The sequence below is a fragment of the Opisthocomus hoazin genome, chromosome 1, assembly GCF_030867145.1.
Source record: "Opisthocomus hoazin isolate bOpiHoa1 chromosome 1, bOpiHoa1.hap1, whole genome shotgun sequence".
Lineage (NCBI taxonomy): Eukaryota > Metazoa > Chordata > Aves > Opisthocomiformes > Opisthocomidae > Opisthocomus > Opisthocomus hoazin.
Genome location: NC_134414.1, coordinates 45,057,921 through 46,211,353, shown reverse-complemented (window position 1 = coordinate 46,211,353; position 1,153,433 = coordinate 45,057,921). Strand labels below are relative to the sequence as shown.

Here is a 1,153,433-nt window from a genome sequence, read left to right as displayed (position 1 = left end):
AGGAATCCCAGGCCCCGGAGGTAAGAGAAGAAGCCTACAAACAGGACGACTTTCCCTTGGTCGAGGAGGACTGTGTGAGGGATCGCTTAAGCGATCTGGATGTCCACAAATCCATGGGCCCCGATGGAATGCACCCACGAGTGCTGAGGGAGCTGGCGGATGTCATTGCTGAGCCACTCTCCATCATCTTTCAAAGGTCTTGGAGGACAGGAGAGGTGCCCGAGGACTGGAGAAAGGCCAATGTCACTCCAATCTTCAAAAAGGGCAAGAAGGAGGACCCAGGGAACTACAGGCCGGTCAGCCTCACCTCCATCCCGGGAAAGGTGATGGAGCAGCTTATCCTGGAGGCCATCATCAAGCAAGTGGAGGAAAAGAAGGTTATCAGGAGTAGTCAGCATGGATTCACCAAGGGGAAATCATGCCTGACCAATCTGATAGCTTTCTACGATGACATGACTGGCTGGGTAGAAGAAGGGAGAGCCGTGGATGTTGTCTACCTCTACTTCAGCAAGGCTTTCGACACAGTCTCCCATGATATCCTCCTAGGGAAGCTGAGGAAGTGTGGGCTGGATGAGTGGTCAGTGAGGTGGATAGAGAACTGGCTGAATGGCAGAACTCAGAGGGTTGTCATCAGCGGCGCTGAGTCTAGTTGGAGGGCGGTATCTAGTGGTGTCCCCCAGGGGTCAGTACTGGGCCCAGTCTTGTTTAACTTCTTCATCAATGACCTGGATGAAGAGTTAGAATGCACCCTCAGCAAGTTTGCAGACGACACCAAACTGGGAGGTGTGGTAGATACACCAGAAGGCTGTGCTGCCATTCAGCGTGACCTGGACAGGCTGGAAAGCTGGGCAGAGAGGAACCTGATGAAGTTCAACAAGGGCAAGTGCAGGGTCCTGCACCTGGGGGGGAACAAGCCCATGCATCAGTACAGGCTTGGGGTGGACCTGCTGGAGAGCAGCTCTGTGGAGAGGGACCTGGGCGTCCTGGTGGACGACAGGTTAACCATGAGCCAGCAGTGTGCCCTGGCTGCCAAGAAAGCCAGTGGGATCCTGGGGTGCATCAAGAAGAGTGTGGCCAGCAGGACGAGGGAGGTTCTCCTTCCCCTCTACACTGCCCTGGTGAGGCCTCATCTGGAGTACTGTGTCCAGTTCTGGGCTCCCCAGTTCAAGAAAGATGAAGAGCTACTGGAGAGAGTCCAGCAGAGGGCCACAAGGATGGTGAGGGGACTGGAACATCTCCCCTATGAGGAGAGGCTGAGGGAGCTGGGCTTGTTCAGCCTGAAGAAGAGAAGGCTGCGAGGGGACCTTATAAATGCCTACAAATATCTGAAGGGTGGGTGTCAGGAGGATGGGGCCAAGCTCTTTTCAGTGGTGCCCAGTGACAGGACAAGGGGCAATGGGCACAAACTGAGGCACAGGAAGTTCTGTCTGAACATGAGGAAGAACTTCTTCCCTCTGAGGGTGACAGAGCACTGGAACAGGCTGCCCAGGGAGGTTGTGGATTCTCCTTCTCTGGAGATATTCAAGACCCGCCTGGACAAGGTCCTGTGCAGCCTGCTGTAGGTGACCCTGCTTCAGCAGGGGGGTTGGACTAGATGACCCACAGAGGTCCCTTCCAACCCCTACTATTCTGTGATATTCTGAGATATTTCCATACCTTGGATCCTATGTCTTAGAATTTGTGGTGAAAACCCGAGGGGATTCCTTCCCCCACTCTTTCGCCCCACCCTCTCGCCTTCAGGCTGGTCCTAATGGCTTTTGAGAATTTCTAGTACCCCTGGGATGCTCAGGCCAGCACTCTCCTTTTGTTCTGCCTCCTGAATGTGTTTTGGGTCTTGTTTAGGCTTAAACAAGTCGTTAAGAACATCGTGCAGAGACCTGCCCCGGGGCTGGATAGCTGTGAGTGGCTGGGGGTGTGGGACAGCACGGGCAGGTGTCTAGAGCAGTGGGCATCCCCGGTGTGTTTTAAACTCACACCTGAACAAATACAGAATCCGGACAAACTAGTAAAATATCTGCCAAAAGTGTGCTGCAACCCTGGGAACTCGAGAGAGACACAAATCACCACAATGCACAATGTGCTGGGGTCTGGCCCACGCCTACCGAGCCTTGTTCAACTTGATTCAGTGCCCTAAAGGGGAAAGAGGGGGAAACGAAGTGGCAGGCACTGTGACTGGCGCTGCCCCCCCAGCCGGCCCTGCAGCCCCTCCAGCCCAACAGGCAGTCACAGCCCCCCCGACCGGCACCACGGCTGCTGCAGCCACTAGTGTGGTCCCGGCTCCCCCGGCAGGCATGGCAGCTGCTCCAGCCCCAGCTCCAGCTACAGGCACAGTGACTGAGCCCAATGACCAACCTGTGCCGGTAGCAGTTGCCCCCATAAAACTAAAGAAAGACGTAAAGAGAGCAGATCGCTCCAGGAGGGATGACGACGAGCCAGGGTCATCGTGGGAGATAGAGACAGAGATCATCACCCGGTCCCTGTCCCTGGGCGAGCTGCGAGACATGCGCAAAGATTTCAGCCGCCACCCAGGCGAGTACATTATCACCTGGCTGCTGCGGTGCTGGGATAACGGGGCCAGCAACTTGGAATTAGAGGGCAAGGAAGCCAAGCAGCTGGGATCCCTGGCCAGGGACGGGGGCATTGACAAGGCCATTGGGAAAAAGGAACAAGTCCTCAGCCTCTGGAGGAGACTTCTGTCAGGCGTGAGGGAGAGGTACCTCTTCAGTGATGATTTTGTATGCTATCCTGGCAAGTGGACCAATATGGAAAGGGGTATTCAGTACTTGAGGGAATTAGCTGTGCGGGAGCTGGTTTACTGTGACACAGACGATGACCAGTTACCCACAGACCCAGATGAAGTCCAATGCACAGCATCTATGTGAGGAAGTTTGTGCGGAGCGCACCCTCCTCATATGCCAACTCACTGGCAGTAGCAAACTGGAAAAGTAAAGAGGCACCAACAGTGAATGAGGTGGCTGTCTGACTCTGGCACTACGAAAAAAGCCTCTCTTCCTCCCTCGTTTCAGCCATGGAGAAATTGTCCCAGAGGTCCAGCGACTCGAACAGAGTATTTCCTACTCCCCACCTGTACGGGCCAGAATCTCAGCTATTAGGGGCAAGCGTTTCTTTGCTCAGCAGAGAGAATACAGAGGCTACACACCACCGGGCACCCGCTGGTTTTACCTGCATAACCACAGAGAGGACATGAGGAAGTGGGATGGAAAACCCACCTCAAGTCTAGAGGCACGAGTGCGTGAGTTGCGAGGTAAAACAGTCACCAAAGGAGACACTGTTAGGAAAATTGCCGCTCCAGTTTCCAGCAGCCAGCTCTCCAGGCCAGGTAGGCAGTTTGATCTTGATTCCAATCCTCTGGAGGGGACCTCCAAGTCATTTTTACAGCAGGTGAGCAGTAAATTCTCTGACCAGGATTAGAGGGGCCCTGCCTCCAGCCAGGTGGAGGAAAGGGACAACCGCGTTTATTGGACGGTGTGGATTCGGTGGCCTGGCACGTCAGACCCACAAGAGTATAAAGCTCTAGTGGACACTGGTGCACAGTGTACCTTAATGCCATCAGATTTCCAAGGGTCAGAGTCCATTTGTATTTCTGGAGTGACAGGGGGGTCCCAAGAGCTGAGTGTATTGGAGGCTGAAGTGAGCCTCACTGGGCAGGACTGGCAGAAGCACCCCATTGTAACTGGCCCCGAGGCTCCGTGCATCCTTGGGATAGACTATCTTAGGAGAGGCTATTTCAAGGACCCAAAGGGGTATCGGTGGGCTTTTGGCATAGCTGCTGTGGAGACGGAAGAAATTAAACAGCTGTCCATTTTGCCTGGTGTCTCGGAGGATCCTTCCATTGTGGGGTTGCTGAGGGTTGAAGAACAACAGGTGCCAATCGCATCCACAACGGTGCACCGGCGACAGTATCGTACCAACCGAGACTCCCTTCTCCCCATTCATCAGCTGATCCGCCAGCTGGAGAGTCAAGGAGTGATCAACAAAACTTGCTCACCCTTTAATAGTCCCATATGGCCAGTGAGAAAATCTACTGGAGAGTGGAGACTGACAATAGACTACCGTGGCCTGAATGAAGTCACACCATTGCTAAGTGCTGTCGTGCCAGACATGCTAGAACTTCAATATCAGCTGGAGTCAAAGGCAGCCAAGTGGTACGCTACAATTGACATTGCTAATGCATTCTTCTCCATCCCTTTGGCAGCAGCGTGCAGGCCACAGTTTGCTTTCACCTGGAGTGGCATCCAGTGTACCTGGAATTGACTGCCCCAGGGGTGGAAACACAGTCCCACCATTTGCCATGGACTAATCCAGACTGCACTGGAAAAGGGTGAAGCTCCAGAACATCTGCAGTACATCGATGACATCATTGTATGGGGTGACACAGCGAAAGAAGTTTTTGAGAAAGGGGAGAAAATAGTTCAGATACTTTTGAAAGCCGGTTTCGCCATTAAGCGAAGTAAAGTCAAGGGTCCTGCGCAAGACATCCAGTTTTGGGGAATAAAATGGCAGGATGGGCGCCATCAAATCCCAATGGATGTCATCAACAAAATAGCAGCTATGTCTCCACCAACCAGCAAAAAGGAAGCACAGGCCTTCTTAGGTGTTGTGAGTTTTTGGAGGATGGACATCCCAAATTACAGCCAGATTGTAAGTCCTCTGTACTACATGACCCGGAAGAAGAATGATTTTGAATGGGGCCCTGAGCAACGACAAGCATTTGAACAAATTAAATGGGAGATAGTTCATGCCGTAGCCCTTGGTCCAGTCCGGTCAGGGCAAGATGTTAAAAACGTGCTCTACACCGCAGCCTGGGAGAATGGCCCAACCTGGAGTCTGTGGCAGAAAGCACCAGCGGAGACTCGAGGTCGACCCCTGGGGTTTTGGAGCCGGGGATACAAAGGATCCGAGGCCCACTATACTCCCACTGAAAAGAAGATTCTGGCAGCATATGAAGGCGTTCGAGCTGCCTCAGAAGTGGTCGGCACTGAAGCACAGCTCCTCCTAGCACCACGATTGCTGGTCCTGGGCTGGATGTTCAAAGAGAGGGTCCCCTCTACGCGTCATGCCACCGATGCTACGTGGAGTAAGTGGGTCCCTCTGATCACCCAGGGCACCCGAATGGGAAACCCCAGTCGCCCAGGGATTCTGGAGGTCATCATGGACTGGCCAGAAGGCAAAGATTTTGGAGCATCGCCAGAGGAGGAGGTGACATGTGCTGAAGAGGCCCCACTGTATAACCAGCTGCCAGAAGATAAGAAACAGTATGCCCTGTTCACGGATGGGTCCTGTCGCATTGTGGGGAAGCAGCGGAGGTGGAAGGCTGCTGTATGGAGCCCTACACGACAAGTCGCGGAAACTGCCGAGGGAGAAGTTGAGTCCAGCCAGTTTGCAGAGGTGAAAGCCATCCAGCTGGCTTTGGACATTGACAGTCGAGAGAAGTGGCCAGTGCTCTATCTTTACACCGACTCCTGGATGGTGGCAAATGCCTTGTGGGGATGGCTGCAGCAATGGAAGAACTGGCAGCGCAGAAGCAAACCTATCTGGGCTGCCCCACTGTGGCATGATATTGCTGCCCGCCTGGAGCACTTGGCTGTAAAAGTCCATCATGTGGACGCCCACGTCGCTAGGAGTCGGGCCACTGAAGAACATCAAAACAACCACCAGGTAGATCAGGCTGCTAAGATTGAAGTGGCTCAGGTGGATCTGGACTGGCAAGATAAGGGTGAACTGTTTATAGCTCGGTGGGCCCATGACACCTCAGGCCACCAAGGAAGAGACGCGACACACAGATGGGCTCGTGACCGAGGGGTGGACTTGGCCATGGACACCATCGCACGAGTTATCCATGAAAGTGAAACATGCACTGCAATCAAACAAGCCAAGCGGGTAAAGCCTCAGTGGTATGGAGGACGATGGCTAAAATACAAATATGGGGAGGCTTGGCAGATTGACTACATCACACTGCCACAAACCCGCCAAGGCAAGTGCTATGTGCTCACAATGGTGGAGGCCACCACCGGATGGCTGGAAACCTACCCTGTGCCCCATGCCACTGCCCGGAATACCATCCTGGGCCTGGAAAAACAAGTCCTGTGGCGACATGGCACTCCCAAAAGAATTGAGTCGGACAACGGGACTCACTTTCATAACAGCCTCATAGACACCTGGGCCAAAGAACACAGTATTGAGTGGGTGTATCACATCCCCTACCATGCACCAGCCTCTGGAAAGATCGAGCGGTACAATGGGCTGCCAAAAACCACTTTGAGGGCAATGGGGTGTTGGACTTTCAAAAACTGGGATACTCATTTAGCAAAGGCCACCTGGTTGGTTAACACCAGAGGCTCCACCAACCGGGCTGGTCCTGCCCAGTCAAAACCTCAGCGCCCCGTAGAAGGAGATAAAGTCCCTGTAGTGCACATGCAGAACATGTTAGTGAAGACGGTTTGGGTTAGTCCTGCCTCGGGAAAGGCAAGCCCATCTGCGGGATTGCTTTTGCTCGAGGACCTGGGTGTACCTGGTGGGTAATGCAGAAGGATGGGGAAGTCCGATGTGTACCTCACGGGGATTTGATTTTGGGTGAGAATAGTCCATAAATAAATAAATTTTATAAAGTTAATTGTTAAATAACCCTGTCACTGTCTGTTATCACTGTTATAATTGTTATATGTTATACCAGTAGTAGCATAGTAAGAATCGTCCAGATTAAAGAAGGATGGACTTTTTTGATGAACCCTAGCAGAGTACAGTGGTGATGGAACTGGACCTGGTTTTCAACAACTGGCAGCCAGCAACTTCATCGAGATCGATGTCTCCAACCTGCAGACTGTGGGCACGGGCCGCACCAGATACATCAGCCGTGAGCTCCGGATGCAGCAAGTGACCGCCCATCACCACGCATCACCTCTCCTGCCACAGAAGATCATTACGACAGATGGAGCCCGAAGTCATGGATTAAATGAACTCAACGGACACTTTAGAGTGATGATCCTTAGACTAAGGGAATGATATCTGGAGACAGGAGAAGTGGTGGTGATCAACTGGACAATGGGGGACCTGGGCACGACGTCGATGGTATGGAATAAGGGGTGGATAATGTCCTGGGTTTGGCCAGGACAGGGTTAATTTTCACCAGAATCCAGGAAGGGGCACAGCCGGGTAGGCTGACCCAACCTCAACCTGGCCAAACAGAGCCGGATATTCCATACCATGTGCTGTCATGCTGGGTTCCGGTGGGGGGGGGGGGGGGGGGGGGGGGCGGGGGGAACTCACTCGCGGCTCGGGAGGGTGCGGCACCAGTCCTGTGCGGGAGAGAGGGTCTGTGGGGTCGTGTGGTTCGTTGTTGTGTTTTCTTCTTATCTTATGGGCACAAACCGAGGCACAGGAAGTTCCGTCTGAACATGAGGAGGAACTTCTTCCCTCTAAGGGTGACGGAGCCCTGGAACAGGCTGCCCAGGGAGGTTGTGGAGTCTCCTTCTCTGGAGATATTCAAGACCCGCCTGGACAAGATCCTGTGCAGCCTACTGTAGGTGACCCTGCTTCGGCAGGGGGGTTGGACTAGATGACCCACAGAGGTCCCTTCCAACCCCTACTATTCTGTGATTCTGTGATTCTGTATCATTGTTGTTACTGTTTCCCTTTGTTTGCTGTTTTGTTAAACTGCCCTTATCCCGACCCACCAGTTTCTGCCTCTTTCTTTTCATTCTCCTCCGCACCGCGGTGGGGGGAAGGGTGGCGACGTGGCACTTTTGTTGCCAGCGGCAGCTGAAACCAAAACACACACAGCCTGAGCTAGGGCCCTATGAGTCCTGGGAGCAGTGTCATTATTGATTCGGAGTAGTCAGCGTGGATTCACAAAGTCAAAATCTTGTCTGACCATCCTGATTGATAGCATTCTACTGATCAGATGGCTGGTCTGATGGATGAGGGGAGAGCACTGGATACTGTTTATCTTGAGTTTAGTTGGGCTCTTGACTGTCTCCCATAAAGTCTTCATAGGCAAGTTGATGAAGTATAGACTAGATGCAAGGAAAGTGAGGTGGATTGAAAACTGTCAGAACTGTTGGGCTCAAAGGGTCATGATCAGACTTATGAAGCCCATCTGGAAGCCAGTTACTAGTTGTGTATCCTAGGGGTCAATATTGGGGCCACACCTTTTAACATCTTCAATAATGATCTGTATGATAAGACAGAGTGCACATTTGGCAAGTCTGCAGACAACACAAAACTGTGAGGAATGGCTGAAATACCAGATGGTTTTGCTGCCATTCAAATGGACCTAGACCATCTGTAGAACTGAGTTGAGAGGAATATCATGAAGTTCAGCAAAGAGAAACAGATCCTTCCTCTGGGGAGGAATAACCCTTTCCACTAGTACATGCTGGGGGATAAAATGTTGAAAAGCTTCTTTGCAGAAAAGGACCTGGGCATCCTGAAGGACACTAAGTTGGCCATGGCCAAGCCATGTGCCCTTGCAGCAAAGAAGGGCAACAGCATTCTGAGCAGCATTAGGAAAAGCATCATCAGCAGACTGATGGAGATGCTCCTTCCTATCTGCTCTACCCTAGTGAGACACATGTAGAGTACTGTGTCCAGTTCTAGGCTCCCTAGTACAAGAGAGATATGCACATGCTGTCAGACGTTGAGCAAAGGGCCACAAAGAATAATAAGGGACTGGAACATAGGACATATGACCAGCATCAGAGAGAGTTGGGATTGTTCAGCCTGGAGAAGAGAAGACTCAGCGGGGATCTCATCAACGTCTACAAACAACTGATAGCAGGGAATAAACAAGACAAGTCCAGTCCAGACTCTTCACAGTAACGTCCAGTGACAGGAAAAGAGGCAATGTGCACATACTGAAATACAGAAAATTCTTCTTAAACATAAGAAAAAAACCCTTTTACTGCAGGATTGATAATATATATAGCAGAATGCCCAGAAAGCCTACAGAGGCTATCTCCATCCCTGGAGATATTCAGAACCCAATTGGACATGGCCCTGAGCAACCTGCTCTGGCTGACCCTGCTCTGACTATATGATCTCTAGAGATGCCCTCCTACCTCGGCCATTCTGTGTTTCAATGGCTAGTCCAGGCTCTGACACCTAAAAAATACAGTATCATAGGCACAAAGCATCACCTCAGAATATGATCTCTGAGTGGATATCAGATCCAAGACTAGTATGTCATTGCTCAAATCTGTAAGAGGCAATTCTATACAACTTCAACCCTGGAAACCCTCCAAGTTTAATTGCTATTGCAGCTGGAACACCATCCATAGAGTGACTTTTGAGAAAATGCTTAGAGAATAGAAACTGATGTCAAAAAATTTTGGGTTAGCAAAACAACAGGCTAGAGAAGATATCTATTGTCCTGAGAAGCACTATTGGACCACTGTTTAGGACCAAGTTAAGAATAACTGTAATTTACTTTGGGATATAACTAACAACATTAGGTGCTTCCATTCCTTCTGTTTTCTAACAGCTAGCAGATATTTCCTATGTGGCAGGATGCATAATATTGCTGAGAGCTTCTAGAAAGTATGGAATGTGAAGTACCTTCAGAATTTGTCTTCAAATCATTCTGCGCCTGGCACTTCATTAAACACAATGAGCATTTCAGCACACCAAGTCCCTAACAAGTACTAATATTTTCAGAATATGTCTCTCAAAACATGGAGGAACTGAATGAACCATAGAATTTCTTAGTAATTGTTAAACTGATGGCCATGCAAAGTGAATATCTCCTCAGAGGCCTTGTATCTGCCATCAGGTACAGGTTAAACCTCCGCTGGGTCTGTATCTGCACTGGATCCCAAAGACAAAACAGTAGCAACAGCATTGCCATTACCACATTGATCATATGTCTCATCACTGCCTAAAGGAAATACATTTACAGAAGAGAGAATCGTGCTTAATGAATCTTTGCCTCCTCTGAGAGCACTGCCAAAACCAAGTGTGTGAGTTCTTTGTGATGTGAACATCTGTAACGAAGAATATGTCGTTGAAACAGTGCCGTCACTTCGTTTCACATAAAGGAAGGAAATAGACATCTAACGACAGACTTGCAGTCAACAGCAACTTCCTTAAACAGGTATCAGAAAGCTGGAATGTCCTACATCTCACTTTCCAATATCTCAAGTCATTACGTCTCCAGGTCTCTCTCTACACATGGTCAGGTCAGAACCTTGTTTTCCAGATAGAAAGCAAATATTGAGCCAGCGTAAAAACAGGAATTTGTACCCTTTGAAAATGTAGCATTGAAAAATGTAAGCCCAAGTGTTAAAAGAATTCTGTTCATCAGAGAAGAAAAGTTAGCTGAAACAAACATTCCTATTGTAAGTTTCATAACCCAGATTCTGCTACTTTTATTCCCCTTCCACTACCATTTTATTGGTCTTTGCTTTCCACAACGTCTATGATTTTTAATTGTTTCATATTTCAGTCTTTTAAGATGACTTCAGAATTCTGAGAGTTTTTTCCTTCTTCAACAAACAGTGAGATGCTTATATCCCTATTGTCACTTTTTTGGCATGTATGCATTAAAAATTAGTTTCTCTTGATGTCGCTGATCAAAGTGTTTGAAAAAGTAGTTTAAGGACTAATATTATGTTGTGCCTTGTCAACAGTCAATGAGGTGTTAGCTCCTGAAGGACCCCCGGAGTTACATCCTTTTTAAAGAAGGAATGCCGAAAAGCTGTTTTCGCTGTGGTCACTCTCTTGAATCCCTCTCTCTTTTTAATAATGATTTACATTACTGCACAAAGCAGTGGTTACAGATAAACCAACAATATTTGTGACTCATGCTGGAGGACAATAAGGCATTGGTTTCAAACTCCAAAAGTCACTGTCTTGATGTATGAAGTTCATAATATTCCAGTTCTCATTTTATTTTGTGATACAGTCTTTAAAGACAGACTTTAGGTATTCGATCTCCTGGGCTCAGGAGGATTTTTTTTCTTTGTCTTTGTAATACTGTGAAGCTCCATTTATGCTTGCACGAACCAAAACAACTAGGAACCAGGGAACTACAGGCCAGTCAGCCTCACCTCCATCCCGGGAAAGGTGATGGACCAGCTCATACAGGAGGTCATCATCAAGCAAGTGGAAGAAAAGAAGGTTATCAGGAGTAGTCAGCATGGATTCACCAAGGGGAAATCATGCCTGACCAATCTGATAGCTTTCTACGATGGCATGACTGGCTGGGTAGAAGAAGGGAGAACCGTGGATGTTGTCTACCTCGACTTCAGCAAGGTTTTCGACACGGTCTCCCATAACATCCTCCTAGGGAAACTCAGGAAGTGTGGGCTGGATGAGTGGTCAGTGAGGTGGATTGAGAACTGGCTGAATGGCAGAACTCAGAGGGTTGTCATCAGCGGCGCTGAGTCTAGTTGGAGGGCGGTAACTAGTGGTGTCCCCCAGGGGTCAGTATTCGGCCCAGTCTTGTTCAACTTCTTCATCAATGACCTGGATGAAGAGTTAGAATGTACCCTCAGCAAGTTTGCTGACGACACCAAACTGGGAGGAGTGGTAGATACACCATAAGGCTGTACTGTCATTGAGCGTGACCTGGACAGGCTGGAGAGTTGGGCAGAGAGGAACCTGATGAGGTTCAACAAGGGCAAGTGCAGGGTTCTGCACTTGGGGAGGAACAACCCCATGCACCAATACAGGCTAGGGGCTGACCTGCTGGAGAGCAGCTCTGTGGAGATGGACCTGGGTGTCCTGGTGGACGACAGGTTAACCATGAGCCAGCAGTGTGCCCTGGTTGCCAAAAAAGCTAACTGGATCCTAGCATGCATTAGGAGGAGTGTGGCCAGCAGGTCCAGGGAGGTTCTTCTCCCCCTCTACACTGCCCTGGTGAGGCCCCATCTGGAGTACTGTGTCCAGTTCTGGGCTCCCCACTTCAAGAAAGATGAGGAGCTACTGGAGAGAGTCCAGCGGAGGGCTACGAGGATGATGAGGGGACTGGAACATCTCCCCTACTAGGAGAGGCTGTGGGAGCTGGGCTTGTTCAACCTGAAGAAGAGAAGGCTGCGAGGGGATCTAATAAATGCTTACAAATGTCTCAAGGGTGGGTGTAAGGAGGATGGAGCAAAACTCTTTTCAGTGGTGCCCAGAGACAGGACAAGGGGCAATGGGCACAGCCTGAAGCATACGAAGTTCCATCTGAATATGAGAAAGAACTTGTTCCCTCTGAGGATGACGGGGCACTGGAACAGGCTGCCTAGGGAGGTTGTGGATTCTCCTTCTCTGGAGATATTCAAGACCCACCTTGACAAGGTCTTGTGCAGCCTGCTTCAGGTGACCCTGCTTTGTCAGGGGGGTTGAACTAGATGACCCACAGAGGTCCTTTCCAACCCCTAACATGCTGTGATTCTGTGATTCTGTGAACTGATATGACATTATCCTTCAAACTCTGTTTAATTTATTCACATTGTAACCTTGTTATCAGGCAAGGGTTGGCTGAGCTTCTGTCAAATGGAAGTAGTCACACAGAATATATCATTCATTTTTTCTTCATCTTGTGGTATATTTGAGTCCCAAGAAAGTACAACACTTCTGGACTATTAACAGATCTGCAAGTCTTCTACAGGTATTTGTTTGTCATTGCTGAGGTGGGGCTTACATCTGAAAATAAAACCAGGAGCACAGCAGAACAACACAGCAGAAGATTTAAATTTCCACTTGTTCAGCATCTCTTCTAGAGATCTCCAGTGCCTCTTACTTACACAAATGCTTGAGCAATGAAGTGGATATTTCTTCTTTGTTCCAAGCAGTATCTGTTCTTAACTGTCTTACAAGACACCTGAGCCATACAAGTTTGCATTCTGTTTAAATAACTGGTTTTTATATTTAATCATATAGATGTTCGCCTGTAGATGATTCTATGATTCATATCAGTGACAAATTATTTCCTGAATCTTGCCAAACTCTTGATCTTGGTGATATAATAATCCTCATTACAAAACATTCCTTTTCTGTCTAGTCAGCTACAGTTCAATTTGAGGAGATATTACACTCTGTACAATGACATAACATGTATTTGCATACTTTATTATTAATAATAATAATAATAATATGGAATATTGTTGCAAACAGAACAGAACCTTTTGCTTTACCCTTTCAACAGAGTGAACTATTGCAGTGTCTTGCTGTCCTGCATTCGGCCAGGACAATGCTAATTTTCACCAGGAGCCAGGAGGGGACACAGTCGGGTGAGCTGACCCAAACTGGCCAAACAGAACAGGGTATTCGGTACCGTGTGCCGTCATGCTGGGTTCCAGGGAGAGGAAGCTGGGCAGGGGGGGAGGGGGAAAGCAGTTGCGGCTCGGGAGCATGTGGGGCATCGGGTGGTGAGAGTTGCTCTCTGCATTTCGCTATTTGTTTTATATATTCTTCTTATCAGTATTGTTGTTGTTACTGTTTGTTTCCTTTACTGTTTTGTTAAACTGCCCTTATTTTGACCCACGAGTTTTTGCTTTTTTCTTCCCATTTTCCTCTCCACTCCTGCAGGGGGTGAGGGGCGACAGAGTGGCTGTATGGCCCTTTGGTGCCGGCCACAGCCTAAATGGAACACTTGACAATGGTACTTCAAAGAAAAACAACCTTCCTGCATTCCTAAAAGAAAGGCTTGCTTTTACACTGTCTGAACATACCTGGGGAAAGATCAGTATAAATAGTCATGCAGATCCTGTTCAAGAAGTTCAAGATGAAAGCAAAAAACCTGAAACGCTGAAATCTACTGTTCTTCATCACACACTTTTGAACATGTTGTCAATGAGTACTACAGGACAAACATTCATTTTTCAACAATATTTTTTCATTTTCAATTTTAAATTTTCTACTTCTCAGTTAAGTAACCATACCCTTGGAAGCCCAAAACCATTTCGGTTCATACAAACCTTTCCACACTATTCATTTATTATCATCTACTAATTTGTCTTACCTGAATAATCCCTAAACTAAAGACAAATTATAAAAAAAAGTTTGATCTGTTCATGAGCTGCAATGTCTCATGGCAATCTCATTACAAGAAGTACCTCATTTCTCCTCTGAGTCCAGAGAAATCAAGTGAAATTTATTTGAAATAGATTACTATTTGTGATAAACCATAAAGACATAATATATGAAAAAAATATGTGAAAATGATTGATCTCTCTGACTTTTTAAGATTGAAGTGCTGAGTGTTTTGTATATCACACTTAATTTTGTTGATCTGTTATGAAATAGTCTACAAATTAATTAACTGTCTGTGAAAATGATTCTCAAAACCTAGAAGCTTCAGTTAACGGTAAGCATTCTCACTCTTAAATGTGAATGGACAAGTGTCACTGAGTATTTCATATAGTCTAAATAAGTTATAAAACAAAACATACATGGAAATCAGAAAGTTGTAATATGTGATATAACTATGATGACAGTGTTTAAAAGTATGCTTTGGAAGAACAGAATTCCCTCAAAAGCCCTATTAAAAAATATTTCTGACTGGAAGTACTTCTGTGAAAACTGAAGAGTATTCAATATTAGTACTGAGAAATTTTACATTAGCAGGCGCAAACTTCTGCCACTTCAAAAGTTTCCTAGTAGGAAAGGTCATATGCCCAGAGATGTCTACATACACCTATCCTTGAACACTTGAACAACTCTTGATGTGAAAAGCTGGGCCTGAATATCTGGTCCAATAGTATCAAAGAAACTTGCATATTCCTTTCTAGTGCTAGGCAACGACTGTTGTCTGTCTACTGACCTTTATACTCTCATTAAACCCTTTCATATCTGTTTCTGTTCTGGTTCTTCCTAAATTGCATCTTTTGACTCACATACCCTTATGACTACTGAACTCTCTTAACGTGTTCTCCAAATACTTCGTCAACATGGGGTCACCTTGCTGCTGCGTTACTCAGAAAAAATTCAAAATCTATGCAGCAAATTAATCTAACTACAGGTGATACTGGTATTCTTTTCCTCTTGAACTTTGCTTTTGGATTGAGTTACCGAAGTTCTCCTTTTCACAATGTGCTGACTGCATGCAGCCTTAATGGGATCCAGGATCTCAAAAGTAAAGAATCAGCAATTCTAGACCAGGGTAACCTTCCACAGTCTTCTCTGCTGTTGGAAAAAAAGGATTCTTCTTCTACCAACTTCTAACTGCATGGTAACTGTCACTTCAGATCTATTAAATGTAATTACCTGTAATACATGTAACAGCTTTTGCCATGGCAATAGCACTTTCGTCCATCTCTAGTATTCCCACTACATGTGTTTACATAAGTGCATTGTGGGCAGCTACCCCACAGTGCCGTAGTAGGAAGTCTTCGGTTGGAGTGAAATCTGCCTAATTTAGGCACCCAACTTTCGCATACATTTTTTCCTGTAGAAGATACCTGATACTTTTCCACATAGACAGAAGAAAGAAGCAGCTGCTTCTGAGTACCACAGTATAGCTATATTCATATGCCAAAATTTAGGAATTTGGGTGGGTTTTAATTAATAAAGACTAGAAAACTTGAGATGAACAAAAATAGCTTTTTTCCAGTGAATTGAATTGCACTCTGAACTGCCTTCACTAGTTATTGCTAGATCTTTGTTAACTGTAATAGTAACATAGATAGCTAGATAGACATAGAATTGTGCACCAAGACAACTAAATTTAATTATCTGCAATCAATATCTACAGTCTACAGTGTGGGAGCTGAATCCAGTCCCCAAGTACAAGGAAAAGCTGCTTTAGAATAGGATTCAAACCTTGCAATATTTAGGTGTGTAGAAAGAAGACAGCAACTCAAAATCTTGTCAATAACCCACAGCAAAGTTTAGATTCTAGATGGATCTGAAGAGCAAACCACGATTTAAAGCTGCCTCCACAGTTAGTGCAGAAGGTTTTTGCTGGTGGTGTTCATAGTGATGGATAAGGAACAGGGAAGTGGAAGAAGTAGGAAGGCTACAAAAGTTGATGTATTACTGTTAGAGAAAATCATACAAAGCACAATGTAAAACTGCTCTAAATTAGTGTAGTTCACCACTTAAAATCATCTTGTACTCCACAAAGTTTATAATATCCTATTTTGATCACAGTTTAATTCTTTATCCTGGATGTTTTATGCCTAGCACATCTTACACAGGCTTTGCCCTAATTACCTAAAATAGTTCTCTCATAGTAATTCAAGGATTTCAATTTTACACCTACTGGATTAAAAAGCCACAGCACCAGGCTGTGTATGTGTGATTATTTCCTCAAACTGGATTTTAAATCTTTTTAAAACAGGCTTAGTCAGTTATTGAACTGAGGCTTTTTTCATTTTTATTATTACTTGTTAGTCCCCTTAGCAATCCAAATATTCATTTTCTGTAATTTTATATGTCTGTTCAGACTGGCCTCTTCCAGAATTTAGCTGACAAATATGCAACAAAAAGCTGTCTGTAGAGTTAGAAGATTTTCTGTAATATTTCACATGAATATGTTGTAAAATTAATTAAAGCATTATAATTTCTTGCTCTGATCTGAGGAAATTGAGGCATCAATACTTAAAGCAGACATTACCAACTACTAAACTGGTGTCAGAGACAGGATAAGAACTCTTAAGTTCTCAGTCCAAGAATAAAGTTTTCTTTATGAGTGACAAAAGTTCTTAATTCATGGGCTTGAGATACCTGTCTCTGGTTTCCTTATCAACATTCTCTTATTCAGTGCCTCCTCTAAACCTATCCTTCTCAGGTCTGCTGCTAAAATTAATTCATCATATCAGTCACCAATCTTTAGACCCTTAAACTGATATGCCAATACCCTCATCACAGTCCTAGCAATGCCTGACACTCCATCCTGAACCTGATGCTTCAGAAGTATCTTGACTTCTTAAGTGTAGCTGCCTACCACCCAGCCTGTGCTTGTTTTAGAGACAATGGAGGGAAACAATCACATACAAGACTGATTCATCTGACCTCTTTCAGAGCTCCGTTAGTGGAAAAGATTCTTCACATTTAGAAATGCTTTCTATCTCCACCAATTATAGAGTATTTAAAGTAGCTAGCACAGATGTAGATGTCTAGATATTTTCACGTATTTTAAAAAATGACACCATGTCTTTTATCTCTGTTGAAGTTGCCTAAGCACAGTAACTGACCATCATTTGAGACACACCTCACAGTTTTGTGTCATCTGCAAACTTGCTGAGGGTACACTGTCTCTTCATCCAGGTCATTGATGAAAAAGTTGAGCGAGACTGGGCCTGGTACTGATCATTGGGGAACACCACTAGATACAGACCTCCAAGTAAAATCTGTGCCGCTGATGACAACCCTCTGAGATCTGCCATTCAGCCAGTTCTAAATCCACCTCACTAGTTTCCAGCTAGCCCAGCTCTAGTTTTCCTGTTCAGCCCCAAATGAAAACTTGCTCTTCTGCTTCCAATCTCGGCTGAGAACTGACTTTTTGTTTAGCTGCTCCTCCTTCAAAACTCATTCTAGAAAAAATCTATGCAGACACTAAACAAACATAAAGCTAGATGCAAAAGAAGGTAGAAAAAGTATGTACATACTTATAACATAAATCATGTTTATCGTACATCATTCATTATAAAAAATTCAATGGTCCCATATGCCCCATTTTGTCCCTTCTTTCACCCTTAATCTTGCATCAGATTATGCTGAAATAAGAACATAAAATCTCTGGGGATTTTGAGAGTAAAAGTCTCTATCCTTGAAACACTGAATCATAGAATAACAAAATCACAGAATGTTCGGGGTTGGAAAGGACCTCTGTGGGTCATCTAGTCCAACCCTCCTGCTGAAGCAGGGACATCTGCAGCAGGCTGCACAGGACTGCGTCCAGGTGGGTCTTGAATATCTCCAGAGAAGGAGACTCCACAATCTCCCTGGGCAGCCTGTCCCAGTGCTCCGTCATCCTCAGAGGGAACAAGTTCTTCCTCATGTTCGGATGGAACTTTATATCCTTCTGTTTGTGCCCACTGCCCCTTGTCCTGTCTCCGGGCACCAACGAAAAGAGTTTCGCTCCATCCTCCTGACACCCACCCTTGAGATATCTGTAAGCATTTATTAGATCCCCTCACAGCCTTCTCTTCTTCAGGCTGAACAAGCCCAGCTCCCACAGCCTCTCCTCGTAGGAGAGATGCTCCTGTCCCCTCCTCATCCTTGTAGCCCTCCACTGGACTCTCTCCAGCAGCTCCTCATTTTTCTTGAAGTAGGGAGTCCAGAACTGGACACAGTACTCCAGATGGGGCCTCACCAGGGCAGTGTAGAGGGGGAGGAGAACCTCCCTCGACCTGCTGGCCACACTCCTCCTAATGCATCCTAGGATCCCGTTAGCTTTTTTGGCAACCAGGGCACACTGCTGGCTCATGGTTAACCTGTCGTCCACCAGGACACACAGGTCCCTCTCCACAGAGCTGCTCTCCAGCAGGTCCACCCCAAGCCTGTACTGATGCACGGGGTTGTTCCTCCCCACGTGCAGAACCCTGCACTTGCCCTTGTTGAACCTCATCAGGTTCCTCTCCGCCCAACTCTCCAGCCTGTCCAGGTCATGCTGAATGGCAGCACAGCCTTCTGGTGTATCTACCACAGCTCCCAGTTTGGTGTCGTCAGCAAACAGTCAGTACTGGGCCCAGTCTTGTTCAACTTCTTCATCAACGACCTGGATGAAGAGTTAGAATGTACCCTCAGCAAGTTTGCTGACGACACCAAACTGGGAGCTGTGGTAGATACACCAGAAGGCTGTGCTGCCATTCAGCGTGACCTGGATACGCTGGAAAGCTGGGCGGAGAGCAACCTGATGAGGTTCAACAAGGGCAAGTGCAGGGTCCTGCACCTGGGGAGGAACAACCCCATGCACCAGTACAGGCTTGGGGTGGACCTGCTGGAGAGCAGCTCTGCGGAGAGGGACCTGGGTGTCCTGGTGGACGACAGGTTAACCATGAGCCAGCAGTGTGCCCTGGCTGCCAAGAAAGCCAATGGGATCCTGGGGTGCATCAAGACGAGTGTGGCCAGCAGGACGAGGGAGGTTCTCCTTCCCCTCTACACTGCCCTGGTGAGGCCTCATCTGGAGTACTGTGTCCAGTTCTGGGCTCCCCAGTTCAAGAAAGATGAAGAGCTACTGGAGAGAGTCCAGCGGAGGGCTATGAGGATGGTGAGGGGACTGGAGCATCTCTCCTACGAGGAGAGGCTGAGGGAACTGGGCTCGTTCAGCCTGAAGAAGAGAAGGCTGCGAGGGGACCTTATAAATGCCTACAAATATCTGAAGGGTGGGTGTCAGGAGGATGGGGCCAAGCTCTTTTCAGTAGTGCCCAGTGACAGGACAAGGGGCAATGGGCACAAACCGAGGCACAGGAAGTTCCATCTGAACATGAGGAAGAACTTCTTCCCTCTGAGGGTGACGGAGCCCTGGAACAGGCTGCCCAGGGAGGTTGTGGAGTCTCCTTCTCTGGAGATATTCAAGACCCGCCTGGACAAGATCCTGTGCAGCCTACTGTAGGTGACCCTGCTTCGGCAGGGGGTTTGGACTAGATGACCCACAGAGGTCCCTTCCAACCCCTACCATTCTGTGATTCTGTGATTCTGACCACTCCTCCCAGTTTGGTGTCGTCAGCAAACTTGCTGAGGGTGCATTCTAACTCTTCATCCAGGTCATTGATGAAGAAGTTAAACAAGACTGGGCTGAGTACTGACCCCTGGGGGGCACCACTATTTACCGCCCTCCAACCAGACTCAGCGCCGCTGATGACAACCCTCTGAGTTCTGCCATTCAGCCAGTTCTCAATCCACCTCACTGACCACTCATCCAGCCCACACTTCCTGAATTTCCCTAGGAGGATATTATGGGAGACCGTGTCAAAAGCCTTGCTGACGTTGAGGTAGACAACATCCACGGTTCTCCCTTCATCTACCCAGCTCGTCATGCCATCGTAGAAAGCTGTCAGATTGGTCAGGCATGATTTCCCCTTGGTGAATCCATGCTGACTACTCCTGATAACCTTCTTTTCCTCCTCTTGCTTGATGATGACCTCCTGTATGAGCTGCTCCATCACCTTTCCCAGGATGGAGGTGAGGCTGACCGGCCTTCAGTTTCCTGGATCCTCCTTCTTGTCCTTTTTGATGACTGAAGTGACATTGGATATTCTTGAGTCCTCAGGCACCTTTCCTGTCCTCCAGGACCTCTTAAAGATGTTGGAGAGTGGCTCAGCAATGATATCTGCCACCTCCCTCATCACTCGTGGGTGCATTCCATCGGGGCCCATGGATTTGTGGGCATCCAAATTGCTTAAGCGATCCTTCGTGCAGTCCTCCTCAATCAAGGGAAAGTCATCCTCTCTGTGGGTTTCTTCTCTTACCTCCGGGGCCTGGGATTACTGAGGGCCTGCCTTGGAACTGAAGACAGAAGCAAAGAAGGCATTCAGTAGCTCTGCCATCTCTGCATTCTCCACCACCAGGACACCGACCTCATTCAGCAGCGGCCCCATATTGTCCCTAGCCTTCCTTTTGCTGCTGATGTAGTTGAAGAAGCCCTTCTTGTTGTTTTTGACATCCCTTGCCACCTTCAATTCCAGGTGGGCCTTGGCCTTCCTCGTTGCATCCCTGCACGCTCTGACCACATTCCTGTACTTTTCCCAAGTGGCCTGCCCCACCTTCCACATTCCATGGACCTTTCTCTTCCACCTGAGCTCTGCTGGAAGCTCTTTGTTCAACCATGCAAGTCTCCTGTCTCCTTTGCTCGATTTCTTTCTCAGGGGGATGCATTGCTCCTGTGCATGGAGGAAGTGACGTTTAAACAGCGACCAACACTCTTGGACGCCCCTGCCTTCGAGAGACCTGGCCCACAGGATTCCTCAAAGTAGCTCCTTGAAGAGGCCAAAGTTAGCCCTCCTGAGGTCCAGGGTTTTGATCCTGCTTATCGCCCTGCTTCCTTCACGCAGGATCCTGAACTCCACCATTTCATGGTCACTGCAGCCGAGTCTACCTCCAACCTTCACATCCTCCACCAGTCCCTCCTTGTTTGTTAACACAAGGTCCAGCAGCGCGCCTTTCCTTGTTGGTTCCTCCACCACTTGCATCAGAAAGTTATCATCGATGCTCTGTAGGAACCTCCTGGTTTGCGCCTGCCTAGCTGTATGGTCTTCCCAGCTGATGTTAGGGTGGTTGAAGTCCCCCATGAGAATCAGGGCCTGTGACTGTGAGACTGCTTGCAGCTGCCTGTAGAAGGCCTCATCAACCTCCTCCTCCTGGTCAGGTGGCCTGTAGTATACACCCACCATAATGTCACCCGTGTGAGCCTGTCCCTTAATTCTAACCCATAAGCTCTCAACTCCTTCCTCATCTGCCCCCAGGCCAAGCTCAACGCATTCCAGTTTTTCCCTCATATAGAGCAACTCCCCCACCTCTCCTTGTTGGCCTGTCTTTCCTAAAGAGTCTGTAGCCATCCATAACAGCATGCCAGTCATGCAAGTTGTCCCACCAGATTTCTGTGATGGTGACCAAGTCGTAGCCGTCCTGCTGTATAATGGCTTCCAGCTCCTCCTGTTTATTGCCCATGCTACGTGCATTCGTATAGACACACTTGAGCTGGGCTGTCAATCTGTACGCCTGACCCTGGTACACCAAGCCAGGTCAATGCCAAACAGGTCAACTATATATGGCACTAAAATAAAAACATATCCAAAACAAAATGTTGATGATTTTTTGCTTTGTAAAAGCTGTGCAAGGTCTTGAAAAAAGAGACCTCACGAGTCATGCACTAGCTTAAAGATAGCCTTTCAGGCCGAGGTAATAAGAACATTTTCTCCCTACTTTTTCTATTATGTGTGCCTATTCATTCCAAAGAAATACTCGTATTCATGCACAAGCCCATGAGTCTCAGCATTAGGAGTAGTGCAGAAGATCACTATAGTGACACTTAATATTAGCCATTTATTTAGTATTCAGAATTATTTGTCTCTTGGGAATTGTCTTGACAGACGCTAAAAAGAGAGATTACAGCAACACATTTTACAAAAGGCCTTTTATTGAGGTATTTCTATTTCATTGTTAATTCAGTTCATTTCAATGATACAGCTAAAAACTTAAAAGCATTGTTTCATAGAAAAACCGGATTTTGACCTCGAAACACTGAAGCACCACCACTAGCTATTCTTAATTTTCTTCTTTTTCTTCTTTTTTTTTTGTTTAGAAAATCATTAGATTTTATGATTCTAAATAGATTTAAATTCTAAATTTCATTTAGAAAGAAGTGGTATTTCAACAAAAGAAAAGGAAAATATATATCATTATTTTAAATTCCCTGGGCTAGTTCCTGGCCCTTCTGAAGTCAATGGCAAAAACCTAGATGTCTTCTATGAAATTAAGATCTGACCATATTTTATTTTGCTTTAAGGAAATGTGTCCATGTTAGGCATATGGTGTGTTTTATGAGACATCCATTTACAGAAGTGATCTGAAGGGAGCTGCCACTGTCTTCCTCCCACTCCAAATGCAATAGATCTTTTCATTACTGTCTGTACTCAGCAACATTTTGCTTTACAATTCTTTTTAGGTACTTTAGCAGCATGATACTAGAAATCAAAGAGTGGCAGAAGCATTGAAAAGAAGACACATAGTAGAGCTCTTAGACTGAATGTGGTTGCTTACACAGAGCAATTATTTTCGTTTGAGATTTCCTTGGAAATCCTGCCCAGATTCTGGCTGCCATTCCAATAGGTAATGAATGCCTCGTAAGTACTCTGCTGCATCTGTTAGCTCCATACAGATGTCTCATGCATTTGGGGTCCTCTCAGGTACTACTAGATGCCTATGTCTGGACAGGTAAGTCACAGTACTCAGGCAGGATTCTGTGTCAGGTAACAGACACCTCTAACTGGGAATCCAAGCTTTGCTTATTATTAATCCAGCTCCTTAGATCTTGATTCTGTTGCTCACATTCAGCTGCTCTGGGTACTAACTCTGAGCACTTTAGTCATCCTCAGGGCATCCATGGCAGTCCCAAAAGTTTCTGGTAGATATGAGATACAGCTTGCAAAAGACCAGTACCCTTCTAGTATGGTAGATGACAGAGGCAAGGCAGGATCCCCAAGGATAAGTCCATTTGCCCTAGAAAACTATGTATGGACTAATCACACATTCATAAAATCGCAGAAAGATTTGGGTTGGAAGGGACCTCTGAGGTCATCTAGCCTAAGCCCCATGCAGTAAGCAAGGACATCTTTAGCTAGATCAGGTTACTCAGAGGCCCATCCAACTTGACCTTGAATGTTTCTAGCGATGGGGCCTCCACTGCCTCTCTGGGCAACCCATTCCAGTGTTTCACTGCCCTCACTGTAAAAAATTTCTTCCTATATCCAACCTAAATCTACCCTCCATTAGTTTAAAACCATGAATCCTTGTCCTGTCACAATAGACATTGCCAAAAAAGATTGTCCCCATCTTTCCTATAGGCCCCCTTTAAGTAAGGGGGCCTATAAAAGACTGTAATAAGGTGTCCTCCCAGCCTTCTCTTCTGCAGGCTGAACAGCCCTAATTCTCTCAGCCTGTCCTCACAGGAGAGGTATTCCAGCCCTTGGATCATTTTTGTGGCCCTCCTCTGGACCGGCTCCAACAGGTCCGTATCTTTCCTGTGCTGAGAAGTCCAGAGCTTGATGTATTACTTGAGACGAGCAGAGCAGAGTGGCAGAATCACCTCCCTCGACCTGCTGGCCATGCTTCTTTTGAATGAGTTGACTGCTACATTTACAGTCCTGCCTATGAGAATTTAAACATTTACAGTGGGATTCAGCTGACAAACATGGGCATCATATCAAACAGGGTTTCATGTCATGCAACACATTTATCTGGTGCTGGTAGATATCATAAGGAACCTACAGAAAACCTTCATTCATTCATATCAGCATATATAACCTAAATAGGATGCTTAGCAGTGATACAATGACACTAGGTGCCTATAGCAGACAACTAAAACTTTCAGTTTTGTTACCCAGACAGACTCACTCATGCAGAGAGTAAAACTGCCCAGATAAAGATATCTAGTAGTGTTTTAGATTAACTGTGTTATACCTACTGGCAACTGCTGCAGTTGAAGCTACAGCAGGGCATCTCCTTTCAGTTCCATGTCAATTTGGATTCTCTTAGTTGTGAGTAATTTTTTTTTGTGGAACTGAACCCTGCCACTATACATACAAACCTGTTTCTAACTGAAAAGGTATCACGTATTCCTACCATGACCTTTCTGAAAATTAACTTGCTTTGTTTAGTACCAGACTTCAAAATAAGGCTATGCAAAGCTGATCTCAGGTTACACAGGTACTTGTCACTTCATTTTGGCTCCCTGCTCTATCAGTCGAGATAGCTGGATGCCTTGTTTAAGCAGACTGAATCTTCTTTCATGTGGATATATATTTTAAGCATTTCCAACTGGTTTTCTACACAGTGAACAGAGCAAGATAGTTGCCTTACTTGAGTGAATTAGATCATTTGTTCCTGGAGATAGCTAGCCAACTTCAGTGACTGTATCGGTAAACAGGTGTGTTGGGCTGAGATTAATAGCACCCTGGAATACCTATCTTTTTCTGTTGTCTGTAAGAAGGGACAAGATGAGTAATACAAATGCAGATATTACAACACAAATGTCTAAAGTTAGCTGATGTACATTTCACTTCGGGTTCCTATTTTTTCACTTCTCCTCTTCAGACTGAATTGTATTACGTGTTCACTAGCTTCTGACTTTGTTCCTGCTTATATTCTCTGGTAAATCCCAAAAGCTAATACTTTTCTTTCACGTTATTTTCATGGATTTTTTACAATATTTTGCTTTTTAATCACACTCCTAATTTGTTTTGTACATTTTCAAGTTATGCAGTGATATTTTACAAAGCAAACCCAGAAACTTTCTAATCAAAATATCTTTGCACAGAAGAGTTTAATCTTGTATAGGGTGCATATTATACTTGCTGTTGTCCCTTTGATCAGTCTTACAATATATGATGCTCCTTCGAAGATGATGAGTAATTTTTGTCTCTTGTAAAGAAATATTTTATTCGTTTGAAAAGCTTTGGGATCTGTATTACGCTGAACTATTTATTAGCGATGTACAAGCTCTATGGAAATTGTTTAACTCACACAACTTATATAGACTCAACTGCCCTATTAATATTCAACACACATGTGGATTATGGGAAAGAGAAATGACTGTTTCAGATAATCCATTTCCACAGGAGAATGATATTTCATGAGTTAGGGGGCAGGAAAGAAGGTAAATTTTGGCTTTATGGGAGGACTGACTCTGGATCTCATCCTGAAAGACTACATACCTCCTATTTACATACTCAGCTGTTCATATAACCTCTCTATATGAGCTCCTATGTACTGTACTCTCCACTGAGAGGGTGTCAACCTGTAATCATACTCTTTCAGGAGAGTTCTTGCAGTGTAGAAGGTCTGGGGCCAGAAGAAAACACTTTGCAATAAACTGTAGCTGAAGGCTCTGAAGTTGTTATCATATGATCCTGCCTGTCTTTTTGACAACACTTCTGTTAGTTCTGCCATGGGTCTACATGAATTTACATAAATCTATTGAGTTGTCATCGAAAAGAATAGACATAAACTGGCCTAAATCTGGAATGATACAGACAGAGATTATGACTCTTGCATGCCAGATAGTTGTTCTGGCAGCAGTATGCAACAGAAGCTGTTAAAATTGTTCCTGGGACTAAATGATACATGTGAACATTTTTCATAAGAAAACCAGATTCTTCAGGTTTTTTTTCATATTTGTAAATCGAAATTGGAGAATAATGAGAGTGCTTCTATTTAGGAAATAAAGGCAAGTCATAAATTATAGTTCCTTTCATAGAAAAGTGGTTAACCAAAGACAGTATGGTTCATATACATTAAGCAAATAAGTATATTTGAATAATCTTAGATTACTGCTGATATTAGCAACTGTCGCTATTACTATACTTATTTATATTCCATTGAGCTTTTAGAACCTCAGCCCTCTTATACACTAAAACTCTATTAATAGTGTGTCTGATCAGAGTGCCTGTCTGGGGCTATAGGATGATCATCAATAAAAAATTATTTGAAAAGGATGTACCATTGTAATATATTCCCCTGCTTTCCCAAAAAAGCTGGAGAGGGGCTTTTTACAAGGGCATGCAGAGATAGGACAAGGGATAATGGCTTTAAACTAAAACAGGGTAGATTTAGATTCGATATAAGAAAGGAATTGTTTGGAGTGAGGGTTGTGAGTCACTGGAACAGGTTGCCCAGAGGAGTTGTGCATGCACCCCTCCCTAGAAGTGTTCAAGGCCAGGCTGGATGGGAACCTGGTGTAGTAGAAGGTGTTGCTGCCCATGGCAAGGGGTTTGGAACTAGGTGATCTATCAGGTCCCTCCCAACCCAAACCATTCTATGAATCTGTGATACTATGTCAAAAGTATTTGTGATCTATTTTAAAGATTGTGAAAATTAATGGAACTGCTGCATAACAGATCTAGATATTTAAAAACAAGAAATCAAACACCTTTGATTCATTTAGGAAAAATCTTTTCACTGTGCTCCAAATTTAACATCTGTCATCCAGGTCATCCATATGCACCCAACACATTTTTATTTTTTCGCTGCAGTAACAATAACATGGAGCTGTCCACACACATTCAGTAGATGGAAGATTACTAAGCCAGCGTTAATCCTCAGTGAGTGCAGTTTTCAGTTATCAATCTACATGTAGCTGTACATAACTTTCAGCTAAAAAAAAAAACAACCAAAATGCTAAGTAAAATCTCTGACTGCCTTTTCTATGATTTATGATGCCGTTTCGTTAGTTGAAGAAAGAACACACCAATTATTTGTATTTGTGACTGATTGCCAAAATAAGCCACATTATAAAAGAGAAAATGCTTTTTCATTTCTAAAGATGAAGAAGGTAAACACTGGCCAAAATATTCAAGAGCAGAAGTGTAAGAAGTAGGTATACTATGCATACTCTATGTATGGCTTTACTGAAATATGGCATTAAGCCATATCAAATTACACTGAATTGCAGCCTACTTGAGGTAAGGTGTAGGGACTTTCACAGTGTACAGTGTCACCATAAGTAAGGCAATAGACACCAGATTCTTCTCAGACAAATCTAGGCAACTTATTTTGGGTCCTAATTAAGTTGGTATCTTAGTTCCTTCAGAACATAACTGTGTCTGTAATAAAATCATAGGGACTTTAATGTAGACTGAGCAAAGTAGGAGTTAGAGGAAAGCAATACTGTGTGTAATTTACCCTCACTTATTCAGTATTTAAAGGATAGTCCTCTGAAACATCTCACGCATAATTATCATTGAGCCCTTAATTCATTCTTCTTTATGCATTTAGGACATTATCAATGATTACAGTCTTGTTTCATTGTAACAAAGGGCAGAAATTCCCAATGAAATGTCGTATTATGTGAGAGTTCATTTCAAAAACCTGATCTCTGAGTCAGCGTTCACCTAGAGATGCGAGTGACACTTACTGAGTCAACAGCACCATTTCCTGTCAACCTGTCACATTTTTTTTCTCTCTGAGTTTTCCAAGAACATTCTAGTAGTGTGCAATTTTAATGTTAGCTAACCTGCATAACTGACTGGAATGAAACAAGTCAGGAGAAATGTTAAAGCTGCGAGTCTTGAGAGCCAATCATTACTTCTCTGAAACCCTAAATCGAGCTTGAACTCTTATTTAGAAGTTCCATTATACAAATACTTCCTGAACCAAACAGGACACTGAATTAAAATCCGTACTTTGAAAGAGTCTAATGTTAATCAAGCAAAATAAAGGAAAAAAGTACTATTCATTTCAAGACCATTTTTGGACCAGATCCAAGAGGCATAATTTTTCCCCTCTTGCTAACAAGAAGTGGTTCTTCACATAGCATTTAGCTCCTGAGCTTCAGGGAAAGCTCTGAACAAGTAAAATGTTATCCTATATACATTGCTGTATCATGGTCAATTTGTTGTCCACTAGGACCTCCAGGTCCAGATATTAGATATCTGACCATATTTCAAATTACAATAAATGTCTTATTTCACATTTCTGGCAGGTACCGATTTTTCAGAAAAATCTTATCTGCATGAAGTATTTGAAAAGTTCTTCATTTTCTTTTCAGCTGAAAATTAATAAATTTGACCAAGGGATAGATTCCTTGTCTTTCACCCTGTGAGCATTTTCAATTCTAGAAAGGTCAGCGATTTCATATATTTAAATGAGCAATGATATCACCAAGGGTGTCACTGGTTTTACTGGGTTTATGTAGAAAGGTTTTGGTAACCGGTGAGAATACAGAGGTGGCTTCTGTGAGAAGCTGCTAGAAGATTCCCCTGTGTCTGATAGAGCCAGTGCCAGCTGGCTCCAAGATGGACCCGTCGCTGGCCAAAGCCAAGCCAATAGACAACAGTGGTAGTGCCTCTGTGATGGCATGTTTAAGAAGAGGGAGAAAACCTGCATAACAGCAATTTGCAGCAGGGTAGACGAGTGAGAACACGTGAGAGAAACAACTCTACAGACACCAAGGTCTGTGAAGAAGGAGGGGCAGGAGGTGCTCCAGGTGCTGGAGCAGAGATATTTCCCCCGCAGCTCGTGGTGAAGACCAAGGTGGCTGATGCAGGTTGTCCCTCTGCAGACCATGGATGTTCACGATGGAGCAGATATGCACCTGCAGCCTGTGGAGGACCCCATGCTGGAGCAGGTGGATGTGCCCAAAGGAGGCTGTGATCCCATGCGAAGCCTGTGCTGGAGCACGCTCCTGGCAGGACCTGTGGACTCATGGAGAGAGGAGCCCATGCTGGAGCAGGTTTCCTGGCAGGACTTCTGACTCCATGGGGGATCCACGCTGGAGCAGCCTGTTCCTGAAGGACTGCACCCTGTGGACGGGACCCATGCTGGAGCAGTTCATGAAGAACTGCAGCCCGTGGCAGGACTCATATTGGAGCAGTTCATGGAGGACCGTCTCCTGTGGGTGAGACCCCACACTGGAGCAGGGCAAGAGAGTGAGGAGGAAGGAGCATCAGAGACAATGTGTGATGAACTGACTACAACCCCCATTCCCTGTTCCCCTGTGCCATGCAGGGGGAGGAGGTAGAGATAATTGGGAGTGAAGTTAAGCCCAGGAAGAAGGGAGAGGTGGAGAAAAGGTGTTTTGAAGATTTGATTTAATTTCTCAATATCCTACTCTGATTTGTTTGATGATAAATTAAAATAATTTCCCTGAGCTGAGTCTTTTTTGCCCATGACAGTAACTGCTGAGTGATCTTTCTTTGTCATTATCTCAACCCACGAGCTTTTCGTCATACTTTTGCTCCCTTGTCCAGTTGAGGGGGGGGAGTGATAGAGTGGCTTTGATGGGTACCTGGCATCCAGCCAGGCTAAACCACAACACTGTTCTGTCTTCTGTGAGACATATCTGAATCTCTTGTTTTGAATCATCAATGGGGAAAAACTGGGATATTTGGGAATAGGAACCTCACCTACTAAAAATAACTGAGGTAGATGTTTAGTTAGGTAAGATGAACTACACTCTAAGGACCTGTTATGAGTGAGGACAGAGTAAGTGGCAGCCCACAGTGGATATAGATCCTGAGGTTTATTTAAGAACCAAGCAGGTTAGAGCTTTTACTCCATTTTTACTCACTCGTACACTCACTCACTCCCTCCCCTCCAATGTTATGTTTAGTAGGTCTGGATATTCTTTCTCTGCAGAGAGCTTGCAGCTAGTCCAGGAAGGCTGGGCAGAAAGTCATGCTGGGTCTTGCCATGCTGCTGCTCACAGTCACTAGCCTTGTGTATTACTGCCCAAAGTCCTTGGCCATCCCCCCAGCATTTTTCTCCACACAGCTCTCTGATCTCTGGCATTTTCCCCTACTTCCCATATCTTTCCTTCAGCCAGGATCTTCACATTCTTTTTCCAGAGACTGCATCCTCCTAATTCTAAATAGTCAGCAAGCAGAAACACAATACTTGATCAGCCTCCTGACTGGTAGTTCTGTCTTATGTCGTTGTCAACTGGAAGATTCAGGACATTCTACCTTTGTTCAGGCCTAGTTTTATGAGAATTTTCAGACACACGTACACCAAGTTATCTTCCATGTTAGCATTCACATTTTAAGCCTCTTTATTTTTCACCTGTGACAGGACCTTGTGAGAAATATTAGGGTATTCAGTTTCAGATCATAATACAGTATGAATAATTGTGAAAGAAATTATTTCAGAGGTGATTCCTCCACATTCAGAATAAGTCTCTTTTTCTATATTTTTTCTCTGTCTCTGCAATGTTGTCTTTGGCAGAACAGATATTTTCTAAAAACTGGATTTCAATACACAAGTACTTTTTGACTATTTGTATTGTTGACCGTCACCTTCTGCCTATACCAGATGATGCAGCTATATACTCATAATGAGATAATTTATCAAAGTGAAAGCCATTAACTCATTTCAATATTTAATCACCAAATAAAAAAAGACTAAACAAAGCAGCAGTTAAAAAAAAATAAAAAGTAAGTTACTTAGTTCCAATAAAATGGTTATGTCTGGAAGTCAAAATTGAGGTTATAACATATTGGAATGCATAACTTTTTCATCAGAGCCCAGCAGCCTACTCTTCTAACAATAATCATGGAGGATTCCAGATACTAAGAGCTATAACTAAACCTGTGTGTTCAAGTTTGGGGGTTATATAGGAATGGTTTGCAATAAAGCAAATATCAGATTAATACCTACTTACAAATTCAAATGCTAACATGACAAGTTTACAAGATATTACAAAATATTCCATAACAGAATAATTTCATTTTTCAAGATTCTTTGTTAGTAACTCTGGACAGTTCCATATTTTGAACAAAAAGTAGTATCGGTTTGTCTCTTAAGAAATTCCTAGTATTTTTATTTTGTCACATTCTTACATGCCAAATGTCCTGGATGCCAAGACCTCTAAAAATGTAGGTCGTTATCTGGCTGTTTTTTCTGAGGGCGAAAAATTTTGCAGGCAGAAAACACAAGTATTTCATGAAAGCAATACTGAAAACAAGGGTCAGAGAAGGCTGACAGATGGATGGTTAATTTGTTTGATGAGGCTCATTGCAGGTCATATAGATTTGTGTGCATTCGAAGATCATAATTTCTCTGAAGCAGACAGACATCTCTGCTTATTTTTTATCTTCTTAAGGAAAGCTGATGGAGAATTTGTACTGTCCAGCTTACAAAAAAAAGTGCTTTCTATATCTCATGATCATAAAACACTGGAAATGAGTAGGGCGATTTTAGTTTCAAGGACACTCAAAACATCCAGCCAACAATAGGAAAGTTGCTTCTAAGTTCTCTACCTTGCACCTCTACAGATTTCAGTATTCTTGCTTCATTAGCCACATTTATAGACAAGTACACAATAAATATTTCTTCTTAAATCTGTCATATCCTTTCACTTTGCAGAAGAAACAAAAATGAATGCTTGGCTTAACTGCTATGTACATTAGTAGCTGTGTCTGAATCCTTCCTCCCTTCTTCTAAAGTTTTTAAAAACTTCCAGACTGGGCCTTCAAAAATGACAGATATGTTTTGGCACAGCTATATCATTTATTCCTTTTACTTATTTATATGCTTAGTGTTGACTGTACAGAGATCTGGTAATCTTCAATGGGTGAAGGAAAGCACATACTGGGTACCAGCAATGTCTCTTCTTAGAGAAAACTATTTATAAAACATGTGCTGTGGCAGCAGTTGCTTGCAACTCAAATTGCACTCTTCAACAGACAGTTTACCTGGCATAAAATTCAGCTAAAGTGAATTAACACTGTAAAACAATTTTTTATTGACTTTGTAAACATACGTCACAAATATTTCACACTTTCAAGTGATGGCATTTTTAGTGGATTACGATTGCAATGAATATTGATTATACCTATGTAAACCAGATAAAATCAGTTTAGAAATGTTTAATGCATGGCAGTCAAAATTCTTAGTTTCTTCTGGTGTTATATTTTTATCTAGAAGTGTATGTCTTACATTAGCTATGAAATATATATGCTGGTGGCATGAATGTGTACACCTCCTTTGCAAAATCTTCTTTTCTCCACAAAGGACTTTATTACCCTACTGTGAAATTAAAGTCTACACTGAGACCTGATAATGAGACAGAAATACTTAGAAACAGATCTTTGTACTGCAGTGTTCGTTTACGTTATTACATATCTGTCTCATGTCTCATTCTTACTATCGAGAGGTACATTTTACATTTCAATTTTCAAGATCTATTTGTTGACAAAATATTTGAAAATCAATATTTTCCTGAGTGTTCCTGCCTCTCTTTAATTGTTGATGTCTTTGCTGTTGGATTTTAAAAAAATAGAAGGTGAAATATATTCAATGACACAATCAGTCTTGTCAAATACCTTCAGCTTTGAAGGGCAGATATTAATAGCTTTCAAGTCAACTAATATTTTTGTAGGCAAGTAGATGGATCCAATCAAAGAAAATAAGAGGCTCACATGTGAGACAAATCAAATTAATAAAAGGATTTAATTCAATTGGGTCATAATTTCAAACAATTTATTTTTTAATGCTTCCTTGTATTCAGAATATGTTTGGCCTTTGTGGAGAGGCATTTGTTTTTATGCTTCTGTTCACTTTTTGATGAATGAATATTGCACGGAGAACAAAAACACCAGAAGAAAAATCACAAACTAGTGCTTTATTAACTTAATATCTGTGCAATAACATATACATTATAAAGAATAGCAGTAGCAAAAAAAACATTACACAGAGCTATACTGACAACAGTGGTCAAAAAGCGGAATCACAAACTTAATATCACATACAAAAGCTGTGACAAGTTTAAAATTATATTCCCATAGAAAAAAAAAAAAGAGAGAGAAAGCTTTCAGAGCTCTGTCCAGCAAAATGATGAGCAGTGATTATTCATGTTTAAATGAAATACTTACTTGAATTGTTTAGTTAGATATGATCTTGAAAGCTTAGCTTCTTGTAAGTTCAAGTTCTTAAATGGAACAAATTGGGAATTCTGAGAAAAGAACTGTACCTTAAGAGTGGACCTGATCACATGTAAATAAGTTTTAACCTCCAAAAGGGAGCTAGAATAGTAAATCACAGATTGCTCACTTTCTGTATAAAATCAGTTCCACACTAGACCTTCATACAATACATGATGTGAACTCACAGTTTTGCGATTTTTCTTAGTGTTGCCAAAGCCAGTGCTCGAAGAGCGCTGAGTCAGAACAGCTATATATGAAAGAAACAATTTTTTTTGCAAAAAAGCTCCTTAAAACTTATAAGTCATCCAGGAAAAAATAACCCAATTTTCCCACTGATTACTAACAGATTTTTCATTATTTAGATTTCTCTAAATTTGCTAATTTTAATTTCAATGGACCGTAAATGTGAACAATTGCAGCCTGCATATTGTTTCCCATAGTTACTCAATATTTGCTGTACATGATTAGTCATCACGGTCACATGGTATTGTTTCTGCTCTTGGTATAGCTGACTGTAAAGAGAACAGTAGAGAACAGGAAACAGCAAATAACAAATACGTATATCCATATGTGAATGTCTTTCTTCCCATATGAGTAAGTATCTTCAGAAAAAATTATATTCCCCCAAGCCTCCTTACAAGCAAATACTTGTTCCTGTAAATATTTACAGTTTGCAAATAAAAGCAGTGTGAAAACAGTTAAAGTAAACACCCATCTGGAATTTAAACAAATATTTGTAAACATTGTTATAATGCATTTCTCCATATCTGTTTGCATGCATATTTTACCCTCACAGTTTTTAAAATGCAGATAATCATGGAGCTTTTAAAATAAATTTTATATTATATTTTTTGTATTTGCCTTATTCAGCATTCAAAATAGAGTTAATATTTACTAGATGGTAGTCTTGGTTGGCTTTTTCTCATTTGTTAATCTTATTTTTTTAAAATCCATAGCAAGTACATCATCTTTCTCTGTGAATGTTATCATTATATTCCCTGATTGTTGTCTTATGTAATACGGAAAGTAATCAACTATCCAATTTTTGTTGAAAATCGCAAAAAGACTGTCATATAAGCTATAGGAAAGTAATTTCCTGAATTCATTGACCTTTCAATTGATATTATAACACAGCATAATCACTAGACATTCAAATTAGCAATGTAACTCAACATAGAAGGGTAACAGTGAAATCTCAAGGGTTTGTTGCCTGAACAAGATCACAGCACTGTAGCTAAAAGGGTAAATGTGCTTCATGTTTAGGGATGACCTTTAAGTCCCACAGCTGCCTGTCATATGTCTTGTTAATCAGCCCTGTTGTTGGGTTCACCTGCTTATTTTGTGCTTCTTTTTTGTGGAAGAAGTTTAGTTTTCAGTCAGGTCCAACACTTCTGCCGTAGGTGCAGCACAGGTCTGTGTGCTTTACCTTAATCTAGGCTCACAGTGATCTGACTGAGGAGAAGATTCTTGCACTGAAAAATAAAAAAAATACACTCTTGAATTAAATGTAAAATTCATCTTTTAAATTAAATGTAAAATACAAGTAAAGTTTCACATTGCTTATTCTTTGACACATGCATTTGATTAATACGAAGATTCATTGAACATAATTTTAACTTCTTTAAGATTAAACATCTAATCTAATTGTTTATAGTCTGAATAGCCAACAGAGAAGAACTGGCACTCCCAACTTATTCCAGACATTTTAGTACCTAGCCAAAGGTGAGGCAAAAGAAAGTGTACATAGATGTGTCTCTCCCTTTTTGTACCAAGGATAGAGAGCAGCAGTCTCTCTCTTTGATGGCAAGGAGAAGAACTCCAGGATAATCAGGGAGAAGAAGTCCAGGACAAGCTTTTAGAAGAGGTCACTTCTGAGTGAAGAATTCAAGGTTTACAAGAATTTGTTTCGGACAATGCCTCTTCTATTTGCATTTACATGGTGTCTGTGGAGATGAAAGTGCAGCTGCATAATTTCCTTTGTCTGGACCTAAAAAATCACAGGTTTTGAGTTTGTACACCTTGGAAATTATATATACGTATGTATAGAGGCTGGATACATATGGTAGGATCATGGTTCAGCATTAATCACGTCCCACGAAAACAGAGGAGATTATTTAATGAAAAACAAGATTAAAGCAAAACAAAACAAAACAACTGATTGACTTAACAAGTGCTTAAGTCTATGAGGTCAAATTCCATAGTCATTGACTGAAAAAACTTTGGAAGAAGCCTAAAAAGGTTTGTTTGATGGACTGGAAAATTTGATTCATTGGTGTCTGACATTGGTGTTTGAAATGGATTTGGAATTGCTTTCCAATCCTTAGCAGACAAGTGCCAACATCACTGAAAACCCTTGGCACTGACAACAAAGATGCTGAGGACTGAATGCAAACGGCATTTGGACAAACATCCTCCAAGCATTCTGCGCATTAACAGTTACATTTTTGCTCCAGCTGAATTTCTACTGTTATTCCTGCTTTTTACAGAATGCTGATAATCTAAATAAAACTTATTTACTTAGTATTACCTGCTGATTAGCTGATGATCCCTACAAATCTGCAATATACCAAAGTAACATCCCACGTGGGCTGGAAATACATGACACTTGGTAGCCTGAACTGCAATACCAGATTGTTCCTCTTTGTAAGGACAACAAGTGATAAAATTTGAGTTAGTCTTCCTTTTAACTGGGGGAAGAACTACAGATTTGTGTACACAAATTACTCTGTTCTTTTAATCTACTTTTTTTCTTCTCTGACATATAAACTTTTCTAAAATTAGCAGTAATTTTCAGGGTTTATAACACTCATTATCCCCTCTGCTTATCTTGTGTAGCAGGCTTGTGCTTTTTAAATGGACATTTTTCTTCTTGTATTGCTGTTTACTTCTCACACAGTAGTTTTACAGAGAAAATGTAACATTGTGAAGTCTCCAGGTAACCTCCACGCAACATTTTTTTTGCCACAACTTTATTTTACAAAAGGGCTTTTTTAACAGCAAATCCAGTTCAAAGCGTTGCAGAGTTTGGAAACTAAACAGAAGTTCCACAGTAGAGAAAAATCAATGATCTTTCAAACAAATCAAGATTAAATCAAATCAAGCCAGCTTTAACAGAGGATTTTAATGCCAAACAGTGACTTGGCTTACCTGAGAGCCAACCACAGCTACAGCAGATCAGATGCATATAAAGCCAGCAGTAAATGGCTGTACCCTCTCCAAACAGATGTTACAAACAAGTAAAATGACATCGAGTTAGATCCTGCCACCTTTGTTCTTTACTGGCTGCCGCTTGTCCCACAGGATGTCTTTCTGATTTCAACGGGACTAGACTTCAAATAAGGTGCTATTTTATATAAGATGGCAGAAGTTGGCTTTTATCATCAATCAGGTATATCACTTTGAGTAACTGTGAAGTATTGAAAGTCAATAAACATATTCAACAACCCAATTATATATTAGAATGGCTAAACGGACATTCAGTGAGCTGTCTCCAAATATGCAAGCCTTAGCTACTTTCTTCTGCACAAAACACACGCCAAATAATTCTTTAGAATAGTATGTGTCATTAAACACCATATTTATTTATCAGTCCTAGTGGGGGCAAAGGTTTACAGCACACAGTCAGCAGTAGGAGGAAAAATATTTGACTTGAACTTGTACATTTATTCTTACACTATAAGTGATTTTGGCATTTAAAAACTGATTCTTGTTCTGGGCTCTCTAAATCTCAGCTAAAATGCCAAGCTAGTCATTAGCCATCCATTTCCCCTTCACCCAAGTGCTCTGCCCAGTGTAGAACCTGACACATTAGACAGTGTGGTGACATTCTGTATACATGCACAGTCTCAGTTTATTATTTTAGTTGTCAGAGAAGCATGGCTGGTTTTGCACAAAGTAGCACATCTGTTTTATCATTTCAGCCACAAAAAGTAAAGTGATCATCATAGCTGAAACACATGAAGTTTCTTTTTAATCTACCTCCAAAGTTGTTAGCAGACAGCTAGCTCATAGCAACAAAATACTAAGTTCCAACTCTCCGATGACAGTTCTTAGTTTACAGTCTGTCTTGATTAGTCCAATATTTTAAATCATCATGATCAGGGTTCACCTCACAGGGGAGAATAGAAGAGATAAGACCACATTTCACTAATAAAATACTACTCAAATGTTCCAAATGAATTCAACAGCCTCCCTAAAAGCTGTCAAACAATGAAAAGTGTCTGTGCGTCTTTAGCCATACAAAAATTTAAAACAGAATGTGAGATTCATCTCACTTGGCTTTATTAACATATAAGTTAGGCATCTAACTTTGAGCTAGACATCCACTACATACTCTTCCATGGCAAGGAAGAAAGAGGCTTGGATTTAGATACCTGATTTTTGCATATCAGAATGCAGGTAAGAGGAGTCCTGTTCCTCATTATGAAATATGTTCATTTCCAATGTTTAAAGGATAAATATTTTCATCTGGTACTGATATCAACAGATTTAGGAGGCATTTACCTCCATCTCACTGGAAGATCACATATCCAGACATATCTCAAAGTGTTGCTTTAGATTCTCCTCTCAGAGTCTTCTGTGTCTAGAACATACACAGATACTTTCTGGCATGGACCTTTTTTTTTCTCCAACTAGCCACTGATTTCTATAAAATAAATGATAAAGTTAATATTCAACTCATCCATATTGATTCATCTAAATGATTACTCCTTTTCAATAATTTAATCTAGTTAGTGCCTTAAAACAACGGGAGAACATAGATGTCTTCCCTGAGTATTAGGCTGGATAGGTCTTACCTTCTTGATTTTGCTGTTTGTTTAGTAGTTTGAATCCCCACAAATCACTGTACGTTCTTATTGACTCTTGTAGTACTTTTATGATAATTTGCTATGTCAATAGTTGTAACTTCAGGAGAACAAAAATCCTAAACTTCTTGCACAAAATACTGCTAAATGCCAGTATTTTTCCCAAAGCTTCTGCTCACTGGTGGCTTTTTTCAGTTCAATTTTCCAATGCAGATCATCTTCACAACAGCTGCACTAATAGCCAATACTCCATGCCAGGTCTTATTTTCTGATCCATAGAACACATTAAATCACTTTTACTCACTAGTTTGCCAATTAGGTTTTTCCACTGGATGGGTTTTCTTCATCAATTAAAATTATTGGTGATCATCTAAAGTCATTTCCCTAGTTCATTGCCACTATTTCTGTGCCACTATTAAAGCTGGCACATTATGCCTTTGCCAGCTGCCTTTAATCTATCTGTTGGTCTAAACAGACCAATGCTGATATTTAAGTTACAATGTCAGATCTCAGTCATACGATCAGTAACTATTTGGGATCCACTCAAAATTTACTTTTTTGTTCCTTTTATTTCTTCTGCTTGCTAGTTTCTTGTTTTTCCCACACCTTAGATCCTGTCTAGCTTCGGTCACATTACCTAGATTGATCTCTTATCCCTTCTTGATTTTCTCTTACATGTTTAATGTGTAATAAAGAGATAAATCTAAAATTTCTTTCATATAAATCCTATCTAGCAATTTCATGACATGCAGACCAGCATTACAAGCAAATATAAACAACTCAAAATCATTATTTCCCCTCATTTTTCTTTTTAATGAAGCTAGTCATCAAAAAAAAATTGAGGCATAATCATAATGTTAGTTGGGTACAACTGAAATATATATGACCAACCATAGAGTAGTCTCCAATAACGAATCACAGAATATGAATACATGAAAAGTGTCACTCCAGCCCCATTCTCATGCATAATAAGCATGATGTGATGGGGCTTTTTTGGTTTTGTTTTATTTTCTGAGACACTTTCAATGTTCTTCCTATTTTAGCTTCCTTTATTTTCTTAGGTTTTTTCAGAGATTTCTCTGCTTTCCTGGTGCTTCAGAAATTTGCAGAACGTTGTTCAGTGCCTGAACTGAGAAGAAAGAACAGGGAAGGAACGTATGATTAAGCTATTTAGCCCTGAAAAAGGAACTATGCAATGTTTTTCATTATCTACTGCTTCTGAAATTGACAATAAAACTATTCAAGAGTAAAAATGAAATGAGAGTTAAAAATTAACCTGATCAAAACTGCTTTAAATGAATAAATAGTGACCACATCAACACCACAGGGCAGGTGTGCTCTACAGTCTTGAATCTGTAAGTGATGATGTGGAATCATCCAAGATGCGTGTCAGAAAGACACTTAGGTATGAATTGTGTCTCTGTACACTAAGGTTTCCTTTGGAAGGAAATTTGGGCACTCGGAGAAAGAACTACAATGTGTTCCAGTCTGGATGATTGAAAAAGCAAGTGCACAGCAGAGCACATTTGCTCAGCAATGCAGACAGCAATTCTGACTCAAAAACAAACTTTATCCAAACTCTCTACAAAAGTTGCAGGCATCTTTCTCTTACCTTATCTGGGCTTCTAATCTTCTTTCCAAAAGAAAAGATAGTTGGCTCTGTCGTTGAACAAGACATCTCTTTCTAATAGGTTTCTAGTTTCTAGTAACAAAAATATTGTGGGCTGGGGATGGAGGTGGTGGTCTTTGGCTTCAATCCAATTTATAGCTTTTTATTCCAGAGTTTAAAATACAAATATTGCTTGCAAGTGTGTAAGACTTGAAACTGCTAATATTGCTTGCAAAGTGTATATGAGTGAGCTGAAAGTAATTTTGAAATTAACCCACAAATATTGCTGGTGTCAACGTTTATTTTCTTTAGGAAAGCATTACATTTAATGTAGACTAGAAGTTGCTAATATTAGCAATGACGAACAATCTGATTCAATTTAAAATGTATATAAAACCAATCATTTATGAAAAACTTTATAATAAAAATCTTTAATGAAGTTGAGTTTCTCATTAAAATGCTAAAGTTTTTCTTTCCTCCTTTCTCTCTTTTTCTACATTTTATGCCATTCAATGGCATAGGAAAAATACAAAGCATTTCCCCCCTTTTCCAATGACTGCTACTACTTTTTGCTTTTTCTTCTCCACTGTTCCAAGTTTTGGAAAGATGCAACAGCAAAAGGAAAAAATACAAAACAAAGCCAACAGTCACAGAATCACAGAATGGTAGGGGTTGGAAGGGACCTCTGTGGGTCGTCTAGTCCAACACTCCTGCTGAAGCAGGGTCACCTACAGCAGGCTGCACAGGACGGCATCCAGACGGATCTTGAATATGTCCAGAGAAGGAGACTCCACAACCTCCCTGGGCAGCCTGTTCCAGTGCTCCATCACCCTCAAAGTGAAGAAGTTCTTCCTCATGTTCAGACGGAACTTCCTATGCTTCACTTCTCTACTATACATATCGTTAAAGGTAGAACCAAATATTTGGAATGTTAAAAAAATTCAATGTACTTTAACCCTTTAACTAGAATACCAATTTTTAATTATTAGACTAAAAATATAATTAATTTTTAAAGCACTGTAGTCCCTGCTGTTACAGTAAAGAAATGGAGATGCTAAACTTGCTTCATGTTTATAAGTCTAATTATAGTGGTTCACTGTCACATCCTCAGATTTGGAAATTGATTTAGGTAGCAGTTTCAATGAACGTTCCTCTAACACGATGACAAAGATCTTCTCCAGTAAAGCCATTTTCTTCATCAGTGTCAAAGCAGGTTCACTTCCTACAGTCATACTTTTTTCTGATATTTTAGTCAGAATTCTATCAATTTCTGGTTCAGCAAGACCGAGTCCATTCTGAATCATATTTTATTTAATAATAAGGTATAGAACAGTACATCTACTAAAGTAATGTCATTATCTAGGGCAGTTGAAACATTTTGAAAGAAACCATGTAGTCTGTTTTTATGAATCCAATCATAAATTTAATGTTAGACTGTAGTGACTAAGCCACATGTGGTGGGTTGTCCTTGGCTGGATACCAGGTGCCCAACAAGCCGCTCTGTCACTACCCTCCTCAGCTGGAGAGGGGAGAAAAATACGACAAAAGACTCATGGGTCTAGATAAGGACAAAGAAAGATCAATCAGCAGTTATTGTCATGGGCAAAAAAGAACCAACTCAGGGAAATTATTTTAATTTATCATCAATCATATTTGATTAGGATAATAGGAAATAAAGACAAATCTTGAAAAACCTTCCCCGCACTCCGCCCTTCTTCCCGGCTCAATTTTGTTCCCAATTTCTCTACCTTCTCCCCACCAGCAGCACAGGGGGACAGGGAATAGGGGTTGTAGTCAGTTCGTCATACATTGTCTCTGATGCTCCTTCCTCCTCACTCTCTTGCCCTGCTCCCATGGGGGACATTCTTCCACAAACTGCTCCAATATGAGTCCTGCCACGGGCTGCAGTTCTTCATGAACTGCTCCAGCATGGGTCCCGTCCACAGGGTGCAGTCCTTCAGGAACAGGCTGCTCCAGCGTGGGTCCCCCATGGAGTCAGAAGTCCTGCCAGGAAACCTGCTCCAGCATGGGCTCCTCTCTCCATGAGTCCACAGGTCCTGCCAGGAGCGTGCTCCAGCACAGGCTTCGCATGGGATCACAGCCTCCTTTGGGCACATCCACCTGCTCCAGCATGGGGTCCTCCACAGGCTGCAGGTGCATATCTGCTCCATCGTGAACATCCATGGTCTGCAGAGGGACAACCTGCATCAGCCACCTTGGTCTTCACCACGAGCTGCGGGGGAAATATCTCTGCTCCAGCACCTGAAGCACCTCCTCCCCCTCCTTCTTCACAGACGTTGGTGTCTGTAGAGTTGTTTCTCTCATGTGTTCTCACTCGTCTCTTCAAGTGCAGTTGCACAACAGTTTTTCCCCCTTCTTAAATATGTTATCATAGAGGCATTGCCTCTGTTGCTGATTGGCTTAGTTTTGTCTAGTCTGTTGGACATAGTGGCAGTGTCTGTCATCTTCTAAAAGAAACCACCCCTGTAGTCACTCCTGCTACAAAAACCTTGTGATGGAATCCCAATAAACCACATTACTTCAGAGCAGAATAATTTTCTTCCATGTTTCTAAACAGTGAAATATATGCCCTTATTTTTCACTGCAGGTGAACACCAATAATGTAACATGATGTCCCTGGAAGCCTTGAGTTCTCAGACTGTTGCATAGGCATTGGACCTTCATTTAAAAAACTATAGAAACACTAAGCCACTCAAGAATCTAAGGCCTAAAAAATTACATTCCTGATAGGTAATGAAATATCCATCATTGAATTATGTGCTTCCCTTCCATTTACATTGAATGAGATCTGGAGTTTGCAGCAGCCACACTGGTGATATCTGATAGATCTCTAGCAAACAATGGTAAGTGCCCAAGAAGGGATTTGTGAGATCCCACTCACATCAACCTTCACAGCTTACCAAAAGATGCATTTTTTATTCCCCTCAGACATAGATTTAAAATTTAAAATTCCTTCAGGAGCTTGGGCTTTTAGGTGACGCTTTTAGACATGGGCAAATGGATCACTGTTTCTCTTAAATACAGCTCAGGATACACTCTTACACTGTATTTTTATGTCATACTCTTTGTCGTATCTGTAAACATATTCTTAGCATTAATTCAGTAAACTGTTTTGTGACCTTATATTCTTTTTGTGCTGCATTATTGTTGGCTTTTCACAGAATTGTAGAGCGGTTTGTGTTGGAAGGGGCCTTTGAAGGTCAGCTAGCCCAACCCCCCTGCAACGAGCAGGGACATGTTCAACTAGATCAGGTTGCTCAAAGCTCCGTCCAGCCTGACCTTGAATGCTTCCATGTTTTTAATATCTTAGATCCTATTTCTCTCTTCATTTCCCTCATCGTAAAGGTTAAATGTAGTACAAACAATGTGAAAGAAAGGAATAAGTTCTCCATTATTGCTCACTTCAATTTTTCAACGCATAAATAGGATTAATCTTTCCCAGGAAGATAAAAAATCACCCAAGAGTTTCAATAATTTTAAAGAAGTAGGAATGAGAACTGGAACATTTTCACATCATGACAAAGGTATTGCATGCATGTATCTGAGGTATTCTAAGAGCAATGAGCATTTATTAGGTCGTTTTGTCATGTTGCACATTTCCAAAATGTAAACATCAGCAACTGTCTGCTTCACTTTCACTTTCCTGTTTCACTTTCCTGTAAAAACACTAAATCTGACTGGTTCAGATTAGACCCTTCAGTTTCCAAACATTTTTAAAATGGAAACTGGCTTAGAGATGATGTCTTAGAAGGTATTGTGAAGCTACTCTGGGAATAAAGAGTCTGGTCCTAATATTACAGATCAATTCAAAACCTGCGTATACTTTTTGGTGGCTCCCAAATGAAGACAAACTTTGACCCTTATCAATTGACAAGCTTTATAAACTCAAAAATTCTGCTGTAATAGTAAGTTGTTCAATAGGGGTGTGGTAATTTCTTTCAGCAATCTCATATTAGAGTACTTAATGATCATAGGCACAAATAGTATCTGTTGTTACAATTTAGGGTGCTCAGTTATCTTCTTTCTTATAGTACATACACATTGATGAAGTGGACTGCTGGTCTGGGTGCCAATAGCTTCAGTGCGAGAAAGGAACTGATTGTATTCATAAATCCATCTGTTCTTTTAGTAGCAGAGAGAGCAAGAAACAAAGATAATAAGATAGGGTGCTTAGATCAGTGTGAAATATTAAAGGATATGTTTTGATAGTAGTCAATTAACACAAATAGACATAAATATCCTATTTGTAGTGTGTGATTGACCAAGCAGATGATCTGCTATCTAAAATGCAAGCTCTGGACCCTGTTCTGGGAAAGAAGGAAAACAAACAAAAAAAACCCTTCATGTTTTATATTCTCTCTCTTGACAATGTATTCTGATTTGTAATTAGTTTTCAATCTGATTAGATAATTTCTTGACTGTAAGAATATCTATGGCTCCATTTCATCCCAGGCATTCTTGAGCTAGCTACTTCTGACAGCTGTATTTCCAAAAGAAGTGAGTGATTCTCCTGTTTTGATTAAAGTTTGCTGTTGTAGTGGATTGGCTACAGATAGCAGTCAAGCACCCACACAGACACTCACTTTCTTTATCTCTGGCCCCCACTCTGTCCAGCAGGGCAGGGGAGAAAATACGAAGAGCAAGAGCAAGAAAATTCAAGGGTTGTGGTGGTACAGCTCCTCCCTCCTCCTGAACTGCTTTACGATCTCAGGAATTTCCATCAAGTCTTAGCCTTTGTGCAATGAGTTTGGCAGTTAAGCATCCCTTGATCGTACCAGGAACTCTTGCATGGCTAAGGTGGGGAATAGCACTGACCATACCAGGAACTCTGGTTTCGTAGCCATGCTGGGAAACTAGAGTGGAAATAATTAATCATCCCCTCACAGCCTTGGAACATGTCCTACCGGAATTGTGACTAGGGTGTATGGGTCCCAGTGTTACTGGATTATTGAGAATTCCAGTAATTACCAACCCTAATTGTGGCCAGGACGGAAATTTACTGACCAAAGTCAATCATCATGAGGCGCTATAAGAAGTGGTACCAAGAAAGGCCCTTTGAGCTCTTCTGGACCACAGAGGGCTACACTTAGTATCTCCCTCTGAGAGAGAGGCCTCTCAGAGCACTTCAAACTCTGAAGTTACCATCGCTGACGGAACCTGGGCTGAACTGCAGGGATCCCTTACTCCTTGTGGCTTGACCTTCACCTGTGGAGGAAAATCATTTGAAGTGAGTATTTCACTGAACTTGAGGGGAATTTTACCTTTATCTATACATATTGTCTGTGTGCATGTGTGTGTGAATTGATTCAAATCATAATATCCTATTATTGTCATTGCAGTGAATTCTTGTTAATCATACTGTAAATGCTAAGTTAACCAATGATTAACTACTGCTGAATTTCTGTGATTTTTTCTCTCTCTAACTGTGAACTAACCTTAAATTGCTCCTAGACATAAACTTTTGTAGTGTAAGGTGAAGTCTGGATCCAGCTGCACCTAGGCTTCTCTCCGAGAAGGAGTTTAGAAAGCAAGGGAGTCTACTCCAAACATTGCAACTCAGTGGAGGGGTCTCCCTTACCCCTTATATCTTTTATTTCAATCACTGTATAAATCATTTTATCTTAATTCTACCTCGATTTTGTATTCCATTCAATTGATAAGTAATACAATGAACCTTGCCAATGAACTTTATTAAATCACATTTTATAAATTCTTATTAATTTTGTGCAAATACCTTTGATGCTGATTCTTTAAGTGACCTAACCACTCATTCTCAACATGGGTCAAAATAAAGACAAGGAATCCATTCTCCAGTTACTTTTGTGGGCAAAAATGGATTTGACTTGGGGACTATAACTACCTTTAAAACATGTAATGACTAAATCAGATATCAGGAAACAAAGGCAAACATTTAAACACTTAGGGAAAACATCTTTCCTCCCTTTCCTAGACTCGCCTTCACTCCAAACACCCTCATCTCCCCTTCCCAGCCTCTACTCTCCCTGTTATCATGCCAGATTACACTCTGTCCCTTAGGTGAGGTGACCCGCAGTGCAGCAAGTCGTGGTCAGGGCACAGCGGTTTCCTTCTGCTGCTACTTGTTCCTTACTCTTTTCTTCCCTTGCTCCTTCCTTCTTACTCCTTTTCTCTGCTCCAGTATGAATTACCCAAGTACTGCAGCTGCTTTGAGGGTGAACCTGCTCTGCCATGGAGCACCCCTTACTGATCTGGGCTCTTGTTTTTCTCTCTTGGCATTTTCTACTCTTTCCTGAATATGTTTTCACAGAAGCACCATAAACTCCTCTGATTGGTTCAGAGATGCCACCAGCTTGGCTGATGGGCTCTGCTATGTCCTGCAGCAGGCTTGTTGTGAAGTCAGCTGGAACTAGCTGTGTCCAACACGGGGTAGAACATCATAGTCTCTTCTTTCAGAAGCCACTCTGCAGCCACCCTGGCTACCAAAACCTTGCCACAGACATCAAGTACCACTTTATAGTGATCTTGTGTTAACTCATATTCTTCACAATGAGATAAAATTGCTTTCACTTGAACCTTTAAATCTTTATGTTTTGAAGAGAGCATGATTTATAGAGATGCAGACAGAGAGGATGAAAAATGGTAGGAGGGGAGTAAATATCAGCTTTTGAGGAGGAAAATAAAGAGCTGAAATTAACATTTCCATTTCTTCTATAAGGGAAAATAAGTCTATTGATTACTTCAGTTTTCTGTAATCTTCTAATATTAAAATCTTACAATCTTAGATCTAATGTTTTCTTTTAAAACCAAATGCAACTTTCATCAGTAAAAAGTTAAAAATCCATGGAATAACTCTTTTATAGCACTTTGCATCCATCTGTCCTAAAGAGTTTCATAAATGTCAATATGAGAAATACTTTTTCACAAATAAGAACAGAGAGACACAAAAAAGGAAACAAGCAATACTAATTGCTGGGATAAACCCAAATGTCCAAGTCCCATCCTAGAAAACAAATTTTATAGATGTCACCAAACCAGCTTAGTTACACAATGTCTTTTAACAGTGAATAAAAAGAAAGGAACACTTTTTATGAAGCAGCTATTTTAAACCAATTTTAATGCCTGCTTACAATGAGGTGAATCATGCCCTAGGCTCCACAGACTGTATCAACCAGGTTTTATTGACTATGAAGACCTGCATTAAAAGCTTGGATAGACACATCTAAACTCCATAGTTAGTGAAACAAAACCCACCTTAAGACTTTAAAATCATTATGCAACGCATTAAACACTTCTTAGCTTCATTCCTCTTCACTAAAAAATAAATGAAAGTCATTGTAAGAACTATCTTGTTTTCTTGAAAGTTTATATTGCTGTATCTCCAGGGTTGTTTTTTTTGTTGGATTTTTGGTTGGGTGGGATTTCTTTCATTTTTGTCAGGAAATTAGTAGCCCAAGAAAACCTAGAGCAAGGGAGAGAGGATAGTATAGCAAGGCAATTTTTGATCTGTCAGTAATGATGATATATTTTTCACCGGAATCACTTGTAAAAATTGTTTTAGCTTGCCTTATATTTGCCAAATAGTTATAACAACAAATTAATTTTATTATTACTGCTGCTTACTCCTATTTCTATAAGCTTTGTTCCCCTTGTGGATTTCAATATGTGCAAATATCAGTCTATAATTTCTCAATGCACCATGAAACTAATATCCTGTGATGGAATGTTAATTTAATTGAACTTACTTCGAAGTGGATGTTGAGCTGTCATTCCAACCAAAGATTCAATAAATCTTGTCTAAATCCTGTGTAGTTCCTTAAAGAATAGTCTTTGCAAGCTCAGAAACCTCTTCATTAATTTATTTTGAGAGGTTTAGACATCACAAGAGAATGTATCAAATACTGGTTCAAACATAAGTTGTCCTGCTAGGGGAAAAAAAAATACACTCCACTATTACATTTTTAGTTCAGCATTTCCAAGAATAGAAGTGTCATAAAGAGTCAATGTGCAGCTGGTACTAAAGTAGGTGGCCTCTACAAACCACTTATTAAACAAAAAAAACACAAAGTGGACTCTCATTTGTTGACAGAAGCCCAACTTCTTTACTGAAATTCCTATTTCTAAGTGAGACACAAAAACTTTTTAGCAAGATCTTGCATGACCCTGCCCCATAATGGCTGAAATCCACTGTTCTGGTATTGTTTTCTAGGACTGATTGGCTGTCTTTAACATCAAAGTATAATTGACTGACAGCACCAACTATTCATGAGTCTTGGAAAGGTCAACAAGATGCATCTGGAATATATATCTGCAATTGAACTTCTGCTTGAAAGGTGAATTTAAATGATGGAACTGTAAATAAGTGGGTGCAGCAGAATATAAATGAGAAAGAAATTCTGAAAGACTTCTGAGAAGTTTCTTTCGTAGGACAGGAAAATTACTTCTATCTAAGGCATCTATACATTTCAAGCTATTCGTTTCCAAATTTTTCAGACTAAATCAAGGCTCTGAAATATGGTGTTTAGTTTTCCAACTTTTCTGCCATAGCAGCCATGAAAAGTCTCTCCTATACCACAGCTATAATTACCAGATTTCTCATGTTCGATGTTATTGCTTAAAATATAGAAAACTGTAAGAATGAGAGATTCAATCCCAAACAAGAAGAAAAAGATTTTCAGAATATGTAGACTTCATAACTGAAAGGCTACCTTGCTGAAGTTGGATGTTTCCACCTTAAAGAGCAGTACTTTTCACAGCATCCAGAGGAGAGGATGATCTGGGAGAGATACAGTTAATTTGCAAACAATTCCATGATAAATAGCCATCTCAGTACTCACAGTGCAACTAGATCAGCACAAAATGAAATGGGGTTGTTTGGGTTTGTCCCCCCAAAAATACAGTAGAGATGAGTTGCATGCAGACTCCTGAGAAAGACTGAGCTATAGAAAGGTGGAAATAAATAAAAAGCCAGAAAAGTGGATTAGTATCACTATCACATAAAGTCAAGTCTATCATTTTCTAGGCTTCAGAACTACACTTATGCAAAAGTGCAACTTCCACACCAACTGGCACAGAATCATGAGTGTCAAGGCAAGGTGAACAGGACTTCCAATACTTCCTACAAAAAACGAATAGCAAGCTGTTTATCCTCAGTTCATCTGCAGTATGAGTCAGCCCTGACAGGACTTGAATCTGTGATCAAAGGAGGCACCTAAACCAGAGTTATTAACAGTATAACTGAAGCAAATACAAACAAATTTAAATATTTCCTCAAGGAGTGTACTAAAAAAAATACAGAATGTACAGTAATGCTTTCCATTTCCAATTCCAATTTCCTATATTCTGAAAACCCAGAAAGATTTTATTACAAGTGTAAAAGATTTATTCTGTGAACACTAGAATGTTGATGATTTGACTGGTCATATTTTGATTGATTATTATTATTTCTTTCCACAAATGTTTGAGGGTGATTGAAAAACAAACACATATTTGAGTTCTACATATAAGTCATATGATATGATACTATATGATATAATTATATTTGTTTTCGTTATTATATTATTTGACACCATATGTGTTTGACTGTGTGGATCTCTTACATTATATATGGACTAACAGATACAAAAGATTTTGCTTCTGCCTTTTACAAAGTATTCTTGAAATCCCAAATATTTATATTCTTTCAAGGCTTGAACTACCAAAGACTAACAAAGCTACATCTAATTTTTGCTAAATTAAACACCTATAATTAAATGCAACTCTGGTCAAGTCAAAAATGTTTCAGATATGCATGACTTCAGTAGAATCTGGATTTCGTATATCGATATATTTCTCATCAGCACACTAAATATTGACACTGCCTTAAACAGACATAAAGAGCTAAACTTTTCTTGGATACATATACAGCTGACAGTTACATGTGATTTCAGTGCAGAAGTTTTCATCTGTGTCTAAACTGCAGTGAAAATACATGATCTATCCCACAGACGCGGTGCCTTCCCTTCTCAGATGTCCACTTTCTTCTTGACCGACTTTTTGTCCTTCTTTCCAGAGATTCCAGCTCATTGTTAATGTTTTTTGTGTATTTATATAAGTAAAATCAAAAACTATCATGAGTGAGAGACGATGTCTTACTATCCAATATCATGCAACAGAATTTTTTGCCATGGATTCTTCTTTCACTTTACGAATCTGCATTACAAACACAGACCTCTTAGTAATTTCCTGGATTTTGACATTGAGTCATTACAATTTATTAAAGTAATTATTTACAAATTTTACTTCAAGTAAAATTACTGAGAGTGCTGCAGTATACCACTGTCTCATTATACAATACAAGTAATTTTTGTTTTAATCAAAACATTTCTGAAACTTCTCGTTTTGTATTCTTGAACATTTTTAGCAAGTCTACAAGCACTTTTCTGCTGACGTTTATTAAGCTTACTGAATTGTTATGTATTTTTCATGACTTCTACTCTTTTCTAGATTATCTCCCACTGGTGCATAACTTTCTAGATATATGGTAACTAAAATGAGACAAAATATCAGGTTGAAAACTTGCCAGTCCTGGGCATGTCATCAGCAGCATGGAGTCTAGTTGGAGGCCTGTAACTCGTGATGTTCTCCAGCAGTCTGTACTGGGCTAAGTCTTGTTCAGCTTCTTCATCAATGACCTGGATGAAGGGACAGAGGGTACCCTCATCAAGTTTGCTGATGACACCAAACTGGGAGCAGAAGGCTGTGCTGCCATTCAGCGCGACCTGGATAGGCTGGAGAGTTGGGCAGAGAGGAACCTGATGAGGTACAACAAGGGCAAATGCAGGGTCCTGCACCTGGGGAGGAACAACCCCATGCACCAGTACAGGCTTGGGGCGGACCTGCTGGAGAGTAGCTCTGTGGAGAGAGACCTGGGTGTCCTGGTGGACGACAGGTTAACCATGAGCCAGCAGTGTGCCCTTGTTGCCAAGAAGACCAATGGGATCCTGCGTTGTGTTAAGAAGAACGTGGCCAGAAGGTCGAGGGAGGTTCTCTTGCCCCTCTACTCTGCCCTAGTGAGGCCCCATCTGGAGTACTCTGTCCAGTTCTGGGCTCCCCACTTCAAGAAAGATGAAGAGCTACTGGAGAGAGTCCAGCGGAGGGCTACAAGGATGATGAGGGGACTGGAGCATCTCCCCTACGAGGAGAGGCTGAGGGAACTGGGCTTGTTTAGCCTGAAGAAGAGAAGGCTGAGAGGGGACCTTATAAATGCTTACAAATATCTGAAGGGTGGGTGTCAGGAGGATGGAGTGAAACTCTTTTCAGTGATGCCCAGTGACAGGACAAGGGGCAATGGGCACAAACTGAGGCACAGGAAGTTCCGTCTGAACATGAGGAAGAACTTATTTGCTCTGAGGGTGACGGAGCCCTGGAACAGGCTGCCCAGGGAGGCTGTGGAGTCTCCTTCTCTGGAGATATTCAAAACCCACCTGTATGTGGTCCTGTGCAGTCTGCTGCAGATGACCCTGCTTTGGCAGGGGTGCTGGACTAGATGATTCACAGAGGTCCCTTCCAACCCCTAACATTCTGTGATCTATTAAGGGTTCTGGGTTTCCTACCCACAGGGAATATCAACCTCATCTTCAAGAAAACAAGACCAAGTCCACATAGTTTATTTGCACTATGTCCATTATTATTCACCTGCTTTTTCTTCTAAATGATTACCAGTAATTACTGATCATAATCTTTGTAAAGGTTTTCAAGATCCATTAGTAAAGGAGGGCTATACAGGAGCATGGCATCAAAAACTATTTTTGATTACCTTTCAGATTTTCCCCTGTATCCTGACTGATCTCTAGGTAAATGCAGGGTGACATTAATACTGGAAAATTAAGGTTTCTATCAGTATTTTTAAAGAGCATGGATGCATTAATTCCAATATTTCTATCATATCCTTGATTTTTAAAATGTTAAAAACCAGTTAGAGCAACTATTAATCCTCACACGCTTGAACATAGCTGTTCAGGCCCCAGCTATTCCCTTGTGTATCTTTCACATGCATGTAATTCTGTAAAGAAGAAAAGACATGAATGTAACAATAAGGCTGTAATTTTAATACAAGAATAGAACTGAATACAGAACAGAGAGGCAAAGATAAGAAACCTGGAGAGAAATTATTTCTACTGGGACTCAGAAAAATTTTTAAAGCCCCAACGAATCCAAAACTCTTACCTTCCTGGGCTTCATTCATCACATATTTCTAAATATCTGATGAATAAGTTTATTTAATAGCTCATTCCAATATACAAAAATTTTTAGAGGGAGAGGAGGAAGTAAAAAAAAAAGTAATTTTCCTGCATTTGAAACTAACTTACTACTTGTGGCATAGACACATTACATTCTGCTGAATTCAGAAGTAAACTTTGAATTTTATCTGATAACCCGCGTAACTGTCGGTCTTTAAAGCCACTGGTATGTGTAGAGTGTTTCTGGGTTTGTAAACAGTTGTAGTAGCAAAATTAAACAATTTCTGAACACGTTGCTGAATTAACAAAATTAACAGAGAAATATAAACTCAGACTGAGTTTAAATGGTAAGCTGGCCATGAAGTTTACTCTATAAAATTAAACAAAAATAAGTACAGACTGTGATGGATTTGACCCTAAAAGCAATAAAAACATTGCACAGCAGGAAAGCAATAGTAATAGTGATCAATTATGTCAGACAGCAACAGTTTTGCATGGCTTGTAAAGTATATATATGGTTGATCAACTAGGAAACAGCATTTGGACAATGTATGCTTTTGTAGGGAAACTGAGCTGCAGCAAATACAACTGTAGTTCATTTACCAAAGGATTTCTGAATAACCTTGCAAATGACAACACACAGTCCACTGAAAAATTATAGTAGCTTTCCAGCTGTTTAATTTAGGATATGATAAATGGCATGCTGTTTGGATTTCTTTACAACTAGAAAGGATGAGTTTCAAAATCAAGCTGAATATCTGCCTGCTATTTCTGTAATTTCACAGTAGGGTTATGAGAGACTATTCAATCTGGACTAATGGAAGAAAAGTTCAGTGCTGTTGGAAATAGCTATCTGTAAGGCAATGTTTCATTTCAACCAGGAAGACAAATTGTTCTTTGTCTTATACTCGAAATAATCACAGTAACACCTCTATAGAAAGGAGGTAATATGTTACAATACTCAGTCAAGTGTGATATGTAGACAAGTTATCCCTGTGAAGCTTAATGCACTCTTACAACAGGAACTACATGAAAGACGTTTGAGAACTGTGATGTCATTCCTTAGCAACTGTTGTGCAATAGCAGGACTGATAAACAAATGGAGGACATAGCAAAACACAACCATGGCTCACAGTAAAAAAAACCAACATCTTTACATTCTTGGGAATGGCAAACAGTTCTACAGATGTTTTGTTTCATAGTTTCATATTAATATACAGTAATTATGATGACATTTTACAAAAGCCTAGAATATACAGTCTACCCATATCTCTAATCAGTTAAGGCCAGGAAGGGCATAGACAATATGAAAGCAGGATATCTTTGAAGAAATTCTGTATGGAAGAGAAGCTTGGATTCACCATCTATTTGAATAAAGGGAGACTGCACACCCTTTCTATCTATTTATAAACTGGAATGATATGAGGCTTTTCACACTTAGAAGTAAAACCTTTTTGAAGGGTTTGAAGAATTGTCTTTCCACCTTCATCAAAAACTTTGTTTAGAAGTGTCAACACCGATTTTCACATAATGATTGGACTTTAACCTATCAAGAGCCAGCAGTTTGAATAATATTTGTAATCGCCGTCTAAAACAGAGTTTATATTTTATATCATTTCATTATCAGCTGATAGCTTCCAGATACTTTCACTCTCCGTAGAGTTACATGAGGCTATTTATGGGTATTCAAATGGATAATTGGGTGATATTTTATGCTATTTTCCGTTCTATTTCAAAACTTCTGAAATTCTTACCAAACTAATAGAAATGCATTTTCACAGGAATACATCTCTGCTTGAAATAGCTGGTTCCCAGCACTAAACAAATACACAGAGTAGCACAAAATAATAGTGATCTATTACTTGTCTCCATTCTTCATATTTCTGTGATCTTTGTATAAGGGAGTACATAATAATTGTACTCTAACTCCTTGATCCTTGATCTTGACTGTAACAGAGCCCAAGAACTGAAGAGTTTCTTCCAGAGCTAACAATTATGACATAAAGAAAGACCAAGATTTCAGGAAAATTCTTACCTGCTCAGTTAGGGCAGTTCCTACTGTATTGCTGTAGCTGCTGGAAGAAGTATTAACACAAAAGATCTGTTTCACACTCTGAAAAATCAGATGGCTTTGTTGCTTTAACTTGGCCAAGAAATAATAAAAACTGACTGCCAAGTGCAGCAGCAATCATGGGTGCACATCTGGATCTTACTCAAATCTCAATTATACCTGTGTTAATTAAAAATAACCCAACTGAGGTCATTACTTTTGAGTATATCTTGCATAGATTCTTATCGACTCTTCTTGACTTGTTTCCTAAGTCTGAAAGTTGTATTTGTGTAACATTTATTAAATGATAAACCATGGTATAGATGAAACTCTTTCATCTGAATCTTTTCAGTTCTTAATCAGGTAGATGACAACATATGCTTAACTGCTCCTTTAAAATAGATTTTGGTATTCCACAGCTTAAAATTATAAAAGTGGTTATTTCAACTCTAGATGAGACCTGCAGTGAAAAGACATGTTAGAGGTCAGATATAGACAAATACCTGAGCCAGCAATAAAAAAAAAATATTTCATTTCACCTGAAAAGTATTTTTATATTACACCTATCCTTTGACCCCTCACTTGAGTACTATTCATTCTGCCTTTAATGAGGAGCATGTGTTGGCAAGTCTGCACCGCTTTCCATATAAATATAGCCCTTGTAGTCATACCAGTTTCTAAAATGTGGAAGAAATAATGCAGTGGTCTATATTTCAACATACCCTTGCTCTTTGGTAGTAGTTATTTTGTATAATTATGACTACTTATATAGACTGAAATTTCTGGTAATTGAAGACTCTTCACTCCTAATAAAAACTCTCTGCACAGCTTCAGAGACAGCATCAACCGTCCTTGTAGCCGTTATCCCCAAATTGTTTTGGGTCCTTTTGTTTTCCCAAAAGTGGGATCATTTACCCGTTGTGTGGTACACCAATACACACACAGAGTAGAGGTATTGTCTTTATTGCAGATTTGCACAGGTACGGGTGCTAGATGATAATTCCACAAAGCTAGGACACTGCTTATCAGCGTCACAAGGACTATATACTCTTACAAAAACAAAGAAATTACTCATTACATTCTGATTGGTTCGTCGTGTTATACTCTCATCTCAAAGGTATACTCCTTCCTTATTTAACTACACATGATCACACGCTGTGGGGGGTGCAGTCTTTCTGGTTCTGAATTCAGCCAGTGGTTGCAATCTCCCGCTACTGCCTTTAACTTTTTCCTAGTTACCCTAGATTTTTGTTAACTTCATGCTTCTTCAGCAATCATCCACCTTTCGGCACCTTCTGGGCAGGATGTTCCCCTTCTATGAGTCTGTTAGCTCCTTTTCAAGGGCATAGTTGTTAGTAAGGCATGCATTGTCTGTGCAAAGTAGTAAGGCCTAAATTAAACAGCGTCACCATGACCTAAGTCTTTGTGCCCAAAACCACTTTCAAGTGATGTGTCCTGCCTCAGTCTTTCAACATGTGCACACAGACAATATTCAAATGCAAAACAACTCATCTCATCTCTTAATCTTCCACTCCTTTTCTTACCCTAAATCAGTCAAACAATTGATTAGTGCATTACTGAAGTATAACTACAATAACAGTTGCAGTGCTGTTGAATCTGAAATGTAGTTAGATACCTTACAAAAGCTGTATATCATCCTGGGGCTGGGGATAACAAAGGTAGAGATTCTTGCTATGCATAACACTTCATAAATGATTCAAGACATTGTTTACTATTTTAGAAATAGGGAAAGATTCACATTTTTTAAAAGCATACTGTTAATAGCCAGTTCCAGGAATCAAATTCTGTTTTTTGATGATTTGAAGAGCAGTTTTGTGGCTTTGATTCAAACTTCATCAATTGATGGTTATCTTTTCTGGTTTTAAACTTCTTGCTGTAATTAATGCTGCCCCCAGGTAGTGGTAAGTTTTACAAATAGCATTTACTCAGCATGTCATCATAGGTCTCACTGGTCATGATAGCAGCGTGAGGTCACATTAATATAGATTAAATGGTCTTGAAGAAATTCTTAACTATTAAATTTATCTATCCAGCTATTTTCTCTTCCAGATAAGTCTGTTGTAGAACTAGGAAAAAAGAAAAACCCCACCAAATGCAAATAATGTTTGACATCTTCCAACTCTTTTGAATAGCCATAGTATTATTCTTACCTATTCTTCTCTTTTTTTATATAGCTCAAGCTTCATCTTTCCAGTTCTGTAAATCCACAATAAGATTTTTCAGTGCAGTATTTTAAGTGCCTGCTAGAGTACACCATATTTAAATGTCTGCTCACATAACCAAAACCTGTGTTCAACTGTCTTTTTGGTTTCAACAGTATGAACTTCACTATTTGTTCCAGTCCATCACATCTCACGTCAGCCACAGCAATATAAAATCAATAATACTAACATTTAATTGCTCTTTTTACTGTACCCAAAAGCACAAAGATGGACTAAGGTATCTTGTTTTCATCGCAGTTACCAGATGAAAACTGAAGAGCTAGTGCATATGTCTACAGAGTGTTTTGCGACCTCCTGGAATAGTTGTAGAGGTTTGCCTAGGCCGAAAAGAAGAACACAGTACATACCCAGTATATCTGATATCTATCTATACACCCCTGATGTCTATGAGGAGCTGTCACTATTAAAAGCTATATTTTAGACCATGCCCAAATTTTACTCCAGAGACAGCGAATTGACTCTCTCAGAACAGAGAAAGTCCAGGAGTAAACCAGCATGCAGTCAATGCCCTAGAGCTAAACTGAGAAAGAAGCTAACCGTATGGACACACTCATTTCTTAATCCTTTGTCTTTGTGTCATATGCATTACCCTGGAATTTAAGACAACATTCAAGATACCTACTAAAAATTACGAGGTAACTGATACACAAAGTCAGTGACTGAGTAAGAGTGAGAAATCTGGTGGGTCTTCAGGAGCTTCAGTTACTTTGGCTAATTGGTGAGAAAATTAGTAAGCCTTCTGAAGGCTAAAAGACTGAAGAACCAGCTCTCCCATGAACTGATGGAGACATCTCTTGCTTTCTCTAACAGAAATGTACAGAACTGTGAACATTTTTCTAGATATAAGTGTGTATATAACATAACATAAGTGTGTATATAACATAACATAGATTATAGAACAAATTACCACTGCATATCTCATTTCCAGTCCCCAGTACATAACCTCATTTCCCACCCCTACAGTTTTACCTCTGTTGCGTGCTGAAGTGTGTTGCAGGAACATCCTCGTAATCTAACTTACTACTGCTAAACATCACTTTAAAAATTTGTTGCTGCACTATTATTAAATAGTTATTTTTTATGTAAGTGGGATTTCACACTGTTGATAATCGCGGTACACCAGCAAAAATGGGACATTAAAATCACAGTAGTCATGTAGGCATAATTTCAGTAATGACTCATGCCATTGCTCTGGTATTCTGACCTCTCCATGCCTCCCGAGATCAAGTCTGGCATTATGACACTGGTATCTTTAACACTAACAGCCCTCTTGAGACCAATTGAAGTAGATTGAGATGATCTCAGAATATTCAACATCCAGGTCTTGAATAGCTTCTGATTCATGAGGAGGATACTTCCGACAGTCAAGCACTTTACTCCAAATGGAACTCTAAGTCTCAGAGGTGGTTAAAGAGTGAAAAAGGCAGGTAGAAGTCAGAAGAGCTTGAGCTTTCTTTGTATGACACTTGGCCTGGTTAATGTTAGTGAATATGTTATGGGCTGATAGAGCAGTCAACTCACAAATTCACAATGCTCTGATTTGGTATTCTTCCCATGAGGCTGGGATAGCTTTTGCAACTATGTTAGTTGAACTTTATAACAACAACATAAAAAAAGACAGGTGCAATTTAGGACACACATAGATTATTCATTGCATTGCTGGAGAGAGAGAAAACAGGAGGTTTTCAGCCTTGTTTTTTATGTAGCTTAAGGCCTTGACCGAAATAAAAGCAGCAATGTACTTGTCCTTGTACTAATAATGAAGACATTACAATTGAAATGGAGAACTTAAAGTGGGAAAAAATCAAGAGTGTATTTTTTTTGCACACAGATAAAAAGGTACAAAGTAAATAGCAGAAAGTTGAAAAATATTTTGTCTTCGGGCCAGATATTCAACAGTTTTACAAATTCTATGCTAGATGAAACAAAAATGGGGCATAGGGGAGAATTCATCATTACTCTGCTGTAGAATATTCTTGGCTCATGGTCTTTAAAAGTGCCAGGAGGTTACTACAGGCCTTTCCACTGGTTAGCTCTCTAGAACTTTTAATTATCACAATAACAAACTAAAGCTCAGTTTTAAGTGCTCCTGTGGGAATGGATGCCTGAAAAGATTATTATGTGTTTTGAAGACAGTGACCTCTTGGCCATCCATTTGAATATAATTTGACTAAGTAATAGCAATAAACTGTTACAATCCAATGAATGTTTAATGGCATAAATAAAATTACATGTGTATTGTTATTTCTGATTAATTATCTAAATCTGATTCTACTTGATTCTTGAAAAAAAAAGTTATATATCCATATTACCATTTATAAGCAAACACATATTAAAAGATAGGTCTATTACATTCTAAATTAGACATAATAAAGGACTGCTTTAGAAGACATATGAAGGCAAAGAGAGGGTGATACATGAAAGAGAAGTGTGTGCCTTGTTTCCTCTATACACCTATACAGAAGACTGTTTGTTGTAAATGTCATAATTACATTTATTTAGCCTTGAAACTAGTGAATTATGTTGTTCAAAAATGACTAAAATCTAAGCCTGTCAGCAGACTGCTTCACTTAGTATATGAGCTTTGATCGTCAGTACTCAACATGAGCCTCTTGAGAACAGAAAATATGGTCTAGCTGATATTAGATTAGCTGTGTTCTCTCACAACACCCCTTTGAGGCATACAATATTAACTAGTAATTCACAACACTAAAATTTAAAATAATATTTTCTTTTACAAAACGTATGCTTCATCTGTAACCTCAAATTAGCTAGGAAAGTGAAAGCAATTTCTCAAGTGCCTGACAGTGTCACACATGTTTGAGGATCTTCCTTTAAAAAAAAAAGAACCACAAAAAAAACCTAAGTGATGTTACATAGTAGCTCCTTTGGTTCGGATCTTGACTGGGATTTTATTGTTAAAAAGGACAAATGTTTGAAAGATTTCCAGATCTCATTTCCTACTGGATGATGTTTTCTAGAGCTGGGATCATTGTCGTCTAGATTGTCTCCAGTTAAGCCCTAACTTTCTTGAAAAACTCTTCTCTACTGAGACTTTGCTTAGTCCAGACATTGTAGAATATTTACGTCATTTGTTGAAGTCAGAAAACATTTGGGTTTTTTACTACCTTTTTCTTTTCTGCAAATTGAAGAGAAACAGGTATTCAGAGTGAACTTCATCTGACCATTTTAGATTTCATACCTTTGGATGAAATGAAATTTACTTTTAAAAATAGTTTTTACACTGTTCATATCAGATGTTGATGGTACTTTGAAGCTATGTAAAATTAGGTGAGATAAATTCCACCTGATGTTCCATCTGATGACCTACTAGCGTTCTACAGAACTAACGGATTACACTGCAAGCCACACATAGGACTGCAAGCCACACGTAGGAGTCTTGTGCATAGGACTGCAAGCCACACGTAGGAGTCTTGTGTTTACTTAGCTCCCTACAAGGTCTTGAGTAGCAGGACATTACTGACTTCAGTGCAATATGAGATACTTAAGAAAAACTTACATTTTTCTGAAACGTCAATATTTTATTCTGGCTTTTTTTATATAGGTGATGATTTCTGCCTAATACCTTGGCTTGCACCTAATGAATGTGTTCTATTTTTGCAGGTAATAAGACATACAAAGGTGATCTGATAAACAATGAATAATATGCAACCATTTACCTGAGAACGGAGTTAAAAGAAAGATTGAAAATTAATATTGAAATGGAACCTAAGTGGATTTTTATGTGGCTGTGACCAAAAATCATGAAAAATAATGAAAGCACTGTACGAGGTGTTTTCTAGAAGTTTCGTAAAGCTGAGGTGATCACTCTGTTCTCAATAACAGTTAAATACTGCTCTAGAAAATGGATACCAGTCTAGAACCTATCCGATCTGTACATTTAGGGTGGAAATCTATACATTTATAGTGAAAGATGTTTGCCAACACAATTTGAAATTCAAGAATAAATCCTAGAAACTGTCAGTAAGCAGCTTATGGTCGGTTTAGCTACCAATTTCCCTCTAGAATTAAAGTGAAGATTTTCATACCTAACACTAAGAACAAATTTATCTTTGAACAAATTTATCTGAACACAATAGAACATAATTGTTTAAATAATCCATGCTATTTAGGACCAGCTATGAAGAAACATTATTCTTTAGCATTCCTGTATTGCTGTAAGTTAAGGTGTGACTGCAATGCAGTCAAAGTAGAAAGTCAGGTGTATTGTAAAGAATTCCCAGGCAGCTAACCTACCACCACGGAGCCTGCAAAGACACATTTTCCATATTACAGCAGACACATATCCCTAGTTTTCTGTTTATCACAACAGCTATAAAGGGCTAAAGTTCACTAAGCTTTTTCAAACAATTATGTAATGATAAGAAATACTATAACATATTAAAAAGAAATAAATAAAAATCATATCAGTTTTTCACATTCTTAGTTAGAATTGGTTTCTCTGGCTTTATTGGACAATTTTTCACAGTAGCACTCTGGGGTTACTGATACAGCTGTAGAATTCCAACATTTCTTTTTACCATGAAGTATCCTTTCTTCCCTGCTATGGCAGGCACGCTGAGGATCAAAACAGTTTTACTGTCACCTTCTCTTACACCTTCATTTCTTCCCAGGTATATTTTCAATAACAAAATCTTACTTTTTTTTTTTTGCTTAGCTTTAGCCCAAAAGCTATGTCTTTCTCCAGGACTGCCTGGAGTCTCTGGCCACACTCTTTTACTGTCTGTTCTCAGACTACAACTTCATCTATGCAGAAATTACCTGTCTCTATGCAATAAAATAAATCTGTTGCATTTCCCAACGATATGCGGCAAGTGCTGAACATCATATAGCATTGAGAGGAAGTGGTACTTTCCAAGATACTGTACAGTGTGCATAAACATGAGCTCTAATTTTCTACGGTCATATGCTAGGACCTGGATGCTGAATCAAATTAGAAAATACTTGGCATCAGCCATCTCTCAAAAATGGTTGTTTTTTTAGCTAAATGAAAAAGTTAATTTTCTAGGTATTTGCTTGTTTGAGCCTATATATAAGCATAAGAACTTTGTTTTCTTATTCATTTCTCCATGATTTTGCATTTTTCCTATGGTTCAATAAGAAAATGTGTAAAGTAATTATACTCTATAAAATAATATATAATATATGTAAAATATATAAATATTATATATAATATATATAAAGCAATTATACATTTTCTCTTCAATCTGTGATACCAAGATTAAAACAAAATGTCCTCTTTAAACTCTACTTCAGTGTATGGTACCCTTTCCCAGAATCTTCATCTGTGCTGTTTGCAGACTCAGTGGTGGACTTTTTTTCATTTATATTGAAGTCAAGTGAGTGACGATGTATTATCTAATTATTTGTGGCAGAGTTGCTGGTAGAAATTAAAAATTGTGACTTCTTCTATATGTTTGAACATATATTTATCTGACATATTTCTGTCTGTGGACAAAATAGTCAGGTTAAGACCGAAATAATTGCCCTGCTTCATTTTTGTTACCTATGGATCTCTTTAACAGTACTAATGTCATTATTTCTGCCACCGCAGTACTTTTCGTATCAATTTAAATTAGTACAGTTCCTATGTACTTTTCAGCCATTCCTTCATGTTCTTATGAACAATGCTTCTGAACCAATGGTACTTTATGCACTTTGTCGATATGCACATTCTGTTCTGATACTTGCAATCTCTTATTGTCATGATAATTTATTCTGGCTTTTCCCAAATGTTGTGTTGTCTTGGTCCTCTACTGTGCAGAGTTTTGGATGGACTCTAGCTTTGAATTTCCATATCTGTCTATTTCAATATCATTCTTTCAACAGTTCAAGAATCCTATCCATTCTCCATCTCATTAAGTCTTGTTTGGGTAATTTCCTTTGCTTAGCAAATTCTGCTTATTTTATTATCTCCAATTTGTTCTCATTCAGGATTTTTTAATGTTTGCTTGTCTTGGGATTTTTTTTAATATTTTTCATTTTATTTCTGTTTCATAATAGGAGATTCCAATTACTCCCCCAAATTGCAAGATGGGATCTCATCCATAGATGCGTTACAAATTTCACTTTGCTTTTATTTTAATAAACTCTGTTAAAAGCATCTTCCCATTTATTTTACGTGAAGTGCAGCAATGCTTCTCATTTCTGTAATAGTTATACAGTTAGCCTCCTCTGCTTGAATTAACTCAGCAGTACTAAAATCAGATAATGTTTCAGAAATAGCTGCTTTAGAAATAAGACTGCCTTTAAATGTCTTCTTTTCTGCTGTCACCCATTTATTACACATTTCAAGTGAAGTTTAAATCTTTCACATTTCCAAATACTTTCAATTCTAGTGAAATTTTTCATTACTCCAGTCTTCTTTTGCAGTTCTCGTTTCATTTTTTTTTTTTTTTTTTTTTTTTTGTGCTGTGTATTGCTCAATAATCACTGAAAAGTGAAGTGTCTAAGAATGGTGGGCTACTTTGAGTCACAGCTGATTTCTAACTGTGAAGCATGGGCCGTTTCTTCTTGTAACATTCAGTGACAATTAATTCCAGATAGAATATCCTTCCATGGCATCCTAGTTTAGGCACATAGTTTAACAATTGCCTCAACAAAATATTAGGCATTTGGCCCCATGTAGGCAATTCAGACTATCTAACACAAAGATAGTCTGAAGTTCTCTGTTGAGTCAAAGGAGGGACTCCTTTAAAGACAAGCAAAAATACATAGCAGAAAGTCCATCCACGTAAGGTGCCTGCCTTTTTTCACTGAATGTATAAGGAACCTTCAAAGGAGTTCTTTCAAAAGAAACTCAGTTAATTAGGTCAAGTATTTAGTTCTTTCTTCTAGAGGGAAATCATAGGAAATTATTATCTCAAGTTCTTGTAACTCTGTTCATCTAACCCTCTTCACTCAAAAAGATGAGAAAAGCACTTTTTGCCTGATAATCCACTAGTCTCAGCATCCACTCAAAGAGGTTGCTGTGAGAGGACCTAGTCATTTCCATAAAGTCAAAGGTGGGTTACAACCACAACTACATGGAGTATTGCTCTCTAGTTAACTTCAGGCCACTGTCAAGCCCGGCATGCAAGCACCATAAGACCAATCAGAGGAGAGAGCCTGATTAATAGTACATACGGCTGAGTGCAAAATAGACTGGTGGTTTCAAATTTGCTCTCAGAACCCCCTACTTTTTTTAAGGGCTTTCTAACTGTAGTTAGAAATTAAATTTTAAAATTGGACAAAAATTGCCCATCTCAGCAGAAAACACATCTCAAGCATGTGTTGGCAAACAGAATTAAATACATAAGGTTTCTTCAGATTAATGAAAAATAGATACTTTAGTAGATGTCTAATGAATTAAAGTATTTTACGGTGTTAAGCAGTCCACTAAGCTAGGTGGACTACATTTCTCCTTGTATTTGAAGTGGCTTTTAGGGGGACCAGATTCTATGTTTACCACTATCTGCCAGTAAATACTCAATTTTAATTTCTTTTCTTGGCTTTGCAAATTTCCTATAGCAATCAGTTCCATACAGGTTATGACAAACTATTTACTTTCATCATTTTCGAACACGTTACCTTTATTTTCATTAAATGTCTTCACCGTTCTTGTGTTCTGAGATAGATATACTTTTATAAATTTGCCATTCAATAGTTTAACCTCACTTTAAATAAGAAATTTCCATGATTGTGATCATTCTTATCATGCAGCAATACATTTAATGCATATTGCACTGTCCGATCTTCACTAATGCAACATTGTAGAAGACCGCTACTAACTGGTTTTGTCTCAACATTGCCATTGTCATCTCTTGCTGGCCTCTGGAAAGCGTTTGTGCACAGAGTAGCACATGGACGGGCAAGAACGGACTTGTCTAAGCCGGGCAGCACGCATGGCAGGAACTGCACGCATGCGGACATGCTCTGCACATGCGCAAATGCCCCTATAAAAGGGCAGCACATGCTCCTCGCCGCTCTCTTGCTCTCCTCCTCCCCGCCTAGCTGCTGGGCTCCGCCCTTGCTGGGGCCTCCATGCCTGCACAGAGACTGAGTCGACCGGATATTGCTGGACATTGTCGAATCCGTGGTGGTGGTAACTGATCCCCTCTCCCTGCAGTTCTTTTCCTTGCCCGCTGGGGTTTTTCCGACTTCACTCCTTTTTTTTTTCTGTCTCGTTTTCTGCTCCCCCCCCCCCGCTGCTGTCCCCGCCAGACCTCCAATTCCTGGTTCACCGAAAATAAAGTTTACAAGGTTGCATGGCATATGACTGCGTTTGCGCCTTAATCTCGTCTCCTGGGATCGCATCGAAACCTCCCCGATATCGGATCGGGACATACGTAAGTGCACAGTTCTAAACCGCTGAAAAAAAGAGAACCAGAGATCAAAAAACTTGATCCTCATGCCAAGTGTCACATACAAATTTGTGTCCACAGTCCCTAAGAATGATGCCCTTCAGAGAAGATTTGTCTTTGAGTAAACTAGTCAAAAAGGCTGAAAGTAAAAATCAAAGATGCAGTTAACTACTAAGCAGCATGGGCGATCAGGGTACAGTGATTTCCTTGATGGTCTCTTGTTTGCGATGCAATTATACCCAGATGAGTCAAAATTAATGTCTAAATAGCGCCATCCATTTCTGAGTAATCTGAACTCAGCTGGAGTGAGTCTCGCTTAGAGTGAATCAAACACAGTATGTGATAATGTCATAAAAATATCTATCCAGGACAGTGGACTCTGACATTATTTAAAAACTAGGAGGAGAGTCAAAAGTCTCCCTTGTTGTTCTGATCTGTCTTGTTCTTATTTTCTCAAAGCTGCTGGAAGTAGGTTTACAGTGAGCAATTTCAGCTGGCCACCAGTTAGCTTGAAAATACATTTAAGACTAGTAGGAACATTGCCTTCTAAAACTTGTCCTTTGCTCCAGAGACCTGTTTACTAAGTGTCAATAAATGTACATAGAAAACATCTAGTTAATATAAGATCACACAGTTCCTCACTCAAATATTAATTTAGAAATTGGCAAGAATTAACAAAAAATGTCCTTTCTGCCAACCAACCAACCAAACTGAATTCTCTTCACTTTGGAAGCAGCAAACTGCAGGGTCTAACAGTGTTGTCTCTCTCATTTTTGTTCAATAGAGTGACATCTGCCACATTTGACTATCTGCAAGTCATAACAGTTTTTACCACTTCTGCATAATGTTTTTGGAACAATATGAAGCATCATTAGTGTATTTCAGTTCCCAACATTATTGTCTCATGTTGCTTTATTACCATAATAAACTTGTGAATCATAGTAACTAACACAGTAGGGCTCCCGTAGTGAATTCATTTTCATAACCTCTTTTGTTATCATAAATGCAATCCAGAAAATTGTAAAGTCAGCAGTTCTATGCAGCTTATTAATAAAGCACATTACAGAGATGCATTAAAGCCTCAACAGCTGTATTATAATGAAACACTCTACTTATAATTACAATTATGCTAACACTTAATAATAATTGGGCCTCTGTGTCTGTAACTCATTTGCTCAATAGGAGATTGGGTCTTGTCAGAAGTAGCCATTCCCTCAGCGGGTGACCTGGTTGCAAACCTAACAGAGTTTAAACAGGGCACGAAGTTAGTAATGGCATGAAAAGGGCATATCTGCAGGTGGGTTTACCATCTGTGAGGAGGAAAATGTGAAATAATGAGATATATGGGCTTCTTTCTTCGTGGAGATCAGCTATCCAAGGGTGAAAAGAGGAGAAACAAAGATAATGAATGAGAGAGGGAACAAGACAGGCAGGTGAAGAAATAGCCTGACATACAATGCACAGCTTGCTGCCATTAACAGTATGTAGGACTACAACGTCAAGAGTAAGCAACTAGTTACTTATGTCCCAGTAATTTACCAGCATTCTTCTGCAGTAGAAAATTAGTTTGAGAAGACTGGGAGTTTATTTCTGAATCCAAACTTCCTCTCCAAGGGTTACAGTAGGGATCTTGGAGATAGATAGGCTGTTGTCCATTACAGTTTCTTGGTCTCCAACAGAAAGATGCTGATACACTCTCAATCAAGAAAGAGCAGCAGGAGTCAAGCTGCAAAACTATTCTCAACACTCTAGAGACATAGCTGTCTAGTCTGGAAACACTTATGTTCCTATGGTGGTACCAGGTTCTTCACAAGAAGCCAGCATTTTTCCAGTATGAAAAGGTGTGCTTTGCATCCAAGAATTTAAGGAAACAGAGACAACTCAAGTTTGCACGCCTCATCATTACCACCCCTACCAAATTGCTAGAAGCAGAGGTGGTTCACAGTTTTGTATCACGAGATGAAGTTGCAGTTCCTATTGCAGTACCAGCCCTTGTTTAAATCAAGGCTGCATCTGCTTTTGGAGTTCTAGTAGAAAGATGAAGACCCCTACTTCCAGTAGGAGATTCTGTACATGGGATTATCCTTTCCCCAGTATTACAAATAGGCTTATTTTGTTCGTATTGAGTAGAAATAGACACAGTGTGAACTCTTTCAATGGGTGGAAATAGTGACTTCACAAGCATATCCTCTTGTGCTGTATTCTAAAATGACTGACCTGTTCAAGGAAGTTCTTTCATATCTTGTGGAAGAGTGACCAAGAGTTACTGGAGCACTATCAACTAGTGTTCTACTGCTAATGGGAAAAAAAAAAAAAGATGTTACTTCCAAAGTTGTTCTCCAAGTAAGCGTGGTCTAGTGAATTCATACCTTCTCAGTGTGAGTACACAGCATGGGAAGTGAAGCCTATCTCAAAGCAGAACATATCCTTTGCAGAATCTAACATTATAGTTAAGGTCTTGTTGGCAAGAGGGAGAAGGAAGAGTTGAGTTCAGACTGAAATACCGGTGAATCTCTGATTCATGAAAGGAGGGGAAGCTGACAGCTTGGATGTGATTCTCAGTTGCTTTAATAAAAAGCAAAAATTTTTCTTAAAAAAAGCAAAAATTCTTCTTAAAATTAAGAAGGTATTTTCTGCTCCTAACTTTATGTTTCTGCCTGTGAAGTTTTCTTGGAGAAATGTAAGAGGATATAAACAGAGTGTCTATGGGTTGGGAAAGATCAGAAAGAGCGTGAGAAAATAATGAGGGAGCTTAGGAGGTTTGAAGCACTTAATTTGAAGTATACAGAGGCTCGATCACTGAAATAGCATCAGGCTTATAACTTGAGGCCAGGACTATGCACCAGAGATGCAGAAACAAGAATAGTCATCTGCTTTGGCTTATTCATCTGTCTTCAGTTAGGGTGAATGCTCCTTTGGAGGTATTTATAACTTTTCTTGGTGAGGTTTATACAACTAGCTTAAACAAATGTTTACTTGTCTAGGAGTATGTGAAATGAATCTCACTCCAGGCAAATTGTTGAAAGATGATATAATCATTAATCTCTAAGAGAAGAAAAATGAATGAAAAGTGGCCTTCAGATACTGAAAGGACAGAAATGGGATGATGCAGACCCAATATGGATTCTCATCTCAACCTTTCAATGAGAACTAAATGATTTGAATGTCCTAATACCAGTCCATGTTTGCCTACAATAAGTGCCATAACGCCCCAGGTGTATCCATTTCCAGTGGAATATACAGAACTAGAGAGATCTAGGGTCTTTACTCAGTGAACCAACTTAGGCACCTTGAAAAGATTATTCTGCACTCCTACATGCTGTTCCCAACTAGAATTAGAGTTGTGAAGATACAGTTGGTGATCCCTCAGAATTACTCTTAGATGCTGTTCAATTAAGCCCACAGCATGCCTTTCTTAGGATATATGAATATCACGATTCAGAAAAGCATGCTGGTGATATGTGTCTTCGATGGAACTTTTGAGTCCATCAAAAATTACTGTCAAGTATTTTAATTTTTGTAAGGGGTGGGTATAGCATAACTGTCACACCCCCATTTTGCTTTCAGTAGAAAATATTTCTAAAGACAGATTCTATGTGACAATCAGTACAAAGTTAAAGAGTTGAGTAAATCAGCATGCTTCTGATGGAATGAGTGTTCACTGTACTCTTTTTTGGTTATAGGAGAATAACCTAGAAAAAATCTTTTTCAGCTTTTCTCTGGAAAGAGATATCCGGACTTACTTAATAAAAATGGAATGAGAGAATAAGACATCTCCTTTTGACAAGTGAATAATGGGGTTTGTTCATAGAGGAAGGTTTTGAAAAATCATCTCTAAAAAGATAAATATAATTGCATTTGTATTTCTCACAGATTTGATCTTTGTTTTATTATTTAAGTATTCTTATCCCATCAGAGACATTTGTATAAAAAAGTGAACTAGTCGACTGATTACAGATATTGCTTTACCATGAATAGAACACTTCTTCTATGAGGACTGGCTGAGAGAGTTGTCGTTGTTCAGCCTGGAGAAGAGCAGGCTCTGGGGAGACTATATTATGGTCTTGAAGTACTTAAAGGGGGCTTATGAGGAAGATGGGGCAGGCTTTTTAGAAGGGCCTGTTGCGATGGTACAAGGGGTAATGGTTTTAAGCTAAAAGAGGGTAGATTTAGACTGGTTAGAAGGAAGAAATTTTTTACAAAGAGGATGGTGAAACACTGGAACAGGTTTCCCGGAGAAGCGGTGGATGTCGCATCCCTGGAAGCATGCAAGGCCAGGTTGGAGGGGGCTCTGAGCAACCTGATCTAGTTGAAGATGTCTCTACTCATTGCAGGAGGAGTTGGACTAGATGGCCTTTAAAGGTCCCTTCAAACCCAAACTGTTCGATGATTCTATGATCTACCTTTACAAAATGTCCCACCTACTTCTGTGAAGCTTGTCATACAGTAGTTTGCTATTTAATCTGACTTAGGAAACAATTATAAAAAAAACCCAAAACCAAAACAAAAAACCATACTATACTAAAACCAATTATTCTTTTCAAAAGATATCTGAAAGCACAATTACAAATGCACATTAATAGAGCATACAAAAGAATGTATTTTTAGTTAATTTATTTTTAATTTTGTCAGTCAAATAATTTTTGTAACCAGTAGGATACGGCACATATGACATTATCGAATCATAGAATATGGACAGTTGGAAGGGACCTATAAGGATCATCATGTCCAGCTCGCAGGATTACCCAAAACTAAACCATATGACTAAGAGCATTGCCCAGCTACTCCTTGAACTCTGACAGGCTTGGTGCCACGACCACTTCCCTGGGGAGCCTGTTCCAGTGACAGACCACCACTTTAGTGAAGAACTGCAGGGAGACCTGATAGCAGCCTTTCAGTACTTAAAGGGAGCCTATAGGAAAGATGGGGACAATCTTTTTAGTAGAGACAACAGTGACAGGATGAGGGGTAATGGTTTTAAACTAAAACAGGGTAGGTTTAGGCTGGATATAAGGAAGAAATTCTTTACAATGAGGATGGTGAAACACTGGAACGGGTTTCCCAGAGAGGTAGTGGAGGCCCCATCCCTGGAAACATTCAAGACCAGGTTGGACAGAGCTCTGAGCAACCTGATCTAGTTAGCGGTGTTGGTGTCCCTGCTCGCTGCGGGGGGCTTGAACTAGATGACCTCTAGGGGTCCCTTCCAACCCAAAACTTTCTATGATTTCTATGATTTCTAAACTTTTCCTAATGTCCAATCTGAACTTCCCCAACATCCCCTGATGCATTTCATTCCATCTCCTTATGTACCTTCGCTTGTCACCAGAGTGGGGAGATCAGGACCTCCCCCTCTGCTGCCCCCCTTCAGGAAGTGTTAGACTGCAAAGAGGTCACCCCTCAGCCTTCTCTTCTCCAAGCTGAACAGGCCAAGCGACCTCAGCTGTTCCTCTGAAGTCTTGCCCTTGAGACCTTTCATCATCTTACTCACCCTCCTCTAGACAGGCTCTAATAGTTTGATGTCCTTATGTTGGGGCAGCCAGAACTGCACACGGTACTCGATGTGAGGCCACATCAGTGCAGCACAGAGTGGGACAATCACGTCCCTCAAACGGCTAGCAATGCTGTGCTTGATGCACTCCAGGACACATCTGGCCCTTTCAGCTGCCAGGGCCTACAGTTGGCTCCTGTTCAACTTGCCATCAACCCAGACCCCCAGATCTCTTTTCATGGGACTGCTTTCCAGCCTCTCATTTCCCACTTCATACATATAATGAGGATTACCCTGCCCCAGTTGGAGAATCTGGCATTTCCTCTGGTTAACTTTCATATGGTAGGTGATTGCCCAGCTCTATCGTCTATCCAGATCTCTCTGTAAGGTCTCTGTATCACAGAATCACAGAATAGTAGGGGTTGGAAGGGACCTCTGTGGGTCATCTAGTCCAAACCCCCTGCCGAAGCAGGGTCACCTACAGTAGGCTGCACAGGATCTTGTCCAGGCGGGTCTTGAATATCTCCAGAGAAGGAGACTCCACAACCTCCCTGGGCAGCCTGTTCCAGTGCTCCGTCACCCTCAGAGGGAAGAAGTTCTTCCTCATGTTCAGACGGAACTTCCTGTGCCTCAGTTTGTGCCCATTGCCCCTTGTCCTGTCACTGGGCACCATTGAAAAGAGCTTGGCCCCATCCTCCTGACACCCACCCTTCAGATATTTGTAGGCATTTATAAGGTCCCCTCTCAGCCTTCTCTTCTTCAGGCTGAACAAGCCCAGTTCCCTCAACCTCTCCTCGTAGGGGAGATGCTCCAGTCCCCTCACCATCCTTGTAGCCCTCCGCTGGACTCTCTCCAGTAGCTCTTCATCTTTCTTGAACTGGGGAGCCCAGAACTGGACACAGTACTCCAGATGAGGCCTCACCAGGGCAGTGTAGAGGGGAAGGAGAACCTCCCTCGTCCTGCTGGCCACACTCGTCTTGATGCACCCCAGGATCCCATTGGCTTTCTTGGCAGCCAGGGCACACTGCTGGCTCATGGTTAACCTGTCATCCACCAGGACACCCAGGTCCCTCTCCGCAGAGCTGCTCTCCAGCAGGTCCACCCCAAGCCTGTACTGGTGCATGGGGTTGTTCCTCCCCAGGTGCAGGACCCTGCACTTGCCCTTGTTGTACCTCATCAGGTTCCTCTCTGCCCAGCTTTCCAGCCTATCCAGGTCACGCTGAATGGCAGCACAGCCTTCTGGTGTATCTACCACACCTCCCAGTTTGGTGTCATCAGCAAACTTGCTGAGGGTACATTCTAACTCTTCATCCAGGTTGTTGATGAAGAAGTTAAACAAGACTGGGCCCAGTACTGACCCCTGAGGGACACCACTTGTCACCAGCCTCCAAGTAGACTCAGCGCCGCTGATGACAACCCTCTGAGTTCTGCCATTCAGCCAGTTCTCTATCCACCTCACTGACCACTCATCCAGCCCACACTTCCTCAGCTTCCCTAGGAGGATATCATGGGAGACTGTGTCGAAAGCCTTGCTGAAGTCAAGGTAGATAACATCCACGGCTCTCCATTCGTCTACCCAGCCAGTCATGTCATCGTAGAAAGCTATCAGATTGGTCAGGCATGATTTCCCCTTGGTGAATCCATGCTGACTACTCCTGATAACCTTCTTTTCCTCCACTTGCTTCATGATGGCCTCCAGGATAAGATGCTCCATCACCTTTCCCGGGATGGAGGTGAGGCTGACCGGCCTGTAGTTCCCTGGGTCCTCCTTCTTGCCCTTTTTGAAGATTGGAGTGACATTGGCCTTTCTCCAGTCCTCGGGCACCTCTCCTGTCCTCCAGGACCTCTCAAAGATGATGGAGAGTGGCTCAGCAATGACATCCGCCAGCTCCCTCAGCACTCGTGGGTGCATTCCATGAGGGCCCATGGATTTGTGGACATCCAGATCACTTAAGCGATCCCTCACACAGTCCTCCTCGACCAAGGGAAAGTCGTCCTCTTTGTAGGCTTCTTCTCTTACCTCCGGGGCCTGGGATTCCTGAGGGCCAGTCTTAGCACTGAAGACTGAAGCAAAGAAGGCATTCAGTAGCTCTGCCTTCTCCGCATCCTCCGTCACCAGGACACCCGCCTCATTCAGCAGCGGCCCCACATTGTCCCTAGCCTTCCTTTTGCTGCTGATGTAGTTGAAGAAGCCCTTCTTGTTGTTTCTGACATCCCTTGCCAGCTTCAATTCCAGGTGAGCCTTGGCCTTCCTCGTCGCATCCCTGCATGCTCTCACCACGTTTCTGTACTCTTCCCAAGTGACCTGTCCCTCTTTCCACATTCCATGGACCTTTCTCTTCTGCCTGATCTCCACTAGAAGCTCCTTGTTTAACCATGCAGGTGTCCTGCCTCCTTTGCTCGACTTCTTTCTCAGGGGGATGCATTGCTCCTGTGCATGGAAGAAGTGTTGTTTAAAGAGCGACCAGCACTCATGGACCCCCCTGCCTTTGAGAGCCCTGGCCCACGGGATTCCTCCCAGTAGCCCCTTGAAGAGGGAAAAGTCAGCCCTCCTGAGGTCCAGGGTTTTGATCCTGCTTATCGCCCTGCTTCCTCCACGCAGGATCCTGAACTCGACCATTTCATGGTCACTGCAGCCGAGTCTACCTCCAACCTTCACATCCTCCACCAGTCCCTCCTTGTTTGTTAACACGAGGTCCAGCAGCGCGCCTTTCCTTGTTGGTTCCTCCACCACTTGCATCAGAAAGTTATCATCGATGCTCTGTAGGAACCTCCTGGATTGCGCCTGCCTAGCTGTATGGTCTTCCCAGCTGACGTCAGGGTGAAGTCCCCCATGAGAACCAGAGCCTGTGACTGTGAGGCTGCTTGCAGCTGCCTGTAGAAGGCCTCATCAACCTCCTCCTCCTGGTCAGGTGGCCTGTAGTATACACCCACCGTAATGTCACCTGTGTGAGCCTGTCCCTTAATTCTAACCCACAAGCTTTCAACTCCTTCTTCACCCTCCCCCAGGCCAAGCTCAATGCATTCCAGTTGCTCCCTCACATATAGAGCAACTCCCCCACCTCTCCTTGTTGGTCTGTCTCTGTACCCTTGAGAGAGTCCACAGCTCTCTTGTCTTGCTTAACATCAGCAAACTTCCTCAATATACTTTCAATTCCTGCATCCAGATAATTTAGAAAAATATTAAAGAGCCCTAAAATTGAGCCCTGGGGAACACCATTGGTGACTGGCCACCAGCCTGGTGTAACCTCATTTACTGTAACTCTTTGAGCCCAACCTGTCAGCCAATTACTCACCTAATGTATCAAGGACATGCCTAGCTGTATGCTGGATATTTTGTCTAGGATACTGTGAAAGAAATTATATCTGAGATACATTGACATATATAACATTGAAATATACTAATGGAATATATGATCTAAATTTTCTTTATCTTGAGAATTTTCACCAATGAATTAGTGAATGATGGGAATAGATTTGAGCAGGATTACATGAAATCTTACTTTCTGTCTTTAAATTTAGTCTAGACAGGAAACAACCCTTTCATACAAATGTCTCCCATCTGATTGTAATCTGTTATCTTTGGGTTCAAATGATTAAGCCTGATTTACCAAAGCTGTAAGCGAATCATCTGCTTTTGATTTTCAAGGAAATACAGAAATGTACTTACAGATTTCTACAACACTATATGGGTTTACTTATGGATTTGTGGATATTACAATATTTAAATACATCCTCAAGCTTTTTATATTTAGACTGGTTTGTTTCATATAAAGCCCTTCTCTGAAATATGACAATGTTCAGTTGTGATTGTTCACTTAGTAGATTTAGCATTCAAGAGAATATTTTCTTATTAGCTAGACTGTTTCACTTAGGGTATTGCAACTCTGTAGTGGAACTCTTAATACTATCACATCATTGTTCATATATTATTATTGATTATACAATTTAGGGTCACTATATGGCCTTTATGTTTTAAATCTTCAAACTACATTTCCAAGTATTTCACTGTTACTATTCACACTTCTACAATATGGTCAGCTGCTCTCTATTACCTGAGTCAGTAAAAACTCAATTTATTTTTATCCAGAATTGGTAATGGGCTCTTCTTCTGTTGCTTGAAGAAATGGAAAATTGTTAACCCAATAAATAGATTTTACAGTATTTTATTGCTAAAAACATGTTACTATATTCTAAAAGGATTCCTTTAATATTTAATCATCTCTTCATGACAGTTAAATATATTGTAAAAAAAAAGTAATATGAGGAAAACTGTTCATGCATTTCACTGCTCTGTTTTAATATTGAAAATTAAAACAGATTCTAGGGAAATTATCTGCCAAATTCTACTGAAATTCAGGTTAAATCATCCCATTACTTAAAACTTGTTGCAAGAAATGATGTGTCCTCAGTATCCTCACATTGCATAGAAACTTCATCCAGAGTCATCCAAACATCTGTTTAATTTTTGGAATAATATATTACTCAGTACACGTAAAGACATGAATGTAAAAATTTAGTATTTTAAATGTCCAAGTCGCTAAATAATTTATAAAAGCATTTTCTGACTTGTGATTATTTTTTCCTTTTTTTAGTAATGCATCTGAAAGAAAATCTATGTTCTTTCAATGTCACTAAAGACACCATTGTATTTTCTTCTTAACAACTGTTGTAGAGATGGCTGTCATTTGTTTCCTCCTCCCTCGGTTTAGAAGTTAAGTTGAGTAATTAACACCATCTAATTTTGTAAATTAATATACATATTTTAAATTCAAATAGCATATTACAGCTACTTTTCTGGAATACGTACTATTAATAGAAACTTTAAAATTACTTTCTTCTACAGCAACTGTCACCATTCAAAAGAAAGGAATTGGGAAAAACTGTAAAGTACATAAAGCGATATTTCCCTCCATATATTTTATAAATGCAAACAAGCTATACCTCATAGAACTGAATTTTGGTGACAAGGAGACCACAAATGGTGGTATGGCTCAGATGAAAGATGAACTAAAAGTAATCAACATTCTTTGTGAAATAGTTTCTAGTCAGCAATATTTTATTACAATTTGAAGGAATTATAATACTTATGACCTAAGGGCTTTCAACAATAAAATCTTTCCAACAGGAATTTTTATCATAATTTTAATCAATTTAATTTGGAGGTTCATTTGCAATATGAGAGAGGAAAGCCACATTTTACAATGTAGTTTATCATTGCAGTATTTCCTAACTTTCTCATAATTCTTGAAGAGTAAATTACATTAAGATTATTATTAGTAATAGCATATGACTATATTAGTATTATTTTAAAAATATAAATATCATGTAAGGTTCACTTTCATTAAAGTTTTTTTTAAATTGTATATTAAAATATACAGAGAACATGGCTCTATAAAAGAACTATGATTTGATTAGTCAAGAGTTCTTGATAATGTATTTTTAAGTTTCCTATATATAATATAGGAATATATTATATGCATTCCTATGTATAATCTGTAACTTATTCAACAGGGTTCAGCTAAATATATTTAACCATGAAACATTCCAATGACATCACTTGTATACATTTTGCGAAGCATTCTGAACAATATTATAAAAAGTTAAATATAGAGAAACATATTAAGAACATCCCAGAATGTATATAAAAACTATTGAGATTTCACAATTACAAGTGTTATCTCTTTAGATAGTCAAGACTTTATGCACAGTGACTGAAACAGAAACACCAAAATTTGATAGCTCTGTTGATTATATAACAAAAAATATGCTTATGTTTCAAGCATCACAGCTTTCTCTTAAAATTCAGTAAAAGTATAGGTAAACTTATAATCACATTACATGATATGAATATATTACAATTATTATATTAACAGCCACTCTTTATTCAAAATTGAGATTTTCCACTTCAGTGAGAATATGAATCCTAATAAAATATGCATACTTAAGTATGTGAGACTTAAAGAGCAATTTAACACTACAACACAGTTACTTCATCTCTTGTTTTTCCATGTTATGTAGATGTTCCAGAGACAATTTCAGAAATCTATCTTTTAAGTAGATTTACTGTCGTAATAAATTATCAGGTTAATAGCATTCTGTTTGGAATATGCTTTTTAAAGTTGCTTGTCTGACTCATGGCACACTGTTCTCACAGCTTCTGAATTTTAGCATTTTATATTAAAAAAGAAACTTGTATCAAAAAGTAAAAACACGTATCTTGTTATTTATAGCAGTTTCAATAATTCTTCAACTTAGTCAATGAATATTAAAACTGGAAGCAGCAAAACAAGTTTGCAATTTTTTCTCCTAAAACACAAATAGTAAATCATAATCACGCATAATTTCTGCTGTTATATATTGTAAAGGTTATGTTTATACTATAAGCTGTGAATTAGATTAATGAGTTTTCTCAACACCATAAACCTCCTCCACCAAAACAGGAGCTAAATTGCAATAAATCACTGTTTATGTTCACATATTTATGGGACAGTAAAGATTTAGAGTTCCTCTATAGGGAAAACTACCGCAACACAAGAAGAAAAAATTACAGCTTCTGTATTGTAAGGTGGATGAACAGGGGCAAAAGCATGAGCATTGTTTTCACTTCACTATAATAATGCCAGTAATTTATTATAAGAAATTGCTAGAGAACAGCTTTTTGCCAATGCTTCAGCCAAAGTGACAAAACAGCAAACCAATATGTGTTCTCCTTTCGTGCCACTGAAGATCAAAACTATCAAATTATACATCTTTTTACATTATTCCTCAGACAAGTATTTATTTTTTGTCAAAAAATTATTAGTAATGGAATGTGAGCTGTGATCTTTATATACTGCATACATTAAAAAACCCTTACATGAGCTTGAACAGTATTATTTAATTCTACACGTTTACATAGGTGATTTCAGATTACTGTGGCCATGATTTCTAAATGTGTTCCTCATGAAAAAGTAACGTACTTTCTACATTTTCTGCATTTTCTTTCATCAGTTTTCTTTCTACATTTCCTTTCATCAACCACCCATAAAATTTTCTATTATCTGTCCAAAAGAACTATTTTATTAAGTCCTTTTTAATATTTAAAGAAGGTTTTTTCCTAGGTTTTTTTTATATATATTTTCATGGGAATCTTCTGTAAATAAGCCTACTTTCTGATGTCTATAGTAACATTTTCTGTTTATGGAGAAACACCTGAAATTACAACAGGAAAGTTTTGTGAAACTACTACTTTTTATTTCTTCCAACAGCTTCAGAGTAGCAGTGTGGTGTTCACTGCCCAACAATAAATGCTAGGGCCAGCAATAGTGACAGCTAACAGCCACCCCTTTAACATAAACACTTGCGGACAAGTTTTCAAAACAACATAGAAGGGGGACATTCTTATCACACTGTGCATTGTTAAACTGATTTTTACAGAATGTAGCAGATGGCAAAAACTTACATGAAATACAAAGGTCATCAGATAAGTTCAAAAAAGAAAAACACGCATGAATAGGTAGCTTTGTTAATGGAGGCAGTATTTTGTGCGTCCCACACTGCAGCTTTGTGTTCCAGCACTCCTCTAGTGGATGAACTACTTGCTATCAACAGACACAAACTATGAAACTGTATGGTCCTTAATTTATGTCATAGGATTCTTAACTATGCAATGGTTCTGAAGGTTCTTACTTTATGTTCTTATGCAATTGCAGTGTCTTCTTTGCCCGCTAACTTAAGGAACCTGTCTGCTGTCACCTCAGCTGAAAAATGGTAAAATGGTGGTAGTTACTGAGTGTTTGATATAAGCAGGAAAGTACATGCAAGATCTATCCTAGAAATAAAATTACTTATTTTAAATTGAAGTGATTGGTTAATAAAAAGTAGGATTTTGAAGGAAACACTGTTTAGTTTGGGTTTATATACAGAAGGTGGCGTGCAAAGACACATGAACCGTCAAAGGTGGATTTCATTTTCAAAACTTTGAGAATCACTGTCTTCATTAAAACATATTTCTATGTTCTAGGTATTATTTCAGGTTTGTAGCTTCTTAGGGACCAGCTATGTCTTTCAAAGAAAATAAATCCCAAATCCTTAGAATGTATACTTTTTAAGACGAAAATCATTCTGTTGCCTGGTGCAATACATTTCTGCTGCTCTTACTTCTCGCTTGAACTTCCTCAGCAAGTTTACACATCATGCTTTAGTTATGGAGAAAGACTAGAAAATGTCATTTATTTATAGTCAATGAAGAGAGATAAGATCTAGCAAACAGTCAATCTGGTCTCTGATGGTGATATACCTCAGCATGCAATACCCATGTCCTACAAATATTTATGCCTCTTCACTGACTGTAAAAGGAACATACAATCACTATCTCAGACATAGTTGTCTTCACTGTGGCAGTCTACATGTAGTCAGGTGATGACTCCCCTCCGAGGAATAGTAACCCTTTAATACAACATGAAGAAGCACAAATCTTTCTTTTGACACGTAGAGGGCTGAAATTAATACTACTCTAGAAGCAGAACGGTATGCTATGTAGTCTCACTCAGCCCAAAATTAACAAAACAAACAAACAAACAAATTTCCACACTTGATTATCAACCCTAAATGTTTTTCCATAGACTCAGGTCAATAACTCACAGTAGTGTCTACCACAGGTCAGTTTGTGGCTACAGAAAAAGTCAGCTAAAACATACCAGTAAGAACAAATTCCTCAGACACGCTACAATGACTACAGTCATCTAATTACAAAATTCAGATACTCAGTTCATCAGTCTGCCTGGAAAAAGAAAATGTTACTGTTAAGACCCTGCACATAAGAAGACACAGAATGATCAGCAGAACATTTTCAATTCAAAAATTAATGACCCAGTTGATCTGATACAACAGGATCATTCTGAAGGACTGATAACTTACTAGTTTTTAAATGAATTATCCCCTTGGAGGTAGTATCTGCCATGCTAACAAACCATGTACAAAACTTGAAGTGAGGGACAGATTTACGGATCTTCACTTATATTGGGTAAATAACACTTCTAGAGCAGACACCATCCTTACATTTTTAATCTATATGATATTGTCAGCATTGTGCCATAGATGTCATAATTTCTATTCTACAGCTAGTGTTCCCATGCACAACAATACATGTTTCAAATTCAATATTCATCAATGTAGCTGACAAATTCTGGAAATATCCAGCTTCTTATGACTTACTCAAGATACTTCTTAGTCATCTGGATATGCAGTTAGTTATCTCTGCAGTTTTTCTGTAAGAGTTAACGACCTAGAATCTTTGAGGTTTTAGCATATAAAGGCTTGCAAATGTATCCATCTCATTAACAGCAAAATTTCAGGAACATTTATAGACTTATCAAATCCCCAAGCTGTGCTTTTCCCCTGGGCTGAGTAATTGGTTACTGCATTCTCTGTCCCCAGTAAAGTCCTGAGTAACCTAGGCTTTTCCAAATTTAAGCAGGTTGTGCATGAATGCTGACCTGATTCCTAATAGTTTGGTTAAATAAAGAAGAAACCTAAAATCCAGGAGCATTGTAACTATACTGGCTGGTTTTACAAAAATTTTTGTCTTTCTCCAAATAAAATACAAGTTTCTTTTTTGTTATAATATATAAGAAAGAAGGAGTATTCCTCTATTAAAAAAAAAAAAAAAATCAAAGATAAATATACTAATGTCAGGGAAGAAAAAACGTAAATTTCTATTTGTTGACTAAAATTCCATTAAGTTCCATAACATCTATTGGTGGTTCGCTTCACTTTGTTTGCTAATCCTGCTACTAAAGCTGCTATATTAAGTACATCAAATAAAATCATGTTAGCCTTGCTCCAGCATAACAAGCCCTCATTTTACAGAGTTAAGGTCACAGGCAGAAGTGTTAAAAGAAAGAGTTCTTTAATTTCCATAGCAACAAGAATAACGTTTTTGGAAACTGAGATATATAGATACCTATAGTTGATAAAACTTCTGTCATTTCAACATAACTTCAGATCATTACACTATTTTTCCTACTCTTCTGCCCTTTGGAAAGCATTATGCTCAGAAAATACTCTATTTCCATTTGCATGAGGAAATAAAGAATTTTAAAAGATGAAAATTTCTTCCCTAATGCTTTTTGTGTTTGCATGTGTATCCCAGATGCTATCCTGACAACTAGGTTGTTTCTTAGATAATGGAAAACCACATATAATTTAAATGTCCGAGTTGTCTCACCAGATAATTCAGGTATTACGCTAAAACCTAGATATTATGTGACATGTTTTGTTATTATTTAGGGACAATCACTTGTGATTTGCTGTAGTCTGACTTGTAATGTACTTATGTACTGACGGGTAAATAGGACAAAGGACAAACAGTCACAGTGTGGTATTACATATACAGAATAAAAATTTCCGTCTAAATGACAGTGACCATTTTCTACTTATAATTTTTTAGGGAAAAAAAAGGTAAGGGAACTGTGTAAGGTGCTCTCCAGAGAAACAATTCATTATGAAATCATTGATTATTGATGTTGGATTTCCAAAAAGGAAAGTTTCTCTTTTTTTCGCAATTGTATTTAAAGTTATTTACTATTTGATGAATTAGTGCTGTCAAGTCATGCATTAGCTTAAACTGATTGTAATATGTCTTCCTGAAGTAAAATCTGTAAAAATATAAATAAATACATAAGAACAGTGGAACAATTTGAAGCAGAGTCTGCCAAAATCATATTCAGATCATGCACTGGAGGTTTTAATTATATTGTGTAACCTCAGAAGAACCAGAATGTAGCGTTTACATCACAACCCTGTTTGTGAGTCCTAGAAGATGAAAGCAATTCACAGTGTGCGTTACAGAAAAAGGTGATCCCAGCTGCCACAGTGGTGCAGTCATCTTTGACCAAGCAAGAAACTTTGTGACATAGATTGTTCCCAACAATGGCTTTTGACTGGAATAAATTCCCATAACTTTTCATTTTTCTCTATTAAAACTTTTGGAAACAGCAACATTTAGGACCTATGTAAAATGTACTATGAGGATATTAGATCATCTTTTGGCTGGTATTTTTACTTTCAAGGCAGATATAATCACTAGATGATCACTATTTTGCTATTTTGAATTAACTGAGTCATCTAACTACTTGACAGAAGGATTTTTGACATATTTATGAGTTCTGGAAGCTAGAAGATTTTTTCTCTCTTTCAGAATTTCTTCCTACAACTAAGACACTTCCTAGCAAGTCTTTCTGCATTGCCTGTTTTCCCATGGAGCACTCTCTTCAGTGGTTATTTAGGGCTTCTGTTGCGTTACTCATTTTATTTGTCACAGATTTCTTCTGGATAAGGAATTATTAGACAATCTCACCTATGTTCAGACTGTAATAAGCATGATTAATTTACAATAACGATTAACTTATTACAGCCCTCTTAACTTACTGTAACTATCTGAAAGATTAGACTTCTCAGCTAAGTTATTTTAGGTCTCTTAGGAAGTGGAGATAGATAAACATGCAAAGAAAGTGACTTATCCTCTCTTAAAATACGTGCCTAAGTTGGACAGCACATCATGTAGGTGGCCTGTCTTCTGCTATTAATCAATTACAGTGGAAACCAAGACATACAGCTTATAGTAAAAATTTTGGAGCTTTCTACACAGTGCTATGTATACACCTCAGCATTCTGTTCCAGCAAGCTTCTTGTGAGTATAAACCTAAAACAAAAGATGAATTCGGTTTTGCTTTGAAACTCTTTATGCTTGGATAGAGATATTGCTTTAATTTAATTATGAAATAACTTGCTATCTCTTTTCTACAGTACAGACACTGGTCTCTTAACAAGACGATTCTTCAGTGCAACAAACCTAACCCAGTAACGCAAGTGTAATCAGCACTTCCTAACCTGATAGATGACACATTCTTGAAGCTCAACCCATGTAAAATGGTAACCTTTTGGGTTTCTTGAAAGCTGCAGTGACAATGCAGTGGGGGTCCATAAGACTCTTCTCATTCTTTAGCACAAATTTTGTTCTCCTTTGCACGTTCACAGAGCCCACAAATGACACTAATAATACAGATGCCAGACTTGGCATTTCAAGTAGTTTGTCCCTGGCTTTTGTTAGCTGCAGGACTCATGTTGTTTTAAATAAGCAGATCAGGTAACACAGAGAGTAAAATGCAAAGAGCATGAAATAACTGTACTAGCCCTGCATACTTAAATTACAGATGTCACTAAAGAGATGGAAAACACCTATGCAAAAGGAGAATCTTATTGTGACCCACTTGGTTTTATTAGAGTTAATTAGGTCAGTGGAGCTGACCTAATTTTTTAATTAATAAATTGATTCCAAAAGAACACATGAAAATATTGTCAGACTTTCATAAACCAAGCATGATAATTACATTGTAGAGATTACAAAACCAGTTTGTAAAAACTGATTTTTCATTTGAATAACTGGGTTCTTGCACAACAGTTTTAAACTATGCTGTAGTTTAGCTACAGTGTAGGTGGTACTTCTTGTGGAGATTATATAAATATAAAACATCAAGAATGCTTTTTTTTCTCTCTCAAATTCTCTAGTCTGTACTACTTGGCAAGTTTATAAACATATACTTTCTGTATGCCTTTCTTATATATTTTCAAATAGAAAATACAGAAAATTTTAATAACCAGAGGATATTATTAAAACTGTGGGTAAATTTCTCAGAAGTTTTTTTCTAATAATGCCTTACAATTAGTATAGTTATTCTTTGTACTCAGTTTCACCACTGTTATTATTTTCACTTTTACATTGCCTTAGAGAATATTAAGTATTCCTAATAATTAGAGGATATTTTAATTGGTTTTGAATATTATAAATAAATCAGCAAGGTTCTTCCTTAGGAAAAAAAAAAAAAAAACACAAAGGGTAGACCTGATGAACTATTTTGTATTCCTGAAAGAATTCTGAACTCATTTAGGTTAAGCTGTCACTAAGATTAAACACAACTTTTTAATACGACTTACAATTTGAAAATTAGTTGTAAAAAAACTAACACAGAGGAAAAAATCTTTGATGACATGACTAAGAATGTTAATATTATACTCCAATATCAGCTCAATTTCCTTAGCGGAAATTTTAAAAAATGAGAATGACGAGTAATGGGAAATGACCTTTTATTGGCACTAGACCTGAAACCAGTTCATTCCTAATTTTACATGGTCCATTTCTGCTTAGTCTAGTAAGGTTCATTGCAAGTTCTTGCACAGCATGTAAAAGATGACACTTTATTGGGTGGTCTCTCGCATGAGAGAAGATATACAATTCTGCATGTATATATGATTCTGCAATGCCTTATACAGGCTTATCATCTGGGAACTCCAAGTTTACAATTTTTTGAGCCTGGTCTTTCAAATGCCATCACATAAAACTTCTGCTGAAGTCCAGGAATTTTAAGTAGTACAGAATCCAATACTTAGGCATGTATAAACTATTGTATTCAACAGAATATTATTTAGAAATAGATAATTTCTCTAACTCATAAGATTTGTCCTGCAAATTTACCTCTGAAGAGGTAAATGTCTTCAGAAGGCTAAAAGATGTTGTCTGCAATATTTCTGTAAGACAAAGCTAGAGTTCGGAAACCAAGAACTCTAAATTCACAGGTAATAACTTTACATACACTTATCATCATATTTTCGTACACTAATTCTCTTAATAAATGAGATATGTAATAAGGTAGGTATTTGTTTGGTTAAATAATTCTTTTTAATGGTAAAGAACAATGAATTCTGAGCTATCATGGAGCCTGATACAGTGCATGAAGCACTGGGTTCTAAGTCAAGAGAGAAATACTGTGTTATCAGCTGGCTGTTATACACAACACGTTGAAGTCACTTCACTGCTTTGTGCTTTTGTTTCCTCGATTGTAAACTGGAACTTGTCTGTATAAACCAGATTTAACATTTGTGTATTAAGTTACTGCAGTACTTCTAAAACCACTACTACTATTATTATTATTATTATTATTATTATTGGTATAAATTGCAGGATATAGGCTCACTAAATATTAAAACTACAGATGAAACTGCAGACTGTACACATTATATCTGACTGGTTGCTTCAGTGGTTATTTCTGGCTATAGAAAATCTATGAATCTATGATTATCAAAAAACAATAAGTGAAGCAAATTAAGATTAATCGATTTCCTTTATGAAAATAGGAAATACCAGAGGAAGGCCACAAAGATGATCCAAGGGCTGGAGCACCTCTCCTGTCAGGAAAGGCTGAGAGAGTTGGGGCTGTTTAGCCTGGAGAAGAGCAGGCTGCAGGGAGACCTGACTGCCACCTTTCAGTACCTGAAGGGGGCCTATAGCAAAGATGGGGAAAATATTTTCAGCAGGGCTTGTTGCGATGGGACACGGAGCAATGGCTTTAAACTAAGAGAGGGTAGATTTAGACTGGAACAAGGAAGAAATTTTTTAAGACAAGGGTGGTGAAACACTGGAACAAACTGCCCAGAGAAGTAGTGGAGGCCCCATCCCTGGAAACATTCAAGGTCAGGTTGGACGGGTCTCTGAGCAACCTGATCTAGTTGAAGATATCCCTGCTCACTGTAAGAGGGTTGGGCTAGATGACCTGTAAAGGTCCCTTCCAACCCTAAACATTCTATGATTCTATGATTCTATAAATTATAGTATCAGTTTAATGATATCCATGTTGATCTACAATCTTTTAGTATCTTGATCATTAAAAATCTCCATTAACACTTCCTGAGTTAGGGAAAGAGATGTATATTAAGAGGGAACCAAAGTCAAGAACTAACAAAAATTTCCAGAATCAGGTCATGCTCTGGGCTATGCCCATCAGTGCCTTTTCAGTTCTTCAGATTATCCTCCTGACACTCAGAAAGCTCTCTGGTACGCTTAAAAGTGATACAGCATAGTAACCTGGCAACACTAATATGTTGTCTTAGATATATGCTACAAGTCAAACCTCCCAAAAAGAACTACTAAGACAAAATAAATGCACCCATGAGTGCTGAGGGAGCTGGTGGATGTCATTGCTGAGCCACTCTCCATCATCTTTGAGAGGTCCTGGAGGACAGGAGAGGTGCCCAAGGACTGGAGAAAGGCCATTTGTCACTCCAATCTTCAAAAAGGGCAAGAAGGAGGACCCAGGGAACTACAGGCCAGTCAGCCTCACCTCCATCCCGGGAAAGGTGATGGAGCAGCTTATCCTGAGGTCATCAACAAGCAAGTGGAGGGAAAGAAGGTTATCAGGAGTAGTCAGCATGGATTCAACAAGGGGAAATCATGCCTGACCAATCTAATAGCTTTCTACGATGACATGACTAGCTGGGTAGATGAGGGGAGAGGCATGGATGTTGTCTACCTCGACGTCAGCAAGGCTTTTGACACAGTCTCCCATGATATCCTCCTAGGGAAGTTCAGGAAGTGTGGGCTGGATAAGTGGTCAGTGAAGTGGATTGAGAACTGGCTGAATGGCAGAACTCAGAGGGTTGTCATCAGTGGCGCTGAGTCTAGTTGGAGGCCGGTAACTAGTGGTGTCCCCCAGGGGTCAGTACTGGGCCCAGTCTTGTTCAACTTCTTCATCAAAGACCTGGATGAAGAGTTAGAATGTACCCTCAGCAAGTTTGCTGATGACACCAAACTGGGAGGTGTGGTCAATACACCAGAAGGCTGTGCTGCCATTCACCGTGACCTGGATAGGCTGCAAAGCTGGGCAGAGAGGAACCTGATGAGGTACAACAAGGGCAAATGCAGGGTCCTGCACCTGGGGAGGAACAACCCCGTGCATCAGTACAGGCTTGGGGTGGACCTGCTGGAGAGCAGCTCTGTGGAGAAGGACCTGTGTGTCCTGGTGGACAACAGGTTGACCATGAGCCAGCAGTGTGCCCTGGCTGCCAAGAAAGCTAAAGAAATCCTGGGATGCATTAGGAAGAGTGTGGCCAGCACGTCAAGGCAGGTTCTCCTTCCCCTCTACACTGCCCTAGTGAGGCCCCATCTGGAGTACTGTGTCCAGTCCTGGGCTCCCCAATTCAAGAAAGATGAGGAGCTGCTGGAGACAGTCCAGCAGAGAGCTACAAGGATGGTGAGGGGACTGGAACGTCTCCTCTATGAGGAGAGGCTGAGGGAACTGGGCTTGTTCAGCCTGAAGAAGAGAAGGCTGCGAGGGGCCTAACATATATTTACAAATATCTTCAGGGTGGGTGTCAGGAGGATGGGGCCAGACTTTTCAGTGGTGCCCAGTGACAGGACACGGGGCAATGGGCACAAACTGAAGCATAGGAAGTTCCGGCTGAACATGAGGAAGAACTTCTTCCCTCTGAGGGTGACAGGGCACTGGAACAGGCTTCCCAGAGAGGTTGTGGAGTCTCCTTCTCTGGAGATATTCAAGACCCACCTGGACGTGGTCCTGTGCAGCCTACTGTATGTGACCCTGCTTCGTCAGGGGGGTTGGACTAGATGACCCACGGAGGTCCTTTCCAACCCCGAACATTCTGTGATTCTGTGATTCTGTGAAAATGAATCTTCAATTGTATCTGCCTGGTTCCAGCTCTTGAGATTGCTCCAGCACCCACTGGGGAAAAGCAAGAAGCAGTGATCTTTGTCATGGGCAGGCCTAGCTGAAAGCATTGACCTGGACTGTGTTGGCCCTGCTTTAATGGTTTAGGACTGCACAGGAAAAACACACAGAAGCACAGAAGAATGGTTAACAATATTATTTCCTTGTAACACACTTGGGGAGAGATCAGTGACAGTCACCCATGCAGCAATTGCTTTATTGGCTTAAGATACCGGGAAAGTCAAGAAGACTGGTCTGGGGCTATGTGAGAGGCCATTGATGGCTTATCCAAAATCAATAAATAGTTATATCATTAGCTTCTCGGAAGGGAAATTATCCATGGATGTCCAACACCATGCAGGAGTTTAAACTGAAGACTGCGAACAGCTGCATGTAGGGGCCAGGCTGAAAGCCAGCCCTCAGCTCCACTGAAAGGTCAGAGTGAGTGTCCTGTTCCCCCAGTCTTATGGTGCCATCTGGCATTCACTATACCTAATCTGCTTAGCAAGTAGATTTTAGACTTTTTGTTACTGGATAGTGTGGTTTGTTCATGTAGCCACTCAACTCTATGTTCCCCTGCAATGGCATGCTATTATTATATGTTGGTATGTAGCTTAAGAAATACTCCTGTACAGAAAGAGGCAATATGGAATTAAGTCAATAAAACTAATCAAAACTCCAACTGCATGGACACTCTCTGTAGAGATAGCCAAACACAACTTAGAGGCAGAGCAGTGTTCCCAGTTCCCAAAAAAAAGGTATTTATCATTATTGTAGCTGAGTCCTGGTGTTACTACCAGGAAGCTTGTCAGCACTTATGACTTCAAAGCAAGTCCCTGGTATAACTCCATTGTTGACAATAAGACCAGGACTGGATGATTACCACAGGTTTTTCTTCTTACCAATGAAACAAAGGTGAACAAGCATGATACAGGCTTTTCTTTAGAATCCTATGAATTTCTTTTAATCAGGTTTCTTCAAGAGAAGTTTGTCCCTGGGGGAAGCCAAACTATGTGGCAGGTGCTTTAATTCATAAATCTCACCATGCTTACTAGTACAATTTTTCACTATTCTCACCCTGACTTCTGACTACATTACTCCCTAGTTGCCCTTATCATGAACTCTAAATTTTGTTCATAACTCCTTAGTAACAAAAAACATCCCTAATCAACAACTAAATATGAAGTGGAGAGAGAATGAAATGTGAAAGGATAAAAAGTAGAAGCAACGCTTCAAAAATCTAGCTGAAGTTTGAAGCTGAGGGTTGACAGGCAGGTATAATTCAGAGTTCTGGTACTTACTTCATCAACTCGTAATAGCTGTAATTTCCTAATTATCTGCTCCAGTGCAATAATGAAACCTTTCAGTCTTTCACTTTTTCCTGCAAGAAAATAATTTCAGTATCTTCTATGCTACTGTTTTGCTTTACCTCAAGATTTGGAAGCGAAAGAACCTAGCAATATGTTATCCCTCACTAGGTAGCCATCCTGTGCGGTAATGTTCTTAAGTTTAGCATTTAACAACTTTTTTCCTTCTTTCTCTTCCCTTGTTTGGCAACTATCACAGCTTCTCCTGCAAATTTTCATTTAAAAGTTATTTTTACACCATGTGTTGTCTTACACTTTGGAGCCAATAAAGTTCCAAGTTTCTTTCTGCATGGTATATCAGCTTACAGTAAATGAAAACTCAGAAAGTTGTTTGCATCAATCTTGATAAAAAAAAGAAATTCGTCTTATCTGCCTGCATATACTGAATTAATCAGATTTGACTATTGAAAAGAAACTAAACAGAATGTAAGTAGAACGTGATAAGGTGAATCATAATAAGAAAAGGGAGAGAGGATTATTATGGGGGTAATAATGGGTGATATTTGATGGGGAGAAGTCTCTGAAAGTAGCTGAAGTTGTTCTTCCTGACCATAAACAAAGTCTCTAGATGCTTGTCCTGGGTTTCTCTGAGATGGGGTTAATTTTTACAAGTAGCTGGGAGGGTACACAGCCTGGACCGCTGACCCAAACTGGCCAAACAAACGGGACATTTGATACCATGCGACATCATGCTCAGGACTTGGAGGGGGGTGCTGGCTGGGGGAGGGTAATTGCTGCTCGGGAGCGTACTGGGCATTAGGCAGTGAGAAAATTGCACTCTATTTTCTTGCTTTTTATCTTCTTTTTATCAGTATTATTGTTGTTACTGCTCACTTCCTTTGCCCTCCTGTTAAACTGTCTTTATCCCTACCCATGAGTTTTGCCTCTTTATTCTGGTTCTCCTCCCCAGCCCAGCGGTGGGAGGAGCGAGAGAGAGACCATGTGGTTCGTTGTTGCTGGCCGGGGCTAAACCACAACAAGGCTGGAAGCAGATGACCCGGTAAGAAGGTCAGTAAGTCATAGCACATGTTGGGAAAGGGAGTTACAGAGCACAGACAAAGCAATCCACTTTCTAGATAACTGTGGGTTTAATTGCTATTGAGAAAATTTACAAATAATGGGAAAAGTACGTAAATTGTAGCTAGTATTCATACATATTAAGCTTTCTTCTTCTTCTTCTTCTTCTTCTTCTTCTTCTTCTTCTTCTTCTTCTTCTTCTTCTTCTTCTTCTTCTTCTTCTTTTTATTTTCTTTTATATTCCATGAACCTTGGGTGGACCACTAAAATAGATTTTGTTTGCAGGAGAGAGGGTTTTTTGCCATTCACAATCAACTACTAACATCAGTGTGAAAGAGTTCACAGATGCCAAGCTCTGCTATGCCTGTCATGTTAGTATCATCACGAAATACAGTGATCAGTGCAGAGACCCGGCCTACCAGTTCTGGAATGTCAGAGTGCTATCCAAAATAGGAATGAAAGGACGTAATACCTTTCCCAAAGGATTGTACTTTAAAGAAACTGAATGACTCTAAAGTTGTATCTGTACAGGAACTGGGATATGCTAATGGTAATTTCCTTGCTAGTACCACCTCAAATAGTACACTTGTCCCTGCCGTGATGAATAGTGACTGCCAAAATCAATACCCCTTTTCAGTCACTGACAAAAAGCTCTGCCTTGAGCCAGTTTGCAGAACAACGGACCAAGGAGGTCAGCAGCAATAAGCAGCTTAAAAACAACAGTGAGGAACTGAGTTTCTCCTCATGCTGTTCTGTAACTCTTTTCATGTCTATCTGACGTGATGGGTACATTTTAAAAATGCATAGGTAATTTAGAAACCACACAAAGGCTCCAGCTGACTTGGGTACCCAAGTATTCTCTCCCACTAGTAAGAACATGAGCCTCCTCATCACAGAACAATATGTTATTATTCCCTAACCAAAATTTTTACTATCCACAGTGACAAGAAAATTTAAAACACATGCAAGTCTACATAAGAGTTCTAATTGCTGTATTCATCAACAGATTAAAAAAAGAAATCTTTACCTCAAATATACAGGACCAAACAAACAAATAAAAAAGCCCAACACAACAAAACCACAACTGTTTTTAAAGAGAAATTGCAGTTTTTTATGTTATGCTTTACTCTGGCATTCTTTTTGTATTTTGCAGAGTAAAAATTATGAAGGATTACTTTATTCATGGAACAATATATGTTGCAAATGAAACATAAAAAGAATACCACTCTGTGGCAGATGAAGTTATAATGCTTGCAAATGCATTGCTACAGCCTAAGATTTTTGTTCCTATATCTTCATTTTACAGGCAAGGTTGATAATGACTGTGCATGTAATATATTTTATTTGGATTTGCAGCAAGCCTTTGATCAAGTTTTACATGACAGGCCATAGCTTAAAACTAGAAGCTTCAGAGATGCAGATTAAGACACAGAAAGGATAAAGAACTAGTTAAAAAATAGACTAGTGATTATGTGGTGGAAAAAAATAACTTACTATGGTTTTATCTGGATCAATGTTCAAGTCTGAAATTGTTAATGTCTGCGGAATATGTTAGATAAGTGATAACACCTAACTAACTGCCCATAAATGCAAGGATGACACAGAGTAAATTGAGAGGCAGATGGCAGATTTCCATGTGGGTGGTAGTGTGAGGAGAGCCTGGGGTACATCCCCCTCAAGAAGCATAGCCGTCTTTTCTCAAGGGTAATTTGGGTGGCACAGGCCCACTGCTGCACTCAGGGGTGCTAGCAAGTACATTGGGCATCCTCAGTTTATGGCTGAACAATGGATCATCGCTATGAAAAGCTGTTACCTCCATATGTGCTTAAACCATTCACTTTTCTGCTCACTTTTCTGTTTCATGACCTGTATCATTGACATGGCCACTAGTGCTGTCCCATATGCTCTGCCATGGAGCAAGGAATGAGATATGGGTATGTTATGTCACATCACTGAATTACCTCTCCTCGGTGAACATCCTTCAGTGAGCTGGATAAAGTCTGTTAGTTTACGTCACAGAAAAAAAATCAATAAAATTTTATCAAATTCTACAAGCCTTTAAAAATGCTTGTATTTGTTCTACACAAGTAAAACAGTTCTGAGTTTTTCACATTCATTTATGTGCATTGTTTCAATGCAAATTGAGTTCACAAATCCAAATGTAGAAATGTATATAAAAGTAGACCAATTTTACAGAGGTTTAGCTCTTTCAACTTTCATTGATTTCATCTGTAGGTACTTAGTTCTTGGGAAAAAAAAATAATTCTAGTGTAATATTTAGGTACTTAAGCACTATTCAAAAGAGCTTAACATAGCAACTCCAGCTTAAAAATCTGCACTACATCTCACAGGTATACTGTAGTTCAACACGACACATGTTTCAATTTTTCAGACATTAAATACTTTTAGGTCATATTCTGAGGGAAAAAATTACAACTTAAAGATGTTTGGGTTTACAACAGGACCTCAAGGCCTTACAGGAAAATATGTGCAAAGCTTAGGCAAAAGCTATTTCCTACCTGGAAAATGGAATAAAAATTAGCTAATGTGGTAGCACTGCAGTACTGATTAGACAGAGCAGTTGGGAAGGTGACTTGCATTTTTTGCTGGTTTTGGCTGGGATAGATGTTTATCTACCTTTCTATCTTTACAACTTCTTTAGGACTACACAATGTACTGACCTTACCATGCTGCCCTTTGAATTTTATACAGATGAAAGATGGGGAGAGATGAATGAGAAGGGAGAATGAAAGTTTTGATGTTCCTGATTTTGGGTAGAAAGACATTTTTAAAGTATCTGAATTTTTCTAATTTTTGTTGTCCCGCATCACTTCTGAAAACTTTTTCCTCACCATAGCAGGACTTTCCTCCATTGCTCTCCTGGAATTAACTAAATCACATTTGGTTTAGCACCTTCAGAGAGTTTTTATTTGTTGGTTTTCTTTTTAAGAAAGCATGTTAACTTAAAATTTTCTAGCCCAGCTAAATAATAAACTCAGGAATAAAGATTGACTACAAATCTTTGTAGGTGTCTGTCAATTTGTCAGACAAAAATATGTCCATGCATGCTATGTAGCTCATGCACAATGTCTCTCACCCAGCCAGGACGGTGTGCAGTCTGCTGCCTACAGAGAGCCTGTTCATTCACAGCAAAACTTATGTGCCCTGAAAATCTTACACATGTTGTCATGGGTAGACCTTGGCTGGCTGCCAGATGGCCACTCAGCTGCTCTCTCACTTCCACCTCCTTAACAGAACACAGGAAGTAAGTAAGATGAGGGAACTTGGGGGTCAAATTAAAGACAGGGAGATCACTTACCAATTACCATCATTGGCAAAATAGACATGACTTGAGGAAGATTAATGTATTGCCAACTAAAATACAGTCAGGTGGTGAGAAACAAAGACAAAAAAAAAAAAAAAGAGAACATCTAGTCCTCAGTCCCCTTTCTTCCCAGGCTCAACTTCACTCCTTCCTTCCCAAATCTTCTACTACCACCTGGAAGCATGCTGGGGGATAGGAAATGGGAGTGGTGGCTAGTTCATGGTCAGTTTTGTTTCTGCCACTCCTTCCTCTTCATGTTGTTCCCCTACTCCAGTGTGGGGTCTCTCCCGCAGGATACAGTCCTTCACAAACTTCTCCACTGTTGGTCCTTTCCATGGGCTGCAGTTCTTCAAGAACTGCTCCAGCACGGGTCCTTTTCATGGGATGTACTCCTTCAGGAGCTACTGCTCCAGCACAGGTACCCCAATGGTCAAGGTTCCTGCTAGAAAACTTGCTCCTACAGGGGCTCCTCACCATGGGGTGCAGCTCCTGCCAGGATCCTGCTCCTGTGTGGGCTCTCCATGGGCTGCAACTTCCTTCACGGGCACATCCACCTGCTCCGGCGTGGGGTCCTCCACAGGCTGCAGTGTAGCTATCTGTTCCAGTGTGGTCTTCCAGAGATTGCAAAGGGACAACCTGCATCGCCATGGTCTTCATGATGTGCTGCAGTGGAATCTCTGCTCCAGCATGTGGACCACCTCCTCCCCCTCCTTTTTCACTGACCTTGGTGTCTGCAGGGCTGCTTCTCACGCTTTTTTTGCTTCTCACTACCTGTGAGGCATTTTACTCTTTCTTAAGTACATTTTCCCTAAGACAACCCATCTTTGCTGAGGGGCTCAGCCGTGCCCTGTGGTCGGGTTGGTTGGAGCCGGCTGGAACCGGCTGTGTTCGGCATGGGGCAGCCCCGACCTCTCCTCACAGAGGCCACCCTGCAGCCCCTCACTGTCAGTGCCTGGGCACCTGCATACAGTGCACATGTTCATTACTCTTGCAGAATATCTTTACTGTATAGGCATAGTAACCCAACATATTTGTGGAGTTTTACCTTTGTTGTGTGCACAGACCATTTGTGTAATGATCACGTGTGAAGTAAAACTGAGCTGTACACATGTGATAGCTGACATTGCTGAACGCTTAAAATTCTCAGATGCTTCATGGGCCAGAACTTGGAGTGAGAAAGAGAGACCAAATTGTGAAACAATCAGTCTTCCTGTTCAAAGATCTGAACAGCAGAGTTCTTATTTCTGTATGAATAGTCCAACTTTGGCACACTTAAGTATTCCCTTTCTCTTCTGAGTTTTTCTTGTCAGGGCATATTCAGTTCCTCTTCTTGAACACCATAAAGTGTTGTCCTTATCTCCATATGCTTACTATTTTGTTAATTCACTAATGTGTGAATATTTACACATTTTGATATTTAATCCTACCTATTATGCATGATTGTTCATATAGACCTTGACTTAATCCAAATTACATCATCTCATAGTGAGTTTTATTCACTAACTAATATTTCCTCTGTACACGGTGAAATTTCTTCTTCATTGCTTTTTAGCCTATTGATTTTCAGTATTGCTGGTTGCTCATCAGTCCTTGCCTGTGAAAACAAATCATACTTAAGAAATTAGTTTACTTTTTCTTTTTTGTTATTGACTGTGTTCTTTTTAATTATCAGCCAAAACTGCGCTGTCTCACCATGTTTCTCAAATGCTTCTAGGTAAATTTCTTTCTGTCTTACAATACCTGCACTTCATGCAAGGGATAAGTTATGAATTCTCTTAGAGAAATATCCCCAATTCTACTGAAGTTAATTACTTTAGATAGGTTTTCTTAGAAATTGTTTTAGAGATTTCTTTTAATCACAGAGCAGATGTTTTCACCTCAGAGTTTTCACATGATCAATGACCTCAATGCTTTTAAAGCTAAAGGAACAGCAATATACAGAAAATTAACATTAGCTCACTTAGGCCCAGAGCCTACACTTACTTTATCGCAGAGAAGCCTGAGGTATTTTAATCATTCACATCATGGCTGACATTGCCCATTTTGCTTTTAAAAAAAAAAGATGAAACTGCAGAATGCATAATAGCACAGGCTACAGAATAGTGTTGTACTTTTCTACATACAGTAATTGGAACAGGATCTTCTTCAGAAAAGATATTGGGAGAACATTGTTAGAGATTTGATTAAAACTCTCCAACTCGATAGGATAAATTGCATCTTTTATCAAAACCAACAGAAATTATTAAACTTATTAGTGAAACCTCCCAATTGGAACAAAACACTTGTAGTCACTTAGCCACTTGAGCTTTCTGGATGGAAGTCCTCTGGGATATAATGTCAAAATTGCAGAGGTCAGAAAGAACTGAGAAGGGTAAAAACCAGAAAACAGACAAAAATGGAGGGAGGAGAAGGAAAGAAGCTCTCTAACTACCAGATTAAATGTAATTCTGAGAAAGGTCTACAAAGATTTTGGGGCATAGTGAGTGAAGGAAACATGCTTCAATAAGTTAGGAAATTGTCTCTTGTAATTTCATTTCTCTTGCTGTTCAGCGAGTCAACACTTTGCATGGGTCTTTGGAAATACAGACATTACTTGAAGAAAGCATTGGATCTACTCAACATGTTCTCCTCCTAACCATAATAACCTACAACCTCTCAAACCTTTAGGAGCCTCAAGTAAAAAGGGATAATATTACAATCAAAAAATTTTAATTATCAGGTGATATATTATGATTTGTTTTTGATTCTGCACAGCATTTATACGAGAAAACTGTCTTGCAGCCTTCATTTGGATTTTCGTTGGATTCCTTCCCCCGCCATATTTACAAAAGTTAATCCAATTAACACTAACAAGTTAAGATTAACATTTATTCAGGGACAACAAAAAAGAGTTCTGAAGTATAGACACATAAAGAGCAGAATGCATTTTTATCTCATCAGAATCAGTAATGGGTGAAGGACAACTAGAACTTCAAACCAAAGCACAAGAATTTTTCAGAAATTTGTCCAGCAAACTAAGCCCTTGTACTATGCCACCTGTCCCTCAGTCTTGCTCTCAGTCTAGAAGCCACTCAGGGGCTCCCTGAGTTACAGTAAGCTCTGTATCATCTCCTCTGAATCCCTACGAAAAGTCTTTCTTTCCTTCCTGTTGAGGAGCAGTCAGGCAACCATCCCATGCTTTTCTGATGTATCCATTATCTAGGAGAACTGCAGACTCTTACCTCAGGAACCATCACTTAGCCTCCTTTATGTCCTCTGTCACCCTGTCCTGAGCTGCAGACACCTCACCCTGGTGGGTGAATGCTTGGGCAGAGAGGGAGCAGGCAGAAAGCAGCACGCTCTCCAGATGTCTCCATCTGTCCCCAGAGTGCAGGTCTGTTACTTTCTGTGAGCTTGCCCCACACTTTATGAAGCAGTACCTGAACAAATCAGATATGCCCTTTCAAAACCACATACTTCTATAGTTTCATTAATATATTCCTAGAACTCTTGCTTGGAAATGAAGATACTTTGAAAGCTTGAAATAAACAGTTTTGTCTCTTGACTTCAGGAAATGCAGTTATACTACTGTAATCATGATATAAGAAAGCTCTTTTGTGTTGACAACCTATTGGCCAGATAGTTAATTAACAGTACATTACACCGAATCTTCCTTTTTTATGCTTTTGGAGTTTCACTTCACTGAAATTATAGGGTCTTGAGCCTAAGGATGGATAGTACAGGACAATCAGTACTCAGTGAAGTCTGTTTCAGCAAAGGTCTCCTACACGCTAACCCACAGAGAGCCATGGATAGTGAGGGAAAGTGTACAGGCAACGTTATTTTGTTTCTCATACTCAGCCTAATTACAGATATATAATGGGGTAGCAGACTCACTGGGTGCCAAGTGCACCTGCAGAGAACAGAGTCCATTACCAAAATTTGTCTCAGTTTAGTGAAATTTATGAAGTTGAGAGCAAAATGACAGAAGTCATAGCTTTGAGAAGAGATGCACAAGACTGGAATGCATTTCCCGATAATAAATAATTATGTTAATAAATATTTAAAAAATGAAATATCAAAGCCTGAATATTTTAAAGTAGCATTTGATAAGTATAAAAAAGAACAAAAGACTTAATCCTGGTTAGATGCATCTCTTACTGAGTTATTGCATTCAGGTTACAGAATGCTTGAATTCCCACCAGTTACACACAAAATCTTGTTATGGGCAAGAGGAACGTACCATATATGCAAACCTGAGAATTTACTGTGAGTCTCATTAAAGCCTTAACGGTGTCATCGTGTCATCAAAGAACTATTACTCCAGTTACATTGATTTTAACAGTTCTAGGCCAAATCATATGCAGGTAGAATGATGTATACACAAACTCTGTAGTATCTACCCCTTTCTCTGGCATTATGCTCAGCTGTCTATTGCTCCTCTGCATCCTATGGTCAATGGCTCCAGGTCTCGGGTGTTTGAGGTGGCAAGTCATCAGTATACCAAGTCCTTTGATGGAAGAAGTATGATGCTAACGTTAATAGTTTCTTCCTCCTCACTCTAGGTGATTTTTATACATATATTGTCACATTTTACATCTCTCTTTCACCTGCAAGTCCACTATACATCTGAATTTACTGTAAATGATGTGATTTACATATAATGGATATTTGCTCACTCTTTTTTTTGTCACCTGTATAACTGTTTTTTCCCAGCTCCCGAGGTTGCATTCCTTTGAAAACCAGTAGCTGAACACTGATGAGCTGTTTAAAGACTCTGGAGTCTGCTTTCACCTTGTGCCTGAATTTTCCAGGCCTTTGTGATCACCCTATGTCTCTATTCCCCCTTGTATTCTAGGTCTGTAGCCTGTCAAAGACAATTGCAATAATGCATTTACTGGGTTACAATGATATAGATTTGCAATACAGGAATTTCTGATCCAATTTCACATTGCATAAGAATCTATTAGTCCACAAAAATAGTACAGTACTTTGTCTAAAAGACAAATATTGAATTGTTTTGGCAGTGATTAAATAACATATTGACACTTCCAATTTCAGCATTTTTTTTCGCGTAGCTGACTCTGATAGCTAAATATTTTTTAGCTGGAAATTTTAACCTGTTAATAGAGAATTAAAAGGACTTATGTCAATGATATTCCATATAGCTGTCAAATAAACATCTCAACACTGAATGCTATTTTCTATTTCCTGATAACCATCATATTTTTAGTGATTTTATTTAGTTCCTCGCAAGTGTAGATATCCTATGATAAATTAATTTACTTAAAATTTCTAAGATCTATTACCCTTGTTATGTTTGCTCTTTCTTAGTTAGCTTTCATGCCACTTTAATTGCCAATATTTAAATACATATAAATTTTAAAATAAATATTTTATTCATAAAATCTCAAATTCAGTAGGTGAACAACAAATACAGTGTGTTTTATTCAATACTCTTATTTTGTACCATCTTTATGCTAACGTCCTTTTATCAATCACAACTACTTTTCAAGAGACAAAATTAGTTATTGGCTAAATATGATCTTTCACACTGAATTAATGAAGATGGTCGCTCTATCTGCTGTGGTTAGACAATGACATTGAGCACCAGAGTGGCACTGTAAAGTGGTAATTGTTGTGTAACCAGAAGTTAATTAATGAAGTCTCAAGATAAAACAAAAGAATCCTTATTTTGCAAATCACCGTCAATACTACTTCAACAGCTCTACATTAGGCTTTCAAAAATGGATGCACTTTCAGAAATTATTTTTTTTTAATCACTTTGCCATGGTGATAAAGAAAATCTTCAAGATTACAGTCGTTGGTTCAGAATATAATGGAGCCTCTGAAATAAGAAAGTCAATACTTATTAGATAAAGAGATGACAGAAAGGAGAGGAAAAGCAAGAAGCTAAAGATAAAGGAAAAAAGAGGAGGTTGCTTGTTGAGCCTCATGACCTTATTTGCTACTCTTAATATGCTACAAATTGTGCCAATCACAGAAAAAAACAGGGGGAAAAGTCCTTTTAAATTCCATTCTTCAGCACAGCGATTGGATATTGTTGGGTTTTTGTTTCCTGCACCTGTTTTCAGCACTTATATTTTTCCCCTCAGGGTAATACTTAAAAATGCAACTCGGTGTAACTAAACTGGGAAAAAAAAACCCTGATTATACATCTGTAAGTTATTATTTCTGACATGTATGCAAACAGCTAACTAGTGCTGTGTGCCCTTCATTCAGCTTGTATTATTTCCTTGACAAGCAGCACCAAAATTACTTGGGAAGAGTGAAATGCAGCCTTGAACTAGTCTCAGAGCCTATTAAATATTTAATAAGTAATAAAAATCCATCAAAGGATGGACTTTACCTTACCTGTGACAGCTGGAGGCAAGAATTGTTTTACAACTTGGGCTGAAAAGTGATTCGCTATGAAAATGACATGAGCATAAGAGGCAGGAAAGAGGTAAAACTATCTTATTACTAGCATTTAAATGTAGAGTAATCAACAAATAGCTTACCTCTTGGCTTTCACATTTATTATTATGGGGCCCCAGGAGCTAACAGCTATGACTGCAGACATAGTTATCTGCACTTATCTGTGTGTATGAGTATGAGTTGAGTAACATGGAAGGCTTTGATCCAGTTTCAGCTGCAATTTCATCTTTCCTGCTCATGCTACCAACTATTTAGACATCATAACATCTGAAAAGTTTTAGTGCTGTTACCTTGCACATAATTAAGAAGGAATATGTAGTTCAGTGCTACTTCTGGTCAAATATACATACATTCAGCATTGTATATAACTACCCTTATCCTAAATAAGAAGCTTGTCTTTCAGTGAATGTGATGAACTTGGAGGTTCTTTCCCATACTTCCCTAACTTGTATAAATCTAGTTCAATTCTAAGAGCTACCTATTGCTTTTGTATCATTGGAAACTGTTCCTTCAAATATTTTGTCTGGAGGGGGTAAAAACTGGAGAAGAGATGAAAGTTCCAAATAAATTATCAACTTCAAAGTAGCCTGAAGTAGGGGAACGAGTGGCTAAAACCTGCATCTGTGCTGAAAAAGCCCTGAAAATGCATAAGATACCCAGGTGAAACAGTGCTTCGCCCAAGGTCTCTGAACATCAAGCACCAGTGCAGAACAACACCTTATGTCATATGATCACAGATCCCATTGCAGTTGTTGCCTCTTTTTTTCCCATTAATCAGACAAAGGATAATTTCATAAGCAAGAAAATTTAGAACTCTGACATTCTGTATATAATTAAGTGTGTGGGAGACAGGGTTTCAAACAGTGAAATAAAAAAAAAAGGTGTAACAAGATTTTTGAATGTCATAACTCTTCAGAGATGGTAGAAGTCGTTTATCTCTGATAAGTGACAAGAATTGACCAAGTACTAGAAAAGGATCTGAGAGTTTCTTGAGTTAAAATTAACTTTTAACTAAGTAGCTAGAAATTCATCAAGCAAATTAAATTATAATCAATAATTAAATATATAGAGAGTACAGGAATATTCTGACAAGACTGAAAATTCTACTTTAATCCAATAAAAGGCACTTAATATTAACTAAATGCACAGTTCAGAGCTCAGGAGCATCAGCAGTAGACCAATTTTATAAAAATGAGTACAGGTTAAGACAATATGTGTCAAAAAAAATGAAAAAAAAACCTGTCAATTGGATCCATTTGTAAACAGCTAAAGTGAGCACTATGGAGAAAAAAGGACAACAGCAGCACCTCTAGCACAGATGAATTGTTTTATGAAGCAGTGGACAATTAAATGCAGGTGAACTATCACACTAAAGCAACCAAAATATTTACTTATTTAAAATGAGATAAAGGTGCACAGACTACTGTTATAGGAGAAGCAGAATTAACACTAAAGTACAAGTAATGAAAGGTGAAATGTAAAATTCCAAACTTCCAGTTGTGTGCTTATTACCATTAAATATACATATGAGAAAGATGTATGAAGAAAAAACTAGGAAAAAAAGGATGTTGTTGGGCTAAAACTGCATCCAGCCAGATCAAACAAATGATTGATTTTCATATTTGGTTCTGTAAAGTTCGTATTTTAAACACATATTCGAGAATCATGTTCCTTGCAGAAGCGACATGTCTCCAAGGAAGTATTAGAGCTATAAAGGCAATCCAAAATATCTTTTCCATGAGTCTGTTGGAGCCTGAGAATAAGAAAAACAAAATATCAGAGTGTATATCTGATCATGCAAACGTCTCCAGTTGTTAGGCGCCCCACTTCAGTATGAAAATAGAAATTCCAGCCTGCTTCTGATTTGAATCCAGAACCTGGGATAGATCACTGTTCAGAACTAACACATAATTCAGAAGACAAAATGTAGAAAAAAATCATAGCCACCAACAGGAGCATTCAGGCAAGAGGAGTTTGGTCTCTGTGCCTACTAACTTTTATTAATTTTCTTAGTCGGTCAGCAAATGAAATAGGTTCTGACGTTTTAGGTTGCCTAGACTAATCTCTTTTTTTGGTTGAAATGTATTAGAGAGACAAAAAAAGTAGTTAACTGGAAGATCTGGGAAGGTGACAGTGATGCCAAACATGGGGTAAAGAGTGGCCTTTTTTTGCCATCACAGTTAGAGCTAGAAAAAGTTGTAAACCTCTGGCTTGGGGAAGGACTGAGTACAGCCTAGCCAGGTATACATGCAGCAAAATCTTTGTTAAGAACCCTGAGAGTTCAGTAAATGTCACAGAATCACAGAAACAAAGAATAGTAGGGGTTGGAAGGGACCTCTGTGAGTCATCTAGTCCAACCCTCCTGCTGAAGCAGGGTCACCTACAGCAGGCTGCACAGGACCTTGTCCATACTGGTCTTGAATATCTCCAGAGAAGGAGACTCCACAACCTCCCTGGGCAGCCTGTTCCAGTGCTCCGTCACCCTCAGAGGGAAGAAGTTCTTCCTCATGTTCAGACGGAATTTCCTGTGCCTCAGTTTGTGCCCATTGCCCCTTGTCCTGTCACTGGGCACCAACGAAAAGAGCTTGGTCCCATCGTCCTGACATCCACCATTCAGATATTTATAAGCATTTATTAGGTCCCCTCTCAGCCTTCTCTTCTTCAGGCTGAACAAGCCCAGCTCCCTCAGCCTCTCCTCGTAGGGGAGATGTTCCAGTCCCCTCATCATCCTTGTAGCCCTCCGCTGGATTCTCTCCAGTAGCTCCTCATCTTTCTTGAACTGGGGAGCCCAGAACTGGACACAGTACTCCAGATGGGGCCTCACCAGGGCAGTGTAGAGGGGAAGGAGAACCTCCCTCGTCCTGCTGGCCACACTCTTCTTGATGCACCCCAGGATTCCATTGGCTTCCTTGGCAGCCAGGGCACACTGCTGGCTCATGGTTAACCTGTCGTCCACCAGGAAACCCAGGTCCCTCTCCGCAGGACCCTGCATTTGCCTTTGTTGAAGCTCATCAGGTTCCTCTCTGCCCAACTTTCCAGCCTATCCAGGTCACGCTGAATGGCAGCACAGCCTTTCGGTATGTCTACCACACCTCCCAGTTTGGTGTCATCAGCAAACTTGCTGAGGGTACATTCTAACTCTCCATCCAGGTCGTTGATGAAGAAGTTAAACAAGGCTGGGCCCAGTACTGAGCCCTGGGGGACACCACTTGTCACCAGCCTCCAAGTAGACTCAGCGCCGCTGATGACAACCCTCTGAGTTCTGCCATTCAGCCAGTTCTCTATCCACTTCACTGACCACTCATCCAGCCCACACTTCCTCAGCTTCCCTAGGAGGATATCATGGGAGACTGTGTCGAAAGCCTTGCTGAAGTCAAGGCAGACAACATCCACCGCTCTCCATTCGTCTACCCAGCCAGTCATGTCATCGTAGAAAGCTATCAGATTGGTCAGGCATGATTTCCCCTTGGTGAATCCATGCTGACTACTCCTGATAACCTTCTTTTCTTCCACTTGCTTCATGATGGCCTCCAGGATAAGCTGCTCCATCACCTTTCCCGGGATGGAGGTGAGGCTGACCGGCCTGTGGTTTCCTGGGTCCTCCTTCTTGCCCTTTTTGAAGATTGGAGTGACATTGGCCTTTCTCCAGTCCTCGGGCACCTCTCCTGTCCTCCAGGACCTCTCAAAGATGATGGAGAGTGGCTCAGCAATGACATCCGCCAGCTCCCTCAGCACTCGTGGGTGCATTCCATCGGGGCCCATGGATTTGTGGACATCCAGATCGCTTAAGCGATCCCTCACACAGTCCTCCTTGACCAAGGGAAAGTCGTCCTCTTTGTAGGCTTCTTCTCTTACCTCCGGGGCCTGGGATTCCTGAGGGCCAGTCTTAGCACTGAAGACTGAAGCAAAGAAGGCATTCAGTAGCTCTGCCTTCTCCGCATCCTCCGTCACCAGGACACCCGCCTCATTCAGCACCGGCCCCACATTGTCCCTAGCCTTCCTTTTGCTGCTGAGGTAGCTGAAGAAGCCCTTCTTGTTGTTTTTGACATCCCTTGCCAGCTTCAATTCCAGGTGGGCCTTGGCCTTCCTCGTCACATCCCTGCATGCTCTTACCACGTTTCTGTACTCTTCCCAAGTGGCCTGCCCCTCTTTCCACATTCCATGGACCTTTCTCTTCTGCCTGATCTCCACTAGAAGCTCCTTGTTTAACCATGCAGGTCTCCTGCCTCCTTTGCTCGATTTCTTTCTCAGGGGGATGCATTGCTCCTGTGCATGGAAGAAGTGTTGTTTAAAGAGCGACCAGCACTCATGGACCCCCCTGCCTTTGAGAGCCCTGGCCCACGGGATTCCTCCCAGTAGCTCCTTGAAGAGGGAAAAGTCAGCCCTCCTGAGGTCCAGGGTTTTGATCCTGCTTATCGCCCTGCTTCCTTCACGCAGGATCCTGAACTCCACCATTTCATGGTCACTGCAGCCGAGTCTACCTCCAACCTTCACATCCTCCACCAGTCCCTCCTTGTTTGTTAACACAAGGTCCAGCAGCGCGCCTTTCCTTGTTGGTTCCTCCACCACTTGCATCAGAAAGTTATCATCGATGCTCTGTAGGAACCTTCTGGATTGCGCCTGCCTAGCTGTATGGTCTTCCCAGCTGACGTCAGGGTGAAGTCCCCCATGAGAACCAGGGCCTGTGACTGTGAGGCTGCTTGCAGCTGCCTGTAGAAGGCCTCATCAACTTCCTCCTCCTGGTCAGGTGGCCTGTAGTACACACCCACAGTAATGTCACCCTTATGAGCCTGTCCCTTAATTCTAACCCACAAGCTTTCAACTTGTTCCTCATTTGCCCCCAGGCCAAGCTCAATGCATTCTACTTGCTCCCTCACATATAGAGCAACTCCCCCACCTCTCCTTGTTGGTCTGTCTTTCCTAAAGAGTCTGTAGCCATCTATGACAGCATGCCAGTCATGCGAGTTGTCCCACCACGTTTCTGTGATGGCGACCAAGTCGTAGCTGTCCTGCTGTATAATGGCTTCCAGCTCCTCCTGTTTATTGCCCATGCTACGTGCATTGGTGTAAACACACTTGAGCTGGGCTGTCAATCTCACCCCTGGCCTTGGCACGCCAAGCCTAGGCTCATCCCTAGTGAGCTGGGCAATATCCCCTTCCCCCTTCGAACCTAGTTTAAAGCCCTCTCAATGAGCCCCGCCAGCTCGTGGCCAAGAATTCTTTTTCCCCTTTGAGATAGCTGAGTTCCACCTGTCGCCAGCAGGTCCGGTGCTGTGTACACCTCCCCATGATCAAAGAAGCCAAAATTTGACTGATGGCACCAGTCCCTGAGCCACCTGTTAACCAGGTGAGTTTTCCTGCCCCTTTCAGTGCTGTTCCCTGCCACTGACGGGATGGAGGAAAACACCACCTGCGCCCCTGATCCCTCAACCAGTCGCCCCAGTGCCCTGAAGTCCCTTTTGATGGCCTTGGGACTTCTTTCTGCTACCTCGTCCCCGCCAACCTGCATTACCAAGAGGGGGTAATAATCAGAAGGCCGCACCAGACCAGGGAGTTCCTTAGCAATATCCCTAACCCGGGCCCCAGGGAAGCAGCAGACTTCCCTGTGGGATGGGTCCGGTCAGCAGATCGGGCCCTCTGTTCCCCTCAGAAGGGAATCACCTGTGACAATGACCCTCCTTTTTTTCTTAGCTGAGGCAGTTGTAATACGTGGGGCTGTCTGACTCATTCTAGGCAACCCCCTGGATGGAGCCTCACCTTCACCCACTTCCTCTGTGGCCGGTCCCTCACATTCCAGAGCCCCATATCTGTTGCTTAAGGGCAACTGGGCAGGTGAGGGAGGCCGGGGGGAGATTCGCTTGCCCCCCCGAGCAGGGACCCATTTCCTTTCCCCCCCATCTCTTAGGTCCCCTCTTTCTGCTCGGTGGCAAGAGGGTAGGGGGTTCTCTGCTTTCTGTGGAGCCGCCTGCTGCTGCCTCGGCCTCAGGGAGGGCAGTGTGCTGCCCCGCCAGTCGATCTCCCTCTCACACTCCCGGATGCTCCTCAGCCTCTCCACTTCCTCCTTCAGCTCTGCCACCAGGCTGAGCAGGTCATTCACCTGCTCGCACCGAACACAGCCGTTGTCTCTGCTGTCCTCCGGTACGAGCGCCAGGCTCAGGCACTCCCTGCAGCCAGAGACCTGGATACCCGCGTTCTTGCGTGGGGCCTCCGTCTGGGTCCCCACACTCCTTCGAGCAACAGCTTTACCACGGGTGGTAACCATGGCTAGAATATCTCCTGGAAGAGCGATGCCCACTACTTGAGTTGCCAGAAGCGGCGGCTGTACCCTGCCAGTCGCCTTCCCCGCTCGCCCTGCCTGCGCGAACTGCCGCGCGAACTGCCGCGTCGCTCCCGGGCTGCTGCGCAGCCGCTGTTTGCCGGCTCTGGTCGCCCGTGCTCCCTGGGGGCTGCTCTTATCCGTGAGGGGGTTTGGCCGCTGTCACACTCGACTCCGCCCCCGCTGAGTCAGAGCTGCCGCTCGTTGGCACCTCCCGCTTTCCCGCTCGAGGGGTGGGGGGCGGCTGGGCTCTCCTCTCTCTCTCTCGGCGCTTTTTGCCGCCTCGCCGCTGCGGTTTTGCCACTGGAGAAAGGGTCTCTCGGCGCGAGCCTCTGCTCCAGAAGTCACGACAAATGGCTCCCACTGGACTTGAATGCACTTTGAGGCTTTCACAATGTGTGATGTCCATTGCATTGACTACCCACAAAAAAAAAGCATATGGACAGTATGTCGTAGTTCTAATGTCTAGGAGCATAGATAACTTTCTAATGAAGTAAGGAATACTTCACGCCTTTGGCAGAGGTTTACAGAAGTCTCTCTGATATTTATAATAAAGGCAGAAAGATCCATTGTTCCCATGAATTCTTGCACCTTTTGAGTTGGAAAAGTGAATTTAGGCATCTCCAAGGGTAAAAAGGCTTAAGCAGCTCCAGGTAATAAAGAAAGTGCATACCAGGTATAAGTTCAACTTGTCTTACAAGACCTAGATTGTTCTCAGACAGACATTGTTCATAATTGACACCATTCTGATTGATAACTTGTTTAACAGGGTCCTAAGAGGCCCAAAGAAATAAGGAATTCCTCAACAATGTTTAGGCTTCTTTCTTAAAAATTTTAACTGTCAGTCTTGACAAGATTATGAAAAACAAATTTCTTACGCTTCATCAGATCATGCCTCGTACTGTTTTTTCTTCTGCTAAAACTGTGTAATTGTTAGTGCTGTGTTAAAAAGCATTGTACATTTTCTGTCAAGTGTCTTAATTTTTTAATATATTTCTTCTGTCAAGTATCTTAATTATTTAATATATTTCTTGGTAAAGGAGGTAATTTAGTATGGTGACTGTTGTTTACCTACACAACAGCGAAGAGTAAGTTAAACAGAAACTATTAATGAGTGACTAACTGAGCCTAAGTAGTATCTAAGCTACAGAGACTGAGACCTAGATCACTGCTAGCATCTAGGCACATGATTTCTACTGATTTTAATGGGAGTTAAATACCCGAGTATTTCGGGGGTTTTGGCCTGCTCGGCATACTCATAATTACATAAAAAAAACACAGTTGTATATAGATGTTTCACATCCAAAACTTGTGTCCTAATAACTGAGCCTGACCTCAAAATTAATTTTATATCCTTGAAAACTAAATTAACCATTTATATTGACACCAGTTTCTGCTGGGGAATGAATATGTCAGACAGATTGCATCAGAACTATCCTTCACAGCCTTCATTTCATCATGAGATAATTACATACAGGTGACTATCTCACTGCAATAAGAGAGAAGAGACCATGATGAATGTTGAATAGGAACTGTTTTAATTGGTTTCTTCACTATATTCCCCTGCTGAAGGTGTTAGCAAAGACATCTGATAACATAAAGCTATATCCACCAATTCTGGCAATAAGATTTAAGGGGAGGAAAAAAAATAATCAATGTTTAGTTACTGTTCTCTATACCAAATTTGGCAACGATATGTCTGAATAAATACTACATTTCATATAAAATGTGGATTACATTGCATTAAAAAAAGATTCCAGTAAACTGAACTTTCTATTTATGTATTTCTGAAAACATCAATGTAAGCAGTAAGAAAGGCCTCTTCTGTACTTTTTTTACCTTTTCAAAATAGCATCTTTCAATGCCAAGAATGAAGATGTTTGTTTGTTGTTTTCTGTTTGTTTTAACCATGTACCAAGGACAATCTTTGTTGGAGAAGCAGGTGCAGTGTAAAGAGTAACTAATGAATTCAGGAGGAAGGACTCATTGTGCAATTTCAGTAAAAGGAACTTTCTTGTTCAGTCTTTCAGGACCTGATCCAAATCTCATTTAACTCAGTTTGATTCTTTACTCTGATTATTCAATACAGAATCAGCAGAGACAAAGTAAACAAGACACATCCTAATAAGTTCCATAGAAGCTATGATCTTGCCTAAGGAAATCAATATAACTTCCGTATCTTGTTGTGTCTCATTGTAGCCGTGGTGCAACAAGTACCTTGTACCCTCTGGATTTAGACACTGAGAGCACTGATCTCATCTAGTCATCACTGCACCAGTTGTCAAAATGCCTATCAGCTGAGAAATCCCAAACATGGCTGAACTTCACAACCTGCAGCTTTCAAGCAGCTTCTTTTTCTATCTGAGTTTCTTAGCTCACAGAAAATGCAAAACTTCAACTAATTCAGAAACATAAGGCTTACAGTATCCAGTACCTGGGGATATGGCCTACGAAGGCTTCTCACCTTTCATTCCCCGTTTCTGTCGTGCTTAGCAACATAATTTAAACCAGTGGGTAAATGTGGTGGGTTGACCCTGGACAGCAATGAAGCCCCCATCACTCAGTCCCTTCTCAGTAGGATAAGGGAGACAACCAGCACGACAAAAGTGAGAAAAACTCATGGGTCCAGAATAAAACCATTTTAGTAAGGGATGGAGGGGGGTAGAAGAAGGGAAGGGAAGGGAAGGGAAGGGAAGGGAAGGGAAGGGAAGGGAAGGGAAGGGAAGGGAAGGGAAGGGAAGGGAAGGGAAGGGAAGGGAAGGGAAGGGAAGGGAAGGGAAGGGAAGGGAAGGGAAGGGAAGGGAAGGGAAGGGAAGGGAAGGGAAGGGAAGGGAAGGGAAGGGAAGGGAAGGGAAGGGAAGGGAAGGGAAGGGAAGACCAATGCCCACACAGTCTCTAATTAATGGCTACTTTGCAAAGACTATGCCCTGGTTTTATTGATGAGCACCTCATATAGTATGGAATATCCTTTTGGTCAGTTCAGGTCAGATGTCCCAGCTGTGTCTCCTCTCAGTCTCTTGCCCACATCTATTTTATGTGCTATGGGGACAGAGTGAGAAACAGAGAAGGCTTTGATGCTGTGCAAGTACTGCTCAGCAATAGCTGAAAATTGATGTGTTACCAACCACATGTTGCCAACATAATGGTGTTTTATGTTTGAGAAAACGTAAAACATGTATTTAAGAAAACTGTGTAGTCTGGTACTTAGGGATTCACCTGGGACAGAAGAGTCATATTTCCCATTCAGAGGGCCGTTTCTGTATTTTAACACACATAACAGACTGAAACAATCTTAAACACGAATTCTATGTGCAAAATAGCACGGCTTTAGGCACTGCTTCTACCTGCAGGACTCTAATATCTGTTGTTTTAAGAACATGGTCATGGAAGATGCATGTTGATATTCAGGTTGCACATTGTCTGTGGAAGAAATGTTTGATTTTAACAGAAGAATCAAGCGAAGTTGCCTTTAAAGAAGCAAATTGCTGGAAGTTTATCTGCACAAACTACAGTTGGAACAGATATATCAGTTTTATTTTATTGCTCTATTTCAAGGTAAATCAAGAGCAGGCAACCATCTTTTTTGGTAATAACATAATCTGATAAAACATTTTGCTCATAAAGTCATAAGGGTCTTATCCTGAACTGAACTATTGCTCAGAAGCAACAGAATTACAGTGGCTGTTCATTTTTTTTTTCCCTATGAGCATATGTGAAAGATCCAGGGACAGTCTAACTCTTAATTCTTGCCTAGGTAATTACCTCCTAAATAAGTTAATCAGCTTTCTTACCTACTAAAAGGATGCATGAGTAAAAGGAAATTTTTGACACTAACAACTTGACATGAGGAATAATGTAAAGCGACTGATGGAACAACATATATAGCAAAGTAATAAGCCAATAAGAAGATTCACTTTCCAGTTCTTGCAAATGTGATTTTAGATCATCTGCAGTTTCATTCCTAAAGCTACACTTTTTTGGCACTACAAAAACTTCTGAAGTACAATTTCTACATCTTTTACAGCTAGTGATGCTATATGCTGTCTATTGCTGCTAATTATCCAGCATAATTTTCCTGGTATTTTAAGACTATTTACAACTTCCTATTGAATCCCTGTTTCCAGCTACTTTTTTGGGGTTTTTTGGGTGCTGCATATCAGTGAAAACATTCAAAATGTTTACATACAGTCAACTTTATGGATGGTTATCTGTAAGACTGTGTTCCTGTCACAAAAGAGCTGATTGCTGCTGTGCTGCACCTTGACTATACCTTGGCTTGACTCTGAGGGACACCACTAAGCTGCAGCTGGCACAGCTGGCAGCAGAGCACCCGCTAAGCAGAGCAGGCTAATGAGAATATCTCTCACAGCACGCTTCTCTTTATGGTGGATAATATTGCTCTTCAGCAGAGGAAAAGTCCTTGTCCCTACCTGCAATGTTCAAACTCTGTGTGGGTCTGCCACAAGCCTGTTCACTGCTTGCCCAGAATTGACAGCTGCAGTTAGCATGCAGCATTATGTAGTGAAACGCTATATTTATTTATTCGCCTTCCAAACACTCCTTTTCAATCCTTTGTGTTTGTTTGTATAGAATTTTAAGATATAGGCGAACAAACCAAAGCTAAAACTATACTTCTCTCACTACTTTACCTTCATACGTGCAAACTGTTATGAATATTCCCCTCAGGTAGCAAGTATACAGCTGGTCACCGTGGATTATGAAAATGGTCAGTCAATATTTACTCACTTTCATGTGAGGAACAGTAGAATGGTTAAAAATTAGATGACTCCAAGAGACTTTTCCATGTCAGTTATTGGTCAGCTCTAAAGTGCCATACGTTGGAAAAAGTCATACCGTGTAAGTGTCACAGTCTTTGGAGAAAGTGTATTTTTACAAAGAGCCTGTATGTTGTGCAGGGGCGTATTTTACAAAGTAAACACTTTATTAAATATAGATTGAATATAATGTGTACAATTTTTTCATTTTCTAAGAAAAGACTGCTAATAGCATTTTATTCTCATAATGAAATACACTATGAATCTCTAAGATTTTTGTTAACAAATCCTTGGGGTGTGGTTATGTGATAAAAATAATTTTCCAGTTTTTTTTTACATTAGGAAAGCCTAGGTATTCTCTAATTACAAAAGTTTGGTGTATGTTCCTTATTGTATATAATGATTTTTTACCATTAGTCCTGCATCTTGACTGTTATTAACTAACAAACCCTAATTCACTGAGAATTAACTAGCAGAACAGTTTATAATCTTTATGGAAAATGAGATAACATTAGTACTTCTGTGTAGAAATTTTGAATTATAGCTCTAGCAAAATGGTAAATATAATGATTGTGTAAATAGAACTATCCTACATTTCTTTTTACACGATTCACCCCAGTTAAACAGGCTTTCAATGTTAATTGCCTGATACTTCACTTGCAGATTGATTAGGACATTGTTTTGGTGAACACTCTGGAATTTTGCCTGTATCAGCTTCAAATTTTTTCTTTCTTTTAATTTTTCAGCATTACAAAGCTCCGAAGAGACAAAAATGGCCACCTAATTGACAGAATTCAATGTTTCATAACCTCTAGACTGCATCTTTTTTCAGATACTCTGTAAAGAGGTAGGGGAAAAGTACAGATTTTAAAAGTTCTTACTAACATACATTAGCTGGCAACTACTGAGTTCAGAATGTCATTCTCTAAAGTGATATTCTGAAATAACTTTGATGCCCTTCAACTTCTTAAATTGTTCAAAATCTGTACAAGTGCTATAAAGCTGATTATTAGTTATTCAATAAATTAGATATTTATTTTCAGATAATACTTATCTTTCCACAAATCTTTGAACTCTAACAGAACTTATTTTAAATTAAAAAATATATATTTGTAAGGCCTTTACTCTACAAAATTATTTCAGTTATAATATTCAAGCAGCAGCTAGCAAATGGATGACTTGTAAATAGTTATTCCAAGCCTCTATGAAAAGAGAAGAAAAAAAGAATCTCATGTACATCGGAGTTCATGGAGCTCTCTGTTGCCTTAGATGTTCTTCTCCCTAACCTTTAAAAATATTTAAATACTAATAGTTTTGTACCATGTTTCAGGGTATTTCTTGTAAAGTTAAGAACCTGGACTGAAGAAAACATAGTTATTGTATGTTTAGTGTTCCTAAAGTTGTTTTGAATCATTGGGAAATCGTCACTGAGGCTGGAATGCAACCGTTACTACACTTGGTTGTACTTAGCAAATTTTAGGACCTGCTGTCACCAGTATGCAGATTGTGTGTCACTGCGTTTGACTAAACAGCAAAACTGTCATAGCATTTTTTAAGTGTCTCCTTGAAAAACCAAGGAGCAAAACAGCAATGCAGCAATGACGGTGTAATTTGATAACCAGACAATGCTTACATCCAAGATCCAGGCTGGATGCAGATTTCTGAAGTTGTTGAATTAGATCAGTTATTTCAGTTACTTGACCATTTCAGTTCAACTACTTGAGTAGCTAGTTAGAAAAACAATGAGTGATGCTTCAACCAAAGATTTAACTAATTTTTTAATATACGGAACAGAACTGTCACTCTCTGCCAAAGCTGTCAACCACCATATCAAGTTTTTTTATTGAAACAGCGTTAATGGCTGTCCTCAGTGAGGGACTTGGGAGAACCCCACTGAACCAATGCCTCCTCGGATACACCCAGAGGCAGTCAAGATTTTACGAATTCCTCTGTTCTTCATTCTCCTCTTTCTGTAGGTTACATCAGAGGAGGCTCCGGCACACAGAGGGAACAAAGTAGCCTTGATATGGTCCAGCTAGACAGTCAGGGAAGAATTTCAGGGCATGCCTCACATTGCAGCAGTACCTCCACATGAATTCAGTCAGCATAAGCTAGTCAAAAAAAAAAGTAGAGAAAAAGCGTCGTAACACAGTGATTCCTATATCATCAAAAACATAAAATTAGGAACAGAAACCTGCCAGCACTTTGAGAATACAGAAAAAATTACACCAAAGTTAAATATTTGTAGACACTCTTTCCAAGCTCGAAACAAACTTTGATCCTGAAGGCTTTGGTAAAATACATGAAGTTTTATTTGTAACTCTAGTTTCCCACCTCTCTCTAAGACAGTCCAAAAGCTTTGTTCGTACCTGAAATGGGACTTTTAAAAGGTGCGTATGCTATGGTTAATTGAAGCTAAAAATAAGTATCTATTTCTTTTGTAAACAAGAGTTGGCCTTTCCCTGGGTGAACTAAAGTATATTGAAAATGAAAATGAGTAATTAACAATGTCTTCTCCCTTATCCCATCATAGAAAACCTTTTATTTCCCAAAGAGGAGAACATAAGCTGCTTTAAACAAAACACAGCGTAGCTGCAGTAATTTGCATTGTAGGCTATGCACTATTGAGTCTGGAGCTAGTTTCAGTCTCTAAGCGTGTGATGCAAGCCAAGAAAGAAAGGGATTTTGAAGTGCTCCGCCCAGGGTTGCAAGGGAATAATAACAAAGACACAAGTAAGGCTGTTCAAGATACTGCTTTATACTACACAATACAAAAGCCGTATGTGAACAGAGCAGCTCAGTGTTTCAAATGCGGAGGCTGGTAGAAGGCGTGCAGCCTTCAGCAGAGGTTCCAGAGAGGCTAAGCTTCACTGGAAGCAAGCCTGTCACAGTGCTCCTGCTTGCCAGTTTGAAAGCACACGGAAAGCATTGTCGGATAGTGACTGTCAGTGGGAGACAGTTAACATCGAAGCATTACTTTGGTCTGTCTCAGCGCATTCAGCAGGTGCACATGGAGCGTCTGCGTCTGGGCCTTGTGCTGCTTTAACTGTACTTCAGGCCACTTCCCACTCACCTGTGCTCTCCTCGGTGACAGGAGTGAAGCTGCTCTTACTTTCTTGGTGACAGTACACATCCCCCCAGCTATGTGAGAGCCTGTTAGCTCAGGTACTTATCAAATGGTGACAGGGAAAATCTGGGCTGTATGGAAATCAATAACAAAGCTTTCCATTGATTATAATGAAGCCGCATTTCACCTTGCAAACCGGAATTCTTGTACTTTAGCTTGTTGCATTTCTTCTCATCGGCATTCAGGAGCTGAAAGGATTGATCTCTTGACACCCTTTATTTTTAATTTACTTATGATGGAAAATTCTTTAATTAAAACCCCTTGTTTGGCAAAGAAAGAATAGTGGGAACTTATTTATGAAAGAAATCTCAGTGTTTACTATTCATATACATCCTGGCTTACTGGAAAAGCAGTTAGGACTTTTCTGAATATATTAATATATGTGTAATAAATTTCAAATTAGGCTGAGGACGTGTGGCTACAAATACTCACTTGGTCTTGCTTGCTGTGAACACTTGGTAGGGATATATGACAAACGCACAAAATTACAACCACCACTAAAATATGTATCTACCTTTTATTTAGTGTCCTAAATAATGTTTAATGCTTAGTGTCGCAAACACTGCTTCATTCTTGGCAATAGAAGTCACAAATTTTCACATTTATTATTTAATTGAAGGTGTTAATTTCAACTGAAAAAGACTAAATACATTTTAAATAAGTAATCTGAACTGTTTGATCAAGAAACAGTAGAATATCACTGGAAAACTAGTATTTAGAACTGTTTAGAACTCAATTTGTTTGTTTAATTCTTTGTTAAGGTATTCTAATATTTCACGGAAGATAAAAGAGGTAATTCTGGATTTCTATATAAATATAAACTTTTTAAATTAACAGTCAAGATTCCAAATACTACAGATCATCAAAATAGTGTGCTTCAAGTAATTTATTTTTTACTTTGATGTTATTATTTTATGCATTTATTAATGTACATACCAATAAATACTCTTAATTAAAGTATAATAATTTACATTAACATACAATCTACTCTGAAATCATTATTTTTACTCCTTTACTGCTAGTGATAAGCCATTATGAAAAATTTATATTCATAAATGCATTTAAACTTAACTCTGTTCAATTTAGAACATTTGAGCCAGATATTTTTGAAGATTATTAGACAGCATGATGAAAGGAGTCAGTCTTGATTGTGGGCCCAATCCAAGACCACTATATTTTCACTGATTTGGTGGCGGGTGCCATCAGACACTGGGATGTCTTCTCAACTAATTCTGTCACCTACAGCTTTGATACCTGGTTTGAGTTGGCTGCTCCCACACTCCCTTCATAGTCAAAGAAAAACAAAAATTTTAGGGTATGATTCATAGAATGGTTTGGGTTGGAAGGGACCTTACAGATCATGTGGTTCCAACCCCCCTGCCATGGGCAGGGACACCTTCAGCTAGACCAGGTTGCTCAAAGCTCCATCCAACCTGGCCTTCAATGCTTCCAGGGAGGGGGCATCCACAGCTTCTCTAGGCAACTTGCTCCAGTGCCTCACCACCTTCAGAGGAAAGAATTTCTTCTTTGTATCCTATCTAAATCTACCCTCTTTCAGTTTAAAGCCATTACCCCTTGTCCTATCACTACATGCCCTTGTAAAACGTCCCTCTCCAGCTTGCTTGTAGGCCCCTTTGAGTACTGGAAGGCTACAATTTGTATGACCGCAGGTGATGCCATTAGTGCCTAAGGACTCAAACTGCAAATTTCTTTGCCTAGAGTCCATTGGTATTTCAGATGTAGATGAGCATATTTTAAAGATGAATTCTATTGGGTCAGAGGAATCCTAGCCTCAGTACACCTTCCTTTATTCAAGCTATCAAAATGAATAATGTTGTATAAATGCCATAGGCCTCACTGCCTCATTAGAAAGGGCAATAGCCTTCACACCAATGACCCACATGTGAAGGCACGGAAGGATGCAACATGGCATCGAATACCTTGCAGTGAACACAGGGAAGCTCTGAAGACAGACAGATTTCTGCTTTCTAAAACACACAAGTGAAAATAGACTTCCAGGTTCTTACAGCATTGGCTACAGACACGTCATGCACTGAAGTGCAGAGCTGTATAACTGTTGCATAAAGTACATCTTTTATACTGTGTTTCCTTCCGCTTCATCGTGCAGCAGGACAGAAAGGTCTATCTCTCAGACCGTCATGGAATGAATACAGATTCTCAAAGGAGGAGACCGTCATTTGTCAACATCTTAGCTCGTGTTTAAGGTAGTCTTTATCTCACTGTTAGGAAGTCACTGAACGGCTGCAGAAGATTTATTTAGATTTTCCTCATACTTTTTTTTTCCTTTTTGGAAGGGTGGAGGTGGGGCATAGTACTTAGACATCGTTGAAAATGAGATTGCTTTCAATGCACAAATAATACACTAGAAAATCTGGGGGGACAGTAAAATTTCAGACTGACACACGTTTCCAGCCAAATAGGTGCAAAGATATTAAATACATCTTCTAATCTAACCGAAGATTTTATTTTAGCTTTCCACATTTACAGAAACAGGCACCTCTCACTCAAAGCCTAAGTAATCTTAGCCTTTAATAGCTTTTCACTGCAACATGAATCATACTTTCCTTTACTCATCCCTAGCAATGGAAATTTCAATTTGAATTATTGGAATAAGAAAATTATAGGTAATTTATGTTTGTTGTAGTCTTATTTCTATGATTTTGAGAGAAGATGGCCATAATTTGTAGCCCTGGTAACAGGGACTGCACATCCATTTGTTACAGCTGACCCAACAAACCACTTGTTCCTCTGGATTTTAGTTAGAGGGAAAAAAATAAAGAAAGAAAGAAAGTGAGATTAACTCATCATTTGGGAATTTTCTTCTTGCTGTCATTGTTTAATTATTCAAGTAGCTTTAGAGAATGAAATATTATAAAATGATTTCATTAGTAACTGTTTCTAATTGAGCTATTTTTGTCTAAATCTTAAAGAAAAAAAAATCCTTTAAAAACTATTTCTGGAACAGTCAGATGATAACCCTGAAAATCATCATCCATTTAAGAACACACCTGATTTCATCATATGCCTAATATCACCCATTCAGACTGTTATCCAAGAGCTGGTTAAACATTTACTTATAGTTGTGGCAAATTCAGACCCAAGAGTGAGAGTAACTAATATGATGTGAAAAAAAATCCTAAAACGACCCCAAATTTTTGTGACAGATTTAGATCATGACTCCCTGTTCCCGCTGTAGCAAACAGAAACCAAGGTTCTTTAAAGCTTACAAGAGGTGCTTAGTAATTTCTGGCATATTGTCCTTGATTAGCATCAGTTTACAGCTGAAACATTGGTCTGTTAATTTAAATTGATTTGATGTGATGGAGCAGACTGTGTTCTAAATGCTTTTTCCTAAATCACACTCAATTAAATAAAAAGCTTGTGATGTTTGGATGTGCTATCAGTGCCCACAAGATGTAGGGTTTTTCTGTCTTATATAAATGCTTCTTTTTATAAACAAAATGTCAGTCTCTCTACTTCTTTATGATATATCCTCTGAATACCACTGTTGAAAACATATCTATCCCCTGAAATGTTCCCATTCTAATGACCACATTCCATTATCCATTTTTTTCTCAAGCATGTTGTTCTGTCTGGGAATCTAGTGTACCTTTTACCCATTACCGCCCTGCATACATCCAATTTCTCAGTCATTTTGCACAAAGTAGTGAATTTCATCCTCAATGTCCATTTACCACATATTTCTTCAGCTTTTCAATAAAACATTCAGTTACCTAAGCAACTGTCACATCACTGAATTTTGCTAGCCAGAAGAAAATGCATGCACCTACATGCAACCCCCTATATGTTTTTTTCTTTTTTTTTCAGGTGAACAAACAAAACCAACCCCCCTCTAATGATACACAGGTCTGTTGAGGCTATTTACTTACACTGTATATCAGGTCTGGATTGAATCAGCGGATCCCAGACTTTTCTACTTGTCCTAATCCTAGTTAATGGCTGATCATAAATACTAAAAAAAACTTTTGGACAAACTTCCTGAAGTTAGAGCCTCTTTCTGTAATGGGACACCATATGGTGCTGCTGCTGACACTGTAAAACCTGTGTCTCAGTCTCCCTGAGACACAGCTGTCCACAAAAATTTGACTCGGAAATTTTTGACAAAAACGTCTGTGCTGCGGTGTAGTCTGGTTTCACGACCACAACACTCAGGAACAACGCACAGCAAAAAGAAGAACCACTGGCTCAGCTAAGCAATTTCTCAAACATGCACACACACACTTTCATATTCAAAAAATAAAGTACAAATTTGTCTAAACATCCCAGGCAGCATTTACCATTCCTGTTCCTTCAACAACAGAGTCGATTCAGGATTTAGGCGATATCTTAAGAGCCAGGCAGCCCTCTGGCCTTGCCGAACTGCTCACCTGACTACTGAAGAAGAAACCTCCTTGTTCGCACAGAGATCTCCCCCCTTTTCAAACAGCCTGTGACTCCTTTCAACTCGCTGCCCTTATGCTGCAAATTTTCCAGCTCTGAGACGAGCAGGCACCCTTTCAGCTTCTAGGCAGAGAGTCGTTCAAAGTCAATGGCCCTGCTGCCAGCAAGCCCATTGATCCACTGGTGTAGAGCCATTAAGTGTTGATGGCCCTTGATTGCTCTATCAAAGCTTCCCAGCTATAGTCTCTTCGCTGTGTGTCAACCTCCTGCTTTAAAATGGATGCTCTAAGCTGCACTTAATGTTACCTTCAAAATGAAGTGTAAAACGCAACAGGATATTCGCAAAACACAGATGGGAATTATACATTGACAGCGACGTAACCCCAGACCCTCGCCACTTTTCTTGCGAATTAAAAGAATTCCAATGACTGTTTTCGTCAATTAAAAGACTTTAAAATCTGACAAAGGGAAAGAGCAGAGTTTGAAAGACTACCGCAAGTGTGAGAATGGGACAGAGAAGTGCATCTCTGAGCAAATGGACAGATAACCGTGCCCTGGCTTCTTAGCAAAAAGAACAATCTGTTACTAAGGCTGAGCTAAACGAAGGGCTGTAAGAATCTTAAGTATTGTCAATCACGTGACCGAACTGTCCTAAGAAGGCGAGTTTCGTAGAAGACTTTTTAATGAGCTCAGCTCCACTCACGCTTTGGCACAGTGCATACGATTACTGATGATTTGCATGCTAAATCAATGAGTAAATTCTCATAATAAATTATTGATTTATTTCATCCCATTTCACCCAGTCAGGCATATAATTACTCACAGTTCTGCAAAAACACGGACTTGTTAAAATCCAAATATGTGTGTAATCACCAACGCTCCTCAGATTACTTTTAATCTGTTAACTAATAACATGCAGACTGATACTCCAACTCAAACAACCCTCTCTTCACTGAAAGTACAGATGTATATCGAAACAGCAAATGGATTTTGTATTTTATCCTCTAAACAGATGCCAGATGCTCAGCTGGTGTCACCTGGTATAGCTCTATTACAGGCAATGTCAATTTATACCAGCTGGTCCATGTGACTACATGTCTAGGTGAAAGTGAAATTTTGTTATTCGTATACAGAGTTCTTTGTTCCACTTACTTGATTCTTCTTTAATGATAGAAAATTAGAGTCAGCTGCATATGTTGTTTTGGTTTAAAAATAAAATGTACAGCCTAATGTTCCCTTTGTATTTGCCAAAAGAGCTACATTTCCAAGCAACACCCAGAAAGGGACAGTTATCCCCCCATGAGAAGAAGGAGCAGTTTTCAATTGAGTTAAAAAGGCAAGTGAGAATAAAAAAAATTAAAAAATGGGTTGCAGGGGAGAGCACAGGAAACTCTAGAACGGCTAAAACACAAGAGGGGAAAAATTCATGCTAAAAGAATTTCAGTAACGAGCAATTGCAGTTACAATGAGCTGCAATCTCAGATGTTTCCATACACTACTTTCTTTTTTCTCTGTGCTTTCAAGAATACTGTGAATATATACAATAGACCAGTCAATCCCAGTCCTATATATGAGTTTTGGTAGGTAGCTTCTTGTTACTGCTTTGCAGTTGTTGTTTTCAAGCTGCTTTTATGTCTCATTTTGATATGCAAATAACAGAGGCTCAAATGTTCAGTCACCTACCAAATAACATGACAATCTTATTTCATTCTACCTTTCAAAACATTATTTTCTGGTTTTGCTTTTTTAAAGGGAAAAAAGCTCTTCTATTCAGATGCGAAACAGGGCTCTAAACTAGGCTATGTAAACTAATGGGATGATTATGAGATTAAATCAAGCGAAGAATTTAAACTTTTTTTTTATTTTACAGTATTTCAATAAACAGCTAGGTTTTGCACAAAGGCATAATTATAAATAGAAAAAATGTATATACACAACCAAGTGATCTAAACAGTGTGAATGCACTGAGACCAATTCTTCCTCAGAGTCTAAAGAGCTAAGTCTCCTCAGCAGAATTATTCTTCCTCTTGCTTTTGAGATATTATTTACATATACATGCAAAGATTTATGATAATGCATTTGCAAGTGTTGTGGCCAGCCAGGAAGAGTAAAGCGAATGCATCTGTTACCTACTCATATGAAGAAATGCCATAGGAGTGAATGCTTGACAAGTAGAGAATGCCTATACCACAATGTTGGAAACTACCCCTGAAATCAGGACTAAGTGCAAGCAAAAAGCTTTCGTAGCACAGTGTCAGCTGAAGTCATGTTGCTGGGAAAGCCTCTTTAAAAACGCTCTCAATATCAGTCTCAGTGAATGGTTCCACCAATGGAGGTAACAAAAGTCACCAAGAACTGGTGGTACAGTCACAGGCCAGCATGCCTGTTGTCACCGAAAATCCAGGAATAAAACTTCGTAACACCAATGTAGTGTTAAAAGGCAGGCATTCTTTATTGCAGCACTGGATGCACGGGGGATAATTCCACCGAACATGCATACCTCATACCTTTTCCATGCAGTTTACATAGATCAAAAATATACATATTTATTTTATTCATGCATATTCAATATTATTCTCTTTGGCGATTAGTGTAAACTTTTCTCACTTCTTACGTAAATTGTTGCGCAGACTCAGTTACCCTCTTCCATAGTTCCTTTTTGAGTAGGTGGTATTACTTGAGTAGGGGGTCAGTAAGTCAGTGGTCGCGATCTCACCCTGCCGGAATTACCTTTTGCCCACTAGGCTCGCAATCTTGGCAAACCTGGTCAGTTTCTTCAGTCTGTTTCACAGAACCGCACTCCATCATTTCTCCTGACAAAAACATAATTACCTACTATGGTTAGCGTTAATGGTTACATAGAGAATAGACCCTCCGTTCCAAGACCTAATGTCCAGGTGGGTCGGGCTGTACCAGGAACATAGCAGCATTGTTCGTGTTTATGGTCAACTGATTCCATCACCTTGGTTACACTGTGACTGTGTGTATTCCATATATATATCTCTCTCTCTATACTTCTGTGACTGTATATATTCCACCCAGGAAACTCCACAACAGTATATGCTGAAAAATTGTGTTCTCACGACCGTTTTGTATTGCTGTTTCTTTTTAAATGAGCACTGGACAACACATTCTGCCCATAAGAACTTGTATTTGAAGTTAGGCAGACCAGTTATCAATTACGTCACAATTTGCCAACAATCAGTGCCAACGACATCAAAGTTTGTTTCTTGTCCTGGAGTAGTTTAAATACCACAGCATGCTAATAACTGGCATATAGTAAGTGTTTTCCTTTATAAATAGGTGAATAACTGCAGTGGATCAAACAAAATCAGAAGCAATATTAAATAGGAAATAATTAGCCACAGTAGAACAATATTTACATAAATGAATCAAAATAAGCAAGGTCCAGCCAACTCTGAAAAGAATCCTGGCACATACTTGAAAGCACTCAGCAAACCAGCTGTCGGGACAAAAAAGGAAGACCAATACTTCATTCAGTTAAAATTAGCTGATGAACTTGAGGGAGCAGAAAGTAATTACTTGATTTGGAATTTGGCTCAACCACGCCCCAGTTATGTGACAGTAGTGTAGATCTTCTGTAGCCACAAACGGGCAAACTTACTTTTACAATTCACGGAGCTGTACTAGGATTACAGTATCTCCTTGCAATTTTTGTAGGTACTTTATAGACTATTCCAATGCTGAAGTCGCAAAGCAACTTGCACATCAGTACATTAAAATATTATGAAAGTGGATCAAAAGGATTATTTTAAAAGTTCTTCTGGAAAATGTTTATTTGAACATTGAACATTATAATATAAATTACTATCAGTTGAAGTTTCTAAACAAAGAGCATACAAACTGCTCAAAAAGAAATCATTTTCTTATATCATCATCTGTTCAAGAGGCATCTGTCCCATGAGTTTTCTAAGTGTAGTTGACCACTAGTGACATATTGCATAACACAGGCCCGCTTGTGCTCTTATGCCAAAAATAAACGCGGACTTCAACTAAGCTTGCCAATTTTAGATCAATAGCATCCAGAGTAGAAACTAGACCTCAGATACCATAAAAATCATTAGAATTACTTAAAAAAATAGTATTTTTTGGCAATCATAACTCAGAAGATTTGCAAACTTCCCAGTGGAGGAACTAAAAATGAAAAATCTTCTGCTGGACCACAAATTTGACGAGTGTAAAGAAGATGTTTTTCTGTTACTCTGCTATTATGTCTACCATGCATTGAACAAGATAATGTAGTCCATCGTGCCTGTAGCTTTCTTCAGCTTGCTGTTTATAATGTTCTCTGTGGCGCTCATGATAAAGCCTGCAGCCACTAACTACTGCTGAACATGTTTCTGGAGTTCAGTATTCGAGCCTTTCTTCGTCTCTGACAGACATTGAAAATGCTGTCTGTGGAGTCAGATCATCTAGTCAGAATAAGATGTAGATGCACCTAGTGGTACATATGTAGGTTTTCTTGAGATTTTCTTAGAAATAGCATATCTCAGTCTCAGAAGAAACTATATGCACTCCTCAGCTGGAGGGACAGTGTGGATAAAGGCTGGGGGATAATGAAACGTTGGCAGAGGAGACAGAGAGATATGTTTTACAGAGAGTTTGTTTTACACAGTTTAACTGTGTGAAGTACCTAAGCTGACATTGTAAAATTTTGAAATGGGAGCATGTCATTAGGAAAATGATTCTATGATTCTATTATATTCTGATTCTATGAAATGTAATTAAATCTGTCTGATGTAAAAAGTGAATGAGTCATCATATTCTGTAAGCAAATAATTAGTGCATGAATATTTCAAATACAGAGTCTAAGGAGTGCATACACTGTCTGAAATATACATTAATGACTATAATCTTCTAAATGGGTGTCCAGATACTTCTGGGGGAGTAAATAAAACTGTAACAGGGAGTTGTCATTTTTCATAGCATTCTACTTAGGGAGCACAAATGTGACATGATGACTGAGGAGCTGTCACTCATGGGAATGTTTTTTAAATGTTATACTGTACTAGGATGCTTTTATTTTCTAGTGCTTCACTGGAGTAAAGTGAAAAATGATATATAGCTTTAAGGAATGGAGGCTATTTAAAACTGAGTGCACAACGTTAAGGAAATCAGAATAAAAATAAAACACTTAATGATGTATTTGTATGAGAGCAGTTAGGCCTGCACAGCAATATTTTTGCTAGCATTAATAGGTCAACATTAATGATATGCTGTGGGAATATATGCTCCTCCCTGATAATGTTTTTTTCTTCCTTGAGTATAGATTGTGTTCTTTGTTCTGTGCACAGTAAATGGCTTTTGCCACCACAAATATTATATGTCTGCTTTAAGACATACATAATAATGAGTTTTATAACTGTATATATATTTTAAAGAGGTGTATAATAGAAAGAATGATCACTGATCATGTCTTCAGGTGCAGAAATCAAGATAAGGGTAATTAATTTTTCAGGTTCCACTTCTTTGTAAAATATTGAGTCTCTTTCTTAAGCTCTTTGATACATTTCAGGAAACTTAGAGTAGGTTTGTTGGTAGAATTGTGGCTTTTAAGTTATGAATGGCAACATTTATTCTGAAGATTCCAGATTTGTATGAACTATTCCACATGCATCCTTTTGATGTAACTGCATGGGATTGTTTTCAGCTACGCATTCTATTCATATAGAAACATATGTAAATATATTGAGAGAGGAATTCTGAATCTTTAAAAGTAAATATATGAGAAAATAAATGACCTACAAGTACCAGCCACTGAGTTGGTAATCAAATCTATAGCATCATGTCTTGAAAGAGAACCACAGGATTGCATATTAAATACTTGACGTTATTTTCTTTGCTCCCAGAGAGAATATGACTTTCCTGTGCAAAACATTCAGACTGTAGCTTGTGTCCTGTGCTCTCAGCCCTTCAAATTGTTTAAGAGTTTAAAATTTAATCAAGGGATTTCTTAATGGAGGCAAAGGAAGACAAACATCAGAAATACATTTGACAAAAGGGTAACAAATTTCTACTTAATTATTTACAATGGCCCTATACTGCTACTTAGAGACACAAAGTAGTCAGACTCCTGAGCATCAGATCCAACAGTCTGGAAGGACAAGGGCATCAATTCGTCCTCACATCATGCAAACAGTTTTCAAGATTTTATCTTGTTGATCTTGATGAAATTACAAGTCTAGGATCTGATGCAGCATGCCAGTAATTTATGATCACAGGTCACTCCAAGCTGAATGTTTTCAGGGCACATCAAGCCTACTTGTCATTTGCATGCAACTCATTTTATCACCGCAGAGATGTTTTTCAGCAGGCCACTGGGCAGACATTTGCATTTCTGGAAGGCCTGTATTTTTTTTAAAAAATGACCTCTTTTCATCCATCACAACATTAAAACAAACATCAATGCAAAATGTAATATTAAAGCAATTAACCTATTATCTACAGGTCAGGTGTTTGTTATTTTGCCATTTACAGAATGACAAACTTTCCCACTTGGCTGCTGATGTTTGGACTGGGCCAGCTGTCTGTTCTTTCTAACTGCTGTTGCAGTTGATTACGTGACTACGAAGTGCCCTTCTTCCTGTCATTTGGGATTGCTCCTAGTTAACTCCATAGCTGAGCAATTTTCCCTATATTGCCTATGTAAGGTGGGGGGAGGGGGAAGAAAAGCAGATTGTGCAGCTATTGTGTTATATTGTTCTCACCCTGCAACCTTTCGGGCAGGTTTTCTTTTCCAGAGGAATTTGTCTCACTCCCAATAACTAGGTGGAAAAAAAGTAAAGTTTTTTTTAATATCGTTATTTCTAACGTCATATTACTTACAGGGATCACAAAGTTCCAATAAGAATAACAACAACTGAGAAAAGGAAGGCAATATTTCTCAAGACATTTCAAAGTTAAAGGCTAATGATAGAAGTATGTCAAGCTCCATATAGACTTCACTGAGGAAGTTTAAATATTTGAATAATTCTGATTATGGGGGGGGGGGGGAGGAGTATGCAACAGGAATAGATTTTTTTGCACTGTCTGAAGCATCTTCAGTCTATGTCAGTGCTAGTCATCCTAGGTTCCTTTGCAAACAGGTCGAAAAAGGAATTAGTCCAACCCAATGATAGGCATCTAAGATAAATCAGAAAAACGGCTCCTGGGGGTTCCCATTTCAGTCTAATGACTATGGGGGGAGCTGAGATGATTCATTCGGATTTAGATATAGATTTGATGGTTCTCTGACGTTATGTGGGATTAATCCTGCATCAGGCACATTTCTACTCTAGGTACAAACAGCCAAGTGGGTCAAATCTTTACTGTAGCATACTTAGTGCACAGGTTCTGTATTGTGAATCACAATGTGCTCTGGCTAGTTACTGTACTGCAGATGTCTTGCTTCTATTCTAGAGAGTAGCAATGGAAATGTTTACACGGTCATATAAAAGAATTCTAACACAAGGGAAAAAGGATCATGCCTTCACTGCCTTCACAGCAGCTTAAACAGACTAGATTCAAAGTATCTAACTTGAAACTATCTCTACTAATGATACCCACAACAGGCTAGCTGTTGTAGACTATCCTGCTTCCTTAATCCATTTAAAAACTATATGATACCAGCCCAGTATGATTTTGATCTTAGTAGTCAATACGGAGATCAAACCTAAGTCAGGTACATCAACAGCAAACTGATTTGAATTGCTATTGTGACTGCTGGATGCATATTTAGAGTCTCTGACCCCGCTCTCCCCCAGACCCTGAAACAGAATAGGCAAAAATGCACATGAAAATATGTTAACAGTCTGAGTAAAATTGCAACCTGACCATGTTCTGACCCATATATGTACACTTTCATGCAGTTTTTTGGGTAACTGGATGTGGTGCATAGCTTGGACTGTAAAGTGATATGCATGTAGCATTTTAAAATCAGGTCTCTATTTCCTTCTTTGCTGGTATAACATGTTCTACTTTGCTCAGCCTGTTGCCCTTATGCCTTGTCTGTTTCACCTCATCAGCTTTCAAGTTTCAGCTGCTATAATTAAACAAATATCTTTCTTTCTCCATTTTTTGAACTTTTTACTACTCCATGTAATAAGGCAAACAGTTCAACCAAACTTTCTGTCGTGTCATCCTGCTGTCATTTCAAACATGAGAGGAAAAAAAATCACCTCTCCTTCTACTGAAACTATCATACAGACTTCTAACCTGGGTCATATAATTTGCTCCAGAACATTTTCTGCAACGTTCATGGGAGATGAAGGTGCAAAGAGTATCCAAGGGTGTATTGTCACCTGCAGGAGGAATCCGAATTAGTCTTTCAGAAGTGTAAGGTTTGTTCCTAGTTCACACATTTTCTGAGTGAAAGATCAAGTATGCATGGACAAAGAAGTTACTTCTAAGCTCCAGCAAATGCAAATAGATATTACAAGAAAAACAAAATCTTTTCTCTGTGTTCTGTTTTTCTAAAATACATACCTATCAAGCTCTAAGCAACGGTACCAATTAACCATAAAAGCTTGACATTTAATGTTGAAACAGGTCATAAAGGAACATAAGTGAAAACTTTCAGGGGAGTGAGGAAGCTGAAGGTGAGTCATAGCACCTGGAAACATTCATAGATTCTGTGTGGGACTTAAAGGACAAATTACATACAGATTATAAAAATATAATTTTATAATGGATACAGCAACTTGGGTGCTGCAGTGTCATACATCTGTTTTATAGACTGCTGAATAATTTAGTAATGAATTTTAAAATTAGAATACGTTACGAAGAGCCATTAATATTGCAAGAAGCATTGTTGAATTACATGGTATCAAAATTACATCTGTTATAGGGTGTTTCTTCCAGTAATGGTCAACTATGTTTGTACATAGTCACTGCTTTTCTTAATTGCGAGTATTTTAGTGATGTTCTGGAGAGCAAAATCAACAGATGTTAAATAGTATATAGCTCTTCCAGATGGTGAACACTCCTGCTTTAATAGCTTAAATCAGCTTTTTTTTTCATCAATACCTAAACCATCATTACAAAACTCTTGCTTTTTTCTCGCAACTATTAAGTTGGAAAAAATCCTGTCATAAATTTTTCAGTGTGTCCTCTGAAAGATGACAAACACTGAAGCCTTAATCCTGTAAATTTCTACTTGATTATGGTACACATCTGATTTCTCTGAAGTTCCCCAGGGAAAGGTTTGGAAAATGTGAACCCTATTGCTGTTTAAAGAGAAATAGGCCCTATTTCCTTCTGTATCTCACCAAGTGTCACCATTTCACCTTTGAAACTGCCAAACTTCTATGTTTTCATCACACAAAAACACAAGGCTTTCTGAAACAGTGAGTGGAGAATAAAACGTCCTCTTTGTTGTCAGAAAACAGAAGAAGGATGTCTTATATAGTAAATTATTTTCTACTAATATGATGTACAGTATTATCTTATAAGGATTATATTGGGCAATCTTTATTTCTACCACTTACATTGATTAAAAAATATTTTCTCATATTCTTTTAATGAATGCTGTCTTCATAATATGACATAATTACTGAAACAGTATTTCAAGATGTTGATAGACTCTTTAATTAGCATTTCAAAAGTAATAAAAGTGATTGCATCTGACCCTTTTGGTTCAGAAAGGCACAGCCCTTGGCACAGCACTGTTGCAAACAGCTACCCCTAACTACTTTCCTTATTGAAGCCTAATTACAGAGATTTAAGTAACTGCCTTCCCAAATACAAGCCTATATTCATTTTGCTGCAATATTACTGCCTATCTCAGCATAGCTGTGAAATATAACAACCCATCCTGGTGTACTAATGAAGCAAAGAGATTTATGTTTTTAAAAATGGTAAAAATTATACCCAAGTCCAGATATTTTTTTGTTGCTATTCAGGTAACTTCTGTGTTTAGGCACCAGTTAACTACGTGAACCACCTCCTGCATCTCCAAAGCTCACTGAATCAAGTTGACTTTGCAGGCTTTCAGTGCGGTATTTAGCATGGATGCACACTGCTTTTTTCTCCCACTCCTGCCTCAAAACACAAGGTCATTTTTCCACTCTTCCGTCCCTTGATGGGTACTCTCCAGCTGAAATCTGTTATTTAACCATCTGTTTATTAACTACTACCATTCCGCAAAATGCATCTGTAAAAGAATTTAGATTTTTAGAGACACCAACTAGCACTTCAGAAAAATAATTTCCGTTTTCTGCACTCCAGTCCTGACAGCGAATTCTCTCTACCTTTTGCCTATTTTGACCTTCCTTACCAAACATTGATCTTTTACTTTGCACTTCTCGAGTGAATAGTGCATGTTCCTCTGTTTCATGTATTTTTGTCTGTGCTCCAAAGTCCTTGCTGATGCAATTATTGTGGTAATGTATCCAAGACTGTCTAAAAGCTGCTTTCTTTCTCCTGTCTGTGACTGAATGCACTCTGAGTATAAATCACTAAAGATTGCAGTTCTAACATAGGCGCAAATTTTGGAAACTGAACTGTCATCTTTAGGATATTGCAAAGATTCTTCGCTGATATAAGAGGGGTAGAAGTCAGAAAACAGAACCACTTGTCTTGCTTTGTGATACTAAAATTTCTAAGATTGTATTTGTCCATATTATTAAAAACACAAGAACCCCTTACTCCATTTGTTCTTGGTCTGATATATATTTGTGTACATAAATATACACTCACACAGAGAACAGGTGATTGCAGGTAACAAACACCGAGTTTGTGTTCAGAGTTCAAATTCCTGGACAGGTTCCTTCAGGAGTTATTGCCTGTCATTCTGCGGTTCACAGTATGTTGGTTCACAGGTGCCTCCCAGTTACGATCTTCGTCTGCAAGTAGGTACACACTATACATTTTCAGCAGTGGCAAAAGTTGGAGGAAGATGGTGGTCTTTTAAAGGGCAGGAGTAGAAATTTCCAGGCATGATTCTGGTGTAGATAGGAGTTTTAGCAGTAACTTACAAGATTGACTATAAAAAACAGATGAAGAACAGAAAAGAATTATCACAGCTCATTTGCTATTGAGTATATGGTATCTTTTTATTTATTTATTTTTAAACACATCACTAAGAATCACTACATCCTACAACAACTTGAAAGTCTCAAATTTTAAACCAGTGACAGTGGGACTAGCTTAAAAAATATATTATTAATATAACCATGCGTCTTGTTGACAGAAATAGGCATCTGTTATAAGACAGGTGTTTAAGATCAGCAATATTGCTAACTTTCAGGGTCAGACCATAAAAATATATGACTGTGGAAGAGTTAAACAGACAATGAGCTACAGGGAATACACTATTAGCCATATTTATAGCTAATACAGCAAATTAATTACTATGGCAGGTAAATTACTGACAATCCCATGTCTTACATAAGTGTGTCACGGTGTAGGTAAATTATCTAAACAATAGGCTATTGCGCTATTCTGTGAGTCATTCTAGTTAAGCCTTGCTGAAGGAGAGAGAAGGTGGATGGTGCATGCTACAGATACTGACAAATCTGTTCTTACATCCTTTGTTATTCAGGTCACTTGTAGCTAATCCACAGTTCAGCGACATCTTGAGTGTGAATACTTCCCATACAGCAGCTTAAGTTATCATGTAGTCATGTAAACATATCATATAGCTATGTATCATACAGATTATGCAATAATTATTATACTGCCTTAAAAGCACCACAATCATGATACAAATGATCAAGGATTTGACATTTCTGCATGTCAAAATATCCACCACAAAAACATCCAGTGGTTTTAAATTGTAAACCTCAGCAACAAAATATGATTTTCACACAGATTATCCACATAGCCAAGGCCTGACATTCTCAGTGGCACCACTTGCGAACAGGGGTCTATGTAGTATAGAACATAGCTGAAAAGGAGAAATAAAGATGTCTTAAAACATCTCTAGGCACAGATATTTTTTATATGCAAAAAATATGGTAAAGCTCTGTTGAACTCTGCATAGAATGGCCTTAATTTTAACTCTCATATATTAAATTCTAAATGGAAAAAACATTAGTAATGTGTGTACTGTTGTTATTTAGTACAGGCCCATAGCCTTCATGGCATTTCAAATCTTTATTTGCTGCTTTCTAGATTCGAATTAGTCTCTCAGTCTTCCTCCAACAGAAATCTGCCAGCTTTGACCATCAGTAATTCTTCTTTTTTTGTCATAGCAAAATATGTAGTGCCATATCCAGAGATAAATTTTTCTGGTGGGTTCAGAGATGGGAGTTGGCAAAATTAAAGAAGGGATGAACTCCCTAAGAGCAGAACAAGGCTGAGAACAGACATTGAGAATGCTGCGGCATGGATAGACGTACAATGTAACCAGCATAACAAAAATAAATGCTGTACTTCCAGCTGAAGAGACTCCAAAATTTCCGTCCAAACAATACACATGAAAACCATTTCTTAAAATTTCTGGACTTTTTCCATTTCCTCACAAGCTGAGTACTAGTTACTATTAAAATCTCCTCAAATTGTAGTAGGCAGTTCTTTTTGCTTCCATTAACCACAATTGATATGTGCTTTGTATCCCTACAAGAAGAGATAACTGGTTATAAAAAATAAATACACTATAATTGAGAGAAAACATATTTTACATATCTGTCTGTCACCACCTCAGAGTCAATGCAGCTTCAAAGATGATGTCTTTACAGACAGAACTTACCTCAAAAACTATTTCCCTGACAAAAAGATCTATGCTGATTTACACTAAGTGTGAATCTACGGTATTTTTTAATGGAAGGATCCCATTTGGCATTGAAGAGAACAGAAGGATCTGCCATCTTGTAGACAGAAAGTTGATGCATTGATGTCAGTGAGGGGGAGAAAATAAGATGTAAAACCTCATGAGTCGAGATAAAGACAGGGAGATCCCTTATGAATTACCACCACAGGCAAAACAGACTTGACTTGGGGAAAATGAACTCGATTCATTGCCAACTAAAATAGAGCTGGGTGGTGAGAGAAAAAGACAAAAAAATTTCAGAGCAACACCTTCCACTCACTCCACCCTTTTTTCCAGGCTCAGCTTCACCCCTGCAGAGCCTCCTCCTCCTCCTTCTTCTCTCACCTTGGTGTCTGCAGGGTTATTTCTCTCACATTTTTTTCCTCAATTTTTACAGACAGGCAACATTTTTTACCCTTTCCTAAGTACACTTTCTTTGAGGAGCTGCCATCTTGGCTGCTGGGCTCAGCCGTGCCCTGCGGTGGGGTCGGTGGGAGCCAGCTGGAAATGCCATGTCCATCAAGGGGCATCCCCAGCCTCTGCTCACAGAGGCCACCCTGCATTCACCCACTGCCAGCACCTGGGCACCCACACCCCATACACAGGTATAGGCTGCAAACAGGAAAGAAGGATCATCACCCCCTGAACTCTACCAGATGTGTATCACTGACATTTTGTCTGTCATTGTACACACACACACACACAAAAATGTCCTGCGAAAGGAGACAAAGTAATCGGTTTAGTTCATAACCTGGAGTCAGCCAACTAGCACTTGGTACGTCAGCGCAGTTAGGGCCTCATGGGAAAAACCAGCTTTTCAGAATGGTGCTTGCCTGAACTTGTGTTAAAAGTTGCATTCAGCCTCTGTCTGCCGTTGATTCTGCAGTGCAGCTCCGGCATCTCACCTGCATGGAAACAGGGGGGAGAGCAGAACGTCTCATGGGACTTCTGAACCACAAGTTGTTTCTCAGTAAGCATGTGATCCCACCTCAACCAGTTTTATAGCTCTACCGTATAGATATCTACTCCTTAGCCGAACACATTCATCACCCTTTACAGTCAGTGAGAGAAATGGGCATGCTTCGAGGCACAATTTGTCTTACTGCTGAATAGACCTGTTGGTTGGTATTACCGTGAAAAATATACTGTTTACATATAGGTGATTTAGATTTAGCCTAAAAAAACAATAAAGTACCAAAACATATACCAGAAAATTAATGAAGTCCAAGAAGAACAAAATCTTTGTACTACTCTGTCGTAGGAACAGTGTAGTGCCTCAATAAAACTGAGTAACTTGCTAACTGAAAGTCTCATTTTGTTCAGTTGTTCATAAGCTACAAGCAATACACAGAAGCCACTAGAAATGTTCAGCTATGACAGAGAGACCATCACAGTCACCACTGGGTAGATATTTAGACAGCAAAACACATGGCCTCCTTCATATGCACCCAGAAATTCGTAAACTTCCATGGGCTGCATCTTTCCTCAGTTCCATTTGTCTTCCAAATACAGAAGAGAAAACAAAACAAAACAAAATCAGAAAATTGCACTACAAACATAATAAAGTTTCAGTTTAGAATGGAGAATGGAGCAGTGTGTCCATCAGTCAGTAACTCTGAAATACACTGTGAGAAAGAGGTGCTTTGAGAGATGTACCCATGCTCCACAGATCGTTCAACAGGGTAGTAAATTTCTGTTGATCTAACCCAGCAGCAAATAGCAATTCCCTTTACAAGCCAGAGCTGTCTTGGACACTGCATTGAGGAGCGGAGTCACCACTCTTCTTTCTTCCTATTCATACCACATCTGACTTGGCAGGACTAGGCACACTGAATAACATTTATCCCAGCTAGTTTTTGGGACCTAACCAAGCACTGTTCCCATTAGCTACTCACACAATCTGGAGATCTGAATCACCTATGGCAGCTCCGGTCATAATTTAGCTGCTTAGGTTAGGTGTCTGAAGTGAAATTAACACAGGCCTGATTACCTGCATAAGAATGGTTGCCAAGGTCAAACTTCAAGCATAAAGGTGTAGGAGAGAAGCTATTTACTCCCCTGGGCAAGGTTTTTGTCCAAGGCATTCAGATAGGTTACAAAACAAATGTGTGTGCGTGTGCATAAATACGGAGCTGGCGCAGCTAAGAAAATTGGTGGTGTCTTACCCAAAAGCTGAAAAATAACTGTTTTAATAGATGAATTAGAGATAGATTCTTATCATATTTTGTCAGATGGCTTTAGTAAACACAGTCACCAAAGTACTAGGCTTTCATATATTTTCAACACAAATGTGGGCAATGTTTATTTAGTCCACATAATAGTGGGTTTTTTCTTGATATACAGTAAGTGGCCATACCAGCATAGTGATAAATATAGACCTGTCTTGGCTAGTATTTTCGTCCCCCGTTTCTGAATACCCTGTCAGGATGTCTGTATAAAGCTTTCTGATTTTCTGAAATAGAGACTATTATGGAGCTGTGGTAGTCATTCCATAACTAAGGTTGTAAGTACCTTCCATTACAAGCTCAATTAGGTCCTTCCATCTAATTTTAACATCAGACTGTTCTATCAGAAATTTCTCTTGTGTGGTGTTCTAAAATAAGATGATTTTTTTTCCCCTAGAAAGTTTGAGGGTAATTGGACAAGGCATTTGTGAGATTTGAGAGGCTGTAAAATCAGTGGTAATTTGCATTTGTTACATTATCCTAATGTATTTCAGAACAGCATATCCCCAAAACAGCATGTTGTAGAAATGGCAAATGTGGTTTATTCTCCAATCTTCACTGAGGAGTGAGGAGTTTATGAGCTTTACAGGACTAGACAGAACTACCAGGCCTAGAGAAGAAGCAGAGCTTAGAAGGTTTTTAGGAGCTGGGCTGCTGTTAGAGTTTTTTTTCAGCAGGTAATCAGCAAAAGCAGGGCTTTGGAACATCTTCCTGCCTGAGAATACTTTAAAAAACAGATTTAGGAATGAATAGAAATATTAGATTAAGTTTTCTTTTACTAAAAATAACCAAATTCCCTTTAAAAATCATTGATACTAATTTTCATATATGTCTCTCCACTAGTTTAGAAAAAAACTTTATGAGAACATTTTGCAAGAAATAAGAAATTTGAAATCCAGGAAACCGTAATATTCTTAAGAAAGATTAATAAAACCTAAAAATCAGAAACTTTAACATTCTTATGTAAAGTACCAATACCTCATTTCTTTCTCCTACTCTTAATCACTACCATGTATCTTCAAGGTATAGTTCAAATACCATATATTGACCTAGACATTTAGGTCATGATAATCTAGTAAATCATAAAACACAACTGCAAAAACATAATGTTAAAATACAGGTACCATAAAGTACTGGAAAAATGTTACAAATCTAAGCAAAAAAAAATCATACTTTTGTGCTGTTCTATCCCCCTTTCCCTAGCTCATGATGTATTGTCTGTAAGGTTCTTAGAACACATATACATATAGATTACATAAGCTTATCTTTATTATCATAGGTAATTGATACACTTTCTAATGTAAATCTCGTGCTTTAAATTTTCACACTTCACTTTGAGGAAGCTAAGAAACATAGATTTATAAAAAATGCCATTTTATAATCCTGTAAACTGGGCAACAAAACATAGCCATTACAAGTTGAAGACCAAAATTGCCCTCCAACTTGCATACAGGTCAAAGGTTATAATATTATACACACTATTCTTAATATTAGTATTTTATCTACCTTACTGTAGGTTTTAATGTACAGTATTTCATATACTTTTCAGTATTATTCACAGCATTTGTAATTATGTCACAGAGCAGAGACTGATTATTAATCCATCTGGTATGGATGTCATGGAAAAGAAATTATTTCACCTGACTTCAGCCACCTTAAATTTAGTCACTGTGTTCAAAGTAGTTGTCCCAGACTCTATTCATCCCATGAAAAAAGAGAACACCTCCAGAAGGTAATTCATCCCTATTGAAGAGTCAAAGATCAGTTCAGTGGCCTCAAAACAGGAATTCTGCTCTGTTTCAAGTATTCTAGGAGACCTGAGACATCAAGATGGGGTTGGCAAACATGACAAAAAAGGACTCCATTGGAGACCCCTTTGGAGCTGCTGTTTAAAGTAAGACAATCATACCAAGATATTTAAAAAGTCACTAGATTAGAGGTTTTGGGAACTGAATTCCACCCAGCTGTCAAGCTTGAACTAAATACATAACTTTCTTGGTGTCTTAAATTAGGTAAGAGTATTGACACCCACACTCACAGACATAAACATCCTCCTAATGGGTGGGTTTGCTAGTCATATGACTTTTATTTTTTTTAAATTGGGTTACCTAGAGAACAGTTAGTACAGGTCTGCCAGTCTATGTTGCATTTCCACTACAGTTATACTGTCACGAAGAAATAATAAAGGTATAATAAGTGGTTTTTACACCAAGGAGAGAGAGCATACAGTTCTCTGAATCCTGAACTTGTGCAAATATCACTATTTAGCAAAATAATTAACCATGTTCTAAACCCATCTTCTCATCAACTTTAAGTGTATGCTTAAACTTAGCAATTGCCAAGCTTTTTCTGAATGAGAGCTTAAAAGATGAAGGATAAACACAAGAGAGATAAGAACAGATCACTGGAAAAAAAACTGAAGATAAGAAAGCTAAAAATTTCTTCTCTCTAGGGCAATATATTTTCTTGGAAATACATAATGATCTCACTACAGTGATACTCCTCTTACAATGAAAATTTATTCTTAAATGATTTAGCAATGGCAGTGTATGGTGAATAAATTATACATGAAGATTAAGTAAGGCAGCATTAGAGTGTCAATTGCAACCTTCTTTTTTTTAAACAGAATTAAGTCAAGGATACTTTAATGAGGGTTCTAATGTTTGAAAAAGCTGTGAACACTAATAGCTCTAATGCATGAATCCAAGTTTACACAGACAATTTTTCAGTTCTCCCCTGTATTTATAGTTGTGTTCTAACCAGAACTGAGATTATTTTATGAATCACGTGGAATGGGTCTTTAAAAGAATTTAACATGTTGTTTTTCTTGTGAAGATAGGAATCTTGAGGTTTTTTGGAAAGTCTGATGTGCTTTGGGCAATTTTACCAATCTACTCTTCCTCTTCTTGTGCAAATGATGCCATATCAATATTTGTATATAGTTATAGATGTCTACACTTAATGAACTACTGGAGCAACCACTACTAACTAGCTGATTTAGTCTGCAAGTTCCTTGTACCATGAAAGAACTTTCTGCAGAGACTTGAAGTCCTGTTTACAATTACCCTTCTGATTCAATAAACCATTTGACTCTTGTGGCTTAGTCATTTAAACACCAAGTGATATGTAAGCTTCCTCAGTAATCAGGTGATGGCAATCATATCTTCACTTAAGGGGATGCCCTGCATGCACGTGTGAAAAATAGGGGGAAAATTTGCTTCTGTGTTCTTTAATGGTTTCTTAAAACAATATGGCATATTTTGTTCCATAGTATCACTCATCTTTCTTCAAACAATTCTAATTACTATCTCCTATCAAATAACTAACAAAGAGAACCCATGCCAGATCAATTTTTAATGACAGACCCTTTTAATAATTGCTATCCACAGCACACAGATTTTATTCGTTAACCTTACACAGAAAATTAGCTCTACTTTTCCTTTAAAATCCTCTTCTGCAAACAAATCGAATCGCACTGAATATCAGATAGGAGAATAATAAACGCAGCCTGAGAAACTAGGATTCTCTAAAACAACATATATTTGATAGACATTAAAAATATTATTAAATATCTCTCCTTCTGCTATTTGTCATGAGCAGCCTAATACATTTAATTTTAGTCTACAGGTATTTTTGTCTGTACGTTAAATGAAACTGAAGAAATGCAGGGCAGACAACTATTCATTCAGAGAACTAATAATCTCGCTAAGCCATAAACCCTGCCTCAAATGAGCTATTGTTTTTCACTTTTCTTGTGCATCCAGGAGGCATTAAGCAATTTTTCTTATGAAGGGGACTTCTTTCCCTATCCAGACAAAGTACTTTCCTTATGTAGTGTCTAAATAACAAGACACTTTAAGAAAAGTATAAACTGAGCAACTTGTGTAATGGAGTGCTACATGTGGGTTATATGTGGGTAAAAGCCCATGGTGAAAATTCTGCCTCTCAAATTTCTTCTGACTACAGGAATCCTGGACACAGACAGAGATTCTGCTTTCTCACTGAAGTACTGTATGGTTGAGAGTTTTGATCTTTTACCATAAATCTTCACTTTGTAACAGAATACTAAAGCGAGCTATGTGGTCTGTGATATACAAGGTTGTATAAAGTAGATTTTCTGTAGATCCTGTACAGGACACTTACTTACTATTAATAAGGTTTGAACTGGATTATTTCCAGGTCTTTTTCCATCCTATGACCCTTCTACTTGACCTCCAGATGATAGCATGTAAGATCAGTTCTAAAGGTTATACATTTCACCTCTAACACCAAGAAAATAGCTTTGTCCATGTTTTCAGTCCTGTCATTGCACCTGCACCATGTTTCTGAAGAAAACTCTAAATTCAAAGGGTTGAAGCTTTGATGAAGTGCTTGAGCTAGAGCTGAATCTGAGGAGAGAATCTGGCACTGATACTGAGGAATGTGAAATTCCAGGTCTGAAGGAGGACTAGGAAATAGCTGACTATCTGTGCTGATTAAAAAGCTTTTTTACAATCAGACACAGAACCGTGCTGCTCCACATTTCATTGTTAAAGTCTGGACATACACTTGGTAAAATAAAAAATAACATTTGCATTGATTCCAGTGATTGTCGCACTAAGCTCCTGAGTGGACACTTCTCATACTTATTAAATACAGGACAAACCTTCTTAGCAGCACACACTTCCACTTACAGTTTTCAGAAGACATTATCTCTTACATAAATTATAAATGAAAGTTGTTTCTAGTTTGTCATCTCCTGATACAGTTTAGTTTCATAAATAATAATTGAGCCACGTATAGCAAAGAGTGGGTGAAAAGGAAGTGCCACAGCAAGAATACAAAGGCTACCTGGTACATGATACCTTCCTCTCTGTCGAGGCACTTCTCATGAAATACTGACTGGTACCTTAAGGAAATTTACATGAATTATAGTCACAGGGAGCAAATGGAAAGAAAGAAGTTAAACTTGTCTTTCTTTCTTTACAGGTCATTTCTCATTTTTTGTTTAATCTGCTTAATGAGATACCTGTTCTTACCCTAGACATATTTGCCTACTTCAACAGGTGACAGACTGAACCCACAAACTGAAGCACAGGAAGTTCCGTCTGAATATGAGGAAGAATTTCTTCCCTCTGAGAGTGACGGAGCAGTGGAACAGGCTGCCCAGAGATGTTGTGGAGTCTCCTTCTCTGGAGATATTCAAGACCCGCCTGGACGAGGTCCTCTACAACCTACTGTAGGTGACCCTGCTTCGGCAGGAGGGTTGGACTAGATGACCCACAGAGGTCCCTTCCAACCCCTACCATTCTGTGATTCTGTGATTCTGTGAAAATTCAAATATTAGAACATAATAGCCAGTTACAGTCTTTTATAAGAATCATAAAGAAAAAAAGCATCTACAAGTGTTCAGAGAATTCAGCATGTTCAGAAGTGTGACCCATTCCTGAGTTTTAAATGTTAATTTTATACAGCTGATTTCCAAAATAAAAGCATATTTGTCCCACAATACAGTATCACATGCATATTAAATAGCTTTACCAGTGAATATATGAGGATGTTAAGAAGTCAGTCTATTTACAGTTTATGGGCTATGTTTCATATTCAGTGCTAGTAGATAGTGCTAGTACTAAGTGTCAGGTAGCAAACATCACTTTGAACCTGGGCCTTGCATGTCTTTTCTGCCGACTTTCAGCTCAGCATTGAGCTAAATCCCACAGGTGGTGTTATGAGAAATTCTTGCTTTTATCACAGAGAAAACAAGAGTCATTAAACTTTGATGACTTAAGTGGGATAATGTTCAACAAAGAGATGCATGCAACCCAGAATATTTTTCTTTTAAGTTTGAGTGTGAAAGACAACATTAGTTGGTAGCATATAGCCCTGTAAAGGCTTTGGTAACTTGTCTGACAATTATCTGAAGAAGTCGGTTGACAGTTATAAGAGAAAGCTTTACTGATACTCTTATCTCCAGGATGGGTGCACTCCATAATAAACCTCATAGTCCTTGTCCACCAGTTATCCATAGCAGGGGACCTGATGAAGAGCAGAGGAGATTTCTCTAGCCATCAACTTAGTTTTCATCCACAACAACCGATACTTCAGTGATACATGGGCATGCAGGTCTCTTTCCATTATGTACATGAGAATCTTTCCTGGGTTCGGCAGCTACATAGTCAGACATAGTCTAGTATGACTGGAGCAAGAGAGACTGAAAGGAGAAAGTCAGCTGCAGAAATGCAAGGACATTTCATGGCCCAGAGGAAATACTGTCTGCCAGAAGAAATGCGAAGAAGGGTCTTGGGCCCTTTTGCAAGCTTCTTCCCAAAACCTAAGGATGCTCACCAGTTATGATAAAACTGAGACAGAGAAGCACATGCAGGTATTTGTTGTTTTACGTGATTTGGTCTTCCATTAACAGAGCATGACATCTTCATATGTGTCTCTGAAGTTTGACTGTAAACTCAGAATGTACTGTTACGTTTTTGTGGGAAAAGGTGTTTAAATGACAGCAGAGGCTGAGCAGGAGCAACGACACCAAACAATGTTGCATCCTGCTTCTGAGAAGCAGTAACAGAGAGAGACCCGTGCCCTCAGAGGATGCCAGAGGTTATATCTACACTGCTAAATGCACCCACCCCAGGGAGTGGTCCTTGCCTACAGACCAAAAGGTAGAGAATAGTGCTCCACACTGCTGAGCACTAGCTCAGTAAAGCAGACTGGCTATATCCATGTCACATAGAAATCAGTGCTGGATCTTTTCTGAGACTCATGTAAGCACGGTGCAATGATTTTATTTTTTTTTCTTTCTCCCAAGACAAACTGAATAATGTGAGGGCTCTGCTGCAGCTCGCTGAAGTGATCTTCTTTACAGCATGAAAGTGAGGCCATGTGTTGCGTGCCCAGGGGTGTGCAGTTACGGCATGTATGAGGTTGGGATAATAATGCAGGGAGGAAAGAAACCTGCTTCCCTTTCGTCTGCCACACCTTTAAAAAAAAACATTTGTGGATATGTTTGGAGGTTAGCTGCTCCACGCATTGTGACCTTCAGCATGAGTTACCATTCATGCAATCTGGAGCGGCAGGGGACCTGCACACCGGAGGGAACTTGGAACTGGAACTGATTAACACCAGAGATGTACTCACAGCGGGCAGTGAGGAAACATATTCAAGCTAAGAGAAGTTTAGGAGTACATATTCCTCTGTGTGTCTGGGGAAAATGTACCTGGGATAGGTAAAAGCTAATTATCCTTTCAACATGTATCCTGTTCTTTTGAATTCAGTCTTACTTAGTATTAAGTGATTTCTTTTCCAGGATGATATGAGGCAAAGTTTAATCCCACCAGAGCAGGTATCAAGCTTTAGAGGGGAACAGGAATGCAAGGAAACAGTGATTAGTATCACTTCTACTGTTTTATACTAACGTACAAGAGCTTTCTGGATTTTTTTCTTTTTATTTTTAACCTTATGAAGTGTCATGACATAGAACTATATTTTCTCTCCCTGCCTTGCTGCCATATATTCGAACCTTCTCTCTCCATCCATCCATTAAACATTTAGGTAGAAGATGATCTTCACAATTAAAAAATCTTTTGCTCTTTTTTGTATGAAGTTCAGTCTCTACATACTAGTGGTAAATAGAGATAGCCTCTTCTTACTGACTGTGCCCCAAGCAATGCAAAATCCCTGCTACTTCAGTGCTTATCAATAAAAGGAGATAATGATAATAATAATAATAGTAATAATAACAAAACCCTTTCTTTTAAGGATGACACGCTCCTCTGGCACTGTACCCTCTGTTGGCACCACATTATCAGATCAAAAGAAGAGTGACTTGAGGGAGTGTGCAAGAGCAAATGATTCACAGTGGATAATATAATAACATTTAGCCTCTTTTCCGTGTGTCAAGTGCCCACAAACAGCTTAATATTTTTTCAACTATATTCATTACCTGTGACTATGCACCACATATTTTCTCTCAATAACAGGGATTTTAAATTGTTCATTTGAACTGTTTATTCAAATGCAGTATTATTTTTCTTGACATACAGATTTTGTTCAATGAATGAATAAATGCAAATTAAGTCAGGTATCTGGTAGGAAATAGATTAAAATTCATAATTTAATCTCTCAAATATTTGCTCTGTGAGCAGTAAACATATTTTTAGTAACAAGTTTTCACTAGAATTCTACAAAAATTATGAGTACAACTAGAAGACATTTAACAGCTATATTCTGTCTATATTAAGGTAGTCTCCCAAAACAGAAAACCAAACAATGAAAAAGACTAATCCAATTCTCCACCCACCCCCCAAAAAACACCCCAAAGCAAAATCATGCCAACATTAAAATAAACAGGTCTGATATTAATTTCTCTCATAAAACAGTTTCTTCTGGGTTGACTTTAAGGTTTGGGGATAAGTTCTGATGTCTCTCTATTTTCCCTCTCTTTCTCTAAAGCACTCATATAGACACTGAGCAACCTTATCTGTGAAAAGCTATCTACGGCAGCATAGAGGTCATCCTCACCCCTTGGCCAGGAGTCCTTGGAACAGTAGTTTTAGAGTGTAATCTGACCTTTTTTTCTCTAGCAAATGTGACAGCCCTTTAGCAGAGCTCTCATAAGCTCTTCCTCTTCTTATTTCAAAGTGCTTTACTACATGTTGCATATTCTTTCTCTAAAAGCTAGTTCAGCAGGAATGATCAAAAGAAATATTAGAGCCTTTTACCTGTTCTGTGCTTCTTGCAATATTTCATGATGGTAATGAGGCTTTCCATAGAAGACTACTGAGATGTTATGGTGTTTACTAGTACCTACTGCTTTTCAATCCTGTTACTCTTTTGCAGAACAATGAACTCATTGATCACTCATTTGTATTGCACATGGACTCATTCAAGCATGTACAAGGTTAAATTCCTCCAGCTGTTGCTACTGTGCCTGACCATAAAGGAGAAACAGCTCATGCATGACCCCCCTTTTTGTAACTCTGATGCCTGGCATTATTTTTCTTTAATATCATCTGTAAAGAGGACCCAAAGTTTATTCTACTCAAAATGCCAAATTCACTATAGCTAGATATGGATTTCAGCAGCTGATGGACACAAGGTTAGTAAAAGTGTGAGGGATTGAGACAGCACATTCATTGAAAGCTATTGTACAAGCAGAAGGCAGCTACTGCTGCCGCCACCTGGTATGCTGACAAAGGCTCTAACTGTTGCTCAGTTTCCTTTCTGTAGCTATGTTCACAGCTTTTAACTTGCTGAGACTTGGTTCCCCTTTCCTTTCATACCTTTTATTTTATCCTTACCACTTCAATATCTTTTCTTGAGAGATTTGCAGGCAGGTTATCCAGGTTATCACTTCAGCGGAATTCTCAACGTCGTTTCGTGTTTAGTATTCCTATACTCTCTAAAATTGGAAATACCTAGTTTTAGACCAGCAAAACAGATCTGGTTGTGATAACCAGGTTCAGCCAAGAGTCCAGATTCCCAGATAAGTCTGTAGGGATAGGTAACATCCAAGGTCAAGCTGGGAAGTCATCAGCAAGTCGGCGTCAGGATAAGGTCTTGAGACAGTAAGTAGGGTCAGATATAGCCCAGCAATTTTTGGGCAGCTCTATAGTGATGAGGCAGGTCTGACATCAAGCCAGGATGTCAAGTCTGCAGTATGCTTTTTTTACCTTTGTTTCACTAAACCTTTTGTTCATTTGAGATTTACTCAAATTACAGTCATCAGCACCTATATTAATTAAGTAGGAAATCCAAGTAAATAATTTGACTCAGTAGACAATCTCTTTTTTTCTGATTATATATCTAGCCATACCTTGTGGTAGCTACAATGGGCAAGAAATTTTGAACTTTCTCAAGAACACATGTTTTTCGTAACATATTCTTATTCACAAGGCAAACACTGCAGCTCTGTTTCCTTGCCAGCAGCATGGTATTGCATTTGTTTTGGGTCTGTGTTTTGCCTGATTCATAGCCATATTCTGTACTCTTTTCCCTAAGTATCTTCTGTGTTATCCTGCTGAATACCTAGTCTGAAGCAAGGTCCCATCTTCCACTATCTCTGTAGTAAGCGGATATTTCTCTGTTTCTCATGGTGTCCCCAAAGTCATTCTCTATTGCAATTACTGTGTTTTATAAACAACAGATGCTCCATGCCCTTTGTCTATCTTAAACAATTGCTGTCAAGATGCAGCATCAGAATAGACCACCTTGGCAACAAACATACATAAAATCCCACATTCCAAAGTCTGGACTATAGGTCATGCTTTTCAGTGCTAACTGCTCTGGCTGGAGATATGAATACGATTCTAGTACTTCTGCCTTATCTCTGGGTTTAAAGAAAGAGAGTTCCCAGAACACTCGTAATTCTGGCAAAAGAATTCATTTAGTGAATCACGCTGCAGCCAAACATAATCATACACGTAGTCAGTGCATAAGATTCATAGCCATGCCAATGCAAATGAACAGTAGAAAGCAAAATATACCTTTTGACTATTGATCTGACTTTCCTGTTTTTGTTCATCCCAGAATTGTTTTGGCCATGAACCGAAAAAAAGAAAAAATCATCTAGCGTAAGAGTAGACGTTTTCCATCTTTCATGAGAGAAATTCAAGAGGTTGTATTTGGTAATTATAAGTCAAGCTTTAAAAAGGCATGTGAAGATACATCAAATTCTTTTACATCTAGTCTTACTGACTTGTCCTTATGTTCTGCTGGTATTGTGGAAATCAGTACTGGTTTAGTTATTAATTTTTCCTAGGCTTCATGTTTGATGCTTTTGTTTCTCAGTGGAAATTGTAAAATATAATCGTACTTTTATCTTAAAAACTATGTCCGAGTTACGTACTTTTCTGCACGTAGTTTACAGACACTTGCAAATTCAGCAAAGCTAGCTAAGGGAAGAAAGCTGTATCGTCAGAGAGTTTAATTCTGGACATTGCATTTTCATTGTGAAAGTGTACAAGGGGCTGAAAATCATAAAAAATGACTGTCGCTTTATTCCTTCAGCTACATCTACTACAGCTGAATCAAAAATTAGTTCAGAGCCCCATGGCCTATGTTAAGTCTGGCAAGATGATTAAGATTATATTTTCTGGCCTTAAAAGGTATGAGCCTATGAACTGACTTATATGTGATATGTTGGAAAGTTATGCTGGTTTATTCCTTGTGCCCACAAACAGAGTTTATTTTGCATATAAGCATTTTTTTATGGACACACAGTTGTGAATTTCCTTTAAAGTGGACAGGAGAAAGTTGACTTGCATGAGTTTTCACCCCAAGGACTCTGAAGACAATACAGGTCAAATAAGCTCACAAGTTACTTTAACTTACACCTACTTCTTGCTTCCTGGCATAATGATTGCACCACTGCTTTATACATCAGCAGAATGAAAGCAAGTAAAAAGGATTCCAAGTAAGTTTAATGGGAAGGGCTTTAATTTAGACAACCTTATGAATAATTTTTTTACTTTCCTCATGGAAATTAATAGTGTGGAATGTCTATTAATTCACCTGTTCCATCCATTATAGTACAATAAATCTACCCTGGCCTTACGCGGGCCTTTCTTAGACAAGAAAGTAATGAGAAGCTGTCTTAGAAGGCACTTGCTTGGCCAATGATTTGGGAAAAATTTCTGCCCACGTAGGAGGGGAAATAAAACACAGATTAATTTAGATACATAACTCAGAAGTAATTTGCCATTCAGGAATAAAATATACATAGCAACAGAAACCCTTCTAATGTGTCTAATTTTGCTATACCATTTGTAACAGAGATTGCACACAGAATTCATTCCTTTCCACCCATTTCTAATTTCCTAACAACCAGGTGCCACAGTGATTTCACTTACAGAATATTACTAAGATCTTTTTACTTTTACAAGTAAGTATTTTAGAACATGTTATTTTATAAAGCAAAAAGTGGCCACTGTGACCATCTATCCTCTGAAATGTGGACACTAGCAAGAGACTGCACTGTACTAGCTGCTTCACCATTGTTGAATGTAGAGTGTGGTCTCAACAGCAAGTCAGTAATGTCCTGCTTGTATGTGCAATATTCACATTAGTTCTTTTAGTTCAGGTGTCTTAATGGAAGTTTACATACAGCTGATGAACCCTCTCATAACTGAATTTATTTTTCCCCAGTCACATAGCCCTGGAATACAATTTCTTGTCTTCCAATTTATGCAGTGTGTCACCACACATTTCAACATATTAAAACACAAGTTTGTTTGTTTGTTTCTAGTTTAGAAGCTTCCATATAACTTTCTAGCAACACATCATTCTTTCCATTATTTAATATTTTTCAGTCTTTGTCAGTCATGTTTTATTCCATATTGTAACAGTAATGTGGAATAGATGGGTGCAAAAATCCAAGACCAGTCCAAATGCAAGGGCAGATCTCTGTTCCCCAAGCCAAGTTTTATGGACTGACTAATGCCAAAAATGTTTAAATCTAGCCCCTGGTAGAGCAGACTGACCACATACACAGCCTGCAGTATTCTTCTAACCCAAGGCATAACCACCATTATTATTTAGAGAAAAAAAAATCAATTTAAGTATCTTAAGTAATGTGAGGACTGTTTTGCAGCCTATGAGCATGGTGATTTTATACCATGAAGAATTTTTTAGTATGTGCTGCATGCCCTGAGTGTAACCTGAGGACAAATGCAAGTATTTGAGAGTGCAAATCCAGCTGATGCTCTTCGAGTAATGAGGACAGCACCAGGACCAGGTTCAGTCCCATTCACGTATTCTTTTTTATAATGGACCCTCGAAGAGAGCCATTTCTCTCACCATCCCCAGACATTGTCTTAGGGAAAACTATTTCAAGTGGTCTAAAACAGAATCAGTGGCTGGTAAGTACTAGTAACACATTGTCTTGATGACGGTGATTCATTGTTTAATCACGACTTAAAATCACTTTCTAAGTCGCAACAAATTTTTGCTACATTTAGTGTGTATCATGTTGTATGTTGTGGTTTAACTCCTGGTAAGCCCCACACAGCCACTTGTTCACTCTCCCTCCATGGGATGGGGAAGAGAATTGGAAGGGCAAAAGCAAGAAAACTCATGGGTCAAGGTAAAAGTGGTTTAATAAACCAAGAAAAGGTGCATGTGCAAGAAAAGGAAAATAAGGAATTTGTTCACTGCTTCCTATCAGCAGGCAGGTGTTCAGCCATTTCCAGGAAAGCAGGGCTCCATCACGCATAACGATCACTTGGGAAGACAAATACTGTAACTCCACATGTGTAACTTCAAACCCCCTTCCTTCTTCCCCCAGCTTTTATTGCTGAGCATGGTGTCATATGCTATGGGTTATCCCTTTGGTCAGCTGGGGTCAGCTGTCCCAGCTGTATTCCCTCCCAGCTACTTGTGCACCCCCAGCCTGCTCGCTGGTGCGGTGGTGTAGAAACAGAAAAGGCCTTGACTCTATGTAAGCACTGCTCAGCAGTGACTAAAACATCCCTGTGTTACCAACACTGTTTTGGTCACAAATCCAAAACACAGCACCATACAGGCTGCTATGAAGAAAATTAGCTCCATCGCAGCCAAAACCAGTACAATTACTCCTTGTAATATGTTAGCTAAAAGACCCCATATGCTAACAGGACAAATACTTCACAAAAAAAACCCTAAAAAAATTATGTAATGCTCTTACCTGTATGAACAAAACATCCAGAATCATCAAATGCAGGTAATAGGCTAGCTTGGCAGACTGTATTAACTCTAAACCTATGTTGATTGATGTGAATGATATCACTTTATTTAAGTTAGGTCATGATTTTGTTTCATTTCGTTGTTTGTTTTCTTTAATATTTGCATTCGATATTAGCAGTTCAGCAATTATGTTTCTCAGGATAAATGTCAGGCCAGAAGACCTATAGCTTTGTAGGCCATTATGTTTTTTAAACTTGGCACTGTGTCTGCTAGTGCTTTTTGAAGTATTACCATAAATAATTAACACTAAGCTACAACTGTCAAATACAAAATCACAGTTTATTTATGATGTCTTATTTTTGCCAAAAATTTATTTTGTGTCTCTGTTTACTTCAGGCCAAATTCCACCTTATTTATTCATTTATCACTTCACAGAATTATTGTTTACTTGTGTGTCTGTGTGTAAAGAAAAATTATAAATAATGTGCTGATGATGCTCCTGTTCATAATTCCATTGGTGTCTTTGCCATATGCTGAGGTTAAACCACTCACCAGATTTTGCGTGCAAATTTCCATTACTTTGGGCTGTCAGTGACAACAAATGATTTCTCTGCCTTCCCCTGAAAAAAGAGGTGTGGTTCAATTCACAAAACAAGCTAGGCATTTACTTAAGAAGTTCCTGAAACTTGCAGAGACTCAAGACACAGATGTTTTTGATCTTTTTTTTCTTTTCTTTAATTGCACATAGCAGCTTTTGTTTTTACGTACTCAAGATCTTAAACCAGCTCAGAAGTTTTCTTGTGCATTCTTATGTCTCATCGTGCGTAGAGCAGATTGTCAGTGTACCCTTCTGGACTAAAGAAACCTTACACGGTTGCTTGGGAAGGGCAGTGACCTACTCAACAGCCACACTCAGCTTGGTAGTCTCCTCTGTCTTTCTAAAGGTACTAGTAATTATTGGGCACTGTACTTCACCGATATATTGTGAAAAAGAAGCAAAATCTACATTTGTTATTGTACATCATCCAAAAAAAATGCTTCTATTTGCTATGTAAGTAGCCTGGCACCTTCTTTTCAAAGCATGTCTATTAAGATCAGATTATCATTACATATATTTTTAATTGTAGTGAAATCAGCAACTGCATCCATATGTTACTACTAATTCCAGTCTACAGCTACTGCTTATTAGCAAGGAGATTTAAAAAATGTTGACAATGTCTTTCAATGCTAAAAAATTACTGGAAGCTTTTAAAACTGCCAGGTTCTTTGCAGAAAATGAAGTGTACTGCTTAGCGAAAAGCACACAAAGCTAAACATGTACTTGATACTGGTTCAGTCTACACAACAGATGGTAACATGGATGCAAATAAAGTGCTTGTCCTTTTATTATTATTAGTTAATATTTACATCACTGGAATGCCCAGAGGCTTCAGTCAGGAGCAGAGGCCCATTATGCTAGACACTACACAAGTATGCACCGGAACATTTTGTTCCAGTATCATCTTTCTCCTGCTGCACACTAAACACATTGATGACTCATTTGTATTGCCCAGAGAGTCATTCAAGCATACAGAGGGTTGATTTCCTCCAGCTGCTCTGAAAAGTTTATAACCTAAGCAGCAAAAGAAGGAAGGAAGGAAAGGTAGAAAGCAAGCTTCTGAAATGTAAAATTTCCCTTTGAAGGTTTTACCTTGCATTTCTTGTAGCACAGATGTGTTCGAATACCCCTTCACTTTCTTGTTTCTCAGGTTCCATTCCTAGTTTCACACTGCTCCACAGTTCCACTCGTTTTCTTAATCCTGTCTCCTTCCCTTTGCTCCATTCCCCTTGCTTTTTGTCCACTACTTTCATGGCCCTTGCTTTCACCAGAACATCAATCCAAATCCTCTAAGCCTGGTTAGACAGTAGGAGCTATACAGGAGTTACAAAGCATACAGTATTCATTGGTCAACAAAGACATCTATAATAATTAATTAAACTAGTGCATTCAATTTTTAAATTCAAGATGTTCCACTATTTTCATCCAGAGTGTGAAGTATTTTAATTATGACAATTAATATGTTGCTGTATTGTATTTAATCAATTCTACAATACAACTGATTTTTGTATATAATCATTTCTCCACAGAAAAGCCTCTTTGGCATTAAGTTTTTGTCTGAGGACCATTTCTACCAGGTAACAGGAGCAAGCCCCCCAAAATTCATCCTTGCCTCAGCAGGTGCATCATTCTGTTTCTCACAGTTAAGCCCTAGTGGAGTTTGAAACGAGATTTCAATCAGCTGCTCTCTGATCCTGTGAATGGGTCTCAACTACATTGATATACAAAGTTTTTTCTCTCATCTTCCTGCTTTCTCACCTCTTAGAAGGAAAAATTGAAAGACTTTTTTTTAGAAGTCCACTGTGTTTTGATATTTAGGATTGAAACAGGAACCCACTATTCATCTCATTTCAAATATGGTAGAAAATCAACTACCTAAAAAGCAGAATAGTTTGTATGATTTTAAAATTCAAGAGACGGAAAAATCCAGCTTTGTATGGAAATTTTGTAGCAGGATAAACTACAAAGTACTGTAGTATTAGACTTAGCAAAAAAAAAAAATCTTACATGCAAAAGAAAGAAATTCTTTGCAAAATAAAAGCATTTGAACATTCAGTTAGTTTTAAAGAAATATTATCAATATCATTGTGATGTCTTATAAGAAAATTATGTAAATACAGAAAAAGCTTACGAGAAGTATTGCTTAGACATAGTTCTAAGAATCTGTATTTCCTAAACTAACAAAGTGTTCCTGATAAAATGTAAAGGAAGAAAATCCATTATATTCGCAACAAGTCATCATTAGAGTTCAGAGTTAATACCCATACTGCTACCTTGTGCCTCTTCAGAAATGTCACAGATAGTGATTTGTGCATACAGTATCACACAGCATTTATTTGATGAAATGTTAAATAGTTTCATTGCTAGTAGTACCTTCAGTAACTCTTGGGACTAAAAGAAATAAAACTGCACAGATTGCTGATCGGTATAGCTTACTCTAAACTTACACTCCAAGATTCACTAAAACCAGTTAATAAGTATATTCACACTATGTTTCTTTGGGAACTATTGGCTAACATCAGGGAGCACTGAGGTCCACTAACAGTCATTACTGAGGTGTTCCTTTGACTCATATTTCTGTAGAGAAGAAAAAAAATGTTAGTAATATCAAAAACAAGGATAATTGATTATGTACAATCTTCATGCAGCTACTCCTATGCAAGGGTGTTAATAGGGTCCCAGTTACATTACTGTGCTGCACTATTACAGGAAATGAGAAGCACTGCAATATTCCCCCACAGGAAACAAGAATATGCTGTTCCATATAAATACTTCCCCTTCCCTGATACTACCTTTTGTCAGGGTCTGTTGCTTGTAAAATAGTTCTGGAAGGAATATATAGTTAGCTGTATTTACTGGAAATCAAATAGAAACACTGGGTCAAGCTCTCATCTGGAAAACTGGGGAAAAATTATATTAACTGCCTATGTTTGATAAATAATAATTCCTTATTCTTTAGTAATAATTCTGGCTTTAAAAGAACAGGTAATAGTGAATGCAAAAATTAACCTACAAGTTAAGATGATGGGAGGGGAAGGTTGATGCATAATGGACTTGCAAATAATAGAACAAAGTTATTTGTGAAAGTTCCCACTACAGGATGTTTAGACAGTAGGTACTGTCTCATGATTGTGAAAAGCTGTTACTATTCAACTATTATCCATAAATTATCCTTCCTTGTATCTCCCACAGCTTATTGTCCAGTATTGATAATATGCATTTAGAACAAGATCACCTCTTGTACCTCTTGTCCTTCTGACACATGCAGTTCCAGAGGATCAAACAAAATGATTGTTTGTCTGTATTTGGCAAGGTTGCCTATACACAGTTCTCTGGCTTCAAATTAAGCTTTCCCAACTTATCTGAATATTGGCTTATAATACTGCCATCTTACTCAGGTCTAAAGCCATTACTATAATATAAAGTGGGAGACTGTAAATAGACACGCGAGCCATACATGCTACTATATAATAAGATTAGTATTTCTCATTCCTTCTGGAATAAAGCTTTGGATCAAATCCCATCAAGTAGCTCTAGTAGTATGAGTTACATGACTAGATTCTATCGCCCAGCTCCCTGATTTATCTTCAAGTTTGATGCAAACAACAATTCTGGAACTAATTTCCAAGCCTTGTTTCTTGTAATTAAATGTGAATGTAGTGGCCTGACTCTGCACCAAGAATGCCTTAGAACATCTGCTATGAACCGCACATGTTCTCCATAAGTCCCTAACAATAAAGCATTTTGGTAGCACAATATAAGTGTTACAGTAATCACAAGTCTACAGTCAGGAGACTATTACCTGTTTCAGAGTGGTAGCCTGATCTCTGTTCAGATGGCTTTTTTGGCAGTGGAACACATCTAATCAGAAGTACTTGCTCCCCAGCCCATGCCAACTATGGTAATGTCATAACCCCTCACTGACAGCCTTGATGACCTTCCTTTATTGGCAGTCCAATTGCACAAGCTAAAATACACGAATGACAAGAACATTGTGTAAGGTCACAAATTCAGATACTAGCAGTAAATCACAGGCTTAAAGTGCCAATAAAGCTAGAAATAATGAATGCCACTGATAGCAGCGCTCAATATGAAAAAGTAATTTTTAATATTCTTTAAAACAATGTAAGTATGGCTTTAGAAAGTCACACAAGATTATTCTGGTGATGCAGATAGTAGCAGCCTCTGCAGCAAGGAGGTCAGGTTCTATACTGGTTTATGTCAAGGACTCAAAACAGTATTCCAGGTTGACATCGGGGACAAGGAAGGAAGAATCTGACCCTTAAAACCTCATATTAAAAAGAGGAGAATGAGTTTATTATTGTTGTCAAAGACAGCTGGTTTACTATGTGTGTAGTTTAGCCTATATTCTTATGATGCTAAACATAAAAATATCACTCTTCTGAATTCCACGATGACTTAATTTAGCTTTATTACAAACCATGTGTAATTAAAGTGTTTTTTTCAGTATGGAGAAAGAGGCCCAGACAGATTTTTGATGTATCTGTTCTGTATTGGGCTTGATCTCTATCACTGCTCTGTGTTTTTATTGACAGAATTCAGCTGTATACTGAGGAGTCACTCTTACTTTAGCCAAGCATATATGAAAGAAGAAAGGTTCAAACAGTATGAAAAAGTAAATGTAAGTCAGACTTATGTTGCTAGTACTGGTTACAGGAATTTTCTTAACTATTTTTGCTCTTATTTTGCCAACATTTTAATAAGCTTTGCTGCTGAAAAGAGGAAGACAGGCTATAGATTGTTTTCTGTTACAGTATTTTATGAACCATATAATTTGCCATGTGTCATATTTGTCAAATAATGCTTATTAATAAAGTTAATCTTGAGCTATTGGCTAATTAATCTGAAAATTCCTTAGCACCCACACATGCTATAACATTTTCGTAAACCTGAGTCATTCACTTAAACTAAGGAAATGTTTATGGCAGTGTAAAACATTAATTAGCCATCAGTCTAAGAAGATTTCAGGAACAAATGTTCAGACTCCTTGTATTTTAACAGATGACAAAGAGATTAAATCAAACAATTAACCTTCATATGACAAAAAATGTCATAGAGGAGAACAAGTCTCTAGTGCATCTGAGTGTATCGCAAAGAGAGAGCATGCAAAAGCAAGCAAAAATCCAATCAATAAGAAGAGACACACTTATTTCAATACAGAAATATATTTTACATTGGATGTCATTCAGGGTACTTGTAGCCTTCAGTCTATGATTCACTTTGCTTGGGCAGCATGTGTCAGTGTCACAGCAAGTCCATTCTTTAGATTATAGTCTGAAATACAATAAATTTTAAATTATAGTTATAGTTTACTAACCCATATTAAATAATATGATGTAGTGACTCTGCATTGCCTTCCATTTTGGGAACTGCGCTTGTCCTTGGTTAAATAATGACCTTGTAAAATTGCAAGGCAAAAATAAACTGTTTCCTCTTAACTAAACAGAGATAGCCCTGTGATGTGAAATTACTGAAAAGATGTGATTTGGGGAAATTACAGTTCTTTGCTTAGTATGTATTGTGCATGCCCTACAGCCTTCCCTAACCAGTAGCTCCCAATTTCATTTAAATTGTAATGATTTCCTTTAAGGACAATTACGTTGCCTAAGAGCAATGCATGCATAATAATGCTGCTTTGGCATGGCTCAGTATAGAACGAGAGTAATAACTGTTTATTAATATGATAATTAACTGTTAATGCTTAGCAACCTAATTATATCTGTTAAATAACTTACATTTTTGAGCCAAATTCTAGCAAAAAGAATTCTATTAAAAATAATAAAAAGCTATGAATATCATAGTAAAGGCAGTTACAGTTTAAAGTGCTGGATTTTGACTTCACTTACATGCAACAGATTCTGCATTTCTGCATGCTGTGAACAAAAGTGGCTGTAAGGCCTTCTTGTTCTAACAGGAAACAGCTTGATGTTAGAATTTAGGGCTTATTTCAGGGAATACATGAATGAACTACGAATACCATAAAGAAATTGATAAAACTATGTGTACTCTGTAAGGTTATTAGAAAGTTTAGAAAGAGAAAAATTCTTTTAGTGAGAGTTGAACAAGTTTCACTAATGGTGATCTTAGCAAATTGCATTATTAATTTTCCTTCCTTTGGTCTAGCGACAAAAACTGCCTTGATAGTGAACAAACACATGGACAAATACAGTGCTGCCAAGGTCTTGGCTACAAGAAATCAAATTTCAATGCCATGCCTCAAAAAGTTGTACAAATTGGTGATAGTCTGAAAGAGAAAGAGAAGAATGATAAAATGCCTAAATGTTATAACCTATGACAGAAATGTATTTGTTTAGCCTAAAGAAGTAAAAAAACATGAAGGGGAACATGACAGTGTTCAAGTCAGAAGTTAAGTAGAACTGAGCAAGAACTGGACAGAGTAGAGTTAGTAAATTGAGCAGGAAGAATCACCTTTAACTGAAGAACGAAATGTTGAGGCGAGGCATTAGAATGCATTTCTAATGATAAACATAGCAAGCCCATGCAGTAGTTTTTCTGGGAAGACTGTAAAGTCTCCATTATTGGAGGCCTTGAAGCTAGTTAAGCAGCTGTCAGGAATTACACAGGCTGAGCTGACTTTGAAACAACAGGGTGGCTCAGTCAACTCCTGGAGGCTCTCCCAGACCTGGGACACTTCGGTAGTCTTTTCTCCAGAGCAGCATAATAGGACTGACTATTATTTCAAATATTCAAAATTTTAGGTAGTGGCCTATGAACAGATTGTTTGAATTAATTCTACCAATTGTTCTCTGAAGTACTATCACTGCATTTAAGGTATCTGTGCCATTTGACTCTGTCTCTTACTATTCACTGGTCCTGCAACCTGTGCAGCAAAAGTCGCATTTTCACCTGTGTGGCTGCTAACTTTTTGTGGCGTTATTTCTTGACCATACAATGCTTAAAAACATTGTGATTGCAATTTCCATTATCCCTGTTCTATAGACCTTGGAACAAAAGCTCAGGAAAGAACTGACCTCAGAATATCTAGAAGCACAGATAAGAATGAATCTAGGTATGTCGAACACAATGCTGTATCACGGGATTCTGTTCTTTAGATAACTCTGAAATACTTGTTTAAGATGGAAGCAGAAATTTTCCACCTTTTTTTTTCCAATTTGTTTCCTAAAGCATCTTCTTTTTTTCCCATAGGGGACTATTATTTTTCATGTTTGGTTTCACACTAAGCCTCAGTCCAGAATTTTCTACTAGAATGAACAACCTGTTTGAAACCCTGACAACCCCTAATAAAGAATCTTCTGGGTTTTCCTTCCCCTGGCACTTTCCTCTGCTCATCACTATTAAGCTAAATAAGAATATAATGTAGAATAATTTTACGTGATCCTTTTGATCGCCTTTGGATAAGTTATCTGTAACTCCATTCTTGAGGATAAAGAATACAACGGGATTCAGTATTCCAAACAAGTTCTCCCTGTCATCCAAACATAAGTCAATGAAGGTTTTAATGATCAACAACAAGCACTTGAATTTAATTTTGTTCCAGAATTAAGACCAACTGTCATTTGCAGAATACAGTGTCATATTAACCAATGTCACTTATTTGGCAGACAGACACTTACTAAACTAGTACACTTTTTACCTTGAAATTCATTGGCATGCCAAGGTCAATGTACAAGGGTTATATCGAAGAAGATTAGGGATGATAGGTAACACAAGGATTGATTCAGAATCCACTGTAGTTATCCAGAAGTTCTATATTAGCTCACTAGACACTATATCAGACTATACAATATAGATATTACAAGTGCCAAAAATTAAAATATATCTTAATATTGGTCATTTGAATCACAAAGATTATAGCAGGAGAACTGACACAAAGTGTACTCTCAGATGTCTTCTTAGCTCTACTCTAAAGAGTTTCATTTAATAAGAATTGAAGGAAGCAAAAAAGAAACACTGAAATTTGTGACCTTTCATCACAACCGGAATAAATCAACTCTAAAATAAGAGGGCATAACACTAGCACTCTGCATTCTCCACATGGAGGAACCTCATCTATCTCTTAGAAGAAAAATGGATTCTTGGCAAACTGAGCTGGCTGACAGTGTTCTGACTTGTTTGAGCCAGCTATTTCAGGGTGATTCATTACAATCTATTAACACAAAATTTAAGATCCCTGACTTTTCACTTTTTATTTCAGAATTAGAAAATCTGATGCAGAGAGGTCAATTAAACCCTATATTATTACCAAGCCGCTAAAGTAAAAAAGACTTTTATTTTCCTGTAACTCATTTATGGATGGTGCAGGCATACTACACAGAGCACTAGAACTATCCTGCAATCACAATGGGGAGATTCAGGAATCACTGGACTTCTGTTCATAGCTCTACAAAACCTACATATACACAAAAATATATATACATGAAATAATTATGACTAGCATGAGTCATGGTATGGTTTGAGTGTTTACTCCCTTCAGGGGAATTGTACTTGTATCCCTTCATTTCTCTGTGAGGCGAAGAAAGAAAGAAGATCATAGTCACTTAAAGGAATCTAAAGCACTTGCCAATGCAGTGCTGGTTAGTGCCTCTAAAACATGATGACCTGACCCTGCTGGTCTCACCTCATCCCAGATGCAGTCACCTGGCACTAACAGTGGCTCGCAGATCCCAACTTAAGCATCCTCACAGACTGTTTTGCAATGACTAGAGACAGCCTGAGAAAGATGATCTACGAAACCACTTTGCATTTGTTAAGGAGCTTCATAAAGCTAATCAAAAGAGAACACTCCATAGATATTTCCGGATGCAGACTGCCCTTCTCAGAGACAAGAAGTCTTTGCCAACCTAGGATCAGAGGCTAGGCCCATTCCAGAACGTCTGGAGACTTAACTGAGTAGGCTTATATTCATTAAAGTTAGATGTTGGTGGTGCTCTCTGACTGTATACACTACCCTAGTGGCTAAGTGCGCTTGCCCAAACAGTGAGGGACTGCGTTGAGTTCGCAACTCACCCTGAAGAAATTCACATCCTCATTTTAGTCTGTGTGGGTGCAACATTTGGCTTTCATGTGTAGCCAGATGACTATATGAAAAGGAATGCAAGATTTGTGCTGACAGGTGGAGAATGGGAGAGCAGGATAACTCGACAGTCTGGTTTTGAGAGTGCACTTCTTGGATGTGGAGGAAATTGGGTTTTGCTTGTTGTCAGTCTGCTTCTGATTTTCTAATCCAGTTACCATGCAGTGTAAAAATACATAAAGAGTTCAGGACACAAGGATTACAGTGTACGTCTCTTTTTATCAGCAACATGTCCCATCCACTTATCTGCAATAAATTCTCTCCATCTGGTCCCAGGAATCTCACATGTCTTTTTCCTCATTAGTGCAGGCGCAGCACTGGGAAACACATCATGGCTGCAATGACTTTTCCCTCACTTGAAAATTGGAGAAGTGTCTCAGGAGGAAGGTGTGGGTTTAAATACTAACCTGAGAAAAAAAAAAAATAGCATTAGGTTTCTGATTTCCTTCCTAACCTGCAAGTTGTTTGAACTGGGAGCTACCTGGCTGAGTACTGCCAAAGGGACATCTTTCTTCTGGCCCTGCATTTCTGTGGAAGTGTCTACAGATGCTGCTCTCCAGAGAAGCCCCACACTCTGCATGTGCTTCAGGAATGCTGTGAGTATGGCTGCGGGGAGGGGCTCACCCAAGGTGCCCATCTGCCACCAGGCCAAGTCACGATGGAACACAGGTGGGTGCTGGTCACCTCACTCCCCAGGAGCCACATCTCCTGTGCATATGTGGGCATCTATGAAACTTTACAACTCAAAATTAAGGCATCAAACTGGAGTAAACAAGTGATTAATTTTGTGCATTGGGGGTACTTTTCCACATATGCTGGGCTTTCTTCCATGCTTACTCTTCCTGGTGTGCACCACATCAGTAGTTTCTTAATGTCCAGACTTTAAAAAAAAAAAAAAAAATGCATATGGATAAAAAATGGCCCTCCCATCCTTCAGTTTCATTCTACCCAGTAGCCTAATGCTTTTGCTAGCAAAAATAAGAAAAAATTTGGTTGTATTATCCACAGATCACTGGTCATGTAATTTTTTGTAACTCATCTGTAAAGCACCAGTGGAGCGATATAAATAACAAGAAGAAAGTAAAAATGAAAATCACTCAGTGGTTAATATAATCCCCTCCACTTTGTTTTGTATCATTGAAAATCTTTTATTGTCTCTTGGCATTTTTTTTCCCTAAAAATTAGTAAAGTGGAGAAAGGTTGGGCGGTCTTATGTCAGACTCTCTAACAGAGTCTTGCTCACTTCCATTTAGTGAATGACGTTGGACCTCACAAGCGATCCCAGACCACATGCTCTCTTAGTGTCACTTTATTGTTATTTATTGTGTCGCTAGAGCCTGTACGAAGCAATTTGTAGAGTACAAAAGCTAAGGCTGCTTGGCACTCCTCAGCTTAGTGAAACAAAAATAATATCATATGCACAAATTAATACTCAAACACAAAAAAGATATATGTCCCAGTGTAAAAAGGAGAAACAAAATCACTGCTTAATTTTTTTTTTTTTCTCATACTGTTTTTTTGTCCTGGCAGAGTTTTCTTAGCACACATATAAATATAGACATGATTATAATCATTGATGACTAAAAAAGTGTAGGAATAATTGCATTGTAAAGGAGAAGACTATAAGGTGACCTGAGGAGACTGGACAATTGGTTGTGGGAAAGGTATATAGAAGTAAAAGGAAAGATATCTGGAAACGGAAGGTAAAACTACTTAAGAGCTTACAAAGCAATATCATTGTGAGAGATAAAGAAAGAATACATTTTTTCATAAATACATTTACATAACTACATGAGCTCCATGTAAACAACAAAAATTAATACTGTGCCAATGTTTTCATTGAATTCATGCTGAGGAAGGATTTTAGAACAGTAAAAGCAATATGTTCCACAAATTTAGGAAGAAGAAATATAACAACCCAGACACAATAAGAAGCATATAGCAGCGAAAAAAAAAAAGCTTTCATAGATGAAGTATTTCCAGTCTGCAAAATGGCAGAGCAGGCTGTAAAAAAATGTAAAAATCAGTTTATAAATAAAAGTATTCATGATGATGTGTGGCTATTTTAAGAATCTTCACATGTTAACAAAATGTTCTCAGCATCTCGTTATTAATTTTCTACCATCATTGTAAATTAGTTCTAAGCTCTTTTTAAAAAAAATGGTATCGTAGGTAACAGTGTGGAGTAATTGTTTCTACACAGCTGAAATTGACTTTATCATCAATCAATGTCACATTGAGCCATAAATATTTGTACGATGTCACAACTGCTAAATGATGTCACAACAACACACTATCATTATGCAACATTAAAGAGCTGAGGGTCAGCAAACACTTTTGAGACTTTACATTTGTAGCACAAATTTTTGGCCACTTGGAGCCCTTTGATACTATTTTCTCCTTCTGATCCATCCATGAATAAAAGAGAAATACATTTGGTATCTGCACGTGAGTTAATCATGCTCGCTAGTCTTGCTTTAAAATCAGTGGAGAAAACCAGAAACTTTTTCATCTCATTTTAAAGTTGGTGTCTAAAATAGATCAGAAGTATTACACCTTGAAAGGTCTTTCTGTCCCTTGATTAGAAAAGGAGCCTACAAAGGCTACACTGCATGTAGATGTCTCCACTGAAGATTTCTGAAGTTAAGTGAGATTAATTCCACTAATACATTTTAAATCTTTATTTTTCTGTACAAAATCCTAGTTACATGGGCCCATAATTACAGGTAATGTTCCTGTGAGCACCACTGCGCTCTCTGCTTGCTTCAGCAAATCTCCCAAGATTCTGCCTGAGCAGCACATGATATTCCAAATATATGTACACCGAATTGTCTTTAAGATTTTGAGTCTCAGTCACAACACTATTGTCTTCAAGGCAATTTTTTCTGAACGGAATTAATTAATCGTATCCTCAGAAAATGTTGTGATAAGGAAGAACAGCTTATGTCATTTAACTTCAGACATCTGAAAGTTACAGCTATAAGACTGAGTCAGTCACTCTAAGTTCCCTTGATAGTCACTGGAAACAAATTGTCACCTCCAAAGGGCAATCTATCTGACCTATCCTACATACCGATCTTAGGATGAGATGAATCATTCCCTTGAGGTGTCCATTTCTCTTTGTTGACTATAAAGAAAGAAAAGGGTGAGTTAGAGAGATTCAGGTTTTTTTAATGCCTAAACTAGGACAAATTCATCTTATCCTAGGAGGAGACACATTAGGCTACTTTGTATGGAAAGCTCATAAGAATATAACAGGGACCAAATTGTACTCTGTTCAGAACAGGGCACCAGCACAGAATCTGGTGAATTACTTAACACGTACTAGGCTGAACATATATTCCGTAGAATTGGCCACTCGAGTAAACTCAGGAAAACTGTAAACAAAAAGCAGTTTCTGATCAAACACAGAAAGTATCTGTTCCAAAGCAGCCACATATTTCACCTTTAATGCCAAGAATATTTTTAGGAGTCCAGACTTAAAAAAAAAAAATTGATATATTAAATTTACCTGTACTTTTACAGTAGTAAATTAACCCTTCTGATACCAGTGTCATACCCATAGAAAAGATTAAAGTCAACACCCTCCCTATATGTAGAAGACATTCAATAAAGAGGCACAGGCTTAAAGCCAAATGCAGAACCTGACTTACAGCGTATTCATATTTGGAAGGTAGTCAGAGTTGGGTGGAGAAAAATGGTAGATTTGGAAGAAACTGACTGGAATATAAGAGAAATAACAATTTCTTGCTCAATTAATTTACAAGAAATATCCTATATCAAATAATGTATATTTTAAACTTGAAATTGTTCATAAAATATGGAAATTGCTTGTGAAGTAGGGAAATTTATTTTGTCCTGTCTTGAATTTCCATTGTTCTTACATGCCAAATTGGGCATGAAATGATTTAAAGCTTATTTGCCATGGTTTTATGGTTGGTTTTTTTTTTTATAATACTAGCTTAAAATATAAACAGAATCACAGAATAACAGAATCAGAGAATCACAGAATCACAGAATCACAGAATCACAGAATGTTCGGGGTTGGAAGGGACCTCTGTGAGTCATCTAGTCCAACCCTCCTGCCGAAGCAGGGTCACCTACAGCAGGCTGCACAGGACCTTGTCCAGGCGGGTCTTGAATATCTCCAGAGAAGGAGACTCCACAACCTCCCTGGGCAGCCTGTTCCAGGGCTCCGTCACCCTCAGAGGGAAGAAGTTCTTCCTCATGTTCAGACGGAACTTCCTGTGCTTCAGTTTGTGCCCATTGCCCCTTGTCCTGTCGCTGGGCACCACTGAAAAGAGCTTGGCCCCATCCTCCTGACACCCACCCTTCAGACATTTGTAAGCATTTATTAGGTCACCTCGCAGCCTTCTCTTCTTCAGGCTGAACAAGCCCAGCTCCCTCAGCCTCTCCTCGTAGGAGAGATGTTCCAGTCCCCTCACCATCCTTGTAGCCCTCTGCTGGACTGTCTCCAGTAGCTCTTCATCTTTCTTGAAGTGGGGAGTCCAGAACTGGACAGAGGACTCCAGATGAGGCCTCACCAGGGCAGTGTAGAGGGGAAGGAGAACCTCCCTCGTCCTCCTGGCCACACTCTTCTTGATCCACCCCAGGATCCCATTGGCCTTCTTGGCAGCCAGGGCACACTACTGGCTCATGGTTAACCTGTCGTCCACCAGGACACCCAGGTCCCTCTCCACAGAGCTGCTCTCCAGCAGGTCCACCCCAAGCCTGTACTGGTGCATGAGGTTGTTCCTCCCCAGATGCAGGACCCTGCATTTGCCTTTGTTGAACCTCATCAGGTTCCTCTCTGCCCAACTCTCCAGCCTGTCCAGGTCACGCTGAATGGCAGCACAGCCTTCCGGTGTGTCTACCACACCTCCCAGTTTGGTGTCATCAGCAAACTTGCTGAGGGTACATTCTAACTCTTCATCCAGGTTGTTGATGAAGAAGTTAAACAAGACTGGGCCGAATACTGACCCCTGGGGGACACCACTTGTTACCGGCCTCCAACTAGACTCAGCGCCGCTGATGACAACCCTCTGAGTTCTGCCATTCAGCCAGTTCTCTATCCACTTCACCGACCACTCATCCAGCCCACACTTCCTCAGCTTCCCTAGGAGGATATCATGGGAGACTGTGTCGAAAGCCTTGCTGAAGTCGAGGTAGACAACATCCATGGCTCTCCCTTCGTCTACCCAGCCAGTCATGTCATTGTAGAAAGCTATTAGATTGGTCAGGCATGATTTCCCCTTGGTGAATCCATGCTGACTACTCCTGATAACCTTCTTTTCCTCCACTTGCTTGATGATGACCTCCAGGATGAGCTGCTCCATCGCCTTTCCTGGAATGGAGGTGAGGCTGACTGGCCTGTAGTTCCCTGGGTCCTCCTTCTTGCTCTTTTTGAAGACTGGAGTGACAATTGCCTTTCTCCAGTCCTCGGGCACCTCTCCTGTCCTCCAGGACCTCTCAGAGATGATGGAGAGTGGCTCAGCAATGACATCCGCCAGCTCCCTCAGCACTCGTGGGTGCATTCCATCGGGGCCCATGGATTTGTGGACGTCCAGATCGCTTAAGCGATCCCTCACACAGTCCTCCTCGACCAAGGGAAAGTCATCCTGTCTGTAAACTTCTTCCCTTACCTCCGGGGCCTGGGATTCCTGAGGGCCAGTCTTATCATTGAAGACTGAAGCAAAGAAGGCATTCAGTAGCTCTGCCTTCTCCGCATCCTCCGTCACCAGGACACCGACCTCATTCAGCAGCAGCCCCACATTGTCCCTAGCCTTCCTTTTGCTGCTGATGTAGTTGAAGAAGCCCTTCTTCTTGTTTTTGACATCCCTTGCCACCTTCAATTCCAGGTGGGCCTTGGCCTTCCTCGTTGCATCCCTGCATGCTCTGACCACATTCCTGTATTTTTCCGAAGTGGCCTGCCCCTCTTTCCACATTCCATGGACCTTTCTCTTCTGCCTGATCTCCACTAGAAGCTCCTTGTTTAACCATGCAGGTCTCCTGCCTCCTTTGCTCGATTTCTTTCTCAGGGGGATGCATTGCTCCTGAGCATGGAGGAAGTGTTGTTTAAAGAGCGATCAGCACTCATGGACCCCCCTGCCTTCGAGAGCCCTGGCCCATGGGATTCCTCCCAGTAGCTCTTTGAAGAGGGCAAAGTCAGCCCTCCTGAGGTCCAAGGTTTTTATCCTGCTTATCGCCCTGCTTCCTTCACGCAGGATCCTGAACTCAACCATTTCATGGTCACTGCAGCCGAGTCTACCTCTGACCTTCACATCCTCCACCAGTCCCTCCTTGTTTGTTAATACAAGGTCCAGCAGAGCGCCTTTCCTTGTTGGTTCCTCCACCACTTGCATCAGAAAGTTATCATCGATGCTCTGTAGGAATCTCCTGGATGGCGCCTGCCTAGCTGTACGGTCTATCACACCTTCACACAAAATGCAAATGAAACAAAAGCATTCTAAAACTTTTTTTTAACCATGAAAATAAACAAAAATAATATTTTAATATCTATAATAAAGGACAATGTGTGGAGGAAAAGGAAAGAAGATTCCTTACATTCTTCAGCTAGATATTGCATAAGATCTGGTTGGGCAGAGGGCTGAGCAACCTGACCTGGTTAAAGATGTCCTTGCCCATTGCAGGGGGGTTGGACTAGATGACCTTTAAAGGTCCCTTCCAACCCAGACTATTTTGTGATTCTATGAATCTATAAGTATTTTCATAAGCATGCATGGCTTTCTGTAGAGCAAATAAATAAATAGCTGTCCTGAAGTTAGTAAAACATTTCCAAAAAATTGGATAAGGTCAGGCTTTCAAATGGTTCTGGGTGTACTGAGACTGTGTTTTCCACCCAGGCTATTGCACTACAGGTGCTCTCTTCCCTCACTCATTCTGTTCATTTTACTGACTCTTCTTTGCACAACGCAAGTAACGTATCGGATATTTTACTGAAAGGTGACAGGACTTGCATCAGTCAGTCATGGGGTATGGGGCAGGAAAGAAGGGACACATGACACATGCATGAGCACAAGGGACTGGGAGAGCATCAGGGTAAAGACAAAGACAGACCAGACTGTGCAAAATAACACCAACTGAAGAACAAGACTAGTATCACGAATACCTCAACATCTCAAAAACTTCAGTATCATTTGGTTTTAAAGTAAATTTGGCTACATCTAGAATCATGATATAAATGCAGTATTAACAACCAACATCATTGAAAAAAAGATTTTTTAGTCTTTTTGATTTTACAAACATATTTCCCTGGTGGAAAGTTAACACTCTTAGAAGTTCTTGGAAATCTCACTAAAACATCTTTTTAAAACTGTATTATATAGGAACAAGAACTACATATTTTTTCCCCCAGCAAAGTTGAGTTATCTAAGAATTTGTTTTTAAATCCTGGTGAACATAACTATGCTTGCAAAAAAGTTACCCAAGGTATATGGCCTGATGCATTGACAAAGGACAGAAGGAAAAGACTTTATCAAAACCTTGACTATATAGACTGAAGGAAAGACAGCATTATACTGTGTTTGGGAGCAACACAGGGACACTATAACTACGTACAACATGAAAGAGTTGATGCAAGATTCTTTTTTTTTTTTTTTTTTACTCTGGAATTTATCAAAAGTTATATCAATGCTTACTAAATGAGACTAGAAGTAAACATTTCTGTAGTGATAATCTTGTCTTGCGATGGTTCTTTTAAAGTGTCCACAGGGGACACTAGAAGAAGAACGCCAGGTCCGATAAGCCACAAGTCGGATACAGTGCAGTTAATTTAATGGTGGAATAAGGAAGACAGGGATATGACCCAAAAGGTAGCAAATGAGCATAGAAATCCCCCAGTCCAGACTAGTGGAGGCACTGAACAGAATAAGATGGAGAAACCTGAATGGAAAGAAGGATAAAGGACATATTTGGAAAGTGTATCAATATTAGGTAGCTTAGCATTTAACTTTCAACAGAGCACAGGTAGAGGCAAGTCCAGTCAGGAATATTTATCTAGCTGAAAACGTCCGCTTTTATGTAAAATATGCTTTTTTCTTACACCAGACTTAATAAAATAATTGAACAACGACACAACATTTCAGTTTTACAGATATCATGGCTCTTGTGAATCTTTCTTTTACTTTTTACCTGCACATTGTACTGAACAGAATGATCCATGATTTTTCACAGTGGATAAGCACACAAAGGTCATAGACTCAGGCTCCACACCTGGCTGAACCACTCAGCAGAAATGCAGCTGGACTGTGGAAACCAATTCTGTTAAATTCAGCAGGTGTCCCCCAAAGTAAGTAGCTAGGAACTACTTCTTTCACTCAGACCAGTTTCTTTAATTTCATCTTTCCTGTGCACCATTGATTCCAACAGGCCTCACAAACAACCTCCTATAATGGAGAATGCTTAATGAGAAAATGAAGCCAGTGTTCTGGATTAATGCCTTGCAAAGTCACAGACTGTTAAGTAGGTGCCCAGAACAATTTTCAGACATGTTCTCTACTCATCAAAAGGTCCTTAGTATCTAAGAAATGACCTCAAGCACTATTTTATGAATGCTTAGCATTAACTTATTGCTACTGCATTCAAATTTTGAACAGAAAGTTGCTGCCAATCAGCCTTAAAATAAGCTTAAAAAATCTTACTACTTGTATGAATGTCAGTTAAACTTCTTATAATATTAGATGGCAGGTTTTGACTATGAAATTAGAAAAACATTGGATGATGATGTACTAGTAAGCACAGGACACAATTATAATGACAGTATTTGTTACCATAAATGCCAGGGTATACTATCAAACAAAAATTCAGAGTGAGAGTTTAAGAAGAAAAGATTTAAAGTATATTATTTTCTTAAATAATGTACTTTCTTCAATGTAATACAGGTTTCTTATGATCACTGTAGAGGAAGTTATTCTCTAAAGGAATTTGAATACGTAAGAGCTGGTGGTTAAAGACTTGCTGACACTGGAGAAAATCTGAACATGAGGATCAGGTGGAAAAAGAGTAAGAACAGTGCAAAAAGGGAATGAATTGGGTATGAAGATTAGAGCAAAAAATTGGGGGCAATTAGTCTGGAACACTGCAGAGAGGCCATTGTTCCTGGCTAGGATGTTTGCTGAGACTGCAAATCATATATTTATTTATTTCTGCTGAACTAGCCTTCTAAGTAATAAAGTGCTGCAAAGGCACAGACCAAGAACAGTAACATAATTCTTTTGAAATTAAGTCACAGCAACCAGCTTATAGATAAATGGATAAAGAGCTACACATTTTCCTGGCCTAAACTGGGTGTAACGTCATTGGAGTCAATGGAATTGTGTCATTTTACATCAGGGGAAAATTTGTTCTACAACACAAGCAATAGTTTTGGCAGCTGTGTCCCATTTTCAATAACAACGAAGCTACAGAAAAATCCCATTTACGGCTTCTTGTTGATCTGTCGAGTAGTTCCAACAGCTGGAAGGGTCCCTCAAGAATTAAAAAAAAAAATAAAATAATCAATTTCCCTGCTGATAACATCCAAAGACAAAGGTATGGAATAGAATTCTGACACTATTTACGTCTAACATTTTCTCTGAGCTCAACTGCACCATTTTATGACACACAAATTTGGTACATTGCTTCCTATAGTTCTTTGCCATTTAAATGTCTGAATATTTGTGTAGTAATAAATACAAAAAATGTATAAGTGTAGATTCTTACACACCTTCAGCACCGACATTTCCTCCATACAGAGCTTGATCAATAAAGGTATGAGCTGGGACAACATGCCTGGATTGAACATTTAAAGAGTTTTATTCCGTAATGAAATTTCCATATTATTTTCTCTTTAGACATTTGGAAATGATGTTGCAACTTACAGCAATGATGATTCTTTATTTCACAAAACGCAGAAATCTACAGGGATCCCAAAACACTTCAAAAATTAATCGAAAGACTTGTCTCTGCAGAGGTATTGCAATTCTTTCTTGCTCATATTTTCTTATGGATTTGTTTCTTTCTTGTTATCATTTTTTGTTGCTCATTCTGATATTTTTTCCGGTGAAGAAAGAAACTAAATCTCTTTGAGAAGACAGCTGAATCTAAGAGCAGCATAATTCTTACCAAGAATATACCTTTTATTTTAAAATATTTCTATATTATTAATTCATGTTTCTGACAACTCATGGAATCCAACAGGAAAATAAAAATGGCTTTTACCATAAGGGAAAGCTTTGTTCCAGAAGGCATTAGTCATTTTCTGAATATTGCTATGTAGTTTTTCATGGTCTTTCTACAAGCTACATGGACTTCTGAGAGTCTCATACACTCTCTCTTTAAATTTCTTCTTCAGCCTGCTTAAATACAGATAAAATACAAAGAAAAATTGCTGTTGTCAATGCTGCTTGGATCACAGTCAGCTACTTACAGCTATGACAAGAACCTTTTCATCTTTTCAGTAAACAAGAAGTCTTAAACTGAGGCTGTCCATACCCCGATGTGTAACATTAATGACAGGACAACAGCTGACACTGGAGGCTTGTGGAATCTGGAAACTTTAAGAAAAATACAGCCTGCAGTGCCAAAGATGTCACAAAAAATTTAGACTGTGTGCTAGTGATCTGCCGTAAACACATTTTGGTGCTGGAAGTACTGTGAGTGTGTTACTGTCACACTTCCAGCTACATTCTGTCCAATGATCTCCATAATAGAGGTCCTGATGCTACCAAGCTGCTTTGTGCCTATGCCCTGGTAAGGCTGTTAAAATGGCTGGTCTCACCAGGGACTTCCAGTATGGTCAGCTCTCTTATATGTTTGAACAGCATCACACAAAATGCTGTTATCCAGTATCTCAGTAGTCTCCCAGGACAGAGACCCTGGGAACTGAATCCTCACCTTTAACCTCAGCCTCCTTTGAGATGAGTACTCTACCACTATATTGAGAGTGGCTGGGACTTTTCTGTAGGCTTTCTTGTTGTTCGGTTTTTATTTGTCAGGTTTTGGGTAGCAGTGTGTAAAAGAGGTGTCTCAGGTTTTTGTACAAGAGAATTCTTGTAGAAGAGGAAGAATTACATCTTCCTGAGGAAGGGGTTGAGGTCCTACCCTTCTCTATCTTCAGTATTTTCAAAGAGCGTGACTATTTCATGTGAATCCCTGTTCAAATTGCAAGTTCCTGTGACACCTCAATTTCCCCGTGCATTGAAAAGGGAGAAGATATGGCTGCTCTGCAGAGCTCTCACAAGTTAGGTATTGCAGTACTTAAATGCTTCTCTGGATCCTTATCAATCTCCCTTACAACCTGGGAAAGAAGGAAATCATGCTGCACTTATATCCAGCACAGCATCTGAATTTCAACACATTACTATAATTACAGTTAGGTACATCGCTATGCAGATTCAGGGTATCCATTTCTGATGGCCTCACATCCACATGGAGAGGTAAGTGAAACGTCATAGCTGTGCAGAATATGTTTCCTCTTTATCAGTGTCCAATACACGGTGTTTGTATAGATTAAAATATTTTATTTCCAGTCCTTCTCTAGGTAATAATGGTTTTCAAAGTATTAGATTAAATGCTCCCTGTTGAAATGTGATAAACCCAGAGGAGTTTCACCAGGAATATATTTGATCTGGTAACAACAACAACAGCAACTTTTATCTGTGTTTCATTCATATCAAAGCATCCACAACCCTTTATAAACAAAGGAATGAGTTCAGATACTAATGAAATGCAATCACCCATAGGTGAAATGCAGCATATTTCCTATCTTTTTAAAGAATCCGTGTAGCTGTGCAGCACTGGTAAGGGATAAGAATCTCTAAGATGAGAGAGATTGTCTGCAACTGATTTTTTTTGTTTTTCACTCCCTTAAACACAGCAAAACACGTTGTGAAGTTTCAGGGTGAACTATAGCCACAGTTTTATAAAAGAGCAAGGCTAAATTTGGCCCTTAGCACATAAACACATGTAAAAAGCAGCTCTGTGGAGAGGGACCTGCGTGTCCTGGTGGATGACAGGTTGACTATGAGTCAGCAGTGTGCCCTGGCTGCCAAGAAAGCTAATGGGATCCTGGGATGCATCAAGAAGAGTGTGGCCAGCAGGTCCAGGGAGGTTCTCCTTCCCCTCTACACTGCCGTAGTGAGGGCCGATCTGGAGTACTGTGTCCAGTTCTGGGCTCCCCACTTCAAGAAAGATGAGGAGCTGCTGGAGAGTGTCTAGCAGAGGGCTACAAGGATGGTGAGGGGACTGGAGCATCTCAGGTACGAGGAGAGGCTGAGGGAGCTGGGCTTGTTCAGCCTGAAGAAGAGAAGGCTGAGAGGGGACTTAATATATACTTACAAATATCTCAAGGGTGTGTCAGGAGGATGGGGACAAACTCTTTTCAGTGGTGCCCGGTGACAGGACAAGGGGCAATGGGCACAAACTGAAGCACAGGAAGTTCTGTCTGAACATGAGGAAGAACTTCTTCCCTCTGAGGGTGACGGAGCCCTGGAACAGGCTGCCCAGGGAGGTTGTGGATTCTCCTTCTCTGGAGATATTCCAGACCCGCGTGGACAAGGTCCTGTGCAGCCTGCTGTAGGTGACCCTGCTTCGGCAGGAGGGTTGGACTAGATGACTCACAGAGGTCCCTTCCAACCCCAAACATTCTGTGATTCTGTGATTCTGTGATTCTATGAGAAAAAGTGCCTTACAAAACCACTTATCATTAACTGTCTCAGCTACATTGAGAGCTGCTTGATGAGCCACTTATTCAGGTAGGGACACGGGATTGTTGTTAGCAGAGGTACAGGCAAGGTAAGAAGTCGTCTCACAATGAGAGCTTTTAAGATGTCAATAAAGCACATGTTTACGGCAGTAACATTAAGCAGTTAACTGTGATTCACGGTTTGAGAAGCAGAAGTCATTTAGCTTGCTAATTACAATAACAGCTGCAAAATTGAAGAATTCTTCAACTATTTATGAGGTATGAGCGAAAGTGTGGAGAAAAAGCATTAGAACATTTGAGATCTGACCGTTAAGGGTTTCCTATTAAATCAGTCTCATCTGAGTTCAGCAGAGGCGCACCAAAGGGATGTTAGAAGCATCCTCAATCTTTCCCACTCAGTCATGGCTTTGCATTATAGTTTCAGATGCTCCTGGTCCTTCAGATGACTATTTTAGCACATTGGCTGGCAGTTCAGTGTGTGAGAGGCCTAAACTGGATATAGTGAATTGAATTCTTATATGCCTGCAGAAAGTTTGATTGAATGAAATAGCAAGTCCTTTCACAGGGTGACCAGGCCACAAACCACAGATGTCTAAAACAACTCATCTGAGTTGTGGCTTCTGACTCCTTTTCCGCAGGTACCACAATGAGAAGAACGTGGGCTGTGACTTATGCGACAATTCCTAGTTGTCCATACCCAGGTCTATTTCCTCCTACTTTCTTCTCTTAAATTCACTGTTTGTCTTCCATTTCCTCTACAGCTGTGAATCTGTCTTCAATCAGAATATATTATACTATATAACCTAGTAGATAAACAGCCAGTTCTGCAGTGGGATATATACATCTGGTCACTCTCCTACAAAGATGCCAGGGATGATCTGCACACAGTTTATGCTTAAGGACTTTGAAAAGTTCCTTGTATCTTTTTGGCAGCAAGTGGGTTAGATGTCTTTCTGATGAAATGATAAAAGAGTCATTACTCTGTTTTTTGAGGCACATCCAGACAGAAAAATCTAGGAAAGTTACTCCCTGCTTAAGGAAGGAACAGTTAAATACACAGTGAAGGAACTTCAAAATGCTTTTACATAAAGGTGGTCTGAGTTGATATCCCAGGATTACAAGTTATATTAAAAAGCAGTGCAGGGAAATGAAAGCCAAGTCGCAATATCCATCAAAGTAGTGTAGCAAAGTATATAAACGGCTCTTTGATAGCTATCAAGTATTGGATGCCACTGCAACGGCACTGGCACAAAACACACTAAAATTCTGTAGTCATCCACCATCCTACATGTCATATCTTGGGCAGTGTCATACTAAGTGGCACTGTGTGTGCTGTGCTATCCTTAGGAGAATGCAGTTAACCCTCTGGAGCCCTGTTCTTCTTATTTCACCTATGAAAAACATTTCCAGGATGAGCACAGGATAGAAGCCGCTCCTACAACTGTCTGGACAATACCTGGGAGTTGCTTTTCTGTGGAATAAGCAATGGAAAGGAAATAGGTAGCTGGCAGAATCTCCCTCCAAGAGCACCTGGAAATCAGGTTTCACTCACTACACCACCAGTTGCCTATCTGCCATATTAGCATGCTTTTCTCAACAGTAATTAAGTCTTGTTCCTCAAGAATGAAGACTATAATTTACTGTACCATAGAAAACAGCCCTTGTCCTTTCATTTTGCATCCTCATTGGTTAAATATTTCGAGTAGGAAGGGCACCTCTGTTGGACTTCTTTTTCTGTCCTCTGTCCATCTCCTTTTTGCCCACCTGCCAGCCTATCTACATGAATAAAATTCACATTAAATATGCAATGGTTAGTGGAGAAGTACTGGAGAACTTGTCACTAAATAATGTCATTTAGCTAATTAAGTTAGACTGCTAATAAAGCTAATGATAGAAACAATAATTTTGGCAACAAAAGCCGAGAACTGTGGAGGAGAATGTGATTGCTGCTTGGATCATATTCACCTTCTAAAGTGCCATTTTGACGTTCATATAGCAAGCACTGCTTGGTGGAAAAAGAAAGTGCTTTCAGAGCTGCATACATCAGTAATAACTACAGAATCTGGTGATAAAAAAGGCTGTTTAAGATTCTGGGTGTCTCTCATGCCAAACTCTGCGTTCTCCAGAGAGTTCAGAAGCTCACAGCCAGCGTCTTCTGGAAACGTGTCACCTTTGGATGCTATTGATCAGTAGCTACCTACTGTTGTGCTGCGGATTCAGCTCACCAGCAACAAAGCATTGTCGGCACCGAGGGTGTTGCACAACAGTGCACAGAACTTTTTGATGACTAAAGTAAAGAAAGAGACATCTTTGAATAAGGTCAGAAATTACTCAGTGATAACATGTTTTCATGTTATCTGTGAAAGCATCACCATGGCTCAGTTGGCAGAGGTGACAGACTTCTCCAAAACACAGAGAAACAATCACATAGGCTATCTTGTTTTTAATGCTGAAGAGCTTCTTTCTCTTGTTTTTATCTTCATTTTTATCAAACTGAATAGGCACTATTTTACTTAAGTTTAATGTAATAATACTTTGTGAAAAGTGATTTATTTTTAATGTACCAGCAAAATACTTCCAAAAGGTGTCTTATTAAAGTACAAAAATTGGAAGTGTGTAATTATTTCTATAAAAAAAATGAAAGTCATCTGATATAACTATACATTTGAAAAGTTAAACCTGTGCAAAAAAGAACTGAAGTTACGACAAATGGGATTCACACAAGTCACCAAAGTACATACACGCACATCAATTCAGTTTACAGTCTAGTCAATCTATGGACTTACTGCCTGACTCCTTTCCTGGCAACCTGTGGGCTGTAAGACTTTGCAGTCTGTTCCCTCTTGAATTCAAGGTGCAAATCTTGGCTACAAGAAACTGTTACACTCCATGAAGGGAAAAATCTGTGCAGGTTGCAGTATGGAAGCTGATTTAAGATAGCTGAGTAGTGCTAGCTGAAGCTGGTTCACAATGCCTTGCTTACCATTTCAGAAGCTGTGCCTGGCACCTACCTGTTCTTCTCTGCAGCCCCTAGGATCATGGCAAGGGTCTATTCAGTCCTCTGCTAGGCAGTAGAAAAGTCCTTTTGAGACCATCGCCTATCATACTCAACCAGAAAAAGTCCCTCATGCTTTGAGTAATCATCTGAATTGTTTCCTTGAGGAATCCCTTACAAACCCACACATAACCACAAAAAGCGTGGTAAAGAGAGGGCTGTAGACAAAACACAATGAAGTAGGGAGACAAGACACCATTACTAGATATACATGGTAAGATGGTGCATAGCTACTTTATCTCAGGCCAGAACTGCAATGGAATACATTATCTTATCCATCTACTGTGGACTTTTCAGCAGGCTGTATCACCATGGACCTGATTCTCTTTTGTCTAAGTTTCTGCAGTTATTTCCCATGTGGTTTCCCCCAATATTTACAAAAATCACATTCAAATTAGAAAAATGTTAGCATAGTTATCACCTGACTGGTTATACTAAACTTTGGGAGGGGCAAAGTTACTGAAAGGCAGTATTTTTCTTTCCTATCAGCCTCATTTTTGTGACCAGCAACTGACTGACTTCCTTTTGCTTCTACAAGGGTATTTGCACTTTTATTCACTTTCCTAACTTTCCAACAGCAATTAGGAACAGTTGAATAAAATTTACGTCAATTTCAGGCTATTAGTATATAATTAGCAGAGGTGTTCATGCTTGCGAGCAAGTATCTGTGGGAAACCAGGGAATGAGGGGTAAGGTTCTTCAAGTGTAAGGCCCAGTCTTAATCATATGCTGTATACTTACTGCAATAGGGAAACACTGAGTTATTTACAGAACCTGACAAGTTCTGCAGCCTGCTATTAAAAAGGCAGTGTTCGGCAGGCTTAATAAAAAGATGTGCCCTTCAGACTGCTCTCAGTTTGCCCTGTCATGTCTTTTTCCATCTTCTGCCTTATAATGTTTTCTATGCCTTGTAAACTGATAGGAATTCATTCCTCAATGGTCATACACAGAGGTTAATAAGCTCGCAGCAGCAGCAGCTGACTTGGCACTAGAGAAGAAATACTCCCCACTACATCCAGTTCAGAAATGTTACCTTGATATCCCCTTCCCTGTTTCAGGAAACCGTACTGACACTAAGTCTTTTTCCACCTCAGTTCTTCTGGATGCAGACTGGCAATGCAGTAAGTTTTTCCTCTTGTCCTGTAGCTGAGAGGCTGTTTGTTGTGCAAATTGCTGGTCAGCATGATGTGACATTGAGTCAGCCAGAGCCATGAGGTAGGTGTGCTGACACTATTCCTTTACGTCAAACCACAAAATAGGGCTTTGAGCGTTAAAAATAACTGTTCATTAGGTCGCAGGGTAGGACAAGGTAACTATCACAATAGAGAAAAACAAGATTTTGTGGGGGAAGCATCTTAAACCATTTGAAAACACATCTCTCCCCTATCCTCCGTGTCCGTCCTTCCTTCTGACCTTGCTCTCCACCCAGCATTTTTCACCGTGGGTTGCAGCCGACTCCCCCCGACCATCTCGGGAAGTTTCCTCGCCATCACCTCTGTGCCTGCGCTCTCTGCCTGCTCAAACGCCGGCTGCAGGCTCCCTGCCTGCTCAAAAGGTTTTCCAGCAAAACCTCTAAGCTCGCTCTCGGAGAAAACACCATCTCCCTCCCTCCCTTCAGAGGCTGCAAAACCCAGCACAAAACGAAGCAGCGGCTTCTGACCTTGCTGTCCGGCACAGCCTTTCAGCAAAACACACCGCGCACGGAAACTGTGAACAAACAAATAACTCAGGCTGTTCAACATGTCACAGTGACAGGGTGCTGAATGGTAGGAAAAGCTAAAGGAATTTAACAGATTATTGGAGGACAAGCAACTAATCCTATGTGTATTTCTTCTACATTTCTTACATCGTGAAATGTCATTCAGTTGTGTAGCCAGGAAGCAGAGAACTTGCTTGTTAAGAAGAACGGATCAGGAAGGTACTGAGGATTTTTATTCCTCAGAAGGATTCCTTCTAAGGTGATAAAAGAACATAGTTATCTGTACTGGCACAAACAGCAAGGTGTCTCTGCCTTGTAATATTAGAGCCAAAATATGACACTTTCTGTGCCTTAAATTCAATTTTTTTTCGTCCTTGGAAAACGTGTACAAATTCCACTATAAAATAAATGGAGTTTTGCACTGAGTGTTGAGAATGTTAGAGGTTAAAACTATTCTCTAACTCCTGTCTTGTCCATGCCCTGCCATCTCTATATATTTTCATACATATGCAAGTTTATGCTGTAAAATATTCTTAGCAAGAGTTTGCTGTTAAAAATGCTATGCATCATACCTGATAAAATGCTGAGATAAAATGGAATTACGAAAAGCTGTGAAATATGCCTTGGACAGCATACGATGCTGCGCTAGGAAATGTACCTCACAGGAAACTACGAAACCTGTAACCTAAAGCATGGCACCAATCAATCTTTGAGGAAAACTATTATATATGATGCCCGGGTTTTGTGTACTCAGTGAGCATATTCACATGATAAAGGTTTTTATCACTTCAATGTGGTGCACCAGAAACGAAATGATAAAAAGTATGCTGTCACCGATTTGCAATGAGGTCTGTAGCATTCTGCTGGAAAGGAAGAGGACCATAGATGGGAGAAAGGGAGATGTCTAAATAGGCATGGCTATCTATAAAAAAGTACCTGGAAGAATAAAGTCAATTGCTATAGATTTTTTTTTCTTTTGCTACAGATTTTTTCAATCATTATTATTATTTCAATTATATTCCTCAAAAGATCTGGGGACATTATTGACAAATTAATGTAAATGCTGAAATCTCCTCATTTTACCTTTCTTATATTTTCTTGTTACTTGCAATTTAATACAACAATGTAAGAGATGTTGAAGGATTTTCCGCACCTTTTCCAGACCCTCAGTTCCTTAAACAGTCATGAGAGTACCAAAAGAAATATTAAGCCCTGTTAATTTTTCTAGTCTGCCGCTCTTCCAACATTCAATTTTTTAAAGTTACAGGACTTCTTCTTTCATCGTTCTGAAGCTTTCATAGGTGCAAAGTTACAAATGTAAAAACAAACTGTAAGAGAACTATCACTCACTGCATTGAACCAAATGGAAAAAATAGGATAGGAAGAGAAAGGACAAATAAGGGAAATTAAAAAAAAAATAAAATAAAATACTTTTTCCAGATTAGCTGCTTTTAAACATACTTTTACACATGTATTTTTAGCTTGAGTCTTTTCTTCTGGTTTGATCTTTGCAGCACTGAAAAAAAACACAATATACCATTTATTTATGTTTTTGGCTTTGCGCAAATGTTTCTCTGCTTTTCAATAAACTCCACTCATAACATGTAAATATCTGTGGCAAAGACCATCCCCCTGGAGTGATACAGGATGCATTGCTAAGCAACATTTTTTGAGTTTGCTCTGATTTTGTCCTTTTGTTCTCTCTTGGAGTTCTTTTTGTTGCTTGCTTTCTTACTGTATGAACACAGAGGGAAGTTCCAGGAGCGCCTGTTTCTGCAAATAATATGCACGCAGCTATGTAAAGACTTCAGATTGCAGACAGACCATGCAGAAGATCATGACATTTATTAAATAACTTTGAATCTGACGTTCAGAAGCAGAATCCCACCGGAATGTGGGAATACAAATTCAGAGTATTTCCACTCTAGATTACCATTACTCTCTGGATGCATGGGGTCTCCTACAGGCTTGACTCCACACCAGAAAATGATGAATTTTTCTGCTTTTTTTTCTTCCTCTGTGCTTTGGGTTTAAACTAGGTGAGAGCCACAGAGCACTCCAGCAAGGTGCTTTAACTAGGTGATCAGCGGTGAGGACTTGAAGACATGCTGTAGTGTACAGTCTTTTACCAACTGTTGACACAGCCTCAGCTTGTCTAAATCTTACCTAACTAAAGATAGAACACACATACAACAGAGCTCCTCATGTCACTGAAAAGCAAGCGTAAGCCTGAAGGATTGAATGTGCATTTCCATACCTAACATGGTTGAAAGTTATTAAAGGATGTATATGCTCTAAACTTGCCCACCCAAACAGCAGAAATGCAAGCACTCGTATGTTTATAGATTTGTCATTGTGCAAAGTGTTCCCAATACAGAATACTCTGTCAAAAGCTAAAAACACAAAGGCAAACTTTTTGGCTTTTTCCTTAGAAAAAAAAAAAAAGGGGGTACAAGCTGTTTCTGAAGCTGCCATTTGAGAATATGAAGCTTTTCAGCTCCTCAGATCATGTCTTCCTGCCTTGCTCTTCTATCTGCATTTTTGATGCCAGTGTTAGGTATGACACAGCAGCAGTTTCAAACAGGTTTACAACTGACCAGTATCAGTCAAAAATAGTAAGTTTCCAGATGTTTATGACAAAATGCATCTCCACAGACAAGGAAATCATGTATTGGTATGATACCAGCAGCTCCAAGGCAACCTTGACATAAATTTTGAGCAAACATATTCCTGCCATTGCTAGCTGTGCTATCCTATCAATTCAGTGTGATTATCTAGCCCAATACCAGGAATCCACATTTAATAGATGGTTCCAGCAGCAATCCTCTGACACCATCAGCTAAAGCTTGTTCTCACTATTTTCTTTACCCTCATCTTTATTGCTGTCTGCAAGAGAGTTTCCCAGTTCCATAAACTAGTATGTAAGGGCAGGTATTTGCTTCATAAACTCCTGCTGTTTCTCAACTCTTTGTCTGTGCAATGGAGGATTTCCAATACGGCATGTAATTAACTATTACTGAGCAAGTAAAAACAGGAGCAAGAAGTGTTTGTTGTTGAAGTATAGCAGAGACAAATGTGATTTGTCAGGGTTGTTCCTTCCTATAGTTTTGAAATTGCACCATGTCTTTCCCAAAAATGAATTCATGAAACACTATGGTATTTTTACCAGCGATCTCTACTTGTAGAAATTGAAATGCCTGGCTGTGTTCCAGAAAAATAAATCCTTTATGAACAGAAACAACCCCCCAGCATTGCATATAACAGGGCAGAACTGCAGATGATTATAGGACACTTGGGCATGGCGATGCACGGGTAATTCATGGACATCCCTACCCATTTTGATACAAATATTCATATGTAATGAGCTAACAAAACAAATTTTGGGCAAAGGTTACATTTTGAGAAGTAGTTATATCAAGAATTTTACTTGGAGGTTTCACACTTGGGGCAATTGTATTTGTGTGATCTTTTCCACTGAGCACAGAAACCATTTTTGCAAGCACTGAAACTATTTGGTGGGGACAGTCTGAGACAGTCTGGCAGTGCCTTTAACACTGAAATATATCATCCTCTAAGGACACCAGATGTCAAGCCACTAGACCACTGACAACTTGACAACTGTACAACTTCACTGTGATATTACCAAATATCAGCACATGTTAAATGTAAATATTCATATAGAACTAGCAATTAAGCTTGAAAGAATGGTTGTATAACCAGCAGTCAAAAATCTTGTTTTAATTATACCATACTAACATAGATGTTGCTCTCTTTCTCTTTTTGTTTCCTAATTTATATCCTCTCTCTCACTAGTGCCTTTTTTTCTCCTTCCTTTCTGTCCTTCCTGATTACAGCCCTTTCTTGTCAGAATACTCCCACATCTTTTTGCTACCTAGTGCTTCCTAAACGTCTACTATGTCAACAGCTAAATTGCATTAAATATTACTTTTCCATCCCAAGAAAAAAAAAGTCTACTGTGAGGGATCGCATTTTCCTATTTGACGCTTATATGGACCTTTTCCATTTCCCCAGCTATCTTGAGATAGGAAGCCCAGCTGCTTGCTTTTTTCACTTCTTTCATGACAGTTCACACTTTACCTCCAGATACCCTGCTAGAGCAACTGTCTTCCCACACCAAAACCCTCTGGAGATGTAGAAACATTAGTGATTATGTAGAAGCACTGATGTGTAGAAACTTACCCTGTGTTGCATACGCTGCCTCTCGAGTTCTGCACAGGGAGCAGTCAGCCTCACAGTGCTCCGCCATCTGACAATATAAAAGAGAGTGGATGAAAGAAGAAAGGTTCTGTGCAACTGTGGGAACACACTTGTTTTCTCCTTATAAACCCATTTGCCAGGCAAACATCCAAATCCAGTGGAGTTCTGTCTGACGGAAGCTCCTGTCCCTGCAGGGCCATGGTTCAGGAAGACAATCTGGATGCTGTGCCCTTCCATCATCCTCTGCTTCTTTGTCCCTCATAACTGAGCGTGTTATCAGCTCTGTGGTCTCTTCCTTACTTAAGAAAACACAGTCTTTTGGTTACGCATGGGGTAATGGGTTTGAAATAGCATTTCAAATAGCATTTTTTATTATTTTAATTACTGCTACTACTGTTACTTGATTATGGTCCTATCATCCTTGTCACCAAACTTTATGAGAGAGTCACCAGAATATGAAAAAAAATCATCTGACAGGAATCTTATTTCCTTTACCTTCATTCCTGCGAGCGTGTGCAACTTCTCTTGTCAGACAATAATGTGCTGGACGCAGTAGTGTTTTTAATTACCTTTGTCACCACTCTAATACTATCATTACTCCCATAATATGTGCCCATATAAATGCAAGCTTATTGTTGAATGCAAGTAATGTCAGCCTTCAAAATGGATGGTCACTTTAATTATAAAAGAATTAGAAAAGGAAAGTGGCTTTTTAGCCAGTATTATCCTGTCGAAGATTTTATCTGCAACTACTTAACTTGACAGCTTTACTGAAACTTTGTTATAATTAAATTCCTGTATCATGTAACTGTCTTGTTTGATTTTATTTCATATTACAGTTTTAAATTCATTTAATTAACATTATAGCCTCATTAAGCAATGGTATGTTTTTAATGCAGCTCATTTGTAAAACAGATCTTAAGTTACACCCTAATGGACCCATTGCACTCAAGTTCTGTACAGATTGCACTCTTGCCTGACCCATGACTGAAATTAGACACAGCCTTAGATACTTAAATTCTTGCAAAATAACATGAAACTGTGACAAGCAGGAGTGGGATAACACATGAAATTTGTAAGTCTTCCTTTGGCAAAGCAGAGAGAGCAGAAAGTTGCAGGATGTGAAGATAGATGTTTGTGGTCTAGGCAGAAGAAAACACAGCTTCAGTTAAGGCAAATAATAACAATTTTCCTAGCAATGTGTTACTTACATACACGATTTTTGTTTGTTTGGGGTTGTTTGTTTGTTTGTTTGTTTGATTTTTACTAAAAAAGGTCTGAAAAAGATTTTAGCCCAAAAAAATGGCAGAACTTAATTACAAACAAAAAAGGGGGAAGAGGACATGTATAAGTCGTCACCTGTTGATGGAATGAGGCTTTGTTAGTTGTGGTCACCGGCTGCATCTAAGTTTGGAAACAGAAATCTCTTAGTGATGTCAAGTTGTCGATGTAAGGTGACAGTCAAAACGTAAGGTGACATTCAAAACGCGCCTCTCTTTTAAGTCCTTTCAAAGAGATTATTTCCTACCATAGGTCCCATACCATTGTTTGATCAGTTAATAACTATTATTTTCTGGTTTTAGTTAGGTTTTAAAAATATTTTTTATAAATTTCTTACTGCAATTTGAATTAATTCTATTATGCACAAATAACTAAAAGCAATTATTTAAATATGCACTGGTCAAAACTACATGATATTACGGATTATTCCCTTATTTTCTATTATGGAAATTTTACATAATATTTTTTCACCCTAATTGAACTAAACCAAGGATTCACAGTAATAGTGGATGTTAGCTTAATTTCTTTAAATGCCTGCGGTTAAATAAACAGTTTTAAAGCAGCCACGTATTTTGTTGTTACAGTGTATTAGGCTTTCCGGTGTCCTGAGAGCAGAGTGTATTCAATAATACGTTTTTAGAAAAAAGGGGTAATTACTATGAGAACTGTCTAGCCTCACGCTTTCCATTTGCTTGTCAAGATCTTTGTAGAAGAGATGTCGGTTTAGATGACGTGCAGTACTTCAAAACAACCTCTAGATGGCACTGTTTACTGCATTTAGAAGATGTGCAGGCGTTTATAAGAAATCGCTGTACATGGAACGAACTGCATTTGACAAGTATTGTTTGAGCCTAAGCATGGTCTCTTGACGTCAGTGGCCAAGATTTCAGCAGTTTCAGTGAAAACAAGAAAAGCTGCTATATTTATCTATAAAACTAAACAAAAATCTTGTACTTTTCTTTCAACAGAAAGAACTGCTCTTTAAAATAGAATTAAAAGAGTATTCTTTGCATCCTAAGCTATAAAACGTACAACAGGAATGCTTCCTAATTACTGAAACTCCTTCTTACATATACACACATACTTAATAATTCTGGAAGGCTTTGTTTAAAAATGACACTGTATAAATATTAATCTTTTTTTCCCAATTATTCTTTGTTCCACCATCTACATTCATTGTAGCACAGTAAATTTGAGTTCATTAGATCAGTTACTGCTATTTAGATGTAAATGTCTTCAAGGAGGATTAATTACTCTCTAATTCCAATTTTTTTTTAAGTTGGGATAATGAAGACATTTTCTGACATTTCTCTAATAAAAAAAAAAAATAAAACAGAAACTCCCCTTGTGCTTCTGTATAACGCAGTCCTCAGTCGACAAAATTTTGTAAAGTGTCTGGGTAATTTTAATGGGACTTGAGCTAGTAAATTAGGTTAGGCTGAGGTCCAGTAAGCCATTCAGTGGTTGAAATGTCCATGCTTAAGTTGTCTGCTCCCTACAAGGGGCAGTTCGGTTGCCTCTAGAACATATGGGAAGAGTGAAAAATTCCAGAGTACCCTCCTTCAAAAGTGAATGAGAGGCCATTCTTTGCTCTAAACCAGTCAAAGAAGAAGGTACTGCAACTACTATAGTGATTTATCCACACGCACGTGTAGAGCACGTAGCTGTACATGTCACAGCAATATTTTGAACAACTTTTCAGTTTCTACAGATTCTCCTGAAGAACGAGAGCCCTATTCAGGAAAGTGAAAGTAACTGTTAGCAGGAATGCTTTTGAATTACCTGTTGTAGACCTCTTAGAAGTGGTGAATGAACCACCAAGAGCACTTGAATCACAGGCTGGAAATTCCTGACGGTGCTCCAAGGAAGCAGGAGAGCAGAAAGGTTTTTTCCCTCCGTCCTGTGTGATTCGAGCCTGCACCACCCTCCCATTAGCAGAGTATCTTAACCCGCAACTCGTTGGTTATTTATGGAGGGTCAGGCTTACTGACACTATGCATGATTTTCGTCAATGACTGTTCCATGCAAGGGACATACACAGTTCATGAAGTAGGGAATGTAAGCGAAGACTCTCCCTCATCTTATCCACTGTGCTTGGGAGTCAGCACACACGCGACCTGTCCCAGTAGGTCTCTAACTGTATTATCAAAGTGAACAGCATCATCAGGAGACACAGTTAAGATGTTCTTCCCGAAATCAGGAGTTGCAATTTTGAGTTTGTAAAGTCAAAAACCGAGTAAGTGCCTTCTGGGCTAAAGGAATATTAAAACCATTTAAACACAAATTTTATGTTTGGGCTTAAAAACAAGGTAAAACAAAATGCACTATGTTTTACACAAAGCTTGATTTTGTAAGCATGCACTGTTTTATCCAGTGAGAAGAGGAAAAGCATCTTATTTGTAGATCCTGACAGGGCTTGAGATACGCGTTGTTGAGACAGGCCCAGACTAAAAGGCTTTTGAACAGCCACAAAAATACAAGTTCAGCTTCTCAGAAATTTTAACTATGTAAATAGAAGCAAGTTGTGGACAAACTTCCTCAAGTATGACACCATTTAAGTTCAAGCTTTCAGGCCTGCATTACATGGCACATGTCTATATTATGTTCCTATCTTACTTTAGACAACTAAGATCCTCTTAGATCTGTGTTTTGAAGCTTTGGTTTTTTTAGCCACGTATCTTCTCACTGGTCTTACAATATTATGTAAGATCTAATTCACATCAGAACGAGCAGTATCATTGTTAATGAGAACAGAGTTTGTGACAGTATACTTTAAATCAGAGCTCACTTAGGCTATGTGGGAACACTGACATAATAATTTGTAATCCTAACTTCATAGAATTAAGGAAAGAATGATGAAAATAAGCATCATGTTTGTATTTTGTGAGGACAATCTGAGTTTTCAACATTACTTCCTTTTAACAGTACTAAGACATGCAGCTCCTGATCTTGAAATGAGTTCCAAGTGTCTTAAAGTTCACATTCGGGCAGAGCATATTTCAGACTCCGATCAGTTCCCCCCCCCTCCCATTTTTAGGAAAACTGAAACATATGAGCTTCTGAAAGAGAACCAATTATGTTCAACTTCTGTATCCTGATTGGAAGCTTACATCCATTTAATTAAAAAAAAAAAAAAAAGATTACTCTTCAGCCATAGATGTGTCGCTGCCAAAGAATGCCAAACTGGCAAAAGTTTTGCCTTTTACATTATGACATTTACAAATTAAATGCTTCCAAGTGACGGATGGAGCTGACGAATACCTGGGTAGTTGTTCCATAGAGAAAGTATAGGGCACTGACCAATCGCAGACCAAAGTGGGATAACAAACACTTCTATCAACGGAATGGAGATTTACACTCCTGTTCAAAGACTTAAATTCAAGGCCAAATACTTAAAGGGGAAATAAACTAAAGGCTCACAACTCCACTGGTTCTCTCTTAGTAGCATAGGTATGTGTACAGAGAAAGACTCCTGCTATACCATCCGTAAAAAATACGTATCTCTAGGGCTAGCGGAGTCAGTCTCTTCATTCACTTAAATGTAATCATGTTAATAAGAATTTCATAGTTTCTGGATTAAAAAAAAATCTTATTTCTGTCAGTAATGAACAGCATATTATTGTGCTGAATACAACTGGCTATTCTCATCACATATTCTGAAGTCCTCTGGCACTTATGCTGTAAGAAAAAAATCCTCTTCAATAAGATTCCCTGCATTTCTCAGTCCAGAATCAGCTGAACAGTAATGTAAGCCAAGCAATATCTGAGGTTCACTTTTGAAATGACTCGTTTTTAGAATACAAAATTTACTAAATTGCGCAGGTGTTTTGAGGAATTGACAGCAGTGCAGCAGTGGGAAAAAAAAGGCTTTGCAATCACTAGTTCTCACTGGTGCGATACTAGCATAGGCAGGGTGGATCTGGTTTTACAGTGACTAATACACTTCGTAATGCCTGAAAGTAAAAGACTTCCCAGTTACTGAAATGGGATAAACTTCTCATTTTTGTATGATGCCTTCATGTGTCTTCTCCTAGCATCACATGCATTTCATCTAAGCTTTCACTCCAAGAAAATCTGTAGGTTTCTTTTTTTTTGTTGCACAAATTTCCTGTCTTCAGTGACAAACACTTACATAGGTGTATATACCACACAAAAAAATGAATGCCTAAATAGGACTCTGAATAAACTCGAGTTACTGTTTTCCAAAATGTCCTATCTTGGAAACAAATATCCTCTTCTCTTTGTAGGACTAAGCTTTGCAAGCACGGATATACACTAATCAGCTAGAAGGCCTTCAGTCTACCCAAGCTTTAGAAAGATAAAGGGGAAAGACAGAGATATGAAAGGGAATCTAAGCACTGATCCCTGTAAATACATCTGAAAATAACATCTTTCTGGCATATATCAGCACAAAGTTTGCCAGGAAAAAGACTATGATGCTTCCAAGTGATTCCTAATATTGCTTTTTTTTCTGATTTGAAGGTGTTCTCCCTGGGAGGGAGGATTTTCCTTCCTCATGCAACCTGAGTCTGCCCAAGCCCATTTGCTGGACAGAAGGAGATGGGTGCCCTGTTAGGCTTTGCTGTGGACCACTACAGCACCCTCCTGCCTCTATTAGGACTAAAAGCAATCTACCTGTCTAGACAAGGCTTTGCTCTGGTCTGATCCCTCTCTTTGGTGTTGCTTGTGACATCCAGAAATTTGACAAGGAAAGCAATTATTGATCAGTCTGAGGTGTGTTTTGCTGTGATAATTGTCTAAGCATGACTGAGTGATGCCCCTATAGATAGGTGCTTACTTATTTCCTGAGGCATGTCGTCCTCAGAGCGACAGAAACATTGATAAGGAAGAGGACAAAATGACTAACTTTGATGGAGTTTGTGTTGAAACACCTGCTGCTTGTCAACATGGGAGGCAGAAGCAGTGATTTATTAGTAGTAAAAAAGGCAAACCAATTAAACTCTTCGTATTATTCTGCCCCTAAACTATTTTCTGACTACGTAAGTTCCCATGAAGAGAAAGTACTGCCCCATTATCTGTATATTTTTACTTTGCTTACATTATAACTTACCATATACATGATGGCACATTATTTAACTTAAGACTTTGAGTAACTTCTGCCTGTTAAGGAATTTGGCCAATAAGCCACTGAATGGAACAGTGAAAATCTATGGAAAAGTTAAATTGTAGATATAAGGTCTTTTAGATTTTTTTTCTCTTGCCCAGAATCTAAATATTGTTACCATACCGAACAGAATGTAAATGAATATGCAGGTATTTGGTGACATTTCCTATTCCCTGAAGGTGTACCAAACACAGACCTATAATTTTCCCCCATTGTTGTAATATGAATGATTTAATTTGGAATAATCCTTCATTTCTGGCTCAGCTCTGCATGGGCACACTGCAGAATTCTGGCTTCCACATCAAGAGAAGCTCGAGACGAATTAGCCTCCAGAAAGCCAAAATTACATCAAAGTACTTCCCCAGAACATGGTGGCATCTACAAAGTCAGGGTACTGTCGCCCATAGGAGGAAGACACATACCTTCTCTTTTTTCGGCTCTGGAACCCTGAAGAACAAAGATTCTTTGAGAGTCACAGCCATGCCACCCAGGCACGGAACAGGGACGCTGTGTTCTTCCCTTCAGTGTATAAGCACAGTAAATAGATGGGCATAATCCGCTCAATGAAAGGGTGCAGCTGTTGTAATATTTCTACCATCGTATTGCAACGCATACCACCCCCAAAAGATAAAACCTTGAAACCTTAGATCCCTTGGTTTAACTGGATTGTTAAAGCAGAAGTGTTAGAGATAAGAAGCGATCATAACAGCACAATGCTTTTAAACAGAAATTAGTCATCTGTCTGCCTGCCTATCTGTAATTTAAAGAATGAAGCTATGTCTATGTCAAATGGGTATTTTTTTCTCCCAGAGGACACAGAGTTTAATCAAGCTTCACTACCTTAGTAACCTATTGTAAATTGTGAGGCATGACTGACATCAGGGTAGGACTGAAAAACAAAAGATATTTAGGTTCAAATCTGTATGTAATGATGTCAATCTATCTCACTAATGCAAGTTAGGGTGAGTATACATAGTGATTTAAAGTGAGCATTTTCTATTTTCTGTGCAAGCAAGGAGCAGGTCAGATGCTGAAAGCAGAACAATAAAGTAAATGCCTGAAGGAGGTCTCATTCCACGCTTTGGGTCTCATTCTGATCCTGTCAACATTGCATCACCATAACTCCCATCAATCAGATTTACATTACCGTCTTGATGGAAATGAAAATGCTTTAGTAAAGCTTTCTTCAGATACTTTTTTGTCTGAAAACCTTTAAACGCCCTTTCTTTTCCTTTTTCCTTCTCCGATTTTTAAACAATAAAGTATCAGTAAGACATCAGGTTATTTTCAGGTCTTGGAATATTTTCACCTTACACAAAAGCACGCTGGTTGGAATCTGCTTCCGCATTCTGATTCATCAGCTACTTCCATCGTAATAAATAACACGAGGGTAGCAAAGAAAAAAAACATTTTTTTCTTTTTGTGCCACATGCAATTACATCTCTTTTAAGTGGCCCAATAATTGGATTTTAAATGGCACTTGTTTATTATTCTCTTTCTGCCATATCCAAATTGATTCTTATTGTTTTCCTAAATAGTTACTAAAGCCCTGTGAGGGAGAAAAAAACCCCAACGCTTTCAAGCAAACAATTCTAGTCTGTGCGTTAATCTGTACCTTTAAATAAACAGGAATAATTAATGGGAGTTCGGCACCTTGCTGTACTGTACAGTGACAGGGATTAAACACTGGCACTGCAAAATGCCAGTTTTCAGCTTGTGCATTTGTAGACCCTTCAGAGCCACGAACTGACATTTGCAATCCTTGTCAGTCACAAAAAAAATGGCATATTCAGTTAAATTTAGTTCTGCCATTCAAATGGAATAAAGGTCGTCACCTGCCCATTTTGTGATCTGATTATCCATCGACTGAGTTTATTTTCCTGAAGAAAGACACATTAAAAGGTCCCGATTCTGCAACTATTGCCGCATCTCAGCAGCTCGATTGGCTTAAATTATTCATCGTTGATTTAGATATTTCTGTTTATTTAAGAGTACAGACTAATATATAGTCCTGAATTGTTTGCTTAAGTGTTTTTCCTTTCCTAGAGGTCTCACAACCAGTCTGAAAAACAATTAAAAACATTTTGAAGTTATGAAAATTAGTATATTAAATAAATATAATTTATAATTCAATTACCTGGCTTTTTGAAATGCTGTAGTTATGTGTGCTTTACATTACACAAAATATTTTTATTGACTTCATTTGAACTGCTCATGTAAATAAAGAATGCAGGTTCAATCCCTACACCCAAGAACAGAAGGAAACTCTGAAGCAAGCTCCTGAAATCCAAGCCATCAGGTGTACAAAGTCTGGACAAAAGCAGCACGCTTGTGAGGAGAAACATGCTTGTAAGGACATGCAGAAAACATGGGCTCCACAATCCTCTCCGTACGCTGCTCCCACCTTCGTGGCATTCTCCTCTCTTGTCTTCACAGATTCCCTGAAGTTTTGGGGGGTTAGGGAGATCAGCATCACTTTTTAGCACTGGTATATCTTCTAATAACTGGATTTTCTGAGGTTACTCTGAGAATTGTGGCAGAAGCCTGAGTCAAGGACAGAGCAAGGCCAGTGTTAGTTCGAGCAGAGCAAATGTCTCGGAAAGATCTCAGCAGAATTGGCAACTTGGCCTTGAATAATTCCTACTGGAGATGGGACCGAGGCTGTATTTGCTAACAATTTAGGCAAAATCCAAGAAACAAGGCCTCCGGGGATAATATTAAGGATTGCTAAAGAGCTAGCACGCAAGCTGCTGTTTGAACACACGAACTAATGTTTATAACGCGTTTTTTCACTATGCTGGACTGAAGGGGACTTGCTATAGGTGCACCATAGGTCACGTACCAGTGTTGCAGTGCGATGGCATGAAGTAAAAGAGCTCGTTCATTAGCATATGAATCAGCTCTCCGCAGAAAGTGGCAGAACTGCAGGAGAGGAAAAGCCATTTTGCTTTAATAATAACAGCCTGTAAGAAGCAATCCCAGGTACAAAATGATCAAGTGACCAGAGCCAGTTCAGTGAAGAATGATAGCATTTTATGCTCAACACTTCAAGATTAAAGTCTTTAGTTAGCTAAGCATAATGTGAATCAGTTTCATGTATAATGTATTGTGTGAGCCTGTAACCAGTATGATACAATGTAAGCAATTCCATTTAGTGCAATTTGACTACAGCTAGTACAGAATAATTGGAGTCAGTTTCTAGCATGCTAGAATTTGAGTCAAATATGATATGGAAAAGAATTTGATACATAATAATATGGAGGCGAAGATAACAAGCAATGATGTGGATGAATAGTTAATACGCTACAATACAGAAGTCATTTTAATAGGTTATGATATGATTAGGAGTCCGGCGTTCTTATATGCAGACAAAAGCCTAATACATCACGTTAAAGAAAGACTATTAAGGAACAGTCTGAATAATAGTACATAGCTGCATTTGAGGAGAGCATAACATCAAATACTGTCGTTTTCTCAAATAGAAGAGCGAGTGAATAAACATTTACTGGAGGATAAAACATGGCTACTGAAGTGAACATGGGAAATGTTTCAGAGCAGTTCCTCACATTTCAGAGGCGGCGTAATGCTGCACTGGGCAATTCCAACTCCTGCTCAGGGGCTCACCACTTTCCATTCATTTTCTCCCATTATTAGAAGCAGTTGAAACAGTTCTAGATCCTTTGGTACTCGGGGCCTCAATTTTACAATCTGTTGTGCAAACACCGTGGTCTGACGACCTGCCTCTTCCATGAGGTTAATAATGTATGATTGGTTAAAGTACTGCAGCATTTTAAAGCAAGCACATAACCATTAACATGACAAAACCTCACACAAACATATTTGGCTTTCTAGAATAACTTCAGAAGACAGCAACAATATTCTACTACCGTGACTTGTGACCACGTTGTGTTTAATCCCAACAGCCACTAGTTCATCGAAATTTGACTTTTTTTTTCTCGTCCTAAGTTTTCATGAGGCTAACGCTGTGTACATGAGAGGAGCTCATTTATGAGCATGTGCTAATCAGTGCTGACTACAAGTTAAAGTCATCCCTGAGCAAACAGAAAACTATTCAGCTTAGCAATAAAGTTAAATAATTATTACCAGGCTATGTGATGTGACTACAATGTGACATTGAAACAACTATGGTGTGATTAGAATAAGAATGTTATATGTCTGTGGTGTTACTAGAATGAGGCTATAAAACGTCTGTGATACCATACTGCTGTGATATGACTAGTGTCAGGAAAAATGTAGGCATTATTAACGCATACATAAACACGCCGTATTTCAGAAGCAGACTGCATTACACAGAAAGCTAGTAGCTCTAATTATCTTCTTTATTAATAGCTGTTCTGCTTTGTATTTTAAAAGATGAAAGAACTGCACATTGAATTCATTCACAGAATTCTTTTTCAAAGTGGTTTGGCAGTGAGGTTGCTCCTTCACGTTGCTCGCTTGACTTTCCATGCTGGGGCTCTAGCCATCCTTCCTGTGTTACATAATGAACATTTTTCTTAAACTGTTATTAGACTCAGTTCCGTTTGCTACCATTACTCGATGTCATCAAAACCGGGATCAATTTTTTTCAGCTGTAACAAGAGTCTTTTGGACACAAATACAAAGCAGAGCAAAACTCTAAGAGCGTTTAATCTTTGCACGCCATGGGATTACAGGATGTGCAATGTTCGCATATGCACTGTCTGCATCGCTATGACTAGCAAGGAGATGTACACTTATCAGTATGTACCACACAAAACCAAGCCATGCAAATTGCTGACCTCTGACAGACACAAGCAGCTTCCACCATTAGTTAACAGGCCGTCGTACCTGCACACGCATATGGGAGTGCGGAGGTAGGAGCCTTCATCTGAGGATGTAAAATCCTCAAGGTGGGAACTCGGACCTTCAGCTGGCCAGTGCTAGCAGCTGAAAACATGTAAATTGTCTACACGTAGTACTGCGTACAGAAAAAGTCAAATGCTGAGGTTATCTTTGTTTTTTGTATGTGTATGTATCTGAAAGGCTTAACCAGAAACAGCAGCCAGGGGGGCCACGTACCCGGGTGTACTAAATTGGACAGGTACCGTGTCGTAACGGCGTGCGACTTCAGGCTCAGAAAAGCTAGCAATAAAAGCACAAACGAAGGCTCATTCATGCTTCAGAAAACGCTGAAGAAAGCACCACATATAACGTGCTATATATAACGCACTACGCTCATCTTCTTGTCGCACCTTTGAGGTCACTCGTATCGTAACACATTGGCATTTTATCACACCGTCTTCCAGGCACGCGACGCTTCTTTGCGGCCAGCTGGACAATTTACTCATGTCATTCACGGGGAAGGCGAGATGATCACTTTTCATTATTTATCGGACCACAGAGGGGAATGCTTCCCGGTTGGACGTTTAAGCGTACACAACCCAAAGCCAGCGGAGCAGCCCCCTTGGGCGAGCCGGCCCTCCGCGGAGGGCAACAGAGGAGTGCGCGGCGCCGGCGGGGGGCCGAGGCAGGGCTGGAGCTCGAGCCGCGTCAATTATAGATGAAAAGCCATGTATTGAACATAAAGCCGAGGGGGGCCGCGGCGGGGTGCCGTCCCCGGCCAGGGCGGAGGGTCCACGACGGACCCGCAACCCCACCGCGGCCGCCGGTGCTCCTCGCGGGGAGCACCCCCCCGCCGCCCCCCCAGCCCACCGGGACTACTCCCGCGCCCGTCTGTCCCCTCCGCCCTCCCCCGCGCCCGCCGGGGCGGCCCCGACCCCCGGCTGCGCCCCCGCCTCCGCGCAGCCCGCCGAACCCCTCCGCCCCCCGCCTCCCGGTCGGCCGGCGGAGCGACGTGCCCGGCGGCCAATGCCAGGGCCGCGCTCCGCCATCCACCGCCCCCGCCGGCGCGGGCCAATGCGGTGCGGCGGGGGGGGGGGGGCTTAACGGCGCTCCCACCCTCCCCCTGGGCTTATTGAGAGTTATATCAAGAATTTCAGTTCAGAGGGAAAAGGAGGGAGCGTGTGTGAGGGAGAGAGCCTGGGAGGGAGGGAGGAGGAGGAGGGGGGAAAGCGCCGTCGCTTCCTCTCGTCACTAAAGCAATAACCTATTAGGATTTTTTTTTATTTTTTATTTTTTTTATTATTATTTTTTTTATTTTTTGGTGGCCAGCTGTCACCCCCGAGGTAAAAAGAGAGAGAGAAGCACCGCCAGGCCAACTCCTGTCATTTCCAGTAAGAAGTTGCGGACTTCGTGTAGCCGTCTCTGCCCTGCCGAGAGAGGGATGGAAATGATGTGCAGTGCAGAGTGGAAAATACCCCCGGTCTGAAGAAGTACGCCGGATTTTGCGCTCGCTGTTTGTTTGGGTCGTTGCGTGAACGTTGAACACCCGAAGGATCGCCGCTTAATAGAAATGAGACGTGGGAGAGGATGACTAACGGCAGAACTGTGAATTTCTTCCCCGGAGTTGCTAATTTGCCACCCCGAAGCAACACATATCTCGAGGAGGAAGCATTTGGCTGCTGCTGATTTCTCCAAAACTGGTGGTTTACCAGATGCATTGTGCTGGGTCTGCTGGAACAGATCATTGCTTAGCTGCAGCAGATCGTCAAAGGTAGACGACCAACGTAAGTGCAAAGTTACCCATACACCGTGATGCATTTCATCTAAAGGGAAGGGGGAAAAAAAAAAAAAAAAGCCAGCACGCAGCGTATTTATTTAGGGAAAGAATCAGTGTTTCAGATTCAGCCGGTGCTGGTGGCAAAGGCTCACCTACTTGCTGTCTCTGCATCCCTACCTGCATCACTCTGCTGAAAGTAATCACGGGCATCAGCGACCGTGCAGCTTAATGCAGATGAGATGACTGCTTGGGGGGGGGGGGGGGGGGGGGGGGGGGTTGCTGCCCGGTGCCGCCAAACTGTAGGTGCTGGCAGCCTGGCACCCGGGTAATTCGCGGTGAGCAGAGCATGCGGACAGAAGTCTGTCGCTTTCTTTTTTTTTTTTTTTTTTTTTTTATTTTTCACCTGCATTATTAGTCTGCAGTATTTATGTGTGGCAGCTGCTAATAGCATCCTGAAGGGAGATCAGTGTCAGTGGGGAAAGGCTGCACCTTTTTTCCCTCCTCTCGTCATCAGAAAATATATTCCTCCCCCCCCCCCCCCCCAATCTGTAAACATGCTGGCTGCTCCTAAGTTGCATTTAGAATTTCCAGCTTCCTGATTTATATTGTGTTTAAAACCAGACAAATAAAGTTTAAGGTTATTAAACAGAAGAAGTATCCAACATCTGGAGAGGAAACATTGAGCTGAGAGTGTAAGAAACTGTGAGTCCTGTTATTGTCTCGTCAGTTAATAGGGATGTGAAGTAGCCGGTGACGACTGCTGCAGCAGCAGCATGTCCGGGTGGTGATTTCCCAGTATGATAGCTATAGAGGGGGATGCAAGGCACCTGGAGCAGAGAAAAATTTGGTTTGCAAGAGCTAAAAAATATGTTTGGAAGCAAACAACAAATTACATTTGGCAGCTGACATAGCAGTTAGGATCCAGAAGTAGTGCGGGAAGATTCTTTTGCTTGCACCAAATGACTGGGTGGAGGAGGGTAGAGGAGGAGTGCGTGTTACGGATTACACGGTGTACCAAGAAATTATTCAGAAAGTATGTGTCGAAACTGTAGCTGCCCTTAATCCTGCAAGTAGTTATTTCCATTCTTGCTCTGTGCAAATGCAGCCAATGGGATATTGGTGCATTTGTCCAGAAGGATTGCTTGTAAAAGGGAGCAGTGGAGAAGGGTACTGCTGCAAGTATGCAATGCAAAAACAAGTAGTAGTTGGAGATTATGGATTTGTCATGCCTAAAAAAAACCCAAACAAAACAATAATGCCATTCTGTGTGGTTGTGTTGACAGTGCTGTCTCCAAATAAGAAATGAGATGTAATGCATCCTGCAGTCAATGCATGCCTCCTCTTGCAAATCGCGCATCAGTCCTCTCTGGAAACCTTTAAATCCTAAGAGCTGGGAAAAGAGAATAAAAACATTATCATGGACCTGAGGGATTTTTACCTGTTGGCCGCTTTGATTGCCTGTTTAAGGCTGGATTCTGCTGTAGCTCAAGAACTTATTTACACTATTAGAGAGGAGCTGCCTGAAAACGTACCCATAGGGAACATACCAAAGGACCTGAACATTTCTCACATCAATGCTGCCACGGGGACCAGCGCCAGCCTTGTCTACAGACTGGTTTCTAAAGCAGGGGATGCCCCTCTGGTCAAAGTGTCCAGTACCACCGGGGAAATCTTTACGACGTCTAACAGAATAGACAGAGAAAAACTCTGTGCTGGAGCTTCCTATGCAGAAGAAAACGAGTGTTTCTTTGAACTTGAAGTGGTGATTCTCCCCAATGACTTTTTTAGACTGATCAAAATAAAAATCATTGTAAAGGATACTAATGACAATGCACCTATGTTTCCATCCCCTGTCATCAATATCTCCATCCCAGAAAACACTCTGATCAACAGTCGCTTTCCAATCCCATCAGCAACAGATCCTGACACAGGTTTCAACGGTGTGCAGCACTACGAGTTGTTAAACGGGCAGAGTGTCTTTGGACTGGATATTGTAGAAACTCCAGAAGGAGAGAAATGGCCTCAGCTGATTGTGCAGCAGAACTTGGACCGAGAGCAAAAGGACACCTACGTGATGAAAATCAAAGTGGAGGATGGAGGTACCCCCCAGAAATCCAGCACAGCCATCCTGCAGGTCACAGTAAGTGATGTCAATGATAATAGGCCGGTGTTTAAAGAGAGTCAAGTAGAGGTTCATATACCAGAGAATGCCCCTGTAGGCACTTCTGTAATTCAGCTTCATGCTACAGATGCAGATATAGGAAGCAATGCAGAAATCAAATATATTTTTGGTGCACAAGTCGCCCCTGCAACCAAAAGATTTTTTGCTTTAAACAACACCACAGGGCTGATTACAGTTCAGAGGTCCTTAGATCGAGAAGAGACTGCTATTCACAAAGTGACAGTGCTGGCGAGCGATGGTAGCTCTACACCGGCTCGGGCAACTGTTACCATCAATGTCACCGATGTAAACGATAACCCTCCTAACATAGACCTCAGGTACATAATAAGTCCCATCAATGGCACGGTGTACTTATCTGAGAAAGACCCCATCAATACAAAGATTGCCCTGATTACAGTTTCAGATAAGGATACGGATGTGAACGGCAAAGTGATCTGTTTCATTGAGAGAGAGGTCCCCTTCCACTTGAAGGCGGTTTACGACAACCAGTACTTGTTAGAGACCTCCTCCTTGTTAGACTATGAGGGCACCAAAGAATTCAGCTTTAAAATTGTTGCTTCTGATTCTGGCAAGCCCAGTTTGAACCAGACTGCCCTGGTAAGAGTTAAACTGGAGGATGAAAATGACAACCCTCCGATTTTCAGCCAGCCTGTAATTGAGCTGTCAGTTTCTGAAAACAACCGGCGTGGTCTATACTTAACAACTATTAGTGCCACAGATGAAGACAGTGGGAAAAATGCAGACATTGTTTATCAACTTGGCCCTAATGCCTCCTTTTTCGATCTGGATCGAAAGACAGGAGTTCTGACAGCCTCCAGAGTTTTTGACAGAGAAGAGCAGGAACGTTTCATTTTCACTGTTACGGCCCGAGACAATGGCACCCCTCCTTTGCAGAGTCAGGCGGCTGTAATTGTTACCGTGCTGGACGAAAATGACAACAGTCCCAAATTTACTCATAATCACTTCCAGTTTTTTGTGTCGGAGAACTTACCAAAATATAGCACGGTGGGGGTGATCACGGTGACCGACGCGGATGCTGGGGAGAATAAAGCAGTGACCCTGTCCATCCTGAACGACAATGAGAACTTTGTGCTGGATCCGTACTCTGGAGTTATCAAGTCCAACGTTTCTTTCGACCGAGAACAGCAGAGCTCCTACACCTTTGATGTTAAGGCAGTCGACGGAGGGCAGCCTCCACGCTCTTCTACAGCGAAAGTAACCATAAACGTCATGGATGTTAATGACAACAGCCCCGTTGTCATCTACCCACCTTCTAATACTTCGTTTAAGCTAGTGCCACTCTCGGCAATTCCAGGATCGGTGGTAGCCGAAGTGTTTGCTGTGGATATAGACACCGGAATGAATGCCGAGCTGAAGTACACAATTGTAAGCGGAAATAACAAGGGGTTGTTTCGGATTGATCCAGTGACAGGTAATATCACCCTGGAAGAAAAACCAACTCCAAATGATGTGGGGCTGCATCGCTTAGTTGTCAACATCAGTGATTTGGGTTATCCCAAATCCCTGCATACTCTTGTGCTTGTGTTTTTGTATGTGAATGATACTGCTGGAAATGCCTCTTATATTTATGACTTGATACGCAGGACTATGGAAACGCCTCTGGACCGGAACATAGGGGACAGTAGCCAGCCCTACCAAAACGAGGACTATCTCACGATCATGATCGCCATTGTGGCAGGTGCCATGGTTGTCATAGTGGTGATATTTGTCACAGTTCTCGTTCGCTGTCGACATGCGTCCAGATTCAAAGCCGCCCAGAGGAGCAAGCAAGGTGCTGAGTGGATGTCTCCGAATCAGGAGAACAAGCAAAACAAGAAAAAGAAAAGGAAGAAAAGAAAATCTCCGAAGAGCTCTCTTTTGAACTTTGTGACCATTGAGGAGTCCAAACCTGATGATGCAGTTCACGAACCTATCAACGGGACAATAAGCCTTCCAGCGGAGCTGGAGGAGCAAAGTATAGGAAGATTTGACTGGGGCACAGCACCACCAACAACCTTTAAGCCTAACAGTCCTGATCTTGCCAAGCATTACAAATCTGCCTCTCCACAGTCTGCTTTTCATCTCAAACCTGACACTCCAGTTTCAGTGAAAAAGCACCACGTGATTCAGGAACTCCCGTTGGACAACACCTTTGTTGGTGGTTGTGACACCCTTTCCAAACGCTCTTCCACTAGTTCAGATCACTTCAGTGCCTCAGAGTGCAGTTCCCAAGGAGGCTTCAAGACAAAGGGCCCCTTACACACCAGACAGGTAAACGAGCACTTTTACTGGTCTATAAGTACTGCATACAAGTGCCCGATCAACCAGTATTAAAAGTGCCACTATGTTGTGGGGTTTTTTTGTTTCAATCTAATTTAATTCAGTTACATTATGGGGGGAACAAAAAAAAAAACCAACAACCCACAAAACCAAAAACAAACAAGAAAAACTCGACCCCTTTATCATTTACAGGGGCTTAACCATGCATTTGCAAAATGCCTCTGATACTTCGGGTTTTGAAGAATGCTGATTGTTAAAGGACTGTTATGCATCCGTGCATGTGGACATACACGTGCATTAAAAAAAAAAAAAAAAAAGGATTTTTTTTTTTCTCCCCAGTATTTGACTGTCCTAATGTAAAAGTTGTTGAAGAAGGAAAACTGTTTCTTTACGTGCCAAATTTCAGTCAGAGAATTTGACTGTTTCAAGATTGAAGGGGTATGTACGTTCAGTTTCAAATTTCAAAGCGAGTTGACTCGAGTTTCTTTTATAGTTGAAGCTGATTTGGAACCTTGCTACTAAGTGTTACTAAAGGGGTTAATTTTTTTTTCCCCTAACAAAGACGGCCGAATTTCCAAGCTACTTCATCTGTGAAGCACGTGGTTTGTTGGTAGGGTATAACTAAGCCATACAGAAGTCTTCCTCTGTTTTGAGTTCAGAATGATTTTGTTGTAATAGGTTAAAGTTGGCATCGCATAGACAGTTTGTTGCATATTTTAAAAAGTGGCCAAAGCGTACTTTTGAAAGGAACGCCGTTCTCTGAATACATCTGAATTATGCAGGGAAGAAAAAGAAGTCAGCTCATTGTAAATATTTTCTCATCTCAGTAACGCGTAAAGTGATCTGTCATAACTCATTTTAAACTGTGAACTGCGCCACGCAAAGAGGGATTAGGAGGCTGAGGAACTCATATTTCAACCAAATCCAGCGTTAGTTTTTCTTAGGTCTAATAATTCCCTGCTAATAAAGATTTAAATGCGGCGCTGCCGGCTCATTTGCCCTGGCGGCGCGCCGCCGCGGCCCCTAGGTGGCGCTGCGGCACTGCGCGCCTCGCGCTGGCCCGGCGCCAGCCCTGCGGTAGCCGCGAGGAGCGGGGGGACCGGGGCGGGGGGGGGGAGATAAGGATCGGTCCGGTGTCACGGCCGAAGAGCCGTTCCGTTTAACGGTAGCTCGGTTGTTAAGCGTCTGCAAGGCAGCTTGCTGCGCGCCTCGGTCTCTGTCGGCGGCGCGGGAGGTGTCGGGAGTCGCGTTCTGCCCCCCCCCCCCCCCTCCGCCGAGCGGCGGTGGCCTGTCCCGGCTCGGTGGGCGCGCGAAGCTCGGAGGGACCGGGCGGGGCACGGCGGGGGCTTGTCTTCGCGAAAAGGCTTCGGCGGGGAGGCGAGCTGAGGACTGAGTCGTCCCCTTGCTGTGGCATTCGCCTTCGCCTCGGCGAGCGCGGGGTTCCCGGGAGGGCGCCTGGGCTCGGGGCGCCCGGCGGTGTCCCGCCGGCGAGGCGCTGAGGAGGACACCGGCGCTCTGGAGGCAGTTCTGCTGAAGCCGCTGCCCTCAAACTGCTGGTGCTGGCAGCGAGAGGCTCAAAGCAGTGCGGGAGGAGCTGGCAAAACCTTAACCTCCCTCGGGACTTTACAGGCGGGTGCGCTCCCCGAGCCGTCTCCAGGCTGTGACACAGCGCCGTGTACGTGCTGTCAGCATAAGTTAAAAAAAGAACCAATTTAAAAAAGAACAAAGCAACCCCCAACAAATTAATAGAAGAGCTCTGAATAATCTGTGGTTACTCGGCTGAAGTTTTCTCCCCGGTTTTAGTTACAGGATGTACCACCCCCAACCCACGCGTTCCTTTTCTGCACTGAGATGTTGTTAATTCAGATTAAATTCGCTTTCCAATGTTAGGAAACTCAGACCTAACCCCCCACAGCATCTAGAGGCAGTTAAGACCCCAAAAATTATTTACCTGGCAGAATGTATAAGCTCTGCACAGTGAAATTGAATATGAGGGGGAAAAAAAAAAAAAAAGGCAAACAGAAACCACTGGCGGTAATTAATGAAGTTACCCGTGTTCATTACATTAAATATACCGTTTTCGGTTTAATAATAATCAATCATTGTAACTGTATATGGACCTGATTCAAGTTTCGCTGAAGTCTGATTGAATCCTTTTCGGAGTCAGCAGATACTCACATCATATGATATGGATCACTCCCTGCAAAAGCTGTAGTGTTATATATAACTGAAAAAATAACTCTTTCTTAGGTAGACAGTTACGTAAACTGAGCTTGTGCATTTTTATTCTATGGGGAAGGAGATAGTGTCTTTTTTTTTTTTTTTCCTCTGCTCACAGTGTGTTACAGGACGTAACCTTTTTATGCCCCCTTGTCACTTTTGTCTGGAGGAGTATAGCCAGCGATGGTAGCAATCATTAGCAGCCTTCCTATTATTTGGTCTGTAATTGATGAAACTAGGATGCATTTTAGCTAATATGCATGGGCACAAGAGTTAAATACACTTTCACAGGTCTTTTTTTTTAGATTGGTGATGAAGTATGGCCTTTAAGCAAAGTGTTCAGACTGAAATATCTCACTGACGAGTAGTGCGTGCTGATGCCACAGTATCTGAAAAACATTTTTTCAGATTCCTTTAGGAAGAGATACTTAGTTCTGTGCCAGTACTCTGTTTTCTTGATGTTGAACAGAATTAATTTCTCTGTATCTAATGTCAGAATTTGTATTAAATAACCTATATATATGGCAAGTTTTCTTTATGTGGTTTGGAAAGGGTGCAGGAATTGTTGTTGTGGAGGATGTTAAGATTGGGAAAGAAGAAATATAAGATTAATATGTACCTAAGAAATACTAGCATCCTCCATTTTTACTTAGAGTTTCAGTCCAAGGTAAATACACATGCAAGGTATCTTGCAGATGCATCAATATGAATAGAGAGCTGAGACTGAAGTCCACACTTGGACTTCATTCAAGCAAAATCCCATTACTTTTAGTGGGAGCTTGTCCCTAGAAATCTGTTAGAACTGGGTCCTAAGACAGAAAGCTTTTAGAATTCAAAATTAGATTGTTCAATACAAATTTCTTAGGTTTTGTTTTTGGGTTTTTTTTTCTTTTTTTTTTCTTTTTTTTTTTTTTTTTTCTGGGCAATTTTTGTGCAGTTGTCAATAACTTTAGTGGAAATTCTGTGGTTAAGTCTTCACATGTCACTTTGAATGGCACGAGCTGATGTTTCAGAAGTACCCAGTATAAAAACCAAAGCCTTCTTCAAGTGCCTATCTTGCAGTAAACCTGGTGGATGCTCTGAAAAGAGCATTTTTGAATACTTGAACTTGGGATTGTTCTAAATGCTAATTCACATAATTAGGAGTATGGAAAGGATGTTGCACACCACCAGCTTATATAGCTAAGCTTCCAAAATCAGTGTTATGACTCATAAAGAATACTGAAATCTATGCAGGCTTCTCAATCAGTGTTCTTTTCAGTATTTGATTGAACTTCAAAATGCACTTCAAATTAGTAAGTCACTACACCAAACAGCTACATAGAAATACAGTAGAAGACGGCATGTTGTATTCTTCTGTGTGAAAGACCTCTTATCAAAAGCAAATAAACAGACAAAAAACTCCTACTCGGTGTCATTAGATTAACAATGGACTAAATAATAAAAGAAATTAGGGCCAATTTACCATGGTTATCCAGTTTTAAATTATAACAGCTTCATTTAATCAGGTTTGAAGTACAGCAGTGACAAATAACACAGGTTTAAAAATATGTATCAGTACTGCTTAGGAGCAAAACCTTCAGTCTTCATTCCTAATCAAATAGCATTTAGGCATGTGCTTAACTTTCATTTAAAGTAGTGGGACTGAAGCAGATCCTTGAAGTCCAAACGACTTCAGGTGTTGTCTTCAAGAAAGACAGCCGTAAGCACACTCTAAGCACTTTTCTGAATCGAGATGCTATTTTATGCATTTTGGGAATGTGCACAGTTCTAGTAGATTCAGGAAAGCTACATATATGTTAACACTGTCCTTTTATTTCTGTGCTCTGATGGCAGAAATGAAAGATCTGGGGCTTGACTGACACGTTAAATGCATTCCATACTAAGGTATATTTTTAATCATATAGTCAATAAGATAAGCTCTGCAGAGCTTGCTTTACTCCTTTGTCAGTCAATGGACTTCTTGCCTGATCAAGGAACGCGTAGCCAGGCTCCTGCTGATCCATGCACATCACTTGAGCTCTCTGTGGCAAATGTAACTGATGTTATCTTACTCTGGAATATTTAAACTTCTAACTTTAGGGTTTATGTAAGAGAAAGGAAAAGCTGAAAACATTAATGACTCTTAATTTGATATGCTGAGAGTGGCAATTTCAAGGTGCGTAAATTGATGGAAATCTGCATTGGAGCAGCAGTGCAGAGTCTACGTCACCTGCAAAAAACATAATTCTGTAACCATAGCATTCCATAATTCCGTGAGCGGTATTATTTTTAGTGGTTTTGTTTTAGCGCTTAGTATTTAAAAAAGTACAATTCCATTGTTTCTTTTTTATGCTTAATTTGTTATATGTGTTAGCATGGGTATTAGTCTTGTATAAGGACTAGTAACCTGGAAAAACATCTGCATGTAAAATTCAATTGTTTTTTAGTTCTATATATTTATATATCTATGCTAAGTATTAAAAATGGTGGAAATGTACAGTGTATTTTTTCTATGTTTGCATAACTGAAAAATAGGTTAACAGATTTTGCTCAACTGTCTAAAGAAATTCGTCTTTGAGCTGAGACCAAGCATGGAAAATTTCAGCTGAAAAGAAGAATTTTTCAGAAAGTTAAAAGCATGTGAAAATTGGGGGTTATAATAGAAATCTGAACATAACCCTAAGCTATAATACCATTTTCAATAGCGACAGTAGAAATTCTAAACTAGAGTAGGTAACATTTTGTGTATACAGATACAGACAGGAAAAGCTCAGCAAGCTGCATTTCTCGTTAAACATCTCCCATGCAAAAAGATTTTTATAGGAATCACTGAGGTCTCATCTGTCCTGAAAGTGCAAAGCCAAAGTTCCACAAATGCTAAAAATTGTGTGTCACACATGGGAGTGAGAATCAGATCCAGAGAGTTCAATGCTATCGGAATTTTGTGGTAATGTTCTTTTGTATATAGGAACAATGAGGGATCTTTTTAGTTTCCATTTCAGATTTTCACTTCCAAAGAGTCTGTTCTTCTAGCACAGCAAAACCCTATCAGCTACACTTTATTGACAGCAATTTTATTGTAGCTAGAGGCTTACAGTAAGCTGTTTATTGCTGTTCCCTAACTCAGTTGACAGCGATTGGAGAATTAATTTCCTTGCCCCTGATGTGCTTTCTTGGGTTAAAACAACAGATGTTAAAGATATGAAAACTGTGACCCATTTACATTCAGCATCTCTTTACAGGTACAGTCTACCTGTCTGAAGTGCAGGTTTCAAATCCCAAGTTATATTACTTCATCAGTGGTAGGATTCTCATTTTTGCAATGGAACTGCTCATTTATACATATTCTGTACAAGGGCAGATACATAATACCTAATGGACCAATCCTCATCTAGGTAAATTGAGTTCAAGAATAGCTGAGTTCAGGTTTCATTTATTTCATGAGAAGCCATATCTTCTTACTCTAGAATTTAATTACACTGAATTTACAGAATGTAAGTGACAAAATGGACGTACCATGTTCTGAAAGATCTAACAGGAACTGCACATGCTATCTGAATTTTTGACATCACTTCTCCCACAAAATGCCGTGGGTTCTGTAAAATCTATACTCAGAAGCTTCCTCAGTTGCTCCTCAAGTACAGCTATCTCAGATCCATTCGGTAATGTCCATGTCTTGGCTGAAGGCAAAATAAACATGCACAAAATCATATATTACTTTCTTCTTGTATTACTGCTTTGACTTTCCAGCCTGTGGTGGAATGTATGTAAAATGATTTACCCTCATTACACAACAGACTGATGTGGGCATTTAATCAGTTCCTTTCTGGTTTACATGAGATAACATTCCATTCCCTGGAAAAAAGATTTCCTAGGCTGTAGGTAAGAAATGAATGGATGCTATCATATTTTACTGAAGTGTGGGGAGGGGAGGACATCTTTTCTTCATTTCCATTGGCATCTTTTAGCAAGACATTTGCAACATAAGGGGCTTTAATGCCTTGCCTAACTGAGATTATAAGTGCTTGTCTAGACACAAAATGCATATTATCTTAACTGATCCTTTATAATTAAAATATCATCTCAAAGAGTTCCTTCTAATATAGTTGCAATAATTTTGTTGTAATGGATTGTGTTCTAGTGAGCTATAAACTCTCTCTGGAAACAGAAATAGCCATTGCTGATAGAAGACACCTTAAAGTGGCGTCACTGCACTATTGTATTGCTTGTATGATTATGAAAACTTCAAAGAAATAAATAAAGTTGTTTTGTATAGCAACGTTGTTGTAGTGATACTAAACCATGTACAGATTATTCCTAGGACCTAAGGATTCAGGAAAGCATTTGTCCCACCATGATTTTGATATTAATTTCATGTTGATCTTACTAAAAAGCCTAGAATTTCAAACTTTAGAAACTTGGCCAGCATTCTCAGTTAAGTTTTCAGTTTTTGTGAGTACCATGAATTATGTGTGATAATACAGAGAAAGGTGGTTAAAAATCTGATTTATAGCCGTATGGAGGTGCCTAAATTGTACCAGTCTCAAAAGTTACCCATTCTTTGTTTCTTCTTCTTGCTTTTTGTTGCAGTTAGTGAGTTGTGGGGGAGATTTGTGTTAAAGACTTGGCATGGGTTGTCCTGAATCTTCTGTTGCACAGAGGGAAAACTGAGTAATTCAGCATTTGTCAGGATTTGTTGGTGTGTGGTTTCTGTAGTTTTCTATGAGCTCATGTTGTAGTTTTGCCATTTCTTTTTCGAAATGACACATTGATTTTTGTTTTGTGCACAAATATTAATTTTTACTTGAAAGTTGTTCTGGACTATGCATGCTTCTTGCTACAAGAGGAATATAAGGACCTCTTTCTTAGAGTAACAGTTCAACATTTGAACCTAAATCCAAACTGGGGTAAATCTGCTGATTTACGCCATCTGCAGCTCTTCCTGATGTTAACTTCTTTATAAAAGCAATAGGATGATGTTGAGATAATATTTCCAAAATCTAAAAAATATGTAAAATTAATCGGGAGTCAAGTGAATTAAAAATAATTTTATTTTGAGCTGAATTTGATAAAAATGTGGAGGATCGGCTGTCAGATTTTTCTTCCTTCCTTTGTTTCCTCCTCCAAGTTCACAGAAACAAGATCTAGGTAGCATTTTAAAATAGCAACCTTTCCCAATTCCAAAAAATTAAATTGGATCTTCTCACTGGCTGATAGTTGAAAGAGAATAGCTATTGATATTGATCTCTAAAACACTTAGTAGCCTCAAACTGATATTTGTCCATTCTCTTTCATTCCTTTTAGCTAAATCAAGTGTTAGATACAGCTACTTTTGTTTGTAATTTTGCAGGATATTCTTAGTACCTCCTAGGCTGTGATGTGTTACTAGTGAAAAAATGCTATGGTTTATTGATAGGACCGAATATCAGACGACTGGAAAACCTCTCCTGTGAGGAAAGACTGAGAGAGTTGGGGTTGTTCAGTCTGGAGAAGAGAAGGCTCTGGGGGAGACCTGATTGTGGCCTTTCGGTACTTAAAGGGAGCCGATAAGAAAGATGGGGACAAACTTTTTAGCAGGGCCTGTTGCATAGGACAAGGGATAATGATTTTAATCTAAAAGATAGTAGATTTAGACTGGATATAACTAAGAAATTTTTTACCATGAGGGTGGTGAAACACTGGACCTTGTTGCTGGATGCCCCATCCCTGGAAGCATTCGAGGTCAGGGTGGGCGCGGTTCTGAGCATCCTGCTCTAGTTGAAGGTGTCCCTGCTCACTGCAGGAGGGTTGGACTCGGTGACCTTTAAAGGTCCCTTTCAATCCGAACTATTTTATGATTCTGTGATTTTCTTAGTTGTTAAAAATTGTTAAAAATTTGCCTGAATAGTGCTTTTGATCAAATGAGCTAATTTAGCCTATGCCTTATATGGTCATATAGCCTTTAAAACACCAAAAAAAGTAAGGCAATGTCCATGTTTCAGTTGTGAATGGTATTTGCCGTTCCTATAACTTCTTGTTGGTTGGTAGCTAGCAGTAGTGTCTTTTAAACGGCTAAACCTGATGGATGAAATTTCTGTCTCATAATCTGTGCTCCTTCAAAACACATGAGGTTGTGGAGGCAGCTGTGTTTCCGATGTAAAGACATCTGTACGATACATATGTTTCCATATATGACCTATATATCAGGTTATTATAGGGACTGTTCACTCAGATTACTTAAGAGAAATAAAGGATTTGCTACTGAACTTCATGGTGGAATACTTTCACCACTGAAGTTTATGTGACTCTCTATCTTCTCCTACCAGTACTTTTTGGAAGCCAGTTTCAATAAAGGTTTAATGTTACAGGAAGGGGTCCAGGAGATCCAGAAAATGGTGCAGACCTATTAATTTTGATTTAAGAGAACACCTCCTTCCTGTGTAGAAGAATTTGCAGAGCCTGAAGGGGAGTGATGTTTAACCCCTGTTTTTAGTAGCTTTCCATTCAGTGGGGCAGGTTTTCAGATTACTGTTGTTATGCCAGTCCCTCTCCCTGCAGCGTGTAATAAATACATCTGAACATTATGGTTGCTTCAGATGCCCAACTTCTGATTGTGGATCTAGCCTAACTGCTGTAAATGGTGTTCACAAAGAGTATAATTTGTATAATTTTCAACAATATACTTAGCTGGTAGCGCCTGTGCACACAGTACCTGATTTTTCTTCTCTTGGCATTATGATGGGATTGATCTTGTCTAACTTCCAATTCTACGTCAAATCTGATCTGCTTCGCTGGGTTCAAGATTTACTCTACCCCGAAGAAAATATGCTGGTTTAAACTATTTGGCAAAGTTGGTGGCTGCAGCTAAGTGAGATGCATCCCACACCAGTGAAGAGTGTGATCCCAGATGATCCATACTCTTCACAGTGAAGAACATGATCCAGTACAGTTTTCTTACTGAAGTCAAGAGAGGGGTTTTAAGGGTATGTATTTCTTTAAGTAAAGGTATTATTTGAATAGTGTATGTGTGCACAGAAATGTATAATGTGCACAGTTACCTTTTCTTTAGATTATGGCTCAAATTCAGAGACTCATGAATCAACAGGAAAACTCTTCCTGACTTCTTATGAAATTGTTTTCTGCCCATTCATGCAGCTGTCTATTTTAGGAAGACAGAATGTTTGGGGTTGGAAGTGACCTCTGTGGGTCATCTAGTCCAACCCTCCTGCCAAAGCAGGGTCACCTACAGCAGCCTGCACAGAACCTTGTCCAGGCGGGTCTTGAATATCTCCAGAGAAGGAGACTCCAGCACCTCCCTGGGCAGCCTGTTCCAGTGCTCCGTCACCCTCAGAGGGAAGAAGTTCTTCCTCATGTTCAGATGGAACTTCCTGTGCTTCAGTTTGTGCCCATTGCCCTTTGTCCTGTCGCTGGGCACCACTGAAAAGAGCTTGACCCCATCCTCCTGACACCCACCCTTCAGATATTTGTAAGTATATATTAGGTCCCCTCGCAGCCTTCTCTTCAGGCTGAACAAGCCCAGCTCCCTCAGCCTCTCCTCGTACCAGAGATGTTCCAGTCCCCTCACCATCCTTGTAGCCCTCCGCTGGACTCTCTCCAGTCAGACGGTGCAATGAAAAAAACAGTTATTTTATTTTGGTGCAGTGCAGTGTTTCTGTTTTTCCTCAGTGCTGCACGTTCCTTGATGCCTCATTCTGTGAACGTGAGCAGAGAAAAGGAAGTTGTAAACATTTGATCTCTACTCTTGGTTATATCTGGCCATTCGCATTACAGTGTAAAAATGCTTCTTCTACCTCTCAGGTTTAGGTATGTGTCTGTAGCGATATGAGTTTTCAGTCACTTGTCAGATTGTTTCACTTTTGCCATTTCAAAAGTACAGGTCAAAGTATCAGTGAAGTGCTAGTGTTACCAGTAAGAGAATTCAAAATTGCCTTCAGTTTGTGACAACAGTACCCTGAAACATGGATCACACTGAAGTCTGTGGCATCCAGAGCAGCAGGAGGTAGACTGTGCACCAATAGCAAAGCCCTAGTCAGCTCCCACATTTTTAACAGCTGCCAGATAAATAATAAAATAAATGAAATCTGCATCTGTCTAAGGACAGTAAACCTTGCCTGCTGAAATTTAATGTCTCCCCTGTATAGGAGATGGACTTTCCTATTTGAGATTTCATCAGTTTCATTTCAGAGAGCTGTTATATCTGTCAAACATTTCAGTTTGAAATGAACACCTGGGTTTTTTTGCTTTTGTGTGCTATAAGAGCACCAGGTTGTCAATCAGCAAAAATACAAAATGAGACAAGATAGGTGATCCACTACGATTGGCATTTGATTTTTATTTTACAACCTCTTTTTTCTTCCTCAGACTGCAATGACTTAAAAATGGCAATGCTTGTCTATACTGTGGAAATAGATGAGAAACATGGATATAGTGAAGGGAAGCCACCCTTGCTTGGTTCACCCCAATCCTGTTTGTCTTGACTTCTGATGGCCATCCTTTTGAGAACAGTAATAGAGTCCAGGTGGACAGTGAAACTGTAGGTGACTATTGCGATGAGTTGTGTGAATGCCAGTCTCATAAGAATGAGATTAAAATACATCGTGTGAATGAGACTTAAATACTTACTTAATTTCCTTTTGTTTTTCTTCATTTTTGCTATAGAATTAATGCATTGCAACAAACCTCATACAGTCGATAATATTTAACTGGTAGCACAGGACCACTTCTGGGTGGGCTACGCAGGCTTTCAAAGTGCCTCCAGGCGGAGGGGTGTTACAGAACCTTTCACAAGTAATTTGAATCTCATAACAGTTTTGATTTTTTTAATCTGCTTCCCTGATTACAAATCAGAACTTTTGTTTCTTAATGCGATTTTTCAAATGCTAGACTAAGAAATTGCCAAAATGGCAGGTGCTTTTCAAGAGTGTTTAAGAAAATGATGCACTTCCGTGGTTCTGTGATGTATCTATTGATAGCATTCCTGCTGAACATCCCTGGATTTCACTGTTACTCAGCTTTGTTCAAATCTAGGCTTTGGCCTTCTTCTGTGCTTTAGCAGTTGATTAAGAAATATTCTAATCTGTCACAGAGTACCAAGAAACTAATGGTTTGTGGAGTATTTTAGTCTTCAAGCTTCCACTATAAATGACATGAAAAATCGTGTCATTTGGCTGATGCTTAAATACATCTCTTTATTTTATGAGATATTGTTGCTGTCATTTCTTGTTTCTCTTTTAATTCTCTTCTTCCATTCTCTGAGTACACTTATTTTGGTAAAACATATGTATGCACATACTAGAAATCTGGGATTTCCCCTCAAATAAATACTTTTACAGTAGAGAAGTGGCACAGTTTGTGTACGATCTGTTGTAGCACATCCAACTCATAACCACACGTTGCCGTAGGTAAGGACTTTTAATGAACCAACTGGCTTCATTAAGATTCAAAGATTTGAAGCATTTGGGTAGAAGCATAATACGGAAGATAAAACACTTTCTCAAAGAGATAGGTATTTACTTTGACTTGTTCCAGTATATTTAAAAGAAACAAATTGGAATGAATTATAGTTATTAATACAAATCTGAGAAGAAAATCCATTCCTGCGGTATGTAACACACATTTCCCTCTAGTAGCTCAGTGGCATACTAAGTATGGATTGCAAAAATGAGCTGAAGGTTTGGCAGAGGAGAAACTAGGGCCTAACTTCATAACCACGGATTTGCAGAGATGCTGCTGGGGAAGCTTCTTCTGTTTGCAGCTGGGACTGAAGGAGTAAATGTGTCTGGCCCTAAGCTGCACGTCAAAATCTGAAGTATGTTTAATTTAGCGGACTTGTAAGTACTAAAAGCAGGTATAGGATGAACAGATGGCTGTTTTTGTAGTGGTATGCACCTGCTTTTTAATACTGACCAAATCTGATTCATTTGTGATTGAAACTATATAGGCATACTAGATGTGCATCATGGAGGAGTGAAATTAGTTTCATATGGTATAATGACTTGTATGAATCATTTTCCATCAGAATAATTAACATCTGTATTACAGACATACACAACCAAAATCCTCTGTATCTATCTATTTAGAACTGCTGGAGTACTGTGCAATACCGTAGTACCAGCTAGCATGCTGCATTTCACCAGTTATTTTTGTAGCCATCCAGTATCTGTTAGTTAAAACAAGAAGACATAAGAATTCTTTAATATATGTTTTGCTTGCTTGCCTTTTTTTTATGAGATTGTTCATACTTTTCTCACAGATGGCGTAATGCAGTCGCAATTTGTAATAGGTGTGGTATCTCACTGAGACTTATGATAGAAAATTGATTCTGAAAACAACACTGAAAAATGTAAATCACAAAACAGAAAGATCGCAACTCAGTAACTGGATAGCGCTTCTTGAAATCAGCAATTTGAAAAGGAGATTGGGATGAGAGATGAAAACGTTGATGTACCTTTACATTTCAGAATGGTTAAAAGCTCAGTATGGATGTCTGGACTTGTAGGAAAACATAGTCTTTTAATAAGAAAGCTGACAGTGCTGCTGTGAGATACAGAATGTCAGTGATCCTTGAGTCTGTTTATTTAAAGCAGCATGCTGAGCACTTTTCAGCAGAGCGGTTTCATGCAATGCCTGCTAAGACGCTCTATAGATGGTGCAGATCAGCTCCAGACAAAGTGCTTCTTGTTGCCATTTATGATTTTTATCTGTCATAAATATGTCACAGTAGTAATTCCTGATTTCAGAACTTTCATTCTTTGGATCAGTGGTGACCACATTGAAAAACATTGTGCATTCGTCTCACACTTGCTGTTTTTTAACGTTTTCATGTCCTAGTGCTAAATACAAGCCTAGCTTGTATTCAGTATTGTTGAAGTTCATTTCAGGAAGCCTCTAGCTACTGAAGAGTGTTATATCTTACTTCCCACTGTTCTCAGTAAAGATAGTTGGGGGTCAGGAGAGCCCTCTGCACTGTGTGCTGCTGGTTGCTGCTACTTATGACGTCTGGAGTCTGATTGGGATGCTGTGATAGCACCTTCAATTAAAAGCCATAGGCAAACAAGCATAACAAAGAGAAGCCTTAAGACTGCTTAACATTATGCCATTGCTTCGACTAGAATAAAAACAGCATGAGAATAAATTGGCTATGTTAACTTAGTTGTCATCTTCACCTAAGTGCTGCCCGTGAGACCTTAGACTTAGAAGAAAACCCTAGTTGAAATATTGAGGGGCTGTTTCTGAGATTGCTTGAATTTATCATATTTCTGTTAGAAAATACTGACACAATTCTATTCCAGTTTTAAAGCCTTAAGCTTTTGCTGCCTGTTTTGGGCTTTCATTACTTTCACATGTATACAGTTACACGGATAATGAGAAACCCGCAAAACCTGCATATCGCTGCATGTAACATTGTTCTGCAACTATTTACCACCTCATTAGTTTTTTCAATAGCAAAGATAAGTTAGCATCCTGTCATGAAATTTGAACTGCCACCACATCCAGCTGAAGCTTATAAGCCACGGCATAATAACTTTCACAAAGTGCATTAACTTTTGCACCAGAAGGTGCAATCTTGTAAATACAAAAAATTCATATGAGTTTTTATATCCGTGAAGCCAATTTGTTTCACATTTTCTCCTGTAAATTTTGCTGCTCGCAGAAATCTTTTAAAATACAAAGAGAGGAGTTTAGTTTTTGTGTTATTCTGCACAACTCAATTGACTGAGATAGAATTGATCTCATTTACATTTGGACTGTGCTGTACACTCATTACTGTTTAAACATGGTGTGCCTTTTTCTCATTTTTGTTAAGACTCTATCTTCATTGGAAAAAAGGTGTGTTTTACATCAAAATTGCTATTGTGATGTATCTGTCTAAATGTAAAATCCTTGTGGAGACAAGAAGCGGGTGTTTCGTACCTTGATGTAGCTGGTTGAGGTCAGCCCCGAACAACACACCTGGGGTTGATCTCTACTGGCTAGGTACAGGTGAAACTACAATACCTTATCTTTAGCAGGATTTTATACCACATTACCTACTTCAGTGTAAAATCATATTACACTATCTTGCAATGTAAAGGTGCCTTTGAGGATATGAAGTACATGTGTACTTATTCTAGGTTCTTTTACACTTCTAAAGCGATGCAAAATGAATCTTTGCCTTACTGTCTGGCAAAACTATACAATTTGGTCCTGTGGCTGAAGTAGAGTCCTTGTTGGACTTCCACATTTATCCCTGGTCATATTACCTAGAAGTTCCTGCCAGGCTTGCATTGCTATCTGGTATAATTCCGATGCATTTCCACGCCTTCTTCAATGTTGATGCTACCATTATGCAAACTATGCACGATTGCATCAATGATTGCAGCTGCATACGATGGTTATAGCTTGGTCAAAGCCCAAAGTGGAGTAATGTGAAGCATCAAAATCAAACATGAATTTAACACAGGTCATTAAGTCGTGATGCTGATGTTACAGATGTGCCTGTGTTCAATTTTTACTTCAGTAAAACACAGTATTTTATAGCAAGCATGATCAGAATAAAACATTCATCCACAGTCTACTCCATCTTGACAATAAATGAATAGAATGGGAACAAATGCCTGTCCTTTGCAAGCAAGGTAAGCAGTCCTGAGCATGAGTTGCCTTCTCCAATTTTTTTGAGCTGTAGTTTGAGTCTGCCTGCTCCTGAGACTGCACTTCTTAGTGTATGTCTCCCACCTTTCTCAAAGTGTCTCCTGAAATAGTCCATAGGTTTGAAGTGCTGTCAGCTGAAGGGTTATCGTTCCTTTAAAAACGACTTTAAGATTTGCTTTTTATTTTAGGTAAACAACCTGGATAAACAGTTGTTTTGTACCTTTTAAAATGTTCCTTTACTGTTGTCTCATCTCTTTATTTTTGATCTAAACTCAATGACTTTCTTTTGCACTTTCTGCTTCTAAACTTTCCAGGTAATTTACTTGCCTCATATGCTGCACAGATGCTCCACCCATCTAAGAATCCTCTCCTTTTCAATATATTTTTTTTTTCCTTCCTTTTTTCTCCCCCACAAACCTGCCTACAAGACCATGTATTTGGTTTGTAGTCAGTAGTTACTCAGCGGGAGACATTTCCCATTCACATGTGATACCTGCTGGCTGCTGCTTCCAATTACGCCATATGCTGGAAAGCTGAGCTGTTGAAGTATTGGAGTCAACGTTATAATCAAACTAGTTAAGAAGGTAGCAATGTGTCTCATAAAGGGTTCTGGACATTGTCTGATTTCTGCCATAAGCAAAATACTGACAAGTGCTGCTTTGTTTTGCTGCTTTTTCAGGTGGCAAAAAACTAGGCATACATTCATTATATTGTAAAATCACAACCTTCGAGATCTTGCTGAATCTGCCCTACAGCTATTTATCATATGATTGCAGGGAATGAAAATAACATTTTTCCTTCTACTAGGAATATGTTGCTAACCTTGAGGCGAGATAGTGCATAATTTTATGTGTGCCTAGTCTTGCTGTTATATATAGACTGTTCTGAGATGAATCAGTATTATCATTTCCCAGAATGTAGCACTAGTGTTTTAGCAGAGCCAAGGAGATTTCATATACTTAGGCTCTTGGCTGCAACAGTGACCAGGGATCCCAAGTCTGAGTCACATTTACACTAATGCCATTTTATAGTCATGGAAAAAGGCCAAGAAGATGCTAGTATCATTTACTCCCCAGTTAAATTTTTTTTTGTTGAGGTTAGAGCTGAATGTGGTAATCTCTGTGTAAAGGCTATCTGAGCCCAACTTTGATTTCACATCCATTAATTTTATATTTGTTAATTTACAGCTATTTCACTGATGTTTTTGCTTGTAACCAAGAGTTCAATCTGTCTCCTCATGTCTGTGTGATAATCCCTCTTTCTTCCTCCCACAACCAACGGTCTGCAGGAGACTCAGAGATCTCTAAGGCTCATTTTTTCTTTCCTGCATCCATCCTTTTCTTGTGGCTTCTTGAGTAATCTCTGGTTTTTAATACAAAACATGAATTCACTTTAAATAGCAAGAATTAGAGAAACTGGGGCTCAGTGCCTCTGCACAATTAGGAGTTTAACTATCAAGTTGCCTATCTGATGCTTTTGTAAGCATAGCTCTGCTATAGCTGTGTACCTAATATGTAGCTCTGACTTCTTGATTTATTTTTTTTGCAGAGTGACCTGCAGTGACTGGTTTTAAGCACATTGAAATAATTTCTGATACTACATGGACACTTTCTGTCATGGCCCACTTTTGAGCTACTTATGCGTATAGACAAAATATTTTAGGCATAGTTTAAAGATAAACATTTCCAGAATGCATTTTCCAAGCTATGTAAATTGTGTTTCAGGTTTTAAAATTTGTGATACTTTAACAACTTCAGCAAGACAGTATGAAAGTTACAGAAAAAAAAAGTTGAGGAGCATACTGATGAAAACATTTGAGTATGCAAGTCAGGCTATATCCACTGTTTTAAGGAATAAAGTACTTCGGAGTGTAGAGTTGTTAGGATTGTCTGTGCCCTTAACAGGAGCTTGTACAGTTATAAAACAGATGTCATTATTTTCTAAGCACAGGGCACCAAATAATCACATTTCTAGTCCGTGGATCTGTGATATTTTGAGATAGTTTAACATGATGGTGAGATGCATTATACTAAATCCAAACCCACTGGAGCTTCAGATTACCCTGTTCCAACTTGCTGTATGACTTTTCTTGAGGGGATTCCTAGTTGATTAAAGCTTGATAAAAACAAACGTCAGAAAGGGAGGAGTTTGGTGTTATTCTGTTTTGGATTGGGGTAGCTGTCCCAAAATACGGGTATGAAAACAGCAGTCTGCTTTTGTGGACTTAGCTGAGGCAAAAATATTGTAATAAATTTTGCAGAACATACTTGGGCAAAATGCCCGTTTGTTTTATTGAGAATTTGGCCTGATGTAAGACCTGTTTACCCCTTATCTCTGAGTTTCTCGGACAAACTGTGTTGACTCTGATCCAGTAAAGTAGAGAAAGCTTCTTAATCTGGCACATTAAATAAAAGCTCAGCTGGGAAAGGGATGCAGTATTTTGTCTTTGCATTTCAATTGACTTGAAACTTCTTATTTTAAGCTTAGGCTGTGAGAATCATCTCCAAGCAGTGTAACAGCATTTACAAAGTCAAGTGATAGATGCTTGGAGTGAGTACAAGTGTATGATGGGACACATCTTTTCTGTTAATTAAAAAAAAAAAAAAAGCAACATTCAGACTTCCTTTTTCAGTTCTTTTGAGCAACTCCGTTCTGACTTGCAGCACTCCTGCTGTTTCGAGTTGTGGACTTTTCTTTTAACGCAGTGTATTTTGTTAGTCTGCATGCTGGCCAAAAGCCCAGTTGAGAGTAGCTGAAAGTCTAAAAGAAGTTTCACTTTTGACCACATCCCTGTTTTGAACCAAGATGGCTAATGTAGAAAGGCTTGCTACCTCTTGAGGTGTGAAGAAGGTCTTGCACCTCTTCCTTAAAACTCTGGCATCCTTTTTTCCTCTCCGTTTTGCTTCATTTTCTCCAGGGAAATTAGTCATATTCTTACCAGCGTAACAACAAAAAGAGTTGCACTTTTTATTTCTAAAACAAACGAGCATTTTTTTCCCACTTGTACTGAGACTTCAATCTCTGCCAAAAATCTGAAAAGAAACCACCAACTGTTTTGTAACTCTTTAAGCAATTACCATTGAATACACACATTATGGTTCAAAATGCAATAAATACATAAAACTTCAGCAAGGAAATTCTATCACAAATCATAAACAAGTAAATGATGCGAGTACTAACATACGTATTTTTTTGTTAACACATATAAATTATGAAATATAAGTACATTGTCAATAATCCCATGATTGATTTAGTGTATCGTCTTACCACATGGTGAATGAGGTGAGGCTGCATGTACACTGAATGCTGGTAGCCTAATTTATCTCCCAGCAGTACTGAAAATACTCAGTTTAATATACACAAGTATTTGTTAAGAAGCTTACCAGAACAACATGGCGGGCTTACACTAAGATCAGACCAGAAAGTCCATTCTTCAGTTCTCTGAATCATAAGAAGAAACAGATTGTGTCAAATGCAAAGTGAGAAATAACGTAATCTAACCAATCTGCACTTTGGCAGAGTTGTTGTAGGCTGGGCAGAAGTTTCTTGCCTGTTCTCAGTTAACGTAGGTGTTTGATACAATATTGAAGAGCTGACCATTTTAACTGCGAGTATGTTTTCCTGGAAAGTGAAAGTCTTTGTGGTCTCATTGCCGGTGGGCTAGTCACAGAGTGCTGCTCAGGGTCAGCCAGCAGAGTGAACCAGTTGGTTGATTCAGTCCTCGCACTAACCCTCATTTGGGAACTGCACTTTGTAAGAGAGCCCAGGAAAAAAGTAGATACTTGCTTCCTTCGCGGTTTTTATTGCTTCCCCTGAAGCCTTCTGTCCGTGATTCCTGTTGGTCTTTGAGCTCCATGCTGTTTTTTTCTAGGATTTAGGAACTGTCACTTTTTGGATATCTACTCATGAAAGTTTTGTGGCTCCTGCTCTTTTTGCTGAGGCTGCAGGCTTCGTTTTTCTGTCTCTCTAAGGTGCTTTGGCTTCTCTTCCTATTGTCTAACCAAAGGTAACGAGTATTCTTACCTTTTCCTCTCTCTTGCCCTGACTGTAGACTTACTGTTTTTCACCTTTGCTTTATTTCACGGGAGAGTGAGCAAATAGTCCCACAGAGTAACCATTATTTGTTATGAAGTGAATCATAGGTCTGTTGCATGTTACTATCTTGTGCTGTTTTGGCAGCAGTTAGTATTAACAATCTAGGCTTCATTAGCGTATTTGGTTTTGGAATCTTAAACTATAATGCTTTCCTATTTCCTAAAACAATCCATTTAATTCTGTATAAATGAAAGCTATTTCAAACAGAACAGGCAAAAATACTTATATGGGATATAATGTTGCGTAGCTCCTGAAAATTAAAAAAAAATAGTTTGTTTATATAATTTATATAAATTTTAAAGTGTTTTACAATAGAAAAATATCATCACTGCTATTTCAGTAAAGGGTAGACTGAGGTATGGAGAAACAACCTCTAAAAGGTGACACTTATTTTCAAAGCCAAGAATAGAACATGGATTAAAGACTGCGTACATTACATGCAGTGGCTCTTATGTAGAATAGCTATTGAACTAGATATAAAATTTTCATGTTTTCATGGAGGAAAACATAACAGTTTTAGAAAGCTGAGGATGCCAGCACAACATCAGCAATTATTTGCATAGTATTGTCAGGGACAAATATTCTGGAGACAATTCAGTGAATCAGAGCTGTTTGATTAATCAAATCAAGTCTCTGTTGTAGCAATGCAAAGAGGTTATGTCTGCTGGCAATCTGATTTGAAATCAAATGTTTATGGATTAATGAACACAAGACAATTGCTTCTAAACCTCTTTTCAAGCAAAATCTTAGGTCTTTAGAAATGTGGTTAAGTAGGGAATGATTAGCTATGTCTGATAGCACAAGTGGGAATTTATCCCCTCAAACATACACTCTTTACAATTAAAGAAAATCCAAGCAATTAAAAGCAGCCAAAAGAAAGCAAAGAACAAAATTTACGTGTTGTGTTTGTTGTTTTATTAACATATGGTAACGTAAGCAAATTGTAATTGTGGTTACATTACATTCTAACTGAACAATAAACTTAGAGCTATGTCATTTCGTATCATCTGAGGCTCTGTCTCACAATCTGCTTTTTTAAAAAACAGTCCAGGCCTCATCTTCAAATGACCCTTGTACTTTAATGTATTGAAAAAAAAATAATTCTTTCTTTCTTAGCAGTTGTTGTTCATGACATTATCTTTAAAATCTGTGAACAATGTGCATATTATAGAGGGAAATGTGTAATCCATTTGAGCATAAAAGAAAGTTCTTCTGCTTTTATAGGAATTGACTCAAATAATTCAGGTACAATTTTGTGTTCCCTTTGGTCTCTTATGAGAAGGCTCTCTGCTTTGGTTTGATACTAAATTAGTTATATCTAAATGCCACCTTCATTTCTGCCCCCACTGAGCTTAACAGTTAATTTTCCAGGCTAGAATAAAGAAATCCTTGCTTTTATTTTTTTTCCGATCCCCATGGTGCAGTAGACCAATAAGAAGCATATATTTCTTACCGAGTTAAGAGAATAGGAGCACTTCTCTGAAGAAAATTGGCTGGCTTTCACTCACTTCATAAAAAATCATCAATTAAAAATGGAAACAGCTGGAAATGAACATCTTCCTCTTGTCAAAAGTCAATATTAAACTGCTTCCTGATTTGACTTTATTTGTTTTAAGATGATCATCATTATTTTGCAATGACTCTCTTATTTGCAGGTAACAGCGATAGCATTACCTCCTTGTGCTTGTTTTTGGAAAACTGACTATGCGTAGCATTTGATCTACGAGTAGCTACACTGGCTTCTATGCGCAAAGTGTCTGAATCCTAAGTTAATAGGCGGATGAAATTTTTATCAGAACAGTTTAGTGTTAGCAAAAGACTTCCATTAAAATCTGCAGGAATTTTACAGTTGATATTAAAGACCCTTTTGCCTCATGTTAGTCTCCTGAGGATCACACAACTAAATCCTAAGGGTGTTGTCTGCTTCCTCACCTGAAGGGTGATCTGATTTGAAGGTTAGAACATTTTAAATAGAAACATGAGTGATGACAGTAGTTAATGTGAAAAAAAAAATAGCAAGACATCAGCCACACTGTCTTAAAACTATAACAGGTAGGTGCTGTTTTGTGCAAGCGGAAACCCTCCATGAACTGGCTACTTTGATCAAGTTTCATACTGCATCGTCATTTCAAAGTTGTGATTCTTTTAGTGTGTAATAGTGACTGTGCCTCACATCTTTTAGCTCCTTAATTTAGTTCTTTTTGTTTTTTTAGTTTTAGTTGTTTTAGCTATATTAGTTTAATTAGGCATAAAAATAGATCAAGCAAGGAGAATGTGGTATCACTCATCATGTTGCCTTGTCACTATACATGTGTATGTGTACATATGTGTAAAGATATATACGTGTGCATGTATGTGCAGGATTATATATATTTTTTGAAGACCAACATTACTTCTCTAATAACTGACCCAAAACTACTTTACATTTTCAAGATGAGAAGTGAACCAGATCCTCAGGTAGTGCTGGACAATCTCTTTGTTTATGAAAACAGCTGAGGATCTAATTTAGTGACATTTGAAGATTTATTTTACAGGGTAAAATCAGATGCCAGACACTCCAGTGAAGCATCTGAAAATCTAGTGCAGTTGTAGTGCTAATCAATGTGAAGCTTATTCCACAAAGACCTATGGAATATATACATCAGAGGTGAATGTATGTAGGAATGCCTTTAGACAAAAGCAGTGACAGAAGGCAGAAGGGATGAACAGCTTGTAACTGCCAGGCTCCTTAGCAGGCAGTTCTCTGACAGTATCTCTGCTGCCTAGAGTCCAAATGATAATTAAAATAGCTAGGGATGTCACCAAGGCATCGACTAGCATGTGAGGGGAGACAGTTTCAAACTGGAAGAGATCACAGGGTACATGCAGATGAGTATTTCTTCTAACATTTGGGTTTACTTGCATTTTAGTATTTGTTTCTTGATGTGAAAGTCTTCTGGATTGGAACCACATGAATCTTTGCTCCTGTAGGAGCTGGGCAGATACTTTCTTCAAACTTTCAGTCAGGGAAACACCATGCTGGTGCCGAATGTGAGCTGCCAAGTACCATGATTTCTGTGTAGGGATGTAGCACTATTGCATTGTGCTAGAAGATGAACTCTTGTCAGGAGCATGGCTTGTCCGGTTGGTTGAGGCATGGCTGGGCCATGCCTGTGCTGGTAAGAAGGCCTGTCCTGAGGATCCCCTTAGGCAAATCCATGTGTAAATGTAGTTTGAACTAATGTGAGCAGCAGTGCAGACTGGTGTGAGTAGTTTTGAAGTACATGGTATACACTACTACTAATATGCCTTTTTGAGAGCTGCTAGGGTCAGAACTGGACACCCAAACCTTCTTTTCCAGTCAAATTTCTCTATCAGATATTGAATGTGTATTGTTTCTCAGCATGCATTAAGATCTCTTAAACTAGTTTCATTTGAGCGTTTTATTTTCATCGAAGAAATTGCATTTTGCTAAGTGTTTCACTGTAAGAGTATCCTGCTGTTTTAAACAGTGTTTCAAGGACATGTGGCTGCTATTACTGGTAGATCATTTCTGATTAATATTTGGTATTATAAATGTTGAAATTTGACAGTGAAATCTCAACTATTTTTTTGAGCTAGTCATAGAAAATAGTTCCACTTTGCCTTTCAGTAAAGAATGTGTTAAGTTTGAGTTAGGCTTCAGTAGTCCCATCAAACTTAAATATGGTTCTTCGGCATGGTTTTCTTTTCCAGATGTTGTGCTCTGTGTACATCAAAAGAAACAAAACTAGCTCAGTGATCTGTAGGTAGTATACACTACACCCACGGGTGAGTAAGATTGATGCATGCAACAGTATGCTAAGAAACGTGAGTGGTGTGTGGTGAGCATGTAGATCATGTAGTCACACTCATGACTGCTATTCTAGCAGAAAGGATAAGGTCTTGCTGGACTTCTGAAGGATGAGATAGTAGTGAAAGTACAATACTTCAAAAAGACAAGTCAGCTCCTAGAAATGAAATGTTACAACTTTAAATATCTAAGATAACTAAGAAGAGGTTTATTTTAAGATTTCCTCTATTTTGTTGTTGATTGTGAAGCTTTGGCTGTTTGATTTTTTTTCTTTGGGGGAGGGGGGTGGTATGTGATTTATTTGCTTGTTTATTTCCCTGTTTATTGTACTTCAGAATTAAAATCTCTAAATATATAGTCAGTTTTTTCTTAATTGAAGATTGTAGTTGGACATGTCACTGAATACAGACCTTAGTACAAGTAATAAGCAAACAAGCTTTTCTGTAAAGGCTTCACTAGATAATCAATCACAAATCCTGGCTAGGAGTTTATAGCTGTTACTTTTTCATGTCAGCAGTATTAAAATCCAAGGTTTACAGGTTTCAATTAATGAAGCTGATGAAAGGCTGTTCTTTTGTTTGTTTTCCTAAAAAATAGATGAATTTGACTTCTCTGTATATGGGAAAAAAATATAGGGATACACATACTTGATTTGGGATAGAAACCCTATGACTTTGTGCATGTGTGTGCATGTGCCTACTAGGGAGAGAGAAGATCCAGACAGATTACTTTGTGGTGTAAAAATGTTGAATTAAAAAGAGAAATGCTGGTGTTTATAGAGAATCTCGTATTTAACGAGAGCGGCCCTGGAAAGGAATGCTCCCAGTAATCTCTCTTTAACAGACTCAAGTGGAAGAAAGCCAAGTTGTTCAGTTGCACAATAGGTTGCACTCATGTGGGAGAGTTCCCAGTTGGGAGTTGAAAACTGAAAACCTGACATGCATAAGTGAATGGAGCTACTCTACGTGATGTGTTGATTTAAGATTTTTTTTTTGCCCTCCTTAAAAATCCAGCTGGGCTTCTGCCTTTGTGTGGGTATGAAGAAGCGATATTTTATGAGACACAAAATTAGTTTAAAATTGACATTTTGGATGCCGGTGATAATTTGTCCAATTTTGTTATGGCTATTGGTTGTGATTGCGACAAGTGGGCTTGATCCAAGCGGGCACTGTAAGAGCCAAATTTAATAGACAACCATTGTAATTTTCTGCCTTGCGGACAGCAGAGACTTTCCAATGTTCCTTCAGCACAACAATCAGGGATTACTAAATAACAAGTCCTCAGGACTGGGAGAGGATTGAAAGGATTAATGGAGTATGACAAAATTGCACCTGAGGGGGAAAATCTGTAGCAGTTTTTTGTATGGTGATGTGGTAGATCAGGCAAATTGGCGATTGCTACTGATCTTTACACATGCATGTCTTCAAATAAAGCGTGTGAAAGTCAAGCAGATGCAACTATGTGGCTAAGGCTGTCATAAACATTTATGTCATCAACTGCATAAATCACTTAATATTATCATTTTAAGTATTTCGATGATCGACTATATTAAGCATTGGTGGATTGTAGGCACTGTACTAAATAATTTTTTTTACTCTACTATAACCTCTTATCCTGCTAAACTAAATCCTAACAAAGATTAAAAATCTAGGGTCAGTCCAACCCTTCTCTTCAAAGATAATTAAGGAATACAGTTCCTGCTTAGGAAGAGTGTTTCCAGCTTTAGAACTTAAAATATATATATAAATAAAAATTGGTTTGCAGTCTGCATTCATGGGCTGACCTGATGTTAAATAAACGTTCTTTATCCCTTTGATAAATACCCATTTCAAGCCCACATTAACAATCTTAGCCCCAAGTTCTTATGGGATATTAATGTATTTTTAATAACTGTTTCTCACTATGAAACATCAGAAGTTTATTAACAGATATTTAGTTTCTTTTCACACTGGTTTAAACCAAGAATCCCACCACTGATGGCAGTGGAATTACATGAAACAGAAACAAGCAGCAAGAAGAGAGCTATTCAGCTTTGTTTTTAAAACCCTAACTTTTCTTTGGAAGGGAACTTATTTATTGAACATTGTTTATTACCTCTCCAAGAAAAATCTGAATTTGGGAGTATATTTTTGACTGAAGTGGAAGCTTTAGATTTATGTTGTGTCCATGATGGCTGAACTTAGCCTTTAGAGAAAGACAGGTTTTCATTCTCTCCAGTTTGGTATAAACATTTAGTCATTAGGGAAAATAGCAACGAGTACAAACAGTAAAACTTTTGTCTACAGTAGACCTACACGAGAGAGAAAATTAAAGAAGAAAAATCACAAACACATTTGTAAGTTGCTGTCTTAGGTCTTTGCTCATGTATTGCGAATTGTGCAAGGCAACGCTTCTTCAGCAGCGTTGAGTGAAGGTCATGTTGTTATTTAGACTTTTTACTAGTGGAGCAGCAAACGATTCATTAATTCCATTAGCCATCCTTTCTGCACACTGGGAAAAGCAAATGTAGTTGTCAACTGTTCCTTCTGTATACTTAAGCTGTCAAGGAACCTGGAAGGCTTCAGTTATCCTCTTTGAAGATATCAAAGGAAGGGGTGGGCTATTTTCTGTCCTTCAAACAGAAATAGGGAAAAAATGTGCCACATAATGTAAGCTAAAAGATTTGTTTTTAACCTGAAGTGACACTCTAATACAGAAACACTGGGCCAGTTTCTGACTGGTAAAGCTTCTGGTTATTATTATTCTTATTTTTTTAAAAAAGAAGTCTTAAAGTACAGCCTGTCAGCAAGCCATTGGTGTTGTCTCTAAACCTGTCTTGTCTCTAGAAGCCATGCTGGGAACTTCTCATTTCCCTTCCCTTTGGGTTCCCGAGGCAATCCATAGGTCTCACCCTGCATGCTGCTGCGTGTGGTGGACAGGCGAGTGTGACATCACTGAGGTTGGTGGGCATGCTGCACTCTTCTTGCATGGCTATTAGGCAAAATCGAGAGACGTATTTTTATAGGTTTTCACCATGAAGTTTCTGGTGGGATAGTCAACAGCAAAAGTGGAAAACGTCAGAATTATTAGCGTTACTTCCTGCTGTTAATGGGGATGACAGCTGGCAGCCTAGTCTACTACAGTTAGCATGAAATAGCATAGAGATGTTCCAGGATTAGCAGCCCGGCCAAAGGTGGATTACACCTAATTTGGAGTGTCTGTCCTCTAAGTGATCACTGCTTTTAGGTGATGTTTTGCAGAGAGAGAGTAAAGTTTTTCTCCACAGAAGAGACCATTATATTGAAAAGACAGTGAGGCTCTTTGGTGCCAGAGGCTTCATTTTAACTATGGTGAAGAAGTCCAGGAAAAGTAGGTAAGCAAATCCACGTAGAGTGGATTTTTTGTCTACCGTACCCATGAGCTTAAAAGAAATAGCATGCTGTCTTCTGCAGATCTTAATGTCCCAGACAACCTTGGTGGTGGTTAAAAATCCACTGTTGATTATTATGCATTTTATCTTATTCCTTTTATTTTGGTCATAATGAATGCAAAGCTGTCTTGTCCTTTGCAATGCTTTGATGTGTTTGGATAACATATTACAGAGTGGTTGGACACAAATCACGTAACCCTAGTGTGCTCTGTTTGAAAGGAAAGTAAAACCTTTAATTCATTACTGGCTAACTAATTTTCTGGTATGCTTTTCCCACAGTTTTGAGTGGCAGTCCCACACTCCCAATAAATGGTTTGTTTAATTGTGGTGCTGAAAACTTGACTTTTTCTTTAAAGATGTAATTTGACATCCTGATTGTAAAATAATTAATAGTTTGCTGCTCACTCTTCGATCCTGAAAAAGGAAACACATTTTGCATACTTCTCGAGACATAACTTTGTCACTGTGTGATGATTTTTCTCTGAAATGTGAAAAACTGTGGAAAAGGAGGTCCATCTGTTGGGAAAAGTTTCGCTCTGTGTGTGATATAATGTAATGAGTAATCATAAATGTAAAACACTTGATGTGACAATTACCTATATAATGATTATGAAGTAGTTAGTAGCCACAGTATGCTATATTACTCCTGTTATGTATTTTGGAGGTGGACGCTATGGATTCATAATATGGTTTAACTTGTATAAGTAGTATCAGTCTATCTGAGGGATACTTTTCCCCCAGGTTGAGAATTATGAATTTACAGTGTTGATTTTTTGAATCTTATGAGCCACTACAGAGTGGAAAATATTTAAGGATAGCAGTGTATGTACTTCTATATGTTACTGAGTGTTAAAATAAGCAATCAATTGATTGTTAAATAAACTAATATATATATATATATAGCATTATATTTATGCAAAGAATAGCTGAAAAAATCAGGTGAAGTGTTTCACTTTTACTGTAGTAATAGGCACCATTGCTATGTATTTATCTATGCATAGTTTAGGAGAGAAGAAGATGCTGCCAATGATTCTGTAATATTTTCTTCATTGTAGTGGCCATTGAGTTGAATAAGAATTCACTGATATGTATAGTAAATGAATCTTTAAAACTATCATTTCTAATCAGTGTTGCACAGTGCAAACAAACAGGTGTCCTTTAAAAAATGGACCTTTGTACACTTTGAGTAAAGAACTACCTAAAAAGGATATAAAGTAGTTGTATATTCAAAATGTATTAAATTCCATTTTTCCTTTGCTATATTTTGTAAAACATTTTCGTTGTAAACAGTATGCCTCTCACACATGTCAAATCAAAACTGCTTATTTCAAAAATATATACCTAATGTAATTGGAAGCTTATTGCACTCTCATGCAATGTATATACTGTGACTTCAAAAAGTCTGTACTGAACTTTGCTTAAACTACTAGTATGTGGATTTCTTTCAAAATTATTTTTAATTAATGATATTAAGGATAAGATCCTTTCTAAATGTACTTTAAAATTCACAATAAAGTTTCAGAAGTTGTTTTGTACAATGTTGAGGCTTTGTCTTGAATTTTCTTGTTGAAATATTTTTAAACAGGTGCCTTGACTAAGTTCTACATTCCTATGTGTAAATTCATATGTGTAAATCTATGTTTAATATCATCATGATTTAAATCAGATGTGCCATATCACAAAATACAGTATCTCCATTAATTTAGGACCTATCTTCATTAAATTAGGGATTGCTGCTCCTATGAACACACCATCTTCTGGCACTTCTGTAATTTTTGCTGGAGATTCTGTCCGAGTTCAAGAAACTCTCTGTATTGGACTTGAAGGGTGAGATAAAAAGTATACTGCATTTTGTATATCAGCTCAATCCAGGAGACAATCCAGAATGAGCTGGATGAAATAGTGGGGTAAACATAGAGAAAAAAAGTGTTTATTTTAGAATATCTAAAAATCTGGTTTATAGCTCCCAATGGAAACAAAAGAATAAGTATGACAATGTTGGAGAAAGATGCAGTGTTACAGTATACAGTCAAAGCTATTACAAGCTTTCATTTTTATTTTCTCTGTCTTTTGGTTTTGATGCTATTTTATTATATGGTTTAGTAGTTATTAAGGTAAAGATGCTGGTGGCCTCAATGGGGAATTTGCCTGAGTAAAGAGGTAATTGAGCTCTGTAGAGCCTGGGATAATGATTGTTTTTCATTTCCATCCTTCCCCAACTGGAAAAAAAGTGGCCATTGTTTTGGTCAGAAATAGAAATTTCCATTTAACTATATGTTTAGCAGTGACTGAAAAGGGTAAGCAAGAGGATGGTATAATTTTTCTTTTGAGGATAAAATAGTCTATTCCCTTTGAAATTTACTACTATTTAGCTGTTTATTTAACCAAGAGAGGATTAGGCTTTTAATTTTATGGATGAAATTTTGAAAAACATTTAGCATTGTCCCATTGATGTCACTATGAAAATTGCTAGTGGCAGTTATAGGTCATTGGTGTACATGTTTGACAACCCTGTATGGCATAACTGTATTATCATGAGATTGTAATGTTTCAAGATGCTTTCACTGGCACTGTAGATCTGCATATCTGAAAACATATATAGCTTGATGGTTCCCATTCAGAAATCCCAGTATAGCTCCTTAACTATGGTTAGCTAGATTGTTGCACATTAAAAATGTAACTCTGATGTCAAGTAAATCTGATTTGAGAGTGAGGTAGAAATCTATATGTCTTTCAAAATCCCCTATTTAACTTGTCTGTTTAAATAGGTAAAACTCTTCCAGTAATTATTTCCCACTGCAAAGCTTCAACTAAGGTCGAAGACCAAATTAGACCTAATTATCTTAATGGCAGATAATACTCAGCTGAATACTGTACTTAAGAAATGCCTGCAATTTAATGGTGCTATTGCTACAGAAAATCAGATCTTTCTTTTTGAGTAACTCTTTTGTAAAAGACTGAAGAACAGTTTTGAATTGTCTCTGAAAAAGAATCGCAAATTCAGCCTCTAAAGAGAGCCCTCAGATCTCTAAAGAAAAAGATAGTTTCACCATACTTGTCTATTTTTTTCAGTCTTTAATAACATTTATCTCATTAAAGATCTGCTATAGGGCTAACTCAACACTCAATTACGGTGAAGCACTGGTACTCCAAATGAGAGAACCATTTTCACTTTTAATTCTGGAAATGGGAATGGACGTTCAAGTACTCTCATGTGAGGAAACACTGATGACCAAAAGGAGGTAGGATCATATACGTTTCTTGCAAATATAGCCAGAGACTAGAAATAGTATTATTGCACAGCAAAATAAACAAAACACTCACTGTCATCAGGAATGAATGGCGGTGCATTTTCTGTTGCCTGGTTTGACGCTAGTCATCACCTGCTTGGCTTGCTGGTTATCTGAGACCCATAATTGTCTCTTGACTTGGTGTCTTTTTGCTAAGGTTCACATCTTTGCCTTCTGTATTATGAATTATGAATCTTTTTATTGCAATACTACTGCCAAAGTGAAGTGATTAGCCTAATTTAGAACCTGATTGCGTAACCCAGGCTCACATTAGCTGGCAGCTAAATCTGCGAGGGGCCCCGTTACTTTCAATGTCGCACAGCGTGCTTGTAAGAGCTCACTGGCCTGGTGGGGGTTGTGTCATCCAGTCCTCTGCAGGTGGATTCCCCTGCGCAGAATCTGGCTTTAGCCAAGGTTGAGGGCTCCTGCGTTCATTTTTAAAGGATTTGATCTCAGTGAGAGAAAAATGATTCCTGGTGTCCATAAGCAGAAGTCCCACCCTGAGTTTCATTTTATAAAGTTTATTAATACTGCAATATCTTGGTAAAATGGTGGTAAAAACAAAGGTGTATTCAAATTAGGGTATGGTAACTTTCCTCAAGTAGGACAGACTTCTTGGGATTTTTTTTAAGATCTACACGTGAGACTGATGATCACCAGTTTCTACGCCATTTGTTCATACTGGATACCATACACCAGCATAAACCTGTCTAGCTTAATAAGAGCCAGATTCTGGCCATATGAAAAAAAAGAGGTAGATGGGAGCCAGCTGTAGCTGAAGGTGGGGTGGGGTGAACTAAAATCTCTTCACTGATAGCCATCATCAAAGGAAGAAAGAAAAATACAGTGTATTATGAACCCAGGGGAAGAGTTTAATTTAGTTTTTGAACATAGATGAACTCAAAAACAATACCCTACAGAAAGAGCTCTAAATTAAATCTTATTTTGGTCTTATGAATGTTACATTTTTTTAGTTGTTGCAGCTTTTTGTATATCAAGTGATACAATCAGTCCAAGAAGTTAGATGTTAAAAGGCTTTTAACAATCAGACTCAGACAGTTATTTCTATATGAATATATTTATTTCAATTTTAATTTCTTAATAGAAGTAATTATTTTGCTGATGAAGTTTCAGGAAGTGCTCCAGCATCTTTACTTTAAAGCTTTCTTGAAGAAACAGAGAATTTTCCAACACCCCTGTCTAAATATCTGATAAGAGCCTGCTTTATAAGAAATGGAGTGGTTTAGTCTTTGAAAAAGGCTTCCCCTAGATTTTTGATGGGGAGCAGATTTGCTGGAGGAACTTGTTCAATTTCATTCTTGCATATTCACTTTGCATTTAATACAAAATGTTTTCTTGCTTGCAACATGAAGCAGGATCTTGTCACAGCACTGCAAAGGGAAGATGCATAGTGGGCTTGGCATTCCCTGACAATATGCTTTCATTAAAACTTTAAAATGTAAATGTATGGAGAAATGCATGTCATATCCCATCACAGAGCTTCACAGCTATTGCAATCATTGCCACTAGTATGTGGCAGAGTTTTTCTTTCTTCTTTTTATAGCTTGTTTACCTTGTAAATGTGACTATATACAGCAAGTTATATTTGGGATTGAATGTTTTGCCAAAATTAGCTAATCAATGGGAGTCTTAGCTCCAGCTCTATTAGATCATTAGCAGTTTAAATTAGTAACCAATGGTTAACAGATTTTTAACACTGCAATTTTTCTTCCCCAAAGTTCTTTCTCAAATTTCTTTGCAGTACTATTTTTAGGTTACTACTCAATGTCTTATCAAAAGGAATGGTTGGATTAGAAGTCATGTACATGAGAAATGTTAAATGGAAATTGTGCAGTACTGCTTAGACTATGGCCAGAAATACGTTAATTAAAAGCAGTGGAAAACATAATCCTTTTCTGAATCCAAATGGCTATGACGGTTCCTACAGTTGGGAGGCATGGGGCATACTTCTACCAGTTACAAAGCTATTTAGATGGATCAGAAAATACAGTGTAGAACGATTATACCAGCGAATCCAATTCCAGAAGTGTCACATCATCCCTCCTTTTGCTTTTAGTTTCTTATTTTAATGTTAAATACTTGAAACACAATCTATCATTTGGAACATATGTTAATTACAAAATAACGTAAGAGCTCATTTTGTTGTCAGAAGCATTACTTTTTCTGCCTGATAGTACACATCGATATGCCTGACAATAGCATTATCAGTGGTTTGGAAAGCTCTTTTTGCTGCAGCTTCTTCAAGCTAGCCTTTCCAAAGGCGTGTTCAGAGATCACTGAGACAAGACTTGTTTCATGCGAGAAAATCCTACGTTCCTTAGTAAGAGAGGGTGACTGCAGAGGCCAGTCATGGAACCTATCCTAGGATATTTTTTCTTTGCAAACAGGAATGTCACTGCTCTGTCCTTCATGGGAGATAGTGGTGGAAGGAACTGGAATTGTGCGTGCTTCAATGACAGGATTAGAGACATCATTTTATAACCAGTACGCTTGGTATTTATCTCCATGTGTGCTGTTAAACCATGGTTGTAAAACAATGATTTTTTTGCAATTGATATGCTTCTTTTTATAGAAGTCCCTGATAGGAGACTTACAGCTCTGTGGTGACAAACCTGCACACCACAGGGGTACAGTAAGAAAGCTTCAACAGTATTAACTCTCTGTGCTTATTTGTGTTTTTATGCTTTATTTTAAAAAGTATTTCGACATGGCTTTTTTGTGGGCTTATTTTGTTGTGGGTTTTTTCTTTTCTTCTTCGCTTATGCTGGCCCAGTCTTTCCATGCTTGCAAAATTATTGATTTTTTTTCTTTCAAATTAATATTCTTTCTTAGATAGTCTCTTTTGCTGATACAGCTCTTTTTCAGGATGGCACAGTATTGTCTTCTCGGCGACAAAAGTTGACATCACCTAGAGTTATACCTTTAAAAATGGAAAGAGTATATTACTGTTCTCCTCCAAATCACTGTACAAATACCATGGTAAACATCTTTGCTATAGACCATGGCAAGAAATTAGGTAGTCTGTCTTTGTAACTATGACAAGAATGTCAAGCTACAGTAGAAATAAATGGGAAATCAGCATTATTTAAGATGAAAAAATAATTCACTCTCATATCCAAAAATAGCTGGTTGCCAAAAGCAAATATTTCACTGAAGTAAAGGCTCTGAGCCTTCTTTAAACAGACCTATGTTAAGGACTTTAAGAAAAAAATTAAACTAAAATAATAACCATTAAAAAAGTTTAGAATTATGAATAAAAAGACAAATTTCACTAAGAAAACTCGTTTTAGGAACCCTCTTGAATATTTTCTCTAAAGAACTGGTGACACAAAATGCTATGTAAGAGGAACAGTTTCTGAGAAATAAATGCTGTCCTGTAGTATTATCAGCTGCCGCCTTCTGCAATTATCTTGGATTAAATTCATCTGACTGAATGATCTAATCAGCTAGAACACCATTTATAGTTAGTGAAGAGAAACAAACAATTTGGGGGTTTGATTGATCTCAATTTGTCCTGAACTAGGTGCCCAAAATCACTCCTGTGAATTTAACCCTAAATGTTAATTAATTCATGTAGACATGAACCCTGTAGAGATTTAAAGCTAGATGACGTCATTTTTTTCAGACCTCCTGTTTCTTTGAGTGTTCTAAGTATTTCCAGCCCCAACAGTTCTCTGTCCAAGGCTGCGAGTTCAATATATAGAATAAAAGTCATTACTTGCAATGCACTTCGTTTAGAAATGTGTAAGGAATAGAATTAAATGGAGCTGAATGTTTTCAGTGATGGCAGGCTGAAGCCTTGATAGTCGTGATTGCAGTACCTTAACAAAAAGCTGTGTATTTCAGTTATTCTTTAACAGTAATGTAAAGTGTTGTATGTGTTTTTATACCAGTTGACCACTTCATGACAAATGATTTATTTGTTGGTCATTATCTGCTTTGAAGCAGGTGAAGGAGTTAATTCTTAGGACATCTCTAAGAGCAAGCTCTCTAACCACCAACTACTTTGACCTAATGCTTTTTAGTTAGAAAAAAAGCATTAAAATTAATTTTATGCTGAAAAGTGGCTCTTTTACCTTTGTCGTCTGTAATCATTTTCTTGCAGCCACCTGTGTCTGACTCGCGTCTAACTTAGTCTACAAATTGGTATTTTTCTACCGACTAGCCCAGAAAACTCAAATCTGAATGACAGCCTAGAATTCTTTCTTTCTTAGGCATCATCACGAATTATGTATGAGTCAGACTAAATTGCTCAATCAGGTTTATGTGTTTTTCTCATTCTCTGAGGAATTTGCGCCTCTGTAAGGGTTTTCTCACAGACTTCTTTTGTTTACTTTTTCTGAATGGGTGGGATTTGCTTCATTATTAAACCCTCGATATTGTGACTGGGATGGAGGAAGCTTTATTGAAGTATTTCTGGATTTTTTTTCCAAATTTCACCTTACTGAAACATCACTCTGAGGAGTATGGATTTTTATCTGTGAACCTCAGTGGCAGCGCAGTCCTCTCCAGGCCCCATCTCCATAACACCTTAAGGCACTTAACACCTTAGGTCTAGCTGTGTTTCTTTAGGTGTCAAGGATGCTGGGGACAGGGCTACCTTGGTTGCTCTGTTGCTCTCTGTATTACAGCTTTGAATCAACTGCTTCCATTCTTTTTGTCTCCAGGGTGAAGAAGATAATTTTAGCTTTTGATGACAGCAACAATAACCGTAACGATAAAAAAATGGAAAAGGGAACAGAAAAACAATTTCAAGCATAAATTCTGAGAGATCAACAAGCCTGTGGATATATAATTTCAAAGACCTATAGATTTTCAATAAATGCACTACCAAAGTATTTATTTCAGAGCGGGATATGATCAACAGCCTAGAATTTATAAAAGACTCTTGAGCTCTCAATCCATTCTTTTTTTTTCCAGTTATTCTGCCCTTGGGAGCAGTGGAGCAGTCTGGAAAAGACTGCAGCAGATGAAGCCAGAGATTCCTTTAGGAACATAGCAATGAGCAAAATATATCAGCATTTCTCTACTGACAATATGCAGTAGGTGATCTTTTTCAAAACTCTGTTACTCACACAGTATTAAAAAGACATACAAAAGTTTAGCGTGCCCATGGGTCTTGGGAGTCAAATTATTTCTCTCAGTGAGTTTGCATGCATAAGTTAAGGACTGTATTCTGGATGTTAGCTTTGTTGGTATGATAAAGTCTCTTAAAAGAGAAATATAGAAAACTAGATCCATTACCATGGAAATAGTGAAAGGTCATTTCCATGGAAACCATGGGAAGCTCTCATGCTATAATTTTGAAGAAGCCTGTTTTTGAAGCTACAATGCATTTATACAATGAGCCTTGTTTTAAATCAAATTAGATCTATATATGTAAAGTGATAGACATTTTGGAAATTCGAACTTAGTACAGCCCTTTGCTGGAAGGGGAAAGGATATCAAATGTGTTTGATGTGTTACTCATTTTGGCTATGTAGAAGCTGTTCAGTGTCTTTTTGTGCCTTGTATTGTGAATAGCTGAGTTTTTTTACTAAGAACAGTAGCCGTTTAGGCTTTGGGACTAAGGTTTCTGTTTTCCATGACTTCCTTTCCTGTCCAAGCCTGATGCCAGAACTTCAGCCTCAGGAGAATGCTTTCTAGTATATAATATATATGAATATATATAATATATTCATAATATATATGAATATGTATATTCATAATTCGAGAGCTCATTCAGGCACAGTGATATTTGCAAGGATCTACCTTTATGAAGAAATTCTATAAAATTAGTACAAAGAGCAAGGTTCTGTAGAAATGTCTGTGAAATCCTGTGCAAGCGAATTTACCCTAATTTTTTGTTCCTTTTTGTCCATCACCACAATCTTTTTAGATTTTTCTTTAGACAGTCCTGTAGGTAGTCCTTTTCGGAGACTTTTGAATAACATTTCATAACAACTAAATAGACAATCAGCCTATATATGTTGTAAAAAAATCTTTATCTGAATAAATAATTCTCCAGTGTGATTTTTTCATAAGGAGAGAGAATTTACTGTTCCTATTACACAAGTATGGAGAGGTAGATGGAAAAAGAAGAACACTAAGGATTTAAAGGTGTTTTTTGTAATACTGGAACACACACAGGCCTTCAGTGTGGATTTCCAAGCAAATATGAAGTTTGCTTGCGAAATCTTTGAATTAGCTTTAAAAAGTAATTCAACTTCAGGATCCTCGAGCACTGGAGGGTAAGAATCCTTACTTAAGATAATTTACATAAAATCATAATGAAGGCTGGAGCCAGACTACTTTCTTTTTCTCTTATCTCATCAGAATCACTGAAGCAAAAGTCAGGGCATCTACTTTTACATACCTGCTTCAGATTCGCAACAGCAGTAAGCTTTCAGACATCCTGCTCCCCAGGGCTGCCTGTGAAGTCAATGGGAAGAGTTAGCGATATCTAAGGTTAGGCAGACTTTGCACTCCAGGTCCTGCCCACAGAAGTATTTAGGAGTCTGTGCCCCATTTAAATCGTTGGAGTGCAGTCACTTAAATGTCTTCTCCAGTTTGACAATGCCATTACTTGATTACTGAGGAAGCCCACTGTTGCAGCCTGGGAGGGCCATCTGAACCACGCTTTATCTTAGAAATAATGGTAGTTATAGGGCTGTAGCTGCACTTCTCTAGAAGAGTCTCTGGATACCGTCCATACTTTCTTTCCTATCAGGACTTCAAAATGCTTGCCATACGTTAAATCTTTTATCTTTCTATGTTTGAGGGAGTTTAGGATCAAAAGTGTTAAGGCCAGTATTTCTATGTTTCCACTAATTGGATGAAGGTTTATTAGTACTCATTTTAAAAAAGCTTGGGCCTGACTCCAGTTTTGGAGTCTAGGAGTCTAGGACAGGGAGTTCTTGCTGAAAATAGTATCCACTAGCATCTGAATTAACTGAAATTCAATTTAAGTTGTTTATCAGAAGTTTTTTACAATTTACAAATGGGAAGGAAGAAGTGATGTACTGATCTGATGCATGGGTCACTACAAATAAGGTTTACCTGACTTGACATCCTCACTTTCAAGGTGCAGTCAAACCAGAAGAGATAAACGAAAACATTGTGAGTTTTCTGCATTATTTGTCATGTCAAGGGGACAGCCTTGGTTGGAGTCATCATACAGTTTATCACAAACTATAGTGCAGCCATGCATTTCAGACTTTGAAACTTGAGATTTTTCGATCAAAACATCTGCATTTTTCTTAAAGTAATATTCAGCGAGTCAATTGCAATTCAAGGTCTTGCCAATAACCAGCTGGTGTCATTAAATACTCTAAATGCATAGAACACTGAATTTTTTTTTGTCATTATATGCACATATGTTATTCCATCTGGGAAAGCAAATACTTGAACTCACTCAGAGTATATATTTAATTTATATTAATTTAGTTCAGTGATACTCTCCAGGATATCTCATTTTATCGGCTAGTCCCAGATAGGCCAGATGAAAGGATGTGGATGCAGTTATGTAGAAAGTCCACTTTGCTCCTTGATTGACTGAAGGAGGTTGCTAAACATTGGAACAGTGGAGTTTTTTTATTCTTCCTCACTGCTACTGATCTCCTCCACTGAGCAAAGATACAGATCTTGATAGCAGAAGGTTTTTTTAACATGAGACCACCACAATCTCTCTGCTGAGTGACATTTAGGTTGGGATCTTTCAGTAAGTTCTACTCCCATCCCATCTTTCATCACTTGTCTTAGTTTCATGTGTGATACAGAAGTTTCCTTTCATTTTTTAATTATTTGACGTATCACCATGATCATATAGCAGTTATCAGAAAGTGTGAGGCTCTGCAGATTGTCTGGAAATCAAACCAAAATATTTTAGAAATTAAGACAACAGCAAGTAAAATTCAGTCTGTCTTTTCTATCCCATCCATATCTTTTGTCTTAAGTCTCGCTTCTCCAGTCTTCCCAACAGGGAAGGTTATGTTCAAAGTTATGATTTTTTTTTGGCAGGGAAGTTCTGAACTAAGTTCAACAGAAAGTACTTCTGTATTTTTTAATTTATTTATTTTATTTAACCATCTACTGTTGCCAAGGAACTCTAGTTATCTAGTATGTTTTCTTCACATTTGGCCAGGTCCAGAGCAAAGTCAAGACTCAGATAAGTTTCAATGGGCTTTTGAAGAAACTCGTTTAATTTGTATGTAGCTAGAAATGTCAAGGAGTAGTATTTGTGAGGGTTTCCACTGACATGAATCAATCCTAAGGCAAATTTCAGTTCATAGATGTTGCATATGAAAAAAAATAGCATTGAAGTCAATTGGGATGGAGGAGATGGGAAGAGACACACCAATGAGCGTTCGTATAGAATTCCCTTTGTGTCCTCCCGTGAGCCAGGTTTTAAATATATGGATGACTTTCTTACTTTGTGTAAATTATGACTATTTCTAAATCACAATTTGGCTACTTTCAACCTCTACCCCCTTTTTTTTGTTCCAAATAGGTTTTTAGAAGACTAAATTTGGTGCAGTGAGTCACCAGCTAGCAATGGTAAATTGGCCCAAGGCTCCCCTGACTTTTACCATTTTCACTGTTGTAAAGGTAGTGCTTGAAGTAGCATTCCTCCATGTTTTCCAGCAAAAAGAAGGAGTGAAGCAGGACCAGACGCATTTGGTCTAACCTTATGGGCCCAATCCAAATCTTTTACAGGTTTTCTCAGTGACAATACTGATACCGTGATGTACTTTTCACCTTTGGTATTTGGAACTACTAGATCCATTCCTCTTTATACGTTTTTTAAAGGATGTGATTAATAAATGCATAAAAATATGTCTGCATTTCTGAACTAGTAATTTTCAGCAAAGGAAGTAGGATATATCATTTGATACCATTATAACTGACAGTGTTTAATTGACATTTTTGAGATTAAAAGAAAAGAAAAAAGTTTTAAATTATTAAAATAGGTCAAATGGTAATTTGGTGTTTTGAGCTCAAGAACAAGAAACAGAACAGTATTTCTTTGTCTGTTTCCTTCTCTTGATGATTTGAAAGTGGGAAATTGGAAAATATAAGTTTGATTTCTTTAGAGGATATTTATCTGCTGAAAGGTCAAACAAAAGGTTATCTTCAGATGACATTTTTGAGTATTATATGAAAAGAGGGATGATAAAGATTGTAGAAAGAGATACAAGGAGTGAAGGAGCTTTATAAAAAGCATCAAAAGTGAAATTATCCATCATTTCAAATTTTCAGGAGAATATATGCGAAAATGTCAGAAGAAGAATATTCATTTTAATTATCATGTTATCAGTCAAAGAGATGAAATACACAATCAGCCATTATTGTTATTGTCCAATTTAGTATTTTGATTACAGACACTGTTTATATAGACAGTAACTTCAAGAGCGAACTGTCACAGCCAGATCCCATGTGCCTTGCTCTCTGCATTTGCAGAACATCTTACAGCACTGGCACCATTTCTACAGATAATCACTTTTAGCAAATTAAACAAAGTTGTGTGTAAATGTGTTTCAAGATCAAGTCCCCAGTTGAGAAGTAACTCAGGAAACCAGATACAGAATTTTGAGTATGTCAGGTGGTAGAAAAAAACTGTAGAAAGATGCAGCTGGCAGAGAATTTTGAACTAAAAGCTTTCCTCAGTCTGTATTGTATCATATGAATGTCGAAAGTGCTATAATTGAAGTGGACATCAGAGAATATTTGGCTTGAAACACAGACGTTTATTGATATTTTTGAGTGGAATTCATAATGAAAACAAATAAAAATGTGATGATCATGCCAACAGAAATAAAATCTAGCCTCACCCACTCTCATTTAATGTAATTTATCAGTGGTTCATAATGTTTTTTTCTGATAGTGATAATAACTATACATAGGGTGCACCTAAAGATTAACAAGTGTGTTATATGATATTCATGAAGAGCCAAAGGATCTCAAGCAATTCCCTCCAACTCAAAATGTGACACTGGTCTCCTTAGGGGCATGCTGGGTGCAGGAGACAGGCAGAACCAGGGGCAACCAACAGTAGAGGCATCCATTTGTCCTGGGCTCACGAAAAGCCCTCTGTCAGTGATATAAATCTGAGCTGCCTGGTAAGCACTGGGTAGGGGGCTGAAGTCGAGAAAGGACCAGGAGCTTGTTACCTCCTGTGTCCTCCCAGGGCACAGGGAAGGATCAAAGCCAAAGTGACTGCTTTTTAATGCATGCAGTTACTGACACTAGACAGACCAAAATTTATCTTTACCCAATTCTCCTCTGACATATTCTACTGCCCAAAGGTCTGACTCAAGTACAGACATGTAGGCAAACTAAAAACCTACCAGCATTTCAAAGTTACCCGTTAGTGGACAGTCATAGCATTGCCTGTGAAGATACAGTTCTTGTTTGCCTAGAACATTTACCACACTGCCAGTGCTGAAGAAAGTAATATTAAGTATAAGATGATAATATAATCAATAATAATGCAAGGTATAAGGCCCACTTCTTCCATCACTGAAAAATCTGCTGGAGTTAGTACAACTGTACCAAGGTAAATTTGGGTTTTCTTGTCCTTTCACAGTCTGTAAACATAGGATACACAATGAGTTGTTACAGGACACTGAGGATAATATTCTATCAAAGATACTTTCAGGTCTTTTATAAGTCACTAGCATTGCTGTGCATGAACTATATAGCACAGGATTTCTTTTATTTAATATATGGTATAGTTTGATTCTTCCTTTAATATTTAATAAGCAGACTAAGAATCATTCAAAGGTTTGTTTTGTGGGGTATCCTCTAATCTTTATATCCATTTCCACTTTGAGAGATTTTTGGAAAGACTTTTTATCCTTTATATTCTTGCAATATTCCATTTATTTACCAGGTTTTAGTTATGGCATCACTGGCAAAGTGGCTAAATATGTAGGAAATTAGTAATCCCTCTTATTTTTATATTATATATCCTTCTGTATAATAACCTTGTATAGCACACGCTCTTAAAATCTGTGTGGGTGTGTGCACACATATCTTATAATTTAAGTAAGGTGTTATATTTGGAGTGGCTTACATTTTCCCTGTTCAGGTAAGTAATTTACCTATCCCTTTTTTGTTTCAGAAAATTGTTGCATAGTTTGGTGTGACTGCCTCCCATAAGCTTCCATCTCATCTCAATGACGTTGCAGTTTTTGTTGTGCAGGCATTATCTCTGTTGTATAAATACTGAAAATGTTGAAAACACTTTGTTGTTGTTGTTGTTTTTATTTTCAAAATGAAGCAACAACTATTGTGTTCCCATTGATAATAACAGAGATTTTTGTGAATGATTGCTGTGGGAGCTGGCATACTGGTGTAACACATCTATCTGGTTCATCCAAATGGCATTCAGAATCCTCCTAGAGTTTGTTGGATCCATGTCCAACCCAAATTACACAGTGCAATCAGATATGACTAACTACACTGGAATGACTAACTTTGTGGAGCATTGAGCTGATAAGTGTACAAAGAGCTAATATATCTTTGTACATCAGCACTAGAATTACTGTGTTGGGGATATTTTACATCCTTCTTCATACTGGTTTTCATTTCCATCACTCCAAGTTGCACGCAAATATTTTAGAGAGATAAGATTGCTGGAAATACGATCAGAAAAATTACTCTGAAAAGCCTGTGAAGTTCTGTACTTGGTATCAATGACTTTCCTGTCAGTGGAGGTAGGAGGTCAAAGATGGCTTTTCTAATTGCCAGCTCTGTGAATACAATATCTGAAAATCCATCTTTCCAACTCTCACATTCAGCTTACTAATAAAAATTCTGCAGGTCAGATTTAGATAAATCATTTTGCGGATGATGCATAAGATAGAACAGAAGTTCATCTCACTTTTAAATGATGTGTAATTCTAACAGTAGTAAAAACTTGGTATTTGTTGCTAAAGGCGAATTGCATGACTTTTAGAATGGCTGGGCAGATAGATCCTTATGAGAAGGAAGGGCAAGAACTGGTCAAACAGTGACTTTCCTGAGTTTACTTTCAAATGCCGAATGTAAAAGACCTGACCTTAAGCTTACTGAAAAGACAATCCCTTCTAATTTCACCAGGATTTGAATGTTGGGCTGATTACAGATAACAAAGCATGCATTTCTTGGTTCTTGTAAGTACATTTATGAGAGTTTGTAAGGTTCTGCATGTACAATACGAATCATGATAATACCTTTCTGGGACCAGACACTTTGAACCTGTCCTCCATCATACTTACTCTGACTGTGCAGATGTGAGGTCCAGTTACTACCTTGTCTTGCCTTTTTCAATGTTAGAAACATCATCATATTTTCAACTTATATATTCCAATTTCATTATTCTGTGAGACAATACTGTTTGAAATCTAAACTTGCTAATTAACGCCCAAGTTTTTTCATGCCCTTAAGGAGAGGAACTTTGAATTGAGTGTACAAGGGAGGTATGAAAGGCAAAAAGTCCTTATAAATAAACCTTTATGCTTCAAAAATAGTTTGATGGAATCAAACAATTCTTTGAAATAAAGCTCAAATATGCACTTGATACAATGATTTTTAATGGCTAGAGTCCATGGATGTCATGAGACATCCCACGTCCCATTTCTTGGCAGTTTGTAACAACTGATGCCGTGTAAGTCAAATCCATCAGAGGACACCTTTCTGCAAATTTCTACGCTCTGCCGTTGCAGAGCTCCCAGAGGGCTCTGGGGAGACATGAGGAGAGATGTTTATTATGGGCTTCATTTATCGAAGAAAACAGCTCTCACATTTAGTGGGAGGATCACAGGGGCGCAGTGAAACTCAAGAGAAGTCCCTCAGCTCTAGATTTTAAATCTCCCAAGCTTGTTTGTTCTTTTATTTGTCTGTCATTGTGCACAGAACAGCATGACCACTGTTTGCCTCCCGAGCCACAGCTGCCGGCTGGGGATAAGCAAGAGGCCCAGCACAGCAGAGGGGAGGGAAGGATGTTCACACAGACCCAGCCTGCTCGAAGTTTATGCAGGAGGAACTGCTATTAGAGACGTATAAAAATGTTAAAAGGGAGGATTGCTTGTCATCTAATGGGGAGCTTCCCTAACCTCCGTCTCGCTGTCTTTCTGCCTCGCAGAGCGAGGGATTCTTCACCTCCCTCCAGCTCCGCCGAATTTTCGTTAGCTGAAGCTGAGCTGATCAGGCAGATGGCCCCAGGGAATCTGGTTAAGTGTTAAACCAGGCCAGGTCTGTGGGCCAGTGGGCAGCTGATGAGCTTTCTGCTCAGCGCAGGCCATGGGGGCTCGTTGATGCTCGGTTGCGGTCACTCCCCCACTCAGTAGTGCTGCCTCAGAGTTGTTTCTCCATCGGTATTCAGGCTTCTCTGAAAATGCAAAAAAAAAGTCCCTGAGCCCTTCTGGAGCTTTGTAGCTGATGGTTGCTACTGATTTTTGCAGTGATGGCTAGCATGCAGCCTTCGGACAGCACACTTGGGTTTCTTGAGAGTGGCACACCTCTGAATACACATTCTGGGAGGCTAGGTGGCACATGCTGTGCCGCTCTTTGGAAAGGTGTAATTGACTTCTCCTTAGTCACTCAGCAACATCAGTGGGCTCTCATCATCCCTCCTGGACACCTGGCAGCGTAAATAAACAGCAGTCTCTTTGCTCCCCTGATTACTGCTGTGGGTCTGCAAGGAAGAGGGAAAACTCTGCGTGTGATCTCATGGATGCTTCATCTGTAGCTTGGCCTTTTGCTTCTTTGGCTTTAAACATTATGTTCAAAATATACTTGAAATTTTTTTTTCCAATGTGCTAATTTATATGAGCATGTGTGCTTCTACTCAGAGATTGTATCACCTGAAAGACAAGAAACATGTTCAGGGTAGGGTTCATCTCATCTAACCCTAATTGTCTATAATTTAGATATTGCATCTGAGCTCCGTATATAGTTGTGAAGAAACAGGGAGCAGTGTGTCACAAGCCATTTGACGTTTTTAACAGCAATTCCTTATTTTGCTCCACTGACTAAGCATACTGATGCTGTAGCATCCTAGCATTTCTAGCAGGATCAGATTATTTGAATTTGGTGGGTTTGATCAGAGAAGGAGCTGGTTCAGTATAAGACATGTATGTCATAAAACATTCCCCCAGGGAATATTAATTGCTTTTATAAAAAAAAAAGTTTAAAGCTTTTAAAAGATGGTGTATATAATCTAGAGCAGCTATGTTATAGGGATACTTTTTCCTTTATAGCATGCGTGATATTTAAAACTATGCTACTACAAACAGTGTGTTTATAAAGAAGCACAAGCTTTTGCTCAAATTCAATCACTTTTTTTGCCTCTGTATTTATTTCTTTTCAAGTGTATTTGTCTCTTTTCATACCTGACTGTGTATTTTATTTGCCTGTGGTTTCTTTTTCTCTGTTTTATCTGCCAGTCTAATCCGTCTAACTTATTTTCGGCTTTTATAGCGGGCTTATCACTACAGTATCTAGGCATTAAATGCTTCAGTGCATTTCTGAAGGCTTTCATTTTACTTAAATGCCTTTGAACACACTTAGGAAGTGTTATTAATTAGAATCAGCAGCCCAGTACAACTTCAGGTACTAATTAGACATTGCCCTTCCATAAATTCTTTACAACTTTCCCACACACAGAACATTTTAGCTAACTGAATAATTTGGAGATGGAGAAAACCATTGTGTATACTTTTGTCAGTCTTTACTATGTACACATTAGAGATGACATGGTTAGATTATGCGTTTTTGTAGAAAGCTAACATAAATCTTAAAAGTAAGGTTCTGTGTTGGCAATTATGTATGCTTAGGTAAGTTCTGCCTTCAGACCCCTTCATGGGGAATTTAACGTAGACAGTGAACTTTAAAAGCAGTCATCTGACGACAGTTTAATTCTCACGTTTTTTTTCTGTTCATGTTTGGTGTGGTTTAAAGGGTTTGTTAGCTTGTTTGTTTGTTTTATCTCTTTTACCTCATAGAAATAACTTGCCTAGAATATTTTAAACAACATTCCCTTCTTCAAAACAGTATGACTGTACTTGTACAAGTCCTGTAATTTTCAAGCTGAAAACTCAATAATGGATTGATAAATACAATGTCCAGCCTTTTATGTGAGTATGACAAATTGTTTCATACGTCTGCTATTGTATCAGTGTTCCTAGCACAAAGCCTGGTGAGCAAGAATTCAAATACTTTAAACATCTCAGAAAATATCTTACTGTTTATTGAAAGCTAGGCTGTCACTGGGAACTAACAGAAGCTGTCTTTACTTCACTGGAAAGCAAAACTTCCTTTGCCCTGCTACGGCAGCTGGAGCTACAGAGCTTGGATGCACTTTTTGCCACCCAGGGGCTGTATGAGTTATGGGCAGGATAATACTGTTGGGCGAGGCTGCCTTACCCTTGATCTCACCACTTGAGTTACAGCTGCATGCACATCCTTCCCCTGGAGGTTCGGTGTCAGGGTTGTTACTAGTGATCCACCAGCTGTAATCGCACTTTGCTGGCCTTCTCGCAAGATAAGGAATGGATAATGCTGTCTCCTGGTAATTATTTGGATACAAAAAGGAAGTCAAATTTGAGAGACTTCAGTTACATACATAAATGCTTTCCTTTGCATTTTTTTAATGTGGTGGAAGTACTTGCAGGACACTTCAACAGATCATGTGCACTTAAGAAAATAAATTGACCTAATGTTCTAAACTCAGCGGGGAAAAGTACAATACGTGCTAAATGGTGAGCTGCTTTAACTCTGATTCCACGTTAATGGGTTTGAAGAATAACTCCTCTGTCTTTTGCGCTGTAAGTTTTGAACTGCATTTTTTAACTTTGGAATTGTTATTATGGGAATGAGAACTGGATGTTAGAGTAAATGTGAGGCTATTTATGAGATGAGGCTAAAATAGATTTGCTTAACTTCAACAATAATCTTTTATTTGCACCGCATTAATCTTTACACCATAACTCTATTTCTGCCTCTTGTATTTCTTTTCTAGTATGAGTGCTTAGTTTTGTTTCCTCCAATTAATTCTGTGAAAACCTGAGCCAGCTTGCTACATTTGGACAACATTCAGTTTCTTATGACCCATTTTTATGACCTTTTTCTTTCAAATAGGCTCCATACTTCATGTACCTCATAAAGTCAGACAAATGTGAGTATATTCTGTGATTAAAATTGCAGCTAGTATAGTTTAGCCTCTTGACACAAGTTTAAAATGAACAAGTTTTTGAAATTATTTTACTTTCCATTACTCAAGGTGCTGAAAAAAGAACACGTGAATGTGCTCAGTTTATTCTTTTGCGTGAATCAACATTACAGTGAGGGATATCTCCAGTGTTTAAACTGAAGAAGAAAAATCCTTCCTAACAGTAGCACTTACTGGTCTTGAAAAACGTAGGACATTCTTCCCATTGTGCTTATTGTGAAGAGCTCAAGGAAGGAACTTGCAAGACATTTATACCTTGCTTAGATATTGGCTAGAAATTCGGCACCAGCGTTTGTCCAGAATTGACCCGCAGTGTTTGCAGAGGACAAATCAAAGGACAGTCAACTGCATCTGTATGATACCTGAAATTAATTTATGAATCTCTGAGGAAAGTGATGGTGCACTTGATGAACACAACTCCAGAGCAACATGCCAGTTCTAAAGACTGTCTCCAGATAGATTTATCTCAGCAGGCTGAATTTTCTACCTGAAAATGGAAAGGTAGTGCAGTGATTTATGAAACATAACAGGAACTGAATCTCAGATTTCAGAAATCTCCACATAACCTCTGCATGTCTACAGCTATCCCTGAAGTCATGATGCTGAATCCTAAAGAGCTAGTAAAGAAAGCAAGCTTTTGTCAGAAGTAGAGCCTTTGCAGTTCTTCAGGAAGGAAGCTTTTGTTCAGCTCAGTGCAGTGAGTTGCAGCTCAGCAGAACTTTTTGTACTTTTTTTTTGGCTGACATTGGACTGCAGCTGTGATACAGATACCTTTTCAATGGATCTTTGCTGAACAAAATGAAAGGTTGAGACAGGGCAAATATTTTTATGAGGTCCTTGGGGGAAGTAGGATCGCTGGAGCAAAAGGACTGATGATCATAAATTCACATAGTAATCTGACATTCACAGTTCACCTGAAATCTGAACCTTAAACTAAAGGATGTATAGGTCACATTTAGTACGTGGAGTGTCACAACCACGGCATCTCTTTTCTTTCCTTATTACTTCCAGTATAGTGTACCATGTACATAGCAATCTAAGTGAATCGTAGCTCCTTAGAGAATGAGATTCCTATGAAATAGCTGCGCTTCTCTTAAATCATATTGGAATGAGTTCTTCTGCCAGCAGACCACCAGCTCTATACTGTCATTCATACACAGAGACTCACATGAAGGCGTGATCTGGAAGTCTGAAATGGGTATCTATCAGCCACGGTACAATGCACTGTGTGTGCTTCCCGTTGTGTCATTTGACACTGGAGCATCTGTTACTTCTTCTGATGCTCAGAATAAACATTAATGCACAAAGAAATCTTGTTTGTGTGAATGTGTATATTTTATGTGTATTCGTGTGTATACATACATTTCTGATAAAATTCAACATTGTAGCTATGCTTTAAGAATGAATGGTAATTATCTACGTGAAATGAAAAAATCATCATGTTATATAAACTGTAAGCATAGAAATACCCGGAACATTTTCAGAAGAATACACTTGTATGTGTATTTTAAACATGTGGAAACTTCTCTCACTTTACTGAAAAGTGGTGTTGGCTGACAACAGGCATGCTATACAGTTTTGGACAAATTAATTATCTGGGGTGAAAATTATCTCTCTAATTGGTAAGAAAGTTTTGTTTCTTAAAACTGATTATTTATTCAGTTTAGTAGAGCAGGTCTGTATTGTGCAAATTGCATACAAGTTATTTGTTCTGCCCTTTTTTATTCCACAAAGATTTCTCTTGGTTTTTTTTTTTTTTAACAGAAAAGACTTTTTCTAAAGAAAAAAAAAAAAAAGAAAAATAATCCTCCGTTTAATCTGTTCCACCATAGTAGAGTAGTTTCTCTTGAGTTGCACTTTTAGTTCAGGTTGAAAGAGTAAACCTTCCTGCATTTAAAAAAGCCATTTCAATTTAAAAAAGTATAATAGTTTTACACATCAGTCCACATCCATCTGAGCATTGCAGGGTTTCTTTTCTTAAAGTGTGGATGAAATTCCTTATATTTTAATGGCAAATATGTTACAAGTATACAGGTTCAATGCCCTGTGCTTTGTCCGGGGCAAGTGACTTACACAAATCTTTCTTCCAGACCTCTCCAGGGATCGCTCAGTGAGAAGGATGACAGGGGGAAGCATACTATCCAAAAAGCAAGTTGTTAGCCTTTCCATCCTGACTGCTTTGCTCCTGGGCATTGTAGTCCTTGTAAGCAGATGTTTGCAAACTTAGAGATGAACATGGCTGAAAAAGATTCCCTTTCTTCTCTATGTAATAAATACCAGAAATTCCTAGTGACGTAATCTTTTCTTTCTCTGTAGGCCTAGCTGAGCACTGGTGTAGTAGATTCTTGATTACTTTTGAAAAAGGGTTCATCCTTTTTTTTTCTTTCTTTAAAAAATTTTTAAAAGACAGATTTTTGTTTTTTGATGACAGGAAGAATATAAAATATTTTTCAAAGGAGTCTCACCGGAACTGTAAAACTTTCTGATGTCAATCGATTTAAAAAATTCCAGCCAGTTCTTTGTTTATCTTGTATAACATTTAGAAGAAACAGCTTATAGCATCATTCCTACTGTCATACCTGCATCCAACCCACCATCCACGTAACTCTTTAGCATCAGAATTTAATGGTCAGAACTACTGGATGAAAAGCAGCAGCTATTCGATTCCCACTGTTTCTTTTAGTCATTCTCCGGATAATGTAATATCTCTCAGTTGATGTAATTCTAAAAATGTGCCTTGGATGGATTTTTTCTTTTTTTAAAGTGATAGTTTCCTCTACTGTCTGCTCCATCCTGGATCCAGTTCAGTACGGAGGAAGGTAATTTATCATTCTGTAGACTGATTTCAGAAGATGGCATGTGTTAGCTCCTGCAAAGTCAAAATTACTGCAGTGTCTGCAAAAACTAGCACCTGGGAGCGATGGCCTTGCAGTGATCTCATGCTTAGTGAATCAGGATTTTTCCCATTCTAGAAGTCTCCAAAGCACACTTGTTTTCCAGTCCTCTCCCTAAAAACCTAAGCTTCCAAAGACAACACCCTGCTGCTGAGACAATAGCTGTGTTTCCAAAGCAGACCCAGTGGCATCATGCCATTGCATCTCGATGGACAAGAGCTCAGATCTACTGCTCTGGACCATCACTGTGAGGTCTCCACTTCTGAAGAGGGAAATAATGTCCTACAAAATTCCCAGGTTCTCTCTGTCCCCTGTTCAGCCTAGAAAGAAGGTAGTGTGATGAAGACAAAGCTGACTTTCTTGAAGTCTGACAAGATCTGTCATCCCCAATGTCTGGTAAAGGGAAGTGAATACACACTATTATGTGACTAATGGTGGTTATGAAAGATCTAGAAGATCCTTCTCTGCAGATTTTCCTGCTGTCCGGTGTGAATGAGAAGTGGTTGCTTACAGTGCTTTTCCTTATGTGGCAGTAAAGCCATCAAACATTTTGTTTCCCAACAATTTTGGCTTGTATCAAACGTGAAGCTGGCTCAGAAACAGCTTGTAAAAGAGAGAAAAGTAAGACTCTCAGTGGCAGTAAGTGCCTGAACATTCTTTCTCATTAACTTGGCATGAGTATGATGGTATTTCAACTTGACATTGACATGAACATTTCAATGGCTGGACAGTAAGCTCTCTGATAAAGCCATTGTCTGACTAGGAAACAAGGCTCTTTTACAGGGCAGTCTCTTTACAGCAATTACAGTAAAAATTAACCTTTCAGAAGTTAAGTTTGTGTTTGAGGGGCCAAAACAAGGAGTGAAAGCAAGGATTAATTTCCCAGCAACAATCTAAGCTCTTTCCTATTCAAATGAAAATAAAATCCAGGCAGGATTTTATGAGAGGTATTTAGATGCACATGAAAATATCAGTCTTCTAATATTCCTAATTAGGCTCTGCTTCCAGATATGGTCACGAACAAGGAGTCTTACAAACAACCCTTTCCCAAACATCAGAAATTTGAAGGAAAATAGAGAAGAAGCCCACACAGAAAATAATATTTTTTAGAATATGACAAGCTTGTATTTTCAAGAATAGACTTTGACAGAGTTGCCTCGTTATGCTTGGTATTTTTTGGCTTGCAGTTTGAATATAGTACTCTTTCTGACTACACTGCATAAAAACATAGCTTTGATACAGCTTAGGATGCCTGTTCGGTGGTTCTTTGTATATTTCTTAGTTTTGCATTAGTTGCCATTGTGTGTTTCTCCAAAATGTACATGCAACTCTTTTCATCTGTCTCTGCTTCTTCCTGTACTTTGTTTCCTTCCTTTCGGTTATAAGCATTTTATATCAGCCTTCTGAATCTATGTTACTATACTAGAGCAGTGCCATAAAGTGATACCATCTGGAAGTTAAGTAGAAGCATTATGTATTGAAATTATTCCTAAATCATGTATTCCACATCAAGAAAAATCTGGGGGAATAAAATTTCTGTCATGGCTTGTAACTAATGTTTGAAAGATTTGCCCAATACTGTCAGAGAGTAAGTGATATCCACAGTGAGAGTCCATCCTATTTACTTGATTGGTTTGCAGTCCTTTCAGTTATATTTCTTTCATTTTAAGGTTTATTATCACTGTACATTTATCCACTTATTTAGGTTTCACTCATCTTCTTTCTGAATGTATGGTCTTAAACCATTTATTAATCTGAAGATTAATCTGCTTTTAAAGAGTACTTTTCCCCCTGATTAGCATCAAGAAAGCCTTATTCCTTGCTGCTTTAGATGAATGCAAGTTGTTTTGGTTTGGACGTGATGGCAGCCTAGGACTTCTGCCAGTTTTCTTGATTGTTTTAGAGACGTTCCAGACAGCTAGAAAGTAGTAGCTCCTTAATGCATGTTTAGTATTGTAAGTCTCCTATTGATGGTGCATTAATAGCTGTCATCAGAAGTATCATTTGAAAATGTTGGTGTCAGCAGTGCTATTCCTAATGCCAGTCTCCTTGTGAACAGGCTGCAGAGAGAGCTGAAAAAGGATAGATGATTGTTTTAGACCCTTGTCCTTTATTTAGAGGAAAAGAGAGGTGAGACTGTCACTTCAAATAATAGTTTTCTACTTCAGGAGATAGTTTGTTGGTTATTCTGTCTTCATGTTATGCCAAAGTTGATTTTTGTGTACTGGAGACAATAAATGTAATGCGGGAGCCTGATACATATTCATAATTTTACTCTAAGGCTAAAGTGCTTTCCTTGTAAATTCATCTAGCTACAGATATTGTGAGAACCGAAAGCAATTACTTCAACCCATCAGTTTGGTCTAAAAAAGAATACCATTAAACTCCTTGTTCTATATTTATTGTTCTAACAGGGAACAAGAAGAACATTCTGCTGAGACACCAATGCAAGAACCAAAATTAGGATGCTTTTATTCAATTATATTTGACAAAGCTGGACACCTTTTCTTCAATCCGTAATGTAGTAAATTTATGTACCTATCAAAAACAATTCATAGAGCTCTCCAGCATTAAATTGTGGTAAAATGGGAAGGCTAGGCAAATTTAGGAAAAGAACAGTGTGCTTTCTATTTGCAAAGACAGACATGAGACTCAGGAAAGAACGTTAATTTTTCAAGTTGGTGTTTCTATTGCCTGTTTTTTCAATATGTAACACCTAGAAACAAGAATCCATTGACTGGATTCTGTACAGAGATCAAAAAGATGTGTCCTGCCCTCAACACTTACATATAACACAGAATTAAAATCCGTATAATATCAAAGGGACAGTGGAAAACTGGAAAATGAGGAGCTATTTTATAGTAAAGGACAATTAGAAGTGAAAATTTGAAAAAGAAGAATGGACTAGCCTTCTAAGTGGGTAGCTAGGGCGCATTTCACCAAGCTTGATAGACATACAGAGAGGTATTTGTTTAAAAGTGAATAGAACAGAGAAGCTGGGCTCACAGGCTCAACAGAGACAGAAGTCAAACTCTCAGTGTGGGAGAAGAATTGACGGAAAGGTGGAAGGTCAGCTGTGAAAGTACTCGAACATTAAAAAAAATTTCTGTCGCAAAGTAAGTAATACATGTGAGACAACCTTTGAAAGGAGCATAAAGCCAGTTATATGATGAAAGTGTTAGACTGAGTCAATTATCTTTTGCATAAGTATTTTGTATGACTGCTAGTGTATCAAGATAGCAGTTGTTGAGGTGGGGGTTGGGGGACAATATGACAATGTGAGGTGGGGAGAAGCTGCATGATAATTTTTCCTGTGTGCTTTGGGTGATACGATGTACAGATGCTGGCCTGCAACTGTCCTAATTCATGGAGCTGCCTATGTTAATAACATAGTGGTCACTGGTTCACTGTGCAGTCAATGGACAGAGGCACCTCCAAAGTATCATGTGTCCTAAACCAGTCAGGCAAAGTAAATGAGATGAATCATTTTTCAGGGATTCCTGGGCTTTTTGCTGTACATGGAAATTTAGTGACTTCCCCAACTTACAGCATAAACGTCATAACATTATGCAAGATGAATCTTACCACTAGCTGGATGGTGAATGTAGATTTTCACTGCAGAATTGCCAAAAGGTTCCACACTATGTTAAAATCTTGTTGTCCAGGCACTGTAAAATACAGCCGTTTATACAAAAAGTCATGTATCCTTCTGTGCGTGCATCATGCATCCTACTTGGAGACTTCTGAAGCAAGAGTCTTATGGACCAGAGGCAGAAGCTTTATGAGTTGAACCACAAAGAGCTTTTGAAATGTTTGTAAGTGGGCTGAATTGTGTCCAAATATGTTCACAGACCTTGTTTATTCTCCATTTAATGGTAAATTTCAGGAACTGTTTTTCTGTTTGGGAATGTAGGTAATGTGATCTGCTGCAAAACAAATTGCATTAAATATATTTGTATACCATATCAGATAAAATATGCAATTAAAATTGCATATTTACCATGAAAAAATAATAGTGAAAAAGAAAATTATTTTAAAAACTAATTTAACTGGTTGTTTTTTGTAAGGAGTCCTGACAGTTTAGAACTGGTGTATACAGGCTTAATTTCTACAGTTGTATTTTTTTTTAAATGTGCTCTAATCAATGTGGGAGTGTCTGTAAGTACTTGTAGCTAAAGAAGAATTTAATGCATGTAGAAAGAACATATTTCAAAGTATATACAAGGACAAACCCCTATTTTTACACATATTTTCAGATTTTATTCTGTTCTGCCTCAGGACAAAGACTTGCTCAGGGAAAATAGAATTTTTATATTTAATAGTTTTATTGTTTTTAAAGTTAACCTCAGAACAAAGTAGTTTCCTATGCAGTACTGGACTTCTACGTTCACTTACTCCTGTGTAAAAAAGAAACTGTATCACCTAGATCTGTATCTCAAGAAATGACTCTCCACAGCCTGAGCTATTACGTGATAGTGAGGAATGGATGTGCCATCTTGGTGGCATCAGAAATGTGGTTAGAATCTGTTGTTGCCCTTATCACTGTACTATCTCAGCATAACACTTTGAATTTAGCTATTGTCACTATCATCTGTGAAATAGTAAGTTGTTGTCCTTTTGTCTGAGCTGGCAAACATGCTGGATTAAGTGATTTGGCCAAGAAGACATAAGGCATTCATAACTGTAGTAGAAAATGAACACATGCCTCCTTAAGCCTCTTCAGTTTTTGTTTAGTAGCAGTACAGGTCAGTTACAGTTACAAGTCAGTAACACGATAATTCAAAAAAATCCAGCACCCCTAACACCCCCACCCCACGATCTCCCGCGCGATTTTTTTTTTTTTTTTTTGTATTAGGACAGGTATCTCAGTAGCATGCATAGAGAAGCGCTTTGAACTTTGCTGAAGTTGAGGTTATATGCCACATAATTCCTAGAACCCAGTAGCAAAGATAATTTTATGAGACTGGCTAATTTAGGAGGAATGTTTCTACTTGGTGTGATATCTGTGAAAAGAAGTCTTGCCTAACTGCCAAGGAACTAGAAAGAAGAGAATGAAGTACAGGGCCTCCATGCTGGAAACTCTTGCGGTTAATCTAGGAGGGAGCAGACATCTTCGTCTTTCTGTCTTTTTTTTTGCTATTTAAAGGTCTTAGCTTGTTTTGTATGTCAGTTTTAAAAACACAATTACAAATCTTGGCTGGTTTCTCTGTTCCTAAGCTTCCCACCCAACACATTACCATCTGAACATGCTCTCTGACTGGACACCCATTACAAGGTCTGCTTCGTGTGGTAGGTTGCATTGCAAATGATCTGTTCCCTCATCTGTCCATGTACCCAAGGGCTTTTTTTTCTGCAAATGCTTTTTGGTTTTTGAGCAAATTCTTGTCAGTGTGAACAGGATCTGCCTGTGTCAAGGTGGGAATGAGAACTAGATTTGGCTCTGGATGTCCATCTGAAGTAGGTATTCGAAATTTGGCCTCTATTCATCAGAAGTGCTGGCCATCCATTAGTATTCAGGAAATATTTTGGACATTAACCTCTGTTGCTTCAGTTATAACTGTACTAATGAAAATTCTTGTAAAACTTTTACAGGAAAAACTATTACTGGTAAATTTGAGACAGGGATGCTTTCAACTCAGTGCTTCTAGTAAATTAAATAATATAAGAAATTAAAAGAAACTAAGCCTCTTCTGTGAAGATGCTGTAGTGCAAACAGGATAGTTACAATGAGCTATTGCAGCTATTGTCAAAAGCCCTTTAAAATAAGATTAGATCATTTTATTGTGGCACCATTTTCAGCTGGCGAATTGTAACTTTGTTTTATGAGGCCTATTTAATATACAAATTTCACTGGTAGTTGTGATGATTTAAGATTAGAAGTGTTTGGATAAACACAGATGATAGTTGTAATAGATCTGAATTGTCACCTGAGATTATGTAACCTGATTTATCATTTCACTGAAGAATTGCAGATAACAGTTTACAATATATTTTCATACGTGGTCTTGTCATTGTTTCCCTTAGTAAATTATGCTCCTCTACATAACAGAAACAAGAGTTTTATTTTGTCCTGAGGATGTGTAAGATTTATGGAAAATAGGTAGAAGAACTGATATTATTTGCCCATTCACTTTGATACAGGGTGGGACAGTTATGATCTTCATATGCTTATTTATATTTAATGCATTTTGTTTCTTCTTCATGTTCTGGAGTTGCTAGAGTAACTGCATTTGTGAAAATCTGCAGTTAATTCGATATCCATTTGCCAAAGTTAATAAAACCACTCAAAAAAATTTGCTTCTTTATCAACCTCTTCTAATGGTTACAGTGACTAGACAGGTTATGTCTCTTAGCTTCTGTTCTCAGAGGGAGACAAGAAAGGATTCTGGTAGGAAAGTATAGTTTGTGCATAAGTGTCTTTGCGTAGTATTTTTGCATAGATTTCCCAGCCAACTTATACAAATTTTACTATGAAAATTTAATAGCTTGTTTAGCAAAGATTTTCTGTTTCGGTGGTCATGAGTCAGATGATAGCTATTTTCTCTGCTCCAAGCAGGAGTTTGTTTGACACAGAAGACTGTTTTTCTGAGCACTTTATCACAGAGAGCGCTGCAGGCGAACGAGCGCGTGGTCAGCTTCCATCCTCCCGCCACACCCAGATCTGCACAAGGGCAAGACTGCACCTCATCTTCCTCATTCACTCAGGCCTGTAGCCTTTTCTTCCAGGGCACTGAAGTACATCCAGTTTTTACTTTCTGATGCAGTTTCCTGCTGACTGAAATCTAGGTCGACGCCTGGTGACCTTGTTCCACATGCATCCTTTCTGCTCCTTGACAGCAGCGCTGTTCGATGGCTGCACCGCGAACTCGTGGCAACCAACGGTTTTGGCTGCGCGTGGAACTGTTGTTACAAACCTTTCTTCTGCAAGAGCTTGAGAGTTAATGTGCTGCCTGTTTAAAAACATCCCATTCCTCCACGAGTGCTGAGGTATTTAGGTAGCGATCCAGCAGTGTCTCCTAGTAGAGGAAAATAGCTTTCTGGGGTCACAGCAAAGGTCCTGCTTCTGGCAATGGACAGCAGTGAGAGTCAAAGGAATGACATGGTGACAGAGGGATCCCAGAGGTGACCTTCTGAGGTGGGAGGTTATTTATTTCTTGCTGCTCTATTCAGTGCAGTTATTACTTAGTACAGGTGGGAATCAGACCTCCTTCATTTGATAGCAGAGCAGAAGGATTTAACGCAAAGTAATGGGAAGTACAACATGAATCAAGCAGGAGAAATATAGCTTGAGAATCAGAGAAGCTACTTAGTGGTAAGCTACATTACAGAATCAGGCAGCTTCCCAAGGAGAGATGACGGATTTGTATTGTTAGTGGCATTTAAAAGTGAGCTGCACACAGCACATGAAATACGTTAAGAGATATCTCACCATCTTTAGCAGAATGACAGATAAATGTGCCGCTACACAGGAAAAGATTTAAATAATTTCCAGAACAGCTTAAATAAACACAACAGAAACAAAATTCATTAACTCTTCTTTGAGAACTTAAAAATGTTTCAACTTTTGTTTCCTGTTCATCTTGCAGAAATGACCTTCCTTCTGTGAACCACAGCTTTGCGTGTATAGCTTAGCTATTGTAACACTTGTTCAGTACATGAAGATCATACAATAATCTGTATTCAATTACATGCTGCAAGACATATACTTAAAACATATATGCATTTTTAGAGCACCAGGTGACTGAAAATATCTCGCATCATTTTATTGTACAAAACCAAATTAGCATGTACTGTATTCTAGCTAATGCCAAACAGTGTCTTACACCAACTCTAGCTCCACAGGAGCAGCATACCATTCAATATAAATATGCATTTCACAACCTGGGCTTTCATTTTAACCAGTTCAATGCATCTGCCTTGTGTCTTTTAATGAATACTTTGTCCAGAATGTCATACACCCTCTAGTGAATTAAATTCTCCATAGTCTGAAGCATTTGCTTTTAAAAATACTTAATATGCAGCTGCCTGCTAACGTATATAGCAAATCTCCATGTGAAGCTATCAGGTAGAAGTAAGGCACTTAAAAACTTCAAGACATCACACAATTTTGCTATTGAAGACTGTTTAAAGCTTTAGGCACTTAGGTAACTTAATTTTTATGTGAGGGAAGAAAGACATTTAAGTATTCAGAAGAAGATGAAGTCAGAGAGTGCTGTGCCAGGTGTTTCAGCTGTAGGAAAGCTTAAAGCATGGAAAGAGCAATGTAGCAGCAAAGCAGACCTGCTGAATAATTCATCACTGTCTTACACACTTCTGCTGCTGTACCATTATTTAGGAAAGAATATTATATTGTTATTGATTATGGCACTTGCTGACACGTTTCATTTGCTGGGAGGTGTGTGTTGCATGCTTTGTATTTCCGACACTTACATCATCAGCAGAGAAACCTATGTATGAGCTCGATTAAAATTTAAGAGGCCGGATGTTATATACACACACACATGCACACACACGCACACTCACTCAGCATTTACCCCTAACACTCCCAGTTTAGGGAGGGAGAGCTCGCTTCGTGTGTCAGAGGAACAAGCTTCCCACAGATAGTGTTTCTGAAGCGATGAAAAACATTTTGTGAGGGAGTACAAGCGGCTTTGCGTTTGTCATAACACCGCTGGGAAAGGGACTCCTTCCGTCTGCCACCCTGCCACCCCGCAGTGCCGCGGGAGCGTGCGGGAAAGGACCCAGGAGCATCCTCTTCTGCGAGAGCTGACTCCGCTGTGCCGCGATCGCAGGCGGCCCCACTTACACAAGCCAAACCCCAAGGGTGCCCTTTACTTAGGCTGCTGCAGTTGCTGATACAAATACCTGTAGTTGGCTAAAGGCCAGAGGAACTTGATGGCTTTTGCAGCTAGTACATGTTATTTGAACAATGAAATGAAATCCTGTTCCTTACACGCTTGAAAACTATCCTAGTTTTGACTGGCATAGAGTTAATTTTCTTCTCAGTAGTTGCTTTATTTTGGATTTAGTATGAGAATAATGTTGATAATACACTGACGTTTTTAGTTGTTGCTAAGAAATCAAGGACTTTTTTCAGTTTCCCATGTATGGCTGATGAGCAGGAGCTGGGGGGGAGTACAGCCAGGCAGAGAACACATTGCCCAGAGAGGCAGTGGAGGTCCCATCCCTGAAAGCATTCAAGGCCAGCTTGGATGGTGCTCTGAGCAACCTGGTCTAGTGGAAGATAACCCTGCTCACTGCAGGAGGGTTGGACTAGATGACCTCTAAAGGTCCCTTCCAACCCAAAGCATTCTATGATTCTATGATAACCCAAGCAGGCCAATAGAAATATTCCGTCCCATAGAGGTCATACTCAGTTTATAAACAGGGTTGGCGGGGGCGGCAGGGACCCCTTTTTTAATGAGTTCACTCTTTTCCGTGAGTTCAAACTTTTTCTCTAGTTCGATGAAATCTGTGAGCTCTGTGAAATCTGCAATTTCCATGAAATCCACAAGTGCTTCTCGGGACTGGCTGTGCAATCAGTTGTTGGGCAGTGAGAAAACCTGTATTGAGTATATCTTATTTTATGTTATATTATGTTGTCTACCTAGACTTCAGCAAGGCTTTCCACACAGTCTCCCATAATATCCTCCTAGGGAAGATGAGGAAGTGTGGGCTGGATGAGTGGTCAGTGAAGTGGATTGAGAACTGGCTGAATGGCAGAACTCAGAGGGTTGTCATCAGCGGCGCTGAGTCTAGTTGGAGGCTGGTAACTAGTGGTGTCCCTCAGGGGTCAGTACTGGGCCCAGCCTTGTTTAACTTCTTCATCAATGACCTGGATGAAGAGTTAGAGTGTAACCTCAGCAAGTTTGCTGATGACACCAAACTGGGAGGAGTGCTAGATACACCAGAAGGCTGTGCTGCCATTCAGCGTGACCTGGACAGGCTGGAAATTTGGGCAGAGAGGAACCTGATGAGGTTCAACAAAGGCAAATTCAGGGTCCTGCACGTGGGGAGGAACAACCCCGTGCATCAGTACAGGCTTGGGGTGGACCTGCTGGAGAGCAGCTCTGCGGAGAGGCACCTGGGAGTGCTGGTGGATGACAGGTTGACCATGAGCCAGCAGTGTGCCCTGGCTGCCTAGAAAGCCAATGGAATCCTAGGGTGCATCAAGAAGAGTGTGGCCAGGAGGACGAGGGAGATTCTCCTTCCCCTCTACACTGCCCTAGTGAGGCCCCATCTGGAGTACTCTGTCCAGTTCTGGGCTCCCCACTTCAAGAAAGATGAGGAGCTACTGGAGAGAGTCCAGCGGAGGGCTACAAGGATGGTGAGGGGACTGGAACATCTCTCCTACGAGGAGAGGCTGTGGGAGCTGGGCTTGTTCAGCCTGAAGCTTCAGAAGGCTGAGAGGGGACCTAATATATACTTACAAATATCTGAAGGGTGGGTGTCAGGAGGATGGGGCCAAGCTCTTTTCAGTAGTGCCCAGCGACAGGACAAGGGGCAACGGGCACAAACTGAAGCATAGGAAGGTCCAGCTGAACATGAGGAAGAATTTCTTCCCTCTGAGGGTGACGGAGCACTGGAACAGGCTGCCCAGGGAGGTTGTGGAGTCTCCTTCTCTGGAGATATTCAAGACCCACCTGGACAAGGTCCTGTGCAGCCTGCTGTAGGTGACCCTGCTTTGACAGGAGGGTTGGACTAGATGACCCACAGAGGTCCCTTCCAACCCCTACCATTCTGTCATTCTGTGATTCTGTATTCAGTATTATTATTATTTTTATTTTTATTGTTATTGATGTTGTTGTTATTATTATTTATTGTTGTTGCAGTTATTATTCCTTCCTTTGTGGTCTGATAAAACTGTCTTTTTCTCAAACTGCTAGATTTTCTTTTTGTTCGTTCTTCTCCCCACCCCACTATGGGGAGGAGGAGCGAGTGAGCGACCACATGGTCTTGGCTGCCAGCTGCCGGGTTAAACCATGACAAAAACAAATATAGAGATATGTGCATACATATCCATATAGAGAGAATTGATAATCTGTATAGAATATAGACAGAAATGTATAAAAATATAGATGTATGCCATTATTTACGCTTTCAGATTTGTACTGGAGCGTTGCGAGGTGTTTCAGACTTCTGAAACAGTGAAGGATATTTTCATCAGTTAAGGAGAGGGGAAGGGAAGAAACAAACCAGAAATATTTTTCTAAATTTTGTTGTTGTTGTTGTTTCAGGGAAATCTGATATAGATCAAAAAGGCATCACGACAAAATCTAGATTGTCTACAACAGTATTGAAAAGATCCCAAGTGGCTGTGACGAGCTTTCTCTCAAATGTTGAGGTTATAGAGGATCCTGTGCCAAATTCTGAACAGCACTGGAGGCTAACAGAGAATAAACTGCTTGTATCCTGGAGGAAACCCTTTCCTTACCTCTCTTTGCATGTCCAAATCCATAAATAGCAAAAAAAATACTATAAACAGAACACAAGAAGACTGAAGGCTTTATTAAAATAATAAAATAATAAAAAATGCTTTATTAAAATAATATATTAAAATAATAATCAGGTTTCTTTCCTCATTTTGAAAATCAACTTGCTGGAAATAAAATTCATTTTATACCAGGATTTATCCACAGTAAGATACTGATCTGTTGAAGCAAATGGCTGCCCCCTCAATGATTTCAAAAGAGTCATGGCTCACTCCTAATGGCCAGTTTTCTCAGGTGGCAAACACTAGTTAGATTCATAAATATTTGTTTCATAAATATTTGCTTCTGCTCAGATTTTGGAAGAGCCAGTTCACATTTAGCAGGTTGAGAAGCATAACAGATTACCCAGTCCCCCAACCCATCACTCATACGTACACAGCATATCCCTGTTTGATGTGTGCAAACTGATTTTGAATATCTTGGACGTTTTTAACTCTCTAAATACTAAATGAGGACTGCTCAGTAGAATATTCAGTGTTACCTGCAGGTTTGTTGTTGTTGTTTTTTTTTTTCTCTCTCTCTTTCCTTCTTTGCCAGGAAGGGAATTAAATGGACAGTTAATATTTGGTTTTATAGATTTTTTTATTTTACTCCTTAAAACTGAGATGGCGAGACTGAAGGAAAGTGATGTGCTTGGATGAGAAAGTTTTAAATAGATTTCTTGTGGTTTGTGTTTGCAGTGACTCTGTGTGGATACTGGATCAATATCTGAACAGAAATTTGTGAATATAATTTTACAAAACCATTCTTCAAAATGCCTGGCCTTTACTGTGGCAAAAATGGATGAATGCTGCAAATCTAGAAATAGGCACTTCAAGGCTTTGATGCTTTTGCATCAAAGACACTTCTTAATTCCACTATTTACTTATTGTGATTTACCAAGAATAAATCCATACATAGATTTAGTCAGTGTTTTGATTCCTGGTGGATTTAGTCAGTGTTTTGATTCTTGGTAACTAGTTAAAATGAAAAGCAATAAATCTCTGAAATTTATCAAGAATATTAAAAGGTACAACTTAATCATTATGCATTGTCTAGAGCTTTTGGTATGTCTGATTCATTTTCAAGATAAGTGCCGAAAAAAAGGAAGGCAATGTATTTTTTACAAAATGCTCAGCAAAATTCACAATAATATGGTGGTGATTAGTGGAGAGCAATGCTTACAGCAATTGTATAGTGCCAGTGATTATACTTTGGATCCACTATAAAAACAAGCTGTTCCTGATGTGCTCCTCAGAAGTAGGACAAAATGTTCTCCATTAGTCTGTTGCTACTTAACATCTTTCTCTACGTCACGTCTTAATTTTTCTCTCATGCCATCTGCAGAAAAACATGTCTCTCAACCTTCTAGATCCTGAGATGACAATATTCAGAGCTCTAAGAGGAATTAGGCCATGTGAGAAGAGAATCTTGTCATGGTGGTATTGTAGAGGCTTTTAAAAATATATAGATAAAGAGCAAAGTTGCCAGCACAGATTTTTATCTTCAGTAAAATTAATTATATCATTATTCACATATAAAGTCAAATGTAAATTCACATATAAAATTAAAATATAAACCATATTCTGTGATTTTAATCTATTTTTGCTGCCAAACTATACAAATATTTACACCTTTAATCTTGGCCTTGGTCATAAAGTTTTAGACGAATGTGAGAACAGAATGCATTTTGGGGCCAGCTGAATGTTTCTTTTCATTCTCTAGAAATGAAAATGTTTCATAAATAATTACATGTAAAAACTTACTCATTGTGAAATGCATTCTTGTATGTGTATATATATCTTGTGTTCCACAAAGAGGGCTCCTGCTAGGTAGGGAGCATCACAGACCAGTCTGACAATCTGGTGAATGCTCCCTTGCCAGCACGTTCTCTGCAGCAGAATGCTGATGAGATGAGCCTGGACCCAGGTGTCCTGCTGGACTGACACAGCGGCGCTGAGCGTCCCACCAGCCCAGGCTATCTCCAGGGGCTGCCTTGTACATTTTCAGCTGCTTTCATAGAAGGTGAACAAAGAGCAGGAGTGGATTTCTGCTGTGGGGCAGCACTGGGACCTCTCATTACTGGTTGGTGATGAACGCGGAGTGGGAGTGGTGTGGCAAGAACTTGGGTAATGCACCTAAATGCATTGGACTCTTCAGAAAGAGGAGTGTTTGTGACCTAGTGACACAGTGAATGGTGGCATTTTTCTATAACATACGTTGCTTCCTGACATGATAATGCCGTCTGTGCCCTAAGAACTAATGCTGCTCAGCTACACTGAACAACTTGGCTTGAGAAGCTCAAGGTGTTATTGTACCTATGAGAAACAGGGCTGGTTTGGAAAAGATTAGAGGCTTTAGTGGGGCTCAAAACTATGCTCTGTAATACAGAAAAACTTCAAGCTTCTCAGTGAATTATAACTGTCATGACTGTAAGGAAGCACCTATGGACAAAGAGGAAAGGCAGCTAGAAAACTTCGCACGTCTTTGCTGAGCTAAGAGAGGGCAAAAACTAATGGGAGACATGACTAAGGATCTTATGACAAGCTGAGACATGGTATGATGAAGTTTTGTTGAAGTCAGGGAAAACTGGTGGAGCTGAGCATTAAAGGAACATCTCACTCAGCACGCATCCATGCGTTGTGTCAAATCCCTGAGACTTTTAGCATGTACAGTGTTCTCCTCCTTTGGCCCTTTTTCCTATTTCAAACATGCTTCCTTTCTCCCATGTGCACTCTGTTTTCTTTATACAGTGGGTTTCTTCTTTTACTTAACAGTGAATATTTGATTAGCAGCTACTCAAGTACTATCCAACTTCCACTCCAGGTAGCAACAGTCTTTTTCCCTTTTCTTTCTCAGTTTTCACACTGGCTTTTTATCCCGGGAGTTTTTATCAATGCTGCATTTTTGCAACTCTCACAGGCATCACCATTTTCTTTTTTCCTATTCCGTTTTACTTTGCATTCTATGTTTCATTGAGTACTGAGAAGGGAGATTGGCAGGTATTTTATGCCCAAAATTAAAGGGTTGGAAACAAAGGGTTTTACAGAAGCGGATAGAATTATTTATTATTGAAAAAATCTCAGTGATCTTTTAAAATTTATTGAAATACCTTCAGTACTGGAAGCCCAAATATCACAAGGTTGTGAAAGAGCTTAGCCTAAAGCAGACTGATGCCAATAGAGGGATCACAAGTGACTTATAGTCAATTGGTATGAGAGCTGATTGGAATCTGTGACACTTCTGCGAAAAATATGTCCCTCTCTCTGGGATTAACTAGCCTTAATTTATATTTACAGTGTGCATATAGCTGCTATTGCCATAGGATATGATTGCCTTTTGTATGCTGCAATGTACTGTGTCATGTACTATACTATATTATGTAGCACAGTTTTAAAGATTTTTCTTTTTCCATTTTGCAGTTAAGAACGAAGGCATGCACTACATCTATGGCTTACTCAGGGTAACATGTGGAAGTCTGTTTCAGAGCAAGGACTTGAATTTCAATCTTGTGAGTCAGTGCTTTGGCACTCAAACAATTGCTACTCTCTGACACCTCTCCAGTAATCAAAGACCAAAAAGTGAAGAAGGGTAAAATGTCTATGGTAGATCAATCTTTATGTTGAAGAAGAACAGAGGGAAAGAATTAACCTGAAAAAAAAACAACCCAACCTTCTGAAGTGTTCTTATTCTATTGAAACTGGGCCATTTGTGCACCCAGGGATTCAAGATTCATGGATTTAGGACAGCAAACACGAAGGTGGTTGATTGTATATCCTAGTGGCTGAACAACTCCTCGGGGATACAGGAGTCTTAGAGATCTGCTCATTGCACTGTTCAGGCATTGTATATTAGAAAGTTGTTAAGTAAAGAAAAAGAAAGGGAGAATTAATTCCCTCTCCCCACCCTGAAATATGCTCGAGTTAAATTTTAAGGATAAATGTAAGATTTATTCTGCATTATTCCTGCAGAAAGTAGATATCTAAGACTGCTTAAATGAGAGGTTGTAGGCATGCTCAGAAAAAGTACCTAGAACATGGTTTGGTATGCAGTCACAGTACAGATAAGCCTGATCAATTTAGGCATTTTTCATCCTTTATGCAAATATTTTATTTTACATATGTCTTAAAGAATGTTATTTGTGTTTGCTGTGCATAGAGGAGGCGCAATTATGTGTATCTGAGTGACAGCTCTCCACAGTTTGCCATGTTGCTGTGCCTCTGAACATGGTGGATAATGGGTGCAGAGAGAAAATATAGTCATCAATAATATTGTCTCTTTAATTAATTTTACATCAATATAAGTAGACATGGAAATGTGTCTTTATGGACGTGATTCCCACTTAAGAACTGTAGAGCTACAGAGGAAAAACATTACAGCTTTAAATTCCACTGAGTTATAATAAAGTAGACATGAAAATGGGGAGCCCTAACAAATATGTACAGGAGCTTTATTTAAGGACTTAGTGGTGTTACAGAAAACAGAGTTTCAAGCTATGAGATGGTATCTTTAGGAAAGCTTTTTGTGTGACACTGGTCTTTTGAGGGCAACAGTCTGGAAAGGTATGTGCCGGGAAGCTGAGACACCATCATATTATGAACTTTACTGGCAAGACAGTCTTTTGTTGATTTTCTGATTAAAATATGTGCAAATGGTTTTGGGGCTTTTTTTTTTTTTCTCCATTCCCCTAGGAATTGTGGCAAGTTTGAAATATTTCTGGAACAAAATTAAATTAGTTGATTGCCCTTTCCCTTCCCTTCCCTTCGCTTCCACCACTGTGTTCTATGTCCATGTATATCTACAAGGTGCCTTTTTTCTATTTTATTGTGGCTACTCCTTTAGCAAATTTCAGCATATATTCCTTTGACAGTATTCTTGACAAGTTTTATTGCTACACTTCAACCTCTTCCTCCACTTAGGGGTAGAATAATGTCAGTCACCTTGCTCTCAAAAATAAATAAGGTAAATGCCATTTCTTTCCTTATTCTTCCTTTGGCAACATGCAGTTCTCTGTTTTGACTGGGAAAAAAAAAGTTACTTTTTGGAGAATGGCCCTGTTTTGGAAGTTTTCATAAAGACTATAGTATCTGGATCTTACAGATTTGAACAAGGGACAGCATCAGCTTAACTGGTACAGTGATGATTTAAACAATGACTGGAGTAGATGTGACTACATTTGCATGGATGTGTAATTTTAAAGAACCACAAAGGATGCAAAAAATTCCTCAATGTCTGTTTCGAGACTAATAAACAGAATCAAAGAATCATAGAATCACTTAGGTTGGAAAAGACCTTTAAGGTCATCAAGTCCAACCACAAACCTAACACTGCCAAGTCCACCACTAAGCCATGTCCCTAACTGCCACATCTAACACATCTTTTAAATACCTCCGGGGATGGTGACTCCACCACTTCCCTGGGCAGCCTGTTCCAATGTTTAATAACCCTTTTGGTGAAAAAAATTTTCCTAATATCCAACCTAAACCTCCCCAGTGCAACTTGAGGACATTTCCTCTCATCCTATTGCCTCTTGCTTGGGAAAAGAGACTGACGCCCACCTTGGTGCCACCTCCTTTCAGGTAGCTGTACAGAGGAATAAAATGTAAATAAATGAGCTAAAGCCTGTTCTTTAGCTCTGAGCAGAAGCAGTGTGTCACAGCTCACATCCATGCAGCTCGACTGTCTTTCCCAAAATCGAGGTGACCACTGTCCTAAAGCTTGGGAACTGTCCCCATTCCAAAGTAACCCCTGAACCGTGTCACGGTGTTGTCTATGACAGTAAATAGCTGCCTCAAAACTGACAAGGACTGTGCTGCTAAACATACTGAATGTGCCTTACTGCTGTTTAGTTTTTGAAGCTGGATGACCCTTTTATTTTGTACGGTTCAACAACAGTGTGAGAAGGCACACTGAATGCTGAGAAATGAGCTACGTATATTATTACGGTTTTCTGCTCACTGCACTGATTCTCAGCAGGATTCTAATTCCATAGTGGTGGATACTTTTGGATTATAAACCCAGAGGATGATAAACACCAAGGATTATAAATCCAAAGGGATGATGAATCCCTGGGATTAATCATGGGTGTTCAGAACTCAAAGTCTGTGGATACGAACTCGACTGGGAACCAGGCCCAAAAAGGACACTTGGTTACAGGGTAAAACAAACATGACTGACTCTAGGACATCAAGTATGTTTGAAACGTTGCTATAAGAAAAAGTGGTCATACCTGAAGAATTAAAGCTGATATGCTCATTTTGCATGTATTGACAGGTCTAATTACAATAGTTGCTGTTAAAAAACAGAGCTTTTTTTCCTTTAGCCACGTATGTGCATGCAACCTGGGTGCATTAACTTGGCAGGAGGCTTCAATGAGTGAAAATAGTGAAAAACAATCAGATAGCTATCTGTCTTCTGTATATGTTTTTTTAGTTTTGAAAGGAGAAAGTATTATTCAGTTTCAGACATTGAGACGTTTTCTCTAATCCAATTGTATTCTTTTGGAGAGTGCTGGTTTTCTTTCAGAGGTATCTCCTATTTCTCAGTTTTAATATCTTATGTTATAAAAAACATCAGTATTAGCAACATGTATTCCTGAATATTCCTATGTACTCATGTCTGCCTCTAAAATATTAATGTCTATTAAAATCCATATTGAAAAAGCTTTTTTTTTGTGTGTAAGCACACATGCATATTGATATAGAAACACACCATATATCTTCCTCCTTCCTACTCTCCTTCCTTCCTTCCTTTCTTTCTTCCTTCAGACATAACTGCTTGCAGATTGCACTCCTGTCTTGCCATTCAGCAGGGACATCAATCATTTTGAAGCAGAAGATATTTTCAGGAAAATGCTCAGGTCTTTTCATATTGAAAGAAGCTTGATTTAATCAGAGATTTTAAAACTTCTTTTACCTGTCCATGGAGTCTATGAATTTGACTGCCCTTATGTTGTCACTGTAAAATAAAAGCAAAAATACATATGTCTGTGAAAAAGACATTCCTTCAGTTTTGCTTTTTTATCAATAAAGCAGCTTGAATGGCACAGCATAGCTTCAGATACTGAATATACATAGCTGTGAGAAGTGTATTGTGAATTTTATCATCTCAGAGAGAACCAGGCCTGGAATTCATTATTCCATTTTGGCACTGGAGAGGAGAATTCGGCTGGGGCTGGTGTCTGCGTCTGCTTGGAGTCCCCCCGAAAACACCCAGGACTTCATCTCTGAAGTTAGCTGAGCCATGATACTCTCAGCCCAAGGGAAGCAAAGTGTGTTTATTCCTTTTGTGTATTTGGTGTGATCCCTTTTCTTCTGAATGTGATAGAGTCGAATGAGGCAGGCTCAGGATCCTTATAAGCGCTGTGACGTGATGTGGCTCTCAAGTTTATCTAATATCATGTTTATAAGCGTGCTTGATTTCATCCAGCAAGCATTTTACATTCATATACTGGTTGAAAAAACAGAGGGTCTAACTGCTTCTACAGAGGTGACGTGATTCTCCTCCATTACATATGACCTCTCCATGCCTTTCTTCTTTTCTAACTGAACTCTTCCTGAAGTGAGATACTTTTCTGAACTAGTGTGAAAACGCTCAGAAAAATATTTATGGGACCTTTAAAATTAAGTCAAAACAGGAACCTGGGCAGCTAAGTAGTGTTTTCCCCACTGCTATTGTACATTATTGCGTTCTTGTTCTGTCCCTGTTGTGTTTCCAGACTAGAAAAAGCTGGTTTTGTTGTTGCTGTTGCTGTCTGTTCAAAAAAAAACAAAAAAGTAGCTTATGGTGAGAAATGATAACTAATAATATCCACTGATTTGGAAAAAAAACCTACAGTGATTCCAGAATTGGGAAAACTGGTATTACACTAGATTGAAATCCTTCCAATCATCTAATTTGTGGGATAACACAAGATTTAATAAAGTCTTATCTTTATTGCATTGAAGCCAGTTCACACTTTCAGTGACTGCTCTGTGAACAGGATCAGCTTTTACGCATACAGTAAGGTACAACTCCTACAATGATTTTTGAAAAACAATGTTTACCTCTCTGATAAAAACCAAAATCAAATTAATTCTCCTGGTTCTTTTCTGAGACAGTAGTGGCAATAAGTCATGCCTGCTACTGAAAGTCTGTCTAAAAACCAATGACTACCAGCGTTTAAATATCTCTGTTATCATAGAATTTCTAGGTTCATAAAGAAGCAAAACCTACATGATGCTTTCCTTGAGTCAAGGAGAACTTTACATTGATTTTGAGGGAAGCATGATGAAGGCCCAAGTGCAATATCTTGTATTATACATTCTGGGTATCAGTGATACATATTGACTTCTTTCGTGGCAGGTACTAAAAATTATTTTGCCCATTTTACAAGTGACAAAAATCAAAGCTGAGATGTTAAATGCCTCATGTTCAGCCACATGTAAAGAACATGGAGGAACTGAGAGGCTCAGGGAGCTCTTGATGGTCAGCTCGGAACTGAATCTTCCAGAAGTTTGGCAGATACAGCAGGCAACAGATTAGAAAGGAGGCATATACTGACTGAAGGACCAGGGAAGTCCACATAGATTCTTAGTGGATGAAATGAAGCGTAGGCTAAAAAAAAAAGCCAAGAAAATTTTCCACATGTTGAAACTGCAGTATGTGCTGTTCCTAATGGAGGTGTGGAGGAGACTTTTCAGAGCCAGGACTTCAAGGCTGTGGTACCCCTGGATGTGGATCCTGATCATCACGTTCATTACCTGAGGTTTGACAAGGTCACGCATTGCTTCACTGGCACAGTGGGAAGTACAATTCCAATGTGCAGATACAGAAGCACCAGGAGAGCCTGCCTTTCTGGTATACTGTGTTTAGGAGGCCGAGATTGATTTAGCCAGGTTTGTCTAGATGACAAAGTAAGAGAAGGAGCTGAATGAGCAGGCCAGTGGTCCTTTTAACCCTAGAACATGAAACCTTTTGCACTGATCAGCTTTTCCAGAAGGTCTCCCAACCAAAAAGAAAATTTCTTTAGTATTAAATGGTGTAACCAGCAGGAGGCACAGCACAATGAAGAGGATTTTGTTAGCCTTTTGCCTAGAAGAGTTTTGCTGTCTGGGGTTTCTGCAGAAGGGAAAAGAGGAGGAAAATCACGACTATACGAGATACAAGTTGCACAAGCTAAGTCGATACAGTATGTTTCAGGTTTTTGCTTTTCTTTCATGATGGTTCTATTTTACTTTACAGTAAAAAATATCTGTTACAGTAAAATAGGTGGCAGGGTTTACTTATACAGAGATAGAAAGAGCATAGTGTGTTTGCCCTGTATTCCCCATGACACATGTAGCATCCCTGTTACCTAGGAGAGGACGGCACATATGTTAGGTATAGAAATTAGGAGGAGATGGGAAAAGTCTATAATCGGTCCCTAACTGTCTGCAGAAAGAGGTATTTCAAACAAGAAAAATGACCTTGTTAGGCAGTGGTTTTGCATATTTATTAATAGATAAAAGGAAAAAAAGCCAACAAAAATTATAATTCTTTTGCAAAAAATTAGTCTGGATGTACAGTCATCAGCCATAAAGAAGTGTGATATGCATTTCATATATATGTGTGTCTGTATCATGCATAACTATTTATAAATTCTCAGTATCACTGAGAGATACTGGGCTGCTGAGGACCTACGTTAAAAAGCTAGACTTGCATTTAAATGCTGATCTCAACTTACCACTAGGGACCACTAAAAAGTCTTTCAGTAGAAAAGGCTGGGATCAGCAAAACATGAAATCATTATAGCTGCAGACTTTCTAGACCTGCTTTGTATTAAGCTTTTGAAAGGGACATTTGTTTAAGGATAAGATAGTTTTATCCTGCCTTCAATGCTTAATCTTCTGTTATGGCAGAACCCACATGTTCTCACAGCAAGGTCACTGAACAAGGACTGAGGCATATACCTGTCCACCCCCTCCAAACTGACACCCGAGACATCCTGCTGCAATCTAACTCCTAAAGGATGCCTACACTAGGAAACCTTGGAGTCTTAGTCTTTATTCCATCATTGTTTACATCATCATTTATCAAAACAGACTTCTCTTAAGATGTAACATGGATTTAACACAGCTGAGAGGGCAGCCACGTGAGAATTCACCATGGTGAGTGCCTTAGGGGATATGCCAGCTTTTTCCTTCTTCACTGGCTTTACTGCAAGCAAAGTGAAGGTAATACTTCCACTGTCATGGATTGAGTAGGACTTTTTCAGCTTGTTAGGGTCTTTTTGAATTCCATCATAAATTTGGTCATACCACGATGTTGTCATTTGCCTACGGCAGCTGAGTGAGGGGCTAGCATGAAGTGAACTGCAGCACCAGAATGACCTGCTATTAAATATCTGAGTATGTATCTCCAGAGAGGAAGGAACACTGCCTACACCAGATTCAGTTATAGGAAAAAATAAAGTACCCATTTTTATGGTAGATATTTTTTTATTTGCACAACCTTAAGCACCACTGAGGAATTACCCAGGAGCAGAAAAGGGATCCCATACCAATATAATCCTGTGCAAATTTGGAAGAAGAATTGCAGATCATCTAGGCTTTACCTGTGAGTTGATTTATCCTTCAGCTGCACTCAGGTCTTTGGGATGATTTGCAGACCTGGGTGGTACCTATAGCCTGCAACCTACAGAAGACAGAGACAACACTATGAAGAGATGGTGAGGTGATTTGCACTAGGATTTGCAGAGATAAAATAATTCAGAAAAGCTATACTATGAAAATGAACACTGTTTAGATTAACTTCCCGCCCAGCCCCACACCCCAACTCGCATGTATTTTTGGAGTTAAACAAACCCTCTGTCCTGAGTTCTTGCTGCACATCCCTTTCACCTGGCAAGAGATACCTCCTCATTCTTTCCTCCCTTCTTCATGATTCTTGAAGAAGTAGCACATTCGCAGGCACTTTTTTATAAATCCCTTCTGCATCTTTTTGTGCTACTATTTGCCTTAGGTACTAAGTTCTTTGAAACAGGGATTTTCTCTTCGTAGCTTACTAAATTCACCCATCCAATACTCAAAAAAATATGAGTGAAAACCATAGCAATCATCATGACTTCATTAGCAAGCTGATTCTTGCTCCCTTCTTCTGAACAGTGGATGGACTTCTTCTAAAGTAAAAACTGTGAATAAGAATGACAGATATACTGAAAGGGGCACTAGAAAAAACAGTTGCATGTATGTGGCAAGCACAGATCTCAAAGAAAGAGTCAGTTATCTCCTAATAGCCATACACAATGTCTTTGATTTGTTCATATACAAAACAACACTGGGAATTCAATATGTTGAGAGGGTCAGAGCTGAACTTAAGTTTCATATCTGCATGTATTAAAAATAGCAGCATAGAAGTTGATCGTTGAAGTTACTCATTGATGCACGCCATGTATCTGAGTCTATAATTTGGCATCTGGGATACAGAAACTGTTTTTACTAGATGATGTGCTTATATTCCAATGATAAATGGCATAAGAAGTGGCTTTTCCTAGAAATGAAGGGTGGTCACGGAAACCTGCTCTGAAATACTTATTCTCTTTTCCTTTTTTACAATAAGTCCACTGAAGTATTCATATATGTGATGAATGCTGAACAGGAGCATTGTAACAGAAAGTGCACTGCTTGGTGATCCAAATGCACAGAGGTAGATCACATGTCCCGAGCTGTAGAATTTTAGCTATGTGTAGGTGGAATGTAACAAAACAATGTCCGCATAGTTTGTGCACTAGTGTATAATTAGCCAAATACTTGAGCTTTCCTTTTTATGTTTCATCTTTTACATGTGATAGGTAATGTTCTGTACATAAAAATGAGACAAAGTGCTCTTTACAATTCTTTCAGAGTATTTCCATTTATAGAGATGTCAGAGATTTTTTGTTATAATTCTGAGGAACATGAATATCTGAGCCTCTGAACTGATTAACATCTTGTGCCTGCAGATCTAACACAAAAGAATCTATTTACAGCTTGACTTCACAGCAGATTGCTACCATATTAGCAAACACCTTTAAGTTTGAAAAAGTGATGATTTGCTATTTCCTTTGGGCTGTTGTATCTCTCGCTTGTATGTGGTTGCATTTTTGTCTCTCTTTTAATGGTCTCCCCGTCACCACCATCACCAAAAAAAAAAAAAAAGAAAAGCCTTTAATAATTGCTCCCTGTGCCCCCCAAGCTGATGGATAATATACACAAAAATCATTTAATGTGTGGCGTGGAAACCAACTGCTTCAGTCTATCTGTGGTTGTCTAAGTTTTTACAGATGGCTGGAAGACAACCCATAGAATCTTAATTCAAATTAGAATTTCAATGTGAATATGACTGAGTATGAATACAGTGTGTAACCAAATGCATCAGAATAAATTAGGAAAGAGAACTGTTTCAAAAAGATTTTTAAAACAAAATTCTGTTTAGCTGTCTCTGCTATACAGATATTATTAACTTAATATTGGATCAATTTGATTTCTACAGTATAGGTAAAAATTTATGTGCATTAATTACCTTACAGACAACAATAAAAGGAAAGCTGAATGAGCACTGAGACTGTTTTACAATCTCATGCCTAGGAGTGTTATTTTGGGTCAAGGATATTGTGAAGGAGAGAGCAAGCAAGGACAAACAAGAAAGCTTGCTCATTGCTCCTATGTTGTGCCTGTTCTAAATTTGGCTGTTTTCAGGGAATTCAATCCTAGCACATTTGAAAACAGTGCTGAATGAACAAATGCGTGTCTGGGAAAAGGGGACCATATTCTTAGTTGATGTGAGTTATCATGGCTGCATTGACATAAATTAAACTGCTGGTTGCAATGTACAATGTTGTAGCAAACACACACACACACATGTCTATTACATATATACCTTTATGGTAAGACATTTATATTAACGGAGGGGAAAAGGAAGAGAGAATCAGATAAACGTTTCTATTAATAATGGGTAACCTACTAAAAAATAACGCAAAAATATTTATATAGTTAAATATAGCCTTAGAAATGGGAAAATGAAGACTGCTGAATATTTCATAATAAATTTGTAACTTAGTAGAAATTTCACAGTGAAATAGAAGGAAGATTATCTTTAGGACTACGCTTGTGTGAGCTGCTTCCAAGATGTCCAAAACAATATGTTGTGATGAATTCTTTGGTGCAAGTGTACCTGAGCTAAAACCAACGCCTCTCATTGAAGAGTTTGCTTACTCTTACTCATATAAAAATGACACCACAAAGTGCAAAAATACAAGAAAAATGTGTATCATCAAATAAATGTCAAATACATATCATCATCATCCTTCAGATGATCGGATGATGATGATGTGTATTTCCTTGTGTACCACCATTATGGCACTGACACAGTTGTGGTTTGATGGTTGATATTGAGAATGCCCAAATGACAAAATAACGTGGTTGGAGTAGTGTAGTGTTATGGTGCTGCAAGTACAACATGATGCATGACTGAAATAAATTAAGTGCTGTAAATTTGAAGTTCTAGGACTGGTTCCTAGCCTAATAGGGAATACATTGACATTGCAGTTGTTGGATACTTAACTTATTAGTTTGTTGGTCTGCCATACCATGTCGGAGCCTTAGTCTTGGGGATGGATTCTGTTGCATTAGACGTTATCCAAGCACTGTTAAGGCCACACTTGAAGTACTGTATCCAGTTCTGGGCTCCCCAGTACAAGAGAGGCATGCACACAGAATCCAGTGAAGGGCCACCAAGATGCTGAGGGAGCTGGGCTTGTTCAGCCTGAAGAAGAGAAGGCTGCGAGGGGACCTAATATATACTTACAAATATCTGAAGGGTGGGTGTCAGGAGGATGGGGCCAAACTCTTTTCAGTGGTGCCCAGCGACAGGACAAAGGGCAATGGGCACAAACTGAAGCATAGGAAGTTCCGTCTGAACATGAGGAAGAACTTCTTCTCTCTGAGGGTGACGGAGCACTGGAACAGGCTGCCCAGGGAGGTTGTGGAGTCTCCTTCTCTGGAGATATTCAAGACCCGCCTGGACAAGGTTCTGTGCAGGCTGCTGTAGGTGACCCTGCTTTGGCAGGAGGGTTGGACTAGATGACCCACAGAGGTGCCTTCCAACGCCTACCATTCTGTGATTCTGTGATTCTGTGATTCTGTGATTCTGTGATTCTATGATGAAGGGACTTGAGCATTTCTCCTATGAGCAAAGGCTGAGAGAGTTGGAACTGTTCATCCTGAAGAAAAGGCTCAGGGGGGATCATACTAATGTGTATAAATAGCTGAAGAAAGGGTGCAAAGAAGAGGAAGCCAAGCTCTTTTCAGGGGTGCCAAGTGACAGGATAAGCGGCACAAACTGAAACACAAGAGGTTCCACCTGTACATGGACAAACACTTTTTCATTGTGAGGGTGACCAAGCACTGGCACAGTTTGCCCAGGGAGGGTGGGAGTCTCGAGCCTTGGAGATACTCAAAAGCGGTCTGGACATGGTGCTGGGCAACTGGCTCTAGGTGGCTCTGCTTCAGGAAGGGAATTAGACCTGATAACCTCCACAGGTCCCTTCCTACCTCAAACATTCTATGATTCTGTGAAACAGGGCTGCTAGCTGGTGAATTTTTGAAGGTTTGGAGCTTGCTTTATGGTGATGGACTCTTACAACAGTATGAACTGTGAGGGCTATGTTAGGTATCCATCTGAATTTATCTACTAGAAGACTTTTTCAAACTCGGGAAAATAAATGATTGTCTGATGCTAATGTGAGAATTAGTCTTATAACACTTTGTGTGGTGGAAATAATAATTGTGCAAATAGAAGTATAAAAGATATAGCTGTGCTAACTAACATGCTAATTCTTCATATGGTAGAAGAAACAAACTGGGTGAAAATGAAAGCTAAAATTAGAGACTTCACATGAATGAAAAACACCGCAAGACTGGGGAGAGCCAGTGTTTCTAAGAAGGATGTGAAATAGAACTGAAACTGAAGCTAGATCATGCTTGAATTTGAACCTCATCATTACTCTTTAATTAAGAGGTCTGTTTTTGGTAGATCGATGCCATTGAGACCGTTCTGTGGCAATAAGAAGATATACGATGGTTGTGTCCTGGGAAATATTCATCATATGTGTGAGACTTTATTTTTTTTCCCCCAATACTTCTACCCATGAAGTACCTTATAGTACAAAGTATTAAGAGTAGGATAGAAAGAGCAATCAGAAAGGGAAAAGCTTGTATGAGAGGCTGACATCACAGCTTTTTCAGGTATCTCTTGAAGAGACTGAATATGGAAGCGAAGAGCAGGTGTTCATATGAAATAAGGTCACCAACGAATAGAATACCAGACACAGTTTTACTAAAATTGGGTCTGACTCATTTTGGAACGATATGAAACATTTTTTTCTCAAAAGGACTGGTCCTCAAAAGGATTTTTCTCCGAAGAGCTGTTTGGTCAGTCTGCTTTTAGAACATCATATGAAGGGATGAGGAGTTGAGAAGTGCTGTCATTAAGCCATTCAAGTTTTCATTATAAAACCTTCGCTCTTCCTGTCTTCATGAGAGTAGTGAAGATTTGCTAGCATGATAAAATGGTGCTCCAGCCAGTCTTCAATCTGTTGTATGCCTACAGAGCACTATAAATGTATCAGAATATATTTTGCAGTTTATCATTGTCAAAATATAATGCAGCTGTGATTAGTACAATAAATGTTGAAAGCACTGAATCACAGTAAATAATACTAGATCTTTAACAAAATTACAAATGAAGAATTTCTAGTTGTTTACAAAATAACCCTGTGTTTATTGTCATACACAGCACAATGCTAAACAATATTTAACATGAACAGACCTTAATGATCAGAGATTTAACAAAGAAGGATATATTAGTCTGCCTTTTAAAAGATTGTTTCTTCTTTGTGCTTGTCTGAAAAGTGTGGCTATCGAACAGTCAGGCGTCGTGAGTATCCTAAACATTAAGTCAAGGAACAGAGAAAATACACTAGAGTATGGGAGGTAAAAGACTTTGGACACCTTGTGGTACAGAAAAAATTGGTTAGGATGGTTTGGGGGTTCCAACTAAGCAAACAAGTTTCCTGTGTTGTCCTCTTTCTCAATTCCTGTCACTCATATCTGCTGACTTCCTTTGACAGCCTCTCATTCTTAAACCTTGTTCTTAGTGAAGTCGTTCAAGATGCTGTCCTGGTTTCGGCTGGGACAGAGTTAATTTTCTTCCCAGTAGCTGCTGTGTTTTGGATTTAGTACTAGAAGAATGTGGATAACACTGATGTTTTCAGTTGCTGCTGTGAAATCAACGACCTTTTTCCAGTTTCTTATGTTCTGCTAAAGAACAGGTGTGCAGGAGCTGGGAGGGAGCATAGCCAGGCAGAGAGCCCAAGCTGGCCAATGGAAATATTCCATACCATGGACATCATGCTCAGTTGATGAATGGGGGTTGGCTCAGGAGCAGGAATCTTTCTCTCTCTTTTTTTTCTCATTTCCATCAGTTCAAATCCTCTCTTGGCCGGGAGTTCGAACTTTTCTGGGAGTTTGGTCTTTTTCGGGAGTTTTGCAAAATTCACAAAACTCTGTGAGTTTGGGGTTCCACAGTCACCACGTGGGGACAGACTGCAAATCAGTCATCTGGTTGTGAGGAAATTGTATTATATATAGTTTGTTTTGCGTATTCATTATTATTATTAGTGTCAGTATTAGTATTAATACTAGTATTTCCTTTGTTGTCTTAGTAAACTGTCTATCTCAATCCATGAGTTTTACCTTTTGTCCATTTTTACTCCCCAGCCTGCTACGAGGGGGTGGGGAGGGGTGAGCGAGAGGCTGTCTAGTGCTTAGCTGCTGGCTGTCGGGTTAAACAACAACAGATGCTTAGATTAATTTTCTTGGTTTATATGAGCCTGATTAAGCTAAAATAGTGGTTTCTCATGTGGACCTGGCTCATTATTTAGCTCTTGTGCTCACAGTTTTGATTTTTAGATTTCTCTTTCAGAAGAATTGACTAACACTTTTTTAGCAGAGCAAAAGCTAATGGAGCATCTCAGAGCAAAGCAGATAGTCTTTTTTGGCTCCATTTTGGCAATATCAGATGATGTTTTAAACAGTCCTAAAAATCTTGGCGATATGGCTGATATCACCTTTGCTGATATTGCTGCTAGCTACTCTTGTTCTATTACTTGTTTCAAAATGGAAGAAGATTTCCTATGAAGAACTTCAAAGCGAGAACAGTAAAGATGGAAGGGGACACGTCTGCATTATTCTGCAAATCCTAATAAAAGCAAAATACTAAGTCCTTTGAAATTTTGAAGAATTTTACATTGATACCATTTTTACATTTCAACTTTACATTGATTTACATTTCACCCTCAATTTTGATGTTTTAAAAAGCATGTAAATTAGCTACTCATACAGTTATGCTATATCCATGCATACTGCTTCTGCATGATCAGTTACTGATAAATTACAGAGAAGATCATCCAAAGTATGATGTTATTTGCTTCTGATTAGGAAATTCAACTGTATAGTTCACACTTAGATAAGATTAATATCTGTATATTGTGCTAGGGAATTTTCTTGCTAGTATGTTGAAGAAATCTGTTTGTTTTCTGTTAAAATCAGAGATTTCTGATGCTACCCATATGCAAGATTAATTTACATTACAAAATACTAGGGACTGTTCTTATTAAGGATGACAGTCCTTTTCTAGCTATTAAAATACCGAAGATGTTCTGTCTTAATTAAAATTCTTTAATTATTAGTACCTTAACTGATAATTAGTAAAATCCTTTATCAACTCCATTATCTGCGTGAACCAACAAATGACAAACCAACAAATAATGACTTCCCTTTTAAAATACAAAAATGGGAAAAGTGGGATGATATAACATTTGACTCTATTTGCATTTGTCTTTGAGAGGGTTGACTCAGAAGATGAAACTGGATTTGTCAAAAATCTTTTGTCTCTCATGGAATTCACTTAGAGCACAAAAATAATTTCATTTGAACCAAGGGTAAAATCCTAATCCATTGCAATGAATTATAATGCTGCCTTGGCTTTAGAGGTGAACACTAATTTATCCTGGTTGCCTACAGAAAGAATTTCTGAGTACTGTGAGTGTAAATACTCCTATTTCATTTACAGTGTGATGACAATCTAATCTGAAGTAATATTGTAGCCCGTATTATTTTCTTCACATACATATTTTGTGCTTTGACATTTCCCTTATATCTCTCTTGTTTTAGGAGTGGATCTTTGTGGCCTGAGATATTTTCCTAACAATCTCAAGGAGTTTTATTATGAACCTGCTGTAAAATTTCAAGCATGATTTAGCTTTTTTAATTCCTCTGTTTATCTTTGCCTGCATGTTTCAGTCAGTCATGTCCTCAGCCTGAATTGTCTGTCAAGTCTATGGACTCTGGTTTCTCTGTTGGAGCTGTGAACAGGAGACATGGTCTGTTCAGTTAGAAAAAAAAACACTCAGCTGTATGCCAAAAGCTGCAGTTATTATTTAGAATTTACAACGTTGGAAATGCAGTGCTTGTTTTTTTCAGTACTTATTTTGGTTCTGTTTGAAGGCACCGGGCCAAAATCAGGAACAATATGAAAAACTATAATTCTATTGATGTTGGTATATGCAGTCCTCTAACTCTGAGGCTAAATTGGCCCATTGCCTATGCATTTTAACTTTCAGAGGATCTGATCCCAGAGCAATGGACATAGAAAGCATTTGTCTGTCAGTCTTTTTCAATTACTTGAGTGTCAGTGTGGTATATTCCTCTATAGCTGTAATTATAGTTCTCGAGGGATAGTCGAGACACAGAGCTTTCCTTTCAGAAAATGCTTGTTGCCTCAGGGGAGAACAATAAACATGCAGATATTGTTAGACAGCCACTGCCACTCACAATAGCTGTTCCTAGATGTATAGGATCATAATGCTGAGGAACTGTATGGTTTGTTGTAAGGGATTTTTTTATATAGTTGCCAGCAGCCTCAAACTGCAGACTAGTCCAAAGACTGTATTCATTTATTAATTTTCATCTAAGCTAGTATCAATAGCCCACTGAAAAGGTAAAGAGACTTGCATAATAAGTTCACATATATGCATACATTGCACAATTAATTTCGAAGTTATCCTTATCTGCCTGGCATTTCTTTTTAAATAATCACTTTTAGATTGGTAGGTCTAGAGTGAAGGTGAGAGATGGAGTCTGCTGAGAGTTCCCTTTGCCTGGGTCAGAACTTGCCCACACACTGGGAAGAGCACAGGCAAAGCCACTCAAATGCTGATGGTCCTCTGGTGCCTTCCTGCATTCTCCCTGAGGATCAGCCAAATTTGCTCATAATTAATGAGGAGCAAATGCTGGCACATCTTAGCACAAAGAATCATGGGCTCCCTCCTCTTCAAATACAGCTGAGTGCAGAAACAAAAGACTATTAGTGGAATCACTGTTCTATAGGATGCTTGCATGCAGACAAGGTGGGCCTGGATGCTCGGTCTCGGGTGCCAGTACATCAGCTTACTGGCTACTTCAGATTAGACCTTGGTGCCAGAACGAGCTGCCCTCTCCCTCTCCCTCAGCATGTGACAGCATGACCTGGCTACAGAATCAGAGATAGAAATGGAAATAGTCTGTCATTCCTTGTCATAGGCAACTGCTGTTCAGAAAGAAGAAAAAAAAGGGTTCTAAAGTGGAAGCAAAAATGCATTCCTATTATAAATGTCATTTATTTAAATACCAGGATCACTGAAAGGGTATTTTATTCATTTTCTGGCTTTTGAAAAATTAAAGGGATGTGTCTGAGAGTTTCACCTCAATGATCTCAGTACAGAAAGAGAGGAAACAGGTCAGATGTTAGTTGTTGGTTTTCACATTACAGTATAGATCAGAAAATGGAGCCTTCTGTGATTTACCACTTGTGTTGTTTATTGTTTTAATTCAGTTTTGGAAAATCTACTTTTTTAAAAATTAGTGTTTGTCCTGGTTTCAACTGGGATAGAGTTAATTTTCTTCCCAGTAGGTGCTGTATTTTGGATTTACCATAAGAAGAATGTTGATAACACTGATGTTTTTAGTTGTTAATAAGAAATCAAGGACTTTTTTCCAGTCCCCCGTGTTCAGCCAGTGGTGTGCAGGAGCTAGGCATGAGCCTAGCCAGGCGGATAGCCCAAGCTGGCCAATGGAAATATTCCATACCATAAACGTCATGCTCAATTTATGAGTGGGGGGTTGGCTGAGGGGCAGGAATGCTCTTTTATCCTCTTTCTTCCTGAAGTTTGAACTTTTCTGGGAGTTTGATCTTTTTTCCATGAGTTTGGCGAGTTCTGCAAAATTAGCAAATTTGGGAAAACCCACAAAATTTGTGAACTCCGGGAAACCCACAGGTTCTGCAGTCACTGCTCAGGGACTGGCTACACAATTAGTCATCAGGCAGTGAGAAAAAATTCTAATGTGTATAGCTTATTTTGCATAGTCTTCATTGTTATAATTATTATTGTTGTTGTTGTTGCTGTTAGTGTTTCCTTTGTTGTCTTATTAAACTGTCTTCATCTCAACCCAAGAGTTTTACCTTTTGTCCATTTCTCCTCCTCATCCTGCTGTGGGGATGGGCGAATGAGTGGCTGTCTAGAGCTTAGTTACCGGCTGCCAAGTTAAACCACTAGTGTTAAAACCCCAGAATCCTTGATTCTGTCAGAAAGTAAGTAAATTAGCAGAATTCATAATGAAATTATTCTGTCTCCTGGTTCTGAATATACCTTCAGTACCGTTGCTAAGCCATTCTTTCAGGCAGTGTGATGGTTACGGGTGCACTAGATTCTTTGTGAAGTATGTTTTGTTTAAGGTCTTTGTTCTTTTAATAAAGACAAGAATCTTGAGGGGTTGATTTACTTGCACTGTCTTAGGTGGAAATTACTGAATGGATGACAACATTTTTCAGAGTTGTGCTTGAATATGTCTGGACTCCTTTCACAGCAGTCTACATGTTTTCCATTCACTGAATTCCCACAAAAGCGGTGATGCTACTAACTTTAACTCCTTACAGATACTTGAATGACTCTGTTTTCAGGTGTGTCCTATGATTTTACTGCGATCAGCTAAGCCTCTGTGTGACTAGAGTGAAGGAAGAGTAAAAGGTCTCCTGCATCTTTTCTTCGAAGCAGTACATCTTCATCTTCATGTGATTTTACATGCATGTCTTTGTGTTTGGGGCAGAAATGGTTTGAGGATGAATGCATGCTGGTAAAGGAAAGAGACATTGTCTGGAGGCCCCGTGTGGCCTACATTTATAAAAATGATGACAAAAATGAGGACAGACCTGAAAAAAAGGTTCAGGTATTTTTAGGGACATATAATTGCTCCACTCACTCCTTCTGTAGCTATCTGTGAATGAAAAGGTGGAGGATTAGGTTTTAAATATTCAGTATTGCAACTCTTCCACTGTTCTTCTACTGAGGAAAAAAGGAAAGGGAAGGAGAATGTGTTAGAAGTCTGCTTTGAAAAAATAATCAGCGTAATATAATTCTTCTACAAATCTAGATATGTAGTGCTCTATTAAACATCCTTGTTTGAAAGATGAGCTTTGGAACAGGTGAGGTTATTGTGGTCCACAGCTCAAAGGCAAGGGAGATCAAATTAGGGGGTCCTAAAAGAAATATCAGTATCTGTCATTAAAATTCATCTGCATTGCCTGAACACAGAAGATAAAATTAACTCAGTCCTGCCCATCGGAATCATAGCGGATGGATTTAAGGCAAATTATTCTTGATTTGTGACATATTTTTAACCACTGAGGACAGGGTTTTTAGTTATAACGGCATAATAACTTTGCTTCCCAAGATCTCATCTCCACATCAGGTAAGTCACTAGAGGATAGATGTATGTGCTGTGAGAAAGAAGCTAGGCTTATTACACTCATTGTTTATGGATTGGTCAGAGTAACCAGATGAACATCTTATACTCTTTAAATGGAGGAGACTGACAGTTGCTTTTTTTAATATTTAACTGTATGTGCCTGCAAGGTTCGGGAGCCTTAGTGATCGTACATGGCTTAAGTCCGATTTCAGAAGTTAAATCCTTAAAATCATTTCACTTCTTTTTTATTGGGGACAGATGAGTGCTGGCTAATGGTGAAACTGAGAAACAAAGACAGAAGTTTCTCAGAGTTACTTTAAGTATTTATACACTCCCATAGAACTAAAATACATAGAACTTGCACTAAATGCATCCTTTAATTTTGAATACCAATTTTAAATATGTGGTAAGAAAAATTTTAAAAAGATCCTTTAAGATCAACAGAATTTTTAAATTTTGGTAAATGTTAGTTTTGATTATGAGTTTCTTCAAATGTTTTTAATAATTTTGAATATTAAAATTAATTCTTGAAATGATATTGTGAATGCAGACCATTAAGGTAACACCAGAACTAAAAGCAGTTGGCCAGTCCCTTGGCTTTGTAGGGAAGTTTGGTTTTGCTGCATTCATTTGCACCTCTTCTTCATGGATTACTGAATGTTTCAGTGCTGTAAAGCTGCATTTTTCCTCACCTCTCTTCCCTCTAAACTGTGCTCTTGGGCCAGTATTAGTGAGTGTGCATAACTAACTTCCTCCACTTTGGTGCAAATAAAAATGAACTGCTCGAGCGTTTCTTCCCCTGAGTCGATAGCTGGGTAAGTGCATACCTTCTCCTCATATTTATGTGATCGTACATACTGCTTTACTCAGCAAATACCTGCTTTATATGTTTATCTTCTCAAATATATTTGTATTTTGTCTTCCTGAGTCTTAAGCTATCTATATTTTTTCTTTCTCGGAAACCATCTCCCAGAGGGAACTAGTTTCTTTAAAGAATCTATTGCCCCTTTCAAGGTGACCCACTGCAGACAGACTCAGCAACTTTAATTTGTCTTTAGCTTCCTTGGGCAAGGCAGACATCACAATTCAGTAGGCTGCTGGCAAGAAAAACAAACAGTGACAACCTCAAGCGCTCCAGACTTCTCAGAGAGCATTCAGTGTATAAAAATAACCAAGTTCATATTTATTTTGTTTGCCTTTTGGTTTTCGAACATTTTGAGTCTACCTGGGTGATATTTTCAAACTCTTGCCTGCCAACAGAGAGCTGCATGTGTATTTTATTTACAAGCCACATGGCTTTCTTCCCTCAGAATACTCATGCATTCTTATGACTAAGAGCCAAAAAAACCCACAGAAGAGACTACAAAATGTATGATCAATCCTGAAAGCTGATCCAAAGAAAAGCTGAAACGTGCAACTTCATTTGGCTTGACTATCACTTCCCTTTATTGAGGAAGGAGAAAAAAAGAGGGGGGCATATTGGCAGTCCTTCACTCAGTCATCTGCTCCAGCAAAGGTGAGGCAAAGGACAGTTGATCACAGCAAATAATCTGTTGCTACAACAGGAATCTTCAATTAGTTCAATCAGTCTCAGGCACAAAACAGAAACTGAAGTTGCCATCTGCAGGTATTGTTTCTCCTCATCGTACAAGGCTTTTTTTCACTGGCGAGTTATGTGAATTTAGCCTGAACTACATAAAGTCAGTGTGAGTGACGAAAGTGTTATAGATGACCACAATATACTTATTTTAAGTGGAAGAAATGTCTGGAAATAAGGCTGTTTACTGTCCCGTTGCAGGTACAGCTGAAGCTGAGAGAGTTGCAGTAATGCTACCTCTGCCGTTGCAGAATGGGGGCGGCGGGGCTACACTACAGAAAAGCAAAATTTGAAATCTTTGTAGCCAGCAGAGACTATGAAAGCCAGCTTGCGTAACAGGATGGAAATGTGCAGACATTTCAAGGTGGGCAGCCCTCTAGTGTTTTAAGATCAAATACTGTGAATAGTGGGACCCAACAGCTTTGCTCCAGCTAAGGGAGCATTCTGCTGTGCCAAACAACTTTTGCATTTTCATTATTAGCTGAAGTGTAGCAATGAAGAGGCCTGACTCAAGTAAATGAGTCACGCATCAGCTGATTGCAAGTGTGTTACTTATGTGGAACGAGTTAGAAGTTCCAGCAGCTTTTATAATCAATGCAGCAGCTCACTGAAGAAGACATACTTTGTGGAGACAGATTTCATCATTTATTCTGTCAGTTCCATAGTTGCCAGCTATGGTATATCACATCAGGTCGCTTTATGTTGTGATGCTTTGCTATAATCCTGAATTTCATTGAATTTCATTGGAAACAATAGAATTGTGTGCTTTTACTTTCAATATGAATTTGACCCATTGATCTAATTTGGTCCGTTCTATTCCATCAACAACTTCATGTACCAACTTTCTGAGGCATGATACTTTTCTTTTTTGCCTCAGAGTGGAAAGGACTTATTCTCAGGGTGGCCTGTGGCTCTGAAAGCAGTGTTTAAAGTATTGTATACAGTTAAGGTACTATGTGCTTTAAATAAGCCCAAACTGAAGAATAAACAAAAGGATATTCATAGGTAACAAATTAGAGAATTATAAAGTAAATTTACAAGTAATGAAAAATAAGTGTAATTATCTAAATACACACACAGAAATAAGCACCTCATGTTTAAAAAAATTCTTTGGAAGCTGGAAGCTTTGGCTTTGTAGAACATCTCCGAGTTCCTAATTTTGAATGTTTTTTTACTTATAGTAGCAAAATGGTGCATCCATAGCCACTGTGTTAGTTGCATATGGCACGGTATCTGAGGATATATAGGAAGTTATGTATGAAAAAGATTTGATAAACTAATACACTAAGACTGCTTTGTTTCCAACATTTATATGTATATCTGTGACTGAAAGACATTTTATATATCATATTACTGTGAGTGAAAAAGAGATGCTAAAGATGCCAGGAAGAGAAAAATAAAGCAGCTTTGATTTTTCTTTAAGTTGAGGGAAGAAACCAGACCTGTCTCAAATTCCCCAGTGTGTCTCTGTGTGTTGGCTCTGTGTGCGGGGTGTTTTATCTGTGATGTTGGAAACCTAATGGCAAACATCATAAAAGCTGTACCAAAAAAAAAAAAAAAAAAAAAAAATTTGTTGACAGAGCATATGCAGTCACCCAGAGCAACAGAGGGGATTGTTCTAGGAGAAGTGACAAAGTTTCTCCTGGTATATACTGATTTGTCACTTCCCTTGGGAAATAAATACGTCAATGCATTTGTCGCCTTATGTGTAATAAAATACCCTTCCAGCCAAAGAAACAAATAAATGCTCCCCAGCTCATTCCCTCTCCAGATAATAAGCAGAACTGAAGCCAAACTCACTTTTCATCTCCCAGCAATCCTTCAAACAAGAAGCAGTGTCCTGTAATTTGATTCTGTTAAAAACTACCCTCCATTCCTTTATTCAGGTATGTCATATCTCAGTTTATGGGAGAAGGAATTTGAGCGAGGGTGTTTTTTACGTGGGTATGGTTAATTTTGGTTTTACATGCAAAGTAATGAAAAATCAAGCACAGCAGATCTGGAGTCAGTGCGTGACACGTGTATGTGGGTTTGCACCTCGGCACGGTGTGCACGGTGTGCACAGTCCATACAACAGGGTGCAGCCACACACTAGCAAATGGCGTGTTCATTGAGTACTCAGAGCAGAGAGCCCTCCTCGGGTGTCCAGCAAAGCTAGAAATTCAGCTTTATATTCCAACATGATCCTCTGTAGTGGAGACTACTGTAGAGCTGGGTGCTCTGACAGCGCCCTTCGCTTGGTCTAGGCCATCTGTCTCTTGGACTTTATTACTCCTGGCATGGAGGAATTCAAGCAAAGATGGTTTGTGATTTTCTCAGTGTTGCCACATTGAGTTTCCATCTGTTTTATTCCTGTACAAGAACACATATTAGTGCTACCCCAATGAATATAAGTAACTGTAAGTTCAGCCTGGTTCTTCAGGTGTGCTGTATGGGAAGTGTCCAGCTATGCCAGAGTGCTTTAGGCTGCCTCAGATCATTTCCATATTGCTCTGGATAAGGAAACTTTTGGTGGAATTTGGTGCATGCAAGTTGAGTAAAACACAGTATTTTTTTTTTTGTTTTTAATTTCTGGAGTTTTTATGCAGTCATTGGCAGTGCTAAAAAAAGAATGAAATAAAAATTGGTCTCAAAAATAGTGTTCTCCATAAAACGTTTGTTATGGATGATCAACCTGATCTTCAAAGGCTTCAAAACCTTTTTTTAAGACAATCCTGTACTCTCTTGATCAGAAAAGTGTGACTAGCAGCCATTTTGTTGTATGCTTAGGTTATTAAAAAAAAAAAGCTGGAAGGGGAGAGAACTGTTCCGTTTAGTGCCAATCATTTATTGTTATGTTTCCTTCTGGTTATTCTTTTTTTGTCAGCTGCTTCTGTTCCTTTTTGTAAATTTAGTTCAGTTAATTTGTGGAAGTAAAGATGGAGAAAAAATAAATATCTGTTGTATTCAGGAGATAAATTTTGCCTTTCCAGTTATGACTTGTTATTTGACAGTGTCTTAGTTCAGAATGTCGCATCTTGAAAGCTCTACAGTCATTTTAGACCTTTGAAATCTCTTCATGAATACTTAATTCTGCATTTGTAGAAGAGTGTGCTGGAGAGATCTGTAGTGCCGTTCAATCTGTTGCAACCAGCTCTCAATGCAGATTGTGCAGGGCTGCAGAATAAATTAGTATTATTTTGAAACCCTGTTTGTCCACTGGAATGTCACCCCTTCAGATCCTCACACGCAGCATATGAAATAGCACCAGATGCAGACAGTGATGTATGTTCCAGTGTGGTTCTCCCAATTATCATCATGAAGCTCGCTTGCCTGTATTGATGTTTTGTGAGAAGAACAGAGGACAGTGCTGGTTCTTGAATGTATGTGTGTGATGGATGGCATTTATTTTCATTTCTTTGTTCCTCTAAAAGTGGAGTGACTGGGTAGGAGGGAGGTCGCTTTGTTTCTTGTGTAGGGGAGAGCCCAGAGCAGAAGGTAGAAAGCACGTGGCAGCTCAGCAGGAGCCTGTAGCACAGCCGGAGGGCAGGGAACTGATGAAAAGTGCAGGGAGTGGAAGTGCTGCAGAAGCGTGGAGGTGACGAAAGGAAAACTTTTGGGGAACCTAGAGGGTACCGCACAGAGCATGCTGCAACCCAGATCGAGTCATTTGGTCTGAAACCAAGCCTAGAGAGGAGGAACTGCTTTCAAATATATCATTTCAGATGCATTGAAGGGAACATTATTTATAATCCTGTTTTGTTTGTGTTTTTTTACTTAGCTGATTCTGAGTTTTCTCCAGTAAAAAATATTTGGTGTAGTGTTAATTCAAATACAAACTTTCTTTAATTGTTAAGAACCTGTTGGAGTTTGTCGGGTACTCCTTATACTGAAAGGGCGTACCATTTCAATAAGTAAAAGGAGAACTTTAAAGGTCTGGCTGCCTTTGGCTCTTGTCACAACAGATTGAATTTTTCAGATCAGAAATGCATATTTATGTTTTTAAACAACCTCCCTGAATTACTTGCTCAAAAAATGGATTCTGTAATCACTGAGCTATCAGGGTTGGGCAGATGTAAATCAAGAATGGCACAGCCTCTGCCCTGGATACCCCCCCCCCCCCCCTTTCTTTATTTTTCCAAAATAAAAGAACAAAACCAAAACCTAGTTGGCATGCAAAGTGTTGCTCTTCATGCCTGTTAGAAATAGTGTCTTGAAGACCCTAATCTGTTTCTGAAAACTGCAGAAATAAGCAGTAAGAAGAAAAAAAAGGTATTAAATTATTTCCTCTTTTTCATAACTTCCAACAGAATTGACTTGTTTGAGCTACCTGTGTATGGCATCCATAACGTACCGAATGCTATGCTGTTTAGACAAACCAGAACCATGAATGAAAACAACTCAATTAGACAAGACACTTAACCATTTTACCCTTAAGTGTAAATTGATATGTGAACTGAACTCACTGGAATTTTCCCACTGAGCTCAGTTGTGCTGGAATAGGTAAAAAGTTACTCGTTTGTGTACACGTCTTAAAAGCGAGGGAGTTTGACACATGCGGCAGCAATCCTGGCAAATGTTCCCTCTCACCCTCTTTTTCACTTTTGAATTTCCTGAGGGTCCTAATTAATAAAGTTAGTAGGAAAAGAAGCCACAGTCTGTCGGTGTCCCTAATGGACTTTCATTAGAAGGGAGGCCAACTTCTTGCCTGTTTCTGATGCTCAGTTTATTGGCCGCGATATCTGGTTTGGATCTGAAACCTTTATTTTCTTTCAAGATTTCTGTAATAATAAATTCCTTGCCAGACAGCTCCATTTTCTAAATTTCATACTGACTTAGCCTTTCTACAATGATGTCCTCTTTTTGGGGAAAAGTTAGGGGCCTTTGTGGTCACAAATCTTGTCCTGGGTCACAACCAAGCATCTAGCTTCTTAGCCATAACACCTAAGAGACACAGAAACCAGTGTGTTTACACAAAATAGTGGCTACAGATACCTATAAAATAGCAGTTAATCAGCAGAGGTCAAGTGTCACCTTGGGACTGGCTCTGTGAGCATGGCCTGTTTGAAACCTCTTAGTGATCAAAAAATAATAAATAAATAGTTCTTACTTTGGCATTTGTTTGAGCAGATTTAGAAGCTTTTTAGAGAAGGTAACCTTGACTAACCATGTTTTACAGATGGGAAAAGCAGGACACAGCTCCCCTAATTTCACTGAACAAACCAATAGCAAAGTTATAATTAGAAATTCAGGCTTCCCAGCTGCCTGTCAGGGCCGTCTATGCTAGGTTCCATGTACAGGCAATAATACAAAACAAAAGTTGTCTCAGTGCCTATTCTGGATCGAATATTGTTAGTGTCATGCATTTACAGAGGTTTGTGTCCTTTGACATTTACACAGAAGCGTCACAGTTCACAATAGGTGCATCATGTAGCACCAACAGCACCAATCCAAATGCAACGTGGCTAGAAGTTAATGGAGTTTATGGCAAAGACACTTGGGTAGCAGACTTTCGTTCTTGTTCTTGCTTCGTTTACCTTTTGAAGAGGGGAAAAAACCCAGCATGGAAGAAGGCAGAAAATTGGCAACAGTAGATAAGGATAAAGAGCAATTGCCAGAAATTCTGGAGGAGTGTGCATAGACCTCTGGGAGTGTGTGGGCAGAAGAAGTCCAAAGTTTAAGTGATTGCAGGGAGAGGGGAAATACATCAACACTGGAGCATTGTTTGGGTAACGAGAGGGAAGAGGTCAGAATGGAACAGTGACACTCTGGTTTAAATCAAACTGAGAAATGAAAAGTGAAGAGTAGCAACTAATGTTTTCCTAATAAGGCTATGTGACATTCCTGACTAATTTTAATATGAAACAGAGTAAATCCCATAGTCAGGGATTTCCATGCAAATTTTAACTAAATCAATGTTTAATTTAAGCTCAGTTATGATAATTTTTCTGTACAGAGCAAGAAGAGTGCACATCAGGACATTCCTGCCCAAAAAACAGGCGATGAAGGAGTGACTGCTAGCAGATGGGACAACACAGTGTATTTTAATCTTGTAGTCAGACTGGGGTCTGAATGTGAATTGGACAAGACAGATTCAGAGTATTGGGTGCAACACAGTGCACAGCCAATTGCTGGCAGCCGCTGGGCTGCATCTCTGGAGAGGAAGACCAAGCACTCAGCAGTGGAAGGGAGAGATGATTTACTATAGGAGGCTTAAAACTGTATTCAATCTGGGCTCTGTTTAACCTCCAGGACCTTTATAAAGACAAGAGACACAGAAAGCAAGAAAGGAGTGAACAAAGAGAGGTGGGAAAGGAAGGATAGCTGAGTCAAATGCGGATATAGGGCAAAATGACTAGGACTTGAGAGAGGATGAAGTGGAGGAAGCATGTGGCTATGTGGCTCAAGGGAGAGAGAGGGCCGCCTTGTGCTAGGGAAGAAATATGGAAGAATTTTCCTTTTAGTTTCCTACCCAGCAATATCAAAGGCCCAGAATAAAGGTTTCATTATTTGTACTACATTTAGTAGCACTTACTAAACCATACGTACTTTCAGCATCTGGGCTTGAGCCTGCACTGGTGCACAGTGTCCATGGGGTGAGTAGGGGGGTGAAGGCAGATGCCCCCCAGCACCTCATCTTTTCCCAGTGCAGGGAAGTTTGCCCCAGGCTGCAGGCACAGCGTGGGGGGATGCAGCCGCAGGTGGCACAGAGCTGTGAACCGTGTGGGGACTGGGGCTCAGGTGGGCTCTGTGCTGGAGAGGCAGTGGGTCAGAGCTCTGGCGGCGGCAGGATGCGAGGGCGCATCTCAGAGGTACCATCCAGAAGTGGAAAGGAAGCAGAAATGGCTGCTAGGTGAGTGACTCAGACAGGCTGTTCATAACTGCTCTGTCCTTTCTCCCAGCTCAGGAGCTGTCGTATTTTTACCCATCTTCATTATTCTGCTGCTTTCCTCTGGATGGACCTTTTTTAAAAAAAAAAAATTAAAAATCAGCTTTTTGAGACAAGGCAAGAAGATAGACTATTTAAGGTCACTGTATTTAAAGGCTTTATTTTCATTATTGTTCTCTCTTTTAGTATTCTGAATTCTTCAGGTCTTAATAATAATGTTGGCTTTTTGACTACTGTTGTACATGGAACAAATGGTTTTATTGAACTGTCCAAAACACTTTCCACATCTTTTCTCTGAATAGGTGCACTTAATTTAGAACCCATTTGTACCTTGGGGCAATTCACATTATTTCATCCAATGTGTATTGCCTCTTTTCCACAGTGAATTTTATCTGTTGAGTTTCTTAAATGCATGACTTTGTTCAGCTTTTCTGAAGTTCTCCCTGGCCTTCTCTAATCTTGAGTAACCTGTGTCATTTTGAATGTGAGTTTTAAAGGTTCCATTAATACTTAAATGGTTTTTAAGTTTTTGTTTTGTTTTGGGATTGGCAAGGCAGTATCAGAGGTACACTCAGAACACCTTTGTTCAGCAGAGCTGCAGTAATTGCTTCTGTCTCTTGCAGTTTGAAGAAAGTGAAATAAAGTGAAAATATCCATTCATAACAGGAAAATGTAAAGTCAAATAGGCACAAAGTTTTTAATATTTAATTTTCCACATTATAAAGCAGACTCTTCTCCGCTTTCCCATAAATGCAGAAATGGATAGGATTAATTAAACATTAAACCATTACTCTTCCTAAAAGAGAAGTTCTTGCTGGTCATGTTTGATGTAATATATTCCCAAGGTGATCCTTCCCCCATCTGGTTTCCCCATCATTGTTTTAAAAAATAATTAATAATAAAAAAATAAATATTTTTTTATCATATTGCTCCTGTCGTCTTACTGGATGTGGAGGGGGTATTATATGGTAAGTCTTCCTTTAATAAAATGATTGACTGGAGGACTGATTTGATAATGGAAATGTGTGACATTCAGTGCAGGCAGTGGTTGTGAAATGAGACAATGAGTCTGTGGAATGAAAAAGGTTTCTAGGACCTTAGGCTCTAGGGAAGAAGCATATTTACTTTCTAGACTGTTTGCCTTCTAGAAAAGGAGGAGGAGCAGGGAACAAAACCAACAGAATAGTGCCACTAGCATTTTTAGCTGATGATATGCAGTGTCAAGGAGGTGCTATTTGTATCTGTGAGATATTGCTATGGGCTGACAGAAGAAGAAAACAAGAAACATATGAAGTAAACTCAAGAAAGAGAAAATATGCCATCCAGGAAGAAAATAACCCAGAGAAGTCTCTCTTTTTTTTTTTTTTTTTTTTTTATAGAAGTAAGTCATGCTTGCTTAAATTACTTAAGGATTGGATTTTGTAACGATGAGCCTATGAACATAACTATTTCATTGGCTGGATTCTGTATTCTTTAATTTATCTCTATTACTAGCTTTGTTACTTTGCAGAGTGTGCTTAGGCTAAATAGATAGTTCTGGTCTACATTTTAATCATGATAGCACTGAATAAAAATGATAGCTACTGACATATTTTCACAAATTAAAGGGAAAAAAATTTATGTACACTTACAAAATCATGGGGTGGTTGGGGTGGTGACAGAGGGAGATATGTCCATGTAATACATTTCCTGATCTGATACTGGTAAATAATGAATTGTCAGGAGCTCTTCAGACTTAGGGAGGTAGGAAGCTTTAAGCAGCAGTCTGAGCATTTACCTACTCCTTTTACTGCTTCATGAAAGCTCAGAGGACTTCTGCTGATGCTCTAACTCAGACTTTACCTACTCTCTTTTGAGCAATAACTCTACAATTTGTAGCACTTTCTTTTAATCTCCCAATGGTGTATTTACTATCTCAGATCATATGTTAACAGCACACTGAGTCCCAGAGGAGGAAAAGGGAGACCTGTCGTTACTCAGATGTATAAAACCTTCTCTCAGGTGACATCCACGAGTACATTTCTAAAATGAAACCAAAAGAACAGTGGACAAGTGATACAAACTTGGGGTGCAAATGTCAGTGGGAGAGGAAGTAAGAAGGAGATAGTGGCCCAATCACTGCTGTGACTACAAGAATTCAATCTAAGGTAGGGTCTTTGTAGCTCCCGACTGCCATAACTTTTATTAACCTTGCAGTGTTTCAGCACAGGGTCATGCTATCCCGTTGACACTTTTCCTTTGAGATGTCAGTCACATTTCAATAACTTTCCAGTGTGGGCTTGTAAGTCCTGTCTCTTCATTGACTCTGAATGAGGCAGGTTGCTTATGAATGCAGCTTGAAGTGTCACTCAGATATTCTTGAATTGTGTTATCTTTGACTGACGTGTCTGGAGTGGTGAAAAATTCTGGGTATCTGACTGCCCCTGTTTTGGCAGTGAGGACCTTCCATTTTTTTATTTTTATTTTTAATTCCTGAGACTCTCTCATCCTTCTGATGATAATGAGATTTGGGACGGCTTTTTTCTTTACACTATTAACAAGCACAGGAGAGTCCTGTCCTGCAGATGTATCATCTTAGCGTTTCTGTCTGGAGTTTAGGTTCTCACAGCATGAAAAGCATAAGCTCCGCTAATGGAAGATAATACATTAATGATAGCAGAGAAAGCACTGGTTCAGTAAAGGGCATAAAAGAAATTCCTATTGGTTTAGTCTTCAAGATAGCTTTTAGTTTATGTCTGGCTTGTGTAATTCCTAAGGGTTAGGCCCAAAGCCTTTTAAAAAAGACCAGCAAGAAGGAAGGAAAAGCATTTCTAGTTTTTCAAGGTTTATTATTAGCAACATAGACCGTAGGTGTTTTTGTGGAATTTTCACTATGTATTAGAAGGCTGTGTCCCAGAACAGTGATTGTTCCAAGGCTGTGTTATTCAATAAGCTGATTTATAACACATGACTCCAGTTACAATCCAAGAGTTGCTCCATTTATTTTAAACAAAATAAATATTTCTCTGCTGTAGCCATTTGAGGTTTATAATCTTGTTTTCAGGAGTGCCCTGGCTCACATTAACAGACTTATCCCCCTTCCAGTGCTAACACAAAATGCAGGGTCCTTGGTGGAGGAAGGAAAAAATCTGTAATATAAAATAGTTCATATCTGCTTCATAGTGTTTCATAAATCTGGTCCCAGTCAGTGGAGGAAAATGAATAAAATGCGTTTTTGTTTTTTTTTCATGCTACTACTATAGCTTTTTTGCTCGGGTGAATGGAAAGAAGTGTAGAAAAACAGCTAGTCCTGGAAACTAGATGTAAAACAATAGCAACCAAAAAACTCTTTAACAAGCATAATCTGTTGTCAGTGAAAGACAAAGACATCATTAAATTCACAACAGTGCTTATTTTTCCAATGTAAGTCATGGAGGAAGCAGTCATGCTGAGATGTGAAAAAGGAAGCAAGGGCTGTATCCTGACTATTGCCATGCCAAACTCCTGCATGCATGTCCGTCTTCAAGGCTGAACCCTGGCTTGATCTGTAGCCACCCATGTAGTGCACAGTGAGTGTGCCCTGTCTGGGGTGGAATCCACAAAATTTACTGTGATGAGGAGAGTCCTGTTTAATCAAGCTAATAGCAGGGAGAAGGGGGTGTCTCAGGGATCATCATGTACAGTTTCAGCAGCAGGAATGAAAAATACCCCATCATAGCTGATAGTCTGATGGCTATGGCACTTTCCTTGGCTATAGGAGTTGGAATACTCTTGAAAGACGATTGAACTGTATCCTCTCACATGTTACATCAGTGCTTGAACTGCTGGATGACTGGGATCAATGGTTCTTCCTTCAGCCAGATTTTATCTTTTAAGTGGTATTTACAGTGGCACTCTGTATAGTTCTTGATCTGCTACAGATGCCAAATGGACCTGGCTGTATCCAGTACAGGGCAGTCCTAGCCTCTCCTGGCAGAGGCCACTCCTGCAGCCTTCCAGTATCAAAGCCTTGCCACGTACATCCAATACACCAAGATATGGCACCTGAGAAAGGTAGATGCGTTCATGGATGATGCAGAAACTGGTTTTCAGGATTGTTATTTTGTTGTAACTACCTATGAAATATTGTCCAAGTTCTGTCTTGGGATCAGGAGAATCTCAGCCTGAGTTTGTAAGAAACAAGGGGACATTATTTTAATTTATTTGCCTTTAATTTACTATAAGATGTTCGACTAATAGTATAATAATTGTACTCCAAAGTTTCTCTTCCCTTTCTCTCTATATTTTCTCTGGTACTTATCAGCAAAAGTTTATGATTCTTAATTAATATTTGCAGGAGCTTTAAGAACTTTGGCAGAACCAGTAATTTGTAATTTGTTAAAAAAATTAGTACTTTGATTGGAAATTCCACGTTCTTCTTCTAATAGACATTGCAAGCAGATGTTATATTTTATTATGTAACACTTAATGGTACCAAGATTAACCTTAGCATGCTTTCCTTATGGGTTACAGACACAGAAGAGGAAAACTGATCTACAAAAGTATGACAGGTACATATAGACATTAGTCCATCATGGAATCGTGATTTTTAAATGAAAAGCAGATAGATGCATTCACAAATACCTAGATGCCCTTACTAGTAATTATTTTTCATGATGATTTCATTTCCATGAGTAGTAACACGTGTTGCTTAATACTCTGATACCTCTTCAAACGTTTTGGGAAATAATGTTAGCATGTTTTCCTTGCAAGTAGTTCCTTTTGATTTTTATTCGTTTATTTTTATATGACATACTGCATGTAATATTAGTGCAAAAAATGTGTACGTATGCATATATGTATATGTGATGTGTGTAATATAATGTGCAAAATATAATGAAAGCATTCTTCCACCAGCAACATTACAGCCACCCCAGTGATAGGAGTTAATATGCTCAAGAAGAGATATTTCTGAAATTTATTGAACCTCCATGTGATACTGACTTCATTCTTCATTCACCTGTCTTGAAATGTAGCAGAGCAATAAGAAAAAAAAGAAAAAAAAAGAAAAAAAGTATTTCCCAGTGGACAGCCATGAGCAAAAAGACAGAAAGCTGTGACATGACTTGAGATACCACACTGGGGGCCTTTGTCTAACTGCTGAGGTCGGTGTATTATCGAAATCAATGGCTGTGGAAAGTCTTTTAGTTATCTGTCTGAAAGAGGTGTTCAAGACCTATTTTCTAATGACGTCATCTAATTTGTGCTTTAATATCTCATGCCTACTGAACTATTTCTCCTGACCTAAGTTCCTGTATTTTTACGCAGTTACTGAAGAGATTTAAGATGTGTAAGCAGGTGGGATCTCTCTGTAAGCCTGTGAAAGTGCATAATTTCTCTTCATTGCAAAGTTCAGTTGCTCATAAAAGCAACTTAACACACTTTAGGAAGCTGGATTTGTCAGATACTCATGAAGTAGGTGTAAATAAGTTGTTAGGCTGAGTGTTATGGGTCACATTAACTAGTGTAGTCAAATATGTAGTGAATACTGAACAGAGAAAAAATGAAGGGAGGGGCTAGATTTTTATAACAAACTTTGAGTGGGAACATAAATTTGCATTTTTATTAGTTAGAATTTTCCAGGACTCCAGCTTTTTAGCATTGTACAATTTCACTGGGAGTTTTAGCTTATTTCAGGATGAATAGAAGAAAGATGTTCAAAGGCATCTGTGTCTGTATCCAGTCCTTTTTGCACTTTGCAGCTCTCTTACTTTCTAGTAGTCGGACTGAGTCTATCTCATATGTGCTAAGTGTTTGTGTTTATGCCATTCTTGCTGGGAGATCATCTTCAAGTCTGGCAGACTTGGTATTGTTAGGCAGTCTACCTGATATTTTGCCAGCAGGGTGCTTACTGTGGCTTGCAGGATAGTGCTGTAGCTACCGGACTGTACCACACACAAGCAGTGGCAAGGTGACATGCATTTCTAGGATAATGACAACAGATACTTCCTAATCACTTTGGAAATGAGTGAATAAAATCATTATATAAAAAAAAAAATATTGATATGGTGTTTTTACCTGACTGTATGCGAGTGCTTTTTGACCTCTGGCTGTCATCTCTGAGTTGATGACTCCGGAGCATTAGCCTACTTTTCCGACTACCTCTCATTTATCTCTTCTTCCGAATGCAGCAGTGATGTAGTAGCGAAATGCTACTATTAGGTCAAGCTTTTCTTAGTTTAATTCCACTTTACTTCTCTGTATATGTCATATAACTTGTTCATGAATATCTCCCTGGGAGAGTGGGAAACACTCATCTTTTTGATGCCCATCAAGAAAAGTGGCTTCAGCCCAGTTCAGAATATATGCCCTAAACCGTTAGATGAAACAGCAACTGTGCATTGTGTTGGATTTGTTAGGTGTGATCCAGGAGTGCTTACTACGGAAACTGATCTAGCGAGCCTCCTGCATGGATTTGGGTGGACTAGAGAAGGAGACACTCAGTCCTGAGAAGGCAAGGGAGTGGATTTCATGCCCAAAGCAGACATATAACTCAGTTGCAGAAGTTTCATCATCATTGCATATCCTCTGAGCTTCAATTAGCAGAATATGTGACTACTATTAACCAATGTCAATTGAAGTGTAATTAGACACAATCTGTGTATGTAGCTCAGCTCATGTGTGGTATGTTTCTATACTAACATCACTTGAGAGTGTGAGTAAGCCAACTTAGATAAGCAAAAAATCTGATTTGAAATAGAAGGAAGGGACTTTTAGGTTAGATGTTTAGAAAAGCTTTTCAGTTGCAAAGATGGTTAAGCAGCAGAACTATTTTGTGATATTGCTGTCACTGCAGATCTGGAAGTCATGAACTTGTTAAACATAGTAAGAATGATTTTCTTATGGGTAGAGGTGACTTCCAGCTCTAGGACTGAAAGGCCCACAGAAGAATTTGCTTGTTCTAGGCCATTTATCAGAAGTTATACAGGAAGCTTGTGGTGGAAGAGGAAACCTAATTGTGGTTTCCCAAACCCTGCCCTTCATTTGAACAGAATCTTTGGTCCACAGCTTTTGTTCACACTTTTTTAGATATTTTTTCTCTCTGTGTGACAGTATTTATGTTTCTATCCCATATACACATACTTATTTTTGACTTCTATTTGTTACTTAGATGTTTTATATCCAAATTCTGAGCTAGGATGGTTTTGCTAAAATTGTAGTTACCAGAAGAACTGCAAGGACAAGATATGCATTTTCCTTGAGCTCCTTCATTTAAACTTGAGGGGAAATGAAATTATTTGCCTTTGATGTTTAAAAAATGTTCAATATTTTAAGCAGCAGCTATCGTTCCTGCCTCTGTATGCATATGTGCCTCTGGAGAAACAGGTGTGAGGACTACCCTTTCTGGAAGTCCCAGGGATGATTCTGGCTGGAGTTTCAATGCCATAGTCACTCCTAGCTTGATTCTCACTATTCATTTACCCTGGGGCAAATGCAGTTTTAATTTCAATAGCATTTCTTTTATTATTTTTACTTCATCGTATATTTTCACTTTAATTTAATTTGGTCTTTCTTTTCCTACAGAAAAGTTGTGTAGAAACTAGAAAAGAAATTAAAAAGAATCACTGACACACTAGGAGACACACAGCTCAATAACTCATTAAGGTTTAGAGATGCTTATTACATATATTCTCAATTTTCATTCACAACATGCAAAGTGCAAACTCCATCTCTCTTTTGACTGTGCACTGTCAGTAAAATGCATTACATTTTTTCCTTGTGCAGGATATATTGTCTATTGAGATCCATGAAAATAAGCACAATAAAAATTCCAATGAAATGTTATTGTATAGAATAAGTGGTTGCTTTTAAAGTCTCACTATTTCAACTGCATTAATTGTACAAGCTATAGAGTTTAATATTTTTTGAGGAAAAAAATTAGGAACTTGTTTGAATTATTCATGCTTTGAAAATGGCCTGTATGACAGCTATTTTCATAACTCATTTTTACTGCAAGTTTAGCACATACCAAAACTCCCACTGAATTGAGACATTAGGATACTTATGATTTTACCTGAAGTATTTTCATGCTTTCTTTTAAAGAAATAGCTTCCTTACTGTTAATATGTGTATTAATATATGAATTAATATATGAATGGGGAACTACAGACCTATGAAATAATATAATGCTTTTCCTGAATTCATCAGACTATCAGATTGACCTTCTTAACATTAACAGGATAGCTTTCTAATTAAAAGATTTTTAATCTCCCATTCTCTCCAGCACAGGCAAAACCTCGCCCCCCACGTAAATGATAGTTTCGTAATACACGATGAGGGTACTAGTAGCAAAAAGAATAATAATAAGCCTGAGATTCTTTTTCTGGTTTTGGTCTGTAGAAGGGGACATTTAGAAACTGAAAGCTGTCTCACTCTCCTGTCTTTGTTCTCCCTCCCTGGACCACATGGAAATAATTTGATAAAGGGTCTCGAGCGCCTTGGGTGCAAAGGGGGAGTAAGAACTCAAGGGCAGGATTTTTCTCTTCGGAGATGAAAGTTCCCTGGTGCATGCAGATTAGCCTGGATCTTGGTTCATGCTTCTCATAGTCTGAATCCAAACACTTAAGGTTAGCAGCTGGAACCCTAATATCCTCCTTGGAAAAACGATACTAGATCCATATTTATTCAGCACCTTTTTAAGAATCTCATTTATGCAATCAAAAGGGATACTTTACTTCCAGCTTGCCACTTCTCTATTGCAGCAGCAATGTTTTTGTCCCTGAGTACAGCCAATTTAATAATTTCTTGATATATGCCAAGTTATATTGCTCTTTCCTGACCAGATAAACTAATTTAAATATGTTGCTTGTACTACACTTGGATGCTGACCCTAGTAAATAGTGGTGACATCCAGAAAATTACTCATTAGGGAGAGGTATTTAGAATAAATGAGCTGTAGACTGAAGGAGCAAATGTGCTATAAATCTCACTTTTTTATGTATTTGACTTAATTTATGGTCCTGGTTCTGGTCCATCTTTATCTGGATATTGCTTTATTCTTAAAAGGATATTAAATAAAATATACATTCACCTAGCAGGATATTGTGAGTATGTGCTTACCTTTGACAGACCCTTGGACTTTAAAGGAAAGCAAGGAAATCATGTTTGCCCTAATAAAAGGATTTTTTAAAACAAAAGAAAAGCACTAATTTCTAATGAAAAACTGCTAAACATGAAAAAAAAAAATCATGTGCCATATGGCAATTATGCCAAAAGATTGAATTTATTACCAAATAAAACTGTTGGCTTGTGCGTTTCACAGTTTCCTCCATTCACAACCAGTGTGTTTTTAGAGGCTTTCTGTAGGGTTAGTTGCCCAGACTTCTGCAAAAACAACAGTTTGTCCTTATTGCAGGAGGTGTTAGGAAATCACATCCAACTGGAGCACCGAATTAAATTACAGACTGGTTTTGTCCCAGCTGCATGACACATGCCAAGAGCTGAATTTTCAGTGCAGATATTTAAAGAAATGAATACAGAATTCTATTTGTTCTCCTACTGAATGAATTACCCTTATTGTGTTTTTCATACTTCAATGTGCTATTTAATATTTCAGCAAAGTCACTGTTCGCTTTCACCTCAGTGAAAATGTTTTTACATGTCACTTTTTCTTTTAAAAAGTAATGTTTGAAGGAAAAAAATAAGTAACAACCTATGTAAAACTTGAGTTTGATTACTAAATGCTACTATTTGTGTGTGACTTCTTGTGTAAGTGATAGCCAGATGATAGCCATTATCACTTGTAACAACTTCAGATGTGACATGTTTCATTGTTGCGGTTGTGTTATTGAATGACATTTTTTCTAAAAAAAACTTACGGGATTTTGGAGTGGTTCAGTCACTGGCATTACAGAAAATTCCTGTGAAATTTCTTCTATTTTTCTCTGGTCTCACAGAGCCTGCTAATGAATACTCACATCCAACATGATTCTGAATCTTTAAAAATATGTGTTTAATATCTGAACTTCTGTGCCATCAATTTCCTTTATAATCTACAGTTTTAATTAGGTCACATTATGGAAAGTATTTCCCTTCTTCCTCCCCTCTCCCATTAACTGCAGCCATTCATCTGTGGAAGTGGACGTTTGCATTATCACCTCAGATCGCGTCTGTACTCTGAAGTTGTGAGGCTGAGGTGCAGTGAGCATGCAGTTAGCATGCATATTTAGATTACATCCATACAAAGCTTTCAGTGTAGCTTGCATCCAAATTGTAAAACTATTTTTATGCAGGCACCTACTGAATGAACTTTCTTGGTGTGTTCAGCAGTGCTTACTGCATTCAAATTCTATTGCCAAAAAGCGGGTGAAGGGATAAATTTGAAGATGTGAGATCCCCTCGCTTAGACTTGGACACGCAGTGTGACTCTCACAACTAAGTTGGCAGAGATCCTTGAGACATGAAAGGGAATTCTTCAGCAAGGACAATGGTGTTTTTATTTGGGAATAGGAAAAGATGCAAGGGAACACAATTAAGCTCCGTACTCTTGTGCTGAATGGCTTAATTCAGCTATGTTTGTTCACCGATATTTCACTCCTGTTGCTGTGATTAGCATGGGGAGGAATACAGGAAAATGAGTCCGCAGAAGCTCTCTTTGCAAAGACAACTTATGTATCTATAACCTGTCAAATTCACAAACAGCTAATGTCAGTGTATTAAACCGTTGCTGAACGTGCTCGCAGTTTGTTCATCAGATCGGTTTTGTGAACACAACTCATCCTTAAGTCTCTCTCTCAGGCCTCTCCTAATGTGCCGTCTTTGGCATTTAATGTCAAGGAAATAGTATAATGTGAATTCGTGAAAAATATTTTCAGCAAGTTCATGCTGATATAGAATTTCCCTGAGAGGCAACATTAATAATGGGTTGGCACAACACGTTTGCTGGAGTGGGTTTGATGCCTTGATTGAGTTTCTGTGGTGCATTTGTTGTTGCTTTGGGGAAAGTGCAGATATTGGGTTCAACAGACCATAGAATTTTGTATTAACCTCTCTTTTTCTCTTCATGAATACAATGGCTTCACAATCTGTTCTTGCTTTGGTCTTTTATTTAAGGCAAGAAGAGAAGCTTTGATTTTAAAAAAGAATCTGCCATTTTTGAGAGCGTTGTGAGAAAAAATAAATATACATAAGGAAACATTGATTCATAAGAATCTTTTAGGCTACTTTCCCTCAAGAGTTTCCTACACCGATTCTCTATAAAATGCTCTGTTTAGCCCTAAAGTTCAAAAGATGGAAGCCGTTAGCACTAAGTTCAGCTATGGCAGCTCCAGTTGCACCCTTTGTTTAGGAGAAGCCTGTGATGATTTTCAAGACTCCTGTTAAACCCTGTCAGGGGTCTTGTTTTAGGTGAACTACTCTTTTCCTGGGAGCTGTAATTGAATAATGTAATTTTACAAGATGAAGACTGAAAAAAAATAGAGGAAAAAAAAAGTTTTTTATTTGCTGTTGCTATGCTTCAGAGTATGTTCTGGTTGCCTTTTCAGTCAAGCAATTTGCTTTGGGGGTCTCAGACCGGCAGAGTAAGAGTCTGATCTTTGCATTATTTCCAAAGCCTAAGAAGTTTCTTTTGTGTATGTAGGTTTGCCTGGGACAGCTACACACTTCGATGGGGGAGACAATAGCTGTGAACAGAAAACAGTAGTTAGAGGCTATATCTGTATTGCAAGATGAAAAATGCACTCAAGGTTAACTCAAGGGAAAGTTGATATAATACCTACTGATATGATGATTTGTAAACTGAGGCACAGGGTGAGTATGAAATTTGTGTTACTTAAAATTGACAGAACTGCCAAATTGCATAACCTTCTTTGCACACAATTTTAATGCCTTAGATTGTGATATTACAAACAAGGTAAACATTAAATGTACTCTTTATCTTCAGTATTTCACCATGTTTACTTTTTAAGCCCTGTTTGCTTATCAAGACACATGTTGAAGTTATTTTAATTTACTAGCTGACTACTTTGGCTCGATCTCACAGTATTTTGATTGTTCATCTCGCAGACAAACGTTTATATGTAAGCTAGCCTGGGAATAATATTATTATTTAAGTTTTTGTGGTTTATTTTTAAAGAAAACCTGATATGACCAATTATTCATGTCTACTAGTTTAACTCTACCTTAACAGCAAGCCATTGACATGTTCCTGAATGTTCTTGCTACCTAAGCACTGGCCATGATTACAAAGAATTAATAAAGCTGATTCATATGTTAGTGGTGTGTTTCCTAAAATCCTCATTCAAAGTTGCGTGGGTTTTAGAGAGAGAGTTAAATTGGGGAAAATTAAATTAACCTTTGCTACAGCCTGTCTGTATTCCAGACTTGTAGTAAATAATTTGGGTGACATTTATTTGCTCTAGGAATTAGCTGAAATGATGCATAAGAAAGGGGTGTTTAAGACTTTTAACATATATTTTTGTTGGTGGGCTGTTTCTTTTTTTTTATAGAAAGGACCAAAAGTGGCTGTTTCCTCCCTTTGTTTATACAGCAAGAATAAAAAGGCTTTTTACTGATTATTGTATGCACCAGGATTTTTTCCAAATGTTCTTGTTCCCACTATTTTAGCTCCATTTTTGGTAACAGCGAGGAAAGCAAGAAACAGATAAGTAGGTCTTTGCAGCAAGACAAGCTTAAAGTAACGTAGGCATAGGGTGAAGCTGGAGGAGCAGGGGGCACTGTTGTTTTATTATCAACTGGCTTAACATTCCTTCTCTTTTTGCTCTTGCCTTGCCCCTGTCATATCCACAGGCAAGAGTCAGGATTGAATGGTTGAATGGACCTGATTTTCCGAATGGTCAGCACCTGTTACTCTAAGAAGGGTACAGAGAGCTGAGAATCTCAGCAATCCTCTAAAAAGACAAGAAACATTTCTTTAATACTGTCTTTCCCACTATATTTATCTCTACTGGGCTCAACAGTGACAAAGGAAAATTTTAGCAAAAGTTGTCGTGATCTTGCCAAGCCCACACAACTGCACTTGATTTGGTAATCCAGCTTCTTGCATGACACAAAATATGGGCAGTTTTGGTATCAGATGATCATGCTGCTTTTTTACACACAAATTGAAGGCACTTAGCTTGTCACCATATGGAACAAAAGTAATTACTGAGGATGAAAGGCAAAGCAAGACAATTAGCATGCTTGTTGTTTGTCAGGAAGCAACCTTCTAAATCTGAGACTGCTGTAATACAGGTTTCTTGATGAGGGTTTTTGGGAATGCACCAGAAGTAGTGATTTGAAAGATTTATTGATTTATTGCAGTAGCAAAGGGAATGGAAACTTGTTCAGAGTCTTGCTTTATACTCAATTGCTTCTAGTAACTGATTCATTTATAAGGTATTTGACTAGGAGGAACTCAATATAATATTATATTGATGTAGATCAGTGCAGAACAAAATATGCTGCATTTCATAGGCTTGCCTGTACAACAGAGCTGGTTATCACTGTATCTTCACAGATCACAGAATCACAGAATGTTAGGGGTTGGAAGGGACTTCTGTGGGTCATCTAGTCCAACCCTCCTGCCGAAGCAGGGTCACATACAGTAGGCTGTAGAGGACCTTGTCCAGGCGGGTCTTGAATATCTCCAGAGAAGGAGACTCCACAACCTCCCTGGGCAGCCTGTTCCAGTGCTCCATCACCCTCAGAGGGAAGAAGTTCTTCCTCATGTTCAGACGGAACTTCCTGTGCCTCAGTTTGTGCCCATTGCCCCTTGTCCTGTCGCTGGGCACCACTGAAAAGAGCTTGGCCCCATCCTCCTGACACCCACCCTTCAGATATTTGTAAGTATATATTAGGTCCCCTCACAGCCTTCTCTTCTTCAGGCTGAAAATCATCATCATCTGGACATCCAGAGTATGTTCTTACCTATTTCAGAAGTCTCCATGTCACATTCATAGGATTTATAGTTATTTTTTTCTGAATAATCCTTTCCAGTTTGACGGTAATGAATACTCAAGCCATATGTTTAGACATGACTATGCTATTTTACTCTGTTTCCCTTTCTTTGCCACAAAATTTTTCTTAAATGTAAGGTTTGCATGATACTCCCCTGTGAATGTTTCATATATATAAAAATAAGAAGATGGAAAATTACAAGATAGAAATTGACTTTTTTGAGCCTTTCTTATACAGCAGAAGATTTTAAAAAATTTTATGTACCATATTCATGAGATATTATCTGCTAATTTTGAAATTATTGAAATATTCTGAAAATACATGCTATGCATTTAAGTTAAAAATTAAGAATGTGTTGATAATCTTTAATAAAAAATACCAAACTTGGAAAAGAAAATTAGAAGTTTTGTTGTATATAATGCGTGTTCTGAAATGGTATGCTGTACCATCATATATCAGTCTGCTTCAACCCATTAGTATGCCTGCGTATGTGTATATCTATTACTTACGCAGTTACTGTAATACTGGAGTTATGATGAAAAATTTAAGCCAGAGAGCATAGGTTACACATGCAAAAAAGGCTTATTTTGTAGCTGACCCGTGTGATGCAACTGTTGACTTACTAGTTGCCTACAGAGCTACAGTACATTTTTTGATTGACTTGCATAATAGAAGCAACTTGTCCAAGGGTTGTGTTTTTGTTTTCCTTTTGTATATTAAAGACAGCAGACTTAATTAAGATTTGTGTAATGACTTTAACTGAATTTTTCTTCATTTAGTCAAAGCCTTTAAATTTCTTAATAGTGCTGTTTATAGTATGCTAATTTGAGTTAATTTTACTGCACTAGATGATACACTGATTTAGAATGCATGTAATAGTCCACTTTTGAGTGGAAGGAGAGTCTTGGCTTATTCTTGTAGGCACGTATTGTCTGCTCTGACCTGCAATTCATGTAATAAATCATTTTTAATGCTGGCACAGGTGTCCTTTTGAGTTTAAGTATGCTTTTGGCTCATATTGTCTGCTATAATTTTTTTCTGATGTATGGCTCATTATCACATCATTCTGTGTGTGCAAGTATTTTTATAGCATCAGCTTTTGTAGCTGTTTCTAGTTTCATAGCTGAATTTCCTATACTCATTTTTGAGTTTCTTATTCAAAATGTATGCTTGAGCTTTAAAATAGCATATTCGAATCACTCTTGCAATTTTTCAGTGAAATTTGAATCTGTCTGAACCTGATTTATTCTCCACTCTGAAAATAAATGGTCCGATCAAGTAATGGTTGAGAAAGTAGCAAAGAATTCCAGATTTCTCTATAATTTCAGATATAGATAGCTACCTATGGCATTACAGTGGTGAGGGCCTGACTCTGCAGAAATCATTTATAGCAGTAGGACAGTAGTCGTATAGGACTTTCTCTGAAAAAAAAGTAGTTTTTTTCTTCAATTTGAAGTGAAAAAAAAAAATTGGGAAAAATAATATGGTTGATGATCCAGTCCTTTCCAAAGAAAGATCAACTATACCTAGGCCATTCCTGACAGATGTTTGTTTCTTTAAGACACCCAACTGTGGGAACTCCAAAGCTCACTGAGCAATATGTTTTCGTGTTTCAGTAACTTACTGTTACCTTCCTTACTGTTAGAAAGGTTTTCAGCATCTTACTACAGTTTAATTTTACTAATCCTTTATCATGGACAAGACATTCCTCTTTAGAACTACCTCATATACATTAAAAGACTGCTGTCATCTTCATTTTCAGCCTCCACTTCTTTAGCTTTAACAATCTCAGATTGTTAAATCTCAGATCTTTTCCTGTTGTTCAGACTCATGATAGTTCTCCTTTGGACTTTTTCCTGTTGGTTCATATCTCTTTGAGCTACCCAAAACAGACAGGACAGAAAAAATCCATCTCAGGTTTTCCTCAAACTGGAGCAAAGCAGGTTTATCTTTTGTGTCCTGCAGGTAGTTTTCAGTTTTACCTGTCCTAGGATGTGTTTCTTGCAGCAGAAAAACACCTTTGATTTATTTCCAGATTGGATCTCCAGATCCTTCCCTGAAAATCCTCCACCCACCCAATTGTTATATATCTTGCATTTGTACAGATTTGTTCCTGCAATTTAGAATTTTGCATTCTAACTGACCTTCCAACACACTGGCAGAACCAGTTACATATCTTCTTTAAATGCGGTAAGCAGTCTCTCCATCTTTTACATTATTATTAAAACTTTAAACAGGACTGCTAGAGCAAAAAAAAAAAATAAACAAACAAGAAAAAAATAATTTTTTTTAGCAATAGCTTAGTCATGATTACACTATACATACAGTTACCTAATCAGTTTTGCACCCACACTATATTAGTACCACTACCACTTAGACAAGCTTTCCTTTTTTTTTTTTTTTTGTATGTTTGAGAATTTTCTATGAGGCAAGAGCTACATAAATGACCTTGCTTGCAACTCACCTCTCCACAAGGTCTATTATCATTTTGCAGAGATTTAATTCTGTTGACATGACTTGTTCTTAAAGGACTGACTAATTCTTAACTAATTGATCTTGCCTGTTCCTTACCTCCTTTTTATATTTCCAGTTACTTACAAATCACATTCATTTGTTCCAGAACTTTCCTAACAGCTGACAGAGTTGTTATTCCTAAGCTCCAGCTTCCTTACTTTTTAAAGATGAGTATTACATTTTCACTTTTTCCCATGTTATTGATACCTCATGTGTCCTTCACAGACTGCTCTTCTGGTGGCAACGTGGTTCTAAGATGGCTTTACCAGTTCTCTAAATACCCTAGGAGGAAGTTCATCAGGCACATCTGTTCTGAAAACTAATTTACTTAAGTACTTTCTAACCTTTTCTGTCTGTATTTTTAATTGAAATAATTCGTTTTTTATTTGTATTAATTATGCTAGTCACCTCCTCGTTGTTGACCTTTTTAATTAAAGCTAATGCAAAAAAGACATTAAATGCTTTGGCCTTCACAGTGTCATCTGTCAGTAACTTTTTTTCGCTATTGAATAGCAGAACAACACTTTTCCTTTGTCGTCCTCTTAGTCAGTTTGAGTAGATTCAGTTTGATTAGTGCAGAATGCAGATATTTTAATTATATTTTATGCTCCCAGTAGGTCATTTTAAATTTCTGCAGAAGGGACTTTTTTTTCATGGACCTTCCTTTGTTCATGTTCATGCCAAAAGTCAAATTACAATTAAATACACGTTATTAAAAAAAAAAAAAAGGCCTTCAAGCCAAATTCAGGAAAAGTCGAACTCCAGAGACTTGACAGTTTTGTTTGCTGAGTGACGCATTCAGCCCCTCATTATTTACACACAATGGAAGTGAACACTCCTGTGATCGGAAATCACTTTGACATGATCAGACAGTCAGAGGATTTGATGGATTCCTGACTCTCTAGTCTACTACAGAAGACCTTTTATATGCTAGAATGGTTTTTAGCACATCTTGCAATTTTCAGTCATAGTTGTTCTACCATGAGAGACAAAATACCGTGAAACATGATATTAACACAAAAGTGTTGAAAAGAAACAAACAAGAATAAAAATAACAACATAATCTTATGTCTTTGAGAATTAACTTGCACTGATTCTCTTCACTTTTTAAAATTTCATAATTTATTAATATAATCCCTTTAGATTTACTCCTGATATTGTTTTAAAAAATTAAATATTTAACAGATACTCTCCCTGGTATCCAGTGACAGGACATGTGGGTATGTTTCAAAGCTGCATAGGGGAAGCTTTAGACTTGACATTAGGAAGCATTTCTTTACTGAGAGGGTGGTCAAACACTGGAACCGGCTTCCTAGAGATCTGGTCGATGCCCCAAGCCTGTCAGTGCTTAAAAGGCATTTGGACAATGCCCTTAACAACGTGCTTTAGCTTTTGGTTAACCCTGAAGTGATCAGGCAGTTTGACTAGATGATTGTTGAGGTCCCTTCCAGCTGAACTATTCTATTCTATTCTATTCTATTCTATTCTATTCTATTCTATTCTATTCTATTCTATTCTATTCTATTCTATATTGGCCACGATGAAGGCCTACAATTGAATTAATACAGGTCTTACTAATCTGTACATCACTGAAAATACATTTCTCCTTCTCACATTGTCACTCAAGCAGCAGGATCTCAGAATTACTTTGTCAACATTTAGAGCAGGGCAGCAATAAACAGAGCAGCAGACGCTCTCTGTTAACCCCTGCCCTCCCACCAGGGAAAGGGAAAAGGAGGAAAAGGGAGAGAGACTTAAAAATTGATTATAAGAAGGTTTACTAATAACACTAATAATGTTGATAATAAGAGAAATAAGGCAAAATATACAAAACCAACACAGAGTTTCCCAGAGTTGGGTGTCGGGCACTGGCGTCCTGCCAGCAGCTGCCGGGCGGCACCAGGAAGTCCCGGACTGGACTCCGCAGTGGGCAGGATCTGGACTCAGGAATGCACGGATCAGAATCTGGATCAGGGTGGCAAGCAGCAGAAAGATCAGGGTCCTCTTCAGAAGCCAGACATGGGTGAAGAGAGTGAGACCATCATGATCCCCCAGCTTTAAACTGAGCATGGCATGCATGGCATGGAACACCTCATTGGTCTTTATCAGGTCACCTGTCCTGTCCACCCTCCCTGCAAGTATGACCCTGTCCGACTCCTCACTTGTGGGACCTAAGAGGTCTATCAATGACCTTGGCTGCTGTAGTGATAATTATAAACAGGTGCCTTTTTCTGCATGCCGTTTCTACCCTTAGATCAGTGTAACTATAAACATTAGGTGCTATCAGCTTTGGAGCGGACATTGTCTGAAAAATATGCAGCCAGCTTCAGAAAAATGCAGTTACTTAGAAGAACTTAGCTGTAAGGAAGATTCACTAAAAAAGAATCTGTTCTGTTTTAACCAAAATCAGGCCAGATTTTTACATTAAAATCTCACTAGTAGAATTAAAAATCAATAAAAAAATTAAAATTTGATTTGGTACAGTTGTTTCTTACGGGACAGTAACATCACTGCAAGATGGCTGAATACAATTTAAAACAGTTATGTGGGGACACGTAGGGAATTTTCATGAAGCGAGTCCTTCAAAAATTTCTCTACCACCTGAAGCAGAATGAGATTTTACCATTGTATGTGCAATTTTCAGGCTGCCTATGAGCTGAAGAATGGGAAAGTTGACAGCCAAGAGAATATACTCCTGAATCCTTTTGTCTTCAGATGGGACAAGGGTGTTGAACATGATGATATGGACTCTGTAACTATTCATATTTGCTATTCATATTTACTATTAGTCACTGAAAGAGGAGCTTCCTGGCTAGAGGAGACTGAGATTTACAGTGCTAAAAATGTATTAAATCTGCCCTAGGGAACTTAAAGGAAGACTCCACAGCTAGAAGAGAGATTTTTCTTTTGGTGTGCGTATAGGAGGGAAACTGTGGAAGAATGTACGTAAGAGTTAAACTGAATCTTTCAACATACAGTATATGTTTTTCAGGATGAATATATCAGGAGGCTTTTGTCGGATATATAAGTAAAAGAACACAGAGCATCAGATATCCATGTGAAATACTCTGCTCTCAGGTCACAGGAGATCTCAGGATGTTTTGTTATGACTAGACAATTTGGAAGAAAAACTTGTCCTTTGTTATAATACGGGTTGTCAATGGTGCCAGGGCTGCTAATGTACCATAAGCACTTTCAGGCAATTTACTAAAGCTGTATAACTAAATTTCATGCCAAAGATATCTAAATTATTTGTGAGTTTTTAACAGCCTAAAATGTAGCTACAATATTTTCTAAGAAATAGAAAACACAAGATTGTATTTTACAGCGACAATAAATTTAGTCTAAGAGGAGAAAAAAAATTTGATTCGTCAATATCTAAATAGCATAATGTTATTGCCACCACAGTGGGGCTTTTTTTTATATATTTATATTATTTTGTTGGTTGGATCCCATTAACTGCTTGCTGTTATTTGGTTAGTTATGTCAGATGTTAACTTGCTGTAGGCAGCACAGCGAGTGAAACGAGTGAAATGCTGTAACAGCCTTGGGCAAGTAACATCCATGCTGTTTGTTAGCATCATCAGACAGGTAATTCCGAGTGCAGATGACACTAACATCACAGCCCCATATATTACAAGAATGAGATCAGTCTCCCTATGCTAATCCTGAAAGAGTTGACAACGTATGATAGGGTATATATGTTGCAGCTTTCGTCATTCTGTTCATCAAATACTATTATGAATAGTTTACAATTACAGCGAAACAAAGAAAACAAAAATCAACCAACTAATTAAAAAATAAATGGCAATTTATTTCACTTTATGGCTTTGTATTTCAGAAAACATATTGTGTTATTCCCTCCATTGTTGTCATATTTACAACATTCTTTTGCTACCTTCCAGAAAATTTATAACCTTTCCACTAAACCTAAGAACTGAGTGGCGGCAGCAGTCCCATCAGCCTTGTGGTAACTGAAAACAATCTACCCTACCTAAACAAGGTCTCAGATTTCATTTTCTACCTGGGGGCAGTGTAACGAGAAGACTTTTCACAAATCTTCCATTCTTCTTAAACCTCACTTGTGTCTTTATTAGGCTGAGTTTCATTACCAGTAAAATTCTTTTGCATTTATCTGTTGATTAAGTTCCAGGTTTGTGCAAATGCTAAGTAGAGTTTAGCTAGTGCTGAAACCTGCTGCAGGTAGTGTGCATTGGGGTCAGTTCACCTGCAACAGAACTTTATGCTGAAATTACTTGGCAATCAAAATAAAACCTAAGGTTTTCAAGGGGTAAGTAACTATCCCATACGTACCACAGTACACGTGTAAACATTGTTCTCTGACTCAGAAACACATTAATTTTAACAACCGATTTCCCTCTATAATAATATTATCTTTTCCTGTTTTGTTCCATCTATTAAACCTTAAGTTCTAGGTATTATTACTACTACTAATAATAATAATTTTGTATGCACAAATGTATTGAATGACCTCAAAATGAGATAAAATTTTGACTTTTTCAGTTTTAAAAAGGGAATGGTTGAAGATAATTTTAAAACAAACAAACAAACAAACAAACAAACAAAAACCCCACACAGAACTCCTGTTTGGTTTTACACAGTAATTTGTTCTTGATAATGCAGTGTCAAGGACAGTTGTTATGGCCAGATTATCACAAAGAAGATGAAATAAACCCCACCAGTTCTTTGGTCCTTTTTGGTCGGTTAAGAGAGAGGTAGTTTACTGGTTTAGCAGGATTCTGGAAATTAGGAGGAATCTATCTAGGCCATAGCATCAGGTAAACAACACTTGTTCGATATTGAAAAGGATTGAAATGATTGCATCCTTCTCCACCTACACTCCCAGATTCTGTTCACTTAACACCCATCCCCACAGCAGTTATGTTACAACGGAGTTTTTAAAAATTAACACAGTTTGTTCCTTTTGCTTCTGGAGGCTTTTGCATTTCTTTAGTCTCTGTTCAATATTGTAACTTTCCAAGGTAATTCTGAGTAAGAAATAAAATAAACTAAACTGTATATAAAATTGCAGTAGATATTGATCATACTTGTATGGAATTAACGGTGCGTAGGTCATCATCTTAAGAAGATTTTATTGTCGTGGGCTAGAATTTAGTGAAGAAAACTTCAACACTTTGAATGATGAAGAATTAAGAGCTACTACTCTTATTGAGAAATCCTTCCTCTTATCGATTTTATTTTTCTTGGAGAAAAACAGTGGCAAAAATGGATTTTAGAATGAATGCAGGTTTTTTCTCTACTGCATAAAAGCATACATTTTTAACTGTTAGAAAACTGGTCTTCTGATCTGTATTACTGAAACGGAACACTGTGCTGTTAAATTGCAGTTAAATCTCTGATATAACTGTATTTTTGTGGAGGTAAAAATACAACTAGCTGAATTGGAAATGAGAGAACATTTCTTTCTGTGTTGATACAGAGGACTCATTAAATCTCATATCAGGCTTGCAGGTACTGCAGAAGGACAGACATTTCAGAGATCTTCAACCTCTTAGGAACTTTGGAATTTAATGAGCCATCCCATAGTTATTATTTTATTTTTTATCAGGGGTTTGCTCTGGGCTTTTATTTGATTTTCAGACTGTAGTGTGATCTTCTATGTGTGAGCGCTGGATGACATCAGCTCCAGAAATGCTGTGTTTTCCAGTAATGATGGGCTATACCAAATCTTTTAATGCTATTTGAGTCTTTTATGATCCTCCAAGTATCCCCACACCATTAAACATTTCAGACAAGAATCAACAGGGCTTCATGGAGTTCTTCGCAGACCCCGGGACACTTTGGCCATGATGAAATCTAGCACTAGGATCTGCCAGAGGTACTGGGACCTCCAAATATTCTGTTATTTAGCCATAGCATAAATAATGGTTCATCTCCTTCAGAGCCCCCACGCTACCTTTGGTCTCATGCTTGTCTCAGAAGTGCCCTGCTGAGACATTTTGATGTTAGGATGAAGGGCAATCAATTAGTATAGGGACGAGGGCATAGCTTTCTCCATTTCCTCATGCTTGTCCCTGAAGCCTGGAGAAGCCAGTGGAGAGCACTGCCTCAAATCTAGAGAAGAAAATGAAGAACAGGAAGACAGGGAAGAAAAGGGCACCAAAAAAATGTGTTATGATATTACTGAATGATCAAAACTGAATAATTTTGCTGTCACTTGTGGTCATTCACTGATGCTGCTTTCCTGTTTGTTTCTGCCTCTGAGACCATAAGAAACGCTTAAAAAAAAAATAAAAAGAGGCTGCTTTTTGACCAAATGTTATAAGACTATGGTAGTGTTCTAACAAAACCTTAGACTGACAGCCCAGCTCAAGTGTGTTTACACCAATGCATGTAGCATGGGCAATAAACAGGAGGAGCTGGAAGCCATTATGCAGCAGGACGGCTACGACTTGGTCGCCATCACAGAAACGTGGTGGGACAACTCGCATGACTGGCATGCTGTCATAGATGGCTACAGACTCTTTAGGAAAGACAGACCAACAAGGAGAGGTGGGGGAGTTGCTCTATATGTGAGGGAGCAAGTAGAATGCATTGAGCTTGGCCCGGGGGCAAATGAGGAACGAGTTGAAAGCTTGTGGGTTAGAATTAAGGGACAGGCTCATAAGGGTGACATTACGGTGGGTGTATACTACAGGCCACCTGACCAGGAGGAGGAGGTTGATGAGGCCTTCTATAGGCAGCTGCAAGCAGCCTCACAGTCACAGGCCCTGGTTCTCATGGGGGACCTCAACCACCCTGACATCAGCTGGAAAGACCATACAGCTAGGCAGGCGCAATACAGGAGGTTCCTACAGAGCATCGATGATAACTTTCTGATGCAAGTGGTGGAGGAACCAACAAGGAAAGGCGCGCTGCTGGACCTCGTGTTAACAAACAAGGAGGGACTGGTGGAGGATGTGAAGGTTGGAGGTAGACTCGGCTGCAGTGACCATGAAATGGTTGAGTTCAGAATCCTGCGTGGAGGAAGCAGGGCGATAAGCAGGATCAAAACCCTGGACCTCAGGAGGGCTGACTTTTCCCTCTTCAAGGAGCTCCTTGGAGGAATCCTGTGGGCAAGGGCTCTTGAAGGCAGGGGGGTCCATGAGTGCTGGTCGCTCTTTAAACAACACTTCTTCCATGCACAGGAGCAATGCATCCCCCTGAGAAAGAAATCGAGCAAAGGAGGCAGGAGACCTGCATGGTTAAACAAGGAGCTTCTAGCAGAGATCAGGCAGAAGAGAAAGGTCCATGGAATGTGGAAAGAGGGACAGGCCACTTGGGAAGAGTACAGAAACGTGGTGAGAGCATGCAGGGATGCGATGAGGAAGGCCAAGGCCCACCTGGAATTGAAGGTGGCAAGGGATGTCAAAAACAACAAGAAGGGCTTGTTCAACTACATCAGCAGCAAAAGGAAGGCTAGGGACAATGTGGGGCCGCTGCTGAATGAGGTCGGTGTCCTGGTGACGGAGGATGCGGAGAAGGCAGAGCTACTGAATGCCTTCTTTGCTTCAGTCTTCAGTGCTAAGACTGGCCCTCAGGAATCCCAGGCCCCGGAGGTAAGAGAAGAAGCCTACAAAGAGGACGACTTTCCCTTGGTCGAGGAGGACTGTGTGAGGGATCGCTTAAGTGATCTGGATGTCCACAAATCCATGGGCCCCTATGGAATGCACCCACGAGTGCTGAGGGAGCTGGCGGATGTCATTGCTGAGCCACTCTCCATCATCTTTGAGAGGTCCTGGAGGACAGGAGAGGTGCCCGAGGACTGGAGAAAGGCCATTGTCACTCCAATCTTCAAAAAGGGCAAGAAGGAGGACCCAGGGAACTACAGGCCGGTCAGCCTCAACTCCATTCCGGGAAAGGCGATGGAGCAGCTTATCCTGGAGGCCATCATGAAGCAAGTGGAAGAAAAGAAGGTTATCAGGAGTAGTCAGCATGGATTCACCAAGGGGAAATCATGCCTGACCAATCTGATAACTTTCTACGATGACATGACTGGCGGGGTAGATGAAGGGAGAGCCATGGATGTTGTCTACCTTGACTTCAGCAAGGCTTTCGACACAGTCTCCCATGCTATCCTCCTGGGGAAGCTGAGGAAGTGTGGGCTGGATGAGTGGTCGGTGAAGTGGATAGAGAACTGGCTGAATGGCAGAACTCAGAGGGTTGTCATCAGCGGCGCTGAGTCTAGTTGGAGGCTGGTAACAAGTGGTGTCCCCCAGGGGTCAGTACTGGGCCCAGTCTTGTTCAACATCTTCATCAATGACCTCGATGAAGAGTTAGAATGTACCCTCAGCAAGTTTGCTGACGACACCAAACTGGGAGGTGTGGTAGATACACCAGAAGGCTGTGCTGCCATTCAGCGTGACCTGGATAGGCTGGAAAGCTGGGCAGAGACGAACCTGATGAGGTTCAACAAAGGCAAATGCAGGGTCCTGCACCTGGGGAGGAACAACCCCATGCACCAGTACAGGCTTGGGGTGGACCTGCTGGAGAACAGCTCTGCGGAGAGGGACCTGGGCGTCCTGGTGGACGACAGGTTAACCATGAGCCAGCAGTGTGCCCTGGCTGCCAAGAAAGCCAATGGGATCCTGGGGTGCATCAAGAAGAGTGTGGCCAGCAGGACGAGGGAGGTTCTCCTTCCCCTCTACACTGCCCTAGTGAGGCCTCATCTGGAGTACTGTGTCCAGTTCTGGGCTCCCCAGTTCAAGAAAGATGAAGAGCTGCTGGAGAGAGTCCAGCGGAGGGCTACGAGGATGGTGAGGGGACTGGAGCATCTGCCCTACGAGGAGAGGTTGAGGGAACTGGGCTTGTTCAGCCTGAAGAAAAGAAGGCTGCGAGGGGACCTAATAAATGCCTAGAAATATCTGAAGGGTGGGTGTCAGGAGGATGGGGCCAAGCTCTTTTCAGTGGTGCTCAGTGACAGGACAAGGGGCAATGGGCACAAACTGAAGCACAGGAAGTTCCGTGTGAACATGAGGAAGAACTTCTTCCCTCTGAGGGTGACGGAGCACTGCAACAGGCTGCCCAGGGAGGTGCTGGAGTCTCCTTCTCTGGAGATATTCAAGACCCGCCTGGACAAGTTCCTGTGCAGCCTGCTGTAGGTGACCCTGCTTCAGCAGGGGGCTTGGACTAGATGACCCACAGAGGTCCCTTCCAACCCCTACTATTCTGTGATTCTGTGATTCTGTGATTCTGTGATTCTACTAAAAAAGTATGACAAATATGTTTAAACATCTGGCAAAGGTGAACCCACCCCCCTAAGTGTAAGACTACCACTGCTGTCACTGGTGTGACTGTAGCTACACTGATGTAAAATGACTTATCCAACCTGTTCATGTAGATCCATACAGCACAGCAGTAGCATCTCCATTAGAAATGACGATTTGCCTTGCCTGTGTGTACTGGGGCTGCGTAGCAAGGTTTTAGCAGTGGGGGGGCTACAGGGGTGCCTTCTGTCAGAAGCTGCGAGAAGCTTCCCACATGTCCGATGGAGCCTGTGCTACCCAGCTCCAAGATGGACCTGCCACTGGCCAAGGCCAAGCCAGTCAGCGATGGTGGTAGCGCCTCTGTGATAACATATTTAAAAAGGGCAAAAATCTGCTGTGCAGCTGCACCTGAGGAGAAAAGTGAGAGTATGTGAGAGAAACAACTCTGCAGACACCAATGTCAATGAGGAAGAAGGGGGAGGAGGTGCTCCAGGAGATTCCCCTGCGGAGATTCCCCTGTAGAGATTCCCCTGCAGCCCGTGGAGAAGACCATGGTGAGGCAGGCTGTTGCCCAGCAGCCCATGGAGGTCCACGGTGGAGCAGATATCCACGTGGAAGGAACCTCACACCAGAGCAGGTGGATGCCTGAAGGATGCTGTGACCCTGTGGGAAGCCCATGCTGGAGCAGGCTCCTGGGAGGACCTGTGGACCTGTGGAGAGAGGAGCCCACACTGCAGAAGTTTTGCTGGCAGGGCTTTTAACCCCATGGGGGACCCACGCTGGAGCAGCTTGTTCCTGAAAGACTGAACTCCATGGAAAGAATCCATGCTGGAGCTGTTTGTGAAGAGCTGCAGCCCGTGGGAAGGACTCACGTTGCAGAAGTTCGTGGAGAACTGTCTCACGTGAGAGGGACCTCACGCTGGAACAGGGGAAGAGTATGAAGAGTCCTCCCCCTGAGGAGGAAGGAGCGGCAGAGACAACGTGTGATGAACTGACCGTAACCCCCATTCCCCATCCCCCTGCACCTCTTAGGGGGAGGAGGGAGAGAAAATGGGAGTAGAGTTAAGCCTTGGAAGTAGGGAGGGGTGAGGGGAAGGTGTTTTTAAGATTTGGTTTTATTTCTCATTACCCTTCCCTGATTTGATTGCTGATGAATTAAACTAATTTCCCCAAGTCGAGTCAGTTTTGCCGATGACAGTAGTTGGTGGATGATCTCTCGCTGGCCTTGCCTCAACCCATGAGCCTTTTGTTACATTTCTCTCCTCTGTCCAGCTGAGGAGAGGAATGATAGAGTGGCTTGGTGGGTACCTGGCGTGCAGCCAGGGTCAACCCACCACACCATGTTATGTGTTTGAACTAGCAGGTTTATATCAGAGGAAACAGAAGTTGATTCCTGGATTAAACCAGGTCCTTTAGACATAAGACTTAGAAGTCTGTAGCAATCTTTCCATCTCCTGCTTTGAGCTTTTGATCAGAAGCTCAGGGTCGATTTTCTTCACCTAGAAGCATCCTTTTGGAGAATTTCAAACAAAACTCAAAACTGTTCCTCTTCACACATTCTCTCTTCTACCCTGCAAAAGTCTGTCATTTATTCAGAGACTTGTATTCAGTTTTCTTGTTTTACTGGTTTTGATTACTTAAATAGAACCAGAAAAACAAAACAACCATGCTTTTTCTGAAAATATATTTGTCTTTTGAGGTAAAATGAGTACTGGAGTTCATTATCTTTTGAACCTAAGTAAGAAGTTCAAGAATGGCAGCAGTGGGGTGAACATTTTCTTTGTATGGGGGAGGTGGTTAAGGAGGTGAGGAGTTAAAAAGACATTTGTTGTATAGCAATCATGCCTTCTCATGCTGACATGCAGTGTTTTTCCACTCCTGTTGACATGGTTAGACATCCTCTGACACCCTGGGGGATGTAAATCAGAGGCCGAGAATTTGAGACTTTTTACTCTCTGGAGAAATGTATCCAGTATTTTAATTATTATTTGTCTTTCCCAACTGTACATTTGCTTAGACGCATGCAGGTTTAAATACATATAGATACATATCCCCTCTCAAATCTCAAGAAGACAAAAATCTTTAATCTGTATGGCTTGTTATCATTTTCCTATACATTTTCCAAAGGTGTACATGGAACAGCCTGCTGTACAGCTGTTCTGCTCCAGCTGAACAGGTTCATAGGGAATGAAGAGCTTAGAGCAATTTGTAGGCAACGAAGCAAAAAGAAAAATCCACAAAGAAACAGCTGATGTTAGCAGCTTTTAAAGAGACTGAAAGAAAAGCGAAAGAACAGGGAGTCAAATGTAGAACAGAGAGAGAGAACATGATTATGGAAGAAATCTGAATTACTATTTTTCAAAACCAAGGAGAAGCTACAGTGCTTACCTTATAAGCCATACTTTGTCCTTTCATGCCTTTTACTGCTTGCTGAACAATATCTAGGCTTAGAATATGCAGACGTTAAGCCAACTCTTCACCTTCATTGCACAAATGGCTAGGAGCTGGAGGCTGGCAGCCAAAGTTTTGTGTTACAGCTTTGTCACTGACACACACCTGGGCCTTAGTCAGGAAAGTGTTTAGGATGTGTTAAATTTTAAGCACGTGTTTAAATCCCACAATTTGCAGTAATACCTTTCTGGAATGAAACCTGCATGTTAAACTGTGCAAACCAATCTTGCAGTGTTTGTCTTCCCATTTGTAAGCCAGGAATAATAATGCCTATTTCCTATGTGTGTTTTGAGGCTTAATTCAGGGCATTTAGACACCACTCTAAGCAAAACTCTGAACATGACAATTGTGGTCTATTACTATATTTCGTTAGCATTAATTGGACTTTTTATGTGTGTGTAGTTCAAAGAAATAAACATCTGAATTTTCATGGCATTGCCCAGTATTGAGAATGTTTGGAGAGAAGACTGTCAGTATCAGTTGTCATTAAATCAGTATCTCAGAGTCAAGTTCAGGTCCTTAGCTCACATCAAATCACATGGCAATTACGTCAAGAAATCCTTTAGTGGGTTTTTTTGTTGTTTTTCTTTTATTTTCTTTAGTTATTTACTCTCATACAGAGTGAGTGTGAGATATTAATAATCAAAACTATATATCCATATACAGTTTATTTTCCAGTGGGGCCTATGAACTAAGGAAAGCAGGGATGAGGTGAGAAAACCTATGAACAAGGTGTAAGAGCAGCTGTGAGAATACTAGATATTTTTATTTAGATATTTTCACACGGATATTGTTCAGAAAGAAAATGAATACTTCATGATGTACAGATAATCTGATAAATCATTAAAGAACTCTGTGAGAGAAAGTATGAAGAAAAACTGCTTAAAAGTGTTGTGGCTGCTGCATTTTTCAAAACACACGCTAGTGATTTTGAATTCCCAGCAGGAGTATGTTTGATATTCCTGAGGTCTGTAATGGATGTGATGCAGTGTCATGACGCAGAGGGACCCATTATTATATTTCATTGGTTCTTTTATTACCTAACGGTGAGCATTGGCAATAGAACAACATGTCAAACTTACTTTTAACCTTTGGTCTTAGAAGAAGCTAAACGAAGGGTTGAAGTGTATTTTAAGTTATTATCCTTTGAATTGTCTCTCTCCGTCTCTGTTTGCAACTGGTGAACATAAATGTTATCCAGTTTGCAGTGTCAGCCTCTTATATTGCATTCCACTTAGACCTGTTGTTTTCACCACAGGTCCCTTCATGCTTTTTCCTCTGCTTTGTGTGACAAGCTATAGGCTGTGTCAGATAATTTCAACATGATTCCTGCTTAGGGGGAAAAATGTAAAAAAACAAGAGAGAAATATTTCACTTCTGAGTGGCAGTAAAAAAGCACAAGACTGGCATATTTTTTTGAAACATACACAGGTCATAGATCAGACAGAGGAGTGTGGCACCCATGCTTGGAAAGATGAATAGACTGTTCTTAAATACTAGAGAATAAAAAACTAGAGAAAATGGCAGAATATTCTCCTAATGCAGAAATATTATGGGTGTACATCAGTACTTGCAAAGCTGCTAAAGCTTGTTCCTAACTGAGCTTCAGATACAAACTGTGGAGGTCAGACAGAGGGTAAACCAGGCTAAATGGTGCTTCTGCTTTAGAGAAGACATGTGGATTGTGGTCCAGGAGAGCAGGAAAATTAATTTTACTATACATTTGGAACAGAATCAGAACTATGTATTTTCTCCCACTTCCCTGCCTGCATCCCCTGCCACTCACAGTCTCCAGTCATCAAATAATGTGAAAAGTGATGATGGAGGTTGGTGGAGCAGGGACCACAGTGCTGTTAGCCTTCCCTCTTTTCCCTGAGAAATTTGTGTTTCAGAGAAATACATTAATGTGAGGAAGTTAAAAAAAAGGTAGAATTAAGAGAGAATAGTGTGGAGAAAAAGAATGTGGAAAACACTTTTTTAGCAGCTTTAAAGAAGTAGCTCCAAAAGTCCATTATTACAAGCCAAGGAAACCTATTTTGTGTTGGCTAAAAGACTATATAAGATCCTCCTATGCCTTTGACATTAGAAAGCACTGAAGGTTCTCATAGCACTAAGCGAAGTGATAATAAATGTTTTAGTATTGCTAACTGTGTAATTCAAATTCATATTCTAGTGTTCAGAGTTATTTTATTTTCTTTGTCTGACAGTTGTTTTGGGGTGGTGAAGGATGGAAATTGCTGAACTTTCTCCTCACTGAAGCTGATGTCATAAAGTGTCTTAGCCTTTACCCCATACACGTAATTCTGCCTGTAGTTTTGTTTGAGTAAAGCCAGCTCAGCAACAAAGACAATTATTCTGAGAGAACTTTTATGTTACAGCTCTTTATTTTACTACTGAGGGTTCTCTGTGTTTAGTGACTCCATCCTGGGAATCCACCTCATTTCTTGGCTGCAATGACCTTTGTGTTTATTATGTTTCATCAGTTTCCAAACAGTCGGTTGGAGGTGAATGCTGTAGTATTAATATATTTATCATCAATTAATGTGACCTGAACATAATTCCTTACACCCCTGGCCCCTTTCGCTTTTAAGCTCAGTTGTAATCCATTTTGTTGAAATCCAGGGGAAGTACTAGGTCCATTGCTTTTCAGACAGATATTAGGTTTTGTGATTTTAGGCTTCTATAGTAAATATATCCGTTTGCACTTTCTATCATTGTACACTATTTTTTTTCTGTGCTAGTAGTTTGAATACATCTAATATCTGTAATATAATTAATATAATTGTGTCAGTCTTTCATCATTAAAACTGAACTGGTAATACAGTATTCTGCTTTTCTTAATATTTTTCAACCGTAAACTGAGAGTACTTTATGAAGGAATTCAATTTTGTCAGCCACAGTTTACATATTAGGAAAGTGAGGTACAGGATGGGAGATTAGTTGCCCCAAACTAAACTAAGAAAGCTAAGAGAGAACTGGGGACAGAGGCTACATATGCTAACACTCGTGACCCTCTTCTGCTTCAAAAATGCAGAATTTATTATGTTTCCATGCAGATAAAGAAAGAAGAAACACTCCTTAACTGTATGAGGAACAATTTAAACCACATCTGATTCCTTACTTTTGTCCCTCAGTAGGATACAGTATCCTTGCTTATTTCAAAGGAAATAACTGCATATTATTAAAAAAAAAAGGATGATATTTGTATGGATTTGTCCAAATATTAACACACTCATTTTAAATTAAATTAATTCCAATTAAATCTTTATGTTAAAAATACCCCTACTGGAGAATACCAGTATTTTAACTTTGTTTTTCATTTGTGTCTGGCTTTTTTGCTAGTTTGACTGGGTGAAGATAAAGTGGAATAAGGCCTTTGCTATGCAGGATTACCTGAGAATGTTCCTTGTTTATTGTCTAAATAGAATTTTGCAGCACAAAAATAAAAAAAGAGGACATTTTAAAAACAGCTGCAACAACATACACACCTCTTTTTGATGTGTCAGTGCCTATGAAATATTATTTTCAATAACTAATACTTTTAACCAAGACCATTTCATTAAAAAAAAAAGCCAGTCAGTTTACTAGTGACATTTAAATGGATTAGTGCCATGTTGTCTCTGTGATATATTCTGGTAGTCAAATTTTAACAAGAAAATACATACCAAAACACAATCCATGTTTGAAACAGAATGAGTTTTTGGTAATTCACTGAAATGACATTTAGTTCACTAAAAGCTTATTTATATGGAGACTTTCAGGAGAATTAATCTGTAAAAACGAATTTTAAGTGGATTAGTTAAACCTAATTAAGTCCCTGTATAGATGCTCATTCAGAATAAAAATTGTCTTGATTTGGTTTAACTTAACTCCCTTCCAAATGAATTACGACTACCAGAGATTTAATGTAGTTTAAATAATCTACTTTAAAAATTAAATGCGGAATAATTTTGCTGCATGTCTCTGTGTAGACAAGGTCTCTGGGAGAAATCTGTCTGTCTGTTCCTTTCCCAGATGTTAACATAGGTGTAGTCATTAACGGAGTTTCAAAGGTAATCCGAAGTCTTGCAAAAGACATTAAATCACTCCGAATTCAGAAATGATCTTTTAGGAAAGGACAGGATACAGACAAATAAGCTGTTGAACAGGTATGAACTTATGACAGGAGGGAAAGAATACCTTCTGATGGTAGCTGCTTCCAGCAACTGTGGGGAAAGTCTAGACTTCAGCGTTAGGCTAACTTATGGTGACTTGAAAATGACCCCCTCCCCTGAGAAGGTATAAATTGGATAGGGCCATCCTCTATAGGGTGATAGGAAGTTGGAGCTTGGCTGGTAATTATCATAATTATCTATCATCTCTTTCGAACATGATAGCTTCTTTATTCTGAGATTCCTGTTTGGATACATCCTGGTAATAATCCTGAATTACCAAAAAAAGTATTTGTATGGTTCTTTGACTGTGTGTTTTTTAAAAGGCTGGCATTTCTTTCAAAATTTTAGAGTATCAGCACATGCCACAGTATCTGAGTGATAAATGACTTAAGCAGACATAAGACCAGACAGATTCCTGAAGAAAAATAACACTGATTCCTGCCATAGCTGTGCTGTGCTGTTCTTGAATGAATATGGAAGCTTGGAGGAGCATAGAGGCATGGTAAAAATGAATCTTGAAAAGACATTTCCCATGAATGAGCTTCTTAGTATTTAAAAATGAAGTCTCTTATGGATAGGAGACAATCACATTGCAAATGATGACGGTAGCTTTTGTGCAAATGATTTCAGTGACTCTTTTGGAGCATTGTAGGCAGCTTCTCCCTGTCTTAATTTTTCTCTGCCAATTGAGCAGCAGATTGCATGATTCCCATACTTTCCCTTCAGTTGTAGTGGGCTGTATTTTTTCACAAGGGACTTAGGAATCAGCATTATTTGAGGCTAAAATATTTTGATCAGTGGTAGATTATCTCCCCTTACTTAAAGCAACATAAAGAATGATGCTTCTGCAAGACCTCGACTTGATAAATTTCCCAGTACATTGAGGATGTCATCGGAACCACTCTGAGTTAAAAATACTGGGGGAGCGCGTGGAAAAGCTATTGAAACTTAAGAGAAAGACTGATAGTCCTGCGTATACAGTAAGTACATGATGATTCCAGATGTAGGTGATTTCATTTTCAAGACATCAGCAGTATTATTGTTCTCTTCAATTGATTTTTACATGGCACAGTTTCAAAGCTGGGTTTGTTTCTCTTCACTTGTTTAGTAACATCAGTGGAGAGTAAGCTTCCAATCACTGTAATGAGAAGTGTCACAGAAATGCTCGTTTCAACACTACTAACTCTACACACTGATTGTACTATTGGCTTTTGAAAGAAGAGGAAGGAAAACCAAACTATGGAATGGTAATAGAAGGAAACAACAGAACAATTTTGAGAACTGAGAACTACCTGGTAATATCCTTCACATTTCACCTTTATGTGAAATAAACCACAGAACTGTAATGAAAGCCATTACTGGTGCATAAATGTACTTCTCCGCACATATGGATCAACTCTGGAGTAACTGAAAAAAGTTGTAATGGACAAAAAAAAAGTCAAACTGTACAACTGCAGAACTGCAAACATACACTTGACCCTTTCAGGAAAGGATCCCCTCAGCTGAGGGTCCCTGGCAGTATGAACCAGCAAAATCTGCCCTGCCGAGGTACCTCCTCCCTCGCCCCCAGGTGCAAGTCCCCATCCTCTGCTCTGTCTGGCCTCTGGAAGCTGTTGCTGCTTGCCATGTCCACAGAAAACAAAACACACAGAAACAAAGCAAGTAATTTTCTTCTGGCTGAGCAGGCTAAATATGCTTCCTAGGGGCTCAGGTGAACACTAGTACCTGCAGGCAAGGAGGAGAGGGAGAGTGTGCTCTGAGGGGAGGGGGAAAGGGCAAAGGGCAGTTTAAACTTCTTTCGAGTACGCCTGAACATTGAGTTCAGGTACAAATATGAAACTGTTTGTTGTGTGTACAGGTACATATTTTTACTGGTCTTACACAATCATGCAACACATCTCAAGTAATATATCTGCTTACCTCACGTTCATAGCTGAGCAGCTGAAAATGCTTCTTCCCTTGTTTTTTGTGGTGTGGATGTTTGCTTTTTTTAGTTCAGCATCTATGGTAAATATTGCTTTGTTAGGTATTTTCTGAAACCTCTGAATTATTAAGGCATAAATTAGATGATTTAAGAGCAGAACTTTGTTTATAAAAGTGCACTTGTCAGTGTTGGAGAGGTAAAAAGAAATAATCCTACCATGACAGTAGTCTCTTGGGAAGACCTTACCTTCCTGATACCATCCATGTTTCTTGTGGCTCAGAACACTTGTTAAGCTGAAAGGGGGGGGAAGAGAAGTGCATGACATTTAGACTTGTTGTAACATAAACCATTTCTTATCTCTCCCCTCAGTCCCTCTCCTCTGCCTCCCTTCTGTCTCCATTTACAACTTCACTATCCCTCCTGCCTCCTGGGACCATAACCTTAGTGTAATCTTTGTTCTTTTTGCTTCCCTCTGCATATCTAAGACAAACTGTTTCTTTTCTTTTTTTTTTTAAAGCCTTAAGAAAAAATCCACATTTCTCTCAATGTTTGTGCTGCCAGAAGCCCTGTTCCTTCTTTTTTTTCAGACTAAATCTTCTTCTATCTCACGTCTCTGCCTCACAATTCCCATATCAGCCAGCCCACGGGGCTAAAATCCCAGGTGACGCTACCAATTCTACCTGCCAGTTCTAGAGATTTTCTTTGTCATCAGGTGGGCATTATCCCATTGGGTTGTACAACTGAAGTACTTTATTTCTTTTCTTTTTCCAAGAAGAAAACCTGAGAGATATTTAATTATGCTACAATGCATTGTTCTTCCAACCTGGACTGATTTTCAGTAAGCCTGGAAAGCGTCTCTATGCCATTATCAACTGCTCAAATATTCACCAGCCATTTTACTCACATTTGTTAGAATACTTCATGATTTTCATGTTAATTAGACATTTGGTGGTGTAGGTTTTCCATTTTGAAATTCCCATGGGAGCCGGAAGTTCTTCGTCAGGATTTTCCCAGAAGGATTGCTAGCTTGGAAGAGCAGTCCAGCTTGCACTTTACCTTATTTGGATTTACAAAGTAAGCATCCTTGTGCCTAAATCCCACAGAAATCTGGTCTGGATAGGTGCTCTGCAAGGGAGCTTAACACACGCAGACAGCAGTGAGTGTAGCTGCAAGTAGTCATGACCCAAGCCACTTTCGTTCAAAACGCGTTTAGAATATAAAGTGGTGCTGTCTTTCTTTTGGAGCATTTACCCAGGAAGTGACAGACTTGGGAGGACCTGAATGGTGACAAGTTCCTTTATGGGTTTCACCCTAAACTCTGTTTCCTCGCTTCTTCAGAAGAATAGGAACAACGATATTTGCATATTTTGCAGAGTGTTTTGAGATATCCTGTTGAACAGAAGTGTTTAAAAAGATGTATGGATTTTTAAAGAAGCTTTGAAGTGTCCATAGTTTTGCATTAATGGTTCTGTATTAATAGTTTTAGGTTCAAATTAATGCTGTTATAAATGGCATCACTTATATATGCCTTGTGTGTTCCCAACTGTGCAATCGCCAAGCAAATGCAGTAGTTAGATATCTTATGGCAATTCTATGTGGGAGAACAACTAAAAGTATAAAGTTAATGCAGCTAAATTAAGGACCATTAAGCTCCTATATGGAAACTCTTATTGAGAAGTAGAGTGCTTAAGGGAGGATTAAACTACAAAAAATAAAGTCATTTTAATTCCGAATGAAAGCATCTACATATAGTTTAATGTGTTTTAATTGCTCTGCGTTAACTTCATACTTTTAGTTGATTCATTTTAACCTTCCCAACTGCAGGCAGTCCCAAGTGATACTACTTTCTCTTTAAAATTTTATATCCTTCTATCTCACTCCTTGCAAATAACCCAAGAAAGTTCTTGATTAAAAAATAAATAAAAAGAATAGTGATATTCATTCTGTCATCAAGTGATTATGGCAGCAGACATGACCATCAGAGTGAGAAACTACTTTACCGTATTAAATGAAATATACAAGCTAAAAGTAGATCATATTTTACAAGTAGAGGTTAAAAGCTTAAGGGAAATTCAAAAGTTCATGAATGACAGACACAATAGAAAATCACAGAGAACAGCAAAGGAAAGACCAAGACAGTAAAAGACATCACATACCTGCCCACTGAAACTGAATGGCTGAGTTCAAACCTGATGATTATGGCTGAAGTGAAAAATACAGATGTTTATGTGTTCGGCACAGCCCATAGTAAAGAAGTACATGAAGCTGTGCTATGCCAAAGCTGGGATTCATCCTGTTACTCCACACAATTTGTTCCCAAAAGGATATTTCCCTTCTTTATTTCTATGATGTCTCTTCAAGCTTTGCTAACTTGGGAGGGGTTTAGCTTGGCTGCTTGATTGTCATTTTTTTGTCCCTTAGCTGGAAATATCAATAACAAGTAATATATAAAACTGCCAGATAAACCATCCCACATCTTATACTCTATAGTCAATTGAAATTTCTTCTCAGTCACTAACACAGGAATTCTGCAGCCTTTTCAGCACTGACAAGGCTGCATCATGGACATACATATTAATACTTCTGTCCACTGGACAGGTTAAAATTTGTTTGGGTTAGAATTTAAATAATTAGATCTTGGTCCTATTTTTGGCACTTGTAACAGACTGACTTAAGTGGCTTCCAAATATTAGATTTTCAATTGTTTTTCCCTGGCATTATTTACATAAGTTTATGGAAAGTTCATGTTTATATAAGTTTATATAAGTTCATGGAAATTAACAGAACTGTGGCCATGTCCACTGGCAGAGTAGTTGGTTCCAGTTACATTCCTCACTGATGTTCATGTTATGCTGATTATAACACTTAAGTAAACAGAAAAACAGCCGTCATGAAGACAGAATACAGTAAGAAACAGAAGCATCAATATGTCACGTAGAAAGCAAGGATATTATTTCCTAACTCTAAGACTTACCACATCTCTGAAGGACAAAAGTCCTGCTGGTTGTTATTGCTGATTTTAGATTTTAAAGGACCATGCTAACATCACTTCAATGCATTAGAATGCTGTAGATTTTTTAAAATAATAGCCTACACAATTAAGAAGATTAGAAAATTCAAATCTATTGCAGTTACTAGAGAGGTTTCTTATCACGGAGTATTGATACCGTTGATGCTAAGTGGATTTATTTATGTAACTTGGTCATTATTTTTTTTTAATATTTAATTACCTGTTAACAGTAGACAATAGGGAGTAATATTTGAAAGCAGTGCAGCATTTCAGTTTAGCGTGACATAACCAAACTTCAGTGCAGATCTTTATGAAGGTGTCCTGCTGCAAGGGGAGAAGCACAACAGTCTTCATAAATAGATGTCAAATCCTGTGCATTTACTTTATCACGAGTTACAGTGGACTGCCAGTCCTGGGGCTAGTGCTTTTTCTTTTTCACCCATGCATTTGTTGTTAGAGTGTGTAGACTTGCATTCTCCATTTAGAGAAATCAATGCTTCCTTCCATCCCTTTCTTTTTCCCACCGCCAACCATTTTTCTTGTCAGTTTGCTTTCCCCGTTGCTGGGTGAGCAGATTATGAGAAATAAACCACTGAGGCACATCAAACCTTGTAAGAAGGCCAGGGCGGTAATTCAGTGGCTGAGTTTTTCCAATCCATTCTGTTTCAAGTGGCTTGTTTAAAAACAAACAACAGGATGAAACCTTACAGTGTCTCTTGTTGATATTTAACAAAACTATAGAAAGACCTTTTGCCTTAATAATGTCAGCAACATGCATTTTGTTTATCTTTCTAATTATTTATTTATAGTTGACATGAAAATGCTTCCCACTAGACATCGCTGACTGCACGAAACCCAGTTGTGTATTGCTTTTGTGAGACTTTCGTTATTATAGCATGATTAAAATAGTACATTAATTATGCATCCTGCTATAAAACTGGATACAGCAGAGGAAATAAATACATATTAATAATACATTAGTTATTAATCTGTATACTTGTCATTTGAATAAGAGGCAAACGACTACATCTTCAGTTCATGAAGACCACACTCATCTGCTTTTTAAGCCCACTTACATCTGACTACCATGGAAGGACAATCTTTTGTTAAAGGTCACCTTGCGCTACAGATGAGTAGCCCCAAGATTAAGTAACCAAAACGTCTAAATTACAAAGCTGAAATTTTACCTGACTGCGAGATATGGTGATCCTTTGATGGTTGGACTTGATGATCTTGGAGTTGTTTTCCAACCTATGATTCTATGATTCTGTGATATGCTGGTAGAATAATAAAGCAGATTTTCCACTAGGCTGGGCCATGTGCAGTCAACTTTTAATCATTAAAAGTGATAGAGTTTATGATCCTTAAAAGGGATACACCTTCCTGAAGAAACAAGAGTGATTCTGACTTTTTTTTGTGAGTTTCCTTCTAGCACTGGAAAGGAAACTTCCGTACTAAAGGTAAGCCAGCTACAGTTTTCTGAATTGATGAAATTTGCTGTAAACATAGGTATTTAAAAACCAGTAGGTCTTGTAAAATAGATCACGTGATTGGAATGCCTTAACAAAGATTGTAAGGTTGTGTGTGTATAGCTCAAATAGGAGGAAGTTATACATATTTAGTAGTAAGATGAGGGGTTCCTAAATCTTTGCACATCAAGCTGTCATTTAGTTAAAGGACACAACCAATAGATTTAAGATGTAAAATTGCAGCCAATTAGCTGCAGTAAACTTTTATTAAAAGAAACCATTCACTTTGTTTTTGGCTCAAGCTAGAATAAAAATTAGTTTATTTAGCGTAAGAGCTGCTTGGCAAGATTTGAGCTGGGAAATTAAATGTGCCTGAGACTGTTGATGCTAATGGGGTCAACTGTCATGGGGTCACCCATGTCCATATTATTAGAATTTGCTAGTCTACAAAGGAAGGTGAGTGCAGGCAAATTGCCTGTGGAGAATACTGATAACTCCTAAATCTTGTCTGAAATATAGTTTGGGAGAGGCCTAGCGGGCCAGGAATAAATGTATGCCAGGGAGTATTTGTGTAATTTAACAGGTGATTGAGTTTTAGTCCCTTGGTGTATTTGCTAGCACTGATTATTTTCCTGGTAGTGGAAGTGTTGTTGAGTGAATGCCCAGAAGATGGAGTTGTTCAAAGATATATGTTCATTCAAGAGTTCCATCATTAAATGACATGTGTATGACTTCTGTATTGCTTTGAGTTTTTAGACATATTTTAATTATTGGGCCAATGCATGTGTAGGGGAAGTTAGGTATTTCTGCTGAGGCTAAGTTAAAAACAGAGATAAAATCCTTAAACTGTCAGCTGCATTATGGTTATGTTTTCACATTGTCTTAATATCAGACAATGACAAATAGAAACCTTCATCACGGGTGTGCAGTTTTAAAAGTTATTTGATTAGCTGGATTTAAAAGTTGTGTCAGACAAGACAGGTTATAACAAATAATATGAATGTTCGTAATAGCAATACACCAATAATAATAGCAATATGTAGCTCTGACTAGAGATTTGTACCAATAGATCTAGAAGCACTTGAACAAGAAAGTAAATATTATTTTATGGACTCTGAAAGTGAGACAGGGTCAAGTGGAGTGTCATGACCAGAATCACCTTTTGGGTCATGGACAGCATTCAGGAATAGGATGTTGATCTCTTGAATCGCACATGAAAGCTTTTTTTCGCTGTTACAGCACCCGTGATTCAGCACATCGGTTTAAATTTTACCCAGAGAAATTCTGAAGAAGATTCTGAGTCATGTGATATGGACAAGACATCTTTAAGGGCAGTGATTCAGAACAATATATGAATGTTTATTAAGCTAAAATGGCTTTCTCTCTGCCTGTCTCTCTTTTCTTGTATTTTCGTATCTTCTTAGTTTTCTCTGACAGAAGACAGAGAAGATTACCCAATCAAGAAAGCTGTCTGCCAAAAGACAGATTCACCTGTCTATAAACCCTTCCTGATAAATATTTTATACACATTTTTTTAAAAACTTCCAGTGGTGGAAAATAACAGTCTTTTTTAATGTAATCTTTTCAGTCCATCATTATCCTTACTCTTGGAAAATTGTTTTTTTTTTCTTAGTGTCTAAGCTACATGTCCTTTGCTTTCAGTCCATAGTGTCCTCTTCACAGCTGCCCGTCTTCTTTCCAAATCCATTGCCTTCCCTTTTATAGCACAGGTGATATATTGAAAAATTGTTAATGATCTTAAATATGGAAAAACTTAATATCAATTACACCAAAGAGTGGATTTATTCCTTCTTTCACCCCTATTTGCAAACCTTTCCATTGCTTTTATTAGAACACTCAGGAAATGTTTTCCTTGAAAATGTGGTTATCTTCTTCCTTTCTGAAAACACTCTGTTCATTAGAGTGTAGACCCCTATAGTAAGAGAGAGGAAAATATTTGAATACTGGATACCAGCTTGCAAACAAAAAAAAAGCAAGCTGAAAAACCCACACATTAATGTTGTAGCCATTCATCTGTTGTACTGTTGAATTTCCTTAATTTTAAAACAATGTTGCACAATTATATATTCACTGTTTGCATTGTTTTGTAAAAACCCTGGAGTGATTTCTGTAAGAGGAAATGAAATGATCTGGCTGGCTGCTGAATGCTTTGGCTGCTTTAGGGCACTTCAGTAGAAGTGGTTTTGCATTAGCTGTTTGGATTTTTTTCTCTCTTCTTTATTGTCTTGCTTTCCTTTTTTTCGGAAGGGCAAGTGATAAATAATTATACTCCAGAAACATGATACCATAGCATTTCTATAAGAATCAGGTCCTACTGTTTGCTATTCCCATACAGCAACAGTGCATTCATTCAATTAGTTTACAGGAATGCTTTGGCAGTGCTGCATTTTCATAAGTGCATGCAAATCTTTCTGTTTAAAGCACTAGGTTTTCTTTACTTCTCCAAATACGCTAATAGTGTTGTAGCTGACAGAGCACAAAAAATAAAACAGTATCAGAAGGGTTATCCCTTAATTCCCACACTGCTACATAGATGCTTTCCTTATTTAAACTAACTCTTGTGCTTACTTTGGTAATTTTTATATTTATAATGAAAGCCCCTCCCAGTTTTTCTGTAACTTGTTGATTATGCTGCACTCATCCATCAAGGTAGGTGAGCCATTGAGAAAAAAACTCTAACACCCCTAGGGGATTTTTTGGTGGGGGAGAGGAAGTTGGAGCCATTTCCCTGGGGCTTTATAACACTCCTTTAGTTCCAGAAATCCATAAATTTCCTCCAATTAGACCATTTCTCTGAAGCTATCACCAAGAATTGGTCTTTATATGTACAGGCATTTTAAGCTGTGAGGAAATGAGGAATGGAAAACAATATGTGTCTCAAGGAAACTTGAAACATCTCTCCAATCCCAAATAGAAAATACTCCAGTTGTATCTCAAGACAGTGCAACTTTGATAAATCTTTTCAAAATGCACCTCAAGGGGAATTTCTGTGGCATGTCTTTAAAATTTGCTCAGACGACTATGCTGAAAGGAACAGTCTGCAAAGTAATCTGTAGGGTCTGGATAGACTAAGTAAAAATTCATTGTGAAGCTTGAGAAAGGTGAACCAGAGTTTGACAGGCTTCCTACTTCATGCACTGGTCTGCATTATATGACAGATGCATTATATTATTGTTTTATATGAATATATGAATTATATTATTGTTTTATGTGCATTATATTATTGTTTTATAATACAGAGCAGCAACATAAGCTTCAGGAGTGAAAGGTTAGGTGGTGGTCATATATGGGATATGAACTTAAGCAATATGATTTCCTGAGGTTTTGTGGTGGTTCTCGCCCTGCCTTTGCAGCCATTTAGCTTTCTTAACAATATCTGTGGCTTCTAGGTTTATGTGGCTCGTAAGGTCACAGACTTTTTTGGCTGGCATCATCATTACATGTACACACATACATGCAGACAGACACGCACACATTCTCTCTCTCTGCCTAGCAACCGTAGAAGAGATGTCCAGTCGGTCTAAGTGAAGCTACTGCTTTGTGGTTTCTTTATCCTAATGTTTTGACAGAATGCCAAAGCGTTGCAACTCAGGCCCAAGATACAACCTAAGTCTGAAGTGAAAAAGGGAAGGGAAAAAAAATGATGATATAAAACTGAAGTGAGCTGAATGTTATTCTGAGAGGTGGTGGCAGCTGAGAAAGAAAACAATGGTGTTATATTCCTCATTCATTTTCATTCTTGCTTGTTATCTTTCATGTTTGCTTGGAACTCCTTTCTGTGAGTGAGATATGCTCTGATAAAGGAAGCAATGATACATGAAGTTGCACAGTGACAAAGCACAAAATAATCATTGCCCTCACTTACCCTCACTGCACTTTCACACCATTAACAGTGTAACTAATAAGATTTACACTTAGGATCTCACCTTTGTGCTTTCTGCGGTAATGCCATACATGAAGAGTGACAGCCTCTGCTGAAGTGATGCAAAATATTGGGTGATTCTCATAACATCACTCTAAACAGACCCATCGTATTATTTTGTATTGTGTAGGAAGGTGAAGTGATTAGTTTCAGCTCAAACAAGAAATCAGGGATTACGACTGGGAATTCATATACTTTTTTTTTTTTTTGGTACTTAGTTTACTTGAGATAACATTATAGCATTAACGAACATGAAAAATAACTGTGCATACCTGGCAGTTGAGGCAAATTACCAGACTGTGAAAACTAATTTTAAAATTATTTACATAAACAATTCACTTATCTTTATAAAAGTTTTAATTCTTTTCCCGCTAATATTGAGATTTATTTTTCTGGTTCATTCTCTTCCTTCCCTTTGGTCTGTTGTTTGTTTTTTTTTTTTCCCTCAAAGTACTTTCATCACTTTAGCCAGGATCTTCTCCTAAGTACTTTGCTTTCAACACGAGATTGTCTTTTTGTAGCAGACACCAGTTCCAGTCGGTGGGATTGTAAACAGAAGGTACCTGTGACAACTGATTCGTCCCCCACAGAGACCACACATAGTACCCAGGAAATGTCTGCACTTATAAAGAGTGAATCCTGTCCCCAGCTCAGGTTTGCAACAAAAAGTGCCAGAACAGGTGCCAGGAGAATTTGTTTTGACTTGAACTTTATGAATAAACTAATGTATGATGAGGAATGCAGTTCCCATTGACATTGCTGACTGTGCTCTCGCTGCTTAAAGAACAGAGGAGCAAGCTTCAGTCCACAATGTGTGATCATTTCCCCCAATACCTGATTTAACAGGAGCAATTTCTACTTACGCTGTGTCTTCCTTTTGAGAAGCTCACACTCTACAAACATAAATTAATTAAGCTTTATACTCCCTCTGTGCAGCATAGGTAGACTGAGGAATAGAGTGGTTTAACATTATAGAAGCGTGCCAGTAGGGAAATACCATAAATCTAGTTTTCTGATTTTCCATGTGCCCTGGGGCAGATTCAGTGCGTGCCTCAAATGCAAGGACTGAAAAAGATCGTGAGAAATGTGGTATCGACAGTGCCACTATGCTTACAGTTTGAGAAAGAGCTCTGCTTGGGAGAGCTGGAGTGTGTGTGGCAGTGAAGCGAAGGCTGATTCCTCGTGAAAAGGTGTGTGCTAGAGCCTGCTGAGGCACACAGCCTTGACAGTGGTCCGTGAAGAGGCTGTCTGTCGCAATGGCCTGTACAGTTCTGCCTTCTTGCCTTCTTTCAGCTCAAACCAAGTAAATTAGAGATCCTTGAATCACAGAATCATTAAGGTTGGAAAAGATCTCTGAGATGATCAAGTCCAACCTTATAATGATTTCCCTAAGATCAAAGTGGTGGCTGCATGCAGCTATGGATTTCCTGGTGGGGCTGAAAGGGTAAGAGCATTTCTATTTGGCATCACCTCCTACGGCGAATACTCCTGAGGTATGTGACAGCCATCAAAGCTCTCGCCAGTCAGACTAGTGCTGCATATACCCACTGGTATGGGACACAGAACAGCCAGCTGAGCTTACGAATCCTGTCTCCCAGTTTCGTTACTATTAAAAGTTGTCTAATAAATAGGGTTTTTTTTCCTTTGAAGCCCTATTTTTTTTATGTGCAGTAACTTTTGGTTTTGTTTTCCAGAGTAGCAGCTCTGCACTGTACAAATTATGACCTCAGGCACTAGGACACTGTTGCTAAGAAAGCAAAAAGAGAGAGTGTAAATGGGTGTAAGAAAGAAAGGGTTTCTGCATTTTAAGAGTAATGGCTAGAAGACAATTAAGGCCTAGCTCTTAAATCATAGGGCTAGGTCAATGTACATTGGGATTGCAAATTGCAAACATTGCGCAGTTTTTAAATGGCTGGATACCTGACGCGGCATCCATAACAATTGTTACTTCTCTAAAGCTGCATAACTTACTGCAGTGAAAAAAACGAATGAAATTTAATCTACCTAAAGCGAATATATCTTGACATTTACCCACCATTAAGTACACATCCTAATCCCATGCTATCCATACACTTTAGTTTACAAACAAATGACTCAATTAATATCTCTTAAAGCCTTCTGGGAGGGAGAGTGGAGGACATGCACTGCTTGAGCAATGGCTGCTGAAGGCATTTTGATTACTTAAGCCTGGAATAGGCATAATATCCCAGCATGGGGGGTCCTTATGCTCTGGCAGCGCTTTCTCTTCTCCTTCTGGAAAGTGTTTGCCTGCTCCTTGCAGTAACTCAGACTGTTTACTAATCCCCAGAGGGGGGCTGTGGCGATGTTGCCACCCAAGGAGATACAAGCTCTCAGGTCACTCGATACCAAGGGAAAAATGAGGTGCTCTCCTTCTTCCTTTTGTGCTTAACCAGTAACCTTGTCCAACTATGTCTTTCCCCTAGAGTGTAGGGGGGCAGTGGAAGACTTCTTTTTTAAATAAAAACTGGATAAAATCAAGTTATTTGATGTTTTTAGCCATTAAAAGTCATCAGGGATTTAATTCCTGAGACTAGCATTGATCCACAGCTAGGGTTTCAGAGGCCTGGAAGGCACTGATTTCTGACCCATAGAAACGACTTCCAATCCTGCCTTCATTTGCTTCTCCCAGCTGAAGGTGATCCTCTGCTTTCATGAGGCTTTTTTTTTATTTTTCTAAGCCTGACAAGCCACAGAAAGCTGTTTATTATTGTTTTCAGAAGTGTTTCCTCTACTGGTGGCCTGTTTGATGTTCTGGTTGCCCAGTTATATGTTGTTAGGCTGTGTATGTCCTCTTACTACCTCCAGCTAGCCAAAGCAACATCCAAAGATGTGAAACCTCTCTTGAAAGCTCTGTAATGAATCTAGGCCAGAGTTATCCAGCATTAGCGGATCCCCATTACTCGGTATGGGTTAGGTTATGTCTAAATTCTGTTTGCAATTCAGGGTCTAGCCAGAACTTCGTGACAGACTCAGAGAGGGAAAAAACTGAGTCATCCTACCATCAGAGTCAATTTGCCCATCCAACATTACCATAGTGACTGGACTTTTCAGTTTGCTTTGTAGGTGTTCTGGCATGTACCAGCTTGTCCTAAATGGAGACCACTGATATAAATCAGGTTATGTCAGGTTTTAATATTGACTACTACTTCTATCACAGAATCACAGAATGGTAGGGGTTGGAAGGGACTTCTGTGGGTCATCTAGTGCAACCACCCTGACGAAGCAGGGTCACCTACAGCAGGCTGCACAGGACCTTGTCCAGGCGGGTCTTGAATATCTCCAGAGAAGGAGACTTCACAACCTCCCTGGGCAGCCTGTTCCAGTGCTCCGTCACCCTCAGAGGGAAAAAGTTCTTCCTCATGTTCACACGGAACTTCCTGTGCTTCAGTTTGTGCCCATTGCCCCTTGTCCTGTCACTGAGCACCACTGAAAAGAGCTTGGCCCCATCCTCCTGACACCCACCCTTCAGATATTTATAAGCATTTATTAGGTCCCCTCTCAGCCTTCTCTTCTTCAGGCTAAACAAGCCCAGCTCCCTCAGCCTCTCCTCGTACCAGAGATGTTCCAGTCCCCTCATCATCCTCGTAGCCCTCTGCTGGACACTCTCCAGTAGCTCCTCATCTTTCTTGAACTGGGGAGCCCAGAACTGGACAGAGTACTCCAGATGGGGCCTCACTAGGGCAGTGTAGAGGGGAAGGAGAACCTCCCTCATCCTGCTGGCCACACTCCTGCTAATGCATCCCAGGATCCCATTAGCTTTCTTGGCAGCCAGGGCACACTGCTGGCTCATGGTCAACCTGTCATCCATCAGCACTCCCAGGTCCCTCTCCACAGAGCTGCTCTCCAGCAGGTCCACCCCAAGCCTGTACTGATGCATGGGGTTGTTCCTCCCCAGGTGCAGGACCCTGCACTTGCCCTTGTTGAACCTCATCAGGTTCCTCTCTGCCCAGCTTCCCAGCCTGTCCAGGTCACGCTGAATGGCAGCACAGCCTTCTGGTGTATCGACCACTCCTCCCAGTTTGGTGTCATCAGCAAACTTGCTGAGGGTACATTCTAACTCTTCATCCAGGTCATTGATGAAGAAGTTAAACAAGACTGGGCTGAGTACTGACCCCTGGGGGACACCACTAGTTACCGGCCTCCAACTAGACTCAGCGCCACTGATGACAACCCTCTGAGTTCTGCCATTCAGCCAGTTCTCTATCCACCTCACTGACCACTCATCCAGCCCACACTTCCCGAGCTTCCCTAGGAGGATATTATGGGAGACCGTGTCAAAAGCCTTGCTGAAGTCTAGGTAGACAACATCCACGGCTCTCCCCTCATCTACCCAGTCAGTCATGTCATCATAGAAAGCTATTAGATTGGTCAGGCATGATTTCCCCTTGGTGAATCCATGCTGACTACTCCTGATAACCTTCTTTTCCTCCACTTTCTTGTTGATGACCTCCAGGATGAGCTGCTCCATCACCTTTCCCGGAATGGAGTTGAGGCTGACCGGCCTGTAGTTCCCTGGGTCCTCCTTCTTGCCCTTTTTGAAGATTGGAGTGACAATGGCCTTTCTCCAGTCCTTGGACACCTCTCCTGTCCTCCAGGACCTCTCAGAGATGATGGAGAGTGGCTCAGCAATTACATCCGCCAGCTCCCTCAGCACTCGTGGGTGCATTCCATAGGGGCCCATGGATTTGTGGACGTCCAGATCGCTTAAGCTATCCCTCACCAGTCCTCCTTGACCAAGGGAAAGTCATCCTTTCTGTGGGCTTCTTCTCTTACCTCTTACCTTGAATCCTCCAAGGGAAGTAGAACTCTGAGGGAAGGAAGTACCTTTGAAGACCTCTGTCTGTACATGTGATCACTGGTGAACTCTTTGAACAACGTAACAGGAATCTTTCCAGAACCTTTTGGAAACTGTAGTTGTGGTTTTACTAAAACTATTTCTTCACACTTCCAGAGCTTCTTGAGCAAGAGATTCCTTCTAATACCCACCAGATTTTGCCTTTAGTTTTATGAAAATTCACTGACATAGATTGTTGGTAGCTAAAAAAGAAAAAAAAGGAATGTCTTTGAGTTTGATTTTCTCAAGTTACTTCTGAGTTAAAGGTGTTACAGTCTGGGCATCTCTGCTCAGTTTAGTTTCCTGTTTTGGTAGGAAATAGTGTTAGAAGGAGATGCTTGCATTTGTCAGGAAATAAATTTAGGGTTGTGACTGTGCCATGCTGAGATGGACCAGGGAGAAACCCAAAAAACAAGAGGTTATGATGTCAAATTCCCCAACTGATTTTGAATTATAAGTAGAAACATGCTTTGCTTTGTAGTCATGATTCAGTTCAACCACCCCAGTCACCTGCCACCCCAAAGCAGATCATATTCATTGTGTGGAAATAAGGAAAACTGAAAATTCATTTTGATATTGTAAGATAAAATAAAAAGGGCTGAAAGATTAATAACAGAATGTCAATGTATACATATAATCCAGGCTTGAACCTGAGGGCAGTCCTTTCAAGGACCTGAATGACATCTGCGTGCAATTTAATAAATGACTGTTGTAACACAAGTGGAGAAGCTCTCAAACACATTGTTTTTGTGTTGAATGCTCAGTTCAATTACTGTAAACAAATAATGTAATGTTATAATAGTCACTGAAATAAATCTAGCCTAAAAGGGTTGGAAGAAGGCTGAAAATATCAAAGCCACGTTTATCCATAATTCAGTGATTTGATGCCAGACTCACCTAAAGATAAAAGGCCATCCTTCTATGAGTATATCAGTATCAAGGTTACCAGTTTCAAGAGCTTAATGATAACTTTTAGCTGATGGTTAAAATAGATTTTTTTTCCCAGCATAAATGTTCACAAGTTACTGTACACACAGAAACACTTAGCACCAGGTAGAGGTTAAACGTATTAATTGGTAGGCTTTTATTTCCATTTACAGGGACTCCTATAAAGAGCTGGATTTACAAAGAAAAGGCAGATGAACTAAACTGTAACCTAAAATGAAGCTTTTTTCTTTTTTTTCAGTTTTAAATAATCAGGTGGTTCATTAGATAATAAGCCAAGTTCCTATGGAAAGTCACATTTTGACACTTAAATTTTTCCCATTCTGCTTTTCCCACAGACTACAGCAGCTTTCTTGTGTCAAAAATGTTTTGTTTGCTCAGTAGATCTCCATGTGCCTGAATTTTCATGCCCTTTCACCCAAGATTTATCCCAAACCTCCTTCATAGTTTGGTTACTTCATATCCCCAGCTTTTTCAGCAGCAGCAGCCTTCCCTCCTTCCCACAAGCTAGCCCTGCCCAGAGCTATGTGTTAAGGCTGAGAGGACAGGATGCAGCTGCCTCTAAAAGCCTGTCAATGATGCTTCTTTTTAAGCCACTGAGAACTGCTAGTGCAGCTGCACAGTGAGGTGGATTTACACTTTATACTTTTTTTTTCCTATATGAGGAATTTCTCAAAAGCTGTATAGAATAATGAGTTAATTGCTGATGCATGAAGGCTAATGAAGACGCTGCCTTATACTTAAAGGTATGCTTAATGGACAGCCCTGCATTTTAGAGCCAGTTTTTCTGGGGAGACATTGTCTGTCTCAGATGCTGGGGTTATTCTTTACAGGGGATTTGAGGAGATTCTTAACTTCAAATGTGACAGTCCTAGAGTAGGAACAAATTTGACTTAGCATTAAATCTACAGCTTGTATCTTACTTCATTTCAGCATGCAATTACTTCTGTCTTGGTGGCTCACACAGTACCAGTAGACTGCAGCAAAGTAGTTAGTTTGGGGCTCTAATTTATGACTTATGATGCCAGTACAGAATTTTTTTATACAGAGCTGTAGCTGGTGGCCTTAGTGACCAGTGTGCCCCCCTTTCCCAGCACTCCTCTTTTCCCTGCAGGCTCCATTAGTTACTAGCTTCACCCAGTCTGAGAAAAGCAAAAGGCAAGGGAGCAAGCCTGGCAAGGCTGCAAGCTGATGTTTCTTTCCCTGCTTGCTTCCACTTTCCCTTTTTCTGATTATGAAAGTTGTAGCTGTCATCCACATGGCAGCTGTGCCTGGCTGGAGGAGGGCAGCGAGGGCAGAAGATGACCCAGGCAGTAACAGCAACGAGAGTGGATGCCACTGGATGTTTGTTGCTGTGGTTGAAAATGCCAAGTTAAAAACATATCTTAACATTGCAAATGAAAACATGTTGTTACGGTCTTTCTGTAATTTCCAGCTAGGCTGGTTACAAAAGAATCAAACATATATTTGATGCGATAAAGAACCTCTGTCCAAATGACAGTCAGGAAGAGTGGGTGTATAGTTCGGTAATGACTGACCTAATGACTCGGACATTACCCAAAGCAGATGTGTGGGAAGAGGGTTGAGTTGCCCCTGCCCACATTCTTTCAAAACTCAAGCCATATCTTCAAAATCGAGCTCTCATCTTGAAAAAATAAAAAATCATGGGCATGTAAGTGAGTTTTGCAAGGAATTGCAAGCAAAGAATTGTATTAAATTATCTTAATTCCACAATATTATTACTGTAAGAGAATCTATTTGTATTTCTGTTTAAAAATTTATGTTTAATACATTTATGTTTTTCCATATACATCAAGTGTAAATTTTTCATGATTCGTGTTCTTGTGCTACTGCTTCTGACAGAGGAAATCACCACCTTTAAATGGGGCAACGATTGCATTAAAAAATCTCCTGCTGCAGAGATCAAAACCTTTGCCTTGTTGAACAGACTGGAGAAAACATTCTCAAAATGATTTAAGTCTTTGAAAATGTAATTCTAACAATCAAAACCAAATTAACTACCAGTTAACACGATTATGTGCACTAAAAAGTAAGTATAAAGTGTGAAACCAGCAGCTTCATATGATGCAAGTTCATAAAAAGGAGACATCAAAGAAACCCACAACTATAAAATGTTAACAAAATATTTGGAAAATTAACTTAAGGCTGCACTGTAGGTGATTAGAATTTATTTGAAAATTCCTTAAAAGAGATGTTCTGACTCGGTTTTAATGAAAACACTTACTTTGTTGATTTTAATAAATTGGGATTAGTCGGTAAGAAAACATGAAATGTCATATGATCTGACATGATAGAAAATATCACCTTTCAAACACCCAGCGGAATTTCAGAGTAGCTGCTAATCTGTTACTTTGCCAGTGCTGGGAAGTGATTGCTGTATTTCCAAATGTCATCAGAGTAGTTTGAGTCATGCCATACCCAAGTGAATTTCTGAACATTCTTATGAGCTTTTCCAAACAACAGAGTTCCTCTGGCTTTGGCAGTTGTCTAAGCCATAGGTTAAATACCCCATAAACACATTGAGTGTTTTGGGCTAAAGGACTTCGATCACCTAAATCACAGATTATGTGGGTATGTTCAGCACTTAAATGAGAATGAAACTCTGAAAGCTCTTGAGAGCTACCATTGTGTTGAAGTCCTCATGTGCCAAAATATCTGCTGATAAAACCTCCAACACTGCTGCATCAATATATGCATACAGCTATTGATGCACTGAAGCTTCTGTTTTGCCAAAAGCCCTGCCTTTTGCATGTGGTTATTTTCAAAGCAGGTATTGTTCCTCCTGGGCCCCCTTCCTGTCAGCTTTCTCAAGAGAAGAAGACAGACTAAGCCTCTACTCACCTGTCCAGAGAGCCTGTCACTAGAGCCCCTGCCCAGGACACAGTATGCATGCTTGCCTGGAGAGTGAGAAGTAGCAAGAAAAGATGGCATTCCCCATTCTTTAATTTTGCTTAAGAATTAAAGACATGAACGTGACTCCTTCTCCTTTTGGAGCCCTTGACTCCAGAAGGGGGAAGGAGTGTGCTAGGAGGCACTACAACCTGAAGTTAGGTGACATACTACCTGAGAGGTGGGAATTATGCATCCCCTTCTCTTCTTCCTTCTGATTGCTTTCTGCATCTCCTTGTTCAGGCTGCTGGCTTTTGCAGAGTTATTCTCAAGCACTTAAAGTGCAAGGAGAACCTGACAACATAACACAAACCTACCCAATCCTGCAACAGAGTGCCAGACAGATATGTCACCACTGAGTGTTGCAAAGGCTTAGTCCTTCTTTCTTTTATCCTGAGCTAATTAGCACAGTGATTAGAAGAGTGGCTGCAGGCCATGACTCATTCTGCTGTTACCAGTGGTGGAGTTAGACCAATATAACAAGAGAAAGTGTATCCTTCACCATGAAGCCTCCTGTGAAAAAGGCAGGTTTTACTGGCATGTGATAAAAAAAAGCAGTGTCCCTTTTCAAGGAACAGCATTGTGTGTTGTTCTGGCAATGTTGGATCAGATAGTGAACCTGCTGAGAAAGCACTGAGTGGTATTTGTTGAGGCAGCTGCCTTATACAACTACCCAGGTATAAGCGAAATGGTTAAACCTTTCATGTTTGGTACACAGGATTCCCAGAAGGAGACAGCACTAGGAAAAATGCTCAAGCTTCATATACATCAATTGTGGATTACTTTTTATTAATAAATTAGGTGCTCAATAGGTTGAAGTTTTTTCTTCTTTCAAGTAGCTGGCGTGTACTTTTGTTTGGAACAGATTAGAAATGTGATTTCACAGAGAAGATGTAATCTCATCTTAAATATTTACAGAATGCTAATTTTATGCTTATATGTTGGCAGAAAAACAGAACAGCATTAATTAGTGTGAATTATTTTCTAACAGAAACATGTTCTCTCCCTTTGGCTAGCAATATATTAATAAAAAACCCCAAACATTCAGGCCCATTCTTTGGCCCTCAGATAGTACAACACAGTTTGAATCTGTATGAATAATTTCTCCCCTGTTCTTTAACCCTCCTCCAAAAGAGGATGGCCTGCTTTGTACTGCCGGGTGGAAATTGCTCCTGATTCCTCCAGTTTCATATGCAATACTGAGGCATTACCTGGGAGATGCCATCTGGCATGACTAAAGAAGTGAGGATTGACAATTGTGCTCCAGTGCTTGATCCCATGTTTTTTTATATTCTAACTTTCGAGAGAGCCTGTGGAAGATGCCATACAACCAGCACACAGGACTAATACCGAAGGAATAGTTAAGTACTTCTGCTGAATACAGAACTTAATTCAATTCGCTGGTTGCCTACATAGATATTCGATATAGCATTATACCATACTTTTAACTGAAAAGACTCTCTGAGCACTGAGATGTGTTACGCAGGAGGCTGTGAAATGCATATTTCTGCAAGTTTTTAAGTGTAGGTTAGGCAGATATCTACTAGATAGGCTTAATCCTGCCTCACATTAGGGAGATGGACAAGCTGATGTCCTGAGGTTCTGTCAGCGGTAGCTTTCTGTAATGCTGTGATGTTAGGATGTGTCTTTGCTGGCAGTTATGGCATGTGTGGAAAAAAATTTGTAAGTGTCTCTTGTACTGAGTAAACAGTTCCTCGATTTTTGTGCTGACTGGCATGGACTTCCAAAATAGTGATGATTTTTTTTTTTTTTTTTTCCATCTCAGAAATACTGATGTTGCAAGAGATTCCTTTGGGTATTTTGGTACTGAGACTTGCTCTATATCTAGAAACTGATCTATAGCCGTGGATGCAGATTAATTTTTAAACATCCAAAAAGAAATTTAGAAATACACGTACACACTTTTCTTTGATGGCTTCAGACTGCCCAAAGGAGTATTTCCTATTCACATAAAAACCTTAAAAAGATAAAATGGTCGACGAAGCCTTTACCAGAAAAAGCTGTATAAACATTTGAGTTCACTCATATTCAATATAACTGTTTCTGATCCATAAATTGAAATCCCTTAATGTTAATCTCTTATCTCCTCTTCCTGCTTCCCGCCCTCCACAGACACATGGGCTTTCACATAGTATTGTCTCAGGATACACAATTCTAGGAATTTAAACAATGTTGCTGTCCCCTCTAAAATTATCGGTGTTTTGGGATACGAATAATATGAAATCAGTTAAATTTTTTGGTTAATCATCATGATTTATGTTTTTCCCTTTTACAGAAAGATTGCTTGAAAACTCAGTTGTAGACTTGATGAAAAAAAATGGGTCCCTCAACTCCTAAGCACCAAAATCTTATCCAAAATCAGCGTTAAAAATGAACTTTCATTTTTGTGTAAGTTAAACATCTGACCCATTCTCTTGCAGTTTTCATTTTGCAAGCATGAAAAGTTAGAAGCTTTTCAGATGCTGTTTAATGTTTATAATGCATTTGTCTGGGCAGATGTACTTGTAAAATTACCAAACCATTCAAAGTTATAACTGTAGTTCAAATAAAGCTTGTTTTATCTGTGTGAAGGAAACTGATTCCTTCCTCTCCAGACTTCCTAGAACACAAACATTATTACTGCAGTTTAATGGATGCCACTGTCGTATGTGGATTGTCACTGCTGGTTCTCTCTGCTTTTTTTGTTCCTTCGTATGTTTATTTATAGGGGAGTTATGAGACTGTGATTGAAGTTGGAAAAGACGGTCCCCTTGGGCTTGAAAAGTGACTGACCCCAATCAGCAGGGCTTGTTGTCAGTGATGCTGGAATCATTTCATGAGTGAGTGGAAAGTAGTTTCCTGTCAAGTTTAGTTAGGATTGGGTTTTTTTCTTTTCATTTTTTTTTTTTCTCCAGCATAGACAATCTTTGTTTTTATGTACAGTGTGATTCCCGTGCTGCCTTAAAGATACAAGGAAGAAAGTCTGTGTCTGAAATAGGGAGACTATTACGGCTAAATTTTGGTTCAATGAAGTTGTCACGTAGGAGCTTTCTATGCATTGAGATAGGTTATTCCAACCGCGAGTCCTGTCAGGGACCCTTAACAAGCACAGACTTATGATTGAGTTTCCCATCACTGTCCGATCTCCTTTATCTTCTGCCTCTGCAGTTTGGAACTAATGTTGATTGTGTGTTTGCACAGTATGTTGTAGAGGCAATATGTGAGGCGACACAGGTAGAGAGTAGAGATGTGTCTGATGATGCGATGGTTGGATGAAGGAGTAAAGAACATGCCTTTGAAGAAGGACATTTTCTTCGGTCTTCAGTGAAGGAGCTGAAGGGAAAAAAAAAAAAAACAAAAAAACAAAAAACACCCAAAATAACCCTTCAGTTTTCCACACTGGTCAATTAATAAATGTGAGTTCAGACTTGTGGTTTGCTTTTTTTTTATTTGTTAAATAAGCTTACCAAAAAATGTACTTTAGTTGAGGGGATTGGATCCATGTTTGACAAGACATTATTACCCATTTCTGAGAGTGACTTCTAATTTCCTTTAGACGTTCCTTCTGTTAAAAATCCATTCTTCTTTGCAATATTTTTCTCAGTATAATGGTCTCGCATTGACCCTTTATATTTGGCCAAACCAAGCAGATACATTTCTTAAGTAGCCATTTTATTTCTGGATGTTGCTGGCTATTGTTCCTTTTAGTGTTCCAGTGGTGAATGACTTTAACTCCTGTCATTTTCCCCTCTAACTTCTGCTTTAGAGAAAAAAAAAAAAAAAAGAAAAGAGAGAAGGAAATTACTGAAGAAGAATGACATTTTTCACACTTACTTTTGATGGTCAGAGAATTTACTAAAGTGCTGTTCTTGCCAGGATGGTTTCAATTTCGATTCAAGCCTGGCCTCAGATCTGAATCAGAGCCTGGATCTGAGTAGGACAGAGGGGCTTTTGCCTAAAACCTTCTCGCAGTTCCAACTACGTCAGCTACAATCGCATTTCCTGGTTCTGAAGATTGTTGTCAGGCTTGGTTATTAGATTAAAGTGCTCCGAGACAAATGGTGACCTGTCGTAAAAGTGCCAAGTGTTATTGTTATTAGTAAAAGTAATTATTGTTAGTAGTAAAAGTATTTAATTAGATACCACCCTGCTGGTAGTGATCATGTGCAAATCTAAGGGGCAAGCTCTGAGATGGTTGGTATAAAACTGATTTGAAGCTTTTTTTCCAGGATTTTGGCCTCTTGTCACCAGGAATTGTGCTGCCTTATGAAAAAGCCAAAATGCTACAGTATGTCAGAGGATTGCTTTTGTTTTCTACACATCTCAAAGCAACTGCTTCCCTCTCCCTTTGTGTGCTACCTTTTGACATGCTTACAGTGAGGAATGATTGAATATCTGATTAACATCACGTAAGAAGGGTTTTTGCCTAGTTTTCTGACGATATGCCAAACCAGTCCAAATCCCTTGAGTCTTATGCGGGAGGTAATCCCACGATCCAATGTCAGCATAATCCCCCCAAGACAGCTTAAATATTTGTAGTTCTTTCTTAAATCAAGAAATCCCTTGAGGTTTATACAAATCCCAATTTGAAAAAAGGCTTGACCTGAAAACCCTAGAGGAATATTTGAATGAGGTTGTCTTGCCCCTGGCTTCTTGACCAACTTACTCTAATATGATATAAATAAGATATACAAGGTCATAATTTATAATATGATATGAAAATTATGCATCCAGTGAAAGGCTAGGGGGAAAAATAAGGGATGGCAATGGTGGTGCAGACAGCATTTATTGTGATTACTAGAAGGGGGCCTCAGTGGGCTGGGATTATTGTACTTTAAGTGAAATTGATTTTGTTCATGATTTGATTTTAATCTAGTTTAGATGAATCAAATTCTACAAGGAACAGATATTTAATTTAGTACATTAGGATGAAAAGGACATCAGTTCAGAGAAGTTTAATGCATATGATGTGATAAAAGCAGTATCTGATTATGAGAGGGTTTTTTATAGTAATTCCTTGTTATTTCATTACTTCTTGGATATATTTTTTTCTCCACATAGTATTTTTATTAAATCCAGCCAAGATTCTAGTCTCCTTAATGATATTTAGGCTGATTGCCTGAGTAAAAATAATAATAATACTGAAAATTAGAGGACGAAAGGGAGGAAGACAGAATTCCAAATTTAGCACACTGATTTTTGCTAGAGATCTACTATTGGAACAAACAGAAGATCCTCTCTCACCTCTGGGGCACTTGCTGCAGGCGAGCTCCTTTGCAGAACCAGTTATAGTTGTCTTGTTACAGAGTGCAGCTGTAAACAGAGAGTCTGTAGAAACCAATCTCGTGCAATTTTCCAGTCTACTGTTTTCTAATCTAGGGGAGCTGGAATGCTTTGCAATTTGGAAGAAGGTTGTTGCTGTTGAAGAGAGGTCTCCTACACGTTAGCAGTCGGGACCAGATGGATCTGTTTTTTGAGGTTAACACCAGGGCTGGGAAAGCCATCCATGCTAAGAATGTAAAGTTCAGCTGAGATATATATATATATATGGGTTTCTTTTTCTTATGGAATAATTTAAGTGAAACTATTCCTATTTCTTTCTCTCTTCCCTGACATCCGATCACTAGTGGCCTCGTGTTGGAAGAAGGACATACTGTTGATGCACTGGCTTCCTTGCTCCTTTTTAGCACTGTTCTTTGTGTTGTTATAGATAAATCAGAGAACTAGTTTCCTCACTGAGAAATGTTTTCTGTTTGGATGTTTAATGAACTAACCTTTTATATGCTCAAGGAAAAGATTTGCTGTGATGGAAGGGACTTTCTGTTACCACCTACATTCACGGTGATCTGCATGGGAAAATAATAAAAAGGAATAACGAAGGAGAATTCTTACATCATAGATGCAGGGCAGGAGTTGGCAGAAAAGCATTTTAATACATCAGGCTGGGAATGCTTGATTAGATGTCACCTTACTGCGCTTGCTTGTGTTGAAACAAATTACAAGTGCTTTTGCCCTCTTTATAAAAAAATATAATTAAAATTTTTCATTTGCTGAAATGCTTTTCAGCAAAAGGCAAAAAAGGGGGGGGGGGAGGGAGGAAAGCCTCTGTATGGGTCTGACAGCCTGTGTCCAGAGAACGGGACCTTCTCTTTCAATGCTTAAATCTAATCATGTGTCTCGGGCAAAACTACATCCCCCTTCAACTCCCCCTTCTGTATAACAAGTTGTTCCAATTTAAAACCAATTTAGTTAAACTGGGACACTGGTGGATAATTGTCAGATGCCTCCTATTTGGATGCAGAATTCACTCTAGAGGAATCTCTGGAGACGGGTTTACACTGACATAAATGAAGTTAAGATTTTATAAGAGTGCACACTATCTGTAGAGAATGCATTGGTCTTCCCCCTTATTACACTATTTTAAAGATAGTCCCTATCACCTATTGCCCTGATCCAAGAGCTGTGGCCATTGTGGTTCACCATCAGAGGCTGAAGGCCATCGTAGGAGCCATTTGTAGGACACACTGAGAATGTGGTCTGGCATGACAAAGAGACATCGTTTCTTTTTCTGGTTTGGAGGCTTGGCTCCTTTTTGGACTACCCAGTAAATAACACTCCCTGAGAGCCTGATGAATCAGCAAAAACAAATGTTTTATATTTTAGTATCCTATATAGACACTGTGCCAACAAATAGATTTATTGTTTCTTTCTATCTTTAAATACTTGTGTGTTGTAGACACGACTGCAATTTTAGCTTGTTGGTTTAAAGTAGAATGCCTTTATCCATCTACATTGTTTTCTTTTCTGTCGTTGACTAATTGGCATTGGCAAATAAGGCTGTATTGTTTCGGATCAAGTTCACATGAGGTCTGAATGAAGCAGTGTTAGACATGGTAAGGGATAGAGCATGGAGTTTGGTCCGTGCCTTATCAATAATCTTGGATTTTTACCACCTGCAACAACTATAGTTTCACTCCATCTCTTGCTTTTTCCTTGAGATGCTGGGAGTAATGAGAATTTTGTGATCATTGCTGACTATAAGTCCTGTACTGAGATTGCATCAGTTCATTTAGCAAGAGTTTTTCAGGGACCCACTGGCAGGAATTGATTTCTTTGTTTTGGTCCTTCCATTTTGTAGATTCAACCCAAAAAGCAGTCTTCAGTGAAAGAGATTCTACTCCTATATCAGTTTTAAAAATTAGCAGAATATGTTATGCTAGGGATTTTTTTTTTATATAAGTGTTTTTTAAATTTGCTGAATGCTTTAAGACATTTTATGTCATGTTGCAATGCAAACTAGTATGTCTTTAGGAAGAGAAGGGTAGGAGGAAGCAAAGTATACATTCAAATCTGGAGATTTTGTTGATGAGATAAACTAATTTGGTGCAATTAAAAGCTGGAGTATATTCTTATTTTTATAATAGTGTATTTCCTAGCTCTTACTAGGCTTCAAACTGCCTGAAACCATGAAAGGCTGTATTCAGTGTCACAGATGTGTGCGGGAGAATGCAAACGGGTTGACATGTACTTGTCAGTGTCAGCTGAGAAAAGAGCTGGCATGGATTGTTCAGTTGAACAATGAAGGAGGTGGTGTCTCCGGGACAATAGCATTAGCTAGTGGAGCAGATGGACTGCTAGCTTGGGAGGTCTAACTAATTCTCTATTAGAACAATGAACAAGAGTTTATGCTTTACTTGGCTAAACTCCACTAAAGTGAAAAAGAAATGTGCATGTATCAGGAATCCTGAGTTAGGGCCATAAAGTGCAATAATTTTGCCTGTAAAGGCTGTTTGAAATGTTCCAGAACAAGTGAGTGTATCAGCAAAGGGATTTATTACTGTTAAGCAAATCCAGAAAATTTACCCATATGAGCAAACTCTCGTAGGTGAAGTGGTAACATAATTTCTTGAATAAAGAACCTTTCACTCAGAGACTGTCTTTAGTTCCTTTTAACTTTGCCAAAATTAAGTTATCTGACATTTTCCTTTGCCAAGATCTGCCTAGGCTCAGATTTTTGAAAATGTGTAGAGAGCTATGAGATAAAGGCAAAATATATTATTAGAATAAGTTTTTTAAAAATCCCAAACAACTCTCCTGTAACTGTTTACTAGAGGAAATTTAGTCCCTTTGTGCTGTGGAAGATGAACTGGAGTTGGTAAGAATGTATTTTTCGCTCTTTCTTTGGAAAAACCACTTACATTTAGTCCATTCGTAAGCACTGAATAATACCTCAGTTTGCCCTGGCTCAGTAGCAACATTAGCATTTGGCAGCTAAAGTCTGCGATTTGTGACAGAATTTAGCTTGTTTTATCGCTGAGAAATCAGTGGTGTGACCTGACTGCACATGAACCATCCCTAAACAGCTATATCTGTGTATATCAGAGTGAGCAGCTCTTTTCTTCCGATCTGGTCCTCACAGAGGGCTCTTGGTCTCCACAGGGAGATTCGCTTCCATTTTTTCAGTATATGTCCACCTGATGTCGAAACAGAACTGAGAATTGCAGTCTGGCTTGCTTGCAGTAGGTGAGGAGCAGGCATGGAGTAGGAAGCGGGGGAGTTGGAGGGAAGAGATACCTTGGTCAGGAGGAGGAAGAGATGGCAGGAGCCACCCAAGGGGCACAGAGTGGCTGGTGGGTGGTGCTGACTGCAGCTGCAGCTAGGCAGGAATGTGAGAACTGGAGATAAAAGCAAAGGTGATGAATGATACTGGCAAGGTCAATGGGGCTTATGAATCTGGGAGAGCAGTAGTGGAGACTGGACAGGAATGGTCACTGAGGAAAACATAGGTAGGTGGGTTGATGAGAAACGCAGAGTTGGAAAAGAACTATAACCTAGAAACTCAGAGTTAGGAAATATTCATGAGGGCTAATTGGAAGGCTAGAAGCTTGCTTCTGTAGGATCACTGTGATATCGATGGTGAGAAAGCCAGATTAGCTGCTGTGCCAGATATGCTAGGTCACCCTGTTCATTGGCTGGAAAGGAAATTTAGGAAAGAGAACTTTTTTATGCCTGAAGTTAGCCTGGCGACACGTGACTTAAATGAAGTTTTCATTTCAGTGAAGGCTCGCTCGCTGTGTGTTTGTTATTATCTGTGTGACAGCCTGTGATACACTGACTCTGATGCGCAGAATGCCTTGTGCTTTCCCCAGCATCCGAGGCCGGTGGGGTATCTGTTCAGAGCCCCGTGGGAGGCTGTGCAGTGCCAACCGCTGGAAAAAGCAAGACCCTGGAGCTCTGAAATTTATTTCACACCTCTTGAATTTTGGTTTCAGAAGATGCACATGAGCTTTCCTTTGTGAAATATGCCCAGCAATGCTACTGCAGACTGCACTGTGATGATGTGTGGATAAATCTGTTAATATTTAGAAAGAACTAAAAAGCTACAGTGGGAGAATCAAGAACCCATGAGGAAGTTAGTATTTTGATATCAAGTCATGATTTGAACACATGCTGGAAAGGGTGTATGATGTATACACTGAATAGTGAGGATAAAGTAAGCACGGAATACTTGCTATTTAACAAGCAGTGCCTGATCTGTGCACTCAGTGAGAAGAAATAGCAGATGTCATTTACAATGTTTATGTACAGAGAGGGAAAAGGAGAACAGAGCAATTGTTATTCTGGCATTTCCTAATTTCTGGTTACCTGATTTTGTGGGTTTAACAGTCTGCTGTATGATCTCAGCAGTCCAGCTTTCACTAGTGTTCAAGCTGGGCCTACCTACTCATCTTCCTTACTTCAGAATGCTTTCTTAAAAAAATGAACAAGCAAACAAAAAACCTACTACAAAAATCCATCCTTGCTGGGAAGGGGTTAAACAACACAAGGCTTTTTTCTGTCTACTTTTCTAATCTGGACACCGTGTTAGATTCGCAGTTGCCTATGAGGTTATCTACCCTGTTAAAGCTCAGAAGAATTTTCAATGATGCTCATTTGTAGCAATACCTGTTAAGGAAAAGAAAGAGCTTGTGCAATTACAACTTCTCTTATAGCCATTGCTTATCTGAGTCTGCCTCCAAGTCAGGAAGCCTTTTCTGGCTTGAGCAGTGCAGTGAAGAATGACTCTGCTGCCAGCAGAATGGAAACTCAAAACGAGATTGAGTTTAAATCCACAGCTGGGACTTGAACACTTGGCACCAGGGATCATAAGGTCATTGCAGTAAGACAGTGAACATCCATGCATAGTATGTAAGAAATACATCAGCTTGCCAGTCATCACTGCAGATTTTCACTATCTGGTATATGTGCGCTGAACAATAGATGCCCATCTTTTCAACTTGCAAAAAACCAAACAAGCCTGTATGATTTTTTTGCTTTTTTATGGTCAGACAAAAATATTTACCTGCAGTAAATATTTATTTATTAGTGTTGTCACTTCCAACACAGTGGAAAATGGATTTTCGTATTCTTTTTGACAAATAAAAGATACAAAATGTCCTATGCTCAGGATATCAAAACTCCCATAACTGAAGGCAATTGTTCTTTCTTTTTTTTTTTTTTTTTGAAAACATTGTTTGTGATTTGGGTATGTCTTTTAATGCCTTGCACGTTCACAATTACATGGCCACTAAGGTTATTAACAATAATAAACTCAGAAAAAAAATCCAACAAGGTTTGTTTGCAAAGGTAAAGCTATAGTAATAGATAACTACAGTTTTACAGATTTTCTTTTCACTGTTTATTCCAGGTTAGGTGTATTACCTTGCATAATTCTTGATAAATTCAAATTACCAAAAGAGAAAGTGCTTCTTTTTAAAGAGCCAGTATGACTGAAACTAGAGGTGCATATTAATCTTACAGTCAATAATCCTGCCTGAAAAGTACATAAAATTCATTCTAATAGAATTAGAGGTAATAATTTTTTGATGTGAAGGAAAGGTGAAAGCTTCAGAGAGACAGAAAGCAGAAACCAGTCCGGCTTCAAGGACGTAGGGTAAAACTTGGTACTGTACAGGGAAACAGGCATGGGAGCAGATTTGGGAATCTGCAGAGCACAGAGTTTGCAGGAATAGAGTTGTCTGGTAAGAATTTACTATTATGCATGAGAGAAAACATTTAGTTGACATTATTTATAGTAATTACTGATGAACTAATGTCTTAGATATTTAACATGTTTTGTCTGTCTTCTGATAAACATGACAAATTTATCAGAGATTAGATGTATGTACTTTATACAGTGTATAAACTGTACTTTGAGACATCCAAGTCCTCACAAGAGAGAGCTGTTGAACCCCCTAAGCTTTGAAAGACAGAGCTCGCATGGGAGAATTGAAATGCCAGACATAAAGCCATATTAAACCGGGCTTCAGCCGTTAAGCCTCTCACAGAGCCGCATGTGCTGTGTAAAAACTAGCAAACCAACCAAATGGTATTTTACCTTTCGCTTTCAAATGACATGATTGGTTTTTTTATAGTAAATGTGTAATAACTAGGAGCTAATAATACAAACAGCGCACACCGTAGAGGGACTAATTATATGAAGAAAAGCATAAGAACTACAGAATGTAGAGCTGAAACCTCTATTGTTTCATTTAAACAGCCTGTAACACTGGAGACTATTAAAGAAAGGAATCCACATTTAGGAATCTTGTGGTTTATGAAAAGTTCAGTCTAAACTGGATGAAAAACAAACCCTTTTGCAATTTGCTGATTTGATAATTAAAAAAAAGTTTCAAGAGTGCTGGCACATAGGGTCTTGGATTTAAGTAGGGTCCCTACAGTTGCTCAGTGAAGCTGGCATTCTTGACAAACCAGCAACTTTAGTTTAGTGATCAGATACTCTGGGTTTTAGGATCTGTGGCTCTGACAGGAACTGGGATACATGAGGCTGTCCCCATTGCAAAATGGGGGATAAATACAATGAGAATTGGACCTCTCAGCACTTTCAGTCTCTGTGCTCCTTCACAGAGCACCCCTGGCATGACTAACTGGCCTGACGGGAGCCTTAAAGCTCTTGTTCGGATTCATCAGCAGTTCATCTACTGCAGCAAGCATGTACCCCAAATGTTTTTGGGGGTCGATGAATACACAGTCAGAGGAACTCCTCAGGGAAACTGAATAGAACTAGCAGTAATAAGGAAAATTTCACTTTTCAGTGACTTCCCTGTCATTTTTTTCTGTTTTACAGTACGGTCTTCTAAATTTCCCTCAACAAAGCCTCCCATCTAGTCCAAGACTATTCAAACTTTAATTTACACTCGAACTTTTTTGACTACCAAATCCAGAGTTTATTCTGTAAAACAAAATTTTTCTGGCAATGATACGTTGTCGCTTCTTCCTTTTTGGTTTTTTTTTTTCAATTGGTAGGGCAGCCAATTATCTGGCTGCAAATTTTCATGCTTCTCAAAATGGTTATCAAAGACTCACAACTCGGATACTGATTTACTACTGAAAGGTCACACTCCCCCCTTCAGTTAAGTGGTTTATCCGTTCCTTATCACAAGACATGATCATGTCTATGTAACAGTTTCCCACCCTGCTTCAACTTACGTCTGTGTTGCATCATTCATTGACAACTGAGAACCCTGTAAATAAATAAGCAACTTGGTTTAACCTTCACTTTACACAATGCTGTTACAAAACATGTTTTGTTATTTTAAGGATTGCTCTGCCAAGTGAATAACACCCAACATCTCCATAAGTAAGTATTAAGGCTAGAAATATGGACCTGCTTTTACTTGGCACTACATTTACCTTGGCAAAATGAAGATCAGGTTCTTAAAATATGATAGGACAATAACCATTAAGATCCCACCTCTTAACCTTTCATTCTGGCTTTCCATCTTTATATATTAACCACAGTGCTTTCTTTCATTCTGATTTATTTTTATTGTACTTTCCCAGCAGGCTTGCAGTAATGCTGCTTTCTGTGGCTTCTGTGTGCAAAACACACACTCTTGCAGTAATCCAAATTTTGTTTATTCCATTTCAAGGGCAAGTGGATTTGAAGAGAAGTACTGTGATGGCTAATTCTCATTGTAGCTTCTCTTAACAGCTGATTACAAATTATCTTTGACAGCTACTGTAGGCAGAAGTATACTATAATGACAAAAGAGTATTGATATATAAAGGAATATATTTCTATGATGACATGGCTGGCTGGGTAGATGAGGGGAGAGCCGTGGATATTGTCTACCTCGACTTCAGCAAGGCTTTTGACACTGTTTCCCATAACACCCTCCTAGGGAAGCTCAGGAAGTGTGGGCTGGATGAGTGGTCTGTGAAGTGGATTGAGAACTGGCTGAATGGCAGAACTCAGAGGGTTGTCATCAGCGGCGCTGAGTCTAGTTGGAGGCCGGTAACTAGTGGTGTCCCCCAGGGGTCAGTACTCAGCCCAGCCTTGTTTAACTTCTTCATCAATGACCTGGATGAAGAGTTAGAATGTACCCTCAGCAAGTTTGCTGATGACACCAACATGGGGGGTGTGCTGGATACACCAGAAGGCTGTGCTGCCATTCAGCGTGACCTGGACAGGCTGGAGAGCTGGGCAGAGAGGAACCTGATGAGGTTCAACAAGGGCAAGTGCAGGGTCCTGCACCTGGGGAGGAACAACCCCATGCATCAGTACAGGCTTGGGGTGGACCTGCTGGAGAGCAGCTCAGTGGAGAGGGACCTGGGAGTGCTGGTGGATGACAGGTTGACCATGAGCCAGCAGTGTGCCCTGGCTGCCAAGAAAGCTAATGGGATCCTGGGATGCATTAGGAGGAGTGTGGCCAGCAGGACGAGGGAGGTTCTCCTTCCCCTCTACACTGCCCTAGTGAGGCCCCATCTGGAGTACTCTGTCCAGTTCTGGGCTCTCCAGTTCAAGAAAGATGAGGAGCTACTGGAGAGTGTCCAGCGGAGGGCTACGAGGATGATGAGGGGACTGGAACATCTCTGCTACGAGGAGAGGCTGAGGGAGCTGGGCTTGTTCAGCCTGAAGAAGAGAAGGCTGCGAGGGGACCTAATAACTGTTTATAAATGTGTCAGGAGGATGGGGCCAGACTCTTCAGTGGTGCCCAGCGACAGGAGAAGGGGCAATGGGACAAACTGAAGCACAGGAAGTTCCGTCTGAACATGAGGAAGAACTTCTTCCCTCTGAGGGTGACGGAGCACTGGAACAGGCTGCCCAGGGAGGTTGTGGAGTCTCCTTCTCTGGAGATATTCAAGGCCCGCCTGGAGAAGGTCCTGTGCAGCCTGCTGTAGGTGACCCTTCTTCGGTGGGGGGGCTGGACTAGATGACCCACAGAGGTCCCTTCCAACCTCTAACATTTTGTGATTCTGTGATTCAGTGAATCCATTAATTGTTTGTAGTTGTGATTTTTCTGAGCTATGGTGTGCACATTTCAATACATATTCTGCTGAACAAACCCATACTACAAAATAGTTTCAGATGGTTTCACTTATACAGAATACTTTTGTCTGCTGAAACTATTGTGAAATTCTGCTGCTGACATTTCAGCCATTGAAAGTGGCCTTTCTTTCCTCTAATTAGGCAGCTGAGACTGTCAGCTTTTTCTATGGAGAGAAATTTTTATGAGATTTATTGTGGCTCCTTCTTCAAGAAGTATTAGCTGTGAAAGACGCATCTGAGTAGAAAAACTTGCTGCTACGCAAACTGTTCAGGTTGTGTTTGAGAGTGTGAGGACTGCTGTTAAAGACACACTGGTGCAGAATGGATGGTCAGTGTAGCTCTGCCTAGCCAGTAAAGGCAGTGTAGTTTCGCCGTATCCTTCAAAAATTGATTGTACACATCTCAGGCTTCTCCAGTGAGTAGAACAGTCAGGGCTACCTTAGGTGGTGCTGTAGAGACTTTCATGACCATTGGCAAGATACATTTTGTAGACTGTATTTAGTCATTGTATTGAACAGGCTTCTTTTTGGTGCTTTTCTGAGGTCTGAGGGAACAGGCTTTTCACAGCCCCTTGCTTCTCTGAAGCAGTGCATCTGTACACCACATGGCGGGATTTGCTAGTTCTCAGGCTCCAGGGTACTGTGAAGATTCTGAACTGCATAAAGATGGAAAGAAAGTGTTTCACTGCCGATTTCCCCCAAATACCTCATCTACTATTTGCTTCAATGTAAGTTTTTATAACTCTTCAAAGAATAAAGCCTGGTAAAGTTTTCAATTAAAATAGACAGCAGGGTGGTATACTAGCAGGAGTTGTTATTTTGTTACTAAGGAAAACGTGGAAGTTATGTATATGAAAATCATAGCTCAGAGTGTATAGTGTATGTAGTGCTGCAAGACCTACCATACAAGACACATCTCTGCTTGTCAGTGAGCCTGGATTTTTAGGAGCATATGATATGCTATTTAAAACAAGACAACTTGTCAAAGTCGTTACTTTAGTATCTTCCAGTAGATACACTCCCTGTTCAGATCAATAAGCTTTCATTAAGCATGATCCAAATGTCACCATATCCTAGAAGTGTGCTGTAAGATTACAATATGTAACTGCCTTCTGCCTATACACGAGTAAGTTTGTGATAAGTTCACTTTAAACCGGATTTTATTCCTCTTCCTTGCTTCCTCGCCCTCCTTTCTTTTTTCCCCTTGCTCATAAGGGTTTAATTTCCACTAGCTTGCCAAAAGCATAATTATACTTGCTGCATATAAATACCCAGTGGTATTTAAATACCCAGAAGAGAAGACAGAAAAAGTAATTTTTAGAATTCTAAAAAAAATTGCAAATGTAAACTGAAAACGCCGACAGGATTGAAAGTGTGTGGGCTGGATCACTAATTTCTACTAGGGCAGGTTTCATTCAAGGGGAAAATATGGTTAAGTTTGACATACTTAGGTAATGAATTACTTGCATATCTTTAATGCACACTTCAGATTACCTTCTATTACAATTCTAGTACACCCAACCTAAATTTGGACGGGATACTGCCTACACAACTCTCAATTTCAGGAAAAATAATTACATTTACTTTTTAGTATATGGGAATTTCATTTGACTGTAAGTTTTTGTGCATCTTGATCTAAAATGCTGTGAGTTTATGTAGCATTTAACTACACTTATACACAGAAAATACAGGCTGGATTATGTGGAGAGTCCTTCCTCTTTGTGTTAAATGGTGATTCACTGGATTCCAGGGAGGCAACTTTAGCAGACTGAAATAGCAACATCCCTAGTAGCTTTTAGCAAGCTCTGCTTGCTGATCTGTTTTTGGAAAAGGACTTTTGTACTTTAATATATACTAATTTTGAAGTTGTCAGGATATTCATTCATCACTGTGTAACCTTTGATGGAAGGCATGGACTGTAGGTAGGACAACGAAGTCACAGATACACAGTTTACATTGTTTAGACTTATGATGATGTTTTGACAAAGGCTGTATTCCTGTTAGCATGGCTTGAAGAAAAAGAAAAAGCCTTCACATCATCAAGGTGAACTTCATATGGTCTGATCAGAAATCCACTGTAGTCAAAGAAAAAACTCCTGTTTATGCAAACGGACTCTATATTAGACTGAAAACCTTCTCCTTCAAAGCTCTTTGCAGCTCTGCAGCTGCTTAATTTTATAGATTACTTTTTCTCTAATTCTTTTTACTAAGGAGTGTCTCTTCCTGATCTCTTGTTCTCTGTTTTGTCAGAATACCTTTCTCCTTCTGGGCTTTTATTCTGGATCTCACGATTAACTTTTGTAGACTTATATTCACAAGTTAAATCACTGTCTTTTGTCTTCATTCAAATAACTCTTCAAAACTCAACCCTTTTATGAAGCCTTTAGGGAGAACCCATTGACTTAAAGAAATCTGAAATGCAAATAATATATTTGGCAAATATACAATGTAGTTAATTACTTTCACTGGAGAACTATGGTTTTCCAGCATACTCAGGAATATTCTTATTTCCCTTGTGTTTTTTCCATATGCTACTTTTTTTTTGCATTCTCCACTAGGTCTTGATTTATTGACATTAAAGGACTTCTGCATTTGGTTTATTATCAATAACATTTTAAATTTCCTGCACAAGGTTCCTGACCTTATTACCCTATAATATGTGTGATTCACACATGGGGTTAATATATCTATGTCTATAGGAACCCATTAGATCTTATGCTTAAAAATACTCTTCTGCTGATGTGCTATCATACTTCACTTTTATCAAGCAATCATGTTTTAAAAACATGTATATAAATTTACCTGAATGTCTGGCCAAGGTCAGAAGTAAAATACATGTTAACATTGCAAACACTAATAAATTGTCCTGTAATCTTTTCTGATTTTTGAACATTTGTTTTATGTTGCTCCATGCAAGTATAATGAATCTTTTCCATTACTTTCTGTGGATATTACCGAAGGGTTTATTAGAAGAAAACTGACAGGTGGATAGGAATGCATTTTAAACTTCTCTGAATATACAAAAGATGAGTAAACTAGCTGAAGGTAAAATATTTCTCTAGCTTTTCTGTAGGCTTTGAGATGTCTGTCAACCTTTCCCTGTCTGTGTCATGTCATGAATGACATTTGAACACCAATTTTTTTCACATGTGGCATATCTAGGCTGTCTCTAAATTTCTCTTTAAAAATAAGAACAAGCTCTTCCTCTCCCCAAACCTACAAACCTAAAACAATTCCATAATGACGCCATTTCCAAAGCCCTTTATGTTGCACTAGAAGCAAATATACAAGTCATTCTTTTGTTGTATAAAATCAATACTGTATCTTATTTACAAGACTTTTGCATACATATAAAGATTACTTTGTTAGAATCAAAGACTACCAGCATCCCTTTAAATGGTAAAATGTTTCAAATACCATTTGTCTATTATCACCAGAATAATACCATCAAACAAAGTTATTCAGTTTTTAACAAATCCACTTAGATGTTAGATGTTGGTTTATGCCTTGTGATACCATCACAAGAAGGGAAAAACTACTAATTTGCACTAAGATTCTTTTGTACGTATAATGCTTAAATGTTGAAAAACTTTCTACAGGTGTTTTGCAACCAAAGTTAAAAGTAATAAATACAGAAAACAAATAAACTTTAGAAATATTTGAAATGGCAGGCTCAGATTTTCCTCAGCTGATCTAGAGCTCAGAGTTAAATACAAAGGGTTTATTATCGATCTGCTTACTAATAATTGTGATTATCACAAATGAAAAGAATAATTGTTATATTTACTTTGCACATGAGTCCTCACAAAACAGCATGTTATCTCAGGACCTATGTGCAAAGCAAATATAACAGGGTAGTTGTTCTAATAAGGCTTACTGAACATCTACTGCAGCAATTTTCTTTTTTATCAAATGTGTGAAATCAAACAGCTATCTATGAAGAAAATATAATGAGAAGAAAAAGTAGGGCTGCTTGGCATAAGATAATATTAAATGCAAGACACTCGCATGATGTTCTGTTCAAGATCAGAAACTTGTTGGTTATCATTGGGTATGCTTCAACAGGAGGTCTGTTTTTTATTTTTGTCTTGAGAGATGTTTCTCTTTACAGTCAACATCAAGATTTCACATCAAACCTTCACATGTATAAACAAGATCAAAAGTTTTGAAAAACTTTAAATTCCTCAGTCAGCATCTCTTTTTATGAGCTCAGTCATAATGTTACTTTACACAGTGTGGTAGGGCTGTTTTCCTTGATTTCTTTTAGTTATTTTTCATAACCACGTGAAAAAATTATTGGTGTTACACCCTAAGAAATGGAACAGCATCAGAAAATGGGTTATAAGAATGGTTTGGATCAAAAGGTCTGTATGTAAAGGTCTAGCTTTTATGAATTGAAATGGAATAGACAAAGTGATTGGGACTGTCATACTCTGTTGCTTTTCAGTTCTCAAACTGCTGTGTTTTTTAAGTTAAAGGACATTGGATATTCATGCGTAAACCTGCATCTTGGATAATCTGTGCAAAATCAGAGCTAAAGGCAGGGATGCTCCTGGGAGGAAGTGGGCTGTAAGGGACTGACAGGAGAGAGACTAAGGAAGGGGAGTCTTTGTGTTAAATTGTCCTTGCATGATCATACATAGGTACTTTGTAGAAACCATTCTTTCATTTTACTTTTTTTTATGGATAAACACAAGATCAGAAAATGAAAAAGCAGTAAACGCTTACCAATTATATGATGTTTTCTAGATACCATATAGTCTCTTCTGTCACTGAAGGGCCAGATTTTTTTGCTGATGTGAGCCAGTATGGTTCCATCACCCTTATGGAGTAACCTAGCATTGGCAACAGCGGGATTCCAGGGATTTATCTCAGTTAAAACTTGATTTCAGACTAAATTCCCTTGTTTCATTTTATTTTATTGTGACTTAATCTGTACGGAGACTAAGTACCATCGCATATCTCTTCCACATGACTGTCACATTTGTCTGACCTTAAAAAAGTTGAAGTTCGTGCCCAAATAGGATTTGCTTAGTTCACAAGGCATCGTAATATGCATTTCAGTGTTTTCTGTTTCTCTTTGACTGGCTTGCTGTATAGTTCATCTAACTTCTTTGAGTTGAGCTGAAAGCCTTGTACCAGGAGCTGTAGCTATCAGTGGAAGTAAATGAGTTGCCACTAGTTACAACACTTTTTTTTTGCCCCTTAAGCAGCAGTAGTCAGGAAGCCTGGGACAGGATAAAAAAATCAAAATAATTGGATGTAAGAAATCTGAAGGTACAGCAGAGACGTCAGTTTTTTTACAGGTAACAGTAGAATTTGAATAATTTAACCTTTAAAATGTTGTTTATTCTGTTGTGATCAAGAGGAAAAAATGTCACTCCTTTCTTTTGCTGATGCCATTTACAGGGTATGATTACAGATGCATGGTGTAGGTGCTTGTGTACAAGGAACCTTCATTTCAGTGAGGAACCTTGCTGTGAGAAACAAATCAACCAGAACAATTAAAAAAGAAAAACAAAAAAATAACACTCAGATTTACTGAGCATCACTCTGGGCATTTACAAGGTGAAGAGTTTGGCTTGTGAAACTAGACAGGGAAAAGCTGACGTAAACTAAGAGCTTTTGGATTTATCACAAAAATCATAAACGCTTCTTTGCTTTGTTTAATATATATTTGTGGTCAACCCACCTCTTGTACTCTGATTGCTGCCCGGGCACTAGGCATGACAGTGGCTCCGTACGGGCTGGGACTGGCAGCTGGGGGTGTCCCCATGGGGGTGGCAGGGCAGGGCCCCCCACCTCAGCCAGGAACAGGGCAGCCGGGAGGCAGTGGTGCCAGCCTCAGCCTTGGGCATCAGGCACCTCCTTAGGGACTAGCTGCAGCTTGGTTGGGAGTCAGGCCAAGGGCTGGACCAGCGGGAGGAGAGCCATTGATGCAAGTGGTGATGAGGAGTGGTAGCACCCGCTCTTCACAACATGTTGTGCTCTGCTTGTGCACCCTTTCATAGAACCACAGAAATCACAGAATCATTAAGGTTGTAAAAGATCTCTAAGATCATCAAATCCAACCATCAACCCAACACCACTATGCTTGCTAAATCATGTCCTGAAGCGCCATACTTGCATGTTTTTTGAACACGTCCAGGGATGGTGACTCCACCACTTCCCTGGGCAGTTTGTTCCAATGCCTGACAACTCTTACAGTAAAGAAATTTTTCCCAATGTCCAATCTAAACCTCGCCTGATGCAACTTGAGGCCATGGCACTTGAGGCAGAGGTGCATGCCATTGAAATTGCAGGTGTAAGTGGTTAAATCAAAAGACATATTGGGATGAGTAGTTCCAGGTGCTGTAAAATGGCCTGTTTTATATTTTCCAACCTCTTGAAGTTGAGAAGTCTCTATTCTCTTGCCTTTGCTTGAGGAGATGCTGTTCAAACTATTATTGTCACACTGCGTACTAGCAGTGCTATGTGCTGCCTGGTACTAGTCATTGTGGAGCTGGGAAGATCGTTACAACAAAGAACATCATTCATAGAGTCATACGCATATGTGCTTTGCCAGCTCTACTTCATCACTGATGGGAAGATGGTGGTGTGATGGCTGTCTTTAATATTGCTATTATAGGAAAGCAAACAGAAATGTGTTCATGCAAAAGCGAGAATAAATCAAGGAACAGATCTCTTACCCAGAACTTTGTAATAGACCTTAGTGTCCTTTAAAATGTGACTGATATGCTCCAAAAAATGGCCTCACAATGTGTTCTCCTCGTGCCTTCCAGAAAAAAAATTGTATTTTCTGGAACATATTGCTTCACCATGTCTAGAATATATTCTGCTATATACTATGCCACTTCAGGTAGTCCACTGAAAATACTTTGCTTGCATCATGAAGCATGGCCTGTAGCATGCCTTAGGGCATGGCACTTGTGGGGCTATAATAATAGCTGAGTGACTGTATACGCACTGTATAGTTGCTTATACTTGCTTCAACATAAAACAGCACATTTACACATTAGAGAAGCGCAAAATGGTCCATGTGGAGCTGCTTTCACTTGAGGCAAAGTGTCCTTGTAGAGGTCTGAAGTGTGAAGTGAATTTTATCATTTTAAATTGTACAAATAAGCAGAATAAAAGTTAAGTTGTATTCTTCTTCTTGTTTCAGGGCAGTTGAGGGCAAAGTTTTCCCTTTTTCTCTGCTTTTTTTTTTTTTTTTCAATTCGTTGGGAAAGATAGAAGGGCTAAGACAAATTATCTTTTTCTTAAGGGTGTAAGCCAATTTCCAAAGGAATATAAAATATAAGAAAGAATGTGGGCGGGAGTCTCTCAAAGCTGGGTGGACATGTGTGATAAGTAAATTTATTTTGTGTTTTATTATGTGGAGCTTTTTCTTTAGATGGGTGCAAAGTGAGAGGGAAATATTTGTGTTGGGTTCATGGTCTATTGAAAAAAGTGTTATGCTTTTCTCTTTCCCTGATAAAGCCCTAGCTATTGGACACACCAGTTGAGTATTTGAATATACTCAATCTTACAGGATGTATCACTTGCATCCTACTTGAAACTTGGGCATATGCAGAGGGGTAATGCAGTGTAGAATTTATCCCCTTTTCTTACAGGTTTTTGAGGAGGCTTGCTGTTCCTGAGAGTTTTAAAAAAACTTTTTCACGTCTTATGACTTAGTTATTTTCATTCAAAATTTTTTTTTTCCCCAAGGAGCATTCTGAACGATGCTCACCAAAAAATAGTAAACAATTTGAAAAACTTGGATTTAGTGATTCAGGTGGAAGTATCACCAGCGTGCAGTGGCAGATCTAGGAAGACTGTGAATCATGAACAGCAGCAGTAATTCACAGACCAAAATCTGGTCCTTTGAGCTTGCAACGCACTGTGACTTGCAGAGGAGTAAAACTGAAGTGCGTCCATGGAAGGCATTGGAACTACATCTGAGAATGAAGCCACTACGTCCCAGTCACCGTGCTATAATAGTATGCTGCAAGAAAATGCCTGCTGAAACAGCTGAGGATTCCTTTTTTTGCTGTGACTATGAAAGCTTTGGCAGTTGCCTTTTCATATCTACAGTGTCTGAGTTTCGTGGAGAGCTCAGGACCACATAATGAGGGGTGGTCTCTACAGCTACCTGGGCCTGAATAGACAGGGTAATCTGGAAATCAGCCTCTCTAGCATGTAGTTCACTATGTGTTAAGTCCCTATTTTAATTTACAGTCCAAAATATAGTTTCTTTGGCAGGGATTTATAAATCTGCATTTCACCCGTACGACCACTGCATGATAATGGAGCTTTCCCTGTTGCTGCCTCTATCTCCATGAAGCCTGCCTCTTAGGACACACAGAATTCAGCAGTAGGAATATCACCCAGTGCCAGTCCTCGCAAATGCCTAGCATTATTGAAAATGTGCTGGTACCTCACATTGCTATGCAGGTCCATGGTCATTAAAATTTTATCGTATAAACCCTGCCGTCTGCATAGAAGAGGATTTGAGAGCCTTGGCAGAGAATGATCACATATTTTATCAGAATCTTCTGAAAGGGAAAAAACAGCAGGTTCAGAGCAGGAAGGAACCAGAATAACATTCCCTTTAATTTAAATATAATATAATGTCAAACCCCTTGAAACTGACATTTATCTACTGTAGTTCATTTTAACTTTTTCCCCAGAGTGGCTTAATGTCCCATGGTTGCACAACACTTCAGACCAGTTGCACATGATGTAGTTTTCATATGTTTCTTCTGCAAGGCAGATATTCATCAAGCATGCCACAGACAGCTAAAGCAATAGTCATCAAGCTATAGATTATAACATTGATTTATCAGGGGTCAGAATGTCAGGTTAGTGGGTTTAGAGGCTAAGCCATTTGTGCTTCCTAGGACCAGTGCAGACAGAAACTGGTAAGCAGATAATTAAGCAGAGTATTCTGTGGGTAAAAAAATTAAGAAGTTTCAATTAAAAAAAAAATAGCTAAGCCATATATCAGACAAACTTTTTTGATTTGTTGTTAACAAAGGATCAAATAATATGAATTTGGACTGCTTGTGGTTTTACCAGGAATTTTTTTTAATTTTATTCTTAATATTTTGCTTGTGTATGTATGGTTTCCTTTCCAGTTACAATTAAAAAGAAATTAGAGAAAGAATATTATAAAATTAATTACTTTTTAAATATATATAAAATGTTAAAGAAATGCTTATTAAGGATTAATGAGAAAATACATGGAATTGGTGAATTTGAACCAACTCTTCCATAGTGGTAACTCCTTCCTTTATTCTCAACTATCTGAATACATATCTTGAGATAACTGGTATACAGAAATTACACCTGGCTCCCACTGAAGACAGAGAGAGTCTTTTTGAGTTTCTCAGCACCTCCTGTATTAGGATCTAGTTCCCACAGAAGGAGTACTCAAAATGTAATGCTTTGAATCCACAGCCTGTTGGCAATCTTCAGATTCGCAGGTTTGCCCCTAAAGAGAGGTAAAGTCCATAAGCAAAAGTTTCTGGCCCATAACCTGTATTTAGATAAATAAAACATACTTGTTCCTTAAATAAATAAAAGATAAAGATAAAAACCGATCCACTGCAGGTAAGAAGTATTTCCATTCTCGTACTTTGTGCATAGACAAAGTATTTCAGTGTTAGGTGGACTTCAGTGATTAATGAATTCAGGAAAGGCAAACACCAATGTCCCTAGAAGATGACTGGCATCTAACTGTTTGTGCTTTAAAAGTTAAAAGGGAACTTTTTTTCTGAAAAGCATTAGGACTAGTGCCAAAGACTTCAAAGGTACTTAAAAGAAGCACAAGTGTTTTCATTATTTAATGAAATTAAAGAGCAAAACCAAATGTATTTTCTTATTGAAAAGTAATGCTTATCCATAGAATTAACAACAGTGAGTATTGCATGAATGTTTCTTCTGGATTTCTTCTCAGTCTTTAATGTAACATTGGCTTTAGATCAGATGGCTAACTAGCAAATTCCCACCTTACCTTTGTACATGTACATATTATCACAGTGGTTTTATTTCGCTTGTGAGCTAAATGTGTTTGTTTTTTTCAGCTCTTGGCTTGCCTTCTCTTTTTTTAATAGATGAGTGCACCACCTTTGTTAATTTCTGTGTCAGTCTAGCTTTGTCTAAATAGAAGTATTTTGTTATGTTGGCTAGCCCCAAGTTTTTTAATAACTTAAGCAATGATTTACGTCAGGGAAGGCCTAGCACTACAGTGAGAAAATGTTGTGAAACTACAAACAACCAAAAATACATTGATGTTCAAAAAACTACCTGTCCTCTCAAAACAACTGTATATTCTGAGCTATGGGGTATTTTTCCTTTTCTAATTTTTTATAAGTGGCCAATTCTGCATGTGTGAGAGTTACTCACACTTTCATAGTTCTATTGAAGCTGTCTTAAAGAGGATGTGAATGGCAAAAGAACTGTGTAGCCACCATCTGCAAAAGAAGGAACAGCTTCTTCCAGTGTGAAAATCTCCATAGCTTCATCTTTGTCCACCCTTTCTTTCTACAGTACAGTCCCTCAGAGAAAGGAGGGTGGCAGGTAGACCACAGAATTTGAAAAGCTTTGGAGGAACAGTTAGGCTTCTATGAGATCCTGCTTCTGGTATCATTCTTGTAGACCACTGAGCTTATTCCTATGGGTTCAAATGCATTAGAAATAAATTAACGAGGCAATTTGTGTGAGAGATTTCTTTTTACTTTTTGTCTTTTACTATACTTTGGATGATCTAGCTTTTTATAGGAATAGTAATCATCTAGGTGACTATTATGAGTCACCTACTGAAAAATAACAGGGTGCTCTTATATGTTTAAAAAAATCTGCTATCCTTTTTGAGTATGAAGAAACTACAAGAAATTCTAACATATGCTTACTTTCTATAAAATATCAGCTAGATAACGATACTTCTGATCTCTGATTAGTATTTGTTGACAGGATTGCTATCAAGTGTTTTAAATTTAAAATTTGAAAATATTTTGGCACTGTCAAGGTTACAGAACATTATTTTTCTTTCCGGTGCTTGTAGGAATATTTCATATACTCGTAGCTGAAGTCTGCTTCCTTACCAAAAAAGATATGCCCTATTTTTAGAATGCAAATAACCTTTTGAATCTTGTAACTTGATTAAATCAATTTGGACTTGCTTTCATGGATCTAGCAAAAGAGAGCTCTGTGATCTTGGTATTCTTTCTTTGCTTAGTATCCGGCTGTAGCTCAAAGCATTCATAAATCTCTTCAAAGAAAGTACTAGAAGAATTCTCATTATAAGTATTAGCTAAATGATTTGGTTCTAATTTGTTTCATTTTCAAAACCAATTCTAAACTATTTCACAGAAGTATTTGGTAAAATCAAGTCAACACAAAACATCAATTAATAAAAACCCTAAGCCAGTCTGATTCAGATGGCTGGCATAATTTTGATTTCATACAGTAAATGTTGCACTAAAGTGTAAGTAAATGAGAACACAGCTTTCCCTATGTTCTAGAAAACTTGGCAGCTTTTACTAGGGGCGTATCTACCAACTATAATCATCATATTTTTATTATTTTTTGCATTACCTTAGCTGTGGGAAACATGATGAGTAAGAGCAGTCTCATAATGTATATTGATCACCCAGGTATTAATCTACTCAAACAATATTTACCACTCGCTTAGCACTTTTCATTGCTTTAAACATGAAAGCATTTTCAAAAGGCTGAGTGGGTCTGTGTTTTTCCATTTTACTTATGAAGAAAACAAAGCAGAGCACACCTAAGTGACTCTCCTGAGTCACAGCCTCAGAAAGGTGAGTGAAGTGACTTGGATCCTCATGCTCCCAGGGCTGGAAGGGGAGACAAACTTGGACAATTTCTCCAACTGTGTTTGTGCCTGCTTTTTCTGTAAAAGCACTTTTTTGTGTAAATGCCTCTCTAGATAGTTGTTCTCTGAAAGTAACAGCTTCTTCCATGCTTGTTCTGTCTCACAGCTTTTTTTTCTCTCTACCCATCTTTATTCCATTTCTAGGCTTGAAAAATGAGTGCACACAAATCAGCCATTGAAGATTTCTAGGGCTGAATACGAGGTTTTCTTGTTCATCCTCTTGATCATGGCATACAGTCAATCTTAGGAAAAGGTGCTTGTAGGGAAGTCTGGTTCAGCGCTTCAACTTTACCAGACGTAGTACTTCATTTTTATCTCTTTCTGCCAGTACTCCAGCAGGAGTTTTCCAGGGGGCTGGGACGATGTTTTGCAAGAGATAAGATAATATAGTGCACACACACTGATTCCTAAAAAGTGTACTTTCTAGCATACCGCATTGGTAGCACAGCAAGTAAACAACAATAACTACCTCTTCGGCATACACATCCACAGCTATCACTAAGAGACACTGCCATCCAAAACCTTTTCTTCCATACAGTACTGCACAGCTGGGCATGGGCACTGTGATTTATGATCCACTGACTGCAGTTCCAGCTAGCTTCCCCTGAACCAAATTTTTCTTTTAAAACAACCGGTCTCTGCTTTGTTCTTTGTTTGAAAAAAAAAAAAAAAATCAACCGAGTTTTCCACCAGATTTGTAAAGTTCCAAATCGTTTTTTTTTCAGTGACAAACACTTCTTCCATTGAGCCCTTTTACATGTCAGGGTGGAACCATCCCCAGGCTGATTTAAAGGAGAAAGGCAGAAATGGGCCACTCCAGGCTTCCTGTAAACAGTTTAGATGAGAACAATGTGCTAACAGTTCCAAGCAGTTTTCAGAGGCGGCTGAATTTGCTGGATTGCTGAGTCACTGACAAGCTGTTGGGTGAATGAGACAATAATTCCTTTCAATTAGAAACTCATAGAGGCAAGAATATCCTTCAAATATCATGGAGGTAAAATGGAAATTCGGCTCCATTTCAGTGATGGATTCCTCCGCTGCCATAGAGCAAGCGGCAGACAATGGAAATGTGCATCTACTTAGAGACATCAAACTTCTTTCCTTCTTTTTATTTCTTCCTTTCGGTATTTCCTAACTATCTTTTCTACATTCATTTTACTGTTGGCTGGCTGTCACTGGTTACCATAGCAACAACCTCTGGTAGCAGTAAGTCTGGGATGCCCGATGTGAGCATCTTCACATTTGAGCCTTGCCAAGGCTAGCTATTAATCCAGGGTTATATATTGGCTCAACACTGTAAGATTGCTCTATTTTTCCCCCCTTTAGCTGGCTGGCAGTCTGCTTTTCCTGGGCTGGTTACTTCTCTTTCCTCCCATATCTACTGGGCAATCTGGTGTTAGTTTTCATTCTTTGATCTTTTTCTGTTGGCTATTTTGGAGGACTAGTTAGCTTAAAGATGTTTTAAAAAAATAACACACAACATGATTGCATTAAAGAACCTCTTTTTCAGTATGTTATTTAATGAAAAAGAAGGATTTGAGGTCATCTTGTTCTTTGGACAAATATTCACAGTTTATTAGAAAAATTTCACTTGCAATCTGTTTATATCTTTTGCATGGTGTAACAATGGTTCATTTTTTACTAGGGTAAGGGGGAGAGAAATATGTTTAGTGGTAGTATGTTTGGAGACAGGCAACTAGTATGGAAGAGATGTGAATGATGCAGCACTTAATGGCAGCAGTGGAAGGATATAGCAGTCTTTAGAATTTTTTAAACCCACATACCCTCACCATAAAACAACCCCTAATAGCAGTTGAAACCTTGCTGTAAAGCAGAAGTAGCAAAGTGGTTAAGAGTAGTTGGTTGGGAAATGAGAGCTGAAAGAGAAAACTGCAGTGCAGTGATTGGTTTGATTTGCTGAATAAATTGCTATGCTCAGATTCAATTTGTATCAATAGGCAAAGCACTGTACACCTGCAGAGCCTGTCACACTGGATATACAAAACTCTGACATAGCTAGTCTTAAACAATCTTTTTACTGATGTCAATAATTAAAGCCAAAAAAACTCAAACCACCCCACCAAAAAAACAACCACTAGACTTATAGCATTTGCGTTTTTATTCCATATACGTGAAAAAAGCGAGTAATGTTTCTTTGGGGTATTTCCTTAAAGAAAGACAATACTTCTTATAAATATATGGAATATTGTAGTATTCTCAATGGATTATTTTAAAAGTAGCCAAGGGGTACTGTTCATTCAGTAGAAGGATTTCGCTTTATTAAACGTGACTGAAAGCTAGAAGCATAATATGCTGTCTCCTTAATACAGTGGAAATTGTACTTTAATAATTTGCAGCTATGATGTAAAATGGGTAAATCTGAAGGCTTTTACAGTTACACCCAGGCAATTGATGTTTATCCCTGTCTGCAATCTCTGTAATTGTTCAGGATTTAGAATAGCTGGTTCCTAGGGAGTGCTTTTCTTGGTTTTTGGTTTTTTTTTGTTTTTTTTAGTTGTGGGGTTTTTTTGTGGTTTTTTTTTTTTTTTTGAATTTTGAAAAATCCCTGCAGGTTTGTTTGGAAGTTTGAGTTCAAACTGCTGTGATGGGAGTTTTCAGGAGAAACAGGACTGAACTCTTATAAATGATTGATGTAGAGTAATATTTCTGGAGAAAGGGGAAGGATGAATCTTGAGAGCAGGTATAATGGTTCCAAGGTGTAGAAGCTTATTTGGACCAACCCTAGCAGATTTTAGGGGTATTCCTCAGGTATTTAGAAAGTTTTAAATCTGATTGAGAGGCCTATCAGCTTAATATTTTCTATTAGGGAATTCCATTTATTTCTAGGAGAGTAGAAGAAGTGTAAATTAATTATTTGTTTGAGAGCGTAAGTAGGTTGAGTTGATGCTGAGTACTTTTTGTTCCGAATCATTGAGCTGCTACACTCATACCTGATTTTAGTCAGAATCCTTCAAATTCTGTTTCTTATGGTAAACATGCATCTTTTTGCACAGACCAACACTAAGTACAAACTTTGAAGTGTTGCTTTTTAATTACAGTTGACATTTATGAGCTTGGGATCAGGCTTTTTTTTTTTAAAAAAAATGCCTACATGGCAAATTTCAAAAAGCATTTTTAGCAGTTGCAACCCAAAAGACCTATGGACAGTTCTGTAAACTCGTTTTCAGCCTTCTTTAATATTAGCTTAACATTCGGATGTTTAATCAAATTGCTTGGGTTTTAAATATTAAACATTGCTATATTCCTCTGGACACGTAAACCAATATTAAAACAGAGTGAACATGAGCATCTTGTTTAATTATTGTTAATGATCTAGGCAAATTCCAAGACTGAAATATCAGCAGTTATTACATATCTAAAGGAAATGCGATTCTGATTATTATTGGTGACAGGTATTTTCACCATATGAACTGCAAACATTTTGAGCTGCTGTAGCCTTCTTCACTAGATAATACCTTTACACTGGAGGGAAGTTTGCTGTCAGGATGAAAATGATGGTCAGTTCTTGATAAGTGACAGAAAGAAGGTCTCCTTCCTAACACAGGTAGGAGTGAGAATCTGTGGTAAGAAGTATATTACCACTTTGGAATATTTATCACTGAGTATTCTGGGCTATATTTTTAAAAACATGTAGTTTTGCCCTGCTTCTAGTGTGAGACCTTCACATTGTAGGTTAATATTCTCAAAAATAACCAAAATATTACGGAAAATTAGTGTTAGAAATTTGTACTTCTATGCAAAACAATGTATTTTAAAAGCCATATGTAATTACTTGGTTTTACTGGAACTTCTGCATTTGTGGAGGAAAAAAATACCACCAAACAAAAAAAGCAAACAAACAAAAAAAAAAGCAGGAAACTAAAGCAAGCTTGGTTTTCAGTGGTTTTCCAAAAGGCAATCCAAAAAAAAAAAGGCGGGGGCGGTTGTTGAGGAAAGACTATGGCTTCCAGTCTGTTAAACTGAGTTAAATTAAGTTCTTTAACCTCGATCTCTAACTTTGTTCGCAGACCTAGTTAAATTGGTGCGTAGGCTGGCTCACCATACTTCCTTCAGGCTACACAGAAGGAACAATTAAACACTCTTTTACGTAGTCACTTCTGGAAAGAGTAGAAGCTGTGCCACAAAGTGTTTGGCTGCATGGCAGAACTTGAACGTACCCACCTGAAGAAATAAAAGGTATATCTGAAACAGAAGTTCAGAGGCCAGTGGATTTATTGGCTGCAGGTGTGAAGGTGAGTGGCTAAAAGCAAGAGCAGTTGTCATGGCCATTTGGCTGTGAAGATGACAAAAAAACACAACCAACCAACTTTCTTTCTGTGTTCTAGGGATTTTTTCATGCTGATAGTGTTTATTTCTGAGCATGAAAGCTGTATTTTGTTTCCAGTTTTCAGACAAAGTCAGGAGGCCTGACACTTACTGTAAGTAAGCAGGATTGTGTGAAGGAAATTTTTGATGACTCCTTTGTTTCTCCTGATAGAAACAGCAAGAAAGTTCTCCAGTAATGGCAAAACATTAAAGATAAAATATGCATGACAGCATTAATTGTTGCAGTGTATTAAAAGCTAGATGGATTGTTGTACTTGTGTCATGCTTCAAAAGCATGATCTTTTCTTACATGGTTTTTAATACATCATTTTGTTAGAAAATGGTGTGTTCAGCACTTGCTGTACACAGAGAGGTTTGCCTGAGTTCCTGTCAAATCTCTGTTCATTTATAGAAATATTTCAGGCACTTTAGCCAAAAGGGATTTGATCTTGTGGTGCCCGTGTGCATTGCCGGCTTTTATCGGTTTACTATGCCTATGTTCTTGGTGGACAGGCTGTTCCCTTTCTTCCTCTGCTTTTCAGGAGCTTTGCTCCTTTCAACCGTGTTGTTAATGAAGGTGAGGAATCTCTTCGTACACATCTTTATTGACTCTGAAGCTTTTGAGTGGATGAATAGTGTCCTGAGTTTTCATTTCTTGTTGTTTTTAGAACAAGCAGACAAGAAGCATTGACTTATTGAACAAAAGAGATCAGACTTAGATGATGATGAAAATGATGATTCAGAAGAGGTTTTAAATGAAATGCCAATAAATATGATCACAGGTCAGACCTATTCAGTATCTCTTGATCGGCTGGCACAGCTCTGTATGTGTTTGCTACCCAAAGCCATTCAGCAATTTGTCTGCGATGGAGACGGTTAAACTGTAAAAACAAAATGCGTGAAACTGAATTACTATGCTAGTCATGCAAATATTCCTTGGTATACACGACAGACAGCTTCCTGAGGCTGTGGCCTCTTCATAGATAGGTAAAGATCTACAAGTCAAGAAGAAATTGAGTGGATATTCAAGGACCTTTCTGTTTTTCTCGATTGTGAGGAAAAGAATAAATAATGAATAACTGCAAAACAAGTCGAGCAGTAAGAGGTGAGTGGCTTTTTCTGCCATGTAATGAACACTTGCTTCACTTCTGCACCAAAAGTCTGCATCTTGTTGTCAGTGTTTTCCTCAGTCTTCCAGTTCAGAGCCCGGGAGCATGCCCACAAAACTTGTTCTTGGAAGTATATTGAAATAATGACTGTGATTCAGGCTGAGGTGAATGGAAAGGGAAGGGACTTCTAATTTGTAGTAACCAGATAAGTACTGTTCATGAGCTTGCACTTACTTGCTCTTTGTAAATATGCTTTCTTTCCCCAAGGTGTTACCCTGCGTGTACTGCTTTTTACATTAAACCGGGTAGAGCCATTTACATCACAGGGAGTTTATGAGGAACAACTCCTGAGGCCTGATTTGCTAATGGCTGTCTTTAACACAGAGTAATACCAAAACACGAACATATCAAAATGGTAGGATTTACATGGCCAAAGCATAAAAACAAAGATACAAAACAGTAATTTACTAAGAGTTTGACCATTAACCCTCCTGAACAGTAAGAGACGCATCAGTTCTTGCAAAGATTGGGACATGTGGTGCTGGAAGGAGTTTACCTAAGGAATAACGTTTCAACATGCCTGGCGGGTGAATCAGTGAGATTTCTGGGTGGATGGCTTACACCTATGAGAGGGATATGTTTTCTTTCTTCCATTTTTCAGATGTGGGAATGGTTGCAGCTTTTAGCCTTCCTTCAGATTTTGCCCCCTTAGACAGCTAGTGTTACTGCTGTGCAAAACTCCAATTGCGCTTTCTTTGTCACAGGCATTTTGGGGTGGAGTCACCTGATGATAGTTCTCATTGACTTCCCCAAGAACTCATTTACAACACACAGTCATTTTAGGTACTTGACAATGATTTGATTCACTATTATTTTGTTTCAGTCAGATCACATATTGCATGTTGCAGCAAATTGAAAAGATTTCATAAACACCTGTTCCAAATTGTGGTTTTATGATTTAAATTTAGATCTAAAATATTTTTAACCACGATTTTTTGTTATCTGTGGTTGTTTTTCTTCTTGTTTTTTTCTTAATGGCACTCTTTTTTTTTTTAATTTGCTTTGATGGGATCTTTCTCAATTCTACTTAAATACATAGTGTTTAAATGTAAATTGAGAAATGGAGATAAGGTACTTGTTTATGAATGTTAGGGATCTTAGCTGATGACTACTTGGTTTTTTATGTTACATTGGTTTTAGTTTTTATTTAATTTTATTCTATAATTTTAATTGTCAGATAACATTATTTGCAAGGGTGAGTGATGAAGGCAGTGGGTCCCACTAGTGGCAGTTACCTGCAATTTGTCCCCAGTTTGCATTCTAATCTGTTTCTAGCAAGTCATGTTTTAGGTTTATTTATATGAAAATGTCATCGTATTTCAAAATTTGTTGTCCAGTAAGATATGCTGCTTTAGATAACATAGGGATTTACAGAATCTTATGCTTTAAAAATAAAGGGAGAATCTTTCCAAGTTTCTTTTCAAGAAACTCTTTGCAGAGTGAAAGCAAACTATATACACATCAAGAAAGTGCCATATGATGGACATCAAGAAAAACCTGGAACATTTATCTTTTTTTCCTCAGATAGTTTGAAAATGTCAAATAAAGGCTATGTTGTTCTTTTCATTTTAACTAGAAAATTCTCAGCAATACCTAGGCAGCGGGAAGAAAATATTCATGGATTGTCACATTATAGTTGCAGTTTCTCTCATTTCCCAAAATGCATAGCTTCTGTGTCATTTTAAGATTTAGAAGTCACTGCATTTATGTTTTAATGATCAATGGCAGCTGTTGATCTGGGTCATTAATGAGATTTTGACTGCATCTGCATTTAAACCTTATATATTCCGCAAGAGACACAGTATGCTTGGAAAATGAGATTTCTGTCATGGTAATAATAAAGAGTTTTACATGCTCAAGCTGACAGGATTCACTCTCATGAATCTTCTGCTCTACATTTTGGAAGGTTGCATAGTACAAAATTTCTGTTAAATGAGAAGGGGCAGAGGGAGAACTCTTGCTGCGATTTCAAATAGAGCCCTTTGGTCCACAAGCACATGGAAAATGGCCCCTAGGTGAAGGTATCTGCCACTTCTATGTTGAGAGAAAAGTAGTAGTAAAGTCTGCTCAAAGCAAAAAGTGATTTTGTAGCTCACTCATTTATTAAAATGCTATCTGTTACTTCCTTTGAGGGCAGCAGAGTACCTTGAGAATGACAGACTGAGCACAGACAGTGTCACTTAGGGAACACTTAATATCATGCCGTAGATATCTGGGTATAGTTAAACTGCTCTTAGAAATGGCAAATAATGACCTTCCCAAACAATGTCCAAATTGTAATTCTGTTCCATAAAACCCCTCCTTATTATTAAGTGTTCTTGTATTATTATTTTTTTAAGGTTGTAAGTATCAGTGGGTTTCCATATCAGTAACAGCTTGCTTACAGGTTAGTAGAGAAAAATATAAATCTTTTTCAAGTTGCAGAGTGAATTTCTAACAGGGTTTGCCTTCTTGAACACTGCCTTCTCTGATGTAAGTATTTCATTAGCCTTTCTATCCTTTCACTCAGAGACTTGTTCTATCTACTTCAGATCCTTGGGAAATTACTCTAGTTAATTTCTCCTTGCCAATAGGCTAAATTAAATTCCCAATGCAACAAAAAGAATTTTCCAAATTAGAAGTTGGTGAATATGTGTAAAAAACCAAGTGAACCGTGACAAAATATTCTTGTAGAAGTGCTACAATGGTGTATTTACTCCTGTTGGACAAGGAGTAGTTGTAGGCACATCACTGGGTCCTGATTAAAGATGAATCTTTTTCAGGCAGTTGCTGATTTTAGTCTAAACAGGCCAATTGCAGTTGCAAGGCCCAAAGTACTGTCCATTATTACATGTGAGAAGTAATTTGGAAGAGCTATAGGAGGATGCTGACAGGTAGTAGTTTGCAAAATTTTGAGACCAAGATACTGTTCAAATATCTGACTTTGGTGAAGATATTGTAAACTGTAAATTGCCCAAGACATTAGGTACAGAAGTAGCACACAGTGAACTAACAAATCAACTGAATATTAGCTTTCTTTCAGATAATATACAACTACTACTGATTTTTGGTAGGGCCAAAGAGTCAGGATCATAACCATTGCTTTAGAAAAAAGTTGCTAAAACATCCTATGTCATGAATAATGGTTGCTTTATAGATTATTTGTTATCTGGAGTTAACTGTTGGAGTTTGGCTGGCATGGACAGTTTAGGAACAGATACTACTTTGGCTAGAAAAATTAAGGACGAGAGATAATGTTAAGATTGACAAAAACAATAACATCTTTTTGTTATCTCTTTCAAAAATTATCCACTGATGACTAAGATTATTACTTCATCCCATTTGTCCTATACAAATCTTCGATTTGGCCAAATGCCAGCTCTCAGTTCTTCAGCATCATCATCTCGTTCACAGTGGAGATCTTATCCTTTGGCTTTTGACATACTACGTTGTAGCTGCAGCCTCTGTTAGCACTAAATCTTGTCACTTGGGCATTGCAGAACTTAATAACTAGTGTGAATTAAATAATTTCATACAAATAACTACAACTGTAGCAGACGTCTTCCTTTGGATAATTTTTGACTATGTGAATGTGAGTCTCAATTCTTTATGAGCTTGGGTAGAGGACAGAATATCCATAGCCCATATGTACCTTACCTCTTCATCCAGATGTCAAAAAACTCAGACTGTAACATGTTTAGGACTTTCCCTATCTCTACTCCTTCATCCCATCTCAGGAGTTCATAGAGTCATAGAATTATACAATCATTTAAGTTGGAAAGGACCTTTAAGATCAAGTCCAACCATTAGCCTAACACTGCCAAGTCCATCACTAAACAATGTCCCTAAGCACCATGTCTACACATCTTTTAAATACCTCCACGGATGGTGACTCCACCACTTCTCTGGGCAGCCTGTTCCAGCATGTGATAACACTTTCGGTGAAGAAATTTTTCCTAATATCCAATTTAAACAAGCCCCTCACCGTTTCCTCTTGTCCTGTCACTTGTTATCTGGGAAAAGAGACCAACACCCACCTCGCTACAACCTCCTTTCACATAGTTGTAGAGAGCAATAAGGTCTCCCCTCAGCCTTCTTTTCTGCAGACTAAACAACCATAGTTCCCTCAGCCACTCCTTGTAATTCTTGTGCTCTAGACCCTTCAGCAGCTTTGTTGCCCTTCTTTGGAAACACTCAAGAACCTCAAAGTCTTTGTTGTAGTGAGTCTTAAAACAAAACACAGTATTCAAGGTGTGGCCTCACCAGTGCCAAGTATACGGGGACAATCACCTCCCTAGTCCTGCTGGCCACAATATTTCTGATATAAACCAGGATGCTGTTGGCCTTCTTGGCCATCCGGGCACACTGCTGGCTCTCGTTCAGCTGGTTGTCAACCAATACTCCAAGGTCCCTTTCTGCCGGGCAGCTTTCCAGCCACTCTTCCACAAGCCTGTAGCGTTGCATGGGGTTGTTGTGACCCAAGTGCAGGACCCAGCACTCAGCATTGTTGAATCTCACACAAATGGCCTTGGCCCATCAATCCAGTCTGTCCAGATCCCTCTGTAGAGCCTTTCTACCCTCGAGTACATCAACACTTCTGCCCAGTATTTTATCCAACAAAGATTGCACCAGTGCAAGCCCTGAGCAGCTGGTTTCTTCAGGAGAATGCTGTGGGAAACGGTGTCAAAGGCTTTACTAAAGCCTAGGTAGACAATACCCACAGTTTTGCCCTCATTCACTAAGCAAGTCACCTTGTCACAGAGGAGATCAGCTTAGTCAAGCAGGCCCTGCCTTGCATAAACCCACACTGACTGGATCTGATCACCTGGTTGTCCTGTACGTGCTTTGTGATGGTGCTCGAGACGATTTGCTCCACAACCTTCTCCAGCATTGAGATCAGCCTGACAGGCCTGTAGTTCCCCAGTTCCTCCTTAGAATCATAGAATCATTAGGGTTGGAAAAGACCTCTAAGATCATCAAGTCCAACCATCACCCCAACACCACCATGCCTGCTGAACCATGTCCCAGAATGCCACATCTACCTGTTTTTTAACACTTTCAGGGATGGTGACTCCACCACTTCCCTGGGTCCCACTACACCGAGACTGGTTCTCCAGTTGCTCGCCCCTGCCCATGCAGCAGCCAGCTGTGGCACCTTAAGGTGACGCAGGCAAACCCGCTGACCCGGTGAGGAAGCTCGTGGGACACCCCGGCAGCAGGAGCTGGCCCTGAAGGGCAGCAGGGGCAGCAGCGGCGTGGCCACATGCACCCGTCCCGCCACTTCTGGCCCTTCTTGTAGATGGGCATCACATTTCCTAACCTCCAGTCAAATGGGACCTCCACAGTTAGCCAGGACTGCTGGTGACCACTTCCATCAGCTCCCTCAGTACCTTGGGTGGATCTTGCCCAGCCCCATAGACTCGAGTGTGTCTAAGTGATGTAGCAGGTTGCTAACCATTTCCCCTTGGATTATGGGGGCTTCGTTCTGCTCCCCCTCCCTGTCTTCCAGCTCAGCGGGCTGGGTAGCAGGAGAACAACTGGTCTTACTATTAAAGACTGAGGCAAAGGAGGCGTTAAGTACCTCAGGAGTTATGCTGGGAAGTCACAGAAGCGTCTTGTGATAATGGTGTCCACTTGCATCCTCTTCTGGTGAGATAACTGTCTGCTTTCTATGTTGAAATCTTTTGGAAGAAATGAGTGAGCTAAAAAACCTGTTCTTGTGTCTGAACCCTGACGTTTTGAAGATTAGTAGAAGGGAAATGAAGAAGGAACAGTTTAAGAGATAACTCTGATTACTATGAACTGAAAATCCAATGAATTTCATAAAACAAGTAAATGATCCAGCATGTCTGTCTCAGCAGTGGTTCAACAAAGTCTTATCACCCCGGAGACTGCTTTGCTTTTTCATAATTCCTCTTACCAGCAAGCATAATATCAGGGACAACCAACAAACCGACAAATATCCTAAGTAGTAACTGTCAACTGCATAGCATAAAATGACCACTCTGTAATGCCCCTTATAAACTTAGAACTTAGAAAACTGACCTTGCTGGTTAAATAATTACTGGCTAAGAGCAAAATCATTATTTCAGTCCTCATACTACAAACACATTACACAAGTAAGTAGTGAATCTCATGGGATTAATTAAATGGATAAGGGTTGCACATCTGGGCTCTTGGACACTTTGAAGTCCTGAGTACAGGCTGATTTTGAGACATAAGTAGTTTTGTGGAAGCCATTACAAAACTGATATTACTTACATTTTAACACTGGAAAATTTTAATGTTCATTCCATATCAGACAATAAAGGTGTACAAAGGAAAGAGTAACAGATCATATCCTATGCAGTAATACTCAATTATGTTTATGCTGTTTATAAATCATGTATTTATCTCTACGTATAAGTTACATTTATAAGTATAGTCAAGTGTTATTGATGTTTAGACTTATGTTAAGTATGGTTAAGCTTTTCCAATTGCTTAACCATTTTCATGGAGAAGTAGCTTACATTCTGATACAAACTGCAAAATAAAAAAGCTGTTCTTTACCATTGGTATCTTCCAATCACACCATTCCTGATTGAAATGTCTTAGGAAAAGGAGCTTTTCAGCCTTAGAAAAAACAGTTCAGAACTATTAAGCATAGCTCAATCTCCTATACTGAGAGGAAAAAAAAAATCACTTTTGGATTGAGAATAAAGCATAGTGTATGCCAAATCCAAAACAATGTCTAGAGAAAGCTACAAGCAAATGAAGAGTTCTGCATAGACTTGAACATGATTGTGCATATTATATCAATAAAGTTGGAATAGACTGGAGAGCATAAAAGTCACTAGGCCTTTGTTTCAATATGCTCAAGAGCATCCCGAAGTTTCACCTTTGGTGCTGAAACCTAATTTGTAACTGCGTAAGTGACATTTCCAGGTTTGGAAGGTTCACTTTTTAGAAGTGCTGAGTAAGGTCTTGTAAAATTCTGTACATTCAATTTTTGTCATGTAAAATAGGCATGAATTCTCTTTTCTGTTTTGAAAAGACATTAGCCATAATGGAAGCAGATGCGGTACACTACTCACTGGTACTTCTTTCAAAACTCATTTTCAAGTATATGGTGACACCATACAAAACAGTGTGTGCTTTCTTCAGCTGAGATGCTAAAATCTATCCCATCTGTATTTCATTCCATGTACATTTCTGCCTAATCTAATTGGAACTGAACTTCTAGCATGCGAAGATTCTTTTATTGGTATTTATTTATCCATACCAGTCACAATGTATAAAAAAATAACACATACCTGATATGAGGTATAGGAATAAAAGCACAATATTTTGTTTAGGTTTAATGTGCAAAACAAGAAGGTAACGTACATTTGTGTAACATGAATTAGGTAATGTTATTGTGGGAAACCTAATTTTGCATCACCCTAATGAAATATTTTATCTTTTATTATAATAGTTGGCTGACATTTATGCTTCTTTGCTAAGAAAGGAAAAGTAAATTACTGGGAATAGTTTTCAATAATTGTGTAGATTTTTCATATGAAAATAATATTTGACTTCAGGCCATTCTTTTTAACTGATGACAAAATTTATAACAGAAGATTTGACTTGAAAAGGTAGGCTAGCAGACTTGAAAAGGTAGCATGGGCATCTAGGTGAAAAATTTTGTTGCAAAATAGTGATCATTTAGCTAAATCTGCACTTCCTGATAAGGTGTTCTGCTACTTCTTTCACAATACGAAATATCAAGAAAGAAGCTAACTTAAAACTAAGTAGATTGAAAGCAGCCTTAAGGAGAAGGACTTGACAGTGTTGGTTGATGAGAAGGTCCACATGACCCGGCAATGTACTCTTGCAGCTCAGAAGGCCAACCATATCCTGGGGTAACTCAAAAGAAGCCTGGCCAGCAGGTCAAGGGAGGGGATTCTGCCCCTCTACTCTGCTCTGGGGAGACCCCACCTGGAGTACTGCATCCAGCTCTGGAGCCTTCAGCACAGGAAAGACATGGACCTCTTGGAGCAGGTCCAGAGGAGGGCCACAGAAATGATCAGGGGGCTGGAACACCTCTCCCATGAGGTAAGGCTGAGAGAATTGGGGATGTTCAGCCTGAAGGAGAGAAGGCTCTGGGGACACCTTATGGCAGCCGTCCAGTACCTGAAGTGATCCTGTAAGAAAGCTGGAGAGGGACTCTTTACAAGGGCGTGTAGTGATAGGACAAGGGGTAATGGCTTTAAACTGAGAGAGGGTAGATTTAGAAGTGATAAAAGGAAGAAATTCTTTACTGTGAGGGTCGTGAGGCACTGAAACAGGTTGCCCAGAGCAGTTGTGGATGTCCCCTCCCTGGAAGTGTTCAAGACCAGGTTAGATGGGGCTTTGAGGAATCTAGTCTAGTGGCAGGTGTCCCTGCCCATGGCAGGGGAGGTAGGAAATAGCTGATCTGTAAGGTCCCTTCCAACCCAAACCATTATATGATTCTATGATTCCTGTGAGACCAGCAGTATTCATACTTTCCATTATCCCATGTAATACAGGATCCATTTGTTCTAGGTTTTTAAAATGAAATTCCTTGTTGTTTCTTACCAGCTCTTCCTCTTTTGCTGTTGAATGTTGTACTACAATATCATAATTATGCCAAAGTGTGTTCAGTGCATGTCCTGTGGACTGGATTCAGCCTAAAACCAGTCTTGCAGACTAACTGTAAACCCTCAGACATATCTAAACCTTATGGTGAATGCAAAGTGGATCTCTCAAAAGAGAGCACTGACACAAAAATATGTAAAACACCACAGGGTGCTTTGTAGCATTGGGTGGGATATACCAGCTCAAGATGGGAAATGGAGATCATAAACTTTTTATGCCACTTTAATATTCTTTCCTGTAAAAAAAGGGAATTTAATTGTAGGACCATGTCCATTTAGTGAGACAACTGGAAGTTGAGAAAAGTAAATAATACCAAAGGAGAGGCAATTCATAAAATCATAGAACAGCCCAGGTTGGAAGGGACCTTGAAAGATCATATGGTCCAACCTTTTGTGGGATAAGGAGCCTCAATGAGATTATCTAGCACCCTGTCCAATTGCATCTTGAAAACTTCCAGTGGTGGAAGTTGTTGGGGAAGGAGGGGGGACAAGGCACACCACATCTTTCTTTATAACATACATCTTAGCTCAATTGGGGCTGCCCATGTTCTCTCAAGTATTATCCCTGGGTCAGGTATCTTCACCGGCTCTCTGCAGTGTCCATTTTGTGAGCACTGTCTGAATTCAGCTTCTCTTCAAGGCAGTTACAGTCCTCCAGCGTTTTGTTCACCCAGCTAGCCCTGCAAACGCAGCTGCTGTGTGTGCCCCCACCCCGAACTGATTCACTTATTTTCTAGCTACCCTCAAACCCCCACAGAACTTACCAGGTTTTGTAGTGGGTAGGTGTCAGATGAAAGCAATAGTAGCAGTTAATGGAACCCTTGTAATGGTATCAGTATGGTTTATCTCCCTGCTGTCTAGTTTAATAGCTTCTGTTGAATGAGGCCTCTGACAAGTTGGTTGAATCTGAATCTTTGAAAATTGTAGGTGGTTGTAATACTATATAATTAAATTGGCTTTTAGTATAATACCAACAATAATAAACAGACTACTACCATTTTCCTCCAAAACCTCTAATAGATACTTAGAACACTTAAAGGTTTTCTCCCCCCCATTCTCCCACCCCCACCCGCAGCTTGGAGAATGTAATGAAATTAATAACAGTGGAAGGAAGAATAATTTGAGAATACTGTTAAAAGTCAACAATCCTGCTACTACCAAGTATCTTTTACATCCTCTTTTTGATACAGTTTTCAGTTAACAGATCTGATTTGAGGAAAGCTCTTTTTATGCTTGTGCCTATTATTATTTGCTTACACTGAGAGTCTTCATATAGGAAAGAACTAGGGAAAGAAAAGCTAATGAATTAGAAAAGAAATAGTTTAAGAACAAAAGGAGGAAGAAGAATACCTTATCTCTCTGAGCAGCAAGACAGGCAGAAAGGAGAAAAATATGTGGTAAGGAAACTGTGGAGAATAGGAAACGTAAGAAGCAAAGAGTCTTGTTTGGAGACATTGCATATGTCTTCCAGCTGCAGGATGTGAAGCAAGATGTCAATAGCGTAGCTGGAGGTTAAGGTAGGGCTTGGAGACAGTTGGGACACATGGAATCAATTGTATAGCTGCCACAGCAAAAATGTATTTGGTTCTGCATCCAGAAATGTGACTGTTGCTCCAAACACATGCAGAGAGCTATATAGTTTACAGCAATGGTTATACTAATTGACAATGGATGATGAATCCAGTCAGCTAACTGGAGTGGAGTGGAATACAACAAAGCATAGGACAATTATTCTGCAAAAGGGAAGACCAAAATCCTGATACTAGGGTTTCATAGGAGGTACTAAAATACTAGGTTAGTACCAGGGTAGCAGTCAATGGATCAGAATAATGACTCCTTCTTACACAATCTGCCTCCAAGACTGTCCAGATGTCTCAAGAGAAAATGCAAACAAAACAAGCAAAGCAAAGAACAAAATAATCAAAAGCCAGAGATGGGAAAATCCAAGTCCGTGGAAATTTTCTCCAAATTCTTTTGAAAAGTATTGTCTTTTAAATCATGAAACATAACACATAACCTCTCTTTCAAAACATCTTAATGGTTTGTCTGCATAAGATTCCCAAGAATATCAGAGTTGGAAGTGCCAAGTCCTTCTTTGAATTTTGGTGAAGTCTTGACATTAGTGACATCCTGTGGCATTGAGTTCTATAATCTAATTATGTGCTGCATTAAAAAGTATGTCCTTTTATCAGATTTGGAGCTGCTGCTTTTCACTTTCACTTAGTGTCCTTTTGTTCTTGAGTTATGAGATGCAGGACTACAGAAGCTCCTGATCTATTTTCTCTTTGCCATTTACCATTTTTACACTTTCATCATATCCCTTCTTATTCATCTTTTTTTTCGAAGGTTAACAATTCCAATTTTTTTCAGTCTTTTCATAAGGAGTCTTCTCTATATGCCTAATTATCTCAATCACTCTTCTCTGAATACCTTCTAATTCAGTAATATGTTTTTTTTGTGATGGGGTGACCACTACTTCACACTGTTCCAGAGGTGGGAAAATTACTGATTCATACAATGACATTATGTTTTCTTTCTTATTCTCCAACTCATCTCTTATGCATCTTAACATTTTACTTGCTTTTCTGACTGCAGCTGCACATTGAGCATGGCTCTTCAATGAGATGTCTGCAGTGAGGCCCAGGTGTTTTTCTTAAGTTGGCACTCTTAATTGAGACCTCTGGTAAAGTGAATGACTTGTTACAGTTTTTTTTTCACCAATACGTATTTCCTTGCATCTAAATAAATGATTTTCACCTCTTTTAAGATGGCCCATCCATCTCGCTTGGTCAGTTACCTCTGAAGTTTCCAGTCTTCTTCAGACTTGGTTAACAGAATTTTTTTGTGTTCTCTGCAAATTTTGCCATATTGCTGTTCACTCATTTTTTTCATAGTAATTAATATCTTTTGAACACCTGGCCCTTGTACGGTGCCTTGAAGCACCCTGCTGTTAACTTTTTGCCGTAAGGAAAATTGACAATATATATATTTTTTTGTCTTTGAGAAAAGTTTTACTTCCTTTTGCATCCTATACCAAAATGACTTACTGACTGAGATGGAGACTGAGGTAGTCTCTTGAGAGGAACAATGTTCCTGCCACATCTATTCAGTTACGCTAACAAGGTTAAGGGCTGGATACCTTCATGATTAAAGCTAAAACTCTGAGAGACAACTATGCTCTTTGTGACCACAAGTATGGAAATTAAGGAAAAAGGATGGAAAAGTAGTTAATTCATTCCATATGTTTGGCAGATACATTCAAAATTAAGATGGGAGCAAGGTTTTAACATAGCAGTTCTTAACGCTGTCTTGGTGATAATCCTAAAAAGACATTAATATAATCAGCCTAAATAGGCAGGAGTGCAAGAGTCTACTTCTGACACTTTGTGAAAATAAGAGAAAAATGGAAACTAGTGGTAACGTCTGGGTAGCTGTTTATTTTCCAGACTTTTTTTCAAAATCTGATACTAACCAAGACATTTTAAGATTTTGTATCCCCAGAGTTCTTGTGGAAAAGGGGAAAGGCAAATTTATTTTGAGGCTTTATATGTCCTGACGTCCCCTAGGCCTGCTTATTTCCTGGTATCTCTCTCTCTTTCTCTCAAGTGTTCCCCATCCTCTCCCTGAGAGAGTCTATGTCTGCTTCATCAACCCTGACTGCCTACAGTATGCAACAGACTCCACCACCTTTCTTCACAAAGAAGATTGCTTACACAGAGGAAGGCTCCTCAGACTGCTCGGGACACCTTGCACAGATGCATGCCACTGCCTTGAATTCAGAACGGACACTAAGAGAGATCCTGAACATATTGGTGGAAATATGATCAGTCACCTGCAACTCAAACCCTACCTGATTGGTAAAGGAACTGTAAGGACAACCAGAACTTCTCGCGATACTGCCAAAGTTTTTTCTGAAGGAAAACCAGTATTTTGCATACCATAGTCCACTCAACCCTAAACCAAACTATTTCAGGTGGAAAGGAGGTTGTCAACAGGTATCAAGTCTTTCTTTTCTGAATGAGCCTATTAAAATGCTAGTAACCTCTCTACAACTAGTACTGGAGCCTAATAGGATTTGAGGGCAGAACATGGAATATATTCTGTGGACCAATTATACATACATATGTATATGCACAAGTATATATCTGTGTATATGAGTATATATACTCTATATATTCTTTTTCCTGGAGCAAGTTATTTTGATACAGTCAAATATAGGATGCTGAATTATAAGAGAATAACAGTAAAACTTGCCACTGTGACCTTTTTTTCATGCATAGCAACACAAAAATTATCAGTATAATACAGCACAATCAAAAATATAAATAAAGTTTCTTATTTGAAGGAAGAATAGGAAGAAAACTTGATGCTTGTCACTTAATTTTGAAAGGTTCTAAAATACCACAGTGCTTGTGCAGCATATGAACGTGACAGGGATAGAATATAAATTGTACAGTCGCACCTATTAATGAAGATAATGTTATATTATTGACACTTGTGCATCAAATATAGGAACAGAAACTGTACTGTGTGCCATTTAGTTAATTTAGAGGAAAAAAAATGTATACCAAAAATATGAGCTCACTGCAGTGAACAATTGAAAGCTGAATGTTTTTCACAATATATTTGCAAAATAAGCAGCAATGTAATAAAAAGTTATGTCTTTAGTTTCCCAGCCAAACCTAAGAAAATGACTTAATGTTAAGTGATTGAAGGCAGAGTTTTGCAGAAACAATGTGTATGGAAAACAATGAGAATACTGTGCCTGCTGCTGGCTTCACACCGAAGATATTCATGCTTTGCATTTGCTATAGGTTAATATACCTCCTGAAATGTGTGTGTATTCAGATAGCATTAAGAGATAAATATATGCCTTTTTAATGGTGCATTGCCGTTTAGGAGGCTATCACAGAATACTTTTCAACACCTCTGGGAGATCATCACATTAAATTAAGCCTGTAGCCCAATGTTTTTCATTTAAACCCACCATGATAAAATGTATCGGTAAATAAGCATTAAACTGTTGTCTGAAATAAATCTGTATCCTGATAATATTCCAGTGCAGAATCGGAAAATTTTTTGGTAGGATTTTTTTTTTCTTTTCTTTTTCTCTAGAACCTATATCAAAATTCATGTGAACATAGCAAAGATTTGTCAGTGCTTTTCAGGCAGGCTTCTTGGTTCTCTCCTTTTCTTAAAAGGCTGTGCATGCACCTGTGTTCCCCAGACTTTTGGAGGATATCAAGACCCATGAGAGTTGCTGCATTTTTCAAATGATAAGTTTTAATACCTTTCCTCCCTCCACCCTGTTAGTCCCTGGTAATGAATTCTTCTTGGGGAGTGGTATCAATGGTTAAAATTTTAATGTACAAGGTAATAAGTGAAGAAACACAGTGGGAATAAGCTGTGAAGGATTATATTGGCTTACATATGAGTTTGTTTGGAAGGTCCTGTTTCATATCCTTCAATCTGTGAAAAAAAAAACATCAGCTGTAGTTCATGGGAGTTTCTGCAGCTATTGGGAGCAGGCTTGGGTGGGGTTTTTAGTACCTCTGCATTTCAACATCATATAAACTGTAGAATCATTATGATTTTTTTTCTTTAGGCTAAGTAAACTAAGAAAATGATGAGGCACAAAAGGTAGCATTTCCTAAATTAGCTGGGCTTTTTTTTTGCTTTTTTTCCCTTAGATTCATAGTTATGAAAAAGTTTCTGTGTAAGAGCCTTACTCAGCTATCTTACACTTAATCAAGAACTGGGACAATGTATTGTTGGGGATTTTTCACATATGTACAATCACACTGACATAAACATATTCAATTATTCTACTCAGTTCTTAAAAATTAATTTAAAGGTAAGATCTGTATCAGTAAAAATCAAAAGGAATTTTGTTTTTTATTTCAGTGAAACTCAGATTTCATCCAAATATGACAGAGATGTAGTTGAAAAGCTTGTTTTTTATGAACACTCTCAAATCACTTGTGATTTCACTTTTTTTTTTTTTTTGTGATGGCACTCTGTTTTTCAAAGATATTGATTTTTTCCTGACACTTTTAATTATACTTGTCTATGTAAGACAAACTCTGATCCTCAAACCATCCAGTCAAAACTCTCAGAGCAGAGTTATATATGGTTCCCAGAAGGAAACAGCTGAAAATGCTAAAGGTAGATGGACAGATACATTAATTATTACATTAGCTTCAAATATTTTTTCCCATACCTATTCCACTTTGACAAATACAGAATCTATCAAATCAAGTATTTGACAGGTAGTGTTCAAAAAATCATGCCTTTTATCTGTTAGAGAAGAAAATACTCTCCTAGCTGAATCTTAGTAAAAGAAACTTCTATGTCTTCATACTAACAAATACAGATTTCACAAGATACTTAGGTCTTGCCTATGCACAAGATGTGTATACCCTGTTCATCCATATTAAGTACTATTTTAAGTATATTAGTGTATCATTAGCAACATGTAACATCAGCAGGTGTGAATGTTTTCCATCCCTAGAGTGGATTGCCTTTTGAAAACATAACTATCAGAGTGCTTCCTTTGAATTTTCCTAATTGATATGGAACCCAGGGCTGAATTTGTGGAAATAAAAATAAGAAACATAAATATAGTATTGCAAATTCTTGTGATATATTCAAAAGCTCTTACTGCCCATTCATTTTTAAAGTATATCAGACAAGAGTGTCATTAAAATTCAAGATGTTCTATTCTGAATATTTAAACTTTGTATTTATCTTTGTAGTTTTGTGAAAAGGATGGTGCCTATGACTACTATTTTTATCTAAAGGCGAGTCTTTAATGTGTAACTTAATAGAACTGCTTTGTCATCTAATAGCAATAGTAACTGTCATAGCTTCACTCTCTAATTCGTTTTTTATTGTTCATCTGGTTTTTGTTTAATTTCAGATGTCAGTGATTTTGAACAGTGAAATCAGATTGGCCTTTAACTTTTAGGTTCCATTTCATATTCCACTGAGCAGGTACAACACAGTGCCACTCATGCAGTAGCAAGTTAGGGCTACAGGAGTGGGAAAACCAAAGAACAACTCAAAATATCAAAGTAATAAAGTTACACTGTCTTTTTCCTTAAAATATAAAAATAAATCAATTTAATCCACTTCTTTCTATAACTTCAAAAGTACATGTATATTCAAGGTACTGGAGTTTTTTGTCCCAGACTTATTTTAGGAAAGCAATTTAAAGATTTAGAGTACAGCCAGAAGTGTTGATAATAGTGTCAATGTTACATCGTGGCTTGCTATTGTACAACATATTTTTTCTCACCAAAAGAAAAAAAAAAGCCATACTACTTAATTTAAGAAGCAGATGACTGGTAAAGAAGCATTTTAATCCTGTGCCTAACTGTAAAAGAAGAATTTTAATGAGCGGTAGTTAGTTTGCATGCAAACATCTCTGAAGTGGCTGGTGAATTTTAGCCAAATGTTTAAAGTTTGTCCATAACATTAACTGAGAAATGTGAGATTTAAAATAGTGGATGTTATATAAGTTCTTCCCACCTCCCAGGAACTGGTAAACCCAAGTAAGCAGCCCTATCACGACTTGCAGTCTTTATGCCTTTATACAGATTAAATCCAAAATATTTCTTATACTTAAAGCCTGCTTGGACAGATCTTTCCATGTTGTTATGGTTCTCCCTAAATGGTCAATTCCTATTAATTACTGTGGTGGAAAGCAGATCTGATTAGGAAGGAAAAACAATGCTGTGTTGAGTAAAACTAATTCCACTCATTCTAATTAAACTTTTGATAAATAGGGATTGCTAGATGTACATTTTTTATAAATTTAAAGAACCATGATAGAAATGTCTTACTTCTTTCAAAATAATTCTTTGTATGCCTATGTCAGATAAACATTTTCCTGTACACTTAAAATAGATTGTGGTCTTTCTATTATATTGTCTATGAGATGACCAACATGTCTCCTATTAATGGAAGTCCAAGATAAAGCTTAAAGTTGTAGTATAATCCCATAGTCTTTTCCCTTCCATTAGTACTCAGCACACTGCTTTTTTATGCTGTAGACAGTCTGTATTCAACTGTACATTGTTTTCATCTTGCTTCTGTAAGTTTTGTCTAAATTGCATGCATTCATTTTGCAAATGAGACAGAAAAAAAATATTTTCTTCTTTTTCTGTCTCTCGTCATCACATCACATTTAACATTCTTTAACTGAATAAACTGATAGTTGAGACATATGTTGATCAAGCCTTTTCTTGTGGCTAGGTTGAAGGGGAGGTTTTCAGAAGCTTATCTTGAATACCTGGCTTGCAGGTCTCAATATGCTGAATTAGGATGCATAATTTATGCTGACATAATTAGTTGTGATATGTCGAAACAAAAAGTTTTAACATTAAATCCTGATATTAAAGGAACTTAGTAAATCCTTAGATCACCTAATTTGTGTGAGAGAGATGATAAATAAAGCAAAACCAACAATGTTCCAGGAAATCATTCGAATATTTACAGTACAAGCTTCTCTGTGTCCCAAGAGATCAAAAGAAAAGTATGCGAGTGGTGCACTTACCTGCTTCTCCACTTGAGACTTACCAAAGTAGTAGTCAGTGGAAGATCTGTGTTGAGCCAACCAGGAATCCAGTGTTAAGCAAAATGTATGATCTTTGTCCCCTTGGTAACAGTTGTGTTTAGCACAACACAAAATGTGTTGCTCTAATCATTACTCTAATTGGCACCTTTGTTGACAGTCTCAGAAGAAAGGTCAAGACGTGGTTAGGCACGGGACTGATGCACTGTCATACTCACAGCTGCGGCCTCCTTGGCTGAATGCTGGAATTTATTGAGAGCCATGTGCTTTTTAAATTCCACTAAATTTTTAGCAAGTTCCGTAGGTAAATACCATATGCATTTAATCTTTTGATTTTCTATTTTTTATTTTATGCTTTCCTACAGATAATGTGCTTACTGTGTTAAATCTAGGTGAGAGAAAATGAAAGTGAGGTGCTAAGCTAGTGAAAAAATATCTGCAACCCGAACACTTCCTAAATTCACTTACTGTTGACAGGCAGCATTTCATGCGGTGGGATAATAACACCACCTAGGCCAAGCTACTTTGGGCATTTGAAGAAAATACATATTAGAACACCTATGTTTAAAAATGTCTATTATTCCATATATAGTCATATTCTATGAGGTAGGCACTCCTAGAGGGTGATTCAGAGCCCTAAATTAGTTGACTAAAGTTAGACAGTGTGAATACCTCCCACAGTAGCAATATGTTGCATAGGGACATAAAGGAGACAAGTGAAGGGAGAAAGGGAGGAAGGGAGTGACAAGGACTATAAATGAAGTTAGTCTACAGTGAACTTCAGAAACTGTTAGAAATAGGTAGAAGTTTTTTTGACAAAAGTGAGATCAATTTGCTTGGTATAGCACACACTGCAAACCAAGTAGCATCTTCATAGGTAGCTGTAGCAATACTGTAGGTATGACACCTTCAGCTGTGAATATCCATACATATGTTTATTATGTCTGTATTACAATTGTTCCTGGAGTCCCTAGTCAATACTGGAAAACTAAAGTACATATATAAATAACTCCTGCTTCAAAGAGCTTACAAAAAAAATAGGATTCATAAGAGAAGAATGGGAAGGCAAAGGTGAGAAAGAAGAGTGGAATTACCAGCCCGAAGTCACCAAGAATAATAATTCTTTCTTACTATAACATAAACTATGATCTATAATCCTCACAATTTCCATGTGTGAAAGCATTTATAATACACATAACTTTTGGAAATTCATTTGTTTAAAAAGCATTTACCTTTAGTAAAAGAGCAAGTATTTATACTCACAAGTAATGGTACCACAGTAAAGTTTCATTTATGTCCATAAGGTTTGGATAGAGCTCTTGAAAACGTAGCCCTTTCACAGTATTTATGGCTCTTCTGTTTTGTGTTAAAATAATTCGTTTGGGTTGTAGGTACCTTTTTAAAGAGAAATCAAGAATTCTGCATTCATCTGTCTGTAAATTTATTAGCTCATTAGTCACTGTACAGGTGGATGGCAGATCTCAATTTTTCATCCCCAAAACCAAAGGTTACTAAAGGACAGACATCCTACATGTCACAGACATTCGATTTTTTTAATTTGTATTTAACATCCATTTAGAAGTCTTTTTAGCATTTAATGGGATTGCCAAGGATCTTTCTAGTCATGCATGGACATGTATGCATACACATACTAATGCTTTGTGTCTATCCATTTACCTATCCAGCTATCCATCTGTTATGTTGTGTAGAACAAAAACATTTGACATGTAGTCATCTATTGAGATCCATACATCTCTGAGACATTTTCCGTTAGAAACTGTCATTACTGTGCACCTTATGAAAAAAGTATTGTGGTTTGGGGAGAAATGGAAAGTAAATTCTTCTGTTAAAATTAGTAAAGCCATTATTTCACTTGATCTTCTCTTTGATGTGCTTTCACTTTGTTGATGCACTATAAATTGGATCACTTGATAAAGTTTTGAAAGCTCATATCCTTGGTTTTGGTAAAGCTAATATGCGAGTTATAGGTTGTAGATTCAGGGTTTCCCATTTGTAAGTACTGATAGTGCAGATAGTCTGTTATCAATCTGTATCTAGTGGCTATTTTTAGAGAAGAACATTATTTTGGAGTAGAGAAATACTTTCTTGACAGCACCTGAATGTCCTAAATTGCATCGTATTTTAGATTCAGGTTTAGATTTGGCCTGGACCAGCTGTTGTAGATGTAATGGTACTGTGTATATTATATTGTGGATGAAGTCGAGCATCCTATGCCAGTTATTATAAGTCTGTTTGATCTTACTGGACAGAAGGCTTCAGCTGGATACCTGTTTACTTGCAGTGAAGTACAAGTTTCAGCTTGCATTCTTTTATTTGGTAGCAGGTAAGAAAAAGATTTAGGCAAGTTATCTTCTGCCCAAAAATACTGAAATAATTTTATATGGATATTTATCCTATTTGACAAGAATATGTAATCTTTTTGTTGGCTACAGAAAAAGCACAGGCTGTAATTGGTATCTGATGGCTATAGCTTTCTTTAGACAGGCTCATGAATTTTGCCTCTCATTAGAGAGAAAGTGAACTAACATGATGCAGTGTCATATTTAGCAATGTGAGATTTATAACTACGGAACATTGAGATTTTTACAGTTCTAGAAAAAGTGATAAATGTTAAAGCACTAGAAAAAGATTAGGATTTACTTATTATTGTAACTATCGCTTTATAGTCCTTCCCCTGCCTAACTTCCCACACTTTTTTGTCATTTTAATAGAGAGAGTATTCAGATACTGTGGATTGAGAGTGTATCCTCAGGTAGCAACTCCTGCAATCAGTCACTATTTTCTTAAGGAGTACAGAGATAAGCCCCTTCATGCCACCACTATCAAATTTCCTTTCACTCTGGAACAGGAGCTAGACACTATGAATATACCCATAGCACTGGACGTATCAGCCCTGCAGCTGTCCAAGTCAGGGAGCAGGTTCCCAACAGGATGCAAATTTTGTGTTTTGGTAACAGAAGGACATCTGCCATATTCCTCTTCTCAGTGTCTTGATAATCCTGGAAAGGAAATCAGGGCATATGGACTGGGCAGAAGATGTAATCATGTTCCATGCGGGTAAGTTTAGATGCAGCTGGAACATTTTGAGCTACTTATACTGTGCTTGATTTATTACTCTCTTATAACATATGTACTAAACATAGTTATTTACTTGTTTATGTATACACTTACTCTTGCTTAAAAGTGTTAACATTTTTATGTGCCTGAGTTACAAAGCAGTGTACCTCAAACATGCAGTAAAATGCAGTAGTTTCTTAGAAAGCACTAAAGCAACTGGTTTGTCTTAGTAGCTGAAACTGTGTCTAAAAGAATTTCTGTTGAAAGAACTTCCTTTAAAACTGAATCTATCTTCTTTCCCACCATGAAAGAAAGGTGATTTGGTCATAAAGAAGAAAACCACCTGTGAAATGACAGTGGCCATTAAAAAAAAAAAAAAAAAAAAAGAAGGGTTTTACTTGTTATGAGAATAATTACAAACCGGTTGTGGTTTAACCCTGTCAAGCAGCTCAGCCCCACGTAGCTGCTTGCTCACTCCCCCACAATGGGAAGGATTAAAGTGCAAAAACTCACAGGTTGAGATAAAGACAGTTTAGTAGGTAAAGCAAAAGCCACGCACACAAGCGAAGCAAAAGAAGGAATTAATTCGCTGCTTCCCTTTAGCAAGAAGGTGTTCAGCCATTTCCAGGAAAGCAAGGTTCCATCACATGTAACGGTTACTCGGGAAGACAAGCGCCATCACTCCAAATGTCCCTCCCTTCCTTCTTCTTCTCCCAGCTTACACTGCTGACCATGATGTCATACGCTGTGGGATATCCCCTTGGTCAGTTGCTGTCAGCTGTCCCAGCTGTGTCCCCTCCCAACTTCTTATGCCCCCCCAGCCTACTTGCTGGCCGGGCAGTGTGAGAAACAAAGGAAGCTTTGAGGCTGTGCAAGCACTGCTCAGAAATAGTTAAAACATCTGGGTGTCATCTACACTGTTTTGGACACAAATCCAAAACATAGCCCCATACAGGCTATTATGAAGAAAATTAACTCTATCCCAGCCAAAACCAGTACAAAACTAAACTTCAAGACACTATTAATCTCATTTATTTGTTGAACCCTTTGTATTCTTCATATATATATGTACTGCATAATAGTTTCAAAACCAGCTTCTGTGTTTGGATCCAGTGCTGCACACTTCAGGAGAGTCCACTAATGTCTAAGTTATTATCCTAAGATAATAAAGACAAAAAAGGGCATTTTTGTTTCATAACTTTTCCTTCACATTTGGAATACATAAATAAAATTTATGTATAAATATGCTGTTTCTGGTATAAACTGTCACTGCTCATCTGAGGTTATGAAGTATAACCTTGGGTCAGCTAAAGACAGATAGGATTAAATACAGTGTAACTCAGCTTTTTGTCATTTTTACTGGTAGCAAGTCATTTTTACTGGTAGCTTTTTGTCATTTTTACTGGTAGCAAGTTCATCTTACTGCTTATGTTTCCGTGTGACTCCATGTCTATATGAAGTCACATTACTTCTTTTATGAATATTCTAATTTTAAGTGGAGTGGCAAGTGTCATGTAGTTAGATCAAAAATATCGTGTATTTAGAACTTCTGAGCAGAATCATGCACTTCGCTTTGTTATTCACTTTACATTCTTTATGTGCTGGGAATTTGCTTCCTGGATTTCTGCAAAAATGCAGGGCTCAAAGGAAGTTTCACGGTCCTCTTCCCTTTTACCTTCTTGTTCAAATGCTCTCGTGCATTCAGCAGGAGGAAGCCAGCTGCATGAATTCAAGAAGCGCAGACTGCAGGAGAAGACGTTTTTAGCATAACTCACCGCTCTCTGTGGTTTTGCATGTTGCTTGTTGGAACCTGTTGTTTTTCTGCTGGCTAACAACGTACCATGTGTGGCAATGTGAGACGAATAGCTATTGAACACCAACATTTTAGAGTTCTGGGAAAAAAAGCATGCAGAGTATTTTTTATTACTCGACAGTGGGAGGAAGGGAACTTTTCTGGCAGTTTTAACAGTCGTTTACAACCATTTAGTTTAGTGTCTGTGGAAATATATAGTACAGCTCGATTATGCTGTGAAAGCCTTTCATTACTTGAGTGGTAAGTGTTGAGCTGTCCTGCCTTATGCAAGCCAAATGTTTTTGATATGGAGCCGCCTGCAGAAATCTTAGGATGTCTCTGGAGGGATGTGCCAGGGTAGGGGCATATTGGTTTTGACTGAGGAACTTGTAACCATTTTTCCTAGCCAAATTATATATTACTAATGACAGCTGTTCTACAGGGAAATGCAAGTGAAGGTGCTGTAGATAACTGCAGAGGAGGGAGAGAATATATCATCTCCCTGCCTTTTGTTTTCAAAGTCTAGCCTTAGAAAATTAAAGGACAGGAGAAATGTAAATTATTAATACCACTCATGAAATTTTAAACGTGCAAACATATCCTGAAATGTAGTAGCAGAAGGGTGATAAACCCACATCCTTTCCACTTTTTTCCAGTAGTGGACACACACGTTCATGCAACAGCACTCAAGCACAGCTTCTTACTGCAGGTGCTTTTCCCATGTTGGGACTTCACTGCCCTTGTTTTGTTAGCCTCAGCATTTTAAAAGTGAGGGCTCACCCGCAGTGCTTGCAAATATATCACTGTCCATGCTGCCTTTGCTCTTTGTATTTACTGGTGTCTTATGCTTCAGGGTTTCTGATGTCCTTGAGAAGCTGTGACCATTTTTTACATCTGAAAGAGAGCCAATTCATTTATTAAGATAGAGTCTGTGAAGCCTGGATAAATTTATTCAATCTAACATTTAATAAAAGATTAAATTAAAAATGTGACTTATGCTGTGACATACTCAGCGTTACCCTTTCAAGGTTTATATTTGAGTGTTGCAGGGCCCCAGTCTCCAGCAGGTAAGATTCTATCAATCTAGCTCTGAGGTGACAAGGCCACTGATGTTTTCCTGTGGTGGTTGTTTAATAATTAATTTTTCATTGCTGGTGTATTCAATAAATAGGTTGCAACATTTAAGACTAGTTTAATAGGTTTATAGGTTCCTGATAAAGTCCAATAATGATAATAGTTAATAAGAGAATAATGAATTTGCACTCAAAGATCTCGAGATCAATCAAGTAAATTAAATCTGGCCTACGCATAAGCTGTGGCTGCTGGGGTAGGTTTTTTTTTGTTTGTTTTGGATTTTTTTTACTATAAAATGTACCCTGTGTGGATAAGCCTATCTGGTGATTTGTTGAATTTCTTAGTGTTTCACTTGTCATATTAATTTGAATCTTTAATCTGAGGACGTGGCAGGCATATGAAGTGGCGCATTAAATCAATATTATGTTGCAGACGATGTCTCTGAAGAGGTTGCCATTGTGTAGGGGAATGCAATAATAGGAATAATAAAAAGAAATTGCATTTTGATCTTTCCACATATGTTATTACAATGCTGTTCACCCGTTTTGAAAAACATACAGCTCTGCTTGTAAAGGCAATCCCTTGCACAGTGCTTTGTCACATACTCAAAATGCAAAGTAAAAAAAAAAAAAAAAAAAGAGTCCAGATGGGGAAGTCTTGTCAGTTACTATTAGAATTCGAGAGCATCAGCCCCACGAAGAGGGAGTCTGTTGCTTAACAGGCGTTTGCTTGGCATTTAAAATAGATGGTTGTTGGTCTCGTTAGAGTTCCTGACAGTCAGAGATAACCTCATTAAGAAAGTTAATAAAGGAGGAAGGTACATTTAGTTTATCTACTTGCTTTATGTCTCATCCAAAGACTGATTTTCCACTTCTTTTCAAACTTTTCTATATAATCACTTGAACTGGGGTGATTCTATCGTTTCACAGCCGTCTCCACAGCTCTTTATTATTGCACACACAGTACACTGGAAAGGGATTCAAAGCACTGTTATTCATTCCTGGCTCTGAAACGATCTTACTGAGCATCCATTCACTTCATTATCCATTTTCTACATCTGTGAAATACGAATCAAGCTGATGACCTCTTTAAGATGTTTGGATTAAAAATGCTGGATACGAGCTTATTATGTGAAATGCAAAACAGTGAAAAATTGGGGCATTCATTTTTCCAGAACTTTAAGATCTGACTTAAGATCTTTTTTTACCAGTTCTTGTTTAGAGTAAGTCTGCTTAGAAAAGACCTTGCCAAAAACATGGGATACAACCTGAAAAGCAAGGGGAGGAAAAACCCCCACAACAACCACATCTATTATCGACTCTGAAGAAATCAGCCTTAGGAAAGACTACATATCTAAACTAACCCCTGGCAACCACTGCTTCATGTCACACGTCGAGGCACTTCTTTAGTCTTCCTCATTCTTGCTGTAAACCAAGGCTGCCACGTCTCTGGCTTGCAGGCAAGGAAAAGACAGCAAGGTAGCAAGTAATCATTGCCTGGGCAGCAGTTAGCTATGGCTGCAACTCCAGTTTATCTGCTGAACAACTTTTAGAGAGATCATAGGCTGGGTACCCATATGTAGATGGAGAAAAGCAGAGAAGGGCTTGGGAAATGCAGCAGTTGTGGTTATTGCAGCTAGAAAGACATGCGGCTGGAAAATTATGTTGTGCCACTGAAGAGTAGGTATAGAGTGGGAGGATATCGTAGTGAAACGTAAGAGAAAAACTTGGGCATGGGGGTAATGTAAGATGATAAAAAGAGATGAAGGGCTGATACTTGCTACAAACGAGTTGATTATTTAGCCTTGATTAGTGGGGACTCCACCTATCTAGAAGTACTACTTATCATTGACTGGTACTAGCCCTGTTCTGGTTTTGGGTGTAGCTGATTAACACTATCGATGGTGATGTCTATCCTGACAAAAGTAGATATTTCACTACTGTAAGCTGATCAGGTACTGCAAACTGGGTTTGCCACGCTGCAACCCATCAGTGCCACCTGCCATTACTGCAGTATTTGGCAATTTCAGTTTTGGGGACACACTGACTGCTTATCCTGTGGTAAGAGATCATTGCTGACCCATTTCTTCACACAGCAGTTGCCAGTTGGTGGCTGACAGTGACCTTTTTCTCCCAGTGATGAATGGTCATCACTGAGAAGTAATGGGCACTGACCAGTGAATGCAAATTGCACTTACTGTGTAGCAGCTAACTAGCAGGGTATAGTCTGTGTAGGCTTTTATTTTGGGGCAAGGAGCTGCAGAAAGCAGTTACTGCATCCTGCCAGCCATGGGTCCCTAATTAGTTTCTGCAGTGACTTTGTGATTCACAGCAGGTGATGAGCAGTGATAGTTTACTAGTGCAGTATGTAGTGACTTCAGATAAGAAGCCTGGGGTTGAGGAGATAGGAAATGCAGCAGGAAAACAGGATTATTGTAGCTAGAAGAAAATCAGGTAGCAATATGTCTATTTATTTTGATAAGACTGAAGATGTAACAAACAAGCTAGTCCAGATTTTGAAATATGGGAGAGGAAGGTAGGTAGGAAGAGGGATTACAGCATGGAAATCTTAGGTTGAAATTTTAAGTGCCTCACCCATTCATTTGTCTCGTGCACTCTCAATTAGTCTAATAAATGTCTTGATAATTCTGTGACTGAAATTCACTTAATATTTATTCTCTGAAGACCCATGCAATTTCAGTGAAGTCGTTCCTGAAACACAGTGGGAGATTCAAACTCAGTGCATGTGCATGTGCAGAACAGTCACTAAATCCCAAGAAATACTGTTTTCTAAAGAATGGAAGGAGCAGTGGTGAGTGGCTTAACTGAAGATAAGCATTCAGAATAGACATGATGATGAGATTTCTCCTTGATGCACAGTAAGTGCATAGAAAGAACAGCAACAGCAAAACTATCAAGTTGGAAATATTTAGGGGGAAAATCAGAATATTCAGCAACTATTCTCTGTCCCAGAAACTGTAGGAAGAATTATTAAAAGTGGTATCTTACTGATAGGTCTATATAGGCAAATGAGAGAACACAGTAATTTGTTTCATATTACTTCTTTGACTTCAGTTTCTGAGGTTAGCAATAACATTTCAGTGACACAGAATGATTTATGCAAATTTTTGCTTGAATTAGTGGCCCTTTAAAATTTATCCTGATCGTACAGAAGACAGGCAGGAATTTATTACAGTATTCCTTATTATTGAAGAAAATTTTACTTGATGAGTAACATACCCTTTTGAAGCCCAAAATAACTTTTGAAGAGGGAATGACTAAGAATTTGTATTTCCTCACCTGTTAGAACTGCAATGAAGTAACTAAAGAAACCAGAAAGGCGTGAGTTTTAGTTAAATTGTACACTCAGTTGGTTCTCATTCCCTAGATATGTAACTCAAATGTACAATTAGTGTTAGCTCAGTTGCAGTATGATCACTTCTAACTCTCATTCTCTTGCAGGTAGTTATTTCAGTGAATGTGGGAGTGACAAATCCCATTCCTTGCACTCTGCTCAACACTTAGATCTGTACAGGGAACCTTTGCTGCTACTGACTGAGAGTCCTTCTTTAGCCTATCCAATGTACATTTTTTCTTTGTCTTAGGGCTCTCAGTCTGATATAATCATAACCTTCTCCAGGTTGATGTTAATATTCATTCATTTAAGGTATGGAATCTTACATCCCTCCTTAAATACCTCCTGTGGTTGGACATGCTATTTATGAGCCTGGGCTTGTTAATAAAGTATGCTATGTGAGGTCTCAGTTCATTCTATTTTAAGTTTATGAAAAATATCATTTCAGATCAACTGTATTGTAACATTTGAAAAATGTTGACTTGTTAAAGATAACCATTGCGTATTTCTGCTTAGAAAACTTTGAGGACATTTGCTTTTAGAAGAACATCAGGTTTTAGGCAGAAGAAATAGTTCTTCTGACTCCATCTAAATTATTTCTTCCATGTTAGGACTTCTTTCAGAGGACTCTGGAGGTGTTTAAACGCCCACATAATAACCTTGATGTGGGTTATTGGTGCCTCACTTTAAACTTGGAATCAACACAACACATTATTTTTCAAAAATAAATTTGCAAAAAAAAATGTAGCAGTTAGTTAGGTTTTCGTTCACTGCCTGGGTTCCTTGATTTTTCAAGCCATGCCATGGAGGATCAGTGTGGTATTCCATCAGGGTCTTTTTTTAACAGTAGACAGCCTCAGAGAGAAATTAAGGGAATTACCGAAAGCTGTAGCAACATTTCCACTGAGCCTGTTTCTATCCCGCATTTCTAGTAGCAGTGTTATGCACTGAAATATGAGAGTTTATTTTCTTACAAAAAAGAATATATACTGTCCAGTGTAGCAGCTGATGGTCTTGTTATCAATATAAATATCTAAACCTCCTTTCAATCCTGCTGGGCTCTTAGCTTCAGTGATGTCTAAAGGGAATATGATAAAACTTGCTTGCGGACACCAACTTTCACTTCTTTTGGGAATGAGCTACTCATTATTATGAGAAAGTATTCACCATGGTCTTCTGGCTCTGACAAACCTGATCAAATGCCTTCCTACCAGAAGTGGCCAGCCTCTTATTCCCCGGGACAGAAAAAATGTGCTTCTCCCTCTCCACTCTATTAATAGTGTTTATATACTAATGGATTGGTCTTGCGAAATTGAATTCACACCTGCTGACAGCTACCAGCCCAGGCTTGATTCAGTCAGCCATATAGAACATTTATGGACCATGGACAGATTCAGGGTAATGCTTCTTCAAAAATAAGTAAGGAAGTATGGTATGAATTCTGTATAAATTCGCATCAGACTTCTATCAGGTGGGTTGGAGTAAAAGTAATTTAGAAAAAAGATTGGTGTACATTGCAGGAGTATGCAGATTAATGAAGTAATAAGGACAGAGGGCCAGATCCTCAGGGTGTTGTAAATCATCATCACTTAGCTGAAGTTACTGAAGCTATGCTGATTTACAACACCTACAGAATTGATCCAGTAACAAATCTTTAGTTATGATGGTGGTGTTTTCTCCTGGTAATGGAGCTGCAGACATCAGGGATGACAGTTGGTTTCTGGGGCAACTTTAGAACAGAATATAGAGAAAAGACAATATGCGTATTTACAGCATGTGGGGAACTTAAGGCTGAAGAAGGCGTTCTGGAGTTTCTGTGTTCAGTTCCTTTTTACTGTTGTAAGAAATGACATCTTATGATCTCATTCATTTTTTTTTCTTAGAAAGAAAGTGGTTAGTTGAGGCAAAATGTTATTTTAAGCACAGCTTTACTTTGAAAAACAGACTGAATGGAACTTTTATCACATGCTGGCCTCTGGTTTCTTTTATGATCAATTTTTGTGTTTCTTTGAAGAAGTAACAGTATATATGTAAAGTCGTTTTTTTGCTTGTGGTTTTTTTTCCCTTTGCTGTTGTGATTTGGGGGGGGTGTGTGTTTCTTGGTTGATGTTGTTGGTGGTGGTTTTTCTTTTTCTTTTTTTCCTTAATGCTATTTTTAACCCTGTAAAGCTGGTGGAGTAGTGGAAGAATAAAGTGGATGGTCTTCTAGTTCATTCATCTTTCAGAATGTTAATAATGTTCCCTTTTCAGAGCATATTTTTGTAAAGGCTACGGGACCTATATACATTGCCTACGTAGCTAGGACTGGTAGCATTGAGGAACATGATGTGAATGTACTACGGCTACTAAATTGACTTGATGCTGCTTTGTACTGCAGCATGGAGCTGCAGTTCACTTACCATCTGAAGTATCTGTTACTCTGGGAACATACAGCACACCCCAGTCGGCTGTGCTGTGTCTACTGAGCGAGGAATTTTGCCTGCCAAATCTTTCGTGCTGGCAGCAATATACGAAGCCAGAAGGACAACAGCTTGGCTTACAAGTAGCATGCTGAGTCTGCAAGGACTACGTAGATTGAAAGACTGTCTATTGACTTGTAAATTCAGAAAATTTGATAGCTGATCCTGTGGCATTCTGAAAATGCAAAGTCTTCTATGCTGTTTATGAAAGTAATTTACACAATAAGATTACGCTTTAGGTGAACATCAACTTTTGATGCAGAAGTTCTGAATAAACTCTGAAAATTTTTGATTGGTAATGAGGTGTAACTTCAGCTCCAAAAGCATTTGAAATTGTGTGTTGCTGGTTTCAGCTAGAGATCTTTACTTGCTTCAGACAGTTGCTTGAGGAGTGCATATGTGACAATGTCATGCAGGATGGGGGGAGATGTGAGAGAAGGGGAAAAAGAAGGGCTTTTTTAGTCTTCCAAAACACAGTTTCTGATAACTTATAAAGAAGATAGCATGGATAAGCATTTGATGTTCATTCCCTAAACTCAATCTGTTTTATTTGAATTTATCAAAGTTTCCCTATCTCCAGAGAAGAATGAAAATGAACATTTTGCTGAGAAATGTTTTATGATGTTTCTAGATGTTTGTTTTTTTTTTTTTTTTTTTCCTGGCTAGCTTTGACCGCCTCTGGGGTCTCTTTTTCTGATGTCTATCAAATTCAGTTAAGGTACATCAAATCTTTGCAAGGCAATGTATACAGAAATTGACTGTTATGAGAGACTAATAGAAGTTATCAAGTTCTTTGTCTTTCCAAAATCTTGTGTTCTTTTTTTCCTGATGAAATACAGCATATTGTGAATGAGAGCTGCTTTATTTATTCAACTAAATTGTTTTGAAATAACAGCAATAGGAAAAGATTCCTGTGAGCTATTTTCCTGAAAACTATGTTTACTCTGTCTAGGAAAACACTGGGTCTCATGCAGAGGAATAGTTATCAGCTGTTTGAAGTTTGGAGTTAAAGTGTACTGACGTGAAAGACAGCACATGCAGGAATAACATAAATTGAGATGATATTTTAAGAATCTGTAGTAGTGCACATGTTCACTGGCTCAGTATTCCTGAGGAGGGTGCACCAGAGCAGATAAACTCACGTAAGTATTCAGGAAAGTGTGAAGGAGCTTCAGAGGGATATGGGCTAATTTTATAAAGTGCTACTTCCATTATCAGACACTTGCATTCATTACTAGAAAAAATTACTTGGGGAGTGAATTGCATAGTTTTTTAAAGAGCTCACATGTATGAAAACACAATTTGGATAATGAAATCTAAATTTTGGAATCTGCTTGTTAGCTATAGTATTTAACTAATGGAAAATGGTATATGTTAAGTCAGCAGCAACAGCAACACCCAACAGTTATTTTAGGATATTGTCTAATAAAGGGCACTGTTTAGACTGATACTGTGCAATTCAGGTGGCTGGTTGAACCAAATTGAGTACACCAAGAAAAATGAGACTAAATTGGTAAACTTGACTATTACAAAGATATGTGAACGTACTCATACGTATGAGTATATATGTGAATAATACATTACAGACTGAAACTACCTTTTCATAGTACGTTGCACTAATATGAATCCATCCTGGTCTGCAGGGTGGTGTACAAACTGTCTTCCATTCCCCTGGCTAGTAGCCAGCAGTAAGAGTTTGTCTGTGGATGTACTGCTGTCTGTGGTTTATACTGTGCAAGGCAACAGCTGAAACGGGTCTGCTGTACTTTGTGTATGGTACAGAGTTTTTGGTGCTGTAGATACTGAAAATTTACCTGGAATAGCATAATTCACATATGTGCGGAAAATCTTAGAAGCTTGGCCCAGTTGCTTTGTGATTATCTTGATTAAAAAATATTTGCTTAACCAATCCAAAACTGGTGCTTACAAATGTGCTTAATGACCTCTAAGAAAAACAGACAAACAAGTCAAAACCCTCAAAGAATTAAATTAGGTTAACAAGAAAAAAAAAATAAAGAAAAAGAAGAAATTCATTGACTCCACAACTTAATAGACTGTAATCTTGTAGATCTATGAATTTAATACCATGTTTAGTAGGAGGTTTAGAATAAGTTGTATGATGGAATCACTATAGTAAACAGTGATGTAAAAAACACGAAAGAAAAGTAAAAATGTGGAAGAGTCCATAGACAGACTAAATTTCCATGACAAAGTCCTTATACCAACACATTTCTGTTTTATTATTTGTTGCAATTCACCATAGTATGTTTCTTAAAAAAGATAGCAACTGGGCATTTCAGAAAAAGATTTGCTTTGCTTTGATCTGGCCTCTGCAATTTGACTCAGGAGAGTATCTGCAAAGAGGGTGTTCACCCGTTTTCTGGGAGCAGCTGGACGTTGAGTGGGAGGAGAGAGGGAAGAGGAAAGTGAAAACGAAGGATAAGAAATGACAGCTACAGGTGAGTTACCGGTTCCAAAAGTGCTTCTGACAAAACCTTAACATACTGCAGTGTATGGGTAGATGAATATTCTAAGAATAGGGCTGTAGAGTCAGCATGCACATGGAAGTCTGTCTTTTTCTCTTTCCATAAATGCTGGATTTAGGGAAATTTTCTCAGAGTTATTCTGTCACTGGTACTGACCTTTTTAAGGGTGAAACAGAACAGAACATACCAAACTCTTTCTACCTCCCTATGCACTCCAGTCAGTTCATAAGGGCAGGCTATGCTTCTAGAGGTATTTGAAGTAACAGAGTTATTTATCTTAGGTACTTACATGATTTCTAAAGCACTAAGTTATGTATTTTATTAATTTAGATATAGACTGGCAATTAATGGGAATGAAAATGCAGGATGATTTGACATAACTTGCAGCCAGACAATTCAGGGATTTGGGTAGGGGATAATAATATGTTCTCCAGTTTTTGTGTGTAGTAACTTAAGTCCAGAATGGGTTTGTGGCTTAAAGCCTTTTCCAGTCATCTAGGAAGAGTGTTTTCATTCGCTATGGATTAGGACTGAATTTGATACGAGGTCAGCAGCTGATTCACTGAGTCGACCTCCTTTCAGTGTCTTATATCAATACTGAATCCTGTGCTTTTTTTCTTTTGTACCATCAGCTGAGTTCACATCTCTGTTATGCTTAGGCATATGTTAGGCTTTTCTACTACTTTGTGTTTTTGTTTAGTCAACAGTACTCCTTTTTATAAGTGTATGCCTATATATACATGTGTCTATTTACAAACATCAAATTACTTCTCTTGTGACATAATATTTGTATATTAACTGACATTTTGTCTCTAGAAGGTAAAGATAGTACTTCCCATAGAAGAGCCAAGCTCAGGTCCCACAGATATCTCTTTTGTTGTGTGTATATCTGTGTTAAATTACTTGATACTTACAAGGCATCTAGAACCTTTCTTGCAATCTCTGTGCAGTCTCAAATCTATAAAAGAATAGTGAAAAACTTGAAATTTATATTTTGCAAAGAATTTGTCAAACTGACTTTTTATTTGAATTCCAAACTGGATAGGTAAGACAGAACTTTTTTTTTTCCTTTTCTCTGCAGTTCATATTTTCAAAATGTTTTGGGAAGATTTGAATGGAAGTTTTGAAAGGTTGACAGCATCAGGGCAATCTGGCATGACATTATTTTATGATACTTTACCAGTCAGCCTAGATTTCATACTTTTTTTTTTTTCTGAATATTATAACATTTTTGACCATAGCTACATGTGAAGAAGAATTACAGTCTTGTTCTTCCAGTTTACTTTTATTGTAGTTTGTGATGCTCAGAAGTCTGATATTGTGGGTAGACGGGTTTTACTTTGGATATTCAAAGTCATGACTGTCTGGGCAGTTTTTTGCTCTGTAAAATCAGTCTTACTGAAGTCAATAGGACTACTTGTGTGAAGGTAATAGTTGTGTTCTTTTTCTTTTTTATTACATATATCTATTCTAGTATTGATGAATATAATTTAGCTTATTGAACCTGGTAATTCTTTGGGTGGTGAGTTCACAACAAGGGCATATTGGACTGAATGAAAAGTTGTAAAACTTCGAAGTAGTCGATAAACCAATTAATGTATTAACAGTATATACTATTAGACAGCAGTGCAGTAATACTGATCATACAGCAGTCTAAGGTTTATTCTGGAAGAGGAATAAGATATTACTGTTCTTTTTTATTTGTGCTGCTAATTTTTAAAGAAATTAATTGATGTGAGAGTAGTGAAAAGTAAAAACGAGTTTCTTCAAATTATTCTTTTTCAAATAAATTGCTTTTGAATAGGTCCTGACTTAAAAAAACAACAACAAACATAAACAATGAAAATAATGTAATTTAAGAGATTGCTTCGGCTTCTCAAAACGCAATTTGTTTAGGAAATTAAATGCCTCTTATAATATTCTGAGTGCTATCAATGGAATTAAGTGAGGTTCTTATTTTCAGTAAAAGACAAGCTGTGTAGCAGACTATGCCACACCCTACAGTTTCTCTCCCCCTCCGTTTTAAGATTAAGAGCCTCAAGTATCATTAACAATCAAGGCAGGCTTTCCTACAGGAACAGTACCATTACAAATAAGTAGCTTAACACTCTGTGCACGTTAATGCACAGAACAAATCCTAGCACCAATTTGCTAGTACTAAGAGCCATTAAAACACCGGCCCCAAAAGGGGCAAATCACTGAAAATGTACTAATTACAAGTCAGGCTCTTTGGAAAGATTTTGGGTCATTATGAAGATTTTCAGTAAGTTTAGATGGAGTTTTCTGCTTGATTCTCTCAAAGAAATTTGTAGGTAGAGAATTTGTTTTATGCATGCGGAAATTGAAACCTGATGGATTTATGGAAGTTTTTGTGTTGAAAGAAAATCCATATTTAGTGTGTTCCAGTTTACTGCTGGGATAGGAAGTGCTAGCACACTGTGCCATCTCTGAAACCTGTATTCATAGAATCATAGAAAGTTTTGGGTCGAAAGGGACCCCTAGAGGTCATCTAGTCCACCCCCCCCGCAGCGAGCAGGGTATTAAGCCTGCGCTTGTGTCTTAAACCTAGCCTATGTTATATAGCCATTGTTACTTGCCTGCCCCTTGTCAGGAAGCTGAAAAGCAGTCAGCATAAAATGATAAATGAGTAAATGTTTACTCTGATGTCACGGCTGCTGCACTGCAGACTGTTGGGGGGGGAGCTTATCTGTGAAAAATGGACAATGTGTGAATTTATGGCTCTGTCAGGTCATTTTCATGGCTAAGGGAATGGGTATAGTGGTTATCGACCAGCGGAGAATTTATATCTAGGATTGACTATCGTTGTTCAGTACAATGGATTGTTTCTCACACGTCTCATAAATAATGTGCAGCTTTTCATTCAAACTGATGAGTATACCAAAAAAGTTGTGTTTTCTACTTTCCCTCTGTGTGGTGTTGAAACAGTGGTGACATCTTGCCACTTTCTTCTGCTGCTTTTACATGTATGAGGCCTGAGAGAGAAAGGAAGATAAACAGCTATAGAAGTGCCTACTTGCTTATTTTTTTTAAGCAGTCAGAAGCCATCTGTTACAGGATGTGTACTGACACTATCTCTCGTCCTTGGCTGAGTCAGTGACGGGACTGGGTTCTCCACACTTTGGCATCTCAAGATAAAACTGTTGCTGGAAGGTGGTAGAAACTGAAGTTTCTACTAAGTAAATGGGATGTTCACTGACTTCAATGAAGCTGGATTCATTTTTACAGTGCTGGATAGCCCAACAGGGTCTTTAAAGCACATATTCCTTCAAATAAGCAGAGAAAAACTGTCCTATAGTTGTGTAGTCATGTATGAACTGATAAAAGAAGCCACTCATGGTCAAGTAAGCCTATTCAACCTAACTTCAGTAATCCACCATTTACCCTTTCGGTGAGAATACTGTAGCCCTCCACTACTGTTCCTTCCAGCTGTGTTCATGAGAGCAGGTGAGAGTGTGAGGAGGCAGGGGACGTTTCAAATAGTCATGGAAATTCAGTGCAGGCTTTTCCAGATGATGTTCTTTATTTGTGAGCAGCTTCCACATAGGTAGTGGTGGAAAATACTGACCACAAAACTTGTGGCTTTCAGGGATTAGCGGGGAAACCAGACGTCAGTGTTCTGTATCTGGAGCTTCTTCTGGTATGACTGTCCCTCTGCCCTCTTCAGAGACAAGGTAGTATTCACTCCTTTTCTCTGCTAACTGGGTCGGATCGCAGATCTGCCTGTCCACTCTGTGCTTGTGCAGCATACTGTGGTGGGCCACCTCTGTGGTGATACTGCATCTTAAGTAGGTTTCCCAATTAGCTCGAAGTGAGCTGGCTTTGCTTTTGCTATCAATGAAGCCACGGGCAGCACGGTGGGAGCTATCTGCTGAAGTGCTTACTCAGCATCTGCTAGATGGGGCAGTCCTTAATGGACTGATATAATGGATACAGTATTATGTAAAAATGTGATGGGTAGCAACTGTGATATAGATTACACCACAGTGGTAATGTGTCTTCTGGGAATGTGCACCTCAGAATGCACTGAGAAGTATGCAGGGCTTTGGGGGAGTTTGTTTTGGGGTTGCGGGGGGGGAGGTTGGCCTTGGTGTTTTTTTTTTTTTTTAATTTTTCCCTTCATCTTCATTCTCCCTCAGAACAAAGATGTACCCATTCTTAAGATGTAAAGCTGTATCCTGTTTTGTTCCTCTCAGGAAGAAAATTCCTTTCTACTAATTTCTAATGCTTTACCTGTACTATTGTACCAATGAAAGTACTGCACGTGTTTATGGTAGAAGGCATTCCTCTTTATAATAAGAACAAGTTTAATTCTAAAAAGGCCTGAAGTGGATAAACAAATAGGTTTTGTCTTAGTGCTTTAATTTAATTTAGTTGAGTGTTCTTCAGGTGTGTTTTAACTTTTGTATATTCATTTGGATGTTTTTTTTTTTTTTTACCTATGTTTTTGTGCAGGCAGTTTGTGGTTGCAGTTGCAGTAGATCACCAATCAACACTAAAATGTTTTGCCTGGATTTTGAATTCTTAATTTTGGGGTTAAAGGGTATTTGGTTTTGCTTTAGGTTGAATTATTTCTTCCTGCTATTTGAAGAAAATACAATTAAGTCTGAAGCAAGATCTTTTTTTTCTTAATGAAGGGAGAACAGTGCATTCAATATGTATACCTTCATTCTCAGAGTCTCAGAAATTAATTCATTAAAGGGGAAATTTAACTAGTGATTCAGTGGTAAAGCAGCATGCTTTCATGTAGAAGATTTGAGTTCAAATTTACAGTTTTTTCTTCACATTTCGGGGTAGCTGTTATTGAGCAGGTATAATATAGTTTCTTAAGCATTTTCCCCTTGTCATACGCTGATTTCTTGTAATTGAGAATGGGTGCAGAACCTCTACTCAAAGGATGAAACCCAGGAGTTCCTGCACCAAGCATCTGCTGTCCCACGGCAAGGGATCATGCTAATCGAAACACTGCAGAAGTGCAGGGTGAAACTATTTCTGAATGCAGGTCCAATGGTAGCTGGGTGACACATTTTGATGCTTGGGTATGGGGTTTGTTTTTATTGCATTTTTACTTCAAAAGAGAACTTAACTATAGCTGAACTATCATACTTCACCAGGCCTTACTTGCTATAGCCTGCTATACATAGTTCCCACAGGAACTGCAGCCTCACCTCAGATGCCTCTGAACAACCAAGATTTCTTCTCCTTGATCTATGGATTTGATCCCAATTGGCAGGGATCCTGAAGCGCAACTTATACTCTCACCCTTGATCCATCTGGAAGCAAATCTTGCCACTATAGATCTGGTGGGCTTAGGCAATGTATACAGATAGAAAGGCTCAAATGAAGGTAATCACTGGCCTTGTTTGCTTATTTTAAAATGATCTTTTGTTATGCATTATGAAACTGAGATCAAATGCACAGTAGTGATGAAAGCAAAAGGCCTGTAATGGACAGCCAAGGGGACGTGCATCCAGTGATGAGTATCAGTAAAAGAGCAGCATCTTGCTAATGTGACATGGAGTTAAATATGCCTCAAGTTCCCCTGTTTTTTGAGTGACAAAGAGACCTTGCCATCCTTTATGAGCCTCATCCTTTATGAATTGGTATGCTTTTGCCCAGTATAGTGCTTCATTGCTCTATCACCAAGGCCTGTGTCAGTTTTGTGTTTAATCCCCTGGATTCTATCTGTGTGTCTATAATGCATCCCATAAGCTCTGTGAGAGCTTACATCCAGCACTTTGAATAAGCAAGTAGGATTTCTTGAATAATACTTAATTTGTAAGAATGTCCGTGTATGGTTCTTTGGTCAAAATTGTGTTGATAGCATACAAATTTCCGAAGAGAAGAAAGGTTACGTGTTCATGATTTATAAAGAGAAATGATTCTTCTTTCTCATGATATTTACTTGTGGGTTGTTTGTTTATTTGTTTGTTTCCCAGCAGGACAGGTTGTGTATTTAGAGGAGGCTGTAAATATGTGTATTTTTAATAGTGTAATAGATCTGGCATTGTGCAACTCATAAAAATGATATGCTGATAAAGCACTGGGCTGAGATATGGTGTTCCATCTCTAACTTCTTCAGAGATTTTGAATAACCCTTGGTTACTCACTTATCTCTGTAATTAATTTCACATCTGCAAAGAAAAGGAGAGTCTTACTTTTTCTCTTCCTTATATATTTCACTATTAAGATTATGAAGGAAAGATTTTTTTTATGCATGTTTCTACTGAACAAATTGAACAAGCTGTATCTTATCTGGGTTTTTCAGATAATCCTCTAATTTAGTCAAATGGGAATATAAAAAATATGAATTAGTCCTTTTTTACTGTTGTGAAACAGAAACGAGAAATATAGTCTTTTTAAGTATAATACAAATAAAAAAGTCAAAAATACTTTTCCATTTTTGTCTCATTGATCAGTTTAGTTTTTAAACATAAAAGGATAGTGCTCGCTAAGATTAATGTGCATTTGCATTATACAGAACAACGTATACATTTTTAACACCTTGCGTTCAAATTTGAGCTCTGCTTATTATGGAACTCATGTGCTGTTTCACCCAGTGAGTGATTCAATCTCTAAAGTCTGGTGAAGAAAATAAACATCTAACAGCACAATCAGCAATGGTGTTGTACCTTTCAGAACAGCAGTATTATCCTTAAATCTCAGGTTTGTCTTCACAAGACTTGATACGAAATAGTGCATTGTGTTTCAGTCTCAGTGCATGTTGTCACTAAAATGAGTATTCAGGCAGCTTAGAAAAAAGTAAGAGAAAAACAAAAATCTAGTATATTGTCCCAAAACCTAGCGAGTAAATCCTTGAATAACCAAATATTGGAGTAAGATCTGGGAATAACTAATGATCTCTAAAATGAAGGTTCTGCCACAGCTACGTAACGTGGACATTTCCAGGGTTTGGCAGCATCCGGGAAGATATTTTTAAAATTACAGTTTTATACCAGGACACCTAACTGTTACCATAAAATGTATTTTCTTTACTTATTAAGGTATAAAAAACATTTCAGCTTCCATCATAGCCTGCAAATAAACATTTTATTTTCAACATACATTTTCTTTTGCATTTAAATATGCAGTGTGTCTGAACATAACTGCTTTCAGTGATTTTAACTATTGGAAGTACCCAAAAGTAGGTTGTAGATTATTATATAATTTCTGGATATTAGTCTGAGAGGCAAATAAAAGTGCCAGAGCTAAACTTTCTAAGATCTTTCATTCTATTTGGCAATAGCCTATGTATATGTTTCAATTTCTAAATCTTGGTACATGCATAATTGCAATTTGATAATCTTGTATTACAAGCAACTATTCTGTATGCTCAGTGATCAACATTATTACTGGTTTGTCTGTAATAATGATTATTAATGCTACTAATATTTTAAAAGAAATATTATAGAATAGAATAGTTCAGCTGGAAGTGACCCACAATGTTCGTCTAATCCTATTGCCTGTTGGGCTTAGCTCCCTGAAATAACTCAGGCTGATGCTGAGAGAACTGGATAAATATTTAAAATAGGCAAATTCTTTATTTAAAAGGTAAATGTTCATAAAATGATAGAGAACATATATATATATGGGTAGTATTTGCAAGTGATGAATTTCATACTAACTCAAAATTCAAGGCAACTCCAGTAGATATCTGTTGGTAAAGCCAAATTACAAAAACAATTTCAAGGTAATTGGAGAAGGGGAGGAAATCCAACAGCAAACTCTTTACCTTGCACAGATCACTTAGTTACTCCGCTAAAGGCAGTGAAATACTTTTTGGTGCATGTTGATGTAAAGATTCCCTACAGTTAGACAAGGGTTTGAAAATCAGAGCTAGATTTGTCATTTTGAATTTTTGGTGAGTTTTAATTGCGTAAATACCAGCTTCTCAAAATTGCTGTTATTATAGATCAATCTTTGACTTCCATTAGAGCAACTATTTCAATTTCCATGCGCATTGCAGCCTTTCAAACCATTGCTGGACTACAAACAACCTTACTCTTCTCTCTTCTCCCTCTCTCTCTCTCTTTTTTTATTATTTTATTTTTTGGTCTTTGTTGCCACGCACATGTTGAGAGTTGCTCCTTTCACCTACAGGAATTTCTGTGATTCTTAGTCCTACAGTACACAGTCGGCCAGCTTAATTTATAAGACCAGTGAAGCTGTTATGGAAGGTTTTCTGCTTAAAATGGCTAAGCAGTATTCAGACAATTCCTTCTGCTAGCACTTCTGTGGGATGCTGACATCTTAAACCACTGAAGCTGTTGCTAAAGTGGTTGTGACTATACCTTAGCAATGCAAAAAGCTTAAAATATAAGAAAACAAATAATCACACAAGTGTTTTTTAAGGTATGGTTTCTATTTATAAATATGATTTTACTATCTTTTGTACCAATGTTATATTACTTTTATGGATTTTTGCTGGTAGCTGATTTTAGGTTCTGCTTCAGTGGTATACATTTTTAACGTAAGTAAAAGAATCACTAAATTTCAAACTTGGAAAATCTACATTTCCTATGGTGATATTTGAATAGTTGTTACTAAATTATGGGTTGGGTTTTTTTTTTTTCTTTTTTGTTTGGAACAAGACAAAAATGAAAGGCTAGCTTTGGAATCAGCTAAGTCTTAGTACGATCTTACTGTTTATGTCAGGTAAAAACAGAAGGGCTGTCTTAGTAATTTATGTTGTTTTCTTTGGGAAAACATTTTGGAGTGGAATAAGGGATTTAAGGAGATGCTTAGAAGATAAGCATCAACGTGGTCAACAGATTTTATAGCAAACTGTTTGCTTGTAGAGTCTTTCACAACCATATGCCGAGACAGTATGGATAGTCATTGTCTAGCCTGACTAGCATCTTGCTGGGGTAAATCATCTGACACTTTTTTAAACCATTTTTCTTAGTCACGTTTATGGAAATTTTGTTGTGCACGTAGAGAAATAACATGTCTTTGTTGCTTTAAGGGAAGCTGAAGGCAATTATGTTGACTCAGATTTGGGAAAGACGATTGTATGTGAGTCCAGCATCACCTACAGCCAAAGTCAGAGTCCTTTTAACTTTAAAGCTGTGTTTCCTATAGTAACTTCTATGTATTTGAGTACTGAGTCTTTTATCTCTGGCAATGTTTGAGATAGCATAACATTGTGTCAAAAGTAAGAGGGAAATTTCAGAATATGCCTCCATGTCCTGTTCCACCAAGTGCAGAAGTTAGTATATGTCCACAGTATGGACAACTGGAGAAAGGAGTTGTGGTCATGAAGGAGAGATGTGTTGGTGCACAATGAGAAGCTATACAAGCATAGATGTTACAGTCCCTGGTCCCTAGCCAAGAGGAGAAATGACATTGCTTTGTAACCATACAATTGCACTTTTTGTTTTGTGTTATGTTTCAATCTGTTTTGAGAATTAGACAAATATTCCAGCAATGTGATTTTTTTTTTCAGCATCAGTGATCTCCCACACATGGCCAATCTTAAAATAGCTATTATGCCATTTTGATGGACAGGAAGATGATAGGATATCTTAGGTTAGCTTGGAGTTTGTAATTAAATAGTATGACAGCTAAATTTAAGGCCAGTGACATTAACCCAATGCTGTATTAGGAGGAGTGACTTCAAAGAATATGTGACTTTTATTTCAAATAATTTCCTCAGTGTCCAAGGAGATCATCTTCTCCATGTTTGCATACGTTATGAAAAATTTAAGTCCCCAGATAGTTTATCATTATTCATTCGCATGGAAACTATTGAAACTGCTATTTCTCTTCAAAGTTGGCACAATCTCTTGCAGTTTAGCAGTGCTCTGTTTCCATCACAGTTTTTTTCTTTACTGATATACTTTATTCATGTCCTTCAGTTACTCTATAAATGATGGGTTTCAGAAAGTCTTTGAAAAATGAAAACTTAAAATTGTTCTTTGCAGGGTTAATTAATGCTTCTGTCCCTGTGTCGCCTCTACCATGCATAGTGTGAGAGTTATTTTTGAAAGGCAGCACTTGAAAGCATTGCTGTGGGGCTCATACCATGCTGCCTGTTCCTTCTCTCTCCATGGGAAGTCCTGGTTAGGCCTCAGGCTTGCCTCACACATGCACCAAATTATCATACAGAAAAAGAACACAATGAGTTGCTATTGCTCAGTGTTAACTTACATTTTAACATCCTTCAGTGGGAGGTGCTTTAATTCCCACCTAAATTAGTGGAAATGTTTGGTAGAATCCTAGAAATTAGGATTTGCAAAAGCCTATTGGAATGTGTAGCATCAGTGTCTGCTATAACAGGATTTTTCTAGACTGATTTGAAATAGTGAGAACTCAAATTCATGTGGCTTTTGCCTTTCGTCTTACTAGACCATGTTTTTTTTGTGGGGGGAATCTGGTTGGGTTTTTTTTTAACCTTAGTTTCTTTGCTTTTGTTGATTGTTATGTTTGGTCTTCAAACAGCTTTTGTTAGATATCTTAACTTTTTCTTGGATTTTTAGGCCCTCACCTTAGAGGCTGATTTTGCAAAGCAACATATTAACGAGAGCTGAACAAATTATTAGGTATTGGAACCCTTAAAACAGGGGAGTGATATAATTGTCCTAACTTCAGGACATTTTACAGTTATTATTACCCACTAAAATAGTATGCATGTGTATGTTAATACATAAAAAACTTTTATTTAAAAAAATATTTGTGCTTTCACAGTATATTAGGTAGTATGTAAAGCTATCAGCTGTTAGATATTTTAAAGTTGCCATATATTTTGAATTTTCTAGTGCTGATGAAATGAGATAATTGATGAGGCAATTTGTGGTACAGCATGAATATATAACATTCATAAGATAAAAATGGTTGCTGAGGAATTATAGCGTATTTAGTAGCATTAACTTTTTTGCCCTTTGTATAATGGCATAAAAATGCTTCTGGAATGAAAATGGGTCTTTCCTTGAAATATATCCTCCATTAATATTGCTTATAATTTCTGTTATGTATCACCAATTATATCTTGGCACTTTGCCTATTGTAGTGGATATGCTGTTACAGTTGCACCATTTCATCTAGAAGACCTGTTGGCCTGGAACAGTACATTACGTTTACAGCAGAGAGAGAGAATTTAGGGAGAAATGAAATTTTCCAGAAACTCTTGCAAATGGAGGTTGGATGCCTACCAGAAATGATGCTAAGGAGATCTGAGGTATGAAAGAGACAGAGAGAGAGACCTTCTGCTCAGTTGCCATTTAAGCTGTAACCTGCTCTGACAGTTGTCAACATTGCCCTTTCTGATTTCTCCCAGTTGTATTCCATTTATTATAAGCACTTCAAAGAGGAGCCTGCTGGGGAATCCAGAGGAGAGTCACTGCAGGAGTCTGGCTAACAGATTTAGTCAAAAGTATTCTTGCCCCCTGCTATGAGCAATAATTTAATGAGCACTTCACAACAACAATATCAAAATAGGCATGTCCCTTGCTTTCAGTAAAGGGAACGAGTGACAAGAACAGGCTTCCAAAACGCATCCTGTGTTTTTCCAGCTGGGGTGTGGGCCCCTATCTTTTGCCTTGTTACAGCGAGCAGAGAGCAGAAGTTAAAAGCTTGACCTGTTACACAGGATTCTTAATGTTTGAAAGCAGACAAGCGCTGCAAGGTTTTCTTACTGGCTCCCCAAAGATCTTTTTTTTTTTTTTCCCCCTCTTTCAAAATGAAAGAGATGTGAGTATCTGTATCTAAGCAGTTTTGTGTAATTTTGAAGGGAAGATGGGTAATGTACAAATCTCAAAACTGTTTTGTGGAATGTCAGATAAAAGTAAGTGGAATAAACCAATATGAGGCCGTCACAGTGTGGTAGAGATCTTTAAATGAAGTTAGTAATTCTTCTTACAGGATATCTGAGTGGCTTACTCTGACTGGTTGAGAGAGAGGATTCTTGTGCTGTCTGCCAGTACAACCTCTTGCAACTCCATTTTGCTGCAGTGGAAAAAAATATACAGCCAAAGAATTACAAAACATTCTATAGAAAGAAACAATTTTCTGCCTGAGAGCAGCTGAGCATGACGGTTTACGGTACTTCTTTGGGGGAGCAACGTTGACCCTCCATTTAAAAAGACACTTACGAAAAGTACATTTTAACCTCAGTTGAAGCACTAGGGCTTTATGATGCAGTAATTTTCCAAATATTGTGCAATAGTTGTTCAATGGTATTTCCTGCAAAGTCAGGTGAAACAACTAAATGACTACTAAAAGAAATGCATACAATGCACATATGCACAGAAGAATCCAGTGGAGTACCGAAAAAATAGCATTACCTGGTGAAGGAGTACGGAGTTTTGCAGAGAGGTGTTTGCACGCAGAAATGGTTGTTTAATTATGCATCTAGTTAACTGTCTAAAATATAGACACACGATAATACCTGGCACACATTTCACAGGCACGGGCTTGTTTGTTTTGCTTTTGAGGCACACAAAATTATCCTCATATTAATGTCCTACATACTCGTTACAGATCAGTGCTTGTATGTTAGATTATTCACTAGAGTTTACAAAACCTGTTGTTCTGTAATCCTAATTCAGTTTCTTTGCAAAGAGAAACTGTAGGAGGCCATCACTAGTACGCTAATATGGGGCAAGCTGTTACTAATATCAAATCAGAACTCATTAAACCACAATGTTGGAGATACCAGCCTGTTATTAAAGTCAGGTTATGTAAGTGCATTTCTGCCAGTGAAAAAGGTGAATAGTTCACTCAGGATTACTAGTGCAGTTGCTCATAATTAGCCTACAGGATGTTGGATGTCAGTTTGTTACATCTTCAGACTATTTATGCCCTGGGGGCCTGAAAATTCATTTTAACATATCATATAATGGACCTTCCTATTATATCCTGCCTTGTTTTTTCTTTTTCTTCCAGTGAAGAAGGAAATCACTTCTTTAGTTACTTACCAAAAAGCCTCTTTTGATGCAAAACTGTATTATTGAAATGAACTTGATCAATTTAATTTTCTCACTTTTTCTGGGTCCTACTATGACTTTTTAGCTTCACAGAGAACAGACAGCTGGCTTTGCAGCTTGTAGGAGTGTGGATATCACTGAGGTCTAGATAACATTAATGTGACTGGGAGTTAATTTGCTTGTCTACGTGCTCTGCATTGTGGGGTGCATCTTTAGGTTTAACAGTTGTGCTGGAAAAGCTGTCTGCCTTCAGAGCTGGGTAGTATGAATAAGAGGAGATAAGAGGATTCACAGCCAGTGTAATTTCTAACTGATGCTGTTAAACCTTGATTTAGGATATTTCTGCACAGCGTGGCCCGTGCTCACAAAATGAAACTGGTGGACTGTGCTGAGATCATAGGCAGTGATTAAACATTTATAGTTAACCGTAGTATACTATGGTATTGCTGCTGCCCAGAGGCAAAGCATTGTAATGCAGATTCAGTATAGCTGCTGCAGGAACTCTGAAGCAAAAGGGAGCGCAGAGTCTCTTCTGCGGTACTGACTCCTGGCTCTTTTCAAAACTAAGTGCATTTCTCTTCTATTCTTCTTTATTTTAGCAAGGGGGCAGGGGGAAAAGTAAGTGCTGCAAAGAATGCTTAAAAAACTGCAGCTTCCTTTCTTTGTTCTTTACGTCTATCCTCTGCCTAAAGTTTATTCTCGTGTGTGTTAGGTTACTCTGCTTTTGTAAACTGGTTTATACAATTAAATTCTGCAACCCTAGGGCAAGTATGTAGCTGTGCTGCTGGTGATAACTCAGTTGCAAGATAGATTAAATAGAATGTCTGCTTGTAGAGGGCCACCATTTATTAAAGAAATGGGTGTAGACATTTCGATTTTAAATGCATTCCTGTCATATCTGTGATCCCTTCAGGTGCATATATCACAATCATGTTTAAAACAGGGGGGTTCTTGTTTGATTTTAGGTGGTTATAAGAAATAATTTCTTGACTGCCAGCAGCAGCTGATAATGTTCGCGTTCTGTGTTTTGTTTGTTTGTATTTATTTGCATACCAGAGACTACTGTTTGCATAATAAGACCACTTTTAGTTGAAGTCCCTCTATGGCTGATTGCACATGCATCACAACGTGGTAGTTTTTTTATGCTGTGCTGAGATCCAGTTCAGCTTTCTGTCCTGCAAAGTGTTGACTTGTAAAGATTCGCTGTATCTGAAGAAAATAGTAGGGTCATAGCAACATGCTTTTGATGCTAAGTGTCATAATTGTTATGCTGAGAATTTCCTGCTGCTGGCAGGTTGGTGGAAGAGGGAGAGAGAAAGGGACTTAAAGGACACAGATAATCACGTCTTCATTATGCACATGTAGCAGTTCAGACAGATAAACAAGTAATAGTTTACTGCAACAAATGGCATTGAGGGCAGAAAAATGGTTTTCTGCTAAAGAGTCTTAGAGGAGGAAGTTCTAAGATGAGTCCTGTGGGATGTACAGAAAATACTTAAACCTGTTTTAGTCTGGATTTACTGCTACAACATTGGAATTACACTTTTAAAATCGCTTGTAAGCATGGATACAATGTTCTTAGAGAGGACTTTTATGATGGAATTACATAACCTGTGATATGATTAGCTAGTGCCACACTTGGCCCTAATAATTAATGTGATTTAAAAAGAAATACCTGCTGGTAAGGCACCTACTGGAGGGGTAATTATGCATTGGTAGTTCTTAATTCGCCTGCAGCTGAATATAAGCATGTCTGAAAGCTAAGCCTGACCTTTTCTCTGAAAAAGATTGGGAATTTCAGCAGGTTTCTTAGAGGAAAACATGGTACAATTGGCCCCATGTCAGATAAATGGCACCATCTCATAAATAAAGCGCTGCTTCTATCCTTACTGGTATTTGTATTTTCTATGAAATTTCGCTGTCCTGAGAATTCTGTGAGTGGCAACCGTGTTTCACAAGTGCTTGACTCGTGTCAGCATTTGAAAAAGAGAAGAAGTACATAGCTGTTGGCCAAAAAAAGTAATTAAAGGCAACATCTTGTTTCAATGCAGCGTTTTGAAAACAGGGATGACCTTTGAAAGTTGTATTGTCTTTTTGTTAGCTTATGACAGAATCTATACAAGCCTGATTTGTCACAGCGCAGTGTCATCTGTTGAGGAGAACTGTGGAACCGCTTGCTGTTGCTTATCTTGCTCTTTTTCATCTTTCTCATTTCTTTCTGCATTTGTGTTTACCCTTTCGTTAGACATAAACACACCTTAGGTTTACCCCCTGGGAGGAAAAGGGAAGAAGAGATGCAAACCCAAGTCTGTACGAACATCAGCATGTTACAGAAACAGACATTTGTATCAGAGGAGTATTAATGTCTTTTTTCTAGGGCCTGGGGAAAAGGAAAGATGGAGCCACTGCGATACACAGAAAATGAAATGAGGACCTTTACTGATAATGCTACTACAAAGCATAGGTGTGGCTTAAGGGTTAGGGCAGAGGACTGGGAAGTAGGTCTTCTGGACACATAAGAGCTTCTTCAATTGACTTATTCTTGACCTTAGGTAACTTAATTGTAGCTTGATTTGCTGGCTTATGTAATAGTATAGGGTGTCTTTTTGTTTTGTGTGGATCTGGAGGGAATCGGTTGTTTGCAAAATGCTTTGAAATTCTCAGATGGAGCCAAGTAACTCATACTGGAGGCAGTTGGCAAAATTTTTATACTTCTGTTCTGCTGAGACACGGCAAAGGACAGGTAAAAAGTAACGCCTTTCAAACCTGACTTTCACTGCCTTGCAATGTGTCTAATTGTTTACCATGGTGTAAAGTCAGTGTAAAAATGCTACTGAACTAGAAGAAAACAGCATTTTATGCTCATTTTATCCAGGTACAGATCACTACGCAATGATCAAGACAGCAGCAAATCAGGTTTTCAAGGTAGATATAGGATACCCATGCTGGACAGAGTATGCTGCTATGCCCGCAAATACCCCTGAGAAACCCTCTTTCTCCTCAAAGAAGACATTTCTAGTAGGACATTTCAAAGCAATCAGACAACAATTTTCCTCTTTCTGTGCAGTCTGCCTCAGTGATGGCTTGCGACCTCATCCCAGAGGTGGAGCAGGAGAATATGGCATAACTTCTGAGCTAATGCTGCCTGAATTAGCACTGGTTGTGAATCTAATCTGTTGCCTCCTCCTAGCTGTGTGCTGTACCTGGTGGACGTAAGGGCTAGATTAGGGTCTATGCGTTGTCTTGCATTGAACAGTAAACCTGTGCTTTCTGTTGATGGAGAGCTTAAGATCCTCTCTTCTAGGTGAAATGACTCTGAAAGTGTGGCTTGATAGAAGAGACAATACTTTCATGCATCCGCTTCATTGCATATCACATTGCATAATGATGTAGGATTAAACTAATTGCATTCTCTTATCAGCTAGAATCCTTAAATCAGCTTGGACTCCATGTAGCATGGCTGGAAACGGCCTACAGAAAACTACAGAGTTAGCAGAGTCTAGAAAATAAACCAGTTTTCCCAGGTATTTGCCCCACATGAGGTTTTTTTTGTTGTTGTTCTGCTTTTCTTTTTTTTTTATGGGTTGGTTGGGTTTTGAGATTTGCTGGGTTGTTTTGGGTTTTGTTTTGTTAGGGGTTTTTTTCCTGTTTATAACATATAGTCTATATGTAGTGTTCTTTTTCTATAAACTGTGAAGATGTGGCTTCGAATATGCGGAAAATAGCTCTGGTATTAAGTTTTAACTCTTCAGTACCATTATCAATAGCATCTGTGATTTAAAAAATTAAAATGGGCTAATTCCTATGAAGCTCCTTCAGTCTAAGAGGTTGTTAAAGACAAACTGTGTCTAAACCGAAAGTCTTAGTGCATTCTTTAGGGAATTAAAATTTCAAAAGCTTGCCAGATATGTTTCAACTCAATAGTCAACAGCAGATGCCTATTCTATAATTGATTGTGGGGGTTTTTTTTAATGACAAATAGTAGAACTATGTTGAGAGACAGACAAGAGATGGACACTGTTGATCAAAGCACTGATACTAACATATGTCTTCTCTGTAAAGACCCTTTGAAATTAGTCTCCTTGCTAATTCATTCACTCTTTTCCTTAGAAGGCACCTTTGAGAGTGGCATTGTTTAATTTGTGAGTGAACTATATTTTGTTTGGTTATGACTGTATCTCAAACATGATGAGACTCTGGCCCTGGAGGTCAGATTTCTTCGGCCAATAGCTGACGCTGGTTGACTGCTTTCTGCTGTGATTCTGTGAACCATATCAGTATCGATCAGAATAAAACTGCTTTCATGTCTGTGATCTCTGATAGTGCTGTAGAATAACTTTTATTTTGGCCAAATTATACTTGGGTGGTTTGCCAAAAATTTTTTTTTTTTTTTCTGAAATCTAACTTTTATACGATATCTGGCAATATAGCCTGTCAGTTATTTGCATAAAGGGGCAGGCTTGGTTTTATCAAGCCCTCTTATGTAGCATAGTGAGAAATTCACCTTTTCCTCAAGAGTCTTCAGTGCCCAGTTGTCTGCGTTCTGTAAGGATGTTTTGGAAAATTCTGTTGAAAGAAAAAGGTTGCACTTGCACGCATGTTCTTCAGTATCTTTGGAAAGCTGCATGTGCCAAACTGACCTATTGTGAATGCTGGCATGGAGAGAAAGGAAAACAGATTTGTTACTGTGTGCAAATTCTCACAGTGCAGTGCTTAGAGGGGTACAATGCAATGTTTAAGGAGATGTTTCATGGATCACCTCACTCTCCGGGACAGCAGCTTAACCGGTAAAAGTCAGAGTCAGATTTTGAGGTGATCAGTGAAGTTTTCTGCCTGTGGATGAGAGGAGAGTGTGGCTTCAGATTTTCAGGTACCTGTGCCCCAGTATTACTGCCTGGGTTGGAACTGCACAGGTTTTTAGTGGCAGAGAGTAAGATGGGAAGTTTAAATAGGGATCTGAGGGTTGATTATTAAAATGTACTCCTGAGAAAATTGAAAATTTGGATAGTGAGAAGTCCTCAGATGGAAAATGGTTGTCAGTAGCTACAGGGATGTTTCAGAAATCATCTGTGCCATGTTTAATGAATCTCTCTGAGCTCTACAGCTGGGAAGATCAGACTTAAAAAAAGAGAATGGTTCAAAATAAGAAGCAGAAGAGACAGAGAGAACCTACTCTAGTTGTTCAGATAAATCTTTGTGATTAATTTATTTTATTTCTTCGGGAGCTCTAAAGCAACAGGTTGGGAATCTGCTAGACTAATTAAGATGCATGTGTGCACACTTCAGTCTGTATTCTAATGATGTATGGTTAGCTGTATTATACTGACATATGAGCAAATTCTTTTTCTTTGATTTCTTTTTCTTTTTAAGACAGTCTAACAGATGAATGTACTTGTTTATTAAAAACAAAGTGAAAATACACCTATTTAAAACAAGCAGCGTATCTACTTAAAAAATATCCAGCTTAAGAAATGAGGTCACTTATTTAAAGCTGAGATAATCTATAAATAGATACAGGACTTGCAGTTAAAATAGCAAAGCTAAACAAACACTGTCCTTACTCAAGCATTGGAAATCTCTGAAAAAAATGTAATTTTCTCTTCGTTTTCCATCAAAATATGTAGTTCTTTTCTAAGCAGTGTGCTACATGGTTTACAGCTCACAGGTAATAGCAGCATCCTTCATTCTGTAGAGCAGAAATCTGCTTTTTTCCTGCCCAAAGTAAGGCAAATGGCAACTACAGACGGCAGTAAAACAGGCAAGGATGCTATTTTTTTTGCAACAATAATGACTTTTTAAATTTATACTGATAAAAAATATACTTTCGTATAATACTAATGCTGGAAGATTTTTGGCCAATAGATGGAAGTGGATTACAAATGAATGTCAATGAAACTGTTACAGGTGATGATTAATAACTCCGTGACAAAGTACGTATTAGTGTAACTGTTCTGTATATACACTGGATTTTTTTCAAAAGCTTCTTTGGCTTTGTAGAGGTGTAATGGTCTGTGCATGTTGCTAGTGGAGAATGTTAGCCTTAGGTATGCAGTTCATTTAACAAGAAGTGAAGCAGCCAATTATGTATGTGGAAGTGACATAAGCACACATCTTTTTCATATATGGAGTTCTCTAATGAGACATAAAAAAATTTACCATTTGTTCTGCTTTAAAAATGACTGTGAGGGGATCTTACCTCCCCGTGTTTCTTCACTCTATTTATTTGTTTTCTTCTAAGGGTAGTAAGCTGGGAGATGCATGCTGTGTATCGTGCTGTGTTTTCAGTTGTCATTTTGAGGTGATATCCAGACAGTAAGGTCAGACAAAAAGTGTATGCAAAATGGGCCAGACAGAAAGAAGCTTGTCAAATGAATTAAAAATGTAATATATAGATACATATTCCACACTTGTGAAGTAGTTGGCTTTAATCTCTCAACTTTCTTTATTGCTTACATACATACATATGTATGTTTTGAGTATGTTTTGAACTAACAGGTATAAGTAGTATAAGTACATGCACAGTATAAGAAATTTTCATTAAGGCATCAATTAAGACTTATTCCTAAATCTCAAAAAAATGTCCGTATATTCATAAATTTATCATTCTACAAATTAAAGATGATTTTTCAACAGATCTTGATTCTCAAATATGTCTACATTGTTTTGTATTTAATGAACAGAACATCTCAAATGCTTTTTGAATTTTAGCAAAAAACAGTATTTCACTTATGCTTTGCATCTCGAGTAAAAGATGTACTGAAACGTTTCTTAATTAATTAATCTGAAATTCTCACACTTTTTAAGTGAGGACTAACTGTTCCAATCTAAACGTTTCAACCACCTAATATTAGGATAAATGTGTTCTACAAAACCAAAAAAAAAAATTGTTTTTTCTCTGACTCTTCGTATCTAGGTAGCATGCATAGCAAAGAGTGCTTAGATGAAAAATAAATTTGAAATATAGCCTATTTCTCTTCTCCTGTATTATTTTTTTTTCTCTGTGGCTGTGGTACCAAAGCAGCTTCAGCTGTTACTGAATTTGCAAAATTACAGAAGCTGATATCTGTCACCGAAGCCTCACTCTGAGCCACCTTATACGGTAGTGTGAGAGTTTTACTGCACAAAGCTCATCACTGGTCATTCTCTCATATCACAAAGAATCACAGAATCACAGAATCACAGAATGGTAGGGGTTGGAAGGGACCTCTGTGGGTCATCTAGTCCAACCCCCCCCGCCGAAGCAGGGTCACCTACAGCAGGCTGCAGAGGACCTTGTCCAGGCGGGTCTTGAATATCTCCAGAGAAGGAGAATCCACAACCTCCCCGGGCAGCCTCTTCCAGTGCTCCGTCACCCTCAGAGGGAAGAAGTTCTTCCTCATGTTCAGGTGGAACTTCCTATGGTTCAGTTTGTGCCCATTGCCCCTTGTCCTGTCGCTGGGCCCCACTGAAAATAGTCTGGCCCCCTCCTACTGACACCCACCCTTGAGATACTTAAAAGCATTTATTAGGTCCCCTCTCAGCCTTCTCTTCTTCAGGCTAAGCAAGCCCAACTCCCTCAGCCTTTCCTTGTAGGAGAGATGTTCCACTCCCCTCATCACCCTCGTAGCCCTCCGCTGGACTCTCTCCAGAAGCTCCTCATCTTCCTTGAAGTGGGGAGACCAGAACTGGACACAGTACTCCAGATGGGGCCTCACTAGGGCAGAGTAGAGGAGAAGGAGAACCTCCCTCGTCCTGCTGGCCACACTCTTCTTGATGCACCCCAGGATTCCATTGGCTTTCTTGGCAGCCAGGGCACACTGCTGGCTCATGGTCAACCTGTCATCCACCAGCACTCCCAGGTCCCTCTCCACTGAGCTGCTCTCCAGCAGGTCCGCCGCAAGCCTGTACTGGTGCGTGGGATTGTTCCTCCCCAGGTGAAGGACCCTGCATTTGCCCTTGTTGAACCTTATCAGGTTCCTCTCTGCCCAACTCTCCAGCCTGTCCAGGTCACGCTGAATGGCAGCACAGCCTTCTGGTGTATCCACCGCTCCTCTCAGTTTTGTGTCATCATCAGCAAACTTGCTGAGGGTACACTTTAACTCTTCATCTACGTCATTGATGAAGATGTTGAATAAGACTATGCCAAGTACTGACCCCTGGGGGACACCACTTGTTACCAGCCTCCAACCAGACTCAGCGCCGTAGATGACAGCCGTCTGAGTTCTACCATTCAGCCAGTTCCCAATCCACCTCACTGACCACTCATCCAGCCCACACTTCCTGAGCTTCGCTGTGAGGCTCTTATGGGAGACAGTGTCAAAAGCCTTGCTGAAGTCGAGGTAGACAATATCCACGGCTCTCCCCTCATCTACCCAGCCAGTCATGCCATCATAGAAGTCTCTCAGTTTGGTCAAGAACGGTTTGCCTTTGTGAATCCATTCTGACTACTCCTGATAAACTTCTTTTCCTCCACTTGCTTGATGATCTCTGGAATGAGCTGCTCCATCACCTTTCCCGGGATGGAGTTGAGGCTGACCGGCCTGAAGTTCCATGGGTCCTCCTCTTGCCCTTTTTGAAGATTGGAGTGACACTGGCTATTCTCCATTCCTCAGGCACTTCTCCTGTCCTCCAGGCATGTATCATGTATCTGAACATATTGACAAAATTTCTGCCCAAGTAGTTAGATTAAGTATCTGGATTCTGAAAGTATACAGTGATCAGCATCCCATCAGAGAAAATAGCCTAATGATGATATTTACACATAGTCTGCATAAATGAAACATCTGCAGCAGTATAAACTCACAATCTGCAGTAGCTAAGGGTTAAACATACTTCCAGATGACAAGAAAGTTATCCTGGGATGCTCTTTTTTGGAAGTAGTTTCCTGCTTCTGATCATCCATAGCCTGTTCCCTCTACTGCAATGACCCTTTTTGCTATGCTTGATTTTTTTTTAATAAGTAGGTTGTCTGAAGTGCTGGTTTTAAGGAAAAATGTATATTTTTAAGATAAGGGGTTCATAAATTGCAAAATGCTGCATAGTTCAAGCAGGTTTTTTTTCTTTAAATATGCATGAACTTATTTCTCAGAGGATAAATTAAATTGTCTACTGTGGAAGTACAGAAGAAAACATATAAGTTGTTTACAACCCTTACAGGTGTGGTGCCTCCAAGTTGACAAAGAGAAACTTTCTTTAAAAAACAAGGCACTGTTCCTATTCCTTTTCCTACTGAATTCTGTTTTGACATGTTTATTCTCCCTTCTGGATTAGAGTTAGATTTTACATAAAATGAAACGTATTTATAGGTTAATTGAAGACACGTCTACTTGGAGTTTGAACTTTTAAGACTAGTCAGGATGAATATCCAGTAGAACCTGCTTCTCTTTTATTGTAGCCGTGCTACAAAAGAGAGCAACAATTCATTTTGAAACTGGAGCACTGAAGTATCTTTAAAGATTCATATTTTGTTTGATTTGACAAAGGTAGAAGACTGCTTTGCTTGCAAGCTCACATTAGCTTCTGTTTTCTGTTATAAAGTGGAAATCTAAGTGGTTAAAAACCACCAGTTGCTACAGTTTATTGTTTTTTATGACCAGTGAGTTCTATAGCACTGAACAGTGGAATGAAACTCTCTCTCCTGCCTTAAATGTAGGACACTAAGACTCTATGCTGTAAATCTTAGACCAACAGCATTCAAACATACTTTTATAAACTGACTCATATTGTTATTAGAAGATGAGTCTAGCAGATGATTTGTGAAGACACAGGAGTGTGGCAGAAGTCCTAAACTGCTCCATTTCCTTAGGTGAAAGGAGGATGCATTGCAAGCAGGCTCTCATGTCCCCAACAAATAATCTAAATGGCATTTATTTTAGATTCCACTGATACAATAATTCATTCCTTTGTCATTATAATGTAGTCACTTTTAAAGATAATAATTTTATCTGAAGAGGTTAGCATTCAGGAAACTTTCCTGATTTCTTGAGTTTTTAGAGACAGATGTTCCAATATGGAAGAGAATTGAGAAGTGTGTGCATGTTTACTTGTTTTAACGGAATCCACCATTTCATACAAAATCCACCCATCACACTATTCCACAGTTGCGTAAGCATGAGTGTCCATTATGTGGTCTGGGGACTTCCCAGAGTGTTGTAAGACTTATTCTCTCTCCGATCATGCTTGCATCAGTTTGACCCTTGATGTTTCAGCAAGTTTTTAAAATCTGAGAAACCTAGTCTGAGGAAGAAGGAGAAGGTAGAAGAGTAAAAATTTGAGTAAGACAGGAGATAGAGAAGCCACAAGAAATAGAACTCATATAACTTATTAAATATTTTAAAAGGAATGTTTTACTCATTATACAGTCATTCTTTTACATGCTTTCCTGTAGGCAGGTCTTAATGCATAAAATCTTGGGAGTGTTGATTAACTTGCTTGTGCTCCTAATGGGACACAGATGCAGTTTCTCAAAGACAAGTCAAGAAGGTCTGAGTACTCTTCTGCTGTGTCTGGTAACAGAAACTCCAGTGAGGTAGAAAATAGGAGTTATGACTGTTGCTATCTAACTACCACAAATGCACCAGTATGATAAGGTGCTTCCACTTGAAACGTATACTTGTATGTCTTCTTGACCAGTTTATCACTTCTGTAGAGCACAATCACTTTTTAAACTTATTTTCTCCTTTACTGAATTGATTAATTAACTACTTTAAGTACATTTCAAAACACAGCTTTAAAGATAGAGATGTTTTAGGTGTCTGAGGAAGTGATGAATATGAAGTATTAAATGTTGTGTTGTTCTGGCATACTAGAGCTAGAAGTCTTACTCTTGTCTTCCTCATGAAATGTTAGTAATCTACAATTAGTATTTTAGTAATCTACCGGATTTTTGTCAACTTGTACCTTTTAAGTAAGATCAGAACTGGTCTGTGTGAGGATGCAATTTGTTCAGTGGAAGGTTAGTGTAGGAGTAATGTGAACCTTAAGAAGTGAAGTTTAACCAGGGAAGTTTAAAAACAGAAATATGCATTTAGCTAATAGCCCAGTCTGGCGAACAGAGTTTTTTTGTAAATCAGGCCTGGTGCTTTCAGATAGATCGGTAATTCATTTTTAGCAGGTAACTGGCCATTCAGTATTGCAGGTAAAATTCCCAAAATGTGTTTTTCACTACCCAAGTTGCTTTTAAAGTGGCAGTTGTTATTTCACTTACAGAGATTTAAAAACAAACAAAGAAAAATAAAAAAAAAAAATTCCCAAATTTTTTCCTTGTCTGGAATCCTGTTTCTGACATAAGAATTCAGTGACAATAAAAGATGATAGTCAATACTCATGTAAACGGCTTCACAGGGGACAGACTGGTATGAACACATGGGGGAAAAGAGGAGAAGTCCAAGCAATAGTGGGTAGAAAAGCCTTAAGTTCAATGAAGGAAAAGTAAGGAAAGTTTATATTGCTGTGCTACCTCATCTATTACTTTCCACCCTTCTTAGGGCAGGATGTCAGAACAATTTGTTTCTAGAAATTTATGGTTAGTAGATTGAGATGTTTCAAGATAAAGATTGATTCCTTTTCAAATAGATATACTTAAATCTTAAACCATAGTCTTGTAATAAAATTCACATAGGTGGGAGCTGGAGGAAATATCTTTTGAAGAGTTTCTTTCAGATAGTGGAATGGGGTCACTGTTTACCAACAACAACAACAAAAAAAAAGCAGCAGGATTGTTAACCTGTTCCTTAATAAAACTGCATGCTTTGGTTTAGGAGCTGCAGTCGCCTCGACTCCTTGCAAAGCACAAAGTATGTGACTGAGCTGTTGCTGTGGTAGTCTTAGCTCCAGCTGCTTCTGGAGACGAACTGTATGTTCTCATGAATTTTTATCTAAAATATCTTTTTCCCTCTTTAGCTGTTAGCTGCTTTCCAAGAAATTCATCTGCTTTTTTTATCAGACTGAAAGCTTGCGAGGACTCATTTGATGTTAACCAGCAAGATCTCTTACACAAATAAACAATCTTTTTTTGCAGTAAATTTTATGAAAATAATTAATTTCTTTCTGGAAGGGGAAACAGTATCTTTTGTATCATCTCTGTGTGTCAGTTGCAAAGAAGAAACTGTTATGTATTAGAAATTCATGACTCCAAAAATTTTCCACTTTTTTCTGCTGAAGATAATTAGAATTCATGTAACCAGACCTACTGTGAAAACAACGTAAAGTCTGAATAACACAATATTGCTTTTACAATATCAACAACATTGTTGCATGTATAAAAACAGAGGTATTCATTTTAGTATTAAAAAGCAGAAAACAACCAACAGGTATTAATGCTCCCAAAGGGCTGTCAGTAATGATTTCTAATAAAGCAAATGACTGTGTCTATAAACCCATACCTTCCCTTTGCGCGTTAGGGAGTGAATGGGAAGTGTTAGCTCAGAAGGATTTATTGCTCAGCAATTCACATGGTAAATACGGGTAAGGATTTGATTAAACATCTTAAGACAATGTTTCCTAAAGCCAGTAACTTCCTTAGCTCTTCTGCATGGTTTTCTGAAAGGCTATGCATTATAGTTGCAGAAAGATTGCTTCTGACAGGACTGTTCTTCATATTAGAGCATTGTCAAAACAGGTATACGCATAAGGACAAGAAACAGCTGAAATACATCGCTTGCTGAACATATTGCTGGGCATGCTCAATCTGGCTATGCAACTGCATAGCAAAGCTCAAGGCAGTCACACAACAGATGTAGTGACTTTGGGCAGTGAATCTATACTGTTGGAATTTGGTTTTTTTAAATAACTTTTATTGAGGCTTGAAATATGTTGTTCATATTTTGTCTAAGAAGGAGGAATCCATATTCTTCTTCACATGAATTCACATGGAACTTTTGTATTCTGACCAACATCATTGCTCCATGCATACTAAATAATGGTGGAAGGTATAAAAAAGAAGAAAAAGTAACCGGTCTTACCTTCAGTTTCTGATTTTATTTCATAACTTGCCTGTGTAGTCATGGAGTCACATATTCACAGCATGGCTGCTTGAGGAGTTGCATACGTTATCATGTTGATTAGACAAGACACAGGATTGAGTTAGCATAATTGTCATATACCATCTAGACATTTGTTCTTCTTTACTGAAGTGAAGATGGAAATCTGTTTTTCATCAATAATAGACGAGGGGCTTGCTTCAGATCTCTCCCTGAACCATTTCTGACTGTTCACACTCAACTGGGAATCTGAGCCTTGTATACCTTCATTCTCTTCATCTCACCAAACTTGCCTTTGTTATTTGAGTGCGTTGTCTTTAACTTCTGCTCCAGGAAAAACATCTTAACTTTTTTATAGTCAGGTTTAATAGCCAGCAGAGAGATAAAATTCTAAGACTAACTCATCTTGAAAGAAACTTTTGACTATTTGCTAGACATGTTTGGATCAGGAGGCCAGTTCTTTTCTCTCTAGGAGGGTAATAATAACAACTTATGTAGAGAAGAAATGAACTTTGGCACTGTAGGCTTTTGCAGTGCCTCCTATCCCAATTTAAAAGATGTCTAGTTTGAAAATACTTTGTTTTGCACCTGAGAAAGCCAAAGAATTGCGGGTACTTATCTGAGGCCTGTAGAGTCACATGTGTGAACATTGTGTTTGGATTTCTGAATGCCCAAAACACTCTTCACATCTGTCTTTTTGTGACTCGGTTTACGGGTCTGCATTATCACAGCAGTAACATCTCTGTGTTGTTCTGTAGCATAGTTAAGGCATAAATTCTCTGAGGGAGGCACAGAAAGTATAGATTACTCACTACCAGACAGGATCTGTGTGCCCTGCTTAATAAGTAAAGAAAAAAACTGTGTTCCTCCTTGGATCTGATTGACTTGGGAACTGCAACAGCAAAAATAGACACCCTGCCTTAAGTGATGCTGTTCCTACCTCTCCAGTGTAGACCCTTTTCTACTGCAGATCCCCATTCCCATTTCCCTTCCCACCTCTGTCATACCCAGGTGAAAATAGCTGAGCCACCTGGCACAGCGTATCTGCAGGAATTACAATTTTCATTTCCCGCCGGCATGTGAGCATCCTCTTGCAAGGTGAGTCAGTGGAAGCCGGCTGCTACTCTGTTGGAAGCAGTGGACGAATTACAAAGCATTACTGCTGTGTTGTGGAACGGGGGAAGGAGGGTCATGTAAGTGTAAAAATGTCTGGTTTGCAAGCAGTGTTACTGTAGTTAGCAAAAAGTCACACCAGAGTGCAAAAGAGGGATTTGTATCACTGACTTTCCCACCTGTGAAGTGCATTGTGCTTCGCTCTGTAGGAATGGAGAATACGGTAAAGCCACCTGTCAGCAGCTTGCTGCTCCAAGCAAGAGTAGCTGGTAAAGTCGGTATTCATCTGTGAAAACATCTGTGTAATTAAGCTCAATGCCAAAGAACATGAGAGTTCAGATGATAGTAGAAAGCTTCTAATACACCCTTAGACAGAGAGATTTGATTATCACAGGGTTTTCCCAGACTCGGTTGTGTAACTCAATAGGCATTGATCAATTGATAGGTGTGCATGCCAAATGCGTGAAGAAGTGTGCTGAAGTTAGGATAAAAAGAGAAAGAAGCAATCTCTTTAACAGAGACTTTCTTGTAAATACACGTCATCCGCACCTTCTGTTCAAATGGGAGTTACGTGGCTTTCTACTTTCTGTTCCCGGTTGCAATTATAAAAAAAAAAAAGTATATGATTTGTGGTGTAAAATAAGGATTTAGTTAAAACAATCCTATTTTTTCTTACAAATAAAAGTGCTGTCAAGTTAAAAATGTATTCCAATTGCATTAATAACTTGTAGGTGGTGCAAACTCTCATAATATCATATTAGATGAAGTATTGGTATGGTGTGCGTAAGATGAGAATACCAATGTGTGTGAAGTGTGATTGCAATACGCTGGTTTTTGCAGAATGTAATTTTCTATAAAATGCCCACAGATGTTTTAAAAACAAACATGATTCTCAGAACACATGCTTTCCTGAAGATTAAAAGTGCATACAGCTGTTGGGGATTTTTTTTTCTTTTGAATCACATTTTTATTTTTAAAGGATTATGAAATTCTTACATTAAGGATTACATTGAGCTTAATGTTAATTGAGCTGTTGTTTTCTTTAAAAAAAACAAAACTAGATTTTGTCTAAAAATCTTGAATTCTAACTTTCTTTTATAATGTATCGGATTCAGCTGGAAGCTAGTGAATATGAACAGATGTGAGAGAAGTTTTATGCTACTCTGAAGTTTTGTTGGGAATTTTCAATAGGAGCCCATTTAGGAGAAAGGCTACATGATTATTCATTTATTGCCTTTTTTCTATCATATTGCAATGATACTATTCGTGTCACAAAATTCGATTTCTACTATTTACGTTTTAACCTCTGAATATAATCAATTTTGCTATCGAAAAAAGAACTACGTAGTGTTCCAGTAACTCATCTGCTAACATAGTCACTTGGTTTTGGTGAATGGGCTTGGTCTAAAGGATTTTCTACTATGATGTGTGATACTTCAAACAAATAGAAATATGCTTTTTGTCAACACATTGGAAGGAATCATTTATATTGTCACATATGAATGACTTATTCTGAATCTTGTGTTTCCTCTGCCATATGGAGCTGCTCATTTAAGGTGTGCAAGGAGAACTTACGAGATAAAAACTGTTGTTCAGCTAAATAATGGTATCCCCAAATATTTAAAATAAATTAATCCAGTGTGACTTTGTGGTTTGGTTTTTTTATATAGAAACAGCAGTTCTGTTTTTACTAGCATTCTGAGTAGTGTTGAAAACTAAGAGTTGTGGCCAGTCTTTTAGCATTAAATGTTACATCATATTAGAACTTAGATATTTTGACATGCACAACAGACAGAAGCTGTGGTTTCTAGCTTAAATATCTGAACATCACTCAGAAATGTTTATTAATTAGCAATGCTGAGGATCAATTTTTTATGAAGAAAGACTTAATTTGACTTAGGAAGTACATTTGCAATGTAAAAATGTTTGTGTCTGCATTTCTTTTGTCAGTGGAAGAAAAGCATAGTATATGCACACAGTATTTACTGTGCAATTAATTAATTTCCTATTCTTTGTGTGGGGTAGAATTCCTTAAAAACACACACACACACTCATCTGATTTGCCTCTCATTTTAATACTTGCATAAAGATTCTCTAGGCTTTCTGATCTTCTCTTTTACATATTTCATTTTCCTCAGATTCTGAGAAGGCATTGTATTGAGGGAGTCAACTGGCACAATGCCAGCAATTAATGATAAGCCCTTCCTTGTCATTCTTGCTCTGCATCATTGTAGGCATTTTTGAATAAAGTAAAAGAACATAGTGTATCTGTGTTTCAGAATGCAAAATCCATCACATAACCATTTCTTCCAGGGAGAAGACATGTGTAGTAGAGGGGACAGACCAGGACAACTGATGTCACTAAGAAACGCATAGAAAGCCTACTTCTTTCTTTTTCTCTCTCATAGTTAGGGTTTCTTTTTGGAACAATAGTATTTGGTCATGATTAGAAAAAGCATTTTTAATATTGCAGTTTTAGTCCACTTACCGATTTTTTTTGTATGGGACTGTGTGAATGAGCCTTCACAGGCATTTAGATACTACAAAATGATGTCAACAGGGTATCACAGTAGATTTGGCTTAATAGCATTAAGTGCAGGATAATAATGTTTGGGGAGGTTGTTAAATGTTTGCTTGAAGATCCTGTAGAGCAAGGCAGTGTATTTCCTCAACTTCTCCTCTTGTAAACGTGAAGAAAAATTTTGAGGATTGCTCTGATTGATCTTAATGTGGTATGTACCTGTTCTGTGCTTCACAGAAAAGCTATGAATTACCTCTGTGCAGAGAAAGGTTTTGACTAATAAAATGTTTAGAGCTTTATGTAAAGCCGCTTCCATTGGTCATGTTGTCTTGAACCAGTCTTCAATTTCCAGATCGAAATCCAGTGGAGTCAGTAAAATACTTTCTTCTTGGTTCAGGAGGTTTTTTTAATTGGTATACTCTGATTTTAATGCTGCTTCTAGGGTTAAAATTTAAGCCTCTACACCCAGACTTCAAAAATATCTAGAGAGCTTTTAAGGTGACAAGAGATTTCTTGCATTCCAGCAGCTATCATAGCTTACAGTTAATTAGCACCAGCTCTCAGATTTTCAGAGAAGAGAAAAAATTAAAGTGAATCTTCTGATTCAGGGTAAAGAAAAGAGTACATGGACACAGTATATGCTAACTCTGATTCTCTGCTGTAAATTATAGCAATGGCCAGTAGCAGGACCTTTCCCAACTGCAGAATGTGAGTTTGGTACAACATGATTTTATTTAGAATTCAGTCAATAGCATATAGTCCTCTACTAGGGAAGTTTGTCTCTGACTTTTCTTACCCTTTAAAGAAGAGGGACTATGTCTTAATCATTTTGCAGTTGTGTAATGGTGCTAAAAGAAACCTATTGTGACAAAAGAATAGAACTGTTATTAAGAGTACAGCATGACTTGTCAAAAGATTCATTTTCGGTAGATTTAATATATTTCTTGACTGAAATCTTGGAGGATGTTGGGTCTATCAACTTCCTAATGTAACCTAGTTGGTACCTGGGTATGTTATACAGGCTGTGAGGAAAAAAGAATATGACAAAAGGATGATACTATATCCTCTCTGGAAAAAATGGTGTTTTGCAAAATATATATGGCAACATACACAGTGAGTAGTTTTCACAGATAACCTTAGCATGTTCAATATAAACCAAAGACAAGGCGGTGTTTGTTGATGGTTCAGTCTTCTCCACATTTTGATAGTTTGGGATGGCATTCCAAAATAAAACTGCGTGCAGTTACTGGGATGTATCATTTGTAAACAATTTGTTTCCAAACATTTTACAAAATCTAGAACATTATGAGCCACGTTCAGATTGCCTGCTATACATGTCTAAATTTTGTATTTGTGGAATACATATGTAGGTACAGTCATGGATAACAATTTCAGTGACTTGCTCTGTTAAACTGAAAATCTGCTGGTGGAAATGGTATCTGAGTACCATACCTAGCACTGTCAGTGTATTGTCTTGCCATATAATCCTGTTAGAAAATTAAGTAGGTAGATTTAAAAGCTGCCCATACACCACAGTTTAGTGCATTTTTGGAAAAACTTCTGTAGAACTCTGGTTTTGTCTGTATTAAATTCTGCTGTATTTTTACGCTGCAGCATCGTTTGCCAGTTGGCTACTACCACAGATTTGATAGAACTATCAATCAGAAATATTGTAAAAAGGGAAAATAAAAAGCAAACAAAACAACATAGCAGAACTGGCTGCGAACAAAACCTATGGCCTTTTTTAGTGCTGTGGAAAGGACACCTATCACAATGCCCTCATTTGTTTGGATGCAACTGAGCTTCAAAAGGGCAAGAGAGGTGTGCTGTTTTCATGAATGTTAATTTATTATGTGACACAGTTCATAAACTAGCAGCTAAACATGAGAACAGAATCCATTTTGGGGCCAGTTCAATGTGTCTTTGCTTTCTCTAGAAATGAAAATACTTCATAATTTTTTCATGCTATTAACCTTCCGTACTTGAGATGCTGTGGCATCACAGCCGAGTGGAGAGCCTTCTCTGAGAGATGTGCCAGGATGCTGTCTGCTTGGCTGGAATTGCTCAGCACTTCAAAAACCTGGACAGATGGGGTGCCATCTCGTGAGAGGCAGCATTCTGCTGAGCTTCAAAGGAGTGAAGAGTTGAAGGTGGGCACTGTGTCCAGTTGATGTACCAGTTCTGCTGCTAGCTTGTGTTACAGCAAACGAGACGATGATGGCACACACAGAAAAAAAAAAAAAAAAAAAAAGGCTAGGGAGTGATGTTGTACCCATCAGAGAGCCTGGTAAAAACAAATATAAGTATGCTTGTTGTGTTCTGCCTCTCCAATCTTTATACTGACAGTTTTTAGAGGTAGGAAAAGTCTTTGAATAGACCTTTACTTCCTCCATATTCCTACTCTCTCTGTCTGGTCCTACACTTTCTGCGTGTAAATGTCCAAACCAGTACAGAAAGGACTTTCTCAATCCTTTGAATATCTGAGAATCTCTTCCATTTTTGAGGGTTTTTTTGTTACGTTTCTTATAAAAATCCCAGTGTACTTTCCTATTTTGGTGGCCTTTCTTGAAACATGAGCTGTGCTTCCTACACTTAGTTCTTTCTTTCTGTACTATTCACCAGCACAACTCATTCTCCTCTTTCTAAAGCATTTGTACAGAAACTGATCAGCTGCATACCAATGGCTCTGCAGTGACGTATATTTTGCTTGCAAACAGCAGAAGGCAGACGAATTTCTACAGGAGATCAAAGAGTTAGTTTACGTGGGTAAAGGTGTGCATTGAAGACGGAGCAGCTGCTCCAGAGTCTTTTGAACCTTGATTTGCCACCTCCCCCTTCACAAGCACGGTATCATGGCAGCAGTTTTTCACAGCCATCAGAGACTGCATTCTTTCCCAAACTGTTGCCAGAGCTCTGCTGTAAGACCTCTGGCATATGCTTGTGCTGTATAATTGCAATCGAGCATGGTTAGGGCTTACACAGGTTTAACTACTGCGTGTTGAGGACTGAGTTTAGCACTTACCAAGGGAGGTCACTGAAAGTGGGTAGTGTTCCCGTTACGTGGGAAGGGCTCGCTATCCATTTGCTTAGCTAAAAAGCAATCATTTCTTCTATTCGTACCCTGGTATAAGAGTTCTGAGTTGTCTGAAGAAAGTGAGATTAAAAAGTACCATTTTGTATCTTAAAAAGTTATCTAATTTTCTTGCCATATTTGCAATTTGGAAAAGAAATGGAAGGCTGTTTGCTCTTTCCTGAGCGACTTGTGCCTACAGCACAGTCCAGTGACCCTGTGCTGACGTGGGGCTGTGCGCACAGCTGATGGTGACTGGAAAGGAAGATGACTCTTTGTCTCTTCTGTCATGCTGAATTCTAGGACTGGCATTTAAGAAGCCCTTTTGAATGAGTAGCTTCAAATTGATCCAGTTTGTTGAAAAGCTTGAGGCCCACTGAATTGAAAAACAGCATTTGGTTTTGAAAAAAATGATAGATTTCAAGTCACTACGCAAGCTTTGTGAGACTGGATCTTGCATTGCAGCAGTCATTTAGAGTGTGCAACTGCTTGTTTCAGCATTCTTTTTATTTAGTGACTTTTCCCTCACTAAACTTAGAACGGAAAAGTATTTCTGTGTGTATGTACCTGTCTGTGTGTACATGTACATATTAGTAACAGCTATATAGAAGAAATAATTATTTTAAATACCTCCTAATGTTTAAAAAGGGTTAGAAGCTATTTCAGTGTATTTTCTGAGCATTTTGCAGTTGTGAATACCATTTGTTATGTATGGGTTTATACAGATCTGTGAAGGTTTCAATATGTAGTTTAAAACCGTGGTTATAAACCTAAATGCTGAAATATAAGATTTTTGGATAATTAATTACTGTAGATTACAAATTTATTAAGACCTTCTTAATTTATCAGCTATTAATAATATATGACTTGTTAATGGTGTCATGTGAACACACAATATGATAATTTGATTTCAAATCTTTACTATTTTTCCTTTCAGGAGATCTTATGACCAGAATCTTGTAGATTTTTTTCTAATAGTAACATCATGAATCAGCAATTAGCCTTCTGTTTGCAGAAAAACTTCAAGCTGTGCACTTCAAAATTAGATGCAGAAGTTTTTTAGTAAGGTTGCATTTATTCTCCTTTTGGAAAACAATCTAGGTAAGACAAGGACAGTTGAGGCTTACTGCTTAAACATTGATTTAAAATGCCTACCTCCATGTGTTGTCCATTTCTCTAGAATTTGTTGGGTTTGATTAGAGGTTTACAAAAGGATTTGGAATATTCCATGCTTCAAATGTCACCGCACCGATCACAGCCGCGCATCTAAACATTTATTGTCCACCTTCCCTGTCTATCTGTTCTCCCTCCCCAAAAAAGGTTGCCTGCTGGGAGAGCAGTCTCAGACCATACTGGCAGCTTGATACCATGTTAAGGGATTGTGAGAAGTTTTCACAGTCCAACCAGTGGACAGTTTACAGGCTAGTGAACATTTGGACAATACGGATACATATGTGCTGGAGTTCAAGACTGTGACCTGCTGCTGTTCATATTAGTAGGACAAATGTAGCCATTGGGACCAGGATTAGCAATTTAATTAGAACACGATGTAAAATTCATATACTATGTAATTTGTTGAACAGGACCTCTATCATTTTACATCTTTTATATCACAGCTAAAGGAAAAAGAAAGTCAAGTAGCATTTTTAGAAACAATATAATTAGAAATCTGTAGTTTTTGGAGTGTCACATCATAATCTTCATTTTTTTAATTTGCATGAGTTACCTATGTTTAAGCACAGTAACACGCTCCAAGATGAAATGCTCTCATGGAAAACAGTAACAATTTGGCACTGTCATGTATTACAGTTTGACATAGTAAAAAAAGATATAAACTCTTAGAAAGTTTGTAGACATTTAAGTGAAGAGCAAGGATAGCAATCATTACAATAAGTAATGCTAGCAAGAATAATAGTGGGGATAAAATTCCCCATTTCAAGCTTTAAACTAATTCCTCATTATTAAATATTAGGATGAAAATATAATAGGGATGAGATGGCCTCAAAGGTACATAATTGGTACAGTGCATTTATTCTCCATGATAGTGGTAACAGCTGGAAACAAAATGCTGGATTTAAATGAAACATTTATTTGCCTGAAACTTTCTTGTCAGTTGCTGAATTTCAGAATGGATCTGTATTCTGTTTTCCAAGGTGGGCTGGTAAGTTTTATAGCCTACAGACTGGTGTCCTAGGTAACTCTGTTAAATATCAAAGCAGTTCAGACTTCCAGCTGCTAATAGCTGGTGAAGCTTTTGTCTTTCCTCAAGCAGTACAGTGACACTTGGTCCAGAGTGATGCTTGTACAGAAGGGAGACACACAGTAGGAACACAGGGAAGAAAACAGAATCATTTCATCAAAGTGGTAGTTTACTATGGCTCTAGAAGGCATAGTCGTACAAAGACTGCAACTGTGGTTGCTTACACTTTTTGCATTTATAGATGTGTTTCGGTTTCGGCTGCCGCCGGCAACAAAAGCGCCACGCGGCTGCCCCTCCCCCCGCCGGCGTGCGGAGGAGAATGGAAAGAAAAAGGCAGAAACTGGTGGGTCGTGATAAGGGCAGTTTAACAGAACAGCAAACAGAGGGAAACAGGAACAACAACGATACAAATAAGGAGAAAACACAACAATGAACCGTAACGACCCAGACAGCCGCTCTCCCGAAACAGGACCGGCGCCGCGCCCCCCCAAGCCGCGAGTGCCTTCCCGCCGCGCCGCCCCCCCCACCGGAACCCAGCGTGACGTCACATGGTATGGCATACCGGGCTCTGTTTGGCCAGGTGGGGTCAGCCCCCACCCCCCGGCTGTGCCCCTTCCTGGATTCCGGTGAAAATTAACCCTGTTCTGGCCAAACCCAGGACAAGATGCAATATGCCTGCGAAGCTGATCATGGCGGTGAGTTGCAATCTGGTGCTTAGTTTATGGGAAAATTCAGAAATGACATTTGGTGGCTACAGGTAAATAGAATAATTTGCTCCGAAGAAAAAGTGTCATACTTAAAATTTTGTATTTTTCTTTTCAAAATGAAAGAAGCCTTTGGCATGAAATATATGCAGAGTCACATTTCACCCATAACCTGTTTTTTTTTCTTTTTCAAACTTGTACCTAGCTACACTTTAATATTTGCAGTCTCTCTAGATTGTCAACATCATTGTATAATAACCAACTTATTATAGAAAGCAGCAAATGCCATGCTGCCAATCACTTGTCCATCACACTAACAGGTGCACTGCCATTGTCAGTGTCAGGATGAATACTGGGGATCACTTAGACAGGTGAAGTAATTTACTCATCTTGTAGTGGCAGAAGGGGACACTTTATCAAGGAAAAAAGAGAAGTGACTTCCCTTGGTACATTTGGTATGTGGCTATATAACTTGAATTTATAGTCTCTATGTAGAAACTGATGCACAGACTAAGTTCTGCTCTAAAGAGGGTGGGAGGAAGAGTGTTTTTAGGTATTGTGCAAGAATATTTAGTTTTGGTTTCTTTTTGCCTTATCCAGTGTCATTCTCAACCTCTCCCCCCGTGTTCTGTCCTGAACTTTTTACTGTTGTCAGCTTAACAGACTGCTAGATGCTAAATCTTTAAAAGATCTGTCAGTCTATTGGAGTAAAAAAAAAAAAAAAGGACACAGAAAAGACAAACTTCAATGAAAACTAAAAATTCTATGCATTAAAATATCTCCCACTGCCATTTTTTTAACAGTGTTTAGAAAAGAGGTGGCCAGAGCATGCTTTACCATTTCATCTGAAGGGGAATAAAGGAAGGAAGGAGTTATTACAGCAGTACTGATGCCAGCCTTCACCTGTCCTAATCTCTGTAGCCGTGACAGCAGCTGGTTAATATCCAGAAATTTTCTGGGGCAACAGAGAAAGAAGTTGCTTTATTTCTTGTCGTTCTCTGTTACTATCAGTGTACTAGACAAATTTTCTGATATCATCTGTGACCTCCCAACTGGAGCTTTAAACAGGAGAGCTAAGCCTGGTGTATTTGTACTTGCAGCTTTTGACTAAAACCATCTGTGGTCAGGTACAACCAGTAATTGCCTGGGCCAGTAAATAGAGCTATTACTTATAACAGGGATCTATGAGTCTTTGAGTTAGGATGGTAGAGGCAGCCTCAGACTAAACTGTGGGAAGGAAGAATTCATGGTAATTGTTTGGAAACATCACTTTTATTGCAGCACAGAGAGCAGTGTCTTGTTGTAGATGGAATACATTGGAGGTTAATTCTAATTTATTCACAGAAACATTGCTATGAGTATATGAACCTTCACTTTAGAAAATTTGGGTTTTAAACAAACTGTAGCTTGCTAAAGTGTCAATTTTCTTTAGGTTACTGCTAATAATAGGCTTGACCTGTGAGTTGATGAGGGGATTTGTGGGGCATTGACTATATTGTTTAGTAAATGGCTCCCATAATCCTCAATTCCATCATCCAGATGTGTAGTTCAGCAATTCTTGTAGACAGCAGAGCTTTCTCTTTTCTTCTCTGTCTACCAAAATGTAATGGGCAGTGCTAAAACTCCAGACAGCCTTGGGCATGCTATAACATTATACCTAATCTGATGTAATTACAGGCTGCTGCCAACAAGGATGCTCCCAGCCCTTATACCCTTGTGCTTCCTGTTCCTTATCTTGTATCCCTTAAAAGTAAAAAAAAATGTTCTTTTCCACTAATCAGTAAGAACCAACTATCTCCTGGCTGCAGGAGTGCTGGGAGACGAAGAGGACTAGGATTATCTTTTTCAGTGGCAGGCAGCAATTAGGTGGAGGGTAAAACTGCACCTGTGCAATCCTTTCCAGTTCTACATATGACCCTTGTGGATAGGCACCTAAACCTTCCCTCTGTTCAATTTGCTGTTATTCCCCATAAAGTGACATAAGCCTATTGCGATCATGTGCTGACTTCTGTGCTGAGATTTTTTGACAGCACTGTAATGTTATCCCTGTTTGACTACTATGATATTTACTGGCATTAAAAAGCATTTTCTCACCTGAACATTCTGTTTACCAGAACAGTATGCAACCCCAAAGCCTGCGATTGTGAAAGGGATTTTTTTTTCATTTTTCTTTTTGATGTCATTTATAAAGTTCAGAGCCATTGACAAGTATGAAGGATTTGATCCAGAGCATTTTATTTCAGGTTATTATTTTGAAATTCAAGTTGCAGAACAGGAAAAACAAGAAGAGTATTTTGCATAGATGAAAAAATGAAATAAAAACTAAACAATGCTGAAAATAGCTCTTTATACTGGACTCTTAAAGAAAACATTTTGTTTTCTCTTAAATCTATTTTGTATTATTAGTTGGCATGCTGGCACTGTATTAGAAAAATGGGCTCAGAAACCACAGATCAAGGTCAGGTCCTGCCAATGAGCCTGAGGCTTTAGCTACAGAAAGCCCCAGGGCTGGATGCACATATCAACTGGTCACATTCTGACTCTGCAAATGAAGCAAGACCTTCATATTCCAGGCTTTCCCCCTTTCTAACCCCTTTCTTCCTAGACAAAGAAGGTGTGGTTGCACACCATGATTGGATGCTAATCTGTGCAATAATTTGGTAAATGAGGCCCCTAAGGCATGCTTAAATGCAGGCAACCACAAAATCTCCATCAGCACTGGGATTTTTATCTCTGCATCAAGAACATCAGAAGCCAGGTGATTCTCAGCCCCAGGTGGTTTGCACAACAGGGCTGCCAATATGGAACTGATGTTCAGTAGAACACAAGGCAAAATAGGAGAAACTTGATTTTGGTTAAATGCTAATTTGGCAAAATACGTGTTTTAGCAAATCGCACTGCCACTTCTCATTGAGAAAGTATTTGACATCTGAGAACTGAAACACTGAGAACACCCTCTAAAAGTATAAATCAGGAAATATGCTTACTGTTGTTTATTCATAATAACATATTCAACAACAAAATGACTACAAATATTTAAATTAGATAAGAAACCTCTGCACTGACATAGAATGGAGATTTAAATTTGGAGTCCCCTACACATATTTTTCTCTCATTTGAATGGAGATTGTGAAGATTAGTTCAGTTATCACAGCTATATTGATTTTCTTTTCATTTTCAGAGGTACTTTTAAAGGTAAATTATGATATTCACTGACAATAAGCATGCTACTCTTTGCTTCTTGCAGTTCTCTCTATAAATGAAAACTGTCTCTGACGCTTGCAGTCCAGCTCTTTGCATGACAGCTAAATTCCCCTTTTTCTCTCTCACAGTTCAGCTTCTCAAAAAAACCCACACCATACCACCTCTCTTTCAATGCCTTTTAAATGTTTCTTCTATTTCTGCTATGTAGTACAATCTGAAAGGAATGTGGTCTTTCAGCAGTTCGGATATTATGGTTTCCCACCCAGTGATACAATTTTGTCTGAACTATAACCAATGCTTTCAGATCTGATGTGTAAAGCTAAGTGTCTGCACCCATAGTGAATTGAATAAAAATTGCAGTTAAATATACCCCATACAGCTTCAGGAGCTGAGCCGTTAAGTGTCAGGTCTGAAAATGTTGGTCTGTGTGTTCTGTAGCAATGAAGGGGAAAAGGAAACGATAGCATTAAGGAATAATAGCGAGGATTTTTTTTTTTTTTTTTTTTTTTTTTTTTTTATCAGAATACATTTATGGTGCTGTCATCAAAGTGTGCCTGTTGAAGCATCTCTTTAGAAAAACTGAATTCTTTAACTACATGCTGCTGCTTCAGTAGCAAAGCTGCACAGTAAAATGCTGGGAAGTTCTTCATCACTGGATTGCTTTTATGTGTTCATAAAAGCTCTAAGAATAACTTCATTTTTTGAGCTCTGTACACATTGTGGGATTCAGGTAGTGCTTACCACAGTTCAGAGGAGCTGTATACCATGTGAAGTGTTCAGGCACTGTTTTGTGTGTGTTTTTTTGTCTTCTTTCTTTGATAGAGCAGTGAATAGAGGCACCGAATTTGAAAGGGTTTCCGGTTTAAAGAGTGGATAACTTTTTCTGCCTGGAAATTTTTATTTGTGAATCTTCTTGGCATGATAGGGAAAGTAAAACACTTAGGATATGTGACTGTCCTGATGAAGATATACAGACATCCTGAAGACTTAATCTGGTGCTTAGAGTACAGAAGGCTGAAATTTTGCATATATAGCTAGAATTATTGTATGATTGAAACCCCAGAGGCCAACTCCAGAGAGGAACTGTGTGCTCAGCTCATGTATATGTGGTGGTTCATTTTTCAATAACTTGCCATTTAAATGTTATCACATAAAGACACAGGGGATTTCTCATCTTCTGTTGCTAACTTGAGGTGCCATACTGGCAAATGCTTGTAGAAGATGACTTTTTTCTTTAAAAAAAAAGAGCTCAGCTCCCTGTTCTTAGAGCATTTTTTAAAACACTTGTCTCAGTTGCAGTTTTTTGGGGGAATGCTTGTATTGCTGCCAGCTTACATCTCCCACTGGGAGCTACTGTGGAACAGGGATTACCTTGAATAGGTTTTAGCAGATTAAACAAGCCACCAAAAAAAGCTTGTCTTTATTTTTTTTCCCTCTCTCTACAAATAACAAGGTAGACAGAAGGGGATGTATTAGAATTTAGTAAGTCAACCATAACTAGCCTGTATCTCAGGAGAGTTTTTTCCAACTTTACTACCATATGAGCGAGGTATCATGTGAAAACTCCTAAAGATAATAGCAAATACGTATATGATAGTAAACCTGTAGGAACATGTAGCTTTTGCTAAGTTTCTGCACTGTTGTTACATTGTAATTTCACATTTCTTTTCTCAGTCAAACATTCTGTTCCATTTTGCCTCTGCTTTCTGGGACTGAACAGCATTTAACTTTTGAAGCAGTGTATACTGACACAAAACAGTTACACTGAACAAGATTTTTGCTAAACAAAACATTTCACTTGCTTTTACAGTGAAGAACAGGTCTTTTCATTTCATTGGGAAGAAAGAGCCAAGCCGATGCCTGCACACATGGGCTGCAGTTCTGTAGGTGCAGTTGCAATTCTTGTTTGTTTGTCTCCAAGGGCTGTTGAAGTCCGTTGACATTTTTGTGTTGAAGTTGATTGTTGACTTTCAAGACTGAGAAAATGTTGTGCATATGTACTCGGAGCACACATGTTACCTATTACAGAGAAAGGAAATTCATATAGTCTGTCATGGTGTACCTCCACAGATCACCGCTAAGTTTCCATCTGTAAGCGTTGCTCTCTGTGAATACAGTAGAAGTGGCAGAGCATCTTTGAAATTCTACTTGGAGAGTAAAACTCTCTTTGAAAGATAGGCCACATACAAAAGATTTTATCTTGTTAAATTGTTGCCTTGTGTCCTGCCTGTATGTAATTGCAGGCATTATTCCACATAATACTCCCTGCACTGTTCTAGCTGGTTCCCTGTTAGAATCTGTAAGCAGTGTTTCACATTTGTCTCCAACCGAAATCTCTTCTTCAGCAACTCCAGCCATTAAAGGTGAGGTGATGCAGCTTGCTTCACTGAGGTGTTATTATATATTAATTATACAGTACAAATTCATGTTGAAGACACTTCAAAGGATTGCCTGCATTTTTCCCCTAACTTGATCAAGGATGGGTATATCTTTTGTTTTGTCTAAAGTTCTATGAACAAATTATTAAAAAAAGTTATTCCTATGCCTTTCAGAAAACAAATGCATGTAATTTAACTAATAAAAATGTTTCCTTTTTCTAAAGAGGTAAAAAGTTTAAAGTATATGCGTAAGGTCTAGTTATAGATTCTCACAAAATTTTTGCAAGGTTAAAGCAATCACTTAGTTCTTTCCAATCCTGAATTACTACAAGTGCCCACCAAACAACATCAGTTCCTCTCAACCTTTATATTTGTGCACTCCACATATTTTATAACTACATTCTTTATGCTGCTGTTTGTGATATATTATACTGTAAGTAAGAACAAGTGTAAAGCATGATTGGTAGTTATGACTGAATTGGAATAAAGGAGAAAACCAGTTAATTTTCCCCAAAACTGGGCCTAAGCTTCTGAAAAGTTTCTTTTTAAAAAAGGTCCTTCATATCATTTGGAAACTAAATTAATTTCTACAGCATTGTAATTTATTGCAGATGAATGATAATGGGATTAATGCTCATACACTGAAAGCATGACACTGTAAATCATGTCATTCTTGAAATGCAGTTACCGTCAAACAGGTAACTATGTGAAAATGACAGCGTAGAGTTGCATATTTATTCTTTCTCAATGATTTCCCTATTAAATGTGTTTAGCTTGCAAGTAAAAAAAATCCTTTTTTTAGCTGTCAGCAGTTCAAGCTGAACTTGAGATCTCAAATCTGTCTCTCATCTTTTACCCACAGAATAGAGTTTACTTACTGAACTTAGGTGCCTATCCTTTTTGATGACGGATGAAGCAGAATAGGACCCAGGTCATTCTTCCACGTGGTAGCTGGAGTAACATTACAACTGCATTGCAACTGATTATGAAAACTTTGCTAGATGAGGAAATAGATGCAATTCTGTAGATGGATGCTGTTCTGTGGACTGGAAATGCGTCATTTTTACATCTTAATGTTTTGTCTGTGCATACCAAAGCAGGTTAGAATAAGTGCAGATGTCTGTATCTTTCCTTTATAAGGAGATAAAATACAGCTGAGAGGTTGGAAGCTAGGTTATCTATCCAAAGCCACAAAGTCTTTTCATAGCCTAATGTGCATCACTTGAAGACTGATTTTCTTATCTCTATGGGTGGTAATAATCAAATATTTTAACTTCCTGCCTTACAAGATAGCGCACCTGTAAATTGAAGGGTTGTCAAATGGTACTTGTTTGTCTGAGAAGCATATCTTTAAACTTATTTTTATGTACACAAGGGTCTTTTCTATCACTTTGCCTTTCCATTCCATATTAGTTTTCCCCCAAAACAGAAACCATGGACTGTCTTCCCTAGAGAAGCCAAAACCTCCACGTCGGAGTATGACCAGAATTGTGGAACTGTGTAATCTTTACCAGCTGGTACAGTGTCCATCATATTTGTAGCCTGCTTCTCTGCCTGTCACCTACCTTCTTCCCTTATAGCACAATGGGGCCAGTATTTGATTCAGTGAAACATAAAGATTTAAACCAAAACTTTCAGTCCATACTTTTGCTAAATATTTTGCTTGGCAGAAGCTTCATTACACAATAAATGAGTCTTTTGGAAACAGCCAACTGCTTCATATAAAACAAGCTCCTGTTCCTTTATTGCTTTTGGGGGAAAACAATGAAAATTCACTGTTACTGGCCACATCAACCTGAATGAAAGCCAAATAGGAAAATTGAAAATGATTGTCAAGTTCATCATATCTAATACAATAGAAGCAAATTAGAGTTATCTGAGGCAGCAGAAGTAGCAGCAGATTGCATTATAAATCATCATATCATTGACAGTCAATTACATTCAAAACTTTTCAAGCATGAGGCAGCAGCAGTGTTTATCTACTAACAAACTTATTCAAGCCAGAAAACACAGTGTGGATGCATGAGGAGAATTTCTTGGGGTCTGAAGGGTTTGCATTAAAGAACAGAATTTCAGCAAAAAAAAATTCCATGAAGGGTGGAAAGGATGAAGCCTGGTTAGTTGTGAAACCACTGCAATAAACCCACATCTGCCTGTTGTCTGGGAGAGCCCTCCAGTCATGTCAACTTCTCTCCAGTCTTCTCTGCTTCATTACCACTTCTGCTTTCACAATACTTCTAGCTCCCTTCTGAGTTCCAAGCATTTGCCCCCTTCCCTTGTTCTTTTGTTTGCTTTTCAGTTGCTTTGTTTGTTTTCAATCTGAAGTACATTTTTAGTTTATCTCCTTCAGGAATAAAGAGCTTTCTCTAAGTTACTCAAAACCAGTAACCTTGTGTTTTGGGGAATCAGTGACTCACCTAATAGCTAATGTGATTTTAATTAAAGAAACTCTAATCAAATAGATAGTATAAAAATCAATAGAAGTTGAGAGAAAAGTCTCAACAATATTTAACCAGTCAGTTTATTGCATGAGCTCTGAGAATTGGACTGAACCCCCAGAATTAAATGCCATTTTTTCTCTTCTGGAAGTTACAATGATTGCTCTTTCTGGCTGTTCCCATGAGCACCAGGAAGAGCACAGAACACGAACAGAAACTTCAGGCCCTGAGAGAAGCATTTGTGATTTTGTTGTAGTGCAAAAGGGGAGAGTGCTCCATACGATGGTCCATCTACTTTTCTGATAAGCGTAGAAAGCCCTGAAGCGGTAGCAGAGTGTGATGTAGGGTTAGTATTGATCTGATATCCACATGCCTGTGTGGAGTGGGAGGGGCTATTGAGTGTTGGGAAGAAGGTCTTAACTTTATGTTTATTTTTTTGTAACTGAATCTTGGTAAATCTCAAGAGGCTTTCTTTTAGGATTCGAGTCTCTTCATATTTTTGGAATGACTTGCAAAAACTAACATGCAATAGAGCAATGAATTGTTCTAACATTAAACTTGGTAAAGAGTTAAGGTGGAGGCCTGTGCTGCTTTATTTTAAATATGAAATAAGAGACTTCAGGTCTGACGTCTTCCTCCTGCAAGAGCTCTTCTTTGTGCACGGAGTGCCACTGTCTCCATTGCTTCCCAGTCAGATGACTCCAATTATACTGCATGGAGACATGCCTGTGATTCATTCTCAATCCCAGTCCTAAACTGCCAAGTAATTTTTGTCATTAGCTACCTACCCCTCTGTGTATCTGGGATGAGAGGAGCATGAAGGTGAAGAGCCAGCCTGAATTTTAGTTTTGCCACATCTGAGGCCTGATCCGTGGGTCCCTCTAAAATGAAGTAGCCAGCTGAAGTGCTAAACCTAACACTTCTTGGATAGTTAAAAGGAAAATACAGGTAACTGCAGAGGGTGGTTCAGATATTAGATGGGTTAAATCATGCCGAGAATCTAGAACAAAAACTGAGTTAATGTTAGTTGTCTGGAGATAGGTAGGACAAACCTACTAAGGCTAAGATGAGAATGAATACAAACAGAAATTGTTACACCAGCATTATTTTAAGGAGATAATAAAGTAGCTGAACAGGTAGAAAAGAAAGACTTGTGCATAATGGTGAAATAAAAACTGTGTGTACAATTTTACCTGTCTGGAAAAACTAAAAAAGTCTCTTACCTAAAGTCTGTGCCAGGGAAGTAAGGAATAAAATTTCATATACTGTGGGTGGAATTCAGGTGCCTGAACATAGCTGTCCCATGCAGTTGGGGATGCTCTGGCATATCGCAAGTATGCTGCTCTTCTAGAAGTTGTTTGCCTTTGTTTTAGTAGATGTTTAACTGAGCCTGGGCTCAAACCTATATTTCTGAGGTTAGCCAAATTGTAGCATATTTTCAAAGATTTTCAGTTTTACTAAGTCTTTCATATAATTCTGATTGTAAAACTTGTCTTTATTTATGCATATCCTCTGCCTCTTTTAGCTTTTTATGAAACACTCTTGCACACACTGTTGAAACAGTTAATACTAAATTTAGTATGTAAGTAGTTTTGTAGAGGATTATGTTCCATATCCTTACCATATTAAGAAACCATTGTGTTTGGCTTGCTTTTTTGCTTTTAATGCTTCTTGACAGCTGGATTATGATGAAAAAGCTTTTCTGTATGCTTGTTCTGAAATTTTTTGAACTTACATTATCCAGTAGCCATAAATAAGCCCTATTCACTAAGGCTATTTTACATTTGCTTCCACATATTCCACATACTGAGTTCTGTTGTGTGCTTTATTCCAAAGGAATAGGTCAGCATTAGTCACTCTGTGGGTGATATTCTGAGAATGAGTTAAGCAAGAAGAACTTGATTATGCTTACAAACATATATTTCAGTAACTACCATGAATAAAATACTAGATTTCAATTTATGTTTTTGATTACTTGAAATTGAAAGTTATTACCATTGTATTATCAAGAATACAAAAACAAGCTTGTGATAGGAACATTAGTTAAGATCAAGAGTAGTGATTTGATCTCAATGGCATAAAAGGCTATTCAAATCACAGTTGGGCTTTTTTTTTCCTTTTAAATCTGTTATTCAACTTCATTAATCTTTTCGGACAGTTTTTCAGTAGTTTTCTTTTTAGCTATGCTTATAAAAAGTAAATAATGTCTTCATTTTTTCACCTGTACTGAGCTACATGATCCTGCTAGTGTTGACAGAAATTAGTAGGACACCTATCATGCTTAGTGCTGTGTAGGATCTTTTATTTTAAATACTGGAATATGTTTTGAAAACCCAATTTTTTGCTTACTAGCTTTAAATGTTTCGTTTGATTTAATGTTCTGAGCAGACATCGACAGAACTTTTACGAAGCAGTTCTGACGTATTGTTAAGTAGTATTCAAGTTGTAGGAACTCATTGAATACTTTGTTCTTGCTCTCTTATTGGAGTGTATATATCTGGGATTATGTCCAAACTCTTGAACATATCAAATCCTCAAAACCATCCCATTTCATGTTGATGTATCCTGAATTTCAGTGTTATCATAAGACTTTGTATTATAACAGTATCTTTCCTGCTGTTGCAGTGACGCCATAGTATGTGTTGACCCTCCTCTTGTTTGCAAGGGAGTAAGAACAGGCTTGCACATAGTTATTAAGCAGCTAACAAGATGTAAATTGTGGCAAAGTGAAATTGCACCTTATCAGACAAATTATATACCCTCTAATAATGCAAGATTTCTTTTATAATTATGCTATTTTGTTGTTTTCTCTTTAATAAATTTGCCTTTCATGTTGTGGTTGCATTTTAAAACACTTCATAGTTTGTCTGGCACCCAAATCAGTCTTCTGGAGTCCCATTTTATTAGTATTAATCTTGTTTTGTCTGTAGTTTTAAGGAATACAGTGCTGATACTTTCTCCAGTTACTAGCCAGTAATAAAAACTTCCCAAAGACTCCTGAATTCAAGTTGCAAGTGAAGCTTCTTCAAGACAGTGATCACAGAACAGAACGCTAACTGTGCCTGGCTATCAAATGTTTTTCCCTCTAGGTAGCACAGTACCAGTATGTATACTAGTCATGTTTTTGAACTGTCAACAATTTGTGCTTAAAGGGGAAAAGGTTATTTTGAGATACATGGGATTTCCTGAAAAAGTGCAGAAGTTTTTGCAAAGAAAAAGAGAGGTGTGGGCTAGGGTGTAGGGTATCATTCTGACATTCTGCAGACCTCAGTTTATTACTCTGAGCATGACAATTATTTGTGACCCTTTCCAGCTGTCTAAGAGTGTTTCTGAGTTTTCAATATTTTGAAAGTTTGAATAAACAGATTTTTTTTTCAGCTGTGAGAAGTAGTTTTTGAGAGTAATTTTGAGAGTCTGACTTAAAACCTACATTTCAATCTTCCTCATGGAGAGGAAGATGCAGGAACAGTAGAATGAGGACAATAGACTTTGACAAATTTGGGTAACAGGTAAGTAGGCTCCTTGAGGAAGATCATCCGAGGTATACTGAGAACTGGAGACAAAGACTCTGGTGGAAGAACAGCTGAAAACACTTTTGAGAGGTACAAAAATGGCAGGCATACATAACTAGGTATAAGAATATAGAAATAACCTAGAAATAAAGGTAAAATAAAGTAATGCAAACTGAAAATGGTGTTAGTTAGGAAGTAGTAGAAAAAAATGTCATGAAAAGGCTAGATTGATCTCATAAGAAAATAGTATATTTCCATTATCAAATACAAAGAAGAGAGCAACTACAGGAAGATGTAGAGAAAGCTGAAGAATTCAGTGTGTCTTTGCTTCAGTCTTCATGCACGATCATATAGAATTATTTCAGCAAATACCCGATGGAAGTATTTTGACAAGGACATAGGGTGCACGAGGAACATCGGGACATGGGGTAAATGCGGAATTACATGCTGAAGTTTGCCTAACAGAAAGATGTTAAAAAACAAAATTTGTGAATAAAAGAAAAAAATCATTAACGAGAGCTTTCTCAGAATCTTATGTATTTTGAGAACTCATGGAGGTTGAGGGAGTCCTTGGTGGTTAAAGGAATGTAAATATTTTACTGTGCTTCAAATTAAGAAAAAAAATGACAACTAGGGTGTCGTAGCCAGTCTGGCCTGAATCCTTGGAAATAGTCTAGAGCCAGCTGTTAATATCTACAAGAAGTGAATTTAACTCTACAATGCTTTTGATGGGGTAACAGATCTGTAGAAATCTGCATATGTAACACACCTTGAGTTTAGTTTGCTCTTTCATGCTGTCCCACATGACATTCCTGTAGGCAAACTTGGACTCCATTTAAACAGTATCATGTGATGCATAAGAATTAATCAGTTACTGTGAGTCTCGCTTTGAATTATGAAAACGTGTCAGCAAAGTCTTGCATTCATCTGTTCTGGACAGAGTATTCTTTTCAGTGTTTTCATGAATAATTTTGATGATAGACTAATGTATCCTTGTAAAACTTACAGACAAAATCAAGGTTTTAACAAAATTCATGTGTGGAGGGCTTGCTGGGGATCAGCGTTCAAAATTTTGGACAGCAGCTTTAAAGTGATAAGTTGATATTTGCTGAAGTTTTGTGGGAAATGTTACACTCAGAAAGGAGAAATTAAATGCATGAAGAAGGAAATATCTTGCTAATCAGGTGATAGTAGGTCAGAAATGAAGAATGAATTAACAGTGTGATCCTGTGAAATATGGAAAGAGTAGTACTGTATGCATGATCTGGAAAACAGCTATTGAAGTCAGTGGTTCTGAGGCCATATCTACTAGGTTGTTTAGTTTTGGTAATCATGGTTTAAGGCAAGGTTGAGCAGGCTAGAGAAAATACAAGAGAAAAATAAGAATGATGAGGGGTTTTGAAGACATGACCTATAACAAAATGTTGATAGAATTTGTTTTATTTAATCTAGACAAAAGAAGATTCAGAGAAAAGATGAGGTCTCTGTTACGTAAAACACAGGAAAATGATCGATTGCTTTTCTTGGCCCCTGAACGAAAGAGAAGAATAAATTGGGTTAATCTACAGATTAAGGTTAGGGGAAAAGACCTAAAAGCTTATCAGACAGTAAATCACTGGAATAAATTACCCACATATATTTTCTTTCTTGGAGTTTTGATCAAGTTTGCCAAATGTCTGACAAATGAGTGAAGTTTTATTTAGTTGAAGTAGATGTTCTCTGACATCTCATTTTCCATTCCTTAAGATGAATCCATAAAATTTATGTTTACTGTATCAGGTTTATTTTGCATTTTTGTGCCTCAGTTTCTTGGTCTTAAAATACAATAATAATTTTTATACTTTTGGTAGTCATGGTGGGAGTATATGTACGTGGGAGAAATTGGGATTGCTTGGAAACTATGACAATGGAAGCCATATACACTTACACTGTAGAGTGATAGACAGCTAATCTATGAAGTCATTGTGAAAATGACATCTCTTTGTCTTGAATTTTTGCTGTCTACGTCTGGGAGATTGGAAGATACAGTGGCTTCACAGAGTTGTGAAGGAAGTATCTAACCTCAGTTGTGCCTCTTGGGAACCTTTGGACAATTTTTGGAGAATCGTATTTGCATATCTCAAATCAACTCTTTGGCAAGTATGGGAAAAGTTCCTAGCTGCCAGTTTTGACAGCCACAATTCTGGCAGCTGTTAGTCTTGAAGGGGAAAGAGGGGAAAAAAAGAAAAAGTGATAGCATTGGTATTTTTGTAGAGCTTGGGTGACATTTAATATTACCTGCAGAAAATAATAAAAATAAAAAGAAAAGAATGAGAAGGACGGAAAAGGGTTCCAACTCATGGAGCAGATAATAGTAATTTAGTATTTTAAAGCAACTCCATGACTATTTCATCTCTGAACAGTTCCACTTTCAGCTTGTTAAACTGAAAGTGGAAAGAAGAAATTACAGGCTGAAGGAATGGGGTTAAAAATAAATCCTCGAGTGGGCTGGCAAACTGCAACTTCTTGGGGAAAAGTAGTTTAGATAATGTCAGTTTTCTGTTGTAATTTTCTTAGGGAACAGGCTGGTACTGCTAAGTATTTCACAAAGGTGAGGTTAGTTTTATATAAAGGTAAAAATATATAATATTATTTATAGAAAATAAATAATTTTTTAGGTGTTTGAAGGATTTAAAGGCAAAACTTTATGAAGGGAGAGATGCTGTTTCATGTATTTTATTTATACCCACAATATTTTGATTCTAATTCTACATAATAAAACAGACTTTCTGTAACTTTTCAATTAACTGTTTGGCAATTTTAAGGAGAGATCATGATGTGTTTTGGCACTGGTTTCTGGTCATTCTAGTGAGATCTGTATTTTCATTTCCTATGTGATTACAGTCTTCTGAATGCAAAATTGAAGTTATAAGAAATTTTGCTTGAGTGGTAGCCACATAATTTGACCTGGAGGTCACGTTAGATTTTCTCTTGTATTGAAGTATCATGGGTAGTGTTAATCTGTATTTGTCTTTTGTTTTCTGCTATATATGATCATGATGCATTGCCGTTATAACAAATAGCCTGTCAACACATTTACTGGACCGCAACCCTCTTGGGATAATCACTGAATTTTCATCAAGACTGCAATGATTAGTGTTTCTGATTATGATAATCGAATAACTAATTAGCTATCATGTTTCAGAAAAGACATAAAATTAAAAATGTTTTCAGAACACATTGGCTGAAGTTTTTAGCTACTTCCACGTTTGTTTTCAGAAAGCTTAGAGCATGTAGGAAGAAATGGAAGTTGCTAGTTCTTAACGAAAACGGGCTGAGTTGTTTCTCACTGTCCTGCTACGTAAACACCTGTACATGTGTTCCTTCCTTGTATTTTTGAGCAAAGCAGATTAAAGAATATGAGATTACTACTGGATTGTGTACCACAAGATAACACATTTGGTTTTGGGGTTTTGTATGTTTATTTTTCCTTTTCTTTATATTTTTTACCTTTTTTGTGAATTTTCAGAGGCATTAAAGTCTGATTAGATGTCACTGTAAAGGCAGACAGAGATCTCATCTTCACAGACTGCCTCACAGCAGTGCTGCATTGTGGTGCTGAGATGGTGTTCTCACCTTTACATGTATTTTCTCTTTTTGTATTTGTACTTGATGAAAGCTTGTGATGTTGTTTTGTTCATGTTTGCTGCCTTCAGAAGTGAGTGTCTGACTGGAATTTGGGGGATTTGGATTTTGTTGTTGTTTTGCTTTGTTTAATAGTAATGACAGAGAAAGAAGGCAACACAAGAAACATTGGAGTTTGTTACAGGATTCATTACATGCAGTAGCAGTTCCTTGCTTGCTCCCGGAACTATTGTTGGATCCAGATACTTGTAATTGCATTGTTTTCCACACTGTCCTTCATCTGTGCTCATTTTAAATGTCACAGAGAGAGGTGGTGACATTATGCTAATTTGTAATGGATTCCAGTGTTACATTGCCCCATTTCTTTGACCTCAGCAAAGAGCACTTGCTGAGAAGAACAGAGGATGATTACCTCCCCTCTGAGCGTGAACTAGCTGCTATGGCTGCATGACCTTGGATTTAAAGAACAAACTCTAAAATTGCTGTGCAGAGGTTGTACAGGTTTTGTGCCTAAAACAAAGAAAGGATTTCAAAGAGAATTTTTTTCCCCTCTGTGGCTGAGTTTATAGATACTTCTTCATACAGAATATCTCTCATTCAGAAATTCCTCTATCTAAGCTTGTGAGTTCAGTTTTCAGTGAATGTGAAAAGAAATGTGGCTCACATATATTTAGGACATACTCTTTAAGAGATATCGAGCTTTAATAGGAGAATTAGATGAAAGACTAAGTATGGCAGTTTATTATGAGTTCGTGGCTGGAGTTCGACTGTACCTATATCACGATAAGGATCTTGCCTGAAAGATTGCTTCGTTTTGATCCTCCTGCAGCCTATATGCAGGAATTATTGAGCTCCTGACTACAAAAAGACTCTCCAAGCAGCCCCTGAAACTATATCAATTCTATACTGCTAGAATATAAAAAAAATGGTGGCAGGATCAAAGGCATAGTTCAGCCATTACTGCTCCTTTTAAAAGAGAACTGAAGAGGGTCATGTGGGAGGACCCTATGAATGGTGGAATTGAAGGAAGATTTCAATCTCCCTTTGAAAATGCACTGGCATTAATATGATTTTGAAGAGCATGAATAAGAAGCTCTACACTCAAAGCACTGCTGCAGGAGCAGGTTTTTGCCCTTTTTTATGTCGGTTACAATTACACTGGAGCTCCAAATAAGAGGTGAGTAAAGCCTGAGGACATGATTCTGCATTCATTCCTCACCCAAAACTCCCCCTCATGCTTGGTGGGAGCACAAGGAGTTTTGTGTTATGCAACACTGCTTCAGTTCTTGATTCTGGTTCACAGTAAGAGATAAAACCATTGTGAAACTTCCTTATTTCTCCTGAATCAAACAAATCAAAATCAAAGAGAAAAACACAAGAAGCAGATTATAGTCCCTTTTAGGAAAAATAATCTCATTTTCTCCAGATGTGCTCCAATACTTCGATTTTATAAAATTAGGTGCTTCAGACTTGGTGAAAGTCAGAGGCTATTAAAATCTGTCCAAGGAATAACTGTTATTTTCATGTAAAACCTTTGATTTTGGGTCTTGTCACTAATTATTTTAATTTCTGTTGATGGTTCTCAGACTGTTAACGGTACTGAACTGAAATCACTAGGACTCTCAGCAGCTTGATGGATTTGATTTTTTTCTTTCAGCAGAACACAAACAATAAAATTGTGTCATGAACAGATGCAGAATGAATGTCAGTTGTAGGTTACTGTAGCATTTTTCCCTCCATCTTAAAGACAGATTTTAATTTTTCTTGAGGGAATAGACCTTAGCTTTGGTACCCCTTTGGGCTTCAAAGATTTTACAACTTTGGAGCAGGCTAGACTGTTTTTTTGGATTTAAAATGAGGAAAAATACCAGTGATCTTACTAAAAATTCCCAACTTTTCATTCATACTCAACATCTTCCTGTCTTCACGTTTAGTATCTTTTCCCTCACCTTGAAGCTTACTTGTAACTGTTTGTCCTGCTGGAGTAGATTGACCTGGGCTGGATGCCAGGTGCCCAACAAGCCACTCTGTTACTCTTCTCCTCGGCTGGACAGGGGAAAGACAATATAACAAAAGGCTTATGAGTTGAGATAAGGACAGGGAAATCACTCAGCAGTTGCTGTCACAGGCAAAACAGATTCAGCTCGGGGAAATCAGTTGAATTTATAACCAATCAAATCAGGGAATGGTAATGAGAAATCAAACCAAATCTAAAAAAGCCTTCCCCCACCCCTTGCTTCTTCCCAGGCTTAACTTCACTCTTGACTTCTCTACTTTCTCTCCCTCAGTGGCATAGAGGGACAGGGAATGGGGGTTACGGTCAGTTCATCACACGTTGTTTCTGCCGCTCCTTCCTCCTCAGGGGGAGGACTCCTCACACTCTTCTGCTCCAGTGTGGAGTCCCTCCCATGGGAAACAGTTCCCCACAAACTTCTCCAATGTGAGTCCTTCCCACAGGCTGCAGTTCTCCACTAACTGGTCCAGCATGAGTCCTTGCCACAGGGTGCAGTCCTTCAAGAACAGGCTGCTCCAATGTTGACGTGCAGAATCAAACTTCACAACTCAGAGAGTTATAAAGCAGGTATGTTTATTGCGGTGCCGAGTGCAAGGGGGATCGCTCCTCCTAACTTGCACACCGAGTCACGAAGCATGCACCTATTTATTACAAAGCTTATCTAAGTAGGCTGAACTATTGTAATTATTTCTAGGAATTCATTATCATACTCCACTCCCCTTTAGCACTTGCGCAGTGTCATCTGGTGGTCGTCTGTGGGGGTCTTCTGGATGAAGACTCATAGCCTTCCTCGCTGTGTGCTTTCACCTTTGGCTCAAAAATTCCTGAGTTGTCTGTGTTGGCTGAGTCCCAAACCATAGAAACAGTTTCAGCTAGAGAGTTGCTTTTTACAGACAACGAAGTTCTGGTTATCAGTCCTTGTTTCTCTTCGTCTGTCTTACAAGCAGTCCTTGTTAGCTACATTTGAGCCACAACAGTCCTTGTTAGCAAGATTACAAAGAACAGAACTAAACTGAATAACAGTGTTTAACTCTTACTTTAACATAGATGCAAAATTACATAACAAAATTAAACTAAAGCTATAGCAAAATCGAACTAATTTTCCATTCCCCACATCAAGTCCCCCCTTTTCTTTCTTCTTTTGCTATAAAGTTACCCTCCTCAAGGGTTTTGGCAAAATATTTGGCACTGTCACTGTCAGATATCTTGGGCCTGTAATGAATTTCCTTCACAAATGTAGCCTTGGTGTTCTCTCGTAATGCATGTTTCTACATTAACTGTTAGCCATCTATTCCTACTTTGTCTCGCGCATTTTTCATGTTCCAAAGGGTGAACCAAAGTCCCATTAAGGAATATCCTTAATGTAACAATAGGATAAATGCCATATACAGTGGCCTCAGATACTGTTAACACAAATGCTGTGGCTATGTTGTTAAAGGGATTATACGTAAATTTAAGTAATTTCCACCAAGACTGAGAGTTCTTCTCGAATTCTATTGCATTTTCCCAAATTACCTTTCGAATTTCCAGAGGTAATATACCTTGTTCTCCCTCCCTGTCAATAGCTGCTGTCATAGATTGTGTTTATAACTGAGCTTGAACGCAGCTAAAGGCCAAGGAGGTACTATTCTAAGTGGCTTCTACAGCTTTAACTATGGATCTCAGGCTTTTCTCATTTAGCCCTTCCCATTGGAGTAGTACATCTGACACTAGATATTGTTTATTACCTACGGCTAAGAGTAACAATCGTAACGGGTGTTGTATTTTACTTAAATCTTGCATAATGGTGGACAACTTATTCACCAGCACCTCGGAATTTATACTGTTCAAAATTCCTAAACCCGTTCCCACAAAGCCTGTTGTATCCCTTTTTCTCCTTTGAGATGTGAGAATCATTATTAGCTCCACTTCTTTAATGAACTATCATTTTCTGTTTGCCCATACGCTTAACTATATAGGGGCCCACTTCATATACATAAGGTGCTGTCATTTTCTGGGCTGTAGGAGAAGTTGACACCGTGATGGGCACAGGTATAGCCGTAGTCGAAATCTTTTCCTGTGATATGTTCAACCCAAATTTAAATGATAATGCTTTGTCTCCTCTGCCAGTGCTTTTTAAACAGACAACAGATACTGACTGAATTATAGTAAAATTGAACTAACAAACATCAGATGTACAATGTTCCCCACCTATTGTGGGTTCTGTTCTTTGTTCAGAAAATCTTCTCTACTTTTCGAAGCTGCTTCTGCAAACTTATTATATAGCTAGTTAATACTTCATCCCCAACTTGAGCTGATGTTCCTGCCTGTACAATGTAGGGCCTCCCGTATATTATTTCAAAAGCATTTAGTCCTTTTTTTGGTTCTGGGTTTGGTTCTAATTCTTAGGAGTGCTAATGGCAAAGACTGGGGCCAAGACAGGTTAGCCTCCTGACCCAATTTTACAACTTGCAGTTTAATTAGGTGGTTCATCTTTTCTACTTGACTGCTTGATTTTGGATTATATGGGGTATGTAATTGCCGATCTATTCCCAAAAGTTTACTAACTTGTTGAATGATCTTGGCAAAAAAAAGTCAACCTCTGTCTGATGAGATTACTTCAGGAACCCCAAATCTTGGTATTAGTTCTTGCAATAGTACCTTGGTTACTTCCCTAGCTTTATTAGTTCGATAAGGGAATGCTTCTGGCCATCCTGAAAAGGTATCCGTCAAGACTAGCAGCTATCAAAACCCCCCTTTTCTTGGCAGTTCTGAGAAATCAATTTGCCACTGCTGCCCTGGGTAATTACCTTTTCCGATTTGTCCTAGTTGGGCTTTATGTCTTGTCTTAGGGTTACTTTGTAAACAAACCCCGCATTGTTTTGTTATCTGCTTGATAGTAGTGTATAGATTTCGGGCGACTATCAGCCGGTTCAAATATTTATATAGGGCCTCTGTTCCCTAATGAGATTTTCTATGTTCCGCCATAACTATGGCCCGTGACAATGTAAATGGTATTATTATTTTACCTTGTGGTATCTTTGCCCACTTACCTTTCTCTATTTTTCCCCCTAGGTCTTCAATTAATTTTTGATCTTCTTTAGAATACTTGGGTTCACAATCAATTTGTACTTTACCGTCTGGGACTAAAGACTGCACCCCCCAATTCAATCTTCTCAGCTACTCTTCTAGCCTCGCAGTCCACCGTGGCGTTGCCCAGTTCTTGAGCGGTGTCTCCTTTCTGATGAACTTTACAATGCAAAATAGCCACTTTCTCGGGTAGCTGCACTGCTTCCAGGAGCTTAAGAATTTCTTCAGCATGTTTTATATGTTTTCCTTGGGTAGACAGGAGTCTTCTTTCCTTCCACACAGCTCCATGAGCATGGAGTACCCCAAAGGCGTATTTAGAGTCCGTCCAGATATTAATTTTCTTGCCTTTAGCTAGTTCTAATGCTTGAGTTAAGGCTCTTATTTCTGCCTTTTGAGCTGAGGTGTTTGGGGCAAGGGTTTTGGACTTGATTACCTGATCTGTAGTGGTTACCGCATACCCTGTCTTGCGAACTCCTTGTCGAAAGAAGCTGCTTCTGTCAGTGTACCAGCAATCTTCAGTGTCCTCCAGTGGCTCCTCTTTTAGGTCAGGTTGGCTGGAATAGACTGCTTCAATCGTTTCCAAGCAGTCATGCGATACTTGTTCCCCTGTGGTCCTGCTGAGGAAAGATGCTGGACTGACAATGTTAGTAACCACTATTTCCACACCATCCTGCTCTACCAGGATAGCTTGACATTTAAGAAACTTTTGTGGTGAGAGCTAGTGTCTTTTCTTTACCTGCAATACTGCTGATACAGTATGAGATACTAGTACTGTAATCTTTTAGCCTTATGTAAATTTATGTGTTTCTTGAATGTTCAGCACTACTGCTGCTACTGCACTCAGGCAGCTAAGCCAACCCTTGCTCACTTCATCAAGTTGTTTAGAGAAGTATGCCACCGCCCTCCGATATGGTCCCAGATTTTGGGTTAGGATTCCTAGGGCTATTCCCTGCTTTTCATGAGAGAACAGCCAGAAGGGCTTAGTAGTGTCTGGTAATCCCAAAGCAGGGGCGTCCATCAGCTTTTTCTTTAGCTGTTGGAATGCTCTTTTCGCTTCCTGATTCCAGATGAGGATTTTTTAATCAGATTTTAATAGTTCATAGAGCGGTATTACCAAGAGTCTGTAATTATATATCCATAGGCGACACCATCCTGTCATTCTCAGGAACGTGCAGAGCTCTTTAGGTGTCTGTGGTCAAGGGATCTGACAGACGGCCTCCTTCCTCGTTGTCCCCAGTGTTCATTGGCCTGCAACTATCTCATACTCGAGGTAGGTTACTTGCTGTCGAACTGTTTAGTCTTTCTGTGGAGAAACTCGATAGCTGTTAAGTCCAAGGAAATTTAGCAGACTGATTGTCCGTATTATACAAAGTTCTTTCATTTCAGTGGCTATTAATAGATCATGTACATATTGTAATATTGTTCCTGCTCCATGGGGTCGCTCCCATTGTTCCAAGTCTTTAGCTAATTGATTTCCAAAAAGAGTGGGGCTATTTTTAAATCCCTGGGGTAACACAGTCCGTGTCAGCTGTGTCCTCCTTCCGGAGCCTGGGTTTTCCCATTCAAATGCAAACAACAACTGGCTTTCTAAACTTAATGGGATGCAAAAGAAGGCATCTTTTAAGTCCAGGACGGTAAACTAGGCCAATTCAGGTATCAATTTAGTTAATAATGTGTATGGGTTTGCCATGACAGGGTACAGATCCTCAACAATTCTATTGATAGCCCTGAGATCCTGTACTATTGGCTAACTACCATCCGGTTTTCTAATAGGTAAAATGGGAGTGTTATATTCTGATTCACACTTTATTAATAACCCATCTTTGATGAACCGGTCGATCACTGGTCAGTTTCCTTCTCTGTCTTTCATTCTAAGAGGATATCGTCTAATCCTTACAGGCTGTGTTCCTTGCTTAAGTTTGACTATTATTGGAAATGCAATTTTTGCTTTTCCTGGTGTCTCTGTGGCCCATACTACTGGGTATACCTAGTTCTGGACTTCCTTAGGTACTTCTGAGCCAACGGGGGTATTTATAAGGGTCAAACTCAAAACTTCAATTAGCTGGTCACTTCCCACCCAGAGTTCTACTCTCCCTTTGTCAAATCTTATTTCTGCCTTTAATTGTTCCAATAAATCTCATCCTAATAGAGGTCTTGGCAAAATAGGTGTATATAAAAATTTGTGTACCCCCAATTGTTTCCCTAATTTGAATTCAAGAGGTTTTAGAAAGTACGCCTTTTCACTTTGGCCAGTAACTCCCCTTACCGTTACAAAGTCATCATCTACAGGTGTCAAAGCCTGATTTAAAACTGACAATGTTGCTCCAGTATCAACTAAAAGTTCCACGCTCTGTTGCCGTTTCCTTAGCTTTAATACAACCAGTGGATCCGCTAGGGTAGATTCCCCAGGTCCCCGTCAATCCTCCTTGACGTGGGCCTGTATTCTTTTCCTGCTGCTCTGCCTTTCTGGACACTCATTTCTCTAATGTCCCCTCTGCCTACAACACGCACGTTGGTTTCTTTCCAAGGGCCTCTCAGGTCCTTCACTTCTGAATCTTTCACTGTCTTCTAACACCACTACTAACATCTGCTTCTTTTACTTTCTCGTAACGCTGCTAACAACATCTGCTTATCTTTCTTTGGATCCTCCTCCTCCCTGTTACTAAACACTCTCCATGTCTCGTCTAGTAGATTTTCCAAATTCCTGCTGTCTGCCGCTCTCAGTTTCTGCATCTCTTGCTGACTGCCCAATGAGTAATGTTCTGGCAGGTCAGATACATGATCCCTCCAGGATCTTTCATTGTATACAACTTAGTACATCTCTGCCCTATACTACACGCTGAGCAACATCCTTTCAACTTCCTTGTTCTTCTTTCTTATTTTATACAAAATACAGCCCAAAGGCCTTTTCTTCCGTATCTCTCTGCTCTGTGAAATCTCCATTATTTACCACGTCTACCTCTCTGTCCCTTAATCAACGTACGACAAACCAACTTTGCACTTAAACAAATCCTTTTAACACTGACAGCTCCAACTCTTAACCAAACTTCTATACTTTAGCCACCGAGAAATAGTAACCGGCTGCATACGAAACCTTATCCCACTTCTTTTTTCTTCTCTAAAATAACATCAATTGCAACAAAGTATTACAATTCAGGGTTCCATTAGAGGGCTATTTTCCTCATCATCTAATTTATACCAAAGCCATCACTGATTACAATACTTTATTAAGGTCCTTTTGTTCACACTCCTGCCTCCTATATCCTTCCAGTGAGCCAAAATACAGCCTAAAAGGCTCTTTTTCACTGTCTCTCCACTTTGTTTACCTCTCATTATTCAGTTAATGTTTTGCTCTCCTAGTGTATCTGGCAGGAACTTTCCCTGTCTTCCTCCCTTGCTAGTTAAGGAATACGATCTGATTAAACCGACAGCATTAATATCTTATCCAAGGCAGAAGGTGCAGAGGTGTACTCACCCCACAGCAAATACACCTAAATTCAAGAAAATTATTAACATAAAACTCCTGTCTTCCATTTGACAAAATAATGTACTTCTAACACTTTGAACACTGAGTGTGAACAAATAGGCAACAGCAGTGAAAAAGTGGACAGGAGCTAGTACGAGCTCCACATTGAGGGACCACAGTGCTACTCTGTCCTATGTCCCTTCCCATGTAATAACAAGGATTCTGTAGCTGTACTTTATTGCCTTAATTTCACCGATTTTTAATATTTCCTAAATTTCCTCAAATCGCTTGCTTAAGTCTGCCTCAGCGACCAATCCTGTCCCAGTCAGACCAATTTCCACATTATGTACACTGACAATCATCTCTAAATCATACCCAAATGTTTTTCTCACAAACAAAACGCTTAAAAATTGAGTTACATGAAAAATCTCCATGTACAGAACACCAAGGGTTAATACTTAATTCAAATAACACTGTTTCACAGTCTGCCACATGCTTCCTTAGTCTCCGGCTTGCTCTCCTTGCAGAGAACACGAAACTGTGGATCAGAACTCCACACTCACTTTGCAGCCAGGGTGCATCTCACTCGCCCAATCACTCACCCAGCTCTTTTAACACACAATAACAGCACAATAATACACGTACATTCTGGGGCTAGCCCGGCACTTCATACAAACATCAAGGCCTTATTGTTAGGTGTTATAATAGTGTTAGATGGTATGATCCTTCACACAACACACGGTACCGAATTTTTACAGCATATAACAATAACCATGGCAATACCAAATATAACTCCTGCTACTGCAGTCAGGAGAACCCAAGTTACCATTAGTCGGGGTACAAGACTTACAAGTCTTACCCCACCACCTTACGGGGACCTCAAAACCCCACCACCAAATTATGGGGACCTCAAACCCCCAACCCAGGGGCAAGCACCAATGCTCTTTACCTCTCGTGGGACATCTCCTCACACTTACAGGTATCCCCTTACAGTATAAACATACCTGGTCCGCTGGTGATGGTCCTTGTCTGTCCCCGCGGTGACCTGGGTGAATAGAGGAGTCCTCCCGAGAAATCTCGGGGGCGCCCGGAGGAGTCCTGTTCTCAGCAGATCCCACAGCCGGACGGAGAGGGTCCCATCTGGGGTGCCAAATTGACGATCGGAATGAAACTTCACAACTCAGAGAGTTATAAAGCAGGTATGTTTATTGCGGTGCCGGGTGCAAGGGGGATCGCTCCTCCTAACTTGCACACCGAGTCACGAAGCATGCACCTATTTATTACAAAGCTTATCTAAGTAGGCTGAACTATTGTAATTATTTCTAGGAATTCATTATCATACTTCACTCCCCTTTAGCACTTGCGCAGTGTCATCTGGTGGTCGTCTGTGGGGGTCTTCTGGATGAAGGCTCATAGCTTTCCTCGCTGTGTGCTTTCACCTTTGGCTCAAAAATTCCTGAGTTGTCTGTGTTGGCTGAGTCCCAAACCATAGAAACAGTTTCAGCTAGAGAGTTGCTTTTTACAGACAACGAAGTTCTGGTTATCAGTCCTTGTTTCTCTTCGTCTGTCTTACAAGCAGTCCTTGTTAGCTACATTTGAGCCACAACAGTCCTTGTTAGCAAGATTACAAAAGAACAGAACTAAACTGAATAACAGTGTTTAACTCTTACTTTAACATAGATGCAAAATTACATAACAAAATTAAACTAAAGCTATAGCAAAATCAAACTAATTTTCAATTCCCCACATCAACGTGGGTCCCCGACGGGGTCACAAGCCCTACCAGCAAACCTGCTCCAGCATGGGCTCCTCTCTCCACGGCTCCGCAGGTCCTGGCGGGAGCTTGCTCCAGTGCGGACTCTCCACAGGTTCACAACTTCCTTCGGGTGCATCCACGTGCTCCAGTATGGGGTCCTCCATGGACTGCAGGTGGATATCTCCTCCACTGTTCATCTCCACTGGCTGCAGGGCCACAGCCTGCCTCACCATGGTCTTTATTAGGGGCTGCAGGCGAATCTCTGCTCCAGTGCCGGGACCACCTCCTCCCCCTTCGTCTTCACCTGCTGACCTTGGTGTCTGCAGAGTTGTTTCTCTCCCATATTCTCACTCCGCTCTCCACAAACAGTTGCACGGGGGTTTTTTTAACCTTCTTAAACATATTGTCACAGAGACACTGCCACCATCGCTGATGGTCTAGGCCTTGGTCAGCGGTGGGTCAAGCTTGGAGCTGGCTGGCATTGGCTTTATCAGACATAGGGGAAGCTTCTAGCAACTTCTCAGACAAGCCACCCCCATAGGCCCCCCACTACCAAAACCTTGCCACGCAAACCCAATACACCTTCAAAGTTGGCAGAGAAGAAAGCTTAAGATGGTACAGAAAGATTATTTTAATGTTCATTGTATTGCTATGTTATATTATAGCCCAGGTTCATGAATCGACTGATTTCAAAATGTTATCTTTATCCTAATCTTATCACGTTCACTGTGCTATGGTCCAAGTAAAGAATATGTTCTCTGTCTAAAATCTGAACTTGTAGGGGTGTGCACACATGTTTGTGTGGGTAATGAACAGGGTGTTTTTTGTGTACTCAGAACGTCCCAAATTCTAAGACCTCAACACGTTATTAAAATTTACTAATAAAAATATTATTTCTGTTAGCTTTCTAGTCCCATAAATTTCTAAGCATATTTGAAGAAAAATTGTAGCTTGAACTGTTTTCTTACATGTCCAATCACATCTGTAACAGCTGCTGAAATTCATCTGCTTTTGGGTGGATTGTGACAGGTGGTTAGAAAGGTATCTTCCATTTAAATTGTGTTACATTTTTTATAATGAGAGGTAAATTTGAACTCTGAGCTAAAATACAGCTAGTTTCCATATTTAGACAGGCAATCACTTATTTTAATCAGATATCAGTGTTACAGTGTTGTATTTCACCTGTTTCAGAAATAAATTTCTGTTGAAATATACTGCACAGGAGATTGGGTTTTTTTAGCACTGTGGTAAGGTCATATTCCGTATTAAATATGCAAAAGGAGTTAATTCAGCAGTGTAAAAATAAGTTCATAAAATTGTAAAATACGAGTACTACGTTCACTATACTTACAATGTTTCAGTTCTTTAGTAGAGTCATTCTACTTAGCGGCAAATGGAATTAATTCCTTCAGCTATTAATGAAAATATCTGATGTATTCTTCCTAAGGCAGACTTTGGACCAAAATGGCATTTGTATTCAGCTGGCTGTAAAGTTACATATGCTTGCATTTCTTGTCTCAACTTATTTAAAGCATAATGTTGAGGAAATCACAGTGGCCTGTAATGCAGAGTAGAGCCAGTCCAGCATGTTATCCGATTGTAATTCGAAACCTTTCATTGCATTTTCCTTCTATGAAATAAATTTTTAGCAAGACAATAACTGTAAGTGGGGAAGTGGCAAGGCAGATCTCATTATTGTTCAAAGTATATTTTAATGAGAATTTTGTTTAAATGTATATCCATGGCAACAAGGTCAGCATAGAGGTACACAATTCAAACATAAAGGTCGTGAACCATTTAGACCTGAGAACAGTGACAGGCACAGGACATCTAAAAAGTGTGATCCATACAGAAATGCCTCTGCACTCCTTCTGCTTTCTGAGCAATGACTTGAAATTGCATCCTGTTTGGCTATAGTAAGAAGGAGAGATGGACAGTAAGTGAATGTGAATGATCTTTGCAGTTGGACTTTGAAATGCAGGACTGGCTGTCCTAAGTGCAAGATTTTGCTTACTCTTCTCTAATCACTTGTTTCTCTGCATTTTTTTCCTTGGCACACTTAATGCTTTGTGGATTTTAGCTGAACTAGTCTGGCTTGTATATTACAGATCATTTACTAGAAACCTGCTGGGTTACTTTCAAAAAGGGCGCTGTTCTTCAGTTCTTAATTAAATCACCAACAATTTCATTGTAATGGTACATTTAATATATTATTTGCAAACCTTTTCTGGATTATTTTCAATGGGTAACTGAAACAGTGGTTTGTTTTATATTTCTTCAGTATGATGGCTGTTACATGTGCAACAAATCCACTGTTAAACTTGAGTCAGTTCTACTTTAATGATTATCAAGTAATACTCATTTATTTTTCTCTCTTTTTTCTTATTCACTTTAAAACAAGATGTTTAAAAATAGGTCTGGTTTAAGAGTAATTTTCTTATACTTTCAAGTATGCTTAGTTATGAACAAATGCTATAGAGATGAGTGTTCTAGTGTATTCTAATTGGAATACAAAATGCCGTGGAAAAAACATTATCAATATTTGATATCTTTATGTCTCAATTCAGTTTTACTATCACAGTTTCAGAGTTAAAGGAGCGGTATTATTCTTATCATGACAGAACACTGAGATGATCTTCATCCACTGCTGGTTGTTGCTTTCCACTGTGAACACTGTCTTGTCTTCCCAGAGGCCTGGGAGGCCTTGTTGGTGAAGACTCGGGAAAAGAAAGCATCAAGTACCTCAGCCTTGCTTGCGCTTGCTGTCACTAAAATATCCGCACCATTCAGCAACAGTTCCTTATTTTCCTTGTTCATCCTTTTGCTGTCAGCACTGTAGTAGGAATTCTTCTTGTTGCCCCTGATGTCCATCACAAGTGTTGGCTTTAGGCGGGTTTTGGTCTCCTAACACCAGCTTTTCATCCCTAGAAGCATTTCTAAATTACTCCTTCTGTAACCTGCCTCTGATTCCACCTCTTACAAGTTGCCTTTTTTACTTTGATGCAACACAGTATTGTACAACTATATAAAATTGTGCATTATTTAATTCTACAAGTTTATGATAATAAATGTGTTTATTTGGGATGGAATTCTGCTAGGAAAATTGCTTTGTGCCTAAAGGAGAAAACAAACTTCGATTGACATTTGGTTGTTTGACTTCACTTCACTTTGGTACTAAATTCTTTCAAATCCTTTTTCCAAACAGATATACTACTTATTTTTAAATGTCCTTTAGTGATACATCATTTTAAAAACACCAGTCATTTTGCATAATGGAATAAAGAAGTTTTAATGGCAACAGGCGCAGTTGCAAGTTTGACAGGTTTAATTGTAAGGAAAATATATGGTATTCTGTGATTCATCCCATTTCTGTCAGCATATCTTCTTTCTGAGACTGTCTTTCCAGCTTTAAGAAAAGCTTGAACAGTGGTTTTAAAACAGGGTTAAGCATCTTTCTAGAGTTCGACATAACAAACTTCTGCTACAAAAAAAAAAAAACTCACTGCCAACAAGCACTGTGAATTTGTTTCTGTAGACATAGCAATTCTTGAAATTGCAATTTCAGTTGGTCTTGAATAGAAATGTAGATGAATGTTCAGCAGAAGACCTTCTGATGACTTCCGTAAATCATTATTGTGAGGTGCATAGTTGCAAGAATTTTTTTCTTTTTTTTTTCCTTCCACTCAATAATACTCCTTAGCCATAAGGATTTATAGATATGTTTGTGGACACCTAATGCTTCTTTGGCATACAAGTCATTGATACCAATTCTAAATATGACAATATTCTACAGACCATGGTGTGAATACTGAACACTACTAGTATATGATACTGAAAAGAAATTACAGCTTTGTAAATATTCTGCTTCTTGGGTATTACTATGCTGTCATATTTACAATGACATAAGACAATATATGTTTACTTGTATTTATTGATTTGCTGTTATGGTCCAACAGCCTTTTGTGGTATATTTCAGTCTTAGTCTGAGTAATCGTGTGCTTAATCAGATTGGTTGGGATGCATTCCAAGAGTATTTAACATGAACCAGACTTGACTGAGTGTGCATCAGGCACAGTAGATAAGAGTCTGCATCCTTTTCCAGATAAACACGTAATTTGAGAACTTTGTAAGAGTTGGTACTGACAAAAGTTGTTGAATAAGCAAAATGGAAATCACAGTCTTCCATCTTATGTTTCAGCTCTAAAGAAAAGTGAAAGTCACTTATGTGCTTTGCAGGAATAAAGTGGCTATTAATGGTAGTAAGATACTTTTCAGGTGTAAAACTGCATAAACATATGCATATGGGATGTGTGTGTGTTTATGTCTACATTTATATATGAACATACATAACTGGTTGTTTGATTCCCTGAAAAAAAAGAGCCTTACTTTTATCTCTGTTTCATTTTGAAGAAATTTCCCACTTTGTTTTGTAAGGAACTTGGAATATTGTCCTTACATATTCTCTCCACTCCATGTTCTTTAAGCTTTGTTTCCTTACCAAAGGGTGTGAAGAAAAACATTCCTTGAAGGGCTTTTAAATTTAGAGCATGAGGTGAGCGAGTAAAAACTGGTGGTACTTGAAGCAAATAAATAATTAAACCACGGTTTAGTGAGGAATAACTGGTGTAGCTGGGAGAGTGCTAAATCAGTCCAGATGTCTGTTGGTATTTTAATGCATCCTGCAGCATAAATATAAGACTCCTGCCTCCTTAATTATAGCAAACACATTTTATAATGGTTCTATTGATCTTTTGTGAACAATGTTGATCTTGCAGGAAGGATAGGTGCAGCAACTAAATAAGAGTATACACTGCTATTGCTTTCCAGCAGGGTAGTGGCACTGAAGTGCTTCTTAAACAAAAATATTCAATTATTTGTGTAATTGATGTAGCATATATGTTCAATATTCTAAAAAGTAAGTGAATATCGTTCTCAATTTCATGACTTGGACTGTTATCAGCTTCTGTCATTCACAGGAAATTACATCCTAAAATCTCAATAGATAACATGTAGCTGCTGTAAAAGCTAGTGAAATGAGGTAATGCTATGTAGGCAGTACAGATTGTCCCTGATTGAATACAGATTGAATATAGCATTTGGAAGAACTTTTGCCAATCGCTGAAAAGTCATTACATAATTAAAACGAAAGAAATGCCTTCTTGGATTGAACGACTTTTTTATAAAGAAACTAATTAGTGATCTTAAAATAACAATGATATTTCAAAGTTGGATAAACGCTTGCAGAAAGATGGTAACAAGGATCATAAAGTACAAGCAAATTCAAGCTATTCTACTTTCTTTCAATGGCTATCAGCACCTATTTTTCCCCGCAAGTGCTCTGCTCCAGTACTGATGAGGAAATCTCTAAACCTGGTTAGAGAAACTGTTCTTTGTATTAAGCTATTTTTAATTACTGATTAGATATAATAGCTAATCCCAAGATACAAAATACAGAGCTGTGTAATTTTTTCCTGGTTTTGCAATGGTTTTGGATCTAATAGCTTCTTATTTAAGTAGAGTTTGGAAACACAAGCGGACTGCATAAACTGTGTCAAATATCTCATTCCAAGAGACAGACAAAATCCTTATGATATTACTGACAAGGGGTAGTTTTGCATAATTCAATGAAATTGGAAAGAGTATTTTATAAGAAGAATAAAGGTCAGAAGCATGGGAGGAAAAAATGTCTTCCTTTTGCAAACAAAAATCGCCAAATATCATGCGTCATTGGATGGGGGAATGAATTGTGTGGGCTCTGATATGTTCCCAGCACTATCTAATGGTATTTAAAAAAAAACCATGTTTTATTGTGACTTTTTAGAAATGCTGTTTGTTACAATTTAGTGGATCCTTCAGAGAAATTACATGCTCGTCAGGAAAAAGAGCAGTTATAACAGGCGAGCATACTTGCTTGTACTATTGAGGCCTCTGAATTCATTTTGTCTCTCTCACAAGATAGAAAAGCAGCAGCATTTCAAAAGAAAACATTTAGAATTTTACAATACTGCTGTAAAAATGTGATGTTTGCTGGCAAGGAAGTAGAACCTAAAGGTCCTATTCAGTGACATTTAATGCAAAGCAGTACCCTACTGAAGTTGGTACATCATTTTCGAGCTTATTTATCATTGTGGAGTATTCTTAGCTTATGTATCCATTGTTAAATATCCCCTATCACAAGAAAAAGTGCTGTAAAACCCATAAAGGCTTACAATAAGTAGGTAGACTGGGGATCAAGGTACCATTTTAGGAGAAGTTCGATCTGGGTCTGTCAAGGACTCATTCATTCTGAATGCGCAAGGATTTTTATGGTGTCCTTTCTTTCAGACTCCAAAGTCCTTGTTGCAGTTTTTAGCCGAGAAGAGGAATTGCTTATAAATTTGCGACAAAATGGTAGGGAGGTTATCAGTCCTAACTCTGTTCTCTTCAGTGCTGAGTGACACTTCTTCTGTTGATGTATGGTGAGTTCTGGTCTGCCAATAATCTGGACCACTGTAGGGTCAAAACCACAGCTGTCATCTTGGCCTTGTGTCCTGCCTGTTGTGACAGCCCATGACCCAGCTACATATTATCTCTCATCTTTTTGAGATTCGTATTATTTGTGGCTTTAAAAACTGCTGCCATCTGAAAACGAGTCAGTAACTGATGTAAGTGGGTCATGATATGTTGATAGCCTTTGGATGGGGATCATGACCTTGACTTTCCAGCAGTATAGAAATAGGAAGGAACAGAATATGTGAGATGCTTGGGTTTATGTATTTACTTATTGTCTTGGTAATTAGGCAATCACATTTTGTATTGGTTTAAGAATTGTGATGTATAGCAGTATATATAGTAAATGGCAGTAATCTAGTTGGAGTGTTTTAAAGGCACGTAGTTACCTAGATAGGTGCCACTGAAGATTTTGTCTATAGTCAGTGTATAGTAATTTAGGACTAGGCAGAACTCTAACAGACATCCATAATCTGGAGCTGACTTTTTATGAACAATTCATCTTTCCCGTGCAAAATTATAGGACTTTCTAACTTACAGGTATTTTCAGTGATTTCTGTGGCTTGGTTGTCAGGAGCACTTGATGTTATTTTTTCTGCAGTGAAGCTCATTATTGGTAGTCACCTTGAGCTGTGAGTAGCTGACTAGTTTTTCATGATCATTTGGCAGTCAAATTCAGCACAACTCAGCCTAGCAAAGTTGACAGTATTCTTCTCACAACTGTGCCTGAAATCCCTATGTGATAATTTCTCATTTGCAGAAGACTGGAAAAAGACATTATGAGGTATGTTTCTAGGGAGTCTTCATGTTTGTGTCACTGACTTTCTCCTTGATCATTCGGAGGGTTCTCTTTTATGTTACTGTTTCCTCATTAAGTTTGTTGCCATTTTCAACCATTTGGTTTTTTGTGGGTTTTTTTTATGATGTTTTCTATACACCATTAATTTATTAATACTGGTTATATAAAACTAAACAAGGAAAAAATATTTTACATTAGAGTCATGAGGTAAAATGGTCCTAAAAATATGCTGCAGAAATACTGCTTTTCAGTCAAGCAGTTCAAAGTACTGATTAAACTTGGCAACTCTTATTAGATTACATAGTTGGAAATTTCTTGCAGAGGTAGCTTACTGCTTTATTTAATTTCTATTTTATTTCTATTTTATTCAGGTTTTGGGTTTTGTTTTTTGTTTTTCTGTTTAGCTCAGTAATCTGACTTCCAGAATTCTCCAGCAAATGAGTGCTTAGCATGCCCAAGTCAACCCTACATAACCTTATCAACAACGCATTGCAGGCACATTGGCCTCACAGTACATGTCATCAGAGGAATAGGATAATCTTAATTTACACAATAGTTTGAAATGTTTACTTAGGGTATACAGTTTACTGGCACTTGCAACACAGGTCTTTTGTAAGGCCTGCCAACATTAGCAGCTTTTCTAGTAGTATCAAACTCAGTCATCATTTCACAAGATATTGTGATTACCTTTTTTTCGTGATCTCATCTCATTTTATTAAAGACTTTTCCTTGAATTCTAAGGCCTTCCCAACTCTCAGTCAGAGCTTCCTTATTTAACACAAGATGGAGGTATCTCCACTCAGCTTTTTTTCTTATGAGAGAAACTGCTACTACTAATGCACTACTTAATCTACAAAGGTGGCAAAGACAGGCCATTTTTATCTATGATTTTCTCAGCTTTAATATTGTTGTGATAAACCTGTACATTTCAAATTTAGTGTGGCAATAGTGTCAGTGTAAAACACCATTGTCCAACAGTGAAGAGAATCAGTTTCACCAGGTATGGAATTTCAGAAGATACCTAGAGTTGGATGAATTTAACTTCTCTTTTCTCACTTTTTTTTTAATTTAGTTGAATAATTTAGCCTTAGTTTATCATTTGGCATTTTCGTGTTTTGGTGCTTACAGCCAAGTCTTGCCACAAAAGGTTTTTTGTTTGCTTCTTTTATGCAGCTCTTTTAGTCCACTAAAGACATTCGAACATGAGAGGCTCGAAACACAGAGATATAAAATTCCAGCACAAACCTGAAAGTTAGAATATGTCTTCTGACTCCCATGAACTAACTTGAGTTGCTAGAATTCATCTACCCATACATGTCCAAAAATAGTTTATATCTGGGACTAAGATTCAGTAGGAATGCTTAACTGGGCACTATACCGACTACACAGATCTTCACAGTAATCTCGGAAATAGCAGCAAAGCGATGGGATGAAGTGGAGAAGCTCCGAGAGTATAGGTTAAATCGGGAGTTGGGCTTGTCAGTTAGCTTTACAGTTATAGTAGTATGAGGGACACAAAACTGAGATAGACTAGCCTTTTTTCTTCTCCCCTCCATGTTGGAGGAAGAGTAAAGAAACAGCCCAAACACCCCTAATGATATCTCAGGTTGATTTTATGCTGCAGCCTAATACTATGGTTGCAGCATATACATGTACATTCCTGATCAATTAAACACCACAATAGCCATTGCTGAATGGGCTGAAAATTGCAAGTAGACACCACGTTAGCCATAGCAGTATTGCAATATGGGCTGAAATATTCTCACCCCTCATCCTTTGGGAGCTTGGGAAGACTGCTCTAGCAGCTGGAGTGTCCTCAGCTCATTCCACTGCTGTCATTCTCCAAGCTGCTTAGGTTATATTTGGGGTCCAACTGCAGTCACACTTGGGACTGTAGTATAGGCATACACTCAGAAACAGTGGGAATATGAATTGTTAAATTTGGAAGAGAAATGTGTTTTAAACTTCTGGTAAGGAAAGTACAGATTTCTGTTTCAGCGTCGGGTTCAATTTTAGGGTTCTGGAGCCTTTAGTTTTCTTCCTCGGAGAAGAAACAGGAAGCATGTAGCTGAATGTTTTTTTGGCTCATACAGTTGTGTTTATAAGAATATGATCTATATTTCTCTGGATTCCTTTATCCCTTCAGACCCCTTTGTGTAGCTGAAGGTCCATTTGTCTAGGACAGGAAAGAAGAAATTTAGAAAGTTAAAATAAAATATCAATAATTGATAAGAAACACAAAAAGATTTCTTTGTATGTTTTGTGTTTGATTAGTAGAAGTGACTGTGTTAAATGCTCAATGGTTTACAATTTCAAGAAAAATTAAAATCTCTGTTTCTGTGTAGTCACAAACCTGAAGTGATTTCTATGAAATATAGATTATGAGACATACATATCCATGTACTCACTTTCTCTGAAAATTTGACAAAATTCCTCTGGCCCTCAAAAGTTAGTCTTTTCTTGCATTTTCTCACCTTTGTTCAGCATGATATTAGTGCAGTTCTCTTATCCCTCTTTTTTGTTATGTTATTAAATGTTCTTCTTGGTAAACTTTGGCAACAGCTTTTACTGCATGCTCAAATAAAAAACAGTATGGAACAGCATACGAACACAGTATAATATCTTGAAGTGTGAATTAAGAACCTTCAGAATGAGTTTGCTGCGTGGCCATTCATAGAAGTACACACAGAGATCCTATTTTAATTGGTTACAGTGTTTGCTTCTCTTACATACCTGTTTGTACAGTGAATAAAGCATAAAAAATGGATTTCTAAAGGGATCTGTCCTACCTGTAATAGAAAGTAAGGTTTTGTAATAATGAGCAATAAAAACACGTATTGCCTTTTTCATTTTCTCTCCAACTCAAAGTTATACAGCTCTTCTGTTTAATATACTTTTTGATCTTTTCTTGAGAAATGAAACTGTTACAGGCTATTGGCCTTTTGCCGGTATGGTATCTAGGCAATAACAGCTACAGATTAAACATTTCACTTTTTTAAATACTGAGTTTCTCATTACTTTGCAGCCAGGTATGTATCATTAAACACCATGGCTCAGAATAAAGGGTGAATGGTTAGGATTGTTGTTTTATTTTAAAATAATCACTTCCATGAAGGGTTTTATTTTTCATTTTTAAAGAAAGCATTGCATTGATCTTCTGTTTTGTAAAAATTTTTAACAAAAGGAATTTTGTAATAAAAGCAAACTTTAGTTGTTATTTATCTCAACCAAATAAACAGGGAGTCTGCTGACCATGATTAATTATCACCGGTCTGAGTTAAGAATTCGGTATGAATTCCGTCTCCTTCAATTGCTCTTCAGAAACATAACTTATAGATTTTCTCTGGAAAAAAAAATCATCCTGTTGATATTGTCGGTGAAGTAAATGACTGCGTTTAAATCAGTATACATGGGATACTTCTAGTTTGGGGTGAAAAGTATGGAGATAATAAAATTAAATATCCAACATCAAAAGGGTTCAGAATTCATCCTACAGAGTGCTCCAGGAGTGCTTTAAATAATTTTCTAATGTCAGGTGGTCTGCTCTGTATCTAAGAATGTACTTTTAATTAGGGGTCACATCACTGTAGTATCTGGGTGAATCATGAGTATTCAAAAATAGAAATCCTTTCAGATTTACAGATTAATGCTTATTTTCAGGAAGCTTAATGGTGTGTGAAAGCAGGTAGAAAATTAATGTAGTTCACTTTACATCTGAGAAGCAATGGAATTTGAGTGCAGTGTAGAACTGGCTGGAAAATGGGGAAAAAATACTATTGTAATCCCATCACACCCTTCAAATGGGATTTTTTTTTCTTTAACGTCTCTAAATGTTTGTTTCTTCCCCTGTTCCCTCACAGAGGACGTTATGCATTTATTCTTCCTCACTCCTCTTCTCTTTTTGTCAAAACAATTGCATTTTTGGTTTTCCAATAATTGTCTTTTGGCTCAGCCTGTCTCCTGTGGCAGTTGCCACTATAATCTGTATATTTTCAGATGTTTCAAGTACGCCGTTATGGTGCTTCTTCCATAGCTGCTACCTCATTCTGCTGGATTTAAAAAGGGAACTTTAGAAATACAATCAGTAAATAATTTGCTTCTTCCTATCACAACAAATTTTTTTTGCTGAAGGTATGAAGGAATGAGTGAAAAATTATGTTAGCTAAAAGAGTTTAACTAATCTCAGTGTCCACCTCTTTTGATTAATCATTTAAGCGTAGATAAGAATGGTCATACTGCACTGTAGCCAGGAGCTAACCTAGCCTGTTACATGGCCTTCAATAATAAGAAACACTCTCCTAGAAGATCAGGACAAACATACTGTGTATGTATCACCTACTTTTGTTTGTGTGAGTGTTTTTGTTTCTCTGCTTTTAACCTCTGTAATCTGTGGTTTAAACGCCTGCTAGATCAGTGGCTGTATTTTATCTTTGTATTCTGTGGATCTTGATGGACTTCCACTCTGCAGTTATACGTGGAAAAGGACTTCTTTTATTTTTTTTCCTGCTCATTTAGACATACCAAATCTTATTTTACATTTCACTGAGTTCAGCTGACAGCTGAAGTAAAGTAGCTGGTTTTTCTTTGCTATTTCTGTAGTTCTGATTTGTTAATTTTCATCTGGGAGGTGAAATGCATGCACTTCATTTGTTTTCTGAGATACTCTTATGAAGTAACGACTGAGCAGTGTATATAACTTATCATACCGCAAAGTTTTGGACAAAGCTTTTAAATTAGGCTGCTTGATAACTGTTTTGACATAGAAGACAAAATACAGAATAGTTTTATATTGTCCATTTTAGGCAAACCTTTTGAACTCAAAGTGTGAAAAATAAAATTTGGTAAAATACTCCATTTTAGCCAAATGCTGTGGTCTTAATTAAAATCCCACTGGAAGTCACATTCAGCTCTGCTTCAATGCAGGTAGCTGTTCCCTGTCACTGTCTTTGATGCTTCAGCTGAAGTAGTTTTACTAACTCCTCTGGTGTGCAGTGTATGAGTGTCTCTGATAAGACTTCTTCCTTGTAGGGATGAAATCCAAAAATCAATGTCAGATGGAAATCAAAGTTCTCAAAGTTTGAAGTACTGATGGAAAGAGATTTTGATGAGTGTGAATTTCAAGCTTTACCTTTGTAAATTTGGCAGAAAGGACAAGCATGAAATTCCTAGTTGCAGATGTCTGGGACAGATGTTTGAAAATAAGGTTGTTAAAAAAAGTTGAAATGAAGATCGGGAGTAACATTTTGATGGAAAGAAATAAATATTTTTCCGTATTTTACCTGGAAATGTAACTCAAATTTTGAGGAAATTAAGTATGTGCTTGTTCCTTTGTGAAACTGGGTGATAACCACATTCCAATTACCTCTCAGTAATAAGAAGCATAAAACTTAATTGCTTCTATTCAAGTGACTATTTCTTCTAATTTAAAATAAATAAAAAAATCAAACAACACAGAAACAGGGTTACCAAAGACACCACCAAGTTGCCTGATTAAGGTACAAGACCCAAATAGGGAAGAATATTTCTGGGAGATGAACGAATTTAGCCTATTTCTTTTCTTTTATTTTGTTTTGTTTTGCATGGCATCACACATAATATTCTGTAAGCTAAGGTTGATTTTGTCAGTGATCAATTATAGCCATATAGAAATATAACTATTTTGATTGGTAGTACTACTGCATCCATATTTTTTAATATAAATGCCATTTTTTCTAGCAGTTCTATTCCTATTTTTTCCTGTTCAACTCAGTCCCATTTTTCTTTGCTAAAAATGGTGTGCTTGTGCCATACATTGGTTATTGGCACTTAAAGAGCCAATTTTAAACTATGATGGGCAAATCATTCAAGTGAAATTAAAGGCAGTTGCTCTTTCTTCATGTAACAGTATCAAATGAAAAGTGAGTAATAAAAACAAAGGAGAGAAATAAATTGGAAGCTTATTCATCACAACAGTTGGGTTCCATAGCTACTAATCCTAAAGTTGAGATATGCCTCTTTGAAGTATTTACTATGAAATAAAAGTGCAATTAAGAAACAAATCAGGAAAAAAGAGTTTAGAAAAATGACTGCAATGAGAAAACCTTTTTGGAGTAGGTCATATGCTCTACTGAGACTGGAGCTTGGTCTTTTTGATAATCTGGATTTTTTGATATTGGATATTGCATTGAAAACACATAGCCTTATGATGTTTTTTTTTTAAGACTGATAAAGACATCACTTTCTTACATCAACTTGTCCAACAGCCATGGATGTGTTTCATGAAGCAGAGAGTTCACAGGTAGTGAGAGTTTGAAAGAACTTTGCATGCCACAGGCATAGTCTTTTCATAGGTGTAATATGAGAGAAGAACCATGTTCTACTCTGCTGCATGAAGCTAAAACCAGCAAAGGAGAATCTTCATCCTTGGAGATTCCCAAAACTTCACTAGACAAAGCCCTGAGAAACCTGGTCTTGCTCTGAATTTCACCTCTGTTTTGAGCAGTTAGACTAGATGATTTCCCAGTTCCCTTCCAACTTAAATTATTTTGCAGTTTTAAAATGCACTATTTTTTTAAATTTGTCATAATGGCTGTGCTCAGATTGCATCTTCCTGATGTGACGGCACCATGCCCACATTAATGACCATAGCTAGATATTGTGCTTTAGCTCTGACAGCTCAGATGTCTAAAAACCATTGGAACTAAATATGTCATCTCCTCACAAGGCATCCCAGAACCTTTTGCTCTATAGTGACCTAATCAGAGATTTACTTTCCTTTCTTGTTCCCTTCTACAATTTAATCTTCTTGAAAAAATGCTCTTGCAGTCCAAAGGTTGTAATTTTGACTGGAGTTTGGCTTCAGCTAATTATGATTCTTGTAGTGCTCAGTGTATATGTAGTAAGCTTTGCTGTGGAAGAAAAAAGAAAAAACACCTCAAGAAATTGTAATCCATTGGTTGTTATTTATTAGAAATAAGATTTTTGGGGAGAGATTAATACTTTTAGAGAATAGTTTCCAAAAACTGCAGTCACAAATACAGTGCCAGTTACAGGCGTATTAGCCTTTGTTTCTATAATAAAGTTAGTCTATCCTGCCTTTGCATTTTGTGTCTTGTTTTGCTGTCATGGATGTGAGTTGTTAGCGAAGGAGCTAACTGGAAGAGACAAAACATATGCATAGAAAGGGCTTTAGTATGTATGAAACACTTCTTCCTGAACATTGACAGAGCCTGACCCTCTGCTTCCCCTCTACTACCCATACTCCACCTTCTTTCCTTAGCCATAAAAAGATCCGTTGCCAGTCGCCCTAAATGAGGAACCAAACGTGACAACTCATCTGATGGTGATGACATTGGCAGCAGACTTGACAGACGGCACCAAACCTTGCCGTGGCCTATCTCCTGCTAATTAGCTGTGCGAAGGAACTCTGTGTGCCACAGGCACAGTCTTATCGGAAAAGGACATCTTTGCCGTTCACCCTGACAGCTGTGATGCAGCTGTTCACGGAGTGAACTGAGCACGGAGGGGGAGGGTGGGAGGCGGAGGAGGAGGATTTAGAACAAGTGACAGTTCCGGCATCTTGTGTCGAAGCCTTCCTGAGCTATAATAAACAACTGGAATGGAAAAGGGAGAAGATGGGAATCAAAAATTATAAAATGGGAACACAGGTTAGGCATGAAACAAGAGGAGAATTGATAGGAAGGGAACAAGAGTGTCCCAGGAGGGCTCTGTAAGGAAACAGGAGCTGTATGCTCTTGTGATTAATGCAGGCTGAGGGTTTTAACATAAAAGTGTTTGTGATTTTCTATAGGTCGTGTGCGTGTCCACGGGTATTAATGGGGATATGTGCCATGAAGTCCCACAACTGAGCAAGAGAGGGAGCAGCAGGGGCCTGAATAATTTATTGTGGTGCCATAGATCTGATGACTTTGGAGATAGGCTAAGGGAAGGAGATTAAAAAAAAAAGAAAAAACGTGCTCACTGCTTGCTCAGAGTGGTTGTGGGTGGGGAACGAGAGAGTTTGAGAAAGTACTCCTGCTGTTTTTCAAAGCAAATGCCCTTGCTGAGGCAGAATATCTAAGTGCTAAAATATATTGTTGTTATAACTTACTTATATGAGCTTGTAACATGTACTTTGTTGACACTTTTGACCAGAGATGTCTGACTTATTTGAATGTTAACTAGACAGTACAGAAGTAAGGGTGTGGAGTTGAGGATGTAGAAAGGTCATATGAAACAGTGACATTGTCACTGGTGTATTTTTGTTAGTTGCCACTAATTTTTATTTTGTAGTAGTTCGGGTTTTAAAGGACAGAGTGAGACTTGACTTTGGACCTTTTGTGATTATAAACTATATCAGTTTTAAACTTACCAATTATTTTATAATATAACTTGATAGGGGTAATGCAATGCAAATTATTTTTTACAAGTAATTTTTTAAATTAAAGTCAGTTTGCAATTTTTCAAAAAGTTGATCTCATTTCAAAAGTTAAAAAAATAGTTTAGATTAAATAAGTGAAATAAGGATGAAGGCAACATTCTCTTCCCCAGAAGAGTTCCTCAGACTAAACACTTTTTAAAGCTGAGCTTAAAAAAAAAAAAAAAAAAAGGTTATTACAACATTAATTGATTTTCCTCTGTGTTTCCTAGAAGCGGAAAGGTTAAGACAAATATTTTGCTTGCTATATATCTGTCCTAGGCAAAGGTAAGGAGTGTTAGATTGCCTGGGAAAGCTTGCTTGTAAAAAGCTTCCGGTATAATTTTACAACTGAGTGGGTTAGTCTGTGATAGCATTGAGATTTGAGGTGTTGCTGCATACTAATGCGTCTTAAGGTTTTCTCTTTTTATTGCTGATTACCTACAGGTTTTACTACAAGCAACTTCTCTTTTCTCTACTGACATACAGACAAAATAGCTAGCCATATGCTGCAGTCAGTAGCCAAAAATGTCCCACAGCAGATGTTTCTATTGTTGTAGCAAAGAAACCACACATACGCTTAGACACATCACCAAAGCTTTGGTTATACATTTACTACCGTATTTGCTATTAACTCTTAGCCTGCAATGAAGAAATCATCTTGAGTTTCCACCCCCAAATTACATATAGACTTAGAATACATATCAAAGATGATTTTACTTATTTATACATGTATAAAAAAACCCAAAACAAAGCACTCAGAAAAGATTAAATTATACTTCAGGGAAAACCGGTATTTTCATACAAGGTGTTTCTCTGTAACTTTATATTACTAGTCTAGTTCACTGAGTGAATGATTTTGCTTCTAATTATTTTTGCTGCGGCTATACTTTTGTCAGTGGGAAAAATATTCTATATTAATCTATTTTTCAGTGTTTTTCACTTGTCACTTTTAATATTTTTTCATCTATTATATCAGGTGATACAATGCAATTTTGTGTGGCTTGTGCGTGGATAGCCACAGCACACTAAGTTGTATTAACAACATAAGATTACACTTACTGTTCTTAGTGGGTAATTCTTATACAGAAGATAATGGTATCTTTCACTTTTATTTGCGTTATGCAGAAACCAAGACAATATTCATAAGTTCTTAAGAGATGTACCTTCACCTGCCTTGTGAACTGCCAGTGTTATCGATACTGAACAAACTTAGAAGCTGGGAATGTTAACTAACTTAAAAAAAACAAAAAACCAAACAAAATCAACAAAACCAAACAACCTAGTTTTAAGGTTTAGGCAGATTTGTGCCTGTAAGTTGGAAACAACATTCCAGTCATGGAGAGGTGACTTAGGAAGGCCTTTAAGGGTTAATGTGTGTAATAGTCCTGCTGAATGAGAGCATGAGCTGGGTGACAAAAAGAGGAGGGTGGGAATTTTTAATCTTGTTATACTGCATAAGTGACAAATCTGTGAGGTGAAAGGAGAATGACAGTTTCTTTAATTCTGTTTTCCCCACTGATATCTGTTGTTTCTTTACTGCTGATGTGACTGAAGGGCAACAGAAGAACATCCCTCTAGGTACCGGCTACTAGACACATTTATGAAGAACAAATACCTCAGTAAGAAATCTGATTTTTTTATTTAGCATTTTTATGGTAGTGAGTTTTGTTTTGATCTGGGATCTTTTTACTGGAGATATTATGATAATTCACAAGCCACTGATGCCTACTGCAGTCACAATATTTCAAATTTCTTCTCTCTCTGAAATTAAAATGGTGCCTCTGGATGCTGCAGATACAATCTTTTTGATGGCATGTCTATGTGTTTATGAGTTTCTAAGAGATGAACAGGAAGGTCTTGTTCAGAGAAGCACAGCTTTTCATCTAAAATATCAGATATAGTCAGTGTCCATTCCAAAATCATAAGTGTATGTGTTTTCAATGTCTTTAATAGACATATGTTAGGAATGCAGTTACCAGAAGCATTAAAATGCCTTTTTTTTTTTTTGTCTAAATAATATTGTTCATAGTAGTAAGCCATAGAGGGAAGTTTCTGCATCCTTTTTTTCAGGAAGGGAGTTCACATGTTTGGTTTCTCCTTTTTTATTTTCCTTTGTCTTTATTGCACTCCTCCTTGCTCTCAGTCTTGCTTTCTTTCACATGTTCCTCTGCATTATTCCTGTGAGGCCTGTTGCGTGCAATGTCGCACTCTCACACGTGCATGCTAGCTGACTCTCACCCTCTGTCTCTTTCATGTGCTCCCTTGCACGTGCTCTCAGTGCCTTGCTTGCTCGTTCTTCCACACTCGCTTTCTCGCTCACTTGCTTTCTCTTTCTATCACTCGCTCACATGTGCTCTCTCTCTCTCTCGTGCTCTCTTGTTCTCATTTTCTCTTGTATGCACTCATTCTCTTTACGCTCACTCCCTTTCTCGCTCATGCTGTTGCACTCTCATTCTTCTTGCTCCTTTGTGCTCTGTCTTTCTGTCTCTCTCTCTGACTCTTCTGACTCCTCTCAAACTTACTCTGTCTTATTGTTTCTGGGGAAAATATGTCCTTTTTGTTACTCAACAAGTGGTCAGGGATTAGTGATACAAGATAGTTTGATCACCGAGGATAATTTGGCTTTATGAACCTTCTTAACTGGATTCGCAGGTGAGATTTTTTTTCCTTTAAGGTGTCCTCTGTCCCCCTCTGCAATCATATCATTGCTTGGAGGCAAGAGAGTATGGGGAGAGGGGAGAGAAGCTCGTTTGGCAGCCCTGGTAGACATAGGCGTCACAGTACCAATCAATCAACGCACATGCTTTCTCACTGAGACTCCCCTGTGACCTTGAGGAGTTTGACAAATGACTTAGAGGACAGAACAGACAGAAAGTTTGTGATAAACCAAAAAATTATGTTCTTCTTGGTGATGAAGAAAAATAAAAATGAAGAGTGAGTGTAGATATATATTTGATTTGAACAAGACTAGATAAATTCTGTAACTACCTTTCGCTGTACTGGCTGTGGTTAGAGCAGTTTACTGTCATAGTAATCAAGACTTCTTCAATAAACCTCACTGCAGTTTTTACAGTACTTTTCTGTACAGTGCTGCGGTACTTTATGGCTCTGAGCCCTCAACTGTGGCTGGAGGTTGTCGCAGTTATTGATAACAGATTCCAGAGGCAATGTGTCTCGTCAAATTCATGTTGAGGGAAAATAATCAGCAGAGTGAATCACTTAACCTGGTTTGACTTGACTCATTCTTAAATCTGCAACACATTAACTCAGTCATGAGAAGGTTATTATTAATCATAAATGTCTGATACATTACTAAGTGGAGCAACTTACTGTCCAGTTGTAGATACACTTTCAGCAGATTTTTAAATTTTCATTTTTACATAGATTATTTTTATATTTTTCTTTTAATAGAGCAGTTGAAATCAGTAATCTTTATTTCTCTGTTACGTATCTATGTGTCTAGTGCACTATGGGAGATAGGGTGCATTTTCTTGCACCCACCAATGTGTGTCTAGTCTCAGCAGAAAACAATGTCTGTTAGAAGAAAGATATCTTTTGCCATGTTATTAATTTTTTGTGTCTCCTTCAGAATACAGATTGGCATTTTCATTACTGATTCCTACCCATTCCATTTTTTCTCTAGTTTCTTTGACCCTTATCAACATGATTATCTGTATTCTTCCCATATGAAGTCCCTAGTAACAGCTGTCGCTATTACATATTTCAGCTAGCCAAACCACCGATACTCCTGGATCTATACTTAGATTCCTCTTCTTTGCAGCTCAGTAAAAAAAAGCAGTGATCTTATTGTTGACATATGGACAAGCAAATACTCATCAGAAGTCAGCAATCCTTGTTCTCCATAGTTGTCATTGCATGCAAATCCATACAAGGCCATAAAACAGAATTTCGAATTTTATTGCCAGAGATTAAAAAACTATTTCCACTCCAACTTTCTTTCTTGTTCTAGGCAAAAGAGGTCTACTCTAAACAAATTTGGAGACTACATTTTTTCTAATGACAGACTACGTTTTTCAATGCAGGAAAAAGTATTTTGGTTCATTAAGCTCAGCAGTAGTGCTAGTAAATCAAAGGCTAAATGAAAGAAGGTGGCATTAGTTTGGGGAAGCAGGCAGTAAAGTGTCATCATCCTTCTAATTATATTGAAGCTGGTCAGATTTACTGGTAAAATGCCCAGATCTTCCTTGTAACAGCCATAATCTGGTATATGTCTGATGTTTTAGAGTGCCAAGATGGCAAATCGGAAAAAAGTCAGTCAAACGATTTAGAGAAATATAATCCAGTTGAGGGAGGAGTGAATGACAATTACTATAAGGTCCTAGAAAATGGCAGAGGAAAGCGTTCTCTTACCATTCCAGAAGGTCTGTGTTAAATTTACCAACAAGGGATGTGCTATCAGAGTGCAGCAGATATATATCAGGAAAAAAATCAGAAAGTTGATTGTTCCTGGGGCTTTTAATGAGGTCAGTAACCCAGTCCTGTAGAGCAATTAATTTCTGCACCACCGCACCACCTTGCTAAATGCAGCTCTGTTTTGAAAGTGTTAGGCTCTTCTCCCTCAACAGATTTAGCTGCACTTTTCATTCAGGTAAAGCCAAATTGGCACCGCAAAACTTTGCTGCCCACTCATCCCTTCATTTGCTCTAATGAAGCCCTTCAGAGTGGGTCTGACAATGGAAAATGACAGACAAGTGGGATTATAGATTAGTCTGAGGTAAAAAAAAAAAAAAAAGTAGAAATTTAAGCCATAGGCCATGAAGTATGACTTGTATTTACCAGGTGGTATGCTCTATTAATATGAGTAACTATTCAGTAGTGTAGAAAGCAAGACTTTGTATCCAGTAGATGTTTCAAATTCAAGACAGTTTACCTCCTAATAGCAGAAAGCCATTAAATGGTTTTCAATAGCTTCTACTTTTCTAAGGAAGCTGGGTTTTTTGCACTGGATGTCCTGCTGAAATGTTGTCCACTTGGAATTCATTTATTTTACTTAGACCAAGTCTGTGTCTACCAAAAGTAGTTAATGTAAAAAACTTTTGAAAGTATCTTCAAGGACAGGCAAACATGAGCATCTGGGGTATTTTTATTAGTTTGGGACCACAAGTCATGTAGCTTTGTGTCTCAAAGAGATAAGGAAAATAGAACAGAGACTTGAACCCAGGTCATTAAAGCCCTAAGATAACACTTTAATCACTGTACCTATCCATCCTTAGGAAGAACATTATTAATGCAAGTATTTTCATCTTCTGCTTTTAAAAGTCATTTTTCTCATAAAATAGCAATACAAATCAATGAAAAGTTTCTGCAGCTCTTTCTTGGATTTAATACAAATTAAATAATAGTTTCTTTGTGGTATCAATGCCAAAAACTTTCAGGCTGACTTCTGTTTTCAGTTCATCCTGAAAAAGAAAGGTTAGCACATCTGAGAACAGAATACATATCTCTTTATAAAATTTGTCCTTATGTGGCAGAAATATGGATCCATTTGTCTCATTCAATTTCTTTTTGAAGGCGTGAAATACTAGAGGCCAAATTCTGAGACACCTATATAGTCTATTTAATGGAAACACTGTTTTGTAGGGTGAATGCAAAGTCTGAATTTGGCTTTAAAACTAACAGTAACTCTGGGAAGTGTTAAATATGCTTCCAATGCAAAAAATAAACACAATATTATTTGAGGGAGGGAATAAAATAAGTTTTAAGGGAAGAGCACAGTAAAACCAGAGCTTAACCAAGCTTTGCTGTAGTAAACTTTAGTTCATAGGAACATTATGAATCCTAGTGACGTAATGTTTGTTAAAATGTGGTATTTCAGGTATAGTCAAATTTTGTGCATCAGTTATGCTACTCTGTAAATTTATAACTGTGGAAAACCAGCTATATGTGGAAACACAAAACCAAAGCACACAAAAACATTCTTATCTTGTGGTATCAAAAATCAGATTTTGCTGTTTTCTTTTTTTCCCCCAGTGAACAGGTCTAGTGATAATGGAACCTGGTTGGTGTTTTGTAACCTTTAAAGTGTTATTAAGCTAGAATCACCATGGCTGTATAAGGGTAAATGAGTAAATAAGGAGAAACCGAGGAAGAAGAAGCCAGTATATTACCCAATCAATGGTGACATTGATTCTGAATAGAATTTCTTAAAATAGGTACTCAGAAGTCATGAGACTATAGCTGAGGTTAAGGGAAGGATGTACTGGAATCACTGCCAGTAAATTTAAATTTAAGATATTGGTTATCCTTTTAGTAACAGATAAAAAACATAGATTGTTTTTTTAAAAAAGAAAAAAAAATACAAGAATCCCATAAAGGTTTGTGATCTGTGTGTTCCTGAGTCAAGCCTTTAAGAAAGAGAAGAAAAAGAAAGCCTCTCAAACTATAATGAAATGAATTTTATTTTGCAGGCACCGGGCCCATGCCATTTCATTTCATTACCAGGATACGCTGAGCGGGCTGGAATCAGCAAGAACTACGGGCAATGCAAGCTGATGATAAGCATTTCATCATGGCCCTAAACTTATTAAATTTTTAGCTATAAATTTTATCAACAGCATCTACATGGCCGAATAGCAATCCTCCCCCTTCTTTCTTCACCGCTCCTCCACCCTGTTCTCTTTTGCTCTGCAAATACAACTTGTACTTGACTGTTCTGAAAACAAATTTTGAAAAATCAATAGGTAAAAATACATCTACAGTTTACCTAGTCCAGTAATTATCATTCAGACTATCTTCTGTGCTTACTGAAAATGAGAAAACAAAGTTACCTCAGGAGCAAGCGTAACAATAGACAAACCTCATTAGATTTTGTGACAGTCTCCAGATTTCCTCCTAAAACTAATAGCACATCCCAGGGGAGCAGTGTTCAGATGAAGACCTTATTTCTGGATATTTGTTCTTTATAGAATACTGATAAAGAAATAAAAGCTGTAAATCTAAAAAAAGAAGAAAGTGCTAGATTTGATATGTCTAAATATAATCAGTTTCAGATGGCTGTAATGGTTAAATGGCCCAAACCAGAAGTATACTGGAGTCTACAAAAACATTTTTAATTAAATGTTCCTGAGCATCAGGACCAGGAGAATACTTAATCCTCTGCATTACCAGGTGATATCCCAGTAATCAGACAAAAAGGTAACATAGAACTGTGAAGCACAGGGAGCAGGTGATCGTTTTGGTTTAGTCTGGAAAAGGACTTGTCTTTCTGAGCAGTACTCTGTGACACTGTAGTAGCGTCTTTAGTGATAAAAGAAAGAAAGGTGCATATTTGAGAGCTCTCCAGAAATAACAACCCTGGGGCTGGTTAGAGGCTAATTAGTTTTAGAAGTGAAGACTCTAGAGTAGCTGAGGGAAATCCTAATTGCATTAATAATGAATTCTGTTCTTACGTAGTGCTCTAGTATGGTTCTTCATTGGAAATGTGGTTCTAAACAAATACGTTCTTCAAGTTTTGCCTGATAGATAATACTGACTGAGTGGTCTGCTGGGGAAGAAGACCACACTCACAAATATGTTGACTGCTAAAGCCAGCATGTCCAATACCCTGATGTGACTTGGGAAAATCTGAAAACTTAATACATTGCTCCTCCAATAAGCTGCATATGCTTGTTTTGAAGCTTGCAGTGCAAGAATCTAGGGGGCAAGAAAAAGGTAGTGGTGATAATTATAGAAACAACACTTCGGTCAGGTAGCCATGCAGGGAGAAAGTAGGTAGAACGCTTCAAGATCCTGAGGAAGCTTGTAACAAGTACATACAGCTTCTCCTTTTTCTCCTTCTCATCCGTTATAAGGAAATTAATCCCGTTTCTTTATCTGGTATTTCCGATTCTTATTCTTACTGTTAAAAATAAAGCGTGTTTGCCTGTGAGGGAGTAAAAACTGGTAAGCAGTGACAAATAGAAAATTAGTAGAAATACCTGGATTTTGTTTAAAAAAACACCTCTTAGTTCTAGAAAAACTAATTGTTACATTAGACCTGGAAATATGGCTAGGAAATGCTTTTCTGATGGTATCTCCACTGTATTAATGTCATTGTTGCTTACACTCAAAAGTGAAAAACATGGATTGTTAAAGGCAAAATAACCAGAAAGCATTTCTGTGTCAATAGTTACGTAGAATATTCATCTTTTTTTTCCAAACAAAATTGTTCTTATCAATTTTGCTTTGTTTTTTGTTATATACTATAGATTTTTTGACTATATTTTATTGGTATAGCTCATCCTGTGCATATCACAAAGCCTGATGTAGATGACATTTCTACAGGTTGATTTGGGAAGACTTCAAGAAGTAGCAGCTGCCATTGCAATTCTTCGAAGTGGGCAAAATATTCTTGATAGAAAGTAGAGAATGTATCTAACTTCTGATATGGTTTTCATCACTGCGGTATCTGAGTGTTTCATACAAGTATAGACAACAATAAAGGCTTTTCTCCTTCCTTTCCTGCTGGGAAAATTACAGCAATGGCTCTATGGGACATCTGCTGCAATGTATAATAAATGATTAGAGCAGTGTCTATGCATTGAGTTTATCAGACATTGGATTGGGCCCTATGTGGCTGCATCAGGTTTGTCTCTATGCAGGAGGTTTAGCATGTAAAAGGCTACTGTAAATAGGGAAGGAATAATCTGTTCTTTGCGTTATGTCCCTGGAGGACACAAAAAGAAGTAATTAGCTTAAACTGCAGCATTGAAAATGCAAGTTAAAAATTTCTTCCTATAACAGTACTAAAACATCATCATTGGAAAAATAGATTACCTGGAGAGATGGAAGACTTGTCATCACTGGATGTTTATTAAGAGCAGAACCGATAAATATCAGTTAAGAAAACCACTGACAGAGCTCATTGTGTCCTGGAGCAGGAAAAAAGGAGGTGATGTCCTGCAATTCATTCTATCCTTTTAAATTCAGGACTCAAAACAAACACTAACAGTGTTTCTTTCTTTAGATATGCAGTTATAATTTCAGTTGTAGGCGTTTGCATACTTCTGCAAATGGCAATCTCACTGACTTCTAACTCCCTTGCAGCCGTATCACAAGTTTGTAGAATCATAGAATCACAGAATCATAGAATCATAGAATGGTTTGGGTTGGAAGCAACCTTAAATATAACCTAGTTCAAACCCCTCTTGCCATGGGCAGGGACACGTTCCACTACACCATGTTGCTCAGAGCCTCATCCAGCCTGGCCTTGAACGCTTCCAGGGAGGGGGCATCCACAACTTCTCTTGGCAACATGATCCAGGGTCTCACCACCCTCATAGTAAAGAATTTCTTTCTTATTTCTGATCTAATTCAACCTTCTTGCAGTCTAAAGCCATTACTCCTTGTCCTGTCACTGTAAGCCCTTGTAAAGAGTCTGTCTCCAGCTTTCTTGTAGGTCCCCTTCAGGTACTGGAAGCCTGCTATAAGGTCTTCCTGAAACCTTCTCTTCTTCAAGCTGATCAGCTCCAACTCTTTCAGCCTTTCCTCATAGAGAGGTGTTCCAGGCTTCTGGTCATTTTTGTGGCTCTCCCCTGGGCCTGCTCCAACTGATCCATGTTTTTCCTGCGAAGAGGGCTGCAGAGCTGGATTAAGTACTCCAGGTGGGGTCTCACCAGAGTGGAGTAGAGGGGCAGAATCACCTCCCTTGACCTTCTGGCCATGCTTCTCTTGATGCAGCCCAGGATATAGTTGTCCTTCTGGGCTGCGAGTTCACACTACTGGGTCATGTCAACCTGCTTGTCATCCAACACACCAAAGTCCTTATTCTTGGGACTGCTCTCAATCCATCCTCCGCCCAGCCTGTATTTGTGCTTGGGATTGTCCTGAACCATGTGCAGGACCTTGCACTTCGCCTTGTTGAACCTCATGATGTTTGCATGCACTCACCTCTCAAGCCTGTTAAGATCCTTCTGGATGGCATCCCTTCCCTCCAGCATGTCAACTGCACTACACAGCTTGGTGTCATCGGCAAACTTGTTGAGGGTGCACTCAATCCCACTGTCCATGTCACTGACAAAGATGTTAAACAGTGCCAGCCCTAATACTGACCCCTGAGGAATGTCACGTATCACTGATCTCCACTTGGACATTGAGCCATTGACCACAACTCTTAGAGTGCAACCATTCAGCCAATTTCTTATCCACCCAGTGGTCCATCCATCAAATCCATGTCTGTCCAATTTAGAGACAAAGATGTTGTGTAGGACAGTGTCAAATGCTTGGCAGAAGTCTGGCTAGATGACATATATGTCTCTTCCCTTATTCACCAATGCTGTAACCCCATTGTAGAAGGCCACCAGATTTGTCAGGCACCATTTTTTCTTACTGAAGCTGTGTTGGCTGTCACCAATCACCTCCTTAATTTCCATGTTCCTTAGCACTGTTTCCAGGAGGATCTGCGCTATGATGAAGACTGACTGACCTGTAAATTCAAAGTTTTGTTTGTTTGTTTGTTTTTTTCTTCCTGCTAGCTATTCAATGAATAAATTCAAGAGCAGTAGCCATCAAGTTTCTCAGAAATACTACCCCTCATTGTCCTATCTCACTAGCAGATTTTAACTTCATGGCCAAACCACCTCAAAAGTAGGGGCAGCAAAATTTAAAAAAATGGTTCTTTCATAAAAATGTTTTGTTTTTTCCTTTCGCCTATGCCATATTAATAAATACTTGAGCTGAGTCTTTTTCCCAGTCTTTCAAGCATTAGGAAGGAAAAATTAATTCCAGTAGAACCCAGGACAAGGAAACTATGAAAAACAGGTGAAAATTTCATGCAAATAGAAGGTGAGTAAATTTAGAGAGTGGCAAGGGCAAAATAAAATGTTGTGTAACCCTATCTAAGAATTTATTTATTAGTCTTGTTTCAGAGCCAGATGAGATCTTTATTCCATATGTCCTTTGATTTTACTGGAATTCTTTTCAATTAAGATACAGATGAAGGCTTGTGTGTTCACCATCTTGTGTTGAATTGTTGACACATAAAAAGCTACTTTTAGAAATATAAAACCCAACAAATTAAAAAAGAAGTACTATTTTTTTAAATGAGAAAATTCTCAAGAAATTGAAAACAATTATTTGTTTGAGGAATATTTAAGAAAATAATCTACATGAGAAAATAGTTTCACATTCTAATATGTGAAAACCCTAAGTTTGCCCTAGACTAGCATGATCTTTATTATTTATTGAACCTCTTCCTAAACTCTCTTGTCCACATTTCTTTCTTTTTGTTTTATTAATGTACTGGCCTAGCACTCATTTCTCCTTTCTGTTATTTCTGTAATTTTCACAAAGGCAAATTAAATCTACTGCATGACAGCAAGATGTGACAGTTCAGTAGTTTCACAATTCCTACTAATATTCCAAGTGTATTGATGTCATAAGTGACGGTCTTCTGTGTGACTTTCAGAGAGAAAAATCTTTTTATAGGCAGCTGTGCTAGTTGTCCCATTCTCAGTTCTTCAACTGAGCACAATAGAAGAGTTCTGTTCTGGTATGCCAAAACTCCCCGAGAAATCATCTCATGCACACCATGGGTTGTACACCTCCTGATATTGTGCAATCCAAAGCATCTTTTCAATTTTGACGTGTCTCTGCTGTGCTTTTTGTCTCAGAACTTGTTTGGTTGTATTTGCATTGAGTGGTTTTCAAACCAAGGCGTGTAAATGTATCGGCAATTGCATGAATTCCTCATTATTATCTTCCATTTCCTTTTGTTTTCTTAGCAACATCTTTTGTTCTGTGTTACTGACATCACCATTCTAGTAAGCATACGTTTTTAAATAAACAACTAGAATTAGATTTTTGAGGGCAATTGGAGTTTCCTCTGTTTGTATTACTTTGTAGTGATATAATTTTCCATATGCCTTTTTAAAATATTTAAATCTACCTGGCAAATTTCAGTGCTAATTTGTCATTCTGCTCATTGCTACTCTTGTCAATGTAATTTGATGAGTTATAAAGAAGTATTATTTACAAATCTACTTTTCACAACGGTGTGTAGTGATAGGACAAGGGGGAATGGCTCTAAACTAAAAGAGGACAGATTTAGATTAGATATTAGGAAGAAATTCTTCACCGTGAGGGTGGTGAAACACTGGAACAGGTTGCCCAGAGAAGCTGTGCCTGCCCCTCCCTGGAAGTGTTCAAGGCCAGGCTGGATGGAGCTCTGAGCAACCTGGTCTAGTGGAAGATGTCCCTGCCCATGGCAGGGGGATTGGAACTAGATGATCTTTAAGGTCCCTTCCAACCCTTACCATTCTGTGATTCTATGGTTCTATGATTCTATGATTCTATGATTCTATGATTATTTCATGGATTGATACATAATTAGACAAATGGAGCTTTTTTGCCACTCTTCAAATGCTGTTCTTGTTCACTTCCAATGGAAGTGCTTTGAGTGGTGGAAAAGAAATATGAGGTTATGGAAACAAAGTGCAAAGGGTAATGGCAAACCAAATTATCACCTTGTAGGCTGTCAAGCATCCACTTTTTATCTGAAGATGTGGAAAATGTTGGCCTCTCTCCCTATTTATGCAAAACTCATTTCTAAATTAAAATAACTATTTTTAGGTCTTAAGTCCTAAAAATGTTATTGTCAGCCTTCATTGATTTATTGATAGTTCTGCTTCCCTTCTGCACCCCCTTGCCTTCAATCTCGTTGCCCAAAATCCCCTTGCACAAAAAAATCTCATGGAGATGTAAATTATGGCATGTGAGCTACAAGCCTCTTGTCAGTATGGTTATGCGGTATTTTCAGTTACCATCTATCTATCCTTATGCTTCCATGTCCTGGAGGTTCTGAAATAGTAGTGCAAAGTACTAATAGTGTTGTTGGATGTTGAGAGGCGCCATATAGACACGACAAACATTTTCCTTGGCTCTGGAACATGAATTAAAATATGGTTACCATCTATCTGTCAGACAGCAGTGGCTGAAGATCAGTTACCTACTTTTACCCTTTCTGAATAATCACCTTTTTAAAAAGTGTAGTGATTTCAATAATATATAAATGTAATAATAATAGTAGTAATATGGTAATAATAACACACAAGTCTTGGCATTTCCTGCTGCAGTCTCCTGAGTTTTTCAACATCCTTCCTGATGCAATGTCAACAATATTGAGTAAAGAAAGATAGTAACTTGTAGCTACAGTGCTCCTAATCTGTGCAGCTTGCCTTCTTTGCCATGAGATGCACACTCCACCTGACATCAGCCATAAACTTCCGACCCCTTCTAGCAGGGCTGTTATTCAGCCAATGGCTTTTCAGTCTGCATGGGGTTATTTCTTAGAACTATGCATTTTTCTTTATGGAGTCTCATGAGTTTTCTGCTGGTCCAGTCCTCAAGTTTATCCAGGTTCTTCTGGATCGAGTCTCTTCCACTTATTGTGTCAAACACTTGCCCAACATTACTGCCGTATCCAAACTTGTTGAGGGCGTGGTCTCTATCATAGTCTAGTCTGTAAATTAAGTTATTGAACAATGTGTGACCACGTGTCAACCACTGGGATAGTCTGCTTCTTACCAGCTGTTAGCCTGATGCACAGCCGTCATGGCAATACAACAAACTTTCATCCCACATTACAAATCTTTTTTCTAGCCCATGCCTCTTCAGCTTTCGTATGAGGAAAGTGTGGGACAGAATATCTGCCAGCTTACTAAAGTCACCATAGGTTACATCCAGTGCTTTTTGCAGCCAGGCATTTCATCATGGGTATCAGGTTGGTCAAGCCTGACTTACTATTGGTAAAGACATGTTGCACATGCCTGGGTACTTTCTTGTTCTCGTGTGCTTGAGAAAGGATTCCAGGGAGACATATCTCATGATATTTCTATAGTCAGGGACCTAGCTGAGAGTCGTATCATTAATCTCTGGGTCATTTTTCTTGCCTTTTTAAGGATTAATGAAAAGATAGCACTTTTGCAGCCATCGGGGACCTCATCTAATTGCCATGCAAATTATAGACAGTGGACGATGGTCACGTCAGCCAGACCTTACAACACTCTCAGGAGAATCCTATCAGGTCTTATGGATTTGGATACATCCAACTTGTCGATATTGTCTATAAGCTTTTGTAAGTTTTTCTTCTGGTGTGAATAATACATAATTTTTTGCCTGTTAATTATGTCATAACCTTCCCTTCATTTGAATTTCATATAATTAATTTTTTTCTTGTATTTAGACAAATTGCTCTTAGCAATTCATTTTCACAATAAAACTGCTGTCTGCAATGATATTGTGGCAAATGTTCTGGATTCAAGAAACTGGCTCTACAACACAGTTTTGCATGTAAACCTAATGTAATTCATGTTATTTATTCATGTGTAGGTTCTCCTTCTGTTATACTACTTTTGTTTTGCCTTTCTTTCTTTCTGCGTCTGCCACCAAAACTATTTGTTGTCACCCTGCTTGTAACACTGGAACTTCAGCCTAGGCTGAGAACTCAAGGTTCTGCAGTAAACCAAACACTGTTAATAGATCAAATGGCTTGGACTATTAGGTCATCATTCTCAAATCATATATATTTCCTGAAAACTCAATTTTTATACTCTCCTTTTTAATTATTATTTTCTGAGTCAGTCAAATCACAAGCAGAATTGGACGGTCTGAAGTAGTCTGCAGTGCACTCTTTTCTCCACCCTGTTACAATTAATAATTTGCTAGGACACATATGCTACAAATTACATCTTTTGCCCCACTGATACGCAGACATATGGCAGTACATTTAAAAAAAGAGCACTTCTAATTCTGAACATTTCTCAGAAAAATCTGATTTAAGACACTTTCACATCTGAGCTTTGAACCCTTCCAGTGATGTTGCCCAAAGTGAAGACTACCAAGCATTACATTATCTTATGTAAAATTTGATTAACGCAGTTGATTGATAGTTTCTGGTATGTTGTCTCTTTTTAATGGCTTTGCAAAGTTTGTTATGGTTTGCCATGAGGAATGTTATAAACACTCTCAAACGTGGGGTTTTTTGCCTCTCACATTTCTGTTGAAGTACAGACTTCTGCATTCATAGTTAGAGGGAAAAAAAAAGGACTTTTACGGTCAGGACTTTTACCATCTTGTCTATGGCTTGCTTCTCTTTAACTGGCAATATAGACAGACTACAGGACTCCTCCAGTTGCAAATGGCCCATAACACAGGTATGGCCAGAAACCAGATAAATGCCATGCATACAAGTTTAATTAAATGGTCACAGCTGTTAATATCTTCTTAAATTCTCCTAGTCAGTTGTTATAGCTCAATAATACAGAGTGCACAGATCAAACTCAGAGTTCTGATTTTGGATTAGATGTTGTTCACTCTAGGATGCTGTTCTCGCTGCTAGCAAAATGTAATTGATTTGCAAGGCAAGGCAGTAAGATTGCTTGTGTCTGGCATAGGTGCCATACACATATCTCAAAGATGTCTGAAGAGACAAAACATAACATGAAAAGAAACTGAAAGCTGGAAACTAGGTTAATTTCACTGGGACAAGAAAGGAGTTGAAATACTGGGGGTAAGGGAAAGGTTAGAACCCAAAACAGTTAGAAGAAATTTAGTGCATAATACTATTAATAAAAAATCACCCTGAAAATCCCATAGTTTCATCCTTTCTTCACCCCCCCCTCCCCCAAATATCCTTTACAAGAACCCTTGCAGGAACCCTTGCCAGTCATGGCAAAACTTTTGTTCTGGCCAACATTTGGACATTTGCAGTGTATTTCAGCATTGCTGGCATCTTTCCTAAAAGTGAAAACTGTGACATTTCTATAACAAGACAAAAATAAAAGAGGAAAAAAGTGTCCTGTTCACCCATTTCTCTGTATGGATGTTTCACATTTGTGGTTTTAATGCAATTAATCAAAGACCAAACGCATTTGTATTCTCTGAATGGTTCAGGAATACTTTGATATTTTCTCAGTGTAGCAGTGTGAAATGGTGCAGGATGCCAATGGATAATAGTTCTGGGAAAGATCTCTTTCATGCTAGGACAGTTCTTATGGGTTTTGTTTTAGATGATGGATTGCAAATTCTCAGTCATTTGCAAGCCACGGGCTTTACATGTGCTGTCTAGATTATAAAATTTCTCACTCAGTTTGAAAACCCTGGCATTTTAATTGAAAGGAATGCTAGACCTTCCTGCCGTATCAATGTGGGAAGGTTGTTAGACTCTGAGAAATAACTTTCCTATTTCAGAAAAACGAGCAAATACCATACAAATGTTTTTACCTTAGTAACCAATGGGGCTGAAAGGTGAGCTGGCACACATTCAAGTGCAAAATATCAAACAGTGAAACCTGTGCTGCAAGGAACTCTTTTTAAATTCACTGACTTGGAAGAGATTGAATATCTGAAGGCTTAGTAATGTCTAACAATGGTGTCAGTCTCCCTAGAACTGCCATAGAAATGCTTTCTCCTTTGAGGCTAGTTTCAGCATACGACAGAGATTACTGGATCTGTTTCTGTAAAAGAGGGATCAGAGCAAGGGAGTTGGGCATTTGTACATCAGAAGCTCTAAGATCAGATTGGTGCAGCTCATCAAATGATAAAGTATCGGATCTCACACAGTAAAACAAACCTCAGTAAGAAGCAAATGCTTTAAGGCCTTGCCACTGAAATGCCTCAAGATAAGCAGTGTGTTGGGTTTAAAAATAAAATGAGGACTCTCTTTACATCCATACTGCCTTTTTCGGTGGTTGGAAAGTTACTTTCAGAATGGTAACATGCACATAGTGTACACAGTGTTCAGGCGTAACTGCTGATGTATGGGTTTTGTAGGTAATGAATTTAACTTCACAGGCTGCTGCTGGTGTTCTGTCTCCTCTCTTCTAATCTCTGTTCTGAGGACCTACCTTCAACAAGATATTTACACAGCAGCTTTTGGAAAAGCCAAAAGCTTACTTGAGTTGAGAAGTAAGATATGTGCAGAATACTAGAAATGTGAAAACACTCTTTAAATGGTTTATTTTTCAGATACATTTAGTATTTGAGTACACATTAAACATTTCTAGGGTATATTCAATGTTTGTTGTTATGGCATGTATGAAGACAACAGTTTAATAACTATATGCAAATAATAAGGCTGACAGTGAGTTAGGGAGAATGACTAACAGAGAGATTGAAATACGTCTGGAAAAGTATCAGTGTTTGGATCTTCACCTAAACAATACCTAGCATTGTACAATCTGAGTTTTTCATTTTAAAAAAATGCTTAGAAGAAAGGTCTAAATCAGAAGGTTTCACTGGTGTTTTCAGGTGCAATCTGAAGTTTTATAAGACTTACAGAAATGCACTTACCCTGAAAGTTCAGTTGTAAGATTGCTTAGTTGCAAATTGCTCTTTCTGGAAAGACCACAGTATGTCTCCAAGTCCAGGCACTTCTTTGAAGTAGTGGTTACTGATACTGTTCAGTAAATATTCAAGGCAAATAGTTTAAATCTGCAGTGTTTTGGGTAAGTAAATTTTCTAGAAGTAAATTGTCAGGAGTGAACCACTGATAGGGAAAATCATTACCTTTCATTCCTGAAGGCTCTTTGCCGTGTTTTGTTTCAATCAGGATTAGTACTAAATGGTTTATCCATTTTCTTCATAGAGACATATTTTCTTTTTTTTTTGTGTGTGTGATTTCTCTCCCATTAATGTGAAATTAGAAGTCATTTGGTAGACCCAAAGAGCAAGAAGTTATAGCTTACTGTGAGCACTTTGTTTTGTCTCTCTTTCCTTCTTTAAACATAATATAGGTACCTTTTATGGACTTCATTATGGTAGATCTCCGATGAACCTTGTCTCTAATAGCTCCCGAGGGAACAGCAAAGTGACTACTTTGGCAGGTGCTTCTGACCAAATCCTCTGGTTCTGTGGCTACTTGTTCTTTTAAAGAACTAGTTTTCCTAAGTTTTAAAAAGTCAAGATCCTGCTCACTGTGCCCTTGTGGAATGACAGTCTAGCTTCCAATACTATCAATCATCAGATCATTGTTCCAGATAGTGAAAAAGTACTGGTGTTAGCTGGCTGTATAATAAAGCTAGCTCTAATGGGAATTCATGTTCATCTCACGCTCTTCCAGTTCAGGAGAAGAATATGGAATGAGAAACAGCTCCTGTCATATAATATTCTAGCTTTGTCTTTGATCTCTCAGCATCAGTTTTGACCACACTACTGCCAAAAAGGCAAGTTGTACTCTTTTCCCTGCCTCCAGCTGTCTGTTCCTGCCACCTCTCTTGTGTCAGCACTAGTAATTGTTCAGCTGTTTTAGGAAAAATAATAATTTGGGAAGGCAGGTCTAGTTTTTAGTCAGTTCAAGGAACTGACATAACTGGTGAGCTACGTGATTTAAGTACTGACATAGCAAAGGATGTGCCCAGCAAAAGAGAAGAAAGTGAGGGCTGTCTTTCTGGTGGCAGTGCAGTCTGAGATCACATAAACCTCGATGAAAGTTTGCAGAATGAAAAAATTCCCTTAAAAAAGCTTTGGCTGATATTTGTGAATGCTTGCTAAATGCTGGAGTTTAGCAAATGGCAACTGCTTAATTCTGTTGGCATCTGCCCTTGTACCCTGCTCTGTTACTTGTGTTGTCAATTTTAGTGATATATGAAGATTTCTATTAGAAAAAGTGAATTAGGTAGTCAAGTTTGGGGTTTTTTATATTTAACAAAGTATGCTGATGCAATTCTTGATTCATTTGTTTGTGGGAATTTGCAAGAGAAAAACAATATTTTGATTTTAGTTCTGAAAGTGCTGAAGCTCATTTTTTTCTGGTGAAGTCAGCAGAAGAAAGAACGAAAATTCTTTCTACTACTTTTGACACCTTCTGGTGGTAGAGTCTGTTTTCAGAGGAGCCTGGTTGTCATGGGAGACACAGTGGGAAATTAGTGTTTTGAGCTGAAGACATTCTGTAGCATCTTTCTGTTGAACTCTGTAATAGTGAGAACATCACTATCTGTATGGACAGAATACATAACTAATATATTGCTACTGTTTGTATCAACTGGACTTCTTAAAATTGTGGTTTATTTGGGTTTTTTCTGTTACTAGGCTCTTAATGAGAAATGCTGAAGAGCTCAAAATACATGCAGTTTGAATCACTGAGTAATGGCCATTATTAAAGACAGAATTAGAAACAGACAAATAAAAACCACACCCTAAAGCCTCACAGTTGCCTGTATAGGACAATTCAGTTTAGCTAATTTCTTTCTACTCATGTGGTCAACTTTATCACTTGTTGAAGAAATAATCCTGAATAAGTATGAAATATTGAGAAAAGTTGTGGGTTTCTAAATAGCTACACATAGATTTTCAAATAATCAGAAGCTGGGACAAAGCTTGAGGGAAGCTTGTTTATTTCTTGCTTTTCCTTGGGCCAGCATGAATTGTTTCTTGTAAATTTTGGGTTGGGGTCTGTTTTCTGAAATAATGAACCTCCTGTTTTTTTTGGTTTTTTTTATCTAGCGGAATGACCAATCCTGCATAATGTATGTGCACACATTTATTTTAGACCTATGAAGGAATAAATTCACTGTAGATCCAGATCACTGAGTGTTCTTGAGTTTGTACTGGAGTCGTTTCACAAAAGTTGTCAAGATGGTTGGAGACAGGGCACTGAGCCAGGCAGGTCCTTGACCTGACCCTGTATGGCTGTACTTCTGCAGGTTATCTGATCCAACAACCCACTATCTATCACATGGCACATTCAAATATTTATGACTGTTTGGGTTTGTGGGTTTGCTTTTTTTTTTTCCCCTGCTAGTTGGGTTTACTGTCTGTGGGGCAGGAACCTGATGAGATAGGGTTGTCTGAGTCATGGCACCCAGTTACATCATACATGCCTGTACCTGGAAGCTAGGCAGTTCTCCTAATTTCTGCAATTCTGAAAGAGTCTGACTGACTCTGTCATAATTAGGATCATAGTACTTACTATAGATTATGTAATTTAATGCTGAAGTAGTAAATAAGTGATGTTGGTTTGAAAACCACACAAGAAAATTTTAAAGGTGAGAGGGTGTTCCTTATTAGTACCTAATCTTCGTAGAGGATTTTAAAGTCTCAGGCAGCTTAATGTACATCTTTAGCTCAAATTTTTAAGTCTTTTGCTTTCAACTACTGAAGTTTTCCTCCAGTCCCCAATAAAACGGAGTCCATGTATTTTATTTCTTCCTCCTGCTTATACAAATCCAAGGAGATAAGTAATATATGGATATAAAAGAGAGATAACATAGCGTGACCTGCTTTATATAACACTTCAAATAAAAGCTATGTGGGGAAAAAAGATTTGTGATACACTTGGTGATTAGAACTTGTTTGGGGAGTAAAACAATTAGTTGAATGATCCTTATAATTAATTTGAAGAACTTTGTGGAATACTACCACAGCAAATGCTTTTTTTGGTAAAACATACTAGGCAAAATTTATGCGATTAAAAAGATTAATCTATGCATCAAAAAGATTAATCTATGCATTTCCTTCCCTGTCTTTAACTTCTAACATGGTTTTTACAGATTCTTTCAGACTTTGTAAAATTATTTTCTTTTGGCACTAAACTGATCGTTTGTATATTAAGTTGAGGATTTAAAAAATTATTTTATTTTCCTAAATTCAGAATTTAGGACATTCTGTGGAATTTAATGTGGGAGCTGTATCATAGAATCACAGAATCACAGAATGTTTAGGGTTGGTGGGTCATCTAGTCCAACTCCCCTGCCAAAGCGGGGTCGCCTACAGCAGGCTGCAAAGGACCTTGTCCAGGCGGGTCTTGAATATCTCCAGAGAATGAGAATCCACAACCTCCCTGGGCAGCCTGTTCATAGCACTAACATGCAATCTACCTTTGCAAAACCTCACATACGTAATTATCATGGTAGAATGGATTCTAAATTCATTGGTGTGCTAATATTTTCTTAAGATAATATTGAATTTTATGAAAATAATGAAAAAGTTATGTTGGATTTCAGAGTTAATAAAAGCTTCAAATATGTTGCTGTGTTATCAGCAGCTATATTGCATCAGAAGATTCTGTATCACATCAGCGAATATTGGATTTGCAATATGACACTAAATGTCAATGTAATATAAAACTTGCAAAACTGATATTTTTTGAAGTTGTTAATATAATAGACTAATCGAGTGAATGATTTTTATATTTTGTCAGTAGCTTAAGAGTAATGAAGAGGGTCATCCTGGCTGCTTAAACTGAAACGGAATCACAGAATAGTATGATCCTGGTCGGTCCTAGTTCTGTATGATTGTCTTAGGCAAAGGGAGGGAAAGGAAGAGTCATATATTGTTTCTCTGCATTTTTATGCCAGCTGCCATAAAAATGAACGATGTACTAGATCTCAAATTTTCACAGACTAAGCAATACTTAAATGGTGAGGATCTTGAAGGATTTTTTCCTCTTCTCTAAGTGGAATACCTCACTACAGGAAGGATGACTTCATGATGACCCTGAATTCAAGAATTAAAATTTTTGGTTATTTTAGCATAGTATTACTAATTGTTAAACATCAGCCATTTCAAATGTAAAAATGTTAAATGAAATTCAAACACAAGCAGCAGTAAAATTTTAACTCAGCTCCAGAAGTGGAAGCAGGTGACTGAGCCACCTATATAAGGGCAAGAGAGCTTTATTTGAGGGTCAAGGAAAGAATTCTGTTTAGGGTAGCTCACCCGTCTTTTCCATTTTCTTGTTTTCCCAAGCAAGAGGTAAAATTTAGAAGTCAGAATTGGTGTCTTTCGTTACTGAAGATTATGGTTTCAGTAAAATGATTGTGAAGGCATGGATAAGTAGAAACACAGAAAAAAATTAATATAGTCACATAACATGAAATTTCCTTTACAGAAACTGTGTGAGTATACCTGCAAATGTGAATTTCCATCAATAACAGCCACACACACAAATTATGTTGGTTGGATTGGCAAGAAGGCCTTTAGTGTTTACAGTACCATGCCTGGGACACCACTTCTAAATTACTGCTTATTATCTAAATTACTACTTATTATCTAAATAAGTATTTCAAGTGGTCCCCAGAACTTCCCTGAAAGGTGGTTGTAGTGAAGTGGGTGTTGGTCTCTTCTCCCAAGTAACTAGCTATAGGACAAGAGAAAATGGCTTCAAATTGCATCACGGGAGGTTTAGATTGGATATTAGGAAAAAATTCTTCACTGAAAGAGTTGTAAAGCTTTGGAACAGGCTGCCCAGGGAAAGTGGTGGAGCCACCATCCCTGGAGGTGTTCAAAAACTGTGTAGATGTGGCTCTTCAGGACATGGTTTAGTAGGCATGGTGGTGATGGGTTGACATTTGGACTTGATGATCTTAGAGGTCTTTTCCAAACCTGAATGATTCTATGATTCTATGATTCTATGCATGTGCTTTCAAAGAAACACTCAGAAATCACCACCACAACAACTCATTATGTCTTTGCTTGTGGTAACCAAACTCTAAAAATTTGGACTGAAATATTTGATGAAAGATATTGATTATAGACATAAAAAAAATTGGAAGAATGCTGAGTTAAAATGGTTCCACTGTCTCTAAAAGAATGAGATTAGAGAAAAATCTATTCTGTCTCTGTATAATTTAATCGGACAAAACAGACTTTTCTTTAACCTTGTATGCTTCATATCATTTTTCTCTAACCTTGTATGCTTCATATCGTAGTGTTAAGGATACTTATTGGCATTCTGAATATCTACTAAGCTAAAAGTTCTGTACATAATGGAGAGTGAATCAAATCAACCACCTGTCTGATGGTATGGAAAATATCTTTGAACAGTGATGATAAGATTCCTTTTGCTGAACTTTTTGACAGCAAAATAATAGACATTGATGTTTAAACACCTGTGCTGGACTCCATCTATAGTAAAAGGAGTGGCACTTCCAGAGGGCAGAGCAGCATAATACAAATTGGAAAACTGAGTTACAGACTGTGTTTCTACCTTTGCCAGTAGTGTAGCATTTGACTGCAGGGATTTGGGCACCCTCAAATTATGGTAAGATAAGCAGCAAAAATACATGAATTTCATTTTGGGTTTAGTTTTGGTGGGTTTTGGGGATGTGTGTGTTCTTTTTTAATGGTTTCAGGAAGGTGACTAGTTTAGGACACCATCCAAGTTCTGGTGGACTTCAGAGACTTTGGATCAGACGTAAGACATCTGCCCTACATATCTGTTAATCCACTCTGTTTTCATTCCAACAGCCCCTGTTGAAATACTGTCAAAAAGTAAGGGTTTTGTGCTGTTCAAAGACTTCCCCCTTTGAAAATGAAAAGCGTTCCCTGCACTGCTAGACATCTTTTAAAGCAGAAATTCATTTGTTACTGTGCTGCCTACAACCCTATTCCAGCCAGTACTAAATACAGACTATTGAACATACGCTTTCCTGGCTACCAGTCAGACTTCTTTAGCAGAGATTCTTTCGTGCATACGCTCCCTTTTGAGCTAATGGAATAGTGACAACATGTTTTCTAAAGAAAACCTGTGTATGAGAAAATTGCTTAGACACGCATAATCTTTTCAAGAAGCTGTCAAGGATTTGTATTGACGCTTGATGGTATGTTATTAACATGCTTACAAAACTAATTTAAAGTCAGTAGAGCAGGGCTGTTTACACTATTTGTGGTAATATTACCACTACTAATTACATTATATTGTAATACTCACTGATACAAATCAACTGCTGGCAACGTCAGGATTAGTGTGGGATGGTATAACAAGCCAAGATTTTAGACCTTTGAGTTCAGTTTGGTGTTGTCTTGTTGAAAAGTATTTTTTATCTTATTCTTTAACGTGAGTGGAACATGCTTGCTATCCAAGTTGTTGCAAAGACAGCATTTATTTATTGACTTCTGCTTTCACTTTAAGCTTGACTTTTGCACAATTAGAAAAATTTTAAACGGCTTGAAGACTATATTGTGTGTTTAAAAAGGTAATCATATTTATGAAGAAGCACAGTGGGGAACGTGTAATTTATTTTTTCTTAATATGGTTATAATGGACGACAATGGGATCAATACAGGTCAGTTAAGATATCTTAGGGTATGAATCAGCCTTTGACTGATTAAGCAGGCAACTGTGTTAACTGTATTACTAAGTATGTAATGAGGTAAAACTCAGCACAACCCCTTCCCCTTCAAATATTATCATCTGTGTAAGAACTGGGATAAAATTTGTGACATTCAGACAGAAGAGAAAATAAGATTAGACTTACTAGAAACAAGGTATATGAATAATTGAATAGGAATGTCTGTAACAATGTAGGTTCTTTATGTAAATCTTGACAAAATATTTTTTCCAGTTTGTGAAAGGGAAAAGTTACTAACAGTGGGCTCAGTCAATCATATCCTAGGCACTGTAATCAGGGTAACTTCTAAAGTTTGTCTCAAGCATTGCTTTGTTCCTTTGATGTCCTGATGGTCTTCATTAGGATTACTTTATCACTATGCTTTATAGTGAGAAAAAAACCTGAGCAAAATAAAATCCTTATGATTTTCTTCTGACTATTGTCAGAAGTTTACACTTATTTTCTCTGAATGGCAACAATAATTAAGTGTACTTCTCAGCCAGAAATCTGCTGCTCCCGTTATAATTTGTTCACTTTGTAATAGAGAATTGCAGTGCTATCTGTGCTAATCATTACCAGAAAGTCTCAGTGTATAGGTTTATTCCCAGTATGGATTTGAGCTTATAGAATTCACAGGATCTGAGTCAAAGCATTAAATTGGGAAAAAAATTAGTACAATGAATTACAGTGCCAATTTCAAAGCTGAATCATATCCACTTTTGGGATTTCAGTAAAAGGTAGCTTTGCATGAGTGAGAGTCTTCCCACAAGACTAGAGTCCTCTTCTGAGGTGTAAAGGATTGTCCTTTGCAACATAATATGCTGCGTCTGAGAGAAAGAGAAAATGAGAGAGAGATTTTATTACTTTCAGAGAGAAATTCTATTTCAATTCTTTTCTTCCTTGTTTTTTTTTCTTTATCGTACTTTCACTTAGCATTTAGAAATATCTGGAAATTACAGAAGTGTGTTATTTGTTCTTTTTCCCATTGCATATAGTTTGCTAACTTAATGCTGCAGCTACAGAAACAATGCGTCCCCTGGATGTTTCTGTGCTTTCATATAACTGACCCTTCTGTAGTTTCACCTGAAGAGAGTTTCAAAGTCATGAAAGAGTGTGTGTAGACATTTATCATGCACTTTTGTCACAGTGTATCCTCAGAATAGGAGTACTGCAATGAACAGCAGTGCAAAGAGCTGGTCGCTGTTGGTCAGATAGCGGTTTGAATCTTTGCCCTTTTTGACCTTAGAGTTACCAATAAGTAGTCTACTTGTGGTTTTTCATAGATAAATCACATCTACTTTGAGCTAAATTGAAACCACCAATTAATTTCATGTAGGAGCAATCCACACAAACCTAAATAGTGATCGTCTCTTTCTCAAGAACCACACATTATTCTTTGTCTTATATGACCATTTATTTCCTTTGCCCTTGGGGTGAGGATGGAAGACTTCACAGATCGTAATTCTAGGCAACACTAAAGAAGCATAAAACCACAATAATTTGATATTTGCAGGATCATAATATAGTCTTTTGTGGCTGAAACCAGTTATAAACTGTCATCATTAACAGTCAGTCCAGATCCATTTCAGCAACAAAGAATTGCACTGCACATTGCAGGTTTTTACATAACAATTTGATTATGTTGTCCTTATGTGTGGATTTCATCTAGATTTCTGTGTTTAAAATAAGCAAAATCTTCTGTTAAAATTATATATTCAGTACCTTACATGTGGTGAAGTTATATGCTGGTCAAATGGTCTCACACCAGAAGATCAATGTTAATTAGACATCACATAAACAAGAAATAGATGGAAGCAATGAATAGACTGTAGAATATAAAAAGTGAACTTACTGTTGTGCTTGGTCTGTCTTTTCTCTGTTAGTTCTTCTTTACATCTCATTTTAACAGTTGATAGACAAGTACCAGAGATTTATTTAACAAAGGAGTCTGGGTCAAAGGCAGGGAATGTAAGTCCATGAGGCAATGGTGACTAAAAGACATGACTTTAACAGCATGATTTTGATAGTGTATTATGTTGCAATAACAGGGAATGCATGGGGAATGCATATGCTTTGAGAGTCAAAATTAAATTATGAAGTCTTTTTGCTTTCTTTTGGTGGGATAGAATTTCTCTGTGATCTCCGAGACATCTCTTACTAGATTTTCTGTGTTCCGTATTCACTGCTGACACCAGTACAGGTAGATCCTAGAGCAGGTTTAAACAACAACAAAAAAAAGAAAGCAGTGAAAAACGTACTTGTTTCCTTTATCTAACAAAGCGTACATTTGTCTTTCGAAAAACATACTTAATTGCTCACACAGGAAAATAATGGCATGTCTTGTGAGCCTTTTATTTCTAACACTGACAATATATTCCTAGTTTCATTCTTTTTAATAAATTACAATTTTCCTTTTAAGATTTTACTTCATCCTTTAGAAAGTGACTGTGCCTATGTGGAGTTTTTTTTGTTGGTTTTGTTTTTGAAAGCAAGTAAAACTGCTTATCTCTGTAACTGATGTGCTTTTACTTTTTGATGTTTTTTTCTGCTTCCATGATGAGCAACCATCATCAGCTGGTATTATTTATTTAATATTTTTCTGTTATTTAAATTATAATGTTATAACATTTACAAATAAAGTCAAGCGGTAGGCAAATGAATGCCGAAGTCAATTTAAACCATGCCAGTTGGCAAAGAAGGGAACTCAGTGAGTTGGTAAGGACTTCTCTGGTGCTGCTTCTTCAGCTGAATGTTTATTGTTGAGGTATTTTTTATGTATGTATTAATGTGTCAAAGTGCAAATCAGCCCATCATCTTTATTTCTACTTCTTTGTTTTTGCACTGTAATTAAAAGGTCAGTAGCTCATCATGCTTGATTTTTTTGTAAATAAAGACAATGTTACAGAATCTTCACAGATATTACAACATCTTCACAGGAAGGTATAGTCCTGTGTAAGAATCTGTGCAGAAATGTATCATTTCTAGACTGTATGCTGGTGCAATACAGCCTCTCACAGGCTTTCCAAATGAGCAATTAAACGCTGTGCTTTCCTGTCAGTTCTCTCTGGTATATATACACTACAGTGGTGTTGAAGTGTAAAAATGAACAAAGGAAATTATCCTTGCTAAGGCCTATTAATGATCAGCCGTAAACAAGTCTCATAGTTTTTTTTCGAACAGTGTTGTTAGTACTACCTGATTTGACAGGTTACGATGTATTTTATTTTTATTTCTGTGCAAGGGTCTCCTATATTATTTCAGTGGGAGAAAACTGAGAATTATGGTGGGGTAAGGATGCTACTGTATTGCATCCAAAAAGACAGTAAATTCTTTTGGACACAGAAATTTCTTGCTAGGTTTTGGTGTGGGTTTTTTTTTCTTTAAACTGTGTAAGGGTTTTTTTCTGGAAATGAGTGACCAACAGTATGAAAATCAAAGTGATTTATTGATGCATACAAATAAGCATTCAATTTTTTTCCTTTTAGGCACTGAATTGTCAGACATACGTTTAAGTTTGTGTGAGACTAGATGGGAGAAAAGGTGACTGAACATCAGTCCCTTAACTCCTTACTTGCTGGGAGTGAGAGACGAGGCTGTTCAGAGGCCCTTATGTTTTGGTCCATTTGTTTCAGAGAAGTTTGCCTGATGAGAAAATTTATGCACACAAATTTCAGTTGTGTAATTCAGACAGCTTAACTTCTACAGGCACTGTGCAAAAATGTCTGTACAACTGTTTGAAGAGGCCAAAATTAAGTATTCAGTGTCCAAATAACCAAGGTTCATCACAATCAAGGTTTAACTTGTGGAGCTAAACTTTTGAGGATAACAAAGTACAGCAGGTTTCTTCCTCAGACAAGGTTATGATTTTTGGTGTCCGTATTTTTTAATATATGATCCTTGCGGAAAAGGAGAAGAAAAAACTAAGAAGTCTGATTAATGGAAGAAGCTTAGAAAGAGCTAAGTTTGAAGACTGATCTCAGAGCTTTTAGGCTGCAAAAAAAGTCCCATTAATTTTAGTGGGAGTTTTGACTGCACAAGGACTTTCAAGATCAAGTACTTTCTTGTTCATTAAAGGATAGACGGTAATTAGAAATAAAGCACAGGAAAGATTTTATATAGTATTGCTTTTGTCAGCTGAAAAAAATCCATATTATTGTAGAAGTTTTAGGCTAATCTTCTTTCTCCCTTTCTTGCATAAAATGATGACACAGTAGGTTGTTTTCATTACTCTTAGAGGTCTGTGGTTCTATGTTGGTTTTTATTGGGAAAAAGCAATTGGCAAGTTTTTTCTGTGTTATCTTCCTTGCTGTTGGAATCTCATCTATGATGCTGACTTTGTCATTTCCCTCCTCCATCCAAACTGTTTAGCTCAAGATATTCCCACAACATTTTTGTTTGTAAATGTTGGATGATAAAAGAAATAAAAAGCCAGTGTGAATTTTGGATTAAGTATTTTGCTGATGTCAGCTCATGAAATAGAGGAAAGATTGGAAAGAAAAAGAGAAAACTCTACTAAGTTTTACAGAAACAAAACTTGCACATTTTATGATACCTTATATTATGATGACTTTTGAACACCTTTTAGGGAAGAAGCTATATATACTTAACACCACTTGAATCCAGCCCTGAATTTGAAGTGTATGGCAGTCATGAGCCATTTCAAGAATCACAAATTTAGGTCATCAACTGATGGGAGTACTTTCTATACTGACCTCAGGGACAAGGGACTCATCTCCTGTTAGAACTTCAAGCCATTCTTTGTAATAGTTAAAAATACGTTTCATGTTACTGTTTCCATACAGCTACTTTTTTTTTTCCCCACCCCAATCAAAATCTCCTTTCCCTCAGTTTATACCTGTAATTTATTTGAGTGAAGAATGTGGTCCAATTTTAATTCTAATTTGAATTGCCACTGGTTGTAAGATTGAGAGCAGGAGCCACTTTCTTTACAGCTTTCTACCACGTGGGCACAGAGAAGCTGTAGAAGGATGTGGAGCCAGAGAAGCTGTTGCGAAGCTGTGGCTTCCCTGGTTCTCTTTGCTGACCCTGCAATACATAATGGTCTTAACCATTCCCAAAAACAATGGAAAGTGAGGAAGATGTATTTCACTTCGGATGTAGCAGTAGTGTACTTTTTGAGAAAGTAGCTATGTAGAAAAAAGGCATCCTCTTTAATGATGCCATGCATTTGTCTCTTCAATCTACAACTGTTCTATGAATGAGATTTTATTCCTGCTCATTCCTTTTTTATTTTGATGGTCTTCCTAAGCTTTCAACTAGCAAAGAGGATAGGGGAAGCGTTCGTTATTTGTTGTTATGAAAATTACTCTTGTGTTTCCTTTCCAATTATTTTCAGGAAACAATACATATTATTTCTGCAAAGGTGACTTATTTCTCTAAAGGTGACTTTCTAACAAGCAAGAAGGTGTCTGCTAATATGGCACACAATCTGCCTTCAGAAACTCATCACTTTATCAAAGTGGATAAATCTGTGCAATATGCATTCTAAAAAGAGAGCTTGATCCACAGAGACTCCCTCTCTACTTTTTTACAAATTTAATTCTGTTGCCTTTGGGTGAATTGCACTTCATTTGTACTCATGTAAATGCGGAAAACAATCATATGTAAAATATCAGAGGAGGTACATACAGATTTTAAAATGAGGCATTCTCAGTGGCTTTTACCTTTCTGTTAAGCTATGCTTATTAATCTCCATGGATTTTGTAAGTGCCTTTTGAATCAGAGTGTAAGACCAAATAGCATTTCTGCCTGTGTAAAGCATTTTGGGTTTGGTTTTCTTTCAAATGAAATTTTAGGTGACAAAGAAGGGACTTCCTGAAGCTAGTTGGAAATGTGACTTGAGATATCAGAGGAGAATATTTTTGGTAGATAAAAATACTCATGATGACTTTCTGCTTTCAAGGGGATTTCTTCAAAAAGCTTTCAGAACTGTGATACAATTCTCCAAGAACACAGAACTTGTGTGAGATATCTGAGGTACCTGTTGGGAGTACTTTGGAAGACACGTATTTTCCATTGCAAGTAAAAGTACTATTTGATGTGAAGTTTTCTGAGGATTTTTCTCACTATGCAATGATAAAGGAACAGATACACCATTCTGTACAGAATACTAATGTCCTTTCTGAATATGGTGTACAGAATGTTTGTTTGTAATTTGGGCATATTACTCTACAGAAAATGGATGTGAAATTATCTGACTTTCCAGAAACATTACTCTTAACGTTATGTTCTGTCTCTGGGTAGCTTTCTTTTCTCAAATAAAATATAGCAGTACAAAGGCCTGGAGCTGGGTTGATACCTGGGTTTCTGACTGTCTTTCCAAATGCGTTTGCTGTGCTGGCTTAGACTGTTCAGAATTACTGTGGTACTGTTTTGCTGTCGGGTTGGATAACCAGTTCAGTCCCTGTAGGAATACGCGGTTTTGAGGGTTCTGCAAACTTGGTAACCTACTGAACTTTCCCTCCACAGTTGTCTTACAGTCATATACACACAGAGTCCTTATGACTCGAGTCCTCAGAGACATGATATTTTGGGGTGTCTGAATATTATACTCAGGAGGGAACCTGAAGTACATAGTGCTATTTATATTCAGCAGTTAGTAACAGAGCATGAACATCCATTACTGCTCCTACATTAAACACAGCCTTAATTGCAGTTTTAAAGATCTGCTGGTTTTGCTTTTTAGAGTCTCAGGGTTGATTAATAATATCTTAATAAAAAGCTTAATAGTGCATTAAATTAAAAAAAAAAAAGTTTCTTCTTATTATGAGACAGCGATTTCAGTTGGTAGTTCACTAAACAGAACAATAAAAACCCATGTGAAATCTGTTGCCTGGCTGCAGCAAAATGTTATACAGTGAGTCTCCAGAAACCAAAATCATGTTTGATATAGCATTATAAATGTTACCACATGTATGTTTGATAAAATCAGGCTATGGCCTCTGATGTTTGTGAACCTTCATAAAAAAAAGTTATTTATCTATCATCAGGAGAAGTTTTCTCACATTTTGCTTTTTATATTACCAATATTGGGCCATTGGGGAGGTGGGTTATCTGAAGATCTGTAGTAAGAATGACACATCTTTTTTATTTAAATATTATTGCTTTTTAGGCACTGAATTTTGGAGATATGCCGAAGTACTTGTGGGAGATTTGGGTACCTGACAAACCATGGGTGGTAAGATATCAGATCCACTGAAATAAATAAAATAAACATTTACTTTTATGATAGGTATTTTGGACACTTTGGTCACTGAATTCAATAGGCAAAACTCCCGCAGGGCTCATAAGAAGTGCATTACTCCAAATTTATGCAAGTGTGTTGCAATTCTTTTCAATATTGTCACACTGGTGTGAAGCTGAAGTAATGCCTGCAGTGAACTAGAACTGTGCGGTAGCATCTGACAGGGGGAAGGGAGTACTGCTCAACTGAAGATTGTAAGACCTTTTCACTTAGCTTTACTCAGACAAGCAAGCAGCTAGGTATTGCCCATCAGACCTGTTTATGGTTTACATCTGGGCCTGCTGAATAGTACCTTTCTCTAGCCATGCTCTTTTTAGTCATGTTTAGTACTTGCTCTGTACTCCAACCCAATAAGCCAAGGAAAATAACAATCTCCTTTTGAGCACCATGTGGACTGCTCAGAGAATGAGTCAGGCAAATGCTGTCTGTCTTCCACTTTCAGAGGCAGTAATCAGAGAATTAGAGTTCAATGCTTTGATTTCTAAAGCTCTGCAGTAGGACCATGGCTTATTTAGATGCACAGTTTCTTCTCTGTGCAGAACTCCAGTCTAGCCCATCGGTTTCCGTGATGGTTTTTTTTTGTGTGAAATAAGGGACTGCAATAGCTGTCCATTATGTGTGCATTAAAAAAAAAAAAAATCATAGCAGAAAACTCAATGTGGAAGTTCAGAACTTCCAGTTGTTTTAAAGTTTAAAAGTCATTAATGCAATTTAGATTTACTTGCCTCTTAGAATACATTTAATTATATTTGTTCAACTATTCAAGCTGCCAGATTACAGTAAAAAGTTGTTTCCTTTATTATATAGGCCTCTTTCCCCAAAACTAAGCACTCTCTAGAACTTTCCTTAAGCTACATCAGAAAAAGAAAATTTCCTGGAAACTGGAGTTTCCAGTATCAGACATTAAATTTAAAACTACATTTTCTACCTACCTACTGGGTATTTGACTTTTTAGCCTTAATCGTAGGCTATTTTAGCCTCAGTATAGACATTTCAGAGATAAGGGAATTACTTTCATTTTCTAGTGTAAGATATTCTGAACAAACTGTTGAATCTCTATTAGGGTACTATAAAACTGATATAGATACAGAAATCTAGATATCTATCTTATCTATCGCCTCTGCAATGACAGAGAATGCTGTGTTTATATATTAATCCAGTAACAAGTGAATTTTGAAGTAACTTTTGAATGAAAAAAGCCATCATAAACAGTTAGGACAAAGTAATTTAAAGCGAACTCAATAATAAGTGAGATTTAGCTGCCTATAGCTATATATAAATTCCTATTAAGGCAACAGAGAATGGATAGACCACACTAAGGTGGATTCAGGCAGTGGAGTACCATATGAGATGAAACATGCACTTAAGCTCCTAGCTCAGTTTTGGGGTGTCCTTTTTGCTTGAGTACTATAGTGTAATGTTTTAGCAGAAGCTGTCACCTCTGATATTAGATTTTATTGGATAAGAACTGCAAAATAAAGAGTCCTGAAGTACTCTTTTATTTAAAGTTCTAAGAATAATATATATGTAACGCCTCATGGTGGAGTCCACTTTTTTGAGGTAAAGTACATTGTTCTGTACATTACATTGTAAAAGCTGGTCTTTCAGGAGTTATATGTGTTAGCGAAATAATTTTCATGGAACTTGGATGTTAATTACTAGAAAGTAAGTTCTAAAGTCACCGAACAGGAAGAATGTTCTAAGCTTTTAAGCTAATTTCTGGAAGATTTTATGGAACTGTCACAGCCTTTCCCTAAGAATTGTTGCTCTTTGTCAGACAAATATTTTCACTTGGATTCAATACTTCCAGAAAGTTAAAGAAATGGGTAATCGAATTCCCACGCCTATTCTAAGTTTTAAAAAATACGAACATTTATTCTCTTTACTCTCCCAGCTGATATTGGGAATGGAGAACTTTGGGCTTTTTTTTTTTCTAGTTGACAACAAAAACGTGGTTAATCAGTTTAATTAAAGCTTCATTTCCATCCATGTGAATCCTAGGCTTTGAAAAAAATCCTCCAAACCTTTACTTCTGGATTGCATTGTAAGTATTTAAATTTATTTTTATCATTTTAGTGTTAGATCTTCACAGTCTGGGCAATAACTATATAATGTTCATGGTCTGTAAAGTAAATGACGTCTGCTCATTTTGCAATGTATTATTGAGCATGAATAAAGACGTACTGTATTCTTGCTTTTTTAAAAAAGTTGAATTACCTGTGAGTACACAATGTGAACAGCAATTACACAGTCTTTTTATAAAGGATGCTTGGCAGAGCAAATCTCCATTAACATTGTATGTAATAGAATCTAAAAAAACCTCTTAATACAAATTTCAGACCTAATGGATTTTCTACTTGTTGAAGTTAAATTTTAGTCATTCCCTTTAATGTTGATGGTATTGGGAACTGAAGATTAGATGCAGAAGTTCTCAGGTAAATATCTGGTGTACCTGATTAAGCAGCAGTTCAGACAGCACGATTTTGTGGGGGAACTGGGCTGGGGCAGATTGGATGCAGGAATAGAAAGAGAACCCTCACTGATGAATAATCTAAAACGGTTTAGTATGTGGGAGGGCTGGTAGCACATGGACAGCAATTTGTCTTGTAAGAAATCTGTTCTACAACACTCACACATGCACACACACACACCCAGACACCAATCAAACCCTCCAGCCCCATTCAGACCAGCATGCAGGGGTACAGGACACTCACTGCAGCTGTGCAATGCGTCTGGGTCTTGGTTGGCAGCTGGACTCCCATGTACGTGCTTCACGGTCACCCTTCTGTGTGGTGCTGGATGCCTATGAATGTGTTCACTCATGAGGAGTTATTGTCTTAACTGTTTATTGCTTTATCAATCATGTTTTGGTGTAAGCCACTGTAAGGCAAGCTAGTGAGCGATGTGGCCTCACTAGTCACATAGCCTCAGGCCAATCTCCTTGGTATCATCCACATGCAAGGCCAACTAGTAGTTGTCACTGAGGTTTCCATCACTCTTTTGTCTCCCAAAGCGAGTGTGTTACAGGAGTGTAACATCAGCAACAATTATATGATGAAGTTCAGCTAGAGCAGCTTTATTTTCAGTCTCATACCAGGTTAATTTTGTTATTTGCAGATGGGTAGATGCAGTCATGGTCCCATTTATCTGAGGAAAGCTTTTGGGTAGACTCCATCTTGTGATACGTGATGAAAATGAGCCCTTCTAGGAGTATGACGGTACTTTGGCACTGATAACATTAACATCTGTTCCTCTAGGACTAAAACACCCCCTCCCACCCCAATACACAAAACCACAAATCTGGGCGCCTATATGTGTAAGAGGGAGAAAACCTGCATGGAATAATCAAAATCAGGAGGAAGGGACAAATTTGTGAAGGATGTTTTACAAGCGTGAATCTTATGACTGAGCTTATCCTAAAGTAACAGAATCTTTCTTCAAGAGAGAAAAGAGATACAGAGCTGTAGGAAATGGGCCAAGGTTAAAGGGAAGGATTTGAGACTATTCAAATATCTCATTTGAGTATGTTCCATATAAATTACTTTGTTTCCAAGTAGATCATGCAGGAATTTTTTTCTCGTGGTGAGAAAAAAAAGACATAGCTTTTTCTTTGCCGTTCAAGCTACATAACAATAATTGCTTGGGTCAGGATTCTGAGAAGAAGGATGCTCTGTACATTTTATTTTTTCGAGTCTTCATGTACGGATGTTGTTATTAACCCTGGCAAAGTTTTCACAATTTGTATTATTTTGCTCTGATCTTAACTCTTAGTGCCTATAAGCTGGTAAAACAAGTCTCATAACTTGGATGTAATTCAGAGATGTTGGATAAACACCAATCTTCTTTATAATTACATTTCATTTCAACTTTTTTTTTAAAAAGTAAGTTGCTTTTTAGAACTGTCATTAAAATTACTTGTGAATCATCTCTTTCAAATGAATCAAAATAGATGCTGATCAATGAGGTACTGCTGTCTCAAATGTGCTTGCAGTGAAACTGAGTAACTTCAGATTTATATAAAACTAAACATTTACATGTATATCTTGACTTCATTTCTCCCTAATTAGCAGCATGCAATGTACCATTCTGATTTTTGATTCAACCTTTTGGTGCCTGCACCTACCCTTAGGGATCCCAGCTGTTTTCCTCCCCTGCTGTAATTGAAATCAAACTTGTTCCAGCCTGTAATTGATAGAGAATCTAGCCATCTAATGTCTTCTATGAGATAGATGCACAGCAGAAGCGCATAAAGTGGCATCTGGAAACCGAGTGCCCGAATGGAGTGAAGATAGGTTTGTTCTTGTTTTGTTATACAATATTCCAATTCTTTCATCAACTAGTTCACCTACATTTTAGTAAGTTAAGAGTGTGACACGTGTAGAAATTTGGAGGTGTATGTGACGTGAATTGAAATGGTTAGGTCAAATCTCTCTGTCCTCATGAAGAACTGTGCCTCCAGACTGCTCTTACATCTTAGCGTCTTTGCCTGCTCTTTTCTCTGGTGTTGTAAAGAAGTATTCTAGTGTATATCTGGCTGTTGTTATGACAGATCTAATGGCTCATATGGGAATGTAAATCTAGATGTTCTCTCTCACTCCTGTTTTGGCATCTAGTGCAAATCATAATCATGTGTAAAGAGTGCATCTTTTTGTCTCCGGGTGAAGACATTTGCTAGGAATCTGCCACTGGAAGCAGGATGCTGCTGTCTGTCAGTACTTCAATATATTCCTGTTTTTTTTTTTTCTCTCTTAAACCATATAATGCTTTCATTCTTAGTGAATAAAACAATAAGAAGTTCCTTTATCCTACATCTGGCTGCCTCTCTCTCTGCATATAGTATAGAAGAGAAAAGAACGTCAGTCAAGAATTTTTATATTTAAGTAATATTTGAATATTTTAAAAAGTGGGGTTAAGGTTATTTTTTTTTTCCCTCTCTACTGGGGATCTACTCTAGTTCCTACAATAGAAGGTTTATATATATTTTTGATAGCATTCTTCTATCTCTAGCTTCTCTTCATGGCACAATATACAGTAATTAAATAAAGAGTTAAAGAGAAGTTGCAGGTTAATAATAACTTTGTTGGCTGCTGGATTTCTTGAGATATTTTTGAGACATATTTTCTAAGCAGAAATAATGTAATAGTCCCCTGTTGATTTCCTCATATCTGATTTTGAAAGGAGCCTCACATGTTCCTTCCAGTGCTACTGATAACGAGGTGTTATCAGTACATCTAAGTCAGGCAAACTAAGGCTTTGAGCTATTGCATCTGTAATTAAGACTGAAGACCTAGTTTAAGTCAAAATCGCACTTATTCTGTACTGTTCCTGACTCTAAGCATGGTTGCCCTGTGTAAAGTTCAGCAGGATTCCTCCTGGGGTAGCAAAGTTCCTGTAGGGATATCTGAATAAATATTAGCTTTCTGGTGAATACTTATAAAGAGATTTGGAGGACAGCTAGTTATTCTGTAACTCCACAGATTATACCTGGTTTCTCAAGGACCTGAGAAAAAAAGATCAGAAATTATCTTCTTTACACAGTTCACAATCACAGTGGAGATTATTCTCATTAAATATTTATCCATCGTCGAGGAGGAAAAGAGTTGAGTAATCAAACAGTCGGTGTTAATTTAAATGTCATAACCACAATTAGAAAAAACATCCTCGCAATGAAAGTTTATTGTGGTTTCCCAACCTGTGTTCTGTAAATATCCTTCACTGAAGGATTTCCACTCTGCAGGGAGAGGGGAGAGTAAAATATGGGTTTGACTCAAGTTTCATGACCTTTTTCCTCTTTCTCAAGATTCCATAAACTTTCTGTGACTCACTGATCCCTTTACAAGACATATTAGGTTAATTTGGAGTTGTCAGTTGTTTCCTGCAAATAGATTTGCCTGCAACTTGCTCACTCTCTACCCTGAAACAATGATCTGAAACAATTAACTGTACTTTCTGTGTGACTTTAATGAAATCAATATAAGTAATAAAAGGAGAAGTTGGTGTGAGTTTTTTTGGTTGGTTGTGGTTGCTGTTTCTTTTTAACATCTATTATTTGTTTCTTGATTTGGTTTTGTGGTGATGAAGCTCATATGCAAAGCAGTACAGGTTTTTTGATGTTATTATGATATCAACTCATTTCATACTGTCTCTGTCAGATTCTTTATATGATACTATTTCTAAGCATCATCAGAACATTGTAAGTACTTAAAGATAGTTCTAATAATAAAAAGTGCAATGTTTAAACAGTGGCTTTGATGTATGATTAGCTTTTCTGTGTTTTGTACAGAAAAATATTCATTTAAATATTCTATAAGAATGAAAAAATATTAAATATATTAAGGCTAGGAATGTAATTATTCTTAGTAGTCTTGCTACATGCATGGAGTACTGTTCTATTATCTTGTAGTAAACTATGTTGGAAGGGACCTTCAGAGATCAGCTGATACAGCGTCCTACCCAGTGGGCTATTTTAGATCAGATTGTTTGAGGCCTTGCCCAATCAAGTTTTGAATATCTCCAAGGCTGTCTCCAAGGCTTGCCACAGCCTCACTGGGCAATCTGTTCCAGTGTTTGATTGCTCTTGTGCAGGTTTTTTCCTTCATATCAAATTTGAATTTCCTTTATTGCAACTTGTCCCTGTTTCTTCTCGTCCTATCACTGGCTCCAGATTCTCCAGGCCCTCCTATTAAGTGCCTAAAACTGCAACAAGGTCTCCCCTTAACTTTTGCATCTTGACGGTGAGCACATGCAGCTCTAAGAGGCCCTCTTTATATTATCCAGCCCCCTTATCAAATTGGTGACCCCTTTCTGGGTTTATTCCAGTGTTTGTCCTGTACTGGTGAGCTCAAAACCGGACATGTTCCACATGCAGTTTCATATATACTGAATAGAAAGGAAGAATCGCCTCCCTGAGCCTTTATGCTACATTTTGACTGATGCAGTTTAGTACACACTTGGTCCTCTTTGTTCAAGGACACACTGGTGACTCGTGCTCAACTAGTTCTCCACCAGTACCAACAAGTCTTTTGCTGCAAAACTGGTTTTTGTCTAGTTGGTCCCCAGCCTGCTTTGTTGCCTGGAGTTACTCCTTCCTGGGGCAGGACTCTGTGTTTGCCATTGCTGAACTTCTTGAAGTGCATAGGAAGTTCCATCTGAACATGTGGAAGAACTTCTTCCCTCTGAGGGTGACGGAGCCCTGGAACAGGCTGCCCAGGGAGGTTGTGGAGTCTCCTTCTCTGGAGATATTCAAGATGCGCCTGGACGCGGTCCTGTGCAGTCTGCTGTAGGTGACCCTGCTTTGGCAGGGGAGTTGGACTAGATGACCCACAGAGGTCCCTTCCAACCCCTACCATTCTGTGATTCTGTGATTCTGTGATTCTGTGATTCTGTGAGGTACCGGTTGCCGATTTATCCAGCCTGTCAAGCTCTCTCTAAAAAGGAGCCTTGTCTTCCAGCATGCAGAGCACTTACCCTCAGCATGGTGTCATCTGCACGCTTGCAGAGAATGCAGTCTGCCTTATGATCCAGCTTATTAGTAAAGACATCAGATGCAAAGGCCCCATTTTCCACCCCTGTTAACCAGCTGCCCATTGAACTGTGCACTTCTGATCACAGCCCTTTGAACCTGGCAGTCCAAGCAATTTTCCAGCCACCTGGTGGACCACCCATCTAAATCATATTTCGTCAAGTTGTTGGTAAGGACAAAAAAATCCTTACTAATATCAAGGCAACCATCTCAGAAGCGATCAGGCTGGTCAAGCACACTTTGCCTTTGGTAAATCCGTGTAGGCTGTTTCCAGTCTCCTTCTCCTTCTTTCTGTGCCTGAATGTGGCTTCCAGGAGGATTTGTTGAGTAATGAGTGGTTTGGCATATTGGCCTGCAGTTCTCCTGCTGATCCCTCCTAGTCCTTCTCTTTGAAAATGGGCAGTTTTTCCAGTCATCAGGAACCTATTCCAGTCTCCAAGACCTTTGTAAGACTACAGACAGTGGCCTTGCAATGAAGTTGTCTTTCTTTCTCAGCATTGCTGGAGACACCCCATCTTGTCCTATGTCCAGTTTACTTAATTGGCTTCTACTTGGGTTTTCTGCTGTGGGTAATTCTTCAGTCTCCCAGATCCTGACACAGGCTCAGAGGACCTGGGAGGCTTGAGGCAGTCCTTACCAATAGAAACTGCAGCAAAGAAGGCATCTAGTACCTCAGCTTTCTCCATGTCCTTTGCTGCTAGATTCCCCGCTACTTTGAGTGGCAGTACCATATTTTCCTTTGTCCTCCTTTTGGTGATACTGTAACTTTCAGTTTATGCTTCAATATCCTCACTAGTATCAACTCCAAGAGAGTGTTGTCTTTTGTAGTTCAGATTAACTCAGGAGTTTCCCATTATCCATGCTGACCTTATGCTGTGCTTTCTGAACTTCCTGGGCATCACGCTGGACTTTTCCTGTGTTTAGAGGTAGTTGTCATTGATGATCAATCAGCTCTCCTGAGCTCATTTGTCCTTCAAGGCAGTCTTCCATTAGCCCCAACCAAAAAAATCCCTGAACAAGTTTAAATCTGCTTCTCTAAGGTCTAGGTTTGTAATATTGTCCTTTTTTTTTTTTTTTTTTTTTAGTGATAGACCAACTGACTGTCTCCTCTGGGCAATTTGGTAGCCAAGTGTATCAAAATAAAAGTTCTTGATGCTTTCCAGATATCTCTGGAATTTTCTGTGCTCCACCACTTCTCCCTTTCAGAATATATTGGAGTGGTTCGTATGCCCCCTGAGAAACATCCCTGTGAGGCTTCCCCCAGTTTTCTGAAGGAGGCTTCCTTTCCTCCACTTGATCAATCAGTGTGTATCACACAGTCATCACTGCACCACGCTGACCTTGATCCATCATTTCTCGACTGGTTTGTCACCTGCTACAGTGCAAAACTCCATGAATTCAAACTGCCCTTTTCCACTGAATGAAATGTCTTCTCCTCCCTTGTCCTGAGGAGCCTGTATGGGTTCTCTGTGATTTGTTTTCCACTCTGTATGTGTTTGTGTACAGGTACTTGAGGTGAGCTTCTCCAGCTGTGTTCTCAGCAGATGTTTCTTCTGTGTCATGCTTGCTCCAGAGCACTTCCTCACTTTCTCCTATACCTCTCAGATATTTTGTCCATCATACACAGATATTTAAAGCCCCTTTCACTAGATCAGCAAGCCTCTCTGCAAGGCTGCATCTTTCCCCACTTTATTAAATATACCATGGCATAGAAATATTTTGGTATATACATTTAATGTGCATATACAAAATATCTAGGCATATATTTAGTGTCTGCCCATGCATAAGTACAGTATGCAAGTTAATGAAGAGAACAGACACTTTGTATATATTGTTATATATTTGTGTACAGCAAGAGAAAGAGGAAAATGTAAAAACTTCTTAAAGTACTGAATAATGATCTTTTTGTTTGGGAGTATTGTCTTCAGCCCTTTATCTCCTACATGCTTTACTAGCACTCTTATCTTTCAGTCTGGTTTTTCAAATGGTGCAATGTGGTTTTGTTTTTGTTTTTTGAACATCATTGAAGTATGGAACTGAAAGTTGTCGTACGTATGCCTGGCGAATTTGACAGTGATGGTTTATTCTTCTTTGTAAAGAAGGTGTTGAAATGTTTTGGAAAGGCTGATCCTATATAGGGATTCAAAACACACGAGTTAAAGAGCTACAATAACGTTCATGTTCTTTTCTTCCAGAGCTATAATCATCCATAAAATAATTTTTTTAAAATCATCACAATATAGTATTATAAACACATTTGAACTGTAGTACTGAATTGTATTATCAAAAAAGACATTTTAAAATAGTCCCACAGATTTATTTTGTTTAAAAACTTGTTTTTCTTTAGGGAAAATAATTTTTATGTATTTGAATATTTTAAGGAAGATTTACATATTATTTAATGTCACTAAATGGCAGTCTTTTTTGGGAAGGAGGATGCCACAGAGGTTACCCAAGTGTTTTTGTTTGATAGTATATTCATATGAGAAGTCTCTTGGACATTATTGTTTGTATACCATTTTTTGTGCTATTTTGTTTGTCATTGCAATAAATGTCATTGCAGGTTGGAGAGGTGAGGAAGTATGAGTGAGAATGGTTCTTCACAAGTTTCCTTCATCTGTCGTATCCCTATTAAAATAAATTTACTTTCCATGCTAGAAGGAAAGGTTTTCAGTTGTATTTTCCCTTGGAGGAGGAGAGAATTAAAAAGAAGATTATGTTCCATAATTCAAAAGTTTTATGATCTAGTGTTAAATGCAAAGGTGGAGTCAGATTAAAAAAACGGTACAAGTGTGATTCACAATAAAATACATTTTACTCTATTTTGGAGGGAATGCATTTCATTTGATTGAAGATTATAGCCTCATAAAAAGAAGATCGTATTTTTTTCTGTAGGTGTTTACCTGAGATGTTTTTTCTTAGGTATCCTGTTTTATATGCTTCTAAATGGGTAATGACTGTATTAGAGAGCATGCAGCATATGTTATACTATCTTAAATGTTAGCAGACCCCAAGTTTAGACAACTGAATTAAATCTTAGTACTTCACTGCCTGTAACTGGAGCCTAAACAGCTATATTGTGGATGCCTTTTAGTTTGGTTTGCATGTTTTGTTTGTTTGGGAGGGCTTTTTTTGTTGTTGTTTTCTAAGTCATATTTAGTGAATATACTAAAGGAACTTGGGAAAAATCTGCTCACAGAGACTGCAGTGGTGTATGGGTGCCTAACATTTTTGTCCACCTTTTTTGTGCCATGTAACATCAGATTATGTCTTTAGCAAGACCTGTAAAAAAACAACTCACAAGGTTGTCATTGAGGGCAGAATCTGATAAGCTTTCAAATGCAGAAACTGAATAAGAACATGAAATGTCAGTGGGATAAACAGATGTGATACATAAAATGTAATTCAGCACCATCTTTGTCAATGGCTGAAGAAGCATGGATAAGCGTACCTTTATCCTGATTAAAGTCAGCAGAACTTGCTGGTGAACTTCATAATGCTTCTGGATTTCATCCACCCTATTTGACTGAAATGGAAGTGGCCAAGTATGTGCTGGTGATTCCTCTCTTCTGTAGAAATTTAGTGTGTTCTGGGTAAAAGCTTTGTTACCATTCACTCCTCCAGGGTTAGGTATGCAGACATTACTTAATAGCTTTTTAAAGCTTTCCTCATTTGTGATGATTCACCTGATTCGAGCAGAGTAGGATCAAACACTTATAGTGAATTTAGTAGCCTCTGAGGATCCAAAATATTAGTAAGCAAAAGATTTCTAATTTTTGCATGCGTGATGTATCAGATTAATTGTTTCTGGTTTAGGTTTAATGGGGCTTCATGGGTAGAGATAGAGTGGGTAAGCAGTCAGTGATCTTTGCAAGGAAGGAATGGAAAGTATTTTGTTCTGAAATGTTTCCACAGTGTTGATTCTTTTCAATCAATTTTCTAGGTTTAATACAGCACTGTTTTGAGCTGTCATATTTATTACATATTGCAGCACTGTAAACCCTCACAGCTTGGACCTTCCTTTAGCACCCACAGAAGATTGGGTATATACACTTTGGTACATGAACGTAGCAATCAGGAAGTAGTGCAAAGTGAAATGGCTGTTACTGCATGTTCTTCAGCACGACAATGTACTGCAGATCACAAGGATTTATTGCAAGGGGTGGCTTTCTTTTTCCTTTTCTTTTTCTTTTTTCTCCTTCAGGTGATCTCCACTGTGTTTTTTTCTTTTACCATTCGTTGTCATAAAGAGTTAATCAATTAATACCTACCCTTCTGTCACCAAATACTTCCTTAACACAGAGTAAAATAAATAATTTCATTTTGCTTCGTATTCTTTCTGTTTCCCCTCTTCCCAAAAAACAAATTGACCTCTACCAACTTTTGTTAGGTTCAGAATCAGAGGCTTTACAAAGATGAAAGCTGCCAAGTATATTTGCTAGCAATTCATTTGTACCCTTTTCAATTTAGAGAACTGGCCCTCAGATTTTAATTTGGTGCTTTAGATGAAATTCTATTTGGGGAAATCAATGAGAGGTTAACCAAAGCCTAGGCAGCTGCAGTGGTTAGAAGTCAACATCTTTGATTGCATGCCAGACTGACATCTAGGTTCAGTTTCTCTATGTTACTTATTCCTCATTCTCCAGCCTTATGCCATATCACATGACATTATTCTACTAAGCTTTGATAGTGAGAGGGAAGAATTAGTAAGCTTAACAGACCGTGGCTTGTTATCTTACACTATAATTTTAGAAAGTTGGATAGATCAAATGAAAAAAAATATATACAGCAAGAATAGATATTTAACACAGAATTTCTGACAAGATTCCAGCTGCTATGCCTGTTGCTCGGACACCCTTCACTGCAGCTGATTTAAATCAGGCTGGTGATTAAATCACATAATTGGTGGAAGGTAAAAGGCCAATGATGAGTTTATACAACACAAAAAGATACGTGCAAAATAATACATTATTCATACTCACTGCGTACAAAATTAATGTGGGCCAGTTCATGTTTTCCACTACATTTTTTTACCTTTTTGTGTTTTAAAAAAATGTTTTTGATGAATTAATATGGCAGTTAAATAGAATGCTAGCAATGAAACTGAGACAGTTAATGTAACATGATGTAAATGTCCCTCTCCCATTTTGCTAATGGATTGAAGTGGGGAAAAAGAAACACAAAACAAATAAAGACAGTTCTCAGCTGTAATGTTATCTACATATAGCCCACATGTATAGGTTATTATTATATATATTATTACTTATGTAAAAGTTGGTGTGCAGAGGTCAGTTAAAAAAGTGAGCAAAATGTCACAGGACGTCACCAACAGGCATGATAACAGAACCCAGATTTTCTGCGAGCCTTGCAATTTCCATATCCATTTTACCATGGACACCCAGCCTCTGGATGCCGATGGTACAGATAACCAGGCACTGTAAACAATTTATAACAAAACAATTTTTGACGGTAGTACAGTGAAGAAGGCAAAGGCTAGAGGGACAAAAAGTAGAGACCATGATGCTGCGAGAAGGTGAGAACAATTGGTGCCTGCGTGTAGCAATGATTCTTCACTACTTGTACGAAGGCTCCTGACAGATGTACTGCACTCATTGCAGCCACGGGTTATGAAATGTAGCTTAGTGTTGAAGGCAAACACCTTTCTATAATGGTGTTCCATTACAAATATGAGTAACATTGAAGACTCTTTTGGGGAACCTCTTATGTCATGCTTTTATTTTTTTCCAGTTGGCTGAATCTTTCCTGCTGGAAGTAAGTCTGAAAGAAGAGTAGATGTTTGATCTTGCCCTGATTAAAGTCGATGCAAAATTAGTTTTGAATTTAATGGCATGAGTTCAGTCTACAGAGAGAAACCATTTAAGTCCTTCCAGCACATTTAGAATATTTCCAATGTGAATTGGAACTCAGAAAGTGAAAGCTTACAGTTTTTTACCTCACCTTCCTTTTTGCTAGGCATTCGTTAAACAACCGGAGATTGCTTTGACATGCTATTATTCACTGTAAGTTTGGAGTTTAATGGAATGAAAAGCCAGGAGCAGTAAATTAGATCATCTTCTGTATTTCTTACTGTACTTTAAATACTACCTCAGTATTAATCCCAGAACATAAAGTGATTCTGAGGTTTTTAAATGGTGGCTTATAAACTGCTAGTGACTCACTGTTTCAAAAAAAGTATGCAAAGGATAGCTAAGAAAATCATGAGGTTATGTTAATTATATTAATATTGAAATTACTCATCATAGTCTGTGATTACAGCTGACTATGTCTTTTCCATATTGTTGTCAAAGGAGGTAACAACTGGAATTAACAACAGTATCAGCAAGCAGTATTTCTTTGGTTTTTGGAGTTTGAGTTTGGGTTTTTGTTCATGGAAGTAACTAATCTCCAATAGGTGTATGGTATTTCTTCCCTAAATTTCCTTTGGAGTGTCTTGTTCAGCCAGCTGGATGTCTGACACTGGGGTTATTTCTTTTTTAAAAATCACTTAGTAATTTTAGGTTATCTTCCACCATCTTTTATTCTTTTATGAAAACAGAATGCACATTCAGGTGAGCAGAGAAAGGTTTATATTTATCAAAGTAGTAAGTGCTTGGCATGAGAATTTGGGTTTTATCTAAGGTTGGAAGTAGAGCTAAAAATTAGAAAGACTATAGAAGCTGTGAGAGAGCAAATTCCCAAATGTAGAATGGTGTTTAAAGAGGTTAACATCTATAGTGTAAAAGGCAATTCAAAGGAAAACCAAAACAAATCACTTTATAGCTTCGATGCTGGAGGGTCTGTAAGTACCTGAGGTTTTTTAGGTAAAGATTATATATCTAAAAAGTCTGCCAATGTGGATGCACAGAGGCAATACCCAGACTAGCTGAACTGAATATTTTGTTGTCAGACCTGTGAATTCCAAATATGTTTAGGCACAATGTGCTCGCCCTTGTGTACGATCCTTGTGAGAGAAGATATCACGCAGCAAGTGAAATTTGGGAATGCATAGCATGTACTGACTGTGCTGAGTACAGCACGAAGCACCAGCCATCACCATTTGGACATGGACCTGTTGGAGTGGCTCCAGAGGAGAGCCACAAAGATGATCTGAGGGCTGGAACACCTCTGCTGGGACAAAAGGCTGGGACACTTGGGGTTGTTCAGCCTGTAGAAGAGAAGCTTCAGGGAGACCTTATTGCAGCCTTCCAGTACCTGAAGGGAGCCTATGAGAAAGCTGGAGAGGGACATTTTACAAGGGGTAATGGCTTAAAGCTGAAAGATGGTAGCTTTAGATTAGATATAAGGAATAAATTCTTTACTGTGAGGGTGGTGAGGCTCTGGACCAGGTTGCATAGAAAAGTTGTGGATTCCCCCTCCCTCAAAGTGTTCAAGGCCAGGTTGAGCAACCTGTTGTAGCGGAAGTTGTCCCTGACCATGGCAGGGTGTTGGAATTAGATGATTTATAAGGTCCCTTCCAATTCAAAATCTTCTCTAATTCTATGATTCTGTGATTTTTGCTTGGAGATGGATGAAGGCAGAGCCAACCTGCAGTACAGGAGTCTAGCACAGTGGTGTGCAGCATTCTGTTGGGACAGAGCAGAGCTGTGTCCAGGGAGGAGCATATGTCGTGACCCATCACACAGTGATCCTTGTGCACATCCTTTTACTTCGCATGTGCAGAATTAAAGTTTTGAACCTATTATTTTTACTCAGTGAAATCATATCGGGCAATGAGTCTGGCATCACAGACACTTAGTGTATTTCCTTGAAGTCAGTGTGGTTTCTATATGGCAGGGAACCCCCAAGATCTGCGGTGTAGCAGAGAGAGCTCAAACAAAAGGATCCATGGCTTAGTAGCATATTTTCAGTCATTCTGGCATGTGTATGCTCTTCATTTTCTGGGTTCAGTAGAGAAAAGGTATAGAATCCAGGGCAAAAATTCAGATTGTTTCAAAATGTAGTCTCACAGAGATGTTTAGTTCAAGATTGCAGGTATGATCAAGTCCATGAGAGAAAGATGCATCTATTGGGTGTTTCCTATTGATCATCATGGCTCTTTTCCTCCATGACTAGCACTACCTGCGTATCCCAGCACACAGTTGCAAATTCCATTTCAAGAAGTTCAAAATATTATAGAATTCAGGTGTGCAGCTTCTTCATGAAGTACACCTTGAGAGAAAGTACCTAGATACCTAATGTCCTTTATGTGTCTTTACAGAGGTCTACGGCATATTTAGAAAAAAATTTCTCATTTGTCAGGGTACAAATTTATTTTGTAATGCTACTTAAAGATATGGAAACATGGCATTAGGAAACTTTTGAACAAAGCAAAACAAAAAGATGGGAGAGGAACTCATCTACTGTTTTTGTATTATTAAAGAGCCTAAGATCTCTGCAACGCACATACCCCCTCCAAGCATTTAATTCTTATGTAGGAAGTAGTATTCATTTTGAAATAAGTTTGACAAGTTGAAATAAAGAAATAATCATTCTGAAGATCATTTTACAGTTCTACTGCAGTGACTAGATTGAGACTTAGAACTGCTTGAAAACTACAAAGTATGTGGTCCTGCCCCAAATAATTTTCCTAATACTGCAGCATTCAGAGGGCCTGAAATCACTGTCTGCAGATTATGTGCAACTTCCATCAGGTCAATGGCAACTTTTCACAGCTTGTGTAAAGAGACTTAGAGTGCACAGCTTCTATTCTGCATATGTTTTGTTATGTTGTGTTATCATGTGATGCATCATGATTCACTCCTTGGAACCAGCTGCTTCCTTATTCTATTTGTACAGGTCATGCTGTGTAATCCGCAAAGATACTGTTGTCTTTGCTTCTGTGAGGAAGATATAAATTAGTTTATTGTGAAACCAAAATACAGCTCAGCACCCCCCATAAGATGCATTCTGAATTGCAAGCGTTAATGATGTTAGGTTTACAAACCCTGGCAGGATGTGTCGAAAGAGGAACTGCTGCTTGGACCCTCTGAAATGAGTTATTGAACCCAGAATACTAGCAGGAAATCCATGGAAGTTTTACCATGGTTTTTGTAAAATGTCAGATTATGCCTGAAGAAAGATGGACAGCTGTAACACATAAGCACAGTAGGAACAGATGAATTGCAAGGTCAAATTTCGTTCTGGAGTACAGAACTAAGATTGATTTTTATTTCATTTTTAATTTTACCTTAAGATTAAAAAATAATGAAATTAGGTTTTCAAGTTTATGCGTGGATGTACATAGAGTGGAAGGGCCTTCTCAGAAGTCTCTCTTTTTTCCTCATGAGTTATAAGTATAGATTTATTGTGGCTATATCAATGAAGATGACTTAGGAAAGTAAAACTTCTTGGAACAATCAACATCTGTAATTTTGAAGGGAAGGGATTCATGTCCAATTTTCATGCAAGTTTTCATGTGCAAAGTTTAAACTCATACATCAGTTGTACAGAATAAATTCACAACAGGTCTATCAACCTGGTCTTTCTTGAAAAACAAAATCTTTAAAAAATGTATGAGCTGCATAGGGGGTGTCACAGCAAAAAAATACATTATATTTAACCCCTTAATATAAGGGTAGATGGTGAATTGAGCAATCACCATCTAATACTTCTGGAAGCTTAGATTAAATGAGCTGACCTCCGTTTAAGTCCCAGAAAATAAGATATTCTTACTGCCTTCTTGTTTGTTTTTGGCAACGTATGCCAGGCCATGTGAATATATTCAGGGATTCAAATATTCATTCGTCCTTCAGATACCACTTCAGGAATGATGAATCTGATGCTTGATCCATCTGTTGAGGGCTTGGAACAGGATCTGGATAAGGAGTAAGATTCAAGGACAGCTTTTCAATTCACTTGATCTATCAGCTGATCTTGAACCAAAAGCAATCAAAGGAATTGCTTTGCAATTGGGGGATGTGTGAGCATGGAAGGAGATTGCTTGTCATTTAAGGTGTTCTATTGTTCTGTGGGTCTAATTTCTCATCTGCTACATTTTGGAAACAAAGGATGGGCTTCCTCTTTCCTACCTTTGTCTACATAAAACGTATTTGTATATTCTAAGATAGTTATTGCAGGCATTCTCTATAGTAGGTGTAAATTGTCAGAGAATATTTTTTTCTTCTTCAGGAAGTTCTCGAAGATAATTGAAGTGAGGTGCTCCAAGAGAGTACTCATTTCCAACACAAAGTCCAGCTTTTGCAAGTCTAAGGTGGGCTGAATGTCAGCCTGAAAAATGAATCTAAAACTATAAACAGTAAGTACAGTGTAGCTGATTTTAATCCAGAGTTGCTGTCTTTATCACTAATAAGAGAGCTAGATATAGAAGTTGCAGAAAAACTGAACCAAGTAAAATACTAGTCTCTAAGCCTATTTTAAAAAATAGTAAACATGTAGCTTGGCAAGATTTAATCCTAGAGATTACAAGACAGAATTTCTGGTGTCATAGATGTTATTTATTGAGGTTTCTAATTTGTCAGTTGTAGAACAGTGCAACGGTTTGCATTGGAAGGGACAGTTAAAGGTCCTCCAAACCTCCCTGCATTGAGCAGGGACATCTTTAACTAGACCAGGTTGCTCAGAGCCCTGTCCAACTTGACCTTGAAGATATCCAGGAATGGGGCGTCTACCACCTCTCTGGGCAAGCTGTTCCAATGTTTCAGTACCCTCAATGTAAAAAATGGCTTCCATTAATTTCATCTGAATTTACCCTCTGCTATTTTAAAATGATTATACCTTGATCTGTCGCAACAGATCCTGCTAAAAATTTGTCCCCATCTTTCTTATAAGCTCCCTTTAAGTACTGAAAGATTGCAATAAGCTCTCTCCAGATCCTTCTCTTCTGCAGGCTGAACAACCCCAACTCTCCCAGCCTTTCCTCATAGGAGAGGTGTTCCATCCCTCGAATCATTTTTGTGGCCTCCTCTGGACCCGCTCCAACAGGTCCATGTCCTTCTCGTGCTGGGGGCTCCAGAGCTGGACGCAGAACTCCAGGTGGGTTCTCACAAGAGCAGAGTGGAAGGCAGAATCACCTCCCTCAACCTACTGGCCATGCTTCTCTTGATGCAGCCCAGGAGCTGGTTGGCTTTCTGGGCTGCAAGCATACATTGTGGGCTTATGTCCAGCTTTTCATCTGGTAGTACCTCCAAGTCCTTCTCCCGAGGGCTACTCTCAATCCCTTCATCTCCCAGCCTGTATTGATAGCGGGAGTTGCCCTGACCCAAGTGCAGGACCTTGTACTTGGCCTTGTTGAACCTCATGAGATTCCTCATGAGTTTCCCACATGCCCACTTCTCAAGCTTGTCCGAGTCCCTCTGGATGGCATCCTGTCCCTCAGGTGTGCCAGTTGCACCACTCAGCTTGTAGTCAACTGCAAACTTGCTCAGGGTGGACTTCTCCCATTGTCTATGTCGTTGATGAAGATATTAAACAGCAGCAGTCCCAGTATGGACCCCAGAGGGACACCACTTGTCACTTATCTCTATGTGGACATTGAGCCTTTGACTACTACTCTCTGGATGTGACCATCCCAGCAATTCCTTATCCACCAAACAGTCCACCCATCAAATCTGTATCTCTCCAGTTGAGAAAGAAGGATGTTGTGGGGAACCAGAACCAAGCTGGCTGTCTCAAATCACCTCCCTGCTCTCAATCCCTTCACGTGCCTTAACATTGCTTTTAGGAGGATCTGCTTCATGAGCATCCCCGGCACAGAGGGGAGACTGACAGGTTGGTAGTTCCCAGGGTCCTTCTTTCTACCTTTTTGACAAATGAGTGTAATGTTTTCCTTTTTCCAGTCACCAGGAACTTCACCTGATGGCCATGACTTTTCAAATACGATGGAGGGTGGCTTGGCAACTCCATCAGCCAATTCCCTCAGAGCTCTGGGATGCATCTCATCAGGTCCCATAGACTTATGAATGTTCAGGTTCCTCAGGCAGTCACAAACCCGATCTTCTCTTACAGTGGGACGGACTTGAATCCCCCAGTCCTTATCTTGTGGTCCATGCACTAGAGAGGTGTGGGGAGAGAGGTTGCCAATGAAGACTGAGGCAAAATAGTTGTGGAGTACCTCAGCCTGCTCCTCTTCCTTTGTTATCAGTTTGTCAGTCTTACTCATCAGGAGGGTACACTTTCTTTGACCTTCCTTTTCTGGCTGACATACCTGTAGAAGCTGTTTTTATTATGCTTCATGTCCCTTGCCAAGTTCAGCTCCATCTGTGCCTTGGCCTTCCTGACCCCATCTTTACACAACCGGGCAGCATCCCTATACTTTTCCCAGGATACCTATCCCTGCTTCCACTGCCTGTGCATTTACTTCTTGCCCTTTGGTTTGACCAGCAGGTCTTGACTCAGCCATACCAGTCTCTTGCCTTCCTTTCCTGATATTTTACACCAGAGGATTGAGAGTTCTTGCACTCATGACTTAATGATTCTCAAATGTATTCATCCACAGGATCTGTCAAGTCTGCTCCCAGTCTAGATTCTTCAATATTAGGAAGATATTGGTATATTGAATGTGTTGAGTAAAGTTAAAAAAGGGGCTTGGTATTAAAGGGAAGTTCAATATAAAAAAGGATACATAGCTTGCGCTAGATAGATATGCAAAATATAGCCCCTAAAAAGGCTTTTTGGGACATTTTTGGAAGGCAGAATTATTTAACTTTTTTACAGAGTCATTCACTGGGTAATTTATACGTAGAAGGGTTTTTAACTTAATTTCACTGAAAATATCAGTACAATGAGTGTTGCTGGTTTTAATTTGGATTGAATATTTTTTTTTCCAGAAATGTCTGCACAGAAAAAAACCAGAATTTCTGTAATTTATTGAATGGTAATTTGTTGAATGTCTCTTGTTCTTTCAGTTTGGTAAATGTCATCATGTATGGCCTTTTCTTTCAGGTCTGTTAGGCTAAATGTAGCATACATACACGTCTGTAAGGCAAATCCATGTCTTACACTGTGTCTAAATATTTTTCTCACTGACTGTGATTTTTGTAGTAATGTTTGGACTAAGATTCAGAGAAGTAGTAGCTATACTTTTGAAACTGTTGTCATGGAGTCACGCTTTATATGAGAAAAAAAACTTTCTGAAGTTCCAAATAGTATATTTATATATTTTGGCTTTTCCACCTGTGAATCAAGACTACATTAGCAAGACTTCTTACGATCTGTATTACTACATCTGGCACAGTTAAAGAGGTACTTCTAAGGAAGAGAAGACCTAAGCTATATGGTTCCTCAAAGATTAAAATCAACGATTTAAATCAATCAATTACTCTTCAAGCTGGTCCAGAGTTAAGTGTAGTTTAATCCTTGTAACTACCTCCTCTTAACTGGTGAGTCACATATTTTGTACCACATGAAAGCTACGAGTATTCTGAAGTGTAGCCTGAGACCGAAGCAATCATATAAATCTAGTCCAACTGGACAACAGTATGACTAATTTTTTCCTAGTTGTACTTAGTGTACAACATTTTTGCATGATTTCAGGGAAAAAAAGAAGTTGTAAAATAAAAATTAAAATCACTTTTTCTTTTTTTCAGTTTAGAATTATTTTTTAAACATACTGACCCAGTCTGTAGTGTTTTTTGAAAGACTATACCATGGTCAGCTATCCAGCTTTGACACTGAGTTCTTCATGTCAACAGCACTTATGCCTAAAGCCTTCTGTGGCAGATTTTCTTGTAGAGAGATTATTGAAACAGCCTAGAACAGACTGAAAAGGCAATATAGCAAGGTGAGTGATCAGGGGTGTAGTATGGAGGTTGCTTTTATTTAGCAAAATAATTACCTAGTGATATAAAAATATATGTACAACTACATGTACAACTACCTGAAAGGGGGTTGTAGTGAGGTGTGTGTCGGTCTCTTCTCCCAAGTGACAGGCAATAGAACAAGGGGAAATGGCCTCGGGTTGGACCAGGGGATGTTTGGATTAGATATTAGGAAAAATTTCTTCACTGAAAGAGTTGTAAAGCATTGGAACAGGCTGCCCAGGGAAGTGGTTGAGGCACTATCCCTGGAGGTATTTAAAAGATGTGTAGATGCAGAGCTTAGGGACACAGTTTAGTGGTGGAATTGACAGTGTTAGGTTAATAGTTGGAATCGATGTTCTTGACAGTCTCCTCCAACCTAAATGATTCTATGATTCTGTATTTTTATCCAACATGATAAATAGTTATAAATTTTTGAGTAACAACTATGTTGAACTACAGTTCAATAATTAATATATAAATGCAAAATTAAACATAGATTAAGCCTTTGATAATTTGCATTTGGCAGGGGTTTTTCTGTCTTTCCTTGTTGTCTCAGGTATGAATATAGTACTCATCCCATGTACGTTTAATTTCCACTACAATTTCAGCCTGCCAGAGGTACTTATGCCTGGCCATTGCCTGAAGAGGACATTTAGACAACTAGTCTTACACCTTGAGTAAGAAAGGCTGAATACAGAAGCTAATATTTTTGCTTTATTCCCTTACAGAGTGTTCTCTCATAATCCAGACCTTTCTGTTATACAGGGAACTGTAACCAATTTCCTTGACAATACAAAGAAAATAATTTTTGCAGAAGCTAGAAATAGGATAACTCCCATGCAGTAATGTGTTCAGCACCTTATAAAAAACCCTCATTCCAAGCGCACTAATTACCAACCAGACCATGTGAATATATTTGTCTGATTCCCTCACTATACCTGCAAACTGTAGTCCCCTATCTAAGCAGTTAGTACTGGCCTAATGTGCTGGCAAATGGCATGATGGTCCTTTTCCAGTAGAGATTTCCAGCTCATGTGGCTACAACCCACTCCCTTCCTTTTTCCCCCACCTTGCACCTCCTGTATCTTTTTAGTACCCTTGCATCTCCCCAGAGCTCTTGGAAGGTGGTATATTTAGAGAAAGGACAATTTCATGCTCCAGGAGATTTTAAAACTGTAGCTAACTATGGCTTAGATGGCATGCTGAAGTTTGCAAGAGCATCTGTCTATAAGATATTCTAACTCTACTTTTTACTGATCTCTGTTGGAGGTTTTGAGGGGAAGCTTGAAGTTCTTGTTCTACAAACTAAAAAAAAAAAAGAAAACCACCCGTAAAAAAAATCCTTAAACTATTTGAAACTCAACAGAAAATATATTTTGCTGGCACTAAAAAAGACAGCTGCAAGGCTACTACTCCATTTTCTCACTCCTGCTGACCATGATTTATCCTAAGAACTTATACCCTCAACAGAAAATTTGGAATAGACTCTTTTAAGGATGAAGGCTCTGGAAATAAAGACTGTTTGATAACTGAAATAAGAGTAACACTTTTAGTGTCTAAAAGTGAATTATAAAATCTGAAACTTACTTAAAGTCATGAGCATCACAAAAAAAAAAAAAATTGTCTGTGTGGACATTACAGAGATTTTCTTATTAAATAATACTTTTATGTAACATTATAGAAAAGCCTAAAATTCTAAGCAAGATCAGATTCCCAACAGCAAATGGTTGTCTATGCCTCAAAGGCTATACCATTCACAAAGAAAATATGGGCAAATAATGGGTGTCAGAAAGTGTTGTTATTCTCAGTTTAAAACCATAAAATAATTTTAAATTTAGCCTTTATTTTTAAGAGCATTTACCAGCTATTAAAAAACATTTTGGGCATCTCTATCAAATGTAATGACACAATTTTTATAGGCAGAACAGGTTTGGTGCTTTTATGTTTTAGCTTATGGTGCATCTAAACTTCATCCACTATTTGCATGAAAAATGTATCATTAGATGAGGGTAATTAACTGTCTGTCATCTCCAGATGCTGTTCCCTTTTAAAGATGGTGACATTTCAGCATTACATTATGACTGGATTTGAATAAGGAGTTACAACAGACCTGCTCTACACTATTGCCTTATCGTGAACCACACTGTACCTAAGTAGTTGTAGTTTTCTTCGTGGCGTTTGCAAGGAGTGTTGTTTAGGGTGGAAAACAGGACTAAGAATTTGTGAGGAAAACCGATACATTAAAGCTGGCACAAATTAAAACTGCAGTAAGGGCTGAAAGTTGGCAGAGGTAGACTACAGGGTAGTTTGCTGCAACATGTCTATCCCTGCACAACTGGCTGCATTATCAACCAGAAAAGAAAGGAATGAAAGCAAGGAACTAGTAATCAGAACAATAATTTCATCTTTCTTTACTAAGAAGTTTTCAGTGAATAAAATCAAGAAATTGTATGAAAATTGTGATGACCACTGCTTTGGTGAATTCCTGTGTTCGAATGCAGGTTGCCAGACCAGGTGGGGTTTTTCACAGGGAAGAGCTTCTGACTTACTCTTTTGCACTTAAATGAAACCCAAGATCTTGTAAGCTTGTTATTTTTTTTATGTCTATGGAAACAGAGATCAAAGAAATATTCGTCATCGCCTCTATGCTCCATTTGAAAAGTTGATGAGCTATAAAATGTCCTTTTGCTTTGGTTGGTCTCCACAGCACTTCCTTAGCTGGGTATTTGCTTCATGTGGCATTAACAATTCCTGTAGGCAATGTTTTAAATCCCAGAGACTTTCTTCGAAATAAGATACTCAAAATGCAGGGATCCTTTTTTTTTCCTGATGTAGGGGGTGGTTTTGTTGCAGTTTTTTTTACCACACGTAACTGACGGACTGAAGACTGGAATGAGTCAGAAATAGATTTATTGACGTAGTATTTCCAGTGTTTGTATATCGAATCCAAAAGAGACTTGCTTGGCTCTGCTTATGTTATGTCAAACTATTATGATATGTCTCTCAGTCATTTTCTAACGATTTCCACTGTTGTCGTAAAATTGCTAGCAACGTGTAGGGTTGCTAGAGTAACATTAAAAAAAAATAATGGCTTTGATTAAAGTTGTTGATTTTTGTTTTGTAAGCCTGTTTCTTTTATTAAGTGACTGTGGTGTAGTACCCTGTATTTTCACAGGTGCATAGATATAACTGGTCTTTTTAGATCTCAAAAGCATCAGGACAAGTATATTCTATCTAGTTTTGTGTAACTCTTCTCACAGTCTGTACGAGAGAGAATTGCTATACTAGACAGAAATTGCAATTTACATAAGTGACAGTGATTAAAAACTAAGTTACTTTGGGCTCAAAATATTTAAATATTGCTTTTATAGCGCAACAAATAAATCACCAGTCAGTAAAACAGTGGAGGTAATACCTAAAGGGAAAAGTCCTATAAACTGTAAGCGGTTGCTTGCTCACTTCACACTGTTATCTTGTGGTCAGTGCTAGGACTTTGGGTTTCTGACCACTTTCTAATTCACGCAGAATCACAGAGAATCACACAGAATGGTAGGGGTTGGAAGGGACCTCTGTGGGTCATCTAGTCCAACCCTCCCGCTGAAGCAGGGTCACCTACCGTAGGCCACAGAGGAACTTGTCCAGGCGGGTCTTGAATATCTTCGGAGTAGGAGACTCCACAACCTCCCTGGGCAGCCTGTTCCAGTGCTCCATCACCCTCAGAGGGAAGAAGTTCTTCCTCATGTTCAGACGGAACTTCCTGTGCTTCAGTTTGTGCCCCTTGTCCCTTGTCCTGTCGCTGGGCACTACTGAAAAGAGTCTGGCCCTATCCTCCTGACACCTGCCCTTGAGATGTTTGTAAGCATATATTAGGTCCCCTCGCAGCCTTCTCTTCTTCAAGGCTGAACAAGCCCAGCTCCCTCAACCTCTCCTCGTAGGAGAGATGCTCCAGTCCCCTCACCATCCTTGTAGCCCTCCGCTGGACGCTCTCCAGCAGCTCCTCATCTTTCTTGAAGTGGGGAGCCCAGAACTGGACAGAGTACTACAGATGGGGCCTCACTAGGGCAGTGTAGAGTGGAAGGAGAACCTCCCTTGGCCTGCTGGACACACTCTTTCGAATGCATCCCAGGATCCTGTTAGCTTTCTTGGCAGCCAGGGCACACTGCTGGCTCGTGGTCAACCTCTCGTCCACTCAGACAGCCAGGTCCCTCTCCGCAGAGCTGCTCTGCAGCAGGTCCGCCCCAAGCCTGTACTGATGCATGGGGTTGTTCCTCCCCACGTGCAAGACCCTGCATTTGCCTTTGTTGAACCTCATCAGGTTCCTCTCTGCCCAACTCTCCAGCCTGTCCAGGTCTCGCTGAATGGCAGCACAGCCTTCTGGTGTATCCACCACACCTCCCAGTTTGGTGTCATCAGCAAACTTGCTGGGGGTACACTTTAACTCTTCATCCAGGTCTTTGATGAAGAAGTTAAACAAGGCTAGGTCAAGTACTGACCCCTGGGGGACACCACTAGTTACCAGCTTCCAACCAGACTCAGCGCCGCTGATGACCACCCTCTGCGTTCTGCCATTCAGCCAGTTCTCAATCCACCTCACTGACCACTCATCCAGCCTACACTTCCTGGTCTTCCCTAGGAGGATGTTATGGGAGACAGTGTCGAAAGCCTTGCTGAAGTCAAGGTAGACAACACCCACGGCTCTCCCCTCATCTGCCCAGCCGGTCATGCCATTGTAGAAAGCTATTAGATTGGTCAGGCATGATTTCCCCTTGGTGAATCCATGCTGACTACTCCTGAAAACCTTCTTTTCCTCCACTTGCTTGTTAATAATTGCAGCTGCCTTCATGAACAGCTTTGTTTGTTCATGACACAGGTGAAGTTCAGGGCTTCGTCCTGACTCCAAACTGTGTCTTTCTTAGGCTAGATGTTGAATTTGGGAGAGATTTCCTTCATCACTGCAGTTCTAACTGAATTATAGTACCCCAGTAACAGACTTTCAGATATTGCTGAATAAGAAGTTAATGCCTGAGTTTGTTTTTAGCTCTGTCTCTCTTAAAACAACAACCACAGAAAAGTGTAGTGAGTGCAGTAATACACACAACACATAGTTTCACCAGATCCGTCACAGGATGTTAAGCAAGTTTATAGTTTGATGTATCTTTATTAAAATGCAAATCCTGGCATTTTCCCAAGCTGGCAAATCCTTTCCACTCAGCAGTGCGAAGCAATAAAACCCACACAACTGTATTCAGAGAGAATGTAATATTGCCAGGGCAATTTGCTGAAAACAGTAAAAATTTCAAACTTGAATAAATAAAACTTATCAGAAGATTCTAAAAGGAAAGAAATACAATCATAATCTGGCTTGCAATGCTGTCATTCTTTGTTACATATCAGCCAGTATTTTCTCAATATTTTTACTGTTCAATACTGATCTGCATGTTTTGCAATCATACTTTAGAACACAATGACTCAGCGTCGTAAACATTTTTGACAACAGCTTATCAGTATAAGCATTTTAGCTCATATATATTTGAATATGATTTACAAGAACTGAAAAATTGTACAGTTACATTGTGAACTAAATGGAGGAGAAAAGGGAAACATTTCAGTAGACAGGAACTATGTTTGACTAATGGGGTGGACACAGGTATTCAGCATGCTATATGGGAGTAAAGTATAGCGTATTGAATTATATTCCATTTGATCAATTAATATCTCTGTTAACAAAACCTTTTTTTTTTTTTTAATCCAACTGACAGAAATGGCTTAATGGCATCTAACAAGCAGTTTAATATTTGAAGAAATTTGCTATCACGAAATAACTATACAAGTCAGACTGTGACACCAGTGTGAAAAATTATACAAGTTACAGAATATCTAGCAAGTCTCAAAGAAATGAGATTGTATTTGGTATAACTAGAGACAGAGGAATAGTTACTGATCAGAAGGTCTCTATTTCATAAAAGGAGTGAAAAAGATCTAGAGGGAAGTACTTAATGCTTTTTAAGCTGTGTGTGTGTGGGGTACAGTACTGCAAACGAAGAGGAAATTATTCCTCGGTCCTTGGATTATGTGTTATGATAAGATACAATTAATTATAGGTAAGACTGGGATAAATTGGTTGGTATGCACTGCTGCAATTTATACAGAGAAGTCAAAATATTAGTGTAATGCTAAAATCAACCAAAGCTGTTAAAATCTTGTTTAACAACAGAACAGACACATTAGAGCTGTTTTGTAGCATACATTCGTTACAAGGCATGCTGGATTGTTTAAAAAGGATTATAGACCCACTCTGGCTTTGTTTCTGATTTATTTTAGAACCAGATAGTTGTGGGGTTTACAGTTGCTATCATGGGAACTGTTGAAATCTCTGCAAACTGTTCCAAAAATGGAGGCTGTATGGAAGGACTGCTTTTTCTCATTAAGTTCGTAAGGGTGAAATGAGCAGAGTCTTGGCTGTGTCTCGGTTGACAAAGAGCCAGTCAAGATTCTGAAAGAGTTTGGATGACGCATGATAAAAAAGAAGTAATGTTTTAGATAAATATGTAATACATGAAAGGGATACCCGATACCTCCAGTGACTGATTTTACATTTCCACAGCTAGAGAAGACAGAAGGAGGAAGAGGCTGATTTAAGGATTTAGATCTTTATTTCATCCAGAACAAATACCACTTTCACTTTAGTGGAAGTGCTAAACTTTTGTAAGCAACAGTTTAATATTGAGGGTGGAATAAATCTCTTCAATTTTAAGAACTGGAAACTGACAGATGAAAAGAACTGTTGCAGGCTTCACCTAATGAAGAAAAGAACTCCCTAATTATATTCCCATAGAGTCCAAAATATTTAACAGACATTAAAATTCTCAACTCATTAGATTCTTTTAAATTGGGTGGAGACTATATTTCATGTTCATTCCCACCTTCAGGAAAACATAACAGATACCCTTGAATAGATGTGCTGGTACCATCTTAGAAAAGGGACTAATTCAGCATTAAACTGATTTGATAAAGCAGCCTGATGGCTTGATAATAGAATTTCATTTCCATTTTCAGGACCGTGGTCCTCAATATATTCTACAAATATATATATTTAAAGTAATCTTTAATGAGGTAGGTTCAATGTTTGGAGATCTTTCAAATACAAATGATATACAGAAATCTAAGACATTCATATTGTGAGACAAAGCCCAGGGGTATTAGTGGCAGGTTAATCTTCCTTGCCATGGAAGACTATGTTTGGCATACGTAATGACTGGATTTCTATAACCAGGACAAAAAAATATCTGAAAACCCACCTGTGTAAAATGTAAAGTCTAATCATCACATGACAACACAAAAACACAGTGATTAATCAGTTATACAAAGTTACTTTGTTAGGAAAAGAAATAAGCTATTGCCTGGAGAATGGATGAGAGTACTGAAGGAAAACAAAGCCAAGACGTTCAATCTCTAATTGGCATTAATGGCTTCAGATTCTAAGAAATTTTTAAGATTTTTACAGCAGAAACATAAACCCACTAATTGTAATTTCAAGTCTATCTCTACTGGAAGATAAAACTGAGCATTCATCCTTTCTCACTTTTATCAAGACTCCAGACTTCGCATTCGAAGCTGCATGTCTAAAATGCACGCATCTTTGAAAATTTGACAGAACAGAAATAATCAAGACCTATATGCCCTCTTTTCTGCTCCTTCCTTGTAATCCATCAGAAATATTTCTGTAAAGATTGAATTAGCCTAGAGAGCTTTCTATATAGTTGCAACTGAATTGGTAATGACCACGTGCTTGAACTCCCAAAGTTTAGATAATTATGCATATATATATGCCCAAGCACATACACACTTTTTTTTTCCCCCTCAAAATTCCACTTTTTGGAGACATTGTGATACTTTTGGTAATTTTTATTAAATCTGTTCTGATTTTAATAATCTGTTATAGTTCTTTAAAGGTATTACAAAGTAGTGGTCCTTTGTATTTATTGTTTTATGACAAGAACAAAATAAAATTCCCTTTTGAGTGTTACAGTTCTTTCTTTAAGTCCATGCTCATGTTCGTTATTTGGTCCCTTACTGGTTCCAGTTTGCTCTTTGTCACCAACTTAGATTTCAACACAAGAAAAGAAGTTGCTCCCTAATATTACAGTTTTAGGGACATAAAAAAATAAGATGGATGTTCCTGAAGAACCTTCTCTTTTTTCTAGAAAGTGACTGTTAGTTTGTGCACAAGTACTAATCATTCTTCTTCCTAAGAGCCGTATATGCAGTAATTTTATTTTATTTATGTCTTTTTTCAAGTATACCGTACAGAATCATTGCAGTAGGATATTCCACTGTCAGTTTCTGTCATCATTCGCATTTGGAAATCAGTTTGTTAGTTTCTTTCCTTCTTCCTCCTCTGTAGTCACCCACATCACTACTGCCTATTGCTATGAATCCTCCTTTTTTTTTTGCTTTGATTTTTTCTTTCTTAGTTACATTTTTATTCTATTTTGCTTTATTTTTATTATTCCTTCATTCCTATTTCCTTTTTCTTTTTTTGTTTGTTCACCCCAGAGATATTAGGACTTTTATCATGAATATGTCTTCCACAAGAACAGAAGAAATTTACTATTTTCCATTTGATTTATTGCTTTGCATTTATAAGGATATTTGCAGATTTTTTTAATGCCTCCTTTTCGATAACCAAACAGAAGGTTTGTGCATTGTTATCATAAAGTATGTATTAGTGTCAAGAAACAGAGAAAAGTGAGTAGGAAGTATGAAGCATTTTAGTGTTTTACTTTGGAACATTTTAGCTGCACAGGAAGGCAATGAGCATTGTTATGAAGGTTAAACAAGAAAAAAGTCTTAAAAATAAACTGTCTCTTAATCAGTATTTTTTTCCAAATGATAAAAAGAAAGCCAAAGAGATGAAATTGACAAATGTAGCATATAATGGTCCTTCTTGGGGCAGTACTACAGGGGCCTCATTAGTAGACATTTTAGTACAATCATTTTTACCCCTGTGGCTGTCACTTCAGACTACTCAGAAAAGGTGGCTGTAGGAGCTAATCACAGCGATGCCTTTCTCAATTTTATTTTCCTTGTAAAAATGAGGCACAAGAGAGCTAGTAAGTTCTAATTGAAATCAGAATTATCATTGCCATGGATGCATGCTGTTTCTGTAGGGTATAGTTATGCCAATGGAAAACTTCCTTTTTCTCCATAATAACTTTGGGGGCTTCACACTTAAATGTAAAGTTGTGTTGAAGTCAGTATTAGCACACTTTTCATTCTGCTATTTTGAACAGCATTTCCATCTTGCTGAACAGAACTACAGTTGTCCACTTATGTCTAACATTACTAACTGTACTTGATAAGTGGAAGGACAGACTTCAAGGAGATGTGACATTTACGTGCCACTTTAGAGTTGTTTAAACTTTAAGGTTCTCTCTTGCATGTAATTCCTTTTGCTTCAAAATTCCTCTGTTTCTTTTATAAAAATAATTATAAGTACCTTGCAGTTTAATTGCTATCTTGAGACACACTGCAAGATTTCCATTGCTCAAAAAGTTGTGGAAGACAAAAGTAAAGCGTTGTAAGAGTATTTGAAAGTGGGGGGAAATCTCCATTTTATTTAGCTTTAGCAAAGTATCTGCCTGTAATAATTAATCATGCAGATACCACAATAAAAAAAAAAAAAGTTTCCAGAAATTCCATTCCTCCCACCACTGAGTTTATAAGATAGTGATAGAGTAATAATCACTAGCTGTAGCAAGTATTCAAAAATATCTTACCCTTTTTTCTCTTGGAAGGTAGGAATTTGTTAGAAAGCAAAACAGGGAAAGAAAAAAGTATCCAGAAAGTTTTGAGGTCCTTTGAAGATCTATTTTAATCTCTATTAGTTTCTTAGAATTTTCTAGTTTTAGAGGACTTTCTAGTTTGAAAGACTGGTACATCTACACCCTAAATGGTAAAAGGGAGAATCCCATAATACTCACGAGTAACTGGTAAAATCTGAAAAAAACCCTTAAATTTCTCTCTGAAAGGGGATGATACCACAGAGAAAAAGAGCTGAATCTCTTTGAAAACTTAGGTTAGATAAACTGAACCTTGTTTTGATTTTAGTAACGCCTTTTGATAATTGAGAAAATGGAGGCTGTATGCCAAATATCTCTCCACTCAACATTTGTGTGTGTGTGTTTAACCCAGTTTTACCTGTCTCCTAATGTCTAAAATTGCTGTTTAGAAGTTACAAAGCTTTTATACTACATTTTTATTCCTTCTGGAATGAATTGTTAAATGTTGCCATAACTAAACATCTGAAAGTAAACAGAAAGCACATGGTTGTTCTTTAAGACCTAGAAACCAGAAAACCTTTCAGTAAGTTAATGAGCTGTGATTTTCAGATATAAGGGTAAATAACCCACTATGGCACAGCAGTTACCAAGCTATTTGCTATCAAGCAAAGACATGCTTAAAAAATGCAAAAACTTAAAACCAGAAATTCTGACAGTATACCATCAGCAAAAAGGATATTCACTGAATGTGGTTCTTGCTAAGGCTGACAGAGAAAAGATGAAGCTGTTCATTGATAAAAATTGCTATCAGAATTATAAATGAATGTAGACTTTTTAGACACCACCTACAGTGTGGCTACTTGGCCAGGGAAACAAAACTGTGTTATGGAGTAATAGCTGGGATAGAGCAGAGGGGTTTTTTTGAATGCTTCTAGTTATCCAGAGTGCTATTGAGGCAAAAATAACCAGGGAGTGTGAAAACAGGTAGCTGTAATAGGAACTATTTTTTCAGCTTTAACTGTAGCTGGTGCTTTCACATACTTTTTGTGATACTGACCTGTGTGGAGGTGAGCATCGGGAGTTATTAACCCAAGAGATTATGCTGACTGAGGTGAAATTAAGGTCAACAGAAGTACAATAAATCTTTGTTTCATGAATGTCCAAGACCAAGAGCAGACTTTCCGAATGGTTTTATTTGTCATCACTAGAACTACCTTTTTTGGGGAAACAATATTGTGGTAATGACTTCCTAACGTTTTACAGGTTTTGGGGAGCTGAGAGAAGCAATTCTAAAGCTGATGTCTGTAGGAACAAACACAGCTTCCAGAACAACTATTGTAATTTAGACTTAATTTTTTGTGTGTCTAATTTAACTGGATGAAACATCTTAGCTAAATGATGTGAAATCCCATGAGTTAAATATATTTATGAATGGTGGACTTCACCAATCTGCTGCATACCTCCATAACTGCTATATATTTCTAAATGGAAACATTCTGTCATAAAAGAACTTGTATAAGTGTCTAACTACTTCATTATGATGGAAGATTTCTCAAAAATTATAAAGGCAGAACTGATTTCTTAAAAAAAATTACGTAAACACCTATGCACAGTGTCAACCGTATAGCAACTGTATTTTGTTAACCAGGCATTAAGAAAATTTTAAGACGTGGGAGAAACAAGATGAAGTGCTCCTGTTACTATTAAACTTCTACAGTTTTAATTGTTTTAAGCAAGATTTAAGTCTGAGATAGAAATAGGAAAGGATACTGTAAACAATAGATAATTTAGTACTTCAGGAGTTAGAAATGGGAGGCAGAAAGAATTCTTGATCTATTTTCACATCATTATGAGACAAGTATTAGAAAATGATCCAAAAGATGTGGGAATAGTCTATGGGTTGAGGAAGCTTTGGGAGTCATAGAAGGGCCTGGAGTGAAGAAATCAACACAGAAATCTGCTAATACTGTTTCACTTTTATTGATAGTATGGATGATAAAGTCAGTGCTGAACTGACTTTCTAATGAGTTGTCCGGATTTTGTGTCTGAAAAACTATATAGCCTTCAGACTAATTTGGTTCATTTATCTGGCTAATCAATTGTCTGGTTCCTTCACTCAGTGCAAGAAAAGTAGCGTTCATAATTTTTTCCATTCGAGAACTAAGCCTTGTGTCAAGGAACACACCTACCATCCCTTCATCCTCAGTTCTTTTGCGAAGATGGACATAATGAGAGAGGTATTTGAAGCAGTTCTGTTACGGATAATAAATTATCTTTCCCTTTGCCTCCTTACCCCAAATCCTGTTGTCCATGGGCTATCCTGAAAGCATCAATAATTAAGAAGGCAAGTGCTAAAGTATTAGTAAGCATAGATTACAAAACTATTTTAGAGGAAGAAACTAATCATTTACAGATGTAAATCTTCAAAACCAGAATGTCTTTCTTTTGACTTTCCTTTTAGCTTTTGTATTAAATTAATCTTCTTTACAGAATAACAGGAAATCAGCATTATATTTCTGTATTGTCATAGGAAGTTATATTCACATATAGCAGTGTCATGTTAAAGACGTGCAGCACAGATACCATGAACATTGCATTGGAGGAGCCATGCATTCTTGCCACATTCTTGTTTCTAGTTTGCATTCAGTGTCTATTTGTGTGCTTGATTTTTTGCATGCTTAAACACTTCTGTAAGTAGGACAGACCTCAATGTGGGCTTACATACAAGATTTTAATGATTCTTTTTTTTCCCTCTCAGAGTAACTTCTCACTATAAGAATGTTCACCAAGCAATTTGGGAATATGCTGTATCTAAAAGAGTAAATATTTCCTTCCTTTCTCTTTTTTGAGTTTTAAGGCAAATAATGTTAATAAATTATGTTTGTATCACATACCCATGAATATCATGAAGGGCTCTCTAGTTCATAGCAATTCCAATCTGTTTCAGAGGCTAAGTAAGTTTCAAGAGTTACTCTCTAACCTTTGGATAAACAGCCTTCTATTATAAACCATACTGTGTAATATGTGTTATTAATGATGCTCTCTTAGGGCTATCTCTCTCTCAAAAACCCCCAAAATTCTCGATTGTCAGAATCACATTCAGATTGAAGGAAGGGAGGGCAGTAAAGGACAAAAAGCCAGACTCCACACTACAACTCCATATTCTATTAATGCAGATGAAGTAAATCATCTTTCAAGTCAATTACCCTGCTGGTGGCTTATGGGGAGAGCACAGACAGTAATACTTCCAATAAACCTGATTGTAGTCAGATGAAATTTCAAACAGTTTTCAAGTAGGAAATGAAATTAGGTCAGGAGAAATAGCCACTACAAATTAACGAGCCCACTGATAGCCTCACCATTAGCATCACTATTTCCTCCACAAACTGTTCTCATGTTGTAGAATTAAATATCAGACTCTATTTCACTGAATAAGGAAAAAGTATAGTCATTATCTCTGTGGGTTTTTTTTGTTCTTCAATACACTGAAAAGTTTGCTGCTGGAGCAAGTGGAGTATAGATTTTAAAAATCATGAAGGATGGGAATTTTAATTTCTTTTTTCTTCTTCTATGCCTTTTTATGTGCTAAAATATTTATTCTGTAGAGAAATGATTCCAGATCTGTCTCGTAGCAGTGCTACTGTGTTATGTCAGAGATATCCAGAAAGAAGGGACAACATGGTGGGGAGAGGAGCTTTAACTACATATATAAAAATGAATCTATTGTGTAAAACAATCACCTAATAATGATTTTATTTTAAGATGTGAAGGAGATGTGTGAACCATATTCTCTTTCTCCTTCTCGTGCTCCATTATTGAAATGCATCTATGTATCTACAAACTATATAATAGTCTGTGTGTTTGTGTGTGTATACATACATGCAGTAACTTCAAGATGCTGCAAATAATTGTTTATACACTGAGAAATCATCTCAGGCCTGGACACAGAATTGAATCCTAATATTCCCTGTATCTGATGTATATATTTACACATGTGAACACATATGTAGTAGACTTATATAGGCCAGAATTATAGGCAGTATTATATTTGTTTTTCATGTCTTTCCAAGCTGAGTACCTTAGAATAATTTCATACGGAAAGGAGAAGAAAAACACTATGAAACCTTGGAACGTCCTGAAGACTACATTGCCCTGTAAGAAAATAACAGTCAGGTGGAAAAGCTCTGTATGTTTCATGTTTCTCCTTGCTTTACTGTGACCAATCTGTAAGTATTTAGAAAACTTTGTAAAAGTCATGTGAAAATTTAGAATGTAAACATAACACTGCAACTGAATATAAATAGATCTCTATATACTAGGAATTTAAGAAAACAGTGTGATGGAATGTGATGGGAGAAGACTCCAAAACTAGCCAGCTTCAAGCTTCAAAATGACTCTTGACAAGGTTGACTGGATTCGTTAACAATGTGCATTGCCAGTGGTTAGTAGTTAATCACTATCAGTCATCCATAAAAAGCTTATCCTAAATTAGTTGTAAGTGTACAGTGCCACTGAACTGATGCCATTGTAGTTTGTACAGATATCTATAACCCATCAGTCCACAGAACAGTTTGAGACAGAAAGCCAGAACAGAGTCTGCCACCTTCTTCCCCATAAAACACCATTTATGTTCTGTGCTCCTCTGCCTCCTCCCTAAAAGAAAATTGGGTGATATCAGCTTCTCTTGATATTTATTTTTGGGATGAGGGCTTGTTTAAATTTAGTATATTCTGCAGGATTATTCTGGTTCCATCAGACACCCTGCCTGCCTGCTCTGCAGGATTATTTTGGTTTTACCAGACATCATTCTTGCCTACTCTGCATCCTTATCTTGCAAAGTTTAATACTTGCGCATTTTTTATATACCCTGTTTGTGCCACTGCGTGACACCTCCATCTGCTCCTTTGCAGTTAAGGCTATTATTTTTATATTAAAGCTGAGCTGCATTGAAAAATGTTATTAATGTTTTTACAGTGTTAAAATATGCTTATATACTGTATCCGGTTATGATATTTTCATGTGCTTATGTCTGTGTTCCAGGTAAGTAAATACTAATTGTGTTCTTAGTAGGCATCGAATTAATGCAGGCAACAGGCCTCTTTTTTGGCCATGGTAAAACCAAATCATGGTTTGAAGACAAAATATTTAACATAGGTTGAAACTCTGTCCTATACATGCATCAAATAATGGTTTATCTGTAGTGAAGTTCTAATTAAACTCAGTTTATATTAAAAAAGAGTGTCTCATAACTTGCTTAATTTCGTATAGCACCTAGATGGTGTATTTAGGAGGCACAGACTGAACTGCTTCTGCAGAAGAATACACAGATATTAATGTTCTGAAAACTCAGGCAGGTATCAACTTTCTTCACCATGTTAGAGCATCAAGTCTAGATGGCAGTCACTGAGTTTAAAAAAGGACCCTCTTTCTCTGAGCAACAATTCAAAATCATGAGAGTCTGCCATAATCACAAATACAAAGTAGTAGGAATTTTGACAATCACAAAGGTATTCTGAACATGTCTATGAAGACTGTGTTAACACATATTTTTCTGTACTTTTTTCTAAAAGTCTATTTATCTAAAGGAGCAAGTTTTAATTTTCCACAGATAACTTACTCAAAAAATAGAGGGAGAGACTGGAAAAATGTTGTCATTGGAAGAAATGGGGAAGCTGTTGCTAACAGGAAGCACCTTGTGGTATTGAACATGCTGAATCTCCTGTAGCATTTTGGAAAACCTTACAGAAATTGTATGCATAAGTTAACTGTGTTTGCTTAGGAGACACCTTTACTTAAAATCACTTGAGGCAGCTAAGCAGCAGGTCCCCTTTGGCTGTTACGGTGTTTGGCTATATTAGCATATCATATCTAGACACAGATATTCAAGATGATTTTTTTTTAACAGTTTATCACTGGGCACATGCAGGCTTTCTTTCTCATTTCCTTACCCTTCCCTCCTTTCTCTCCTTCCTTTCTTTCTTTCTTCTAATATAGTATATAAATAGATTTTCATCTTTTCACTTTTTTGTTAGGATGGATTGGATAACTTGTAAGGGCTCTCACAGGAACTCAGGTCACAGTGAGCAGCTAACAGTGCTGTAAATCCTGATTCAGAACAGAAAATTAAATTATTGGTTTCAAATTATGCAAATTGAAATTTGAAAGTCTGCTGCAAAACAGGTTAGAAAAGCTAGAGTCATTTTAGAAAAGTGTTCAAGGATTCTCTGAGTGTTTTGTGTCCAAAGTGGAGCCTGTTCAATATACAAAGAATCCTTGAATTTCCGGCCACATCTTGGTTTATGATATTCTGATACCCATTGTAAGGAAACATCCTTTACTTACAGAATTAGTTATCGGGGGAGCTCAATTTAAGACACATTCTCAGACGTGGTTTTTACACTTAACTAAGTGAGAGAAACCTTTAGAGGATTTTCCTGCTGTTCTTTTTCACTGTTTCAGGCTGCCAATAATTTAACATATTTGATCTTCAACTTTCAGAGATATAAAATAAAAGCTTCGAATCATAATTAATTTTGTTGTAACACTGAGATGCCCGTAATAAGTGTGTCAATCAGGGCTTGGAATCATATATGTTTTTCCGTAATATTCCCAAGGCTAATTAGGAAGAACAGGGATATTGGCCTTCCCAATATACCAAGCGGTATGGGGAACGTGTAAGAACTATCTGCTTCACCAGCAAACTACATGAGACTTACGGCTTCATAGCTGAGTAAACTCAAAAATATTTGTAGTTGTTAGTCTTATAGCACATCTATACCATAGGGAAATATAAATATCCATCTCTTATTGAGGTCTGTCACATACTGGAGAACTGTCTTCATTGGAGTAAAGGTCAAAATTCTATCATCAGCTTCAGTGGAACCAAGAATTCGTGAAAGATTACCAGCCCCATAATGTATGTGAAATTTCAAGGAAAAAAAATTCTTGCTATCACCAGGTGCTTTGTCTTTTTCTTGAACCAACTTGTTGGGATCATACAAGTTTTGGGCAAATCTCCATGCTTTGCAAGGTATAAAGTGAAAAATGGAAAGACATAAGAAATAATGATAACAGAATAAGAAACATTTAACTTGTGGCATTTTTCTAGCCTTAGTGGCATAGAACTAGAGCAAAGACATATTATATTTTCTCCAGAAGTAATTCCAATTTTGGGGGGAAGAAATGATTTTTCTTACTGTGCCATGAGTCTAACATAAAACATATTTTGTCTTGTTACCTAAAAAATGTCTTAATGAGTAAAAAGTACGGAGAAGGTGAGGATAATAACATTTTGAATATTGATGATAGGAGATGTTTTCCAGCTTGCTTTCACTAGCAAGAAATTCTTTCTACTAAGTTCAAGAATGTGCATAATTACTTCTGTGAAATGTGGCATTTTGCATTAGGTTGTCCTAGGAAAATAGTGTCGGGTAGGAAAGCTAGCTGAAATTACTAGAAAATCTTTCCAGTTCAGATTTAAGAGCTCACATTTGAGGAATCACGCTCCATGTACTCTGTTTTAGGAAAACAATTTGATATCTGCATTGAAATGCATTTTCAGTTAATCTTTGTCTGGAGGCCAGTGGAGTGCTGTGAGTGTTGAACGTTCTTTGGCTAAAACACTGAGCACACACCACAGCCATCCCTGCTGTGTGGAAGACCAGCTGGGAAAAAGATATGTACTCTGAAGTTAAAATAGTCAGAACAGGTCCCCTACTTGATAACAGCTGAGTGCTGTAGTCAAATACAGCTATTGCAGCAGGATTCTATTGATTTATACTGGACAAAACTGGTGCTTTTATCAAACAGTTTTGTGGCTACTCAGCAGTCTGTGTCAAGCCATAGGCAAAGGTTTTCAGGAAGTTCCTGGCATCCAGTGAGACAGAGAAAACTGGTTATTATACCAGGCAAATCACTCAAATCACTTAACAGCATGCCTGCCTCAGTCAGATGGAAAGCACATTCACATTATTCGGATTATACTGCGAGCCAGCACAGCAGAAAGATTAGGCCTCACAATTTTCCAGGTAGCATTTAGAATCTTTTCCCCAGCTAAAGGATATAGCTGACAGTTCACACTCCAGAGTCAAGTTAATCTGTAACATTATCCACCCATTTTGCACTGAGCAGTCCCCAAAGCAGTTTGTAATATGCATATGAACTGAACCATTGTTGTGATCAAATTTTAAATACCCTTGTGAAATGGGAAAAAAGGAAAGATAAAATAAAACCCTGCTGCTCTGGTACTGAAGATTGACAGCAAAAAGAGAAGTATTGCTTCATTGAGTGCATGGCTCTGGCTACAGTGGCTGCATTAAGTTGCTGGTGGGACTTGCAGTCCCTCCTCTAATGTATGGCTAATAGCTCAGCATTGACTCTGCAGTTGGGAGATGAAGCTTTCCTATTTCAGAATGTTATGAAATTGTGGTGGTGTGAAATTAGAGCGATAGTTATTGTAAATTTGTTTCAGACAAGGATACTTGGTTAATATAGCTCATGAATGTAGTTTTTTGTGGTGTTTCACAGCAGCTCACCACTGCAGCAGCAACAGTGCAAAGCAATAGCAATATGTATTACATTTTTTGAATTTAATGGCTTTTAAAATTATTTCTTGTGCTGGGGATCACACATCTGTTTGAAAGTGAGAGGAGAAATGGAACACAAGGAAACAATTGCCATTATGTCAAAAAGGTAGAAAACAGAACATCCTTTTTCGGACTTCTGCTGGTGTAATGCCCTCTCCTAGAGTGGCTGACACCATAATTAATTATATCCATTTGTTTCATAGTAGTGAAATTCACTCCTGACTTAACTGTGTACTCAGAATTGATCCCATTTGTAAAACTATGTAATTCAGTTTAATAACCTCAACACCGTCAGTATGACATAAGGTTAGTAAAAGCTTCTTCCATCTGAACATGAGGAAGAACTTCTTCCCTCTGAGGGTGACGGAGCACTGGAACAGGCTGCCCAGGGAGGTTGTGGAGTCTCCTTCTCTGGAGATATTCAAGACCCGCCTGGACAAGGTCCTGTGCAGCCTACTGTAGGTGACCCTGCTTCGGCAGGGGGGTTGGACTAGATGACCCACAGAGGTCCCTTCCAACCCCTACTATTCTGTGATTCTGTGATTCTGTGAGTCTATAGTTTATGACTATCTTATTAAATTAAAAAGCTCTCTGTTAGTGTAGTCTCTACAACACAGTGTGATTTAAAAAAAAATAATCATCTATGTAATTTATATTATTGCTGTTAATATTTTAGTTCCTTCTCTGACTTCTTAGCTATTTACTTTTTCTTATCATCGCCTCTAGTATGGCTTATTCTTGCAAAAAGGAAGTTAGAAAAAAATTATTTTTCTTTCTTTACCTCATGTGGGCTTGGCAAAACACAAGTATTTTATCCAAACTTTCTCACAGAGAAACAGAGAAACCTGAGACATATTTCCCCTCACCTTTTATAAACTACATTTAAAGTATTATTATGAAAGATTATGTCTCTGTTATTTGACAGACTGTGTTTTAGGAACATGTTGAAACAATCTTGCAATTCAAGCAAATAGAACAGATATGACTTTTGTAGAAGCAATACTGGTTATTCAGTACTGAGATCATTTTATGGCAGTTTCTTTTCTCCCAAGGCTGCATTAGAAGGACAAAGACATTCAGGGTTTGGTCCTGCAAGCTACTTCTGTAAACATCACACAAACAATTGAAAAAGCTCATCATTGTGGGAAAAAGGATGCAAGCAATGATTGTAGCTTCCACCTACTGTTAGACAGTCTTAGGCTTGGGGATATAAAATATATGATGAAGTCAACAAAAAATTTCAGTATCAGTTTCCTTTTAACTGATAAATTATAATGGTGTATGAAGCAGCTAATATGAATTGTATTTGATTCCAAACCAAATCCAAATGCAGTTTATGAAGATAAAATTCTAGGATACTACTGAGTTTTCATAATGAGTAGAAAATAGTATGAAAAAAGAGTGTTACCTTGTTGTGCAAAATCAGCAACAAAACTGTTAGTTTAGTAATACTGTGGCATGTGTCTTAATTGATTTACTCACTTTATTGTGGAAGGGGTTTTTTATGTTAATAGTCATGTATTTTATCTCAAAATAAATGTAATTATAAATTCTGACACAAGTATTATTTGCATAGCAATTGGTCACAAAGACTAATTCATTAATATTCAATGAAGTGTTAATTTGTACAGAGCCTAGAGTGAGTGTAAACTTCATTTTGTCTTTAGATGGAAATTTCTTGCAGTGCAAATATAACTGTGTATAATTGTATTAATCAGACCAGAAGAGTATTTGAGGTTGAAACATATAGTGTTCTTTATTTCTGAGCTACAGTGTTGCAAGATGAAATAGTTATCATGACAGAGAAGGAGTTTTCTTATATTCTTAACATCCTGCTCTACAAATACGGTTAGAAGGAACTGGGTTATTATATGAAGACTTTGCTATCTTTGTTATTTGTTACCTCAGTTATGAATTCAGAAGGAATTTCACTTCTACTTTCTGTTAGAAATTTGGGAAAAAGGAGAGGGAGAAGGGCATAAAGAAGTTACATCTGAGAGACATTTTTGGAGCAACATTTGCTCACTCTTATTTTTTGGGGGATCTTTATTTAACTGTGAATATAAAACCTACTTATTTTGGATTTAAACAGATGAGATAAATATTTTGTATGCACCTATACAGCTGAAAATGAATGGAGTTACATGTCAGCAGCTACTTACATTAGGCTTAAATTAACACACTTTGTAAGTAGAAGTAGGCAAGTGAATCCCTGAGCTTTGTGTTAATATGGATTTCTTGACTTTTCATAGGTGGGAGTTCAGTGGGGAATATACAATGTGAAGGAACAGTAAGCTAACATAAATCAAATATGATACCCAAAAGGTTTCTTCTTCTAACAAGCTACTAGTGACCTGTATTATATGATTATGAAATGTGCAAAAATAATGCTGAACATGCTGCCTATTGAAGGTGCATAGAACTTTGCCACTGCAGCTAGTATTGACCTTTGTCTCAGAGCTTATAATCTTCTTGTGCTATATTGTTTCTGGATTGTCAGGAGAAAATGGAAAATTAAGAGAATACAAAAGTTACATACACTGCAGAAATGCCCGTATCACCAAAAACAATTTGGGAGATCAGCAAGCAGGGATACCTGCAGTTCTCAGCAGTTCTTCCTAGAAGATTACTACCTGCTGAGAAGAAAAAAAGCTTGTATCACTGTAGGAGGACATCATGGAAGTAGGTCAAATGCCCACAGGTGACTGACCAATATGGATATGTTAATACATGGATCTTGCTCATACATTTTCTTTCTGTTTGTTAGGGGTTTGGGTTTTTTTCCTTGTTTTTTTTCTTTCTTTTTTTTTTTAAGTGTCTTAAGAGTGGACTCCTTACAGTTTGCCAGCCATCTGTCATTTAGCAGAAGGCTTTTGATAGCAGACTACTTGCAGTATGTTGATCCCTGCTTGTTATTCAATCCAAGTGCTCCGTCACCTGACCTTTAGCAGTAAAAACTGCATACAGTATTTTCACATGAAAGGATAATCTAAAGAAGGCTTCTTTGAAAATGATATTTCATGTTAGAGCACTTAACTAGATTGCCAGACTTGGAAAACTAGGATTATTGTTTTTGAAGCCGTAAAGAAATGTAATGGTAGATTCAAAGTTTATTTTTATTATGTTAAGATATCTTGCAAAGGTAATTTTATTCATTGAACTGTTACAAAATGTATTTCCTTAATAGCTTGTATAAATTTCAACCCCCTAGTTATGATTAGCATGAGTAGCTCATTTAGAGAGAACTGATCAAAAGAATGTAGGATTTTTTGATAGAATGAATGATGGAAGCAGTGATTGAGTTTATGTATACTCGGATTTTTAACAGCCGTGAGCTTTGATTTCATGTGGTAAAACAAAACAGCAAAATATTTACAGCACAAATACGGATAAAAATCATGGTTTCAGAGCTGAAGCATATAGGCTACAATAAGCTTTCACTGTTATTTGGCTTCAAGCTTTTTTGGTTCTGTATTCACGATGGTACAAACACAGTTCTGAGCCATTATTTTGAACACTCTAAAGTTTGGTGTTCTTTAAATCTAAAATCTCATGTTGCTATAACACATAAGAAAACTTTCATCTTGTCTGATCATATCTCAGCATCAGATTTTTAAGAGTTATCTTGTACAGATATAACACCCAAATCTCTTTTTCTATCACTAAATGAAATTCCATGTAACATCAGGTAAGCTATGCCCATTTATTTTGGTAGATTATTTGCCCCATAGGATCTATCAGAGGAACTTCGGTTTTGCGTTTCCTGTATCTCTCAAGCTAGAGAATTCTCTTTTCTGCTGGTTTGAATTGGATTTCACCTGCGGAAGACAGACCAGTTTTTTACAGCTGACCTTTCAAATCTGTTCTGAAATGTTCAGTTGATAAAAGTCACTCTCATAACAATTCAAACCCGTCCCTTTGTACATAACTCCTCCCACAACCCTGAAAACAAATCAATGAAGCAAAAAAACGAATAAGACTGAACAAGAGGAACTCTGTGAAGTAGCTCTCCAGAAGGTGTATCATATTAACACTGTGTCATCTGTGTCATGAAGATCTCCTTAATCTTTTCCAGTGCCATTTACTTACCTGTAAAGTAATTGCATAATATTATCAAACAAGTCTATGTCCTTGTCCTCTTTTGCTTTTCTAGCCAAAAAGTGTGGCTGGTGAACAGTAGGTTTCCCCAGTTTACTTTCCAAATGGGAGACAAGTATGACTTAGCAGCGCTGCCAACAGCTAAAGTAGGCTGGGGGCACAGCCTAACTGACTGTCACTAATTGAAGGGAGAAGACTAATGGCTACATGTAAAATTTCCACAGTAATGAGAGCACTGCGCTGACACTGCTGTGTTGCTCTGTGAGAGACTAAAATGTTTTACAGGAATGGCAAGGCAGTACCGCTCTCAACCCCCTCCACCCACACAGCCTAAATGTCATAATGTAGTGAACAAGCTGACTTGGCTGAGGAGTTTCAGGCTGCTTCTTTTCCAATTTGAAATGGAAAGAAAATTGGGCCTAGAAAAATGTTGGCCAGCTACAGCTCAATGCCAGGAGCACTGCTTAACTGACTTCTAATGACAACCAAAAATATGTCCCCATGCAGACGACAGTAATTACAGAGTCCTACTGATGCCACGTTAACACAGTTGCTTAAATTACTTTTGAAGGTATGCAACACTGATGACAGGGACGTGATTTCACCAATAAATAACTAATGCAGCAAATTTAGTGTGAAGAGGAAGAGAGGAAGAAGCCGTCCCAATGGGTTCAGTGTACAAGAGAAAGGCTGAACAGCATCCACTGCCTCCCACCAGAGAAATGAACAAGTTTCATTCAGGAAGCTGAAACAAATCACTGCAATGTAGCAGGGGGAGAGAGCAGAATTATCTCTAGATTCTCTGAAAGGTACTGTTTAATAGATTTAGTCTACACTCAGATTTAGTATAAATTTTCTTTTTCTCAATTATACAGTATATTCTGGCTTAGAAATTCATTTTGTCAACATGAACATGTTTACTGTTGCTTTCGAACTCTCTAACTGTCTTGGCAGACAGGCAGCTCAGCTATGGACAAATGTGGGACAGCAGCTGCATCTGTCTGCCTACTTTATGAATGGAAAGGAGGAATCTTCATGTGAAACTTTAGAGCTGCTCTGGGCAGTCTCACTCATCATTGTCCACCCTTACACATGTCCTGTTCTAAGGAAAGTAATGAAGAGGATAAGAAGGTGTGAATGGTGTATTGTAATACACGAGACCGAAAGAAAGAGGAGGTTGTGTTATTCCAGGTAACTTGGACAGGGTTATACATTTATTTATCTACCTATCTATCAGGAAGATATTCAGTTAGAAGAACATTTACCTTTGTAATCTGTTCTCATTGTGTTCCTTTGGACCTGAGGACATAATCTTTTAACAACCAAAACATTACCATTAGAAAGACCTTGCTGGGATTTTGCATAGAAATGTATTAATGTTCATTTGGCCCTCTCTGGTTATAGAGCTGATAAAGCATTACTTCCAGGCCAAGGACAAGTCATAGGTGACATAAATGCTTCTAATTAATACCTTAACATCAGAGAAACTATAAAACAATGTTTATGTGCCAAAGAATTGTTAAAGTCATACTGTTTCTTGAAGGGTATAGATAACAGATCACACAAGGGTACTTGCTTGATATTAGCTTTTACATTTGGTCCTACTCCAAGACTTGAACCTGTCTCATGTTGTAGGATTATATAGGTCTCTAAATGAGACAAAGATCCGAGTGTGCTTTAAATACTATCCTGAAGGAAAACCTTCTCCCTACTGCTACAACTTAAAGGCTACAAGCTTATATATTTTGTCACAGCAGTATTGAGATGTCACCCCTGCATCAAAATCTGTATCTCCTCTGACTTTTGTCCTGTATGTGTGTAAAAAATTCTTAGCTGTACTGATACCTAAAAGGCATGTAATGTGGTCTGTGGCACTAATTATTTATATGTTTGTTTATTTTAATAAGAAGTAAGGATTAATAAATTGTACTTCCTGGGGAAAAAAACCACAACTCTTTAAAGTAATCTCCTTTTCATTCACTAATAGATAAATTAAGCCTGAATTTTCATACTATACGTATTTGTTATTAATCCATCTGCCAAATTATCTGATTAAAATGTTATCAATGAAATGTAATTTAGTATTAGTGATGACGTTGCTCCTATCTCTTGAGATTAGAAGTAAGCTGCCTGTAGGTTTGGACATGGTGCGAGGGCTGGTATTTATATGCATGCAGTTTTGTCTCAGTGTGCAACATGGAGACATTTGTTTGACAGTTATTTGCTGTAAGACTTTAAAGAAAAGGTAGGATGCTACTGATAAAATATTTTGCATGCGGGTTAGTTATTGAATTCATGTAGGACCAGGTATTCACAGAGTTAAGGTTAAAGGACACATAGAATGAGCTGGAAGTCATGGGATACCCCTAGCTCTTCTTCAGTGTAGATCTAAACCTTAATCCATAAAGATTGCTACAGCCTCTGGAGGGGCTGGGTGATGATGGTGACTGTTATCCAAAAAACAGATGGTAAAGTGAGTGACACCTATAAATGTGCAGGCTGTGTTACTTCACTGACAAGATGCTAAGCCCTTCTGGCACTTAAGTAAAAAGACAGGTGTTTTTGACACAAAAAAGTAGTATTGAAACTATGCCTCAAGCCATGTGCAGAGTCAGAGCCAATTTTTCAAGTAAAAGTAACTAAAAATCTAAATTGGGGTATACATATAAAAGCACGACAGCTTCAGACCTTTCCCATCGATAAATTTTTGACGAGTTCTAGTGCCTGTCTCATGCCTGTAGAATTAGCTGATCGCCTTTCAAATAAAACTTTAATTTTCAAGGCTTGAATAGATGGTAGCTTTGCTCTGGAAATCTTGTGCAGCTCATTTCCAAGTGAATGAAATGGCAAGCAGTATTTTTGGGCTTTTGTGATAACACCCTTTTAGTTTGGTGGTAGAATTCTTCAATTACCTTTATGTCTGCCTTAAATATAGTATGAAGTTAATCAAGTGTTCACATACCACATATTATAATTGTAATTAACAATGTCAGGTTTAGAGATTTATGTGGCCAACAGGGAAACCACAATGGTGTAAAAAACGATGTAATGAGTATACTTATTTTAAAATCCATTATCACTTCAACAGATTACTTTGTTTAAAAAGGTATTAAAGCTAATAGCATTTAATCTACTTGCTTGAATGCAGTAGTATTTTTCAAAAACCAATGAAAATAAAGCTTCAATAATCGAGCACTACCAAATGGTAAAATCTCCAGTGCAGTTCTTTCTCAGAGAAATTAGGTTTCTATCTTTTTTTTCTGCTTTCAAATTTAAAACATCTATTTATGTTTATGGATGAAAGGAAGCTGTTAAGCAATAAAAACTGCCTCAGGTATTCACCAAAATATAATCTACTGGAAACCACTTGAAAAAGAAGGAGAAAAAAAATATGTAAAAGAAAGGGAAATGTACCTTCTGTTTTTATGTCATGAAGCTAAATGAACTACCTCCCTCCACTAGTTAAAAACTTTCTTTGCATTTGTATGACAAGGCTTTTATGTATCTAATATCTGCTGCTCGTTTTCAACAAGTATGATGTCCATTAGAAAAAGTAGTCAGTGCCAGAATACCCTATTCTACTTCCTTCTTGTCTGTTTCCTGCATGTAGTCAGCGTAGTTGTCTTCTTAGCAAATAGTCTCCTTGCACCTTTAGATTTTTTTAGCTGGATAATTTATTATCACAGTTCTGGTGAAAACTGTGTGTCCAGCCACTATGTGTTACTGATAGCTGGGACACTTTAGGAATGCATTGTATTGTGCTAAGAGAATTAAACAAAATTGTGATTAGAGCGTATAGATATTTCAACGGCAGATGTGCTGGTGACCATTCATACATTAAAATAAATCGGAAGACAATTGTTTTTCATTGTTTCGCATGTGCTCATCCAATGTCAACGTGATAGAAAGGTGCCATTTACTACAAAAGACATCTATGGGGCCAAAAGAAGACAGCATAAGAGAAAGCATGGCTCCGTTGTCTTCTGTTGGGATTACTAACCTAGTTGGGGGAAATCCATTCAAGATTTTTGTTTTTTTCTCTTTTTCCATTTGAGCAGCGTTGGATAAAATCCTTGGGAGTAGGGACTGGAGCCAAGGAATTCCTTCTCCTCGGTCTGTGCTTGTACTGTTAGGTTGCCTCATTTACTTTACTTTCATGACGAAAAATTCTTCATTCTTGATGTTAAAAGAGATATTTAGAGGAAGAGTAGAGAATAGTTATATTCTAGCTGGGTGATCAGGACATCCTCCAGGGCTTCAGCATAGATGGGGAGGACCAGGCTTCCTGTTTCTTGAGTTACCGTCATACTCACATAATTACTGTGCTAAAGCTAGCCATTGTAACTCCCTCAATTTTCCGATAGCTATATTTAAAAAAAAAACCAAAAACAACAACAAAAACACAAGTTAAATTTTGCTAGGGATGACCATAATTTACTGCATCTTGTCTACCAAAATTCAAGTGAATGCATATTCCAAGAAACAATTTTATTTTCACATCCAGAAGTTTAGATGTGGTGAGAATGATCAGCTTTTACTGCCATTACTAATACCAATAAATCTCTTTCCTGACTGTTCTTTACATCTTTTCTGTACTATTTATGCATTTCTGTTACCTACAATAATGTTTCTGTTGTGCATTTGAACCACCATATATTACCCAAGTTCGTCACAGATCATATCTTTTAGTTTGGATTTGGTTTTCTTTGCTTCTTCAAAGAGTGCATAATATATTGATATATTTGATAGATCACTATCATTCTTCTAACCCTCAATTTATTTATTTCCTAATAGCTCTCCAGCCAATAAGTGTCAAAAATATAGTATTGCTCATGAAAAAGTATTTTCCATTTCATGTCTTATAATTTTTGCTGACAACAACGTGGAATGAGAGCTGTTTCTCAGTCATCATCTCTTGTAAGACTGAGATGTGCATATGGATATCTTTTGGATTAATGTAAAATTTGAAGTATTCTGTGATCCTAGTTCTTTTTCAGTAGATGCAGACTTTTATCATTCATGTTATTCCAAGACTAACTAGAGGGAAACCAGGCTTTTCAGAACGTGAGTTTTTACTTTCACTTGAAAGAAGACTGGAATGATGCTTTATCTGTCTTCTGTACCTCACCTAGTTTGGCTTGGTAGACCCAGCTCGTAGTGAATGTACTTGTTACCTGTATGTCAAGACTTCGGACGTAATCAAGTCCTTCACTATGTGAAAAGTCGTGTTGTCTATAGGACTACAAATTTCTAAGACTTCAACCAAGTGTATAAGCTTTGAAGCATAAAATTCTCTGTGTCTTGTGTCCTTAATGTATCTGGCAGAGATATGCATAAATAGAAGTCGTAAAATCATAAAATATTTTAGGTCGGAAGGATCTCTGGTGTTCCTAAGCCCAGCTCAAAACAGAGAGCCCAAAACTGGACACATTATCCCATACACAGCCTTACAGGTGCTGAGGAGGGGAAAAGAATCTCCACCCTCTTCAAGCTGATTACATTTTTTGCTAATATAGCCCAGTATACACTTGGCCTTCCATATTTCAAGGCCACATTGCCGAGCTATATTCAAGATGTTTTCCATGAACTCCCCTAAGTACTGTTTTGACAAGCCGCTTTTCATCCAGTTGGCCTTCAGCCTGCATTGCTGCACGGTCTTATTCCCTCCTGGGGCAGGACTCCATGTTTGCCATTTCTGCACTTCTTGAGGTATCTGTCGCCCATCTAACCTGTCAAGCTCCCTCTGACTAGGAGTCCAGCTGTCCAGATGCAGGGCTTTTGCTCCCGGCTTGGTCTTACTAGTGCTCTTGCAGAGGATGCACTCTGTCTCATGATCCAGCTTATCAGTCAAGACATCCAATGCAAAGGCAGCATTGGCCCCATTATGCACCTCTATTAACCAGCTGCCCGTTGAACTGTACACCTGTGATCACAACCATTTGAACCTGGCAGTCTAAGCAATTTTTCCAGGCATTTGATAGTCCACCAATCCAAACTATATCTCACCAATTTATCTGTAAGGATACTGTGGGTGACAATGTCAAAAGCCTTGCTAGCATAATTGTACACCTTTTTCACCAAGTTAGCCATCTCATCACAGAAGATAGTCAGGTTTGTCAAGCACATTTTGGCACTGGTAAATGCTGGTAGGCTGTTTCCAGTCTCCTCCTCCTAGTTGCATGAATGTGGCGTCCAGGAGGATATGCCAAGTAGTGAGGCTGGGTTGACTGGCCTGCACTTCCACTGATAATCTTCCTTCTTCTCCTTAAAAGTGGGCAGGAGGTATGCCTTATTTTAGTCATCAAGAGCTGCATCATGAATGGACTGCTTAAATTTGCAGAGGATTCTTGTTTCCTGGAAAGGCCTTTGTGTTAAACATGAAACCACAGTTTACGCCTATGCTCTGAAGTGTATATGGAATTTTTTTAGTTGACTAGTATTAAAAACAAAAAAAAAGAAAGAAAGTAATTAATATGTAATTATCTTTGTCAAGAAAAGAAGGGCATGCACTTTAGGTCTAAAGTTCAGGCTTGAAGTATCTTTTTGTGAAATTGGAGAACAGAAGCTTGGATTCATCTCACATAGTCATTTAAGCTTCCTCTGTGGTTACGGTAGCGATGCAAGTGGATCTGAGGATAAATTCTAACAGATTAGGTGATGATCTGCTTCTGGAACTGTGTGTTTTTTCTCCAAAGTCTAGCTAAGGAGATTATCTAAGTAGTTTACACTAAGTGACTTAAGTTGTGACATCTAAAATTAAATGAAATAATTACTGTGTTTGAAGTGTATTTCATTTCACTGACTTCTATACTTCTATATTCTAAAAACATTAAACTCATTTTCTAATGTTTTTGTAGGAAGCAGCAATGCTTCGTTAAGTGTGGGATGTTTATAGAAATGATTATTAATATTATTATTTTTCACAATTCATTCCCAGCTGCTATGGCAATGGACAGTCTATAGAGTAATTGACCGTGCTGTCAGATAAATGTAAGTTTGGGGATGTCTGAGTTGAGCAAAATTTAATTACTCAAAATCAAGTTTGCAAAGGTCATGAAGTCTAACACTGATGGCATTTTTTATATGGGGAAATATTTCATGAGATTATAAGCAATCCCCCATGATCTGGATATTGATTTTGTTTCTTATTTGAGAGACGGCACATTAGCATGACATTCCACTGTCTATCACCATTCCTTACCAAGAACATTATCGCCTTTCAATTTTCTTTTAAACAAAGAGGTAGATACTGATGAAATATAACATACCCTTCTGGACTGCTTATATCTCCATTGACAGTCTTCCATCCTAGTACTTACTGATCTGTATGGTGTATAACTCAACATCTGGTTACCTGTGCAGATAAATTATATTCATTTTAAATGCTGTATTTTGAATCTGTTGTGATAAGTTTATTAAACTACCATATGTACTCTTTAATGAGAAAATAATGTATTCTTATAAATTTAATAATTTCATAATCTTTACACACTATAAATCATTTACAAATATGTTTATGCTGAAATAACCCTCTGAAACTAAAATATCTAATTGCATTTCATTAGATTCCTCTGTAGTCTATTATGAAGCCATTACATATGTTGACTAAAAGTTAACATTAATTTCTTTAAGCAATGGAATTATACCCATGTGTCAGTATTACCTCTTAAGGAATGTAGATCCTACCATGTGCATAGACATTATATATGATTTATTTAGTCCAATACTTCACCAAAAAAATTTATAGAATCATAGAATCATAAAAAAATAGAACTATAGAATTGTCGAACAGTTTGCGTTGGAAATGATCTTTGAAGGTCATCTAGTCCAGCCTGCCTGCAATGAACACATATATGTTCGACTAGACCAGGTTGCTCAGAGCCCCGTCCAACCTGACCTTGAGTGCTTCCAGAGATGGGGCATCTACCACCTCTCTGGGCAATCTGTTTGTGTTTAGCTGCCCTCAAAGTAAAAAATGTCTTCCTTATATCTAGTCTAAATCTAGCCTCTTTTAGTTGAAAGTGATTAGCCCTTGTCCTATTGCAACAGATCCTGTTAAAAAATCTGCCCCCATCTTTCTGAAAAGCCACTTTTAGGTACTGAAATGCCGCAATAAGGTCTCCCCGCAGCCTCCTCTTCTCCAGGCTGAACAACCTCCACAATCCCAGCCTTTTCTTGTAGGAGAGGTGTTCCATCCCTTGGATCATTTTTGTCACCCTGCTCTGGACCTGCTCCAACAGGTCCATGTCCTTCTTGTGCTGGGCGCTCCAGAGATGGATGCAGGACTCCAGGTGGGGTCTGATGACAGCAGAGTAGAGGGGCAGAATGACCTCCCTTGACCTGCTGGCCATGGTTCTTTTTATGCAACCCAGGATGTGGTGGACACATTGTCGTCTCATGTCCAGGTTATCTTCCACCAGTACCTGCATCTCCTTCTTGTCAGGGCTGCTCTCAATCCCTACATTCCACAGTCTGTGTTGATAGCTGGGGTTGCCTCGACCCAAGTGCAGGACCTTGCACTTGGCCTTATTGAACCTCATGAGGTTTATGCAGGCCCACTTCTGAAGCTTGTCCAGGTCTCTCTGGATGGCATCCCATCCTCCTAGTGTGTCAACCACACCACTCGGTGTCATCTGCAAACTTTCTGAGGGTGCACTCGTCCTTGCTATGTCATTGATGAAGATATTAAACAGCAGCGGTCCCAGTACGGACCCCTGAGGGACACCAGTTGTCACAGGTGTCCATCTGGACACCGAGTTGTTGTCTACTATGCCTTGGATGGGACCATCCAACCAATTCCTCATCCACCAAACAGTCCACCCATCAAATCCGTAACTCTCCAATTTGGAGAGAAAAATGTTGCAGGGGACCGTGTCAAAGGCCTTACAGATAAAAAGTCCAGATAGACGACATCTGTAGCTCTTCTCTTGTCCACTCCATCATAGAAAGCTACTAGGCTGGTCAGGCAGGACTTGTCCTTGGTGAAGCCATGCTGGCTGTCTCTAACCTCCTCCCTGTCCTCCATGTGCCTTAGAATGGCTTCTAGGAGGATCTGTTCCATGATCTTGTCAGGCACAGAGGTGAGCCTGGCAGGTCGGCAGTTCCCAGGGTCCTCCTTTCAACTCATTTTAAAAATGGACACAATGTTTCCCTTCTTCCAGTCACCAGGGACTTTGCATGACTGCCATGACCTTTCAAATATTATGGAGAGTGGCTTGGCAATGACATCAGCCAATTCCCTCAGGACTCTGGATTCATCTCACATTACTAACATGTAAATTTTTTACTAATCAAAAAATATATATACATACACCCTTTAATTAAAATATATGTCATAAATATGTATAATAAAAAGAAATAGTAATAAAATTATCTATTTATCTAAATTTACTAACACATTGGTGATTTCATTTAATATTGTTTCTTCTTTATAAAGATGGGAAGGGCCATGTGATGCTCTAACATGCATTTCTCCATTAGAAAGGCTACAGGGTTTCCTGTTATTGATTATTCCTTTAATTTGAATCTGCCTTTTAGAAGAAAATAGTTTTGATTTTAAAATATTCAATGACAGTGATTTTCCCAGAACTTTTGATATTTTAAATAATTAAAATTATTGTCAAATTAATGTAAATTACTGTCATTCTGAGTATGCTGAAATTTAATATTTAGTTATTTAATCTTGCTGTCCTTGTATCTCCCAGAATAAAGCATCTCTTATCAAAAAGTTCTTAATACATTTAAAGGTTATTATTCGGTTTGTTGAGATCCTCACAGGAGGCTTGAAACTGTCTTGTGTAGTTCTCTGAACTCCCTCAATTTGTTAGTTTTATTCCTGATGTAAAGATGAACACCATATTCCAGTAATGGTCACCCCTGCATGAAATAAAAAAAAAAAAACTAATGTATTGGTCATATTTTAATATGAAAATCTGCTATAAATGTGTGAGTCTTTTGAATATAATATATGTAAGAACCATGTTAGTCTTCTTGTTTGCTGTCTTGTGTTTGGAGCTCATGTTCAGCTGATTGCCCATAACAGCCCACAAATCTTCTTGGATGTAATTACTTCCCCAGCTGTGTAAACATGGTCTGCAAGATTTTCTGTTTGTTCACTGCCCATGACTACTCCCATCCCACATTTATTTTTTTTACATCTGGTCATGTTAAAATACCTAGTTTGCTTGGGTCCAGGTTCCAGTGTGATTCAAAATTCCCCCTAATCAGTCACTTGTTTTATTTATTCACTTTCCCCTAATCCTTCTGTCATCTGCAAATTTCTTTGTTTCATCCATTCATGAAAGTTTTAAGCCACAGTGCCAAGATTTGGCACCTGGAGGGTACCAGTAGAAATAAACCTGCTTGATAATAATTCTATGTTTACATTCACATTTTGACACTTAATAGCCATTTTTTGTTTAGTTATTTAATGTGTAAAGACACTTGATTTAGTGTCTAGTTTCACTAGGAAAATATTGTGGAGAGTCAGGTGTTTTGTGGTTTTGTTTTTTTTTAGTAGAAACTAATGTCAGTAATTACTCATATTTTTGTCATACAGAAATTAATCTTGTCAAAAAGAATTATACTAGTTTGACTGAGTTAGTTTTTCATGAACCTATGTTAATTCCCACTTACGTCTGCCTTATGTTTTGTATCTAAATCCCCACAGATATGTATTAATTTACTTAGAATCAGAATGAAGTTGACTTCTACAACCTTTTATTTCTTGCTTTTTTTCTATAAAAAACTCCAAAACTATTTGTGGAATATTTGTGCCTTTGGGTCATCTTTGACTATTCCACCATGCCAGTCACACCATGATTCTTTTTATGTTAATGTTCACTTCTTAAAGATCTTTCCTCTTCTGTTCTAAGCTACATTTTAAAATGAGTACTACTGTCTTTCTTGATCACTGTAACTTTTAGGATCTAGTAAAACATTTTTTCCTCAATCCAAACCTGATCCATTTAAAGGTGCCTACTGTCTATACGCTGTCACATATGCACGTTTGTGTACTATACTTGTTGCAGAACTGAGTCTTTAGCATGTAAGACAAACTAGAGCTTTAGACGATAAACCTCTTATTCATAGTACTGAAAGATCGGAGATCTTCACAAGAGCATATTATGAATAAAATATTCAGCACAAAGCTCTGCATAAAATTATGGTGCAGCTTCCAACACCTTGGGAGAGTTTGTTCCTGATTCACTCATGTACAACTGTGCCCAACTCGCTATATATGACAAGATTGCAAGGACACTTTTAATACCTTATTTCTTCTCTACATGACCCAAAACTTATTACATTAAAGATGGAGAAAAGGTTAGTGCTCTTAGCATAAAGATAGCATTGTCTCTGCAGCCCTCCACTCTTGCAAACAAGAGCACAGGAATCTGTAATGATCACAGTTATTCATGACCTCTTATATTACCGTGCTATTTCCAAAACACGGTTTAGAACATTTGGCATCATGATAGTAAATTGGCATAGTATTCCATGAGGTGATGAATGCTGTAACCTGTTCAGTGAAGTATAATAATTCAGTTAACTTTTTTAGGCATAAAACCTATGAGTTCGTAATAAAACTGCTCAAAAACATAATACCATTAAGGGTGTATAAAGCTATTTTTCTCCATTGGTATCTGCAGGATTTTTTTTTAACTGCTGCTCAGTATGTCACTGAGCAGTAACTACTGCTCTGTTTATTCTGCCTTCGGATGGTCAAAAATATTATGTCATGCTTTTGGCTGGTTTCAGTGGGTATTGTATCAGGTATAACAGTTGAGTTAGCTACTTGTAAGATTGTGTATATTCTTAAGGGATAGAAAACAGTTATCATAGCTAATCTGACATGTGTTTACCTTTTTCCCCTCTGCAAACCATTTTCCACACACCAAGGACAAAATTTAAGTTTTAAACTAATAAGCCCTTAAGAGATAGAGTCCCTACTAATTATAATTTCCTGTGCTGTGTTTTTTTTTATTCCTTTGTAATCTCAGTAACCATTTTAACACCTTGTCAGACATTCAGGAACTTCCATCTGTGCAGCCTAGTGCATTTGTGAAATAAACCCATCTGTACAGCTGATTAAAAGTTGGATGTAGTCCATGTTTTGTCTTTATCCTGAAAGAAACAGTATTGCTGCAGCAGTTGTTGATGTAGGGCCTGAATACAGAGTGGAATGCACAAGGCTAATGGAGCAAAATAACTTTTAGTGTTTTCATTTGTATTTAATAATTGTTTAAAATAAAATCAGAACAAATTAAGCGTGACAAGCAAGACCAATTAGAAAGGCTGCACAGTTCAAGTCTGCAGTTAGATGCAAGAAGCAACTCTAGAATTACTGTCATTTCAAGTATGCGTTAAACAGCAAGGTGAATCCAAGTAGACAGCAACTGCACGTACTCTTCCTACTCCTCTACAAACATACCTAAATTTATTCTGAGAGTGCATTTGTTTCATGTGTGTTTTTCATTGGTGTGGTAGGCAGTTTCCAGTGGCATGTTTTTAGAAAGGCAGAGGAACAATTCCTTACCTACAAACTAGGTCAGTAGAATAACTGCATCTGACTACTTGATTTGCATCCGTATTTGGTAGCCAAAGATACCATCTCTTATATTTCCCTTAGTAATCTCACTGCCACTGCTAAAAGCTTTATGGATGCAAAGCTGTACCTTCAAAAGTTTGTAAGCAAGATCACATCTTTAGGAAAACACAAAGAAACAACAAAAGCCCACCCAGAAAAGTAGGTTACTAAAAATTTCAGATAAGAAGACATGGCTAGGGTGTGAATTATCCTCTCACAATTCATATGGGCATATGGAAAAGAAAAAAGAAGAGGAAGAGAAGGAGGTGGGACGGGAGTTTAAGAGACAAAAGGAAAATCTTGTGGGTTTTTTAGTATCCTCAGGACAATCATTATCATACATCTTTCTCCTCTACAGTAGCAATGCACACTTTGGACATCGGAAGAGATATAAGAAAAAGAATTCATACCACACTGAACTAGGGTGAAAGTAACATAGTGACATATATTCTGATATATGGATCTGCGAGCTCATGTTAATGCAAGCAAATAAATCTGCATCAGATGGTACATCACCAAGTAAATGTACTGGGTCAAATTTTACTGGTGCAATGCCAAGGACCTATTTTCTCAGCATTGCATAAATGTGACTATATTGCAGATTATTCCAAAGGTATTTCAGACAATGCATGCTCAAGGATATATGTCATGCATTCACTTTTTTTGTATGGGCATGCTCATGAATGCTCTTTAAATGACAGGAAGTATAATACAGTGATAAAATATTATTTATCACTGGATGCTCAGTCAAATGCAAGACCCTTTAATCCTATTACACCAATAAAGAATATCATGTGGTCTCATATATGAAACCACATGTGTAACTTCCTGAGCTATGAGTTAGGTATATTGCCCTTTATTCCGACACGAGTATAGGACTCATATCCATTCTAACTATCTGCAAGGGCTTCCAAAGTCTGCAGACTGAGAGAATTTTTCTGAAGTTGCACAACTGAAAATGGAACATGACCTTAGGATTTTAGGTAAGAAATATGGAAGATTTAGCTAGCTAAAGATGTCAACAGTATTCCATAAAATGCCATAACTCATAAAACAGAGCAACACAGTCTTTTATACTGCTAATAAAAGAGATAAATATGTTTTTTTTTTCTTTTACAGAAGAAGGCTTTTACAGTAATCAATAGAGAAATAAGACCTTAATTACAGAATAGAATCATAAAATCATACAATCATAGAATGTTTTGGGTTGGAAGGGACATTTATAGGTCATCTAGCCCAACCGCCTCTGCAATGAGCAGGGATATCTCCAACTAGACCAGGTTGCTCAGAGTCCCATCCAGCCTGGCCTTGAGTATTTCTAGGGATGAGGCCTCCACTGCCTCTGTAGGCAACCTGTTCCAGTGTTTCACCACCCTTATGGTAGAAAGTTCCTTCCTTATATCCAGCCTAAATCTACCCTCTCTTAATTTAAAGCCATTGCTTCTTGTCCTCTCACATCATGCCTTGCTAAAAAGATTTTCTCCATCTTTCCCATAGTCCCCCCTTTAAGTACTGAGAGGCTGTAATAAGATCTCCCTGCAGCCTCCTCTTCTCCAGGCTGAACAACCCCAACAATCTCAGCCTTTCCTTGTAGGAGAAGTGTTCCATCCCTTGGATCATTTTTGTCACCCTGCTCTGGACCTGCTCCAACAAGTCCATGTCCTTCTTGTGCTGGGGGCTCCAGAGCTGGATGCGAGACTCCAGGTGAGGTCTCACGAGAACAGAATCACAGAATCACAGAATCACAGAATCACAGAATCACAGAATCACAGAATCACAGAATGTTACGGGTGAGAAGGGACCTCTTGGGTCATCTCGTCCAACCTCCCTGCCGAAGGAGGGTCATCTAGAGCAGGCTGCACAGGACCTTTTCCAGGCAGGTCTTGAATATCTCCAGAGAAGGAGAATGGCAGAGTAGAACGGCAGAATCACCTCCATTGACCTGCTGGCCACGTTTCTCTTGATGCAGCCCAGGAGATGGTTGGGCTTCTGGGCTGCGAGTACACATTGCTGGTCATGTCAAGATTTTCATCCACCAGTACCCCCAAGTCCTGCTCGGCAGGACTGTTCTCAATCCCTTCATCCCCCAGCCTGTATTGATATCAAGGATTGCCCTGACCCAGGTGCAGGGCCTTGTGCTTGGCCTTGTTGAACCTCATGAGGTTCACACAGGTCCATCTCTGGAGCTTGTACAGGTCTCTTTGGATGACATCCCATCCCTCAGGTGTGTCAACCACACCACTCAGCTTGATGTCATCTGCAAACTTGCTGACGGTGCACTTTATCTTGCTGTCATTGATGAAAATATTAAATAGCACTGGTCCTGGAACAGACTCCTAAGGGACACCACTTGTCACAGGTGTCCATCTGGACACCGAGCTGTTGACTACTACTCTGTAGATGTGACCTTCCAACCAGTTCCTTATCCAGTGAACAGTCCACCCATCAAATCCATATCTTTCCAATTTAGAGAGAAGGATATTGCAGAGGACCACGTCAAAGGCTTTACAGAAGTCCAGATAGATGACATCCATTGCTTTTCTCTTGTCCACTGATGCAGTCACTGCATCACAGAAAGCAACTTGGCTGGTCAGGCAGGACTTGCCCTTGGTGAAGCCATGCTGGTTGTCTCTAACCTCCACCCTGTCCTCCGTGTTCCTTAGCGTATCTTCTAGGAAGATCTGTTCCATGATCTTGTCAGGCACAGAGGTGAGCCTGGCAGGTCGGCAGTTCCCAGGGTCCTCCTTTCAACTCATTTTAAAAATGGACACAATGTTTCCCTTCTTCCAGTCACCAGGGACTTTGCGTGACTGCCATGACCTTTCAAATATTATGGAGAGTGGCTTGGCAATGACATCAGCCAATTCCCTCAGGACTCTGGGATGCATTTCATCAGGTCCCATAGACTTATGTACATTCAGGTTCCTCAGGTGGTCATGAACGTGATCTTCCCTTACAGTGGGAGGGACTTTAGCCTTCTAGTCCCCATCTTGTGGTCCATGAACTCTGGATATATAATGTGCATGCAGCTGAATATTATATATATTAAAGTATATTTTACATGTTATAATGGGGATGCCGCTGGTAATTATATTTGGTAGCAATGTGATATATTCAAACACCAAAACAAATGAAACCTCAAACCTCAGAACCCAGAGTAACGCTAGAAAGGAAGGAAAATCCAGATGTTCCAATGAAAGAATAGTATAGGTGAGATTTATTGAAAGAATCAAGACAAAGAATTGTTTAAACATTAAAACTAATCTCCTTAGGTGTTTTGAGGGGTGGAGAAAGGTGGGTTTGTTTTTTTTTGTTGTTGTTGTTGACGCTGAAATGTGAAAACACGTTTAATCCAGGGATGGGAAACAGCAGCTATAATTATACACTGCAGAATTGCTGCCCACTGAGTACTGTTTTGTTGAATATGGTTCACTTTTGGTGGTAATAATAACACGTCATTTGGTGAATTGTGAATTCCCTCAAGGAACTTATGATACAGCCCTGGAGCTGAACAAATCCCAAGTGCTGCTGTCTGACTTAAACTAGGTAAATGCACCTGCTTCCTATATAGGACAAGCATCACTTAAAATTTTTAAAATCCTGTGTTTAGAATTTCAGTTCCAGATTGTCCAGTTAAATTGACTTGAATGCACTTTACATTTTGTTTACTTTTCTTCTTTTCTCCCAAGGGCACAGTTTAATAATGTGTATGTGAAAATATGATAGACATGACTTTCACCTCACTTTTCAAGCACATTGTTTAGTGTACACAACGCTGAGCCATCAGCTTCAGGTGTCTCATCTTTACCTTTTCACAGATACAGATGGCGATTCATTCAGGTATAATCTAATAATTACAATTATTTGAGGAGATTTTCCTTAAAGTCAGCGTACGTGACTACTGACTCATATTCTGGTTCCTTTAATAGCCTAATATACAGAAAGCTTTTTCCTTCCATGTGGATTGAATGACTAAAGGTGCTCCAGGGAAGTACTGTACTGAAGACAACAGAAAGAATTAATTTAAGCAATGTCATGTGTAAATCCCTGTTGCCTTTTCACACCAGAATGTTAATTCTAGGGATTTGTGACCCCACTGGAGCTGGTGTCAGTCTCAGACGGGATAATATAGAGGTATAGCACAACTGGGGGAATAACTTTAGGTTTGAATAATTCTGACTTCAATATGATAGTGACAAATTCACCAGTGGTTTACACTGGTGTAACACAGGATGTCATGTGGGTTATGAATTTTATAACAAATAGAAGAACTCATCCCAGCATTTTTGCATGAAAGATAAACAAGGCAGTTTTATACACAGCCTAATTTATTCAGTGCAGTGTCAAATCAGGTGGAATATAAAAAAAGGTTACAGGCATCATGTTTGCAATCAACTAAATTTAAGGGGCTAAAAGCTAACATTTATGTTTGCCTCCCCCGGTATATTTTCTGAGCAGACATCTTTTTCAGCCAAAATGTTTGAGCACCTGATCCACTCATTAATGTAACAGTATTTCAGCAAAAGTCATGCTGATAGCTATTGGTTCATTAGTGCATGAATCCAGAAGGCATATAGAAACAGAATTAACTGACAATCTTGGCTTCAAATGCAATGCACTTATAAATAGTTTAACAATATTTTTTGAGATTTTTGTCTGTGTTTTGAGAGATCAAGATTATATGGTTTTTGATAAAAACGCTAATAGATCTACCTTATTATTGTATGTTTATTTTTCACACCAAGTTACAAATTAGATGCTACTTATTAATGATGTGTTTATTGTTATCTTACTAAGTCATGGTGTTACACTGAATTTATCACACAATTTCATTGACTAAAACTGACATCTGTAGTTACGTCAATTAATGTATCACTCCATAGTATAGTTCTAATAAAATGAAGCTAGAGACTTTTTTGAAGCTAGAAAAACTAAGGAACCAGGAAAAGTTCCAAAGTTCCAAAGTGTACCAATCCAAAGAGCAAAGAGTGAACATGGTCAGAGGCCAGAAGAATCATCAGAGAAATCAGCCAGTCTGTAGAACAGGATGATGGTATGCCATCGGTCTAAACAGTTTCTTCCACCCCTGCTTTATCTTCATCCTAGATTCATGTTACTAGATCAAGTTTAAAATGTGGAAAAGGGAAGATCCTGAGCTGTAGAAGCAGGAGAGAGGAGGAAGGGTAAAACAGACAGGAACCAAGGCATATCCAAGCAGCATCTCAAAGAGCAGTGGGTGAAATTCCCTAAGATACCTGTTCCCTGAAGTAACCACATCAGGCTTGTAGGGTAATTCTTAGACTTCAAGAAACTCATCATGCCTAAATGGCTAACTACAGGTTAATTATGCAGGTAGAGTTTGACAGCTGGAGCTTGACAGCTTGATAGAGACTGGGATAAGATGAAGTGAATGCGAGGCAACGACAAGAAAAGAACCTTAGACATTTCTTTTTTCCCTATTTAAATCCAAGAATGGCTTGAGACCTCCTGAAAATATTTCAGTAAATTGAACAAATAGCCATGGGCCATACTGTTCCGAGAAGCACCTTGTAACATGTTAACAACCTGCTGAAATACACCTCACAAACATTCTTCAAATTTATCTAGATTAGATTTTTAAAGGTGATTAATTACACTTGTAACCCAAGTAACTCTGGATTCCTGTGGACCACATAACTTTTTTTACACTAAAATGATACCGCAGGAAATCCAATCCCATATATACTCCATGGTATTTTAGAACATTTACAGAACTCAGCCTTCTCATCAGTTGTATACAAACTCAAAACTAAAGATGGTAAGTTAGTATTGAAATAGATCATTTTGCACGCAAATAAAATTTGAACTTTTCTGTATCTTGAATGTTATTATTTAAGAAAGAACCTATGGTGCTCTTAGAAAGTACTAATTTGTTTCTTCTACAAGTGTTTTCCTACCACTGAAGGGGATTAAGGCAGGAACTCTGTCCACCTTTTGTGTTGTATTTGTAAAGATTTCTTACTGTGCTTTCAAAGTTGTCTAATGGACACACAATTCATCAGCTGGATTCCAAAGTTTCCATGACACTTGTATTATGGTATTAAATTGTTTCTGTTTCAAATGGTTTAAATAAAGTCAGTCCTTGGAGCAATTCTGAGAAGCGGTTATTCTTTGCACTGGTTTACCAGGTCTTTAGATTCTTCTTTCTTTCTTTCTTTATTTATTTATTTATTTATTTTTTTTAAATTCAATGTAGTGTTCTCAGGGTAGATATCTCTTAAAAGACATGGTTTGACTGCAGAAACTATCATGGTGTATGTATGTGTTAAAATAGCAGCCAATTTAAACTGTAATCACAGAGGGTGAAACTGTATTTGAACTTCTAATGTACAGAGTAGCTACCTGTGGTTTATAGGTCAAAGCATAATAGTGTGAGCATTTTTTGATTGGTACAAATTGTAACCATGCTTGTCAACTTGGCTCCAAGAATCCCACGCACTTGGGGAAAAATAATAATGTGGTTTTTAACGATGCCAAAGTACTTCAGGATATTGCTTCACCAAATATTAATTCTTCTGTGCAAGTTCTACTCTCCTCTTAGTGCTGCCCCCAATTAAAGCTTTAAGCACTTAACCTGTAGTTGTGAAAAAAGCAGTTTATGATGGGTGTAATCTTACTCCCAGAGGTCTAATTATCTCAGTTGGTTCCCAATTAATCCATGAAGTTGTTAGGTCTTCCTTTTAATTAGATCTGTTCTTCTTGAAGAACAGTTTTATTTTTCATATTTCACTTTATTATTTCCTTCACAGGAACCCTGCAGGGTGGGAATTCTTCTTTGAAATGTTCTTATTTGTTTGATTGCTAGTTGATGCTTAATGAAGATGATGTTCTTTACCCACAGCCTGCATTAAAGTTTGGTTTAGAGACTGGAATGCAAGTCCTTCAAGCATGAAAATTAAATGTAAATATCTACCAAGTGAGAGAATGAACACTTCCTTTGTTCTAAAGCCATTTTTTAAAGTATTTTTTTCATTTTAAGGCACAATTATCATTGGTCCAGTCTCACAAAATTGTAATTGAGGTAATTCTAAACACATTCTGAATTAGCATTTTACTAGGTTTTTGTGGTTTTGTTTTTAGTTTTGGGTTTGTTTTTGTGTTTCATTAATGCATATATTTAAGAGGATGCATATATGAGGAAGTTGGATATAAAATCATGCTTTCCTTTGCAGTTTTATCTGTGAAAAAATCTTTTTATATAACAGGGATCCACAGGCAGGAATAGGAGCTTAATTAAGTACTCACAAAAACATCCAATAAGTGGAATATTATCTGAAGACTGTTGGGAATTTCACTTACCCCTCCACCCCTGTGTCAGCTCTGCATGACAGAAGGTGGCATTGGTTTATCTGACAGTGTCCTTTCTTCTGTTTTGTCTCAGTGATATTCTCTTGCTGTATTCCGTCAAAAAATCAGTTTACCCAATGGAACTGTGACTCACTTCTAGGAAAAAAGTGATCATTCATGGTCTTCTTAACTGTGGAATTTAGCCATCCAATGAAGCTCTATTTGATGTATGTATTGTACAATTTCGCTGACCAAAATATTTTTTTCTCTGATGCACAAATTGTTTTCAAAATCTGCATCACTTTGGTAACTGGTTATTTTTGTATTAGTTTTAGAGATAGTGAAATAACTGTCAATTCAGAATTCACTATACCATTGAAGGATTACTTAATAATCAATTAGTATTCTTTATGCATAAATAGTAAATTTCGTGGATGAAAGCAATATTCAGGAAGAGAGGAATGAAAATAATAACCAAAACAGAATCATAATTGTTCATAAATATACTCTTCTCCACAAACATGTATTTTAACAAAATTCCATAGGCTACATAAATAGGAAATAATTGTTATAAAGAGAAGGGGCTTTGATATATTTTCTATGGTAATTTGTACTGGTGTAGTGTAATAATGAAGTGATCATCATTTTGTGTTTTAGGAGGAAAATTATATAAAAATACTGGATTATCTTGTGCCTCACATCTTTTCCTTCTATCAGAAATTAAGAACTATGAAAATCATTTAGAACTCCCTAAAACTTCATTGTATCCCTTTACACCTCAAACTTTGCAGAGACCTATTCTTAGACAGTGTCCATATAGAGAAGGTGATGGTATTTAAGTGACTAAAGAGAACAGCAGGGAAGAGACAAGACATGCACATTGTCCTCTTCCTGACCTCTGATATTACTTAAAGAGTGGAAGTCTGAAAGGTCTTTTCTGCCCTTTAGGTTTTGGGTAGGGCTATGACCAAGGTTTTCTGTACTGCTCCCTTCGACTCTTTTGCTAGAGCAGAACATGGGTAGAAAAACTTGGAATTCAGTCTGAGAACTTATGTCACTGATGTTTGTTTCTTTCTTTTGCAAGGATCAGTGCGGTGAGAAGACAAGAGACACATGTGGTTAGTCTTCTTAAGGGGCAAAGTAGATAAATGTTATAAGAGATTTTCTGTGAATATTCTTCCCCTAAGATGAAATAATTGGAAATGTGTGTGTGGGTATGCTGTATCTTTGAAGAAACTGGCTAACTTAAATTAATCATATGGATTTTGTTTTGAAATTCTTCAAATTTCAGTTCAGGAGTTTCTTCTCTGTTCTTTTACCTTCATGTTCTTGTAACAGCTTGTAATTCTGTGACTTCCATAGAGATGGCAGTCATTCCAGCAACATCTAGCTAAGTCTGTAAAGGAGAAATTGACTTCAATACTGATTTGAACAATAACCTTAAAATACTATTTAAAAATATTTAAGTCCAGTGGCTAGACTTAGCATAAGTAATTGTATGCTGATGTGATACGCCTTTCTGCTCTGTGTAAAAATTGTTTTATTCTTACAAACAAAGCAAACAAACAAACAAAAAAGAAAGAGCCAACAAAACTTTCTAAGCCTTATTCACTTTCCTCATTTTTTTTTCCTAGAAGCAAGGCGTTCAAGTTTGCTATTTTACTCTTTTCCCAAGTAATGTAGGCCAATATTATCAAGTAGGGTGACACAATAGACCACCTTAGAGTAAAGCAACTGAAGCTGAGATCTGGACATCTATACACTATGAACTTTTAGAATTTTGCTAGGTCTGGGTCTTGTTTGGTGCTGTGCTAGATGCCCTGGAATACAGGATCTTGTCTTATTGTTCAGCTGAATTTACGAGAAAGCCAGTTTATACAATTCCAAACCTCTCCACATACTAAACCAAGACTCAGTCAGTGAAGTTAAGCTGTGTGTTTATTTCCGAAACTCACTCCTGATTCAAACCAAAATGCTCAAATAGGTGAAGCCCTAGATACACACAGGTTTTAACTGGTCTGAATATAAGATGGATTTCTGGCAATCCAAAAACACTTAGTGTGGTTGAACTACTGGTACCACATTGTTAATTTATCTGAAAGCTGTATGTTACCTAATTTTCCTGCTAATGAGTAGTTTCGCACTGTGCAGCTAGAGTAACATTTTAGTATAAAATAAACATTATTATTATTTTAAAAAATAAACATTAAAAACCCCTAAAAACCAAAAATAAAAAAGTTTTGTGGCCAGGTGGAACTGTGGCAGGAAATTGAGTGATTTTGTAGCTACATTTTTGGGAATAAAAGTGTGACATCACGCTACATTGCTGTGAAATTGTATCTAAATATTTAGGTGGAAATGGTAGTGAAATGCTCCAACATTTTTTCTTGTTGAACTTCACATATGCTGGTGGATGAATGTTTAAATATGCAACCATACCAACTATCCTAACATCAGGTGTTGTTTTAATTATAGCTAATATGTGTAACATAGGTGTATGAATGTTCTGCTAAACTACCCAACTGTCAAACCAAATGTAACATGGGGAGAACAAAGGGAACAGAAAGCTGGTGTTATAATGGAGTTGCTGGACCTTGCTCATGCCTAATCCACAATCTTTTGAAATCATGGGGAGGCCTTCCATCCTTTTCATCTACCCTAATCTTAAACTTTCACTATGTTATGATGTTCTCAGGTCTTCAGGTTACCAGTGAAGCAAATGTGTTTTAGCTAGTGCCATTGGTGTGCAAAGCAGGTGGCACAGAGGATGAAATAAGACCAGCTGCTACACTTTCTGTCACCATTAGAAAGAATATCTTTACTGATACCTATGCAATTGGAAATATTGGAAAAAAAATATAATTTACTTTGAAAAAGCATTGGAGTTCTCTAAGACAAATCCTTCAATCCTGCTCCATACAAGCCTGGATGTAAATCTTGCCAGTAGATGGCATGACCCTGCCCCTCAGTTATCAGAGCTCCCTCAAGTAAATGAAAAGAGAAATCAAGTTCAATCCCAGGGTGGTGATCCATGACAGTTAAGTACACTTCAGGGACAATGTAATAAAGCTGAGGTTGTTGCTGTTGGCAGGTAGATGAAAAGAGAAAGAAGAAAAAAGTAAGAAGAATTTATACAAATATTTTTAAAAAGCCAGAAATTTGTAAAATGTAGTTTTGTGGTGTGGATAATATCTATTGAGTGTGTGAAATTTTTGTGTTGATTTTTATTAAAATTGGTTTCCTAATTGTGAAGTCTAACCTCTGAAATTGCTCTGACAGACCTTTGTTCATTATGCAGTAATTAGAAAGGCACCATTAGCATCTATGCTGTGAACTTTTCAGTGTAGTTCAGGACACATGGTAGTATAGCCAATTAAAACAAAAACAGTTAAGTGGGTAAGAAAACTATTAAAGCCAATTCATTAGACCTGCATATTTTGGGGTCAGTGGTACAGAACATGCACATCAAAGCAGAAAAAGCTGGAGTTGCTAATACGCCCCAAAGCACTGAAGTGAGCAGCACTGCAGATTGTGAATTTGAGAGGTAGGGCAGCCTTAGGGTACTGATTACATTGATGAGGATATGGTAATGACTTAAGCAGCTGTCAAGAGTTATAGAGACCAAAATCCACAAGGATGTGTGGCTGAGTAACAGATGCCTTTAAAACTGTCTGTTTTGCTTCTCTTCAGTAATTTACAGCAAAACTTTAATGAGGTGACCTCCACGGCTTTTTGTACATAGATCAGGTTTTTTCAGTTTTCAGAGGCCAGGGTTCTTACAGCAGTGGATGAGCTCAGACAGATCTGATTTTAAGAGCTACCAATACTTGTGTCAGATCAGAGAGCAGAAACAGGGGAAGAAGATGATTTGGAAGAATGCTGAATACTAAATTAATTTGATCAATACAGAGCCTTTTCATTGCCTTGTACAAATCCAGCTATGAGCAGACACAATGATGCTAGAAGGCTGCTTTAAGGACAGCATTATGCTGGACAAATGTGGTGAGGTTGGTCTAATGTCCAGTCATATTGCAAATACTTCTGACAATATCTGACCAAAGCCTGCAGAATCAGCAATAGAAATAGATTGGTCAACAACTTGAAAGAATCTAGTGACTGAAATCATAATTTATTTTCAGAGAAATTTGTTTTCTCTCACAAAAGTTAGCCATCTAAAAGTTTGGTGCTAGGTCAAAACTAGTCATCCCAGGTCTATCTATGGTCAATGTACAAAAAAAAGCATCTCAAGCAGTGGATTGTGCTGCCCAGGACATCTAATTTCTGCTGTTTGAATCATTATCTGGAATAATTATTCTCCTTTGTCTATAGAGGTAGACTGGATGGGTAATTTATATTAGATGCCTAACTTGTGGAAGGCTAAAATAACAGACAGTGGAAGAGGGGTTAAATAATAACATGCCTGTGACAAATTATCCATTTAGTATGACTGCGTACCTGTCTGCCCATATCCTATCCATTTTTCTATATTCACGTATTCCAGTACTTGCAGACTACTTATTCAGTATATAGAGTCAACTGTCTTTTTTCCCCATGCTGTAGTTCCTACAAATGTTCCACCAATAAAACTAAATTGTGCTACTTGCACAGTATTATCAGTAGCGGGGTGCAAAGTGGTATTGGCCTCAGGAGACGTGTGGGGAATCACTGACACCTGACCTCAGTTAAGCTTATATAAAGTGCTGAAAAGGCCTCATACTTATTACAATAATTCTTTAGGGATCACCATCCTTCCCTCCTGCAGCTCATGTGCAGCTCTTTTAATGAGCAGCTCAGTGATCTTATCTATAGCAACGGTAGAAGGGAAGATAGCTGAGAACCAATCAGCAATGTGATTAATCACTGTTAACATAAGAGCAGGGTACTGCCGACTGTTGGTATGCACTGTTTGATTTGAATGCATTTATCTGGGGAGGTGGAAGTCTTTCTTTATTCTGACTGAAACAACCCTGCTGCTTCCAACAGCTGCTGAAATCAGGCATGTTTCACAGCTATTAATTCAACATGAGAAATCATTATCATTGTGCTGAGATGGTGGACACCTGTCATTCTTTCTTCTCTGAATTCTAAAGTCAAATTAAGACAACTCATATGTCTTCAGTCAACTAAACTTTTACTAGGTAAATGGTTTTGTCCTAATCAGAGTTCAGTGCTGTCATTTTACCTTGCAAACTGAGGTGGGAGGTACTCAAACTAGTTAAACTCAAGAGTAAATTAAAAAGTGCGTAGTTCTCCTTTATACCAGATGTGAATAGCTCTCTATGGTGATACTTTGTGTGATAAAAATCAAGGATTTGCATATCATTCTTGCATCTCAAAATTACACTGCATTTTCCCTGCTGTTTTTGCCAGAACATTATTAAGATTTTTTTCTTGCTTTGGCTCCCCATTGAAGATGATGGATGGTTACTTCCTTTTGCTGTCAGCTAGCCAGTGAGTAACCAATTGAGAGTATGAGAATATAGGACCAAGCCCCTTTCCATTTCACAAAGTCTTAGACTGGAAAGGCAAGCATTAAATCTACCTTAAACTATTTACTGTAGGCTGCTGTCCATCACCCTGGTGTAGGAGTGCCTTCTAAATGAAATAGATGCTAATAAAGGGACTGTAGCTGAACAACAGCACTCTCCTTGTTTGAGATAATTAAAAACCCCACCATGCCCACAAAAGGTTTTTATTGTTTGTGGAATGATTTTCTTTCCTCTTCACCCCCCACCTGATTATAAAGATAATAGGTTTTCAATACTAAGTTCCATTTGTAAAGTAAAAGGCTTTCCTCGGACAATAATTTTGTAGAAATTTATTTTGTACAGTTTGTAGAAGTTTATGAAATAAAGATCCTCAAGCTTTATACTTCTGAGTTCTTCTGATGAGCTCTTTCATAGCCACCCAGTTTCCAGGTAGTACTTTGGACTCATACCCATCATTCTAATCTGAGTGTACCTATCACAAGGAACGAATTATGACATTAAGTGAAGTTTTTTTAAATTCTTTTTTTGTTTCTGTTTAAAAGCATCGTTGAATTAAAGTAAAATAATAGCATTTTTATGATAATTTATGAAGTTTTACTTTAGACCAAAAAGATTTTCTAAGTTCTCTAATTCGCTGACTTTTATTGCTATTTTCACATGATTTTTTATAGCTTGGAAGCTTATACTTTGATTCCTGAATAATTAGAAGCTATAAGGTGGTTATTACAATTATTATTGTTGTTTTTATTTTTAAATTGTTGTTATTGTTATTGTTTTTCTTCTTTAAAATATAAGCTGTTACTTTTCATTATTATATAGGCGGCATCTGTACTTTCAACTGACTAAAAAATATTGCTGAAGTGAGAGCTTTGTTCACATTTTCAGGGGTATATTGTCAGGTTACATGCAAAAAAATTGTTCTACCTTCTGCTTTTGATAGTATGTAGCTGATGGGAATATTTGATTTATGCAGATATTTATGGTTTTTATTTATTATTACAATTAATGAATTCTTGAATTCTTGTCTTTAAACTGTCTGTTCATGTGGTATTAGTGATCCAATCAGTACAGAATCTGCAAATTTTTGACTGTTTCAGGGGGACGGTGTCTGTTTAGCCAGTCATCTGTAGGCTGATTGAAAGGAGGATTTTTATTACTTTATTTTTTTTCCCTCTTCATTAAAGAGTGGCAGTGAGTAATCTTTGCGGAAGAGTAGGATATAGAAAACATAATAGAAATTTCAAGATAGTTTTTTATGCTCTTAAAAGAGAAAGTTAAGAGACCCAACTATCCTGAATACCCTAAACAGAAAAGTGAATCTAAGCATTTATCAATGTGTATCTGAAGTTTTATATATATGTTTTCTCTCTAATATTTACATACCTGTAACACTAATTCATTACTAGTATTTCTCAGATATCCCAAGTCCATATTCTACCGTGTCTGTAGCCATGTAAGGTGTCTTGTTTGCTGCTTTGGTAGTTTAAGAATAGTAAGTAATATGTAATGTAAGTGAAGTACTTAGTAACCATAATAGAATACCTGCTTGTACTTTGATTGACAGATCATTGTATGAATTTAAAAAGTCTCAATCAATAAATTCTCATCCTTTTATATGGCATAAGTGAAGACAGACTATTAATACTTCCAATATTTCTTAGAATACCAGCCAGATGGAGACTAGTAAGTACCTTGTAAATAAAAATATGACATATGATGGAAAGCTGGCCTGTTGGCATGAAAACTTGAGCATGCTCCACTTATACACTGCTTAAATAAACTGGTTCAGAAAATGAAGATCAGAAATAGTGATTATTTTTGAGTTACTGGTATTATCCAGAGCATCAGCAACAGATACCAAGAGCAGACCATTACAAGAAAGTTTTTGATATTATAAGGGCAAATAATCTGTGTCACATGAGGTAACCAACCTGTTTTCGTGAAACCGATGCTCTAACTTGTATATTGTACCTCTGCTTAGAAGAGGCACTTAATTCATTTGGCTAAGTCAAAATTAGATGTGCAGGATAACATTTGCATGATTAAGAGGTTATATTTCATTTCTAGAAGTAAGCTTGGAACCTTGGTCTCCTTTTTAATTCTGTCAGTGTGTGTGATTGAGTTCAGAGTCCCATAAATTTCCCTGTTCCTGATTTTCCTTTAAGACTCCTCTGACTTGATCATAATCAAGCCACATTCCACAACAGGATGTGACACTTTGAACAGCTGATGAGCTTTGGCTGAACTATGAATTAAGTCCTCATCTCAGATTACATTACAAGAATAACATTTAACATATGGTAAAAATTAGATTCCCAAATCAAGTGTGGTTTTCAACTCATTTAATTTAACCAGATTCTGAAAATATGTTTCCTGTGGCGTAATTTTCAGAATTATGCTCAAATAGGAGCTATTTAGTATCTTTTAAACCAGGTGTTTTATGTAATCATCTAAATCTGAATTTTAGAGAAAATTGAAAATACTTGCTATCTGATCTTGAAAATCTTGTCCTAACTTTTAATTTCATTTGGCAAATTACAAACGATAATAAGAACAACCTGCTTTTACTTGAGTATATACATTCTGAAATAATCTTATTAGAGAAGGATTAGTGGTGGTGTTTTGTTTTGGTTTCTTTTTTGCTTGTTTGTTATCAAGGAAGTCTTTTGAATGCAATAACCTTAATGTATTTGTGCGAGTTTTCCTAATCTGGGTTGAGGGGGGGGAGCATTCCTGAAAATTTGTGATAGCTATAAGGTGACTTCCAAATTACTTGCGTGCTTGAAGTTAACCCAACCATTTCTCATTCTCTGTATTTAGTTTTGATTTGACAGATATTACCTCTTGACACCTTGAAGTTTGTCAAGAACTCTTTGCATGCTGGAATGTACAACGTACTAATAACTGCAACTATTTAATGACGCTTCATTAATTTCAGTGGAATGCTAGGAGGCATATTTTCAAAATGACATACTGATATCACTGTTCTGGGAATACATCATGTTTTGCAACAATTACAACATCCATAGGGCAATAAATCAGTTAGCTATATCCCTCTAGGCCCAGAAAATGAGCTAAATCACTGTTTCAGAAACAACTTTTCCCAAGCTCATTTAAAATGAGAAGGGTTGGAAAGGAAACATTAATACAGGATTAAATTGAAAGGCCAAGTGAGGTATATACAGGTACAATAGAAGGGCATCATGGGAACTGTGGACAGGATTCTTACTGTCACATTATGCAGCTAGAGATAATGAGAATGACAAAAATGTATGGTAAATAATCTATAGGTATGGAGAAAACTGAAATAAGAAAAGAAAACAGGTATTTATATTCTCTGCATTTTAAACAAGATGATGTCTCTGCAGTTTTCTTTCAGCTGTGGGAGTAGGGGAAAAAAAAAGAACAAAAGTCTCTGGCCAATAATTCTTTCAACTCCTGATGTACCTCTGTCCATAATGATGTTCTATGTTTGTATCCATGTAAAGGTTTTGATCTCTGTGAAACATTGTAATGTTCTAAAAAAAAAATTGTGGAGTACCGAGAAATATCTCATTCAGGAATATTCCTTGATTATTCATACAAACACACAAACACATACACACATATATTTATTATACATATGTATGTTTGTGTATATATGATTCTATAGGTTTTTTGTGATTTTCCCTCAACTTTCACTTAACTGCGCTTAATGTAAAATAACACAGCAGAATTATCAGGTAGTCAAAAAAAGAAAAAGGAGTCATGTAAATAGGAAACATTATAACTTTATAACAACAAACTTTAGTGTGGAATATGCTATAAAGTATCATAACAATGTGCTACTTGTGAATTGTTTGGCTTTTATTCATTGTGAGGTGTGTGTGTGTATGCATATGTATAGCTATATGTGTATATACATGTCTATAGACATAGACACACACACATATATAGCTATCTGTATACGTATCTTGCTTAAATTCATTAAGGCTGTCATCTTCTTCAGAAAGTTCATACATTAAAAACGTTTGTGCAACCACACAAAAATACAGAAAAATTCTAACTTTTTATTAAACCAATGATAGGGACACTTGTTAAGTAATTTAGTATTTTGTGGAAAAGAGAATTATATTATGCAGGAAATACATCAGGGCCCTTCTTCACCTTTTATTGCTATGTAAACAAAGAGCTTTGAAATTAAAGAAATTTCATAAGTGTAAAACTGAAATATATGTAGAATTGTCCACTGTATTTAAAATACAGGAAAATACAGGAGCATAAACAATTGCAAATCGTATAAATAAAGTGCGTATTTCCAGTCCAGTGGGCTGATAGTGGATTTTTGGAAATGTGTCCGCAAAAATATTGACAATTTGTTGCAGTTCAGGAGACTAGGTAAACTGCAAATATTTCTTCTAAAATAAGACACACAACAGATCTGGGATGAACAACAATGTGAGCATTTCATTGTTTAGCTGGACTGAAGGAAACTGTGAACATGACAGTATCTACGAAGTACCTGTGCTTCTGAATTTACTGTATTTGCTGATGCAATGAGAAATCCATTTTATCTGTATTTAGCTAATCTAACTCTTGGGGAGGGCTGATTAATGTATTTCAATGAGTCCTTTTCATACATGAAGATCCACCTCCCAGAGCTGATAACTAGTCCCCACAGATTTATCCATCCCTTCATGGGTGTGTCAGAACGGCTGTCAAAGGGATGACACCTGTTGACATACTGAACACAATTTTCAATTTGTTCACTCAGTACCGGGTATGATAAGACCTACAGAATCTTGCAAAATACTTGTTTGTGCTAGATTCGCTGTTATGGCAGTATGTGAGTCTGCTAGGTATAATTAGCAAAGTACAAGTGTGTGAGCTGCAGAGCATATGCAATCCCATGCATATAGCACATGCAAACTGCAATAACACTTCTGGTTGAAGAATACACATCTCCCCAAAATTGCATGTGTGCAATACATGTGTATATATTAAAATGATGGCATAAAGCATTACAATTCTTTTCTCTTTTCCTGCATATTCTGCCCTTTTCTTTATGTGAAATTGATGCATAATCTGAAATTAGCCCTGGAAAATATTATTAAAATTAAATATATATATATATAAATGTACCTGTGTTCCAGGATTCTCTTTCAGTTAATTTCAAAAAATGTAAAATATTTTCTTGTTTGTGAAAAAGTGCATCTCTTGGAGCCTCTTACTGGTTGGTAAACTTCAGTAATTAAAAATGTTGCTGCTATACCACACTTAATATGATCAAGACCTCAGTCCTTCTTGGCTGACCTTTGTGTCAATCTGCAATAATAATCCAGATTGTGGTACATGTAGAAGTGCATTTTCTTTTTCTAATCTAACCTTTCGGGGAAATGCTGGCCATTATAGATTTTCTGTACAAAGATTGGGTTGACAGAGCACACATTTCACTTCTGATGTTAGAAAATTGAAAGGATGAGGCTCAATTGGTGACAATCCAGAGTAGAAAGCTATGGACCAGCTGAAAAGGGTTCACTACAGGTAAGCTATCGAGCTATGACAATGATCAGATGTCTAAAGGAAATACAGTCCATGAGGAAATTTGTAAAGAACAGCAGTTGTTCAACTTAGATGATGCCAAACTTGTGTGTGCATAACAAATAAAGACTAAAATCAGCAAGGGAGGTTTAGATTAGACATTAGGAAATATCTGTTAAGAATCAGGATGCCTAAGCACTGGGTTAGATGTTTGAGGAAGGTTTGAAAACTTCACTGATGGGAGTTTTTGAAATTAGACTGACACCAACTAGGATAGAAACAAGTGTGGTTGTTTCTATAGAGGTGAAAAGGGATGAAAAATGTGATCTTTTGAACTTTGTAACAGACTTTTTTCCCTGTGGTTATATATTCTGCATCTCCTTAGGATTGCTTTTAGTCCCCTGAATCAAGTAAAATATGTAGGGATTTCTTTGTTAGAGGGAGAGAAATGTTTTCTTTGGTGTTTTTAGAAGGAAATAAGCTTTCTATATGTATGTGCCTATTGTCACCTCTGGTCATTTGCAATTACTCTTAGAAATGATTTTGGGGAAGTGTATAAACTAAGTTGTTGTTTTCTGTCCTAATGAAATTTTCGTCTTTAAAAATTTTTCATAAGCAGGTAGATGTATTCTGCCTTCTCTTATCCTTTCCTTGCTGCTTTTTCGTATAGTTATGGGACACGTCTAGATCTGGTTTCTTGTATTTTTAGTTTTTCATCTGGGTACATGATAATGAAGAGAACATGAAAATAAATGTTTGGGCATTTGAAGTGATTAGCTGTGAAAACAATTTGAAGACGTGACCGAATTTTGATTGGTACTTTGAAAAATAAAACATGAAAATAATGATGTTTTGCAGCAGAATTCTCTTGAAATTCCTCATAGACAGAGCTGACTTAACAGTGTGGACAGTTCAGTTGGATCTGAACCGTTCAATGATATGGTACATCTAGGGGAAACATGAACCAGCAGCAGGATAGCTGCTTTTCTCTTTTCTGTCCTTAGAATGATTCCTAGCCAAAATGCCGCAGGAAGAAATATTTATATGTAGTGGGTATTAGAACCAGCCTACAGCTGAATCAGAAAGAATTAATTTAAACAGGGAGGCTAGAAGGAGGTTCTTAGGACCCGAGTTGGATATTGGGAGGTTAAAGGGCTAGAAATGGAAGGAAAGACTGTAAATATTGGTTTGACAATGGATTGACAGTGGTCTGCAGGTTACAAATTTTGGAACTAATAACTTACTGATTTTTTAATGGAATTTTATGTTATGCAGACATCCTTTTACTGATGTCTGCATTTTTCCTAGTCAAATAATATTCTGCATTAATGTGGCATGTCTGTTTTGATTTGGTTTTAAGGGAGCTATTCTAAGGATTTGAATCAAGCAGTGAGATTGTTCCTGCACTGTATGCAAGTTTGTATGTGATTAGTAAATAATATAAATACCTATTTCATGCAGTTAATTGACACAGTTATAAAGATGTACAATTGCAGAGACAGAAAAAAACCTCAAACAATCCAAATGTAGCAGGTAGTTATTTTTCCAGAGAGGTAGATTATATCTGAACAGCAGGAAAGTAGACAGAAGAGACTTGTTGAGGCACAGAGGGAAAATGGTCCCAAGTCACTGAGTGATCACAGAATACAAACTCTCTACAAAAATAATGAGACTGCATGACAGGATGCAGATGCATCTCAGTTTATGGAAAGATAATAGTCAGAAAATATAATTAGGACCAAGTCATGGAGTTTTTATTTGTTGATTGGTTTTAAGGAATTGTGTTTTAACTTAAGCCTTTCTTCTTGCAAATAATTGAGACCGATTCCCCTAATGCTTTTATAGTGTGTGAAGTTTTAACCTCTGAATCTAATAATCTTGCAGCTCATGCAAGTTAAACTGTGTTTCTCCATCTCCCAGAAAAGACTGGCCTATTAATAGTGTCCTTTTCAACATACGGTATTCTGCTCTGTTAGTACTTAAACAGGACATGGTTCTTTTTTTATCCTGAATCCCACTTGTACTTCTAACTGATGATGCACAGTTATCAGCATTAATTTTGTTACAGAAATCTTGCCAGATCTTTCTCATTGCCTAATGATTGTCTGTGCTGTAGTTTGTATTCTATCAGTTTCCCAGAATTCAGTGGTCTTTTAACCTTATTGAGTGATTTATTTTTGCACTCAGCAGGCTCTGAATATTCATGTTTTACATCACAGAATTGGATTTTTACATGCATCCGTTTGTGGCATTTTTAAACGAACAGAAAGATGTGCAGCCCCTTTTAGACTGTTTGTGGTCTTTTTGCAGAAATCCTCCACATCCTCTCTGATTCTACCATAGGAAGGATGGCTAGTGTCTCTAAAGAACCTGCAATCCATGATTTTTACATTTATCTGGCTTCTTTTAAATAAATATTAAAATATAAAAATAAGAATTTACAAAATAAAAATAAATCTTCCTTCTCTCTTGAGCTAATAGTATCTTTACAACATTAAGGAAATTATGCTTCCTCAGAAACGTTCATCCTATTTCTGCACCACCTCTAACTTGCTAGTATTGACAGTCAAGCCAATAAACCATTAAGTTAAAGGCCTATGGCTAATTCTTGTATAACTCTGTTGAAGGTTTATATAAAATGCATAAGCATGCTAATGGAAAAAAATCATATAGCCTACACAAGCAAATGCTGATAAATTAATATTCAGGTAATTAAGGCATATATTGTAGTGTCTGTCCAATATTTGATGGGATAAAGACTGAATACAAATTAATTCCTTTGTTAGTAAATGGGGAAACAGAAGAGCCTAGATATGATTTTTTTTTTTCTCTAAAAGAGATCCAAAAACTTTCCTGTGGATGATCAGAAACTCAGGCAGAGGACTTTTTAAAATATCTGAGATAACAGGAGAAAGGAACCTTAGGATCTTCCAATATTTTTAAAGAAAACTGTTCATGAGCCCCAAAAAAGTTCAGCCTTGGAAGAATTTGAGTATGGGTAGTAGAACATTAAGAGCTTTGCTGGGAAAAGAAAACCTATATAAGAAGCCTGAAATTGTAATGGATGATAAGACAATACCATTTCTTATGAATCAATTTGCCAGATATAAATTTCTTCATGTTTTTCTATCAAGGGAGGTGCTGTCCAGAGCAGGAAGAGTAAGTGAAGTAAACTTTTAACATTCTTATTCTGCTATAGAAATTTAATGGAGTTTAATGGAAGTTATGAATAGCTAAAATTAATCAACCTAGCGTGCCTAGTAAAAGCTGAGGGACTCAAAAGTCATGCCTTTGATACAGTATTGTTATGACAAGTTCCCTAATACTAGGTTAGAAGTAGCTTTACCGCGCTGCAGTGTTCACCTTTCTACTGACTAATCTTTCTGCAAGATTGTAAGTATTGTGGGTCCTGATATGTATGAGACTCAGAAGTGTAAATAGTGTAGGTTTTTTGGAGATGAGTAAGACAGTCTTGACCTATGCTTTTGGAAAGTAAAAAATATAGAAAAACTCAAAGGTGCGATTTATGCAATTTATACAGATACTGTCCCTGTGATTAAAATCTCTGTGGAACATGCTCTAGTTACTTCCTGAAGATGAGAAGTAATTTTACTCCATCAAAATACTTTACCACATTATTCACAAAGGAAGTAGCATATTAATTCATGGTTACAGGAATCAACAGTCATTTATAATAAAAGTATCATTAGTGTTTGGCACTTCCAGATATTAAAAAATCCTCCAAAACTCTTATTCCCAAATCAGCTGAAGGAAAAGGAAGAACTACAGTGATTTTAGTGAGCTTCTCTTGCACCCCCAATACACCACATTACAAATTGATGGTGTTGCATTTTAAAGCAGTGAAGTATCTTTGCCACATCATGCTGGAACACGTTTTTGTTCTTTAGAAGCTAAAGATATTTACTAAGCCGTTTTTGTCCTTTACGGCAGTGCACTCAAAAATTGTAAGTGTGATTCCTTGTTGTGTAAAAAATTTTAGAGATTTTTTCTTACATGCCTGCTGGTCTCGGACTCAAACTATGAGGATTGCAAGAGTCTACTAAAGAACACAGACAAGCACAAAAAAAAAAGGAAAGATAGTAATATATATGGACATCAAAATCTGGTGATTCAGGCTGCAAAGACTTCTTGCAATAAAATCAACTTTTACTTCTTTAAGACTCCAATGCATCTAATGTGATTACAGTATCTTACTCTTTTCAGTGGTTGAGATGAGCAAGTTATAATTTTGGTGATGTGAGTGAGGAATTGATTGGTATTAATCAACAAAGTACTTTCATCAAGGGTGCTCTGTTGGTAGGGATTATGTGTTTTTGTACAGCAAAAAAGCAGTTTATTTAACTTCTGCATAGCAGCCATTTTCTTTAACTTTACCTTTGCTCTGCTTTCGCAATTTCTTTTATTTTACACCTTTACAAACGTTCAAGATAAATTTAATGTAACTCTGGAAGCATGAGAAAAAACATAGTAACAGTGATGTTTTCTTGGTTTTCTAACTCAAGACTTTGAATTTTAATCTCCCTTTTTTTTTTAGAATGAACCCACATACAGGCTTTGTCCTTCTCAGCCTCCAGCTGTCGGTACAACTGAGATTCGAGACCTTTTCATCCTAAAATATACCTTGAAATAGCTTGACTGTTTGATATAGATCATGGTAAAATAAACAAAATTGACTCCTGGAAATGCATGGAAGTTGGCATGAATCTATCAGCTGTTGACAGATCAGGATTAGGTGGCTGACTTTTAAAAGGGATTTGTTCTTCTCATCACACCTATTTCCAAGGTTGTATTCCTGGTAAATTACGTTTCAGAGTTGTTCCGATGTTTCAAAAGCATGGAAAATAAAATCTCTGCTACATATTTCATATGCTTTATTGTTGTCTTTTGCCAGCTTGTAATTCAGAAAACTTTCTGTTTATGAAAAAGAGCTATCTACCTCTATTTCATTTTATTTTATTGTCTGGTTCCTTTTTTGGTTTGCTTGACTATTTAGCTGAATGTTGTCTGTGGACTTTGGGTCCTCTGTGGAATCTAAAAAGCTCAAAATTATGTTTAGAACTTTTACTTGTGCAAAGCAATTGTAGAATTACAAATAGACACATTAAATTATCCTAAGCCTGGGGGATAGTAGAAAGTTTTCATCTCTTGTATTTCATATAGGTGAACTGTGTAAGCCCCTTATATACAATTTAAACTGATACTCAGTTTTAAATGCTGATTTCCTCTGGTGGAGTAGTGAGCTTCCACATCCTTTTAGGATCAAAGATGTATGGAAAAGAGAAACACATAATTTTAAAAGCTGAGAGGAAATACATTATTGAGGACATAGAAAGAGATAGAAACTAACTTACTCCAGAGATAAAGACAAAATAACTGGATAATATGGAAGCCTCTGTTTCTAGATATTGGAGAAATTAAATAATTATTAAAATTTCTTGATTAACAAGTGCATAAAAACCTTCTCTTCTATTGTATTTCCACGCTTGCATCTTCATCATAATGACATTTAAAGCCTCATTATGTTTTTAAAGTGAAAAACTTTGTCTTAAGATGCATGAGCATGACAGAACGATGATGTATGATTTTGCTTTGAAGTTCTGAATAAAATCTTCTCATCACATTGTGTGACAATTTCTTAATGAGAAGATGGTGGAGTGGAAGCTCAATGATTTTCTTTGTGAGTGGCAAGGGTTTCCTTTGTGTTAAAAACACTACGAAAGCAAACTGTAATGTTTGTATTGATCTAGAGACTATCTATAGCTGTCTTTATTATGTTTGCTTACTTTGCCATAATTTATTTATGACTAAATGACTTGGTGGAGTTTCAAGAAGACCAAAAAGGGATTTTGTGGTTATTAAAAAAAAAAAAAAAAACAAACAAGAAAAATACCCACAAACACAACACAACCCAAAATCTTATTTTAATTGTTAAAAGCTTTAATAGTGTAAGAGGAAACTCAAAGGGGTAAAAAGAGTGTATATGACAAATATAATATGTAAAAGACCTGTCTTAGCATAATACACAGTTAACTATCAGTTTACTTAGGAGCCGATTATAGAATTGCATGTTGTTCAAATGAAGTCTTATCACCAGTAAATTATTTGTACTTCAGTGTGAAAAGTAAATAAATGCTAAGGGCCTCATACATTTTTCTTTCTTCTGAAAAGACAAATATAAACTCTTGCTATCAAAAGCTCTGTATTATTTATGAACTAGATTTCAGTCTGTTTTGTTTTAGATTAAAATGCTTAATATATTTTTTACACAATCTGGAGACCCATGAAAGAAAATAAGTAATCAGTTATTCATTGTTTCATTGGAAAAATATAGTTTCATATTAAAAAAAAAATCATTCAAGACTAAAGTCTTCCTGTTGACCTTTGTGGTAACTCTCTTGAAGGTAGCGTAAAGCTGTAGATCCTGGAGATACACAATATCATGATGGGCAGATACTGATACTAGCACTTAACACAGTATTGGACTCTTCACGAAAAATTATCAGTTCCCTCTTCTGCAAAACCACCCTATAGTCAAACCTGTTGAAGTGCTCTGTTTGAGCAGCCTTTCCATCAGGTTCTGGCACTTGCCAGTCTCTGTTTGATTATCATCGGACTCTTCTTTGCTCTGCAAAGCTAGACACACCTGCGCAAAGTGGCCGAAGTAGTCTCAGGAGTAGATCTGCTCATACAAATTGTCGCAGTGCTATTGACTTCACAGGAGCTATGATAACAGTCGCTGCCTTATTTGACTGCTGTCTTGTTTGAGTGGATAATCTGATTTAGCAGTGATTTACATTGTCTTTGCAGGAGTCTAAATGATTACTCAAGGTAAAACACTACAGAGGATCAAGTCCCACTTCTTGAAAAGGTTACATCAAAGAGATAGATTTTTATGATACACATGGCAGAATTTAATACATAATCAAATGTTCTTTTAGTGTACGTGCTTTATAACTAGGGTTTTTCAGAGCTACTGTTTTATAAACAACTTTTTTCACGGTCACACATGATAAAAATCTGTAGCAAACAGGAGGAAAAATTTCTTAGTGCAGTGTGTTTTCTGAAATATATACTTTTTCCCTCATTACATAGGGCTTCAATTTGTATTAATTAAAGCTACTTCCTGGGTGGTCAAAGATACAAGGTGAAAATTTTGTCAGGATATTTTACACTACAGTTAAACACCCTGGTGTTTTATTGCTAATTTTCACATTTTCGCTGCAGTTCCTCATTGCTTTGGTGGACTGTGAAATTATTATTTATTCCTATGAAATGAGGTAATATACTGCAGTCCGTTAAATGGGAGATCTTTTTTCTGAGTTCCGATTTCAAAGTTCATTGTTTATGCTGATTAAATGTAAAAATAGTCTTATTTCTACTCTGCAACAAAATAGATTAATAGATGTCATCCTTTCACCACTACGCCACTCTGGTCGAAGTGCATTCCCTCTAGAGTTAACCTGGTTGAAGTAATGAACGAGCCTAACCGTTGGTCTCAGAATGTACCCATTAACCAGAAGATTCCCTCTGAAGATGGAAATCAAACAAAAAAAAAGTAGAAGTCCAGTAAGGTAAACTACAAAGTAGCCTGTTTTCGATTTTGCACCATTGCCTGCAGGCTAACAATTTTCTACAAAGACTGGCTTTTAAAATCCTAGTAAACCTTCCAAACTCTGTGCTGGTTCTTAGTCTGTGTTTTTTAGCTTTGCAGGGCTGTGGAACTAGTCTTGTGATGTGATTTAAATCAAAAGTTATAAAAGATAAAGGAGATTTGTGAAAGCTAAGCAAAGAAAACAAATAAAAAAGAAATCAAACTAACTGTCGCAGTTTAACCCAGCAGCTGGCAACTGGGACCACGCAGCCACTCACTTGCTCCTCCTCCCCCTCAGTGGGATGGAGAGGAGAATGGACAAAAAGTAAAACTCATGGGTTGAGAGAAAGATAGTTTAATAAGACAGAAAAGAAAATAATAACTGTAGAAACAACAATAATAAGAAGAACATCAACAATGATAATAATCAAAAATACTCAAAACAAGCTATACACACTACATTTTTTCTCATCGCCCAATGACCCATTGTGCAGCCAGTCCCGAGCACTGACCGCAGGACCTGTGGATTTCCCAGTGCTCACAGGTTTCGCCAAACGCACGACAAAGTTCAAACTCATGGAAAAAGTTTGAACTCGCAGAAAAGGGCCAAACTCACAGAAAAGGGATTCCTGCCCCCCCCCCCCCCCCCGACCAACCTCCATTTATAAACTGAACATCACATCTGTGGTGTGGAATATTACCATTGGTCAGCTTGGGCTCACTGCCTGGCTATGCTCCCTCCCAGCTCTTGCACACCTGCTCATGAGCTGAATATGGGAGACTAAAAAAGTCCTTGGTTTTTTAGCAACAACTAAAAACATCAGTGTTATCAACATTATTCTCTTACTAAATCCAAAACACAGCAGCTACTGGGAGGAAAACCAACCCTATCCCAGCCAAAATCAGGACACCAATCCTATACATTACAAAGTAGACCTTACATTAGCTTCCCTCTGACAAAGAGGAGAGATGATTTCCCTAGAAATCGGTTGCCTCTGATTAGCCTAAGTAGGAATTATCCCACTCAACTCAATTATCTAAGAAATTGATACCAAGTGATTAATGCCCTTCAAAAACAGGTGTCTGAGAGTGGTGGCAGTTGTCTGGAAGACATCTTTGGACTAGGTAAAAGGGGAGCCTGTATACACAGATGACTCTTACAGGACTGATTTTAGATGGCTAAGGCTGAAATGCTTGAATAGCAATTAGCCTTAATATGTGTCTTGCAGCATATACAGTACCTTGTACTTAAGATATTTATCAAGTACTTGGTATTAAAACAGAGTATCATTTTGCAGGTGGGTTACAGGAGTAATTCATAAAATTATATAAGAATACGTCATGGAGGGGATACCAGGTATTTTTCCTTTCTTTTCTGAAGTATCTCTAGGAAGTTCGCTACCTCCTATTGTGTTCAGAATTTCAAAGGAAATTTGGCTTTCTCCTTCCTTATCAATGTATGTGGGGGGATTGTATTTTGGAGGTTTTTGGGGTTGTTGTGTGTTTGGGGAGTTTTTTTGTTGTTTTTCTGCTTTGTTTTGTTTTATCTGTACCTAATATTCTTGGAAATCATAGGCTTACATTGGGAAAGTCTGTTTGCTGGTTAATTTGGGCACAGAATTGTTCAGACCTTTCGTATCAGTTATCCCTATTAGAAAGTGTAAGTAATGGATTCGAGTGCCTTTACCACATCGGTCTCTGAATACTACCATGACAAAAAGATTTACCACTGTGGAAGGTATTCATAGTTTTTGCTAAGGAAAACTTAAAAAAAGCACAGATTTGATGGTGAAGGAAAGCTTGACACAAACTTCATAGAGGTAATATGCTGTTACATACTAATCATTAATTAAGAGCAATACAATGTTATGCTGCATTTTGTTTGTGATACTAGGCTACCTGTTACAGTTGGTACAAAGAAACAGATTTTGGATACACAGGCCTCTTCTTGATCCTATTATGTACAGTACTGATGAAGCTATTTGTGAAAACAACTAGCTCAAAGTACAATACTTACAACTTCTGGAATTAATTCTGTGTTCAGTTACCTGCGCTCATATGGCTTTAGGCGTGTATTATTATTAAAAATAAAACAAACAAACAAGTTTTACAGACTTGATTCTTTCTGTGAAAAAGGGGCTTACAACAATATTAAAGACATTGCCAAGAGCATAAGCCATGTCTTGTTTTAGAAGAATTGCTATAGTGTCTTATGAGTGACACACTTATGTTTAATTTCACTGCTGTGGTAGCAGAGCATTGGCTAGGGAGCAAACTCCCACCCAGCTGCTCGTTCACTATTCCTCTGTGCAACTGGGGGAGAAAATAATGAGAAAACATGTACGTTGAGATAAAGACAGGGAGGTTGCTTGCCAGTTCCTGACTTGGAGAAGATTTAATTTCTTGCCAATTAAAGTAGATTTGGGTAGTGAGAAACAAAACCAAATATTAAACCAACACCTTTCCTCCCTCTTTACCCATGCCCAATTTTCTTCTTGGCTCCTCTAACTTTCCTCACCACCCCCATCCCAAGCAGCATAGGAGAATGAGGAATGGGAGGTTGTGGTCAGTCCCTAACAGCTCCTCTCTGCCATTCCTTCCTCCTCACACTTTTCCTCTCCTTCAGCGTGGGTCCTTCTCATGGACTGCAGTTCCTTTAGGATAAACCTGCTCCAGCACTGGCTTTTCAACTGGCCACAGGGGAATCTCTGCTCCAGTGCCTGAAGCATCTCCTCCCTCTCCTTCTTCTCTCACCTTGGTGTTCATAGGTCTGTTTTTCACACTTACTCCCTCTCCGCCCCGTGTTTTGCACTTTCTTAAATATACTTTCCCCAAGCACCACCAGCTTGGCCCATGGGCTCAGTTGTGTCCTGCATTGGGTCTATTTGGAGGCAGCTGGAACTTGCCGTGTCCGGCATGAGGCAGCCCCCTGCTACCAAAACCTTGTCATTTATACCCATTATAACTATACATAGAAAAAATAATGCCATGCATAGCTACTTTAAGTATTGAGAATGTTCTGAGTGTACATTTACATGAGATTTCCTTGGAGTAGCAAGTGGACCCTTCCTGGTATGAACAGAGATTTGAGCATGAGGTTGAAACCAAGGCAATATACACTTCCTAGTACATTTACAGTATGAATTTAGAATTTAATCCTGTTGATTTCTCAGGCTAACAAATTACAGTTTCATCAAAAATGTGTGATTTTAGGAGAAAGAGAAGGCTGTAAAGTATTCTCCGGTTTTGCAATCGTATGTGGGGTTTTTTCTGGTTTAGTTAGTTATCTCTCTGTATGCAAAGAATTAAAGTCTCTGATCTCTGTAAGTAATTTTTCACTCCATTGCTAGAAAAAATGTTGAAGTAATTGCAGTTTCAGTAACTGTCAATGAGTATTTGTAATTGCAAGTTCTGTGACTACTACATAGAACCAGATATTAACCAATATACAGAACAACATCCATATTTGCCTGATCATATTTTTGAGAAATCAGAGTCCCTCGGTCTCATTTAAAGACTCTGTAAAAATAGCTGCAATGAACATATTCCACTCTCCCCCCCCCAAAAAAAAAAACGAAACAAAAGAACAATAGTACTATGACTGTATAAATGGGGGAAATGATGTAATTTACATTCATTAACCTGACTGGGGTTTGACAATTAATTGTAGCTTTCTTAACTGTTTTCTTTTATAGAAAGAAATTTTGAATTTGTACAGTTCAAGAGATTGTGTTACTGTATTGCAGGATAATTTTTTTCTTTTTTTTACACTTCATGTTATAAAAAGGGTTGTTTGTGAATCTAATAGTCAAAGAAGAAGCCACTCTGTTATTCATTTTAAAGACAAAATAAAAGAAATCTTCTTGCCCTTGCTTGTCCCTCTAAAAGTAAGGCTAGCCTAGTCATGTATTTTTATGGTGCGCAACTTGTGTGCAGTTGACATTTATAATGTACATGTTAAAAGCGCATGTCTTTTCCAAACTGACCTGGTCCAGATTATGATGAAGATAATAAAGTGATTACACCTGGTATTATCATCATTAGTGATAACATCTTAGAAAGGGTTTAATTGTTGATGGTATAGGAAATCTGTGTCTGAATCTTAAAATATTTCCATGTTGCAACACTATGTAATTAAGGCAGTAACCAAACATAGTCCTTATAAGGTATGTTGTATTTAAATGCAGATTATTCTCCAAGTTTTGTGGAGTGTTTTTTCTTCATCATTTGTGAAAGTTATTTCAGATGGACAGCCAGATGAATTGAAAAAACAATAGAGTGAGACATGGAAAACAATCAAGATATTTTCCTTTTCCTAGTAACCTTTCTAATATCATGCTTGATCTTTAGAAGCAAAATGAAAAGTGTTCTCTTCCATTAATATTGAGAAAATATTTCCCTTGGTATACAAGAGGTAGAGATAGATTTAAATAACATTGTGCGTAGAAGAATTCTCCCCGGGAAGCTTTTATTTCTTCTTGCGGGTAGCTAGTATATTATCTCCTGAATAAGTATAATGACTAAGTAAGTAATCCGTACACATGCACAGCATTTTAAGAAGGTCTGAGCTAGCCCACTCACAGAACAGAAAGAAGACACTTGGGGCCGAGATTCACATCACTGAATATAAGACACTTAACTGAGACAGCTGAAACAGGAGCTCAGGTGCTCAAAGTTTCAGGGTCAGAGTGTGACTGAGATCTGAATTGTCTTATCGAGATACCTACCTGTCATTGCTGCCTATCCAGGAAGCCTAGGAGGACAAACCTGGGTATTGCTAAAGGCTCAGCTTGGATGTTTTCTATTCCAGTGGTTTTTGCCTTCTGCTAACAACGACAGGAACAGAATGAACTACGATTTTTCCTTTCCTCTAACCATCTGATATTGTCGACATAACAACAGAAGTAACAATAACCGCGATTGAGTTATCTGAAGGAAGGGAGCCCGAGACCTGTGTCTCTAAAACCGCTTTAGTCGATGGTTAATGTTCATTAGTGTGGAGTCAACAGCACTCTGATAAACCTCTTGCTTTAAACTAAATGACAGAATAAGAGCTAGTAGTACACTAGTGAGAATTACAATAAAACATGATGCATTGCATTTATAAAAATAAAAACAACAGACTCTGGAAAACTGGAGAACGCTTGCATTTGATGTATTGCAAGTGGAGTTTTCTTCTCATTTCTGCTTGCAGTCTCATATACAACATTTCTGTTGCTAAAGTTGTGTAATCAATGAGCACTAGATTTCATTGCCTAAGATCAACACATGAGACCCCAGTGGATAAAAGTCAAGAAATGTATAGGTTAGCTCACAAGAGCCTGCAAAAAGATGGTAGTTTTGGAGAGAGGGAAGAGACAGTACGTGGTATGTTTTCTCGGTTCTGTAGGAATGCACGACTGACTTGCCAAGTGCACGCTATTTGGCAGATCGGCTCCAGCAATGATTTAAAGCAAGAAAGGAGCTAACTTCAGAAAGAGCAAAGCAAATGTTCTCTACATTGAAAAAAGTATTAATTTAAACTAAGGGTGAGCAGAGGCCAACTTTGTTTTCTAATCTGCATGCTAACCTTTTTTCTAGACAGATATTGGGGTCTGAACCCCAGATTAAAAATAACTTTTAGACTGAAGCCAGCCAGCATTTACTCTAGCTAATCAGTATGATAACATTTTCCTGAGCTGCTCTAAAAGCACAGCAATCGCTTTTGGAGGATGAACATGGAATAGGAATGAAAAATAAGTAAATGCTGAGAAATAAGAAGGACCATACCAGTCTGAAGTTAAGATTAGTTCTGGATTTCCAGTTACAACAGCTCAAGTTTTATTCCTGCTTTAATACTTCAGAAATGTGATTGGTTAAACAATAAAATTCCAATTCATAAGTGAGGGTTTTTTTATCATGGTTTCTGTTCTGTAACCCATGAAGGAGATAATAATGAAAAAAGTAGTTGTTTCTCGAGCTGGAAAGGGATCATGAACTAAGATACAGGTATAAAGATAAAATAAAGCTGTTGCTTTGGTAGTTAAGGATCATATCTCACACATATGTAGCAGTTCACAAGCAGAGGTTAAATGTCTATTCCAACTCCTGAAATAATCAAGAACAACAAATATTGCAGTCAACTTTCTCTAATAACTTCAGGTATTTCAAACCAGAAGCACACATAAGACAACTCTAAAGATTTTTGTTTACATTGCAAGTAAAGTATTATTCTGTTGATGAAAAATTGATTATGGTTTTGATTATTTGTGTGTCCAGGTTTCCATAGTTGCTGACAATAGAAGGGACTTGTATGCTTCATATGAATACTACATGTATTTGAAATAACAGTTTTAAATATCACAGTATTATGTTTGGATTTATAGCTGAGGCCTCTGTATGCCTTTTCTCTTGAAAATGCAAAGAAGGCGAAAATGCCCTCATGAATTTTATTTAGCTTTTAGGGAACTCCCACAAAACCTTACTGTATTTTTATGGTTGATCTCATCTAAATTCTTTCAAGTATGTATTAAGGTCTTTGGATTCCTGTCTCATTTTAGATACTTAATCTCACATTTCTGCTCCTTGGTTAAACAAACTTTTAGAGCTGAAAACATGTGAAGACGTACTTCCTCTCTAGAATATAACAGTGTATCAAATATTGTCTGGCTTCCCTATTTTAAGGTATAATGATCCAAACTAGTACACAATAGAACTCTAATTTAAGACTGAGTGTGATATTTATTTATTTTTTCCCCTTAAGAACTGCATAGAATGGTATAAGAGTAAAGGACAGAGGAGGTCTGGGGACTCAGCTTGCGGAGTGAGGACCATTAAAGTGGTAGTGTATGACAAGTATTTTGGTGCTGAGTTCCTTCAAAAATGAGAATTAGCTGTGCTTTCAATTTTTTTTCAGTTCTTTGTTGTTGTAGCAGAACTGTAATTGCTTTCTCTGGGTCCCGAACTTCATGCTTTCTTACTCAGCCATATTGCCTTGCACATATAAAGATAATGTACCTATTAATATAAGAAGAAATGCATAAAAAGTAATTCTTTTTATACATCTATATATCTCACAGCAACAACAACTGGCAATCAACCTCTATTTTTGTACAGTAAAACTGTCCTTAAAACTTTAGCTGTTCTTAAAACTGGATGATGTGACTACTCCAGTGACTAAATTGTTAATTTTAATTGGATCACCTATAATCAATGACTCACTGTAGTACTCTGTGAATTTGGCGATACTTTTTCTTGAAGTTCTTTATGATGTTCTATCCTCTGAAAATGACATCCAAAATAAATTTTTCTCTGATGTTGAGACATTCCACTTTCATGGCTATATGAGAGTATATGTGAGTGCCTGTGTACATTCGTAATTTTAGACATCTGTATTTATAATTCTGTGTATAAATTGATTTTTAAGTCAGTCAGTGGGAAAAAAATAGAAATTCCACAAGCACCATTTGTAGAACGTTCAAGCCCAATTTGGTATGTTTTCTTAAAAGCAAAACTCATTTTGTTAATTAGTTAATTTGGGCAACGTGAAAGTGCCCCTATTTAACCAGTATGGGCTTTTTTAAACTTTGTTGTTGCTGTTGTGTGTTTAATACTGGACAGCATACAGCCAATCAGATTAATCAGACATTTACAAATGGAGAAAACTAAGTGTATCACTCACACCACCTCCTGCTGCCACTTACTGTCTATGTTCTGATGCTTTGTTCAAAGCGGTTAAGTTCCTGCACTAAGACTGAAGACTGTTTCAGAAACAAATTAATGCCAGTGATTAATTTCAAAGTATTATTTTTCTTCAATAGTATTTACCTATTATTTCTATGTACTACAACATGTTTAGAATTATTTTACTCCAGCTGTAGCTAGCAAATAGAACTTGTTGTCCATAGTTTTAGCTTTATAAGAAGTTCATCTTTTGTTAGGATAAGGAAATCTGTGATTTTTGTTACATGTTTACAAGGATAGTACAAAATGTTATAAAACCTCACCCTGCACTGAACAGAGGATATATCTAGCTATTATTACTTAGAGTTGTCCTTTTCTTGGACTATACTTTTCTTGTTAACTCAGATGATGCCAAAACACACTTTTGTTCCAAATTAAATTGATTTCATGTGTTTCCTCACAGGACTTTTCCTGTCCCGCCTTCTGGTTTCTTCGCTCTTTCATTCTAGCAGCTCTCACATCCTAAGAGGTATTAATAAGGCCCACCTGCCACTGTGACTCATTTGAAATGTCTCAGCACAGTATAAGATGAGAGTAAATAAATATGTCTAGGCCATGGGGGATCAGAAAGGAGTCATGAGACAGTATTGGTCAGCATGACAGGCAGTGGTCTCAGCATGATAGCAACCTAACCTTATGCTCCTTTATTCCTCTGTGTAGATGCTCAGCAAATGTCACAATCCCGTACATATGCTGTGAGCAGTTTGTGACAGGTACCGCATGCTGCTATAGGTCTACAAATAATCACTGCAGTATTATCTTTTAACAAATAAATTTTTATACCCCCAAAAACATTTCTGAACAATAGCCAAAGTATTTTTTACAAAAAAATCTCAACACTTCTTTTGTATACATTCAATAAAAAGTTAGACGTGCTTTTTTTCTTGGAGGAGAGTGGGTATGCCTCTCCCTCCTCTAGTTTTGGAATATGAATTTATTCAGTCATCCTTCTAGCTCTAAGCATCCCTAGCTAAATTAGTTAAACTATTATTCCTTCTATATGTTCAGCACTTTTTCTGGAAAGGTTTTCCCATTTCCTTAGTAACTTTTTCACTTTGGTAATGGTACATGTTACCCCTTAAATATACAAATTTTATTTGCTTTAATAAAGCATGTAGTTGAAGAGGATGCAAAGAAGCAGTGGACATAGCTTTGTAAAACCCTTATGTAGTGAAGGGCATGGCAAAGGCACATGTATTTGCAGATGGAGAACACGTGTCTGTTTCACACCTAAAGCATAATTTCATACATGGCAAAGAATCCATTCTTGTCATGTTGTCTCATGTGTGATTTTTTTTTTTCATATTATTTTTTAAGTTGGAACATGGTCAGATGTTCTTCAGAGATTCAAAGTAATGCACTGAATCTGAGTTTGTTATATACCCAAAAATAAGATAAAACCAGAACCATTATTAAACAATAACAAATTAAAAAAAAAAAACCAAGAACCTCAAAACCCAAAAACACTGCAATGGGAAAACACTACTGAGAAAAACTGAATGCTACTGTGCAAGAAAAAGAAATTGATTTCTTTAAATAAAATACTTGAAATAATTTGGAATATTTTTTTAATTCTTAGATTTGACTTTCTAGCTGATTTGCTGGGGATCTGATGTATACCCTTTATTTATTGTAGTATATTTCTTCTGAAGTATTGAAAAGTTCTTTTCCAAATGCGCTTGATATTTAAAGAAAATTTTGAGAATAAAAATCTGAAATTAGGCTACATATTCTCTTAACCAACCCTGAATTTACAAAATGTAGGCCACACAGCAAAGTCACTGGTATTGAAAGGAGCAGTTCTGAAGTTCAAAACACTTCCTATTATTTCCCCCATATCAACCTCCAGAGAACAAGGATTCAGAAAAGGGCATGAAATTCAGTCTCAGTTGCACCATGGAATAACATGAATCATCATTTTTTTGTGCAAAGTAACTGTAGAAATTCTTCCAACTTTGCTTAGATGAAAAACTGAATTGGCAATAGCTGCAAAAAAAAGTAGTGTGGTATGATAGAGGGAGTGAAGGCTTGTCTAGAAGCAAAAAGATACATACTAGTAAGACTGCTCATATAGTAGATAAAAATCTTCTTCTCCCCAGTTTGGGCACTAGGAATCTTATTAGTCCTAGAAGCATTATATGTCCTTTGTAATGTCTGTCTGACTGTAAAGCAGATGCTGATTTTATTCTACTTTTCTCAGGCAGTCATTTTCTACTTTCTATACTTCTTTCTTTAGGCTGTCACTCATAATCTGGAAATGATCAGAAACATTCCTTACCAGAAACACAACCCAGCCTAATGCTTTTAGAACTTTCCTCTGTGCCTCTGGAGAGCTAGCAGATAATGTGGGTTATTCAAGTATACTGATTCAAAGGCTGAGTGCAGGTGTTCATTCATTTGGCCCATTTCCTTTCTTACCGATAAATGAAAAGATGGTGTTTACCCGTTGGGAGAAATGTCTTTGTCAAGTGGCCGTAGAAGACATTTCAGGCCAAATGTTATTTAACATCTTAGGCATTTTTATTTCCAGCCTGTGGTAAAAGGGACATGTTATCAGAAAGACATTTTGTGGTATTTTCCTACTTCATTAAATATCATTTAGGAAAGGAAAGGAAGATTGTGGGGATTTTGTTTGTTTGCAGTGTCAGCTTATCAGACAAGTACAAGTATAAGTGGCATGTAGTCAGGGTCTCATGTAGCAGAAATAGGTGGAAGAAAAAGATCCCAAAGCTATTTTATATGCTGAGTTAAGTGCTTGTGACTGAGATGCAGTTAAAGAGCAATTGTATTGTTTGCAACCGGGACTTCTTTGAAGATTTTTGTCACCAATCTGTTGCTTCAGAACAAGCCTTCTTTTCCTTAAACAGTATGTAAGTTGTCAAATGCTATAATCAACCAGCTCATCCAGGCATATGGCAAAATTAAAAAGCCCTGAGGATTTTCTTATGGCTAAAATCTTCTGTCTCACTTTTTGATCACACCCCAGAATGTACTGCAACCTCGTAAGTTGTGACAAGACTGCTTCTACTTTTGTCATTTTGTGGAATTATAATCCACTTCTCAACCCAACCACCATAAAAATGGTTGGGGGGCAAGTTCTAGTCTACAAGTTTAGATTCACTGAAGCATGTGGAGTCCTTCATGGTCTCACTAGAGCAGGCAGATGCCAGAGTTTTAGCTGTAAGGCAGAGTTTTCTGTATTCAGGAGATTGCATCCTTCCCACTTGGATGTGATTCCCAGAGCACAATTCTAGGATCAGTTCGTTATCCCTAGGGTATTTGTAATTTTAACACACATATTTCCATCCTGTCCTCCTGTGTATGTGCATATTCTTTGAGACACACAACATGTGTTTATGTGAAGTTAATGTGCATGTGTCCACCCACATACATAATTTGCCACAAAGGAAGCACTGTTTACTCTTTCTCATTTTCTGAAGTTTCATTGCCAATATAAGTGACTTAAAATATTATGTTCAAAATAATGTTCAAATAAAGTATAAAACATTTTAAATATTTGACCATTAAAATCAATGCTTCCACTGTATTTGCTTTCTATAACTGTTAATCTCTTTGATTTTCTGTACTTACAAAGTTTAACTCTCTTGCTAAGCCACATAAACACCTCTTGAAAAAGACAAGGAGAACACAATTTGAAAAGGGCAAGGCACACAGGCTGAGCAAAGCTGACTTCGAAGTACTAAACGCCTGCTCTTGTGACACATCCAGTGTGATGAGACTACATTTTCTTCTGGGCTTAATATTAGTGTGATCCTCAGAGATGTCCAGTATGTAGTCTTTACAGAGGTCTGCCCCAGACTTGTCTTGACTAGGTGTTTGATTCTGGGTGAAGAACAATTCCTCCCCACAGATAGGCACAGAGAGTAACTGAGAAAACTGTCTATAGATAGCGACTTCTGTTCCTCCGCCAGCTCTTGATGGTTGCTCATTCCTGTGTAATTGTTTGTAGTGTTTCATGAAGAGCCTGTTAATCCCTATAGGTTGTGTAAAGTGATTCCCTGTGGATGATCTAATTGAAGCAATTAAGGTGGGTTTATTATCGCTGTTTAGTAACTGGACCCGTAGTCTTCCTGTTCTATTTTCAGATTGAAACAAATGCTGGCTAGGAAGAGTGATGGGTATTTCTCCTTTACAAGTGTGGAGAGATTGAAGTAGTATCAAAGCTAAGTTGATAATCAGATGGTTGAGTCAGGAGTTAATCTGCAATTAGAAGGTCTTCATATTTGTTAGCTGCTTTTCCCTTAATTAAACTTCTGTTGAAGGTCAGTTTTTGCCTTGATGACCTCTTCATTTCATGTGTTAAAAACAATGGGTCTCATAAAAGCTTGTATTAAAACTCAGAAGAGAGCACAGGGAAAAGTTAAGGGAGCATATTAGCATGTAAAAGTGAGGGATTCCTCTCCAAGGTGACAAATTTCATGAAGTCCTGTAGCTCCAACAAAAGTGTGTCACTATTAGGTCCACGCTGGTTAGGCAAGTAATACATTGGGGCTGTAGTACTGCAGTATTGACCACAGCCCGTGGTCTCAAAAGGGACTTCTGACATAAAACTTGGGACACCTTGATGCCACTTATTCCTTTACCCCTACTGTAGTTTTGTTTACTATCAGATACATTGAGTGGATATCTGAAGGTCTGGTTTTTATCCGGTAAAAACATATCTGTGATAACACATGCTTCTTGTCTTAATATTTTGCATTTCCCTCTTATTCTTTGGAGGTGAGATCTGAGCTATAAAATGTAAAAGCAGGTAGCAAACCCGTGCTGTTGTCTCCTCTAAGATTACCAGCCTTTAGCTAACACAAGCTTTCCATCAGATTATAGTGTTTCTCAGATTGCCACACCCTTTGAAATTAGGCTGGCTTTCCACAGAAATCAAAAATGAGACATTAATAACATGTCAGTAAGAGTCAGTAGGAAGTGTCTAAAATACCTTTCTCAGTCCTTTTGTCAAAGTGGGGAGCTTAGGCTGTTACACAAAGCTTTTGGGAGGATTATATCTAATACCTCTAATACTTAGTTATGTAGTCTTCAGTCTAATAGATCCAGAATATTTTAGGCCACTGAACTATTATGGAGGCATTGCAATTTTAGGTATGCTCCAAAGCACTCTTGTTTCTCTTTTAATCTCAAAATGCTATTGAAAACAGTCTATTTATAGTTTCATGAACTAACTGCAGAGCCACTTGACCTATGAATAACCAAGAATTACTATTCAAAGCATGACCCCAAAAGAAGACACATCTGTATTCAGGGTCATGTTTTCCAGGGTCCGTATTTCTTCAGGGACATGTTTTCAATTGGAAAACTAAAAAAGCAGGACAAAAGCTTTTGCTGTGTAGAACAATTCCCGTTTTGTGAATTAGACTTAGCCTTGCACAGTATTAGATAGGGCACTTTTTTTTCCCCAGCTTAATTGAAAGAAATTGTCAACATCCTATCTGCAGTTAGTTACATAAATGTAAATCATGAATAGCCGGGCTACTGTCAGAGAAGTTATTCCACATTAACAGTTTGCAGTCAAGAGACAGAATTTGGCCTCCAACTGGATTTTTTTGCACTCTCAAAGACCTTCAGGCTGCAGGGGAAATTGCTAGTCTGAAACAATTAAAATGGACACATCTCATTAATGTTTTCAGTCAACTTTTGTAGCATCATTCCTCTCCTGATTTATCCAGGAAAAATACTAAGATACTGAATCAGAATTGTCAGAAAGATCTGCAACTGTCTCTTTTAAGCTACAAGAATACACACAGTTAGTTTATTTTCTTAGATCTCTGTCTGAACCTTCTTGGAATTGCAGTTAGGGACAAAATCAGTGTAAAAACATCCTTTTACAGTAAACCACTTCTGCTCCTGTTGCTCTCTGAAACTGCAGCTGTGAAAGGAGGGGGACAGCAATATGGCCATAGCTGTGCTATTTTCAGAAATGTAAGGCTTTGGAAACCAGCCGGGCTGTAGCTCCTACTGAAAGAGGTCCTGTATGCACCTCAGAGGATGTGTGTGATGGATGTCAGGTTTCGCGTGCCAGTGGTTTTCACTACCCTCACTCTTCATGGTGGCAGCAAGCCAGAGCGGTTTTCCTTCTGCCTTTCTCTTACAGGCTTGTCCCTGCCCCTGTTGCAGGACGAGCAAAGCATATGTCTGTCATACTAAGGGCAGTAAAGATTAAATTTCACCTGAAATCCTGAGAAGTGTTGAGATTGCTCTGGTTAGATGGCGGTGTTCAGCCAGTGTGGTGCTGGGTCCGTGTGAACTCATAGCAGTAGCTGGGGATCTTCTCTTGTGTTTTACATACATAGCACAAACTGCTCTCAGGCAGTACACAAAGGAGCACAAAAAGTGTAGTAAAGATCAGCACTGCAGATAAGAGCTTTGCAACAGCACTGAGGAAGAGATGGTTACCTTAACTACATTTTTTTAAGTTTTAAATGGATTTTGACTCCTCTTGGCATACTTATATTTTTATCTGCCAGCCATCCAGAAAGAAGAGGCATGTGCTCCTCTAGGATACAAGGAGTTGTGTTTGCTGTTTCCTTTGTTGTCTTTTTATGTTGATGTTGCATTCATTGAAATGACTCGTCTTTCTTGAACAAATATACTTGAAATATTGTTTTCCCTGATAATTCAGCTAATGGTTCTTACAAAAGGCAAAACATTGTTTATGGTGACCAGCTTACACTTACTTTCTGCATATTATCCTATGAAAACACGCATAACTTGCAAACCTGCATTCTCTTGAAATATTCTATAAAACATGAATGTGTGTGTATGTGTAAACATATATGTATCAATTTATGTGTATACATTTGGAAGCTTACAGAAAAACAGCACTAGAAAAGATCTGGTGTTACTGACCTTTGTGCTTGTCACATACAATCTGAGACTTGGATTCTGTCTTCTGAAATACAGCTGTGTGCTATAGTGAAAGTTATAGCCACCTAGAAAAATTAAGACAGTTTATTGATATATTCTTTTTACACAAAAATCAGCAACAAGTGTATACAGCAGTCTGTCAATAGAGAGATTTTTTTTTTCATTTAACTCATCTGAGGAAAAATACCTAAGCCATTCTTTTCAACAAGAAAGCCATGGACAAATTATTAAAAACTGAAAAATATATACTAAATATTTTAAAATATATATTAAAATACTGTGTAATATCATATGATACAGATATGGTCTTCTAAAAATGTAGAATTTCCTTTGCAAAACTCAATTTTTTAGAAAAATAACTTTCCGTTCCATCAAACCCCCCCTGCATTAACTCCATTTTGACCAGTAAATAAATAATAACTAACACACAATATCAAATCTACTATTACTTAATGTAATTAAACCACTGTGTTTTGATAAATTTTATAAATAGTGTAAACACAATTCTGTAGGTGTTGCTCTTCTAGATAAAGCAATGCTGATCATTCATAATGGTGTTGGAACGGAGGAACTTTCTTATCTTTCCTGCGAAGTATAGTTCTAAAAGCTTGATCTAATATAGTCATATCTGTTGTTTTACAGCACTGAATCTGTGTTGCCCTAGCCAAATGCTGTTTATCCAGGTTTCAGACTGAAGTCAGTTTTCAATTCAATTTTTCTTGTTGTGTTGAATGACTGTAGAGAGCTTCTCCATGCTGTTAATAGCTTTCATGAGCTGTGCAGCCATTTCAGCAGTAGATGGTTTCCTCTCTGTCTGTGTTTGGTATTCACAGTTTGCAAGGCAGAGTTTCTGAATTAAAAAAAAACACAACACAACAGTGTAGAATGTGAAGTTATAATATTGTAAAAGAAACAGAAGCGGCATTAGAGATTGTTTTGAAAATCTTCATTGAGCAATGAGATGCAGACAAAGCAGATAGTCTGTGTTAGATTTTGATTGTAAAGTTTAAGTTCCTGTGCACAAATAAAGTTTCAAAAAAGTCGTGCATTTATTAAAACATCGCAGAAAGTCTGACACCCTTATACTGTTCCTTTCTTACTTTCTTACAAAGTTTTCTTACCTGAGTTTAGACATCCAAATATGAGACAAATGACCCTTTCCATGTAAACAAGTAGGAGCCTTACAACCACAATTCATCTTATTCTAAGATCAGTCAGACAGATTGCATGAACCATGTTCTGAACATACCTGCAAAAGAAGACAAGCTGACTAGCTTGCACTGAAATGTTACTTCCAGATATCTAAAGTAAAGTAAGATGAATTATAGCAAAGTGTTGAGTGAATGTAGGTACACATGAAATTTGTATGAAATTTGTGTTTAAAAAATTTAGCAATTATTGAGTCGTCTTTGTTAGTCACGTTGAGCATTCTGAATTTTAAGGGTATGTGAAAGAACCAGTATGACGCATAGCAGAAAAAACAAAATCACTGGAAAGCATGTCGTTTAACTGAATATGCCTTAGAAATTACACTTAGAAGTCCTCTGTGCTGTGTGCTGTGTCTCCACTTCTGAAGGTTGCTGCTATCCTACTAGGTCAGTAGTTCTCTACATTGTCATGTCAGAATCACAAATATCTCGTTCCATGTAGAATAATTGCTTATTACTGCTATCTACATAAAACCATGGTTCTATCATAAGACACCCAAAAGTAATACAGGTTATCCATAGCCACATGGCCAGTTAGAGAAATTATTGCCACCACTAAATGAAGTAAAACAAAGCTGCAGGTCCAGTAAAGCTCAGACAGCACAAGCCTGGCAAGCTGCAGTCCAGAGGCCTTGCAGATTTAGTACAAAGCTTGTGCCTGTTGCTATCAGTGACAATACTGTGCTACCAGGCTACACAGTCACAACAAGCAAATGGTAGCGATTAAATGAAATTATGGTAAATAAGGGAAAATAATGACTAATGTGTATTTGACTGTGAAAGAAGAAAGATTCATCCTATTCATTTTGTTGCTTTACACAAGTATCTGCTTAGTGCATTCCACCACTTGCAGCATAGATAATTTTTATTTTATATTTTCTTATCTATCACTTCTATATTTTCATGTAATTTTTTACATAAGTGTGTACAACATCCACAAGGGTTTGTCTGTAACGAAGGTTCCTAAGCTTTTGGTGTTACAAAGTATGAACTGTGGTGCAACAGTCTTACCAAGGAAAAAATAATATCTTATTTTTGGCCATTAAACCTGGTTACGCTCTTTTAACTTGAAGGGCTGCACGAGAAAAAGTTGTCTGTTTAAAAACTTTACCACTGCTGTTGCTATTTTGTTACTGGTTTGCTTTTTAAAAGTCAGAGTGACCACATTGCACATGATTCTTTTCTCACACAATTGTAGTAATAATATTGATTTCAGTGGAATTATTCTTCATTTGCTCAGTGTGAGCAGAGAATTAGATTAATTCACCAAAATTATTTTCTTGCCATGTTATAAGAACTTATTATTTTATCCTGTAAGACATTATCATGATAATTTTAGTAGGGAATAGGTTAAAATAATCTTCATCCAGTTGGGCAAATAGAATCAGCCTGCTGCTGTGTTATATAGCCCGTCTGTTCTGCCAACTTATTTTTGATGAGCTTCTTAGAAATAGCTGCTTTTATGCCAGTGACTTAGGGTGGGATTGTCTTTAATTATGCTCTTAGTAACATTGCAAGTATAAAGAAATAAGGAAAGAAAAAAAAGACGTAGGTCTTTTATGGGACCTCTTGTAGGCTTCTGTCTCATTATGTTAACAATCTGCCTAGAGAATGGTGTCAGATTTAGAGAGCAGACGAGATTGATTTACTTTTCAGGCCCTTCTACCCAGCCTAATTATTGCGTTACAAATGGCGATTCTTTCACCCCTCTGAAGGAGCACTTTGATTAGTGTCTGCAATGCAGGTGCCAGGGCTTAATACAGTAAGTGCATGTCAACTAGTTTCTTTCACCACATAGTCAAACTGTATAAAAGTGCCATTGCACAGTAGGATCTGATACATGGTTTTACCACAGCTTATATGAGCTTAAAATTGATAGGGTTAGAAAAGCTACGAAATTTGTTTTGTTCAGTGGTTTCTTTTGTTACTGTAGTAAACACAAGAACAATTGGTACATGTGAAAGAGAAATAAAATTGTGAACAGGTAGTTTACAATCGCAGAATTTTATTTAAAATTCAGATCAGATTTCTCTCTTCCTCCTGCCCTTAAGACAAGATTGAATGATTCTTCTCACAGATTAAGGTATAATTTCAATATTACAGGCTATCTTCTTTGTTCATGTACTCAGTGACTTGAATTCTTGTAACAATTTTATTATTAAGCAATTGTAGAGTGATGTTCATTTTAGTTGATTAAAGATTCATTTAGAAATGGCATTTTTTTAACAGTGGACAATGGCTAAGTAAATACAGGATCGCATAAGTAAATAGAAGCACAGGCTTTTATAGTTAGCACTAATTACTTTAAAAATTAGAATAAACAATCATGCCAAATTCAACAGGACTCACACCAGACACTAGACTTCCCATCAACTTCCTATTGCAAGTTCCTCACTCGTTTGATCTGTTACCTCATTTTTGTTTGATAAGTTGCCTCATTTGCTAGACAAACAATTATACTTCTCTTTTCACTTTCCACATACTAAAGGAGAAAAATGTGGAGGATAGGCAGTGCAAGGTTGTGAGGGACAGAAAGGGTGAACGCGTGTTCATGCCTGAAACACGGAGGTACAGCGGCCCCAGTGCTGCCCTCGCCCACCCGCAGCTGGGGTCGGCCCAGCAGCACCGGGCTGCGCAGCTGGGTCACACAGCACCGGGAGGGGGGGGAGGATCGGGGGACGCGCAGTCCCACGTTCCGATGTGCCTTACCCAGACAAGGCCAGAGGCCACACAGAGTTCGTTTGAGGAAGGGGCTTGAGATGACCTGAGAGACCCCTCATGACGCCTTCCCCCCCCCCAGCTGGCACCTGCGCAGAAGACAACGAACTTTCTGGAAGAATTGCCATGGGAGTCGCCAAGAGGTGTGACTGGGGTGAAGACTGGGGGATAAAAGACACTTCTGCGAAGGGCCTGACACGTGCTCGCTGCCAGAGAATGCCATGTCTGCCTTTGTCATCATGGAAGCATAGGGTGGTAATGCCCGTTTTGTTGTCCCTCTTTCTTTTCTTCTTTTACCTTTACGTCTGGCAGACATTCCTGATAGGAACTCACGCTGCCAATGCTTTCCGTGTTTTCGGAGTTACCTCTGTTATAATTAAAATGCCAGCCGTCTCAAAGGGGAAAGAGGACTCTTGCCCACAAGCTGGCGGGGCTCATTGAGTGGACTTCAAACTAGGTTCAAAGAGGGAAGGGGACATCGCCCAGCTCTCTAGAGATGAGCCCAGGCATGGCATGCCACTGTCAGGGGTGAGTCTGACATCTTAGCTCAAGTGCGTCTACACCAGTGCACACAGCATGGGCAATAAACAGGAGGAGCTGGAAGCCATTGTACAGCAGGACAGCTACGACTTGGACGCCATCACGGAAACAGAATCACACAGAATCACAGAATGTTAGAGGTTGGAAGGGACCTCTCTGGGTCATCTAGTCCAACCCTCCTGCCGAAGCAGGGTCACCTACAGTAGGCCACAGAGGACCTTGTCCAGGCGGGTCTTGAATATCTCCAGAGAAGGAGACTCCACAACCGCCCTGGGCAGCCTGTTCCAGTTCTTCGTCATGTTCAGATGGAACTTCCTATGCTTCAGTTTGTGCCCATTGCCCCTTGTCCTGTCGCTGGGCACTACTGAAAAGAGTTTGGCCCCATCCTCCTGACACCCACCCTTAAGATATTTATAAGCATTTATAAGGTCCCCTCTCATCTTTCTCTTCTTCAGGCTGAAGAAGCCCAGGTATCATGGCGCCAGGTGCACAGGGGATCGCTCCTCCGAATGTGCACGCCACATATCGCCTCACCCCAAGTTATATCACCCTGTTATATACACTTGCATTAAGTTTCCCAGAATGTTCATGCATATTTATTCTGTTTCTTGGAACTAATTATTATATTTGCATAGTCATTATGCATGCGGGTTTGGTTTCTTGTGGGGGTCTCTGATGGTCCCTGATGGCTGTAAGAGTGGTGCTTCCTAGTGTCCTTTCCATGAATTCTGGGTCTTTTCTTCCATGTATGGTCATGAGTTGACTCACTGAGCAGTTTGTGAATTTCTCACCTTATCTTGGTGTCTGCTGGTTTATCTGCATTTCTTTAGGTTGTGCTAGTTATATGTCCTTGGGTGTATTCTTGCCTGAGGCTTCTGATAGCCCTTTATTTTCTGCTTAATTTTTGTGAAATTCCCTATCATTCTTATGCATCACATACCCTCCTCGTACATCATGTAACCCCCCTGTACATCACATCATGTACCCTATTTTACAACACTCTGAGGACTGAGGGGAGCTGATCCCCACCATTGCAGGACTCGGTTATGTCCTCCCTGGGAGGTCCGATGGTAGGTTGTACTCCCCTCCTGGAGAGGTCAGAGGGCCGTGACAGCCGACCTTCTGTGTCTTGGGCTCATCCTAATCGGTACGATCTGCAGGCTGTAGCGGACAGAATCTCCACCTTGGCGAAAGAACGGAGGATGGAGCTTGGGAAGGGGAAAACGTTGGTTTGTGCGGTTTTGGGAGCTGCCTTGGTGGCCGCACGATAAGAACCCACATTGCCAATGCTGTCTATGTTTTCCAAGCTACCTCTATTATAAATAAAATGCTTAATTGATTGATTGGTGTTGTTGCACCTTATTTTAGCCCGAGGAGATTCATAGAATGTGGGTCGCTTTTCCCCCTCATAGGCGGGACGCAAGAAAGATTGTTTCCTAAATAATTTTACGTAAGCCAGTACTAAAAAAAGAAAGGGAGAAGGCAATGGGGAAACTGTGGGAATGCTGCTGTTCTGAGTGGCAGACAAAGGTGAGGCTCTTGACATCACTGGAGATAGTGTGATGTTTCTCACACACTTGTGTGTTTGAGCTCTTGCCTTCAAGAACACCAGCTTCTTCCTTGGCCACCTCATTCCCCTTGGATCCTTATTATGAACTCTGTCAATTCTCATCCCACATTTAACAAGCATTGCATTTTAATAGGTATAATTTACACCTAGATGACTTTTCCATGTTCAGTTTGATACATGTTCCTTTTGAATTATGTCTGAATATGTTCTGAATTATGCAAAAATTGTTGAGTCTGCTTCTTAGCTATGTGGTGTGCCAAGTATTTAGTGTAATTATCAGAAAACTATACCAGTAATCATTGTGATGTTCATTACTTACACAATAAATGTATCCAATACCCATTAATAATGCTTGATACTAATTTATGTTTTCTCTTATATTCTCAGATTTTTTTAAATTTTGTTTTCTGATTATGGATCATCATACAGAACATATATGGCAAAAATAGTATTTGTATTATAGTAACACAATTATTATGATTTTAATAAAATAAATGGAAAATGCAGACACAAATGTCAAAAGTTAAATGAAAAATATACAACCCCTTGCCTTAGTAAAATGTCCAACAGAGCTAGGACCTCACACAATATACCAGTACATTGTTGCCAGTCCAGTAATTGATTTTAATGTACCCAAATCAAAATTTTGTGTTTTCCCAATAATAATAAAACCATAAGATTATATTTTCACACCTGAACTCACTATAGTCACCTATGTTAAACACAATACAGTCTTAATATACACGTAAAGACTTGCTGATATATGACATTAGTGATGAGTAGGAATATAAGAACTTAGAAATGTGAGCAGACATTAAAAAAAAAATCTTGTTCATCCATACTTTAAAATTAGACTATCCTGGTCATATCTTATTTGACTACAGAAAAATTGACTCCAGACCTTTTACTCAGCTTCCATGTCAATCTATTGAAAATTTATTTGTGTTTTCTCCAATATCTACCTCTTGTCAAACTGTGTTTTTTAAACTTGTAGTATAGCTGTTCATCTTTCTGTAAGCCGCCTCCTTCAGCTTGTGAAGTTATTTACTGTTAATGATTAATTTTGTGGTTTTCTTCTGGGTTTTTTTTTGTATACACGATTACTGTGCAGAAGTTTTTACAAGCCATGAAATCCTGACTTCCTCCTCTTTTCCATTTTTTTCTTCTGCATCAAGACCATTACCAAATCATGAGGCAAGTTTCTTATGGAACTTTTTTTCTCAGTTCTTCCCCTTTGTCTATACATTTGAAACATTTTTTCCAGTTATCTGGGACCTCATTTCTTAATCTACTTTTACTCACTGTGCTCCTCTGGGCTGTGACATTCCATTTCACCTAGAGGTGTAGCACAACCTCTTTGCACAATTAAATGAACAGCAGTGAATCTTAATCCTCAGTCACTGCAAGTCAGTGTACACCAAATGGTTTTGTTGGGATCTTCTGTAAGAACTTTGCATGTTATTATAAGACTTAACAACCACAAAAATAATAATTACATTATACCCCAATTTATGCAGTATTTTATTGGTTTAAACCTCCCCACAACTAGGTAATGTCATGTCTGTAACTCTCAGCCTGTGCTTGTACTCTGTATGAATATGGTCTAAGAATTCTAGAAGTAACTGGTGAATTTAAGATGCTGTATTGCTAAATAAAAGAGAGTCGGAGACTGATCACGGCCCAGAGGCTAAGTGTAAACATTTGAATTATGTAAGGGTATCCCCCTCTCTGCAGCACATTTCTCTTGGAGATCCAGTGAGTTTGGATTTTTCAAAAATAAGACACTGAATGGTGCCTCTGTTGAATGTTCCTTGCAAAATCCTGCAAGGCGACTGCAAGGTACTTTGCAGATTTTTAGGATTGCCTTTAAACTTTGTTTTGTTATGTTCCAGAACTACTTGCAACCTCCCATTTTTTTGTCCTGGGTGAAAGTTATGAAATGCAACATAGTATTATAAAATACTCCCTTTATGTTATATGGCTTTCGTAAAGGGATTCAAAACTTTTATAAGCATGGAGGGATTAAATCTTGCACAAACATACCAGAGGCTTTTGATGTACTTTGACAATCTGGAAACTGAAGCAGATTAATGTGGACTGAACAGCAAATAGTTAAAGGGCTATTTAAATGCTAACAGTACACGGAGGTCAAAATTTTGCACCCAGTTTAAACAAAAGACAACAAGCAAGCAAACAAGCAGAAATAGGAATGTAATTTAGGGGATACAGGGTAAATGCAGGAAAGCCAGGAATAAAACTTTACCATGTGTACTATCAGACATTGTCTCCTAAATTTCTCTAGTAAAATGGTATCTGTAACCTTATTTTTTTACTAATTTTTTCTGTATTGGCTCTCTAAGTCATATGAAATCTACGATGCAGATAACTTTAGCTTCTGGGGTGATATTTATGCTCAGGGTGTTTGCAGAAAGTGGATCATATACTTGAGTATTATTTAAAAAACAAATGTAAAGGGGCAGAACCACTCTGACTATGCATCTTGCAGCAGAATGAGTTTGAAATTTGTTTTCATCAGGTTTTAATGAAGTAGTAGTCCAGAATTTTAATAGACCACTCTTTCTCACATATACTGAAGAAACCTTGCAGTAACTGGGAGTAGAATTTAACTGTATATTTTCAGCATTTTAACTAACTAAATAAGAAAATCCAGCTTAATATCCAGATTTGTGAATTTTAGTTCAAATGTTTGATTCACATTAGGCAATTACTTATTCTTTGCACTTATCTGCTCAAATTAAAATATGAGGAGTTTCAAAGCTGTAGCAACACGCTATCATGCTTGCAATAGTAATTACAACAAAGCTTTTTTCAATAGCATAAGAACACAAATATCATCTGTGTCATCATTCTTGCTTGATGCATAATTATGACACAGTGCTTTAATTTGAATTGTCCAAAGGAAGGTTGAATTAACTTCCTTGCTAGTAAATATAACAGCTGGGATTCTGTTAGTTCCCTGCAGAGATCTCCACGCAATATTTATCAGAAATTTCAAGTGCAAAATACACTCTTGTGCTACAGCACTCAGTCTGCACATTGATATGTGTACAGCTGTAACAAGTGGCAGTGCACAGTTAAACTGTTACACCTCTCCTGTCAATAATGCTTGCACATTTCAGGTGTTCTGATGCACAAATGTTTACTTTGTAAATACAGTTTTTATGTGAGCATGTAGCACATAATTTTTTCCTGCTGTAGAAACCAATTACATTTTGCAGAGTTCTTTTCAAAAAGGAGTTAATGCTGGTAACAAACTTTTGTGCTTTATATATCTCTATCTTCATTGCACAGTTTCTGATTTGAATTTTTATTCACCTGTCCAGATTAGTCAATGTGCTTTTATGTTCTTATCTTAAGGATATCTTGAAGGTTGGCCGGGGAGTCTTGCTCTGGCTTTCTAAGGTTAGGAGGTTTAAAGCGTGTAGTACTCTTTTGGTTGTGCAGAGACACTTAAAAATAATAACAGCAGCAACAACGACAATGGCAATATTATTATTATTAATATAATAATAGCAATGATAATAATAGAGCACCGCAGCTGTGGAAGCGCGCTGCGGTTTTGCAGCGCTCGGTACCAGCCCAGCTCATCTCCATTGAGCTGAACTGTTTTGTCAACAGCTCCATCTGCAGCCCACGGGCAGCCGAGTGCCGCGCGATGCCACCCTGGGATGTGCTCGCTCAACACAGTTGTCTGTTAAAATTAGATTTGAAAGGCAACACCTTAAAACACCTTTTTGCGGTTGAAATTTTGGCACTGTCAGGTTTTATATGATTTCTGAGAGTATAGCCGTAGGCTCTGTCAATGGAAGCTCGCTGGGAAAGAAGCAGGGAGGGAGCAAAAGGAGAAATGAGCTATTGCTATTGCTGAAGGCCTGCAATCAGGCATAATAAATTCTCCAGTCAGCCGTTTAAATAGCACACAGAAAGTTAACCTGAATCTTTGATACTCGTTTCCTTTCCTTGCCTTGCCTTGCCTTGCCTTGCCTTGCCTTGCCTTGCCTTGCCTTGGCCTTTCCACTTGCCCTTTCCCTTTCCCTTTCCCTTTCCCTTTCCCTTTTCCCTTTTCCCTTTTCCCTTTTCCCTTTCCTTTCTGCCACTTGGTACCATATCCTTTGTGATATGAGAGTGAGAACAACACAGCTCATTCTGCCAGAGCTGTGATTTTTGTTGTCTGAATAATTTGCATGCCCGGCAGTGGCAAAGTCAGCAGGGTTTCCTTCAGCATGTGGGGCAGAAGTTAGCATTGCTTTGGTCTATTTTTAGCCAGGTTCTGTAGTTTGGCAACACTAGAGGGCTGTAGAAGTCTTTTCCAGTCACCTACAGGTGACAGGTTTTTTGGTTTGGGTTTTTTCCTGGGCAGGAAAGTGGTGGTGTTAATGGACGTGCTTGTGCAGGGCACGAGGTATAAATGCACATCCTAAACCAGTTTCAAACTCTCATTAGTTTTAAATGTCTTTAAATTATCAGAATGCAAGAAGTTTAGTTATAAGTGCAATTATAATTGTATCTTTGTGTGTCCTGACTTTTAATAAAGTAGTTGTCATTACTTTATAAAGCCATTCAGAAAAATGTTTTGTCTCTCCCTTACTCCACTTCATACTTCAATTAATACCAAGTGAGTGTGGGCTGGTGGGTTTTTTTTGGGGGGGGAGGGTGGGTTAGGTTCACTTTCATTCATAGAGGTATTTCTAATGCTCCCATCTCTGTATATATAGTGTTAAAACTCTGTATGTTTTCTTCAGAACACCTTCAGATATCTTTTTTGACCTATCAGTGCCCTTGACAAATTAAAATGCCACTCACGATGGACAGGAACATTAGTCAGTGGGCAACAGTCATTCCCTGGCCACAGAAAACCATACACACAAAACATTCCCTTCCCCTTTTCACTGTTTGTGACAGCAATCCTACCTACATGTCTGTATAGATGGATGGGGTTTTTGGTATATTCTAAAGATTAACAAATTTAGATCACTTCAGATAGGTGTGGAAGTGAATTCTGCAGTGAAAGAGCAGTCATATACCTTGTCATTAGTTCCCTATCTTTCACTCAAAGGTGCTTCAGTGCTGTCAGTAATCTTAACACATGGGGAGTGAGTCAGTCTCTCAAAAAAGAAATCTTCAAGTCATTTTGGGCTTTATAGGTCAAAACCAGCACTTCAAACTCCACTTGAAAAACAACAGGCAGCCAGAGCAGATTTGGAGAGCAGATGTCAAATGCTCATAAAGGGATACAAAGCATACCAAGCAGGATGGCACCTTCCTATAGCAGATTGTTTCCAGGTTGGTTTAAGGTGCAACCCAAGGTGGAGATCTTATCAGTAGCCATATCAGTTACTTGAGAAAGACATGTTTTCAAATGCTAACTTATGATAGCGCATCATAATGCAGAAATATAATTACACATTAAAAGAAGAGAGTAGTTTATCCTCATAATTTTGTGTGTTAGAGGGTAATGTCACATTGCATTCAGAAGGCAGCAATACTGCTCAGTATACTTCAGTTTCACCTAGAAAGAAGCCACCTCTATCCTAAGCCCCACTCACTCGGCATTGTTATTGCTGTTGACTCTTTGGGAAGGGAATGAGGATGGTAATATACTTTCTTGGAGATCTCAAATAAGCTTGGAGGAAGTCAGAAGCAGAAAAAATTGTTCCTACATGTTCTTCTCCTCTTAAAGGCTTCTGCTAGTCTTTGCAGGTTGTAAGTTTGTGTAGCATAAGTAGAACTATTTTTACTGGGAACAATTCCCCTTGCTTGCAAAGACACAGAACTCAAAAATAACTAAAATTCCATTTCAAGCACTAGATTTTAAGATCTCTTAATAACATGCTATATGAACAATATTAATAAGTATATTCAGATTCTGGTCTCTAGATCAGCCCTTTGTTTTAGATGCAAATTTGTTTTTGTTCCCTTGTATCACTTCATTGTTGCAATAGTTTTCACTTAATTTTATACTTCCATGGTATTTTTGGAAACTGCTAGAGTATGCTTGATTTACTTAGATGGCTCAGGACATACAAACCATGGACAGTTTTCATAACACCTTTCATAAGAGGCCCTAGCATGTTTTAAAAACTAAGTCAACACATGCTTGTATTATTTTTGAGGCTATTCTGCACCTTGATGAAAGTCAGATATGTATCAACTCTTGCCAACGTGTATTGACATTATGTGAGAGTTTAAAATAGGAAGCAAAAAATGCAGCAGCCAGTCTGCGGTATTTCTGGTATCTCTTACTATGGTCAGCTTAACAATGTTTTTTTTCTGTTGTGGATTAGAATCAGATGGATTTAGTTTCAAACTAGCATAGAATAGCAAAGCTTTTGCTAGTGTGTTCAACTGTCAAAATACAGTGCTAGCAGAGTTTATTATCAGCTGTTGCTACCAGGTATTCATTACAAGAGAAGAAAACAATAGATACTCAATCTGAGCAAAGGGGGAGAAAAAATCTTATGAAGCTGAAAACATAAATTAGAGTTAGCACTATACCAACAGTCCTTCTTATTTTCTTCCTGTTAGGAAACTACTGTAAAAATGAAAAAGCAAATTGGGATGCGCTGTTACTAAACTGTCCAGAAAAGGACAAATTAAACATGTGTAACAGATTCCTGCTATAACTGCAGCTAGAAGGAAATTATATGACAAAGTTTGTTCAGGTTTGCAAACTATTACATATTTTATTCCAATTTGGTGGTGCACACAGTATCAATAATGTTTATAGAGAAGTTGGAAACCCACTAATCACCTGCTTAAGGATCATCAGGGCTTATTTAATTATAATATTTTTGCTTGGCTTCAAGCAGGATTTAATATCCTGTGAACTGGCCATTCTGTACGATCTCTTGAGCTCTTTGTAACATTAATGCATTACTGATGTGTCCTTGAACAACTAAAGGTAAAAAAAATTTTGTGATATGAGTTTTTTTTTTTTTTTTGATTTATCTAACTATATGGCAAGTTTCCCACCATCAAGTGTGAATAGCATGACTAAATGGCTACATATTTGATTATATAAATAAAGTGAAAGGCAAATTTTTGAACGTGAAGAAAATGAACCAAGAGGGCATTTGTGCTGCAGGAGGGAAATTGGTTCTTGTTGCTCCTTTACTTTATGTGTTGAGAAAATATATGATAAACTCGGAAAAAATACAGTGTTCTGGTGCCACATAAGTTGCTAAGTGCTTAGTAATAAAAAAATTAATGGCTAATTCTGAACAGACTTGGTAAACTGGTATTAATTCCACTGTGAGCACTGTAAAATCCTGGGACAATGAAACATTCGGATGGGAAACAATTGCTTCAGGAAAGCAGCTACTTTCACAAAGTGAAAATTTTGTGGAAATATTGCATAAAGAATAGAATGTGAGCTCACAAAAGGTTTTTAGAGAAGTGGCCATGCAAATATTGAATAAGACTCATCAGATTATATTGCCCCAGCTCTTGGCATTAGTGTGGATATACCATGAATATTGTGTCCTATTCTGGTGTCATCAGATAGAAAAACAAAACACTAAATGTCAAAGAAGCACAAAGAAATGATTGAAAGGACTGGAACACATGCTTTGCAATGAAAACCTGAGCTTAGTCCAAAAAAAATGGTGGCTTTAGTAGAGATTTGATTAGAAGCTATAAATACCTACATGGAGAACAAAAATTCTTAATGCTGGTCTATTAAGTCTGAAGGCAGGAAAATGTCGAAGTGTAATGTCTAAAAGCAGAACATAGACCAAATCAAACTAAAAATAAGATGGATATTGTAACTAATCCTGGAAACTACTTTCTGATGCAATTGATAGATTTTCTGTCACTGGAAATAAAAATGTGACCTTTATTCATTTTCTTCTTTTAAGATATAGTCTAAATCAAGCTTAAGTATTGAATTTTAAGCAGAAATAATTAAAGTGTAGTATCTATAATATACAGGAAATCAAATAACCACAATAGTATTTCCTGTCCTTACAAGTGCATTAACCTAAAATAGAAAGCAGGCACACCTTCTCTTTCTGTTAATTTCCTTTCCATATCCTAACTGTAAAACTATGTGACAATTTGTTGTCTACCCCTGAAAATACTGCGTGTAGAGAGCTTCCATTTAAGTCAATAAGATTAGGGGATATTAGGGTCATACCCTTAATATAAAATATAATTTATTCGGATATTGGCTATCTTCCAGCTGATACCATAACAAATTCTACTTACCTGAAAGCATCCAGATTTTTTTCCTTCCACTCAAGAATGTGTAGCATTGCACAATTGACCAAATGTATTATGGGAGAAGTTCATCTTTCTATAGAGGATTAAGCATTACCCTTCCCCAGAGGCAGAATGCCAGATTGATTTGATGGACCAGTTTACCATAGCAAATTGCATATTCCAGAAGCACTTTCGACAAAGAGTTACTGTCTATAGTATACCATCTGCTAAAAGTCTGATATCTCTAAATTTAGATGATCAGTGCAGTCAATATGGATAGTAAATTATTCATTTAAATATTGTAGTGGACACTGCACTGCATGAAAGCCTGCTTCTGCTTCTTCTGAAAATTTAGTTAAGTAGGATAGAAAACTGGTAGAAAGAAGCAAATACATTTTTCACTACTTTGAACCTATATAATTACATCCACAGAAAACCATGTATCGGTAGAATCACAGTTATAATGTGAATACACTAATTTGACATTCAGCACAGTAAGTTATGAAGAATGAACTCAGGCACGGCAAACAATAGGCGCTACAATTACATTGCTTTGGGATGACAGTTTATAGGATAGGATGTCGCACTGTGTATATCTTTAAACTGTTCTGTCCTGAGAATGGAGGAAAGCAACACACAATGTGCAGCTGCAGATTTTTTAATTACCTGTTTGTCCTGGTATCCAGTGGGGAATTGTGTACCTCCTTTGAGAACAATGACTGACGACAAGTCTGACTTGCTGGTTAAGCTGTGTAAATCGACAGTGTGTCTGGGCTGAACTGGTGCTAGGCCACTAGTTTGTGGCTGCCCAGTGGGCCAAAAACTAGAAACTGGAAATGTCTCACAGGCTTGCCATGAAAACTGAAGTTTTCTTGATTGTGGGATTTGCATGTAGCCCACCCCTCCTGTACTGCAACATGTGCTAAAACCATATTCAAATGACAGCTGCAGACTTGAGTTTACAAGTTAGCGGTTCTCACATTTTCTGTCATTTGTTTTCTAAGCAGCCTATGCACAGACGAATTAGAGAATACCAGGAACAGTGCGTTGGGTGTTTTGTTTTGTTTTGTTTTGTTTTGTTTTGTTTTGTTTTGTTTTGTTTATGCTTCCTCTTGACAGGACGGACTGTAATCTCACGTGTTCTTTACATCTGTCTCTGCATTTCAGGGTTTGACTTTTCCAGCTCTTTAAAACAGGCTTTGCTGGTACTGTGGACCTGTACGTGCTGCCTATCAGCGGCTTCAAAGCCTTTGTAAGCCTCACGTCCAAGTAAAAATGACATTTCTAAGTAACTTTGAAAGGTAGAATTAAAACACATGTAGTGTATTAGGAAATTTCAGTGCTGTTTCAGATATAATTCATGCTGGAGAATTAAGGAAATAGCTCAGAGCTAACACTATTTTTCAATATCATCCACAGGAGCCAGTGGATGGTTTATTACTCAGGCATATGTGTGAAAGCAGGATAGACAGCACTTACAGTTGGTGACAGAACATAGTTGAATATCACGTAATGTATGGCATTCACAGGCTTGACTTCTTGTTCAACAGTCTTGCATTATAATTTGTTCATTTTTTAATTCTTGCTGTTAATGACCCTGTTACCTGTACGGTAGAAAATACATTGTCAGTATGGTGTGCTGGTGCTGAGCTCTCTGTTGCTGGGGATAGATTTTTCTGGGAGAATTTTCATATCAGTAACAGTGATAGTTTTAAATTAAAACTGTTGTTCTAGTGAATGGTTTTGTTTGAAATGATGTGGTGAACACACTGAAATATCCGTTGCTGATTTGGATATGTGTGTGTCACTGATAGTGCAATTTTTCCAAAGGTGTTAGATAAAAATTTAAAGATAATGTACATAGAGCTCAAGCAATCATATAAGCAGAAGTCAGAGTTCTATAATGTTTAATTTATGTGGGTACTTTACTGTTTTCTTTCCTTCCAGATTAATGATGAAAAATATTGGTCCAATATGAAGTTTCCTTATTTATACATAAAAAAAAAAAGAATACAAATGTAAAGTGTGGCTTGTTGGGGAGTGGGGTTTGGGGTTTTATTAAAAGTAACTACAGACTCCATGTACATAATTATGAAACACTAATTGCTTAAAGGTCACAGAAAGAGTTTCCAATTTTTTTTAATGTCCCATGGTTTCCTTTTTATAAAGTATGGTAATTAAATTCCCTATCAACCAATTTCATGTGGTGTCATTTCACTACATTATTCTAAATAGAAATATGTAGAAATTATGCTGGTATAGGACTTCTAATTCTGATATTTTCTATTTTTGCTGATTGACACATGTCTGGAAGACTCCTTAAGAAACAATATAATTAGTCTATTTGCATTGCCTGGAATTAGGTGACCTTTGGTTTTGGCAGTAATTAGACTATCCCTGCTGTACGCTGTTACTTGCCGGTAGTCACTAACCAGGCAGAAAAGGAGTCCAAGCGGCTCATTTAGTGAGCTACAAAAGCTTTTCAAATGTCATTAAAATGAACAAGAAATTATAATTAATAGTGAGGTATCATTTTATGGATGTGTCCCACAGATAAAGTGTGGCCTAGCAGCGGTTATTTACCTAGCAAAAGAACCCAACTTAAAAAAAAAAATCAGTATTTTCTTGGGCACAACTTCTATAGCCTCTAATTTTAAAATTCTTCAGTGCTGCAGCACCTGAGAGCATGTGCATGTTCTGAATGTTTTCTTCTCAGGAACCGTGTATGTAGGCGTGCATACTGAGCCTAATTTTTACCGAAGGTGTTTATAACTGGTTCTCTAAGGCTACTGAAAAATTTATGTAGCCATGTATATTATGTATGTAATCCAAAGACACATCTTTTTTGTAATGCTTCAATGTCATTAATTATCTTTTCATAGCAGATATTAAAAGGAAATGTGGTAGATTTTGGAATAATTTTTTTTACACTATTCATAGAGACTTAGAAAACTCACTAAGAACCAAATTCCCAGGTACTTGCGTGATTGCTCGTGTATGGATGATAACTTCCTGCATGAATCCACCTCTGCAATAAGATAAATCTGGATTGCCATTGCAACAAATTGGAGGTTCATGCTTTCATTTCTAGCAGTTAATTGAGGCACTCAAGTTGATAGCCTAGATTAAATAGACTCCTAGTTTAGGTCTCGCTTCTGTACTTCAAGCTGCATGGTAGAATGAATCAAAATTGTGAGGTGCCCATAGTAAATGACTCACCAGAACTGAATTTAACACAGAATATCAGGACTGTGTCAAAGATTTACCAATAAGTTATGACTGTGTGGCGTTACCTGGTTAAAATAATTAGTCTGTGCATTTTTGAGATTGGCTTGTAACACTGCAGCATTAGAAGAAAAATGAGGCATATTCACAGAACAGTATTAAAACTCTGATATTACCATAGTCTACTAAGTTCCATGATATGCTCTCCTTTTGTTGATCACAATGGATGTGAGTTAAAGTCCTATGAATTCAGGAACACTGAATACCAACAAAGAGGTCAATAAATGTCTAATTTCAACTTAAACATCTGATTCTGAGATTTCAAGACTGAAATGGATTGATCACACCATTCTCTAAACTTTGATATCTTTGTCTGAGTATCATCAAAGAGCGCATATGAAAAAAAAGTTAACTTCAGTTCCTCACACTACAGTTCTGTAGTCAAACCCCCCTCTGAGTTCCCTGAAAGCAGGCTAGAGACTAATTTTACCATGTTACCCTCGTCTTTCAGTTGTTTGGGATTTTTTATCTTTTAATCAAGAGGCTGCTTTATTACAAGTACACACACAGGTGTTCCTCACTTGTCTGAAAGAGTTAAAAATCTACAGTGTCACAGTGAAGATTTCTGAGCACTTAAAAAATCTGAACCAGTTTCGACAGCAACAGTAAATAGGCAGTCACAAAAGTGAATAAATTCATTTAGAAAATTCTGTATTTGCTATTAAAAACAGAAGATTGACAACTTGCAATCTTTTTTTCTCAGACTTGAAAAAAATCTTATTCTTGACATTTCACAGTCTTTTGAAACACTGGTTCAGTGAGATGTCAAACTTTCAAATGTACCTTTCAATACAAAATGATTATTTTCACTTTTTATTTTGCATTAGTAAATTAGATTTTTTTAAAAAATACCTGTCACAGAAACAATCCGGTTGTTGATAAAATTACATCATGTGGATGCACACCTAGAACACTGTTGGCAGAGGGCTAGATGTTAATAGATTCAACTGTCGGAACAATTAGGCACCTTACAGCTGTGTGATGAAATAGAAAGATATAGGTACCTCCACAGGCTGCTTAATCTCACCCATTTTAGATATATCTGTGTCTAAATACATCATAAATTTTGTTTGTTTTGTTATCATTATTTTTTGACGATGTGTATCCATTACATTAAAATAAGTTAATTAACTGAGATTGGATCTTTAATTTTAATAACTACATTTAGCTGAGACGCTTGCTGCTCCCAAAGTTTCACATTGTTTATCTGCCAGTGCTAAAAACTGAAATTTTGTCTCTCATTCAAAGTATAAGAAAAGAAAGCAGCCTCAATACAATGTGATTCATCCTACAGACAGTGATATTTGGTCATAGCATTTCATTAGTTCCAAAAAATATTCATCAATCTCTATACTGAAACAGTAAGATATCTAAAATTCTTGAAGGATTCTTAACTGAGGACTGCTCTGAATGCTCTTCTCTGACCAGACTTGGATAAACAGCTACTACTTTTCTGAAAAAAAACCTGTAACAAAACAAAACACAGATTTTTTCTTTCATTCTAGTAACCTGGTAATACCTCTAAAGTTTATTTTAGGAACTTTTGCTATCCAGTCACACCATTTTAGTTCGTAAGTTGCCAATTATGACAATGATATTTCGTTTTCACAGTAGGAAATTATATTGTGCAGAAGTGAGGAGCAGGGAGTAAAGCTTTAGACTAACTGATTGAATGACATGTCATGTTACCTTCCTTCATGAAGAGATTTTTGTGTTTGTCATTTCAAGTTTCCTGAATTCCTCTTTTTGTGAGCTGCTGGGTGAAGGTAAATGCTGTTGATATGCCTACTTTAAAACAAATTTATTAAAATAGTATTCAATAGAAAATATTTGGCTAGCTGAGGATTAAAATAATACAGAGTGGTACTCTTTTATATGTATATTATTATTTTGGCAGTGTTCCGTGGATCTATGGAAAAATGAAAAGAAACACCCACCTCCCACCATTTCTACAGAATCCCAAACTGTAATTTGCGTACTTTCCCTGGATAATGAGACACAAATATACATCTTTATGAATATTTTGTATAATATAATATCTTTGTGTGCATTTCTAGAGTGTGGTCTGTCTATCCACCTACCTATCCACATGTTTACAGAGACATGTAGACACAGATCTGCTGTGCAGACACAGATACATTGGCTGTGAAACTGTGAAGTATTTTGTCAAATGTATTTTAGGCTAGGTTTTTTTCTGAAGATGTAAATGAAAGCTATCTAGATGCAATTAGAAAAAGATTTTTTTTAAAAAAAGATATAGTGAAACATAAATTTTAATTATTCCTAATCATTCTGTGTATGATTGAGAAGGATTTGAAGGATGCTCTTGGTTTTCTGTTTCTTGGTTTTGGGGAAAGAGTATATTATCCATGAACAACTTATGTAAATTATAGGTGATGTTCATGTCACAGTTACATTAATGCCACACTGTTAAACCTGTTAAGAAAACATGCAGAGTGAGGGTCGGTCGAACATGAAAAAAGTTTGCATTTCACGTGCACGGCATTTACTGTTTCCGCAAGTTCAAAATTGCCTGGGATTACTCCACACAATTAGCATTCAGTATTTTCAGATTCTTAAATGGCAAAAGATACTTTTCATCACTTTCAGGCTGGACTGTTTCTAATTTATTTTCCTAATCAATATCTTAAAATATAATCGTCTTAATTATAAAATTGGAGGTGAAATTGTCTCTAACTATAGTTCACAAAAGGTTCTGAGTGTTAAACCTACTAGAAAACTACACAAAGTACTATCCACAGAGAATGGACTTTTCAATTTTTCTGTATTTCGGAGTTGTTACAGGAGAAACAGTAAGGGGATGTGCTTGTAGATAGAAGTCCTAGATGTACAACAAAGATGGTTGTAGAAAACATCTGCAAAAGTGGAATTTTTCTGTGCATAAAGGATGTGAAAATTTTTCCTCCAAGAAAGGATGAAAAAAATTCTTGATTCAATGATATTCAGAATGACTCTAAGGAAAGGCTTTGTGTTATGCCATGGATTTTCTAGTACTCAAGACATACCAACAGCTGCATTTGTGAGAACATCTTTAGCACAGAAGGATTTGTAAATTATTAACTTGTGAAATTAGGAAATTAGGAAAAAAACCACATTGTGACCCTTAGCTACAAAGGTATCTAAATCCTTTATTAAATTCACTGCTAGCATTATAGGCTCTGGAACTATTGAGAAGAGGATTATGCCTAGAGTTTGGCTCAGGATTAGATTTTCAAGTGATTTACTAGCATTATCTGAAAGGCGTTGCAACTCCCCCACCTCCTACAAAACAAAACAAGAAGTCAGTACCAAACAATGTATTATCCTCAGATTTTCGTATCTTTAATAATAAGAAGTAGTGGAATTTGTTCTAGCTAAAACTTGGATTCATACAAGCTATCAAGTTTATTTTTATGTGTAAATGTTGTAAATGGAGCAACCCATATTAATTTGTACTATTTGTAAAAAACAATTCCAAGCTGTTGGTTATTCTTTTAACCTGCACTAGTTTTGATTACCTAAAATAGGAAACAGGGATAAAATATTTCACCTGCAAACATTTTTCCTTTCTGTATTTCTCGTTCCTCTACCAAGTAAGACACAGAATACTTAGAAGTTCTTTGGAAGTTATTAAAACAAAGTGTCATTGACAGCCCAAGGTGTTAAAATAGAAAGTTGTCACTGACATTTTATCTATGCAAAAAAGATTTCTAATCTCAAGATGTGGAGGTAAAAATGACAGATAAATGGTAAATAGAAGTACAGTATAAAGGTGTCACTTTTCTTTTGCATCTCCAGCTGCTTTCTTCCTCAGCCTTATTCAAATTTATTGCTGATTTTTTTCAAGGCTATAAAATCCTGGAGTGTAACACAACCTCACATAATGCTTCCCTCAACTTTTATAGCAGAGGTATGATTTACTATTGCAATAAAACTCTGCTATCAAGTATTTTCTAACTGCTTTTATCTCTTCTGTTGATGAATAAAATGTAAAATGGGATTCCCATCTGAATATATAATTGAAGACAAAGTTACTTATTGCAAACTACTTTGGGAAGCAAAACATATTTAGGTGTGTTAGTTTAACGCTGACACAAAAACGTCTCACGATGTATAATTCTAATCTTCGATACCTAGGAGCCTCAGAATTTTAGCAGACTGGTAAATCCCACAAGACTTTGACTCTGTAATCACAGGGGCACACGGTAATTTCTGTGTTTGATTTCTGCATCAAACAATTGGATCGTTACTGCTGTTTTCATAATAGAGTTCAAATCTGATCCAAAAGCAATATTGCCCAAGCTGTTTCTATATATTACAGTTATACTTCACTTTTTTTTAATCAAGAATTTAATTTCTAAAAGTGCTAGAATTCTGAATTCTTTGCAAATAAAAAAGGCATAAAACATTTTATTCATACCAAATATTGTCATGCATCAACAAGCAGAATAGATTTTACAACATGCTCACTTTCATCTTCATTCATTACTCATTAGCTTTGCAATACTTTTCTCAGCAATGTTGCATGAAGATCAAATTAGAAGTATAAAACAAAGAAAGAAAAAAAAATAGAGAAATACTGCACACTTCCTCCAGATGTGAGTGCTTTGAATGCCAGATCTTAGAAGCTCTGGCATCCATTAAACATGTTGCCCCCTGTGGCTTAAAAGGAAGTTTGTTTGATATTAAATTCAATGATTTTTTTTTTTCTACGGGTCTGTATGGTGGAGTTGCAGTTTAGCATAAAAGAACAGCTTGTAGTCTAAAATATGTGGCATGCAGAAACTGTCAGATGCATAGTGTGGACATAGAGAACAGAATATGTTCTAACTTCTGTGTGCAGGGATTTCTGCATGGAACTAACCTAGGCAGGAAAGGAGATGTAGCATACCCTGCTGAGTTGACTTTTGTGCTTTTATTGCAGTGTTCATATCAGACTTACACACTGTTTCTCTGCTGGTTTCTGTTCTCAGATGAACAGTGGGTACTGCACTTATTATTTGCGACCAATTCTTTCTCCTGTTTGCTGCCCTGTCAGATTTATTTGAAAGAATTTGTGGAGCAGTGGAAGAAATGTTACAAGAAAGCTGCCATTTATAACAAACATTTTTTATTGGAGCTTTTTGAGGGCCTTTTATTTTTTCATGAATGATATCAAGCTTTTGAAATGTGTCTTCCTTCTGAACTGGAACGAAATCTGAAAATTTGTATGAAGGGATTTAAAAAAAAATCATATTAATCATTTTTATTTAAATTCTTTTTTGTACTGTAATACATAGAATAATATAAAAAGAAAATAGGACAGCATGACACTTCATAGCTGCCTGTGACAGCATCGTTTTGGATTTGCTAACCTAGTAGATCTCTTTCACTTCTATGAATAGTAATTTCAGAAGAAAGGATTAAAGACAGTCGACATCATCAGCTTTTTGCTTCTTTGAAACAAAATTTCAGCAAAATTACAACACTCTATGAGCTGTTTCACTGTTCCAGTAGAAAATATTTCCAACATTTTCTTTTTCTCAGAAGAGTCTGGGTGTTTAATATATGCTTTATAAAGTTACTTGTAGAAGTAACTAGACTGTCATTTTGTAAGTTGTAAGTAAGGTGTATGTAGAATAGCACTTTGAGTTTGCACTGCTTTTTTGCTTATGCATGAAAGCAAACTTGTGCTGCTAACCTTGAATTGCTCGTATCGTAATTTACTAAACCTACAACAATTCTTTACCTGCATTTTTCTTTCCGTTCTTGTGGGGTTTTAATTTAGATTGAATGAATGGACAATCTCATTTTTGGTGTCAGTTATTAGCAAACTGTTACATTAGCAGGCAGAAAAAGACAGGGTGCAGAACCAGAAGACTGTGTACTTACTGCCTTGTGGAAGCTAGCAGAGGATTTGAATTAAGAAACAGAATAACAAAGAGCAATGCTGTACTAAAGGACTGTGCTACTCAGACTTTTCCATACTGAGCATTACTTAAAGAAAGACAAGAGATTTGTGTAAGTACTTAATAAGTCTATCTATCTCATGAAGAGTGTAATAAGTTTTCAGAAAGGAAATTTTAATTACAACTTTTGAAGAAATTAGAACCTGGGGCAAACAAAGGGGAAGAAACTTGTCTGAAGTCAGCAACCATAGCAGGGTATGAAATTAATGTTTTGCAATTTTTAGCCACTACAGCGAATGCCTTCTTAACACCAGAGAAGGTGTGTATCAATCACTTATCTCACTTAATCAATTGTCTGTCATTGCAGAGGAGTTTGGATTGGTAGCATCTGTTTTTCTCATTTTCTGTCTGCCTTTGGCAAAATGCTTAGTCTTCTGAGAATTGAAGTGCTAACTGAAGTCTTTGGGCTTAATTTAAGAGCTTGTGGGTGAAGCTTAATGGTTTATGATATATGGGAGGTCAGAGCAGATGATCTAATGGTCCCCTCTCACCTTAAACCATATGAAACTATGTAGACTCCTGAAATATGATAAAGCTAGTACCAATGTCACAGATCACGGTGATAAATGCTGAACTAAACCTTCTGCTTGGCTGCAGCCTGAGAACAAGAGAGACTATGAGCATCCCAGTGCTGTGAAGAGACTTAGCGTGCTGCTGCATGGCAGAGAAGAACAGCAGCAAAGGAATCCGAAATAGCTACATCTAATGTTATAGCTGGCATGTTTTGTAAAAAAAAGGAAAACTCTTGCAAAGTAAACTCATACCTGAAAGAAGTATGCTAAACAGTGCATTCAAGAGTGTGGCTCACCTAAATCAACAGCTCACAGATTTTGGTCTCAGGAAAGAGTACTGTTATATACAGAGGACGTTAATTCTTTTCCAGAGTCTTGTGATTTCGGTTTAACTACATATGCTGTGAACATGTTCTCTAGAAAAAGGTTATTACTGACTCGCAAATAAGGGACTGAGTCCTTTATGGCCACTGAGTTAAGGAATTTCTGTAAATCAGAATGTTAAGTGGATTTCCAAAATGGTCAGAACCCATTCCCATGTTATCCTGCACCCTGTATATACCAGTGAAAAATGCTGCCGGAGAAGAGGGTTGCATATCCTTGATGACATGTCGAAGAGTATGTTTCAGTCACAGCAGGCTAGAAGTGGAGGCTCCATTGAAGTGTGCTGAAACCTACTGTGGAATAGAAGCTAATTAGAAAATGCTTCAGAGGTGAGATAATTTTGCTTCTGTGGAAATACGCCTGCTTTCTGTATGCATATTGCAGACAGAAAAATAACTGCTACTCCCAGGTGCGTAAGACAAAATAAAGATAATTTAAACCCAGGTCTAGCTCTTGAGGTATATACAGAGGCATCAGCATTGCATTGCACTCCAACTGTTGTCATCCTTTTTCCCATGCCCTCTCCTTCACTGAGCAGCATGACTGCTTTTGCTATTGCTTTGAAGATTTACTCAGCAGGTGGGTCTTGTGATGTGGGACACTGCACTACTAGATCTGCTGCGCTTGTGCAGTGACAAGAAGGGCCTAATACCTTGTGAAGATCAACAGATGTGCATTTAGGGGAGAATAATTTTGTGGATAAGCTTTATTCTTTTCTTCTCTTTCTAACTCAAAATTCCTATATACTGTCAATAAAACATAGGGAGGGATAAAGCAGTGAGATGATCTTTGTGATAGTATTCTTAATGAAAATGAATGGAGCAGGACTGAATTTTGTAAAGCATAAGGAAGAGATAAAAAGCTAGATGGAGATTTTAGTTGTGCAGATATAACTGAGAAATGTGTTTTTAAATATGTCAGACAGAAAGACTTCTTAAAAATTAGGCAGTGCCTGGATGCAGAGACCTAAAGAAAGGAATCTATAGAGTAACATTACTTAACATGTCACTATTTTAAGTGACACAATATAAATAAAGCAATCAGAAAATTGAAAAATAGCAAGCAACTAGCAAATTCATTTCCCTGTAGGTCAGTTCCTACATACAAAAGCAAAGTCTGAATCCACAGAATTCTTCAGATGGAGATTAGAACATTCTTAAGAACTAGAGATTAAAAAAGAATACTGCCCTAGCTAAAATACAATTATTTAACTGTTTTTTGTAAAAAAAAAACCCTCAATGCATATTTATTTTATCAAACACAGGGAAATATTGAGAGCAGCCCAGCTGAGAAGGACTTGGGAGTACTGGTGGATGAAAAGCTTGACATGAGCCACCAATATGAGCTCGCAGCCCAGAAGGCCAACCGTATCCTGGACTGCATCAAGAGAAGCGTGGCCAGCAGGTCAAGGGAGGTGATTCTGCCCCTTTACTCCGCTCTAGCGAGACCCCACCTGGAGTCCTGTGTCCAGCTCTAGAGCCCTCAGCACAAGAAGGAGATGGATCTGTCGCAGTGGGACCAGAGGAGGGCCACAAAGATGATCCAAGGGCTGGAACACCTCTCCTTTGAGGAAAGGCTGAGAGAGTTGGGGCTGTTCAGACTGGAGGAGAGAAGGCTGTGGGGAGACCTTCTAGCAGCCTTTCAGTACCTGAAGGGGGCCTATAGGAAAGATGTGGAAAATATTTTCAACAGGGCTTGTTGCGATAGGACAAGGAGCAATGGCTTTAAACTAAGAGAGGGTAGATTTAGACTAGACATAAGGAAGAAATTTTTTACCATAAGGGTGATGAAATTCCGGAATACATTGCCTAGAGAAGTAGTGGAGGCCCCATCTCTGGAAACATTCAAGGCCAGGTTGAATGGCGCTCCAAACAACCTGGTCTAGTTGAAGATATCCCTTCTCACTGCAGGAGGGTTGAGCTAGATGACCTCTAAAGGTCCTTTCCAACGCAAAACATTCTATGATCCTGTGATTCTATGATCTTTCAGGAACACAAAACTTTCCCTGAACACCCATATTGACGGAAAGACTGTAAATCTCTTAGTCTCAGAAAGAAACTATAACTATAAAAGCAGCTTCATGGAATAAATTCTCAACTGGCACAACTGGGATTTTGATGGGGTTTCAACAACATATGCTTGTCTGACATAAATGTATTCTATATAATGTTCTTCTTGCTCAGAGTTTGTGCCTAACCAGATCTTTAGGCTATTGTCCAGCTTCCTCCTCTGCAGTCTCAGTGCAGATGACGACCTGTGTCTTTTGTGATCTCATTGTGACTCTACAGGTCCATTACAGACTGGCTGTATTAGAAACGGGTAATTGAAACAGTAAAATGAAATTGGCTTGTATGGTGAAAACCCATTCTCCTCATATTCATATGGTTCTGTTGCAAATACTTTGTTAAAAGAATGACATTACTGTGAAAGGTGGGGAGTTTGAAGGTCTTTGGGTTTGGGTCTTTTTTTTGTTCAGCTGGTTGGTTTTTTTCCCCAGACAACTCGGCATTATTCATATTTGTTACTATGCAAAAAGAAAGGAAAGAAATCTACATAAAATTTGCCATAAAAATTGAAGGAGACTACGCTACATTTTTACCCACACATTAAAACTAAATGTTGACTTCTATTTATACAAGTACACCAGAGTGCAGATAGAGAAGTCTTATGCTTATATCCAGAGAAATCTTATCCAGCTAAGGAGAATGAATATCATTGAAGGACACACCAAAGTTCCTTTGCTTTTTTTAACTTTACTGAATATTGATCAGGGGTTTTAAGGGTTTCCCTAGCAATGTCACAGTAACTGAGGGAACCACATCCCCTCCTAATCAAACACCATCAATAAAATGAGCCAGTCTTGCCGTGATTTTGCAGAAGTTACTCAGACTGGCACACTACCTCTTAGATTTCAGGAAGAGTGATTTCCCTGTCAGCTCTTCCGGTGATGAGAGGTTTTTTTCTCACTCTTTGTATTTAGCAGACATCAGGCTACAAAATCACTTCTAAGCTATGTGGTTGGGATTCACTTCCTACGTCAGCATTACGTTGCTTAAGTATGTCTTCAGATTTTGGGGTGTATGTGGCTTTTATATCCAATCTCACCTTAAATATGTAAGATTTAAACATCACTGAGGCATTCTATAAGTGTAAATCTGTTGAGATACAGATCTCTGAATTTCCCTGAAAAATTCTCTCTTGCTTCCCCACAAACATGATTTTACATTTACTAATAGCCCTTTGCCATTTTCTGCCCAGATAGCGTATTAGGTTTCCTTCTTATGGTTGCTGACTGCAAGGAAATAGTTAACCCAAAGTGAAGAGACTAATTTCGAGCTATAGAGTCTGAATCACAGAGTGTAGCTTCTTTACACACTGCAACTTGTATTTTGTGTGAACATGCATGTATTGGCAATCACAGGTTATGCATGTAACTGATTAGGTTTCGGCTGAAACAACACATATGGTAACTGAGCATTTTGAGGTGATGGTGGATTTAGGCACAGAAAGTTCAGCCTTCACTCAGAGGAACACAACAAAAACCTTAATTAGATTTATTTCTGGGTGTGACACAGATACTAATGATGTTGATAACAGAAGACAACCCATTTTTTATATAGACTGTGGTGTATTTGTTCAGTGCCTCCTTTATTGTTTATCAAGACATGGAACCAGACTCTGACACGGACAGATGAAGTTGTTAGGGAGTTGTCCTGTTCTTCCTTGCTGGGGTGAAATACCAGGTAGCAGAGAACAATTGCTCACTCTCCATGAAGGTCCTCTTGCACATGGATCAACTTAATTGACTTTCTTGCTTAATACTTGAAGCGATGTAGTGAGTTGATAGAACAGGTGGTATCTCTGAACAGATGGATTCTGCATGCTATCTGTCTTTAAAGAACTGAAGTGATGATTTTGATTTGCTTATTTAGTATCTTGCTGTATCGGGATTTTGAATGAGGTCATCCTAATTATGAGTCATTTCACAGCTGAGTGACTTTATTCTGCTATTAGTGAGAGTGATACTAGTCCTCTTTAGTCACTTGTATATCTGTTACTGCCAGCAAGTGTCCTTTCTTTCTTCCACCACAATAGTTAAGGTCTTTCTTTCTAGCTGCTATTTGTTTCAGCACAGTAAACATCAGAATAAAACAGACTCAGCTTACTACGTGTGGGGGAGGAGGCAGAAGGAAGAGCAGGAGTGTGCTTAGGTGAATTTTGGCCTTATCCACATGCAAGAATCATATTATTCTCAATGCTGGATGTTGGGAATACAATGTCAATTGGTTGATACCTTCATTTCCTCAATCTAAAGAGAGCATGGAATAGGATATAGGGCAAATAATTCTGCTGCCTGATGTAAGATTAGAAGTTTGTGAAAGGTGAGTATGCTTTTACAGTTTACCATAGAATTAAATTGCATTTACTGGTGGGTAAAAATATTGTGAACTAATTTCACCAGTTCATTTCAGACCTTTTTATTTAAACGGAAGGAAGAAAATTATGGTGTTATAGCTCATTCATCCATGATTTCACGCTCCTACACCCTAGGAAACAATAGGCAAATCTCAACGGTTTCTCCGTGGTAAAACATTTTTAATTAACAAATAATTCTGAAGCTGCACATTCAAAACAAATCCTCATTAAGCAAGCCATATTGTCACTTCCAATCACAGCACTTTCAGATTTCTCTGTGACTACATGCATAGGTTCACTTCTCACAGCGGCTTTCTCTCCAAAGAGAGAAGCGAGTCAGTCCTGAACACTGTTGTTGTTTCTTGCCAGTTAGACTAGCATACAAATTGAGCCAAGTATGCCTTTGTGGAAGCATTTCAGTCCACAGCTCATGAGACTTATAAATAGAAACTAAAGAGTGAGTGCTGAAAAATGTGAGGGAATGTCAAACAAATATGCATTTAGTGTAATGGAAGTATGGTCAAAAATAGTGTTTTCCGGTTATGACTTTAACAGCCAGAGTGAAAAACAGAAACTTGAATGTCTTTTGTAATGTCAGTTTGGTTTTAATTCATAAAGAAGAGAAGCAATTAAAACTCCTGGGCTAGGATAAAGAGGATATAAATAAAACAAACAGGAAAAAATGGAACCACATTTCCAAAAGATGTAAAAAACCTTGGCAAAGTTGATTGAAAAAAGTTGTATAGGAAGCATAGATTTTGTTTCCAATTACTTTGATCTTCTTTCCTCTAACAGGACTATATCCCATACTTGTGTGGATGTCTTGTCAAGACGTCCTCTCTCCGTACCTGCTTGCAAGTTGCCATGATATATTCACTAAGAACAAAGTATATTTAATCGTCATTTTAATGTTGCAGAATCTAGCACCCAGAAGCCAGTATTAATGCTGTTATTGGAAACTCAGTTCATCATGGCTGTGCGCAGGAATTACAATGTGGTCTTTGATTACCTTTTCATATATCAGTCATTATTTCCAGAGAAGCTTGATCCTATTCAGTGCACAAAGTATTCAGTCCAAGTTAACGAGCTAACTTCAGTATTTGCCTTCTTCCTTCTTCGCTGTATGTTGATGTTCCTTGTTGCAGTGTTCATATCCTGTTTTGAAGAAAGAGCTATTAGTTTTCTCATGGAATTTGCTATGACATTTATCACTACCGTATCTGAATGCTTTGCAAATATTAACATGTTTATTCTTCAGTACAGAATCAAAAGGATGTTAGTAGCTTTTACAGCTTTGAAGGAGTGGAGCATGAGCCACTGTTGCATGCGTGATCTCAACTCTCAGACCTTAAATTAACCATTCAGGAAATAAAGAACAGAAACTAAAAGGGAAATTACCTGACTTAAGTAACATTTCATCCTACTTAAGGAAGGTCATGTAGATATTGGTTTTAGTCAATGGAAAGTAAGTGCCACTGACAGGAAGTGATTCATCCCTTCTTAAGGGTAATGTCTTAAACATGACATCCTTGGCAAATGCCCATTTCTCTCCACTGACTTGAAATGTAACCTATTCTTTTCACCCTAATTGGTCATTTGAAGAAAGTGTAACAACTTGCGTAGTCCCATATACATATTTTGTATGGTGAAGGCAAGGACAACATTTAATTCACAGTAGGATTCATCATATAGTTTTCCAGGGGGCATTTTTTTAATCCTTTAATCTATATCTTTTAATACCTACATTTAAAACAAATTATTCATTTCTGATCACTGTAATACTATTCACTACTAAATTTTGATTAATCCCCAGGAGAGTTCATCAGTCAGGGAGTGTTTTCTCTTAGACAGTTTCTTTTCTCAGTGGATTTCTCCTTGTCTCTCCCATCCATTTCCTAGTCCTAACTGTGAAGGCCAGCTGACGGCTTTTCCCCCAATTCCTTTTAACACCTGCATTCTTTCACCACCTTCCTCTTCTCCCTTATTGAACCAATACCTGTTCTTATTTTGTCCTTGGCTTTCAATACAGCCTTGATCTTATCCACTACCTTTGTGCTGCTTTTCATTTCATTCTTCTTTCCTTCCTACAGGTGTCAGACTGCTTCCCTGACTCCAGACTTCCTCTTTTCATCCAGTTTCAGTCATAGGAAGAAAGTTTTTACAATAAGGGTGGTGTAACACTGGAACAGATTTCTCATCGAAGTAGTGGAGGACCCATCCCTGGAAACATTCAAGGCCAGGTTGGACAGGGCTCTGAGCAACCTGGTCTAGTTGAAGATATCCCTGCTCACTGCAGGGGGGCTGGGCTAGATGACCTCTAAAAGTCCCTTCCAACCTAGAGTATTCTATGATTCCACGATTTTATGATATGTCCTGTTACGTTTTTTCTTCTAGACTCAGCTTCCCTGCCACTTTCCTAGTCACAGTGCACATGCCTTGCATCCTCTGCAGAGGTCTGGCTCATGTCCCGATGGCAGTCTATTACTTAGAATCATAGAATTGTTTGGGTTGGAAGGGACCATAAACATCATCTAGTTCCAACCCCCCTGCCATAGGCAGGGACACCTTCCACTACACCGCATTGCTTAAAGCGCCATCCAACATGGCCTTGAACACTTCCAGGGAAGGGGCATCCACAGCTTCTCTCGAGAACCTGTGGCAGGACCTCACCTCCCTCATAGTGAAGAATTTCCTTCTTATATCTAATCTAAATCTACCCTCTTTAGTTTAAAGCAATTGCCCCTTGTCCTATCCCAACATGCCCTTGTAAAATGTCTCTCTAGCTTTCTTGTAGACCCCCTTCAGGTACTGGCAGGCTGCTAGCAGGTCTCCCTGGAAACTTCTCTTCTGTGGGATGAATAACTCCAACTCTCTCAGCCTGTCCTCACAGGAGAGGTGCTTCAGCCCTCAGAACAGTTGTGTGGCCCTCCTCTAGACCCGCTCCAACAGATCCATGTCTTTCTTGCGCTGAGAGCTCCAGAGCTGGACTCTGTGGGGTCTCACCGGAGTAGAGTGGCAGAATCACTTCCCTCGACCTGCTGGCCATGGTTATCTTGATGCAGCCCAGGATACGGTTGGCCTTCTGGGCTGCAAGTGCACATTGGTGGGTCATGTTGAGCTTCTGGTCAACCAGCACCCCCATGTCCTTGGCCTTGTTGAACTTCATGATGTTCGCACAGGCCCACCTCTCAAGTCTATTAAGGTCCTTCTGCATGGCATCCCTCCCCTCCAGTGTATCAACTGCACCACACAGCTTGGTGTTGTCGATAAACTTGCTGAGGGTGCACTCACTCCCACTGTCCATGTCACCAACAAAGATGCTAAACAGTGCTGGTCCCAATACCAACCCCTGAGGAATGTCACTTGTCACTGGGCTCTGGGTGGACACTGAGCCATTGACCACAACTCTTTGAGTGTGACCATCCAGCCAATTCCTTATCTGTTGAGTGGTCCATCCATCAAATCCATGTCTCTCCAAGTCAGGGTGTCAGTGTCAAATGCTTTGTACAAGTCCTGGTAGATGACATTAGTTGCTTTTCCCTGATCCACCAGCACCATGACCCTGCTGCAGAAGACCACAAAATTTCTCAGGCACAATTTACCCTCAGTGAAGCCATGTTGGTTGTCACCAGTCATATCCTTTTTCTCCATGTGCCTTAGCATAGTTTCCAGCAGGGTCTGCTCCAGGATCTTGCTGGGCACAGAGGTGAGACTGACTGGCCTGTAGTTCCCTGGGTCTAGCTTTTTTCCCTTTTCAAAAATGGGAGTTATGTTTCTTCTTTCCCAGTCAGTGGGAATTCACTGGACTACCACAGCTTCTCAAATAGGGTAGATAGTGGTTAGTGACTTTATCCTCCAGTTCCCTCAGGACTCATGGATGCATTTCATCAGGTCCCATGGACTTGTGCACCTTCCGGTTCCTAAGATGGTCTCGAACCTGATCTTCTACAGCGAGCCATTCTTCATTCTCCCAGTCCCTGCCTTTGCCTTCTGCGGCTTGGGAAGTGTAGCTGGAACACTTGTCAGAGAAGACTGAGGCAAAAAAGTCATTCAGTATTTCAGCCTTCTCCATATGCTAGGTAACCAGGTCTCCCTTTTCTTTCCAGAGAGGGTCCATATTTTCCCCAGCCCTCCTTTTACCACCAATGTGAGAAAAGCTCCTTACATCTTTCTCCAAAAGACAAAAAGAATTCTTGTTTCTCCATAAATGACCATATTCTTGAACAAAGTAATACATTAAAAATGACATTTGGGCTTATTTTCCTGGATTTTTACTTTTAAAAGGAGAGAAATCAAGAATTAAAAAAAAAAATCATATTTAAAAACATCATGAAGTCTTGTTGGTAAGGTAGCTGTCTTGGTAACTCATCTGCCCCAAATCAACTGTGCTGCAATTTGCAGGAAAGAAGCAGTCCTATAGTGTTTATGTTCTTCAGTCTTCCATAGTGTAAACTGCTGCAGAGCAAAATTAACCTCCTTCTCGTCACTCTCTTACTCCTCAGAGAGTTTTGAATAGCAGCAGGAAAATATGACAATAGACCCTTGTCAGTTTAAAGTCTGCTGTAGCCTGTCAAATCTTTGGGTTACAGCAGTGGTACTCCAGCTACCTGTCTGCTGATTTAGAAAGCAAGCACCACATTGCCTTCATTCAGTTTATAGTTTTGAGACTTTCTTTTCAGAAATTTTTAAAAAGCCCAGATTCTTCAGAAGCTGATAAGGGCCTGGAAGGAGTGAATATATTCACTAAGAACTCAGAGCAAATTTCCAGATTGACATTAATTTGATTCAGCCATATGAGTGGACTCGAATTAAGTATTACATTGCATTTTGATATCCTGATATTTCTTTATGATGAATATCTCACAGAGTGTAACGAAATTAACCCAAGTACTAGAAACATCACAAGAAAGCGATCCTGCTGAGTGTTCAAATGAATGAACATAGATAGGCAAATAGATACTTTTAACATTTGTGTCTCAGAGGAATTGCGTAGGTGAGTATTGCCATGTAGGAAGCTAAAGCATTAGCCACTTAGAAACTATGCTCCTTCTAAGATTTTTACAAGAATTTTTTCTGCCTATGCACAGATATGGTTTGTATTATTGACATTACCTAGAGGATTGCATACAATAACGCTTCATATGAGTATCAGATAGAATCCTAATCTTGAAATCTTCTATTACCTGTAGCTTTCTTGTCACTTCAAAACAAAATGGCAAGTGAAGGAAGATCTTTACCCTGTCAGGTTTCACTGATGTATTGCAGCTCCTGTAGTGTTCTCCTGAAGTGTCAGAATGCTGTGCTGAATTTAGGCACCATTCAAAAATATCAGCCAGTTCACTACCCTCCACACCTATTCTTTACTTTAAAGTGTTTCAGAAATAAGCTGTTGTGGAGGAATTGCTTTGTCCAAATGCTTTAAAGACAACAATTGTGGAGAAATCAAACTGCCCTTTCTCTCCTTGGCCTGGGAGGACTTGAATATTCTACCTGTCTCTGCAGCCAACTCCACTGGAATTTGAAGAATTACTTCAAAGTTTGATTGTCGGTACTCCAACCCCTGTTAAACTCTGGACAATGCTTGGGGAATTAGTTTCAGAGCAATGTTTAGGGTCTACAGGAGCATGTCTGTTTAATCTGGCAAAAGCCATCTCAGCTGTATTATTAAGCCACTGAGAGAATTTTCAAATGCTGGTTTCTGTGTTCTTCTTCCTTCTGGCATCAATCCCGAATTGCTCCCAGATCAGAGAGATGTGAAAGTCCCTTATGATTAAGGGTCTTTTTGTGAGAGTTTGTGGGTTGCCCTGTGCCAGACCACTGCCTTTCTTTTCTGTAAAACCCTTCACCCACAGATGACAGACAGTAGAGTGACTGCATGACAGCTGTTAGAAGGAAGGCGAAAGAGAGAAGGCTGTCATTGGAGTGTTAGCAGATTCAGACATATGTGACTATTCTTCCATACTTATCCCAAGGAGACATAATGGCCACTGAACTGGCAGGTTTTACTTCACATAATCACTGCCATTTAGGCATTGGAAGAGAGAAAAACTTTAAGGCATCTCAGGTCATCTGCCTTAGTTGGAAGCTATCCTTGTTATTTCGCTCTGCTGGTGCTCAAGCTGCTGCAACTTGCGGTTTTCAAGTGTTGGTAAACAATCTGAGAATAGATGACACTATTGATTAAAGCAAATAGGACAATGGTTAAAATTTCTGCTATCCTAACTCTTCTATACTCAGCAAACTCTAAAAAAATTTGAAATTATGCTGTTGGATCCGTGCATTTTGATGTGAACATCTGTATACTGCAACTCTCTATCTGATTAATTAATATATCTTTTACTTGGTAGGACGCACTCATCTGAAAAAAAAAAAAAAACAACGACAGCAAGGGTTTAAAACAATGTTTAGACACCCTTACTTTTAACACAACATATTATTCTGGTTCTAAATCATCATTGCCTGCTTTGCCTTAGAAAAGGCAAAGCATAGAAGCTTATGGATTGGTCATTTCTTCACCAAAGTGTGCCTAAAAGATAGGAAACCTGTTTCTGGAGTTTACAGAGAAATTGTTGCTAGGCAGAAGGATTAGGATTTTGCAAAATAGTTTTGTTTTATAAATTCTTGGATTTCAGCTCAGTCCTGTTTCATGTCAGTCTTAAAAACACTTAAAAACTGTTATTTGTACAAGTTTGGGGAGATATCTGTGAAATAAACCTTCCAAACTGCTTGCATTACCTATTAGCATAGTGCCTTTTTTCCAAGATGGATGGTGCTTACTGGTTCATAAGTGAGATTGTTTCCTGATTTGCATTAACAAGGCTCAGAAACTTATTATCAATATGGTTTTCTATTTCTAGAAATTTTGGAGAGTTTGGTCAGGATCCTGATGCAGCACTGGTATATCAGGTTATATAAACTATGGATTTTGTGTGCCAAAATCATTGAAATTAGGTACGTAGGTGTTTTAGTTAAAGATACTGATAGACAAAAAACCAACCCACAAACCTCGAGGATGGTATGCAAACATGTAAACCTAGTCAAATTTTCCTGGATGGCAATCCTGAAAGTTTACTGTTGTAGTACTGTGCATGAAACAGGGACGGTTTTTTAAACTTAAAAAGTTATGTAGGCATACAACTTTCATTTAGATTATATTCTTGCAAGTGGATACACTTGCTTCTTTGACATGATTGTGATTCTATAGATGTGTGTGTACGGTCATAGTCTGTATCAACACATATAATTTATAAGTGTACCCGGTGTTATGTTGTGTAAGCACTTTTGAATTCAGAACGCTCTTAATCATGGATAATAGATTTATTAAAGAAAGTAAAAATATATTTGTAATAAATGGAAATGAAAATGGATCTGTTCTTTTCTCCAAAACAAAGCATAAATGCTGAGAATAGTAAGTGTTCTAATTGTAATTCCAGAAACCTCTCATGGTATTTCTTATTTATTTATTTAGCAAAATACATGTGAAAAATTCAACTCCCCAATCTAATTAATTCTGCTCACTAAGATTCTGACTGGCAAGTCTTCTCCAAGCTGAGCTTTTGTGGTTTTGCTGTTCATATTTCTTAATTATTTTGGTCAGAAAACTCTCTCTATGCTCATTTGCCTCAATTAATTTCACTCAGTTATGACTGGATCCCAAGCAAAAGTCTTTTAAGAAGAGTTTTCCATTAGTTTCTGCTTCTTTTACCCTCTAGACACTTTCATTGATTTTGCCAACATATCTGCTTTTTTGGCACACCTGCTTTTGCTGCCTAGATTTTGCTAGTTCTCTTAGAATCAAGCATGAGCAGCTTGCAACCAAATGCCTGATTAAAAAGTTAGCAGACCTTGAGTGCAATTACTTCAGCTCTATGGCATTCACACATTAAACCCAGTGTTAATTATTTCCCATTTTTGTAACGATCCTTATAATAGGATAAAACCAGAAGAGATCATTTCTTGAAGTTAAAACAGCAGAAAATAAAGACATTTACTCTGATTAATCATCTCAGTATGAAATTAAACACAATCACATGTAAACGTAGAGAGTCTTTGTGCTAGATACCAGTAAAAATTGTCATTGGTGCTGTTTGAAGTATTTATTCTGGAGGCTGGCACAACGCAAATATTTATCATATTTAAGTCTAGACAGAAAGCAGGATTGAATAAAGAAGTTTTTGAGTTGCTGGTTTGGAGGAGTTTCACACCATTATTTATATACACAATCTTTGAATATTATCATAGATAAATATCCATATCATGTAGCATGTATAAATATTCGTAATTTTCCAGAAATGAAGAGTTGCATGGTTTCATTTGGACTACTTATGTATGGTATCATATCATTCTAGTAATGATTTTTGTATGTTTGAAGAAATCTTAGTTAAAAATGTCTTTAATGTGGTAATAAAGAATAACCTGAAAACACAGTGAGGGTGAGTGGTATTACAGACTAATAACCTCTTCTAAGATTAAAACAACCCCTGTAATTATTAGAAAAGTTACATTTAGGTATTTTCACAACCATTTAATAGAAGCATTTATGCAGAACATCCTGTTCTCACCATTACTTGACAATGGGTCTTCATATGTTTATTTTCCCAAAGATGTCCTAGCTCTTTGCAGGTAGATGACTACTGGATTTTACAAGGAAATGTCTAAAGTTGGGAGAAATAAATGTCATTTCTACTTGTTATTGTTTTAGAAATCACAGCATGAAAAAGAATCTATTTTTTTTTTAAAAGGGAAATATATCTCTAGAAGCAACCAGAGAGCATAATGATTTAGATCCATCAAGCAGGGCACATAGCTAACCATAGTAATCATACGGAGCTGTTACTTCTGCCGTTGTTATTTCCCCATGGTTCTCTTGTTGTCTTTACTTCATCCAATCTTCAGACTGTAAATTTTGGAGGGAACAACATTCTTTCCTCTGTTATTTGAGCATTACTTCTCACAATGTCACTCTTCCATTTTCCATCCTTCCTCTGCTAGGTCTTAGGCCTTTTACAATCAAATAAATGGAAATTATAAACTTATTTCTTCTACCTCAAATTATAAAATAATAAAATATTTCTATCTCTGGATAGTGTTTGCCATCTGAGCATCTCAAATTTGTTTGCAAATATCATGTTAGCTTTTGTAAGCATCATGCCTTGCTGAAAAAAGGCACCATCTTTCCCACTTATCAATAAACAAAAATGTTGACTGTTTCACATCACTGCCAGCTGACAGCAGCTGGCCACTGTCAGGAGGTTCTCGGTACCTGGAAGATAGACCCCAGGTATCTGATTCTGAATGAAATGGGAAACTTTCAGTTGATTACAGTGACTCACATTTTATTACGCATGAAATCTGTCACAGTCAGTCTTCGAGCTCCGTGTCCTGTACTTTAACCACATGATCATCCTCCATCCCCTGGGTGAGAATGACTACTTATATTCTTTCACATGTTGGCTTCTCTGTCATTTTCAGTTTAGCTTAGAAACCCAGTATCATGAATTCTTTAAGATGTTACTTGTCTGACCTGGCCTCTGATTTTAATTGTTAAGATTCAGGCTAGCATTCCATATGGTCCCTCTACAAGGGCTGAACACACTGGACCTGATTGGTATTTTGCCATTTCTAAGGGAAGTGCCAGCTGTTAGTCCTTTTGCTTGTTACTGAATACCATTTGAGATGATACAGGTGGGCAAAGTCCTAAAGGATATTGGGCATTATTGATCTGGTGAATATCTGTAGCCAGTGTTATTGAATAAGCAGTTTCACCTATGCCTTATAGTCATCTCACAGAAAACAAACAAACAAAAAAAAGACAAAAGAAAAAAAATCAAGAAATTAGAGCGCATCTGTCTTTCTTTTCCTTCCATCTGTCAACCCAAGGCATGTACCACATCAATTTTTTCCTAGTGTGGGAAACATTTGGCTTCCTCATTATGAAGTTAACTATGTATAATTTCATGTTGGATTATTTTTGTTACTTTTACTGTTGTTATTAGGACTGCTATTCAAAATATATTATCCAGAGGGTTTCTAGTTGTCATTCTAGAGATTTTGAACTGTGCGTTTTCCTAAGAAATAACGATAAATAACCTTGCCTCTATGGAGCAAAAGCCCATACCCTCTAGCCTTTTTCACAGTGCACACAAGGCATTTTTCTAATCTGTTATATATACATGTTTTAGATTCTTGTTTTCATGAGATGCGGAATGAATTATTTAATCATTATGATTGTATTCCTTTCAAGAATACTAGTTGTAATAAAATCTATGACGATTCCCAAGGAAAAAGATAATTTTGTGATAAGGACTTATCCAAATGTAGTCTTACCTACTTTATTCCCTAGTTCCAGGATATCTTCTAGAGAAATGCCTGATACCAAAATCAGTAATCTGCATGGTTACAGCTGTTGTCACTCTGCATTAGTGCAAAGTGTGTGCTGTTTTAAGGAGCAAAGGAAATACATCAGTGCCAAGTGGGACTTTTGTAACTATTCTATAACCTACATATACATGAGGACTGGTCTGGCCAAACGTGGTGCATGCTTGACACTTTAGTAGTTTGCCCATTCTGTCTTTGCATAGTGGAAGTATTAATTCAATGATTACCTGTCGGTAAAATCCACAAACCTTGCTGCAGTGGAAGGCTTCCATTACCTTCTGAAGGATAACTGCAAAATTTGGCCTTTAATGAAACATGCCTGTCATTTCACACCAAAATGTCGATCTCGCTTTGACTGCAGCATAATTTCTCATTAGGCTTTTTTTGGCTATTTTGTTATCACAGAATCATAGAATTGCAGAATGTTAGGGGTTGGAAGGGACCTCTGTGGGTCATCTAGTCCAACCCTCCTGCCGAAGCAGGGTCACCTACAGCAGGCTGCACAGGACCTTGTCCAGGCGGGTCTTGAATATCTCCAGAGAAGGAGACTCCACCACCTCCCTGGGCAGCCTGTTCCAGTTCTCTGTCACCCTCAGAGGGAAGAAATTCTTCCTCATGTTCAGACGGAACTTCCTATGGTTCAGTTTGTGCCCATGGCCCCTTGTCCTGTCACTGGGCACTACTGAAAAGATCTTGGCCCCATCTCCTGACACCCACCCTTCAGATATTTGTAAGTATATATTAGGTCCCCTCGCAGCATTCTCTTCTTCAAGACTGAACAAGCCCAGCTCCCTCAGCATCCCCTCGTAAGAGAGATGTTCCAGTCCCCTTACCATCCTTGTAGCCCTCCGCTGGACTCTCTCCAGTAACTCTTCATCTTTCTTGAACTGGGGAGCCCAGAACTGGACAGAGTACTCCAGATGAGACCTCACTAGGGCAGTGTAGAGGGGAAGGAGAACCTCCCTCGTCCTGCTGGCCACACTCTTCCTAATGCATCCCAGGATGCCGTTGGCCTTCTTGGCAGCCTGGGCACACTGCTGGCTCATGGTTAACCTGTCATCCAGCAGGACGCCCAGGTCCCTCTCCGCAGAGCTGCTCTCCAGCAAGTCCACCCCAAGCCTGTACTGATGCATGGGGTTGTTCCTCCCCAGGTTGAACCTCACCAGGTTCCTCTCTGCCCAACTTTCCAGCCTGTCCCGGTCTCGCTGAATGGCAGCACAGCCTTCTGGTGTATCCACCACACCTCCCATTTTGGTGTCATCAGCAAACTTTCTGAGGGTACATTCTAACTCTTCATCCAGGTCATTGATGAAGAAGTTAAACAAGGCTCAGCCCAGTACTGACCCCTGAGGGACACCACTTGTTACCAGCCTCCAACTAGACTCAGCGCCGCTGACGACAACCCTCTGAGTTCTGCCATTCAGCCAGTTCTCAATCCACTTCACCGGCCACTCATCCAGTCCATACTTTCCGAGCTTCCCTAGGCGAATGATAAGGGAGACTGTGTCAAAAGCCTTGCTGAAGTCTAGGTAGACAAAATCCACGGCTCTCCCTTCGTCTACCCAGCCAGTCATGTCATCGTAGAAAGCTATTAGATTGGTCAGGCATGATTTCCCCTTGGTGAATCCATGCTGACTACTCCTGATAACCTTCTTTTCCTCCACTTGCTTCATGATGGCCTCCAGGATAAGCTGCTCCATCACCTTTCCCGGGATGGAGGTGAGGCTGACCGGCCTGTAGTTCCCTGGGTCCTCCTTCTTGCCCTTTTTGAAGATTGGAGTGACATTGGCCTTTCTCCAGTCCTCGGGCACCTCTCCTGTCCTCCAGGACCTCTCAAAGATGATGGAGAGTGGCTCAGCAATGACATCCGCCAGCACCCTCAGCACTCGTGGGTGCATTCCATCGGGGCCCATGGATTTGTGGATGTCCAGATCGCTTAAGCGATCCCTCACACAGTCCTCCTTGACCAAGGGAAAGTCGTCCTCTCTGTAGGCTTCTTCTCTTACCTCCGGGGCCTGGGGTTTCTGAGGGCCTGCCTTGGCACTGAAGACTGAAGCAAAGAAGGCATTCAGTAGCTCTGCCTTCTCAGCATCCTCCGTCACCAGGACACCCGCCTCATTCAGCAGCATCCCCACATTGTCCCTAGCCTTCCTTTTGCTGCTGATGTAGTTGAAGAAGCCCTTGTTGTTGTTTCTGACATCCCTTGCCAGCTTCAATTCCAGGTGAGCTTTGGCCTTCCTCGTCGCATCCTTGCATGTTCTCACCACGTTTCTGTACTCTTCCCAAGTGGCCTGCCCCTCTTTCCACATTCCATGGACCTTTCTCTTCCACCTGACCTCCGCTAGAAGCTCCTTGTTTAATCATGCAGGTCTCCTGCCTCCTTTGCTCCATTTCTTTCTTAGGGGGATGCACCGCCCCTGAGCATGGAGGAAGTGTCATTTAAAAAGCGACCAGCACTCTTGGATCCCCCTGCCTTAGAGAGCCCTGGCCCACAGGATTCCTCCCAGTAACTCCTTGAAGAGGGAAAAGTCAGCCCTCCTGAGGTCCAAGGTTTTGATCCTGTTTATCGCCCTGCTTCCTCCACGCAGGATCCTGAACTCGACCATTTCATGGTCACTGCAGCCGAGTCTACCTCCGACCTTCACATCCTCCACCAGTCCCTCCTTGTTTGTTAATACAAGGTCCAGCAGAGTGCCTTTCCTTGTTGGTTCCTCCACCACTTGCATCAGAAAGTTATCATCGATGCTCTGTAGGAACCTCCTGGATTGCGCCTGCCTAGCTGTATGGTCTTCCCAGCTGATGTCAGGGTGGTTGAAGTCCCCCATGAGAACCAGGGCCTGTGACTGTGAGGCTGCTTGCAGCTGCCTATAGAAGGCCTCATCAACCTCCTCCTCCTGGTCAGGTGGCCTGTAGTACACACCCACTGTAATGTCACCTATGTGAGCCTGTCCCTTAATTCTAACCCACAAGCTCTCAACTCGTTCCTCATTTGCCCCCAGGCCAAGCTCAATGCATTCCAGTTGCTTCCTCATATATAGAGCAACCCCACCACCTCTCCTTGTTGGTCTGTCTTTCCTAAAGAGTCTGTAGCCATCCATGACAGCACGCCAGTCATGCGAGCTGTACCACCACATTTCTGTGATGGCAACCAAGTCGTAGCCATCCTGCTGTATAATGGCTTCCAGCTCCTCCTGTTTATTGCCCATGCTACGTGTGTTGGTATAGATACACTTGAGCTGTGCTGTCAATCTCACCCCTGACCCTGGCATGCCAAGCCTGGGCTCATCCCTAGTGAGCAGGGCGATGTCCCCTTCCCCCTTCGAACCTAGTTTAAAGTCCTCTCAGTGAGCCCCGACAACTCGTGGCCAAGAATCCTTTTTCCCCTTTGAGATAGCTTCAGAAGTTGAGGGCATGCTTCATATATAGTTAATTAATTGCACGTAAGAATTTGATCTCCATTTAGAAATTAGAAAGATAAGCTGTTCAAAGAATATGCATTTATTTAATTCTAAGAAGTTCAAGCACTGGAATTTGCACACACGCACAAAACACTGACACACAAAACCCTTAAACTCAAACCTGATTATTTAATATGCTTAAAGCTTGTTTAAAAAGCCATAATCAGATTTAAATTTTTATATCCAAAGAACACTGATGAGCACACCCTGGAAAAGAAAATCCAACACTACAAAGTAGATTATGTATGATGAGTGTCTTCAGTACAAAAGATGATATCTCTGAGTAATGTAATTTAGATCAAAAACATTGGTAAAGTCATAAACATTCAGAACATTGGCTGTTAGATGACTAGAAAAACTTGACATTTCATTAGAGTTAGGGCTCATGAAGATGCTGCTAGATCAATCCTAATTGCATTAATATCAGTGAGATACTTTCCAGTGAATTAACTAAGTTCTAGGTTAGGCCCATGGTTATTCCTTCTGTAAACAATATTCAAAATTCTGCGAAGAAGTATTAAAGTCTTCATTTCAGATAATTTTCTCAGCCTTGAAGTTGTTTTGTCTGCTAATTTCATTGCTTTTTTTGTATATTATTAGTAACTGTGATGTAATAATGACATCTTTTTCCTCTGCTCATTCTCTCTAAAACAAAATTTCCATTTTCAGATTCTTGATGAAGTGGGCATAGTTATCTACCATGTTTGACTAGTTATCACCCTTCTTGCAGTTCCTATAGAAATAGCTCAGACTTCCATATCTGTGATCTGTCAACAATAAAGATCAAACCAGGGGGTTTGGATGCATTCTTTACATGTCTTGTCAACCTGTGGAGAGTGAGATAAGTGGTTTCCAAAGACACTGAGCTTTGTGATGTATTCTATACTCTGATAACACCTTAAATCTCAAAGTACCACCATGCATTTTCTTCTATCTGTCACAGTACAGATCAGAAAGGATCCTGATCTACTACTATGTGAGAAATTGATATTAAAACAATAATGCAACTCAGTCAAATTTGCTCATAAATAGATATAATTTATTTAATAACTGTTCTAATGCTGAATTCTCATTCAGAAATGTGTCCTGTCTCTTCTGTAGATAGCCAGTAATGTAATGTAGAATGTATCGTGACATAACAGCAATACTCATAAACCATTGGTTTAGGTTTGGATACAACATCTTTGAACTTCTTTTTTTTAATATTCTCTGGAATACAGAGACACAGAGGGCATATGTATATACCTTTACAATATTTTTCTGGGGTGCAGTTTCATTCCTTTGTGCCTCTTTTTCATGCTTTTATTTGAATTAATTTTTTTGCAAAAAAATAAAATATGAAACAGAGGTTTGTGCTTGTCAGTTTGCCTAATGAACAGCTAGCATTCACAAAATACATGTAAATTACCCTCAAAATGTTAGTAAATGTAGGGCTCAAAAGTCAGCAGTCTTTGGCTACGTGTATTAGTAGACATGGTTGTGTGCTATAGATGCAAAGTGCACAAGTAAGTCAAATCAGTTTTAAACACTTGGGTCAAAGGTGATGGCATCCAACAAATTCGGTGAAATGAGAAACTTGCTAGTATGTAAATTTGAAAAAATATCCACACACCATTAAATGGTTTGTGTCCACAGTAAAAGTTCAATGTCCTGCTTTCTCCAGTTTTGTAGACAGATAATGTTGGAGAAGTCACAGGCCAGGAGCGTATGAAGGTCTGTAATTTTGAATATGTGACTTAGTGAATCTGTTCCCATTAGAAGCTAAGCAGACTTAAATGGTTATTAGCATCAGTTGATGTAACCAAAGACCTGCAAAGTTATTCTTTTAGACCAAAGAAAGAAAGAAAGAAAGAAAGAAAGAAAGAAAGAAAGAAAGAAAGAAAGAAATTCACCAGTGTGAGTTCATTTTCCTGACATTAAACTTAGTTGGCTCAAATTGGGTTAGATCATCAACACCAGGGACTGGTGACCATGAACAGGGACTGTCAAGGGAATATCCAAGGGGAACCATGGCATTGGCAGCATTTTCTAAAACTGTCCAGATAGTCAGAGTTCTTGTTTTCCCTATAACTTTTAATGAGTCAAAAGCATGCCGTATGTATTTTGTGGAAAACACTGAAAAATGGATGAAGTCTGATAATAGTGGTTCGTGTCAGCTCTCATTTGACTTCTACTTGAGGCCAGCAGAAAATGCATTTCTATCTAGTTACTCTCACAGTAAGATACCTGTGAGAGTACCTGATTTTTTGATAGTACAGTAGTAGCAATGTCTTCTCTGTGTGGCTGATTTCCATGCAAAAAGGCCTTATTTTTTCATCATTCTGTTTTTCATCTTGTTTGTTAATAAATGAGATGTTAGCTTCCTTACTGACTAAGCTGCTGAAGCATCTTTTATATTTTTTTTTAGAAATCTCTGTGTGGAAACACTTTAATATGCTTCCTCTATATTTTGCATCTTACTTGGTACTAGAATTTCATGTAGTAGAGATTTCTTCAATAGTCAACATGGCACAGGAATGAAAGACCCATTATCAAAACAAAAGAGCCCATTCAACCACTGAAAGTCCTAACATTCTCTGTGGATTTCATTTTACAAGCTTTCACATCATAAGATATTACCGGGCAGATGTATGTATGTGTTATATGTGGTGGAAAAACAATTAGTAGTCAGTATTTGTTGTAATATGTATTGTTCTATGAAGAATCATAAGTGAAAAGCTGGGGATTTTTTTTTTTTCTATAGCACATGTTTGCATATAAAAAATGAAAACTCCAGTGCTTTGGGAGTTCAAATAAGAAAAAAAAAAAAAACCACCACAAAATAAAGTTAGAAATCTGCTCTTAGCAAAGCATTTCCTGTCCCAAGTAATAAAACCTAGGTTTTTATGGTTCAAATATGTTATTGTCTAGTTTCTTTTCTAGCAGAGATGCAGATATGTTTTAACAGGGTTGTTTTAATTAACTTACAGTGTGTGCAATCGATTGAGAGAATACTAATAGTTTCAAAATTTAAAGATTATAGAAGTTGCATTTTTCCCAGGTGACACCAGCATAACCATATTATCCTTGACAATCATGTCCACTTTCAGCTTTTCCAGTGTGGATCCATTTATCTAATGCGACAGCTATAGTATCCACTGTGTTAACAGATGTACAGCTGCTTTCTAGAATCATAGTATGTAAAAGGTCTTATCCTCAAAGGGCAATGCTGCTGCTGCTTCTTCTTTCTGTGCTTGTAGAAGAAGACATGACTGATGACTCAGAATTAATCGTAACCCAGTGAGCTGTCAGTGACAGATACCTGTTACACACACTAGTACTACTAGTTCAGGAGGCAACGTTCTAATGTACTATTCTCCCTACAGCATCCCTAAATCGGGAGCCTCTTTCCTAGCCCTCCTCCTGCCCCCATGATAATACAGGATATTCTTAGTATCTTTATGAGAATTCATGGTTTTTCGGCATATTTTAATCCTTACTTTAATGAGGAGAAATATGATCTTAACTGCATTTCCTCAAACTCACATTAGTAAAAGTGAAAATTAATATCATGATGTTACTATGAGCACTGGTTGTTTTACAGGGTGATTGCTTAAAGGGTTTCAAATGTTGGGGTTTTTTTTATTTTAGTTTTTTTTCTTTTAAAACAGTGTTAATCTGACTACCTTTAAAGCTCTATGACACAAAACTTCCTAGTGGACAGCTGGTCAGTTGCTGCTAAATCTGTGGATTTTGAAGCATGTTTTTCCTCCTCTTATACACACAATTAAAAATCAAGTATTCAGTTCCTGAGGTTAGTTATAATACAGAGTGAGGGCTGCATCACCCAGACCAAAGATTGCTACCCTTACACAAGAGCTGTGGCCTGATTGATTTCCAAGGTTATATGGCATACTAAAGAATGCTAATGAAACAGAATAGTAAAGGCTTTTTAGCACATCTTTCTTTCTCCTGAAGATCACTGGAAGGTTTCCTGATTCCTGGTACTGCATAAGTCTGCATATCTGCTATAGTGACTAACCGTGATGAAAGCATAAATACACAGTACTTGCATAATACAGTTTCAACAATAAGATGCGGTATCAATGATACTGCATGTATCAGTTTACTCAAGACAATACAAAACCTTAGTTGATGGAATACTTCTACAACTCTTTAAATACTATAAACAAATTTTATGTTAACATCATAAATACAATTTCAAATATAGCCGTCAATATTTTCATTATCTTATGTCATTCATAGAAGACAATAATAGGGTTCCTTTTATAAGCAGCCTCCAGACAATGCACATTCCTCAGATGCGAAATATTCTCAGTTGTTTTTTATCACATTTTAAAATGTAATTTATAGTTAAAATAAAGTCCCAGAAATTTTATCATCCTATTCACATTACCAAAGCCAGATGAGTTTCACAGAATGTAAATCAGGGCAAATTTATTATTATAATTAAACTTGTAAAATTTCAGCAACAGCTGTTTCTACATTTTAGTAGTTCATATACATTATTGATGACACATACTTTTACTAATGTGAAACTGAAACTTCTGAGAATGTAGAGAAGTTACGCTCGTTGTTGTTCTAATTGGTACAGTGCTTCTTCAATACTTCTTCAATTGAGTGCACTTGTAATGTACATTATCTGTCTTGCTAAGAGGAGCTCATCACCATAATCAAAATAAACAAATACATTGAAGATCACTGAAGTCTTTAAATTACTAAAGATCACATAAAATATAATTCTGTTACAACTAAATTTTTTATATGTGAGTGTCTTTGCATGCTGTAATACAAATAAGCTCCTGTAAAATATGCCAGAGCAACAGATAAGGCAGTTCACAGTCAGTGCAATATCTTTTTGTTGGCGAGATCTGTTTCACCAGGTTCTTGTATCCTAAATAATGGCAGCTGAAAGTTCAAGTGATGAATATCTGAAGTTGGATTTCTAGATAGTTATGAACATAATGCAAGAGCTACCTTTTCTTACTGGTAGATTAACTTTGGGCATTTAAATTTGAAAATTCTGAATTTCATGTCTCTCTGCTGTGAAGGAGTATAATAAATAAGTTGTCAAAGGGACTAATCTGTCTTAAGTCTTCTAATATATGTCCTAGGTTTACTTAGTTATCTATAGTCAATGGCTGAGTACAGACATCTCAAAAAGACATTTTTTTAATGAATCCTTTCTCAGGGTTATTTTCCACAGAGTTTCTGGTAAACGTGTAGAAACGTGTAGTAAACACAGAAAACCATGATTTACTAACATCTAGCCATTTGGGTGAATAATGTTTCTGAACATTAGATTAGTTGTCTACTGGTAGAACACCTGGTTATTATTGTGTACAGCAGTTTCCATCTCTGCCCCCCACTTGCTTTACCATGTATCTGAAATATTAATTTGCATAATTGTAGGCTTGTAAATTATTTTTTGAGTCTCAGACAATTAATTCAGGAGGATGGGGACTAAGACTGAAAATGTTGAAGATTTGTTAGTATTTAGCAGACTCCTGAGCTGAACAAGGTAATACCCTGATTTAGACTAGGTGAAATTGTAACACTCAGCTTTTCTGTTAGGTCAAATTTACCTTGCAGTAGTCATGATTGCAGATAAACAGCAATGCTTATTAGGAAAAGGAGTATTTGCATTTTAAGTGGATATTAAGAAGGCAAAACTTAAAACGTATGATAGTCCCGTATTTAGTGTCTTTAGTTGAAGGTTTGTCAATCTTTAGAGTGTCAAATTACAAAAAAAAAAAAAATCCAACAAACCCCAGGAAGAATTTATGGCACAAACACTATAATTTCATGAAATAAAATGAAGAAACACCACTACATAAACAGAGGAAGAAAGTGATACTACCTGAAGAGATGACTGAAACCACAGGATTGACTGCAGGTCTTTCTTCATTCACTGTCTCTGCAAAAATAAAATGACCCCCAACCAGAGAGACTGTTTGTTCCCCATGTTTAAATGTGCTTGGAACCATCACGCAATCGTTTCCTCCCCAGTCTCTGGGCAGACTGTTACTGATAGTATTTTCGCCCTAAAGAAAAGGCCAGTTCTCTGCAGCCTAAGCAGTAAGACAGATACAACAGGTGATTATGCTTCCTTTTAATATATTACAGTGTAATTTACGGATTTGTATGAAATTTTAGTACTGCAAAATTGAGCAGAAGAAATAAAATCATTGCCTGGTATAACAACAATTTATATTCTGAAATCAATATCAACATTGTTACCTCAGGGGGGAAAAATAAGTAAATACCTAACCACTCCAGCTATTTATGTGGGTGGCATGGTATGAAGACGTAGCATGAAGATGCAGTATCAATTGCTTTTTCTTTTTTCGTTCTTGGTTTAGCCTGAAAGATTGATGGAAAACTTATCTATCTGCATTATCTTGGTTCTGTGGGTAAGATATCAAGATGGGCATGGAGAATGGATTAACATGTGATGCAAGTGGGATCCTTGAATAAGGACTGCCATGGGGACTGCACGAGCGAGTTTAGTTTAGATGTAGCCAAGGAAAAAAATCTCTATTTCTCTTAGCAAATTGCAGGGATCTACTGCACAATTTGTACATAACACAGAGATGAGCCTAGATTATCTGGAAGAAGCAATGGTAGCTTTTACCAAGAAAGCAGTATGAGTTTATCTCAGATTCATATTCTTTTGTAAGCTTGAGTGAAACACAAAGGAAGAAGCTGTGTACAAGGGATCACTGCGCTGAATTACAGGAAGCCCTGTTTGAGGCACTTTGTGCCCTTCCTGCGAGATACAGTAGAACTACACACGTTCAAAGGTCACTGTCTAGAACTGGATTTTCAGTCGTCTTTCCAATCTGGAATGGAGAAGGTAGACTGTAGATTTGAGGGGGCTTTCATTAAGTCAATCAGAACTGAAAAAATATGAAACAAAACATTATTTATTTATAAAACAAACTAATACAGCAACAATATGCTTATTCAAAGACCTTGCCAATTCTTTCTGTGGTGCAAATACAAAAAGATATTTTATGCATAAGTTTCCTGTTGTATTTTAGTTGAAAAAGAATCCGCTTATCACAGATCACACTTTTGCTGCATTAAAAGGTGCACTGTTTGTGCTTCCAGTGTAGGAATTTAGGAGAAAAATGTGGTTTACCTTATGAGAAAAGAAGGGATTAAACTATCGTCTGTAAAAACTATATTTTAAAGCTTGTGGTGTCCAGCACAGCTTTTCTGTTCCCCTCTGAAACTGTTATTAGTCTGGGTTTTGTGACTTGTCTTCTTCTATTTACAGGCTTGATATCATAAAAAAAAATTAAGTCCATGTTTTAGTACATGAACCAGGAGTCCTTGTTTTGATCCCGAGAGGAACAAACCTTATCAGATGTCTTCCACAGAGGACCTCTAATGAAGCATAATTTTTTGTTGTGTCCTTACAACATTTCTTTAAACTTGTGCACAAACAATACCTTCTTTATCCCCATAACTTTACAATCTTTTTAGTGTATTTGTCTACTGTTTACACTTGATTTCATTTTAATACATTTTTTCTCCAACTTCTTTATTCATAAGTGGGGTTGAAGTTTCAGTAAAGTAAGTCATGTATAGATTCTTCTGTTTATTTTCCATAAAGGTAAATTTCTTTTTCAAGTTTCACTTTTAAGCCTCCATATCAACAATCTTTCCATAAGGAAAATATTCCTAGAATGTTTTCTTTGTCTTTGTTTTTCCTTCATAATACTCCTTTGTCATCTTAACACAAAGTATGGCATAATAGTTAGAAATGAAAGGGAGTTTTTGTTGATACAAGATTTCCATATCTGAAGTAAAAGATCTTAATAACAATTGAAGATGTGTCATACTTGAATATATATTCTGATATGCAAACATATGGCCCACTCTGTAAAGCTTAATTTGACTTGCTGTGAATCGGATGTTTTGGTGACTTCTGCCTGTCTGCAAAATAAAAGACAGAAATGAAGGCTCTTAATTTGCAACTACATTGAGTGAAAAAGAGGACATTTTATTTGAAGCACCTGAATTGTAAACTCAGAAGCCAGCTCAGTTGGTTAAAATTCAGCAGGTTCTATTTGCAACAACCCAGTGTAGAAATGTTTTTTTAATTATAGCTTGTTTTATAACAATGGGTAGGATCTGTAGCCAAATCTGTCCCTGTGAGACATTCAGCAATGGAACAATAGTACAATTATTTCTTGGATCCCTGATTAGCAAAAACAATACAGTAGTTGTACAAAGCTTGAAAGTCTGGTTTTCAGAATAAAACAATCTCATCATGCAAAAGTTCCTTTTAATGCTGATTTCTATAACTTGCTCTTTGATTCAAGCACATAATTGGAAGTAAAATGCATTTTAGAAGCTAGAGTACAATAGAAAGCAATGAACAGTGTTGGAAGCTAGTGTTTGTACTTCCTACGTTAAAGTTTTGTTTCTAACACAGCTCGTAACTCATCTGCCATAGGACTTTTCAAACACTCAATATGACATGGCATGGTCCTTCCTCTACTTCAGACTTTCAGCACTCAGATCAACAAAACTTACACCGTTTACTGCCCACTTTCTGCCTGTGTATGAAGGTTTCTGGGAAAAAAAGGTGGCAGCAAAAAGCTGAGTCTCAGTGGAGTGTATTGGCCCACTTTTTCTAGAAATCCATGCTGAGGTACAATTCCTACCAATTCTTTTGCTTAAGTAAGGATTTCAGGATTGTATCTCTAATGCTCTATGTCACTTTCCAAAGCAATAGATTTGTATGGAATGAAATTGCAAATTCTAGTGTCAGAATACTTTTTATACAGCTAGGATTATCAGAAATGAAGTGCTTCAGTACAACATTACATTTTCAGCACTGGAAAATTATGAAACTGCTACAGATATTTCTAGATTTTGTTTTATTGTCAATTAGAATTCACAGAATCACATAATCACAGAATGGTTAACGTTGGAAGGGACCTCTGGAGGCCATCAGGTCCAACCCCCCTACTCAAGCATGGACACTTAGAGCCGATTGTCCAGGACCGTATCTGGATGGCTTTTGAGTATCTCCAGGGAGGGAGACTCCACAACCTCCGTGGACCGCTTATGCCAGTGCTCAGTCACCCTCACAGTGAAAAAGTGTTTCCTGATGTTCAGAACCTCCTGTGTTTCAGTTTGTGCCCATTATTACCTCTCCTGTCACTGGATGCCACTGAATTCCTCATATCACGACAACAGAAATGAGAAAAATAGGACAGACGAGTATGAGGAAGGGAAAATGATAAGATGCGACTAAAATATATTTTTTTAATGTTTTCAGTATCTCCAAATAAAATATTGTAATGAAGAAAAAAGTAATATGCTATGTCAAGCACAGGTTCTACTTTTCTGTCCTTGATCAATAAGATTAGGAATATCCCCATTCTCAACCATCCATCCTTCACCTTCACCCAAGAGATCTTGCTGATATTTTTACTGGCATTTTCAAGTACCACAGCTATTACTCATAGCCAGTAATTCCACAGTTTAAGATTGTCAGAAACTGATAGGCATGTATTTGTTTCTGTTGTAGCAGGAGAGAAGCAGCTAGACCAGTTTCATGTGTGGTTGATTTGATATAATATTGTTTGTTACTATAATTAAAAAATGTATAAGCCGGCTGACCACCCGGTCTGAAAATAGAAACAAAAAATGTTCCTATTACGCTTGAACTGTCTTTTTGTCAGCACCAGAGTTTGCCATCCTTTATCACCATCTAAGATACAGAATTAATTCTTCTCTTTATCTCTTGTGGGTGTGAAGTCATGCTTCACCTGGATGAGCTTTATAGAATCTGCTGCAATAGGTGATTAAAAAAAGAATGACTCTGTGTAACTGATACCAATTGTTTTCTCAATTTTTAAACTCAGCCCAGATTCAAAAACCCATTGAGTCAATTTGTTCTGAATTATATAATGAAATTACTTTGACGTGGGTTAAAATCATACTGTTTCGACTGAATTTTCCTTTCAGTTTTGGATTTCACTTAACAGTGATGTGATATTTCCTGATTAAAAATAAAGACGGCATGTTTTTCTGGACCAGAAGAAACCCTGTATTTCTTCCCCCACTCACCCTGGTTCCCATCCCTGTCCCCCAAATGCTGGTTAATGATTGAATATGTCACAGATTTTAGATCTGAATTTTGGCCAAATGTTCTGGACCTGAACCATAACCCTACCTCATGCTGTATATAATCCTGTATATGTTGTAGCATAATTAAAAGTGTAATTACTTGTTATCATCAGTCCCAGTGTTGTACCAACTGTAAACCTCATTACTCAGAATAACTTGATTCTGTCTTTAGGTAAAAAGGATTCAAAGCTGCATTTGGTTGCACGAGCGAGTAGATAAATACAAACATAGTCTGAGCACACTGTAAGATTTGCTTCTGAAAGAAGAGTCACTGGTACTACTGCAGAGGATAGAAATTCAGTGTGGGAGTGAGGGGGTCAGCCCGTGTGTCGCAGGTTGGCTGCTGGGTGCAAGTGTCTGCCCCTGCCCCAAAATGGGCACGCGTGGGGTGTGTGTGTGGACTCACTGGCAGACTCCAATCTGGACCAGCCAGGGAGTAGGGTGACCCAGGTCCAGGCAGGGATATCAGGCGGGCGGAGGGTCTGTGCTGGTATTCAGGGGGACCCATGAGAGTGGTGTGCCTGTAGGACGAGTGCCACGTGTGTGTGCAGCGAGCACCCAGCTGCACCAGCCGGCGAGTCGGGGACCCATGGGGTGGGTAAGGGGGGCCAGGATCCAGGCAGGGGTGCCGGGCAGGCAGAGGGGCCATGACAATGCTCGGAGGATCCACAAACGTGCGTGTGCTTGTGAACCCGGAGAGAGTGGCATGTGTGATGCACCGGTGAGCTTCTGCTTCTGCCAGCCCAAGGGGAGGAGGGGACGTGTCTGTCTGTGCCTGTGTCTGGTGTAAGCCCCCAACGTGGGTGCTGCTGGGGGCAATGCCTTGTCTGTGTCTGTCTGCGTAGCCACAGCCAAGGTCATGTCGGTGTCCCCTATGTGTGTCTCCGCGTGTGTGTCTGGGATACATGCTCAGTCTCAGCACTGCAGCAGCTTTGCTCACACACAGGAGAAAGCAGCAGATGCATCCCTCAGCCTGGCCAGAGACACTGGGTCCCCAGGCACGGGGCTGAGCTCCAGTGGCTGGGCAGGAGGGTCCTGGACCAGGGCAGCTGGAGGATGTGGCCACATACCGCATCACTTAACACTCTCGTAAGCTCCCAGCAGGTTTAGTGACAGTCTTCCCTTGCAATTAATATGATATACCTAATCTTAAGCTTTTGCTTTGAGTTTCTCATTGTGAAAGGCTTTATACCCTCATTGTTTTGGTGGCATGGCTTAGTCTGAAATTTCTTGACAGACTGCATGCTGTCCGTTCATCATCTATGGAACTGGATCACTGTTTACGTGACCTTCAGATTTTTTTATAATCCTTTGTGATTTGTGGGCTCCTCAGTGAGAGGCTCAGCAAGCCAAGCTGATATATTTTTTTCTTATCGTTTAAAGTAAGGATTTAAAAATTTATAGCACTGTCAGCTAAGAAGTTGCCAGTATTAGTGTTAGGCCTGTGTCATTTTACTGGCTGACTGGTTGCCTGTCAGTATAGAGTCAGAGCAGATTGTGACTAGTATGACGGGCTTTTTTTACCTAAGATCAGTATTTTTACTATGGAACTCGTGAAACTGGACATTTTTGTAATGATGTATTTTTCTGTTTACCTGGAAGGTTTATTAATTGCAGGCATTTAATTATTTTGCAGAATCTTAAATGGAAATTTTCATCTCCTCTCTTACTGTAAGGATTTATTTTCTCAGTCATTCATATTTTCTCATAAGTCTTTTAGTTTAAAAAAATGAAAGTAATCTCCTTTTCCTGTTCCTCTTACTGATTCTACTAGCGACATAAATTCTTACTTTGGAAAAACAGATCTCTAAATTTGGGTTACTGAAAATAAATGCAGGAAGAGATTTTAAGCTGTGTACTTAGCTATATTTCTGTTTTGTTCATATTGAAGGGAAAGAGCCTGCTAGCAATTCCAAAAAAAATGTTCAGGGTAGCAATTCTACAATGAAAAAGTTGTAAGAAAAAGTAACAAAGTGTGAAGTAATAGTTCACATAGTGATAGTGTAGAGAGTTAGTTCCTCTGTTGGTGTAAACAAATACAACTCAGAGGCTCAGAGGATCTGTTTGGTTTTGCTACAGCTGGATTCTAATCCTAAAGCTAGGAAAGGAACTTAAAAGCAAAGTGCTAATTATAAAATCACAGCCAAGAGCAAATAGTATTACATTTATTTCTATACTGATTTACACAGTAATCCAAAATTGACTTAATCAACTATCTGTGTCCACCCAAGGGAGATGAATAAAAAGAAACCTGGTAGAGGATATTGATCATCATGTAAAATGGCAGTAATTACCATTAACAAATAGTTTTTAATAAGCAAACATACAGTTAGTACTTTCAACTTGAGGTTTTCCTCATTAAAAAAAAAAAAAAAAAAAAAGAAGTGTGAAAAAAAGACAGGGCAAAAAAAGGAGAGCCAGGGCTTCATCTTTTTCCTTTTAAGTTCAGGAAAACTTACTTGGATTTGGGATGGATACGGGACACCTGATTTTAACCACTTAAAAATTGGCAACTAGTGGAAGATACCTGTTGTAGTATCTTCCTGATGCTTCTTTCTCTACTGACTCTGTAGAAATCTTGAATGATTTGCTTAGACATAACCCATAATTTTCACGTGGCTGATATTGATATGAAAGTAACCACTAAAAACCTATTAAGCTTAAGGCAAATTTTGTGAATCTCTTCTTTATTCTAAACTACTCTGTCTAACCAGATCACTCGGTCTCTCTGCTGCTGAGACTGATTTTAGTGGGAAGATATGCTTAACTTAATTTAACCACTCTCTTGAGATGCTCTTGAACTAGTTGTTTCTGATGCTTCAAAGATGCAGTGTTTTGATCCATGAAGACCTGTAATATTCCTTTCATGAATCCCACAGCCGCAGTTGCAAAACAATTCGCAGCAGTGCTCTTGGCTCTGGAGCTCCAGGGGTATCACTGTATCATTCTGTGGCCACAATTCACAAAGTTGAGTTATTTCTCCAGATGAGAGATGTTCAAAATCAATAACGGTTAACTAAACTGAGTGTACACTGCAGGTTTTATTTTTTTCTTTTGAGGCAACTGGTGGGGTTTTCTTTAAGAAGTTCAGGAAAATTTGTAATGCTGGCTCTCATTCACTGTGCTGTTTTGAACAAAGTATGCACTGTTTATTTTTATTTCAGAGTGATAATTGTTTATTCTGTCATTGCATTCTGTAATCATTTGCTGACCACTGTGATTTCACAGATATACTATCAATCCTAATAAGTTAAATATATTTATAGATGTGTATTTATATATCCTTCTGTTCCTGGAAAATGACAGCCATTTTTATTGTTTTTTTTTAACTTAGTGGACTTTTTTTCCCAGAATGAACGTGATAATACAATTTTTAACCTCAGGAATATATACATATTACATTTTCTGATATCGTTTGCTTTTCATAGCATAGTTTGCAATGGTTTCTGCTTCAGAGAGAGATTTTTTATAGACCTTGCTTTTTAAATTATGAGGAATACACCGAACTGCCTACTGATCACTTTCTTATGAGAAGCTTACTTCACAGATGAGCATGTGCAGACCTTTGAAATTTGGTTCTCCTTCCTGTCATCTTCCCTGGGTTTCTCTAAAAGCAAGAAAAAGAAAACAAAACAACAAGCAAACAAGATGATAATTACAATTGCCTCATAAGCATTGCCAGGAAGCTGTTTATGTGTCAAAACTAAAAAAGTAACAAGTCAGGAGAACAGAAAAGAAGAGCACTAACCAGAGTGTCCTGTGCTCTTCTTTGTAGTCCCAGCGTCGTGTTACATTTCACCTCCCCGATGGCTCCCAGGAAAGCTGCAGTGACAGTGGTCTGGGAGACCACGAGCCGGTGGGTGGTGGAACCCTGATCTCACACCCTCTCCCTCTGGTTCAGCCGCAGGACGAATTCTATGACCAGGCTTCACCGGACAAGAGGACTGAAGCTGACGGCAACTCCGACCCCAACTCGGGTGAGTCACAGTCAGCGCTCTGCTGATCTGAGTTGCTCTGCTAACTCAGTTACTTTCTTTTTCACCCCTTTAAGCTTTGCTGCTGTAGAGATGTTTTTATGCACATGCATGAATATCTTCTCGAGTTAGCTCATAACACTTGACAGGAAATAATGTAGTTTGCCTGAAGTGCCTCATGTTGTAATTTGACTGTAGAAACAAAAATATATCCAGTGAGAAAAAAAATAGTTCCTTACAAATTGCACACTAAGTGAGAACAGCTGGGAAAAAGGAAGTTTTACAAGGTAGCAAGCTTTTCTTGGTGTTTGCAGTGCTGTTACTATTGAGCGTTGGACTTTGTTTTAGGCAAGTCATTCTAAATATAAATTTAAAGAGCAAGGACATGGAAGTTGCACTGCTAGACTACCATAGGAAACAGTAAATCAGTGAAGCACTGAAAAATTTAAAGAATCCAACTTTCTGTAACACACCTGCAACTCCCCCTTCTAACAGCAAGAAACGGAAGATTTCCTTGCTAGATTGGAACGGCATGATGTTCTGCTTTTTGGGACTGTCAGATATGCACCAATATTATGTGCAGTTCATCTTGTTTGGGAATTCCTGCCTTTCTTTTTCATTCCTTCTTTGTAATAAGTTTACATTATTGTGGTGGTTTTGTGACAATACTAAAACATGAAGTGAGGTCTTAACCAGTACCATGACTAGTATTTTGACATTGGAATGTGGAGATTCGGACATACTGAAAGCTGGGAGGGGGCAGTAACAATGCTCTTAAGCCTCTTGTTTTCTGTCTAGAATGTGGAGACAAAGGTTAAAAGTCTTATCTGTGCTCTTGCAAGGTAATTGAACTTGAGTTCTCTTGCATCCCAAGAGTATAAAAATAAGAATTAGTTTCTCCCTTTGGCATTTCTCCCATTTGTATAGATGATTAAATTGCCATTGGGCCTGTACAAACCAGGAGAGGAGGTGGCCTTGGTAGCTGATGAACAATATTAACGTCCATGCTTTTATTTGGGCAGAGCTGGATCTCAGTTATGACATTTAAATCATGGCAGATGAGAAAGTGAACTGTGGAACACTGACCTTAGAAACATTTTTATCATACTTTTTAAGGGACGACTGAGAAGACAAGTTGGGTGAAACTCTACGAAGCTTTACCGTGTCAGAGCTGTATTCTGGTTTCCTATTCCTTTTTCTCCTTTTGCTTTCCTTTCTTTTATGGATAGGACACCTGCATTTTATTTTCTTTATTTTATTTCCTTCACCAAAATGGAAATGTTGTGGTAACTATGATCTTAAACCCTAAATCTGTAGAAATACAAAGAACTGTAAAAGAATAGCAACTACGAATGGAATGATTCTGGAGCAAGAATGTATGTCTGCTTAAGCAAGTGAAGAGCTTAAGTGGAATTATCCTGTTAATTCTCTGGCCACGTGTGAGACCTGTGAAAGATTTAACAAGATCAGAGAGGAGTTTTAAGGCAGAAATGTGTGTTGGCACTGTCACATTGGCTTCAACTCTGAATCGCACACCTCTTCAAAATGTGACATAAAAATCCTCCAGAAGAGTTAGGAAAAATGGGCTTAGTAAACTTTATACCAATTTTTTTAAAATGTTTTGAGATGTTTTATGTCAAGCACATTGTGCAAACGTGGTATATTAATCACGATGATCTGTTCATCCCTAATACGCAGACTAATAGAAGATTATCCAGAGTGAATAAGTGAAAAGCTGTAAGAAAAGTTTCCATGTCTGGGGTTACACCTGGTTTAGCCTTGGCATTGCTAAACTCATGCCAAATTTATGAAAATCTGATCTTCAAGCTGTACTGATGATTAATGAAGTGCCGAAGTGTAGGTTTTTCACCTTTTATGAGACTGAATGACGACAGACATTGAAATAGTGCATTCTGTATCTCATCAAATCTCACAGACTAAGAAGGGAATGCTGTGGTCATTACTGTGACAGAGATCATCCTAAGAAAACACAAGACAGGAAGGGAGTGATGCTGCCATTAGATGAATTTGGCTTTTATATCTTATTCAGTATCAAATTAGTGCCTAGGCATTATGTCAAAAGTTATTGGAGGCACACGTTTTTGGATGACATATGAAATGTAGTTTAAAGCAGTTTATGGTTACTGAAGATCCTGTGGCAATTTTCAGAAGAGAAAATGCTATCTGTTGATTGTGCAAAATTACTTTGTGGGTATTTACATATGTTCATGGTTAAAATAACTGTTTTAGTTTCATTTCAACATTGTATTCTTTGAAAATTCTAAACTGAATTTCTAGCTATATTGCAGTTCTTTACCTTTTAGTGTATCGGGCAAGAATTTAGCAAACATAAAGTTTCCTTAGGATCTAAAAAAAAAAACATGTCACTGTAAAATTGTATTTACTGGTATGACTTTGTAGCCTCTCTTATTATCAAAAATCCCACTTTTAATGGTTTTAATGTGTCTATCAGGAGGTGCACGTTTAACACAACCATCTTATTTATCGTCAGTTGTTGTGTATTTTAAAGTGAACTATTTCTTCAGTAATCAGTTGAAAGAAAACTATGTTTTTGTTTGCCAGCAGTCAGGTGCAGAATGCTATTTTTTATTACTATAAGTGTGGTTTTCCTTGTCATAAAAACCCCCCGAACCTTATTAGTGAAGAATTCTTTCTTTCACTGTGATTTTGTAAAGGTTGTCAGGGACTTAAATTTAGATTGGAATTGTTAACGTATCTAAGGATTTCATGTGGCAGGGATGTGCGACAGAAGTGTATGAAGGAAAAATGTGCCTCCTAGTGTAAAGAAGGGGAATAATGTACTTTCATGAAAACGCTTGATAAATCACGTTTCGATAGCTGCAAGCTGTGGATGTGATTCATTTTTCTTCAAAGAGATAAAGAGGAATAGCATATATTTAGTGAAGTGGTAGAACTGCTCTGGGGAGAAATCCTGCTATACACTGTGGATGAATCTATGCAATAATTCCAATGGTTTAAAACCAGACAGAAATATAATATTTATGTCTTCTGATATATGTTTATGAAGCTAAGTAAATGCTTGACTAATTTCTACACCTCATTAATAAGTAGTATCAATATATGTTACATAACACAAAGTAATAGCTTTATAGAAGCAGGGAGCTGTAGAAAAATTGTGAGAAGAACACTGTTTTGAAGGTCATCCTTTTTACTAAGTGAAAAAGATGACCTTCAAATTAAGTAGAGAATTCTATTATGCCTTAAGTTATTAATACCAAATTGCAAAGCAGTTCCACGTTCTTGGAGGTAATTTTATAATGCTTTCTACTTATATTACTGTTTGTGCATAGCTTTTTTGTTTCCAGTACATTAAAAATTGTATGGATAAGTGTGACTGATAAATACCTGAGTTCCCACATTTTAATGAACCTAATACTACCACGGTTTAGTCAAGTGATATAAGGGGTATTAAATCATACTATAATTCCTGTAATAAGTAGGAATATCTCTGTGGCACTGGTTTAATTATGATTGAAGTTCAGAGTAATGGCAAGACTGTCTTGTATTACACTTCGTCATATGATAGGGTCCCATGTGGAGAAGCTAAGCCTTTCATGCAAAGAGCTTTGGTTTTACAGTGTCATTATCATTATACCCAGTGGGTGATGATGGTTTAACCTTGTGGGCATACCCTCTGCTTAATGCTGTCTTTCATTCTGCTGCCTCAAAAGTTTCTTGTCATATTTGGCAATATTGGAGTCCATAGCTGAACATCTTCAGGTGTAAGAAGAAATGTTACTCTGTTAATGCTTTAGCTCCAGATAAATCACTGTCCGTAGTTACTCTTGTGTTTTCATAAAATGGGATTCTATGTGAACTAAAATAAGAGCATTTGCCTTTGAGCCATTTCTTCCATTTCATTAAACACAAGTTCATACCTCACACAGAATCTAACACTGTCACATTTAGCTACAGGCAAGTAGGAGTAAGAAAAACTGGAGTCAAGTTGGAGAATTAGCCTACTGAAGAGCTTTAAAATAGTCTGAAGTCTGAATTCAATCTTAGCCCATGCACTTATTTCTTTAAAGAGATGAATAAAAACTGAGAGGCATAAAAGGTGTTGCTACCTCTTTACATCTCTTTGCTGCCTCATTACAGTGAGGATTTTAAAATTGTCTTGGTTTAGAAAAGCCTCTGCGCTACGTCTCATCCTGTTCTTCTACTCTTTTCCCCATACACCACAGCTAATTGGAGTGTAAATCAGAATGGCATAGCCATTCCACAGGCAGTGAGAGGGGAACTTGTCCCGTCGCTTCTCTTAAGATGGACACCTAATGTGTCTGAACTTTCTAGCCACTGCTGCCATCCAAGATGAGCAATTACAGATCCTCAGCAGTGACCTGAAAAGACTAGATAGAGCACAGGGAGTATTCAGTCTTGTAAGAAAAATCTAGAAGGGTTAGAGGATTCAAGGCAAGGGAGGGTTGCACATCTGGCAAAAGCTGGTGCCCAGGACTGCTATCGCTGCTGATACTTAGGACAGTTTAAAACAACAGATGCTTTCATCGGTGGTGCAGATGAAAACAAAAGACTGATTTAAGGAACTGCTAAGAGTTATTTTCTCCTATCACCAAGAGTTATCTTCTCAAAAGGCTTTTCTTCTTATCACAGTAAGCCTGAATCTACTGCAGATTCATAGATTTTTTTAAGTTTTAAAGCATTACCATTATCTAGTCAAACCTCTGTCATAGCACAGTGCATAGAATTTCACATAAGATTTCTTAAATTAAACCTGTATTTCAATATAGTCCAGTGATTTATTGATTTATTTCTTTCGATGTTTGTACTGGCTTTACATGGCAAGGTGGGGGAGAGGAGGGGGGTGGGCATAGCTGCAGGAGGTGCTTCTATGAGAAAAGACCAGCATCTGCCCGCGTGTTACACAGAGCCAGTTCCCACTGGCCCCAAACCAGACCCGCTTCTGCCCAAAGCTGAACAGCAACTGGGAGAGAGGAGTAAGAAAAATGTGAAAGAAGCAACCCTGCAGATGCCAAGCTCAGTGAAGAAGGAAGTGGAGCAGAAAGAAGAGATTCTCCTGCAGCCCCTGGAGAAGACTGTGGTGTTCCCTACAGCCCATGGAGGACCCCACACTACAGCAGGTAGATATACCCTGAAGGAAGCTGCAGTCCATCAGGAGCCCACGCAAGAGCAGGTTTTCTGGCAGGAACTGCAGCCTGTGGGAGACCACGTTAGAGCAGTCTGTTCATGAAGGGCTGTAACCCGTGAAAGGACCCATGCTAGAGCAGTTTGTGAAGGACTGTATCCCTTGGAAGGGACCCTATGTTGGGCCAGAGGAACAGTGTGGTGAGGCAGGAGTGTCAGAGGCAGAGTGTTATCAACAGACTGCAACTCCCATTCCCCATCCCCTGCACTGCTCAGAGGTGAGGCTGGGGGAGGAGGAGGCATGAGAGTACGGAAAGGAGTGAAGTTGAGCCTGGGAGAAGGAATAGGTGGAGGGAAGCTGGTTTTGGGTTTGGGTTTTTTGTTTCTCACAATACTATTCTGTTTTTAATTGGCGGTAAATTAAATTAATCTTCCCCAGACTGCATCAGTTCTGCTGGTGACGGTAATTGGTGAGTGATCTTCCTGTCCTGATCTCAACCCATGAGCTTTTGCATCTTATTTTTTTTCCCATCTTGCTGAGGAGAGGGAGAGCTTGGAGACACATGGCAGCCAGCCAAGGTTAACCCACCAAAGTGTTAAAGTGGATACTGTCTTCCCAGTCTGAAAGCATTTGTCTTCTGTGTCTAGCTCTTGTCTGTGAGACTGTAGAGCCCTCTGTCACTAGTCTTTGACTTTGACTTCCAGAAGTGTATTGATATTTGAGGCCCAAGGGACTGTTTTGGCTAGTACATCCTCCTCCATAATACAGGTCAGAAATCTTAGCCAATAACTTATAGAAAGTATGTATCTTCTGCATGTATCTACAGCATACATTTCAGAACGATACCTTGAGTTGGTGATCTTCAGTGACAGAGGAAACAGTATTCCGATGCTTACTGACTTCAACTGAATCAACTTGATAAACTGGATATTCAGTGTCCATAGTTTAGACATGGTCCTCTGGTTGTCTAGGATGTGTAAGAAATTGGTTAGTTCCTTGTAGTATTTTGAATGTTGCAATATTTAATTCTTGAGAACTTTTTTTTTTCTTTCTTTTTTGAATATTGGTCCCATATCTGGCCAGAACATAAAAGAACAGTGAATGATTCAGTTCTTTCTAACATTTTTACAGATAAAGGATGTAGTCAACAATTTCAAGTTAAATATTCACGATAAGAAAAATATAACTCTTCTAAAACACAGATTTTTTTTTTAAATTTCTCTCTTTATCATTCATTGTTTTGAAGTGATTGGATATTTTTCCATGCCTCATAAGCATGCTAGTTAACACTACTTTTTAGCAGTACAACGAGAACAGATTTATCTATTCTTTAGAGACTTTCCATGGGAAGTAAAAGTAAAAAGCACAACTGAATACATATATCTTTAATCATGGTTAAATATATTAGAAGGGATTTATTAACATTCTAGGTGCTCTGTCAGATAACTATATGCGAGACAATACATTTTTTTAAAGTTTGATAGTATGATTATGACAGCAGTATTTGTTTGAAATTTTTGAGGCTGCTTTTTCTGAAATTTAATGAAAGTAATTATTACCAGCCGTGACTCTATGTTGCATTGATACTAAGATTCATCTTCTGATAATTCAGCTTCTGTTTCTAAAGGAGTCTTAGCAGTGCAGCTCCTATTGACAATAGCAAACACTTACTTGTTTGAAAGACAGATTATAGCTGTGAGAATAAAGATGTCAGGTTTACCATGGAATTGTTAAATTGAACACTCAAGTGGCTGCAAATTGTAAGTGGACTTAGAACTGTTGATGGCTCCAATGAGAGGAATAACTCCATGCAGGAAGAATAACCCCACTGCACCAGCACAGACTTTGGCCTGACAAACTAGAAAGCAGATTTGCAGTAAAAGAACTGGGGGACCTGGTGGCCAACAAACTGACGAAGAGCCATAAATGCAGCCTTAAAGAAAAGAAAACAACCTCCTGGACTGCATTAGAAGAGGGTAGCCAGCAGGTTCATGGAGAAGATCGTCCCTCTGCTCCGCACTGGTGAGACATGTTTGAAGTGCCAAGTCCAGTGCTGGGGTCCCCAAGTACTGAAGGGAAATGGAAATACGAGGCGAGTCCTGCAAAGGGCCACAAAGGTGACTAAGGTATTAGAGCATCTGTCATATGGGGAGATTCTGAAAGAACTGGAACTGTTTATCCCAGGGAAGAAGAGGCTTAGGGAGGATCTTAATAAAGTGTGCAGATACCTGATGGGGTAGGGGGAAGGAGAGTAGAGGTACAGCTAGACTCTTCTCAGTGGTCTACCAAATGAAAGAAGAGGGGGCAATGGGCACAAACTGAAATACAAAAAAATCTGATTAAACGTAAGGAAAATGACCACCCACACTTCCTTACTGTCAGGGTGATAGAACTCTGCACCGGATTTCCCAGAGAGCTTGTGGCTTCTCCGTGCTTAGAAATTTTGAAAATTAAACTGGGCACGGCTCTAGTTGACCCTGATTTGATCAGAGAGGTTGAACTAAACAATCTCCAGAGGTTCCTTCCAACCTCAACCATTCTGTGATTCTGCAATCCGATGAATTAATTACATTTGTCTTGTATATACTGTGCAATACAGATGTAAAGAAAGACAAATGCCAGATGCCTGCCAAAACCATTCTATCACTCCCCCTCCTCAGCTGGACAGGGGAGAGGAAATATGATGAAAGGCTTGAAGGATGAGACAAGGACAGGGAGACACTCAGCAATTACCGTCACAGACGAAACATACTGAACTTGGGGAGAAATGGGAGTTTAATTCATCACCAATCAAATTAGAATAGGACAGTGAGAAAATAAAACCAGATCTCAAAACACCTTCCCCCCACCCCTCCCTTCTTCCCGGGCTCAGCTTGACTCCTGTTTCTCTCCCTCCTCTCCCCAAGGAGCGCAGGGGGATGGGACATGGGAGTTACGGTCAGTTCATCATGCCTCGTCTCTGCCCCTCCTTGTCCCTCCTCACACTCTTCTTCTGCACCAGCATGAAGGTCCCTCCCATGGGAGACAGTTCCCCACAAACTTCTCCAACCTGAGTCCTTCCCATGGGCTGCAGCTCTTCACGAACCGCCCCAGCATGGGTCCTTCTATGGGGTGCAGTCCTTTAGGAACAGACTGCTCCAGCGTAGATCCCCCATGGGGTCACAAGCCCTGCCAGCAAACCTGCTCTGGCAAGGGCTTCTCTCTCCACTGGTCCGCAGGTCCTGGCAGGAGCCTGCTCTAGCATGAGGCTCCTCACAGGGTCACAGCCTCCTTCAGGCATCCACCTGCTCCGGCGTGCGGTCCCTTCCACAGTCTACAGGTGGATATCTGCTCCACAGTGGACCTCCATGGACTGCAGGAGAACAACCTGCCTCACCATGGTCTTCATCACGAGTTGCTAGGGAAGGCTCTCTGCTCCGACATTTTGGGCACCTCCTCCCCCCCCTCCTTCTTCACTGACCTTGGTGTCTGCAGAGTTGTTTCTCTCACATAGTCTCACTTCTCTCTCTAACAGCCGTTTCACCTGTAGAGTTTTTTCTTCCCTTAAATATGTTATCACAGATGCACTACCACCATCACTGATTGGCTTGGCCTTGGCCAGCAGCGGGTCCATCTTAGAGCTGGCTGGCACTGGCCTTTATCAGACATGGGGGAAGCTTCTCGCAGCTTCTCACAGAAGCCACCCCTATAGCCCCCCCGCTACCAAAACCTTGCCACGCAAACCTGTAACAGAAAGAAAAATCTGTATTCTCTAAAGTAAATGAATTATAAACTTATAAATTTATGGTAGGATGTCTTGTGTAGTACTATACTTGGTATGCAAACCAAAATAAACATAAACAATCCAAGCTACTGATTTCTAATCCAGTTGCCTAAACATAGCAATGTAGTGCCATTTAAGATGCCATAGGGTACGCAACAATCCACATCCAGCATATATGACACAGCAATTATTTTCTATGGTAAACCATGTAGGGTAATTAAAAGATATCTCAAATTACACCAAAAGCAACTATAAGGCTTGTATACTGAGATTCAAAATCTGCACTAGTTTACCTAAACACTCTTTACATAGAAAGATACATACCATGGTAGGCTTTATAAAAACATAGTAAAGGAATAATACCAATGGTCTGTCTAGCCCTGTGCTTTGTGTGTGCAGTGGAAGAAGCTGTGTGTGGAAAGCACTTTAGTTCCTAAGATAGAAAGCTGAAATTGGTTAAGCAACATTCGTAGAAAAGTGCCTGTATCCAACCACAGGCTATAAATGCAGGCTGTAGTAAGTAGACAAGAGGTACATGTGTTAATTTCAGACATTAATAATGGAACTCAGCTCTATATTACGGACTCTTGGATTTTAATGTTTACATGTAGAGATCTAAAACTTTATGCTAAGTATCTAAGCTCCTGTTTAACTTTTTTGAGCACTAGAGCTTTCATTTCATCCTAAAGCAGGTACCTAAAATAGGTTAAATAAACTTCACTTTCAAGTCCATTTACTGGATTTCTGTTGAGTGTAATAAGAACTTAAACATCAAGCTCACATATAGACATTAGGGATGGAATTTAGCTCTGGAATGTAGATATATAGGGCTCAAATCATTTGTTACGCATAGTGATCTGGTGCTACTTGAAATACCCTGAGGTATCCTACTACTTTGATAACTGTGCTCCCTTCTTTCATGTTTGGCATCCACATGCAAATATTCTAGGTACCCTGGGCTATTTTTAGAGTGGCATTGTATGCTAATGGTTAGGCAGGACAAGTCAGGTTTAGGTTGAGATTCAATCAAAAAGACTTCGGTGACCACTGGTATTAGTGCAGGTATTATATATGTAACCTCTCTATGTATCTAAAGGTCATTCAGATGGGAGTTAGACAGTCCGAGCTCCCATGGTAGTCAGCGGAGACCTAGCCAATATCTTAAATGAGTCTGGAGACCTATTCAGTTAGCAAATGTGTGTCTACTCTAATGTGAGAGGCATAGTTTTCCAGACTATACTGACTAGGTTACCATTGTGTATAGGGGAAGCTTAGGCACCTAAATTTAGTTGATCCCAACAAGTCCAACCTTTCGTGTGAGATGAATCCCAGCTGCTCATGTTGCTAAGGGAATACTCTTATATTTTGGGGGATTTAACAGTCTTTATTACCTGCACATAACATTTTTCAAAGGAAAAGGGCATTTTCTAATTTCCTGCCTCATTTTTACAATACTAATTGAATACAAATACCAATTTGCATACCTTCATCTTCTTCTTTTTTAGTATGACTGAAGTTAAAAAATCCTGTCTTTTCAGCAGTTCTAAAGAAAGATTTATAATTATTTTCTTGTTCTTTAACATCTTCTGCTCCCTTCAAACAGCCACCAAATATTGGCTGGTAAAAACAGCATGTCTTAAAATGAAGATTTGGCATTTTGACTGTCTCATTAAGAATGTCTGTATGGGACATTCATGGAATCCAATCACAGGACACTGAATTCCTTCCTTAAAGCAAATAGCTTGATAAGCTTTTCCTTTCCAAGAAGGAAACCTAGTCCTTAGGTAGAAAAAGTGTTTAATCTTAAGAAATTTCCTTATATATCTGTCTCTTCAGATCTGACCTAGTCTTGCCCAGAGACTAGGTGTTCATTTTGTTTGTTTTGCTTATTTTATGGCTTTTTCTTTTTGTTTTTCTTAAATTTTATGTTTGCTTCTTTGTTGTAAGTCTAAGGAGAAATCCATACATATGAAGGGAGGTTCCTTGAGTACGATCTGAAAGTTATCTGTTATATAAGTAATGAGTATTACCTTTTCCTTCAAATATTTGCCTTCCCAAGGAGTGTTTTATGTTTCAGTGCATAAACTTGATCTTTTTGTCTTGAAAAAGAGAAGGGGGAGAAAAGAAGAATTAAGTAGATATAGAAAACAAAGAAGGAAAGACAAAGACAGTCTAAAATATATATAAGTAAGCCTTCTAGAAATAGGAATTACATTTGAAACTTTTCTTTGTCTAACTCTTTTCCCCTTTTGTAATGATCCAGGCAAATACATGTTAAAAAATGATAAGTAGGGAGAACAAAGATAATAATACAATGCTTTCTGGGTTCACTGTGCACAGCATGTTACATTTGTTTATTCGTTGGTGCCAGGGTGAAGGCATGCCTTCCGGATAGAAGTCATCCAGATATGGTAACAGCAGAAGCAACCAAACTTAGGACATATTACCTTTGGCAAGGAAAGGAAAATACATGCAAAATATTTACCAAAGCCTGAAACATTTTTTTTTTCCCACCTGCAATCAATTCATTTGATAAATAAAAAATAAACAATAATTTTTTAGAAAGTTTAGAAAATTTTGTAGATTTAGCAAAAAGATTTTCAATATAAACCCGATGCTACATCAACACAAATTTTTTTAGAAAAATTATTCTTTGTTTAGTAACATCTGGTAATCTTTGGGAGAAAGTAGAAAAAAGTATTTTCTTGCATGTACCTGTGTACTTTTTTTATGCCTTAATCAGTGTCGTCACAGATACATTAGAAAGTGACATAGAGCACAGTGGCAACAGGTCTGAGTGGGAAGCAGCTGGTGCTAAGGACATAAAGTTTACTGTGTACACTTCTGTGGCATTTACTCAGAACTTATGTGGTCCCATGGACAGAATGCCCATTAGTTATAGGAGAAGAATTCTGGTTTCTTTTCATCTGAAAGGAATCCCTTCCTTCTGCTCCAAGAGGGCTTCACAATACAAACCCAAGTGTGTAAAGTGGAGATGACTAGGAGATTCATGTTAGAAGAGAAAACTTGTGGGTTGAGATAAAGACAATTTTATAGGTAAAGCAAAAATCATGCACACAAGCAAAGTAAAACAAAGAATTCATTCACCACTTCCCATTGGCAGGCCGGTGTTCAGCCATCTCCAGGAAAGCTGGGCTCCATCACATGTAACGGTTACTTGGGAAGACAAATGCCATCACTCTGAATGTACTCTGCTTCCTTCTTCTTCCCCCAGCTTTATATGCTGAGCATGATGTCAATATGGTATGGAATATCCCTTTGGTCAGTTGGGATCGGCTGTCCCTCCCCTCCCAACCTCTTGTGCATCCCTAGCCTACTCGCTCGGTGGCATGAGAAGCAGAAAAGGCCTTGGCTCTGTGTTAGCACTGATCAGCGATAATGAAAAGGTCCCTGTATTTATTATTGACACTGTTTTTCAGCTACTATGAAGAAAATTAACTCTATCCCAGCCAAAACCAGCACAACTGTTTAGTAACACATGTTTCTTTCTCCATGGGCCAACTCGCCTATAATTTTAAAAAAATTTACATTACTGAACTGCCGTCCAAAATGCATGTTTAAATATTCAATTTATGGTGGTTTTAAAGTTCTTCACCCTAAAAAACCCACAAAATGTTATTTTCTAGATAAAACTTGAAATTCAATTCTATGTGTCGACAATTTAGGAGAAAGATTCTTTTTGCTCTCTTAGTGGCATGCCCAATTACTCTTTTAGATTATATCTGTGTTGTCTTCGAGATCTAAAGAAAGTGTTTAAGTCCATTGTGAAAGATTGCATAAGTTCTTTTTCTTACTTTATCCTAACCAAACAGCACCGAAGCATTTCATTGCAGAGCTGCATTTATGGAAAAACATAATGGAGATAGCTATTGAAGAGATACTTTTACATCAAGTAAAAGCATCAGTTATAAATGATTCATCCATCTGAAATAGCTGGAAGAAAATTAAAACCTTCTCAACTTTATAATCAATGCATATTTTTTAATTAAAAAAAGCTCGTGTGTATGTTTATCACTTTACATGTCCTTCATTTCTGCTTATGCAAAATATATATATGGCTGACATTGCAGTGTGATGGAATAATTGACCAGTTTTGGTATTTAGATTTTACTGAATATTAACAAATATTTTTCTGGTAAAGATCAGTGGTCAATGACTGGATTTAAGGGAAAGAAATTTATTAGTCAAAACACAAATGCTGTTGCAATTTAAAATGTACTTAAAATATGCAAGCACATATTTCAATATTGCCGAAGACTTATACTGTAGCACAGCAAAGGCATACAAAATAGATTTTGTTTTCAGTAGAGAAGCCAATACAGTTTGGGTGTTTTTGGGGTTTTCTTTTTGTTGTGTTTTGTTGTTTGGTTTTTTTGAAGTATATTGGTTTTGTAAAATGTAACAAAAGAGGCTGATTTTAATTGGTAGTGTTACTGCGAGGCCCTTGCAACCCAGCCACTTGCAAGTTGTTGTAAGTGTGAATGTGATTTGGCAAGCACAGCATAGTCATTAACTAATGGATTGTAGCTACATTCTTTCAATAAGAATGTGTAGGTGGTTAGTAGTACTGAACTGTTACCAGCAATTTTAAGGTCATTTGTAGGTTAGCTTGTGAAATTAAAAGTGTAATCAAAAATTTCCCTGCACTGCTGCCTTTTGCAGCTGATTTAACAGCAGATTCCTAAGATTATTCAGAAGAGGAACCAAATGACTCAAAAACAGCCATCCACACCACAGTGGATTATTTGTTTGGATGGTAGTTGCACAGTTTATATATTCCTTTTCATGAGAAATAAAAGGACTAGTGTGAGGTAATTACTTTGTGCCATTACTCCAGGACTTTTTTTTTTTTTGATACTAGACATACATGTCCTTTATTATTGCTTCATTATGAATAGAAAGAATATATTTTCAATTGCAAATAGACAGTTAATACTATAAATCTGTATTTGCATGAGTAGTTACACTGTTTGGAGACATATTAATGATACACTTCTGCAGAACAGTGAAAATATCTAACACATGTTGTAGATGAATATAGGTCACTGTGTCAGCTGTAACAGACCAATACATGTGTATCTATGCACACTGACGTGCATAGACACAACTCGTTCAGCTAGGGTACACAGAAGTTCAGATAATCTGGATTTTTACTAATGATACCAACTTTTGTCTACCCAACTTCCCTTCAGCATTTAAAGAGATAGCCTGACTAATATTAAAGATGGACATAGTTAAAAATAACCTGATACATCAGTGGTTGTGCACTGTTGATACTTTGTGCAGTCTAATCAGACTCTTAGGGTCACATTTTCAAGAAATTCTAGCTAGAAACCTATGCTCACCTATGCTCATATATTCAGAAATGAATATATGGACTGCTGTGTTCAGCATAAGTTGTCTGTCCAGTACATCTCTGGGACACTTCAGAAAAATAGTCTTTTTGACCCTAATTATGCATTAAGCACACTTAAGCCTCCTAGCCTATACTATGAGTCATGCCTCCCAACAGATCGAAATACTTTGGTATTAAAAATATGTATTAATACTCACTTTTCTATCCACAAAGTCAGACAGCATTTTTGAGCTACTCTCTATCTAAATGGTGGAAGAAGAGGTCATGTCAAAAGAGGGGAACAGGATAAAAATGACAGTGTTAGAGACACTTGTGATTTTATCCACGTTATATGTAAAAAATTACATTATTATGTAAGAGTTCTACTTTGAAAGAAGTCTAGTTAAGCAAAAAATAATGAAGAATCCCAGAACGACCAAATACTAGGTTGGTTCACATGCTTTATTCACTTTTGGGCTTAAGGGTGATCAGCTGGTTCCACGAGAAAATATATAAATAAATAATTTTTAAAAAATCTTTCTAAAAGCACAATAGAAGTTAAAGAAACATTTAAGAAACAACAATTTGATCCTTTGGAAGATATATTAGTAAAATAGAGACTCATGGGCCACAGTCTTTCCTTACTCGAGGAACATTTTTTGTGACCTTTTATAAGTATATCTCTCTCTTGTTTGCTTATTTGACTAAAAGTGTATTCTACTCTTCTGTCCAATTCAGTTCAACAGTTGTGGGTCTTTACACACGAAAAAAAAATTCTGGTATCACTGTATGTTAATGTCTGTCTATACCTCATGTTTTTCATTTAGAAATCAATGCATTTGGGTTGGTGTTAAGAGAGAGTGTGTTTTTCAATGGTGCAGGTCCAGAAGTGACTGTTGATGTTGCCTACTCTGTAGCACAACTGAAGGGAAAGAAAAGGAGAGAGATTACATGGGCGTTACTGAAGAGGCAGACAAAGGAGTGGCTTGGAAGGTGTCAGGTAAACTGCCAGCTGGATAGGCATGGTATATGAAAAATGGAGTGCCGGGGAACTGACATCCGTATAGGTAATTCTTCCGTGTACAAGAAACATTTTAGAACAGTGCTGTGCTGCTCAAAAGTCATCAAGCTGTTTTATTTACGGCTCAAAAATGTCCATGAATCATTCTGTCAACTGAACAAACTTGAACGGAAGAATGCTTTTCTTCAGACCACTGTGAAATTCCAGAGCAAACTGGAAATCAACCCAAATTGAGAAACAGAGGGTTTAGTTGGAGGAAAAGATAAAGGTCACATAGCTTAATTCAGCCTCATTCCTTTTTGGTCAAATGTTTGCCTGTCATAAGATGCCAGCCTACTCTACGTTGTATTCTGCTACAAGGTATACAGCATCTCATAAATCTGGCAGTTCACTGACAGCAGTATTCTACTTTTCTACCCTGGTTACCCATTAGAATCTGTATAATTAGGTTGAGACTGTGAGATCTGAGGAGCATGTTTAGACTAGCCAATGGTGTTAAATTGTCATGGTGCCAGATGTGGTGCTTAAGAGCAGATAGCACTGACCTCGGAAATGTATTGAGGAAATTCATATTGCACATCTCTACTAACATTGACAGTAGTATAAGAGCAGGTTTAGGGTTTTTTCTTTTCTTTTTTATATCATATGTGGTAGCACTTTCTCAGATGTGTGTAATTTCTGTACATTCCAAAATTAAAGTATAAGTCATATGCAAATTAATCTCTTTAACATGGCAGCCATAAAGAGTGATATATTCAGTCTTAGGAAAATATGGTAAATACTGTGGGGTTTTTTTCAGATAAATTTGACATATGTTACTTCTTAGCCCAGATTAGGTAATTGGATCATTTGATTTATTTTACTGGATGAAAAAATTCAAATCTCTTTTGCACTGGAACAGATAAGTGACTTTAAATTAAGGGTTTAGTCAAGTAATTAACAGTGGTTTTGTTTTGATGGAGTTTATCCCACAGCTTTGATCATTTGAATCAGCCAGACACAATCAAAAAGGGTGGACTGACATAGCTAATTGTGTGTCTCTGGATGATGCTTCAGTAAAGTCCTGGTTGAAAATGCCTGAGAGATGACCAGTTAAAACAAGAAAATGAAAATAAATAATTGAAAATAGTCTTGAGCTTCTTTCTGTAGCTGAGGATCTGCTGTGCTGATAACGTGCTTTCTGAAAGGTCTGTCAGATTAGGCCCTTGCTCTGTACATTAAAGAGCCAGACTGCAAGCAACTTGAAAATAGTGCATTCTACTGTAATTGTTCGTTATGCCCCATAATAGAAACTGGACATTTGTAAAAGAAAGAAAAAGCAATTATTTTAGTAGATGGGGTGGGTTTATTTGTTTTTTCAAGGTGCTACCTTTTCAGGCAAGCATTTGAGGAAAGTTGTCCTTACTTATCACTGTAAGCACATTTGTTTGAAGATCAGGAATAAAAAGTTAATTAGCATAGAGATCTAAACTTCTAGCCATGTGTGCACAGACATACATGGATTTTCCTCCTTATCCAACAAATGTGGTTTTTGGAAGCAGCAGAATGATCAGCTAATTATGAAGCACTTTGGATATTTCTAGATCTGTTTTGCATAGTAGGTTCTTTCGTACACTGTACTAATCAAATAATTTCTATTCAGCCATAAGAAGCATAATAAAGAATGAGTACCTTAACTATTGCCATCTCCTGTTTGCTCAAATCTTTTCATGTGTCTCTTACAAACTTTACCACTTAATGCCGTTCCAACTCTTCCCAAATAACACTTTTAATTCATAAGGGTAAAGAAGACCTACCAGTTTTATCTTCATTAGCACGTCATGTGGTAAACAAATTTGGCATGCAAGAATTTCTCTGTGTTAAGATTAATCCAATCGTTAGACTAATGTTTGCTGCACTACAAATACCCATTTCAAGCTATTGAATGTATTATGTAATATCTGTGGGCACTGATTAGCGGTTTTACTTGTTATCACTCTGAACCTGCTATATAAATCATGGCCTTAAATTGTTTGTGTGATTGTTCCCTGAACTTTTTTTAACCTTTCTGGCTTAAGTGTTTCAACTAGATTTCAAAAAGACAAATATTTCATTTTTCATGTTTAGTTGTGACTTTAAATCAGAACAGTATATGAAAAAATCTCTACAACTGCATAGAAAGACTCTCAGTCTCATTACTCAGCCTGGCTCTATGCTAGAAAACGTGTGTACATTTTTATTTTCCTAAGTACTCATGTTTTTCAACCTCATTCACCTAATATTTTTTATAGCCCCCCCCCCCCCTTACTTTTCTTTTCTTAAATATACAGATGTTGTTTCTAGGATTATATAGAGATGTGTTTGCTGTAGGTGCCCAGGCACTGCCAGCGAGGGACTGCTGGGGTGGCCTCTGTGAGGAGAGGCCGGGGCTGCCCCGTGCTGGACAGGGCCATTTCCAGTCAGCTCCCACTGACCCCACCACAGGGCACGGCTGAGCACCTCAGCTAAGGTGGTGGCTCCTTGGAGAAAAGGTACTTAAGAAAGGGTAAAAAAACATTGCCCGACTGTAAAAAGCGAGGAAAACCGTGAGAGAAACAGCCCTGCAGACATCAAGGTGAGAGAAGAAGGAGGGAAAGACATGCTTCAGGCACCAGAGCAGAGTCTCCTTTAGTCCATGATGAAGACCACACCAGAGCAGGTTTATTCACATATGAGGAACAAAGGAACAAGGTTGACCCTGGAACAAAGAGAAGAGTGAGGGTAAGCTGTTGTTTTTTCTCCCCCCTCCGCCCCCTTTGTTTCTCAGCACCCAGCTCTATTTTAGTTGGCAAGAAATTAAATTATTTTCTTCGTCAAGCCTGTTTTGCCCATGGTGGTGATTAATAAGCAGTCTTCTTGTCTTTATCTAACCCATGAGTGTTTCTGTCTTATTTTCTCTTATATCTTGTTGAGAAGGGGGAGTGAGAGAGAGGTTGAGTGGGCTTCTGGCAGCCTGCCAAGGTCAACCCACCTCAAGCGGCAGTTTAAACTAGTTGCCTAGGAAAATAGCCTCAGTATTTAGAGTAAAACGTTATTGAATAAATACTCAACCTTACCAGTGAAGGTCCCAGTTAAAACGTTTTGGCCAGTTTTTAATCTAGCCTATATTCTTTTAATTTCCATCTTTCCGCTGTCTCAGTTTCTATTTTATCTTCCTGAGGATGCTGTAGTCTATATCTAATACATACTAGCACATAAGAGAAACTTGTCAGATAGTAACTCTGTGACATTACCATACAGATATATGTGAGGAATTTTGGCAGAAGATGCCATAACTCTTCTTAATTATACATAATGAAGTTATGAGAAACTAATGTTTTGAGTGTATTTATATTTGCATTTTAGAGAAGGATTTGTCATGTCACTGAGGCAGCTATCGGAAGTATGAAATTTCTGAATAGGACTTATGCTGAAAGAAGTACTGTTTTCCCCCTGCCTCTACCCAAGATTTTGTTCAAGCCTTTGTTTCCTCAACAAAACCTTTCCATGCAGAACAGCAAGCTTTCTCTTAAAAGAGCTGTATTATTCTGCAAGTGTTTCCCATCTGGGAAGGCAAGCTTCCTTAGCGACATACGAGAATATTACTGGAGTCGTAAAACCAAAGATAATGTGCCATGTCTCACCTATATTAGGGTCAGCGGGGAGAGGTAGCAGAATAAACTAGAATCTATTAAGCACAGATTGTTTTCCAGTTTTCTTATGTGAAGAAGCTATAGAGACTCTAAGTCAGTCTGCCATTTCAGCTCCTTACAAGGGCTGTGACCATAACATTCAAATAAAACACTTCCATAGTATCAGGTTTTGCTTTCCACGTAAATAAAAGGGAGCCTGGGAAGAAAAAACAACAACAGCTGTAAATAGAAGTCCTGTATTACTGTCATAAAAAAATTAAGACATGGATGCCAAGATCTATCTCAAATATGTAGCATTGCTACTTTTTGGATTGGTATCTAGGTTTATCTTAGACACATTACTGTAAGAGTCTCACTTTCTAGATTCAACAGAACAAAAAATGTTGGGTTTTCGTACTTGTGGGTTTTTTTCTGGAAACTGATCAGGAGACATTGAAGGTATTTTGTACTGTATTCTCTTTCCCTCCTTCCATTGTCAACTATAATAAATTGCTATTCTGAATGGCTTATCCAGAAATGATAGAAATGAATTATGAATATTAAATAATGCATATCTAAACCTGAAAAATGCATTTTCAAAAACTCAAGGGTTAGATTCTTTCAATTCATAATGCACAAAACTTTTTCAAACCAACAATGCCATTATTATTAATTTCCGGGTGAGTGTATTTTTATTGCATGCCTGTATCTGGGAAAACATTCGTATCTTTATTTTTTTCCTAAAACTACTGCCCTGACATACAACTGTGAACAGCTTAAAAGGAAAAACTGTAAACAGCTGTCACAGAACATGCTGATATTTCACAGGGCTTTACTTGCAATCATTTTTTTCAAAGTATTGTAAGAGACTCTGCTTATGTCTCCATTATAGAGAGCCTCATTCTCTGCTAAATAGTGTGTGGCTCTTTTGTCCCTGGTGCTTTATTATTTCATCCTTTGGGTCTATTTTTCGCTTGGTTGAATAGTCAACTATTTAACATGCATTCAGATAACCTTTGAAAATGGCTTTTCCTGATGTTTGCTATGCCAGACCTATTCTCCAAATGCAAGCAACAGCACTCGAGAGGGGTTTTGGTTTGGTTTATTTTCGTTTTCTTTGATATTTTTTCCGCTTTCTTTTTCCTAGTCTGACTACAAGGCATGTTTAGGACTGTAAGCCCACAACTGCTTACATCACTTCCACATTCTGTCTGTGCAACTGGAAATCTAGATGTAGAATACAATGAGCAGAATAAAGCTGTGGAAAAAAAACTAAACAAACAAATCCATATGAAGAGAGTTAAAAGGAGCAGTCTGGTCAGGGTGCCAGGTTTCATGGTGTTAAGAGAGAGCCTTGACTCGTTGTGTTGTAGTATATCCTATGGGTCAGTGTCTCAATTTTTATGCAGAGTCTCCTGGGACCTAGTCACCCACTGATCGGAAGTATCCTTTAAGGATGTATATAGATGATATTGAACTCCATACCATTGTTTTTTATTAATAGCATGGTTTAGCTAACCTGGAAGATGTTTTCTGTCTCTTCAGAAAAATCTTTGGAGATAAATTCCCGAATGCTACACTTTCAGAAAGATTCTGATCAGTTGTTTGAGCTTTTTAGGTAGCTTATGAACTCTCCAGATATCTCCCTTCCAGTCAACTGAACCTATTCCCGTCTTTAAATAATTCCTTACGATATAATGAAGTAACTAAAAACAATATAACAGCTGTCATAAATGTAGTTGAAATCCTCATTTGCTCATACCATCAGCATTTGGCAAACCTGTTGCCTGGTTAGTATGACAATTCGGTTTTTACACAGGTGTTTCTGTATCCAAGGAGAGTTCTGCCATGACAGGTTAACTTTGGATAGAAGACTGATTCCATCTGTTGGTCTTCATGGTATTCCTCAAATTGGAAGAATTCCGAGCCATATAGCAAGAATAGTACCTGACTTCCAAGAAGCAGTTAAAATTGGATTACAGTTTATCTAGGCCTGATACATGACCATGACCACATAATTACCTAATTAAATTTTTTTCACATGTTTGGTTTTACATGAAGTTCAATACTCATCTTAGTCAAAACACTATTAAAATAAAACAGAATTTAGAAGTCAGTAATTCAAAAGTCATGATTCTTGAAACTAAGCTTTCTAAGCCATTCAGTATATTGCTTCATCTGTTTGAAATTTAGCTGCAGAGGAGGGCCACTAGATTTTTTATTAGTTCAGGCAAATAAAATTTTTTCATGTGCTACTCCCTCTTTACAGAGTTTTGCAAAGTACAGCGTTGTCTGCATTGAGACCAAAAACTTGCTAACCACTGAAGATGGATGACAGTGTCAGCTGAATTGTGGTGCATGAAAAGAAGAGTGCTTCTTTAAACACTCACAAGCATTATATAGAAACATAGCTCATGATGCTAAGAAATAGCATGCTTGTCTTTGTGGTAAGTGCTGATAATCAAAACAAAGTGCTGAAGATGAGAAAGCTATTATATCTGTGACTATGTGTTATGTGAGATTTCTGTACTTAAGGTATGTTGAGGAGAATGTGTCATATGTTTTATTCAGTTCTGATTTTAAGTTTGTCCTCCTTTCTTTTTTTTTCCCAACACATTGTATGTTTGTGTGTATGTATGTATTCCTGAGGTTCTCCCCTTTGACTGTAAAATAAAATAAAAAGTAATAACACTGAAAAGCCGATGGGCAAAAATTGATTCATAAATGAGAAGGTGGCATTCATCTCGGCACTCTTATTGGAAACCTAAATCTCAGTAAATTTGTAGCCTAAGGATACAATGGGCTTAAAGGATTTCTGTCTCTGAAGAAAAATTAGAACGCCTTTGAGGTAAGGTAAATGGAAAAGGTTGTTTGGGCAAACGTGGAGCTCTAGCGCTATTAAATGTTAAGCACCATCAGGGGGTATCTCAGTCATTAACAAGAGTGGCATGTTGAAGATTGTTTCAAGCAGGAGAAGAGTTATGGATGGCTATGTGGAGGTGGCACAATGCCACAGGGAAATTATGTCAAGCAAAAAGAAGATTTTTTTATACTTATTGTGGGGGAAAAACTACTGAAATAGCATCCTTTCTTTACGTACTTTAGAATCTTTTCCCCAAAATAAACCTATGATTTAAATGGAGCAAACCTGGGACACTAACATTGAAGTCCGTTGTACAACCTTGTGCATACTAGTCGGCCTTGATCTTTGACATATTTTGTGTTCACTTGCAGTGTAAATGTAAGTACCAACTTAATCCAAACATAAGCATGTTCACTTCAAATCCAAGTAGTTAGCAGCCTTGACTGACTTGGAAGTGTTTTATGGACCTTGTGTGTTAGCTTTGTGTGTAATTAAAAGGGTTCTCAGGGGTTCTGTAGGCAGCCAGTAAGTTAAGCTATCTGGTGTGAGAATAATGTGTTGCTATCTAGGGAAAAAAAGATTTAGAAGCCAGGCTAGGATCCCTGTTTCAAGCCAACAGAGCTTGAGAAGTGAGCAGACACAAAATGTTATATCTCTAGGCAGTAGTTACCAGCTTTCTCATTACGCTAGCACATCCTCCTGGCTGCTCTGCAAAATGGCCCTGAGATTAGAAGCTCTGCAGGAAGCTATCTGTGTTCGCACGGTTGGAAGTATGTTGTTAGGATGACAGCAGTTACATGGAAAATGGGTATTAAGATAGTCTTCAGCATCAAGAATGTTTTGCTTTCCCAGTTTGGCTTAAGGTATTGCTTAGAGAGACTAGCAGGTAGTGTGGCCTGTGTTGTAATCCTGTTTGAGAGTAATACTGAGGAATGCTATTTTATCTTCTGTTGTATAGCGTACAACAAATTGTACTGTGGAAGGACCTTAACATTTTGCTCATAGAGTGATGATTAGTTTAATATAGCAACACTCTTCCGTATCTTCACCTCTTCCTACAAAACTTTTTATCTCATAATGTCCTAGCAGCCACTTGTATTGGGTTTATGTGGAAAGGTTTGCTACTGGAGGGGCTGCAGGGGTGGCTTCTGTGAGAAGATGCCAGAGTCTGCCCCCATGTCAGGCAAAGCCAGTCTATAGTGCCTCTATAATAACATTTAATAAAGGGTAAAAAACGGTGTGCAACAGCACCTGGGAGAGAGGAGTGAGAAAATATGAGAAACAGCTATGCAGACACCAAGGTCAGTGAATGAGAGGGAGGAAGTGCCCCAGGTGCCAGAGCAGAGAATCCCCTGCAGCCTGTTGTGAACACCATGGTGATGCAGATTTTTCCCATGCAGCCCATGGAAGTCCATGGTGGAGCAGAAATCCACACTGCAGCCCATGGAGGACCCCATGCTACAGCAGGTGGACATACTCTGAAGGAAGTTGCAGCCTGTGGAGAGCCCACACTGGAGGAGACTCCTGGCAGGACCTGTGACCAAATGGCAAATCCACACTGTAACAAATCCATTCCTGAAGGATTGCAGCCCATGGAAAGGACACATGCTGGAGCAGTTAATGAAAAACTGCAACCTGTTGGAAGGACCCATGCTGGAGCAGTTTGTGAAGGACTGTATCCCATGGGTGGGACCCCATGCTGGAGCAGGGGAAGAGAGTGAGGAGGAAGGAGCAGCACAGACAAAGCATGATGAACTGTCCGTAACCCCCATTCCCCATCTCCCTGCACTGGAGGTAAAGAAGACCAGAGTGAAGCTAAGCCTAGGAAGAAGAGAGGGGCAGGGAGAAGGTGTTTTAAGATTTGTTCTTGTTCCTCATTATCCTACTTTGTTTAATTGGCAGTAAATTAAATTAAGTTCCTCAAGTCGAGTCTGTTTTGCCTGTGATGGTAATTGGTAATCTCCCTGTCCTTATCCTGACCCACGAGCTATTAGTAGTATTTTTTCCCCCTGTCCTGTTGAGAAGGGGGAGTGATAGAGTGTCTTGGTGGGCACCTGGTAGCCAGCCAAGGTCAACCCACAGGACTACTAAAGTCAAAGCTTGATTATTTATAGGAGAGTTGACAACGTGACCTTTCAGTTTCCTTTGAATTGTCATTAACAGCTGTGCATCCCATAGATTACAAGATCTCATTTATCTTGCTGTTACTGTACACTGAGATTTTAGCTGTTTTTTTCACCATCCTTACTTTGGATCCTATTAAATATGTAGTTGTGATCCCTTTTATAGTATTCTGTGGTATGTTTGATTCCTTTAATTTTATTAATTTTATTCATTTTAATCATCTGTGGGATAAAACATTTCATCAGTCCACTTAGCTTTTGTCTACCCCTCTCCATCACTTCTGATCTAAAGCAGAATAGAAAGCTCCTCCTATCTTTTTTTGTCTTTGGTCCACTTGTACAAATGACAGTTACTTTATATTAGATTATGCATACAGTTTTAGGTGCAGATTCTGAGATTGCCATTTACTTTGTGAATACTTTTGTAAACATAGATAGACCAGGAATTATGTCTTGTTATTTTTTCTACAATGCTAACAACATTTGACAAAGAGAGACATATGAACAGAAGCAAAATCACACTGATATACCAACCGAAGTATGAGATATCAGAAAGCATCAGTCCTGAAAGAGGTTATGGGTAAATGGGGAGAAGTGCTGGACTGTGACCCAGATTATCACCAAGATATCAAAATTATCAGTTTTTTCAGAGGAGATGCAACTACATATATCTTGATCCCTTTTCTAAAAAATAAACACTTTATTATTGATAGGTGTTATTTAGAGATTTAATTAATGTAATTTTGATTGCTGACTAAGACCGTAGAACTGAATGTAAATTAAAGTTGAGAAATGTGAATAAATGAATGAAATGACCATTATATTGAATCTACATTGATACATCAATTATATCACGGTCTTTTAATAGTGTTAAGGAAGGAAAGAAACCATATTCTTGGGATATAAGTAGGAAAAAAGCTCTTATTAACAACAAAATTATTAAATGTTATGTGCATTCAGAATATGTAAACACCTTGGCAGAGTAGTACATAAAGGTTTAGTATGACTTGCAGTGTAGTGGCAGGATGCTGGGTAGGTAAATGAGACTCATTCACTCATTTTTCATCTAACATTGTTCAGAAGAAATTCAATTTCAAGGAGTGAACACATTATCAGAAAATGATAACATAGCAAATATATATAATCACGCACATAGAAAACTGATGTGATACTTTACTGGATTTTCCAAGCTCTTTTTTGGTGACAAAGTCACTCTGCAATTCTTAACCAGCTTGTTCTGGGTATTTAATGTCTTTAAAAATTAAAACTCATTATTTCTATTTCATATTTAATACAAGCCTTAGAGTTCAGAGACTAAAAAGCTGTGGAAGAAAAGAGATCAGTTTCAGACTAAGGTATTACTCCACTAATCTAGCAGAAACTGATCCAGGTGATGTGAACTTTTATACAGTTTGCACTTAAATATCCACTTGGCAAGAGGAATTAAAGATAAAGAAATGCCTGTAAAGCCCTGAAGAGTTGGATTCATTCCTTTAACTAGAAGTTTTAGGCTACAGATTTAATGCATACCTTCTGAAAATGTTAAATATCATACATATTAAGGGCACTCAATTCAGATTTAACAGTAGGAATTTTGGAGGACAGCCACGTACAAAGTAAAGTCAGAGAAGTAAGCATTCCCCCGATGTTAAGAGGAGTCATCGCTCAAAATCATTTTTGCCTAGTTTTAAACCATAGATTTGCACGGTGAAATCCTATGGAATGTTTGTGCTTCAGTCAAAAGTTTGTTTTACGTTAAACCCAGAATAAATTGTCCCAGTTACAGTATCTATGTATCAGCACAAGAGATTTTTCTTTGTGTTTTCAGAGTTTGCATAAAAATGTCTGGTTAAACCAGTTGAGGCCATTTCCCCTTATGGGATTATGTTAAACTGTGATTATTGAATATAAAGAATAGAAATATCAAGACGTTATTAATAACAACATAATATATGTTTCTTCAAAGCAAGCATGTTATTGATTCACAATGAATAACTGTAGAGCAAACTTTAAATTGCAGTGTTTATTATGAATGTGACTTTCAATTAATTATTTAAGGGATTTATTTTGTCCTCATTTACAGTATTGAAGTTCTCTGGAGATGGACATGCTCGTTAATGGCAAAATGAAACTCTCAATTTTAAAGTTTCACATTATTCATTTTTTGAATAAAGATGCTATTCTTGTGAATAGAGTTTAATGCATAGATCATGTGTACAGGAATCAGACACCACAACTTTTTGAACAGTTACACCAAGATCCATTTTTTAGGTAATCGATTTAGGAATAAATTAACAAACATAAAGGAGAATTTAGGCACCTATATTTGGTGGGATGGTACACAATTATACTGTTTACAGGCCAGTTTTCCCAGGTTTTGGTATAAACACCAGTTGGAGTGTTCCACAGTTCTGTTACTCTCTTCTGTCTTGTATATCATAATTTCCTTTGTGTGGCTAACCTTTAGTTAACACAGCTGATGCCCTGCTGAGGAATTAGGAAGCAGCTGAGGCATATACCCAGTCCTAGGCAGCTGAAAATTTAGAAAATTAGTTTCTACAGTCTATATGTAGCTCATACTACCAAAGAACAATACTCAAGAGGTCAGTATGCTGAGGAAAAGAATGACTAAGATGGGGAATTAAATGGTCAGAACAAAGATTTTGTGTGTCAGTAGACTTAATTGTCCATTTGCAATTCAGATTAAGTTTCTACAGTGAGGCTGTGATTCATAATTAAAAATCCAGTTCTAAGATCACGTTTAAATGGCTTCTGTGGACCTGAATAAGTAGCAGAGGCATTAAAAACACTGGGAAAAGAAAATAAGAAATGTTTGCTTTTACATAATAGCCTATTAAATGGAGCATCACCCACGGGACTGTGAGACATGAAGGATTGCTTTGGGGAAGGGTTGTAGAATTCATATGGGTCAGAAAAAAAAGTATTGAAAGATTCCCCTGAAAGAAGTGGGACACTGGAGTCTTGTCCTGCCACAGGAAACTACCTCTGCCTTCTGTGGTCTTGGAGAGACCACTGGATACGTTATAACCATAAAGATAAGAGCAATACCAGCCTATCTTTTCCTGCTCCTGGAGTATTTTCCTGTTAACATTTTTCGTTACATGTGGCAATTTGGACAGCAGAGCGGAAGAATAACGGAAGAAACCGGTCATATATAGTAGAGAACAGAATCACAGAATCACAGAAACACAGAATAGTAGGGGTTGGAAGGGACCTCTGTGGGTCATCTAGTCCAACCCCCCTGCCGAAGCAGGGTCACCTACAGTAGGCTGCACAGGACCTTGTCCAGGCGGGTCTTGAATATCTCCAGAGAAGGAGACTCCACAACCTCCCTGGGCAGCCTGTTCCAGTGCTCCGTCACCCTCAGAGGGAAGAAGTTCCTCCTCATGTTCAGATGGAACTTCCTGTGCCTCCGTTTGTGCCCATTGCCCCTTGTCCTGTCACTGGGCACCACTGAAAAGAGCTTGGCCCCATCCTCCTGACACCCACCCTTCAGATATTTGTAGGCATTTATAAGGTCCCCTCGCAGCCTTCTCTTCTTCAGGCTGAACAAGCCCAGTTCCCTCAACCTCTCCTCGTAGGGGAGATGTTCCAGTCCCCTAACCATCCTCGTAGCCCTCCGCTGGACTCTCTCCAGTAGCTCTTCATCTTTCTTGAACTGGGGAGCCCAGAACTGGACACAGTACTCCAGATGAGGCCTCACCAGGGCAGTGTAGAGGGGAAGGAGAACCTCCCTCGACCTGCTGGCCACAGTCTTCTTGATGCACCCCAGGATCCCATTGGCCTTCTTGGCAGCCAGGGCACACTGCTGGCTCATGGTTAACCTGTCGTCCACCAGGACGCCCAGGTCCCTCTCCGCAGAGCTGCTCTCCAGCAGGTCCACCCCAAGCCTGTACTGGTGCATGAGGTTGTTCCTCCCCAGGCGCAGGACCCTGCACTTGCCCTTGTTGAACCTCATCAGGTTCCTCTCTGCCCAGCTTTCCAGCCTATCCAGGTCACGCTGAATGGCAGCACAGCCTTCTGGTGTATCTACCACACCTCCCAGTTTGGTGTTGTCAGCAAACTTGCTGAGGGTACATTCTAACTCTTCATCCAGGTCGTTGATGAAGAAGTTAAACAAGACTGGGCCCAGTACTGACCCCTGGGGGACACCACTTGTTACCAGCCTCCAACTAGACTCAGCGCCGCTGATGACAGCCCTCTGAGTTCTGCCATTCAGCCAGTTCTCTATCTACTTCACTGACCACTCATCCAGCCCACACTTCCTCAGCTTCCCTAGGAGGATATCATGGGAGACTGTGTCGAAAGCCTTGCTGAAGTCAAGGTAGACAACATCCACGGCTCTCCCTTCGTCTACCCAGCCAGTCATGTCATCGTAGAAAGCTATCAGATTGGTCAGGCATGATTTCCCTTTGGTGAATCCATGCTGACTACTCCTGATAACCTTCTTTTCTTCCACTTGCTTCATGATGGCCTCCAGGATAAGCTGCTCCATCACCTTTCCCGGGATGGAGGTGAGGCTGACCGGCCTGTAGTTCCCTGGGTCCTCCTTCTTGCCCTTTTTGAAGATTGGAGTGACACTGGCCTTTCTCCAGTCCTCGGGCACCTCTCCTGTCCTCCAGGACCTCTCAAATATTATGGAGAGTGGCTCAGCAATGACATCCGCCAGCACCCTCAGCACTCGTGGGTGCATTCCATCGGGGCCCATGGATTTGTGGACGTCCAGATTGCTTAAGCGATCCCTCACACAGTCCTCCTCAACCAAGGGAAAGTCGTCCTCTCTGTAGGCTTCTTCTTTTACCTCCGGGGCTTGGGATTCCTGAGGGCCAGTCTTAGCACTGAAGACTGAAGCAAAGAAGGCATTCAGTAGCTCTGCCTTCTCCGTATCCTCCGTCACCAGGACACCCGCCTCATTCAGCAGCGGTCCCACGTTGTCTCTAGCCTTCCTTTTGCTGCTGATGTAGTTGAAGAAGCCCTTCTTGTTGTTTTTGACATCCCTTGCCAGCTTCAATTCCAGGTGGGCCTTGGCCTTCCTCGTCGCATCCCTGCATGCTCTCACCACTTTTCTGTACTCTTCCCAAGTGGCCTGTCCCTCTTTCCACATTCCATGGACCATGGAACAAATGCTTTCAACCAAGTAAAAAGTGGGAAGAAGCAGTGCAATCTTCTTTGAGTGCAGAGAAGATGCATGAACTGGGTTTTTTATAGTGTACCTTCTTGAACATAGATTGGATGACCCACTGGCAGCAGTTCCACAGTTTTATGACATATGGGTCATAAAGCCTGGTTGTTAGTCATGGCATGAATGCAGACTGTAGACAGGTTTGGTGCACTAGGGGGAGTGACAAAGCAAAAAGGAGAGGAAGTAGTCAGTAGAATGAAGCAGCCAAAAGCATAGTTAATGGTTAGGCTAGGCCACAGAATCCACAGGTATTTATCAGTGAATGCATATGCACCAGTCAAAAGACACAGTGAGACCTCAGTGCAATGCCAAATAATTTCAGAGTTCAGCTAATCAGGAGAAGCTGGACTAACAAGTAGGCAGATCCTACATAAACTCACTAGAGATAGGAATTAAGCATAAAATAGCACAATTCAAGAATGCAAACTGAAGACGTAGGGTTCAGAACCAAGAATGAGAACCAAGAACTCAGGAGGCAGAAAATTATGAGGCAGTCTACAGCTTTCAAGATATGCTTATGTAGCTCTCACTTGGAGGCATCCAACTGGTCATGAGGCATAACAGGCCTGAGTGCACCAGAATTTGTGTCCTATGTATCGAACATTCAGGTACTGTCTGCCTGGGGAATGACTGTCCCCTCTAGCCCCCTGTCTGCAGGCAGGCAATGAGTTGTTAGGTGGTCACACATTAAGCAGTTTGGATAAACATGACTAAATGTTTTCATGACTGCTTCAACTGTTTCAGTTCTAACCACACCAAACCACTCTGTGGGCTTCACTACACTGAAGAGGAACAATGAGGATGAAAGAAACTGTGGATGTTCACTATTCCCTTTGTAAACATATATTCTAGGATAAAAGAAACCTTTGCAGTCAGTGTAGAAGCCTGCCATGGAGGTCAGAAATAAAATTCAAAGTCATCCAACACTCTGGTTTTGCTATTTATAGTTGGGGAGAGAAGGAAAGGGTTTAGTCATCAAACTGCAGTCCCATTAAGGAACAATTTGATAACAATTCTATGCGTGAAATCTTAAGGTTTTCATTCATCTGCTCATTTTGCATATTTTCCCTTGGGAAAGGTCACAATTATTCTGCCATCATTTTATAATTCTGTCATTTCATTTCTCTCTGGTTTGTTTTTTTGTTTTCTTTGCAAGTTCCTCTTTTCTGGCTTAGATTCGTGCTCACTCTTCCTCTTTTAATTAAATTGAATCCCTAAAGCTTATTAATTTAATATGCAATCATATACTCTTCTTTTGATTATTTCTCTCTGAAACTGATACCTTACTGGGCATCAGCAAAGGTTGCTGAACATCATACATCTAAGTTTATAAAGAGTCAAAACTTTTACTCTGCAAACATTTTCCTTTTTTTTTTTATAAAACCCTAAGTCATCCACTACTGTACAACTCAAGTGGAACACCCAATCTTGGTAAAATATGAAAGCAATCTCCTGTTGCTGGAACAGGCTGCTTCTATTTTGGTTGCTATGGAGCTTTACAAGTAATCAAAATGCAGACATGAGCTATGACACACCGCACCTCACGTGTTCCATTGGTAGAGACTAGGCACCCCATGTCAGTGAAACATGTACACGGGGATGTTATATTCCCATATAGGCAAAGCCTAACCTTCAAGCAAGAATTAAAGTTAACCTTAAAGAAGTAGTTTCATTGCATTTTCGTACTATGGGTAACGTATTTTAATGCTTGTAAAGTAAATTTAATACAAGTTCAGTCAAACCATTCCCAAGAGTGCTTACAGTTTTTGTTTCTCTGTGAGATTTAGTTGCAGAAGATGAAATATTGCAGAAGAACAAATGATGAAAGCATGCGTAATGATACGCTTTTATGTTATTCATATGATTAGATGCAAATTTCCAATGTTATTTCAGTGCTTCCTCAAGGTCTTTATGTAACAGCAGGTTTCTGCTGAAGTTGACTTTTTTCCTTGGAAAGTTAAAGATTTTTGTTGCACTTTGTGAGTACTTAGGCATAATTTTAAATCTAAAAATTAGTTCCTATGGAGTGGTTTTACAGTATGTCAAGATGGAATTATTTAGCTGTTCCTGAACATGTACAATATATTTTAAAATATAAAACACATTTTGATTCTGCCATCTTATATGAGGTTATAAGAAAAAAATCTTTGAATGCTTCCTTTCTTCACTATACATTATTCATAAACTCCATTTTATCAGCTAGTGAATGATTTGAAAGCACTGTGACAAATAATTTAGTAGTAGTAATTGTTCAGTAAATTATATCTTTCTTTGAGGTTTTTGGTAAGCATTTAGAAGCATGATGAAAACTATTTCAGATGGGAAAAACCTAAACAATAAACTAAGAAGAAAGAGGAGATATTTTGTTGTAATAAAAGTGCTTTTCATTGAACATTTTCCTAATAAAGCATATCTATTTTTATTTTAATTATATGTAGCAACCCTTTCTGATATCCATGTTACATTTACCTTGCATTTTTTATTTCTGTAGTTCCTTTTCTCCAAGTATTTAATGTCACTCAGGAAAGGAAAATTGAAAAGGAGTTAGGTTGTGGCAAAATAATTGATGACCCTTTTAGTTTGCCCCATGAGAATGCTCACATAATAGCCCAAATCCCCTTCATTTAAGTCTCAAAGTTTAACTTTTCAATATGTAATTATGATTACAAAACAGAACAGATTACTTCTCAGTTTTAGTGTGGTTTCAACCATTGTAGAATGGTGTAGAAGCACTCAAGGCTGGCAAAAGGGATTGCCCCATTAGTAGTTTTTGATATAATGAGCCATGAGGACTGGGACTACACTTGTGTATATCAGTTCAACAATCTGAAACAAGAAACCTCTTCTGATTCCCTAATTAATCTAACAGAACTGGAACTGTAATTTTGATTACCACTAATAAATTTACAAAGAAATAGCATATTTTTTACATACTTGCTGTTTATCTTTCTTTAACAGTTGTTGGAAATATTTTCCCAGGCAGGCTGGCTAAATAACTCTCTACAGATGACATTTTTCTCACATCAAAGCAGTTTCTGTTACAGATTGTAACTGATTTTTTTATTAACAGTTTTATGATGGCTTCACATTAGTATGAATTATCAGTAGCAGTGCAATTTCCCTCACATAGTAAAAGGGATCAGTTAAGGTAACACCTCTTCTAGTATTACATTTTCAGCAGCTCTTCAAACAACATGGAAAATATTCATGCTTTCTCAGTTCTTACCGCTCTGCCAGCTGCTCATCCTCACCTCCAGTTTGGCAACAGGATCTCTTTAATACCAGCAAAGAGAAGTTTCTTGTTAAAATGATTATACTTAATGAAGTTGTTAAGGGTTCCTGTTACTGTACTTTGATAGATCACAAGTCTGTGGGACTTCTATTAAACAAATCTATTTTAAAAAACAATAACCACAGGAGTGAAAGGCAAGTACATGTCCTTTGGGAAGTGGTTTAGCAGGCATGGTGGAGTTGGGTTGATGGTTGGACTTGTTGATCTTAGAGCTCTTTTCCAACCTTAACGATTCTATGATACATATACACATTTTTCTATGCAATAGCTATCAGTATAATAACCACAGGTTCATTTTAATCCAGCTGGGGAGCCTGGTGGCTCAGGTATGATCATCAGTGGGACTGTATTTCCTCCTCCAGTCCTTTCCAACTGAATCATAGCTTTTAATGTTGAAGAATCCAAGAGCTTCAGATAGGAGGAAAATTCCTGCTGTTACCCCCTGCATAATTTGAACACCAATGACAAGAATCAGTCATACACTTGAAAAATCACGAATGTATGTCATTCAAATTAACTTCAAGGAACTTGAAGTTTATATTTTTGTCATTGGTGTCACTAAGATTGACTCATGAGTGGTCGTCTTCAGGCAGCTTGACAAGAAACAACTTCAGCTAGCAAACAGCTGGTTAGCAGAATATGCTTAAGGAAAGTCTGTCAGAGGGCTAGACTGTAAAGGAAATAGCGCCAGATGTGTCCAATTCTATTTTGACCAACCTTCATTTAAACAAGCAAACCATTGCCTTCTAGCTCCATAAATTTGCATGAATAACTGCAGAAGTGTTCATGGTGTTCACTTCCATGTTTTATTTTACCTGAAAGTTTCACAGTTTTTACTCCCCTAGAAATTCCTGTGATACTCAGGTGAGTAAAGGATGATTTCAGGCCTTTCTTTATGAAGGTTAAAAAAAAATATATAGTGAATACTGCCTTTTAATAATTGTTTTTATTTATGGACTAGATTGCTTATATCTGTATGTAAACATATGGGGGTTGGACTAGATGACCCACAGAGGTCCCTTCCAACCCCTACCATTCTGTGATACTGTGAACATATTAGAACCAGGGCCAAAGTTTTTTCTAGTGGCTTTCTACTAATTAAGAAAATTATGGAAGCATTTCAGTTTACCTGGACGCGACTGTGTGCTTTGCTTGAATGGAAATAATTTCTATTTATTGATATTCCATAAGCACTTATTTTTTTTAATCTCTTTGTGTTTAAGTTGTTGCATTTTTCCCTGCATGTACAACTCACTAGTTTTCATTTGTACAAATATAATTATGTATGCACTGAAGCCAGAATGATTTGTACAGTCAAGAAAACAGGTAGGAAAATATTCTTTTTTCAAAATAGAGATCACGTAATAAGTTGTTAAATGTGACTTTTTAAAGCAAATACTGAAGTTTAATAGATAAACTACAGTAAACAATACATTGTGTTTGGTTGCCCTGGTAATAGCATATCAAAACATGTGGTTTGGTTACTTGGTAGCTATGAAACTTGCTAGGAAGTGCATAATAGTAAATCTTCAGATATAAATTGTAAACTCGCTTTAATGAAATGTACTCTACCCCCTTTCAACTTTCTTTAGAAAGATTGCATTTATGCATATCCCTTGTACATTCTATAAGTTCCCTTCCTACACTTCCCACGAATTTTGAAAGAGATGACATATTCTTATGTATTAAGAATATTTTTTTTTCTTTGATTAGGAAGAAAAAGTTACATTAATCCTGTTTGGAGAAAATAGACAATTGGAATTAAGGTTTATTCCCTCAACTGTCATCAGCTCTATTTTATGGTTGTTGTTATAGTCTTTAAGCATCTTGACAACGACCTCAAATACAACGTTAATAAATTTTGAAACCTGGTATTACATTGAATAGCACCATATTTCATGGAAATTCATCTTTTTTGATACAAGGGAAATTTTCAGAATCTGGTAGGAGAATGCTATTTAAACAGAGTTCTCCTCTGCAGCTCTCAATCTTTTCAAAGAAGGAATAATTACCATTAGTCATGTGATCACAACATGGATATTTCACAGAATCACAGAATCACAGAATAGTAGGGGTTGGAAGGGACCTCTGTGGGTCATCTAGTCCAACCCTCCTGCCGAAGCAGGGTCACCTACAGCAGGCTGCACAGGACCTTGTCCAGGCGGGTCTTGAATATGTCCAGAGAAGGAGACTCCACAACCTCCCTGGGCAGCCTGTTCCAGTGCTCCGTCACCCTCAGAGGGAAGAAGTTCTTCCTCATGTTCAGACGGAACTTCCTGTGCCTCAGTTTGTGCCCATTGCCCCTTGTCCTGTCACTGGGCACCACTGAAAAGAGCTTGGCCCCATCCTCCTGACACCCACCCTTCAGATATTTATAAGCATTTATTAGGTCCCCTCGCAGCCTTCTCTTCTTCAGGCTGAACAAACCCAGCTCCCTCAGCCTCTCCTCGTAGGGGAGATGTTCATTCCAGTCCCCTCACCATCCTTGTAGCCCTCCGCTGGACTCTCTCCAGTAGCTCTTCATCTTTCTTGAACTGGGGAGCCCAGAAATGGACACAGTACTCCAGATGAGGCCTCACCAGGGCAGTGTAGAGGGGAAGGAGAACCTCCCTCGTCCTGCTGGCCACACTCTTCCTAATGCACCCCAGGATTCCATTGGCTTTCTAGGCAGCCAGGGCACACTGCTGGCGCATGGTTAACCTGTCGTCCACCAGGACGCCCAGGTCCCTCTCCGCAGAGCTGCTCTCCAGCAGGTCCACCCCAAGCCTGTACTGGTGCATGAGGTTGTTCCTCCACAGGTGCAGGACCCTGCACTTGCCTTTGTTGAACCTTATCAGGTTCCTCTCTGCCCAGCTCTCCAGATTATCCAGGTCACGCTGAATGGCAGCACAGCCTTCTGGTGTGTCTACCACACCTCCCAGTTTGGTGTCATCAGCAAACTTGCTGGGGGTACATTCTAACTCTTCATCCAGGTCGTTGATGAAGAAGTTAAACAAGACTGGGCCCAGTACTGACCCCTGGGGGACACCACTTGTCACCAGCCTCCAACTAGACTAAGCGCCGCTGATGACAACCCTCTGAGTTCTGCCATTCAGCCAGTTCTCTATCCACTTCACCGACCACTCATCCAGCCCACACTTCCTCAGCTTCCCTAGGAGGATATCATGGGAGACTGTGTCGAAAGCCTTGCTGAAGTCAAGGTAGATAACATCCACGGCTCTCCCTTCATCTACCCAGCCGGTCACGTCATCGTAGAAAGCTATTAGATTGGTCAGGCATGATTTCCCCTTGGTGAATCCATGCTGACTACTCCTGATAACCTTCTTTTCTTCCACTTGCTTAGAGATGACCTCCAGGATAAGCTTCTCCATCACCTTTCCTGGGATGGAGGTGAGGCTGACCAGCCTGTAGTTCCCTGGGTCCTCCTTCTTGCCCTTTTTGAAGATTGGAGTGACATTGGCCTTTCTCCAGTCCTCGGGCACCTCTCCTGTCCTCCAGGACCTCTCAAAGATGATGGAGAGTGGCTCAGCAATGACATCCACGAGCTCCCTCAGCACTCGTGGGTGCATTCCATCGGGGCCCATGGATTTGTGGACGTCCAGATCGCTAAAGCGATCCCTCACACAGTCCTCCTTGACCAAGGGAAAGTCGTCCTCTCTGTAGGCTTCTTCTCTTACCTCCGGGGCCTGGGATTCCTGAGGGCCAGTCTTAGCACTGAAGACTGAAGCAAAGAGGCATTCAGTAGCTCTCCGTATCGTCCGTCACCAGGACACCCGCCTCATTCAGCAGCATCCCCACATTGTCCCTAGCCTTCCTTTTGCTGCTGATGTAGTTGAAGAAGCCCTTCTTGTTGTTTTTGACATCCCTTGCCAGCTTCAATTCCAGGTGGGCCTTGGCCTTCCTCGTCGCATCCCTGCATGCTCTCACCACGTTCCTGTACTCTTCCCAAGTGGCCTGCCCCTCTTTCCACATTCCATGGACCTTTCTCTTCCACCTGATCTCCGCTAGAAGCTCCTTGTTTAACCATGCAGGTCTCCTGCCTCCTTTGCTCCATTTCTTTCTCAGGGGGTTGCATTGCTCCTGTGCATGGAAGAAATGTTGTTTAAAGAGCGACCAGCACTCATGGACCCCACTGCCTTCGAGAGCCCTGGCCCACAGGATTCCTCCCAGTAGCTCCTTGAAGAGGGCAAAGTCAGCCCTCCTGAGGTCCAAGGTTTTGATCCTGCTTATCGCCCTGCTTCCTCCACGCAGGATCCTGAACTCGACCATTTCATGGTCACTGCAGCCGAGTCTACCTCCGACCTTCACATCCTCCACCAGTCCCTCCTTGTTTGTTAACACGAGGTCCAGCAGCGCGCCTTTCCTTGTTGGTTCCTCCACCACTTGCATCAGAAAGTTATCATCGATGCTCTGTAGGAACCTCCTGGATTGCGCCTGCCTAGCTGTATGGTCTTCCCAGCTGATGTCGGGGTGGTTGAAGTCCCCCATGAGAACCAGGGCCTGTGACTGTGAGGCTGCTTGCAGCTGCCTATAGAAGGCCTCATCAACCTCCTCCTCCTGGTCAGGTGGCTTGTAGTACACACCCACTGTAATGTCACCTGTATGAGCCTCTCCCTTAATTCTAACCCACAAGCTTTCAACTCGTTCCTCATTTGCCCTCAGGCCAAGCTGAATGCATTCCAGTTGCTCCCTCACATACAGAGCTACTCCCCCACCTCTCCTTGTTGGTCTGTCTTTCCTAAAGAGTCTGTAGCCATCTATGACAGCATGCCAGGCATGCGAGTTGTCCCACCAGGTTTCTGTGATGGCGACCAAGTCGTAGCCGTCCTGCTGTATAATGGCTTCCAGCTCCTCCTGGAATTTTATTTAGTTAATAAGTTTTGTAACCTTTTCTTAAGAAACAAATGCATAAGAAATACACATTTCAGTGGAATTCTGGTTTTAAATATGGTTTCAGGAAATACTCTTGAAAGCTTATGTCATATTTCATTGGGTTGGATACCTTTAAATTTCTTACTTTTTTACCAGAAAGCTATCAGACTTTTCTTGTGTGGCTTGTGCTCTGTAAACCATTTGCTACTTATACTTCCATCATCCTTTGAGTGCTTTTCTTCTCAGGATTTCTACATTATCTTGCTGGGGTTCTCCACCACTATTACCTTTCCCGAAATGACCACTTTCTGGAGTCTGTATCACAGTTTATGTTTACCGATCATTCCTTCTACTGTCTGGTCTATAAAATAATGTAACTGGTAATGCAATTACAAGACAAATGCATTTTGATTAAGTCACTGAGTTTTAGGTGTTCCTTACTGTATCAGAGTACTCAGATAGTAGTTTAAATTAGTAGTTCTGTTCTTGAGGTACGGCAAAAATGCAAAGGACGTATGCATAATTGGTGAAATAAGTCCTAATAAGCTCTGGTTTAATCCCATCTTTTACTTTCTGTGTAATTCCTGTCTTGGGGTGCTAATAGATATTAAATGCCTACTTTGTTTAAGAAATCTAGTAATGTGCACTGCAGTTAATTTATTTAGGAGCAATTACTAACAGGGACTTAGAAAAGAACTTTACTACTCCTGCCTTCTTGCTGGGGGCACACAAAAGGATTGTGAGTGACAGTGTGCTTAGTGGTGGTGAGAGGTTTCAGTCTGCACTCGGAAGCAGCTCCCTTCAAAATCCGGAGAACAGGCAAAACACAATTGCCACGTAACTGGCCCTGTCTGTATGTCATGGAAGTGTCTTATGATAGCTGCTTCAATGAAGGTGATTTTAGATTAATATGCAAAGTATTGTAAAATTAAATTAAATTAATTCCAAGTGCTTTTGTTGGCACTGTTTTTTAGGGTGGGGTTTTTTTTTTGAGGAAAGACTTGTACTTTTGCAGTTAATTGATGGATCTTATGTAGCTGTTCTATATACTTGGAATTGTATTTTCTGTGTTCTTTAAGACTTATAGAAGCAAGCATTTGAACGACCCAGAGAATTAATGCCTCAGAGTAGGTCTGTTTGAACAACATGTAAGTTTAGTTTGCTTTCACTATTATAATTTGCATGGCAACTTTTACATTAGATAATAAGAGTTGCTTTTGTACTCCCTTCAGGTGTTTTCTGTACCATTTTCTTATTGAAAGATTTCTCTGTGATCCCTAACACAAAATTAAAATTGACCTGTACACTAAAACAACTGTTAAACACTCAATTCACCCCTCTCTAACAGCATTTTTAATCCCATTCCTTTATTAGAATACAAATATTCCTTCCTAAGTATTTCAGTGAAATTATAAAATTCTTCAATGCTATACTGTCAAGGCAGGTTAGGTTATAACTTGGTATCTCCATAGGTAACTCCTACCCTAATATTTAACTCTGTGGGAGAAAGAGACCTATTTATCTGCAACACTGAAATAGGCTTCTGTTTCTACAATTGCTGCAATATGTAAAATTCATAAATTACAACTATATCATCTCATAACTTCTGTGAAGTACAGCCTGAACTCTTAGAAGTCTTCTTCCCACATGAATACCGTAACCCATGATCAAAGTGTCATAGAGTCTTCTCACATAGAATTTAGGCTGTCTTAAACCTTTAATTTTAAGAGCATCTTTAAACTGTTGCTTCATTTCTTTAAATCTTTGGTTGTTTTCTTTTCTTCTTTCACTTTTTTTTGATTGTTTCCACACTATTTTGGAAGCAAGGATTCCAGAGGTAGGTACAGCTTTCCAATAGTGCACTCACTGATTACACCTGTGCTGCCCTTCTGTAAGTGCTAGGTCCTCTGTGCTCTCTGATTATCCTCTGTATATCCATAATGGCATTGTGTAAAAAAGAAAAAAAGAGAAGTACCCAGGGAAGAAAAAAAAGGCGATTCAGTGCTGGACATTGCTGTGCAAGCTCTGAAAACTGAAGACACAGCCTAGACTGCAGAAATTTTTACAAAGATGAAACTGAGACAGTTATTTCTGCTTTGCAAAGGTATGATCTCTCAAGGGAATACAACATTTAGTGGCATCCAAGCTAGACAAATTTGAAGGTGGTTGAGCAATTCAGTCCTAGCTAGCTTGCCATGCGTAGACGGTGATCTAGCATGAAGACCAAACACAGACATACAGATTATTTAAAATTCTTTTCTTTCTGTAGGAAAGTTGATGTAATAGGATAATACTTTGGCTAGACAAGCAGGATGCAGTTCCTTAATTTTTCTTTTGGTCACAAATAAACAAACAAATAAAAAAACTTGCTGCCTGCTGGATTTTTTATCAGAGTAGAACTGTGGTTTTGAAATTCTAATAATTATTCTCAAAATTGACTCATTATTATAAATTTTAATATTTATTTTAATTTATTTTTTATAACTAATTAAAAGAAATAGGGTTTTCTTTTGATACGTACTACCTGTTTGTTGCTGGGTGACATATTCTATTTGTATATAGAAAAGTATATAAAATCATGGTCACTTACATTTTAGCAAATATAAGCTTTTAGCTAAACAATTGATTCAGATTTAGTGAAATTTCTGACAAATCCAAGGCAGAGTACCGTTAGTGAGTAACTTGTTGTTCAGATAATTAACTTATGAAATATTAGCCCATGCAAAAAGAGAATAAATTCTTGAGTAAAACCAAACTTTTTGTGTAATCTCTGAGAATTGTCACTACGTGATAATGCATCTAATGACTTCAATGATTTAAAATGATGGAGTAAATTATAAGAAAATGATTGCTTAATGAAATCCAGATGGAAGCTTTTTGTCTCATTGGGATTTTCTCCTATTTCCTCTGCTATGACATGAAACCATTCTAGCAATTTCAATTTATAAAAGACGTTGGGTGTAACATGGTGAGCTTAATTCAGTAAACCACCGAAAAAAACCTAATTTAATCCAGTGGAAAAGGTCTTTCAATGTTTTATGTTTTGTTTGGTCTTCAGAAAAAAGATCGAGTTTTTAAATCATATGTGAAATATTTTTAAAAACTACGTGCAGATTCCAACTACTCATTTTCCCAGTGTAAAATCCTACCGTATTTTAATGTTTCAGTGTGGCTTTTATTCCCTCCGCCTCTCAGTTGCTGATACAGCTAGAAGTGTAATGATATGCTGAACAGAGCCAGCAAGGGCTGGCAAGGGCTGGCAAGATCTGGCAAGGGCTTTCACTGAGTTAACCGTAATTTGTATCCAATTATCCCTCAGCATCAAGTTTGGGATTAAGAACTTTTCCTTGGAAAAATAATCCTTGATTTCTTTCTTCACTCTCTACTCAGCATTTCTCAGTATTCTTTTGAAAAAATAAAGAAACAGTGCAAGTAGGCATAAAATTCCTACTCTAAATATCCACCAGTATTATGGTATCAGTGGTTATAAAGGAAAGGGTTGATACTTTAGTTAGGGGATAGTAGTGTCAACCTAATGATTGAATGCATGCCATGGTGGAAGAAGTGACAATGTTTAGTCATCATATCAACTTGAACACAGGAAAATAGGCTTTCTGTCCAGAAGGGAAACCTCCAGTGCTGGCCTCACAGAATCACAGAATCACAGAATCACAAAATCACAGAATCACAGAATGGTAGGGGTTGGAAGGGACCTCTGTGGGTCATCTAGTCCAACCCTCCTGCCGAAGCAGGGTCACCTACAGCAGGCTGCACAGGACCGCGTCCAGGCAGGTCTTGAATATCTCCAGAGAAGGAGACTCCACCACCTCCCTGGGCAGCCTGTTCCAGTGCTCCGTCACCCTCAGAGGGAAGAAGTTCTTCCTCATGTTCAGACGGAACTTCCTGTGCCTCATTTTGTGCCCATTGCCCCTTGTCCTGTCACTGGGCACCACTGAAAAGAGTTTGGCCCCATCCTCCTGACACACACCCTTCAGATATTTGTAAGTATATATTAGGTCCCCTATCTTACATTAGAGACAAAAGAAGGATTTAAAGACAAACTGATCATATTTGTTGCCAGCTGTAAGTACTTCTGTATTCTCAAGTGCAGGAATACATGACATTTTTAAATATATAACATCATTTTTTTGCATGGCATCAGAATTATAACTGTTTTAGTAAACCAATGGACAACTGCAATGGCGAAAGCAAAGACAAATGATGTTATGCAGTTTGGTTGGGCCTTTTTTACTTTTTTCCTTTTAAGGCATCATGTTTTATGTTGGTGTGTCTGGTTGCACTGGACTGAGCAAGTAATAAAGGGAAGTTACACCCTCTGTTTGCTTCCATTATTATTTTCCATGTTTCAAAAAGCTGCGAAGATTTTAAGTCCTTTGTCTTACTTCTAGTACTACCTAGAAAAAGCAGTGGAGAAATTAAAACATTAAGAAAAAAATCCATAGAAAGTTTTATTTAAAACTTCAAGCAAGATTCACCTCCTTTTTGTCAGCAGTCCCTAATTTTCTTTTTTGGCAAAGCATTCCTCTCAAACTGGCACAGATTATATTCCTTTCACCGTAAAAAAAATCATGCTCCTTAGGAGTGTTTTCTAGAACACCTGAAACAAAGTCTCATATGGCTCTGAAATATACTTCATTATAACAGCTTATCGCCCCCAGTGAGTCAGAGGATATGACAAACAATAGTAATAATGTGGTCCAGTTTGTTATGAAAGCCAGAAAATATTAATGATGAAAACAGTGTTTCAAGCTAATGCAGAGAACAGTGGCAGCTCCAGAGGGCAACGGCTTCTTAGAACATCCGTTTCCTTTGCTTTCAGTTAAACTGAGTTGAGAAAACTGTTTCAAATAGTTCCGTATCATGTACTGAGAGTGAAGGAATATTGCACTGTATTGTGAGTAATTACATATGTATGATTATAGACAGCTTCACATTCTAACATGACCACTTAAATGATATATTAGCTTAGATACCTTAAAGCAATGTAAAGCCAATTTCTTATATGTATTGATAAATCCATTGCAGAGGAGTATGGAACTGCATTGCTTGCTTTTCTCTCTATCTCTCAGTCCTATTAGAATTGTCATCTCTATGAAGTGTTAGGGGAGCAGCTGCTCTATTTTGTTCTTAAAGACTCATTACTTTTTTCTGCTATCAGATTAAACTATTTCATGTTTCAGTTTATTCCTGTTTAATGGTATATAGTACTGAATTAATATATACAAAGTTCTGCTTGTCTACAGGAATTAAACATTCCATGCATAGCTAGATAGATAGATAGATATAGATAGACAGACAAACAGACATAAAACATTAATGGAATCTTGGCAGAGGTTTGCATTTACTTCAGGAGAATATAGATTTCCAGTACCACAAAGATGGTGAGAATATATAGCAGCAATAAGGCTATCAAATAGGCATTTTCCTAGTGCCTTTCATTTCCAATACTCTTATTTCTATTTTGCCTTTATATTAGTAATTTGGAAATAACTTGAATGCTTTGATATATGTCGATCGTTCACTCATTCTTTGAGATATTTAGATAGTTTTGATATATTTAGATAGTTCACTAATATATTTAGATAGTTCACTAATTCTACTGGCTGCCTGCCTAGTTACAAAAAAAAAAGATCTTGACCCATCTCCTTGGACATTGGGTCCGAAAACATAAGTCTAGTATGAAGCTGAATAAAAACCAAAGTATTTACTTACATTGGTAATTAGAGGCTTTTATCATAAAAATATGTAGATGTAAAAGGGAATGTTGCACACAAAGCTGTTTTGGGGTGTGGATTTTTGTTCCCCCCCCCCCCCCCCCCCAGTTCTGGTAATGAAAACTTTTCTCTATGTAAATTCTCTCCTGACCTGCATGCAAAATGAAAATCTTTTTAATGGCATAACTTGGCAGTAAAATAACTGTTCCTGTACCTGTTTGAAGTCATGTTTGAGCTGAATGCAATTCAAAAAAGTAACTAGTGAGAAGAAACAGACTTTTTTTTAATGAGTTTCATTAGGGTTTTTTGCTTATTTTACCAAAATTCCTGTGGGAAGACCCTTGAGACTGAAACAGTGCAAGACACCCAAGGGTAGGAGCCTTTCCCACTTCTTTCATTGCAAGGATTAGTATGATAGCATCATACAAAGTTTGGTTTGTTTATTTAAATGAATAATTGTAAAATGTGGCCATAAACCGATGGACCGGAGTAATTTTTTGAATGGCTATGTGTTCATCCAGCATGTGGATGTAGAAATGTTTTTGTTACAGATATAACTTCCTTGTAGTGGATGGACTGTTTTCTTCATCTATGTAAAAAATATATCCTTGATTTATTTCAGGATAAAGCACTCAAGAGGTTAACTAAACCTTGTTTCTATGGTGAGAAAAATAATTGGTATTGATTAGCGGCTGGTGCAACACTGCTGAAAGGGTTATTAAAGTCCTGCAGTACAGTACAAAATGATACTGAAAGCATTGCGTACTCCCTAGACTGTCCTATACTCACCATTCCTGCATTTGAGATGTCCTCATGACTTTGCTTATGATTCTCAAGAGCTTTGTTATACTTAGTGATTTCAAATTCTAAAGAACATTTAATTAGTTAAATGGGGGCTAGGGTGAAGGGGAATTACACAGATGTAGAGGCTGCTGTCTTTCTCCTCAAACAAAACTTGAGAGATATTTCATTAAAAAAGAATTCATTTAAAAATTGGATCTTCTAGCCATTTCTTTTATGCAGCTTCACTGTATGTGATAACAAAGTGACAGCAAGAGACTGGAAAGCACATGTTTCTTTCTTTCCTTGTGCAGCTATTTTATATTCTCCATCAATTTATCCTCACAGTGAACCAAGAATACACCGGACTTTGCAGAAGTGATATTCCAGCTAATCTATGCATATTTGTCATTAATATTTTAAGAAAATTCCTTGTCAATAAATTCTTTTAAAATTATGCTAAATATAGAAGTAGCTGAAGGAAAAAGTGTGTTAAAATTATAACAGAAGTTGCATTTCATGAGTTTAAATCTCTTTTCACTTAGATTGATGCTATTACATTTATTCTGTATATCAAATTGAATTTACCCATCATGACAGTTTCTGACTGTTTCAACAAAAATAAATATAGTTCGGTAAATATATCAAGCACAGTTAACTGCTTTTGGGCCTTATTTAGACACCAGGTAATGACTTAGAAATGTGTGGTTGGACTCTGACTTGTGCCTGGGTCTGACATGAGATGCTTCTCCTGTGCTGCCAGATGACTGTGGCAGGTTGAGGTAGAGTGGGTGGGGACACTGCGACGAGTCTGAGGGTGGCGTTGCATGGTCCATGGAGAGGTCCCAAAGGAGAGTTCCAATCCTTGTGGCTTCTACACCTGGATTACCTTAGTTTAGAAAAGTTGCAATTGCTGAAAGATAAACTGCAAGGTCATTGAAAGGTGTAGTGGTATTTTTTTAATTCAAGTTCTCTGTTAGTAAGCCATAGTAATCTCTTAGTAGTATAACTGCTTCAACCTCAGTAAATTGCTTCCAGGACTTAGCAAAAGCAACTCCTAGAGTGGACTTCACCAGCAGAAGCTGAGCAAGCAAAGAAATGCTTTGGCAAAACTCCACATAATTCTTCTGCTCTTTCTCCTTAACTTTACTGTACTATGTCATTGAGTCTGTATGAAGAGGTTGCGATCAGAAAAAATCTGGTCCAACAGCTAGATTTTTACAAGTAGTTATAAATGTAGTAATAGAATGTGTACCCATGCTATTTATGTTCATATGTTGTTGCTATTAGTAAATATAGTATCCTTTTCTCACTACTGTAAAACTGAATATCTATTGTATACTATTAGTGTTAATAAAAATTTCTTAAATCTTAATTTTGTTGCAAGGAAATAAAGTGGATCTATCTTAGCATTTTTGCTTAACCTAAATGAATTCTCATTCACATCAGAAGTTGTAAATGTACTATTTAGGAGATGCAGGGTAGAATGAATGTTATTGTATAATGCAGTACATGAGAGAATAGCTAAGTAATATAATTCCTTCTTGCCAGATACGTTGGGAGGCACTTGTCTATCTATAATAACTCACTAGCAGACTACTTAGAATAACTAACCCACCTGCCAAAAAAATGTAATGGGTTAAAGATTTGAAATAGTCAATCTACAATAAACCAGTGTATTATGTTGAATTAAATTATTCCAGGTTAGCCTTCCGTAAGTGAGAGGAAATCTTCTGTCTGTCATGAAACAGACAGCTTCACAAACACAGAAAGCCAAGTATGTTGGTGGTTTTGTGGGGCCACACTTGAGTTTTAAGTTACTATATAGAGGTAAGACTTATTTGCAAAAGCTTACACCAAAATAATACTGTGGTTTCTGGTATGATAGTTGAGGCGGTGCATATCCTGTCCTTTGAAACTATTACTATCCACTGTTTAATGTTTCTTTTTACAAACACACTTTTACCTGGTGACACGCTGCAATACTTTCTTTACCATGAACATGACACAACATATGCTATGGTTGCTGGATATTCACAGTCCATTGGGACTAATACATGAATAATGCCCATAGGGATCTTTTGAAAACATTGTTTTACTTCTATTTTCTCCCGCTCCCTCTCTTTAACTCTACTACCTAATATTAACTTATTGCAACTTAATTATCCAGATATTCCCAGAGTTCCCTCTATTTAAAAAAAAACCCACAAATATTGTACTTTACAGATGATCTAAACTTCTAATCAGTGGTGAAAGAAACTGCTATAAAATCTTGAAAGAATTTAACAGTAACTTGAACAACAGAGTTGCCCACTTCACATTATATGGTGACAAATTACATTGAGTACTGAGGCTAAGTACTTCAAAAACACCTGCTAAACAAAGACACAGGTAGTGGTAAACTAATCAAATGCTTTTGTGGATGGCTGTCATCCAGCTTTACCTAAGAACAGACAAGCTGTCAAATCAAGCTAGTCATTGTTAGGAGTTACTCAAGAAAGACTCAGGAAAGCAGTTCATTTGAATCTGTTTCAAGTGAAATAATATCTTTTCTGTCAATTATTTGGTCTGAAAAACATATAAGTAGAAATGTAGCAATCCTGAATTCATATTGTGCCATGAAAATAGTCCCGTAAAATTTCTTGAGAAAACTGCAATCTTCAATCCTGATCTTGGACAGTTCACGCAGAACCTTTACTGTTATTTTTGGTGAAAGAAGAATCCACCATATTAGTGTATTTATTAAACTTCTTATGTGTGTGCATTCCTTAGTGAATGATCATTTTCAGGCCTGTAGTTCCTGTAGTCTATTTGTAGCAATGTGAATAGCAATAGTTTATTTTGCATTACAGTAGAGAATTTTAGAGAACCTATGCAAATAGATATGCCTGGTCTGGTCAATACAATTATTAGGATATTATACTGTCTAAAACTTAACTGATAGCACAGATATACATAGTCTCCTTAGAAAAGGATGCAAGTCATTTTCATGTCAGTGTGTGTTTCCTACGGGAAGTGTCTTTGACTGTTTAAATGTGAGAGAGTTGGGTGCACAACATAAAAGCAGGAGGAAACGCTGAAAATAAGCTTTACATCTTCTTTGGACCAAGAATTCTCCAACAAGCAGAAGAATCCTAGACTGTGTCCCTGCACCATAGCCAGGAAATGTTACCAAAGATGAAGGTTTATCTTTTCATTATGGTGCTATCTAATAGATCCAGGAAATTAACATTCCACTTAGCACATTGGGAAACTGTAGAAACTGCACAGTAAGTTACAGGTCTTTCTGATACAAGTGTGAGTTTCCCTGTAAAACTTGCAAGATACCTGAGTGTATTTAAAGAGCTGTATTTAACAGAAAAGAATAGACAGGGTAGCCATGAGGCACCTGACGGTGCAGAAACATGTTAAAAGATTTAAAGGGACGTTGTTCTTTACTCCATCCTGTGGGCACAATGTTCTTTCTGACCCGTCAGTCTTCAGAACCTTCACTCGGGCTACTGCACCTTCATGATTTGCATGAAATGAAGGAATTTATTACGTTTTGCTTTGGAGTGTCTTTATACTTTTCCTTCTCATAAACTACAGAAATCCAGCTTCTTAACAGTAGTAAAAATACCATAATGAAATGGAATCCAAATAAACCGTATTTATTACAGCTAATCAGAGAATTTTGCAAGACTTCATATTTTATTTAAAATCAGAAAAATAAAAATAGAAGAAATAGAAAAAAATAAATATAATTTTCCTTTTTTGTATCACTTCTTGTCTTTATCCTTCAGTAATGTCCATTTGGATTCTTAGCTTTCTTCATTCCTTTTCTCAACTGTCTTTAGTTTTAGTGAGAGTTCTTTGACACTTAAATGTAGGAGGAGAAATACGTCTTTTCGATGATTGAGTTTAGTTATTTGAAATAAAGTAGCCTACCCACTAAGGAGTTGAAACGTAAATTTAAAGGCTTGTACCTGTAGTCAGTTATGAATCTACTACTCACCTTCTACATGGTCTTGAATATGTCACTTTTTTGCTCTAGGTTTATATTTGTCCTCAACCTTTGCACCTGATTTTTCCAGTTCAAATGTCAATCAGTTTGGTCAGGAGCCTTTTCTTACTTCATGGCTGCCCAGCACCTGGTTTTACTACAACCTTAATGCTACAATAATAACAAACCAAAGCAAATACAAACTCATTGGAAATATCCTTCTCTTCTAGTCTTTAAGCTTGTGTTGGAAGAGAGACGATTATGTCTAGTGAAACTCTACTGTTGGATTGCTGTATGGTCTTTAGCTTGACTGCTCAAAAGACCAAGTCCACAACGGTAATGGGGATATTCTTTACACACATTAAATCTTTCTATGGTGAATTCTTTTTTTCTTTGTAACTTGTGATTTCTGAAAGATGTGAAATGATTTAATCAAATAGGTAGAAAGAAAGATAGGGAAAAATAGTAATAAGCGTGAAATCCAATGTAGGATCTAATTTTCCACCAATTCGGTTTCTGCCTTCGAAAGATATAGTTGGGTAAAGGTTGGGCTTGAAAATAATTATTTTTGTTGTCTGTGTTTGCAGGGTGAATTGGGACACAACCCAAACAAATGATGTTTCTTGTAATGCGGTATTAAAGCAATTTCTAGAAGAAAACTGTGGAAGCAAGACTTTTTGCTGTTGGTGCACAGGTCTCAGAAGTTTACAGTTGGAAATTTTAATGATTTTTGCATTCGTCGTAACTCTAGGAGATTAAGTCCTTTTGACTAAGAAATGAAGTGGCAAATTGTGCCTTCTTATACCATATACTAATGAGATTTGTATAGGTTTCTGTAACTATAGTTGAGTGTCATAATTTTTTCCCCTAAGATCTGTAAGTTGGTTCTTAATCATTGTGAGACATTTGTGGAAAAATTGTAGAAGTCATTACCGGTTCTTTTATTATTTTTTTTTAATGGACAAACTGATCTTGTGTGGTAGCTGGCTAGTGTCAGAGTGAACATAGTAAAATAAATAAGAACACAGTGATTTTACCAGGACAGGGAAGGGGGAATTTAAATCCTTTAAGTAATGCTAAAAAAGCAATGCAAAGGCCTGATTTATTTAAAGGAAAGTATATTCCTCTCTGTTAATTTTTGTAATTTCAGAAGCATATGTAGGACTTTTTTTACCCTTGTCGTTATTCTTTTATCCGAAAAGCCACCGTTTCATGTTAAAGAGACAAGTTTTAAATTAAAGACAGCCTCCAAACATCGCTAGCCTGCCTCCTGCTGCTGCCCAAGAAAGGTAGATGTGAGGCACCACATGTGGTAGAGAAAATTTTGCATTATAGCTGGATTGGTGGAGCAGCAGTGACAGGGACAGCACCAGGACACTAAGTATTATTATTGCTATTTTACTGTATTATTTTTGTATCTTCTGATGTTTGTCTGGTGCTGAAAGACAACAGGCATAATTGAAGTGATGTGACCTGTCACCTCGTGTGTGCTGTGGTGGTTGTCTCTGTGTGCTATGGAACCAGTCACTCCCTGAGTAGCTTAACACATAATTTCCATTGATTTTGGTGGGAGTTAAACAGCGGCAAGTAAGGGCAATATTTGGTCTTTTGGCTGCCATTATTCTGTGCTTGAAGATTGCAAATGGAAATAAAGGTCTGTGTAATTCCCTTCCTTCCAAGTAAACTACTGTGTGAAAAAGACTAAAAAATCAGAAACTTGCTGCAATGGCATTATCAGTTTGAAGCCCCAGCTTGTGTCACTGTAAAAAGAAGGGGAACATAAGCCAAGTTTTTGAAAATGTCAAGAATTATCTCTGCTTTGTCAGATTTGAGAGTGGCATCATGGGGCTTAATTAGACATCGTGTAATAGAAAATGCAGGGGTGTTAGTCAGTAGTGAGTGTCTTTCACAGAGGTATAAACATTCATGCTGCTACATTATTCGATGTCTTTCCAGTGAGCTTGTGAATGACCTAAAATAAAAAGATAATTCTGCGATGTCAATCTTATGCTCAGTTATAATTCTTTCCTATTTGTTTCTAAGAGATTTTTCTAAATCTACTAAGGAATCAACTACAATGATTAGGAGTTTTAAATACAAAACCTTGTAATTCTTTAACCGGTGTTGTCTTATGTGAAAACTTAAAAATTCCATTGTGCAATTCTGAAAATATTATTTTACTTTTTTTTTCTTTGAGAGGCTTTTAATTTGTAGGACATTGAAAGGACTGCGTACACAGAGTTCAGCTATGCTTTTCTGAAAGTGTATGTGCATGAGCCACATAAAAAGCCCTGATACAATTAGACACAGAAGTTTTACAGTACCTTGAGTTTTTGGCATATCTTTGAAGAAACTTAGCTGTGGGGACACGTCATCTATGAAAATTATAAGAAATAACAAACTTTAAAGTCAGTAAGCCCAAGATAAGCCCTGGTACCATTTTTTTTTTTCCCCATTTCACATTTTTTTCCCCTATCCAACTTATTACAGCTTTAGATACCAGAAGACTGAATTTTAAATAATTCTAGAGGGGACATGCAAAGCTAATCATACTGGATTATTTGGATGTTAATGGAAGGTAATAATGGATGAACCTTTGCAAAATGCCACATAAGATTCATGGATGTAATAATACACTTTCCCTACTGTGATGCTTGAATGGATACTATATTGTGGTAGAAAATTTGGACAGATTATGATAAGATGCAAAATAAGCGGAATGTTTATCTTTTTTACAATAATCATAGAGATAATAATGAAGAAAATAAGAAGTTCCCACTCCACAGGTAGGACTGCATTGATGTAAAACTGATATGTGAAAGAAGCCACCTCTTTCACAGTACTTGAAAATCTATATCCCTTTCATTTGCATTGGTTTACAGAATGGTTCTTTCTTCTGTATACCAGCAATTACATTTTTCCTTCAGAAATTTCAAGTATTTGTTCAGTTTTTGAGATTGCTATATTTGAGATTATGCTGCTCAAACCTAACACTACACTTTTTGTTTAACAGGTTGCTGTAGTATAAACATCTTATATCCACACTTACTGATGTCAAGGGACTAGAACAATCTTTACATAGGATAGTATTCTGAAGATTGATCAAACAATGAGAAAATTTCTTCCCCTGGGCCCATCTGTTTACATACTGCTTCACTTCACTTCATGTATGGAAATATAAATGATGGAAATACAGAAGCTTATAATGATGGACACTGTAGCAGATCTATGGAGAAATTCATGACAATATGTATTATGGCATCTACTTCTGGGTTAAAAAAAACAAAACAAATCCTTCTGAAAATCTGGAATACTACAGTTTATACCTGTTTTTGTTAACTTTGAGCTATCCAGCAATTAACGCAGTCATTAATTAGTCATGCAAATATTCTTATTAATACACCACCCTGACATATTTTGCCATCACTGAAATAGAAAGATAGATATTCCACACACACATATATATACACACACACATTTTGAGTATATATAATCCACATTTTGTGTATTTTTTTCATCTTAATAGTGGGAAACTTTCAAAACTTTCTTCTGCTATATCAGACTTATGCAGCTGGGATCTTCCGAAAGAGAATGAAGTCATGGCCTTCTGAATGTTCAGCTGCTATAGATACTTTTATCAATACATCTATTAAGATACAGTATTCCACACTGCATCTCTTGTTCTGAAAGACAAGTGATACACTTACTGACATTTTCATTGTTTTAGGTTCAGTGTTGCTCTCAATCCCATGACGCATGTTACATTGTGGAAGACATTCCAAATTTTTAAGGGAAAAAAAATCTAGGAACAATCTACCAAATTCTCTACTGAAATTATTTTTATTGATACATAGTATTAATGCATAATACATAGCCTCCTTTCTTTTTTTCCTGATTCTTGTAGTACTCATGTTATTATAATACCAAAATACTTTGCTGTAGTTGAAGAGAGCCATAGGAGTAAGAATATAATTAAATGTTCCTGCTGGTGGAATAATTTATTAAATAATCTGATCTATCTAAGTCTTTCTATTGCTTCTCTTTCTGTTTGTGAAACTTCTAAGGTGGAATCAGACTCTAGGGACTTCATTTCTGTGGCTGATGGTTGAAAACCTGAGTATGCAGGCCTCACCATGATGCAAGATACATAGATCTGTTTTTTTTTCCATCTCTTAACTGAAGCCCAAACCTAACACAGTAAATCAAAAGATAATAAATAAACAATTAAAAAAACCCCACCAAATTATTAAGTTGTCTAATGTACAAGTAGAATTGCTTCTTCAATCCACATGAAATTTACTTGCAAGCTTTATCTTCTGTTGCTGATAATGGTATTCAGCTCTTAAAAATGAACAGGAGTAGTCCTTCAAGAAAAAAAAAAATAGTGCCCTATACCAGAATGAGAGAAAAAAAAAAGGGTTATCAGAGTCTTCCATTTCCTGACTGCTGCCACCCTGTGTTGTGGAATCTAAAGTGTTAACAAAGGGACACTAAGCCAAACGAGGTAAAAAACAAGAGCTGTGGTTGTATCCATTCAAAGTAGTTGAACATAGGTGTTACCTGGATTTATTTTCTTTTTTATAGTTACAGAGATATGCTTTAGCCTAGCTGGAGTTTCTCTATGAGGAAAATGGAGAAAGCACCATCACTGCAACATGCAGAAGTTTTCCATTTGCTGGCTCATTAGAGGGAATGTCTGCTTAGTGATCCCGTCTCTAATTGTTTACACCTTTTAAACATCCGCTGCATGTGGAGAAATTCCTAGCTCTTACATTAGAGATGAATTATGCTTTTTAAAATAAAACCTACCAGCTAAGGGCTTTCTTCTGCATGGGTTAAGAAAAAAACAACAAAACAAAACCAACCAAAAAAACCCACACAGACAAAAAAAAAAAACCACGACAAAAAAACCACCAACCAGACATTGTTAACAATCAATTTCATAACAACTGCCTTTTTCCCAGTATTCCAAATAATGTGCTACATTGTAACCTGTCACATTAGATTATATCCATCATGTAGCACTATAGCACCTGATTTGACGTAATGGGATGTGAAGGCAAGTATTAGATATGAAGAGAAGAAAAGGCTTTTATAAATGTTGAGGATGCATTTGTGTGTTTGTGTATCCTCACTTCTCTTACTATTAACTGATAAAAGCCACATTTTGCTCACATTAAGTATTTGACTTCAATCCACTATACGAAAAATATTTTGAGTGCGAAATAAAGATATGTCCTTAGCTCACCCTGACACACTACAACACATTACTGTCTCTGTTATGCAATGTCAGTCATTTTTTCAAAGACTTGTCTGTTGACATTTGAGTGATTTAAAGATACTTTAATTCAGGGGACAAAAAAAAAGAAAAGGCTTTTTTTCCCACTTCATATCATCCAGGCTGTTCTTGTGTGTGTACTTACTAACAGAGCAGTTTTTCAGCCCTAAGCAAAACTTGTGAGTCTTAGAAGTAACTTTTATTTATTTTCCTTCTCCATCATTTGTTATAAGTAATAGTAGACTAAGAGAATAATTTGTGTTTAAAGGAATCTCTGGACGTCATCTAGCCTAGCGCGCTCAAAACAGGGATAACTTCAGAGTTAGGTCTAGAAATATGACCTTTTATGTTTTAATTTTGAAGTACTGTATTACCATAGTTGGTGATTATCACACAGGTCACGTAGCAGCATCCAATTTTTTCACTTTATACATAGATCTTTTCTTTCTTCTAACCTAGGGACTTGTATCTGTGTTTTGTGTATCATAAGCAAGTTGTCATGCCTAAGTAAAAAATATATTTATAACATGGAGTAATAAAAAGATATTAGTAAAATTATACATGAAAACAATGTACTGTGTTGTCCAAAATGCATTTTGATGTTAATGATGGCAGTGGGTCAAATTACAAATTGAACAGATTTTTATCTTGTTCCTTAAATTCTGTTATGTAAAACCTCTTGAAAACTATTCCTAGTCTTAGATAAGGCTGAAGAAAAGTGAACAAAAAGAAAAATTTCTGAGGTTCTTCAGAAATTTAGCCAAATGCTGCCTTCCCTTAATAAGGAAGACGTACCGCTTTTATTTTAACAGTGCAGTACAGAGTGTCCTGCTTTACTTAAAACTTTGTCTACATGGCCGAGTAGCTTCAGCATCTTTCCATTTCAGCATTTATTCCTGCCATTGTTTAAGGGAATATTACTCATATTTCCACTTACAGGAGGAGGTGTATCTGCATTACAGAAATGTGAGTTCAAAGAGAGCTTAGGAGGTTGTGCATTTCAGCCTCCCCAATGAAGTCAAGAAGACAGACTCCTGAATAGTGGCTGTATCAGGTTACCCATGGTTTTCTATAGCTGAGTCTTGAAAAGTTCCAGAAATGGAGATTTCACAACTTCTGTGTGTGACTTGATCCAGTGCTGTACAAAAGTTTTTCCTAATGCTGAATGTAAACCACCCAAGTTACAGATTCTAGCAGTTGCTCCTTGTCTTACAATTTGCTACTGCCAAGAGTTTGACAGTTGCAGTTGTAGGTGTCCTTCGAGTAGTTATCCTCCTTTAGCCTCTTCTTCAGCAGACTGAACAAACCCAGCTCCTTAATTTTCCTCTGGCAGTCAGATACTTCATTACCTTTGTCATCTTCCACTGAGTACTTCCCAGTTTTCCAGTACCTCTCCAGAACTCACCGCTCACCAGGCATGTGAAGGACAACCAGGCGATCAGGCTCAGCCAGCAAGGGTTTATGAAAGGCGGGTCCTGCTTGACCAACCTGATCTTCTTCTATGACCAGGTGACCTGCCTAGTGGATGAGGGAAAGGCTGTGGATGTTGTCTAGCAGGACTTTAAGTAAGGCCTTTGACACTGTTTCCCACAGCGTCCCCCTGGAGAAACTAGCTGCCTGTGGTTTAAATGGGTGTACTCTTTGCTGGGTCAAAAACTGACTGGATGGCCAAGTCCAGAGAGTGGTGGTGAACGGAGTTAAATCCGCGAGCTGGTGGCCAGTCATGAGCAGTGTTCCCCAGGGCTCAGTTTTGGGGCCAGTCTTTTTTAATATCTTTATTAATGATCTGGATTGAGGAGACTGAGTGCACCCTCAGTAAGTCTGCAGATGACACCAAGTCGGGTGGGAGTGTTGATCTGCTTGAGGGTAGGATCTGGACAGACTGGATCGAGGGACTGAGGCCAATTGTGTAAGGTTCAACAAGTGCCGTGTCCTGCACTTTGTTCACAAAACCCCATGCAATGCTTGGGGAGGAGTGGCTGGAAAGCTGCCCAGCGGAAAAAGACTTTAGGGCGTTGGTTGACAGCTGGCTGTACATGAGCCAGCATTGTGCCCAGGTGGCCAAGAAGGCCAGCGGCATCCTGGCTTGTATCAGAAATAGTGTGGCCAGCAGAAGTAAGCAGGTGATCGTGCCCCTGTACTTGGCACTGGTGAGGCCGCACCTTGAGTACAGTGTTCAGTTTTGAGCCCCTCACTACAAGAAGGACATTGAGCTGCTGGAGCATGTCCAGAGAAGAGTAACAAGACTGGTGAACAGTCTAGTGAAGAAGCCTTATGAGGAGCGGCTGAGGGAACTGGGATTATTTAGTCTGGGGAAGAGGAGGCTGAGGGGGGACCTTATTGCTCTCTACAACTACCTGAAAGGAGGTTGTAGTGAGGCAGGTGTTGGTCTCTTCTCCCTAGTAACTAATGATAGGACGAGAGGAAGTGGCCTCAAGTTATGTCAAGGGAGGTTTAGATTGGATATTAGGAAGAATTTCTTTACTGACAGAGTGGTCAAGCATTTGAACAGGCTGCCCAGGGAAGTGGTTGAGTCACCATCCCTGCAGGTGTTCAAAAATCATTTAGATGTGGCACTTCAGGACATGGTTTAGCAGGTATGGTGATGTTGGGCGGATGGCTGGACTTGATGATCTTAGAGGTCTTTTCCAACCTTAATGATTCTATGATTCTATAACTGAGACACAAAACTGGACACATATTCCAAGTACAACCTTGCTGGAACTGAGTTGAAGAAGATAATAATTTACCTCTATCTGCTGACCAAAGTTAGTCTTACGTAGCCCTGTATATGGTTTGCCTCACTTAGAATGCGAGCACACAGTTTGATTGATCTGCCATCCACGGTAACACCCAGATCATTTTCAGACAGTCTGGTATTCTGCCAGCTGCTTCAGAGCCTGTAGAAGTACATGGGTTTATTCTCTCCTAGGTACATAATTTTGTACTTTTCTTTGCTGAATTTAAGGAGATTTCTGTTAGCCAAATCCTCAGCCTCACAGTCAGTCATATCAGGATGATCTTTTAATATCCTCAGGTGAATTCCATCCAGTCTCATGTATTAGGTCTACTTTTGTGAGCTCTAGGACATATATATATGTATAAAATCTGAGAAAGAATGTAAACACAAAGTAAAGGTTTCAGAGTGTGAGGAATATAGCTGCTTTTCTCATCAGTAGGCAATAGCTTTTCACTATATCCTTGCCCTCACATCTTCCTGTGAGCTACTGCCTATAATTTCATGCTTTGATCCTCATCTGCTAGTCGTGAATAAAGCAGGTCCAGGCAATACTAGTTTCATATATTAACCACAAGGAAAGTTTCATTCCTCATGGATAATGCAAATCCAAAAACTGACTGAAGCATGTAAATATTTCTTCTTGTACATTTGGTTGGTTTCCCCCCCCCCCCCCTTCTTTTTTCTTTCTTCTTTCAGATCCGAGTGCAAGTGCTACAAACTTTCCCAGTTCAAAATACAAAGACAAAACTTTTTCATTTACATGTTTTTGACTAGTCAAGAAATCCAAAGAATACAAAGAGCAGAAACAGACCACTCTGGAAAGGGTATCAGATTTATTTCTTTTTGAACCGTAGTATAAGAATTGAATCTGTAACAACATTGTTGCTTCAGAAAAAGAAAATAAGTAGGCTTAGTTTTCTACGAATCAGAGGAAGATTGCTGAAATCCTCTCTGATCTGTATTTTTGGTGCTTTTAGCGAGGACAGTCAATACCAAATTCTAAATAGATGGTGTATTTTCATTGTATAACAGGAAGAGACGGAGTCTTAAACGGAGAATAAACTATTACAAATAATTAGTAAAACATCTGTAAAAAATAATGAAGTAAAGGTAAACTGGGCATTTTTAAACACTTTCTGTTGATACCAGTCATGACATCAGTATCCATAAGCAATACACAACTGAACCTTATGGGCAGCAGTTTAGCGATTTTAGCTCATTCATCACTAAATAAACAAATCTGTATTTTTGATGTGTCACAGACTATGCAGTTGTGTGCAGATACCTTTTCTTCCAAGTAACCAATTCCTTGTTCAGTTATTATAACTGTATTACTTTTTTTCTATTTCATGTTATCCTTTTTTCTTTATGTAATGTTTTTTCCAGCTTTTGTGGGATTTTTTTTCCTTAATTAACCTCAAATAACCACACGGAAATTCAATGGGAAAGGAATAATGACAACACTAAGCAGATTTTTTTCATCAGTTAAACTAGATTTTTACTTATGTTCCGCTATTTTTATCCCTCTAGAAATATGGCTTGATGATGTTCTGTTAGCAAGACAGATACCAAATTTTAGTGCCAGATGTGATTAGAATTGTTGTGGGTTAATGAATTATCATATAATATTTTGACAGATTCTGATGGACAGATTATACACACTTTTCTCTTACTGCCTGATAACTTTAGTGATCTGGAAGAGTGTATCAGTGTTTCTACAGTTTGATTTACAATTAACTTCCCCATTCTCTCATGCCGTTCCCTTAGGAAAAGCATTATGCAAAATGAGAAAATAGGAAGGAAGAAACTTTTTTCCCCTGAAAACTCAGTCATATAAATTGTTTGTAGCACTTCATTAAAGTAGCTTCTGGATATAAAAGGCTTACTCTAAGCTTTAACATCCTCTCTTCCTTGACATGTAAAATTGACTCTTTCTATTGTTTGTGTTCAGCAGTGTATTCAAGATAAGCTATCAATACAACACACAGGGAACTGAGTGTTGAGTAAATAACTAAATGCATCACCTAACAACTACTGACTTTTTCCTGTCTTTTACTAACTAAAATAGATACCATTTCCAGTATCATGCTGTTGTGGCATTATATTTCGACTGTGCATTTCTGCTAATGAGAGTTATGATGGCCATTTCTGAATTGTTCTAGTTATACGTCTGCATGTTTTTCTATGTTTCTCACATGGTGAAAGCTAATAAAGAAACTGTTGTTGTTTTTAGAAAAACAGAACATTAACAATTATTTGGAAGACATTCAGTACTGAATTTCTTTGACAATATGGGATTGTAAAGTAAGGAATACTCTGATGACCCAACAATAGTCCATTATAAATGAATTAGCATCATTTTTTTAATGTTGCTAATATCCTTATAACACGGCAATTATTATTGCTCTGACAGGTTTTTAAAAGAAGTAAGTAATTATACATAGCAAAGTGAAATATTGTCACAGCTCATGTACTGGATAATATGATGTAAAGAAAAAGTTGTGTGTTATTTTTTTCTCATGGGAAAACTTCAGCAATGAGGCTATGTTCAGGTTCTGTATTTGTTTTTTTACTTTTCACCTTTGTTGTAAATATCCATACTAATAGCCTGAAAATACAGAGAGTAATGTAGATATATTTGCAGATGACATTTAACATCAAAGAGATGTTTGTTCAGGAACAGAGAAATCATGGGTTTTTTTATATCCAAGAGAGTTAAAAAATATGGTAAATGAAACTTAATACAATACATTCAAACTGTAGGAAAAATAGCTTATAATTGAATTCAATTTTATAATTTATAGCTCTTTTAATTGGATATAGTCACTTTAAAATTATGTATAATATATAATGGTATATATAATGGTATAGAACTCATGGAGCAATTCAGCTTAACATATAGATGTAGTTAAAAAAAAAACAAACAAGATTTTAGCATGTGTAAAAAAAGGGATAGCAAAGAATAGAAAAGATATCCTAATGCTTTAAATACTTCTTCTGGAATGCTGTGTAATACTGACCATTCTGTATCTTCAAGGACAGAACAGAACAAAAAGGTTCAACAGTAGGTAATGCAATTGTGAAGGGTGTGGAAAAGTTCTGTTGAAAGACACTGAAACTGCTGCAGAAGAAAATGAGTAAATGAGGAACATTATAGTAGTTATTCTGATTTATCTTATAAATCTCTTATTTCCACGTGGCAAATTCTGCCTCTGAACACAAGAAAAAGAGGACAATAAATTGAAATTAAATGTTGTGCAATCCAGAAGTGCTTACAGGTTTACTATTGTTTTTCGTGCACTTGGAAATGGATTATAGAGCTGATTAAGACAGGACATGGTTTAGACCAAATATTGAGGAGGTTTTTAAAAAACAAAATAATGACATTGACAACACATTTAACTTCTTGTAACAAATCATAAACCATTGTTTTGAATTGGATATTCTGATCTTCAGGATAAAGTATTCTCTGTCTTTTAGATTGAATAACCCTAGATCTGACTGTTTTAGGTTTCCTATATCTTCCTCTGTCAGAGACAGGATATTGAACTAAATAGATCTTGGATCCTTTCCAGAGTATCAGTTCTCTCTTTGTGCTCAGCGAACCATGTGCTTACAGTAAAGCTCTATTAATACCAAAATAAATGCAGGTTCCCTGTAGTGAGGCATACGCTTTATTTCAGAAATTCAGAAGATATAAAGACATGGGAATGAAGCCAAGGAAGTCATTGATGAAGGGAAATAGGTGACAGAGGATATTATGTAGATGGTAGATATACAGAATTTGTCAGTATAAGCTCAGGCAGAGGAACAGTATGGTAAATTCAACTTTGATTTGACTTGATCTGGTCTTTGCTTAAATACCTAATAACTAATATAAGACACTTTCAGCTTTGAATCATATTTGCTTCCTTCCACATGGAGAAGACAGGGTACTAAGTAAGAAGCTCAGTTTGTGGCAATTTTAGGCACAAAGCTAATTCCTGGCCCCAAAATCATTTAGTTATACATCAGAAGTATTTGCCATTGCATAAAAGTTAGCTTGTTTGAACTCATTCTTTTGTGTAAGTAGTTTTGCCCAAGTCAGTCCCCAAGGTCTCATTTTTCAACTGCTAGAATTTGTCATCCCGAAATAGTTCATCTGTCTGATATATAGGGTAGACCTCTGCGCAGTTGCTGCATTTTCAGAAGATACTGTCTTGGCAGTATTAGAGTTCAGGTTATTCCATGCCTATTTTTTCAGAGTCTGGCACAAACTCACAGTCTGCAAAACTCTCATAAACCTTTCTAATCAACCAGTGTAATTGCACCGCTGATAGATGCCATTGAATTTGGTGTCCTCTGAATTTTAATTTTCAGATTTGTTCTGTTGTAAGCCTTCTGGTCACTACCAAGCTAAACAATTAAGAGCTAGCCTGACTGTTGCTCAGCCGTCAGTGGGTACTGAAGAGGCACTAGCTTCATAACAAAAGAATGGCTACATCCTTCATGCACAGTGAAGAACTTGCAGCTGACTTGAATGTGTTTGGGGCACAACAGATAAAAGAGTTCATTAAATCATTAACTGTTAAGAGTCCATTAATCACTTTTTTTCTGGATGTAATTTTTTTAATAACATGGTTGCAGGGATCAATGTTCAAGAACATCTGTCTTATTTTTGCCATACCAATACCAAAACAAGTCTATGCCAAAAGTTGCTACATAGAGTCTTCCATTCTCTTACCAGGCCTGATAACAGGAAACACATTCCCTTCTTTTTTCCAGGACTTTCTGTTCTTTTGATCCATCTCCATATGTTTCAATAGAAAGTAAGTTTTCTTTTCATAGGCAAAATATTTGTGCTTTCCAAAGTGCTAGTACAAGAATGTTTGCTATCTCTGATAGAAAGTTTCTAGGCCTGAAAGTAACAAATAAGTTACTACACCATAATTCTTTCTATTATTTCAAAAAATGTTAGTTATGTGACCTTAGGGCTGTCATCTTCTCCCTGCTCTTCACGTCGCTTAGCCTTGTCCTTCAGCAAATCCCAAATATGACTGTTAGATGAAGTGGGATTCCTGGTGTCCTTGAAGATTCTAAACCAATATGTACCCAGCTACCAAGTAGCTTAGCAGTATGTCTGACCAATTTATGCACCAGATGTGCTGCAAATTTATGCCGATGTTAATTCTGTGAATTTTGTGAAGTCTGATCTAAGCCTCACTTGTCTTCCCTTAGTTCTCTTGCCTAGTATTTTCTGTGCCTTAAGAGCATTATTAATTCACAGGAAAATTTCTGTCCTGTTTTTACTAGTTTTTGCCTTGAGAAAGTCTGTCCATTGTTTTGGGCAGTGAGAGAGGGAATGCCCCTTCACTTACATTTTTTCTGAAGTTTTGATTGTTTTTTCAAGTTTTTCAAGGACAGGGTAATTTTCTTTTTGTTCTGATATGGGAGACAGATGATTTAAGAAAAGAAGGAGAATCTTCTGTTCCCCTAGCAATGTTTGCATCACAAATCTTTTTCCCCCCAGTCCTTTCCTTCTTACAGGTACTCTATTTAATAATTATTTATTTGATTAATTACCCCTCTAATTGAAACAGGAGGGAAAAACATTGCATTGAGATTCAGTCATACTTGTGATTTATTTGACTTTTAGGGAAAGTTTAGGAAGAGGTAGGAGAATTAAATGAGCAATTATTTTTTATGATTTCAAATGGAAGAACAGATAGACCTGTAAAGCAGAATGCAACTACTTAATTAAAAAAAAATGCGTAAGAAAATGTTTTCTATTTAAAAAGTATGTGAAGGTCTAAATCATAGCTTTATTATGGAAGTATTTATTGCAGTTTAGATAAAAACTGATTTAAATTATTTTTAACATAATAAGTCCTTCTGTGTTCTGATGGAATGTGTTGTGTTAAAAACAGTAAATAGAACACAAAGACTTGAAATACCCTAATGGGGCCAGTACAATACACAGTGCCTAGTGACAGCTATGAGGGGTGACTTACAGAGAATTTTACCAATGTAACTAACATAATAAAAGGCAGCACTGAAAAAGTCGAGTGTGAAAAATGATTTTTCTGTTTGAAAATCAAATATTACCATCAAATTATGAGCTCATACATCCCACCAATTTCAGTAGAACCTCTAATGCTGATTTTGGAGACATAAATAAGATTGTGACATTATGTTCTTACATAGAATCCAGTTTTAACCAGAAACTTATTGCTGAGATTCTGGAAGTTAGCTGCTAAGAAGCTAAATAACTGAGCCTTTTACTTAATAAATGGTGCACAATAATCCAGTGTGCCAGACATCTATAACCAAAGACTCATTAAGCCAAGCTAATTAAATAAAAACAATAAGCCAAATAATTAAGAGGAAAGTCATGACCTACAACGACCCCAGGTCCTGTCTATGACACAGAATTAATCTTTAATCATTCTTAATGGCTGCTTGCATATTTAATGCCTCCTACAGTTGCTGTCCTCCCCCAAGGGAATCCTTGGTTTCTTTCCTTCTTTCGGTAGTTCCTTTGGGAATATGCATTAATAGCTCTTACAGAGAAATCAAAGATGTTCAAGTTTTCAGAGCTTTTCCTTTTCTCTTTTTTTTTTTTTTCACCTAATGACTGTCAGCATTGTAAGTGCACATAAACTTCTAGATGTGTCATCAGTGACATCACATGTAAGACTATCCTGAACAGTTCCTCAGAGAACTTTAAACTTTACCTGTTTTGTGAGAAATACCTAATAACTAATTTGCTGATCGCATTGTTTGGACAGCATAAATTGCATTTAATTTGGTGAATGGAAGTGACAGTTTGATACATGGCTCAGGTCAAATTTAATTTCTTGCTGAAATGACTAAGTTGGCAAAAATGACACAGCCACATCAAATGTGCCATGCTCATTTACCAGGTGTTTTTCAATAATATTAGGGAATTTAGAAATTTTGTTGCCAATCTTGTGGCTTTCTCCTGCTCTGAGCAGGAGGAAATTGATCAGCAGATTTTGTATTCTTTCTTACCTTTACTCTGTTCTTCAGTTTTGTTTAGGAGGGAAGAAGGTGTTTCTCTGAAAGCTGTAGGTCGCTTTGAGGCCTCATATGCTATGTGAGATTTTCATAGGCTTTCACACTGCTGGTGAAGTTTCTAAGCTCACAGAACGCTTCTCCCCGTCACTGCTGCACAGATAGATAAGTATCATGAACTTAGTTGAACTAGAGTGGAGCTTTTCCAGGGTAACATACATTTAAAGAAACTTGTCCTTCCCGACACTCAGTTCCACCTTTTGAAGGGCTGCTCCCTCCATGAAAAAAGTGGCAGGTAGCTAGCAAAAAGAGATTATCTTTTTGTAAAAGACAAACCTTTTTTAAAGAAGGATCTTCTATTTTACTTCCAGTTATAAGAAAAAAAAAAAAGAGGACGACTTCTGAGTGACCATTGTTAAGCACTTATTCAGCTGTGGCAACATAATAATCTATTAGACTTACTAAATCCATGACTGCCAAAAAGAAAGAGAATGGTATAGGGAACATAAGAAAACTACCTCACACATCTTAAAAAACATCAGCAAATTACGAGATGGTACCTTGAACATCCCAAAATTTTTATGTTCTTTATATCCAGATACATGTTAGGGAGGGTTTTTCCTCTCATATTATGATCTCTTTGATGATGTGAGAGTTATATATAAGTTTCTGTGGCCAATAACCTTGTTCTGCATCCTCCTGCTTATGTGATTTGCCATTCAGCTGTTTCACTTCAGCTCAGCCTCTAAGGAGCTAAGAGATTTCCTTTACCTGCATGTCTAAAATCAGGTAAGCATACTTTTTACATAAGATTTTTTTTTTTGCTTCCAAGTCTGATGGAGAGAAGGCACTTCAACAAGAAATAAATTTCATTATCATCCTAATTCAGTAAATCATTTAAGCACGTGCTTAGTCTTCCATATCTTGTGGAATTCACATATCAGATATTCAGCTGGTATGAATTAGCATAATTTCACTCACAACTGAAACCACTCTGATTTACACCAGCTTTAGAACTGGATTAGCCTCTGTATCAAGAGCTGCAGGTGATGACTGAAGAGGCTTGAATTTATTACTTCTTATAAAGCGTCAGAGCCCAATACTCTCCGATCAAGTTCTTTTAGATATTCCACGTGTGGAGGGTGTAAAGTGAAGTATCAAATTTACTTATCTGAGGACAATTGATGTTACACGGGATTTCTGATTTAGTGGAGCAATACAAAATATTCTGAAAACACAATACAAATGTAAGTTATGCTTAGCAAAATACAGCAATTGCAATATACCGTTCAATCACAATACCAATGTGATTCCCGTTATCAGTCTCTATAATACGCTCAGTGAAGTGATGTTTACATCCTGTGTGAGCTAATATTTCTTTTTTCCCTGTATTTTCAAATTTTCCTATATCTTCAGATATAGGAAGGTGCAATATTTGCATCATGTGAATCTGCAAATCCAGCAAACTCATATTTGTTCTCTGTTTGCTTATCCTCCCAAGTAATGATACTAATGGTCACAGATGATTTGAATCTAGAAATGAAGGAAAAGCCAAATTTAGGCAGAACATGGGTCAAAGTCTTGGTCCATTACAGGAGTAGTGGATATGCATAGCACAAGCACAGAATTAAACCCAACTAAGCATTATGAAACTAAAATAGCACAGCTCAAAAGATGTGCACATCTATATCTATAGAGAAAGAAAAAGATGTTCAGAGCACCACAGATAATTGTTTTGGAGTGCTTATAGTTTTATTTGTGTGATTTTCAGTCCCTTTTTTCAGGCAGTGTAGATAAATTGCCAATTGCGTGAGCAAGGATCTGACATTTATGAGGCGAGTCAAAGCATTCAGAAATCCAGTAATTGCACTGTTACTTTGAGTGAACTCCTGAATTCATACTGTGTAAATATTTTCCTACATCTGGACTGGAAGATGCCCTTCCAAAAGAGGACCAATCTTTAAATGGTAATGGTGAGTTATGGTTACAACAAACACATGCGGGAGCTGGTGCAAGTCCTTACCATGATTCTGTCATCCAGTGATTAGTCACCTGCACAGCTGGCAAAATCAAGTCTTGCTTCAGGGTTGAACTTGCCTAAATCCGGGTTCAAGCCATTTGGTATTTTTTTTTAGCCTGGATGACTGACTTGTCACTATCAGACCTCTTGCTCTGGACATACAAGTACTTGCAAACAACGACCAAGTGACACACTCACTTTTCTCATAGATGACGTCTGAGATGGCTCCTGTGTTTTCCTGATATTTACTGAAGTGTGCACACCTGGTTGAGCTTTTATCATCTCAAACAGTAGTGTCAAGTCTGAAAAGTTTAAAATATTTCCTCTGCTTATAGCAACTATTTATGTCGATTGCCAAATACTTGTTGAGATACCGAGTGGGCTGGGGGATCCCTGGGGCCAGAAGCAGTGGGGACTCCCTACGGAATACGTCAGTGCAGGGCCTGGCAGCCAGGGCCCATCCCATTGCCCTGGCCAAGGAAGTCAGGGGGCACTGCGGAAGCCCCAGCTCCAGGGAATCGGGCACTACACTGGGGAGCTGGAGACTGGCCTGGCTGCGGTGTCGCTGGGGCTGGGGCTGACAGCCCTGGGGGGCTGAAATTGGGTCCTGGTCGGTGGGCAGGGTACCCGGAGTCCTGTGGGTGCCCTCAGGGCCTTGACAATCCTTTTCTAAGCCACTGCTTTCTGAAGCTCCTAATTTTTAAGTACATCTTGAACTGTTAATTCCCAGATGCATTAGCTTTTATTTGCTCTATTAAAATGTGTTTTGTTCAATTGGGCCTTTGAGCTCAGCGATCCGCATCGTTCTGTGTCCTTAGTCTTTATTACTCCATGAATCTTTGTGTCATCTGTAAAATTCACTAGTAAAAATGCTAAATTACCCAGTAAACTACTGGTAAAAAGTGCCGGAATCATGCTGGATTTACAAACCCTCTCTGAAAGACCACAGCAGGACTTGAGTCAGTAGGCCAACACTAGCAACAAGGGAAGTAAGAGAAGAAAAGAAAACCCTTCTCCTTATTTTTGTGTTTCAAGTAAGAGATACTGTGTTGCATTCACAATGAACGGAGTCATTTGGCCACTGATTCCTCTGTCAGTCCTCCCAGGTTTGGGGGCATTTAAGGACATACGTCCCGTGGAGTCCAAGGGAGGCTGAAAGCAAGGTGCTCCGTAGCTATGGCGCGGAGTGGTGACAATGCATGGCTGTGTTTTGAAGCACTGCATCAATACCAGTGAGCTTGTGGGAATGCTAACGTGGGTATGATGATGGTGATGATGATGAAGCAGTGTTAAGGAGGTCATCGGGATAACTCTGCAAGGTCAAGTTGTGATATACTTTAACCATTCTGTATAATGATCTAGGAGAATTTTTTTTTTCATTATTAGCTAGAAAGTGTTATTATATTTTGAGAACTCCTCTGTCAGATGCCTAGTACCTGCTCACTGCAAGTCACCCTGCTTCCAGCGCTTTTTAAAACCTACAGGGGTTTTGAAGGATGATAAGCTTTCTTATTTTATTTTTTTTAAAGCTATTAAAGCTTCTTTAAACTACTGGCCTTATTTGATAAGAAGTCCTGCTGTCACATGTTTTTACTTTTTCTAAATCAAATAGAGCACACAGAGATGAGCTGTACTTGGGGACTGAAAGAACAAACAGTTCATCTTGTGATCTGAAATGTCTGCTATGAAAATATCAGCATCTTCTAGACACAATAAAATGCTAGCAGTGGTGGAACATTAAAATGTATGTGAGTTTATATAATGGTTTGCCTCTGTCTTTTTGTATTCTCTCTCTTTGAAGACAGATAGGAAAGTAGGAATACAAAAGTGAGCTAAATTAATGAAAAGCGTGAGTAGAAGAACATTTACATTGTCTAGTCACGTGCCATTAGGATGGAAAGCTTTCTTTAAGTGCACCTTTGTCTCTTACCTAGATAAGTAGGATAAGTCTAATGAGCATGAGCAACCATTGCTTGTATCCATATAAACCCTATCTGTACCTTTTGAAAGGCAGACAAATAATGATAAAAAGAAAGAAGATTAGCCTTTGACAGTGACAATTCTCTGTAAAAGACTTAGCAGTCATTGATGGTGTTTAATGTGTAGCTGTACTGGATAACATTTACCTTTAGAGGAAACTACATAAAGAAACAAAAGCATTGGCTTAGCGGGTTTTAGCTGTAGTTGGATATAAGATACAGAAATCCCAGCAGAGCCTGCAGTTCGAAGATTTCATTGTTATTCAGTTTGTTAACATGACAATGATCAAAGATACCCAGGCTAAACCACTCATTTATTCTAATTAAAATAACTGTTCTGATCTGTTATAGGTTTTATCCGTATAGTGTGTATATCTAGCAAAAGAGTAATTGGTAACCTTAAAATGTTACAAAGGTAGTCATAGTGCATTCTGTTACAAAGGTAGGCATAGTGCATTCTGTCTCCAGGGGCACTGTGATTTGATGCAGAAGTACCAGAGCTTTAAGAGGAGTCCGTTTTTGCTTCATCTCACTTGTAATAAAAGCACTGGTCATTTACTGAGAGGTGGACTCCTGGCAGTCAACTAGGCAGCTTGGCACTTTATTTCATATTGCAGTTGCAAATAAGACAATAAGAAATGGTACTAAGCAGTCTAATTTATACCTACTTCAAGCTTTCTTTTGTTTCAGAAAAGCATGCAAAGGCAGGTTTTATGTGATAGTCCAACTGATATATTCGAATTCGAAACAACTACGTGGTATATTGATTCTTGGTACATTTTATTTGCTGTGTGTCATGTCCTGCAAATTATTTGTATTTATTTTAAATTACCTGACCTTTTAGAATTGCAAAATAATCAAGTGTCTTCATTACCGTGAGAGATGGGCTGGCACTGAACTGATCAGCTTGCTCAGCAGTTTGAACACGATCAAAATATTCTACCAATTGCTTAAAAATAAAGGACTGATGTGTGTGCATATTCCTTTCCATTTTATACCAGCTCTTACACCACTCTCATCTCAGAACCAACCTCAGGAGTTGTAATTAGGTTTGCGAATGATAAGTGATACAGTACACCTTCTTCAGGAACCTAATTTAAGTTGTATAATTAAAGTTACGTGCTGCTAAGCATCCTGGTCTTGAATCTTTGGCTTTGGCTAGGCAAGACTACTGTTGTGTCCAAATGACAGGGAGGTGGTGGATGCCCCATCCCTGGTAACATTCAAGGTCAGGTAAGACGGGGCTCTAAGCAATGTGATCTAGTTGAAGATGTGGACTAGATGACCTTTAAAGGTCCCTTACAACCCAAACCATTCTATGATTCTATGACGGTTATTAGACAGAACAAAGAACAAGTTAGGGTGGGGATTCTTTCAGTGGGGAAGTAGCAAATGAAACTGCTAATACCATTGTGAAGGTTTTCTAGTTTTCTTATGTTCACTCAGCAGGAACCAGCAAACCAAAAGTCTGCTTAGGATCAAATAGGTTCTCTCCATTTTGGAGAGAAAGCAGCACTAGTATAGCATTCATGATCAGTTAACAGCACTGGTTCACACTTGAGACCTGCATCCCCTGTAGGTGGGTGCATGCATTACTTAAGAAGTGCAGCTGGGTGTTAGGCTCAGCTGGGAAACTATACTTTTAGCTGCCACCTCCAATGTATGAAACAAAGCAGGGATACTCTTACACTCAGGCTCTGGACTTCGCTGTAAAGCAGCAGTTACAAGCTGAGATAGCTACAAGCAGTTTTCCAGCTGCTGCTGCCTGTAACCTGCCATTCTGTCTGCTTGACATACTGGAACTCACGAGGCTTTCCTTTAAACCTGGGAAACACAGTGAGTATCAAGAGATGAAATCTATAGTCTGGAATTAAAGATTTAAAAGTATGTTCAGTCGGTTAATTAGGAGGCAGACTTGAGAGATACTAAGTCATAACCTATTTCCTGTCCTTTGCTTCATCCGAGAACCAGCCACAAATCAGAGTCAGAATTGCTATAGCTGTCTAACATGCAAGTGTCACAGTGACTGAATTTGAAGTCTGGATTGTTTCATTGCCCTTTGTTAATGTATTTTTTTGTTGTTGTTTTTGTTAAAAAAGAATTAATAAGTTTTTCTCTTTTCTTCGGAAAGAAAATGCTGCTTGACATATTATTGTTCCGCTGGGATTATGTGTCTTTCCTCACAATGACTTGTCTAAATACTAAAATACATTTTCACATTTACAAAATCAATGTCAAAACAGATGCTTGCTGCATTTGTGGTAATGAGATTTGTAGGAAAAAGGTGTGTCTAACAATCATAACTGTGTAAACTTCCCCTTTATTTCTGAAACACAAATTATTTCTTCATACGTCCATTCTCTGCCCCCCTAGCTCCACATGGTTTTATAATGATATTCAGTGAACATTTTTTTTTCTTAAGGACAAAGTTGTTGTTGGATGTTGTCTACCTAGACTTCAGCAAGGCTTTCGACACAGTCTCCCATAACATCCTCCTAGGGAAGCTCAGGAAGTGTGGGCTGGATGAGTGGTCGGTGAGGTGGATTGAGAACTGGCTGAATGGCAGAACTCAGAGGGCTGTCGTCAGCGGCGCTGAGTCTAGTTGAAGGCCTGTAACTAGTGGTGTCCCCCAGGGGTCAGTACTGGGCCCAGTCTTGTTTAACTTCTTCATCAACGACCTGGATGAAGAGTTAGAATGTACCCTCAGCAAGTTTGCTGATGACACCAAACTGGGAGGAGTGCTAGATACACCAGAAGGCTGTGCTACCATACAGCGTGACCTGGACAGGCTGGAAAGTTGGGCAGAGAGGAACCTGATGAGGTTCAACAAGGGAAAGTGCAGGGTCCGGCACGTGGGGAGGAACAACCCCATGCATCAGTACAGGCTTGGGGCGGACCTGCTGGAGAGCAGATCTGTGGAGAGGGACCTGGGAGTGCTGGTGGATGACAGGTTAACCATGAGCCAGCAGTGTGCCCTGGCTGCCAAAAAGGCCAGTGGCATCCTGGGATGCATTAGGAAGAGTGTGGCCAGCAGGTCGAGGGAGGTTCTCCTTCCCCTCTACACTGCCCTATTGAGGCCTCATCTTGAGTACTGTGTCCAGTTCTGGGCTCCCCACTTCAAGAAAGATGAAGAGCTACTGGAGAGAGTCCAGCGGAGGGCTACAAGGATGATAAGGGAACTGGAGCACCTCTCCTACGAGGAGAGGCTGAGGGAGCTGGGCTTGTTCAGCCTGAAGAAGAGAAGGCTGCGAGGGGACCTTATAAATGCCTACAAATATCTGAAGGGTGGGTGTCAGGAGGATGGGGCCAAGCTCTTTTCAGTGGTGCCCAGCAACAGGACAAGGGGCAATGGGCACAAACTGAGGCACAGGAAGTTCTGTCTGAACATGGCGTAGAACTTCTTCCCTCTGAGAGTGACGGAACACTGGAACAGGCTGCCCAGGGAGGCTGTGGAGTCTCCTTCTCTGGAGGTATTCAAGACCTGCCTGGACAAGTTCCTGTGCAGCCTGCTGTAGGTGACCCTGCTTCAGCAGGAGGGTTGGACTAGGTGACCCACAGAGGTCCCTTCCAACCCCTACCGTTCTGTGATTCTGTGAAAGTAGAAATTATTTTCTACTTTTATTACATCTATGAAGTGCCACTGAGGACAGCTTGAGCACAGCCCAACTATATAGAAATCAGATTTACTTCACTGGAGTTTTATGGCAGAGGTAAGATGAGTTCCTTGTTTTTAGCTAATTGTGTGAAACAAGGAAGATTTTTTTTTGTGACAGAGACTCTTGTTCCTCAAGATTTATCTCTCTGTCCATATTAGTGCATGGAACATAGCTGTTAAAAAGTATTTATATTTGATTTCCTCCTGCAGTGACGTAACTCTGTCTTGTAGCTTTGTCACAACAGGTGATGCGTAAAAACCCCAAATAAGCATACCAAGACAAGAAAAGCCTCAAGACCTGAAAATAAACCAGAATAAAATTGTAGCAATATCTTGCTTATTTTTACAGTATACTGTGGTATAATAAACAGACTAAGAATGAATGACAGGGATAGGGACTACATATTACATAAGGACAGGAACACTTTAAAAGCACTGCTTCTTTCTTTCAGAAGCAGATCAGGCTTACTTTTTCCTGGCTTTTTGATCTTATGTCCCTTTTTTCTCTCCTTCCCTCACCACGTAAGCTTTCTGCATCATTGATTCGGCCAACAGCTGAATCGGCTTAATGGATATAAACATTAAGTGAGAGAATGAAACCTAGTGGTGAGAAAGAGCTCAGTGGCTGGGCATAGGGAGATAAGTAGATAGAAATAGAGTAGCAATTTCTTAAAATGATAATGAGAGATAAATTGTTTATAAGTCATGAAATGATAATTGGGAGATGCTTATGGTTTTACAGCTCCTGTTGGCAACTTGGTGTTCAGCTCTCTGCTTGGAACATATTATGCCAGAGCATCTTGGAACTGTCCAGCCTGAGGTCCATCCTTAACAGTTTTTCTATATTAATTTGTATTGTTATTCTTAAAATATAAAATTAGCCACCCAGCTGTAAAAAATAAAGCAATCAAGTAGTTGCAGAAGAGTATTAACACTGTCATCTTTATATCACTGGCTTGCCAGTTCTGAATCACCACTCTAGAGATGCTTCCTATCTCCATTAAGCATATGGAGAACAGGATTCTGTTTTTATTTTGTAACTGATAAGTAGTGTGGGCCAATACAAATAGATTGGCAAAGGGTACGGTGTTCATACTGTGTACATTTTAGAGATTTTATTTTGGACTAGTTTTAATCTTTTAGACTAAATGCCTGTTTGTGCTTAGAGTACATTAGAACTATCTCTACAGTAGTAAGTGGAGAAGCCCAGTAGGAAGAGATATACAGAGTGAAACAGATGGTATGGAGGACTCTGTGTCCTCACTGAACGTGTTTTGAGGTGTGTATGTGTACTCTTGAAAGTAGCTCTGGTTTGATCCTCTGGACTGGCTACCCATTGCTGTTAATGCTGAGTACCCATTACTGTTAATGGTGGCAACTAGAGTATCTTTTGTGTCTTAAAAATTCTGGTTTTGTGCTCCAGGAATTCTCAATGCTGTCAGCCAAAGAGCAGTAAATAGGAAGTTGAAGAGACTCCCTTCAAAAGCGCAGTCCTCATCAAAACTAAAATGCTAGTATAGACGTTCCCTATTTAAAATACCTAATTAGACTATGTGAATAGATACTTAATAGTTAAACCTTGACTCATATTGAAAACTACTTAACTTAATAAATAGTACTATTAAAATCAATGAGACTGCTTCACAGTGAAGTGCTACCCAATATGAGTAAGAACATTAAAATCTATCTTAAAGTAGTAATAACAGTGTTCAGGATCCATAATTAATGGACTCATTTGCAGACCAGAATTAATATATGAGCTTTTGTCATACTTAAAAAGAAAAATCGAAGCTGCTTCAGTGTGTGCTTTATGGCTTTTACTCATAGATTTCTGTACGAATTGTTTACTTACCCATGGTTAACATAAAATTTAGTGAAAATCAGTCATCCCAGAATTAAAGATTAATGCAAGTGGCTGGTTACTGACAGCAGTTAATATAGTAGTGATTAAAGAGCACTTTGAAGGTATGTTCTCCAAAGCAGAATGTTTAGGACATCTAAGCATAAAGGAAATGGCCAATGGCAAATAAAAGATTTGTCTTATAACAAGATTTCTAAAATCACTTGTTAATACCAAGCAAAGTTGACAAGAATAATAATGTAAAATTCCTTTTTAAAAAGTAACCCCAAACCTCAGGTGTTTAATTATTGATCCAAGTAATATTTTCCTTTCAAACTCATCCTGGGACTAAGAGCCATTAGTTAAAGCATCTGACAGAAACTCTTCCTAAAGGATTAATGAAGTGAACTCTTCAGTAGTTTGCAAAAAAGGATTTTTACACTAGTAGATTAAAGAAAACAGACATGTAAAGCATACTGATTCACTTAGAAAGAATAATAATTACACTAAGGTTTCTTGCATTTCTCCTTTCCCTGTACACCACTTCCAAGTGATAAGTGGTACATTAGTCTAATCCAAATGGTAATTAACATTGCATGTGAAAACAAAACAATTTTCAAGCTAAGTCTGATACCTTTATTCATATTTTATTACTTTACCACCCAGTATGTCTGTTTATATAAATAAGATTGAGTAATAAGATATTGCTCATTTTAAGGAAAAATATCATAATTACGGACCTGATTGTCATTGTCTTTCTCTTCTTGTGACTGTTTAGATGTTTGCGAATTATGTGTGCATAAATATTTCACAGTGTTTAATAGCTTTATGTTTATGAGGCATGTGTAAGGTATGAAAGTTCTTTTATGGCCATCTTCGAAATATGTACCTTTTCTGTCATTCTGTAAAGTCAGCATAGAAGTTAAAAAGAGTTAGATACCTTAAATGATTTTGAAAATCTAATATGGGGCCTGTCTGTATTTCCTGAAGCCTAACACCTTTAAAAATTGAGTCCAAAGTGACTTTGCCAAGATATTACTGGAAGAGAAAGGATTTTAATACAGACCCTTGGTTTATGCTCCAGCCCTTGGATCACTTCTTTACCGTAGTTTTTTCAGTGTTTCTGCAATCACAATTCTTATAAATGTCAGTAGGAGTAAAACTACTAACATTGGAGTTATGAGCCAAGGGGGGGAAAAAGCCTACTTAGATAAATTTTGTTTTGCACTCTTGCAAGCCGTTTTTCAATAATCCACTTAATGGTCCTCTGCACCGTGTTGAATTGTGGGATAAAAAAGTACAACTGACATAATTCACCACTGAGCACCTAAAGGCAGACTCTCATTTTGAGAGTGGTGAAGTAGGAAGACAAAATTAAATTGGTTTATGTTAAGCCTCAGGAGCTGTAATGCTGGCCTATGCCATTTTACCTAAACAGGTATTTTCAGTGTTTTGTGTAGAATCAAAAAGCATACATCAGGATTCCTATCTATTGTAAAATTAAATAGACATTTTCACTTGAGTGTACACCAGGAGTGAAATTATGTCCCCATTCAATCTGATGAAACTTTTCGTAATTGAGTTCAGTCGGACTAGGACTTCACCCCAGGAGTGTACTTTCAGGCTAGCTAACATCTTTTTTAATGTACCCCCTACATAGCGTATTAAATATTCTTGTCATTACAGAATACAGAAGAGCCCATTTTCCAATTTGTCACGCTCTGACGAGCACTGTTTCGCAGATCTCCCCTCAACCCCTGTTGTTTTCTACTTACTACTTAGAGCATGAAAAAGCCAGTGGGTCAGAGGTTGCTTTCTCGGTCATCCCATATACCTTATAGCAGCTAACGGGGTATGAAGGCTTCCTAATGGGCAACCTGAATTTAGTTAGAGGATTTTGACATACCTGGTCCATCTTTTATTTGAAGATTTTTATTGTAGGCATGGTTTAGTAAAAAACCATGATTTTAAATGGCTGGTCTATGGAAGTCATAGAGAGAGAAGGCACCATGGGAAAGAACAGAAAAAAAAATTTCTGAGACTCTCATGCAACCACAAAAGAGAAAAATTATTCTGGGTTTTAATGACTACATCTTTTGTCACTCGCACCAAACCCCCATTTTTAAATTTGTAGTGCATTTCAATAATTCTGAAAACAGATTACCTTGGTACATTCGTAGAACCGCCCTGGAGTCGGTGAGTACTGAAGTGTGCCGCCATCTCTGTGAGAGTGCTGTGTCTAGTGCTGTTCCACAACACCGTCTGCAGCTAAATAGAGTGCAGAGGTGAAGGAAAGACACATAAAAACAGTTATTTTCCCCCATCAATGTTTACTAAGGGATACAGGAGGGTTGGACTTTATCACAATTAAATTTGAGAGGGTAAAACATGACAACTGAAAGAACACTGAAACTAACTGCAGGTTTTCCTTGTGAAGGATCTAAACTGCTGCACAAAGCAATTTACTTTGGATTTGATGGGAAATCTGAGGAGCCTCACCTGATGTAGTTAGCTTAGTGAGCATTTATCTTCTACTCAGATATTTATGTTTATGAATTGTTTCCATTTCTTTGTGTAAATAAAATAAAAATGAAAATCTTAGTGATAAATTTGAGTTGCCAAAAACCTGAATTAACTACCTGTTTACTTAACTGCAACTGAGAAAATATATGGTCCTCTGTTCTTATGTTCTTGTCATACAAAATAGATCAAGAATCATGTCAATTAACAAAAATAATGGATACAGTCTCATGAGGACATAATTATTTACTTCATTTTTATGGACACATGCACAAACCTAAGCCCATATCATCAAAGTTCGGGAATTAGATTAAGTTCTATGGTTTTCCTTTCAAATGTTTTAATGATCAGCACAGATTTTCAGGTGTTCAAAAATGTGTAGGTCATAGTTTAAAAGAAGATAAATAGAAAACAATTGTGGCTTTATATCTCAGAACTATTGTTTTAATTTATTTTAAAAGACTTTTTTTTAATTTGCTTTTTAGAACAGTGCATTAACCATATACTTTCAACATAGTGTTTTCCTTCAAATCATCCACAATATACTGCTCCAAATTTGTCTGATACAAATACATGCAGGCCTGCATTTTTTTTGCTGCTTGTGTAGATTAAAAGCTCTGCTTAGGATTTATCTTCAAAGCATTCTACAAACAAAGCACTCTCCTAACTGTATTCAAGGGTGCAATCACTTTTAGAGTCTGAAGTGATTCCTGCTTAATTTGGGAAGGTTTTGGGACTTTTTACATATAATAGAGCTGGTTAATATAAAGCACTAGAAAGGGCCTGATCCAACAACAGGATAAAAAGACCCCTCTGTGCCCTGCATATCTAGTGCACTCAGTTTTCAAGCTGATTTACTCAACATGTTGTTTTGTTGCTATGGTTACTCTCCATTATGCTGTCTCACACATGGACAATATATACGTAAAGATAAAGAACACTGCATCCTTACATCAGAGGATTTCATGCAGTTTGTCTTATGGGATATTCTAATTCACTGCCTGAAAACTTACTGATGTGTAGGTACAGTATTCAGAAAGAAAATAAAACAAAACTCTTTTTTTCATTTATTTGTATTCAAGAAACACCAGAAACCTCAAATGCTATTGCAGCCCCATTGTGAGAGTGGCTATGAAAAACATATACTATTTTTTTTTAACAATTTGATAAAAAAAAAGAAGTGGAGAAGAGGAATGTTTATATCCCCCCTTCTACAGCCAGAAGTAAAGTTGGAGGACTGGGTCATTCAGGTCAAATATCATGTTAAAAATGTGTTATCTTGTTCCTGTTCACTTTTGTTCCCAAATAAAACTACCCGAAAAGTAAGCTAGTGATGCGGGTGTGTGATTGGGTGTATGTTTGTCTTGGATTTTTAAATTCAATTTTAATTTCAGACTCCTATCCAATAGACTCTCAGTTACACCTAATTCTATACTACAAATCAACCATGTATCTGTTTATGTTTTGCCTTTAAAAATCAGAATAAGAATGAAACAGCTCAGGATGTCTGGAAACAAGCTCTTAAGTTCCGTCTGAGCACTTTTCAAGAACATAATTTTAGCAGCTTCAATCAGTTCTGTTTTCATTATTTATCACATCTTAAATAAATGCAAATAGTAACATAAATGAAGGATAACACCACAGTGATTCTCCATCCAAAGGGCAGTGGTTGGATACTTGGACTGAAATACTTTGTTGGCAATGGTAGCGGGTACCTGTATTGGTCTGTTTGACAGCTATGTAGCTAATTTTCTGTTTTCATCATAGTTTAAAAGAAAAAAGACTAATTCTATTGCTGTTGTTAAAGTGAAAGAGAACTGGCCATGGTGAGTACATAGATGAGTGGCTATCTCACAGTGCTGAAAGACAGATGGGACCAGAAAGGCATAGGGCAAAATCTGTAAGCAATGCAAAGCTATCCTTTTGCACTGAGAGCTAAAAAAGGGATTTGCCTCTCCAGTAGGCAGTCATTCCACCGCCTTTTGTATAGGTTTTTTCATACATAACCACATTCACAAGAGTTAATGTGAGTGTATGGAATTGAATAGGAAAGAGAATGTAACTAGCCTGTTCTTCGGCTATGCAAATTGTTCCAGTACATAGCCCTAGATTTAAAAGGACTTTGGATCAATCACAAAGACTTCCACTTACCTTTCAGTGCTACAGAAACAAATGTGCAATCAGAGCTTAGACAAGTCTTAGTTGCACCACCTTCTGTAGCAGCTATAATTGGTTTAAATAAAATAATTTTCTTTTATTTACAACCTACAGAGCTAGTTCTGTGCAGTCTTTGGTTTACCAGTACATTTACTCTCAGATTTTCAGTGTGGCTAACTGGTAGAAGTATTAGATAATGAGATAAAAACAGTAATGGAATCAGTTTAAAAATCAGCAATCTCTGAGGGGCTTCAATATCAGCCCACTTAAAAACATCTTTAATATGTATTCTTGACAGATTTCTACAGGTGGCTTAAACTGCAACCAATCAATTTCCTATTCTCACAGCATTTCTTGTACACCTTAAATGCACAGAAGGGAATAGCAGGTATTTTCCATCCTTCTCTAGCTATTTTCAAAGCTAGATTACCTCTGTTGTCCCTTTAAAATCTCTGCAATCATTACTATGAAGAAATGGCAAGAAGTAATGAGGCATGTGAACTATGAAGAGTAGGATACTGAACCTTTCCAGGGAGAAGTGCAACTCCCAGTCTGAGAAATTAGAATATGCTTGGAGGGCTAAAATATTTTTAGTAGGTTGTGGAACGATAACTGCAAAAGAATAATTGAATATTCTTATAAAGACTGTAGTAACTTCCTGTTTAATCAGAATGGTTCAAGACCAGGTTGGACAGGGCTCTGAGCAACCTGATCTAGTTAGTGGTGTCCCTGCTCGCTGCAGGGGGGTTGGACTAGATGACCTCTAGGGGTCCCTTCTGACCCAAAACTTTCTGTGATTCTATGATTCTATATCCTATTTCCTATATTTCATTGCCATCTATTTCTCTAGTATGAGTGCTCAAAGAATGGAAAGGGAAGAGGGTGAATAGATCTTGGGTCATGCTAAATGAGGGTTTTTTTCCCCATCTTTGCTGGTATATTGTAGGAAAAGAGATGTCACTTGTCATTGTCTTTTTTTCCCAAGAGTAAAATGACTGTATTAACAGAATCACAGAATGGTAGGGGTTGGAAGGGACCTCTGTGGGTCATCTAGTCCAACCCTCCTGCCAAAGCAGGGTCACCTACAGCAGGCTGCACAGAACCTTGTCCAGGCAGGTCTTGAATATCTCCAGAGAAGGAGACTCCACCACCTCCCTGGGCAGCCTGTTCCAGTGCTCCGTCACCCTCAGAGGGAAGAAGTTCTTCCTCATGTTCAGACAGAACTTCCTGTGCCTCAGTTTGTGCCCATTGCCCCTTGTCCTGTCGCTGGGCACTGCTGAAAAGAGCTTGGCCCCATCCTCCTGACACCCACCATTCAGATATTTGTAAGCATATATTAGGTCCCCTCTCTGCCTTCTCTTCTTCAGGCTGAACAAGCCCAGCTCCCTCAGCCTCTCCTCGTAGGGGAGGTGCTCCAGTCCCCTCATCATCCTTGTAGCCCTTAAAAAAATAAAAACACTAGAGATTTATGGATGAAAAAATATGTAAGAATCATTATTATTAAAAATGTACATTTTTGTAGTATTTTTGTTGCAAGTTGAAATTTAAAGATATCAGTGTTTTAAGGATAGGATGATAGCTTCATACGCGTAGCACTTAAAATGTGTTTATAGTTTTTATCTTTTTCATGATGTTCCTGGAAAATATTTAGCATTGTACATGGACTAAATTGTGTGGGTTAAATATAACCAAAGCTATCATTACCATTACAGTGTGCACATCTTCAGCCAAATATCTAGCACAATTTCTCCTTCTGAAATTAGGATTCAAGAGAGAAATTATTTAAAAAGTATTTCTAACTTTTTCCCCATATCCAGGTGTGCAGGAATATGTTAAGGAAGAGCGACCAGTGCTTGCTGTTCTAACTTCATTATTAGGAACTAGTTTCAATTGTATAAATATATTGTATGACCTAATACACTCCAAATATCATGTGTTACTGTGGATCTGTCATTAAAGTCTCTTTCAGGATTGGAGTGTTAGCCTTTAATTGTCATCAACCTCCTGTCATCAACCCCCCCTAAGATTAATTGTCATCAGCTTTCCTAAGGTTAGATTCCTTTATATCTCTAAATGACTATGCCGGTATTTAGGGCTATATCTATATTACAGGGTGAAGAGAGAGATTTTATTCACCAACTCAGGTGCCCATTATTTCTGATCACATTTTTTTCTGTGGCACAGTTGTGGCAAAGGCTCAAAGCAACTCCACAATATTTAGGAACTACAATATAGTTTGGGCTATTCTTTTTGGGCTTGGCTATGGCTGTGCTTGGTCAACACAATTACAGAAATGTGCTAACATGCTCAGAATATTTTGAAGCTTAGGCTGGGCACATATCTGAACATACCCTTGAGAGTTTTTAGTATAAACAGGGGGTAAGTCTAGCCTTGAAAGGTGGCATGTATACTCATTAAACTATTGGCAGGTACCATATGTCTTAGTTGCCCTGCTGCAATGCTATATGTTAACGAAAGGAAAGTAATTAAATAGTTAGAATTGCAACAAAAGTCATAGATAGGCCCTTCATATTAATTTCACAACTGTGGGTAAAAAACTCTGGTTTATTTGCTTTGTCTAAAAAGTGATGTGGTCCAGACAAATCATTTGCACTAGACAAGGACAAACAGTAAGAGGAAGCAAAAGTGATAACCAAGGACATTCTGTCTATTATGATATTATACTGAACTGTCAGGAAAAATTAAATCAAAAGGTTGTCTAATCTCAGAGGAGAATCATACAGAACTTCAGCTAACGTATATGATATTCTGCCTTATGTTTACTTTTAATCAACTTCCTCTTTTTTTCTGTGCTCTCAATTTTCAGTGTTATTCAGGACTGACAAATGGGCAAACATGACACAGATACTGTTTCAAAGGATGCAAGGCAGGCTAAAATCTGTTCAGAAGGGGATATTAGGCATTGTACTTTGCTCGGCACTGGTTTTACTGCCACATTAGATAGAGAAGATATATACATCATAACTAAACTATTGTCACAGTACAAATATTAGTGAGGGAATGTTCCAGTACAAAATGCTAGTGCGAATTTTTAAAAGTTGCAATAATCCAGTAAAAAAAACTAAATGTCCTTTGGAGACTGTTAGGCATACAGATGGTATTTCAATACAAAATACCTAATAGACATAAAAGAGTGCTATCAATCATTGTTTTAGAACTTCAGAAAGTCAGAATTTGAGAAAGAGTAAATGTCTGCCTAGAAAGTGATCTACAGTGAAGCTTTTGTGGTTTGAGTAGTGTCAGCAAAGGTGCCCTCTTCAAAGCCAAGGAAATTTTAAGTGGTTATTTCAGGATGGAAGAGATGGTATTTGAAATTGTACATGGCTACTTTCTGAATTTTATGTGACCCTTTTGTGTCTTAAATAACATTGTTCTATCTTCCCACTGGTACCATCCTCATTCTGTATTCTCAGTAATGTTGCAGCATTATTATGTACTTTGCTGATGTCCGATTGCAAATAACCATTGCTAATCGGCTTACTTCAGCTTCCATATATAACTTTTAAAGAGCTTATGAAGGTAACCCATTGAGATTAAGAAGGGATAAGGCCCGTTGTTTTCAGGTACCTGACAGGGAGATGGAAGTGAACCCACCTTCCCATACAGTGAAGGCCAAAATAGAGCAGCTTTCTATCAGTAGTTCTCATTTATCTTTAGCATGTCACATTCAATGCTTTATCGTCAAACTCGCTGCCTTATCACTGCCTACTCCTATATCAGGAATACACCAAGAATTGAGTTGCAAAAGGTTCAGAGGTTGAGTATTTGGTTCAATATGTAGTGGTGTGTTTTTTTCCATAGTGACTTAAGGTTGTCCTTTATGAGGTTTAATGAAAACTATTGGCATATTAAGAAGTATTTAGAAAACAGATGTGAAGTTTATGAGAAAATCAGTGGTTCCTTTAGAGATAGTGTGGAAGTGCTGCAGGTGAGTGAGAAGAAAACAAAAACCTCTTCTGAAAATTAGAGTTTCCACACTGATTATACAAATACTTCAAAAGAAAAAGTGATTAGGAAAGTATTTCGGAAAGCATGTTTAATACTTTCCACCCAGGATAAACTCTTTTGGATTACAGTGCAAGAAAACAGCACTGAGATCATACCATTTCACTGCATAAAACCTGCAACATCTTTTTTTTGGTTTATTGTTGAGAAAAGGAAAAAAATGTATGTCAAATGTTAAAAAAAGGTGATATAAAAAAAATATACTGAAATGACACTTGGTACAGTTTAGGGGACACACGCATTTCTGAAAACAGACACATTTCTTAGTTCCTTTGTCTTATTTCCAATTGTGCATTTTCTCTACAAAGGAGTAGTATTTAAGACGTGAGTACGTTTACTGCACTCATTTGCATTTCCTTAGTGGCAACATATTTTGCCAGAAGAATGTTTTAAATACATAAATATAAAAGTATATTTAGGATTTAATATGATATTGCTGGGCTTTGACCATGTAAATATACCCAATAGTGTAGATGTTCATCTTCAGTATAGTTAAGCAGAAATGCTTGTTCTCAGAAACTGAAATTTGGAGTATTTGGGGATAAAAAAGGGTTATTAAGTACAGCATTAAAATTTTCATTTTTCTGAACATGTTCAGATTTTCAGCAGAAGTTAGAAATAAAAACATTTCCTCCCCCTCACCACCAATAGTCTTTAAATGACACTAATGCATCACCATTGCCTCTCTGTGTTTTTTCTGTATTTCAGGCTTGTATATACTTAGTCAGGCTAACTGAAGTGCTAGCCATGTCAGCACAAAGATCAGAGCAAACTCATTTACCTTCTTCTTTTGAATGTCCTTCTTCTGTCTTACTAATCAACAGCAGAGTAAAACATTTTTTTTCCTCTAGCCCATGAGGTATATGAATGCATCAAAGTAGGTTACTCCTGTCTTTCCTACCCTCTCAATTTAGAGGTGCAGACAGTGACATTCAGGTGCTCTGAAATGATGACAGAAATTTGGTTTTGGAAAGCCAAAGCAATTAAAATCACAGATGTTTCCAAAAAGTCATTAAAAAGTAACATAAAAATCCTCCTTTCTGGCATGTACACACACACATACATGTACAAAGTCCACAAACAGTGCCCATCTATCTGTTCACCTTGTGGTACTGATTAGTGCAAACTTTAGAAGTTTAATATCTTTGCTGCAACAACTGTAATACTACCTGTGTCATCTATCAAATACTACCAGTGTCATCTATCATATCTGTGACATGTCACAGTTTTTCTATATTAAAAAGAAAAGAGACTGTGTTTGCTTTACACAAGCACATAAATTAGACTAACAAAGTTAAGCTTTTTGAAGAGGACTTAAGGAAACATAGATAGTAGGCATCAAGTTTTAATTTCTGAGTATCTCCAACTCCTCCATGCATGTTGATTTAACCTAAGGAGACAATAAAACATGGCTGCATGAAAGTGATGTTTTGATGTCTGATTGTTTCTAAGATATTATGAAAGGCAGATTATTTTTCCTCTGTGGATTTTTTTTTGCTATGTAAATAATTGCCTTCCTCTTTATCTGATCTTTATCTGATCAAATCCAATTACCTCCGATCCTCCAATGCCCAAGAGCTTATTGCCTTTTGTTTTTGAATATTTCACTGTATTAAAACATTAGAACTCTTGTGCAAATGTCTCCTTTTTCTACTTTTAAAAAGTCTTGAAGTTCCACTGCTGAACTAAAATCTTTAATGGAAACTTTTTGAGTTCAAATGTGCTTTATTTCAAGCAGCTAAAGAAACTGGAGGTCAGAGATTTGAGTTCCCCTTTTTCTCTCTCATGATATTATCTCCCCTGATACAATTAGGCTTGTAGCCCCTGCTGAGAAGTCTAACCAATGAAGAGAAGGGAAGCATAGGCATCCAAATTTAATTTCCAAGAGTCACTGCATTTTTTGGTAATGACATGCTTTTAAAGAACTGCCTGAAAAGTTTTTGATTTTTAGCTTTTTCTTTTTTCATAATTTTCCCCTTCACTAAAAAAATCTCATCGGCTGATCAGCTGTATCCTGATGATGTTGTCTTGAATTGCGGGCAAGACCTCAGCACTGCCCTGTAGCTATGTGAGATGAGGGTAACTGCTATGGGAGCACCTAGGAAATAAGTGAAAACGTGTGTCTCACACTAAACAGATGAGGCTTGGCAGGTTCTATAACTATGCAGGCTAAGATTTTCCATGCTGGCTAGTCACCTCAGGATGACAACTTGAAAAAAATCCGCCAAAATGGTTTGGCTGTTTCCAGCAGCTAGGCTGGAGAGAGATGTGTTGTTTTTCAAAGCTAAATTGTAAGTGACCTTGAAATTTGGCAGAGGAGTGGTGTTTGTGTCATGGACGTTTCTTTTTCTATCCTGTGACAATCTGAACAAATTTAGCCAAGTTGAAAAAGCACATATGTTCTGTAGATACTCACCAGGACTTCACTACTATTTCCTCTAAAAGAGTCACTGCGCATGTTTTGGCCTCTTACAGTTCCTAGTGCTGTCTGGATGATGAGGTGCTATGCTAAGATATGACAAAAATATTTCATTCAGGTCAGAACTGCAAGGGTGAAACTAATCACATCTGATGTGATCTGCTTTGAGCAGAAGCTAGCTAGGAACTCAGATGGGAGAAAGGGAACTGGTTTTCCTTTGGCATGCTTGCTCCATGTCCCAATCCCATTTCTTCTCTCCCACCACAACATGACTGAGAAAGCTGGCTAGCTCAGGTATGTGGCAGCTAAGCAGCCAGAGGGGTACATGGGTAGCAGGAGTTTGGGGAGGGTTTGGCTGGATAAGGAGCAGTCGAGAGGACAGCTGAGGAAAGAGGCAGCGGGTGAACTGAATTAAACCAAATGAGGAATTATGGGACTCCTGTGGGACACAGCTGCAGAGCAGGTGGAAAGCAAGGAGGGTATAAAAAAGAGAAGGTTACTTTAAACGATGTGTAATAATGTTATCTGACATAAAGAAGCTGCAGCCCTGTGACATTTTTCTCCAGAGCCTGGTTGCTTTTGGTACAGTGTTTCCTCAAAATCACTCCTGTTGTCGTTGTAAAACTAAACTGTGTAGCTAGAATTTTCCGTTTCCCTTAAGCAGGCTATTGGTTTGTCTGAAGAAATGGTGCGTTTCAATCCCTCTCCGTCTGTCAGTATTTGAGGAGTTATTAACTTAGTTTCCTTTTTCTCTGCCTTTTGAAATCTGACATGTATTTGTCCCACATCTCCCAGAGGCTTCCGTGTGCAATTAGCTGTTGGATTCACCGAGTAATTACTTCATTTTTCATGTAAAATGTGCTTGATTTATTGTATAGTTGGGAAGGGATGGCAGAGGCAGGTCAACAGCAGTTAGAGGAGCTTAGCAGAGAGATGCTCTGCTGCTGTGGTAGCAGTCAGTCCCTGGGGAAGAGAGCTGTGCGGGAGCAGCGCCTCTCAAACCTTGGCAGTGGTGCACCATTTGACTTTGCCACTCTGTGGAACTCACATGAGTCACTGCCAGGCAGATTTTAATCCCTACCTAACTACGGGAGCCAGCAGATTGTGGAAATGATGGAGGTGTTTTAAGAATGTGCTTGGAAAAAAGCGGATACTTTTTTCTCAATGGGAGTTGTGAGCAGTTTTAGAAGCTGTCTGCCAGGCAGAGTAGTTACAGTGTACTGGGGGAAAAATGTAGACTGTCATACATTTTCAGACAGGTATTATTTGCACTCGTCTTTATGGGTTAATGGCATTTTAAATGGTGTTTTCAAAATAGTTGTGCTAGGAAAAGGATATGGAGTAATGAGCCTTTTATTTTTCTCAAAAGCAAAAAACATGGAGGGACTTCTTAGCAAGAAGCATGAGCTGCTGAAAATATATATGTGGCTGACTAAATTCTGATAAATCCTATAATGAAAATAATTATATGATGAACTCTTTAAAAATTTCATTTGTTATGGAACACCCTGTATTTACTGTGCTTTGATATCAAATATATCTGTGTTGATAATGATCTTTTGTTTTTGTCAATAGCTGTTTTATTTAAAAATATTTCTAAGATCCAGATTTTAAAAATTGAATTTCAGAGATTAAAGGAGAATTAGAATGAGAACTAAACGTCACAGGGGAATTTAATCATAGGCACAGTTTACCAACAAGTATGATATATTAACCGCCTCTTAAAATCTGTGAAAGGTTATTGGAAATTTTTTTATTATGAAGTAGTAAGTACTTTTACATACAGCAGTAAGTATGAAAAAGAATGGTAGGTAAATCTCTTTTGAATATGAGATCAAATAAGTGATCAAAATAGTACTATTTGGCTTTAAAATTGATGTATTTGGATGATCCTTATCTGCTAAGCTTGCGCTGTCAAGTCTGTCTCTCAGTATTCTTTTTATGAGAAACTAGCGAGAAATACCGGAGTATGATGGTGGATGCTTATGAGCTTTCTGAAGGTAATGAAGGTAACATGTTATATGCTTTTATTTTGTCCTACTTTGGAACATACTTAATTGTTTGTTTTAGTTCTATCAACTTTATAATTCTAATCAATGTCAGTATGTAAAGAGGTCATTGCACTCAGAAAGACTTTTGCTATCACAGGATGTTTGTGATGATGCACAGAAATCTCAGAGTGTAAAAATCTCAGTAATCCACAGGAGTTCAATGTAATTACTAAGAAATGAGAAATATATATGTACCAGTTACAAAGATGCTGTAAGACAGTATGATTTCAAGCCAGAGAATAGTTCAACACACTTCCAGTATTTAACTAGCTTATACTCCAAAAACAAAGAGCAACTTACTGTTCCGAGGACCAACCCTCCCCCGCCCCTCCCACCTCCAAGAAATAAGCAGTAATTGCAGTGTGTTTCTTCCACTTGTAGAAGTAAACAGGATAACCAACTAAATCTCTCACTAACACTGACTTACAGTACTCTGGGAGTGGTTACAACTTGTACAGGATTCCTGGAATTACGCAACACAAGTTTGAAGTAATCATGTTTTTCCTGAAGGTTTGCCAATACTGTGAAGCAATTTTGTCAGAAAAAAACTTTGTTGAGGATTAGTGGGTGTCAGTGCTGGCAAGCAGACATGAAGCAGTCCTGTCTTGGACTGAGTAAATCCTATGCATATCCACAGTCAAGTAAGTGTATCTGGCATTTTCAGTGCATAGCTTTATTTGCTATATCCATCTGTTTTTGTTTTGTTTTTCTTTAGTAACCTTGTACAGTATTTTTTCATTGAAGGGTTTTGGTTTCATGTCTGTGTTCACGTAATTTTATTCCCAATAAATCAAGAAGTTAAAGCTCCTTTTTTCTTCTTCCTTTCACTTCAATTCCAAACCTAAAAAAGAAAAAAGAAAAAAAATAGACCCCCAAAACTAGATTCCATAAATTTCTGTGGCATAAAGCCCATAACAGATAAGATTGCTAAGTGATGTCAGTAAGGCTCTATGATTTCTGATATGCCGATGGGGTTTGAATGTCTGATTTATGTGCAGCAAATCCAGACAAGTGATTAAAGTGCAAATGTACCCTTTTCTTCTAATTATAGAACTTTTCAATTTTTCCTGTGCAGGAGAACAGGAAGATGAAAACTGAATTCCTGTATTAGTAATGAAAACCAGCAAAATATCTTCAAACTCTGAATTGTGAATCATCTGTGTAGAACAGTTTCCTTCGGTATTGCCATTGTAAGATTTGAAATAAGTTCATCAGGAAAAAAAAGATGTTGTCTCTTAAAATAATTTTAAAAATCAGCACCGATCAAAGGTTGTGACTGTTTGGTATCAAAGTTATGTTTACCACAGTTTTCCCATGTGATTATAGTGGCACAGTCTGTGGTATCATCCTAGCAACATTTCATATATACTGATTTTTTGCATGCTTTTTCTTTCATTCAGGAAACGTAAGGTATGTGGGTGACTGATACAGGGAGATGAGAGAAAGGAAAAACAATTCCAAAATTCAAATTATAATGATCATTGTAGGCCTAAGCTTTTTTGTCGGCTTTTAATCATCTTTGCTGGGAGTGCTGTATCTTCAAATCCACCCTTAACCTTTGCAAGGATGTCTTAAAATTGATGGTAATTTTTGTCTGGTCTTCTGAATTTGCCCAGTTTGATTTAACAATACAGAAATCGTCTAGATGCCCACACTCTCTTTTTTATAACAAAAGACTGAACAGCGTTCTGGCAGCTGATATAAAATACTGATAGTAAATGTGTATATCAGAGACAGTAGTGGACATGTGTAACTAATATACAGGTTTTCTATTAGGTCAGTTTTGAACTATGTGTTTCTAAGGTTTCCTAAGCAATTCAATAGCTGGTGAGCTTTAGCTACTTTATTTTTTTCTTGGAACATTTTTCAGAAATTGAAAGCTAACCAAAAGAAGCCCATCTCTAGGCCAAAAGAAATTATCTTATCCATAAGCAAATCAAGAAACATAGAAACAAACAAAACCCAACCAACCAAAAACCCCTCTCAGTTTTTCAGAGGTTAGTTGTCTTCCATATTTAGTATTTCCTAAATAATGTTTTTTGTTCTCATTTCCCCTCTGCTGTCACTGGAGTTAAGCGTTGTTCCGAAGGAGAGTGGGATACAGAGTATATATGTTTTCTGTCCTTTGTGATCCTTGGCCGGCTTTGTGATGGGTGACTGGCTAGCCAGCATTCTTTGTGCATGTTGGAGAGGCATCAGAGAACACCAGACGATATTGATTGTGAGGATGTAGTCATGTCAGAGTCCTGATATTAATGAAGATGTACTCCTTTATGAGGAACCTAGTGGAGCTACATTATTGCTTCAATACCTGAAAACAGAGTAGCCAGCCAAATGTCTTCTAATTCATCTTTATTCCATCATCAGTATAAGGTTTGCTGCAGGATAACTGAAGAGCTGAATTTAAAATTTCCTTTTCCTTTGTATTTTCTCAGATTATCTTCTCTGGAGTTGAATGACATTTTCTCCATGATTATTATGATTAAAAAATGTGTTTCCATTATCATTGAATTATTTGCAAATTTCAGATAACATTTAATTATTATCTTGAGCTGAAAATCATGCCATGACTTTCCTTTTACACAAAGTTTCAGGGGCTAAACTTTTCAGCAAGAAACAGAGAGCAAGATCCATTCTGTGTCTCCGGAGCTTGAAATTACTGTTTTTCATTTTTCAGTACAGGTCCCTAAATATTAGAGTCTAAGGATTTTAGAGCTGGATTTTACTCAGTACATCCTGTTGCAGACATTCTGCTCAATATAGGCAGTTATTCAAATACTTATAGGACTCAAGAGTGAAAAAGCTGCTATCAACAACCATACATCCAGGAGAAGAACATGCAGCTTTCTGCTTCTTTTCCAGCTAATTTTTAATTGTTTATATGGAGTAGATTGACAGGACCTCCCAAATATATTTATGGCATATCCTTTTGTGAAGAAGAAAAAAGAGTCACATCACTTCAGGCAAACAAAGAAGTCCAGCCTGTGTTCTTATAAGACTGGTCTGTTTCTAACCCTGTTCCTCCTTCTCTTTTGTCAGTTTTGAAAATGCTGTGATTTACCCCTTAATTTACTCTGTTTTTCTTAAAAGATTAATAAACATTTAATTTTACAAATGTTTTAAGAAATTACATCAAAAAATATGAAATGTGTTGCATGTCTCAAACACAGGCATGCATTGTTTTGGCTTAGTTTATATTTGTTTCTTTCTTTCTTTTGTTCTCCACATATGCTGTTCTGACTTTTATCGTCTTGTGTAAAATATCTGCATATCTACAAATGCTAGAATACACAATGTCTTCATGTATAATTTTTCAAGGTAAGAATTTTTCCAGATATTTTCAGGGTTGATTACTCATTTTTAGCATCTATTTAGAAGATTAAGCTTTGTAATACTTTTTGCATAAATCGCTTTTGACTTCCTAAATACAGCTTTTTGCACTTTTTCCTCAACTGATGTCATATTGTCTAGACACTAATGCCCTGGTATGTCCCTAGACTGTTTTCGTCTGAGAAACAGAGGTAGGATGGTCACTTTACAGCCCTCAGAGTTTTCCAGCTGAAATGAGTTAACATGTGAAAAAGCTACTAAAACGTCTTTACTTTCTATCCACTCTGCTCAGTCATAAGAACTATTAACCTCTGATTAACCTTTCTGTTAACTGTATATTTTCAAATTCCTTATAAGCTCTCAGGAGAATTGAAGTCTAAATTTCAACTAATGTTCACAAAGCCTTTCATTTTCAGGTAAGAAACCTGATTTTCAATAATCAGACCACAAACCTTAGAAAAAATAAGAAATTCATGAGCCTCGTTAACAAATAGGCATTCAGGATAGCTGTGTGTAAAATATAACTAATTAAACCCATGGTTATGAAGTGCATTCATTAAAATATGATTCCGTATTGGCTGAACAAACTTACCTTTCAAAGGAAAGGGAATGTAGGCTCTGAGCAAGCTTCTCAGCAGTGTAGGCAAATCGAATTTTGTCTCCTCTGGGTAAACTGATGTAGAATTTATTTGGTCCTTATTGCAGGTGGCATTAGAATTACATTTTGTAGGTGATGTCCTAGTCTGTTGGGTTAATGTCTACTCCAGCTAATGCATTTAACCAGTTTGTTTACATTTATGCATAAATTCCTCCTTTAGTGTTTTATTACCAACTCCTTCCTTCTTTATGCTCACCATTTATTTCATCCTTCCCTTCCTACCATGTGTTTCTTCTACATTTAGTCTATGGCTATTTCAATATACTTTATAAAGCTTTGCTTATGTTATTCTCCCTTCTCTCATATTCTTCTCTCTTTTTTTTTTTCCTGACATGTCTCTCTAGCTGTTTCATGAAAATTCCTAATATTATTCCTTAAGTCTCATCTCTTCAAATTAATCTTTTCTGAAACATTCTTCTCCTAATCTCTTCTTAGTTCTCTTGTTTGGTCAGTCTTTCTGTTTCCTTTCTTTTAGCAGTGTTCCTCGTTCTTTTTTTTTTTTCCCTTTGTATGTCTCGTCTGTGCATCCTCTGTGGACTTGTGGCTGATCTGCCCTTCAGAGCTGACCATTCGCAGACAGACATGACGAACGGGACAGAAGGGTGGCAAGGAAGCACCGGCTAAAGCAGGTGGACAGCACTTGCTGTTCTTGTGGAAACTGCAGTGGGACAGCTAAGGTAGTTAGATAAGTAAATGAATAAATGTGTCAGCTTTTAATCACAATATGTGAGAGAAACAGACTACATTTCTGAAAACTCCATGTAATGGTGGGACCAATCTTGTAAAAAGGTATATTCTTGACACACTTAGATAGCCAATCACCTAAAGTAAATAAGCGTCAACAAGTAATGAAAACTATAATCAAATGTCTGTGAGAAAAGGGCATAATTGTTTCTAAAGGAAATTAATACCCAATGTGAAACATTGGTACTTATTAAACTTTGAAGCTCTATCAGGGACAATTCAACTCCTTTTTCATTTTCCATTACTTTCCATTTATTTGAATATAACACAATAATTTCTCTAACATGACGGTGATAAAATAATGTGAACATGAGCTTTTGAAAACCAATTACTTATGATTGTACTTATGATTGTATCCCTATTTATGACTCATATTTCTTGTTTACTTAACTAAATAGTGATGGATAAATAAATTGCTAACATTAGCTTATGATGGGAAAACTTAAGCTACCAGTAATAAATATTTCATATGGTGAGCTATATGAAAATACCCAAAATTACTCACCTTCAGGAAGATTTGTAGTAGTCTTCCAGCATACGTTGCTTTCCAAGAAAGTGCTAAAAAACTATGTGTTACAGAGACTTTTTTTCTCCATGTGCGGCATTTATGTACTGAAACTAGACATGTACAGAAAACTATACATGTATGCTGGCACATAGAAAATCGAGCTATCAAGATGTCAGGATACTGTGTCTTGGCTTATCTTTGGTGCTGGCTGCAGACAAGTCCTATCTCACCTTTTTTTCTGCAATCACATGTCTAGAGATAGGTGAGTTTGGTACAGAAACTCCTAAGCTGGCATATCTTGGGTCTAGAAGAACCAAAACTGATTTTGCAGAACTTTGTGCCTAACTGATAACTCCTGGCAGGAAAATGAACACAGACATAAATTTCTGTACGCCAGCTCTACTAGTAGGATGAACATAGACATAGCATTCCAGCTCAGCAGTCCATTACCCAAGGTGGGTGAGCACTGTATGTCTCCGGTTGAATTGATTACACTAGGATTAAAAAAAATCTCTAGCAATGATGGATAATCTAATGAGGTTATTTAGCTAGCAACACCAAGTAAAAATATCATCTTTTGATCAATTTCACTGAGATTTCATCTCTTTGGACAGACTTTAAACATAATTGCATTTTTAAATGAATTATATGTAAGTAATAACTGTACATATGTTTAAAAAAATCAATGGCAATAGGTCTTATATTAGTATATAGAAAGTATCAGGAAAAATTAATAATATAATAATCATTTTCCCAAATAGAAAGGCAAAGTTTTTAAGACTATTTCTATATTATTTTCTATAATATCAATCACATTGTCAATATTAAATATATTAAATCAGTTCGTTTATTTTCTGCCAGCACAGAAGTACATCCTTTTATCTATTTCACAAGTCTCAAGAGTGTACTTTCACATAACAGTTGAACTCCACAATAGATATCGTATTTTATCTGACCACCATCACCTGGTTGACCTGTAATAGCTGTATTGTAATACAGTTGTGGTGTGTAATTTTCAGAGGTTATTTTTTATGGAATTGAATGTCTTCTATTGGAAGTTTCTTTAGATAAACTACTCTAAAAACAAACAAAGAAACAAGTTTCTACACTTTACTGTCAACTCCTGATACAAAAGAAAACATAAAAATGATAAATCATGTAACACTGCCTTTTTTTTTTTCATGTGGTCATTTTTAAAAAATCTGTAAACTAAATACATCTCTTTTTGTGCAAGGTCCTGCACATGGGTCGGGGCAATCCCAAGCACAAATATAGACTGGATGGAGAATGAGTTGCGAGCAGCCCTGAGGAGAAGGACTTGGGGGTGCAGAAAAGCTCAGCCTGACCTGGCAGTGTACGCTCGCAGCCCAAAAGGCCAACCGTATCCTGGGCTGCATTATTAGAAGCATGGCCAGCAGGTCAAGGGAGGGGATTCTGCCCCTCTACTTCATTCTTGTGAAATCCCACCTGGAGACCTGCATCCAGGTCTGGAATTCTCATCACAGAAAACACATGGACCTGCTGGAGCAGGTCCAGATGAAGAGGGCCACAAAAATGATCAGAGGGAAGGAACACCTCTCCTATGAGGAAAGGCTGAGAGAGTTGGGGTTGTTCAGTCTGGAGAAGAGAAGGCTCTGGGGATACGTTACAGCAGCCTTGCAGTACCTGGAGAGGGACTTTTGACAAGGGCATGTAGTGATAGGACAAGGGGTAGTGTCTTCAAGCTGAAAGAGGGTAGATTTAGATTAGATATAAGGAAGAAACTGTTTCTGATAAGAGTGGTGAGGCACTGGACCAGGTTGCCCAGAGCAGTTGTGTATGCCTCCTCCCTCGAATTGTTCAAGGCCAGGCTGGATGGCACTTTCAGCAAGCTGGTGTGGTGGAAGTTGTACCTGCCCATGGCAGGGGGCAGTTGGAACTAGATGATCTATAAGGTCCCTTCCAACCCAAAGCATTTTATGATTCTATGATACACACAATAAGCTAAGCATGGACAATATGTTAAGGTCTTGTTAGAATAAAAAGCAGAGCTACGTCCATTAGCAGACATCTGAACTAAAGGCATTTTTCCTAAATGATACTCCTTGTACTGCACAAAAAATGAGGCAAATACACAGTGGGTGCGGGAAATTACACAGCAAATTATTGTGTTCCTTAAGCTTTCTTATGGGGTAGCTTTTGCATCCCTGATCTCTTTGGCAGTCTCTTAGGTGCCTTTTAAATCCTACTTCATGTTTTCAGGCTGGAATTAAGGAGGAAGAGAAAGAGAGGGCTATCAAGAAATTACAACAGAAAAGTGAAAGAGATGGATTTCTGTTAGTTTTGCCATCTGTCCAAAAGTGGTCGTGTTTAGAATGGTGTTCTCATCCTACAACATCTTTACATAGCCTAGTCTAAAAAAAGGTTTGGTGCTGACAATATGTAACTACTATTGCATGCTTATACGCATGTGCACCTAACACCTAACTTTATCAGTATTGTGTTTTCTGTCAGTACTGTACTTAGAAACTGAACTGATACAGAGGTAGAGGTGCAGACTTAAACAGGCTGCATAGACATAAATCAGTTGTTCTTTACTGGGCTGCTGAAAATCCCTCAATGACACTTGTTTGCATTGTTCACTATACTATTTATTTCATGCTACCTGAATGCTTTGTCAATAGTTAAAAACTGAGCTCAGTACGGAAGTGGCATGTCAGAACAGTTACGAGTCTCACAGTTCTAATACTTTTCCTCCAGTTTCAGAATGTGATTGCGTAGTTTCTAGCAATGACTGACAGGAAACTTCTGTTTATAGCTTGGTGCAGAAGCAGCAAACCTCATCACGGTCCATTTCTGTTCAAATTGCTCAGGAAAATCAAAGCTGAAAAATGAAAAGGAAATGCTAAAGAAGCAATTTTTCACTCTGCTAATAATGTTCTACAGCACACAAAGCCAAATACTGCATTTTATCTCTGAGAGTGTAACTCAAACTCAGACTTGTAAAGGGTGTGAGGGAAAAAGATTTAAACATAGGTTTTGGTTTAATTTAGAACTGATTGCTCATTAATCTTTGGAATAGTTACCCAAGCTGTCTTCCAACTGCAGGGGAGGCAATTGGCTGCTAGCATCAAACCCTTCTGTGCAGTGTTCAGTTCTTGTTTGGTACAATATTTAGCCTTTTGTTCAATGTTTATATACACAAAATTATTGAGAAAATATTGCTTAATGAACTGGTATAGTTGGATCAAAGGAGTTAGGCATTCAGTGTCTGCAAGTGGGTAGCTGATGTGAACACACTTGAGCTGTTAAAAGTAAATCATGATCATTTCGGTGAGGCAGAAACCTCTGACTCCATGGAAACCGAGGAACTGCTTGAGTTGCTCATTCAAAACCAGGGATAAGACGTGCAATGACTTGATTTAATTGTGAATTATTAATTTGTGCCTTCCCTGAAACACAAGTATTTCATTCTTCTGTTCTGCAGGATATAAAAGCAACACTTTGTAGCTACAGACTGAAAGATTCTGTGGGATGGTTAAGCCTTTTTTAGCTTTTGGCTTTTCCTGGTGGCTATATCGTCTGACAATGTAGAAACGACGAACTCTGATGTGTCCTTTCCACTAAGCAGGAAAAGAATTGGCAAGAGTCATTTCCAATCAGGACACATATTGTATGTTTTCTTGAGCAGGTGGGAACCTTTGTTTTGGCTCATTTGAAAAAGACAGGCTATTTGGTGACCCATATAATTCTTTCTGCATTGACCAAGGTTCTTCTTTAGTTTGAGTGATAAAGACTGAATTCTTTGAAGGTCACATTAGAAACCAGACCATGAACTATCCATCTGGGAGCAGAGCTGCTAATTCACCAATTCCACTGGTGACCTTGTCTCAGTATCATTTTTTCCTAGCTGAAAAGTACCATGGAACAGCCCAAGTTCATCAGCCTTTACCTGCTGACTTGACAGAGAAATAAAATATATTAGAAAAGTAGTAGTATAACATGTTAATTTACAAATATTCCATTTTCAGATGGGTATCTGAGACGGAAGACTAGTTCTGTACACAAGCAAAATAATCAATATAAAACTGTTGTTAGTGAATTATTAATCAGAATGGTATTTATTTTTGAGAAATAAATGCATTTAAATGTTAGTATTATCATGATTAGAAAGTACCTTACTAGTAAAGCCTAAATAAAGAATATGTATGAATTTCAGGACTGCTGGCCTCCAAGTAAATTCAAGGAGCCTGAGGACAAGGACTTTTAATGTTGTGTTCCTTTTTATGTCCCTATTTTGGCAGCAAAGGACAAAATGAGTAATAGAAAACTCATGCCAGTCAAAAACATTTTATTTATTGTAATCCCTTGTCAGGCTAATGTAAAAGCATATATCTTATTTTAATGGGACTGCCACTGATCTGTCAAATAAAAAGAGTAAGTTGTGCAGCATAAACATGTTAGTCTTTCTGTCTTGAAAAGACACCCAACTGCGAGCTATGGCTGCTGTCTACAGCCATATCACCAAAACATCTGACAAGAGTCAGAGAAATTAAAACAGATGGTCTACCTTGCAATCAAGTCAGAATTAAAAGAGTGTTACCTGTTGTGAGCCCTGTTATTGTAGAACAAAAAAATTTAAAGAAAGGAATATTCCATAAGGATGTAAAACAGAGTAATCATAGCAGGTACTTTCAACATATGTATGGAATTTTAGTTACTATTACATCAGCATAGATCTATGAATTCTGTAGAGAGGTATTATATTGCATCAATTGTCTATCTGTCCCATTTATGACAGATCTTTTTGAGAAAGAAATAAGAGATTTGAGTTTCACTGGTGAAATATTTAATCAACCTTTTTTTTCTGCCAATTCTGCCAATTTAAAAAATTTTCCTTTGAAAACACTCAAAGGTCATTCTCTTTTCTTTGTTCATAAAGAGTGATAGCAAGATCGTGTGTATGTATGAAACAAAGGTTCTGCACCATAGTCATGGAAATGTTTTTTTATATATATATTTATATATATTTATAGTCATAGTATATAGTATGGCATGTATAGTCTCATATGGTATGAAATACATCTGTTATCCATGGAAAAGTTGAAATTTCTGTAATGGTTATGTTAGTGAAAGCCAAGAGCTTCTGTCTGAAAACTTGTTCCCATCACAACTGGAATTTCCTGTGGGAGATATGTAGCCATGTTTAATCTGGTTTGGGGATATTGTGTTGCAGTCTCTTCCCTCAGAGTGTTGGCTCTGAAGTAAGGTGAGAAGCTTATGAGTAAGAGGCAAATCTGACAACACAGGCCCTTTTGTTCAGACAGGGTGACTCACAAGCTAGCTGTTGAGCACCTTGTAGATGGTAGAAACAGACAATCTATTGTCTCATCTGTCTCATTCCAAATAGTCTCCTATTAGCTTTGAGCCTTATTATGCTCCTACCACGTTTAGCTTCTTATCATTTAATTCTTCTAATCTGAAAGGCTAGTACCAATTCAGAAAAGAAAATATTGTGGTATCTGTTTTCCTTTGTAAATCTTTGCCAGCAGTCCAGCCAGATCCTTTTCTCTGCAACTTTATTCTGTTCCCAAAGCATTTCAATTTTATGCTTTCACCCGTGGCTGTCAGAGTAAATGCATGAAGCCATGTTTGCAGGTAACATAAAAACATCTTTCTCCTCCCCCACTTCCCCCCCCCCCCCCCCCTCCAACCTTTGATTCTTTTATTGACAAGATGTAAAAAGGAGCATCCCAGACAGGACAGAAACAAAGGACATCTGTCAAAAGTCTTTCTGAAGATAGAATTAGAATAATTAACAAGGAAAAGGTGGTGAGTCAGAGGCTTCAGTGTGGTGATTTAACTGCATAAAGTCTCTCTATGCTTAGGGAGACAAAGTAATAACTTTAACCTGTTAAATAGTTAGGCACACCTTCTTTCAAAATTTTACTGGTTTGTTGCCGATCAGAAGTGAATTTTTGAGTCTGATATTCTTGACCATATCATGTCCCAAACAGCCAGTCTGTAGCATCAGTGTCACGACTGTTTCTCACTATGAAACAGCACAGCTTGACAAACTCATTTCATCCTTCATTTTTATAATCAGAGTTTCAAATCTCATTGCTTGGCTTCTGACTGTGCTTCTTCATGTGACTGGTAGAGCCAGAGATTCCTACTCTTCCAATGGTTACTGCTTAGATGGGTTATTTCATTGTTCATCCCACTTGAAATGATGACTCCCAGTGTTAACAAAGTCTGTGTTGACTGGAGATCAGTGTCAAGCATCATTTCAGTGTAATGATTACAGGGAAGACTGTTCTACCACTTTTCTCTGTGGACAGCATTTCTCTACTCAACTTTTCTACAAATAATAAATATATCATATATGTAAGCAACATTTTAATCTAAACCATAAAATTTATTCTACCTTGGATTATGCTCTCATTAATATCCAAATATTCATGAGTAGAAATGGGTGAAACTGTAGAACCAGTGACAATAAAGATATTCTTCTGGTATCACAAAAGACCTGGTGTACTGGTAATGCTTTTATACTCTCTTAGTAGATGGGTTAAACCAAGGAACACTTCTTAAAACATGAAATCAACAATAGTATTGTAGACTAATGGTGCAGAAATGACAAATGGAATATGGCCTCTGGTTACTAACTAAATAGCACAGGCAATGTTTCTGTTTTCTCATTAGTATCTTAAGCAATACAATGTGGAACAGCAGCCGAACCTATCATTTTGGGAATTATCAATAGTTTTAATCATAGAAGATAAAGAAGTCCCTCAGCTTTGCCTCAGGGTCCATTACTTTGCTAAGCAGTACAAAGATGCTGACATAAAGGCCTCTGTTTCAAGTCTTCCTATTTAATTGTAACCACTACATACCATATGTATTCTACTGTCTCCAACTAGGTGTTATTAACACAGAAGCTCCATACGTATTATCCACTGAATTGTGCTTCTTCAGGGAAATATAAATTAAATTGAATTATTACTTACTTCCTTAGGTTAGTAATAAATGAGAAAGAGAAAAGAGAAGTAATCTTTGCTGGTACAATAATTCCTTTAAAACAAGGGGATTCATATCACATTAGGATGACACATAAAGAATTCTAATAATAGTAAAAAGATATTTTCATAACCTTAGCAAGGATCAGTTAATTTCTTTTAATACCGTCCTGTTTTGCTACATACTATATTCAGCTTAGAAACACTAGCCTCACAGAATACATGAATAAAATATTATAATTAATATAATCCACTAGATACCCCTGATTAACTGGGAATCTTTAAAAAAAAATGGAGCGCGAAAGGGAACACTAAGTTTCTATTTCTCTAACCAAAATATTCTGGGTTTGGACTGGTGCTGGTCTATTGGCACGCAAAAAGCTTTGACGACAAAAAAGTTCTTTTGTGAGGTTAGGTGTCTGTGATTCCAGTTAGTATTGGAAAGTGATGAACTGTATATTTACCTGGAACTTGCATTTTAAATTTCTATATTTTATTTTAAGGAGTCAAGTGTATTGTTTCCTATCTATAAGGTTTTTTTGGCATGAAGCGCTTAAATATCTATTGCCAGCTTGCATTATAGACCAATTAATGTGTACAGAATTTTGAAGGACTTGCTTACAGTGGGATTTTACTTTGTATTGTGAATTTAGAGGTCTGTGTGCTCGTACTAATCCAAGGGATGACTCTTCCACAATTCATTAGTTTATGACTCACATAGAAGCAGACATCCAGATACAGGGATGGCTAGATGCTCAATAAATGTGTAGTGCTTATGCTTTTGAAGGTCTTTCCTTTAAAACCTTTACTCAAAATGAGTTAAATCTGCTGCAGATGTACAGCACTATATGTGCCCTGCAATAATGAAAAAATTTCAATGAGTATACATATATACAATGTATTGTTTGGACACATTATATGTACATATAATGTACATATGCATGAAAACTAGTGTATTTTCAGAGAAAGAAAGAAAGAAAGAAAGAAAGAAAGAAAGAAAGAAAGAAAGAAAGAAAGAAAGAAAGAAAGAAAGAAAGAAAGAAAGAAAGAAAGAAAGAAAGAAAGAAAGAAAGAAAGAAAGAAAGAAAGAAAGAAAGAGAAAGAGAGAAAGAAAGAGAGAAAGAGAGAAAGAAAGAGAGAGAGAAAGAGAGAAAGAGAGAAAGAAAGAAAGAAAGAAAGAAAGAAAGAAAGAAAGAAAGAAAGAAAGAAAGAAAGAAAGAAAGAAAGAAAGAAAGAAAGAAAGAAAGAAAGAAAGAAAGAAAGAAAGAAAGAAAGAAAGAAAGAGAGAAAGAAAGAGAGAGAGGAAGAGAGGAAGAGAGGAAGAGAGGAAGAGAGGAAGAGAGGAAGAAAGAAAGAAAGAAAGAAAGAAAGAAAGAAAGAAAGAAAGAAAGAAAGAAAGAAAGAAAGAAAGAAAGAAAGAAAGAAAGAAAGAAAGAAAGAAAGAAAGAAAGAAAGAAAGAAAGAAAGAAAGAAAGAAAGAAAGAAAGAAAGAAAGAAAGAAAGAAAGAAAGAAAGAAAGAAAGAAAGAAAGAAAGAAAGAAAGAAAGAAAGAAAGAAAGAAAGAAAGAAAGAAAGAAAGAGAGAAATTAATTCTTCTTCTTGTGGATGAACCCTGGTAGACAGGAGTGGGGGCCAAGTATAAGGTCCTGCACTTGGGTTGGGGAAATCTCTCATATCCATACAGGCTGGAGGATGTACGGATTGAGAGCAGCCCTGTGAAGAAGGACATGGAGATAGTGGTCGCTGAAAAATTAGACAGGAGCCAGCAATGTGCGCTCACAGCCCAGAATGCCAACCGTATCCTGGGCTGCATCAAGAGCAATGTGGCCAGCAGTGCAAGAGAGGTGATTCTGCCCCTCTACACTGCTCTGGTGAGACCCCACCTGGAGTACTGTGTCCAGATCTGGAGTCCTCAACACAGGAAAGACATGGACCTGTTGGAGCAGGTCCAGAGGAGGGCCATGAGAAGGACTTGAAAGACCTGCAAAGAAAGGGTGAGAGAGTTGGGATTGCTCAGCCTCGAGCCAAGGTGTCATGACCAAACAATTTTTTCTCCGTATGTACTTAGCACCATTTTCCATCCTCACTTAAGTTTTTTCAGGCATTTGTGTAAATTCAGTTGTAACTATGATGAGATATTTCAGTTATTTCATAGGAATTACTGACTTTGTGAATACGCTGCACTGTTTTTTCTTGACATGGAAGCTATGAAGTCACCCAAGACCTCTGCAGGAGGAACTGGCTGGTCACTGTCATCGCCACCTCTTCATAGTCAATTTTTGCCTTTCTAAAGAGACTCGTGAGCTTGTTTCTGTCACTGGCAGTTTATTAAACAACTTTAAAATCTATTTATTGCCTTGTTTTTGGAAGTATTGTATACTATTTGATACTGATAACAGGTTTTTAATCAAGAAACTGGTGAAATAATAAACTTATTTCAAATATATCTAATCTTAACATTTGCTTTGGTAGTTCAAGATACATCATGGTTCATATAGGGCAGGGTGGGGACAGACCTGAAAAGACTGTTCAGTGTGGATTAAATTTCCTATGAGGTCACGGCAATGTAATATAGATGTGCTCCAAAATTCTGACAAAGAAAGTAAAAAAGATAAATTCTTGATAAGTAGTAGCTTCCAATCAAAATATTTTTTCTCAAGTCTTTCACCATGTGTGAAGTGATAGAATGTTGAAAGTCAAATTATTTTTACTAGTAAGTCATGTGGTCTGCTTGTATCTGAACTGTTCACTTTGCAGTGTAGTATTTTACACTCCCTTATAAAGTTAATAGCAACATCTGCCTAAGGTAACACATTCAGAAGACTTCTGCATAGACTTTAGAAGAGGGATTACCACCAAATAGCATTTGAGAAGTTCAAATTGTTGATTTCACATGTGCTCGCAACAAAGCTGTGCTGGGTGACCTAAATCCGTAGATATATGAGCAAGGCGATACAGAGCAGACATCACCAGGTCAGGGTGAGGTCTGACCTAAGTCAGATTTGCAATATAGTTGGCGAGACCTCTCAGGAGACAGTGTCCTTTCTTGCCCGTGAACCATTCCTGGAATTCTCCCTGTCTTCATCTCAGTAAGTTTTGTGCTAATTATATTGCTTCAATCAATGATAAGATTTTAATTTGTGATATCACAGAAATGATCTTGCTTCTTTCAGGATGTCATCCACAGCTTGGTATTTCTCATTGCAATCAGTGACTACACCTGTTTTTTCATAAAGGCTGGTATATAGTTCAGCTAATGTGATCCCAGTTCACATACGTGTTATTTGAAAAAGCATACTTTGATCAAATTGGATCTGTTCTTACAGTTTTGCTCTCTGTACAGTGTCTGAGTGTAATTTCAAAGATGCATCTCAGCCAGCAGTGCAAATATATCCGAAGAGTCTATATCCTTCTCTAAGTGCGAAACTGAACATATGATCATGATTCATCCCACGTTAACATAGAAATTTTTCTAATTTTAGTAAATAAATAGAAAAGCATGACCCAGGTTTTGTTTGCAGAACAGTACAGGTGCAATTAACTAAAATAGATTTTACCGCTGTATTGCAATACTTCTTTAAAACTGTCGTATTTGAGGAGTACTTCTCTTTCAGTTCTACAGATAGAAACTGGTAAAGGATTTTTTTTTTCTTTTTCTTTTTTTCCTTCCCATAGGTCTGCATGTCTCTGATTTTTCTTAGTTTTTTGCTGCTGGGAGAAAACGAATTTTTTCATGAGGGAGTAGATTAGATCCTTGCAAAAACTTAAAAATTAAATTTTGCAAGTCATTGTTACATCAGGCTGTGTGAGTGTAAAATTACAGAAATGCAGTGGGACACCAGGTCCAAAAGTTGAAGGCTGAAAAATCTGCTTTTTATTGGCAGAGATTGAATGCCATACTCATCTTTTTTCATATTTTAGGCTTGAAAGACAGAACAATGAATCTGTTTTTTTGCTAGTGTTTTTCCAAATTACAGTAATGTCTAAAATGTAAAGTAATGCATTGAAACCTGTTGATGGAAATAAAAAAATGTAATTCCATTCATAGAGGGCTCCTGGTTTGCTTAAGGACATGCAGTAACAAAAGCCACTTAGGCAATTACAAAGTGTTATATACTGGATACAGGCAGCAGAGGAAGTCTCCTACATCACCAGGTTCTTTAATTTATTAAATTAAGTCCACATATGATTAACATACTTTTATTTTGTTATGGAGCTGTGAGACAAACTTTCTTTTTGGAATTTGTGGGAGGGGACGTAGAAATCCTGGCATCCGCAGTTTCAAGGACAAAGCAAAGCATAATCTTTTCATTTTCAGGATATTTTTAAGCTAAAGAGGGTCACATCATTTGTATGCTGACATCCTTCCTATTGTTTTCATTAAAGAAAGAAGAATGAGAGTCTGAGAAATTTTGAGCTGCACCTGATAAGAAATTTTAAAAGATGACCCCAACCTGTGGAGGATGATTTATGAAATCATGGCTTTCATTATTAGACTTAGTGCTGACTCTGTTGTTTTTGATTGATATGCCTAGAGCTTATAGGCTTCATTTTTTTGTCTGAAGTGAAGAGCAAGGGCATTGGAATTTTACTGGAGAACAAAGTTATGTAAAAGACTTCCAGGTACCGGAACTGGTACCACTGAAGATAAAAGGGCTACAGAGAAAAAATATTCATGCTTTTGAAATTGCTATGTAGTGTATGTAGAGTTTACATTTTAAACAAAACTTTAGGGGTAACAATACTGCAAAAAAGAACAATTTACTTTTCATGCACATTCACTGAGTGTAAGATATTCCAGATAATTTGATTTCCATCTGCATATCTGTCAGCACAAGCACAAAGATAAAAAATCCCCTTAAAAACCCAGGGAAAAAAAAAAAAAAAACAAATGTAGAAATGGCAAGAAAAAATAGGATGGTGGTCATATTTACTCCTACTGGCATATGTGTGGTGCCTAAACTGACAATATTGTGCATCTCTCTTCTGCTGGAGTTTCAAAATTAAGTGACTGCTGTTTAAGATACCAAAGATATGTAAACTGAGATGACAGCAAAATATGTCCTACATTTAAATGTAGTTTAAAGTTCATAGACAGTTCACCCATCCCGTTATCACTGTCCAGGTAAATGACAGTGTGATTTGTCTCTCATTTTTAAAAGTCTAAATTGTCAGAGTAATATTTCCCGGTGGGGAAAAATAAAACCATGTCGCATAGTGTTAACTTGTGCCAAATTCAAACTTAAGAGGGAGAAGGTTACTTTGTTTGGAGAGCTAAGGGAAAAAAAAATGATTAATGTATTTTTATGAAATGAAAGTATTGATTGAGAGTAAAATATATTTATGTAAAACAAGATAGGAACATGTACTACAGTAGTATTTTCTATAGTTGATATTGTAGTCCTGTTTGCTGATAGTTCTTGTGCAATTTAAATTATGGAGGAACATAACACTCTAAAAGAAAGATGGTACTGTAACTCACCTATCAGGGTCCAAAATATATTAGTAGTATTTTGTTATCTTGTGATACTTAGGTTCACAAGTGCTGTTATATATGGCACTGATTGCTATGCATCATAGCGACTGAGGCTAAGAACATTACATTGGAGTTTTTATCCTCATCTACTTGCAGTAAAAAAAATCCACTTTACTGCAGAAGCTGTTGGAAATGAACAATGAGGACAATTCAGGTAGATGCAGAATGAAACTACTACTATAGGCAGAACAAATTATCATGCATCAGTTGCACATCAGTAACTGATAACACACTTTAAACATATGGATTTACCTGCATTGCCTGTGGGCTAAGAACATGCAGATGGTTACTTACCACAAAGAGAGATTGATACACCTGTGTCATAAAACCTCATTTGCTTGATCGTATGTCTTAGCCTTGAGTAAGCTCTGTTGCACCAGTAAGAGTTAAGGTGCATATACCCACCTGAAAAAGAAAAGCAGTGGACAAGGGAGATGTGGAAAGATTAAGAACGGAAAAGAGGTTCTTCTGATGAGAGGGTTCTAATTTTCTGCTACTTATACCCTTTTGTGCATATATCTGAATATCATGTGCATAGTGGCTTTTAGACACCAAACCAGTAATAATGCTGTTATTAACATGTGCTGTGCAATAATAGCTTCATGCTGTAAGTTGAAACCTAAGAAATCACAATCTGAGGTACAGAGTTTTGAGAAAATACTCTAGACATTAGTTACACTCCAGACTGCACAAGTGCACACAGGGTCACTTGTATTATAGTAAATTTCAATATCAGTACAAGAATCCTAGTGTATTTTTAGTATGTGCAAACTTTTACCCTTCTGAGAGGTTCGCATTTTGTCAAACTGGTATCAGGAAATTACTGGTCTGAAACGTTACTGATAATACTTAGACAATTGCATAAATTGCCTTGTGCAACTGTCTCTTTTAAGCATAGATTCTAAATAATGCCCATACTTGCAGTGCTAAGCATAGTAGAAAATAATCATTATGCAGTAGTTGTGTGAGTGAAGAATTGCTGAACTTCAAGAAACTGAAGATATGTTCTGGATACTGCAGTTAAACACCAGGATTCTTTTAGAACATTAGAATAGTGAAATGCACCATTCTTCCAGTGCCTATTTGGTTTTTATTGGTTCAGTTGTCTGTGACAATTTCTTAAACATAAACAGACATATACTCAGCTTTATGTTTTTGTTCTGTTTTGTTTGTATTCTTGAATTTTCTAAGTATACAGTCCAGGAAACTTATTTCTATAAGTTTTTGGATTTTTTCTGGTGTTTTTTTTTTATTGAAGCAAGCTATGCTGAACTGTATTCAGTACTGGGTTGTGCAAGTTTCTACTTCACTGTAATCTGCAGTCTGGTAGATGAACAAAATTTTTGGAGACCATGAGGTAGCTTTCTTGATGGTTGGATACTAATACAGAACTGTCATGGGACTGTAAAATCTATTCCATTCCTTTCAATGTAATTGAGTAAGCAATTTTGCTCATTTTTAAACAGAATCTATCAAATAATGTTCCTTCTAATGCCAAAGTCAGAACCCACAGATTTGTAATTTCGGAACAGTTTGTATGCAGGAATTTAGATCAATGTATAATATATCTTTTTTTTTTTTTTTTTTTTTTTTGCTATAGAACAATTTGCTTAGGCAAAATACATTTTATTAGCAGGGTTTAGGGAATTTGGCTGGTTCATTAATCCCCATGTATTACTTTTCTACATGAAGCTGACTCTTGCTTGTGTTTTCATTAAGCATGATCATTCCACCACATTCCAGGAAAGGGGAAGCCTCTTCCTTCTATTTCAAATCACAGTGCTCTCTAGTTCTAGCATGAAAATAAGGTTTTAGAGCTACGTCAGGTACCTTTTTTTTTTTCAAGTTGTTATGTCAATTTATACATTATTTATTATAATAATGAAATCATTATAAAAAATAATACATAAAATCAAACAGACCTTGTTTAGGATAGTTGGTATGATTCTGAACTGAAGAATTGGTGCATGGCTTTTGTGAGTTCTCTTGTAACTCTCATCTGTGTTGATGAGTCCATGCCACTTCATACACACTTTGTTTTACCCTTTTTTAAAGGCTGTAACGCTAATTTAAATAGCTCAACTGATTTCAGTGGTGTTTTTTCTTAAGGTAAAACAGTGACTTTTTTTACAAGCAAAGTGCAGTGCACTACTTCTTCATTAGTTTTCAGTTTGCTGTTTCAGATAATTACATTAGAAAACTGACTTAGCTGGAAATCTATACTTTTTTGTCACATTTATAATGCTGGAGAAAAAATACATTGCATTAGGGTAAATGTTTTATACACCATGGGATAGCTTAATGTACATTAATTTAGAGTTCTTAAATCAGCTGTCATCCGTGGAACGAGACATACTCTGTCATATTTGTACTAAGTGAAAGGACATAGACACCAGGAGCACATGACCCTTCCTATCTGTTAGACGACTATTTAAGACACCTCTGTACTGTTTTCTGATTCTCTGCATTGGTCATAAAGGACACTAGCATCACTACTGCACACTCAAACATGTAACTTCTAAGAGTTCTAAAGTTAAGTAAGATGATTCTCTCCTATGTCCTGAACTATCATTTAAAACTAATAAAACTGCTGTAAGATTCTGGAAAGCAGAGAATCCGTATGTGCATGAATTTCATTTTCAATTTACAAACATGTCAGTAAAATGGCAGCACATGTATCAATTTTCCCTCATAGAAAAAAAAGTATTTATCAGTTTACTCTGAGCATGAAGTATACCGAGAGATAAAATAGACACACACAAAAGGATATAATAATGTTTTTATCAAGCATGACAGATTTTTTTTTTTTTTAACATGATCTGGTTTAACTTAATTGCAAAAAAAAACCCTGGGCTTCTTGATATAAACCTCAAAGAAAATTGATCCCCTATTTTTCCTGTTTTTCTAAAGGAACTTGCTGGGACCCTCAAAATGTATTTTAGAGTTGTTGTAGGTATGAGAAGGATATGGTAACTACATAAAACACTGATAAACTGTGTCTTTATAATACTTAAGTACCCAGCTTTCTTCACCACTGGGTTTGAGCATATCTTCTCTGGGGCTTCTAAAGGACTGGAAATAGAAGATGATTCCATAAATCCAAGAAAGTGTGTACATTATGAAAGACTATTTATGAATTTCAGAAACTCTGAATCACCTTACGTTTTATGAAATTCTAATCCTTTTGTAACTTTTTTTTTTTTTCTTGTTGCAAGGTAAAGTACTGTCCTGTGCTGAACGTCTCTGAATCAGTTGGAGGGAATTTATAAGTAGTTGCGTGATAAATAAGTAATCTTCTTCCAAGTACCTATCTTTAGATACTTTAAGCTTAGCCCCAGAATGAGAGAATTAATTTGTCTGGCATGTGAAATGGGCATTTAATAGCTAGATGTTGTTGCTTTTATTATCTCTCCTTGGAGATGAAAAATCTGTTGGGATTTCAGATACATGCACAGTCTAAGAGAATGTACTAATGATTTAGGGACAAAGCCTGAGCCATTACTCAGGAGCAATTCATGATGCCAGGGGATAAAAAATTCAATCACATTACTTATACTTGTATCCTCTTCAACTAGTTTCCCTTTCTTTTAAGTAGGAGTTTTGATCCATAAGGAACAATGAACAAATTTTGTTCTTGTTATGAATATAAATTAATAGAAAAAAAAGTATCTCTAATGACAGAAAAGTTTCAGTATTGCATTCTGTTCATTGACAGCATTGATTAAAATTTCTTTCCCAGAATTCATCCCTGGAAGATTATAGTTTTCGGATATACTTCTGATAAACATAATTAAACAATAATTAAATATTTCTAGCTGTGCTGTGCGTGAAAAAGAAGCAGAGATAAAACATGTGTTTTCTGCAATTAGTAGTTTGAGTTTGTCCTTTCATAATTTGGTTCTGACACCCGCTTAGGCAGAAGCCAAGTTTAATCTAGAAGTAATTGTCCTACACAGTACTTTGCAACAGGAGGAAAAGCATGAGGCCAAGACCTTCTTTCATGTAGATGAGAAGTCTAGCAAGAGAAATATTGTTACATCATACAAGGAAGATAAGCATGAATGTCATAGCTTTAAACACAAGCCTGTCTGGCATTTTAAAATCTTAGAAAAGCAGAACTTGTATGTATGATATAGATCAAAGACAAAGCAGATCATTAATGTAACAGAAGTTCGAAATTCCTGTAAAAAAGGGAATGTTATCTAGAAGAAAAGTCTTGCTGATTATGCTGTCTTACTGGGTTGAAATTCTACCTGCAAACTGAATGTTATGTAATCAAAATGAGCCATTCATTAAAAGACTAAGTAAAATCCCTTTATACATGACCAGTTGACCCAAAGACTCCTAGGCTAGTTTTCAGTGCTTGTCTTAGTCTTCTTAACAAACCAAACAAGAGAAACTGAAAATCCATTACTTCAATGTTAGCAGAAATGTCTCGTTGCTTAAGCTAGAAGTCCCAAATCAAGGGTTGGAATTTATGTTTGAGTCAGGCTATTGGTCGATGTGGTTTTGACTTTTTTTTTTTTTTAACTGAAAGTTAGGACTTTACTCTAAAGATAAAGGGGCCAGTACTCTCTGAAGGCAACAACTATTCATTATAGCCACTGGTTCTCATTTAAATCCAGCACCAGCCTGGGCCTTGAATATGTGCCATATATTTTACTGATTTTTCAAAAATATGTTTCCAGTTTTATTGTCTTTCTACCAGCAATTATTTTATCTCCCACCTCAACCTTTACACCTTATCTGTTTTAAATCAAGGGGGAACCCCATAAAATCTGTCCAGAAGTATCTTTAACACACAATACAAAGTTATCTTACACAGAGAAAAAGAAATGTTGTGTTAATGAATTATAAAAGGGAAAGACCTTCTACATATAGCAAGGTGAATATCTGAGATGGTTCTACTTTTTGGAAAAATATGTGAATGTATAAACATATGCACTTTTATTTGCATTTGTGTCTCATTATTATTTCTCTGATTTCACAATTTTATGAAATGCGTATTTACTTGTGAGTATTTGGACCATTTCATGGTGATAGTAATGAAAGAAGGGAAGGTATTAAATATTATCATTTTTACTACTGTCTCAGTGTCCTTTGAGAGCTGTCCTGGGGGGACAGCCATGAAGTAAGCTTTTTCCCATATCTGTCTGCCTCCCATTTTTTCTGCTGTCTGGATATGGTTGGTCTGCTGCTGCCTGGAACTTAGCAGTATACTAAGACTTTTAATGGCCTTGCCCATGTTGGTACCTGCAGTACCTGACTCACTCTTTCTGTATATGAGTGTATATGGTGTTGAGGAACTCACAAAATATAATGTATTTATATTTAATAAAATTTCCTCTGAGAAGAATTTAGTAATATGACATTAAAAAAATACCCAATCCTATGCTAGATTCACAAAGTTAAGAGCAAGAATATTGAGAATAAAACAAGAAAATGCTATATAAAATAGTGTTTCCCTCTTTCAGCACTGTAAATGAACCAAATTTCAAGTCTGTGGGCCATTTTCCAATATTTTGGCTGCAACTGCCCAAAAAAGAATGGCCCTTGTGAGGAAGAATACTTTGCTGCTTCGTCCTGGATCAGTGATTTTTCTTACTTCTTGTATTCAGAGGAAATCTTGTCTAGGGGGGAATTTAACATTTTGTCTTTATTTACTCAGACATTATTGGTTCCAAAGTGGTTAAACACTGAAGTGAATCTGTAAATTGGAAGTTCAGTTGCAAGACATTACATTCGTCTGAGGATTTAACTGGACTTCTGTCGTTATTGTAATCACTTATTAGCAGAAGTGATTCACCTTAATTTCAAAGGCTGGTACCTCTGGAAATGCTTACTGCTGTAAGGAAGTTCACATGATCCAGACTTAATCTCTTCTACAATTTACTGTAATTTTATTTGAACAGCAGATAGGGGATCAATCTGGATGTTCGGTTTGCTAAAAGTAATCCATGTTGGAGGAATTTACCTAGCTAAAACAATAAAAAGCATGCTGCGAAAGAGGGAAAAGAATATCCGTGTACAAAAGTTCCAGATAAATGTCTGTTTGACTGTCCAGCCCTGATAAATAGACATCCTGAATTTTTGAAACAGAAAAAAGTCTTCTACGACTTAAGTACATTTTGCCTTGAGGAACTTCAGTCAGTTTGAACCTGAAATGCAGTCCAGGGATGAATATTTAATTTCACTTTCCTTATAAGTGAAAATGAATCACTTACACAAGTCTGTGGGTGACAGTTTCAAATTTCAGCTCAGGCAGGCAATCATCAGAGAATAACATTACAGCAGGGCAAAAAGTTGGTGACTCAGTAATAACATTTTAATATTACAGAGCAGTAGTAAAGAGATCTGCAGTCCCTTGTGAAAGCTTCTGTTGACTTACTAATCAATATCATCGTAACAAGCAGCATATGCAAAATCATACAAAGAGCTATTGCCTGAGGATAATGGAGAAATGCATTCCTTACATTTTCCCGGGTTTGCAGTTTATGGCTTTTTCTTTATAAATGATTCATAGTAGTACTATTTCAACCTGCAGCCCAGATGCGAGCATTAAAGGCGCTGTGATCCACTCTGGGGACCTTCACATTTGTGGTCTGAATTACTTACATTTATCTTAACTCCAAATTAGTTTTATCTGAGTTATCTCCTTACCTCTTCTAGGCCTAGGGTCAGATCAGAACATGGTTGACCACAATATCGTTGCAATTAGCATAGTGGAACCCGCTAGCCAAGCACTGGTCTTCACCGCTGTTGTCACAGGCTGAACCCTCATTAGCCATGTCTGCGTCCATGATCCAGAAAAGGGTTTGGTGCAAAGGAAAGGGACCTGTCACTCACGCAAAAAAGAAATGACAATAAATTAAATGGAGTTGAAACAGAGTGACGATTAACATTAATTTTAAAACCGTGCATGAGGGTGCAATGTTTCATTGTGATGTAACATAAAGAGACAAAACTGAGTCTTGATGATGCAATATCATAGCATAAATCTGACACTGACAAGATATTAAGGCAAAATAATTATATGATCTCTTAGTTATTTGGTTACGATTTTGCAGTGTGTCCTGAACAATCACAAAAATGCATAAATAATTGTTACTTGTTTTTAATAAAATAGCAATGATATGTGAGTTGTAAAAAATATTTCTACCTAGAACAATGAAAACTCAAAGAATTATATTTTTTAAATTTATTTAGAAATGCATCTTTGAATAGCTTCAGTTTAGAATCCAACTTATGGCCTGTTTATCTCCATTTGGTTTCATAGAATCATAGAATGCTTTGGGTTGAAAGGGACCTTTGGAGGTCATCTAGCCTAACCCCCCTACAATGAGCAGGGACATCTTTAACTAGATCATGTTGTTCAGAGCCCCGTCCAACCTGGCCTTGAATGTTTCCAGTGATGGGTCCTCCACTACTTCACTGGGTAATCTGTTCCAGTGTTCCACCACCCTCAAGGTAAAAAATTTCTTCTTTACATCTAGTCTAAATCTACCCTCCCTTAGTTTAAAGCCATTGCTCCTTGTCCTGTCACAACAAGCCCTGCTGAAAATATTTTTCCCATCTTTCATATAGGCCCCCTTCTGGTATTGAAAGGTGTCCCCTCAGCCTTCCCTTCTCCAGGCTGAACAGCTCCAACTCTCAGCCTTTCCTCATAGGAGAGGTGTCCCAGCCCTCTGAGTACTTTTGTGGCCCTCTTCAAAACCCTCTCTAACAGGTCCATGCCTTTCTTTTGCTGGGGACCCCAGAGCTGGACACCATACTGCAGGTGAGGTCTCACCAGAGCAGAGCAGAGTGGCAGAATTACCTCCCTTGACCTGCTAGCCACCCTTCTCTTGATGCAGCTCAGGACACAGTTGGCCTTCTGGGCTGCAAGCGCACATTGGTGGCTCATGTCTAGTTTTTTATCCACCGGTACCACCAAGTCCTTCTCAGCAGGGCTGCTCTCAGTCCCTTCATCCCCCAGCCTGTATTGATAGTGGAGGTTGCCCAACCCAGATGCAGGACCTTGCACTTGGCCTTGTTGAACCTCATGAGATTTACACAGGCCCACTTCTCCAGCTTGTCCAGGTCCCTCTGGATGGCATCCCATCCTTCTGGTGTATCAGCTGCACCACTCATCTTGATGTCATCTGCAAACTTGCTTAGGGTGCACTCAATCTCACTGTCTAAGTCACTGATTGAAAATGTTAAAAAGCACTGGTCCCAATATGGACCCCTGAAGGACACCACTTGTCACTGGCATCCATCTGGACATCAAGCCATTGACCACTACCCTCTGGATGCGACCTTCCAACCAGTTCCTTATCCAGCGAACAGTCCACCCATCAAATCTGTATTTCTCCAGGTTAGAGAGAAGGTTGTTGTGAGGGACTGTGTTGACTGTTTCATAAATGGTGTCTTGTGGGTGTGTGTTTTAGGGGCTATCTTCTGTGCAATTTTCTTTAATATTTTCCAAGGGATATTTTGCCTACTTTTCCTGTAAGAGTTCTAATAACATGAACAGCTTTATCATTTGGATTTCAGAAATTAGTTGGAGGAATGAAATAGAGGAGTAAAGACTAGAAAGTAAAAAAGTACAAAGTGGTATTTAAAATAGTAAGCCTCATATTGACTCATTTGCTCATATTAGTTTGCTACCTAGATATATGTGATAGATAGGAACAGAATGGTTAAAATTAGGCTTATATACACGGGAGAGGGACCATCATCTCTCTTTTACTACTTTGGAGGGTACTAAATGTGCTAGTTTTTTTAATTTATTCTAGTAGCTTACTGATATCAGTGGATCTGATTGGGTTAGGGTCTGAGTAAAAAAAGTGCCTAAACAAACCCTACCCACGTCCTTCTGACTTTAAAACAATTTTCAAGTCATTTTTGGGTTTTAACATAGATCTGTGAAATACTCAGTTAGAGAAGACTTCTAATGTGTGGAGTAAAAGAGTGTTTTCTGGCTCACCCAGTGATAAGGTTGCTTCCTAATTAACATACCAAATGTAGACAACTATCAATACAATAGATCTTGCATGCTTCACAATAAGGGAAAACACACATAACCCAAAAGGGAAAAAGAGCAGAAATTAAATGCTACTGTTAATTTTAATACATTTTAACAAATTTACAGGACAGCAGTCTTCAGTATACATAATCCTTTTTAGATTTTAAAAGAAGCTTTAACATAGCATTAGTTTTAACTCTAGCATAAAGGTGAATACATAAGTAAATCCAGGGAGGCTTTTAAATATTATCGTTAATATAATGTATAATTCTTTTTGATATTTCTTACAAAATCCCGTTGGTCAATTTAGTACTTCAAAAAGTCAAGTTTCCTCTTAATAAATGTCTTGAGATCATGCTCTGTGTTACCTCTTTGAAGGGTAAGGGCCTAAATAAAAAACAAAATGGAATGTTATTTTTGCCAAAGGGGTGAAGGAAGACAGAGGCTTCTTGATGTGCTAACAATTAACAGTCACCAAAGGGTGAATACTATTTGCACTGAAGTGAACATATTAAATTATTGGCAATATATCCTTGAAGTATGTACTGCAAGGACATTGGTAAAACATAATTTTAGAATGAATTAATAAAGCAGATAATTATTTAGACTTTTGATCTTCAGTATGTTTCTACACATTTTCTTCTACTGAGGCATAACTGTGAGGAGCTTCAAACAAAATTCTGTACCTTCAAAAACCTTTTTGCTCTCAGGAAATTTGTGTTAATATTGGCATTTACTGGGACTATCCTGTTGCAACTGGAAATTTAGCATTCAAGTCTCCTTTGCCTTCAGCTTAAAAAGTATGTGCTATAGACTTTTTCATTTATTTCTTTTGTTTTACTTTGCCACCTTATTTCTTTTTATTTTATAGTAAGGTATCTGTAACTTCCACATGCTATGTAAGTGTACTCACTAGCACAGAAATCTGTTGCCATTTCCTCATTATATGTCTTGTTGGATTGCTTGAAAATAGCTTTTTGAGCTTCTGCCAGGAAGTATTTGGGAATCAAATCCAAGTTGTGTGCATGTCAGATAAACCTCCATCATTTCAGAGGTTGTAGGTTTGTAGGTGACGAGTTGTGGTAGGTTGACCCTGGCCAGATGCCAGGAGCCCACAAAAGCTGCTCTATCACTCCCCCTCCTCAGCTGGATAGGGGAGAAAAAATAAGGCAAAAGGCTTGTAGGTCAACATAAGGACAGGGATAGATCGCTCACTAATTACTGTCATGGGCAAAACAGACTCAGCTTGGGGAAATTAGATTAATTTTTCTCCAATCAAATCGGAATAGGATAATGAGAAATAAAACCAAATCTTAAAAACACCTTTCCCTGTCCCTACCTTTCTTCCTGGGTTCAACTTTACTTTCAATTTTCTCTGCCTCCTCCCCACCGAGTGGCACAGGGGGACGGGGAATGGTGGTTGAGATCAATTCATCACATGTTGTCTCTGCCGCTCCTTATTCCTCAGGGAGAGGACTCCTCACTCTTTTTCCCTGCTCCAGCATGGGGTCCCTCCCATGGGAGACAGTTCTCCAGGAACTTCTCCAACGTGAGTCCTTCACAGGGGCTGCAGTTCTTCACAAACTGCTCCAGCATAGGGTCCCTTCACGGGGTGCAGTGCTTCAGGAACAGGCTGCTCCAGCATGGATCCCCATGGGGTCACAAGCCCTGCCAGCAAACCTGCTCCAGTGTGGGCCTCTCTCTACACAGGGCCACAGGTCCTGCCAGAAGCCTGCTCCAGTGTTTGTTCACAGACTCCTTCAGGCATCCATCTGCTTAGGTGTGGGGTCCTCCATGGGCTGCAGCTGGACTTCTGCTCCACCATTAACCTCCATGGGCTTCAGGGAGACAACCTGCCTCACCTTGGTCTTCATCATGGGCTGCAGGAGAATCTCTGCTCCAGTGCCTGGAGCACCTCCTTCCCCTCCTTCTTCACTGACCTCGGTGTCCGCAGAGTTGTTTCTTGCACATATTCCTCTCTCCTGCTGCAGATTTCTTTTTCCCCTTCTTAAATATGTTATCACAGAGGCACTACCACCTCCAGTGATTAGCTTGGCCTTGGCCAGCGGTAGGTCCATCTTGGAGCTGGCTGGCACTGGCTGTGTCAGACCTAGGGGAAGCTTCCAGCAGTTTCTCACAGAAGCCACCCCTGTAGCCGCCCTGCTACCGAAACCTTGCCATGCAAACCCGATACACATGTGGACTGCAGCATGCGATTTCCTTACCTTTATGTTTATGATAGTCTGCCCTTTTAAGATTTTTAGCTTTTGCTGATAGAATGTTGTTGTGCCCCAATGAGCAAAGTCCATTTATGCTTGGTTAGGAACTGCAATCTCTGATCATATTTCAAAAACAAATTAATAGTGTAAATGTCATCCAGATATTGATCCTTATCTCATCCCATTAAAAGTGATTATGTAATTCTCACCTATTTCAGATGAAGAATACTGACCACGATTCTTGTTTTGATCTAGATTTTTGTAGAAGAAAGGATAGACCAGTATGAAAGTGGCAAATCTTTTACATAAAAAAGAAACCAGAAAGAATAAGCTTATGCAAATGGGAGTATTTCCAGAAAACTGTATTTTGTTCATAGCTAGTCTCTTTAGTTTAATTCTGGTTTTCCATCTAAGAGAAGTAAATGGAGTAGCTACATATTGCACATATGCATTATATCAATGTAGAATCAAAGAATCACTTAGGTTGGAAAAGACCTTTAAGATCAAGATCAAGTCCAAGTGTTAACCTAACACTGCCAATTCTACCACTAAAGCACGTCCCTAAGCACCATGTCTACATGTCTTTTAAATACCTCTAGGGATGGTGACTCAACAACTTGCCTAGGCAGCCTTTTCTAATGCTTGATAACCCTTTCAGTGAATAAATTTTTTCTAATATCCAAACTAAACCTCCCCTGGCACAACTTGAGGCCATTTCCTGTCACTTCTTACTTGGGAGAAGAGACTGACATCCACCTTGCTACCTGAACCTCCGTTCAGGTAGCTGTAGAGAGCAATAACGTCTCCCCAAGCTTCCTGTTCTCCAGGCAGAACAACCCCAGCTCCCTCAGCTGTTCCTCATAAGATGTATTCTCTACATCCTTCACCACCTTTGTTGCTCTTCTATATATATAAAAGTATCTATCTATTTATCTATCTATCTATCTATCTATCTATCTATCTATCTATCTATCTATCTATCTATCTCAGCTATAACTAGTTGTTTTGTGCTTCCACCAAATCCCCAAGTACACCCATGATTACTCTGAATATTTTCTCTAATCTAAAAGGTACTGCTATCAAGGAGCATTTTGAAAAAAGACCTTGATGTAAAAAAGGTGTTACCTTGTCTTCTTCATAGTGCAGAAGTCTATAGCATGGAGTATGACTGTCAGTACCCAAGATATGTCTTAAAACCTACTAAATTTTATTTTTATTTTTCTTTGAGCAAAGAATGTGCATTTCCTCATTAAAAAAAAAGAAAAAATAATTAAAAAGAATTAAAAAATAATTAAAAAAAGAAAGATGAAGAGCTACTGGAGAGAGTCCAGAGGAGGGCTACAAGGATGATGAGGGGACTGGAACATCTCCCCTATGAGGAGAGGCTGAGGGAGCTGGGCTTGTTCAGCCTGAAGAAGAGAAGGCAGAGAGGGGACCTAATAAATGCTTATAAATATCTGAAGGGTGGGTGTCAGGAGGATGGGGCCAAGCTCTTTTCAGTGGTGCCCAGTGACAGGACAATGGGCAATGGGCACAAACTGAGGCACAGGAAGTTCCGTCTGAACATGAGGAAGAACTTCTTCCCTCTGAGGGTGACGGAGCACTGGAACAGGCTGCCCAGGGAGGTTGTGGAGTCTCCTTCTCTGGAGATATTCAAGACCTGCCTGGACAAGTTCCTGTGCAGCCTGCTGTAGGTGACCCTGCTTTGGCAGGAGGGTTGGACTAGATGACCCACAGAGGTCCCTTCCAACCCCTACTATTCTGTGATTCTGTGATTCTTTAATTCTGTGAAAAGAGGAAGCAAGGAAAATCAGTGCCACAGTATGCTGAATAGTTAATATGTTCTTAATTTTGCATGCATCTGTTATCATGAAACAGAGTTGAATTAAATATTATAGGAAACATAATGATCTGAAATATTAGGTAATGATTCTAGAGAATTTTGTGTGGCATTCAGAAGAAGATTCGCAGTCCACGCTATATATTAATTTAACAATTTTACCTATAGTCTGATAGCAGCAACAATATAGAGCATATGCAAAATAAATATTCAGTAGATTTACATTTTTCATATGGAATGTCACTTCTTTCTTGTCAAACTGAGAAAACTGTGTATCTGCCCTGCAAAGCTGTGGATTATGTCTGTAAGACAGCTGTACACAAATTCGTAAAAACCTCTAACCCAGTTTTAGTTGATTTAAAGGCAGTTCTGAAGTGCAAAGTAACTAGTCTTGTCCCGTAGTTGCCTTGAGGTTTTGCATTTCTGTAAGTGCCCAGACTCTCTAAGAGCCCTGCAGCAAGCATTGCTGTGTCTGTAGTAACTGTGTTTTGCTTTATGGCTGGCCAGTAATGTTGGGAAACACAAAGGAAATGAAAATCTGTTGTGAACGACGGGAGGTGGACAGCTCATTTCCATAATCTTTTGACCTCCCTATCTGATCCTGTGTTTTCAGCCTTTTCAGAGCAGTTTATTTTTTCAAGGCATTTGCATAGCCAGCCTCCTGCAGAGCCACTGTTCCTGGCTTCTGATTTGGGTGTGTTCTGCTAGTTTGAGCACTAAACATTTTAAAATTTACTAATTCTGACAAGCAACTGGTGACATTATGATGGAAAGTATATTTTTAAAGCTATTAAGTAGTTACTGTGTCCATAGCCTATATTTCACTTATCATCTGACAGCAGAGTAATTGCAAAGTGAACATTTAGATTGGATTGAGGACACCATAAGCTAGAACAACTGTGGGTGGGAAGAAAGACAGGCTTGGTGGTACATGCTTTGCAGTATGTCAAAATAATAAATAAATAAAGTTCACCATGCTGACAGAATGCACGAGGTAGCAATGCTACTTTCTTGTTAAATCTTTATGCCTGTCCTTTTATAGCACTTGCCATATGACAGGTTAATTCCTGAGACTTGGGTGAGTGAAATCACCTTTTGGAATATCAGTTGGAACATGTGCTATTCATTGACTATTGAACAGAGTGCATAGCAGCTCTATCCCATCCTACATTCCTTAATTAATTTTCAAAAATTGCTTTTAGTTAGGTGACTTACGCTTAAATTTAAGAAGAAGGCTTAGTACTTTGCTGGATCATCATCACAAATACTTATCAATTACACGTTATTATATTATATAATTGAAATTTCACAAAAATTTATTAATAATATTTGCTGCAAGCCTTCATTTAATAGCAGTTTGTAAACACACAAGTTTTATGTATGGCTAGCTTTATTTTCAGCAAACTTGGTTAGGAATGTAGTGACTGTACACGGGAAACAAAACTGTAACCAGTCTCTTGAGTTGCCCAGAAAAGACGACTCAGAAACCTCTATAAGCAGTCAATCCCAAGCTTATTATTAGCTTGAATATTAGGTTTGCAGAAAATATCTCTAAAATCAAATGTTTTGAAATTACTTTATCCAAAAATATTGTTGTGTGCCTTATGTATTTCTTACCTAAATGTAAGTTTTCTTGTTTTGCCAGTTCTAATGTCAAATGTAAACTCAAAAAATAATGTTTCTTTTAATTATGGGTCTGAATAGTTCAGCTCCTTTTAATGAGGTGGGCTATTTGCCTCATTAATGTAATTGCATTGTTATTCTGCATTATTATCTTCAGCACCAGGCTATTTTCCAGCAACAATTGTTATACAAGTCATACTAATTTGTACGTTTTCACTGCCCTAATATTCCACTGAGATGCTACTTTAATTAAAACATGACCTTATTATTCATAACTAAATGTGAAGCATAACCTTTTATCCTCCAGGACTGTCATCAAAGGTTGCATCTTAGTTCTGCATCAGATCAATGACTGTCATGCAGGAAGAAGCTCCCATCATCTGTGAATGGCACCCGATGGTAATTTATAACATTACCTGCCAACTCATCTATCTTTAGAGACACAGCGCAGTCATACTCAACCTGCCTTAGATGTTTTCGTTTAGCACTGCCTAATCATCACTCCCCAGTGATAGTCAGGAGACATTTCATAAAATCAGAGTGAATTACCATGTTTCTGTGTGTCTGAGTATGAAAGGCAATAAGCAAATCTCCAAAGGCTGAAATAAATTTGTATATGCTGTATCATCTATTTATTTTGTTATTGCACCCGGATGGGAACCACTTTTGTTTTAAAAGGTGAACAGTTCTGCTTCAGAGTTAGAGGACTGTGAAGCAAAACTGAATGGTTGGATCTATCTCAGAGGAAGAGTGAATGGAACACCCTGCAATAAAAATAGCTAGCCTCAAGTCAACATAAAAAATCACTACCATGGCAATCGAATATGCTGTAGGAAAAGTAACTAATGAAATAACCAAATGAACGGCCTACTGTCATATATGAATGTTAACTAAGGAATTTTTTCCCTAACAAAAGACACTTTCCTAAGAGTTAAAGCTAAGGACTGGAAACGCCTAACTTGTCCATAAAGGATATCACCGTCTGCATCACTGTACATGGTCCATTTGTCAGCTAGTTCCATCAGACAAAACATCCATGTGCAAAGTATCCTTATGCACTGACTCACATGCAGTGTTTTGGGCTCCGGTTCTCCATTCAGCCTTGGCATGAGATGGGCCCTGTTAAGGTGAAGGGATAAGGACAATGGAGGAGGAAAGGTGTCCTGGTTTCTACTGATACAGAGTTAATTTTCTTCTGAGTAGCTGCTGTGTTTTGGATTTAGTATGAGAATAACATTGGTAATACATTGGTGTTTTCAGTTGTTGCTAAGAAATCAAGGACTTTTTCAGTTTCCCATACTCAGCTAATGAGCACGTGTGCAAGAACTGGGAGGGAGCATAGCCAGGCAGCTAACCCAAGGTGGTCGATGGAAATATTCCATACCATAGATGTCATGCTCAGAATATAAATGGGAGTTGGCCAGGGGGCAGGAGTTTTTTGTGAGTTTGAAACTTTTTCCATGAGTTTGAACTTTTCCATGAGTTTGAACTGTGTCTGGGTGTTTGACTTTTCCATGAGTTTGAGGAGTTCAGTGACTTTGGCAAGCTCTGCAAAATCTGCAAGTTACGCAATCACTGCTCGGCGACTGGCTGCGCAATCGGTCATCGGGCAGTTAGAAAATTTGTGTTATGTATCACTTGTTTTCCATGTTCTTTATTCTTATTATGGTTTTGCGTAATTATTATGATTGTTATTGTTATTACTCCTTTATTTTCTGTCTTATTAAACTGTCTTTATCTTAACCCATGAGTTTTACTTTTTGTCCATTCTCCTCCCATCCCACTGGGGGATGGAGGGGTGAGAGAGTAGCTGTCTGGTCCTGGTTGCTGGCTGCTGGGTTAAACCATGATGAAGGCCTACACAGGAAAACATAGAACCTGTTTTAAGAGTGTTGCTACATTTAGATAATTGTGATTTGGTCCTTATTGCAGTTGGACAACTTTAGAGGGAATTATTTTGTTTTACTTTTATGTCACAGCCAAGCTGAAAACAAAAGTACCCTTCTCAAGATAACACTGTTAAGAAAGGTCATTTAATGAAATAATGTTATTTGCTTGTTTTGCTCATTGTTTAGTACCAATTGATTACTCTCATAACATTTAATAATACTTGGTCTAATCAAAAGGTCAACTGACAATTAGTGCTACTCTTTGGTACTGTTTAATTCAAATGGCAGAACACATGCAGCTATAGAGCCAAGAATTTCACTAATTTTTTTTGCAGCTGTAAAGATATCCTAATTTTTTTTCAAGTACCATTTCTGTGAGGACCATCTAGAACAAGGTAATATTTTACTTATTTGTAGCACATTAGAATAGTATTACAGAAACTTCAATTTTATAAATTTGCAAGGGAATAAAGTTTTAATACTGGAGGAGTCTTAGTATAATTAGAAGGCTCAGTAAATTGCATGTTGTTGAACATAGAAACCATCTTTAAACTGACTTAAACTGCAGAAAGAACATGTACTAATAAAAGTAAATCTGGTTTTCTACTACAAAGTAAATTAGTTTTCATAAAAATCCATGATTTTTAAAATAAAGCTTCAAAGACCCACTGAAATAAACATTACATTCCAAATAATTATTAAAAAAATGTTGCTATTTGTGTCCATCTCAGAAGAAGGAAAACATTCTAATTCAAACCAGTAATTCCAATCATATTCATTATAACAGCTATGCAAGAAGCTATTTCAAAATATCCCAAAATATTCCTGTTTTTCCCTTCTGCTTCTAATTTTTTCAAAGTTCAGTCATGGACATTTAATTTCTTACACGGCCTCCTGCTGTTGTAAAGAACATAATCATTTTACTGTAGAATCACTCCCTAAGGAAAAAAAAAAAGAAAACAAAACAATGTTTTAACAAAAAAGCTCTGGATAGGTAAGCACTGATAAAAAGGAGAAATACTGTATTATGATAATTAGTATTTTCATTGTACTGCTTAGTAATGCTTTGTTGAATTCTTTATACAGGAGTTAAAAAAAAAAGGTTAATTCTGCTGTGACAATGACCTGTGGATTGGTGTTATGAACCATAACACTGAACTTTGTCATTGCCTTTGCTTAGTTTTCTTTTAATCTTCATAACTTACTTGGAGTGTTTCGCATTCCTTTTATTGAATCTGTTTCATACTAGATTGCCAGTTAATAAGGAAAGCATTTTTTCTTCCTTCAAGGCAGAGGGTTTTCTAAATCTTAGTAGTATGTCATTTTGAGAATGTACTTCAGAATAGAAAAGAAAAATAGTAATAAAGTATGTTCATGTGCTAAGAATTGTATTTGAAAGTGCTATGCCAAGTTCCATGGATGTTTTTTAGCCAACTCATGAATTTTACTTAATTTCTAAGTGAAAAATAGTTATAGATTTCCTGGCTTTATGGCCTTTAATTTGAGCTTTAGTTTTGGTAGAGTAGATGTCATATTCTAACATCCACCTAGGGTTCCATTCTTGACTGGAGTCTTTGTGAGTACTACAGTGAAATAGATGGGAAGAATAATAAATATCTGCTAAAGGAAGCTTAGACTCGAGTCCTTCAGGATTTATAGGTCCTTTTAAACAGACGTGCTATGAAGCTAGCCTAACTGTACCAGTACAGGCTGTTCTGCATTTACAGATGCAGGTCTGTGGCTTTCATTTTTTAATTCTCTGACATTCCTGGAAGCCCATTCTTTCAGCCTGTAGAAATCCTTCTGAATCATAGTCATGTCCTCCAACATATTGATTGCTACCCTCAGTTTGGTGTCATCCACAAACTTGATGAGAATGCATATCTTACTTGTTTGCACTTACTGTTGTTTACCTGTGAAAGATGTAATTAAGTCATAAACATTTGGGAAAAAAAAGCAACCTTTGGGGGGGGGGTGTGCATGTATTTTTGTGTATTTTTAGAATTTTGGGGTTGTTTGAGGTAACTGTAAAAAATACAAAACATTTAGGATGCAACATTTAGTTTATTAAAATTTTTTTTCTCAGTTTTTAGAAATCAGAAGGATCATGAGACTTACAACATAGAATCATAGAATCATAGAATCATAGAAAGTTTTGGGTTGGAAGGGACCCCTAGAGGTCATCTAGTCCAACCCACCCGCAGCGAGCAGGGACACCACTAACTAGATCAGGTTGCTCAGAGCCCTCTCCAACCTGGCCTTGAATGTTTCCAGGGATGGGGCCTCCACTACCTCTCTGGGCAACCTGTTCCAGTGTTTTACCACCCTCATTGTAAAGAAATTCTTCCTTATATCTATCCTAAACCTACCCTGTTTTAGTTTAAAACCATTACCCCTTGTCCTGTCACTGTTGCCTCTACTAAAAAGATTGTCCCCATCTTTCCTATAGGCTCCCTTTAAGTACTGAAAGGCTGCAATCAGGTCTCCCCGCAGCCTTCTCTTCTCCAGGCTGAACAAGCCCAACTCTCTCAGCCTGTCCTCATAGGAGAGGTGCTCCAGCCCTCGGATCATTTTTGTAGCCCTCCTTTGGACTCGCTCCAACAGTTCCATGTCCTTCTTGTGCTGAGGGCTCCAGAGCTGTACGCAGTACTCCAGGTGAGGTCTCACCAGAGCAGAGTAGAGGGGCAGAATCACCTCTCTCGACCTGCTGGCCACACTTCTCTTGATGCAGCCCAGGACAAGGCTGGCCCTCTGGGCTGCCAGTGCACATCGCCGGCTCATGTCCAGCCTTTCGTCTATCAGTACCCCTACGTCCCTCTCAGCCGGGCTGCTCTCGATCCTTTCATCCTGCAGCCTGTATTGATAGTGGGGATTACCCCGACCCAGGTGTAGGACCTTGCACTTGGCCTTGTTGAACCTCATGAGGTTCACACAGGCCCACCTCTCCAGCTTGTCCAGGTCCCTCTGGATGGCATCCCGTCCTTTTGGTGTCTCGACCGTACCACTCAGCTTGGTGTCATCTGCAAACTTGCTGAGGGTACACTCGATGTCGCTGTCCATGTCATTGATAAATATATTGAACAGCACCGGTCCCAGTACGGACCCCTGAGGGACTCCACTCGTCACTGGTCTCCATCCGGACTTTGAGCCGTTGACCACTACCCTTTGGCTGCGACCATCCAACCAATTCCTTATCCACCGAACGGTCCACCCATCAAATCCATGCCTCTCCTATTTAGAGAGAAGGATGTTGTGGGGGACTGTGTCAAAGGCTTTACAAAAATCCAGATAGATGACATCCATTGGTTTTCCCTTGTCCACTCTTGTTGTTACACCATCATAGAAAGCCACTAGGTTGGTGAGGCAGGACTTGCCCTTGGTGAAGCCATGCTGGCTGTCTCAAATCACCTTCCTGGCCTCCACGTGCCTTAGCATATCTTCTAGGAGGATCTGTTCCATGATCTTCCCAGGCACAGAGGTGAGGCTGACAGGTCGGTAGTTCCCAGGGTCGCCCTTTCTATCCTTTTTGAAAAGGGGCACAATGTTTCCCTTTTTCCAGTCACCAGGGACTTCCCCTGACTGCCATGACTTTTCAAATATCATGGAGAGTGGCTTGGCAACTACATCAGCCTATTCCCTCAGGACTCTGGATGCATCTCATCAGGTCTCATGGACTTCTGTACATTTAGGTTCTTCAGGAGGTCCCTAACCTGGTCTTCAGTTACAGCCAGAGGGATTTTACCCTCCTGGTCTCCTTCATGCCATTCATTGACTCGGGAGGGGTGAGGAGAGAGGTTGCCAGTGAAGAGTGAGGCAAAAAAGTTGTTGAGTACCTCAGCTTTCTCCTCATCTGCTGTTGCCCGTTTGCCGGTCTCGCTCATGAACGGGGGTACGCTTTCTTTGACCATCTTTTTCCGGCTGACATACCTGTAGAAGCCCTTCTTGTTATTTTTCACATCCCTTGCCAAGTTCAGCTCCAGCTGTGCCTTGGCCTTCCTGACCCCATCCCTACACAACCGGGCAGCTTCCCTATACTCTTCCCAGGAAGCCAGTCCCTGCTTCCACTGCCTGTGCAGTTCCCTCTTCTTCCTTAGTTTGACCAGCAACTCTTGCCTCAGGCACGCCGGTCTCTTCCCTTCTCTGCCCGACTTCTTACACATGGGGATCGAAAGCTCTTGCGCTCTCCGGAATACATCCTTAAAGACCTGCCAGCTCTGTTCTGTTCCCCTGTCCCTGAGGACCATTTCCCAGGGAGTCCTTCTGGCTATCTCCTTGAAGAGCTGGAAATTTGCCCTTCTAAAATTTAGGGTCTTGACTATGCTCTTCGTTATTCCCATTTCCCTCAGTAGCGTTAGTTCCACCAGCGCTTGGTCACTGCAGCCCAGGCTACCTCCAATCTTGACATCCCCAACGAGCTCACTTGCATTGGTGACCACCAGGTCTAGTATCACATCCCCTTGGGTAGGGGTGCTTATTACCAAGAAGTAGTCCTCAATGCATTCTAGGAACCTGCTGGATTGCCTACAGCTTGCCGTGTTGCTTTTCCAGCAGATGTCGGGGTGGTTGAAGTCTCCCAGTAGGATGAGAGCCTGCGAGTGCGAAGCCTCCTGGAGTTGGAGAAAGAACTCTTCGTCTATCAGCAACTCTTGATCTGGCGGCCTGTATTAGACACCAACCACTAGGTTCCCTTTGTTGCCTCTCTCTCCGATTCTTACCCATAAGCTTTCGACCTGCTCGTGGTTATTCTTCAGGGACAGCATATGTCATTCAAGTTGAAGTCACACATTATAATCCAGTTTTTCCACCTATGCAGCAGAAATCAGTGATTTACAGGTCAGTCATCCTTATCCCTAGACTAAAATGTTGGTCTATTACAGACACCAACTAGTACCTTATCAAAGTTTTTTTTTTTTGTTTCTTAGAGCATGAATCTATGAACATGCAAAAAGGTTTTTTTCTGAGTTACAGGTGAGCTCAGGATCCAGTAATGCCCGTTTTTTGATATAGAATCATAGAATCATAGAATGGTCTGGGTTAGAAGGGACCTTAAAGATCATCTAGTTCCAAGCCCCCCTGCCATGGGCAGGGACACCTTCCACAAGACCAGGTTGCTCAAAGCCCCATCCAGCCTGGCCTTGAACATGGCCAGGGAGGAGGCATCCACAACTTCTCTGGGACTTTGTTCTTCTTTTGCTCACTAGATCCTGCCTAAATACAGCATGTGAGTGATTTTAGCATTCTAGTCATGCAAATCTTCCCACCAGGTCTCAGTAATACCAGCTAGATCATAAAAGAGCAATTCCAATTCCAATTTCTCTTTTTTATTACCAAGGCTCCTAGCATTCATATATATGCAACTAAAGCATTTCTGTTCAAGCTTCTTGGTGCCTTGATTAATTTTATTCTTGACGTCTTGATTTTGTGCTAAATGAGTGTTCATTTGTTTGCTCTTTACATCCTCATTGGTAGTTCTTGGTTTAATGTCCTTTGACTGACTGAGTCAGCTGGTTCTCCACAAGTTCTATGAATTCAGATGGCTCTTCTGCTAAGATGGACCATCACCAATAAATTCTTGCACAATGATTAGAGATGCATAAATAATCTTGGTTTTATGCTGTGGATATTGTTTATTTTAGTAATGCAAGTCAGGCATCTGGTCTAAGCTGCTCTATAGGTTTTCTCTATAGTCGGTGGAGAAAGGTATCTCTGTTCTCCAAATTTAAAGGCACTCTAAAGATGGAATGAGTAATCATCTGGAATCTCTCTGCTGATGGAAGAAACAGCCTGGATAAAGTCTTGCTAACTGGAGTACCATCTCTCACGTTCAGCGGTAGGCATTAGTCGAGTCATCTTCTGGAAATGGTTATTTCTTTTTATTCACAGGATGTTCCAGCACATTGCTGATATTCCTAAGTAAAGGCAGTTGAATCTCACCCAAAGAAACAAAAAAATCCATCCTATTATCTGTCTTAATACAGGACGTTTTTTCTATCCTCAGTAATGAGACTTTGAAAAAATATTTTTCTTTCTTTTCCAACTCAGGAAGTTCTTTTTTTTTTGTGAGCAGCCATGGTTATCCTGCAAACTAGTCAGGCAGCTGTTTTCAGCTATTTTCTGTTTCTTCTCACAAAATAGAATTTATTTCCTATAGAAGGAACTTATCCAGACATGGAATTTTCCCTGGACCTCTAAACCTGTGTTTCTCTTGTCTCCCTCCTGTAGAACGTTTCCATATCTTCTGATCTGTCGGGTTAAGTTGGCACCCTCTTCCTCTTGTTTCCACTCTTTGTTCAGTATAAAGTGGATATAATTCTTAGATTATCAATTTCTCCTCCTTTGTGGTGCTCTTTTTTATTACAAGATATATACTAACCCTAATCTCTGCAAACCACTCATCTTTATTTTGCAACACGGCCACCTGTTTGTACAAAAAAAGGTCCTTTTGACTTCAGAAGAGAATTAAAATAGAGCATCAAAACCTCTTGTAGGTCATACCCTGTTTCAGTTCTGACCAGCGCAGTATGAAGCAAATGACCATACCTAGAAAATGTATCTTCCTCTTTTAGACATTTTATTTGCCTGTTCTTAATAGAAAGTGCTCTGCATCTCAGATTTCTTTTGCATCATTTCTGTAACCATTTACTAGCTTCAAATCTTAAGTAAGACTGTGCACCTGCATTATTCTGACTTTACACTAAAGTCACAAAACTTTTTTTCTGCTATGTATTGCTTTTTAACTTTTATTCCAGGCTGTTGGGGTGGTGAGCATGGGGAGTGTACTGTGATTAAATTGAAGCTTATGATATGATTAAAGGAGTGGTCATTACAGTCTAGTGTCATAGAAAGGAAAAATACCTGGGATTCCATTTCAGTCACTGTAGTTATTGACTTTGTCTATGTTAAAATTTTTTTGTGTTAGTCTTTAAATGCCCTGGAACAAGACGTTTAAAATAGATTCTCCTGTTCTGCACCAGTTCTAAGTCAGCTGACAGCATACTGAAAAGGAATTGCATTGGGTCAGCACCCACCGCCTTTGTAACACTTTTATCTCAATTAAATAGTAGAAGTATTCTGGAATAAAGAATTTGTGAAGAAAGAAAAGTTAATGACCAATTTTGAAAAGAGTGAAATTCAATCTTTAGGTTCATTCAGTGCCTTAGTTTCCCCATCCATAAACTGAAGATAATTATATTTCCGTTTAAAACTCATTGAATTATGTTGATAGAAGAATGCTATAGGAGGGCCAAGCATTATTATCGTCCGTATTACTGTTACATTTATAGATTGTAATCTGCATACTGACTCATAATATGAAAGCAATTACTTTGCATAGTGTCCTATGACTGAAGTACAGTATGATATTAAAGCCAAAAATGTACAATTATAGATTGCCAGTATACAGAAAAAAAAAGGGGGGGAGGAAGACACCCAGCACACCAAACCCTAGAGAATTCCTTCCTTTGCAGATAATATATGACTCAAAGCTTTCTTTTCCCCTGATACCTCAGTGCTGGAGCTTTACCAGTCTTCAGGGGAAATCGAGATCTGCATTTAAATAAAGATATTAATAACTAGAGCTAGGTTTTATTTTGCAAGGATGGTTAAGTCTTGCAAGGTATTTTGTATAAGAGAGCATGTGAAGTGAATACTGAATGACACTCCAAAATATACTGAAGAGCTCATCTTGTACAGTAAATTATAGGTTACATCGTAGAGAGTCTAATAAATGCATTATTCAGGAGTTATTAGTGGAATTCTGTTAAAGCAATTAAAGTTTAACTTTCGTGTGTATTGCTAGGACTGTTCATACATTCAGAGGCAGCATATGTTCATTAAGGTTTGTCACCATTATGTAAAAGAGAAACAGGGAAAAGATTCCCAAACCGAAAAAAAGCCCTAAAGAAAATAAACACTCAGAAAAACATTTTTATTGGTGGAAGCAGACAGCTGTCTTTAGTCTTGGAATAAATGTTTGATGCAAAATGAGAGTAACAGTCTTCTGAAGATTATGTAAAGGTTAGGTTAAGGATACTTCGGAGTGTTATGCAAACAAAACTCTGGTTCAAGAATTTAATGTGAGGGACAAGAATCAAGAGGGTTTACAGTGACACAGGGCTGTAAGGTGGTGAGCAGTGGTCACATCCCTCTACCATACTTCCTTGATTATCTATTTTAGCGGTGAATCATCGAGTGAAATTTTTCTGAGTGTTAATGGGATGCACTAAATTATAGCTTCATCTTTACATAAAATCACTTTACTTAATAGCTCAGGACATTGTGCTGTACCTAGGCCCCACGGCAAGTTACAAAGTAAAGTACCAAAATCCTCTTTGCTTACTAAATCTTGTTTCATACTTCATTGTTGACAGTTCTGAAATTCTTGTGTCTTTTTACCTCCTTTTCCTCTACATCTTTTTTTTTAATAGTACTTTGAAATCATCATTTTTTGAGGTGGCCATGAAGGATGTCATTTCTACTTTTGGACTGCATAACTCTGCTGTGTCCAACAAAAACTAGTGCTAGGGACTTAATTCTCAACAAGACACAGTCAGCATATTTCCTCCTAATTTTGCTTACAAATACTATTTCTGTCTGTGTGGACTGGGAAACTGAGAACTGAGAATGATCCAAAATCAAATTATTTGTATTCTGTCAACTTACTGTGCCTTTTGATTTCTCATTGTTTAAACCACATAAATTGTTTGAAAGCTTTGCTGTTTATGATTGATTTCTTGAGACAGTGTCCAGCAGTGCAAGTACACTGAGGCAATCATGCTTTGTGCTGTTTAATCCGCTGTAGGACATACCAAAATGTGGCTGTGTGAAAAAGCTAACTCAGCTCCTCATGAATTTTCCTGGCTCCGGCTGGGCTGGCTTGGAGGTCAGCAACGGTCCCTTTTCTTAGTGGGTGGAGATGCCCTACTGATGTTTTCACCTTCTAATAGGTATTGCTGCTGGTCAGGTGAAGGACTAAGCAGGTCTTTGCCCCTCAGTTTCCTCTTCCAGCTGCCGAGGCCTGTGCAGGAGCAGGGGGCTCCCTGCCTTCCCAGCACCACTCCTGCTTGTTTCTGCTGCGTGAGAAGGCCAAGAGGAAGAGAAGGTGCAAATTTTCCTGTATTACACCCTCAAATGCCGTATGCAGTATCAGAAACATCTGGGAAATATTGGGAAAATAGATAATATTTCCATATTGAGTGGGGGGGTTAATATGAAACAGGGCTTTAGAACACAACATACGAAATTTCTGAGGATCCCCATTGTCCTGATCCAGCATTGGGGAGGTTTCGATATGATCCCAAGGACGAGATTAAGAAGCAGAGTCAGAGGCTGTGCAACCTTGCAAGCTTTATTTTGGTGAACTAGGAACCAGAGGTTGGGCGGGGAGGCAGTGGGGGTAGGAAGAGAGCAGAAAAGAAGAAAGGGAAAGAGAAAGAAAGAAAGGAGTAAAGTCAGACAACCCGAGCAGGTGATGACAGGAGAGCAGGGGAGATCGGTTACCACTCCCACGGATCCAGCGATGTCCAGTCGGCTCAGTCTCTGTGCAGGTGCTGAGGTTCCAGCGAGGACGGGTTCCGGGAGAAAAGCATCGAGAAAAGCAGCGAGAAGAAAAAAAAATCGAAAAAGCGGCGAGAAGCAAAAAGTTCATCAGGGGCGCATGTGCTGTCCTTTCGTAGTGGCATTTGCCCATGCGCAGGGCATGCTTGTGTATGTGCAGTTCGTGCCGTACATGTTGCCCATTTAGGCAGCCCTCTTTTACTGGTCTGCGCGCCAGTGCCTTTCCTGCAGGTTGTAGTGGCAGTTTCTGCAGAGGCCAAGAAAAGGTGACAACGGCAATGTCAAGACAAAACCAGTTCGTAGAGGTCTTCTACACCCATCCATCAAGAACTTGCTTAATTGGTGCTTTTTCTGTAGAAGTAGAAATGAAGACGCCTGTAAGCTGACAGAGCAGTAGAGAGTAAATCTGGTTTCAGGTGAGTTTATCTTATATACCATTTAAGTTTTTCAGGCAAATATTACTCCAACACATATTAACTGCAGTCATGATGAGTTTCTGGGCTTGGATAGGACATCATTAAGTGCAGAATCAAGCCTTATCTTTAGCTTGGCATTGTTCTGGTAAAGAGATGGCTCTAGTGGAAGCTAACTGCACGTAGTTTTTTTTTAATTTTGTAACATTTTGCCACTATTAAAATTGTGACAAAAGGGAGTTAAAAAATACTCTCACTTTAGAAATTAAAGTGATAGCAGAAAATAAATTAATATTTACTCATTCACACGTGAGGGGGAGGAAAGGCTGAATATATTTGAAGCTTTGTCTTTTTTAAGTTATGATCCTTCTTTTCTCTAGTGAACCTGTAAGTGAAAGAGTACCATGCTCCAGAAACCTCTGATGAGTAATATTTCTAAATAAAATGTCACTAGGAAAAAGATCTTAGTCATATTTTCACTTTATATTGTTATGCTCTCCACAGTTGTTTCTGCAGCACTTTCTTTGTGAGACAACCTGATGTGCTTTTGTCAAAGTGCAGTGTTTCTTAGTGCTGAGAACAGGTATATTGCTGTCCTCATTAAAACAAGTTAGTCAATCATGGCTATATATCTAATTCTTCGATTTGCTGGCTTTTTCTAAGATGTGGTGAATGGAAATTATTTATAGGTTTAAGTGAAATGCTGATTTCCAGGCTTTCAGTATTTGATATATACTGAAGTATGTCCATGTAAAGACAGTGTTTTCTTGGCTTTAATGTTCTCTCTGTTATAGCAAGGACTTTTGGGGTTAGACCCTTTGCCTGTGTAAGTCAACAGAGCTCAGCTTGCTCTAAGGCACCAGCTTAATTTCATTAGGAGTTCCTCCAATAAATACTACTGGCTAAAATATGTTTATAAAATAATTTTAAAAAACATTTGAGTGTTTTCTCATCAGAGTAAAAGTAGACTAACTTTTTCCATTGAAAGAGCAAAACTTTTTTTTCTCTGATCTCGTAGCTGAAAATGCTGAACAACTAGTAATAAGAAAGCAAATTTAAGAACGGGGTGGAGGGGGAAGAAACAAGAAAATTGAAAATTCGAGGGAAAATGTTTAATGGAGGAAAATATTCTGACATGCAAATACTGAATATCTTGTGAGCAAAGAGGAAATAAAGATATACCATTTCTGTAACAGTAAGTTACACTGGGGCAAGAGTTCATCAGCTGAGATCTGTCTCAGTGTGGTCCACTGTCAAGCCTGATGTTTTGTTTTCTAGTACACAGTAGGCACTGTAAGAACTGATTTTTTTGAGAAAGAGTGTTTTTTTGTTAGAAAACACAAATCTTAGTTTGTTTAGAAGCATGCCAGTTCCAGTGAAGATTGTCCCAATAAATATTTCCCACATCCAAAGATCATTTTCAGATAAAAAAAGAGGAAGAACCTACTCTGTAATATTTGGTAACAGGCATTCACTGGGATGTAGAGAAAAGGTCACGCAACTGCTTTGCCTCATTAGTGTAAGGAACTTGACCATCGGGCTCCTGTGGGATGCACAGCTCCTGTCCCCACTGGCCTCTTCTCACTCATTGTTTGTCATTCTGGAGTAGTCGTAGATCTCTCCCTAATCTTGAGAAACTTTGAAAGGCCTTTGTTTGTTCAGCTGTGGTATGAGAAAGTTCATGAAAACTTACAAAGTAAATCATGATGGGAAAACTATTTCCTAGGCAGCATTATTTGTTGTGGTCAAGTCTGATTTACTGCCACGGTTAAGGGCATGTCCCTATCTCGGATCGAAGCTTGGCCCCAGTAAGCGATCAATAAGCCTCAGATTCTTTAGAAAAATAAGTTTAGAGTTTTTGATATAACATTCAAAATATTTATTTCTCCTTCTTGTTATTTTATGCAATTTTATGGTGTTCTGCTAAATGCAAATTGCTCCTTGTTACATTATTTTGGTGGCTTGTTTTCTGCTGTTCATCCACATGTTTATTTATAAACAAATTGCTATATATGATAGCAGTTACAGTGTCGGTAAGAATAATAATCCAGCAAAGCAAAGCCAATAATCGTTGTGTATAGGAAGGGCTAAATTAATACCAGAAAACTGTAGTCATGCTACAGTGAAAAAATACCAACTTTGGACAGCGTGCTTATGACAAAGTCTCGAAAAAATTAATAACTACATGCTCACAACAAGAAAATTCGATAGCTGAAGGAAGGGAGTACTAAATACCTATTATTACAGCAATGCATATTATTAATGAACTTAATAAAATATGTGAATTAGTAATACAAAGCAGAATAGCATATGAGGAAAACTTAATGCTAATGGTCTTGCAAGGGAGGAGGTGGAAGCCCCATTGCCTGAGTTATTTAAAATGGGAGAAAATGCAGCTTTTTAAAGAAACAGCCTCTGCTTCAGGGTTTTGTGCCAGACCAAATGCTGCACTGTTCTTGCAAAATCAGACGGAAGGGGATAGTGAATTCAGCAGATGATGATGGCAGTGTGAGTCAGGTGCCGAGTGTGTGGTGTCGAATAAGTGGGTTGATCTTTTGAGAATATCCTCAATGAGTCCCAAAGAAACTGAGATCCAGAAGATTTTTTTTTTATTTTATTTTATCAGTGCTGATGACCAGAAAGTAAAGAAAGACAAGCGTCCCCAGCGATTGTATCCATTTCAGTTCTGAAATGCCCTTAAGGTGTTTATTTGTCTCCAATGACTGTACAGAGATGGCACAGAAACTTAATTGCAGTTCTTTAAAATTATCTGAATGTTTTATGTATCCAGCATAATTTAGAATTTGAAAGTCGTTTTGGGCCCTTATAAATCTTTTTTGTTTGACAAAGGAAGAAAGGGACAGTACCTGTATAGGTATATGTACTATGCTTCTGTTGCTGTGTGGGAATAACACAAGAAAGAAAATTGGTCGTCAGATTATGTGGGTTTACAACACACATTTTCTCTGCTTTCGTGTGATAATATATTTGATACAGTTTCCTAGGGAAAAGTGGTATAGAATATTAATTTTTCACAGGTTCTTAGGGAGTATAATGAATAGCATTAGATGGGGCTTGCATACTCAAATATATGCTTACTTTGTAATATAGTCAATTTGTATTAAATTACTAGTTTTCAAAATAATTTTGTTTCAGATTGAACTGACATTTTCAGAGTCAAGGCAATTTAAATTTACCAACTTGACTGCACTTCTTAATTCAAGTGCACGTTTGAAAAGATTGAAAAAGCTGTTGCAATAGCTTAACTCTAGCTCAACAATTTGAGAGCCAAGAGTAATGGAGAGCTGAAGTCATTCCTCTCTCAACACAGGCTGCTAAAAGAATCTGAGGATTAAATCTAGCTTTTTGGAGGTACACAAAAACACCCAGAATTGATACTTTTGCTGCTCATCCAATTCATCAGTGAGACAATTGGACTTCCAGGCTCTTCTAGTAAAACATAAGTAAATTCTTAATGCATCCACAGGAAAACTGGGGACAGGTTTATTTTGTTTCATTGTTTGTTTTTTTTGTTGTTTTTTAGTTTAATCAGGAGGAAGACTGAAAAAGAGAAAGTAAGAACCCAAACATTTCTCTGTCCTCCATAATTTTCTAGACTGCCCTGATCACATGCAAATGGGATTTTTTGTGAGAAAGCTGAGAAAAGAAAAAATACATTTGAAATTGCTGTGACTCTGGGTTGTAGCATCATTGGATGTCTACAGATTTCTAAATGTAAAAAACCATCTAGAAATAGGTTTGACAGAGCGCTGGACTCAAGGAAAGTCTATCAGATTCCATTTTGCAGTCTGTGCTTCTTGCATTCTCTGATCTGTTAGACAGTGTTCTCAATCTATAGTACACAGGGAAAATCTTGTCTTTAATATAGCTCACATTCACTGAATATTGCTAAAATAAAGAGGGAAGCAAGAGAAAGAGTGTAACATGATGTTGGAAATTCTTGTTACAGAGTGTCTTTGCCCATGGATCTGCCAGGGTGGGGGACTATAGCTTTAGGACTGATGATAATTCATTCTCATTATCCTTCTCTTCACTTTTACATGCTGTAAAGCATAAGTATATTAATTATTCATGTTCTGGACTTCTAAATTAAAATCTAAAATATTTTTTTTTTATTTTCTGATTTGAAAAACTAAACCACTGTTGTTGTTTTTCCAAAGTTACTGCTTGATGATTTTAAAAATTCACTTCAACCCAAATAAAGGTGAGGTATACTGATAAACGAGCTGTGAGTGACTTCATAGTGAATTATTCATTGAAATACATGAAGTAAGACATCCGTACTACTTTTCAGAATTCTGGCTCTTGCATCAAGATCAAAGCAAACATAATTGGAATGATGCTAACAATGCTATAAAATATAGAAAACTGAGAGATGGAGAGCCCAGTCCCTTCAGGTTGTAGCAGAACAAGTCTTGAAAAATAAGTGCTTTCACAGCTGCCTAAAAATAAATAGAGGAAGCCCTACAGAATGTTTTTACAGTCTGTTTATCAGAAATTCAGTGTGTCTAGGAGGAATTCAGGAAATCTATTTACATTTCTCCTACCTTTAATACATTAAATATTTCTAACATAAACGTATGTGTAGTGCCAAGAAGCTGTGCAGTTTAATAGTGCTCACTTTCTTTTACCCTGCAGTTATGCATTTTCTATCCATCACAAAAAGCTGGAGAACTAATCTGGAGTTATTCTGGTCTGAAACACTTAGTTTTGTGGACTTCTGTCCTTCTGCTTGAGAATCTCAGAAGTATTAATGAATTTACTTATCAAATCTTCATGAGCCAGTGTTATTGATTTTTCAGCAGATATCACCTGTGGCATGGAAAGATTTGAGTCCACAATTTTCTTTGGTGTAAATTGCAAGAAAGCCTATGAGGATTGCCCAAGGAAATTTGTAGACTTAGCAGAAACATGGACCCAGGTATTTCAACTCTCTCTCACTAAGGAGAGAACTATCTCTCTTTGACTATTTGAAAACTGAGATGAAATGCAAGAGTGAATCCCATTTCAAGGGTTAGGCTACATGCTCCAGTCATGCCCTGACTTTATTCTGGGATTAATTCTGAGCTATTTGCTCCTATTCCTTGATAAATAGACCTGGGATTCTAGGCTAAAAGAAGCTGTGTTTTATTCCTGCATGTTCCCTGAGAGGAATGATTGGGAAACCAGATGTACAGACCAGTGTTGAAGAGCATCTGTCATGTACAATGTAACATCTGTGTATCCTTCTTGACTTCCGTGATTAACATTTTTTTCATTGTTATTATAAGGTAATCTGAGAAACATACCATTGTCAAACTTGCTTTATGTAGGAAAAGACACTGAAGTCTTTCGGTATCTGGTCTTCCAGATACCAATCTTTGGTATTTGGTCTTCCTGGTATCTTTTGCTTTGATATTGTCACTTGTTTAAGGTTAACTGCATTTGTGTGCCATCTGGAGACAGAAACCTCTCTACAAATCTATCAGAAGACAACAATTCCTTTGGGAAGTAAGTTAGGGTTAGAGCAAAATTAATGAGTCAGAGACTTGCTCTTGCAAGTCTCTGGACACTAAATCTTTGCCAAGATGTGCATCAGAGGACAGGATTTACCTGTAGCAACAAATCTGAATAAATACAGAGGATGTGAGAATGTTCACTTACTTTTTTCTCATATTATGGTTGGGCTTGTTTAAATTAAAACCAGGAAGAATAACAATCTGTTCCTAAACATTTAGTTTTTCTGTGAGGAATTCTTATTTAAAAAATAAAGTATCTCCACTTTCGTGCAAAGTACTTTGAGTTTGACCAGTTACAGTGGTCTCAGTTAACACCAAGTGTGCTGCTGGGTCTGGAATTTATGTCATCATTTGAGATTTTCTGTGTCTTTCTCTTGTAATTTCTTCCTCTGTTAACATAGGGACAGCCAGTGTTTCCTTGGTGTTTTAAAAAGACAGAAATCCTGTTTTGTTTACACAGTAAAAAAGCAGTGAAAACTTGCAAACAGAAAAGTGTCTCAGTTAAAAATTCATTTGTTCACTGAAAACCGTTACTTTTTAAATATTTACAGTATTTACTTCCCTAAAAAACTTTCCTATATGATTCAATTCTATGTCTCCCTCTCCTCTGTAGTTTAGATCTTCCTCAGTCCTAATAATGCAGTATGAAAATCTATTTTTCCTCTTGCCTTACTCCTATGCATCTCTAACAGGAGCCCCAGCATACTTTTAGTGTATATTTATGCCTGGATTTATCCTTCTGATTTAAGACAGCTACTCGAAGCACTGGAATTAAGGCCACATTTACCTAGTTTTTCTCCATGAAGAAATAGCTTTTCCAGAGGATGATTCGTTTCTTCTCTGGAAGGGTTTTGTGTCTTTTCGTAGAGAAAACCTATTGTGTTTTCAGTAATTACCTGAAGTTCAGCTGCCTAAGGTGAGCCTTTATCCCTATGCAAGTGGCCGTGGGTGGGCATATCTGGAGATTTAGTTTGAAAAGGGAAATAGCAGCACAAGTTTCTCCGCAGTGCCTAGCCATCGTGCAACAATCCCGAGGCCATGGCTGTTCATGAGGCCATGGCTATGCATGGCTAAGCACTGAATGCTTGCTCATTCGGTGCTTGACACTACTGCTCAGGCTGCCAAGAAATGTCACAATTCTTCTGGATATTTTATGAGAAGGACAGGCTTAGCCACAAGGAAGTAAGACAACTCCATTTCAAAATGAGAGAAAAAAGTAAACGACAAAGATTTAACTTCAGTCTGATGAATAGTGGACTATTGCTAAGCCAATAAAAAGGCCAACTTCTGCATCAAAACTGTTTAATGAGAATGTGTGCATTTAATTAGTTTAGTGTTATTCTGTGTTTTGTAAAAATCCTGAGAAAATTTTCGTAAAATAGATTGGTGAATCACAGAATCACAGAATCACAGAATAGTAGGGGTTGGAAGGGACCTCTGTGGGTCATCTAGTCCAACCCCCCTGCCGAAGCAGGGTCACCTACAGCAGGCTGCACAGGACCTTGTCCAGGCGGGTCTTGAATATCTCCAGAGAAGGAGACTCCACAACCTCCCTGGGCACCCTGTTCCAGTGGTCCGTCACCCTCAGAGGGAAGAAGTTCTTCCTCATGTTCAGACGGAACTTCCTGTGCCTCAGTTTGTGCCCATTGCCCCTTGTCCTGTCACTGGGCACCACTGAAAAGAGCTTGGCCCCATCCTCCTGACACCCACCCTTCAGATATTTGTAGGCATTTATTAGGTCCCCTCTCAGCCTTCTCTTCTTCAGGCTGAACAAGCCCAGTTCCCTCAACCTCTCCTCGTAGGGGAGATGCTCCAGTCCCCTCACCATCCTCGTAGCCCTCCGCTGGACTCTCTGAATTTATGACCAGACAGTGGTTTGCGAATAAGCACTGAGATTCTAAGTCTGAAAACCAAGAAAAAGAAAGGAAAAAAAAAACCAAAAAAAAACAAAAAAAAAGAAGTTGTTATTTCATATATCTTTATTTATAACAAAACTTGTGGGAATTCCATGAACTGGTTTGATGTTTAGGAAGGGTAGCCAAGGCTTATCTGTCTTCTAGGAAAAAAGTTGAATATTCATTTTCTCTAAAATGTTCAGTAATGAAGTATTCAGTATAATTATCATCAAAAGTCTGGTTTTAGTTAGTACCCTCACTGTCTGAAAAATTGTAATTAAAATATCATGCCTTGTTTCTGATTCTGATTTGTCCTTATTGTTGGTTCTAACTTCAAGGAGTCCTTCTGCCCAAAAGCAAAGAACAAAAAATGTCTTTTGATAATAAAGGCTAAAAAGAAAAAAAAATCCTTCAGAATGGAATGGAAACATGAAAGAGAGACCCTGGAGCACAATCAACATAAATACAGAGTGTCAATAAATTTGTACTTTTTATCGGATTCAAAGTATAGATATCAAGGTGTTTGTTCACATCTCACTAATGAGGCAGAGCTGGAACATTACCCCTCTTACAATTTCATTGAATTTCGATATTAGCAAAATGAACCCTGGAGAATGGCTGTGTTAACCTCATAATCAGTCTTCCATGTCTTTGTACATAATTAGATTTTATTTAAAAATACTCAATTTTACAAACATTGGGAAAATCACCCAGGAAAGCTTCCATGTCATCCCCTATAACTGGGATCCATTCTGCATTTGCTGTTGAACAGAACCCTTCCCAAAACGATCCACTTGCAACTCCTCAGCAACACACACAGAGTTCTCATATATACTAACATTGCTATCAATAAGCTAACACATATGAAGACTGCATAATGCCTGTTCGTGATCACAAAATATGTCTAGTGAGTTCAACATTCATGCAAAATTTGGTGTGTGCTTCAAAATTTTCCTGATCTGTGCTGATATATGTCAAATAACTGAAGCAGGCACGCCAAGACTTTAGCTTAGGCCACTACAGTTTACTGAGTAGATCATGTTCGGCCTAATTATTTCCAGGACTGTAATTCCACAGAACTAAGAATTTTTTTGAGATCTTCTAGTGGTCCATTTGAATAAACAGGTTTAGTGCTTATTTCTTTTTTTGCCTAACACAGTTTACATTAAGTTTTTTATCCACATTTACCCATGTCAGCAGTTAATTTGCGTTATGTAACATGGAAATACAGAAAATTTACCTTGTGACGTATGATTTCTTTCATATTCATTTTCTTGGATTATATAATAGAAAAAGCTGTTGAAGTAATAATCTATTTTGCTAACAAAAATGTGAAAATCAAAACTGAGTGCTACATAAATAAATGATTTTTATTTTTTTTCATCTAGACATAAGGCCTTGTTCCTTCTTACAAATCTTGAAGGGCTGACCTCAGTCTTTCAAATGTGTGGTCTTTGGCATATTACTTTCTTATAGACATCACTCAAATGAAATCGCATGGAGTTTATTTATTGCACTAAACCACAAAACCATTGATGTGGACAGTTAAGTGTTTTGTAAGTAATGGCAGCTTCTCATTTTTTTTTGTGAGTGGAAATTCTACAACTGGCTTACTTAAAGGGCAACTTACCACTGTGCAGCTGTCAAGTGACTGCAGTGAGTTCTGTATCCCAATTATATATTACGGGGTTTTGTTTACAGAATGTTTTTATCCACTTGTAGTAGGATGGCAGGAAGATAAAGTGAATTTTACTTTTTTGTTGGATTTTGCTTATTTCTTGGTTCTGCTCAGAATGAATAACTACTACCAATGGAAGGGGGAAAAAATCCTTCTTTTTCTTTTCCATTTTCTATGTTTGATAGTCTTTCTAGTTAATCAGAGAAAGGTGAGTGCCTTCGTTACATTATGAATGTGCAGCTAGTACTTTCTTTTTTTTAATTTTTCATAACCTTTAGCAGTTTTAGTACACACCATAAGTACACAGAGATACACACGCATCCCAGCACCACACTGAAACATAGACATATACTGTGGCAAATTTCAATAGTTATAAGGATAGCTCTATAAAGAGACAATAGTTCACTTAAAGACTCCTTATTCCCCATTTATCTAGATATTATTTGTAAGTTTGGAGTCTCACCTATGCCCCAGAAGGAAGAAGGAAGAGTTTTTAAAGAGAATGATTCACAAGAGCCTTGAACATAATTCTTTTTTATTTATTTAGTAGCTTATTGTGCGCTTGGCATTTTCTACTGAGTAGCTTGAGTGCACAGATTTAAAGCGAATTCACAGTTTCCTATTTAGCTTTGGGTTGCATTGAGCATTGTCCTTTAAGCCTCACCTTTGCAAGAGTATTGTTCCTCTGCCTGGATTCATAGGGGAACTTTTCCTGAGAACAGGGACCCAAGCCAATCTCTTCAAACAAAATATGGTAGAACAAGGTTCTGCACATTTTTTCAAACAGTTCACTGATTAAAGAACCATTCACTACATATAACAAACTTTTCTGTAGATCCTTTTAGTGCTTGGTGAAGCTTGAATGCCTGTTTCCTACAAGACGGCATCAATTACTTCTCTCTCTGCTGTACTTTTGTGGCCTATTTAAATATATGTTGGAATCAAAAAAAAAGATGAGGCAGGATCTTATTTCATAAACTGAAAGGCTGAAGACTTCTCCACAAAGATGGGGTATATGGTTTACAATATTTTTTTCTTTTTCTCCTGAAAATGGATCACTGCACAGATAGAAATTCAGAACTAGAAAGATGGCAAAACTGAAAAACACATGATTCCAGTCCCAGTTCCCAAGACTGAGCTTCTGAAGTCAATGATTTTTGTATAAAACACATAAAACACTCCTGGAGGCTGTGACAAGAATGTTAAAATATACATCCTGGAAAGACCAGCACATTCTGTCAAGTCATTTATTCTTGTCTGTGATGACAGACAGCCATTTGAAAACAGAATTTCATCTTCTCTTGCAGGACCGTGTCCACCTTCTTCGCTCCCTTGTGGGCCTTTCATGACTCTTTCAGGCCTAATCACACAACAGTGGCACTTTCACTAGTCCTCAACCCTTTTTTTATGTCTTTCCTTGCCAATTCAGAAAAAAGTTTTGATAAATTTCTTTGTGGAAATGGCTTTAATTATTGTTTGTTCTGAATGTGGTAGATATTTCTGAATGTACTGAAAGAGAAGCCGTGCTTGAGGCCATGAATACAATATCATCTTTGATCTGCTTTCAGATTTGAAGAAGCAATTTTTTCTGTGGCAGTGAATTAATGGATTCAATGGTCAGGCTTCTGCATATCTTGTGGGACACCGGTTAGCAATGTCCAGATTTACATTTTCAATTTAGTGTTCTGATAGGTTTGACCTCACTAGTGGCATTGGGGCACCCTACACAACTCCTACTGCCATTTCTGACATTCTTGGGCAGATTTTGAGCATGGACTCCAATGATTTCAAATGAAAGTGAGGTCTGAATTAACAGGAGATATTCCATGGCATGGCCTCCTACTTTTACACACAAAGTAATTTAGATGTGCAGGCAGTTACAGAGTCTGAAATGGAAGTGTTCATGTAAGATAGGTGCTTCCAGGATTTAACAACAGAAGGCATTTTCAAAATCCTGTCTTCAGCACCAAAGTAGGAGATGAGCATTTCTTGCCTGAGACTTGTTTTGGATATAGCTTATTATTCTTTTACAGTTGATGGAACCATTCATATTTACACCAGCTGAAGATCTGCATTAAGTATGCACTTGGTTTGGACCATTGCATGCTTTCACAATAAATGTTCACCTGAGCACAGCATGTATTTAGCACACTATGGCTCATGGAAAAATATGGGCCTCGGCTTTAATTGCTTGTTACTAAATGATTGTAACAACAATTACCTTCTAACTGTGAGTGTAACTGTGTGAAAGCCACGTCTGTGACTCTGTAGCTACTGTGTTATTTCGGGTTGAACCTGATTAGTAAAGCAGGTCCTGATGCAAAGGCGGTGCATTTACAGGTTGCTCCTGCATGTCTTGAGGGCTGCCACTCAAGCAAACAGAGTATTGAGGTTGGTAACACTGACAATCAGAAAAATTTCAAATGGGATGAAATAACAACATGGTAATAGCAGCTTCCAGGAGGGGTAAGTTACGGTTGGAGGGTAGAGAGAAAAATAGGGTTGATCAATCTGGTGGTGCTGGCTTTCCTTTCGAAGTCAGCAGCACTTCAGATAACGAATGTACTCTGAGAATTCCTCATTCTGAATCTTGGCTGAACTATCAGCATAGAAATGTTGTGTTTCCTGAACTTGTTTTCCTAACTCTGCCTGCCATCATCTCTTATAATCACTACTTTAGAAGGGTACTTTTGCCAATCAGTCTGTATTGGAAAACTATAAATTAGTCTTCTGAATGGTTTCCTTGGGTTAACATCGCTTCAGACAAGTAAGGCCTTTGAGCTGTTCCTAGCATTTAGAAAAAAACGCAGCTCTGTAACTGTCTCCTACCATTAATTTTTCTAACTATGTGGCAATTGACCTTTCCCTGTTTCAAAAAACTTAGTATGCTATGCACAGTAAAAGCAAAATAAACAAAGTGAAGTGATTTAGATTTAAAAATGATAGAATATCTAACATAAGAGCAAAATTATGTTTCAGACTAAAAACTGTAACATACAAGCCATTGTAGCCAAGGGGCTTTCAGGACAGTTTAAAGTTAAATTCAGGATGCAGCTGCATCACATCACGAAAAAAAATGGAACATCAAAAGATACATATTTATCCCTTCTTTGCCCCCTTCTTTTTTAATCTTCCCTGCGCTTGTGCAAATTTTTAATATCTACAGATATCACAATTTGGCACTAAGTATGCGATACTGAACTTCAATTGAAATGCAACAGGAAGCTATATATTAATTGCTGCAATAATAAATGTCTGAATATCTGAAAGAATTTTATGCTAGATGATAATATTATGATGAGACATGAACCTGTACTGAAACTGCTGGATAGTGACACAATATTTTAATTTCAAATGTTTAGATACACATCTATGCTTCCATGTACTAATTCTATTACTGTAAATGGTTGTCTGTTTTATAGCTTTATCGAGCCTTTCATACTGAGAAGAGTAGCTGTCAGAACTATAACAGTGGTTGAACAAAGACACCCTAGATTTTTCTTGCCATTTTAAAAATACAGAGTTTTTGATCATGTCAGAATCTATCAGTATGAATAACTATAGACATATCACTGAAAAGCCATGTATTTTGTCTTCAAGTTATACACAATACCATTAATTATTTTATTTGCCTTTTCATCCTTTCCTCTCTGCACTTCTGTACTTGCTGACAGCTGTACTTGGTGTGACACAACCTTCCCTGGAGCAGAGCCCTCTGAGTGTGTGCATTACTGTGTTGCTCAGCTGGATGGGATCTATTGCTCTAGGTCAGCCCATCCGTGTAGGCAGCCACTCCAAGGAGACTGATTCACTTCTACCCAGGATGTAGCAGGATCCTAAATTTGTGCTGGCAGCGTTGTCAGTACAAAGCAGAGAAAACTCTCCAGCAAAAAAGTGCGAAGTTCAGGATGCTTTCCTGCTACTGCTTACTTATTCTTAGCTACAGTAATTGAAGAATACTGCTTTTGTTTCACATTCTGTTATTGCATTAGTCTAAATAAAATGTGAGGGTTTTGACAGTAGATGTTGCAAGTTGAAAACAAGCTGAAACACAGACTCTTCAGATATAGTTGGTAGTTTGGAGCTTTCTTTTGGCAGTTAATATACTGCACTAAGCATGGTTTACATAAAAGAGTGTTTACTAGGTGAGTTCTTCAATAAGTTGATCTAAGAAATGCAGTCCTGTTACATTTAAGCCATGTCACTCTTTTGGGGGGATTCACATTGGCTGTGTTCATCTGCTGTAAAAAATGGTGCCGTGTTTCTGGCAAGGCACACTTTATTCAGTGCAACAATCTTCAGATAAGTTTGTAGTGTGAATCAAAGTTTTGCCATGGTTTTTCTGGTCATGCAATTTGATTGTGTTCAACTAGCTTTTCAATTCAAGATAAGTACTTAGTCACTTGCTTCTTACCTCCTGGTCCGCAGGAGGGTGGAAAGAAACAAAGTAGCCAAACCACAGAAATTAAGAGTATGTTTCCTACTGCAATTTATAAATAAAGAAATCAGAGTCTATCTAAAATGAATAATCTTAATTTTATGCTGACATCTCTCCTTCAGAGGCATGAAAGCAGAGTAATAAGTAGCGATGCCCTCTTTCTGTGATATTATAGCTTAATTATCGTGTTACTGTTTAGTGATGCCGTGGATAGCATTTTGAATGAATCATCATTAAATCTGTTTTGGTTTCCATGCAGTAATCTATAGGAAGAGATGTTGCAAGAGCAAGTTAAAACCTGATTACATGCCTGCAACATCCGTTTTTTGTAAAGTCTCATGAGAATGGTAGGGAGATGTCAGAGCTGAAGTACTCATTCTGTACTGTCTGCTCATTGCCAGGACGGAGGAAAAAAGAACTCTCCACAGTCTCAATATTTCTTAAACAACATACTTCCTTTGAGAATGGTGGATATACTGTAATTCCTATGTCTTCCTCCATGCAATAAGGAAACATGACACAACAGTCTTAAGAAGCCAAACATTGCAAATTGATAGGAAGTTTGTTAGAAAATGTGTTCTCTAACAATTGTACTAAATTACGAGAAAATGGAAAAGCTCCAAGAAGTTTATGCTGAGTACTTCGTTGTCTTCTAACAAATTTGTAAATTAAAATGGGTAACTGCCTTAAAAGTGTATTTTCAGCTTCCTGTGTCTCTGGCAGATGAGCACAAATTAATTTTTGCTATAAGCATGCAAGCTTCTGAATCCTTCACAGAATTTCACCAAGGGCAAATAACTGCTATCAAAGTATTTTCATGCTTCCATAGCTATGCAACTAAACAGAAGTCTTTTACAATATTAGCCAATGCAAAACAAAATTTTCAATACTCTTTCAGTAGAAGGAAAAAGATATTATCGGTCTCCATGTCTGATTGAATCCATGTGTGAGGAGGTGTTGCAAAGGCATTTGATTTTCTGACTCATTAGGGGTTTTTTTTCAGTAAATCAATTGCTTCACCAATCCATACAATAATCAGAAATTTCAGAATGCCAAATTTCTTTTCATATGCCCGGCTATTTAAATTAGGTTTATAACTTCTTTATCAACAGGAGAATGTAGTTTGCGAACATTGTGATTTTCCCTAAGAGTCATGGTTTCATCTTGATCCTGCAGTCCTTACTGAAGCAAAACTCGCATTCTCACTAAAATGAGGGCTATAGAGCCCTCCGTCCTTGCTAACAATTTTATCCAGTGAAAAGGACTTGTTGCACAATTTAAAACCCTTGAACCATAGTTAAGTTAAGAAATCTTGAATTCTCTTAATAAGTCTTCCACTGACTATTATAAGAATTAGAACAATTCATTTAACCTCCATTGCCATCTATCTTTCCGTTCTTTGACTGTTTTGCATATGTAGGTAATATTAGTCAATGGCTTATCTCCTCACGATTCTGAAAAAATTCTTCAATACCTGGCCTCAGTCAAGAACTCTGGAGAGATATTATCATCCAAAGAAATAGTAAACTGGATCTGCAGGAGGCTTGATAAATGACAATTGTTTATTTTTATTGGTATCAAATAAATTAGACTTGCAGTCCACTTGGAAGAATCTGCATCAAAACATGGAATTTTTGCCCATCAGCTAATTATCTTTAATTTCTGCTCAATCTTTCTTTTTTTTAATTTGTTTTTCTGCTTAAGAAATACAGTTTTTTATCCACTGACTCCCATCTGCAGCTACACAGAAATTAAAGAAAAGTTGCTTGATACTGCACTTAACTATCCTTCCAGCAGCGTATATACTTTGAGACCTGTGTTTATTGACAACACAGTAAGCAAATGTTGTGAAGGTTAAGCAGAGAAGTTAAACAAAAAAGAATCCTCCTACATGTTCTTCCAAGGACACTGACAGAAGATTACCAGGTGGGAGGATGGGAATCTGGCATTCAGACTCTACTTCAGTCCAACACAAAGATACATAGAAAATATCTTTTATTCCTCTCTTCACAAGTATGCTCATGCTCTTTATTGGCATTTTGCGTATGGTAGTTACTTCTCTCTCACAAAAAGTGCTAATGATTTTTTTTCTCTATGGAGAACAACTATTGAATGAGGTATGTCTTAACGCATAATGTATTTACTTCTGATGCTAATTGGAAGGGAAAAAATAGCATTCTTTTACATAAATTTATGATCTTGAAACACAGATCATAAGATTCAAAAGCCAGATGACCCATGCAGTATTCATTATTTCATTCCCTGATTTTTTTAGCAGAACAAAGCACTACTTCACTGGTAATATCATGGCACGAAGGGTCAGTTATAGGACCTCTTAATCTAGTACAACAGGACAGAGTGTATTTTGAGGAAAACACCTTGTGTTTGTAGTTTGGCCTTAACTCCTTAAAATTATTAGGCCTAAATTGCTTTTGCAAAAATAAAAGACTCTATGTAAAAGACAGAATTGTAAAGGAAGAAATGTATGTTTTTATTATTTATTTCTTCACCAGTATTTGTGGTGAATATTTAAAGCAAGGTACCTGCTGCCCTGAGAACACTTATATAAATTTCCTGCATAAAAAAAAAAAAGGCTTATTAGCATACTTAGTCCATATTAGTATACTTCGTTTTGCTAAAGATTACATTGCAAAACAATAGGACCTTCAGCTAAAGTTATTCGTATTAGCCAACAACCAGAGACACAATACTTTGTCTGTTTCTAGGAAATTAATAAGCAGGCTCTTGTTAATCAAGGAAGATTAAATTATTTCAACTACTAGGGAAATTGTAGCACTCTGCCATTGAATCCCAAAGGAATGCAGATGCATTAATCCTTCATTTTTAAGTCAGACGTAGCAGCATATGACAAGTCAAAAGGCAAATGCAGGGTCCTGCACCTGGGGAGGAACAACCCCATGCATCAGTACAGGCTTGGGGTGGACCTGTTGGAGAGCAGCTCTGCGGAGAGGGACCTGGGTGTCCTGGTGGATGACAGGTTAACCATGAGCCAGCTGTGTGCCCTGGCTGCCAAGAAGGCCAACGGGATCCTGGGGTGCATCAAGAAGAGTGTGGCCAGCAGGTCGAGGGAGGTTCTCCTTCCCCTCTACACTGCCCTGGTGAGGCCTCATCTGGAGTACTGTGTCCAGTTCTGGGCTCCCCAGTTCAAGAAAGATGAAGAGCTACTGGAGAGAGTCCAGCGGAGGGCTACGACGATGATGAGGGGACTGGAACATCTCCCCTGTGAGGAGAGGCTGAGGGAGCTGGGCTTGTTCAGTCTGAAGAAGAGAAGGCTGCGAGGGGACCTAATAAATGCTTATAAATATCTGAAGAGTGGGTGTCAGGAGGATGGGGCCAAGCTCTTTTCAGTGGTGCCCAGCGACAGGACAAGGGGCCATGGGCACAAACTGAGGCACAGGAAGTTCCGTCTGAACATGAGGAAGAACTTCTTCCCTCTGAGGGTGACGGAGCCCTGGAACAGGCTGCCCAGGGAGGTTGTAGAGTCTCCTTCTCTGGAGATATTCAAGACCCGCCTGGACAAGGTCCTGTGCAGCCTGCTGTAGGTGACCTTGCTTCGGCAGGAGGGTTGGACTAGATGACCCACCAATGCCTACCATTCTGTGATTCTGTGATTCGGTGAAGTCATTAACAGAGAGGAATGAAAAAGGGGACTGAATACCCTAAGAGTTATAATTTTTCTAAATATGTTTTTTCTTACAAATTATTATTTACAAAGGCTTGCATTTATGCATTTCAAATATACTTTTGTAGCACTAGTTACTTGCATCTTTAATTACTTCTCGTCAGCCCAGTGCTTACACATGAAATTTAGAATTCCTTTAGAAAAGTATAACTTTCAAACATTTGTATTCATTTTAAAATATTATTAAACTATTATTTTTTTAAAGAAAACGGTCTTAGTATTAACTTTGTGATGAATCTCTGTTTAAGTAGTAATTAAGATACCGTGTAAGTGGTAAGGAAGTGTCTTCATTTTCACATCTATTAGAATGAATTTGCTCTGACTTTCTCTGATATTACTGAGTCTCATTTTGGAGCAGATGTTTCTCTTTCTTTAAGCAATGCCCACACAAGTGAACTGTGAGAGAGGAGGATATAGAAAATAAATTCATCATCTTTCTTTTTTTTTAATTAAAATTATCTTGCCCTTGATTCAAACAATTACAATAGTGTTATTCAATAAACCTTTCCTCAGTGACAGTACTATTACATTTTAACAGGGTTTTCAGCTAGACGACACATTTGTCTGTAATATATTTTGTATCATCATCATATCATCTCATGCAAGAGTGGGTAATGGAAATTAATACTGTAGTGATACCCAGTGACACTAATTGGACTATCTTACTTCACTGTTACTGAGGAAAGAGGATTGTCTAAAATTTGTTTAGAGGACTTGCAGGAGAAACAAATATAATGCATAGTGTATACATTTGTCTGAGCCACTAAGAATTTACTTGGCTTTGCAGAACATTATTAAAATGCCTAAGTATATGGTGCATAAAATTACATTTTGTATAGAATTGGAGAGAAACAAAAAAAGCCAAATGCATAATGAGAAAGGCTTAAAAGTGGGGGTACAAGAAGATGAGTAGATGATCATCACATGAGGAAAAAAAACCCACATCAGCCTGGGAGACACTCACTTAAAAGTGGCTTTCCTCATTGTAATTACTGTCTTGAAAATGCTTGCCACTTTAAAGATTTACTAGTTATATTTAAATTTTTCTTTTCTGTTTATCATAGTCAAAAATTACATAATCTTCCCTGGGTACAGCTAAAGAGATCACCTAATAAGATGCTAGGTAGACCATTTTATTTGCTAGTGAATTTATGGTCATCTAAATCATGCCTGAATATAATCCAGCTGGATTATAGTTTGTGTAAAGTAAACGTCTCCAGCCAGTGATATCTATATGGTCATTTAAGAGGGCTTCTGGGACTTGAGATGGCACTTAAGGTAATACATCTCTTTTAAATACTACATACCTACTATACATTCAAGTTTAGTCTCACACTATTAATAGGATCATTTATTCTTTCGTTGTCTTTACAGAAAAAAAAAACTACTCTGCATTTGTTGCAAGAGAGGTGCAAAAGAGGTGTTGAGAATACTTGTATGTGTAATGGCATAAAGTATTATTTTTTCATGAGGTGTGAGTGAAATAGCTCCGGGCTCTTTTACCTAGAGGCCTTTTCTCAAGGTACAGGACCTATTTCATTCCTCACTGAGATTAATGTTAATACAGAGTGAGATATCCTGCACCTCCCATCCTCCCAAACAAGTGGTAGATTTTTTAATTTGATTCCTTTCTGCAAATATTTGGAAGACCATAGGCTGTGTCTCAGAATCCTAGAGGCTACTTCCAAGTCACATAATTTTTTTACTTCAGGTGTTTTTGGGCTGCTTGCCCCCTCACGGCCATCTTGTTTACGTTTAGTGACTTTGTGACTGTACGATCATTTTCCTGTAGTAACTGAGCTTTCTAAAAGCTAGGCTTTTAGTTTGGTCTGGGTTTGTGCTTGAACTAAAGAGGATGAGAGGTTGTGCATGCATACACTCCAGTGCACAGCCCCTAGGAAATGTGCATAAAAGTAAAGATACTGGAACTCAGAGTAAATCAAAAATCAGAAAACCAGATTAACCTCTTGTGACTGCTAAGCCTCAGGGAACCAGGTCACAAAAAGGCAGAGCTATTATAATTGAAGTAATGGAGTTACATACCATAAACATAGACCAATCAGACTGTAAAAATGGCTTTCCATTGCAAATGCGCCCTATACTGCAATTGTGAAGAAGTTAGATGTATACATTCCTTTCGATACGGTTGCATGAATACATGTACAGTGTGACTGGAGTTGATCAAATTTAGCACAAAATATGACTCATAGTTCATACATTTTGGAGTTTTTATGTGTGAAGCACAAAACTGCTGGTTTCTAAATGTTAAGTATATTAGCAAGGGCTAAGTGCACCGTTATTGTATGCATTTCTGGTAGTAGCTGGAAACATCTGCTTTGTGTCTCTTGGAACAAGAATGCCACAAGCTGGTCTTGCAGTGTCAGTGCTCAGACTCTCTGTGTAGAGCTAAAAGACTAGATGCAGGAAGGATGATAGACACCAAAAAAAAAAATCACATGTGCATTATCTTTTGAACTTACTGATTTCCTGTCAATGAACTCACACCTCACGGATTTGGAACTGCTTTTAGAATGAGTTCACATGCATATCAGAGCTGACAGTGTCACAGGGGAATGAAAAATAATTCTCTGCTGTTTCCTTGATTTGCTTTCCTATCCCTTGCATTGAGATTTCATAGGATCAATGCAGAAATAGGGCTTTCTTTGAGGCTTCAAACAAATCAACAAACCACTGAAAGAACGAAAACTAATGCTTTCAGTAAAGTAGTTGATTTCTTTTCAAGAAATAATTAACTACCTAATTTACTTTTATACCAGTTAATTTTAATGTTATTTGTGCTCAGTAATTCTGAGCTCCAATCTTGCTAACCTATCAAGAGTATCTTATTGAATGATTGACTATTACTTGCTACAAATATGTTTGAGTGTTACACAAATACGGTAAGTTCATCATACCACAATGCGCTCATCATCTGGGGTGGACAGATTCACTTCTTCTAACTATTCCTTAAATCTTTTCCATTCCGGGCCATTTTTTTATAGTTCAGTACAACCACCTCTTAACTTAGCTTAATCACTTGATATAGGAATCGTCTACATGCTATAGACAAATCCTTAGAAAGAACTCATTTGAGAATAGAATGATGTTACCTGTATTTACAGAGTGAGATTTGTCTTCTGAGGAGCAAAGTATTAGGTGGGAAAACAAAAGATTTTTAAGTCTGCTCAAAGTACTGATCCTAAGAATGTCCTTCTAATGATTATATAGCTTTACTTGGGTGTGAGTATTTGTAGTCTGGTAAAGTAAAAGCAGGATGCACTGTATCGTTCTCATTTTGCAACACATTAGGCAAGTAGTGAATCAAGCTCTTCTTATCACATAAAAAATGTCTTCTTCAATCCTGAGATTAACGTTAAGAGAAAATCATAGAATTTGTATCAGATAGATATCTTGAAATGAAAGAATTGTCCTCTAAAAATACCCCACTGGATATAGACTGAGTCTGCGGCAGTAGCGAATAGTAGATACTCAGCTTTTAGGTGGATAAAGCTAAGGGAGGTGCGTCTCCCTTTTGTTATTCTCACAGAAAAAGTCACAGCAGCTGTGGTATAAACAAACTTCGCTCTTCTTTCTGATATGCTGATAGCTCACAAACATAAAATTTGACATGCTCAGCTGATGAGTGGTACCTCGTTAAGCCTAAGTTATTTAGTTACAGCTTGATTTTTCTCTTCACTTCCCTCACTTCTTGAAATAAGGTTGCTGTGTCTCTCACCCCTGCCTGATATCTTCCCTATTTAAAAAAGAAGAAAACAAAAACCATTAGCCAGAAGCTGCTTCTGCAGTGAACTCAGTGGTGTCCATATATCAGACATGCCTACCAGATGAGGTCACTTAGGGATCTCAGGTGCAGGTCCATTTCTGACTTTCAAATGGGCTTCAGGTGTGAAACTGATACTGAAATGCTCAGATTAAGTAAAGTAGCCTCTGGGGTAGCCCCTGGGTCTGAGCAATAGCAGAACTTGAGGCAGGTATAAGCTTTCCTGGCAAGACCTGTCAGTACCTGGATATTAATCAGATTTCTAGGCTCTTCCTGTGTGAGGTATGTGCTATTTCCACTAGATTTTGTGCACTAACTGTTTGTTTGGTCTATCTTTACCTAAATTTTCCATCTTTGAAATATGAATTTTAATATTTCATTACTAACAAATAAATTGCAAGGCTAAAATTATTATATAGTCCAAAGCAATCTGGGTCTATGGTGACAAAGATCAGCTATTTAGTAGCTTGTAATACCTAGTTAAAAGAAACCATTTATATTTTACTCTAGTGTATCTGTCTTAGCTCCATGAAAGGAAGAGAAAACTCTGCATGTGACCCTCAGGTACTTTCTCTGAGTGATGTAACTGAAAGTTACTTATATAAGAGCTGTATTTTTTACAGAAACAATTACAAATGGAACATTTTTATTGATTTTGTGCCTTTCCAATAATGAAAACCTTATTTATCGAATTTCTGGGAGGATTGAAGGCCACTTCTTCATGAACTACTTTGCAAATTATGCTGTTATTTTGCAAAAGCAATGCTCTTGTTCATATTTGTAGGCTAGTGGTTTTGGGAAAGACTGGAGTGATAAACTATGCACAAGTACTTTTGCACTGATATTGTTTGGTAGGCAGAGGAATGGTATTCCTATGAGCTCATATGTAGAACACAAAGAACTAGCCTTCAGGAGGCCTGAAAAAGAGAAAATATACTGTGTTAGCATAGAGAAGTGAAATATAATTGCATATATAACGCTATATTACTAAGAACAAAAGAGTACAAACCACAGCATGCTGGACACGCTGTTGGTTAAAGAAAGAAAGAGAAGGGAATGGATAAGGAAAGTAGGTGTAGCTGGCTAGGACAGAATTAATTTTCTTTATAGCACCTCATATGGTGCTGTGTTTTAAACTTGTGACCAAAACAATACTGAGAAGACCCTTATGTTATTGCTTTGCTGGCGTCAAGGCCTGTTTGTCACTGTGACTGCCTAGTGTAAAGTCTGGAGGTTGCACAATATGTTGGGAGCTTACAAAACCCTGCAGATGACCTGAACTAACCAGAGATACTGTATATCATATAATGTCATGCTTAGCAATAAAAGGGGAAAGAGGAGATTTTAGGAAGGTTAGCCATCTTTCGCTTGAGAACTTTCTGAGTATCTGTCTGCCCTTGGGAGGTGGTGAATGGTTGCCTTTGCATTACTTGTTTGGTTCTGTTTAAATCTCTCTTCTTCCACTTATTCTTAATACACTTTTTTTTTTTTTTAATATAGACACCAAGTTTTCTTGCTTTTACTCTTCCTTTCCTCTTTTTCCATCTCACTGGGGGGTGGGGAGGAAGTGAGTGAGCATCTATGTGGTGCTTAGCTGCCCACTGGCATTTACCAACAACAGAAAGGAATGGGAAAAGGAAGGAAATAATTCATACTAATTTCTGATGCTCATTATGCTAGGGTATATGAATTTTTCATTTTTAGCATAATTAAATTGTGAGTGAAAAAAAATTTAAAAGGGCAGTGAATTACCCTGGTTGTTAGCAGGTAGTTCAAGATTACCATTTCAATAAATAAAAAAAGTCTGGTTTTGAGAAAGCATAGCTTTGTACTCTGAGTTATACAAAAATATATTAATCTTGAAACTGTAACTGTTCCATTGTGTAAAGGATTGAATTATGAAACTACTTTTACAATCCTATTTTCAGGTTCTTTTGACTACTTAATGGCATCACAAAACAGTTATAATTTTTGTAATTACTGAGCTCTGTGGCTATCCATGTAGTTGCTCTTGGAAAAGCAGATCATATCCCTATTCAAATACCTACTCTCCCTTTTTATACGTAAACTAAACTTACCAAATTTCATGGAGAGGAACAGATGCTCTTGCAGTTTATCCCTTATATACAAACACATGTTTCTTTCTGAATTTCATTAAAGAGATCATCTTCATGGTTTAATTTCTTTATATTAGGTCCTGTCCTCTGACAGGAAGCTGCATCGATGATAGAAACTGAAAACAGGCTGGTACAATAGACTAAACAACAAGTGTGACCTTCAGTGGCAGCCTGCAAGACAAGACTTTTAAAGTGTTTTTCTTTAAACAGTGTTACTTTGCTGTACTTCTAGATTAAATCTGTTAGCTTATTTGCAAAGGACAACTACTTTGAAACAAAATCACGTAGGAGCTAATCCTTTCAAATACATTGCTGCCTCCAAAAATAGCCCTCACTATGTACCTATCTGCTACTTCCTTAAATAACTCTTTCTTTTATTCATAGCCCTGTTTCCAAACATTGATTTCCCTTTGGCTACCATACTCCATCGGTTCCTCAGGTCTTGGTCAAGTTTATTTTTCTTCAGTCCCATTTATGCCTCTTTAACCAATTTCTTTGAAGTGCCCTTATCTGAACTAAATATGAATTTGTCTACATTGCTGAAAGCCAGCATATATAAATTTTCCTTTTTTATTTAACTGTAAGGTTTTCAACTGTCCGAATAACTCTTTACCCTAACCCAAGGACAGCCCTGACTAGGATTTTTTTTCTTGCAGTATTACTTCTGCTAGACATAGCAAACAGCAAAAACCTCCATGGCTTTCTCTGCTTTCAGAAGCAAGAGAGTAGTTTATCAGAGCAAGCCATACTCACAGGAAGCAGAACCTCATTGGCTGGAAAGGACCACTGGAGGTCCTCTGACTGACCCCTGCTCCAGGGAGATGCAATTAGAGAGAGTTGCTCAGGGACATGTCCAGTTGCAGTTTGAATGTCTTGATGTCCCTGTGGAGATCCCACAGTCCCTCTGGGCAATGTCTTACAGTGTTTGCCCCCTGTCATGGTAAAAAAAACAAACAAAACAAAAAAACAAACACACATCCATTCAGAATCTCCCATTCTCCAGCTTGTGTCCATTGCCTCCAGACCAGTCACCGTGAACCTCCAAGAAGACTGGCTCTATCTCTGTTCACTCCCACAAGACATGTGAAGACAGCAACAAGGTATCCCCTCTCCAGGCTGGAAAGATCTCACAGCCCATCCTTTCACACTTTGTGCTCCATCCCTCTGACCAGCTTGATGACCTCTGCTGGACCCACTCATGTACCAGTGTTTTTCTTACACTGGGGAGCCCAAAACAAGACACAGCACTCCAGAGGTAGTCTCATAACTGTCAGCCAGTGAAGGATTGCTTTCCTGGACCTACTCACTACACTTCTGCTAATACATCCCAGGTTGCAGTTGTCTGTCTTTGCTGCAAGGGTGCGCTGCTGACTCGTGTTCAACTTGCCACCAGACCGTTTAGATACTTTTCAGTCAAGCTGCTTTGTATCCAGCCAGCCCCCAGCCCATAGTATTGCAAGCTGTTATTCCCTCCCGGATGCAGGATTTAACACTTGGTTTAAACTTCATGATGTTGCTGTCAGTCCATTCCTCATACCTGTCCAGGTGCCTCTGAACAGCAGCCTTCCCCTCAAGCATATCATCTGTTCCTCCCAATTTTGTATCATCTGCAAGTACGCTGAGAATGCCCTCTCTCCTGTCCTTCAGGCTGTTAATCAAGGCATTGAACAGTATTTGCCCCAGTAATATTGTCAGTTGGCTTTTTACTGCTGATCACCACTATTTAAGAACAACAGTCCAGCCAATTTTTCTCACACTTAGCTGTAAGAATACAATCAAAAGCTGTGATAGAAGCTTTGCTTAAGTCAAAGTATGCCACATCCACCACTCTCCTCTCACACACACAGCCAGTTCTCTCATCATAGAAGGCAGTCAGGTTAGTCAGACACAATTTGCCCTTAAGGGGAACTCAGGGATTACTATTTTTCGTGTCATGATGCAAACAGCTGGTCTGAGGATGACCTGGTTGTAGTCTAAATTGTGGAAAGGAGTGTTCTTCTGCACGAAGAGCAGAGGGGTGAAAGAGGCCTTTGGTTCCGGATATTGCCTGTGTGAACATCATGACGTAGAAGGATGACTTGTCAAGTCTCAGTCTGCTAGGTATAATACAGGTCATGATAGAGGCCAAGCCTATGAAAGATTGGTGATCCTACTCTAAACCAGGTGAAGTATTTTGCCTTTCTCCCCCGCCCTCCACTCCGTCACACATCTTGTGAGATTCATCTCACCTAACTTTACCTTTTTACCTGGATTACCTCTTTAGTAACTGAAAAGAAGGAGGTTTTTCTAAGACACGATTTAACTAATTTATTACAACCAGTTACCTGGTAGTGAAATCAGATCACACTCTAAAAATAGAGTGTAAGGAACTCTGTCTTAGATGTAGATTTAGTCAGATAAATCTCATACAAAACCATTTCTTTTGAATCTCCCCAGGATATTTCTATTACAATTCAGATGTTGTTAAGTGGATAAGAGAAAGTATAAATATAGGTTTTCCTCACTTCTAAAATATTCCAATCCAGAGATCCTTGAAGATTTTGTAAAGCTTATGGTATGTTGTCTCTCACACTAATAAATATGTGATCTTCCTTCTGGTGCTATTAGCTGTGTTCTATTTGCAACACCTGAGTAGTGTTTCCTTTTGCTGCTGCTAGCCGTTGTTTAGCTATTTTGGAAACATGTCAGTTTTTTAAGGGATCCATTCTTCCCTGAGTCAAAAATAATGGAGTTTTCCTATTGCCCTCGATAAAAGCAGAATCAGGTTTTCAGTCTTCTTACTCTAATGTGATTCTAATTATGTTGCACTTCTGTCCTTCTTATGTGCTTTCCCTTGCAACATTTAACTTAATTTGTTAATTACCCAACATTTGCAAATTACGAGACAAATCTGGAACTCATTTCCTTTGCTGCTTGCTCTGTGTCCTCCCTCTTCAACAAACAGAGCGACAAGTGTATGCTATTTTTTGCTAATCTTTGTGTCCTTTACTGAAGTGTGGTGTACAGTGGTCCCCTTTCTAGTCTTGTCAGTTTACCTTAGACAAATTACTTTAGCTTTGCCCTGATTCAGAAAGATACTTAGGGTTACAACTATCTGCAGTTGTGTTAGGAATAATACTGAATTTAATGAGACTGGTTGTGATGAAGGTTAGGGTTGTCTGTAATACTGTTTCGTAGTAGGGGCTGCTTCCAGAATAACCTATTAGAAGGATAAAACTATTTATGAAATACTGTAAATACTGGAATAGCCGTTTACCTAATGCAGAAATGGGACATCTAAAAAAGTAAGATTTGAATAAGGAGAGTGATTTAAATGAAGAATTCCATCCTCTACATGTATTTCTTGAAATATTGCTGAGCACCACAGTTCTGCTGAGGAGGGGACTACTGTCAATCTGAGATTAGCAACAAAGAATATTTTTTGAAAGATTATTCAAGGTCATATATTGAAAAAGTCAACCAACCAAACTGTTTTCTGCAAGAAATCAAAATGTCTTCATAGGTTTTCTCCATGTCTGCTCTAATCATGGTGTTCTTCTGTATACTGTGAATAAGAATATCAGTTGTAATGCAGATAACTGTCTGACAGGAAGTGAACTGAGACCATAGGATCAATTTTCATAAGCAATTGTATAGCCATCAGTCAGTAATGACGTTTTGTTTGGACGTATTAATGAACTGGATCACACACAAATTAATGTTTTTTTTAGAACTTAAAAGGTCGTGGTATTTTTCCCAGTCTTTATACCCTCTGAAATGTTTTATTTCATGTTCCTTCTTTTTTTCATCTCAGTTTATTGTTTTTTGCAATATTCCTTTTTAACTATCTTCTAAACCTTGTCCTAAAACCTTATTTATCACATAATTTTTTTTTTCCATGTTTATGTTGTATCAGGCACATTTAGGTCCTCAAATTTGACTGAATGTCTTGGGTATTAAATGAATAAAACTAATAGTATATAACGACTTAATCTCCAGGGATAATTAGACCTGAAAAATGGAAGTAGCTATACTTGCTTCTCCACAATCATCAGAAGGGTGCTTTAACTGCTCATAGCCTCCGGATGCACCATCCTAAAGGTTCAGATCTTAGATCACATTTCGAAGATTTCCAGGTCTGGAGTCTTGTCTCTGCAGTGCGAGTTCCCCAGTGCTCCAAGCATCATTATTGTAACTGCAATGCTGAAGAGCACGTCTTAAACCAAAGATTTTGGGCTCCTCCTTCCAAGAACAGAGAGAAGTGAGGATCTGGCAGCCCTACAGCCACGAGTCTGGGACTTGAGAAATCCTTTTGAAGGGCCTTCCACCTGCTGGCATCTGCCTGCAGCCCCGCAGCTCGAACCTCTGCCTGTCACCTGGTATCTCCTGGCTGCAGAGCATGTTCATGGTGTGAGCTCACTGGTCATTTATACTCCATAAATTAGAATCATGTTTACATTTCCAGTAGTATTTTTAGGAAACTGACTTCTAAGTATATTCTAGCCTGCTCCATTACCTCTGGCATGAATTTTAGTAGTCTTAAACTTTATACAATATCAATCAAACTTGAAAAATTATAGATTTGCAGTATTTCGATGTCTTTCATTTTCAGTATTTTGACGTCTTTCTTCTGTCATTTCATGCCAACTTCTACAGTCATTACTAGGAGGAAAATTTGTGTTTTCATTCTCTTTTGTCATTTTCTGTTATTGATGACATGCCATACTGTGAGGGTTATAGTTTCAAGGACAAGTCTCTGATATTGAGTATGTAGAGCTATAGCTGTTCAGATAATATGAATGCTTGCAGTCAATGTGTACACAAGACCTATAGGCTGAAAATTCAAGTTTAAACCAAAGGTGTCAAATTTGTCACCATAGAGCCTCAGCAAACATGTATTCTTTCTCTCCATTCAGCCTTATCCAATGTCTTTCTCACTCGTAAAATAAACTCTATGTAATTAACTCTTGGTTACTCTTTTCTTCTCCCTTCTCGCCCTCCTAAGTAGATCTAGAGCTTCCAGGAATACTCACTGTAAATGTACCACCATCCTTTGAATTAAGCTGTGATTTGGTAAATGTAGGCATATATAGTAATTTGCAGCTGCCTTCTTTTTAAGTTTAATTCATATTCTAAACATGCATCAACAAACTCTCGAATTTGCCACTAAAGGATTAAGTATTCATTTGGGATGCTTATTATGTGCTGGCTACTGCTATGCCAGGGGAACCAGCTGGACTGTGGAATAAAAATCTCATATTGGACTTTCCCAAGGAATTTTTCTTTAAAGAAACAAATGGAAATAATCAGAAAAGTTAATAAATAATTAAAATACAAATGTTTGCAGCATGAGATGGAAAATTTGTTTGTCCTTGCTGCTGGAATCACCTATCCTCACATTTAAACCTACCATTTTTGAAGATACACGATTTATTCTAGCATGAAATTCCGCAGACCTGCAGCAGTTTGAGTTGCTCCCATTAGCACACGAAACACTGGTTAGAAGTCTTAATGTTATACACCAGGTGCATTTTAACTGTAGTTCATCACATTTCATTCCTTTTATAAAAATCCTCTAATTCATAAAACTCTTACCTGAAAAAAACAACCAAACAAACAAACAAAAAAAGCCACCACAAAACGCCCTCAAAAGTCCCAGCTATTAGAAGACGGCACTGCAATTTCTGTCCTTGCAGAAGCTTTCCAATAGTTAAAACTGTCTTTTTTTTGTATGCCTCTGAGCTACAGTATGTAAAAGTCAGTCCTACTAAGATATAATTAGAAGTGTAGGATAGTTCTAATGCTGTTTTACAACTGATGACATCTGCTTCAGCGCTGTCTACCACCTGATTACCATGGAAACCATTGCTGCCCAACAGAGTAATTCTGATCAAAAGGAATTATTATTAATCTTCCCAGTCAAGGGTGGATGGAGATTTGGACAGCTTATGTTAAAGTTGCTGGCACAGGCTGAAAGGTTCAGTAAGGATATATATTAATTCTTAGTGTGTTAGAGAGCAAGTCTTTTCTTATAAGAGAAGTACAACTGACTGTCCAAAAATCAGGTATTAGTGGATTGCAATATCAGCTGTGCATCATCCAGAAACTGGACATAAATAAAGGTAGTTTTCTGGATGGTAAGGAGCTACAGGAAAAGCTGATATCAGAAAATTAACTGTCTGTTTCAAGAATAGTCAAACGCTGTTTTAAAACCTAGTACTGGAAGGAAAAACTAGTAAGAATGTTGTACACAGGTTAGCATTTAGACAGGTAAATAGCTATTTTTGCTGAAATACAACCAGAAAAAAATGCTTTTATTTTTCTTTTAAAATATCTTTGATATACAGAGACAATAGCCATCGTTTGTAATAAACATTGAAATCTAAATGTTTTGCAGAAGTTTGAGAGAAGGTCATAGAAGCCTATATCAGGCTTCCGTTATTGGAACAAACAGCATTTATAGTTCATAGTAAGATGGTCAAGGCAGAAGAGAAGACACCATCTTCTAGGAATTCTCTGTCTCTTGAAACAGGTGCAAACTGAACAGCATTCAGTATTTCTAGACTGGAGAAGTTTTTCAGTTTATACATTGATGCTTATACCAGCCACCAATGTGACCAAAACCTTGATACTTCTACATTAAAACTCTACAATTTCATTTTCCTCATGGTTCATATTCTAGAAGGACTAAAAAGGAAGATCCAAAAAAGTCAGCAAACATCACAAAGCTGGAGTGAGGGAACAATGCATGAGGAATCTATATGGAAAATAATTGTAATAATTGTGTTCTACTTTACGTAGAATAAAAAGTGGGGGTTTTTACCTTTTTATCAGTAAATAATTGTTATTTTACCTCTTTCCTGTCTCCTTTAATGGAGGAAAGACTATTAGGCACTTGGTTCCTGGTGAACTCAGTTACAATGAAATGCATAGATCTTTAGGAATTAGTTGTCTCAGCCAAGCTGTTTTTCCAGGCTGAGTCTGCAGACAATGGAGATATGTACCTTCAGATGGTGATTTAACTCCATCTTAAAAAGCTGTAATTAACCTAAATTTTGAAGTGGCTTTTTGTTTCCTTTAACTATAAAGGCAGCACGGATGACATGTTCAACTTGCTTTTAGAAGGCTAACCTAGGTGAATGAATCTTGCCCTAGAGGATATTCACAAATAACCGAGTGACTTGGTGGCTAACCACTTGTTCTCTTTGTCTGATATTGCCCCTGTGACTTTAAAAAGAGCACAGGCCACGCTGGTTTAAGTATTCAACTGCTTATGGTTTTCTCTGTAGAATAGATTGGAAGATTATTATCAGACTGGGATGGAAAGATGTTGGGAATGACAGGGAATGGATCACTGTTAGTATAGCTACATAGTAAAGATGTACTAATGGGAGGGTTGTTTGGGGGTCTGCTTTTTGCTCTTTTTTTTTGTGTGTGTGACAGGGTTAATACTGACTCGATAAACAGTTATTTTACTGGATTTTATATAAATAAAAAATGAGGGAAATATTTTGCTTAGTCTAATGATTTGGAAGATGAAAGGAAGTACTGACATGTTGGAAGCCAAAACCATGGAGGGACTCTGGAACTCATCCTTGTTCTTTATAATATCAGACTCTCAGTCTCCCTTTGGGAAATAAAATAGAGCTTCTTATTGTCTTCACGCATGGTGGCCAATTAAGAGACTTTTTTGTTCCAGCTGAAGATTTGGCAGGTGTACTGTTTTGGTCACAATGTGGTGAGAAACGTAATGAAAGTTAAAGTTAAATTAGAGTTCAGCACCTGTGGCTGACTTGGCTCTGTGATCAGATTTGACACTAAGCCAAGGTAGAATCAGAGTGAGAATCTTCTGATGTTGTTTCCTGGCAGTCAAAGTCACCTTAAATATTGGTTAATACATTTACCTTTTCTCATTTATATAGGTAGCTCCAATGCTTTGACTTCCATCTTGCTCAAAGTGGCAAACTAGGACTTTGGCATGTTTCTGTTACCATAGAGTTGGCTCAAGGAGTTACACAGATTGAAGAGAAATTTTAAATGACAAAGGTAACAGCTAACCCATAACAGTTACTGAACTTTACTGTGAGGCACACTGTTGTTGTTTTCTTAAAATCTTATTTGATCTCCTATATTTTCTTTTTTCTACAATTTTTCTATTCCATGAAGTCTTCCAAGATTTTCTAAGATATATGGTCTGCATTTTAATGAACTAAGATTTGGAAATTCCTCAAGAAGAAAGTGAGACCTATCTACCTCAGAATAGCCATTTTTATGACAACTATACTTTCAGATAATGGGCAATACCTGTTTTTCAAAATTGCTGTGAATGAGACCAAGCAGACATTTGGAGCTGGTTCTCTAGAGTAAGTAAAACTAATCAATTTATTGACTTTTTTTAGTTGGGTTTCTCTCAGTCTTATTGTGGCTGTCCTGGTTTGAACTTTTTATTAAAGAGGCACTGGAACAGGATCCTGAATGTAGTTGTTCTTCACCAGGAGTGAGTATTCCTCCATTTTATGTAAAACAATATGCCTTAAAAAAGTATGTACACTTAAAGAGGAAAAAGTGATGGTATTTATCTTACAGGCAGCATCTAGGTCTGAGCTACTTATCTAGACTCCGACTAAGGGCTAGAGAAGAAAAAGGCAGTTCTAGACATAATATATCTTATCCTAAGGCAGATATCTAAGAGACAAGATAAATTTCATGCTAACAGCATCTGTTTCTGTCCACTGATTATAAAGGAAACTAGTCTGATTAGCTCTGTTGCCTACGTTGTAGCTTTGTTTAAAGCAGACAAGATTAATTGTACCCATGATGTCTCTATTGTCTAATGTTTTGACTATTCATCTGGAAACAGATGGGGAGACTCAGCCCCCTCAGAAAGACTGTAATGGAACCAAAAACTGATGCTGATACTTTACAGAGATTAGATTAGCAGTAGAAAATGAATGGGGTAGCCAAGTATACTAACTTGAGCAAGGTGTGGTATTGAAAGCAAGTGTTCAAACTGCTCATTTAGGTGAACACAGTACCTTCAATTTTCTCTTAGTGAAATAGATGCAATTATTAGAGAAGTTTCTAAGGCTAAAATTATACTATTTAATTATTTAGTTTCTTAATGATTACTTCTATTTTTCTTACCAAATTTGTATATGTACAAGATCTATTAAAGATACAGTTAGTTAATTTTTGTTCTTTCCATACTCCTATTGCTTTCAATTTTAAGGATGATTACATTATAGAAATAATGTGTGAGCAGTGATAGATATATAGAATACTATCCTTTTACAGTATCAACATAAACCACTGACATTAATGAAATACATGCATCTAAGTATTTATGAATGTATATATTTAATCATATAATACATAGGTAAATATATAATTATGTAGGCATAGGTATATGTGTGCATATCTGTTGTCTTTCCTTCTTAGAAATGAGACCTATAGTAATAGTCAAGCCAAATGTTCTCATATCACAGTAGAGAGATTATAGGTTACATGCTTAGTTTCATAATTACATAACTTGAATCTTCATCTCAATCTCATCTAAGTGTATCCATATAAATATTTATTGGGAAGTTGCTTATTTAATTTCTATTTTTTGGGGGGAGGGTGTTGTTCTGGGATGTTTTTGGGGGTGTGTAGTGGGGGGTTTTTTGTATTCTGTTTTTTAATTGATTGTTCTCCTGGTTACTGCTAGGGAATAATATATAGTATCTGATACATCTCCTACTTCAAGGCATTTTTCTTAGGAAAATAAATGTTAAACTCCAAATTGGTAAACTTATTTAAATAGGAAATCTAGGGCATTATGATGTAAGTCATGCCTAAAGTGTGTGTTGAGGCATAGTTCTGCTTTCATTCATATTCAAATATTATGTATGTGAAAGGGACGGAATCATAGGTGGTTTATTACCAATTAAGATTTATCTGTCCTATTATAGCTATAGTCCAGAGGATGGAATGCTACAAAGAAGATGTATTAACACAGCTGACTACAAAAAAAAGTAAATTTAGAACTGAAACTTCAGATAGTCAGCTACTGCCACAGCTTTCAAGACTGTAGTTTGATCTGCAATACTGTACTTCTATTACAGTTTATGCTGAAGAAACACTGCAGTGAAATTTTGCTTCCAGAAAAAGGAAATGCAATTCTTGCTATCCCAGAGTAGAGAGCTGCAACCAGATTGTGCTTTAGAAAATCATAGCTGTAGCTTTTCATAGCCTCGTTCCAAAAGGAAAGTTGACTATGCCAGTTGTGGATATCTGAATCGTCTGTATGAACTCAGCTATGCTCACCATTTCAGGGTGACAGCTGAGTAAAAGCCCTGACTATGTCTCCATCCACTCATTCCCACCTCTCCCATATTTTCAGAAAAAGTTGCAGCCCATAGAGATAGCTCTTATAAATGCCTTTGAGTTCATGTTTTCTGGCCCACATTCTAACACAGGTAATAGCAGATAGCAGTCTTGCCTGTCAATTCAAAAGATGAATAAGATCATTCCATGAACACAGTCTTAGGCAGAGGAGTACGTACGCTGATCTTACGCTTAACGGAATAAATTTGTTGTACATGCTAAGTGCAATAGGCATTCTGCAGATAATTTTTCTGTGGACACGTGGTATCCCCTGTGAAATTTGTGTTGACTAAGGAAATGCACCTGATGAAGCACCAGGAATTTCCTGATTGCTTAACCAATATTTGAACTATCTAGTAAAAATAAAACCAAAGTTATTATTAGTCTAATTACAGTCCTGCCAACACCTATAGACAATTTTATTAAAAAACTGCTAATTGTCAGTAATAAAACAGTGAGCACGGAGGCATATAGACTTTCACATATCCATCTGCTTTTGCTGGTATTACAGTCACCCTCCCAATGCTGTGCTGGATCCTAAGCACTGCTTTCCCTCAAGGAAAGTGGAGACCATTTGCATTATGCACCATTTGCACTACAGAATGACATAATACATCCTGTATATTCAGTTGTGAGAACTCCTTCTTTGGCAATTTCCCCTCAGCCGTCTTAATGAATAGACATGTTTGAGTGAGGAAATTCAGTGTCTTCTATCTTTTCAAGAATGTTGTTTCATTTTAAATTTGTTTTAATTCAACTCAGAATATTTTTCTTATCCAAATGAATTAATCACAGCTGTAAAGCTGTGTTTGTATCCTTTGTCAGTGATAGCATCAGCTCCAACATATTCTTTAATTAAGATACCATATTAGTATGGTAGTCAGTTATCAGAGAGCAACAGAATGGAAATACAGGAAAAGGACTGCGGACATCATCACGCCTTGATGCAATAGTCATACATCCCTGGACATGTTCCAGGAACCTGAGTTCTTACAGTGGCTGCACGGTGAAGAGAGAATGTTAAGACTGTCTTTCATTTGTTATACAAAATGTAATAATCTATCATCATATTAATGATATGAAGGAAATACTGCCAGTAGAAATTCTTTCTGTGATCTACTGTAATAAAATATAAGCCTTTGTACTTAAAAAGTTACTTAAACAGTGAGAATTTTACATCATGTCTTTGCCTGCCTTTTAATGATTTCATTTAAAATAATATGATATGAAAGGTACGTGACAGTATATGATCTGAGAGCTTTACTCTGCTAGTGAAAAAGGAAGAAGCTAATCTCATGAAAGTTGTTAATAAGACTTAAAGTATTATCAACATTTTAACATATTATTCACTTTTGTAAGCTATTAGGGAGATGGGAGTTGGCTAATGTGATAAGAAATCAATTAATATGATACAGAAGCAAGTACATGATAAGACCTTTGTTCAGAATATTGCAAGCTTTAATAAAACCTCCAGCACAGTCATTCAATATCTTGTTCATTGCAACTGTGATAGTCTTTTTCTGGTGTTCTCCATAGAAGCACGTAGGAATTTGTTACTCTTCATACAGCTTGTAGCATTATCAGTAGTGAAGTAAAAATTTGGAAAACATCAGATTGCCTCTTTCTCTGAGGACATTTCAATTTCCAGCCCTCAGCTAAAACTCACAGGTAACTGACCCTTTTTTACAATATTTGAAATATACAGCTCAAATGAAATAAATTCCCTTATTTTTTGTGTGACCGTATGGAATATTACAATTATCCCCCTGAAATATAAATATTTCACCATTTAAGTAGGAGTGAAAGAGGGATCTGATTGCATACTTCTCTTGTGAACCTCATGATAAACTTGCTTTTGAGAGATGTGAAGCTCCAGTGGTTCAAATAATATGCATATTTATAGGCACTGAGTATTCTTCAGTAAACACATGAGCTTGAATACATTCTTTAAATAGAAATCCTATAGAAGCCTACTACTACTACCACTACTACTACTAGATGTTCTTCTATTCATGCTCAGCAGTCTATACGTTGACAAATAGAACAAAAGAACAAAAATAATTAAATATGTTTCCTTTTTATTTATGCTGTTGTCCTATGCAATATGGTGTTTGAGTGATTTCTAAGAGCATCATTAATACTCCTACTAGAATTTAACAGTGGTGAAATTTAAAAGGTTAGGTTGAAGGATTTTTATTTATTTTTCAATCTCTTTCATGTGCTGCTGCTTAACATCTTATTGTACACAATGGCTAATTTCTCCCTACTACAGGTATTGATTTCCTTATATATTGTTAGGTCATGTTGGAGTTCTGTATCTTTACATGCAATAAACCCTACTTTGAAGCAATGTTAAAACTATTTTGACAGTTATTTGTAATTTTGGATTGTGATTTATCTGGGATCTCCAGAAGTTTGTCATACTGTGTCACTATAAAACTATAGCATGTAAGACAATATATATTTCCATTTCTGATTTTTTCACAATAAGTCAAGTCTGTTAATGGCTGCAATAAAAAAAAAAAAAGTGGAATATTCAAAAAATAGATAGTTAAAGAGGAATACAATAAAAAGAAAAAAGAGGAATCAAGCAGTGCAGTGCAGATGAATAAAGAAGCTGGATGATGTCTCCTAACACAGATAGACAAGACATTAAAACAAAATTAACAGTAGCAAGACAGAAGCTAATGAAGGAAAGCTAAAACTTGTCTTTCCATACACAAAATGCATTTTCTTTAATTTCTTTCTGATCATGACTTTGACACCTTGTGCTGGAAGAGAGAAGTACTAGCAGATGCTGCCGTCTAAGGCATGTTCAAATATGTTCTCAGCTTGAATTCAGAAGACACAGCTGACTTGATTTTAAAACTGAGAGAAAAAGATGAATACAAGATTTAAAATCTGGGTGACAGCAGTTAACAGAAGCTAATCATATTTTTAGTTAACAATTTTTTGAACTGGCTGCCAAAAGGAAGTTGTTAAACACTCATATGCTTTTTCAAAGAAACAATTAAAGCCTCCACCAATGTGTTTCTTGTCTTACTTCGCCTTTCCCCACAAATGAGATGAAGTTGCCCTTTCAGAAATAGATGCTGAACTCAAGGAACCTTGAGATTAAAGCATTGCTATGTGTATTTTAATTCTATTTTAATTACACTACCTTAAATATTTTCTTTAAAATTGTTCTTTTGTGATTTGCATTTTCAGTTCACTAGGTTCTATTCTAAACAGCACTGAGCTTATAATTGTTTGAGGCACAAATAATAAAAGCTAATTTGTTGACATTCCCTGAAACACCAAGGAATCCAGACGAGACTTAATGGATTTCTCTGTCCCCTCCTTAAGAGGCAGTTTGTAGTTTAATTTCTTCTCTAGCAAAGTGTGTTTCACTGATGCGTAAATTCAGGGATCTAAAGGTTATGAATATAACTCTTTGCTGTCCTATTTATTCATCCAGGGTCGTGAAAGCTCAGCCTGAGATACTGATCTCTTCTTAACCTTTAAGACAAAAATAGAAAATACAGAAAGAGAATGAATTAACTTCTCTGTGTAAATGACAAACACATTCAATAATGTTATTTAATACTATTAAAAATTTGATAGATACTACCAGTGGAATGACTCAAATAAAGAAAATAGGTGATTATTGTGATATTAAATCTGAGAAATGTGAAAAGTTAATCTAAATGGACTTCTTCCTCAGAGTCGTCCAAACGACTGTGTCTTTCTAAGCTTGTTGTCTTCTATATTCTTTTAAAAAAAAGTTTCCCTGATAACTGCATATATTATTTAGCTCACTAGCTACTTAATAGTATTATTCAACAACACAATTGCTGTCTCTGATTGCTATGATATTTCCCCTGGATCATCTCAAAGTCATTTACTTATTTTAGTTGTTGCATTTCATAATGCTCTCAATTTCTAAGTGGGAAGTGGCTTTTTTTTTTTAAACATAATGTGACATATTGGGACTTATTTAACTGTAATAGAAAATTTTAAGAGAAAATTATAATGTCTTAGTGACTGATCTTTAAATATTTTCAGTCACTGACACTGACTATCACTGATTTTGTGATTCCCAGGAAATTTGTGAGTTTTGTAGTAAATTTAAAAATTATAATTTTTACCTGTGGTTAATGATCCTTTGTCATCTCTTCATGTAAAAAGTGATAGTCAAGAACATTCTGGATAGAAATGAGGAGTTTGTTGTTTCTAAGGGAACAAGCTTAATTTTATCTTTCTCAAACATATAATGACAAAGAGCAGGAGTGCTAAAATCAAGTAAGGAGTGGGTATGTTCTGTATCCACAATTTTCCATCCCACATTGCTGCTGTCAGCTGAACTTAAAAAAAATGTTGAGGGGGCAAACTTAAAGACTGAAATTCATAGGAAATAGAAAACCCGAAAGTTATGCATACATAAGTGAAAAACACTTGGTACTTTAAATTTGATGCCTACATCTGAGATAGGTGTGAAAGCTCCTATTATAGTCAGTGCCGATCTAGCCACAGTAGGTAAGCACCTCAGGCTTGATTTAGCTACTCACATAAAGGTGTATGATATTATTGCATGTGGCAGAAATCTGCATCAGTCAGTCATGTAAGACTGATAGCGCTGCCAGCTTTGGAAACTTTCTTGATGAATTCCATTATAATAAAAAAAAATTAAAATCACATTTTGTAATTTTATTCATTAATTAATACTCTTCTGCTTAGCAATAATCAGTCTCCACACTGGCATAAAGCCACTGGCTTTTACTCGCCTAATTTATCCTCTTGGGAGCCACATAAGTGCCCTGCAAAGGTAAAAGTTCATTTCATCCTTCTTTAACTGCATGTTAATTTCATAGAACTTCTACATGAACATCATTGAAAAGCAGGATAATGTGACCTATTCTTTTATAATTAAAGAACAACAAATGTAAAAAAAAAACCAAAAATGCTGAAATTCTCCTCACATTAATGAATTAAGCTCTTAATTGATGATTATACATTTAACCTGCCATTTAAAACTATGATAATTATAGGTTAACTTTTTAATTTAGTTCATAATCTGCTAATTTTCATTTAATAAATGTATTAATTAGAATATATAGTGCTTTATCTTTATTTCTGTGTGACAGCTATCAACCTAAGTTGATAATTCAGTACAACATCAGAGAACACTCATAATAAGTATATCATTCAGTACACAGTTTAGAGCCATCGTGAAGGGAAGCTGGCAGGCATAATTGCTAAGATTAAAAGATTAAATTTCAGTTCTTTCAGTGATCTATTAATCCGCAAAAATTTAACATAAAAACTTCTTCTTGCTACAGTTGGCCTGTGTCTACAGGTTTTTTGCCTTGAAATCCCTGTTTAAAATGGAAGCTGTGCTGGTGTTGAATGGAAATACTCAGTAATATGTTCTGCTTTAATTTAATTTACCTGTTATGAACTTCTAATATTACATAGGTGTACTGGGCCTGGTTAGGATAGAGTTAGTTTTCTTCATAGTGGCTTATATGGTGCTGTGTTTTAGATTTCTGACTGAAACAATACTGATAAGATGCTAAAGTTCTAGCATTTGCTGGATAGTGTTTTCACAGCGTCAGGGCCACCTGTGCTTCTCACTCTGCTCTCCCAGTGAGTAGACTGAGGGGTGCACGATAGGTTGGGAGCTGACACAACTGTGCAGAGAACCTGACCTAACCAAATAGATACTCAATACCATATAACATCATGCTCAGCAATAAAAGGGAAAAGAGGGGCTTTCAGGAGAGTTAGCCATCTTTTTCATGAAAACTGGCTGGACATAGGTCTACCCTTAGGTGATGAGTGATTGCCTTTGCATCATTTGTTTTCTTTTCTCTCTCTTCCCTTCTCTTCCCTTCTCTTCCCTTCTCTTCCCTTCTCTTCCCTTCTCTTCCCTTCTCTTCCCTTCTCTTCCCTTCTCTTCCCTTCTCTTCCCTTCTCTTCCCTTCTCTTCCCTTCTCTTCCCTTCTCTTCCCTTCTCTCCTCTCCTCTCCTCTCCTCTCCTCTCCTCTCCTCTCCTCTCCTCTCCTCTCCTCTCCTCTCCTCTCCTCTCCTCTCCTCTCCTCTCCTCTCCTCTCCTCTCCTCTCCTCTCCTCTCCTCTCCTCTCCTCTCCTCTCCTCCTCTACTTGTTAAGTAATTCCTTCTTTAATCTTCTTTTGCTTTCTTTTTTCTTAATCTTGACAGCAAGTTTTTTTACTTTTATTCTTCTTTTCCTCTTCCCCCATCCTACTTGGGGTGGGGAGAAGTGACTGAGTGTGTGTGGTGCTTAGCTGCCCATCAGGGTTACCCACAACCGTATGACACCTCTTGTTTTACCCCAGGAAAAAATAACTCATGGTTATATGTTCACACCTAGTAGGATCATCATGAAAAGAAGAGGAGGAATAAAATATTTATTAATTCCTTTATTGTTTTTACAATGAATGAAAAAAAAATCTGTCCAGCTCATGTTGTGGTTAGTTTTTTAAGGAACACTGGAGACACTTCTTTGATTAAATCATGGAAAGTGGATTATAGACTACCCTGAATTATGTAGACTTGCTGTAATCCTTGTAAGCACTCCTAAAGCAAAGTGTGTGAGATGTGTGTGATAGAAAAATCATGCTAGCTTTGTAACTGACTTTTAGGTTGAATCGCAGGGAATAGTAACTGTGAAATTCTTGGAGTGGGGTTCCTTACCAAGCTGGCGAAAGAAATCACACATCTAGCCAATATTCCAAAGTCCTGGCTGTTCCAAAACTCTATGAACTTTTGTTTTCTTATTCCTGGTTATTGTATCCCCCTGTATCTATTTCACTATTCCTCCCCTCCCTCCTCTTCTAGGCCTGTTTATGCTTCCTTCCTACCCACCCAACCTGTTTATTTAATTTTGTACCAGTGCCCTAATATTTTCCAATATAATTTGTTGCAATTTATCAAAAAGATTTTTTTTTACAGATTTGAACCTTTCATATGTGTAATATGATGCAGATGCAGTAGCCACAGCATTTCCCTTGAACTATTAAGTTCATGTGAAAACTGATGGACTAGAGACACTCTTGGCTTGTATTCTTGTGTACTGTCATCTCTCTGGTGTACATCTGTCCAAACTGCTGAACACTGTGAATAACACTTTCAGTACTGCTTTTCTCCAACCATAGTGGGACCTGCGCACATATTGCAGTATCAGGCAACACAAAGCAGGTAAGAGATCATAGAAGGCAATTCAAACTCCTTATACTAAAAGGAAAAAACATGCTTTACAATGTTTAGTGTATGCAACAGTGTTTTCCTTCTGGGAGCTATACCTGAAAAAGCACCCCACATGCTAAATTAATCATTAACTAGAATCACCAATTCTAATTCACTTTCTAAGTACACATTCATTTTAAGCTAAGTCCCTCATGGAAAGGAAACAAGAACACTTCAGAAATTTACTTTTTAATAACATTTCCTAGAATTATCGCTCTGAAGTCACAAGTTTACCATATCCATCATACGTTACTTATATTCACAGAATCACAGAATCACAGAATGGTAGGGGTTGGAAGTGACCTCTGTGGGTCATCTAGTCCAACCCTCCTGCCGAAGCAGGGTTACCTACAGCAGGCTGCACAGGACCTTGTCCAGGCAGGTCTTGAATATCTCCAGAGAAGGAGACTCCACCACCTCCCTGGGCAGCCTGTTCCAGTGCTCCATCACCCTCAGAGGGAAGAAGTTCTTCCTCATCTTCAGACAGAACTTCCTGTGCTTCAGTTTGTGCCCATTGCCCCTTGTCCTGTCGCTTGGCACTACTGAAAAAAGCTTGGCCCCATTCAGTATCTAGTTGCCATACAGTTTTGTTGACACCTATTTTTATTACATTTCTAAAATGTATTTAGGAAAACAGATAGTAACAAATCCTTCATATGACACAAGGTTAATGTTTTATGCCTGTAATGAAGGATCTGGATCATATTAAGACACAAACATTGAATCTGATGTAAAATTAAGGAGTAGGACACTTGTTTTCAACCTCTACACAGAGTGTAAAGAAGAAAAGGAGTTTTCCTTTAGTAAACAATATTTAATATAATGACTACTAGAGCAAAAGGTTTGGAGACAATTATCTCCCAGGTCTTCTTAAATGACCTTGCTGTTGAGAAGTGATCATAATGTAATATTTAAGAGGAATAAAAATTGGTCTGTGCTATGTTCTGGACACGGCACAGTGAGGAAAGTAGTAAATAAAGCATTGCTTTGAAGACAGTGCAGCTCCACTTGTTTAGTAGAAAGAAAGCAAACCTCATCTATCATCTTTGCAAAAAATCCCCAGACATGGTCTTCTTCAGTGATCCTAGCTAGCCCAGTTGCATTGCAATATTGTACTGTTAGTTATTAGCTATTGGTATCAGACTTTGTCTTTCTGGAGCCTGTAAATACTCTTTGCTTTCATACTAACACAACACAGTCACAGTGCAGGTGTTTGTGTTACATTTGCTGTTGCATGATAGTGGCTTGGCATAAGGACATGTTCATTTGATCCCCATTCCATGTCATTTCATATCATTGTAACCAAAAAAGTGTGTTTGAAATTACACCTTTTTCTGCAAAAAGGCACAGTACTTAAATGTTGGTTAGATCTGCTTAATAGCTTATCAAATATAATAGATGTAGTTGTTACTAGGAGCATAAATTCATAGCATTACACAATCTGTTTTTTGTTTGTTTAATCATGTTGTTTCAATCTGTGCACTCGTGGGAGCTGATGTCTGTGAAATTTAATGAAATCCTGTTCTTGCTAGTGTCAAAGGAATTTTGCGATTGTCGTCTTTTAAAGAAGGAATTCACACAAGATACTCGGGACTTCCATGGATTTATATTTCCCTCCTCTTTTTTTCACTTTAAAAATTACTGCTTAAATAATTGCTCATCTACAAATTTTTATTCATGAATGAAGAAAATGACTTCCTTCTTAATGGCTGTTCCTTAACACTTTATATTTCTATGGTCATTCCTTGCCACATCTCTCAACAGCATGTGAAAAAATGAAAATGAAATTTTGCCAAAGACAGTAACTTCATAAGAAAAAGACATGCTCCAAACAGTTACTTTTAAATGATGAGATTTTTGGTTAAAATCAATCTAGCTGGTGTGGACAAATATTTCAACAGTTAATTCTTGAGATGTTGAAAACATAAGCACCTGGACATTGAAATTAATAAGTGTCTTTCCCATCTTTGGTCTTTTGTAGACCTACAGTACAATGACAATATGAAACCTAGGGGCAAGTGAGCTGTACATGTGATATTATTTGTGCAATTATAATGCTAAAAAACATCAGACTGGGCAGCTACTCAGCCCCTTGTAGTACCATGTCACATCATTCCGACTAATGATTTATCCAGCCTTCACTGTAGCATCTGCAATGACAGTGCCTTGACCAAATGCCCTTAAGGAGCTTATTTGTGCAACAAATTGATCTTGATGCTAAGACCTTTTTCTTATTTTCTGCCACCACTTTTCTGTTCTTTGCTTTTGGCCAGTGCCCCCTGTCTTTACCATTATCTAGAATAAATAAATCCCTTCTTTCTTTTATATATTATTGCTCTGAAGGCATTTAAAGAGACTGATCACTTCCCTAGTTTCCAGTTCGGTAGATGACACTAGATCATTTAGTGTACGTTCATATGGTTTATTTTCTGGTTGTTGTGTTTCATTTTCGCTATCGATCCTTGTATTCCTTTGGTTTGTTCCGCGTGACTCGTTATCTGTGAGAAACACTGTTACAGATATTGGGCAACAAACTCATGGTCAGGACATGCAGCTTCCCTGCCTAAAGCGGAGTAGTAAATGTGCTTGTGTTTATGTTGCGTGTGGTCACTGTCCTTGGGGTGCTGGTATCGTAAGAGACTGATCCATGGGGTATGCCACACAGCGCAGCCCCTAATGAAGGGAGAGGTACAAAACAAAGTCATTGTTAAGTCTCCGTTCAAACTTCGAGAATTGTCCTGTGAGCTTTGATATGGTTGACACTGCGGGATGAAACTTATCCCATAAATAACACAAGGTCATTGAGGAACAGCAAGGGAAGGATTTACTTGAGATGCTCATACTACGAGTGCCAGTCAGATTTTGTCTGCGGATTCAGGCTGGTGTCAGATATTTACACTCTGTAAGTTTTCGTCTTCTTTTTAATTCTGTTGTGATACTCTTCCATTACAGCTAACTACACATCCAATTGTACACATACCCTCATGGAAAGGCAGGGTAATAATTTCTACCTGTGCAGCCTCAAAGAGTATAAATTTGAGTCTCTTTGCAGCATATTGAGTTTTAGCATTCCTTCAGTGATGAGACTTTCACTGCTCCTAAAAGTGAATAAGCCTGGAGAAATCAGACCTGAAATACTTCATGGTCCCCTCAGCTGATAGTTTATAAATGCCTTGAGGACAAGATAAGTTTACATTGTCTTGCTCTGTGTATGTATGTGCTTGTAGGCATACTCTCCTCATGTACCATTGGAATACAGATAGTGGTGAAATTACCTCCAACGTGTCTTACGACATCTGCACCCACCCCAGGGGGCTGATCCCATGCCAAGTGGTGCAGAATGGCTCATGTGCAGAGCATCACTCAGAGCTACCCCATCTCAGACCAGACTCACTGCATCCAAGCTAAATAGCACATGGACCTAGCTCTCTGTAATGCCTATATCACCCTAAGACAAAGCAATAATTTCTTGTGTGTTTTCTTCCATCAAGGTGTCTGAAATACTAGGGAGGGTATGGTGCAGTCCTCAGCATCATAATTTTAAAGCAGAAAAAAGGGTGTGAGGGTCGCCTCTCCTTTGATGTGGCCTGAGGGCAGGCAGAAATGCTTGCAGGTACACAACCTGCGGGACGCACGTTAGAGGACTGTGTAGGGCAAAGCAAGAAAATCCGGTATACTTGTGTCTGTACAAATGATCCCTGGAGCAAGCTGTCCTCAGAACTGTACACAGGTTTTATTTTGGAAACAATTAATTGGTTTCCTACAGAAAGTTACAAATTAATTGAGATTTGTGTAGTCATAAAAAATAGGGAATGAGGACCTGGAGGTCAACTAGGCAACAAAGCTATTTAGCTTACATAAAGGTATCTGTTGAGTATGGTTTAAGATGCTAGTTCTTCAGTCCTTACTGCTCATAAAATTGCATCCCATAGCTTTCTCATTTGTAGATCAGGTTGCAGAATATGATTTCACCTGTATCAAACTGTTTTACCTTGCATGTAAGGCAACAATGCATTTCACCCTAGCTATCTATGAGCAATGGTATTTAATGGTCAGACAGCCTTGTTCAAATGAAATATCATTTACTTTAACATAAGATAAAAAATCCTAGAGAAAAAGAATATTTTAATCTAAAAAAATGTCTATGTGTTGGTGTGTATCACTCAACATTTATCACCCTTTATGGCAACTCAGGCAATTTAAGGTAGGTTTCTTCCTACCCTAGTGTGTCAGCCTGGTTCTTCTGAAGAATTTGCATTCTCTACAGGAAAAACGTGGATCATTAATCCCACCATAGTATTGTACCCCACCAATGCATTTTTAATTATCTTGCAGACCACTCCTGTGCACATTTAAAATCAGTTTGGGAGGCTGGTATTAGGAAGAATTAATTATGCTAATAATTTCAGCATTGTCCCCTAGCAAATCTTTAGATGTTTATTTATGTATGGTTTATCTCAAATAATTTGTTTGCCTCTTACTTGTAATCTAATTAACACAGCTGAACTCTAGTGTGACTGTTCAAATGTTATAATGATCTCTATATATTATTTATTAATTGTCGTTTATTGCCTGACAAAAGGAATATACGTTGAGATTTCAGGGTTCTTGTTGATATTGGCTGTGGAGAAACGTCTTAAATATGTATTTCCTACTTCACTATAGGAATCACACCAAGGGCAAAGTGAATCTTAAATTCTTAGACTATTTCTAACTGTGTCTATTTGCACAGTAAATATTCATGTCTCCTGCCCAGTGTCTAAAGAAACTCTCTGTAACAAAAATTGTCACGCATGATAAAAAAGGTGAAAATAACAAAAGCAAAAGATGACCACAGTCATTCCTATGGGAATCAATTTTCCAAGCTCTATGGGCTCTTCTGGTTCATCAAACGTATCTGAGGCAGAGGGGCAAGATCTTGCACCAGTTGTTCTGACTAGTATCACTGCGTTACTGCATGTCAGAAGAAAACTTCATGGATGAGTGCAATGTCAGGCCGACTTCCAACTTGAGACTAATAGAGCAGCACTGCACCTTCTCATATGGCTGTATTTTGAAATAGATGCTGAAAATTTGATATAATGATCAGTTAACTTTTATGTCTTTCAAGGCTTTGCATCTAGCCATTATGAATTTCATTCCCTACCTCATTGCCCAGTAATCAACACACATCCATTTTACAAACACATCAATGTCAGTTCAATCATAGTCTGGGAATTGGGTATAAATTTAGGATGATGTAGAGGTACATTCCCTGAGAGAAAAAGGAGTGATCAGTGATATCAGTTGAAGGCTTGTGTAGGCAACAGAGAAAGAATGTGGTCTGGGATTTAATACATTACGTATTTTATTTTTAATATTTAGAATGAATACAATTATTCATGGAAAAATACTGAAATATTAAAATATTTCAAGAGTTGTACTAAATTCTAGGAAAATGTTGGAAAGATTGGAAGGGAAAATATTTTTATGTTCAACATAGCCCAGTTAAAAATATGCTGTTCTGAGACCTAAATTACTGGGGTTTATTTTTCTTCTTCTGCACTCTTCCATTCCTTTTCTTCTCACTGACACCCGTCTCTTCTTCTTCCTCATAGCAATTTCTTGCTTTTACTTCCTGCTAGCTACACAAGTCAAAAGAAATGCCTACTTTAAAGTTTCATATATTGGCTTCAAGATCAATAGATTCAATAAATTAATGAGTAGTATGGATCTCCTCTCTTTGACTTATTGCTTAAGGCCATCTTCAGACACAAAAAGAAAGGTTTTGCTTGCTAACTGGAAAGATTCTGTTAAAACCAAAAAGAGTAGAAAGATGATAAGTAATTCTGAACCTTTAAGTAAATGGCAAAACTTTCAACTGACATCAACAAAGGCCAGGTTCACCCTTCCTTCTTTGTGAGGTTTGAACAAAGCATGAAGATAACAAGCTACAGGAAACAAGCCATGTCTGCTTCCTTGGTTGTATTTGTCGCCCACGTGTTCCTGCACCCCAGTTGGGAAATTGTGACTATAGCTGCTATGCTTCCTTAGCCATAAAGTCTGTAGTTGAAATATTGATTCAGCAGTGCTTTAACACTTGTGAGTCCCTCTCTCTCACTGACTTAGAATTTTTATAGGTTCTTTATTGTGACTTGGAATTTGAGCAGATGTGCAGAAAGATGAACACATCATTACTGAGTTCTGAGGGATTTTTCACATCAGTGCATTCTAAGCTGCTTAACAAGAGATGGCCTTTTTTTCCTTAAAAAAAAAAAAAAAAAAAAAGAGAGAAGAACATGAAGTATAAGCATAGAAAGCCTGTCATAGCTGTACTGATATATCTATACTTTCAGCCTGTAAAACTGGAGTTTTATATGTGCTTTCAAGGGAATTGTAGAGGTTCTACACCCAAGATAAAAGACAGTACTGTAAGACAAATAAAATGGGGTGAAAGTCATCTCTGGACTAAGTACTCCGTGAACTCAGGAGAGTTACATCTGTCCTTATCTCCAGGTTTAAACACCAAAGGAAATTATAATTTCAGAACTGTAAATATACATAGTACTTTAGACACAAATAGTAAGTCAAGGTTACCTTCTCCAGTCAATTTTTAATGTATCAAGAGACCTAACTATGAAAGTGCCTATTTCCCCTTCAGCTGACTAAAGGCAGCACAAAATTATCCACTTCTACTGTTCATTGCTTGGCCCAACCTCCTTTGCAATCAACTCAGCCTAGTGGAAGGAGGAATTCTTTGAAAGGTTTCAAACATTTATAAGATAAGGAGTAATACGTACAAGATAAAGGGAGATGCACTACATTTGTATATTTAAAATTATCTCTATTTTAACATGTTTTTCTTTACTTAATTTCAAAATCAATTAGATTGTTAATTTAAACATAGGCAAGAATACAAGTCTACTCTCATTGAAGTCAATGCAACACTTCCTGAGGTTTCTAAATGAACAGTTCTGAACCAATCTGTTTGTGAATTTCACATTCTAAGGCCATTCTTCTAAGACAATATGTAGTATCTTATTGAGCGTTAATGTGGATTAGTATCATTTTGCTTTGCATAGTTCTTTCTTAATGTTGATTAATTTTGAATGTCGTATATTATTTATTATGCCATATAGAATTAGAATTCAATAATTCATAATTATCTGATACAAATGATAAGCAAACCTTTCTGAGTGAAGTAAGACTGAACTAAGACCTTTAATAACATTGGCACATGAAATTAGCTGTTTTGCAATTTAAATACTGGACTTTTTTTTTTTTTTTTTACTTCTTATTATTTGTGTCAATCTACTTCTTTATTTCGTAATATCACCTGTGAGGAGAATCAGATTTGCCATATATATTTTGTCATATAGTATATACTTTACAGTATACATAGCATATACAGACATTTCTGACTTGATCAGAAAATAACTGAAAGTCTTCCAAGAATGTGTTTTCGTTAGATTTCTGCTTATTTTATGGAAAGCTGGAACACATTTCATTGTGCCTTGAGAATCACAGAATTTTACTTCAGGAATATTGGGATCTTAAAATTCAGAGAAAATCTTGCTGGCTGTATTTGAGAAGTGCAACAATTATAGCAATTGCATTGGAACTGAAAAACCTATGGATTTGTTATAGTGAGGCCATAAAAATATAATGTAAAGTCTATTTGCCTATAATATATTCAATAAAGCCAAGAAGTTAAAGGTGTATTTTAAAGTGATATAGACAACAATGCCAAAACAGGATGTCAATTTATAAAATATGTTCAATGGTGTGTCAAGTTTATAAAAATGTTTGCAGAGATTTTCTGTGATTAACAGTACCACCTTCACTAATGTCTACTTGTCTATTTCAGATGTATATTCTTTGTAGCTAGCTGTCTGAAAGTACATACCACTGTTTTATTCTGTCTGAAAATTTAGCATTGAGGGCCAAAATCTTCCATTAAAGATACCTGAGCAAGTCCCGTGAAGTCAATAAGTTACGTGTGAAAGCATTTCAGGGCTTCTCAAGCCCTAAGGCTCTTTCTTGAAATTCTCAAAGAAATTTAAGGTTAAAGTAATTCAACACAATGAGGTTTCAATAGTGTATGAAAACAATAATGTGATGCTAGGCTTAACGATTCTTTTTGCCTCATCAGAAGTGCTATAGTCAGTATCTGATAATGTTTATAAGGTTAAACAGAATTTTGAGTAGTTTATTCTCACCCCTCATAGTGCAAGTGTTAGCCAGCTGTAAGTTTAAAACATGGCTTTGTGGGAGTTTGTTGCCTCTTCTAGCAATAATAGGATAAAGACGAACATCTAATGCTGTGTGTCCTGAAATGCATGTCTTTGTGCACATGGTGGCTGTTGCAGGAGAGAAGTTACTGTATGTTTTTTGTTTGATATTAAATCACTGTGATTGGGACAAAGGATGGGAATACAGCTATTTTTACTCCTCCTGTTTTCCACAAAAGTGCTTACTGAAGTTGTCCTTCACTTACACCCCCTCATCACACCCACAACACACACTCATTGCATAATGCTTTATTGTTTAGTCATTCGTTTAACAAAGGTTTTAAGGCATGAAGTTTATTTTATCAATTGTGTAGGATTCTCCTCCTGCTTTCTTCTTCTTGAAAATATGTTTTAGTACTTGTTATGCAGTGAAGAGAAAGTAAAAGCTGAAGTATTGTTTTATGTATTTCCTTAGGCTTTTCTTTCGCATGAAGATTTTATGTATTATTTTTAAAGAAGGAAAAACATAATCCTTTAAAATGCTCTGCAGTGGAATACTGTTATCTCTTTTGCTGTGGAAGCAAGCCAAATTGTGGTGCATAATGATTAATCTCAGTTTCATTGCTCTTACAAGTACCTAAGTAACTGTAATCAGATCAATATGACATAAGATATGTGAAGTAGGTAAAAAATAGAAGGATGTACAATCTAAGCATTGTCTGAAAAATCAAAATATTGCATATGTATATGCTCTGAATTTCTTAGGGAGTTTTACTTGCTGAGTTTTTTGGTTTTTTAGATTGCAGAGAAAAGACATAATATGGCCATATATGAGAATGAGGATAAAAACTGCTGATCTTGAAGTTTCTCATAGATTTCCAGCAAAAATAACAAAGGCAGATTTGTTAGAAAAGGGTATAGAACAAAAACTGCTTAAAATTTCCTACAGCATTTCATGAACTGTATGCTGGTGCTCTTGCCTTCAGTTTATCATCTAAACATACATGTTGAGAAAAAAGTTCACAGTAGTTCACTTAGCAGGTTTCTAAGGGTGTCTTTTGTTTCCACAGACTATCAGCACCTCACTGTATTGTTCAAACATAAATTTTGTCTTCCTCTGCTATTCTGTTACATTTCTTCTCACACATTCACACTTGCTTGCTCTCTCAGGCTCTCAGTTCTCCAGGATTCAGAGGCATCTTACCTAAGTTTAGTCGTTTAATTATGCAGACCTTCATTTGCCTGCGAAAATAAATATGGGGCTATGCTAGGCCCTTTGTACTGCTTAGGAAGGGTAACTGAAGGCCTCATAATTTATTTGTCTGAAATAAGGACCTAAACTTAAGTAGTGATCTAGTTTCTGTTGGCCCAAATATTTTGAGTTAGGTCCAATTTGAGCTAGGTCCATTTTTTAATTTTTTTTTTAATTTTTTTTTTTTCTACTTTACCTCTGAGTTACGTAGTAAATGCAGTAAGTCATAAAACAACTAGTACTTTTCCTAATGCTGGTGAACAACTCTGCAGCGTGGTTAATTTCTGAATTATTTGGGACTGTGTCCCTCTGGAGCAGACTGGCTGTGTCTACTCCACACAGCATCGACCTGTGGGTTTCCTTAGAGCTGGCACTCCTATACAAGGCACTAGCACCGGCTCAGAACACTTTGAACTGATGTGAAGGCTGTGTTGCAAACCGTCAAAGCAAACCATCAAAGCAACGTTTTTATAGCATGGAACAGAGGATGTGTGTTGAGTTTCAGCTGTGGGTGTACAAACTCCTAAAGAATGCCAAGGCTTTTTTTAGGCTACTGGCGTTAGCCTGCTGGGACAGTGCTGACAGAGAGCAGCACAGGGTGAAGGGGTCCAAAACTGCTATGACTACATCCATGCTGAATTTTAGGGTCCCTGACATGAACCTCCCTGTGAGCTGCACTGGGGTAGTGTTCTGGCAAGAGCTGTTAAGAATTCTGCGAACGCTTCTGCAGTCGCGATGGCTAGCATTCCAGCTTGCTCCCTCGTCTCATTTATTTAGTAGTATAGATATACTCTGTGTTTACTTCTTCTTATCTATGTATTCCTATAGCACGACTGAACAGTTACGTCACTGTTCTTAAGGGTGATACAATCTTAGGCATTTAACTGACTATTTTCTACATTCTGTACAAAGATATATCTATATATATACACATGCAAACCCAGATAAAACAGTGTCTTCAGTGCTTTCAGTTATCTTTCAGCGAACTAAAAAAATCAGCCTCATACCTAGCATTTAAAACCGTATCATCATTTCTTTGCTGTAGTTGCTTTTTTCTATCCTTTCATTTAACACTTCTCCCACAAATTCTGGAAACTTTTGAAGTATTTGGCTCACCCTGGACTATCTGTTTGCACTGTTTCCTGACTTTGTTCATCAGGTTTTATAAACCATAAAGCAGATTCTTTATAAACTATAAAACAATCTATAGTACTGGGTTTACCTTGGCAAAAAATGCCTTAATGCTCTAACAATTTTTCCTTTATAAGCCATGTCCCTACTGCACTGCAGGTGCCAAAAAACATCACATCCTTCTTTTTCTTAACCTCTTTAGTAGGCCCTAAATTTTAGTTGTGATTTATAGCTGCTTAGTAACTGGTTTCTAGTTTCACACTCAGCAGTATCGTGGTCCTCAAGTTGCTGACCTGCTCAGCAAGCAGTTTAGGGGAAAATTGTGGCACCTGGCTGGTTTCCAAGAGGGCCCGGACCTCTATTATTCTGGAACTCCAGAGTTCAATTATTTCAGACCAAAACAACTTTTCCAGAAAACTGAAATAATAATTAAAAAGAAAAAGAAAGAAAAGAATGAGAAAATTAATTTGGACCCCTACCCCCAGTGAACTCTTAAGTACCCCCGTTCTTGGGGTACTGTCTAAGAGGTTATCAGTGTGGTGTTTATGCCTTCTGTCTTTGTATTGTGTACTCCATGCCAAAGCTGGCTCAAAGGAAAATGTAACGTGAAGATTCTTTTTTTGAAAAGCTGACTGTGTCGTTTAAAATTTTGACCTTTGTTTTTAGTATTGGTATGACTGAGAAATAAAGCTATGAGTTTCATACAGTAGCTTACAATTCCATTACAAGGAGAACAAAAACTAAAGAAAAATGCCTTTTTTCATTATTGCTTTTTGATATCCTTCACCTGATCAGGGGCTGAAGTTGAAATCTAAAACTGATTGCCCGGATGTGCTGTGTTGGTTCTCCTTTCTCTTGAAAGAGAGGGTATGTGTGCAAGTGCTAGTTTTTTACTGATTATCTACTTTATTACTTCATTTTTGAATGTCTCTACCTAGCTAGTTTTAGGAAAACCCCTTTGCAAAGTGTTGTCACTGCACATGATTTTGTAAAAGATTAGTACTGAGATGTCTGAGACGTGACAACTTTGTCCAAAGTGTCAAGCAATCTCAAACAGACTCCTTTTTAACGTCTTAAGAGTGTTAGGTAGGTTCAGTGTTCAGAGCTGGATTCTTTTGTGGTAGACCTTCACTGCTGCAAAAGATGTAGAATGAGTTTCTTCTGAAATGTAGGTGTCCATCTCCAGTTACTCTCTGTATTGTCAGTGGAGATAAACAGGCATTTTTAAGTAACAATTCATGTGACTTGCTTCAGATATCCCCTTCAGTATGAGATGAATCACATCCAGGAATTTTCTGTTTCTCTGAAATGGCTACAAAGGAGACTAACTTGTCTTCAGATACAGACACCTCTATAGCATAGATACGTGAAGTTATTTGACAGAAATCCTGCCATGTCAGTTTGCTAAAACCTCAGATTTATCAATGACAAGGATGTTTAATCTGGGCAGTAACACTGGTACGGATTTAGTATTCAGATGGCATTAAAGATCTCTGTAGAGTAACTGAAAGTGCCAAAAAATAATCTACAGTTTTAACCTGATTTTAAAGATTTGTACATGTAGTCTACTATTAGATAGTAACAAACTGATAGTTAATACTTACTGCCAACAGTTACAGCAACCTCAGAGAAAGTATTCTTTTCCTATCAAAGCTAGAAATCTTAATCATCTCATATCAGGAAACATTAAACAGTTTTTCTTTTGGTGGTCTTTCCCCTCCCAAAGTTACAGAGACATACATTGCCTGCTTCTTGTGCCTTAGTTACTCTTTACTGCAATACACCAATTTAGTTACTCTTTACTGCAATTACTTAGTTACTCTTTACTGCAATACACCAATTTACCATAGGTAAACAAACTGGACCAGTCTTGCAGTTAAGGGGAACATTCATCTTCTGATTTCTTCTTGCTAGTGTCTCAATATTTTTATCTTCCTTTTTTGTTCTTTTTTAACTCTTATAATCAATTTGTTTCTCTCAATTTACACAAAGGATAAGTAAATACATTCAAAGACTAGTCGTGCCAATCCATGTGCATAATTTAGGGTCTTCAGTGAGCTGATAGGATTTGTAAGACCCGAAAGATTGCTCTTGAACAACCCTTTTGTATGAAAAAAATGCTACATAAGAATCCATTCTTGTCAAAATTTTTTATCTTTAACTCTGTATTTGTTGGCTGACACTAAAGCATTTTTTAATGGGGAGGGGGTTTTTTGTTTGTGAGTTTTGTTGTGTTTTTTTTTTTCCAGGGCATATGGAAACTTTACGTACTGTCCTGCAAAATAATAATTGGAAATGTTAGCATATAAACCACAGTAGATGGTCAGCAGGTTGAGATAAGTACATTTCTACTCCGATAGCTGATAAATACAAGCACTTTAAACTTCTGTTTTATTTTTACATATCAGAGTGAATCCTGCTAGAGATTCAACCATAACTGTTTGCCTGCAATGAGTCAAGCTAAATCTTTCATATAAGAGACCAGCTATGACTGTAGGGAGCTTACTTGATTATTTTGGAACCAGGCACAATGAAATTAAACATTTTTTTCTATGAAATCGGTAAGTTATAATCAAATGGTTAAGGCTGTGATGTGTGGCAAAGTCCTGAATTATGTTTTCCCTAGATTGGGATCACATGCGAGGCAGCAGCAGATTTCTCCGTGGCTGTTTGCGTTAGATGAACACTGCTCGAGGGCATGGCAGTGGAATTGACTTCCATCGCTTGCACAGTTATATAATGTACTTGGAATGGAAAAAGGACGCTTCTCCATTAGAGAATCCTAAAAGCTGTGTCCCTTACTGAACCCAGTGTTTAATATGCACGGGAGAGCCTTGAGAAGGGGAAGGCAGGGAGGGAGAGCTATAACATAGTGCTTTTACATAGCCTCATACCAGTTTGGGTGTTTGTTGTTTTCTTGGGTTTTTTTCTTTTCCTATTCTGTGCCTGAGCATACTAATTGCTTCTTTTCCTCTTCCTTGTTAGTTCTGTAAGTGCTTCAAACACTGTGCTGTGCATAATGCCTTCCACTGAAGGTGAAAGTGTGAAGGTCAGCTGGTAGGATGACATCTCTTCTGCAGAAAGGTTTAACCCTCTAGTATTCTTTACACATGGTCTTTTCAGTTATAGCTATACTGTGTATTTCATTTTTAACTTCAATGGATGGTCTGTTTCTGAGGGAGGTTGTTTCATTTTGTTCCTTTGTTGTATGGTCTTTTTTTCTAACTGATGTGTGTGGGTCATGTGAATTATGGCCAGAAGTTTTCCTTGGAAACTTTGGCTGGAATTTACTTAAATGAGGGGTCCAGGCACTGTTCTGTAAGAATGCCTTTATGAAAGCCCCATTGTTGAAATTTTTGCAGCAGTGGAGAACATAGTAGTGCAGTCCTGAGATATAAAGTGACTGTAAAAATTATAGTATTGCACTACGTATTAGTGTTTCTTTACTGTTTCTCAGATGGGTTCAATTATCAGTCAGTAAAAAAAAAAAAAAATCTTTTCCAAATGCCAGGTTGACAAAATCCGCCTAGAATCAGACAGACAAGCTAACATGTTTTTTGATGATACATACTTTGTGCTTGTAACCTATTTAAAATTTTTGTTGCTATTTCAATTTCAAAAGAAATCATGCTCATTTTCTTGTATGTGAAGAGTGAGAGGGGCAAACTCACCTTCCTATAGAAAAAATGAGTGTGGGATATAGAAAGAACAGTTAGTAATAAGATCTAGTTTTACCCTTGTCATTGGTTTGACCTTCTATCTGCTTAGAGTCAATGTTCCTGGTGTGCCTTGTAAAAGAATTGTAATTCATGAGACACACATAAAACCTGATGACTATTAAGTACTGAAGAAAATGAAGCATTTGCACTTATTATTCTGATCTATTAGCTGTCAATGATATACAGGTGTCTTGAACAGATACAGGTACATTTTATAATAGTAGTTATAAAGAATACCTATAAATGGTCTGCCTATAAATCACCTGCTGTACCATAGCTGCATCAAAACAGCATGATCTTGAAGATACAAAATCATGAAGGTTTTGGAAGTGAATACAAATAATGTACTTCACAAAGCCAATTTGTATTTTGAAATAATTTGTGTTGATGATAGGGTATTAATACCTGCAAGTCTGAGACACATTGTCTTTCTCTTACTTCGTGTTTAGGTGTTCTAATGCTTGAAGTGCATTTTGTATGATTAAATACAAACATGTTCTTGATTTAAAGCGTTAGGAATGAAACATTTTATTGTAGGTGAATTTAACATATTACATTTTTCACAGCATGTCAGCATTAACAGGAGCTCTCGTATATAGCAACACGAATAGTGGCATCAGTGCATTATCCATTAAGACAACTTAATAAATCAAAAATCCAAGTCAATCAACAACAACATTGCAATAAAAATTATAACTTTTAAATACTTGAATTAGGAGAATAATTATTAATGGTTAAATCAAATTACATTGGCGTATACAGTTTATCATCACAAAGCACAGCAGAAAAATCTGCAGTCATTCATAAAGATTCAAAATACTGGGATTCTTTTTAACCTTAAAAGAAAATTTTGGCATACTTATTATGAAGTAGCTGCACTGCTGTGTAGCAACTATAGCTCTATTTTCCCTGAATTTTCAGTTCACTGTTTTGATCTTCAGAGTTAAAATTTTTTGTCAGATAGTGCAGGTTTCTCATATGTAGTAAGCAAGAATACAGTTTATGTATTGTATATATCTGTTGCTAAACAGCTAAACAGCTTTTACTCGGTTATTACAAACAGGGTGTCACAGAGAACATCCTTTATTTGATTTCTAGTTTTGCAGTATCTGGGTTATCTATTTTTATTTTCACCTGTCCATCCACGTGTTTATCTTTTTCTCCCCTTTGCCGGCAATATTTGAATTTATAATATGACTTGTTTTGGCAGTGGCTGGCCTATGTAACCAGCCTTAATATTTTTATTAAGAACAGATTTGTAATCATAAATATTTACACTTTCCTTTATGCAGAAATACTTCTGTGTTAAAATTACACAAAGGCTATTTTCCAATTTTATATCAGCTTCTTCATACAATTAAATGATTCATCAAACATATGCATTGTAATTTTATACCAATATATATGCCTCTGTACATCCATCTGGCATTAATTAGTAATAGGTAAATTACTGTAATTTTAGCATGAAAGAAATAAATATGTCAGCTATGGATTGCATAGTATTACTTATCCACTTACTTACCTTTCACCACAGATTTCACACAGAGGGCCATACTAGATCTAAGAAACTTTGCCATTACTGATCTTCAGTTTTGTTAGCATAGCTCTAATACTTGTTTTGACTGAGCTGTACATATATATATAAAAATTCTTAGATATACATATGTATGAATTGGCCGAAGGTGATTCTTAGTAGTTATATGTATGCGTATATATATATGGGTATAGATATGGATATAGACACACATACACCTACACACACATATGCACAAAGCAATGTATATAGAGAGCAAGCCTAAGAATAATCCTCGTATCATCCTCAAAACAGTTTTGTTTTTTGTTTGGAAAAACTTCTATTGTTAAAAAAGCCAACATACCAACAGTAAGTGAAAAGGATATGTTAAAGAATCAAAGGAGGGAGAATTGGGACAGGGGGAGACAAAATGAGTTGCCAGTCATTACAGAGGAGGTCTTTGGCAATCGGAAAACTGGACTTAGATTTCTGCAGTGTCAGTAAGCACCTTAACCCCACATTTTCTATAATCATTTCCTTTCCGTATAAAAAGAGTTCACCAAAATTAATTAAGTTCAGGATGTTGTGAATGTGAAATAAAGAGATGGAGTTTCCAATTAATTGAATTAGATTATGTAATGAGATCTGGGCTTTTTTTCTGGAAGCTTATTCATTTACTCTTCAGCAGAAGAAAAAAAACAGTTTTCAGCCAAAAAAGAGTGTATTCGAATTTGTAAATGTCCCTTGTTCTGGAATAGAAAAAGTGTGTCAGTCAGTAACATACAGACTGGCACTGACAGGCAGTACATGTTGCCCATTGCAAACACAGTGAGTCAGGAGAAGATTTGCTTTTAAGAAGAGATGCAGATCCAAAACAATGACCATACATGCAAGAGGAAAGTGATGATTTGTCTAAACTGAGCCTTTATTTAGCCAGCCGGTGACTGCCGGCGCCTGCTGCAGTAGGATGCACAGACTGGATCATGTGCAGCTCGGCCTCAGGTCACAGGGGAAGATGGACGCACCTGAACAGTCAGAGGACAAAAAGCTACACCAGGTGGAAGCAGAGAAGGATCTTGAAGTTATATCTTAGGCCACCTTTTGTATAGTAATATGTTGGATTTATATGTCAAAAAATACAAACAAAATTGCATGTTCCCTTTGTAATATGACTCTCGGCTTTTCCATAGGGCTCTTAACTGCCTAATTAATGCTGAAGGTTTTGCAAATAAAATATACAGTACTTCATGGTTGAGACCAACTGGCGGCAAATTTATTCTAAAGAACATTCGCTCTTGCCCCAGTAGCTTTAACTCTTAAGCACATGCACCTGTTTCTCATCTGGCAGAATAGTAAATCGCTAAAGAATACACAAAAACTTTTCCTTTTTTTTCTCCATTTACAGATTTGTCTTTACCATTCTGTTATCTGTTGTTCTTTGTTTAGTGTCAGGGTGACAAGGATCTGTAAAAATATAGGATCCAGTACAGGGTTTTTTTGTACGAGAAAGGTAGAACTTTTGGCTGACAAGGAACTTAGCTGACCAGTTGGCAAGTGGCTAGTCAACTGAAAAATATTTCTGTATGTATAGAAACAGAATGAGAAATCTGTATGGTTCATAGAAATGAAATGCACAAAGTGATTTGTTCAATTTAGAGTGGATATGTTTGACATCATTTATGAAATGTTAATAATAAATACACATTTACAGAAATGGATTATCACATCACAGAACCCCAAAAGACAATACTCATTTGGCTTTTCACACGTCTAGTTATTAAAATAATTCTCATCTGGTATCAAATGTCTTTAAATCCTCCTCGACATTTATCTGTATCTAGAATGTGATTTGCGTAGATGGATCCCATCCCTGGTTAGGCAGGAAAGCCTTTTGTGTAACTCAAGAATGACATAAAAATGATCTTTACATTCCTCCAGTCTTTAGTTATTTGCATTCCATACTGCTTCTTGACAGGTATTTTCTCTTGCTTCAGTGCTGTAATTTTAGCATGGCTATGACAATTCAGCTCAGTTACAGTTTTCAAACTTATTTTGACCAGTCCATTTTAGAATCTTTCAAGTCCCATTTGAGTTCTAACCTTGTTTTTGAAATATATTATCGTTTTGTCTCAATATTATTGCTTCAAAAACATTTTTTAGGATTGAATTTTTCATAAAACCATCTAGGCTTTTTGTTTGTTTGGGGTTTGTTTTGTTTGTTTGTTTGTTTGTTTTTCAAAATAATACAATAGTTTGGTCAGGCATTAGAATAAGCTGCCCAAGGAGGTGGTTGAGTCACCATCCCTGGAGGTGCTCAAAAAACGTGTAGGTGTGGCACTTCGGGACATGGTTTAACAGGCATGATGGTGTTGGGCTGATGGTTGGACCTGATGATCTTAGAGGTCTTTTCCAACCTTAAAGATTCTATGGTTATATGAATAAGATACTCTAGAAAGAAAATGGCATTTACACAGCATATTGCGTTTCATGATGATTTACAAATGGATTATCTAAAGCTTATTTACAAACAGCTTTTTGCATCCATATCATGTACTCAGTGGATTAATAAATTTGTCATTTTTACCTCTACAAAAAATTACAAATGTGCTATTATTTTGTCACTATAAATGTTTCTATTGTATCATTTAAACTGAATGGGCTTTGTCTAGTGTCTAGCTTCAGTGCTGAAAGAACTTATAACTTTTTGTTAGTGTTCATTTCATTAACATTTTAATTAACTTTTTCCATCCACATTATTATGAATCAGTGAATTCCTGCTACTTTATCTGAAACAAAATAATAAAAATACAAAACAATTTGATCAATTCACATGTTTAAAAGATCAGGCAAGTGGAAAAAGCCTGTTCTATGCAGACATATAGACTTAATTATTTAAATATGTAAATAATAAATATTTATGTATGATAATTTAATAATAAATCATTTAGAAATATTTAGAAAGAAATACATTATTATTAGTTTTTCATTCTAGATACTTGCTTAGTCATCACCACTACATTATCTAATCATCTAGTTTAGCTCTAATTTTTATCCCACATATGGTTTCACCAGGATAAAAGCAAATTAATCTTATTTATTTAATGTTACCATTTACAGATTACAGTTTTAATTCCCTCCTACTGATCCCATATTATACATATATCATGACAGTGAATTACTGATTTTCTGGGCTGTTGTTTTACCTGCTTCCTTACCTGCTTCTGAGCACAAGAGTAGAGTCGTTTAATATTTCGTATCTAAAACAAAAATTATTTTTGTAATTACTGTTTTGTATTCTGTCTGAATCTATTGATAAGATTACCAAAAAGAAGGCATATTCCTCTCATGTGCATTCCTATTTGTCCATATGTCACAGTGGCATTACCTTTAGGGCATCTGTAAGCAAGTATTATCTATGAATTCTCCATATTTTTATTTTAGCAGAAACTCTGTCCAAGTAGCTACCACAGGCTATGCTTACAGAATTTGTTTTAGCACTCATACATAATCCTGGTCAGTGAGCTCCTGGCAAAAAATGGAAATCCCATGAACCTAATGGAAATAGAGGCACCAGAGCATACTTGGGTGGTTGTATGTCCTCACACGCACAACAAGTGTTCTTCACTTATCCAGATACCCCAAGTCAAAATAAAACAATATAGTAAGGAAGAGGATGAAGAGATAGGGATGCTAAGAAAGAAAGTAAAATACTCTGATTAAAAGAGGATCTGTTGAGTATAAATATGAGTTGTATCTAGAAAGCTTAAGAGGCTTTCTAGTTCCTAGCTAATATAACAAATACGTTTTCTAAATGTCCAGAGTAGCTGTGTGCTCTCACAAACAATTATGCAAATACCATGGGACTTCAAGCAAGAATATTTGTATGCATGCTGGTGTCTTGTTAGCAAGCCTGAACTCTTGAAATGTCTTTCTACACAGTATATGACGAACTATTCTGCAGATTAATTCTGTTGTTTATAGGTTGCTGTAGGCCACTCGTGAAGTCATGAGCATGGTCATTCAAATACAGAACACATAAATTCTGGAATCAAAGAATACACATAAACTTCTTGCCATGCAACACTAACTTCAAATACTCAAGCTAAATATTAATGTCTGTGCCAGGTGTTCTGAAATAAGGTGTTTTTTCTTGTGAAAGCAATGAAATACATGACTGACAATTCTTGTTAACGCTGATGTGCTTGAAACATGTTCACATAACAAAAGGGAGATGACAGAAATTTCTGGATCCAGGAAAATTATTAAAATAAACCATAGTGGTAGCTTAAAGAAATCAAACAAGTGGTCAAAAGTGTAGGCTAACATTGTGGAAGATGGTGAAGTTTTAAACTTATCTCCTTCCTTTGGTGAACTTAGATTTTAAAAATGCTTGAAGTTTTATTATTATTATTATTATTATTTTAAGTGCTATAAATATATGCTTTTCAGTGCTAAAACACTAAGTGCTATGTTTAGCCCAGAGTGATTCTTTATGAGTAATAACACCCTGACAAGAATGGAAGTGCTGACAAACCCTTGATTAAAAAGTTGTGAAGGTCATGGCTGTTATACAGGGCTTTTAAGTAGGAGTCCCTCTGCATCTGACTGTGATGCTGCTAAGAGCAGTGAGATGCTAGGGCTTCTTGTGCCTGGGCAGAAAAGGCATCTAGGAATTTAAAAAGGACGTGCTTTGTGGAAGTACAGCAACTCCGGATACAATTTGAAGCATGTTTACCAAAGCCTCTAGAGTAAATTATTTGTGAATGAAAATTTATTATAACATAGATAAAATCTTTTATTCTCTGACATGGACTGTGATTGCAATTCCAAATCTGACTTTTAACAAATTTTTTCAGCTCATTATTTCTAGTCACCTTTTGAGTAGTCATATATTTTCCACCGAGCAAGGAATACTTGCATAGTAATAATAGAGATGGAAGCATACAAACAAGCCATCCAGAAAGCACTTGTGCTGCTCTCCCAGCAGGATCTCAATAATGGTATTTTAATTTAGTGATTGAAACGGTGAGATCTCCTAGCAAGGAACTCACATGCACTTAGTGACTCCCTTGTAAAAGTCCATTTGTAATAAATTATTTCACGGCATTCTTTTAATTATTTACAATACCAAATGGTCATGCAGCATTCTGACTCCTGGCTTGATCCACTTAGATAAGCACAGCTATGCACTGCATGACTTTCAAGTGTGCTACCATTTTTACTTTACTCAAGCTTGGTTTACAATGTCATACAAACTGCAAGCAGAGGTCAAAAATTATTAGCTGATTTAAAAACTAAGCCATACCTTCAGACTGTAGAATTGAAAGTATGCCTTTTATATACATACATATACGTATGTACATAGAAGTAGTTATACTGTGTTCATAGTTAGTTTTGAATTAATGAATAAATATTGTTTATACTCTTTTAAGTTTTTTTCATTTGTTTACTCATTCTTCTTAAATGTGCTTACTTGACTATAATTCTGTATTATGATTAAAACATTAAACAATACATTAATGACAAACTCAATACTATTAGCATAACCAGTGAGGCTGCATTTCAGATATTTATCTCTGTCTTGGGAATTATGCTATGGAGAGCTACTAGGACAATCTTCTGCAGCAATTAATAAACCCTCCAGTAAATTATGGTCTATCTTGAAGAAATTGTGCATTCAGAATGGAAATGGACCTAATTACAAAATTGGAGTGTATCTTGGGATAAGGAGCTTTGAGGCAAAGAAATAGTATTTTTTTTGTTGTGTAGAAAACTAGCTGGCATCATTAGAGTCTTCAGATATGAAATTGACAATTGAGATGAGCATCTGGTAGCATTTGATAATGGTCTGCCACTGGAAACAAGGTAATATATTTCTCCATAATGGTTCACTGCCAACAGTGCTCATTTATGAGTGAAACAAGATGACCATTTATTTTCCCAACTGGGCAATGTTGCAGATTTGTGTTCTGTTCCTTTTGGTGAAGATCTTAAATGGCTATTAAAGATAAATCATTCCAAACTAAGTGCATTACTTCAAATGCTCTGTGTGACAGTCCCTTGTTGTAATTATGTTTTAATGTCAAATACTTTGCAAATATATTCATGCAGGAATATATCTGAAGGTGCAGAATCTAGTGCTTTCTTCCTTAGTACAAACACATGCTTTCTGCATTCAAAGGGTAAAAGCATAAATTTTCTGTTGTATCCTAGAGGAAAGCTATGAATTGTGGTCTTTTAACAACATAAAAATCAACTTAAAGCTGATTCATATTCAATTAAAACAGCGCCTTTATTTCTGCCACCTCTAAAGTAGAATATTGTCTAGGGCCTTGACTCACCACCAGACTTATCTAAGGAAATGTTACTGAATTATGCATACTTAGGAACAACTCTTAATTATGAATGAAATGTTGCTTTGTTTCATTTTCAGCAGTGGTGGTGTGCTTCCGAGTGCAGCAGAAATTCACAATGGTTTAGGCAAACAGCTGATGTTGGTTTAGGGCAGAATCTCATGCCTCTAGACTTCTTGTATAACTAAAAGAGAAAGCAGGCACACTTCTATGCTGCAGGAGTAGCTGGGTTAGCTCTCAGACTCTTTGTGCTGTCATAAGATTATGACAGCTTTGTTAAAAGCTTTCTCCTCTTGTCTCATTTTTAGTGTGTGGAGAGGAGAAGCTAGGTAATTCCAGTTCTCTGTAAGAACATCCTTGTTGAAGTGCCAGCTAGGACCAAGACACTGTGTCAAGAAAGACTAGCAAGTTGTAACAGTTTGTCATTGCAAACTGATTTGACGATTTAGATGGCTTCTGCTGTGCTCTTCCTAGCTCGGATACTGTGCAAAAGTCTGGGGACTTTATATGTAACATACTTTGCTGAACAAAGTCGTAGTGTATGCTACTTGTGCCTTTTCAGTTGAAAAGATCTTTTTCTTTTTTTGAGCATGTGTGAGTGTACGTGGCAAGGGTGAAGGGTGAAGGACAATAAGCTTGTTCATGATAAATGAGTTGCTGCAGGAAAAGGCGTTGTGTTGCTTACTCTGTCTGCTTGTCGTGAAGGAGAAATACAGTTGTAACAGCATTTCAGTTTCTGCATTACATGCATTTAAGTGCCTGTCCACTAAGGAAGCCTGCTTCCACTGATTCAAGACAGGAAAGTTGGCATATTATTCCCCAGTGCTCTAAACTCAGTATTGGCTTCTATTAAATGCTGCTAGACAGGCAGAATAATATTTGAAACAAGACTGTTTGAACTAAAATGTAATTGGACTCATTTAAAGTCTTATTACAATGAAATCCGGCTTCCTCCTTGTAATTTGACTTGTAGAAATCTCTCAAAAAACATTACCTTTTGCCACAGGCTGTAAATTTAAATTCTGCACTAGGTAAGCATAATGAGAAAAGAAAGTTCTGACATAGCTAGAGATCATATCAGCTCTGGCTTGATTAATTATTTCCACACGATCAATCAGCACCTTATTTAGATAACTGGAGGCACTCACTAGTTAATTTGTGAGAGTAGAACAATGAGGGCAAGCTTTTATATGGTCAGTCAATACCCCAATTAGTGTTAGAAAGTCAAATGCAGGTTTGAAAATAGCTAGTAGAAGAACAGGGATTGAAATCACACAGCAGCTTCTCGGTTCTTAGATATGTTCTTTTTTATGATTACATTGCAGTTACCCAGCTAACCCTCCCTGAAAGTATTTGCCTTATCTTTCCAGTTACGTACTTCATTAAAAAAAAAAAAAGTTTCTGTATACTTTTAGAACTAGTTAAAATAAATACCAATGCTGCATTCACATAACATAGAATCATAGAATGTTTTGGGTTGGTAGGGACCTTTAAACATCATCCAGTCCAACCCCCCCTGCAGTGAGCAGGGATATCTTCAGCTAGACCAGGTTGCTCAGAGCACCGTCCAACCTGACCTTGAACATTTCTAGGGATGAGGTATCTACCACCTCTCTGAGAAACTTGTTCCAGTGTTTCCCCGTTCTCATTGCAAAAAATATCTCCCTTATATCCACTCAAAATCTGCTTTCTTTTAGTTTAAAACTATTACCCCTTTTCCTGTCGCAACAGGCCCTGCTAAAAAGTTTGTGCCCATGTTTGGTATCAGCCCCCTTGAAGTACTGAAAAACCCCAGGAAGGTCTCCCCGGAGCCTTCCATTCTGCAGGCTGAACAGCCCCAACTCTCTCAGTCTGTCTTCACAGGAAAGGTGTTCCAACCCTCTGATCGTCTTTGTGGCAATCCTCTGGACCCACTCCAACAGGTCCATGTCCTTCTTGTGCTGAGGGCTCTAGAGCTGGACACAGTGCTCCTGGTGGGGTCTCACCAGAGCAAAGTAAAGGGGCAAAATCACCTCCCTCAACCTGCAGGCCACGTTTCTCTTGATGCAACCCAGGCTACAGTTGGCCTTCTGGGCTGTAAACGCACATTGCCAGCTCATGTGCATCTTTTTATCCATCAGTATCCCCAAATACTTCTCCTGAGGGCTGCTCTCAATCCCTTCATCCCCCAGCCTGTATTGATAGCGGGGGTTGACCCTACCCAGGTGCAGGACCCTGCACTTGGCCTTGTTAAACCTCATGAGGTTCACATGGGTCCATTTTTCCAGCTTGTCCAGGTCCCTCTGGATGGCATCCCTTCCCTCAGGTGTGTCGACCACATGACTCAGCTTGGTGTTATCTGAAAATTTGCTGAGGGTGCACTTGATCTTGCTGTCTATGTCATTGATGAAGATACTAAACAGTACTGGTCCCAATATGGACCCCTGAGGGACACTACTTGTCACCAGTCTCCATCTGGACATTTAGCTGTTGACCGTTACCCTCTGCATGTGACCATCCAACCAATTCCTCATCCACTGAACAGTCCACCTGCCAAATCTGTATCTCCATTTTAGAGAGAAGAATGTTGTGAAGTCTGTGTCCAAGGCATTACAGAAGTCCAGATATATGACATCTATAGTGAATCCCTTGTCCATTGATGGAGTCACTCCATCATAGAAGGCCACTAGCCTGGTCAGGCAGACTTGCCCTTCGTGAAGCCACGCTGGTTGTCTCGAATAACCTCCCTGTCCTCCATGTGCCTTAGCAGAGCTTCTAGCAGGATCTGTTCCATGACTTTCTCAGACACAGAGGTGAGGCTGACAAGTCGGTAGTTCCCAGGGTCCTCCTTTCAACCCCTTTTAAAAACAAGTGGAATGTTTCCCCTCTTCCAGTCACCAGGGACTTCACCTGACTGACATGACTTATCAAATACCGTGGGGAATGGCTTGGCAGCTACATCAGCCAATTCCCTCAGGACTCTGCAATGCATCTCATCAGGTCCCATAGACCTGTGTATGTTCAGGTTCCTTAAGTGGTCACAAACCTGATCTTTTCTTACACTGGGAAGGACTTTGCTCCTTGGTTTCTGCCTTGCTGTCCATCCATTCAAGTGGTATGGATGGGTAATCCTCAAATTTGCAGCTGTATAACTGCTCACTCAGTTTCTACCTTAGCAGGACTTACTTTTGGTTGCAAGATGGACACTAGTTATAGGATGTAAAATCTAGCAGTAAAAATGGTGCTCTTTAAAACCTTAAAAATTTACAAGGCATAAGTTATAGGAAGGATCAGTTGCTGCTCCGTGTATTGTCTGGTGCAGGGATCAATTAATCTGAAATATGCGGTGGCCAAATCTGTAGACTAACTTCTGCATTCAGAATTCCCTGGACACAATGTCAGATATAGGGGGATACACCAGCAGAGGTTTAGGAGGAACATTGTACAGAATTACACTGCTGTCATTCCGCATAGAATCTAAGCACTAACAAATGCCTGTACAGTAGAGAAAGATAAACAATCATTTTATATAACAGCATATTTCTCCACCTTCTGCTTGAGAAAGGAAAGAAGCCAAAATCACAATCTGACATTTCAGCTAAACCATTTTTATCAACATCAGACTGATTTTGACAGAATCTTCTATGGGGGAAAAGAAGTTTAGAAAATTAAACTTTTTTAAAGAAAAAGTTTTTCAATCTTTAAACATGTCAAATAATAATTTGTTACTGCAGTTGTTCTTGTTTATTTTTATATACAATCTAATATAGTTTTAACCAATTCATTATCATATGAAATCATCTATGAAGCAATATTATTATATTTTTATTAGATATTAAATAAGGCAAGGCCTGAAAGGAGAATTTTGTTTTGGAGACTGATGGAAGAAAAAAGCTGTCTTTTTGAGCACACATTTCTTAGGTGACAACAATATAATTATTGTTCTTAGGTTTTGGCATTATATAGCAGTAACATACATTATTTCTTTTATATTTGATACCACTTTTTATCTTTAAAATTGTAAAGTCTCCATAACATCAAGCAGAGGTTAATTCAGATGAGACGCCATCACAGAAACCACCATCACAGTTGCAATTCGTAAGTACTTCAGCATAAATATAAATATGAGGATCATATGGAGAAGAAAAAAAGAAAAAAAAAATATTGGGTTGTCTCAAAAGGTCTCAATTAATCAATTCAAGATGAAGCTGAGGAGCCTCATTGTTAGACCATTGAATTGGCTTCCACAGCAATTACTTTTGCTATAGCATGTGTTCCTGGTATTGCTAACCTTTGAGAAGGAACAAGGATTCAGTGTAACATAAATAAAATTATTTATCTTAAAGTGTACATGTAAACTTGTAAAAAAAATATATTTGCATACTTCAGTACTCTGAAAACTGAGCTGGTCTATTACTTATTCAGTAGTGATGTCCAGTAGAAGTCTTCTGTTTCTTGGCAGCTTTTGAATCATTTACTAAATAAAATTTTCAGCAACCTACAAGTTGATGATCTAAGAGATGATCCAGTTTGCAAATCCTTAGTCTTGTGTGATGTTGTTTAGCAAACCTTAGGTAGGTAATAGGTGGGAATTAATGAGAGGTTTTTATCAGAGCTGTGATTATTCTAGATTGTAAATGCAACAAATATGACAGGGAAGAGCCAGTCAGCTCACATGGGTTAAACTAAATCAGAATCAAAGTGGTTTATTGATTTTTGAATTATATATAATTAATGGGCTAATTGGTGAACTTTTCATTTGGTATCAGTATCAGCAATACATCAGATGAAGCATAATACTGGACACCTGCAAAATGAGAGTGTACCCCTATACATTTCTAACTCTCCTCCAATAATACCAGGAAGCTCCAATTGCACATACACAACCACATGGTTATGCGCACACCCTGTCTCATCCATAAGTGCAGGTTCCCTTCTAGATACCCACCTCCCAGGGGAAATACAAGTGTGCTGGCTTTATGTGTGACCTGTACCTGTGTTGCTCCCTACAATCTACTGCTGGTGCAACAGGCCCATTTGGCTCACACGGGTAATCTGAGGTGTGGGTCCCAACATGTGGCAACCTTGCAGTGCCATCTCACTAGCTGGAGTGCAGCTGCCTGTGCTGTCACAAGGGGAGGAAACCCCATTAGGCCCAGAATGAGGTCAGGATGGTGGTGGGATGACTTCCAGTAGTGTCGTGTTGGGGTTGGACTGCTGCTCTGTTACCACTTTTCCTTTCCAAGGCATGCCCCTCATCACAAAATGTCATGCGTCTTTATTCTTCTAGTCAAAATGACTACTTTTCTCAAAGTCCCTTTGTAATTATCTGATTATTGTGTAATCTTATTGATGATAATTTCAGGCAAAGCTTATCATTGATAATTTCCTCTTTAGGGGTCTCTGGTTGGGAGCAACATCATTTCAGAATAGGATATTCCATTCACACACACTGTTAAAACTCACTTTCTTACCCGTTGTTATCATCTGCTGTTAACCTGGGCATGTTACCAAGAGGAGGCTTTGTGGATTCCGTGACAACAACCAATCTAACAAGGGTTGAGGATAGGAGCTTCCAAGAAAAGAAGAGGAATCTTGTGGAATCTGTTCGTACCTGGATTTGGACACACCCCCTAATGTTGAGTACCTTTGGTCTGTTAGCATGGCTATACCTTGCTCCAGAATAAAATGTATAAAGTAGAATTTCAGTAAGCTTCCTCTGACAAGGCAAGAATTTATTTACAAGATAAAAGATTTTTGAAAGAGTATGCAGGGCCAGAATAAGGAAAGGTAGTTGTACCTTTTACTGTGTTTCATCTGTACCATCTCCAGACTGATTCTCTTCCAGCAACTCCTGCAGAAACTGTTGAAGTGCTGATGTATGCCCTTTACACATGGCTGTATGCTAAGCCATAGGATTTTGTTGTAATTCTCCTTTCCTACACCTCTTACCACATTGAATTTGTCCTTGGAATGGACGGCATCATTAGGAGTGAAGATTTAATTATAGCCACTTAGAGACAACTTAAGAACTGTTGTTTAATTTACTGCAATTTTAAAGTGGAAGTTACATGGTGGTTTGGAACTTCAGCAGTTTTAAAACATTGACACGTAAGACACTTAGTCAAAGGCTTGTGTAGCGCAAATTCATTCTCAAGGAGAAATGAAACAAGTAAGAACTCTCAAACTACTGTTTTGTTTTGTTTTGTTTTTTAAAGCACCAGTGAATATACCTAAGTGTAATCTGACCGTATTTTTTCAATATACTGGATTTTTATAAATGACCTACTGGTACCTTAAGTAGTTATTTTGACTGGGATTCATCTTGTCTAGCTGTAGATATATACAGTATACATAACTTCATCTGAGATCATTAACCTTTGTATTTAAGAGAGATGGCCATTTGACTATTCTAGCCTATTTTTCATGCATTATAAAAGGCACCTAGGGTGATTAGCTCGTATGTAGATATTTAGTTTTGTTATAATGAATTCCATTCCAGTTGCCTTATAAAGTGTAAAGCTTTTGCTTCTATTTAAAACACTAGTCTATGGGAGTTTTGATAGATTTATTTTCTACATCTGACAGCATCTAATTGAATCTTACTACTTTAGTGTCTACATTTCTGGGCTTTCTTTTCCAGTCTCTATACATGTGAATTCGAAAATATCCATCATCTGTTGTACTACGGAAAACATCGTAAACTCGTAACTCTGTTAGTCTGTGCCAATTATCTATCCAGATTGAAGTGGATTATTTCAGAATGGTTATTGTTAAAGTTTTTTGTTGTTTTCGTCATTGTCGTTGTTTTTCTCTGTGTAAGGAGATCCTGCTGGGCAGTCGTCTTCAGGGATTCTGATCACTTCTTCAGTAAGTTGAATGCATCACAAGATCTCCATTTCCTTTTATATACCAAGAACAGGGCAACATAACATAACTGAAGGTACTTGTACCTTAATTTAGAATAAAATTTCCAGGCTGCTATTGGGTGAGTATGTGTTTCCTCATTTGAAGCCACATCTTTAGCAGTTTTAGGAACAGTGTCACTGTAGCTGGATAATTTCCAAGTCAAAAATATTCAGCACATAGAAATAAAACAGTAAAATAAAATCCTTTTGGCTTGGAATGAAGAGTTGATTTTGAGCTGGCATATACCATGCCTTCCTTAGGTAAGATCTGCCTGGTAAATGTGCTTCATTTTATGATATTTCACATTATTTTCTCATTCAGTCATTTATTTCTACATAGAAGAAACACATTTCTACAGCTGACCTTGCATGAGGTTGTTGGTTTCTCTAAGTGAACAGTACTGGCGGTTTTGGTACTGGTATAAATTTTGTTTCCAGTTTTCCCTAATAGCAGGCTAGCACAGAAACGGCCTTCCCCAGCCTTCATCAAGGCTAAAAGCTTCTATGTGGGCATGTCAGAGAGGAAAGTCTGAGGTCATGGTGTCATGTCCCATCTACTGGGGGGAGAGGGGAGAGTGACTGAGGTAACAGAGGTAACTTGAACTTGAAAAACGTAAAAAACAATGGCAGCATGGGTTCTTACCAGAAATATCTATAAAGGGGTGAGGAAAGGAAAGGGAAGAAAAGAGGAGAGGAGAGGAGAGGAGAGGAGAGGAGAGGAGAGGAGAGGAGAGGAGAGGAGAGGAGAGGAGAGGAGAGGAGAGGAGAGGAGAGGAGAGGAGAGGAGAGGAGAGGAGAGGAGAGAAAGGTATCACCACCCTAGGATCCCGCAATGACAGATGGGGCAGTCCTCCAGTGGTGGGTGCATGCCCGGCTCTTTGCACTTCTGTCTTTTATAGTCCAGTCGTCGCCCTCAGTCACACTTCCTGAGGACTTACATGGTTCTTGTTCCAGAAAGTTTGTGATAACAGGCGTCGGGGGGTAGAGGGGGGTGGTCATGAGGGGTCTCTCAGGTGTTCGTAAACCCCTACTCTAATGAATTTTATGTGACCTGTGGCGGGGCTGAGGCGGCTATTTTAACACAAAGTTTGACACATTAACATACATTAACTATTCCAGTCTCTCACACTTGGTCTGAGGACAATGAAGGAAATGTTATAATACATATTACAGATGTTTTCCAGTTTGTTTATTTGTTTCAGTGTATTTCATATAACAGGACACTGCACTATCTCTGGGTTACAAGGCTAGATTCATCCTAGAAATTAATAAGGTGGGGGAGTATGGATCTCTTTTCATGCTTCACCTCAGTTCAGCGGTGAGCTTAGTGCAGATCTGAAGGACAAGAAAGCACATTTCATGGTTTTACACAGCATTTTACCTTCTTTATAGTTTTCTGCAGCTGGCATACCAATATCCTGAACAGCGCTGCTTGCTGGACCTGTGGAAGGGCTAACCTCAGAAGTTCAGAGGAAAGACATTTTCGCGTTATGAACATGTGCTAACTCTGTAGCTGGGGAGACAGGCACAAAATCTGCTTATCCTTCTTCAGTCTCCTGTTGCTGCCACTGCTCTGCTTAACATAATAATGACACATAATATTACTAATCAGAATATTATACAGGTTAATTAAAGTTGATGGCTCCTTCAAAAAAGTTATATTTTTTAGTTTTCAGTGGTCTACTTTTGACACTTGGCTGGTGATAGTGCTCAGAGAACCTTTGCAAAAATCCTTTAATGATACCTACAAGAAAGAAATAAATTGATACCTAGTGTTGTGATTAAAATTAAAATAGTCCCTAATCATACCACTTTCTCCCTTTTAAAATGTTTTATTATAATTCAATTATATATTCATTTTGGGCCCCTTTTTATGGAAGTACTTGATAACTATCTTTCAACAATAACAGTATTAACTATGGAAAAAAAGTTTTCTTCTAACTGATACTGAAGAAAAACACCATTTCCCTGACTATTGAATGTATTTTATTCTCTTGCATATACGTTCCCATAGTTCTCACAATTCTCACCGCTCTCAATTATTTTTGGCTTTGACTTAGTATTAACTGGTGCATATTATCAGTTTTAATGCATTTCAATGTATCTTTTCTTTCTGAACTTCAATTTATAACTCTTTATGCCTATAATTGAAATGAATTTAAATCTCAGCCTTAGCAGAAATGATATTTAATGGGCTTCTACAATCTGCCCAAGTCTGTTTACACAAGAAAAATATTTTTGCTGTTTGATGTAGGAATGGACTAAGTAAATTCAACAAGTTTTAAAGAAATTCAAAAAGCTGGGAATTTAAGATAAAACATTAGACTATTTCTTAACAAGATTTCTGAAACATGCAAACACACAATCCAGTGTTTTTGAACTACATGATATTCCTCAGACAATTAAACCATTTTCTTTTTTTGCCAAACTTTGCCATTCCTGCAGAGTCTAAATATCTTTAAAAGTTTCTTTATTTTTTTTCTTTTTTTTTTCACAGAAAAGTAACTGAATCAGGATGTAATAATTTTATATCCTGAAACCAAGAATTGAAGGCAGTTAATTGAGCATGATTATGTCTTTACAATTCTTTTTAATTTTTCTTTGGCTCTGCCCTGGGGTTTTTTTAGATAAGAGTCATGTTTATAACCAAATTAATTGTCATTTGTTCTTTGTTGTCAGGTAATCTTTCAGTGAAGCCAGAAACCTGAGCACGTACATGATCAAGTTTCTCTAATTTAGAAGCTGTATCATAAAAAGTTTTAGTACATGCTAAAATACTTGAAAGTAGCATTTATTTGCTGACAAGGACTTTTTGTCATCTATAAAGAACTTAAAAATTACAACTAAGCATTCAGCCTCTCTTTACAAGAGTAACTTTTAATAGCTAGAAAATTTGAAAACTTGCTTTTAAGTGCAAGTTACAATGGAAAATGGGACTACCTCAACATACCTGTGTGTATTCACGTCTGATGTAGTGAATGTCTCCTCTTGTTCTTCAACTAATTTGGTAGATGAGAACAAGTTATTTACTATTTTCATTACAAAACGCTAAAGATGGCATGACAACTTGCACGTAGTCATATTTGCTGTATTATTTTGAAAGTTCACCAGTTATGGAGAAGCAAATTTCATTTTCTTCTCTCTTTCATTTATAGACACAGTGATATCTCCTGAAAGTAACAGCACTAGCAGTTGCAGATAATGGTACACTGGATCATGGAGTGAAGTATATTAATGCATTTTAAAATATTAATTTTCAGCATTGGATTATTTTTTGACGCCTAAGCTCTCTAGATGTGAGCGCATGGAGCCTGGACAGCTACTACGCAGCTGCAAGTGGTGTCAGACCAAATATGCAGCTGACAAGATAAACGGTTTGTCTGTATGCATACTAGTGAGACTACATTTACTAAGCAAACAGTGTAGAGTTACCTCTGCATGTTTGGCAGTGAGTATGTATGGATAGAAGGAGAAAATTTTTCACTGTGAAGACAGTCAAACACAGGAATAGGCTGCCTGGGGTTCTCTGCACTCTGCATCCCTAGAGGTTCTACCAACTGAGGAAAGCCCTGGAGAGTCTTTGCTAATCTTACACCTGATGCTGCTCTGAGCACAAGGGTGGATTAGAGACTTCCTGAGGTCCCTCTCATCTTGAACTCTTTGACTGATCAATTCTTTTGTGCAGCAGATGTGCTGTGCCCAGGACCTGCTTTCTGTCATGATGTAAAAGTCCAGAGTAACAAGCAAGTCCATTAGTAACAGGCAAAACAAATTTCATCTGCTGGTATTAAAATATCTGATCAAAAGGAGATATTTGGCAGCACAAGTACTTTGTCAGTGGGTGAACATCCAGGAGTGCCTCTGTAGCTCTGGAAGTCATTGTACTCGTCCTCGTGACCTCATTTCACTCCTTTCCAGCTAGCAGCTGCAGATTTGAGGGGTAAGCCTCAGGTAATATAATCACTTTGATTGAACATGTGCTGTCCCATTTATTTTCTGGAAGTTAAAAGAGGTCAAAACAGAATTTCTGCATGTCCTATAACACAGCTACAAGAGGACAAGTTGGTCAAGGACTTGTTGCTTTTCTTTGTTCTGGAAACAGAAAGAAAGGTTTCTTTCACATTTTTTACAGAAGATAAACAAGATGTTTTATTTTTCAAAGAGATGAATTAACTATTAATACGGAAGTAAGTTTAGACAGAGTTTGTTCTGGGTTTTTTTATGGAAACTGAAGAAGAGGAACGGGAGTTTCTGGATATGGACTTGTTTGTCTGGAGTTAAGAAGGCAACCAATTTTTTTTTTTAATTTAATCTTCTGGTTGTAATGCCATTCCAAAAGTAATCAAGTTGCCTTTCTTTTTTCTTTTTTAGCTTTGTGGTTTTATTATTTATATAGGGCCTCCTGAGTGTATTTACAATGTTGAGTGTGTTACTTTTATCAGATTCTTGTTCTTCATTTTTCATCAACTTGAAAGTTTCCTTATAAATAAAAAAGTGTTCACAGATGGATTATGCTCAAGTAATGCTTTTAACTTGGTGCATAAATTCTTTAATAAATAGAAGTCTAAGTATTTTTAGTAATTCGATAGTATTTGTACTTGATGTATTTTTCTTCGGACATGTCTGACAAGACTATAGACTAGTCTGTAAACACAGACGTGTTGGTATATTGGTTGTGTTTAGTAATACTGCTGTCAGTGTGTCACTTTATACCTTAAAGTGATTGCCTCTGAAGCTAGATGGTTTTATTGTATGTTTCTGAAATCATGCAGCTTTAAGATATCTTGAATTCAGAATTTTTTTATTTAAATGCATATTTCTAAATTAAAGTTTATTATTTTAGTGATATAATCAATATAATAAATAATAAATTAGTTAATACATTACTTTGAATATATTACCTTTTTCAATGTGTAATTTAATAAACCTGGAAAGGTGTATTTTGTGCATTTTATATTAACAGAGGCTTCACGTGCTTTTTCCTGATTGTATTCTGTAAAGAGCTATTGCTTCATAAGAAGTGAAATATGTTCAATGCTTCCCTAAGAGATCTGTATTTTATCTTAGGGTTTTATATTGCCATTCATAACGTGATTGAAATATCATCCACGTAACATGATTATCAATAGCAAATCTCTAGTGACAAAATAGGCTATACTTATACTAAATAAAACAGCTACAAGGAATGTTTCCAGCCACTGGAACCTAATTGTCTACATTGTTAAACTGTTAGATTTGTCCCTTGCATGATTTTGGCTCAGTCCAAAGAATACTCCTCCAAGCAGCTCATGGGCACAGTCCAGTAGTCAGAGAAGACCAGAGACTGTCACTAGCAGGCTGTTCAGATGTGCCTTGTCCTGATCCGATTGATTTGGAGAGCGAAAGAGTTAATAGCAGCAACACAAGCTTTTCCACACAGGTGATCTCAGCACCAGAAAACAGTCCCAGGATATTTAAGTCATGGCCTTAGAGGCTTGCTGTCTTTTCTGTATCAAAAATGTCCCAGTGAAGATCTTTTATTCCTTTTTGTTTGTTTCTTTGCAATCTGATTTGCTTCATTATTTTGGAGGTCTTTTGGAGTTTTGGTCACTTATTTTCACCCTTTTGAGCTACTTGTACCTAGCAGGGTCAGATAGACAGATCTATTGAAATGTTATTGACAAAGTATTCTGCAGGAAGGTCTTTAACAAAAATGGGCATTTTGCACAGTACATGCTATTTTTCTGCTTTTTCTCAATCTCTTCTGGATCAAGTCTTTTCTAAATATAAACCACTCAACTTTTCCTCACCATTGCATGTCCATCTTGAGCTTTGTGGACCATTTTTTTTCCTGGGAATATTACTGTCTAGGGGTTCCATATGAAAAGGATTTGAACCAGTCACCACTATGTAAATTTACGTCCTTAGTCGAGTAGTAGGAGACTGCCACATCAGTGAAATGTTGATTTATAATGGTTGTATAACCATGTGGTAAACTATGTCAGTAAAGTTCATGCACAGCAGGAGTTTATGTTTTATTTTAATATCACACTATAAAGTAGTTAAGTTCCAGAGAATATGGTTCATTCTTAATGTGGAAGTTCTGTTTTCTTTTACTCTCTTATGTGTTTGAATATATTTAGATTAATTGCAGCAGAACAGCGATACAGGAGTTGTAGCAAAGTTACTATGTAAGGGAAAAACAGAGGTTGCACCCTGATCAGATCTTAAAACTGCCTATAAATATATTGTTTCTTGGTGCCAGCAATAAGAGAGGAAAGGAGCGTAGTATACTTACATCTGAACTCTATGAGCTAATAACTGTTATATGAATCAGAAATGGATTATTCCTTTACTGGAGGATGTGAAAAGCCTTTATGAAATATTATTATAGTGCCAAAGTGTTGAATGACAACAATTCCAATATTTCATGTTTAAATCCATTTTCATTTAAACACACTGTTTTGTGCTCTACTTTCTCCTTGGGGCATTTCAGCAAAGTTATATCCATAATCATTCCTATAAAGAGGAGTTAAAAATGTAGCCTAGAAACACATTTTGAATGAGTATTTCTATTTCTGTGTAATTCAGCTTTCTTGGGAAGTATATTTTTAATATCTACCATTTTTGCTTATACAGAAAGAATGAATGTAACATCATTTACAGTTTCGTTTCCAGGAAGGTCCATTTTCAGTCTCCCTCCAGCAGCAATTACTCTTAGAACTATTAATATTGCTTTGAAACAACCTCTGAAGGACTTGCAATTGTCTGGAGAAAGAGGGAGTTTCATATGATTTAAATCTTCTGAAAAACTGTGAGGTCCTGTTGCTACCATTTACTCTATTTTTTGCTAAAAGTTTGTCATAAATTCATCCTATGTAAAACACAAGGAATGTCATATCAGATTAACGCAGACTATTTTCCAGATCTTTTTTTCCTAGATTTTGAGATAAATAACCAATTCTTCACAAAAAATTATTAATAGATCCCTAATAATATCCTAATTCCTTGCATTGGCTTTAGGAGAACACTAAGTACAGTTTTCATGCGCTGGTTTCTAAATCTTGTTTTGAAATGTGATTTACTTGAGGTTTTCTCTGTCATCTCATTACACCTTATCAGTACAAAGTAACCACTGCTTCTCAGACCTCTGAGGGGTCTACCATGTTTTCGCGAAGTTATTGCTTTTGTTATCTGCGGTTTAAGTAGTGCATGGTCTATGATAAATATTTGCATACTGACTACACGGTAGCTGTTGACATGTGTAAGAGAATAACATAAAAAGTGAACATGTTGATATGAATTTCCACATTTAACCTACAGCTCTTCAGAATCCTAGTCACAGTTACTGTTTATTTCAGACATCTACAGCCTCTAGGTATACTCTGGGAGATGGTTTTCCGTTTATTTTCTTTCCATATAATATGCATACTGTTGTCTTTTATCTTTATTTCACTTTTTAAATGCTGTTCAGTGGAAAAACACGTACTAAACAGTGAGGAACATGTGGTTGTGAGTGACATTTTAAAGAACCTCCTCCATGAACATTCAAAAGACATCACTGGAAACAGAAGTGATCAGAGAGGTCTTGTTGTAATGAGCATTCAGACACACATGGTTTCTGAAAAAAGTGCTGTCTAATCTAAGACCAGATAAAATGATTGAATGTGATGAACAAGGGCATGATGAGGAAGGATCATCTTTCCAAAGCAAACAACACGTCATGGATGTTACTTGCAGTGACTAGGACTTCACTGGAAGTGCTTATATATGACAGAGGAAAGCAAAATATAAGAACGTACCTAGAATAGCCAGCAGCAATAACTGATTCAGAAAGAAGTTAGGAGAAAATTCAACGGGGAATTCTTCAAAATGTCTGCTACTAAATCCAATGCTATGCTCTCACTAATCTTTTGTAACACAAGATGTCAAAATTTATCCATCATTGCAGGTACATGTATATTGTATGAACTTGCCAATAATATGTTTCAGATAGATAGATTTTCACTTCATTTTTCTTTTTAAAGTTGTGCGGAATGTTCTGACAAGTTTCAGACATGTTTTCTTATTATTTAATGGAGTTTTGTATTTGAAGTTCTTGTGAAGCAGCAAGTCTACAGAAGTAATTTTACAAATACCCAAAAGCCTAAGCAGTGGAAATCAGTACACCCAAAATTTTGTAAGAAATGCCTGCTGGACTCAAAGGTATAGTTCCTTTCTAGCTAAATGTTCATATGATGCAAATGTTTTGTACAGCTTAAGAGACATTATCCAACAGGGGAAAATGGAAATTCCTTTCCATTCTTTTCTAATAGTGTTTTAAACATCAGAGATAAGATCTCTAACTTTAAGTGAACCTCCAGTGCTAAAGTAGATTAACAGATTAAGCTTTGACAGTTGGACTTGATGGTTTTAGAGGTCTTTTCCAACCTTAATGATTCTATGATTCTATAACTACTGGAGGACAGCTTCTTCATCAGGTCACTTATTTTTAGTGTTCTCTGTAATGTGCTGTTTGCTACTGGAGCAGATTTTGGGAGGAGAAATGGAAAAGAGAGTAAAAGGTGAAAATAGTTAGGAGATGTAGATTAGAAAGCAGGACAGTTAGGAATATATATGATGATGAATGCAGTACAGCATTTTAGATGGATTAGTATCAGTGTTCACTTTTTTTGAGGGCACATTTTGAATTCAGTGAAACGAGTAAGTATGGTTGGTACTTCCCTAGTTTTTAGGACTGAAAGTAGTCGGTGACAGTAAAAAAGTTTCTGTCCTCTTGCTGTTAGTCATACTAGATGTTACTAATTGAAGATGGATTCCTTCTCCAAGCTGCAGTTCAGTTTGTCTACCGAGAGACTGCTCAAGTTGTGCGCTTCATTTACTTCTGTATCTGAACACACATGTGGGTGGGCAAGATAGTAGCCAAGGTTCATCTTTCTACCAGAAAACTGAGCATGTAGTACATTTCAGGCTTTTGCATGCCAGAATTTGCCAATCGTATGTTGCAGAGAAAGTTACCTCATTTGACAGCTAAGAATTTGTTATTTAAACAGCTTATTAGGCTGAAAGCTGACAATTAACTGAATTCAAAGCTTAACTAATCAAGACTTCTTTAATCTGTGTGATGCTTTAGGCCATATCTCTGTTGTATGTAGCAAGAATTTTAAAAACAGCCTGTAAAACCTTGCTTTCCATTATGAAAATTTTGCTTTGTATGTAAAACAAATGGGTGTTGATGATGCTTTCATTACAAGGAAAAGATGATATGCGCAGAAGTAAAACACAATGGAGGTAATTCATGAATATGAAGAATAAATTACACCCATTCCAAACAATGTCTTTGAGCAAACCAAAAATACCACAAGCCTTTCTTTAAATATTGATGTTCATCTCTCACATATTTCATACTAAGGGTTTTCTGTATTTGAAGTTAGGGAGAGCTATTTTTTATTAAATACTCCAGGTAAACTCTTCTGGATTAGCTGGTTTTCTTACTCTGTTTCTGCTTTAACACAATTCTTCTGTTAACATAGGAAAATGTCTAATCTGAAGTCTCTACATGTAATTCATCCAGAAAATCATAGCAAATGGGTGTGAACCACATGATGTAGTTCAGTGTTCTGCCCAAATTCACTGAAGTTGTTCTGTTTCTTATTTTCAGCATAGATTATTTCAGATTTGACTTGATTTGCAGATATGGCCTGAGGTGAAAAAACATTTGTTTTAAAACATAAGGTTTAGAATTTGGGTAAAATATCAGGAAAAATATAAATCTGAGTTTTAAACTAATCCATTCCTATGGTCACTGAGCTTTTTATGTGATTCTAATGAAAAGTTGCTCATTCCTTACAAACACATTTTTAGAAATAAGTTTTTAAGTAGCAATTCTTGCAAAAGAATACTGAGAAAGTACATTCTTATTTAATCAGGGAATGAGGTGCTGAAGAACCAACATTTTTAGAGAATGAAAATTAAGTTTGTGGTTAACTTATTTTCAGTGAAGTTTCTTAGTGGATTAAAAGTTGTCTACAGACAGGATTGTCTATGTGATTAGGCTTAGATTCATCCTATTACTTGGTACCTTGACAGGTGCCTCACTGGAATTTTATTAACTGCTGACTATCTGTTTTGTAAGAGAGGATAATACCTGCAGAGAGTGATTCAGATTTTAGTTATGCAGAACTACTTAAACGTATGCTCACCTTTGTACTTGCTCTTAGATGCATCACTTGCCAGAAGGGTTGGAGTTATGAGTATAGTCACCAGATTCTGGACAGGCAAACAATATAAATTTCTGCACTAATGATACCTATTTCTGCAAGTAAATTACTTTTCTAAGCTGTTTTGATACTGAAAAGCATTTCTAGGGAGACCAAGTTTTGCTGAGATGTTTTAATCTGCCTTCCTGCAAAAATATACAATGTTCCTTGTTGAGCTCTAGTTCTAATATGGTCATGATCTGGCCATTAAACAACTAAATGATTGTCTACAACAGAAAGAATTCCAAACCAGATAGGTTTTCTAAGGTCCTTAATCTGCAACAGTGTTTGACTCTTCTCACCTAACTCTGGCCATGTAGATGTTACCTAAGTTTAACCTAGTCAGAATCCTTCTATCATCAAAAAAAAAGAAATATGCATCTTCAAGGGAAAATTGATGCTACCTGTCTTTGAAAATCATTTTGGAAAGGAAGGAACTGCCATTTGAAGGTAACAGTTTGCAGTGACTATACACTAGCTGATGTCAGGGTTACACACATAAGGTTATGTGAGATGAATCCCATTGTTATCTAAAATTCTGAATTGCTGTACTTTTCTGCTGTTAGTCATACCTTCCTGTAACAATGCACACAGAGCAGCTCGTGACCAGAATGTTCATGTTTGGCAGTTTAATACTGCATACAATATTCTTTCCGAATATCAATTTTCTGCATTTATTTCTTTTTTAATTTGGACTTATAAATATGTTTTCTGACATTCAGCCTGATCATCTTTTCCATATATTTCAAAAGTGCTTTCTAGAAAGTGTGCACACAAATTATGTTCTGAATAGTTTAGTTCATTCAGCAAAGCCATTACTGTGTAAAAGTCGAATTTTTAAACAAGTTTATTTTTATTTCTATTTTACTATTACCATTACAATTAATTCCTTTGGTTCTTTGTGTGTTTTGGTTAAATATTTTCTTCCTCTTTGTCTTTGCTTTTGGTTTCTAATATTTGCAAGTATGTATAGACTTACCAGTTTATTTTATTAATTTAGTAAAAATTTTGAAAATCTGTTTTTCCTCTAAATTAAAAATTGTGGTTTTATCTTTGTCTTATTTTAAAAGTATTTTTTTTTTTTTTCCTAAGAATAATGGTTCAGTCTTTGCAGCTAACCTGGGATTCTGTTGGTGTATATTCAATTTCCTTCTTCAGATAGATTTCCAGCGCCACTTTCAGCAAATCATTTGTGTCTTGGCAGTTCATTTCCTTCTACTGTGCAGAGAATCAATCTATTAGCTGACTGCAGATCTCATACACAGCTCCAGTATGAGCCAGGGATAGTCTCAGGGTCTTCTGCTGTTTTAAATGTCAGCCCCAAAGCAAAAATACTGGTCATGACTGGCTGGTTGTGTCTTGCTAATTTCCCACCTTTGCTGTTTTCAAAGCCACCGGGCATTCCTTTCATAATCTTCACCTTTTTGGTGTTATTTCAAGCTGACAATGTTTTTATGGATCCCTGAGAGATGGGACGCTGCAAAATTTGTTCTCAAGAAGGTAGACAATAGTTTTTTTTACACCTGTCACAATTTCTGCTAAAGTAGTGCTGTTTTCTATTCTACTTTTTAGGCATCGAGCTACTAATACTGTCTCAATACTACTCTCTCATTTCTAGCATTCTCTCAGTTTCACCACTTGCAGGTACATGGCAAAAGCTTCCTTTCAGAGAAGCATCTCTGTTGAACATAGAGCTTTAATTACATGATTGCATTTTTAAGCTTATGTTTAAGTTTCACAGAAGTCAATGGCTCTTAAAGTTCATGCTTGAAGATGAGCATGTGGTAAAGTGCTTCTCTAAATGGAGATAGACAGATTTAAACACACGCTTCAGTGCTTTCCTGACTCAGGGATCAAATTATATCCAAGACTAAACTGAGGTAGCTCTAGTGACATCAGACTAGCATACACAGTTTTTATTTTTAATTTGTTCTTTATAACTTAGCCACTTTTTCCTCCAGTGTTTCCCATTTGATACTCTGAAATTATTTATGTTCTTTTAAAATTAAAACTGTGCACATTCGCAATACTTTTTCTGAAATTAATCACACTTTGCTGAAATTATCTATCTCAGCTTGTCATCTCACTCTCTGATTTCTCATAACACTGTCACATAAAGCTGTCTTTCATTCCTGTTCCACACAGTGTAAGCGAGACATGCTAATGCAAACCACTTTGGAGCTTCATAGCATATTGCAATGTAAATCAGCCAGGTAACTGTTATCTACATCCCTCAAAGTGTGTTTTCATATAGAAATAAATGGAGAGAGGAATGGACATAGAGAAAAAAAGGAGCATTCTTTGGTAACATGTTTGGATGTTTTAAAGAAATGGAAGACGGGAAAGAAGGTTTGAGGGTATAGATGTGAATAAATTCTCATTTATTCCAGATGAAACATGGACTAACTTCACTGGTATCCAGGGGAACACTACTTTAACATGTGCACAGCTAAGGCTAGCATTAGAGTTAAAGCATTTTGGAATGTTGTCTTACATTTATTAAAAGTAATGCATCATGTTGCCTCTTTCTGTCTGAATCCTGTATGCTTAACTCTGCTCCCACCAGCCCAAGTTAATCACAAAACAGGCACTCTGCTAATGGTATCTTTTTAAAAATCTGGTTACTGGCCAGTATTTTACAAGTTTCTGCCAGGAGTGACTTGTATATATGTCCACTCTATAGAACTGCACAGTCAAAATCATGTTGGAAAAAAGCTTTGGGGGTTTTGTTTATTTTTGTGCTGTAAGTGAAGCTACTCATCTATTTAGAAGAAACCTTTGAAAACGCAAAGCTTAGTACTTTACATGAGACTTTTCGCTCATATTCAGTGCCTCTGGCTTACAAGCAAATGTCATATGGTTGCAATTAAAAGGATGTCACAAAAACTTCATTGTAAGTAGGGTAACATATGCTCTTAAGGGGTTTGTTTCGATTTCCAGTGCTTTGAGTCTTGCTGGGGCTGGGAGTCACATCTTTCACAGCTAGTGAGCCTTGCTGCTTGAGATATGTCAGCTGACAGGGTGCCAGTTAAAACATCTCCTGGAAATGTTGACAAGTATCTGAAGGGAGAAAGCCAACTGCTCCAAATAAACAGAGATGACTGAGAAATCGGAGTGGCGAGTTTTGCTCCAGAGGTGGTACATCTATCAATCAAGCAGAATATAGGTGGCGTTTGAGAAGTGTTTCTTGTTGAGGGATAGAGGTGGGAAGGGTTTTCAGTAATTCAGCCTTCTGCTGTGGGAACCATCACAGGCTTGCCAATCATGAGCTAGAAATAGGAACAGCGAGTAATTAAAAAAAACCACCAAAGAAACAGCAGTGATAGCACAGATATAAGAGAAATATAAGGAGATGTGTGACTTTGTGGCTTATCACAGAAGGCTAAAGCTGCACAAAATCGGTCATGTTACAAGAACAAACTGAATTAGTGGGGGAGACTCGTCCTGTATGCCTACGCTCTTAAAATTCATAGCTGCAAAATTCATTGGGTGTGTTTACAAAGAAATGCCTTACAGAGCTATATTCTCATTATGAATTTGTTAGAACAGGGGTAGGCATTTGACTCAAGCTCTCAATTCACTTTGGCACATCTACAATCAAATTTTTCTAGATTTCAGCATAATCTTTACATCTACTATGCAAAGAGAACAGGGAAATCAATCTGCAAATTGCACGTTCGAAGGCTATAACAACATATTGCCATTTGGGCTTCCTTCATGTAAATTTTTTTCCCTGACGGAGATTTTTTTTTTTTTTTAAGTCCTCCTTTCATTTTAATCCTTTATTTGGCAATTGTGCTTCCCTTCCCATACGGCTTACATCTCAGTGTACACTAGTAATTCAGCTCTGGCTGTCAAAAAGTTTAGCAATTTAATGTGCTGGGCAGAATACAGCTATTCTTAATTATTTTCCCATATAAGCCAAAGATATTCTTTCAGTTCTGAACATTAGGGAAAAAAACAAAAATCCCGCTGCAGATCAGATCTATTTCAGTCTGTTGTATGACAGAACTCATCATTACTTCCATAAAAACCTTAAACATATTCCCTTTACCATCTGTGTTAAAGGTCTTACAAGGAGGGAGGTGCTAAGTTTCCAGCTAACGTTTCTATCAACTAATATTTTTGCTTGCTGCAAAAGCTTTATTTGGTTACCTGGCAGTGATGAAGATCATTTACTCGGTTAAGTTTATGACAATAGTATCTCCACAACTTTCAGTAAAATAAAATAGAGATAAAATAAAAATGCTCAGCAATTTACAGCAATGGGAAGAAACCATTTCCTTTGAAAATAATGGTCTTTTTCTCCAGTGAATTCTGCTTTTATACAGGGGGAAATCAGTTTAGAATGGCAAAGTTTGGTAATGCATCTGCTTTACTGTCTGTCTCACCCCTGTTGAGTTTAGGAAAAAAAAGAAAATATGTCTGAGGAGTGTTAAGACTGGGAAAGATCAGAAACTGACCATATGGTCATGTTTTTTAGGAACAGTATGGATATTCATTAACAGAAGTATTTTTTTCTTAGTGGGCTCATTTTAAAAAAGGTAAAAGCAGAGTAATTTTGAATAGTGCAATAGCAGTGTCAACATTCAGCTTATGATGGCCTTAGTCAGAAGAGGTCTGTCTTCTCACCCAGTTTATGACTTGCAGTGCTTTGTGAGGGTCGGACCACATGATATATTCAGGGCAGGAGAGGACATTTGGGCTCACTGTGTCTAAAGTATAAGATTATGGGACAAGGACCTGCTCTAATTCAAGACACATCATAGAATCATAAAATGGTTTGGGTTGGAAGGCACCTTTGCAGGTCATCTAGTCCAGCCTCCCCTGCAAGGAGTGAGGGCACCTTCAACCATTTCAGGTTGCTCAGAGCCCCATCCAACCTGACCTTGAAGGCTTCCAGGGATGGAACATCTACCACCTCTCTGGGAAACCTGTTCCAGTGTTTCACCACCCTCATTGTAAAAAAAGTCTTCCTTGCATCTAGTCTAAATCTACCCTCATTTAGTTTAAAATGATTACCCCTTGACCTATTGCAACAGGTCCTGCTAAAATTTTTGTCTCCATGTTTCTTATCAGCCCGCTTGAAGTACTGAAAGGCTACAGGAAGGCATCCCCAGAGCCTTCTCTTTTCCAACGTGATTAAGCCTGTAGTAATCTACTTTCTCTCTCAACAAAATCTAGCACTGTGTTGCTACATTTGTATACCTTTAAATGACTGGAGAAAGAGAAACGAAAATAACCTTTCCAAAATATATTTTGTGTTTATAATTGTAGTCTTACTGAACTACGTGTTCATTGTGTTTTCTATTAGTTTCTCTCCTCAAAATAAGCTTTGTTTCTGAAGTCTTCTTGGGATGCTTTTGTACTTTCCTGACAACAGCTTCAGTGGTCATAGCTGAGAGAGTTCTATATTTTCAAGAAATGTGTCATAATGACATTATTATAATGTATGGGAAAAAAATGACATATTGCTTTTACATTGAATACATAGAATTTTGTTATTTTTCTTGATACAGTGTCCCAATTAATCATGTGAAATTGAATAGTTGTTTAGATGTAGTGTAAAATTTTTAATGCTGCCACCCAGGACCTTCATCTTAGAAGTGGCTTTCAGTTCTCTGTCAAGGTCATTATAATTTTTTTTTTTTTTCTGTAAGAATGAAGAAAAAATCCACAGTGATTCTTCATTAGTATTTTGGGTTGGATCCTCTGGTTTTCCCTGTTTTTTTCTGCACTGTTTTGATCTGCACAGCAGTTTTGGTGCACCAGTTCTGTTTCAAGGCACACTTGTTTCAGAGAGAGCTAAGCTCTGGCAGATATGCACCAAATGCTTTCTCCCCCCTAGCAGGATAAGGTGTCTGAACCAAACACTGAACCTTAAGGGGGCTGCTAAGCAACACACATAGTAGGAATGTTCAGTCCACGGGGCCAGATAGAATACAATTCCAAACAATGGTCCTCCCCCACCCAGCAGCTTTTGTAAGGGCCTGAACACTAACTGATGTGACTTACTAAACCACTCCTGATGCTCCAAACTACTTGCTATTGTGGGCATAGCCAGTGCTAACAGATTGGACTCTGGAAGCTGAAAGAGAGATACTCCATCCATTATGAGAAAATAAGCCTAGTTGTGAAAGGATTGAAACTTACAGATACTTCAGTGAAAATTCAGCATAAAAGGCCTTAAAACACCTACTCAAAGTTTACAACTTTCTTCAAGAAGTATAACTTTTCTGAGGAGGGGGCAGAACTATAATTATCAACTCCAATATTTTGAATCTTATCTGAGGACTGAGGCACATTTAGTAAAACAGCCGCAAAATATGTATAAGTACTATTTTTAAGTTCTGAGTGGAAAACTTCTCAAATCTGGGATTGTGAAGTGTTATTTTAAATAACTAAGATGAAAAGCACACATTCAATTATGGAAAAATCATCTGCACAATTCTCATTAATCTATTAAACTCAAACGCTTGCATTCTTGTGCAGTACATTTCAATTTTTGTAGAAAAAAGACTGATTTGAATTACACACATTTACTGTTAAGATGCAAAACTTGCAACAAATGGAGGACTCTAGGAGTGAAATTATTAGATTAGCACACAAGTCTTCACATCAGTTGAGAAACTCATTGTGAGAGTGCAGGTTCTATCTGCTTAATACACGCTGGTGGTGCTTTTGTGTAGATTGAGATTTGCATTGATTCAGCAGAAACACACAGTGGGGGCATGTTAGTGTGTAGATTATCTCAACAGTTAGCCAATGTAGGAATACAGAAGATCTTGAGTATTTGAGAAAGTAGAGTGGTACTCCTTTTGAATGAATTGTCTTCAGCTTGCTCTCAAAGGAAGACTCTCTGATCAGAGACTGTATTAAAGAATTGGCTTACCTTTCTGGTGTATTACAAGTAAAGATTTTTCAGTTGCAAAGAAAAATAAAACTTTGATAGAGCTGGGATAATTATTTCAGGTGTCAGGATCAAGCTGCCTGAGAAAACAAATAAAATATATATATTTGTGTGGTAGTAATTAGAGAGGATGATAACAGATTCTACAATTCATGTTAATTACTTTTACCTTGGATTCATCCTATGTAAATTCAAGTACTATTGAAGTACATGAGTTAAGTCTGTTTTCAGTGTATTTTCAAATCACACAGGTATTTTAGTTTGAAATAGTGTTTTAAATTTACAGAAGACTGAATTTTTTCTCATTCTTTTGTGATACAGGTTTGTGAGTTCTCTGTGTGGAAATCACTACTTTAAAAATAATGTCAAAAGCATGCTCTGTCAAGTACAATGACAATGCACCTGTTTTTGCAATCAACATTTTCTCAATATAAAGACATCTGCAAGATCTACTGTATGGCAGTCATGATGGCGATAACCCTTTATAAACACCACATCTTTGAGATTAATAAACACTCTCCTGGTTTCAGCATCTGGAGTGTAAGTTGCGTTTTTCATAGGATGACCTTGGCTGAAGCATTGAAACAGAAGTGTATGTTACTGAATTTATAACTTGCCATTAGTAACAGCTACAAGGAAATAACATGCCTCACTGTTTTCTGCTTTCTTACTTTATCAATATTACTTTACAGCTTTGTTCATCCAGGAGATATATAAAAGAACGTCTTTACCTTTGTTTGTTCTCAGTGCTGTTTCTTTTAAGATAATAGGAGAAAAAACTCTCTGAAAGATGCCCTCATACAACCCTTATTGTTCTAGGGCCAGATTCAATAGCTGCTGATGTCAGCTGAAAGATTCATGTTGAATTCATTGAGTGCCTAATCTGTATTAACCTTCATCCAACATGAGACAGACAGTCACCATAGGTAACCTATTGCAGCAGACAGCCAGCAAAAGGTAGCGTACCAGTAACTTCTCATTACTGTACATGTTGCGTTTCTGAGTTCGTATGCTTCCATGCTGGGCATTGTGGATGTTCCTTTTGAACACAATACGTCTTCATTGGTTCTGTACAGAACCTACTCACTAATTTTATAACCAGAAATATTTTTATTGTTGTTCAGAAAGGACTCCTAAGGGTGCAACTATTTTATTTTTTTAGGGACGCACTGTGTGTTTTCACTATTATGAATGATGACTTTGCTATACAAGTGGAAAAATTGTAACTGTCATATTTTTGTGGGTTGCCCGAGTATTTTGATTTATTGTAGCAGTGTCTTTCAAATTGTTCTGGAGAAGGACAGAGATGATATCCATTCTATGTGTACAGTGTTTCTTAGTTGCTATACATAAAATCTTTAAAGTAGATATAATAGATCCACGGTCCTCCAAAACTAGTTGACCTACATGGAGAAACATTTAGGAAATAATAAGCTGTGATCAGCAACGTATTTTCTTCTACTTTTTTATTTCAGTTTTCTTTTTAAATTTTCTGAGGCAACAAACAGTGTTAGAAATCCTATGAGGCAACAAGTTGCCAAAGAGCCAAAGGTGGAGGAGGTTTAGAATTTGCATCCTGATGATATAGAAATAATATTCTGAAGAGTCAATATCGACCCTGGTTTAGATCGCATGATGGAGTTACACAAAAAAACCAAAATAATTTTAAAAAATTAAATGCATTCTCAGTGAAATCACGATGAGCAAAACAATACCATGAGATGGATAGATGTTTTGAGATACAGAGCCTGATAATTTCTCAGTGAAGTTTTTCTTCAAATAGTTTGTGCCCAGTGAGTGCCTTCTGATTCATTACGTGACTTAGAGGTTCCCATCTGTTGAATTGAAGTATTCCACATGGTAAGTTTAGTAAAATAGCTGAGTAGCACACTTCAGAACCAAGTCACATAGTAAAGCCACATAGTTGTGAATTTTGAGACCATCATCTCTCTTGCAGATATATTAACAAGTCATTCACATCATTTACCATACAGTAACAGCCAGGGAGCCATTTTAGGAGCAATGGCCATTACATTACAGACATCTAGCAAGAAACTACAAAATACAATTTATTTACTTCAGTGCTTCACAAGGATTAACTTTATCCTTGGGAGGCTAATAATCCTAGTCTCCCTTAATAGTCCATAGAAAGAAATAAACTCTTTCAGTTGATTCTGAACAGAACCCTAACTTAAAGGATGCGGACCATTTGGAAAGACTACAGAAGACATCAAGAAGATCTGCTTGTAAAAACTGTAAAAATTAGACTTGCCATGAAAAGGAGATGAATATGGGATATGAGCATTTTAAAATAGGTAACAGACTGCTGCAGAGTCTGTTCTCCATGTAGACAGTGAATAAGACACAGCAAGAATGCAGCAAGGAATATTTGTATTAAACAATAGGAAGAATATTTCAGAAGTACTGATAGGGAAGTATGCTGAATTTCTCTGAGTAGATTCCAGTCTGTTACTGGTGGGCTATAAAAGCAGGTGAAACAGACATCTGTCAGGAATGCCATAAATATAACTGATTCCACCTGCAGGGCGGAGTAGACTAGATGACCTCTCGACATTTCTTGAAGTTCTGTAATTCTATGGTTTTCTCAAGAAGGAGCCTATTTTATGGGATGGGTTAGGGAGATTTGTCTTTTAAAACGAACTTTAGGTTTTGTAACCATTCCTTGTTTATTGTGCGAGAATATCCACAGAAACGTTGTCAGGATGCTGTGTTCCTGCCCATAAGAGATTATCAGCCTGTGGATTCTGTGCTTGAATTCCTACCTGTGAATACCGCTTCATACATAACAACGCGCTTGATACTATATCATCTTCTTACAATACACATACGTATTGAAGCATTTGAAGTTATTGTCTTCATTATTGTCTTAATTCTCCTAAGTTATTTGATCCCATGATGGTTCTATTTTTACTATGATAATTCAGTTTACTAGTGATCTGAAATGAAAGTCAAGTTTTCTACCCAGTTTTCATTCTAGTACTTAAAGCTTTTTCAGTCTTCTCTTCATTCACTGCTCCTATTGAAAAAGTACAGGTTTCAACGATATCTTTGTTGTTGTCATTGATATACACGCATAGCATACAACATGTTAGATTTATTTCTCTCTTTGTTTTTACCAACGAAGTAGAAAAAAATTCTTCTGAACTGAGATCACTTATTGCAGAGTAGTAGTTCAAGACTTTTTCTCCATGTGTTTGCTTTGCTTTAGGTTCTGCAGGATATATTAGTATGTGGACCTTTTAGATGAAAACTATAATAAATATAATAAAAGCGAGAGATTAATATTTCAGATGAAAAGGTATGTGGCTATTTTCAAATTTTTAATTGATATGAATAGCGTCATTTTCTTCAATCAGCAATTCCTTGAAATTAAATTTCTTTAGTATTTCCACCAACTTGAAATTCTGAAGAAGTGTTCAGAATTCAGATCTTACATTGTCATTTCTTAATGTTCAAATTAAACCTATAATTTTTGCAAGCAATTTAATTATGTTGTATACAGAACCTTGATTTTTTTGTTCATACAGACTAAATAAAGACACAATCAAATGTACTGCTGATTAACAGTTTTTCAGTAGGCGCAAACCCAATGAATTTCTGTCCAACACCACCTTCTGTAATTTGTTCTGACATTTTTTAGATTCTTATCGGCATTTTACTTTAAGAATTTTACCAAAGTTTATCTGGTCAAAAAAAAAAAAAAAAGTATTTCCAAATGTGTTATACTAGAGAAGTATTAAATAGGGAAATATTAAAATGGACACATACTTGTTTGTGGATCTGACCTTACAATCATATACTCAAGTTATTAATATTACTTTTAAAGGATAGTTCATAAATTCACTAAAAGTACACAAATGTGAATGCAACTGTAGGCACTTTAAATTATGTTAGCTTCCTAAAATAATAGTTCAAGATCATCCTAATCTTGTTTCATTTTACTTTAAAACCTACTTAACAGAATTATGTATGTGTTAAGCAACATGACTTCCTATTTATTTATATTTTATTTATTTTCTTTGTATAAATAATGAAGACCAGATAATCTTCTCCTCCTCCCCCCTGCTCTGTAGTAGTACAGTAAGTACAATATGAAGAGCCTGCACATCCCCCAGCTCAGCTGAGGTGTTGTTCTGCTGTTGGAAGCGCACAACAGTTATACAATGTATGGCAGTCAAATTAAAAAAACCCAAGGCTGTGATAATTATGTGATAAAACCATTTAATAGAAAATCTGCTATATTTCTTACTAATAGTAGAATGCTCAGCAAATGAGAATGGTGAATTATTGTCATGCAAAACATTAGCAAGTTGCTTAGTGTCCAATAGCACAGAGGACACAAATCACCAATAGTATGGGCAACAGAATATAAAATTCCATAGCATTGTGTGAAGGAACTGCAGGCCACCTTCATTGTCATTCTGCTCAGTATTTCTTTGTTTTGTTCTGTGGGCATACTTTGCTAAGAAAATTTAAATGATCTGAATTCAGGCCACAGTATGTAAATCAGTAGAATGTTACAGAGATTTATATTTTTTTTAAGTCTTCAGTCTGCTGAAAATTTTCCTGTAAGCACATTACTTCTGCGTATTTTCTATAGGAGAAGTGCAGTGCCAGTTCTTTAGGGTTACATGTTCATATGATTGGAAGCATTTTTTTCTTAAAAGTCCAGAATGATGGGAATATGCATCAGCATATAATCTTTTATTACAAAAATAAATAAATGTTTGGTACTTGTCAACTGAGGAATAAATCTGGAAATTAAAAGTTATCTTTAGAACTGAAAGAAAGCGAAAGGCATACCTAACCCGTCAGATCTGATCTCTTTTTTCCTCTCTCTTTTTTATTTTTTTTTGTAAGCTGGTATGATTTTTGATCCTGGAATCAGGAATTTAAAAGTTTGAGATTGGCGGTGCTTCATGCACGTAGTCTTCTTGGGAGAAATTTTCTTTCAGCTAGTACATGAACCATGAAATTGCTGAAATCAAATGGATTTTCAGAATTGTACATAGAGCACAGGCAGTATTTCTTTGTTTACAGCAGTGGATAAAACAATGTGCCTGATGAGCTAAACCAAGGAGAAACATTTCTGCAGAGATATGTTTGTTTGGGTTTGTTGTTTTTTTCTTGAATTGAATCAGTGAACCAAATTCTCTGCTGCTATAAATTGTTTCAGATTAGAGTTTTGTTAAAGAAATGCTAGCGTGCGGTCTGTGCGTCTTCCATTTACTTTCCTGTGCTTACTGTACTATAATTCTAGCCAGGGTTCTCTCAGAATTAAGTTTACCACTGACATATCCAATTCCCTTGACAAAGCCGATTTTGGACCACTGAGGACTTCAGAATTGACGTTGGACTACATAGTGTAGCAAAGGAAGAAAATTTCTTTTGTATGCGTTCCTCCAAAGGAAATAATTAAAGGGAAGAAAAAAAAGTGGTTGGAATTGCTTTGGGGTAGAAGCAAATATCTGATGGAAAAGCAAAGTTGTCATTGGCAGAAAGATATGGACAGTCTTTCTGAAGAATTAACTGATATTAAGCTACGTCTCCAGCAGGAATAATTACATCTGGTAAATTATGATCTTCCTAATCCCCATAAATAATAACAATCCACAGTATATGTCAGAATATTAATGATAATTATGTAAAAAGTGTATTGAAATTACAATTATTAGTACTTTTCTTTTTCCCTTAAGATGCTTTATCTGTTATGGAAATTCAATCTAATTATATCTTCACAGGTTAGAAGGTATTTTTTTTGAGAATCTTTGTTAAATTACTGTGGTACTTCATGCAGTAGTAACTATAAAAGTCATACTCTTCCCTGTCTTTAGTCCATCACGTCCTACAGAATGAGTCAGTTTCTTAAAGTCTCTAATCATTTAGAGGAGAGGCAATAGGTAATGTGCTAAGAACACACGATTAGGGGATTTTTCTTTGGAGGAATCTGCAGAAGCAAATTGCCACCTTTTTTTTCCCTTTTGTTCATTATTCTTTCACTCATGAACTCACTGGAATTTGCTTGGTAATCAGGAAATGTTTTGATAAGTATCCTCTTAAAAAGTAAAAGTAGTCCATTAGATCTGGCAAACTAATACCATAGATTCAGAAGACCCACAAGGAAGTAGTCCCATAGACTACATTCACTTACACATTCATTAACACTACAAATAACTGACAAAGATTTGCACGTGTGTGAACTTTTATTTTACACATAGTAAGTAGCTTCACTGAGTTCAAAAAATGTGTTTAATCTCATGTGGAAGTATTTTCAGACTTCTAACTGCAAGTGCTACAGTATAATCTTGGGTGTCCATACAGGAATGAATGTAACATTGTGAAGAAAAAGAATGTGATTTTTGTGGTTAGCTTTCCTTTAAAGGAAAAATAAGAAGCAAGTGTTTGACAAGTGCTCAGAGATTTGGAACATTCAAAGTGGTCCCAGTAGAACAGAATTTGTAGGCCAAGCACAGGTGAGATGAGGCACAGTAAATGCAATCTGATTTTACTCCTGTGGAGTTTATTGCAAGCGTCTTATCACATCATATTTAGCTGGAGTACCTATTAATTTGATTTTCTGTTTGATATCTTGTTTCTTGCAAATCATCCTTATTGTCATCTTTAAGGCTGCAAAACTGGACGATCCCACTGCCATTGTCTTGGGCTTAAAACAACCATAGTGAGAGGATAACAGAGAGTGTAGGACTACACCAGAATTTTTCATGTATGATGCTGCTCAGTGTCACTTGCAGTAAAACTGCTGTAAAACCTCTGAAAGAAGACTGTAATTCTGGTGGCACGCAAAGTTTGTTGATCCTAGTTTCCTTTTCCTCCTTTATATTTTTCCTGTTAAGACAAGCAGGAGAAAAAGTGGTAAATAATAATAATCATTGAATTTTTACACTCAGTTCAAAGTATACCTCAGAATTATGCAAAAAGTGGTGTTTGGAAGAATAAATTTAATCTTTTTTTTGGCAAAAGTTCCAAACCAAATGTTTTCTAGCCAAGGATCAAGTATTTTGTTTCAGAAATATGTGCTGGTACCTGAAAAGATCTGCAATGCAGATTCCTTATGCTCCTTTCTGCAGTTTGACCTTCCTAACTGGATTTTCATCTGCAGTAACCTTTCTTCCCTTTTAGAAACGGCAGACAGTTACATCATGAAAAGTTCTATTATCCATTGGGAAAAAAAAAAAAAAAAATTTAATGGAAAATTTTCAATTAGACCGAGCACATCTGTTAGAAAATTTATGCTTTGTTCATGCTAGCTCAGGTAATTGGTTTCTTGCCTCTGTTTCTGTTGGCCCTATAGAATAGTCTGGCACAAATACACAGGCAGGTATAATGTGTATGTAGGAAAAAATGACATTAAAGGACACCAGTGTATTTGAGAAGCTACGATAGTGTCCACTTCCTATTGAGCTTAAAGTAATTTTTAAAAGTATTGTATAAAGGGATTGTCTGTGGTGGTTTATGTATCCCCATAAAACGTACCAGTGCCTTGTTTAGTAAAATCAGGATGTAACTTTTCTTATTCTTCTTTTGCTATGGGTTGGGAAAACAAACAAACAAGCAATCAAACAAGTAAAACATCATCATGCAAATTATAATAATTACATTAGTGAGACAGGCAAAAGTAGGGAGAAAATGTTAAACACCATCAAAGCCATTAAGTAAGACAAATATTTTGCTTTATTCTTAAATATGAAAGTCAGATGCACTGCCGGATTCTAATAAGTGGATTTTCTGTTTTGCCAGTTGTTTCTCTTCACAATATTCAGCCACCTAGTGACTGATTTGTGCCAGGTGGCATTTCTCCAAATATGTGATAATTCCATGTCTCTGTTCACAGCTTTCTGGAGACAGACAGATAAAAATACACCAGAATATCATTCTACCTGTGCATAGATGAGAATGCATATGAGACCAAGGCTAATTTAATAACAACCTAAAAATGCAGTAGAAAGCAAGTGGTTGTTAATGATTTTAGGCTAAATGAAATTGTATTAGAAAGACAGAGAAAAGTGAAGACAACATGTAAAATGTGTTTCAAAAGGGAAAATGTGCAAACCAGAAGGATGGATCTGTTCCAAATATAATGAATCACTGTATTGTAAAAGCATAAAATAAATAATACTTTTAACCTTTCTCATTATCAGTGTTCATAGCAGCTTATGGTGAACTTTAAATAACTACTGCACTATAGTTGACCACTTGAAGTTAAAAAAGACACTAGATGACTGTCAGATTGCCAGAGGTCTCTTGCTTATTTTGAATCAGAGATGTCAGAAGTTTGCTGTAGTATACATTTAGTCCCTACCGGTTTGAAGCTTCAAAGTTAGATCTCCCACACAGAACTTCAGAAAAGCAAAGAAACCAAGGTTTCCCACTTCCTCCTCTGTGCTGAAGACTGCCATTCAGGAACTTGATGTAGGGCATGTCTGGCTACTGTGAAACTTCATCAAAGGGTCTTTGTGCTCAGAGAGAAAGAGTCTTACAAGAAAAAAGCTTGGAGGTGATCTCCTTACCAACTGGGAAGGAATATTATCATTCGTTTTTTTTAGCATGTCTAAAATGCTAGCCACCTGTTGGTGATATTACAAGCTTTCTGAAAGGGAAGACAGAAGATCTGAACTACTTTGCAGACATGATGTCCCAGAAGAGTGTAAAAGAAAAATGATTCACAAAAATTTGCCTTTTATGTGAATTTTGCCAAGAGTAAAAGAATTAGAAAAATTATGAACAGCAAATGTGGCTTTTATTGCAAACAGTTTTGCTTCTGAGCAATTTTTGTAATACTTAGTATTTCTGCTTTCCAAACTGTGAAAGCTACTTCTTCTCACTGGAGATTTTATAGCAGCAAAAGAACAAAGAACAAAAGAGCAATGCATAGCACACTTAACCTGTAGTTGATATCTTGGATTTTAGTGTGTATTAGAAGAATAGGACTAGATAGCAGAGCATTAGTGCTTTCAAGACACAGAAGGTTATCCATTAAGAGCACCTTACTCTTGCTCCTTACGTGGTTTTAGATTCCCTCTCCACTGTCCATGGAGCAAGCCTGAAATTAGCTTTCGTTAGTATTTCCTAATTACCAAAATATAGTTATCTGGAATTCTTTAGAAAAGTTTATGGGATTGTCAATCCCTGCTATTTAAAAGCTGCAGAAGTTAGACCATTAGTGGGTTTGAAAAATACATTTTTCTCTTTATTTTTATGTCTCCAAGGTTTTGTAGCAGTATTGATCTTCAAGTCAATGTGTCATTATGTTGTTCTGTGAGACCACTCATAGCCTGTTGCTATGTAAGTGCAGCCACTGAAAAAATAAGTGTATTTTTAAGGAAATAATTCTTGGATTACAAGCAAACCCAAAAGAAGGAAAAGCAGCAAAAGGAATTTCACTTGAATCTACAATCAATAATATTTGACCTTATCCAGTGTTTAATTGGTTGGTTCTTCAAGTCTTTAAAATGGTGGATTACTTACGCTGGTTACTGGAGCTGTTTTACAGCGACTACGTACCTTTGTATTGATCAGGGCTGTGTGCTTGGTCATGATTACACTGTAATGGATAGTTCAGTTGGAGGAATTTACTTGAGCACCATTACGGTTTAATAAGTCACCACATGTTCACAGAGTGGTGCAAATCTTCAGTTCTGTTCCAGAACTGAAATATGCTGAAGCAACAATATTATGAGACAATTTATACAGCAGTTTCATCAAACTGGAAAGATTAAAGTTGAAGTAGAAAGGACTCGTGATCTATGAAGTTCAATGGAGTTCAACAAAGAGCTGTCAACACTTTTTCTTAGTTTTGTTTTTCTCCTTAGATTTATTTCACTGTTGCTATATGGAAGTATATAAGTGTAGAAAGACATTCTTATCCATACACATAAGAGCCTACACAAGTTTGAATACGTCCTCTAAGTAGAATTAAGATCAAGCAATTATATATATACATGTCCTTGTGCTTTATGTGATCTTCAGTAAAAAAGTATTTTTTTCCTTTCTTCTTCTAGTTCTAGTTCTAGTTCTAGTTCTAGTTCTAGTTCTAGTTCTAGTTCTAGTTCTTCTTCTGGTTTTAATTTTATCCTTGCTAAAATTTAGGACTTCAGTTAAAGGTGGATGATTACCAGCTATTGACAGCAGATATTTAGTAGATATAGGTACTTCGCCCAAAATAATGAAGATATATATTACCTATAATCTTGTTAATTATCCTTACTACATTAAATTTAAGTATATTTCTTTGACTTCTGTGAAATGTAATAATTTTAATTAAAAGCTCTTTGGGCTTCTTCTCTTAATTCAGTGTTACCTTCAGAGTATGTATTTTTATTGTTACCGTTAACAGGAATCCCTCTGCTTATTAAACCTCCAGCTTCAGAAGGATTCCAGTAACATCACAGCCAAGCATAAAAATCCTATAAGGAAGTCATTCTCTAAATAGTGTGTCCTTGTATTATTATAAAAATCATTCAGCAAAACATTTTTGTTATCATTAAACAGCCATTTGAAACCTGTATGCTGGTATGCAAGAATGATGACATCAGCTGAGGAGATATTTTGTGTTGCAGTGCATAAAATAAACACAGAACTGTTGACATGATGTATTTAGAACAAAAGAAGCATACATACAGTATTTAAAAGAAAAATTACATGCTGAATATTTCTGGTTTTGAGACACTGTACAATTTGTTCATATAAATCATTTGCGGAGTTTCCTTTTCAATTTCAAATTCATAGCATACCCTGCAGCAGATTCTCATGCAGGAGCAACTAATTGAGGAATTCTTTCTATTATTTATAGACTTTACATTAGCTTAAAATTCCTCATATTTCACAAAGAGTTGCTCCAGGGTGAAGGAGCTAAACCTTGATCTAGATTCTCCAGTTAGGTTCAGTTAAATTCATGTAATGCTACTACTTCTCAGCCTATGTAACAACACTGGTTTTATCTGAAGAAAATGTACTTCTGAGCTGAGAGAGCATGCTGCATCTTTTAATGAAACTATTTTTCACCGGGAACATGGTGGGACAGTAATTACAGCAAAGAATGGGCATAATGAAATATGGATTGCAAAACCTATGAGACAAGAGGAAGCTTTAAAGATAGCTGATTACTTAGGACAATTTTGTAGATTGTAGATTCATACCATAGTCAGTATTCACAGTGTGATTGAGTACATTTATCCAGAAAAATTCTGTTGTCCTAAGTAAAAAAATTATTTACAACAAACAGCCTAATTATCTGTGTATGTGCGTATAAAGGAAGCAAATAAGAGATTTATATGTGGATTTATTTTCACCAGCAAGGCAGTGTGTTTTAAAGGTGAAGTGTGAGTATCTGAATAATGAAAACCTTATTTTCTTAATGTAAATAATAAGTATAGCATTTTTTTGTCCTACAAGTGCCATTTCCTTTACCAGATATACCTTTTCGGTTTGGAGGACATTTTTCTTCTGGGTGACCGTTCAAACGATCATCTGTAAGCAGACAAGTGTAATGAATCATCTTCTGTTTTCACATTTCAGTTCCACTAGGTATGTGTGACAGGGTGGTTCATTACAGTCTTTTCTTCTGGAAGTTGCCTCAAACTTTTTTTCTAATGAAAGGCATTTTTTTCCCTCCTTTCAAAAAAAAAAAACCAAAAAACAAGAAACAAAATCAAGCATTTCTGGAAAAGTCTTGACAGAACAGTGCAATGCAAGCAGTGATTCCAAGGACTGGATAAAATGTGACAGAGACCAGGATACTATTGGTGGCAGTAACATGTAATGTAGGAAATACATTTACAGTTACATGGGTTTTCAAACACAGACCGAAATCTCTGAGGGAAAAAAAAATTCTTGCCCTTAGTCCAAGCTTAATTTTATTAACTGAACATTTTTAATAGTTTGCTCACAAACATAACTCCAGACAACCAAAATTACCTTTTTTTTTTGTTTTTTTTATTAGCAGAAAAGTACACAAATTACAACAAAGTCTTTGGTGTATTTTATTGGTTTTGCTGCAGAGACTGCCTATAAAATAAGTATGCCTGGAACTGTGTTGAGGCAGTGAGACCAACTGGGTAGCCCATATCTATGTAAGCCAGCACAGTCAGTCTCCGGAGCAGCATGACTTCATGCTGCCTGCCTGCTGGGAAAGATCCCTGCCCCATGTTCTCCTCTACACCGTGCCTGGGAGAGGTTGTTCCAGGAGAAAACCGCCCCAGGCGCAATCTCACTCAGGCACTAGTTTTTTTTAAGGTACTGATTGTGAGCCACTGAAATAACTGAGAGGTTTCCTCTAGTGTGTTAGCCTTCTAGGCTATTTGATGGGATCACCTAAAAGGAAAAAGAAAAAAAATATTACAAATCTAAGATAATCTCTGTTAGAGACATATACATGGCTAGACATGTAATTACACCTGTTTTCAATCATACCCATTTCTCCTGTATAAAGAATATCAAGTGATTCATAAAGGCTAAATAGCAGAAGATCTTGCATAACAAAGTGTATATATGTCAATGATGTAGAAAGCAAACTACTGCTTGAAACCATTCCTCCACTAATCAACATTGTGAATGAAACAAAAAATACCCAAAGTTATCCTTTCTTTTCATAATGATAAATGAGATCTAGAATGTCAATCCAAACAATTAAATTCAAATAGTTTAGATTATAATTTAGATTCTTTTCATAAACTTAATTTGAATAAACCCCAAATTACACCAAATTTCACCTGCATTATTGGAAGTTATCCTCTAAAAAGTAATAAAATAATTTTTTAATCTAATGTTACGTTAGAGTCATAGGCTCTTTCCAGTCAGTTTATTTAGAAATCTTTTATTTAACAGTTATGACTCCACAAAACTTCTGTGATTTTAGTTAATTTACTTTCCTGAGCTTACCATGTTTATTAAGGAGGGGGAGAAATACTTTATTTTGTGTCCATTTTGTCTCATAATTCACAATTTTAGTTTAATACAGCAATAAAAATCACTATTTTTGTTTTTACTTTTTACACCTGTAAATGTTGTTTTATAGTTGATATTCTGGTATTATTTTAAATTTGAAAAAATTTTAGAGGTGTTCGCAAGACTACTTATGCTTACCGCATAATTAAAAATCTGCATCAAAATTATGAATACTTTTCTTTATAATGGATTAGCATCTTTAAGAAATTATCTTTAAAGTGTATTCCTTCTCACTCAATATTTGTCATCTGCTTTCTTTTCCTGAATAGCATATGTGTTAAGAGATGAAGGTGTAGGAGAGGAAATAATATATGAAAATTTCATCATGAAAATATTTGAAGACCTGGATATACTCCAGTGATTAGTTTTAAATTTGTTCTGAAATATCTTGCTCAGGAAACATTTCGTTTTCTATATTTATTACTGGACTTTGCACTCAAAAATACCATGACATTAAGCAGGAAAATTGTTGGTAAAAGATGTTAATTGGCAATTAAAGCCAGTAACTCAGATGAGTATCTAAGAACATTTTTCTTTAAAACACTTTTTCGTGGATGCTTCAAGGGGGACACCAAAAGAAGGGGGCCAGCTGCAGTTTTCTTCAGATAGCAGAGAGCAGGGAAAGTGCCATTCTCTTCCTTTATTCATTAGTTAACCCTTATTATTTCATCACTGCAGTTTCAGAAGTTTCCAAATGCATCTGATGAATAGAATACTAAGATCTGTATCATCAGTTACTTTGAAAAGTATGAGTATTTCAAACTTTTTGATTATGGATTGCCAGTAGTGTAGCCTTCTGTGTGTCTGTTTTGCGTATCTAATTTGGCCATAGAGAATCTAAAGGAGCACCTCACAGGTCTTCTTGATTAGTGTTTATAGTGTGTGAAAGTGTTGCATTTTTTATCTTCTTTAAAAACCAAAAGCTCATCTGGATAAAAGAGGATTTCTGTAAACTTACTTAGGGTCAGTGGAAATTTTCCAAGGAAATTCTGTGATTCAATAAAATACAAGAGCTCTATAAACCTGACTCTCATGACTACACTACCAATAATTCAAATCAAATCATATATAAACTGGCATTGGGTCACGGCAAAAGATACAGCTGTTCTTGCTGTGCAGTGATGGATGGACTTATATAATAATGTCAAAAACTGATATTGATTCATGAAGGTTCTGCTACTTTAAAAATAAACAACCTTCACCTTGCCTTCAAAATTTGGCGGAGGAGGGAACAGTTTCTGTTTCTTGGTCTTAGATATTTCAAAAGCTCGTTGACTGATACTTGTATTCACAGACTATCTGTGCTAGGTGTTTGCATGATTTACAGCAGAAGGGATTCAGTCTACATGAGAAATCATTGCCTGGAATAAATAGTACAGTGGTGGCATGCACAGCATAGAAGATAACCTGAGGTGAGAGGCAGCCAAGAGGGTATGATGCGAGTTAAGTTACGTAAGCTTTACTTATAACTGCTCTACATTTCTTTGTGATGTGTAGGTGACATGATACACACTGTGAATCTTAAACATATGCATTTCTATTCCAGCTTGAAGGAGGGAGAAATACTGCATTCTGTATTAATTGGATATCTTTGGCTCAAGCTTTTAAGTGTGACAAATGGAGATGTGCCATACTACCTGAAAGCAATTCGGGCTGTCAGTGAACCACAGCGGCTGCCAGTTTGCAGACAATTTCTAGCCTTCCTGGTACTGTCACATCTCTTTCACACTACCTATTTACCATCTGAATAGAGACCCAGCACTCTACGTCATAAATAAATGTATTTGTCTTTAATATGAGAGCGTTTCAGTGAGGGACTTGTGTTACACTGTGCCACACATCATAAACCAATTCTACAATGACACAAACTGGAGACAGGTCTCCTCAAGCAAGCAACAATTAAAGTGCCGCCGAAAGCCAAAGAACGTAATTAATAAGCCGGCAACTTTGAGGTTGCCACGTAATTTTCTCATGTTGGAATGGTGTTTGTGTTAGATTAGCTCATTCTCTCCAGGACACCTGAAAGTATATTTGCGATAGAACAAACAACCTGCCCCTGCAGATGCAACAGCAGAAGGCTTTGTTTCTTTATGAGTCTAGTCCAAAGCAGCCTTATGCTCCTTAGTTTACAGGAAATCCAGGATAAACCTTTTATTTACAAATAGAGAACCCTTGCCATAACAGAATAAAAAAGCAGCTGATTAATCAGCATGCAGCTTTCATCTTGAAGGGCCTAGCTGCCTGGACCTTTTTAACATTTGGAAGATTAGCCTTGGTGAGAGAAATGTTGTGTGGAAATGCCTTTGATAGCTCTGTGATTAAGTCTATTATGCTTTGGAAAGGGGATAGCACTGGGTTTGAACAAGTCTGCATGATAGAACAGAGAATGTTCATGGCTGGGGAAAAAAATTACCTTGTTATAGCTCTGTACTGCTGCACTTTGAAGCAAAATGAGAGGAAATCTTGCTCTGGTACTTCAGCTGATAAAATCTGTTTTCTGGATCACGACCAAGTCTCAACATATATCATCTACAAGGAACAAGGCAGACAAAGGATTGTATTCCTAAATAGGCTTGGAATATCTTGGCAACTGCTAAGAAAACACAAATAAGGAACAGTGCCCTGCTAGTTCAACCCTTAAATTATGCAGCTGTTCATTACCAGAATTATATATCTCATGCTGCCCTTTGGAAGGAAAGCGTGGTGCACAGAGCTGGAACAATTACTGAATTATAGTACAATAAGAAAGACCTCCTAAAGTGTCACATGCATGCAGAAGAAGATAAGAAAGGCCAGCTTAAGTTCTTGGCATTTTAAAGAAGGCAATCAAGAAACCCTTTGAATTCTTTGGTTTTCTTTCCCTGCAGTTCATCTACATTTTTATGCAAGTCTGACAAAGCATCCCATTCATGTGTCAGCAGTCCCGTCTCTGGATGCATTAGTGTTTATTACAGGCTGAATTTGCGGATGCTACCATTTGAAAACAGTAATAAAGCCAGTTGTGTGGCCTTAATATTTATATAATTACTAATGATTTCATGCTTCCCTCCCCAGTGCTTCTGAAATAAAACCGGCTACATTAGCATGGTCAAGCATAACAGTGCTTGATGCAATCCTGTAAGCCTAAATTGTTTTGCCATAACAGGCTTTGAATTTCATTCTGAAATAAAATATGTTGTGTTAATCAGCTTACCATTAATGAATGATATGAGTGACATATTTGGCACATTTTTATACATTTAGCTATGATCTTATTTTTTTTATATTAACCACATATAAAATGTATACCCTGAAGAGTGTGCTGGAGCATCTTAAATCTTCTGTATTTGCTGATTTGAAAGTAATTTGCTATGTTTTTCACCTCCCAAAATCTTATCTGGGATAACGGTCTGGAAATTAGCCTAATAAAATATTTTTTGTGTTCCTTGTAGTTATCTTTTCAGACACTGTTTATCATCATGCATTTGGACTGTACTGAGAATATCCATAATCATATCCATGCTTTTGGTGAAGCAAAAGTCGTACAACATTTCTAGTTAGAATACTACTTATCCAGAAATAAAGCCTATTGACAAAAAGGAAGAATTGCACTCTCGCGGTATATTTAGTACAATAGTGTTGAAGACTGCTATGTGTTAAACTCTTCTTGATTACCTAAAGAAAGGTCATCTAAAATGCACCAGGTTCCCTCTTTTATTTCATTCATTGGGAGTAGATTTCAGTTGTTTCTAGGTTTTAGAATTAAAAAATGAATTAATAGAAGTTGGTAGACTAGCAGAGTGTTTAAGGATGTATGCTTTTTTTGTTAATCTGTTGGGTTTTATTATATTATTTTGTCCAGTTTTGAAGATGGTAGGTTCAGTAAATCCTCCTTAAAACAGAATCAAATTCTGAGTAATCATTCTGTAAAAATATACAAAGCAATTATGAAGGAAGTGGAATGTTGTAGAATTTGTCCCTCTGTTGTGTAAATATTATGTGACCTAAGAAAAAGTAAAAACATACGAAAACCTTTTGAATGTAAAGATGAAAAAAAGGAATGTCGTGCCCCTTAGAGGATCCGGCTGATAGGGTCTGTATGTCTGGAGTTTAGGAATGATGTGTGAACACAGAGGCAGCTCTGATAGGCGTACAGAGCAGCTATGCCTAAGAAACAGCAACCCCATTATCAGAGCTGAAAGACACTTTTATTGCTTTTATCTCAGATGCCCTGTAACTATGTTCACAGAGCAGCTTTACCAGAACTTCTAAGGTTTGTGTGTAAGGGTTATTCTGTCTTTTGTCTATATTCCACTCACTTTGCTCTGCTGTAAGCTAGTCGATAAAAGCTTGTATCACTGCTAATATCAATAAAATCTCTGGTGTGTAGACTAGGCAGAAGTCACTTTTCCCTTTGCTGCTTTCTTACTGACCCAAGAATAGGACGTTAGAGAGGGGAAATAATTAACAAAGTCATTAGTGGTTGTCACTGGCTACTGGAACAAACACCTAATTACCACTCCAGTAGTAAAGTGCATGCGTTACAAGGGAAGCTGTAACTGTCTTCTGCAATGACAGCTCAAAAGACTTTTAAAGGTAAAAGACTGTTATTCAAAAGTCTTCAAGACATCTGTCGGTCTTGCACTCAGCTTCCAAAACTTAATCAGATCCGATTCAGAAGCAAATAAAGCCATATTGAAAATCCCCCATCAAGAGGGTTACTGCAGTTCTCTCTTTGTCCAAACCATGCTCTGGTGGAGAAGCCCCTGCAAGGAGCTCGTGTCCAGGCTTCTGGTCTCAGGGCCACACACTCACGATGCAAGTTACACGGGGACACTGCTCCTGTTCTGACTGGCGTTGGGCTGTGAACGGACTCGCTGTTTATTATTTGCACATATTATTTGCCTGTGGTCGATAGATAAGGTCACCAGAAGGGGAATTTCGGGACAAGCAAGTGGATTTTGCAAATTTTGTGGGGAATGAAAGAGTTTGTTATTTGACATGTCTAGATATTTGAGCTTGATCTCCCAAGGTTCTCTGTCTCTTTAGTCTTCAAGATTTCTCTACTTTCTATATTTTATTTAGGATGATAATTTATTATAACAAGCAAAATGCTCTGTAAATGTTTTGAGAGAAAGACAATCATTCTATTAAAATACAATAGCTCATTAAGTCACCAGTTTTTGTTTCTCGTCGTGTCAGTTTTCCAGTTAGCAAAAATGTATATTGTAAATGTATAGTTATAAATAATCTGAGCTCCTTTCGTTCTTTCTTATATGGCTGAGATTGTGTAAGATTGGCTTATTCTTATGTGTCTCTTGCAGAGACAGATACTGGGGGGGACACCTAACTTGAGTGGTGCTATAACTGTTGATACAGGTGGAGATCTTGTTTATGACTTCTGTAAGCTGTTCTGCCTTGAGAAGAAAAAAAATATTTACATGAACTTCGTGATTCTTTGTTCCTATGGAAATTGTAGAGACCTATATTCTATGAGATGAATTTCAACTTCTCATATCTCTTGAGAATGAATTTCAGGCAATATGGGAGAACAAAAGAGAGTGTTTCCAAGTAGAAAGAGTGTTTTCAGCCCAGACACAGAAAACTTGACACCCCCCCCACAGGTCTGGCTTTCTAGAGGGGTTACTAGCCTGTCATCTCTAGCACAGTTATCTCAGTACTTCTTTTGAGTGACATAAGAAGACTCAAATTCGGGCCTGTGAGCAGCAGATAACTTTTCTTCAGATCAAACAGAAAAGAATGTCTATTTTGGCTTTAAACATCAGATTGTAAATATAGTGCTGTTCTTATTATTGACAAGTACTTCTTTGTACCTATTTCTCTGCACTCTTCAAATTCTATCATCAGCCATTAGCTCTAGACAGCCTAACTGGAGATTTTTTTATTTGCAGCAACTTTGAATGCTGCCTTCTCTTTATGGCTGCTGCTGCTGCTGTTAAAATATTTATATCCTTGATTTTAAATAAATAAGCCCTCTATGTTTCTCTAAATCAATGTGGTTAAAACCCTCTTTCTCCCAGGGAATTCTGGATGAATGCCAATGTAGCCTTACAATAAAAAGGCACTTTCCTGCTGGAGATTTGTAAGCTCTGGATGAAATATGGGGATGATTCTTACAGTGGTTTTAGCGTAAATTGTGAATAATTCAGCTGAAGTCAATTGGTGCAAATGAAATCAAAATCAGCCTTTGCATATATGAAACAAGCGTATATCTTATCACAAGAGTCACATCATAACACTAGAAATGCATTATAATGAATTTTTCACTAAAGGTTTGAATGCTGGCAAACTTCCCTGATAGCTGTCTTAAAACAGGACAAAGAAAATTTAAAAGGATGTATCGTTTATCAGTGGGCAATAAACACAAAGGATATTTTTGTTGTTACAGCAATTGTTTACTTGAATCATGAGACAAATGGAACAGCTTGTGGCAAAAGAGAAAACCATATCCTGTGTGAATTTTCTATTCAGGAAGGAGGGATACCCCTTCTTCCAAAATCATCACTGTTATTGTCATGATTAATCATAGTGTGCTTTATACAAACGTCATCCTTCATGGCGGTTTGCTTCAGGGAGATATCAAATGGCTCTCTCTGTAGAGAAATTGGTTTGCAAGTTTTACTGTCTGTTCTTTTTGGTTTCTTCATTTAACAATCCAGAAGAAGTTTAAGTACTTATATGGCACCCATTGCCATGGTATTAGAGAGCCATGTAATCCACAGCCCTCTGCATTGCCTTGTAAGGTATGGAAATTCTAATACCCTCATTTTATAGGTGAGCAGTAAAGACATGGAGGAACAAAACGGCGCAGCTAAGGTCACACACATTGTCTTTGATTCAGTAAGTATTTTGAAAGATCTGTCTTCCATTGCTTCAGCTGTAGAAGCTAAGGATCCCATGTGTGCATCTGATCTAGGCACTTTGGGTAATTTAGTAGTCGGCAGGGAGAAGTAGACACGTTCAGGGCACAATTCATCTCATCGTAAAGTAAAACCTAAAGGTGTTCAGATGAATCACATTGTAAAAGAGCCTGCTTAAAGAATCTAGATGATTAGCTGAAAGGTATTCTTCAATTACAAATGCCAGTATTTCATTAGATCATTCCTACTTCTAGTACCTGCTTTTACTAGATGAGATTTTTCTAAAGTATGTGAACGCTGGACAGCATTCATACTAAAAAATCCCACCTTCTTGCTAAGAATTCTTATTGTCTCTGTTAGGAATTATAAATCATTTTATCTGTTGTGTGTTAGAAACAGTACATTGTGACTATATTGTCTTAATACTTTATTACAGTGCAAACTTCTATTGTACATCAGCTGCCATGGCTGTAGTCAGACATTAAGATATAAAATGTAAGAATATAAACTTCCACTAATATGGACAGTAAAAATTAGGCTACTGTTTTTCTATTTTTTGCTAATACAAGCATCTAAATTTTAGGAAGGAGTTCAATTGTCTGTTATCATAGACACCATGTCACCAGATCTATTCTCGTGACAACACCAGCTCTTAATTTACAAAATCATTTTACATCTTTATTTGTTTTCTGCTTTTCACTTTCTTCTCTTTCTGGTTTTATGCTCCTGAATGAAACAAGATAAAATCTCCTAGTCATCAACAAGGAGATCTTACTGCCTCCATCTTTTAGCTGTAAACTAGTAGGACCCTGAAGGTTTGCTTAGTAAACTAACATAGACCCAGAGAAGACACTGTTGATGCGTAACCATTAGGACAAGGAATGTTTTTAATGTTACTCCCTTCTGGAAGCAGAGCACTGTGGAAGCGGTATGCAAGCCAGCAGTGAACAAATTACCAAGATGTTTAGGTCATTCCCATGTTCTTTGACAACACAGGTGTAGCAACTGATAGAGCGTAAAGTTCCTTTGAAAGTCAGGCTACTGAGAAGTTGCAAAGTGATTATCTGAGACAGTGAAATAGATTAATTAACAAAGAAAAAAAATGCAGTGCTTAATAAAGAGGTTCATATTCAATGTGTCTGCCAGGTGTTTTCTGCTTTCAGTGCTATTTTTCTCCCCACAACAGGGAACAATATTTTCCATTTTAATCAGGAATGCTGCTAGCACTCAGTGCTGGAGTGGGGGACCAAATACAATTTAGGATGTAATCCATTATTTCAAATTTTTTTGAAGGGTTTATCATCTCACCTTACACTTGACAAAGCTATTAACATTGGTGTAATTTTCAGTTGTTGGCTGTTTTTCAGTTTTGTTGGCCTGGCTCACTGTCCTACAGCTGCAGCTTTGGTCTCTTAATGCTTCAGAAATCCATATTGTTATGGTGACAGAGACCTGCAATACTGTGGAAGTGAATGTTGCTCTTGATATTTCTAGGAAATTCCATTCTATTTTTGTGTCACAATGCAGAAAAAATGAAAATTTTCTATAGAGAAATTGTCCTGAAACTCTTCAGCATGTGTTTTAAGATTATCTGAAAGCTTAATTTTGTAAGTAAAAAAGTCAGTGATTTGATATAGCAATTAGTTTTAAAGAAATAATTAATTGTGTAAAGGAAGGTTTCCTAATCTTAATGTGTGTGCATATTCAGAGATCAAAGTGGTGAAGTGTTATGGCAAAGCCAAGGTTAGGACATAGCTCCGGATTCAGATGCTAAATTTAGCGATCTACAATGAAGGTGTGTACAAAAGTTTTAGACGCCTTAACTTCTCTTTATGACTGATAGAGATCTAGTCATAACAGTCAGTATGATACAGAGAGATGTTCAGATTCACTTCTGTATATTTGGTTTGGCAAATCACTGTGTTGTATTTACTGGGCCAATAGGATCAACAGGATATCAGTTAATTAAGATGAGAATTAGAAAATATATGTATCTGTGGTTCCCATGTAGATATATGCATTATAGATGTCCATATTTCTGATCTGAATCTCAGTCTCAGTCCTATACTTTGCTCCTCTATAGTACTTCGTCACCTTGATCTTTTAAGTTGCAAATATGGAAGACAAAACCTTCTCTTTGCATAATCAGTTCAGATGACTGTCTCTAGAACTGACCCCTACGGTGGAGTGAGTCCTACCTTACTTATGACTCAGTATTTAAATAACTAACTTTTATACCTAAATGAAGTACAAAAAGAAGCCCCTCGCTCATTTTAAGTGAAATCTCGTAACTAAATTCAGTGATAGAAATGTGTAAGAGAAGGACTTATCGTCCAGGCAGTTGAGAAGATCGTGGGAGGAAATCATTTTTTGGAGAAAAAACAGGAATACTGATGAGACCTGAGTTGAAAACGTGTCATAAAGAGAGTAAGCAGAGCTGTATATAGACAACTTAGAAAAAGGAGAGTATTGAGCTGAAGAACTTGTAAAGGAAGAATAGGTGTGGTAAATAGGGAAGCTAAATGCTAAAGGAATGACTTGTAGTTCACAAGGGTATTGATCTGTTTCTTTCAGTGCATGCCTTCCTAAATCAAGCTTGCCGGTGAAATTCATTTGGTGTTCTATAGAGACAAAAGACCCAGTTTTACACCCAACGAAGCAGTAGCAAAAGCACAACTTATTTTGAAGGAGAAGAGGTGTATGTCCAATGAATCCATGGAGAAATAGCTGCCTATCTCTGTTATCCCACCGAATGAAGTGACCTGAAATAGTTCTGTTTGTCTACCAATAAAGTGTTCTGGCATCTCAGATAGGTCATTGTGCTCTTAAGTCTTTGGCATTGTTTCTAAATAACTTGCTGCCTCTGAAGTGACAATTTATTAAATTAACTCACTTGATACAAGGATAATAATCTTCTGAAATGTGGTTGTTAATTCCCTCATAACTACAATTTTATAATAGTTCCTATTCTAAAGTTAAATTATTGGCACAAAGCCATGCATTACTGGCTGAGCTTTGCAGGGAAAGACTGGATGTCCTAACTGAGTGTCAGTGATCCTTTTCAGCATTTTTCAGCTCAAATCAGACATGGAACCCAAGTGCAGGACAAAGTTATTAACGGAACAATAATTCTTAGGTGTTTTGACAAGGCATTCTATAAATGGTAATTAACATCTGCACTGCAGTTCCTGTCAGGGAGGTGAAACAGTGGAAATGTTCAGTGAACTAAATCCAGAAACTGAAATTATTCATTCTCTTTTTATATTTTGGTATATTAGCTTTTTTTTTTTTTTTAGTGCAAGAAGAAAAATATATGCTTTCAGGTTGTTATTCTGAGTTCCTTCGTAGTTTTTCAATTCTACCAGAATTTCAGTAAGCACAAAACTGTTCATACTGCCCAATACTTTCAGAAGCTTGAACGTGATCAGCATATACCATACCTCATTCAGTATGTGCCCAGAATTAATTGTGCGTTGATTTTTTAAAGTTCTTCTTTATGTTATTATTACAAGATGGAAAATAAAACCAGGAAATCAAATATATGAAATTACTGTTTACTTTTATGTCTCAAACTGGAGCAAAAAAAAAAATCTCCAGTGAACTGCCAAGTATTCACAACTCTTATGTTATAGGAATTGTCAGATTCTTCTGTTCTTCTATGCTTCTAGCTACATTTCATAACAATGAAATGAATTCTAAGGAAATAAGCAGGTCTCAAATCTTGTCTTTTGGTATTATACAAAAACAATGGTTTCAGGAAAGCAAAATATCTGTTTTTCTTGGTAAGCTCCTGCCCCAAAATTGCTTTACATATGAAACAAATTTCCTAAACTTCCAAAGATTTTTTTTTTATTACTTGGGAAACCTAACTGTGTACAATCATAAAGGACTATACAATGTAAAGTGCCTGTTACATGTGTAGGTGTTAATGATCTGTGCTCATAGGAACAATTCTTCCTCATGGTCTCTCTCAATCCATTTTAATCCATTTTAAAATCAGCAATATTTGTTTAAAAAAGTTCAGGCACCTGGAGATGCTGTTCAGGAAATTCCTCTAAATGTGTCAGTGGAGACCTAGCATAAGTGCACTTTGTGCACTAATTTCAAACAATCTTTTTACTGTGTACTTAGATTGGGATGCAACTTAAAGTGGCCTATTTTCTAGCTGCAGTTTAAAGAATACATGTAATACAGTAAAAAAAACACCATAAGAGGTCTAGAAGGCTTGGTTTGCTGAGGTTTTTCATTAAATAGAAAGAAGACAAATGAAACTTTTCAGCCTCCATTAAATGTGGATTCACTGTTCATGATAAATATGATTTGATTTCCTCTTTAGAATCAAAAAGATTTTATTCTTCAGCCTTCCAGGTAAAATTTGAAAGCCCAAAGTATAGCTTTTGCCAAGGATTATGATAGGACCATGTGACTAATCGCAATTATTTGGAAAATAGTGTACACAAACATTGCTTCCATATTAATTTTCAGTATATTTAATGTAATGACTAAATAGAACACAGATTAATTTTCAAGCATGGTTTAATAAAATGTAAGTGTTTTGACTCAGGAACATTTGTTTAATGGGAGTTTTACTGTAAGCTATATAAGCTCGTTAAGAAACTTATGGATATCTCTTCTGAAACAATGATGTAAATGAACATAGTTTTTAAAGAAAATGAAGGAACTGTAGCATGAGAGTAGCTCAGACATAATGAAGAAAAGCACTTTCTCTTATTCTCTGTGTAATATGCCTGCAGTTCTGACAACTCAACTGGCACTGAACTGCATTTTACAAAATGAACTAAATGAGATACCATTATACAAGCAGAATTATTTGTCTCTGGATTAGTTTAATGGCATCTCTGACATCTGTGTCCTGTGAAATTTATCAAGCGTACATTTTTGTGTAGAATGGAAGACAAAATCAACAGTACCATCAGCTTACTAGGCACCTAATTTAAGCGCTTTCTTCTGTTACATACTTCAGTTATTCAAATTCATGTAGCTTAAGTTAGGAAAGCGAGTTCCCAGATTTAGGTGCTAATTCGGCATAGAGAAATGTACTTCAAATAGATGTTTTCAGTTAAGCTACTTATTTACATAATAGCACTTACACATCTGCCACAAATTTGCAACAAATTCAGTTTAACCTAAATTTGATTTTGGTCTGAATTGCACTGAAGAAAAAACAGGAAAACACAAAAGCAACAAAAAACATACATTAGTAGTAGGGCTTTGTAAGAAAGCTGCATTTCAACTTAAATTTAATGTTTGTTTAGACAGCTGTAATTAACCTATTTATGGCATCAGTTTCATATTTCTCAGCAAAAATAGTCAATTATATTTCTTAATTTATGTTGTGATTTTAAACGTCGTACTATATGTCTGCATTTATCGTTTTCCTCTTAGATGAATTGCTGTCTGGAGTATAAGATTTGGAACTTTTTCCTATTGAGGGTTCTTTTTTTTTTCATTTTTCATGTATTCCTCAGAGTAGACAGTTGATTTGTTATCTTTTTTGTTCAAAAATCATAGGAAAAATGTTACTTTGGCACTTGTGACTGTACAGTGGTTAATCTAGTGCTAAGAAAATAATAGTTAGGAAATAGGGCTGAATGTTTAAAAATACAACTAAGTGATAGAATTTGAAGTGAAACTACACTGATTGTTCCTCATGGAAGCCTTATGTTATAGATTTGCTAAAGGTCACAAAGTTAATAAATTGGAACTATTTTTCCCAAGATTAAAATCCAGACTTCTTACTTTTGGAAAGAAACAAACTGACAGCCCCAGCCAGGAGTGTGTCATAAAACTGTGGTTTGTTTGATTTGAGAAAAAGTGAAACTTACAGGAATGCAGAAATATACTGAAAACTGGGCCCAAATTTCTGGAAGTCTGGAAAGGCTGTAGGACAGTGAAGTAAGTTGTATGCTTATCGTAAAATAATCTTTTCCCTAAAAGTTACTTATAATGAAGATTGTTACTATTTGTGATTAAATAAGAAGATAACTCTTGCAGTGGTCCCTATCCTGGTTTCCTCTTTCCATGATTCTTTGGTGGATAATATGAATAGTAAGCTTATGATAAATAGTTGGCAGAATCTTCCAAATTGAGACTTAAGTTGTTTTTGACTAACAGCACGTTCGTCTTTGGAGCATATTAATAGATCAGAAAATGTGACCATGTCTCAGCAGTTGCCTGTAAATCAATTAAAACAAAATATTTTTATCAAGTACCATAAATATTTAGATGTGAGAGAAAAAAAGATAGTAAATGATTGTGACCATGGGATACTTTATAAATATTTCATTATCATCATCCATCATCACCTTTTGGGAATAAAGCCAGTTTTGGGCAGCAAAATGAAGAGCTACATAAGAAAAAATGATTCTTGCTGAAAATTAGTATTATTCCAAATGCCTGAACACTGACTGTGCTTTGGTCTCATTAAGTGATCCAATCAAATTTAGAAGGTTCATTTGAGTCCTTTGTGGAATTTTGATTTGTTAGATTGTCTAGCTAAAATTAAATGTATGGCGAGAAAATATGCTAATTTTGAGGAAATAAGATTAGATGAGACAACACTCTTCATAGGATTAGCTTCAGCAGACAAGAAGATGGATGAGTTCCATGCCATGCTGAAGATGGGTGCAAATTTGTAAAGATATGCTGTCTGCTCTTTGTGTACCATAAAGTCTGTCTAAATAACTATATCCTCCTAGGGAAAGAATCTGCTGTTCTGACTGTCCATGTATTATTGTATTTGGTCTATCTCCATTTGCAAATGTTGACTTTTCATCTGTGACCAAAGAATGAAATCTGCATGAGAAATGTGTAAAACATTTAATCTTTATTTATTTGTTAATAAAAGGGGGTTTTGCCAAATCCTGTTTACATTTCTTTCCTCCTGCTCTCTCTGGAAGGTGATTGTCTGAATCCACGATGTGACACTTAAGCTGAGAATACAAATTGTGGTCATTTGTGGAGTTTTGTTTGTTTGGGTTATATTTAGTGACAGAATGCATTAAACCAGAATAACAATCCCAGATATTGTTTTGTATCTTCTATATTTCTAAAGAATATGCTACAACTGGCTATATTTGTCAGTGAAAGTTTATACAGAATACTGTTTTATGTTAATATTTGCTGATATGTAGATTTTTAAGACCTGAATGAACCACTAGATTTCCTAGTGAATCTACTTTTTTTACTATAATACATAAAGTTTCACCAAGTTGAATTCTGAAAAAAACCAAAGGTGGTATAGAGATCTGAACACAGGCAACATGTAATCCATGGTATGCAACAGAGCTGAGTTTTTCTGATCAGTGAAGAGCACTGAATCATCCAGGTTTGAATTGTTCAGTGGACAGCTCAGCTTCCCTCCAGATCATAACTGCTTTGGAACACCTCCTGTGGCATCTTCCTATGCCCTTGGTTGCATGGACTTCACCCTTGTGATTTGAGTGGTGTAACTTGCCTGCAAATTTTTTGCAAGTCTAACATTAGTCAATTCATCTGTCTATTCATTAATACTAGATAACGCTAAGCAGGCTTGACCCCGGTATCTCACAAGCTTGGCAGTTGCATAAGTAGCATTCAGTAAAGATTAGGAAATGGACAGATTGCTATGTTCTATGGACAACTGAGGGCTGTAATTTGGATAAATCTCTGACTTTTCAGGACACCAAGAGGAACTACCACTAGGCTATAAAAATGTATTTCTTACTCTGAGATGTCGCTAAGAGTTAAGTTCCAAATAAATTCAGTGTTAAATAATTCCTGTTATAAAAGCCCCAGAATTAAACCAGAAATGTAGTAACATACAGCTGAACTAATTTCAAGGGTGTGTTTAGATGGTAGGGACAGAGAGATGTAAATGTGGCCTGCCGATAGACTCAACTTTCCATTCAAAATAAGCTGGTTTGGAAGACTTCATGGGACTATGAACAAATCTAAACTACTAAACTCTACTGAAATTACTTCTGTGCTTTTTCTAAGCATAATTGCTTAGTCATCACCACATGCAAACTTAGCCTTGTGCCACCTGCTCTCCATCTCACTGGACAGTAGATAAAACAGACTATTTGTTCCCATCTTCAGAAATAGGCCACAAAATTTGTTCCAAGGAACGTGTAACTAAGCAGGTCTAGGTAGCCAAAGATTTTATTCTCAAAAGCATTGTGAAATGAGTTCCATTTCTTGGAAGGTGTCTTGTCTTGGAAAATGCAAGGAACTGAAAATTTTTCTAGACTGCCAGTGCTTCAAAGTGTGGATTCTACAGTACGCGACTATGTAGCATGGTCTAGCCTCAACACTTGGAAATGTGTACAGATTTATACACATGTATGTCAGTGCAGAAAAAGTAATTAGAAATGGCCACAGGAAGTTTGGCCAGATAAAAATAACATCTTGACAACAGAGCCATTAGTGATGGAGGTGTACCTTGTAAATGGTAATGGTATTTAATTTCTAGGAAGGATAGCAGAATAAAAAAACCAAAACAACCAAGCAATCTAAGTAACAATCCCTTTCATTGTCGCTTTTGGACTGTAGTAGCTACAGGTGAAAGGAACTCAAGAAATAGAGAATATTTTCTAATAGTGATAATGGTGTTAACAGACACTTTTTCTACAGTACCTTAGTAATTTCAGCATTCTCTAGGTATGTAAGAAATCATAGCATAGTCTCCTTCTCTGCAGGAGGGATTACAGAGATGTTTCTCATTTATCAGAAGAGTTCTTGTTATCAAGATCGAGGTTGATTCTTGCACATCTGTAGCAAAGAGGGGCCAGAATCTATCAGGAAGAAACGGGAACTGGAGCTGAACCTTCTAACTACAAGTGGCCTCTGCACAATATTTGAAATAAAAGACAGGTGCCCTTTCTGTAATCAGACTACGGGCATAAACTTGGGGGGGGGGGGGAAATAGCCTACTGCACTGCCAGATTGTTCAAAGCTACAACCTATTGGCACACATTGTTAAAATGCCAAGCTCATTGATATATTCAAGGTATGAAGGGAAGGGAACACCTACTTTCTTGACTCAAGAGATTTAGGTATGAAGCAATATTGTCATCAGAAAACTGAGGCAATTCTCTGTAGAAACAGAATTTCAAGTAGCTGAATAATTATACGTTTCTAAGTTTAGCTGCCCATGGTATCAAAGAAGTCACACATGATTTTTGAAATTATAGTTTGGATCTTAGACACCAACATTTCTACAGAACCCACCTGAATCTTTTAAGTACTTCACAGAATTGTCAAGTAAATCTTATTCTGTCAGGCTTTCTTGTCTTTTCAGAAAATAATTTAGTTGTTGAATTTCTGTATTCTGGGCAGTACCCTTTACAGATCCTTATGCCCCAGCTTCCTGTCCCTCCCATTATTATGTTAATTAAGAATTCCTGCAGCTTATCTATGTTGAGTAATGCTGGTGTAAGCCAACCTTACAGTATTATTTAGTCCAGTAGAGACGAAAAAGAAACTTGGGCCAAGACTGGGAACAGGAACTAGCAGGGGTTTCCTGATATGTACCAGAGCACAGAGGATACAACTCCAGGAAGGGGAGAGAGAAGCAGCAGGTCACAAGGTGGTGGTGATAAGTCAACCAATACTGGTAGCAGCAATGGTAGGAATCCAGGGACCTTGGAACACAGTGATTTGCGGACAGAATGTGATTTTCTCAACACTGACTCTGCCAAGTGGAATAACCATGCAACGAGCCACTAAAAATACATTGTTAGTAGTCACTGAAAAATCTTGTGGTTAGTTAATAATACCAAGAAAACATATCCACCACATGTATGTGGCTTTGTAGTCTTGGATTTTTTTTTAACAGACTAGAAATAAAGAGCAGTCTTTATCATTTATTTTGCTGATATTTAAGAGAACAAAAAAAATCAAAATAATCTTTTTTGCCGTAAACTCTTTTCCAGTTTTTGTATTTATTAAGTACGGTAGTTACAAAAATTCCATGAAATGTAATAATGTCCTTTCAATTCCAATATATGTGGCGAAGGCTGTAAAAGCAGGTGGTCTCAGAAAAGGTCATTTAGTAAAGTAGACCATGAAAACTTAACAAAGCTTTCTGTATTTGAGGTTAAATAGAGCTGAAAATGTTGTTGCTGTTGTTTTATCTTTTTTTTCCTTTTTAAGATGCAATATGAAAAGTTAAAGAAATATGATTGTCTGAAACACAGCTATGGCCATGTTCAAATCCACTATGCTTAATGTTAGTGCCCTCAGGCAAAGAGTATCCATTCATTTTTTTGAGGGCAAAAAGTCTCACTGAGTGGAACTTGTCTTGTTTTGACTCTTTCAGAACTAAAGAATGATTTTTGCAGTTTTAAGCAAGAGAGTTTTAAAGAAGCAAGCTGAAAAGCAGCAGGTCAACATGCCAGAAGCTAGTTGCTAATTGCAGCAGTAAGTTAATCAATGAAATAGCAGTTTAGCTTCTGGGTATAATAAAAGGAGATAAAAGACCACACAGAAATTCCAGCATTAGGGTATGACCGGCTCTTGAGTGGCATACATTATTTTCTTTCTTACACCTGTCTGTTTTTGAGTAGGCAAGTCATGCATCTGCTTGACAGCTATTAAAAGAATAAAATAACAACAAAAAAGCATTTTTGGATAAGATCTGATATAAATATTTACAAAGACAATTTAAGGGAGTGTTTGTTATGCACTTTTGTGTTTGCTTTCAAAACATTTAGCTCCAGAGACAGATGGCTTGTACAGTTTTATCAGTGCTTGTGTCATTATATATTCAAGCAGCCAAGACTGATAACCAGCCTCATGTATTACGGATTGTTCAGAGAACAAATACTTTGAAAAAAAACTCTGCATATCAATAAGGTACTTCAGTGTGGAAAAATTTGATACAGAAAATTCAGTGACATTTTTATGAAGAGAAAGGAAACAAATTAATACAATTATAAAATTAAAGCAGCAGGAACAGGTTTTTAAGTGGTGTCATTGTATGTGGTAATGAAACAGCTTTAGAAAATTAGGTGAAAGCTATTGTTCGGCAGTGGTGGAGGAGGAAGATAATTACCATTAAGTCAACATTATGCTTGCTCAGTACAAAGCAGCCAACTCTTCTATGCAAGCTACACCCAGAAGATCTCTCGCCCATCATACTGCTCATGATCACTTCACTTTATGCTACTGAATAGCAACCTGAATAATAAGACGTCTTAGAAAATAATAAAATGTCTATACTCGAAAACATAATTACACAACACAGATGCAGAAAAAAAACATATTGTTGAAAGACTGTCTTTTTGGGTTTTTTTTGTAGGTGAAGTCCTTTTTTTTCCCAAATCCTTTTTTCGCCTTTTTCCTGTATCTCACAGTAGGACATTAATAGAGTCCCTAAATCATGGTCATCACCATTATTAGCAATAATATTTACAGAAACATTATGCTTGTATGTAAGGCCCTTAACTGGAGATCAGGTGTGACAGGCACCACAGGATTATGAATGAAGCTGCGTTGTCCCTGAGTCAGTAAGCATGATCATTTCTTGTAGTAGCTCAATGGTAAAATAGATTATTCTAACAAACTGCAATTCTAAAAAAAAAAAAAACAAACAAACAAAAATACCCCAACTTTGTGGATTTCTTTTTTCTCTTGTGGTGGCTTAAACTAAAACTGATTAAAATAATAATTGTTAATTATATATTAGTTGAATTCTTGCAAGGTATTTTGTAATCTTAAACCTCACAGTATTTTAATAAGGCTATTGAACCTTCCCTGTGTTTTACAGATTGGAAAGCATGACTCAGTGTGTTTGAAAATATGCATACTCACTTGAGTAGGAGCCTAAACCTGTTCTTAGTTCTGGACATGCTTTTTGTTCATAGATTTTTACATACAGTTATATGAAGAGATCTTTGCAGATCTAAAACACATCTCACAGCTATTTACAACCACACAACCAAAACAAGTGTCCTACAGGGGTTTCCCTCAGATTCCCAGTCCTCCCCTAAAAGGAGAGGGCCTCAGTCTGTCTACAACTGTCACTTGGTGTGACCCATATCCATATAAAAATCGTAATTGGCCCACTACAGAGTCTGCGGTGGTCTTGCCTTTGGTTGGAATTTCTGCATAGGGAAGGTTGTCTGGAGAAGGACTTGCACCCAGTAACTAATTTTTGAAGTCTAAGTAGGACAGTGTGACAGACTGCACACCACCTACTCACGCTATCAATATAGGCTAGGGGATGAAGAGATTGAGAGCAGCCCTGCTGAGAAGGAGCTACATGACATTTAAAGGTCCTTTCCAACCCAAGTTTTTCTATGATTTTATTTTATTAAACCAAAAAAACCAAGGAAGTGTTCCTGCTGAACAGGCAATCATCTCTGCATTGTTACTCCATTCCTGTCTACTGCTCACAGTAACAGATATCTAAATATTCTAGTGCTCTCCACAAAGTCTATCAATTTAAAGATGGCTAAAGCAAAGGATGTTTATAATCCGTTCTGAGTTTAACAGCATTAACTGCCTACAACTTCTACCAAAGAAAGGAAAGCACATGAAGTAAATCTTCTACAGAGTTTGACATGTAGCTTATATAGCAACATGCATATTTAGTCCTAAGTAAAACCAGCTTATTGCTCATTTAATTTTTAAATGGAAATAAATGTCTTATCTCTTGAAATTTATTGAACTAAACAGGGAAAGTAACATACCCTTCAAAACTATAGTACTGAAACGTCTCCTGTTAACCTTTTGTTCCACTGTAGATTGGAAGCACAGAGTATGTACATGGTATTTCTTGAAATTTGTCATTTTGTTGTGAAGGATTTTCTTTGTGTTTTGAAAGTTTTAATCCCTGCCAATCCTTTCCTCCTTGGTCAGCAAGATAGCATTGTACTGTGAGAGTAGGCAGGTTGAAAATAGTTCTGCTACTTCTCACTTTCTTCCTGTAAAAATGGGAAAAAAAAAATTAAAATTAAGTTTCTGTTGTCAGAAAAAAAAAAAAAAAAGAAAATCAGCTTTTAACCTACAGATTAACCTTTGGAAATGTTAACAAATATACTGTGAGTGCTTCCTTTACATATTATTGCTTTTTTTTAGTACTACATACGAGCCTCAGTTTAATTTTAAGTTCATACTAGACTATTCAAATAGCTTTATAGAAAAAAGAATCTCTCTCTTCCAGGGAATTATCACAGTTCTCATTTTAGAATCAAAGTTCTTGGTTCTCATTGAAATCTCTGCTAAGCTCCTACTTTACAGTTGCTTTTTCTTTTTTTCCCCAATGTTTGTGGCTTAATTATTTCCTCTTGTATTGACCTAAATGGAAAGTAGCATTGATTCTATGCATTTTCATGTTCTGGTTGTCAGCAGTAGGATACTTTGTTTTACGGGGAATGCAAAATAAAATGTTTTATGGTTTACTGTATTCTGTCATGTTGACAGCATACTGGATATTCTCCAGATAGTCAAAAAGAGGAGCTACTCAGAGATAAGAATATTAACTAATTAAATTGTAACATGTAGAAATATACCTGACTGCATTTTCTATATGTGTGTGTAAAAGCAGTGGGTTGATAATCCGTGGAATTTACTACCATTATTCATTATGTGCCAGTTAAAATAAAAAATACAACTGGGAAAGAATAACAATTTTCATTAAATTAATTAGGTATAATTTCAGTATTCAGAAAAAGATCTGTTACTAAGGATAATTTACTGTATATGCATGGAGTGCAAGAGAATGGAATATTCTTTGGCATCATAACACAGAAATCTTCGTTAGAGGGTCCTCACATCATTTTGAGTCTCTATTATATTATTATAAAGATAGACTTTTTCTTGCTGGTACAGTACTGAGATTTTGCTTCTGATTAGTACGGCTTCTTAAGACACTTCATGACTTTACTATTCATGCTAAGTTTCTTTCTTAAAAATCAATCCATAAATTTCTTCCTGTCACTCGGCGGTTTAATCAAGGAAAAATGTCTTCTTAACTCTTTGAATGTCTGCAGTACTAACCAGATGATTTACCCTGAAGTCAAGAAAAGACATCTCAAAATTCTTGCTCAAATTTTGATACAGTTAGCAAGGAATCACGAAAAAGCATATCTCCGATATTGAGAAATATCTAACAAAGACACATGAAGTGATTTCTCTGCCTTTTTCCTGTCTCATTCTTCCTTATATATGCACTCTGATCAGATGAGTAAATTCAGCCATTTAGAAATGCAGTAAGATTGAGAGGAATTTAGTGTTGCTGAAGACATGCGTGACCTGTCTGCTTGATTGCAAGATGCCTGCAGCTGGCCAGCTGTGTCCGCAGTAATGTGTGAAAAGTGATGTGGATATTTAATATGTATAATACTTCAGCAGACTTTATTTCTGTCTTCAGCGGTCTGTCATAAATGAGTGATTTAGGATCACTTAGAGAACCCCTGTCAAAGGTTTTAGCAAAAGAGGTTTTAATATGATGTTTTAGAAGTGCAACTTAATGAAGTTCGATGGAAAGTTTCACTCTATTAATTACAACATGGAAAGATAATATAAAGGAAAACAGAGTTGCACTACAGTTAGAATGATTCACAGAGAGACCGGAGACAAAAGGGTAAGAAAGACCCTCCCATTGAGTCACCAGGTTCAGAACAGACCCCGTCACTTTCTGAATTTCTCCTCAGAGAGAAAACTAGCCATACCTGGATCCAGATGTAGCCTCAGACTTTACCAATGGTTTATGTCTAAGGGATTATATATGAATGTTTCATTAACATCAATTCAGCATGCAATCAAATTTACCAAGGCAAAATCAGTTATCATGCTACAAGGTTATGCGTGATATTGATTGCTTACCAAACATCTGCCATTGGTGAAAGATCTCTCTGCCTTGAGGACCGTACCTTGAGGGGCTTTTCAGCTTGAGACCACCACCATGCAGCCACGCTGCCTAGCAGGGAGAGCTCAAAGAAGGCTCACTTGGGCTGCCAAATTTGTGAGAGAAAGTGACTGGCTCATAGTCAAAATACAAATCATGGACAGGTATGCAGGAAAACTCCTTGTACCTGAAACTTTTTTTGTTCCTTGATGAATTAATCTTGGAAAAGCTACCTGCTATTCAAGAGTTAATCTCATGCTCAGTGTTCCAAGCTCATATGCATTGATGCTCACTATGTCAGCCTCCTCCGTTGCAGGTTTACAAGGAACAGGTTGAAACTAGAGTAGTTCATGGCCCTGCCACAGCTCATACCTTTACCTCCTCTGGACCCTGTACCAAACCGCCACCAGTCTCATCAAGGGCTTGATCATACCCATCACAGGTCTCATATTTCTGACTTAGCAAGAATTATGAAAACTGTTCTTTATCAAGTGCAAGATTTACATGACACTTCTTTTGGGTCTGACCAGACTGGATCGATGGGCCAAGGCCAGTTGTATGAGGTTCAAAAAGGCCAAATGCCAGGTCCTGTACTTTGATCAAAACAACCCTATGCAACGCTAGAGGCTTGGGGAAGAGTGCCTGGAAAGCTGCCAAGCAGAAAAGGACCTGCGCGTGTTGGTCAACAGCCGGCTGAACATGAGCCAGCAGTGTGCCCAGGTGGCCAAGAAGGCTAACGGCATCCTGGCTTGTATCAGAAATATTGTGGCCAGCAGGAGTAGGTGGGTGATCGTGCCCCTGTACTCGGCACTGGTGCGGCCACAGCTCAAATACTGTGTTTTGGGCCGCTCACTGCAAGAAGGACATTGAGGTGCTGGAGCAAGTCCAGAGAAGAGCAACAATGCTGGTGAAGGATCTGAAGAGCAAGTCTTCTAAGGAGCAGCTGAGGGAACTGGGGTTGTTTAGTCTGGGGAAGAGGAGGCTGAGAGGGGACCTTCTTGCTCTCTACAACTACCTGAAAGGAGGCTGTAATGAGGCAGGTGTTGGTCTCTTCTCCCAGGTGACTAGTGATAGGATGAGATGAAATGACCTTGAGTTGCGTCAGGGGAAGTTTAGATTGGATATCGGGAAAAATGTCTTTACTGAAAGAGTGGTCAGGCATTGGAATATGCTGCCTAGGGAAGTGGTGGAGTCACCATCCCTGGTGGTGTTCAAAAAACATGTAGATGTGGCACTTCAGGGCATGGTTTAATAGGCATGGTGTTGTTGGATGGATGGTTGGCCTTGATGATCTTAGAGGTCTTTTCCAGCCCTAACGATTCTATGATTCTGTGATTCTATGATTCTATGATTCTACGATTCTATTTACCCGTTGATTTTTATGGTTGCATAGCAGCTGAGATGTGTTTAATGGTCAGAAGAATTACAGATTTTATCCTCTTTCTTGTTGCAATGCTTTGAAATATTTCATAATTTCAGGTTAAATTCAGCAAAGTTTAACTTTGCTCTTACTTGTTGGGAGCATGCATCAGAGTTTTATGTACTGGGTAGATTTCTAGAACTATGAACCAACCCAGATTTGTAAAACAATAGATATTAGAAGAAGCTTGCATACAGAACATTCCTTTGGGCAGGCCCATTTTCGGATAGTATAAATGTTTCTCAGTTTGCGGTCAGCTGTTAGTTCACCAAGGCTCTGCAGCAGTAAAGTATTGAATTGGGAGCAGAAGAGAATACATGCAAACTGTAGGCCTTTACAAGCAACATAAATTCTCACTCAGAAGCTGCAAGAGTATGTCTACTTCCTTTGACACTTTCACCTACCTGGCTCTATTTTCTTAGTATGACTGAAAACGGGAATTAAGTTTATTCATAGCAGGATCTGAGACTGATAACTTAGGGTTAATTGAACTGTATTTCCACCTTTAGAAACTATGTAGGTAACATATACAGGGAGCATATGCCCTACAAAGCAACTACTGTCTAACAGAAAGAAAATGTGTCTAGGACTTACCAGCACAATATTTTGTTGCATGATCATTATAAATATTCTTATGAGGTACATGTATAAATTTAATGCCAAATATCACAATCTAATATCATGTCCTTTTTTTCTCTCTCCTTTTTTCTGCTTTCCGTTGTTTTTTCTTCTACAGATGGGCCTCTTGGACCACGAGGATTAGCTGAAGCTACAGAGATGTGTACTCAAGAATGCCTGGTTTTGGGTCACTCAGACAACTGTTGGATGCCTCCCAGCTTGGGCCCATACCAACAGCCAAAGTCTCCTCTCTCCACCTTTGCACCTCAGAAAGAATGGGTTAAGAAGGACAAACTAGTTAATGGACACACATTGACCAGGACCTGGAAAGAAGATAGCAATAGAAACCAGTTCAGTGACCGAAAGCAGTATGGTTCCAGTGAGGGCCATTTCAACACTGGCAACCACATGACTGACATTCCTCTGGCCAACTTGAAGTCTTACAAACAGGCCTCAGGATCTGTTGAGAGTCCAAAGGAGCACCAGCTATAAGAAATAGTTACTTTGGACCAATGACTGTAGCCTACTTAGCTAATACTGTGTGTGTGTCAGAGCTTTATGTATTGGGTAGACCTCTAGAACTATGCTTCACCTAGCAGAGATATGCATATCTTTATGTTAGCACCGTGGAAGGTATGATGTCCTGCAACATGAAAGAGTGTTTCTACTAGTTGTGTGGTTTTGATAAATAGACATGATTAAAATCTGCAGAGATCTCTCCAGTTTGCAAATATCCTTTTTTTTGTTTGTTTGTTTTTTGACCCTGGACTGCTGCTATGAACAACAGAAGATGCATTTGGAGAGTGAGAAAGTGAGAAAGTTCAGTGGATTGTAATGATTGAAAAGCATATCCAGTTAGAAAATTGTGCTTTTGTTGTCATTGATCTATGCTGGGACCGTTATACTTGAGATCATATTGCAAACAAAACAACTGAAACTGTAAACATTAAACCTATTGTGCTATTAACAATGTTGAGTGGACACTTATAAGTCGATTAGTGTTCAAATACTTGTAAATAGAAAAAATTATTACTTACAATTTTTGTGTACTTATAACGTTCACTTGAAAAGATACTGTAGCATATTTCTGTGTTTCACAGTTGCTTTTTACTTTCTTTCATTTGCTTCCTATTGTTTTGCTTTTATTTTCAGTGATGGTGTTTCTGTATTAGTAGTCTGTCTGACACACAATGTTCCAAGGAACTCAAAACACTTGTGTTAAAAGTGAAAAAAGGAGTGATGGGGTGGGAGGGAAGGCTGATAGTAGAAAGGAAAAAAAATTTTCTTTCTTTCTAGTAGCAAATGATTCCAGCATTCAGGTAGAATTTCTTCTTCTTTCTTTTCTTTTCTTTTTAATATCAAGAAATGAAGGACTTGTTTAAGGGCTTAAAAATTCAGCAATTATTTTTCAAACTTCCATTCTGTTTCATGAAACAGGGAAACTGCAAAACAAAAGGAAAGTATTTAAATTCATGGTGATGGGTGAGAGGGAAAGTAGTTCATTTGGAATCCTTGATCAAATTAGCTGCAGTCTGTCATTTAATGAGTGGTAGATGACATCGATCTCAGCTCGAATATGTGGAGGAAATTCTACAGGAGCAAAATACAGTAATCATGTTTTTTCCAGTTGGGCAGGTGTGTGTCTATACCTAAGACAGTTTGTATTGCTGAAACCGCAGCATTTGTATTGATCTTCATCTGCGTTAATGTTGTAGTAACACAAGTGTTTTTAGACCATAGCCACAGAATATTTAATGTGTTGTGCCTTCATGATGTAACAGAGCATTCTCCTGGTAGGCTAGTTGGGGGAACTAAAGGGTTAAATCTCTAATTATGGCTGTTTAACTGTTTGTTGTCATAGCTGGTCAATGCCTGGCAGGTACCACTATCATGTCACCTCAGTCAAACCAGCAGAGTGACTCCTAATGTTAATAAGATCTGTTGCACGCAAAGCAAATCCAAATCCAGACATGTTTAGATGGTTTTTGTTAAGGCATGACAGATGATTTATACAAATAAATAGCATGCATAAAAAAAAAAACAAAAACAAAAAGGTCCTTACAGAGAAAAGCAGAAGTTACTTACGCCACAGTGAAACATCAGTCTTACAGTAACAAACTTAGCTAATCTGAAGGTGATTTTATTCTTATCAAAAACACAAACCTTTTTTTCTTCTTTATTCTTTTGTATATAGCAGTTCACTTTTTTCCATGTTTTTTTTTTTTCCCTCCACAGTATAAAAGGCATAAAAATGGGTTAGGGGTGCATTGCTTATTGCAGTACTTATGTCAGTTCGTGAGGGGTGTTTGATGACTTTGACAGAATAAATATCTAACCAGTTATTCTTGTTACTGCTTTGCCAGTTCAACGTTATTTAGTTACTCAGCTCTTGCAATAAATGTTCTGAATTCCAGACTGTGTTGTGTTAGTTCTTGGGCAGCTACTTAAGGGAGTTTATTCCTGTTAATTTCTCTTTCTTTCTGTTGCTGTTGGTTGGTTTGTTTCTTTGCTTCATTTTGAACTTCCAGTTATTTTTCTAAGCATATCATGGTCCATTTAGTTCATATAGATATGCATAAGAATGGAATATACAAAAATGATAAATCCTGAGGGCCATATTCTGTCATTCCTGTAGTAAGTAAAAACTTATCAAAAAAGAGTTTTTGGAATTGGATAAAGTGTCACTTACCCAGCATAAAGGTGACAGAATCTAGCCCAGATTTGTTGGGCATACTTAAGCAATGAAATCAGCATCCTTGCATGAGTCTTTGTAACAGTACAGTGGTAGCATATAGAAAAGTCAGCACTTAATCACTGCTCAATCTTTATGTTGACACTAGAATAAAGTCATATCAAAATATGGTAAATACTTTCTTACAAGGAAATCTTGTGAGGTTATATAATCTCTTTTCTTGCAGCATGGCAAGTAAAAAGCAAAAAGAAAAAAAGGAAAAATGCCCAGAAAACCTTGGGAAAGATGTATCAAAAAAGTAACCTATTTTTTAACATGCTGAGTTTTAACGCAGAGTTGCCCTGAGTTCTGTATTAAAACCAGAAACTAATTATTTGAAAACCCAAATAGCAGCAACTATTTTCAATTGTAAGTGCCTTATTAAACAGAATATATTTGGAAAAATATCTATCATGGACAGAAAATAAATGATGTGACTGTTCCTTCAGAAAGAGAACTATATTCTATTCTAACCTTAAATACTTTGTCCTACCATCAACCTGTGCGGCAGAAGTACAAAAAATTATGAGTTGAGAAAAAAATCATGTTTATGAAAATTATGATTATGAAAATTTTCTCATCTCATTTTCTCAAATTTTGTGTAGTTTTAGATTCTTAAGGCCTTACCCAACTTTGAAATAGTTATTAAAATAAAACATGAAGGAAAGAAAGAGAAGGAAGGAAGGAAGGAAGGAAGGAAGGAAGGAAGGAAGGAAGGAAGGAAGGAAGGAAGGAAGGAAGGAAGGAAGGAGGGAAGGAGGGAAGGAGGGAAGGAGGGAAGGAAGGAAGGAGGGAAGGAAGGAAGGAAGGAAGGAAGGAAGGAAGGATCTGGATTTGGCCCTAAACATGTATTCAGTAACTGCCTGTTCATTCACAACCATTTGTTTTGCTTAATGAGCAACACGACTACTGCTGCCTAAAACTCATAAATCAAGGAAAAAAAAAAAAAAAAAAAAAAAATGGTTAAATCCTGACAGGAATTCAGTGATATGTCAGATGGGGAGCTTTAAAAAAAAGTTTTAAAATCCTACTGCACATAATGAAAAGGCAGTCGAATATTGGTGACTATTCAAGTTTACTAGATTTGAGGATAAATATTACTTAAAATTATTGGTAGCCAGGCATGATACAGATGCCTCTCTGATGCCAGTTCTAGCCTTTTTCCTTCAGCTAGGAAGATTGGGTGCCCTTTATTTCTTTCTTTCTTAATGCACACATTTGAAGGACTCCTAAAAAGATAAACCAAAGGTTTCTTCAATGGTCCTTTATATTTACTGTTACTGATCAAAGCCCTTTATCCAAATAGAAGATGAAAAGCATGCATAGATATAGTTATTTAGTCCTACTGAACCCTAAGCTGTGCCTACTATTACTAAGGATAGGGCAGTCAAGTCCTCTTTCCCAAGGAACTGTCTGAAGGCAAAGAAATACACAGAGCAGAATTAAGGAGGATGCAGAAATACACAACAATTTTAACAAATAGTTATGAAGAAAATGATATTCACATTACTTGTTTTATGTGATTATTACCTTTTAGCATGTTATTGATAGGAATCATGATCAGAAAGAATCCTATGGACTTGAGCGTGAAGTAGACTAAATTCAGAGAAACTCAGGAAGCTCTGGATACATAAAAGGCATAAAAGCAGGAGATGCATATCTGTGAGGGAGGAAAGAACAGAAGTGATAAAGACTGATGTAGCTGACATGAGAAAGCAAAGAAATAGGGAAAAGAGGATCACAACATCAATCAGAATTTTAATCTTGGGTTATTTTGATCAAAGGGAGGCACTAGTGGCTTTAACAAAAGAGAAGGACACAGTGGGAATTCCAGGGCATGGCTATAGGAGATGTCAGGGGATCCATGGGACTCATGACGTGACAAAAGGCATAGGTGTAGGGTCTAATAGCCTGAGGCAGTAGCATCTGATACCTCCAAATAAGTTACAAAAGTATTCCTACTGGAATGAGAGCACAGCAGTAGTCTGTGATGACTGATTTCCCGTGACCACAAAATATTTACCTGGTTCAGCTGATAAAACTTTCTTATGGCATGTATCCCTGCCATGAGAGTTCTCTACAGCACGTGTGCTCGCATGATGTGCCAATTCAGACAGCGAAAGCAACTGGGTACTCGCAGCATTATCTCTGAATGCTCAATTATTTCCTGTTTAATAGACTTCTTCAGCAGAACGGTGTTTCAAAGTCTCAACTTTATTTAATTTATGTGCTTGCAGCCCTTGCTGCTGTGATGAAACCAATTCTAGCACAGAGCGAGGCATTTTAGTATACAGAAAACATGATACAATATCACCCAGAAATGTGAATCAGCTCAGTATATCATGAACAGTTAAGCTCTAACCTAATTAATATTAGTTTTATTAACTTTCACTGCTGATCACCTTAGTGGACACATCCATCAAAAATAATTACCCCATAATCCAAAACCACCTTTGACTTTTCCTCTTGTTCTAAAAAAACCTCTCATTGGTAGATGTTTCCTTGTAAAATTACAAGATATCCTTTTTGTCACACATTACCCAAGTGGATTGATTTTTTCCAGTTTAGCTTCTCTGAAATATAATATCTTATATTAGACAGTTGCTTCTATTATAAACTGCTTTTCATGTGAGATTTTATACTTTATGTTCAACCAATTGAGCATAGTAAGCTCGTAACACACAGGGCCAGATTCTGATCCTTCAGGCTTTGTTGAACCTCTCACGAAGCACAGTATCAGGACTTGTCCCATAGTTAATAACAGAAATAGCAAGACCTCTAGCATACAGTGGATGAGCAAATGCTAGAGGAGAAGCAAATTTGTAATTTCCAGGTTGTTAAAACACAAAGTAGTTTATTTACAAACTGAAATTAATGCTAATAAATGCAGAATTAGAAGCTCTTTTTTCTTTTTAATTGATACAGACACGTCACGTCACTGGACAGTAATAGAACTTACATGCTGATATGTATCCTCATCCTGCCCAATACTCTGCAGCTCTTTTGAGATGCTGAGTGCATTTAATTTCTTTAGCACACAGCAGTAAGCATCCACTTGTAGAAGAAGCTCAGCATTTCACAGGACTCTGTCCACGATGAGAGAAAGATCACAGACATGTGTCATATGCCAAGTTCTGAAGCAAGAATGCTTTCGCCAACTGCAGCATCTCATGGCTGTAGTTAGAGCTTTAAGTTTATACTGCTACCTAATTGTACAATAGTAAAAGTATGTCTTTAACTACCAGAAAGGATCTCATATTCTCACTGTATATTACGAAGAGAAGGAACTGAAGGAAAGTAATGTCCCTCATATTCAAAAATAAGTTTGGTTTTGTTTTTTTTTTACCACGCCCATTCTTCAGTCTGCCTGTTGTGCCTAGGTATTGCAACACATTCTAATATTGCATGGCATGTAAATAGATACCTGAATTACTCATAATGATATGATTATATACATATATATATATAGATTATATATATATACCTAAATATTATCAATCACATAATTACTCAATATTATTTAATGGAATTTTGGGACTATGGATTTTGTTGTTTGATGTACTTTAAACTGTATGAAGCAGCATATTCTTAAGACTACCCTCACCAATGCTTTTGATTATTTATTCATTAAATAAAGTGCTTTCTTTTGCTTGTTATAATCCTGTTTGTACAACCATGTGATAATGTTAAAATGGGTAAGTACTGTACGGGAATTATAACTGTTTCTTTTCTTGTCTAAATATATACTTATAACAATATTTATTAGTGATCTGAGTTTTAAGAATGTGTCTTTTTATGTGTTTACTATCTCCTTACGCATGATGTACATTTAAAGAAAAGTTGAGGTTACATTTCTTCATGTAACTCTGAGTGCCTCGATGGCTTTTAAATGTCTTTTTACCTTTATTCACAAGTGAAATTAGGAGGAGATGTGTACTTTAAATCAGCCATAAAATAAATGTGTAATACAGTACTTAGGGTTTGCTTACTGTAGCTAACACAAGTGAACCTACTTTCTTCATTTCTCAGATAAAGATATATCAGGCCTCAGATGGAAAAGTGAGAGACTCTGCACTCAGAGCATAATATTTAGAACAGCTGATTCAACATAAAATGAACAGAACTCTTATACACTAATGAGTGTTTTTTTCATGTTTCACAGTCAGCTTCCATCTTTGTTTTGTAGAGACAAACAGCTACAATGTGTGCCTCTGAGGAGTTCAAACTTTTGTTGCTGATAAAACTGGGAACTGTTTTTGCTAACCCTTTGCTATATCAAAGTCAACGGGAGTTTTCTTGATTATTTCAAAAAGCCAGTACTTCACCAGCATTTAAGTGTATATTTGCTTGAAGGAGACTCATCTTCTGCTTTCTCTGCTTTCTTTTCACTCACTGCAATATTCCACAGAAAGATTCTTTCCTTCCTTTCCCATCCCTTCCCTCCCACCTTCTTCGCTTGGGTGTTTTTGGGAGAGGTAAGTGCTGCAGTGCCATGAAATGGCAGGCTGAACTTGAGAGAGTTGAGGGTTCCTAGTGCCTACCCAAATCGGATAATTCTTTTAATCCCTTGGATACTTTTTATGGAATGCCAGATAGGCACTATTTCCACCAACCATTTCCTAAGGCTCCCCCCTACAAATTGCTTTTTCTCACATCGCTTGAGAACCCACCTGTACTCCTCAAAGGCTTCAAGATGAATCTGAATCTGTTGCTAAGTTATATTTACCTGTACCACCTCCTTCCTAGAACATAGAAAGGCATTTTTTTCTATTTCATTTCCGGTAGGGAATTGAAAGTGGGATCTGTGTGTTCCTGCAGCTCTGCAGACATTTTTGATGTCTTGTCAAATGGGTACTGGTAGAAAAGAAGGCTGTTGACCTCATTGCTTTCACAATGGAGAACAGGAGAGAGAGTGAAGCAGAAAGACAGGAAACCGAGGGGATAGCAGAAGGCCGTATGTGTTATGTATGTGTTAGGGAAGACGTAAACTACAAAGCAATGAAAAGAGTAAGTTTAAATGTGATGAGGAAAATTATTATGAAAGCCCTTAAAAATGCGTCCTAAGTCTTCACATCTGTGTAACACTGGAAGAAATGACACTGCTATCTGAATAGGTTTGTGTACACACAGCACATTTCAGAGAATGACAGAATGTTTGGGGTTGGAAGCGACCTCTGTGGGTCATCTAGTCCAACCCCCCTGCCGAAGCAGGGTCACCTAGAGCAGGCACTATTTAACACTATTTAACACTATTTCCTTGTGAAAAACGGGTACTCAGAATTATGGCGAGGCTGTACCATTCTTCTGCTGAATATCTTCTGTTCTGTATTTGTATTCCTTCTAAGAAATGCCAAGTTGTTTGATACATTGCTCTTCTGCCTTCCACATGTATGTAGAGACCAGAAACAATATTACATGATTTCAGTAACTGAGCACAGGGTTTGACTAATGAATTTTTGATGTCAAATGCTTATAAGATCGTAAGCTATGGATAATTTACAAATACAAAAATCGGTTACCATTCATAACCGAATGAATAAGAAATTATCTTTTACCAATGTGCAAAGAGGAAAGGAAAAAAGGGATTACACTTCCAGTAAACAATTTAGACACTTTTACCTCCCACTCCCCTGCAAAAGGGCACAGCTGATAAAGATACAGTTTTAATGCCATAAATTGATCAGTGGATTTCTTTTCATGTGCAACATTCTGCAGAAAGCTCTGGATTGTGAAGATGTTTGTGCTTTCGTCTTACACTTGAATGAAATCAATGTGAGATTAAAGAACTTCAGTCACGTAAAACAAAATATCCAGTATGACATTAATAAATAAAATTTTTATTTACTTTTTTTCTCTTGCAATTCACTATTTAATCACCATGTGACAAGCATTATATCCTCTACTACTGGGTAAGGATATTCTTTAAGGAGAGTGTTCTTCAGGTTTATATATATTTCTTTGTATTTTTTACAATGCAGTTTTATAGTTTGCATTCTTTTGGGAAAGATAAAGTTTGAAATCTGTTTACAATGTTTCATCTTTTACTTTTTTTTTTTTTAGAATTTTTTTCAGGAGTGTTATTTACTACAGGGAATGTCATAGACCTGTGCTTATACTGCACAGTCTTATACTCCTAGGATACTTAAGCTGTCTTCAATAGGAAGTTGCTTCTACATTATTGATAAAGATCATGCATAATTACTGTCCACCATGTGGAGTTAAGCACCCAAGAGAAAAACGAAAAAGAAAAGGAGGCAGCCACATAAAGACAATTGTTTTATTCACACAAAAATACCCTCTACTAAGTTATGAAAGCAAAATTTACAGTGGTGTATTTATTCAGCCTGAACTACCAACTTACTGATGCTGACTGATTCAGCAGCACACTGTTTCCTTCTTTAGGAACCACACTGAATGAAGTCATGAGCAGTTGTGCCTCATGGTGGGTCTAAACCTCATTCTGAAAACGATTTGAAACATGAGGAGCCTCTGGATATGTGGATATGCAGGGAAGACAATCATAGGTAGCTCTCTGGCTTCTTAGTTTCAGGTGCATACTGGAGCAACCTTTTAGAATAACCTCAAGCTCTCTAAATTGTAAACAGCTATGTTTTAAAATCTCCAGAATGAAACCTTTTATTCCCAAGTTTAGCCACACTAGCTCTCTGTTTTATGAAGAATCAGAGTGCAGAACCTATTCCAAACTTTGAAGCTCACAGTTGTCTCTGGATATTTAACCATGTCAAATTACCCATCACTAATATTGAAAACATGAAAAATTATAAGCAGAACAAGAATGAAAGGGAGATGGAAGCTAATAGGTGCACCTCTGGCTAAGAAAAAAAAAAAGTAAACAGAAGAAAGCAAACAAACTTTATGGAAGGATGAGGGAAAGATATGATCAAGATTTTTAGATATTTTTTCTTTGTAAAACATGTAGCTGCAGGAAAGTATATAGCTAATATTGCGTTTTCTTTAGATCCCTACTATGTATGGTTCAATTATCATGCTAAAGGCTAAACTCGATAAACTTAGAAGCAATAATTCCACACAAATATGCATTCAGTTAGTAAATGGTTCTTGTATGGGAAATACAAAGAAATTTAGTTTCTCTGCATTTTTAGAATATCAAATGCATGATTACTGTTTATAATAAGCTTGCAGTCATGGACTCTGTAATTCTTTAGTCCTGAACAATTCTATAATTACTAATTCAACTACATTTGAACTGGGAGTAGACATGGATGATTTCAGAAGGGATAATACTGATTTAATGAGGTCTCAGTCTGTACATTTCCAAAATTACAGAAATTCTGTTTAACACCCATTGATGCTTTGGGGTATTTGAACCAATAAATCAACAAACGGCCAACCAAATGAAGCACTAAAAAATGAAAACAAATAGAAATGAAAATGAAATTGCAGTTTTCACGACGTGCAGCTACCAAAATATTATTTCCTGACTAGTTTCCAGCTGTCTGGCTGGCTCTACTACGCACTGGTTGCTGCTGAACCTATTGAATGCCTAAAGCTGTTATTTGTGACAGTGTTTTTGTTTTTTTGAACGTTTATGGTGGTGTGATTATGCTAGAATAAACATGACAATAGGCCATGGACACAGAGGAACTATTCTGAATTCATTGCCCTTCTCTTCCATTTGCCACATTATTTTTTTGTGTGATAGGATCCTGAGGTGGTGGAGCTGGTATTTTGCCAAAAGTAAATACTCGGCAGTTCTGTCTGGTGAGGAATTTGTAAAATTTTGTGAAACTGCTCCTTTTTTCTTAAAGGTGTCTTTGTTCAGCAAAGGTCCCTGTATTAAAAACTCCCTTTGATTTCAGTGGGAGCTGTATTAGCTCAAGCAGCACTTTTCATGTCAGCGGTCATTACACCAAATAAGGATGAAAGGATATGTCAACCAGAGACATAAAATCCTTAAACTCGTATGCCCCGAAGTAATCCTGCTGCGTAACTGACAATTACTTTACATAAAGGAGCAAAGGGGAACAAAGTTCTTAACATAGAAAGATTCAGACTGCTTAAATTGTAGCATGTAGTTGCAGATCTACCACACATCACCCAACTGTACATCAGCACTACCTTTTCCCATCGGCACTAACATAAATGGTTGACCACCATCAGTTTTAATGGTTTTTTTAGTGCTTACAGAGTAGACTCTGCACATGTTCATAACTTCCTCACACATCTCTATCCATCAAGCTGCTCATGGACTTAGGCAAATGCTGGCTTCATTGATATGTTCACTGTCTAAAATCAATAAGATTCTTATTCTTAAAACAGAAAATCTGAGCCTGAATTGCAAGTGAGTAGAGACATCTTCATGTCTTTCTAAGAAGTGGAGAACAATGAGAGCTAAATCAGATCTGCCTTGCAGCCAGCAGACGGTCTGAAGATCAGACTGAGAACTATGAACTGAGTAAGAGTGTCCTCAGCTTGCTTTTTAGCCCTGTCTAGGAACAAGCATAGGTAATATGGGAGGCAAGACCTACAACTTTCTTTAGCATTACCTAGAGGCGTTCTGTTATATTAGTACTCAAATGGTAAGCATACAAGAGGCTATTTGTTACATAAGCTCCTACTGCAGAGGGCTGTAATGTAAGTGGCACTCCCACTACTGAGGGACCTCTCAGCACCTCCACTGCTACTACTGGGTGCAACTTATGCCTTTGGACATCCTGGGAGAGCCCTATAATCACTATCAAAAAACTAGGATGAGCACAGGAGTGCAAACTGATGTGTCGGCTTCAAGCCAGAGTACTCTGGCATATGCTGCCACTGAAGAGTGAAAAATAACAGTAAAATATTTACCTGAGAGACTTCCTCAGATGTGAAATGTATCTCTTTACCACCTCTAATTTCTGCTGGTGTGTGAAATAAGCATATTTTTCTTTTAATACGATCTTCCTGCTTGTTGCCAGTTTTATTCTGGTAGCATTTCACCATTCTGGCTGCAATAAATGGACATCAATGTTCTTGTGTAGCCTTTCACTTTTGCTACCTACCTCTGCTCTACTGCAAAATCTCCCAAGATATCCAGGGTGAGTGACACATTTTAGCAAATCATTAGCCTTCTAATCCTGCAGGACCTCCTTCCCTCTGAATCTTTGTAACATTGGTGCAAATACCACTTCTTTTCCTTCTTTAGACCCTCAGGCAATACAGATTGTCCATGAATTCAAAGTTTTGCACAACAAAACGTGTCCCAAAGATGACCTTGACTTGCTTCAAGAATTGCTGTAGATTGTCTTTATATCAATGCAGGCAGTACCTCTGTATTTTGAGGTGAAAATCCTGCTTTTCAAGTGTATCATCACAGATTGTATCCTTGTAAATAATTATGCAAAGAAGATGCTTTCACGAAGTGTGAGGCTTTTGAAAGGAGCAAGAAGCCAGGACAGGATGGGATGAATGCGGCTGTGTCTAAAGAAAGGGGAAAAGAAAAGAAATGTGTTCTACATGATGTTTATGCTTATTGTAGCCAAGAGGAGGATGGATGTTTTCTTGGGAATGCCTCTGTGGTGTCTGAGATTATTATGCATGACACAGGAGATGTAGACTTTGTACATGTTGATGCAGATGTTATTACTCTTCCCCTCCAAAAGGTGGGGAAGAGTAGAGAAATAACCTCAAAGAAGAAGGAATATGCAGTCTTTTTCGGGGTTGTCAGACCCATGGAGCAGGAGGACTGCTGTGTATATGCTGTAAACGAAGTTCTTCCACAGAACTCTGGGAGGTTGTTGGTGACTCAGCAATGCAGTCTTGCTAGAAGGAGCTAGAATTATTATGGTATTGCTAATTCAGAGTTAAAAGGGAGATGGTAGTATGCTGAGAGGCTTTCACTTATAGAAATATTTCTTGACTTCAACACTGGCCTCAAAAATCATGAGTTTCTGTGGAGTTTGAGGAGGCCAGTATGTCATGAATCCAACAATGCTCCAACACAACAATCACCAGCCAGGGTGACTGACATCCTGATATACGTAAATCACCACTTTTTTAACCTCTCTGAACTGTAACTTGCCCTTCCTCCTTTTTCCATGAGAAGTACCTCCTCATTTCCTTGTCCAGACTTTGCCCTGTCTGGCCGTAGATCCCTACAGAAGTTTCTGTCTAACCAATCACATTAGCTACACATTGCTAGACTCAAGCCCAAAGTTCCATTAAAGCCAGCCATTATCTATAAGCAATCTCCACCTAATCTGTGCCTCTTCCGTGTCAGTCAACTCCACTTCTGCAAAACCCATGTTCTATTTTTTAAGGTCCTTAAAATATCACTATGATTCAGGTATCAGGGTAGGCATGCATGGTTGCAAACTGAGTAGCAACCAAACCTGTGCGTCTCTTCAAAGGCTTTATTTTGGACGGTCTTAATTGTTTTCTAAGTCTCAATGTTCGTCTGCAGATACCTTCTGACTATAGATATTTTTTCTTTTATTGTACATATATGAATATGTGGAAGAAGCAGTTGCTATAACTCTGACGTGTACTAGGACATCAACAACCTTGAAGGACATCTACTTTTAGTCAGATGAGCCACACCTACTGTGACCATCATTTTGAAAGAAAAATAAGATGGAGATTTTATTTGTTTTTTCTTTTTATTTAGTTATGGGACAAATTATTTCCCTATATGTTTACCAACCATAATAATAATAATGATAATTGATTTCATAATGAGAATTTCAAATCCAAAAAGTAACAACGAGTAAATAAGTAACAGATAATGAAGAGACAATATATTCATTCCTGTATTGGTTAATTTGAATTGAATATTATTAAAATGCCATAGAAACATTTTATTTTACTTATTATATTGAAGAATTTTATTGGAAATACAGAATGCAGTTGAGGGCGTACATAAACATGTAATGTGGTTCCAGGAATACAGAGATACTGAAAGTCTGATCCCAAATCTATTGAAGGTAACTAAGCTTTTTCTATCATCACTTAGAAATCAAAGTAATTTTGTGAACTAATTCATTAATTTGACAAAATATACAATTTGAAACTAATTTTATTAATTAAAGTGAGACTTTGAAATTAGTATCTAAACTTTTAACTTCTGTTGCTTCAACTGCACTTAATACAGACACTTAAGACTGAGTTTCTCATCAACTTAGGTGGGAGAGAATGCCCACTAGCCAGTTTTCACAGAAGAATCCCTTCTCTGACATTTACCAAATTCTTTTTATTACATTGTCCTTCAGGAATGAAGAGAATACCTCTCACGTTATTGACCTGAAATATTGCAAAGGGTGGGAAAGAAAAAAAACAAAACAGCAAACAAAATGCCAGACCAAACACAGTGCATTAGTGGGACTTCTTTTTACCTTTGATTTCATGTGTAGCCCTAAACGTTGTTGTTAATTTTTTTTTTCCTTTGATGTCTTATTTCTTTACTCTGGATGCAATACTTCTGCTCAGACTCATGGGATCTCAAGCATCAGAAATTCCTCTGAGTTGCCAAGCTCAGATTTTCATTCTACCTCCACAGGGGAACGAGATCCAGCCATATTAGCCTCTCTCACCTGCACTCTGTAAGGAAACGAAACACAAAGGTTAGCAGGGAACAATAATGACTTCTTAACTGGAGATCTCTGTCCTTGACAACAGGTTAGCAAGACCATGCATGCTTCTGCTAGTAAGTTTAGATTCAACTGAGCCTCTTCAACCTGAACTGTGGTGTACCAATCCTACCCGTCCACCATCTTAGTGATTTTTATTACTTGAAGAAGTATTTCAATGTATCCTTGAAATCATTCATCTGTCTGTCCTCACTGTATGCTGCTGCTTCAAGTCCACAGCACACCAGCTGCTGCAGGATGCTGGTGTCTTCTATCCTAGATGTGTGACCAGCCCAGTGCAGCTGTTCTATGATGATCATGGCTACAGTCCCTGGAACATAGCTCTGCTACGAAACTTTCTTATTGCAAATTTTATCCTGCCATCTGATGCACAATATGGTCCACAGATGGTGCACATGACATTTGTCTAGGAGTCATATATGTTGTCACTAGTTCATGTCTTCAAACCATTCAGCAAATTGGATAACAGTGCTACTCTTAATATGATATTCCATTTAACACTGAGCTGCTATTTGACCTCAGAGTAGCCTGCATCCTGAACCTCATGGTGCTCTATAAAAATTTTATTTTTTCTTGGACTTTTATAAGAACACAAAGAAAACAGTAGAAGAATGGGGGAAAGGAATGTTATTGTCTTCTTCTCAAGGTTTGTTTGGGATATTTTTAGTCTAGTTCCCATTGTTTAAAATAGGAAGTATTCCATTTATCTACTTCACAGTGTTCAGAGTCAGTACTTAGCAGGTACAGTGCAGTTTTGTTTCTTCTTTATTACTATAAACTGGTGCCTCATGTAAGGGCCAGGCTTTGATCACAGCAGGCAGCAGGGAGTTACATGTCTTACGAATTTGAGTGTATAGATAAACAAGTAGGCTGATACTGACAAAAGACATCTGCTCATATGTAACAAATACTGTATATAACTAAGGTTATAGAATTTATCTTTCATGTTCATATTGTTCAGGACAATCAAAAAAAGGAACATTTTAAAACAAACATACAAAAACCCCACCACATCTGCTAACTTATTAAATTTCCCTCTATGCTTTGCCTGTGGAGAAAAACTATAACATAAGCAGAAAGTTCCATTTCAATGGCTGCCTTCCTTCCATTCCCTTGCCTTCAAGTAAAGGGCAACCAATAAAAGCTACAGATTTCACGGGGTTAGGCTTCAAAACCTTTCATTGTCACTGACTGGCTTTAAGGTAGCAGATGTGGTAAGCCCTCTGCCAGCCAGGTGGATGAAGAGCAGGTAATTCTGCAGTGAACCTCAGTTCCGCAGTGAGCTTCTTTGTGGACTCACCATCTTGAAATGAAATGGAGAAAAGGAAACTTAAAAGAAATAGAGCATCTGGGAACTGTCTCTGCTTTTCTATAGCCTGCTTGAATGAAAGGTTAAATATTATTTATGGAAGTTGGAATTTCTCCTTTTTCTCTTTTTATTGAAGAGAGTAAAAGAGAGGTCCCAACTTCAAATTACGCTATACTAATTCATTACTAGTATAGAGGGTACCTTTTTCCTTCACTTCTATTATAAACTGTATAATAATAGGCTTTTAAATTTCTCATATGGAAAATTTCTTCTGGGTAGCTGCATTGTCTTCTTCTGGACTATTTTCTTTTTCTTTTTGCTCCTGGTTGTAATCTATATGACTGTGGATGATCAGAGCTGACTGATGTTTTAGGTGATGGCACTGTGTCATCACATACTGCTTCCATAGTACTTTATGTTTTGCAGTAGCTTCTATTCCATTTTAAGATTTATTTCTTTGAAATAAATAGTAATTCTGGATTACAAACTGAACATATATCTCCAGTGAGCCTCCCAGGTGTTTAGCCTCAGTGACTACAGTTAATTTAGAAATTAGAAATATATACAAGTAATTCAACTCAAATTGTTCCTTATGATGTGTTTTTCCTATAACATACTTTATCTTTTATTCACTGAATGTCCTCCTCATTTGTCTAAATTTGTTATCTCCCACGGAGTTCTCATCTTTTGTATTCTTCTCTGAGGAGAAGTAAGCATACAACTGCATGTATTTTATTGAATTGACTTAACAAGTATATGGGGTCAGGTAAGTTTCTACTGGTTTTCATACTTGGCTAGTTCCTTTGAAAGGTGATATATGTCTTCCAGTTCTTTTATTGAATAGGACTGTACCACAGCCTTCACAGTCTCCACGTGTTCCTCAGATGTGGACATCAGATTGTTTACCATCTTGTCCAGACTGGTAAATAATGATAGTGCTAATAACACCCAGTGTAAGCCTATTTCCAATCTGACAGTGGATCATTTTTTCCCTCCTCTGACGTTTGATCTCCTAAACAGCACATTATCCACAATAGCCTTTAATCCTCATCCTAATCACATCTTACTAAAGGCTTCATAGAAAGTCCACAAAATAGTGCCTTAAAACCCTGGAGGAAGTGTATGTACTAGTTTGTCTTTATTATTTTGTTGACATGGCTAAAAACATTTGACTCACTTTGTACTCGCTGCAAAATTTAAAAAGTGAGTTGACAGATGAAAAGAAGAAACAAAGTGCTTCCTAAAAAATAAAATAAATCATTAACTGAATACTGCAGCAGAGACCACATTGACTTTCAGGCTTTTTTCTCTTTTCACAGTTACACAAACAAAATTAAATTCTATCCTCTGTATTCTACTCTCCATTAAATACTGCTATTATACAGTGGTGAGTCTGTTTCTCCGAAGTAATGAATAAACGTGTTTGTCAGTAACATTTCCCTTCCTTTCCTGTCCATCCTCCTAAGACCAAAACCAGCAAAGAGTGAAAGGACTTCCAAATACAAATATTTCAAATTAATTTAAAGCCTTCCTCTAAATATGCAACAAGTTTGTTTTTCTCCCCAAGGATTTATTAATTTTAAATTTCTCTGTATACTTGTCTGTTTCTACTTTTAAAATATCCTCAGAGGATGTGCCAGACATTTACAGCACAAATAGAAGGTACTACAGGGGAACTGCACTGTTAACTGCAGAATATCACAAGTCATGTACATAGGTTTAACAAATAAATTTCTGATGCTTGATCTGTGTCAAGAAAAGGACAGAGCTTAACCACTTAGAGACATGTCTGTGTAGACATAAGCAAAGGCCTAGCTGATTTGGGTATTATGACAAGAGGATGGGGCCAGACTCTTTTCAGTGGTGCCCAGCAACAGGACAAGGGGCAATGGGCGAAAACTGAAGCATAAGAAGTTCCAGATGAACATGAGGAAGAACTTCTTTACTTTTAGGGTGACAGAACACTGGGACAGGCTGCCCAGAGGGGTTGTGGAGTCTCCTTCTCTGGAGATTCTCAAAACTCACCTGGACACAGTCCTGTGCAACCTGCTCTAGGTGACCCTTCTTTGGCAGGGGTGTTGGACTAGATGTTCCACAGAGGTCCCTTCCCACCCCTATTACTCTGTGATTCTGTGATTGACTCTGCTCTCCAAAATTCTATAAGTGCTATTTTCTAAGCTTCTGTTTTAGAGCAAGGATTAAGATTTTAGAATTAAAATATGGCGTAGCTGTCCAAAAGTCATAGTCACTGTAATGTTACTAACTTAGCTATGTCACAAAATCCTATTACTTTGTTTCTAGTTATCTTGTTAATATTAAAGTAAACAATATAGATGGATTGAGCGTATTTTTCAAATAATACTAATTTCAAACATGAAGTTCAATAGTTTTTTTTTTTATTCCAGAAACCAAGAAAAGTTTCACCCTTAGAAAATGAAACAGTTGTTCCATGAGGAAGTGAAATACCGAAGCCAATCTTTCACAGATTTGCATCTGTTTTTCCCTGAGCCTTCTTCCTATATCCCCTCTGACAGACCTATGGAGCAAGAGATAGCACATCTGGAACTAAACTTGTGCTGACTGACTGTGCAATAGGCTTGATGGATCACCTAGTTTTACACTAAGTGAAGAAAGGTACTTTGCCTCAGAGAGGGGAGGAGCACCTCCAGTTTAGATGAGTTAAAATTATGTTTTCTTACAGTTGAATATTTAGTATATTTTACATACCTCAACCGACTTTTTTAGTGGATTGAAGATGGGCGCTTTTTTTGTCATTAAGATTTTCAGAAAAGGCAGATACTCTATACATTTAAACAACTTGCAAGGCTCAGGACATTGAAATGAGAAAAATTTCAAATGTCTCATTGAGTCACTTTTATTGCCCTAAGATGATAAAAATCCTGACTCATTTGACTTTCATTTCTAAGGTACTTTTTAAAAGTATGGTGATAAATTATTGTCATTGAGTGGTGTTTCTCAAGGTTTAGTGATGTGATTTGTGTCTTGGGTAAGAGTGCTGCATATTTATGTTTATTGACTATTTGCGTAATCGTATAATGCTTTACATCCCACCCCCGCTTGCTGAATATATCGCAGTAACCACTTTTCTCTAGGGTTTTTGCCATGGTAGTTTGTTAATCCTCATCCTCTTCGGAGAGCATTTACAAATGACTTCTTGTTTATTTTGTCATGGTTGGTTTTTCTGGCTGTAGTTTGTTTGCTTTTTTTTTGTCCTTTTCCTCTACGTAGGAGATACATTTTTTAACACTTCCACCTCTGAAAAGACTTTTACTCTGATTTTAACAGTTTGTCCCTTTGGAGAGAAACAGATCACAAAAACAAAAATTGTGTCACTGAAAATTTAAACACCAGTTTATTTTTTCTATGATGTAAACTCATTATTTTTTATTATTTTTGAGAGAAAAATCATAGGAAGATATATTATATAAATAAGGGGCAGGATTTTATTAGGAAGACTATTAGTTGCTCTGACTGACAGGAAATGCATAATGCCTATGCATGCTTAATGTAAAAAGAGTGTAATTTAGGAAATGCCGTTGCTGAAATAAACTATTCACAGATTCCAGAAAGGCACAAATCATTTTGTTTCCCGTAGGTCATGTTGTTACACCAGTGGGGAAGTGTTGATACTTATCCTTACCTCTAATGGCTATTTCAGCAAGTACTAAAGGGATTTTCACAGACCAGTTCTGCCAGCTTGTATATCCTAGAGACACACATCCCCTAAAGCAGCCCAGACAATTCAAGCACCCCTGAAGTATGAAGGTGCATAGTGAAGGGTTCTTTCAGGAACACAGTCTAACCTCTTCTCTGTCTTTTCCTCTTCAGCAGGAAAGGAGTTAAAAATACAGCAAGTGTTCAGTCTTACATTGGTGAAAGAGATGGAGGCCAGGAGAATGCCTTATTTAACAGACTGGATTTTTTTTTTCTCCTTTTTTTGTTCATCTCAGGTATACATACAGACCGATATGAGATTCCCATGCATGAAGAGAGCTACAGCTCTACTAAATGTTTAATGCTCTTTCTTGGGTGAGACTGAGACCTTACTTCCAGATGCAGAAACACCTTATTCATTTTACATTCTATAGTCATGTCATAAAATGTTGCAACAGCCCTATGAGACAGGATCTAAGTTTGGGGGATTTTTTTTCCTGATGTGCTATTTTCTGGGAAAGGAAATATTTTTTCCTAGGGCTGATTAGAAAGTATTGTTAGCAAACAGTGTGTGTGACCTAAACTGGCACTCCCAGCAGGAAATCATTGGGACAGAATAACTGTCTCAGTGGGACACATGGTCTGGGGGGCAAACAGCAGTGCTGTATCACACTGAAGTAACTTAATGAAACTATAAAGCGAATCGGGAAATTTGATTTTTTTCCCCCTTCTGAGAATTCTTGTAAAGATTCTGTAACAGAAAGTTGTGATCTAGCAGTGTAGAACAGGGAGTTTAGAATAGCTTTTTCTTTTAGTAGGAAACTGCTTTTATTTCATATGAAGAAGTGCTATGGTTTTCATAGTTAGGCCAAAAGCAGTGTCAGCATTTCTACATTGCAGTAATCCTGACCATAACTTTGTTGGGAAAAGAAACTGTAAGACTGCTTGCAACGGCAATCATGCAGAGAGACTCTGCAGGCAAACTTCTGGACCTACTCCAGTCATTACACATTTGGAAAGAGCTTCACACAAAGGTATTTTGTGCATGAATAGTCCAGAGGAATAGGTTTCTGGACCAACTGGTGTGTAGCTAATTTTAAAAAGTCAGTTTACCATAACAATTATTTTATGGGCTGTAGAGCAGATCTCATTAAAGTGGGGAGAGAATCATAAATTAAAGGAGAACCAAACACATTAATATATCTAATACTGCCTTTTCTTAGAGGTACATTACAAATGGTAATGAGGACACCATTCATCTGTGTGGGGAATGGTGGTAAATACGGTAAAAATAGAAAAGTGTTATATTATATACTCAAGCACAATTTTCTGATGTTATTTCTTCTGTATTATTTTTCCATGATACTACATAGCAGCTTTTTTGTACTCAGAGACAGTTAGCATTGTCATCCTAATTATTTTATTAGGTTATTTTCTTATTATCACATTACTTTCTCCTTCTGGAAACGTCTTTGTAGAAGTTAACCACAGTTTTGCCTCTGCTGAAGCTTGGAATATTTAAATATTATCACTATCTATTCTATCATCTGTCTTATATTTTTGCTGTTTTTTTCATTTTCCTGTAAGTGTCCAAACATCTGGGCTTATCCTGTTGTGTATAAAAAGTACAAATGTATATGTTGGTACACTCACCACGGGTTTAAGCTAATTGGATAAAAAGACAATAATAAAAAAAAATGACTGACATATATTTTCCTCTGAATCTGAATGCGCACTTCTTTCCAGGAAGCTCATAAAGTTGATTTGGTATCTAGAAACACTACAATGATATGTAAAATTTTGGGGTTCTTTCTAAAAACACAGCAAATCACTGTATGGAAGACTGAAGATTGCCTGTATCTGATTCAATGCGGTCTATAACTGAATCATTAAGCTTTAGTTTTAAATACTTATTTGCAGATGTAATATATTTCTACTGATTTGTCTGTATTTACAGTGCTGATTATTTAAAATATTAGAAAATGGACTTTTTTTTGTTTTCAGGTGCTAATTTTTTTTTAAAGCATATTTTTTTATACTAATTGCATATAAAAGATGGAGATCTTTTTCTGGTCCTTTGCTGTTCAACTTTTATTCTTCCAGCTTCAGCAGTAAGTTTTAAACAACGGCAATAATAGTCAGTGGGAGTTTTCCCACTGACTTCAATGAAATCATAGATCTCAGTCGAGTATGTTTCAAAATCTCAATCACTATTAAGCAATTCTGAAAAACACCACAGGGGTGCCTACAAATCATCATTTGTCATCCAAAAAGGAGAAAACACTTCTCTACCTTTTTGAATAATGATAATAATAGCTACTTCTTTCATACATCTTCTATCATTCAGTCTTGGACCTCACTGTGGAGGAGTTGTGTTCACACTTCTCACTTTATGGATGGAGAGATGGAGGTACAGTGAGGGAAGTGAATTGTTCATTTATTCAAGTTTTCAGTACTGACCTATGGCCCAACATAATTTAGCAGAAGACTGGTGCTTAAACAAAAAAAATACTGTTTGGGGAAATAATCATATGAACTATGAAAGATACTTGAAATGAGGTAAGATAATATCTTGAATTGGTGTAAGTTAAGTGGGTACTGTAATTATGGTAAAACTATTTACAGTGCTGTGCTCCTGAGTTCAAACTGGACCCCCAGTAACATAGGGCTCCTCCACTCTGACCTAGCTGAGTTTTCTTAATTAAAAATGGAATTTTATCTCCTGTAGCAGCTATATTACATGAGCTTGAAGAAACCAGATTGGTGGAGAAGGTCTGTTAGTATTCCATATTTAAGGTTTTTATTTATAGGAATGAAAATAAGACTAAATCCAGCACGTCTAATCTAACCAGTTTACCTGAAAAGAATGCAGACCAGAATTCACATAGCCATAGAACCAATGAACTAACAGACAGAGTTCAGTTCAGTTCATGAGATAAACAACTAATATCATACTAATTGCCCTACACAGCCTACCTTGATTCCTGATGCCTTTCCCAGAGAGTATGATTCTCCTGTATATGCTATACTATACTTTTCATCCCCATAGGGATATCGCAGGTAACTTGCAGTATTTTTTTAAAAATAATATTTTTCTTCCCTGTTTATACAACTGAATTAAGCCCTAAATGTTCTAGCTGCAAGGAAAAATAAATGGTACTGATGCTTGTGTTTCTTGAGAAATGATGTTAGAAGTACCTGAAAAGGAAAGGTATCATGTAACAAGCAGCATAAACACAGGTTATCCAGACTCTTACTAGGAAGTTCTATAGAAAACAATTAAATAACACACAGAGGATGAGGGTATTAACCAGAAAAAATGTGCCTGACAAAAAGTCAAAGTGCAGAATTCAACAAGTTGATTAGTTAATCATTAATAAGTGCAATCCCATTTATGCCTTAAACACATACATTAGAACATTTTTAAGGAAATAAAGATAAAAAGATCCATAAATGAACACATGGAATGAGACGAATACTTTGATTTAGAATTAACTTAATCATTTTGTATTTCTATAGCATAAACTCCCATAATCGAGCTAACAACTTCGATAGTATTTTATTGTCAATTGAGAGAATTAGACATGTTCACAGAGCCAGTAAGTGCACCTCATTTACACATCTGTATTAAGATGAGATGAATCTTGCTTTAGAATTGTTTCTCTCCACTGAGCAAACTGACAACATTCCTCTTCTTACTTTCATGAGGAAAAGCAGGTCTCATATAATGCTGTCATTTCATAACCTTCATCCTGTAGAGCTTTCATTTGTACAGTCTTGTAAAAACTATCTCTGTTTTATCTATTTTATATGTAGAAGTGAGTCAATGAAAAACTCATGGCACTGTAAGTTTAATTGACATGGGCATCCTGAGCATTCCCAGACAGCTATATTTATCCTCTCAGATGTGACTGCATGTAGGTCGATGGCCTTGCTGGACTTGTCCAAGCAAGAGGAAGACTTACTCAGACTTGTGTGTCAAGCACTACAGAGTTAACAAAAGGGAGCAGTTTGACTTGAACAACGAGCTTTGCTTATCTTCAGAATAGGTGATGGCCCACCACTATCAACGAAGTGACACCTTCAGTGCAAGGAAGGGCTAACAGCCAGATGTTGCTTCAGATAAAAATCAGAAGGCCCCCCTAAGCACCTACTAAGCTCCCTGCCCCGAGGGCATGCCGTGCTGCTGAGTCTCGCTTCTGACAACACAACATAACATGCCAAGAACCAATCAACACATAATAACTGACTTAGTCCCACCTTTCCAAGATCTCAAAAGTATAGAAATCGACTCTTGAAAACCCTCTTTGGAGGAGGAGCCAAATGAAAACCTTACCTGACGAATGGGTCGAGGGAGCTGAACCTCTCTTCCCCCCTAAAGAAGGGATGTCTTTTTGGTAAGAGTCGCGCCTCTGACTTTGTCGGACATATCCCTGGGAACACTTTGTTGACTAAAGCACTAAACTATGATCCTGAGCTCAACTTCTGCGGATTGTGCATTTATCAACAGCAATCCTGAATTTGTGATACCTGTCACTTGAATAAACTACCTATTGTTTCAACTTTGTGAAACTGTTTCTGTGAAAGTCTCTGGCAGGGCTCTGACAGGCAAATGTTGACTCTGATAAGTGTTTACATATCTAACCCCTTAGACATAAACCGTTGACCAAGTCTGGGACGAGGAGTGGATTCAGTCGCACCTAGGCTCCTCTCTGAGAAGCAGTTTAGAAGGCAAAGGGTTCCACTCTGAACCTCGTGACTCAACAGGAGGGCATTCCCCTGGACCTTTATCAGACTCCTTGAAACCCTTTAACCCTTTAACGTGGCGCTGCATCAACGACAATACATGCAAGAATCTGAAAAAGTGTCAGCCTAATGAACATCAAACCGAGTAAAGCCAAATGAACATCAAACTGAGTAAAGCATAATTAATAACAATAGGGAGAATAGGATGTTATTTTGGCTTCTGGTAAAGAAAAGATGCTGACTGATGAAGTCCAGGAAGGGACAAATTAGGTCTACTTCAAATACTTGAACTGTTCTCTATTATCATCTTGTACTACAATCATTGTCACTACATAATAAAAAGAGAGGCAATACGTCTTTCAAACAAAACGTGCATGTGGCATTGTGCAGAAAGACAGGGACCAGGAAAGGCATTACTTGTATCTTCACTGGGGCATCTGGCCACTACAGTAATCAAATAGTAAAGACTGTTTAGCTGATAGATAGAAAGGAGGAAGGTAAAATTTTGCATTAGTGTTAGCTCATAGGGGTCAAAAAGGGGAGGAATGGATTCTGTTTCCAACTCCATCACTGCCTATGTATGTTATTAGTAGACTGTGGCTCAATTAACATAAATAGGCTCATGAGAATTTGACCTTTAGACTCATTATCCTTAAAAACCTATTCTGAGACTGACCTAACATTTGAATAGTCTCATATCCTAACAAGAAAAGTATTGTAAAAATAATGTAGTTTGTTGGTTGTCTTCTTTTTTTGGTTTTGTTCTGATTTTTTTTTGCTAGCGAGCTAATGGTCAAAAGAAGAAGCTATAAAGAAGAAAAGACTACATGGCCTGAAAGCTGAATAAAAAGACATAGCAGTTTCGAATGATAGCAAAAAAATCAATAATAGGATACTAGCTGTCTTCACATTGGCTTGTGTAGTTGGGAAAGATTTCTGCAAAAGAAAATTAATTTGAACTGAAGCTAGACAAATCATGTATGTAGCTTAAAAATCTATACGAGGAAAAAGAAGAAAATAAAAATATCAACAATACTTAATCAGTCTCTGCTTTCTCCTGATCACTTTCACAAAAACCATAATTTAGTGATATTGTTTAACTATTTTGCAAATGTACCTTTATCATTCTGCTGGAAGAGGAATTTATTGGGTTATAAAAGGCGAAAGATGAGCTTAGTTACACAGATAAAGCCAGAAGATTAAATTTGCCTAATAAAAATACATAGTCGTAGCCTATTGTGTTGTGGTGCTGGATACACAAAGCACAATTGTCATTTCAAAATTACACACATTTTTTCTTCAGCATCATTCCTTAGAACAAGTTACTCTGAATAAATTTTAGCACACACTCAATGTCAAAAAATGTCCAAATATTATTATATAAGGTTTTTTTTTTCTGTAAAGAGGAGAAAAGCCTATAATCCGTATGGTAAAGTGTGAACTGGTTACAGATCTTACTATAGCATGCCTCTTGAGCATTCACTTATTTAAACTGCAACAAAGCAAATGAAGCTGAACTTCCTTCCACAGTGTTGATTGTGTTTGCTGACCTCTGCTAGGGCCAGAATTACTGCTGTGTGATGCTGTCACTTCCTTCACAGTTGTAACTTGGCACTGTGGCTATTGTCCTTTCAGCAGGGAGCTCTTGATGTGGTGGAAGATCAGAAGGCATTGCCTGCACCTAGTTTATTTATAGACTAACATATGTTACTGTGATTCTTCATCCTGACTGTCCAGGGTGATAGAATGAAAAGTAACAGGGATTATACACGCCAACATACATATTTTTCTTTTTTTTTTAAACAGCCCACTATGTTAAGTCTATCATCTGATTCTTTTCTCCTTTGTTCAAAAACTTGTTCATACTGCATTTAAATACTGCAACACATGGAATGAAGTAAGCACTTTTGCCAATCTTAACCACTTCATACACAATAAAATTGACAAATCCTGTGTAAAACTGATGTTTTGGTTCATTACATCTTGCTTGTTTACTTTCAAACAGCATTTTGCTTTTGTTGCAAAACAAAATAAGGTTAAGAATCCAAGCATAACTCTACTGTTGGTCAGGGTCCTTTAAATGTATCTGCATTCTATTTATAGGTATCTGTTTGTAACTACTAATTATTAAGGTGAAATGTTTATTTGCTTTTAGTCTTTTTACTAGTATTCATCACTTTTTCTTCTTTTATTTAGCAGCAACCTGAAAGCACAATTCAAAACAAAAATGAAGGTGTTTATACTGAAATGTTTGCCTAACTGCAAGGATTTTATCTGTTTTCAGTGCTATGAATACTTCTCAGTCAGTAAGAGTATTATTCAAAACTTAAATTATTCTCAGCTGAATAGCTTACTACTTAAAGAAATGCAGTTGAGCTTCAGGGTTATTTTATAGGCCTCAGCAAGGTAAGGTCGTACATGAGTACATGAAACAACCATATTGAGTTTATCAGAGGGTAAAAGGTAGGCATGGTGGGCATAAGGAAACACAACAGAAAGGAAGGCATGATTTGAGTGCACCAAAACAAAGGTTATTCATTTGATATCCTAGGAATCTGAAAAGGTCTTAATGGAAAAAATTTTTTTGCCACTAGAGAAATATTAAAACCTTCCATTAGTTAAGTCTAGAGAATGCCCAGAGAGAATATTGACAGCTAACAACCTCAGAACCCTTTAGGTAGAAATTTTCACATGAAGCTGAAAATAGCTCTCATATTTCAAGATGTTACCATTCCTTTCTCCAGGTGTTGTTACAGTTTTAAGTTTGATCAGAGGAGTTTGCACTTTGAGAGGGCAAATAGCTGCCAGAATTCTCCAGAGAAAAACAAACAAACAAAAAACCCCAACGCTGAAACAAAACATTCAAGTATTGTATGTTATCAGAGTTTAAATCCATAGCAGAAAAAAAAAGATACCAACTTGATATCCAGCAAAGACTCAGCCATTTGCTGAACTCATGTAGTTGACTTGATTGGAGCTTAGTCAAATGAATGCACACCCACACCTTCCCTCATTCATGATGGCAATCCTTGACTTAATCTACAGTTAAGTGTTGTCTTATAGTTGAATGTAAGCTATTAATAAACTGACAAATCTGGAGATACTTGTGAACTTTCATGTCTAACTTAGGAATAGTAAGCTACACCAAAACCTCTCTGATGCTTCTTTTCGTTGTGTTCCTATTTGTATATTCATATTTTTATATAAAACATGATTATACATATACATATATGTCACACATTGATTTCAGTATTCATATCTTTCTCATCATACACATCACACAACCTGAACAACACACAAATGGGAAATGAAAAAATGCATTTAATTTATTGTCTCAGTCTTGTTCTCATTTGCACTAAGATTCTTGTGGAATAAATTTGTTGTCTACAGTAATTCTAGACTCTTAAAACGCTGTAAATCTAAACACAATTTAACCCTTAAAATATTTAATGCTTTTTTTTGTTACTTTAGTGTAGTTCTATGTTTTTCAGCCTACTAAAACACAAAATACATAGGAAAGAACAATATACTACATTCTTACTTGTCTATCACATTTCTGAAGGAAATTTTTAAATATAAAAACAAATTAAACAGTTATAGTTGGATTCTTAACTAGCATTTAGTAAGAGCACAGTATTTGCAATCGTCTTTCAGTTTCCTTTTGTTGCATTTCATGATATGTTTGCCCAATGGATTTAAAATACAACCATTGCTACTACCATTGTATATCATAATATAAAATATCTTCTGCAACACTCTAATAAGCATTACTTTTGTTAGCATCAGGTGTTCGCACATGGAAAAGTCTGTACAGGGACAAAATTGCAAGACTAAATCTTCAGTAGTACTTTTTTCTTTTGTGTCAGAAGTTGCAAGAAATTGCAGTTACTTGTTAGATGTACTCTCAAGATGACAGTATGACAGTAGGGAACCGTATATCACTGTACTGTTATCTTATTAGCATTTTACTCACTGAAAGTCTGCTAATCAGTCCAGAAAAAAAATTACTAATAAATGATGTATGAGTCTATATGCTTTCAATGTCAAATCACATTGGTTGAAATATTAACAGTAAGCACTAAGGTAACCACCTATTTCTTTTTGCTTCTGCTTTGAAAATTGAAGGCTTGTTAAAAATATATAGTCTACTTTAAATTGTAGAATTATTTTTTCCACTGCTTTATTGTTTTTGAATCCAAACTGCCAAAGATCAGCTCTGCCTCTTTGAGCTGCCTGATTCTTATTTTCTCATTTATAAACAGAAAAAGGTGTGGAAAAATGCATTTCTATTCAAATGAATCTAATTCTACACAATAAAACGAATATTGCAATGTGATCCCATTCAGGCAAACAGCTCAGGAAAGCAACTGCAAGCTTTTTCTTACTTCACTGCTATGCTTTATTGCTGAAGTAAAACACTTCAGGGAGGTGTTAAATATGCATGCTATTCTTTTTTTCTAATTTTAGTGTAAGAATTACCCTCAGAACTGTGTTTATACAGTATGCAAAATGTAGCAGATCTGTGACAGAGCTAAGAAACCCATGAGGAGGTATCAAAGTTTATGCATCTTACTTCAAATTAAATCTCTGTATCAGCAGGGTGTTCTCCTCTTATCTTTTATAGAGGCAAGGAGATGGCTTGAGAAATGTATTGAGTGCCTTGTGCTTCACTGTCTTTTCTATCCTTTACTTTCTACAAGTAAAGAGACCCATTAAAACTGTTCATGATAAGCTCTAAAAAGTTATTTGCTATCATTTGTTTTTACAGTTCTGTAAAGTATTTTGCTTTTTCTAGGAGTCCTGACTTGGAATCATTTTAAGTATCTGCATTAACAAAAAAAATACGCCTTACATAACCTTATTTTGTGAATTTTTAAGGTTTGATTTTAGAACTAGAAGGATCTATCTGAAGTCCAGTTTTATAAAAACTTTACGGTTCTCTAGGACTTGATATATTTTCTGGGGTTAATTTACAACAATCATCACCCAAATTCCTTTTCCATATGGCATATTATTTATTTACTTCTTTATCTGAAATTTCAAGTTAAAAGTATGTAATCTTAAAAAAAAAAATCTAAAATTGGCACTTGATTAATGACTTTATCCTAGAAGTCATATAAGTACCTGCTTCAGACTGATTACTTAATTTGAGTCCCATCAAAGTCAGTGGTAGGTAAGCACCTCCTTAAAGGTTAAACAAGTATTAATATGCCTAGAAACAATGTCTACAAATACATATTTGGAGGAATACAATATTAATTTACGCATCTGATGACACTTGCAGGACTGTGTCCAATTGAGAATCAGTGAACTTCTTGCAACACAGCCCAAATAGCTTGTTAAGTACACTGAACAAAGTTGTAGGATACTAAAGATCAAGCTTTTCTTTCCAGTCATGGAAAATCATGAGAAAATAGAGATTTCACTACTCAGATAAGTGTTCTGAATTGTTAGGTTTTTGGTGATAATACGACAACAGATATCTGCGTGAATTGCAGAGTGAATCTGAGTGCGCCACTGGGGCTGATGTTTCTGATAACATCTACTTGCATAAAAGCGAAATGACAAAATACGTAATGGTCTTCTCTCTTGAAGGTCTGATCTAAATTCTATTAAAATCATTGGAAAACTTCCCACTGACTTCAGACACCATAGGAGTCTGCTTTTACAGCTTTCACTCAGGCAATACTCCTAGAGGACGCAGTGTGAGTTGTACGGGGCCAAGACCTATATAAAAAGAAAGTGACTTAGGCAACAGACTTATTAGAGTAATAGAACATATTTCCTATTTGTTACAGTAACATAGTCTTTTGTAAGGCAAGATTACACACATAAATGTCCTTTATCCACACTGACAGCAAATCCATTTGAAAAAACTATTCTGTTCCATTATGTCTTTTCATGGTGTTGTGTACAAACATGAAGCTGGAGTATGTGAGATAGACACAGTATGAAACAGCTTAATCTAATATGGCACCATCATAAACTGCATTAGTAATACAAATGCAACATATTTTTAGCATATCTGCCATTATCAATCCACTGCTGGACACAGGACTCCCCACGTGTTACATCTTCTGCAGTATCTGGTTAGTCTGTACTCCTGCTGTTCTAGGTAATCTACGAGTTTCTGTATCTCTGCAATTTTGTTTAGCCTCTTCTGCTGGGATTCCCAGGCTTTGTTAACCATTCCAGAACTGTCTTTATCAACCTGTCATCTTTTCTTTTGGTAACGCTCTTGTACATTGCTGTTGCTTCTCTGGATCTTCTCATATGTTATTTCACACTTCTGCCCAATACATTGATTTTGGTCCTTAAATATTAACATAATTCTTATTAATAATTTATTTCATTCTTTGTGCAGCAACTTGTATTTTTAATAATTTTTTTTTTTTTCATTTTTGGAAATAACACAACTAGATTGTGTATAATTAACAAGGAAAGTTTCATAAACTTTAGTCCAGAAGGGTAAATGTACTGCTGTGCATACAGTCAACACAAGACATACACTATTTGGATGCTACTTACAGTTTCAAAAAGGTGTTTAGTAAGGATCTTACACTTTTCACCAGAAGAATGAGATCTGCATTCAAATCCCTGTCAGGTAGAAGAGGATACATTTCCCAAATCCTGGGTGAATGCTCTAGTTACAGAGTCAATGGCTATCACGATGTAGCATGTTTATTTTGGTTTAATTTATTTTGTCTTATGTGTCTGTTCTTAGAATCATAGAATTATAGAATCATTAAGGTTGGAAAAGACCTGTAAGATCATCAAGTCCAAGTGCCAACCCAACACCACCATGCCTACTAAACCATGCCCTGAAGTGCCACATCTACACATTTTTTGAACGCCTCCAGGAACGGTGACTCAACCATTTCGCTGAGCAGCCTGTTCCCATGCCTGACCACTCTTTCAGTAAAGAAATTTTTCCTAATATCCAATCTAAACCTCCCCTTATGCAACCTGAGGCCATTGCCTCTCGTCCTATCACTAGTTACCTGGGACAAGAGACCAACACCTTCTGCACCGCAACCTCCTTTCAGGTAGTTGTAGAGAGCAATAAGGTCTCCCCTCAGCCTCCTCTTCTCCAGACTAAATAATCCCAGTTCCCTCAGCCACTCCTCAGAAGACTTGTGCTCTAGACCACTCACCAGCTTTGTTGCCCTTCTTCGGACACACTTCAGCACCTCAGTGTCCTTCTTGTAGTGAGGGGCCCAAAAATGAACACAGAACTCCAGATGTGGCCTCACAAGTGCCGAGTACAGGGGCACGATCACCTCCCTACTCCTGCTGGCCACACTATTTCTGACACAAGCTAGGATGCCGTTGGCCTTCTTGGCCACCTGGGCACACTGCTGGCTCATGTTCATCTGACTTTCAACCTTTGCTTGCTTTGGGATTCAGGTGTATTCCATGAACTCCACCTGCATTTGAACACTAGAACTGGTTGAAAAAAGTCATTGCTTCAATGAAAACTGCCACTAGCATTTCACAAATTTGAACATTTTTACTGAATGACTGAAAACACTTCTAATTCTCTATAGAAATGACAGTCAATTAATCTGGTTTCATAACTAGTAGTTGGAAGAGTGGAAGTCTGATAATTTGGGGCTGGCAATGGTCTACCAATCTTGCCTTTTCCATACAATTGGATTCAATCTGGCCTAGAGCTGTGTTAGATCAAAGTTCTTATTTTATAAGGACTATTCAGTGATAGATACAGTCTCAACCAAAACAAGAATAAAATCCTCACTGTAAAGAAAACAAAAAAAACACTAATTATCACTACTTGGCATTACTGATTGGCAGACTTAAACAGAGAAACAAGGTCATGAAGAGTGGATTTTATTCTCCACACCTTTGAAAAATATGTAACCAAACAAAGCACAGTTATCAGCATAGCTTGTTTAGCAGTAGCTACATATCCATTATAGAAAAGCCCTTTGCTGTGTTAAATTGAATGATGCTTAGGTTTATGAGATTAAATGGAGTAGAAAACTGGTCACAGATATGTCCCTATATCACAACCCTGTTAAAAGGGAATGAAGAATTTTTTCCTATGCTATTTTTTAATCATACATAAAATGTATAAATTAAATCAATACAAAAATAAAAATCCTATATTAAAATATGTACAAACTACTTAAGTGTCTCATATATTTATATATCATATATATGTTTAAATATTTGTATATATTTGCATGTGCATATGTGTATGTGATTCCAATATTAAAAGCTGTTACTAGGCTCCTGTATTTACCCTGATACTTGCAAAAATTTTATTAGTTTGTAAATAGGTTTCTTGGTGTCTAGATATAAAGCAGAGAAGTAAGAAAAAACACTAATTTGGAGAACTTCTGAAATATGTAAATTATTGGTAGATGAGTAGAAAATTGAACACAGTAGGTACAGATAAGCTCCACTTCTAGTCTGGAAGAATATGTATATATACATAAATATTTTTCCTTAGGAACTGAGAAAATGTGAAGCTTATTTTTCCTTTCTGAAGGGGATTTGAACTTCTGGAGGTGTGAGATGCCCTCTTATGGAATTAAAAGTTGGGACAGTATCAAAGATATTCATATCTTTTGAATTATATACATGGGTGACAGAAGAGAGAGAGTGAGTGATCTAATAAGGTCCTTTTCATAAACTCACCAAATACCTTTATTTTAAATGAGAGGAAGTCATACAATCGTAGAATCATAGAACCATAGAATGTTTTGTGTTGGAAAGGACCTTGTAGATATCTAGTTCCAGCCCCCCCGCCATGGGCAGCAACATCTTCCACTAGACCAGGTTGCTCAAAGCCCCATCCAGCCTGACCTTGAACACTTCCAGGGAGGGGGCAGCCACAACTTCTCTGGGCAACATATTCCAGTGTCTCACCACTCCCGTTGTAAAGAATTTCTTCCTAATATCTAATCTGTCATTACGTGCCCTTGTAAAAAGTCCCTCTCCAGCTTTCTTGTAGGCCCCCTTCAGGTACTGGAAGGCTGCTATAAGGTGTCCCCGCAGCCTTCTCTTCTCCAGGCTGATCAACCCCAACTCTCTCAGCCTTTCCTCATAGGAGAGGTGTTCCATCCTGCTGATCATTTTTGTGGCCCTCCTCTGGACCCACTCCAACAGGTCCATGTCATTCTTGTGCTGGGGGCTCCAGAGCTGGATACAGGACACCAGGTGGGGTCTCACCAAAGTGAGTAGAGTGGCAGAATCACCTCCCTCGAGCTGCTGGCCATGCTTCTTTTGATGCAGCCCAGGGTATGGTTAGCCTTCTGGGCTGTAAGTATACACCGCCAGGTCGTGTTGAGCTTCTTGTCAACCAGCACTCCCAAGTCCTCCTCCTCAGGGCTGCTCTCAATCCATTCTCTGTCCAGCCTGTATTTGTTCTTGGGATTGTTCCGACCCATGCGCAGGACCTTGCACTTGGCCTTGTTGAACTTCATGTGGTTTACACTGGTCCACCTCTCAAGCCTGTTGAGATCACTCTGGAGGTATCCTTTCCCTCCAGCATGTCAATCACACCACACAGCTTGGTGTTGTTGACAAACTTGCTGAGGGTGCACTCAATCCTACTGTCTTTGTCATAAATAAAGATGTTAGACAGGGCCAGCCCCAGTATCAACCCCTGAGGAACGCCACTTGTCACTGGTCTCCACTTGGACACTGAGCTGTTACATGATATCAATTGCTCTTCCAACACAGTAACACTGTTGTGTCAGGCCACCAGATTTGTTAGGCACAATCTGCCCTTAGTGAAGCCGTGTTGGCTGTCACAGATCTCCCCCTTATATTCCATGTGCCAAGTCACCAAGCATCTCAGAAGATGGAGTGCTACTATAGCAGTACTCATGTAATTTCTAGTGATTTTCTTCTTTTTCCTGTATTTTTTGATTATTAACATTCAAAATGTATGGCTTCATTTTTTTGATAGTACTTGGAGTTTACAGCTGAGATCCTCCCTCAACTTGTGTAGGTAACAGCCGAGTCAGGGTTTAAAAAACAAGTTTTTTCCCCCCCTTAAATGTGTTATCACACAGGCACTACCACTCTCCCTCATAGGCTTGGCCTTAGCCAGCTGGGGGTCCATCTTGAAGCTGGCTGGCATTGGCTCTATTGGACATGGGGGAAACTTCTAGAAGCTTCTCACAGAAGCCACCTCTATAGCCCCCCTGCTACCAAAACCTTGCCACACAAGCCCCATACAAGGCGTTAGAAGACATCAAGTCTGATTTATCTGCTTGTGTTCAGGAGTTGCCATACTTAATTCTAAGACGTATCTCTCTCATTTTGTAGGGAAATACAAATTTTTCAGAAGCTAATGTAACCTTCTTAATATCTCAGCTTGACCAAGTTGTCCTTGTAAGGTGTTTGTTCACTGACTCAAAACCTCACACAGCTATTTTAAATGTAGTGTGAAGATTCAAGTCTGCATTCATTTCTGTCCATGTCTTTATCAGCAATACACTGATGAATTGAAAAGAATGAAGCAGTGGGAGTGGTCAAGGAATTAAGATGACTTGATAATAAAATAGGAAGAGATTAAAACAATTTAAGTATTCACAGATATGCTAAGAGACAGGCAAAGAGGTTCCATGTTAATGCCCTGGCTATTGCTCAGAGGTGGACATAGCAAAAACAGAAATGGAAAGGATCACAGAATAATGTGTATGTAGTAGGAAAACAATACAATGAAATTAAAGCAGTCAAAACTGATGTGGAGATCAGGAATTTACAAGCCTGAGATCAGATGTATTAGACTATAATTGTGGTGGGAAAAAGCTGTATCGGTGGGATTATACAAATCAAAAAGGACAAAGCATAAATACAAGGGATAATTCTTTGCAGACAAGCAAGGCATGAAAAAAAGACTATTCAAAAACAAAGCATTTCTAATCTCTTGATTTCATAACATAGATACTAGAGTTGGAGGAAAAATGAAGCCAAAACCAAGTATATGCAAAAGGCTGAATGAAGTAAGAAATATAGGGTGTTTGGATTACCTTGAGATTACAAATAAGAGGACAAGATTGTTCATGTCATAGGTTCAATCGACAAAAATCCCCATTAATTGGAATTTAGTGACCTATAACCCTCTTTAGTGCCACAGAGCATCTCAGCCTGCCTACTTTCTGGGACTGCTTTACCCTGAAATTCATTACTTACTCCTCTTCTTAGCCTGAATGCTCACTTGCCGATGACAGTTAATTTGTCATGCCTGCTCAGAAGTGCCTGTTTTGAGGGAACAGGTATGTCTCTTCACAGTGGAACTCAGATATGACTCATATGCATTATCCGAGTCTGCTGAGAAACCCCAAAACGTAAATGTGATTTGCCACTGTCAAGTTTGTGTATAAACATCTTGTTTCATTTCATAGCTGTGATGTAGCCCAATTTAAACATTATTATAGCAAAATTTTATTTGCCTGCAAGAAGAGGAGTCATCAAATTCCCTACAGAGGCAGTTAAGATTCAGATTCTAATTTCTGCATAAGAATTGGTCAGAAATGCTAGGCATACACACCATGTTCACCTACCTGACTCAGTTTTCCTTTTGATCTTCAGAGGACAAAACTTAATCATGTAGGGCTCACATGTAGCCATGGGGCTATCTATAGAGAGAGATGTTTAAATTAGGTACCTAAATTAGAAGGTCTGTGTTCTACTTACAGTAGTATTTTACTAACTGAGGTAAGAAAACATGCACAAATGTTTTAGTAAATATGTAATCGTTTGCTTGAGCTGAAAGTGTATGGATACATGACATGTACATTGACATGTATTGACATTTAGCAACACATAATCTATAAAGAAAACTGGAAAAATGACCACATTTGGCTCATGTTACAGTATGTTACTGATAGAACATAACACATGAAATCTGGTTATATTTAGTCAAAGAGCAAATAAATTCATCTCTCTGAAATAGGGAAAAAGAGTTTTGCCTGTGTTGAAAAAACAAATAAAAGTACCCGACAAATAAAGAGAGGAGAATAAAAACTATAGAATAACTGATGTAGTAGAGAAAGATAACAGGAAAATATAAAATCAAACTATCTGCTTTGGCCTTAATTTTTTGATGAACTTAGAGAGAGGTATAAGTTTTGGGAATAATTTTTAATTTAGATTAATAATTCTTCCATGAAAGCTTTGGAAATATTTTTTTAATGGTTTATTATAACCTTTCATTAAATCTATTCATTTGTTTGTAATCTCATTCTTATACTTCTCAATCAGTAAAGTTCATGATAAAAATTAATATAGTTGTCACAGAATCACAGAATCACAGAATGGTAGGGGTTGGAAGTGACCTCTGTGGGTCGTCTAGTCCAACCCCCCTGCCGAAGCAGGGTCACCTACAGCAGGTTGTACAGGACCTTGTCCATACTGGTCTTGAATATCTCCAGAGAAGGAGACTCCACAACCTCCCTGGGCAGCCTGTTCCAGGGCTCCGTCACCCTCAGAGGGAAGAAGTTCTTCCTCATGTTCAGATGGAACTTCGTGTGCCTCAGTTTGTGCCCATTGCCCCTTGTCCTGTCACTGGGCACTACTGAAAAGAGCTTGGCCCCATCCTCCTGACACCCACCCTTCAGATATTTGTAAGCATTTATTAGGTCCCCTCGCAGCCTTCTCTTCTTCAGGCTGAACAAGCCCAGCTCCCTCAGCCTCTCCTCGTAGGAGAGATGTTCCAGTCCCCTCACCATCCTTGTAGCCCTCCGCTGGACTCTCTCCAGTAGCTCTTCATCTTTCTTGAACTGGGGAGCCCAGAACTGGACAGACTACTCCAGATGAGGCCTCACCAGGGCAGTGTAGAGGGGAAGGAGAACCTCCCTCGACCTGCTGGCCACAGTCTTCTTGATGCACCCCAGGATCCCATTGGCCTTCTTGGCAGCCAGGGCACACTGCTGGCTCATGGTTAACCTGTCGTCCACCAGGACACCCAGGTCCCTCTCCACAGAGCTGCTCTCCAGCAGGTCCACCCCAAGCCTGTACTGGTGCATGGGGTTGTTCCTGCCCACGTGCAGGACCCTGCATTTGCCTTTGTTGAACCTCATCAGGTTCCTCTCTGCCCAACTTTCCAGCCTGTCCAGGTCACGCTGAATGGCAGCACAGCCCTCCGGTGTATCCACCACACCTCCCAGTTTGGTGTCATCAGCAAACTTTGCTGAGGGTACATTCTAACTCTTCATCCAGGTCTTTGATGAAGAAGTCGAACAAGGCTGGGCCCAGTACTGACCCCTGGGGGACACCACTAGTTACTGACCTCCAACTAGACTCAGTGCAGCTGATGACAACCCTCTGAGGTCTGCCATTCAGCCAGTTCTCAATCCACTTCACCGACCACTCATCCAGCCCACACTTCCTGAGCTTCCCTAGGAGGATATCATGGGAGACTGTGTCGAAAGCCTTGCTGAAGTCAAGGTAGACAACATCCACGGCTCTCCCTTCATCTACCCAGCCAGTCATGTCATCATAGAAAGATATCAGATTGGTCAGGCATGATTTCCTCTTGGTGAATCCATGCTGACTACTCCTGATAACCTTCTTTTCTTCCACTTGCTTAGAGATGACCTCCAGGATAAGCTGCTCCATCACCTTTCCTGGGATGGAGGTGAGGCTGACCAGCCTGTAGTTCCCTGGGTCCTCCTTCTTGCCCTTTTTGAAGATTGGAGTGACACTGGCCTTTCTCCAGTCCTTGGGCACCTCTCCTGTCCTCCAGGACCTCTCAAAGATGATGAAGAGTGGCTCAGCAATGACATCCGCCAGCTCCCTCAGCACTCGTGGGTGCATTCCATCGGGGCCCATGGATTTGTGGACATCCAGATCACTTAAGCGATCCCTCACACAGTCCTCCTCGACCAAGGGAAATTCGTCCTCTCTGTAGGCTTCTTCTCTTACCTCCGGGACCTGGGATTCCTGAGGGCCTGCCTTGACACTGAAGACTGAAGCAAAGAAGGCATTCAGTAGCTCTGCCTTCTCCGCATCCTCCATCACCGGGACACCCACCTCATTCAGCAGCGGCCCCACATTGTCCCTAGCCTTCCTTTTGCTGCTGATGTAGTTGAAGAAGCCCTTCTTGTTGTTTTTGACATCCCTTGCCAGCTTCAATTCCAGGTGGGCCTTGGCCTTCCTCGTCACATCCCTGCATGCTCTGACCACATTCCTGTATTCTTCCCAAGTGGCCTGTCCCTCCTTCCACATTCCATGGACCTTTCTCTTCTGCCTGATCTCTGCTAGAAGCTCCTTGTTTAACCATGCAGGTCTCCTGCCTCCTTTGCCAGATTTCTTTCTCAGGGGGATGCACCGCTCCTGAGCATGGAGGAAGTGTCGTTTAAAGAGCTACCAGCACTCTTGGACCCCCCTGCCTTCGAGAGCCCTGGCCCACGGGATTCCTCCCAGTAGCTCCTTGAAGAGGCCGAAGTTAGCCCTCCTGATGTCCAAGGTTTTGATCCTGCTTATCGCCCTGCTTCCTCCACGCAGGATCCTGAACTCGACAATTTCATGGTCACTGCAGCCAAGTCTACCTCCGACCTTCACTTCCTCCACCAGTCCCTCCTTGTTTGTTAATACAATGTCCAGCAGAGCGCCTTTCCTTGTTGGTTGCTCCACCACTTGCATCAGAAAGTTATCATCGATGCTCTGTAGGAACCTCCTGGATTGTGCCTGCCTAGCTGTATGGTCTTCCCAGCTGATGTCAGGGTGGTTGAAGTCCCCCATGAGAACCAGGGCCTGTGACTGTGAGGCTGCTTGTAGCTGCCTGTAGAAGGCCTCATCAACCTCCTCCTCCTGGTCAGGTGTCCTGTAGTACACACCCACCGTAATGTCACCTATGTGAGCCTGTCCCTTAATTCTAACCCACAAGCTCTCAACTCGTTCCTCATTTGCCCCCAGGCCAAGCTCAATGCATTCCAGTTGCTCCCTCACATACAGAGCTACTCCCCCACCTCTCCTTGTTGGTCTGTCTTTCCTAAAGAGTCTGTAGCCATCTATGACAGCATACCAGTCATGCGAGCTGTCCCACCACGTTTCTGTGATGGCGACCAAGTCGTAGCCGTCCTGCTGTATAATGGCTTCCAGCTCCTCCTGTTTATTGCACATGCTACGTGCGTTGGTATAGACACACTTGAGCTGGGCTGTCAATCTCACCCCTGACCCTGGCACGCCAAGCCTGGGCTCGTCCCTAGTGAGCAGGGCGATATCCCCTTCCCCCTTCGAACTTAATTTAAAGCCCTCTCAATGAGCCCCGCCAGCTTGTGGCCAAGAATCCTTTTTCCCCTTTGAGACAGCTGGGATGCACCTGTCGCCAGCAGGCCCGGTGCTGTGTACACCTCCCCATGATCAAAGAAGCCAAAATTTGACCGATGGCACCAGTCCCTGAGCCACCTGTTAACCAGGTGAGTTTTCCTGCCCCTTTCAGTGCTGTTCCCTGCCACTGATGGGATGGAGGAAAACACCACCTGCACCCCTGATCCCTCAACCAGTCGCCCCAGTGCCCTGAAGTCCCTTTTGATGGCCTTGGGACTTCTTTCTGCTATCTCGTCCCCGCCAACCTGCATTACCAAGAGGGGGTAATAATCAGAAGGCCACACCAGACCAGGGAGTTTCTTCGCAACATCGCTAACCCGGGCCCCAGGGAGGCAGCAGACTTCCCTTTGGGATGGGTCCGGTCGGCAGATCGGGCCCTCTGTTCCCCTCAGAAGGGAATCACCTATGACAATTACCCTTCTTTTTTTCTTAGCTGAGGCAGTTGTAATACGTGGGGCTGTCTGACTCATTCTAGGCAACCCCCCGGATGGAGCTTCACCTACACCCACTTCCTCTGTGGCCGGTCCCTCACATTCCAGAGCCCCATATCTGTTGTCATAACATATTGGTTTCAACATGTAAGGAAAATACCAGAACAGTGTATGCGTTCAAAGGGAAGACACATTCTATTTAGCACACATTTGGAAAATAGCCGTGTGTATACACACAAGTGTCTAGGCTTTGACAAAAGGGGAAGTCGTATTTCTCATGGCTGGGAGATAAAATTAGAAAGGCCAAAGTCCAGCTAGAACTTCATCAGGCTACTGCCGTAAAAGACAGTAAAAATGTTTCTATAAATACATTAGCAACAAAAGGAGGGCTAAGGAGAATCTCCATCTTTTATTGGATGCGGGGGGAAACATAGTGAAACAGATGAGGAAATGGCTGAGGTACTTAATGCTTTCTTTGCCTCAGTCTTTAACAATAAGACCAGTTGTTCCACAGGTACCCAGTTCCCTGAGCTGGAAGACAGTGAAGCGGAGCAGAAGGAAGCCCCCATAATACAAGGGGAAATGGTTAGCAACATGCTGTACCACTATGGGTGTAGTCTATGGGGCCGGATAGGATACTGAGGGAGCTGGCAGAAGTGGTCACCAAGCCAGTTCCATTCATTTATCAGCAGTCCTGGCTAACCAGGGAGGTCCCAGTTGACTGGAGGTTAGCAAATGTGTCACCCATCTACAAGGAGGGCCGGAAGGAGGATCTGGGGAACTACAGGCCTGTCAGTCTGATCTCAATGCTGGGGAAGGTTATGGTGCAGACCATCTTGAGTGCCATCACATGACACGTACAGGAAAACCGGATGATCAGGCCCAGTCAGCATGGGTTTATGAAAGGCAGGTCCTGCTTGACTAAGCTGATCTCCTTCATGAAAGGTCACTTGCGTAGTGGATGAAGGAAAGGCTGTAGTATTGTCTACCTAGACTTAAGTAAAGTGTTTGATACCACTTCCCACAGCATTCTACTGGAGAAACTGGCTACTCATGGCTTGGATGGGTGTATGCTTCACTGGGTAAAAGTCTGGCTGGATGGCTGGGCCCAAAGAGATGTGGTAAAAGGAGTTCAATCCAGTAGGTAGTTGGTCACGAGTGGTTTTCCCCAGGTCTCAGTACTGGGCCAAATTCTGACTAATATCTTCATCAAAGAGCTGGACAAGGGGATTGAGTGTGCCCTCAGTAAGTTTCCAGATGACACCAATCTGGGAGGGAGTATTGATCTGCTTGAAGGTAGGAAGGTTCTACAAAGGGATCTGGATAGGCTGTATCGACGGGCCAAAGCCATTTGTATGAGATTCAACCAAGCTAAGTGACCTGGGTCACAACCCCATGCAACACTACAGGCTTGGGGAGGAGTGGCTGGAAAGCTGCCTGGAGGAAAAAGACCTGTAAGTGTTGGTCAACAGTCAGCTGAACATGAGCCAGCAGTGTTCCCAGGTGGCCAAGAAGGCCAATGGCATCCTGGTTACTATCAGGAACAGTGTGTCCAGTGGGATTAGGGAGGTGATCGTGCCCCTATACTCAGTACTGGTGAGGCCGCACCTGGAGTACTGTGCTCGGTTTTGGGCCCCTCACAAGAAGAAGGACACTGAGGTGCTGGAGCACGTCCAGAGAAGAGCAACAAGGCTGGTGAAGGGTATGGGGAACAAGTCTCATGAGGAGCGACGGAAGGAACTGGGGTTATTTAGTCTGGAGAAGAGGAGGCTGAGGGGAGACCTTATTGCTCTCTACAACTATCTGAAAGGAGGTTGTAATGAGGTGGATGTCAGTCTCTTCTCCCAGGTAACAAGTGATAGGACAAGAGACAATGGCCTCAAGTTGTGCCACGGAAGGTTTAGGCTGGATATCAGGAAAAAGTTATTCACTGGAAGAGTTGAAGGCATTGGAATAGGCTGCTCAGGGAAGTGGTGGAGTTACCATTCCTGGAGGTATGCAAAAGTCTTATAGATGTGGCACTTAGGGAGATGGTTTAGTGGTGGATTTGGCAGTGTTAGGTTAACAGTTGGACTCGGTGGTCTTCAATGTCTTCTCCAACCTAAACGATTCCCTAGTTCTATGATTTTAACAGAAGGCAGAGCCCCGAGCCAAAGACTGGTACAAGCATAAATATGTGTATGGAGGGACTGGAACGAAAAGTGTAACTGAAAAATTCTTCTTGTATAGATTGCTTGCATGATGAAACTTGGTTTTAACAGTAATTATTGCAAATGGTTTCTAATGTCAGATCACTTGGAAGTAAATCCTTTCCAAGTATTAACCCTAAAACATGAACTCCTGAAGACCACTTTGATCAGAAATCCTTTTCCTTGAAGAAAGAACTAATAATTTATTTTTTTTATGTGAAGTTACAGTATGAAGAGGTATCAAAAATACTGCTAATCACAAATATTCCAGGTAGAAATGATGAAGGTGGCAAAAAGTCACACTAACATATATTTCTGTTTATTCTTTGCTGTTTAAGCTATATAGTAGCCCTAACTCTGTAGTTCACAGAACTTCATTCCTCTGAACTGGAATGCATCTTGTCCCTGAATTCTTCTTCATATAACTGCCATATTAGATAAAGTATCAGAAGCTTCTCAGCTTCTGTAACGTGCTTTGGAAAACAGACAGAAGTTTTACGAGGTGAGCATGACAGAAATAAATAGAATAGTGTTGTATTAAAGGTGAATATTAATAGATTATTGAGAAATGAAATGTTGAACAATACTTTTGAAAAGGATTGCCTCGTTTCAGTTTCCTACATCTACATTTAGACCCCTTTAATTTAGCGCTCAGTACCTGATTGCTGCTACTGCTTCATAAAGGCTTATACAAAATCTGGAAGGTCATCCCAGTGACACAGTTTTGTCTGGCCCCAAGCTGCTGATTATTTTGTAAGCTCAGTTTAATTCTCTCTTATTTTCAAGAAAGCCACGTGTGTCTGCAAAGATGTGTACTGTTTGTTATTTCTGGATGAATGCACTTAATTATCTCTAAAAATCATTTAATCAACAGATGTCTCCTCCTTCCTTTGTACTAATCATTCTCTGCATTTGCAAAATTGGTTTTTTTCTGAGTCCTTGTGTTCCCTTTCTTCTTATCTCTGAAGGATTTCTCCTCCAGGGCAAAGCTCTCTCAAAACCAAAAATGTGTAGCTGCTTAAAGCACACTGTAAAAGCTTTGCAAACATTCCTTGATGCATGTTTGAATACATCCATGAGATCTGTCCAGACAGCTTAAAAGAAAAAAGAGAACAGAGAAAAAAAAATAGTAGTACATAATTTCAGTAATTACTGCAGTGTGTTGTAACAACTAATGCTTCAAAATACCCTACAGTACTATCAGTACTGCATTATGGGTAAAAGATTAAAAATGTTCAGGGTTTACAAATAAGGAGGTGTACAAAGAGGACGTTACCTTCATAAGGTTAACACCACAACTAATAGAGGTTACATTTTCTGGTAAATCTTAATGAATATATGGGTAAAAACAAAACCATATTTCAAACTGGAAAGAGAAATAGAAAATTGCCTTTGCAAAAATATTGTTAGTATTTTGAAATAATTTTCATATTTTTAATACAATCATAACTTTTTAAACCCTGAGACTGTAATATTTTAATCTATTGCTATTATAGTACCTGTAAAATTAATAGAAGTACTTAATAATGAAAAATATGTGTATTTTGTTTATATAGTGTGAAACAAAACGTTGTCAGCTAAAAAAATGTCTGCTTTCATGCTTCAGAGAAGCATGCTTCAGAGAAGCATGAGGCTCTGACATGACCACTTAGGTCATAGGAAATGCAGGAAAATAGTTACCTAGAATTACTTAAAAGGATATAATTTTCCAGTTTGAGAGAATTATTTGCATGCTTTTGACGAAATATAAAGCTGAAATGAAAATCAAGTCTGAAAGACTAAGCAATGACACAATGTTCAAAACTACGTATCTTTTTAGAATCTGTTTATTCACAGAAATGCCCGATAGGCTTGTTAACATAGAATACAGTCTCATACAGAAATACAGGAATTATGTTACAGAAATAGCAGAGTCTTTGACAGAAAATCCTAAGAAGCTTTCTTCAGTCCCATGACCAAGAATACTGTTCTATTCTTTTTTTTTAATAGTATGTCATTTATCCATTTCTGTAAATTCATATAACAAACATATCCATTCATCTCAATGAGAATTTCAGACAGCTTGTTATCATAATGTATGTAGATTTATTTTTCCTGAATCCTTCATCCCAGTATATATTACAGACGAGAACAATTTTCCACACCTATTCATTTTAGTATTAGTACTACTTATCACTGTATTATTATTACCCACAGTGCCTAAAAATATTTGCTGCGGATCAAGACTTTACTGGTTTTCACATAGTGCAAACACATATCTAGACAACTGTCCTTTCTCTACAGAGCTGACATTTTGCATACAGAGTAGGTGGATATAATCTTTGTTACAAGATATATAGTTCATATGATAAAATGCAAGTATAAATGGCTCTATTTGAGATAGTGTCCCATCATAGACAATGAAGAGAAATAGGTACTCTTAAAGTGCAGACGTAATTTAGTAATATAAACCAGCTAAAAGATATTGCAGCTTATCCATGGGCATTTCCCTTCATTAAGTGCAAAAGGATTCCAGAGGTACCAGGTCAGACGGAGACTTCTGCAGTATAAACAGTGTAAGTTACATGAAATAAATCCAAGTCATGGAAAGAATGAAGCTATGCTTAATGACAAGGCAGATGTTTCTACAATCAAAAGGTCTAATGAGGGTAAGGAGAAAATAGCATCATTTAGCATTACATGACTTAAATATTTTAATATTTTATATCATATTTTTTGTAGAAAATGTCTGTATCATAGTCTACATAGTAAAATCAGACCGGGAATACACTATATAATTTTGCTAGTGCAGCCATTTTGGAACAAAATATCTGAGCTGTTAAAACCAGATATTTTGCTGGTTTAGTTAATATTACACAGGGAAGTTGTGCAAATTTACTAACAGAAAACCTCTTTTTATGTACACATAGGTTCTGCTGATATAGCTATGATTGTATTGCTGTTATGGCAATAGACAGGCTGTAGAATATTCAAGCCTCTCAGGAAAACAATTGCAGAAATCATTAAGGAAATCTAATTTGCATGGGCCTCAAGATCCCTGAACACCGTCCCCCTGTTAAGAGTCATTCTGAAAGATAGTCTAGTGCTAGTTAACCTTAAATAGAAGTGTTATGCCTTATGGAATGAAGGTTACAATCAAAGAATGGATGCAACATATTTATTATGTATTGAAACATCAGTGTGACATGGTGATCTTCAAGACATACAAGAAATAGATTTCAATAATTAACGTTTTTTCTGGTAACATGCTTCGTAACAAAAATTATACCCAAGGCAGAGTTGAAATTATTCTGTAGTAATAGGACTACTGGACCTATACCCAACTGCTGAAACATTGGACAAATGACGTGATTATACAAGGGTTTTAGCCTTTTTTAAAGATCCTAGGGAGCCATCACACGTAGGAAACTACTTACTGAAGTGCAGAGAAGTTATCTTTAACTACTAAAGATTGAGAACATTAGGGTTACATTCTTGTTATTACCCATTAGTTTTTCTATTCAGATATTTCATTTAAAATATGTGTAGACGCAGCACTTAGGGACATGGCTTAGTGTTGGAGTTGGCACTGTTAGGTTTATGGATGGACTTGATGATCTTGAACGTCTTTTCCAACCTAAATGGTTCTATGTTTGTATGATTCTACACTGTTAAGAAAAGTTAGGAGTGGCCACTTCCTCCAGCTGTCCCTGCCCAGGACGGTCCTGCCTGTCTGCTGGAGTCCAGCCTGGTGCCCGTGGACATGGGATCTTTGCCCAGGCTCAAGGACATGGTTGTTGTTTTCCGCTTTGCAATAGTGAAGCTCCTGCAGTACCAAGACTGAGTGTGTATCCCAGACACACACAGACACACAGACACACAGATACACACAGAGGACACTGACACAAGCATGGCTGTGGCTACACAGACGGTCACAGACAAGGCGCTGCCCCCAGCAGCACGCACGCTGGGGACTCACACCAGACACAGGCACAGAGAGGCACCTCCCCTCCTCCTCTTGGGCTAGTGGAGGCAGAAGGTCACCGGTGCAGCACACACCCCACACTCTCCAGGTTCACAAGCACACGCATGTTCAAGGATCCCCCGAGCACCGGCATGACCCCTCTGTCCCCCCAGCACCTTTGCCTGGATCCCGGCCACCCTTACCCACCTCACGGGTTCCTGACCCATCAGCTGATCCAGCTTGGAGTTTGCCAGCAAATCCACATGCACACCTCACGCACACCCAGTTTGGGGAAGCAACAGACACTTGCCCCCAGCAGCTGACATCCAGCACATGGGTCCTGAGGTCCTGCTCCAGCGTTGAGCTCTTCACTCACCCCGGTCCTCCCTAGTAGCTGTTTCTCCGGACATGCACCATTCCTGCCCCAGTAACTGGAGACTGAAGACCCCACTGGCTCCCGTAGCTAATGCCAAGACACTACTTGCTCCAGTCGCTGACACCACAGGTCTGAGTCCAGCAGCTGGCACCCAGTTCCCTCATGCCGGTCCTCGCAGTAGCCGGTGCTGAGTCCTTGCAACACTGGCACACATGGGACAGAGAGTAAGATTACACAGAGACGTGATTGAGAAAGGTTTTAATAAAATAGGACAGACTGGTGATCAGGCACAGGGCTCAACCAGAAAAGCATACTGACAGGTCCTGTTTTGCACCCAGCTGTCCCTTTTTATACCTCTTTCTGCCTGTTCCTTCTTTATTCCTCCCTTACTCCCCTCTCTTGCACCAGCTGGGACAGTCTCACTCATCCACACTCCCCCCATCTGCCCCACCCCAACCTTCAGGTTTGCATCCTTATCGGATGCAAAGTCTTGGTATGCCTACAGTTTCTTGATAGCCCATCATCTACTGTGACTAGACAGGTTTGTTTCTTGTCTTTGTCTCCATTACCTTTGTCTGCCAGGTTTGTGTCTCTGTACCTTTTGTTTATGGCTTCCCCATTCATCCCAGCAAATCATTTGATAACATTCTTGCTCAGACAATCTTAGTGAAATAAACATTTTCACAATCATCTCACATACCCTTATGAATTCGTGTAACTGCCCAGGTTTGTTTCTCCTATAGCCCCTCTTATCACCTGTCAGTGAAGTTTATGCTTTGTATGTTCTTGTTTATGGCTTCCTACTTTACTTCTTATCCCTTTTTGCAGTGAAAAAGTTGTTGCCCAGACAGTCTTAAAGGAGAAGACACTCCTTCCACATACATTTACTAACACAAGTGTTGTTCAATGGAATATAACAAGCGCTTGGTGTACGGATAATTGTGTGAGGCTATTATATGTTTATAAGAAGCCGGTAGCCAGAAACTGAGGGGATGCATACTTAGAGACAGAAGGGAAAAAAAAATACCTAGGGGCTTATAGGAAAGATACAGAGAGACTTTTTACCAAGGCCTGTAGTGATAGAACAAGGGGTTTTAAATTGAAACAGGGTAGCTTTAGATTGGATATGACAAAGAAATTTTTTACAATGAAGGTGGTGAGACACTGCAAAAGGTTGCCCAGAGAAATTGTGGATGCCCTGTCATTGAAAGTTTTCAAGATCAGTTTGGATAGGGCTCTGAGGATCCTGATCTAGTGAATGTTGTACCTGCTTATGGCAGGGAGGGTGGATTAGATAATTTCTAAAGGACCCTTCCAACCCAAAACATTCTGTGAGTTTGTGACTCTGAGTCTAGTGTTCCAACAGGAACAACAACAGTTAAAGAACCAGCAGATACAGGAAGAGAACTTTAGACCAGAAATTTTAAGTAGACTTTTCAAATTTTTTATTGAATTACATATGAAGAGATATTAACTGCACAAAGTTGATTCTGAAGATAACAACATCCCGTTTAAATTCTACTTTGTGAAACCTTTTATTGATACCTATACTGTTAACAGATGTGGGTTTACAGTGCTAGGAGCCCCGTGGTTTTCATTCATCCTTGTTTCCAATATCCACAAACTAATTACTGTAACATTCTGGTTTTGTGGAATTTTTTATCTTAGTTCACATTCACCTTCTACTTACTTTACATAAGTACAAGTAATTACACTTGCTGAAAACCAATGCAGAATCAAGCTCAACTAATTTCATTTACACCTACGTGAGGCAAGTGAGTATACCACACAGAGTGCAAGACAATTCAATAGAACAGAAAATGATGGTCCAGCATTCATACAATGCATAATAAAGTACTTTCGTCTCTATTTTCCTGCCTTCCCTAGCTGTTTGTATAAAGAGTAGTGGAAGAAGTAATTTTATCCTGGGTTTTCTGTATCATTAAAGTATGCAGAAAAAAGAAATATAATCTCCCACAGCAGGCACATGAGCTATCAATGAAAATGAAGTAGGTCTAATTCTGATTCAGATTGTGTATTGCCTTGAAAGAATTTTGGTCCTCAGCCTGATTCTTCTGTGCTCATTTTTGGTACTGAGAGCATTATCCCCAGTTGTGCAATAGAAACAATTTGTTCCAGGGTCCTTAGCCAGTAGTGTTCCAGAAACAAGACAAACTACAAAGCAGTTCTCCCAACACGTTTGTCAGAACAATGTGATACATGCCCAAGTGCAACAGTAGCAACAAAGCACTGATGATGTTTCTAAAGCACCACTTAATTAAGTTGTTGTTCATGCAGTAAATGCAGCATCAGATTCCCAGGCCTGTCCTACTGTGTTGAGGGACATTAGAGTTACATAGCAGACATTGGAAACAAGGACATGCTTCAGGCAGAAAGAGAAAACCTTGGGAAAAAAAGAAAATCCAAGCAAAAGAGGATACAAAAGTAATTCTTGACAGATAATGCAATAAAAAACATTGGATCAAAAGCTATTTTTGTTTCTTTTTATCTAAATGAAAGCTCTGAAGGAAGTTTCTGCAATAGAAATGAGTGGATTGAAGATTTTATACCAAGAAGAAAACAGCAGCAATAATAAATAAATAAGAATGTTAATGAAACTAAACTCAACTAAACTAGAACTTTCATATCCTGTGCTAAGGAAAAATTGGTCTGTAGTTACAAACAACTCCTGCAACTAGGAAGGACTGAATAGCTTTATTTTCATGCTATTACCAAACTAGGTAATTTTTCTGTTCTGATAGACCTACTCAAAGGGAAAAGGTGTTCCAGACATTGTATTTACTGCCCTTTTAAACCTCTAAATCACAAATCCAGGTATAGGAGAGAGATGGGGAAAAGTTAATTTGTTTATATTAGCATTTAATTATTTATTGTGTGAATTTTGGTGCAAAACAGCACTTAATGGAAATATTAATGAAAATTTTACTTAAGTCTATACCGTGATTTATTGGAAGAAAATGTCCATTGTATTTGCAAATATATTTCTCAGCTTCCAGGTTTATCTCACTATAATAGCTGTAGCATTTGTTCTGCAATGCTTTTGCATTGCAAATGCAGGTATGTCTCACTGTTCCACACCAGTGATTGCTATGGACTGACACTTTCACACTCATGTTATTTAAGTGGAAAACCCAGTGTAGGTATGCATGTCTACACCTGCCTCTGCTTCATGTCATAGATAGGCTGTGGAAGAATATCTGCCGTTGATTTGGCCTTTTTCCTCGCTATTGTCCTGAACGAAATCAGAATCAGAACAACTGGCTTTAGATGTCAAATATTTTTTTGTATGTGCTGTCTGACAGTTTATAAAGCATTTGATTGCATGGAAACATACCACTTAATAATTCTGTGATTTGTATCCTTCATCCTACATTGTGATGGAAGTGCTTTGTGATCAATGAACAGCATAATTTGTCACTTATCAAGTAATATTTTAGTAATTCTGCATTCCAGTTTGAAATCTAGTATTTTTAATGGCAGATTTTTAATATTTTTTAAAATCTGGGTATAGTTTAAGCCATAAGCGTAGTCTGTCTTTCTTTGTCCTTTGCTTGAAATCACATCAGTCTATTTCCTCCACTGATAGCATTAAAGTGTGAACTAAAATCTTTTCAGAAAATGGGATTATGCAGTACTGAAAAAGGCCTGCAGAGTCACTGTATATGGAAGGACACTACCTAGTATTCTATTTACTTGACCTATATAACAGTGATGGTTATTGTTCATTTTAAGTTGCTTTTACAAGTTCCAGGTCTTTATTGTGGATCATTCATGGATGAAGATGCTTTGGTGATGGGGGGCGGAGAGAGGGACGAGAGGAGAGGGGGGAAAAAAAGAAAAAAAAAGCCGCATTTATATGAGTAGAAACAACAACAAAAGCCCTGTGAAGGAACTGCTGACAGTCAGACCCTCTGCAAGTGCAGGACACTTAGTACTTACTACTAGGGATTGACAATGGAACTGGATGGTTATAGAAAAGTGGAAAAGAAAAGATGTGGTTGAAAAAGTTGGCCTCAGCAGAAGGATGAGAAATGAGAGGAAGAAAAGTGGAAAAGAAAAGATGTGGTTGAAAAAGCTGGCCTCAGCAGAAGGATGAGAAATGAGAGGAAGAAAAGTAAACAGCAGCTAAAAGAAACCAATGTGGCTTTTCTTCTGCTTGTTTTTTTGCAGAGAGTACAGCAGCTTGATCAATGTAAATACAGTTAAATATGCACCTGGTATTTTCCTAATGTTCTTTTTAACCTATAGAGGTATTTGGGGGCTTTTTCCTTTTTTTTATTTCTTCCCCTCCCCCCTCAAATTTCTGTACTTTTACAAATTGATTTTTGAGATAATCTCTCTATTCTGATGACTAGAAAAAATTGCCATGTGCAGTGTCTTAGGAAATTATGAGTATACTGTATTCATAAAGTACTGAAAGGAATTCTTATTTTAAAATTATTTTGTTTTCTAGTATTGCTTAAACAAGTAGATTCACGAGCCCTGTAACTAACAAAAAGAAATGTCCTATGCATCTGGAGCACTGATCAAAACCTCTCCCCAGACTGAATAAATTTATAATGTTACATTCAAAGTCTTGCAACCAAAGCACAGCAAATGGTTTCCAGGTTTGGGTAATAATGCTCTTAAATTTGTTATACAAGAAACCAAAGTTTTATCTACCCCTTTTCTCTGGTGTTATGCTCAGCCCTTTAGCATTCCTCTGAGTCCTAAGGCTGACAGAGCCCCGCTTCTTCAGTTAGAGAGCTGGTAGGTGTCACAATGAGCAGTGGCACCCAGAGCTGTAGCTGTGAGGAGATCGCTTCTGGTGGCACTGCTGTGCATGTGTTGGGGGATCACTGGCTTCTCAGTGCTGTGGTCTGCTTGTTGCCACCTTCATTTTTTTTTTTAGCACCATCTGCCTCCTACTCATGGTCTCCCAGATGAAGCTTGAAAGTTGCCCAGCAGCATCCTCCCAGCCTCAGCTGACACAAAACCCTGTTGTGTGTTCAATGTAGTGACTACCTGACAGACAAAACAAGTTCAGAGAAGCCCTGACACCCAGCAGAGGTGTCATAAATACAATGCCTATGGCCTTCTACTGATTAGGATGAACATCATATTTACTGAACTACAATTGGGTCTCTTTCCATCTCACGGGTGGGTTTCTCTTGCCATCCTCATTCTCTCTTTCTCTTTCTCTTTCTCTTTCTCTCTCTTTCTCTCTCTTTCTCTTTCTCTTTCTCTTTCTCTTTCTCTCTTTCTCCTCTTTCTCTTTTTCTCATTCTCTCGCTCTTCCCCCCTTTTCTTTCTCTCTCCCCTTTCCACTCTCCCTTTCCCTCTTCCTCTTCCTCTCTTTAACTTTCTTTTCCTCCACCTTCCCTTTCCCCTCCCCTTTCCACTTGTCCTTTTTCTTCTCTCTCCTTCCTCTTCTGTCTCCCCATCCCATGCTAATTCTTTGTTATTGAGTAGGAATTCAGCTCAACATACAGCCTTTCCATAAGCTGTGTTTATAGAGAGCATTTCCAGCATCTCCTCTTTCCTGAAGAATGTTTTTTCCTAATTATCTTTGAAGCCCTTAACATTCTATGAAATATGGATGAAAAGAGACTTTTGGGTTCAAATTTTATTGAAGAGGGACACACAGACAGACTGTTGGACCTATGAGCACGTTTGTACACAAATTACACAAGCTGCATTATGATTCGTAAGTCTCAGTATCCTAGAGATGCATCTGAAGAAAAAAATTAGATTCGCTGATACAGTAGTCTTTAACAAATGCTAATGAAATGCTTATACATTTACAGCTTATGTAATTTTGATATTGAAATGCTAAACTAATAAACTCCAAGAAAAACAAAACATTTGAAAGTTTTAATTTTTCAAGCTTACCTTTAAATTAAAGTGTCTACTAAGAGACATAAGTGTTCTTATGATTTTATTTTTTTGTATGTGTACAACATCTCACCATAAAGGCTTATCGTGGAAAGGTCTTCTCTTGAAAACAGCATCATTCTAAATCTACCAGTCTTTGTAATATCTTTAAGAATACAGATATATGAAATCGTAGCGAATAGCATTTATAACACCATCTTATATTTATTATTTTATTATTATACACATTGTTTTATATGCTACTTTGTGGCTATTCACATTAATTATTAGCACATTTACTCGTCATGCTTTCTACGACTAATACAATGTCTCAACACTGAATGCTTAGGCCATTACTTTCTGAGGAACTGCAGTGACTTTTCATCTGATATATCATATAGTAAGTCCACGTAAAAGAGTACTGTTACACTTACACTTCTTTATAGGTCCTATCTTCTGTAGAAAGTCTGGAACTGCTTCAAGGAGATCTCTGCAGGCTGATTTCAGATATCTCTTTGAGGAATTTCAAAGATGTTTTCCTTCAAATAGGAAATTTCTATATTTCTGTGACATCTTAACCATGGGAGCATTATGTGACAGTCACACATGACAGAGGACACTATAATATGCTTACACATGAGATACTACATTGCTGCTATTGAGGTTAATCTTTTGGTATTTTCCAGTAGCACTTAGGCTATTTGACCAGAAGTCTTGTTCATGTTTCTTTTTATTCAGTGCTTCCAAACAAATCTTCAGGTTCTGTATTAGTCTGAAATAGACCTAGAAATACTTTTTACATATAAAAAATAAAAATTAAATTTTCTCATTTATACCAGATTTTTGTTAATGATTCAGTTTATAACTCCTCTTCTCCAAAAACTTAGAACTACAAAATAAGTAAATTAATACCTGACTACACAAATTTTAAAAATCAGTCTTTCATCAGATTGAACCTAATTTTTTAAAAACAATTTTGAAGCACATAATTAATTAAAACACTGACAGTTTCAAGTACATCTACAAATTAAATTGCATCCTGGTAAACTTATTTCCATTTCTAATGAAAGGCAATAGTGTTTTTACTGACTTGACAGTACTCAGGAGGCTCAGAACTCTTCAGATCTAGTCTTGGCTAGTTTTAGTTTGTTGTAACAAGTCCCTAGGGGTAAGGGAATTCCTGGCTCCTTTCCCCTTAGCAGTGCAGACACAGTCAATCAGACAAGCTACAAGGACTTGAAAGAAATATGTCTGACATGCAGGCAAGATGGTACCTGAACCTCATGGTAGTCTATGGATGGTGTGGGGAGCAAGTCAAGATTCTGTTCAGATCAGAATTAAATGAAACGCTACAGGAATGGGGAAGAGTGGCTGGAAAGCTGCCCGGTGGAAAGGGACCTGGGGTCTTGGTCAACAGTCAGTTGAACCTGAGCCAGCAGTGTGCCCAGGTGGCCAAGAAGGCCGACGGCATCCTGGCTTTTAGCAGGAATAATGTGGCCAGCAGCAGTAGGGAGGTGATCATGCCCCTGTACTCGGCACTAGTGAGGCCGCACCTCAAATACTGTGTTTTGGGCCCCTCACTACAAGAAGGACACTAAGGTGCTGGAGCATGTCCAGAGAAGGGCAACAAGGCTGGTGAAGGGTATGGGGAACAAGTCTCATGAGGAGCGACTGAGGGAGCTGGGGCTGTTTAGTCTGGAGAAGAGCAGGCTGATGGGGAACTTATTGCTCTCTACAACTACCTGAAAGGAGGCTGTAGTGAGACAGGTGTTGGTCTCTTCTCCCAGGTGACTAGCGATAGGACGAGAAGCAATGGCCTGAAGTTGTGTCAGGGGAGATTTAGATTAGACATTAGAAAAAAATTATTCACTGAAAGAGTGGTGAGACATTGGAATAGGTTTCCCAGGGAGGTGGTTGAGTCACCATCCCTGGAGGTGTTTATAAAATGTGTAGATATGGCACTTCGGGATGTGGTTCAGTAGGCATAGTGTTGTTGGGTGGATGGTTGGCCTTAATGATCTTAAAGGTCTTTTCCAACCTATGATTTTATCATTCTATGAAAAAGAGACATTCTGACTTGTTAGATAGGAAGATAAAAAGCTTGATTTTTTTTAAGGATAGGATTTGGTTTTTGATAACTGTATAGAATGATGAAGTGGGATACTGAAGTAGCATGTGACGGATTTTTTCATGTACAATTTCAGTAACAATGATACGAAACTTGGTCACAGCAGGCTTGGAAATAAGTGCACATAACTAATATGTAGAGCACACTTTCCTGAGAATTTCACAGCTTCTTGGAAATGAAAGTACTCAAACAACTCCAAATAATTTGCCCTAGGACACATACAACATCTGCTAACCACTAGTTTAACACTTTCTTTGTTAGAAGACTACAGAAACAAAGATAGAGCAGACAGCAGGGTGAAGCAGAAGCTGAGTCTTGTATATGCTTCTGATAAAACCCTGCTTTAGTGTTAAAAATGTTTTCATTTATAGAAATGTTAATTAAGACAGCACCTTTACATTTCAATGTCTTGCTTCTTTAAAAATTTCAATACAAGATGCTGCATAAACGATCAGATCAAACCGATATAACAGACCAACAATACAGATGGGAGCAATTGCAGGACTTGTATTTCTCAGGATAACAACAGTAATGGCAGCTTTGTTACTTAATGTATGGAGTAAATACAGGAGAACATACTAAGATAAAACAGGCAGAAAGGAGAAAGTATTTCGTAACTTCACAATCTAAAAGGTAACCATCCAGTGTAAGTTAGTTATCCAGATTCTTACTATATTCTGTGGTGCAAACTGTACCCTTAAAAACAATCTTTTGGTAATAGATTTATCATACTACTGGCTTAATACTTCACAGTCTGAAAAAAAAAAATAAAGGAAAAAATTAATAACTAACCCCAGATTAATCACTGCCTGGAGGTGCTTATTACTGTCCACTGAGTGCAGAGGGAGTCTGGATGACAGCCTTTGACCACAGAACTAACACTGCTGCAGATAAGCTTTTTCAGATGATCTCTACTTATGCTTGTACACTGAAAACTTTATATTGTTCCATGTAATCACATATTGTGGAAGAGAATTATTCTAAACTGAACAGCAGGATGAATACTGGCAGAAGAGTAGATGACTGATCTATGTCACAGATATACTGAAGGCTGGTTTCACCAGTGATTTATTGGCATACAGTGGAGTTTCACCTGTTAGAAGTTTCATTCACCAGATCAGATCTTTCAGTGTGGTTGGTATGGAGAAGCACGTCAGTTGGCTTTCTAGTTTGGCGGTAGTACATAGAGATACTTCAATATTTTTGAACAACCAGAAATTTACAGTGGTATGTCTTTACATATTTTGAAGAAAAGAATGATAGACTCTAAAGAGGTATCTGGTGCCAATTTGTTCCACAATTTGAACATAAATATGAAAAAAGAGATGTTGTATTGGGTCTGACTTGAACCTTAGAATCATAGAATCATTTATGTTGGAAAATACCTTTAAGATCATTGAGTGCAACCTTTAATCTAACAGTCAAGTACTCCACTAAACCATGCCCCAAAGCGCCACATCTATAAACCTTTTACATATCTCCAAGAACTGCAACTCAACCATTGCCCTAGGAAGCCTGTTCCAATACCTGACAACCCTTCCAGTGAATAATTTTTTCCTACTATCCAACCTAAACCTCCCCTGGCACAACTTCAGGCCACTTCCTCTTGCACTATCACTAGTTACTTGGGAGAAGAGACCAACACCTGCCTCTCTAAAACCTCCTTTAAGGGAGTTATAGAGAGCAATAAGGTCTCCCCTCAGCCTTCTCTTCTCCAGACTAAACAGCTCCAGTTACCTCAGCCACTCCTTATAAGACTTGTGCTCCAGATCCTTCACCAGCTTCATTGCTCTTCTCTGGACACGCTCCAGCACCTCAGTGTCCTTCTTGTAGTGAGGGGCCCAAAAATGAACACAGAACTCCAGATGTGGCCTCACCAGTGCTGAGTACAGGGGCATGATCATCTCCCTACTCCTGCTGGCCACACTGTTCCTGATACAAGCCAGGATGCCGTTGGCCTTCTTGACCACCTGGGCACACTGCTGGCTCATGTTCACCTGGCTGTTGACCAACACTCCCAGGTCGTTTTCTGCCGGGTAGCTTTCCAGCCACTCTTCACCATTCCTGTAGTGTTGCACCGGCTTGTCATGACCCAAGTGCAGGACCCAATGTTTATCTTTGTTGCATCTCACGCAATTTGCCTTGGCCCATCAATCCAACCTGTCCAGATCCGTCTGCAGAACTTTTCTGTCCTCAAGTAGATCAACACTCCCAGCCAGCTTGGTGTCATCTGCAAACTTACTGACAGTGCGCTTGATCCCTGATCCACGTGATTGGTAAAGATATTCAACAGAACTGGAACGGAGTGAAGTTAACGTTCTTTATCAAAGCCTGTATAGTTGTGTTTTGTATTTGTGACTGGAACAGTATTGACAACGCACAGTGTTTTGACTGTTGCTGAACAATGCTTACACAGCATCAAGGTTTTTTTTATTTTTCCACTCTGCCCCACCAGTGAGTAGGATGCCTGTCAATGGGGTGTTGTGAATAAATTACCTCTTTGCTCTGCTTTCATAATCAGCTTTTGCTTCACGTATTAAACTGTCTCTGTCTTTATCCAGGAGGGTTCTCACCTTCCACTTTCACTCCAGAAGAGAGGAGTGAGCAAGCAGCTGTGTGGGTGCTTAGCTGCTGGCCAAGGTAAATCCATCACAGATGGAGATACAAAAAAAGAGATAATAAAATAGATAAATATTTATTTGATGCAAGGCTTCTTCACTTCCATGATTGTTTTCATAAGCATATATTTGTTTTATTCTTGATGGTATTGCAATCGTGCTAGCTTTTGGTACGTTTGGTACATGAGAACCTGTGTTTAGTTCAAACTGAGTGAGGCATTGACTGGACCAGGAGAAGATAGCAATGTAAGACTAACAAGGACAGAAGAGACAGCTGAGAAGTATATGTACTACACAGTAGCAGACACACACAAATATATGTGAAGTAAACTCTTCTGTATCAAACAAGGTAGAACAGTCCACACTGTCAATAAATCCAAGGCAGAAGCAAGTAAGAGATGTTGCCTGAAAAAAACCTGCTAAATACCTGAGAGCAAAATATGACACCAGTTTTCTCCTACAACATTGTAAAATAGATATTTTAAGCAGAGTATTACAGTGAGTCAAGGAATGAAGTTCTAATAGTTACAAATTCCTAACTTGTTTCTTGATACCTTCTTTAGGCATACTACTTTGTGCCAATCACTTTCATGAACACATTATGCCATATAATGTCAATATTAGGCAAAAAGTTGCAGCCTAGTACTTTGTCACTCTTTTACCATGAGTAATCACAAAATACAACTTCTTACATATTTTTCCTCCTTTTCCTTTAAGATATACTAATATTTATTTTAATGTTATTTAAAGTAACCTTGACAATAAAAGGAAAGCAATAAAGCCAACTGTAAAGGCACCTACTGATTTTTTACCATCTACTGCAGTCTCTGCAGACTTTCTTTCGGTTATCTGGAAAAGCACATCTCTGGTGCAGTGGAGGAATGACAGTTCTGTAGCTGGGACACAGCAATTTTTCAGAGCCCTAGTTTTTTCCTTGATTCAGACTTTTTTTTTTCCATTGACTTAGAAGATTCATACAGGTTTCCGGAAACATAAATTCTCATCTGACTTGCTTCTTCCCGCCTCTCATTATTATCTTAAACTTTTAAAAGGAGCCCTGATCTGCGAACGCAAAGCCTATCTATTGTTTCAGTTCTATTCAGCTAAATACAAGAATCTTACAAAATTCAGTAGACTGAACAACTCGGTGTTCTTTAAGTATTTATTAAGACGAAGACCTCCATTTTTATTCAATATTCCTTTTATTACTTAAAAATATTACTGATGATCTACTCTAGATAAGAACTAGCAAAACAGAGTGAAAAAACTATTCAGATATCCAGTCTTCAGAGAATTATATGTCATCTAAAGTACAGGGAGTCCATTCTCCACAATCCATTTCCTGAATTATTTTCTGTATCTCCATGTCTGTCGCATCGTGTCATGGAAATCTCCATTTTAGAGTTTTAAATAGCTTACCTATTTTCTATAGATCATTTGAAAAAGAATCCCTGTTTTCCAGAAAAGACAGAAGAAGCCATTTTGAACTAGTGTGTCAATTATCAGAGTGCTGACAGCAATATGCAAAATAGTGTAGTTAAAAACTTTCACTTTAACCTATTCTCTCTTGAGATGTTCAGCAAGGACTCATTAATGGAACTTTCCAGATTATGATGTAACACTGTTGCTCCAAAAGAATATGTTGAGATTTTGACAGGACTTTCATTTAAAAGGAAGATAAAAAGATGCTTGAAGGATTAGTAACATAAGATTTTATTTTATTCAATGTAACCATGCTATATCGCAAGGTTTATGTGACATACAGAGTTCTAAACTGCATGTTCTTTGTCAAGGAGAGTATACTACTGTCGTTTGCTGAAAGGATGGAAACATATATTTCATGGATGTGGCCAAAATATCATAGCCAGATGGTTCATACTTCACTACAGTCAGCGTCATTACAAAATGCTTATTTAAAAGCTGTGGGAATTTTAAACAAATGTGGTTACAACACAAAACCAAGCTGAAGTCAGCCGTCTCAAATAAGACGATGTTAGGATCCAGATTTTGTTCAAAGGAGAGCTTGGATTCAAGGTCAGATCAAGGATACAATGTAGATGTTTCATGGGTTTGGAAACTGCTGTCACAACAGCTTAAGCGGAGTGTCCAGAAACTTAAAAAGAATTTATCTTGTCCGAAGCTATCAACATCCTAGACTAAAATTTTATTATCATGGATATTGGCACTATGATTTTTACCTTTGTGAAAACAGAAGCTGAAGAGACACCCCAGTCATCTTTGGACCTAATCCCAAAACATAAATCTATGAAGGGTTTTCAGCTAAAGTAATCAAACAAGAATTTAATTTTGTATGTTTCAAGTTTTGTTCTTGAAAATTTTATTTCAGTTCTCTCTTTTAGTATGAAGCTATCTGGTTCAACAATGGAGTAGAACTAACCCTTTTATATCTGACTTACAGATTGTTGAGCCTTTTAATGCATTTTCCTCAAAAACAGCAACTCTAAACAGATAACATTTTGTCATTTTAATTTAAAGACAGCCCTGTGTCTGTTCTTAAAACATTGTTATGGCTTCTCAAACATGACAGAATTTATCTGGTTGTCTTGGGTTTGGGCAGGACAGGGTTAATTTTCACCGGACTCCAGGAAGGGGCACAGCCGGAGGGTGGGGGCTGACCCCACCTGGCCAAACAGAGCCCGGTATTCCATACCATGTGACGTGACACTGGGTTCCGGTGGGGGGGGCGGCGCGGCGGGAACTCACTCGCGGCTTGGGGGGGTGCGGCGCCGGTCCTGTTCAGGAGAGCGGCTGTCTGGGTCATGCGGTTCGTTGTTGTGTTTTCTCCTTATTTGTACCGTTGTTGTTCCTGTTTCCCTCTGTTTGCTGTTCTGTTAAACTGCCTTTATCCCAACCCACCAGCTTCTGCCTCTTTCTTTTCATTCTCCTCCGCATGCCGGCGGAGGGAGGGGCGGCCGCGTGGCGCTTTTGTTGCCGGCGGCAGCCGAAACCAAAACACTGGTATATCCATATATGACTAGAATTGATCAAAATACTTGAAATATACATTTAAAGATGCATGTATGTTTAAACTACAGCTACATTATCTTGATCGAATGAAATATTGATAAAACTAATCGTTGCACTGCAAAAAAAACATTTGTGCCACAAAAACTGCAGAAACACGTTTTAAAGCAGTAAATTTATTAGCGTATGCAGAAGTACAGTAATTTTCTGTTAATCTAAGGCTGTTTACCACAGCGGTGTGCAATTTCTTCCAGGATCCTTAGTAGCAACTGGTCATTTCTCTCTCTTAACATTGATCTATTCTATAAATAGACAAGAAGCTTCAAAGATTTTCAGTTACTGAGAAGGGCACTTCAGGAAGTCGTTCAAAAGTTTTTGCAAGTAATGAGAGCTTTGTATTCTTAGATATGATCTGTAACCACAATCTCCAAGGCAAATTTCTGAAAATTACACTGTAGACAAACACAAGTTACGGAGTTCAAATCAAGAGCAATTGCATGAAATATTATACCGTAGGGAAGGTTAGAGTAATCTAATGATCCTTTCTGGCCTGATAACCAATGAATTAGTGAACCTTTCCTGAGATTTGAATTTAAACCCCCCAGTACAAACCTACACTCTGGAAAAGCACTGGAAAAGCATTGCTAGCAGAAAATATTATATATCTTCTTTATTTTTAAGAACACCTTTAGAACAATCTTTTTGTTACCTGGCAGTTAAGAATATTCCTATGTTTCAGAACCTTTTATCCACTATCAAAATTAGGTTGGCAGTTTTTGCAACTACATAAGAGTCTAAGCTCTTTAATGATACTGGAATATGTAATGTGATCTTCGAAAGAGGAAAACTAACAGTAAAACATGATTAATTTTCTGTAGTAATTATTCTGTGTGCTTTGACACACAGATTTGGGTGGACAAACTGGGATTCAACCTCGGTGATAGCAACAGGTAGATACACAATTAGTACATTAGTTACTCAGATCACATAGTTTAGTTAGCAAACGTCAGTAACACAGGAATTCTACGTAAGAGCTAGAAATCATAAACTTCTGTGATTTGGATGTGATTGGTGGGCTTTTCAGATTTGTAGTTTATTATGATCTTTACTATTTATGCCTTCTTATATCCAAGTTGCCAGCCATATGAGAAAAGGAGAACAATCTGCCTGTGAAAATACAGTATGTAGATAATTCTGCTATGTACCTACTTAAATGCAATGGCTATTGATTTCTCATATGAGAATCTCTGGGGTTTTTATAATACATCTAAGGTGGCATGTCAATTCTGTAGTTATTTAAAGCCCTGTGCCAAAACTACAGACGATCTTGAATAGATTGTTGGCTCAATACCTTGTCAAAACTGTACTTAGAACAGGAAAATTTAGCTGCTGGGACCTTATTTGTACAAATCCAGGAGTCTAAGACAAGGAGAAAGTCATTCTTACCAATAACTCTTCTCTCTCAACGTATTCTTCAAAACTGATAACGCAACTCTTCAGTGCCTACAAAAATAAAAAAACCTGAATGCTGTCAGGGTTACCTTCCCCTTCCTTTTTTTTTTTTTTCTTCTTTCTTTAGTTATAAAAGAGGTTGAGTTGTAAGGAGAAATTTCTCATCTTTCCAAAACATGTGTTATCCCACATGTGTAAGGGGAAGGACTGAACCAGTCTTAATGGAAGAGACAGCTGTTAGACTGAGTCCAAATGGGGAAAAGATCTCAAATTATTGCATGATATAGTGAGTCAATAATCCTGTTTATAAACATATTTGTCTACAATCTAGACAGCTGACACTGTAAAACCAAATGCAACCGAGCTTCTTAATACAATCCATATATCACACTACAAGCCAATAGACTTCTAAGAGTAAGTCACAGACCTACATTTTTGCTTTCTTTCTCTTAGGAAACTAGTTTATTGCAGTCTGGAATCAAGTATGCTTAATTTTAAAGATTTTTCGTATTAGATTTTGCTGTTGACGTAACGGAGATGTGAAAACTAACACAGAGATGCTGTGGATAGCTGCAAAGCCAATGCTTACTTCTCTGTGGGGAAAAAAAGGGTCCTTAGCCACTTTCAACAATCGTTTTATTCTCCAGATTGGATATTATGATAACTACTTAAATCAGTGATGCCATCTGTCTCATCATTCTGAATTTTTTATGACTTGCGATGTAAAAACAGTTTACTAGAGAAATATTTTTAGAATAAAACGTATTTTTTTAAAAGTTAAATATTTGTGATTATGTCTTTGACTATTTGTGTTTATAAAGCTTTTGTCTTGTACTTCTTCAAATTAATTGAAAATCCATTTCTGAAGCATACTTTATTTGTGTTCTGCTACAACCATACAAGTACAAGGCAAACCTCTATATGGGTTTGATTACAAAGAGGTGTTATAGGATTCAAGTCACACTAAAAAGTGTTGAACACTGCAGGTCACCATATTGAGAATGTTGGAGATGCAGTCTTGCCTTCAAATCTGTAGTTATCAGGCTAGATTTTCCTTCTATCATCAGAATTTCCAATCACAGTAGTAAATGAGGTGGGTGCAAGGAAACAATAACACAATTCATAACTCTTAGCTTAGCTTTTCTTGAGGCGATGGCAATGTGGAGGGTGCCTCAGTCACTACCTTTTGACATTGATTCCTATCGAACTGCTTAGCAGGGAAGGATACCTGGAAGACAGAATCTTCCATTCTTACCACACAGAGATGATTTCTAATGAAGATTCCTAAATTAGGGGCCACACCTGCCCTTTCCAGACAGCCTATGAATTCCCAGACATCAAGGCAATTACAATCCGGAGATCTATAAGATTAAACTAATAAACTTATTACAATGCATTAAAAAAGAAAAGAAAAGTATATATTGTGTATGAGATAGAGCGAAAAAGATACAGCAGAAAGCTTGGTGTTCCCAGAGTATTTTGTACATAGTAGATACGGTAAGTGCCAGAATGCTTTTTATCATAAGTAGCTTCATTTGTGGTTACAGAGCACCAATTCCCTTCCCAAAACTCTCTACCTATTTTGCATGTCTGTTGTGCTATTTACCTGAAACTCAGTCTTGGAAATTTATGGCATATTTCCAGCATCATCCTGTACATACACTCACACTACCCATCTTAGTCTTCTATGCCACTAGAGTAAATATCTCAAATGCACAATATCTGAATGTATTTTAAGGTGAATACTGCAGATTTGGATGACTTTGATGAATTAAATGGAATAGGCATTGACATCATCCATAATAACGGTTTCTTTGGAGCATTTTTTTTGTAAATGTCAATGTGGACTAAGAATAATGTGTTCTGTACATGGCATCTGCTGAAATCAATGCTACATTGCCAGCATAGTGCATATATAATATAATTAATTTTTTTAAAAAGTAAATTTAAAATAGCCGTTTTATTAATTTTAAAATTGATCTGCACATATTTTCATTGAACTATGCAACACATTCTAAGGTTAAGCCACAAAGCTTTTTAGATGCCTGTGTTCACTCTTTGTTTGATACTGACATCCTTAATGCCACCACCAATCAGCTGTATGGACTGGCCTGTATCTAAAACATTCATTATCAAGTTGCTATCTACCTTACCCATATTTATGACTGTCATAGATGTCAGGCATGCTCCCTGGCTTTAATCAAATCATTGCCATCAGACACTGGAGTAATTAATGATTCAAATTACCCCAGCTCTCAATCCATATAGCTTTAACTGAGAAATACCCTTCTACTGTTCGGATACTCCAAAAAAGTGTTGAAATAATGCATGCATAGTTTAGACTGATTCCAATTCCAAATCACCGCATCCCAAGATGGCTGGAGCATTATTCTTTTTTAAGATTAAAGTCATCTTTACCTCTAGACATGTTAAAAGATATCATAGAGAACATAGAATCATTAAAGTTGGAAAAGACCTCTAAGATCATCAAGTCCAACCATCAACCCATCACCACCATGCCTGCTAAACCATGTTCTAAAGTGCCATATCTACATGTTTTTTGAACACCTCCAGTGATGGTGACTCCACCACTTCCCTGGACAGCCTGTTCCAAAACCTGACCACTCTTTCAGTAAAGAAATTTTTCCTAATATCCAATCTAAACCTTCCCTGATGAAAGTTGAGGTCATTTTCTCTCATCCTATTGCCAGTTACTTGGGAGAAGAAGAAATCAAAATATTTATTACAAAATCCAAAACATGCAATATACAACTGTCAGATATGATAGAAATAAATTTTAAAATATACATAATTTTCTTAAAGTAAGATCCCATTCCAAAGCTTTCTCTTCCCCTCTCTGTACACAACTGACGAATTGTGGATGCTTACCCAAATCCATTACGCTAATTTCCCTGGGTTGCAATTACACACTTTTGGTAAAATAGGATTCCTTCTGTACTGCATCCTTTTCTTAAGGTTCTATTGATATCTTCCTTTTTTAAAAAAAATATCTTTTACTTATTTAGTACCTTTGATATCACCCCATGTTGTGCGCTGTCCTAATAACTTTAGAAATTCTAAGAGCCCTTTGGTAGACTAACTGTTATATGTTACACTTGACTCAACTCTTCGGAAATCATTATGTATTGAAAGACAAACACTTTCCTTTCTGAAGAAGCAATGAGCTACTTTCATTGTAAAGCCTCTCTGTATACAGAATTCTGCTGGACCATGTGAATGGACAAGCATACTTGAATTAAATTTGGAAAGGGAGTTAATGCATACTGCTAACTCCTGACTGAGTCCAGAGAAAAAGGCTATGTTTATACTTCAAAATAAAAGAGGGTCAGGGACCAAACCCTGTCTAAGACCTCACATGGAAATGACTGGCTTTCACCAACAATGCCTAGAGCACACTGTCAAAGAGTTAAGACAAGCTGGATGCATTCGCACTTATTCCATTCAGCTTGGATCTCCCTTGGATCCCAAAAGAAGCACACACATCCTTTAGACACTACTTTGTGCATGTTTTTTCCATGTAAAATGTTTCTAATAATGTGAGGGTATGTTGCAGTTCAAGAGTGGTATGTTTATGGCATGAAACTGAAATTATATGCCACATGCACAGTCTACTGAGGTAGTTTTAGAAGACTATGTTGCACTACGGGAACCAAATCCTGTTCCAATCATACTCCCACTTGAAAATTGCCATTTGCAGTTGTTACCTCCTGATCAGAACTTTAGCCATGTTTCTGGGAGCACTTGATGACAGGAGCAAAATTATGTACAGCAATTAAGCTAACACTGGGTGAGTACTGTGGATTATCAGTGCTTGAACTTCCATCATGACTTTGTCAAAACTATGGATGTGGCCAACAACAGTAGATGATTTTTGTTTTATAATGAACTTGCAGACATCAGGCTTTGACAGTTATCATAACTTCACTGTACATTTTTAAGTAGTGATGCCCCATCTATTTTAGCAGACGAACATGACTCCTTATGCAGCAACACCTTCAGAAGAAATTTATGTTAGATGCAATTTTCATGCAATAAAGCTAGACACTTTTATTTTCAGTATTAGCTATCTTTAAGAATACATGAGTGTGTAAGCATTTCACTCATCAGAGTCATTTACTGGGAAAATTATTCTGCCTCAGTTGGGTGTGTTAGCTGTTAAGCACTCCACTGAGTGCTCTTTAGTAATTGTCTCTCACTGACTTTTATTTGAAGTATGGCACATTAAAAACTTAATTAAATATCAATGAGTAGATCCTCTGTATTTCAGGGTTGTCTTTTTCCCCACTTTAGGTTAGTGTTATAGCCACTGAACTGTAAAACAAAAGTGGGAATCAGTCCATGTAACCTGATCAGCATTGGAACATATGTGTCTAGGTCTGTCTAGCCTTGTAGTCATCTGAAGCACACCTAAGCTACATTAAGAAAGATTAGATATAGAGTGTGTCAACTGCTGGTGGCCAAGTCTTAATATGTGTGTAATGAAAAGAGGCATGCAGCTGACTAAGATGTCCTGGATTTTATTTTTCAGGTTTACAAAATACATATGTTTCTAGATTAGATTTACTGAAAGCTTAGACACTTACTTTAGTTGGCCTGGATTGCCTCTATGCCAAATTAGGTGCACTAGATTTCATTCTCAGTATCTTGGCTCTAACGCTGCCTTCTATTTGGAATCAAAATCTAAAAGTGGTCTTGCTTGCTTTCTGCAAAATGACCATGAACTGACCCTTAATACTGAATTTAAATGTGCTAATCTTATTCTCAATCAACTTTAAATAACAAAATGGTATGAAAAAGCAATTAACATAAATTAAAATATAAATTTTGAACAGCCAGCTCTTAAAAAAATTCTAATCAGACACCTACTGACTCAGGATCTAATCCTGCAGCCATTAAAGTCAGGTCATATATTATTTTAATTTCTTCTAGCTAGCTTGCTCGTTTCTAGTTCTTATAATGGCATATATCACTGCAGCATCTAAGTGTCACTGAGGAAATAGTAACTGCTCTAACAACTGGCCAGCGATCCAATTTTTCTCTTTACTGCTCTTTAGGCAGTTAGAACTGTGGATATATTTTTATTTATTATATTTTAAACCACGTCATACCTCTTTCTTTTTCTCATCTTTTGTTTTAACTCCTCTTCCATTCCTCAGTGCCATCTTCAATAATATTTGAAGAAGTTTACATTTTAATTGAAACAGTATTAAATTTTGGCTTATTTTAGTCTGGTCAGATAAAGCTTTGGTCCTGTTGTCGAGAAAGTTTTGTATCACAGTTTATTTAACTTCCCCATAATCGTCAGGCTGACAGCTCCTGCAGAAAACATCTGTAAATACAAATCAACATTATGAGGACGGACTTACTCTATGAGATATCTTAGGCATCAGAGATCAACAGAAATTAATTTTGAAGGTGGCTGATATGGTAGGACTGTTTCAGAAGTCACCACATTAAACAGTATTCTGGAAGGAGAGGGCAGTGATTTTTATTTATATATATATATATATATACACACACACACACATATGTATAAGGAGATGCCTACATTCTGAATATGTTTAATGTTTTGTTGTTATGGTGCTGATACCACAAAGCCAAATATTAACAACATTCCAGGACAATGACAAAATATAAAGATGTATTACTACTACGATAGGATGGAAGGGTATATTTTATTAGCCACTACTGAAAGGAATTATTAATTCTCAGTGAAGACTCATCTGTCAGTCTTGTCTGAAAGAACATAGGAAATGAAAGAAAATAGGTAGCTCACTGGATATCCACAACTTGTAAGACTTTTTATTAACAAATTAAATGGGACGTAACTGGTGGAAGATAATACCAAAGACGTATACCAAAGAAGATGCAAAAGATAAGAGAAAGACACAAACTAGAAAAGATTTCAGGTTAGTTTAAGGAGACTAAAACAAATGGGCTGCTCAACCACCAAAATACGTACATTTTATATGTACTAATTAAGACCAGTGACACCTTGAATCTTCTGTTTATGTACATTGCACTATTCACAGCACAATTTACATTCTTACAGCTGTTACCAAAAGCCATTCTTAGTCCATTACTTTAATTAATCTATGCTCATTATCAGGATGGCAGTCTTTCTGTGAACAGAAAGTCAGAGGAGAAGATGTATCATTATTGAAGTTTTTAGAGCAATTTGCAGGAAACAGAAACATTAAATATTTTGTACACCTAGTGAAGTTATTTGATCTGTAACAATAACAGTGACATCTCCAGATACAACCTTGAAATAAATACTTGAAGGCTTGCAAATTTGGTGCATAACAGAAAATGTCATTCACACTAACCAGCTGCTTTCTCACTTCTTAGTAAATTAAGGGGTGTTACCTAGAACATACGGTTTTATGATGATCTAAACATTCTTCCAAGATTATGAAAAAATACCTCTTGTTAGAAAAGAAATATGTAATTACAGTAACTTATTAAAAATTGAAGTGGGAAAAAAGACAGCTATACAGGTGTGGTTTAAAATCAGTGTATTCTGTTGAAGAAAGCCTGCACAATCTACTTGACAAAGGGTCTGCAGTTGTCTCTCTCGCTCTTCCTCTCTCTGTGTATGTTGTATAACTATATAAGATATATAGCATGAAAAGATATGTTGTGTATAACTATTTTCTTATGGTGAAAATATATATACTTTACTGTTATTCTATCAAAAAACTTAAGTACATACCCCAAAACTACATCAAATCCGAATTAAAATTAAAAATGTAATAAGTAACCACAGGGAAACTTGTGACAGGAATCTTTAGTATTTCTGAACATATATATTACAGCTCCCAAAAATTAATTCTAGGTGTTGTACTTCTAAAAAAAATCTATAAACCCATGGATATCCCCCAATGAAGTAACAAATGATGATCACATTTCTCCAGTAACCAAATAGTTCTAAAAAATACACATCAAAATATTTACATTATCTGACATATAAGAAAGGACAATGAAAAGCAAAGAGGAGGGCAGAAAGAACTGCAGAACTCCAAGACGGCAGGATGTAGCAGGTATATTTTGCCTTATTTTTTGTTAAAGAAGCAATCAAGCAGTCCTCTTCAGCTTTTTTATTTCCTATCAACAGAACACTGAAAACAAGCTTTAAGAAGTATTTATTTTCTTCCCAAATATAGCAATAATATGTACCTACCACCCCTTTGTCTAAAATATTTCTAATTCTTTCTCTCAGTGATCACATGATGAGAGTTTAAAAAAATGGACTAGAATTTGATTAGAATCCAGTCTGTTTAAAATCTACAGTTGTTATGGTGGAAGAGCTTAACATTGCCCTCTATAGGATTCATTCTTGGACTGGATTAAGTGATATTTTGGATGTGTTGATATATTTAATATGTTTTTTGATCTGGAAGGATGGGTATTGCAATTGTAACATAACCATCAATAATAATCTTCAAAAGGAGGTAGCAATGTAGGTTACTGGGTAATACTGTGAAAACAAAGCTAAAGTGGATACATATCAAGTAATCAATATTTTTAAGAATGGGAACAACTGATGTATATCAATCTGTTCTATACTAATAATAGGTATATTAGGCATCATTATGGAACACATAGAAACACTCAGAGCAGACTGGGGCCAAAGAGATATCAATTAAAAATAATACTGTAATTATGAATTATGCTGTAAAGATGCCATCTTCAGCATGTCACATAAATGAAAAAAAGTTACGGAAAATTTTCCATAAATGAAAAAAAAAAAAAAATTACAGCAAAGTCTGTCAGCATTGAATTCTGATGGTGGACACAATCGGTTGTGTGTCCACTGTCAGGTCATTAAAGTGACCAGATTTTAAATTGCCACCTAACATACGGAGTCTTCAGCATTCATTACATATTCAAAGCAACTTGGATTAATATTATGTAGTTTAAAGAGTAATGCATAATTCAAATGCTCCTTCTGACTTGGTCACTGCTCAGATCACAGATTTAATGTTTTGTTTAGTTAAGGACATAAATAGTGGTGTATTCCAGTAAACATAATTTTGCCATTAGTAGTTGAAGGCAGTAAACTTTGGACTGACCTGACTCTGCAGGGTCTCAGAACTTGTCTGAGTTTGTCCTGTCCTGGCTGGTTTTAGCTCATCAGTAAAGACAGTGGCCTTCAGAGAGCAATTAATCTCACCCTAAGGTAGACATTTACATTTGACCAGCTGATTCTTAGTTGCTTTTATTATGTTATTACAGATTTCCCCCACGTACTGTAGATGTTTCCCACTGCTCCCTTTCTGATTTGGCAGCCTGCCTGTGCCAATTGTCCTTGTGACAGTGTAACATAGCTGGTGTTGGAGACAGAGACCATCTAAATCCTTCCCAGGCAGACCTTGATGTTTCCTGATAAAAGAACAGAGAGAAACTGTAGGTAGCATGAACATAGTCTGAGCTCAGTCTACCTAAAAAACCAATACAGGTATGTATAAAGCCAGGTCTCGCAAATCTTCTCAACTTTTAAGCTCTTAGGATTTGCCAATTTAGAGAAGTGCAGATATGATCAGAAGGAATAGGAACACTTGCCTAAGCATAGAGCTTTAATATATCTTTAAACATGTCTTGGAGATATGCTGTATTTTTGCTATTTAACATGCATCTTTCCACACAAATCTTTATGTTCTGAGAAACATAAAAACATAATTTGTAGCATTTCATGTCTGTAAGATCATTACCCAAAAACAGAGGAAAAAAAAAAGGTAAGACAGTCTACAACAACTCAGAAAAGAAGCATAAAATACAAGAAGCAATATCAATTATTTAGGTGGATACAAATTTTATAGACATATATTTAGAAAGTTATAAGTAGATTTTACATGTAAAAGTAACAGTGCTGGATATACCGCTAAACAGTACTAGATATTCAGGTATTTACTTGTTATGCTTGTTAACATTGCCTGTTTTATAAAGTATAATCCTGAACTCACTATAAATGAAGAAGCAGACATTAATACAGAAGTCAGTTATACACATGTACCTTATTATTCATAAAATTAACCCCTAAACTTTTCATAGTTAAGAGATGCACTTATGGAATAAAACTATTAAACACTTACAAAGGTATAATTTTAGTGAATAGGAAGAGTCTCCAGACACATAAATCTATGAGTCAGATCTTATTTGTCATAGCTCCATAGCTCTGCTGAAGTCAGTGGAATAATATTTTTCACTGAATGAAAATGTATTTCTAAATGGTTTTTTATTCTCTGTTATCATATCTGTTCCTTGATTTCTCAATTAAATTTGTAATTTTCTATTTTATTTCTAATTTTATAGAATTGTTCTGTGTGTGGTCTGAATTTTATTTAGCTATTTGCCATACAATACCTTCCAACAACAGCTATGTTTTTAAATATATGTGATGAGTTTTAGCTGTGATTCCCATTAAAGTCAATGAGAAATGCACTATTAGAATCCTCATTTGCCACTTTGAAAATTTATGAGCAAGAAACAAAATAAAAAAGTTCAGTGGCTACAAAAAGAGTCTTCGTTGTTAAACTCGCTCAGTATTCAGTGGCTCAGCTTGCTGAGCTGCAAACTGCATGCTTCACTGGACACTGTACTTTCATAATTGGCACTGCTGGTTATCTCTAAAACCATCATCTGCCAATTCATGGGTCCCAGGATAATATGGAATGGGCCTCAATGCACACAGTTGTTTTCAAATTAGGAAGGAAAACTCCAAGAAAGAGAAGGATACATCAATAATAACACCTTACAAAAAAAAAAAAAGGCAAAAAAAGAAAAAGCTCCATTCGTGTTCTGGGCATTGCTTTTAATCTCCAGACAGAAACAAGTCTGAGGATACTTTGAGCATACAATGATTTTTGCTTACTTGTCTGGAATGAGAAACACAGAATAACAAAAAACCAAGAAAAAAATCCCAAATATACATTTTTTTTTCTTAAAGGATATAATCACAAAAAGAGACAGTATGCTTGTACTGAGCACCATCTGAAAACATTGCTTGGCAAAGAAAGTACCCAACAAAGGATGTTCTCTGTTTTATAAGTAGGAGACATGAAGACAGAAGAATGCAAAATCTGAAGCCATTACAAGAGTCCAGTTACCAGCATTAGACTACAAAACACTCATACATTATTAAGTATCTCAGCTGTGGCATCTGAGTACTTCTCAATTCTCATTTCCACTGAAATAGAAATTTTACTTGTTAATCATTAAATAAGACAATAATTCTAAAAAAAAACCAAAAAAACCCCACCAAAATCCAAACATTTGTGAATATACTAAGTTCTGAGAAATAAAATCTCAGATATTCACCAAATACTTTATTTTGGAGGAATCTCTATGATATGCTAGTACTTCAGGGGTCTTAACTTGTGTGTACCATACAATAATTAATCTTAATTTTGATATAGTATGTCAAAAGGTGTTTGAGGGTTGAATATGTGAGGAAGAAGTGAAGAGACAGAAGGGAGAAGGCAGGTATCTGCAGTAACCTGCACATTTACAGCATGAGGGAGAGATATTGGAGTGAGTCTTAGAGAATATACTCTCTTTACTTTGAGACATTACCATATACATGCCCTCCTAGTGATTTACATTCCTCTTGTGGGTTGTGGTAAATAACCTTTTTGGCCAACTGTCTCTTTGGTACTTGTAAGCAATGACAACATTTCTGTTTGGGGAGTAAACGCAGGGCTGAGCCAATAGAGTTTCAGATTTTCTCCATCATCACTTGTCCCACCATCAAGTGTCTTGCTGCTTCATTGACATCACCCTGATTCTGTGAGTTTGCATTTTTAGTTAGATAATTTTGTCAATACATTAGTGCAGGATTACTTAAGAATGTTAGCTGAACATTGAAACCTTATTCATTTTGGCCAGATAGCCCTAACTCCACAATAGTGTCAGGGCCCTGAGGGCACTCAGAGGCCTCACTGCCCCTGCCCACATCCCCGGGGCTGCTCCACCCTGCCCATGTCCCGGGAACTCATCGCAGCCCCTGGGACCATCAGCCACTGCTGCAGTGACACTGCAGCAGGGCCAGTCTCCAGCTGCTCACTGCCCTGACTGTCCTGGCTCTGGGCCCCACTGAGCCAGACCCACCCATGGGCCCATGTCCTGGCCTGGCCTTGGGCCATCACTGTCCCCAGGGAGATAACTGATGCTCAGGGCTAGGGCTGCTCCTGCTGCTCCCTGGTTGCCCTGCTCCTGTTCAATCCAGCCCACAGGGAACAGCTGCCCAGTGCAGCATCCTGGCAACAGGCATCTTGAAATTGCCCAGGTTCATGTGTGAATTATCCTGGGATATCATCCAGCAATGAACCACTTGCAATTTTGGCATATTTCATTTAGTTTTGGAAGTTACCCCTGCATGAATCATCCTCTGGGTGTCCCTATGCTTCTGCAGAACAGAAAGGCTCTTAGCCAAAGTGGGTCAGTTATTAAGATGTAGTCACAAAATTATCTTTCTCATTTTCTTTGAAACCCTTATGGACATATAAACGGTGTTAAATATACCTAGGATCTATATTATTAGATGGGATCTTAGTATCTCTATATCATACGCAAACTCCCTTACAGAATGCCTATAGCTTCTCAGGTGATGAAGTGCATCAAAATGAACAAAAATTATCATGGAATAAAGTGAAAGTCAAAAGGAGTTTCCAGTGGCGCATGTTTCCGGTAATAAATCTCTCTCTTGCTGGCTTCCCACTGAGTCTTCAAGCTTGCAAGCAGTTCCAAGTAAAAATTGTGTGCTACATGATGACAAGAACTCAACAGAATGAAATCCTAATAATTGCCATTGGCTTGGCTTCATTTGCTGCTTCCTCAGTGGCACCAACCTCTGTGCAAACTTCTTTGAACACAAATATATTCCTGTTGTTTTCTAGTTCAGAAGAAAATGACTAAGAGTATTCCACATATTCTGTTCTGTGTGTAAAACATGCAGCGATTTAGGGGATGCTGTGCAGTGTAGGTACCACGCAGCACGTGGTGAAGGCGCCGATTTCTATACTTCAAGCATCTCACATAAAACAGACAACAAAAGAGCTTCATCTATATCTATGAGATAATGTGAATAAATTCAATAGGCAGCACTTAGTAAAAATAAATCCTTGGAAATATAATGCAATATCCCAAGTGCGTAACTGTGAGTCGCCTAATACAATTATAACTCTATAACATGCCATTTCAGAGGCAAAAAATCATCATGCATGATGAAATAACAAACTTTGAGCATAGTGAGGATTTTTTAAATTGTGTCATTCCTTTCATTTCAATTTCTTCTTCAGATATAAGATAAGCTTTATATAGCCCTATCTTCAGTTTTTAATTTTCTAGGTAGTGTTAACATTGCCTCTCCAAGAAGGGATGAAATAGAACTGAGACCACTAATGTATAAGAATCTCTTTCCTTCTTCTTCAAACACAAGGGACAATACACTTTTAGGTTACAGTGATATAGCTTTCGTCAGTATAATTCCTCATTATTCATGACATTTTGTCCATTACAGCATGAGATTCCTCAGAAGATAGAAATAATCATCCAGAAGTAGAGTCTAACTAATTATATATAAAATATATCATATTATATTATATTTATTATATTATGTTATATTATGTTATGTTATATTATATTATATGATATCATATTATATCATATATTATTATACCACAAAATATTTCTTCACTGGAAGAGTAGTCAAGCATTGGAACAGGCTGCCCAGGGACTCACCATCCCTGGAGTTGTTCAAAAAACATGTAGATATGGCACTTCAGGACATGGTTTAGCAGGCATGGTGGTGATGGTTGGACTAGATAATCTCAGAGGTCTTTTCCAACCTTAATGATTCTCTGATTCTGTTATTCTATGATTCTATCTATTGTCTGAGATATCGAGTTGGTGTAATGGATGAAACATCAGTAATAGCAATTGGTGGTGTCTACTGACAAGACTGCATCTTTAAAATTACTGTACCAGAAATCTCAGAAATCTTCTCAGTCTTCCTTACCTGCCTCTTCTACATTGGAACAAAAGCTTGTTTGCAGCAGCAAATTATATATCTATACACATATAAAAAAATTAAATGCCTAAAAAGTAATTATGGAACATTACATACACATTACTTTTGTAGAATGTACAAGCTATTGCCTTATTTCTTACAGTTTTCATGGAACAATTATTGATTCTGCAAGAGCTCTGGAGGTACTACATTAAAGAAACTTACTGGGAGAAGGAATATATGTTTTTAGAAGTTTCACCTTAGTCCTTTTGTTAAATATGTATTATTAAAAAATTGTTTTTGCTTTGTTTAAATACACAAAATACTTAATTGCATACTAGAGTTAACAAAAGGGCAACATAATATAAATGCTTTAGCACATAAACATGACTGATTAGAAACATTTTCAGTCCTAGGGCAGCTAAGAACATTGTTTAAAATTAACAGGTAACTAGCAGGGACATTTAGACACTCAGGATTGCACAAGGAGGATCTTTGACAATTGTACTGGTGATTTCTAGGACAGCTGAAAAGAAAACATGAAGGGCAAGTAAAACAGTCTAGAAAGTGAAGGAACAGATGAAAACATGTACACCGAATTTAGAAATGGGCAATGAAAATAACAGAATTAGATAGGGGCAAAGTGCCAGAGTCGGGGCATTCATGTGAAAAGACAGAAGATGAGACGTTTTTAAAAAACTGATTTTGATTAAATTTGAGAAATAAGACCTGAGGAGAAAGGGAGATGTCTTTTACCTTAAATGTGAATAGATTCTACTGTAAGAAATTCAGGCCTGAGTTCTGCGTTCAGAAACTACAGTGAGGAATATATACAGTATAGAGGCAGGATTTTTGCCCTTTTTCTTTACCATTTTAAGGTTCTTGAAAATAAAGAGAGGTCAGAATAAAAGAAGATACTTGGTGGATTATAGACATAGTCTCTTTTCTCTGTAGTCTGTACTCCATTTTGATCTGTGCTTCATTTGCTGTGTCTGGAAAGGTTACAAACTGGCATTTTCATAGGAAATTGAACTCTGTTCTCAGAGCTGGAAAGGAAAGGTAAATAAGTACTTAGACAGTAATTAAAGACATAGGAATGGCTGTAGTTTTATGATGGAATGGTGCCAAAGAATATTTGAACTGAATCAGTTTTCTATGTGCCCGTTTTGTATTGCATCATGATGGACGTCAAAACTGGCTACCAATTTTTATCAAAACACTATTTAACTAAAAAATTTTTTAATACCAGCTTTTCTGTTTACAAGTATTATTATCCACACAAGGAAAAAAGCCCCAACAAACCAACTCTTCTGCAAAATAAAAGTAATACATATGAAAGTCTCTCTTGTTTCGAGAGTGTTCAAGAGAGCTGTATTTGTGAGCTTCTGTGGGTTTAGACCTCTGCTCAGTTCACTAGCTGGAGAGTACTCTTCTGAGAAATTTTCTCTTTTCCCTAAAACAAAAGCCATGATTAACTGTAAGACATACATTCTGAACAGTGAGTGATACCATGAAGGTTCAGCACAATGGCAACAAAATATCAGCGTCTAGAAGAAATAAAAATAAGAATTTGAATCTAATCTAAAAGTCAAACATTTTCCTAGATAGCTTAGAACAACATGATTTCTTAGATCCATTCTAGAGGCAATATTGTTAGGGAAAACTATCTATATCCCATATAATCACCTAATACTCTTTAGAGTGTTTTCTTACGGCAGATAATTTCCCAAGAATGATTGTTTTTCTTCAGGTTTCATTGTACTCTTACAAGTTAGGAAGAATGAATCACATGAAGAAATGAATTGACATCTTCAGGAAATAAGGTAGATTGTACACAGCAGTATTAAAGTGATAATAAGACAGGTACACCATATCATGAACCTCCAAGGACAGGAAAAAGAAAAGGAAAGGAAAACTTGTATGAAGAGATAAGGAGGGCAAGTCAGGTTAACAAGATTGTGCTTATGCATGATTTGATTTCAACCTATTTCAACCTCCCTGGTATTAATTGGGAAATCTCTGAAGCATGCTGTAGATAGGAGACAAAATTGAAAGATTTAGGCTCTAGTAAATGATTGCTTTCCTAAACCACTGTGTTAAGAGCCCAACATGGAATAGTTTTTGCCTAATCTAGATCGAATTTTAGCCAATGACTAAGGCAACAGTGGTAAATTATTGAAATAACAGAAGATGATGAAGTCAAATGTCCACAGTACACTTATTTTGCTGCATTTTAAAAATCATATTATTGTATACAGAAACAGCAGGTACACAAAGAAATTGTAAAAATGGAATAAGAAGACAACTGTAAACAATAGTGTAAATAGTGAAGTGAGGAGCAGTAGGTGCTATGACCAAAGACACAGTAAATTGTTATATAATAGAAGCTGCTGGTTAATATTTTGAAAGAAATAAAATATTATTGTGACAGTCTAATCTACCTATAAGCCATTGATTTAAAAGGTCTGTGACATATATACAATTCTAAAATGCATTTGATGTACGTGAAGTCTGAAATTGTGTAGACAGTGTCATCCCTAGTTACTGTTTTCAGTCTACCACGCACAATGGTACAAGGAGGCATAAATGGATACGAAGGGAAGTGAGACTGGACCATTGTTATCTACAAAAACTGATTGGACCTTGTCTATAGCCAGGCTGTATTATTTATAACCTTTTCATGCGTTTTATATTTGCACATGCTTTCTTGCAGGCAGTCACTGTTACCGGCAATTCAAAAAACCTATATACCTGTTGCACAAATAAAACTGCACTGTTTAAGTAGCCAGTTGTCACATTTTCTCACTGAACGCGACCAAATGAGGCCGTGCTAGTTCATGAGCACAACTGGACTGAAGGTGCAGACTGCTATTAGTGTATCCAGAATCGTGGTAGTTTAATATACACATTAAACGCGACTGGACTGGTAGTGGCAAATTGGATATCACTCAGAATTTAAACCTAGCCACACCTAGCCTCTCACTCCGGTGATGAGAGTTAGAATGCAAGGAGGTTTATCTTCTGCCAAATTAACGCAACAGACCTGTTGTATTCCTTACACAGATCTATGGCTGTATGTAAATTGCTTTCTTGCAATATAAATATCATGGCCCATGCACCTAATTCGACGTCATTAACTGCCACAAAGTATTGTAAAAAAAAAAAATATCCTTACTCTGAAGCTTTAGAGCTGGTTTATTATTTTGCTGAAAAGTAGTAAGATAAAAGACTATGGAATCTTTAAAATCTTTACTGAGTCCTGTTGACTGAAGAAAGTAAAACTTTGCAAATTAATGAATATTGACATAAAGAAAGGAAATTGTCTCTTAGGAAACAAGTTCTACAGGTGTTTTATTTGTATTTGTTACAAGTTGTACAGATATTTTGTTATTCACGAGACATAGCTGCTTGCTGAAGCTCAAATTAATGACTTGTATGAAATAAAAATTTATACATGAAGTTTTGGGTTTTGTAGTATGGCATTCAGAATCTTTATATCTCTGAAATCCTGTTCCTGATTGATACTTTATTCTGTATGTCTTAAAAAAAGCTGAGTAAAAATATTTGTAAGGTTGAAAAGAAAAATGAATAGCTTTGAAAGATGACTAAGATTTACAGAGAGATTTTAGCACAACTACTATTTGTATTGGACAGTAGCAATACATTTGGTGCAGATATGAGATGCTTAGGAAAAAATAAAAGTATTTTCATCATAGCTACAAAGGGTCTGAAAAAATTAATCTATAATTCTGGTATACGAGAATGTATTTCCAAAATAACGATCAGACAGTAAAACTGCTCTGATCTTTAAGATCCTGTGATTCAGTTCATGGAAGACACTGCTTAAATAATTTAATGGGTCTATGCTTTATTTCTCTAACTGAAAAATGGATAATATTGTTTCTCTCTACTTCACCTACCTTGTCTTTTTAAAAGTTAAGTTCTTCTGATTGAGATATTTCTCATCTTATAGCTGCACCTAGAGTTGTAACGTGGCGAGAGCCTGAATTTAGTAAGCTTCTCTGAATGTTACTTTATCTAAAAATAGCACAAAACATGTATTTTAGAAAGTCACGTATCTAGACTATCATGCCAAACACTTAATTAATACTTAATATAATACTTAATACACTGAAATAGTCATTAGAACAAGGACTAGAACTTATTGTCAAACAACAAAGGAGAAGGAAGGCTGTTCTGAAAAGACAAACCAGGAGGTGAGGATGACCTCTGTGTAGGAAGTAGTCACCTCACTGATGAGGCTGTAGTCCCAAAGTAACTGGGGGATTATCACTGAATTTAAGGTTACAAGTTTCCTGAAACTTAAGTTCACAATATGGAAAACTATTGAATTTCATGATTTAGAAACCAGTTTAAGTGAGTAAAGAAACAGGATCTGGCAACTAGATAGACCCCCCCCCAAAAAAAAAAATAGGGTCATCATTTTGGCACTCATACTCATACAGAGCCATTTATTGCCTGGAGCTCCAGTAGACTGCAGATTTTATAACATGAACTTCTTTTTTATCTCTCACTGGTGTATCTGTCTTAATACTAAAGAACCTGAATAGTGAAGATTTTCAGGAGTATTGTAGTGTGCATTTCAATAAGAAAAAAAAGTTGATTTACCATTTTTTTTAACCTCATGGCTTTTTCAGTGAAAAATCTTATGGGAACTGCAACTTATACAAGATGAAATACCTTCTCAAAACTGGAAATAAAGAAAGGAACCAAGTTCTTTCAAGAACAACATCCCCCTCTCAGTAGTAGTAATAATAATACCACCACAAATGACAACAACATCAATAACAATAAAAACTTCCTGAGGCACTTTCACCATCAGACAGTTTATTGTTCTAGACAGACTAATGGAAGGCACCTAGATTTAGATACAGTGAGGTCTTTCATCTGTTTCACATCCCAAGGGAAAAATCCAACCAAAAGTACGTAAGGCAACCTTCCAAAGTATCTAGAATTTTGAAGTGAAAACCTACTTTTCTTGTAAATCCTACTAATACCTTTGCAGCTCTGGTCTGTTCTTACTTTGGTGAATACAAATTATTCAGCCTTAAAAGAAACGTCAAAACTAGACCAAGTCAACCCAGTCTCTAACTGATTGGAAATGTATTAATGCTGACAATGCCTTTGAAATGTATGAAAAGGAATTCATCTTTTAAATAGCATTTAGGACCTGCTACTTCTAAGTAAATTAAAAAAAGAATTGACCATTGATATTTCGGTATTGCTGTCTTGTCCTACTAGGAAGATATTTACTTAAAGAGAAAATTGCTGACACATTAAAAAAACCCAACTGATCCCATGTATCTGTTATCAAATGGTTCATAGAAGGTTACCTTTGATTATAAAACAATAAAGAAACAAATGTTGATAACGCAGTCGGATGTGACTTGCTTCAAATGATTGTTTTCAAATACATTTATTTTTTTAGTTCTGCTAAATGAAGAGAAGTAGGAAATACAGTCAGGTAGTAGAAGGCATTTTTCTTAGTAACACAAGTATTACACCTACATTTCTTATTCTGATAATTTCAAGGAATGTTACTTTCCATCTCTTCCTTATGCCTCTGAATATTTACATTACATTAAATTATGCAAAATTTTAAACTTCATGTTACACATTTTATTGACTTACTTTAACAGAAAAACTATGTGCCTTTCAATGATTTTATCTTTATTTTCCCTGTATACATGTGAATTTTTAAAAAATCTTAAAAAGAGAGAAGCCAATCTGATGATTCACAATAGATAATACGCCAGGTTGAATAAAGTTTAGACCACGTGAGACAAAAACGTTTCTAATTCATTGTTTCTCATATATTGTGGCAATTAACATTTCTGATAGAGAAACCAATGCTTATGTCTGTGTCAAATGTAATGGAATTATCTGTTGTTATTATTCATTAATGTTCTAACCATTTTCCCCTAAGAAATATTTAGTAATCTAAGAAGGAGCATATGTTTGTGCAAATTATACTCTCCCTTAAGATTTTGTAAGAAGCTCATGATAATAAGAAATTATACGGTACTTCTTTAGCTTTAACTTTTAGATTAATCACAGAAAGCTTTTGCGCATAACCTTACCGCCAAAAACACGCTTTACTATGACAGGTTTATCCTCAATTAGATTTTGTTAGAGTCTTCTTTGTACTATTATGCATGTTTTTGTTTAACACAAAGATAGCATAGTCTCTTTACGGATATATTCATCTAAAAGATATTCTGTTGAGTATACTGCTTTGAGTGAATAATTAATTTGGTAAAACTATTTTTTTCTGATTGGTTTCTCTTGCATGCACAGCTTAGCTTTTGGTGATCAAGATTATACAATATCATAATGCAAACACTGTAATAAACAGGTAAACCCTATGATGCGCATTGAAGAAATGTATCTTTTGTAGTTTTATCTTATTGTTTATAGATGTCAGCTAAACCCTATTTAATATCTTTTCTCACAAATAATTTGCATGTTTGAATTATTCCATGCCTTTAGGTTGAGAGTGAAAAAAAAAAAATTAACTACAAATTCCAGTCTTCTGTACTTTTTTTTGACATTATCAGAATGTACTGCAGAGGCAATAAGTCATGTTATGTCATAATATAACAAGACAATCTCTGTACAAACACATGAACAGCAGGTCTTTCATCTGGTATTAGTGAAGTAAGTAGTAAAGGTATAAATGTCTTTATTAACAAAGGGACTAGATACTGTAAAGATGAGTAAAACTTTTTGAAGAGAATCTTTTAAATTACTGTATGCTCATAAAGTAACATGGGACAATTAGAATGAGAATGTTTTTTTGCAATAAAACAGATGATGTCACCATTTAAGCAGTTGCTTTTTTTGATAATTGTAGGTTCTTTCATGTAGACTAAGCATTCCCACCTGACTAGGTGGCACAAAGCAGAGGGGATCTCTGGTGTGCCTGGAGCATAGAGGAGAGCTTTCCAGTGGCAGGGTATACTTTACCAAATAGTCGATTACTGTGACAACTTATTTACCACTGCAAGCTGATCACCAGTGAATTCTCAAGAGAAGACTGATAGTTGTGAATAAGCTTTTCCAGCTGTCCTCTGAAGACAGATGTGCTCTGTAACAATCAACGCAATGCAGAGAAAGAAATGAAGCATTGCAGTACAGAAAGCAGTGGGATATGACCTGTAGTCTCATAGAGGCTGGTGTAAGAATAGCAAGGATTACAGTAACATAGGTATCATTTAGAAATGAAGATATTCCTTAGGATAACACAGTATAAGAATTCGAATAGTGATCTTCATCCACGTGAATATAGAAAGAGAACATACCCTGTTTGATCACAGATTTATATGGATTATGGTAGTATAAAGCACATAAATAAAACAAAGAAATAGACATGGAGAATTATATTTTAACAGTTAATTTTGTATATGCATGCTCATAGTATGTTGTTCTTGGTAATAAAAACAGTTATGGTGGTATTTGTTGCTTCAACGTATCTCTCAAATGTCTAAGTTTCAGCTCATTGTTTTACCTGCAGTTATAAACAACACAGAGACATAACAGCTGTCAGAACTTAAGTTACTTCGGCTATTTCTTAAGGTACAATGATAAATTGTTTTATGGATGTTTCTTTTTTTTTCCCACTGATTATGAAGAGAGCTTAACTCAGGCCAGATAATTCTTCCCCCATGACACTTCTCTGATGACAGCATGAATCACCCTCTTGAGTTCTTGTTTTCCTCTGTCCACTAGAGGAAGGAGTTTAGATAATTATTTTGTATGGATTAATGAGGAAAGATGTAGTCCTCGTTTCTCAACTGCTGATGAGTTCTGCTATGAGTCTATTAGGTGATATCATGATTAAAATTTACTTTTTTGTCTATTCTTTCTTTTAACAGAATAAAAAAATACTGAGAGAAGAAACTACTATTTCACTTCTAAGAAGCCATCAAACTTTATTCTAGTGCTTGAGATTCATATTGAGGTTTTACCTGAAAAAATTCATTCAGAAACTAATAAAGTACAAATATACCCATAAAACTAACCTTACCCCCCGTATCGGTTTTGTCTAGGGTGGATTTAATTGTTGTCATAGTAGCTTGTATGAGGCTATGTTTTGGATCTGGGATGAAAACAGGGTTGATAAACATAAGGATGCTTTAGCTATGGCTGATCAGTGCTTACTTGGCATCAAGGTCTGTCCTACTTCCACACTGTCCTGCCAGCGAGTAGGCTATGGGTGGGCAAAAAGTTGGGAGGGGCCACAACTGGGACAACTGTCGCCAAGTGATTTCCCATACCATTTGATGTCGTGCTGGGGGAAAGAAGGAGGAAGGGAGGACATTCAAACTTCTGATTTTTGTCTTCCAAAGTAGCCGTTATGCATGATGGAGCCCTGCTTTTCTGAACATGGCTGAACACCTGCTTGTTGATGGGAAGTAATGAATTAATTATTTTCTTCTGCTTGCACGCATGGCTTTCTTAAACTTATTAAATTGTCTTTACCTTGACCCATTAACTTCTTTGCTTTTGCCCTTCCAATTCTGTGTCCCATCCCACCGAAGGGAACGGAGTGAGCAGCTGTGTGCGGCTTAGCTGCCTATCAAGGTTAAGACACAACCACCCCTAAAACCTTATTCATAACCTATTTTTTCCAATTAATTGTGTGGTGGGGAACATTTAAAGGCTGGATTACCTGTTGTAAATGTATTTGCATCTACAAGCATATTTAGTATTACTTTATTATTATCTGCATACACTGTAGGGATAAAGTGACTTAAGCATTCCATTAAAATATTCAGCCCTTTTTACAGAATTACTAGCCTAGCAATAGAAATCCTTGTCAGAAAAAAAAATTGTTTGATTAAACTCCAGCTCTAACCTTGCATACCTTTTTAGAAAGCTACATATTCATTATTGGAATTTATTCTAGTCCTTTAGATGTGCATAGAAGCATACATGCATGCACACGTGCACGCACACACATATACACACACACAAACCACAGGCCTATACAATGAATTTTTGAGACAACTTTAGTTTAAAGTGCAGAGGGGGGAACCTCAATCCATCACACTCCTACTAGCTGGATGCTGGTCCCAACAGTAGATGCCCAGAGCCTGGAGAAGAATCACAGGTCAGCAGGAGAGCACCTGAAGAGCAGCACGAAGGAACTCCAGACACTCCAGCCAGTAAGTCATCTCCGCTGAGGGAACTGGGAATAAACAAGATGAGTTAGAGACATACACACACTTGCAGGGCTATGATCTTACTGGCATCACAAAGGTGTGGTGGGATGGCTCCTATGACTGGAGTGTTGAAATAGAAGAGGTAGTGGAAGACCCATCCTTAGAAATCTTCAAGGTCAGGTAGGATTGGCCTCTGAGAAACCTGAACTAGTTCCAGATGCCCCTGCTCATTGCAGGGGGTTGGGCTAGATGACCTCTAAAGGTGCCTTCCAACCCAAAGCATTCTATTATTCTATGACTTCAAGCAAGTAGGCTTTGGACTCTTCAGGGATCTACTCAGTAGACTACCATGGGATAAAGCCCTGGAGGGAAGAGAGATCCAAGAAAGATGGTTAATGTTCAAGGATCACCTCCTCAAAGCTCAGGAATGGTGCATCCCCACAAAGAGGAAGTCAAGCATAAATGCCATGAAGCCTGTGTGGATGAACAAGGAGCTCCTGGACAAATTCAAGCACAAAAAGGAAGACTGAAGAGGATGGAAGGACGGGTAGTCTAGGAGGAATACAGAGAAATTGTCTGAGCAGCCAGGGATCACATCAGGAAACCTAAAGCCCTGACAGAATTAAATCTGACCAGGGACATCAAGGGCAACAAGAAAAGCTTCTATAGGTATGTCAGTGATAAAAGGAAGACTAGGGAAAATGTGGGCCCTCTCTGGAAGGAAACAGGAGACGTGGTTACCTAGGATATGGAAAAGGCTGAGATACTCAATGACTTTTTTGCCTCAGTCTTCCCCAGAAAGTGCTCCAGCTGCACCACCCAAGTCACAGTAGGCAAAGGCATGGACTGGGAGAATGAAGAACCACCCACTGCAGAAGAAGACTAGGCTTGAGACCGTCTAAGGAGTGTGAAGGTGCACAAGTCCATGTGACCTGATGAGGGGTATCCACGGGTCCTGAGGGAACTGGCAGATAAAGTTGCTAAGCTACTCTCCATCACATTTGATAAGTCATGGCAGTCCAATGAAGTTCCCACTGACTGGAAAAGGAGAAACATCATGCCCATTTTTAAAAAGGGAAAAAAGAAAGACCTGGGAAACTACAGGCCATTCAGTCTCACCTCTGTGTCCAACAAGATCACAGAGCAGATCCTTCTGGAAACTATGCTAAGGGCACATGGAAAATAAGGAGGTGATTGATGACAGTCAGCATGGCTTCACTAAGAGCAAATGGTGCCTGACAAATCTGATAGCCTTTTATGACCAGGTTACTGCATTGGTGAGTAAGGGAAGAGCAACCGACTCTTAACTTTTAAACAATTAAGCAACTGATGTCATCTACCAGGACCTGAACAAAACATTTGACACCCTTCTGCATGACATCCTTTCTCTAAATTGGACAGACATGGATTTGATGGATGGACCACCAAGAAGTTATTGGCTGGATGGTCACTCTCAACGAGTGACCATCAACAGCTCGATGTCCAAGTGGAGACCAGTGACAAGTGGCATTCCTCAGGGGTCAGTATTGGGGCTGGCAATGTCTAACATCTTACTCAATGACATGGACAGTGAGATTGAGTGCACCTGCAGCAAGTTTGCCAATGACACCAAGCTGTGTGGTGCGGTTGAGGGAACACTGGAGGGAAAGGATGCCATCCAGAGGGATCTTAACAAGCTTGAGAGGTCGGCCCATGCAAACATCATGACACTCAAGACGGCCAAGTGCAAGGTCCCGCACAAGGGTCAGGGCAATCCCAAGCACAAATACAGGCTGGGCGGAGAATACATTGCGAGCAGCCCTGCAAAGAAGGACTTGGGAGTGTTGGTTGCCAAGAAGCTCAACATGACCTGGCAATGTGCGCTCACAGCCCAGAAGGCCAACCATATACTGGGCTGCATCAGAAGAAGCGTGGCCAGCAGTTCGAGGGAGGTGGTTCTGCCACTCTGCTCTGGTGAGACCACACCTGGAGTCCTGCGTCCAGCTCTGGATCCCCCATCACAGGAAAGCCATGGACATGTTGGAGTGGATCCAGAGGAGGGCCACAAAAATGATCAGAGGGGTGGAATGTCTCTCCTATGAGGAAAGGCTGAGAGAGTTGGGGTTGTTCAGCTTGGAGAAGAGAAGGCTTCAGTGAGACCTTATAGCAGCCTTCCAATACCGGAAGGGGGACTACAAGAAAGCTGGAGAGGTAGTTTTTAACAGGTCATGTAATGGTAAGACTAGGGGCAATGGCTTCAAGCTGAAAGAGAGCAGGTTTAGATTAGACATAAGTAAGAAACTCTGCTCTGAGGGTGATGAGAAACTGGAACAGGTGGCCCAGAGAAGTTGTGGCTGCCCCCTCCCTGGCAGTGTTCAAGGCCTGGTTGAATGGTCTTTGAGCAACCTGATCTAGTCGAAGGTGTTGCTGCCCATGGCAGAGGGTGTTAGGAACTAGATGATCTGTAAGGTCCCTTCCAACCCAAAGCATTCTATAATTCTGTGATTCTATGATTCTACGAAATCACAGCTCTATAAAATTAATTTTTGAGATAAGTTGGAATTTTTATTGGAACAGATGAAGTATTTGCTTGCCAATGAATTTTTCCACAGATAGTTATAGATCTGGTGCTAAAGTATCAATTCCATTAACAACATAGAGCAAAAATGTAGTGGTTTGCCACTTGAAATTCTGTACAAATGAATGATCAGTGTGATCAGATATATCTAAATGTCAATGTGTGTTCTGCAAGAATATTCTAAGACTGACAGAGCTTGATCAATCTCATATAAAACATTCCATCTGAGACAACTAGCTACACTTTAGGTGGTGGCTTGGCTTCTCTTCATCAGTGGTTTTGCACTGCTACATTATAATTTGATTTTTTTTTTTTTTTCTGTACAGAGCCTCAAATTTTCAACACATTAAGTAAAGAGACAACTACACAAACTGTATGAGGTTTCTCTACGAGGAAAGTGTCTTAAATGAACTTTCCAGTGATATTGTGTGTCTGAGAGGGAAAGTTTGAGTACAAGTTACGGAGTTAATTGCAGTGTGGTAGCACTGTTTACTAAATGCAAATTTTACACTAAAAGACAGTGAAAAGAAAACTTGGATGATAAATACCATACATTGACATCTTCTCTACCTAAAAAGGGTATCAAAAGCCATACACAGAGAAAAGTGTCTGCAATTCCTTTTAAAGCCATTAACAAAATTGAAAATAAAAAAAAAAAAAATTTTAAAACTGTTATTCCTAGCCTGAGCAGACACAAGGAGAACTGAAAATCTCTGTAAAAATGGTTTAATAAGATTAATTCTGTAGATCAAAGAGCCAAGCTTTTTTAATTCTGTTAAAAATGATAACAGTAATTGAAGTAAATTTTGCACATAAAATTTTGTTTTTCTGATTGTCTTAAGAAGTTCTTGATTATAAATACTGATATTAAATTGATTTTCTGACAGTCTTCACCTACTGTTATGTTGCAGTCACAAAAAGATACCGATATGGTCTTTTAGACCACGGTGCTTTTCATTTTTTTCAGGGGTCATGATTTTATACGCTACTATTCTTCAATAAACATTTTATCCTGCGCAGTCAGATGAAGCCATATGGGTAGATCTTAATCTTAAGCCAACATAGTGGCACGTACTTCAAATGCTGTGTGAGCTTAAGGCTGAAGTTGTAAACAAGAATAGTTCTCTGTGTTGCGTACCAGTGTACTGTAATTAGAATTGATATCAGGTGATGTTCCCAATTTAGCAGTAAACAAAGGTTAAATAGTGGAGCAGGAAAACTAATTTCTTATTGCGCTTTGAGGGCCTAAACTATAACATATAAGAGTTTAGGTCAAGTTTTCTCCCCAGGATTTGCTGATACACTCATATTTCTCACTTGTGCATGCTCAGTACATAGAATAACAACTACTCCGTTAGATTTGTTCTATTTCCCTGATATTGGTTTAGGTTTAATACCGCCTGCTAACAGCAAAAGGAAGCTTTAAGGCAAACGATGCCAAAATGTTAAAATATTTTACACTGTAATTTCCAATTTTACATTTCAAATTACAGTAAGCTTTAAATAAGTTATCCTCTGCTCTATATTTGATGTTTCATATTACAGAATTAAGATGGATACTGCTTGCATATTATGCATTCAAATGTCATTAAAAAAACCCCAACCTTTAAATAAAACATCGCTTAAATTGAGGGGGACAGTGGAGTTAAAAGTCCAAGTCTGAAAACCACTAACCAAAGTTAACAACTATTCGAGATATAAGCAACACTTTGGATCTTGTCATGAAACCAGGATGAAATCACTCCTGGAAACAGGATGAAATAATTTCTTTTTTAGAAGCCTCTAGCAGAAATGAAAAGGAAATGCATTATCCCCCAGTGGCCAAGTCATTTGCCTGCAGCACTACCAGAATTATTCAAGTCATACTGAAGGTGAATAAACAAGAATCCCATTATCATCATCAGTAGTGGAGGATCATACCCTTGTGTATTATGGATAACGACGGAAATAACACACAAAATTAGGATCTGGATGAATCTAAATTAAAAACTATATGAGATTTAGTGGGTTGTTTAAAGGTCATTTCTAAATGTATTTAATAAATCATACTTTTTTTTTTTTTAAATCTGTCCCATCTCAGCTCCCTCTTTCTGATGTCTTGGCTTATCACATAAGTTTACATACTTGTCAGAATGAAGTAAAAATCCTCTTGCAGCAGAGAAGTAAAAGAACTTACAGCTGGACTGTTTTGGTCTTCAAATTACCTATCATCAGTACCAGAAATATATTAATATTGCAAAGTGCCTTAACAGCAACGCATTTATTTCATTCAGTGTTTTACTTATAAACAATGCTATCCTGTGTGATTGTTAGCAGTCAGGACTTTTATCAGGTCCTACATAGATTTATAAGAGAGAACAGTCCTCCTCTGAGTGTCTCACTGTTTTCCATCTGGTGCCTAGTCCTCTAGAATGTAAATCAAAAGAGCAGATGTGTAATTTGGGAATGTCACTAGCAGCACTAAATATTGAGTATGTTTTGCTTTGGCACAGTTTATGTAGAAACCTACAGTTTTCCGGGCCTCTGCTTCTCATTTGCCAATTATACGGTTTCCCCTTGTGCAAACAGACATTTTATCAAGTGCATGCTTTTTAAAGTGAGCCAAATGGCAGATTCTAGAAATCAAATTTATAGAAAGCAAAATTTCCTAGGTGAGTATATTACTAATACAACCTGTAAAGAGGGCATAGAGGAAAAAAAAGCTAGACCCTGTAAGTTGCTTTCTCTGCTTGAAGCTCAAGGCAAGAAGAACTAATGAAACCTGCTGAAGGAAGTAGGGACACTGCTTCCATCTTTTGCTGCTGACATTTATCAAAGAAGGAGAAAAAGGAGTTTGGAACAGAAAGACCTTTTAAAAAAATCATTCCTGTCTGTCAGAAATGAGAATTTTTCTCTGTCCCAAACATACCAGGTTTTGGGAAGAGTAGGAGCTTGGATTACAGCACTCCAAAGGTATGAGATAATTTCGTTCCAGGATTGTAAGCAATACAGAGCAGAGGTGAAAGTTTAAGGCAGAAAAGGTTCAAGTAGGAGATAAAAAGAACAGATGAATGTGTAGAACTAACTGGAAGTCTGGATGTCAGAAAGCAAAATCACAAGACAGGTGTATTGATTTTGGTATTTGTGTGGAAATTAGTAGATGAAGGACTGAGATTCTTAGGGAAAAGTTGGTGTGAAGGTAGAACTTCCACATTTTTTCATGTCTCTTCAAGCACTTCAGATACATATTATTTCCTTAGTGTAGCTGCAGACTAGATTTGCCTTAAATGTGATAATATTTCTCTGTATGTGTGTGCTTGTTGCTAACACCCTTCCAGACATATTCCTTTCTTCCGGATAATACCGACACCAATTTCACTTTGAGAAATTACAAGTACTTGTTCCTAAAATCTTCAACAATTAACTTGTATAGAAGATTTGAAAGTATAGAAGAGTGAGATGGTACTTTAAGGAAACAGAAGGGGAAGGAAGAGATAGAGATTAAGACAACGAATTGAAATAAATACAAATTCTCATTTACATTCTTCTTTACCAATTTATGCAAACTGTTTAAGCTCATATTATTGAATTGTTGTTTCTACTCTAAAAGCTAAATCAAATATCAGCATTCATTCTTATTGTCAATTTCATTCAACATAGCTTCTATAGATATTTTCCAAGTAACTTCTGTGTAGACAGTCTTAAAATAATGAAGCATCAGTTGCAAAGCTTCAAAGATCTCTTGTGTCTACTAAATGCATGAAATATTAATTCTGTTTGCGAAGCCTTAGCAAGCTGTGTGATTAATTTGCTGGTGAAGGTAAATAAATTTCTACCTTCGCGTCTTTCACAGTGCATACAGAGTGCAAGTGAAGAAGTAGTCAGGATTCTGAGGTGGATATGGGAATGATGGCACAGTAGGGATGTTGAAATGTTGAAAGGTAATGTTGCTGGATAAAAGCATCAGCTGGACCTCAGTGCTTAGGCCAGAGAAGTGACTGCAGAGAAGATCCAGAGGTGAAAGGAGAAAAAGGAGAGGCAAGACTAGGACAGCAGAGGCTGAGACTGAGAACTCTGTTGAAATCTGAGACTCAATGAAAGGAAAAGAGGGAATTGAAAAGGAGAGGCATTTCAATTGCCATGACCGGCTAAGGTGGGAACACTATTTCTTGCTGCAGATGCTTGTTGAATGATAAAGCTTCAGTGTTGAGATGATTTGGAAACCTGCAACTATAATTTCCTTTACCATCTACTATTATGAAGACATCAGACAGATGGGGTACAAATTAACTGGACTCTTCATTACATGCTCTGCTTCTTGTTTGTATCATCAGCCATTTAGCTTCTTTTCTTAGTGTCATTTTTCTTTCCCTGTTCAATGGTATTTACTTGCAAAATGACATTTACTTATAAAGTGACACTCTTTTTCACCCTTAAATGACATTTCTATGGCACACTGCAAATATTTGGCAAAGATTTGCTGGATCGATTAAAAGAAAGAAAGGAAAAACACACAACAGATGTTGATTTTCTTGTTGCTGTGACTATTGTTTTGAAAGACTGACACAGAATTTTCAGGTTTTTCTGTCTTCTTGGCAGCAATATTAAAAATCTTGTCCAGGTGCAATACACATACTTCCACCTTCATTAAACTGGCTCTGCAGACTCCTGATGAGGGAGGCTGTATGTCATCTTTCACAAGATGAGCTGTTCTGAAAGCAGCAAAACCATTACAGGACAGTCACGGATCAATCATGAAATTGGTGGTACTAGCTTGCGTTTATAAAACTGACCTTACAAAAGTCTTTTCTCTACCATCATAGTGGTCAAAGAGCTGTTTCCCCAATTACTTCCTTTATTTAACTATAGCATTCATTTTTAAGAAAAACTAGACTTTGAGGAAGATCCTGGGCCCTGTGGAACACTCTTATTTTAAAGTATCATTTTTCCATTCCTCTGGTAATGAAAATTTTCTCAAGGAGTGGATACATGAAGGAAGAAATGTGTTTCTGACTTTAGATGATCCTCAGGAAGTGTTTGATATGTGCTCTTATTCATTGCAGAAACAAGAAAGACTTAACCTGTTCTTTGCAAAAGCTCAGTCATTAAAGACCCCGTGCTTTCAGCTGAATCTTTCATTCACTAAATTTGGCACCACTAGATCATAATCTTTAGGCTCAGTTTCAAAGAAAACAGTCAAAAAATGCCAAGTTTCTGTGTTGGCTTAATCATTATTAATAAATTTTAAAAGCCACTGGAATAAAAAATGTCTGGAGATTTATGCTAAACAAAGAAAACCTTCATCCAAAAAGAGAGGTTCCATTTAATTTTCTAACCATAGTCATCTGGAGTCATTTCATATGCCTGAAAATGTCTGGGACACTTGAACAGGATTTGCAATACACAACACGGACCCTTGTGGGATACCCAAAGGCTTCTAGAGCAGCAACTGGATACCAGAGAGAGTACTTTAAGTTGTCTCAAATGGCACTAAACTCTTTAAGTCCAAAATGCTTGATTTTCTTCTTTCTTGGGATATTTTTTTTTTTGGTGAGAGTGAAATTCATTGCCTAGTGTTCTGCTTCAGACCAAATATGGGAACAGTTTTCACATTTGCATTGAGAGGTTTTTTCCTCAGTTTTACCAGTTTCTTCTTTGTAATGAAGAGTGCCTAATCAGATCCTTTAAGCATTAAAAAATCACTACTTCGGTAAAAAATTGGTCCTCAGAAAGGATAAGCCAACTAGATGCTAAACTGTACAGGCAGACTGAAATTAGGTCCCAGACACCCCACCTAATTATATTCATTCAGTGCCTTACTTCAGAGGCTCTGAAACCAATCCACAGTTTTGAGTATAGACCTAATTTAATTTGCGACTCTCTAGTGTCTCATGTAGTACAGATGTGAGTGCCATGGTAGTACTCAACCAAAAGACGTCCAGCCAAAATTGTCCAGAGAGTAAAAACGATTATCGAAGTTCTGCCTTGTCTCTTGAAAGGAAATCAGTCTTCACTTTAAAAGGAGTTTTCAGTAAGAACAATTCTTCATTCAGTGCTTACATAGGAGGAATGAATCTAGCTTTTACTGTACTTCTCAAAGCCCTGCTCTCCCACACCCTTAAGTAGAGGCTCCATTCAACAAGCAAGCTGCTGCACGTGGCTTGTTTCATTTTCCTAATTACAGTCAGGTATAGTGCTTCTATCAGACATCATAATAATTTAATTGGAGAAAATACAGCCTCTCAGGCATGAGGCCAAGAAAAGCTGAGTATTACTGAAGTGTGGTCATCCACCAGCTTCTGAGGGTCTGGAGAAAACCTTAAACAAGAACACCAGTGATGAGAACAGACATATTCACTCATTTAAAGAGGCTGATATAAATTCTACAAGAATTTCCAGGTGTTCTCCCCAGCTCACCTGTATCATGTCAGTTTGGTCTGAGCTGAGTTTTCTCTCATTTATGGACTAGTCTTGATTAAATGACGTTTCAGATACTGAATTATATTATAAAATAATGTTTTGTTCTGTTGTTTCTATTACCAAGACTTCATGAAATATATGCCTCCTTATGCAACTTTATGTAATATATGCAGTATAGTGAATTCTTCAGTAATCTGATTCTTGTCATGTGGTTTAGTTAATTTTCCTGAATTTCTTAAATTCTTATTATGGGTATTTGATTTTTTTTCCTTCACATGCTGGTATGGATGCCTTCATTTTCAGTATTTTGAAGTGTGGTCCTTTCTTGTAATAACCTCAAGAAGACTCTGAAAGTGTACTTTTTAATGATGGAAAAGTAAATTAAAGAAAGAAATTACAATCAAGACAAATACATTGAACTGCTACAGTCCTGTAAGTATGATTCTGTCTGAACTGTTTTTTGTGTTAGATATGAACTCATGCAATATAAAGTAGAACTGAACAACTTACTTTACATTAGGAAAATGTTAGATTTTCAAATTAAACACAGCAAGTTGGAGAATGCTGAATAGATTTTAAAAGGAATTGCTGCCCACACCCTAACACACATTCACATTATCATCAGTATCAAATTACACTTTATGTAATTTTTATCCTATGTATAATATATATATTTTAAAATATTTTTATAGTGTATGAATACACAGACTTCCCACGTTCATTTATCTCAAATTTACAGTTCAGCTAAAATTAAAGTGCATTTCATTTTAAAACCAAAATTTTGGGGAAAAATATGTAATATTAAAGGTTATATGAAATATTAAATTGTGGCAGTTATAGATAATAATGAAATATAGAAATAGTACACCAAAGGTTTTTATAAAGCAGGCAATAAGACAGTAAACTAAAGCAAACAAACAAACTAAAAAATGCACAGAAATGGAAACTCTCACTTCCACAGTCCTTAGCTTATCCAAATACTTATCACAATAAGACAAAAATAGTGAACAGAGACTTCAGTTAATTGGAGAATTTGATTCCCTAAGCTGGCATGGAAAAGTAAACCATTTATTAAAAGGCCATCACAATAAGAATTACAAAGACTAATGACTGTCCTTGACACAAAAAATTTTAAAAATCCCTGAGTAATTAAAATTCAAAAAAACACTTGGGGAGAAAGGAAAAAAACTAATGGAAAGAGTGAAAATGCTTTTGCGAAGGTGCAAATTACAAAATCCTGTTAGAGTAAGACACAAAAAGAAGTCATAGTAAATCTTCTATTGTGTAGGCAGATGTCAGTGATATAGTAGCTGCTAAAGTAGTGAATCTTATTTAATTTTAAGTATTGTACCGAGGTCTGATACAGTGATAAACCTACTCAGATTTAATATCCTTATATAATGGCATATTTGATCAGAGCACAAGTTTCAGGTACATATAGCACTGAACTATAAGGGTGCAATTAATCAATTCAGTTGTGCTACGAGAGTTGCAGTTCTTTCCTTTCTTCTTCTTTCTTTTATTAAATCAGTTTCATCTCAATTCTCTGAACACTGTTGAGGGCTGCTATCAGTGAATGTTGAAGTAGTAGCGTTAACTGCAGTCTGTTAACAGGTGTTTATTTAGAGATGCCTTGGAGTGAAATATTTCCCCTGAGACTACAGTTTGAAGGAACTCATTTGCTAGATAATTTCCTACAAGGGTGTATATTTTATTTTATTTCATTTTATTAATCTAGTTGAAACTAGAGCTAGGTTCTAATGACCTTGAGTTAGAAAACACACAGGCAAAGATACAGATCGAGATAACAATTATGTCACTTCTGTAAGACATTGTCAGCCACAGACAACCATTGCCAGACAACTTCTGGTCAGTGCTCAAAGTCACATGATTAAATTCTGGCCTTTTCTATTAGACAGATATTGATTTAGCAGTCAAACAGTGTACACTACACTTATTTTTTCTAATTTAACTCCAGGCTAACCCTTTGCTTCTGTGAGCTGGAAGGGACAGCCTTGCATCATCTTTTTTTAATCCTTTCAAATTGATACCTGAGAACCCATACAGCACTCAGGTAATTGGTGGGAATACATGGTGAATTCATAATGAACAAATGTCTTTGAAGATCTTGAGGGAAGACAAAAGAAACGAGGAAGGAATAAAAGTCAGATGAGAGTCACCGTTTAGAGCAGGGCGGCAGATGCTGTCTACTAACCCCCGAACCCCCCACCAGGGGAAGGGAAAAAGGAGGAAAAGGGAGAGAGACTTATAAATTGGCTATTAAAACAGCTTTACTAATAGCACTGATAATACTAATAATATTAATAATAACAGAAATAAAACAAAATATACAAATCCAATTCTGAGTTTCCCGGAGTTGGGCATCGGGTGCTGGCGTCCCACCAGCAGCTGCTGGGCAGCACCAGCAAGTCCCAGACTGGACTCGGCAGTGGGCAGGAACTGGACTCAGGGATGCACGGATCGGAATCTGGATCAGGAACTCAGGTAGAGCAACAAGCAGGGTCCTCTTCAGAAGCCAGCCATGGACAAAGAGAGGAAGACCCTCGTGATCCCCCAGCTTTAAACTTGTATGACGTGCATGGCATGGAATACCTCATTAGTCATTATCGGGTCACCTGTCCTGTCCGACCCTCCCTGTGAGTGCAACCCTTTCTGACTCCTCACTTGCGGGACCTAAGGGGTCTATCAATGACCTTGGCTGCTATGGTAATAATTATAAACAGGGGCCTTTTTCTGCATTCCTTTCCTTCCGTTAGCTCGGTGTAACTATAAACATTAGGTGTTGTCAGCTTTGAAGTGGACACTGTAAAATATGCAGCCAGCATCAGAAAAATGTAGTTACTTAGAAGAACTCAGATGTAAGAAAGATTCACTAAAAGAGAACTGGTAATATTTTAACCCGGACAATGAGACATCACCTCAGAGAAAAAATATTGAATCTATGAATCATTGGAAAGTAACACTAAAGTTGCTTTTCCATCTCAGATAATGAATAACCAATTGACACACAAGATTTCCCAGGAATTCCCTTTGCAGACTTTTTTTTATTCTTCTCCTCTCAATTATTACACTTCTTTCCATTGACTGCAATTTGTTTCTGGATCCAAGCACACTCCAGCTAAGTGAAATGGCCCAGATTCTGGAACTATTTAGAATCACAAAATTACAGAACACTAGGGGTTGCAAAGGACCTCTGGGGATCATCTAGTACAACTGCTCTGATGAAGAAGGGTCACCTACAGCAGGCTGCACAGGACCTTGTTCAGGCGGGTCTTGAATATCTCCAGAGAAGTAGACTCCACAGCCTCCCTGGGCAGCCTGTTCCAGTACTCCATCACCCTCAAAGTAAAGAAGTTCTTCCTCACGTTCAGATGGAATTTCCTATGCTTCATTTTGTGCCCATTGCCCCTTGTCCTGTCGCTGGGCACCACTGAAAAGAGTCTGGCCCCATCCTCTTGACACCCACCCTTGAGACGTATATATGCATTTAAAAGGTCTCCTTTCAGCCTTCTTTTCTTTAGGCTAAAGAAGCCCAGCTCCCTCAGCCTCTCCTCGTAGGGGAGATGCTCCAGTCCCCTCATCATCCTCGTAGCCCTCTATTGGACTCCCTCCAGTAGCTCTTCATCTTTCTTGAACTGGGGAGCCCAGAACTGGACACAGTGCTCCAGATGAGGCCTCATTAGGGCAGTGTAGAGGGGGAGGAGAACCTCCCTCGTCCTGCAGGCCACACTCTTCTTAATGCACCCCAGGATCCCATTGGCCTTCTTGGCAACCAGGGCACACTGCTGGCTCATGGTCAGCTTGTTGTTCACCAGCACTCCCAGGTCCCTCTCCGCAGAGCTGCTTTTCCAGCAGGTCAGCCCCAAGCCTGTACTGATGCATGGGATTGTTCCTCCCCAGGTGCGGGACCCTGCGCTTGCCCTTGTTGAACTTCATCAGGGTCATTTCTGCCCAACTTTCCAACCTGTCCAGCTCTGGCTGAATGGCACCACTGCCTTCCGGTGTGTCCACCACTCCTCCTAGTTTGGTGTCATCAGCAAACTTGCTGAGGGTACACTCTAATTCTTCATCCAGGTCATTGATGAAGAAGTTGAACAAGGCTGGGCCCAGTACTGACCCCTGGGGAACACCACTAGCTACGGCCTCCAACTAGACTCTTTGCTGCTGATGACAACCCTCTGAGCTCTGCCATTCAGTCAGTTCTCAATCCACCTCACTGCTCATACTTCCTGAGCTTCCCTATGGGGATGTTATGGGAGACTGTGTCAAAAGCCTTGCTGAAGTCAATGTAGACAGCATCCACTGCTCTCCCCTCATCTACCCAGTTGGTCATGCCATTGTAGAAAGCTATCAGAACGGTTCAAGCACGATTTCTGCTTGGTGAATCCATGTTGACTACTCCTGACAACCTTATTTTTGTCCACTTGTTTAGAGAAGACATCCAGAAGGAGCTGCTCCAACACCCTTGCAGGGACAGAGGTGAGGCTGACCAATCTGTAGCTCTCTGGGTCCTCCTTCTTGCCATTTTTGAAGACTGGAGTGACATTTGCTTTTCTCCAGTCCTCAGGCACTTCTCCTGTTCTCCAGGACGTTTCAAAGATCATGGAGAGTGGCTCAGCAATGACACCTGCCAGCTCCCTCAGCACTCGTGGGTGCATCCTGTCAGGGCCCATGGATTTGTTTGTGTCCAGATTGCCTAAATAATCTGCAACTTGATCCTCCTCAACCAAGGGAAGGTCTTCCTTTCTCCATGGTTTCTCTCTTACTTCCAGGGAGTAGGACACCTGAGGGCCAGCTCTAGCAGTAAAGACTGAAGTAAACAAGGCATTCAGTAGCTCTGCCTTTTCTGCATCCTCCATCACCAGGACACCCACCTCGTTCAGCAGCAGCCCCACATTTTCTGTAGTCTTCTGTTTGCTCCTGATGTACCTGAAGAAGCATTTCTCATCGCCTTTGACATCCCTTACCAGATTTACTTTCAGGTGGACCTTAGCCTTCCTTGTTGCTTCCCTGCATGCTCTGAAAATGTTCCTATATACCTCCCAAATGGCCTGTCCCTCTTTCAAAATTCTGTAGACCTTTCTCCTCCATTTGAGTTTTGCTAGAAGGTCCTTACTCATCCATGCAGCTCTCCTGACTCCTTTGCTTGATTTCTTACTGATGGGGATGCACCATCTCAAGTATGGAGTGAGTGATGCTTGAATAGTGAGTAGCTCTCTTGGACCACCCTACCTTCTAGAGCCCTGACCCATGGGATTCCTCCAAGTAGGTTCTTAAAGAGGCCAAAGTTAGCTCTCCTGAAGTCCAAGGTTGTGATCCTACTCATTGCACTGCTTCCTCCATGCAGGATCCTGAACTCCACCATCTCATGATGACTGCAGCCAAGGCTGTCCCCAACCTTCACATCCTCAACCAGTCCTTTGTTTCTCAGTGCAAGGTCCAGTAGCACAATTCCCCTCGCTGATTCCTCCACCACCTTTGTTAAAATGTTATCATCAATGCTGTGCAGGAACCTCCTGGACTGCATGTGCCTGGCTGTGTGGTAGAAAGCCTCATCAACTTCCTCCTCCTGGTCAGGTGGCCTGTAGTACACACCCACAACAATGTCACCTGTATGAGCCTGTCCCTTAATTCTAACTCATAAACTCTCAACTCGTTCTTTATCTGCCCCCAGGCAAAGCTCAATGCATTTTAGTTGCTCCCTCACATACAGAGCAACTCCACGACCTCTCCCTGTTGGCCTGTCTTTCCTAAAGAGTTTGTAGCCATCCAAGACAGCATGCCAGTCATGCGAGTTGTCCCACCATGTCTCTGTAATTGCAACGAGATCATGGCCCTCCGACTGCACACAGATCTTTAATTCTTCCTGTTTGTTCTCCATCCTGTGTGCATTGGTGTACAGACATTTCAGAGAGGAATACCAATACATTCTCCTTTCTTCTTAATGTCCTTATAATGTTTGCTACTATTATCATTAATAATTTTATGATTATTTATTATCATTTTCTTCTTTGTTATTAATCATAATAATTTGATCTAGTATTACCATAAAGCCTAGAAATCTGTTATATGGCAAGATCCAGCTGTATCAGTGATGAGCAACACAGAAAAAAAAAAGTATAACTTTACAATTCAAAAGACTTGTAAGTTAGTGCAAAAGCAGTGATTTGAGTGCCAATTTAAATGCTTTAAAGTATCTAAAACCTCAACACAGAACTGGAAATAAGGCATGAGCCTATGAAAAACCCAAATCATTCTGGATCAGCAGCTGAGGACCAGCCCAGCCCTAAGACACTGAAATTGACATGAGACACGTTGCTGGATCACCGCCAATGTGAAAGAAACAGCTGTATGTGCCCTATACAGTATCTCTATACTGAGGCATTAAAATATAAATAGGATCAGTGAAGTCTTCCCCTGATTAAGGACGGTGTTACTCAGACTACATTAAGAATCGGTGAGGAACAATTTAACTAATCTGCTTATATTTTAGTGATGCATCTTTGTAAGTGTAGGAAATTTAAGACTCCCAAAACTAGGCTCCTTTGAAATGGAGTGTAATGATAAAGAATACCACCACCCAGAATTGCAGGTTGCAAAATGTCTTTTATCTGAGAGTGGATGGAAAGTGTATTTATGTCTATTCTCTAGTCATTTAAATTACCGACATTTCTCAGCCTTGGCTACACTTTAATGCTGGTTTTGACCTATGTCTCTTTTTCTTTCCCTCAGATGTGTGACATTGCATCCATGCTGGTCAGGCCAGATAATTAACAGGTCTTTTTTACCGCAGTTTCAGAAAGCATATTTAAAAGGAAGCCCCAAAGTATGCAAGATCTAAATGCAGTCTAGAGACAGACCTTCTCAGACCTTGCAGAATTACCAAAGTTTGCCATGGGTCATACTATAGAAAGAATAATTATTGAATGGATTTAGTATTTAAAAAATATTCAGAATTTCTAGGTGAGCCATTACAAATCTGGAAAATGCACAAGCTAACATTTCTGAGAGATAATAACCTTCTTCAAAATAAATTCAAGATGAGGATTTTAAAGACAATCCTCCTCTCTAGATCTGCCTGTCATACGCTAGGCATCTTAAACAGCATATTTGCACCTGAAACCGATTTTCAGATTGTAAAGCACTTGTTCATGATTTTTGCACACTACATTTAAACAATTTTATGGGAAGAATATAAAAAAATTCAGGCTCCCAGCACACATTACAACTACACCCATGCATATCCAGAATGACACTGGAGTGAACCACTGCTCAACTTGCCTTCATTTCCACCAAAAGAAATCTTGGTTTTGGTGTTACGCATGATACATACTGGTGTCAGGCCTCCCCTACTCAACACCTGTAGGTTGAAGGGACACTCACCTTCTGCTAAAGGGTCTAGCTGTCCAAGGAACACCCAGTGGCATCACCAGTCAGTGCTTATAAGCAACTGAGAAAGGCCACCCTCACACTGAGGGTGAATAGCTACTGCAACTTATCATGAGACTTTCAAGCAGATGCAGAATAACACACCATACCACCAGGCAACTAGTATGGGACTACACTAACCATACTTCTCATCTGTTACAAATAAGCAAAGCTTGTTTATAATTGCCTTGTTTCTTTGTGTTGTTAGATCAAGGCCTTCTTTCTTCTGTTTTCTTCTCCTTTCTCATGTCTTCAAACTTTATTCTTAATAGGCTGCTAGTTATCATGCAAAACCAATTTAATTCATCCAGTCAGGGGTCTTGTCATGCCTGCCTCAGTATTGATCCTTATTTCTGCTGTCTTATGGTTTTGACATCCATCACCTCACCCGCTCTTTCTTCCTACTTTTTTGCGATCTTTGAATGGGCTTACTTTGGTCTATGTTAACATCGTGATAGATAGAATGCAAATCACACAGAATTATTCCAGGGACAGCTATTCTTCCCAGGTCTTTCTTTGGCCTCTTTCCAACTGGTTGTTTTGGGTCTACACAAAGGTAAACCAGAAGCCACAGTGGGAACCATTCTGTCTCCCACTGTGGAGAACAGTGCAAATGAGATTGTAGGAACTGTAAGAGAGTGTCTGCATGACATTTAGACAGTGTCTCTAAGAAAAAAGTGATTGGTTTGCTGGGCAGGAAGGTGGCCCATGAAAAATCTTTCTGTTGTGCAGTGGTCAGTGAAACTGAAAGGGGGTAAAATACTGAAATAAAGCATATATTCCAACAATTTCCCTTCTAGATTGAGAAACCGCTTCAGATTCACAGGCATCTACAGTGTAGGGGCCCTTATACAACGTATGTGTCTGAGATCTCATTATAGTCATCCAGTACAGCCAACAAAGCTTAAAGAACAATTTCATCTGCATGTAGACACTTGAGGTTCTGTGCAGCAACTTTAATTTAATTGTGTACCACTATTTGAGAAGTGCTATGGTATTTTTATATGTGTGTAGTTGCTGGTTCAGAAGGGTGCAGCTCTCTTGCACATCCTATGTCAAATATAATAGCCCTGTATGGCTATTTGGCTACCCTACTATGTCTGAAAAGGCACTCCATGCCCATGTTTAAGCACCTGAATCAATCTATTTGTCTAAATATTTTATGTGGTTTAAACATAATGTATTAAATTACAAAACCACAAGACAGGAGTCTGTGCAACTGTGATTACTTGAGTAAAATTGGTACAGGGAACCACTAGTCTGACCAGGTATCCTTTTGGTTAGCTAAGATTACAGAATCACAGAATCACAGAATGGTAGGGGTTGGAAGGGACCTCTGTGGGTCATCTAGTCCAACCCTCCTGCCGAAGCAGGGTCACCTACAGCAGACTGCACAGGACCTGGTCCAGGTGGGTCTTGAATATCTCCAGAGAAGGAGACTTCACAACCTCCCTGGGCAGCCTGTTCCAGTGCTCCGCCATCCTCAGAGGGAAGAAGTTCTTCCTCATGTTCAGACGGAACTTTCTGTGCCTCATTTTGTGCCCATTGCCCCTTGTCCTGTCACTGGGCACCACTGAAAAGAGTTTGGCCCCATCCTCCTGACACCCACCCTTCAGATATTTGTAAGCATTTATTAGGTCCCCTCGCAGCCTTCTCTTCTTCAGGCTGAACAAGCCCAGCTCCCTCAGCCTCTCCTCGTAGGGGAGATGCTCCAGTCCCCTCACCATCCTTGTAGCCCTCCGCTGGACTCTCTCCAGTAGCTCTTCATCTTTCTTGAACTGGGGAGCCCAGAACTGGACACAGTGCTCCAGATGAGGCCTCACCAGGGCAGTGTAGAGGGGAAGGAGAACCTCCCTCGTCCTGTTGGCCACACTCTTCTTGATGCGCCCCAGGATCCCATTGGCCTTCTTGGCAGCCAGGGCACACTGCTGGCTCATGGTTAACTTGTCGTCGACCAGGACACCCAGGTCCCTCTCCACAGAGCTGCAAATTAGCTAAATTCAAAAGGGTTTTATCATCTAAATTACTTAGTTGAGTACATAGAAGTAAAAAAATACTCCAACAGACTGAAATACTTGATAAAGCACAATGGCCCATAGTCAACATGATTACACACACATCCAGCATGCACTTAAGCATTTTGCTGTTTGCAGAGCAAACAGAACCTTGCAAGAGAACTAATTGCTTTCAAGCAAGTTCCCTCCCACATAGGAGTGAGAATCAGTGTGCCTCTGGCACAGCTGTGACCATCTGTTTATACCAACACAGCCATATATTTAGAAACAGAAAAGTATTGATCAGAAGAATAGATATTTGGAAAAAAATAATATCATTGGCAAATTTCTGTCTAAAGATTTTTTTTTAAATTTCAAGAGTGTTAGAATAGAGGTTGCCCCTTTCATGAAAGGTGGACATTTGTTTTAAAATTCACATATTTTTCACTGAATGCATTATAAACAACAGAATAAACAATAGAATAAGCCAAGATTTTTCATCCTTGAAAAATATTTCAGACGTCCATAGTCAACTGTACGCTGCTTCTGCAAAGGCAGCTACAACCAGTTAACAGATGATAAACACTGACAAGTGCTGCTGAGACGTATCATCTTTCTGTATCATTTACTCCTTCAATTTGAATAGGATTCTAGATGTAGCTAAGGGTTAGATCTAAACTCTGAGTCATAAATGATGTATATTATGAGATATTGTGTATTTTTTGTTTCTGTTTTGATTTATGTCTCTCCCCTTTGCCACAGTTCAAATTTGACTATAGGGTTTTATAAGATTTCTATTTCTTTTTTTTTTTTCTTTTTTTGTTTTCTTTAACTTCCTGAATTTCTAAATAATGTAAAGATCCTGGCATGTACCGTCGTTGACAAGTCAGAACGATTTTTCTAGAGTACTGTCAGGTTATATCAGCGTTCCATCCTGTGTTAAAGCCTGAGTTGGAGTGTCTAATTCTAACACAACCTTCCAGAATTTGACAGCATGACACTAGGAACATACTGACACATGGAGGAAGTACATCTGGAAATTGTATGATTCATTGAACTTTTGGAATATGCCTTTCTCTGTAAGTTTCAAAATTTATTAACATACTGCATGTTAAATGATAATATAAGGTTTCATAGCATTAACACATTTCCAGGTACATTATATATATGTGTGTGTGTATGTGCATATATATATATGCATATTTTTATGTGTGTAAGCAGAGACATAGCGCTGTATAAGCATTAAGGTATGTACATTCCTTATAGTAAAATTAATATTTCAGGCAAGTTACAGAAAGTGTATTTATCGTAAGTTTTTGTTTGTTTGTTCTAGATGATTATCATTTCATTAGTGGTTCTCTGTTTCTGTTAATAGTGGAGTTTTATTTTATGTACATTTTTAGCTTTCTTTTACTGTATTTGTCAGTTGTTAAATGTCAGTTATATTATGGTGTAGACATGGAAATGCAAGTGGTGTATCCCTCTACCTAGAAAGACAATTTGACCACAAACTAATGGAAATTCCTGGCAAAACATGTGATTTACATAACTCCACAGTTCTGAAAGACTGAAAAGATGTGACTGTGTGACAGTTTTTTTTAATACTTTAGGCCGTTCTGTAATCTAAATAATAAATAAATTCTCAGAAATAAATACTTGAAACAACAGATGAAAAATAACAAAGATTTTGAAAAGTGATTTGGAGCAAAAGACTGAAGATGATCAACTTATTTAAGCCTTAAAAGACAGGTTGATTACACTCCGTTAGTACCTAATATGAAGAAAATATTTCTAAGATACACATTTTTCAATGTAATAAGGAAAATGTTTCTGAGATTCAGTAGGAAGAAGTAATCCTATATAAATTTAGAATAAAACTACAAGGCAATAGTTTATGAGCTATGTTTTTTAACCACTAGAACAATGTATCCTTGGATGTGCTGGATTCTCTCTCACTTGAAGTGAGAAAGCCAGCTTTTCACTGAAAATTCTGTGTCTCATTTCAAAGCCATGAAGTTGACAGAGGAATTTTCAGGTGAAATTCCACTGAGCTTGGTTGTACAAGAAGTCAGAGTAGATTAAGACAATGATCCCTTCTGGTCAGAAAATCTATAAATGAGCATCATCTTCTGTTATCTAACAGTTCGCATTTTGCGGCCTTTATTTGGCGTTTTTTAATTTCTTTTTTTCTGAATCTCGCCTTGAGAAAGGAAAGTGGGATTAACTTTCTACTTTGTTCATGTCTCAGCAAGTATTCTCATCATGTCATAGCCAGGGAGTGAATCCTATGAAAAGAAAACTTAGCAGAAAAGAAGGTGGAGACAAAAGCAAACCAGCTAGAGCCTTCCAGATTTCTGAGAGTGCAGTGAAAGGTGAAAGAGGAATCACAGAATCACAGAATCACAGAATAGTAGGGGTTGGAAGGGACCTCTGTGGATCATTTAGTCCAACCCTCTAATGTAATATTCTTTGTTTTGTGCTTAATTGCAGATTTTTTGAAAACAAGACAACACACTAAAATGTATTTAGAAAAAACCCCAGCTTATTTCACCTATCTATCTTGCCACAGAATAGATTGGGATGTTGTTTGTAGCTTGGTACAACAATGAATACATATGATAACCTTGAAAGATCAAACTTTAACAGCATTGCCTACGCCTGTTGCAATTCTTTATGCTGAAACCATCTAAAAATAAATCCTTCCTTCTGTCTTCCACACACATCCATCTATCGTACCTATCTCAACCTTTACAAATTCTGAAATCCTTTATGGGCAGTTAGACATCCCTTGGCATATTTCCATCAAGCAGTGTGCAATGGAGAATTCTGTAGGCCTCTGATTTGTAACTTTAACCAATTGTTGTGTCAGACAGATGTTTCAATTAATGTGATTACATTTATACAGGTAGAGGTGCCCTGTCTAGGAATATACAACAGAATTTCTCACAATGAATGAGACGGAAATTCCAGAAGGTATATTTTATCTCTCAAAGTAAAGAGAATTTCTTTCAGTCTATAATTTCTTGCAGTTAAGGACTTCTTTATGAATGTTGCTAGTGAAATGCAAGGCTAGATCTACCAGTTAATTTGCAAGTGCAACATTTCTGTGGGTGAATATCCAGACATGAGAGGAGAGAATCACACACTCATCTAAAATATTTCAAATATTTTCTTCCTGTGTCATCCAATTTGTCCTGATCTATTAAATTTTCAGCCCAGCATATGTTATGTTTTCTATTTTACATGCTAGAAACCTTCTACTAAATTGGGGGATAAAATTTGTGTGTAATTTCAAAGAAGTCCATGTATTTTCTTTTTACCCCATCACAGAATATTCACGGTAGTTATTTAAAGATATTTAAAAGAAATTCAACTGAGTGATGCTGCAAACTACAGCATTTATTACATGGAAATTGTCCTAGTAGTTAGACACATATTTTTCATTGAAATCACAGAATCACAGAATCACAGAATCATAGAATGGTAGGGGTTGGAAGGGACCTCTGTGGGTCATCTAGTCCAACCCTCCTGCTGAAGCAGGGTCACATACAGTAGGCTGCACAGGACCATGTCCAGGCAGGTCTTGAATATCTCCAGAGAAGGAGGCTCCACAACCTCCCTGGGCAGCCTGTTCCAGTGCTCCGTCACCCTCAGAGGGAAGAAGTTCTTCCTCATGTTCAGACGGAACTTCCTGTGCCTCAGTTTGTGCCCATTGCCCCTTGTCCTGTCACTGGGCACCACTGAAAAGAGTTTGGCCCCATCCTCCTGACACCCACCCTTCAGATATTTGTAAGCATTTATTAGGTCCCCTCGCAGCCTTCTCTTCTTCAGGCTGAACAAGCCCAGCTCCCTCAGCCTCTCCTCGTAGGGGAGATGCTCCAGTCCCCTCACCATCCTTGTAGCCCTCCGCTGGACTCTCTCCAGTAGCTCCTCATCTTTCTTGAACTGGGGAGCCCAGAACTGAACAGACTACTCCAGATGAGGCCTCACCAGGGCAGTGTAGAGGAGAAGGAGAACCTCCCTCGTCCTGCTGGCCGCACTCTTCTTGATGCACCCCATAATGCCATTGGCCTTCTTGGCAGCCAGGGCACACTGCTGGCTCATGGTTAACCTGTCGTCCACCAGCACTCCCAGGTCCCTCTCCACAGAGCTGCTCTCCAGCAGGTCCACCCCAAGCCTGTACTGATGCATGAGGTTGTTCCTCCCCAGGTGCAGGACCCTGCATTTGCCTTTGTTGAACCTCATCAGGTTCCTCTCTGCCCAACTTTCCAGCCTATCCAGGTCACGCTGAACGGCAGCACAGCCTTCCAGTGTGTCTACCACACCTCCCAGTTTTGGGTCATCAGCAAACTTGCTGAGGGTACATTCTAACTCTTCATCCAGGTCATTGATGAAGAAGTTAAACAAGACTGGGCCCAGTACTGACCCGTGAGGGACACCACTATTTACCAGCCTCCAACTAGACTCAGCGCCACTGATGACAACCCTCTGAGCTCTGCCATTCAGCCAGTTCTCAATCCACTTCACCGACCACTCATCCAGCCCACACTTCCTCAGCTTCCCTAGGAGGATATCATGGGAGACTGTGTCGAAAGCCTTGCTGAAGTTGAGGTAGACAACATCCACGGCTCTCCCTTCGTCTACCCAGCCAGTCATGTCATCGTAGAAAGCTATCAGATTGGTCAGGCATGATTTCCCCTTGGTGAATCCATGCTGACTACTCCTGATAACCTTCTTCTCTTCCACTTGCTTGATGATGGCCTCCAGGATAAGCTGCTCCATCACCTTTCCTGGGATGGAGGTAAGGCTGACCGGCCTGTAGTTCCCTGGGTCATCCTTCTTGCCGTTTTTGAAGATTGGAGTGACACTGGCCTTTCTCCAGTCCTCGGGCACCTCTCCTGTCCTCCAGGACCTCTCATAGATGATGGAGAGTGGCTCAGCAATGACAGCCGCCAGCTCCCTCAGCACTCGTGGGTGCATTCCTTCGGGGCCCATGGATTTGTGGACATCCAGATCGCTTAAGCGATCCCTCACACAGTCCTCCTCGACCAAGGGAAATTCGTCCTCTTTGTAGGCTTCTTCTCTTACCTCCGGGGCCTGGGATTCCTGAGGGCCTGCCTTGACACTGAAGACTGAATCAAAGAAGGCATTCAGTAGATCTGCCTTCTCCGCATCCTCCGTCACCGGGACACCCACCTCATTCAGCAGCGGCCCCACATTGTCCCTAGCCTTCCTTTTGCTGCTGATGTAGTTGAAGAAGGCCTTGTTGTTTTTGACATCCCTTGCCAGCTTCAATTCCAGGTGGGCCTTGGCCTTCCGCGTCTCATCCCTGCACGCTCTGGCCACATTCCTGTACTCTTCTCAAGTGGCCTGCCCCTCTTTCCACATTCCATGGACCTTTCTCTTCCACCTGATCTCTGCTAGAAGCTCCTTGTTTAACCATGCAGGTCTCCTGCCTCCTTTGCTCCATTTCTTTCTCAGGGGGATGCATTGCTCCTGAGCATGGAGGAAGTGTCGTTTAAAGAGCTACCAGCACTCTTGGACCCCCCTGCCTTTGAGAGACCTGGCCCACAGGATTCCTCCCAGTAGCTCCTTGAAGAGGCCAAAGTTAGCCCTCCTGAGGTCCAGGGTTTTGATCCTGCTTATCGCCCTGCTTCCTCCACGCAGGATCCTGAACTCGACCATTTCATGGTCACTGCAGCCGAGTCTACCTCCAACCTTCACATCCTCCACCAGTCCCTCCTTGTTTGTTAATAGAAGGTCCAGCAGAGCGCCTTTCCTTGTTGGTTGCTCCACCACTTGCATCAGAAAGTTATCATCGATGCTCTGTAGGAACCTCCTGGATTGCGCCTGCCTAGCTGTATGGTCTTCCCAGCTGATGTCAGGGTGGTTGAAGTCCCCCATGAGAACCAGGGCCTGTGACTGTGAGGCTGCTTGCAGCTGCCTGTAGAAGGCCTCATCAACCTCCTCCTCCTGGTCATGTGGCCTGTAGTACACACCCACCGTAATGTCACCCTTATGAGCCTGTCTCTTAATGCTAACCCACAAGCTCTCAACTCGTTCCTCATTTGCCCCCAAGACAAGCTCAATGCATTCCAGTTGCTCCCTCACATATAGAGCAACTCCCCCACCTCTCCTTTTTGGCCTGTCTTTCCTAAAGGGTTTGTAGCCATCCATGACAGCATGAAATCACTATCTATTATTTATACTACTGACTAATAAATAGAGCTAATGAGTATGTCTTCTAGTAAATATAAATAGCTTTATCTAATAAAGGATGTGAGGATTCTGAAAATTGGTTTCTGAAGTATCTAACTTTATTCTAGAGTGGGATGCACATCTCTAGGAGCCTAAAAACCTATGCAAAATACCAGGAGAGCTAGGTACCTCAAAATGGGATCTGGAAAACAACATTCAGGAAAGAAAAGACAGAGGCAGAGGTGTATCTCTTCCCAAGTTGTTGCCAACAGGACTGCCACTTGGAACTGACAATATGGAATTGTTTCGGTGAAAGCAGACCAAAAGGCAATTCTCTTTCTCTCTGAAAGAGAATATAACCTGTACTAAATTCTCCCTGGGAAAATGTTCTGACTTGTGTCTATAACAGGCACTGAAATAATCTCCTTTTGGTCCAATCTTGCTGTGCAATTTGTAGGTTCTCAGTGATGTTAGACTCCCATCTATTCAGACTCCTAAGTCCGAGGTGTATACAGAGGTGCAGCTTCAATAGTGAGGTGAGCATCAGTGATAAAAAGCAAGTACTAATATAGGTTAAGCCACTTTGACTTGAGGGAACTGATTCTCAGGAAATAACAAGTTTAACCTGTGATGACTAAATTCTGCTGAATTCCCACTCGAAGGATTGTGGTTCCTTGTTGCCTCTAATATATATTACATTTTCACCCATTATGGATATAATTGTCACATTGTTTCTGGGAATAGTAGATTATTTTTGAAGAAAACAAACTATTACTCTTTAATACAAATAATAAAGACAATAAAAATTTATTCTAAAGTACTGAATACATTAGGAACTAATTGAATCTCTTTAGGATATCACTGACCACAGTTAGTTACCATTGCAGAATGTAGATTGCCATTTTTCTGTCTGTATAATGAAAGTTTAGACTCCATTTTGAATTCCCTTTGTTCTCTGCTACCATGATTTGATATTTAAAATATTTTAAGATAACTTACTTTTTCATGATGTTTAAATGCTTAAGGGGAAAACCCTTAGACCTCAATGTTATAATTTTGAGACGGTAGTTTCTAATGAGTGTTTTTCAGTTTGACCCTTTTAGGCATTTCTTGTTCATTATTTCATCTGTGACCTTCAAACATTCTGGAAGGAGATATTGAGATGGTACCATTTCTACTTTTAGCAAGTTAGTTTCATGTACATTGGTCATTTCTCTAAATGGAAGGCAAGAAGAAATTGGCATGAGTAGAGTATTTGTTGTTTCTATCAGATCCCCCCACCCCCCAACAATAACTGTTTATAAAGGACTACTTTTCTAATTGTTATCTGTGTCTCATATCCTGCATCTGGGTATGACTTCGTGAGGATCTTGTCAGAGAAGGAGATTAGAAAGGATGAAAGGATGAACATACTGAAATGATGGGCAACAACGACCTTACAGTAGTGATTGCCACACAGAGCTGGATTTAAACAGACATTGAGGAGACTGGGCTACAGGAAGTTCTGCAGGTTATTTCGACTCATGCTTAGCAATGGCTTTTGCCACTAAATAGGTTGAGCAAATACTACAAAAGTACAAGAAAAACCTGACTAGAATGATTGTGGATAACTTCCCATGAAAAAAGCCAGATGAAAAACTTATAAAGCAAATAAATACTAACCCTTAGCTAGGAAATCAGAAATGGGAAACAGAAGAAAAATTGTTCTGGAAATATAAGGATATTCCCCCCTTTCTTTCTGTCTAGTAAAGGTGTGAGCATGAATGCATATACAATGTACCATGTCAATAGAGCATACACACTTTACCATTGAACTTAGAGAGACAACATGCCTATCTAACTGATATTTGGTAAATTATTTCACATCAAAGATACAAGGTAGTCTTAATATGTTGAAAAAAACCCATTGAACTCATTGCAGCATTTGAACAGCAAGACCTATGTTCCTTCATGGCCCACACTGGCCAAGGGTCTGAGAGTATCAACTGTCTTATCCATGGCAGTAAAAATACCCTTTTTCAGACAAATATCTATACACATAACAAAGATCAATAGAGCATCTTCTGCTGTTATCTCTGTGATTTATTAAACAAAAATTGCAGGAATTATACATTCAAGGTGAGAAACACAAACATTCTGATAAGAGACGTCTTTTACTGGTCTGGTCACAGAGTAAAATTTATGCTTTAAAAAAATCATACTTTTGGTACTGGATATGCATGTATCACTTCAAATACCACAAGTATCGGTAAGCAAGCTTTGACAATGCAGGTATGAACTGCTAATTCCAACAATTCTTGTATATGATTTGACTTCTGATATTGAGGAAATGAGAGCAATTAATTACTCAATTCCAGATTTTTGAAAGTTAAGAAATACAATGACTGGTGGCAGCAACACCTTTTCTAGATGTAAGTGTTGTCTTGTTCCCAGAAAGACAGTTCAGGAAAACAATGGCTGCATCTTCATTATCACAGTAATGAAGAATCCATTGCATTTATTAACTGAAAGTTCCTCAAAAACTTCAGTCATTTATTAAACTTGGGTTGAGTCCAAAGAGTATCAGTTTTGTCATTTAACAATCTAAACAATAAAAAATTAATTGTATCCTTGATGAGGTAGAAGCAGTAGTGCTAAAAAGCTGAAGATCCATTCTGTTAGACAGCAGGCAGCTCCGAAAAGATGTTTGAGAAATATCTTTATCTTTAAAATTTGAAAAGCTGCCATCTGGAGCTGTATTCCCACTTTTTGCTGAGTAGCACTCTCTTGGCTGAGAAGCAAAGTCATATGTTCTTTTTGGGATAGCTTATTTATGTACTCTTGAGCTTCCCTTCAACAAGTAATTTTCGGTGCTAGTCAATCTTCCAAGAACGGGGATTTGCAGAGGCAAATCTCCACAGAGATTGGAAGGCTTTTCACATGGAATGGTCTGGGTGTATCACCTCTGCATAGCCAGTTAATCCACCACCTTTTTCAGAGTTTTTGGTTGGTATTTCACGTATACTGATAGGAAAAATAAACTGAATGAGACTGGAGCCACAGACCCTTGTGGAAACTGGTATAATACTGTGAAATTCGAGATAGTTCGCACATGCAGCACAAGCGGTCACTGCTTTCTAGTTGTTTGTGCACGTGGCATTGCTGAAATACGTACTTTCAGAGAAATATGATTTTGCAGAGACAATGTATTGGTAAAACACTTATTTTCAGGACAGTGAATAAAATAGTATATGAATAGTGAATCTTAAAAGCACAGCTTGGCATTTCTAATTAGCATTCACTATTAGAGTGCAGTCCAAGATACAGCACTGAAATATTTTTAATCTCATAGGAATGTGGGGTTTTATAGGGCTTATGTGTTTTTCATCTTGTTTTCCTTAATCAGGACATACTACTTTTTGGGACATAGGATTAAGTCTGGAAATAAGAAAATAATTGCTGTAGTCCCAGCACTAGTAAAGTTGCATACACCTGGCAATATGGGGTAGCAGACATTTTGGAAGCAAAAAGAATGTTTACTGTGTTTGTGTCAGAAAAGGTGTTTAGCCCACAGCTATTTCGTGGCAGTATTAGTGTCCAAGATCTGACAGCAATGGAACAGATCTTGCTTGTTTGTAGACTTTTGTTGTTATTTTTGCATGGAAAATATCAGCAGAAAGAAAGCCTAAGAAGTCCTTCTATTCAAACATTCACAGTATTTCAGGAATAACACTAAGCATAATTATTTAGAATACATTACTTCAGATAAACACTTTTAAACCACTCCTTTTTCACTTGGCCTATTTTTCTCTACATAACAGTGATGCAGTGGAATCCAGTGGAGCACCAGCTCAGTTGATATCTATCTCAATTGATTAACTGTTTAGAAGATTTAATGTTCACAATAGATACCCAAGAGAGCTCCAATTCATGAGTGGTTATCCACATGTGATTAGAGACTGCGGGAGGGCTAACCCCCTTTTTTAATTGATCCAATTTCATATTCCTTGTGGTCATTAAGTGTGTTAATGGTAACTTAGCACCTGCATTAAGAAGCCAACTTAACAACATCCTATAAACGACTTCAAGTCAGCAGGTGCCAAATTTACAGGAAAAAAATTACACGATTGCTGCTATAATGTTAGTACAGGAGGGATATGAAGTAATAAAATTTTGCAATTGTTTAATCCATCACAATCAAGCAGTCATCATTTGATAATAACATGATTGTTATATTAATGCTATCCTTTGTTACTGATTGCCCCTTCTTCACTCAAGGGTATCATTCCTGTTTTATGTTAATAACTACACTTTCATTTATACTACTTTGTAAGGAAGTAAGACTTCCCACTTTCTTCACTATAATAAGATTGCAGACTGTTTTAGTTATAAATTGTGCCAGAAAGGCTCTCAGATTTGTTATTCTTGTACTGTATTTATACATTTTGCTTGAGAAATCTTTCTGTAACTCACATGAAAGGAAGCTCTCATGCTAATAACATGATATTTCTAATGTTTTCTGATTCCACCAGGATTGGCAGTACTTTAAAATAGATTCTGAATGCTATCAAATGTAGATTTTTGGATGGATTATATTATTTTTTCATTGTTATGTCATTTTTAATGAGGGATGTAAGAGTTAAACTTCTAGTGTAGAAAGATTGTCCAAAATTTTCTCCTTTCTTCCCCCAATATACATGTGCAAGCTGACTGCTGCCTAAATTTCAGGACATGGTTAAGTTCCACAAATACAAATTCTTAGAATTGCACCTCTTCACACACCAAAACCTGCCCCACTCCGAGCAGCCATATGCCTAAACCCTGTTGGTTTCCAGAAAATAACTGCAGAAATGTCTATGTTCCCTAAAGGGTTCAATTTGTGAAGCATTTTGAGAATAGTGCATTTAGTATACACCTATTGGATTAGGTTGTCATACAAAATGGAGTTACTCTAGGCTTTGCTGCTGCATAACAGAGTAATTGGCAATAATTTCCCATAATATCTGAGGATTCAAAGAGAGTTTTGAAAGAGAAGGGAAAACAGGTCTGGTTTAAGCTATTACACTGGGTACCCCATACAGTTAAATGACAGAAGGAGATACCAGGATGAGAACTATTCCTTGCAATTGGTTAGCATTTGAAAGAATTTAAGTAGGAGAACGTGAAAGATATAGGTAAGGGGAAGAAAAGATTGGAGAAGATGAGAAGGAAAGAGAAAGGTTTAGGGTGGATGGCTGCCAGGATAACAGCAAACATCATCCTCTCAGAAAACAGCTGAAATTTCTAATGTTTTTAACATTACAGAAAACCAGCCTCCTTGGCTTCTGGGTATAGCCATAATATACAAAAAAAAAAAAAAAAAAAAGTATAAACTTTGAACCAAATGCTTTTCAGAAAAGAAAAGAAGTGAAGATTTGAAACAAAGATGTACAAACATAGGAAGATATTTTGCCTCTCCATTAACAAGTTGGATTAAAATTTTAAAAGTTGCACATGCACATAGGTCGTGCCACTGACTGTAAAACTGCTAGACCCTAGATATATCCTAGATGCTTCCTTGAAAGACTGGAACATACAGGGTCAAAGAGGAACCATCATAATGTACTGAGGGATATTATGGTAACAGGAAGACAAGCATATCTGACAAAATAATTGGGATGCCTGATTGCTATCAGTTGCTATTTCCTAGATAAATATGGGGTTCTACTACTGATGGAGTACACCTCTTTCCTCCTTTCCTGAAAAGCAGCAAGCACTATGCTTCTTGTGCTTCTTGTGCGTGTGTTGTTTTCTATTACCCTGCAGGAATGGTGGGCAAGAGGTTTGTTCCTACAGCTGGACTCCATGCTTAGCTAAGAAGTGCTAGCTGAGATACAGTGTTAACTGCCAGTTCCCAGGACAGACCAAGGCTGCCTCCCTCAGAGAGGAGGAAATGAGTTCTTTCAGTGCTGAGCTCCAGCCAGAAGCTCCTTCTTGTTTTACTTCACAGGACTGGTGTTTCCTGTGACGAATCCTTTGCTTATTAATTTCTCAGCAGTCAGAACTCTTTGGGTGATTGTCTTTAAAAAGGATAATAAATGAAATTAGATTTTCCTATAAATATTTACATACATATTCCTACATATATGCTTATATAATGATATTGAATTTGTTTAATTAATTCAGCTGAACTAACATATTGTCATGACTGACATAATGGTGCGTAATCAGCAAGCTGGTATGTCAAAGCCCAGAGTTCAAATTTAATATGCAAGGGAAATGTAGCACTCTTCATGCTTCTGCTTGATGCCTCACTATTTTTCTCTTGGGAACTGACAATACAAATATATTTGGTTCAAGAAGGTGTATAATATGATTCTACTAATATTACCTCACACAGTAAGTTTATATAATCCTTTTATTCTCGTCTGTGTCACAACTTGACACAGAACAAAAATGTTTTGAGACGTTCTTCAATAATGCAGTTAAAGTGTTGGAGCCATCTGTAAAATCCCACTGTAAATAAAAGTCTAAACGTTTTGTATCATTATGCTTTTTGACAAAAATCCAAGAAATTGCAACCATAACTCTAGAGAAAAGTACAAGCAGCAATCTGAGGAGACGAATAAGATCATGGACTTCAGTAATAGTGATTGGGCCAGAAGCCAGGCATTTGGCTTCAGTATAGCAATGGGAGAAGAAAAGGACCGATACAGGTATAGGCCCAAACGCTTTTGTAAGACTCTAAGAGAATTCCTAAGTAAAACTCCCCAAAATCTTTTTTTTTCTTCCTGGCCCCTTTTCCGATTTTCTGATCTTCTTTGTGCAAACTCACAGAGGATAAAATGGTAGAAATAATTAGCAATTCTCCTGCCCTAGCCTTTAGAAAAACTTAAATATGTTGAAAATTTTCATTAATATTTCCCTGCTTGTCTCTTTATTTCTTGATGAATTTCCCATGGGGAAAAAAACCATTATTAACTGACTAATGAATACCTGGGTCATAAATATAAATTACGAAGATTCTGTAGACAACTATGAGGTCCAAAGTGAATCATTGAATTATTCATTAACTCCTTAGAGTGAATATTCTATTATCTTGCCAAGTGTTAATTTTATTAGTAAATTTGATTTAGTGCTTATACTTCTAATAGAATATCAAAACATATAAAAACAGCTACACAAATAAAAGCCTGTGTAAATAGTTTTCACAGTATTCCAGCCATATTCTCAGTTGGTGTAAACTAACCTTCCTCTGACAAAGTCAGTGATAAAATGCCTGCTTATAGCAGTTGACGGCTTGGCTCTTGATATCACAGAAGCTGTATCTGTTTTGGGATTCTACCTGACATTGCATTTGCAAATTGCTACAAGTCTGGTGCACTGATATCCTGCTCTGAACAATTCAGACTGGGATTTTGTTATTTCAGTGCAAAATGGGAAATGTAGTCTACACAGAGAGAGCTTAGAAATGCACAACTGTAATTAGAGCTAGACAATAGATGAATAACTGGGAATACATAGTAACTTCAGCTTATGGAGAGAAACATATTCTGCTGATTATTCTTCCTTCAAAAAATGTTGTTTTCCTCTCAGCAATGGAAAATTCTTGATGCCTGAAAACTAATGGATGAAGATAACTATCTTACTTTATACCGTACTGTATACATATGATAAATTTTCATAGCTTACTATTTAAGTATCATTGTGCTCAATATTTTATTAGAATATTTATGATGATGAGCAGTGGAGAAAGCAGCAAACTCTTTGTCATTACTTGGTCGCAGGACTTTGAATTAGCTGAAATGCTCCACAGGAAAGAGAACAGTCCTCTGAAGCTCAGGGTAGGGCAAGCAGTGAATGGGAAATATGACATATGCATATGTGCATTTGTCAGCACATATGGAGATACCAAAATTACGGGGTTTTAAACTTCTACTGTATCCTGCTCCTATAATTTGGCAAAAAATTGCCCCCAAAAGAGCAGTCTGCTTCTCTGGCTTCCAGTCTCAGAAAGGATTTTGAAATCAGGTAGACTCCAGGTCCCCTGAAGGACTCAGTCTAATAGACCTGTTAAGAACAAGCCGCCCAGGAAAACTGAGCCCTTCACAACATGCAGCTGTACCTTCTCCTTTTAGAGTGTTGCTTACTTTTTCTGTGCTTATCAGTTTGAGTTCTCATAGCAATTCTCAGAGCAACTACATCTATACTATTCTGCATAACAGTATCTTGTATTTGCACAACTTCATTTGTTTGGTTGAAGTCATTTAGGGCAGAATCAGGTCTTTTATGCACATGATAACAATACTTTGGATGATTACATAATGCTGGAGGATTGTGTTTTTTAAGATTTTTTAAATCTTTTTTAAGATCTTAAATATTCTTGAGACTTAAATATTTTTCTGACACAGTACTCCTTTGTCTGCAGGTCAAAGGCTTGTATAATTCTTCACAGTTCAATTTTCTTTCCTTCTGTCTCTTTAAACTCATAGGAAAGAAACAGAAGTCAAGTGCTTCCTCTGAATTTTGCTTGAGTTAATCTGTTTTGTTAAAAACTTCATACTTAAGCAGTGTTTGTAGCAATGATAAAGGTTTTAAAATTGCTTACATTCTTATAGAAGCAGTTACACTATGAGTAAATATTAGTGTTGCGTGGGACTTCAATAGGATTCCGAGCCAACCTAGCAAAGGAGAGTCAGCTACAGTGCAGATCAGGTTCCTCCAGACTTCATGCAGTCAGGTCTTGAAAACCCCCATAGTCTCTCTGTACTAACTAATCCATTGGTTGCCTGATTTCCTTATCACGAAAAAGTTTTTTCCTTCTAGCAAATCTACCCTTTCTTGGTTTAGCTTATGCCCATTGCATGGCACTTTGTGCTTATATAGAATCACAGAATCATGGGGTTGGAAGGGACCTTTTAAGCCCTTCTAGCCCATTCCCCCTGCAATGAGCAGGGACATCTTCAACTAGATCAGGTTGCTCAGACTTTTGTCCAGCCTGACCTTGAATGTTTTCAGGGATGGGGCATCTACCACCTCTCTGGGCAACCCAGTACAATATTTCACCACCCTCATTGTGGAAAGTTTCTTCCTTCTATCTGTGTGTATGTTTGGAGCTGTTTTCTTTTAAGTAATTCCACACATTTCTCTTAGAATACTGTCAAACAGACAATTAAATTAGGAGACCTGAAAGGGAACACCAGTTTCCTGATCAGGACGCAAAGCAGTGAGGAATTTCTTGTGCTGGCTCTGTCAAAAATAAAGCTATAGTCTCCTAATAAATACAGGTGCATACAGACATGTCAGAGTGCCATTACACTGGTCATTCCTAATGACTGCCTTTTGATATCATTGTACCTTTTTCATCACTATTTTTGACTAAAATGCCAGACTCCTGTTTTTTAAGCTTTTTTTTTAACCTAATTTTATAAAGAGTTTTGCATTCATAGGCTATGTGGTTTTTACTGTCCTACTGTCTTACCCGTTAGGAATTTAATACTTAAAGTATGGGAAATTCCTTTCTTCAAGCTTTTACATTCACAGTGGAATGCACAGATTGGAAAACCTAAACTACAAATAAGCATCACAGCCTGGAAACTTAAAATTAAATCCTAGTTTTCACAGTCCCTCTAGACTTGCTATGCCAAAAGCTGAGATTTCGATAACGTTCTTGTTGCATCAAGTAACCTCCACTTCTGCAGACATAGTTGTGCAATGTCATTTGATTGTGCTCTGTCCAGTAGTGTTCTGCTTACCTGAGAGTTTTGTTATTTTTTCTTTTTTTTTTTTCCATCTTTTCTTTCAACTTATTTCCAACTTTTTCTGTCTTCTTATAAAAGTGCTTACAACTTGCTGGATCTTCTAATTGAAGTGAAAGGCACTTGTTTGCACTTAAAAATAGCTTTCAGTGAATTTGTCATGTACGGGTAATAGAAGAATCGTCTTTCAATTATTAGCACTGCAGAATAAACCTATGGTTAATACCTTATTTACACTAACTGAAGACTTCTGTATCCACGTTTGGCGACCTTGAAGCCGCATTGTGTTCAGTGCCCTTTTTATAACCTTAATTACTAGGGAATACAGAGCTTTAAAGAAAGACTAACATTTCACTTTAACATCCACAATAATCTATTATAAAGCCAGCTAAGCCAGTCCCCAAATACAGAGAAATGTTATTACATGCTCAGCTAGCTGTCAAGGGGCCATGAGTCAGTGGCTTACAGTTATCAAAAGTAACAAGGTTGTTCAGAATTTCCTCCAACAAAGCCAGCCAGCTTATGAAGGGATTAAGCTCTTTTTGATTAGAACAACTGGAACACATCCTGCCCTTTTAATTAGCATTCCCTTTCGCTTGGTTTAGGCTGGTAATTTGACACTGTTATTAGCCAATGCGAGAAAAGACTTGCATTTTTGGCCTACCCATGAGTATTACAGCAGTAGTATATTAGTGTGCGCTAGCTAAAATGTGAACAACCTCAGAGATATGTTCAAAGGCCTATGAAAATCCCAGGGGCATAATGTCAATAGACACAGTGTAATAATATGTGAATGCCATGTGTGACAGCAGACTCCATGAGCCTTTAGGCACAGTATATTGCCCTGAGGCCACAATCTTTCTACTTTCTATCCTAGACAACCAAAAAGGTTTTATGTCAGCTTTATTGATATTTTTGGAAGTTTACATTTTAATTTCCAACTTAAGGCAAGTCAGTAACAGCGACCTCCGTTTGCACTGATGAAGAAATGAATGAAAAATATGTTCAAAAAATGAAGTGTCGATGTGAAGAGAGTTTAGCGTGGAAACATCTTCCTTGCCATTTTGAAAAGAAAGAGAAAACAGTATTTCATCGCAACACAAGCACTGGTATCTTGATTTTGGATTGCCCTCCCTCTCCTGTTCTTCCCTCCCTGCCCTGATATCTCAGTGTTGATTGGAATTTGATAAAGATTAAGGAAACTACAGGTCACCAATCTACTCTCCAGACTTCAGTTAGATACGTAAAAGTCTGAGTGTTATACTGCATAATCACTGAGTGAAATGTTTCTCAATGTTCTGCAAGTTAACTACCTTCTCTGGTACCTTTCATTGACATGGATTTTAAATAAACCCTACTGTACGCTGCTTCTCTTTGTTTCAGATCAGCTGCTTAAACGTGTGCTGGAGAGCATCCCATTCTCACCCACATCCTGCCCTTACCTCCTTTCTTCTGTCCCTCCTTCTACACAATATTCAGTACAAAAAACTCAGTTTCTTTCAGCACAAACAGTGGTGACAGTCAGCTAAGGCTGCCTCGTGTTTCAAGAGCAGCTGCTCATCTTCTACTCTCCACCCACCAGACATTACCCCGCCCTCAGATCTGCCCTGCAGTCTGCTTGTGTAATCACTCCTTAACTCAATTCAGTCAAAATTACCTGTGTTAGAGAAGTTCTAACTTTTAAAGAGTTTGGATCCTAAGATAAAACATTTTGTATTACATAGATTTACTAATTTATTTTGAAAATAGGTAATCAAATTCATTGAAATATTCAAACTTTATTTTTATTTTCTGTATTTCTTATTCCTAAAAGTACAAAAGTAGCATAGGATCTGATTTATTATATAATCTTCTGCTAGAGCACTAAATAACTGATTTGAAAATATAGAACATTTTTAAAATATCTGAAACATTTCATTTCTGAAGATCAATGGGAATTAGATTTAATGTATTACCTGCTAAAGCTATTACTATGTCTCCTGTCACCTATTTGCTGTCCTGCAGTGGAAGATTGAACTACAAAATATAGCCCATATTTTTGTAGGCATTTAGAGCTTCATTTTCATTTCACTCCAGGATTTTGGGCTCACTAGTAATGCATAAGGAAACTTAGTTACCAATTCTCTCAAATTTTGAAAGTTGGCACTGTTTTCTATGTGCAGCCGAGCTGGATGTTTGATGTCTCATAGCAGTATTAGATTTAAGAAAGACTTCTGGGAATTACGTAGAGTAGCCTGGGGTTTGTCCATTGGCCTTTTACTTTAAATACTTCATCTCTTATTGGGTTATTAGACTGCCTACAGGCAGGAAGACATATAAATTACTGTAAAAATCAGTAGCTGGAACTACCCTTCCGTTAGGACAGCTCTTGTCCCTTTCCACACTCTGCATTTTTGTGTGACCCAATACATTCTGCTTGACAGAAACATTCAAAGGATACACTTGAAGTTTGGTTTTCAGACCTCTACAATGTCCTAAACCATTTTATAAGCCAAATTGTGCATGCTTAAAATGTCTACATTCTAACAGACAAATCCAATCCATTTTCTGGGATAGCTTTTGAAAAAAAAAAAAGTTCAATATGGAGAATGTTTCTGAAGACTAAAAAAAAGTAAAACTATTTGCCCTTGGGAATGAATAAACTTCAGAGAGCTGATCGATGCAGTTTTTTGATTTAAAAAGAATTTCTGCTTTCATGAAGGAAAGAATTTTGTTTCAGATTGCTTGTCAAAAATAAGATCCCTTACAATGATATATGAAATATCACTGCAATGATTTTTCTCCTTGATATGTATTTTTAGAAGACGATGGGTATGTTTTGGTTTGGGTATGATAACTTAAGTCACGTACATCACTGAAGTCTTTTTGTAACTTGACTTCTTGTTTCTTGTTTTCCAGTTTTAGGGTTTCTTTTAATGTATCTTGGGATGTAAAAATCATTTGAAAATGATAAACCACTTAATTTCAGATAGACATTTTCAAAAAGAAGTTTTCTTGAAGGACAAGACATAATGAAATTAAGTGAAAGAATTTTTTTTTCTCTTCTTTTTATAGAGGCTGTTAAGACATTCAATGTTCTATAAAATAACATTTTTTATGTTGTGGTTCTCTAATATATGAATAACAGAATTAAAGTAATTCACTGGAAGATATAAGGTAACCACTTTGTTTCAAGAATATTAGTATAGAAACAACCTGGATAAGTTATAGTATTAAAGATAAAGATAATAATAGACGACAACTTTTGGAAACTGGAAAAGAAACAAAAAAAAATACTCATGGACACATCCAGAACGTGAGGAGATGTGCAAAAGACAGGATATGACTGTGTTTTATGCAGTTTCTTAGACGTTTGAGTTCTTTCAGGTGATAGGATTGTACACAGAGAAATACTGTGAAAAAAAAATTTGATTTCTCTTTTATATGTGCCAAGAACATATAATAAAGAATTAATTATACAAAAAGGAAGGGTACGTTTGTCATTTGCTAGTATGACTAGAATAACACTTCGATTTCATCTTTACAGATACCAGATTTAAAAAAAGAGTGGAGTAACATCTAGTAAATTACCTGGGAGTAAAAAGATTACCTGGGAATAAATCAATTGCTAAGATAATTTGCTTGTGTCCCACACACCCACGTGCACATGTAAAGACACAGACATAGCGTATGCACAGACACACATAAATTTGTGTGTGTTTGTTTGTGATGGCACACACACATACATACACCAGAGAGAAAAATATAAGAGGTTCTTCACTACAGGTGGATATATCTGTATGTATTGCCAGACACCTACTTGTGCTCAGCTGTTCCCAATTGACAGTACTTTTGCCTCACTAATGCAAACAATGTAATTTCAGCATAAACTAATAAAAATTTTTGTGTTTATAGTAACAAATCATAGCTGAACTTCATCAAGAGAAGATAAAATATCCATTATTAGTCTGTGCCCAAGTAATGCAGTCTTCCAGGCTGCCTTTCTCTTGCCCCTGAAGGGGAAAAATTTAAGAACATACTTCCTTTTTTCTATAAGCTGTTTGGAAATTCAAAGACCATATTTTCAGATTTGAATCTGCCTTTTTCTTTAGTTTTAAGTGAGGTCAGACTGGATTTTAAATTAAGCTTATTAGAGATAAGCCTCAGCTGTAAGGTAAACAAACATACACTATAAAACTCTGGAGTGTGTGCATGTGACTGAAATGGAGGGGTACAAAAGAAAAGGACTGGCATTTCTAATGACTGCTAAATAACAGAGAAAGGAAAGGAGCCATTTAAAGTCAAAACAATATATCCCTGCTTAAGCCCAAATGTATAACACAAATTTTTTGTTAGTGCAGTGCATAACATATGATTAGACGTCTGAAGTAGTTATTTATTGATGTACTCATTTATTGTACATTGCTTGTACAACAAATAATCATAATTAAATTATGCCTTGTCAAATTAATTTGATCTGGGAGGGAGGGAACTAAAATTACTTTCTTGGGAATACTATAAAGGCTCTGCAGAATAAAAATAAAACTTTTTTATTAAGGAAGAATAGAGGAGGTCCTCATATTGGAGAAGGTTCAAAGTGAAGTTTATCACAAAAGATAATTCCTTCTACTTGTTTTATAAGGTACTGATATTGACAAAGGATATGAATAATAAGTGAATATTTAAAAGGTGTGCTTCATTACAAAATACTTCTGGAATAACTTTAATAACATTATATATGTAAACTGGGAAATGCACGTTACAATAATGAGAGTGTTTAAAAGCCTGGTAAAATCTTGAGTATTTCAGCTATAGTTAGCTTTGTATGAATATTGAAAGTTGAGTAAATATGTCTGGTTTACATTACAAAGTGACTTTCATTAGACAGTCACCAAACAATGCTTCCTTCATGAAAATACAGATACGATTGTTTCTTTAAATTTTCCTCTTTTATACGATATTTAAATTGCTGGTATTCTGTAGGTGCTAAGATGGGTATCGCATCTATCAAATTCCAAATTGTAACATGCACAGTTTGTATGGCTCCGTATGTCAAAACGATTTTTTTTTAAAAAGCAAAGAAAAGAAAAGACTAATTTTAAGCACCTAGAAAATGGCATCTGAGCATAACTGCAGACTTTTCATGATAATTGTTCACCACAAACTTTAGAGATCTTATTTTTACAAACTGCAGATGGTTTAAATAAAAGATTTAATTCTACCGCAGGTAAGATAAATTAAAATTAAATCATATAATGATTACATTATTCTTCCTCTTACTCATTTTTAGGGACAAATTGCGTAGAAAGTGGTATAAGTATAGCAGACTGGTGGACTTCTTGAGTTAATTTTATCAAAAAAGGAATGCTTTGCAAACAAATCTCATGCAAACTCTTTTTCAAAAGCTCAAATACATATTGTTGGAATTTATTCCATTTACATAAAACACTCTTACAGCTATAGATTTGTTAAGAATCAGAACTGCCCAGATGCTCCTTAAGGAAATATTCCTGAGGTACTGGCAGTCTGGCAGAAAAAAAAAGAAAACAATGACGTTCACGAGAGAGCTAATGTCTTCTCACAGGCATCTGTTGTTCTGTCTCATCATAGGCATTCAAAGGTCATGTCTGTGATTTCTGAGTGTCACAGTGTGCCCCAGCATACTAGTCATCCAGACTGGCAATCTTTGGGTGCCATAGCTCTGTTTAGCCTCAGTATATCTAGCAACCTTGAGAAAAACATACATATATATGGTCTAGACTGCATACAATGCGTTGGATGACAACTTCCATTGAGGAGTGGAAGCAGGGAAAGAGAAAGAAGCTCCCTAATCTAGATGCAGTGAGGGGGACCACTTGCCTTTTAATTTTAGGCCTACAGTGTAGCTTAAGGTACAGTTGGTAACAGTGCATACAACTCCAAATTGAGCAGTTTGGTATCGCATTGAATATACATTGAATTCTTATTGAATACACATTTTGTCTGCAATTGACTGCAGAGCTACATTATACAGAGCTGGAAAATTTGGCCCAGCAGGCAGTATTTTGGAGAAGACTCTCTTAGTACACATCTGTACTTTTCAACACTTATCTAAATGGAAAATTCTCCATATATCATTACTTGTGATATTATTCAGATGCCATTTTTTTTATTATTATTTTCATGAGACAGATTTTTATTTGTGGAAGCAGCTGTAACATTGTATTCATAATTACAAGTCACATAGTATATAGGAATAGTGCATGCAATAATACAATGCATGAAACAAGGTAAAATTACAGCTCTTAAGTTTCTCTTTATTAGAATTATCTTCTCAGCAGAATCAGTTCTCTGCTAACTGGCTAGTGAAGGCAAAATACAACCTACTGATGTGCTGACAGACATATTTCTGCAAAATATTAAGCATTAGATTTGAAATAGGCTGCAAACAGATTTAGCGTCTTATGCCTTGGAGGGATGAGACCTGCGTCTATCCTAGCAAAATAAGAATGGCATGGTTCTTTGGCTCTGAGGCCAAGTAACATGGAAATAATTTCATCCATACAGCTTTAATCTCTTCCTCTGCAAAACAGGTTGGCTCTGTTGAAACAGATAGGAATAAACATTTTAGCAACAGTGCTTTCTTGTGCGAAGTCTCAGGAATACCAGAGTTTTTTACAAGAAAGCACTGCTTGACCTGGACCAAAGCGATGCTAACTGTTGAACAGTTTGGTCTTGTGCCCTGCTCACCTCATCATTTGAAGTAAAGACACAGCTAGCTGGTCTCTAGTCCATACACACATACACAGTACAGTGAAAGAAACAGGCAGGACTTCTATAAATAACCCCACCCTAATATCCATCATTCTCTTTGCTATTAAAACAAAACAAAACTAAAATACAACAAAAACAACAAACAAAGAAATCCCAAACAAACACACACCCCCCAAAAAAAGCCTAACAAAAAAGCCACTGCTTGGCCGGTGTTTTTCTTCTCCCAAGTAGGCTTGTCTATCTGACCAGTATGGGCAATGGCTAAATGCATTAGTTTCAGTTTACACATTACCTCAGTGAAATACTGTGTTTCCAAAAGATTTACGTTCTAATCTTAAACTTTTTGTTTTCTTTTCCTTTCTCTTAAAAGGCTTAATTGATCTTCTGTTACTTTCATAAGAGATCAATTGTAGTTGTCAGTGTTTCAGTCTTTTGTGAAGATCTATGAAAATCCCAATATTAAGCTTATACTGATCTGCTGGTAGACTGCACACCAGATGAAGTCCAGATTGGTTCTCTTCCTTGTTCCAGGACAGCAGTGTTGAAAAGACGTGAGGCATGATCATTGGCTGTCAGTGAATGTCTGTTTTACCAGATCATGGACGATCAGTGTTACCTAAAATAGCTCTGGTATTTTCAAGAAGCATTTTCATTCTTCAGTTGTCAGAAGTATGATTAATAAACATAGGGCCTCCTTTATTCCTGGCAGCTTTTCAGCATCAGAAGGCTGATTCCTTCCTCAGCTAAGTGTCAAAAGTATGTCTCATTTAGTTTCAGTTATTTAGTTTTGTATACCTAGATGTACTAGTAAAATGGAAGCAAAAAAAATTTAGAAAGGCCTGGCCTCAAAGATTTCTGAAACCTGTAGCTGCTTCAAATTTTCAGTATGTCTTTAATATTTCCGAGATATTTTAATAACAAAAAAGGAAACTGCTATTTTTAAAGCAGCAAAATTCAAGTTACTTAAAAATTTTTTTTTGTATGTAGTTGCATATTCCAAATTTAGCACAAGTCTCTGTAATATTCATTCTTTCATAAGTTTAAGAAAACTGAGAAACACAACTATACAATGGTACTGGCAGTTACATTTATTTAATGTTTCTTTTTATTTTTCAGATGAAATGGTTTACCTTTAAAATGTGCTGAAATTATACTTCATGCTGCTATAAAGAGCTTCAGTTTGCAGGTAAACTGGTTGTACTAAAAAATTATTAAAACTCTGGGTTGGAGATAGAAGACTGTTATGGGTTCGCGTGGCAAGGTTTTGGTAGTGGGGGGGGCTATAGGGGTGGCTTCCATGAGAAGCTGCGAGAAGCTTCCCCCATGTCTGATAAAGCCAGTGTCAGCTGGCTCTAAGACGGACCTGCCACTGGCCAAGGCCAAGCCCATCAGCAACAGTGGCAGTGCCTCTGTGATAACATATTTAAGAAAGGGAAGAAAAAAAACTGCAGTGAAATGGCAGTGAAGAGAGGGAGGAGTAAGATGATGTGAAAGAAACAACTCTGCAGACACCCAGGTCAGTGAAGAAGGAAGGGGGGGAGGTGCTTGAGACACCGGAGCAGAGGGTCTTCCTTTGCAGCTCATGATGAAGACCATGGTGAGGCAGGTGGTCGCCCTAAAGTCCACGGAGATCCATGGTGGAGCAGACATCACCTGTAGCCTGTGGAAGGGACCGCACGCCGAAGCAGGTGGATGCCTGAAGGAGGCTGTGACCCCGTGGGGAGACAGCACTGGAGCAGGCCTCTGCCAGGACCTGCGAACCCGTGGAGAGAGGAGCCCATGCAGGAGCAGATTTGTTGGCAGGGCTTGTGACCCCATGGGGGACCCATGCTGGAGCAGCTTGCTCCTGAAGGACTGCACTCCATGGAAGGGACCCACACTGGGGAAGTTCCTGAAGAGCTGCAGCCCATGGGAAGGACTCACATTAGAGAAGCTTGTGGAGAACTGTCTCCTGTGAGAGGGACCTCATGCTGGAGCAGGGGAAGAGTGTGAGGAGTCCTCCCCCTGAGGAGGAAGGAGTGGCAGAGATAACGTGTGTTGAACTGACCGTAACTTCCATGCCCCATCCCCCCTGTGCTTCTCGGGGGGAGGAGGGACAGAAACCGGAGTGAAGCTGAGCCCAGAAAGAAGGGAGGGGTGGGGGGAAGGTGTTTTAAGATCTGGTTTTATTTCTCGTTATCCTACTCTGATTTGATTGGTGATGAATTAAACTCCCTTTTCTCCCCAAGTTCAATCTGTTTTGTCCATGACAGTAATTGGTGAGTGATCTCTCCCTGTCCTTGTCTCGACCCTCGAGCCTTTCATCATATTTCCTCTCCCCTGTCCAGCTGAGGAGGGGGAGTGATAGAGTGATTTTGGTGGGCACCTGGCATTGATTATAGCAAAAGAATAAAAAAAGAGGCTTTTACTTCTGGCTACAGCCAGGTGCATTGGCTTCATTGTGCCATTTATGTTCACTGTGAAGTTGACATTCATTGTGCCATTTGGGGAATTTCTTGACAAATGACATGGTAAAGAAAGTACTCCAGAGAATGGGAGTAAAGCTGCAAATTCAGTACATGTGTAAAAATCAGATTAGCTGGTAGATGGATTTAGGGAATCATTCACACGCATGAATCATGCGTTTCATTCCATGACTGAAGACATGCGAAAACAATCTCAAAGAAGGAAACATCTAGCCATTTGATAACTTATCTTCTCTTTTTTAGCTCTTATTAGGAATAACTTCTTCATACACCAAACACCTCTCTTCATTTAAATCATTCTAAAATTTTTCTTTTTCCCAAGAAGATCCCTTCCTTTATGATTTCTTCCCAAACAGACATGACAGATTTGAAAGAGATACCACCCTGGTGTATTATACTTTTTGCATTCAGTTTCTGAAGATTGATATAGATTGGGCTCCACTCGCCAGGACTTGAGGGCACTCACAGGCTTCACTGCCACTTCCCAGCACCTCTGGGGCTCCCCCAAGCCTGGTGCAGGACTCCATGCCAGGCCCCTTGGGGCCGGATTTTAGAATTTTAGAAGCTTTGTGAATGTGAATGTGTCATGCAATGAATGTGCATTTGGTAAAGAAAAATGTGGTTTCTTTGCAGACTTAGAGAGGGAAAATTTTATTCACTCAAACCAAACTTAGGAAGACAGTATCTCTTTCTGGCAGCCATCAAAGACATACTGCCTTTTCCCACTAATTTCCAAAAACCTTCACTCTTAGTTTAGAATGACTGGGAACCTAAAGTTTAGACATATTGGATCCATGGTAAAGCTGCACAGCAGCTTAATGGTACAAAGTGGCACACATTGAATGATGTAACATAACAGGACATGAGAGAAAGTTGTGATAGGACAAGATATGACAGGACATCTCGGATATCTATAGATGCCTATGTTCAGATATCTGAAATTCAGAAGTGAATTTAATCATGACTATGACTCATCTTATGCCCTTGTGTCAGCCACTCTAGGGACATGGCATTTCCTTTGTATATCTTCTGTGCATCTCCAAAAATTTTGAGAAACTGAATCATTTATACTGACTCATGCCATTTGTATTTATAAATCTTAGAAAGTTGTGTAAATCTGCATGAAACAGAAGATGATTTTAGTAACGATAGGGCAGTATACAGTGTGTAGGCTCCAGTTAAACCCCAAATCCATTCAGAAAATAAGGACTCTTTCTTAGGTATTTATGAAAGAGAGAAAGTTAATTGAAGAACTGTTGTTACTGTTATGTTTAAAAATTTTTAAAAATGGTCAGGTCTCAAAAGGTTTTTGTGGTACTAGAAGGTGTGCCATGACTGACCATAAAGTCTGGAAAAAGTCCACTGAATGTAAAGAACCGGAACTGAATATAAAGGACTATACACATGGTATTTTTGCTGCTACTAAAAATAAACAAAAATTGAACAATATTTTAAATAATTCTAAATAAAGAAATTGTTTGGTTTTGCAAAAATGCAAAAATTTATTTGTTGTATATAAATATTCCATTGATGAGTTTACTGTCTGGAATTCATGTTGAAATACAATATTCAGAGCAAGTATTAGAGAATATGCCTAGACAGTGAAGTGTGAACTCGTAAATGTGAGCAATTGTACTTAACATTATTTCTTACTCTCCTAAGCTATGTTCATGCTTTGAGAACTGTTAGCTTATGTTATTATTCATAATAAAATACTCATTATCAGTTACTTCACTGCTCTTAGTGCCCTAATTGTTACTTGTGCCACACATCAAATGCCAAATTCTAATGACATGGTTACACCAAATGTGAATGTTAAGGTATTCAGGCACTAGTATTTCAAACAGGAAAGTAAATTTCAGAATCAGCAAGGCCAGTACCTGGCCAGTGTTTTCTTCTAGTTTAAAGCAGGAGAACTTCAAGCTAGGAATCTCAATGGACACTGTCTACTATTGCTCACAATGGAAGAGATTCAAATATCTCACCCAAGTTTAGTTTTAATTGTATGGGCTGATGCCAGCTGTTTTCATCCTACTAAAAATTCTGAGGCATAGTACTACCCTGTGCATTTGAAGAGTATTCGACTGCTTCTCCACAATATCAAGAACTTCCATAATTTTATTTTTAAACATCCTATTGCTCTCATAATATCTTGCACAACAAAGAATTAGACTGAGTCATCTTAGAAGCCCTCCAGCATTTGTCTCTGGTAACTCAGGCAAAAAGCAAAGCTGTTTTTCCTCTTAGGGTCCTTTACTGTAAAATGTCTGCAGTGCATAGGAATCTAACATTCTTCCTCCTGCTTTGAGCAGCAAAGAATAAACAATTGACTGATATCCGTCCTGTAATGAACATCTTGAATTTTGTGAGGTTGATAACATTTTTCACTTACATAAGGCTTATCTTTAGAAAGTCTAGCTACCATGATCATGGGCAGGTACCCTTGCTACAACTGGGAACTGAGAGGACTACAAAGTCATTCAGGCACAAATGAGTCAAATACTGATAGAATATGCTCCCAACTGTCACTGGTAGTAGTTGGAGTTAAGACCAAATTACAGAAACTTATGAATTTAATACAAAATATTAATAAGCCAATAACTTAATGATTTAATGGAGTTCCAAAAATATCTGACAGTCACCAAAATTCAGAGGACTCTTCTTTTTCTTATATTGCAATAAAATTATTCATTACGCTTTACAGAAAACACATGAGAGGGCAGCTTTCCTAATACACCTAATCACAAGTACAGGTTTGCTGAGCTAAGGAGAAAAGGAAAAAGAAAAAGAAGGACAAAACCCAGTTGTCTCATCCTTCTTTCATGTTTTCTCATGAACAACACAGTGGTTTTGAGGTAGGATGTCCTGTCTGCAAATGAATAACCAAAAAGTTGTGCTGAGTGCCTTACCTGTTTCTAAGTTACCTATGAGAAGAAAGGAAAGGTGAATTTGATTAATTCTCTTCCATCGGCATTATGTAAAGGAATGGTGGTTAACATTTTGAAAATCCCTTTACAGGATTGGGTTTACACCGTGGGATTCAACAATTATAGACTAGTTTAATTATTTGAGTTGCGAGGGGCCTGCAAAGCTCATTTGATTTAAATTCCTTCCTAACTAGATTTGACTTTGAAGTCAGAGCATGTGCATCAGGATCTTGTCTAGTTGAGTTTCGGGTGTCTCAAGAATGGAGATTCCTCAGCAATTCTGGGCAACGTTCCAGACTTTGCCTGCTCTCACTGTGAAAAAAAAATCATCCTAATATTTAACTGATTACTACTTTGTCCACTGATTATTGTCGTTTTGCTGTACAACTCTGAAGATTGTGTTTCTGTTTTCCCCACAAATGTTTTTCAAGCAACTGAAGACACCAGTTGGATCCCCCTTAACCTTCTTTTCTGTCATTGTATGTTGTAATTCTAATTTCTCAAATTGCTTCCAATTCTAACAGGCCCCTAATTGTCATGGTGTTTCTCCATTGGATCCACTACTCTAGATGCATTCTTACAAGTGCCAGAAAGAGATAATAATCACTTCTATTCAGTCACTGACTAGACCCTAATACCTACCAGTTTGTTGTTGGTCGTCTTTGCTATAATAACACACTTTCCTCGTGTTTAACTTACTGTCCACCAGAATGCGTAAAATTGCTTTCTAGCAAGACAATGCCCAGCTTGTTTTGTTTCATTGAGTTCTTCCATCCCAGGTACAGGACTTTGTATTTCTTTCTTGAACTTCATAAGGTTTCTGTTCATTGTATCTTTGACATGTTGAGGTCCTTTTGATTAGCAGCCTTAGTCTCTAGGATATCAACAGATACCATCACTTTGGTATCATCTGTGCAATCACACAGGACTAGAGTCTTTTTTTACTAAATATAGTTATCCACCAGCATTTGAGACATCCTGGAGTAGTTGAGATATCCCATTGGGCTAACAGTTATGACACAAGACCTCCAGAAAAGTATGCTTTGGCACCAACAAAAGCAGACCAGAGTGAGTTTCTTATGCCATCCAGACACTTATGTATAAACACCTGAAGTGAGCAACTATAGTAAAGTAGTCCACATGTACGTGTTGATGTGTGAGCTGTCTATGTTGTCATTATAGTCTGTGAGGATCTGGAAATCTGTTCCCTTGCCATATACAGGTGTTTAGTGTCAGATGAGATCTTTAATGATGCCCAAGGTGTCTGTGTAGAGCTAGCAGATGTAACAAAAGACCTGCATGGGAGAACTGTGTAGTCCTGTACTGGCACTTCAGGTCTAAAAGGACAATAAATCAAGTCTATATTAAAGTGGAGTTGACGAAGTCGAAGGAATTATTCAGTTGAGCCTTTAGGAGACATGTAAATGTAGCCAGCTGAACAGCTTTCTAGACTGTATAGGCTTAGTTCAATTGCCTAAATATAGGCTCCTAGTGCCATTTGCTAGGTGCTAGGTGCCATTTGCTCCTGGTGCCATATGCTAGGATATCTAAGACATACACACTGAAGTGACAGATGAGACATATAGCAGACCTATATCTTCCTGGAGTGGCAGCTGGAGGATTTGCAAATGGCATGAGATGAACACATTTAAGCAAATTTTTTGAGTGTCAGTGACTGTATTGACCATAAATCTAATCAGTTGACTGAAATGTAGGCACCTACTGCAATTTTATTTGCCCTAGAGTATACAACCATCTCACAGGTATGTACTTAGGCCACAATGTTTTCAAGACACCTGTATTGTTCTGAAATAGAAACTAAAGGACAGACAAAAAAATTCCCAACACCAAAAATGGCACTAGTAACCTGTGTGTAGGTAGCTGAACTAAATCCTGTCTAATGTGTGGGGATCTGAATTCCACCTCCAGATAAGACGATAAAGTATATAGGAAAGAAAAGAGAGGAGGAAAAAAGACTAACTGGAAATAGAATGACCCAAGTGAACACAAAATTGATGTGGTTTTCACTAATAAATATGTCTTTATGCACTGCAAGCCTTATGTAACACAGAATAAATTGTGCTTTATGTTTAGCAGTTCAAGACAAGGGCAAATAGAAGGAGAAAATAACCCTCATCAGCCAGTCCATTTAAAAGTCTACAATATAGCAGTATTTAAGCAACCACATTTTTTGGTTTTCACATAAAACTTCAGAGCAATAAGAAACAAATATTTTTTTCACCTAGTTTACTATGCAGAAAACAGGTAAAACCGCCAAGATTTTCTGAAATGGTACTCCTAACAGAGGTACCAAGTGTGGCTTACAAGAGTGTATATCTTCCACCTGCTACATGTACAGGTGTCTCTGCCTTTACATTTCTGCTAAAGATGATCCCAAACTCTTTTATGAGAACTATGCTAAAATGCTAAAAAGCTAAAATGATGGGTTGGGTACACTAGTAGAAGAAAAAAGTACTCTTTACAGATCAAAGTTGTTGAAAGTTCATAATGTCAATGTGTATGCCTTCAGGGGGCCACTGTTGGAAATGAGGTAACTTATTAAAAGGAGGTATAAAATATCTGGTGCTGAATTTATACATTATATTAGTAAGTACTGTAGTGCTGCCACTCATAACTCACCTGCAATTAGGTTTGCAACATTTTTACAATAATATTAAACAAATAATTGTATTTTAAAATAATTGTATGTACATCCAGAACCACAGAAGAACTCAGGTAAGTAGCAGAGCTGAAATTAGATTTAGTCACCTACAAGCAACATTCCAGAGAAATTCTCCTTTGTCCTGTCACTTCATTCAAGGTTCGTTGCCACTTTTCTCTTTTTATCCGTGTAGTGCCTATTGATTTCATTTGTACCTTTGCCTAATTCTAGAACTTTTTCCCAGTTCAATTTTTGCATGTACGTGGAACAAAGAATACATATTATTGACTTAAAAGAAATAAAAACCCAGAATTTTCTCTTCTTACGTATTTCCTCCTTGAAAGTGTATCTTCAGATTTATTGCCATCTCGTCAGAGCCGGGAACAATCTTGTTTGCAACTGGAGGCTGTGATACAATTATGTGACACTCAAACAACATATATACATCAGAACTTTAATTTATATTCTGCATAGCTTGTTGGATTTCTTACCATCATTTCGCCCATGCAATACATTCAGTCTTATTTTGGAATTTTCCTAGTCCGTGTTCATCAAGGTCATTGCTTTCTTAGGGTTGTTGCTTTCCAGTTTACTAACAGTAAAATAGTGTCCTATTTCCTTGGTTGGGAATGAAGATGAAATAGCTTTGAGTTACAAATGAATTTTCTTTAATAGGAAAGAGGACAATAAGAATTTTGTCTAGAAAAAAAATCAGATTTTCAGGTACTGTGTTTAAATAATACATCAAAAATACAATGGAGGCAATGTGTGACATAAAAAAGAACCATGACGGTTCATTAATCTTGTAAGTATATCACACAATGAAGGAATGACAAGATATTCAATAATTCTGAAAGAAAAGATAATTTAAAATGAAGTTGTACTTTTTGAAGCAGTTGTGTTTAGACAGTTGAGCAACAGAAGGAAGTACAGCTTAGCTTGTTAATTTATATATATAAATATATATACACACACATATCTATATGTGTATGTGTGTTTATCTAACACTCTTTTCCTAAATCAGCATCATTGAGGCTGTTTGAAGGAGGTACACTTTAAAGACTTATGTAGGGGTAGGTTTTATTTTAACTGACTTTTTACAGAATTGAGTGAATGTCAATGTGAAGAGCAAAAGGAATTCTGAGAAAATTTTATTGCAGGTGTGAACTTTTCAGAGCACTATTCCTATATTTTCTAGTACATATTATGGTCTGTGGACTATAATTTGTATTAAAAAATACTGGTGTGTAAGTTTGCATTAAGTCATCTTTCAAGAGATCTGGACATCTATATCTCAGATTTCTCAGGTTACACAAGTATGTAGTTCAGAGAGCTGGCATAGACCCTCTAGCATCTGATGTACTTTTCAATCCCAGCCCAGTATTTTAACTTGTATATCTGGTTTGAAAGTTGTTTCTTCTAGCACTTCCCCCACCCCCACCCCCGATTTCTTTTCCTCAAGCAGATCAATTTTATTCTAAATATGCTCAGGCTTCAAATACATTTTTACAAGGTAACATCCTGTTTTACTTTATTTTGGCTTGTTCTGTTAGCTGCCTGTTCAACTGAAGGGAATTTGTGCTTCTGCATACAAGCTGTTAGTTTGTCCTATGTTAATCCTATCATCTTCCCTGTAGAACATTACTGAATTACTTGGTGTATGAAATCCCAGTAATCTCTAAACATGAATGCAGCTTAGGAATCAAACTTAAGAATTTCATTGGTCTTTTGATGATTTAAAGTCTGAGGTGTCCAATCCATTGATGGCCAGGTACTACAAAACAAGAAATTACATAAGGTCTAGCTGACATATAAAAATATATGCATACATAAATACCACACGTAATTCTATCATGAAGTGCAATACAGATACCTGTGAGAAATAAACCTACAGTTTAAAGAAAGCAAAACATTTTGATAATCTATTGAGGATATCAGAATTCCTTCTCTGTATAAATTAATCTGAAATTCTTGAGCAGAAATTCAGATGGAAGGACAATTCAATCCGTGTTCCTAGAATATTGGATCAATCAACAGCTAGTATTTTAACATATAGTAAAATGACCACTAGTCTGGAAGATAACATTGTAAGCTTCATAAATCCTCTGCTTTCCAGAGATTTTCACAAATTGTTTAATTTTGAGCTTTTGTATATTTCTCCTGTGAATACCTGCTAAATAGTTTATTGTCAGCAAGGAATATTAATACTGTGATATTATGTTGCCCATCTATGGGACAACTGGTCTGAAAGAAGAATGAATCTCAGGAATACTGAATATTCGCTGAAGCATATATTCACTGGAGTAAACAGGATGTTCTTTAGTATGCTGGAAAACTAATGAGATGGTTTCACAGTCCTCTTCTTTAGATAAGCAGGTCCTCAACACTTTGTGCAGAAGCGTATAGAGATCTACATAAGAGTCATGATCTATGTTTGCTTAATTTCAGTGGATAATTCTATTCATATTTATAAGTAGTAAATAAAACTGGCTGTGGTTGTAATTGAAAAATAGGTGCTTCAGTATCTGTAATTTCAACACTTCAATGATGCCCTGCAACAATAACAATGTGCTTCCAAACTCCTTATTAACACAGGACACTGTGACAGATTTGTCCAATAATGTAGAACTCTTCCTTCGTTATTTAGGAAAATGCCATGTTTTGTTTTCAAACTTGGAGTAATGATCTGATATCTGAGTTCAGGGACTGCATTTTCAAACCATCATATTTTAGTGCAAGCTACTGACAAGCTGAAATATGAAAAACATGAAAAAGTCCATCAACAAAAAGTGAATCCAAAGGACTATTCAAAGTAACCTTAAACTGAGTGACTGATCGTAAGCTTATGATATTGGAATGGCTCACAGCTATCTCCTAAAAGACTTCTGCAGGCTTCATATACATTTCATAACAGCCTAAGTAAAGCAGGATAACCCAATTTTTGCGGTATATCAGACTTGCCAAGGTATCCAGATGATCTGTGCAATCATATGGATTTATGATCCAAGAAAAGCAGAGATTCCATGAGGGGAAATAATAAGCAAGAAGCACTGAAAGAAATGCCAGTTTCACATAGAAAACAGAAATCATTTTGTGATAAGTACATTCAGTTCAGACATGTTCATACTTTCAGAACTATTTCTTTTATAGTGAGCATCTCATTAGGCTTCCTAAAATAGTTATAAGATGCTGTTTTCCCATTAGATGACAAGCTTAGCCTAATGGGAGAACAGAGTTCATATTTACTCCTGGGATTTTACTGATTTAGGCATATTGCTGCAGTTTGCTTCAGTTCACCATGCAGTGTAAATTCACTGGCTAAGCACCAGATCAAACAACTACAGTACTGCTCAAAGTGCTACGAGCTACAATCTGACTTCCAGAGGAATGAAAGCAAAAGGAAGGGAAAGCAAAGAAGTAAGGGGTGGGACAAATTGCTTAAGGTTATCGCATAGTGGCAAAGCCCATTGATATAAGGAAAAAAGCAAACAACAAAGCCACACTATAACTCTCCAGTAGTTGTTTTCTATTCATTCCCATGGGAAAAACTATTTCACAAAATTAAAAAAAAAATATCCATGTATTGTATAAATCAGTAACAGCGGCACTGGAGAGGCCAGGTCATGAAGCAACATGAAATATTGGCTAGAACTCTTTCCTGGAAGATGGCACTATTTGGTATGAATAACTTCTCTGAATCTGAAAAACCACAGATATGAACTTCAGAAAACCCAGAAAATATCTTGGCAGGTGCTTGCTGTAACAACCAAGCTACAGAATGTTTTTGAGTCAGTGAAGAAAAAGCTTGCCCTTTTCTACTAGGGGCATTTTAAGACAGCAAATTATATTTTCCACATACAACTTTCACAGTTTAAAATTAAAATATTTAGTTTACACTAGTTGTATTGGTATATTCTTTTGTCAGTAGGAAAAAGGCAGCCATTCGCAAATGTGATGGGTAGAACTGTCCTGTGATGCTGACCATCTATTTTTAAAGTGATTGTTCTAGACTAGGCTCTTCAGTTTTACACAGCTGGAGTAGGACGAGAATTTCAGCCTGAAGGATTATTTTGAATTCTTAATTTCAAGAAGAAGAAAAAAAAAGTCTCAATCTATGGTTTTATGATTCAGTTCAAACCATTTTTTTTAATTTATTTTTATAGTTAAAATATAAAAACTTGTGGATTTCAAGGGAGTGTTCATGTGCTCTTTAGTATGATGGAAAACTAGAAGGCTGTCAGAAATGTGTTACTTTTTCAGAGCAGTGACCCCATGAAGATGACAATCGCAGTACTGATGATAGCCTTTCTTGCTCAAAGTATTTCAAATTCTTTGACCCACATGAATGTGTTAAACAATGTATACTCTAGGACAGTAGGAGCCAACCAGCATCTTGTAGCTTTTTAGTCTGGTGAAAACTTCTCTTCTTCTGCAGTATTACCGTCGTGCTTTAGCCATGTCAGCAACTTGGAGTCCAACTATGTCTCCACTGGCTCCCAGTGTGGAATCTCCTAATGGAATTTTTAAGACCATTGGCACATGCTGGAGTCTAACATGCTCAAAATCCCAGTATACAATAAAAATTTGCAGTTTAAAAAAAAATCACATGGGAATAAATTATCTAGTTAGGCAGAAGAAGAAAAGCACATTTCTAGCTTGCAGGTATATTGAATCAGAAACTTAATAACTTCAAGTAAAATATAGAAAAAATTGTAGGAATTACAAGTAAAACTGATGCATAATTGAGCTGTATCCCACAGGGAGACATTCACCTCAGAATTAGTACTTGAACAGATTAAATGCTTGCTATAAAATGATGGTAATGCTGTTTACACCATTTACAGAAAAAAGGGAAGGGAAGGGAAGGGAAGGGAAGGGAAGGGAAGGGAAGGGAAGGGAAGGGAAGGGAAGGGAAGGGAAGGGAAGGGAAGGGAAGGGAAGGGAAGGGAAGGGAAGGGAAGGGAAGGGAAGGGAAGGGAAGGGAAGGGAAGGGAAGGGAAGGGAAGGGAAGGGAAGGGAAGGGAAGGGAAGGGAAGGGAAGGGAAGGGAAGGGAAGGGAAGGGAAGGGAAGGGAAGGGAAGGCAAATCTCTGTGAAAAGTTTCAGACTCATTTGATAAGAGAAAATAAACCTGTTATTTTGCTGGGGAGACCCAGTCTCTAGAGTATTTAAATAAATTTGTTTGGCTTTGGACTTTTTTCCCCTATACAGAGAATTGGATTGCAGTTACTTTTGCTATAAGTCCAGCCACCTTCAAACTGCAACACTGCAAACCTTGCAGACTTTGGTATCTATGAAATACAATGCATGAAACTAGTTTATCAGTAGTTGTCTAGTTTCAACAGATTTCTTAGGTACAAGCATTATTACCTGTTTATATTGATTTGTGTTTCAAATTATGACAATATTTCAGGCTGAACTGAGGCACTGTATTCCTGTCTTAGGCAGTCCATCACAGCTCTTGCTCAGTTTATTTAAATGCAAGGCTGGTGTACAAGGACTATGGAATGCATTCTAGCTGTCTGTATCACCTCCGGCTATTGGCCATAAGAACAAAATGGAAGAAGCCATGACACTGGAAGAGTGTTATTTGACAACACCGCTAAATAAAAGAGGACCAAAGAACAGTGTTTCTTTTCTGAGCTCTAGTGGCATCTGCAGTCTCATCTCTTATTACAGTCAGGTCATTCTAAGAAAAAAAATATTTAGAACAGTCAAAAACAGTCAGGGAAGATGTTACTGAGTCTACTGTGTGTAGATGGCAACTTTTTGGTAGTGGGAGACTGCAGAGGTGGCCTCTGTGAGGAGGGGCTGGGCTACCTTGTGCTGGACACAGCTGGTTCCAGCCGGCTCCAACTTATCCACCACAGGGCATGGCTGAGCCTCTCAGCCAAGGTGGTGGCATCTTAGTGATAACATATTTGAGAAAGATTAGAAACACTGCACAGACAGTGAGGAGTGAGGGAAAAAGTGAGAAACAATCCTGAAGACAAGCAGGTGAGAGAAGAAGGCGGATGGGGGGCAGTAGGTGCCTCAGGCAGCAGAGCAAACTTTCCCTTGCAGCCCATGAAGGAACATGGTAGATCAGATACCCACACTGTAGCCTGTGGAGGACCCCACACTGCAGCAGATGAATACGCCCTGAAGAAAGCTGCAGCCCATGGGAAAGACCCACGCTGGCCCAGGGCAGAAGTGTGAAGAGCAGAGAGAAACTGTTATGGACAACCTCCCACTCCCCATCTCCCCTGTGCCACTTGGGAGGAGGAGGTAGAGGATTCAGGAATAAAGGAGTGAAGCTGAACCTGAGAAGGAGCTGTGAGTAGGAGAAGGTGTTTTAGTTTTTGTCTTTGTTTCTCACCATCTTACTCTTTTTAAATTAGCAATAAATTAAATTAATATTGCCCGAGTGAAGTCTGATTTGCCTGTTACAATAACTGGCAAGTGATCTCTTTTTCTTTATCTCGACCTATGAGCTTTTTCATTTCATTTTCTACCCTTCTCATGTTGAGGAGGCAGGGAGTGAGAAAGTAGCTGGGTGGGTGTCTGGCAGTTGTCCAAGTTCATCCCACCACGATGATGAAGCAGGGTGGCCAATCAGTAGTCCAGTACATGAATTTGCACACTGCTCCTCTTTTACTTAAAAGTAACGGTATACCCAAAGATAGAAGGTATAAGAAAACAAGTGTCAATCACTTTTTAAGGTCTGCAGAGAAAAAGATTCAAGTGCGACCTCAAAGCTAAACTGTGGAATAAAAAAATATTTTTAGGAAGCTACAGTTGTATTCTGTAAAAGGTTACAGCGTCTGGTGATTTAGAAAATTTTATAGTTACTTAATCTGACCCTCTTGTATAACATGGGCCATAGGATCTCACTCAGTGATTTCTGCAATTAGTCTTTAGCCAAGGAACCCTGTCTTGACTTTTTCTGATTTATGTCTACTATTGACTTTTTGTGTTTATAGGGTAACTTATATTTTAGCTAGAGATAAACATTAGCTAATGAGATTTAGAACTTTTGGAAAATGTTCCTTTAAGCCTCACTTACCATTGTCCCTTTTTATTATTCTTGCATGATTAGTTATTTGATGCCAGGGAGATACCTGCCTATATGTTTCTAGTGACCTACTCTTTCCTCTAATCTCTTGGTAATGTGACAAGCAAAAAATAACAATGTTGCTATTTAACTCCCACTAATCCAAGTCAATTGGTGTCTGATTTAGCCTACCATTAAAAATGCCAGCCTAAAGAAATGCCAGCAGTCCTTACATAGTTTTGGAACTTGAAATACTGATATTGATATAGTGATCTTTAGCTGCTAAAACTTCTTATTTTAGAAGAGCATCTCATATAGTAGAGCATGGTAAGAGTAGGTAACATTTTCTAAGAGACCAAATACATACAGTAAATCTAGAAAGGCTGAGGAGTGCAGATTCACTGCCATTGAAAGAAAATCTGCCAAAGTTACTGAATACGCAATATTTCTGATGCTGTTAAAACAAGCTGTCCGCAGCTGCAGGCTGCGTAGGTCTTCATTCAGGAAAAGCAGAAGCACATTTTTCTCACACCATTCTAGAATTCCTAATCCTATTATACAGTGAATTTCTTGATTACATAAAGAACTTTTAATGGATAGATCAGGAGAATAAAAGAATAAGCAAATGAAACCCCACGATTTTCATGGTATCTCATTAGCAGAATTTGAGCATCCCTGAAAGATACCATGTGCGTGCGCATACACCCACAGAGAAGGCTGTGGGTGGTAAATTCATTGACAAACAGCTAAAAATAAAAGTCAGTGCCCCCTTGGTTAATTGCTCATGTCACCTGCTTTCACAGTTGGCCTTTTCTCAAATGAAAATTAAGTAATCTTCCAGTGTAGAGTTTTAGGACGACAAGAATATTCAGCTGTTTACAAACCTAGTAAACCATTTCCAGAAATGTTTCAACTAGAATGATTTTAACTTTCAGATGTAACATAGGAGAGAACCAGAAGAACAGTAAGAGACACCACCACTTTTAAAATTTTAGGTGAATGTATAAATTTGAACTAAGTTAAGTATGATCGGTGTCTCTGTACAATGACACAAGGAAATCAGATAAATTAAAGTTGTTATATGATACAGTAGGATGAAAACCTGAAGTTTCTTCACTGCTTTCCAATGAGCAATGTACAGTTATTTATTCAGTCAAAAGTGATTTCACACATTTGGTGATGACAGTACCTGTAGTTCTTTTAAGATCCAATTGGTGAGTGGACCAGAACTATTCCCTAAACCAAAACTGTTTCCTCAGTTGATTGGCCTGGCTGCTGAGTAACAGCAGCCCTCACTTGGTATGCAGCAGGCGAATGATGCACTCCAAGTGCTTCTTTTTCTCTGCTGATTATAATTAAATCTTTGAATGACACAGTCAGGTTTCTTAGTCTGCGTTGTTTATTTCAACAGCTGGATAAGATGAAATCCCTGACCATACTGATCCACAAATTCTTGGAAGGCATTAATAACAATTTAGTTGTAAAGAAGGCATAGAAAACTTCTTGAGGATGCGATTCAAATTAATAGATCTTATTCTAATTAACAGAGAAGAACTGATTGGGAATATTGAGGTGGGTCCTAGCTAGGAAGACTAAATATGAAATGGTTACATTCGTAGTCTTCAGAATAGGAAAGAGGATATGAAACAGAATTGAAACGGGAAGGTAGACTTGAAAAGAAATAGAAATTTGTACTAAAGACTTCCCAGAAGATGTGTCACCTTGTGCAGGAAAATTTGAAGTGTTATGAATGATAAGCCTGTCTGAATTGTATGCTTTTCACTTTTCTCAGACAACAGAAGAAAACATTTAGAAAATGGAAATTGTCTTGTTGGTACAAAAATAAGCATGGAAACACTGAATAAAAATGAAGAAATGAAATACAAGGCTCACTGCTACCTAAAATGAATTAGCAACTCTTCTCTGGTTTTCACTAATGAGCTGGCCATATAAGCAACATACAGCTCTTAGCTCTGGATCTGATGCAATACAGGGACTGTGTTGCAGCGGGAAACTGCGGCTGCACCTATGCCAGCAAAGTAAACCTGACCAGGAATGTTTCCTGGCACCGATGCCAACTGACTCCATATAGCTTATGCATAGCTTGCAAAAAGAACTTCCAAAACTTTGGATGCAGGCAAATTCTTTATTGGAGACGATCCCAGAAGAGTTATAACTCCTAAACTGTGCTCAGGAATGGCCAGTACTAGCTGAAATGTGCCAAAACCCTGTCAGGGAATTCTCTGGCTGTTTGTGAGCACAGAGAATTGTGTTCTTGTGCCTGAGACTGGTCCTACACATACCTCAATTTATAGACATAGTCTGAAGATATGCACTGTTGGTTGAAGTGTATGACATGAAGCTATGTAGCATAGAAAGCTGAGGGAACCAAATCTGATATAGTTCTTGTTAAAATTACTGAATTGTGCTTCATATTGCCTCATGCAATATGAGGTTTAGTGAGCCAAACCACTGCCAAATTACTTGTTGGGAACTGATGTAGGCAATTCTTCCTGTGGATTGATTATGAACACTTTTATTTTTATTTTTTCCCCAAACCACTTCTTTTTAATTATTTATTTAAATATTAGGGACATCGTTTCCAGCTGGTAATTTATTGTGCATATTGCATTATAAATTCTGGTTTCTCATTAGCTGTGTGGCCTTTTGTTAAGTAGGAAAATACAGAACGACCAATCAGTGATGGCTGTAGCTCCCAGTCTTCTTTCTTTCACATTAACTCCTCCTTTGCTTTGGTGAGTCTAATGGTGGAAGTGACCAACTACACAAGGCTGCAAGAGCTGGTGGTGGGACAAAAATGACAATACTCGGAGCTGTGCAGAACTACAGCTTGTAAGGAACTCAAAAGCAGCTGCCACTTTAAGCAGCAGCCAAAGTTTGGAGTGTCACTGAGAACACAGAAGAAGTAAGGACAGATGGGTTAGTGAGGTAGGAAAAAATCTTCACTGGCCTCCAAAAATTTCACAACTGTGATGACTTATCAAATAATGAATTACAAACACCTCTACTCAAGACTGCATTACTGTATTGACAAAGCATCTACAACTGATAAAATAGATTTATTTGTGATTTTTCTTTAAATATCCCTGCCCATAACTTCTTTGCTCATTAGAACAACTCTCTTGTTTTTCAACTGCTTCTAATTTTCCCATTAATAAAATGTCTCTTTCCTCTAATGTAAGAATCTTTTTTGCTCTTCCAAATCTGTTTTACCACAAGAGAAGCAACAGACTGCCTCACATTTGATTATTCCTCCATTGATGGAAGAATTTAGAATATATTTGTTGAAATATATTTTTGAAGCATAAATACTTAGCAGAAAGGTGATGGTTTCAACCAAACCAAAGAACTTCTCCCTTTTCTTTGCAAGACACTAGGCAATAATGATAAAAACTAGCTTTACATCTGTACTCTGCATGACTCAAATTGAACTGGAATGGTGAAAGCGTAGCTGAATGAGATAGTACAAGGGGGTAGTACTCATTTATGTAGACAGGAAGCTCAGGCAGATGTTTTATAACATAGCGGCTTATATTGATAGTACTGAACATTGATGCTACAATTCTACGCACTTCATTTTCTGAAAGAAAATTTTGTTTCTGTAGGAGCTGGGTATTTTTCTGGTGGTGGTGGGTTTGTTTGCTTGTTTGATTGCTTTTTCACAACATGGGATTAAACAGATACTGAGACTTTAAAAGTTTCTAGGGAAATGGAGTTGTCATTCTCTAGTCAGCACTACTTTCTGGTGCTATTTTTACAGTAATTTCCAGGTCTTGATTTATATTTTTTTTCCTTTAGAGGCTCAGTGAAAATTGTTTTGAACACAAAAGTGTTTTCCATCGTTCCGAGGACTCTACATATATCTGCCAACTCATGAGCTCATAAATGTAAAATACGTTGCAATCACTAATACAGATTTCTTGACAGGATTTCTCATACAAAAAGTGAAATGCGGCTATCTAATGAATCAGTAAACCTTTTTTCCCATGTCTTCTTCTGTCTTTACAACTCTTTGTCCTCTAGCCCTAGTGTAGTTTCACTGCCTACACTTTTGAAAGCTATGGAATATATAATGCCAGAGAAGAAAAGAAAAAAATGCTTTCTGCCCTACTTTATGTTCTAATACTGTCACTAACTCTTACAACAGAAGCATCTTGCAGTCTACACATAGGTCTTGTAAAGGAAAAAAATTGAGTTAACCTTTAAATACTGTAGTTACTAGCTGCCTTCTGCTTCAGCAAAGTATTCTGAAAGAAACAACCTTACAAACTGTTCTTGAAAATTACACAGAATAATGTGTCCCTTGACAAACCAAAATAAAGATGTACAAATACTGAAAACATTCTCTTCTCGAAAAATATTATGAAATCTTCTGCACAGATGGACTGAGAGTTTAATTACAGCAACCTCTGAGTGCCATAGACATCACCGTTTCCTCAGAGTTGGAAACACAGCAACAAAACTATTCATCAGGAGCTAGTTTGACAGATCTATATCAGTTATGATTGCAACCAGACGCTATTTCATCTATGTCATCCAAACATCCAAAAATGTTGCAATGCCCTTATTACTGTAGGGATATGTATTTTTAGATATTTAATCGGGTATTTCAAGTACAGCAACAAAAAATGCCAATATGCAAAGGCTTAATTAATGATGTAGTTTACTTTAAATGATGCTCTGAACATTTGTTTTTTTGGCACGTGTGGAGACAACATACACACCACTGAATTTTTGAGAATCCTCACTGCTGAGATATTGCATCTCAACTGTAAAGCTCTTCTGCAACAGTGTTCTAGTAATAGTCAAGTAATAGCCTATGGTCATGTATACAGAATTGTAATATGTTGCCAAGTGTTTTTCTGATAAAGGGTAAAATTCTCTGTCAAAACTACAATGAATCTTGTTATAGTGAATATGAATAGAAATGGCACAATATTCCTTTTGTTTTGATTTTTTTCCCTACCACATATAAAGACTCTCTGTTTCCTATTTAAAAAAAAAAATCTAAAAAATAATGGAAACTAATGATACTCTTCATTATGGGAAATGACTTTTTGAAAACCATAGGCAGTGAATAATACCCTAAGGAGGGAGCACTGTGCCACATTGGAGAAAAACAATAACTGTTGTGAAGAAAAGCGCTCAATAAAGTAAATATCATTCTACTGATTTTATGGAATAGTACATGTGTAATGTCACAGCAGGTGGCATTTTAATTATCCTCAAAATAATATACAACACATACCATCTTTTGGCTTAATTGCACAACAGTACTTATTTGTAGGTCCTGTTTATGCTTATGTGGATCCTACTTGTATTACAAGAATCAGTGTGTTTGCACTTCCCTTCATCTTCTACACTATCTTGCAATAATTAGGAAATGTTTAAATGGGTGGATGCAAACAGGCTGAATTTATTCCAGTAGTGCTTAGAGGTGGCTGGATGTGAGACGGCTGTAGTGTGGAAGTCGGTTACTTTGATGTGGCATTGTGCATGAGTCAACGTGGTCTTGAATGTTTCTAGGGATGTGGCCTCCACTACCTCTCTGGAAAACCTGTACCAGTGTCTCATCATCCTCATTGTAAAAAATGTCTTCCTTCTATCTAGTCTAAATCTACCTTCTTTTAGTTCAAAACCATTAGTCCTTGTCCTATCGCAACATGCCCTGCTAAAAATTTGTCCCCATCATTCTTATAAGCCCCCTTTAAGTACTGAAAGGCCGCAGTAAGGTCTCCCCACTTCACCCTTGGCCAATTCCTTAATCTAGAAAAAATACTGAATTTGAACGTTAATCTTGAAAATATGCAAAACCAAGTCTGATTCTGTTGCTGAACCGAAGTGGGGCTGAGTAAGTGCTTCATGTTCAGCATATAAACTTGCACTAAGACCATTCTGCACTTCTCAGACACTTTATTTTTAAATGCAGATGCTTTGTAAAATTTGGAATTTTAAGTTTTTTATATTTCCATTTTTCTCTCCTGTTTAAAAGGATTGTAGTGGAAGGATTTGACATAATTATTACATATCCCTTGTGTATTATGGGTAGGACTTATATAGCCAGGTACTTCTTGCAACCACTTTTAATCATTCACATCTAAAAAGGCAATTATAAATTCCCTATTCATGGTAAACATTTAACCCCTCGTGTCAGCGGGGCATATCTTGTTGCCCTAAAGAGATTTTAACTGTGAAGTGCAGATGGATTGAATTAAGTGTTTCAGCTCCCTGGGAATTATACGAGCATCCCACCAACATCAGTCTAATCAGAACACTATTTCCAGCCTTCTGCCTTAAATAGCTTCAGTCCAGGATGTGTATAGGGAGGGGAAGAATTGCTTTAAAAAATTTCACTACCAACTGTTCCTCAAACGGTACAAAGTGACATTGCTAGTGAATAGAAGGTGCTGACTGTTATCTGTGGTTAATAACATCTCTCGCTAGCCCCCATTCAGCTGCCAGTTAGCACAAAGTCACGTCTGCATGACTTTTAAAGGGTCTGCATTAATACACCCAGCCAATCAATGGTTTCTGCCCCTTCCACAAGGACACTGGTCTGTTACCATTACTAGATGCTGTCAACAGAAAATGACACAGGAGTCACAAAAGGTAAAATGGTGTCAATTTAATCAGAGAGCAGACAAAAGGCAAACAATGCTGCCCTGGAAAGGAGTATAGCAAGGAGACTCGGAGGTTGGCATAAGCCACGCTTGGCAGGTCCCAGTGAAACCAGATTGAAATTCAATGATACAAAATCCAGCAATGTGACACAGAGGATGAGAGCTGTTGTTTCCATTCAATTAAAATCAGTGACTGCTGCTGGCATAAAACAAATTTGACAAAATACCAAGAGAATCTATATTGTAGGTCAAACTATTTTCCTTCTAAATTGAAAGAAAATAACAGTGGTAAATGAGTTAGTGCAATTATTGTCTAAACTACACGAAACAATAATAAAAAAAGTTCTCTCGCAGTTTCCTGTTCTCTGTGAAGTTAAACAAAACTCTACTGATTGAGATTATTCCACTGTAAAAATGAGGCAATTTAAGGTGTTTACATATTTATGAAAGTGGGCTCTAAGAAGTTTAAGATTCTACCTTTTAGAATTCATACTCTGTTGCACATATAATTTCTCAACAGCTTGTTTATTTTCAAGGATTTATAGAAAAATAACATGATATCAGTTCATATTTGTGCGGAAAATCGAATATGTAGGTTATTATCAGACCACACAGGGCTTTCAGTCAGTGTAGTTATGCATCTTCAATGTCAGTGTCCTATACTGTCAGGATACTGTAACCTGACTCTATTCCAGCACAAAGTGTGTAGCATCCTGCTTCCATTCTGTGACCTTTCTTGTAAGCAAACCTTGGTGCTCAGTCAGGGAGGGATCCAAATAGTGTGTGATCTGACCTGCCTGGGTTAGGAGAATAAATCTCATATGTCAGGAGAATGAATTTCACATGTCCTGAACCCCAGATGCAGGGTTTAGGACATGTGATACTTAGTGACTTTAGTCTCAGGTCCTTTCTTGTCTAATGCTGAGCACCAAGAAAGAATTCCTACATTTCTTTTCTAGCTGATATAAATCCAAAGGGTTATTTGATGTTCCCAAGCTCTAGATCAATTAGAAATGCTGTGTGTCTCTCTCCACTGACCTCTGGATCAGTCAGAGATGCTGTGTGTCTCTCTTCATGACTACACAAGAAATGGAAATCCTAGTTTTCCAGTATTAGGTGGGATAACTTTGATCCTTCATGTGTGTACATAAAATACAATCACGTGATGAACTATAAAGATAATTGTTAGGGTTCAAAAAAGTCCCCAGATTCTTCTGTCTTCCATGTAAACTATAAAGGTGAAAAGAGATTAGAAAAAAAAAGATCTTTATTTGTTTATAAATATGCACTTTGAAAATTAAGATTGCAAGCTGCTCAAGTTGACATAAAATATCATGGTCAGGTGAACCAGCTGTTTATCTTTACTGGTAATATATAAAAGCTTATACTAATGAACTCTTTGACTAATTTCTCTGTTAAACTTTCCTGCTCTGTTTCACTGATTATTTATTGGTGTATAGCAAGGATTTTTCAGTATTTGCAAAGAGTTTTACATACACATAGTTCCTTGACCTATATAATATGACTAGAACTGAGTTGAGTACTCTGAAGACCTTTCTGGTCATCTGCATGTCATTTCTGCATGTAAAATACTTAAAAATAAATGAAAGTAACTGTAATAAAAATGACTTGTAAGATGTAAAGTGACAAGAGCAGGTGCCAGCCTGCTAACAGCTCTTCAGTAATATGGCATTCTACTGTGAAAAACAGCTGGACTATGATTTATGAATGAGGATTTGTTAAAAAAACATCAGTATAATCTTGCATGGACAATTAATCTGGTGGGAAGCCACCTGAACTGGGATCCAGTGGAAGGCAGACTGCTGCTTTTCTGAAATAGCATGGTCACTCTCCTTGATGAGGGAGTAACTTGTGTTGTAGGCAGCCACAAGTAAGTAGACAGTGACATGAGATGAATATATAAATGCCTAAACCTAACGTGTTGTTCAAAACAGGTCATTTATCCTTAGTTTTATTTATCCTAACATGAGGTACCTGAAAGTTAAGCAGTTATCATAAACTAGGTGTCTGTGCCTCCTATAAAGCAGATGGAAAGAGGTCTCTCTAGGAAGACAGGCATATCCTGCACCAAAACTTTGGATGGGATCACGGGTGCCCTGGAAGCACATCTTTTAATCTATTGACAGACATTTTGTTTTTCAACCTAAGCTCCTTATTTCAAGGATATTTACAGTTAGATAACATGAAATGGAAACCTAATTTAATGTTGTTATAGTTAATTTCTGAGCAGCATCAAGGTTTACACAAAAGTGTGATTTTTAAAAAGCTACTTTAAAGAGCTTTAACACTGTAACGTGACAGAAACTATGTTTGGAAATTAGAGTCATGGTCATGAAAACATTACTGAGAATAAGAAAAAGAAAAACTGAAGAAAGTTTTTCCATCTTTCAGTGTAAAATAATTGGCTCTCATATGTGACAGAATTTTTTTACTTAGATTTTCAGTATTTGAAGCAATATCTTTTCTATGGAGTGTGATTCAAATTGATTTGTGTAATAATACATTTAGTGGATCTGAGAAGAGAGAAAGAAAACTTCAATATGGATTTTTGATGCAAATTGATTTAAATGAATAGGTGATTAATTTTACCACAAAATGATACATACTTGGTAAGCAAATACAATGTGATTTTATTAGCCTACTCTTAACATACAGAAATGATAAATTTAGCACTCAATTTATTTTAGTCTTTCTGACTAATAATTGTCTTTCAATATTTATCTTCCTATAGGTTATTCACAAAGAAGCAAGTAAGATATTGCATGACATTTGACACTACATTGCACTTACTGCCTCAGAATATTTAATGCAACACTAGTCTTTTACATTTGTTTGTATTTTATCTTGCTTTTCCAGAGATTATTTAATTTTTATTACATTGTAATAGCAAGTACTGATGAAGTACAAATGTACACTATAAAATTTATATTAGTATTATTTTTGTTTGTATTATATACATCTAGATATACGTATATATCTGTAAATTTATATTATATCATAGTGGGCGTAAAAAGCTGGAGCAGACATGACATATTACTGGAATACATGATTTCCAACGTATCTGACTTTTTATTGGGTTATGTCTAGTAACTATTTTTTAATTAGACAGTTTGATTTCTAGACATATTTGATTTGTAAAACACACAATAAGAGGTTGATATTAATATAGCGATACCGCTTAAGCAGTAGATGCTGAATGAATTTAGGTGGTGTTACTCAGCTCCAGGGTGCTACTCAGCCAGGTAACCCATGCTATACACCCCATTTTATGAAGTGTGATGGAAAGTATTCTGTTTTTCTGAAGTAAAGCACTACTCAGATATTTCTTCCAAAACAAATGTAATGAAACTGTCTAAACAGTTTGCATAAACTTTCTTTTGTGGATGAGAAGTGAAAAATAACTAGACCCACTTGGAAAAAAAGCACAGTGCTAATAGTTTCAGTATAATGAAAATGTTGGAGTTGTAAGAAATAGAATTCCAGATACTTGAGAGATATGAATGAGCTTCTACAGATTTCCAGGACTGTTCCTGTTTATCCATCCGGCTTCTTTATGTACTAGAAACTGAAGTAATTGAATTACTGCACCTTCTAAACACCTAATGCCTAACATTCTGAACTTGGAAATGAGTGGAGTCACTGAAAATCTGATATGACAATCGTCACATTCAAACTTTGAGTCACTTTCCAAATATTGATATTTAGTTTGGAGTTAATTTCTACGTACCTATACCACAAAGTGACTACCATGAGAAGTTTTTAAATGTGTGAGCCTTTGTATTCATAACTTTGCCAGTAGAAATATTTAACTTTAATACGAATAGAACAGAAAAAAATGTCACAAATATTAAAAAACAGTTTATGTTCAAATGGTTGTTACACACAAAGAAATAAACATCTTAAAAAAAAATCACAAAAAATGTCTAATTGTTTTGTGATGGTTTTTGTTGCATTTTTTATTGGGTTTGTGTGTGTGAATGAATCCCAAATGTAGTCACTACAGGCACCATTCTGGTTTTGTTATGAGTCTGGATTAAAGACTTTTTCCAGACAGCATTTATTTCACTCTTGAGGTAGAAGTTTAAGATAGGTCAAGTCAAGTACTTCCTGAAAATTCCTATTTCTCTTCTTGAATTCTTAAGGGAGTCTAGATGACCAGTTCATAAGGGTATCTACATAGCAGAAGTCTAAAGTTATTAAGGTTAACCCCATCCTATGCATATGTTTGAGGAGAGATGTTACACTTGGTTTCAATGCAGATGTCAGCAAAATCTTGCATGTGGAGCTCCAACAGAGAGTCGTAGAAACACTGTGATTGATTTCTAGACTTCTTTATAGTATGTTATTCTTGCTTTATTTGCACTGTGTTGAGATCCACAGGATGAGATTTGATTTGTTGTATATTTAGAGTAGAGCATTAACAACCTTACTCATTAATGTATTTTGGACATTCATCACTTTAAAAGAAAGCAGGCAGACCTAGTTTCTGATCTGATCCTTTCACGGTATTTTTGCAGACTCTAGAATTTTTGGTCAGAAAAGTGTATTAAAATGTCAGAAAAAGAAAAGACATTTCAAAACCAGTAATACAATAGATGACACATTTTGCCTGTTTTCAGATGAAAAAATATCTATTACTGATGCGGTAAATGGTTTTCAGTTTGAATGGATTTATTTCTCAACTTCAGTGACAACTCATAGGGAAAGAGAATAACATGCAGGAGTACTTAGGCAATAAAGCATCAAACTTAAAAACACAAGGGGACTGGGACAATCCAGCCACTTATTACAAACCACTTCTCTGCGCCTGTGTTAGAAGATTGTGCTCATACATGAATCTCTGCAGAACTAAAGAAAAAGAATGCAGTTCAGGAGGTGTTTCTGATAGTTGTACAGCTGAGAAACACCATGCCGCTGTCCCAACTTATGACCAAGCCTATTTTATGGCTGTTTTGTAATTCTAGTATTAAACTTCACAAATCATAATTTTCTATAACTTCATTTAGTGAAAAATGTCATTTAACTAGATTCAGTTGTAAATGACTCTCTATTTGATCAAAGGAGTTGTTAAAATAGGACTGCAACTGAGTATCCAGACTGGATAAAGCCATGAGTAACTAATCTGATCTCACAGCTGAATCTGTTTTCAACCAGAGACCTCATGAAGTCCTTCCAGCCTGAACTATCATAACATCTGTCCTGGGTTTGGCTGGGATAGGGTTAATTTTCACAAGAAGCCAGAAGGGGACACAGCCAGGATGGCTGACCCAAACTGGCCAAAGAAACGGGGTATTCAATGCCATGTGACATCATGCTCAGTTTTAAGTGGGGGAGCTGGCCAGGGGGAAGTCAATCGTGGCTTGGGAGCACGCAGGGCATCAGGCAGTGAGGAAATTGCCCTGCGTGTTCCTTTGATTAGTACATTCTTTTTTTATCAATATTATTGTTGTTACTGTTTGCTTCCTTTGCTCTTCTGTTAAACTCTCTTTATCGTAACCCACAAGCTTTCTCTTTTCCTTCCAATTCTCCTTCCCACCCCAGCGAGGGAGGGGCGACAGAGCGACCGCATGGTCCTTTGGTTGCTGGCCGGGGCTAAACCAGGACACAATCCTATTGAATTCTCATCATAGCAATACTCTTTTATTCCTCCCAGTTCCAAGAATTACACAGAATTTCTACTGTTCAAAAGCACTTTTTTGCTACACGGAGTCATGAGATACATGCACCTTGTTCTGCTTCTGAAGCGTAAAAGGTGCCAGACAACATAATAGACAGAATCATCACTGAAATCTACAAATCTGCAAATCTGCACATCACTATAGTTCCTACATGCCAAACAATCAGGTATTTCCTTCTCAGGAAATCATCCTGTCTCATATTCTTGCATTTACTTTTCCGCACCTTTATGAACTCTTCTAAATTGTTGCCTCAGGGAAGGTAAGAGTTTGGGAATGTTATAGCAAAAGGGGAGGAGAATCACACAGAGATCTGTTAGTTAAGAAGTATTCCACATTATGAATGTATATTGAAATCTCTACAAGAAGAAAAATGTAACAATTCAAAGAAACAAAAAAGCGTCACGCTGAATGCTGTGTGAGGAGCCTTCATCAGTACAAGCAACAAACAGGTCCTGAAATACGCACATGTGGAGGACAATAGTAGTGCTTTCAACAGGCAACAAGAATATTGTTGTGGACACTCTAAGCACCTATAAGAGGATACGAGAGAGTCTCTGTGTGCGAAGAGGAGCTGAGCTGAACCCTGAGAGACAGAAAGGCAAAATGCAAAGTTTGGATGGAAGAAAAGAACTACTTAAGACGCATAGCTGCATGTTGACTTTAAAATCTTTATTCAGTTGGTTTTGCTGTGTTGAGATTCTATTTAGTTCTGATTACAATGTTTAAAAAGAGGAAAAGAAGTTTGAAACTGGTGGTAATGTGTTCAATGCAAAAGAAACAGTTCTGCCACTTAAGGGTTTATCGGATGTGTATTGGGATGTCAGTGCTGGGTTTGGGACATTTATTTCTTTGAGACAATTACTTACATAGCCTCCACTTTTACTGTTGACCCAAAAAGAATGATTTTTTCTTCAGTAAATGCATCAGGCACATCTTTATTCTGGTTTTCTGACACTTGGGAATATTAGAGACATTGCCACTGAATCTTTCCCCACTGGGATCAGGGCAATACCAGTTTTAAACTGATGATTTTTAACATTGACTTCCTTTAATATTTAAAAATATTTTAATCCTAACTACTGGCCAAAAAAAAAAACACCACAACGTAGCAGAGAAAATTTTGCTTGTGGATTAAAATCCCATCTAAGGTAATTTATGAGAAACAATTGGCTGTTGTACTTTGTGATGATGATGTACAAAACCTCCATGAAAACAGTTAGGATCTAGTACTTCCATGTATTAATATTTTTCTCCTTGAAGATGACAGGAGAAAAAGGCTTTGGTAATTCTTACACCCAGTTTTTGTTTCTCATGAATACTGTAATCAGCTTCTGTTTTTCCAAGTGCATGAAGTAACAGATCATCTCCTGATGACAAAGTTTAAAAGTGTCTCAGATTTCAAATGAGTTTACCAGGTCAGTTGACCAGATATAGGCAGGACCTTCCACCAAGATACCTTCCATTTCACAGACACAGAAAGGGGGAAAATGGCACTTTACCCCAGGATGCTTATTCTAGTTCCAGATACCTGATTTCAACAAAGTCTTTTCACACTCTATTTTCGGACTGTAGTCACCCTAAGATATTTCTACAGTCATTGAAAGACTACAGCATATTCCTAGAAGTGATTCCATCCACCTATGACAGATTTTTCCTCTTTCTTTCTCTCTGAATGAAAATATGACTTAGGTTTTACTTTAAAGCATTTCTCCAGTCCCAAAGAAGGAATCTGGGTCCAAATGCCCAGTATCCACTTCAAGAGCCAAGTAACAAGAAAGAAGAAATATCAAAGAGTCATTTATGGCATATTCCTTCTAAATCTCTCATGTCTTTTCAAATACAATTTTCATATGAGATTTTGCAAACATATAGTAAAGCATTTAATAAACAATATTATCCTGGTTTTGGCAGGGATAGAGTTAATTTTCCTCTCAGTAGCTGTTGTGTTTTGGATTTAGTATGAGAAGAATGTTTATAACACTGATGTTTTCAATTGTTGCTATGAAATCAAGGACTTTTTCCAGTTTCTCATATTCAGCTAATGAGCAGGTGTACAGGAGCTGGGAGGGAGCATAGCCAGGCAGAGAGCACAAGCTGGCCGATGGAAATATTCCATACCATAGATGTTACACTCAGTTTATGAATTGGGGTTGGCCAGGGGGCAGGGAGCCTATCTTCTGTTGCTCATTTCTGTGAGTTTCAATCCTCCTTTGTCCATTTTTTGTGGAATTTCTGCAATCGCTGCTTGGGGACTGACTGACAATCGGTCATCAGTTGGTAAGAAAGATTGTATTGTGTACAGTTTATTTTTTATACTTCTTCTTATTATTAGTAGTAGTACTACTACTTTATTGTCTTATTAAACTGTCTTTATCTCAACCCACAAGTTTTACGTTTTGTCCTTTTCTCCTGGGAGGGAAGGACAGGGGTGAGTAAACAGCTGTCCAGTGCTTAGCTGCCGGCTGGCTGGGTTAAACAACAACAAATACACATTTCAAAAAGTTGTGGTAGTCATTAGAATGGTTTCTACTATCTTGGCCTCCTTGTCCCAAGATAGTTCTATAAATGGGTTACAAGTTGTGTCAAAGCTTGCTGCCTTGTACCAAAGGCATGACAGTAAATGTAATTTAAAAGCACATTCTGAAAGGGAACATTACAATCTGTGGACTGTCTCAGAAACATTTCTGTCTTTCATACTGTTGCATTGGGTTTGTGTGGCAATGTTTTGTAGCGGGGGAGATACAGGGGTGGCTAGAGGGGTGCTAGAAGCTTCCCCCATGTGTGATAGAGCCTATGTCAGCCGACTCCAAGACAGACCTGCCACTGACCAAAGTTGAGCCAATCAGTGATGGTGGTAGGACCTCTGTGATGACGTATTTAAGAAGGGGAAGAAAAGCCTCACAATTTCAGCTGGAGAGAGGAGTGAGACCGTGTGAGACCCAGCTCTGGAAAAGACATTCCCCTGCAGCCCACAGAGAAGACCATAGTGAGGCAGGCTGTCCTCCTGCAGCCCACGGAGGTCCACAGTGGAGCAGATATCCACCTGCAGCCCGTGGAAGGGACACCACCCCGGAGCAGGTGGGTATGCCCAAAGCAGGCTGTGACCCTGTGAGAAGCCCGTGCTGGAGCAAGCTCCTGATAGGACCTGTCACCTCGTGGAGAGAGAGGAGCCCATGCTGGAGCAGATTTGCTGGCAGGACTTGTGACCCCATGTGGGTCCAATGCTGGAGCCATATATTCCTTAAGGACTGCACCCTGTGGAAAGCACCCATGCTGGAGCAGTTTGTGAAGAACGGTAGCCCATGGAGACGTTCATGGAGGACTGTCTCCTGTGGGAGGGACCCCACAATGGAGCAGCAGAAGAGTGTGAGGAATGCTCTCCCTGAGGAGGAAGGAGCATCAGAAAGAACCTGTGATGAATTGACCACAACCCCTATTCCTCATCTCCCTGCGCTGCTGGGGAGGAGGAGGTAGAGAAAATTTGGAGTGAAGTTAAGCCTGGGAAGAAGGGAGGGGTGGGGGGAAGGTGTTTTTAAGATTTTATTTTATTTCTCATTACCCTGCTCTGATTTGTTTGGCAATAACTTATATTAATTTCCCCATGTCAAGTCTGTTTTGCCCATGAAGGTAACAGGTGAGTGATCTCCCTGTCCTTATCTCAACCCATGAGCATTTTGTTATATTTTCTCTCCCCTGTTCAGCTGAGGAGGGGAATGACAGACCATCTTGGTGGGCACCTGGTGTCCAGCCAGGGTCAACCCAGCACAACTATCAAACTGTGGGTTTATACTATATCCTCCAGGTTCCCCTGCCAGGTCCCTCTCCCAGGCTCTCTATGTCTTTGGTCCAGAAGTACAGATTTAGAGTTGTTTAATAAGATTATCCTGAAATTTATCTTCAAATGAAGATAACCTAAAACCTGCTGAAAGAGTTATACACTGGTTACCAGATGGAATTTGTCTGGACAATCACTTTAAGAAAAAAGAATGGTATTCTTTAGAATAACTGCTTCCTTCGATTTCTTCTGCCTTCCATTTTTTTGTAATGTACAAGTGGTGTGGAAGTCTTGCTGTATGGTGGAAATTGTTATTCATGAGGAATCTAGTCTTGGATAGATACACAAGCATTACAGACTCTTTAAGAAAATGTTTTAAAGAATCATATGTACTATAGGGTAAGTAATTTTTTGCCCTGTTTAAGTAAGTGCTGTTTTGTGCTTAAGGTTGCTGTATATTGAATGAAGTGTTGAACAAAGTCTGAAAGATCTTTCTCATTTCCCACTAACATGCATGCATGGGCAAAACCAGCCAAGCTAGGAAAATAAAGATATAATGAGAAACTAACTATCTATTTACATTCCCAAGAGGCTGTATTTATTCAGATGTGATAGTTCCTCTGCAACTACAGAGGTTAAAAGGAGGATTTCACCTGAAGTCCTTGGTGAAGTATTGATTCAGAAGAAAGAAAAAATAATAAAGATAGCAAAACAACCTTCTTCCCCAGAAGGACAAAATTACAGCATTAGATTTTTTTCCGAAAGCTCTCCATCCGAAACAAGAAAAACAAAACAAAACAAAACAAAAAACCCTAAACCCCAAGAAAAACTAAAAAAGATCTAAAATGGGATATGCAAGAAGAAGTTCTTGGTACACAAGATAGATCCTGTAGACATACAATTTTTTTCTGGGCAGATGGATAATCTGACATATTTACAAAATTCTGTGTGCATAGATAAAACAAGAGCTTGATATTCTGACGGAGTAAAGAGGTTGGAACTTTTTCAGGATTCTGGAGTATTTTATTTGTATTTTAAAGCTGAAAACATTCTAGAAGAAAAAGCTGAATAAGTCAGGATTTACTAGTTAGGTTTTTCTAAACAAAAGGTCCCAGAATATCCTGGTAGGTTATTTAAGTACATTTACATTTACGGACAATCACTGCAACCACTAATCAAATGTATGGACATTTAGTATCTGAATTTCAATGAATACAATTACACATTTTCTAGATGCGTAAATACCTTATGTATTTATTCCAGTATGTTTTATGTGTTGTGATCTTTCTAAATGCTGAGGTAAAAGCTTCTGCTTATTATGCTGTTTTTACAAAACCAATTGTTAACCACTTCATGTAATATCAATGAATATCAGTGAAAGACTATGCCGAAGCTTGCTGACATAATTTCTGAGTAAAAGTAGAGAGCTGAGAAGAATTTATACTTGTTAGTTCTTATCTAATGTCAGTATTACGTGGAGGTGGGCAAACCAAATTTATACATTAGAACATAATGTAAGAACAACTAAGGTGGCATATAACTGCTTCAGTTAGATAACAGAGATGCATTCAATCTATGGGGAACTATGGGGAACAGTTTTTATTCTTTTACTGACCAGTTTTCCTCTGTTATTTGGTCCAAATCAAAGCCTTGTCTGGCTTTTAAAACTATCTGAAGCCTTCAGTGTTCAAAAGCCTTTCATTTCATCATTGTTTCTTCAACTTCATAAAAAAAAGCAGATGGTGACATATTTCTACTCTATATAGCTGTACAGGAGCTATTACAGTATGTATTTATCATAGAGTCTCGGTAATTGAAACATAAAGTGCAGATTATGCACATCAAAAAACACCTTTCCAGTGACTAAATTAATCCATGTTATTCAGACTACAAACACAGTGCTACTGGTTCCTTTAAGAAATCTGCCTTTCTAGATGAGTTAAACATCAAACACCCCTACTTTGCACACAAAGTGCCTTCATAATAAACAAGATACTCAGATTTTATGTCTTCTGCATGTTATGGAAACTTTCTGTAAAGACTTTGGTGATGCCCCACGGAAAACTTTGAAAGTTCTTCATTTTTCAAGTACTTCTGAAATATTATCAAGTTTTTTTTCCCTTTCTCACTGTAAGATGCACTATCTAAGATAACAGCAGTTGTATGTGTGATATGACTCTCTCTCTCTAAAGGTAATAACCTGTTAGTTGTGCACAACACTTATTGTGAGTCACAATACATGCTACCATTTCATTCTTTTTACTATTTAAGGTCAGGAAGGGGCCATTAATGGCAGTATTTACTTTTTGGTCACCATAGTTATGAATGTCTGTCAGTCTTAAAGCAATTTGTCTAGCCTGAGGCATCCCTAGAGGACCACAGCAATGATTTTTTCTTATAACCCCCCCAAATTATGAAATAAGTTTATCATTCTACAGTATCACTAACCCAGTAACATGTACTTTTTATGTTTCAAGTACACCATACTGTCCCGAGAATTACACTGTTTAGAACCACCATTTACTGTTTGAGATTTTGAGTATGGATAGAATTCTCTTAGAATTTACAAGCAAACCTGTTTCTTAGTACATGAGTTAATTTGAAAATCGGTTTTAAAAATTACCACTTTCTATCAGAACTTGTCACAAATCTTTTAAATAATAAAATAGTTTTTGTCACATATCTTTTAAATAATAAAATAGTTCTTCAGACCTGATGCTTGGCAAGATCTCTTTGAACACTGGCACACAGGCATTGCCTATTATCTGAATACTCATTTTAGGACTTTTTTTTCCTTGTATTACACATAATGTGAATTTAGTTTCAGTGACTTTAAGACTGAGTACTTTTTTTCTAAAATTGCACTTAATTTCATTTTTGGAAACAGGAACAGTACTATTTTTGAGGAGATGTGTAGGCCTAATTTAATTTCCTTTTAAATTGTTACTATTTATGCTACTTCCCAATCTCTTTCCTTCTTTCAGATACCTTCTCCAATTCTACTTTTTTATATATTAAGAAAAGGGAACTCTACTTAGTAAATATTTTTCTGTCCTTCAAGTAGAAAAGCAAGTGTTATATACCCTCAAATTTGAATTTAATTCCCTTAGATGCTCATTATACAGGACCTGGAAGGCTAGAACCTTTATCCTGTTGATTTCAAAGGTTCCAGAATTTCAAGTTCTTCCTGCTTTTGCACAACTAGACGAAAATGAGAAAACTCTATTCCAGCAGGCAGTTCAAAAATAGCTGATTAGGTTTTAGAGAGCAACAAAGCTAACAATATCAATCTGTGAGCTCAGTTCAGGTTTCCTCTGACAAAAGCATCAAGGTTAGCTCAGTAGAATAGAAGTGATAAGAATATAGTTATCCTTCTTATTATCTATTTGCTGTCCTTACCTGTTCTCTGCCACAGATAGTTAATAGCAGGAACTTGACAAAAAAGAGTGAAGGCATAGTAAAGACAAAACTCTTTAGTATTTTGGTGGAACTGTTCACCTGATTAATTGGATTATTTGTTCAGGTTATTGTAGATAATTCAATGGAAGACACAATCATTTTCACACGAGTTTTCAGAGTACTGTAGTTAAAAACAATAACTTCTTTATCTGGGGGAACCAATGACCATATTCCCTTACTTAAAATTATGCCTTTCTTCCATCTAATAGTCATTCTGATGAGGTTCCCTCCCTTCAGCTCTGTAGAATAACACTGTTGAGAGATACTGTAGAGCAACTTTTCAAGATCAATAAGAGTACATTATGTGACTCCCATTTTTGACCACAGGTATACTCTCTAGGTCTTTGGCACACTGAGGATTTAGTAAAATTGAAAAAAAAAAGTTATTTGAAAGTCTTGTGGGATGTCATTTCCCTACATCATTAGTTTTCAACGTGTCTTTTCAACACTGTTATTATTTGTGATGCTGACACTGCTCATTTTCATATCAACACTGTTAATTAAAGTTATATAACACTTAGTGAAGAGATTTAATATTATAAAGTGTTATTTCACTAACAATTTAATTACGTCTAAAACAATTTCAGATTGATTACTCTTCCTTTCTTCTTATTTATCTACAAATTGATCTTTCAAGTTGATTTAGTGCATTTATTCATAAAAAGATTCCATGAAAATGTTCTAAAAAATGAAGAATTATTATGAGTTTTACATTTTTCGCAATTTGAAAAAACTGAAGGTGTATCTTACTGATGCTTCTACATGACCATTTTTATCTCTAGCTTTGAATGAGTTTTCTACATCTATCTGATTTCGAGATGTTTGGTAATGGGCTGGAAATCCTGTACAATTAACACTAGTACTGTTTCAGGTGATCTAGTTAATGTTGATAGCTATAATGAGTTAAGGAGCTTTCCTGGATAAAACGATTGGTTAAATTAAAGACAAACACATCTGCTTCAGCAATGAGAGGCCTGCTTAAAATACTGGAATTCTTGTAAGACTTAACAGTCATTACCAAGTCCAGTCTTCATCAAGAAAGTGGGAAAAACCATTGTCTCCCCCAAATATATATATACACATTTCTATGCATGTATGTCACACATGCATAAATATGTTTTCACTTTCAAGCATGATGCCTATAAAAGGAAAAAAAAAACCATACCAAACCCCAGAACAGGAAAAGGAGAAGGAAATAATGCACTGAATTTTGAAACTCAAATTTAATAAAGCAAGCCAGTATGTGTGTGCATGTTTGTGTATGTTTTCAACTTAGACTCATCTTTAGCACAGAGTAAGAATGCAGCAATTCAAATTTATTTTCATAGTCAGTTTTGGCTTTCTCCTTCTGTTGTATTTTCATTGTATATACAAACATAGGAAAGGTCAGAGCTTAAAAAGGACTTACTTTGATGTCCAGCAGAAATATTGCTTGTACTTCCCAGGAACATTGACGTCCAACTCAATTATGAGATTATATCTTGTGGTACTTACTAAACTTTCTCAGCAGCTTGTTATGTTTTCCAAGCTCAGCAACAGTCAGTTGTTCATTTCCATAAACCAACATCTAAGCTCCATAGAGGGTCCATTGTATGCAGAATCATAAACGCAGTCCTTAAAGGAAGCACTCTCATCAGAGACCATCTGATAAGAGCATCATAAGAACATCAGCTGTTCCTCCGGTGGGGGTGGTTAGTATCTTTAGCCTCGTCATGTAGAACCATGATAACTGAGGTCTCTCAGCCTGGTCACAGTTGGTGTTGCTCCTCTGCAATTTGTTAGCCAGTGGGAATTATACAGCTGTATTGCACCAGAAGTCAAATTGTACCAAAATGTACAGAAGAATAACTTAAGAAAAGTTTTTGATGTTTTGCTTATCTGCTCATTTCTTCTTGCTTGCTAATAACTGTTGCCAGATATTTCTTTCACCTTTCTTCTAACCTTTTTCCACTTTAGCTTATTAAGATTTTTTTACTTTTTTCTTTTTTGCCAAGATACTCTTCTTCATGGAAGTCAAAAGTTTTCATGGAAAATACTAGTCGCAATAAAACTGTATAGGCTTCAAGGTGAAATTATTAATTATAGAAGGCCACTCCACAGAACAGCTGCAGGCTTAGTGGTTCAGTTAATCATCTCAAGAGTGAGCAAAAATTTAATGCCTACAAAATGTTATTTAAAGTAAGAATTAAGTCTGGCTCTTCCTGAAGTCAAGCAAATACCCTACATGCATCCGTGTCTTTGAAGGGATTGTTTGCTTTATGATAAATTTCAGGTTTGTGCTGGTAGAAAATGAAAATAAATTTCGACCTCTTGACATTACATATGTGAAACAGAATTCTTGCTTATCAGACATTTTTAAATATTTCTGAGAAATTTTCCTTATTTACTTCCCACAGTCACAACCTATGGTGATCTGCACTCTGACAGCTCAAAAGCTTACTTATTCTTCTTTACCCTACAATAATCCAAATACCATTGTTATGGGTTTGAAATCTAGCGCAGTCCATGTTTCTTTTCTGATGTAAATATTCATAAGATTCTTTTTGTTTGAATTCAGGTTAAAAGTGATGTTCACAACATTCTCACAGTACAATGGAAATATAGAAATAAAAGAGTACTTGATATAAGCACATGAAATATCAGCTTCTGTCTAAACATATCTAAGGCACAAATACTACGGTTCAGGTAACAGTTATATTTCATCCTGTCGTTTCCCAAGTAGGAGAGAAAGAGGGTTCATTTGCTTTGCCCAAATAATTACCATTTGGAACAACTAACAGTATCTCCAGTAGTCTCTAGCTCTAGTCTTCAGGTCTCCCATGGATTCTGTGTTATATCTGCCAGCTTCTTATACCTTGGATATCTCAGCGGAACCCAAATGACACTTCAAGCTTCTGTTTAGGCTGCTGGCTTAGGTTCTGTATACTTATTTCTTTCTGACCAAGGATAACACACAACCATAAGCCTAGAATATAGTTCTGTAGTACCACAGACAGCCACATCATGTAAATCTTTCATGTACCTCTCATTAGTGCAATTTAATTCTGTAAACATTACTATGATGTAAAATTACAGTAATTAGAGGATAGTTATTACATATTTTGATTTTTTTAATAAAAATTAAAAATTCTAATGGTAATTATGTAATCTGAGAGTCACAATAACATCCACTTCGAAAGCAGCTTTGATATCTACAAGTAAATTTAGAAAGACAGTAATTTAACCCAAAATTATTAGTTAGTATTTGAAAATTATGTAAACAGGCATCATTTAATATCAAAATAACAGCAGCAATTTCCATGGCATCTGAATATTCAGGAATAATTTAATTCTTAAAATTAGTTCCCAATCTCAAAAGGAAAGTGCAATTTATAGGTCCTGGAACATAAAGCATCTGCTATGTTCTTTTCCCCTATTAGTTCTTTTTGTCAGATACAAAAGCAGGGTTTTTAAACATCATTCTCACTAAGCTTTGTAGCAGAATATCTCTATTCAGAAAACTATACTTATGGATTTAGTTTTGTCTTTATCTTGCCTTACAAAAAGGGCTCCACAGAATTTCTTTCTGAAATATGTTCTAAGTCACATAATAGGAATTTCCTGTGTTGCCTGGGAAATAGCTCTAGGTAAACCAAAAAGCCACACTTAGTTTGGTATAAAAGTGTTGACACTGAGAATTATACTGGTATAAGTTCAGAATATTAAGTGTGCTGGCATATATTATGCTGGTGTAACTGATAAAATTTCTTCAAACATGGATTGCTACTGTTGGTATAGACATCTCTACACCATAAAGCATTCTGGTCGGCCCTTTGCCAGAAAAAGCATGGAATAAGATTGTGCACTCAGTGGACAGTTGCCAAGGGATTTTGTGCCAGGCAGTTTGTGGACTGATTATGGATCTTTCATAGGCTACAGATTAGTTCAAAGGTATCAGTAGTTACAGGAGAATCAGACCAAAAGTTTCAAGGATCTGCTTTTAAAAAAGCATCAATATCAAACGAAACATGGACTCACCAGCTAACACAGCTCCAGACAGAGCACTATGAATCTGGTAGGTGCCATCAGAATTTCTCTGGATTACTATCCCAGGTGCTTGCTTTTCTCAGGACACACTTCACTTGCCTGACTGTTAGCATCTAGTGTCCTTTAAAATGCTCCAGAGCGTACCTCCTGTAAGCCCCCTGTATTATTTGCCAGCCTGTTTGGATGTCCTAAGCACTCTAGGACATTTCGGATAGTATCATATAAGGAAATTTAGATAACTGAATAGATCTTAAAGTCAAAATGTTCATTGGAATTTGGAGGCTTTAGGCTTCACTTCAGAGATCTGTCCATTTCATTTACTGCCATGCAGGAGTCTTGTGTCATTTTAGATGCCCCATGGAATTCACTTCACCTCTAGCTCCATCATATCTATCAGCCTCTGTGGATCTCTTGGCCATTATAGTGGCACGAGGTTCCTATGTTGTCTGAACTCTGCCCTTGACTTCTAAAAGCTAGCAATTGGTTTCTGAGAGACTCCTTCTGGAGACCAGCTCACACATAATCCCCAAGTGTCATTTGTGACGCCCTTCAGCTACCTGTCTGCCAGCCATGCCCTGCAGACTCAGGCAGGGTATATGTCTTCCACAGGTCTTCTGATGTATCTACAAACACTTTTTGGATGTTTGGATACCTTAGGTTCTCCAGAGATGCTTATCTGTGGGCCTTTAAATTCCTTGTACAATCATTCAGTGAAGAGAAATAATCTTGTCCAGAGGCATTGATCTGAACAGTCTGAGACACCAATCTTAGGACGAAACTAAATGAACCTGAAGGTGATTTTCTCAGACTTAAATATCCAGTAGTTTATATGACTGTTTCAAATGCTGTAGGATATCCAAGACTTCCATATGTGGCTGATAAATATGTCTTGGGAACTGGGAGTCCTGGGTCCTGGAGTAGTAACTGGAACACAGACAGGATAGCCAACTGCATTTTTAACGGTGCTGCAAAAGGACACCTGAATCCAGACCTTAACTTTCAGAAGCTGAAGTTAGGGCAGAAGAATTCAGTCACTGGCCTACCGGAAAAAGAAGGCTTAAGTTGGTTGGAATTATCTGAATTCTTGAAAAAGGACTGAACCTTCAGTGTTTCAAAGAGACGGCTTTCATGCCTGATTCCAGGAGAGGATTCAAGCTGGTGAGATGTGGCTACCTCCACCTACCCAGTGGCAAAACATAGATGTGTATAATTTCAGATGCATCATTTTCCTCACTCTTCCCTGATGTGTGAATTATGTTCTGAGAATATCTGAAAGCACCGTTGTATGGATGTGTGCAGATAGATGCAAATTGCTCTATACTCTGATGGGTCTATATGCTGGGCTGATGTGGCTGTAGGCCTTCCAAAGTGAAGCCGTTTCATAGCCAGCTGTCTTGGAGCATATGTAGAGTAACTCTCCATCTTTCTACTCACGCATGTGTGTACCTACACCTTCTTCATTTTTATAAAGAGAAGAGTTCTGATTATGATAGAATTTATGAAAAAATGAGTTTTGAAGAAAAAGTATGAACCAATATAAGACCTTCTGAGGAGAAAAAAAAAAATTATTATAAAGGGAGAATGAGTCCATAAAAGGGATAATGCTGAAGCCCTTTAAACATGTGTTTTGATTGATGTAGATGCCCTTGAATCCTTTAGAACAAAAAATACAGCTATTATACTAAAATTTATTAGTTTTACTTAATCTTTTTGATGTCTGCATCACATAAAATAATTTCTCTGCTGTTTCAGAATGTGTTCATGATACCAATTACTAAAAATTGTTTTCAAGAAAGCATTAAAATGCTATAAAAGTATTTAAACCCACTGAGAGTTGCCTTGTTCAGAAACTTACCTGTGACAAAATATGGGAATTTTTTTCATATTTTTTTTAATTTATATGTTCAGTCATTAGTTGCAATATTATTTTTTTTCTGTCTTTGTAAATTAGTCTGTGTTGGAGTGTGTTTAGTGTGTGTCTGTGTGAGAGCGGACTAGAGGAAAGGAATACAAACAACCTTTAAACATTTTTGTGAAAACGAGAAAAATAATGCATTTTCTGGCGACCAAGTTGACTACTGGATATAACATCTGGGTACTCACCAGAGATGCATAAATCTTTTGAAATTCTCTCACTAATCATTTCTTGTGTTTTAGCTTTTTAGTATATTAAAATCATATATAACAAAGTCCAGAACTAGTCTTCTTACATGATATTGATTATACCCATAAAGACCTCTATGGGACAGTCAACCCTGATTAAGTACTTTCAGCTCTATTAGCTAAAATAAATCTAATATGCAGTTGGCTTTAAGAATTATTTATACATACGCAGTTATGGGTTTGGACTTTCCCACTCCTTTAAAAATTTGTTACATTTTTATTTGTTGGTAAACTTAGCATCATGCATTTTATGGTGAATGTGAAAAATACCCAGAAATTCTGTAAACTTATTATTATCATAGTTGCCAAGATGTCCTGGTGCACACAGGCTGTAACAGAATATTAGTGACATAGCTTTGGGAGAAAACAGGTCACAAATAAATTATTTTTTAGGGTGAGCATAAATTTCCACTCCACTACCAAGAACAGATTGAATCTTTCATCAATATTTTATTGGATCAAATAGTTTTCAGATAGCAACAATGTTGTTAGAGGAGGAAACCAGGAAGAATCTTTGGGTATGCAGCAATTGTATTGCAGTACAAGTGCAATGTCTAGAATTAGGTCAGAGTTAAATTTAGAGCTCTCGACAAAGTAGTTGTCACGGTATAAAGCAGGGTGTCAATAAACTGAGTGGCAGATGCTCTCTATTAACCCCCACTCTCCCACCAGGGGAAGGGAAACGGAGGAAAAGGGAGAGAGACTTACAAATTGAATATAAAAAGTTTTACTAATAACACTAATAATGCTAATAATATTAATAATGACAGAAATAAAACAAAATATGCAAAACTGATACTGAGTTTCCCGGAGTTGGGTGCCAGGCGCTGGCGTCCCACCAGCAGCTGCCGGGTAGCACCAGTAAGTTCCAGACTGGACTCAGCAGTGGGCAGGAACTGGACTCAGGGATGCACGGATCGGAATCTGGATCAGGAACTCAGGTAGAGCAACAAGCAGGGTCCTCTTCAGAAGCCAGCCATGGACAAAGAGAGGAAGACCCTCGTGATCCCCCAGCTTTAAGCTTGTACGGCAGGCACGGCATGGAATACCTCGTTGGTCAATATCGGGTCACCTGTCCTGTCCGACCCTCCATGTGAGTGCGACCCTTTCCAACTCCGCACTTGCGGGACCTAAGGGGTCTATCAATGACCTTGGCTGCTATGGTAATAAACAGGGGCCTTTTTCTGCATTCCTTTCCTTCCGTTAGCTCGGTGTAACTATAAACATTAGGTGTTATCTGCTTTGGAGTGGACATTGTCTGTAAAATATGTTGCCAGCTTCAGAAAAATGCAGTTACTTAGAAGGACTTACCTGTAAGGAAGATTCACTAAAAATAAATCAGTTCTGTTTTAATCAAAACCAGGACAGTAGTAATAGACAGACAATTTCTACAGGAACTTGTAGTCTCGATTGCTCTGTAGCCCTCTTTTAGGTAGCAAGACAGACTAAGTTAATAGTTGATTTTGCCACAAAGACCAAAGTATATGATGTGCTTACCAATATATGTGTGTAAGGATATAAACTTCAGAATAAAACAGAAAACATATTTAAAAAATATTTTTATGATTAGTCAAGGCTTCGCATCTAAATAAAAGCACATGTTTCTGGGGTTTTTTTTGAGACCTGATTCACCCTTTCGTAGAATCATAGAATCATTAAGGTTGGAGAAGACCTCCAAGATCATCAAGTCCAACCATCAACCCAACACCACCATGCCTACTAAACCATATCCCAAAGTGCCACATCTACACATTTTTTGAACACCTTCAGGGATGGTGACTCAACCACCTCCCGCGGCAGCCTATTCCAATGTCTGACCACTCTCTCAGTAAAAAAATTTTTCCTAATACCCAATCTAAGCCTCCTTTGATTCAACTTGAGGCCATTGCCTCTCGTCCTATCGCTAATCAGTTGGAAGAAGAGACCAACACCTGCCTCACTACAACCTCCTTTCAGGTAGTTGTAGAGAGCAACAAGGTCCCCCCTCAGCCTCCTCTTCTCCAGACAACACAGCCCCAGCTCCCTCAGCTGCCCCTCATAACACTTGCTCTGTAGACCACTCACCAGCCTTGCTGGCCTTCTCTGGACACACTCCAGCACCTCAATGTCTTTCTTGTAGTGAGGGGCACAAACCTGAACACTGTACTCAAGGTGCAGCCTCACCAGTGCTAAGTACAGGGGCATGATCACCTCCCTACTCCTGCTGGCCACACTATTTCTGATACAAGCCAGGATGCTGTTGGCCTTCTTGGCCACCTGGGAACACTGCTGGCTCATGTTCAGTCAGCTGTCGACCAACACCCTAAGATCATTTTCTGCTGGGCAGCTTTCCAGCCACTCCTCCCCAAGCCTGTAGCGTTGCATGGGGTTGTTGTGACCCAAATGCAGGACCTGGCATTTGGCCTTGTTGAACCTCATACAGTTGGGCTTGGCTCACAGATCCATTCTGTTCAGATCCCTCTGCAGAGCCTTCCTACCCTTAAGCAGATCGACGCTGCCGCTCAGCTTGGTGGCATCTGCAAACTTACTGAGGGAGCACTCAATCCCCTCATCTAGATCATTGATAAAGATGTTAAACGAGACCGGACCCAAAACTGAGCCCTGGGGAACACCACTCGTGACCAGCTGCCAACTGGATTTGACTCCATTCACTATTACTCTCTGCACTCAGCCATTCAGCCAGTTCTTTATCCAGTGAAGAGTATACCCATTCAAACCATGGGCAGATAGTTTCTCCAGGAGGATGCTGTGGGGAACAGTGTCAAAGGCCTTACTAAAGTCCAGGTAGACAACATCTACAGCCTTTCCCTCATCCACTAGGAAGGTCACCTGGTCATAGAAGGAGACCAGGTTGGTCAAGCAGGACCTGCCTTTCATGAACCCATGCTGGCTGAGCCTGACTCCCTGGTTGTCCTTCACATGTCTGGTGAGTGCACTCAGGATGAATCGCTCCATAATTTTCCCCGGCACCGAGGTCAGGCTGACAGGCCTGTAGTTCCCAGGATCCTGTTTCCGGCCCTTCTTGTAGATGGAGATGTATATCTGTTTTAATAGGCTAGATAGGGTGATTTCAACTATACATCTTTTTTACCTGAAATTAGATGAGATCAGTTGAGATAAACAAGTAAAACTGGAGGTAAGAATCATCAACTGTACAAGTAGAATGAGCCTTGTCTTTCTCTATACGGGGTCTTTTAGACGCTTCCTTTAAAGTACATGTTCTAAGTTATTTCTCTTTCGTTTGTGAAAATTAACACTCCTCAGCTTTCTTGAGAGCTGTCCTGTGCCTTGGTTTGCAGTAGCTTGTTTTGTCTTTTGTTTAGCTTAAGTAACTTTAGTAGCCCAGAATGTTTCTTTGTTTGTAAAGCATAGCACATCCTACAGTTTCATATAAATGATTGTTAATAGTAATGATATAGCTATATCTTCTATTAGTGCTAATATTTACCAAGAATGAAATTCATTCCCTGCTCCTCAGAGAGTCAGAGTGATAGGCTTTTGTATAAAGCACAAGATGAGAGTATACATAAATATGAGAGGTTATTAACAGATAATTCAGATATTTTGAATTTTGCTGAGAGTAAGTCAAAGACAGTAATACATTTATTTTCATTGTCTAATCCTATTGTGCAAGTTAAGCTCAGGGTCCTTAGGAAATGCGGTAGTTTATTTTTAGTACAGCACTAGAGCTTTAGGAAGAACTATTGGCCTTGGTTGTCCCTCCAGCCTTGAAAGTCCACAGCTGTGAACGCAAATGAACAGGCTGAGTGTGTACAAGGGCACAAAGACTTGTTACAGAAAGGCACATATAAAGAAACTGGTATCAGAAACATGACAGTCCTTGAGGACAGCAGAGAGATCATAACAAAAATAGTCTTGTACTTAACAATATTTGTTTCCTGTGCCTTGGGCAGAATAATTTTGCTGCTGATGTGCTCTGTGAGAGAGACAATATGATCTTTTCAAGATCTTTCATTTGTAATGTAAGACTCCTGGTTATCATTTTTTTCCAGTCAAAATTACCCACATACATCAAATGTGCTACAGTAATAACTTAACTTTAAACAGAGTTCAAATTAATAAGCTGCCTGCTTTCACAGCAGAACATTTTAAACTTTTCATATCCATCTGTTGTCTTGTTTTTAATTATTAGGGCTTTTTAAAAAATGCTTTAGAAACAGTCTATAATATATACCCATTTGACTGGGACAACTGGTCAAAGTTCAGGATTCAGTGCATTGTTTCCAGTAGGAGAAGAAATTTGTTAAATTAAATGAGGAGTTCCTGACGTAATTTTGGTTGTTTTTAAAATAGGTGTGAAGGGGGTTTTTAATCCCTGAACTCAAGATGACTCGAACCACAACGCTTCTATTTCCTACATCTTTTCTACTGGTGAACACACAGTTCCTCCCCCCCCCCCCCCCCCCGGAATTCTGCTGCTACTACCTGACTTCTGCACTTATCCAGCATTCTTTCTCTGCTTTGTCTCTCTGCTGGTACTTCTACTCATGCACTTACAGGTAAACTTAGAAATTCTCAGTAGTGGTCTCATTCCATTTAGTTTGCATTCTTGAGCAGATTTCATGTACCTTTGCTTGACCACAGACTTTTGCCTACTGGGGATACTTGAGTTTCAGAAAGCATTATTGTTTCTACAGTATTAAAAAAGGACACTGATTAGGACCACTAGTTTCAACAGTATTTTCTGCATCTCAAAGAAAGCTTTCTTTACATTTCTGTAGCTGAGTTGCCAACTACAGGTGGGCTTATTAGCATGTGAATGGGACAAATAAGCAAGGTGGCTACACAAAGCAGGCTCAAAACATTAGCTCAATCCTTATCAAACTTCTGGGAAGAAATGGCCTGTTTCACTTAGCGCTTTTCCAGAAAACACCTTGGCGCAGTTCCTAGCAGAGTGCCTTTCAGTTAATAGTAATGTTAATAGTAAGAATGTGTAGATGTGGCTACTCACTGTGAGGGGCAAATGCAAGGAGAGTCAAATTTGATTATGTGATCTGGACCATGTCACTAGGTGAAGAATTACCTGTTTTGTTTTACAAAGGTGGGAATGTATAGCTACTATAACTCCCTTAGGACTAGAAATGGCAGCCTGTATCTGTAAGATACAGTGCTGTGCACGCATTTTTCTTCATTGGCTTTGCTACAGAAAGGTGTCCTGGGTTCGGCCAGGACAGGGTTAATTTTCCCTGGAATCCAGAAAGGGACACAGCCGGGCGGGCTGACCCAGCCTGGCCAAACAGAGCAGGGTATTCCATACCATGTGGCGTCATGCTGGGTTCCGGAGGGAGGGGGAAGGGGGGGGGGAGGGAGTGGCAGCTCGGGAGCACCGGTGTGCACAAGGCGGTGAGAGTTGCTCTGTGTCTTATGCTGCTTGTTTTGTATATTCTCCTTATCTGTATTGTTGTTCCTGTTTCCCTCTGTTTGCTGTTCTGTTAAACTGCCCTTATCCCGACCCACCGGTTTCTGCCTGTTTCTTTCCATTCTCCCCCGCACCCCGGCGGGGGGAGGGGCGGCAGAGCGAGCGCGTGGCTCTTTTGGTGCTGGCCGCAGCCAGACCCCCACGACAGCGAAGCCTCACCTCTGCCTGCTCACCCTTCGTCTTTCCCACCCCACGTGCAGATGGCTGTGATATTGATAAAAAAGCAGATGGTGCCTGCACCGAGCTGTGCTGAGCTGCAAAAGCTGGCTGAAGTGGGAGAGTCAGGGGGCTGCACCCGAGACGCCTTCTGAGCTGGAACCTGTCATCCTGTCTGCTCGAGTTCTGCTCATTCCAGTGCTCGGATGTAGCCCTTGTGGGGACTGTGGGACTGATGATACCCGAATTCGGCAAAAACAAAAGACTCTCTAAAATTCGTTCGGGAATTTCAGAAAGCCGGCGTTCTTTATTACGGCAGGGGATCGCTTCTCCTAACATGCACACCGCAGTTCGTTTCACTTGCATCACCCTGTTACATACACGTGCATTAAGTTTCCCGGAATGTTCATGCATATTTATTCTATTTCTTGGAACTAATTATCATATTTGCATAGTCATTACACATGCGGGTAAGGTTTCTTTTGGGGGTCTCTGGTGGTCCCTGGTGGCTGTAAGAGCGGTGCTTGCTAGTGTCCTTTCCATGAATTCTGGGTCTTTCCTTCTATATATGGTCATGAGTTGGCTCGCTGAGCAGTTTGTGGATTTCTCAGGTTCCTTATCTTGGTGTCTGCTGGTTTATCTGCACTTCTTTAGGTTGTGCTAGTTATATGTCCTTGGGTGTATTCTTGCCTGAGGCCTTTGACAGTCATTCCTCTGTTTCTGCTTAATCTCTGTGATGTTCCTTATCATTCTTACACCTTACATAACCCCCTGTACATCATGCACCCTATTTTACAACAGGGCAATCCAGCACAAATGCTTTATGTGCATGATCCTCTTCATCATAGTCCCTGTTACAGTCCTGTCTACAGTGTAAGCACGAAGACTAGCTGATCAGTGACCACAGGTTTTGATGGGTCTGAAGTGACTAGCTAGCTGTCTGTGGGATCCTCCCTATGACACATATTTATCATGTGTCTACATGACAGCATTTTAGGCAGTCTCAGGCTTGGTTGCCAATGCAAAATTGTAAATACCTCCTGCTTAGCTACAGATACACTGTAAAAGCAACAGGGATATGAATTTCTGGCTTGGACCTCTTCTTATGTTCATAATCTCTTTTAGCAGTGCTGATGTAGCTAGTGCTACCTTTCTTCCTAGCCTACCTGCACAACATATGGTCCCGTTACTTACTTTGCACCCTTTACTTTGTACTTGGTGGTATCAGTGACATAATCATACAAAATTGATTGTAGTTAGTTGAAAAGTCATTGTGGCGTGTCTTGTGAAGGAGTTTCTGGAAGTGTAATAGTTAAGGGACCATCTATAATGAGAAGTTAGACACCTTCCTCATATTTAGACATTTCTGACAGCTAGCGCTGAGTTCAGTTGATCAGACTAGGCATCTATTGCCATTCAAGATGCAATTAGTGTAGCTCTTCTGTTCTTCGGGCATAGAAAGCGGGTTTTCATCTGGTTTTGTTTGGTGTCTACTAGCTCCATGAAGATGTCTCAGACATCACTTAGTATTGTAAATATATAGAGAAATAAATAGAGTTCCTAAATTTAGATTAAATGAATGCTACTCAGGACGATTTCAGGCTGTCTGTTGATTTAGCTTGTTCTGTTTTGGTCTTGGCCCCAAGACTTCCCTTATTTTCTTCATTATTACTGCTTGTTTATGGATACTGTCATTGATGTCTGCACATTTTCTTAAGCTAAGTAAACAGCAGGAATATTTTATAAAACTGTGTAAATAAGCAGACATTTGTGAAAATTTGGAAATGCACCAATATGTTAATTAATGGACAACTAGATAAATATATTAAATATATTTCCAATAAATTGCTTTAGCTTCTAATTCAACTTCAAAGCAACCTATGCTGACTGCAAAGAAATTTTCTCATAGAAAGGATAAGCAAGTGAAGGATAAACAAGGTATATATAGTAGAATATGTTTGTAGCTAACACAAGCTTATCATCTACCAATATGCTAAATTCTGAACCTTAATACTAGGCGATCTTGCCTTGTTTTGTGCATGCTTCTACAAATACAGCAAGTGGTGACTTTTCTACTGTGTCAGATGAAGGGGGGGGGGGGAAATGTAGGGGGACAAGAGTATGATTTTTTTTTTTAGGTTAGTTGCGTTCCCTAGTGATTGTGCTGAGTGATGGAAGTTTCATATAAAGTTCAGTGACACTGAAAACTGGTTCATAACTCAGTCTGACAGCTAGTATGGACTCAGAATTGCTCTGCTGTAATCTACCTTGTCTTCGTCGGTTAGCAACTATTATCCCAATTACAGCTGTGCCAAATATAGGCAGAACAGATGCTTCCCATAACCAATAACTAATTTCTAACTGTAAATTTGTAAATACAGAAACACTGATTGCCAATTCAAAGTGCGTCACTTCAGTGGTTAAAAGCAAAAAATGTTTGTTAAACTATGATGTGGCCTTACCAAAACAGACAGTACAGACAAGCCAAAATCTTTATTGATAGTTTCTGGGGAAAGGGGATTACAGTGATCAGGCCAGGTAAAGATTAAACTAAAAGGTGGAGGAAATCCTGACAGAATCCATTCAGATAGAATTTCAGTTCCAGTTACCTCTGATGGAGAAAGATACATCAAACAGAACAGTTACAGTAGATGTAGAGTTATAAAATAAAATAATACCCACTGAACAGAATATGCCTGTAATTTCCACGTGTTAATCATAAACAATTTAGCAAAGCTGTCAAGTCAGAGATATGAATAAAGACAAAAAAGTGAAAAATGCCTTCTTGCTTCTATGAATGCTTGTCTTTTGGGTACTAGCAATAGTGCCTTAATAAGTACTTTCAGATAGAGGAAAAGTATTTCCTGTGGAACTGTAAGAACAGTTGTGCCAGAGCTCTCGCCCAGTGTCATGGTACTAAATGCATTTAATAGTGGACGGCGAGGAAACAGGGTAATAATATAGCAATCTCTATAAGTTCTTGGAATAGTTTATTTTTCTACATGATACTGGTATGGCCACAAATTGTCTAGATACAGGTTTTTCAAGATTCTTGTTCAGAATTAGAAAAGTAAATGTGTTTTTTTGTTAGCTGAAGCAATTTGAAAAGGACTATAAAACTAGAAAGGTTTAAGGAGAAAAAGACGGGGAAAGGTTGATACCTTGAATTTATCACAGGTACTGACAACTGTTTTTATTTCTATGGGAATTGACCCTGACAGCAATGGTTTTGTTTCTATGGGAATTGACCATATTTCTCTTTGGTGTTCCAGTCAGCCTGTATGATTGGAAAATAAAACAGACTGCTGTTTTTTTTTGTTTAAAAGCTTTATTAATTGAATGAACAGGATAGCATTCTTTACTTTTCATCATCGCATGTTCCTGAGAAGCATGTAATGAATTAGCCTGTTGATCCTTGCCATGGCTTCAAGCTTGGGATGGGAAACCTCAGTTTGAAAATCCTCACATTCAGAAGCATACTGAGGCTGGATTTCCCAGTTACTGAATGAGTACAAGTATGATACGATATTTAGTAAGGTTAACCATGCCTTCCTTTTTTTCAGTCCTCACTTCCACATTTTTCAATTAAAGTAGCAGTGGCTGCTGAATGTTGTGTTGACCTGATGTTTTAGTGTGTTTTAGCTGTACTACAGAATATCTCCCATTGCAATTGAGGCCTTGAGCAAAGCGTGACAATGCGGATTACTAATGGAGCTAAGTGTCAAACAAGTGTGTAGTTGCTCAGCCATGCCAAGATGGCAACAGTCCTGGCCATTCATGGCAGCAGAATGCTGTGCATCTTGAGAATTTTCCTAGGGCAATCGTTTGTGTCAGCAATCTCTTCTCGGGATGTTCTGAGGCTTATAGACTTGAATTTTGGTACTTAGATTGCTTCTGACTGCCACATTTGGTGCCTAGGAGCCTCACATCTGCAAACCAAAGTTAGATTAGAATTTTTGTCAGCTTTCATGGCTCTTAACTTCAAGTTGCTCTTTTTATAATTTTTAGCTGCAGATACTTTGGAAGCATAGAATATTTGGAGATGTATTTTTATTTATTTGCTTCCAGTTGTATTCCTGCCTAAATTGTTCAGACAACGGATATTTTCAGGAAGAGTGTCACTGAAGGTGTAATTAATAAAAGTTCCCAAGTCTGGAATGAAGTCAGTTTCTTCTGAGGTTTACAGCCAATAGGAATAACATTTTATTCTTTATAATGTTCATGATGGTTGGTAACACAAAAAACCTGAAACTGCATTAAGAGGCAGTGCTGACTTACAGACAGGACAGATCACACTCAATTCAAGAAATTATGTAGGGCTTTGACCAAGACAATTAAATGTTTTAGTCATAACTGGTTAAGATTGACTAAATTTTTGAGAGATTATCTGTTTTAAGAAAGTTAAGTTTTATCTCTTTTTATTTTCTGGTAGGCTTTATAGGTGTGTTTTGTTCAAAATTAGCTTTGTTTTATGAGAGCTAGCTAACTCACTAAATAATTCCCTGTTAGCCCCTGAGAAAAGGCAAGAGTACGTACAGGATAACTAATATCATTATAAATTTGAGAGACTGAAGCATAAATTTCCACTCCAGAAGGAGAAGACCTTGACTTCGATTTCAAAAGGAGAAAACTGGTGTGGAAGTTTTGCAAAATCGTGCCATTTATGTGGAATAGGTGCAGTCAACCTAGGAATTGTGGCACAATCTATTGCCTTTTGGTTTTCTTTTTCTTTTTGCTCCTGTGTAAAACAGATTTATGAAAAATACTTGAACAAGGAGTTAACCAGAAGTGTAATCACATAAAGCTGTTATATAAAGCCATTATATAAAGCTGTCACATGCTGACAGTATGAATATTGTATGCATATCTGGTGACCTCATGTCTTTCTATTACTTTCTCTAACCGTATGACTGTAAGTAGGTATAGATGTGAAATACACATAGAATGTTACGTAATAGAAGTATATGTAACAGAACTATGCACAGAGAGATGAGGAAAGGTCTGAAGCAGGTTCTGTACAAAGAAATATGAAATACACAGGACTTCTAAGGCTGCAAAAGGCATGGCTGGGAAAAAGGTGGAAGAGAAAGGGGAAAATATCATAGGGATCCGTGATACAAGGTATGACATACAGAAGACCCGTAAGGAATGGAAATTTATTATTTTCCAGCTATAATTTTCTAATATCTTCTCACATCTTATCTCTCACTATGGTACTGGGGTTCTGAAATTGCTACCTACCTTCCTGCTCAATATTGATAAAGAGGACATCTGCAGGTTTCATGGACAGGCCTAACCAAGGCAGACCGCTGCCTTTGTCCATTTCAGTGAAGCTTAAAGATCATCCCTGATCAGCAGGCACCTCCTGAGAAGCTCTTTTCCTCTGTGCCATCTGTATAATCCTCTGCCATCACAGAGGGAGACGTTGGGGTCTAGGGAGCAGAGACTTCTTTTTGGGGAGGAGGGATATATACTCTGCAGCCATCTTCATCGTCTCACGCTCTGGCAGCGGTAGGAGGATCAGCCACTCACTCCTGGATTTTTGGCCTGACACTAGGGCCTGTTTTTGTCCCAGTTCATCCCATCATTGCAAAAGCAGCAGACATCAGGCAGGCTCCTCCCTGCTGAAATAGCAGCAGCCTGAGAAGAAGCTGCTGCTGCAGTGCTTAGAAGTATAGATAGCATTGTGTGCAAGAAGGGGTCAAAAAGAATACTTTTGGAGAAAGCAGTTGCCGGCAAGCAGGATGCTTGTTCCTCAGTCGAGGAAATAAGGATGTAGTGTCATTCCATCCCAGATCCGCAGGTCTTCAAACCGCTGTTGATACCCGACACTCCTTTTGTCACCGTCAGCCTTAAAAAGATGAGAGTAACTGCTCCTGTTCCCTTTTCTTTATCCCGCTGAACCCTCCTACTCTTACCTCCTTCTAAACCCACAAACCTGCACTGACCCTTTCCACCCCCATCATTTCTAAATATCAGTTTCTAAACCCTCTACTTAGGTTTCCAAACCTTACTGCTCTCTCTGTAATCAACCCTGCCAATGACACAATATTGAATTTTCACCTCCAGGATAAAGATGAAGTAAATCTTTGTCCATAAGGAAGCACAATTCAGTTTTACACTGAATACTGGAAAAATCTAGAAGGTTGTACTTCCCTACCTGTGCCCACTGTTTTGTCTTTTTTTTTTCTCCTGTATTTTAGGCATGACCAGATGTGCATTGGGAATGCTGTTTGCTACTCCCTTGGCTGAAACACGGTGAGTGACCATATGAATACTTCTGTTTAAATTAAAATGACACAGATTCACTTGAACCCTTTGCATGGTTTTATCTGTACCAATTTTGATAATTACAATGTAAAAGTCCATGTACAAAGAGTTATTTAATCTCAGATGATGAAAAGTAATCTTTTAAAGAATTCAGTTAGGATTATATATAGTCCTCTGATCATTTCTTCTGCTTGTGCATGTGGTGATGGTAGGGAAACTATCTTAGTTTTTGTACTGTCTCCTCTTAAATTAGTTGTATATTGCCTAGCATAAGAAATTCCAGTAGTCAGATAAGAATTCTGAGTTCTATTGCAGTACATAAGCAATTATAACATTTAGAAGTGAAACTGTAAAAATTGCTTTTACCGGTTTGCTTGATGTTCTTCCCTGAAAAATTTAGTAGGAGATCTTGGTGTGGATATTGTAAACAATCTCCTCTTATCATGACTTAAGAGGAGTGACTGTAGCCTTCATAATCTACAGAAATGCCTTAATGTGAAAAAGATGACACTGTAAAAGTTGCATTACTCTTCAGTAGAATGCATTCATCCACTTTATTGTATATATCACCTCTTCCCTAAGAAACATAGTTCTACTTCAGTGACCTGCTGGCATAAATGAGGATTTTAAAATTCTGGAGTGAGAGAAGATCTGCTGAAAGAGCCTCTGAATAACAATTCTCACGTAATCAGTGAACATTCTCCAACCCCTGATAGCGATCTAGCTGAAACTCCCCTCGGGGATTTCTGCGTTTCACAATCTACAGTGCAGAGAGATGGCACATTTATTTAATTCTTACATAACAACGTCACAGAGTTGCTGTAGTTGAAGCTCTGAAAGATTTCCACGAAAAATTTCTTTTTTTCAGGGGTTTATAGCACTAAGTTAAGAAAAGGCATTATAGTAGAACTTGCTGCACAATTGTATGACATTTTAACGACTCTTGAGGAGGCTTAAGACTACTGAATCTGTAAGGAACTGTTGAACATTGAAGTGTAATGCTGCCTTTTCTGAATTAGGGTACAAACCACACCAGCTATTTAGTAATTAGTTGGCTGGTCATGTTCAAGTCCCTGTCAACCGTAATGTCCTCTTGTAACACTGTAGTGAAGCTATTAAACATCAGTAGTCAGAATAGGTTAGGAATGTGCCATAGGATGTGTTGGGGTAGCACTCAGGCTGTGCAACACAAATCTTGAGCGTGGGTGTGGGCTCAAATTCAAATGCATTGCTTGGCAATGTTCTACATACTAAACTCACAGCCAAGTGACCCTCAGGGAATACCTGTGTAGGAAACTGAAGCCTGTGGTATTATTACAGATCCTCACTGTGTTAGTGATCTGCAGTTTGAAATGGGTTAGGTACGTTGTGTCTAACCCAAACAGGTGTATGTCTTCTTCTAGGGAATTCTGTGCTGACATTGGTGTCTCCGAGGAGGTTTGCTGTCTAACATTGACTAGATGGGATTGGTAGGTGGCTTGGACTACTGACTTGTAACTGTTTTCCTGCCCTAACACTATGTGAATGCAATCTCTGTTGGAAAGCCTTTATTCTCAGCCTTACCACAGCACAGTATTTTACAGTTGTTGAATTACCACAGCTGTGTATCTTTGTAGGAACCATTCAATTTTGTGACTGTGATCACTTGGGATCATTCAAGGTCTGAAGGGTGGAAATGCTAACTACACTACTTCACCGCATTTCGGCTTGGACACGCAGAATTCAATGTGCCTAGTGTTAAAAAACGAGCTTTACTAAGGTCAATTTCATGTGGGAATAATCAGCTGATCTAAAGTTAAAAAGGTCTCTACCGTACCAAAATACTAGTATCTATCAGTCTGGATCTTTCTGGAGTTTAACAGAACAAAGAGAGGCTAAGCATGCAATGTTTTTGATAGATCTTAGTCTAGCAAAAGCAGTTGCAGAGGGATAAATTTGAGCAAAGATGAGTATGAGAGCATATTCATGGTTATTCTGTATAATAAACCTATACTTCTTCTGTGGAAATCAGTTCTTTGTTTCCCTATTTCTATGCTACTTCTGTTGCTTTTCTTTTTGCTTTCTTTTCTTTTTCCTTTTTTTTTTTTTTTTTTCCTGAGTACCGAAATGCTGCTCAACAGCTCAACCCGTTTTGGCTATACTGGGAGTTAGATTCAGATCTCCCACTCATGATATGATGTTTCGTGGTAAACGGAGCTTAGTGGATAAGCCTGTCGGGATGGTTCAAGGGGCTGTGACCCTGGTGACCTAGCAAGTCTTTTCCATCAGCAGTGTGGAATGAGACTTATTTCTCCTCACTGCAGTACAAGGCCAGTTATGTGCATCTGTTATTGATATAGATCCTTAAAACAAAACCAGAACAGAACAAGATAACACGCACCCCCTAGCATTAATTAGAGTGCCCTGTCCTTTATTTAAGGTTAGAATGGGCGATTGATTTTAAGTACCGCTTAAAGAAAACATTTTGCAAGAGACACAAAAGAACAATGACTTTCACTCTTTAAGAGTGTTTCGAAACCGTTAACCTTCCATGTACTAAAAGTGATCCTGGCTGGCAGAGGAAACTATTATTCCCATTAAGAAATATTTATTTGGACAATGTGAGCTATCTTCTGCTATTTATCTATATTATTCAATAGCACTGATAATACAGACTTAAACCAAGGTAGAAACACAATTATTTACTGTTGTCTTTTGGATTACTTTCCCTCTGTAACAAAGATTAAACATAATCAGTTCCAGCTGGAAACACTTCTGTGCTTCATCAAGGACAAGCTCACAAATTAATTTTACCTGTTATTTATATGGTTTATAAAAAAAATCACTTAAAAGGAATGTAATTAGCATTCCGTATAATAAAATGCTTAGAAAGTTTTTTGTAAGGAGAACTGTTTTCACATCAAAATGTCAGTAGTTACGTGGAAGGAGTGTATATTTATTTTTCTGCAATATAGAGTCTGTTTGGGCTGTTATATGTAAAATATTTAAGTTTTGGAGGTTTTTTCCATCTTTTTTCTTTTGAATATTAGAGTAAGAAAAATACATTATTTACTTACCTGAAATATTAGTATAATAAACAGATGAAGATAACTATAGTGCTGGCTGTCAAAATTTTGGTCAGTTTTTCACACTTGCTTTGAAAGATTTATCGTTATGTTAGTAATTCTGAAAGTAATTCGAACTTGTGAATAGATGTCTAAATAAGAATTTAGAAGATCAGCATTTTATTTTGCAGTCTACGGTGAACAGTGTGGCTGTTCATACTAGTTGTCTTTCTATGTCAGCTTCCTTTGTGTTCTCTACCTCTTTTTTTCAGAGAGTTTACATTTGGATGCCCTTTTTTAAATTTGTTTTGGTGACCAGAACAGTATGTTTGAAAAACCTCTGATGAAAATAAAAGCTTTATTTCAATTTTCTCTTCTTTTCTGGGATCAACCAGAAATGATTGGTTAATAGGATGGATTTTGGTGAATTAGTATGGCAAGTTTTTTGATTTAGACTTTTCTGTACCTCAGCCTTTCAGAAACTGTTCACGGAGATTTCGGTAAAAACTCGCTGCACAGAGACTTTAACATACTTTACATTTTTAGTCCATTAAGGCCTGTTAAAGATTCCATATCTTATAATACTAACCCTGATATGTCCATTTGTCGCTTAACATAACAACAGCTGATTTATATTTCCTGTTTTTCTGAGTTTATTGGTTATTTTTGTAGAGTTTGTGATGGTGGGAGACCTGTAGGAGTGTTTTTGGCTGGTGGAAATAATCCAAATGTTGTCTTAGGTTGTGCTCAGTGCTGCAGAGCACTGGCTGTCTTACAGCACAGGGACCTGAAGGATGGCCAAGATCTTGCTCTGCTTACGTTCTTTTCAGTTACAATAAGTGAAAGTCTGGTGTAATTCAGGATCTGGCATTAGAAATCTGGAGTTGTACAGAGATTAGCACTGTTAATTTTTGCTGAGCAAAATGGGCAAACATTTTAATGTGCCAGTTTTAACAGCTTCTGCCATAGAAGATGCAATCTACTGCTTATAACCACAGAAGTGTACCTTAGGAAACACCATTCTATTAGGAAAACAGTCACATTTTTCCCATTACAACTACCACACGCACTTAGAGGCTTTTAAGATAAAAGGAGAGGCACGATATAATTCCCTGATACCACACTGAATTCTTTTCACTAGGAAGGCTGAATAGTTCAAAACAGCAGTTACCTTGAAAATAAATGACTGTGCTGAAAGGAGAATTAATTAATTCAGATAAACTAAATAAACTCTGCGAAGTGACTAATGTAGCAGAAATTACTGGGTGCTGATACTGCTGTTTTAATTATTAAGTCCACATTAATTAATTTCAAAGCTACCTTTTTTGAAACTCACGGCTTGACCAACATTCATAGTATAAATCATGCCAAGAGCCAAATTTTGCTTAGTAACACTTTTGCAAAGGCTGGAAATGAGTCTTCATGCAACTAGATGTGATGAACGTTAAAAGAAAGTGACAGTTTCAATAAACAACATAGGATGCAAATAATTGCATGGTGCTTGCTTGACCACAAACTGAGAAACAGAATTTGTTTGTGCCAACCTATTTCTTTCGCAGGAGGAGCTGGGCTTTTGGTTAATTGTTAATACGGTTCTGAATATAAAGGGAACTTAATAGTTGAGAACTGCAGTACAATCAGTGATCATGGCTACCCATCACTTTGCACAGCTACTGGACACAGTGAGATTCAGCCATGATCTGAACCTTGTTGAACCTGACCTTTGCGTGCTCTGTGCATCATACTCCTCAGCACATCTGTTTTGCTGGTAGTGGATTTTTTAAATTATACTTTTATTTTTTAAACCTTGAAAGATTACTGGATTAGCTCCAAAATAATTTCTCAGTAGGTAGATTTTATAACCCATTCATTGCATCAGTTGAAGCAGTGACTTACGGTCCCAAATGGGTGACAATGGACGTCTATCATAGTTATGTGTTGTGTTACATTTCATAGTTGTTCTAGTGTCGATGATTCTTATACAGCAGGACATAAATATCATAAAATCTATTTATACCATACTTTGTTCCCCAACATGTGTGAAGGACTGTTTCACGTATTGCAATGATTGAAGTACTTATTACATATGTCTGTTTGGGAACGTTCAGCAGGACTTTTATTCTCTATGCATTACTCTGAAAAGACAGAAAGAAAGGTATTATGTATTTAAGACTATCTGTCGTAGTGGTTAGTTCTATAAATTGCTAAAAAAAGTACAGCCAGTAAATTTACATCTGCTGCATCGCACAGAAGACAGCAGTAACATCAATACAGTAACTAAAAGATTCCCGCAAGGATTTTGTTCTCTAATCCCTCATCATTTTGTTTCATTTTTAAAATGAAAACACCTGTAGCAGTAATTTCTCCTGACAAGCTGAAAGACATCGAACAGAGAACAAGTTTAATAAAATGCTTTAATTACCATCTTTAGTATACCTTCACCATGTATCAACACCTCTCATGAACATCTTAATCAAACTTGCTTTTTCTTGTTTTCACTTGACGCAAATTTACATTTTTTGGAGAACTCTACATACAACATCAAGGACCAGGAAAGAGAAAACCACAAACAAAACGGCTGTAACAAAAACCCTTACCAACACTGCATGTCGCATACTCAAACTGAGAACATTTGAGGACAGAACAAACTTCCTCTCTGGGAGTGAGGCATTGCAAAGCTCAGTGTTACAGTGCCCATGTCATTTTGCAACTCTAGCACTGAGGTCGCTAAACCTGAATGCTTGAGAAATTAATATTAGTAACACACTGCGAGAGCCTCACACAGCATCAGCATTGCCATTACAGCCTAAGTACCGTATGCTTAGTTTTAGCTCAGAAAGAATTTTTCATGCCATGTTCTTCTAATCCACTGAATGTGGATGTTTTACAAAGGGAATGTTGGCATGCTCTTAATTGTGACAACACAGGCATCCTGCTGCATGAGCCACCGCGGGTGATGCAGGAAGCAGTTTAAAATTCTACATACTGCCCGGCATTTCCCAAACGCAGCATTCTGGTGGGCTGACCTTGGCTGGGTGCCAGATGACCACCCATCTGCTCTCTTATCCCCCCTCCTCAACAGAGCAAGGGGATAAAATAAGTTGAAAAGCTCGTGGGTCAAGATAGAAACGGGGAGTTTGCTTACCAGTTACTGTCACAAGCAAAACAGACTCAACTTGGGGAAAAATAATTTAATTTACTGCTAATTAAAAAGAGTAGGATTGTGAGAAACAAAGGCAAAAAAATCAACACCAAAACTAGAAAATACTTTCCCTCTTACGCCTTCTTCCCAGGCTTAAGTTCACTCCCTTATTCCTGAATCCTCTACGTCCCCATCTCAAGTGGTGCAGGAGGGATGTGTAAGGGGGGATTGTGGTGAATCCGTTAACGGTTTCTCACTGACATGTCTTTCTCCTCACACTATTTCCTCACGCCAACATGAGTCTTTTTCATGGGCTGCAGTGTGGATGTCTGCTACACCATAGTCTCTCCACAAGCTGCAGGGAGTGGTTTGAGTTGGAAGGGACCTTTAAAGATCATGTAGTTCCAACACCTCCTGCTATGGGCAGGGATAGCTTTCACTAGATCAGATTGCTGAAAGCCCCTCTGGTCTGACTTTCAGTGCTTCCAGGGATGGGGCATCCACAGCTACTCTGGGCAGCCTATTCCAGTGCCTAACCACCTTCCTGAGATTCACATTTACTCACTGCTCAAACCTGACAAGATCTCTCTGGATGCCATCCCTTCCCTCAAGCATATCGACTGTGCCATTTGACTTGGTGTCATCCATAAACTTGCTGACAGTACGCTCAAAGTGTTCAGCCGGCTGAACATGAGCCAGCAGTGTGCTCAGGTGGCCAAGAAGGCCAACGGCATCCTTGGCTTGTATCAGGAATAGTGTGGCCAGCAGGAGTAGGGAGGTGATCGTGCCCCTGTACTTGGCACTGGTGAGGCTGCACCTGGAGTACTGTGTTCAGGTTTGGGTCCTTCACTATAAGAAGGACATTGAAGTACTGGAGCGTGTCCAGAGAAGAGCAACAAAGCTGGTGAAGGGTATGGGGAGCAAGTGTTATGAGGAACGGCTGAGGGAGCTGAGGTGGTTTTGTCTGGAGAAGAGGAGGCTGAGGGAGAACCTTATAGCTCTCTACAACTACCTGAAAGGAGGTTGTAGTGAGGCAGATGTTGGTCTCTTCTTCCAACTAACTAACAATGGGATGAGAGGCAATGGTCTTAAGTTGTGTCAGGGGGGTTTAGATTGGGAATTAGGAAAAATTTCTTTACTGAGAGAGTGGTCAGACATTGCAACAGGCTGCCCAGGGAAGTGGTGGAGTCACCATCCCTGGAGGTGTTCAAAAAGCCGTGTAGATGTGGCAGTTCGGGACATGGTTTAGTAGGCATGGTGGTGTTGGGTTGATGGTTGGACTTGATGATCTTTGAGGTCTTTTCCAACCTGTGATTCTAGGATTCTATGATTCAGTCCCACTGTCTATGTCATTAATAAAGATATGGAACAGTACCAGTCCCAGTACAGACCTCTAAGGGACACCATTTGTTACTGATCTTCATTTGGACATAGAGCCATTGCCTGCAACTATTTGGATGTGGACATCCAGCCAATTCCTTATCCATCAAATGATCCATCCACCAAACCCATATCTCCCCAATTTAGTGACAGGGATGTTGTGTGGGACCTTATCAAATGCTTTACACAAGTCCAGGTAGATTACATTAATTACTCTTTCTTTATCCACCAGTGCAGTCTCTCCATCATAAGAGGCCACTAGATCAGTCAGGCACAATTTGCCCTTTATGAAGCCATGTTGACTGTCTCTACCTCCCTGGCATCCATATGCCTTGACGTAACTTCCAGCAGAATCTCTGCTTCTTGTAGATGTTCACCTGACTGTTTCTCACACTTTTTGTTTTCTTATTTTAACTCCTCACACTTTTGTGCAGTGTTTTCTGCCCTTTCTTAAATATATTATGTTTACCCAGAGGCGCCATCATCTTGGCTGAGGGGCTCAGCTATGCCCTGTGGTGGGCCCATGGGAGATGTGTGGAACTAGCTGTGTCCAGCATGGCGCACCTCTGGCCTCTCCTCTCAGAGGCCACCCCTGCAGGACCCTGCTAACAGCACGCAGGCACAGACACCCGATACAGTGATACTCCTTATTGTTTAAGAGTAGCATAGTCTATGCAAGTGTGACAAAGAAATCAGTCATTAAATTTATATTCTACTGAAGATGTTAATATGTATCATATGTATTTTTTCTCTGCTTTTCCCACTTTGACTACTTTTGTGTGTTTATTTGTTTATATAATGAGTATCGGGCGGGATTTTTTCCCTCCTTCCGTGTATACATCTGTGGTCTTGCTGTCATCTAGAAAATGTTTGTAGAAGTTTTTGCTCCAGTATGTCTTACAGTCATATAAATCTTTCAAATTATAACATATTAAAATGTTAAAATGTATATTTCAAAATTAATTGGCTCTTTTGAACAAGATTAAATTTTAGTTGTGAAAATAATATTTTCAAAAAATTTACTGTCTATCCCCCCAAAGATCAGCGATAGTATTAAATAAACCCCTTTGTTTTTTTTTATTAGAAGCAAAACATTTAGTTCAACAAGGAAAATTCTTTTTCTATAATGAAAAAATGAATTACAATAAATTTTAAAAAGCAAAAAGTGTAAAAAATTTCGTTTTGAAAATTTTTTCATTGCATATTTTGGCAGCATAAAGAAAAAACTTAGCTCTATTTCTGCTGGTAGACACTCGTTTTACACCAAATACGCACTTAAAAGAAATCAGATTTGTATTACTTTGTTCCAAGCTTTAGACACAACAATCTTTGCTATTCTTGTAAGGCTCATTCTTAAAATGTAGGAGCTACTCTGTTGTTTTAGTAAATGTCCCTTGTGTAAAAATCTTGGAGGTATATGAATCCAGAGGAAATATGAACCTGACCCTAAGAAATGTTTGCTGAAATTCTCCAGTACCCTATGGATATAGCTGTCATCCACATTTCCAAGGGTGCAGCATGTGTTCTAACTTGCAGAGCTCTAGCTTAGAAAAAGGTGTCATAGACAGCTTATCTGCTACTTGATTTTCTTCTGCTTACTCTTTAGTATTAGTGCAGTGGAAACAAGATAATTTGCATTTTAAAAATTACTTCCCCTTCCTATACATTTTAATCTATACTTAACTATATGCAGAGGAATAGGTTATTCTTCTGGGTACTGGAACATAGCAACTTGCAATTTCCCAGATGGAAATTCTGAACAGCTGAGTTTCTGCCGTTTGCTTGCTGGTACAAGAAAAGGCATTTGTAGATCAAGCAAGCAGCAGATGGAGAACAATTGGAGTATATAATTATTCGGCCTGGGCTCCTTTTAAATGGGTAGGCTGGACTGTGTCTATTTGGCTGGGAAGACAGAGGAATAGAGTGGCGCATGGTAGATAAACCTTCCAAAGATTCTTTGAAATAAATCTAGGCAAATATGTGAATTTTCTTCAGTAACCAGCGTGTCTTTTTCTGTGAACTCGGAAATCTGGGAAGTCACTGTCAGTGTGCTTCTGAAGTATGAGATTAATACACCACCTACCCAAACACTTCTGTATTAATAAACTACACTGATTTCAGTATGTTACCTGAGGACTCCATCTGGTGACTCTCCTTTACTTTGCCAGATTTTGAAAAGCTGCAGCCTTACTGTGATCTACTGCCAAAATATAAAATCCACCATAGGAAAGTATTAACACACTGTGATTCCTGCTCTGTGGAAGTGAATAACTAAATTGTGTGACTTTTTGAAACTGCCCTCTTAGGAGCATCATGTTTTGTAAGCTGACGGCTAACAGGAGGACCACATGCCAAAATCACTGTCTAGAGAGCTATGATTATTTTCATTAATTATTCAAGATTAAATGGACATATGAAGGAAAATGCATAGGACATCAAAACAGGACTAATAAAGTATAATGAAAAGAGCCAATCAGAAGAATTAAAATACAAATAAAATGAGAATCAGAAAAAAATAGAGGACAGTAAAATATGCCAGAAGACAACTGCAACACATTGTACCTTCTTACCGCATCTGAAACTCTATAGTCAAATCAGAAATTACTGGTATATTTTCCCTACAAAAGGTTTCATAGCAAAGAAAGACTAACAGGATGGAGAAAAATGGATGGAGCATTTGCTTCTACTAAGAAAAATAGAGTTTAGAGTTAGACCTACATGTAGTAAAATTTACTTTTGTTTAGAAAATTGATGCTGAAAGCCAAATTTGATATAACAATTGAAGAAAATTTTAGGAACAATGCCAACAATTCAAAGTGAAAGAAACGAGGAATAGGAAGAGTAGTTTAGAGCAGGAATGAAACTCTACTTGAAATGTTACACACTTCATCCTATTTTTTAGTTTCTGTCTTCCACCTTATTTGAAGTTTCAAAAGTTCATTCTTTGCTACGAAACTGTGAAAAGAAAAATCTAAATCCTTACTGCTTCCTTAACTCACGTCACTCACATGTTTAAAGACTTATGTTGATCTCAATAAGAATTCAGATTAAAAAAAATTATCTGCAAAACAAGTATGCAATGTAAACATATCTTACGTGCAATTAAACTCTTTACCATTTAATTTTTTTACTAAAATAATGTTGATAAAAAAATATTCGTGCATATTGCCAAAGGTGCATTGTTTTTCAGTCATTCAAGAAATTTAAAGCAAGCTATATCTTGCATGTGCATTCTAGAAAAAGTCTCATTGTATGTCAATACAGAATGACTGAGCAAAATCAGATGATTAGCTCCTAATGAGTCAAATATACTTACAAATTACATTTATTTAGTATAATATGTAGTAATCTGACAACATTCTTAGGATCTTACTATTTGTGCACATCACCAATTTAGGGATCAAAAACAGATTTCATACTCACAGTTTTTAAAAAATCTTTCCTGAAAAGTGCATCTCTTTTTGTGGGGTTGGGGGTTCAGGTATGCAAGGAGGTGGGCTATAATCACAATGAATTAGTCTATTGTTCACTTTTCAACTTTACTGCATTTTAGAGATCCTGTTTTACACAATTAAATACAAAGCTTCAGATCAAAAAATGAACAAGAATATACATGCCAATAGCAAATCTATACCTCAATGAAAGGCAGCAAATCTGTGGTCTAGATGATTTTATATTTTTTTGCTCTAAAGAGGAACAGGTATTATTTTGCTTCAGCCAAGCCAACATGGGTGCGTACACACACCATTGCACACAGGAACATTGGTACATACACAGCTGCACTTAGAGACATGCATTGGGAAAAGCTCTGGACATGAATAACAGATGTTAGTATGCTATCCTTTCAAGTCAAAATGCTGGCATTTTTTTCAGGAGTGTTAACAAACTGATTACTTCTGCTCTATGTTTAATAGAGTCTTTAATACCGTCAGTACAACTAGAATTTTTATCCCGTGTGCATTAATAGTAATCACCGGTGTGTAAGAATTGTTCTACTAGATAAATTTCTATCAATTGGATTTTATATATTAAATACACTGTGGAGTAGGTAGAATGTATACAGTAGAAATTATTTTTGGAATATTTAATAAACAAAGAGAGGGAAGCTCGTAAATAAGCATTAAAAATTTATCTCTCAAACAGTTGTCTATCCATGGTTTACAACTGAGAGTGAGAATTTTAGCCTGATTTTTGAATTTTATCTGACTTAAATTACAATAAATAAAAGACTTCTGTCTTTTCTAGCCAGAATCTTTCATAATCTATATAGGTGCGTTATATACTATGCTATTCCAGCTGTACTAACAGAGGATGTAATCCTTTTAGTCTGCCACAAAGAGTACACTTTCTTAATTTTCACCACTACAATGTCATGGCTATCTTTGCATGTAAGAGTGACTGCATTGCACCCAACATCCTCTGCTATTTTTCTGTTTTCATTATCTTTTTTTTTTGGGGGGGGGAAAGGTGGTATATGATTTTTTGCGTATGTTTACAATTCAGAAGAGTACAATACACCATTGAAAGTAACACAATAAACTAAACTTATCTTAAATTTCATGCTACTAAAGCCAGAGATTAAATTAGCTCATAGGTAGCAGAATATACAGAATTTAGAGCAGAGCTGTTACATGGCAGTTAAATATATAGAGAAAGAAAATTTGGTGATTAATGAGTCATGAATCTGGCTTATGATTGTTATTCAAAGATTCTTGTGTTAAAAATGGACGGTAGAAAAGAAGCAGTAGCCAGTGTGAAGTGGCTGCACTAAGCACGTTGCATGCAGTTAGAAGCATTGGTTCAGATTCTTACACACAGCTTGTGAACATACCTGTTGCTGGTACTATCACAATATAGTGTTAATATGAGCTAAGTGATCTGTGCCTGCTGTTTGGAGTGGAAAAAGAAGTGTACCTAGTGACTTTGTGGTTACTGATTGTTCAGCTGGTGGGACACATGGATCTATATTCTGTGCTGTGGAGGTGGAAGAGAAGAGTTTGAGTACTGTTGCTTGACTGTACCATAGCAATATTATTCTGTATTTAATTCACTGTCATTGCAGTCATCCTCTACTTCAACTATACTAATATCCTGAAACTGGGAAAGGAAGAAGATTGGAATGGAAATGAAAACAGAGATGTAACACTGCTGTATTTCCTCTTGTTACTATGGTTATAGCTAGAGAAATCAACATCTTAATGTCTATTCACTATGGAGGTTAAAACTAGGAAAAGACAAGCAGAATGAGATGATCTGTCACGCTAAGTAAAGAGTAACAGATTACGATGTCAGTCACTGAACTCTCCCTTTTATTTATACAGAATTTTGAAACGCATGGTTTTCTCTTGCAAGAATATATGACAAAGATAATCTAAAAGCTTCAGGATAAGGAGAAAGTTGTTCTAGTTGAAGATGCCTGAAGGTGACTTAACAGATGTAGTAGTTCTGAAAACAAACAAACAAACAAACAAGCAAAAACTTGTCACTGTTGATTTTTACTAGGGATCATCTTGTTTAGCGATAGAACTATCCAGACACACTTCCTCTTCCTGTAGCACAGTCCATGCATGGGCTTGCTTTGATTCTAATTGCTGCTAATTTTTCTTCCCACTGATATGCTTGCTTTATATACCATATTTCTTTAGGGGTTTTTTGCTGGTCTGTGTACTGCTCTTGAGAGGACTGCTTCAGTAGTCTGAACATGCCATCCTGGAGCTTCATAATGAATAGCCTGGATGCTGGAATAGAGAATATGCCTATTAAATTTGTGTATGATACTGTGGTGGTGCATCCCATCCAAACCTCCCCCCGCAGCTGCTTTGTGGTCTTAGGAATTCCCCTAAAGTCTCAGCCTTTGTGCAACGACTTTGGTCGTTAGTTCCACACCAGGAACCCTTGCATGGTTAAGGTGGGGAATAGCACTGACCGTACCAGGAACTCCAGTTGCCCGGCCAAAGTGGGGAACAAAAGCTGGAATAATCAGTCATCCCCTTACAGCCTTGGGACATATCCTACCTGGATCGTAACTTGGGTGAATTGGTACCAGTGTTATGGGAATTTCGAGAATTCCAGTAATTACCAACCCGGATTGTGGCCAGGGTGGAAATTTACTAATGCCTAAAGTCAATCATGTCACAACCCTATAAACAGCGGTACCAAGTGAGGCCCTTTGAGCTCTCCTGGACCGCAGTGGGCTGCGCCAAGCACCTCCCTCTGAGTGGGACACCTCTCAGAGCTCTCAGACTCTGAAGTTTGAAGTTACCGTTGCTGATGGAACCTGACCTGAACTACAGGGATCCCTCACTCTTTGAGGCTCCATCCTCACCTGTTGACAGAACACCTGAGGGGTGTATTTCACTTGATGGGAATTTTTAGCAGATACCTTTGTATATGCATGTTGTCTGTGTGCATGTGTGTGTGTGTGTGTGAATCGATTCAAATCATGATATTCCACTACTGTGGTTGTAGTAAATCCTGTTTACTCACTTTACTAATGAACGTTTAATTACTGCTAAATTCCTGTGATTCTCTCTCTTTGACTGTAAATAAACCTTAAAATGCTGCTAGACATATCCTTTAGACATAAACCGCTGTGGTCTGAGGCGAAGTCTGGATCCAGCCGCACCTAGGCTCCTCTCTGAGAAGGAGTTTAGAAAGCAGGGAGGTCCATTCCAGACCTTGTGACTCAATGGGAGGGTCTCCCTTACCCCTTTTCAATTTTTTTCAGTCTCTGCATAAATCATGTCATCTTAATCATGTCTTGATTTTGTATTCTGTTCATTTGATAAGTAATAGAGTGAACCTTACCATCGAACTTTATTAAGTTGCACTGTTACAGTTCTATATTAACACCATTTTTGCTAATACCTTTGATGGTGATTCTGTAAGTGGCCTAAACCACTCATTTTGCAACAGATACCAAGCTCAGGAGAGCATGCAGGTGTCTTGGGGGACAAGAATAGAATCTAAAACAATCTTGAAAAATTGGAGGTAGATTTGAAATAATAGGATGCAATTCAATAGGAACATCTGCAAGATACTCACTTAGGCAGAAATAATAAATTGCACACATATAAATTACGAAACAACTGTCTGGGTAAAAGTTTTGCAGGTCTCCAAGTTAGAGAGGACTGCAAGGTAAACAGAAGTCAGCAACATCATATTATTGTAAAAATTAAAAAAAAAAAAAAAGAAAGTGGACATTATACTAAAACATTTCTTGTGGCCTGCAAAATACATGCAGATATCGTTTTACTCAGTCCAGCATTTATGAATAGCCTAGCATAGTGCAGGGTTTTTTTCTACCAGGCTTTATAATGAGTGGGTACCAACTGATGAGAGTGCCAACCAGAGCAGAAAGTTGAAGGTCTTGAGACTATGACCTGCACGGAAAGATAAAATCAAGAGAAGATTTAGGGAGGATAATAGATTTCAAGAACATGAAAGACTGTTTCAAAGAAGGAGACAATATGCTTCTGTGTCAGATAAGAAGTAATAGACTTAAATTGTGAGAAAAAAAAATTTATTCTTTAGTAGAACAGATATTAGAAAACGCTTTGGAGTGAAAAGGTAATGAAGAACTGGAAAGTTTACCAAAGAAACCTGGTGAGCTGCTGTCACTGAAGACACTTTTATGCAGATGAGACAAATGTCTGTCAAGAATGTGCTAAGTTTGGAGATAAATAGAATGGATTAGTCTTCGAAAGTCTTTTTCATATTGGAGATAGTACGAGGAATCTGAATTGACTTAAGAGGAAAACATTTTACTCTTCATTATTCTTCTCTAGATGTTTTCCTCCTTCCAGTCTTTGGTATTTCTGAAATACTTCTTGTTATTTTATATGAACATCTGACAATAATTAAGACTAGCACTAAGAATACATAAATTAGAGTTACATTCTTATTCTCCCTTTCTTGGATTCTAAGTATTTTATTTTTCTTTCTCAAGTTTTCTTGTGTCTTTTTTTTTCTTCTTTCCAGCACATGGTTTAGTTTCCTAGATAGGTGAAATCATATTACGTATTTAATTTTTAAGGTCCCTTCCAACCCTTACCATTCTATGATTCTCTGATGGTATTGCTAACCAAAGGTGCTGACTGCGTTTTTCCCACTGAGTTGTTTTTGGAAACAGGCTGACGAGGCTTTCTGTTCAGTACAGACTCTGAAGTGCTGCTCCTGAGCTCCAGTTCTTCCAGAGCTTTAGCCTGAATGTCAGTCTGCTTCTGGACTGCCACTGAAAAGGCAGGATGCTTGGGGTGTGGAGCTTTGCTCCCCTGACAGAGACCAAGCCAAGGCGTGTGGGTCACCAAAATGGCTTCATTCCCTTGGAATGAGTTTTTTGACCGAGACCTCAAGTAGCCAGAAGAGCAAAACAAAGCTCCTCCTGCCTCTCAGCCAGTCACAGCCATGGTATCTTGGTCTGGTGGAGTTTTGGCTCGTGTTGCAGAGAAGTGTCAGAGAAAGGATGAGACTAGTGTGACCGGAGAGCGACCGGGTACGTTTGGATGCTGAGGCACCAGCAGGAGCAGCTGCTGGTCCAAGGCCATGGAGTCCTCTGGGCTGTTGCTTGGAAATGGGAAGCGGGGAAAGCAGGGGGGAAGTACCTTTGAAACCATCACCCACTGAAGAAATGAAAAGCATCTGGCTCTTTATTGTCAGGGAAAGCGGTCCATGGTCAGGCGCTGCAGGCACACCGTGCAGGGCCGGATGCAGGGTGCAGCAGCAGGGCCGTCCAGGCGCTCCGCGGCGCTCGGTGGTGGTTGCTGCTGGGGAGCGCTGGCTGGGGCAGCCTGCTGGGAAGCAGTGCACGAGGGACCCGGTGGTGTGTTATCCCTCTGCCCTCGGTGCCCCCCCCCAGCAGCGGGCCTCCTGCGCAGGCTGTAGCGCCGCTGTGGGGATCTGCTCCGGATCCTGGCTGCGTTCCTTCGGCGGCGGGCAGGCGAACCGACCACATACTCCGTGTAGTCGTCGTCTGCTCTGACAGAGTGCAGCACCCGCTCGAAGGGCTGCCTGCAGAGCGCGCAGTCATCGCTTCCTGTGCCCCACTGCCGGATGCAGGCAAAGCAAAAGCGGTGTAGGCAGAAGGCCACGTAGGCTGCGTTCCTGATGTCGCCCAAGCAGATGGGGCACTGGCCGTTCGCTGCTGTCTGCGACGGCCCTGCTGGGGCCGGCTGGCTGGTGCTGGCCCTTGCAGCAGAGCCTTTCTCCTCCAGGGCTTCCTTGGTGCCCCACACCATGTCCTGCCAAGAGACACATGCAAGATGCCTGAGGTTTTCTGGCGCCAGGAGTAAAAAAGCAAGGAAAGCCCAAGAAAGGTGTGGGAGAGGGGAGGTGAGGGTCTCCCGAAGGGTCTCGTTACGGGCTGCAAAGCAGCATCAGCCGTGTGGGCCAGCCAGCCCCAAGGGCAGCCCTGTAGCCCTGCCTTCCCCCCTTGCCTCCGCCAGGCAGGCAGCCCCCGCTGGACGTTGAGGGGCCGGGGAAACCTCGTGCCCCCACGCCATGGAAAGGCAGGCTTGGGCAAGGAGTCCTGGGGAGGGAGAGCCCGTGTAGCTGTGGCTGGGAGATGCTCCAGCTGGGGCTTGGAAAGAGATGGGGCCAGGCCATGATGTGCATCCCTGTGCCTCTTTGGAGGTCTGCTCCAGGGTGGGAAGGAGGGAGGCAGAGCAGGAGGGGGAAGCTCGGTGTCCTCCACACCTCCCCAGTGCTCAAGCTGGATTTGGAGAAACAGCTGGGGCAGACTCTGGTGAGGTGTCAGGAGGCCCTGGGGGAAGAGCTGGTGTGCCTGAGATGCACAAGCCCCTACACTGTCTCCCAGATATGACCTGGTTTAGCACAGGGTACCTGAAGGACACAGTCTGGGAAGGCAAATGAGCTCTCTCAGAGTGTTCAGTGCTGGATGGTCCTAGCACCCTCCTTTCACCCACAGCCCCGGGACATCCACTGTGTGGGACCCACAGCACCCCGCAGCTGATACGGAGGAGAGGGGAGGAGAGCTGGGAGAGGTTACCTTCACTGAGCACCTGGAGCTGCAGTTATCCACCAAGCCAAAGCTTGAAGACGAAAACCACGATGGTGCTGGAGCCTGCACACTTTGTGTGTGTGCCTGCAGGAATCCTGGACAAAATCACGGGGACGGAACCTGTGGCTGCTGAAAAGCAGTGAGGTCAGGGGGATGTCACAATCACTGTCTGACATCACGGAGGTTCTGGGAGCCACCCACCACTGGCCACCCAGCCAGGAAGGCAGATGCTCCAAAGGGGTAAAGTCTGCTTTGCAAGGCATTTGGTACCTTCTTGTGGCCTTGTGGGCTGGTTTTAACCTCAGGCTTCTCAGGTCCTGTGATGAGGATCTAGTGCCCTGTGCACAAGGGCCTGTCAGTGAGTAGCCCAACACTGCAGGTGGGGCAGCTGTGGTGTCCTCCTCAGTGCTAACAGGGCACCCCGATTGGCTCCTCCGATGGCTGTCAAGGGAGAAGGATACGCCCCTTGTCACCAGAGGGAGAGCCCTACAGATGGCAGAGTGGTTGAGGTTGGAAACGACATCTGGAGGTCACCATGTCCAACCCCCCTGCTGAAGGAGACTCACCTAGAGCACGTTGCCCAGAACAGCATGCGTAGAGCGTAGCTAAAATTTTTGTGATGCTGTTTAAACTCATGAAAATGAAGTTTTACAATGGTAAATAATTTCCAAAGTTGTTGTTAAAGTCACAAAACTTGACCAATGCGATGGGGAGGGATTCTGGGTGCTGAGGGAGCAATCGTGAAGAAAACTGCTAGTGATCTGGTTTTGGTGTGACCATCCCAATGAAATTCAGATCATATATTCACAAAAGACAGGGGTTTTGTTTCTTTAGAGTTGTCCTGGGCAGACCAAGCAAGAAAAAGGGAAACATGGTAACTTTTTTACCTAGTTCAGGTTTGATTTAAATCCCTCTCCAAACCTGGTTGGGAACCTAATGTTCTATATTGTCTCTTTGCTTTATCTTTTTGTTTGGTTTATTTCTTCCCCCTAGTAAACCGGTGACCGAATTAACTTTTTTTTTGTGGAAGTAGAGGAATGAAATGGCAAGCTTAAATCTAGGAGGCAAAGTCAGTGGACAGATACAGATGCTTATGTGTTGGACAGGGCTCTGAGCAACCTGATCTAGTTGATTGCAGGGGATTTGCACTAGATAGCCATTAAAGGTCCCTTCCAACCCAGACCATTCTGTGATTCTATGCAGTATGGGTGGCATGGGGAGCAGAGAAGGATAATTTCCCAGGAAAAGAAGGATTGTTGCATCCAATGCAAGAATCAAGATACTAAGCAGAGGTTTATGCGAAGTGCATGTGGTTCAAAGAGCTGCCCCAGACTCTCACACTGCGCATATGCTGCTTTCAGCATCTGCAGTAGTCAGGCTTGAAGAGCCAAAGACTTTCTGCACACAGGTAGATGCTGTTTGTAAATAACAACCAAATACGGCAGAACAGATTTTTTTTTTTTTTTTTTTATATTATACAGTTTGCTTGTTTGTATTTCTTAAACAATGTTGCCACATTTTCATGAAGCTGCATAGAACAGGCATTTAGGATAACAACGTAAAAACTGATCGGGTTCTGGGCATGTTTTTCACAATGCAAGAAACAGCTCAGTTTTACAATTCGTATGAGTTTGTGCACTACAGTTTTAGTCTTCCTGTGCCACCGTTCCCTGGAGACTAAATCCTTTTAGAAGCTATCCACAGAGAATGCAGAAGATAGATCTGCGGTGAGGTCCTTGTAGAGACGAGAAGACACAGAACTGTATGTATTTCTTTCCTGTACCTGTGATGCATCTGATTATGACAACAGATCAGTCTGAGCACTTGAATAAGCTGAATTAAGAACTGCCTCACCCTGCTGTCAGCATGAAAAAGCAGATATGGCTTTAAAAGCAAACAAAACTAAACCCCTACTTCAACATTGCTGCTCACCAAGAGGTCTTTTATTCAAATGGTAGAAGTGAAGTGCATCCAGGGTGGAGATAAAATCTATGACCTGTTTTCCCAGAATGAAAATAAAATAATTTTTAAAAAAGCGAAGATATTTGCAATAAAGTGATATCAATATAAATAAAGAAGAGGATCTGGTCTGTGTTTTCGTTAATTAAAAACTCATGGCACATCAAAAGTACACAGGAATTAGAGCATATCGGCACAGTCCATTTGTGTTAACAAAAATATCTGATTAATGTCTGAGAATCATTTTAGTTTAATTCATTTAATTTTGAAAGGTTTATTCAAAAAGTAAATTAACAGTCAATGGAAAATGACTGGGAACCCTTTCACTTCTAAATGTCTCCATCCACTGATTTTAGTTAGGCTTTGCATTTTAGCATATCTTTATTGTAATAGACTCAGAATATATCCTCATACAGTGCCAGATGGCCTGATGACTAAGTCACACATTGGAGACATGGGCACAATTCTAGGAGAACCAACATGTGTTTTACGTTTGTCACAAACTGGTGTAAAACTAAACTACTTGCAGTGAAGCTGGTGGTGTATTCCCCAATATTTTTACACCTCTGCAACTCCATGGCATAGATACCAATAAGTACCTATGTAACCTAGTAATGATTTGCTCAAGATACTAATGGAATTGCATCCTTCTATGCTCCAGTAAGTATTGAGCTCAGTCTACTTTGTTTATTACCTGTAGCACAAAGCATCATTGCCAGACTGAGTCCAACACGCGAGAGAGGTGAACAAGCATCTAATTTGTGGATCATGATGGGGTTTAAAAGTTAAGCTGTTTTGTATATTACAAACTTTTCAGGCATGCCCAGATGTCATTCACCACAAATACTTCCATAACTACGTGGCAACATTGTGGAGTTTTTTTAGGGTTGCAATTTGGGATTTTTGCTTGTAGCGTGTCATTTAGACAACCAAACCTCAGCTAAAGCCTTTATGCTGACCCGGCTTTTGAAATTTACTGAGAAAGAAAAAGATTATCATTTTTAGAAGTTGCAAATTAAGGACACACTAGTTGTCGCGGGCATAAACCACAAATGCTTGTCAACTACTACTCTATGAATGATGCTTTGCTCTTCAAGCTAATTACAAAATGAGCACCTAAAGATGAGATTGTCTCAACCTTTATGATTAGTGTATTTGAACATTTATAGTCCTTTTGTTCTGTACCAGGACTGTGACCTCTCTATGCCGTTAGTCAGTTTTACAAGCAACTGATGAGACGTCAGTCTTTGTCAACCCAGAAATAAGCTGGTTCTTGACATTGGGGTTTTTTCATTGATTAAATTGTCATGGTTTATTCACAGCCTAAATGCTGCTTTCTGGTCACTGTCCCTTTCTGTATGGAAAATGACCTTTGTGAATAATTGCATGCCCCAGATGTGTCAAAATCAGGAGGAAGCAACAAGATGAAGTACTAACACTGTAGGAACTATTTATCCCTTGATTCTCTTGAAAATTCTGCGGGGGGCGGGGGGGGGGGGAAATAGTACCTGAAATGTTTTTTACCAGTATATCATTGGAAAGTAGTTTAAGCTGCATTTAAGGTTTTGTATTTATACTGTGTATTCTGCTTTAGAATATTTTAAAGTTTGCCTTATATTGCATGTAAGGATAAGTACATGCTGAGGTCTAGATACTTTTATGAGCCACAGGTCCAGTCACTGCAACAGTAGGTCTGTTTTTTAACTACCTTTATGCTCCTATTTGTGGGGCTATCATCACAGAGATATAGGTAATTTATAATTTCAGGACTGCTATATTTTATGCCAATATGGAAACATCCCTTAGACTCATTATGCTGGGTAGGATTTTCTGGAGTGTAGTGTATTCTGGCTGCAGTCCATCATGCTCCAATTTATCATCTGTGCTGTAGGACTGAAATGGGGTGCCACTGAAATGATACAAAAGTTCTTCCTCCACTTTGCTGTATTGTCCAAACACAGAACTGAGCAAAACTTTACAGCTAATAATTATTCCCTGAAAATAGTTAATCATCTGATGCAATTAAAGGCTCTCCTTTCAACTTTGTTGATTTAACAGAAACTTATCAAAAACAAAGCAGATGGGTAGGTTGGGAGGCTTGCATGAATGCCTGTTTTTTTTGTCAACTCACATAGCAGTCAAATGACTGACGTGGTTTCCCTGGCTCCCTGAAATCCCACCTGTTTGGGTGTGGGCTGCCCAAGTGCCTGGGAGCTCTGGCTAGCTTATAGTACAACTGGTAGGATACCGGAATGCCATGGCTACATGGATAACCTAGGCTGCATGGTTTACTGGTCAGACTGTTTCTTGGCTGACTATCTAGTTCTGGATCTCTGCCCAGAACACAGGCATGGTCTCAGTTCCCCAAGCTAGCTGGGCAGATCTAGATTGCTGTCCTACAAATAACAGAAAATGAAACAAGTTTTTCTCAAAACATTATTTTTGCTATGATTTCACCTTTTGCATTCTTCGTTCTGATTCGTAATGAAAAAATGCCCCTAAGTCTAAAATTTCTACAGGATGAAAATTCCAATTCCAGATTCAAATGACATTTCAAAGAACAAAGAAATTGATTGCAAGAGGCAAAACCTAGAATCAAATAAGTAATCAAGTCCAGATTAAAATTAAAGGCATTTTTATTTAGGAGTGGAAATTGCAAATAGTCCTATAAATGTGGAGGAAAAAGTCAGGGTTGTAACCTAGCTGTAACTGCAAAGAGTCCCCTGGTAACGGTGTGCTGACAGTTCACAGGTCTAATGTGTTATGGCTTCTCCAGAAGGTGATATGACCATTCCTCAGAATCATCCCAGACCAGAATTTTGTATGCTGTTGTGAAGCAGAAATATATAAACTAAATAAGAACTCCATTTTCTGTATTCTCTTTATATCTCTTCTTGTCTCATATGTCTCTTCTTGTCTTATAACCAAGCAATATATGAGATCCAGTTACCTCAGCCTAATGTTGCACGGTTGTAGTGGGGGTTCTGCAGTAGTTTTGTGCATTCCTGTAGCTTTACTCTTCCTGTCTTTCAATGGATAGGAAATTCTTACAGATAAATAATGCTAAGGTCCTGTTAAAAGAATATTGTTCTCGACAGTTCAAACGGAATTTTAAACCCTCATGTGTATGCATAGGAAAATATTTTTTTTCATCTTTTGTTTAGAAGATGCCACTGATTCCTCAAACTTATATAGCTCTATATTTATATGCATATGGATATCGGTTTACATATGAAAACATATAGCTAAATAAAGAAGTGTGTACTATGTTAACAGAAGCAGACTGATAAGCTCTTTTTAAAACAACTAAGAACAGTTTCTTCATACGTATATGGTGCCTCGGCTTGCACATACAGCAGGCCTGTACATGTATACACATGTTGCTGTCACATAGATCAAACATCACTAAATTCTTTCTGTTCTGTCATAAATTTACTTCTCAGAGAATAGTGTAGGTCACAGAACATCTTAAAAATTTAGCTTATTCAGAATCCAAGACAGAAAGCAACCCTCCAGCTTACTCTGGAGTATCATCTGCTTGAAAGATGCACAGCAAAACTAAAAATAATTTGCAGAATATGTCCATGATCTCTAATATTTATTTATATAATTTAAAATTTAAAAAAGCAATATGTCATAGAACAAATGAATCACAGAAGGTGTTATAGTATATTTTTATTTTGCTGATCTTCTGATTGCTGACTAAGTTGTAAATAAGTGTGCTTCTTATAAATAAAAGATTTAGGCATAAAAACCCAAAACAATTAAAATTGAGGTGTTGCCTCAATAATTTTTTAGCCCGTGGTCCACTGAGTGAGCATAAGTATTCAGTCAATCAAGCATAAATGACAAGCACATATATATATGCTATTACGTAAGCTCTAAATTTTGCTAGGGTCCCAGGTTTTCTATTTTGTCTGGGTGGCCTGTAGATTAATTCATGCAGTTTCCATCTGTGTGAAATGGAGGCGTTATACTGATGGTGAATCTTTAACACAGTCTGGTGGATAGAGCCTCTCAGAGCTCTTCATCTGCATGCATGCAGTTTTCTGATCCAGACATGGCTCCCAGAGACAACAGTGCAATGTATGCTATTTCCAGACTTGAATAGTTGTTGATATACTTGCCTTTCTAGCCTTAACAAATACTGGGGGGGGGAGTGGGGCAGTATGGGACTCAATACCGTCTGTTCCAAGGCTACCATTAGGTTAAGGCTTCAGACCCTGCTGGACTGATAAGGCTGATGAAAAGTTCATCTTGACTAGTTTGTATCAGGGACTGAAACTCAGAGATTAGTTAACCTGGAGGACAGGACAGTGAAACATTATTTTTAGAAACAGATGCATTATGTTTATGGAAAAAGAAGAAGGGGATAGGACTGTGAGCCGTTAGGTGCGATGAGTATCTGCATCCTCGTGTATCTGAAGGCCTTGAGTTGCCTGCCTCCACAGTACCCCTAAGGACAAGCAGCACCTGGCTGTCTGTGTACCCTACTGCTTAGATTACCAAAGCATATTAAGTATCAGGAATTTAGCTGAGTTTCTGGAGGTTTTGGTTTAGTTTAAAAGATTTGGATATTGCTGATATAGCACTTTTCCTGTGTGGCCAACTGCTATGTGTGAAGCCAGGTGGAACCCTGTGGAAGAAGTATACTAGATGTATTACTCCTGTCATCATTGAAAGATGGATCTAAATGAACAATGTGTAGGTGAAATAATAAACAGAATTAGAGCAGCAATTCTAGAATGGCTATAACTGTGGGAAGGTACCAGCACTGGTTAAGTAGCCTTCATGAAAAGAAATGATTGCCTGAGTCAGTTATGTCTGAGCCCACAACATGAAAGGTCACAGTGTTTGGCATCTACTGGCCTGTGATGGACAGGCAGGAAAGGGTGTTCCATTTGTAAGGACAGAGATAAAATAATCATTTATGTACATGCAGATGTATGTGGTATTGCAAGAGAGAAGTCTATAATGCTAAGCCCAAATGCCTCATTTTGGATTGCTTGATCCCCTCCCATGAAGGGGCTACAGTGTGGTCTTCTCCAGTCCAAACCTACACAAAAACCAGCAAAGTGCAGCGATCACTGTGCAATGATTTCAACATGAGTGCAAAATTGACCTGCTGGGCATATCTTTCAGGAAGCAAGTGGGAAGCAGATAAGTTCAAGACAGATTTGTGGTGTTGAAAGGTACAGAATGATGGGATGATGCTTGTGCAGTGATGCAATCTGTCCAGTGTGCAGAGTGGACACAGCTATTTACTCCAAAAGGTCTCAAGACTCTGGAGCATCGCATGTAAATATGCTTTATTAAAGTGAGTGTTTGTCGAGGAATCTACACTGTTTTCAGCACAACTACATAAGATGGTAAAGATGTAGCCTAAAACATTTCGGAAAAAAGTTAAGAAGGGGCTTCTGCAAGCAGAATATCCAGCAAGGCTAATGTAGGTGACGTTCTGTCCATTCAGGCCATTCTGTTCATGATGATCCAATCTGACCAGCTCTCTGCTGTGAAGACTATAGTGGTGACCTTGATCACTCTGCAAAAAGTATCTGGTATCACAGTAGTTCTGTACTTCCGGCATGATCTGACATGGAGTTCAGTCAGCTATCCGCACAAACGTGAACTGCAGCAGAACAAGAAGTCCATGTTACCAGAAGGAGTAGATCTGCACATCTTGCCGAGTGACAAAATTAGCCTACCCAAGTAACATTTTAACTAATCAGTGACCACCTAAGGAATAGAACATCTACAGGGTAGACATTCCCAGGTGTATTTGGACTTGACTGGATGTTTTACAAGAAATGGAAAATTACTAAATTCTGTAGTCCAGCCCTCAGAAGATTTAATGGAGCTTTCATACTATTCATTTCTTATTAGAAGTCATTTATAGGAGTCTCAAAAGACTAAAAGCTTTTCTTACTCATTATGTGCATATGCTGCATATAGACTATTTACACATGAAGCACTGCTTCAAATACATTTGATGATTTTTCAGAAAAATATGAGTATTGGAGTGCTATGACTGAGGAGGACTAAAATATTTGTGTTCTTATTTGGACTGCTGCAATTTGACAGCTGCTCTAGCAATAATGCTTTAAAAATTATATGCAGGCAATTCATTGCTTCCTTTTCCTGTGCATTTTAATACATTCTCAAGGTTCTAATTAATCTTCATGACTATCAGTTAATATCAGTTAATATTTCACTAAATGTAAATGCTGCAGTAGCAACAATGTGCTTTTACTACATCTGTACTTCAAGCATAGAAGAGCTAAACTGTTTGAGTGACATCCAGGTAGATTCAGCAGGTTACTAAATTTCATAGAATCTAAGAATAATACTTCTTGTTTTCAAAGGAGACTGATTTTTAGTCTTCCATTAGTATCCTAACTGATATTTGTTTTATTATTACATCATTCTCTAAATGCCACTATTTTCCTCTATTGCTTCCCATATCCCTGAATGCTATAATAAATGACCCAGGACACATTCTTTAGAAATTATCTTAACAGGAGTAAGCTCTAGTTCTAGAGTATTTCAAAGCAGTGTTTCTTCTTAGATTCTTATTTGCATTATGCCTGAACCAATTATAATATCATCATTATCAAGATTTAGAGAAATATTGATTATAATATTTTGCTTAAAAATGAATTTTATTTCCTTTTCAGAAGGTCATAGACCAGCTAGGAGTAAGAAAATCACATTTCATGTCTACTTTCTAGAGGCATATTGAACTGATTGTAATATCTTTTATCATACCAACATAAGAAAGAAAACAGAAAAGAAAAAGATTTCCTAGTGGAGAAGGGAGTAAGGTGGAGTACATTGATGGGAAGCTGTTTTTTATTCTGAGGGTCAAATTTGGCTTCAAAGCATATTTATTGGTCTACATAAAAACAAATGACACCAAAAAAAAAACCCAAGTGAAACAACAACAGCAGCAACAATGGCAACCACTTTAATAATAATATAATCAAAAACTTTAGAGATGTGAGTTTAACACTTGAGTTGCTAATGCGATTGAGTAAATTTTTAGGCTGCATTTAGCTGGTGGAATACAAGTTGCCCAGTCCTATCTACTGCCAAATAGATGACTAGATGTCTTCATGAGGAAGTCTCTCCTGACATACGGGTCTTCCGCTTTGCAGTGACTGTTGTTCCTGGAGGAAGTCTAGCATAGTCTAGTGTGTATTTTTTGTTTCCTCTACAGAGGACATTGTTCCCTCTGAGCAATGAAGATCTTTCAAATCACCTTCATAATGGGAAAACTTTGAGAGTTGGAGGGATTGTGATTTGATGGTACAGTAAACTTTAGATGACAAGTTTAGTCACAACAAATGGCATAAGTCTCTTCCTTGCATTACCTTTGAGTTTTCTTGCTTGTGGGGCTATGCCATATGACTACTCCCACTGCACCTTTGTGACGCGTGTTCCCTACTCTTGTCACCATGCTGACAGTTATCATTGCTGAAAGTCATGTAGGGCAGTATCTGTGAACAAGAAACTAGCTGATAATACAGCAACCAAAGAAAAGAAAGTGTTCTCTCACTGCACAGGTAAAGCAGAAGCGTTTAGCTGAATTGAAAGCTGCAGTTTGCATCCAATTCTTACTACTTCAAGAGATTCAATAAAGTGCGAACTTGTTGTACAACATCATTTTGTATATCCATTAAAAGCATCTCTCTTCAGTCGTGTATTTTTAATAAAGTATATTAACAAATTCAGACAAATATTAAAAAGACATGTGGGTAGAGAAAGCAACTGTTCATAAGCAAGCAGAATGAAGAATTTCTAAAAATAAGAAATAATATTAACTGAGATTCAAAATGGGAATGCCATGCTATATTAACAGTGTCAAAGGCAGAGAGAAAATCTGTAGTGGCTGAACAGTGAGCCCTCTGGCTTCTAACTGTGCCAGTTAAAACAGAAGAGGCAAGCATCCTTTTATCACTAGTAGGCATTGGCACAAAAAGGAAAAACAGCTGATTTAAGACTCTGCTGGATATTCAACAATGCACATTGTGACTGTAAGTATATATAATGTCCTAGAGGCAAGATCTTCAGAACAACTTAGTGCAACTCATAAAACATAAGCGGATGGCATATCTGGAAGGCATGTTTCTGTAAAATGCAGTGCAGGAGGATATTTATTGATCCCTAATTTGTTTTAGTTGCCATAATTACTTCAGTGTTGTATTACCCTATTTCATCTTTGAAGAATATGCTATAGCCTGACTCTTATTCTTGCTAAGATCTCTTTATTGTGTCCATAAAAGTGGACCTTCAAGTGGGTGCAGATGTAATTCAATGTAAAAGAGCATTAGAACCTCAAATTCAGAAACAAAGAGCAGTAGTGATGTCATTTTTTTCTGGAAGGACAAACATACCGAGACATAAGAGAACAGATTGAATTTGTCTGCTCTTTAGCAGAGAAGAGAAATCATACTGCAGCGGACTATTTTTGTTCACAGCTGACAAATGATTTGAAGTGGCGATACCTGACTGTTGAACAACAGTAACTGATCTTACGCTGTCTGCTGTTTCTCATCATTTATCACTTGGTTCATTCATGGCCATCACATTTTACATAGTTTCTGAACTAATAACATTTATATAAATTCAAGTTGATATTCAGGCTATCCGCTGTAACATGGTAAAATATTGAGAAAAAATAAATAGCTCATTTCTGTCATAACATGCATCAAAACAATGTAACTAATGTTACCGTACAGTACTTAGTAGAATCACTATGTTTAAAGGATAATTCACGAGAACAGAAGACCTATTAATCATTCATTCTGAGTCATCAAAGATGAAAGCTAATGCCTGTTTTTATAGCACAAGATTATGAAAGACACCCCATAATTAAGCATAAAGCTCTTTTTAGAAAAAATTTGGTTGACATACCCATCAGACTGAATAATGAGAGAACAATTTTGAAACAAAAAATTGAAAATGGTCAATAAAACTAATTTTTTCCCTATAGTACTTCTACCATTGATTTTAAAATCAGTCAAAACCTTCCATTTATGACACAACTTGTTAAAATTATACTTCTGTATTTTGAAAGTAAAGTGAAAATGCACTGCTGTAAAATGTTGATAACATAATATTATCAAATGTTGTTCAGTACTTCTCTAGTTTTCTCTTTTTCTGACTCCAGGGGGGTTGGGCTAGATGACCTCTAAAGGTCCCTTCCAATCCAAAGCATTCTATGATTCTATTCTATGATTCTTTATTGTTCTCATGAATATCTAGAATTTGGAAGTTATAATTTGGAAACTTTGGACATAGCAATTCAACTTTGCACCTGAGTGCACTTCTCAGAAAAGTAAAAAGCTGTATATTCAAAAGTGCATATTTTCAAAGATGATGTAAGTTTTGCTATTTAGAACTTTACAAGTTAATTCTTACAAGATACATGAAATAAATATTCCTTGGTTATGTCAAGTTGTGCTAACATTATAAACACTTTACATCATTTTGAGGGCCTGTGGGTATCCAAAACTAAAGCAGAACTTCTAAATAATTGATAAAACATCAAAATACAAAAAATGCCCTGCTTTAGTCTAATGCTAGATAGCGGAGGGAAAGGTCGTTGAATGGAAGATAATACAGAATGAAATGAATATGAATTAGCTTTATGATGCTTAAAAACAACGTGATTACTAAGATTGTGATACACAATTCTATCCAGAAGTCACGTAATGAAGATTAACAAAAGTGGCAGGCTTGAATCCTGCTTTTTGAAGTGTGAAAGATAAGGCAACATTTGACAGCTGAATTATAAAATAAAAAGAACAAGAAGAAATGCATTTATATCTTCTGTTTTCTACACAAGATTTCAAGATGTAATCTAAACAGTCTATCATTAAATAATTGTTTTATGTCTTTCTCGCTCTTTATTTTTACATTTTTGGACATTTTTTGCAAGGCTCACAGGTACAAGAAATAAAACAAAGTCCAGTTGTCTGCTTTCAAAATTCTTTTTGTTTCTGGCATGATTTTGACAGATAGAGATCTGCAGGAAAATTGTTACTGCTTTGTACAGTGACTAGAGTTCTTTTTCTTTCTTTACCTCTGTGGTTTAGATTAAGTGGTCAAGTATCTGTTTTACTTGGATTATGCTGGAAATAGTGTTAAAGTAAGCTTGGGCAGATCAAATAACCTCTGGCCATAAAGCTGAAAGCCTCTGGTGATACTTGTTTCTTAAGTGACTGGATATGTTCTGGTAATTTGATTGGAGAATTTGTTGTCAGTGGGAATGTTTGTAGTTGCCTCTAGATAAATGTTAAAATGTATGATCTTGTTATTAAATAGAAGGAGCTAGTTTAAAATGTCAAGGTTTTGGCAGACTGGAAGGAAAGAAATCTTTATCTTATGATGCATTTAAGATAGCTAGAGGGTGAGACAGAAACTATTCCATGTGACTTCGATAGAAACTTGGGAGAATGAATAAGGGCAATTTTTGCTCGCATTTACACCAACATAAATCTGGAGCCATTCCACTGAAATAAATAGCTAATCCTGAACATAATCAAACCTGATTTCTTCCTTTGATTACCACTAGAAAATAAGTAATAACAATCATTTAAAGTTATAATTTTGTGCCCTAATGAATTTTGCTCAGGGCTTCCCTTTGGAATAGAATTTATTGATGATCTGCATTAGCTGTTATAATAGATGACATATTCTTTTAAACTCCTTTCTTTCATCTAGTCACTTTTCCTTCAACCCTACAGCTAATTCTTTTGTGATCTCAAGTAGGGTTTCATTGTTACAGGGCAACACTGAGGAACCAGCTGACATATCCCTTTCTCCCAGACTGGGCTGCAAGGCAATCTCTGTAAATAAGTCTGCCTGTGCATACAACTTAAAGGTATGATCCAGCCCCAAGTTGTTGTTGTTCAGGTTATACGATGTTCACTATCCAGTTTGCACAATACACAATAGACATGACACCTGCCCCGAGCAGTTTGCAGTCTAAAATTAGATATGCTACAGTGAGTAACAAGTAATTTTTGTTGCAGAATAAGAGCTGGTGGCCTCATAAAAGAAAAAAAGGAAAGAAGTTATTATAATAAGTTTGCATGAATTTTCAACTTCCAGATCAATTGTAGTTACAAGCATTGAGTTAGCTAGTCAAAGGGCTTCCAACAGCTGAGATAGTTTGTCTGGACTAGAGACTGTGGATGCAAAACAAAGAGCACAAGAGATTACTAGAGCAAGATGCTAGTGAGAAGTATAACTTATCAGCACCATTGGATCATTTTAATTACTGTAGAGGACGTGATGTAGTTTTAACTGTCGTAGCCGCATAGCCTTAGAATGACGGCTAATTTAGGAAGTACAGTAAAATACCTGGAAAGACTTTCCAAAGCAGTACCCTGCAATAAACAGGATGCAATTAAAGCTGGGGTCAGTGGGATTTTTTATTTGATGCTCCATAAAAAAATACTCCAACACACTTCAAACTTTCTCCATTGGGATGTTAAGTGACTTGCTAAAGACAGAATACCAGAGGAAGATGGACAAAAGATCTGTATTTTTAGTGTTTGCTTTCAAATTGCAACTGAATAATTAAATTTATGCCAGTAGTAAAGCTTAGCTGGCTGATATTTGAACAATATACTTTGGAAATGTAAAGCAGTGAAGTGTTTATACACAAGGGAGTATTATTATTATTTGCACCCTTTAGGAATGATTCACTTGATTCTTAAAGTTAATAGAAGTCTAAAAAAAAGATGAGAACAATAGCTTTAAGTGAAGCATATGGTACATTCATCTTAGTTCTGGTTGTCTGCTGTGTCAACTTTTGCATATTAAGATAGCATAAAGTCTGTTCAGTTCATGTGCCAACAAATTCTGAACACGTGAAAGAACAGAGGATCAGCACAGCAGGAGGATGAACTAGCAGTGTGCTTTTTCCTCCAGTTCAGATTCTCCAGCAGTCTATTATGTCTGTTACGATGACTCTTTGCTATGGAAGGTTACCTCTGTCCTGAGGCCAAACTGCAAATGCCCAGTTCAAATCAGTTTCAGGCTATTTTGGAACAGTAGAAAGCAATACAATGTTCTGGTAACCTGGGACTAGTACTGTTTGTTTTTCAAAAGTAATATTATGTGTGGCTAAGCCAAATCGAAAGCAGGTGATTTTATAGGCCCCATTTCTGTTTTTTATTAATTCATTTATCGAATTTTCAGGAACTCTTGCTTTCCTATAGAGCTTAAAATCTGGATGGTAGTAAAAGGAATTTTGTGACATTCAGGTTAAAACTATTTTTTTCAGAAGAAATAGATATCGTTATGAAAAGGCAATAACCTGTGTTTCTCTAGCCAATGTGAGTGCTGTAGGAATTCACAGCACAATGGAGTCAGTGGATGAAGCAGCTGTTGGTGAAAAAGGACTGAAAGACTTTGTGGCGTAAGGAGGAGTATTTTGATCTTCTAAAGAATCTCTAGGTTTTCCTTTTTTTTTGAATCACACATGCAGATCTCTACTTCCTTGCCGTTGCTTCTCCAATTAGAGACTGCATATGTAACTTGGAGATAAGTCTAATTTCAACTCATAAAAACTTCATCTTCTGAAATCTCTGTGATCTTCATTTGAGTTTTAGGTAGTACATAAATAGCCCTAACCAGCCTCTCTTCGTCTGTACAGCTACTTACTTATTTATTGCCCTTTCATTTCTGTTGCACTGCTTTTTGTAAGATTTGATTTCAAACTACTTTCTAACTAGAACAAACAATTATGCAAACGAAAAATTATATCCCTCAACACTTCAGAGAACTGCTACACATTTAATTACTACAAGGGACCACAAAGAGTTGGTTAATTCCAGAATAATTCATCATCTGCTAAGAAATTTAAAGAAGATACTGAATTTATTGTAGAAGTGTAAATACTCTGCAACTTGGCAGGTGGTATTTTTATGGAGCAGAGAACAAAACAGAACAAAAAAAAACAGATGAACCTAATTTTCCTGGGGAAGGAACATTGCTGCATTGTATATATATAGAAAATGTTATAACCTTTTACGCTTGGGAAGGTTTTGTCATTACTGTTGATTCATTTTTTTAAGATTTTATGACAACTTTGGAGCTGATTTCATTTGGTGTTACATGTGGAATTGTCTATGCTAAATTTGCTGTCTCAGTGATTCAGGTATCGTGTTTCTGACATACTGCAGGAAACGTCAGGCAGTTTATTTCCATGGGACATTTTAAAGGGTGCTACAGTCACAGAAGAGCCTGAGGAAAGAACGAAAGATCTCATGGGAGGCTGCTGATCTCTGCAAAGTTCGGTTTATGTTGCAAGAATGACATACAAAACCTTTTCTTGGAAGTGTCATCCAAGCTGGAACTATTGTCAGATGACAGCCAGCTGCATATTGTTTACAAATAGCTGAGAGACATAACTGCAAAGCAGGATCACTTGGGATCACGGATCCCAAGGTAATTCCTGAAATGGGTCGTTCGTAAGGATGTGCTTTTAGCTTTAGATTCCCAGATTACTTTCATCTTAAGGCTATAAGGGTTGAGACAAATAGTCTTTGAAGACTGAAATCAAAATTCAAAACTTTCACATATTAAAAATTGCATAAAAATATTTTTGTAATAGCTGATCCAGTAAAACTTTCAGAATGTGACCACTTTTCATGAAAATATGTTGAAGCTGAATTATTTTTCCCAGTATAAGGATATAGCTAGTGAACATGGACAGATGTCTTCCATTTTCTATGAACATAGATTATTTGCTAGTGTTAGACATGCCTATGCAAATGACTGACACTGAGTCATAGACAAGATGGACTTGAAGAATAGGCAAAGAAGTTAGTGGTCTACGGCAGAAAAAAGAAAACACATGAATGAAGGGTGATCATGATCATGTTGCTCATTTGCCTTTTTCAGATTTTTTTAACATTATACAGAAAGGGAAGGAGGATGGAGACGCAGTGTCTGAGAACAGTTGTTGGCAGCATGCAGCTCTTTACTAACCTCAAGAGACTTTAGTGAAGCAGCACTGGGGGACCAGAAGGATAAATGAGGTGAAAAGAAAATGATAACTTCAGTTTATGAGTTGTTAAGGAATTTTGATCCATTTAACTTTCCCTTCTACTAGTTATGTCATCTATGGAAAAGTCATTTGAAGACAAAACTTTGTATTAATCTCACTGAAATGAACTGAAGATGAATTTAAAAAAATCTTTAATATGAGAAATCATTAGGAAAAAAACAAACCAAGGAGAATTTCAGCTCAAAGACAGTTATTGTTCGTACTGGACAATGCTCAAGACTCATTCATATACTCTGTGGTCAGGGACACAAGTAAAATATTGATGTAATCACATATCACAATTAAGAAGATTTTTTTTTTTTAGTTATTAGCCAGCTAGCTAGGCTAATATTAGCCAGCTCTTTATCTATACCCGTTAGAAGACAAGACTAATTAATTTATATGCAGTAGGGCTCTTAAAAGATCTAATTCTTTAACTATTGGCTCTGTTCATTCTCATTCTAACTTCTCATTATACTTATGGAACATTTTTCCATAGCACTCTGAAGCCTCCAAACAAATTTTGAGCAAAGGTTTCATTTCAGTGAAAGACAGAAATTTCCAACTGATATTCCCTTTATTCCTTCCAAAGGGATTTCTCTTTCTGAGAAAAAAAAACAAAATTAAGACTTTAGTTTGAAATACTTCGGAACTATTTAGAAAATTACTTAGATCTGCTTCCTAAAATGTGAGAGGATGAGATACTTTTCAGCTTATATGTGAAAATACCCTGACAAAAAGGTCTAGAGTGTGCAAATGCAGCTTGTCTTTGGAGTTAGGCTCTGAACTGAAAAGAAATTCCGTTGAAGATAGATTGGATGTATCTTGGGGGAAGTATTGAACTTCATGTATTTATAACTAGAAACATTGTCATTTAGAGAAATCAATGTCTTACCAAGATTTGAAGGAAATTCTATACTTCTTGTTCCTAAATATTCAACTTTGAATGTTACAATAAAAAGAGCTCTGGTTAAACAAAACAAAACAAAAGACAACCACCACTGAAATTAAAGACCTGTCAAGCCGAGGAGTAGTGTATGGACCTAAAATATTGTGGAAACGATACCACTAATGATTCTTTGTGAATGAAATAGTATCAAAGGTGGGGTTTTTTGTACTGACTTTCTAGGATACTGTGCCAACAAAGAATTCCCTGGCTGGGCACAATTCTCATGGCAAAGCTCTACTGTGGACTTACATAACTATATGCATAAGCATGCCATATCAGTTCAAATACAGAAAGCAAGCAAAATAGCAGAGTCACAAAATACCAGAATGGTGTGGATTGGAAGGGACCTCTGGAGATCATCTGCCAAAGCAGGTTCACCTAGAGCAGGCTGCACAGGACCACATCGAGGTGGGTTTTGAATATCTTCTGAGAAGGAGACTCCATAACCACTCTGGGCAGCCTGTTTCAGTGCTCCGTCACCCTCAGAGGGAAGAAGTTCTTCCTCATGTTCAGACGGAACTTCCTGTGCCTCAGTTTGTGCCCATTGCCCCTTGTCCCGTCGCTAGGCACCACTGAAAAGAGTCTGGCCCCATGCTCCTGACACCCACCCTTCAGATATTTATAAGCCTTCTCCAGGCTGAACAAGCCCAGCTCCCTCAGACTTTCCTCATAGGAGAGATGCTCCAGTCCCCTCACCATCCTCGTAGCCCTCTGCTGGACTCTCTCCAGTAGCTCCTCATCTTTCTTGAACTGGGGAGCCCAGAACTGGACAGAGTACTCCAGATGAGGCCTCACTAGGGCAGAGCAGAGGGGAAGGAGAACCTCCCTCGACCTGCTGGCCACACTCCTCTTAATGCACCCCAGGATCCCATTGGCCTTCTTGGCAGCCAGGGCACACTGCTGGCTCATGGTTAACCTGTCATCCACCAGGACATCCAGGTCCCTCTTCACAGAGCTGCCTTCCAGCAGGTCAGCCCCAAGCCTATCTTGGTACATGTGGTTATTCCTCCCCAGGTGCAGGACCCTACATTTGCCCTTGTTGAATCAAAGCAATGCAGTTAGTTAAACCTTTTCTAACATGAGCTACTCTGTCTTCATACTTCTGATGGAAATAGCAGTGCTGGCAGAAGACTGACATGTAGGCCCACGCTGACGATATATTTATCCGCCTTTCAACTTTTGTCACAAACCAGTTTAGACTAATGGTGATGTTTTTAGTTTTTACAAAAGTTTGTAAATATATTGTAGCATTGCAAGGTTTTGAAACTGATCTCTCATGTAATTCTGGTTGACATCTCTCACTACTGCAGGATTTAGAGTTTCTTTCTGTTATAAAGGAAAATGGTTAGCAACACTTAACCTTGGTGGTAACTCGTGCAACCATATTGAGTGTACTGGACAAAATGTAAAGCCCTTCACTGACAAACATTCATCATTTATGGTCATTTGAACACAGATCACCAGTATGAGACTAACAATACAGAACACACCTATACAACATATATTGTCAGAAAAAATATATTTGAATAGCCATACACATATATATAGATAAACACATTTCTAGAGCAGGTTATTTTTGTAAGGGAGACATCTGATATGAAAAAAAAAAAATTGGAGGGAGCTGAAGGGTAGCACTGAATTGTCAGATTATATCAGTGTAAGTAGAGTTGTCAGAAATTACAATTTTTATCGACGTTCAAACACAGTTTAAGTCTGTATTCTTTGTCCAGATTGTGAAGCATAGTTTTAAATTGCATAATGGAACCTGAGTATGCAAAGTCATTCTTTCTTCAAATACTGTTCTCATAGAATACTCAGATGTGCAGATTATAACATGTGAAACTGTGCTTATGAATATGTGCAGTGTATCTGGTATATACTTTATTATTATGGTCACTAAAAAATAAAAGACCAAATTCATTCCTTTTCTTCAATACAGTATCATTTTCATGTTGTGTTTCATTGCTGTTTGTTGCCTTTGTTGGCGTGGCGACCTGGTTCAGGAACGGCACGGCGACCTACCCCCCGGCCGCTCGGGCCATCAGCTCGCAGACACCAATGTGGTGGACGGCAAATGGCGTTTATTGATGGGTAGCACAGTATTATATAGCTTAGGTTTACAGCGTCACTTCCGTCTGCTTACACCTATGGGCTAAACGCTACTGGTTATCAGGAGAGGAAGGGGGGGGCCTACCTTTCCGTACAGCACGACATCTTCCAACCGCCAGGCCCTAACTATCCACATTTCCCCCCTCCTTATGCTTAACTAAATAGGTTAATATAAAATATAAAAGTGTTAATACTTAACCTTAAGACTTAAACTTAATATCTGGCCAGACTTAACCTTACTTAACCTTAACTACAATTTAAAAAAATGTAAATATTAAAATCTTACGATTACAAAGATAAGGTACCTTAGACAAATGCATTTGTAAATTAGCTAAAATGTAATCTTAAAAATTCTATTGTTATTCTTATTCTATATTGTACAGTAGTGTTAAAAAGTATATGCTATAAACTTGAATAGAAAACATAAGGCACAGTAAACGGGTAGAAGTTGAGGTAACTTTTAGGGACGATTGAGGATAACACTGGGTAGGTACATTTTAAAGCAGTTGTTGGTGTTCTACGAACATGATGTTAACTTTCTCTAGCCGACTCTTGACGAATGACACGATCTTGTTCAGTATACAAGGTCCAAAAATTAGTGTCATTACGATCATCGCGATCAGCCCTATCAAGGTGGATATCAGAGTGGTTAACCATGGCGAATGGTTAAACCACGATTCAAACCATCCTTGTTGGGCTTCTTTGTCTCTTTTTCTTTTTTCTAGACCTTCTCTAAGTTTGGCCATGGTATCTCTGACTACTCCGGTGTGATCAGCATAAAAACAGCACTCTTCCCCTAATGCAGCGCAGAGGCCTCCCTGTCGCAAGAAAAGAATATCCATTCCCCTCCTATTTTGTAACACAACTTCTGATAGTGAGGAACTTCCAGGCTTGGACAGAACGTTTGCTGACTTGTTATCTTCTTTTGTCGTCAGGATGTGCGGGTTATGGGGGTGTCCGATGATCCGGTCCTATGAACAAAAACTCACAGTTTTCATTAGTTTTATTCTGGCTAGTATGGTGCGAACAGCCACCTGGATCGGGGTTAGATGCTCTTCCTTTGCGACATGCTTAATCATGTCTGCGATACTCGACCCCGCTGGTAGTGATTGCAGGATTTCTTTGGTTGTCGAATTACACTGCTGACGTAAACATTCTGCTACGACTGGGCCTTTTGCCTCCACAGGCAAGGCTGATGAATCGACCGCTGCTTGGAGACGATCCACAAATGTTGTGAAACTCTCACTTTCACTTTGCTTAATTGTGGACCATGGCGATGGTTTGGCAATGACTCTAGAGGCTATGCGAATAGCTTCTCTGGCCGCACGAGTAGTTGTAATGACTTCATGGGCCCGCAGGCCCTGGGCTTGTGCCTGGGGAGTAATCATTGTGGGATCTGTGCCCATTAACCGCTGCAGGCTGGAGCCATGCAGTGGATGGTCTGCCCCAGTTACTTGGGCCAATTGCCTCGCACAGTTGTCCTCCCATTCTTGTTTAAAAACGATCATCCCTGCCCTGTCAAAGATCAATCTACAAGTTTGTTTTATATCGAACGGGAGCATATCGTCTCCCCCGAAGACACCATCTATGAGGGCGGAGACAATGGCAGAATTAAGGCCTTTATCTACGATTGCCTTAACAATCGCTTGTATATCCTTAGGGTTTATCGGTGTGTGGACCCTCTGTCCCCTGTCCGTCACCCGGACCGGGAACGCTAGTGCGGCCGATGGGGTCCAGTCGGCGCACGTAATCTTTATTTTCCTCCAGTCCGTGAGAGGGATTTCTCCCCCTCGCGGTTTCTCTTTAATTTGGATGGGGATATTTTGGCTCTTGACTTTATTTATCTTTGTTTTCTTCTCTTCTAAACTTAAATTAGTTACGAGCCACTCATCCCCGCTAGTGTCTGACTCGGAGTCGGAACTCGACTGACTGGTTACTTCCGGTCTCTAGTACGTTTTTGCCGAGCTCTGGCCCCCTCCCCTATGGGCGGGCCGCTCCTCCCCCCGCCCGGGCCCGCCCCGCCCTGTGCTCGGCGGGGTGCCCACCTCACAGGCGCATCTTTTGAAATGCACGCGCTGGTTGGCTCTCTGCCCCCCGCTGGCCCCCCTTTCCCCTTCTAGGTCGCTCCTACCGCTCCTCTCCCCCCTGTTCTCCTCCGCCTCCCCTTTGTGTGCGCTTGATAACTTTAGCGCTTCCTCCCTGTTATCACCAAAGGAATTTTCGTCCCGCCTTTCCCCTTTGTGCTCGGTGCCATCTTGGGGCACATAGGGCGGTGGTGTGGCCCAGACTTTATCAGACTCTGTTTCTTTCGCGGCGCCCCTAGCCTCCTCGGCTAACCCGCCCCAGAAGGATTTAGCTTGTTTCTCTCCCTCCGTAAGCGGGTCAGGGTCCGGGAGTTGAGGGGACGTGTCGCCCTCTTGCTGATTTTTAGGCTCAGCAGAACCGTTATCGTCTGGGGGGTGCGAAGTCTGTGTAGCTGCCCCGATTCCCAATTTTGGGGTAGCTAACAAACAGTTCTTTGCACCTTCCAGGTCTCCTGCTCTTGTCTAGCTTTCTGCAGGGCCTGCACGACTTTCCCCCACGACTTAAGCTTTTTCCCACAACCCGAGGACATCGTTTCCTCGGCTAACGCTTTAGTGCACTTATCCCACACCTCAGGGTGGAGAATATCCACCGGCTGGTCAATGACCCCAATTTGCAAAAGCCTCGCAACTGCGAGCGTAAAATCTTTGGGCTTACAATCAATTCCCCACTGCTTATGTAATTGCAATACGACCTTCACAAGGGCTTCCATCCTCCTTGTTGGTCCGGGAGCGTCCTCCCCGCCGGGCTGGTCCCGCCGCTCCGGCCGCCGTTCACCTGACTCCCGGCGAGTCTTTCCCGGGTTTCGCCTACCTTTCCGTACAGCACGACATCTTCCGACCGCCAGGCCCTAACTATCCACAGCTGTTTGAATGGAAGTCACAACCTCTTTGTTGTTTAGCTGTATTTAGCGAATTAGACAAAAAATTAACGTTTTGAATCTTGCAGTGTAAGCACTTTCCTTCTCTCAGTGTTATATTTGGAAAACTGTCTTCTTTGAAACAATAACAATAAAGTGTTTATACACTGACTGAAGAATATTTTTACCATGAAAGACTTAAATTAAATTCCACTCAGGATCACTAAACTTTTTTTTTTCTACACGTTTGCTCAATAAGTGTTGCTACAGAAGTTGGCAAAACATTCGTCTTACAGCCTGATTAAGAATAACTTCCTATAATAAACTTATATATATAAATAACTTCCTAATAAACTCAAGAAACTTAGTTTCATATTTAAGATATGTGTTGTACAGGACAACACAAAAAAAATTCTAGAATTATTTTTAGCTCCTTGAAGTGTGTAACTTTCATAAATATTTATAAAGCAAAATACCTCTCTTTTTAAAAACAACTAAAACATTGTTGAAATTTTTTTCTATAAAATATGCTATTATATATAATCATAAGACTTGTAAAAACTTTCAGTTAATAAGTTGGTGACACTAGTCTCATAAAAAGAGATAGAATTTGTCTCTTATCATACTTTTAGCTGAATACTGAATTAAGATAAAAACACAAATAACCCCTGGCAATATGGAGTGCCATTGCAGATTCCCATTGTATTCACAAAGATGTGGGTTATGTTTTGCATGCAAATTGCTGGAGGCTTTTTTCTCATCTGGAAATCAGAAACTGAATATGTCAGTATAGTGGTCGCCTATCTCCAGTGTCAGGCTTTCTGGGATGGACTTTTTTGTTTCCCTCAAAATAGTTTTTGTCCTGTGGCCCTGGATGTAAATCACAAATAACAAGTTTCATATCTTGTGTATTTACTGGTAATACTGTAGAAACTTCTTTCTCTCAAACTTCACAGACTGAGCACACTTCTGCAAGATCCTGAACAAGAAGAAAGCATCAATTGGGTCTTGGAAGACAATCGTCTGCCAGTACTCGAGACATTGTTACAGGTGGCCTCTCCACCCCCTTTTCTCTTTTCCTAGCTCACCACTTCTCATAGTCTTCATGTGCTCGACTAGGGGGGAGGGTGCAGGACTCCTATCACATTAGGGAAGAGGAAACAATGGCCCTGTGGCTGTATAGAGACTGTGAAGGGGAATTGCTGCCATTCTGCATTCTCCTTTTACTGCTTCTCTGTCTCCAACCTCTTTACTAGATCTCTTGCAGTGACAAGGCCAAGGCTGGCTTCCAGTTTCAGGTAAGGAAAACGCTATTTTTTTTTTTCATAGGGCAAAAAAGCTAAATGTATGTAGTCTTTAGGTGAGTTGGGGTAGATTTATTCAAGACTGAAGGCATTCCTTTTTTCTGTCTCATTTATAATTTCTGTGCCTGTGATTTTGGAAAATGGTGGACTTGAACCTCTGTGAACCATCGCATTAACTGGATATGGATCCTACATACTACAGTATACTATGGGGGTACATGCCTCTGTCAGGATGCCTTGGACAGTCCTCATATCTCTTCCAGCATGTAGGAAAGAGGTTAGCAATAGCTTCAGTACAAGTTTCTCAGAGAGCCTGAAGATGTACGTGACACAGAGCCTTCCTGCTTAGACTCCAACCCCTGCCACAAGTAGCACTATGCTGTTTGTACATATATGTAAGACAACACAACCAGAAAGCATGGGTGATAGTTTCAGCTGATTAATACTTTTAAGGAACCCAAAGAGGTATCGATATTTTAAGTTCCATCGATGTTAGATAAGTTAGTCTTGAATGCCCTATTAAATGAGACTTGTAAAAAGTACATGGTTAAAGCACAGTTTAAACTTTAAAAGAAAACACTCACATACCAAAGACAATGTTCAACAAACTTTTCTTTGCTATGACCATTAGTGGCTAAGGTAATGCAAAAAGTAAAAAAATTGCAATATCCATAAAAATACCAATGGAAATACCCATGAAGACAAAGTTATGCAAGAAAAAGTAATGGTAGCATATAAAGTGCTACCAAATAATCTGCATATAAATTTTTAACTAAGAAATTGATCACATCACTCTCCAATACAATGAGCTTAATTTCAGGAACAGATCTTGATTTTTATAAACAAATATAAATATATACAAAATACTGAATATTTTAAAACTGATTTCAAAGAATAAAAATATTATTACTATTTGGAGAAGAACAAGTTGTAATTTTACTTGTTTTGATTAAAAAGAAAAGATAAAAGTAAGATCTAAGAGAAAAAATCTGTTTTGATTTAGGCTAATTAAGTCAGAAATAAGAAAAGAAAAATCCAATCCTTTTGAAAGGCGTTAAAAGTATCAAATTCTTCTGAGTTTGTAAATATAAAATCTAGTTGTCTCAAGGTAATAAAAACACAGGTGATAAATTTAAAGGCTGCTAAGTATGCTAAAACAAAGTAAATTTGTGGCATATTCTACCCCTGATCATAAAGAAGTCCTTTCAGATGCCTATTTTCATTCCATGATCTCCGCTTCATTTTGTTATGTCATCCAGATTCTTCTGCAAGGATATTAACTACCTTCTTAAGCATTATTGGACAATTTCACTTCCTCAAACTAGGACCCCAATCTCATTCCATTTTTATACAGAATCACAGAATCACAGAATGATAGGTGTTGGAAGGGACCTCTGTGGGTCCTCTACTCCAACCCTTCTACCGAAGCAGGGTCACCTACAGTAGGCTGCAGAGGACCGCGTCCAGGCGGGTCTCAAATATCTCCAGAGAAGGAGACTCGACAACCTCCCTGGGCAGCCTGTTCCAGTGCTCCGTCACTCTCAGAGGGAAGAAGTTCTTCCTCATGTTCAGACAGAACTTCCTCTGCTTCAATTTGTGCCCATTGCCCCTTGTCCTGTCACTGGGCACCACTGAAAAGAGTCTAGCCCCATCCTCCTGACACCCACCCTTGAGATATTTACAAGCATTTATAAGGTCCCCTCTCAGACTTCTCTTCTTCAGGCTAAACAAGCCCAGCTCCCTCAGCCTTTCCTCATAGGAGAGATGCTCCAGTCCCCTCACCATCCTCATAGCCCTCCGCTGGACTCTCTCCAGTAGCTCTTCATCTTTCTTGAACTGGGGAGCCCAGAACTGGACACAGTACTCCAGATGAGGCCTCACTAGGGCAGAGTAGAGGGGAAGGAGAACCTCCCTCATCCTGCTGGCCACACTCCTCCCAGTGCACCCCAGGATGCCACTGGCCTTCTTGGCAGCCAGGGCACACTGCTGGCTCATGGTTAACCTGTCGTCCACCAGGACATCCAGGTCCCTCTCCACAGAGCTGCTCTCCAGCAGGTCCGCCCCAAGCCTGTACTGATGCATGGGGTTGTTCCTCCCAAATGCCACCTCGTGCCACAACCCTCTATCTGGAATCTTCTGTTTCCTAAGTTCCTTCACTGTGTTCACTTATCTGAAAGAGCACATCCCACTATTGCCTTGCCTGTTGTCCTTGCCTGTTGTGATCAGTGTAGCAGAGGAAGTGCAGGAACCGTACCACAGCGTAGCAGCAAGTGGCAGCTTCTCATCAGTCCAAAGTGGTGCCTACACAAAATGATAGAGTACTTTCTGTAAGAGAGGGAGCAGTGAGGTTCAGGAGGACTGCAAGAATTTGCAAGGCTTCACTATATTAATCTAGCTGGAAATTATTCAAAGTAAATAAATAAACATATGCCACATCTGGGACTTTTCAAATTGTGCTATAGACCTGCAGATTGCACAGATGAACTCTTGTCATATTCCAAAGATCATATTTAAATTAATGTATTCTGTGTAAACCTGATACAATGTCAACAGAAGTTTCGATGTTCTATTCAAACTGGGTTTCGAAATAGAACAGGTAAAGGTAACTTCACTAGAATATATTTCTGGTAAAACCTGTTCAAAATCCGGGTTTGCAATCATAGAGGCAGGAACCCATTTAAATGAAACATCCCTGAATTTGCAGGTAATAAAGCATTCCAAAATTTTTTCAGATAAATGCAGTACTATGGAATACTATATTCCAGCAACAAAATCTAAGGTTATCTCAACGCAATAGAACAAGTTAAAATGTAGTGGTTCTCAATACAAATGAAATAAATATGTCCCAAAGGGCAGACTTCTTGAATCAAGAATTCAGACTTGGAAACTGATTGGCACATTTATATCCTGCACAGACAATACTCTTTTCTACTTGAAAATATGTTTTTATTCTTTATCATACAGGTATTATAATTTCAGCATGGTAAAGCACAAGAACAGCATAAAATATTTAGCTAAATGTTAACAACTTATTTCTGCAAAAAGTTTTTCCTTCCTGTATGTTTTAAACATGGCTCTAGGTTTTAGAATAGGGGAGGGGTGCCACTGATATTGCCAAGACAATGATAGTTCCCATTTCCATAATTACCCCAGGTGAAACATGTTTTCTCCTTTATCTTAAAAATCCTGCAGTCCTTTTTTCTTTTTTTTCAGCATAATGAGCCCCACTCATGGGCATCTGCAGTCAAAATCAGTAGTAGGAATGCCTGTCTCTTAAGATTAAATTTCTCCAAAGTTTGGCAATTCTTCTAAAACCAAACCCAAAACGAAGTCCATGATTTATTTTTTTTTCCACTGAACTTTGAAAAATACTATGAAATTCATTTCTTTATTTTACTTTTCTGAATATAAACATTTAAAGGTCTGTCTAAGGGAAAGAAGTTGCCATTCAGATGTCTATTTCTTTTACTTTATAATTTTTTCCAGGCTTCTGAAGATAATGGATTTAGAGGAAGAATAGAGAATGCAGCTGCCACTTTGTTTAGGTTTAGTTTGGGATTTTGATTTGTTTTCTTTGTGTTTATTTACATGCAGTTATCCAGAATGCAGGTAACTGAAGACTTCACCTGTTTGGTTTCTATGGTGTAATGTTTTAACTGGTCCGTATTGGCCAATGCTTCATAATTCATACTGTGTCCTATGCTACTAAGAGTTCAGCAACTCGGCAATGGGGTAGTTATCCTTGGAGAGTATTAACTGAAAGAGCAGATGCAGTGGAATAATCAGAAGTTCCTTGAGATTTGAGATTTTATTCTAGCCATCTAGAGATTCTCTGTGAGAAAAGGAAAAAATGGAGCAGAGGGATAAATAGCCAATCTACTAAATACGGTTTGTAAGCTCTTGCTTAAAGGTAACTTTGTGACAGGTGCCTGAAAGTTAGATAATATGATAACTGTTACAAAATTTATTCCTAGAAAGATCCGGGAAAATTCTAACCTGGACAGTTGAGAGCTGTACCTGAAGAATTAGTAGAAAGTATGACAGAAGATAAAATCAGTAGATGGCTAGATAAATATGATATGTAGAGGAAAAATAACCACAATGTTTCTACAGGGAAATCACGCTTTACAATGTTCCTAGATTTCTTTGAGACAATCATGCAGGTAAGAAGGATCTAGGTTCATATAATCTATTTTCATTCCATATAGATATTAAACAAAGCTCCTCACCACATGTCCTTGAAGAAACTAAGCAAGTCAGGGATAAGAAATGTGTCTTTGAATGGAAAAAAGAAAGGAAAGAGGAAGGGGAAGGGAAGAGGAAAGAGAGTGAAGGGGAGAAAATTGGGAGGAAAGGGAAGAGAAAAAAAGGGAAGGCAAGGAGAGGCAAGATCTGGTGAATGATTTTTACATCTAAGGTTGACACTGGTATAGTGTCTCAGGAATTTGTGCTAGATGGAGTGCTCCTGTACATATTCTTATAAAGTATAAAAAAGGGCATGGGTAGTGAGGTGTTCAAATCTGCTTTTATCAGTAAGTTACTTAGTGCAATAAAGAGGAAGGCTGGCTGTGGAAAACTGCACAAGGCTCAGTGATAAGACAATGGATTTGGTGTAGTTAAGTCCAAAATCACTAACACAGGAAAAGTCCTGCTTTCATACTTACAGTCATGGATTTTGAGATGACTGTAAGTACCTAGGATGAGATGTTAGGGTTATTTTAGCTAACTTCGTGGAAATAGCTTATCTGAAGTGATCTGGGGAAAAAAAAAAAAAGCAAATTAAATGCTAGAATTTATTAAAAAAATGAACAGATAACAAAAATTGCCCTTCCCTCGAAACACAAACAGAGATAACTCTGCCAAACCCTTGAGAATTGTATCACTTCATAAGTCCCTCTTGTGCCTGCAGGTTGAATATTGTGTGCAGTCCTGGTCCTGATATCTTCAAAATGATATAGTAGAATGGGAAAAATTTCAGAGAAGACAGAAAAGATGACTGAAGATTTTTAACATCTTCCACATTGGGAACATCTAAGTAAACAAACTAAAAAAAACAAAACCCAAATCAGTTTTTTTGTAGAACATGTGATTAAATTGTGGTCCTCTTTGCTACAGAATATTGAGTATGGGGAAAGTTTACAGCAGTTTAAGAAAGGAACCAGACATATTGTAAACATCCAAAGACAACTTATGTGGCTCATGATGTTCCTGGACTGCAAATTGTTGGAGTCTGAGAAAGAGCTTTTCTTTAAGTTTTAAAGAGGAATTTGTTAGTTATCTTTAGAGACAAGTATGAACAACATGGATCTTTGGCCTCCTCCACTCTGGCTATTCTTAAATGATTATGAAAAGATGTATGGACAAATTTTATCAGTGTTATTATCATGTTTCTCCTAACGTTTTCTAGCATTTTGTTTTCTCTTCCCCTATGATGCTTACCCTGCAGTCTCTCCTGCAAGACTTTTGGGTTACTTGATTTTTAAAGTAAAGTGATTAAGTTTAGGCTGAAATTTCAAAAATGCTTATAATGGGAATGTTAAAATCAGAGAAGACGTAAGTGCAATAATTTTAATATTAAGAAGGAGGTGCAAAAAATATAGAAAAAAGTGTTAATTAAGCATTGTAAGATAGCTACCTATGAATTGAAAAAAAAAAAATTGGTTGAAGGTTATATTTAATTATGAGAATCCAGATGGTATTGCTGAGGTGTTATTTTTACTCATCACAAACTGTCTAATGAATGACGTATTTTCACTTGAACCACAATAAACTATGGTATCGTCAAATCAGTTCTTATTAGCTATATCAAAATAAGCATGACTTATAAACTACTATGTCCAGGTGGGCATGAATAAATGAATGCCTGAAGTTTCTGAAAATAGTTTCACTGCACAGATTGAATGAATCAAAAGGATCACGCACTTTAAAATTGAACTGTGGTAAAAATGAACAAAATGCAATTACCTCATAATACAAGCTTCCTAACAAGAGTAATCATTGTTAAAACACGTCAGTTAATGGGAATATTTATAAAAGTATTTTCAATTCTTTATGTAAGATACAAATTTCTTGTGGAAATATCAATTCCGTAATAAAAATAACTTATATACCTAATAATTTAAAAAAAAATCATGTGTTGTACTTCATATATTGGAGAGACTGTAGTTTAGATCTGCCGAACAAGATAGGTGAATGAGGCTTCTGAAGATCAGCTACCTGTATCGAAGGGTAGTCTGAGAGAAGACCACTGGATGTACACTTAGAGAAAGAAAATACTTGATAACGAAGAGCTTTTTACCTATTGACAAGAGCACAAAATTTGGTACCCAGAGGCTGAAATTAAATATGTTTAAACCTGACAAAAACTTTTGAAGTATACACAACACTCATTCAAAGGAAGTAGGAGAAAAATTGTTCTTTACTACCTTCTTAAGGTAAATTTGGATACTTTTTTCTAAATACATTTAGTTCTGCTTTTCAGGAGACATCATCTAGCTTGTGTATGTGGAGAGAGGACTTTATGATGTCATTTCTGGCTTTCAAATCAGCAGCACTTAGTCCTTGTATTCACCTACTTTCTTCATGGGACTGGGTCAAAATTGTTTGTGTTACACTTCCAGTGTTACTTCAGGTTTTAAAACATGTCTCTCCCTGCTTGCTTAGTAGATTTGACCTCTTAAGGTGCTATTAGCTTTGAAAATAGTCTAGAAGTTGTCTAAGTATTGATGACCATTTTTTTTCTTCTTCAAGCTTATTTGAAGGATGATCCTGTTGCAGGTGCTATTATTTTTGCATCTTTACAAACACATCTTCTTTGAGGACTTCTGTAATGTCATCTTACATAGCAGCACACTGAAATTACAAAATATGAAATATAGATTGTTTATCCTTCCATACAATCAGTGTACAAACTGTTCCTCAGATCAGATAAAATTAAAGTATGTGTTTATTATTGCTCAAGACTCTGTTTTGTTCTGGCTGACATATGGGCATCTTCCAGTTCTCTAAATTTTCAGTGCTGGTGGGATGTAGTCACTGAAGGTGACATGTGGCGTGTGTCACAGTTATACCTTTGAGATCCAACAGATGTTCCAGTAACTGTCTTTCATATCTTTTGAATTTATTCCTTAATTCATCAGTTTAATTTTGAAGCAGACTTATAAATTTTCTTAGGTGTCTAATACCCACAGCTATCATGGAAGCTGGGTGCCTGAACACCCTCAGAAATCTGGCCAAATTCAATGGAATGTATGTATATAAATGTCACTCAAATTTCAGCAATTTCACTCCCTTCAATGATTGCAAAAAAGGAGAAATGATACTTTAGTTCAAGAAGGATAATAATTTGTCTGCACAGTAATGACTAGATAGTCAAAAGTGGCAAAAAGCCACAACTGGACCCAGACTTTTAAAAGAGGCTAGATTCCATGAAAGCAGCAACAAATAGGAGGAAAGTGGTTTAGTTGACCAAGCATCACTCTAGTGCCCGGATAGATAGGACCAGTTCCAAATTCAGCTGTTCTCTGTTTTGTCCCAGATATCTAAGAACACGCATATGACCACTGAATAATCCTACTCCTTCCCTGAAAAATAAAATGTGTTAGTGAAAAATTGGATGACTTAGTATCTGTTGCCCTTGTAAAAAACTATTGTTAATTAAAACATAACCTCTCAAAACTTACTTTGTATTGTTATCTTAGCAGCAAAATGAAAAAATGTGAAATCTTTAGAGTAATGATGAACTGTGGCAGTAAGAAAGAGACATCTGTGAATAAAATGCTCGACTTGTTTATCAGCAAGTGCTGTATAATCACATATTTTAAGAGAAATGTACTGCAAGAATACATGCAGGCACAGCAGCTGAACAGTGAGCACTACTGAAGCTGGATGTTAAGAGCAGAGAATGGCATATGTGACATATGAAAATTTTGGGGCCAGAGGCAAGGTCAAATTGTCTATAATGTCTCTAACCATAAGAAGTTCTCAGCTTGCAGCCTCTGAGGAGTGAAAGCTTCTGTGTCATATTTCTTGCTGGATCCCATATTTCCTCCTTTGTCTGCAAGATAACCTCTGGTTATTGTGGTATATTGTTTTGAGATGAGCACTGTCAACAATATGCACTGGCTGTAAGCATCTGCGCTGTTTGCCTCCGTTCGCTAGGAACTGCTCTCTTCAGGCTCTTAATTCAAACTCTGTTGTTGATTCTTTTGTATAATATGTAGACTATTTTAGCTCAGCAAAGCAGAAAATATCTAACCACCTGCCAGTTTTACAGGTATAAAAGCAGCTGGTTTTCCTTCATTCATGCATAATTTGGAATTATGGTAGATTTCAGTTGTCATTACATTTCACATTACTTGTTTTGACTTCGTGCATTTTAATCATAATGAAGAGTTATTATATACATAATGCAAGCAAAAGAAAACCCCTGGAAATCTAGAAACATTTTTGCAAGTGAAACATGAGAGCATTCTTTAAAACCTGAGAATTTGACCAATGAAGTCAACTACTTGGAACAGGACTAGATCCTGTTCCTTCTCTGTCTAGTATTTCCTTTCCAGTTCTCAGCATTTAGTAAGTGTTTCAAGTTGCTCTTTTTCCAAATAAATGACTGATAAAATTTTGTTGTAGGTTAACACTGCTAGGCAGCTCAGGCACACACAGCTGCTCGCTCATTCCCCCACAGTGGGACAGGGGAGAGAATCAGGAGGGTAAAAGTGAGAAAATTAATGGATTGAGATAAAGACAGTTTACTGCGTTAAGCAAAAGTTGTGCACGCAAGCAATAAAAAAACAAAACCACCCACCAATTTCTTGACTGCTTTCCATCAGCATGCAGATGTTTAGACATTTCCAGGAAAGCAGGGCCTCAGCATGTGTGATGGTTACTTGGAAAGACAAACATCATAACCCTGAATGTCTGCTCTTCCTCCTTCCTTCCCTGAGCTTTCACTGCTGAGCATGATGGCATATGGTGTGGAATATCCCTTTTGTCACTTGAGGTCAGCTGTGCTGGCTGTGTCCCCTCTCACCTTCTTGTGCACCCCCAGCCTATGAGCTGGTAGAACAGTGTGAGAAACAGAAGAGGACTTCCTTGACACTGTATAAGCACTGTTCAACAACAGCTAAAACATCAGTGTGTTATCAACACTGTTTTGGTCACAAATACAAAATATAGGCCCATATGAGCTACTTTGAAGAAAATTAACTCTGTCCCAGCCAAAGGCAGTACAATCACCACTCCTTACTCCATACCATCTATGTCATGCTCAAGTCCCACACTATCTGATACAACCTCATTAGATACCTCCTCCCTTCCTATCCTTTGACACATACACAGACTTCATGCCCCTAGTCTATGGACTCTTTCTGTAAAGTGTCCATAAAATGTGCATAAAATACCCACTGAGTTCATTTAGTCCATGATACTGGTTCTGTTGTGGTGGTCACTCAGGACGGGAGAGGTGGTGTGTTACGTGAAGTTACTGAGCACCAAAGCCAGCTCAGATCAGGTCACTGCTGCACTTGTACTGCTTCTTTTCAGGCTTATCCTCCATTGGTTTGGGTGTTTCCTGCTATAGTACTTCCTGTAACATGCATGTCAAATCACGGGTTGCAACATTTGAAAGGTGTATCCATTACATATTTAAATATTTTTATATTCCTTTCTGGGAACTGTACCTCTGCTGCTGTTTCATAAGGAAATTGATTTGACATTTTTAGGATAAGACAAAAACTCAGAATTCCATTATGCATATATGTAGAAACCTCCTCATTTTTGACTAGAGAAATTTTAAGGTAGTCCACTGGAAACCAAAGCTGATTCTCAGGTAGAGTAAACAGAAGCATCACAGAAATTAGTTCAACTCTGTTTATGTGTATCAGCTGAGAATGTACCCCACAAAATAATTCAAGTGAAAAAAAGCATATAGAAAAACTGTAATAGAACAGCAGAAATTCAAACAAATACAAGTCTAATTCAGATCAAAAACCTCAGACAATACACAAAACTAGAACAACCTCATCTACCTTTGTCAGTTTTTTTCTTGCTTTTCTAGCTGCGATATGGATCCCAGGCCAATCATCAAGACTACTAAAAATATGCAAATATATGAAAAAATATAGAACATCTTCATAGTTTTAGTTGAACAGATTGGTGGGAATACACTTTAAACATGATTCTAGAAGTTAGTTTTCCTAGCAAGAAAGAGAAACAAAAGTGTGTCTTATTTGTCTAATAAAACTACCCAAGCTGCAGCTTTTCAGATATCAGTAGAAAATGGTCATGTGAAGCTATTTATCATCCAAGAAGTCTATCAAGCAATTGAGTAATCCTAAAACTTATGAGTTGTGTTTTTTTTAATACTGTGTCTTACATAATTACAAAAATGGTTCTATGTATACCCTAGCATAATCAGCTATATGCTAACTGCTGCAGGGGGCTACCTGTATTTGTAAACACTTAAGAAGTTACTTTATTTAAAAACAAGCAAACAACCTCCTCCCCTCAAAAAACCAGCTCCAAGAGCTCTAAAAAAGAGCTGAAAACTTCCTTTTATACTAGACAATGTATGGTGTGTGATAGGGAGAAGAAGACATAATATATCTGCTTTCCCAGAGTAAAGTTCTTTAAGCAAAAATTACTCCAGTCAACTTGTAATTCAGTGCCCTTCATAGCCCACTCAGGAAGACTTAGACACCCTAAGTCTAAAGCATCTCCTTAGTCATGAGTCAGAAATGGAGGGAACACATTGTGCTGATTTACCTTGAGCATTAATAGCTTTATTGGCATGGCAAGATGAGTAATTGCTGATTGAATTTTGACTTGATATGGATCCAAGTCCTGCTTCGGACTCTAGGACTTGGGTGCAGAGGCTGACAGATGGTCACAGATGATTCTTCCTAATTAGGGAAAACAGAAGGAATCTATATGCAGAAATCATGTCTGGATAGTTGTCCATGGACATATGGCAGAATGCTAATGATTATGTACTTTACACTTACACATATATTCAACAGAGAACAGTTATTGACAGGCAGTATAACATGTAACAGTGGAATAAGGAATATGTGATTAAAGATTACATTTTTAAAATATTTCCAGAACAGATTGGTTTGTGTCTTTTGATCAGCTGGTGTGCAAAGACACTACCGTATTATTTGTACAGCTAAGTAGGTAAAAGAAACATTGTACTTGCTACAGACAACAATGCCTTTCTCTGAAGTCATTACCATCACAGAAGTCCAAATCTAAAGTGATATGAATAAATTGGACGTATTTGTGTAAACTGTTACCGTTTGCAGACAAAGCCAGGTAAGTTTTTCACTCTGCATGAGGAAGTAAGGTTGCTATAGATCTGGTTTATGTTCTCTTTGTCAAAGATAACTGAAGGAAATAAACCATGCAGCCACCTGGGCAGCCACCAGACAGCCTGCTCAGCAAAATATCTTCTGAGATGACCGCATTTGGAGAATACGTGGTCTATTCTATGGTTTGCAGTCTGGGGTTCAGAAAGCATTCTGTTTGACTGCCCACCTGCAACCATCTTTGCCTCCACAGGTTGAAAGAACCACTGGAGAAGGGTTGTCTAAATACATGACTATATATGCCTTAAACTATGTATGTGGAGTAACTGAGGTCATATTTTGAAAAGTTATCCCTATGTTAGAGGTTTGGGTTTTTTTCCTTTTCAAATCTACCAGAGAAAACTCTTAATAGTTTCTGTGACAGTAGTAACTTTCTTTTCATATACTCTTCATATTGATAGATATGAATGCAGAATGATATTAACTTTGTAAATATGACTTTAGTGAAGAATAATTGCCATCTGCTCTCTAGCACCGTGCTCTAGCTGGGTCCTATGTTTTGCAAGTTATCCTTGAGAATCTTAACCTGTGTATTTCTTCAGGAAGTGCTGAGAATCCTATCAGATGAGTACAGAGGTATTTCTGACTGATTAGACTACAAACCTGCTTTTCTGGACAGAGTACATCCACAAACAATTCTCTGTAACACAGCAGATCCCACAGTATATTCCCTTCCGCATGTGAGGGTGACCCAGGGTCATACTGGCATGACGGCTGGTAGTTTCTGCACAGAGGTACTTCTCGGACCCATAAAAGGACACACAGAAAAATGTATGAATGCTTCTGGCAATGGAGACCCTCCTTCTGTCTGACCAGAGAATTACCCAGGGACTCCCAGGTTACTTGTTTAGTTCCACCTCTCAGTGGACAGTGTGTGGTGTACAGACTACAGATTTAACATGTTTTGCAGTCATGAAAGACAAAGTGGTTTCAGAGGAAATAGTTCTTTAGAAGTCCCTAAGAGCCTGCTACCTTCACACTGCCCTGTGGCGTTAAATGCCTGTTTGTGAAAATGCTTTCAGTGAGAAATAGTGTCATTCTGAATAATGGCCTGTGCATACATGTGTCCAGCACAAAAGGTTCATGATAAAAAAACAGATAACTTTTTAAAATTTAATCTTTATAAATTCATGAGATTACTTGTGAACCAAGGCTTTATCACCTCAGACACAGTACCTGAAAGACAGGGAAAGGAATCTGTGGGTGTATGGTTTTCAGACAAATTGCCAGAGAGAAACACTGGCATTTATGACTTCTGTCTGCTGGCTTGTTTTTTTTTTCTGCAATAGCAACAACAAATCTTACAGCAAATAAGAAAATCAGGATTATATCTTTATAAAGGAAACAAACCTGACTGATGCACCAAGTTTCCAAATAAATTAAAAATTTGTATTTTTTTTAAGTATATATTGAAAATACATGATTAGAGATAGGAGCTTAGCTATGGGACATTTTGGCTTGTAAAAAATATAATGGTACAGCTAAAAGGGAGAAATTTTCAACCTTTGAGAGTGAAATCAGTAGTTTATAGAGGATAGAATCTGAACAAATTAAACAGATTAAGAGAAAGTAGAACTGTTTTTATTTTAAAAACATAGAATAACAGATACCTCTAACAGCCAAGAGTGAATGAATATAACCCAAAACATTTTGTACAGAAATGTAAACGTAAAGCATATTTATCTTATAAAACACTTGTGGTAGGGCAAATCCACTCAAAGGAAATTTTCAGTCCTCGCTGATATCAAAGTGTAGTAAACAAAGGAGCTAAGATAAAGAAAGGCAGACCATGAAGTGTAGATGTGCAGAAGTACAGCAATATTTTTGCCTAAGATACTAAGAAATTGCATTTTTGCATTTGAAAAAAATCTGAGTTTTAAACTAGACAAAAGAAGCTTCTTTGTTAATGTTTTGAACATTACTTGTGAAGTGAACTCCCATAGTAAGTTATCATGCTTTTAGAGTTAAGATGCTTTGCTTTTTGTAGGGAAAAAATTGTAATACAGTTAATGTCACACTAAAACATTACATTTTAAATGCATATTTCATTGTTTGTTCTTAGTAAATTCATTTAAAAGTGAGTACTACCAAAAGAAAAAAACCTTGCGTTTCAAAAATTGCAAGGTCTTTATTAAAGTACACTTAGAATCATAAGAAAACCTAAGACTAGAAGGACTTTGCGTGTAACTGATTGTAGACTGTTTTTATCACATTCTTTCTTGTCATATAAACTTAAGAACTTACTATGTTAATTCTTAGATATAAGTAATTATTCACAGCAGCATTACTTATGTAGAAGTTCATTCTTTTAGGGGTTGAGTGCTTTCTAATTTCTTTACAAATTTGCCCATAGCCACCTGAAACCCATGTATTAATGAAGGAACATTATGTTTAAATGCAAAGTTGCTCTCCCTATGAGTTGTTAATATAGATGCTATAATATTGCTCTCAGCTCGATTGTGGGATATAGCTGTAAAACTAACTAGTGTATATTGTCACTGGGATTTCTGGAGACATTCTCTAAAATAATACTGAGAAAAATTGTATCTTTGGAGTTCACTAGGATGGCTCAGATACATAAAGAAGGAGATTATTGTCTGCTGAATACCTGTATATGATTTATCTATAAATCCCAGCTTCTTTCTGCCATTCTGAAGACACAAAGTATCCATAAACTCAAGCTGAATGACCATTTAAGCCTCTTTTGATAAATTTATGTTTACTGAATTGAGACAAAGCAACTAAAGTGCATTGGTAGTTCTGTTCATGAAGGCTTTAAAATAAATTTGCTAACAATCTTGTAACAATTCTGCAGAATTATATTGAGTTCATATGTATAAATATCTCCAGGAATTTTAAGCTGGAGCTTAACACACATATAACTTTTCTTTTACAGTTCTGTCTTGCATGATTATTTCAAAATACACTGAATCCTGAATGGCTTTTCTGTAAGGATTCACGTAATACATACTGTTTTTAAAAAGTCCTATATGTTGACTATTATGTTAAAAAAAATTTGTTTTCACATAGAAATTTATGAATTCAAGCGTGTTTTTTTTATCAGCAGACACAAATTTTAGCTTCTGTATTTGAGCAATATATTCTCCTAAATTCTAGTACTTTACATGTTGTCACTTCAAACAGAAGTTTGAATTATTAGTTCATGGTAGGCTTTAGCTGTGTCCTTAGTAGCTAGTTCGGTGAAAATGTCATTTCAATGCTGTTAGAGGTGGAGAAAACAAATTTACTATTAGGAACGATTCAGAAGGGCATGTAACACCTGTCTAACCATGTCACTACCTACAAATCTATGAGCTGTCAGCATCTTGAGTACCTTCTACAGTTCTGATCTCCCCAAAGATATTCTCCCCGAGAACTGGGAATGAGAAAGTGGTCAAATGCACAACCAAACAAATGAAGACCATTCACTCTGAAAAGCAAACAGCTGGGGATGAATAAGAAAGAAGTTATAAAATAATAAATAACGTGGAATAAATAAAACGGGAATGATGGTTCATTATTTCTTCCAATGATGAACTGTTAGCATATTAGCTATAAGCACTGGGAACAGCGTAGTGTTCAAGGCAGCAGTTTCCTCCTCCTCAGTCTTGGTGGGGTCTGCTTGGATCTATTTTTAATGTTTTCCTATCATAGTCTGCTTCGTTGTTGTGGACTCTGAGATAAATTTTGAATGCTGCATGACAGCTTCTCCACAGAACTGGAAAAGGAAGTGTTAGAAGGGAGAAGATCTTTCCTTTTTCATGACAATTACTTGTTAGATGGATTTCTGCGTCTCATAGACTTTATACCTGTTGAGTTAATCAACTTTTCTTCAATTATCACAATTCATTTATGGACAATAATGCAAGAATACAGCTAATAGGTAATGTGTTATCTAGATATGGTAGGTCCAGTCAGCACAGTGGATCTCAGTAACTACTGGATCTTAGTAAACTGCAGAAGAATATGATGATTTTTCTGTCCTATCTGTAACTTGCTTGACAGAAAATGGCCACATAATTCAGTAATGAAGCTTATTTTCTATTACATGGCATAATTACGTACCATGGCAATTCGTATGAGCTTTGTCAATAACTTCAAAAGTCAATTGAAGAATTAATCTTTTTCTCTGAATGTTAAATGAAAAACAAAGCTATATTTTGTTTCTCATCTATATTGTATGCTGCCAGTTCTTCAGCCTCCCAAACAAAACAAAACAAGATGTTCAAAGATATGCATATATACTTATTAATAACTACTATAATTTAGTAACTAAAGATAACTGAACCAAGAAATCTGTGTTCAGTTTTCTGCTAGAAGTCTATCTTGGATCGTAAGTGTTAGTAGGAAGATCGGGATGGGGAAAAAAAGGAAATATAATCTGTTCTCCTCAAGATCTAAAATATTTCCATGCAGTGCCTCCAAAACAATAAATCTATTGGCCATTAGTTCCCAAATCCTTCCTGTTACGCTGCAGCCACAGCTATTGTAAACATAATATGATATTAAAAAATAAAAATAAATAAAATTAATAAAAAAGAAAAGAAAAAATAAAAGTCTGAAATCTGGCCATAACGACTAGTGGCTTTACCTCTTTTGATCTATTCCTGTGATCCAAACCCCTGTTCTTATTGTTAGAGGATACATTGGTAGCTCTTTAATGGTATCTTCACTATATTCACTAAAACATCAAATAGGTCTTGCGCTGAACTGTGTCATAGACAGTAGTGGGTGCTGGAGGGTTGGGATGCTTTTGTCTGTCATGATATTCTGATCCTCATTATACTCACACTTGCCTGAACACTGCAGTGTTACTAACACGCAAGATAGGCAACAACTCACTGATTGACAGCACCGGGCTAAGCTGAGCAGAGATTTGAAGAAGCCTCAGGGAAGTAGGATATTAGATATCAAATCACTGTTTGCAGACAGGTTTTGGCATGGCAGAAGAAAGAGAGTGGTAAGTTTGCTGAAGACAAAAACAATAAGAGAGTCATGGAATAGAAATGGAATTACTAGAGGACATGTCAGTAAACATGAAATGAAGAATATCTTTTGTTGCTTCCATGCTCTGCAAAGTAAGTGATTATAAGAACATGTGTTTTTATTTAAACCCTCAGGTGACTTTATTGACACAGGTTTAATGCATGCATTTGAAGGCTTTCCATTATGAATTGCAGGGAGACTTGGGTAACATATAAAAAACCTGAAAAATGGACACAATGAAAAAAGTTTTGCTGAACTGTGTTAAAATCAGTCTTTTCTTTTACTCTAAATGAGAATAACTGTGACTCTGCAGATTACATGGTGCTCAGCCTGTGAGCAGCTACTGCTATATGAGCTCAACAAATCTACATTTTTCAAATTTGTGGCAAGTCGCTTAATGTATTTTCACTATTTTCTTATATTTTATTAATTAAATATTATTGCAGTAGGATTTAACATGTCATTTCAAGAAGAAATTATTTTCTGTACCTTAGATGTATTTTAAAGAATAATTTCATTTTTTAAATGATGCTGGTATACGTATGGCACTATATAATATCGTCATCATTATCCTCCTGTTTATAAATCATAAGGCAACTTATAAGATTAAGAACACTGTGCAACGCCGTTTGCCTAATTGGTTGTTGCAAGATTCATTGCATCAGACATACAATTAGAAAAAAAAAGCATTCAATTTCACTGTCCCCCTGTGTCTACACAGGTGATTTAAAAACTTTAAATTAAAAAAGTATTAAAATATCTGCTTAAATCTTACCAAAATCGAGTTCAGTTTATTAAACAGATGTCTAAATGTTTTGGCGATTAATAAGGTACTGGTGAGTTGAAGCCTATATCAACAATAGAACAAATTCCAGATACTAGTTATCTGCTTGTCTTCTGGGCACACACAGAAGCTTTATACAGAAATGTAAATTCTGTTGTGTAAGCATCACATCTATTGTAGTAACTTTTCATTTATTTCTGTATTTCCACAAGTAAATAAAGAACAGGTAAACATTAACTAATATACGATGAAGTGGTGTAAAAAGCATCACAAAGAAAGCTTCATTACTGTCTTTATGATAAAAATAAACTTTTGATCTTAGAACGAATGAGCTCCTTCAACAGTTTCCTTTCCAAGGGGCAGGACATCACTCTAGCTACAGACTTCGTTCCTACAAAGTAGGAATATCTGTACATCAAGTTGAGAGATAAGAACTATTGAAGTTTACATTGGAAAAAAAAGATCTTATTTCAAAGGCATGCTGAAGCTCGAAAAGTGATGACCATAACTAGTATATACCTAGGAAGAAAGATTAAGGCAGTGGAGATTTAGTGTCCTTTTCTCTGTCATCAACATTTCTTTGTTTCACTAAGATGTAGTAAAATATTATTTTCTTGGCAAATTTTGAAGACTTCTTTTATATTATCCAACAAAGCTTTCCTTGCTATGATACATAGTAATTGAATGGTAGATGTTTCCAGCTCATATTTCCTAGTCAAATATGCTCTTAGGTGCTGTCACTGTTAAGTGCAATCCTGCGATTTCAAATATCACTAGAGGTTGACCCAGTGTAAAGCATTATCCTGGAAAAGGAAAACATGAGAAGTAAATTTTTATGTCCTTTCTCAATGTAAGGCTGCATATTCTAGCTGAATTTTAGTATTTGTCAGGAGGAATATATAACATTGCATATTAATGCAAACAATTTCTGGAATTCCATTCCTTCAGATGCAAACTACATAGCACAAAATCTTAAATAGTGTCATATTATTTGAAGACTTAGAGATGATAGATGCTTGCACTGATTGAAAGACTTAATCGTTGCTAGCTGTCAAACTTTCAAAGCTGTGAAATGATACATTTTTGTCGTTTGGTTTTATGACTTCCCTTTTTAAAGGAAAAAATACAGATTACATTTAGTGCAAAGAAAATTTCCTAAGGCAACAGAACCCAATTTCCAGCATCTGCATACTAAAGAACAACATTTAGTCTTCAGATGATCACTTGTGAGTCTTATATTAGAGCCTAAGGGCAAGCTCTGATACTTGACTATAAATAGTTGAAGGGATACATTTCTGTACATTTATAGAGGATATAGCTGTTTTGTCTAGAGACCTTAATGAAAGTCACTTTGTATATTTAAATATTCACACACATATGTAGACATAACCCCCCATGTCCTGATGAGTTTAAGTCTTTAGCTATTAGCCTCTAGTCAATGTTCCAAGAGGAAAATAAATACTGGAAACAGAGACCACTTTTACAATACTTACACTTCCATCTGGGTTTGAATTTTATTAATGTGCTTCTCCTGTTTCTCTCCTTGCCCCTTTCATTGTATTTTTGCTCTATGTGAAATCTTCTTGCTGTTGGCCCACTTCCACGTTCATTCCATTGTAGTCATCTCATGAATTCCTTGTCCCAAACCCTCCAGTTCAAGGTTTACATTACTTTTCACTCATCCAGCGTTCCCTTTCTAAATTTCAGAAAGAAAACAGTAACTAAAAATAGAGGAAGTAAGAAGTCAATCTGCTTTATGTGAATAGCAATGAAAAGGTGAAGTTTCTTTCCTTAAAATGTCCCAGGCCTTGTGAAATTGTAGGGAAACAGGGAATGTGAGCAAGAGTATAAAGGGATCGATGCATTGGTAATTGCATCAATTAGTTAAAACTTTTGAGTATGGTAAAGTCTAGAATGAAACAATCAGGGTCATGCTCATACAAATATATCTGCAAAACATATTTTAATAAAAAGGGGCATCTAGAATTAGAATCTCTTCTCCATTCATCTAAAATACTGAAAATCAATTATTGTCTAATACGAAGCCACCACATGCCATCCCAGAGATGGGGTAGGGTGGCAGCAAGAACAGAACCACACCTTTCAGTGACATGTAATATAAACCTTGCTGCAACATACCCCCTCCACACACCACACATCATTCGAGGTCCCTGCCCTTCAAGCCCAGTTTAGACCAGCACCATTGATTCAGCCTAGTAGGACACTCTATCTGGTGGATGTGTCCTAACTGGTATCCTGGTTTCTACACGTAGCAGTTTCACCTCATCTCAGCCTTCTACACTATCTGACATCTATGTATGTATTCACGTGACCAAGTAGCTTTGTTTTAATTATTTACTGTTTTCTAAACTGGAGAGTTAGTTTAAGCCTTGAAGGGCTTACTAATCATGTAGCTGTGGGTCTATTTCTCTGGCCAATCACTGGTTACTAAAGGCATTTCTAACATGTTCTGGTCTCCTGCCCCAATTATGTTAAATTAGTGTGAGTTTAGGAAGAATTATACAACAAAGCTCAGTTATAACTCTATTTTCCACCTAGGAAGATGTGGTGAAGGTCCCACTTACCAGAGTAGTCTTTTTGGACAGCATTCATCCTATGATGCCATACCATTCACCAGTCAATTTCCTCATACTTCCAGTAGGTCCACTCATGCATTCACCTTCAGAATATCTTATTTTCATGCCTCACTAGAGACAAGGAGAGGGCAGTGGAATTAAAAGTTAAATAGCACAAAAATGCATACACTTTTTTCTGTAGCTTGACTCTTTACTGGACTGATAAATAATAACTGCAGGAAAGATTTTGTCTTTCCTACTAAGGTGTATAATGGTGCATATGCTCTGGTGTTCTGAGTTGCAGCATTCAAATCAGGCATTTATCAGAGTGCGTGTAGGGTGTGTTCAGTTGTTTTCTGTAAAAATCATAGCAGGAGTAGAGCAAAGAAGGGAAATTCATATTTGCAGTTCTGTGCTTGTGTGGATGACGCTCCTAGCTACCATATCCAGACATAGCCAGAAAACAGAAAAGAAACCCCCCAAGAAAGTGTGTGAGAGACTTTGCAGAATAGTATATACAGAAAAGTGGTATTATGTTTGTGAGAAAGGATGCTTCCTGCAGTTATTATACTTTATATTCACCTGTATTAAATAAACAATTAACTCAAAGGAAGAAAGAAAACAGAACCCTAAATAAATTGTTTCTATAATATTTTTATGCTCAAAAATAAATTACCTAACTTTTACACAAATTAAAATCTATGTACCTCAGTTTTAAAAATAACAAGCAACATTGAATGAAAAACTTACACCGGTATCTCAGAAAAATACTTTACTTGGTGTCAAGTCCCAGAATTTAAAGAAGTAGATTTACGTTATCCAAGAGGACATTGCTTCTACAAAGTTTAAACTAGAAAATCTTGTCTAAATTAATTATGACATATGACACCAGGCATGAACTTAAGCAGTTGTTTACCAAAGACTCTTTGATGTACTTCATTTGTGATAACATCATGATACATTAAAAATATTCAGTTTATGTTTTCTCACACTTTACTGACCTAATAAAAATGCAATATAGCATTGTAATTGTCAAAAGAAAACTGACAGAATTTGAAGCTACATAAAC

General features: G+C 38.2%; 1 protein-coding gene across 7 annotated transcripts; it reads left to right on the top strand.

Moving 5' to 3' along the window:
- Positions 1-189,533: 189,533 nt before the first annotated feature.
- On the top strand, positions 189,534-920,957 carry PCDH9 (protocadherin 9). 7 transcript variants are annotated; one of them, XM_075422763.1, is made up of 5 exons: positions 189,534-190,089; positions 191,366-194,535; positions 507,154-507,219; positions 660,871-660,946; positions 914,516-920,957. In XM_075422763.1, exons 2-5 carry the CDS (start codon positions 191,500-191,502, stop codon positions 914,887-914,889), a joined length of 3,552 nt encoding a protein of 1,183 aa, XP_075278878.1. In that variant the 5' UTR covers positions 189,534-190,089; positions 191,366-191,499; the 3' UTR covers positions 914,890-920,957. The 7 variants fall into 7 exon arrangements, with proteins under 7 accessions (XP_075278878.1, XP_075278861.1, XP_009941466.2 ...); XM_075422746.1 differs by having other exon boundaries at positions 660,745-660,946; XM_009943164.2 differs by lacking the exon at positions 507,154-507,219.
- The last annotated feature ends 232,476 nt before the right edge of the window (positions 920,958-1,153,433 follow it).

Bases quoted from the DNA above. Each gene is read 5' to 3' on its own strand.
- PCDH9 (XM_075422746.1), top strand. From the start codon at position 191,500: ATGGACCTGAGGGATTTTTACCTGTTGGCCGCTTTGATTGCCTGTTTA. The intron at 194,536-507,153 runs GTAAACGAGCAC...ATTGCTTTTTAG, and splicing joins GCCCCTTACACACCAGACAG to GCACTGAATTTTGGAGATAT. The intron at 660,947-914,515 runs GTGAGTCACAGT...TTTCTTCTACAG, and splicing joins CAACTCCGACCCCAACTCGG to ATGGGCCTCTTGGACCACGA.